Source organism: Urocitellus parryii, chromosome X (genome assembly GCF_045843805.1).
Source record: "Urocitellus parryii isolate mUroPar1 chromosome X, mUroPar1.hap1, whole genome shotgun sequence".
Classification (NCBI taxonomy): domain Eukaryota; kingdom Metazoa; phylum Chordata; class Mammalia; order Rodentia; family Sciuridae; genus Urocitellus; species Urocitellus parryii.
Window position 1 is genome coordinate 107,900,584 of NC_135547.1, and position 1,153,433 is coordinate 109,054,016.

Genomic DNA, 1,153,433 nt, shown 5'->3' on the forward strand with positions numbered 1-1,153,433 from the left:
TACTATAGCATAGTGGAGAGGATCCTGGGACAGCAAGATTTGAATGTGTTATCTTCTACCAATGGGACATAAGACCTTGAATAAGTCACTTATGTTTAAATAGAGGCATATGGATTACATGATTTCTTTTCTTTCATATTTTAGGGAGAAGGTACCTGGACTTGATCCCAGGGGCACTTAACCACTAATACACATCCCCAGTCTTATTTATTTAGTTTTATTTTGAGACAGGGTCTTGCTAAGTTGCTTAGGGCCTGGCTAAATTGCTGAGATTGTCTTTGAATTTGTGGTCCATGTGCCTCAGCCTCCTGAGCCACTGGGATTACAGGAAGGGGCCACATGCCCAATTGGATTAGATGATTCTTGGAGCTTCTTTCATTTTTTGGCAACTTGGAATTAGAATTCAACCTCATTGACTGAATATTAAGATGGACCCCAGGATGAAGGTTTAGATTTTCAATTTATATTTCTAAGTTTTTTGCTTATAGTGAGATTTTTTCCCCTAGTCTTAGAATCCAAACATACCACCTATTCAATTTGTAGCAAATGCAATTGATGGAAGCAAAATATATTACATTATTTATATAATGAAGATGGTCTGCAAACTCATACCTGCTCTTCAGTGAAGCATTGTGGCAAGACAGTGCTCTCCTTCCACAGTTACAGGAAAGCACTTTTTCCCTCAGTAATAGAATAACTTAAAATATGATTTTTATTGTCAAATGTAACTTTTGGGACTATCCACATATCAGAAAGATCAACACTTTCGGAAGGTAAAATGCAATGTACAAAAGGTCTCATATTAGTAATATCTCTTTCTCCCCCCACTGAAATGTCAAGAATAAATTTGCTGAAGTTCTTCACAATCCTTCCTATAATAATTTCATGAGCATATCATTCTACTGTACTGTTTCTTTCCTTCTTTTAAAAACATATTTTCCCTCTTATTCCATTTACTTATCTCTTTTTCCTAAATAAAGTTTCCCCTTCATTTCTGTACCTCCCACTTAGGTCTTCTGTATTTGGGCATATTATAGATCTGAGGTTAACAAACTATAGCCTGTGGGCCAAATGCAGCCCATAGTCTGTTTTTGTAAACATAATTTTTTTTTGAAAAACAGTCATTCCCAATTTGCTTACCTATTGCCTAATTTTGCAGTATAAAATAAATTTGAGTCATTGAAACAGACACACTGTGATATGACCTGTAAAGCTTGAAATATTTATTATCAGGCCCTTTATAGAAAGTGTTTAATGACCCCTCATGTTAGTGACAAGTAAATTTTTCAAGTATTTTGGTTGTTAAATACAGAAGCATTTCCCAAGGCATACTGAGTATAGATGTCCCATTGGGGACATTTTAGGAAAAAAAAAATTCCCCTGTATTATAAGTTTGGGAATTTCTGAAAACTGCACTTCTTCCCATCTTCAGGCTTTAAAGCATACATTAGCATTTCAGGAGCTTTAGTAAATCCTGTAGAAAATAAATCTGTTTAAATTACATTAGCTCAATGGTGGCAAAGATGGTTAATCATACTCCCTTTCCTACCTTTTACTTTTTAAAAAATTGATTGACACAGAATAGCTGTATATATTTATGTGATACAATGAATTCATGTACACATTGTGTAATGATCAAGTCAGGGTAATTAGCATATCCATCACTTTAAACATTCAAAATATTCTTCTAGTTATTTTTAAATATCCAATGCATTGGGCAAGCTCAGATAGCTCAGTTGATAGAACCTGGGAATTTTAATCAGTGCCCTGTCCACCTTTTACATACTAACAATGTACCCTGTAAGTGGTCCTTGAAAGCATTCTTTAGAAAATGCTAGAATAGAGATTTATTCTTTTAATTAGATGAATAGATTGCCTTATTTATTGTTCTAAAATAATTATTCTTTATTGAAAAAAAAAAAACCTCCCTGTCCTTGTTTCAGGGTAAGGAATAAAGAAGGCAAGGAACAACAGAAAATATATTAATGCCTTCTGAAATGGTGAAACATGTTATATTGACTTCAGTATATCAATGGTTGTGACCTAGATTCAAGAGTGAAGAGGCACTGTTAGTTAAACTTTAAAAATAGTATCAAACACTTCCTCCAGGTACATGTAAATATGCTCTTGTAATGGTAAGATTAAATATATTCCTTGTCACTAGGATTTACTCTAAGAAATCATTAAGTTCTGTGCTTGCAAAAGTGATGGAAAAATTGAAAAAGTGTAAGAAAAAGTCAAAGTAACTGAAATTCATGTTTTAAAAAATATTTATTTTTTAGTTTTAGGTGGACACAATATCTTTATTTTATTTTTATGTGGTGTTAAGGATCGAACCCAGCACCCTGTGCATGCCAGGCGAGCGCGCTACCTCTTGAGCCACATCCCCAGCCCTCATGTTTTTTTTTTTTTTTGGAAAGATGAGAAAAGAGTGATTTATTGGAAGACTTTGAGAACAGAAATTATTGGTGGCCACTGATCAACCCCTATTATGGCTAATACAAATACATCTTCATTTATTCTCTATTAGGCCCTGGACACAAAGACAGTCACAACCCTCCCCTCACTCATTTGATGTGAGTATCAGGCAGAAATATGTGGTATCAACATGAAATAATGCATAGAGTGCTACAGAAAGCTCTGATGAGGACATACCTGCCTGCTGGATGACTAGAGATGCAATGATGCAGGAACATTTCCAAAGACAATCTGACTGCTAATATTTCCTAAAAGGAAGACCTGTTTTTATATTTTGAAGCAGATTGCCTTAAGCTCTTTATAGATTCTTTGTAAGAAATATCTGAGAGTTCTACTCATTCTTATAAGAAACTTGTTCTGTCAATTGAATTGCAAGCTGCATAGGAGCTAAATTCTTTGTTATTGTTGATGATGATGATATTGTTTTCCTTATATTTTCATCATGTCTGGCAGCCTAGTAGTAGTATGTGTTAGTCAGATTTTCTTCACTGTGACTAAAATACCTGATAGGAACAGGAAGAAGAGTTTATTTTGACTCATGGTTTCAGAGGATCAGTCCATGGTTGGCCAAATCCATTGCTCTTGACCTGAGGTGAGGCAGAATATCATGGCTTAAAGGTGTGGCAGAGGAAAGGTGCTCACCACATGGCAGCCAGGAAGCAGAGAGAATGAGTTGAGGAGAAATGGACAAAATATAACCCCAAGAGCATGCCCTTGGTGACCTACTTCCTCCATCCATGCCCCACTTGCCTACACTTACCACCTAGGAATCCATTCAAATTATTAATTCATTATATGGATTAATCTATTATTGCGTTGCCATTCTCATGATCTATCATTTTACCTTTGAACATTCCAGTATTAACACATGAGCTTTTGACAGGGGGATACCTTGTATACAAGTTATATCAAGTACTATTGTTAGAATAGTATAAGAAGAGATCCTGCTTTGGTCCTCTACCAATTTGATAGAGAGATCTATTTATAACTCAGGCCCCTTATAACTTGTTCTAAGCCACATTTGAGCTTCCAAGGCAGGTATGGACCTCTTTCTTAGTTTGAAGGTTTGCTGGTTTGTGCAACCCTAGTTCTGCAGGTGGGATAAAGGGTGGCTGTTTGCAGAATGGGTTGGCAGATGAAGGACATGTGGGCTAAATGTCCACATAACTAATTTATGGTGTCCCTTGTGGAAGAGAAATAAGATGAGGAGAAAAGAATTGGGCCATACCCACACCAGAGACAAGCACATTCTTTACTGCTCAAGGTAGGACAGACATATATTTTCTCCCCAGGCTTGATTTATAACTTTCCTTGGGGCCCCCAAGTTTTAATTGCAGCCTGACTTAACAGAGTGCCTTATTAATATAGGTAACTAAAATAAATTTTTTAATTGATTTGTAGTTCAAAAAGTATGGAAGTGCTAAATTTTTTTTATAATTATAATATGTGTTATATATAGTCTATATGTATAATTAAGGAGTTTTTAGCAGCTACAAATAATATTTGTTAATGTATTTATTACAGAATTCATTTATTATTTAAATATGTAGTAATATATACTAAATGCATAATGTTATAAATCTATATAACTGGGTGCAGTGATTATAAGACTAATTTTCATGAAAGTCAGTGAGGGTTGTTATTTAAAATACTATCAGAAATACCTCAAGAAGGCACAGAGGGTTCCAGAACAACAGTAGAACTAAAGATTAGCATCCTGGGTTCAATCACCAGCACCAAAAAAAGAAAAACAAAAATAACTCAAGAATCTTGGCACCTAGTTTATACACCTCAGAAACTACCAAGGGATGATTTCTTCTGTTGTGTGGCACCTGGCATTAGGGCTAACTATTCTCTCACTTATGTATCATGTCTGTTGGTATTGTAACCACATAGTTATACCTATTCAGTAGCTTCTCTGATTCATCAATGGCTCCAGGTTTTTTTTTTCTCTCATGGGAAGAGACAAAAGATATTTGGAGACTCTTTCTGAGAAAAGTATGAACCTAATATCCTTTGTATAACTCAATCCCCCAAAGCCAACTTATATTTCCAAGAATTCACACTCATTCCTGGGGTTTTCCCCATCAGGTCTGAGTATAAAAGTTTTCCCATTGTTTCTCCCACTGAAGAAGGTGATCCAAGATAATTTTGCACAGCAAATTTTTAAAAATTGGTCTGAAACATATGCATAAGTTGTGTATTTGTAAGTGAAATTTTTTAGATAGGAATTTTTTTAAAAAAAACTTTCATCTTTCATTCAAGTGTTCATGTCTGTGACAGATAAAATGTAATTGTGAATGTACATAGGAAATATTAGATTGATGGTGAAATAACCATTACATGAAAAATATTTTTTAAAAACTCCCAAACAATAACAACTCTACTTTTGTCAGATACAGTTAAGGTTCATAATGGCATCATCTGAAGAATGATTCATCGGAAGGAAAACTTTACAGTTATAGATCAAGTAATTGAAAGCAGAGTTAAAATTGCTTTTCTAGAATTGCCTGTCAGTTCTGAAACTCTTTACATTTCTTTTCTTTTATTGTGGCCAAATATATGTAATATAAATTCACCACCTCAAAAATTTTTATGTGTATAGTTTTGTGACATTAGGTGCATTCACATTGTTTTGCAACTGTTACTATGTTTCATCTTCAGAACTTTTCTATCTTGCAAAACTGAAATTCTGTACCCATTAAACAACAAATCCCCATTCCCTTCTATTTCCAGTATCTGGCAACCATCATTCTACTGTGTCTCTATGAGTTTAGCTATTCTAGATGCCTCATGTAAGTGGGAGATACACTAAAAATGAAACTTTTGCCAATGTTTCACCTTTGGTAAATTAACTCCTCTAGAGTATATAGGGCTTTTCTCCTAAAGCTTGACATATGACCACTGCAACACTGTGCACACAGATATTTCTGAAGTTTCATGAATAAGTTATCCAGATTATACTTTAAAGTGGAACTTTAGCACTTAAGCAAGCTTGCAAAAAGGAACATTTATAGAGAAAGCAATCTTCTTTCATGCTAATTTTCTGTGCAGTAATGTTACCCAGGTGGCTCAAAAGAGTTAATGTACCTCCCTAAGTGTCCGACTTACTACCAGTGAGTAACTGAGAAACTAAAGAGTCTAGAGCCCACTATTTGTTAAGTCAGCATTTCTGTAGCAAATCATACATTTTGCTTACGTAAGTCCTATAATGCCAATGAATCTTTCTCTTCAGAGGATTTACAGCTTAGATGATGAACAGACTAACTTACATAGTGGATATTTGGTTTTTAAACTTTATGTTTAATAGTCTCAGTTGTTTAGTACTGACAAGTAGACAAAGTAGTTGTATTAGATAATGTGCATGGCCTATATTTCAGATATGGAATGAGTTGCCTTTTATGGCTCTTGTCCTATGACTGTACCTGGCAGCTATCATCTCAAGTGCTGCTTCTGTAGTATTATCAGTGCCCCAATCCTCCTAGGTTGTTCAAAGTTGGGTTCTTTTCTTTTATACGGGGGATTAAACCCAGGGGTGCTTATCCACTGAGTCACATCCCCAACCCTTTTTATATTTTATTTAGAGATGGGACTAAGTTGCTTAAGGGTCTTGCTAAGTTGCTGAGGCTGGCTTTGAACTTTCAATCCTTTTGCCTTAATCTCCTGAGCTGCTGGGACTACAGGTATGTACCCCTGTGCCAGCTCCTTTTCTTGATTTTCTAAATACCATGGAAACAATTTTAAATATTTAATTTATAATATCTCCATAAAGGAACTCTGAAAGTATAGGAAACTATTAAATGATAAATCTAATGAACTCATAAAAATCTACTTAGTAGTCTCTATAGGGAGAGAAGGACTGCAAACTGGTTGAACCTGGAACAAAGATAGGATTGATATATTTTGCGACATTTAAAAAAAAAATATATATATATATATATATTTTAATTTTTGAACTAGTAACTCTATTACACAATCAAGAACTAAATTCAAGAATTAAATAAGAGAAAGCAGTTGATATTATAGAAAATTGGGCAAAAACCTTGAACACACAGACCTTTGTTCTTAAAAAATATCCAAATGGCTGATTAAGAAATGAAGAGTGTTCAGCTCTGTTCGTTTTGGGGAGAATGTAACTTAAAACCACCATCTGGTGTCTTATCTCAACTACATTGGTTAAAATATAAAAGAAATTATATATGTTGGTGAGTATGCAGAACAACTGGAGTTCCTTATATTGTAGATGGAGAATATGAAATGTTTGAATCATTTTAGAAAACTGGCAGTGTCTCCTAACATGGGTATATGCATACCCAGTGATGTAGCAATTCTATTTCTAGGTCATTACTAAAAAGAAATGCTGCTCATGTGTACCAGTCATTTACTAGGAAGTTCATACAATTTCTGTCTATAATTTCTTCAAAGTACAAACAATGTAAGTATTCATCTAAAGTTGAATGAATAAATACATTGTGGAACATACATGTAATGGAATACTTTACATTAATAGTAAAGAAAAATCTATAACTCTATATAACAAAAGGCATTGGATGATCTTACAAAGTAATCCAGATATAGAATATACACATTAAATTAATTTATGTAAAGCAAAAAGGTATAAAAAAACTAAACAATACTTTCAGAAGTAAGTATGTTGCTTCCCATTTTGGTGGGAATGATATGGGCATTGTTTCAATGGCCCTGTTGTGAAGATACACTGAGTTTTGGTATGCATACTTTCCTGTGTATAAGTCATCCTTAAAATGCAATTGAACTTTAGAACTTTGTCATCCAGAATATAAGGGGTTACTTCAGCTCTAGCAGAGTGAATTTGTCAAAGAAATCCACAGTTTTCCAAAGCTAAAGAACATACAGTTATAGGATATGACAAATATTACTTTCTGTTTGGAGCATCAACTATAATTCAAGATCCAGTCAGAGCTCAATGAACTGTGAGCAAGATTTCACAGGATTGTGGCAAAGTTGCTTCTAGAAACCCATAAGCATAAATCCACAGGTTTATTGCTCAATAAGTGCCTACTTCATCACACACTGAAATGATCCCCGTTAGGCTGGTTTGAAAAGCAAACTTTAAAAAGGAGAAGGAGGGGTTTAAAAACTCAGATTGCCAAAATGGAGTCATCAACTATTGAAAGGTCAGAATTTTGGAACTGACAGTGCTAGTAAAGTGAAAATGCCCATTGATAAAGGAAAACTTAAGCCCCAACCTTGTTGAGACTTCCACTAGTACCCAGGACCACCTGAAGATGTCTGAATTATTGGCAGGGACATTGCAGCTCATGAACTACATCCCTAACAGCTTTTCTCACACCTTAGCATGCCCAGGGAGAAATAATGGCTTGTCTGCTCCATATGTATTATGCTCAGCCAACCACACCAAAAGCAAAAGGGAGGCTGTCAGGTTCACTGGGAAGACAGAGCATATGTTGTTCTCATTTTCATTGTTTCCAGCATTGTGTTTCCCAAAGGATAAGCAGTTGGGGCAGAAATGTTGACAGAAACATGATTAAGTAGATAGGTTTGCCAGGACTGGCAAAACTATGCTATACTGTGTCCAATGTGGTAGTCACTGGCCACATGTGCCTATTTAAATGCAAATTAAATTTTAAAAATTCATACTCTTGGTAGCATTAGTCACATATTGGTTACCATATTGGATAGCTCAGATTAGAGAATATTTTTACCCTGCAAAAGTTCTATTTGCTAACATTGGCCTTAGACCTGGGGTCAAAAAACAAAAGTCTCATGGGTTAAATCAGTCTCTTTTTGTGAATAAATTTTTATCAGAATCTCAGCTCATTTGTTTACATATTGTCTCTGGCTGATTTTACACTACAAAGGTAATGTTGAGTAGTATTGATGAAAACTATGTGGCCCTTTACTGAAAATGTTTTCTTTCCTCTGCTTCACACATTTCTTGATCAGGATAGTTTAGAAAGTTTTCCATGGAAATTCTCCCCAAATTAATGAAATACTGGAAGCATTCAGGTTCCTCACACAAGAGACCACAAAGACCATTCCTTCAGGCTTTAATTAGTAACTAGAAATGTGAATTAAGTAGCCTGTTTACAGGTAGAGAAATTCAGTTCCATCATTGTGCATTTACCTAAGGTGATGCTTGCTGCCAGGGGAAAAAGGAATAATACAAAACCTACCCTGAAAGGGCTGGTATACAAGAAAAATAAAGTTATTTTCCTACTGCTTTCAGCCATATGTTAATCAGAATGCTTAGTGGTCTGCTCCTGTACAAGCGCACATATGTACAATGAGGATCCTTGGAGATGAGACTTTTATATGTTCATGGTGCTGGAGCAGACATGGAAACCCTTCCACCCGAGGGTCTGAAGCATGTCTAAGGCACTAAGGACATAAGAGGAAAAGTGGCTACAAACTTCCTGTTGACTGAATTAGTCTGTTTTCATTACTATAACAAAATACTTAAAGCTGGTTAACCTTATAAAGAAAAGAACCTTATTTATCTCATAGTAGTGGAGGTTCAAGAGCCCATATCTAGTGATGTTCTTCTTGCTGGCAGAGTTGTAGTGCAGTGCAGAGCATTACATGGCAAGAGACAGGGAATTAATATATGTATCTAAATAATTTGGGTTTTTAATTTTCTCACAGAGCCACCATTATTCATTCATGGAGGCTCAACCTTAATGACCTTATCTAATACTATTCCCCTCCCAAAGGCCTTACCTGTAAACATCATAGTTGGATTAAATTTCTACTCTCTAGTATCTCACAATGGATATCAAATGTCAACATATTAACCCTTGGGTGGGCACTCAAACTATACCCAAACCTTACTAACCATATATACTTTGTTCATCATTGTGTGCCAGCTGAATGCCAGGGATGTGGTAGGTGCTTAACATATATTTGCTTAAATCAATGAGTGATTGAACACCTTGATTGTTAAATTTTCCCAAAATCATCAGATTTCTTTGTTCATAAAATATTTTGTAGAGTCTATAAAAGTGGCAGATTGAATTTCACTCAATAACTATGGTATGCAAGATATATTACATTAGTTCACTTTTCAAAGTTTAAATTCAGTTTGATTCTTATCTACAGCAGACTGCTGACTTGTTCATATATAAGCTTGTATGTTTCCTTGAAGAGCCCTGTAGGCCCTGTAACTTTGCTGCTATAAGTACTCTAATTTCTCAGGTTCAGTCTTTCTGAGTTGCATAATTCTGATGTTCTTTGAAGAGGACTTGCTGGGATGTTGGGAATATATGGCAGGCAGATCTTATAGCTTATAGAACATAGAACCCAACACACTCCTTTACTAGTCCACAAATCTCATTCTCCCGGGTCAACCATATCCCCCTCAACACCCTCCCTCCTTTTTAATCTAGATGAGTAGAACACATAAGCATATTTCCATAAGAAATTTTTACTAGAAAAGGGGATTTTTTTTCCTCAGAGAATTGACTATGTTCTTAAAATGGAGAAAGAAAACATGGAAAATGTATTTAAAATATTAAAAAATTAAAAAAGCAACACAGACTAGTATCTCAATAAATTATCCTTGTGGCAAATTATGCTTTCCTGAAGCATACCCTGAAATGGAGGTTAGCATATGAGGTGTTTATTAAGGATCAACTTGTGAAGGAAAGGGACAGAAAGCAAAATGGGGGCAGAAGGAGAAATTGAACTGACATGCAGACCATATGAAGCCTCCATCAATCTGGCAAGGAACTCTGCAATAAGTATTGGCTATTGGAGTAAAGACAGAAATGGTGTTCTGCTCTGTCAGCATGATGTCTTCTGTTATGGTTTAGATATTAGGTGTCTTCAAAAGTTCATATGTGGCAGCCACATCAATGTTTATAGCAGCTCAGTTCATAGTAGCTAGACTATGGAACCAAACTAGGTGTTCCTCAATAGATGAATGGATAAAGAAAATGTGGTATATACTCAATAGGATATTACTCAGCTTTAAAGAAGAGTAAAATTATGGCATTTGCCAGTAAATGGAGAATATCATGTTAAGTGAAATAAGCCAATCCCACAAAACCAAAGGCCAAATGTTTTCTCTAATATGTAGATGCTATTTCACAATAAAGGGGGGGGGACACTAGTGAAGAATAGTATTACCTTACATTAGATGGGGGGAAGTGATGGGAGGGAAGGGGAGGGGATGTGAGTATAGGAAATATAGTAGAATGAAACAGACATTATTACTGTGTGTATATATGTGACTGCATGATCAATATGATTCTGCATCATGTACACTCAGAAAAATGAGGAATTATATCCCATCTATGTATGATATATCAAAGTGCATAAATGCATTCTACTGTCATGTATAACTAATTAAAATAAATTAAAAAAATTTAAAGTAAAAATTCTAATAAAAATCTCATATGTGAGAAAATGCAGGAAAGTTTAGAGATGAAATATTTGGGTTAGGAGATTCTTAACCCAATCAATGAATTGATCACCTGATGGGATTAACTAGGTGGCAACTATATGCAAGTAGGGTGTGGCTGGAGTAGGTGGGTCTCTGGAGGTGTGCCTTTGGGCTATATATTTTGTATATGGTGAGTAGAGTCACACTCTCTCTCTGCTTCTGATCATCATGTGAGCTGTTTCCTTCTGCCACACTCTTCCACCATGATGTCCTGCCTCATCTTGGGCCCTGAGGAATGGAGCCAGCTGTCTATGGATTGAGACCTCAGAAATTATGAGACCTCAAATAAACTTCCTCCTCTACAATACAATTGTTCCAGTTGTGTCTTTTAGTCACAGCAGTAAAAAAGGCAACTAAAACATCTGCCCTGGAAAAAGTGTGACCTTCATTTAGTGAGGCAGCTCACAGCTGCTGAGGCTGACCCTGAAGGAAATACCAGCTTGTGGCAACTTGTGTAATACACTTTCTGCACTTGTTCAGCAAATATTTCTTTGAGTTCTGGGGAGTACATTTCCATATCTACCACAATTAGCTGTAGAAAGATGAACAGTTCTGTTCTCCAAATATATTACAAACTAGCAGTACTTCATAGTTGTGGATATTGAGGATTGAATCCTGGGCTTCATGTATACTAGAGAAGTGCTTTACTACTGTACCCCCAGCTCTTTTTATTTTTCATTTTGAGACAGGTTCTCACCCTGGCTGGCTTTGAATTTATAATCTTCATGATTCAGTCTCCCAGGTAGCTGGGATTATAGGCATGTGTCACCACACCTGGCCAGTGCTTCATATTAAGAAAAAAAGATCTTTAATATAGAAGTATTTCATTTTGAGTCTCATGTGTAAAATAAACATTATCACCATTTTACAGATGAGAATTTCAAACCAGAAATGGTCACTGGCTTATGATACAATGATAGGAATGAGTCTCAAAGTTGGTGCTAGTTCTGTAATTCCTGTACAACACCTGTGTTTTTATAAATACAGTTCTATTATGTACTAATACTAGGTCTCTCCAGAAGAACAGAACCAACAGAATGGATATAAAAGAAGGGATTTATTAGATCAGTTTACACATTTGAATACTGAACAGTTCTATAATGTCTATCTTCGGGATGGGGAGCTGAGGAAATCAGGAGCAACTCAGTCCAAGAAGTTGGAAGCCTCATGGGAAAATGGAACAATAACAGAAGGCCTGGAATCTCTGCAGAGAATTACTGGTATGATTGCACATCCAAAGGCTAAAGAACATGGAGTCTGATGGCATGGCAGAAGCAACAAATAGAGTACTTGAGAAGCATGTAGCACAAGCACAAGAGCTTTCCCTTTCTGTCCTCTGCTTTTTGTTCCATCCTATTGAATGATGCCACCCACACTCAGTCTAGGTCTTCCCCACTCAGTTCACTGTCCCACATGCCAATTATCTCTGGAAACATCCTCAGAGACACGCCCAGAAGTGTGCTTTACCAGTTTTTAATCCAGTCAAGTTGGCGACCCATATTAACTTTCACATATTGGAATTCAGTTAATTGATTTAGGTACTGTCTCTGCCTACTTTCTAGCTATATTATGTAGTTCAGTAGTTGTGAAGACTACTCTCTGATCTATGCTGCCCAAAATGTTTGTTATTCCAACTTTTCTTGATATTCCAACTGTTCCATATAGCTCCTCATTGATGTGTGAAAAATAAATAAGAGATCTCAGACCCAAACATCTATAGGAACCAGGAGGCAAGGAATATGAGTAGAGCCACTGACAATATAGGTGGACATTCCTAAAATGTGTGAGTGTCTGGGATTGTAGTCAGCTGGAAGGAACATATTTGTCTAAAAAGGACATTTACTATTCAGCTTCTTCCATGTAGATCTCTACACCTGATCATGTCAATGTTTTGGCTTTTGCCAGACACACTGAATTTTAAAAAGAAGCTGAGGCCTGGCATGGTGGTGAATGCTTGTAATCCCAGTGGTTCTGGAGGCGGAGGCAGGAGGATTGAAAGTTCAAAGCCAGCCAGAACAAAAAACAACAAAACAAACAAACAACAACAACAACAAAAATGAGAGGCACTATCAACTCAGTGATACCCTGTCTCAAAATAAAATACAAAATAGAGCTGGGGATATGACTCAGTGGTCTAGTGACCCTGAGTTCAGTCCCCAGTACCTCCCCCGAAAAAACAAGCTGTGTTTCTCACGCAAAATTTAATAGATTTAAGAGTCAACTAGAAATGAAAAGTAATAACCCATGGTGGCCCAGGGTGATATAACTGTGGGGCATTTTTCTTACCTCTATATTGTAGAGATTCTAAGGAGAAGGTGGGCACACCAGTTGTTTAGTAAGAAAATGAAAAACAGCCCTGGGAGTTGGGATGCTTCCAACTGAAGTAAACAAAACACAGAACATGTAAACTATATATATATATATATATATATATATATATATATATATATATATATATATAATCAGACAGGGCCACAGACGCAGATACTGCAACAGCAAAGTGACTACATAACTCCCACTTATGACTACTATGTACTATTTCTCCAATGGCAACTCTAGCATTGTTTAATTCTCCTGCCTGACTCATAAAGGTTATCAAGATACCTAATTTCCAAGTGATTCCTGCTTTCTGACAGACCGTAATCCAGAAATGGCTCTCACTTCATTAAACTCTCTTTCAGAACCATCTAGCACAATCTCAGCTGCTCATGGTTTCTCTGATATGCATTCTTGCAAGTTATAGCATTTCAATAAAATTTGACTACAGTTGTATATCCAGATGGTCTGTGGCTTTGACAAAAGATAAGGAAAGGTTTTATAAGGTTGACTTTGAGAAATGGGTTATTTAACTGGTAAGGATATATGAAGAAGTGGGTGTGGGGCAAGGCATAAGAACAAAGAGGCAGCAGAGCACAGGACTTGTTTGGAGACAAGGAGCCTCTCATTTTGCCAAGAACTCAAGTTACATGTAGGGAAAGCAATAGAGGAAGTGAGAAAGGAATGGGGGTGTGGAATCATATTGCAAAAGGCTTTATGTACTAGATCAAGGATATTGACAAGCCATGGGGAGGCTCTTAAAGTTTTTGAAAAGAGAAGTGGGATACTCAGAGTTATGCACTAGGCCATTAGGACTTCTTTGAATATCCCTATGGGCAAATCTGCAGTGAAGTACTTTCTGGAGATTGAAAAATCATTCAGCCCTCTGGGAAGTAGCAGCAAGAGGGGGGACTTGGCTTAACTAAAAAAAAAAAAAAATCACAAAAATCCAGCTGCTCCTAATAATTGAATATTTCCTCTTTTGATTTGTGTTGTTTTGGTGGGCCCCAGAATAGCAGTTTAAAGTGTTTAATTGGTTTTCTTGTGTTCAATTTTATTAAGCTGTCCTGGACTCTTGAGTCGCAAACTTAGCATCTTTTTTTAAGCTGAGCTTGCTTTCTCTAGAAGGTTTTCCTCCAGTTTATTCAGCTTAACTTCTCATATCTGATGCTGAACACTCACCAGCTGCTGGCCATGCAGGAAAAAAGAAAAAAAAATTCTCAGTAATCGTATCTGAAGTTTTCTATTTTGCCTCAGAATATGTGCAGCTCAAAGAAAAGCAGTGTGAACAAGTTTCCTTCTGCTGTTGGACAATATGCCCAATAATTAACTTGTTGTGAATGCCTGAGGGTACCATGGTCTCCCACGGGCATGGCATGATAATAAAACAAAATTCCAGACAGGGTCTCAGAGGAATTCTAGCCAATACTACTGTTTTACAACTGACCAGCCGAATGATCATGTGTATAATGATCATGATGATTGACATCCACTATCCATTTTTTCCCAATATGTACTCCAAATCATATGTGACCACCAGGCACAGTAGCACATGCCTGTAACCCCAGATATTTGGGAGGCTGAAACAGGAGGATTGCAAGTTTAAAGCCAGCCTCAGGAACTTAGAGAGGCCCTAAGCAAGTTAGCAAGATCATATCTCCAAATAAAAAATACAAAGTGCTGGAAATGTTGCTCAGTGTTTAAGCATCCCTGTGTTCATTCCTTGGTACCAAACAAGAAAAAAAATTTAAATGTGACCAATTTTGGCTATTCACTAGAATAATCTCTGATTTGCTAATGCTTCACATAACATTTAATGATACATAGCCAGGGTGAAGAATCTCTGGTCTAAACTAACCATTGTTATGGTTGTTTAGTTAATAACTCCATTATCAGTGATTGGTCAGTGAGACTCAGTAGCAGATGATGGCTATTACTGAGCACTTACAGATCATGTACCTGAAACTGATATTTAGTACATAACAAACCACCCCCAAATGGACTGACTTTAAACTACAGTTGCTTATCTCACAATTCTATGTGTTGGCTGTGAGGTTCTTTAGATCTGGGCTAGTTCAGCTGATTGGACTGGGCTTGCTCTGGTGTTTGTAGTCAGCTGAAGGGATGATGGGTGTCTGGTTTATTTAGGATAGATAGCCTCATTCATATGTTGGCTGTTGAGCAAGGCAACAGAAGTAATGTGCCTCCTTTCCAACAGCCTACCTTGGGGTGCTTCATAGGACAGCAGTGTTTAAGAACATCATAAAATAATATAAAAATAAAAAAATATATGTCCTAATGAGCAAGTGGGGGATGGAATCATATTGCAAAAGGCTTTATGTACTAAAGCAAGTGATTTTCATGTCTCTGCTTGGATCAGGCCTATTTCATTGGCCAGAGAGAGTCACCATACATAGCTGAACCCATAACTAGAAAGGAAGGGGCTACGCAAGGATTTGGCTTTAGGGAGGCTTCAACAAATATTGCAATAATCTATTATATATCCAAAGTGTCTATACACAATAATTCATTTAATTCTCACGAAAACTCAATAAGGTATGCAAAATATACTGATTCCATTTTATAATTCTGGAAAATGGGGCACAAAATGGTTAAGTGATTCCCAAGAAAGGTTACACAACCATTAAGTGACTAGATTTCATACTTAGAATCACAAACCACATAGCCATAGGGAAACTTTTCCTTAATGAAGGAGACACAGGAAGAGACAGTCCCCCTCATCTTCTGGACATAATTATTTGTGGAAATGAGATCTGATACTGAGACAGTCATCTTGCCAATGTACAGTAGGCTCTAGAACCACGGGAACTGCCAACAGCCAGTGTTTTGATACCCTGTGTTGAAGCCCACCCTGTTCCTCAATATGTGAGAAAATAAATTCCTTAATGTATAAATAAGACTGAGCAAAACTTTTCTGTTACTCACAAAACATTTTAATATTTCAGTGGCTAAATCACACACATTTTCAGGCCTTAATTTATTCATGTATTAAATATAAGTCTTGAATTAGATGATTGCTAAAATTGTTTCCAGTATTAAAATTTATGATTTTAATGATACTGTTGATAAGGGGAGTGATTTGATTGCTGATTATGGCAGAGGGTCTATGTACCAGTAAAAAGTTTAACCATTGGGAAATATTTAGCTTTGTTGCTCTATTAGTTTTCTGTTGCTGCTATAACAAATTACCACAATCTTAGCAGTTTAAAACAACATGAATTTATTATCTTTCAGTTCTGTAGGTTAGAAATTCAACAGAGATTACACTGGGCTAGGATCAAGGTGCAGGCAGAATAACACTACTCTCAGGAGCCTCCAGAGGGAATCTGTTTCGTGTCTTTTCCAACTTCTAAAGACCATTAGCATTCTTTGGCTTGCATTTCCCCTTCTCTATCTTGAAACCTACCATTTATTGTGGAAAGAAATGATTCCAGGAATGCTTAAAGGGCTTTTACTCTCCTTCAAAAAGCAAATAACAAAGAAAAATCAGGACATTTTAAAAGTATCTCATACGGTATCTACAGTACAGAGTATTATTCATGTTTTTGAACTAAATCTTCTACAGTAAAGGCAAAACAGAAGCTGTGGGGGAAATTGAAAATATGTTTTGCAAATAAAGCATTTTAAAAAAAGTTTTGATTAAGGTAAAATGGAATTGAAAGGGGATATGGGAATATAGCTTGCCATAAGTTAATAATTATTATAATGAAAATTTATTGGAGCCTTAATGTTAGTGGAGACATTAAGAATCAAAAGGTACACATAAGTTCTTCTGCAAGTTGCAATTCTGCTTATCACATCAAATGTGATGTGATAATTATAATAATTATCAATTATTATCAGGATATACTAAGTGTTAACTGTAGGCTGGATGTGATAAGTAATAATTACTAACTTATCACATTTGATGTGATAGGACCTTAAGGATACTGGAAGATAGCTTAGTTTCCTTACCCTATTAGATACCACATCTTTATCTCTTAAGAGTTAGATATATTTGAAAAAAAAATGTCCTTCAAAACACTAATAAATGTTGCTGCATTCTAATCATTATTTTTAGGCTTTAAGAATGATTATTCATTAAAGAAATGGTTGCAATTTTGTCACTATAGTAATATCTAACATTTATTGAATACTTACCATAGAGCAGGCACAGTGTTTTATTTTATAAGGGCTAATCTCACTTAATACTAACAAATAACCCTGAAAGGGATTGATGCTCCATTTCATAATAAGAAGCTAGGCTCAGAAGGAAGAAATCAGAGAGCTAGAGCTTAGTTTTGAATTCAAGAAACATGATGCTGGACCTATGATCTCATCCTATGTACAGAAAATATCATGTCTGAGATCCATAGTCCCTGTCTTCAAAATGCTTACAATGTAATAAAAAGTAAATTATTATACTTCAGTTATGCAATTCTGTTGTTTTCAAATGCATAGCAGGACATACACTTCAGACATTGGAATCTAGAGGAGTTAATGTTGGAGGTGAACTATGGAAGACTAAATTGAATTTACTTAGGAAACAAGGGAAAGAAAGACATTCCAGGTAGATAAAATTGCATGGGTAAAGGCATGGATGTATGAAACAGCTTATCATATTCAGGGATATTCAGAAATAGCTGAAACATTTTCCATTTTCAAATGGCCAGAGATAAAGATATGAGCATGATCGGAGAGCAGGGGAGAGGCAAGACCACAAGGGAGAAAGGGGTCAAATTCTTCTGTGCCTAATGTAAGAATTAGGAGTGTTTTTCTGTGTGGAGTATTATGGTTTAGATATGTATCCCCCAAAGGCTCATATGTGAAATCAATGCAAGAAGGTTGAGAGTTGAAATGATTGTCTTGTGAGCCCCTTAACCCAATTAGTCCTTTGATAGGGATTAACTAAGTGTTAACTGTAGGCTGGTAGGCTGTGGCTGGAGGAGGTGGATCACTGGGAGCTGACCTTTGGGGTATACAACTGCTGAGCTAAGCTTAGTCTCTCTCTGCTTCCTAGTGCCATGTTCTCAGCTGCTTTCCTCAACTATACTCTTCTGCCATGACGTTCTGCCTCACCTTGAGCCCAAGGGAGTGGAGCCGGCTGTCTCTGGACTAAGACTTATGAAAGCATGAGTCTCCAAATAAACTTTTCATCCTTTAAAATAGTTCTTGTCAGGTCTTTTAGTCACAGCAGCAAAACAGCTGACTAAAACAGTGTGGCATCATTAAAGGATGTTTCAGAGGACAATGTCATGGTCAGATTTGCATTTTATAAGTCTCAAGATCTCAGGTGGTAGTGTAGAAAATGTTTCAGAGTTAGAGGAAATAGATATAGGGAAAATAGCATATTTGGGGCAAGAAACAAGGAAATGGGTATGTGGATTCTACCAAACTGAAAAGCAGATTTGGCCTGGAGAAGAAAATTATAACAGCAAGGTTCCTTCTAAGCTGCTTTCCCTAATTCACAGGTGGCCTGCAGCTACTGACTGAGCCCTTCTTGTGGCCTGGAATCCATAGCTGGAAGTTGATAGGCATCCTTGCCATTGTCAAAACTTGCATTAGAGTTCTATGGTTTGAATGAATCCCCTCCAAAATCCAGGTGTTGAAACTTAATGGCCAATGTGAAGGTAACAAAAGATTGACCCTTTAAAAGGTAATCAGATGGTGAGAGTTCCTCCTGTTATTGAGGAGATTAAGGCCCTTTTAAAAGAGGTTTCATTCAACATTCACCTCTGGCTTACCCTTCTGTCTTCCATCACATGAAGACATAGCATCCTATTGAAGGATGAAGCAACCAGACATCATTATGGAAGAACAGAGCAACACTTACTAGACAACTGAACCTACTAGATCTTGGAATTCCAAGCCTCCAGAACTGTGATAAAATAAATTTATGCTATAGTAATTACTTAGTCTAAGGTATTTTTTGTGGCCACACAAATGAACCACAAAAGAGATAAAATAACCTTGAACTTGAAGAAATGGTTTGTGCATTCAAGCTTTCCCATAGGACCTTAAGGATCTTAAATACTAGAGAATCAGTCCTTAGAATGAGAAGTCCTAGTGGTGTAGTGAAAATGTGTTTTGGGTAGGCAGACATGGCTTTGTTTACTAGGTGGTGTTATTGGTTAAGATATTTTACCTTGACGAAATTCAACTTTCTAATCTGTAAAGAACTTAATAAATTATAACTTGAGGCATCATTGGAAAGACTAAATGTGTTATGAGATATATAAAATATTAAGCTTACACATAATAAGTCATCAACAAAATATAGTCTCCTAACTTTTCTACCTTTTCTTTGCATGTCTTCAGCTCTATCTGTGACAAATGGTGCTATATGTGAATATTATACATTAGATGAAATCTAACCTCATTGAATATCAAATATGTAATGATGGTGCTAAATATTTCACATTTATTGTTTCAATTTTAAGAAGGATTTTTATTGCTCTGATATTCATGAGAAATAATAACATAAGTCCCATATCACCTGACTAAAATCTACGATGATTAGTCACACAAATGCTAAAATAGAAGCCAGAAAATTAGGACATTGGATTTTTAACTAGGAATGATTTTGAATTTGAAGGTTAAAATCTCTGGAGAAGATACTAAAACATCCAGTCTATATTTTTACTATAAGAATCATATTTAATCTTCTTTATGTATTCTTTTAAAATTAAGAACTGGTTCTTCAAAGTTATATTAAAATATTCTGCTCACTCTGCCCTTGACATAACAAATCTGAAATGCTTCTGGCCATCCTGGTGGTCTCCAAGATCCTCAGGACTAAAATTAACAGCTGAACTCTGCTCAAGGGAGCAATGGGGAGATTAATGCTACTTTGCATTTTTCACATTCACAGCATTTCTGTTAGACTCATAATAATTGACCCTTGTGTGGATCCTCCACTTGGGAATCACTACAGAATTAGTACCTCATAAAATGGCACCTGCTCAATTGTCCCTTCACAACAAGTGTGATAAAAATTGCTTAAATTCACAAATGTGATAGAAAATGCTGCCATAATGATGATAATGGATCTCTTTAGGTCTGTGGTATTTTATCTGTTTCCCTATGAGGTTTTTCCCCCATCTTTCTTTCATTTTCTTAACTGAAAATATGTCAAAAGTTTGATGTAAAGCCATAAAATGAAGCCATTTGGTATGAAGTCAATCTTGCCTCTTAGCCCACTCTACAGTGACTAGGCATTTTAATTAGTGCAAATCTCTTTTGTCCATGAGTAATTTTAATGAGTGTTTTTGGCTATGCTGTTCTATATGGTTTTAAACTTGCATATATTTATTCTAAGTTTTGCTTTCATCCTTTACTGCAATTTGGTTGATTTTCAAAAGAGAACAGGAGTGTCCTGGGGCCATTTTTCTAAGTTTCTCAATGAGCTTGGGTTGCTGAGGGAAAGCATTGTGGCAGAGGGAGTTGTTTATGTTCAAAATATAATTAGTCACATAGCAAATCCCAGGGAACAGTAGCATCATGGGCCTAGCTTTTGCGTATGGGTACTTTTGCTTCACTTTTTCTTCTAATTATAACAAGAGGGATACAAGTCAAAGCACATGCATGTCAAAAGACCTGGACAGGAATGTTCATGACAGCCATGAACATTAATAGTTCCAAACTGAAAAACATCTATCTTCCCATCAAAAGTACAATGGATAAATACATTGTGGTATATTTATACAATGCAATACTATAGAGCAATGAAAATAAAGGTAACTGCTCACAAGTGCAAGGACAAATATCATAAGAAAAATGATTGATGTATGAAGCCTGATGCACAATAGTGCACATTATTTTTTAAAATTATTTTCACAAAGTTCAAATGCAGAGAAACTAATAAATGGGCTTAGAATTCAAGATAATTCTTATACCAGGAAGAGAGTTGCAACTGCAAGGGAAAAGTGAGTTTTACTGGTTACACAGATAATGTTCACTTTATGAGAATTCATTGAGAAATACACTTATGATTTGTGTGCCTCTCTACGAACATATTTATTTTCAATAAAATTAAAATTGGTTATGAAGGAGTTGCTTATCCATTGGTTCAATTGTTTCTTGGTTATGTTGCATATGAGAAAGCATAAGGAATTTCTGGCTGAGAATAATGACTTATGAATATAAAAATGGTTTTGGCTTACATTTAGGTACCAGAAAACTCATCAACAAGAATATAAAAGTGAGTATAGTCATAAAAGTGAAAATACCACTGGCTCAATAAGCCAACAATTATACACAAATTGCCAAGTTACACTGCCCAAAGTAGGTGCCTCCTATTGCTCTATGGCACAAATAAGCATGTTAGGAGGGAATAAACTGTTGTCAGTTGGGCAGGGACTTTGAAAATATTCCTTCAAAAAGTGGTCTGCCATCTGGATAGGAGGTTTTCAGCCTCAACGCTGCATGAATATCTATTAAAAGGACACATGAACATGAGACAATGAGGAAGAATAAATATGAGCATTCTGTACCTACCTGGCCAGAGTGTGAGCCTCTCCAGCAAGTCCAGACGCTGGAACCTTCCTCAGCCCATCAGGTAAAACTACTAATGAAAATGAGTCCTGAACATAATGCACACAGCAAGGAATGTTTACAGCCCAAAGATGTTCAATTCCATATAAACTAGGATAATAATCAGCCCATTCTTAAGATAACCTGTTAGAGGATTTTTCTTTATATGGATTTAAAAATAAAACACTCCAAATAATATCTTTATTTTAGGATTGAATTTGAATTTTATAATTCACTTGAAAGAAATGTACCTCTAGCTGTGAGAAGGAAAAAAGAAAAAAATGATGATCTTGGTCTTACTGAACGAGGTGTTCTCTAATTATTTACACACATTTTCCCCCCACAGGATGCCTTGGTGAAGCAAGGCTCTGAATAAAATACAGTGCTCTGCAAGTAAGGAATTTAATCAGTATCCATGCCTTTTTCTTATAGTAAATTGACTTTCCTATTTTCCTTCCTGATGTAAGAAAGGTTTTTGTAATATCTGACATTGCCCACATTTATCATAACCCCTTGTTGGTGCTACTCTTTCAGACTCCCAGGTGGTCATTCTCTGAGTGATATTTCACAGTAAATTTCTTCTGCTGCTCCTGTAATTTTCAGTGCTTCAAGAAGAACTTGCATGCTTTTATCCTACGTATGCTATTGTTACAGGGCCAGGGTCCATTGCCTAGCCAGGATAGCTGCAGCAGTCCTTTGGTACTGTTTCTTGTGGTTCTACCAGAAAGAATTTGAGCAAAACACAGAGTAGCAAGCAAAAGTTTAATAGAGAGCATGAGAAGAGAGGAACATACAGCATAGGAACTGCATTGACTGCCTTGAAGAGTGAATGGTGTGGTACCCACAAAATTTGAGTTTTTAAGGAATCAAGTTCCCATTTTTTTTTGTCTCAATTTTTCTGCACCCCCTTAAATGGTTTATTACCCTTTGAATAGTCCTCCACAAACTTTCTTTGTGAGGGTCTTGATGTTCTGTGTGCCAGGGTGATTGGATGATTGTGACATAGTTTTGGTGGTAAGGGAGGGTCCTTGCAACCTGGTTTCAAAAGGTAATGACAATTCGATCTGGGAACAGTTATGTCCCTGGAGGGGTTATCATTAACTATAACTGGAGGAGCTTTTGACACACCAGGTTCTGCTTTTCTGAAGCTAATGTGCTTCAATTAGGTGTCCCCATGATTTTAAGTAACAGTTCCCTCAAGGAATTACAATTATCTACAGCTTTAGGGAAGATTGGGCATTCTAACTCTTATTTTCCAAACGCTTGCCTGTTTACATAAGGTTCCCTACGATTTCAGTTTTATGACTCCTGAATTTTTCTTAATACATAGGCCTAATTTCTGTCCTTCATTATCCTTTCTCCCTACCCACTTGTTTATGACTAGCTAACCTAACAAACTCTATTATATTTTACGTTTCTCTGAATTATGTGATCAAGAGAAATGGACAAGATCTTAAGAAAAACAAAGCTGGCAAATAAAACATTACATCTCTTTACTCCATCACTTATGTAAATGTTTAAAGAGAAATGTAAAATGAAAAATTCCAATGCTGCCTTTTCTTAAATTTATTGATTGCATTGGTAATCACTCCAAAATAAGGTGTAAAAAATTTAACCTACTTAGCAGAACAATGGAAGGTGAAGATACTTTGCTTTATAAAAAGTTCTAAACTCTTCATGTTCTTTAAACTTTCAAATACTTGGGATTTCCTAATTCTTACCACATTTATCTTCCCCCAGAACTACTTTTTAAAGGATGTTTTATTGCACAGTAGTTGACATGTGATGTGATTTTGCTAAATATTTGGTGAGTGAATAGTTGAATGAATTATTAAATGCATAAATAAAGATACACAAAATAGATGAATGGATGAATAGTTGGATGGATGAATAGAATGGAGAAAGTATATGAACTGTTAAATAATTTTATACCATTTTCATAAGCATACTTTTGCAATTTATAGTAATGGAAAAGGTCTCTTCTGGGATTCGTTTATAAGAGTGTTTATCTCCCTGAGAAGAGAGATTTTGCTGAGAGCAAATCTAAATGCTGATATCTATGTGATGGTTCTTTTATTGGCAGCATATTACAATGATTAAATGTTAAAGCTACAGAGGCACGTAGATCTGAGTTTTAATCTTTGCTTATTACTTAATAGTTGGATATCTTTCAGCAAGTCATGCAACCTCTCTAAGCAGTATAAAGTGTGTGTGGGGGGGTAACAAAAGTACCTATTTTAGGCTTCTGTGGGAATTTTCTGAACATAGTTGAAAAGTGCTTTCCACAAATCTTGTCACATATATTTCCAATAAACATTGTTATTATTTTATCCTAGGGCCCCCTCAATCTTCTTCAACAGATAAATAAATGATTAATTACAAAGAAATCTGTATTGTCCTCACCTCTAAGTAAAACAGTATCCCAAAGTGTAGTGGATATGTATAAGATATCTGCAGTCAGATTGCAACATTCACATGTTGAAATTTTGGGAAGTTTCTTAACCTTTCTTATCTTTGATTTTTTTTTTAAAACTCTGTAACATGGGGATACTATAATCCCAATTCATAGAGTTTTTGTGAAAATTATAAGATGCATTATAGGTAAAAACTTTGGATGACAACTGCCACAGAGCAAATGTTTATTAACAATTGAGCTTACATTTTTATTATAATATAAGGTGGTTGTCTATCCCCTCATTCTTCCATGGTTTTCTGTGCCAGACAGTGTTCAATTAAAATAAATTATAAAAGAAAAACCTACGATCAAATTGAGGAAAACAGAAGTGTGAAGGAGTCATGATCAGATTTGAAAATTTTATAATAGAGGTATGCAGAATTTAAAGGGAGAGTTCAAAAGGCAATGGTTAACTCCATTGGCAGTGGAGATATTCTTGGAGAATCACAGAAACAACGTTGTTTAAATGGAATTAAGATTACTCTCTTTTGTCCCATCTATGCTTTGGCCATATGTCTGTCATTATTTGTTTACATGTCTCCCTCATTAGATTTTATAAAATACTTATGGTCAGGGGCTGGGCTTAACTTTTGCTGTGTCATCCATATTCTAGCATACTGATAAATATATATTAGATGTTCAGAACAGAAGTGATGGGTGAACATATGATTTTTTTGCATTAACTTATGGTATAGTCTTATTTATCTTAAGTAAATGGAAGGAATCATGAAAAAGAATATTAATTCAAGTGTTTTTCTGAATCATATTCAAAATTAGGTATCTCTTACTCACTAAGGTGACTAGTAGACTTTTTTTTCCTAGGAAATTGACCACTAAATGCTGCCAGGATTTTTACCATTCAAGAATGATACTCTGGGGCTGGGGATGTGGCTCAAGCGGTAGCGCGCTCGCCTGGCATGCGTGCGGCCCAGGTTCGATCCTCAGCACCACATACCAACAAAGATGTTGTGTCCGTCGAGAACTAGAAAATAAATATTAAAAATTCTCTCTCTCTCTCTCTCTCTCTCTCTCTCTCTCTCTCTCTCCTCTCTCACTCTCTCTTTAAAAAAAAAGAATGATACTCTGCAAAATCTGAGTGCATGTTGCCCATTTACAAATGGGCCATCAACATTTTGTGAAAATGAGATTATAACAGAAAGCAAGAACATATACTAGATGTTATTTGGCCTCTTGCATCTTTCATTTACTCCATTTGATCTGGGCTTTTCCAGGCACCATGAACTTAATAACTGATGGATTTCTACTTATGATTTTAGGTTCTGTATTAAGCAAATTGCAAAAAACAAAGAAAAATATTTTGCTCAATTGCAAATACATCTTAGAACAACTTGACAACAGAAGAACCACTGGGAACATTTGTTTTGTTATTTTTCCTTCAAATAACAATTTTATGGAAGCATTTTTATATGCTAATAATTTTTCTACAACTATTACAATGGAAGCATGTGGTATTTCTATTTCTAAACTTTTTGTTTAAGATAAATGTGGCAATATGTTTTCTATGGGATTCTGCAGTTTAATGTGAGTCATTTTTTCCCTTTGGTTTCCTGTAGTCAAATACATGAGTAATACAAGATAGAGTTAACCACTTTGTCTTTTAAAGGCCTTCTCGCCCTTTCTTTATTGTTGTTTTATTTCAGATTTTGTGTTTTAATTTCCCCAAATATAGAATAAATAGGATGATATCAAGTGATAAATTCATATTAACTAGAGAAAAAATATAAAAATAAAGACAATCCAGGGGCTGGAGATGCAGCTCAGTGCTAGAGTATTTGCTACCATATGCAAGGCTCTGGGTTCCATCCTCAGCCTTGTAAAAGAAGGAAGGAAGGACAGACAAGCAATTATGATTTAGAAGTAATGCAATAGGATTGAATCTAAGAATCATAAATGACATTTTAAGACATTCATGATAGAAAGTTGGGTAAAGATGGATGCACACACACAATTACAGTCTCATATTCTGATTGAAATCTACTTATACCCCTATAGCCAAAAAATACTACTCAATTATCTCAATCTTACTGAAAGGACAAAGGAAATTGGATGTGTGAAGAAATCCATTGTGCCAAGATTATATGTAATGAAGTGCTCAGGGCTTTCCTGAGTGGCTTAAGGAGACACAGAGGCAGTTTCTCCTCAGCCCCATTTTATGGCATCCTGAATACTGCAGACAGATACGAATAATTATTTCTGAAGTCCCAAACCTCTTGAAACTATGTGACTTCAGATATGTGCAACAATTCTACTTGTAGAAAAGGGGGAACTTTCCATAATGCCTAGAATTCATCTTCTTACAACATTGAATAAGGAGATCAACCATATCATTCACCTCAAGAAAAGTCTTTCAAAGGGAAGTATACCTGCTTTTGGGTTCCTTTTCTGGCTTCTAACATTCTCTACTTCATAAACAAACCATGTTTGATGGGTACTTCATATGTGTATGCATCAGTATATATCAACAAGTTTAGTCTGTAAGGATCATGGAGACCAGTGAAAGTATATTTAAATTTCATTTATGTCATCAAATAAGCACTTTTCTCTCATTTCTAGGCTTAAGTAAATGTAAGGGGTTATACCATTGGTTTTGGGGAGTGCTGTCATAATGTTAGTTAAGAAGGATTTTGCAGTTGGCATTTTGTCTCTTATCTAGATAAACAAGTCCATCTTCCAAAATGTCATATCTAATTGCTTTAGATTTTTTCCCTTTGTTTCTCTTGTGGCTTCACAAACATTTTTGCAGTTCTAAGAAAAATCAATTATAATATACCTCTAATGTTTTCTACTTTTGCTTTTGTTAGGGAAAAGTTGATTGTTTAAGATTTCAGAAAGCAGGTCCAAAATTGATCTTCAAACCTTAATATAGTTATTTGTATTGATAAAAACGGTAAATGCAAAGCAATTCCAGGAACCATAAAATACTTTTACCACAGGATTTTTGTAAAGACATGGAGATCCAAGTATATAATATATATGCTTAATAATAATTACTAGGATGCTTAGTTTTAGTGTATAGTGCTTTCATTTTGAAATGCAACAACTCAATGTCCATCCTTTAACCTCAATGTTCTAATTATATTGGACAATAGATGATATGTAATAAGATATTGACTACCATTAGTGAACTAGTAGAGTCAAACCAGTGACTATAATTAGATAAAACCCCAGCAAATAACAGTAGTCATGTTTGACTATTTTCTTTAAAAAATATCCATTCTTTAAGGCAATTTGTAGTAAATGCTCAGTCAGAGAATTTAGGGATTATATCAGTCCTCAGGACACTCTGTACAATCCAAAGGATAGAAAGAACTCCTCAGCACAATGTTTATATCTGTTGGACCATGATCAGTAAATTGATGACACAGGAAGTCATTTCATCTTATTTTCTTTGAGATAGACTGCCAAATCACAATTTCAAGCAATATTTTTCTTGCCAGTTGAAAAAAATAGAAGGGCCTTTTGCTCTGACTGCAGTTTGTTTTTGTTCTATTATGAGCTCCATTCTGCTGCTGTTCACTCATTATTAGGGTATGATGGGTACTATTATACAGTTGCTATGTGTGCACACATTTTAGGCAAGAAACAACTCCTGTGTAGCAATCTGACAATGAAGTTCTATTAGGTTATTCTTTTTTTGTTTGTAAAATCTGCAGAATAGAAGAAGGAAGAGCAATTATGTTCTAAAAGTTATCACTGTACAGCCTCATTATGTCGGGCATTATAGTAAAATACAGATGATACAGACATCCAAAGACCCTCAGTGTAACAGATTTGGGGTGGAGTTAAAACACATTTTAGTAAGGAGTATTTAGTACAGTGTCTTCTGAGTACTTTCATAAATGCTACTTAACTCAGTCTTCATATTTACTTATGGGAGGTAAATATTAACTGAATTTTTTAATGCTTTAAGTAAATAAATTAGAGTTGAATTAGTGTTTCTGTATCTCCAAATTTTCACAAGATGACCACACCTGCAGCCAAGTCAAGAAATATAAGTACGGTAGAATCTGCCCTCCTACTTCCTTTCCATCACAAACCCTTGCCCTTCAAGGAAATACTCTTATTTCTCATAGTACATATTAGTTTTGCCAGTTTTAGCAGTGTACTTAGTAGAACCATACAATATACACATACAGTACAATACTATACAATATTTCAGTCTTCTTTTATTTAACACCATGATTATGAGATTCATTCATAGTGCACAGTATAGTTGTAGATATTTTGTTCTTATTGCTGTACAGTTTTTCACTCTGTTTTATTTATCTTTTCTATCAAAAAACATTTAAATAGTTTCCAGTTTTGGAATATTATGAATAGTGCTATTGTGAAGTTTCTCATACATTTCTTTTGATGAAAATATATTGTGCATTCCTGTTGGATATATGCCTAGGAGTGGAAATCCTGGTTCATAAAGTACAGTTATTTAACAAAATTACTTAGGAGAAACTGAGGCAATTTATGAATAAATTTAGCAACTAATCCAAGATCACACAACTGGTATGTGATAGAAACAAAGTTTCAGTGTAAGTCTAATTACAAAATCGACTACTCGACATATTTTAGACCCTAAACAATGGAAGAAATATAACAGGCATTAAGTATTTTTCAGTACTTTCTACAGCATAGTCTAGTTTTTGCCTTTTGTTTTTAGTAGCAAATAATGAATCAATGTGACAATTAATCAATATAAGAGACACAGAAAAATGGTTGGGTAGTGTTTAATTTTCAGGGCAAATACTTTATATAACTTTATTTACACTAAAAATGAGGAATTGCTATGCAAGAATATAGTTCTTGTAAGATATTCCAAACTCTGTATCTATGGTAACGTCTTTATGTATATGTACATATATTTTTGAAGCAGTATATTGCAAATACCATAGTCAACTTCTAAGTCATATCTGTTTATAGTAACTAAATTAACTATTTCTTTATTATCCACATATGTAAAGCTACCATATTGGCTAGCTGACTAGACTGAAAATAAAGGAATGAAAGTGACTAATAAGTATATTCATTTAATAGTTAAATGGAGTTTTAAAAATATTTTTGTTGTATATCTACTATATGCCAGGCACTGCACCAAATGAAAACATACCACAGCCCAGTAGTTTTACTCCTTTAATTGACGGCTTCAATAGAGTGAGTAATTTGTGAGAACACTATACTAAAGCAATGGAAGATGTAATAAGAAAAAATAATGTGCTTCTACCCTAAACATGTTGAAAATGGATATGAACAATACAAACTAAGAGTAACGAAATAATGTTGTGAAATGGGGAACCAAGGAGCCTCAAAGGAGATGGGTTAATCAAAATGAAGGTAAGAAAAAAGGGGAATTTCTTGGTGAATTGTTGGAAAAAGGATCCTGGGCAGGAGCTGGTTTGCTGCAAAGTCCTTTCTGTCCATGAATTTCCTAATCTGCAACAATTTCCTTTGCTCTTATTTCCTGTAGTGGTTGAATTTTGTGCCACATAATTTAGCCCAGTTTTGTACTGCTTGCTAATTACATTGAGAATCTTGATTCCTTAAATAGATCATTATCTCCTTGAAGGCAGAAAATTTTCCACAGCATTTTTGGGGGTATTTTTCAATATCTCCTACTGTGCTGTGACTCATTTATTTGAGTAGCCATAACCTGTGATTTGGTTTTTAAGATGCAGCTTCTTCCCCTTGGAAATGGACCTGCGTGTGGTTCACTCTCTGGAGACCATCACATTTTATGATATAAATATGGGCCTACATGAAATGCTTTAATCTCAAGCATCCTAAGACTTTGTTATGGCTAATGTTTGAAGTTAAAATGGCTTTTGGGGGCCATTTTACAAGAAAGGGTAATGAGACTCACTTAGATGCAATAAGTGGGCTTGAACAATAATGGATTGAGTTTCCTACAAAAAAAGAAGCTGAACTATAGTATATAAACAGAGGAAATATTTTCTGAGAGAGTTAAAAATTGGACATGTGCCCACCAAAGGAAAATACTCAAGGGTGAAGAAAAGGAAATCACAAAACGTCCATTGCCAATAATATGTAAACTGAGATTCCCACAATTCTGTGGAGGCTTAGATGGACATATTGTGTATGTATCAAAGTGTATTGGTACACCCATGGTCATGTGAATATTTATAATGGACTTTCCTAACTAATATAAAGTTCAGCTGGTTAGTATCATGGTAGGTGTACAATTTTCTTATAAGCTTTATCTCATCAAATTTGTTCATCTTATTTCAACAGTGAATATAAGGTGAATGCCTTCTATGGGCTAGGTGGTATCCTAAGCACCAGGAATTCACAGAGGAGATCCTTGCTCTCCAGGGCTTCTCTGACTCATGCAAGATATATATATATATATATATATATATATATATATATATATATATACACATATATGTATACACACATATATAAATATATGTATATATTGTATATACATGTATAATATTTTAAGAAGATTTTAAACATTTATATATAATCTTTTTAAAAAATGGGTAAAATATTTTAATAGAAAAATACTAAAATATGGGTCTTGAGTTCTGAGTTTTAATTTCACTTTTCCCTTGTACATTCAGACCTTGAGAAATTCACTTAATTTTTAATATAAAAGAGTATATCTGCCCCTTCTACTGCAGAGGAAATTATGAAAACTCACATAATTTAACATTGAAACATTTTGTAAATTTTAAACTCATAAAAATATATTTATTACAAAAATCTTATTTTTATTCTTATTTCTGTTTTCAGACATTTTCAGCTAGACATACATGTGTTAAAATATTTTATTTATAAGGGATACATATTATTTCTAGGGAATCAACTACTTATAATGAGAAAGACATTTTAATTATCACAAATAGGTATAAGATTCATTCTAAATAGTCAAGCTTTTGTTAGTAATTTGTTAGTCCATATCCATAGTGGCATTTGAAAATGTGGTATTGAGAAAAAGTTTTCCCTTTCTTTATTGCTGTTATTTCAGTTATACACATCATTTTACATTTTTAAATTGTTTACCGAGACAAAATCTGACTTCATCATTTTAATGAAGTAGAGAAAGTTAAGTGACCTTGATTTTTCAGTATCTGCCAAGTGTCTATAAAAGATGAGTTTGTAAAACATCAATAGGTCCTACTATATTTAATATGTTATTCATATTGACATTAACATTCTATAGAAGAATTTTATGGTTTGTGATTTTTTTTGTGGTTCCCTAAAATTGGAAATAAGATTTACAGATTTTTGTCAACAAATAGTTTTTAATTCCTTAGATTTATTGAAGTTATCACCTAAAGGATGGTTTATAAGTTATATATTTAACCTAATATTTTTTCAAGGTGTTATTTTCATATCTAAAATGTATTAAGAATATGTTCATTTCTCAATAGGTTAGAAAAGTTCAAATATGTGAAACAAAATTCACATTTTGTTGACTTGAGGGGCTGGGGTTGTGGCCCAGTGGCAGAGCGCTTGCCTTGCATATATGAGGCACTAATTTTGATCCTCAGCACCACATAAAAATAAATAAATAAAATAAAGATATTAAAATTACTGACTTGACCTTAATGAGGATAAACTATATCCTTTGCAGAAGCAATCTGTCATGATTTTCAATACCTTTAATTGTCTACACTATGCCAATGTGCATTACTGTGTTGGTAATTAAATTTCTGCTTCTTCATGAAAGATGTGGACAAGTTTCTATCACCATAATTACTACCATTTATTGACAAACGTGTGGGATATTCAGTAAAGTAATCTGCCATTGACCAACACTGACAAAATTTTATAGTTATTATTCTGAAACAGTCTACCTTTCAGACACACAAGAAATAATGAAACGTAAATAAGCATCATTAAATTGAGAAAAAGCAGTGTATTTTATGTTAAAAAAATCAGTGAACTTTTTTTGGGATAAGCAAAAGATTCTCTCTGCCAGAAAAGAAAACAACAAAAGTAAAGAAAAAAGTGTGTTTTTACATAGAAAAAGTCAATCCTTTCAGAAACTGCTTTGACTTACACACAAAACTACTCATCAGACATCAGATCCAGTCCAGCCTGGCACTGATACAATATTTCCATTGAATAATCCCTCACCCTTCCAAACAGATTATAATGCTATTTGTTCTGTTTTTGTCAGTATCACTCAGCTTGAGAGAAGGTTGGAATGCAATCAACTCTTCTCAGTAATTAACTAACTCCTGCTACAAAAGCAGAAAATCATCACTCAGGAGAGAAGATTGTCATCAGAATTATAGAAAGCAAATGAAAATATGTACCCCCTAATATTTGTGAAGGGAAGGCTGCTGATTTTTTATGAATATTTTTAAAGTTTTAATTTGGAGACAAAAAGAAAGACTTTGTAATCACTTCCCATTATTGAGGTAGCATTAGGATCAAGTAAGACATGCATAATTTTTGCCTCCACTGTTGACTTACCCAACAAAGATTCATATCTGGGTACCCAATATCTTGCCCAATGTTAAACATAGACTCATGTACCCCAGTTAACCACAGGATATGCCTATTCCCCACTTCCATAATATGTTTCTATACAGGAAAACCACTTATGAAATTTTAATGGGCTTCAAGGAAAGGCATGAGACAAGCAGAAAGTTACAATAGGCAGAATTATATTGAGAAGAAGAGGAAATTTCACACAAATTCTCCCTGTATGGGATAATGGATTTGAGAACTAATTATGGGTATATGAGCTTTGATTTTTTAAAAAAAGCATTCCTTGGGATTGCCACTTTTTCTAATATAATTCAGTTACTTGATTAGTATCATTCATTCTAGATAACAAGTGCCTCTAATAAAACAATATTCATTTAAAACAATCAAATACAAAAAATTGGGGGAATGAAAAATGACTGCTAATGGTTGTGGAGTTTATTGGATAATGAAAATGTACTAATATTGATTGTGATAGTAGTTGCACAACCGTGAACATACTACATCCCCTGGTTTGAACACAGTAGCAGAAGCAGGAAACAATGTAGTGGGGACAGAACAACCCCCCCTTTAGGCTTAGTGCAGTACAAGTCCCTAAACTGTATGAGCATAGATAGTTGACAAATTTGTACCCATATAAGGAATGTAGAATGCACCCTCCAATAGAATTGCACCAACTCCCTTGCCTTGATGTACCTGAAACTTGCTTATGTATAAAAGTGAAAGCCCTGCTGTTCTCAGGGCTCAGACTTTGAGAATTATCTCTCTGGGCCATGGAACCACTAATAAAATGTTGCTTCCAGATCTTGGGGTCCTGACCCTCATTTTCTGCAATACTCTTTGAAGGAACATAACAGAATCCAGATTCTATACATGCTCTAGCAGGTCCCAACTCTGTTACATATTTTCCTTTGATTTATCATTTGAGTGTATGTGTGTGCAGGCATATATTCATGAAGTTTCTTCATGTGTGTTCCATTCCCAGTCACTGGGCACAGTTTGAGGGCATGCCAATCTTAGCTTGTAGAATGATTATCTGGGAAGTCTCATTTCTGAGTATGTACCCATGTATGTATAATTTTTGGAACAGTCAACAGAATTTATGAAGTTCTTTGATTTTTATCAAACTCTAGACCAAGTAGCCCAAAACAATGCAAAACCCACATGCTATACATCTTTTTATACTCTTGTGCCTCATTCTCTTCCTATGATTACTGGTTCAATAATAGAATCCCAATAGGTGTTTTGAGATAAATGAGGAAATTTATACAGTTTTTTAGTTCAGTGCTTGGTACAGAATAAGCATTTGATAAATGTTAAATGTTAATACCATTGTTGTTGTTGTTATTCTCTCTTCACTTTGACAGCCTTCCCTAGAGGATTTGTTTACTCATCCCACAAATATTTGGTGCATGTCTTAAACACTGAGTCATTAAAAACACTCTTTGAATCTTCACTGAAAGCATGCAGGTCTGCATTGAACACAAATTTGATCGAGTGTCTGATAGAACCCTATATAAATGGCTTGCAGGACATGTCCAGGTCAGTAAGCTGATTTAAATCTCAGTGATTACTCTTGTCTCCAATAGCAAAACCATGAGCTGGCTGCAACTGCTTATAATGGCATGTTAATAATTTCTGCCCAGTCAGGCTGCTTATCTCACTATTTTAAAAATTTATCATATTTGTTGTGCTTTTGACTATATGTTCCACTCTCTTTTCATGGCCATAGAAGCACCACATCAGCCTGCCACAGACTCCAGGATAAGCAATCCAGTGGTATTAGTGCTAGTGAGACTGAGAAAATTAAAAACACACACAAGTAGAAATTCCCATAAAGAATGCTTTCAAGGCAGAAATGAAATGTCACTTCCCAGCAAAGGCATGCAAAAATAGGAACCAAATGGCTGAGTCACACGCCGTAAATTCCAGCCACAGTACTGAATCAAAAGGTAGTTTTCTGGTCCACAAACTAAAGAACACTTGGGAAAATATAGTTCTTCTCTGTAACATCCAATGGCAACTTCAATCAGCAGAAATGGCACAATTAGCTGTAGACTTGAGTATAGAAGGTTAAATGTTGCTGGATAAGCACCCCAAGGTTTTTATGGGCACATTTTATATATAGAATATGAAAACATTGAAAACTAGTTTGGTGGTAAGGGAAAGAGAATGGAGACCTAGATTTACTTATTTGACTTGAATAGTGTGTACTATCAGAGATGACAGAGATTTATGCCCCTGCATGGGAGATCACCAGATGAAACCTCCTGTGGTAATAAGTATGACTTCAGTACATCTTTTTGCTTTTCATACAGGAAGGCTTTTGAAGGTCAGTTCAATACAAATGTGAGGTGTCTTTATTCAAGCTTTGCCCAGGGTGGTTAAAGATCATCTTGCACTCAATTTCATACTGATTCCAGTTACCATCTCTCTAATTTAGCAAAACTTCCTAGTTTTATGCATTGCTCTAAATCAAGGGTCAATAAACTCTCTGTAAATGGGGATATAGTAAATATTTTAGGATTTGTGGGCCACATACTGTCTCTGTTGCATATTCTTCTTTGTCTTTAAAAACATAAAAAAATCCTTAGTTTCAGGGTTGTACAAAAACAGTCTGCTGGGTGGATTTGTCCCTCAGATCAATTTTCCACCTCCCTTACTAAATCAATGAAAAAAGTGGAGATACACATAAGAAATATACAAGAAGTTATGTATATTATTTAACATACACATATGCCTTCACACATGTTATGTACATGCAATTTTACTTTTGAAAGTAAATTATTTCTTTGCAGATACTTCAATACCAGTTTTTGCAATTCTCCAAAACAGTAAGAATTGAATTCTACACACAGTGGATCTCAATAAATATGGACTGGCAGACTATTATAAAGAAAATAGCCTATGTTAAAATACCATGGCCAGGGAAAATCTCAGTTCTCCTTTTGCAATAGAAAAAATGCATTTTTCTTTCTACTTTACATCTAGGAATATGAGTCATTTAACATACCAATTTGTGTGTATCTGTTAATGAAATTAACATGATCAACAATGATATTACTGCTTTAACCTATTATGCTCCATTATTCGCTATATAGGACACCTATAAAAACTTAAATCGAGCAATGTATAGGTGTTCTATAAAATTTTATAGGTTTTATAGGTGTCTTATATGTACATATAGGACAATGGGTTATAATGGGCTAATCTCTTACATCATGATTTATAGTTTTCAAAATGCTTTCTATACATTACTCCATACTAGTATTGACATCAGATATATTGTGCATTTCTTTAGATAATATTTTCACATTAAAAGAAAAATACTAAACAGATTTCAGAAGCTTCAAATTTCCCAATGGCAAAAAAAGCAGCTAGAAGAATACCTCAAAATTAACCATACATGGGCTGGAGATGTGGCTCAAGTGGTAAGGTGCTCACCTGGAATGCACAGGGTTCTAGGTTTGATCCTCAGCACCACATAAAATAAAAAAAAAAGAAGATGTTGTGTCCACTGAAAACTGAAAAAATAAATATTAAAAAATTCTCTCTCTCTTTAAAAAAATAACCATACACAAAGCTACATTTATCACAAGAAAGAATTTTAAAAGTCAAAATCATATAAGAAGATGTGGTTTTTCTGTTCTCTGGGTGTCTAATTTGATTAAAGAAAAAATTGAAGTTTTTAAAGGAGGGAATCTATATAGAAATGGAGTCTCACAGTTAACTTTCTATTTTATGAGTCATATTTTTTGGTCATAACTTTACTACAGAATATGGTTGAGCTTTTCTGCCTCTGGGCTTTATTTATTTATTTATCATCACTGCATTGAAGGTCCATGTATTCACATCATGCATTTTTAAAAACCATGGCTGAGGCATTTTCACATTCAGTACTATAATAAACATTTTATTATAACTCTAGTATGTTCTTCTTTCCTCCAAAGATACCTGAAATTATGTATCACTAAGAATAAGAATAAATTCTTCCTGGTTCAGAAAGTTTTTTATTTACTATGGTTCAAAATGCCAGCATTATGAGATAAGCTATCATACAAGATATTGACAACAAAAGTCAATATGTATTCATCCAGTTTCTGCTTCACAATATTTTGTGCCATTATTTACAGTTGGCATATAGAATTGTCCTACATTTTCCTTCAAATAAACACCCCATTCCACTTTTCTAGGATGGCAAATTAAAGCAATGAAACACAGTGAAATGGTGGCTCTTTCCCTTTGTCATTACCTCCTTTTAAGTTCTTCATTTTGTTTTGGTGCCAACTTCACCAGTGCCACTCTCTATAATCAGTGAACTCATCTGTTTCTCTTCCCTTCCTCTCTTCCCAAATACACAGGAATCATGGTTGTAAAATATATTTATAACACCTTTACCATACTAGAAGTTCTCAATTGTTTCTAACTTTACTTTTACATGCCTGTTTCATGATTTCAAGGTTTTTCATAATTTGAGCCTTCTTATTAGCTAAGTTAAAATGTTTCTATACATGAATTGGTAAATATGGTTTACAGTTTAGAGATAAATTTGACTTTGAGAGAGTGAGTTTCACTATTATCTGCTGATAATGGATACATACTAAGTTTAAAATATACTAGGGAGGGGCTGGGGCTATAGCTCAGTGGTAGAATGCATGCCTCGCATGTGTGAGGCACTGGGTTCAATCCTCAGCACCACATAAAAAATAAAGATATTTTAAAAATATATACTAGGGAAATAAAACAACAACAAAAAACAAGCAAAACTCTTTTCCTCTGGAGTCTCTCATTTAGTACATACTGCATATACCTTAGCCAAAGAGCCAGGAGATCATTCTAGCTGAAAAAACAGGAGATCATTCTTTGTTTTCCTTTCTAAATGTGGTGTCAGTCAAATCTTAGCTCCATCATAGAAGATGTGCCTTGAGATTCTTCTGAATGAGACATTCACAGGTTATAGCAAGTTTCTTGCCATATGGGCAACTATCATTTTAATGTACTATTCTGCTAGCAGCCTCTCTATTCTCTGTCTAACCAGTAAAGGATGAAGAACATTTTGCCACATTTATCCTTCCACCTTGTTGGTGTGGTCACTTCACTGACAACCAGAGATTCCAGGTGTCTGATGAATACCTGACTCATGTGTTTTCCCCTTTCAAAATCATTCTTCTCCTGTATTCTCTCAAATCCTTCAGAACTTGTTCCCATACCTAATATGGAATTTTGTGTTCCAGTTATCTATCACTGCATAAAAATTCATCTACAACTTAGTAACATAAGACAACAGCTATTTTGTCTTGCACAAGGTATGATGGGTCAGGAATTGGGGCAGGGATATGCCATTTTCTTTCTCTGCTGGGTGGTTTGAATGGCTAGAGATGCCTGGGATGGCTCACTTGGGTCTTATAACTGAGATCTCAGCTCTGGCTACTGGCTGTGTTTCTTAAGCTTTTCCCATCACATCTTCTGGAGAGGAATGTCTAAAATAGTTGCTTCATTCACACATCTGGTGTCTGCATTGGATGGCTGGAACACTGAGGCTGACCAAACATCTTACCATGTAGCCTCTCTATGTAGATTCTTCCTAACAATATGGAAGTCTCATGGAACTCAGACTTCCTTCTCAGTGGGTAGTTTACCCTAAAGTATTAAAAGAATAAAAAGGCAAGCAAATAAGGTTGGGGTTGGGTTGTGGCTCAGGGTTAGAGCACTTGCCTATCATGTGTGAGGCACTGGATTTGATCTTCAGCAACACATAAAAATAAATTTAAAAATAAAGTTATAAAAAAGAGAAGCAAATAATGGTAGAATAATGTATATATCTAAAACACAAAAGTGACAATGGGTCTTATATCTTGAATATGTTTTTAAAACTACCACAAATCAGTTAGAAAAAGACACCTCAATAGAAAAATAGGTAACGTAATGGAATGAGTAGTTCACAAAACAAGATTCTATAATACACAATAAACATATAAAATAACAACGGCCCCGCCCGCCCAGCAAACAGCCCTCGCCCGCCCGGCTCAGGAGGCGACGTGAAGGGACTCTAACCAAGCCTTTATGAAATAGCGAACTGGGAACTAAAACCAGAGATTGAGTCAGACCAGAGACAAGCCAGTCCCACCCCTCCCTTCGGACACTCTGGCAAGGAGCCAGGGGCCCTCCATAGCAGAGAGGGGAAGTCACCAAAGTTCAGCCAACGAGATTCCTTCCCAGCGGAATCTACTTTAGCAGGTGTGTGACTCCCACCCACATCAGATACAAACAACCGGGAAACTTAAAAATTCTCTCCGTGGGCGTGACTGTAAGGGCCAAGGGACTCCCGACCCCCAACTCCCCCTACCGCCAGTGACGTGGGCGTGACTGTAGGGGCAGAGGGAAGCAGAGAAGACTCCCCACCCCCAACTCCCCCAACCGCCAACTGAGAGGGCGTGACAGTAGGGGCGGAGGGAAACAGAGGACACTCCAGACCCCCAACTCCTCCTACCGCCAGCGGAGTGGTCGTGATTGTAGGGGCTGAGGGAAGCAGAGGGGATCCTCGACCCGCAACTCCCATTACCACCAGTGGCGACACCAAAGGTCTTAGCCGCCAGCTTCCGAGGGCGTGCCCACCAAAGGGGTCCGGAAAAATTAAACTATGGACTCCCAGACCACAGCTCCACAGCACTGGGGCTTAGATGAATGACAGAGAGAGTGCTCAGTCGTTTGGGAAATAGAGCACTAGGTGGGGCTGAAAGTGTAACCAGATCCTTGGGGAACCACCTGCGGTGAGCAGGACCTGGCTGGCTGGCAGGAGGAAGGGGAGGAGGGGCCGGAGAAGTGAAACGGCTCTGGACCAACAGGATTGAGAGACTCCCAGGAGCCGCCTTACAGGGATTGCTGTTGACACATTGAGGGCAAAACTCAGCCCGGACGGCACAGCTTTGCCTATGGGAAGAGAAGAAAATGGATCTCTAAGACCTAATTTAATTTCTTATTTTAGTTTTTCTCTCCCCTTTTCCCTCTTTCTTTCCCCTTTCAAGTTTTATTGTTCTTTCCATTCTCCTCTATGCTATCTATCTCCCTCTCCTTCTTTCTTTTCAAGAGCACCTTCCTTCCCCTTCCCCCCAACTTTCATCCCAAGCATTATGTCCTCCATTACGTGTAATTGTCTAAATGCAAATAGGTGAATGTTTCGAGGCCGTCTATAGTGCTCCTAAATACCTAGCTACTACCAACACCCTGATCCAATCGACGGTTACTATCCCCCTTCAGTAGAGCAACCTTCTAAAGTAGCCAAGACATACTAACCCTTATACCTTCATAGCACCTAACCTAAAGTCCTAAGAACAAACAGCAAATCACTATATGCATACAGAATCCGGAAGCCCTTTATAAATTGAATGAATCAGCTCTAAAGTACAATAAAGCCCATAATCTCCCACCACAAAGGAGAGACAACAGAGATATACAAAGCCAAAACAAATGTATAGGAGAAAGCAGTTACAAAGCAGTCAAACAGAGCTGGAAAGTAATGTGAACAACATGAAAAAACAGGGGAAAAAAGGATTACAGATAATGCAGGACAACTTAAATCTACAGGAGGACCTAGGAGCATCAGAAACATGGACAGGGAAAGAAATCAGATGGAATGGAATATTAGAGAAGACATGAGACAGCAAGTTCAAGCATTGAAAGTATATTTTGAAAGTGAACTAAACAAACAAATTCAAACTGCAAAGAATGAGCTTTACCAGGAGATAGAGATCTTAAAAAAACCAAACAGTAATCCTAGAAATGCAAGAAACCATAAACCAGATTAAAAACTCTAACGAGAATATTACAAATAGACTAGATCAAGTAGAAGTCAGAACATCAGATAATGAAGACAAAGTTTATCAACTTGAAAAGAATATAGTCAACACAGAAAAGATGCTTAAATCTCACTAGCAATCTATCCAAGAGATATGGGATCTCATCAAAAAACCAAATTTGAGAGTCATTGGGATAGAAGAAGGCACAGAGGTTCAAACCAAAGGAATGGACAACTTATTAAATGAAATAATCCTAGAAAACTTCCCAGAGATGAAAGATGGAATGGATTGCCAAATCCTGGAAGCCTACAGGACCCCAAACATTCAAAACCATAATAGACCAACTCCAAGAATGGCCAACATACAGAACAAGGAGCGAATATTAAAAGCTACAAGGGAAAGGAGGGAGATTACATTCAGGGGTAAACCAATTAGGTTAACGACTGATTTTTCATCACAGACTTTGAAAGCGAGAAGATCCTGGAACAATGTATTTCAAATGCTGAAAAATAATGGATTCCAATCAAGAATACTGTATCCAGCAAAATTAAGCTTCAGATTTGACAATGAAATTAAAATCTTTCACGATAAACAAAAGCTAAAAGAATTAGCAGCCAGAAAACCAGCACTGCAAAGCATTTTGGGCAAAATTCTACAAGAAGAGGAATGGAAAAATATTGCCCAAAACTAACAGCGGGAGGTATCTCAGTAAAGGGGGAGGAAAATAACCAAAAAGTAAAAAGTAACCAAACTAAGATAAATAAATAAATAAATATGACTGGAAGTACAAATCATATTTCAATTTTAACCTTAAATGTTAATGGACTAAACTCACCAATCAAGAGACACAAGCTAGTAACCTGGATCAAAAAAACCAAATCCAACAATATGCTGCCTTCAGGAGACTCATATGATAGGAAAACACATACACAGGCTGAAGGTGAAAGGTTGGGAAAAATCATACCACTCACATGGTCCTCGGAAGCAAGCAGGAGTGGCCATACTCATATTGAATAAAATCAACTTCAAACCTAAGTTAATCAAAAGGGGTAAAGAAGGACACTATATACTGTTAAAAGGAACCATTCACCAACAAGACATAACAATTATCAATATGTATGCACCAAACAATGGTGCTGCAACGTTCATAAAACAAACTTTCCTCAAGTTCAAGAGTGAAATAGACCACAACACAATAATTATGGGTGACTTCAACACACCGTTCTCTTTTTTGGTACTGGTACCAAACAGGCAGGTGGACCAATGGTACAGAATAGAGGACACAGAGACCAATCGACAAAATTACAACTTTCTTATATTTGATAAAGGTGCTAAAAGCATGCAATGGAGAAAGGATAGCATCTTCAACAAATGGTGCTGGGAAAACTGGAAATCCATATGCAACAAAATGAAGCTGAACCCCTTTCTCTCGCCATGCACAAAATGGATCAAAAAGCTTGATATCAAATCAGAGACTCTGCACCTGATAGAAGAAAATGTTGGCTCTGATCTACATATTGTGGGGTCGGGCTCCAAATTCCTTAATAGGATGCCCATAGCACAAGAGTTAATAACAAGAATAAACAAATGGGACTTACTTAAACTAAAAAGTTTTTTCTCAGCAAGAGAAACAATAAGAGAGGTAAATAGGGAACCTGCATCCTGGGAACAAATTTTTACTCCTCACACTTCAGATAGAGCCCTAATATCCAGAATATACAAAGAACTCAAAAAATTAAACAATAAGAAAACAAATAACCCAATCAACAAATGGGCCAAGGACCTGAACAGACAGTTCTCAGAGGAGGATATACAATCAATCAACAAGTACATGAAAAAATGCTCACCATCTCTAGCAGTCAGAGAAATGCAAATCAAACCACCCTAAGATACCATCTCATTCCAGTAAGATTGGCAGCCATTATGAAGTCAAATAACAATAAGTGCTGGTGAGGATGTGGGGAAAAGGGTACACTTGTACATTGCTGGTGGGACTGCAAATTGGTGCGGCCAATATGGAAAGCAGTATGGAGATTCCTGGGAAAGCTGGGAATGGAACCACCATTTGACCCAGCTATCGCCCTTCTCGGGGTCTATTCCCTGAGGACCTTAAAAGAGCATACTATAGGGATACTGCCACATCAATGATCATAGCAGCACAATTCACAATAGCTAGACTCTGGAATCAACCTAGATGCCCTTTAATAGATGAATGTATAAAAAAAAATGTGGCATTTATACACAATGGAGTATTATGCAGCACTAAAAAATGACAAAATCGTGGAATTTGCAGGGAAATGGATGGCATTAGAGCAGATTATGCTAAGTAAATCTAGCCAATCCTTAAAAAAACAAATGCCAAATGTCTTCTTTGATATAAAGAGAGCAACTAAGAACAGAACAGGGAGGAAGAACATGAGGAAAAGATTAACATTAAACAGAGAGGAGTGGGGGAAGAGAAAGGGAGAGAGAAGGGAAATTGCATGGAAATGGAAGGAGACCCTCATTGTTACACAAAATTACATATAAGAGTTTGTGAGGGGAAAGGGAAAGAAAAACAAGGGAGAGAATTGAATAATAGCAGATGGGGTAGAGAGGGAAGATGAGAGGGGAGGGGAGGGGGGATAGTAGGGGATAGGAAGGGTAGCAGAACACAACAGTCACTAATATGGCATTATGTAAAAATGTGGATGTGTAACCGATGTGATTCTGCAACTTGTATTTGGGGTAAAAATGGGAATTCATAACCCACTTGAATCAAATGTATGAAAGATGATATGTCATGAGCTTTGTAATGTTTTGAACAACCAATAAAAAAATAATGGGACTTCCCAGATCATAATTCATCCAATATAATAAATAGACAAGATTTATAATTAATTGAATACCTATGTGTCATGATTGTCATGGTATATTTGGTTTTAAAGTGTACACTCTTTAAAATCAATGACAAAAAACATATAAAATAACTCCAGCCTTGGTAATCATTAAAGAAACGTTTTGAAGCACAACATGATACTACTACCAACCAGTGTGGCTAAAATGTAAAAGATTGATAACACCAAGTAAAGATGAGGATGGGCAAAAGCAAGAATTCTCATATATTGCAGAGGATAAACTGACCACAGCACTGTGGAAAACAGTTCAGCATTATCTACTAAAATGGAAGATTTACATTCCTTATGATTGAGAAATTCGACTCCTTGAAAATAAATGACCAATCCAGGAGTAGTGGTGCCTTCCTGTAATCCCAGCAGCCCTGGAGGCTGAGGCAGGAGGATCCCAAGTTCAAAGCCAGTCTCAGCAATTTTGCGAGGCCCTATGCAACTTTGTAAGATGCTGTTTCAAAATAAAACATAAAAAAAGAGCTGGGGATGTGGCTCAGTGATTAAGCACCTCTGGTACATAAATAAAATAAAATAAATAGACTACAGATCCAGGTCTTTACCTTTATGTATTTAACACACACACACACACACACACACACACACACACACACATTTTATATGTGTGTGTGTGTATATATATTTTTAAATAAAATTGAAAAAATCTCCAAAACTATCCTATAGTGTTTAAAAATTCATGAGTAACCTAAAGCATTATAACAAAATATAAGGAAGCAATTACCATACAAGAATGATAATTGGCTTGGGTGGTGGTTACATGGGTGTTTGTTTAAGATAAATCATTGAGCAGTACATCATTGTTTTGTTCATTTTTTCAATATGTATGTTATCTTTTGTATCTTAAGAGATTAAAAATAGAACTAAACTAATTATCCTGTTGTTTTCCTTGTATTGTCTTTGTCTGCATGACTATGGTACTTCTGTTTTATTTTTATTTTATTATTCCATGAGTTCAGTTTTCCTGGGCAGCTAATTGCAAGATGTTCTTGTAGGTGAGAAGAAATGGATCGCAGTCTAGTTCAGCTGGCTTTTTACTGCATAGGCACTCTCAGTTTCCATAAAGACAGGCTGCATCCTGAAAATATGTTTTGTTTTTCTGATTCCCCATGTAGCCCTGACTGTTTCGCTTCTCTGAACTAACTGAATCTGGCAAGCAGCAGGGCCTGAGGAAGGGGAGGGAAGAGGACTCCTGCTACCACCTGGCTTTCCCTTATTTTGCATTCTATTTTATATGGAAAAGTAGTTTTTGCCCCTCAGCATGTGGTCATCACCTTCAATAAGTATTATTTTTGTCTGTGATTTCTGAGAGCTGCAGTTTATTTAGCTATGTACATACCAGAACATATACCTTACCCAAAGGAAACTGAACCATGTTACATTTTGTCTTAGCTGTTTCTAAGAGGTGTGTTTGGTCCATTTCATAAGTCCTTCCCCAGTCAATAAAAACTTATTTTAACATTTCCTATCTAGTTAATATTTCTTTCATGGAGAGAAATTGTTTAATTTCCAAATAAGAAATTATGCAATATATCTAACATCAACTAGTGATACATATATAACAACCAACCAAACAAGGAAAAATCCTTTTGTCCCCTAGTTTATATTTTCTTGCAAATATCTTATTGAAGAGAAATAAAACTGAGGCATAAAATAATTACAGTTAGAACATTTATTTTTTTCTTTTCAAAGAAAACCATGTTATCTAAATCCTGATGATAGTAAAAAAAGTATAAAAGAGGAAGAGAGCTAAATATTAAGATCTTGCAATGTTTGGAGATTCTTTGGATGCACATTATTGCCTATTTATGTCTAATCTGTTTCTAGGTGTATCCTAAAATAGAAAGAACTTTCAATGTAAATGTCAGACTGGTGGACCATACCATCCCTTCAATTAACAGACTCCAGGGTGTAATGAGAAGAAGCTATTAGAGATGACTATTTTCATATCACAACATTTTTTGGAACCAGTATTTTCTGGAAGAACAAACACCTATATGCTGGTATGAGTGGTAGTTTCTTAACAGTGATGCTGTGCTATTTCCACAAATGGTTCCTTTTGAACTTGTCTGTTTGTAGTGATTTTAACCCATTGTACCACACCAGATAGTTGAGATATAGTTCTTGCCCCTACTGTTTATATGAACTGGGCCTATATAAGACTTCAGAATTAAAAACATGGACTCAGAACAACTATGTATAACTTTCAAGTCAGTTTTTTGCTAGCTGTGCGATACCTGATAAGATACTTCACCTCTAAGTCTCAGTTTTCTCATCTATAAAGATGATACTGATTGTATAGATTATTAAGAAAGTAGGGAGAAAGGGAGGATATGGGGAAATACTGAGGAACAAAATCTACCAAATTATGCTATATCCATGTACTAATTCACTACGTTGAATCATGCTTTTTTATATATATATAATATATGTATATATTATATATTATATGTATATACACAAGTATAATGAACTTATTGAAATAATAACAATAATAATATAAGGGAGATCAGTACTACAAGTGGATCAGGGGGAGGGAAAGGGAAGATACTGGGGAATGAGGTTGATTAAATTATGTTATGTGCATATACAAAAATGGCACAATGAATCATATTACTATGTATGATAATAATGTACCAATAAAAATACACATACAAATAACAATGTATGTATGTATATCTTTTAGCATGGTGTCTTATACATAGTATATACTCAATAAGTATAAAGCACTGTTATTTACTTGAATATCCTAATTCCTTATTATTATAAAGAATTGACTTATTGTGATATTCATTTCTATATAACACAGTTAAGCTAAAATATTTAGCATCTTAACTCAACATGGGTTGCTGTGATAGAAGAGGGTCAAGCATGATTAAGTGTTGGAGATTTTACTCTACTTGCAAGCTAAAATGGAAGTTTGCCACAGTTTTGTGGATGTTGACTGAAGACATGAGACTCCTGAATCAAAGGACAAAGGACTTTATTACTCACAGCACAGCAGGCAAGCATGAGTTTGTGTTGATTCCTCTGTCTCCCTCAAGGCTCCTGGGAGCAATGTGCAGCATTCCAGATGGATGTTACACACCAGCGGGTCTGCATCACAAAGAACCCTGTGTTTAGCAATTCCTAATCTTTTAAAGAGATCAGCCAGAAAATTTGCCCAAATTTTGCCCTGGAGGGAGACATTACCTTTGTTATTCTTTTAAAAAATATTTTTAGATAGGGTCTCACTGTGTTGCCCAAGCTGGCCTTGAATTTCAGGGTTCAAGTTATCCATGTGCTCAGTCTCCTGTGTAGCTGGGCGTACATATATGTGCCACTGGACCTGGCTCTATCTTTATTACTCTCAATAGTGAATAAATATTTCTTCTTCCCCAGAGAGTGATGCCGTCTTTAATGTCTAAGGCTGTTCACTGTATAATTATCCTGGAAAAGAGAATCCAGAATAGAAGATAGCAATGCCTCTACTCAGAAGATGCACAGAAACTTGAAAGAAACCTGAATTGTCTCTAAAGCAAAGAGAAAAATAGGCTTTGGGAAGTAATCATGTGAAGAGGAGAGAATAAAGGGAATAGTGCGGAACAGTTTTTTTTTTTTTTAACTATTTGTTGATGTGTAATATATATACAAGAAAGTGCAAATATCATAATTATACAATTCAATCAGCTTCCAAAACTGATCATACCCATGTAAACACTTTCCAGTTCAACAAACAGCTATTTCAGCTCCCAGAAGACTCCCTTGTATTCTCTTTTGGTCAGTAACCACACCCCAAGGGGAAACACCATTGAAGGGTAACTACTCTCCACTATGCATACATTAATTATGCTTGTTTTTGAACTTCATTTATGACTGGTTTTCTTTGTGACAGTTTTCTTTTACTCAACATTATGTAAGATTTATCCATGCTGTTGCATGTATTTTTAGTTGTTCATTTTATTTGTTTTATATAATATCCCATTGTATGACAGCACTACAGTTATTCAGCTGTGTTGATAGGCCTTTGAATAGGTTCTGGCTTTGAATTATTACAAAGATTTCTGCTATGAATATTCTAATATGTATTAAGGTAAATATATATCTGCAATTCATTTTGGTAATGCTGTGGTCTGAATGCTTGTGTACAACCCAAATTTTTATGTTGGAAAGCCAACCCTTAAGGTGATAGGTTTGGGAGTTCAGGTCTTTGGGAGGTGATTCATCATTTTAAAAAGAGGCCTGAGAAAGCTAAATTATTCCCCTATCCTGAGAAAACACAGTGAGTAGTTGCTTCTATGAATGGGATAGCAATCCCTCACCTGACACCAAATCTGCCAGTGGCTTGATCTTTGACTTCCCAGCCTCCAGAAATGGGAGAAATAAACTTCTGTTGTTTATAAGCCACTGAGTTTAAGGTATTTGGTTATACTGTCAAACAGACTGTGACAAGTATATATCAATGAGGAGAAATGCTGGTCTTGAAAAACGTTTTGAAGGGGCTAAAATGTGTTAATGTCAAATCCTGATTTAAAAATAATAATTTCTCCACATTCTTTATTATTAGCCTTCCAAAAGTACATCTGCAGCATCATTAAACAACATGCCACTCTGTGGTCATGATTAAAATAACGGAGTTTTTAGAGCCAGCTAAATTAGACATTCTCATCAGCCTACATATGAAGTTTTAATTAAAACACATTCACATTAAGACTCCATCCACTTTAGTGCTGCTATTCACTTTTACTGCAAAACAAGCAAGGAGACAAAGATAGACTTGAGGCATTTGCAGCATACATACCAAAAGTAGAACAGACAAAACAGAAATGAAAGCTAATATGGAAAGAAAATACCTGTGACAGAAAAATCCAGTCATTCTAGAAGAGAAGTTTAAGAAGAAATTGGTATGAATATATTTCATATATTTGGAATACTCAATTGGCTATGTAAGCAAATAAAATGGTGTGAAAAGAGTGAGTTTACTGGTTAGATTCACGGAGCCAAGGGGAAATAGCAAGTAAAAGCATTAATCCATAAAAGCAATTCCCCCAAAATAAAACTCTATCTGCCAGGATATAGAAAAATCAGGAAGTTTAAGAGTTATAGCCAAATCTAGCACTGCACAAAGACATGAAAAGCAAATGAGAAAGCCATAAAAGGTAGAAATCAGGCCAGGTCTCTAAGGAGATCTTTTCAAAACACACACACACACACACACACACACACACACACACACACACACCATTTTATAAGGCAAATCCAGGAAACTGGAATCTGAGGCAGGAAAGTAATGACACCTGCAAAGGATACTTAAAAGTTCTAAGAAGACATTCTGTAATTATACCAGCTATGATGATGTTCTGGCCTCCCCCCCGCCCCCACCCGACCAAATGATAAAGAAATTGATAAGTGATGATTTAATATCCAGAGCAAATGCATAAGACTGATGGATTTGACTGAAGAATCTAAGGAAGCTGTCAATCTAAGTTGTAATGTTTCCTCAGTGCCTCACCACATTTTTATTTATCTTTTGAAAATATTTTGGAAGTTTTTGAAGAAATATGAAAAGGGATAATTTTTGAAGAATGAATTTCAATCACAGCCTATTTCAAGAAGGCCCTACTTATTATGGGGGAAGGTCTTCTTCCCAGCTCACTTGTGGCTGGTATGGAAGAGGACACTGGCAAGTCACACGACCTTTCTCCTGGTACCATCCAAACAATTGTTGCATTAGGAAGTGGAACATTCTCTAGAGCAGACTCAGTGGGAACTCTTAAAGAGTCATAGACTTTAACATTTAAAATAATTTAAATGTAATTTATATTTTCCACTGTTTGACAGCAACTCTGTATATATCTTGTCAATATAACAGTATCTGCATGAACTGGGAATTTGTTAAAATATGATTTCTGGATAGGGCCTAGCAATCAGAGTTCATATGAGACCTCCCAGTGATTCTATTTCATATTAATGTTTGAGAATCACAGCTCTAAAGCATTCAAAGAATTCAAAAAAATGAGAGTAAAAACAAAGTCTCCATTCAATAATGCCCCTTTCTCTGGAAGTAACCTTGATACATGATTTGGGATACAACCTTATAAAATTTTCCAGGCTTCACAAATTCAAACTAGATTGACATACGAATATATTACAGATAAATCTATTAGCATATTTTTTTGCCCTTGATATCTCTGACTGGTCCAACACTTCCTACAATTCTGTTAGATATAGTCTCCTAAATGGTAAGACATTCTAAAAAAAGGGTCAGTTTTGTTTTTTGAATTTTAGAAATCTAATTCTACCATAAAATAAAAGAAGATGAAAATTCAGAGAAAATCTTCTTGACTTCAATCTAGATGAGAGTCTCTAGGCTGAGGGACAATGAGAGCCAGAGGGGCTGCCCTCAGTCAAGTGATTGACCAAAGTGGAGTAGTGTGTAGAAACCCTTGGGAGATTGTGGATGGAAGATTTAGATGCCTGCAGGAACAGAAGGGCTGTCTCCATTTTGTGTCTATCTACTGGGCTTGATACAGTCTCATAAGACTTCCCATGCAATTGTATAGTGTCTTTGTGACAGGCCCATGCTCCTGAGACACAGAAACTGATTACCTCAGACTCAGAGCAGTGTAGGTTCTCAAAATGTTCCCTAGGTATGTGAGAGTGGCACAGGGAATGTGAGCAGATGCAAAGAGGTAGCATGAAGTCAGGCATGAGACAGGATGAGCAGACATAAGAGACCTGGAACATAGAAGTAGATACAGGAAAAAGTGAGTAGTAAAGTGGCAACCAAATATTATAATGTGATTTATACAACCTAAAATGGAGGCTCAATATTGAAATAATGCTTAATTATTAAATAAAGAAAATTATTCAGTGCTGAATTTGAAGGCCTAACATGCATAATGCCCTGGGTTTGATCCCCAGCACCACAAACATGAAAACAAAATGTAAGTAACATAAAGAGTTTAAAACATAAATGGTATAATAACAGTTGTAGTATAGTAATAATAATAGCTAACAACATTTGGAGAGCTTTCCTTCATGCCAAAATTTTCCTAATTGACCCCCATCGATATCCAGAATTCTAAGAAATGCAATTGACTCTACATTCAAAATATATCCAGAGTCTGAGCATTTCTGAATGTCTGTATTGGTACCATTATAATAGCAGCTCTCACTCAGATTGTTGGAAGTGTCCTGTAATTGGAATTGCTGTTTCTATTCTTGCCCACTACAGTTCATTCTCATATTAAGTGCAAACAAAGAAATTCCTTAAAATCATATGTCACTACTTTGTTCAAAACACTGTGAAGAACTCAGTGTAAAAGCCAAAATATGCCACAGTAAATTCCACCTTTATGTGTACCTATAAATCAGCAATTAAAAAAAAAACCTAAATAAATACAAGGATGACCAGTAGAGAAGAAAAAGGAGTATGGGGAAGGGAGGACAGGAGGGAAAGAGGAAATACTGGGGACTGAAATGGAGCAAATTATGTTCTAAGCATGTATGATTATATGAAAATGAACCCCACTATTCCATATAACTTTAATGCACTAAATAAGAATTTTTTTTTAAATAGCTAAAGTATTACATGGTCTCTCCATTCTATTCCACATTCCCATTATTTTTGAACCTCCTTTTCTGCCAGTCACCTAATCTTCCCTCTTTTCTGCCAAATTGGTTTCTTTTATGTTCTCCAAATACACACAGGCTCACTCTCCTCTTGCGCCTTTTGCTTTCCATGGAATTCTCCCCAGCCACATCACTGTAGCCAGTGTTTAATCTTCTTCAAGTCTGGGCTCATATGGCATCATGCTAATGAAGTCCATGTTGCCACTACAACCCCACACTCCTGAAGGCCATTTACCCTGCTCTACTTTTCCCTTTTCCTTGGATTTATCACTGTTTACACATACAAAAATCACCTACCATATAAAATAACATATTAGGCTAGATTGTAAATTCCAGAGGGCAGAGATTTTAAGCTGCTTCTGTTCAAGGCTTTGTCCTTTACACATAGTACATAGACTGACAAATAGAAGACATTTAGCAAATATTTGTTGGGTGAATAAAGAAAAGCAAGATAATGATTACTACAAGGTCAGGATACTGCAGGGTTCAAAAGGCTCTATCTGTGGTATTGGTACTTTCTAATTCTTGAGAAATAGATAGGTGTTCATTGTATTTTTTATTATTCTTTAAGCTGAGTTTTTATGCTTTTTAAATCCTTGTATGTGTACTAAACTAGAAGCTCCAAGGGCAGGGTTTTCTATTTTTATTTAAAAAATATTTTGTAGAGGATCTATTTTGTTTGTTGCTCTATCTCCAGGGTCTAGACTAGTGCCTGGCACATGCTAATTATTCCCTTCTATAATGAGAACAAGTGACACATTTCACAAGTCAAGATTTTCAAATCAAATAAACAGTACTACTGTGAATAATCACATATTTTTCATAAATACTATTGAGAGTTCATACATTATTATGTTGGATTTTGTGTTCTTTAATTTATGCATAGCTTATGCTCAATTTTATACTGTTTTATTCTTATTGATTGTAAGAGGATTTTTTTTCTTTTTCAAAGTTGAAGAAATTAATTCTGTAAACTGAATTGCAAATAGTTTTTCAAAGTCTGTCATTTGTCTTTCCTTTTGTCCCTTTTATGTTTTGTCTGAAGTTTTAGATTCAATATGGTTCTGTCTTTTGATCATTTTATTGCTTTGTATCCTTTCTATGGAGGTGTCCTGAGATCCAGATATGAATTCTCCTGTTTTTTAAAATTTTTTTTCAAATAGACTCAGTGTATGTTTCTGCATATGTGCTTATGTTTATAAATTAAGCCCTTTAGAATTTCCTTTTGGGGTGATGGGAAGTAAGAATCTGATTTATTCCAAATGGATAAACAATTATCATAATATTTAATAGACCAACATTTCCCCAATGTTTAAAGAGGCTTTTTCATCAAATATAAAAAGAGTTTGCTTCAGGATTGTACCATATTGTTTCAAAACTGTGGTTGTAAAAGAATATTTTCAATTTGATAAGGTAAATATACCATATTTTCTTTTTCCCCAAATATCTTTTAATTATTCTTATGCTTTCACCTATTGAAAGGCATATTATATTATGTACACATGCAAATGTGACATAATGAATAACATTGTTATGTATGTATACTTATAATGTACCAATAAAAATTCAGTTTGTTATGTATTATTAAATATGTTAAGAATTTGTTTGGTATTGGATTCATGAATTGAGTTGACCTATTTTTCAATATTAACTCTTAAATTCATGATTATGGTATGAGTCTTAGATTTTCTTTTTTATTTTCTTTTTCCAGGATCTTTTTTATTATTATTTTTTGTTTTTTTTAAAGTACCTTTATTGTTGCATTTGGCTTGTATATTCTATTGTGAGTAAATATGAGTGAAAACAGACATTCATGTTTACATAAGATGAAAATATTTTTCACTGATTATAGTGTGTAATTCTAAGTGATGGAAAGATTTGTGTCATCATTTTTAAGCAGTTTTATTCTCCAGTGGTTTGATTTTACTTTCTTTCTTTTTTTTAAGGTCTTCCTATTATTTTTATTATTTTTGTGTAATGATGACTGTCTCCTTCCACCATACATTCAATTCCCCTTCTCCCTCCCTTTCCCTCCCACCTCTCTTCCCTATCCAGAGGTAATCTTCTACCCATGCTCTTCCTCCCTACCCCATTTTGAGTCACCCCCTATATCAGAGAGGACATTCAGCCTTTTTTTGGGGGGGATTGGCAAACTTCACTTAGCATAATCTGCTCTAATGCCATCCATTTCCCTGTAAATGCCATGATCTTATTATTTTTTAGTGCTGAGTAATATTCCATTGTGTATAAATGCCACATTTTTTTTATTCATTCATCTATTGAAGGGCATCTAGGTTGGCTCCCAGTTTAGCTATTGTGAATTGTGCTGCTATAAACATTGATGTAGCTGTGCCCCTGTAGTACGTTGTTTTTAGGTCCTTTGGGTATAGTCTGAGAAGAGGAATAGCTGGGTCAAATGGTGGTTCCATTCCCACCTTTCCAAGGAATCTCCATACTGCTTTACAAATTGGCTGCACCAATTTGCAGTCCCACTAGCAATGTACAAGTGTACCCTTTTCCCCACATCCTCTCCAGCACTTGTTATTGTTTGTCTTCATAATAGCTGCCATTATTACTGGAGTGAGATGGTATCTTAGAGTAGTTTTAATTTGCATTTCTCTGATTGCTAGAGATGATGAACATTTTTTCATATATTTGTTGATTGATTGTATATTCTCTTCTGAGAAGTGTCTGTTCAGGTCCTTGGCCCATTTGTTGATTGGGTTATTTGTTTTTTTGGTGCTTATCTTGTTGAGCTCTTTATATACCCTAGAGATTAGAGCTCTATCTGATGTGTGAGGGGTAAAAATTTGTTCCCAGGATGTAGGCTCCCTATTCACCTCACATATTATTTCTCTTGCTGAGAAAAAACCTTTTTAGTTTGAATTCAACCCATTTGTTGATTATTCATTTTAATTCTTGTGCTATAGGTGTCTTATTAAGGAAATTGGGGCCTAGCACCACGTGATGGAGATTAGGGCCTACTTTTTCTTCTATTAGACACAGAGTCTCTGGTTTAATTCCTACATCCCTGATCCATTTTGAGTTAATTTTTGTGCATGGTGAGAGATAGGGATTCAATTTCATTTTGTTGCATATGAATTTCCAATTTTCCCAGCACCATTTGTTGAAGATGCTATTCTTTATCTAGTGCATGCTTTGGCACCTTTGTCTAATATAAGGTAGTTGTAACTTTGTGGGTTAGTCTCTGTGTCCTCTATTCTGTACCATTGGTCTACCAGCCTGTTTTGGTGCCAGTACCATGCTGTTTTTGTTACTATTGCTCTGTAGTATAGTTTAAGGTCTGGTATAAAAATACCACCTGTTTCACTCTTCCTGCTTAGAATTGCTTTAGCTATTCTGGGTCTGTTATTTTTCCAGATGAATTTCATAATTGCTTTTTCTATTTCTATGAGGAATGCCATTAAGATTTTGATCGGAATTTCATTGAACCTGTATAGTGCTTTTGGTAGTATGATCATTTTAATAATATTAATTCTACCTATCATGCACAAGGTAGATCTTTCCATCTTCTAAGGTCTTCTTCTATTTCCTCTCCTTAGGGTTCTATGGTTTTCATTGTATAGATCTTTCACCTCTTTTGTTAAATTGATTGCCAAGTATTTTATTTTTTTGAGGATATTGTGAATGGAGTAGTTTTCCTCATTTTCTTTTCAGAAGATTTGTCACTGATATACAGAAATGCCTTTGATTTATGGGTGTTGATTTTATATCCTGCCACTTTGCTGAATTTATTTACTAGTTCTGGAAGGTTCTTGATAGAGTGTTTTGGGTCTTCTAGGTATAAAATCATATCATCAGCAAATAGTGCTAATTTAAATTCTTCTTTTCTATAGTTATTCCTTTAATTTCTTTCGTCTGTCTAATTGCTCTGGCCAGTGCTTCAAGAACTATGTTGAATAGAAGTGGTGAGAGAGAGTATCTCTATCTTGTTCCAGATTTTAGAAGGAATGCCTTCAGTTTTTCTCCATTTAGAATGATGCTTGCCTGAGGCTTAGTGTAGATAGCTTTTATAATTTTGAGGTAATTTCCTGTTATCCCTAGTTTTTCTAGTGTTTTGAACATAAATAAAGGGGTGCTGTATTCTGTTGAATGCCTTTTCTGTATCTATCGGGATGATCATATGGTTCTTATCTTAAAGTCAATTGATGTGATGAATTACATTTATTGATTTCTGTATATTGAACCAAACTTGCATCCTGGGGATGAATCCCACTTGATCATGGTTGTACGATTTTTTTGATATCTGATTTGTCAGAATTTCATGGAGGATTTTTGCATCTATATTCTTTAGAGATATTGGTCTGAAGTTTTCTTTCTTTGAGGTATCTTTGTCTGGTTTTGGAATCAGGGTGATATTGGCCTCATAGAATGAATTTGGAAATAATCCCTCTTTTTCTATTTCCTGAAATAGATTGAAGAGTATTGATATTAGTTCTTCTTTAAAGTTCTTGTAAAACTTGGCTGTATATCTGTCCAGTCCTGGGATTTTCTTGATTGGTAAACTTTTGATGGCTTCTTCTATTTCCTCACTTGATATTGGTCTGTTTAAGTTGTGTATATCATTCTGATTCAATCTGGGAAGATCATATGACTTAAGGAATTTATTGATGCCTTCACTATATTCTATTTTATTAGAGTACAAGGTTTCAAAATAATTTCTAATTATCTTCTGTATTTCTGTAGTGTCTGTTGTGATATTGCCTTTTTCATCCTGTATGCTAGTAATTTGGGTTTTCTCTCTTCTTCTCTTCATTAGCCTGGCTAAGGGTCTGTCAATCTTATTTATTTTTTCAAAGAATCAACTTTTAGTTTTGTCAAATTTTTAATTTTTTGTTTCAATTCCATGGATTTCAGCTCTGATTTTAATTATTTCTTGCCTTCTACTGAATTTGCTGCTGGTTTGTTCTTCTTTTTCTAGGGCTTTGAGATGTAGTATGAGGTCTTTTATTTGTTGGCGTTTTCTTCTTTTGAGGAATGAACTCCATGCAATGAATTTTCCTCTTAGTACTGCTTTCATAGTGTCCCAGAAATTTTGATATGTTGTGTCTGTGTTTTCATTTATCTTTAAGAATTTTTTAATTTCCTCCTTGATGTCTTCTGTAACCCATTGTTCATTCAGTATCATATTGTTCATTCTCCATGTGATGTTGGAATTTTTCTTCCTTAGTTTATCATTTATTTCCAATTTCATTCCATTATGATCAGATAAAATGCCTTGTGATATCTCTACCCCTTTATATTTGCTAAGAGTTGTCCTATGGCATAACATATGGTCTATTTTTGAGAAGGATCCATGTGCTACTGAGAAAAAAAGTATATCTGCTTGATGTTGGTTGATATATTCTATATATATCAATTAAGTCTAAGTTATTAATTGTGTTATAGCTTCTTTATTCAACTTTTGTTTGGAACATCTCTCCAGTGGTGAGAGAGGTGTGTTAAAGTCACCCATGATTATTGTGTTGTGGTCTATTTGACTCTTGAACTTGAGAAGAGTTTGTTTGATGAACATACCTGCACCATTGTTTGGGGCATATATATTAATGATTATTATGTGTTGTTGGTGATTGGTTCCCTTGATCTGTATATAGTGTCCTTCTTTATTCCTTTTGATTAACTTTGGCTTGAAGTATATTTTATTTGATATGAGTAGGGACATTCCTGCTTGCTTCTGAGGTCCATGTGAGTGGTATGATTTTTCTCAACCTTTCACCTTCCGTCTGTGCATGTCTTTACCTATCAGATGAGTCTCCTATAGGCAGCATATTGTTGGATCTTTTTAAAATCCAGTCTCCTAGCCTATGTCTTTTGATTGGTGAATTTAGGCCATTAACATTTAGGGTTACTATTGAGATATGGTTTGCATTTCCATCCATATTTGTTTATTTTTGTTATTTAAGTTGATTTGTTTTTCCTCTTTGACTGTTTTTTCCTTTACTATACTACCTCCCACTGTTGATTTTCATTGTTATTTTTTTTCCTCTTCATGTAATGTTTTGCCAAGGATGTTTTGAAGCACAAGTTTTCTAGCTGCAAGTTCTTTTAACTTTTGTTTATCATGGATGGTTTTTATTTCATCTTCAAACCTGAAGCTTAATTTTGCTGGATACAAGATTCTTCATTGGAACCCATTATCTTTTAGCGTTTGAAATATGTTGTTCCAGGATCTTCTAGCTTTCAGAGTCTGTGTTGAAAGATCAGCCGTTAACCTAATTGGTTTACCCCTAAATGTAAATGTAATCTGCTTCCTTTCTCTTGTGGCTTTCAAAATTCTCTCCTTGTTCTGTATGTTGGTCATTTTCATTATAATGTGTCTTGGTGTGCATCTCTTGTGATTTTGTACATTCGGCATCCTGTAGGCTTCTAGGATTTGGATTTCCATTTCATTCTTCATGTCTAAAAAATTTTCTAATATTATTTCATTGAATAGATTGCTCATTCCTTTGGTTTGGACCTCTATACCTTCCTCTATCCCAATAGCTCTTAAGTTTGCTCTCTATGCTATCCCAAATTTCTTCGATGTCCTGCTCTTGGTTTCTTATCTGTCTCTCTGAGCAGCCTACACTCTTTTTGAGATGATATACTTTGTCTTCATTATCTGATGTTCTGACTTCTAAGTTTTCTACTCTGCTGGTGATACTATCATTTGAGTTTTTAATTTGGTTTATTATTTCCTTCATTTCTTGGATTTCTGTTTTTTTTTTTTTTTGGTATAACCTCTATCTCCCCATAGAGTTGATCTTTTTGGATTTGTTTATGTAATTCATTGTCAAAGTGATCTTTCATTGTCTGCATTTGCTGTATAAAGTCTTCCTTGAGACTCGAGATCATCTGAACCATGTATATCCTGGAATCTTTATCTGACAATCTTTTTGCTGTAGATGTTATTTCCTCTATTGTTGAATTGTCCTGCATTTTTGGGTCCTTTCTTTGTTTTTTCATGTTGCTCACGTTTCTTTCCAGCTCTATGTGACTGTTGTGTTATTATTTTCCCCCTATAGATTTTTATTGCTCTTGTGTAGTTTTGAGATCTCTCCTTTGTAATGGGAGACAATCTCTAGAGATGTTGGATTCAGTTATAATTTAAAATATAGTCATTAGCTTTATAAAAGGCATACAGATTCTGGTGGCATATAGAGAACTGAGGGTTGGACATATGTAGGATTTTATGTTTAGGGGAAAAGATGTGAGGGTATGGGGATTAATATATCTTAGCTATTTTGGAGGAGAACTCTAATGATGGGGGGGTTATTAACAGGAGAATAGACAGGAGGTATTTTAGGGTAGATAAGTACATGGGAGGACAATAAGAATCATAGAAACAAACACCTATTTGCATTTAGTAAATTACACGTAGTAGAAATAGTAACAATTTGGAGGTTGGGAGTGGTAGAGAAGGAGGAAGAAAAGTAAAAAGCAAAGAAGAAAAAAGGGGGGGGAAGAGACAGAAAGGAATGAAAAGAGAGAGAGGAAAAGAGAAGAAAAAGAAAAAAGAGAAAAGGAAAGAAGGAAAAAAAAATGCCCTCTTAGAATTCTGTGTTCTTCTCTTCCAGTAGGTGGTGTTGTGCATTCCAGGTTGAGTCTCTGCCCTCAGGGTGGAGGAAGCAATCTGTGTGAAGTGGCTCTCCCTCCCCTGCCAGGTGCCTCTCCAATCCTGGTCTCTTTGGGTTGCTCCTGGTCTCTATCCCCCTCCCGTCTCCTGCCCACCAGGCCCCAATTGAAGTATCTCTTTTCTGCAGCCCTGGGTTCAGTCTGGGCATGCAGCACCCTTGCTGCCCTGCGCTCCTGATCAACTGAGCATTATCCCTGTATTGGGTAGTCACCCAGTCATCACAGCTGTGGAGGGGGGAGTTGGAAACCAGCAACCCGTTTGGTCTATTCCCTCTGATAGCCACGCCCACGGAGAGCTGGCGAGAAAGGTTTGGGTTATCACATCTGGGGGAGGGGGAGTTGGAGATCAGGCACCTTCTCAGTTGCACTGGACTCGGATATTCACGTCCACTGAGAGCTGGCAAAAAAGGTCTTGAGTTATCACAGCTGGGTAGAGGGGAGGTTGGGAATCACACACCTGTTCAGACGCCAATTGCGCTGTCAGCTACATTCCACAAAAGTTGATGAGATAGATATTCCAAGATGGTGACTGCCCGTTTCTGCACCAGGGTGTCTGGTGAGGTGGAGGGAGCTAGGCTGTTCTATTCCTATGCTATGTCAAGAATTCGGTCCTTGATCCGGTGCCCTTCGGTGACATGGGTTGCAGTGTGGCGTGCTCCAGCATCTCCAAGCTGCCAGAACTCCATGGCGCTCAAGTCTGCTCATCTGCGGTGGGTTCCAGGGCCACGCCGCTGGCCGGCTTCAGCGCAAGAGCGACTTAGGTTTCCCCATGTTCTGGGCTGGGCTTGTAACAAACTGCTGTTTAAAATCCTGTCACAGGCTTCATGAAGCTTAAATTCATGAATGGGAGCCCCTGTGAGGGAAAGCGTCTGACCACTCACTCGGAGGAGTCACGCCAGTAACAGGTTCTCCTCTACTCCGCCATCTTGCCAACTCTTTCTCTCTCTCTCTCTCTCTCTCTCTCTCTCTTAGTATTCTCTATATAGTAAAATTCTTGTAGGAAAGCAATACAGAGTAGACCTAGAGAAAGTAGAGAAGGTTTCAGCAGCATTGAAGCAACAGCAGCTTGGTGAGGACCAGCCTTGGTGGCCTGGGGAAGCCCAGTACATCGTTCTGCCTCTGATCTAACCTAACTGTAGACCTAGATTTTCTTTTATGTCCTTCCATAATTTTCCTAAAATATATCTTGCACATTTCTTTTTTAATTTCTTTTGTTTTAGTTTTAAATGGACAGAATACATTAGTTTTATTTATTGACTTTTTAAATGTGATGCTGAGGATCAAACTCAGTGCCTCACACATGCTAGGTAAGCACTCTACCACTGAGCTACAACCCAGCCCCTATCTTGCACATTTCTTGAAAATCTCTTTCTTAGGAGATTTTAAAATATAATTTTATTGCCATTGTGAATAAGGTATTCTTCTATAGCATTTTATTATTCAGTCAACAAATATTTATTGACATGTTATGTGGCTCCATGGGAGCAACTTTGGAGAGGTTATTTCTGATGCATAACAAAGGTATTGTGATGGTGTATCTGGCCACCTTAGTGAGTTTCCTAATTAGTTTTGTAGTTTTGTGGTTATTTCTCTGGGTTCATATTGTCTGTAAATTACAGTGTTTTTTTTATCTTACTTTCTAATATTTTTAGCTTTTCTTGCATTTTAATGGCCTATTAATTTTGCTAGGTTTTCTAGAACAATGTTGTAGAGATAATGAGTACTCTTGTCTTGTTCCTACCTATAATGAGAATGTTGTTCAAGTTTCCATGTTAACTATGATGTTTCCTATGAGTTTATGGTAGATATTCTTTCATAAGTTAAGAAAGTTATGTTTTTTTAAAATTATTAAGAGTTTTTATTAGGAAAAGTTAGGTGAATAGAGAGCCTACCAAATGGGAGCAAATTTTTACCACATGCACATCAGATAGAGCACTAATATTCAGTTCTTGGGCTGGGGATGTGGCTCAAGCGGTAGCACGCTTGCCTGGCATGTGTGCGGCCCGGGTTCGATCCTCAGCACCACATACAAACGAAGATGTTGTGCCTGCTGAAAACTAAAAAATAAATATTAAAAAAAGTTCTCTCTCACTCTCTCTCTCCGTCTCTCACTCTCTCTTTAAAAAATAAAAATAAAAAAATATTCAGTTCTTTATATAAAGAACTCAAAAAACTTAACATTAATAAAATAAATAACCCAATCAATAAATGGGCTAAGGAACTGAACAGACACCTCTCAGAAGAAGATATACAATCAATCAACAAATATATGAAAAAAAATGTTCATCATTTCTAGCAATTTAGTGAATTGTAAATCAAAACTACTCTAAGATTTCATCTCACTCCAGTCAGAATGGCAGCTATTAAGAATACAAACAACAATAAATGTTGGCAAGGATGTGGGGGAAAAGGCACACTCTTACATTGCTAGTGGGACTGCAAATTGGTGCAACCAATCTGGAAAGCAGTATGGAGATTCCTTAGGAAACTTGAAACGGAACCACCATTTGACCCAGCTATCCTACTCCTCTGTTTATACCCAAAGGATTTTAAAGCAGCATACTAGAGTGACACAGCTACATCAATGCTTATAGCAATAAAATTCACAATAGCTAAATTGTGGAACCAACCTAGATGCCCTTCAGTAGATGAATGAATAAAGAAACTGAGGTATCTATACACAATGGAATATTACTCATCATTACGAGAGAATACAATCATGGCATTTGCAGGTAAATGGATGGAGTTGGAGAATAGCATGCTAAGTGAAGTAAGCTAATCCCCCAAAACCAAAGTTCAGAAGGCCAAATGTTTTCTCTGATAAGTGGATGCTGATCCATAATGGGGGTTGGGGGGGAGCATGGAAGGAATGGAGGAACTTTGGATAGGGCAAAGGGAAGGGGGGAGGGAAAGGGAGGGGCATAGTGGTAGGAAAGATGGTGGAATGAGATGGACATCATTAACCTAGGTACATGTATGAAGACATGAATAGTGTGACTCTATTTGTGTACAACCAGAGAAATGAAACATTGTGCTCAATTTGAGTATTATGAATTAAAATGCATTCTGTGGTCACGTATAACAAATTAGAACAAATAAATAATATTTCTTAAAAATTGTCAAAATAATTTAACATTTGTAGAAGTAATATTATTTTCTCATTGGTCTGTTAATGTGATGAATTATATTAATATTGTTTGAATATGAATTATCCTTGCATTTATGGAATGAATACTTGGATCTAATATTCTCACACAATAAAAGGGTTTTTTGCTGACATTTTATTTAGGATGTCTACATTTATTTCCATAAGTGAGGTTAGCTTATAAGGTCATATAAAATTAGCTTATAAGATCATAGAAAAAATAATGAGATTGTTAAAACAGACTCATGAAACCAACTGAACCTGTTGCTTTCAAAAGGGTGGATATTTAAATTATTAATATTTTATAGCCCTCTATCTATTCAAACTATTTTTGCATTCTCCAGTCAGATTTGGTAATATACATTTTCTAGGAAAGGATCCATTTTATCTGAAAGGAGCAGAAAGCTTAGTGAGGATACTTATAATTTCCAGCATGGGGAAGAATTTTCTGGAAACTATAACAATTGAGAGTGTTTTACTCCCTGAAGGAACTGACTTTTCTTCTTTTTTTTTCCTCATCACACTTTCCCTTAGTCTGTTTTTGAAGTCCAGAAAGATTCTATGATCAGCTCTGTTTCTTTCTCCAACAACAACTCACTCTTGCATTTTTCTCTTCAATTCTTGCAATTTACTCTTCTTGTTTCTACCAGTCATTGCCTCTTGTCTGTATATTTCAAATTTACTCCATATTTCTGAACCACTTTATTCTTCTTTGTTTATTTCTTCATTTTACAGACTGGAGACCAGTGCTTCTCAGACTTCAACTTGGGTAATATATACTATAAAGATTTTGTTAAAATGCAGATTCTTTTTAAAAAATACCTTTAATTTGTTTATTTAGTTTTTAAAAATGTGGTGCTAGGGACCAAAAACAGTGCCTCATGTGTTCTAGGCAAGTGTTGTACCACTGAGCCACAACCCCAGCCCAAAATGCAGATTCTGACATGGTGTATTTTTAACAACTTGTGCCAGTCCTTGCAGTAGCTAGTCCATAAGTTATTTTGACAAATAATTGAAAGGATCCTTGGGTATCATTTGGTGCAATTTTCTCCCTTAAGACTTGAGCAAACAGATTCATAGGATTTAAAAGCCAAGTCCCTTAGTATTGGTTAATGCAGGTCCTACTTAATATATCACATGTTTTCTCCAAGGCTTTTTTTCCTCCATATCTTCTTCACAGAAATGATTAATGAAATGAGAACAAATCACACTCAGAAGTTAGAAATTTTTAGTTCAATGATAAAATATAAAAGAGAGCAACAGCTAAGATCTCCAAAGAAAAATAGCAAGTTTCATCTACATTCTACATTGTTGTAAATTACAGGATTTCCTTTTTAAACATTGAATAGTACTCCATTGTGTGCATGTGTGTGTGTGTGTGTACATACATACATATACATACATAAATACTACTGTTTCTTTATCCATTCATCTGTTGGACTTAAGTCATTCCATTTCTTGGCCATTGTGAATAATGATACAATGAACATGTAAGTGTAGGTATCTCTTCAGCATATTGATTTCATTTCCTTTTGGTAAATACCTACTAGTGACACTCTTGGATTATATAATAGTTCTACTTATATTTTTTGGAGCTTCCATATTGTTTTTGCATAATTATTTTATTAATTTACATTGTGTTGAGTGAAATGAGCCAGGCACAGAAAAACAAATACCACAAGATCTCACTGATATTTGGAATCTAAAATAGTTGATCTCATAGAAGTAGAGAATAGAATGGTGGTAATTTGGGGGTTGGAGGGTAACTTTGGGGAGATGTTGGTCAAAGCATAGAAAATTCAGTTATGTAGGAGGAATAACTTCAAGAGGCCTATTGTAAACATGATGACTATAGTTGGTATCAATGTACTGTATTTTATTCTTGAAAATTGCTGAGAGAATAGATTTTAAGTGTTCTCACCATAAAAAGTATATGAAGTAGTACATATGTTAATTAGCTCAATTGAGTCATTTCATAATGCATAACTATTTCAAACCATCATATTTTATGTGATAAATATATGATTTTTTGTCAAAAATAAAATTTAAAAAGCAAATTAACAAACTTGGTTTTTGTGTTCCTACCCCAACAGAATAAAGCAGACTATCCACTGTTAAAAGACCAAAACTCACCATGACCATTCTCCCATCTTCGTCACCACATTCATGCTAAATCATGCTCCCTGACAAATCTCTCAATTTGTTTCTACACAGCATTTCAGTAACTTTATTATACATCTGTACATCCTGCATTGCCTAGCAAATAATATGGGTTAAGTAAATATTTGCTAAAAATATAAGAGTACATTTTAAAAAATTGTATTTTCCCTGTTGCCAAAAGGCAAAAAAGACCTCTCTTCTCCCTTCTTATAGAATTTCCATGAGAAACTATGATTTGGAATCCTTCCTCCTATCACTTTGATGTGTACATAAATCTTTATAAAAGCTACGTAAACTCCATGCTAACTTTACAACTCAGGAATTTTTTTGTTTAAGGGTTCCAGAACCATATCTTTGAAGTGTAGATATCAAGGAATATAGGACCCAATTTTTCTATTTCTTGGGAATGTAACCTAGGCACTTTCTCTGAGCTATAAACCATTCACTTCTCATAGAGATGAAAAGTTGTATTACTTTTTAGATCTAAAAAATTAGCAAAAAATGACTACCTCAATTACAAGGTGAATTTGGATGAACTATGAGAGAATATATAGCAAATGGAACTGTCAAGTTCTCTTACAAGTGCATAAGTTAACCATTAATTTAGAGAATATGTATGCAATGAATTAGACATGCTTGACTGTAAAAACTGGATGGGACTTCTTTTAGTCTTTCTATTCTCTTATCTGATTTCCTATGGTGCACATTATAATATAGTTCAATGCTTATTCAATAATGAAGGTGTTTTCCTATTTTACAACATATTATGGAGAAAATCCTCAAGTTGGCAGGATTTTAAATTTTCTACAACAAGAGAGAAAAATGTAAGAGAAGTAAGGAGGAAGACAATAAACAAGAATAAGAAGTCAGCAAAGGAAAAAGGGCAAGGAGATAGAGAGGAAGGGGAGAGGAATTGCAAACCTAGTTTCCTTCATAGCATTTTTCTTGGCAATGCAGAGTTTCCAGAAAGTAGGTGGATGATTCATGGATTCAAAATAGTATAGTTCTTTTCCCCCCTGTGAAACAGGTATTGTCATTTGACCTTAAAAAATTAGTGGTTAAACGAGGTACTGTGCCCATTTTGTACCCTTATTGTACCCTTGTACTCTTATTGCCCCATTTACCTTGATTGATCTCAATTTATACCATAAGGAAAGTCACAGAAACACCTGTTATATCATGTTTTAGAACTTATAGGGTACTTTCTCACACTGGTTTATAATGCAGCTTTCTGTGAACAACAAAATGTGAAGCCAAGAAAGAAATTGTTACCATTTTGATGCAACAATTTTGTTATGCAAGAGCATGGTCAAGTGTGTACTGGAACTTCTGATGTCTTTGATTTTACCTGTTGGAGGAGCATGGGCATGGAAAAAGTAACAAATTCATTCAGTGGAGTTAAATATACCCAGAGGTAGAACATAAGTATTTAATGTTTTCCTTTAATTTCCTTATACATGGAAACTATTGGACTATTAGAATAGAAATGATAATGAAACCCTTCAGGCTAGGAACTATTTTTAATGGAGAAAGAAAGTTGTAAAATTATCTTTCTCTATTAAAAATATTTCCTTGAAGAAGGTAACTAAGATAATAGGTTTTGAATTGATTCATAATACACTTAAAAAGCAATCTCTAGTCTTCAGAAAAATAGTAATCCTTGACTTAATATCAACAATCATATTTTCTTTAATTTCCTCTTTTCTTTTTTCATTATAATGTCTGAATGTCACTTACTGTTTGATTTCCTCTCTACATTAGGAGATCTTCTTCCCCTTGATTTCCTTTGTTTAGCAAAAGCTTGCCTTTAGAAGACATTCAGACTATTGTTGTTAGACCTTCCTGGGTAAGAAAGCCTATGGAGGGCAAGAGCCTGCATAGGAATGTAGGAATTAAGATAGTTCTCACTAGATTGTAGGGCTCTTGGCTCTCAATTTAGGAGGTACATTATATACAGATATTGAGCTATCTGACTCTCTGAATTTATATAAGTAATTCTTATTTTGTTTTTCTCAGTTTTCCCAGATGATGATAATAATTTCCCTGATGATAATGATCTTGGTAATATTTGTTAAAATACATATTCTTCGACCCCACTACAGACCCAACTATTTTGAAACTGTATTAGAAGGTGCCAGAAACCCATTTGTGGTGAGGAGGACAAAAAAGGGATTTGAATTCTTTTTATATTTTGAATATCTTATACAGTGGTATTGTTTATAATATTTTAAACTATCTTACATAATCATTGAAAGAACAATGTGGTTAGAGAGATGGTCCAGGGAACAGGTTAAGAGTGTGAGTTCTGAAAACTTCCTCGGTGGGTTCAATTGTAAGAGATGCCACTTAACAGCTTTTGATCTTCAGCAAGTTGCTAAACTTCACAGGGCCTTTTTCTATCATCTATCATCCTACTTTGTAGAGTTATTTTGAGCATTAAATAAGTTAGATTACGTAAAACACTTTAAATGTTCCTGGCACATAGTGAGTGTTATGTGTCAGCTGTTATTAATATATTTAGGTACAGAGATGGAAAAATTCAGAAAAGTTAGGTGAAAAGAAGTAAGTTGCAGAATAATATATATGGTATGGACACTTTTTGTATTAAAACTATGTTTATTGGAATAAATGGAAATACATAGTCAGGAAAGATGCACTACTTCTTGTGTTATGAAGTTTAAAAAGGGAGACTCTGGGGAGCCAGGGAAAATGGAGAGAAAGGGAAGCTTTCATTGCACTTCTATATATCTGCTTTTACATTACTTCAGTTTTTAGAATGGGTACATTGTCACATATATGTTTCATAATTTAAAAACTGAAATTAGGAGTGATGTCAACGGGATGACTGAGTAGAAATGACTGGCAGGCTTCTTTCACCAAAAAGAACCAAAACAAGAGAAAGAATAAGTACTATTACACTGGAATGATTGAGAGAGCTGGAGTTCAAGGGAGACACAAAAGAGACTTCACAGAGCATGGAGAGCCAGGATTGCCTTGTAAAGAAGAGAAGGAAGCACAGGCATCTACTTTCTTTTCTCCCCAGGAAAGGTCAATCTGAAACAAGAGGGAGTTAACATAGCGGGGAGAGGGTAAGCAAGAGTACCCTGTCAGGCCCTGTCAACACCACAGAACCTGAAGTATTTGCTGCTGGAGAAGTCTGTAGCTCTCACAGGCCCTGACTATACTTTGGGGAACTGCCTGGAAATTTACACAGGTGCATTATCCTGGAGAAAGAGTGTAGCTCACACTGTGTTCTCCTTTACCCCAACTCTTGATTAATAGGTCTACCTTGGGGCTCACCCCACTTGTGGTCTCACAAAGCAACCTGGTAAACCAGCTCACTCACCCTTAGACTGTGGAAATGTCCAAACATACCTGCCCCATGGCCTTTGACTCCAGGAACTAGCTAGGCAGCTTCATCCACCCACTTGGAGTTGCTGGAACAGCCAGGTGGCCCACTTTGAGAGGTTCAGCCTCAAAGTCATGGAAAATAGTCAAATGGGCCTGCCTACCTTCCTGCAGATATAGTGCCCTACCCACTAGACTTTCTGTCCTAAAAAGCTTCCAGATGGCCTTATCCCCTTACCCACATCCCAGAAAACAACTTAGCATCATGCCCTGAATAGCCTGGCATACTGAGGCCCTGCAAAGATACCTGTGAAGCCCTCAGACATTATGAGTGTTTTCCCTAGGCCCACTAATACATCCCAGCACTCATGTGGTTTCTGGATATCAAAAAACTCCCTAACTCTGTTACTAGGAGTATTGAGCATGCTTAACCAGGCCCATGAAAGATCCTCAGAAACTGACAGGTGCCCTGCCTACACTGCTGCAACATCAGCCCTCTGTTTGTCTGGCACCAACAGAGTAGCCCAGCTCCCATGCTCCTGAGGAAAATTTTGAATGTCTTATACCCATGGTTGCACATGTCATGCCTGAAGCCTCCAATGATCTTATCTGCCTAAGAGAGGTGTATACCAGCTGGTGAAACAATCTCACCAACTACCATAACACAAAGCCAGGGTATCTACCCATCTGACTGCCTAAGATACATTGCCAGAAGAGTCATTAGATGAGTCACTCTACTAAACCAGTAGAAGAAACTTATCCACTAGATGCACAAATATCATTGTAGGGCACAAGAAGCATGGAAAAAGCTAGGTAACATGATGCCTTCAAAGGAACACAATAACTCTCTAGCAACAGACTATAAAGGAAAGGAAATTGACAGATTGACATAAAAAGAACTCAAAACAACAATTTTAAGGAAATTCAATGAGATAAAAGAGAATATAGGTAGTTAATTCAATGAAACCAGGAAAACAATGCATGATTTAAATGAGAAATTCTGCAAAATGATAAAGACCATTAATAAAGAAGAAAATAGAAATCTTGGAGTTAAGAATTAAATATATGAAATTTTAAAACACAAGAAGAACCTTGAAAACTTCCTAGACCAAATAAAAGAAATAATTTCTGAGCTTGAAGATATGTTTTTTGAAATATTCAGTCAGATTTAAAAAAAATAAAAATAAGAGAAAAGGAGGAGGAAGAAGAAAAGGAGGAGAAAAAAGAACAAACAAAGCCTGTAAGACTTATGGGTCATTATTAAGTAAATAGATATTTACATTATGGGTATTCCAGTAGGAGATGAGAAAGAAAAAGAAGTAGAAAATTTATTTAATGGAATAATAGCTGCAAAACATTTTAGATCTTGGAAAGATATGCACATCTAGGTTCAGGAAGCTCCTACGACTTCAATTACATTTGATCCAAAAATGTCCTCTCTGGCATATTATAGTCAAACTGTCAAAATTTCAAGGCAGAGCAAATTGCAAAAACAAGAAGAGGAAAGCATCAAGTCATATATAAGGGAATCACTATTAGATTAATAGTAGATTTCTCAGCAGAAACCTTACAGGCCAAGAAAGAATGGGGTGTTGTATGTAATGTCCTGAAAGAAAAAAAAAATGCCAACCAAGAATACTATATCCACCAAAGGTATCCTGCAGAAATGAAAGAACATTAAAACTTTCCAAGACAAGAAAAACCTGAGGGCACTCATCACTCTTGGATAGGCCTTACAAGAAATACTTAGGAAAGTCTTAGAGATAGAAATGAAAGGATGAAAACTAGCATCCTGAAAACATGTGAAAGTATGAAACTCACTTGTGAAGCATATACACAGAAGAGAAATAAAAAAATCAAACCTTATTAGAGAAAACCACTAAGCTACAAAGATGAACAACAATGGAAGGAAAACAGATATAAATAAAACAGAAGAAAAATGAAAGGATTAACTCTTTGCCTATCAACAATGACCTTGAATATAAATGAATTAAATCCCCCATTTAAAAGATATAGACTGGCTGAATGTATAAACCAAAAGACCCAATGATATGCTGCCTACATGAAACTCATTTCATTAGCAAAGACACTCACAGACTGAAATGAGGTGACCAAAAAAGAAATTCCATGAAAACAGAAACCAAAAGCAAAAAAAGGTAACTATGTATATATAAAATAAACTAAAATTTAGGTCAAATCTATAGAAGGAAACAAAGTCACTATAGATAAAGGGATCAATTCAACAAAGAGGAAATTTAACAATTGTAAATATATATGCAATTATATGAAAGAAATATGAATACATCTAAAGGTAGAGTTAGAATTCAATGTAATAACTAGGGAATTCAACACCTTACATTCTTAAGTGGACAGATTGCTTGAACAAAAATTCATCAAGAAGCATCAGGATTAAACTTGGACTTAACACACATTTACATAACACTTTACTCAATAGCTGAAGAATATGCAGGCTTCTCACCGGCACATGAGGCATTCTCCAGGATACAGCATATGTTAAGCCACAAAATGAGTCTCAGCAAATTCAAAAAAAGCAAAAGCATATCTTGTATCTTCTCTGACCACACTACAACAAGACTATAAATTGGTATGATGAATTTTAGAATTGTACAAACATATGGAAATTAAACATTGACTTCTTGAATGACCAATGAGTATAGAAAGAAAAGAGACCTTTAAAATTTCTCATAACAAATGAAAATGGAAAACAAACATATCAAAACTAATGGGACACAGTAAAAATGATACTAAAAAGGAAGTTTAAAGCATTGCTGCCTACATAAAATAATTGAAAGATCTCAAATGAACAATTTAATGACACACACCAAGGAACTAGAAAAGTAAGAACAAACTAATTCCAAAATTAACAAAAGGAAAGAAATAACAAAACTCAGAGGAGAAATAAACAAAATGAAGACTTAAAACTACAAAAAAACAACAAACAGTTTTTGAAAAGATAAACAAAAACAACAAATCTAGTTAGATGAATCAAGGCAGAAAGAAAGGAGAGGTAAGCAAATAAAATCAGATATAAAAAAGGACGCATTGTAACATACTTTAGAATTATAAATTATCATTAGGGATTATTATGAATAACTGTATATCAACAAATTGGAAAACTTAGAAGAAATGGATACATTTCTGAACACACATATCCTTCTGAAATTGAACCAAGAGAACTTATAAAACATTAATAAATCAGTAATGAGTAAAGAGATTGAATCAGTAATTAAAAGTATCCCAACAAAGAAAAGTCCAGAACAGGTTGACTGCATTGCTGAATTTTACCACATTAAAAAACCATTTTTATTAGTATATTACAGTTACACATGGTAGTAGGATTAATTTTAACATAATCATACATGCATGGAATATCATTTGCTTCATTTCAGTCCTCAGTACTCCTATTTTCCTCCCTCCCCCTGTTCTTCTTCCTCTACTATTCAGGTATTCCTTCTGTTTATTTATTGGTTTTGAAGTTGGTACTTTAGAGAGCGATATAAAGGTGAAATTCACTGTGGTATATTCATATATGTACATTGCATATTTTGGTCAATTCATCATGCTAAAACTAACCATCACCAAGCTTTTAAAGAAGCACTGACACCAATTCTTCCCAAACTATTCCATAAATTTGAAAATTGTGCAGAGAATCTGACAAACTCATTTTATGATCCCAGCATTAAAATGATATCAAAATCACACAAAGACAGAACAAAAACACCAAAAGAACACTATAGACCAATGTCTCTGATGAGCATGGACGAAAAATTCTCAACAAAATACAGGCAAACTGAGTCCAATGGCCCATCAAAAAGACTATACAACATAATCAAGTGGGGTTTATCCTAGTGATCAAAGATGATCTAACATAGTTATCAATAAGCATAATTCATCTTACCAACAGAATGAAGTACAAAAGCCATATGATCATCTTAATAAATGCAGAAGAAATATTTAATAAAATCCAGCACTTCTTGATCAAAATTCTCAACAAATTAGGTATAGAAGGATTACACCTCAAAACAATAAAGGCTATATGTGCCAATCTCATAGCCAATATGACAGTGAATAAGGAAAAGTCAAAAGCATTTCTTCTAAGATCTAGAACAAGATTGGTTGTTCATTTTCCCCACTCTTATTCAACATAGTACTGGAAGTCTTAACCTGAGCAATTAAGCAAGAGAAAAAAATAAAGGGAAATTCAAACAGAAAAGGAATCATTCAAATTATCCCCACTCATAAATGACATGATTTTAGATGTAGAAAAACCTAAAGACTCCACCTAAAAACTGTCAGAATTAATAAACTTAGTAAAGTTGCAAAACACAAAATCAGTATACAAAGACCAGTAGCATTTTCATGCACCAATAACAAAATTGGTGAAAAGGAGATTAAGGAAATAACTCCATTCATGATAGCTATGAACAAAATACCTAGGAAAAAATAACCAAGGAAGTAAACAACCTGCATAATGGAAAGTATAAAACACTGTTTGATTAAAGCAATTGCAGAAGACAAAGAAAAAAACCTAGTGAAAATATTCCATGTTCATGTGTTGAAAGAATATTTTTAAAATGTCCATACTACCAAAAATAATTAATAGACTCAATGCAATCCCCATAAAAATAGCAACATCATTCTTCACAGAAATAGAAATGAAAAAGAAAAAAAAATATGATTACAGAAGAACTCAAATGGTCAAATCAATCTTGAACAAAATGAGCAAAGAAGGAGACGTAACATTACCTGATCTCAAAAGATACTACAAAGCTGCTGTAACCAAAGGCATGGTTCTGAAATGAAAACCACACACAGACCAGTATAACAAATAGAGAATTCAGAAATAAATTCATATATGTACACCCAACTAATTTTCAACAAGGCAGTAACACTGTACTCCAGAGGAAGTCTTTTCAATAGATGGTGCTGGGAAAACCATATATGAAAAATAATAAAATTAGAACCCTCTTGACATACAAAAAAATACAAAATGAATCAAAGACCTAAAGGTAAGACCTGAAAACACAAAACAATCCCCCCCCACTAAAAAACAGGCGGAACATTTTAAGATATTATTATAGGCAAAGCTTTTTTTGATAATGATGCTAAAGGTAAACCAACAAAAGCAAAAATGAACCAATTATATCAAAGAAAATAATCAACATAATAAACAGATAATCTACAGAATGAGAGACAAGGAATTAATGTCTAAAATATACAAGAATTTAAAACTTCAATAGCAAACTGGCAATAACAACAACACAACACCAAGTAATCCCATTTTAAAATGGGGCAAATGATCTGAATAGACATTTCTCAGAAGAAAATACAGAAATAGCCAAGTTTAGATGAAAAATGCTGAATATCATCAATCATCAGAGAAATGCAAATCAGAATCACAATGCAATATTGTCTCACCTCAGTTAGAATGGCTATAATCAAAATGACAGAGGAATAACAACAAATGCTGATGGGGTTGGGAGAAAGATATCTTATACACTGTGTGGTAAGAATGTAAATTAGGACAACTATTATGGAGACAATATGGAGTCCTTGAAAAATTAAAATTAGATCTACCATGTGATCCAGCTGCTGTAGTTTTGATATAACCTGTCCCTCAAAATCCCAGGTGCTAAAGGCCTAGTCTTTAACTTGGAGCAATGGGGAGGTGGTAGAAATTAAAATATAAGGCCTTGGAGGAGGTTTTAGGACATTGGAAGTATGCTGTTGAAGGGAGTTGTGAAACAACTGCCTTTTCCTTTTTCTCTCTTTTGTTCCCAGCCATGAGGGGAATGAGTATCCTATATGCCACATGTTCTACCATGACATACCACCTCACCACAAGCCCAGAAGCAACAAGGTCAGCCAATCATGGGCTGAAACCTCCCAAACCGTGAGCTAAAATATAACTTTCCTTCTTTTAAGTTTATTGCCTCAGGTGTTTGGTTATGGCAATGGGAAAATGACTAACACAACAGCCATTCCATTGCTGGGTATATATTTAAAGAAAATGAAATCAATATATAAAAGGAAAACTGCACTCCTATGTTCATTGCAGCACTATTCACAATAGCCAAGGTATAGAATCAACTGATGTATACACCAACAAATGAATTAATAAAAAATGTGGTATATATACACAACACAATATTACTCAGCCATAAAAAGAATGAAATCCTGTCATTTATGGCAACATGGATGGAACTGGAGGACATTATATTAAGTGAAGTAAATCAGCACAGAATGATAAACACCACCTATTCTCACTACATGTGGAAGCAAAAAAGTTGATTTCATAGCAGTAGAGATCAGAGTAGTGGTTACAGAGTTTAGCTAGGGGATGTGGGGAGGATAGAAGGAAGTTAGATAATAGGTAGTGAAATATAGTTAGGAGGAATAAGTACTGGTGTTCTACAGCACAGCAGGGCACCTATAGTTTCCAACAAATTATTATATATTTTATGAAGAACTAGAAGAGAGGAGTTCAAGCGTTTCCCAACAGAAATAAATAATAAATGTTTAAGGAGATGGAAATACTAATTATCTTGATTTGATAATTCCAAATTACATACATGCATTGAAATATCCTACACTGTACCTCATAAATACATATAATTATCATGTATCCAATAAATATTTTTAAAATGCCCCCAATAAAATGAATACTTGTGTATATGATTTTCTACTCAGATGAGGATATTTATTTCCTGTGAGAATTATTCATCCAGAAAATGTTCAAGATGACTTAGTTTAAGAGGACATATTATAAAATTTCAATAGTATTTATGATCTATGCAATGTCTGTGCACGCTATTTCTTAGAACTAATATTTTACAGGTTGGTAAAATAGTATTGGTCCGAATAGCCTGCATGTTCTTTTGCTCACCTTTTTCTCCTTTAAACCTAGCACATATTTTATGCTTTATCTTTTGATCTTCATTAGAGAAAGTTGGTATTCTATAATATACAATGACATTTATATGATCCAAATCCTTTACTGCTGTTTGAGAATACTTCATTAAACAAAGCTTTGCTGCTTCCAGTTTTACCTTGTCTTGTCAGAAAACATATGGCATACTAAAATTAAAGTAATTCATAGAAGGTTGATAGTTACTAAGCACAAAGTATTTCAGGGTTCCCCACAGGCAAAAACCAACTAGAAGCAGAAGGTATAGGAGGTACCCTAATGTTGTCCGCATTGGTTTCATGGCAAAGGAGCAGGGAAGGGAAGAGGTGAGAGCAGGTTTGGATAAATAAATGGCAGGTATCCAATATAGCTCTTATTGGGGATGCAAATCAAGTCAAGATGGCGCCTGGCACTTTGCCAGGAGGAGTGGTTTGTGAAGCAATGCCAGCGAGCCATTAAGATGATGAGGATTCCTTATTGGCTGACTGCTATATCTAGATGATGTTAATTGAGTCAAGCTGTGTGTAATTAGTTAGGTATATATACCTCAGCTGTCCGGCAGAGAAGCGGCTCCTACTACCTCAGGTGCCCGCTATTTTGAGTTCTGGCTCAGTTCCTGCTGAGTTCACTCGCAATAAAGTAGTTCCCGCTTCAACCTTCAAGTTGCTTGTCACCTCTCCATTGTTTAGCCCAGCCAGACTACGGCAGCTCTTGCACTGTATGGTACACATTGATCAGCACACACCCTTGGCTTTTATTTATTTTATCATTTTTTAGTACTAGGGATTGAAGCCAGGGGTGCTTAACCACTAAGCCACATCCTCAGCCATTTTTTATTTTTATATTTTTTATGTTGAGATAGATTCTTACTAAGTAGAGCATTGCTAAGTTGCTGAGGCTGGCTTTGAACTTGGGATCCTCTTGCCTCAGCCTCCTGAGTTTCTGGGATTACAGGCATGTGCCACCACACCTGCTTCCCCTGACCTTTTGATTTTCACTAAGATACAGCATCAATGGGACACATTAATATAATAATAGGCAATCTTTATCAATATCTGACCAACAACTTGTCTCAATGAGTTGGTATAATGTTGTAATGTTTGATAATTTCCTATGCTCATTTGTTGCCAGAGATACTTAATTACCCAAGTTTCTGTTAGGGATTTTTAGCACTCCACAGCTATTAGAGTTCACAGCTATTAGACAATGTTGGTTTTCACATAAGTTTCAGACTATTGTGTTTTAAAATACATAGTACAACTAAATCTATAACCCCATGTAAAAGTCAATAATACACAACCTCAGAATGAAAATGTTTAGCACTCATTAGTTCAATGTTTTCTTCCATGCAAATTTATACACATAAAACTGAATAGAGTATTAGTATTATGCTCTGATGGATATCTGGGAGAAAATGATGACACTCATAAATCTGGGCAATATACTTGTATTTTTAATACAATTTTGACTCTGCCTAGAGCCTTTCATGACTTGCGTTCTTTACCTGCAGGGCAGCAATCTCTTTATAACTTTTTCTCTTTGGTCAGAAAATGCAGAAAAGTGCCAATGTGATTAGCATGGCAGTTCCAGCCAAAGGTATGCTGCCAAACAGCTTCTTTATTTGAATTGATGAAAACACCATTAGCAATATAAAAACAAAGGTTCTCAGCACTCAGAGGCACTGCCCTTGGAAGAAAGAAAATGCCTAATTCCATTTTCAAGGATGTATAAATGAAGAACAAACTTCTTTAAGGTATATACAGGGTTTGCTTCTTCATGCTCTTTATATTCTTTATGGGTATATACTGGGGTGGGAGAGTCTTTCTTGATCACTTCTTTATGAAATAGTACACTCCACACATGCATGACACCCTTAAGGTCAGTAGTGGTTTATATTAATGGAACATCTAAAATGTGCCAGGCTCTGGTGATAACAAGATGAATGTCATGCTGTTGACAAGAAGACACTGAATAAACACACAAACACAAATGATTGGTGCTTATCATCATAAGAGGAAGAGTACAGTGTTCACAGAAGATAGAACAGTTTTTGGGGGCTGGATATTAAATAAGGAATCAATAGGTCAGGATTGCACAAAATAGAGAAGACAGAAAAGGAAATTCTAAAGGGAAGTATGTGGTACATAAGATCATATAATTGTGCAATTATTACCAGAGTGAAGAAAGAACAAAAATGAAATGAGCAACTTCATAAATATGTATTGATATATTGGAAATGAAACTATATTCCATTTTTAATAATCATCAGTGTTTAGCACAGTGTATGGAACAGAGTAAGAATTAATAAATGTTGAAATGAAAATGAATTATAGTAAGTTCTTTTTAAAAATGTTTCTTTTTCTTTCTCTCAAGATGTAAGCATACCATAATTTTCAGGTGACCTAAAAAACTTACATGACTCTAGAATGAGGGAACCTAGATAAAGATGTATGACATCTCAGAATGGCAGTTATTAGGAATGTAAACAATAATAAATTCTGGGTAGGATGTGGAGAAAAAAGAACACTTTGACGCAGTTGGTGGGATTGTAAATTAGTACAATCACTATGGAAATAAGTATGGAGGTTCCTCAAAAGATTAGGCATGGAAACACCATATAATTCAGGTATCCTACTCCTCAGTATTTATCCTGAAGAATTAAAGTCATCATACCACAGTGATACATGCATACCATGTTTATAGCAGCACAATTAACAATAGCCAAATTCTGGAACCAGCCTAGGTGTTGATCAACCGATGAATGGATAAAGAAAGTTTGGTACATATACACCATGGAGTTTTATTCAGTCATAAAGAAGAATGAAATTATGTCATTTGCAGGAAAATGAATGGAACTTGAGATTCATTCTGTTAAGATAAATAAGCCAAACTCAGAAAATCAAAGGTCATGTGTTTTCTCTCATATGTAGAAGCTAGAAAGGAAAAAGGAAAAGAAAGGTGTGGAAGGATCTCATGAAAATCAAAGGGACAGTAGTGGAATAGAGGAAAAGGAGAGGAGAGGGAGGGAGAAAGTCTTGGAGTGTGATATAGGCCAAATAATATTGCTATATTGTGTGCATGTATGAATGTGTAACAATAAATTCCATCATTATGTGCAACTAAAATGCACCAATAAAAATATGGAAAAATTATGACATCTTACTAAGGAGATATTGAACTGCCATAATTTTAAGCAGTAATATTTAAAGGAAAAGGAGTCCTGTTATGGTTTGAATCTGAAAAGTTCTCCCAAAGCTCATATATTGAAGGTTTGGTTCTCTAGTGCAGCAGTGTGGCCTTTTTGGAGGTGATTGATTGGATCATGGGAGCACTAACCTCAGCAATGAGTTAAATCATTGATGATTTCATAGTTTCATGGGCTGTTGGGAGACGGGTAGAAACTTTAGGAGATGAGGCCTAGTTGGAGTAAGCAGGTCATAGGGTACATGCTCTTGAAGAGAATAATTTGTCCCTGTTCCCCTCCCCAATACTTTCTGACCACTGTGATATGAACAACTTTTCCCTACCACACAGACTCAGTTGTGATGTTCTGCATCACCATAGGGCCAGAAACAATAGAGCTAATTGACCATGGATTGAAACCTCTAAAACTATGAGCCAAAATAAATATTTTCTCCTCTTAAGTTGCTTATGTTAGATATTTTGTCACAGCAGTGGAAAGCTGACTAATGCAATCTTCATATTTTCTTCTTAACCATTAGGGATTAGTAGGCATCATATAATCGTCAAATCCTGATACAGTTTACATTTAACCACCCCTTCATATTAATCAGTGAACACTGTATGAGACGAGTCAGGACCTACTTTGAGACTATCATGAGTTCTCCTCTCAACTCTGCCTGAAACCTGCACAAGCACAGATTATAAAAGTCCTTGGGGAGTTGTGCCTGGACTACACTGTCCTTGTCAGAGACTCTGCTACATATTTTAAGAATATACCAGATATCCTTTGATATGTGCAAGCTTCTTCTAAAGAAGCACTAGTTTGTACACACACTTTGTTATATTAGGTGACTTTGTGTCTTCCTGAGAAAGATGTCTGTAGGGGCATAGATTCTGCAGCTACAGAGAAAAGAACCAATGCTTCTCCACTTGACAGAAAAGTACCTGTCCTGCTGACAGTGTCATCAATAAAATCTAAGACTCTCCTACAAAGGGAAAGAGGAGTGGCACACACAAAAAGAACATGCTATCAGCAATGCACTTTCTAAGAAAAGTCATAAGCTTGGTGTTTAAGAGACTGAGTAATGAGTAGGCTAGAGGAGCAAAATGAAAAGCGAAGAGCTGTTGGAAGAATGTTCAATAATGCATTTACACAGATTCACAGATTGGAAGCTCTCAAACACTATGGTTCAAATTAAAGATATGCCAAGCAAAAGAATTTAATTATTAACAAAGTCAAGGCAGCATAGGAATCATAAGATTAGTGACTTCAATTTTAAAGTAAAAATAAAAATACAAATAAATTGTATCCATAATGTAAGGAGAGAAGACAGTTGTATAATTTCATAGCTCCTGTAATGCTACCCCACTGAGTACCCAAATTCCTTTATATTGCCCTCCCACTCTCCTCCAAAACAATCATGAAGTTTTTTTGTTGTTGTTAAATCATAAGTTTTTAATGGCCATTTTTGATTTTTAAAGTTCAAGGAATCTCTTGATTTGAGTATATACTTAAGTCCCTTATAATCTGATAGCACATAAAAAGCGCACATAAAAATTCATTTTACTCAAGAAAAAAGTTCATTTACATGATGTTGTTGGAATAAGAGTCTGGGGAATGAGAGAACAGATTCTTTAGGCAATGTAGTGATCCCATTGAAATTTTTTTTGGTACTGAGGATTGAACTCAGGGGTACTTTACCACTGAGCAACACTCCCACCTGTATTTTCTATTTTATTTAGAGAGAGGGTCTCCCTGAGTTGCTTAGTGCTTTGCCATTGCTGAGGCTGGCTTTGAACTTGCAATTCTCTGGTCTCAGCCTCTGAGCCTCTGGCCCAGTGAAACTTTTTTGATGAGCACGTAAAAAATGCACTACACTTTTTCATGCCTTGATTGATATTACCACTTGAATATGGTCATTACTCATTATTTACATGTATTAAAATATCACACTATACCTAAAATACATATAATTACTAGGTGTTAATGAAAAACATTTAAATATAAAATTTTTTTTTATATTTAAAAATTTCTAGTATTGTCCTGAATTTATTCAGCACTTAAGACTCAGTCAATTAAATAATCCACAACGTGTCTATTTACTTGTTTTTCATAAGTATGGGTAAAATGTGGAGTATACATTGTATCATTTCATGGCTACCATTCTTCAAAATTTGTATAATTGGACCACAGGCTTAAACATGTTTCCAAGTTCTCAATGAAATCATCATTTAAAATTTGTGTTTTTCATCTTTTTTTTTCACATATGAGTCAGTCAATATACAGTCAGAAAAGCAAAATTCTTTGGGATAGTGTTTAAAGAAAAGCTTATACTTGGAAGTAATTACAAAATGTGCCTTGCAAACAAAACCTCAAGAAGCCAAACAGAAGATGGGAAGGCTATTCACAGATTAGCAACAGAAGTCAGTTGGCATGGACTGAAGGGAGAGGCAATGGCACCAACCACAGGGACTGCTAACTCCCAGTAGAAAGTGAAACCAAAAACAAGGTGCATGCACTACCAAAGACATTGCCTGAAGCAGAAAGAAATCATCACATTTTCCCCTCTTTTTGCCCTCCAATTTCCTGTCAATGCCTCCCACTAGCTGCTCCTAAGCAGAAACAGCAGGCACAGAGTCCTGGGAAATGTAGTGTGCAAAAGCAAATGCCCTGAAATATAGATAAGCAGAGGGAACAAGAGGGGTTGGATCTGAGCAATCAAGCAAATGACTACAAAAGGGAAACTATAGTGGTTTTAAGACACATTTGCAAATTCTTTGACACTCCTGATTTGGAAAGTGGAGTCTAATTCCCCCTTTCTTTGAATATGGTTGGCTTTAGTGGCTTGCTTCTAAGGAATATAATATACCAAATATGAATATGAATTCATAAAAGAGGATATAGCATCTATCTTGTTCTTCCAACCCCCCTTCTTTCTCTTTCCTGTGCTCTCTTTTTTCTTTCTCCCTCACTCCTTCCCTCCCTCTCTCTTTGAAGCTTCATTTTGGAACCCAGGTTCTTTAGGTTGTACTGTAATAGGAAATTTAGTACAGGGAAATATTTACACCTTTTTAAAATATCTGAGAATTCAAACATAGGGCAGTAAGGCAGTCTAGTGATTAACAATAGCCAAACAGAGATAAGAAAAGGGTCATGTATGTGTTCCAGTTACAGTCCCAGCTCATGTTCCAACTGACAGCAGACATCAAGGCAGTGAGCCTTTAGATGATTCGAACACAAATCCTTTGAGCTGTTCCTGATGATGCCACACCGAGCAGAGACAAACTGTCCCTATTGAGTGTATTTTCAGATTCAAGACCCATAAGCAAAAATCAACATTGTCATGTTTAAGTCACTAAATATGGGTGGATTGTTCTATAGCAATAGGTAATCTGAACGGGATCTGAAACCAAAGAAACCAATGACTCACACAGTATCCTTCTACTTGTTTTATTTCTAGACCTCACCTAAAATTTGAAGGTCTCAGTTGGAACCAATCATATTCAAATTTTATGGCCATTTTAGATATTTATTAGCCAGTGCTACTTGCAATAAAAGCAATTTCTCAACTCATTAGTTCTGATTATTTTTCTGCAGCATGAGTGACTGTTGGAAGTTATAGTTTAAACCTCTGTTAGAAGAATTTCCCTATGAAGGTGTCAGTAGAGCTTGGTTTCCTCATATGAAATATAAGACTTTGAGATATTAATTACTCATGTGAAATTAAATTTATTTACTGTTATTTACAACTAATCTGAAATAAGATCAAATTATTACACTAAAGTATTTAGCTTGCCTATTTGAACAGCTTTGATGCATGAGAGATCAATTTGATAATTGCCCATAGCGTTTGTTTTATATGTAGCTCAATTCTAGGTATGGGAAAAGAGAAAAGAGAGATGGATGAAAGTGAGTGGAAATAAGAAACAGAATATAAGAATGAGGAAGGAAGGAAGAATAAGGAAAAAATGGAAGATGTTGGGGGAAGAGAAGCATAGTACTAAAGAAGAATATTTCTGAGACAGATCATCTTTCATAAACATGCTAATTCAATTGCTCTTTCACACAATAAGAAACTTGTATCAGTGGAAGAGAAGAAAATAAACATAAGTGGCACATTTTTCAGTATGTTTTTGAAGACAATGGATTCAGGGTGGATTGCTGGAAAACATCCCAGATGGAGCCTGGTGGCCAGGGTGTGCCAAAAACAAGCTATATAACAATTAGGTCAGTTACTGCTTTTGTGGCTAAATTTCCTCATGTATAAAATGTATGGGTTATACCATATGATCTCTAAGGTATGTAAGTTCTAGCAATAAAATTCTAAGATTCTTTTATTTATAGGACTTTTCCTCTTGCATGAGTGCTTCTAGATTCTGAAGCTACAATTAATCCTACAGCAAAAGAAATATTAGACCAATAAAACTGACATGTAATGACTTGCCCTATGCTGTTAACCTCCCAAACACCTCACTATGAATTCTAGAGCTGTAACTCTGACACCAACTCACAGCTATTGTATTTGCTTTTATTTTTAATTGCATTTATATAAGAGAAGATTTTTTTCCCACATATTTGTCCTGAATATTAAAAAAAAGAATCCTAGAGAGCCTATCTAACCAAATCCTGTTTCCACTCTGTGCATTTCCCTGTCATTTACAGCTCCATCTTTTCTTCTATAGGTTATACTACAAGTCAGTGTATTACCAACATGAAAACAGTGCCTGATAACCTATTGTACTATCTTTATTGTTCTAGCTCATATCCTCTCAGTTCTAGCAACAACTGCTATGGCATGAGAAGGGTTACAACTTCTGCAATGTGGTTAGTGATGCTGACCATGTGGAAGACAAGTGTTAGAACGTGGCTTTTCTTTCATTAACCTTTGTATTTAACTACACATAGTTTTGTAGCTGAGTTTCTTTTAGACATTCCCAAATAACCCAATAAAATATTTAAAATCCTCTCTTCCACTTGATGTTAGTTCCTAGAGTTACATTTAACTATTTTGTAGGTAGGTCCAGCAAAAATGGTTTCTTTTTAAGATTTTTAAACAAATTTTTCAATGGCAATGATACAAAAGCATACCCATGGACCAACAGGACAGAATAGAAAGCTGAGAAGTAGATTCAAGCACATATAGTCAACTAATCTTTAACAAGGGTTCTGAGAATATAGAAAGAGAAAATGATATGCTCTTCAATAAATGCTTTTGGCAAAACTGGATGTCTGCATATAAAGGAAAGAAATTGGACAACATCTCCCACTATTTACAAAAATTAAATCAAAATGGATTAAAATCTTAAAATAAGACCCCAAACTATAATTTTCCTAGAAGTAAATACAAGTATAAGCTTCTTGATATTGGTCTTGTCACTGAATATATGGATATGAAACCAAAAGCACAGGCACAAAAGTAGAAACAAACAAGTGTGTTACAGTTTGGATGTGAGGTGTCCCCCAGAAGCTGACATGTGAAACCAAGCAAGAAAGTTCAGAAGAGAAATGAATGGGTTGTGAAAGCCTTGACACAATCAGTGAATTAATTCCCCTGATAGGGATTAACTGAGTGGTAACTGAAATGGTAGGGTGTGGATGGAGGATGTGGGTATTGGGGTATGGCTTTCATGGATATGTTTGTATCTGGTAAGTAGAGTTTCTCTCTCTTTCTCCGCTTCCTGATCACAAAGTGAGCTGTTTCCCTCTGTCACACTCTTCTGCTGTGATGTCCTGCCCCACCTTGAGCCCAGAGGAATGGAGCCAGCCACTTACGAACTGAGACCTGTGAAACCATGAGCCCCTCAAATAAACTTTTCCTCCTCTACAATTGTGCTGGTAGGGTCCTGTAGTCACAGCAGTGAAAAAACTGATGAAAACAAAGTGGCAGTACATAAAACTAAAACATTTCTGCATAGCAATGGAAATAGTATGTAAAATAAAACAGGAAACCCATGTAATGGGAGAAAACATTTGCAAACCTTTTATCTGATAAGGGGCTAACATCCAAAATATACAAGGAACTTCTCTAAGTCAATAGTTTAAAAAAGACAATAATTCAATTAAAAATTGGACCAAAGAACTGAATGTTTTTCAAAAAAGATATACCAATAGCTAAAAGATATGTGAAAATGTGCTCAATATCAGTAATTATCACAGAAGTGCAAAGTAAAGACTCAATGAAATATCACCTCACAATCATTAAGAAAGCTATGATCAAGAAGATGAGATTTAGCATATATTGGTGAGCATACAGGGAAAATGAAAATCATGGTACATGGTTAGTGACATGTTCATTGGTAAAGCCATTATGGAAAATGGTATGGAGGTTCCTTAAAAAATTAATGGTATAACTGTAACCAGGCATGGTGGTATACACCTGTAATCTCAGTGGCTTGGGAGGCTGAGGCAGAAGGATCACAAATTCAAAGACAATCTCTGCAACTTAGCCAGGCCCTCAGCAACTGAGTGAGACCCTTTCTCAAAATACAGAATAAAAAGGCCTGGGGATGTGGCTCAGTAGTTAAGCACCCCTTGGAGATTTTAGATATAGATATGGATATAGATATACTCTGCCATATGATCCATCAACCCTTCTGGATATATACCCTGTTTTAGTCACCTTTTTCACTGCTGTGACTAAAAGATCTGACCAGAGCAATTTAAAAGGAGGAAATGTTTATTTGGGGGCTCATGATATCAGTGGTCTTAGTCCATGGACAGCAGGCTCCATTTCTTGGGGCTAAATTGAAGTTGAACATCATGGCAGAGCGTGTAATGGAGGGAACCAGCTCACATGATCATCGGGAAGCAGAGAGAGAGGTCTCCACTTGCCAGATACAAATATATACCCCAAAGCCACACCCCCAATTCCCACCCCCTCCAATCACATCCTACCACTTCAGTTATCACTCAGTTAATTCTTTTCATGGCATTAATTCACTGATTGGGTTAAGACTCTCACAACCCAATCATTTCTCCTCTGAACCTTCTTGCATTGTTTCACATGTGAGCTTCTGGGGGACACCTCACATCCAAACCATAACATATCCAAAAGAAATGAAATCAACACCTTGTAGAAGTATCTGTGCTCCCATGTTTATTGTAGCATTGTTCTTCATACAGAGAAGCAACCAAAGTATCTGTTGATGGATAAATGAATAAAACACTATAGTATGCATATATATGTGTGCCATACATATACACATAAATAACTATATATGTGTATGTATATATACATGTGTGTATATATGTACACATATATATACACATGGGATCATGTGAGTTTATCATATTATTAGTTAGATTACTATGTTATAGATATTATGATATAGGAGGTTTTATAGATATGTAACCTCATTTACTCATGTGAATTTCTTTCAAGAATGTTTATCATAATCTTTTTTGCAAAGGAAGATCTTAGTAAAATTAAAAAATTAAAAAAATTAAAGCATAATTGTTAGTTTATAACATAGAAAATAGCAAATAAGAATGGACAGATGTCTCTCTATTGCTGTATAATTAAGGAAATGAGAGGGGTGTGTGGCATAGCCCTCAGAGTATAGAATAAGGATTTATCAGAGAATGTTTATCATGGAACTTCCCTTCAATAGTATCTAAAGAGAGTACTAATTACAATTTGAATGTTCTAGAAAGAGGTGCAGAGCTGATGACTCCTAACCTAATTTAGGGAGGAGTAGAAAGACACTGCGTTATTTAGCATTTAATTTCTTACTTCTTCTCTGATTTTCATTACAAAAGACTGCTAAATGAAATTTTTAACTTTCTAGCCTTCTCAGCAGCTAGGGTGGCAACATGATATAACTCTGGCTGGGAATAACTTCTTTTTCTAAAAAAAAAAAAAAAGTGAAAGCTACACCAGTAGAAGAAAATTCCTTCATTTTTTTCCATTTTACCTTCTTTTTGCCTGGAATTACAGACATGATATTTAAAGACACAGCAGCCATATTGTACCTTGAGGTAGTAAGTATGAGGATGGTAGCCAGAATGGTGGAGGAGAAATGAGATGTAATCTCTGATGATAAGGTTGAGAAGCTGGATGGTCTACTTTCTTAATATGTGAAAAAGACTAATCTTCCAACTATTTAACCTACACTTGTAAAATTATCTGTTCTTTTGGGTGGTGATACTCCTATAGAGGGCTTCCTTTAGGTGAACACTTTTAACCGGAGACATAAAGAATTAATATGAGTTTGATCATTGATATGGTGAAGATGGAGGGGGTGAGATGGGGAAAACCAGGCAGATAGAGCACCTGAATTTGAATTCTAATTACTTCACTTACTAGGACTACCTTCAGCAAGTGCTTATCAATTACATTATCAATGAAATGAGATAGTAACAGTGCTGCCCTCATATGTTTATTTTCAGTATTAAATGAGAAAATGCAAAGCACCACCATGGGTCTTAGAAAATAATAAGCACTTTCTTCTTACTCATATTTTTTATTTCTATAATTATGATCTTGTATATACCTACTTATTGTAATATTCTCACATGTTAACCTATGAAGAAAAATTAGTGAGATTATCAGTTTGGATTTCTCTGAAAGGAATTCCTTGTCATGGCATAGAGCTGCCAAACATGTGGAAAAGAACTCCAGGAAACACTCTTCCAATCCATGTTAATTCTTCTCCATGTTCAAGAAAGAAAGAAAGGAAACTGGAGCCTAGTCATTTCCTGACACTGTTTTTCATGGAATTGTATAATATTAAAATTATTTATGTAAGTGCACATATGGTATAATTAACCAACACTTTTATATTTATATAATAAATACTAATAAGAGAGAATTATCCACAATAACTGAATTATCATTTTGCTCCAACACTTAATCTGTCTGGTTTTCAGAAAATTTATAGCTTTTCAGCTATCATACATTCATAAAATGAAAACAGGAAATCCTTTGCTCATTAGGCTATTTCTTTGCCACTTTTCCTGTATTTGTCATCTTCCCAATTCATTATAAACTCCTTGAGGACAGAAATTAAATCATGCTTCCTGGTTATTTTCTACCAGCACAGTGTAGTCACTTACATTAAATCCATGTTTAATGGGTGTTAATGATTTTTGACTCCCCCCACCAAATCTTGTTTGAGGGATCTGACCTTAGTCACTTTGCTTTGGGAGGGCTAGTCAAGGCCCTTAGAGAAATATTTATTACTTTCCCTTGCATGTGCATCAATACAGGGAAGATTTCAATAATGCTGCAGTAGAGATGAATAGATCATACCTGTAATGGAATACTGTAGTTAAAATGGGCCTCCAGAAAGTTTTGCCTTAAAACATTTAGCTATTTTCCACAGCATGGTACCTGCTAAGGATAAAAATTTAATGCTGCTATTAATAATGAGTGCTTTGTTCTTGCATTTGTGCTTCAAATGCCTTGTGATGATTAAAAGAGAAGGGTAGCCTCTTAAAAAAATACATCTCAAAAGATTGGAGTTTCAAACCAAAGACTCTAACACCAAAATATCCCAGATCCTTGTTTGCCCTGACTCAATGATGAGATAGACACAAGGATCTGAGACTAACAGAAAAGGATTCCAGTGTTCTTACTCTGCAGTGAAGCCCATTTGCTTGAGATGGGCAGGTTGATGGGTATAGCCTGTTTGGTGGGTAAGCATTCATATCAATGCTCCTATTTTACTAAGATTGAATTTTTTATAGAAGAGAAAACTTTATTGTTATAAGAGTCCTGGAAGACCCATTCTGCAATTCTATTACCTCAAGTCAAGAGCTGCTTGATATGCAAATTAAGCTGCAATTATACATTCATTGGTTCAACATTGTTTGGGCTATATCAGATCCACTTATGACCTAAATAAAAATCTTAAATATATTTACATTCTAGAAGGTAAGACACATCCTAATTATCTGGTGATTTTATGCATGTATGTGTGTGTGTGTGTTTGCATATTTACACACACATAATAACTGAAAAATATAATTATGATGTATATGTAATAATGATTACAAACGCCAGAAGTTTATTTATTTATTTGATCATTTCTTTTCTCATTTATCAAATGTGGCAAATAATGCTGCCCTCAGGTTTGCTATAAAGATAAAATGAAAATAGGTTATTTGCATAAAGCACTCATCTCAGATAATCACTTTTAATTTTATAAAGTCCTTTCATTCAACAAATCCAATAAGTGCTTGATTACCAGCACCTAGTGAATATCATTGTTGTTTATATGTAAGATACTTTTGCCCCATGACCCTCTCTCCAATTTCAAGCATTCTAAACTTGATTGAATTAAGAGATGCTTAAAATTAAGAGACTTCTGGGTCTGTTGATAAGGGTATTTCCAGAAATGAATGACATGTGGGACAACAAACTGAGAAGTGATTGTCCCTGAATGTCAGCACCACAGTCCAAAATAGGTTGGGGGTTTATATGGAACCAAAGGGGCAGAACGAGAAAGCTGATGCAGATGCAAGCTCCATTCTTATTGAGTGGGTGCTTGTACTACTTCTGTGATCACCTGAGGACATCAGACTCCAACTCCCTCACTCTTCCAAAGAGGACTCTGACCAGCAACTCTGTAAGGAGTTTCCAGGCCTTCATTCCTGGACTGGAGATGCATCACTTGGTCTCTCGTGTTCTGAGACCCCAACTTCTTGGATTGAGCAACTTCTGGTTCCTTTAGCACTCCAGCCTGCAGATAGCCATTGTGGGACTACCTACTTTTTGATTCCATAAGCCAATCTAATAAAATTCCCTTTTATAATCATATATACATATATTTACATATATATTATTATATGTATAAATATAACTCAACCTGTCTCAGAGTTTGAGTTTCAAAGTGACTTTTCTTGTTTGTTTTTTGCCTGTAGTAGGGAAATTTTAAGACATTTTAGCATTTATTTTTGTTTGCACTCAGTTTTATTGAAATTTAATATTTAAACTCTTAAACACACAAATCTTTCTAAAAAGATTTATTAGTGGATATTAATTATACAGAATTTCATTGTTGTATATTTGTACATGCTCATAATATAATTTAATGAATTTCATTCTGTAGTACCTCTCCTTGCCTTCCCATCCTTCCTTCCCTGATCCTGTTCCTCTACTCTCCTTACTGGTCTGCCATATGATGTATGTTTGTGTGTGTGAGGGGGAATGTGTGTGTTTGTGGTACTGGAAATTGAATCCAGTGATGCTCTACCACTGGGTTACATCCTCAGCCCCTTTTTATGTTTTTTTTTTTTTAATTTTGAGACTGGATCTCTCTAAATTGTTAAGGATCTTGCTAAATTGCTGAGTGGCCATAGACTTGTGATCCTCCTGTCTGTCTCATCCTTCCAAATTACTGAGATTATAGTCATGTACCATCATACCACGTTCCCTTCTATTTTCATGAGATACATATATGTTTTTATTTTCTACCTTTCACATGAAAGAAAACAGCACACTTGTCCTTCAAATCTGGTTTATTTTTCTTAATATCATGCTCTCCATTCATTTTCCTGTATATAACATAATTTCATTATTCTTTATAGGTGAATAAAACCCGTGTGTGTGTGTGTGTGTGTGTGCGTGTGTGTGACATTTTCTTTATCTATTCATTTATTGATGGACACCTAGACTGATTCCTTGACTTGACTGTTGTGAATTTTGCTGATATAAACCTGAGAATGCATGTATCTATAAAGAATACTGTCTTTAAATTTTTTGAATAGATACCAAGAATAGTATAGGTGGGTGCTATGGTATTTTCTCTTTTAACTTTTTTGAAGAATCCATACTGATATCCATAGTGGCTTAAAACACACAAATTTTAAGCATAAAAAATCAGTTTTGGAAAATGTATGCAACTATCTATCCAACACCTAAATCAAATAAGCAATATTTTTATCATCCCACAGTGTTCTCTTTTTGGCCTTGTCAACCTCCTGGCAGAGATAACTGTATCTGAGTTTTTCACTATTGATTACATTTACCTCTTCTTACAAATACTTGTGATTTAATTCAATATTAAATTCAAATTTTAATAGATATCCAGATACTCAAATTTGCTACCTATTCTTGTGTTTTTCATATAAATTTGTCCATTTTATCTAACATTGAGTTTATTGGTTATAAAGTAGCTCTAAATATTCTTATTATATGTTTTTAAAAAATGTATTTTTTTAGTTGTAGATGGACACAATATCTTTATTTGTTTATTTGTATGTGGTGCTTGGGATCGAACCCAGGGTCTCACGCATGAAAGGCAAGCGCTCTACCACTGAGCTACAGCCCCAGCCTTCTTATTAGATTTTTGATGTCTGTAGTCTCTATAATGATAATCCATCTTTAATTTATGATATTGGTGTTTTATGTTCTTCTTTTTCCTAGATCTTGGTTTGAAAATTCTATGATTATTGTGTGAATAATATTCTCTATATATCAATTAGATCAATATCATTAATAGTGCTGAATTCTTCTGTATTATTGCTATTTGTCACCTTCTATTAGCTACTCTGAGAGAGTAGTATTACAATCTACAAATATTATTGTTGTTTACCTATTTTTTTCTGTCAATTTTTCCAAAAGAATTTTCTGCTATATTACTAGTTACATATATATTTAGGGATACTATTGCTTCTTCTTTTTTTAATTAAAGCAGTATAGTTGTGCATAGTAGTCAGGTTCATTTTTACAAAATCATATATTCATGTAATTACATTTGAATCCCCATTTCCCACTTCTTTCCATCCCCTCCTTTTCCTACTCTTATCCTTCTTCTACTCTACTGATCTTTCTTTCACTCACTTATATATTGATTTTTGATTGGTTCTTTCTAAATATATGTAAAAGTGAAATTCCCTGTTACATATTTATGTAAGCACATAACACAATTTCATTAAATTCATCACATATTTTCTCCACTTTCCCATCTCTCCTCCCTCCCTCTCAATCTCCTTCTTTGACTCCATTATATCTTTATAATCCCCCTCCCCTTCCTTATTTTCCTTATTTTGCTCTAGCTTCCACATATGATGGATACATTTGACCATTGATTTTCTGTCTGGTTATTTTACTTAGCATGATGTTTTCCATTTCCATTCATTTACTGGCAGATACCATTATTTCTGTTTTCTTTATGACTAGGTAAGACTCCATTGTGTACATACACATTTTCTTGATCCATTCATCTACCGACAGGCTTTTGGATTGATTCCATAATTTGGCTATTATGAATTGTGCTGCTATGAACATTGAGGTGGCTGCATTGATATAGTATACTGATTTTAGTTCTTTTGGATAAATACCAAGGAGTGGGATAGCTGGGTCATATGGTGGTTCCATTCTTATTTTTTGAGGAAACTTCATAGTTCTTTCCAGGGTGTTTGTATTAATTTGCAGTCACACCAACAATATATGAGTATACTTCTTGCCCCATATTTGTGTTTTTGATAATTCCCCTTCCACTATACTGAGATGAAATCTTCATGTTGTTTTTATTTGCATTTCTCTGATTGCTAGAGATGTTGAACATTTTTACATATATTTGTTGGCCATTTGTGTTTCTTCTTTTGAGAAGTTTCTGTTTAGTTCTTTTGCCCATTTATTGATTGGGTTATAAGTTTTTGCTGCTATTTTTTTGAGTTCTGTATGTATTCTGGTTATTAATCCCTGGTCGTAAGAGCAACTAGCAAAGATTTTCTCCCATTTGGTAGGTTATCTCTTTACACTCTAAATCATTTACTTTTCTGTACAGAAGTTTGTTAATTTAATGGCATCCCACTTATTAATGTTTGGTATTATTTCCTGAGCTTTATGGGTTTTGTTAAGGAATTTGGTGCCTGCAACTATATGATGGAGTGTTGACCTTACGTTGTCTTTTAGCAGTTTCAAGGTTCATAGTCTAATTTTCAAGTCTTTGATCCATTTTGTGAAGAGTGAGAGATAGGGATGTCTAATTTCATTCTTCTGCATAAGAATATCCAACTTTTCCAGCACCATTTGATGTAAATTTTATTTTTTTCCTGCCAACATATATTTTTGGGAACTTTGTCAAGTATTGCATGGTTATAAATATGTGGGTTCACCTCTGTGTCTTCAATTTTATTCCATTAGTCTTCATATTCATTTTTCTGTGAATACCACAGTTTTTTTTTAACTGCAGCTCTGTAGTATAATTTAACTTGAGATCAGGTATTGTGTGGCCTCCTGTACTGCTTTTCTTTCTCAGGATAGCTTTGGCTATTCTCAGCCTCTTATTCCTAGAGATGAATTTAAGGACTACTTTTGTATTTCTGTGAAGAATGTCATCGGTAATTTGAAGGGGATTGCATTGAATCTGTATATTGGTTTTAGTAATATGGCCATTTTGATAATATTAACTCTGCCTATTTAAGAAAATGGAAGGTCTTTCCATCTTCTAAGGTATTTTTATTTTCTTTCTGCAGAATTCTATAATTTTAATTGTAGAAATCTTTCCATTTCCTTGAATAGATTAATTCCCCAATTTTTCGAGGTGATCATGAAAAGCAATGGTTTTCCTGATTTCTTTCTCAGCAGAATCACTGTTGGAATACAGGAAAGTTTTTTTTTTCCTTAATGAGTGTTGATCTTGTATCCTGCTTCTTTGCTGATTTCATCAGCTTTAGAAGTTTCTGGTGGACTTTTTTGCGTCTTCTAGATACAGGATCATGTCATTGGCAAACAGAGATCATTTGACTTCTTTTCCTATTTATATCCTTTTAATTTCCTTCTCTTGCCTGATTATTATGACTAGAGTTTCAAGAGCTATATTAAATAGAAGTGGTAAGGAATCAATATCCTTTTATTATTCCTGATCTTAGAAAAAATGCTGTCAGTTTTTCTCCATTCAGTATGTTGTTGGATTTGGATTTGCCAAACTTTTATAAATTTTATAATAACTTTTTTATAATATTGAGGTAAGTTTCTTCTTCAAAGGGCTTGTGTAGCTCCATACCTGTGGCCTTGTTGGTTGCAGCCTAAGTGGCCTTTCTGTTGGCTTGTCTCTGCTCAATTCTTGCAACTTTCCTAGGATGATGTCCCATGTTACTGACCTTTCTTAATTTCAGGGGTCTCCACTGGAGCTTTGGCTTCCTCCTCAAATCTCCACACCTTGCCTTCTTAGGAAGTGCCTGCAGGGATTCCAACTCTGATGCACTTTGCCTGGCTTCCAAGGCCTTCCTTTGAAATCCTTGTGAATGCCTCCATGATCCCCCTAACTTCAGCATCCTGCATTCCTGCAGAGCTAGCATCACATGGTTGATGCCAAGGGATCCTGGCTTTAGCAGCCTCTAAGTTTCTGGGTGGCTGAGCACTTTGAAAAAACTTCCCAGGCCCCCTTGTGCAAGAAGGATTCCCCATTGGTCTCTTAAGAGAATTTTCACTTTTAATCCCTTGAGCCTGAGATGGGTGTGATCTTGCCAGCCCCTCTGATGCCTTCAAGCCATCTTTCTTATTGTCTCTGGGCAAAGTCTTTAGCATTTCTCTAGTAGTGCAACTTCCTTAGCTCCAGTTTTACTCCCAACTTTCAAGTTCAAGTTTTTCAAATCTTTCTGCACTGCTTTCTGTAATATCCATGCCACTGCCTTAATGCTATGCTGCCTACACATTTCTTCTATGAGATTAAGAAGTCCATTGCTTTTAAAATCAACTTCACAGAAAGTCTCAGGGCACAGGTAAAATGTAGACAACTTTTCAACCAGAACATAACACAAATGGCTTCTAGTCCAATTACTAATAGTGTCCTTTTTTTTCTAAAGCTTATTGAGCCCTTTCTTGGTATCCATGGGTGGACCTGAGGATCCCCTTTGGTAGTTCCTTCTTGGAGCCTGGTGGTTGGCTTGGTGATTTTATCTCCCCAATTCTGTGTGATGAAGTAATGTTGAGTCTTAGGAGGGACTAGATCATGTGTGGAGGAGATTTTGGTGTTACTTGGCTGAGTTGTGAGTACTGATTTTTATATATATTTTTAGTTGTGGATAGACACCATACCTTTATGTATTTATTTATTTATTTATTTAATGTGGTGCTAAGGATTGAACCCAGGGCAAATGCTCTATCACTGAGCTACAACCCCAGCCCCAGGATCTCTACTATTTGAACTTGAAGTGTCCTAATCACTTTCCAATCCCTCTTACAGGAAGGGGGGACTAGGAATAGTACTAATGTTATCAAAAGATGTACAACCTTAAGATAAATTTCCAGTGTCTGTTTTGAGATCTATAGATTAATTGCCACCTGTATAGGAATGGAAGGGCCAGCATTTAGCATGAGCACCACCAGCAAAATACCATGAACTAGTTCAGGAGTTACAGACCAGGTATCTATTATATTGTTTACTGTATTAGTAATTACAACAACATGTATAGGATAGGAATTACCTAATCTATATATTTCTATTATTTAATGAGATTACAGTTTCTTGTGGCAAGAGAAAATAGGATAGGAAGGGAAGAGACAATTTGAAATAGTTAAAAAATATTGAGCATAGAAGAGTCAAGAGATAGGTAGCAAAGATTGATTGTAAAGAAGGAGGAATATAAAACTAAAAGTAGTGAAAAAAAGAGAGAGGGAGAGGAAACAGGAAAATTTGTTAGTCAGGGAAAACATTAATGAAGGGACAATAAGAGGGGCAAAAACCAAGATGCAAACAAATAAGAAAAATGTAAGATCAAAACAACTCAAACAAACTTATATACCCCACCTGTGTCAAACCAAGACTAAATAACAATTGGGCACAGAATAAAGCAATTAAAGTGAAAGTAAAATAATATATATTATTATTAATAATATTTTTTTAAAAATCCATTATGTTTGCTTTCCTCATGTAGTTGCTAGACCTTGGAGCCAGGTGGCAAGGCTGTCTGTAGTAGATCTCAACTTCTTGCTCCCCAAGAAGTTCCTTCTTGGAGCCTGGTTGTTGGCTTGGTGATTTTACCTCCCCAATTCTGTGTGATGAAGGAAGGATAGCCTGGGGAGTGCTGACAAATTGTGAATTCCTTTAGCAGGGATGATACAGAGTTCTAAATGGAAGTTCCACTAGTTGGATTTTAGTTTTGGGTAAATTTTTGAACTATTTTGGTGGGTATTTGAGATTTGATCCGTGTCTCCTATTGGAAAGATACTGGTCTCTATAGGACATCTTGATCTCCAGGGCTTCCAGTAAAATCCACTTTTAAAGCATATGTACTAAATCTGCACTGGTTCATTGCTATGGATATGAATTACTGGATATTCATCCTGGAGTGCAGATGTTCCTGTGTTGCCAATTTAGGCAGCTTCCCAATAGTTCTGATGGGGCTCCAGCAACAAAGGGAGCTTTCTCCCCTTGGTGTCTGGAACCTATATGATCCACATACAATTTCCTTTCTGCCTCTTTCAGTCACTATGGTTTAGGGACACTCTTAGAAACATCAGGTGACTGCTGGCAACTTCTTTTATGAGTTTCCAATCTCTTGTTTCTGCTGGCTGCTGTGCAGTGCTTATAGATGATGGTTCCTGCATCAGCATCCAGGAATATTTTGTGTGCCAGCAATCTGGGTTCCTGCTAAACTATCTGTTTCTGCAGTGAACGATTTTTCAGTGTTTTTCACTGAATTACTTTCCCCACTGACTCAGTGTCAATTAAGATCAGCCTTCCATATGGTCATGGTAGCACAAGCCTGTATTCCCAGAGGCTTGGGAAGCTGAGACAGGAAGATTGTAAGTTCAAAAGCTAGCCTCAGCCATTTAGCAAGGCCCTATGCAGCTTAGCAACTTAGTGAGAACCTGTCTCAAAATAAAAAGAACAGGATGTGGCTCAGTGGTGGAGAACATCTGGGTTCAACCCCTGGTTAAAAAAAAAATCAGCCTTCCTCTCTAACCCCAAGCCAATTTTTTTAAAAATTATTTTTTATTTCTTTATCTACTGGCCAGGCAGTGTCTTTTTTCTACCTGAGCTACCTGCTTACCTTCAGCCTCCATGGCTTCTGCCACTGGTGGTCAAGGTGGAATGTCTCTAACACATTATTTCTCATGTCGTGTCCAAGTTTCTGACAATTCTGGGTCTCTATGTTTTCTTTTACAGTCCAGTATTAACTTCAGGTGAGTTCCCTTAGTTACCCACCTTATTGGGAAGCAGTCTTCTAGCTTTGTAAATCTGGTGCTAAAGAACTGCTGGGAAGTGCTTTCTTCCTTTAATCTGCTATCTTCAGTCTCCCTGCTATTGCTTCTTAATGAATCATTATAAAATGACTTTTTAATGTTTTTAGTCTAGAGGCCTATTGTGTGTTATATTTATATAACATTACCAAATTTTGCATGCTTAGTGTTTGCTTAGGATATCATTTTCCTTCCAACCAAAAATCATTTATTTTATGACTGTGCTAATTACCAGCTTTCACATGGTTAGTGTTTGCTTAGGATATCATTTTAGTTTCAACCAAAAAAATATTTATTTTGCAATTATTATTCTTTTTAAAAATTAATTAATTTATTTTAATTAGGTATATATGACGGCAGAATGCATTTTGATTCATTGTACACAACTGCAGCACAATTTTTTGTTACTCTGGTTGTACACGATGTAGTGTTGCACCATATGTGCAGTCATACAAGTACCTAGGGTAATGATGTATGACTTATTCTACCACCTTTCCTGTCCCCATTCCCTCTCCCCAAATCTCCTTCCCCTTTGCCCAAAGTTCCCCTCCCCCCATTATGGATCAGCATACACTTATCAGAGAGAATATTCGGCCTTTCATTTTTGGGGATTGGCTTACTTCACTTAGCATAATATTCTCCAACTCCATCCATTTACCTGTAAACGCCATGATTTTATTCTCTTGAAATGCCGAGTAATATTCCATTGTGTATATATACCATAGTTTCTTTATCCATTCATCTTTTGAAGGGTGTCTAGGTTACTTACACAGTTTAGCTATTGCGTATTGAGCTGCTATGAACATTGATGTTGCTATGTCACTATAGTATGCTGATTTTAAGTCCTTTGGGTATAGACTGAGGAGTGGGATAGATGGGTGGAATGGTGGTTCCATTCCAAGTTTTCTAAGAAATCTCCATACTGCTTTCGAGTTTGGTTGCACCAATTTGCAGCCCTACCAGCAATGAATAAGTGTGCCTTTTCCCCCACATCCTCTCCAACACTTACTGTTGTTAGTATTCTTGATAATGGCCATTCTGACTGGCATGAGATGAAATCTGAGCCCCTTAAGAATTAATATAAAGTTTAATCTTCTTTATTCTTATCTAAGTAATAATATCAAACTTTTAATTAAAGCATTGATTCCACTAATATTTGTACTAATATTTGATATTGTTGGGTTAATGGCTACTATTTTTCAATTTGTTTTCAATTTGTCACATTTGTTCTTGTTCTTTTGTTCCCCCTTTTCTGAAATGTTTTATAATTGAGTGCTTTTAGTATTGCATTTATCTTCTCTGTTGACACCTTAACTATAACTTTTTTATTTTTAGTTACTTGTTTGCATATTATAACATGCATCTATAACTTATCATGACCCAAACTTAATTAAATTTAGAGCACTTCAATATAAGAAACTTATTATGATTTAATTCCATCTGATTTTCCATTAATTTTGCTATTGTTATGTATTTAACTTCTCTTTTATTTTTTATTTGTTCTTTTTAGGTATATATGACAGTATAGTGTATCCTGATATACATACATGGAGTATAACATATTCTAATTAGCATCCCATTCTGTGTTTGTACATGATGTGAAGTTTCACTGGTCATGTATTCCTATATGAACATAGAAAAGTATGTATTATTCATTCTACTCTCTTTCCCATTCCCATGCCCCCCTCCTTCCATTCATTCTACTTTATCTAATCCAATGAACTTCTATCCTTGCCTCACATTGTGTTAGTAACCACATATCAGAGAGAACTTTTGCTTTTAGTTTTTTTGGGATTGGCTTATTTCACTTAGAAAGAGAGTTTCCAGTTCCATCCATTTACTGGAAAATGCCACAATTTCATTTTTCTTCACAGCTGAGTAATATTCAATATTGTATATATATAAAACATTTTCTTTATCCATTCATCTGTTGAAAGGCACCTAGGTTGGTTCTGTAGCTTAGCTATTGTGGATTGAGCTTCTATGAACATTGATGTGGCTGCACTGTACTACATACTGAACTATGTACTATGTGCATATGTGGCTGTACTATGCTGATTTTAACTCTTTTTAATATATACTGAGGAATGGGATAATTGGGTCAAATGTTGGTTCCATTCTAAGTTCTTCATCTCTTGTAAATGACATAATATTATGTTACTATTTTTAAGCAACTAGTAGCCATTTATAAAATTTAAGAAAAAAAAGATAAATATATTTTATTTTTATTCATAAAATGATCCTGCAGAATACTTCTCTTAGATGTGAGTTTCCATATGGAACAGTTTCCAATTAGAATGAAGATCTTCCTTTAACATTTCTTAAAGTGAAGATCTGCTGAGTAATAATTGTTTCAGTTGCCATCTCTTGAAAAAGTATTTAGCCTTTTCACTAATACAGAATTCTAACTTGCCTGTTCTTTTCCTTGAGCACTTTACAGAGGCCCTTCTACTATCTAGTGGCTTCCTTTATTTCTGATGAGAAGTTATCTCTATCCTCTTTCTCATATATTTATTGTCTTTTTTCTCCTTCAGATTATTTGAAGGCTTTTCTCTTTGTCCTTTTGTTCTTAGCACTTTGACTTCATATGTCTAACTATTATCTTATTTGCATTAATCTTGTTAGTGAGCTTCCTAAATTTGTACATTGTTTTTCTTCAAATTTGGAAAATGTGCAACTATTAGTTTTCAGACATTTTTTCCCTGTCCATTCTTTCTTTGTTATCCTTCTGAAAATCAAGCTACATATTGCAGTACAGTGTATATAATTCCTACTCACCGATGTTTTCTTTTTCCTCTGGTGGTTCCTTTTGCATCTGTTTTACTATGTCTCAAATGTATTTATTTTTCCTTCCTTCTACCACATTCAACAATGATTTCATCATTTTAATGATGTGTATATTGAAATTTTAATATCTTCCTGAATTCACCCATCTCTTTATTCATTCAAAATTTTAAAGAAATTATTTAATAAATTCATTATATTTTCTCTAATGTAATTCCGTGCTAATTTCAGGATGTGTGACATCTGTGTGTCTACTTCCAATGACTGTTGTTTTTATATTTCCCGATTATGGATTATATTTTACTGCTTAAATTTTTATTATATGTCAAATCTTATATGTAATAAATAAAGGATGAGTTTTAATGCATTTTTGTTTTCTTATCCTGAAAAGGAGATTATTTTTCTTTAAAAGGCAGTCAAGGAAAAGGGCTTGTAGTACAATTTCACCAAGGATTGGTATAAGAGAGACTTAAAGTAATTTAAATTAACTAATTTCAAATGGAAATTAGGAGATTCACATGGGTCTTCAGTCTGATCCTCAACTTTAACCTTATTAGGATTTGAACTAGAATGATATTCACATATAACTTTTTTTTTTTCAAATTGCCCTTTGAATTTAGTGCCAGCAGGGTCCTAAAATCCAAGCACCAGAAGCTATACAACTCTGTGTTATAGCCTTACTTCTGCAAATTTTGCAACTTACTCTTCTGCATAGTCTGCAAAATGGTTAGGGCATGAAATGGAAATTCTCAGATGGAACCAAGTGATTTATTTTGCATTTGGGCTCTTCCAAATTCTAATCAATTCATTCAGCCAACCATGTCATTAAAAACTCAGTTGTATTTTCCTTATCCTTAAAGTCTCTCCATCTCTGTCAAGTCTACTCTGAAAACATAACCTTCAGAGGCACTTGCTTCCAAGTATGGAAGTATCTGTAGCTCTTTGTTCACCAGTGAAGAGCTCATCTATCTCTGGAATTCAGTTCAATAAGACTTCTCAGAATTCACTATTATTCAAAAGCTATATAGATGTATGTTGAGTATATTATTTTATTGTATATAGTTTTTAATTAGCCCTATTACTTGATCTTTCACATTCTTCTACATATTGCATTGGAATGGAATGTCAAAATAGATATTTGAATTTCTTGAAAAGAAAACACATTGAGTAATAGTTGATAGAGGAGGTCTCAAATTTTAAAGTGCTTATGAGTAGCAAAACAAAAATATATCCTGTAAACAGTCAATTTGAGAAGTATGCCTTACAGTTTCCAGCCTTAGATTTTATCAACATTCTGAGAGAGGAGAGTCAGAAGGGAAGTGAAAGAGTTGGACTCTGAGAGTTTCCTGAAAAGAGTTTAATTCAGCTTCAAAACAGTTGAATCAATGGAATCCTGGGTGGGATGATAAACTCTCTAAAATCTAAATATGAAGGAGATGGATACATAATACCTGTGTGAAATTTAACAGAGATTTTCTAAGCTATTATAGTTTAGTTTCCATAAAGAAGTAGCAGTAGGCATTATCTGGGTAGTCAGGATCTGAGACAAAGCATGTGAGTCTCCAACAGTCCCCCTGAGTTGCATTTAAAATACCCAAGAGAACATTTAAAAATTGTGCATACTCTGAGAAAGGTGTGAAATTGGAACAAAAAGTTCTCAGAATATACAAAGTCCTGTGTGGAAGAGACTGTTAAGAGCTCAACAATAATCAATCTTGTGTTTTCCAGACATCATTGCTATTAATATGGCTGTGTGTATACTTCAGCCAGAGGACAGATCAGGTGGCCAAGTATTAGGTGTCTGCACCCACATTATCCTTCTGGTATGGTATTAGAAACTATATTCTAAAGACAGTAGCACAAGAGAAAAGGAAAATGGATCTTTCTATCATTTGTTGAAAGACAGCTTCCCAGGAGAGTCCAGACCAAGAATAATATTAGATTTTACATGAGCAAAGAATAAACATTTATTCTTGTAAGCCACTGAGATTTCATATTTTATTTGTTGTTTCAGTACAGCTTAGCCTAGTTTTAATCAAAATGTGATTCACAGAACAGTTCTGGTCTGCAAGCTGTTTGATGCCAATCTACGAAAAATGAAGTACAGAAGTTGAGAGAAAAGTTTTTAGAAACTTTTATGGCAATTTGAAAGAGAAACTTTGTGTCTGTTGAATTTAGCTTTTAAAAAAATCTAGGTTAAGATTTTGTTTTTAATCAGCTTTTTAAAAATATTCACTCTTCTAGTAATTTATCTTTATTGTATTTTACAAAAGTATTAGTCTGTGACAGACTGAAAATAATAAAAACTGGTTCTTCACCACTGTAAGTCTGATAAATGCTGACTTATTCTAACCTAATATACAAAAATAAAATCAGGGATATCTTAGAAATAGATCAGGAAGGACTAGACACCAGATATTTCTCTCTGAAGGAAGAACACCACATAGACCTTTTGAAACACAGGCACTTTTTATGTGGAGGAGAAAGGAAACAGTGTGATTTAGCTGTTTTAAATCCTAAAATAAATTTGTAAACAGAAGTCTAGGGTAATGTTTTCTACCTTAAAATAAAATAATGTATAACATATAAAATAAATTCAATTATAGAGAAAATAAATTTTATATATATATATATATATATATATATATATATATATATATATATTCCACATTTGAGTTTTACAGCATGACCATTTTATGTCTAATATATTTCTGCAATTTTTGAGATGTCTACATCTTATCTCATTACTGGCTTTAAGACTGGAATATTGGTAGAGACAGTCAATATGAGTCTCCTAGAGAGCACATCTTTTTAATAAGCTATTCAAATTTCTTTTCTGGAAAGGGACTTTTCATTGTCTGAATACAGAGATGGATGACAATGATCTTTCCCTTTTCATTTTCCTTGTTGATGAGTTCTTATTGTAAGGCAATTATAATGCTGTGCAATCTCACAGGTTTTTTAGCTACCCATCCTCATAGTCCTTTAGGAGGGGCAGTTATAACACTGGATTCTGAGAATTTAGCAGCCTATCTTTAGCTGTCCTTATGAAAATACAATCCCAAAACTATGAAATCTTGTGAAATTTCAAACTGCTGATTTACCGTCAACAAGAAGTGCAAGACTCATGGAGGAGATTTACAATGTTGGATTGGTGGTAGTCAATGTGGTTATCACTCCTAATCCCTCCAAAGGCTACGGACTATGTTTCTCAGAACCATCTTCACTCTGTAGTCTCTAGAGTGTACTACCAAAGAGAGAAACTTGTGAGAGTTGGAAGGTAGAAATGAAGCAGAAGATATTACTCAACATATCATGACAATCATATTGAGCAGGCATCTAGTTCAAGATCACTCTGCAGGCTCTCACTTTGTAGCAGCAGAAGTCTCTTGAGACTTGCCCAGAATTGGCAACTTCTTCACACACTCCAGATCCTTACATTTATTTCATATGCTTATTTCTTTAGACCTTCAGCTGCATCCTTCCAGACTTTCACTCCCCTAATTCTCCTAATCCCTACTTGCTATATGTAACCACTTAGATTCTTAAATCTTACAGTGCCTTTGATTTATTCTGAAACCAGGCTGTTATATACATTCTCAAAACTTTCAAACAATATAACTTGGTTACCTTTAAGGTTCTCAAAAATATTTATTTCAACCTAAGGGATTTTGGCAAAAGTTTATACAAAAAATAATTTCAAACAGTTCTTTACTGATTATTGATTTACCACAAACATATTCAGATTCCAGCCTTAGTTATTTCAATAAGTGGAAATAATAAATGAGGCACACCAAGGAGCTATTCTGAATCCCTCTCCCAAATGAGAATTTCTTTCATATCATGATTATCTGACAAGAGATGATACAGTACAGAGTTGAACCATATGACATTGCTGATATGTGACAATTTTTACCTACAGAAACAGTAATGGCTTATGGTTTAACCTAAGGCAATGATAATCTTTTTGTTCTAATGAAATTGTAGTGGAGAGTATATCATTTTTTTTTCCAATTTGGAAATGGGAGCTTCTCTTCATAGAATCCATATTCTGTAGGCAGAGATTACCTATTGAGGGTTATAACTACCTGATTTTAGATGATAAGTCTATGGATTTGAACTCAAAGCAGGTGTGCCCTCAATAATAGTGGATTTCATTTTTAAAATATATATTGGTGCTCAGCTACTGAATATGCTATTGAAATGTATGCCTCAAAAATCTTAGAATCTCATCAAATGTCTTTGTTCGAGGTCAATGTTTGTCTACTTTAACAACATTGATATTTGACCCAGAAATTTTTTTGTTGGGAAGGGAGGTGTGGAGGGGTAGGAAGAGTGCTGTCCTATATATTATAGGATATTTAGCAGCGTCACTGGCCTCTATCCATTAGATGGTAGTAGTCTGTCCCGGTTGTGACAACATTGCTAAATGTTTCCTGGGGAGCAAAATTCCCCCTTGTTGAGAACTACTCTCTTAGAAAAGAGAAACATGATATTGGTAAGACTTGAAAACCTCTTGAGTATCAGCTTGTATTTCAGCTTTCTACCTTATTTGGTTTTCCTTCAAGATAGAATGAAATCCTCTCAACATCTCAGGAAGGAGACTGAATGCTCTCAAACTGTGCAGAATGTGCCAAAGAAACTATTTTAAGTGCATTGGCTATAAAGAATCCATGGGGGAGGCTATATTTAATTGCTTTTGAGTAGCAATTTAGAGTGAATTCACACTATATGATGCTGATGATGTTTATTTTTCTTTTAAATTAGATATTGCCTTCATCACCAGGAGATATTAGATTGGGTATCAATAAAATTGATGACACAAGGGATGAGCATGTAATCAACAAAATATTTCTTTATTTCCTTTATTTTCAAAATCAGGTACAAACTATTTTCACCTTAACTCACTGAGGCATAATTCATAAGAATTCAAATCAAACAAAATGACTAATATTGAATCACTGTGCTCCTGAGACATAGCATACTTCAACTTCTTTATTTTCTCTCCTCTCCTCCTAAAATTGCTCTTATTTTATGTTATATTTCAGGCTCACCTCACAATACAGGTAGCACACACTAATAGGAAAAAAAGAACCACTGACCTAGCAAATGGAGAGCAATACAATCCTAAATATGTTGCTCACACATACAGCAGATCCCCTAACCTGGAGAAAGCAAGCCTATGACAGCCCAGCTGATCTTCTAATTCCAATTGTCTCAACAACAATCAATAAAAATACTACAGCGGGACTGGTTGTCAGTGATTCAGCTAGAATGTATTTGTCTTTAAATTTCACAAAGACCATATGCATATCACCCTTAAATTTATTAAATCTACATCCTAATATTTTATTTCTTGGATACATATCTTTCTAAAACACCATGAAAATGTAAAGTCAGAAAATCTAGCAGATCTGAGCTCAGACTACTTTATATACAGGGTATAATCCCTCTCATCATTTCATTGCTCTGATTGCCCTGAAATCTGAACACTATTATTTAATGTCATTATCATCATGAATTTGGCTCACAAAATGGGCTGATGAGGTTGAATGCTATTAGACTGATCAACAAAAGCACTCTGTTTTACATTCAGATAAATCTGGGTTTGACAACTTTGCCCACTCAGAAATTCAGCCACAGGCATTTCTTTTGGTCCTCTTCTCCAACTTCAATGACTTGTTTATATCCCGTTCCACTTGCCAAAGAAAACTTTTCCTTTGGAATTTTATGTTAATGACAGATTTAGGGAGATTACAGGCACACCTTAGGAATATTATGGATTCAGTTCCAGACCTCTACAATAAAGCCAATATCAGAATTAAGTGAGTCACACATGTGTTTTTTTGGTTTCCCTGTGCATCTGAAATTATGCTTATGCTATATTGAAGTCTATGTGTGTATAAAATAACATTATGTCAAAAATCCAATGTACCTACCTTAATTAAAAGTATTTTATTGCTAACAATGCTAATGATCATCAGAGCTGTTGGAAACATTATGCTGATAGATTTGCTTGGTACAGGGTTGCCACAACTTTCAATTTGTAAAAGATGAAATATCTGTAAGGGTGAGGGGGAAAAATGATGTCTGCTTGTATATAAGATTATATAGTCATGGCCATATATATTATCCTGGTCTATGAAACTTCTAAATCAACAAAGAAAGAACATTTCTATTCCACTAATGAAAAAAAATTAAGGAACTGTTTAATGTGAAAGATTTTGTAATAACAATATCTGTGCAAAAGCCTTGTGAAACAGGTTGGAAAATGTTATGTTTCCATTTTAAGAATGAGAAAACTGAAACTGTGACTGTGACACAATCACATAGCCAGTACCTAGGTGGTACTGGGGACAAAATTCTGGCAACTAGTCTAGTACTGTTTCCTCTATGTCATATGGTAATAAAAATGAAAATAGTATAAAATAAAAATAGTAACACTGTAGATACAGATTATATAAATTAACAATGTGTTTCTACAGCTCCCCTACCACAAAAGAAACATAAACAAAATTGTTTGATTTCCAAGGAATGTTACATAGGAAAGGAAACATCAATTTAATTTTCCATTTGTAGAAAATAAACAATAGCATTCATGTAACTCAATTCCTGAGAATCTACAAGGTATGCAAGTCATGAATATATAAAAAATTATTTTTAAAAACTATAGGGTAATCATTGAATGAGTGGTACACATTAGCACAGATGAATATCATTTTCCTACTGTGAGAACAGAAATAGTCATTGAATATTGAATATTTTACTTTGGAAAGAAAATGCTAAGAACTAAAACAACTTCTAAGCAAAATTTCTGCTGTTCATGTTTGGAACATTCTAACAATCTAAACTTAAATCTTTTAAATGTAAATAAAAACTCCAGGAAATATGGATATGTGCAGGTAAACATACAGCCCTCTGTGAAAACAGGGTGGAACCTGTTATCTGAGGAGAACCTCTTTCTAAAGACCCATATAAAACTCTTTTTTGTTTGTTTTTTATACGTTTATTTTATTTATTTTTATGTGGTGTTGAGGATCAAACCCAGTGCCTCACACATGCTAGGTGAGTGCTCTACCACTGAGCCCCAACCCCAGCCCCTCTTGTTTGTTTTGATCAAGGTTATGAATTCACTCATTAATAATCTTCAAATATACTAAAATATATGTTGACATAAAGTTTGATATTATTAATTAATGATATATCCAGTTGCCTGTAACCATTGTCCCATCCAGGAATCTAGGAAATGGAGCTTCTACGTCTCAAAATTAGAGGAACTATTCAATTAGAACTGAGAAAATCTGTTGATAAAGGGAATCATGACTGAAGACTACATAATAGTTCAGAGTAATGTTTTCAACCTCAAGACTAAAAATGATCCTCTCAGATTGATGATATTACAGGAAATCCACAGAGAAATCATTAGCTGATAATTAGTGTGAATGAAGTTTAGACTTGAGCCTTGCATTTCTACCAAACTCAGCTTCATATTAAAGGTGGGGATTGAAGGGAAACCTAGATAGTTCTGGGGGTTGAAGAATACAGGGAACCTGTGCTCCCTTTTCCAGAAGGCTCTAGAAATGAAGTAAGACTACAGAGATTCAGAAATGGCTGCACTGGGTATCTAGGCAGATGGAACTAGAGAGAATTATAGAGTAAATCTGCACTAGAATGCAGAAAAGAACAAAAAGATAATTCTGTGCATCTATAAGTGGTATAGAAATAGCCAAGCTGTAGGTGGATTGCAGTTGGGCATAGAACTTGACTATGACACATGGGACCAATAAACAGATTGGAACAAGGATGTCTTGGAGATGCCAACATGCATAGATTACTTGGACCAAAGTCCTTTTCTTGTGTCTTGGCAGAATATAACCTCCCTGCAATGACATTTAATCCTGAAGGAAAAGCCATTATGAGGGTGAATAGTGAATGGGTTAAGAGATATTTTCATAGTCAATAGGAATAAATAAATAAATAAATGTTAGGAATAAGGTTCTGTTACCTTTTCTGCACAAAGAAATGTGTGGACTGAGACTTTCACTTGCTTCATCACAGAACAAATTAGTTTCATACCTGCAGGCTGAAAAGAATAATCAGCTACACATAAATTCACCTTCTTATTTCTAATTTAGAAAATAGGGTCTTATGGCTGGTATTAAACTAGGGAAGCTTTAATAAATGACTTTTAGCCAGATGTATTGGCGCACACGGTTAATCCCAGCAAATGGGAGGCTGAGGCAGGAAGATGCAAGTTTAAGGTCAGCCTCAACAACTTAATGAAGCCCTAAGCAACTTAGTGACACCCTGTCTCAAAATAAAAAATAAAAAGGACTGGGGATGTGGCTCATGGCTAAGCATTCCTGAGTTCAATCCCTGGTACTAAATAAATAAATACAAAAGCACAAAGAAATCTTTAATTAAACTTTTCAACATTAAGTATTTTCTAGCTATTTATGTATACTGATAGTGCTAAAGTATGCATAATTAATTTGGTTTCCATCTCAAAAATCATCTCATAGCATATCTTAAAGAGATACACTTTGTTTTCCATTCATAGATCTAAATTTTCATATAGAATAAGAAGTTTTGCAGTAATTACTTTGAAAAGAACTTTGAAGTTACACCGCAAGAGAATTGAGTTATTACAAAAGTTTTTAGCATATTTGATTAACTGAAAGACTGATTGAGGTATGCCTTCATTCCAGTTTGAAGTAGGGTATAGTATAGCCATGTTTCAATCATTAAATTATTTTGGTGATTTCCATTCTAGATCAATGTTCTCCATAACACATGTCCACAGAATTGTGCTACTTTTCATCAGACTAAATATTCAATGATGGTCTGTACCTGTTATGGTTTGGATACAAGTTGACCCCCAAAAGCTCATGTACGACAATGCAGAAATGTTCAGAGGCGAAATGATTAGATTATGAGAGCTGGAACATAATCAGCAAATTGATCCAATTGATAGATTAATAATTTGAAAGAAATAGTGTATTAAGCAGTAATTTCAGGCAGGTGGAGCATAGCTAGAGGAGGTGGACCACTTGGTGTGTTCCCTCAGGGATTATATCTTGTCCCTCTCACCTTCTCTCTCCCTTTCTCTGCTTCCTGGGCAGTTTTCATCTGCTATGCCCTTCTGCATGATGCTCCACTTCACCTTGGGCCCAGAGGTATGGATTCAGCTGGCCATGGACTGAAACCTCTGAAACCATGAGCACAAAATAACCTTTTCATCCTCTAGGTTGTTCTTGTTAGGTATTTTCGTCAGAGTAACAAAAAGGTGATTAACATAGCAATGTGATTCCACTGGAGGAGATGCCTTGTCTACTTTTGCTCACCCCAGTACCTCCAAGTCTAGCATAGTAAATATTTGCTAGATGAATGAATCATTCATTAACTGTACATCTTACCAGTTTACTTTGCAAATATAATACTCAGCAAAAATTTATCCTACAGTATCTCCACATCTTCTTCTATTCTGTTCCTTTTTGTTCTTTTGGAGGATTAGATACAATTATACTAAATTCATTCCACAGAACTTTTGTTTTCCTGACTCATTTTCTTTCCTCTGGGCTAAAAAGCCAGAATAATCAGAATAAGATAAATGTCTTCTGTCTCTGTCAATGCCAGTTACAAGTGTCTGGAAGCAGACCCATCTCTGATTGCTTTCTCAGGTGCTTTATTAATATGGTCATTTGGTGATAGTGCCCATGATGGAGTTCTGAAATTTAATGGTCATCTCAAGGTTGTGCAACAGAGTACAGACTCTACAGCTTGTCTTAGAAAAGGACAAGAGTTCCCCCAGGGTCCAGATCTGATATTCAGAATTACTCCTGTCTGGCTGGCTAATGAGGTAAGAACAGATCCATCCATACTGATATACTGTAACCTCTTTATGGTAGTGTGACTACAGAAATTGCTCCCAGAGTGAACTCCTTATAATAATGCATTGGAAGAAGCTTGTGACAGCACCTATACAATGCTAAAACCAGCTGTTTGAAAAGTGAGAAACACATGGCAATATCCTGAAGAAGGAAAGATGCATTTATTAAATTTCTTAAATCTAACAAACACATGAAACTACCAGATAACCAAGATTGAGTTGGTTGGTAAGATCAAGCATAAAACAAAACAAAACTAACTTGGCTGTTTTGTTTTCTCTACTAAATTGCTTGAATGTACTAGATGTTTAGGTGTCCTATAAAAGTGTACATTGTAAAGGGTTGTCTTAAGCCCCTTGCCTCTGATTTCTTTTTTTAGTGGTGGTGCCACATGCTTACTGAAATAACCAAAGTGACTGATTAGGTGTTATGTAAATATATAAATATATAAATTTCTCTCTCTCTCTCTCTCTCTCTCTCTCTATATATATATATATATATATATATATACACATACACACATATACATATCAATCTCTAGCTCTATCATCTATTAATATAGATCTTTCTATATATGTATCCCCCCAAAAAGATTTGTGATTTAATTACTAGACCCATGCCTTAATTCCAATTACCTCCAGGCTACTAAAGATTCCATCAGGGATTTTTATGACCCCTGTGTGGACCATTTAGAGAACACAACTGTGGCCTTTAAAACATCTTGCTTCACTGCTATCTAGCAATTTCAGCCTGAGCAAGATGTGGTTTTGAAAGCAGCTGGGCAACACCATCCTCATTCCAAGTGTTAATGTGATATCTGCATAATTTAATCTCCTCGTTCTAAATACCAAAACCCCATTTCCAGAAGTTAATTGGTTTTTCTTTCCTTTTTGTTTTTATTTTTTAATTCAAATATATTAACAGATATTGTTTGAATTTTAATTTTCTCAGTTTTGGCAAGGCACACATTTCAATTATAATTATTTGGGATCACCATGGGATTTATATATTTTAAAGATTACATTAATTAGCTCTCAAGGAAAAAATACATTTTATTTCTCATCAAGAGTATTATCAGTGAGAACATCCAAATGACTTTTAGACAGTTTCAGGGCATTTGTAATTCAGAGTACAGCCAAGACCATTGTGCTTTTTATTAAAGATCCATTGAATTGACATTAATTCACTCAATTTGTAAACCAAAGATAATTTAGATCTAAATAAACAGTGCCCTTCGTGTGTGTTTCTCTCTCTCTCTCTCTCTCTCTCTCTCTCTCTCTCTCTCTCTCTCACAGTGGCTTAGCTCTCATATGAATGTAAACCAATATTTTGAAGTTAAACTGTCATTAGGAGAAATATGGGACTAACTCTAACCTCTTATTTTATCATAAAATACCGCTAAATTTTAATTCTGTATGGAGTCCTTATTTTGGCCTAATTATTTGGGGGCTTTCTTGGAGGTGTTTCAGAAGTACTCAGGCATCAGTGTAGCAATAATAGCAATACTTCTTCCTTGCAGTGATGCCTCCCAGAAAGCCCTTCCCTCCTTCATCTAATGTTACTCTGTGACTGTCACCACTGCCTTACCGCTGCCATCTTTGATGGTCATGCCTGGTGGCCCTTGCTCTGTGTTGTCTGGGTGCCACACATGATAATGCTCTTCATCCCCTGAATAAATACTAGTAAATGTAGATGTCAGGCAGTATGGGCATTGCAAGGATTTGTTCCAACCTCTACCTTTATGTCACATTATATTGTCATACTATATTACCAAGTAGCATTTTCTGTGTTGTTCCTGATGTTTCCTGAGATTTTTGTGAGGCAACTTCCCTTTTAGATTTTATATATGGAAGTTTTTCTGTGTTAGGGTTCCGATATTCATTCATAGGAAACAGTAGACATCATACTCTCACCAATACTACTTCTCCCTCTAACAGTAGGCACATCAATAATGGAGCAAAAGAGCATATCTTTCTTAGGAACTTCTATTTTCCAAGAGGCACCTGTATGCTTCCTAGAGATACACCTCTAAGAACAGTCCTCTAAGGATATACCTGAAAATTTCAGATGTAAATCCAGAATGGCAAAGCCAGCAGAGTTATGTTCAAGGATAATCTGCTTTACACTGGAGGAATTGTGCAATATATAAAGTGTATGTGTACATGTGTGTGCATGCCACAATATATCACCATGAGATGATGAGTAATAGCTTATAGTATAGTAGTTCAAAGCATAGATTCTGGAGCAGAATGTATGGATGCTCTGACACTGGCTAGCTCAATGAACATGGACAAATCACTGAGTCTATACTTCATGATTCTCATCTCTTAAAATATGAATAATAATAACATCTTCTTCCTAGGATTTAATGTGATTAGACAAACTAATCCCTACAAAGTGTTTTGAACAGTACCGGGCATGTAATAAGTGCTATAGAAGTGCCTGCTATAATGATAGTAATGATTTTCTAAGAGTTTTGCAATTATTATTTCTGGTCATTGACGTGGTAGGGATACAAGCTGTGAGTTAAGTAGACCTTAACCTCATGGAAAGGACATGACAACAAACACAAACATATCATTTTAGAAAATAATAAATCCAGAGAAACAAAATATTAAAGAAGAAAAATTATGAAGGTTCAGGGGGATAGTTTTGAGGCCATTGTCAACAAGAGTATTTTCATTTCTTTATTTCCAAATAAATTATATGTTTATTTTTGTGATATGCTACTACTTTTCTCAATCAAGTGAGTTTGTAACTATAGATAAAGCCCAGCTAAGAAGTAATTTTGTTTTATTAAGTTATCCTGGAAAATTACTGATCTGGTCATAAGATATTTCTTGGTAAAGTTCAGAGAGCACAGAAAAATCAATGTCAAATAAATGTTTGGTGTTTTTAGGAAAGTATGAGACTTTCATGTAACATTCCATAAGTATTTTCTCTTTTACATAAGTTTTTTTAAATGTTTTAATTTATATTGAGGATTCACATGACAGTGCAGATGACCCAAATAATTTGTATGCTGAGAACCAAAACCACCTATCCCCATACAATTTACGGTTTCTATTAGGAGGTGGGAAATCTATAGCCCAGGAACTAAATCTTGTTCACTGCCTATTTGTATTTTTTTTGGTAAATGAAGTTTGGAACACAGTTATACCTATTTGTTTTCATATTATCTGTGGATCTTTTATGCTACAATAGCAGAATTAAATAGTTGAAACAGAGATTGAATAGCTTCAACTTCTAAAGACTTACTAGTTGGACTTTTACAGACCTGTTGCATATATCAGCATTTCTCATCCTCAGCACTATTGACATATTGAACTGGGGAATTATTTGTTATTGAGGTTGTCCTCTACATTATGTGGTATTTTGCCACATCCTTGGCTGTCTTACATAAACTGGACACCAAGAGCATCCTACTCTCTAGATAAATGAAAATGTCTCTTGAGTTTGCCAAATGTCAAAGCAACAGTTAAGAACTTCCATGATTTTACTATTCAATTGTCTACAGAGTATTACTTTATTATTCTAGGAAACTCTTGTCCAGGCACACAATTATATGTGGTACATTACAGCAATTCTCCAAAAGGTCCATCAATTCTTTAGTGGAAAACTATCAGTTTATGTCATAACCTTGCTGTATTCCTAATCTGAAACAAATATATAACAGTCTTTACTTAATCCTAATCAATCTGCCACATTGAAAAACAATCTTAAAACCAATTTAAAATTCTGAATGAACATCCAACTTTCCCACTCTGAGATAAGACCAAAATTGTGTCAAGGAGTGATCTCCTTTACCAGAGTAAGTAATAAGTTTAGATGTGTCCTATTAACAGGGTATATTGGTGATGTTTAGATTATTAACATTTGATAGTGTACAATAAGAACTAAAAGTTTAATACTTTACACATATTAAAGGAACCTGTCTTAAAATAATTGATTTCTATTTAGGCAATTATACTTGAGGCATCCTTTTCTCTTACTAAACTAATTACTTTTATATTACACCTGAACTGTCCTTTTAATATTTTATATTATTTGTAATTACCTCTTGTCTCATACTTTTAGAAGATGTAGAGTGAATATGGGAAAAATACAGATGCCATATTTCCAAATGAAACATTATAATATTACTGGGATTTGCCCAACTAAGTATAATTAGACATGTTTCAGAGTAAGTTATCTGCATATTGAATTGGCATCCACTCTAACAAAGAAGAAATTACTGAGATCTACTTAGAAAAATTGTCTCCCATTGAGTATATAATGGCAAAACATTCTTTCAGTGCCTAGGAAAACTCACAAATGATTTGCTGGAATATGTAAAAAAATAATTACTCAAATTGGTCAAATTAGGTAAAAATAACTAGATTTCTTAATCTACTCAAAGCCAAATATCAGCATTTGTGTTTCTCAGTTTTCTATTGGTTGTTGTAAATATAGCTTATGAAATCTATTCTGTGTTTTTTTCATGGATAAATCCATAGAACCAAAAAGAATTGTTGGCACATAATAGGTTTCCAATACATATTTGTTAAAAAATAATAAAGTAAGAGTTGTGTTCTGTATGTAAAAAAGGAGTTATGAAATCATCTCTGAGAGTTATTCTACAGGTTACAGCCCTCATCTCAATTTCAAATGCATTAACATCTAAAATTCCTCAGGATTCCCATGGAGGATGCCCTGTGATGACAGGAAGTATTTCTGATTACTGCCTGGGGCAGCCATTTACTTTTCAGAATTTGTGTCAGGCAGAAGGTGTCATAAACTTATGCAGATCCATCCTCTACAGTTAACAATTTTTGTTACTTTGTCCTTAGTATTTAATCCCAATCTAGAGGTCTTGGTTAGGGACATGTGTTTAGTTTGATAATGAAGAAACACAAAATTTCTGTTTCAGCTTAACATGTATAATGCTATGAAAGAATAATGAACCAATTCCAATAATTATTAAGAAAATGGATACTCACAAATCACAAATTCAGGGGCCCTTTAGAAAGCTGAGGTTTTATGACAAGATAAATTTATTTCCAAAGAATAAAAAGCCCCATTCAGGAAAGAATGGGACACAGATTTTTTTTACCTCTGTCAGAATATGGAAAGAAGAGGTAAGAAAAAATAAAGGAAGTTTTAATGTGTTATTAAATTCTAGGTGTTTGGAAACCCTGAGAATGGCATACACAGATGAGTCTGTACCCATCTGCCAATTCTTTTCTTTGAACTTCCTCCTAGAGCTCACAAGAAAGGCATGGGGTTAGGCAGGAGATCTGAGACAATCTCTTAATAGTACAGGCATGCAGGACCTAGCAATATTTGAAGTTTAATAAAAGGTATGTGGTAAAGCACATCTGTACTCTAAGGCTTGCATGTATATAAGATGGTTACCAGCTGCTACTTAGCCACAGACACAAAACCTGAGAAACATGCCCACACATTGATTTTCTCTGATATGAAACTAAAGGCATTTGAAAATGGGCAATAAATCTGCCCACATCTGGTACTTAACTCTACTTTGATAGAAAATCTACTTGTCACCAAGGAAGACAAAGTTATCTGTCCTATTCAGTCCATTCTTGGCAAAGACTGACTGCTGCTAGGTGAGCAACAAGAAAATTCACTCTCCCAAGCTTATACTTACCCTATTCAAAAGTCATCTACCACTCAAGGAAGAACATAAAATCTGCTGGTATGTAAGATCTTGCACTGATACAAAGTAGAGGTCTCCCATTGCTGAAAGAAAGGCACAAATTCACTAATGCTCAAGATCCCAACAGATATCTGACTGATGTATAGACATTGCACTAAATGGGAAAATAAGATTGTGTGCTGTTGCCTCTGTGGGGAGGGTTTGTGTGAGGAGAAATATTCACTTTGGGGGCTGAATTGCATAAGGCCTGCCTAAGACTAAATCTATAGAAGAAAGGAAAATTTCTTCTGTACCCAAAAGTCTTGCAGCAGGTAAAAGCTTATCACAGGGAGAGGGGCAACAGTATATAGAAAAAAATCCTCCTGTATTACAAGCAAACAGAGCCAGATGAAAGATAAGGGTGGTGGAGGAACACAGAGAAACCCTCCAGCACTCTAGGCATAACACTAAAAATATAGCAGATGCAATGCTTCACTGGAGGAACTTCAAGTCAGTAATGCAGTGAAGTAAGTGTAGCAATAATAAAATCAGACCTAACTCAGCTACTTCTAGAAAGAATCAGCTCTCTGTACTGACAGCCTGACAAAGAAGAGGTATGGTCATTTCTATGTATAAATATTATTTACCCATAGTTTACTATATTTTTTATATACGATGATGGACATGCAATCAAAATCACACAAACATGCAGACACAAAGAAAGAAAAACTGTTTTCGTATCCAGAGATAAAGTAGTCAACAAGTCAAAGGCAAGAAAAATGAAGACCTTTGTCAAAAGATAAAATAGCTAACAGAATCATATCCAAACATGCTTCAGATATTAGAAGTATAAGAAAGTGACTTTAAAATATGCTACTATTTTAAACTATCATTAATAAGCTGAAAGATATAGTGGAAAAGATCCACGAACAGATGAATTTCAGTAGAGTTATAAACTATGAAAGATAATCAAATGGAAATGTTAATGAAAAACCCAATATGAGAGATGGAGAACTTATTCCACAGGGTCATCAGCAGAGTTCAGAGCAGTTCATTTGAAGATGAATTAAAATGTTTTTCACATTTTCACATCTAGTGCCTATTTAGACCTTGGTTTCTAAATATCTTTCTCCATTGAAAGGAAACAGGATTCCTTGCAAAAAAATGGTTAGTTATAAGACTGGGGAATAGAAAACCCTGGACTTGCCTGAAGTACCCTGTAGTGATAGATACAGGATAATATCAAATAACTTGAAATAATAATGTTTGAAAGAAATAAATATGATGTAAAATTAAAATTAAACAAAAGCAATAAAAGAACACAAGAACCAATTTGAAAGACCTCCTAATGATCAAAGCTGAGGTAATTTGAACAACTTAATAAATAATGATCTCATTGGATTAGCTCAAAGAATAGAGTATTTATGAATCCATACTTATAGGAATGTATTGAATAATAATTAGAGAAAGAATAAATATTCCTTATAAAATTATTCTACCTAAATGGAATATATTCCCTTTCCCTCCAGGAAGGATACCAATCCTCTTCCCCTTGAATGTGGACTGGACTTAGTGAGTTGTTTCCAAAGAAGCAAGGGAAAAACACAACTTTGCATTGGAAAAAACTGAAAAACATCACCTTAACCATGTGATTAAGGTTAACAGAACAAGTAGTACTGTATTGATATCATGTACCTCTCGATGATCCTTTCACCTGTATGATATTCTTTTTTAATATATATGTGTACACACACACACACACAAACACATACACACACATATTTAGTTGTAGATGGACACAATACCTTTATTTGTTTTCATGTGGTGCTGAGCATTGAACCCAGTGCTTCACACTTACGAGGAAAGCACTCTACCACTGAGATATAGCTCCAGCCCCCTCTATGATATTCTTTATAAAAACCCATAATCTCACTCTAATGAGTAGAAAACTTCAAATAAATCTAAACTGAGAGACATTTTATACAATGCCAGGCCAGTGTTCATTCACAGTGTCATGGAAATGATAAACAATGAAAGATTAAGAATGTTATAGGGCTAGGGTTGTGGCTCAGAGGTAGAGTGCTCATATAGCATGCATGAGGCACTGGGTTGGATCCTCAGCACCACATAAAAGAAAGACATTGTGTCCACCTATAAGTAAAAACTAAATATATTTTTTCAAAAGAATGTATTATAGACATGAGGAGACTAGGGAGACATGATGACAAATTGTAATGTGATGTCCTGGCTTTGAATGTGAATCCATAAAAGATTAGCAAAAAGATTGTTGAAATATAATTAAAGCTTATAGTTTAGTTGAAAGTGTTGCCTCAATATTAATTATCTAATTTAGACAAATATACCATGGTTGTGTCTGATGTTAACATTAGGAGAAGCTGGGTGATGTAAATATGTGAACCCTGTATCATATTTGTAATTTTCTATAAATGTTAAATTAGTCTAAAAAAGAGTTTGATTTTCAAAATGGAAAGAATAACAAAAATAAAGAAGCCAATTTGAGATACAAAGAGAGGGAAAAGTGGTGAAAAAAGAGAATAGTGCATCCAACAGCTGGCTTGCTTTAATATTCATATAAAGCACTCATATCCCCCCCCACCCCACAACAAGAATGATGCAGGTGTCTCTGGAGAGGTATTTTTATGAGGACTTTGGGATTTAGGTAGGAGGTTGGAAATCCATGTTGAAAACCAATTCCAAGGCAGGCAATTTTGAGAGGGAAGGCCATTATCTCTATTTTCAAATGGTAAAATTTTTACATAGAGAACCATAAGGCAACACAAACACACACACAACAAAACAAAACAAAACAAAAAACCCTATTACAACTAATAAACAAGTTCAGTGAAGATTCAGGTTAAGAAGGTTAACATAAAAATCAGTTGTGTTTTTGTACACTAATAAGAAACTATCCAAAAAAAGAAACCAAGAAAAAACACCATGTACAGCAGCATCAATAATAAAAAATCTAAATGAAATATAGGCAATGCTTCATTTTACAGGTAAGTAAACTGAGACCCAGAGAAATTGAATTACTTGTTCAAAAATCTCCAGGTAGGATATATTGCTCCAAAATAATCCTCCTAGTTATACTCCAAACTGTAAACAAGCAATCTAAATAGATCTATGCAATCCTAGGAGCTAATATTATAAATGAAATCTCTTTAAGAAACAAAAATACCATACCAGGTCTTCCAAACAAGGCTCTAAATGTGACTATGATTCTGCAGCTTGGAGAAAGGAACAGTTTCTTTCAAGAAAAAAATACACTAAATTATATAAAGTCTACTCATTATATAAAGTATACTAAATTATGTTATGTTCATGTAAAAAATGTACCACAAAGAAGGAATTCTGCCTTAAGACTAAAACTTAGAAACTCTGCCTGAGTTTCCAGCCTGCTGACCTGTCCTGCAAATTTCAAATTTGCCACTCTGACAATTACAATAGCCATTTCCTTAAAATCTCTCACTTGTTTTTCTCCCTCTTACTCTTGCTCTGTTCTCTCTCTCTCTCTCTCTCTCTCTCTCTCTCTCTCTCTCTCAAATTGGTGCAGGTTAGAATGGGAAGTTATAGTCCATGTATCCCATTATTTATCACATGTCAAAATACATTCTACTATCGTGTATAACTAAAAACAACAAATAAAAAAATTTAAAAAATAATGTAAGTTGGTTGAGTCTACCTTTTAAAAAAAAATTCCTAAAAGTCCCATGTTTATATCTTGTCAGCCTTAACTATGTCACATGGCTGGCCATACATAGCTGAAAGGGAAGCTGGGAAATGTAGTTCTTATAATTCAGCACATTGCCGAAACAGTTGCAGTTCTAAGGGGAGGGGGGATAGTAGAGAATAGGATAGACAGCAGAATACATCAGACACTAGAATGGCAATATGTCAATCAATGGAAGGGTAACTGATGTGATACAGCAATCTGTATACGGGGTAAAAATGGGAGTTCATAACCCACTTGAATCAAACTGTGAAATATGATATATTAAGAACTATGTAATGTTTTGAAGGACCAACAATAAAAAAAAAGAAAAGAAAAGTGTAGAGGAGAAACTAATAGAAAAGTGTAGAGGAGAAATAGGTATTTGGTAAGTGCTATAGTCTGAATATTTATGGCCTCCTCAAATTCATATGCGTAAATCCTAACTTCCAATGTATTAGAAGGTGGGGCCTTTGAGAAGTGATTATGTCATAGATGCAAAGCCTTCATGAATAGGATTAATGCCCTTGTGAAAACAACTAGAAAGAGACTCCTTGCCCCATCTACTATGTGAGCATTCAGCCAGAGGAATGGGCCTTCACCAGACACCAAATTGGCTGGCACCTTGATCTTTCCTAGCTTCCAGAATAGTAAGGAAAAAATTCAGTCATTTATAAAATATGGGATCTATGGTATTTTAATATAGCAGCACAACATACTGAGATAATAAATTCTCATCAGTGTTTGCCACATCCCTATAGTCCTTGAATCTGCAGTAGTACTTAGTCCTACTGATCTTAATTTTTATTGCTATAACATCACTGCCTCCTCTTAGAGATTGTTTTGATCTTCCTCTGTTCAAGGATTTTTCTTCGTTTCCAAAGATTAGCATCATTTTTTCTCCATCCCCACTTCCCACAACCTCTCTACTACAAATATATTCATTCCATGGAAGTGACCATTGAAAGCAACTGAAAATATGCACAAAAAAGAGTATTTTATGGTTAATTGGTCTAGTAGAAAACAGGTACTTTTTCAATATTAAGATTCAGAGTTGCTGATAATAATATTAATTAGCTTTGTTGAAAAACATGTTTTTCAAAGAAAGAGGATATTTAAGTTTAAAGGATGTATAAATAGCTAAAAAATTCATTTCCCTAAAGATTAGCATGATAAGTTAGCTCAAGTCTATTAACTGCTTGAGATCACAAGAAATTAATACATAAGGCACAGTTACTTATCTCTGGGATATGGTACTATTGGGACTGATTTATGCCTGTCAGAAATAATCGGTAATTATAAAGACAATGCAAAATCAAATAAAAAAACTTTTAAAAATTGCCCTAAAGGGGCATATGTAAGAGATGTAATTAACATTTTTTTTACTGTAAATGAAAGCCCATTTGGTAGAAGACTGTCATTAAATAAATTATGTAAATTTTCTGTCTTCAATAGTTTGGTATCCATTTTTTATCTCATTGGCAAACTATTTCCATATATGTTTCCTGTGTTCCTTATTTTGATCTTATTCCAATCCACATTCTACTGCTACTGTGATCTTCCTAAGTATGAATCTGATCGTGCCACTCTACTTCCTAAATTCTCCTATGGGTCCCTGGAACTTTCAAAATAAAATAAAATATTTCAGCTTACTACACAAGGATGCTCATGATCTGTCTCTCGCCTGTCTCTCTAGGATCAACTCCCATTTCCCATCTTTCTCACTCTGTACACATACAAAGTTTCTCCAATTCACTTATACATTAATGAAATAGCTATATATTAAATACACACTGTGTGCCATATTCTGTGATAGGCAACATCGGTCACTGTAGACCTGGGATCTGCCATCTTGGAAATTTTAGACAATTTTAATCAAATAAACAAAATGATAGATAACATTACTAAATCAGACACAAGAAGGGAGGATAGTCAAGGAAGTTGTATTTATTACTTCCTGTAAAACAACAAATCATCCAAGAAGATTAGTTTAAAACAACAATAACCACTTAATACAATGCTCTCTCATGGCTCTGGATAGGGACTACCACACCTAGGCAGTTCTCATGCAGGATTTCTCATGAAGTTTTAGTCATTTCAGTGCCTAAGTTTGGATGTTATATAAAAGGCTTCCTTACACACATATTTGGGCTGGGAAGTCGTGAGCAGCTGGGAGTTGAAATAGTTGGGGGGGCGGCTCTCATATCTCTTTCTCATATCTATTTGTTTCATAGTAAAAGCCTTAGGGTGGCTAGACTTTTTACTTGGTGGCTCAGGACTACAAAGGCATGTGTTTTAAGAGAGAAATGGAGGAAGCTGCATATTTATTATATTGCCTCTTGCTATCCTGTGAATATGGGTAGTTTCCCTCAAAAGTTGATATCTTAAAGGTTAAGTCCCCAGGATGGTACTATTGAGAGGAGCTGTGGACTTTTATGAGTGAGACCTTATAGGAGGTCCTTGTGTCCATGTCACAGAAGGGAATTGTGGGATCCTGGCTCATTCTTTCTCTGTTTCCTGGCCCATGATATAAGCAGTTTGCTGTGCTACACGTTCCTGGTATAATGTGTTGTTCTTGCCAGAGGCTCAAATCAATGGGGCTATCCAAGCTTAGACTTGAACCTCCATAATTGTGGACTATAATTACCTTTTTAAAAAGTTAATTACTTTAGTTATTTCATTATAGTAATTTGAAGCTGACTAATATGACTCAGATCTACCATACTTCATTAATGAGGGAGTACCTAAAGCCTGTCCAGGTTCAGAATGAGGGAACATAGTCTATATCTCTAGACAGAGGAGAAAAGGCATTTTGGCCTAACAACATTGTTGCAGATATTTTGAAAAATGTGATATGAAATGGATCAAATTATATTCCATGCATGTATGATTATATCAAAATTAACTTCTCTACTATGCATAACTATAATGCACTGATAAAAACATTTTTAAAGTAAAGAATCTTTTCTTTAAAAATAAAAAAAATGCAATCTGTCACAGAAATCTTTCTTGAAAAAGCATTTGTTTGTTCACACTCCTATGTTTTCACAAATGCTATTCACACTTTCTCAACTGTCTCCTCTTTTTGATTTAACTTACTAATATTCTTTTGATGAACTTATCTTGAGTTTTTTCCTGATTTGAGAGCAAGACTTATTTGATTATTATTCTCCACATCATTAGATATCCATTGTCACTCCATACTCTTCCGCAAGCCCTCTTTTCACAGTATATTTTGGTAGATGATATCTTCACTCTGTCACTGGACCTTAAACTTCTTGAAAACATAAACCTTAGTTCAAGTTTCAGTCCTTACTAGATAATATTTGTTACATAGTAAGTACTTAAATGAATTAATGTGAAAGAAAAAACAGATTAACTAGAAGAATCTATAGCTGTCTATAGAAATGTTTGTCATACATTTTTTTGCTGTGATTTAAGGTTTTCTAAATAGATTATATAAAGGAAAGAAAAAAGGAGGAAGGAAAGAAGGAAAGAATCTAGCTTTCTTTCTTTAATACTCATTTTATTTTTAAAATTTTTTTCTGTTCACTGTGTTTTTTATTATTATTTCTTACATCACAATAGAGGAGTGCATTACATTCATATTTTTTGCATTACAATTCTTAATACACCTTTATACCACCATTTATCATATCTCTGTTTGTATATAAGGTATGTTGACACCAAGTTCACATCTTCATAGATGTATTTTGTATAATGATGACTGTCTCCTTCCATCCTTGCTATTCCCCTTCTCCCTCCCTTTCCCTCCCACCCCTATTCCCTATCTAGAGGTAATCTTCCTCCCTTGCTCTCCCTCCCAACCCCATTTTGAGTCACCCTCCTTATATCAGAGAAGACATTCGGCATTAGATTTTTTTGAGATGGCTAACTTCACCTAGCATAATCTGCTTTAATGCCATCCATTTCCCAGCAAATGCCATGATCTTATTATTTTTATTGCTAAGTAATATTCCATTGCGTATAAATACCACATTTTTAAATCCATTCATCCACTGAAGGACATCTAGGTTGGCTCCATAGTTTAGCTATTGTGAATTGTGCTGCTATAAACATTGATGTGGCTCTGTCCCTGTACTATGCTGTTTTTAGGTCCTTTGGGAATAGTCTGAGGAGAGGAAGAGCTGTGTCAAATGGTGGTTCCATTCCCAGCTTTCCAAGGAATCTCCATACTGCTTTCCAAATTGGCTGCACTAATTTTCAGTCCTACTAGCAATGCACAAGTGTACCTTTTTCCCTGCATCCTCACCAACACTTGTTGTTGTTTATCTTCACAATGGCTGCCATTCTTACTGTGGTTAGATGGTATCTTAGAGTAGTTTTGATTTGCATTTCTCTGATTGCTAGAGATGATGAGCATTTTTTGGAATATTTGTTGATTTATTGTACATCCTCTTCTGAGAAGTGTCTGTTCAAGTCCTTGGCCCATTTATTGATTGGATCATTTGTTGGTTTTTTTTTTGGTGCTTATCTTTTTGAGTTCTTTGTATACCCTAGAGATTAGAGCTCTATCTTATTTGTGAGGGGTAAAAATTTGTTCCCAGGATGTAGGTTCTCTATTCACCTCACAGATTATTTCTTTTGCTGAGAAGAAACTTTTTTCCCATTTGTTGATTCTTGGTTTTAATTCTTGTGCTATAGGAGTCTTATTAAGGAATCTGGGGCCTAAACCCACATGATGAAGATTAGGGACTACTTTTTCTTCTATTAGACACAGAGTCTCTTGTCTAATTCCTAGATCCTTGATCCATTTTGAGTTAACTTTTGTGCATGGTGATAGATAGGGATTCAATTTCATTTTGTTGCATGTGGATTTCCAGTTTTCCCAGCACCATTTGTTGAAGATGCTATCCTTTCTCCAGTGCATGCTTTTGGTACCTTTGTCTAATATAAGGTGGTTGTAATCTTGTGGGTTAGTCTCTGTGTCCTCCATTATGTACCATTGGTCTACCAGCCTGTTTTGGTGCTAGTACCATGCTGTTTTTGTTACTACTGCTTTGTAGTGTAGTTTAAGGTCTGGTATAGCGATACCATCTGTTTCACTCTTCCTGCTTAGAATTGCTTTAGCTATTCTGGGTCTCTTATTCTTCCAGATGAATTTCATGATTGCATTTTCTATTTCTATGATGAATGCCATTGGGATTTTGATCAGAATTGCATTGAACCTGTATAGTGCTTTTGGTAGTATGATCATTTTAATAATATTAATTCTGCCTATCCAGGAGCAAGGTAGATCTTTCCATCTTCTAAGGTCTTCTTCTATTTCTCTCTTTAGGGTTCTGTAGTTTTCATTGTATAGATCGTTCATCTCTTTTGTTAAGTTGATTCTCAAGTATTTTTTTTTTTGAGGATATTGTGAATGGGGTAGTTTTCCTCAATTCCTTTTCAGAGGATTTGTCACTGATATACAGAATTGCCTTTGATTTATGGGGGATATAAAATCAACACCCATAAATCAAAGGCATTTCTGTATATCAGTGACAAGAATCTAGCTTTCTATGGCAAAATTAAATATGCTTATTCTGTGTCACAGCAAGATCATTTTTATAGGGAATCTGTGGTTGCAAAGAATGGACATATATTTGGTAAGCTCATATGTATTTTGTAGCCAAAAGGATAAGAAAATGAATTTTAGTAGGCTGTCTTTTGTCAGACAATATAGTCACATTTACAGCAAAGATAGATGTTATCTCTATTTTGCAGATGAGGAAACTAAAACTCTAAGCATTCAAATAATTGTTTCAAGATATTCCACATCATGTACAACATAAAGAATGGTATCCTAATTAGAATAAGTTATATTCCATGTATGTATAATATGTCAAAATATACTCTACTATCATGTATATCTAAAATAAAAAAAATAAGGGGCTGGGGTTGTGCCTCAGTGGTAGAGTGCTCACCTATCATGTGTGAAGCACTGTGTTTCAGCCTCAGAACCACACAAAAACAAATAAAATAATGGTATTGTGTCCATCTGCAACTAAAAATCATTAAAAAAGAATAAAAATATAAAAAAGTGCTCAGTTAATGCTAATTATTACAGTCATGTTATCTCTAAATGATGGAACCAGGATACTGCCTGAGTATAAAACTTACTTTCTTCCACATTATTTTTTGAGTAAATTTCCATTGTTCCTATAGCACTTAGTCTCAAATTATACTAGTTCCGCATTATGCTAAATGTTCACCTATTTGAATATATGCTTATAGAACATTTAAGTTTTTCAAGAAAATATTTGCCATAGACATAGGGACTGTAAGAATCTATCTCTTTTGTTTTGGTTTGTTTTTTGCTCATTCTCTTAGATTTTTTAGATGCTAGAGTATAAGGAAAAAAGCCTGGGTAGAAATAATGTGAAATATTCTATGACCCTAAATATAGAAGAATTCCTTCAGTACAGTTACATATGCAATTCTGTTTTCTTAAGGCATTCTAGTCCAGTCTCATTGTTTCATCTATGTCTAATATCTTCTGCTTTTCAACAGTTATTATAATAAAAGTGCATGGACATCAGGCACTATCATCTTGGTTTTGACAAATTAATACTACTAGCATAGTTCAAGAATACTTTGGCAAAGAAAATGAAGAGGCTACCCTCTTGTATATGAAATTGAGTTAATTGCTTTGTCATTTGCAGTTTCAAAATATGAAATGACAAATGCAAATTGATGTTTTAAATTGTTAACATTGCTAATTTTTCTATATTTAAAAGTATACATGGAAAATAAAATTTTTTAGTCTTTTTTCTTTATTAATACATAAGAAGTTTTGATTTTTAAAATATTTGCACAATTCAAATCAATTTTGAATTGATTTGAATTGTGCAAATATACAATCCAACATATATAATTGATGCAAAAGATCAGATGGATTATTCCTAAGTTGAAAACAACATTTTTATTATTAACTACTTGAGTAATCTTTGTCTCTACCTTTATGCACTAACTAAAGTGATTAAAACTACTTCTTTCATCTTGCTATACTATCATCTTTTCCTGACACAGTTGGCATAGTTTCATAGGAATAAATTACTTCAAAATCATGAGATTTCACAACCCCTAAGATTGTTCATTGTACTCACTTGGGGAAGGAAAACAAATCTTTCAAAATTGTTGAGATTATATGAGGCTTCACTTTTATAAATTAGAATCATATATAATAGTCACATTGAAGAATTTGGTGATCATCTGTTAATAACACAAAGGATCTTTTAAGATGTGAAAAACCACTTCATATTTTTATTGTTATTTTTGAGTACAGATTTTGCTCTTCTGAATTTTCTTACACCAGGGATTAGCCTCTTTTTAAAAAAGCACCAGTGTCTTTTATAAATGCAGTATGAAGAATTCAACTTGCCTTATGAATAAAGTAATTGCTTAAATTTCTTTGCTATTGTGAACTTCTTTTTTCTTTACTTTTTCTTAAAGACAACCATGAAATCAATGTACTAATTACCTTTCCAATACCCTTGCCTTTGAATTTTATCCCACAAATGTAGCTACATGAAACAACCAGAGCAACCAGTCAATGAACTGATTACTGTCAAATGCCACATCTCCTACCTACTTGATCATAATCCAACGTCTATTAAAATAAAAAAGAAATGTGTTTATGGATGAAAACATGATTCTTGACTTCATAATTTCAATTCTATTTCCATATTTACATATTAAGATACCTTCAGGTAACTTTGCAATTATTTTAAAATGCACAAAATTACTTAGAAACACCAATTAAGTTGAGTGTCTAGTAAAAGACTTATTTGGATGTAGTCCCAGATAATGTCCTTGGTAATGGGAGAAAGGAAAATGAAGCAAACTGATTTCCAGTAAATATGATTTGGTCCTATAAAGTGACCTCAGCCAAAAATACTCACTGAATATATGGTAACGCAAAGCTAATGCCAGTTGCCAGTACTAAAACACACACACACACACACACACACACACACACACTATATAGGGTGATATGATTTTAATGTATCCCCCAAAGTCCATGTGTTGGAAAATTAATCCCAACACAACAGTTTTAAAACATGTGACCTTTAAGAGATGATTAGTCCAAAATGGCTCTGCCCTCGTGAATATATTAATGCTATTATTACAGAGTAGTTCCTCATAAAATGGAGATTTTGGCTCCCTCTCATTCTTTCTCCCTCTTTTATTTTGCCTTCCACCATGGATTGATGACTCAACAAGGCCCTCACAAGATGCCAGTCCTCAATCTTGGACTTCTGAGTCTCCAAAATCATGCACTAGTTGATATTTTTCATCATAAATTACTCAGTCTGTGGTATTCTATTATAGATGCACAAAATAGATAAGGAATGGTTGTATATGAGTTTGCCTGAAAATACATAGAAAATTAGATTTCAGGTAAAATACACAAACTTTTAACTGAATCTATCTGTGAGAGAAGGAATATTCTTGAGATTTAAACAATAATTGAACTGTTAGATTTTTACACCATATAACCATATAAGTTTTCAACAAATTTCAACCTATTTTAAAAATGATATATTTAAAAATCCGACAAACTTTTAGAAAATAATGATAATATAAAGTTTTTTTTGTTATACTAACAATTCTTTTTGGGGGGAGGTACTGGGGATTGAACTCAGGGACACTTGACCACTGAGCCACATTCCAGCCATATTTTGTATTTTATTTAGAGAAAGGGTCTCACTGAGTTGCTTAGCACCTCACTTTTGCTGAATCTGGCTTTGAACTCACAATCCTCCTGCCTCAGCCTCCCAAGCCACTGGGATCACAGGTATGTGCCACTGTGCCCAGCCATAATAACTGTTCTTTTAAAAATGAAGTATTTGAAGATGCACACACACTGGCCTGTGCAGAAACCAGGCTCACGGTAGTCCTGGGTCCATCCCCTCCATCAGCATGCACCTGCTGGAGCCCAGTCTCTGGCACAGGACTGCCCATTATGACCAGCATACTACTGCAGGAGGAGAGGCCTGGACCAAAACTGCCCACACTTACTTGCGTGGGATCCAGGTCCAGGGTAGGTCTGAGTTCGCCCACCTGGGAGCCTAAGCCAAACCTAGTTCCATCTTGGGACACTGCAGTAATTGCCATAACCTTCCCCATGCAGTAGCCCCCTACCTTTTTGACAACAGACAAGGCCTAGAAGCAGCTGCATCTCAGAACAGGCATTCAAAAGAGAGTGTAAGGCCCATCCTTTCAGTTCCTTCTCTGTAAGACATTGAATCCATCTTGGGGCTCCTCAACTATTATCTTGAGTTACCTTGGCTCTTGCCGCCATAGCAGTAGCATACATTGAGGGACACCAGCAGGGTCTGAAAGCCCAACATCAAGGTGAGGTATAGATAATCAGCATGGGTACTACAAGAATATAACAAGAATATAGGATAGAAACTATAATATCTCAGATCCACAGTGCAAGAAAGAAAGACACATAGACAACATGAAAAAACAAGGGAAGAAAGTGCCCCAAATAAAGCAGGAAAGTATAATATCAGAACCCATGGACAGCAACGTTGATGAAATGTCAGAGAAGGAGTTCAGAAGATTCATAATTAAAATGATCTGTGAATTAAAGAATGACCTAAATTAGCAAATACAGGCAAAAATTGATCACTCCAACAAAGAGATAAGAGAGCAAATACAGGTAGCAAAAGATTACTTCAAGAGAGAGATAGAGACTCTGAAAAAAAAAAGTCAGAAATCCTTGAAATGAAGGATACAATGAACCAAATAAAAATCTCAATAGAAAGCATAACAAATAGACTAGATCACTTAGAAGAAAGAACATCAGATAATGAAGACAAACTTTACAATCTGGAAAATAAAGTTAATCATACAGTGAAGATAGTAAGAATCCATGAACAGAACATCCAAAAATTATGGGACAGCATCAAAAGACCAAATCTGAGTTATTGGAATAGAAGAAGGCAGAGAGTTTTAAATGGAAGGAATGCACAATCTCTTCAATGAGATAATATCAGAAAATTTCCCCAGCATGAAAAATGAATTGGAAAACCAAATACAAGAGGCTTACAGGACACCAAATGTATAAAATTACAACAGATATACACCAAGGCACATTATAATGAAAATGCCTAGCATACAGAATAAGGATAGAATCTTAAAAGCCACAAGAGAGATGAATCAGATCACATATGGGGGAGACCAAATTATATCTCAGCAGATTTTTCAACCCAGACCCTCATGCCAGGAGATCATGGAACAATATAAACCAAGCTCTGAAAGAAAATGGATGTCAATTAAGAATCTTATATCCAGCAAAATTAAGCTTTAGATTTCATGATAAAATAAAAACCTTCCATGATAAACAAAAGTTTAAAAAATTATAACTAGAAAGCCTGCACTAGAAAACATCCTCAGCAAATTATTCCATAAAGAGAAAATGAAAAATGATGATGAAAATCAGCAGAAGGAGGGATTACACTAAAGAAAACTCTAGTAAGAGGAGAAACCAAAACTAAATAAAAATGTCTGGGAATACAAATCATGTCTCAATAATAACCCGGAATGTTAATGGCCTAAACTCACCAATCAAAAGACATAGAGTAGCAGACTGGATTTGAAAGAGTATCAACAATATGGCTGCCTCCAATAGACTCATTTCATAGGGGAAGGTGAAGACTCATCTCAGTCTGAAAGTTAAGGGATGGGAAAAAATCAAACCACTCCCATGGACTGTGGAAGCAAGCAGGCATTTCCATCGTCATATCAAATAAAGTAGACTTCAAGCTAAAGTCAATCAAAAAGGATAAAGAAGGACACTACATACTGTGCAAGGGAACCATACGCCAACAAGAGTTAACAATTATAAATATATATGCCCCAAATAATGGAGTATCTATGATCATTAAACAAACTCTTCTCAAGTTCAAGAGTCAAATAAACCACAACACAATAATTTTGGGTGAACTTAACACACCTCTTTCTTTACTTCACAGATCTTCCAAACAAAAGCTAAACAAAGAAACTATATAATCAATAATATAATCAATAACTTAGACTTAACTGACATATATAGAATATTTCATCCTTCAACGAGAGAACACACTTTCCTCTCAGCAGTAAATGGATCCTTCTCTAATACAGACCATGTAGTATGTCACAAAGAAACTCTTAGCAAATATAAAAAAGTAGAGATACTACTCTGCATTCTATCAGATTGTAATGGAATGAAATTAGAAATGAATAATAAAATAAGAAACAAATTTACTTCAACACCTGGAGATTAAATAATGTGCTACTGAATGAACAATGGGTTGCAGAAGACATCAAGGAGGAGATTTAAAAAATTTTAGAGGTGAATGAGAACACAGATACAATATATTGAAATCTCTGGGACACTATGAAAGTAGTTCTAAGAGGAAAGTTCATTTCATGGAGTTCATTGCTTAAAAGAAGAAAAGGTGAACAAATAAATAACATACATCTCAAAGCCCTAGAAAAAGAACAAATCGACACCCAAAGCAGTGGAAGATGCTTAAATAATTAAAATCAGGGCTGAAATCAATGAAACTGAAACAATTGAAAAAACTGACAGAACAAAAGTTGGTTCTTTGAAAAAATAAATAAAATTGACAGACCCTTAGCCATGCTAACTAAGAAGAGAGAAAACTCAAATTACTAACATATGTGATGAAAAAGGAAATATCATGACAGACTACAGAAACACAGAAGATAATTAGAAATTATTTTGAAAACTTGTACTCCAATAACATACAAAATATCAAAGGCATAAACAAATTTCTAGAGTCAAATAATTTTCCCAAATTGAATCAGGATGATATACACAGTTTAAACAGATCAATTTCAAGCAACGAAATAGAAGATGCCATCAGAAGTCTACCAACCAAGGAAAGCCCAGGACCAGATAGATACACAGCCAAGTTTTGTGAGACCTTTTAAAGAAGAACTAATACCAATATTCTTTAATTTATTTCATGGAATGGAAAAAGAGGGAGCACTTCCAAACTCATTCTATGAGGCCAGTATCACCCTGATTCCAAAACCAGGCAAAGACACATCAAAAAAAGAAAACTTCAGACCAATATCTCTAATGAACAAAGATGCAGAAATTCTCAGTAAAATTCTGGCAAATAGAATACAAAAACATTTCAAAAATATCATGCACCATGATCAAGTGAGGTTCAACCCAGGGAAAGAAAACTGGTTCAACATACAGAAATCAATAAATGAAATTTGTCGTATCAATAGACTTAAAGATAAGAATCATATGATCGGGCTGGAGATGTGGCTCAGCGGTAGCGCGCTCGCCTGGCATGCGTGCGGTCCGGGTTCGATCCTCAGCACCACATACCAACAAAGATGTTGTGTCCGCCGAGAACTAAAAAATAAATGTTAAAAAAAAAAATCTCTCTCTCTCTCTCTCTCTCCTCTCTCACTCTCTCTTTAAAAAAAAAAGAATTATATGATCATCTCAATATATGCAGAAAAACATTTGACAAAATATAGCACCCCTTTATGTTCAAAACACTAGAAAAACTAGGGCTAACAGGAACATATATCAACATCATAAAAGCTAAGCCCCAGACCAACATCATTCTAAATGGAGAAAAATTGAAGGCATTCCCTCTAAAAACTGAAAAAAGGCAGGGATGCCCTCTGTCACTTCTATTTAACATAGTTCTTGAAACACTGGCCAAAGCAATTAGACATACAAAAGAAAATAAAGGAATACACATAGGAAAAAGAAGAACTCAAATTTGCGCTATTTGCTAATGACAAGATTCTATACCTAGAAGACCCAAAAAGCTCCTCCAGAAAACTTCTAAAACTAGTAAATGAATTCAGCAATGTACCAGGATGTAAAATCAACACCCACAGATCAAAGGGATTTCTGTATATCAGTGGCAATTCCTCTGAAAGGGAAACGAGGAAAACTACCCCATTTACAATAGCCTCAAAAAATAAAATACTTTGGAATCAACCTAACAAAAGAGGTGAAAAATCTATATAATGAAAATTACAGAACCCTAAAGAAAGAAATCAAAGAAGACCTTAGAAGATGGAAAGATCTACCTTGCTCTTGGATAGGCAGAATTAATATTATCAAAATGACCGTACTACCAAAAGCACTGTACAGATTTAATGCATTTCCAATCAAAATCCCAATGACATTCTTCATAGAAATAGAAAAAGAAGTCATGAAATTTATTTGGAAAAATAAGAGTCCCAAAATAGTTAAAGCAATCCTTAGTAGGAAAAGTGAAGCAGGTGGCATCACTATGCCAGACCTTAAACTATACTACAGAGCAATAGTAACAAAAACAGCATAGTATTGGCACCAAAACAGACTAGTAGACCAATGGTACAGAATAGAGAACACAGAGACTAACCCACAAAATTACAATTATCTTATATTAGACAAAGGTGCCAAAAACATACATTGGAGAAAAGATAGTCTCTTTAACAAATGGTGCTAGGAAAACTGGAAATCCATATGCAACAAAATTAAACTAAACCCCTATCTCTCACCATGCACAAAACTCAACTCAAAATGCATCAAGAACCTAGGAATAAAACCAGAGGCCCTGAATGTAATAGAAGAAAAATTAGGCCCTAATCTCCATCATGTGGGATTATGCCCCAACTTTTTTAATAAGACTTTTTTTGGCGCAAGAATTAAAATCAAGAATCAATAAATAGGATTCAAACTAAATAGTTTCTTCTCAGCAAAAGAAACAATTTGTGAGGTGAATAGAGAGCCTACATCTTGGGAGCAAATCTTTACCCCTCACACATCAGATAGAGCACTAATCTCTAGGGTATATAAAGAACTCAAAAAGCTAAGCACCAAAATATCTAAATAGCCCAATCAATAAATGGGCCAAGGACCTGAACTGACATTTCTCAGAATCAACAAATTTATGAAAAAATGTTCATTATCACTAGCAATTAGAGAAAACAAATCAAAACTCCTCTAAGATTTTATTTCATTTCAGACAGAATGGTAGCTAATATTAATATAAACAACAATAACTGTTGGTGAGGATGTGGCGGGAAATGGTACACTCATACACTGCTGGTGGGACTGCAAATTGGTGTGGTCAATATGGAAAGCAGTATGGAGATTTCTTGGAAAATTGGGAATGGAACCACCATTTGACCCAGCTATCCATCTCTTTGGTCTATACACAAAGGATTTAAAAACATCATCCTACAGGGACACAGCCACATTAATATTTATAGCAGAACAATTCACAATAGCTAAACTGTGGAACCAAGATACATGCCCTTCAATAGATGAATGGATTAAAAATGTGGCATATATACACAATGAAATATTACTCAGCAATAAAAGGAAATAAAATCATGGCATTTTCAGGTAAATGGATGGAGTTAGAGAAGATAATGCTAAGTGCGGTTAGCCAATCCCCCCCAAAAGCAAATGCCGAATGTTTTCTTTGATATAAGGAGGCTGATTCATAGTGGGGTGGGGATGGGGAGCTTGGGAGGATTAGAAAAACTCTAGATAGGACAGAGATGTTAGAGGGGAAGGGAGGGGGCATGGGGTTAGAAATGACGGTGGAATGTGATGGACATTATTATACATAGTACATGTATGAAGACATGAATTGTATGAATATGCTTTGTATACAACCAGAGATATGATAAATGTTCTCTATATGTGTAAGATGAATTGTAATGCATTCTTCTGTCACATATAAATTAAAAAAATCAATCAAAATGAAACATTTGTGTTTACCAAGAAAAACTGATTGAATTCAAGACAATTGCTATAGGATGTTCAATTTGATACAGCCCCAATGGCCCCTTTTTTCATTGGGAGGAAATTATGTACAAAAATTACTTTTTAGGATTTGCTATTGCCCACAGAGTCAAATTGAGATCATCTTGAATTTATGGAGAATCAGCAAGAAGTTTTTCTCAAAATATCTCTTCCAGTTCTTGTTATGGTTAATTAAAAAGAAAATGCTTTCCAGGCTTTGAGTCTCCTTATATGATGCAAACATAAAGTTTGCAGATGGAGCAGGGCCTAGGGTGGATATTTTAATGAGCATCAACATGAATAAAGAGAAGCTGAAGGGGAGAATTCCAGATGACCAAGACATCAGACTTTCCTGAATAAAGAAGTCTTATAGTAACATTTTTTTTTCTTTGTACCTATTTTTCATCTCTCTGTTTAATCACAGAGGCAGATGTATATCCCTTTCTGGTTTCTAAGAATCCTTGGTAGTATTCACTCTTCTTTTTATTTCTGGAGTCTTTATGGATTTCTTCACCAGTAATTTATGCTCTCTGTTAAATAAGCTCAGCTATCTATCTCATGTATGTTATAAACTTGCACATAAATGGCCACAATTATTACCCTCTTGTTATCCACGCCTTGGTCAGATGATTTCATTGACTTTGGATCTGTCCACAGTTCTTATTTTGCTCAATAGGATAATAGCAAATATGATGTAAGCTGAGACTTGAAAGGGCTTCCATATTGACTTTTTCCTTCTCTTGTTTTTATTGGGAAACTCTGTGACTACTACCATGTGAACAAGCTCAGGATAACCAGCTGCACAGTAAAGGACACATGGACCAGATATGACATTTGCCCTCCTAACAAATAGCTAACAATCAAAAATGTAAATGAGGCCATGGATCATCAGTTGAATACAGATTCATCAGTGAACTCAGACAACATTATGTGATGTAGACATGTGCTATCAAGAAAAACCCATAGAAAAGTGATAGAGTGCCAGGGATCCCAGCAGCCTGCAGCAGGGCCCCGGAGATCCAGGCCAACTGATTCGCGTGGCCTGCCCTGCGGCTACAGAAGGCGTGGCGCCTCAGTGAAGCCATTAATTGGCAAGCAGGGAGGTTAGGGAAGGCCATTAGGTGGAATCCCACCAGCCAAGCCCACACGGACCCTTGGGCCGAGCACGGGTTCTCAGAAGGGGAAGGAAGCGGTACAGTCCCATCCCCCACAGCGGACACTCCGCCGAGCCAGTCAGCGGCCACCATCCGGGAAAGCTGAAGGATACACCGCCACTCTCCTTGAGAGTACAACATCAAAACAGGTCGGTGTCATTCAGCTCACCCCCCAGACAGCGGGAATTCGCATAAAATCTCTCCTAGGCTTGCCGGGAGAGGGAGTATCAAGCTGAGCCTCCATACAGACTAGGGGGAAACCAGAGACACCTGACCTCCAACCCCGCCTCCCAGTAGCAGCCAAAAGGAAACCTGGCTAGCCAGCGCTGGGGGAGGGGCAAGCAGAAAAAATCAAAGTGATAGAGTGCCAGGGATCCCAGCAGCCTGCAGCAGGGCCCCGGAGATCCAGGCCAACTGATTCGAGTGGCCTGCCCTGCGGCTACAGAAGGCGTGGCGCCTCAGTGAAGCCATTAATTGGCAAGCAGGGAGGTTAGGGAAGGCCATTAGGTGGAATCCCGCCAGCCAAGCCCACCGCCCACGCCCGGAACAGGACCAGCGACCTGCCAGCATTGTAGTCACGACACCCCAATTGGAATAGGGACAGAGCAGAGCCGCCTTCCACTCCCAGAACAGGCCCAGAGAGCCGCCAGCGTGGTAGACACGTCACCCCAATTGGAGTAGGGGCACAGCCGCCGCCCGCACCTGCAAGGGAGACTTTTCAAGTATACAAGAGCAACATAAATAAATAGGGGGTAAATTTCAAAACACAACAGTTGCACCAAGCAGAAAGAAACGTGAGCAGTATGAAAAGACAAGGAAAGAAAGGACCACAAGCAATGCAGGTCAACTCAACTTTAGAAGAGGTAATAGCTGCAACAGATGGAATATCAGATAAAGAGTTCAGGATATATATGCTTCAGATGATCTGGAGTCTCAAGGAAGACATGAGACAGCAAAATCAGACAATTAAAGATCACATTGACAAACAAATCCAGGAAGTAAAAGATCAATTTCACAGGGAGATAGAGGTAATAAAAAACAAACAAATTGAAATTCTAGAAATGCAGGAAACAATAAACCAACTTAAAAACTCAATTGAGAATACTACCAGCAGAGTAGATCACTTAGAAGAGAGAACATCAGACAATGAAGACAAAGTATTTCAACTGGAAAAGAACATAGACAGCTCAGCAAGTCTGCTAAGAAACCATGAGCAGAACATCCAAGAATTATGGGACAATATCAAAAGACCAAATTTAAGAGTCATTGGGATACAGGAAGGCACAGAGCTCCATTCCAAAGGAATAAACAGTCTATTCAGTGAAATAATACGAGAAAACTTCCCAGAATTGAAGATTGAGACAGAATCCCAAATCCTAGAAGCCTACAGGACGCCGAATGTGCAAAATCATAAGAGATCCACACCTAGACACATTATAATGAAGATGTCCAACATACAGAATAAGGAGAGAATTTTAAAAGCTGCAAGAGAAAGAAAGCAGATTACATTTAGGGGTAAACCAATCAGGATAACAGCTGATCTCTCAACACAGACTCTGAAAGCTAGAAGATCCTGGAATAACATATTTCAAACACTGAAAGACTATGGGCTCCAACCAAGAATCGTGTATCCGGCGAAATTAAGCTTCAGGTTAGAAGATGAAATTAAAACCTTCCACAATAAACAAAAGTTAAAAGAATTCGCAGCTAGAAAACCATCTCTTCAAAAAATCCTTGGCAAAACATTACAGGAAGAGGAAATGGAAAATAACATTGAAAACCAACAATGGGAGGTAGGACAGTAAAGGGGGGAAAGTAATCAAAGAGGATAACAAATCAGGTTTAGTAACATCAATAAACAAATATGGATAGAAGAACAAACCATATCTCAATAATAACCCTAAATGTTAATGGCTTAAACTCACCAATTAAGAGACACAGGCTAGTAGAATGGATCAAAAAACAAGACCCAACAATATGCTGTCTACAGGAGACACATTTGATAGGAAAAGATATACATAGACTGAAGGTGAAAGGTTGGGAAAAATCATATCACTCATATGGACCGCGGAAACAAGCAGGAGTGTCCATACTCATATCTAATAAAATAGATTTCAAGCCAAAGCTAATCAAAAGGGATATAGAAGGACACTTCATACTGCTCAAGGGAACCATACACCAACAAGACATAACAATCATAAATATATATGCCCCAAATAATGGTGCAGCTGTATTCATCAAGCAAACTCTTCTCAAGTTCAAGAGTCTAATAGACCAACATACAATAATCATGGGAGACTTCAACACACCTCTCTCATCACTGGACAGATCTTCCAAACAAAAGTTAAATAAGGAAACTATAGAACTCAATAACACAATTAACAACCTAGACTTAATTGACATATATAGACTATACCACCCAACATCAAGTAGCTACACTTTTTTCTCAGCAGCACATGGAACCTTCTCAAAAATAGACCATATACTATGTCACAGGGCAACTCTTAGACAATACAAAGGGGTAGAGATAATACCATGCATCTTATCTGATCATAATGGAATGAAACTGAAAATCAATGATAAAAGAAGAAAGGAAAAAGCAAGCATCACCTGGAGAATGAACAATAGGTTGCTGAGTGATCAATGGGTTTTAGAAGACATCAAGGAGGAAATTAAAAAATTCCTAGAGTTAAATGAAAACACAGACACAACATATCGGAATCTATGGGACACATTGAAAGCAGTTCTAAGAGGAAAATTCATTGCTTGGAGTTCATTCCTCAAAAAAAGAAAAAAACCAACAAATAAATGATCTCATACTTCATCTCAAAATCCGAGAAAAAGAAGAGCAAAACAACAGCAAAAGAAGTAGAAGGCAAGAAATAATTAAAATCAGAGCTGAAATTAATGAAATTGAAACAAAAGAAACAATTGAAAAAATTGACAAAACTAAAAGCTGGTTCTTTGAAAAAATAAATAAAATTGACAGACCCTTAGCCATGCTAACGAAGAGAAGAAGAGAGAGAACCCAAATTACTAGCATACGGGATGAAAAAGGCAATATCACAACAGACACTTCAGAAATACAGAAGATAATCAGAAATTACTTTGAATCCTTATACTCCAATAAAATAGAAGATAGTGAAGGCATAGATAAATTCCTTGAGTCCTATGATCTGCCCAGATTGAGCCAGGAGGATATAGACAACCTAAACAGACCAATAACAATAGAGGAAATAGAAGAAACCATCAAAAGACTACCAACTAAGAAAAGCCCAGGACCGGATGGGTATACAGCAGAGTTTTACAAAACCTTTAAAGAGGAACTAACACCAATACTTTTCAAGCTATTTCAGGAAATAGAAAAAGAGGGAGAACTTCCAAATTCATTCTACGAGGCCAACATCACCCTGATTCCGAAACCAGACAAAGACACATCAAAGAAGGAAAACTACAGACCAATATCTCTAATGAACCTTGACGCAAAAATCCTCAATAAAATTCTGGCGAATCGGATTCAAATACATATCAAAAAAATTATACATCATGATCAAGTAGGATTCATCCCTGGGATGCAAGGCTGGTTTAATATACGGAAATCAATAAATGTTATTCACCACATCAATAGACTTAAAAATAAGAACCATATGATCATCTCAATAGATGCAGAAAAAGCATTCGACAAAGTACAGCATCCCTTTATGTTCAAAACGCTAGAAAAATTAGGGATAACAGGATCATACCTCAACATTGTAAAAGCAATCTATGATAAGCCACAGGCCAGCATCATTCTGAATGGAGAAAAATTGAAGGCATTCCCTCTAAGATCTGGTACAAGACAGGGATGCCCTCTCTCACCACTTCTGTTCAACATAGTCCTCGAAACACTGGCCAGAGCAATTAGACAGTCAAAAGAAATTAAAGGCATAAAAATAGGAAAAGAAGAACTTAAATTATCACTATTTGCAGATGATATGATTCTATACCTAGCAGACCCAAAAGGGTCTACAAAGAAGCTATTAGAGCTAATAAATGAATTCAGCAAAGTGGCAGGATATAAGATCAACACGCATAAATCAAAGGCATTCCTGTATATCAGCCACAAATCCTCTGAAACGGAAATGAGGACAACTACTCCATTCACAATATCCCCCCAAAAAATAAAATACTTGGGAATCAACCTAACAAAAGAGGTGAAAGATTTATACAATGAAAATTACAGAACCCTAAAGAAAGACATAGAAGAAGACCTTAGAAGATGGAAAAACCTACCCTTGCTCATGGATAGGCAGAACTAACATCATCAAAATGGCGATATTACCAAAAGTTCTCTATAAGTTCAATGCAATGCCAATCAAAATCCCAACAGCATATCTTGTACAAATAGATAAAAGAATCATGAAATTCATATGGAATAATAAAAGACCCAGAATAGCAAAAACAATACTAAGCAGGAAGTGTGAATCAGGCGGTATAGCGATACCAGACTTCAAACTATACTACAGAGCAATAGTAACAAAAACAGCATGGTACTGGTACCAAAACAGGCGGGTGGACCAATGGTACAGAATAGAGGACACAGTAACCAATCCACAAAACTACAACTATCTTATTTTTGATAAAGGGGCTAAAAGCATGCAATGGAGGAAGGATAGCATCTTCAACAAATGGTGCTGGGAAAACTGGAAATCCATTTGCACCAAAATGAATCAGAATCCCTATCTCTCGCCGTGCACAAAAGTTAACTCAAAATGGATCAAGGAGCTTGATATTAAATCAGAGACACGGCATCTGATAGAAGAAAAAGTTGGTTATGATCTACACGCTGTGGGATCGGGCTCCAAATTCCTCAATAGGACACCCATAGCGCTAGAGTTAACAAATAGAATCAACAAATGGGACTTACTCAAACTAAAAAGTTTTTTCTCAGCAAAAGAAACAATAAGAGAGATAAATAGGGAGCCTACATCCTGGGAACAAATCTTTACTCCACACACTTCAGATAGAGCCCTAATAACCAGAATATACAAAGAACTCAAAAAATTAGACAATAAGATAACAAATAACCCAATCAATAAATGGGCCAAGGACCTGAACAGACACTTCTCAGAGGAGGACATACAATCAATCAACAAGTACATGAAAAAATGCTCACCATCGCTAGCAGTCAGAGAAATGCAAATCAAAACTACCCTAAGATACCATCTCACTCCAGTAAGACTGGCAGCCATTAGGAAGTCAAACAGCAACAAGTGCTGGAGAGGATGTGGGGAAAAGGGCACTCTTGTTCATTGCTGGTGGGACTGCAAATTGGTGCAGCCAATTTGGAAAGCAGTATGGAGATTTCTCGGAAAGCTGGGAATGGAACCACCATTTGACCCAGCTATTCCCCTTCTCGGTCTATTCCCTAAAGCCCTAACAAGAGCATGCTACAGGGACACTGCTACATCGATGTTCATAGCAGCTCAATTCACGATAGCAAGACTGTGGAACCAGCCTAGATGCCCTTCAATAGATGAATGGATAAAAAAAATGTGGCATTTATATACTATGGAGTATTATTCTGCATTAAAAAATGACAAAATCATAGAATTTGGAGGGAAATGGATGGCATTAGAGTAGATTATGCTAAGTGAAGCTAGTTAATCTTTAAAAAACAAATACCAAATGACTCCTTTGATATAAGGGGTGTAAACAAGGACAGGGTAGGGACGAAGAGCTTGAGAAGAATATTTACAGTAAACAGGGATGAGAGGTGGGAGGGAAAGGGAGTGAGAAGGGAAATTGCATGGAAATGGAAGGCGATCCTCAGGGTTATACAAAATGTCATATAAGAGGTAAGGAGGGGTAAGTCAAGAGAATACAAATGGAAGACATGATTTACAGTAGAAGGGGTAGAGAGAGAAAAGGGGAGGGGAGGGGAGGGGAGGGGAGGGGAGGGGAGGGGGGATAGTAGACAATAGGACAGACAGCAGAATACATCAGACACTAGAAAGGCAATATGTCAATCAATGGAAGGGTAACTGATGTGATACAGCAATTTGTATACGGGGTAAAAGCGGGAGTTCATAATCCACTTGAATCAAACCGTGTAATATGATGTATTAAGAACTATGTAATGTTATGAACGACCAATAAAAAAAAAGAAAAAAAAAAGAAAAACCCATAGAATAATGAGCAAATTTGTGATGATTTGTTAGAAAACAGGAACCTTTACTTAATTGTATCACCTTCCTAGCTCTTGCTTCCATTTATTGTTAACTATTCTATTTCCTACTTAAGATTCTCTTATACAATATTCACCAAATGAAATAAACAGGCTATGTGACAGAGACTATGTTAGATAATAATGTATAAAATAACAAGCAATGAAATACATGGGGGCTATTGTTGAAGAAAAAAATATGGATAAATAAAATTTATTGAGTGCTTTCTATGTTCCATCTAACACATTAGTCTTTCAACATATATTAGTTAAGCAATATAAACTTATTATTGGCCCTATTATACAGAAAGTGAAAAAGAGACCCAGAGAATTTTAAGAGATTTGTTTAAAATCACAATAAGTGCTTTATAGATAAAAGTAAAGGTGAAATTCACTGCGATATATTAATTTAGGTACATAGGAAAATTTGGTGAGATTCATTCCACCATTCTTCCCATTTTCCATCCCTTCTCCATCCCCCTCAGTCCCCATCCTCAACTCCACTGATCTCTCTTCTATTTTAAATAGAAGGAAGACCACTAGAGTAGAGGAAAAGGAACAGGAGTAGGGTGGAGTGAAGGGGAAGGGGAAGTAGTGGGTACTGAATTGGAGCAAATTCTATTCCATGCTTGCATAATTATGTCAAAATGAACCATATTATTATGTATAGCTATAATTCACTAATAAAAAAGTAAAAAAAAATCACAATAAGTGGTAGAATTTATCCCTATCTCTGGAGACTGCTCTGAACTGTTGCACTTTATTTTAAGGATGGATAACAAGAAACCTGGGGATTTGGTCTTAATTCTGCCAGTAATTTCTATATTAATAAGGAGATGACAAGTCAGCTTTATGTGTCTTTAAGGGTCTATAAAGATACCCTTTACTCTGATCCTCAAATAGTCTTTAATCTGACTCTAGCTATTATCCATCTACACTTTACTTAATACCTTGTCCATCAGAATCTGTTCTCATCTATGTGGAAACTGAAATCTTGAAGGCCACTACTATATTCTTTGTAAAATCTCACAGCATACCAAGCTCATTCATTCCCATTTCTCTGCCTGATATTTACACCATTGGTCATTACTTTATGTTTAATTATCCTCACTTTAAAAAAAAAAGTCATCTCACTTTAGAACCTTCTTCTTTAGTTTTTAAATGGAGCTCTGTGTAAGCCTTATAGATTGGTTCCTTCACTCATAAGAAGCAAAAGTGTACATGTGTGCATTTAGGGAAGTCCATATATTTAATCATATTTTCAAAGGATCTGTATAGTCTAGAGTAGTATCACTCATTCATTCATTTATGTTTACCTAGACAGTTCTATGGGACAGGGTCTGTTTTAGTCACTGGGGAAATTAAAACAGATAACATTTTTTGACCACATGGAGTTTAATTCTAAATGGGGAGATACAAGATAAAAAAAATATAGTCAAGTGTTTGTCATATTTTTTGGTAGGTGGAAGTGTTATGGAGACAAATGAATAAAAAATAGAAAATAGAACTGATTCATATTTTAGGTAGGATATCCAGGCAGCCCTTCAAAGGGAATTGATTCAGAAGCCCTTCAAAGGGAATTGATTCAGAAGCCTGAATGAAATGAGAAAGAAAACCAGGAGAATGTCTGGGAATGTGCATTTCTGGAAAGAGTGTTGAGGGTGATTGTCTGAGGTAGGAACATACTGTGTGCCTCCATGCAACAAACAGCAGCCATGATGGTTAACCAGAGTGCAGGAGAGACAAGTACTAAGAGATAAATTTAAATACCAGAGACTAGACTAGGTTGACCTTATAGGCCAGGGTTAGGTTCTCAAGAGCCAGTTTCTTTTCCTTCTCTGAAATTCAGTACAGGAAAATTGTTGGCTCATCTTGGTGGATGATTGGATTTTGGAGTACCACATATTTGCATAACTATTATGGATCTTGAGTGAACAATTGGTTCCAGTTACAGAACCTTCAGCAAATTACCTGAGTTCCAGTGTTCTGATCTTTACAATTTGGATTCAATTACCTAGTTGAGAGGACTGTTGGAATGTTTTAAGTTAAGATAGCAAATGGATGTACCAATCTTAGTGCTAGCATGAAGCATGCTCAATAATTGTTAATTTTCATTCCCCTTTATACACCTTCACTAAGAGAGGGTTGTGGATATTGACTTCAACTACCTATTGAGTCTCAGATCTGTGTCTCAAGTTCTCTCAAGTTTTCATCACAGATGTATGTGTATGTCCAAATTCATCAAATTGTACACCTTAAATAAGTACATTTTATGGTTTATTATAACAGGATGTTTAAAATGTGTCTTTCATCTTTTTCCAATGTCTAGTAGATGTTCCAATAACATTTTAAACTAAAAATCATAACTTTTCCCCTAAATTAGGGATCAAAACCTCAAATTGCTCAAGGTCAACATTAATAGGTAAAATACTTCATCTACTGGACATTGCTCAGTGTCAATTCCTTGATCAGCCTGTGCAGAAATTCACCTTACACATATCCATGGTACTCAGTCATAAGCTCAAGGATCCATAAGGTCATTTTCCAGAGCACTTTCTCTGTGTAGCTCCCTCTTTCAGCTACTCTGTTCCAAAATTCTAGCCTCCCCAAATTCTCCTCAACTCAAATCATCACTCTCTGATTGAGTTCTTTCTCTCAGAAAGCATCAAAATCTAGAAAGTGCCTTTGGCAGAAAGGTGAGGCTATGCCAGGGCTCACTGTATTGGTTTTCTGTAATATACTGTCTGATATCATAGATTTCAAAGCTGCTATTTCATATACTTTGTACAGTTTTCTAGTTGTTTACAGTAGGAAGGAAGTTTGTTCTCATGAACTTTTCAAGGACAGAAGCTCATTGCTATTAATTTAATGAAAACTCCTTAGACAATATACAAGGCACAAACATTTCACATGTATATTTTTGCAGTTTTTAAAAGAACAATTTTGTGTTTGGGGAAAGGGCCTCAGAAAGAGCATTTGTTCTAGCCTTAGGCCACCCTTGCAGATATTGTACATTCTTTTAAAACATTTTATTTATTTATTTATTTTTAGTTGGCAATGTATTTTTTATTTTACTTATATTTGGTGCTGAGAATCAAACCCAGTGCCTCACACATGCTAGGCAAGTGCTCTACCACTGAGCCACAGCCCCAGCCTGATATTGTATATTCTACTCTGAGAAATCTGTTTGTTTGCCCCTTATACTCATGTTTTGTCCATCACAGCACTGGGTGCAGGGAAGTTATTTAAAAAGTAAGTCCTCTTAAAGTAAGTAAAACTTGTTTGTTTCTCCTTCTTCTCTTTGTTTTCTTCCTCCAGGCCTATAAATAAGCATCTGCCATTGCACAATGTCTCTCACTTTGGGGATTCAATCATATTTATGTTTTTATTTCATTCATTTAATTGCACCTCTCATAGTATAATTAAAGGAAGGCTCTCACATTCTATAAAGGGGATGAAGCTTATTTAAACCTTTATGTATTTTGAAACATAAGTTTGATTTCTAAAAATTCTATGCAATTCCAGTCACTCAACTCTATATGCTTATATGAGCTAGTATGCAATTCCAGTGTAGGGATATTTTTCATGCTCTATTAGAAAAGATGAGTGTTAGAGTCCATGTTTTATATTTACATTGTCAACTTGCCCACATCTTTAGAATTGGTTTATTCCTTTCACATTGCTGCACATAGTCCAGTGCTTGACAAATATGTTTCAAAAGCTTATTTCTCTTATTATTTTGCAGGTCTTAAATCAGTTTCACAGGTCTTATGAAAGGAAAAAGAATTGTGCCTGAAATAGACTTAGGTGGTGATTTTCACGTTGTTCCCACACTGCTGATATTAGAGTCCTTTCAAATTCCAGATTGAGTCATAGTCATCATGAACAATAACTCAGAAGAAGCCTCTTTACTGCTAATGCAATTGTTAAGTGTATTGTTTTGAAAAGGAAAACTTATGATTTGCACAAAGTTATCCAATCTGCACTCAGGCCACTTTTGAATTGCATAAAATAACAGAAAAATGATAGCATGAGTCTTTCTCATATGAAGTTGTTATTTTCCTTTCTAGAATGCAATGTGTGTATCTTTTTATTCACATTGAAGTGCCTCATTCAAAACACAGAGGAAATCGTACAATAATTCTCACCCAGGATGAGGTTTCTTACAATTGAGTAATATTTCTACTTCTCAGCATGAAGTTAATTTATGTAATTTGTTACACTTTAAGATAAAATAATGTATGCACATATCTTCCATGTGCACACTCTTATTCAAAACAAAATTTTAATCCTTGTTAGAACAATGTCCAATCACTTTAATTTCACAGGGATGCCTATGCTTTCATTGCAGTCCCATTAGCACAAATAGTGGTTTCCTGCAGTGCAGTACAGAAAAGAGAGAACAGTCATGTCCTTTTTATCCTTCCAAACTTCCAGAGATGTTTCAAGTGTAGCTTACGGACACATAAAGGAGAGGAAAGAAATAAACTCAATTAAAGTCAAATAATACACTTAATACTTTCACTTTTTACATTTCTATAATCTATAGATGCTTTAGATCAAGAGAAATGATCTATTTTCTTTTTTGCTCAAATGGTTCTACACTGTCTTAGAAACTGAGCTATCCCATATTGTATTTTCTTCTGAAAGGTGATATTTCACTAGATTAAGAAAAGATATTTTATACTTTAAGTTAGTCATAAACTCTATGCAAAAATCACCAGAGCATATCTCATTCAGATAAATGTGATTTTCCATTTCTTGAAAAGTATAGATCTATTCAAAATTCTCGTATGAACATTTGAACAAATACTCTGTTATAAGCTTATTTAGCATCATTTAAAATGTAACAATTTAATAGTTTTAAAAAGGTTCTATCAGGTCTCTCGCTTAAATACATAGGTTTGCTGTTTTGATTTTTATTTGTTTTCTGTAATCTCTGTAAAGATGAAAATCTATTACATAGTACTATCCCAATTTTGAAACTCAAGAAAGTCAAACAGGGCTGGGGATTTAGCTCAGTGGTAGAACTATTGCCTAGCATGTTTAAGGCCCTGGGTTGTAACTCTAGCACTGCAAAAAGAAAAGAAAGAAGAAAGAAAAAAGAAAGTCAAACAAAGCAAACTTATATAAAAATCTTTCCAAAACGACTACTTCAAAAAATAATGTGTTTTTGAAAGAGTAATTCAAAAAAACACAGCCTTTATCTGTAGAGTTTTGTCTCATGCCATTCACTCATATTTTTACTCAGCTTGAAAGAACCCTTGAATGTGATTTCTTTACAGATTTCTTCCTGTACCTCTGAGATAATATATTGCTTATCATTTTGTAGTATAGATAGTTGTCTCTTTGTCTATTTTTCTTCCAAATGATGAAATTCCTGAAGTTAGGGATAATGTCTTGTTAGTGATCTTAGGCAGATCCTGAATCACAAGACCTTCCACATAGTAAAGCATTCCCAAACATTTGTTATGTGAATATTGCCTAATAAAATCCATACATAATTATTGCCTATTTTTCATGCATTCCATCATCTATCTTAACACATGAAAGCAGCCCCATTCCTTCCCACCACTCTTAGAAATTCTGTAAGTGATTCTTTTGAAGTTTCCTTTGAACAGTCCTTGCTGATATTTTTCCTGTAAAGAGAAGTCAATAAGAAAAGATGTCACTTTTCTGGAGCACTGAAAATAGTGAAGGACAGATTTAACTATAGTTTCCTACTTCTTTAGTGTCATACTGTGCTTATTATAAGCTGAGGAGCCAAGAAGGAATGCAGGAGAGAAACTGTACATCAGAACTGATTTTTGAAAAACCCTTTTCTGAGGAAGATGCATCATCGTTACACACACCACAGGAGTATTAATCATATTACTCTGAGGAGCCATGAAGGCTATGTAATTATCTTGAAAGCCACTGCTTGCTATGGGGGAATATATTATCCAAGGAGCTACATTCAATTGGAAGTTTGGAGGCTGAAACGGAAATATGCACTCACCCATATCATCTCACATCCTTCGCACTCTCTTCATTCTCTACCTTTTGACTCCACAGTGGGAATCAGAAATAGTCCAAGTAGAAAGTAGGTTTTAAAAACAACATGCCCTCAATCCTAACTACCCAAAATATGACTCATTATTTCTCATTGACCATCATGTGTATAGGTTGAACATCCCTAATCCAAAAGTCTGAAATCTGATGTGATTCAAAATCTGAAACTTATAAATGTTTTTATTAGTGTATTGTAGTTAAACATAATAATGGAATTTCAATCCCTAATGCTTCCTCTTTCCCTAGCCTCCTCCCTTCCCCTATTTTATTTGTCTTTTGTCTATTTATTTATTGTTTTTTAAATTGGTGGTTTATAGAACAATTGATACTTTATACATAAAATGGAATTCACTGTATATATGTACATAGTATAACTGGGGAAAATTTACTTCACAGTTCCTCCATTTTCTTGTCCCCACTTCTTCTCTATCTCCTTCCTCTTCTTCACTGATCTCCCCTCTGTTTTTGTGTGATCCATCCCCCTTTTTTCCCTTACTTTGTTCTAGCTTCCCCATACAATAAACGACATTCAACACTTGACTTTCTCAATCTGGCTTATTTCACTTAGCATGTTATTCTACAATTCCATCCATCTACCAGCAAATGCCATAATTTCATTCCTCTTCATGGCTGAGTAGTATTACTTTGTGTATATACACCGCATTTTCTTTATCCATGTATCTGTTGATGGACATCTGGGCTGGCTACATAACTTGGCTGTTGTGAATTGTGCTGCTATAAACACTGATATGCTGATTTTAGTTCTTTTGGATCAATACCAAGGAGTGGGCTAACTGGTCATATGGTGGTTCTATTCCCAGTCTTTTTGAGGAATCTCCATGCTACTTTCCAGAGTGGTTGCCCTAATTTGCAGTCCCAACAAAAATGTATGAATGTACTTCCCCCTCCCCCACATTCTTGGCAACATTTATTGTTATTTGTATTCTTGATAATTGACATTCTGACTAAAGTGGGATAAAATCTCAATGCAGTTTTAATTTGCATTATCTAACTGCTAGAGATGCTGAATTTTTTTCATGTATTTGTTTACCATTCATATTTCTTTTGCTGTGAAGTGTCTGTTTTGTCTCTTTAGTCTTTTTGCCCATATATTGATTGGGTTATTTGTTTTTGGTGTTAAGTTTTTTCAGTTCTTTGTATATCCTGCATATTAATCTCCTGTCAGAGGAGTTGCTAGCAAATATTTTCTCCTATTGTGTAGGCTCTCTCAAAGGTACCAAAATATATGTTGGAGAAAAAATAACCTTTTAAACAAATGGTGCGGGGAACCTGGATATCCATATGTAGAAAAATAAAACTAGACCCTTATCTATCTTTCACCCTGAACAAGAGTGAAATCAAAGTGGATCGAAAACCTAGGAATTAGGGCTGGGGTTGTGGCTCAGTGGTAGAGTGCTCATCTAGCACTGGGGCACTGGGCTCTATCCTCAATACCGCATAAAAAGGAAATAAAAATATGGTGTGTCACCTACAACTAAAAAATAAATATTTTTAAACAAACAAACAAAATCTAAGAATTAGACCATAAACTTTGCAACTGCTAGAAGAAAACATAGACTCAACCCTCTAACATATTGGTACAGGCACCAACTTCCTTACAAGACCTCTAAAAATCCAAAGCTTATTAAACACTGATATGATATCATAAGTGGAAAAGCTCACACTTCATGTCACATGCTGAGAGCAGTTAAAATGCAGGTATTTTGTGAAATTACCTTCAGGATAAGGTGAATATAAAACATAAATGAACTCTATGTTTAGACCCAGGTCTTATCCATGAGATATATATTTATGCATATGCAAAATTTCAATTATACAGAATCTAAAATCAGAAACTCTTTTGTTTATAAACATCTTGGATAAGGAATAATCAACCTGTATTTGGGTTCTCAAGAGAGACAGAACAGGATGTGCATATATGTAGAGAGATAGATTTATTTTAAGGAATTGGCTCATCCAATTATGGGACTGACAAGTTGACAATTTGCATAACAGACAGCAAAATGGAGACCTTGGAAAAGCTGATATTGCAGTTCACATCTGAAGGCTATCTGTGGGCAAAATTCCCTCTTTTTTTGTTACATTTAGGCCTTTGACTGATTGTATTATGACCACAGACATTGAACAAGACAGTGTGCTTTATTAAAAAATCCACCAATTTAAATATTAATATCATCCAAAAATATTCACAAACATATTCTGGATAACACTTGACAAAATGTCTGGGTACTGTGGCCCAGTCAAGTTGGCACAAAAATTTTAAAAACACCATGTAATATTTACTGTCTTTGCCCTCTAACACTTTCCTACTTCAAATATGCATTGTATTGAGGATGCTGAAATCACAAGTTGATGTCCAGCTGGCCCAAGAAATTTGTTAGAACCCACAAAAGTGTGTAACATAAACAGCAAATCCTAATGAAATCTATTAACCAACTACTAATGTATCAATATTGGCTTATCAATTGTAAGAAATAGCCACACTGATACAAGATATTAATAATAAGAGAAACTATGGAAGGAAGGAAGAGGTAAATATGGGAACTCTTAATTTGCTATTTTTTGTCAACCTAAAATTTTTCTAAAACATAAAATCTTAATTAATTAATTAATTAATTAATTTTTGCAACACTGGGTATTGAATTCCAGGGCCTCATGCATGCTAGGTAAGCACTGTCTCCAAAATTTGCTGCCAAAATATCTTAATTTTTGAAACATAGGAATGACTTGAAAGATCTGTAGTAAGAACATTGTCAAATTATGTTTAAGTTGGAATATTATGCAATAATACGAATAATGTTTATGAGAAAAAATTCATCTCAAACCATTTGAGAAGAAAAGGGGGACAACATTCAAAACTAACTTTCTTGTAAGGAAGTCTTACTTAGAAGAGAAAATAAGTAGAGGTAAATTTACCAAGAGGTAAATTGGTGCTTGATGCATTTTCCAATTAGAAAATAATTTGTGCTGATTAGTGTCAGTGGGTTAGAAAGAGGTAAGCAGAATAAAAATATTGTAGAGGTTGAATGGACCAAACTTGTAACAGACATAATATAAGTATGGAGGGAGAAAAGGGATTCTAACTAAGGGTTATGGACCATCTCTTATATGCTTGAAGTGAACTTTAGTTAAGTGGATAGCCTTGTTATTTCATTACTCTGGACATATTGGAATATTAATTAACTGGTATACACCAGAAGAATTAATTGGAGCAAAAGAAAATATTTCTTTGTGTAGATTTCATAAATCCTACAGAAATAAGTACAGCCCAAGCCAAGCCATTCCATTTGATAGCACTGTTTTTATGTACTTTCAACACAGTGTAACTCTAGTTTTTTAAAATTATGAAACCTCTAAGAGATTTGCCTCCAAGATAAAAAATATATTTATGATAGGAAAAAATATAACACCTAAATTGAATAGATCACTACCTGGTAAATACTAAGCACTCAACCCTTACTTTTGATATCAGTAAAATGTATTTTTATGTGGCAATATGTAGGCTGGTAGTGATTTAAAGGTAGGGTTAGCAGAACAGTTGAGGCAGAAGATTGGTTGGAGTGGGTTAAAAGTTGAACCATCTGTTGAACATAACATTCTGTGATGAGAAGATATTCACTGTCACCAAAAGGTACAATTCACTTGGATATGTCTATACAGTTGTCCTTCAGTATCTGTGGGGGTGTGGTTCTAGAATACCTGGAGGTCCCCAAATCTGAGAATGCACAAGTCTCATATAAAATGACATAATACTATATTGTTCTAAAATATAATGGACATTTTTGTTCTTTGAACATCCCTCTTTCAGTCATTTATTTGTATAAATCTCCTTCAAGTCATCTACATTCTTATTTGGAATTTTTTAAAATAGATTCTGGATCTCAGATCTATCAATCTAGAATCTCTAAAAGGGAAATCTCAAGAATCTGTAACTTAAATGTTTCTTTGACAAAATGGACATATAGGTAAGTAAAGGAAACACTGATCTAGTGCTGTTATGACAAAAACACCTCCAAAGATCCATTTCCCCCTGAGATTCCAAATGACCAAATGTCATTTTCACTTACAACCATTACTTTAATATTTCGCATTTCAAAATTTCGAACATAAATGATAATTGCTCTCAATCTATGATCATTTAACAGTTAATTGCACCACAGATTTTGGCACCCAGAAGTGATGCCTGACTGGCTTCAAAACCTTTCAGTTGCTGCATTTCTCTGTTAGATAGAAGCTGCAAATGGCTGACAAGAGTAGTGCGTATATACTTGCCCTGTACTTTGGCAATGTATTTGGTGTCTATCATGAAACTAATTTCCTTCCTCCACCATCACCAATTCAGAGTTCTTGCACTGCTCTTCAGATCAGTGCCCCCGCCAACTCCTTCTTATTAATGGCTTGGGATAATAGAAGCTAGGTAGTTAGATGAAAACCAAATTTCAAGTTAAATTCACCCTTTGAAATTGGATTGATTTTTTTTTTTTATAGATGAACAGACAATTGCAGTATTCTTCATCATATTGTCACTACTTGTTGAGGGCCACAACCAAGTTAAGATGGCGCCTGGCAGTTTGCTAGGAGGAGTGGTTTCTGAGCCAACGCCAGCCATTAAGATGATAAGGATTCCTTAATAACTGACATACAGGTAAGTAAAGGAAACACTGACTGCTGTATCTAGTTTATGTTAATTAAGTTAAGCTGTGTGTAATTAGTTGGGTATATGTACCTCTGCAGTCCGGCAGAGAGACAGTGCCTGCTACCTAGGGTACCTGCTACTTTGAGTTCCCGCTCAGTTCCCGCTGAGTTCACTCGCAATAAAGTAGTTCCCGCTTCAATCTTTAAGTTGCTTGTCATCTCCCAGTTATTTCACTCAGCCAGACAACTGCAACTGCTCTGTTTATTTTATCTGTGGGTGTTCTCAACATTTGGGCTTGATCATTGACATCACAAAATAGGATCAGAACCAGAAAAAAATTCAACTCATTTCTCCTCATGTTCTTATTTTTCACTTTTATTTATGATTGAACTATTTATCACCATCACTTGCAACCTCGTTTTAGCTTGCCAAGACTAGCTTTAAGGGCTAATTTTTTTCTGTTAGTATATCTCATATTTCCCAGCAATGACCTTCATCTTAGCTGCTATTGGTTTGACTCCAGTATTTGTTTGCATTTTGCACCTTTGTATGTTATTCTCAACAGGATCTAGAAATCATTCTTTTCAGTGTCCACTCATCACATCTTCAAACTCATATGTGGCTATTGAAAACATTCCAGTACAATCCAGTATCCCTCAGGTTTCAGCTACATGAGAGTTTAGGTACTGGAACAAATTAAACTATAGCTTCTTAATATTGCCCAAATTAGCTGTTTCCATATAGCTTTCAGTCTCTGGGAAAGGTGAGTCCTTATACCACTATTTTTTTGAAATAATTTCTTTTCCATCTTTATTTTGAGATAATTTTGATTTTCTAAGTGCTTGTTTTGGCTTAAACATTAACTTCAGCTGCCTTTGTTTTAATTTGAGATTTATTTAAGATTTATAGAAATTTCTGATGCCTCCTTTAAATTGCTCCAGATTGAGTTTGATTTTAAGGTGTCATATTCTTTGCCCTAAAATCTTCATTCTAAGTCTCAAGTTTCTATACCTTCCCCATTCAGTACTTTTCTCACAGCTGAAAATATTTAGGGAAAACTGTTTTTCCACAGAACAATTGCCATCATTCTTTACACATGGAAGGTACTCAAGATATGTTGAATTACTTGTTGGATTCCAGCTATGTCTAGGTACTGTTTTGGTTTAAGAATTTCAACAGTGAATAGAACAAATTTCCTGCTCTCACAGCACTTACACTGTGGTGGGAGAGATAGCCAATAAATGAAGCAATAAATACATGTACAAAGTACTTATAAGAACTATTAAGAAAAAATAGAGCAGGATAAGGGATAGTGAATGCTGGGGTTCAAGACTGGCTGTTTGAGACAGGCTGGTCTAGGAGCTCCCTCACTTATGTGATAACATTTGGAGAAATCTGAAGGAAAGCAGAAAGGGAGCTATGTAATTATATGGGCAAAACTATCCCAGGTAGGGGAAAAAATAAATGCCAATTTTCTGAGAAGGGAAGAATCTTAAGAATGAATAGATGGATGCTTTGAATAGATTAAAATAGATTAATCGTTACCAAACGATTAATGACCCCCAATGTTCACACCATTCATAATCTCCTTCCATTGAATGTAGGCCAAATTTGTAACTTGCTCCTGACAAGCAGTATATGGCAACGGTGATGGGATGTCACTTCCATGATCACATTATACATATAGCTCTGTCTGACTGCCTGCACTAGAGAGACTCTCTTTCTGGCCCTGAAGAAGCAAACTGCTGTGAAATGAACTTCCTGTGGAGAGAGCTGTGTGGTGAGGAACCATAGGTAGCCTCCAGAAGCTGAGGGTCACAATCCTACAACAAGGAATTAAATTCTGCAATCAAATGTGTCAGGTGGAAAGAAGATCCTGATCTCTTTGATATGTTAATTCCAATCTTGTGAATCTCAGAGAAGAGTGAATCCAGTTAAGTTGTGTCCAGATTCTTGATTCATACCAACTGTGAAATAAGTTTGTGTTATTTCATGTCACTAAGTCCATAGCACTTTTTTTATGCATAATAGAAATTTCGCACAACGAATACCAATGAGCTAAGTGACGGATATGAAACCTCATGTTACACAACCATCTTAACTATCTTCTATTCCAAAGTTAAGAGTAACTAATGTGCTGTGTAATTATTTTTCTGTATCCTCTCCTCTCTCCCAACTCCTAGACCTACTAAAATCTTATGTCCAAGCTAAACCTCAGTTCAATAGCTAAGAACACATTTCTCCTTGAGTGGTTAAATTTGCTATATAATAATCCCCTTGGGGGATTGGTTCCAGCACCCTTCTCAGATACCAACTCCCCTGATGCGCAAGTCTTTTATACAAAATGTTGTCATCCTCCAGTATACTTTAAATTATCTATGGATTACTTATAAAATCCAATACAACATAAATGCTATGTCTTATTAGTCAGCTTTCCATTGTTGTGACCAAATATATGAGAAAAACAACTTGAAAGGAGGAAATACTTATTTTGATCCATGGTTTGAGAGGTTTCAGTCCATAATTGCCTGGCCCAATCATTTTGGGACTCACAAAGGCAGAACATCATGGTGGGGTGCCGCAGTCTGGCTGGGCACAATTCAGGAGCCACTTGTCAAAAGAAACAAACTTTATTTTTAGAACCACACACGCCAAACAAAACAGCTCCTCAGGAAAAACCTTCAAAGCCCAACTGCCACCACTGGCTTCCCAAAAGCCTCTCCACCTCCCCCACTCCTCCTGCTCTTGAGGCTGATTGGCTGGGTCACGTGGGCGGAGCCAAAAAAAAGTTCCCCAATGAGCAGCTCCGTGGTCTGAAAGGGCAGGGAAACAGCCCAATGAGCATCACCGCAGAGGAGCCAATCAGTTGGCAGCTAGAAGTTTGCTGGGGCCGCTGTGAGCCAATCAACTGGCAGCTGGAAGTTTGCTGGCAGCTGGAAGTTTGCTAGCAGCTGGAAGTTTGCTGGGGCCCCTTCAGCTGTGGCTCTCAAGAGTGGGGAGCATGTGCTAGAGCAAAGCTGCTCACCTTATGATGGCTAGGAGGCCAAGAGATTTTTTTTTTTATATATAATGAGCCCCTCCCTCAAAACTCATTAAGCTATAAATCCATAAATGGATGGATCCATTTTGAGGCCAGAGCCCTTAGGCTCCTGTTAGTTCCCAAATGCCCCACCTCTGCATACTGCTACATTGGGTATCAAGCCCTCAAAACATGAACATTTGTCAGGCTTTTCAGATTCAAACATTATAACTCTATGCAATTAGTGTTTTAGTATATTGTTTAGGGAATAATGACTACATATTCAATATAGACATAGCATTTTTTCCCCAGATATTTTCAGTTTGCAGTTGGTTGAATCCATGGATGTAAAACCTACAAACACAGAGGACCAATGTTACGTTATTAGATTTCATGATTCTGGACTCAGGTGTGCAGCTCTCATGTGGTTTCAGTCATATGTTGGCTGGGCCTGGAATCATCTAAATACTCAACTGAGCTAGACATCCAAGATAACTCACTCACTTACAGTTGATACTGGCTATTGGCATGGAACTCATTTGAACAGTCAATTGGAGCAGTTACATGTGACTTTTCTTATGTGTACCTGCCTTGGGTTTCCTCATATCCTGGTGGATGTGTTCTGTGTTATCGAGAATCCCAAGAGCATGCGGTCCAAGAGTCTATAAGTGAAAACTTATATGCCAGTTACAGGCTGAATCCATAACTGCAACAACATCACTTCTGCCATATTCTATGCCAGTTTGGGGAGAGTTGGAAAATCAGACTCTGCCTCTTTGTGGAGGAGTGGCAAAATCACATTGAAGGATACTATATGAAATAGAAAATAATGTTGAAGCCATTTTTGGAAACTACCCTTGGCCACTGTAAAGAATGAAGAAAATCAAGCTCAATTCTATGCTTACCAATGAATTCTAATTGGAATAAAAGATCTTTGAGTTCAACTCATGATACTATTCTTTTACTTGCTATGTTTTTTTTTTTCAATTTAACTACCTGGTGCTTAGTCTCTTTATTTTTTAAATTAGACAATAATATCAACCTCATTAGTATTTATAATAACTAATGGAAAAATATATTAACAAGACATAGCAGAGTGCCAGAAATCTGGTAATCTGTCTATAAGTGACAACTATTGCTACTATTACTATTGGTTTTCTTAGTTAAATCTTGTCTTTTTTCTGACTCTCATGACTGGAACTCTTTTTTATTGTCAGGATCTTTTGCATTCTTCTAACAGTAAAAGAATTAGGTCGTAAGTTTCAGAACCAACAATCTTCCCTACACTCTAACTCTCTGGGATGATGTCCTGCTTTGTTTATGCTGCCTCTTTGTCCAAGGTATTATAATCTCAGTCTCAATCCCAAACAAAGGATTGGAGTTTTATTTTCATTAGTGAATTTTCTGGATAGAGATCACTATCTACTTACCTCTTTTTTTATCAGATTTATTTCTTTTTAAAAAATTTTTATTCATTGCTCAAAACATTACAACCTACCTCTTTAGATTTCTGCACGTGGCATGTTCTTTGATTCTCCCCAATAGTTTATACTACATAAACCAGAACACCTCCCAACAGGTTTGAGTTAAACTCCCTGAGGTCCACTGCCAAACTTTAAGTCTGGACTTGCTCCCAGAGTTTGCACCTGGCCAGTCCTTATAAACCAATTTAGTTTTAGATCCAGAATTTTGTTTTCATTTTTTCTCTTCCTGTTGGAAGTAGTAGGACAGTTTGGGTCAGTTACTAATATGTGATTTTCAGGATTCTGATTCTTCATTCATCAATGTTTTGGGGCATTTTACTCAACTCCCCTAAGTATATTGTTTTACATACCTCTCAACTCCTTGCTGCTTTGCTTCCTTGCTTTCCTCTATCCTCTCTTTCTTTCCAGCCATTGTCATGTCCTACAACCACAATTCTTCTGCTGATGTTCTAAGAGTCTATCACTTAAACTTAGAATGATACATCTGTTAGGTGGTCTAGAAAATCAACTGGCACCATTTCAGGCAAACTAAAATGCATGGTCTTCAGAGATATGAAAAATTGTGCTCTATATGTGCAATATGAATTGTAATGCATTCTGCTATCATATATAACAAATTAGAATAATAAATAAATAAATAAATAAATAAATACATGGTCTTTCTAAACATCCCACTCATCCACCTACCTCCCCAAACATCACTATCTCCTCTCATGGGTCATACATGGGGATTGCTGGGCTTTCATTCCTACTTGATGAGGTGATCATAGAGCAAGAATCTATCCTCATTTAATGGAAATTTAGTTCCCATAAGGATAGACACAGCCCTCTATCCACAATTAATTTCTTAGAGAAATGTTTTTCACTTTCACATCTACAGAAAAGACAATCCTTTAGCAAGTGTGGCATGTTAGTTTATTGCAAATTTGATGTGAAGGGGTGACCTACAGAGAAACATCATTGTGTTCCTGCTGCTGGAGATTCATTGTGAAGGACTGAAAACTGCTTTTTACCCCACTAGGAGGCTAGGTAGGCTTTTTATCTCCCTAAGGTCTGGGATATTCTTTCTCCTACTGGAGACTAATCAGCTTTTAAATTTCAAGGCTCTGAAAGATGTTTTCATGTGGATGGTATCAGAAGTCTGCCTTAATACAGACTTTTTTTGTGTTGAGAAACTTAGAGGCCCACAGATACGATTAAGCTTTACTGTCTAAAAAGCAGTCAGAACAAATCTTTGTGCTTAAAAAACTTGAAACTGTATCAGACAAAACTCCAAGATTGATACATGAGGAAAATAATAGAGTGTTTCCAGTGCTGGAGGGTAGGAATGGAGTGCAACTTGAGCACTTTCTGGTGTAGCAGGCAAGAAGGGAATTAGTTATACTAATGAGAAGGAGTCTAACTCCACAGTTGGGTATTCTGCAAGATGGACCAGTTTCTAAGCTTACCAAGGAGAGAATTTGGGAAAGGGGTGTCTTCAGTGGAATGATCTTGCTCACCTGGGGAAGGCACTAGGCCAGAGTTTCCCAGCCTAGAGAAAAATTGGCCCTGTAAATAAAAGTGGCCTTTTGTAGCTTACAAGTGGTAGTAATAATGCATAATAGCCATGAAAATGGTCATAGAATAAGTAAATGTGGCCTACTATAAGAATTAGAAATATGAGAGATAATCTTCTTGGGGCTACTTCTGTTTCTCTAAGTTGTGATCCTGTGCTAAATCTTGTCTTTCCTACTTTTGATTCATTTCTACCTTCCTATGCTTGCCTAGGAGTAGAAAAGCTAGAAATATATTTTCAGGATCCCCTTAAAAGGTCTCTTGCCTAGATAATGTCACAGAAAGGGACTTAATGAGATTTTAAAATGTAATGGGCAGAAAAGCCATTGTTGTTCTCCTAAAGTTGTGGGTAAGAGCTGGGTTGAAGCAGGTAGAGTTTTTAACAATTTTTAAGCATCCTCCAAAAGGATCCTCATGCATCCTGCAGACAGTTGGGGTCATCAGTGGAATTCCCTTCTGATCCCTGTAAATTTTGTTTTCCTGATGTTTTCCTCCTTGCAAATGTGTGGTAACCTCTGTTTCCCGGTAGTAAATCTCTTTCAACAAGAAATATCTAGAGTGATTCCCATTTTCCCAATTGAACCACTATTTTAACCATGATGTAAAGGCATATCCTTCCAAATGGATCATATTGGCCTTACAAATGGGGATCAAAGCTGATTTTGTCAACTTGAGGAAAGTAATTAAATTAAAAGACATTATCCATACCTCTTATTGTGTGGAGAAATTAATACTTGTTGCATACCGAAAGTAATATTATAAGAAACTTATTAAGACAAATTTTTGAAAGGTATATGATAACTAACCATGGCATATTCTAATATTGAAAAGCTCTCAAAATGTCATTTTTATTATATGCAATAACTTGATTTTGTGCCATAAGTGGAAATTCAGAGTAATCTAGGCCAATAAGTAGCAACAGCAACAACAATAACAAAATAAAATCATGCTTGCCTTTATCTTAGTTGCACACTTCATGATTTTAGGAGAGCATTTAAATGTAGGGAATAGTCAGAGAAGTAATCTTTTTATTGACCAAACTTCAATTTGTTCATCTTTTGACATGTATAATTTTTACTCCCCTTTTAACTAAAATAGAATTCAGCCTAGCTCTCAGAATACAAAATGGGTACTGACTTCAGAAACAATTGTTCCATTGTGTTTTGAATGAGTGTCCCCTGTCATAATACATTTTAACCTGGCTTATTAGACATTCCATGGCAAGGGCAAGTTGGGAAGTGTGGAGAAATGGATGCAAGCAGCATTTTTTTCAATCATGAGAAACATGTAAAATCAAGGAATGTCTCAACTTGTTAAAAGAAGCAAATATTCTATGAAAAGGATTTGTATTAAAAATTAAGAATAAAGTGAAAAGTCTATAATGATTTAATGAATAGCAGGAAATATCCTGGTAAATTAACTTTGTAGTACAGAAATGTTTCTTTAAAACATATATAAGTGAAAAAATAACTGGCACACTCAACTGAAATCCTTCCAATTCTCCTACTAAGAAAGACAAATGTTTTCTGGTATACTCCAGGCACCTGTGAGCTTTCAATCTGTCGAATATAATCTAGCTGAAGTCAGCAACCTGCACTGTGGCTGCAGCTGCCCAGAGAGATTTTCTCAAGGGAGGCATGTCATCCCCACTGGAGGAAGTATCTGTCATGGTGTACTAGTTATTATGAATGCTCTTTGTGAACTAGAAAATCAAGTAGAAATTGATCTTTCAAATTAGCCTTTTAGCCACTAAAATGCAAATTGACCTAAAATGTTACCCTACATTGTTTTTTTAATCCAAGTCCTAAACATATAATATCGTGCTGAATTTAACTCAACAAATATTACCAGAACTAAATGAATGCATACATGAATGAGAACATCATTATATTGATGAATATTTTAAGCTGTGATGGAAATATATTAGAGCATTTTACATTTTAGAAATTGAAGGGATTGGAGACATTAGTCTGTATCATGTGGGAGATCATGTAATATATGGTTTCCAAAACAATTTTCATAAAAGCAATTGTTAGGTCAGAAGGGACATGTGGAAAGCAGGTGTCAACTGGCACTGTTCCAGGCAAACCATGGTCTGCCTGGAATGCATGGTCTTCCTAAACATCCTAACCATCTCTAATCTATTACTAAAGTATTAAACATTAAGGACTGGAAAAGCAAAATCACTTCTAATATGATCTCATTTATTAAAAGATCATTGACCTGCAAAATAGACCTTATTGCATGTGCTGATGTTGTTTGGGTCCAACAAGAAGCAGACTTTAAAATGGTTTTAGGGATGCAAGGGCTTCATTAGGGAGAGAAAAGGGATAATATAAGTGAAAGATGGTGAATTGTTGGGAGGAAGGAAGAATGGGTAGGAAAAGCTTTCATTCTGCATTTCACACCTGACACCTAAGAAAGGAAGGGAGTGAAAACAAGCAATGGGCAGGGAGAGATCATAGTGTGTCTCTGACAGAGTCTTAACCCATCTACAGGAAACTCTGGGTAAAAACTACCCATTAAAAGAGAAAACTGCATTGGGAAAAAATGGCAGGCTCTGTTATTCCCTACATGAAGTCACTGGTTGGGGTTGCTGGAAGATTTTCAGCCTCAGGTCAAAAGCTGAGGCAGATAGGAAGACCTTCATTTTTACACTAAGTAGTTTGTACCCTAAGATGGGGGAATGTCAGCCTCTGAGTATTATAAGCTAGTGAAGGTCTCTCTAGGGTCTGCTTTCCAGTGACTCCTCAAACAACCATGAACATATATTTCTTCAGAGTGGGTAGAGGATGTTTTCTCAAGATTAATTGTGCCGGGGTAAGGGGAGACGTTGAGATTCCAAGAGCTGATTCTGTAATTCCCTAGTTCACTTCCTACAGAGCTCATGGCTTATGCACCTCAGTGGCTAACCAGGGAGCATTAACAATTGATATAGAATAAGTAATGCCTCTGTGAGAAAGATGCACACTCACGTGAGTGTGTGCCTATGTGTGTGAGCAGAAAGGCTCTCAAAGAGATTTTAAATAGACTTCATCTTGAATGAAAACTCCAATTTATTCTGATAAATATTGAATTTCCTAATTCTATATTGAGAAGAACTCTGATACCAAATTCAGGTCTGGTGGGAAACAGCAATGTGCTTGATTAGTCCTGTTAACATTTCTCTGAGTGTTAAGGGAGTTGGGGTCCGGGAGAACAGGATCTTCAAAACTGACAAAATTTATTTAAGGCAAATTTAAATTCTTTCAGAATACTCCAATAGTTTTAGCTTGGTCCAAGCTAAAAGGATTGGCCTCTGACCATGGTAGTTTTGTTTTAAACAGAAAAAGCCTATTTTTATCTAACTTGTGAACCCTACAAAGATTTCATTTGGAAATTTTCGGAGGGAGTTCCACTGCTTTATAATGAAAGTCATAATAAAAATTTTGAAAATGGGTGAACGAGAAGATCCTTCATCTCTTCCAGCTCCAAAGGCCAATAATATAACATTCTGAGAACCCTTGCTTTTTCTACCTGACTCATTCAATAAGGGAAACAAATTTTAGAATTTGATGCAGTTGTAGACACATTTCAGCCAGAAAAGGACTGCAGGCTCTTTTTTTTTTTTTTTTTAAGTAGGGTCAGGTCTGGGAGAAGGGAGAAAAGAATTAAAGATGCATTTGGTGTGAGAGACCGTGAAGAATGTGGCAGCTGCTGCAAGAGCTGTGTGGGATAATTGAGCAGAACCATTCAAGTGAACTACAACCTGCTTTTTCCTTTTAGTTCTCAGGTGCTGCTATTGGAATATTGAATTTTAGGAGTCTAAATAGATGAACTTTTATACTAACATGATTAAACACAAAGGCTTGATATACGATTATTTTTAAAAGGCTTAAGTGACTACTCTATTCATTTCTAAACAGTAAGCCTCTCAGCATAGCACCTGGCATAGTGTAGACAATATTTTTTAGTGAATGAGAATAAAGGACGACTACATTAATTGTCATTCAGCACATCTCAGTAGAAATCACACTAATTCTTTAAGGTCCAGCTATTTCCCTGGAAATTGTGATTCGGTTGGGCTGTATACTATATGTACATTAGAAAGATAAAAGAGATTGGATTAGATTCAGCAATTACAGGTTCATGTTCCAAGTGGTAGATACTAGTGGGCCTAAATCTTTATCTATAAATTCTGCTTGACTCTGAGTTTTGAGTTTGAAATGTGAATTGTTATCAGAATCTCAAAAAAATGTGTTTTTCTTCATTGTCTTGTTCTTTTGCCATTCCCTAAAAAATATACCCAGGATCATGAGCTAGAAGATAAAAGAAACTCTTACAGATCCACATCTCTCCAAGGTCAACCTAGATAGCCTGTCAATCAGTTAGACCCTAGACATGTGAGTCCAACTGAGACTGATAAATAGAGCTTCTAAGATAACCAAATTAGATGTATGGTGAAAAGATATGTGTGTGTGTGTGTGTGTGTGTGTAGGTTTTGTGGTTGGTTGTTATATGGTATCGGTATGGCAATAGATTATTAATACAATCCAGCTTCAACATTACTACTTGTGATATCCTGAGTGAACATTTTACCTTGGTGAGCCTCAGTTTATCTAATTGTAAAATAGAAATAATTTCCCCTCTTGTCTCATCAATTTAGCGCTGTGTAGATCAAGTTAGAGAATGTGAAAATATATGTGTGTGCACTGAATTTAATTTATTATCATGCATTCTATTATATAAAAGTAACCATGTGGTCCTATCTTCCTATTTATCCAGTCACAATCAGAAGCTTCTCTTAATACCTTGTACACATCCAGAACAGTTCTCTTTCTCTTCTCTGACAGGTGGCAAATTATATGCCTAAGTATATTCTTTCAGCAGAAGCAAGTCACAGCTGTGGAGTATTCCCATCTTCTCACAATCAATGATGTTTTACCATATGTTGGAATCATTGCCAATGTCAGGCTTTGAATAATGATCTACTCATTAAGCATTGGTATTCTTGTGGTAATTCCATCTGGACCCACTTTGACCAATATTTTCCAAAGTTTGTTTCATAAAGGTCCCATTTTATTATTTTTGGATGTCATAGAATGAACACTGCCAATCATAGCTTCTGGTCTGTATGAGAATAACCCATTCCTAAATTAATAGGATTTCAGCACCAAACAAAGACTATTAGTGTTTTCATTAGTCTTTTGTGCACTATCTTGAATAGAGGTACCATTACAATTAGATTTTTAAATAACAAAATATATTGAAAAGTTTTTGAAAATACCTCAAAAATCTAATTCCTATCTTCAAATAACTCCTTGGGGATTCAGAGTTTGGGATCCAAAGCTATAGATGCAATTTTCACTGCACTCTTTTGGGATTGCTCAGGAATGTTTTTACATGTAAAAGAAAAGAAAAAAAATAAAATCATTGAATTAATTTTAGAGAACCCACACCATACACAAAAAGAGACTATGGTCTTAAGTTGTTGCATGCCATTGGAAAGTTTATACCATTAGCAAGAGAACCAGGTAAAATTATAACATAGGTCCTCTACTTCTTTCCACTATACAGTGCCACTTTTTGAAGCACTAGAGGTGGGTCTTGAGGCTCTTTCTAAAGCCTTTTAGTTGATATCCTTTCACTTTAGAATTCTATTTACTCAAAAGCAAAAGTAAAATTAGTAAGTGCCCATGAACCAAAAATCACCTACCACCAACCATCATTTCCTTTCAGAATAAAGATCTGACCTCTATAATTCTAAACAAGTCTAATTTTCTAGATTTTCTGATGATTTAATTTAAATAGGTTGTTTTTCTTCTTGCATTACGCCAACCACCCCCTGCTTTCATCCCTTCAATCACCAAATATACCAGCTTCTGTCCTTACTTTGAGTAGCCATTATATGCATTTTTATTTTCTTTGAACACTCCATCTATCCTCTCCTCTCTAAAGAAATTTCTTGAAAACTTTCTCACTGGGGAAATAATCTCCCAAAATTCATACAGGCATTCCCAACATTCTGCTAAATGCCTATTACTTGAATATCTGTAAATTTTGAATAATTGCTCTCTCCTGCCCTCTAAATATGAGCTCTTAAAAATGGTGAATGGAAAATTTCACCATAACCTGGACCATATGTTCATCTTCTCACACCTAATTAATGAAAAATTCTAACCTAGTTTTGCCAACTCTGATCTCATCTTCCTTCATCTCTTATAAAATATCTCTTTGATATTAATCTCATGAAAACATTACTATGTCATTGGGGGAAAAAAAAACAACACCACCAGCTAGGCGCGGTGGTGCAGGCCTGTAATCACAGAAGCTCAGGAGGCTAAAATAGGAGAATCGCAAGTTCAGAGCCAGCCTCAGCAATGGAGAGGCACTAAGCAACTCAGTGCGACCCTGTCTCTAAATGAATTACAAAATAGGGCTGGGGATGTGGCTCAATAGTCTAGTGCCTCTGAGTTCAGTCTCCAGTACCACCCCCCCAAAAAAAGAAACCCACCACCAATGCCTACATTGATATCTTACCTTTTTCCATGTCTGAGTGCTACCTTATTTACTACTGATCCAACAACAACTTGTTGTTCCAGTTATTCTCTGGTAGGATTACTCTATTATCAAATCTAACTTGCCAAACCATTTTTGTATGGCATACCGAGTTGTTTTTACATTACTAAATGACTGAAATTTTATCAAAAGAATAGCATTTCACCACATATTAAAATTATGGGAAATTCAAATTGCAGTGCTCATTAAAAAGTTTTAGGTGATCACAGTCATATTCATTTGCTTACATAATGTCTGCTGCTGCTTTGGCACTTTAATGGAGGGACAACTAGTTCTAACAGAGATATCATGGCCCCCAAAGTAGAAAATACTTACCATCTGGCCCTTTAAAGAGAGATTGCCAGCTCCTTGTCTGTGTGCCACTTTCTTAAAATATACCTCTGTGTCCATGTTCATGTCATCTGTCCTTGTTAAGAAAATGTATTCAAAACTTAGAGGTTATAATGACTTAGAGAAAGACTGTGTGTTATTTTAACATCATAGTGAAGCACTGCCTGACAGGTCCACTCAAGAATTATTTAATTCTCAGGAGGATTATACCTTTGCTTCAGTCACTGTTTACTCATCATTGGTTAGGGTCCAATCTCTGAAGTTATTTGTTAACTTATAAGAGAGAGAGAGAGAGACTACAAATGATAGCTTTATTGTCCTGTGGGATGATAATTTTTCATCTATTAGCAAATTCATTTTATCATCCTTTTGACATACTGACTGATTATATAAATCTCTGTTTTTTTTTTTAAAAAAACCTCTCCTTTGAACCATTTTTATCACCCTGCTGATTCTCTCATTATTGTCAAATCTTTGATACATGCACATTCCATATTTGTATGAGCATCATGTTTTTAACATTTTGAGAATTATGCTTTGGCACACTGTTTGCAATTCCCTATGCATATTTCAAAGCTAGCCTCTATGTCCTGTGTCAAATGGCACCTAATGTTGCCTTTTTTGATCAGACTAGTATAAATTGATCACTTTTACATTATTTATCTTGTTTGTAGTCATATAATTTCTCTCATAGATCCTAAGACCCTTAAAGTCAGCGAGTATATATTTTTATGAGACTAAGTTCTCAAAATGTCTTTGTTATTTAAAAAACTGAACAATGTTTTATTGTATGAGCACACAATGCATTTAAAGGAGAGATTTCTATAAAAACAATGATGGTAAAATAAACAAACCGAAATTTTAAAAGACATCAAAATGTCACTATATCAGAAGGGACAGAACAGAGAAAACAGTGCAGGGTAACAATAAAGAACATTTTCAATGTGTGTTTGGCATAAAGTTAAGTAGAAAATGAGATAAAGAAGTGTCACTAAGTTGCTGTGAACTAAGACAATGATAAATTGCCTGCTTTTAGGGTATGTGGATTTCTCCTCTTAAATGTTAGCAAGAATCTTGTACATGATAAGGCAGGTCTCGTCCATGTAAATATAATTACCAGCTTCTTGTATACTGAACATTGATGGAGCACATTCCAATTTGAATTAAGCATTGAGGAGTGAATTTGCTCTGTCCTCATTTCTCCTTTATTTAGAGGTTAATTGCTGTAAAATGATTATTTTGCAGCAATTAATCTCTAAATAAAGGAACATTAAGGCCCTAATCAAATCCATGGCTAAAATATACTCTCTATTTAGTAGTTCAGGTTTAAAGTCAAAATATTCTAGTATTTACTTGAATGCCTAATATATTCTAAATGATATACTGAGTGTTTTGCATGTCTTTAAAATTTTCAAACCACATATATGATTGTAGAAAAATGTTCAGGCATTCAAAAACACGCAGAGAAGCAAAATTACCCACAATCTTATCTCTCAAACTGTTCTCTGTTAATCTGCGTTGACAAGCCTTTAAAGTAAGCATTATCATTCTTATTTTGTCATTAAAATTGAGATTCATAGAACTTCTGAGTTTCAATCAGGTTGCTTTCTATTGAATTCAGCATTATGGTGCTAGAATCATGACATTTGAGAAATGACTTGAGCTAAATCCCAGCAAAGACAAGATATGAAATTTTAGGAAAGTTAGCTATTAGAACTTCCTTTCTCCTTACTTGGCATTGGAATATTTTGTGCTATGCTGTTTTCTCTCTGTCTTCGGCCTTCAGAGTTACCTTACTTTGATGAAACAAGCTGTCACATTGAAAAGGCCAATGTGGCAAGGAACAGAGGGAAACCTCTGTTTTAATAGCCAATGAGAAACTGAGGCATTCAATTTAATCCCACAAGGAACTGAAACTCTCCAGCAACTACATAAGTAATCTTAGAAACAGATCTTTTCCTCAGTTTAGCCTTCAAATGAGACCATAGATGAGTCAACACATTGATGTACATTGATGTAATTCTGTGATAGACCCTGAAACAGAGGTCTGTTAAGCTCTACCCAGATTCTACAGAAACTGTGTCATACTTAGATGAGTATTGTTTTAAGCCACTGGTAATCTGGGGTAATTTGTTTCAAAGCAATTAAAAGCTAATACACACTCTAGTGCATAAACTTGTTATAGTTGGTCTTCAGATTCTTCTATTTTTATTAATGTGTTTCATAAAACAATGTGACAAATTATTCACATAAAGGTTATTATCTGATAAAAGTCACACTTCACCCAAGATATTTGTATTTTAATTGGACATGGGCTTTTAGATTAAGAGATTGATGATTCTTCACCGTTAGAATTTTAGACATTACTTAGTCAAGGGAGCAGTAGATTTTCTCTTTTCCTGCATGAGAGTCAAAATGTAGCAGGATGGCTAAGGCCTCAAAAGGGAGCGGTCTTCTAAGGGATAAAGGGCTACTTGTTCTAATGTCATAAACAATGTCATTGAAGTCCATGCCATTCTCTGTCATTGGGATTACATGGACTGGTTCCACTGGAAATACTGAAGATTATGAGTCAAATATAGGCTAAAGGAGTATTTACAAAACATGCATTCCTTGGAAGACTTCAATGATATATTTGGAAGCCCCCAAAATATCAGAGCACAAATCACAATGTAAGATCATTTTGGCTTGACCAATCCAAGTTCTCTTTTTAAAAATTTTATTTATTTTATTCATTTTAGTTGCTATGGACTTTTATTTTTTATTTATATATGGCACTGAGAATCAAACTCAGTGCCTCACACATTTGAGGCAAGCACTCTATCACTGAGCCACAACCCCAGCCCCCAAACCCAAGTGTTTGAGCCTTCTAGGCACCTCTGAAATCATGCTATGCATGGAACCATGCACTTGAATTCAATAAATGTACTTTTATTAGAAACTATTATAATTTTATATGATTGGTTTAAAAAATTTAGCCACTTAAAGGAAGATTCCAAATCTTATAGTTTTCCCATTTTAGAGCATAAAATTAATTGAAATCTATTTTATATTTTCTTATAAGAAGTCTGTGACTTTATATCATGTTTTACATATATCAAAAAGTATAGTTGAGAATTTAAGAGTTCAATATACATTACTTATATAAAAGGGACACTACAATGACTCAAAACTATATTTCTCCATATCCATGCACATTTGGGAATATTTTGAAAATATAAATATACTTAATGAACTTTGTAAAACTTATGAATTGAAAAACACATGCAGTTGCACAAGTAATGCAAATGCATGAATGTAATGAGTAAATTTGATTCTCAGAGTGATATTAATATTTGTATAAGGTAATTATACAGCTTATTATAAAAATGAAATCATTTCTTAGAAACCATATTGGGCATCAGATAAATGCTTGTTTTGATCTCTATCGCAGATTGCCACTAAATATTAGTGCTCTCTTTTCTATGATGTGAAGTTGTTCCTAGTCAGGTGACATTTCCCATGCCCTTCTGAAATTCAGTGTTGCATTGGGATCAGTTGTGGTGAAAGCTGTGATATACTGCTTAGAATCCCCTGCAAGGTTTCTAGTATTTCCTTCTGCAGTTTCCTAAACAACTGCCAGATGTTAGCTCTTGGATGTATCACTCTCAGAAAATTTCCCTGAACTGCAACAACATAATTCACTCAATTTCACACAGGTGGCCTGCATCCAATGATTAATCTATGCAAAAGAACAAATGACTGGTACCTTTGCTGCAACATGGCACGATTCTATAAGGCCATTTTCCCTTTACAGTTCCCCAAGTTATTTTTTGGAACTATATCACAAACAAGCTTTTTACTCTGCCCAATCCTGGTTTGTTCCCTTCCTTTCTACCTGTGTTGATTCTAAAAATATTCCCCAATAAAATTTCCACAATATAATATTCATTTCAGAATCTATGCCCTGCAGAATCAAATCTATCATGTATATTATCTAATAGCATCTGAGTAGAAGGAGTGAATGTTGTTTCTAGGTTAGTATCTTTGTTCCTTTAAGAAGTGGGAGGGTCTTCTACCTGCTTTTTCTCTCCATTTGCCAGTTGAATGCAGAGAGACACTGAAACCTTAGAAGGTGATGGAACTAGAAGTTGGAAGAAAACTTTGTCCTGTGGAAGTGTGTGGGATGTCAGAGACATTAGCATTATAGTGTTAAGAGAGAGAAACAAATTATTGGATTAAGCCACTGAAATTTGAGGATTTTTATATTTCATCATTGAGCATGATCTATATTACTCTAAAAATACAGAAAGTAATTCCTTGAAGTCAGGTACTACTGCCAACACAAATATGTGTCATTGGATAACATATAGTTGAGGGTAGTGTGGAAACTTATATCAGAAGGCTAGAAAGATGAAGCCCCATATCACTAGTGCAGTGGCAAAACATTTGGTGAAAGTATTGCCAGTGATACCTCAGAAGGAAGATTAAATTCCTACTGAGTCAGTGGCCCTAAGTGAAGGTGTGGGAAAACATAATGTTAGTAATGTTAGTATGTGTTGGCTATAACTTTTTGTGTTTAACCAGTCTCTCTCTCTCTCTCTCTCTCTCTCTCTCTCTCTCTCTCTCTCTCTCTCTCTCTCTCTCTCTCTCTCTCTCTCACACACACACACACACACACACACATTGAGTGCATGCACAAAATAACTTGAGTATAGAAATAAAAATGAATAGACTCAAGAAATTCAATTCCCTACAGGGCTGGAAAAGCAAATTACTTTTGAAGCTATATAGTAAACGATAAAATTCAAGAAAATTTGAGCAACAAATGCCCATTTGAACTTCTTATTAGAGTGGAGGAACTAAACCCTGCAGCAAAGATCAGATTGTGAGTGTTTTCTTTCCATTTTTTTCAGATTATCTCAACATAATTATGATTACATTGAGAGAATGACAAAAGGTAGGAAAATAAAGGGATAGGTCAGAGGGAGAATTGTGTCTGGGAAAGAAATTTGAATTTGATTAGGAGCTAACTGAATTGGACTGACTAACTACTAATCAATCCATGGTCAATAACATTGCTGAAGGAATTGTATTGCCACAGAGATGATGAGCTCATGCAGGGGTTAAAACTTTTTGACTAACCAAAAGTTAAAACTATTCAAAGACATCTAATTTTTTTTGTGTGTGGTGCTGGGGATTAAACCCAGGGCCTTGTACATGCTAGGCAAGCATTCTACCAACTGAGCTATATCCCCAACCCAACATCTAAATTTATACAAGCATGAGAATAATATAAAAGGTATACAGCTATTGAGGAGGGCACCGTTAGCTTCTTATGATACAGAATCCATTGAAGGAAGCAGATAGGAAACCCCTCCTCAAATGTGGAGGCTTTAGACATAAAAAAACAATGGAGAATAGAGTTCTATATGGAAGAGTGAAGGTCTAGTCACTAATGAGACTTTTTTTTTTAAAGAGAGAGTGAGAGAGGAGAGGGAGAGAGAGAGAGTTTTTTAATATTTATTTTTTAGTTCTCGGCGGACACAATATCTTTGTTGGTATGTGGTGCTGAGGATCGAACCTGGGCCGCATGCATGCCAGGCAAGCTCGCTACCGCTTGAGCCACATCCCCAGCCCAAGACTTTGTTTACTTCTAGTGTAGAGGGCTGGAATCTCTACAGGTTTGCCTTCCAGCATTTCAAAATTTCTGTAGATCAGCAACCTCTGTGTTTCCCATTCTTGTCTTTACCAAGTGCAATTTTTGAAAACTGGGATTTTCCTGTCTTTGCCCAATCGTTGTATCCTGGAGGTAATAATAGGGCATACAAATTTTTCTTTATTCCATAAGTATTTGGAGGATACTAATGAGGAGGAGGATTCATTAGTTTTCAATTTAAGACTGAACTGAATGCAGATATTATATGGAAATTTACTTTGCCACCTGTGGGCAGACAGGCACTGTCTACATAGAGGTAGGAGAGAAAGGTATGCAGGTATGTACAGATCAGAGGTTGACTATGGTGGATCAATGGTGTCCATCATATACTGGGACTTCTATAATGTTGAGTTGTTACTGAGAGGAATTGTCCAGCTATAGTCTATACCTTTCTGTATAACTCACTTTAGGTGTCATCAAATAACTAGTGTTGACTCTAAATAGAGAGTGAAGTGTCATATCATTTTTGTTAAGGCACTTTTATAGTCAAATGAGGTGGCCTCCTCTATCCTCATAACCTGTCTGAGGCCTAAGGGTTAGTGAAAATATAAATGGAAAAATCCCAACACTCAGGATGACTGGCTGAAACACCTGTAGAAACAAAATCTAGTAAGTTAGGTGAGTGGATATTTTTAAAATTGTTGTAGCAACTAGAATTATATTAAAAACCTAGATGCCTTGTGCCACATCAGTATATAAATTTAATATTCACAAAATACTGTGAGGGTAGGTATTGTTTTCTCTGTTCTATGGATAAAAAAACTGAGGCTCAAGTAGATCAAAACAAACTGAGCAAAAGTCCATAACAAGTTGAAAGCCAAGATTGAAAACTATGTTTTCCTAACTTCATGGTTTATATTTTCCTGATATCCTGAAAGGAGAAGAAAGGGAAAGGGGAAGTGGGAGAAGTACAATTAGAAGGAGCCAGAATGGAATTAGGAGAAAAAAAATATGGTCTTCTCTAACAGGGACTTAGAGGCTGTTTTGCATTAAAAAAAGTTGACCCTTCACTTGGGCCTGAAAATGTCAAAAAAAAAAATTGACATCTCTGCCTTTATTTTGCATTTATTTTCTTTGCTCTGAATCACCTTGGATTCCAGGAACAACAGGTCTGATCCATAAACATCATGTGATGAGTCAAAACTATCCCCAAGGCAATAGCAACTTTCTAATCATCACTGACAAGGCCTCACCTTACCAATCATAATGATCAACCAGACCACAGTTTGACCCTGACTTCTGACTATGCATATTTCTGGTCCACCTTGTCTGGAAGCTCAGGTCAGTACCCCTAATGTCAGGACTGGAAACACTGGTCCCCTTTTGCTTTCCAGTACTACTATACCAATTTAAGTTCCCTTCCCATTCATTTTCCATGATTGCTTTCTCCATTTGTTTTTGGGGGGCAAGTGGCCAGATTAGATTCAGGCTTCAGAGTCAGGTTTCTGGCCTTCGAGTCTGGTAACAAAGATGCCAACTTAAAAAGTCTATTTCCAGTAATGGTGTTCAAGACTGGATAAGATTCTCAGTGGAATGTTTAGAAGAATATAGATAATTAAAGAGGCTAAAATGAAGAGAAAGGTTCCAAGTAGGTGAGAATTAATAGTCTCTTTTCACTTTAAGAGACCATTGTACCAATTTACCCTTTTACCTGTCATTAGTAAGCATAACTATTTTATCTCTTTATGACCTCAGCAACTCTTGGTATAGTGCTTAATTAGTATCTGTAGACTTACTTGCATTTCTTAATATTTTTGAAAAAAAAACTCATCATTTTAGTATGTCTTTCTTTCTTGAATTGTGCAGTTTCTTCTAAATAAAGCAACATGGGTGATTTACTCCTACAAGCCTCTACTTCCATCATTTTATATTCATAATTCATATTTACTTTAAAAATCATCCATGGAATGAAATGACTGAGCTGAATTTCAAACAAAACTTTGTATTTGATCTTTATGAACACAGATTTGGGCCACTTTCCTTAATCGCGTCTCAATTTAACTGCAATTGTATTCCATTTGGAATCTCTGGGGCACACATGGCATTTTGCTAAGACTTCTCACTGCAGAGACACTTATAGTTCAGTTGATAATACATACTTCTTGATGGAGGAGTTCAGAGAGACTCTATTTAATTGTACTTTCCACTGCTTGCTGCTGTGTACAAAAGAGCCAAGTAGAGAAGGTTCATCTTTTCCTCTCTGAGGTGCTGATTTGCATTTTTAAACATTCTGTGGATGCTCTCCCAGTTGCAGCTCAGTGGCTAATGTTTAAGCACATATTTGCATTTGAAAAAAAAGTTGTGAAAAGAAGGAAAATATACATTTGATCAAAGAAATGCTAATGAGAATTTAACATAGCTTCAACTTTTCTATTCTTGTTCAAAGGGTTAGTATGACCTTTCAGTTAAGGAAATGTGTCTGTGATTTTTATCCAGTTCCAAGGACTTCAGGTAGGAACTATTTTAACACTACATGTCTCTGAATCTTCACTTAACAAGTAGTGATCCTCAGGGTATTTGATAATGAAGTTTTAGCATTAGTTCATTACAAGCAAAACTGAACCTCGATATGAAGTCTCCCCCAAAGAGCTGCTTCCCCATTCTGCTAAAATAAGAAAGAACACTTTCAAAAGGAGGGGGGAAGGAAGAGATGATTTTCTGCTTCTGTGTCTTTTTTTTTTTTTAATGGTGGTGATAATGAACATGTTAGGTTAAACTGTGTTGCTGAGATGATAAAGGTAGCTGTGGACTTTTGGCCTTTAAGAGACCAACCATGCAGTGGTTCTACAAGATGTGGCCCTTCAATAGATTCTAAGCAGAGGATTCCTCCCTCTCATTAATTCTGTGGTAGCCACTCTTTAAAGATGGCCACCATGAACTATGCTTTTCAGAGTTCATGTACTTGTGTGGTCCCTTCCCATCCTGAATCTAGACTGGCCTTCTGACTTGATTCACTTTAATCAATGGGTTGTGTGGCATGTCATGTTGAACCATAAGGCCTGGCTATCTCCACTGTTGCACTTTTGGAAAACTCAAGCTTATATGTAAGGAGTCCAGTAATCAGTTGGAGAGATGACATGGAGAAAATTTGTGCAGAAGCCAGGTGGAGAGCAGAGACCCCGAACATGGAGAGGGAGAGAGGTGCAGCCATCCTGGCACCCCAGTTTAGCCTCCATAGGACTGCATTGCCATCTCCAATATGACTACAACTGCACGAGATACTAAGCAAGGTCAGCAGAAGAACTGCAGCTGAATTCAGTGAATTCACATGAAATTTAATAAACTGATGATTGTTGTAAGCCACACATTTTGCTGGTAGTTTGTTACAAAAACTCTTTGCAAAAGTCTCTCCTTTCCTATTCTTTCCTTGCACATCTTAGAGAAGAGGTCTGTTGGCTACAAAGAGGCATTACACACTCATCTTTGGCCTCTACTGCTCGTATACTTCCACCAAATGATATAGACCCCAATTAGTCCATGGATTGGATGTAGCACATCAAATCTCTCATCTGAGTGTATGTTTTGGTTTGATTTGGTTTGTTTTTTCTTACAGTTGATTTGGTGAAATACACAGTGATATGAGGATGAATACTCTTAATGACAACCTATTAAATATCTGCCTGGACATCAGGGATAAATTACAACTGAAACATGTTTTGGTAAAAAAATGTGGAAAGGAAAGGGACTGTAGATAACTTCATTTAACATTAAGTAAATGAAAAATTTTAATTTAATCCCAAAGTTATTTTATGTATTTAGCATCTACTATATGATATTCTGTAAAGAAATATCTATATATATCCATGTATATCCATGGACACATATATATGTATGTGTGTATGAGTCTATATGTACACGTATATACACATATATATTCTTAATATGTATTTACAATGACTCAACAACAATCTTTATTTTCTTCCTCAAATACACCAACTTTACTCTTCCCTCAGGGTTTTTTAATTTATTGGTTCCTTGACTGAACAGCTGTTAATGCCATATCCTCTCTGGCTATCGCCTTCTTTTGATTCAGTTATAATTTTAGCTATTCCAAGTAACCTTCCATCATCATTCTAAGGAAATTAATCTCCCTAGGTAGTTATTTCTTTCTATTTATATTGTCACTGCATGCACTACTGCCTGAAATTTTCTCATTGATTCTGAGTCCTGCTTTTTCTGTCACCATCTCCCAGAGAATAAGAACCATGGATGAGGAATATTGTCTGATTCTCCTGTATGCCCTCAACACTACAACAATGTCTGTATTAATGAATGAATGAATGAATGAATGAATGAATGAAGCAAGCAAGAAAGGAATTTTTACAACTTACCTTAGTGGAAGATATTACCATAAACCCTTTTTTTCTTCAGATTTCAAATTCAAGAACAAAAGAGGTCATATACCATGTAAGTTCTCTGAACTTTAAATAAGCTATTTGTCTGCTTTAAATCCCAGCTTACTGTCCCTACTAGAGCTTCTATATAGTTAAGCTAGCAGATGGACTAATCTAGTAAACATAACCAGAATCTCAAAATAAGCCCTAAGAAGATCATTTCTCTGGTGTTTTTCTTTCTTTCTTTTTTTTTTTTTTTTGTGATGGTGCTGGGGATTGAACCCAGGACCTTGTGCATGTGTGTGAGGCAAGCACTCTACCTACCAATTGGGCTATATTTCCAGCCCTGGTGCTCTTTATTCCTACATTGTAATAGATAAATAAGGTCTACTAACATTTAATCTGATTATTGACCTATTAATTCCCAAGTTTTCAATTCTGTGAATATTTCAATAAGATTGAAAGAGTGCATTAAAACGGGCTGGGAATCACAATTTAGAACTTATATATCCTTTACATATATTTTTATGTACATATTTATATATTCTATCTTAAAAATGCTCTGATTATTCATGTATTACTTTTGTCAAAATAATATAACTCTAAAAACATAGTACTTATTGCAAAAGTTAGCATAAGTGATATATGTATTGCTCAATTTAAGTTTTTATAGGTATCCAACATCGGATGATGGGACTTAACGGGGTTAAACATCATCAGCTGATATCAATAGATCTTAATGATATATTGAACTTACATAACAAAACATGTGACTCAAAATTTAAAGATAACAGTTGTCTTCCAAGACTAAAAGAACACAAAGCATTTAAGAAAAGCACCTGTGATAGGCAGAAGTTTACAAATAGATACTTAATAAATTTTGTTAACACTTATATTCTAGGCAGGAAAAAAAACAGACATGGCCATATTGTCACATGTAAAGATACACTATTTAATAGGACAGCAAGGGGCATCCGTGCATCCAGAATAAAGCAATACCAGCAGTCAGCATTTGTCTGTCTCTCTATTTCTGAGTAAGAAAGAAAATTCCCAGAATGGAGGCTTACAATAGTAACAATATCTCCATATTGAACATATTATGCACCATGACATTTGACATTAAGTACTTTCTATTAATTCTATTCTTTATTATTTTACATTTTAAACATACTTTTATTAAGATGGCTTTCCTATCAGGTAAGAACATTCTGGTTTTTTAAAATCACTATTAACATTTGCCATTTGTTTTAAAGACAGTCCTAAATTTCTGATTAGCATAAATCTGTGCTAGAATGATCATTCTAGTCTGTTAACAAATTTGGGCTCAGAAAACTCAATATTAGACGTTTAGACCTTTAACCTAGAGATCACTTAAATTCTACCTCCATAGTTCTTCTGTAAAATGACTAACTAACTCCATTGACACCATCACAAAAAGATTTCTTCAACCACAAAGGAGACCTAAGACTATATATGTAACAATCTACTAGCACTGGAGCAGGAAAGTTTAGAACATTACAAGACAGGGAAAAAATTCTCTCTCTCTCTTCTCTCTCTCTCTCTCTCTCTCTCTCTCTCTCTCTCTCTCTCTCTCTCTGTGTGTGTGTGTGTGTGTGTGTTTGGGTTCTGAGATTAATTTTTCTATGTCTTTTTTTTATTTTGAAGACAGAGGTGACTCAAAGAAGAATACCCTATGTTATTAGTTTAGCCAAATTCCTAGCTGAATTGTAAGAAAGGTAATAAAATTATAACAGTATATTTGATCTAGTGATATTATATAGGAGAGTTAGTGAGAGGTAAGAGCAACACAAAAGGGTCAATTTAATGGGTGAATTTTTCATTATTTTTATTTTTATCAATCTAAATATTCTTGATTTTTTTCAAATAAATGCCTATAATACTTTTGTAGCAACTGTTTTCACCCACTCTTGATCCTGGCATTTCCTCTGGGCACAACCTGATACAGTAATAACTACAAACTTATATACAGATGTTCAAAATGTAGAATAACTGTGCATCATTAAGAAGTGGTAATACTTACCCTGGGTATAGAAACATCTGTGATATACCAGAAACTAGCTTTTCATTTTAATACCCTTGGCCTCTTGGAAGAAATGTTTTATAAACTTTAAACAAAACAAAACAAAAAACCCACCTCTCTGTTATTCCATTAGTTTTTCACACTCCACAGGGCTGTAGTACAACATTTCATATCTTAAATTCATGATTCTTTTTCTGGTTTTCTTGTCACAATAAACAATGTTATTTTTCAGTTTCTATATTTTTTTTCTAATTTAGAAGGAATTTAAAGAACCTACTGAAAATTACTTACATAATAGTCCCATATTTTTATTTGGGACTATTCTTAAATGATCCAGCCTCTCATATTAATCTTCAAGACACATTTGCAGTCTTGTAGATATTATTTAGTACCCAATTCAACTCACATTTAATTTTATAGGTTTCAAAACTGATATATAAACTAAGAATACTTACATTGTATAGGACATGTGTGTATGTATATGATATATGTATATATATGGTATATATAAGCACATATCCATATGCAATACATATATACATGTTTTTATATGGGAGTTAAATATGTACATAATAAATATTAATAAGCACACCATTTTCATAGATGTTCTTTTCACAAGTTTTCTATTATTTTTACCCAACACATCAAACTGCTTATAAACTCAAGAACTATCTTCATATATTAGTTTTGATGTTATAAATATTTAAGATGTATGAGATTCTATTAATTTGTCTTATTATTCTTCATATTAGAAAACACATATAATTTTAGACTGAGCGTGAAGAATAAAATTTCTCCCAAAGACAAAACGTTTTAATATTTTTCTTGTAATGAATATGGATATATATTCATGCATTGGATGGTAAACCACATAGATAATTATTTCTAACATTATACTCACAAAATGGATTTTCTTTTGTTTTCATAATATACTGGCATTGATTAAAAGAAGTTTGCATACAAAACTTAGTCACATTGTTTTATTTTGTTTTGTGTTATTGTTGGTGGTATTGTTCAATTCATACACACACACACACACACACACACAAAAGAAAAGAAAAAAGAATTTCAAGTTCATATTCTTGCATTTAACCAGTGGAAGAATAATCTTGAAGGAAAACATTTTACAAACTGGACTTATACCCTGTTTATTTTCTCTGAAAGTTGCACTCCAGAAAGCAAGTCCATTTTTAAACCTTTCTCAATATCATACAAAAATATTCTTATGCAAGTAATAAATGTATCTTTTAATATCCAACATTTTGAAATTTAAAGCCATCACACCAAAAGTTATAATTATTATTTTTAATCTAAACATAAAATGCCTTGTGCTTATACAAACTGTTGTCACCATGTGTTCATATACTCTTTGCACGAATCTGGCAAATATATTCTGCCATTATGCATTAAATTTTATAAAAAAGTAGAGTCAGTGCAGAACTTGCCTATTCTAAATGATGTTCTTCAACCATCTTCATCTATATTTGTTTATATATATATAATTATATATATTTATTATAATTATATATATATAATTATTTGGAAAAAATTAAGGCAAGTACAATCAAAATTACAAAATCACTATCACCATTGCTAACATATACAGCATTCATATTTAGTGACGATTTCCCTCCCTCTTAAAAAGAAAAGTACAAATTCTAAGCATGTTATGCTTGCTATCATCAGCTACGTAATCTTACCTATAAGCCCTAGTAATCTTTAGAGATATGAATAGAAAATTATGCTTCTCTAATGCTAAACCAGCAGAAATCTCTGCTCTTCTCTTCCTGTGATTTCTCATCCCATGTCCAGTATTCTTGTGAAGATGCATAGCAATATTCAGATGGCTGGTTTGAAGATGACTATGAATACAAGGTCACCTCCTGGTGGAGAATACTTAAGATGCAGTACTCATAAGATCACCAGTTGTAAATTTACTTAATTCTATTGTATTTCTATTTCACTTCAGTGATGGCACAGAGTCTGTAAAGAGAAAACTAAAAAAAATTCTTATCAGTAACTATTTCTAAAGTTAGACTTTGCTGAGGACATGTTATTTGCTAAGGACGTAATTTAAATGGAATCTGAAAAATAAGTTATTTCACAGCACTGGAAAAATAAAATCGACCAAAAGATAGGAAACCCATGGTAATAACTTTGGTGCTTTCACAGGCTTTTCTTGTGATAGTTGCTGAGTGCAGTATGCCCCTCATTCTTTATAAATAAATAATTCAGGGCTACCATGTAATGGAGAAAGTAGGAAATAGAGACAATCACAGAATTTTTATGGGAAAAGTTAAGAATGAGCTGACTCTCTCTTTTTAGATAAAATGCATGTCCTTAAAGAAAAGTTATTTGAACAGAAACCTAGGTATTTATTTTTAGCCTGTACAAAAACGATTCACTGGTTAATCTTCTGATGGAATGCATTACCTTGGAAACTCATAGCTTTTTAAGTTAGCACATATATTGATTGAGCTCATTTAAATATATTGGTAATGTGTGGTTTTAATTTTGGAGTGTGTACACATTATACATGTGTACACATATGTTCACATGCATGCATGTGAACATATTAAGCACAGTAAAGGCTTCTCATTGTCACAGTTTTTGAATGTCACATGACTTTGAATTGCTGTTGTCAAAAATATGTTCTGAAGTTAAATTGGTATATTGTCTTATTCAGTTAAGTGCAGAAATATCAAAGGCTATATTTATTGCATTCAATAAAATTTACTGTTGCATATTATTTTTTAGATGTTCTAGTCATATAAAGCCTTAGATGGTATGAAGACTTCCAGTGAATGTGGAAATCACTGCAATATGAGCAACACCTTTATAACCTTGAAACCAAATCTCCAGAAACTCTTTGATGTGGCTACTCCATAAGGAATGTATAAGAATATTTCCTCTTAACTAACAAGGGCCATGTCCTTGAAATATGTACTTAGGATCAGTGACATGATTGGTTCATGATGATCTTACATTAAAAAAATACCTTCTTCTTAAGAAACTAACAACCTCAACATTGGTAATAATTTTGGCAAAACGGGGAATAGAATCAAAATCAGACAAGTGAGATAAATCTAGGTGACTGGAACTTTATTTTCAAAATACATAGTTGAAAGGTAAAATAAAGAAAGTAACTAGTTTGACATTGTCTTGCAGGTTGTTAGTTTGCTGAAATGATGCATAATGATTCATTTAACTGATCATCTCTTGCAGAATTAACTGAATTTATTGGCACTGTATAAATTCAGTTTTATACCTCATGCCATTCACTAGAATAGTGGTTCCCTAAATTATATGATTATAAAAATTTCCTGGGGTTCAATTATTTGGACAGTGAGCCAGGAATCAGTGCCTCTTTTTAACAAATGCTACAAATTATTCATATACTAAATAAAACACTGAAGAATTTTTATTAATCTTTTGATGAAATTAATTGTTAACTTGTGGGAAAAATTGTTAATTAATTGTAATGAACAAAATTATTTTCACAACTAGGTTCTTTGGTATCTCTAATTTTATTATTTTTCCTGCACAAATAAAAAACAAATGGTCGGTAGATATGCATTCTTTTGTAAGGAAAGTATGTTTTAAATTTACTGTTAATAGGTGATTTTTTTATATTAAAGAATGCACATTTTTTATTCTACAAAATGGAACAAAACATCAAAAAACCAAAAGCATCTGTACTGAACAAGTACAGACTTTTTTGGTCATTATTCCCTAAACAACACACTCTAACAATGATTTGTAATTGTATTTACATTGTATTAGGTATTATAAGTAATCTAGAGATGATTTAAAACATATGAAAGGCTAGGTGTAATGGGACACACCTGTAATCCCAGTGGCTGGGGAGGCTGAGGCAGGAGAATTTCAAGTTCAAACCCAACCTCAGCAACCTAGCAGGCCCTACCCAATTTAGTGAGACCCTGTATATATATGCATATATATATATGGCTGGGGATGTGGCTCAGTGCTTAAGAGTTCAACCCCTGGCGCCAAAAAAAGAAAAAGAGGAAGAGAGAAAATATGAATGTTTGCAGGTTTTGTGCAAATACTACATTATTTTATAGTATAAGAAACAATGAGTATCCTCAGATTTTAGCATTTGAGGGGATTCCTGGAACCAATTTGTCCTGATGATACTGAAGAACAACTAATTAAAATTTTTTGCCAGTCTATTAGGTAGAAAATTTCTGTTAGTTTATTTTGTATTTTACCTCGTACTGGATTTCTTGAGCATCTTATGTCAGTTGGTCTTTAGAATTTTCTGCACGTTGCCTATTTTTCCTTTGGAATATTTTTCTTTTTCTTGCTAATATGTAACAGTTCTTTTATAGATAGTGACTCTTTGTCAGTAATCTGCATTGCAACTGTTATCCTAAGTGTTATTTGTCTATTGACTACTTGCTCACCCTTTTCCATATAAAAGTTTTTATAAAAAAAGAAAAAGAGTGCACATTTTGAAGCCATCTATTCTAAGACTCAGCCTCTGGAGTCCCTGAATCCCTGGGATTGTAAATATGTGCCACTGCACCCATCTTAAATCATGACTTTTTTATTGTAGTATCTTATGATAATTTGCAAGTACTTAAAAAGGAAGTCCCAGTTTATGGTGAGATTCATCAGCTGTAATCATTAAATTTTCATTCCAAAGAGCAATAGCAGTTGTAATGACAAAAACAACAAATCCTTCACCTGTGATTCTCAAAAACTGGGCCTCCACATTAGGCTCACCTGGGAAGCTTATCATATAAATAAATTTGGGGTACTGCCCCCATGCTATTGGGGTCCAATATGACTATCCCTTTTATAAAAATGGTGATGGGGATTGAACCCAGGGCCTTGTGCATGCTAAGCATGCACTCTACCATTCCCAACCCTAAATTTTCATTTTTAACAAGGTTTCCAGGCAATTCTTCTGAAGCCTAAAACTTCAGACCCATTTGTCTGGTTCCTATAGTTTTCATCATAGTCATCCTCTAGAATCATCTGGAGTTTACTAAGAAAATACTAACATTAGGTACAAACATTAGGCCAGATATTTATATATGAACCTGCAGAATTTGGGAACTTGTAAAATCTTCTCAGGTGAATCTAAGTGCACCCAGAACTTCAAACTATTACTAATAGGCCTCCTTAGAAGGATGCTATGAAAGAGCCATTTTACCCCTCACAAATCTTTGTCATAATATCAAGCATGCCAAAATCATAATTTCTATTCATATAATATTTAATAATTGATTTTCTATTTTATTTAGGGAAAATTATGCTGAGAAGTAGTTCTCTGTTTAGCCTAAAGCCACCTAAGAAGGAACTCACATTCACAGCCCAGGTTACTTCTCAAATTCATATTTCTCAACAGCTCTTTATTGACAAAAACAATAGAACTTGAATATTTTGTTTAAACCAATTCTTGGCTTTCATAATCTTGTAGTTCTCTTTATTGTTTATGTAGGCGGTTGGCATGTTCTTCTGCTTTGTTTTTGGAGAGTTTTACCCTTTTATCAGTGTTTTTCTTTTCCTTCCCCCCCCCCGCCGCAATGTTTAGAAAATTCATTGTATTAGCAGCTTTTATTGCAGAAACCAGTCATTCACAGTCTTGAGGACTTTTGCCATATGTTATCATTCCTAGATTACTATTTACCTATGTTTCAATTTAAGTATTGTAATTATATTTCATTCTACCATATAAGAAAAACTATAGAGTATCCATGAAATAGTACTTATATTTTTAAAGGCCTGATAAATTTTAAATCAACTGCATAACTGTTTAATAAGTGTTTCACTCTGCATGCAATCAAAAAGCAATTGACATGAAAATTGCTAATTTGGGTAAGCGATTGGCTAAATAATTGGTCAAAATGAGATATTCTCTATCCTCTAAAACCTTACCTGCCTTCTTACAAAAAAAAAAAAAAAAAAAAAAACTGGGATTCTGAGTTAACTAAATTACCTTAAACCAATACCACTAGACATAAAGCATTGATTTGAAAATGCAAAATTAATCAAAGAGTTTGTTTGAATTACTCTTATAGGCCATATACAAATGCCCCAAATCCCACAGCAATAAGTGATTGGGCCACCATTATTACAATCCTCTGAATATTTGCCTCGTTCTCTATTTTGGAAGTTAATGTACATATGATATTAATTAGAAATTTTCTAGAAATTTGTAAGGTGTTCTATTAGTGCTAGTTTTTTTTTTTTAAAAACCTGTCATTAATATGAAGATAACTGAAAATTCCTGAGAATTTATGTGTGTGTTTGAAGTACACAAGTAATACCAAACATTTTTTTTTAACTTGAGAATTTTCTCTTGATATTTTGAATCATGTGTCATATTCTATGATTCACAATTTAAAATACACCATGGAAATTATACACTGAGTCATAATCCTTATATCATTTTTCTTGTTCAACAGAGGTTATTTTCTTTCATTAAAAAACCCTACTGAGGTAGAAATGACTTTATGAAATTTTAAATATGTTAATTACTTCAAAACTCAGCCTAAAATAACCTTACAGGGTTTTTAAAACTATTACTTTAAATTTTCATGATTTATCTCTGCTTCATCTTTGATAAGTGTTTCTTAAATAGCTGTCCTCATAAGATATGATTCTGCTTAAACACCAACTCATTCTAAGAGGCTTATGGTTTTTCCCTTGTTATGCTTGTGATGGAAAGATTTACCACCATTCCCTCCCCCCAAATAAATTAATCATAAGGTTATTAATCTTAAACTTAAAATGAAAAGTAAGGCCAAAAACATTTCCCTCTAGGAATGAATGTGCACTACAAGTAGATGCAAACAGAGTAGAATAACAAGATGATTAAAGATTTGGTCACTTTAAAATATTAGCTGAGGGGACTATATTTTAAGGTTGTTATGTGAACAGTACCTTAAGAAGAAAGGAATAAAATACCTGGGGAGAAAAAGTAAGAAAGGGAAACAGCAAAGAAAGACTCTTAAGTTATCATTCCTTTCATTTCTGTTTCTTAAAGTTTATGAAGGAAAAATGTGGAATTTAACCTTGAAGAGACCATTAATGTGATAATGACTTTGAAGTGATTGAATCAGTGATTTGAACCTCTCCATAATCCAGTAGCAAGAAAAAAGAAGAATTGTAGGTTTCTCTTTCCTTTTTTTTTTCCTCTGCCAACTGGGCATTTCTTAAGTCTCTTTCTCAAAACCACAACAAGAATTAGGCCTAAGTGTTATAAGCTTAAATAGAGAGGGAGGGAAAAGTATAACAAGAGTTATCAAATTAACAAACATACTTACATATGTTCCAACAACACATTATTTAATTTATTTTCATCTATGATCACGTAGAAATCAGAAGAAACATTTGTAGCTTAATAAATAATTTAATTTCTTGAATTTCTATGTAACATATAAATTTATTTTTACAGGATATATAGAGAGCATACTCATAGAGAGCAACAGACTTATGAAACGACTATAAAACACAAATTATAATTCGAGTTTAAAATTTTTCATTTTTACACTTGTATTTGTCTATTTTCCTATTGCTAGTCAAAGCAAAACCAAATATATAATTGTTAAATATTCTAAGAAAAAAAGGAGTGCCTTCATCACCTACGCATGAGTTACATACATTCTAGATTGTACAAAATCAAAAGGGGATAAGCAAAACTAAAGGGAAACACTATGTAAAATGCACTTTTTACTGACTGTTGAACAGATCTGAGAGTGTCTGAGTTCAAAATATGACTTGAACACCAGCAGAGGAAAATGACTAAACCACTTTCCTATTGGGTTCCTTCAAACTCTGAAAATGTAAAAGTTTTTGTAATTCAATAGCAGATTATATGAACATACCTCCACTACTTTGGTGGAAAGAATACACTACGGATTCTAGTTAACAGGAACATATACTGCAAGGAATATGGACAACTGCCCATGTATCCTAACATTAAGATGTCTTCCTCCCAGTTGAGAATAAACCTAAAACACTCACATCTGATTCCCCAAATTTAATTTGTCATTGACTAGTAAATATAGATCCAAATTACTTTGCCACATATTCATGCACTATGTAATAATGTCATTTCACATTAAATCTTTTTTTTTAATGACACAGCATGCCCTTTGAAACTTAACATTATCTGGGTTATGAAGATTGAAATTTACAGGACATCAATATTACATGTGGTACTCTGAAGTTCATGTGCAGTTTTTCAGATTCTACTCATTTAGTAGTGGAGGGAACACAGTGTGATGATTATTTTTAGAGTGATTGCTTTTGTTAGAAAGAGAATAGTTTTCAGGCTTATGGACTCTGGGAGATATATCAATGAAGGTAGTAAATGGTAGAAAAAAATAGTACCATACTTTACTTACTTTAATGAAGAATTGAGAAACATGAGTTTGTCAGTGGACCCAGAGGCTATTTAGAGGTAAATTTACTAGTGAGCAGAAGGAATTTATACACACACACCCACACATATACATATTTATAAGATATATATAATATATATACACCTATATATATTATATATATATATCTATAATCTTACACATCTGTAATGGAGAAATTATTTGTGTTCTGAGCCTGGAGTGAAGAAATGATACTGAATAGAAGATTGGAGTGACTACTTTTTTAGTCTTCATTTTTTACAGATGTGACTGAAATTTGATGATGACAAGGCACATAAGATTAATATTAGAATTAACTCATCACATCTTTGTCCTTATTTTATTCAAATTTAGTCAGTGCTTATAGCTCCTTATGGCACCACCTCAATTTATAACAGCATAAGCTTTCACTTTGCTAAGGATTACAAGTAAAAATTAAAACTTTAAATAACCACCACCTTCAGTTTATTCTCAAAATTTTCTATATTGCCCCAAATTCATATCATAATTAATGAAACTGGTCAAGATTTAATTGTTGAAAGTCAAATTACCTGTTCTAAATCTTTGCATAAAAGAGCTGGGTCTTTTTGGAAAAACACATCAAAAGGTTATTTATGCTCTTTGTATATTATGTGAATTTCAGTTTTGTTGAAGGAAAGATGAGTAAACACAATCCATAAACAAGATTAATAAATATGGTATCATTGCCAATTGCACAATTTTACCCCAAACTACACTTTGAACAGGTGAAGAAATTAATAACTATCCCAATAATACTAGTCAATTCTCATTTATCTGGGCATAAATATTCATCATGAAATTTTAGTTTACTATGTAGTAATTCTCCCACAAAGAAAGGCTACACTGGAAGAGGAATTGCCTCTATTAGAAGAATACTAGGCATCCCCTGAATTTTCATGAAAGTAATAAATGATAGATATAACATGTCTACACAATAAGTGGGTTTATATGAATTTTCCTGTGTGAGACTATCCTCTAAATTCAAATAGTAGTAGCTTTTTAGGTGATAAGTGTCTTCAGATTCACCCCCAGAAAAACAGGTTTATTGATTTTATCTGGAATTCCAAGGGCTTATTTCTTATAATCCTTTTGTAGATCCAAGGTATCCTCAAAGTAAAGGTCTATTATTAAGGACATCCAAAATTTGTAGGTTACTTTCTTTGTTCAGAATAATCAAGGGGCAGGATTCAAGAGAAGGCAAGGAATAGCCTCTGCTTCCATTGACAAGTTTCTCCTTTTAAGGAGCCCAATTGCATCAGCATCTTTTTGTAATGACTGCATATGCTGTTAGAAATTTTTTTTTTCCACAAAAGGGAATGTAGGTCTGTAGGTGGGATTTCTAACCTATTTAATAATATTTTACCTATATTAATTAACTACATCACTAGTGGTATTAAGGGCCAAGCTAGTTCAGACAATAAAGGATTTTCTTCTTTCATGTCTGTGTATTCTTTTAGTTCTATTAAGTCACTTTGCTGGTACAATATCAATACTGTCCTTTGAATTTTAATAAGCTTTTTTTCTGGGACTAATGATTATAAACTAAAACTAATTTTTTTTAAAAAAAGATATTAAGCACAAGATAAAAAATACCCCTAAAATTGGGAGAACTTGTGTATCATTCCAGAATCAGAAAATACTTCACAAATTTATGAATGAATGTTTTCCTAGAAATGGTGATATCAATTTACATAAATTGTATCTGAAAAGGACTATTCTAGGATAATCAAAACTTAGAGTTTAGGAGCTGGCTGTCAGTTAATATTTGCTCTTGTTAAAAATGATTAATAATATTGAAATATGGAAGAAACCAGCATCTATATATTTAAGATTAAGTCAGTAGGGTCCAATACATATAGTATGAACAAAATAGTAAACACAAAATCATTAACTATTTGAACAATCAGGTGTTTAGCTATAGAAATGTAGTAGGTTCGTGACTCTTAACTATGTCTTGGATTTATTTCATAGAATTGATCTAAACTTAAATCAGCTGGCTACACAAGATACAAATATCTTCTCTGCCCACAGAAGACCTAAGAAATGGGGTACAAATTAAATAATCAAAGATTTGAGCACCAGAATAAAGGATTGGACGCTCATAAGCAGCAAGTTGAGGTTACACTAAAGAACCAGATGGACTTTGTATGTATCATTCAGAGCCCAAGCGGCGATTGATGAAAAACAGGCAATACCAAACGTCACACATGACCAAGTCTGGAAGTCCATTCTCTCCCCCAGCTTGGCTAACATATTCACATTTGCAATTGTGTTTTTACAACTAGAATATTCTTATCCCCCAGAACCCCACCAAAAAAAAAAAAAAAAGAGAAGGATGAAACCTAAGAACTAGGGGAAATACATTTTTTCTCATTTTATTGTGAGTTCTAACAGAACTTTTGTTAAACATAGAGCACGTGAACACATGACAGTTTCCTTCATTTGTTCTCATATGGAGCTGATAGAAGAATACTTGGGAGGAATGTTTCTAAATCCATAGATAGCTTCTTTTGCATTTATTTCATTTTTTAAATATGACAAAGCATTAGAGGAAAAAAAAGTTCCTTAAGTTGTGAGAATATCAAATATTACCCATCAATCCCTGAATCATGCTATTCAAAGTGCTTAAATCTACGCTAAAAATAGAACAAAAAATGTACTCCCAATGCAGCTAAATTAACACCTATGGATGCCTAAAATATGACTGTGGTCTGATTACTTCCTCTACATTTATTCCACACTTCCATCGTGCACATAAAAAAATAAAAAAATAAAAAGTTTCAAAAAAGCCCCAAAGAATTAAACCAGGCCATTGCCACATTTACAGTTTTCTGAGCAGTGGGGGAGTTTGGAATCCAGTCCAATGAGGTTCACTGCCACCAGTCCCTGACAGGTGTCCATAATACAAAGTAAACAATGGCCTTCTCCGATTCTGAACATAACCCAATGTGCAAAGCTGACCTTAAAGTTTTATGTGTCCTTGTAGCTTCAGTTCTGGTTTGTGAAAATGTGACACGGATCCAAGGGAGCACAGGAATAAAGACAGATTTGTAGAGAAGGACCCAGGCAAGTTGTCAGGGAAGTAAACATTTTTTGAGCAAATAAAAATCAATGCACATCCTAAGACTCCTTTACCTTGTCAAACAGATACTGGGACCTTTGCACTGTTATAAAATGCTTATACTCATCTCTCACACGTTTGCAGTTCTATCTTACCCTCCCCAATGAACTCTATTGCAGTTTACACTTATTCTTTTTTTGTGGCCAACTCACAACTCACACCAAACTGTAGAATTGTTTTCTCATTATATGATGGTAGGAATAAAGCAAATGTACAATAGTCACTACACGAGTCCACAGATAATGACTGGGATGGAAGTTCCTTTGATGAATCACTAAAGTAATGTTTAAGTTCTATTATCTGTTTCTGTCACATTGATTTTTGTAAAACTAAAAGCTACATAGGTAATATTTCCTTTTAACAATTCTGTTCTCTGTAGGTTCCTTTGTGATTGATTTTACATCATTCTTAACATGAATATGAATTAGCTGCTTATATCATCAATTTCAAACATAAAGCTAAGTGGTAAGTGATGAATTTCCTGGGAGCATCAGCTTTCTATTTCTGAATGATATAATCATATAGCTAAAATAAAATCAATTCTTTATACAGTAAAATTAATTATTTTAAATACTTTCTGATCTAATTTAAAAACTATCTTTTGTAAATAATGTTTACTTTGAAAATACTGATCTCTGTTGTTATTCATATGTTTGACCTCCTGAGTTCTTATTTAAACACCTTATATTAATATGTGTTGCTTATTCACAAACTGAAACCAAACACTTAGTCTTGAATGTAGCCTTAAATATTAAACACAAGTGAGTTAACATTTAAATACAAGGGGACCCACAATAAGATTCACAGATTTTCTCTGACTCTTTAGAAAATAACATTTTGTATAATACAAGGTGACAAAACATATTTGATGACACATCCTGTTCTTCCCTTTGGTTTGAAAGCCTTCAATGTAAAATTTCATTTTGACTTGCCTTGATTCACCCTTTTGAGTTAACTTGCCTGGCATTTGCACATAATCTCATTTGCAGAAAAATTATAGCGGGAAAAGAGGAAGTAGAATATTAAACAAAAACAGCCACAAACACATTCATGCCTTTCCAGGAAGTGATCAAATATAGGGCTTGATTTTTTTGTTTTTTTGTTTTTTGTGTGTTTTTTTGTGTTTTTTGTTTGTTTTGTTTTGTTTTGCTGTTTCATATATATTTATATTTATATTTATATATATATATATATATATATATAAGGGTACATCAACTCATTTAAAAAAACGGAAACAACACTCTCCCTCATTTTCATGCCCTCGATCTTCTCTTCTTAGCACTCTGTAGTGGTCACTGTCAAGTGACTAGCACGCCTTTGGGTCTAGAGTGTATTCTGAAGAGCAGTGAATTAAATGTTAAGACAGTTAGACCCACCCCCACCCCTCTGCAGAGTTTACACATCATGCTGCCATTAGAAGGGTAGAAGTGGGGAATGAGGTGGGACAAGGAAGAGATTCAGGGCCCTGACAGGCAGGCCCTCCTATGAACAAGTGTTCTTCTCTCTCTCTCTCTCTCTTGTTTTTCACAAATGGCAATGCTGGCGTTCGTTGCACTGCTCTCTGAAGGCCGACATGGCCCAGCTGATTCTAGGCAGAACTCGAGAGAGGATCCGGTGCTCCTTGTCCCATCAGATAGATTTGTCCAAGCACCCCAAGGAAATGTTAAAAGCAAAATAAAAATTTAAAAAAGGAAATAAAAACCCATTCTAAAACTAAACTAATGAAGCAAAAAAGGGTTTTCTACTTATACATCAGTCTCTTCTTTAAAAAAAAATGTAAATTTACAAATTCCAATGACATATAAAACAAAGTCAAAAAATGTAATGGTAAGAGACATGGTAAAACAGGAAGACACTGATGCTACAAAGAAATTCCAAAAAACATATGTACAAGACCCTGTTTTTCCTCGTGTTCTAGAGATTGTAATGCATGTTTTTAACAGCAGCAGTCGAGGATTTAGTTCCAGGCACTGGACTGCAGATTCCGCTCAAACTCCCAGGAATGGGATGTCCCTTGCTTTTCTGTCACCAAATTACACTGGATATACTGGTCTCCCTTGGCAACAGCGGCAGGATGGCACTGTTTGTGTGGGCCTCATCTGGATTCTGCTCCCTGCTTGATTTTGTCTGTGGCCGCTGCCCGTTGATGAGTGTCATAGGGATGTTACAGTAGGTATGCTGATTTCCTATGGAGGTAAGAGGCAGGGTGCCAGTAGGAGGTACGTCGTACTCATAGCTTCGGTAGTAGTGTTTCTGACGCATTTGCGAATGGTACGTGTTGTGAAAGGTAGAACGGAGATCTGGATGGGCAGTGGCTAGAGCTGTGGAAGTGGCTGCAGCCATGGAAATGGCCGAGACAGTCTGCAGCTCCCCAAAAGGCCCCTGCTCACTGACATCTAAAGCCTGCTCGTGTGTAATGGGTTCTATCCTCTTAAAAGGCATCTCATACTGCAAACGTTTCCAGAACTTAGAGTTCAATTTGTTGCATTTTGGTCCATGCCATTTAATAACTGTCAGGAGCTTGATGGTGTGCTTGAGGGCCTCCACCTCCTGGTAGTTCATAATTCCTCGTAGCTCACTGCATTCAATTAGTATCACTTTAATTTCTCCAGTCACAAGCATATTTCGAAGTCTGGTCTCCAGTTCAAAGATGCTCCAGCCCCTTCTAACTACGTAATTTGGGGTCATGACAATGATCAGCCGCTTGCTTTGATCTACACATCTTGCCACATCTTCAATGTATGCTAGAAAGAGAAAAGAATGTATAAGAATGAACAAGTTAATCATTTGGTCCAGAAAACCCTGGTAAATTCTCTATACATGAGGATTGCCATTTGTTGGGAAACACTTTGAGAGGATGAAAATAGCCAATCATCACTTTGAAGAGAGCTTGGGCCTTACATCTTGTAATGTTGGAAGTATTTCTCCCAGATACAAATATTTCATTTGATTTCATCCAGGCTCATAGAAGGAGATGCTTTAGAGAATAATTAAGCATTTTCTCTGGGGTATCAAAACTCAAATTTCATACGGATGCACAAAGACATTTCTTTTTCAGAAACTAGTAGATACAATTTTTGAAGTCAAGAACCCCAAATTAAAACTCTATGTAAAAAGTAATGATGCAAACAAATTATGCAAATGAAAACACTAACTTACTTCCAGTTGGGATTAAATCTCTATCTGGTATAAACAACTTATATCCATAATGTTTTTCAAGCATATCAGGTAGAATTTCAAGGGCAAAACGTTCTTCTTCCCCAGTCTCTTGATTCCACTGGTCAGGATCCACTTTGGTATATGATAGGTAAGCATCATAATCTTTATTATCTGTTAAAAATACAGATACAGAGTAAAGTTGAATTCAGTACAAAGAAAACATTAGAACATAAAAAAACCAATCATTTATTTTCATAAACACCTTCAAATGTCTCATTCCTGGAAAACAAAATGGGAAACCTTCATTAATTTTATTAAGTGTTCGATAAAACCAAATATTCTGAGACTAGCTTGGAAGTAGAAGGGGTCATATTTTGATTTTTGTTGTTGTTGTGAAAATAGTAAGAGGAAAATCAGTGAAAAGAGTAATGAGGACTGAAGGTGTAAATCAGTGGTATAGCAAGTATGTAACAGGCACAAACCCTGGGTTTCATTCCCAGCAAATGCAAAAAAGAAAAAATATATATATATAATGAGATGCTGACTTCTATCATTTTTGATGCATAGAGTATAAGAAATCTTTACTGTTTATAAAAACTGCATGTTTGAATAGTAGTATGCTCTTATTGTAGATATTACATTCTTACATTCAACCAATCCTGCCTTTTTGTTTTGTTTTGAGAGGGGTACTTGCTATGTTGTCCAGGCTGGCCTCAAACTCTGGTCTCAAAAGGTCCTCCTGTCTTAGTAGCTGGGATTATAGGTGTGTGCCACTCTATGAAGTTCTCTTCTCTTATAATATCATCACTTTGATTAATAAGGTAGCTAAGTCATAACATTTCATGTTCTCAGATAGCTATGATCCTATCTTTTTTCTTTTAATTTTTGAGATGAAAAGTTTTCACTATGTCACCCAGGCTGACCTAGAACTCCTGGGCTCAATTGAGCCTCTTGCCTCAGTCTTTTGGGTAGCTGGGATTGTAGGTATACCATGCCTGGTTTGAGCAATGATTTTTAGATTCAATGTGCTGTGCACATAGCACCAATTTTGGAATTATTGATTAATTTCTCACTGAGACTCAGTTCTTGGGTTGCAGACTGAGAATATTATTAAATTGAATGATTATATAAAACATTTTTTTACTGGTATCCATTTATTTTACACATAAAGTAATGCCAAATTGTTTGTCATCATTCTATTCAGTTTGGCCACAAGAATAAAAAAGTACAACATAAACTAAATGAAAGTTAGTGCTAAAATCTTATTTTTCTCCTCAATCTTCCCCCTTCTTACATGACAACTTTAAACATTTGAGTACTATTATCATGTGTTCTCTTTATCTTATTTTGTTTTTCTAATTTTGCATCTCAATTTCTCATTGGTTATTTCTAGAATAAGAAATCATTTTAACTTCTAGATAATCTCTTGTATATCAATTTTGGTTTTAGAATATGATGTCAGGATTTATAATTCACCTCAATTCTAAATACTGTTAATCAGATTAGTTAGTCTATCAATATAAGTATCTTTAGCTCCAGTGTATTAATCAATTATTAGATCAAATTGGATTGCAATTCTCATAAATTTTAGAATGAAATGAACTTTGAGTTAGGCATAGAATTTAAAATCTGTGAGTGTAAGATATCCAAGATTATATGACTTTTTTTACCATTGCTCTCAGTGACTTGGGGATACTCCTTCAGATTTCAGGGGCACTAACACTCACTTTCTGAGATTTATATAAGTTTAATTCTTATAGTCAGATAATCTTGAGCCATGTGAGAAGTGGAAAGTTCAGTGTTCCATTTTCAGAATATAGTATTTAGCCTTAAGTGGGATATTAAGATCCAATCATAGGTGTTTTGAGCTTCCCAATCTTTATCCTATCATAGCCATTTTAACTGTGGCCCTTCCTTTTGCCTGCCCCAATTTTAAATTTAGTCAGTTGTGTAGATTGTAATCCCAAATTCCTCCTATCAGAGCAGAGGACAGTGATGGCTTAGGGATAAAAACAAGTGGACTGCCCACCCAAGTGTTCTTGCTTGCCAGACTTTGTTCGGTAGCACACCCTTCTAACAGAAGTCAAGTTTTCCTTACTGAGCTAGTTTGAAGCAGTGTTTGATTCTTTGGCACCCTGGTATTTCTAACAGCTGTCTAGAAATCATTCTATGATTACAATTTTCAGGGCAAACTGAGAAAACTGATTAATACACTGAAAGTTAAAACAGGTATCTAAGAAGCTAACAATGCCACTATAGGAACCCTGGTAGAAAACTTTAAACTATTGAAGATTTCTTTTTTTAAAGCAGCTTTTAGGGAAAAAAAAGTTTTAGAAAATAGTAACCATCCAAAATGTGTTATATTTTGGTATTTCCTCTATTCTTTGTTCAAGATATAATTGATGATAGATTACATTCAATTTTCACCAGAAAATATTATGTTTGGCATAGGAAGGCTTTGTCTATAGGCCAGAGTCAGTCTAAAATGGCACCATGTGCTGATATAAACTCTTTAGTTGAGTAAGCAATCATAGCACATAATAAAGAAGTATATCATTTGGGATTAATATTTAGTTAAAATACTCATTCTATAGATATTCACATGCATTTCATATAAAATATTAATTTTTCTTTGTAATATAGGTCAGGTGATTGCAGTCTAGTAGAAAATAGATAAATCAATAGTCTATTTCTATGGGATAAATGTGTTACTAGAAGTAGTACAGGTATCACAGGCCAAAGAGAGTACTTTGTAAGCCAGAATAATATTATTTTGTGCATATGATACTTTTTTGTGGGAAATTTCTTTTTTTTAAGCTTGCCCCCTAAACACTACAAAGTGTTGAAGCTCTTCTAAATCTGGGGTGTGTTCTAGCTAGATTCTTATTCTTTGCCCTTTGTCTTCTCTAGGATTAAAAATAACATGCTTACAACATAACAAGCTTCCTATCCCAACTTCTGTTCTTCACCTTTTATTTAATTTTCATTTTAATAATAAAACATCTCACTGCTTTAGTGTTTAAACCTAAGGTGCAAGTTCTATTTACTTTCTTTTTTTGCTAGTCATTTCAAAGCTATTCATTAGTACAAAGAGTCTATGTTCGATTTCCTTCCTAGGTTAAGCTCAGTTCATTTGTCAGCTGTTATATTTCACCCAATTTTCACTTTCTTTCTCTATGGATAATAAGAATAGAAAATGGTCAGCCAATCAGGGCAATGGTCCCCAATTAAGGGGACCTTCCTGGACTACCTGCAAAGACCTTTCTGGACTACCTGATAAAAACATTAATGGACCCATCAAGACCTTTTTCATATGCAAAGACTCCTTTGTCTCAGAGTCTACAAAAATGCTAGATAGGATGAATCTAGTTACAGGAAAGATTAAAACTCAAGGCTAAAGAACACAGTCCATGATTTTGGTACTTTTTCAATGCCTGTTTAACATAGATTTTGATCAATGCTCATACCCAAAAAAACTATATAAGCCCTTGAGCTAGCATGCTAAAATGGATTTTCCTGCTCTCAGGTGCCCTCTTGCATTCATTTTTCTTCTCACTGAAATAAATACTATTCTATTTACTCTTCCCTTCTGTTATTGTCCATGGATTTTATTCTTCAAATTTTTGAGACAAGAACCCAGAAATAAATTGGTGAAGCAGAGAATCTAGTTTCATCTCAAAACTTCAGTTTCAAATTTAGCCACCAAATTTATCTTTCCAAACTAATCAAAACTTATGGAAGCTCAAAATCTCTATGGCTACCCATTGATTGTATAAATATTCAACAACTAAATCTGTAGTTTGGTTTCCTTTAAATTGAGCCTGATTTCCCTCAGTCAGAGATGATCTCTTTTCAAATTTAGTATATCATTGTGTTCTTTATCTTATTTTCTCCTTTAGACTTTATGACTCTTGTCTCAGACATGTAAGTAGGGATAGATAAGATGCTCAAATATACTTGTTGAAAAAATGAATGAATTTCTTTCATTTGGGCCACATGTGACACATACTGTGACTAGTTTCAAGAATTTTTAAATACCTGGCCATTTCTCAGACCATATGGCTTTGGATATGTAGATTCCATGGTGCCCAGACTTTTCAAGAAATTGCTAAGAGCTGTGAGGGTTAGAGGTTAGCAAGGTTCCTTTGGACCTTTTGGAGTAGTCTTGAAGTGTGGCTCAATATGGTTCCAAAAAATCCAAAAGTCCTATGGCCCATGTCAATGCCACTAGGAATGTGTTTTGTAGACTGGAGCACAAATGACAAACATTTGGAAGACTTGATAAAACATAGATTTCTGTGTACCCCTTCCAGTGTTTCTCATTCAGTATTTGTAAGTCCTGAGAAACTGCATTTATAACAAGCTCCCAAGAGATGCTTCTGCTGGTCTAACAATTATACTTTGAGGATCTTTGTTGTAGAACAGAGTATAGACATGCAGAAGTCTTGATGACATCAAGCAACTGCAGTCAGCTTTAAGGTAATTGAGCAGAGCACCATAAACAATGAACCTTGCCCTCTTAGCTCCATTAGAAATGCTTTTTTTTCATTTAATTACCATCTACCAGTATTTTAATTTTACTGACTAAATGAATAAAAGGCTCAAACATAGATTGTTACCATACTTTTAATCTCTTACTAGGAAAAGCACAATTCAGCCAAGAAATAAATTTGGAGAGATCTTTTTATCTATCTTCAGAGACCATTTTAACTGGCATAAGATAGGTTTGGTTTCTCTTGCCATCTAGGTATTAGATGGAAGCTCTTACCTATGAGTACACAAAGATGTAAGTTCTCTCTCTGTCTCTCTCTGTCTCTCTCTGTCTCTCTCTCTCTCTCTCTCTCTCTCTCTCTTTATTAGCTACAGATGACCATACAATGATCTTGACAATTCATACATTTGAATCAAATGGGGTATAATTTCTCATTTTTCTGATTGCAACCTTGCAGAATCACATTAGTCATGCAGTCATGTATATATCCACAGCAATAATAATGTCTATTTTATTCTGCTGCCCTTCCTATCCCCCCTTCTCCTCCCCTCCCCTCCCATCACTTCTCTCTACCCAATCTAATATGACACACTTTGTTTTTTTTCTCCTCACTACATCATTCATGTATTCTGTATAACAATGAGGGTCTCCTACCATCTTCCGTGCAATTCCCCTTCTCCCTCCTTTTCCCTCCCACCTCTCTTCCCTATTTAGTGGTAATCTTTGAAATGTTTTTAATACAGATGACATACAATAAAAACAAAATAGATAAAAATCCACATTTTGTTCAAAAAGGGAGCCAGATGGGGTGGGGCATACCTGCAATCACAGTGTCTTGGGAAACTGAGGCAGAAGAATACTTCCCAGGAGTTTGAGGCCAGACCAGGCAATATAGTGAAACCCTATCTCAAAAAGGGGGAGGGGAATAGATTCTTGTCTAGACTAATATATAAAGTGACTACATTAACGTTAAATGAACTTTGGGAATTGATGCTATGGCCTCAGTCAGTTTGCTATCACTTCATGTCATCTAGATGGATTTACAGTATTTAAACTTATAACTCCTAGTTAGAAAGGAGTTATTTGCAAGCATTACCATGCTGGCAGAAATCCCCTTTGCAAGCATCCATGGCACCATCTTCAAATAAATGGGATGCTTGATTGATATCTAATTTCTATCTTTCTCTAGAGTCTATGTCAGTGTAGTAATGGGTTAGGCGTTTATTTACCACCAGAAGCAAAACCCTGATTTGTAAGTTGTCAGATGGGAAATACAGTGCCAGATACCATACTAAAATCAGCAATGTTTTCTGACTCAAAATCATATGGATTCCAGGGTCTCATCTATTTTCACAATTGGCATCTGAATATGCATCATGGATAATATTTCTGAGGTTGTTTTTGACATCTGTATGAGCATATTTTGACAAATCTTAATGTGTATGAGCTTTAAGTGTCTAGTGAAACTTTGAAAAAGTTGGCAGTTTCATTACTATAAAAAACAAAATTAACCAGGTATGGTGGCACATGTTTGTAATCCCAGCAGCTCTGGAGGCTGAGGCAGGAGGATCATGCGTTCATGCCAGCCTCAGCAATGACGAGGTACCAAACAACTCAGTGAGACCCTGTCTCTAAATAAAATATAAAATAGGGCTGGGGATGTGGCTCAGTGGCTGAGTGCCCCTGAGTTCAATCTCTAGTTCCCCTCCACCAAAAAAACCCCACCAAAATTATACTAATATTTTTAAGGGACAGTGCTATGATCATTTAAATTAAGCTTTGGTTTATAAACAGCTTAAAAGTTATCATATAGTGAACAAGTTTTTTTTTCTTATTTTCTAATTTCAGCTAACAACTATAATTTGGTTCACTGAAGAGGTAGAAAAACAGCAGCTGGTAGATAATTCTTTGAAATAATTCTTCATAATCTCAAAAATAGTTATTAAGTTAACTCTTCATGATTTTCAAGTAATTCTGATTGAGTTGTCTTACCCCACAAAAAGTCAAAACAAACAAATAAAAAACAGAAAATACACAAAATACCTGAGATCAAAATCAATCAATTTCTTTCTTTCTATCTATCTATCTATCTATCTATCTATCTATCTATCTATCTAAAGTCAAACAGGTCCTTCAGATTTTATTCATTACATTGACTAAAATGACTACTGGCTTTTGTCACTGTTTTATAAGAAAATGTTTTTGAGGGGAGAAAAGGAAGTTTAGACTGTATGGAGTTAATAAATAAAACAATGAATTTAAAATATTATTAAGAAGGCTAGGGGTGATGGCATGCATTTTAGTCCCAGCTACTCAGAAGGCTGAGGCAGAAGGATCACTTGGGCCCAGGAGTTCAAGACCAGACTTAGAGACACAGCAAAAATCCATCTAAAAAAAATCTTATTAAGAAATCTTAATGGGGGTAGGCAAATTGAAACTGTTTTAGGAATTAAAAAAAGAATTGAGAAAGGTTATAAATAAAAACATACTTGTTTTTAACATATGAAAAGATATTAGCCTCAATGCTCTTTAGGAGGATTGAGAAGTCAAGGGATTCATGCATGTTTTAGAATAACATAGCATTTAAAAATATCAGAAAATGTAATTTGACAGCTCCCTTTTCGAGAGTGGTGGTTATATTGGATCTGGGGTACAGAAGAGATTTACTGACAACAGAAATAGTTTGAGATTGACATCCAGGTCTTCAGTAGCTTTTAACCTTTAAACACCTATTGAATAGTTGTCAGATGTTATTGGCAGCTGGCCATATCTTTTTTATTCTCAAATATTTATAAGTCACATAAGTGAAATTGACTAGTGACAAAAGCCAACATTCAGCAAATGGGTTACCAAATGAGAATGGAGGACTCAAAGATAATATTGTGTATTTTATCTTGAAACCTTATTGTGTATGTTTAGGCATAGCATGTTAGCTTAAAAAACTGTGATAATTATAAATTATCATTTATATAATTTGAATAAATAAGAGTTTTAGGAAAGTAAGCCTCATTCTTTCTCATGTCTCAGATTTGCTTTCATATACTTTCTCACATTTCTAAGACATAGTTTTTCAAATAAAAAAACTTTGCATAGCTAAATCATTTTTATTTGAATGAACATGCATTAATTTTGATTTTGTGATTATTGGATGTGATTATTGAAAGAGTGAAAAAGTTTCATTCATTTTTTTCAGTGCTGGTATTTGAACATAGAACCTCACACATGATAGGTAAGCACTCGTACTTTCACTTGCTTTTAATTTCACTTGTGTCATGACAATCACTGACAATTGTATTCTAAAATAAAGGTGCTTGAATTGCACATTTTAAAGCTATACAATAATGTTCAGTTTACATGTTGTGCCATTTGGTACTTTTCTGGACTATTTTAATTCATAAGGAATCAAACACTTGAATATGACACTAATTAAAATATTTATGGCTGGGTATGGTGGCACACACCTGTTATCCCAGAGATTCACAGAAGGATCACAGGTTCTAGACCAGCCTCAGCAACTAGTGAGGCCCTAAGCAACCTGGGGAGACTCTGTCTCAAAATAGAAAATAAGGGGGGTTGGGGATATAGCTCAGTGGTTGAGCACCCCTGGGTTCAATCCCTGGTAATAAAAAATATATGGTGTGACATAATGGAAAAAAAGTAGCAAAGCTCAAATCCTGACTTGATGTCATATTTCTTTATATTTAAAATAGTACCTTGGGGGGCTAAGAGTATAGCCTAGTGGTAGTGCACTTGTCCACCATGCAAGAGGTCCTTGGTTCAATCCCCAATTATTCCAAAAATAAAAGAAAACAGAATATCTTCCTGAAGCTATCCAGGGGAAAATGAATCCTTATAACAACAAAATGCCCAGCCCCAAAGAGTCATTTGTTAGATATTAATTTCCTTCCCTTGCTTCCTTAAGAGGGCAGTAGGTAACAGATTAGAATCCTTAAGCGGGTAAGAGGTAGCAGAATAGTACAGGAAGCAGAGGATTTGCAATTTAAAAAAAAAGGCTAGATTCTTACCATTTAATAATAATCATATACCAAAAAGAATTATATGTCACTCCTTCTGGAATTCAAAAACTCATCTAGGTTGTTCCTGTATATGCAATTTATTTAATCACCACCAACAATATATATTTTTTAAATCCAGAGAAATAAAACCCCAAGCCCTATAGTTTCTACATGATTTACAGAAATGCTGTGTTTTGCTGATGGACACGAGGACAATAATTTCTGAATCAATGAATAAAGAGTAACCTTGTAATGGAAAAAGAAAGAAAAATAAACTGTACAGCCTAAGATTGTATCAATGCCAATTTGTTTCATATACCTGAAATGAAACAGATGTTCACATTTTCTGAGGGTGGGGGTGTAGATTATAAAAGATTGCTCTAACTCATTTTGTTCAATACTTGTAATAACTCCCAATGTCAGGCTAGGAGATCTTTTCCTTCATCTTTAAAATAGAAATCGTGTTAGTTATTATAATGTTCTTATAAGTTTGCCCTGCTGTCATTATGAGTAAGCATGCCCTGGATACCCCACAGGCAGAGGGAGAAAAACAAAAACAACCAAAAAAATATCCCCACACTATACTCTGGGAAAAACAAACATAAAGCAGGGTTACAAGCTTTTAAATAAAGCTGGAAGGGATACTCCAGGCAGAGGCATGGAGGAGCAAAGAAGCTCATGTTTTTTTGATGTTTGTATTTTCTTTTTAATTATTCCAGCACAGACTGTGGTACTGTGTTTTTATAAGTTCTACTCTAGGGACAATAGGTTGCCCTTATCAGGATGGTCAGCTAGTATTTAATTAGAAAAAGGCAGCACCTACATGCATTTAAACTATCTTTATTTCTGATTTAAAAAATAGATATTTTGGTAATTAGCATAATATACATTAGAAATTGGGTTTCATTGTTAAAATTAGTGGCTTTTTTATTAAGCATAGGATCTTTGAAATAGTCTCTCCAGGGTGAAATCAGTGCTAATCAAGATATGGATTACTTAATTTAGAAACACACACCTCATCTATAATAATCTACCAGGGTCAGTAGCCTGCCCTCTTGGGGAAACTCTTTTAGTTTTAAGTCCACAATGGTCCTGTTACCTGATGAGGAATATTTTTGGATGACATTAGATGGAATGCCTGATCCTACCCCTGGAGTACTGCCACATTTGCCACAGAAAATTTCTTGCAAGGTTTGTATGACCCCCCCGCCCCCCCACACACACTACAGGGTAGGAACTTCTTCAACTTTAAGGATCGGTTATATGCCTATTTGTTAGCAGAACTTGTCCAATCAATTTTCCATTTTATTATGGAATCAAGATGATGACAGAGTAGCTAACCTTTTCCTAATCCTTAATGATTATGGTTACCTCATTTAGCTAAAAGAATTCGAGAATTATGCATAATTACATTGTCTTAAGTTAGTTCTCAACAGCTGTGTTTGTCCAAAAACCAACATCTCACTGTAATTGGAATGGTGTGTGTTCAGATCCCATGGGAGTGGCAATGATGCACAGGGAAGTTCGGCCACCCTTAGCAACTGCTTTTGAGTTAAGAAGACTGGATTTACTCTGGAAGGCAAAATGGGCCTTTTTTTTTAAATTTTGGGGGGCATTTAAAAAATTCTGTCAGAATGTGAAGGGTAAGTAGGGGTTCAAGAATGATAGCAAGAAGAGGTTTGTAGGAGGCTTAGGAAGAGTTATAATTAAGGGTAAGGAAAAAAGGGGGTGCAGCTTCAAAAGGTGCAATTTACTGACCTTGAAAATAATTGGAAATGGCAGGTGAGGAGAAAGTATAGCCAGTGAGGTAACAGATGGTGAAAAAACTAAGCAATGAAATTCAGGACGATGAGAAATGAGTTATGGGAGGGGAACAGGTAATATAAAAGCAGGGTTTGGGATCTTTCTTGGTAGAAATAACCAGTAACTAGAAAAAATTAAACTGAAATAGCAGAACTTGAAGCAGGACTTTTAGATTTAGGAATTATGGGTTTACAAATGTAATTAAAGATAGAATGTTGGGCTGGGGTTGTGGCTCAGAGGCAAAGTGCTTGCCTGGTGTGCATGAGGCACTGGGTTCTATCCTTAGCACCACATAAAATAAAGTTATTGTGTCCACATATAACTAAAAATAAATATTTAAAAAAGATAGAATGTTAATGTGATCCAAAAATTTGAGTGTTGTCACATTAGAAGAGAACTGGTAAGGCCTGAATCCAGGGGAAACAATAAAATGTAAAGTTATATAGAGGAGGAGCAAGCAGATATGTGAATAAACCAAGAAATCAAAGCATATTCTATCTCAGAAACATGTCAGAATTCTTCTTTATCAAAATCTTTCTGAATCAGAACTGATATAATCAATTAACACTCATTAGAACAACTTGATAGCAACTGACTGAATGTGCCTCAAATACCAAATACTCCATTTTCCATCTCATACAATGGCAGCAATTCTTGGGATTAAGAGTCATTTCTAGTTGTATGAATATTAGTGATAAACATAACATTTGTTATTCAATAAATATTCAATGGATCTGTTATTATAATCAATCACTGCATTAGGCCATCACTTCAAATTATTAGCTAAAGTTTATATGCATGTGTGCACGTGTGTGTGTGTGTTTGTTTGTGTGTTTGTGTGTGTGTGTGTGTGTGTGTGTGTGTGTGTGTGTGTGTCTGGTTCTGGGGATTGTCCCAAGAACCTTGTGTTACCTACAAAAGTGCTCTGCTGACACAGAGCTACACCTCAGCTTCCTATTAGCTAAACTTTGTTTCCTTGTTCTTCTTCATACCCTTTGCTTTTCGTTACTTCCAAGAAAATTTTATGAAATTCCCCTTTCAGGAGAGGTAAAACTGATAGAATGGCCAAGAATAAAGAGCTTTGACCTCTGAATTACATATTTAAAAGGTGAGACAATAATCTGAACAGTGTTCTTCTTAATAGTTCTCCCCTCTTTGGAAGAGAAAAAGACTTGTAGGAGAGCTAGGAACCATGTGGATTTAATGATGTCAGAGAAGCTTTCCACCACTGAAAGCATATGCTGTTATTAAATCGTAATAGTATGTGTAGAAGGATATAAGGGGATGTGATTAAGGTATAGAGGTTGCCTGGGTTTCTGAGAAGGACTCAAGGTCCCAGGGAGGGCAAGGGTCTAATAGAATCTCCTATAGTCTGAGGCAGAATCTGTAAATAGAAAGGATTTGTGATCTTTTCCCCAGGGATTGTCTTGGGAAACTACTTTTTAGAGAAATTCTGCACACAACATGGGATCTGCATGTTAATGAGGCTATGCTTAAGGGGATGATTGTTTTTTTTTTTTTTACACAGGGATATGGGTTTGCAATGTAGCAGAGTTTATGGTGCTAGAAATACATGTAAGCATGTCTGAAATTTCCAATAGAATAAAGTCTGAACAAGTGTGTGAAGCTTGTGTCTGGAAACTACTGCAAAGATTTTGGTCTTGAGTAACCAGGGCTCAGTCCTAAGAACTGGTGGGAGTATCTCAAATAAGACAGATGGTGCAGGCACCAGAGGTCTTTCCCCTTTACCAGAAAGCTGTATATGAGTTCCCTAGAAATGGGTTTCTTGAGGGAAAAGGGAAGGAGAAGGGAAATGGAAAATCTCAATTTAAAACTCAATGTTAACACATAAGAAGCTGAATTCCAAATCAGAACTGACAGTTATCTTGGGGTTGCAAGGTGATAAGATTTTGTTTGTTTGTTTATTTATTTTGCTATTGCTGGAAATGAGAATTTGAGAGCCAACTTGGTTACATTTAGATGACTAAAGAATTAGAGAAATGAGATTTTGTGCGCGCGTGTGTGTATATGTGTGTATGTGTGTGTGTACATGGTGCTGGAGATTGAACCCAGGACCTTGTGTAAGTGAGGCAAGCACTTTACCGACTGAACTATATCCTGAACTCTAGAAATATAAAATTATGTATGCCTAACTTTTGTTAAGATGTAGATTTTGAACTTACACATTGTGGTTATTATCGTATTATGGTTCTGAAGGAACAATGTTTCTGAAAGTTCTACAGGTCAGATGAGATGCAGCAGGATAGAGTTAAGAATGAGGTTCTGTTCATTTCAGCTGGAGAATGTCTACTTTTAATACAAGGAGGGTGCTCACATCATTGCACTTGTAGTAAGACTTCCTCCTCTAAAAGACATTTGAAGGTGAGTGTGGTGGTGTACACCTGTAATCCCAACAACTCAGGAGACTAAGGGAGGAGGAGTACAATTTATCCAGGGGTTAAACAACATAATGGGACCTTGTCTCAAAAAACACACACAATATATATATATATATGGGTTAGGCATGTAGCTCAATGGTTAAGTACCCTTGGGTTCAATCTCTGGTCCAAAAAAAAAGAAAAAAAAATGAACAAGCACTGCCTTGACAATCTTTGCTTCCCCCTTCCTTTTAAGGGGATTATTTGTGCATTAACCTTATCTAGATGATAATTAATTTAATTATCTTAGTTTTCTTTGAGTCTAGTGCATTCACAGTAGCATGTCAAGGAAAACCCTTCTAGTTAGATCCCTGATAGTGCATTCAACATGACCCTAGGGAGAAGGTTCTAACAAATTCTAAGGCATTTATTAGCAAAATTAGCTTTCTGGGAGATCCTTCTCATCTACTAGAATATTATTTGTTAATGTATCCTGGCTATATTTTTTTGTTTAAAACACAAGGAAGTCTGAGAACTCAACAGCTTCAGAATAGCAGTGAAATCTAATAAGCAGGATCCCCAGAGTAATGTTCAAATTACTGAAAGTTCAACTGTATATAATTCATAATTTTTATTTTATTCCATTATTTTCTACATTCAGAAAATGATATATAAAAGCTACATCGAAAATTAATGAATTGGGTAATCATTGGGAACACAAACATATTCAAAATAGGGTTAATAGATAAAGTAAAACTTGTCTACAAAATCTGCTTTTTTCCCAATATCTTCTATTGTGCAAATTGTTCAAATGACAAGAGATCTTTAGATGATGCCGAACACACCAAATTTGGAAAGAAAAAAAATAAGATGGGGATTCAATATTCAATAAAATAAAGGATTTGAAAACAGACTTATTTTCAAATCCCACCCTGGCCACTTACAGTAATACTTGTATTATCATCTTGAGTAAGTTATTTAACCTCTGGAAGACTCAGTTGCCTTATCAGTAAAATGGAGATTATAATATTGACCTTAGAATTTATGTGAGGCTTAGCAAGGATGATTTGAAGAATGTCTAACACCCTACTTGGTATGCTCATCCAACAATAGCTCTGACATTGACAATTTTCTCACATCTCTTTGAAGCAGTAGCAAAGAAAACTAATAATCTATGTGAATAGCCAAGACAGTTAGAAACAGAGAACAACTAGGCAAGCCATCACTTAAAACAAACAAACAAAACCACAGTTTTGCTTCAGCCCAGACTTCATCCTAATGGGAAAGGGAGAACTATAGTTTGCTCCCTTTATAAAACTGACAACCTCCTGTTCTGCCTATGGATTTCTTCCAGAGGGCCCTGCACAGGTGGCAACAAGGGAAATTGCTTAATTTTTACTTTGTACTTTTTTAATGCAAAATTGACAGTGAAAAAAGTTTATAAATATGATAGAAAAAGCTTTATAATTTGCACTATTCGTTTCCAACTGGTATATGCTTCCTATAGTGCATGTTTATCTTATGTTTTTCAAATGATACAAAAGAAGGGGGGAAAAGACTGCTTAATTTCTCTAATGAGTGGTTTAGGGAGTTCAACTCTAAGAGCCCCAAATTCTTCTTTTGAATTTTGAGAAATAGAAAGTCCAGTGGTCAATTTTCAGAATATAGCCTTAATTGGATCCAATTGTAACCATTTTGATTATAGGCCTTCCTTTTGCCTGCCCTAATTTTAAAATTAGCCAGTCTCAAAGATTATACCCCTGAGCTCCTCCAATCAGGGTGAGAGACAGCACTATCAGGGTGAGGGACAGCACTGCATTAGGGATATATGCAGGTAGACTGCCCACCCAGGTACTCTTTTTTTTTTTTGAGAGAGAGAGAGAGAGAGAGAGAGAGAGAGAGAGAGAGAGAGAATTTTAATATTTATTTTTTAGTTTTCGGCAGATACAACATCTTTGTTTGTATGTGGTGCTGAGGATCGAACCCGGGCCGCATGCATGCCAGGCGAGCGAGCTACCGCTTGAGCCACATCCCCAGCCCAACACCCAGGTACTCTTGCTTGCTTGCTTGCTAGCCTGGTTCTGGTGGCATGCCCTCTGGCAGAAATGTAGATCACCTTGCCTACCCACTTTTGAGCATGTGTTTGATTTCTTGTGGTACTTTGATATTTCTAACAGAATGTACACATATACCTGGCTGACCAAAAGCAAAGAATAATTATGATTTCCACAAAACAATATTTACTTCTTCAATTGAGTAAAAATGTTAGATGTGTTATTATGAAAACAATGTGCTTGTGCACTTTTTTATCTGTTGGTCCACACTTAGAATAAAAATTATCCTATCTAAATATAGCAAAATAAACAAGATTGAAAAGACTGCTGGATGAATGCTAAAAGATTCAGTACAGTTTATTATACTGATCATTTTAAACAGGAACAAATTAAGATTCACTTCAAACTCCTGGGCTAGGGAACACAATTAAAAGAGACACTCCTTACCTATAGAAAAGTAAAGCTGGCCTTTCAGTACTGATTACAAGGTGAGAGAAAATGAACACTCTGATGGCATTGCAATCAGTGTTTGTAATTTGTAAGTGCTGTTTAGAATACAATTCTAAAAAGGGTAGGTGTTGCTTTACAACTTTCAGAGGAAAATACCTATTGGCTCCAATGTATCATACACATATTTCAGTACAAATTATGAACTTACAACTGAACATGGAAAGATTATAAGACCTGCTGCCAGTGATTTTGCAAGTAACTTTTCTTTCCCTTCAATAAAATAAAGGCAGGGGAAAATAATAAAAATATTCAGAAACAACAATAAAAGGGGAAACTCATCTTACCTCCATCCAGCTCCTCAGCTCCAAAATGATTCCTGTAGAAGAGCATGATTTCTATCTTGTAACACTTATAGATGGTCACCAAACAAACAAGCAGCAGGAGAATAGCACCAAGCCCTCCAGCAAGTTCAACTGTGTACATTAGCTCTGGAAAAAAATAGCAATAGAGAATGATACAATTTTCACATCTGAAAATCATGAATTCAATTTAATTTCACATTTTTCTGGATGAGACTTGATGTGGGTTATGGGTTACCATTATCTTTTCCTTTTTTGCATGAGAATTTGACCTCTCCATAACTTTAAGCTACGTTTCCTTGGTAACTTGATAAGGTGGTATGTGGTAACTGTGTTGCTAAGTAACATTGCTTATGGTAAAAATGAACCTTGTTTGGTTGATTGCATTTGGACTGAGAACAATATAACTATCTGATTGAAAACTATAATATTGGGATTGCCTGAGTGCAGTGAATTTTATATATAAACATATCTCTTTGGAGATCCTATAAACTATGCTTTTGGAGATGATAAGAGAAATATTGGTTCCTGTGGATGTGAAGCTTTTAAGCCTGGGTGGTTTCTGCACTCACCAAATATGAATCTTGATCTCTCTCACTTGGGAGTTGGAACCAAAGGAAAATGAGGTGTCAGTGCCTGGAGAGCACTGTGGACTATTGCATAGAGTGTCCAGAGGACTGCCTAATCAATGTTACTTGCTGACTTCTGCCAGGAGCAATGACTTCCCAACTACATCTTTCTAGATGGGTATCCCGGAGGTGGACCATAATCTTGGAGGCTGAATGCTTACTTGTATTTAAGAAGTAGGCTCCCTAGTGGATACCAAGGCAAAATATATTGTTAATATTTTCCTTTTGGTAAGCTTAATTTTTCTCTTTCTTTGCTTCCCATTATACCAGGGATGTTACTACAATCTATCCAAAAAGAGGGGGGGGGGGTTCTTGACATCTTCTATATCAATTGTGCGTATTACATAAATACTTATCAGAAAAATTAGGGGGTAAAATTTTCTTTTTTTCTCCTTTAGCATTTATGAACATTATAACAAAATTAAGATTACTTGTAAGTCACCATACACATATGTTGAAACTCACATTACCTAAGTGTGTATGCATGTTGTCTTTGATCATTCTATTCCAAATGTTATTACTTTCCTGAGACTAACTATTACCTCAAAAACTACTAGTTTCCTTAAATGCCATTAAGTACTAATATTTCTGAAATGAAAGCATTAAAATAATGATATTTTAGATTCTGAGAGAAACCACCATTGGATGAGTTATGTAATTTCATCACAATAGTCAACATAAGCTTAGACTGAAAACTGAATCTATGCCAACATGTATTCTTAGGTTACAAGATCACTCCTGAGCTCTTACAAATGGGATGAAATCATGATTGGAACATTAGAGTAACATCAGTGAAAACTAGTTTAAAAGTGTGCACATCATACTCTCATAAGAACATTGTATGTGTGTGTTTACATGTGATAGCACTTTTCCTATTACAATTACAGAAAAAATTAGCCATATTTCTTATCATTTTGGCCTTTATTCCTAATTCAACAGTTTAATAAGGTAAATGCATATAATTACTGTTTAATTTAGTGTATTTTTCTCTATTTAGAAAAATTAAATGGGAGTTAGAAGAAAGTATTTTATTAAAAGGCTGGACTTTATGAATTAAACAGTAAAGTGAGGAATTAAATATTTTAAGAGTCTAAGTAAATCAATATAAAGTGTGGAAGAATGAGGTAACTCTAGCAGCTTTATTTGTTGACCCTTGTGAAGAACACACAAGATCCTACTGCAAAGGTACCAGGATCAAAATACAAAACACTCTTTCAAATGATGTTTCCCTCGTGTGATGTGAACAGAAAGGATAAGTGGATAGATAATACTGTGGAGTGAACTGGCTCTCTTAGGATATGAGTTAAACTCTACCATACACAGAAGCCTATATAAAACTGGAACTTACACCCAGAGGGTGGCTTATATGCCAGAAAAATCTGATTTAAATACATTGGATATTATGGAAGAGATAAGCATTTAGACTGTGACTTTTTCTTTCTTTGCAATGCTAGGGATCAACCCCAGAGCCTCCTGCATGCTAGACAACTGCTTTACCACTGAGTTATACCCCCAGCCTACACTATAGCTTTTTTTTTAAAGATTCATTCTGTTTTCTAATTTACTATATTAAACACAATTAAAAACTCTAAAATTACTTGCATAAAAGTAGAAAAATAATCAAGAACTCTTAATTTCACCCCAAACACTGCTAGTGAGAATACACAATAGTATTATTACACTGGGATATTTGGGGTAAGTTTCTAGCAAAATATGAATCTACTCTATGCATATCAATTTCACTCAATGGAATTAACCCAAGAGAAATATAAGTAAATTTCTGCAATACTTGTACAAGAATGATCAGAATAGTTTTAGTCATTGTAGCCACAACCAAAATCATTCCAAAAGTCCACTAACAGGAGATGATACATAAACTATTGTATGTCCATGGGAGAAAATAAAGTACAGATATGCACAACATGCATGAATCTCTCAAAATTGTTTGGTGAAGGAATACAGATACAAAGTGATGTCCATTGTATGATTTTACTTCAAGTTCAAGAACATAACAATATAATCCATGGTGATAAAAATCAGAATCTAATGGTTTGAGGATGAGTGAAGGGAAAATTTATTGGAAAGGGGTAAGAGGGAACTTTTTGGGTAAAGGAAATATTCTGTATCATTTTTGCATGTGGATACACAATTTTATGCATTTATCACAATGCATTGAGCTGATCTATGAATTTTATCTCTCTTTAAAAAATCATACTTCAATTCTTAGTATTTTCATTTTTAAAATAAAAACTCATTGTAAGTTCTGACCCAAAGTCTATGTGGGGAGAAACTCACAAGAAAGAATGAAATCAGAACAGCTGCTGTGCTGTAGATAATTGCCTAGGCAGAGAATGATTCCTCTGTAGTGCCCCTAAGCATACCCTTTGCATCTGGAGGTGTGGAACGAGGCCTGAGTATGAAGTATGCCTTAAGTGCCCATATCTAGTTAAATAGCATTGGAGACAATCAAAACATAATCCTAACAACCCAATAAACAGAACTCTCATTTTCTTCAGATGGAGTTCATAATAATGGTCTCCACACACTTTTTTTTAATTTTTAGAAATTGAATATGTATAAATTAGAGAAAAAGTATGAATGTAAGTCCTTATTTTTATAGAATTTCTCATACATGAGCTATTCCAATTTTGCTAGCTGTCATCAGCCATTCAAAAAAATTATACCTACTACCTTAAATATTCTATTTATTTAGCCCATCAATAATATTGCCAGAAATGTAATAAGAGAACAAGGTTGCTGTAGCTTAGCAATTACAAAAACAGTCCTGTGTTACTTAGAGAATGAGCAATAAGCAAGAATAACCCTTCTGAGCCACAGATAGTAATTTACTAATAATAGGAATTCTATAAACTGGTACAAAGAAAAAGCATTTAAAAGGACTTAACTTATCTGAGATCATGAGAGAATCTCAGATTCCATACTCCCACCCCATTCAGAAACATGGTATTCATCTACTATCCTTATAAAAAGGTCAGGAAGGAAACTTTGTCATTTCCCACAGTGCATACAACAGTGCCTGCTCCTCAGTTATTTCATATTTTTATGTGAGTATAGTATGCATCTACACACATTATAAATGTGTGCAGGTTAACACATTTTCCATTTGATTTAAGTTAGTAACATTGACTTATACAGTTTGTGTTAAGTGTTGACTCTCACAAGGAAAGTGGTGCATTAGATTTGGTCTCCACATTCTTCTGCTCCAAGCTGGATACATTCATTAATAAGAGTACAAAATATTATTATTTATCCTTAGGTCAGGACAAAATTATTAGGGGTTAAATTCTGTCACAGTTAAGAGAAATTATTTGTGCCCAGGCTACATTTTATCTTTACATTACAATGTGCATGTGAATAGTGTTGTCCCAGCAAATGTCATTTTCCCTTTGAAATGGGATTTGTTTTTCAGCTCTAGTTCAAGTTGCCTGGAGTGGCAGCATTTGAAAAATAAAAAGATTCCATTTCAGCACAATTCAACATCTGAGGATGGAAAGAGAAAGTGCAGACCTTTTAAAATCTGTTTAGCCTCTGTGTTATTTTGTTAAAATGATAGACTCTACCCCCTTTAAGGGACTGAGACTGAATATTGAAAATTGTAAAGTAAAATCACTAGGCAAAACCTAAGGGAAACTGGCATTTGGTTAAACACAACAAATGAACAAGTGCCAAAGAGTTACATTTAAGGGCACCAGCAGTCATTTAGTTACAGGCAATTAACAATAGTCCTTGGAAAGCTCCAGTATAGGCTAAGGGAAAACACATTGATTATTGCTGCAGTGGTAGACTACTTTCGGAATAAATTGCTTCAATTTAAAACTAGATTTGCTACAAGCGTTTTGAGCAATGACTACAATTTTTTTCTTATCAAGACAGTTGGAGCAAGCAACCCTTTAAAAGAAACAGCTAATTAAAATAAAGTACATGCCATCTCTTAGTATATTGGATTACATTGCAAATAATAAATGCATTTATTTGGTTTACACTAATCTGGCTGCAATTACCTAGTATAGTTTTGGATGCTATTTTTTATTGGCCTGGACCTGGTGTTATTGTTGTAAACTTTTCTGCTAGAAATGTTTGAAGAAGCAAAGATTTTGACAAAGTAAATAAAACTTCATGTGTATTTTTGAACTCAAAAGTTTTTATTTTATTTTATTGTATCAAGGTTTGAACCCAGGAGCACTTTATCCCTGAGCCACATCTGCAATTCTTTTCCTTTTTTATTTTTTTTTTTTATTTTGAGACAGGGTCTCCCTAAGTTGCTAAGGGGCTTGCTAATTTGCTGAGGCTGGTATTGAACTTGTGATCAGCCTGCCTCAGCCTCTTGAGTTGCTGGGATTACAGGCCTGTGCCACAGTTCCTGGCTGGAGTTTTCATTTCTCTCTCTCTCTCTCTCTCTCTCTCTCTCTGTCTATATATATATATATATATATATATATATATATATATATATATATATATATTCCAAAGTATAATTGAAGATTTTAGGCGGCTTATTCTTAAATAGTTCACCCCCAAATTGGTTCATTCCTTATATAAAGTCCTTTGAAATGTTCTGCCCTGATTTATATGCAGTAAAACTCAACTTAGTGGAGGAAATGCATGATAGACACTATAATGATCCCAGTTTATTCATTAGCCTCACCAAGTACATTTTTTCTTCTCTCATTGTGTTATAAAGAGCTAAAGTTTATAAGGATTTATCCATCCACATAAATTCATATGCATATTTATTTCACTGGAGCAGTATAACTTATTTGTTCCTGGCAGGAGGATAATTATGCTCAGCCTACAAAGATATTCAACTCAATTCTGCAATACATCAGTGCAATTTAGAAGCAGTTATAATTTTTTTTGGGGGGTAACACATTAAGAAACTGAATTGCTGTTCACATAATATCAGGAAAATGTTTGGAGAAGATATAAACCAGTATATAAGGATAGCAGTTTTGCTCTTGCAAAAGTCTTTTTTAGAACAAGGCAAGGAAAAAGTAGAACAATGAAACTGAAAATAGCCCTGAATGAAACAGCTTGATCTATAACCAAACATTTGGAAAAAGATTACCTTCAAAGTAGTATATTTTGCCATTTTGTAAACTTGTTTTCAGCCAAATCATCAAATTAACTTTTTACTTTCTGCCAATCAAGAGTGCAAATATGGTCACTAGATAGGACCCATCATTAGGGCCTAGTTAGACTAAGGTCCCAGAAACCTTACCAACTTAATTGTTACATGTTATTGAACCATTACAAAAATTAAAAACAAAAGAATGTACTATTATCTAGAGCGGGAATATGCTATTCCTCTTTCCAACCAGATAAGAAGTGTATTAAGCTGGGAATTTATTCCCTCGAAGGAAGAAAATTTCATATGTGGTATGTTTAAAAAAATGAATTAAAATTAATAATGACAGTATTTGAAAAAACATTAATCCATGAGTTCATATTAGTTATAAACAAACAAAAGATCTCTCTAGAATGCTGAGTAGTAAATACATAAGAAATGATAGTTAGAAATCATCATTTTTAAGCCATAATAATAACAATGGATTCACACCAGACTGATAAACCAATGTTAAAATTATTGGATGAAAGTTTGGTGAGGCAGAATATTAGCACTGTCTCAACAAACCTCTCTTCTGATTATTTATTAATGAATAGGTGAAAGTGGGCACCATCTTACAGAAGTGACCAAAGTTAACATCAACAGTAATCGGACAAAATGATATTATTTGTTGCCTGCTGTAATGCAAGAAGAAGCCACATTACTTGTGTAGTATTCTAGCTGGATATACCTAAACATTTGAAAAATTAGGCAATGTCAGACCAACCTACACCGAGGGACAACTATAAAATTCAAATTACTTGGCTTCTACTCTTTAAAAACGTGTTTTGAGGGCCGGGGATGTGGCTCAAGCGGTAGCACGCTCGCCTGGCATGCGTGCGGCCTGGGTTCGATCCTCAGCACCACATACCAACAAAGATGTTGTGTAACTAAAAAATAAATAATAAAATTCTCTCTCTCTCTCTCTCTCTCTCTCTCTCTCTTAAAAAAAAAAAACGTGTTTTGAAAGACAGAGACAATTTGAGGAGCCATCCCAGGTTAAAAGGAGACTAAAGAGACTTGACAACTAAATGTAATGAATAATTCTGGATGGGAACTATTATATGAAGAACATCTATTGAAACAATTTCTGAAATCTGAATATAGACTGCATATTAGAAAATGACATTTCATCATTTTCAACATTCCTGATTTTGATAGGTGTATTCCAATTACGAAAGAAAATATCCTTGTTTTTAGATTTGCACTGAAGAATTTAGTCAGTCATAATGTCTACAATTTACTGTCATGTGGTTCAACAATAATATGTACTATAAATTTGCATACATAGTAGGTCTATATTTTTATCTACCTATATATAGGAATGTCTATAACCTATGTTTATAGGTTAAAGGGGAAACAGTTGCAATGTATGGAAATTTATTGTAGGAGTCTTATAATTTTACAAGAGCATTTGCAGTTTTCATTCCAAAACAAAAACATAAAATATAAAAGAGAGGTCAAATGATAAGATCACAGCATAATAATTGTTATTACAAACAAAATTCATTTTGGGTTGATTACCTTTAGATTAAAATTGTATCATTTAATAACTATTTTAGTCTGTTCTATACAAAGCCTTCAATTTAATCTTCACCAAATATATATTCACCTTGGGATTTTCTTCAGTAACTATTATCTGATTTACATTGCCCATGAAAGAAAGTTAGAACACTTTATATTGACATTTATGTTTTTTTTTACTCTTTTAATTGAAGCAACTAACTAACCTCCAACCCAAATCATTGCTCTACCGTGAATTGATTTTTTTTCTTTTTTTTGATTCCAGTGATTGAACCCCAGGGGTGTTTAACCACTGAGCCACATCCCCTACCCTTTTTATTTTTATTTATTTATTTTTGAATATGAGACAGGGTCTTACTAAGTTGCTGAGGCTGGCTTCAAACTTTCAATCCTCCTGCCTCATCCTCCCAAATCACTGGGGTTCAGGCATGCCACCAGGCATGAATTGATTTCGATGTGTTTTCCTGATTCTGTACCAATCTAGAACCTTTCCTTTCCATTTCTTAAAACCCTACCCATCTTGCAAGGGAAGGCTAAAATCTATACTTTCAATGGCTCTTTCCTTGCTAAAGTAATTTGCCTTCCTTAAAATATGTATTTCTGGTTGCTTTTTTCATGACTTTCCCAATTTCATATTAGCAGAGCTAGTTTTAGCTATGGTTTTATATTATAAACAATTGCTTTATCTTAGCATCTTTGCTCTGGCCCTTCCTTCTCACTAGGAGTGTCCCCCATCCTCAGATTTCTGTATGCCCTTCTCTTTGCTTCTTAAGTCATTGTTCATACAGCACCTTCTCAATGTGGCTCACTGTCTATTCATTCCAAAGCACAAACCCATGGTTGCACTTTGCACCCACTTCTCTTTATTTCTTCCAATAGTATTTATCACCATTGAACATGATATTTAATTTGCATATTATGAAGCTAATTAATGATTATCATCTGTCTTCTCCTATTGGTATTTAAATTCTATAAGAGTGAGGGTGTTTTGTTGTTGTTATCATTGCTTTCTATTTGTTTTTTGTCTATATTTTTAAATTTTTCACTGATTATCCCAAGTGCCTTGAAAACTATCTGACACACTGTAGTTACCGAATGATTTTTTTGTTGAGTAAACAAAAGACTAGATGATTAAGAACAATTTTCCAATTTCAGAATTTCATTCTGAAATTCCAATATTTCTGTGAGCCATTTTTCTAGTAGATGTGACACAAGGTTCAAGCAATTGATGAGGCATAATTATTTATATTCACACTATTAAGTTGGTAATAAAACTTCATTATATAGAAAATGGTCAACTTATTATAAATTTAAAAATTATCTTTCATTCATAAACACAATGATGGTATATTCTTGTACAGACATACAGAACTAAGAAAGTTTGTATTCAGTTGACATTTGGATATCAATCAGGTACTGCTTCACATCTTTGATATTACTATACAACTTGTGTGTGTGTGTGTGTGTATGTGTGTGTGTATGCACACACACACATGCACGTGCTTGTGCACACTGAGGATGGAACCCAGGACCTAGCAGATTCTAAGCAAGTGCTCTCCCACTGAGTTATATCCTAGACACCCAACTTTTATTTTCAAAGATTGATTGATTGATTCATTCATTCATTCGTTTTATCTTTATATAATAAGTTTTAATAATAAAGTTCTAGAGATAAAGTTTTGGATGTAATGTGATCAGTGCTTTAAAAGAGCTCATGACTAGGTACAGTCAGGCATGTAAGCAGATATTTAATAACAAAATAATAAAAGTATTTATTGAGCTTTAAATTGGCACTGTGCTAGATCTCTTTTGTATGTGTCTAAGAAATGCCACATGCATCATTATCATGAGCCAGGTGGAGGAACTCATTTGGAGTATGTTTTGTTTATGCTTGTGTGGTTTCATTGGGGTATTTCAAGAATAGGAATCAGGCACTAAGTGGCACAGTACAGGAATGCCTACAAATGTTTTTTGGCAAGTACTTTGGTCTGTAGTACTAGGAAAGCAAATATGTGGTGTGATGGATGATGGTAGGCAAATTCATGTTTTTGATTTCTTTATTAATAGAGGTTATTTGTCTTCTTTTCCTTTTTAAATCAAATAGCATGCACCTTTTCACTAAATATTTGTTTGGGCAATTCAAATACCAGTTAAGCCAGTTTCCAAAATTCGGTCAGAACAGTGGGACCATTATTGTCCCTTGGAGAAATTTGGCATATATTTTCCAAATGTACACTTTAGAGTTATTAATACAGACAGAGCTTTATTGCTGAAAACTTTCCCCATTAGAATGTAAAAACAGTGTTGAAATTTCTTTAAAGAGTATATAACATGGGCCATATGCATATCATTATGTATTTGTGTATACATGTAGCCATACAACAGATTAAGATGGTGTTCCTTAATCTTAGATCTTATATGATTAAGTATGATGGAGAGAATTCAGACAAAGAAAGAAGATACTGCTATAGTAAAGAATAAAAAGGGCCTTGGGTGACCAGCTTGGAAGACAGGGCTATTGTATATCAAGGTGTCAAACTTCACTGATATCTAAAAGAAAATATCTTAAAAGAAAAAGTATTTGCTTTCCCTCTACTAGGAATTTCCTTCTTAACATGTCATACAAATAGACAGGCACAGATGGAATGTTACAAAACATCTCTTGAGAGAAAACTGTCAGAGTGAAGGTGGCATTGCCATTTCACTCCTTTTTGTTAAGGGAATGCAGTGTTTTTTCTGAAAGCCATCCTCCACCAGAGGATGTACTGTCACAGTTAGAATAATTCTTTCTTCCATTGGGAATGTTTTAGGTTTCCCATAGAACCCAGAACATCTGCAATGCTTAGATAACCAATAGGAGACATGTTGTCTACAGAAATATTAAGCACTTTTAAAAAACATGGTATGATGATTTGTAGTTTATTCAACTGATATAAATAAATTTGTAAATATTGTAGACAAGTAAAACCTTAATGCACTGAAGTATACAAAATGGAAAGCATTAATAAACTTCAGAATTTCATGTTATTATTTTAATTTTCTTCCTTTAAAGGATTTAATGTATTTCCTAATTATTGAAAGCATTAGAATAAAATGTGTTCAGCAAAAACATTAGTAATAGTTTCTCTCTTGAGATAAGTTTCATTCAAAATCTTGGTGATTCCAGAGTCAGAAACTATTAAGGCAAACACAATAATAAAACCATATGCTGGATCATTTCTCCCAATGAGACCAACAGAAAAAAAAATCTATTTTTTCTCTCTCTTGAATGCTTTTGATCACTCCGTTTTCTGAATACATAAATATGTTTGGGAAAATGGCAGAAAATTGGTCTTGCTTTCTCATTTTGTAAAGAGATGCAAGAGTTTATTAATTTTTTCTCCTATAAAAAATCTATACTGTGTGTATATATGTGAATGCATGACCAATGTGATTCTGCAACCTGTATACTCAGAAAAATGAGCTATTGTATCCCATGTGATTCAAATGTATGATATGTCAAGGTCATTGTATTGTCATGTGTAACTAATTAAAACAAATAAAAAAATCTATGATGAGCAGTGGGGGTTGTGGCTCTGTTGTAGAGCACTTGCCTAGCACATGTGAGGCACTAGGTTAGATCCTCAGCACCAAATAAAATAAAATAAAATAAAAAAACTAAGATGAAAGGGGCATGTTTGGAGACAACCAGTAGCAGAACCTAACAGTACTTAATTCCCCCTAAAGAAAGAGTTCCTTATGCCAAAGCTAAGAACAAATTTGTTTGCTCATATAGTTTAGTGGTATCCGTAGTTAGGATACATGAAAGGCCTATTCTTGATAATTAATTATCTTAATTAATGGCCATTGTTCACAAATAATAGGCCATTATCTTATCTTTTCACTCTGTGCATTGATTTTTGGTCCATAAATATCAGCAGTGGTTTGTGAAAACTTTGTAGAAGCAAGGTGTCCCTTAAAATGTAATGTTTTCTAACACAGCTAGAAAGTGGGATTAAGAGTGGACATGCAGGCCAGGTGTGGTGGTACATGCCTATAATGCCAGCGACTGTGGAGGTTGAGGCAGGAGGATCCTAAGTTCAAAGTCAGCCTAAGGTGCCAAGCAGTTCAGTGAGACCCTGTCTCTAAATAAAATACAAAATATGGCTGGGGATATGGCTCAGTGGTCAAGTGCTCCTGGGTTTAATCGCTGATATCAAAAACAACAACAACAATAACAAAAATGAGTAGACATTCAAGTGAATAGGTTTCAATATAATTTTATAACACATAAATTCCTGGATCTTATAGCAAAAATGATAGAATTTTCCTATAAGCATTTAAAAATATTCATTAGCTATATCAAAACAGACTTATTTTTCTCATAATTTTTTCTGACTATAAAAAATGCTTATTGTATAATTTGAAAAAGGTATAGGGATGATAAGAAAAATTGAAAGTCATAGGAATCATACCACCTTAGATAACACTGCCATTAAGTCAGCAAATTTCTTCTATCACTTTCCATCACTTTCTATCACTTTACAATGTATTATGTTTTTTTATGACTTTAAATATTAATACTACAAAAAAAGCTTATTTTTGCCTTTTACTCTGAACAGTTTGGAATGGAGATATCCAACATGGTTTGCAAGATGTGTTCTGCTAAGAGGTTTCTTGATAACCACTTTATCCTAATTATTTATTTACTTGTATGTTTATCTAAGCATCACTTAAATATGTCCAGTTCAGCAAGAAAAGTATATAAGAAACACTTTAGCACCACTAATGAGCTTTTCTTAATCATTTTTGGCAACATTTTATAAATACCCACACAATAAGTAGGTTAAAACAATCTGATTTTAGAGAAAGTGTGCATTTCAAATTTTATTGAGACTAATTACATTGTTTTAATGATGGGGAAACAAACTGGTATGTGACTGACTAAACAGTTGAAAATACATTTCAATATTATCAAGTTTTATGTAACTACAAAGTTGCCACTGACAGCAATCTATCAAGAAGACAATTGAATAGAATTTTATTGTGATATCTTTAATGTATTCTTTTAAGCTACTTTTAATGCTCAGGTATTTAAATAATAGAGACAAATTTGTTCATTTGGGGAGAATTAGAAATACACCCAAGGAGTTGTGAGTCATTACCTTGATCTGTGGGATAGTATAAATGAATTTTCAAGTTGTACTCATTTTATATTACATACTAGAATTAGAATTTCAAACTGATTTAAGCAGGCAATTTATGTTTTATTCTTTCAGGCTTTGATAATGACCTCTTCCATTTTAGTTTGCATGAATTTGGAAACCATTACAAGTCAGTACTTTGAACTGCGGTCACATATCATAAGAAATTGTAATTTCTATTTTGCAGTTATAGGAACTGAAGATCTGACGCAACTTTAAAAACACTTTAAACATAAGAAATCCCTGAGAAGAGAGCCACTTTCATTTAATTTCAAGATTGGCAAAATGGGGTACAATGTCTCAAAGCTCCAAGAATCTGTAAAATCTGACAAATGGCCTAATATATATGATTAGTCACTCAGTGTTTAATAAGTTCTTTCAAGTTTCCTACACTGGAGATTAGAAGCGATTAGTTGAAAAATGATAAAATAAAAGAACAATGAAGCAAAAAGACTTGCTTTAGGTCACACACAACTGAATAGGCAAAAACAAAACATTCTCAAGAAATTGTCCTATTTTTTTTCATCACAGTTCATAATTCCTCTCCTATTTAGTCAGTCTTCATTCATGTCACAGTTCAATTAATGGTTTATAAAATGACCTTCCTATGCTATCCTAAATGTACCAATGGATTTTCTTTTTGAATTAAAAATAAAACCACTTCAATATCTTTTAAATGTCCACTTGTAATTTAGAGAACTTGACCTCTAGAAAAATTACTCATCATAAAGCATGTGCTAAAAATAGAACATGTGCCCTAAAAGTAGAGACAAATAGCTAACATATTTTTTACAGATGGCAAATGTAATTCTCAACACTGAAATCTAATACAAGTTACTATGGTAATCTATTGAAAATCAACACAATTTTTTTCCTGCTATATGACCTGAGAGAGTAGTTAGCATTTTTTATGTGTCACGTCTAATTTCTCACTTTACTGATCTGGTTGTCAAAGTTTGACATACAGAAACTGCTTATTAAAAGTTATATTTTGCATTTTATGACCCAGTTGTGCCACTTCTCAACCAAATGCTGGAATTCATAGTCCTATAAATGCATAACCATCTCCCTTTCCCAAACAATGTTGCTTTAAAGCACCAGAATGGTGAGAGACATCCCTTGGGAAGTAGTGACTTAACTCCAAAGGATACTTAACCAGATGCTATACCCATAGCTGGCACTCAGTGCATATTTTATTGAATGGGTATGACTTGTTGCTTTTCATGAAACAGCATTTTATGAATTATCTCCTTTGAATAGTCTGCAGTGAAGTGAGATTTCAAGTGAGATATGATACATCACCAATGAATGGTTTATTTGACCTAGAAATAATGAGAATATAAAGGTGGATCTGAGAAGGAAGAATAAGTGATTGTTGACAGGTGGTAGCCCAAAATATGCTCTCTTGCTTATGCTCTCTGATCACACATGTCAAATTCTGCTGTGTATGTACTAGTTGATTTGGGTGGGCTTCCTACAAATGTTTTAAACTGAATTATTTTTTCTAAATAGTCTGTTTGTCATTTTATGATACAAGGATGTAAGTTCCAATGGAGTCCCTTGGCCCTCACTTCACGCTTATTTTTGTTTTATAGCCTCATTTAGATGCTAGACAGATACCTGTTAAAATGAATAAAACTTTAGGATATGTTGGCAGAGTTTATCTTGTTTGTGCTATTTTTCTTTCTTTCTTTCTTTCTTTTTTTTTTTTTTTTGCCTGGTTTGCAGCTATTTGGGCAACCAGTAATATGTGATCATTCAGTCCCCATACTATGAGCATCCTTTCTCATTAAATGTAAATGAAATTTAGTAGAATGTAAAACAGGAAATTAGTAGTATAGACTGTTTACCAAGTATCTTTTTGCTCTTTGGTAATTCCTATTTGTATAGGTTGAATATAATATACAGCCTATTAGCATAGGCTGATATATATATATATATATATATATATATATATATATATATATATCCATATGTATGTTGAAAAATTCTTAAGTGTATTTTTAAAACAGGGAATGTAGGAACTTGGTCCAACAATGAGGGCCCTCTTTATTTAAGAGGTTAATTATTTTAATACTTGAAGAGAGTGGCCTCTCAAACATCTCTCTGAGTAGTGAATGCATTCTATAAGGCACAATTTCATTGAATATGTGAGGCAAGTAACCTCATTAAGAGTAGAGAGTGAGAGCAATGTACCAATGTTTAAAAAAGTTCAAAGGTGTTGACTATGTAAAAAGAATGAGGCAATTAGATGGAAATAATCCCACTGATTATACTTGTATTTATTCCTTTCTCATAGAAACAGTGAACTTAGAAAGCTAATTTCTCATTATGTATTAGATGCTACTATGTTTTTTAGAAGAATCTGTTGTCTTGGCAAGGGCCTTAGTATGCCAGTTGTGGTCCACAGACCAGTAGAAGCAGCATCAATAAGGAACTTTATTGAAATTCAACTCTTGAGTTTCACCCCAGATTAGTGAATGTGAATTACGATTTAACAAGCTCCCTAGGTGATTTGGGTGTACTACAAAGTTTGCAAACCACTAGGATAGGGATTTCTAGGTGATGCTCCAAGAGTGGAAACCCAAACAATCTAACTTGTCTATTCCTGTAGTATAAACTCTTATTATGTTGAACATTTAATCAAATTTGGTGTGATTTTATAGGGTTTTCAAGGTGAAAATATTTGTGCTTCTATTTTGAATTTCCCTGATTTCAGTAGCTTAGGTGCTAAAAACATTTCAAGGAAGGAATTGAGTTTCTGATATCCATAATGTATAGCAATAGTTCTCAACTGGGAACAATTGTATGGCCCCTGTCCCTGGATATTTGACAATGTCTAGAGACAATTTTGGTTGTCACAACTATGAAGGTACTATAAGCACCTGATGGGTAGGAGCCAGGGATGCTTCTAAACAATGTACAATGTACAGGACAGCACCCATCACAACAAAGAATCATGTAGACAATAGAGACAAGATTGAGAAACCCTACTGTATGTAGATTACTCAGAAAACATTTAATCAATTCATTCATCACATTTAGTAACTGAAAATAATAGAGAAGTAAAAGATCTTTATCAATAATTTAACATTTAGTTAGAAAAACAAGAGTAAAACAATAAAGCAAATGAAGAACTTACAGTAACTATGACTATGTATAAGTAAATACTTAAAGGCTTTGGTCAACATGAATGATAAAACTTTGAGTTTATTAATACTGTTTTTCTTTTTCATGTTTTTTTTTTACTTGTAGATGGACAAATACCTTTATTTTGATTATTTGTTTTTATGTGGTGCTGAGGATCGAACCCAGTGCCTCACATGTGTGAGGCAAGCACTCTACCACTAAGCTCCAGCCCCAGCCCTGAGTTTATTAATTCTTATGGCCTGATATTGTTTTTGCCCAGAATCATACCCTTGTTATTTTTATTAAATGAGAAATAAGCTAATCATTACAGACAGTAGTCCTTTTTTCCCAACAAATATGCCTCTTGGAAATTGTTCACAGGGAAGAAAATTGAGTGACCAAATTGACTGAAAGGCAAAACTAAGTTTGGTGGTAATCAAATAGCTTCACTGGAATGTCCCTTATCAAGAAGCTCAAAGGTACAAGATTGTTTTATTGAACAATGTAGACAATTTGTGCCACTGACATTTATCATAGCCTCTGTGTATGTTTATTTATTTGTTTCAGCATTAGTTACCAAAAAAAATAATATGAAGCTGATGCTTGCTGTTTAGTTGTTTCACATAATTGAGGAGCAGAGAATCAAGAAAAACGATATAGGATGGAAGAAAAAATTGACTGCAAAATGTCAAAGTTCTGATTCGGAGATGCTACAGCAACATAACATTTTGACATTGCATAAGCTAACACTCATTACAAGTTAACTTTTTCATGGACACCAATTCGGCTCTTAATGGATCATTGCCTTTTTAGGAAGATGTTCCCATATAGAAGGTAGGATATTTACTGAGCCAGGTTTGGCTTTTTAAAAAATATATTGATTTTATTTATTCTAATTTGTTATATATGACAGCAAAATGCAATTCAATTCATATAATACAAATAAAACACAATTTTTCATGTCTCTGGTTGAATACAAAGTAGAGTCAAACCATTCGTGTTTTCAAGGTTTGACTTTTAAATATTCTGAAATTAGTGGTGAAAGATGTCAAATGGCCAGCATCAAAGAGAGGTTTACAAAATTTTATGATTTTACTGAATTACTCAATAAATAAATGTAATAGACAAATTAAAAACAAGGATGAGGCACATATTAAAAAGGTGATTCATTACAAGAAGAGATAAGGAGTCCACTGGGTTTAAATTCATCCAGTTTTAAAACAATGCATCTTAAGTGATATATATATATGTTAATTATATTACTAAAGATATTTTGAGAACAATGGAGTTTATTGAGCAAGTCTAATTCCTATTGATTGCATTCTTTGTAGAGTAAAAGAGAGTGCATACAAGAAGTAAAATGGTTTTGATGGGAATAGAGAAAATCTAGATGTTTACCATTATTAACTAGTGATAAGTCTCTCAGATAGTTACATTGCCATTTCCTAAACTACTTTGTGATGAATTGCCATATTATTGTAATCAATAAAAATAATAAAATCATTCACAGCAGAATTGTTAATGAAATCTTTGGTGTGACAATTTCAAAGTCAAACATTCACTAGGAAGCACGATTCTATATTAAAAATGCTTGATATCAGTGTAATTTAAAATGTAGTTGATGGCATTCCAAATGATACTGGTCTTCATTTTCTATTCATTTAATTTTATGAGTGGTTAGCACAATGCCAGTCATATAGTGTGTTCTTAATAGTCATTAAATGTATGAATAAATGAATGAAGCTTTCCTATATGACAGCATATTCAAACCAAAGTAAATCTATGATAAGTTCAAATTTAGAATTGATGAAACAAAATTGTTAGAGCTAAAACTGACCATTTTAATCAAAAATAAATTAGAATTCAGGGAATTTTTAATGGAAAACACAATTGATGCATCTTCATTACCCAGAATATCATGTAGCACGGAAATCTTGTAATAGCTTGTTAACATTTGTTGGATGCTAAGTATGTCAGTCACTGTGATAAGTATTGACATATATGAGTTTATTTAAACTCACAGCTACTCTTTGTGATAAGACTTCTTATTACTCCCATTTTATGGAAGAGAAATCTGAGGCTCACAGAGATGGAATGGTTTTCCCAAGATAGCACAGCTAGTAAGAAGAGTTTGGTCTTGAGCACAGTCAGCCTTGCTCCCAATGTAACCATGGTTGCTCCTTTGCAAGTTGTCTTTTGCCAGGTTACTTCCCTTCCATTTGCCCTTTACAAGTTAACATCCCATCCCTTTGCCTGGCATTCCAAATTCTAAAGAGAGGCTACATATTAATGTTTAAGATCTTAATTGCTAAATAATCTTTCTTTACATTTTCAGAAACCACAACATCTGGTAACCTTCAGATAACATCAGAATGTGTAATGTCACTTCTTATTCTTTAATTTTCTATATAAAAAACACAAAGCATGTAAATTGCTGTGATGTTTAGCTTGTAGAAAAGTAGTATGTCTGTCTAAACAACTACATGAACTAGCTTCAGGAGGTCAAAGTGGATTGAGATATTGTGACCAGAGGAGAGAAAAAAGAGACACACTTCCTGGAAGACAAAGACCTTGCTCAGCACCTAATCTTTCTGCCCATTGCCACCCTAATCCTTCTTTCTCTTCCTGTAAAGGCCCTTTGTACCTTTGAGTTCCCTAAATGGAGCTTTGAGGATGATAGCCCCCTTCATCTTCCAGGGTCCTGGCCCTTGAATAAAATTGACTTCCTTCCTCTGACTCTCATCTCTTGAGTATTGGCTTTCAAGTGGTGAGAAGCCAGACCTGGGCCTAGTAACACTGGGTACATGTCTTTCATCACTATAGTATTTGGCTACAGATAGTAAACATGTCCACACTGTGAGGTCATCCAAAGTGAGAGTACAGATGAAAGATAAGTAGAACAAAGAAATTCAGTACTAACTGATGGATGCAGAATCAGGTATGCCTGAGGCCAGAGCACAGTGCTGCTGGATATCCATCTGGATTATTATTTGAATCAGAGAAATGGAAAACATACAAAATGGAGGCATCAGGAAAGGTCAGAATTGGAGGAAAACTGAAAATCAGCGTCAAGACACAAAGTAGCCATGAGAAACCAAGCAAAGTCATCTGGGTAAAAGATTAAGAGATGGCATCAAGATGTCAAATTCAATCAAGTATGGGCAATGAGAAGCATAATAAATAACCTGATAACTAATGAATCAACACTTTATTTTGATTATTTTTGAATCCAGGATCTAACTCCCAAGCTTGCTAGGCTGGGGACTGTCAAAAAGGACTGAATAGAAGCTCTGAGCTACAGCAGAGAGTAAGAAGTAGGGCAGTTATAGACCAATAGTTCCCCATGGACCTTGTGCTTTCATTCCTCAACTCTCTTTCATTGCATATGTTAGTACTCTGTATAGTAAGTAAAATATATCTACATTGTATATCTGGCATGATTCTAACTTTCCAAATATCTTCTCTGGTGCAAAAAAAATTTGACGGTTTTTTATACTCTCAAGCAAGATTTTTTTACTGGTCAAATTTCTTGGTGGATTTTCAACTGGCTTTTTACAAAATTAAGACTCTTTTATAAAGATAAAAGGCTAATGCAGGATCCAGCCTAGATCAAATGTAGACTCATTTGGTAGATGGAAGTGATGTTTCAAATGAATCTATGCCACCTGCTACAGGGCTCTGAAATCATGTTATTATGTCAATAATGGAGAACGAAAGGTTAAGAATAGAAGAAAAACACTTAGATAACTTTAGCAAAGGTATGCCCTGCTAAAGTTCACCTGCCAGAACAGATGGCCATTTATTGTGTACAAGATCTGTGTCAAACAAATGTTGTAATATATTTTTCAGGGAGTTTTTCAAAAGGAAGACTATAAATTAGGAAATTGGGGAGTCAATGACAAAAACACAAGATTAATAGTGACAGCTTGCAGTAGTTTTTGTGACCCTTTGTTCTCTAAGTTATATTGCGACTCATCTGATAATTAGATGATTGCTAGCATGAAGACATTTTACTTTCTTAGGGACCCTCTGATCAAAGATCCAGACCTATGGGCTCACATATGCTGAGTCTGGCCCTTTTGAACCAGGCAGGGGTGATAAAGTTGCAATGATGTCATATGTTGACTGGTGGGATTATTCTACATGATAATGAGCCCTTCAAGAGCCTGAGTTTACATCTATTACTGCCTTTGCAAATTGATAAGTCATTAACTCCAGCTCCCTTAAAAGGAAAGCACCCACTGACTTTAAGAGGGACTTTTACAGTATATAACTTTGAAGTATTTTCTGTCATTTAAAAAAAATGGTCCTGGGGATTGAACCCAGGGTAACTTTACCACAGAGTCACATCCTCAGCCCATTTTATTTTTTATTTTGAGACAGGGTTTCATTAAATTGCTGAGGCTAGGTTTTTCTCAGCAAGAGAAACAATAAGAGAGGTAAACAGGGAGCCTACATCCTGGGAACAAATCTTTACTCCTCACACTTCAGATAGAGCCCTAATATCCAGAGTATACAAAGAACTCAAAAAATTAGACAATAAGGAACAAATAACCCAATCAACAAATGGGCCAAGGACCTGAACAGACACTTCTCAGAGGAGGACATACAATCAATCAATAAGTACATGAAAAAATGCTCACCATCTCTAGCAGTCAGAGAAATGCAAATCAAAACCACCCTAAGATACCATCTCACTCCAGTAAGACTGGCAGCCACTATGAAGTCAAACAACAACAAGTGCTGGCGAGGATGTGGGGAAAAGGGTACACTTGTGCATTGCTGGTGGGACTGCAAATTGGTGCGGCCAATTTGGAAAGCAGTATGGAGATTCCTGGGAAAGCTGGGAATGGAACCACCATTTGACCCAGCTATTGCCCTTCTCGGACTATTCCCTGAAGTCCTTAAAAGAGCGCACTATAGGGATACAGCTACATCGATGTTCATAGCAGCACAATTCACAATAGCTAGACTGTGGAACCAACCTAGATGCCCTTCAATAGATGAATGGATAAAAAAATGTGGCATTTATACACAATGGAGTATTACTCTGCACTAAAAAATGACAAAATCATGGCATTTGCAGGGAAATGGATGGCATTAGAGCAGATTATGCTAAGTGAAGCTAGCCAATCCCTAAAAAACAAATGCCAAATGTCTTCTTTGATATAAGGAGAGCAACTAAGAACAGAGCAGGGAGGAAGAGCAGGAGAAAAATATTAACATTAAACAGGGACGAGAGGTGGGAGGGAAAGGGAGAGAGAAGGGAAATTGCATGGAAATGGAAGGAGACCCTCACTGTTATACAAAATTACGTATAAGAGGATGTGAGGGGAAAGGGGATAAAAAACAAGGGGGAGAAATGAATTACAGTAGATGGGGTAGAGAGAGAAAATGGGAGGGGAGGGGAGGGGGGATAGTAGAAGATTGGAAAGGTAGTAGAATACAACAGTCACTAGTATGGCAATATGTAAAAACATGGATGTGTAACTGATGTGATTCTGCAATCTGTATATGGGGTAAAAATGGGAGTTAATAACCCATTTGAATCAAATGTATGAAATATGATATGTCAAGAGCTTTGTAATGTTTTGAACAACCAATAAAAAATAAACAAAAAAATTGCTGAGGCTAAACTTGAACTTGGGATCCTCCTCTCTCAGCTTCTTGGGTCACTGGGATTATAGACCTCTCCCATTGTGCCAGCTCTTTTTGACTTCTTAATGCTTTAATTTAATTTTTCAGTACCAGGGATTGAACCCAGAGGTGTTTAACCACTGAGCCACATCCCCAGCCCTTTTTATGTTTTATTTTGAGACAGGGTCTCACTAAATTGCTTAGAGCCTCACTAAGTTTTTGAGGCTAGCTTTGAATTTGTAATCCTCCTGCCTCAGCCTCCTGAGCCACTGGGATTACAGGTATGCACCATCATGCCTGGCTTAATGTGTTCATTTTAATCAGAACAAAATGCTCTTGATACACACACAAATTAAAAAAAAATAAAAAAAAAACATGTGAGACTTAAATATTTAAAACTGAAAATTTGGCCACAATTTTCTTTTCCATGATTAAGGAATCAGACTTTGCTGGAAAGTTTTTTCCAGATAATTTCCTTGATTCCTCATTTGTTTGTTCTTCTATAACTAGAAGCTTTTGTAGCTTTGGGCAAATTAATCTCAGGCTAAATCTGGTAAAATATCCTGGGAGGTTTTGACCCTTCCTGGCTCTGTGCCTGTCTGCAAAATCAGAGCTTAAATAGCTTTATCCTTAGATACTATTTGTTTTCCTTCCCCTCTCCTTGTGATTGATTGCTATTTAACTGTTACCCCTATCTTGCCCTCTAGAGAAATACATGTTGTCCAAAAAAGCAGATTTTTATATATTTAATATAACATCTCTCTACTACTTCCGTTCATAAGGAATAATTCAAATTCTTCAATTAGAATATATGCAAGAGAGTGATAAGAATGTTGGAGCCGGGCATGGTGGTGCAAGCCTGTAATCCCAGTGGCTCAGGAGACTGAGACAGGAGGATTAAGAATTCAAAGCCAGCTGTCAGGATCTGTTCATGGGTTCCATGTGGGTGACTGTGCATGGAAGCTTCATAGATAGAGACATCTGGTGTCTGGGAATGGCCAGTGGACATTTCATTTGGTCAATTGCCCAGGGACAATGTGAATCTCTTTCCTGTTCTGCCATGGCCCACATAGTACCTAAGATGTCAATCAACCTTCTGACTGCAAGACATCATGAATCAAGCCTCTGCCCTAGAAACCTTATCTCTGCCTTTGATGTACCCCTTTAAATAAACTACTGGAACCATTTTCCCTTTGTCTAGTTTCCGAACCCATGTGCACTAGATCTATCAGGGGCTTCACATTCTGTAAATATATTCTGACTATTTGTGCTTTGTTACTAATTATCTGAGATTGTAAGTTTTAGGGTAGCTTGGACTCCCGTGGGTAAGAAGAAGCCCCCAAAAGATGCTGGCCATCATCCCCCCACCCCTGAAAGCCAGCCTCAGCAAAAGTGAGGCCCTAAGCAACTCAGTGAGACCCTGTCTCTAAATACAAAATAAGGCTGGGGATGTGGCTCAGTAGTCGAGTGCCTCTGAGATCAATCCCCAGTACAACCATCCCCCCCCCCAAAAAAAAAAGAATACTGGAAAGGTTTCATGCATACGAATAAAGAAATGAAGGTCCAGCAGGTTTATGGTGACTGTCATCCAACATTTGAAGGGCTATATTGGGAAAGAATATTTAAAAGCATAGAACTAGAGCCATTGAATAAATGGTGAAATAGGGATGCCTTTGAACAGCATCCCCCACCCCCAATGATAAAATGGGTTTCCTTGTGAGGAAATATAATCCAATAAAAGCTGATGGGCCACTTGGGAAGATGTTATGGAAGGATGAGTAGGTAAGTTCCATGACATTTAAGTTGCTTCTAATCCTGAAAAACTATTTCTGTCCTTGTATTTCTATGATATTTCTACTCAGATTCCTTTACTGATTAGCTGCATATTAAGCTACAGAAAGAATCATATTGCTAGATGCTACTTACATTTCTCCTTGTCTCACATCCCAAAAGAATAGACTATTTTAATATTGTAGTCACCTTGACAACAGAGGTGTCTATTTTAATAGCTTTCAGTAATATTATTCAAAGGAATCTATCACCCAATAAAGTAGGGGAAAGTCTTCATGTTCTCTTTCTTTCCAAACCTCAAATAGTCTAGGATTAAACATGTGCTTTGAAATTAAAATCATTATAAATTTGCTGAGTAAGAGAACATCAAGTGTACTTATCCCAAAGACTAGAAAGTTTTACTTAGCATAATGTGGAAAAATATATTTTTCTTATGTAATGTGCATGCAAAATGTTACTGAGTCAAGGCATGCCTCACATATTACAATCATCTCTAATTTAAAACAATTCAATGTACACACACACATACACACACACACACACACATATTTAACCCTTTGTATAAGGTGATGGGGCTGCTGTGAAGTCAGTTACTATGGCAGATGCTACACTCAACCATGCCCTATATTACTTATAATAAATTATTGTTAATTATGGGAGAACATTACATATATAAAAGTTACACAATGTAGAAAACTATCAAGAAGAACTGCACTGGGAAATTAATCACACATGGTTCTTTCACTAGAGGGATAACTTTCCAGAAATGTACACAATCTTTGATCTAAAAACATTTAGCTTATTTTTAATAACCTAATGCCTATTTTTGATAATAAGTACCATTTAAATAAATATTTTCTGCATATAGATGCTATGTCAACTCCTTCAAGTTGATATCTTTTATCTTTATATCGTATCATTCTATATATCAAGAAACGGATAGCAGGGGAAGTTAAATATCTTGCTGAATATATTTTTTAATACCTTTATTTTATTTATTTATTTTTATGTGGTGCTGAGGATAGAACCCAGCACCTTGCACGTGCTAGGAGAGTGTTCTTTCACTGAGCCATAACCCCAGCCCTCTTGCTCAATATTATACAGTATTAAATCAGAGCAAGGATTCCAAATTTGACTCTAGAACTGGAGCTAATTCACTCATCCTTGGTACTGTCTTTCTTGATGATCATAACACTAATTTATTGTTTTATTTTGTATAAGTTTCTGTATAAAAATAAAATTTATTTTTTTGTGGTTCCAATTATTTGCCTCCACTGTATGCTCAGTTTATCACTCAAGTGTAGAAGATTGCACTTACCCCGTTTATGAAGGAGGACGCTGGCATGGCGACGTCCATTTCCATTTTCAACATAACAAGAGTAATTTCCCAAGTCACCCTCTTCCACAGAGTCCACAATTAATGAGATAGAAACTTCTTGTTCTCCAAGATGCTCCTTAAGAATTCTAAAACATAAAGCAAAACGAAACAAAAAATCCCACACAAACATACACATACACATACATAAAAAAGAAAGAAAGGTAGATGAATCTGAATCTAATATGAAATTATCTACAGAATCTGTGCTTCAAATGTGGCTCTGGATTGATGCTAGGCTAATTAAATTATATCATGCCCTTTTTTTCTTTACTTCTAATGAGGAAGCTTGTCTTTGTAGATGCTAATGAAGTTGCAGTTAATTATCTCTCTTAGCAGGACAATCATAGTGTCATAATAAATAGGTGAAAGAGACCTTGAAGAAAAGTTTATAAATTGCCTTTCCTTTAAGAAGAAATATGATATGAAGGGAGATAAGAAATTTTAAAGTCTTAGGTTGGAGCCCTAATTATATATCAGGCCAATTTTTATAAAGAAAGAAAAGAAAATTTCTAAGCTATTTTGACGTTTCATTTGAAACCTTCAGCCTGACTTCCATGAATAATACAACCAGTTGCCTATTTTAAAAAAAATATGAATTTACAAAACTGTAGATTAAAAGTTCTGATAAGCATTTAACTCTGACATTTTAAATGACTGATAAATGCTAACTAACCTCACTGTTAGATAATTAGCAATCTCTAAGAGTAAATGGAAAACTTCTTCAAACTAGAGATCCATTTGCCTGCTCTCAATGTTTCCCCTCACCCTCCTATCTGTTTGATAATTCATCTCTGTGCAGCACTTCTTAATGCAGAAGTAAAGAAAAATACCTTTCTAGAACCTTCCCCAGACACACACAAAACTAAAGAGAATAAAAGCTAGAAGGATATGGTCCCTCTTTAATTGTAGCATTTCCAAGAGTGTGGGTCAGAGAAAAGAGTATAGTAGGGTAGTTTTATGTATGAAGAATGGCAGAGGGACATTTTTAGTACACATTGGACAATTGCCCATCCAGGCTTTCCAGAATCCACTTAGAGCATTCCAGACTGAGATATTCTTGTATAATGGATGCCAAAAATAAGATTCCAATAGAAGTAATCTTATATGACAGCTTGTATGTTTTTATTTTTTACTGAAAAACATTTTCTCTTCTACATTGGATAAGGTTTTAAAAGTCTTAACATTTAAAAAGGGAACCATGGTTTAAATACATCATATATATATTAGAATATGAAAACTTTAGATGGGAGAAGGATCATTATTATTTTGATTTAGTTATGATTATGAGTATCTTCTTATTTATGTCATGATTAAAAATAAGTACTTATGCCTAAGCATAAGTTTAGTCATCATTGAATGACTTTATACTCAAAAGTAAGTTAATAAATACGTAGGTACATTGAAAAAATAAAGAGGCTAAAGCATTAACACCTTCAAAATAGATGGTATTTTAATTGGTTGGTTCTCTTCATATCATTTCTATTAAATAAATATTTAGACCTGAAAGACTGAGAAAGATTATTAAAATGTTTTATAAATCCTTTGTCACTCCATCAAGTGTTTTATATTCTACTTTGTATCTTAAATATATAAAAACATAAAAGGAAATGATGGATATTTTGTTTGAGTCCTTGTGTCTTGTTCATGTTTCCTCTCAATAATTAAAAAAAAAAAGCTTTTACAAACAAAAGGCTCACTGATTTTTTCCAAAGATAGAATGGGCTTCTATATTTTCTATATTTAATAGTATTTTAGTCTCATACTAAGTATATTCTTTAGTGAAGCACATCTTTTAAAGTTCTTTTACATTCTTTGCAAATGGAATTCATATTTTACAATTCCATAATCAGTTTCTTTATAAAACTTTGTTTCTTTGTCCTCAAATATTATAGTATTTTAATTATGATAATAGGAAACAAAAAAATCACTTTTGGGGAGTGAGTAGTTAACTTTTTATTCATTCACAGAGCAAATGATAACTTGAATGAATGTACAAGTTAAAAGAAAAAAATTATTTTACCTAATGTCACTTTCCCAAACTCGATTTTCATCAAGATCTTCAATAAACTTCTCTCCTTTCATCCAATAAATTAAAGGACTGACATCTCCACTGTACCCAAAGAAAGCTCTGCAGGTTAGATTAGCCGAGTCACCTGTGGAGAGAAGTGATGGAAATGTGTCATAAAACTATTTGTACACACTTATTTTAGGCAAACTGGAAGGTAACATTTTGAACACTTTGTTGATTTAATGAAACATCTTTCTAAAAGAATATTTTTTCAGGTATTTTCCCATCTTTGTTAAATTTATAGAATGTGTGCTTTTTTACAGAATTGCTTATTTAATGGAATGAGAGTTACTTATAAGATTTAGAAGAAGACCAGTCAGTTATTCTATGGAATGTTCTTCCAATTAAGTTTACCTGATGTTTTCTCATGATTAGATTGAGGTTATGAATTATTGGGAAGGATACCACAGAGGTAATGTGCCCTTCTTGAGGCATGATATCAGAGGGTACATAACATTCATAACTACAACATTCTATAAGGCAGGTAGGAAATGTTTCTTAGTCTTGAATGCAGGAAATGGAAAGCGAGCACACTGTTTAGCTGAAAAAGAAAATAAACTATAAATCTGGGAAACCAAGAAAATGCTGTTAAGAATTTTTTCTTACAAAGAATATCATTTTAATACATCTCTAGATAGAAACATGTATTTAAAAACAAACAATTCATGTTAGTAAATGTTTGGGATTTTCATTAGAGATAAAATCAACAATACTACTGTGAATTTCACTATGATGCTCAGGAAGGACTATTATAATGGTGAACACAGGTTAGTTGACTACTTAATAAGGTAAGTGGAAGTCCCACACTAAAAGGTGGAAGTGAAGTTAATGCCTGCAGAATGGTTTGTGCCATTCTGTAAATACCTGGTTTACCCAAACCTCAGCCAACACTACAAAACTAAAATATTCTCACACACAATAGTTTTATGAAATGGAGTCAGAAATTGGGAGGTGATATGGGGTGAAGTAAGAGCCTACTCCAGTTGCAATGGGGAAAGGGAAATCTTGAGAAAACTTTTTCAATTAGTTGTAGCCATATATTATTACTAGAGGGTCCTGATAACTCTATGATTTTAAAGTGCAAAGAAGGAAATTCCTCAGTACTGGAAATCTCAGAAGTATGCTCTGAGTTATATTATTAGTGAACATCTTTAACATCTTTCAAAATTGTGCTTATGACCATTTCTACAACATGAACACAGAGAAAGGCAAAATTCATTGAGATATACTTGCTTAGAAAGCAGGCATGGGTATTTTCTAATTTACTTCTACAAAAAAACACATTTTTTTAGTTAAAATTAGTCTTGTTCTCTTAATTATGTGTGTTGGATAAGAGGAGTTATTTAAAAACTTGCTCTTATAATATTTTAAGATGGCAAATTATAATCCTTCTGCTTTTATCTTTGTTCATGTCCACATGTTCTCCAAGAGTTTCCTCGCTGACTTTGATTCTATATATAATAGTTATCACTGATGACCACATAAGGCAAGTCCAGAAATTATCTAGCAACTTTTAAGAGGCAAAATGGAGCTTCTAGAAGGATCTTTCATTATTAGTTATTGTACGTAAATATTCTTGAAATATTTTAATATGGAATTCCTCTCTCTTTTGGAGGATATTTACACAACAAAATGGATAAATGAATATCAATCTTACTGACTGGAAGTCAACTACAAATTTCTATGGAAAGTATTGACCAAAATTATAAAATACTCTTAAATCAAATATCTTATGTTTTCATGAGAACATTAGTTCTTTTTATGTAACTGAATTACCTGTTATACTGTCAAGTAGTCATAAATTCAACAGCAAGTTTCAAATCAGAATCATGATATATTGCAGGGGTTTAAAAAGGTACATACTGGGCATGGTGCTTCACACCTTAATCCCAGGGGCTCAGGAGGCTGAGGCAAGAGGATTGTGAATTCAAAGCCAGCCTCAGCAAAAGTGAGGCACTAAGCAACTCAGTGAAACCCTGTCTCTATATAAAATACAAAAAAAGAAAAAAAAAAGCTTGGTTGAGTGCCTCTGAGTTCAATCCCCTATACCAAAAAAATAAAAAATAAAAATGTATATATAAATAATTCATTTATCTGTGATTTAAGAGATCAAGTTCAAGTTTTGAGGTGGGACTTAATGCTTGGAAATCATAAATAGAAATCTCTAGAGATTGACTAATTTTACAATACAATTTTGCTAAATATGGGGACTTATAAATATTGATCACACTATTAGAAATTCACCCTGACATTTCTGAACAGAGAGGCAACTTGAAGCACTCATTGGGACTTGAATTATTCTCTCACATTACCCTTCTTTCTCAGCTTAACTACTTTCCATTTCTTTAACTTGCAGGCCTTGTTATGGCAGACCTAGAAAACGGCTCCTGCACTCATGAGGATAATGTTGTGCTTTGTTAGTCATCAAAGCTCATGTGGGGTCTTTGAATACCCACTTTGCTTTGAGCTCCAGTATTGAGTATATCTGCAGTGCCATAAAAGCACCTAGAAGAACTCCACTCAGACTTGGGTTGGGCTTCTTCTTGTGGATCAGAGGGTACAATTCATGGAAATAATAGACAAGAATGGAAGGAAAAAACAGATAAGCACTGCAGGCAAAGAAGAAAGAGCATTGGTAAGAATAACTCAGGGAAATATAGGGGAAATAAAATGAGCTCAGAGTGGCTGCAGCAGAAATATACATGGGAGGCTGGAGTAGAGCAAATCCTGAGGATGAGGAGAGAGCAGAGCATTATGAGGCTAGAGCATAAGCAGCCCTGTTCTTCTATGTAGGACATGGTGAAGAGTTGAGGCTTTCATTTAAGAGCAGTGGAAAGCTGGGGAAGGGTTTCAAATAGAGCACAGACATTATCACATTTATCTTCTAAGGGAATCATCTATATTCTAAGGGAATTACTCTTACTGTATTTTCAAATTTAGGATTAGATCAGAGAGAATTGAGAAGGATTAAGAATGTTACAATGCTCCAGGATCACACAAGAAATAGTCACTGCAAAGATCAGATTATTTCTATATAATTTAGAAAAGGATAAAGCATAGGTGGTGACAATAACTGCAGAGCATTATGATGTTATCAGTGTGATAATAGGGAGCATATCAAAGTAGAGACTAATAGATTATATATATATATATATATATATTTGTGTATGTTTGCTATGAGAGAGGGGGGAGGAATTGATTGATTTGGGGGAGCTGCCAGCTGCTTCTCAATATAGGCAAGATAGAAAGTCAATTTGAGCAATGCTGTTTTGTGAAGAGATTTTTCAGTGGTTTCTCTTAATTGTACCAATTTGTGTTACTGAGCAAAAGGCACCACTCTCCTTCTTGTGCATAGCTTTGTTAGCAAGCAACACACTAGAATCCCAGTGGAATCAGTCCTTAGAGAAGGTTGGTGAAGTCAAGTTCATATCTGAGATTATATGCCAGGGTCTAAATGTTGCTGAGAAAATCTAGGTCCATCCAGTACTGTTTATCATGGAAATGGTGACCAATTAAATATGCTTGAGAGCTGTGACCTTGGAGCCCAAGTGCATATCACCACGTGTTTGTAACAAGGAATGAAGGACAGTCATCCCTTTCTCTTAGGCTGAACCAGGATTTGGTAGAAATTCATGGGGCAAGGTGGGGCCTCAGTAAAGATGGTGTATGTCCACACAATAGGAGCAAATACATAAGGAATGATAACAAATAGTCATTAAGAAAATAAAAATGATGTCACTGTGTTTATACCTTGGGCTAATTAACTGGGATTACACTTTTCTTGGAATTCTCTTCATTTTCAACTAATGTACTCCTCATCCATTAAGTTCCAACTCAAATAACACCTTTCCAAAAAAAAAAAAAAACTGGTTTTCCTTGTGAAAAAATGTTCAGTCTGTCCTTTCTTTTTCTATTCCTATTGGAATGTATCTGTATTTCATCATAATATAGTCCTTGCAGTATTTGCTGTGCTTGCATGTCTAACCTAGCAACTAGAGTATACATTCTCCAAAGGTATTTGCCTTTATATTACCAGGGCTGATTATAGTGTATTGAATATATTAGAAATTCAATAAATAATTTCAAGTTAATAATTTGCTTAGTATCTTTTGAACTTTCATTTTACCTTATTTTCCCCTTTCAAAATTTCATTCATTAAAGACTACATGTGTACATATCTCAATAGACCAAATCTATCTTTTAAACTACCCTACTCATTGCAAAAAATGATCTCCTCATTCAGGTATTATTTCAGTGGTGTGTTGGAGATGGTCCTTACCAACTTGTACTAAATTTTCAGAAATTCTATAAGCAGGTTATTAAATACAGTCATTAAAAATTAAATTATGGGCCAGGTACATTGGCACACTGCTATAATCAAATGACTTGGGAGGCTGAGGCAGGAGGACCATTAATTCAAAGCCAGCCTTAGCAATTTAGCAAGGCTGTGAGCAACTTAGCAAGACCCCATTTCAAAAGAAAAAAAAAATAAAAAAGGGCTGGGATGTGGCTCAGGGTTAAGCATCCCTGGGTTCAATCCCAAAAAAGTAAATAAATAAAATAAAATAAAATAAATTATGGGCCAGGTGTGGTGACATACAACTGTAATCCCAACTATTACCAAGGTTGAGGCAGGAGGATTACAAGTTTGAGGTCAGCCTCAGCAAGTTTGCAAGGTCCTAAGCAACTTAGGAAGGCCTGGTCTTAAAATAAACTAAAAATAAAAAGGGTTGGGGATGTAGCAGAGTGACAAAATTCCCATGGGTTCAATCCCCAGTACCAAAAAAAAAAAATTAAATTATAGGATGGAGTGTAGCTTAAGGGTAGAAAACTGCCCTGACATGCATGAGGCTCTGGGTTTGATCTGCAGCACTACAAAAACATTAAATTACAGGAACACAATGAAATAAATTATATTAAAATAGATACTCAAAAATTATTTACAGGGACTGAGGTTGTGGCTTAGTGGCAGAGCACTTGCCTCACACAAATGAGGTGTTGGGTTCGATCCTCAGCACCATGTAAAAATAAACAAAATAAAGATATTGTGTCCATCTATAACTAATTTACTTAAAAAATAAATTAGTTATATTTCCAATGATAGTATCTACATGTTGGAAATACTATATAATGGTGCACACTTGTAATCCCAGCAGCTTGAAAGGCTGAAGCAGGAGGATTACAAGTTTGAGGACAGCCTCAGCAACTTAGAGAGGCCTGTGGTAACTTAGCCAGAACCTGTCTTAAAATTTAAAAAATAAAAAAGGGCTGGAGATGTGGCTTAGTGGTCAAGTGCCCCTGGGTTAAATCCCTGATACAAAAAGAAAGAAAATACTATATAATATTACTGCACAATCAGTGACAGTAACATTATGTTCATAAATTGAAATCAGCCATGGTGGGAGTATTTACCCTATAAATTGTCAAATGCAATGAATGAGGCTAATGATTTATTATTTATTATTTTATTTATTGTCTATACTTAAAATAATGATGGGAATAGCTTAAATATCATGACAGAACTTCATTTCATTTGGGGAGCCAATAATAAAACAGTTACCAGTATACTACTATAATATATACATATATATATATATATATATATATATATATATATATATATATCTCCATACACACACAACACACACACACACACACACACACACACACACACATATATATTATAATTTTTATGTTTGTAGTACTGAGGACTGAACCCAAGGCCTTGTACATTATAGGCAAGTGCTCTACCACTAAGGCACATCCCCAACCCTTTGGCTATTATGAATACTTCTGCTCTGAATATTTTCATACAAGCTTTGTATGTTTTAAAATTTCTTGCATACATACTTGGGATTGGAATTGTTGAGTCATGAGACAATTTAATATTTAAATCTTTTAGGATGTGCAGAACTGTTTTTCAGTGGTTGTGCCATTTTACATTCTTACCAGTAATGTTTGAAGTTTCTAATTTCTCCACATGCTTGCCAACATTTATTATTATCTGCCTCTCTAGAATACTCCACCACTCTGCAGTCATTTCAGATGTCTTCACTTTACTTTTTGAGCAGTCCCTCCCCTCCCCAAGATCAAAAAGTAAGTCTATGGTTAGCCAGCAGGACACTAAGCATATGAGTGTCTATCCTTTTTTGTCTTTATAACTGGCTCTTATCCTTATCAAATAAGTCCATGTTCTGTTTCCCCTCATGTTGTGGCATAACTCCAAGTAAAACCTCTTTTGGATGATTTTATTTTGCCTATTTGTGATTTCTATCTCAAGAAGATTTCTATTGGACTTGGTTGGACTCACAGCTGGTAATACTGAGGGGAGCTGGTACTGACAGTTGCCAGCAGCCAGAGCTGATAACACCAAGGCTTATCACCAATACATGTTGCAGCCAGAATGTTGCAGAGAGCTGCCAGAACCTTCAGGAAAAGCTGCTGGGAAAAACTCCAGCTATAAGAGAAGTTTTTAGCTCAAGCTGCAAGAACAACAGGGAGAAACCTCTAACACTAAGCACTGGAAACCACTGGCACTCAAAGCTCAGAGCTGCTAACATTAAAGGAGGTATACCTTTTCTATGCAAGATTTCTATTTGAATTGAGCAAAGGAACCCTTAGATAATTGGTAACAGTATCATCTCCTTTCAATTGCATAAAAGTATACCTGTTGGTCTTATTTGGATATGAAAATGTTTTAAAGGATCTGTTGATGCAATAAGACATGAAAAAAGCAATGTAATGTTTTGAAAGAACCATAAAATTATTATTTGTAGATTATAGAATTGCCTCCTTATGAATTCAGAAAAACATTTGACTTCTTTAGAAAAGGAGATTTTTCATTTTCTAACAAAGTTTAAAAATTTCCACCTGTTATAATATTATTTTGTATTTGTATTCCAAAATATAAAAATCTGTATGGTTTGAGTTATACTAAACAGAAAACTCATGCTTAAAATACGACACCATCCTGTTGGACACAGTTTAGATGGTAATGCCTAAGGAAGAGGCTGCCCAACCTCTAAATATATTTGAGTAGAACTTTAGGTCCAGAAAAAAAATACCCTTAAGAAAGAGTCAGAATATGCAAAAACAATAAGAATTAACTCTATAATCATTAATTCTAACAAGTATTTATTCTAAAATTATTAAAATCTTCCTTATGACATTTAAAAATTAGATAAAATCTGCCTCAAATTATAGAGGGGTCTGCCTCAGCATAATGGGGAATCTACAGCCATAATCATTGACAAAGGCAAATTAGAGGAAAAAATTGGAACAAATTATCAGAGTAAGTTTGATAACCTTGGTTGTTTTTTTTACTAGATGATTTGTAGATACTCAATGATTTTTTACTAAATTAACATAATTTAAAATTATTTTTATGTATTTTTTACATACATGACAATAGTGAAATATGTATTACACTCACTATTACTCATTAAAATTATTTTTAATCTTATTTGAAAAAAGACATTGAATTATTTTCATAATTTTGTCATCCTCAGTAAGAAAATTCTGTGGTTATCTATGGTCTATGACATTTAAAAATCAAAAAATACACGATTTACAGTTACTAATCAGAAAATTGAAGAGATCTTATTTATACCAGCAATAAATAATTAAACAAGTCAACTCCCAAGGTATATTTTAGATTTAAAGTTGTTGCTGACAAATTCCAATAAAATGTAGAACTCAACAAAATTATGAAGTTGCTGAACAATTATCCTAAATAATTATAATGATGATAGGACTAGACAGTATGTTGTTTGTCCAAACAAAGAAAAATTTTATTTAAAAATAATCTTAACAACAAAATTGTGTTTGTTCCATAGGTAGAGATACTGCATATCTCTTTGAAATCAATTATAGTGCTTAGAAACAGTACCAAATTTTATTCCAAGCAATGAGTTATCAGAATTAAATATAATCTGGAAACAAGTAAGTAGTTTCAAAAGATACAAAAAATGAGTGTGAGGTTTATTATACAGTTATATATTATTACATAACAAATATACTATTTAGGGGAAATATATTATTTTGTAATGTGTATAGGAAAAGTAAATTCTTAGAATTTTAATCTAGAAATGATAGAGGATTTCTACTTTGACAAATCTATTTATATAAATATTAAAATTTCAGTACAATGAAAAAAACAAAGAAAATTAAAACAGTGATTATGAACTTTATTATGTTTGTAATCTAATGTGTGTGTGTTAATAGTAACCTTCCCCGGAGTTTTTATCAAAATCTGGCAATGATTATTAACATGTTGAATACCTTGAATATCAATCTATTAATAGTTGTTCTAGGTATCATGCTAAGCATTTATAGATTGGTATTCCAGGTATTTGACTTGTTAATAATCATGGTCAGATTTTGATAGAAACTCTGGGGAAGGTTACTTATTGCAGTTCCTAATACTGCCATTAACTTTGTTCCTTTTTGCAAATTTTTACCTTCATATCAGTTTTTATTTTATCCTCTTATGTATTCTATATTGTTATTTATCTTGGAGAAATATTTCTTCAGATTTTGCTATTTTTTTTTTTTTTTACTTAAACCAGTGAGTCTCAAACTTATTGTCAAAAAATTTAGCTTCACTCCTTACCAGATTTTGGTAAGACAAGTTTGGAGTGTTCTAGGATTTTGAATTTTTAACAAGCATCTCCAAGTCATTTTCTTTTTTTTTTTAATATTTTTATTTTTTGGCGGACACAACATTTTTGTTTGTATGTGGTGCTGAGGATCGAACCTGGGCCGTACGCATGCCAGGCGAGCGCGCTACCGCTTGAGCCACATCCCCAGCCCCTCCAAGTCATTTTCATGCAAGTGGTTACAGTTAATTGTCTAGAACAATTTATTTTTACCTTGGACTTTTTGTATAAGGTAGAAATGGAGCTCAGAAAAACAACTAAATTGAAAATCTTTAGGACAGGGCCCATAAGCAGGAAGCAATGTCAGGGATGCCAGGGAAGAATAAAGCAAAAGAAGTTTCACAATAATAACATTGACAGGTAGAATAGTAACTGGTGTTCACAGGGCTGTACAAATGGCTCACTGAGGAATCAATCCAAGCTGCAAAAATATAGTCTCTCTCCAAACAAATGTAGAAAGAAATGTTTTTCAATGGAAAAGTACTCTTTGGTCTATGATGCACCTCTCTGGGTTATCAAATTATTGCTCTTTTTTGTTTTCAAGCTATATTTGATGCTTTGTAAAGTGTAGGTAACTGATAAATATGCATATTCTCTCCTTTCTGACAGTGATTTAACTGACTCTCTTCTCTCTCCCTTAATCTGCAATCTATGGAAGAAGCAATGTTATCCCCAGTTGCAATTCATCTCAATACTCCCTTAATCCTCCATGTAAATTTATTGTTTTGACTTCTTCTTTGAACCTGGTAAGACATCTGCTTAGTCCCCTCATATCCTATGAGAAATATTTATATGAAAACTTATCCATTCTTATATTTGTGTTAAGAATCGTGATTATAGGGCTGGGGTTGTGGCTCAGTGGTAGAGTGCTCACTTAACATGTGTGAGGCACTGGATTCAATCCTCAGCACCACATAAAAATAAAGGTAAAAACCAAAATCATAATTGTATGCTTTTCTGAAAATTATTTGTTAAAAGGAATACTATGCTTGGCTCTAGCTTATCACTGCCATTAAAATAAGCAACATTTGGGCTGGGGTTGTGGTTACCTAGCATGCATGAGGCACTGGGTTGATTCCTCAGCACCACATAAATGTAAAATAATGATATTGTGTCTACCTAAGACTAAAAAATAAATATAAAAATAAGCAATATATAAATATACATCCAATATGGCTCTGACATTTGTTGGGTTATCAATTGATTTCATGAATACTCTCTTATTTCTCTTTCATTTTTCAAATAGAAGAATCAGCAATCAAATTTTATCTATGCTTCTGTTTGAGTCAAAACTATTTAACTTGTTATCAAGAACAACTACCTATCTCTTCTTTCATTCTCTAACTTTCTGAAACGTGTGATTTCTTATAAGGCAATCCTAGCACATGATGTAGGAGCCAAGTACCATAGCTTTCCCTTATCCTCTTCCATTTAGATATTGAGAAAACACCTCTAGGTCTTATCTCTAATACTCACGTGACAGCACTAAGGCTATTTGCTACACTTAACCACAAATAAAAGGAATTAACATCAGAATTCCACAAGTTTCAGAGAAGAGAGAGATACACTTATTTAATTTTCTTCTCAATGTTGTCTTTTTGTTTTCCTTCAAATAACAGATAAATTTAAGCTAAGGCCTAGGGACCCACACATCAGATGTATCAGTCAGCCAGGGCTGGAGTCCTGAAGATAATGGTATTCTTGCTGCTTTAAGTTGATATCTGTAAAAGCTACAGTAAATTGCACTAAATGCTTCTGCTGCCTTTTTGGCAGAAAGGTGCACTGTCAGCTCAATCATACCAGGTTCAGAAGGAAGCACTAAAATTGATCATAAAAAATCATTTGCGATCTAAAATGAGAACAATGCTTGTCACGCCACAAGCTTTCAACTAGGCCACATTGTGAGGAGGTCTTAGAGGAAAAATAATACATTTTCCCTTCAACCAGTAAATTCCAATCAGCTAAGTAGGGAGAGACATTTGTTATACAGTGCAAGCTTTTTCTAATTAGATATCATTTAGCCATTTTGAAAACTGCTGAGATCCGTCTCTCTCTCCACTAGAGGACACTCTTAAACTTATTGAAAAATTTTAAAAAACGCTTTTTTTAATTAAAAGAAAAAAAATCCCCCTAATTAAAAAGCATCTGCATCCAGAGATCTTACTTGTTGCAATTAGGAAATAGTGAGCACTCTTTTCTTAAATAAGATGTCGAGTAGTAGGGGGACTTTAATTTCATTTGCACCATTAATCATGTATATTAAAATTACTCTATGGTCATAGTAAATATAAGTGTTTTGACAAAGACTCCCCATTTAAGATAAAAGCAAAATGATTTACAAAACATATTTATCTTTGGTCATTAGTTAAACTGAATGGTTTGTTTTCCAAAAGCTATATTCGGAAAAGAAAAAAAAAGCAATTAAGAAAATTAAAAAAGAATTAATCCCCTGAATAGGTATTAGGTGAGTGATAATTGAAGTCAGATAGGGTGTAGCTGGAAGAGGTGGGTCATTGGGATATGACTTTGGGGTATATATTTTGTATCCTGTGAGTAGAGTCAGTGTTTCTCTTTCTCTTTCTCTCTCTCTCTCTCTCTCTCTCTCTCTCTCTCTCTCTCTCTCTCTCTCACACACACACACACACACACACACACACACACACACACCAGACCAATAATGAAAGTTCCCTTGGGACTGCCTCAAGATATTTTACCAAAACAAATAAATACTGGGATATATGTTAAGCAATCTTTGCTAATATCAAATCACAGGTAGTTTTGGAATCAGAGATTTATATAAGAATACTAAAGAAAAAAAAAGTAATGCAAGGGATAGGTTATATTAAGCTCACAGTTAAGGACACTACTCCTACAAGATATGACAACATCTACTCAAATTTCAAGAGAACAAAAATCACAAGAGAAAAACAGGCATGCACATTTAAATTTGGTATCCCTAATTCAACTCTAGTGTCAAATTTCTTTATGAAAATGGAATTTTTACAACCTCACCACATATTTCTATAGCGTTTAAGAACAAATCAACACACTTGTCTGACAAATATATTGTAAGAGGGTTTAAGTAACTAAAAATAACATAGAGGTAACCAAATGTTTCATTCAACTGTTTTGCCACTGTGACCAAAAAATCTGAAAAGAACTATTAGAGGAGGAAAAGTTTATTTGGGGCTCATGGTTTCAGAGGTCTTAGTCCATAGATGGCTAACTCCATTGTTCTAGGCCCAAGGTGTGGCAAGTCATCATGGTGGAAAAGTGTGGTGGAGGAAAGTGGTTCAAGACATGGCCACCATGAAGCAGAGGGAGAGCTGTCCTCATCACAGAAAATACAACCCTCAAAGGCAGGCACCCAGTGATCTACCTCCTCCAGCCACACCCTACCTGCCTTCAGTTAACACTCAGTTAATCTCTATGAGGAATTAATTCACTGATTGGGTTAAGGCCCAATCATTTTACCTCTAAGCTTTCTTGTACTGTCTTACCCATGAGCTTTGGGGGAGACACCTCATTTCAAAACTTGAACACCAAATTAACATATATTCATAGTACCACGATCAGTGAGTGATAACTGTCAGTAATTATTAGTCTGATTAGTACTACTATTATTATGAGACTTTAACTTTTCCATATGTGATGACTTGCATGGAATTAGATGAAATTATCCCCTTCAGGAGGAAGAGGGCTACACATTAAAATGTGAATAAACGGTTGGGGATACTTTCCACATTAGTAAAGTTAAGAGAGGCAGTGGCAGAGCTCTTCCAGAATGGAGAGGAAATCTTGTGCACTTGAAGAAAAAGGGTATGGAATATAGAAAGATTATTATCACATTGTGTTTAAATGGTTCAAAAATTCTTGTAGGGACTCAAGTTTTTGCACTTGATGACTGCCTTCTGTCTGCATGAAATAAAAAATCATGGTATCTAGAGCAGTCAGTGGACACCAGACTGAAGAGGGAAACACATCAAACATCTGTTAACACCCAGTGCCACCAGATAACCTCATTGTTCAGAAGTTGCAATATTGCAAAAGATGTTGAAAAGATGGGCATTAGATAAAGATGTGGGAAAATGAATGTGCAGTAGAATTTATTCAACTGTCAGGAAATGAATTTGCTCCAAAAGAATACTAATAAACTCTTAGTGATACTAAAGGTGAGGAAGTAGGAAATTTTTTGCCCCTGAGATGAAGAATGAATGGAAGAAGCAAGCATTGATGTGCTTTCTGACAAAGATGTTAGAACTGCTTATGATTTTACTTAGGTATAAAATTGTTTGAAGTCATCCACAAAGTAGACATTTTTTTGTAATGGAGACGTGTAGATTTCATTGCAGAAACCTTGACGTCAAGTTTTTGTGATTACATTTTGATAAGACATTTCCTTTATATTTGTCATTTTAATTACATAATCACTGTACCAAATCTGTCCTTGAATCCTTCAGTTCCTTCAGTACATTTTCATAATTCAGGAGTATTACACTTTTAAATCAAATTATTACATTTCCCATCTCCAAGTATATCTAAATCAGTCACCAAAAATGCATAGAGAGCTTAAAAGAAGGTGGAATGAGATGGACATCATTACCCTAGGTATATGAATGACTGCACATATGTTGGGATGCTATATCATATACAACCAGAGAAATGAAAAGTTGTGCTGCAATTGTGTACAATGAATGAAAATGCATTCTGCTGTCATATATACCTAATTCAAAATAAATTGAAACAAACAACAAAAAATGCATAGAGAGGGTCTGGGGTGATGACTTAGGGTTAGTGTGCTTAGTTAGCAGATGTGAGGCACTGGGTTCAATTCTCAGCAGAGGATATAAATAAATAAAATAAAGGTCCATTGAAAACTAAGAATATTTTTTAAAAATGCATAGAGAAGCTGCACACCTGTAATCCCAGTGGCTCTGCAGCCTGAGGCAGTAGAATTATGAGTTCAAAGCTAGGCCTCAGCAATTTAGTGAGGCTCCAAACAACTTGGCAAGACCCTGTCTCAATATAAAAAATAAAAAGGGCTCATGATGTGGTTCAATGGTTAAGTGCCCCTGGGTTCAATCCCTGATACAATAAAAAAAAAAATGCATCAAGAATATTTATCTGTGGTCAGCAATCAGCCAACTATTTAGAGTTCAGGATCATAAGCAGTTGAAACAGGAAAAAACAGAGGGGATACATACAGATATAAAAAGGAGGAGCAAGAGGGAAAGAAAAGTGAAAGGAGGAGAAAGAAGGGGGATATTATGAAGACAAAATTGTGAAGCAACAAGATAAAAGGAACCTGGGTCTCTGAATGACTTAATGGAAGAGAATAATCTTAGACTGGGACTACTCTCTAGTGGTCTATTTAGTGAGAGAAATATATTTCTCATTTACTGAAGTTGTATTTTGGGATACCCTTGTTACCTATCATAGCCTGTATCCATAAGCACCTCTAAAATCTACATTTTTCACCTTGCCTCATAGATTGTATTGTGGCGGCATACAATCATGACTTTATGCTAATTTGACCTACTTAGTGATGCAGACAAGAACACATTTATCCTTTGCTAATCCTAAAAATTTCCCATAGCATCTATGTAAAAAATGAATAAACAGAAAAAATATACTCTGTGTTTCAGAAAAAAAGTATGAAATTAGGAATGAGTCTTTTTAAAAAAATGTCTTTAAATTTTTTTTTTTTTTTTTTTAGTTACTGGGGATAGAAACCAGGGGTGTTTTACCTGAGCTATATTCCCAGTCCTTTTTTTTTTTTTTTAAATATGATACCGGGTCTCACCAATTTGCAGAGACTGGCCTTAAACTTCTGGTCCTCCTACCTCAGTTTCCAGAGTCTCTGGGAATAAAGGTGTGTGCCATCACACACTGGTATGTCTCCTTGCTGAGCCTCCTTTTTTTGACAAAGGCATTTTCTATTATAGGAAACCTATAATGCACTTACATGGACCTTAGTTTCTTTAGGGGTAGTACAGTGAATGGTATCTGCTCTAAAATACATATAGACCCCTGTGAGGTGAAAAGGTTATTTTGTTTTGTTTTTTTATGGGGCTCGTTGTGGGTTAAAATGAAAGGTCCTATTCAAATTGCCTTTTTCTATACTCTGTGCATTTTAATAAGACACACTTTCCTAAGTTTCCTAATACTCAATGTCTTACAAGCTAACATAGATATGCACAAAGCCTGCTTTTCATGTGTTTTTAAAAAATTAATTCAGAATCCCCAGGTTTATTAGGGCTTTCAAGGTTAATGAAATATTCTTTAGGAAGTTTTATAAGCTTATAAAACATGTCTACTGCAGGACATAATGATAGTTCGTGCATATTGCTTATTATTTAAAATGTAAATGAATACTCAGTGAACTCCCTGTTTTGTGTTTTCTCCTTTCCTGTCTAGAAGGATTTTTGTTTGTCACCACTGTATTAAAAGTAGTCTGTATAACTGCTGGTGTTTCAGACAGTAGTTTGCTCTGCTTGTCTTCCTTCCATGTGGCTTAGCAAAATGATTCTGACAGCTTCTGAGTCTAAAATACACCATGGAGCTTAGTTTTTTGGTCTACATTTGATAGAAGGAGATGAGCTAGTAGTTTGGACTGCCATGAAAGTAGTTTTAACAATTGAAGTTCAAAATGGGAGGGAGTTTTCTGTGCTGAGTTAATCAAGAAAAGTTTCAGAAGTTGGTAGCAGTCATAGATACTCGCAGTACTTTAAAAAAAATTCACTGTTATTTTCACTTTCAGTCTATGACCAGAGCTATTTCTCTCAGTTCTTTTCTTTCTTGAGAAAGACACATTATTTCTTTTTGCAACCTGTATCTCCCATCTCAGTCCATTGTACTATTAGTGTCTCTCAAATCACTTGAAACTAACCCCTTGACTCTGTTTTTTATCCCTCTTTTCTGATCATGTGTTTGGTAGACTTTTATCCCCTATGCTTAAAAAGTATTTTTATTATCTCTAAGCATGTGATTTCTTGAGAAGCTCTGACACTCCTGAAATTTCTTTCCTTTCTTTTGAGGTTTCCTACCTTATTTTACCTTTCCTTATTGTATTAACTTTGCTCCTGAACTTTATACTAAAGCAGTATTTCATTAAAGCACATGTGCATATATATCCCCCATAGTGAGTTACTGTGAGTTACTGGAAGGTGTTTTACTTGTTTTTTAATCACAACTGCCTTATGTAAGGCTTATAAGACACTGATCTAGAAAGTTTATAACCCTCACGATGTGTTCAATAAATGAGATTGTAAAGTAACCTCTGAGATGTGTCAGCATCTAATAAGGATTACCACTTGGGAATATTCTTACTGCTTTCTTACCTAATGAAAGTATATGATTTTCTGAAGTCTATTTTTGTGCCCATCACTATAATTGTCTGTGATACTTTAATTTGTCTTTTAATATTAGCAACCTGTAAATGGAAAATTGTAGAACTTAATTAAAATAACATTGTTTTTTTTTTTCTTTAGGAAAATAATCACTTGTATCATTGCATAAAGATGAAAACTTTCATCAACGTATGTATGGCCTTATTTACATTATTGTCATTCTATCTTTGGTTTTATTAATAAGCTTAATTCCCCTCTCAGTATTTGACTTTTATGGGGAATGCCCTTTAATATAATTAATCTGTATATGAATTATAATTAGTTCTAAATATTTCCCAAGAAACCCTATCAAGTTACACATATATCAAAATAAAGGAAAGAAGAAAGCCAGTTGTTTATATTGAGATGTTTTATAATATAGTAACCCTTGGTGGTAGTTGTTGGAATACCCCATGTTGAAAGGTGCTGGTGAGACTCCAAATTGGTGCAATCACTATGGAAAGCAGTATGGAGATTCCTCAGAAAACTTGTAATGGAACCACCATTTGACCCAGCTATCCCACTCCTTGGTTTATACCCAAAGGACTTAAAATCAGCATACTACAGTAACACAGCCACATCAATGTTTATAGAAGACCAATTCACAATAGCTAAACTATGGAACTAGTTTAGTTAGGTGCCATTCAACAAATTAATGGATAAAGAAAATGTGTTATGTATATATAATGGCATACTACTCAGCCATAAGGAACAAAATTATGGCATTTGCCAGTAAATAATGGAACTGGAGACTATCATGCTAAGTGAAATAAACCAATCCCAAAAAACCAAAGGTCAAATGTTCTCTCTGATATGTGGATGCTACCTTTGGATGGAGAGGGTAGGAAAGAGCAGAATTACTTCAGAATAGATAAAGGGGAAAGAAGGGAAGGGGGGAAATGGAAATAGGAAAGACAGTAGAATGAATTGGAGATTCTTTCCTGTGTACATAGATGAATACACAACCAATATAATTCCACATCATGTACAACCAGAAGAATGGGAAGTTATAATCCATATATGTATAATATATCAAAATGTATTCTACTGTCATGGATAACTAATTAGAACAAATTTTTAAAAAAGAAAAGCTAATGGAAAGTATTGCTGATGGGATGTGTATTTTGAATCAAATGCCAACTTGGATTAGTGAAAGTATTCATTGATTTGACCAATTGGATTAATCTGAGAATTAATTTACCAGGGTGAACTCCACCATATAGTAGAAATATAGTAAAAATTAACATAAAATGAATACTGTTTGTAAGCATAACCAGATTCTGTGAGAAGAGCCATTTATTTCAAAATTATTGCTCTAAACATTATTTAATTTGTCCTTTTTTCTACCAACCTCCATTTTATCAGAGGATGCTTCATGACTTCCTCATTTGAAGTAAGAAAGAGGATATTTAAACTTTAAAACATGTTTGATATATCTTAGCTACTTCTCATTGTCCTCTATATATGTCTTTATTTTCTAAAATCCATAGAATATAAAAATACTGCTACTATTATTTAGGAAGAAATAAGCCTATATCTTTAAAATATCATGTTTTCTATTTCATGGTAGGATAGTAGATCATATACCATCTTCCTCTGCTACCTATTTTCTCCAGCAATCTGTAATCATAGGAAAACCCTTATAGAAACACCTCTTTCTCAGTCAAAATCATTTCCATGAGTTTAAATATACTGGAAAAGTACATTTGTGTAGACTATGGGTCAGTGATACTCTTTGGGGGAGTAGCATTAACAGAAAGCAAGCAAATATTAAAAGAGATATTTTGCTCATCCATAATTAGGGACTGTTTTCCCCAACACATATAAAAATCTTGAGTTAGTTTTATTGAATTGGTGATTGTTTTTAGACTAGTTCTGAATTTTCATTAAATTCTTATTCTGAAAACAGATTTTGGTAATTTGAACTTCTTTTTTAAATATTTATTTTTTGTAGTTGTACACAATCAATTTTATTTATTTATCTATTTATTTATTTATTTATTTATTAGTTTGTTTATTTATTTATTTTTATGTGGTGCTGAGGATCGAACCCAGGGCCTTGCACGTGCAAGGCGAGCACTCTACCATTGAGCCATAACCCCAGCCTCAGTAACTTGAAGTTCTTCTACTGTTTTGGATAACAATAAATAAGGTTATAACCTGGAGCAAAACTTGTCCTTTAAGACAGTCAAAGAATAGATGTAAATAATATTTATCTTCTCTCCTTTATTTGCGACAACACTGTCATTTCTATTTGTTCAACTGTTCTCAGAAAATCATCAGATATTTTTTTATTCTCAGTGGAATGATTAAAACCAGTGATCTTATAAAAACATTGCCTGAAAAAAGTAGTAGAAAGTGGACATTTCCATTTAATATTAGAATTCACTGTTTGGAATGGGAAGTAGTACATAGGAAAACTGAGATGATTTTTTACTGCCTGATCCCTTTGTTTATTAAATTTGAAGACATACATGTAAGCAATGCCCTCAGAACAATGGAGAGGAAGAATAAATTGATTTTTGTGGTCCCATCCTCTAATTTCTACATTACTTTCTTAATTTATCTTTCAAGTGCCCTTACTCTAGTAACCACCATGGCTTGGTATCTATGAAAAGGCATATTGTGATGGCTTAACAAATCCATTTGGCTATGTTGTCCTTCAATTACCTTGATTCCCTTTCCTTGTATGTGTTAAGTTACAATATTTTATGAGAGAAATTATCTCACGCTAGTTGGAGGGTCAAAATAGGAAAGCACCCATTTGGGATTGTGTATGTGTGTATGTGTGTGTGTGTATGTGTGTGTGCACGCGTGTGTGCACACACATGCATAGGCATGCACATGCATGTGTATGAATGATTATATGTTGACTTGCCTTGTTAACATGAAGAAGCAGTTGGAGCTATAATTACTCTTTTTTCTCTGGAGCATCCTCATTGTCTCTGACTCCTAGTTCAGAAAACTGTGTATCCTTCTTATTGCCAAGGTCAGAGGAAAGAGTTCAATACAGCTTTCATTCTATTCTATTAGAGTTCGAGCCTGCTCATGATCTTTCTATCTAACTGCCTACTTATAAACTTCAGCCTTCAGCATTAGTTACAGAGACAGCCTTGTGGAGATTGCATAGTTAATTCCTAATTCCTGTAAAATATGTATATGTATGCATGTGTGTATAGTCATATATGCATATATAATATATGTATGCACATATGTTGTGAATATCTATCTATAAGTATGTGCATACACATAGAATTCATATACAATACCCTATTATTTTATTCTTGAACTCTGACTGATACACATGATATGCCCCAGTTATCACTGTCTTCTCCTTAGTTAAATGTGCCATTCTCTCAATGGATTGTCTTCTAGGAGTAGGAAGAAAACAATTTTATTATTTCCAGTTAAAGATATTAAATTGGTATGCATAAAACAACACATCAGATGCTAAATAGTGAGCTCCTTTTCCACTTTATCTCTCAGTCCTTTTCCCTGAACACATAGCATACTGAACGGTCATTTCTCACCTATTTGCTATGATATGACTCACCTATAGCCTTTGACTGATACTGATTTACAGCTGGGGTGTTTATGTTTTCTTTTCACTAGCTCTTTCAGTATCATTGGAATCTCTCCTTTGGCGGCTCTTACTGCTTACTTTCTTACAACCATTACCCAGTCTCTTTGACCCCTTTGTGTATCTTGGGAATGTTGACTGTTTTTTCTCTTTAACCTCTCCTCACACTATGCATGAAACTATGAATTCATATATATTAATGACCTTTTTTCTGGATATATTTTTATATTTGTTCTAAGCAGTTATACATGACAGTAGAATGCATTTTGAAATATTGTTCACAAATGCAGCACAACTGCTCATTCCTCTGGCTGTGCATGCTACAGAGTCAATCTAGTAGTGTAATCATATGCATCTATAGAGTAATAATGTCAGTCTCATTCTACTTCCTTCCCATCCACACAGTCTTACCCCTCCCCTCAATCCTCTCTACATAAACCAAAGTTCCTTCATTTTTCCCTATCCCCCACCCCACTATGTATCAACATCCACTTATCAGAGAAAACTTTTGTTTTTTGTTTTTGGGGGGTTGGCTTATTTTACTTAGTATGATATTCTCTAGCTCCATCCATTTACCTGGAAATGCCATAATGTCATTCTTCTTTAAGGCTGAATAATATTCCATTATGTACATGTACCATATTTATTTATCCATTCATCTGTTGAAGGGCATCTAGGTTGGTTCCATAGTTTAGCTATTGTGAATTGTGCTGCTATAAACGTATTGATGTGCTTTGGGTATAAACTGAGGAGTGGGATAGTTGGGTCAAATGGTGGTTTCATTCCAAGTTTTCTGAGGTATCTCCAAACTGCTTTCCAGGTTGGTTGCACCAATTTGCAGTCCCACCAGCAATGTATGAGTATACATTTTTCCCCACATCCTCACCAACTTTTATTTTTGCTTGTATTCATAATTGCTATTCTGACTGGAGTGAGATGAAATCATAGAGTAGTTTTGACTTGCATTTTCTAATTTCTAGATATGATGAACAAATGGTTCTGGGAAAACTGGAAATTCATATGCAGCAACATAAAATTAAACCTCTATCTCTCACCCTGCACAAAAATCAACTCAAAATGGATCAAGGATTTAGACTCTAGAACACAGACCCACTGCCTAATAGAAGAAAGAGTGGGCCCAAATCTTCATTATGTTGGCCTAGGACCTGACTTCCAAAAGTGCAAGAAGTCAAATCAAGACTCAGTAAATAGGATGGATTCAAACTAAAAAGCTTCTTCTCAGCAAAGGAAACGATCAATAACATGATGACAGAGCCTACAGAATAGGAAAAAGTCTTTACCCTACACACCTCAGATAGAGCACTAATCTCCAGGATATACAAAGAACTCAAAAAACTTAACACCAAAGAAACAATAACCAAATCAATAAATGGGCTAAGGACCTGAACACACACTTTACAGAAGAAGAAATACAATTGATCAATAAACATATGAAAAAATACATCAATGACCTTAACAACTATGCCATGTTTATTTTCTTAACTTCCAAATCTAAGTCTTTGGCCTGGTCCTATCTTCTGATTGGATGGTTCCACTTGGGTACCCTATATGCATTTTATACTCAATGTATCAACAGTTTGATTAGTTCTTTTTTTCCCCAAGTTGTTCACCCTTCTTTCTTTCCTATCTTTGTTGACAGTACCAGTTTGCAGTAAGTAACAAACGTTTATTGGAAAGCAAATGACTAAATAAAATGCTTAGAAAAGACATTTCTCCCCTATTAAATTCCAAAGTGAATAACAGCAGATTAATTCACACATAATAACTCTTTCAAATTACATGAAAGTAACACCTTAATGAACAAAACTTATCTTCCCAATAGCTTTTAATTTCCTTTCTCCAAGTCAGTCTTAAAATTTTATAGTTACAAAATTATATTGTTATATCATGTACATATACAGACATGCAACATCAAATCCTGCCATTGTATATAATTATAATATACCAATAAATATATGGAGAATTTTTGGTCAAGGTACTATAATAAATCAACTAAAGTTAGAGATTTTATACCCCCATCCCAATAAATATTTTTTTGTGTGTACAGTTTTAACCCCCCTTGCAATTGATTCATAAATAAGAATGTTGGTTAATAATCTATGATTTTGCTAAAATATGATACTAGAAAATATTAGTTATTCTTTTTATATATGAGTTATAATTTTAAAAAACATACGGGGGAATTCATTTTGCTTTCAGGAATCCTTTTAGATTATTTGAGTTCATAGAAATAAAAAAGAATCTTCTTTTTAACTCTACTAGGACTCTACTAATTGCCCTATTGGGACTTTTCATTTTTAAATAATTAAACTACTAAGAATTTTTTTAAAAACCTGAAATATCGATGATTTAATTTGATTCTCAGGTATTTTTTTCCTGAGGCTATTGTAAATGGGGTAGTTTTCCTAGTTTCTTTTTCAGAGGATTTGTCACTGATGTACTAAAATGCCTTTGATTTATGGCTGTTGATTTTATATCCTGCTACTTTGTTAAATTCATGTATCAGTTCTAGAAGTTTTCTAGTGGAATTTTTTGGATCTTCTAGGTATAAAATAATGTTGATGGCAAATAGTGCTAATTTGAGTTCTTCTTTTCCTATCTGTATCCCTTTAGTTTCTTGTCTAATTGCTCTGGGCAGTATTTCAAGAATAATATTAAATAGAAGTGGTGAAGGAGGGCATCTCTGTCTTGTTCCAGTTTTTAGAGGGAATGCCTTCAATTTTTCTCCATTTAGAATGATGTTGGCCTAGGGATTAGCATAGATAGCTTTTATGATGTTGAGATATGTTCCTGTTATCCTTAGTTTTTCTAGTGTTTTGAAAGTGCAGTGCTGCTGTGTTTCCTTGGATGCTTTTTCTGCATCTATTGAGATGATCATATGGCTCATATCTTTAAGTCTACTGATGTAATGAATTACATTTATTGATTTCTGTATGTTGAACCAACCTTGCATCCCTGGGATGAACCCCATATGATTGTAGTGCATGATCATTTTGATATGTTTTTGTATTCTATTTGCCAGAATTTTGTGAGAATTTTTGCATCTATGCTCATTAGGGATATTTTTCTGAAGACCTCTACAACAAAAATTACAGAACACTAAATTAAGAAATTAAAGATGAAAGAGATCCTTAGAAGATGGAAAGATCTCCTTTGTTCTTGGATAGGCAGAATTAATATTGTAAAAATGACCATACTACCAAAAGCAGTACACAGATTTAATGTAATTACAATAAAAATCCCAATGACATTCCTCATAGAAATAGAAAAAGCCAATCATGAAATTCATCTGAAAAAATGAGAGACCCAGAATAGCCAAAGCAATCCTTAGCAAGAATAGTGAAGCAGGTGGCATCACTATACCAGAACTTAAACTATATTACACAATAATAGTAACAAAATGGTATGGTATTGATCAAAATAGACTTGTAGACCAATGGTACAGAATAGAAGACACAAAGAAAAACCTACATAAATACAGTTATCCTATATTAGACAAAGGCACCCAAAACATATATTGGAGAAAAGATAGCCTCTTCAACAAATGGTGCTGGGAAAACTGGAAATCCATATGCAGCAAAATGAAATTAAACCACTATCTTTCACTATGCACAAAACTCAACTCAAGGTGGATCAAAGACCTAGAAATTAAACCAGGAATCCGCACCTAATATAAGAAAAAGTTGGCCCAAATCTTCATCATGTCGGATTAGGCCCCAACTTCCTTAATAAGACTCCTAGAGCACAAGAAATAAAAATCAAGAAACAATAAATGGAATGGATTCACTTTTAATGCAGAGTAGTACTCCACTGTGTATAAATGCAACATTTTTTTTTATCCATTCATCTATTGAAGGGCATCTAGGTTGGTTCCACAGTCTTGCTATTGTGAATTGTGCTGCTATGAACATCGATGTAGCAGTGTCCCTGTAGCATGCTCTTTTTAGGTCTTTAGGGAATAAACCGAGGAGGGGAATAGCTGGGTCAAATGGTGGTTCCATTCCCAGCTTTCCAAGAAATCTCCATACTGCTTTCCAAATTGGCTGCACCAATTTGCAATCCCACCAGCAATGTACAAGTGTACCCTTTTCCCCACATCCTCGCCAGCACTTGTTGTTGTTTGACTTCATAATGGCTGCCAATCTTACTGGAGTGAGATGGTATCTTAGGGTGGTTTTGATTTGCATTTCTCTGACTGCTAGAGATGGTGAGCATTTTTTCATGTACTTGTTGATTGATTGTATGTCCTCCTCTGAGAAGTGTCTGTTCAGGTCCTTGGCCCATTTGTTGATTGGGTTATTTGTTTTCTTATTGTTTAATTTTTTGAGTTCTTTGTATACTCTGGATATTAGGGCTCTATCTGAAGTGTGAGGAGTAAAGATTTGTTACCATGATGTAGGCTCCCTATTTACCTCTCTTATTGTTTCTTTTGCTGAGAAAAAACTTTTTAGTTTGAGTAAGTCCCATTTGTTGATTCTAGTTATTAACTCTTGTGCTATGGGTGTCCTATTGAGGAATTTGGAGCCCGACCCCACAGTATGTAGATATTAGCCAACTTTTTCTTCTATCAGACGCCGTGTCTCTGATTTGATATCAAGCTCCTTGATCCATTTTGAGTTAACTTTTGTGCATGGCGAGAGAAAGGGATTCAGTTTCATTTTGTTGCATATGGATTTCCAGTTTTCCCAGTACCATTTGTTGAAGATGCTATCCTTCCTCCATTTCATGCTTTTAGCCCCTTTATCAAATATAAGATAGTTGTAGTTTTGTGGATTGGTTTCTGTGTCCTCTATTCTGTACCATTGGTCCACCTGCCGGTTTTGGTACCAGTACCATACTGTTTTTGTTACTATTGCTCTGTAGTATAGTTTGAGGTCTGGTATCGCTATACTGCCTGATTCACACTTCCTGCTTCGAGTTGTTTTTGCTATTCTGGGTCTTTTATTTTTCCATATGAATTTCATAATTGCTTTATCTATTTCTACAAGAAATGCCGTTGGGATTTTGACTGGCATCGCATTAAACCTATAAAGAACTTTTGGTAATATCGCCATTTTGATGATGTTAGTTCTGCCTATCCATGAACAGGGTATATTTTTCCATCTTTTAAGATCTTCTTCTATTTCTCTCTTTAGGGTTCTGTAGTTTTCATTGTATAAGTCTTTCACCTCTTTTGTTAGGTTGATTCCCAAGTATTTTATTTTTTTTAGTATATTGTGAATGGAGTGGTTGTCCTCATTTCCATTTCAGAGGATTTGTCGCTGATATACAGGAATGCGTTTGATTTATGCGTGTTGATTTTATATCCTGCCACTTTGCTGAATTCATTTATTAGCTCTAATAGTTTCTTTGTAGACCCTTTTGGGTCTGCTAGGTATAGAATCATGTCATCTGCAAATAGTGATAATTTAAGTTCTTCTTTTCCTATTTTTATGCCTTTAATTTCTTTCATCTGTCTAATTGCTCTGGCCAGTGTTTCGAGAACTATGTTGAATAGAAGTGGTGAGAGAGGGCATCCCTGTCTTGTTCCAGATTTTAGAGGGAATGCCTTCAATTTTTCTCCATTCAGAATGATGCTAGCCTGAGGCTTAGCATAGATTGCTTTTACAATATTGAGGTATGTTCCTGTTATCCCTAGTTTTTCTAGAGTTTTGAACATAAAGGGATACTGTACTTTGTCAAATGCTTTTTCTGCATCTATCGAGATGATCATATGGTTCTTATTTTTAAGTCTATTGATGTGGTGAATAACATTTATTGATTTCAGTATATTGAACCAGCCTTGCATACCAGGGATGAATCCTACTTGCTCATGGTGCGCAATTTTTTTGATATATTTTTGTATCCAATTCGCCAGAATTTTATTGAGGATTTTTGCATCTAGGTTCATTAGAGATATTGGTCTGTAGTTTTCTTTCTTTGAAGTGTCTTTGTCTGGTTTAGGAATCAGGGTGATGTTGGCCTCATAGAATGAATTTGGAAGTTCTCTCTCTTTTTATATTTCCTGGAATAGCTTGAAAAGGATTGGTATTAGTTCCTCTTTAAGGTTTTGTAAAACTCTGCTGTATACCCGTCCAGTCCTGGGCTTTTCTTAGTTGGTAGTCTTTTGATAGTTTCTTCTATTTCCTCAATTGATATTGGTCTGTTTAGGTTGTCTATATCCTCATGACTCAATCTGGGCAGATCATATGACTTAAGAAATTTATCCATGCCTTCACTATCTTCTATTTTTTTGGAGTATAAGGATTCAAAATAATTTCTGATTATCTTCTGTATTTCTGAAGTGTCTGTTGTGATATTGCCTTTTTCATCCCGTATGCTAGTAATTTGAGTTCTCTCTCCTCTTCGTTAGCATGGCTAAGGGTCTGTCGATTTTATTTATTTTTTAGTAACTAAGAACAGAGTTGGGAGGAAGAGCATGAGAAGAAGATTAACATTAAACAGGGGTAAGAGGTGGGAGGGAAAAGGAAAGAGAAGGGAAGTTGCATGGAAATGGAAGGAAACCCTCATGGTTTTACAAAATTACATACAAGAGGAAGTGAGGGGAAAGGGGAAAAAAACAAGGGGGAGAAATGAATTACAGTAGATGGGGTAGAGAGAGAAGATGGGAGGGGCGGGGGGGATAGTAGAGGATAGGAAAGGCAGCAGAATACAACAGACACTAGTATAGTAATATGTAAAACAGTGGATGTGTAACTGATGTGATGCTGCAATCTGTATACGGGGTAAAAATGGGAGTTCATAATCCACTTGAATCAAAGTGTGAAATATGTCAAGAACTATGTAATGTTTTAAACAACCAACAATAAAAATTAAAGGAAAAAATAAAATAAAAAATAAATGGAATGGATTCAAACTAATCAGCTTCTTCTCAGCAAAATTAATAATCAGTAAGGTGAACTGAGAGCCTACAGAATGGGAGCAAATTTTTACCACACACACATCAGGTAGAGCACTAATCTTTAGGATATATAAATAACTCAAAAATCTTAACACCAACCCCCCCCAAATAACCCAATCAATAAAAGGGCCAAGGAACTGAACAGACACTTCTCAGAAGATTATATACATCAACAAATATATGAAAAATATTCAACATCTAGCATTCAGAGAAATGCAAGTCAAAGATTTCATCTCACTCCAGTCAGAAGGGTAGCTATTAAGAAGACAAACAACAATAAGTACTGGCGAGGATGTGGGTGAAAATTTATACGCATACACCGCTGGTGGGACTGCAAATTCGTGCAACCAACCTGGAAAGCAGTATGGAGATTCCTTGGAAAACTTGTAATGGAACCACCATTTGACTCAGCTTTCCCACTCCTCAGTCTATACCCAAAGGACTTAAAAACAGCATACTACAGGGACACAGCCACATCAATGTTTACAGCAGCAGAATTCATAATACCTAAATTGTGGAACCAACCTGGATGCCCTTGAGTAGATGAATGGATAAAGAAACTATGATATACATACACAATGGACTATTACTCAGCACTAAAAGAGAATAAAATTATGGCATTTGCATGTAAATGGATGGAGTTGGAGAATATTATGCTAAGTGAAGTAAGCCAATCCCAAAAAAACAAAGGCCAAATATTTTTTCTGAAATGAGGATGCTGATCTATAATGGGGATGTGGTGGGGGAGGGAGGAAAACTTAGATAGGGCAAAGGGAGGGAGGGGAAGGAAAGGGCTGGGGTGTAGGCAAGACAGTATAATGAGATGGACATCATTACCTTAAGTACATGTATGAAGACACGAATGGTCTAACTCTACTTCATGTACAACCAAACATGAAAAGTTGTGCTCTATATGTGTACTATGAATTGAAATACATTGTGCTGTCCTATGTAACAAATTAGAATAAATAAATAAAATAAAAAACAAAACATATTAATGATTTACCTTGTGACAATAAATTAGTAAAGAGTCTAGTTGAAACATGCTAGTTCATTTAATATTTTAAGGTTTTTTTAGTAGTTGATAGACTTTTATTTAATTTATTTATATGTGGTGGTGAGAATCGAATCCAGTGCATCACACATGCCAGGCAAGTGTGTTACCACTAAGCCACAGCCCCAGGTTTGAGATTTTAAGGTATTTGTGAGGTTTTATTATAATAATGTTTAGCTGAAATTTAGTAAATATATATTGAAGATGATTCTATGTGCTAAAAATATGTAACCAGGGCTGAAGCTGTAGCTAAGTGGCAGAGTGCTTGCCTAGCATGCATAAAAATGGATAAAATAAGGGTGTTTTGTCCATCTACAACTAAAAAATATTTTTTAAAAAGATATGAAACTAACTCTTATGCATTAAAATCTTTGGTTATCTCATCTGAAATTTTAGCCATTCTTTCTTCAGGTAATAACTTTATTATAGTTTTTTAGAAAAATATAATAACTTAATGAACATTTGTTGAGGATGATTTTTTAAAGTCTCTATTCTTTCAAAATGTTCTTTTTGTGAAGTATTTTTATTAACTGCTCTGTGTCAGAAATGCAGTTCCATAATGAATAGTATCATAAAATAAGAGTAAAAATGTGTCAACAAAATGACTGAAACATTATCAACATAACAAGAAATACATATCTGAAACAATAAATCTGACACTGATTTCACTATTATTAGGTTTTCCTCATATTCCAGAATAGGTAGGGCCACTGGGACATATTTATAACCTCTTTCTTAAATATGGCTGTCTGTCAGCCAATTAAAACCTAGGTTGATGCATTAACGAACAATTAATTGCTTGGCAGAGGCATATGGATAAGTATTCCAGAAGGGAATCCCTCTGGCTGTGTCTTTCAGAAAGATCTGAAATCAATAATGAAAGATGGAATTTTTGGAAAAATATCATTTTAATATTGCAAAACCAATGTCACCAGATACTTTAAGACTATTGTAATATTCCCCTTAAGTGTTTATTATTTGTATCCCTCAGCATAAACAATAAAACTTTCTTTAAATATTTTGCTAATTTATTTTATATATACACATATTTTAAAATAAAGTATGGGGAATATTATTCAACCTATAACCTTAAATAAGAGACTGAAGTTTTTAATGTCAGGATGGTTTAAGACAATGATGCATGGAGACTCCAGTTAACAATCTCCTCTTTAAAAATGCACATTCTGATTTTCTTAAAACACACTATGTAGGCTGAACAAAGCAGGTCCCCAGGCTACTCCAGTCACAAATTTGCAATCTCTATTCTAAAACATAAATGTATTCCTTGGAATTCAGACCTCTAAGTCAGTTAAATCTATATCCAGATAGAACTCTGTCTTTTATTATCTCCTTGACCTTAAGCAAGTTATAACACTTGACTACTTTGATATTTTAATCTTCTTATTTGCAATACTGGGCACAAAAATATTTAAATTCTAGGTTTGTTACAAGGATTAAATATATTAACAAAGTATGTAAAACATGAAGCATGCTGAAAGTTGGCATAGATTAATGGTTGGGTGTTGATTTTAGTACAAATGACACTTAAGTCAAAGTGCACAGCCCTGACTAATACAATGACTACTAGATGCAAAGCTGAAAAATAATTCTTAGTATGTCAGAAATAGTTTTCTGTTAATAAGAGTCCCCATAATTACCGTTAATACCATCATGTTAGATTTCCACATATCCAAGAAGCCTCGACTTAACAGATTGTGTCCTGTTGCCTTTCATTCTATATTACTCTTCACAAGTACTTCTAAACCCAAATTTTCTCAAGACTAAGCTATTAAAAGGGTGAAAGTGCAAGTGCTGTCCACTCAAGCAAAAAGCTCTTCACTGCTTTTCTCTGCCCTTGTGAATTTGATCTTGATACACCCTCTCTTCACATCCTTTATACTCAGGTCTTTAAATTTTAAGTCTTTTCTTCAAATTATCATCTCATCTACCATTCCATTACAGGTCAATTTTTTTTAAAATTTAGACTTGATCCAACCCATTTAGAAAAACTTTCTCAAGCATTTGTCATCCCTTCCCCCCCACCATCTTCCCAGTTGCTATGGTTGGTTTGGGTATGGTTTGAATATTTCCCCCAAGGGTCCATTGGGATTGAAAGACTTGTGAAGTGGTAGAATCTTTGGATGTGGGGCATATTGGGAGGTCCTTAGATTACTGGAAGTGTGCCCTCAAAGCAGATTGTGGGACCCCAGTTTTGCTCTCTGCTCCTGATTTGAGATGCAATCACTGGCTTCCACCATTAACGTATTCCATGACATACAGGTGAGCACTGAGCTGATACTATTGTCTTTCTCCTGAATCTCCAAAATTCTGAGCTAAGTAACTCTCTTTACTACATAAGTAGCCAGTTTTGGATAGTCTATTGTGGAAATCAAAGCTGACTAATACATAATGACTTGCTATATTCTGTAGATACTGTCTAAATTCAATCCACTTATTCAAGTTCATTATATCTTTATTTTATCTCTTTGGCTTTTCACTAGACAGTAAAGTTATTTGCAAACAATGGTTGCATCTAAATAAAAAAGTATGAACACTATATCCTCTTATTTTTGATTCAAGGACTCATGGGACATCATTAGGTTACTGTAAAAATTTCAGAGATTAAATCCATAAGGAAACACCAGATAGTTTTCTGTATCCTGTGAGGGTTTATTTTATGCTCACGCACACACAAATAAACAGACAAGGTAACAAATAAACAAACAAAATTCTCCAAAGACAGAGAATCATGAAACACTGTCCCATTTTTATGAACTACTTACAGTAACATATCTTCTCAACTGTAAAAAAGTAACATTATACCTTAGTGAGAGTATTTAAGGCAAGTTAAGTTGAAATGAAATCTAGGCAATTGTGCTAATCTTTATTTGAGTGGGAAAAGAAAATACACTAAATAATTAAAGCTACAATATTATATTTAACACTCTTGCAACCTATGAGCACTATGCCCATATCAGTATAAAAATTCATATTAATGCCTGATTGATTATCTACCAACATTAGTTTTAAAATATATAGGAGTATGGGATATGTGTGAAAATGTTTAATAAAGGATTTTTATGTCCAGTAAACTCTTTAACATGGTATTAATATTCACCCATAATTAATTAAGGACATCCCACATCATCCTAGACTATAGGTTAAAGTCTTTAAGACAAATTATAATTAATATTATACTCACTGACTATATACTGTTTTTAAAAATCATGGCTGTAGGGTAACAGGAAGATTTTCCCAGGTGTCTCCACTCAAACCGTATATCAAACCATCAAACTCAAATCTCTTAAGTAATGTTTTCTATTTCAATCTGGGTCTCTTATTCCTTCTTAAGACTATGTATAGTAGTCAGGTAGTTCTTAGGGGATAACAGTCCCTTTCTAAAACCTACACATACATAACCATGTTCATCAATATCATCACCAATACATTCCTCTGAATGTTACTTTTAGAGGAGACTCATCCTGAGTCTTAGAGCCTGTGAGGAGAACTTGGGGTTCAATAACCATGACTTTCACTTTGGACTAAGAAACTCCTCAGTGGAGACTAATGTTATCACCATTAGTCTCTGCTGATGGCCATATGGAAAAGCAAAAGGTTCATTTTGAATTAATTAAAAATCTGAGTGTGGGCCTCCTCTGGTAACAGAGAGACATTTGGCTTAAAGCAAAGGTCTGCCTTTCATTCTTCTGAGGCTGGTATTTTTCATGATGTTCTTAATGATTTGATTGAATACTTCATAAAAAGGAAACTGGGAGTTAAAGAGGAGGAAAACAACTTGTGTCTAAGAAGACCAGTCACACACAACAGAGTATAGGGACTCCTTTACCAGGAGAAGGGAAGAGGTGAGGCAGCACTGGTAGTTCCACTGCTGCAGGACCCAGAAGCAGTGAAATGGGAGAAGGGATTTCAAATCTGTGTTATCAGTGTACCCCAGAACCCAAAAGTCTATTTATTTAACAAGATTTTGTGATGATTCACCTGCACAGCAAATTTGGGAACCTCTGAATTTTATCATTTCTCTCTCTCTCTCTCTCTCTCTCTCTCTCTCTCTCTCTCTCTCTCACACACACACACACACACACACACATACACACACACACACACAGATTGAGAACATTAGAGATAGAGTTTAGGGGAGAGGGTACTCTCAGAGTGAGCACAATGCTCAACCCCAGCTGGAACCTGGCTTATCTTGAGTGAATCAGAGGAATTGTGTTTAAAATCTCAGGTGGGGCTGGGGATGTGGCTCAAGTGGTAGCGCGCTCGCCTGGCATGCGTGCGGCCCGGGTTCGATCCTCAGCACCACATACCAACAAAGATGTTGTGTTCACCGAGAACTAAGATATAAATATTAAAAAAAAATTCTCTCTCTCTCTCACTCTCACTCTCTCTTAAAAAAAAAAAATCTCAGGTGTCTAGAGATTGTGTCCTAGACACTAATGAGTGGGTAGAACCTATGGGAAAGCTATGCATACAATCCTGGATGGCTAAAACAAAGTAAATTAGAATAAGCCTCGAATTCTCAGTGGTAAGAGTTGCTAAGTGGTACAGATGAATTAGTCATCCGCATTTTGGAAAACAGGCATTTTCTCTGGAGGCTATTGAAATGTTGTTAGCATAATTAGAATCAAATCATAATCTTTTTCCTTGAGCAGAATGAATTTGATGAAAGTAGGAGGAACTCTTACTTAATTTAGTTCTATTCGGATTTTTGGTTAGTCCTTCCAGAGAAAGGATTGCCTTATTCAAAAACTTCTTCATTTCCATACCTTAATCATTGCAGCCTATCTACCACTGGTTAAGAAACAGTTAACGAGAAATTAGAAAGGATGAATGGCCTGGATTATATTTTGCAGCTATTGCTAATTTCTGGTATTTAGTTTCCATGCTTGTGGACTTGTTTAAAGGTATGCCTTGCTTCCAGTTGCAAATTGCAATCCCAGCTCGGATTAAAAAGAGTATTGCCCTTAACACTGAAGTGGTATGGCACCTGGTTCCAAACTAGGCCCTTAAGTAATTTATAGTTTGAATGAACTGAACTGATAAAGGGAATAAACAGTGATAGAATATAAATTAAAAATATGATTTAAATATTATAGGCAAAGAAATTAGGACCTTGAAGTTTTCTCTCATACCTCATATTCTTTAGTTATTGTTATAGTTTGAACCTGAAATTTCCTCAAATGATTCATGTGTCAAAGGTTTGGTTCACAGCTGATGACACTAGAGGGAAGAAGTGGAAACTTTAGGAGGAAAGGCCTAACTGGAAGTGGATATTTTCCTTCTGCCCTTCCTCTCTCTCTTCTCCTTGGCCATCCAAGGTAGGTAGACAGCTTTCCTCCATCTTTCTATTCTGCCATGATGTACTGCATCACCATAAGTCCAGAAACAGTGGAGCCACATCACAATGGAGTGAAACCCCTGAAACCTTGAGCCAAAATAAATTTTTCTCCTTTAAGTTGATTTTCTCAGGTTTTTTGTCACAGTGAGAGAAAGCTAACTAACACAGTGATATAACAACTTCTTTGAAGACAGTAAATACATGGTATTTACATACATCTTTTTTTATATTTAATATATGTACATGTCTACTATATGTATATATGTGTACCATATGTGTGTGTAATAAATGTCATACTTAATCAGATGGTTATGGTAAAAAAATTCAAATACTTTAAAAGGGTATAAGATGAAGAGTAAAGATTTCCAACATCTATTCTATGCTTGAGTTTCATTCCTGAAAGGTAACCATGGAAACATTTTCTTTGTTTGTATGTATAATGTACAAAACACAGGCATATGTCCATGTACATATATATGTATATAAAAATACAGTACACACATGTATATGCAAGCACACATACACATATCCTTTAAAAATAACAAATGAGAATATGTCAGTACAAGTAGTTCTATCTTGGCATTTTAATAGCTACAGAGTATTGTAACACATGGATTATAATTTAACCAATTCATGTTTTTTTTTAGAGTAGAAGTTAGAAGTTTATTAAAGTACAGCAGAAAAGACTTCTCCCAGAGGAAGAAGGGGACCCAAGAGGTGGAATCCCTTAACCAATTCATATTCAGGAACATTTTTATGTTCCATTTTTTACTTAGTGTTACAATACAGGCTTTTCTAAATCTCTTTGAATAGTTATATTTACAGTTAAGTATAAATAATATATCATTTTGAAATGGGTCATGATTAAAAATAGAAAGTTTGAAATATGATTTCAAACTGTGAAAACATGCAAGACATAGGAGAAAGAACAATACATAAATGAGGAAAGGTTGTGGCATAGATTAAGCTTAAAAAATATTCCAATTAGTAGGAAACAGCAGTGATTCTAAACTTCATAGGATGCTTTTAGTTTTTTTTATTTCAAGAATAAGTTTTACTTTGGTGATATAAATGAGCCTACATTTTAGTGTCTGGCATATACAGAAGCATGAAACTAAATTCCACAAAACTATCATTCTTGTATGGCATTTGAAAACAACTATATGCATTTACAAAAAAAATCAGGAGCAATTTTTTATTTTATAATAAATAAAACTGACTAGTAAAGAAAGGGTGAACTTGTAAGTATAATTTTGGAAGGTTAATTGCCGATAATCATAGAACATTTGAAAGGTTAATTGCTGATAAGAAGAGAAAATTTGGTTGAAAATTTAAATTGTAGAGATGGTAGAATTTTGTTGAACTAAAAGGATGCAGTAAACTGAAAAAGTATCCCTTTATTTACTGACACTAACAAGGGGCTCCTTTTAAAGTGATCAGAAACAGCACAGAAAAACTGGTTGCTAGACTTGGTTGCTTATATGATTTATTTTAGATGAATTGGCTACTTTATTATTCTTGGATTCTCAATAATAAAAATGATGGTCCTTGTGAAGACCTATGAAAACAATTGCTTAGTGGAAATAGTTACTGATAATTTTTTAAGGTTATACATTTTTTAGTAAGTATGAAATTGACTGGGGATGTAATCAGACTGATATGTACAGTTAAAGGTAGTATTAAAAAAGGGAGAACTGAAGTATGATAGCCTTTACCAGGACTGCTTTCACCCCCAATTCTGCAACTATTGCATTATGTATATAGGATACTTCTGTCAGAGTTCACCTTTTGATTTTTTCAAGGAGCTCAACCTAGTGGTAAAAATTACAATTTTGTAAACAATAGCCCTTGGAATTTTCATCCATACTTGAGACCTCTTGTTGACAATTATTAGATAAAACTATAAGTATTTTTATTACTCATGACAATACCACTTCAGTGAAAAAAAAATGAAGATTGACTGTTGAGTAAATATTTCATGGAGATTATAAGTTGTTAGAAACCTTTAGTTGATTAAAAATTTCAAAGTTATATCATTAATTATAAATAATGAACTCCATAAGTTATTTTTCTTCTTCATGAAAAAAGCCCTTTCATTCTTCATTGAGACAATAAAGAAACTAACCAGTGGGTTAGAGACACTTTTCATTCATTATTGGGCACAGGTGATTTGACCTCTCAAAAGAAGATGAACTTATTAAAATAACCAGCAAAAATATCCTGAAAAAGTCACTCTTTTCCACTTCTTGGCATCAGTTTCTGTTCTTAGAAATTGTCCTATTTTACTTCAAAACAATTTTTAAAACCCAAACTTTGCTATTTGTATCCTCAGTTACATAAATCTGTTAAAGCAAAATATTTTGACAACTCATTGGAGAAGTCCAGAAATGTGTGTTGCTCCTGTTTTTTAAAATGGAGAAATTCATCTTAAGTGGATCTCACTCATTAACCAATGTAATGATAAGCTTCCCATAGAAGATTATATTTAAAATAATGTTAACATTGAAATAAGCATAAAGAGACCATCTTTGTTTCACTGTTAGTATAATGATGTAGAAAGTTCAGGAAATGCAGCCATCAGATGTCCTTAGCCTTATAAATTATTATGCATATTATCAAAGCCATAAATTTCATCTTAACATGACTTTATTCAAAACTGATGAATGGTGTTAAAAATAAATTTTACTGAAAATTTCCAGTCTTCCTGTTCTTATCATTTGAGGAGGTAACCTTTTGTGATTTTACTCTAATAATCTTTCTGTTTTAATGAGTGGGAGTTGAGAAACTTGATTAGGCTATTTTCTTAATAGCTAAGAATTATTAATTTTTCCTTATTTATGCTGAAGTATTTTATATACAAGTAAAATATTGATTATGAGAGAGCAGCAATATTCATTGCAGAATGCAAATTCTAATTCATTAGTTGAGGTCAGTTTACATACAGGGAATTTCAGATTTGAATCAGAAATATGTTGCCATAATTTTGCTTAAGCCTCAACTAAAAATGTGACAGTAACAGTGTAGATCATCAAAAGAAGGATCTAAAATGTTTTTAGCCAGGTGCATTGGCACAGCCTGTAATCCTAGTAGCTAATGAAGTGGAGGCTAGAGGATTGAAAGTTCAAGGCCAGCCTCAGCAATCTAGTATTTTACTCAAAGGTTGATTTTCCTATATGTGGAAGCTAGAGTAAAATAAAGGAAAGGGGTAGGGAAGGATAGGATAACTTAAGGGAAGATAAGTATTGTAGAAGAAGGAAATCAAAAGGTAGAGTGAAGGATAGTAAAGGGAAGGCAACTTAGTGAGACCTTGTCTCTAAATAAAATATTAAAAAGGGCTGGGGATGTGGCTCAGTGGTTAAATGCACCTGGGTTCAATCCCTGGTACAAAAAATATGTTTAAGAAAAAACTTCATACAAATTTTATTTCATGGTTTATATTTTTCATGATACATTTATGTAACCCAGTTACTTTAAGAAATATAATTTTTAACTTAAGTCTGATTTCTACTCCATATTACATTTAATTCCTACTTTTATTTCTATCTAAATTTTATTCTGTGAATAGTGGCTATGGAAAAATTATTATTTTATTTGATTCAGGGTTTCCATCTAGATCTTCTTTATCTTTTGTAAGTACAAACATATTTTACTGTTGTTAAATTATTACTGGTGACTCCATCATCATTATTCTTATAGATTTTCAATGATTTAACATGAAATTCTGAATGTGTATCAATAATAAGCTGTTTTTAACTTGGCTAGAATTCAATGCCTAAGGGGACCTTCTCCTTTTTCCCCAAAGTTATTAGTTGTTTTCACTCACAAATCATCTTCATTAAGAGAAATATGATCAAAATCTCTAGAGTGAAGAAAGAAGAACAGGGGGTAAAACACACAGAGCAGGAGGTTCTATAAACCAGAGATTAAAGGGAATAAATAATTGCTTATTGCTTATATAGTAAGCAAGCATAGCTAAATAAATTATGGTGCTTTAGGGAAAAACAATAACATTCAAAGATATGGAGAAAAAAATCTTCTAAAGTTTGTGCTTCTGCTGCCAGTGTACCAAATTTCTTTAATTGTGAGCCACTTAGTTAAATATACGAGTTAGCTTATCTCTTTTGGACATTTTGTTAACTAAATAATGAGGATGCAATAGCTTTACATGCTGAATTTTCCATGTGCAAATTTAATTTAGAACTCTGTGGCAATGAAATTATTATTTCTTTGAAATGTGCCTAATATAGAATACCACTATCCATTCTTTTATCATGTAAAGTCAATCTTTATATATGTTAATTGGAATAAGAATAATTTTAAACAAACTTGTTTTCGATTTATATGCTTTGCATGTCTTTTTATTAGAGATTTATAGTTATACATAATAGTTGTGTTCATTCCAACAAACTCATATATGTGTGTAAATCAATTTCAGTTCATGTTCCCCATCTTTTTTTCTCCCGCTTTTCCTCCTGTCCTCCCTCTCCTCTCCCATTCTCTTTTCTCCACTAGACTTTCTTTTGCTTATCTATTAATTTATATTTGATTGGTTCTTTTTATCTATGCATAAAGGTGAAGTTCCCTGTTGTATATTTATATATGCACATGATTTTCTAAGAATTCATTCTGCATTGCCTTCCCTTTACTATCTTTCACTCTACCTTTTGATTTCCTTCTTCTACATTACTTATCTTCCCTTAAGTTATCCTATCCTTCCCTACCCCTTTCCTTTATTTTACTCTAGCTTCCACATATAGGAAAATCAACCTTTGAGTAAAATAAACATTACTTGTAAATGATAGAAAAGGCTATGGGTAATACAAATTTGCAGGGAAATATCAGGAGCTCAGCTTTAAATATGAAGATTTGGGGGTGTCTATTCCAGTGGAGATGAATAGGCAGTTAAATATATGAGATCATGTTGGGGCTACATGAAATTTTAGGAATCATTGGCTTATAGGTAGAATCAGATCATCATTAGAATGAGAAGAGAGAAGATGACCAAGGAGTAAGCCTGGGGCATTGCAATATTCACAGATCAGGGGGTAGAAGAATAATCAGCAGTGGAGAGTGAAGGCAATACCAGAAAGGGAAGAGGGAAACTAGAATGTGGTGTCCTGGAAGCCATAGGAAAAGGAACATCATGAAGGAAGGGGTGAATACTGTGTCTAGTGTAGCTCTCAGGACCAGATGAGGTGGTACATTAGCCACTAATTAAACAACAAGGTAGTCACTGTATTATGTATTACATGATGCATGTTATACATTTTACATTTCATGTAGAAAATAACCTGAAAAAGAATAAAATAGACTTTATTTCTAATGAAGACGATAAGCTTGAAATGTGTTTTCTACCAAATTCCTGAAATTAGCTGAGTAGCTAGAAATGTTTCTGAACAAAACTGACAACTGAGGAAGGGAAGAGGCGGTTATTATCCAAACTCTCAATGCTGAAAGCCCTCTTGTTTATTTAAATAAAGACAGAGCAATCTCATCAAAGTTGCAGAGTACAATGTGATTGAGTTCACAGTGCAGTATTTAATTAGAAAATGTTAATTAAGCTTCCTTAATTCAACCTCACATCAAAGAAATGTCTTTGCACACACAAGCCAGTCCTTAAAGCTCAATCATAAAACATGAAGCCTCATGCAGGTCATACCCTGTGTTGTTGCATTATAACAGAAGAATGATTCCAATTTTGAATTCATAGAAAGCTATACTAAGTGGCTGAAATTTCCTTTTCCCATTTAGAAATGGAGATTCAAAAAGCTTCTTTGGTAATCCAAAATAAAAAGGTAGCCTTAAGGGAACTTGCTGCAAAGTTGTGTAACACTGAAGTCTATAGAATTCCTCTATGGGTACATGGGAAATGGAAGAGGCAGAGTATCAATGCAATCTTAAATTATTCTAGGAAAGAAAAGGATCCATAGCAAGTTCACTACAATGATTTTTATGCTTTTTATAATGGCCAAATGTAGTTCTCTCTCCCTGTTAAAATGTAGTAAAATTTTTCTCTTGGTTCTGGACTTTATACGTCAAATTTCTGCCTGCAGCTAATCTTTAAGACTGAATTGGAAACCTCTGAAAGCAGCATTTAGGCTGAAAATAGTGACAGCTCCATAGTAAGCATGGTGCTAATGATTAGAATGTGAGCATAGGGCTGTTTTTGGTAGCCTATGAATTTCTCAATCCTAACAGAATGAACATTATCAAACAAGGAATATAATCAGCTTCATTATATTAACAAGACAAGGAAGAAGAATGTAATGATAAAAAGTTCAGCACATAAGGATTCTACAAAATGCAAATGTTTAGCAACACTTAGGAAGCAAATGCTATCAATGGACAAATACTTTGAAGAAAGAATAAGTATGTGGCCCAACTTCACTTAAAATTTCATCTGATGTTTGAATCATTTTTCTAGCATCACTGATATATCTAGTCAATTCGAAGACACTGCAAAGTGTTTACTATTCCCTTCTTATTGTATCACCAGATTCTTTAAAAAAAGATTTTTATTAGTTATTGATGGACCTTTATTTATTTATTTGCTTCTATCTGGTGCTGAGAATTGAACCCAGTGCCTCACACATGGTAGGCAAGTGCTCTACCACTGAGCCACCAACTCAGCCCCGTCTCACCAGATTCTATTATAGAATTTCTGACAAAAGAAATCTTCAAACTATGGTAGTTTTCTTCAGTATCTGGTAATTTTAGTTCCTGAAGTAATATAGTACAGCCTCATATGGCTATGACATATTCTTAAATAGTGATATTGTATACATTTAATATATGTAAGATGCTAGTAAAATAGCGACAATGGGCTAAATCAGGCTTGTTCCCTGTTTTTGTAAATAAAGTTTTATTGGAACACAGACATAACCATTCTTTTATCTATTTCTAGGTTTTCTTTTACACTATGAAGACACTGTTAAGTAGTTGTCAAAGACATTATATGATATGGTTGATAAATTATAAAATATTTACTGTGTCAAACAGAATATCTGTTGACCTTGATATTGATATTCCCTACACAATCCCTGATGTGAATACTAGTATTATCTCAGTTTATGGTGATGAAGAATTGAAGCTCAGAGGAATTACAAAATATGTCCAACCAAAAAGTAGCAAAAATAAAATTTGAATCCGAATCCAGACCTAGTTTCCAAACTTATACCCTTAAATATCATATGCAATGCCTCATAATAATGTCTGAAGGTGACTATGTTAGTAGAAATAATGCAAGAGTCATAACAGAGAGAAAACTTTGATTCAGTATAACAAGATGACCTTGGACATTCTTATTAACATTTTATTAATCAGCTTCAAATAAATGTGATGAATGTAGGAAGGTTATTTCTTGGTAACAATTTTCAACTGCTTAGGGAAAAATTTAATTCCATCTGTCATCAACACTCTATAAATTAAATAATCTACCACTACTACATGTGTGTACTATTATTTTCTTCTAAATCCATATATCTTTGCAGGACAGCATTCCCCACTTTGTTTTTCCTTAGCCCTCAGCTGGTGGCCTCTCTTTAGTTCTATTTATCTTCTACTTTGTAGACTTTGATCAGCTCAGTGGATTGCCCCCTGAAAGTTTCTCTGGTTTCTGTCAGCCATGTTTATGATAATTTAACCCCCCTTTTTGCCTTAGAATGTAAACTGTCAGGAGGATTCAGCAATTGGTGTTACATTTTGGAAGTGTTGCAAGACACACCCCAGTTTCACAGGCTGCTGATCTTGGAGAGTAACACCATGAAAAGAGAGGAAACTGAGGTATGAAAATAATTACAGGGAACAGTATGAGGGAATAAATTGAAGGAAAATAAAGAAAGCCAATCTTCCTTTGAAAGAAGAATAGCAGAAATTAAACTCGGACTCATAAAAAACATCTATTTCTGAATTTCTCTCAGTTCTGCCATACACAATGACCCTGTTTATGGTAATGATTCATAGTGAAACATTGATTACACAATAATTTCAATAGTAGATTCTAGTCTTTTTATAAAAGTAGACTCCAAGAAAATAAAGGGTTATTGTTGTGTTTCTCTAAAAACCATTTCAACAAAAAAGACATTTGGTACTCTTTCATTTTTCTCTTCAGTGATGTTTAAAGAAAAGAGAATCAAGCACAGAATTTGCCATTAAAAGGGAAATTTGACAGAAAACAATATTGATTGAAAGCTTCAATTCATGCATAAAACTGCTACATCAACTGATTTTACTGAGAAGTAAAAATTTTATTCCAGCTAATGCTTAACTTTTGCCATAAAACGAAAACATGAAATATCTGGATGTTGTTGAAATGAACATAACAATTCATTCACCTCTCAGTATCTACTTGAATACTCCCCTTTATATTCTGGCTCACTGTGACTTACATATTGCACATATTTCTTCTAGAATTCCTGCTTCATGATCATTGTAAAGATTTCTTAATGAAAAAAACAACAGCAACAAACTTGTATTATATTCAAAATACAGGAATAAATCAACCCTGGAATAAAAGGAAAGCATTAATTATATAAACTATTTAACTTCCTTTGGCTGAAATTCTAATATAAGATAAAGGTAGCTATATTCTGAAATTAAATCATAAAGCCAAAAATATGGCTACAATAACATGCTCTCATTGCATTTTCTCTATTACCTGCACACATGCATGCACTTAAGATATCATATCATGCTCTCATTTTTAAGGCATAAGAGGATGAATTCAGGCAAGAAAGAGAAATATTGATAGTATCTGTCTTTCCATCCTCTCTCTAATGAAAATTATGACGAAAATACTTGTGAGTGGATAGGGTTTTGAAAACTGCATTGCAGTAATAACTTAATTTTCTAAATTCATTATAGGCATATCAAACATCCTGGTTTTGCAATTGAAAGGAATAAAGTGAGCTTTCTGAAGAGGCAAATTATGCTACAAAATGGAAATTAGAATAGTGTACTAATCTCATGTGCAAAAGAGGCTCTTAGACACGAAACTATTAATTTTATATATTTTTATCACTTTGGAACTTGTCCTCTTGGTTTTCAAGCTTGGCAGAAATAACATAACACTCACCATACACAAATAGTATTAATGTTGCCAGAAAAACCATGACTAAAAATAACCATTAATAATTTGGGCCTTTGTATTAACTGAATGCTACAAGAAAGTGAGTTAAAAAAAAACCCACCTTATCTTATTCTAAACAAAAATCTCCACATCATGTACAACCACAAGACTGGGATTCTAATTAGAATAAGATGCACTCCATATTTGTATAAATATGTCAAAATATACTCTACTGTCATCTATAACTTAAAGGAAAAAATAAAAAATAAAACTTCACAACATTTTAAAAAGGAAAATAATTTTTATGCAACAGAAGGAATAGATTCTTATTTTGATGTCCCTATACACAGGAAATCACATCTCTCTATGCTTATAGACTCAGAAGGAACAAAGTGGCATTTTTTATATTTTTAAAATCTTACTTTAAAAATTTTTACACAGCAACATTTATGTAATTTTTCCTTTTACAATACAATTCTATATACGGTAAGTCATATATAAACACATGTAACCTCTACCACAATCAAATTACAGAACAGTTACTTCAACCCTAACATCTTACTCCTATTATTCTTTTGAAATATCATTCCTACTCTCTCCCATTCTTATGAAACCACTGCTCTGTTTTCCATTATTGGAGTTTTATCTTTTCCAGACTGAATTGTTTCAATCAACATTTCTTTTAGCTCCATCCACATTGTATGTATCAATAGTCTTCCTTTTTACTGCTGTGTAGTATTCCTTTGCATGGCTCTAGCACAGTTCATCTATCCATTCACCCAAATGAAGTCTATTTAGGCTATTTACAGTTTGAGGCAATTATGAATAATACTGCTATAAACATTTAATGTACATATTTGTTCATGAACATAAACTTTCATTTCCCTATGATAAATACTTAGGAGTAGGGTTGTTGTTCTACATGCTAAGTGTATAGTTAACTATACAAGAAACACAATATATTTAAAACATGAAACCAAATACTGATAAAACAACAAAAATAAAAACAAAAACCTCTTTGTAATTGGTATATCTTAATGACATTTCTTAGAGTGAATTTATAGAAACTAGTGAAACAATGCAATTGCCTTTCATTCAAAGAGAAGAAAAATATTTTATTATCTAGACAATACAAAGGATCATGGTTTTAGATAATATAAAGTCATACATAGTTATCTCAGGGTTTCCTCATGGTCACATTTGAAATTTTCTAAATCCTCACTAAGATTCTGAAAAGCTAAAGAAGAGACTAGAATCGAGTGGGTCAATTCAGACAATTGCCTCAATTTTTGTTAGTGTCAATGCCTCAAATTCAGTTCTGTGCCAACTGTAAAAATGCGGTTACAAGAGTAACAAACATGATCCTCTTAAATGCATATAAACATAGTATGGGAGAATTAAAGGGTGAATAGTTCCCTATGAAAAAATGCAAAGAGTAGGAAAAATGGGAAGGAAAATTCCTTGAGTTGTGTCTGGAAGGCAATGAAATGTGGAAGCTGCTAGAGAAATGTCAAAAGATGCTGTCCTAATTTTCTGGATAGTTTAAGCTTAGGGTTGTGTAGAGCTCATTATGAGACAGGGTGTCCAGGAGACAGACTCCTTAGTACATGCTCCCCATAAGCTGCCTTTTAGTACCATGTCTTCCTGTGGTTATTATCTACTAAAAAAAGAGTTTCTTGCCCATTGAGCAACTTAACAATGACAGTAATTCTGGCATAGAAACTGTCATGAAACAGGTGAGTCTCATTCACTTTATTTTGCCATATTTACTAATAGCTTACAATATAGAAGGCATTTTCTAGGTACTGTGGATACATTGGTAATCAAAAATAAAATAAAATGCCTATCCCTGAATTTTATAAGTCATATAAATTATGACAAGTCAGTGAGTTAACATCACACATTTGTATTTCCTCCATAATGGGTTGGGTCTAAACCTATCCAAAACTCTAAAATGTAGAAATATCTTCAAAAATCATTAAAACTGTTTAAAATTCTATTGAAATAATTTTGAAAATCAGAGCCAACTTGGGCTCACATTAGATATTTATCACTGTAAGAACTTATCAATTAGTTTAAATCTTACTGATTTATAGGTAAATGAATCATGTCCCTGAGATGAGAATATGTGTGTGCTAACATGCAAGCATCTATTTATTTTTCTGTATAGAATCTTCTTAGCGATTATATAGTGATTATTCCCTTTTTCTAGGTTAACATAATAATTTCTTAATTGCTTTCACCAGTATAATGTTTGGAAAAATGTAGTGATTAAACACTCACTTTCATGGTATTTTTATTCTTTGTTTGTATTTTGACCCTTGTACAGAGTTGATATTGATAATAATTTGTTCATAATTTGTTATCTTTCCTAGATATAAACAAGATTAGATGCCTGTATCCTTGTTATGCTGCTCACCAATTGGTTCCATGCTATTAGTGGTACAGCAAGGGCCCATGTGAGTTTCTTCAAATTAGATTTTTAAAAGTAGGCATAAGAGTCAATCTTATTCATTCTACCCAAATTAAGAATGAAAGGCAGATGCAGGCAATACCTCAGTCAATATAGAGTCCCAATTAAGTTGATGGAGTTTAGAAAAGGAGAAAACATTCATAGTTGTACTTGTGGCATTCATTATCAAAACTATTTTTCTTCTGGGAAGTTATAACACCAACCAACAAAAAAACAAAACTCTTGACAATATAAAGCCAAAAAAGTATAGTATTATGGATATCACTTGTATTAGAAACCTTCTAGCATTGTTCAGAAATAAAACTGGTGCTCTGGTTGCTGAAATGATTAAAGGTCTCCCTCTGTGTTGATTTGGAAAGGCATCTGAGGTGCATTGAGCCGGTTGCTTTGCACTTTGCAAAAGAGATGGGTGTGCAGTTATTTACTCTGATAATCTGTGCTTTGGGATCTCTTTGAGCAATTAAATCCCATTTACTTTTAACTAGAATTATGAGTCTTTTTCTTAACAGCTTAAGTACATTGATGTAAGCTTAAATTTTTTTCTGATTAGCTACATACTTCTTGTGCCAAATTTGTTGAGGCTTCCTGCTAGTCTGTAATACATTAGACAGCAGAGATGGGGCCCTGATTATTATAACTGGGTCACTCTGTATAGTACATTACACTGTATACAATGATGATAAGAGATATTTGGGCTGATCTACTTACTAATTTGTTATAGGTGAATTTTGATTCAGAAATCAGGAATGAAAATATGAAGATCATTTCTTATGAGTTGTCAGCCAATTCAGCTTCTCTGTGCTCTATTTATTTTATTAGTCTCTTTTATCCTATTTACTTTCATTTACTGCCATTTTCTAGGGCTCTTAACTCTCTACTCTCCTAATACTTTCTCAGGCTCTTAACTCTTCCCTCTCCTACTATTCATTCCTTCCATAAACAAAAAATAAGGACTATTGGAGACTACAACTCTGGTTCTTTTCCTCAGAATGTTCTTGGTACAGCTGTACTCCTTAGGTGTGGTGTCATTACTTGTGTGACTAGACACTTGAGAACCTTTGAGATGAGCCCCAACCCGAAGTAGGCAGATACCAGATAATCAATGCCATTTGCTAAAGCTTATTGTTCATTTTCTGGACTGTACAGAAGACTACACTTTTGGGCAAATTAATTTTATCTCTGTATGACAGAGACATGGCCTCTTGAGATTTACACTCTGTGCACATCTCCCTCACAGTTTAAAAGTCTCCTTTTTGGGGTAGTAACATAGAAAACAAGAAATATAATTAATATATGGGAACCTATTACCTGTGTACTATTTCAGTGGCAATAGTACATCAAGTACTTAATCTTCAAAACTACACTGTACATACATACTCACACATTCACCTACACACATGCAAATATACCAAAGTCACATAACTTGTCCAAGTTGCACAACTATACAGTTAGATAAGACAGAACCAGGACAGACCTGGGGTTGTTTAGTACCTTCTTTTTCCATTGTTTCCCTATTCCTTGAGATATTTAGTGTCATAACATATTCATATTAATAACATATGGTTACCACACATTTGCTTCAATGTTTTCCCCACTATATTTTCTTTCCCTCTATCCAAGGATAAGGAATTTAGAGGGAAGTAAACAACTAAAATTTATATTTTCAGAGTCAGAAGTGTGTTGTTTCTTAGATACCATGTTCTGATTGCCCCTTATAGAATTCTACACTGATGTAAACTGAATTTCTAATAGCTCTAAAAGACAATGGTTCTATAACATTAGTATGCATAAAAATAACAAATCAGATTCTATTCTTTAACCTTCTTCTCAGAGTCTTTGGCTTATTAAGTTTATGGCAGACTCAAGAATGAATATTAGTAACAAGCATCCCAGGGTAAGCTGATGCAGGGCATCCTCAAATCACATGATGATTAAGGATGGTGAAGCACTGGATAGTATAAACAAAATGACCTTATTTTTAGTATTAATTCATGTCCAAAATACAGTGAGAAGTTTTGGTGATTCAAAATCTTATAACTCCCTTTAATGTATGCTTTTGTGAAGCAATTTTCTCCTGTTTCAGAGACCAGTAGCTTTCTGAATATTTTAGCATTATTCAATAATGATTCTATTTTGGATGGACTTCCAGAAAATACTTTGAGGAGCAATAAAAGAAAACAATTGACTTATAACACCGGACTGTAACATAACTTTCCTTGTCAAAATGTGAATGGGAGTGTGTGTGTGTGTATGTGTGTGTGTGTGTGTGTGTGTGTTTGCATACACATGTGCACATCATAATGTTGTGAGGATTAAATGATGGATGAACTGTTTCCACCAAAGGAAAGAAATCCAATGGCAAATATGTATGCCAGGAATCTGAGACATGGTAGATGATAGTAAACATATTTAATTGTAAGCAAATCAATGAAAAGAAGGAAATGATGGTTCAGAGCAATAGCCTTTTAAACTATAGTATGCACCTTGCTCTGTATAAATTGGTCAGGTAATGGTATATACGAAGACTATCATAAAGGGCAGACTGGACAGGCACTAATAGGTAACCTCTTAATATTTATCTGTGCCACTTATACACATATTTATTTGTGAAAAGAAGACCTGTGTCATAGGAGAGACATTGAGTGGATCCATTGCTGGCAGTCTGCTATTGATTAACACTAAGTCAACCAGCAAACAACATAGATTCCAGAAATATCTCATTTATATTAGTCCATTTGGGCTGCTGTAACAAAAATACCATAAACTTGGTGGCTTATAAATAAGAAATATTGTTTCTTACAATAGTTGAGAGTAGGAAGTCTAAGATCAAGATGGCATATGGTGAGGGCCCATTCTCTGCTTCATAGACAGTGCTTTCTTTTTTATATATATAACTTTATTTTTATTTGTTTTTTAATTTTTATTTTGTGCTAAGGATCTCACCCAGGACCTCATGCATGTAAGGCCAGCGCTCTACCACTGAGCTATAACCCCAGCCCCAGATGGTGCTTTCTTGCTATATCCCTTGGTAAAAAAGGCAAACAAGCTCTTTTGGACCTCTTTTATAAGAAAACTAATCCCACTGATGAGGACCCAATCCTCAGGACTTAATCACCTCCAAAATCCCTGCCTTTTGCATTTTGGATTAGGTCTCAATGTACAAACTATTTTGGGGGCAGACCATAGCACCACTAGAACCCACAATGGTGGATTTTTAGGCATACTATCTGAGGATGGAGTTGAGCCACACTAATAAAAAGGTGGTCACAGGTCCTAAAGTAGAATTTCTGGTGCTAAAGTAGAATTGTTTGGATAAGTATTCTTCAAAGGTATATGTTCTTAAAGACCTGGTCCCCAGGATATTACTATTGGGAGGTGATGGGGCCTTTAGAACTTGGAAATTATACGAGATCCTAAGGTCACTGTGGATGTGCTCTTGAAGGAGATTGTGAGACCCTGGCCTCTTCTTCTTTCTTTATTGCCTTCTAAGCACAAGCTGAAACATTTGTCCTGCCATGTGCTCCCCACCATTGTCATCTGACAACCTCACAGAATCCCAAAGCAATAGGTTTGCCCAATCTTGAACTGGAGCCCCCAGAACTGTTAGCTAAATTAAGTTTTCCTCTTATAAGTTAGTTATCTCAGATATTTCATTTTAATGATGGAAAGCTAGCTAATACAACTACAACTTACATGCTACATACTTTTTACATGATACATTAAAAAAACATATGTAAAAGGGACTCTTTGATGGGCTATGTCAGTCAATGGCATTGAATGGGGACACTGCTAAGGTTTGTTCACATAGTTTTGGCTTCCTTCACCTTCTTGATCCCACAGACTGCAATTGCTCTTGTCACTTCCAGTAACAGTATATCATCAAAGGAATAATTTGAGAATGTGGGAGTTGTGACTAAAGGGTTATACTGTTATACATCTTAACTAGTGAAAAGTGTAGGAAGCAGAAACAAGCATAGATGCTGTCCATGTTCCAAATGATTACTCTTCCATTCTTTCTTCTATCTTTTGTTTTAAAATATAAATTATTTTATGCCATCCAATAGAGAGTAGAACTAGAATTCTGATTTTGATAGCAACAGCCAGAAGAGATGAGTATTTTGTAATTAAAGCCCTGAAAACTACTCTGATCTAGTTAGAGTGTCCAAAATAATGTTGTGCCATGCTCTGTGTGGGCACCTGGGAGTCAATCCTGAGAAAGCAACTCACTGAGGCAAAAAAGAGAGACACTGTGAGCTCAACTCTGACAATTAGTTAGAAAAAGAAATGGTGAAAAATAATTTATAGGTGAGACATGCTGGATCCTTGCTGACAAAAGACAACCCAAAATTTGTTGCAAACTTCTGAATTACATAAGGTAGCACATTTATAGGTTTAGTACTGAAAAAATACCTGACATGACATTATTTGTGAAGAATATTCTTCTCTGATTAAGTTTAGGATACACTGAATTGAAGTCATAGATTATCAGGTCAAGTAAATAATCCATTAAAATGACAAGGGGTACTAGATGACACCATCAATACACATTCTCTGATAGACCCAAGTAGTAGAATACTTGGAGCATGCTATTTCTTCTTCTTTTAGTCATTGTTTTCCCAAACATGATGAATTTTGCAAGGAGAAAAAAAATGTCAACTTTAATAACTTAGTAAAAGGTTTAGATCTCTACCAAAAATCAAATCATGCCTGTGGAAGAAACAATAGAAAATGACAGGAGTCTCTTTGCTCATTAAATAAAAAGTTTCTGTTCTCATGGTCAGATGGGCTGTACTTTGAATTGTACATTATCTGACAACTTGTGGGAGGCACTGTCACTTTGGGGCAAGGTATCATTGCCACTACACAGGTAAAATCTGTATTTTTATAGAATTAAAGATGAAGAGTATCATGGTCTAGAATACTCACAGGATTTCCTTGTCAATTAGATGATTATGTTGTATATCAAAATGGCTCTTGTCACTGGATATAAGACTCTCATCTGTTCTCACTGGTTCAGAAAACATATTTATAAGAGGCAGAAAAATGGTCCCTCAAAGATACCTACATCAGATCCTCATAGAACCTATGAATATGTTAATTATATGAGAAAATGGAATTTGAAGATTTGAATAAGGCCAAGGATCATGAAATGAGAGTTTATCTTGATGAGCCTCATCTACTCACATGAGTTCTTAAAAGGGTATTCTGATCTGCTGTAAATAGAAAAAGAGAGAGTCCAAGATGGAAGAAGGGTCAGAGAGATAAGACACTGATTGTTTTGAAGATGAAAAGGGTGGGGGGCACTAGTCAAGGAATGTGGGAAGGCTCTGGGTACATGAAAAAGTAAACAAACTGATTTTTCCCCAGGTGCTTCTAGAAGGAAATTCAATCCTGCCTAAATTTTGATTTTATTCCAGTGAGACTAAGAAGAGTACAAGAAAAGTCCTGATGAACTAAGAAAGCAGTGGGTTGTAATTAGAAGGTGAATCTATGAGGTGGCACCACTATCTGAAAACAGAAAGAGGGGCTCTGGTTGCAATGAATTATGTTTAATGTAATCCAGATAACTAAAAAGTAGGTGAAAGAGGTTTTCTCTGAAGTACAACATACAGAGACCAATAGAATTGTGATTTTGGAGGCTTTGGGATGGGGGATAGTTCAGTATGTGGATCCTATGTGTCATTACTAATGTTAATAACTGAATGGGAGGGGCCACGGCCACCCAAATACCCTCTATCTCAATCAGGATCCTCTAAGTGAGACTAGGTCTGCCCCTGGCCATAGGAAGGTGGGTAATTTCAAAGTAGAAGAACTAATGTTGAAACAAAATGAATCATTTAACATTTCTTCTTATTTCCTTTTTCTCATATCTTTGCTCTTACTTATCTGTCTCTGTGTCTTTTGCAATAGCCAGATTCCTTGACTCTGAATGATGCTCTACACTGCTCTATCTTTTGCTCTCATTATCCAATCTACCACTAAGCCATGTCCATTCAATATGCCTAATATCTTCCACTAGTCAGTTTCTAAAATTGATCCTGACTGGCTGTCTTCTAAGGCAGTGTTCCTGAGTACCTGTCATCCTGTCAGTCACTCTTTATATAAGTCACCACTGTCTTTCATTCCCACAATAGTTTTCTATCACATTTCCAAATATTAAGTTAAATAAACCACACTAATATATGGTAACCCGATTTTTGGTGCTCCATCTCTCGTTTCCCCCCCCTCTACTCAGGGAATCCAATCCATCACCCTCCATTTTAATTTCCAATTGTGTCTGTGCAGCTTCTTTCAGATTACATCAGAGGGCCTCTTGTTCTAATTTTTATTCAAATGTGATAGAATGAATAATTATTAAATAACTCATGGTAATTGACAGATAATCCTTGTTATCCTTGGAATAGCAATTATATTTATATTCTTCTTTGAAATCAAGCAACTTTTATGATAAAGAAGAAACTATGGCAAGAAGCCCATGTCACCACCATATTCTTACTTGAATTAGACTGATTCTAAGTGAGAGTTTCAGGATTAAATTCATAATTTTTTGGAGGAACTTTATTTTGGCTCATGGTTTCAGAGGTTTCACTCCATAGATGGCCAACTCCATTGCTCTGGTCATAAGGTGAGGCTCTGGTCACCATAATAGAAGGCAATAGCAGAGGAAATCAACTGAGGACATGGCAAACAGGAAGCAGGGAGAGTGTCACTCATCAGAGACAAAATATGAACCTCCAAGACATATTCCTACTGGCCTACTTCCTGCAGCCACAGCCTACCTGCCTATAGTTACCATCCATTTAATCCATTCAAGTGAATTAATCCAATAATCAGAACTCTCAAAATCTAATTATTTCATCTATGAAAAATTTTTAATTGTCTCACGCATGAGCTTTTGGGGGATACTTCATATGTAAACCATAATATTCTGCCCTGCCCCCCAAAAGCTCAAACCAATCTCACAATGCAAATTACATTTAGTTTATTTTCAAGAATAACCATAGTCTTATCAGTCCTAGCACTACCCAAAAGTCCAAGTCCAAAATCTCTTTTGAGTTTCAAGGCATACTCTGAACTCTTCCTCCCATAAAGATCAAAAGCCAAATTATATCTAGTCAAAACATAATGGTTCAGAATAAACTTTTCCATTCCACAATGGAGAAATCTTTGATAGGCAAAGGGATGGAACCAAAGCAATTTCAAATTATAGCTGAGCAAACATGTTCTATAGATACATATCCAACATTGGGGACACATGACATCATGATGTTCTCTCTTAAGGGCTTTTGTAGCTCCATCCCTATAGCCTTGCTAGTTGTAGTCCACATGGTCTCTTTCTTAAACTGTTTATGGTTAATTACTACAGCTTCCTTTGGCAGATGTCCTATGTTACTGGCATCTATTAATTTTATGGATCTCCATTGCAGCAGCATCTTTCCTCTAATATCTTTGCACACTGCCTGCAGGGAATCCAATCCTGCTACATTTTGCCTGGCTTCCCAGGCCTTCTTTTGAAATCTTGGTGGAAACTTCTATGATGCCCCTAACTCAAGCATCCTACATTTCTGCAGAACTAGCATGATGTGGTTGCTGCCAATGATTGCCATCATCTCAAGCAATACCCAAGCCTTCTGGGACCACAGCTGCAGCAACCTCTGAATGTCTGGGCAGCTGAGTGTAAAGAATAAACTTTCTAGGACCCCTGGTGAAAGCAGGGTGTCCCATGGTCTCTTTTCAAAGGAATTTTTACTTTTATATCCTTGAGCTTGAGATGGGTGTGGTCTTGCCAATTCCTGAGGTGGATTCTAGTGATCTTTCCTATTGTTTCTCCATAAATTCTCAGTATTTATTTAGTGGCTATAATCTTTTTTAACAACCACACCTTCATTATTCTCAGCTTTAATTGTACTTTTCTGGCCAAACTGCAAGTTTTTAAAATATGTTTGCTCTGCTTTGTGTTCCTAATTATCAAGTAAATTTGGCTAAAAGCTGCCAGCAATATTCATGCCAACCCCTGAATGATGTGCTGACTTGAAGTTTCTTCCACCAGATTAATTAGTCCATCATCTTTAAAATCAGCCCCACAAAAAGTCCAGGACATGATCAAAATGCAGACTTCTTCACTAAAATATAATATGAATGGATTCTAGTTCAATTTCTGATAGAGTCCTCCTCTGTAAACTCAAGAGCCTAGTCTGTACAGTCCATAGTCCAATTGACAGTCTAGTCTTCTGAGAATAGCCTAATAAACTAAACTTAAAACATTTAAAATCTTTTCCAGCTTGAATATCTGTACTTTTCAAAATTCCTCCTCCTGCAAACCAGCTCCAAAGGCTTCTGAACTATATGGACAGGTTAGTGACAGCAACGTCCTCAATTCTTATACCAATTTCTGTTTTTCATCAGGTTTTACATCACTATGACCAATATATCTGTCAAGAACAACTTAGACAAGGAAAAGTTTATTTTATCTCATGGTTTCAGTGGTGTAGTACATGGTAGTCCTTCTCCATAACTCTGGGACTGAATTAAGGCAGAATATCATGGCAGAAGGGCATGGCAGAGTAAAGCAGTTTAGGACATTGCAAACAGGAATCTGAGACTCTCTTGCTGCAGCCTGTGGCTTAAAAAGCTTGGTTCAGCACTTCCTATCCCACCTCAACTTATGTAGTTTATTCTGGTGATTATTATTTTTCTATTTATGAATGGAACTGTGAACTATCACCAGACATTCTTCCCAGAAGCTTAGGGATGGTGCCTGCACTTCTTGAAGCCTCATTTCAAAAAGAAGTTATGATGTGGGCCTTCATATGTTTAACCTGCAATAATAATTTGTTATACCACAACACTGAAATACCAAGGATATTTTGGGTTACACATTAATCTCCCACATATCACATAATAGGCACTGATGTATTCTCAGTATGTTTTAAGATTGTGGGCTAGATCTTACTGCTTAACATTGTATAATCACACTTAAATAATTCAGGTGATATAAGCTCTTATATGCTGGTGCACAGAATGAAAAAAAAATTATGTCAAAAGAAGGCTTTTAAAAGCTTTCCTTGTCCTATCCATCTTCTACATAAGTTAGGGCTCATCTTATGCTTTTGAAAAGAATTGCTTATCTGCAGACAAAATGTAGTAAAAAAATAGGATATAGTCTGAAATCTGAAACTCTTACAGATTTAGTAAAATTCTAGCACATTTCTGGGGATGTAGCTCAGTGGTAGAGTATTTGACTAGCATACATAAGGTTGTGAGTTTGATCCACATAACTGAAAAATAATTCTAATCCATATTGTATACTCTCAGATATTGGATGATAAAAATATGGCAAAACTTATGCAATCCTCTCTCCACACTGCCTACCTCATGAATTTTCTCAGTGAAAACCTAGAATTTCCAGTTAAACATTCCTTACTTTGATGTTTACAAAATGTTATATGATGTTATAAATGTTTCTAGGAAATGTAATCATTAAGCATTTGCTACTACATCTATCTTAAGTACATTTTTTCATTTAGTTCTCTGGCCCTGAATTGAACTCCAAACAGATAAAAGAAAGTAGAAGGTCAACTGTATGTTGTCTGCTTGTTTGCTGGTTGATATTCATTACTTCATTAATAGTGTGGTTCAAACAGCTAACCCCAAACAAGTGCCAGGTACATAGGCATTGTGTTAAACATTAGAGTGAATCTATCCAGATAGAATGATGATTGAGACTTACTACTATAAGTCTCTGCCCCATCCATAGAGTTTTCCACTGGGTACATCAAAGCATAAAAGGAACCAACCAATACAAAGAAATAGATGCCAAAATATCCAGGGGAATAAAATTAGACCTGGCAAGTTCAACCAATTTTTAAAAATTATTTTTAGTTGTAGATGAACACAATGCCTTTATTTTGTTTTTTTAAAATTTTATGTGGTGCTGAAGATTGAACCCAGTGCCTCACATATGCTAGGCAAGCACTCTATCACTGAACCACAACCCCAGCCCTTAACCAATTTTTTTTTTAATTTCACAACGTCTCTTGGGGATCATTATGAGCTGGAGTAAAAGATCCTTAAGTTTAGAAATGGAGATTGTATTGCCTTTTTATGGTGAATTTCTCAAGGTCAAATTAAATACAACAAAAACTACTTTGTGATGTACTTTAGCTAGGAAGACAGTAACTAGCTCATTCAAGCCAAAAGTGATAGGATTATGCTTTAAGAACTTCACTCAGAAAGAAAAACGGTAGGTCACAGAGGATTTACTTTGTAATAAATTTGCTACCTAATTGCCAGCCAACAGTCTACCCTGAATAATAATTCAAAAGCAATTTATATTATTTGTGCTACCACAGGTCATTCCACTAAATAAAGTTAAAAATCAAATAAGCTGTCTTAAATAGGTATTTGATTTCTAAAACTACACCTAAATTGTACAATCTCCATGTCTTGAATACACCTTTGTGATGACTTAGAATTATATGAATTATTCTGTTTGGAAGCTTTTGATCATGCCTATAACATTCTAGACAGATAAGCTATAAATATGTAATTTAAAGGAGGCTGCACAGTTTTTAAAAGTCAAAGTAAATTTTTACTCTTTCAGTGGTTGGAATTCCAGGAATTGCTATCCACAGTAAGTTCCAGGTGCACAAATGTGTTTTTCAAAAGTTTATATGTTTGTTATTTGATGTTGGTGTTAGTCCATGTGTTTTTCCAGAACAAAATGCTTGCTGCTAGGTAATTTCTAAACATTAGAAAGTTTTAGCTCACACTTCTGGGGGCTGGGAAGTCCAAAATCAAGGCCCTGGGAGTGTCAGTGTCTACAGAGAGCCCATTATCTACTTCCAAGATGGTGCCTTGAAAATTGTGCCCTCTCATGGCAGAAGGGACAAGATGGACTAGAGACTTCCTTCAACTTCTTTTACAAGGTTTCTAGTACCATTCATTAGGGCTCCACCCTCATGACTGAATCCACCTATATAAGTATTCTATTATATTGGCAATTGTTTCAATATGTAAATTTTGGGGGACATGTTTAGTCCACAGAAGTAGTTAAAACACATTTTTCATTAATACACACACATGTATGGGTTCCAGAGTCAGGAATATATGTTTAGTTATTAATTATGTAATGTTAACTGAAATATATACAAGTATAAGAGTGTTATAAGTTTCTTTATTGCCAACATAGTTTTATTTGGAATGTGATGAATAATCTATGGTCATTGTTTTACATGACTGTAGACTCTAATCTCAGATCTGATACTAAGTGGGTGATCCTGGACAAGGTACTTAATAACATCTTAACAATATCTATCTTATTGGATAGTTGAGAGAATTACAAGCAATAGTGAATATAAAGCATTTAGCATCATATGGTGCGAAAAGTAGTAATTAATGGGGTAAATTGATATTATTTTTATAGCTATTATCACACATATTTTCTCTATAAATAATCTGGGAACACAAATTACTGCAATGATTATGACAATGAGTTCACTAAGGCAGTAGTGAGAGTTCATATTTCTGTTTCAGCAGTATCAAGAAGTCTGGTCCCCTCAAGAGGTAGTTAATTTGTCAGAGCCTTTTATTCATTAAATATTCTTTCTGCAGGTTTGTCTACCAAATATGCACATGATTTAGGGGTTTATAAAGCGACATTAACATCAGTGATAATGTTGACAATGGCAGTCATAACATATTAAAATATATCATTTACTGCATGCCAACTCCATGTCAAATTTTTCACAATGTATTTTACATAGTTCTACCTCATTTTATCTCACAGCACAGAAGACTTCAAGTCTTCTCAAATGTTCACTTATAAGAAAGGCTATCCCTGACTTCCAGTAAAACAGCATTCTTATCAATCTCTCTGATTCCTTTATCCTGATGCCTAGATACTATAATATATATTTCCTATTGGTTTTTCTTGTCTTCTGTGAGTAGATATGGGTTCCATAAAAGTAGTTAGTATGTTTTTCCACTGCTTTCCCCCAGCTCTCAGGCAGCATCTAGCACATGGACACATTCATTAAATGTTTTTGAATGAATGTATGAATCCCTTATAAGGTAAGGTCTTATTAGTCATATTTTGGGAGAATCATACTGAAATCCTAATAAAATAGCAAATGTTTCTAAAAGCAATGGTAAATTTGAAGCACATGAGCTAGGTGTTTATGAAATTACATTAAGATCAGTGACTTGTTAAATGATATGGCCAAAAACTGAACCCAAATATAATTCTAAAGTAGTGTACTCTCCACTAATTATGGCTTAAAATGATACTGATTAAACATCTCCTGCAGATCAAAGCCATTATGCACCAAATTACTTTCCCCATATATTCTAAGTCCATGTAAAAGTTGAAATAGAAACTACAACAGTACTTGAATAAAAATGACCCTAATGCAAACATGGGCAACTATTGAACAACTGTTTTGTAAGCAACATTATATTGAGGATAAGAGTTCTTAATTTTCCTCCATATTTATATTATAGACTTATGAGAATCTCACTTTCAATTAAGCAAAATGAAAAGAGAATAAAAGGATCTCTAAATTTCCCAGTGTTGTTCCTATGTATGACTTTATAGATAAAGTGTTTTTGCCTATTCTAGAGCACTTACTTTTCTAGACAAAATACAATTTATACCATAAAGTAAGGTAAATTGACTATTTTCCCCTAGGAAACTGTTACCAAGGATGTATACATGAAACCATTGCCTCCTCCACTTGTTTGCTTCTATATGCCTATTTTTCCCAGTGTGGCATTTTCACATACAGCACAATCAAGATGCTATATATCAGTTTACTAATGCTATTTAGTTCTCTGTGAAACAGACCTCCTTTGTTCTAAGAGGTTGAAATAATCGTACGACATTTCCTCAAGTGTCTTTGAAGAGCAATGGTTGCATGAAATGATTCACAAACAAACACAGATTGAAGCAAGAATTGGAGTGGGAAGCAGGGGCAGTGTTGTGATCCGACTCAAGGCAATTTCATCTTGCACAACTATTATGTTCTTTTCTATAGGTATCCATAATTGCCACTGCTTATAGGTGAAAGAGGGTTAGCTTCTCCCTCTAGGGATTGAGCTTCTAGATTTTTATGGGACCAAATCTCAGAGCAATTCTTCTTTAGATGTTTATTAACAAGCAACCACAAAACAGCCAGTATACTCTGCAAAGTCACAAATCTTTTAAAAGTGGACCAATATCATTTTGTTAAATTATATTTAACTTGAGGAAAATATGATAATATTAGACAGAAAATACAGCTAATTGCAATAGTATGAGTCAGATAGTCAAGAAACTTCTAGAAGCAGCAGTTGTACCATTTCTTAAATTAAAAGGTTTCACTATTTTTACACCCGGTTTATGCAAAGGTAAGGAATATCTCTACATTTTAGCTAGTACACACATGGGAAAATTTCTAACTATGCCAATGAAAACTCATCTTTAATGTTCTGCAAAGCTGAATAACTCTTTTTAACAACTCATTCTAATAACACTTTGTAAAACAGCAAAACATCTGGTGTAGCTCTGAGATAGCTAATTGCTTATAAGGATCACTTTTCAGGAACTATTATTTTATTTTTTATAGATGCACAATAAGCTTTATTGGTTGGATAGCCAAAATATCCAATTTTATGATTATTTTCAAGTGATTAAGTATTTTCACCCCATTTTCTAATTGATTAAATAAGTGAATAAATAAATACTGATGGGTTTGGAATCTCTATTCCTTATCATTACCATTTTTTTTGTTTAGGTATTTTTGGAGTTAATGGAGCCAGAAGGACACTTAGAGTCAGAGTTCAGAAAAATCTGTCTTCTCACAGCCAGAAGAAGATGAAGAATCCCAACAATCAAAGGCAGGGAGCCTTGAGAACCCTCTCCTGAGGCCTCTTCTCACAGGGGATATAGAAGGCTTGCGTAGGATTTTCGAGGACCCTGAAGATCCTCATCACGACCATGCCATGGAGCTCCTCTTGGAAGAAGATATCATTGGGAGAAATGTGTTGTATGCAGCTTGCATGGCTGGGCAAAATGACGTCATTAGAGCCTTGGCAAAGTATGGTGTGAATCTGATCGAGAAAAGGTATTTTGTCTTTTCTCTCTCGTCAGTATTCCTTATGACTACCTAAAGATGCCAGGTACTGTCTTTAAGGTTAGATAATTTCGATGGGCCTGATGTATACTTTACATATATGCATGCACATATGAGAACATGTGTATGGTGTATACCTGTAAATATATCTGTGTTGATATTGTGTTGCATAGTATTTTAAGAACACAGACTTCACTATTTATTATCTCTGTGACTTAGCAAATTACCTAAGCTGCTTCTTTTTTTCTTTATTTTTTATTGGTTGTTCAAAACATAAGAAGATGGGAGGGGAGGGGAGGGGGATAGTAGAGGATAGGAAAGGTAGCAGAATGCAACAGTTACTAATATGGCGTTATGTAAAAATGTGGATGTGTAACCAATGTGAATCTGTATTGGGGTTTGAACTTAGGTGAGCTGTAACACCAAGCTTATACCCACCAACTCTTTTTTTTTTAATATTTGAGACAGGGTCTCACTAAGGTGCCAAGGCTGGTAACTTGGGATCCTCAGCCTCAACTTCCCAAGTTACTAAGAAGAAGACATGCACCACTGTGTCCAGCTGGAAATTATTATTATTTGGTTCAAGGGCTTGAACTCAGGGTCACTTGACCACTGAGCAACATCTCTACCCCTGTTTTGTATTTTATTTAAAGACAGGGTCTCACTGAGCTGCTGCTTAGCACTTTGTGTTTACTGAGGCTAGCTTTGAACTTGAGATCCTCCTGCCTCAGCCTCCTGAGCTGCTGGGATTACAGGCATATGCCACTTCGCCCAGCTAGCTGTAAATTATTAATAAGGGCAACTCACTATCTACAGCGTCTAGTTTAAACCATGTAATACATTCAGTCTGTCATGTTGTTAATGCTGCAGTATTTTAAAGTAAGTTATACACATTAAAACATGAGGGAAGTTCAAATGCATCTGAAGAGCAATGTACAATATGTATAATATATCTTTCTTTTTTGGAGACTCCCAAAGCATATTAACTGTCAGAGGTTCTGAGATATCACACATTAAACTCAACTTTTTTCTGTGAGTTCCAGGTTCACTGAAATAGGAGCTTTATGTGTGGAACCCAGAAATATCTGTTTTAAAAAGCCCTTCTGGTAATTCTCATGCATGAATACTAAAATATGAGAACAACTATACAAAGGAAACAGCACCTTGAAGAACACAATTTAGGGACTTTACTCAATTGCCTTGACATGGAAAAGTACCTTTATTTATCCATAAAATCTTTTCTATAATAGGAGAACTACTCCATAACCTAAGAAGTCCCCATCTGACTTGTAAGTCCTAATACTATTGCTTATAATCCTATTTGTGTTTAAACAGTTTGGTTTGGGGGGCTCTAGACATGTGGGTCATGGGATTTGTAATTTACTCCTGGCCTGCAGTCCAAGACAATAAGACTGGAAAAAGAGGTCACAATCTAATTAACTTTCTAATTAAAGGAACATGGTCTCTTTCTAATTACACTTACAAAGAATAAAATGTAGCCCCTAATTAGAAAGTTACTGTGTTCCATTTAAAATTTGCATTGTGTCAGCTATTCCATCATCATTATTATTGTTTAACATTTATTCTGAAATGCAGAATATATTTTTAAAGTGTCTTGGAAGAGGTTTTATTTGTCTCTTACATTGCAAATGCAAAATTTAGGTCAGTATTTCACTGGATGATACAATGAGTTACAGAAAATCTGTGGTATTCACACTATAAATCATTAACAGAATTGAGATTTGGGTTCATGATCTTTTGTGACTAAATTTTGTACTATCAGTTCAGTGAGAACATTATGTCTCTTACTATTTTTTCTCTGGCTTTTTTTTTTTTTGAGGATGCCAAGACTATTTTCAGTATCCATATGTAACCATGGCAATCACCTGGATACACATCTGCCTTAAAGTGCACTAAGCTATTAGAATCAGTTCTCAGGAGAGTCAATTGGAATACAATGAGTTCATTACGGTTTTCATTGTGATCCCACCAATCATGTAAGAACATATAGGCAATAATAACTGCCAACCAATAGATATTGTTTCTATCATGCTCTATTGTCTGCTTCTTAATAAACCATTTTTACTTTAAATGGATACAAAAAATTGCTTTATGAAAGGGAAAAATAACAACAAAATGAAAATTAGGCTGCCTTTTTGTTTTACAACACAAAGTTGAAATTAAATGTGTCATTTTTTTTTCTCCAAAATATTGTTTCCCTTTACCGAAGAAAAGTGATGGGCCTGAGGGTCTCATGCGTTACAAATCTCATGTGCTTTAGATATCTAGTAAATCACTTGCATTTTGCCTATAGTACTTTCTGCCAAGCTCAGCGTTTATTGCTTACAGCTGAATACCGCCACCTAAATCATCCATCATGTTTTTACAACCAACTGTAGCTTTCTTTTTCAGTTCCTTGGTAGGAACTGGCACATTTTCAGAATGAGAATTTTCAGAATGACAATAAATGAGAAGTGTCTTTACATACCAAAATGTACAAAGCATGCAATGAATAGAACATGAGTTTTGTAATAGGAAAATACACTTACTGATATGAAGAGATAAGAGCTTTGGAAATCATCTGCCCACATTCCCACTTCACATATGACTTTCCATTTTACCATCTTCTCAAATGCTTAGATTATTTAGTGTGAAATTAGATCGTTAAAGTAAGATCTGTTAAAGTTCTGTTAAAGTTCTCAACTCTGGTTGCATATTAGAATCCCCCATGGAGCTTACTGAAAAATACTGTGTTTGAATTATCCCCAAAGACTTGAATTTAAGTTCTCTGGGATGAAGTTAAAGAATGGGGATTTTTAAAAGCTCCAATGGATGATTCAAATAATGAGATTCTCTTCCTAAAATGAAGAAGCAGCAGAGAAAAAAGGAATAGAGTCTCTTTATTCTCCACTCTTTCTTGTTATGGTTTTCTCCTCAACACCTTTCTATTTGAGCATAACATTCTTTTTTTATCCACTCAAATTAACATTCTTTTCCACTCTTAAAGAAAAAAGAGTACTTTCCAAAGGGCACTCCATACATTTTTACCTAAAAAGTGCAGTACTGGGTCCACATGAACCCCTGAGAAATTTTCTTCTAAAAAATCTTAACTTTAACCAGAGTTCATTACTTTATCCTCTTTCCACTCTTCTGTATTTTCAACCTTATTCCATAAGACCTTTTGGGGAAGGAATTTAGAAGGAGTTTTTATCATAATTTTCCAAAGGTAAGTAAAAGAAATAGGGGCTAAAATTAGACTGAGTTATTTTGTGCACGTTATATCACATAACACTCTGTGACCATTTTGTATAACACATATCATATGCTGCTAGAGTATTATAATTATTTATATGTTTTATTTATACTTCTAAATTATAAGTTCTTTTTAAATAAGAACAATGCATTGTTCCTTGTGTTATTTGACATCATTTTTTTGACATCATTCTCCCTCATGGGTTTCTAAGTAATACCTATTATGGAGGTGACTTGCCACAGAATGACAAGCTTACTAACTTTTATGAGGTGTTTTTAATCATAATTGAAAAACATTTCTGAATGTATGATAATAAATATGAATTTTAAACTTTCAAACCAAGGTTTTCAATTTTTCTATCCTATACTATTTTTCAGTCCTTACCAGTCATGTATGAATAATCTCATCTATGCTCATTTATAGGAAAGATTTTTATATAACTCCCCAAACAAAAGTAAATCAATGTATTTTATTTATAAACACAAAATTTAGAAGATATTAAATAGCATTTTAATGCCTTTTGGAGGACATTTCCTAAGTAAGCATTTGTTGGGTTCTCACAACAGAAGTTTATTAAGAATGTCTTGTGGCTAAAAACCAGTGACAATTGGACTCACTGTGTATGTCACATATATAGCTCTTCTAGAAATGTTTTCCATAAGCTGTTTCATAGCATAAACATTTTTATGTCAATTTTTAGCATGTTTCATAAAAAATCAATATAGGAAATCTTTTCTCATATGGAAATTTTTATATACTAAGCAGTATGAAATGATTGATACTAGCACAGTATAAGTTTCTAGATGTTTCTCATGCTGGTTCAGATGAAAGGGGAATGATCATATTCAGAGATCTTATCCAAGGAGGACTTTGAGTAATCTTTGATGATATTTGTGGCAAATGCAACACAGATAAGGAGGCAGAATCAGTTTAAAGAGGTTTTCAGATGAGAAATAAAGAAAAGACTGGATGGCAGATTGGTTATGAGGAGGCAAGAGAAAGGGAGGGATCAGAGATAAATTCTAAAGTTGTACCATATGTATGTAACTGTATGGTTTCACTGAGGAAAATTAAACACTGGAAGAGAAGGAACAATTGAATCTATGACCTTTCTGGCACCTACAGGTTGAGATGGCAGTAAAGAGTTGACATCTGGGCGAGCAGTGGGGTTTACAGAGCTATCAGCACATAGTAGTTGAAGTCATTTTAGAATGCGATTGACCACAGATACTTTAAAATAGAAGACAGGAAGACAGGGACCAAGTGTTGGATAGATTCAAAAGGTTTGTGATGATTGTGAGGTTCAAGTTCAGGTATAAAGAGAATTGAGGCAGCTGCTTCAGGAGAGTTAAAACAGGAAAGAGCTTTGGGACGGATAGAGTGACTCACAGTGTCAAATGAAGCAGAGGAGTTAATATGATTAGGGTGAAAAATATCCACTTAGTGGTGAGAAAATTTCAGTTGAATTTAGATGGTTGCATTCAGTCAGCTCTGGGTTGATATCAACTGTTATGTCATGCAGGGCTGGGACTATGATGAGGCAAGCAAGGAGCCTAGGGAGCAAAACTTAAGAAACAATTCACTGTCAGTATATGCAAGTCTGAAGGGAAAAGCATCATGATATGAAGCCTATCAAACAAATGCCCAAGACATGTCTACACTCCAGAGTAAACAGTATTGGGAAGATCTGGAGGTACTTATATTTTAGGGACTAATTCATGGTGGATATGGCTGTTGCTCTAAGCTGGACAAAACATCCAATATCAAGTTCAGAAGATGAGCAAAATAGTTGTTGACTTAAAACAATAGATCCTAGGTCAAGTCTTATGCTACATTTTACCATATGAAATTGCTGGAATTTGGCCATTTCAAGCTCACAGAGTAGCAATTTTATATGTTTCAAAGTTATAAGTTTCTCTCTCTCTCTCTCTCTCTCTCTCTCTCTCTCTCTCTCTCTCTGTGTGTGTGTGTGTGTGTCTTCACCTCCAAAATACATGTGGTCTCAGGATCTGAAGAAATACTAGTGAGGGTTCAGAAGAATTAGTAGTAAAGGCTTATGTTCAATATTTAAACAACAGATATGTGCTGAGTCCCTACATACAGAATACTTCACGGGATACTGTGTGCTGTTTTTATCCATATTACGCTTGTGTCGTCTTTTCTAACCAGATTGTATTTCTTCTCATAGAAGAGTATTTCTGGTATTCCTCTTAGATTCTTTCAAAGCAGAAAGCCAAATTTGGAACACCAGTAGGTTGAAAAGTGGCAGAATTTGCCACTCCAAATATGCCACTTTGACATAAGTATTATATTGAGCTAAAGACACTTAAAAAATAGCAGCTGTAAGAAGAGCATTCTGATCTCTCTTTTTCTTGAAAATAGGATATAAAACTTCCATTTCTGCTAGTCCAGAAGAAAAGAAACATTCTTACCACCAGAAATGAGGGAGTTGAAACCCAGAAAATTTTGTATAGACAGCCCTCATTGAAATACTTATTTGTGGTCATTTAGACTTTCAATATATTTTAATTACTTTTCCACAATTTCCTGGCTTTATTCAACTTACTGTAAAAGCATTTGGGTTTTATTACTCTTTTGGGGGTCTGACTTTCCTTATCAGGGCTCACTCCTATGTCATATAAAAATATATCAAATTTGTATGCTTTTCTGTTGCCAATTTGTCTTCTATTAATTTCAATCTCAAATTCCCCTGAAGATTCTAAAAGAGAAGAGGTCAAGTTGAACCTCCCCTACAAGGTGGGGAGTCCTTAATAAATGGGAGTGAAGGAGGCATAAAAAGACATCATTCTCCATATGTGACATTTAGATCTTTTTAACATTGTCACATATTAATTATACAAATTAATTTGTTTCACTGTGAAATTTCCATATATGCATATATCATGTATTGATCCTTTCCATTCTCCCATCTACATTATTCTGACCTCCCCCCTTTTTCCCCCTGCCCTTTCTCACCTTCCCAGTTCCCCTTCTTCTATTTCAGGTGATTTCTTTTTGTTTCCACATATGAGGAAAAACATGTGATACTTGTCTATTAGTGTCTTTTAGTTCCATCCATTTTCTTGCAAATGTCATAATTCCAATCTTCTTTAAGGCAGAATAATACTCCATTGTGTATATATTTTCATTCATCTGTGGATAGGCACCTAGGCTAATTCTGTATCTTGACTATTGTGAGTAGTGTGTCATTAAACATGGATTTTCAGGTAACTCCTTTGGATGCTGATTTCATTTCCTTTGGATATATACACAGAAGTGATATTGCTGGATAATATGGTAGTTGTATGTTTAATTTTTTTTTACTAAACTCCATACTACTTTCCATAGTACTTCTAATTTTTATTCCCACTAACTGTATAAAGGTTCCATTTTGTCCACATCCTTACCAGCATGTTAATTTTTTGATAATAACTATTTAAAATGGAGTGAAATGGAATCTCAATGTAGTCTTGATTTGCACTTGATTAATGGCTAAAGATGGTGAGCATTTTTTCATATATTTATTGATCATATGTACTTCTTTTGGGAACTGTTTATTCAGGTCCTTTTCTCATTTATGATTGGATTATTTTGTTATTGTTGTTACATTTTTTGAGTTCTTTATATATTCTGGATGTTAATTATCTGTCAGATGAATAGATGGCAAACTTTCTCCCATTTTTCAGGTTGTCTCTTCAATCTGTGGAAGTTTTTTAATCTGATGTCATTTCTTGTTTTTGTTTCCTGAGCTAATAGAGTTCTATCCAGGAAATCAGTGCCTCTGTCAGTATCTTGACGTGTTTACCCAATGTTTTCTTCTAGTAGTTTCAACGTTTGGGTGTTCACATTAATGTCTTTGATCCATTTTGAGTATATTTTTTTATACAGGGAGAAAATAAAGGCCTAATTTCAGTTTTCTACATAAGGATATCCAGTTTCCCCAGCTCCATTTGCTGAAGAGACTGTCCTTTTACCATGTATATTTTTGGCATCTTTGTTGAGAATCATAGGGCTATAGCTACATGGGTCATCAGACCCCTGCCGCTGTGCCCACTTGAGGAGAGGTTGTCAGCTGGAATTTTGTCCTCTCATTCATTAATTTGAAGTATTTGCCAAGGTTTGTGTAGGACTGAGTATTGGCTGGAGCTCGAAGCAATTCCTCTGGGCTGGGCAGTGTATCTCAGTGGTGGAGCACTGTACTTACCTAATGTGTGCTAAGTCTTGGACTCAGACCCAAGGTTCCACAAACAAAAATGAATAAAAACAACAAAACACCAGGAGTAGCAACAACACCCATCAGCAAAAAAAGAAACAGTAGGGAAATACTTAATAAAATAAAAAAAAAGATTTAGTGTAAAGAAGGCAGGAGAAAAGTTGTTTAAAAAGCGAGAAAAGAGAAAGAGGAAAAAATAACAATTAAAAAGAGGAGAAAGAAGAATAAAACAAAGAAAATAGATGGCTAGGGGTTATTTACCCAGGCACCCACCCGCCAGTTCTTTCCATTTTAGTGCTCACCAGGTGACTGGTGGGAGTGATTTGTGGGTGAAACTTTTTGTAGTTCATCTTAGCTGCTTTTTAAATTGGAACAAGCCATTGTGAAATGCAGATCCCTCCAGGCGATAGTTCTATCCACAATCCCTTGGGCTGCAAGCTCCAAGGGCCTAAGCCTGCACTGTGGTGCATTACTGAGCCAGTACTGAAGGCTGTAGTAGTTAAGCAATTTTTTTCCTCCAAGCTCCCTGAGCTACAAGATAACAATGATGGACAAACACTGGGGTGCATCCTGTTCAGCTCCGTGGGGTAAGGGTGGAGAATTCATGGAGTCACAAAATTCTGTGCTGGGAGTGGGGATAGAAGGCTTCATGTGATCCATCAACCATGATTCTGTTGCCACCAAATTTAGATTCAGCATGAAAACACATAAGACTGTTATATCCTTCTGGTTCTAATAGCAGATTTGAAGAACCACTGATTTAAAATGGAAGATGCTTCTGCTTCCTTCTACATCATAGTCCACACATCCCATGGCTTAGAGTTCTCTGTGGATTTGTGGCAGTCATTCCTTTGTGCTACAACTCTCCCCAAATTGCTGCCCACTGAGCCAGTGCAGAAAAGAGGCCATTGGGTCTTGGACATAGAAAAATTCTGGGGCTTCTGATTACCAAAGCAGCAGGCTCTAACACTAGAACCCTTTTTAAGATTTCTCTCAGTTATGGCATTATGAATGCACAGAGAACATGTGCACCAGATTGCTAGGTGGATTCCAGATCTCCTCTCAGTTTGGACAGTGTTTACTTGGTGCATTATTTTGTGCTTGTGGAGAATGTTGGGACTCTCTTTTTGCCTATACCCCTTGTGGAGGTACTTCCCCAATTCCTGAAGAGCCACTGAGCATGGTGTGCTGGGACACTCTGCTTCTCTTACTATTCTAATATTTGATATTTCTAGGTTTCACCTGGACACTGACTCTCCACTGTTAAACTTCAGGGCTTTTCTACAAATCCCTACCTCAATGTACAGTTATACACCTATTGTTTTGGTCCCAGTTTCTGGGGATGCAGGTGAGTGCTGGGTGTCTCTAATCTACCATCTTGACTCAACCCAGAAGTTAGATTTTTCTTCAAAGGGAGGAACAGCTTTTAGCTTTTTTACATTGATAACATTTTTTTAGCAGTGACTTGAATACAATCAGATACATAAATATAAATATGGATATAGACATAAAGATTAGGTTTACTTTGTTTTATTATTATTTGGCATTTCCTTTAATGTTTTTAGTAGATGTTAAACCTTTGAGGAAGTTTTTTTTCCCTTGTGGCATGTGAAATCTTAAAGGCAGTTTAAATTTAGACATACTTATTGTATTAAAACTCATTGCTTTTCTTATCAGTGAACTCATGTTATGCAATTTTCAGGGAAAATTATTTCAAGTGAAGCTGAGAGGGACTCTAGATTCAAGTACTCAACTCATTTTCTCTTTGCATAAAAATATGTCATTGCAGAAATAGATTTCTAATTTTCAGCTATGATTCTCAAGTCTTTTTTCAATGATTTATATGTTCATATTGGGCTAGGCAAACAATTAGGTATTAGTTCAAATAGAGCTACTGGGATGCATTGCTAAATTCTGCTAAGAGAAGAATTATGTAGAATACTGAACATAATGTAATAAATACATATGCATATATATGAATTTATATGTACTTATTTCAGTTTATGTAATTCAAATTCACAAATTATCCATATTGGTAAACTACCGGATATCTAGGGCTGTTTATAGTATGCAATTTATATTCCTTTAAGTGCAGAAGAAAAATAGAGATGAATATAAGTTTTATACTGCTTCCTAGATATCTGAATTCATCTACAGAGATACAAATTCTATAATGGCAATTTTGATTTATTAAAAGCTTGGAAAATGGAAAATCATTTTTTGTTTGGGGTTTATAATGTAATTTATTGGAGGCAAAACTTTTCTTGAAACTTCCAGGAATTTCTCTACAGCCTTTAACACAGTTAGTGTGTACACCTATATGTTTTGTTGAAGAAATGTTAATCTATTTCATTATGGGCTGCTTTCCCTGAACTCTCTTGAATGGTGCATAATTCATGATGTATATATAAAACTATATTATCTTTTAATTTTGAATATATTTTGAGTTGGATATTATCCCAGATCCCAGGAGGAGCTAATAGACTTCACATTGCCCCTACCTCTCTATGAAGTACTCTTAGTATACTTGAAGAATTACTAGATCATCAGGAATCCTGGGATCTACCTCAAGACCCCAAAGAAAGGATTCAAGGAAGTAGCAAGAAAGAATTCAAGGAAGTATCATGGAATATGTTTCCCAGTGTATTCTAAAATTGAATTAAGATTATTTGTGATAATTTTCTTTTTTAGAACAATTTTTTATGAATTTATTACTTAATACTTTTATTTAGCCTCTTGGTGCTATATATGCAATTTAAAAATGTTCAAAATGTTACAAATATATGATAATTATATAAAAATTGAAAAATACAGTTAAAGAACAATAAAGTCATGCCTTCCTCCATTATGCCACTTAAATATGGTATCCTTCAAAGGATGGTCTATTCTCACTGACTTAAAACTTAAAATCATTTTTTTTTTGGTGATATTCTGGATCTAACCCAGGACATGCTCTACCACTAAGCCATATCCAAGGCACTCCACTTATTTCTGAAGCTCACTCTTGTGGTTTTCTCTTCCTGAATACCTCCAAGACTTGTTTTTCCCAAAGTTACCATTGACTTTCACTTTAGCACATCTAGATAATTACATGCACTTAATTTTACAATTACTTATTGAGCAATGAAACATTTCCACTTCTAATAACAAGAATTTCTAACCTGCTGAATGAAGTTTAGAATTCATGCAAACAGCTATACAAAACAAATTTTGTTTTCTACAAACACACACACACACACACACACACTCACACACACACACACACACACACACACACATATATATATATATATATATATATATATATACAGCCCCCCCCCCAAAACCATTCAAATAGTTGTAGTAGAACAAATAAAAAGTGGGAACAGAAGGCAAAGCAGAGAACAGCCTCATGGAATGGGGAAGGAAAGCTGTTGCCTTTCATGCAGATCAACTTTTCCTTCAAGTTGACACACTTTGGTATGATCAGAAGAAACTGTCCAAATCTCAGTTTTCCCCTTTTGGGCTCAGAGAAAAGAAAGAAATGTAGCTTCAACATTCTGGCTTTCAGGGAAATGATTTCTATCTCCTGTGACACAGAGAGCTGGTGGCATATTTTGGATAATTAGGCACACTGAAAAAGAGAAGAACCATTGAACACCAGAAAAACTACAATACAGACACCAGGGAGAAGAAGAAGTTGTGCACTTCTGACAGAACACAGATCTCTGCCTGGAAAGCTAGTTGTCCAGAGACAATGAATTCCAAGAAAGGTGCAGAAGCCCTTAAATATTTAACTGGGCTCACTGGTGCAGGTCTTCCCTTGTATGAAGCCATTCAAGAGAGAGAAGATTTTGCTGAAATTTTCAGCCACAGTCAAACTAGATTAAGGAGCACTCCAAGAAAAAGCAGAAGACAGGTCCCAAAAATGAAGGACCTAGAAAATGAGACTTCTTAGTGTTTCTGTTAAGAAGTAAAGAATGACAAAACACTGCAGTTTTAAAAGTATTAAGAAACACTAAAAACAATGACAAATAAATGACTCAGTAAATCCAATTATCAGAGATAAATCTATCAAGCATTTGATTGAAAATACAAGTGATTATTAAATTTGTGGTTCTCAATTGCCCTCCCCATCCCCCACCCAGTACTGGGGATGAACCAAGCGGTACTCTACCTCTGAGCTGTATACACAGTTCTTTTTAAATGACAAGTTTTAATTTTGCAACACTAAAGTGCCCAGGCTGGCTTCGAATTTGGGATTCTCCCGCTTCCTTCCACCTCTGACATGCTGGGATTACAGGCTTGAGCACTGTGTCCAGCTTCTCTATCCAGGAAGACTAAGACCAAGTTTCTGTAGTTCTCTGACATCACATCTCTATATAAGTTTTGCTGAGCAGGCTGAAGGCATTCCCACTCTTCTTCAGTGAAATCAATGGCCACCTCTCTGAATGTCAATAGTTCCATTTCCTGGTGCTCAGGAGAGGCCTCCTCCTTAGGGATCTCCAGCACATGCACAGCAGAGCAATCTGGACTCCAAGCATGAGTGAAGCCTAGAGTCAAACGTGTGATAATTTTCTTCAAAAAATGAAAAACGTTTCTTTATCCAGTACCAGAGTTCTTAACCTGGTGTACCAAGACTCACTTCAAAAATAGATGAAAATTCTAAAATAAGAATGGGAACTGTTCATGTGAAATACATGTAAGTATATACATAAGAAAGTATACACAGCTGTCATCAATTCCCCAAGGAATCTGTAACCAAGAAAGATTAAAAACTATCTCTCAGAAGATTCTGGTGGTAAGAAAATAACACTGATGATGGGAAAATGAGAGATACAGGTAATACCTGAGACAGTCAAATAGTAATAAATATCACTCTCTGAGTAGTTACATGGGACATATATTGCACTATTTGCCTCTGTCCTCCACAACAAATTCACAAGGAGTGTTGGTAAATTACATGGTAGTATAGAAATAATGTAATACATTAACATTTGTGTATTCAAATGTGCTGAGGATATAAAAAAATGTCTAAGAGATATTATTGCTTTAAGAGCTCTGCTCCCACCCTAACTCTACCACCCATGCAGTTCCAATATTAGTTACCCTTGTAGAAGAGGGAAATGTTAAAAATCTTACATCTTAAGATCTTTCTTTCTTTCTAGCATCTTGGTAAAAATAACTAATTTACATCAGAACATTAGTGGATGTATGTATAGCCTCAGAATTTTTGCTCTGAGTCTTGAGCCAATTATATTCATCTTAAGTAACCCTAAAATACTTTCAAATTCCCACTGTGACCTGAATAAAATAGGCATATATTTAAAGATATAAGAATAAAGCAATTCTTTTCCAATTCTGTATGTATTTATACATAGGTGAATGTGCATGTGCAATATTTATACTTGTGTATATGCACATATACCAGCCTGCTTCCACAGATGAATTTCAATAGTGGCCTGTCATTTCTCATTAAGAAATTAATGAGAGGCTGGGGATGTGGCTTAGTGGTAAAGTGCTTGCCTAGCATATATGTGGCCCTGGATTCTATCCTCAGCACCACATAAAAATAAATAAATAAAATAAAGGTATTGTGTCCAACTACAACTAAAAAATACATATTAAAAAAAGAAATTCATGAGTATGGAATCCCTCCATACACTGATGTGAAAAGGTACCCTTGCTACTGAGAGAAATTTCCTATCTGGGGTAGATGGAAAATCCTATACCAATACTGTCTTTTCGATTCAATGATTGGATTACCAATCTTCTAAATATCTCTCTTTCTATTTCTTCACTGGGCACAGTGAGGTATATTTAAACTGTGATCAGTAATAGCCATGAGTGTCCTTTAGTATATTAAAACAGAACCAAAAGCAGTATACAAACACCTATACTGAAAAAGTAGGTGCTATAGTTAAACAGTATTCCCATAATTATAATTGCCATTTATTGCTTTATAACTCTGCGTTAGATGTTGTGCTAGTATCTTATATACAGCATTACATTAAGTTATTATTATTATAACAAGAAAATACTAAGGATCAGCAATTGATGATTTATTACCACTGGGAAATAGATAATTGGATAAAACAGAAAAATAATCCAAGGGTAAAGGGGTAATTCACTTGCCCAAAGACAGAGTTTTTGAAAAGTAGAAATTAGGATTCAAATGTTGCCATCAGACTTCAGAGCCTGCCCAATTCACAGTCCTGCCTTTGAATGCCCTGCCAATTCTGATGACCAGGTGGAATAGTATTCTTATATTTCTGTACTTTTAGTGAAACCATTAATGAATTAATGAAACCATGAATGAATTAAACATGAAAATATTGTATGGATCTTTTATTCCTACAGTGGCTCTTAATCAACTCATCAATACAATTTTTAAAAAGCCCCTGTCTTAATATGTCAAATTCATCCAAACTGGGTTACCCCTTCTCCTTAGCCCTCAGCTTGTTCTTAGGTACCAATGTGTGTTGTTGGAAGAGAGCATAAAATTAAAGCTGTAAGAAAAGTATCCGATGATGCTACATCCATTTCTTTGTTGTAAACTACTCAAGCCAATAAAAGAGCCTGAACAATATAAGAAGAGTTTTCCTCATGGAATTAAGAAGAAAACAGTTGTCAGTAATATAGAAATGTCTCAGAGGGAATTCATTTGAAGCCAGAAAGTCATATTTTATACCTTAAAAATTTGAAAGAGATACATCAAGAAACTTGGAAAAAAATAAAAGCCACATACAGTGAGCTCCCTTTCTATTTTTCACATGTCACAGATGAAAACAAAATGTTAGTTATTTTAATTGGATAAAAGTACAGTAATGAATTAAAAAAATTGTCATTTAGTTCATACTATATTCTTATTAACTATTGATTTTTCACTATTTAGAATACCACGAAAGATCACACTTTTGAGTGAAACCACATAATAAAAAATGACATAAAATCAGGCAGCTCAGAACATACATGGATTTTCAAAAGTTCAGAATGTAAAGGATTTATATTAATTTTACAGGTTTCCTTTTACACTATCAGGATTAAATGGTTACATAAGGATCAGCAATTGATGACTGGTTACCACTGAGAAAACAATTATGATTGCCATGGCTTTTAAAGTCCAAGTGTTATCAACAACTAACTTGATCAGTTGTTCCAATTAGAGATAGGATTTTTATGTGTATATGGGGATGTTTTGCTTTACAAAAAATTGACAGATCAGTTCTTTTACATATACTCCTGTAAGTTTTCAGGTAGGGTACATATCATAAATTTTCTCTGAATATTTAAGAGAGCTTCTCCCTCCAGGCTGTGGCTCCCCAATATATTTTCAACTGCAAGGAGCTCCTTCTTTCCTAGCTCCCTTGGGAAAAAACATACATGCCATAGAAGGTTCAGCTCAAAAGCCATGCAATTCTCACATTAAGTTATGTGATTTTTTTTTCAATTTTTGGAAAAGACTATGATTTCATAATTCTGTACTGTAATTATTAGCACTTGTCCTTGTTTTTTCTCTAATCTTACTGGAAGTTTCTATAAAGAATTGTTTTGCTTATTTTGTTTCCTGAAATAGTTTTGTTGTTCTTTAGGAGTTCAGTAAGTAGTTGCTAAATTGAATAGGGATACTGTTATGTCTTGAAAAGTAAAACAAATAAGCATTAAGTTGGAAAAAACCATGTTTATTCATCTATTTAAAAATCTCATTTAAAAAGATGGGCTTATATAAATATGGATAATGGGTTTAAGGTACTTCCAAAATGTCTTTACTGAATTCTCTTGTTGATTTCCAAATAGCACAGGAAACTAAATACCATTAATGCAAAGTGAGCTCTGGACTAAATCTTTGTAATAACGTTAGAGGTTTGTTGTCTTAAAACAAGGATGGAGGTATGAATGGAGAAGATATAAAAGTCAACTGAAGGGAAAGAACATCATTCCAGTGTTGGCTGCCAGATTCTCAGGCTGCGGAGATCTCCAGAATGGGCAGGAACAAGTTGTTTAGAAAATCTAAGTTTGAAAGACCTTTTAAGGTTTCTATCTCTACTCCCTAATCCTCTGTACCAAGATTATGTCTTATCTGCAATTTAGTCTCCTCATGGACTTATTCATTAAGAGGGAGTGCCCTGTTCAAGTGATTGATGCCAGTTATCTTACCAGATTCATCTCCCATTTCATTTAATGAATCAGCATTCTGGTTTATAAATCAGTTTCTGGCATATTCACTTAGCATTCATCACTTCTGCACAGTGAGCAGATCCATTTCTGTTTTCATTGATGTAAATCTGAGGAGTAGTCCCTGGGCCTTTGGAAAAAATTCTACGAACAGCCTTTGTATGACTTTGAATCAAAGTAGACATCTCATGCTAAAATATTTTAAGAGCATAACTGTGTTTAAAGAATAACTTGTTATTCTGACTAATTCAGTCCATAGTATTCAGTAAGTGGTCTATAAATATTGTTGAAGTAAACATTCTCTTTTGTTATCAATAGCACAACCAAGAACGATTTCTTGTTTTTATTATTATTTTTATTTTTATACAAATTATGGGGGAGGCATGGGGTAAGGGAAACAGAGATGCAAGCCCACAAGAAAAACAATCAGAATAAAAAAGGGCCCATTGCTTGCATGTCAGAGAGTGCCTATGTGCAAATCAAGACATCACTGCACAGAAACAAAGGGAATGAATTGGAGGGTTATGAATGATAGAAAAGGCAAGAAGTTTGGTCACTACCTTGAATTTAAAAACCAATAAATGTCTAATAAATAATTCTTTAAGAATAACTTCAGTATGATGCAATGATTTAATTCCTCTAAAGAATCACTTTTTTAGAATCCACATTATTTCAGTGGCCTTCTAGAGATAGTTATTACTTCTCATTTTTTTGAGTACATTAGTAGGCATTTTAGGGGAACTACTATAAAACAGGTGATATTTAGGACAATTTCAGGATTATGTGCCGAATGTATCCACCTAAAACTTGGATAAAAAGCTGAACTAATTGTTTTTTGTTTTTAAAAAATTTTTTTTGGTGCTGAGGATTGAACCCAGGGTCTCATGCATGCTAGGCAAAGTATTCTACCACTGGGCTATATCCCCAGCCCAAGAGTTAATTGTTTATTTTCACTATGGCTGACAACTCATGAACTTAAGATATAAAGGGACATGGTAAATGAAGACAGAAGCCCTTGTGCTATTTAAAATACAACCAGAAAGATGCAGAAAAAAGGTCAAAATTATTTTAAAGTTAGAATTACTGAAACTAACTATGTGAGAAGAGAATCTTCAGGATTTTTCTTTAAGCAACTTTCCCTTCCCCATAAGAAACTAATACAAGTGCAGTTTGGGTGGCACATTTTCTTACTGATCTACAGCAGGAGAACATTGCAATGTGGACAGATATTGGGATTCAGATGTCAGATTGCCGAATTCATCTCAGAAAGAAGAAAAAGAAGAGCAAAGTTCCCAGTATGGTATATAAAGAATAGTAAGATCTCTCATAAAGGGCTCTTTAATAGCATGGCACACCAAATTTAGAAGACTAGAAATTCTATATTAAGTTACTGTGGGAGGAATTAATAGCCATGTATTATTGAGCAATCTAAAACTTCCTTCAATGGAAGTGCATGGGCTGCATTCTCACTGTCTGGAAAGCTGCTCAAGATTGAAAAAGAGAAAGAGGCTGAAGGGCCAACTAAAAACTCTGCAGGGATGCAGTTAGGTATCATCTGCTTGAAGCCAGAAAAATCACAGTCAGCAGTTGCCTTGTGAGGAGCCATCAGGTGAATTTCCTCTAGACAGCAACCATCTTCCCACTCGGCCCTCTACAATTGCCACCCACCTCAGGCCTTACAGACTCTAGCAGGAGAAAGGATGGTTTATATCATCTAATTTTGGTAGCCTTGTACCAGGAGACTTTTCATCTAGGAATCTCATCTTCTTGCTCTTTGGAGAGGCCTTGGAAGGGTCCCAATTCAGCACTGCTGGGAAGATTTGATTGATACAGTTCTTATTCCTAAAAGCTAGCTCCGTGAACTGAAAGTTGAACCACATAGTTATGCCCAAACTGGAAGAATCCCCAGAATTCTTGAGAAAAATTTACAGAAAGGAAATTATGAAGCCATTGATAGTAAGTACTCCTGGGGGTGCTGGGGATGTGCCTCAAGCGGTAACATGCTTGCCTGGCATGCGCAGGGCAATGAGTTCAATCCTCAGCACCACATAAAAATAAAATAAAGATGTTGTGTCCACCAAAAACTGAAAAATAAATATTTAAAAATTCTGTCTCTCTCTTCTCTCTCTCTCTCTCTCTCTCTCTCTCTCTCTCTCTCTCTCTCTCTCTCTCTAAAAAAAGGAAGTACTCCTGGGAGTACAAATAAATCAGGTATCCCCTCAACAGATGACTGCAAAGGTTTAAGTAGGTCAATGATGAGCAGAACAAAAGATTCTATTCTCCAAAAATGTTATGTCTTTTTGAAGAGTGTGATGATCCCTGTTGGAAGAGGAGGTGTAGAGAATTGAAACTCATATTCCCAGAGGAGGAGGGCTGAGGGCAGGTGTCCCTGAATGCCAAAGAGTAAGAGAGGGAGAGAGAGGGAGGGAGGGGGAAGGGGTGGGGGAGAGGGAGGGAGGGGGAGAGGGAGGGAGGGAGGGAGAGAAAGAGAGAGAGAGAGATTGAAATTCTTCTGCCTGGGATGTTGGTCTCTAAGACCTTTGGATGGCTTAGGTCTCAAAACTCAGGTCTCAGATCATATGTTACTATCTCAGGCAGATCTTTTCTTCTCTTACCACTGGATTTGAAAATTTCCCCCTTCTTTGATACTTTCTACTTAATTAGCTGGCTTTATTTTCTCTGGAGAACTTATCTACACCTAAGAGAATATTGTCTTTTAAATTGTACTGGGTCTGTCTATGTCATATCATATAAACTTCTAAGGGAAGTAGTTTGTCTTGGTCACAGGTATCCCCGCACATTAAAGAATTCCTAACATGTACAACATCTCAAAATACACAGTTTGCAACTGGGAGTGTTGGTACATGCTTATAATCCTAGCAACTTGGGAGACTGAAGCAGGAGGGTGGCAAAGTCAAAGCTAGCCTCAGCAACTTAGCAAGGCCCTCAGCAACTTAGTGAGACCCTGTCTCTGAATAAAAATAAATAAATAAATAAAAGGGCTGGGGATGTAGATCAGTGTTTAAATGCCCCTGTATTAATGCCCCTGCATTATATGTGTATGTATGTGCGTATGTGTGTGTGTTTATGTGTGTATGTGTGTATATATATATATATATATATATATATATATATATATATACATATATATACATGCAAACACACACACACACACACACACACATACATCCATACACAGTTTGAAAAATTGGGACTATCCATTAAGTTTTTGGAATCCAAGATGGGCCTCCAGGCAGATTAGCAATATTCATTCATATTATACAAATTTTAATGTAAGAATGTAAAGTAGAATTTTATAATATAGCAAAAAACTGAAAATTACATTTCCTCTTAAAAATGAAAGATATTCCAGTAGCTCATCTATTTTTTTTTTCTAGTAGTAATCTCCATGAGGTTGACAAGATCAAGTTTTGCTGTTCTTATTTTAAAAACATAGAAACTAAACTAGAGGTCTATGTTGAGTCAGTGATGGAGTCGACAGCTCTCTTGACAGTAGTCCAGAAGATTCCATCAAAAATTTTATCAAACGTTTGTTATTACTTTGCTTTGAAAAACTATGGCTAAAGCATCAAAAACACAATCATATTAAAAACAAACAAAACCCATGAGCACCTAGTTGCTTTGGACTTTTATATAAAAATCTTTGTCACCTGTATCATACAAGCCACTACCTGAAATACCTATGAGATAATCTGGCTTGCTCATGTCTGAAAAGGGATATTTATTTTGAACAAAGTAATACAAAAAATTAGTTTGCCCCATTTTGGAAATGGCAAAATAAGTTGAGTTCACACGTGTGGTGAATTTTCATTTTCTTTTTCCACTAAGAACATAGTAAATTTAGCTTTAGCTATAGAAGATTGGGAAGAAATTAGTAGCATATATTAGTTTCAATTAAACTTTATGACAGAAAAAAAATTTACTGGGGATATATCTAATGGGAGAAAAATCATTTCATTATCATGTGAAAATATATGTTTTTTTAAGTTTCACCTTATTTCAGTGAAATATACTTCTGATCATCCAGGAAGGGCTGAATTCTTTGAGAATTTTGTATACTGAACAAGATCATGTGTCTGCTTTTCTGTTCATTATATCAAATTTTAATAAAAATGTGTATCTTTACATGCTAAGAATGAGCAAAGTGGACCACATTTAGAGAAACTTTAAAATATACAAATTTGGCAACATTTTTCTGAAATGTTTTCATTTATATATTAAACAAAAATGAAACAAAAAGCACAGGGAAGTAATTTACAAACATCTTTAGATTTTATGGTTTTTATTTCTAGGAGTAGGAAAAAATTGTAACAGCAACAAATTAAGGACAAAGCAGATTGAGATGTAAAATTGTAATTTGAAAGACTGGTACTTTCCTTCAAGTTGTTGTTGTTATTATTATTACTATTACTAGTCTACTACTACTACTACGACGACGACTATTTTGTGGTAATAGGGATTTAACCCTAGGGAGCTCTACCACTGACCTACATCCCTAATCTTTTTAATTTTTATTATAAGACAGGGTTTTACTATGTTGCTTAGGGCCTCACTAAGTTGCTGAGGCTGACCTTGAACCTGTGATCCTCCTGCTTCAGTCTCCCAAGACGCTGGGATGACAGGTATACACCACTGCACTTGCCTATTCCTTAAATATATTTAACTGTTTGTGATTGGGAAATTACAACTACAGCTAATCCTTTTACAATCAATAAAGAACCTAACTAGTTTATGTAGTCTACATATGCTATCAATACAAGTAAGTTGCATTTAGACATCTTGTGGGTAACTACATATATGGTTTTGTTAACATTAGTGATTTTTTTAACCTTTAATTAATTAATTAATTTATTTATATGTAGTGTTGAGAATGAAACCCAGTGCCTCACACATGCCAGTGTGTTACCTCTGAGCCACAACCACAACCCCAACATTAGTCATTTTTAACAATGAAATATTTTCCACATTTTATTAGACTGAAATCATCACATTTTTTCCTTGTGTTTTTTTTCTTTAAATATTCACATGGGTTAGCTTGAATATAAAAACCTGAATTAATGAATTCAAGTAACTCACATGAGATCAGTAATCTCACTATAATAATAAGGAGAGAAACTGGAATTCAGGCCTTCTGATACCAACTTTAGTCCCTACCCTCTTCTGTGGCAACTGCTTCTCTGTTGATAATTTAGTAGGCTATGGATAGATTCCTCTGCATTAACATAGTCCTTATTAAAGTAGTCTCTGTGTAAGCATATTTCAAGCTTACTGATTCCAAGGAATTTTGACTATTATTTGCTCATATTCTTATTTCTAGATTATCCTTATATACTAAAGATATTACAGAGATTCCTACATGGAAATAAAATGAATTTAGCAAGTGCTCCCTTGAAAGGGGCGGGAAACGTTCTATTTTAAGTAACAGTAAAAATTCCAACATCAAGATTCAGTTCACATTTTATGTTTAATTTCCCACAACTGGTATTCTCTTTTGTCATTAAGAATATTTTAATTTGCATGTGAGATGAAAAACAAAATAAGGAGGATGGGAAAATGAACAGAGATGAAATATTATATGCATCTTTTATTCTTTTCCTGTCCATAGGGACATCAGCTAAGATTCACTATGTAGATATACATTCAAAGTACATATACATTATATGGACTATGGTTACTTTTACATTGGTGGGTATGCTGTGAAATATTAGTATTTTACATAGTAGGGAAAGGAATAATATTAAAAGAAATAGAGCACCTTCTAACAAACTTACATTGATCATGTATTTGTGCATTACTGACTTCCTTGAGACAATCCTACCAATTCCATTGTTTTAAAGTCATTAAAGCCATTAAATGCTGTCTTTGATTTCTTAGGACTTGATCTTTATTTCTTAACATAGAGACATCAGGCTAGAAATATAACTTCCTATCTCATTACAATTTTCTTATTTCTAACAGTTCTAGAAACTATTAGTACACATGTTACAAGTTTTAATAAGCCATTTATTACTTTGGAGTCTATTTCTTCTGTCCCTTTATGACAAAATTCTATGACTCTCTAGAGTCAGATTTAGCAAGTATCATCAGGGGAAAAGAAACTTTTTTTTATTAATTTCACCACTAGTTCCCTCCTTTTGTGAGCAAGTAAGGCTGTCAGGTTTCTTTGTGGGATTCTCCTTCTGTAGTCTCTGGCCCCCATTCTCACTGATGGACATGTTTATCATGTGGGAGTATCAGATTATACAGTGATACTATTCACATACCTGAGAGTGCTAGATAAGAAGCTGAACACAATGGATTTTTATATATGCAGACACAAAACAAAATAAATAGTTGTATGTAGTCATAGAGAAACCATTCAATCTTGTGAGCTTAGGCCAAGTCCAACATTTCTTAAAAATGTGATAAATTACTCAGATACAATTGAGCCTAATGTAATGTAAATTTTATACTGTGTGATAATAGCCAATCATATTACAATTACTTTCTTCTGGCAGTTTAAAACTGTCATGCACAAGAAAAATTACAATATTTCATATAGGAGCCTATGTTTTAATAGACCATAATTATGCTATCATACAAACAGAACAAAATCCCAAATCCATACCATAATCCATAATGCTCTGACTACCTGATCTAATCTGTTCTATAGTTTGAAATCATCTTCAAACATTCTTCTGTGCTTTGGGGTTCTAGTCACACTGCCTCCCACCATTACTATTATTTGAATAACACAAAGTATCTCCCACTTACTGTGCCCTCTGCCTATATTGCTTTTCCTTCAAGTATCTTTATGATTTGTTTTTTAAATTTATAATAAGTCAGGGCTAAAATATTACCTGTATTAGTATTCCATGGTTGCTGTAAAAAATTACCACTCACTGGGTAATTTAAAACAACAGAAATATATTCTCTCACAGTATGACACTGGTCTGCAATCAAAGAGTCTGTAGGGTTAATTCTGTTTGGAACCTTGGAGGAAGAATCCCTTCCCCAACTCCCTCCTAGCTTCTGCTGATTGCCTGACAAAACCTTGGTATCCCTTGTCTTATAGATCCATCACATAGCCTTCCCTTCTGGGCATCCCTCTTGCTTCTCCTGTTGTGCCTTTTATGAAGGCACCCATAATTACACATTGAGCCCATCCTCTACCTTGGACAATCTCTTCTCAAGATCCATAATTTAATTACATCTGCAAAGATACCTTATCCATATAATATTACATTCCTAGGTATTAGGACTTGTATATGTGACAAGAAAAACTTTAGCAGTTTAAAATTTTAAGGAATTTGAGTATTTATTGATTCATGAATCAGGCTAGTTCCAGACCAAAAGGGGATATCATTCCTCTAGGAGGAGCACAAAGGGAAAAGTTATCATAAAGTATTTGTAGAAGCATGACAAATAACATAATTCTGCTTATTTAGAATTTAGTTGTGGTTTCTTACTGGTGAAATTTCTAGTTTCAATTTACTATTTACACTGGGCTTTGGTTTGTTCACATGAGAAGTCAAAGTGCTAGAGTCACCCCAGTCTAATGGCCTCCCAATTACAAATATTTTAACAGATATCTCTTTTCAAGGTCACTATTTGACCCACTGTATTGCTTCTTTGGAGAGGCCATCACTGATCACACTCAGTGATCAAATAATACCTCTCCTAATAAATACACTATCATGCTCTTCCATCTATTCCTGCATTATTTTTCTTCACAGCACCAAATATTCAAAACATATTGAGTATTAATTTATGTCTCTTATTCTAGAATGAAGCCCGAATGAATGTGAAAACTTTGTATTGTTAACTGTTATTCATCAGTGTCATAAACACTGCCTGTCTTTTATTAGATTATTATTAAATACTTACTAAATGGATAAAAGTATATGTATATGATCAAAGTTTGGTTGAATACAATTGATTGTTATTGCATAATTTATAGTATTTGTGATTATACAAAACAAAACTATGGTGGTAGTGGTAGGCAGAATAATGTCTTCCCAAACATGACCGCATGCTAATCTTGGGAACATGTGATTTTGTAATTTTACATGGCAAAAGAGACTTTGCAAATGTGATTAAGAATATTGAGATGTAGAGGTAATCCTGAATTATTCACCTGTGACCAATCTAATCATAAGGATTAGCAGGAGGCAGGCAGAGGAATTGGAGTAAGGGATGATGTAATGGTGGCAGTGGAGGCTAGAGAGAGAGAATAAGAGAGAAATTTGAAGATTTTGTGATGCTGACTTTGAAGATGGAGGAAAGGGTCACATGCTAAGGAATACAAATAGCCTCAAGATGCTCTGAGGCAAGGAAGCAAGCTCCCCTAGAGCCTCCAAATAGGACCAAAGTTCTATCTACACTTTGATTTTTACCCTATAAAGACATTTTTGGACTTCTAACCTCCACACTGCAAGATAATAATTTTTTGTTTGTTGTTTTAAGCCACTAAGATTGTGGTAACTTGTTATAGCAGGAATAGAAAACTAATATAGGAGTTAACAGGTTTTTCAGACTCCTAATTTGTCCTCAATGAAATAGATAACCAAAAAGGATGAAAATCTTCTGGTTTTATTCTGACAAATTAATTTTGAAATTTAATCATAATGTTCTAAGAGTTTTAACAATTTGGAAGATTATGTGTGTGTGTGTGTGTGTGTGTGTATTAAAGCAGAAATGTCATTGTGCAATATTTTATAAGATATCTAGTTTAAAAAATAGATATCTAGTTTACACTACTAAAGGCCCATTCAAGCCATAGTAGCTAAATTTCTAAAATGGAGGCTTAGTTCCTTTGAGTTCATTGCACCAATTGCATTAATAAGGCTACATTCCATCTTGTCTGTCAGTGAATGCATGGGACTCATAAATCAGTACAAGACATAATATTTATTGAAATAGAAGTTGTCCTCAAGCCTGCGGTAGAGAATTATCAGCATTTCACAGCAGATGAACTCAACAGTGAGCAGCTAATACATAGCAATCTGTGTTGAAATATTTATAACCTTAACAGTTTTCATCTTCTCCTAGTGAAACACCAGGATAGTTCTGCTTTATAATGTACAAGTATAGGATCTGATAGACATTGAACCATATCATAATCTGGCTGGGAAAAAAACAGCATGGTAGTCTATAATTTATAGTTAATGCAGTGACTACTAGTGACAAAAATGATGTTTTGTGTTCATCACTTTTATGAATGTACTGTGGTCTGAAATGTCATCTCTGAAATTACATACTCTCCCCAGGACAACATTAAACTCACAATTGTACTGTAACAAAGACCTTTGAACTCTAAAACTTCAAAGGTGTTATGGTCAGAAATTCTACACACAGTAAAAATAAAACATTGAACTAAGGCCAATATCCAGATACTTCAAAGTAGAAACACATCCTTACATAAGTGAAATGCATAATGGAGGCAAAACATTTTAAATTAACACAATCACTGTTTTAATCTTCTCTACAAGATGATATCTGTTAAGGGATGCTGAGAATCAGCACAGGCCTCAGGAATGTAGATTTGACATTCCAAATAATTCTAGTAATATTTGGGTTTAAATATCTCAGTAAATAATACATTTTTAATCATCTTTTAATTTGAATCATTTTGAACCTTTTCTTGTTGTTTCCTCAGCCTGAATTCATTTTTATACAAATTCTATTTGGACAGATTCTATTCACCTATACAGAAATGAGTTAACCTAGCAGAGCTGAAATTATTGTCCTTAGAAAGTCCTGATTATGTGATAGACATCATTATCCAAAGTACATGTATTGGTGTCAACATACTTTATATGCAATCACAGATATGAAAAATTGTACTGCATATGTGTAATAAGAATTGTAATGCATTTCACTGCCATTTTTTAAAAAAATAAATAAAAAAAGAAAGTACTGATTACAAAGTTAGCACTTGGCTGACATTTGGAAATTTCGTTTTTAAGAAGTCTCCCATCATTCCCTAATAGGAATGGCTCACTGTGCCTAAACCATTTATGCAAAAAATAAGGTTTATTCTGAATAACTGTTTTCCTTCTTGGAAACCACTATTTTGATATGTGCTACACAGAGGATGTTTATGTGACCAACCACCAATAAAATCTCTGAGCACTGAGTCTCTAATGAACTTCCTTAGTAAACAACATTTCAAATGTGTTGTCACTACTCCGCTGAAGGACTTAAGTGAATCCTTTGTGATTCCCTGGGGGAGGACTCGCCTGATTTCCTCTGGTATTCATGTAATATACTTTTTCCCTTTGCTGATTTTATTATGTATCATTTTACTATAATAAATTATAGCCATGAGTACAACTATACATTGAGTCCCAGGAGTCTTCCTACTGACTCATTGAAGCTGGGAGCTGCCCTTGAGAACTCTGTTAAATCTCCCAGCATTCTCATTTCTAATGTGACCTCTGTGAAGCCTCTCCCACTTCTCCTGCCCCTTCTGAGTAACCCAGTTCATATCACTTATCTAGTTCTGGTATGCTATATGAAAGTTACTCTGTATATTCATTCATCTCCTCTGAGAATAGGTATCATGCTTTGCATCATGACACTCTAACAAACTGAAGTGTAAACTAAATAATCGCTTAATAAATACCAGTTCAATTTAATGATCATCAGAGGTACAACTTGTAAAAAGCAAATCAAATTTAGTCTATCAAAATATAACCAAAACCATGAATTCTGAAACCCTTATATATTTGTTTATTTTTACTGTTTTTAAAAATTATATATAAAATCAGGATTAATTTTGACATAATTTTAAAAAGCATAATTTTAAATTCAGTTCCCAGTATCCTCTCCACCTTGTTACCTTCCTTCAACTCTACTGATCTTTAAGCTATTTACTTTTTAGATTTTTGTTGTTGTTGTTAGAGTCTTGCAGATATATGGACATACATGATAGTGAAATTCACTGTGGTATATTCATTTAAAAAAGCTAAAGACAACCCTTTTGCTTAAACAACTTATTTAGCATATAAACAGACTTTTGATATAAAGAAAAGCATGGCAACATGATAAATGAAGATCATACCCTTGCTGTACAAGTAGAGTTAAACTTTGATTTATCTTCCAAAATGGCCTTTACTATGATTGGTAACTAGCAAATAAACATTTTGCAAGTAACATGTTATTTTCCTGTATGATTGAGCTTTCTTTATTAGATATAAAAAGATTGTAAAGCATCAGTGTACTATATTTTCCCTTAAGTTGAATAATTTTAATAAGTATGTATTTGAAGAAATATTGTTTTGCCACAGAGACAGTAAATGGAGTTATCAAAAATAAAATTAATAGGACATAACTCAGAAAACCTTGTGGTATCCATACAGTATATTAAGATATGATCTCAGAAAATTCACGTATAGTTTAATGTTTTAAAATTTTGCTTCATAATAATGTTCACAAACAGTAGTTATCCTCTTAATGTTTCTATCATGCCCCTTAAAAAGATTTTACAACTGGTATATATATATTTTTTTATAATAGAATTTCATTCATAGGAGTTAATAAGATTGGAGAAAGAAATATAGGTACATCAACAAAGCTTTCTCACTTGGAATCTTATGTCCAGTTGAGATGTCCAATTGAATAAATCACTTACAAAAAGAAAATGTTAATTCTTTTGTCTTAGAAAGCTCTAAGATAAAATAGCCCATTATTTTGGTTTCTAGTAGATTTTATCACTATGAAAGATTGATCAAAAACTATATATACGCTAGGCATGGTGGCACATGCCTGTAATTCCAGCAACTCAGGAGGCTGAGGCAGGAGGATCATAGGCCAGCCTAGCAACTTAGTGATGCCCTAAGAAACTTAGTGAGACTCTATCTCAAAATAAAATAATAAAAAGGACCGGGGATGTTGCTCAGTGGTTAAGTTCTGCTGCATTCAATCCCTGGTGCTAATAATAATAATAATAATAATAATAATAATAATAATAAACTATATATACATATACACATGTAAATAAATGCATATAAATTTTCATTGGCATGATAGAAAATGTAGTATTTTGCTACAATCAATATTGTTAATTTTTTAGTTGTAGATGGACACAATATCTTTATTTTATTTATTTATGTTTATGTGGTTCTGAGGATCAAATCCAATGCCTCATATGTGTGAGGCAAGCACTCTGCCACTGAGGCATAATCCCAGCCCCTCAATATTGTTTTTTAAAAAGAAATTTTCCCCTTATCTTCTACTAACATATTGATATCATTGAAGTCTTCAACTTTTTTCCCTTTTTTGTCCAAGAAAATTGTGAACTATTAAAGAACTGCCAACTATAATGTTAATTCTTTTGTCCCAACCCATGCTGACTAAATGTTCTTTCTTTTTGGCTAAAAAGTTAGCAATGATCAGAGAGATTCTGTCAGTCATGAAAGAACCCAGAGATACATTGTACATTATGATAATCCTGTTGTGCTTGGCACTATTTTAATGACCTATATAAAATGCATGAGCAATATACTTTGGTAAAATAAAAATCTGTTTATTTTATAGGGTTTATGCAATAAGCACAATAATTTGTGATTTTTTAATCAAAAATTTCATTTACATGATCTTCAGGTCAAGGTACTTTACTATTTCATTTACTGACAAGTTTTGATTTAGGCAGACTATATTTGAATGCTGCATAGGAGCCAATATAATGATCTATTATATACAGATCAATGGGAAAAAGAACATGTGCACTTGAAAATTATGGAACTTCATCTACTCTATTGTGTCAGTGGCTGAGGTCCAAATTAAAGATGTGAACATCCGTGCATTAATATTGAAGCCAGCTTTTAAAGACAACCAGGCCAAAGTAGAATTCAATTTAAGGGCTCTTTTGATTATTTGATTATAACATCAAGCTGACTTTAAAATGCCTTAGCCTCTTCAATGGCTGTGATTAATACTTTGGGAACTGAACCATTATGACCTCATCCAACCTCACCTCAAAGCAGTGTGTATTAGCACAGATTTGCCTCTGATTGGAGGGGGTAATGAAATAAAAGAAGAGCTAAATAAATGGTTCAACAAATGTTTAGTTATGGAAATGCATTATGCAAATATACATGCATAAGACATAATTTTAGAAGTACATTTTTTTTCAGAAGTTCATTAGCCAAATTAATACATAGCTACAGCCTGTCGACATGAAATTGTTAAGAAAGGAAATGCTAACCTCACCAACCAGATAACTGAATAATTCTAGAGGTCAGTGGGATGACATGTCATTTGCAAGTTGCTTTCATGTGTATTTTAAACAAATTCCATCATTATATATAATTAAAATGCAGCAATTAAAAATATGAAAAATAAAAATATAAAATACCTGCTTTGTATAACCAATAAATGGCTATGCTTTAGATATCTAAAAGTGAAAAGGGACCAATATTTATTAAGTGTCTTCTCTGTTTCAGGTATTTTATCAATTGGTTTATATGTCTTAATTTTTTGGCAGGTACTGGGGATTGAACTATGGGTCACATAACCACTGAGCTTAACCAAAGTATTGATCATTCAGCCCCTTTTTTGTATTTTATTTAGAGACAGAGTCTTGCTAAGTTAATGAGGCTGTCTTTGAACTCATGATCCTCCTGCCTCAGCCTCCCAAGCCACTGGGATTACAGGCGTGGCTATAAGTCTTAATTTTAACCCCCACAACAACCCTAGGAGAAAATACTGAAACTGGAACTAAAGGATTAAGAAACTATAGTGTAGTTTCTTATATGGGTATGTAGTCAATTGTTGTGCCTGTCAGTATCCTCAGGTCGAGTACTCTTCAATTTATCTCTGAACTTGGCCACTTGGCCAGTGGAACAATAGCAGAGATGTAAAAAGTACCTGCATGTTTGGATTTACTCTTGCTTACTGATTTGGAATCCCTAGCATACCCCCATTTGAAACAAGCTCAGACTATGAGACTGGCAAATGGAAGATTGCATGCAACAGAGATAGCCCTGACACCTGAAGCCATGTTTCAGTCTAACTACCCAACCAGGAAGGTACTTGCAGAGGCACAAGTAAAGCCTCAGCTGAGTTTGGATGAGCCTGGCCTAGTCCAGAAGAAGTACCTACTTGGCACCTGATCAAAATGCCCTACTGAAGAAACATGAGGTCAATAAATATTTATTTTTAAACCACTATTTTTAGGGTTCTTTGTTAAATGGAAAAAGCTAACCATAATGGGGCTGAGTTCTTACCTATTCTGAGTCCAAAGGCCATGTTCATATCATAAGAAGATCAAGGAACATGTAAGAAATTAGCACTAGATCTCTTGATTAAATTAAGTGATGTGATACAGAATAAAGCTCACTTTAGGTCAGATGTCAAAGTAAGCAGCATTAATCAGGGTTAAATTAATCTGTTCCATGTAACCAGAATAGACAAAAAAAGATTTGTACAATCCCAAACACAGCTCTCTTATGTGCAACTGAACAGTGGCAAAGGAGACTGCCTGAATTTTATCATTATATTCCAGTAGGCATAGAAGATGTGGACCCAGATTTAAATACATAAATATTTTCTCTTCACTTCGAAATCTCTCTAAAAAATGCTCTTCAAACTTGAGAACATTCTAGGTTGGAAGGAATTAATGGCAGCCCCACATTATATATTTCCACCATGGTAAAGTCTTTCTTTCCATGCTGTTCATCTCATTGTTTGGTGTGAATATTTCAGAATATAAATCTACTTTCATTTTTAACCTAGAAGACAATAAATTCGACAATAGAGATGGATTTGAGGTATAAATCAAGCCGGACACTTCATGAATATTCAAGTCAAATCAGGACTGGTTCTGAACCCCACACTCCTGCTCATAGTATAAATCACTTTGTGTTACTCAAGAGGTCACCCCAAATAGGCTTTAGGAATGCTTTTTCCCTTGAAAAAAACGCAATTAATTACTATTGTTTGCCCCTAAGGATTTCAGTTTCAAATTGTTTATTTTCTGGTGTCACTGATGAGCTGACTGAGAAAATGAAACACTTCAGTTTAATTACCAGCTGCAATTACGGCTTGTGTAAAGGTACTTCATCTTATACTCTTTTTGTAATTGTCTATTCTTATGATATAATATGTAGTTATATTTGTTGTCTTTCAAAATGCTAACAACACCACTCAATTTCCAAGAAAAAATTAATATAAGATGACTCTAAAGTGACTTCAATATGGCCCTAAGATCTTTAATAGAAGTATGTTCTATTGCACCTAAAGTCCTCCAGCTTCTTGTACTTTCAATAAACTATGATCATAGAAATGAGAAAAAAAAAAGGCAAGCAAATTTAGCAAACCATTTCATTAACTTTAGGTTTTGTTTTAGAATATAGAAAGAGTGTCTAGTTCAGATGCAGGCAGATGGAACTTTACATCTAGCATTTTTTTTCCTTATCAGCTACATAACAAAAGTCTTACTTTTTGAATTTTATTGAGTATTTGCTTAACCTTTTGAGTGGTACTTATAAAATACAGTAATGTTGGTTCTTAACTAATAGGTTATTACGAAAATTAAGTAAGATCATTGATATTGTTATAATTCCTGACACATGGCAGGAACTTAATAAACTAGTATCTTATCCAACCCTTCACCTTCATTATAATTTTTAATTTATGGGACAACATGATATTGATAACTGTAGGCTCTGAATATAGACTTTCAAAGTTCAAATTTTGACTGCACTAATTTTGAAATATTGGGCACATCATTTAACCATTCTATGCCTCAGTTGTCTCAACTGTGATATAGGTAATAATAGAATCTACCTTATAGGGCCATTGTAAGAATTAAACTAATTATTTAAAAATGCAAGAATTGGTACCTGGTACATAGTAAGCTGAAAATAAATCTAGAAAAATGCTGGTAAAATGATGATTTTTTTGATGCAAAATTGAGAGAACCTTCTAAAGAAACCTCTTAATTCACCTTCAGTCATATTTTGAATTTGGGGAATAAGGTACTTTAACACTAAAAATACAGGATACAAAATAAAATGCTAACTGTAGAAAGGCATTGTTCATTCTTGTATCTTATAATTTGTGCTCAAAATAATATACACAGCAACTGGATGTTGCTTCTGGACTGTTATTTACTGGGGACTACAATGTTTTTGAACATTTGGCCAAGGGGCTGTGAAACAAGCATGAAATCCATATTAGTGTCAAAGCAGATCTGTATTGTGTTATTATATTTGCCACTTTGATGTACAGCTCTGAGACATGGACTTTGTGCAGCTGTCATAATAGGAACCATGAACAGTTTTATGTACATTGTTGACAAAAGATAACCCAGAATATAAAATGGAAACACAGGATCCCAAACATACCAGTACATAAAAAATAAAATGTGACTGGAATTATCTATCATGATGTCAGCATGATTTTGCTTTACCAATCATATAGCATGAAAGGATGATTTTCAAAACTGAAATAACTTTATATTGACAGATTAATAATTTCATGTATATTATTTGATGTGCTATTGATTGGTTCGAGATATTATGGGAGTCCATTATATGAGGGCTCATGGAATTTGGTCTCAAGTATAACTAAACATGATAACTTATTCCACTTTGTCACAATAGATCTTAAAAGAGCATCACCCCAAATCTACACAAAGATTCACATTTTTTTCCATTTCTTGGTAAGTGGTAGGATTGGGGGATTGTGCTATGATATTTCCATAACTAGATTTCCATTTAACAATCATAAGCATTTTTTTTCAGGTCAACTGTGCTGTTATACTCACTACATTCATAGTGGTATGTAAACATACAAAATCTTCAAGGTAGTAACAGAATAGAGAGTTGATTAGCAATGCCCTTTAAAAGCAATGTAAGAAATCATGATGCATTTTAAGCAATTTTTATGTTGATGGCAAGCTATCTTAGCAGATGACAAAATGATATTTTGCTTTCAGCACAATAAAATGCATATAGATATGAACTCAGAGAAACCTTCAAAAGGTACTCAAGCTTCACTTGTGACCCTGAAAGAGAGGTTTTTTGATGGAATTTCTGCAAACAACTCTTGAGTTTTATGGTTGAGATGAGGACTAGAAGGGAATTCACATAATAAGCTACAACATACCAGAAAATTAGAGAGGATGCCTTATCATGTGCCGTGTGGCAGTAGAAAGATTTCAAATTTGGGTAGAAGATATCCTTTATGAGGAACATGGCTGCTATTTACACATGTTTGAGGAATTTTAATGAGAAAGAAGAAATAGACTCAATTTAAACTTGGCTAGTCCTATACTCTGCCCATACCAGGTGTCACTAAGGGATTACTGCTGTTTTTTCCCTACTGAGACTGAAACATCTTGCATTGTTTCTAACACTGCAACCAATCACTGTGAATCAGAATTTTCTCAAGAGATGAAACTTGCTTGTCACCTTAGAAATATTTTCAGTTGGGGATGTGAGCCCTAATAGAATAAACACAAATGTTCTACGGGTAAATTTTAAACAAATATAATTAAGTTTCTAAGTTTTATATGTGTTGAGAGGAGCATGGGCTTCCTATAAGTCTCCTAGAGGTGTGGGGTGACATACTAGGGAAGTGTTCTATAGACTGACTATTCATGGAAGAAGGTGTAAATGTTCAAGATTACTTGCAAAACTTTCAACTTCATTGTTGAGAGTAAAGTGTGAGGGAAAACATCCAGGACCCTAAATTTTCAAAAGAAAACAAACTAAATGTCACTAAAATTTGACAGCCACTTAAATATAATTTTCTTTCTTTTCCTACTTCTTTAATGTAATAAAGTAGAAGAATATCTATCTACCTACCTACCTACCTACCTATCTATATGCCTAACTACCTATTAATCTATCATCTGTTTATATCTAATATATATATATATATATATATATATATATATATGCAGATAAACTTATGTGTATATATACATAATATTAATGTTATATATTTACCTTACACATAAGGTATTCTGGAAGAATTTGTGGAGTTGGTATTTTTAAAGCAATACCATTATGATGTTTAATTTATAGCTGAGGAATTTTAATAAACCAGATACTTTAAACATACATATTTGATTTTTGACAACACTTGTACTCTAAACTTGTTAGTGGATGCTTGTATATATTTGTCTTCTTGTGCCTCTTCCATTGGCAATCATGATGTTTATTAATCTTTGAGCTTATTCTCTACCGTTTATTAATGAGCAACATTTTGTTTGATGTTACAGGTTTGTGTAGCATGTGACAAACATTAGTAAATGTTTTTTATCCATGACAGTGAACATCAAAGTAAACATATATTCATTACAGGGTCAGAAAGGGGAATTTAAAACAGTGAAGAGATCTGGGAGGAAACTGTCTAAAATAATGTGTGTGAGATAATATGTGCATGCTTCCTAAAATAAATGTATTTACTGAAGAAATGGGGGTGGAGAGTGGTGCACTTGGTGCTGAAAAGTGAATCTTGACCTATTGGAGCACATTTCCCTTTCACCACAATCAGTAGTAGGTTATATTTGCTAGCTCTTTGATACAATGGATCATATTTGCCTAACAAGTCATATTTCATTTCATTCAAGAAATGTTCAACTTCCTTTGGCAGACTAGAAAGTTTTTCTTTCTTTTTAACCACTTTCCCTTTCCTCCTCTCATTTCCTATTCACTCATCCCCAGATTTTACTGGTATCTATTTATTCTTTCTCCAAACTTAAAATAGAGCATATATTTCATGATTTGGATGTGATGGATGGGAAAGGAATCATTAAATGAAGTTATTTTTTCTTTATAAAATTATGCTAAATATTTTGGAATGGGTAGATAATATTGGCATTCGTAAAGGCAGATAGAGCATGGCTTTACTTTCATTCTTTATAATAGATCCTTCTCAATGACACATGTTCATTAAATCATTTGTGCCAAGAGTACCTAGAATCCAAAGTATTTTGGTCTTTGGAAATTATGTAATAAAATACATTTATTTCTTTTTGTGTTATAACCAGCTCCTTCCACTACTTTAATGTCACATACAATCTTGGTTGTGATGTCGGTTTCTGAAAGAGAATGTCATTGGTGGCCATGTAGGTTGAAAACATTATGAAAAATTATATGAACTATAGCTTAAACTGTAAACAACAATAAAGTTAATCTTCTTTCCATATTAGTTGTAACAAGAAATATATGAGGTTATTAATAATCTTATATAATAAGAGCAGATTCAAATTGTGACCTAATGTCTCTAGAGGCTGTTATAAAGATCTATTAATTAAATATTATTGGGGAATGAGGGGGAAAGGTGCCTGTTTTACCATTGCTTCTGACAACATATATTTTTTTTTTCTCTCCTTCTCAGATAATTCATGGAAGTGAAGAGCCTTTAGTCTATGCTCTTTAGATCAGTATTTATACTTTAACTAATAAGCTAAATTTTCCTATAGTGGGTTATACTTTTATGTCAAGTGCTAAAATTAACTATTTGAATTTTAGTATAACAAAGTTCAAATTTCTTTTCACAACATTGAACATCCTTAAAATCTGATGTATATCTATTTTCCTAGTAATATTTTTATCACACTCATATTAAATTACAAAACATCTTCCAAGTAACCCAAATTTTTATACAGTTTAAAGACTGCAGATATTTTTGCTTCTGTGTGAGATTCCTTTCATCTCATATGCTGGTCAGTTTCTAATCATCCTTTGGGATGATTTTCTCCTAGTGTGAATGGTGCTTCCTCTAAAGTGAGTTCCATGGTGGGACTAAATTCCCTAGTAGTAGAGGGCAAGAACCACACTTTCTTAACCTTTTATGTAACCAACACCTTTTTCTTTGTTTCCTGAGTCCTTTCTTTAGGTCTGTTTTACTTACATGGTATCTTAGCATGAGCATTAGCAAATACAATTGCTAAACAGTATTTTGCCAGTGGATAAATATTTATGTTCCAAGAATTATGCACAAAGAATACATAAGTGAGCAAGATGAATAGGGCCCCAGGTCTCCAGATTCATTGTCTCTAATTTTCCTCTTGAATACTAATTTAGAAATATTTTACTTTATTTTATACTTCCCTATCTTTCAGGCCCATTACCAAAATATGTCTCCTAAACTCTGATTCATTTTGTCCTTGCCCTGAGAACCCATTTGTATAAAGCCAAATTTTCTAGCCCTGAGGCTGGAAATTCTTTCAAACACAGTTTTGTCTCTCTGCCTCTGAGACATGGGAAAGGTATTTCCAACTTCTGCCCTTTGAGATCTACTTCAGTTTGTTTAGCCCCATCTATTTATCCTTGCAAAGACTCTGAGTTATTAATGATGAAACAATACACACTGAATAAAATAAAAATTTAAAATTATTTAAAGAACAAATATTACTTGAATTACTAGAATATTTAAGGTGAAGTATTAAATTTCATACAAATTTACATGTGATAACCTAATAGAATGATGATGGGACATATGATGATTTAGTGAAATTTTCATCAATGATATTTATTCTCATAATTTGTTGTTCAAAATATTTTATCCTAGAGTAGGGAAGATGATTATTTTTTTCTAGTCCTTGCTAATGTGCAAGAGGTTATGAAATATATGTAAAGTTACAGGGACATATTATTCTCCAAATTTATTCATTGATTTAACAAACTTTAAATTCAGAATAATTGAATTGAAATGTCAAATTCAAAATCAAATGTCAGAGGACTTTTGCAGTAAGCCTTCCTGTACTGGATTATTTTCTACATATTAATCTCAAAACAAAGTTAATTCATCTTAGAAAGAGCCTTCCATTATAATGAAAGTTGAATGACCAAACCATTGCAATTTACATTGAAGGAAATGGAGTTTTTTGAAAGTCCATTATACCATCTCTATGAAAAGTATTTGGAGGACTTGGGTTGTGGCTCAGTGGTATAGTGCTTGCCTAGCCAGCGTGAGGCACTGGGTTCGATCCCCAGAACCATGTTAAAAAAAATTAAATAAACAAAATAAGCGTATTGTGTCCATCTACAAATAAAAATGTTTTTAAAAAAGTGTTTGCAGGGGCTGGGGTTGTGGCTCAGTGGTAGAGCGCTCACCTTGTACGTGAGAGACCCTGGGTTTGATCTTCAACACCACATAAAAATAAATAAACAAAATAAAATATTGTGTACATGTAAAACTAATATATATATATATATATATATATATATATATATATATATTCAAAAAGTGTTTGGAAACTCTAGCAAAGTACATTATTCTCAGATTAAGTGTGAAGTACTATCAATGAATATTCTTCCAGACTAGATAGATCAAAATACAATTTTTGTTTTTATAGAGTATATTTTTCTGGGTCTTATTTAATCTAATTCTTGCTACACACTATAAAATAGGACAAATACTCCTAATTCCATTTTATAAATGATGTTCAGATTTATTAGTGACTTGCCAAATTAATAAAGCCATAAATAAGTGGACTTGAAATTTGAAGTAATGTGCTTTTATCACATAATCCAATCTTAGGCTGTTACCTATAACCAGTACCATATGAGTATTGTCTCTTCTAGACAAAAATTAAATAATAAAAAGATCTAATAATCATACACATTATTATCACTTTTATTCATGTAATATTTTTAGCACCAACTGTGGTCACCTGCAGAGATAGAGAGTAGTTATGAAAATGAATAAACATGGCCCCAGGGCTTTAAAATGAAAGATAGTAAAACATTTTTTAAATCATGGCAAGAGTTATCTAGTTAGACAGATTTTAAACTGAAACTTTCAACATCATGTGACATAGAAAGGACAGGCTATAATAGTGCCATGGCGAGTAAACTGATTCAAGCAAGGGGAAATGAGTACTAGTTAAACCATTCCTTTTATTTTTTATAAGTATGAGATATTTCATGCTTTCTAATTAAAGAAAAAAAGAAAGGAAAAGATGCAATGTATATTTCTTCCAGTGGAGAATAGCTAACCCTTTGATCTCAGGTCAAAGATTAAAAAATATTTTCTTAAACAATATACTTAACTTTTTCTGATATAGTAAACCCTCAGCATACCTAAAGTCTCCTGATCTATGGTAAATGTTAAAAGCTTGTTCTACACAGAAGACCTAAGTTCAAGTAAAATAGATTGGGTTAGCATTTACAAAACAGTGGATTTGAAATGCTATGTAGGGTGGTAAAGTAATAGAGAATGTTTTGGATTCTTCTGATAAGCTAAAAATAAAGATAAATGCAATTAAGTCTTTACTAGAATACAGCTACATCCATTTTATTTCAAAATTTAATTTCTCATAAAAGTCAATGGTATTATAAATCCAAAGAGTCATATATATGGTACATTCTTCATAGAATTTTATAATAGGCATGTGACTCTAAAACAATGTAATTCTAAAGATTCTGAAAATTTTTCATCAGCGCTAGATATCCCTGGAATAAACAAACATCTTACATTTAAAATAGGAGTCTCAAAACTATTATGTCCAAAATGGAACTCTTGATTTCCACTCTAGTCTTAATATTCTATCCTGATCCTCATTTGTCAGTTACTCTGACACCAAATCTTCCAATCACCCTTAACATCTCTCTTGATCTTACATCCAATTCGTCAGTAAATTCTGTTTGTTCATCATCAAAATATACTCAGAAACTGTCAAAATCATACCAGCTCTAATTTAGTACTGAGTATCATTATCTCCTCTCTGGATTATTGTCTCTCCATGGATTTTCCCAATTCTAATTTTGTCTCTCCAACTATCTATCCTCTAAAGGTCAGCCAGAGTGATTCTATTAGAATCTGAACCAATTAATGCCTCTCATTTACTCAAAATCCTCCAGTGTTTTCCCATCTTACTCAGAGTAACAAGTTACTTAACAAATACTGGTTCCATGCCTGTAATCTGCCCCCATCCTGTCCTCTCTGATTCCACCCCAAACTCTTTTCTTTTTGTCCCTCACTCACTCCTCAAGTCAAATACAAATCAAATCACAGTGAGATTATATTCCATATCCAATAGCATGATGGTAGTAAAAAAGACAATAACAAGTGTTGATGAAATGGGAAAATTAGAACCCTTATACACTGCTGGTGGGAATGTAAAATTGCAGTACAGATACTATGCGAAAACAGTTTGGTAGTTCCTCAAAAAGTGACACATTGAGCTACCATATTACTCAGAAATTTCAATCCTAGGTATATGCCTAAGAGGACTGAAAGCATATTCCATACCAAAGTTTGAATAGCAATGTTCATGGAAACATTATAGGCAAAAAAATTAAAACAGATAAAATGCCCATCAGCTGATAATGGATAAACAAAATGTGGTATGTCAATATATAGAATATTATTCAGCCATAAAAAAGTGATTAAGTGCCCATATATGCTACAATATAAATTAATACAAATGATGCTTGAAAACCTCATGTTAAGTGAAATAAGGCAGACACAAAAAGCCACATGTTATATTATTTAATTTCAGTAAAATATCAAGAATAAGCAAATCCATTGACAGAAAAGTCAATTAGTGGTTGCTAGGGGCTAGAGAAAAGGGGAGAATTAGGAGTGACTGCTATTGGGGACAAAATTCTTTTTTTAGGATGATGAAAATATATTGGACTTAGATAATGATAGGCAATGGTTGCACAATTTTATAAATATACTAATACCCCTTAACAGTTTAAATGATAAATTTTATGGTATAGAACCATATCATCAGCAAATAGTGCTAATCTGAGTTCTTCTTTTCCTATGTGTATCCTTTTAATTTCTTTCATCTGTCTAATTGCTCTGGCTAGAGTTTCAAGAACTATGTTAAATAGAAGTAGTAAAAGAGGGCATCCCTGTCTTGTACCAGTTTTGAGAAGAAATGCTTTCAGTTTTTTCTCCATTTAGAATGATGTTGGCCTGGGGCTTAGCATAGATAGCCTTTATGATGTTGAGATATATTCCTGTTAGACCTAGTATTTCTAATATTTTGAACATGAAGGGGTGCTGTATTTTGTCAAGTCCTTTTTCTGCATTGAGAATATCATATGGTTCTTATCTTTAAGTCTATCAATGTGATGAATTACATTTATTGATTTTTTGTATGTTGAACCAACCTTGCATCCCTGGGATGAATCCCACTTGATTGTAGTGTTTGATCTTTTTGATATGTTTTTGTATTCGATTTTCCAGAATTTTATTGAGAATTTGGGCATCTATGTTCATTAGAGATATTGGTCTGAAGTTTTCTTTCTTTGATGTGTTGTTGCCTGGTTTTGGAATCAGGGTGATTCTGGCCTCACAGAATGAGTTTGGAAGTGATCCCTCTTTTTCTATTTCACAAAATAATTTGAAGGGTAAAAATGGTATTAGTTCTTCATTAAAAGTATTGTAGAACTTGGCTGTGTACCCATCCAGTCCTGGGCTTTTCTTTGTTGGTAGAATTCTGATGGTGTCTTATATTTCATCACTTGAAATTGAACTGTTTAAATGTTTATATCATCCTGATTTAATTTGGGCAAATTATATGAATCTAAATATTTGTTGATGCCTTCGATATTTTCTATTTTATTGGAGTACAAGTTTTCAAATAATTTCTAATTATCTTCTGGATTTATGTAGTGTCTGTTGTGATATTTCCTTTTTCAGTATGTATGTTAGTGATTTATTTTCAGTATGTATGTTAGTAATAAGTTTTCTCTCTCCTTCTCTTTGTTAGCATGGGTAAGGGTATGTCAATTTCTTTATTTTTTTCAAAGAAACAACTTTTTGTTTTGTCAATTTTTTCTTTTGTTTCAATTTAATTGATTTCAGCTCTAATTTTAAGTATTTCCTGTCTTCTACTAATTTTGGTGTTGGTGTGTTCTCCTTTTTCTAGGGATTTGAGATGGAATGTGAGGTCATTTATTTGTTGACTTTTTCTTCTTTTAAGGAATGAAATCCATGCAATGAACTTTCCTCTTAGAACTGCTTTTATAGTGTCCCAGAGATTTTGATATGTTGTGTCTATGTTCTCATTTACTTCTAAGAATTTTTTAATCTCCTCCTTGATGTCTTCTGAACCCATTGTTCATTTAGTAACATATTGTTTAGTCTCCAGGTGTTGGAATAATTTTTATTTTTTATTTTGTCATTAATTTCCAAGTTCATTCCATTATGATCTGATAAAATGCATGGTAGTATCTATATTTTTTTTGTATCTGCTAAGAGTTGCTTTGTGGCATAATATATATTCTATTTTAGAGAAGGATCCATGTGCCGCTGAGAAAAGTGTGTATACACTAGTTGAAGGATGAATTATTCTATATATGTGAGTTAAGTCTAAGATATTGATTGTGTTATTGAGATCTATAGTTTCTTTGTTCAGCATTTGTTTGGAAGATCTTTCCAGTTATGAAAGAGGTGTATTAAAATCACCCAGAATTATTGTGTTGTGGTCTGTTTGACTCTTGATCTTGAAAAGAGTTTGATGAACATAGATACTCCATTGTTTAGGGCATATATATTTATAATTGTTAAGTCTTGTTGGTATATGGTTCCCTTGAGCAGTATGAAATGTCCTTCTCTATCTCTTTGATTAACTTTAGCTTGAAGTCTACTTTATTTGATATGAGGATGGCAACCCCTGATTTCTTCCACAATCCATGAAAGTGGTATAATTTTTCCCAACCTTTCACCTTCAGTCTTTGGATGTCTTTTCCTATGAGATGAGTCTCTTGGAGGCAGCATATTGTTGGGTCTTTTTCTTTTTTAATCCAATCTGCTAGTCACTGTATTTTGATTGGTGAGTTTAGGCCATTAACATTCAGGGTTATTATTGAGACATGATTTGTATTCCCAGGCATTTTTGTTAATTTTTGGTATTTAATTTAACTTGGTTTTTCTTTAGATTAGTTTTTCCTTTAGTGTAATACCTTCCTCTGCAGATTTATCATTGTTTTTCATTTACTTTTCATGGAATATTTTGCCAAGGATGTTCTGTAGTGCAGGCTTTCTAGTTGTAAATTCTTTTTTATTTTTGATTATCATGGAAGTTTTTTATTTCATCATCAAATCTAAGGCTTAATTTTTTTGTAAGTAAGATTCTTGGTTGGCATCCATTTTCTTTCAGAGCTTGGTATATGTTGTTCCATGATCTCCTGGCTTTGAGGGTCTGGGTTGAAAATTTTGCTGAGATACGATTTGGTCTCCCCCTATATGTGATCTGATTCCTCTCTCTTGGGGTTTTTAAGATTCTATCCTTATTCTGTATGCGCATTATACTGTGCTTTGGTGTATATCTGTTGTAATTTTGTATATTTTGGTGTTCTGTAAGCCTCTTGTTTGATTTTACAATTAATTCTTCATGCTTGGGAAATATTCTGATATCTCATTGAAAAGATTGTGCATTCCTTTCTTTGAAACACTGTGCCTTCCTCTATCTCAATAACTCTTACATTTGATCTTTTGATTCTATCCCATAATTCTTGGATGTTCTGTTCATGGTTTCTTAATTTCTTCACTGTGTGGTCAACTTTATTTTCCAGATTGTATACTTTGTCTTTATTATCTGATGTTCTGTCTTCCAAGTGGTCTAGTCTATTGGTGATACTTTCTATTGAGTTTTTGTATTTGGTTTACTGTTTCCTTCATTTCAAGGATTTCTGATTTTTTTCAGAGTATCTCTTTCTTAAAGTAATCTTTTGCTACCTGTATTTACTCTCTCTTCTCTTTGTTGGAGTGATTAATTTTTGCCTGTATTTGCTAATTTAGGTGTTCCTTGATGTATGCTAGTTCATATATCACTAAAGGTGATGGCAACAATAGCGGAGGTAACTCAAGATAGCAGTGGAGGTTCCCCAAGAAGGATGCAATGTCTTTCAGAGATGGGGCTGAAAGGAAGGGTCTTACACTGTTTTTGAGATGCCTGCTTCAAGATGCAGCTGCTTCTAGGCCCTGTTGCCAAAAGATAAAGTCTAATGCATGGGGAAGGCTATGGCAATGTCTGCAGTGTCCCAACATTGAATTGGGGTAGACCTGGGCTCCCAGGTGTGTGTGTGGGGTGGATCTGGACCTACCCTGGGCCTGGGTCCTACGAAGGTCAGTGTAGGTGGATCTGAGCTACTTTTTGTTTTTGTACAGCCCATGTACCAAGAATTGTTTTACATTTTAATATAACTATGGTAATCAAAAAACAATATTATTTGTGATATGTAATGATTTAAGGGTCTATAGGTAGAGTCTTATTTGAATAAATCACACCTATTTATTTTAAATATTTTATATAGCTTCTTTTGCATAAGAATGGAAGTATTAAATGGTTGTGACAAAGACCACAAAATCTAAAATATTTACTGTTAGGTCCTTATAGTGTGCCAACCCTGACTCTATTCAGAGCAAATATTGTTATGTTTACTTCACCAAAGCATCAACTGATAGGCTGTTGCAGCCAATAAAACTTTGATTTTATAGAGGTGATTTGAGTGGAGATGCAGCAAGGAAAGCATGATAGAAGTTGAACAAATATAAAGAAAGGAAACTAAAAGCATCAAAGATAGGGACTAGTTGCCAAGTGAAAAAAAGAAAAAGAGATCAAAAGCTTTCACTTCGGGGTAGGTAGTTTCACAAAGATCAATATTAAGTATATGCCCTCATAAATTAGCCAAATAAGAGGAGTAGGAAAAACCATTCTTGCTGACAAGGTATTTCTAAGGACACAAGCAAACTGAAGAAAGACAACCATGTCCATAGTGTCCTTACTGGAGGGAAATGGGCCTCAAAGTGCCTGTCTCATTAATGTCCACACTCCTTGAGGACACTTGATCAGACTGTACGACTTGGAAATATTCTCTGACAACAAAATTAGCACAACAATGACAAATGTAATTTCAGCTTAAAAAATTCATTGCAAAGTGAACAAAGAAAAACCTAAAGATGGACTCTGATTCCCTCTATTGTATAAGAATACATGCCTTTATTTTTTCTCTCCAAGTGCTTTATTTATCCTCTTAGTGTAGATTTTCACTTGTTTCCTGTTATCTTTAAAAAACACTTAATAGGATACTGGGTATGACAGCACACACTTGTAATCCTAGCAGCTCGGGAGGCTGAGGCAGGAGGATCAGAAGTTCAAAGCCAGCCTCAGCAACTTAGTAAGCCCCGAAGCAACTCAGCGAGACCCTGTCTCAAAGTAAAATAAAATAAAAACTAGAGTTGGGGATGTGGCTCAGTGGCAGAGCACAGCACTACATAAAAACAAATAAATAAAATAAAGGTACTGTGTCCACCTACAACTAAAATAAAATAAAATAAAATGGGCTGAGGATGTAGTTCAGTGGTTAAGTGCCATGGGTTTGATCCCTGGTACCAAGAAGAAGAAATAAAAAGACTTAATTTGGTCTGGTGATTGTGATGGCCAATTCCTTTTTTTCTCCTTTCAGCCTACAACTTCCTATAAGAAAAACACGTCTATCAGTTTGGTCCCACCCGATAGAAAAGATAGACTTTTAAAACAGGTTGGAAAAACACAGGTGATTCAAATATCCTTTCTGGGTCATGCATTTAACCCTCTCATTTAATTTCCCCTTCACTGAGACATTTCCTTTCTTAAGATTGCAAACATAACCTGCACCTGAAATTACTTGTTAGAGAAATTAGTCATGTGCTTTCCTCTTTGGGAACAAAGAAGCATTTAAATGTTTAGCTGACTAAATGCCAGCTTTTGTAGACATGCTTTTGAATTGGATTGGAACCCAAGTATAATTAAATGCATAAATGATACTACCTTTGGAAATGATTTTTCTTTGAAACTATCTCAGAACCTACTATAAATTAAATTAGATCATTTAATTAGCTATAATACATCTCAGGATTGATAGCATATAACAGCAGCTATCAATGTGGGATGATGCTACTACTGACCAGATTCTAGTAGCACAAATGTTTTTTCAGACTCTCAGTAAGGGCAATTTCCTCACCATCCACCTTACTTAACTTTACTCATTAATTAATTTAAATAATAGCACGCATTTAAAATCAGCACCATGATACACAACACAAAGGGAAAGAGAACCATGTCCCTCAAATATGATCACTGAAATGCAGGCCTAATAAACACTAGTAAGGATTATCAAAATACAGAGTCCCAGGCTTCCCAATGACTATGGAATTTGAATATACAGGTAGTTTAGGGCCAGGCATATAAGATCTAATGAATTGTTTGTAGTGATGTTTATGTACTTTAAAGTTTTAGAACCAGTGAGGGGATGTGAGAAAGGGAGGCAAACACATAAATACAACAAATTTGCTACTATTGTTAGGTAGTAGTTAGTAAGGAACAGTGAAATGTGAACCAATAACATAGCAGGGTCATGGGGTTTCTTTTAAATTGTCTTTAATGAACATTCAAGTAACTTATAGAACAACAACAGTTGTACTAACCCTGAGAATAAGCAGACAGAAGAAACAGGAGCCACTTAAGAAATACCGGGGGAAATGAAAGATCAATGGGGCTTACGCCTGACAGTGTGTACTGAGGTCATTGTAAAGTTAGGATTTATGGACATAGGTTTCTCAAAATATTTCAGAAAGGAAATAGCACAGACACAGTAAGATCAAGATTGCCTGGTCATTTACCTCAGTACTTCATTAACAAAGGGTTGACTTGTAGATGAATCTCTTGAAAACATTCTTTGTTTGAGCCTTACTTTACTTTCACTCATAATAAAATTCTCTTTCTTGAATTTTCATATTTGACTTTAAATATTCTCTCATCAGGACACAAGAATGAAGGTTTAGAGCTTTAGCTCCTCACTCTGCAGTGAAAATATTAAGATTTTGAGTAAAACTGTCTATCTCAGTGGAAGAAATATTGGCTATACTTTAGAGCAGCAGTTCTTTAGAGCAACATTCAAATAAACATAGGGAGCTTAAATGCTAGCAAATGAAATCAGGCCCCTTCTTGTTTAAATCCTAAATTATATGTTAAGGCATATGCAAAGAGACATAATGTTTCCATAAATATGGAATTGTGCCACTTTAATAGTCATCATTATTTGAGAATATGGTATATGTTGAAATACATTTTCCAGGAACGCAAAATATAATGTTAAGATTTGAATTTCTTTAAAAAAACTTTATTTTATAAAAAGTATTGTACATTGTTTGCCTTTCTAACTTCAATTTTCATTCTTCAAGCCACTGGTGCTGGTAATGAAGCAGAAACAAGATATACACGATATCAGTTTGCCCAAGGTGCATATTCAAACCTTGTTAGAGTGTATGAAAAATAGTTTAAACTTCTTGTGATAACTACCAACATTCTGAATATATTTTACCAAAGCACAAATATATTAAGAATTCATTAAGGTGCTGCCATGCCTTCATGAAATGGCCCAGGTCTCTGATAGCTTCCTGTCACCTTCTGATTAGCTTTTTCTAATCTCACATATTACAGAAATCAGTATAATGTAGTTTATTGAATTGTATTTAAAAATTTAAGAAGGTTCTCAGCAAAGGCCTAATATGGTCCCCAATGGAGATTTGTAGAAGTTTAGATTTGCAGCTGTGTTCCAGTGTTTTGAACATTTTAAGAAGCCTGATTTCTAGAGAAGTGAGGCAGCTTTACATATTGTTAGAGCAGTTGTGATGGCTTTAAACTTGAAATTTCTGGAAATTTCTCATAAACATTTTGAAGCATTTTTGGAAGATGAGGTCAGTATCAAATATAGGAATACCATTTGGTCACACAGGCTATTATTTATTATCTTCTTTGTGAACAATTACATTCAACTGAGTAGATTTTCCCATTTTCATCTCCCATTGCAACAACCTGTCACAGTACATATTACAGCTAAATTAATCTTTTTGAAGTATACTTCAGTCCTATGCCCCAAAACCTCATTTGCTCCCAAATAAAAATCAAACTTCTCTATGTGCCTTTGAGATGCACAACCATTCTAAGTTAATTTCCTTTATGTGGATCTTATTTCCAGTCAAACTGGTCCATACTTCATTCTTTAAATGTGAATGCTTTATTGTTTTCTGAAGCTGTGCACTTGGCTACACTATCTCCTTGGATATCCATCTATTAAATTCCTTTATACTTTCTAAATGACATGTCACAATCTGCTTTCTCCATGGAAACTTTGTTTGTTCCATCCTAAGTTCTTCTGAGCTCTGTGAGTATCAGAATCATCCTTCCACAGTAGTAGAACATTGTCCTCATCTGTATATCTATTTTCCTAATATCAAGGACCTTCTTCTTATTCATTCTTTAACAAATATTTATGGAATACCAAAAGTTTGTAAAATAATGCTTTCGACAGTGTGGAGATTGCTAAATTGAATAAACCCTAATCTTTGTCTTCCCAGAGTCTGGTACAATATTAGTGCCTTGTTGTTACTGAAGAGAAATGGAATTCATAAGTGAGTAGCCCATCTAAATTATAATAACATACACTCTGCTTTAAAACATAATAAATTAATAGGAAATTCTATTCAAAAAGAAGAGTTTGATGCACTAATATTTAGCATATCTAAATGTCATATATGCAGACATTAAAATGAAACAAACACACACAGTAATTAAACAATAATGAAAAAATAACTGAAAATGTTTTAAATCCAATTAACTATACATTACAGATATATGCTGTTTTAATATCAACAATATCATTATCTGCTTCTATGATTCATACTTGGTAAATCTCCAATCTGAGTTTTTAATTTTTTTTTAGTTATAGATGGACACAATATCTTTATTTTTATTTATTTATTTATTTTTATGTGATGCTGAGGATCAAACCCAGTGCCTCACACATGCTAGGTGAGCACTCTACCACTGAGCCACAACCCCAGCACCAATGTGAGTTATGTATATTAGCTCTTGCATAGTCACATACTTGCTATATGTACTACTTTTCTTTTCATATTTATCATACCTGTTGAACTAGATTTTCCTAGAAGCACTAATAATTAAAAATGTGTTTTATTGATAACAGGTTTTATGTATGATTTCACATAAGTTAATTGAAAACAAAAACATTAACTTAACACCCCAGATTGTTATTCTAAATGATGCTAAATATAATAATATTTGGAAACTTTGGGATCTTTGACTGTGTTTTCTGACTTTTTATAAATGGTTATAAGCTAAAATGTTATTCAGATAACTTTGCTTTACTCTGATAATTATATGCTGTACTTGCACATAGCTGGAAGACTGAATCACATATCCAACAAGCATACAAAATAATTCAGAGCTATGTAACCTTCTTTTATTAGAAATTAAAGTCCTGTCCAGAGCCATGCGACTTTTCATTATAATTTAATAGAAAGCTGGAACACGAGGAATAAAATGTTTGGGTTTAGGTATTATTTCCATCCTTGTTTGGAAAAAAATAGTGTATTATATATTAAAACTTCATTTTGTACAACCAGAAGAATGGGGTCCTAATTAGAATAAGTTGTATTCTATATATGTATAATATGTCAATATACACCTTACTGTCATATCTATAAAAACAAATAAAAAACTTTCCATTTTGAAATAGAAAATCATTATTGCAAAATAAAATGATTTCACACAGTAAAAAACAAAATTAATTTTCCAAGTAGCTCTACCCTTGGCCATTTGTATAAAAAGAGATTGAATCTAGATTCCTAAGTGTAGGCCAGTGATGTGAGTCAAGTCATGATAGAAATTTGTCATGGATAAGTGGTTTCTGGTAAGTGACCCATTGAAAGTAAATCAATGTTCTAAGTAAGGATATAAAAAAAAAAAAAAACATTTTTTATGGTACCTTGATGGTACTGAATTGATACATGTTAGGATTTCTTCCAATATCAGAAAGAAATGATTGATTACTCATTGGATAATCCCAGAATAGTCATATTATTATTTGTCTGCTTATATAAGAATTAAGATTCTTTTCAACATCTGGAAGGTTACTCATTCATTATTGTAACTGATAAATGCTTAGATCTGTAGTTATATACTGAACTTCTTGATCCCTCTCCCAAAACATCCACATGTCATATCACCTTCCCAACAACAAAAACTTTGTGCTCTTCCCATCCATGTTGTCACAATTAAGTAACAATAGGTACCCCTACAGGTTCAACTTAACTTTAAGTATAAAAGTTCAAAGTTTTTCAGTAGTGAAATCTTAGTGAGTTGGTTAAGAATGCCACTTGATGTATCAGTGGAAAACTGCATAAAAATTGACATAAAGCACTAGTCTTTTAGGTACAACTGGGTCTAAGGTTTGGTTCTAATACTTAGTTGGAAGATTGTTCGAACTCTCTAATCCTTACTCTCCTCATGGGTAAAACGGGGAAAAAATAGCACTTAATTAAAAAGTTGTAAAATATATAAATGAAAATATGTGCTTAGCATAGTCTGGAATATAACATGTTTTAGATAAATAGAATACTTTTTAAATTGAAATTAGGTATCCCCAGATAAAAAGGTTTAGATAAGAAAGGCTAAGAGTTATTGCTTTTATGTTTACCCCTCCAATTTCCAAATCTTTTTTACCCTCCTCTGTGCCTCAGGAGACTATTTTGGCTGCAGTTTGGGTGTGACCAATGTGAGACACTAGCAGAAGAATGGGATAGAAGTGAGGTTTGGACATTTATTTTCTCAGCTCTTTCCTGTGGTTGACTTTGTCCTTTTATAAAAGTCAACAGCTCAATTTGGTCACACACTTCCTGCAGCTATACTATATTCTCTTTCCTTTTGTATATAGGATATAGGTGAAAAATTCTAAGGAAATTGCAATTTGTCACCTATATCCTGATCAAAAGAACCTTAATGCATCAGAATCTTAAGTGTATACTCTTGGTACAGAATGTTTAATGCTTCCCAGAGAAGGCTAGGTTTTAACAACAACAACAACAACAACAACAACAACAACAAAAAGTGTGTACAATCCAAAGTGTTATGTAAAGGCAACTCTAGAAAGATATTTTTTAAATTTGAAAATTTGGCTTCAATTTATATTTTGTCTGCCAAAATGGAATCCATGGCTCTTACTTGTTGTGTAGTTATTTATGTATGCCATGGAGGCTGTTTCCCTGCTGAAAGGAATTGCATGTAATAGAGTCCACTTTTATAGACTTCACCATCAAGATTTCAGAGCAATATTAATATAGGTTCCATGGATTTCTCAGAAATGGCCTGAGAATATCTGGAGGGTCTTAAAATTCAGTATAGGAAACACACACAATGACCAGGAACATTCCCAATGCTATATAAGAGAAAAGGAAATCCAAATATAAAATAAAGAAGAAAATAAGTTCTTGAATATATAGTAATCTGGTAGGTAGTGTTATCTTTATATAGCTGTAAAAGCAGAACCTCCAATTAGGAAATCTCAAAACCCATAAGACATCCCTTTAATACAAATAATCAGATATCCTATGTATATCGGAGGGCCAGCATAAAATGTACTTTGGAACTTAGCACCCTTTGCACTCCTCTTCTCAATTCTTAGCCATTTAAAAATGCCCCATGGAAGCTAAAATAGGTTATTAGGACATAGTATAAAACCTGGAGTCTTAAGTCTCTTTGGGATCCTATGAGGATTCTGTTTTTGAAATGTGCATTATGACCACTCAGGGGTATGGGGGAACTAAGACCAACTTCTGGTCTCACCATTTCTGCTTCCACCAACAGATCCTTAAAAAACAAAAAAGAAAAGAAAACACACTTTACATTGGATTGCCTTGTAAGCAAGCCCTGGTTTAAAGAAAAAATCATATCATTAAAAATAGTAATATGACGGGGCTGGGGTTGTGGCTCAGTGATAGAGTGCTTGCCTAGCATTCATGAGGCCCTGGGTTCGATCCCTGGCACCATATAAAAAATAAACAAATAGAGTAAAGGTGTTTTAAAAAAAAATAGTAATATGAGAGCTGGGGATATGGTTCAGTGGTAGAGTGCTTGTCTCGCATGTATGAAGCTCTGGGTTCCATCCCTTGCATCATAAGAAAAAATAAATAGTATCATGAAAAGTGTCAGAGCCACTGTCTTTGCTTTTTATATACATCTATTAGTGATAAATGTTCCTATCTATTATTGAGTCCTAGACATTTTATCTCTTTTGTTTATTATACAATAAAAATAGTTGATATTATTTAGTATAATAGGTACATACTATGTAGCAGCTCATCCTAACACTTTTAACTTTATGTAAGGGCACATATGAGAGCCCCTTTGTACTTACCTAGATAAATTCTTATATTCCTATTGTACTTATAGGCAACTAGATTATTATGGTATATTTTGATGTACACCTGCTATTAAATACAGTGGTTTTATCTTTACCATAAGCATTTTGGTAAAATCCCTCACAAGGATACTTTTATCCTAACTTTAATTAGGATTACATTTTATTGAAACAGATTTTTAAAATATCTTAATTTTAATGACTTTTCTTTCCATTTTAGAAATCTAAGTTTTCCCCAATGTGTAGGTAGTTTGCATGCAGTAAATAATGAATGCTTAATATTAGCAATGATTACATAACGACAATGTGAATGTCTTTTAAAAAATGATTGCTGGTTTTGTTTTTCAGATGTAATGGAAACCCTTATACATGTCAATAGACTGCAGCAGAATCCTCAGCAGGAATACTTGAGAGGCAAATGAAATGAAACTACAGTATTAAAGCAGTTGAGGAGTTTGTAATTCTAAACTAAAAATAGTTTTGTCCCATAATGGCATTTTAAAGTTACTTTTCATTTATTGGTACAGAACACATTTCTTTCTAGCTAACATCTTTTGTCATCTGGTTGCATGAAGTTGAAGGTTATTATTTTAAAGCAACCTGTGCTTTTTCATTAAATAAAGGAAGAAAAAAACTGTTTGCTTCCTCTTTAATACTACCAGTTCAAATAGTATCTTGTTGCTAATAAGTACCCTTAATATATATATTAATTTCATCATTGTAATACAACCCAATTTATTCATGTTAGTATTTTCAGACCAATTTAAAGGTCACTGTACATGATAAGTTGTGTTGAATTCAATATTTTAATAAGATTGACACGGGAGTTCAAATTTAACTGCCAATTTGTGAAATGTATGGTAGTCAGATACTAGTTACGGATGCAATACATATTCACATACATGTTTGCCTTGCAGATTCAGCCATGGCTCTCTCTGCTTAGGAACTAGGAATGTGTTTAGACATATTTCTGGGTTCATGCTAGTTAAGATGTTTTTGAGACATACTATTTGAGAAGTTTTCCAATTGGGCTTTTGGGAGACAATAAGAAGACTAAATTAAGTGAGATAAAATACAGGCACATTCATGTAGTTAATTTGGGTACCCTATATTCACTAGCATCACTCTCATCTGCTTCTGTGGCTTCCATTTCCCTATATAACCAGAGAATTGGGAGTATATAGTCTAGGGTTTGAATAGTAACACAATGACACCATTGAGAGTCTAGCCTCCTTTTTCTCCACCATTCTTAAAGGTTACATTTTATTCTCTTACTGATTTCAAGACAGATACTGTGCTTTAATGTCACTGGAGAAGAAATGTCTCCAAAGAAGGATTTGAGAAGTTCCAAGAAAGAAAGGGAGACTTGACTCATGAGCAGCATGGTTCTTGGCATTCAAGAAGGAAAATAATTTCAGCATGTGCTAGTCAAAGACATAGAGGTTTATTTAGGAAAGCAGATACATACTCAAGGAAGAATGGGGGCAATCTGAATAGAAAGGAATCTTTGAACTAAAACAAGAAATGCACATTCAAAGGAGAATGAGGGCTATCTCCATTAAGAGGTGGTAATGCACTGATGTGAGATGTTAATATTTATAGAGGGATAGTTGCTAGATGCTGAACTAGATGTGAAGCCAGGGCAGAGCTACACAATTTCATGCCAGTTTTCCCTGTGCTTGTGCATTGCTTTCATGTTAACTTTGCAAAAAAGGGCATGGACTTGTTTTGCTCAGAAGTTGCAACTATTCATGGGTGCTTTCTGCATTTCAATTTCTGCATGGGTGTTTCATGGGTGTTTTTTGCATTTTAATTGTTTATGGGCACTTCCTTAGAAATTCAGTATCTTCCCCTTTATTCTCAAATTGCTATCTCATTTGGAGACATTGAGTCCAAACTTAACATTTATTCAGGAAAAGAAGGCTGTTCCAGTGACTTTTTCCCAAATCTCATTGGTCAGAACTCTGCTTGTGACCAACCCAAGCTGCAAGAGAGACTTAAATCAAGGTCTGTTTATAGAACAGAGAAAGGGGATTGGAACTTGTGTTGAGTGAGCCTAACTACAGTATATGATCATTAAGGAATTGTCTTGGCCAAACTTCAGGCCAAAATATGAGTATTCTAATCAAGCTCTTCTTTTATCCTCCACCTATGTTTTAGAAACACATGCTGATGATACAACCACATAGTAGACATTGTTCCTTGCCTAACCAGTATTTATTTCTTCACTTTTTTTGTTCGATTGGAACATAGATTGTGATCAGCTATCTCTCCAAGTCCAGGTAGCCACATGTCCCAGTGGGAAATGAAACAGCTTAGGGAAAATCTGATAATTTTAAGAGTAATCTTGCCTATGATTGATTGATTCTGGAAACAGCATGTGACCCCATTTTGACCTGAAGCCTAATGAGTCTTTAAGGAACCTATGGGATATTTCCTTATTTATATGCGGTGTCCATAGGAAAAGACAGTTTTTCTTTGTCACCTGCATATAGACAAGATACCTGGGACAGCTGTAAGCCAGCTTGTTTTTTTAAAAAGTATTTCTTTTTTAAAAAAATAAATATTTTTTAGTTGTCAATGGACCTTTATTTTTTATATGTGGTACTGGAAATTGAACCCAGAGCCTCACACATGCTAGGCAAGTGCTCTACCACTAAGCCACAACCTCAGCCCTGCCAGCTTGCTTTTAAACATAGAATGATGCCACACTTAGAATTACAGAACAGGGAAGTGGAAAACATCCAAGTTCTTGATAACATTGCTGAATCAGCCTGCCATGAAGCCCACCCCACCTTTGAACCAGTCAACTAGGACCAGTCACTCTTATTTAATTGGGTTCTGAATTTATAGCTAAAAGCATCTAAATTTTTATAAATTGTGTGAAACCTTTGTCCTGAAAAGTTCTGAGTAGTTTAGGTTTATGCTATTGCTGTTATCTTTGCTGTTTGTAACTCAACTTAGATGGTATTTCCCAGAGAGACAACATTGCAGTAATGTACTATGCATCAGCACATTTAGAGCCAACTCATACCAAGAATGTTCTAAGAAATTGCATTCTACTTCATATTCCTTCCAGCTTAGCATTTTGCCAACAAAGGGAAATAAGCTACAGGTGCAATGCAAATCAATTGGGAAACATTTCTAGGAAATTGGTAAACAAGTGCAAATTCACCAGCAAAATTATACTGGGACAACTGAGAGATAAGTAATGTGAATGCATTAAAATCTACAAGGCCAATAGACTGTTAAAATGTACACCAAAACAGCCAAAGGGACCCTTGAAATTGAAGTCCATGTTAGGATAATTATGCAGCAAATAGAAGTAAACTCTTTCCAAGTCAAAAGCTATTGTGAAAAACCAAACAGGAAGAAATAGACAATGCATTATTATGCTCCCTCAGTTCCCAAACTAGACTCAAAGTGGCATGTAGGAATTGAAAAGTCTGATCAGAGTTTTAATTTTCTCAAAGTGAAAATTTGCTCGTTCTTTTGGGATTGAATATTTAGTGATAGAGATAAAGGACACAGAAAGAGGATATAACATGGGGAACTGAAAAAAACATATTATCTTGGTAACAAGACAAAGGGATAAATGATATTAACATGCAAGCTATTGCAGAACTTCTTTTGCAAAATCTTATTAGATTTTGCTCTGTGTTAGATACAACAGAAACTCTGTGTTAGATACAACAGAAACCATAGATTAGAAGCAAATGTAAGAGAAAAAAAGAAAATAAGATACATTAAATACTATTTTAAAAAAATTACTCAGTATAAGAAAGTATATCATTGATAACTGCAAATGAATTGATAAAATGCTAATGGCACAAATAAATATAGCCATGAAAAATAGAAAGATTCTCTTTGCTTGGCTTTTCAAATTATTTACCCATTAATGTCAGAATCTTGGCTTTTGGTATAGTAAAATAAAAGTTATTGGAAGGCATTTAATTAAAATATAATATATGATATAAGACCTAGTGTGCACTTGCAATTCATTTTTTTGAATTTTTTAATATTTATTTTTCAGTTTTCAGTGGACACAACCCCTTTATTTTTATTTTTATGTGGTGCTGAGGATCGAACCCAGTTCCCTGCACATGCCAGGCGAGCGTGTTACTGCTTGAGCCACATCCCCAGCCCACTTGCAATTAACTTTAAAGATCTTTTTCTGGAGAGGTTTAGAGTGAAAGAAAACTTAGTTTGACTTTTTGCAATATTTTGATTTCTTACAAAAAGAAGGATATGGAAATACATATACACATAAATAACCAGGAAATGTTAGTGAAAATTCCCTTTACTATTGGAACATTTTCAGATTATGTAATTTTTGAGTAACGCATTATTGAGATGCTAACAATAGGGAACATATATTTTTTACACATTTAGTGGAATTGTTAAGAATAACTAATCAAAAACAGTGACAAGAATTGCTGGGACAGTAGAGGAATTCAATACACAAAAATGGCTCATCTGTTTCTTATCCAAATGCCTGTCAGGTTTCAAGGTTAAAATTATATTTATGTTTTTAGTCTTTTTTACCTCTTCATAATTGCTAAGGTTATATCTATGAATATTATACCACCTAATTTCAAAAATTTCAAATAGGTTAAAAGGTAATTTATCATCAGCTTAAAATGGGATGTTAACAGCTTTATAGTTAAATTAGGCTATGAAAAATGGGTAAAGGTTGTCTATGGAAAAAAGCTTTTTATGACAAAGATAATTGAACTCACAGAGAGGAAGGTATAACCTGAAATGATTTAGAAAATTCATCATGAAAGTGTGTCATTATATTAATTTAGAGAGGAAATCACTTTTTTATTTACTCATCTCTAATGAATTCATCTCCATCCATTCAGACAGGCCAGGGACCAGCAAAACATTAATGATGAACATGTCAAAAGTTGGACTATAACCTTGTCACATTCACCATAAGACTCTTAGCAGTTCTGAACAATTTTCTTGACGTGCTTAAAATCTGCTATGAGAGGATTCTTTTAAAAGCCATTTCATTGAAAGATAAAAGGAAAATTATTTGGGAGAGTTCCTTTTAGTCATTTTCAAAAAAATTGATGAGAAAAGTGATGCATATTCATGGTAGAGAATTTGGAATATGAAAAAAATCATACAGAAAAAATAAAAAAATTATCTATAATTCTACTTTCCCAAGGAAATAGATATTCATCTTTTGATTTAGCTTCTTTCATTCTCTTTGAATCATCAGGAAATTACTACCTTAGTGTATACAATTAAAATTTTGTGTTATTTTGACTCACCTTTAAATAATAAGATCCTTCCCAGATGATTTTGGCTATATTATTATCTATTATATTTATTTCACAATTTTTTCACCTAACTTCTACTTTGCAGCATTTATGTTGCTTCTAAACCTCTCTTCTTATCAGCACCATTGAAACTTATAGGCTAGTACAGTTGGCCTTCCATAACTGCAGTTTCTACCTCTGAGGACTCAACCAATTGCAGATTGAAAATATTTGAAAAAACAATGCATCTGTACTGAACATGTCCAGACTACTTTTTCTTGTCATAATTCTACAAACAGTACTGTATAACAACTTAACATAACATTTATATTGTATTAGGTACTATAATCAGTCTAGAGTTGATTTAAATTATACAGGAGGATTTGTGTAGATTATATGCACATAAGTATATATTTATATCATATAAGGGACCTAAGTATCATGGATCTCTGTTAGATACAGTTCCTAGAATGAATCCCCCATAAATACTGGGATACAACTCTGTATGCTGTTTTGTTCATGTGATGATTTCCATAGAATAGTTTCTGAAAAGTGAAATTCCTGTGTCAAAGTTCTGGTTTTTACAAAAGAGAGAAAAGTGGAAAGATGACGTTAATGAATGAAATATATATGCGAATTTTTTAAAAGTTATTTTTTAGCTGATAGACCTTTATTTTATTTATTTATATGCGATGCTGAGAATTGAACCCAGTGCCTCACACATGCCAGGCAAGTATACTACCACTGAGCCACAGCCCCAGGCCCTCCCTATATGTGAATTTTTTTATAGTATAATGAAAAAAATATAAAGATGAAATATAAAACTTTTAGACAATACAAAAGACAGCAAGAAATCAGGAAAAATGCAAAAAAGCAGACAAGAAAAACAAAAAAATATGATATATGCAATTTAAATTCCCATTCATAATAGTAAAATTGATTAGAACAAGATACCCAGAATAGTAAAACCAATACTGAGCAATCAGACTATGCTGAAGGCATCACAACACCTGATCTCAAATTATACTACAGAGCTATAGTAACAATAACAGCATGGTACTGGCATTAAAATAGACATTAAAAAAACAGTAGGACAGCATGGAAGACACAGAGACAAATCTATATTATTTAGCTATCTGATCCTTAACATAATTGCCAAAATGTATGTTGGAGAAAACATAGTTTTTTTTTTTTTTTTAAAGCAAATGGTGCTGGAAAAACTAGGTACCCATATGTAGAAGAATGAAACTAGATGCCTATCTCTCACCCTGCACAAAAATCAACTCTAAGTAGATCAAAGACCTAGAATTTAGACCAGAAAATTTGCAACTGCTAGAAGAAAACACAGAGTAAACTCTCCAACAAATTGGTGCAAGCACCGACTTCCTTAATAAGACCCCTAAAACTCAAGAAATAAAACAGAAGTCAAGAAGTGAGATGACCTCAAATTAAAAAGCTTCTGCACAACAAATGAAACAATTGAGAGCATGAAGAGAGAGCCTACAGAACGGGAGAAGATCTGTGCCACCTACTGTTCCAACAGAGGATTAATATCCAGAATATATGAAAAATTTTTAAAAAAACTTAGCACATGAAAATAATCCCATTAATAAATTAGTAAATTATTTAAATGGGCAAGTTATCTAAACAGATATTTTTAAAATAAGAAAAATACAAAGTGCTAACAAAAAAAATGAAAATTAACAAAAAATAGTAAGAAATGGCGAACATCCTTAGCAATCATGGAAATGAACATGCAAACTGCATTGAGATTTCATCTCACTTTGGTTAGAAAGGCAACCATAAAATGCTAGCAAGAATGTTGGAGAAAAGGTACATTCATGCATTGTTGGTGAGGCTGCAAATTGGTATAAGCACTCTGGAAGGCAGTATGGAAATTCCACTAATGACTAGGAATGAAATTACCATGTGACCCAGCTCTCCCACTTCTTAGTACTTATCCAGAATCAGCATACTACTGTGATACAGGCATATCTATGTTTAAAGCAGCACAATTCACAATAGCTAAGTTATGGAACCAGCCTAGGTGCCCATTATCTGATACAAGGGTAAAGAAAAAGTGGTATATATACACAATGGAGTTTTACTCTGTCATAAAGAAGAATGAAATTATGGCATTTGCTGGTAAATGGATGAAACTTCAGAATACCATGCTAAGTGAAATAAGCCAAACTCAGAAAGTAAAGGGTATAATGTTTTCTCTCATATGCAGAAACTAGAAAGAGATGATGAATTTTTAAAAGGGGATCTCATGAAAATAGAATGGAAAACAGTGGATTGGAGTAAAGGGCTTCAGGAGGAAGGAGGAAAGATGGGACAAAGGAGGAATTATGAAAGGAAATTCATCAAATTATGATATGTGTGTATGAATAAATTCAATGAATTCTAGTTTTATAAATAACTATGATGAACCAATTACAAAACAATAAACAAACAGAAGAAAGATCAATACAGTTGTTGAAGGAAATCAGAGGGAGGGCGGAAGAGAAGGAAAGGAGAAATACTAGAGATAGACATGAAGCAAATTATGTTTTATGTATTTACAAATATCAAAATGAACTCCACTATTATGTATGACTATAATACATTAATAAAATATAAAAATAACAAATGTAATTAGAAATTCCAGTTAAAAGACAAAGATTGTCCTACAGTAATAATGAAATCAAATCCAGCTGAACAAACTTATAAGAGGAATTAAAAGTACACAGGATAGTATATAAAATATTTACAGATAGTATTAGCATCTGTATAGATGAAAACAAATTAAAGCTGGTTTAACTATATTAATAATATACAAAGTATACTTCAAAGAATAAATGTTATTAGAGATAGAAGGAGTCATGACATAAGGTTAAGAGTTTTACTTTATCAGAAGGATCCACCAAAATTATATAATTATGCACTTAAGAATAAGTATATATTTCAAAATATACAAATAAAATATTGGCAGAATATGAAGAGAAATATACAAAACAGCCACCTAGGTGGGAGTTTTTCAGCATTTTTTTTACAAACTGATAATAAATCAGGACAAAAGAAAGAAGAAAGAAAATCAGAACAATATATGGTTTGAGAAATATGGTTAACACACTTGATCTTATGTACCTAATAATTTCAGAACACGAACACTTTTCATGCGCACATAAAACATTAATGAAAATTAAGGTTCATTCTCAGTCTTATTCTCATTCTACAAACTTAAAAGGATTGTGATAATTAAATACCTTTGTCGTAATACAATGCTCCTTTTATCTGCTATATTAAGATTGTCTTAATATAAAAAATTTAAAATCCAAATCCAAAATCAGGTTAATTTACTTACTAGAAAAAAGAAAGTTACCATTCTGCAAAATTTTATGATTTCCACATTTTTGAATAAATAGTTATGGATAACTAATCATATATAGAAAATATAAACAAAATAAAGTTGTTTGTGATTTATGAAATTTAAATTGTTTGCTACATAAACATTAAATATGACAACCCTTTTGTTACAAAAGTCTTTGTAAGAATGTAATTATTTTCTTAAGAAGATATTACTGTTGCATATGGCAATACATGAATGTATTCCCAGGGACTCTGGAGGCTAAGGCAGGAGAATTGTAAGTTCAGGTCAAACTCTCAGCAACTTAGTGAAGCCCTCATGGACTTAGGGAGACTCTGTTTCAAAATAAAGAACAAAAAGAGCTGGAGATGTAGCTCAGTGGCAAAGTACCCCTGGGTTTAAACCCCATTTCTCAGCTAGGGACTTTTTAAATTTTTAATTGTTAAATCAAGATTATGAATTGTTAAGACTCAAGATTCCTTCTTAGGTATTACCAAATTCTTCTGCAAAACCAGCTTATCTGGACCAGCAGTATATCCATGCTACCTAATATTTTTGACAAAGCTCTCAGGAGAAGAATTGTATCTTATTATTTAATTAGTAATTCTTTGATTACAAATTATTTGTGATATTGAATGTTTTCATGTGTTTTAGTCATTTTATTTATTCTTATTAATTGTTCAGTCATGTGTTTTGCAGCTTTTTTTAATAAAATGGGTCTAAAGAGGAATCCTTGTTTTGGAAACTAAATTCTATCATATCTGTTTAAGGTATTTTACCTAATTTGTTACTAATTTTTACTTTCTAAACTTTGTGGTTGTTATATATATTTTTCTTTTAGTGTAGTCAAAACCATCTTTTGTGAGATTTTTTCCTTTCCTTTTTCAATGAAAAATTCTTGGAAAATTCTTCTGTATCCAGAGAATGTCACATACCAAAATATGATTTCTAAATCACCTAAAGTATATCAATTTTTGCAGTGACCATTTCTCAATTAGTGATTTTTAAATTAAATACTTATCTTTTATATATACAATTTATGGGCCATCTGCCTCATCTCATTTACTTTGCATTCTAAAGAAATTTACTCATTTACTCATTTTTTAGCTTTTTAAATATTTTAAAAATTTGTTTTAATTAGTTATATATGACAGTAGAATGCATTTATGCACTTTGATATATCATACATAGATGGTTATAATTTCTCATTTTTCTATGTGTACATGTTGCAGTTACTCTTATACAATGTGTTCAGCTTTGTTATTTCAGATTGTAATGAATTTCAATGTATCTTTTTAATCCATGGTTACATTTGGTTGCCCTTTTATTCTTATTTTGACACATTCTTTTGCATCTATCCTTCATCTCTAACATTTCTTCCTATGGATCCCAGATTTTAATGAATAGAGATCGTGTTCTGTTTCTATTCCCCGTTTCTTTCTCCCTTTCTTTTCCTTTCTTTTCTCTCCCTTACTTACTTCCTCCTTCCCTTCCTCCCTTCCTTCCCCTTTCCTTTCCTTTCCTTTCCATTTTCCTTTCCCCTTCCTCCCCCCACCCCTTTCACAGTACTGAAAATTGATACAGGGCAGTAGGTATAGGGCAGTCTACCACTGAGCTACAACCCCAACACTTTTTCTATATTTATTTTTTTAATTCTTTTTAGTTATACATGACAGTAAAATACATTTTGATAAAATTATACAAGCATGGAATAGATCTTATTCAAATTTAGGACCACATTCTTTTGGATGTAACAATGGTGGATTTTGAGACAGAGTCTCACAGAGTTTCCCAGGTTAGCCTCAAATAGCTGGGATGATAGGTGTGTGCCACCATGCTCGACTTGTTCCTTTTTTCTGAGATTTTCCACCTCTTTTACTTTCAGAAACAATATTTACACTCTGAACTCTCAGGAAAATATATTTTTCCTGACAATGAAGAATAATTTTAACAGACACTATTTAGAAATTTTAATTGTAGACCATTTTTCCAATAAGAAGTGATCTATTTCAGATCTACTATATATCCAAAGTTTTAACACCTTGCACTAGATTCTTGGCTAGACAGCTTGTTTCCAAAGCTGGAGTCTTTGCGTGTTTGTGTTTGTGTGTGTGTGTGTGCGCGCACATGTGCTTACATGTGCACATTATGTGTAACTATTATAGTGAGTAGCTTGAAGAAGTTATATTAGTCCCAAATCCTCTGCTACAGTGTGACCCCGAAAGTTCTCATATGATAAACTGTTTAATGTTGTTGCCTTTGTCAAAGCAGAATGATGAGTGACATATTGTACAAATGGAAGTGCATTTGTCACAGTACAATATTGCAATGAATGTTAAATAACTTTAATCTGTTCCCAAATTCTGCACTAAGCAACATTTTGTCATTCAGAGAATGACATTATATAAGAAGTAGGAATGGAAAAAAATCAAAGTCTATAAGTAAAGATTTGCTATTTAATTAATATTCAGCTTCCACAATGGTTAAGAGGAATAATTGTGTGCACATTTAGGAATAATTTAGTCATTCCTAAACTAGTGGGACATAAGTTTTAAGTTTTTTCCCATCGAAATTATTGTTTAGATGCTTAGAATTAAATAATATTTCAAATAATAACAGCATGTATTTAATTATTCCTAAGCAAAAAAAAAAAGAAGCACAATTCATATTGAAATCTGTTAAGATTTCTTGGTGAGACTACCACTGATGAATCTACTCTATGTTGAGATTGAGCTCTTCTTCTCTAAACTCCTAGTATATTTAATTACAAAACAAAAATTGGCATATCGATATAAAGGATTTTATTCTGTATTTTATGTGTTTACAACTGTTCCCTCAACAAAAAACAAAAATAAAAAACCTTCAGAATATGGGTCATGCCCTGAATACATTTAATGTGCTTCTTCTGACCCTTTCCTTCAATGCCCTAAATAACAGTAAGCCTCTTGCAGAAGAAACCAAAAGGAAAAGCCAACTCTCCAAACTTACAGTCCAAGAAAATATCTTTTCCTATAAGCATTCTGTTATTAGTTTCTGATTTGGCATTAAAAGTTGTTATTATACAGAAAAAGACATACAGGGGAAATGTTATAAAAATTGCAATTGAAAAAAACAGTGGCAATCAAGCGTGTTTTTTTAACATTAGAAAATGATAAATTATGTTTCAAAATGAAGGATTCATATAAATTAATTCATTTTGGGGATGTATTCATCTTAAAACTATAAGAAAGCATATACAAGTAGGAATCAAGAGAATTAGATTTGAGATCAAGCTTTCTCATTTAACATAGGTTTGAAGTATCAGGTTCTTTTGCTTCTTATCTTTATGAGACATTCACATTTCAAATAATATTGCTTGTTGGCTGGATTGTAAACACAAATACAATTGTGGACACTTATGTCCTTTTGGTTAGCCATAGGATGCAGAATACATTTCTTATTATTTGAAAAATTTGTCATCAAAATTAAAAGAATATTCATGTACATATGTGTATATATATTGTGTGTTTATCATATTTTTTTCTCCAGAGACTTTATAACTCCCTGAGAATACAACCAGTCACCAAATTTAATATACAATGATGTAGAGAAATTTTATTCAAAAGGTCTATGGAGCAGTCAGTTCAAAAATTATTTTTAGTGTTTTACAATAAAAGAAGTGTAGAACAGAAAGTAATCATGTAGCAAATTTTATAGCAATTTGATAATATCTGTTGAATAAAATAATACAAAAACTCAGCTTGTATTTTTTATGCCTTTTCTTTGGAAAAATTGTTTCTTGTGATTAATTTTATAGTATTTTATTAAAGTATTATTCCCCAAGAAATTGGAAATTAAAGCAAAACAATATCAACAGAAACCCTTGTCTTTAACCTGAAATAGTTTGAGAATAATTGGTATATATTAGTGCTGTAAATATATTTATAAATTCAAAAGTTTCATCAAAATTTCTCTTCCAAAAAAAATCAAGTTTGGACATTATGAATCTTGCTTTCTTAACTCTTAATTTCCCTATCACAGTTATTCTATGATGAATCTACTAGAGAATAGCTAGCTATTAAACAGTTCCATGCTTATTTTCTTTCAATGAAGAACATATTGAGCAAGCTGTTCAAATGAATGGGACAAAAAATTGGCCAATGACCTCCACCAAACCAAACACAGACATTCACTTCTATATAAACACTAATGTGCATATTCTTTGGATACTTATTCTTAAAGTTCTCAAGTATTATTCATTGTCATATAAACATTTAATATTAAGATATATTGAAAGTCATTCAATTAATTTTTAAAAATTGGATTATAATTTCTACAAACTGAATGATTTTCTAAACCTTTCTTTTGTTTAATTACTAATGGCAATTTAAAAATATATTGTGGCATAAAAGCTTTGAAAATATATTAAATTGGTATATAATGTAAGATGACATTAGTGAACTCTATTATCTGTCTCTAATATCATTAAAGTACACCACCACCATCCCACTTGTAAAATCATCACTTACTGAACTATCTTTGATCAAACTAAGCTTAGCTATCTTTTCTGGCCAACATCACACTCTCAATAGTTAAAACATTTCATAAACTGAATGCTGGCCCTTAGTAACATTTGCAAAGCTGATAAAACTTAGGATTATTCTAAAGAACTTCACACTGACACATTGTCATTTCTAAATGTCAGGGACTTCAGGCTCAGCTCATAAAAATGAAGCTCATGCTTGAAGACAACAGTACCCTTCTGAGATAAATCTCTTTTTAAGTCTTATGGGTTGTGGAAGGTATAGACTCAATCCTAGTAAAATGACCTCTAAAAGCAGTAACTATTTTAAGGTCATGTGTACATTCCTATAAGCAGATGGCACAGAAGTACTTAACAGGTGTCCAGTCATAGCTTTACACTTGTGCTAGTTCTGCCCTAAAACAAATGTCCTCCAAACATCTGTTTCAAAAAACACATGTGATGTATTAAGGGAAGATTTTCAGACCAAAGTTGTGTCAGTAGTTTCTGTCCTGCTTTCTTTTCCAAAATACTTCTGTATTGTTTACATACCTACAGTTTAGTGAAAAGGAGGTACAGTATTTGAGGATTAAACAATCACAAATACATCAGAAAATATTTAGAAATATTTGCCTTTTTTGAATCTAGGGATGAAATCAGTTTGGGCTTCTTTAAACTTTAAACTAATATTCAAAGATGAGTTTTTTTCTGAATAGCATAATATAAATTTATCAAATTTATTTTAAATTAAAGATCAGAGTACCTTATGAACTTTATGTATTAAAAATATTTGAAATAAAAATTATATTACTGAGTTGGCAGGAGGGATTTTTATCAATGCTTTCCTGTGTATGTGTGAATGTGTGTGTTGATGTATGTACATATTAGGAGTACTTATATCCTGTAATATGGAAAGAAATGGATAATTCAAGATGGGTAACTTTTATTAGAAGAAGTTATGTGGTAATTCTGGCTATTTAATTAAATCATTAACAGCCCAGATAGTCCATCTATGTTCAAGCTGTCTAGTCCCAGACTAGATAACAAAGATTATTATGGTGAATAGGAATAGTATAGATGGCATGTAGTTCATGGAGGAGTTGAGGGGCCACTTGGTTGGGTGATTCTACCATAATGTACAGAGGAAGGTCTGTCATACTATTTTTCACAATGACTCTACTGTGGAATGCTGGATTGGGCCAGGGATTAAAAACTACTGTTCAAATTCAAGGCCAATATTTTTGATGTCTCTCCTTGCTTCAAATTATCTTGTTGCTTTTATACATACTATTCAATGTTGTGGGGACACTGGATAGAATAGAAGATATGGCCTTAAAAAATTCTTACAATCTAGTTATGGAACTGAGATGTATATTTTTGATCAACCAACCCTGATAGGATGTGCATGTAATGTGCAATTTGACCTTGTCTTATAAAGGATCAGTTATTTGAAGAAATATTCCATATGTGGCATATTTCCTTGCTAAATAGAATTCTTAAGTTTTCCTATAAGACCCTCAAAAACAATGCTTTTAAAAATATATGTCCTCATAAACTACCCTATACAGCACTAACAACCCAAAAGATCTGGACATGATGATCAATGTGTATCTTATTGTGCAATATGGAAGCCACATGTAGCTACCAAGTATTAGGAATGTGCTTAGTGTGACTGATGAACTCAATTTGCAATATCATTCAATGTTAGTTATTTAAATTTAAATTTAATTAACAACATTTTCTAAAGGTATTAGACTTTTTCCTAATTTCAAATTTATAAAGTTGAACTACTTAGAACACAGTGCTTTGCGTGTGGCATGTTTCCAATATTCTCAGTTTAGTAAATGGGCTGTTTGGTTTTGCTAATTGTAATATGGACATTCTAATGAATTAAGAAACATAGAAAAAGTTCTTAACACACAGAGTAAAAATCAATTTTATATGTAAAGGAAATACTACTTAGAAGCAAACTGTATAGGGGATGTTATGAAAGAGCTATTGATTAAATATGATTCCAAGAAAGCCCTCAAGGTGATCTAGTTCAGGAAAATGAAAACAAAACAGCTGTTTTTCTATTTTATAAAACACTCATAAACTGAGAGAAACAAGTAGTTCTATTTCATTAGTATTGACTTTTAATTTTTTAATTAAATAGTTCAATTTTAATTCAAACAAGTAAAATATAAGTTTGTTTTTCTATCAGAATAGTTAATTTCAATATTAACATAAAGTAAGCATTTAATTATGAAAATAAACATCCTTCCTTCTGACATTCAAACTTAATCTTACTTCTAACAACAACTGAAAAATCAAATATATAAACAAGAACCTCTCCTTAAATATTTCTGAAAACAAATGCAAGGAATCAATACTAAAATAGAAATGAGAGTCTGTAGGCTTATAACAATTTTATCAAACAAGCTGTTCTGTGGCCTTATGAAGTGAAATCTCTTTTTAATCATTCTGTGTTTAATTAAGAAGTAAGTAACCATATTTTAAGGAAGTCTGCCTCTCAGTCAACTTTGCTTCTTCAAAGGAGATGTCACATGGCATCCTACTAATCTCCATTTGATCAATCAGGTTGTGAAACTTCCCTTTGTATGGAGCAATATATTGTCATTCTTAGTGCAGTTAAATTAGGTTTTATGGTTTAAAATTGCCCTATTAACTTGGTGCTTCCTGCGTTTTCATTAACTCAAAACATATTTGATATCATGATAAGCTTCCTTGAAATGAAACTTCCCTTCTGGAATAAGTCAATCTATTACAGCAGATGCTTACTGCGAAACTTGGTTTTGAACATTACACTGCGTTAATGTGCTTTTCTATGAATTGATGCTTTGGATGAGGCTATACAACACCAGCATTTATAACCATATGCTGTGTTTTAGGCCAAGTCATTTTCCTTTTCCTCTACTGTAAAACTGAGAGGCAAACAATTTTTGAATACCAAATTGTGCTTCTTTCCAGGAGGAATATCTATCTATAAAGTACCTGGATTGGCCTGAAATTACCCTGCTACCACCTTAGGGCAGTGGTTCAAAAATTCGGAGATTCATTAGCGCCACCTAGGGAAAATTAAATGAAACAAACAGACCCTGAGCTCATGGCAGATCAACTGAATTAGAACTTCCAACAGAGGGTCTCAGGGCTTGAGAAATTTCAAAAACTCAGCAGTTAATAATTATAAAGTAAAACTGAGATTGGACACTTTATGTAGTGCTGTAACTCTCATATTTTTGCAAAGGGCTTGTTTAAACAGATTTAACATTTATTATCATGCAAGTCAGTGGTGGGCCATGAGAATATGCATCTCTATCAAGTTTCCAGGTTGTGCTGATGCTTGTGGTCCAGGAACCACACTTTGAATACTTAATCTAGGCATTAAAGATTCCCTAGGATCTTGAAAGCTCTGTCCTAGTGCTCTGAAATTAAATAAGTCCATTCCAGTTCTCCTTGGAGGTGATACAAATTGTCATAGGGCATTCTTATCATTGAATGATACCATTCCTTTTTTTCCTGCATTGATTTGTCATAGATAAGAATGGGTGGGTGAAAAAATGAGGGATTCTCAGATTGATCCTAGTGATTTCTTGGTGTTTCCTTAAGTAGTTAATATATTTGGAGTTGGATTTAAACAAGGTGGTCCAATTCCTGGAACTCTCAGAACAGTTCGGCCTTGTCAGCATAATACCAAGGACGTCAAACACAGTGGAAATGATCACTTATATTATTACTTTCTTGAAAAGAATAATTTTGGGTTCCTACCATGTTACAAGGCAAAAAGGATAGAGCAGGAGAGTCTAGATATTGTATAATCTGAGTAGAGGGGATTATAACAAATCAACCAATTAATTAAGAACCCTATAGTTAGTGACATATGTTCTGGAAAATAGAAGGCAGGTAAGGGTGTAGAGATTGCCTGTCTGGGGCTGTTACTGAGCTACCTGAGATAAGGTGATAGGGATGGTCTCATAGTGCTTTGACAAGTGTGCTTAAGAATTGGATATAAGGGACTCAGACCTTACTATCAGGGGCCAGAGCTTTCCAGGCAGAGGGAGCCTGAAGTTAAGGCCACAATGGTTTGACTTTCTATTTGAAACAGGAAGAAACACTATGTAGGTAGAGCAAGCAGGAAATTGGTGGGGTTTGAGAGGTCAGAGATTGTATGAGGGATTTATAGACATTTGATAGAGGATTCATTCCATAATTAAGAGCAGTTATAAGAGTTTTTTTAAAAAACACTAATATGATACTGTATTTTAGCTTTCATTGATATTTAGTTTTTGTGTGGACTAAAGAAGAAAAGCTAGAGTAGACGAAAGGAGACTTAACAGATGGTAACACAGCATTCTGGTGACAGCTGATGGTGGTTTGGGCAGGAAGAATGGCAACAAAGATGGTCAAGTAGAGCTCACAAGAATTGATGATAGATTACCTAAGGGATTTATGGGATAGAGAGAAATGGAGAATGACTTTTAGGGTATTTGACTTGAATAATAATGTAGGTGTTGCTAACATTAATAGAGATTGGGAAGAATGGAGGGTGAACCAGGCAAGAAACCATTATTTTTGCTTTGAATTTTAAGGTTGAGTTGCATGCCAGATTTCAGGAGTTTTCTAGTTGGCATTTAGATACATCAGTCTTTGTTTAGCACATTCTGAATAAGAAATAACAATTCAGTTGTCACAGCATGTAGATAGTATAAGACAGTGATTCATATGGGAAGCACTCAATCTTAGGTAAATTTATTCTAAATCTTTTACCTGAAAAGAGGTATAATGGAAAGTTCTATTGATTTTCAAAGCCTTCATACATAACTGATTATAGGAAAATAGCTGACCCATGAATATGAGTAGAAATGATTTTTCTGATGGAAAGTGAATACATAGCTCAATTAAAAGCAAACCATTTGACTCATTCGCAAAAGATAAATCAAAAGGTGAAAAGCCCACCATTAACTGTGCTTCATAAAGCATCTTTTAACCTGGATAGAAAAGGTTCCCTGAAACATTACTTCTTAGGCTACTTCTGGACCTAGCTTTTAGGCAAATACCAGCACTTTACCCCAGGGGCCTGTTTATATCTACAAACCTTTCTTTGGGAGAGAAATTTTAGATTTCTCTCTCTTCCAGGAAGTTCCTCTCTGAGAAGAGGCAGAGATTTAACTTGTCTGTTTGACTTTCAAAGTTATTTATGAACTCAGTTTGAAGTCATATTTGGTCTCCTTCAACAGCTAACATGCTTTTTAATAAATATAAGAGAGTTATGTGTAGTCAACAGAGGTTAAAAGTTGGGAGAGATTATTATAAATACTTGTAGAATTGAGTATCTAAAAATTTTAATGTTGGAATATAAGGTAATTTAAATGACACAAAACAGGGACATTGACTCAAGTTACCAAACTTTCTGTGATTCCTACTCCTATGTCTATCCATCTATCATATCTATCTGTTCATCTATACCTAGCTAGCTAGCTATCTATTGAGAATATATATCACCTACATGTGTTATCTAATATACATATAATATATATCTACTATATATAGTATATAGTATATCTAATATATATCTATGATATATTACATAACACATGTAGGTGATCTATGAAATATTTCCTATTTCAATCAATATCTCCTTGGTTTAGATGAAATGTGATAGTGAAAATATACTTATGAAACCATTATGCTATAGGTGAGGTGATTTACTTTAAAATACTTCACCCTTAGTTATGTAACTGTGGATTAACTTTGATCCATGCACCTAAGGTAGTTAGAATGCTACAATCAATAAACAGGAATCTACATTCTAAGTTTTATCGCTTCACAAAAGGGATGCTTGAAATAATTAATTACTCATTGATGATATGACTGGTAGCCAGTATGTATGTTCAGGTGACTAGATAGATTTTATGAACCTTACCACGAATCAGACATAAGGACTTGTTAAGGCCAGGAATCTAATACCTTCAGGTAAGTGTAATAGATCTAGCTATAAACTCCCTTTGGTATGCCCTCTTTTCAATTTCATGGAAGATTCTATTCTGGTGTTATTGGCTGATTTTTCTCATAATAAATTGCTCTTGCAAGGACATTTGTGGAAGATCCTGTGGACCAAGAGTAAGAACTTAAAAGCCTAAGTCTAATTATTGCTTTTGTGCCTATTTGCTACTAAATGTTGATACAGTTGATAGAATTTAGTCTATGAGATCTAAGACTTGTTATAATTTTAGCATACCACCTGGTAGAAAGATTGTGGAGAAAAGGTTGCTATGGATCATCCACCTGTCTCTAACAGTAGAATCCTGTTTGCTCGAAGAATCTGACAATTGCTGAATGGCCAAATTGGCTTAGGTTAGTTTAAAGCAGAAACTTAACATATATAAAACATCTATTTGATGAAATAATAGACTGCTAAGTACATTTCTAAACTTATTTTTGAACACTGTTAGTTCTGATGATTTATTTATACTCACCTTTTCAAAATAGAATGCCCTCTTACTTCATTTTCAAGTATAGTTTAGAACTTCATTCATTAATTGGATGAGTTTATTCCAATTCCTTACAATTGGTAAATGAATCCAAAAAACATGACCTGAACATATCATTCATAATACACAGATGTATTACACTAAGATTGTCCCTGTATTGAACTTATAATTATGCTAGTAAAAGCAGAACATTAATCCTCATTACTTCTTTTCTTCAATTATTTAAATATACATGCACAAACATCAGCCCTATCCTCCCCTACTGCTAGCTAATCCATGGACTGGAAAGGATAATTTCAAAAGGACATAGCACATCCTCCTTGAGCAAGAGTTTCACATTATGTGCATCTTAATGAGGATAAGATGACTCTTCCAGTGCACAGACTCCAACCACACGTCCCCCACCATGTTTTCCAATAAAGCATTTTTGTTGAAATTCCAACATGGAATTTATTCATTTACTGCCTAAATATTTATTGGCTGCCCCCTGAGAGTGAGAATCAATGGATCATTCATTTGATCATGATTATTGTAATACATATAATAAGTAAAAACTATACTAACAATAATAATATAATAAGTATAATATATCCTGTTTGAAGATAGAATATTAGCAAAATATTAAGTCTTTTACTAGTTTAGTGTAATAGCAACTGTTAATTGTTATAACACTGTTAGGATCCTTAAAATCATCCTATGTTAATATGTTAATTAGGGGAGTAGGTGAGAAGAAAGAGTAAGTTAATTTTAAAAAAGAGTTAATAGGGCTGGGGATGTGGCTCAAGTGGTAGCACGCTCGCCTGGCATGCGTGCGGCCCGGGTTCGATCCTCAGCACCACATACCAACAAAGATGTCGTGTGCGCCAAAAACTAAAAAAATAAATAAAAAATTCTCTCTCTCTCTCTCTCCTCTCTCACTCTCTCTTTAAAAAAAATAATAAAAAAGATGTTGTTTCCGCCAAAAACTAAAAAATATTAAAATTATCTCTTTAAAAAAAAAAAAAAGAGAAGAATTGCCAAGAATGAGTTATCTGAAAAAAGAATGAGTTGAAGAAACAGATAATCTCCCTCTAACCCTTCCAACCTGCTATGACTTTATACATTCTGGCTCAACTTACTATTAATAAATAAAAAAATATGTAATAAAGAAAATCATAAAAATGGAATGGCTTGCTAGACACTGTATGAGAAAAGTATTTTCTGTTTCACTATCCTCAGAGTCAGTGTCTTTGAATGGATAATGGTGCTATAATTTCTCAGTGAAGGAGATGCTACATATAGATGTTTTGCATGCACATGCATTTAAATCTGTGAAAGTATATGGAATAAAATTTTGTGAATATATGTGGAATAGAATACCTATACAAGAATGTGAATTTAAGGTCTATTTCTATTTTGTCTCATGTTATTATATTTGTGAAAATTATATTGGCTGTTAATTACATCAGCTTTCTCCTATTTTCTAGTATCAATGACAAGTAGAAAGGGCTAATCAAGGGTAAAATTATAGAATGTAGACCCAATGACCTAAAATTGATGAATATTTTCCCTACCCCACACTCTTCTTCTCTTTCTCCCTCTTTTCTCATAAAGTTTAAAGGACATGTCCAGATTTATACAACAAGTAGCCAAGCCAGGAAAATAACCACAACTCTATATATTCCAGTTCTACCCACCTTATAAGCAGATAAATATCTCTAAATGACTCCTACACTCCAGGTGCCCTCTTGGGCCTACAGCTCAGTTTCCTAGTATTTTAATGTCTCCACTTTTTCTTTCTCAAAATATAGTTTTAGATGCTCAGAACTTCTTAAATGACTGAATGAGTTGAAAGTGTTAATCCTTCTAGGAGTATTTCTATGTTCACATGGATCAAATCTTACTTTAAATAAATATGACTCTAAAAGGACACTAGTCAGAAGAAACCAACACTACCAATATGTGATCTTGGACTTTCAGCCACCAGAATAATGAGGAAATAAATTTCTGTTATTTAAGTACAGATAAAAAAAGAGAGATAAACCTCTAAATGTGGAATTTCAAGAGTGAGTGAGGATGGATAGTTGGAGTTAGAAGGAAAGGATTAGATACTTTCCAAAACCTTTGAAATCACAGCATGTGGCCAGTCAGTTCCTTTATCCCCTATTTGCAGGGCAGCTGAAGCATGATGTGTATAACTCCAGACATGCTGAACCTTTTACCAAATTAAATTCTACTAGTAAGAAAAGTAACTCTAATGAGCAGAAAAGTCTAAGAACATTGAGTCAGTGTTAAAGGAGGGTATTCATGAAAATTGAGTGATTCCCAGAAAACTTAACGGATTCACAAGATAGAAATGCTTGAGAATCAATGTTTCAAGAAAATAATTATTCAACACAAGCTCTTATTTTGAAATATTAACATATTATTCACATCACATTTATAAAGAGCATGAACTATATATAAAGTTCTGTCCTTGAATGCTGAATATTGCCTTGATTGAGATAGGGGCCCTATTTTTTGAAACTTTTAAAGTGCTTGGGGGATCTGCAGCTATAAACAATAAAGGGGAAAATAAATAAGCAAGTAATTCCAGATGATGCTAATTGCCATGAAACAAATAGCATAGGATGACATGAGAGAGACTGACTTGGGGATACCTTGGGCAGGATGGCTTATGTGGAGAGGTAATATTTGACATTACACTTGAGGGATGAAAAAGGAAAAACTATGAGGCAGAAAAAGAACTTTGGGGTATAGAAGGATCAGCAAAATCCAACATCCCAAGATGGGCATGAGCTTGGTGTGTTACCAGAAATGCAAGAAGCAGGAGATGAAATAAGAAAAGGAAGCAAAGGTGTGCTGATATATGATATGACGTTTGTAGCTGGTGTGGTGGCATATGCCTATAACCCAAGTTTTCAGGAGGCTGAGGCAGAAGAATCCCAAGATCAAGGGCAGTCTCAACAAATTAGTGAGACCCTGGATCAAAATCAAATTTTTAAAAAGTGGTTTGGTGTAACTCAATGGTAAAGCACCCCTGGGTTTAATCCCCCATATCACACAATAAACAAACAAACAGAAGTTTGTACTTGATTCAAGGAAGTCAGTGAGAAATTTCAAGTAGAAAAGTGATTTACTCAATCTAGCTTTAAGTGTTAGCTTTATTGGCTATGTGGGGAATCTACTAGAGAGAAATCACTGAGGAATTTTGGAATAAGAGAGCAATGAAAAGGCTTGAAAGTCGCAGGGGCAATTTTGAAATATAATCAATAGAAGCTGAGTAATTAGCTACAAGAGGTGATAGAAAAGAAAAAAAAAACTTGGATAGTACTAACATTGTTGCCTTTAAAAATACTCAACAGGTTAAGTCTGTTTTGATTTTATTAGATAGATACAATGGGCATATACAACTTAAAAAGCTAAATAAAAAAATTTTACAAATTAAGCAATGTAGACATTACTAAAAACATATTTTTATGAAAGATTATTGGGCATCTTGTTTTACCATAGTTGTGACAATTTGCATACATTGTTAAACTTAGTTACATGCAAGATGTGTGATTAAACTGCAAGGATTCAAAATGATTTTTGGAAAAGATAATTGCATTAAACACATATTTTATAGCTTATAATAAGAACCATGAACATCTAAGACTTAAGCTTTAAATAAAAGGAATTAAAGAACATTAAAAGGAAATAAAGCTACACAAAACAGGAAAAAGGATGAAATGTGTTCTAAACAGCACTGAGTATATTGTAGTAATTCATGGTGAACACTTTTGCAAAGAAATCATATAAATTCACCAACACATTAAAAAGCAGCTCTATTTCCTTTAAAGAAACAGAAAGCTACCAAGTATATGGTGGTAATAAAACTTTGACATTAATTTGATACTGCTTTAGCCTTGTGAGTTATACACCTGATAGAAAAATACCAGACAGAGGAAAATTCATCAAGAGTGTTAGACTTATGAATGTTAATTCAATGGCTGACAGATATAATAATTCTGCCCAACCACTATCTGTTATTTTATGATCAGGAAACCTTGTATAATATTACTTTGGTCTCAAACATTGGCTTTTATCTGAGAAGCTCAAATGCTTAATGATGAAATGTTCTGTTATATTTTACTACAAGCTTGATAGCCAGCTCAAACTCCATCAACACATTGAGAATTTGAAAAAAAAAATCTCACAAAGATGGAAAATAAATGAAAGAAGTTTTTTCACTAGTTTTCTGAAAGCTAGACAAATTAGAAGAATCACTTATCTGATGTACTCTGGAGGAAATAAGTTGTTTCAATTTGCTAAAAATAAATTGTTTCACCTTAAACTATTACCAGAAAAATGGTAACAAATTTAATTTTTCCAAAATTACCAATAACCCAGAATGGGATTATCCCTTTTTTCATTTTTCAGTGTGACTTTGAATAAAAGTAGGAATATAAACATAGAAAAAAGATGGTGGAAAGAAAATCAAATATAATAGATACTAGTACCATATATAGATTTTTTTTTGGCTGAATGAGTTCAGGGTTCATAACTGGGCAGTTTTCCCATTGCCTAAGGGGACAATTGCCCTCAGTTCACTTTTCTAACAGTCCTCACATCAGGGAACTTTACTTAGTGACTTGGCATCATAAAACTTCAGCAATTTTCCATAAGCTTTAACAAAAAGTAAACTTTAAGGTGGATTAAACCTCGTGTGAATATAATTTCTTCAGAACTGATACAAGTACATGAAAGATGATTTATTTTTTTATTCAATACTATAAAAACATAAATATGGATTACAATACATGTGCATAGAATTTCTTAAAAACAAACAAAGCATACTCTTTTATGTTCCAATTTCTTTTTTTTTTTTTAAAGAGAGAGTGAGAGAGGAGAGAGAGAGAGAGAGAGAGAGAGAGAGAGAGAGAGAGAGAGAGAGAGAGAGAATTTATTTTTTAGTTCTCGGCGGACACAACATCTTTGTTGGTATGTGGTGCTGAGGATCGAACCCGGGCCGCACGCATGCCAGGCGAGCGCGCTACCGCTTGAGCCACGTCCCCAGCCCTTATGTTCCAATTTCAATGCATTAGCATATGCATATAACAAAACAAGTGATATACCAATAAGAAGCTATGATAAACAAAACCTGAATAGATTTATAACAAAATAAAATTATTTAAATTTTTCTTTTACTTTGTCATAAAGACTATTATGACATGTTTATCAATGAAAAAGACTGGCCTATTTATTTAGTGATTCAAAAATTTAACATAATGAACATGAAAACATCAGTGACATCTGGTAAGGATTTTGGCTTGACCATGTAAGAACTGATGCCTATGAAATGTAAAAGCTTCAATACTGAGTTCAGGAAGAGGATATTAGGGAGAGGTAAATGTTACTTCATGACTTTGATGAATATTACTTTATTTTGTGTATGCTCTATTTTTTACAGCATGTGTTAACTTCTAGCATACTATGGGGTTAATTTTAATTATATGTGTTGTTTCTTTTCTGTATGTATTGACTGGAATATCATATCCATAGGAATGAGAATCTGAGGGTATTATATTCACTGACATAGCCCAAGTGCCAAGATGAGTTCATGACTATAGGCGTTTGATAAAACTTCATGGAATCAATGAATGCTCTTTAGTTCTAAATAAATTCAAATAGTATTGCTTTGCTGAATAAATTGTACACACATATTCATGCATAATACAGAATTTAAATCGTGCTTTCTTTTGATGCCCTTCTTATCTGTTGGTAATGAATCAGGTCCTGCTGAATTACAATAACGTATCACAGAGTGGTAAATATTAGACAAGCATTAAATATCTATTTTAAGTAAAGATATCATTAAAAGTTGATATTGGTGCTTTGGTGGTAGATATTTCTGACTATATTTCTAAAACAGAGTTTAGAACAAACAATGGGACCCTTGGATAGATTGAATTGTAATGTGTAAAGATGCTGTCTAAATTAGACAATTCTAGCAAAATATAAAAATAGAAGTACATGCTATAACTAAAAAGATAGTTATACTGACAAACATAATCAAGACTTTGAGCATATGGAATAAAACCTGATTTTCTTATTCGAGCTCCAAATGTCACAAACACCTATGTAAGGTCTTAATGGTAAAGAAACGGATACATTCTTCACTTCCATCTGCCTACTACTCTCAAAATCCTTTCCAACACAAAAGTTGTCTTCAAGTTTTGTACATCCTATAATACGACTTCACTTTTTTCCTCATAGGTTGGTTACTTTTTAACTAACTATTGAGCACTTAAAAGGATGCATTAAGGGGACCAGCTTCGTCTGATAACTACTAAAACAAAAATACAGAACTAACATATAACTAGCAAAACCTTTCTAATTAATTCAGTTGGTAACAAAAAAATCTTTGTTGTTGCAAAATGTCTATGTTTTGGGCTATCATTTAGACTGTTTGAGAAAGTTTAATGAATGTTTAAATTATATAAAATTTGTGATATGGGCACTGTGTTGTGTATCATACTTTGCTCTTTTGGGTTCATTTGTATTGCTCTGAGTGCTGCATAATTGCCACTTCCTCTTCCCCAACACACACGTTTTCCATACACCCCCACCTCCCAGCCTACTTCATCCTTCAATCTACTGGTTTGGTTTAGCCAATGAGAGTGTTATCCAGACACAATGAGACTAAGGGGACCCTCTATTCCAAGTTTTTGTGCATTTCCAGTGCCTTCTACTGAAAACATCATTTCCCATTAGAAAGCCTCTCCATACAACCATGATAATTGCTTGTTCCTGTTTTTCTCATTTTTCTTCCCTTTCCTAGGGATACTAATGACTTCTCATGGGTATTATTTGGGCAATACAGCAACTATCCTTGATGTTCTCCTTACACACTTCCTCCACCTTTGTAAATCGTCTCTCTCGCCATCTTACCTGGTTTGGGACTGTCATCTCCTTCCTGCCAAACCTCTGAATGATATGCACATGGACTTTCTCACAATGGTACATAGCTTTGTACACTCTGGCTTCTCTAGCTCTGCAAATGGAAAGAATCTCAAGCAAATACTCATAGGTCACCTTGTGTGACCTCACTCTCAATTTCACTCATTCCTCCATATCCTATTTATTGTTGAGTTCACTCAGATCTATTTCTAAAATATATTTTGAAATGGGCCACTTCTCTGTACTGCCACATCCAAATTCAAGCTATGATCATTTCCTACCTGGGATATTGCAATACCCTCCTAACTGGTCTCCTTTTTTTCTTTTTATTGTAATAGTCTTTAGAAGCATGTTCTCTACTATTTCTTACTCTCCCCCTCCTTCAATCCATATGTTAGAGAGATTATTTTAAAAACACAAATAGGTAATGCAACTCTTTAGCTTAAATTTCCATAAGAGTTTCCCATTTCGTTTTGGTCAAAATGCAAATGCCTTATGGTGTCCTGCAAAAGTTTCAACAGAAATAGGCTATTGAGGTTCTCTCTGTTCATCATAAATTTCTGCTAACCTTTTGGACATACCACTATCCTTTTTGCTTCTCAAACAAATTGATCTTTCTCAACCCAAGGCTTTTTATTTGCCCTTTCCTCTATGTGATATACTTTCTTCAGAGTTTTTCCAAAAGTGGATCTATGCCATCCCTCCTTGCTCTTATTTCTTTTGTAGCACAGATACCACAGCTTTTGTTTATTGTATGTTGTAGCCTGCTGAAGCAAGTGTATATTAGATGAGGCCAGATATTAATTCTGAACCTCCATGGTCTAGAACAGTTTGGCTCATTATTTGCACTCTAGGTAACATTCAATCCTGCCTTTATTTTTTCAAGACTTCTAGTCAACTACATAACATTTCCACATCGAGCCTTTCTCGTCTAACATTGGAGCCTCAGTAATTAGATTATCTTAGAGCAATATAAGATTAAAATTCTCCATGTTCAGATATGGGGGTCTACAACTTTTCATAAAAGATACAAGGTACAACATATTCCCATTACCTCAGAAGAATCTACTATGACCAGGAAATAACTTATCTGATTTCTATTACCATAGCTTAATTTCCATATCAATGACTAGGAATTCTTTTGTTTTTGGCTTCTTTGTTCACCATAATGGCTTGAGATTCATCAATGTTCTTGTATGTGCCTTTAGTTTGCTCCTATTTATTGTGGTCATACCATTATGTGTTTACATTCACTTGTTGATAAACATTTGATTTGTTTCCAGTTTAAGGATATTATGAATAAAACTGCTATGAATATTTGTGAACAAGTTTATTGTGTGGATACAAATTTTCATTGATCTTGGGTAAACACTTAGGTGTATAGTGTGGGTCACAAGCAAGTAGACGTATGTATACTTACCTTTATAAAAATTATCAAACCTGTTAAAGGTTTTATTATTTTTATCCCCAACAGCAATTTTCAAAGTATTGCATTTGCTCCATATCCTTACAATACTTGGTATGACCAGTCTTTTATTTTACTGATTCAACAAGGTACATAATAATATCTCACTGCAGTCTTAATTTACCTTCCTCTGATGATGAGTGATGCATGTGCTTATTACCCATTCCAATATCCTAATTTGGGAGGTATCTGTTTTCATAATGAATACATTAGAATTGAAAGTTTTGCAAGAATTATTTGCAGAATGGGTGAATTCTCAAGTAACAGCCCGTTTATCAACAAATTTCAGCTTCTATGAACTGATTACTTGATTAAGTTGAAATCTAGTAGCATTTGTAGTATTATGCATTTTAATATAGGAATTTACCAACTCATGTACAGACATGTTTTGTTGTTGTTGTTGTAGTTGAAAAGAGCAATGATAGTCTGACTAGTGCAACCTATCCACGTCCTCATATTGAACTAATTTCATTCTTTTAGCTTAAAATTATAATCAAGATTAGAACATCTTATTCTCCCTAAGATGCATGTAATCTGAAATTGGCACAGCAAGAGTTTGCCACAAATGTAGGAGAGAGAGATGGCTCATTTGCTTTTAAAATGGATACGATGAATATAGCACATGTAGAGAAGAATTAACTAACTGGAACAAAATGTTTTTTGCAACCATTCCTCTCAGCTGGAAACCACACTATCACTTTTTTTTAAGGTAATAGGAGAGTCCATAAACTGAAAAGGCTTCTATTTTTAATTATTTTAACCCTATTTTAATTCTGAATTTGATAAAGTAGAGCAGCAACTTATGATACTTCATACCTGCATATATTCTTCAGAAGCACAATCTAACTTCTTGTTAATCTACAAAAAGGTCCCCTGAATTAGCATGCTTATAATAAACAAGATAGTATTTCATTTAAATGTCGGATATATGCCTTTGTATAAACTGTCAATGCAACATAACATGCTCAATATATTGTATCAGAAGCTTCTATAATAGGAAATCAAATGGGATGCCAAAAAACATCAAATGAGCCTAATGTATGTTTATTTTTTAGTAATGTGATATCTAATAGGAATGAACACATTGTGTATTTATCATGTAAAAGTGAAATTAAAGAGAAACTGGTATCATGTACCAGGAAGGCCACAGAAACAATGTGATAAAATGAATACAAGCTATGTAGTCAAAATTAAGGATACAAAATTAAAGTATGAAATTAAAGGTTTTATGCTAAATACATGTGGCCAACTAACTTGGAAAGTCCGTTTGGGGTAGTCTAATGTAAACACAGCCTAAGTGATGTACAAAACTTGGGAGGGCCTTCATTAGTACCTAAAAGAAGTAGGTTTTTATCCTCTAGAGCAGTTGAAGACTTCAACTGTATTCTGTATACAGTTATTCCATATAGTTAATATGTACACTAGAATAGCAATAGCTAGTTTTTTTAAAATGCTGTTTCATGACTCTTTAAAAAAAACTAAAATAAATGTCATTTTTTCTTGTAGTAAATCAGTGTTTTGTTGTCATTTGATTTTTGTTTGGTTTTGCTTTTAGCAATATTCCTAGGCTATATGACAGCATGAAATTGCACACATTTTCAAAATGTGACTTTTAATAATAATAATAACAATAATAATAATGATTGTCAAATAATATTTGGCTCAAATACCCATTTAACATTTGTGGGCAATAATGTTTTATGACAGAAAGTTTATACATTTCCCAGGGACTGCTATACATGCTGTAGAAAATACTTTCCTTACCCAATACCATGATTTTGGTTTAGTCATGATCTTTGACACTTCTACATGTTGTATATCTTCAACTCATCTCATATTTCAAGTACTCATTTCAAAATGTGTAAGTTTCATCATCAATAATATATCTCAGTTACTTTTCTGATTCCTCCTAATTGCCAATAGTTACAGTTCTTGTCTTACAGTCTTTCTCCCTGGCCAATCCCTAAAGCTCTCCAAGAAACTCCCTGACCTCACTTGTTCTCACTGATAATCGTTACTCTGCATTATAGCCAGTCATTTTTCTGATCATATCATACCCTCCACTATAACTGCTTGTTATTCCCTATTGTATATGATAAAACATATACAATATTGTATATGATAAAACATATACAATATGTTCTTTGAGAAGGAATAAAAAGCCCTGTAAAATATTATGACAAACCCATTCTGTAGACTTCCACATGTTCCTTTGTTATCACCCGTTTCTAAAAACATGCTTCAGTTAGAGATGCTCCTAGATTTCTGATGAGGTTACACATCTCAATAAATATATTACAAATAGAAAATATAAGTAAAAATAAGTCGTAACCTGAAAAGGCATTTAATACAGATATTCTACTGAACACCATAGCTTTGCAACACTATACACTGCAGGGTATCAGCTCTTTCTCCTCTTGATCACAGGGTTGCCTGGGAGGTGCAGCTTGCTGCCAATGCCCAGCATCATGAGAGAAATACTATGTCACATATCTCTGTCCCAGGTAAAAATCAAAATTCAAAATTCAAAGAACAGTTTCTACTTAATACATATCACTTTCACACCATCATAAAATTGAAAAATTCTAAGTTGAACCATCATAAGTCAAGGATCATTTATATGGGTACACACATACACACATAATAGAGCAACAATAAAAATGGTTCATTCAACTCTGTAAAACAATTAGTAAACCAACCAGTGCATTAGTAAAATTTTAGGGATACCATTTCTGCATTGAATGTCAATAGGTTCCAGAACAATTGTCCAAGAAAGAAGAAAGTTTAGAAGGACCTTTGGGAGTAGAGAAGGAAAATCCCTTCCAAAGGAGGAAGTGATATTCAGCAGTAGTACAAAGTGGTTTCAATATTGCTATATCTTCATTTTTGAAGAAAATGTACGCTTGTGGGTGATTTCTCATTTTTAAAATGTAGGCAGCCAATTAACATGAAACAAGAAATGCATATGTTCTAAACAAAATACATTTTCATGTAATAAACACCTTCAGCAGTGAACTGAAGAGGTTTAAAATTAGTGACTTTTCAAGAGTGCTGAGTCATTCTGCAAGACAAGATGGGATTTACCTGCAAACTATATTACAAAAACTATTTAACTTTAAAGTACATTTGACAAGGAGTATAAAATCATTTTAGAAGTTCAGCATTTCACACACAAGAAGTTACTAACTTTCAAGTAGAAATGTTCCAAGAATTAAGTTGTTTTTTTACTCAGACAGAAGGTAAGCAGAGGCCCCATGCAAATCTGGTTTGTTTGGTGGCTGCCCTTCTATTTCTTGACACATATTGATAGTCTCCTTTTAGCACCTAGGGACTCACTGCTTTTCTGCAGTTCCATCTCTTTTACCATTAGCAAGATGCCCTTTCTCTGTGGCCTGATTTTTGCTTGTACTTTGGAGCAAAGCAAACACATTAAACAACCCACAACAAAATGAGAGTTGTTGGCTTAATGTGTTATAATTTCCATGCCTATTAGAATGTTTATGCTCTTAAAAGAGGTTTTAGCTCAGGGGCAGAAATATCTAATAGAAGTTATCAGTGTGATTACCAGGTAAAGAAGGGAGAAAGAGGATTTCTTGCTCTTTTAAAAAAACTTGCAGGTTCCAGAAAATTTTAGTCATCACCAAATATCATTATGATTATTCTCTTTTTTAAAAAAATAGAAACCATTTCAATTTTCTGAGCATGATGTGTATTATTTAATTTACCCTTTGTTTAAATGCCACCTTCTGTTGTTAACTCTCAAAGGGAAATACTGTTTGTGAATCTATAGCAATTAATTACTCATAATCACTATGGAAACACATGGCATTGCTGAAAATCAAGGTTCCATGTAATATTAGAATAATATTGTTTAATGGTAATGATTTAAAATGCTAGAATTTTATAAACTGTGATATGAAATTAAGATATTAGGAAGCATGTTATAATCTGTGAAGCAATATTCAAGTGATATTAACAATAACACTAATATGAATGTTATAAGGTCTTTAATGGTTTAAGCCTAATTAGTACAGCAATTATACTGCCTGATTTTTCCTTTATGTTCCCCACATCATAGTGAAATGCTCTTAAAAACCTGTATCAAGAGAACTTTCCATTTGTTGTTCTCATAATACTAATATGGGTCAGGGAAATAGAAAGCTGAGGATGGAATTAGAAGAGAGGAACTGGTAATAAGTTCTTTTGGTCCTCATGAAAATATTGTAATTTCCCATGAAAACCCAAAGGGTTCCATTAAGTCCTTAGGGATATATGTAGCTTCTGAGTTGATCACATAATCTGATTAAATTTTGATACCAATAAATTATTTCAAGTATGATATAACTACCAATAAAGTGTTAAGTGTCTACATTATGCAGATTATATAATTTTACCTTTCATTTTTTTTACCTTACTGAGGGATAATCATTCTCTTTTACATATTTTAAGAATTTGAAACATTTGCACTCTTTCACACACATACACTCTTTCACACACATACACAGTTAAAAGGTAGATACATTTTGATGAGATATGAAAGACTATATAATAAACATATGGAAAAATCTTCCTGACATTGGAGTTGAGGGGGTTTCATGGAGATTTTTAAAATTTAAAAAAAGTTCAATATAGCTAAAACATACCTTTTATCAGCAAATCTATTAATACTGATTTTCACAGGTTTTTGTTTGTCTGTTTGATTTCTGAACATTTACTTTGTCATAAAACCAAATATTCTCTTAGGAATGAAATGAACTAGTCCACTGAAGTCATTCATCTTCTAATATTCAGTAATGACCAATAAAAGGTATTCTAAATTATTTCAGGATTATTTCAATAGTTAATAAAGAAAATATCTTATAAAATTAATAAATGTTGCAGCTCACTATGAATCAAATGTACTATTTCTTTTCATTTTAAATAATTTTAGTGAAGCATTGAATGCTAAGTGAAATTAAATATATTTTAAAAAGTTAATAAATATATTAAATATATTTTAAAAAGTTAATAACTTCCTAAATGTTTTATTAGAGGAATGCTACTTAATTTCAATATCTAAGTGGCTACATGATCAGTAGGAACATCTACCTTGGAATAAGGAAACCTATGTTCCAGTTGGATATAGCATCAACATAGTTGTGGGTTTTATATAAGTCATTGAATATCATTTGGCTCCAGAGGCATACTGTGTAAATTAAAATGATCATATCTCAATTCTCTTCTACTACTACAAAGTTCTTTCTCCTATCTTATTTGGTTATTTTCAGGAATCTAAGGATTCCCAGCAGGTTGATAAATACCCATGCATTGTATCATATACAGCTTCAAAATGTAGTTGTTTTTAAATAAACAATTTAAGCAGTTTCTTAATATCTCATTTTACATAGATTTACCCATGAACCAGCAGCTTCAGTATCACCTAAGCACTTATTATAAATGTAGACTCACTCACAAACTACTAACTCACTCACATATTTGCACTTTGACAAAATTTTTAGGAGATACATCTGAACATTGAAGTTTAAGAAATACTGGCTTAGTATGAGGCTCCTTCCTCAAAATTATTCCCAACTGTATAATTTCAAATTTTAAATATTATTCCCATAGTCTATGTTTCATCATTAGACAAAGATTTGGTTTAATAATTTCACCTTCCAACTTATAAATATTTCTGGATTAACCACATTGCAGTGTATGAATTTTTGCTTATTTGTTATTAGTACTAGATGTATTATAGTAAAGAGTATTAAAAGGGTATAACAGTGAAGAATATAGAATGCTTCTGTTGTAGAGTTTTCTGACATCAAACAGAAGAATAGTAATCCTGAGTGGCAGAGGATTCTAGGAAGACAAGTACCAAGATAAGGTTGAAGAAAAAGAGAAAGGCTGTTCATTCATTCATTCATCCATTCAACAAAACATTTGTTGAGAACATATGTGCCAAGGATTGCATAGTTTGGAGGATACAGTTGTGCCCAATACTTGTTCTCATGGATTTAACATTCTGGTGTGGAGGCTCCAAATTTGCAATATTATCTCATTGTTACCTATCCATGTAGAAATAGTTTACAATTTTCAATCATAGCCTCAGAGAACACATTCATCTTTAAAAACGAGTTTCTAGGTATTTCCATATTTTAAGTATTTTGAGATTGTGTTGGATGTGAAATGTTTGCTCATCCATACTTTATAAAGGAAGACAGAAATGTGGATATTTTATGTTGGCAAAATGTTGATAATTAATTCACATTTGCATGTTTTCAAACAATGCAGATTCACCAAAATACATGAAATATAACTTATTAACCTCTGTCAAAATATCTGCTGCAATAGTGAATTAACATCTTTTCTAAGGAAAATACACCACATTAATATACTTCATGCTTTAAGCATTATAGTAAAAATGAAAACAATTTGTAAGCTTAAGTTATGAAATTCTTCTCATAAACAATGAAAATAAACCAACATTTGGAATGTTATGAAGGATTTGCATAGAAGACATTTCTAGTAAGTAGAAAACTTAATGTTAACGATATAATTTAATAGTATCAATTGTATTGCATTTCCAGAAGAAAACAAGCAAAAACATAACTCATGTACAATAAACTTCATTGAAAATCTCTTACAATTATTTATTTGTTAATTCTATCATGATTCATATGTTTCAAACTTTGTAGAGGGAAAGAAAAAGAAGTTTAGGATTTGTTAGTGATTTCCATTATAACAGATTTTTTATGGATTTGCTAAGCCAATATGTCTGGATTTCATGCCATTCAAAGAGAAAAATATCAGAATTGTCCAATTAGACATGTCCATGTGGTTCATGAATAATTAAAAATAGGGCAATTTTTCAACCAATCTGGTATGCAATTAAATATGATTAACTATTTTCAGTCAGTAATAGTTATCCAATCTCACATCGGCATAGACAAAGAAGAACACAAAAGCTTCCCCCATTTAGATGAACATAAACAATTTTACCCTTGCTTTCAATGCACAGGCCTTACACAATAATTAGATTTAAATATAGTTCTGTTGTTTTTAAACAACAGATGGCTGCCATCTTGTACACTTCCAATTTTACAGAAATATTTTTATCATTGGCTAAAGAGCTCAAAAGGATTTTCATTTGTTATTCTGCCTGCATTTGTTTGGATTTGTGCAAGGGGTCAGTTCAGGAAGAAATAAGAGCTTGAATGTAAAGGGTGAAAATCTGGTAACTGTTCATCCCCAGATTCATGTGTGTGATTAATTCAGTTAGGGAAGGAATAAAAAATAAAGGCCAGCCCATTTATAGACCTTGTTTAAGTCATAAGACTCAATTAGCAGTACATTAAAAGCATAACTAGATCTGAGAGTGAATTTTCAGTTTAACTGTATCTGATTCCCAGTGAATAATTAATTGACATATTTTGAATGAATTAATTATATACAATAACATTGGGTCTGAAATCAGAAACCTTCAGTTTTGCTAATTTAAGTCTTTAAAAGCCAGCATTGCTGTACCACCACATATCCAGCTAACCAGAATCATAAATGCCATTAATAAAAATATTCATTTTAAAATGCAAGTGTTTGGCCTCATAGATACAACCTTTGTCTCTCCTTGTTTGATAAATTCTGTCAGATAATTATCAACAACCAAAAATCTGAAAGTACTCACAGCTGATTTAGAGGAGCCTATCAACCATAAAATTTGCTTTCTTTAAGAATCCCTTACTTTCCTTTCCCCAGCTCCCAGCTGCCTTAGTTCCAGGAAGTTGCTAAAAGTCTAAAATATAAACTTTTATTTCTAACTGCAGAAAATGTTTTTAAAAATATATAAAGGGAATGCAGAAATGAAACAAATTTCTGGGCCTCATGGTACTTACAATCTAGTTGGAAATATGAAACATTCTAGTATAGGGCAGTGTGAAGTAAATGATGATGAGGAGAGGCAGGTAAAAGTGATATGAATATAATGAGGAAAGCAAGACAAATTCTGAATATGACTACCTGGAAATCAACAGGCTGGATAAGACTGTGTTTGGTAATTAAGGGAGGAAGGATTTGCAGGACTCTAAAAAGGCCTGGAACCCTAAGTGCATGCTATGTTTAAGAATTAACAAGGAGCTGCATGTGCCAGGAGTATGTAGAAAATGGTAGGTGATGAGGAGGAATCCAGATAATATTGAGAGAACATACAGAGATGCTATATTTTATTCTGCAGGCAGGTTGAATAGGTTTGTGTTGAGGATGTCACAATCAAATAATTCTGAAAGTCCTTCCTAGTGGAAGAGAGAAATCTTCAATATCATAAATAAGTGTCAGAACCCTGAGTTAAGTCAAGAGTTAAGTTAAGAGAAGATATTGAGAGAGATTTGAAGACAGGAAGAGAATGAATGGTTGAGCCAAGTGTTAGAGGGAATAAAGTAAAGGGAGTGCACAGTGGCAGAGAAGGCAGGGTCAAAAATTATTTTTAGAGTTCTTTTGTTTGTGACTGGAAGGGAAGACAAAAGAAAAAGTAAGCCTTAGATTATATGCAACAAATACAACAAACATTTCCTTAGCTTGATACTTGCTAATCCCTCTGTGGGGAACCCTGTTCCTTTCCCTAACCACACAAATTTATTTCCACTAAGCATATAGGTCTCAGTTCAAACATATCAAAGAAGTCTTCCCTCAGCACCAACATTGTAAGAGGTGTCCTTATCATGGGATTTCATTCTCTGCTCTGTTTTAACACTTATGATATATGTCACTTTGGTCTCAAATTGTCATTCCAATATACTGAAAGATCCAGAAATCCCCTTTTCATAGTGAATGCTTTTTCCCTGATACACTGTACTCATGCAATGCACTCTGTTCAGTACATAGTAAGTAAATGCACATCTGATGAGTTTATTCCATGAGGCACTAAGTAATGCATATGATGTGTGTATGTCCTCTTTTGCTTCTCACAGGGTAACTATTTTCACCTCAGGCATATCAGCATTCTAAAAGCACACCATTCTCTCATCTCCCTTCTTCCTTTTTTATTTGTTTAATGACTATAGGAGATTTCTCTGCCTCAGCTCTTTAAGTCACTTGTAAGCTCCCAAACAATCCCAATGATGATTAATAAGTGCAGGAGTAATGAAAGTAACAACTGAGAAATGGAAAGTGAAGTAGAATATAATGACTCTCTCAAGATTATAGCCCTTGAAAATACCCATATTCTCTGTTCACAATTCCCAACAAGTCTTCATCTGCCTCTGTTCTTTCCCTAATTATATCTGCTTTCCTTAAGCAACACACTCAAGGCATAAAATAGAAATCCCACTCAGTGATTCTGTTTAGATTTCAATTATTCTTACAGCACGTTTTCTATTAGTTTCATTGCAAAGGCACAATACTTCATATTTAGTCCATCAAAGAAAAGTATGCTTTAACTGTAAATTTAACCATCAATTATAACAGATTTTCAAACATTTTAAAATACAGAAAATGTTTTATTTCAAAGTAAAACACCAATGGAGAGCTAATTTAAAAATATTTCAAACATGAGCTACCAGTATGAAGCAGGATGGAGATAGATCCCAACAAAGCCTCCATGTCTTTCCAACATGGATGTCTCAATAGTACTTGGTAGGAAAGACTGAAGTACATTATTATTATAGGAATGCACTTCCAAGTCAAAGTTACTGATGCCAAATTTTTTAACAAAAAATTCTTTGTGATTTGGAGGATTTGTACACATAAGTAATTATATCCACTAATAAAACCTTATTTAAATTGTATTTTAAGTAGAAGTAGAGACACATAAGTGTCTCTAGTATATTTTAAGTATTTATTGTTTTTAATGTTATTTATGTGTGAACTTATTCATGTATTTCACTATTAAACACTTGTTTTTCTATATAAAAATGTTCACAAACATTCTTCAAAATTTCCTTTGAAACACTATACATGTTCCTTCTTTTGATGCTATGAATATAAATGACAAATGGAAAATTTTTATTGTTAATGACAAGCTCTATGTGCACAGATAAGTCCCATATAGCTCTGCAAAAACATTTTCTTCTTATATCAAATCACTATTTTAAAACTCACTTTTTCCTTAAAAGTTTAGAGTTATTTCTCTAAATCAGAGAGAGAGAGAGAGAGAGAGAGAGAGAGAGAGAGAGAGAGGAAAAAAAGAAGAAGGAGAGGAGAAGGAAGAGGAAGAGGGGGGATGAGGAAGGAGGAAGGAAGATAGATACTACTGAAGGGATGAGTGTTCCAATAAATAGGAACATCTGAACATCTATGCAACTACATTGTTATATGTGTCATATATATTTGTATATTTTTGTGTCTTTTGTGTATAATATTCTCTCTATATGAATATACTGCTCTGTTTTCATGGGCTCTAATATTGGGTAACCATAAGCACACCCTCTCAAACATCATTACTATCATTTAAGTTGGGCCTTACAGATATATTTTGATGAAGTTATTTGTTTAGGCTCTAACACAGTAAGACACATTGGACTATTCATTTGTGTATACATGCACATGAATATTATCTACACACACACACACACACACACACACACCCCAAGGCATTTATTAATCCAGATAAACTACAAAAATCTCTATGTGACCATTTGTCTATATGCTTTCTGAAGATTAGCTCAAAAAGAAGTCAGGTCTGCTTTGTTGTTTTGCTGCAGCCTGTAATTCTGAGAAAGCACTGATGTCCAAGATAAGAACAGGATGGGTTCAATGAGAGAGAATTTAGCAAAAACACACAAGTTAAGCTGTGCTGAATTAAAATATCTAAATTAAACTTTCTTATGTAGTTGGGTTCATAATTAAGTTATAATCTTTAATCTCCAAATCTAAATGCAATTATGCTAAAGCTACCAATCAGTGAATGATTAAAGATCCCCACTATATAAGCTCAAAGGAAAAAAATTATGAGTGACAGAAATCTGTGGGTACAGGCAGAGAGTGACAATGGAAGCACAGTATACCAGGTTCTTGAATAAGTAATGAAGGCCCATGGCACTGCTAGAAATCAATAGAAAGAGTACTGAAAACAAGGTTGCAGTGTTTTTGTCTTTAGTACCATCTCTAATTCCATATACAAAAACAACTCAGAAAGGAACAATTACTTAGGGACAAACATTTGGAAGGAAACTTCACCTTATGCAGTCTTGGACTATTTCTTCATAATTTCACTGAAGTTGTAGGTTAAGAGTTAATAGTGTATTTCTTATATTTCCCTCTATGTCTTTTTTTTTAATTCTCACATTTTGAGCAGAAAAGAGTGCTTTACCCTTGTATTATCAACTGTCTTCCACATGATATTTTAAAACTAGAAATGACATTAAATAGGTAGCAAGGGGTAAAGCTATTGTAAGATTATACCATTGTTGTAGAAAACCTTTAAAGAAATCTACACAGAAATTATAATAACAATGACCCACAGGGCTCCCTAGCAAATGGAGAACACTGCATTCTCCGTATGATAAACACTATTGGAAATGAAAGTGGCAAGTGTCTACTTATCAAAGGTTAAAGCAAGAGAAGGGAAACTAATCAGGACTCCCTTTTGGTATCAACCCCTTTCTCTCCATCCTCTGATCCAAGACAAAATGGAAATTAATTTCTATCCACTATCTTGTACAAAATGCATTTAAAATATAAACTTTACCATGTACCACAGTGAATATAAATATACCACAGTGAATCTCACCATCATGTAAATCCACAAGACACTAATATATACACACACACACACACACACACACACACACACACACATATATGTATGTGTAAATAGCAGAAAGATCAGAAGAGTAGAGGGAAGGAAGCAGAGGGAGGGAAGAAGGAGGGAAAAGGGAAATACTAGGGACTGAATCAGAACAAATTATGATCTATGCTTTTATAATTATGTCAAAATGAATCCTATTGTTCTGTGTAAATAAAAATAATAAAAATCTAAATTTAGAATAAAATAAATAAAACAATAATGTTTGAATTTAGTATAAAACACAGTAATGAAGCTAAGGGCTTTCCTTGGCATTGACTTTCATCACAGACCCTCAAAACTTCAATTAAGAATGATAGGAAGAAGGATATTTACAGAGATTTGGTGTCCTCTGCAAAGCTTGCTACACACACAACCACACACACTCATAGATGTGCACACAAGGGAAAACTCATAAATGATTTGTGATGGTGATATAATCATTAATTTACAATATTAACATGTACTCTCTTTATGGATGAACAGATACTGTCTGTTCAGACTCTGTCACACCATAACTATCTCATCATAATAATTATATAATAAAATTGACAATGAATTAATTTGACATTTTGAAAGGCAGAGTTGAGATTTCTTTTTAAGGATGGAGCAAAATGGCATTTCAACATGATCTAAGTCAGAAATTTTGTTCTACATTTTTCTCTTAAAAATAGAGCTGAAACTAACGGTAGAAGCCAATAGATAAATAGCACAGGTTAAAGTGGTTTGCTGTATACTATTTATTCAAGCCATTACAGTGTCTTATGATTTTCCAAACAGTGACCCTAAACTATTGAAGAGCAGGTGAGAAAATAGACATTCATTTTGTTTTTCTTACATTTTCTTCCAGTAATGGAAATTCAAATAACAGACAAGCCCTACCAAAAATCTTATCTACTGAAAAGGTTTGACTGATTTCATGTGCAGCTATGATGGCAACAGCTGGGTTTAAATCTACAAAACATGAAAGGATTACTTTTTCCTTCTTATTTAAGAAAATGGTATTCAATGCAATCTTTTAAATCTGAAGTGTTATGGAAAATTTTCCTTTGGAAATCATGGGACATTGTCAGAAGGAAACTGAACAGAAAGCTATAATCTATGATACAGTTGTGCTCACCCATGTCAATCAAAGATGTACATGTATTTGGACACAGTTTTATCTCTGAAAACTCAAATATTTCAAGCTCAGAGGTGATACTCAATAGTAGCAAAAACCTTATAGAAATCACAAGAAATAAGAAGAGTAGAGGGAAAGAAATTATTAGTGGAATGATATGGCAGGCACATGTAACACCCTGAAAGACATTCGCAGGAAAAAACGATATGCTTGAATTATGGATATTGAAATGGAATTAACACTTCCAAAGGGCACTCAATTCTGATTCCCTGCTGTGGAAATTCTCACTAAATTCTGCTCTCCCACAAACTAAGATATAAAACAGTAACTTGTCAATGGAACAAAATGCCTTTTTGGTAATCACTAGTACATTTGAATCAGAAAGTTAGATTTTAAAAGACTCTGTAATTCTGCATAAAAAATGCTTTACTATGTGAAGTTGCCATTCATTACATAAATGGATTTAAAGTTACTAGTAAGGTATGGTGGTAATAGCTATTTAGTAGGATAGTGTAGTAATTAAAGTACAGATTCTTGAGTCTCCCTTTCTAAGTCAAAATCCAACTCTGTCACTTATTACTGTTGACCCTTAGCATAAAAATATTTTTATTTCCTCATCTGTAAAATATGGAGAACAATAATACCTATCTCAATGGCTTGTGTTAATCCTATGAAGAGCATACAGTTGTGTTTGGCATACAGTAAACATTCAATAAATGTTACCTACAGTATCATTTATACTTGACAAAATATGACTCATCTCAGATTTCCTTAACTGGTAAGTATTTTAGCTTTCACATTTTACCATTTTTTCCTTATGCTTAAAAATAAGTTGTAAGAAGGTATATTATTTTTCTTTAATTTTGATATGGTAATGGAAGAAAGGAGGAAGAAATAAGAGATGTATTCAATTTTATTTTCAACTTAATATTGGACAAAATCTGCTATCTGACTTTATACTAGGCTTTGGAAGACTGAATACCCATGCCTCTATCAGGTTTATTTCCAGAATTCCTCAAACTGTGCTTCATCAATGATTACATAGTTGCCATCCACTATAATTATTTTAGTTATATAAAGAAGCATGTTATTATGTTTTATTGTTAAATACAGAATCACTCTCAAATACAACTAAATATTTCAGATGTAACCTAAAGTGAAAATCTGATTTTATACATTGTTGAAGTTTTATAAGTCAGTTGATATAAAACCATATTTATTTGGAAGGTAAAATAAGTAGCTGCTTTGAAAAACAGTTTGGCATTCTTTCAAAAATAGGACTTAACAATTTCACTTATAGGTATATAATTAAGAAAACAGAAAACATTTGTCCACATGAAAATGTATACATGGGATGTTCATAGCACCATTATTCATAATTGCCCAAAAGCAGAAACACAACATAAATGTCTACTAATTGGTGAATAGATAAATTAAACATGGATCATCCTTATGATAGAATACTACTTAGCAGTAAAAAGGAAAATAATTCCTACAATATGGGTATGTCTTGAAAACATTATCCTATGTAAAAGAAGCCAGACATAAAAGGTCATACACTGTTCATTTATATAAAATATCTAGAATACGTAAAGTTATAGAAACAAAATGCAGACTAGTAGTTTCTAGGGGCTGGGAGAATGAGGGAATGGGCAGTGACTGTTAAATTATACAGGTTTCTTTCCACTATGCCAGCAGATAGATTGAATGGATTTCCAACTGGGCCTCATCTATACTATAAAAGATGAGGGAGCCTGAGCAACAGAGGCCCTGTGACCTGGTCTATACACAGAAAACATCTAACATTTCATGTCATACACAAAAGAAATGCATATAAGAACTTCAGATTAACTGATATTTATAAAGTACTTAAAGCAGTGTCTGAAATACTGTTATTGTTCAATCTTATATGTCACAAAATTTATACACTTTAAAAAGAAAGCTTAAAAGAGAAAAAGAATAAAATACAATATAATATTTTTTCTTGTGTCTTAGAGAAAATATATAAAATGTACATTTGTCACTGGGAAAATCACTAGGCAAAAGTAAGTAGACACTGATCACATTTTGCATTGTACATAGGGTTGATCAAATTCATCACTTCAGATATTAATCTTCATTAAGGTATTCATCATGCACAATGGCCTGGTGGGCCTTGTCCATAAGTATATGTATCTCAATGACCATCAACATAAAGTGTGCAATCTATCAGCCAATCAACACTAATTGCATATCTAGAAAGGAGAGGGTACTGGGCTAATATGCAGCCCTGAGCTGTGCGAGCTGTGCACTGAGCATTAAAGAGAGGACTGGGTTCATTGTGCATTCACTTTCATTTGAAAATGCATAATCAAAAGCATTTCTCAGAGCAGTTTTAGTTTATATTCAGCAATTTTCTTTCTGTCTAAAACACATTTGAGAAAGCTTGTTAATGAGAAGATTCATGAAGATAGAATCACCAAATCTAATGTGGTTTTTCATTTTTCAGTTAATGAATCCTAAAGGAAGATCTATCATACAACTTGTCATAATAATATAAAGAAACAGATAAAATTTGTAAAGAATTATAGTTGAACATTGTATACTATTTGGCTGAGGTCATGAAGTAGAAAAATGTAACTTTTAAAAATAGTGAATAAAATTTAGGAAGGCTTGATAAATAGAATGGAGACAATTTTAAAATTTAGAACTGTTAAAAAGAATAAATAGCACAGAGATTTGTCACATTTGCAAAGACCTAATTTAGGACCAAGCACCATGTAAAAGTATATTTTAAAAACAGTCTTATATGCCTCAATTCTCTTAGCAATTACTTTAATGTTGTATAACAGTTTGAAAGATCAGACACAAGAAGTTTAGGACATAGTTTTGATCAATTAAGTATGTGCATCATTAGCTTATTCTTGAAATTATAAGTATATTCATATAAATAATTATTACTAGTGATAGCATTAAACTGTATTCATTTTGAAAAGTATTATAGTATTATCCTTATAAAAATCAATGATTATATAAATTACAGATAATACAAAATTACTTCCTGTAGCACTTGGTTAGCAATTAATGCTAAACTGCCTTGTAACCTATTCATTATCTTTAAACTTCATTCATTCACTGTATTGATTTCCATCATGTTTCCATTTCATTTACTATTTAGATTATAATTTTATTTGGAATACTATTAATTTTTCATACTTTTCTACATACAAGAAAATCTTAATTAGCTGCATTCTGAAGAACTAAGATAATAGTTTGTCACATACAAATTGAAACATCTTTCAAATAAGGGGGGAAAATATCCTGTAATTTTATGAAAAAAAATTAGAAAAGTGCTTGGCAATGGAATTTGCTACTATCTAATCCTAACAATAACAATTGCTTTATTTATGGTTATTTGAATATGAATTTATTGTACTTCAAGGTTTGGCTAAACAAACATCAGTAGTTATTTAAAATGGGAACTAATCCTTTACGAACATAAAAGAAAAAATGTCAAAAAAAGTCACAAAACAGTTTTTAGATTAAAGAACAAATGGAAATGCCATCTGGATGTATTTCATAGCCATTGATTAGATCCTTCAATGTGGGTAGGGACAAACATTTATAGTGGATGTGAGTACAACAGTTGGCAAAACATGAATACCGACTACATATTAGATAATAGTACCATAAATTTCCTGAATGCAAAATTATGTTGTGGTTATGCAAAATTGTTTGTTCTTAGAAGATGACATCTGCAATTAACTCTTAAATGTTTTGACAAGAATTATATATGAAGAGGAGGGAGAGAGAGACAGAGAGACAGAGGACTAAGAGTGAGCCAGCATGCATATGTTAGATATTGATGAGTTTGAGTGAAGTACATATTGATGTTCATTATAATTGTATTAAAATTTTTCTAAAGGAAGTTGGTAGAAAAAAATGTAAATCTTTTAAAGCCTGCATTATTTTTTAAAAGGAATATCCCAGTTAACAGAAGAATAAATGGCAACAGAAAATGAAAAGTGAAAGCTGTACAACTAGGCATAACAGACACAATACAAATTTGATTGGTTCCAAATGTGGTTGCAGTTGATCAAATAATGTTATGTGCATGTACAAATATGGTATAATGAATTCCTCTGTCATGTGGAATCATAATGCACCAATAAAAATAGGCAAAAATCACATGTGATAATGAATATGACTACAATAAGCAACATAAAGTTGTATTTATCATGGCTGTTTCTGTGCAAATTATCATAGGAACACACTGTGTGCTCATTATTAAACAGTCATATCTCAGTGACAATGCATACACTAAGCTCATTCAAAGGATGCCTTTGAATACTACTAAGCACAAAAAAAAACACACCATGCTGAGACTAAGCAATTTTCAGAATACTTCTATATTAGCCAAATGGGTATTAAACATGTAATTAAAAATGTATGATTATTATTACTTTACATTCCAGTTTACTGTTGCTGTGCTGAATATTTTAATAACTTCTCTCCCACAAATAGCACACAGAACACTATTGCAAGCAAATCCATTTTAATTAGTCATGTTATAAATTATACCAGTGGCAATGCCCTGGTGGCCTGGCAGCAGAGAGAATGTAGCCTCTACATTCACATGTAAATAACCAGGATGTCATTTAAGAGTCATTGATAAAAAATGCTTAGAACTGCTATTAGCTTCACACCTAAATCCAATTGAGAGGTGAATTGTATGTGTTAAAAAGGAAATCCACTTACAGCATGAGAAGAAAATTCTTTTTCACTTGTCTGGTTTATTCCACTTGAGAACAAGACTATAATGAATTAACCCCATAAACCTTTGCATGAAACCAAGGAGACAGAGAGGATTTTTTCACTTTGTTCCACTTTGCTGTTTTTTTAGTGAATTGAAGACTAGTTTATTGAAATATTAATTTTAATTAGTTTCCCATTGATATGAACCCTGAGCTTTTCAGCAGCAGCTCTTGTTCTAATTTGGTATCTCATTCACCAGCTCAATGGTGAGCTCTGTTTACAGGCCAAAACTTGACTTGGTCAGGGAAAGCCAATCCATGGTAGAAAGGACATAAAACAGATTCCCTCATCTTGACAGGCTTTTGGGTCCTAAATGAATGGGTGCTCTGACCACCAGATCTAGCTCAGAGCAGGGGTCTACTTGCCAACATACAAGGTAATTTTTTTTTCTATTTCCATACTATAACTAAATGTGGAATATGTAATATGACTTGGACAAAGGGAATGCATTTGTTTAATGTTTTTCATTTCTAACCCATGCTGAAGATTCATAAGCCTGATGCCTTATTCCTTTCCCTAGATTCTCTTGATATCAATAACTCAAATTAAGAACAGTAGCATCTCATTCACAGTCATCTAAATTTTAAAATGTGCACCTTATCGCAACCTAGAGAGTCTGTCTCCTGGTAAAAGCAAGGCACAAGATAGCTAGAAAAGGTTCTTTCTTCAAATCACTTGAGTGTCCATTACTCTTGAGGCAAAGATGAAGCAATCTTCTGCATATTCAATTCTTTCTCATAGCTACATTCATATCTTATCTCCTTCAGATATAAAACTGGAAGAAACACTTGTTTTTTATGTCTTTGGAGCACTGCATATGGGTGCAAGTTTCTCTCAACATTTATGAGTATCAATGAAAATCCCTGAAACTTTAATTGGGAAAAGAATCATGCAAACAATTTTAATACTAGCCAAGTTTAAATTTTAATTGGTTCCTATTTCATTCATAGTGTGCTTTTAGGGCCTTTATATTTTAAAACTGTAATTTCCATAATTTGATCCTATTTATTACAGGGACTCATTTACATATTTTCATTACATTTTCTCAGTATTCACAATGGACACATGTTAAAAATTTATGTATTCCCTTCAAGAATTAATGATATTAAATATATTAGTGAAATTATTATTTTGAACATTACTTCATTTTCACTCTAACATGTGTGTAAATTATATAGAACATAATATTATATACTATTATTTTGAAGAAATGAAATAGGTGGTTTCTGTCATTGCTTTCATTTTACAAAACAAGAAATTATCTTGATACTATGTCCTGACATAGATATGTAACATAAAGTAATTATATTTCTGGTTCATTGTCTGTGGTGAATAGGTTAGAAATATAATACTTATTACTAACTGATAGAAATCAAATGCCAAAAGTAGAACCAAGTGCAGTGGCTCACACCTATAATCCCAATGACTTGGGAGGGTGGGGAAGGAGGATCACAAGTTTGAGCCAGCCTCAGCAATTTAGCAAGATGCTGTCTCAAAACAAAAATTTGAAAAGGCTGGGAGTGTGTTCCAGTGGTAGAGTATCCCTGGGTTAGATCCTCACTACCAAAAAAGAAAAAAAGTCACAAGCAACAATTAAAACTTAATGGAATCAATTCAAATATTCAATGCTAAGATTATTATAAACTACATGGACTTGTGTGTATGTATTTGTAACAAATAATTATGAGTGTTTTTATTTTAAGGATATTAGATTTTCTTGAGCTTATAGTCAATATATATATATATATATATATATATATATATATATATTATATATATATATTACTCTAATTTGTTTCTAAATTTCTGCTTCTCATTCAATAATGAGAAAATTATCAAAGGATGCTTTTTTCAAAAAAATAAGATTCTAATAACTATGATCCTTAAAACAATGCTTGCATCTTTTATTTGAATAATTTATAAGTGTGTAAAATATATTCAAGACTGATGTATTATCCTTCAATCCCTAGGGAGGGTAAGAAGCATACATGACACTATCACCCAAGATATAGAGGAGCAAAGATTGCTGACCTCCCCTAAAAATTTATTTTATTAAAATATTCTCTCTTATTACCACAATGGACTAATTTAATCAGTTCAGAGACAATAGGGTTTTGCTCAAAAATATTTTTCTCATCATTTTATAGTTTGGTTTTGAATCTCTGAGCAATGACATTCAGGTTATTTTTCTTAGTGAGATGCACACCATTGTGACAGTTTTTGACAAACAATGTAAGCATAACTAGGTGTGCAGGAGTGACACTGAGGGATGATAATGTGTCCTGTGTAGAGTTCTGAGCAATTACCTGATCCCAATTAAATTGTGCTGGCATTGAATATCCAAAAAGGCTGGCCAGAAATTGACCTTCATTGTCCATCTTTATCTGCAAGTTAAACCCCTGTTACTCTGTTACATAATTACCATCAAAGCAAAATTCATATCAGTTGCTAAATTTCAATTTCCTAGAGAGTGGAAAAATCAGATGAGATTCTTCCTTTGTTTTGTTTACCACTATAGTACAATATAATTAAAGTAGTGAATCAATGTTCATTTCCAAACTTACATCACCTTTGACTTTTATTGATTTTTCTTTTTTGCCTTTTGAGACTTATTTTTAAAATCATCTTTGATTTTCAATGACATATCTTCAAATATGCTTCTTGAATAGCATTTTTCTTTTGTGCAGATGAATCATCTCAACAGTTTGGCTTCTAAAGAATTCTTTTACTCAAATTCAAGGAGTAATTTTTCAAAAGAGGTACGTTTCATGGAAATGTTTTTGATAATTTTTTTCTTTTATAAAATACCTATTTGTCCTAGAAGACAGCTGCTGACAATAGAAAGAGACTTGTGCTTGCTTAAAGAAGCAAGGTTAGCATTTTAATATTGTGGGAGCTTGGCTTCTCTTTTGTACTTCCAGTGAATGCTGTCTTGCATTTAAATGTATGCTTACATTATAAGTAATTGTTATGACCATTTGAAAAGTCATTGTTAAATTAAAGATCTGAGAGATCTGGTCAATTTCAATTTGCTCCTCTAATTAATTATATATTTAGATTGCTAGTGAGTTTGCCATCAACAGTATATTTTGTATCCAAGCAAAAGAAAAACAGAAGCATGTATTCATGGAAGCAATGTAGTTTCTGCTCAAATATTACAGGTTTAGAGAAGCTACTCTTTTTTTCAAGAGTGAATTCAGTGCTTGAAATTTGTTTCAAGTTGATTATTCTATTTTTTGAAAGAATTATAATAAAATAAATTGAGGTTGTGAGATACTGTGGTAACTACTGAACTATAAAATTGACAACTAGCAAAAAAGATGTGGCAAAATGATGTATATGAAATGAAATAAATAAAATTGACAATTGAGAAAATTACAAACTTTTGACTGGGAGAGTGTGAGATGGGTAGTGGCACTAAGGAGATGCTACCCAATATTCTTCATGTTTCATTTAATGCTCACAATAAAGCCTTCATTTGGCACTATTAGTATGCCTATTTCACAAATGAGAAGTAATTGGAGCACAAATAGGTTAAATTATTTATTAGTTCTCAGCTAATAAGTGACCACCCTGGCTTTACAACTGAGCTGCCTGGTTCTACAGCTGGGTTTTTGATCACTACACAATAGTGCTGATAATTACTTCTTTAAAATTCAGTAAAAATGCAGCCAGATCCCGGCTGGCTTCACACACAGGGTCTTGTCTACATGATGTGATTGGGGAAATTCCAGCAAAGGACTTTTTTTTGCATATTGTTTTCTTTTGTGTTTGTCTAAAGTTCTATGACTCGAATTTTTTTAAGGTGGAAGTGTCATACACTGTGTCATAAAAACAGTATCTAATATTGTTGAATAGGTACTGCATTATAGTCTGGGAAGTTAAAAATGTTCTGGAGGTGGGTGAGGATGATAGTTGCATGATAATGTGAATATACTTAATATTATTGAAATGCAAGCTTAAAAAATGGCATTTTTATGTTATGTATATTTTACCACAAAGAAACAGCCTCTGATTTCAGATTCTAAATTTTACTTCTAGATCCATAACTTACATAGTTGTTATTGTTTCGATGTGAGGTGTCCCCCAAAAGCTCATGTGTGAGCAATGAAAGAAAGTACAGAGGAGACATGATCAGATTATGAGAGCCTTAACCTAATCAGTGAATTACTCTCCTAATGGAATTAACTGAGTGATGATTGAAGGCAGGTAGGGTGTGGCTGGAAGAGGTGGAAGCATGCCTTTGGGGAATATATTTTGCACCTGGTGAGTGGAGTCTCTTTCTGCTCTCTGATCATCATATAAGCTGCTTCCCTCCACCACGATGCCATGATGTTCAGTCTCATCTTGAGCCCTAAGAAAGGACCTGTCTATCTATGGACTGAGACCTCTGAAACTCTGAACCCAAAATAAACTTTTCCTTCCCTAAAATTGTTCTTGTCAGGTGTTTTAGTGACAGCAACAAAGAAACTGACTAAAACAATAGTTAAGATCCATAATGTATATAAGCAATGTACATATACACAACTAAGTCTCTCTGTTTCAGTGTTCTCTTGAAAAGTAGAGAGAATAAAGGAACCTATATTAGGCTAGTTCTGAGGCCTAAATAAGAAATGCATGTAGAATTTGCCACAATGCCTGAAGCAATTGGTTTTACAAAAGTTATTTTTAGCTTTATTCCTAAATGTAGAGAATTGTATCTGGCACATAGTAGGTGCTCAAATAATAATGTGTTGAATGAATGATTGAAATAATTCATCATGTTTTTGTATATTAGTGTACTTTAATATGATCATAAAATATACCCCTGCCCCTTTTTGAGATAAGTTAAATGGGAATACCGTGAGAATACTGAATGGAGTAGGGAACACAGAGTGCTAATATGTCTAGTTCTTGCTTACTTAGGACCAGCCAGGTGCCCAGTATTACTAAAAACCTAATCATGTAAATACCTAAATCAGTATTTCTTCACTTTCAGAGAAATTACCCAGAGAGCTTGTTAAATTATTGATTCCAGGACCTACCCACAGATATTCTTATTTGCTAGATCTGAGATGGAGCCCAGAAATTTGCATTTTAAAGAATGATATATGAGCCAGGTGTGGTGGCACACATCTGCAATTCCAGCTGCTTGGAGGCTGAGGCAGGAGGATTGTAAGTTCAAAGTTAGCCTGAAAAATGGTGAGGTCCTAAGAAACTCAGTGAGACCCTGTGTCTAAATAAAATACAAAACAGGGCTGGGGATGTGGCTCAGTGGCCAAGTGACCCTGAGTTCAATTCCTGGTAGCAAAAAAAGTAACATGTGAGTCTACTGGAGTTCACTGGGAGAGTACTAAAAACATAAGTTAAACTTATAATTTTGAAATAACTGTATATTCACATACAATTGTAAATGGTAACAGAGAAATCTATTCCATATTCTTTTTACCCAATTTCTCCCAATGACATCCTCTTCCAAATCCATAGTACAATATTTACCACCAGGATATTGACATTGACAGAATCCAACCATGTTAGGCAGACTGTATTTTAACAACTGATGTAATAATTACTAATGCAGTGGTTCACAGCCGTGGCTGCATATTAGAATCACCTGGAGAGAGCTTCATGAAAAATGTCCAAGCCCCAGATCTGGACCAATTACATGAGCACTGAGGGGGAGACCTGGACACTTGCCATCCTGCAATGCTTGTGCAGCCTAGTTAAGAGCTGTTGCAGTGTTATGACATTCAGCCTTTCCTTGCCAGTTTGAGGAGTGGCCAGGCTCAAAAGCTGAAACTCACTTCACATACTAAGAGTGAAGACAGCCAGGTAAATTTTTCTCTTAGAAATTTATGCTTTGCCCCATTTTCAAGATTTAGCAAATGCACTAACTGGAAGTCTAGAAACAGAGGCATTGAAGCTGTTACAGTGGTAAAAGAACTGGCCATTACCCCAAGGGAAATGATAGATTTCCTACCAACACTATATAAAGACCATTGTGCTCGATATAAAGAGCCTAGCGATAATTCTGGCATAGCCTCTTTTGTAATTATCTATCAATTATTCTACTGCTGGGTGGAAAATAACCCCTTTTGAAATTATTTAAATGTGATCATCGAAAACTGTTTCCTCATTCCTTTTATATTTTAGGGAAGTAAGCTTTTCTCTTCATTGTGCTTCATATATTTCAAGCTGTGTGCATAATATGGTACCTAGCATTTGCAATCAAGAAAATCAAGGTATACCACTAATAAAATATTATTCCTGCCCTAATTGGTACTAACTAGATTGTTTTCCAAGGAGAAACTACTGCAAGTGTGTTTTTTTTTCCTTTCACTATTCTGCAATATTCCTATTATATATTGTGGAAGTATAGTGGCAATGTTGGCATCCTTACATTATTCCAGTGATCTCCAAGAAAAAGATATCTGATGCCATACAAGGCAGTTTGGTAAACCATTTCAGCATAAATTCATCTGAGCATAAGTTATATCAATTATAACCATATGAAAAGGTAGTATCATCATTATCCACAAAGGGCAATATCAAATCTATGAAATGTTATAATTGTTTTCTCAGGCTATATTTAAAATATTAAAATCTGCAACAGCTTAAAGGGCCTTAAAACAACCACACGTACATCCATTAAATTACATCGTCAATTAAAATGATAATGACAACAATTACACCTTGAGTGTCTGAGGGTAATATGAATCAATATAGGTGGTTTTCTGAAATGCCACATTCTCAAAATAAGTTATGACCCATCGAAGCCTAATTAACTCTTCATGACATTAGTGTCCAATGCAATTATATTTCCTTACTGTCCTTTAGTTTATCTTCAGTCTCTAGAGTTCAGTTGTTAAAATAACTCAAAGATGGACACTTTGTTCCTATTAACCCCAGAAAACATTTCAATGGTACAGGAAAATTTCAGCCTTTTTAACCTTTGCATTAGCAGAGAAGGAAAACATTGATGGTGTGCTTTCTCAATAAGTAATAATAACTACTTCAGAACAATGTGACATGTTTTTTTTCTTTTCCTGTACTCATCATGTCAATACTTGATACATGTAAATGAATGATGAAAAGAAAATATATATTGTATTTTCAATTCCCTTCTTCCCTCCCATCCTTTATCTTCTCCCCTTCTCTTCCCTCCCCTGCCCTTTCCTTCACCTGTTCTAATATTCTTGCCACATTTTGTGATATCATTCTCAGTTATTTCTAATAATCTCTTAAATTGGAAAGTTCCTTTAATGAAGGCAAGCAATCCTACCAGAAGAAAGAATGAAACAATGATAGATTAAGTTCAATTTAAATCTCCAGAATTTCTTTCATCCTTAGAGGGAAAGTCTGTTTGATGAATAGCTAGCTATTTGTGAAAAAGATAGACAAAGATAAGAAATAGTAATGTACGTTCTGCTATTGGGGGTTATTCATTCCATGGCTCCATGTGTATATTTTATTCATCCAAATGATTGAATTTTTTTGCATTTTCATGGTTATACATATTCAGACTAGGACAATTCCTTTTTTTAAATTTTGGCACTGGGGATTGAACCCAAGGGTGCTTAACCCTAAGCAACATCACCAGCCCTTTTTTAATATTTTATTTATTTAGAGACAGTGTATCCCTGAGTTTCTAACTGCCTCACTAATCTGATGAGGCTGGCTTTGAACTCATGATCCACCTGCCTTAGCTGCCTGAGTTGCTGAGATTATAGGCGAGTGCCATGGCACCCAGCTAGAATAAATTCTTTATTGTTGACTCTCTCTTCCTTCTTCTACAAAGTGCTAAAGAAAGAAAACAAAATTAAACTTGGAGTTTCATCATTAAAGATCCCTTTTTTTCAGAAGTTCTAACCTTACCTACCAATATTGGTGTTGAACTACTTGTCCATTTCATATAAGGTATAGTAGTTAACAATTATATTAATATATCTTTTTTATGTAGCAATTTTTCTAATTGACTCCATTTTAGTACCTTTGATGTAGTTAGGAAACATATCTTGGTCAATTAGTTTTATTGTATTCTTTTAAACAGTTGAAAGACTGGCTAGAAATGAATTGGCTTTCTGTTTTGTTTCTAATTATTTACCTAAAACATGTTTCACTCAAGTCACATACTTTAGCAAATTGCTTGCTATTTCTCTTTAAGTACACACTGTAATAGCAGCCAATCAAATGTTACTTATCCTTTAATAATCTACTTTCTTGATATAACTTGCATGACTAGAAATTGGATAGAAGAAATTCCATGGAGAAACAGAATGAAAACAAATAGCTCTCAGATTTCTTAGGACTTCCCATGACTACATGAATGGCTTGTCAAAGATTTGTGTGAGATTAAAAAGAGAATTGTCTATAGACATGACTGGAGAGGTAAGAGTTAAAATGAAACTGAAGTTAAACCTTCACCAGAAGATTATAATTTTATTAATTATTTTATTTTGCATATGTGTTCCTTTCCTAAGATGGCTGTAACAAAGAAGCATCAACTGGATATTTTAAAAAATATTATTCAAATTGTTGATGGACCTTTATTTATTTATTTATTTGTGGTCTGAAAAACAAACCCAGTGCTTTACACCTGCTAGGCAAACACTGTACCACTGATCCACAATCCTAGCCTCACAACTGGATATCTTAAAACAATAGAAATGTATTGTCTCAGAGTTCTGGAGGTCAGAAGTCTAAAACCAATGTGTTTTCAGATCCAGGATTCTTTCCTTGCTTCTTCTTAACTTCTGATGTTCTTCCAGGAGTTCTTGGTATACTTTGACTTGTAGCTGCAGCACTTCAATTGGCCTCCATGATCAAATGGTGTTCTCCCCTTGTATCTGTATGTCTCTCCTCTTATTATGTGGATTATAGTCATATTGGATTAAGGGTCCATCTTATACCAGTATAACATCATCTTAACTAGTTACATCTACAATGACCCTACTTCCAAATTGGGTCACACTCTGAGGTATTAAAGGCTAGGATTTAAATATATCTTTTTCAAGCGATGAGTTCAACTCCTAATAAATTATAAAAGTGATATATGCTTATTAAGAATGATTCAAACAAAATTATTCAAATGGCTGCAAAATAACAAATGAAGGTAACCATATTCACCTCTTTCCCAATCACTGGAAATAATGATTGTAAAAATCTGTGTATATTTCAAAAGTTTCCCTATATGTGAACATATAGTTTAACTAAGTATAATTTACATATAAGAAAAATAATGCTCTTAATATGCCTTTTCAAGTTGCTTTTTTTCAATTAATTACATATATCGCTGGTTATCTAGTTTAGCATATATGGAAATAAAAATGATTGACATTCACCAAAAATTCAAGTCTCCTTTTACAGCCTTCCTCATATAATTTTATTTAACCTTTAAAATAGACTTGTGACACAGGTACAATTTTTATCCACATTTCACAGATCAGTAAGGCAAGGAATAGAAGGGTTAAGTGACATGTCCAAAGCTATACAGTTGATAAGCAGCAGAGTTGGAATTCCATCCCATAGTCTGATGCTAAAGCCTATGATCTTAACTACTATAAATGTTAGCCACAAGAAATTTCATTTTATGGCTGTTTTTCATTTGCAATAATTTAAAAATAATAGAGATAGTCAAATGTGTCACCTTAAGTGTCACTCATAGAAGACTGTCATTTATAATCTAACATGAATGATATACTAAGATGTTAAACAGATCATTTGCTGTCAAGAACCCATAGAGAATACTGTATTTTCAGATAGTTTCAAGTACTTAATTCGTGTGGTTTTATTTATTCTTGAAGATTTATTATTTATCCGTTATCATGAGCACATTCTTTGTACTGACCACCTTACCAGAAGTTAGAAAAAACACACTACAAATTCTTTTTATAAAGTATTGGTGGTCAAGACAACTGTATGAACAATAATTTAAAATAATGTTAGCGCTAGGGTTGTGGCTTAGCGGTAGAGCATTTGTCTAGCACGTGTGAGGTCCTGGGTTCAATCCTTAGCACCACATAAAAACAAATACATAACATAAAGTTATTGTGTCCAACTACAACTAAAAAATAAATATTAAAAAAATAATGTTAAAGGTGCAAAAAGGTACACTCTTACATATTTGATGGGACTGCAAATTAGTGCAACCACTCTGGAGTGGAGATTCCTCAAAAAGTTAGGAATGTAACCACTATATAACCCTGCTATCCCACTCCTCTGTATTTATCCAAAAGATCTAAAATCAGCATACTATATTGATACAACCACTTCAGTGTTTATAGCAGCACAATTCACAATAGCCAAATTATGGAATCAACCCAGATGCCTGTCAAGAGATGAATGGATTAAGAAAATGCAGTATGTATACACTATGGAGTTTTACTCAGCCATAAAGAAGAATGAAATAATGGCATTTGCTGGCAAATGCATGGAAAGGAGATAATCACGCTAAGCAAAATAAGCCAGACTCAGAAAATCAAGGGTTGAATTTTTTTCCCATATATTGAAGCTAGAACAAAATAAGGGAAAGAAGGCAGTGGGGGAGGGGAGGGAATATCATAAAGATACAGGGAAGATCAGTGGAGTAAATTTTGGAGAATGAGAAAAAGGAAGGAAGGGTAAGCGGAAGATAGATGGAATGAATTTAACACAATAATGTTATATTCATATATAAGGATACTAAAGGAAATTTCATTATTTTAAATTTTTGGTACCATAGATTGAACCCAGGGTTGCTTAAGCACTAAGCCACATACCCATCCCTTTTAATATTTTTATCTTGAGACAGGGTCTCCCTAAGTTGCTGAGGGCCTTGCTAATTTGCACAGGCTGACTTTGACCTTGAAATCCTCCTGCCTCAGCCACTGATCCACTGGGATTTTCAGGCATGTGCCACTGGCCTGGCAGAAATTTCATATATAAATATATATATATATATATGAAAGGAAGTTTAATAGAGGGGGTGGAACAGGAAAGGAGAAGAGTGAAGGAAAAGGGGGGTAGAATGAGGTTTGAAATCAAATTCCCTGCATGTATGATTTTGTCAAAATCAATTCAATTACTATGTACAATTATGATGCTCTAATAAAAAATAAAAAATAAATATAAAATTTGAATAAATTAGAAAACAAAAGCAAAACAAAAAGAGCACAAAGAAAAGATTAATCAACTTTAGCGTGGGTTGGTCAGGGAAATCTTTTTTGTGAACTGAAGTCTTGATAACTGAGATGAGTCTTTAATAATTTGATGTAGATGTTGCCAATGGATAGAAGTGGGGGACGGTGGGATTAGATAGTATGGTTAGTGGCTTTTGAAATAGCTCCCAATAATCTCCACCTCTCTGTATATGCATCCATGAGTAATTCCCTCCTTTTCAGTGTGAGTGAAATCTGGTGGCTTGTTTTAATGCAATAGAACACAGCAAAGATGATGGGATGTCCCTTTTGTAATTAGGTTACATATGATTGTGAATTTCATCTTCCTAGAAGACATTATTCTAGATGAAGAAATTGTCATATTTTTGAGAGTGTTGCCTATGGAAAGACCCATGTAATAAGGATTTGAGGGAGGGCCTTTGGCCAATAGCCAGGTAGGAATCAAAACCTCAGGAAACTAAATTCTGCTGACAACCACTGAATGTGTTTGGAAGCAGATCCTTCTTCAGTTGAGCCTCCAGGTGGGGCTCTTATCCTGACTGGCAATTTTACTGTAGCCTGTCAGACATTCTGAATTAAAGGATCCAGATAGGTCAAACTTGGAATACCTCATTTACAAAAGTTAAAAGATAATGAATATTTTTTGTTCTATGCCACTAAGATTGTGATGATTTGTTATGTAACAACACAACAGATAACTAATACAGTGTGTTCCATAAGCAGAAAGAACTAGTAAAATACATGTCAATGCATGTATTTTTCACGAGTGTGAAACATCTTACTATGCCTTGGTATTATATTACAGCTAAACCTTATAGTGCAAAAGAAACAAAACTAAGGATTGACTTTGGAAAGGTAGCTTAATGTATGACCATGAAGGGTACTTATGCCATATTAGTGAACTTTAGTCAGTATTGTATTGTTGAAGGCTGGAGATAATGTAAGAGGCTCTGTGTTGTAGAAAATACATCGGAGAAATTGGATCAGAGATGTGCAAGAAGTAGAAAGGGAGGGTTTGGGGATGGTGACGGTAGACAGATGATGGGAACCTGAACTGAGGAAGTGAGAATAGAAGATCCAGAATATATTTGAGTGGTATTTGAGAAGTTGGCTCATCAGGTTTTAGTACATGGTACTGCAGAGGAAGATGACTCCTGGGAATTTTCCAACTTGAGTGCATGAATTTCAGAATCACACATTAGGCCAGCCAGTTCAGCTGGAAGATAATGATATTGATTTAGGTTGAATCTGAGTTATCAGTGGGAGTTGTCTCATGATCTTTCAAAGTATGGGCCTGAATGTCAAGATGAAGATCTTGCCTGGAGAATATATGGGGAACAGGAAACATATAAAGGCATAGGATTTTCCAGGATAGCAAGCAAATTGAAAAGAGAAGAGAACTTAAGATAAATCACAGGCCTAAACAACATATAACAGAGGAACAGCATGTAAAGAACTATCCAAGGAGACAGAAGGAACAAAGAAAAAGTTGGAGAACAAAGAGAGTGGGAGGGAGGTAGAACATTTCAAAAGGACAGTGATCAACTGTGCTAAATCCTTTGAAGAAGCCCTAAGTGCTAAGAACTGTATACTGTCTTCTGACTCCAGTGAATTTAGTAACAGTTTTGCTGCTTTTTGTTACATTTCCTTAAATTACCCAATTATTTCAGCAGTGTCAGAAATTATAATGCCTTAGTATTGTGATAAGAGAAATCATTCTAAATGATTCTTCCCAACCACCCTGGGTCACAGATATTATTATTAAGCATCGGTTCTGGTACCAGTCATTGGGCCTAGAATAAATAACATCTTTCCATGCTGGGAAATGGCCTTATTCTCCTGATAGCTTGACAAGTTTTTAATCAGCATTGCACCATGCAGAGCTGGAAATAATAATTTGATTTACATGTAGTCTATAAGTGACATTAGATAACAAATAGTTCTCAGTGGGAGAGAAATATAGTAGGCCTTTTGATAGCTAGATATTATAACTTGTCACACAAAAGGCTGTTCTTTGTTGAAATAATACTACAAAAGTTGATTTTAGTAAATCACATCCCAAACTTGTTATTTTAATAGAAAGTCAAGTCATTGAGATAGATTTAGGTCATTAAATGTTGGGTGGGAGTATGCCTACATCACTTTCCTATGTCTCTGTAGGGTATGCCAATTATTTTTGGATGACATGAATTCAAGTACATGCTTATTAGGAATGATGACAAATAAATAATGAAGTGAGGGCCTCTGAGAAACACCTGTTTGAGGTATTAACAGTGTTGAAATTATTCTGTGGTTTTCATTGATAATTAAAATAACTTTTATGAGCCCCATGGCTTTCCTTAGCATTTATTTTTAATTGCCAGAGTGTTTTAGGTAGCATAAATCAATTTACCAAGAATACCTGATTTTCAGTTAACCAACCAATTTAATCAACTATGTCATAAAACACACATTTTAATTAAGACCAAGTTATCTCTCTCTTTATAGGGTCTTATTTTATGAACCCCAATCTAATGGGCACGTCAATGATGTAAAAGGAAGATATACTGGACTCATTGATTTGATTGTGTACCTTACCTTAACCCATCTATTTGAGCCCACTGAGTAAAGCTAACTGCTTAATCTTCAATTGTTAGAAATAGATAAAAGATAAAATTTATGACTTACATTTGGAGTGGTTAATTTTATTAACTCTACTCTGCATTATTTCTAAACCAATTGGAATAGAAAATGTAATTAATTTAGAACACCAAGAGATGTAAAATGTACTGTAAGGTGTGAAAGGACCAAAAGGTCATGGTTAGTTAGGAAAAATTGATGACACATTCAAATATAACTCGAATGCTCATCCTCTTTCATTCAAATTTTCCCGAAGGAATAAGCTTCACCTATTTTAAAAATAAACCCCAACAATAAAAATGTAGATTTATTGGCTTCCCTCCATTAAACTTATAATATTTAGCAAGTCTTAATATCACAATAAATTTCATATCTATTTCCAATTGTTATTATTTATAATAAAAATGTATAGAACTTAGATTTCTGAGACCAGATTGCATACATCTATTTACTTACTTTTTCATATTTTTGAAGTCCCATGATAGAAAATAAAACCACTCATTAGAAAGTTTAATCTTCATTTCAAACCATGCATTATTTTATGTAATTTTAAAATATATTTTCACATTCATATGTTTTGGTAGGTTTTCTTTTAACGATCGAATGCCCTACCATATTCAGGAGAACATTTATCCATATAGTTTTCTTTCAAATTGTTCTTTCAAGAACATTAGAAATTCAATAATGATAAGCACTTGCTCATTTTGGTGAGTGCATGATAATTTATTTAAGGCCTGTCTTCACTACTCACTGAAAATTTTATAAAGGATTATGTCTAATTTGTTTATATCTTTATCAACAGTTTCTGGCCATTTAGTATATTCTTATTTTATATTTGTTGAAATATTAACTAGACTTTAGTTTTGGATTCTTATTTTCCCTTACGTAATCCATGTATTCATGTTCTTTTATATATATATATATATATATATATATATATATATATATATACACACACATATATATATGTATATACATATATATATATGATTTTTAGAATAAAGAGATTTATTTTATATACAGCAATAAACAGACTAGAGTTGTATAGATCAATATCTTTCTCACCTCATGTATGACTCTCACAAACACTAGATTTCTGATGATTCTGTCATTCTTTGAGAATTAAATCTAAATGTACCTATGATTCTTGATGACTTACTCAGGACTAGCCTTTCACTCTCTTTTTCACTGAGTCACATGAAACCAAAGGCATGCATATATGTTTCAATTCCATGGTCATGCCTAGATCACTAGACGGTGGTTGTAATTCCATTTCTCTTTTTTATGAAAATTAGCACATGTCAGATTTCAAATGTCTTAGGGTGATATAATCATAGGAATACTTTAAGCTAGATTATAATTTATTTAAAAATAAATTAAATTATTCATAAAATGAACCTCAATTATTTGTAGCAATTAGAAATGCCACATATCATTAAAGATCTAGATGTATTAATACCTAAGGAGAGAAACTCAACTGACCTAATGAAATATGTTGAATTCCTATCAGTTCAAAAGCATATCCTTTATGGGGCTCATATTCTTTGTCTCATATGCTCACTAACAAGTATTTATAATGACTAAAAAATAATAATATTTTCACAAAATTCCACTAGAGCCATTCATATAACTTAACACTTAAACTTTAAATATCTCCTGAGATGCAGCCCATTGTTACTACTTATCACAATTACTTATTTCCTAAACTTTGGTTCTTGTATGAAAGGTGAATGCATATGTATCCAGTTACGGATACAAAGCCATGGACTTCCTTTCTGAAAAAAATAAGAAAAGCAGACAAATAAGGATGCAAATAAGAAACATCTGATCTCTAATCAATTGACCATCTGCTTCATGATGGGCAGTGCTCTTATATTACCCAGTTATTCTTAAAATTGAAATATGGACAAACTAAAAAGTAATTTTGAAGGTAAAAGGACACATAAAGGAGACTTTTTTGAGTGAGGGGATGAAGTATTGAGGTGCCACAGGGAAAATATGTAATGATTACTTCCTCTGAAAAGATTCTGAATATGTTCAGGGCATTGACTTTGGAGACATATTTGCTAGAAACAAAACAAAGGTACCAATCATCAGTGGAAATTAGAAAGTCATAGGTTCCAGAGACAAGAACAGTGTTTATGCTAAAATGTATCAGTAAATAAGGATAAGGAAGGAAGCCTAGTGGCTTTGGAGACAGGAAGATTCCATATACTCCTCATAGATGAAGCATTCACTATACATGATGAATTTCCAAGATCCTGGGACATTGTAGGGTCTTGGCCACCACTTGAAATTTTCAAACCTAATATTAGAAAATGGTGTTTTCTCATTACCATAACACTTTTGTGTTTATGTGTGTGGTGCTGGGGATTGAACCCAAGGCCTTATACATGCAAGACAAGCACTCTACCAACTGAGCTATAGCCCCAGCCCTACCATAACACTTTTTAAACATTGTATTTCATGCTTTAAACAACAACAAAAAAAGCTATTTGAGAGCTGCATAAAGTCTCAAGCCAAGTGATCATTTCCAAGTGGAGTTTTGTTGTTTGTGCTGGTGGTAGTGTCCTTTTTTATTTTTTTTTTTATCATGGTTGTAACATAAAATATTTTACAGTGTGAATGATTTGGAGGCTTTGGTAAGAGTATTTTAATTTGAAAAAGTATTAAACTTTCTAACATAAGATAATTTATTTAATAGTACCTCATTTCAAATAGAGTTTATATAATTTGTGTGAAAAGAATACATTTACACCATTCGTTATTAAATCAGCTTAAGAATATTTAGAGTAAAATGGTTTCTTTTGACTATATAATATGGCTAATTGCTTCAATTTCATACTACACTTCAAAAATGGTTATACAAATTAAAGGCCATACAGTTCATGTGTATACATTTCATGTATACATGGCAGCTTAAACTGTACTTTGACCTGAATAGGAACTCAACATAATGTTCATAGTGAGTACAACAATATTCACTAAGGGAACTTAGAAAATAAGGTCAAAATCCTATTGTATGGCCTTCAAGACCACTTCCAGTCTGAAGTAGCTCATTGTATTCCCTTTGATTAAAATTTCCTTCTATTCTTTCCACATATGATGAAATTATCATTATATTTTGGTTTTAACACAATTATGAACTTGTCTCTGAATCTTTCCTAGATTAATGTAAAGGAAAATGGAAAGGCAGTATGGCCTTGGGGCCAAGAGTATTGGCTTTGGAGTTACACTTGAGGAGTTCATATCCTATGTCTTGCTGCTTACTAACTCTATAGCTTTGGGAAAGATGCATTTTCTTAAAGTCTAAAAATATAGAGTTGATATCTATTCCTTCTTCTGTTAGTTCATATAATGCACTTAAAAGAAAACAATTAGCTTGTTATCTGTTGAGAGCCACAGACAAGTCAAGATGGCGCCTGGCACTTTGCCAAGAGGAGTGGTTTGTGAAGTAACACCAGCGAGACATTAGGATGATGAGGATTCCTTAATGACTGACTGCTGTATCTAGTTTATGTTAATTAAGATAAGCTGTGTGTAATTAGTTAAGCGTATATACCTCTACTGTCCAACAATAAAACGGCTCCCGCTGTATCAAACTTCACAAGTTGCTTGTCATCCCCCCGGTTAGTTTGCCCAGCCAGACTGCGGCAATTATCTATCATATATTAGTATATTATGTAATGTTAACTGTTGTATTTATTTACATCCCAGGAAAAATTTGTGGTATGACCAAATGTGTCCCAGTATAATAGTTGCATAGTTCTATTATTACATATTTTATTATGGTTTGGATGTGAGGTATCCCCCAAAGCCTCATGTGTGAAACAATACAAGAACATTTGGAGGAGAAATGATTGGGCTTTAGGCCTAACCTAATCAGTGAATTAATCCCTGATGGGATTAACTGAGTGGTAACTAGAGGCAGGGGTACGTGTGGCTGGAGGAAGTGGTTCACTGGAGGCATGGATATGGGGTATATATTTTGTATCTAGAGAGTCCAGTCTCTCTCTGCCTCCTGATCACCATGTGAGCTGCTTCCCTCTGCCACACTCTTCCTCTGATATTCTGTCTCACCTCGAGCTCCAAGAAATGGAGCCAGCCTTCTGCGGAGTAAGATTTCTGAAATGCAGAGCTGTCAAATAAACTTTTCCTCCTTTAAAATTGTTCTGGTCAGATCTTTTAATCACCACAGTGAAAAAACTGACCAAAATATATTAGGTTATAGTTTGATATGTTTACATTCAGCCTTGTAGCTACATTTAAACTGTACTGTATATTCCCAGAATGATTTTGGTACCTGGAAAGTATTTAATTATCAAATATGTTTATTAACTGGTCTATTAGTTATGTTAGTTGCCATGGATGGCATCTTTTTAAGGAAAAAAAGAGGATCATCTTGAAGATTGGAGGCATGCTGCTACTTAACACATATTCTGAAACATGCTTCATATTATAAGCAGTGAATCAAATAACATCTAATGCTACACATTCTATTTTGGTTGTTTCTGGCCTTATAAGTGTCTTGAGAATGTGTGATAGCAATGAAATCAGGGAGATTGCAGAGGCAAGGATTAACAGTCTTTAGTAATTATATCATGATACATTAAATCATAAAATCTGACATTAAAATATTCATGAAGTCTCTTAAATTTGGTGTAAAAACAAGTTATGGAGCACTACAGTCTTAAATGGCCTGATTTCTTTTATAAAGTGTTATATTTGCCAGTGATGTCTAATGTAGAGATGAAAGCTTAAAATAGGATAACTAGATACATTTACTCTTTAAATATCCTCTGTTTCATACAAAATAACTTATGAATTAATTTAATTTACTATTTTTCTTAGACCTACTATTCCTTTTTTTTAAAAAAAAAGAAGCAATTAAGAAGTTATTTGGAAAACCAAAGTGATTCTATATTTTTTATCTGTTTAATTCCAATTCCAAAAATAAACCCCATAGGGACAGATGGCTCATGAAAAATATTTTTATATGGGATTTCAGAATGACTCCTTTGTTACTTTGCAGAATCTTCCTAATGAGTTGGTATATTGCACAAGTACAATAACTGATAGAAACCTCAGCATGTTCAATAAAAACTAGGTAAATAAATAAGTATGCATCATTTATGCTGTTATGGACAGGCCAAAAGAATAATGTTTCTTTCAACTTTATTGGCAAAGTATTTGGAATTTACTGTTAATTGGTATGAAACATTGTTGCTGCACATGAAACTTTTGCATTCACTATTGCAGTATATTTAGCGAACTACTTATAATATCTGCTCCAGGTTTATTTAGAGATTCTATAATTTTAAAATCCTCAGAGTAAGAATAAAGAACTCATGGTCATCCAAGTAGTGCAGAGGCTAAATGTCCAAACTGTTTGAGTTCTTCATCTCTTCTTAAGTCTCAAACAACCACATAATTAAGGCCAATATTATGGGCTTGATTATGCAGTGGCTTCTATTCTAACTTACATCAATTCAACATAGCCTTTGTGCCTGGTGTTTAATCATATGGTTATTTCAACTATTATTTATTGAGGACCTATTATGCTTAATTCACTGTTATGGTGTTTTGGTTCTATCAGTGAAATAAGATAATCCTAATGGTTTATTATTGTTTATTTTTTAAAGCAAGGGATTAATGATTGAGAAAGGGTGAGATTTCCCCTGTACTCTCTGCTATTAAATGCTTCAGAAACAGTCATTCAAATACCACATGAAACCTTCAAAAACCTAGGAACACTTTTTTGGTAATCCTTTAGCTTCTTTTTTGCACAAATTTTGGATTATTTTACAGAAACTAGGTCCATGGAACCACAAAGAGAAAAATTATTTTTATTGCAAAGAAATGATGACTCACCAGGGGAAATTATTCATTAAATTATGAATATTATCAAATTTCCAGGTTCTTTTGTTACAATAAAATTATTTCTTTAAATGGTGCTTTGATAATGTTTTAATATTTTAAATGTTCTCTCTGCATTCAGTAAATTAAAAAAAATTATCATAGTTTTTAGAAAATTACTAGAATTCAAAGAATAGAAGCATTTGAATAGTATGGTATTTGGAAATTTATATATTGTTAATTTGTTCTACAAATGCTAAAATATGTTACCATTACTTTTTTACCTGGGGAACTCAAATTATTAAAACAGAAAAAATAAATTTAAAAATAGGTCAAAAAATAAAGTTGTCTTTTGACAATTGTGCTAATATGATATATAATACATCTAGGAATCTTGATGTCCAAAAATAATGTTTATCTTAATAGTGATAGGAAATAAAATAGGGGAATGAAGGGAAGGGAGGGGTATAGGAAAAGGAAAGACAGTGGAATGAATCTAACATAACTTTCCTTTGTACATATATGAATACATCACAGTGAATCTCACCATAATGTATAGCCAAAGAATGGGGTCCTAATTAGAAAATTAGATATATTCCATGCTTGTATAGTTATATCAAAATGGATTTTACTGTTATGTATAACTAAAAAGAACCAAAAAAATATAATAATAGGAAGAAAACATGAAGAACATCACAGTTCTATTTCTTGAGAACTAAAATAATCTGATGGTGACCAAAACTCACATTGATATGATAGATACCCTTGCTTTAAGCACACAGTTTGCATGGGGCATATACTCTTCCAGAAATTAGCTTTCATATATAAGCCTGTAATAATCTGAATGAAGACCAACGTTATTTAAAATTTCGAAAATAGTCAATTTTGCTTCTGATATTCATTCTCACAGTGGCACTGTTGTCTAAATAATATGTGTACCCTCATATGTAACATATGGGATTCCTTTATGGCAATGATCTTCAGAGAATGAGATGATTTTGAAGAAAATGGACTTGGAGAAATTTACTTATTATTAGCATTTAGCATTTGTGTTGTTTAATGATAGCACATTATTTATCACAGGGAGTTTTGCTCAGCCAAGGATGCGTCACCAAACACTTAACCTATGCTGTTAAGGTCTTCAAAAGGAAATGGATTCAAGGCCATTATCTATTTAGTCTCCTTATAAATGGTGGAGTCATAATGCTCTCATCTTTAATTCTATTTAAGATTCAGAATGACATCTCCTGGTAATACTAATGTGATGATTTCTGGCCTCCTTTTCCTACCAGATATTATCCTAACAATTGATTTGTATTTTTACAGACACCATGATCTATGGTCTAATTCCAAATTGCATGCTACCTTTATATTCTGTATGTACTTATCAATGACCACTGTTGTACTCATTTTCAATTTATTTCTATCATGAATTATTTTGTTCAAGAAATATTGTCAGATTTCAAAATTTAAGAGAAATTGTGTGATTTTTTAATCTGTGTGAATATGCTGAGGCAGAGCAACTTTTATTTATTTACAATTGAAATTACATGGTTGAGTTTTGCTGAGAAAAAAAAAACAAACAAAAATCTTAAACAGTGAATCGCATATGTACTTTTTTCTAGTTTCTTAGTTCAACATGCTTTAATAGTAATTAGGGTATTTATACAAACACACATATATATATATATATATATATATATATATATATATATATATATGAATCAAAGAATATTTTCCAATTCACTAGTTAAAACAAAGAAGATAATTAAGATATTCACTTTCAAAGTGGACCAGGGTGTGAAAACAATCGTAAATAATGACAAATGAAATTGCACTCTATATGTGTAATATGAATAGTAATGCATTCTGCTGTCATATATAAAAAATTAATAAAAATTTTTAAAAAGTATACAGAGAGAGTAATGACAGAGATTTGTATTCTAAGATGCTATCTATTTTCACTTCCATTCATAGCTGACATTTGTAAGTCTTTTTTATTTCTAGAATGGGCACAAGTTATTTAAAAGATTTTCAGACTTTTTTGCCTCAGACTTAACAACGCTGTCACAAGGGGAAAAAGGAACAATAGCAATCAAACAAAACATCACCCTAAGTTTGCACTAAAAAACACACAAGGAATGCAATTGCTTCCTCAAGTTAATACTCATACATTTTTTCTAATTAGTGGAAGGTTATGCTCCAGTTCAGCTTATTGCAAACAAACTCAATTGTTGGAAAAATCAATAATGCTGAACTGGAAAAAAAAAAAGTAGGAAGGCAGCGATGGGGCTGTTTGATGAGAGAATGTATGGAACGTCTGTGCTTGCTTGCAATGTTGTTCATTCATTCATGCATTTGCAGTAATGAGAAAAGCTCTATTACCTTTCAGAAAAAGAACTGAAGCACCAGCTCTGTACTTCTCAGTGCACTATTTGTATGTGTGTACTTGTTGGCAATATGTTCCATTGGAAAATTAATGCTTACCTAATTTAATAGCACAAAGGCCAGCCAGGTATTATAAACAGCATTAAAAGAGAAATAGAGATTATCTCATTAATCGCTTTTTATAAAGCAAATTACATTATACTACAGCAACATTAAATTTACCTATTGTTTAACAGTATTGATTAAGAAACACTTAGTTGTAAAGTTTTAGTAGACATAAGTACAGTACCATTCTGTGACCCCACATACATTAAAAAAACATATGTGTATATATATGTTACAATTTTAAACATTTATGTGTTTACAGCAATAAAATATAAATGCTATATAAATATCTAATATATAAATATATGAATACATTATGATATCATATTTTATATATTGTGGTATTACATATGAATTGCTTGTATATGCAAAATATAAATATTTTTATAGAATGATCATTTATACAGTTCAATTTTTCCATACTTTCAGGTGAATGGAAAGGACTAAGAGAGGTCAATTTGCTCAAGGTCATACACCTAGGAAAGCAGGGAACTGGAACTCAAATTCAAATCTGAGATTCCTACAGCCTCTAATCCTTCCCTATATCATAACTACTTTTCCTATCAAATTGTGGAAAGAGGAGGAAAAATACAGGTTAATTTTCTATCTTATTAACCTAGACTGAATATTCCTAAACCTGATGTTTGAATATTTACTATTATTAATTATTAGAAACTAAAAAGTTAATTTTGATTTTTATTAAGATGATTTTTGGTTTTAATACTTAATTAATCTGTATATTTTTAGTTCAATGAGTCATGAATTTTGATATTTATGAGTTTTTTAAATACTCAGTCCTTTTTTTATCATCCACTTTGTTACACAAAAGAGTCAGCAGACTGGATTTAGAAGTATAAAATATGATCATAGCTGGGTTTTTCTTTATCCCCAAATATAATCTAACTCTGACCTTACCTCCTTTTATACCACAGCTTGGCCACCAATTCTATTAGTTAATATGTTCTTTGTGAGTCTGAAGCTAAATGACTTGAAAAGAAATTCAATACCTATTCACCTATATTCCTGTTTCATTTTTGCCAGTCAATACAAATTGATTTACTTGAGTTTTCATTATAATTTAGGTTTAAGGAACAGCAAGTAAAATTATCAGAGGCACCATCTCATCTTCTTTCATCATGCCTTTTTTTTCTTCCTCAAATAGTAATTGCATAATTCTGCATGAGAATAGTTTCCCTACCAGTTTCCTAATAATGCACAAACACCAGGACATGTATACATGAAGTGGCTTCATAAATCTGTCTCCCTAAGAAAAATAAAATTATTCCAGAAAAATAAAAGTCCCATTTTATGACACGGCTAAAATGCAGCAATGCTATGCAAATGAAGAGTTTGTATGAGGTCATCAAGAAGATATGGAGTTTTTGTCTTTGAACTGATTACTGCAGATAGTCCCAAAGAGGTGCAAAGCTTTCCGAGACACTTCCAGTAAAGAATCCCTCACTTGCAAGATTCATATGCCAGACCCCAGATCTCTACTTTACTTATTTTTAATTGTTTATTTATTCTTTTTAGATATACATGACATTAAAGTGTATTTTGACATATTATACATACATGTGTAATTTTTTCTAATTAAGATCCCAATCTTGCAGTTGTACACAATGTGGAGTTTCACTGATCATATATTTATATATCAACATAGGAAAGTTATGTCAAATTCATTCTACTGTCTTTTCTCATCCTATCCCTGCTCCCTTCTTTTCATTCCCCTTTAACTAATCCAATTAACTTCTATTCTCCCCACCTTATTGGTGCTAGCATCCTCATATCAGAGAGAATATTTGGCCTTTGGTTTTGGGGTACTGGCTTATTTCACTTAGCATGATAGTCTCCATTTCCATCCATTTACCAATAAATGCCATAATTTCATTTTTAATGGCTGAGTAATATTCCATTGTATATATATATAACATTTTTTTATCCATTCATTTGTTGAAGGGCACCTAAGTTGGTTCCATAACTTTGCTATGGTGAATTGAGCTGCTGAAAACATTGATGTGGCTGTATCACTGTAGCAGTAGTATACTTAAAATTAGTAGTATTCTGATTTTTAATTCCTTTGGGTACATAGCAAAGAGTAGGATGACTGAGTCAAATGGTATTTCCATTCCAAGATTTCTGAGGAATTTCCCTGCTACTTTTGAGAGTGGTTCCACCAATTTGCAGTCCCACCAGCAATGTGTAAGTGTACTTTTTCCTCCATATCCTCACTGGATGAAAAAAAAATCTATTGAAATAATCCTAGTAATTATTGCTTAAAATGTTGGGAATGGGGAAAGCTGATGCCCCATACTACAACTACTGGACTAATAAGCTTTGCTGGGTTTGCCCTTAAGTTTCAAATTTTTAAAAAATTACATGATTATTGCCATGAACATAGGTAAAAATGTTCTTTAAGACCAGATGTGGGATTTGAATTTTAATTTGGAAAATTACACAGATTCTAAATGTATAAAAATCAGAGTGATATAAGTAAATAATCAAAGTGATAAAATATATAAGGTTGCCACAGTTTGTGAAAAGTTATAAAATCTATATATTCTTATTTCAAGCTAAAACCAATACAACAACAAAGTAATGCAGATATAAGGCTAATTCATAATATTTCTGTTTCTCTTTCTTTAGATTTTTTTCTGTATATTTTTTTCATCAAAAGATTCATGGAACTGCTTGTCATTATTTATCAACACCACCAACAACAAGAAAACTAGATGCTGTCAATATAAAAGTCATAAATGAAGCAGCAGAATAGAAATGAGAATAGTGTATCATTGATGAATTTGGTTTGCCTCTTATCATGTAGAGGGGGGCAATGCAGATGTCAAAGTGATGGTTCTGAACCTGAAAGAACTTTTGAATGGTGTTCTGAGTTTAATTTTAGAAGAAGTGAATGTTTATGAGGGAATGAGGAACATGTACTAAATGTTGAGTTAGATCAACATTGTAACAGTTTCAAAGGCTGATAGAAGGAGAGAAAACACCTGGGAAGGGAAACAGGTTAAGGTACAATAGTGTAGTGTCAATACTAGGTAAAATGATGGCAGTGAAAATAGAAATGTTAGTATAGCTCATTGCAACTTATAACAAAAGGATATAGGACATGAGAGAGAAAGGAAAGAAAAAAATTTAAGGATGAAACACTTCAAGCCCAAGTACCAAAGAGAATGATGGATGAGAAACTGAAATAAGGACATTATGAAAGAATTTTAACTTTAGGGGAAAGATAACAAGTTTGGTTTTGGACAAGTTGGATGGGAGGGTCTAGTGGGACATTCACTTGGATATTTCTATTAGAAAGCTGGAGATGAGGAAGTAATATTTTGGACAATTGTATGGTTCATAGAATCTGATTTAAGAACAACTTTTATACAGACAAAAGATTAAATTCTGGGACTACATCAGATCTCCAAAAGGAGAAAGTCATTACTGTATCATATTGGACTTATAAATGTGTACAGAGATGTGTCAGGGAGCATGATTTGATACATGATGCTTCAAACTGATGAAAAATATTTTGCTAGAGAATTAACATTTACAACTAGCTAAAAACAAGTTACTTTAAATTTACAGCATGCCATTTCTTAGTCACAAGAGTACAAGTGTGGTTGTTATTTTATGTAGCCACAGACTATGAGGAGATGATTTTAAAGCACTCTTGCTTTGACAATTAAATGTCCAAATGCATAAAATCCATATTTTTATTGCAACTGGTTAGTGATCATATTCAAAGAAGTGTTCCATGCTGCACAAATATTTCCTTTTAACTGCTAGATGAAAGAAAGCAAAAGGCTTTTGTCCACAGTGAGAATCAATCACGGATTGTTATAGCCAAAGGGAGAAAATATTTAATAAAAGAAAAATTTGAAGAAACAATATATGAGGAAGTTTTGTTTTCCCAAATATTATGATTACCAAAACTTCTGAACATTTTTAGTTATAGATGATAAAAAAAATTGAGGTAAATTTCAGCATCCTAAATGATCTACAATAATCCTTTTAGAAGGGACAGCATAATATGGAAGAACTAAAAAGGAATACAGAGCTAGATGTGGAACTGAGCTGAGTACTTTACTATGTGCCCTTCAGCACACCAATTAACCTTTCAGAAATTTCTTTCCCTGGTTTATGAAGTAGGGAAATATCACCTAATTGGATTGCTCTGATCTGTGAGGATGAAATAATATGGGAGAACCATGTCAACATTCAGGTTGACTGTTATCATTCCTATTAGACTGCCTGACCAAATCCTTTTCTCCATGGTGCAATCCAAAACATCATCCCTAGGGCAAATACTTGTATGATACCTCCTGGAGGATACACTTACTAGGGAGGGAGAATTTTTCTTTTTGTCCTGGAATATATAGTAGAGTTCAAATTCCCATAATTCTCTGCATTAGAAATGAGAGCAAAAGTATTCATGGTGATAAAATGATATAGACTCACAGGAATGACTTGTAGGGCCATGCTGCCCTGTAGGTTAGAATCCTTTAGATTTGTCTCCAGCTTTTCTGATGGCTTTAATCAGGCACTACAGGGCTTTTTTTATGCTCCACTGAGCTCTGCAGAAGCTGTTGCTGTGGGTAGGTTACTAGTCCTGGGTCGGTGAATCTATTTAATGTAGATAAATTCTTATCTAGGAAGGTGAGCTTAGGGTGGAAGGAAGGAAAAAGTTTTTTTTTTTTCTCCTCTGTGATCTAGAATTGATTCCCAAAGCAGCCTGGAAGAAAGAGAAACTTTAAACAAATGATGAGGGTATCAGAAAGCTTGTCTGGAAGTAGGCTAAAAAATGCACAGAAATGGATAATATTCACTTTGAAATTTAAATCTTGTGGTTTCTATGATCTTAAAGATAACATTCTGGAAGATACTTCTGTGGTATATTTGAACAGAATTATGAAAATCTCCTAACCCATAGGATGAAACATTTTGTAGCTGAAATTCCCCAGTCATTTGCTATAAAATGCATACTGTTGCATTTTTTTAAATGAATAAAAGAATAACTGAATGTAAGGTCACTGTCCAGAAAAGGAGGCTCACTAGTAGATGAACTCATTGTGTGCTAGCTGTAGTTAAATTGATAATTAACTTCTCTATGTACATATATGAATATACCACAGTGAATCTCACCATCATGTACATTCACAAGACACTAATTTAAAAACCTATAAGTAAATAATGGAAAGATCAATGGAGTAGTGGGAATAGAACAAAGGGAGGGAGGAAGGGAAGGAAAGGGGAAATACTGGCGACTGAATTAGAACAAATTATATTCCATGCATTTATAATTATGTCAAAATGAATCCTAATGTTATACATAACTAAAAAGAACCAATAAAAAACTTTACTTCTTATAAAAATTTATCATTTGATATTTTAATGTTGAAATATATTTCTGAGATGCTTCATGCCTCTGAATCATAGCTAAAAATATATTTTGCTGTAACCCTTTCAGCAGTTCATTCTCAAACCACTGAAAACAATCTGCAAACTTAAGATTTTCAGGATTTTACTCAGATTCTTATGGCTTATTTTGTCTATCAAATATGCCATGGACCCTCTTAAAGAAAATAATACAAAGGTCAGTGTAGACTTACGTTCTGGCAATGCCAGATCTTGAAAGACTCGTGATTTAGTGTGCAATCCTATAACAAGCACTGGTGCTCCGTCATACATCACTTTTTGGATGAACTTCTAAACATTTTTCCATGCCAAAACTTTCCTTTTAAATTTGCTGCCTCCTCCCAAAGGTCTTTCCTCTAAAGCAATAGTCTACAAATTAGTTTGATGATGTATCCTTATGCATGAAACGAATGTACATAAATGCCCTCAGAATATCTGTGTCCCCTACAAGATAAAAAGTACAGGAACAGACTATTACACCAACATATTGCAAACATTGTAACACACACACTGAGTAGAATTTTAAATGGAGGGAATATAATAATTAATCCACTTAGTGGTTTATGAAATTGCAATTAGCCACATGATTGTTAAAGCAAAGTTGCCTCAGTCAACCCCTCTGCGGCACAGCTGCCCCATAACTACCAATTTAACCTTACAGCAAGAACTAATCTTACCCTGAAGAGATCAGAAGTCTAGAATAGAACTCTGTAGGGTACTTAGGTTTTCATTCTGCATCCCTCTGAAGCTGACTGTCTTGCCTCTTTCTTTGTTAGGACCTCTATATTAGGTTCATCCAGCTAATGTAAGTCATATTTCTCATACATACTAGCTTTCCCCTTCTTACATTATATATTTTTTTCAACCCAACCTTACTGAAAAATTCTTTCATCTGTGTCTGTGATATGTGAGTGGCGACAGTACAAAGCAAATGAGCATGGAAGTGTCAAACTGTATATTAAATGTTGCTAAAGTTTTCAATGGTGCTGGAATCAAGGGAGACAGGGCATAAAAGAGGGGGACAGTTTGCCCTTTTCTGCCTGGAACTCCCACCATTCTGTTGAAAAAACTGAACATAAGTTGATGGGAAATGTTTTCAAACTTTTAAGTCACTAATTAGACATCTTATCAAGGAAACTAAGCATCTTTAGAAAGAACTGGAATTGTTTGTTTTTGTTTGTTTTTGTACCAGAGATTGAATCCAGGGGCACTTAACCACTGAGCCACATCCCCAGTCTCATTTTAAATATTTTATTTAGAGATAGGGTCTGGCTGCATTGCTTGGGGCCCCATTAAGGTTCTGAGGCTGACTTTGAACTTGCAAACCTCCTGCCTCAGCCTCCTGAGTGCTGGGATTACAGATATGCACCACTGCACCCAACTGAGAATTGGAATTGTTGACTAGATATGGAAATGAATTTCCAGAAGCTATCTGCTACAGATATTGCTTCATTTTCCCCTTTTCTACTGAAATACTATGAGGCAACATGCTGACAAGCCAGGGAGCTTCTGCTAGTTTGGTGGGTCATTTTGTACTGTACTCTAGCCCAGTGTCTGGTCATGATTGTTGACTGCTGTGACATTATAGCTTTACCAGAGGCAGCTCTGACACACAAGGGCATGTGTTTAAGTGGGAATGCATATGTATACAAAACACATCTGTGTGAAAGGTTAAATCCCTTTGCTTGCCCCCTTATATAAATGACAATATATCCAGGACTGTCTGAAGAAACTGAATTCTTCTTTTCCTCAAATTGAAAAATGATGTGTAAGATTCTCCACTTTCCAACTAATAACACTCTGTTTCTTCCTATGTCTATTCACTGAATAAGAACAAGATCAGAATCAATAATAATTTTTTCAGACTATTTTATTCCTATTCAATGTTTCAAGTGACAATGCAGGCAATTGCCCTAGCAAGACCATGAAGATATAAATAAACAAACCCTCTAGTGATGAAACTTGTTTCAGCTTGTAAAGAAAGTAATTTTGAACCTGCCTTGTACTCACTGAATTGCTTTTACTAAATACATATTGTAACATTTCATCATCTTTTAAAGAGAATGGATATAATTAAGTGGTATATCAATACAAAGATTTGCTGTTAAACTCAAATAAATCCCTGGTATGTAACAATGTTGATGGTTTGGTTTAGAGAAATAATCCAGGATACAGAGAGTACAATAGCTTCTTAATTCTCATTTGGTGTATGGTGCTATTTATAATATGATACCAACTTTGAGAAAGAATTGTCAGACTTTAATATTCATGGATGGATTTGGTTAAAAAGAGCATATGCCATAAAGGTATAATTGTGTTTCGTGGTGCCCCAATGGGATCTTATCCTATTTCATGGAAAGATTTTTAATTATATTTAATATGATCTGATTTGTATTAAATAAAACTGCAGGTTATTTGCTGAAAGTCAGTTGGAGACATGTACAATAAAAATATGACTGCAAGTAGTCACATATAAAGTTCTGAAGGTCAGAAGCCTGATTCATGGAATGAGTCTAAATCTTGAAAAGGACTTATGTGAGTGATTGTAATCTCTGGAACTACTTTTAAGCTACTGTTCTTTCAATAAACATATATTGAGCAGTTACTTGAGCAAGCAAGCCAGAAGCTGGGAATACCAAAAAAAAAGCAAGGAGCAATTCTTGCTTTTAAAGAATTTTCAGTTAGGAAGAGAGAAAAAATCCCAAGAAAATAAAGAATTCACATGCAGTGATATGAGTGCTATAACAGCTATAATAGACTTTTCTCCAAAATTGTAGGAGAGTTCAGAGGAAAAGTGATTCATTATTTCAGGAGACAGAATTATAAAGAAAGCAGCATTTTAGTTGGATTCTCTTCTCTTCCCTTCCTTCCCTTGCCATTTCGTTCCAGAAAGGAGTTCCAGATAATATTCCATAAAAGATAAGTTTTCAAATTTTAAAGTAAAAGAAAAAGAAAAAAATCTGCTTGTAAGATGTAGCTGGGAATGTAGTTGGGGAAACTACTACTTGTTTTTATAGATGGACTACAAATTTGACTTTGAAAGTATGGGCAATGGCTGGGAAAAGGAAAAGCTGATTGGTGCGACTATTGAGCCTTAATGAGATAAACACTAACAGATCATATTGGAGAAGTAAAACTGCTCTGGGCTTGAGATCAGTTGAGGTGACATTCTTCAAAGGGAATTCTTAAAGAAGATGCATTGGAAAGATATGATAACAACCTTGAGGGGATGCCCACAAGAAAGAGAAACTAATCAGGTGGAATTTACAGGATAAGTAACAATTTTATCACGTAGGATCAAAGGAGATGGACATTACATGGAGGGAAATAACATGTGCTGTTTGTTGAAAGTTCATACCATTCTCAGTTAATTTCATAGAGTTATGACATACAAGGGCAGATTAAAGACAGTTGCTATTATTTGATGCTTAAGAGGAAGATCAAGGTCACATTTTGAAGGAACTAGAGCCACAAATGAAGCTTGACCATTATGTCACTATCAAATTATGAGATAAGAACTGAAAAAAAGGTGAATTTATGATCAGATGAAGTATTTTATCACATATTGCCTGATTCTAGCTACCATAACAGCTACAAAAGTGTGTGGGGAGGTGGCAAATGAAGGAAAAAAAAAACAGTGACAATTAAAAAATTTCTCTTATACATTTCTTCCAAGGAAGACTAATGCCTCACCTGCCTTTGCAACATACAGTGTTACTCTATTAGTGGGATTTGTTATTTAAGTCTAGCTAGGTCATTTCTTGTTCTTTTTCCTTCTAAATTTAGCAGTAATTTTTAGGATGGTAATAATTCAATTTTTTGAAGCATACACTACAAAAATTTAGAAGAGTAAAGTAAACAAAGTACTCTGGCCTCAAGAGTCAATACTCTATCTGATTTTATGGTTCATTTGCTGACTGAAGGAAGTAAAGGATCCTTGACTGACTAGAAGGATGGCAGTGTTTTGCTGAGCCAAAGGAATTTATATACCATTTCTGCTACTTCCAGGTTCTACTTTAAGACTTTTTGAAGAAGTTTCTTCCTTAACCCTTGCTCTTTGAATTGGGTGCAGTTGCAGGAAAATTAAGCCACATTGTTCATCTTAAAGTTCCTCAAGCATGCTAAGTGCCTTTGGAAGTCAGACTTCACCTCTAGTTCCCAAAGGGGAAAAGAAATCCTAGTTTTGCTGTTAGAACACATAGCCAGCTACTTGACTCCAGGCCTATGTCCCATTTTTCAAAACCAAACCTCTTTTCTTGAGAAAGAAAGGTTAATTAAATTGAGCAGGAAGATCAAAGGCATGGGTATAAGTCTTTGACTCTGCACTGTGTTTCTTCCTGGGGGTTACCCTCAAGAAGTTTACTAGGGAGACATGGGAATCCAAATCTTGGTCTCTTAGACCTTGAGCATGTGAGTAATGGATCTTCCCATATCAGATGTCTTTGATATTGTGATATTCTGAAATAGATTCTGCAGGGTGCATGATACATACTACTTAGAAAAACCTTCAATATTTGATGGACATCCTCACAAGCTATTGTTGTATTATTATATTGCCTATTGTATCAGTGGGCAACACAATTTACTATTTGAGGTAGTTAAAATCTTTGCTAAGAATGTAAATATCCTCCATCAGCCAGGTATGATGAGAATAAAGGGAAGGTTGCATGATGATCAGTGGATCCTACATTATGCCTTTCCTTTTTATCTGTTGGCCAAAAGTTATGCCATTTTTCCTGGCAACATGGTCTCAACAGTTCAATAAGAACAGAGGGAAGGAAAGTACATGTTGGTAGCAAATCAACTAAGATCAAGGAAAGCTCCTTTCACTAGTATATCCAGCCTTTAAAGGAAACTAAAAAAAAATAAAACAGCTTTTAGATGATAAGAGTATAAGTCACAGGGGTGGATAAATATGGGACTAAGTAATCACTCCAAATACTGTGATTGACAAAAGACAGAATTCTAATCTGATTACAGCATTGTAGAAAGGTTGCTGAACTAGGAGGAATCAGGAGGTTTGGGTTATACTCTCAATGTATCATTGCAGATGTGTGGGAAAATGGCTTTATCTATGGGGTTCCAATTTCCTAACTGATAAAATGAGGCAAATGGATGAGAAGATCCCAAAGGCCATCCTACATTGATGTGTAGCAACTGGGAAAGCACAAGTTTTTTCCTAGGGTAGCATAGTGACCATGATCATTGGGCTGATTTCTTGGATGTAAGGACCATGATTCTCTCTTAAAAATGTCCTCAACCACTATAGTATTTAATCAAACAAGAGGGTTAAGCCTTTAAAAGCAATGTTTTATGTCTGCACCTTACGCGAATGAAGCAGAATTCTAGAATGTTCTAGGTAGTGATACTTGTTTTTGTAGGAAGAAGTCATCAGGATTAATTTGACAAGAGAACAAGGAAGAAGTAAGAAAACACTGGAGATTTTTTTTAAGAAACAAGAAGTAAGTTGTTTAGTTATTAGGAGAATTGGGGAAGATAGGGCTGCTTGTATGATCATCAAAGAGGGAGGGAAGGTTGGGAGAGAAAGGAAATTGAAGATAAGCACCAGATGTCTCTGAGGAAGGCTGACTAATGCAATGCTACTGTTCAGCTGTATTTTATCAGCACAGCTGCCTGCCATGAGTCTCACTCCCAAAGCCCCCTGAAAGAACCATGTCATTTTGACACATGCGATAGGTTTGGCCAAATGAGGATAGGGTTCAAAATCATGACTGCCAGTTAGTTAAATCCCAGTGAAGATGTGATTTTCCCAAAAGAGACATAAAGTGCATCAACTCTCCTTCTGAACAGCACTGTGATTATTCTTCCACAAATCAGTACAGAACCTCAGTTCTCAGGGCCCTCTCTATTTGTCTTCAACTTGACCAGACCCCACAGATTAACACACAAAGACAAAAACAATTCCAGGTCTCATTATAGGCAAAGCCAAAACCCTGTCAGCTAATAAGCAGGACCCAGCTATTTTTTGCTTTCTTTTTGTGTTGGATAGAGGGAAAACCTAGAGACAGGTTATAAGTGAGATGTCTAAGAAGTATATCCTGCAGAGCATAGAGTTCATGTATTACTGCCACAGATAAGGAAACTAATATGCAATCATCACTGTGCTAATAGCTGGGGAAATATTTTAAAATTTAATCTTAATATAATGTATTATATTAAGAAAGATATATTTGAGTTTTGAATTAGAGGGTAGGTAGAGATAAGAATAAAGGATGTCCATAAATACTCAGGGTATTCTGAGTGATTACTTGGTCCCACGTTTACCCACCCCTGTGACTTATCATTTAAAAGCTGTTTTTATTTATTTATTTATTTTTAGTTTCTTTTAAAGGCTGGGTATACTTGGCATGCTCCAGAATATCCTCTGCTCTTCCTGCTAACCCCTTTCCTCCCTTGAATCTCTCCTTAAATGTTATTTCCTAGTTATCTCTTATAAAAAAATGAGGATTTAAAAATGGGGATGGAGTAGCATCACTGAGATTAGGATAAGATCAGATGAGAAAAAAATTGCCCCACTCTTCCCTCAAACACACCACAGATTTCATCTTTTGGCATCTTCAGAACATACTCTTTAAAGGATAGGCTGGTAGAGGTATGAGATTAGAGGAAAATTAATGGGGAAAGGTGAAATATCAAGCAATAAAACACTACAAGGAAGGGGGTTCCATGTAGAGAAAAATGGCTGGGTAGAGACAGGCTTTGCACCATTGTGCATGAATGTTGGCACTAAGTAGACTTAAGTTCAAGTCTTAGATGTTCACTTATGAGCATAGTTTGGATGTTGAATGTTTCCCAAAAGTCCATGTGTTAAGAGCTTAGTCTTCAGGCTGGCCCTATTTGGAGGTGGTGGAACCTGCAGGAGGTGGAGCCTTAGGGGTTTTTAGATTACTGTGGCAGATATGACCTTGAAGGGAATTGTGGGACTATGGTTTTTACCTTTTGCTCTTCCTCTTTTTGCTTTCTGGATGATGAGTTGAGCAATTTTCTCTGCCATATGCTCTTGCCATAATTTGCTTGCCAAAAACTACTCCATTGTAGACTCTAAACTCCAAAACCATAAGCCAATATAGTCCTTTTCTCTTTATAAGCTAATTACCTCAGGTTTTTCATTATAGAGATGGAAGTTGACTAATACAAGTTATAAGCTGAGTTGCCTCCATTCTATCTTAGAGTGCTCTAGGCTAAGTTCTCTCTAAGTGAGCTCTTTGTCTCCACCTATACAAATAAGTAGAAGTGACACTGTGCCAGTTTATGAGTCTGGTATTTAATAGACTGTCAGTTTCCACTTCCTGTCTTCTAGAACATATGCTCTAGTGTAGGGCATGACAGCTGCCATTTAGAAGATCTGACCATGCTGTGGCTGCCATGCTAGGAGAAGAAATATCACCACACAGAGCCTGCATGGAGAGACAGATGTCTAACCAGCCTTAAGGTGTACCAGCTGGTGTATAGATGTGTGAGCCAAAATGCCCACAGATGATTCCAGCCTCAGCTCCTATTTGACAGCAGCCATATGTGAGAACCACTCAGATAAAAGTGTGTATTAACAATCAAGCATGATTGTAAACCACTATATTTCAGGGATATTTATTATGCAGTGATGTGTACCTGGAAAGGTCACTCTGAGCAATTGATTTCACCTATCTATTCCTTAGTTTCCTCATCTATAAAGTGAAATCATACCAATGTCTATCTTCAAAAGCAATTATAGAGTTTCAATAAGATACAGTTTGTAAGGGAGTTAGAACAATACCTCATTAGCAGTAAGAAATATATACTGAGATTGTTTGTTCTAATGCTCAGAAATGTTTTTTTCAAAATTCAGAATGTCAGACTCATAAATTAACAATATATATTCTATAGTACACTCATCAGAGCCTAAAACACCCCGATTATCAAACACACTAATTTTTCTGCAATCAATCATGTGAACAGTCACATCAAAAGAGTCAAATAAAGATGAATATCTCACAGTAGGTTAGGTAAATTTTAGCTACAAAATCCATTCAAGTTGTTCTGAATGAGTAAGCACTTAGACTTTTTTTTTAAAGAAAGAGAGAGAATATTTTAATATTTATTTTATAGTTTTCAGTGGACACAACATCTTTATTTTTTATTTTTATGTGGTGCTGAGGATCGAACCCTGCACCCCACACATGCCAGGCAAGCACGCTAACGCTTGAGCCATATGAAGGATGTGTACTTTTAAATTTTAATTTTTATTTGTTCTTTACTTATAAATGACAGTATTGTCTGTTTTGATGTATTTATGCAAAAATGGAGTATATCTTTTTAAATTATGATCACAGTCGTGTGGATGTATACAATGTTGAGATTCACTGTGGTATATTCATATATGTACATAGGAAAGTTATGTCAGATTCATGTAGCCACCACATGAGTCTACCTTCAATTCTTCTTTCTATATTTCTATGACATAATAAAGGCTCATTTTCAATACCAGTTTATAAATTTTAAATTCACCTACATATTCAGTTTTGGGAAGTGTACTTGCTAATTGCTTTGGCAGCTAAAAATCATAGTCAGCTCTTTGTTTTTGCAAATGAGTGTGTGAGAGAAATATGGCACCATGGGACATATAGGATTGGTCAAAGACAATGCCATTTAGCAAGTCATACTATTTCTAAGTCAAGATTTATCTGGCTTTTCTCTTCTATGGAAATTGGCTCACATTTTAATGACCCCATGGTATCTCAAAGCAGAGTAGTATCCCAGGTAACTGGGCAAAAGACTTGCAAGATCATCATATAGATGTGTTAGGGGACTCCGTCACAGTTAATTCACTTTTACTAAATCTTCTAAGTGCTAATTTACCCCAAAGTCTTTCCCTTTCCGCATTTAAATGAAACACAGTAGGAAGGAAGATGCTTCCTTTTTCAAATCCTTCACAATTATGACCATTTGAAGCATTTGGTACAATTTCATACACAGAATATGCTGAAGGTAACATTTTCCCCTAATGAAAAGCCAGATAAGAATTGTTAGGGGGAGGGAGGAGCAAAACTTTTTAAAGCTTATTTTCTTCCTCAATGTGAACAGAGATAAATCCTTAAATACGTCTTTTTTTTTTCCCTCTAGAAGAGCAGAATCATACAAAACCCCATTATTATGAGACATTTTCTTTTGTCTAAAAGTAACCAGATATCTCATGGCCAAATTATAGAGCAGTGACAACAGTTATTTAGTTCTGAATAACATAGCACTGCAAAGCACTGTGAACTCAAAGCCAGAGAGAATGCAGTCATTGTCAATGACAGTGTACCACCTTCGACAGACATCAAAAGCACTCATTGCAATGAAGGCATAGTTTCAGTTTAACCTCAAAACGTCAAACCACCTCCAAATTCCTTCTTGTTGTATTTTTCTACACACCCCTTTCTCAATGGAGGTTATTCTTTTTTAAGAAAACCTAAAAAAAAATCTTTAAAGCCTTTCCACGTAAATATTTCAGAGCAGGGTCTTGCTCCATTTCTTGTAAAGCACCATTTGCATGTTCAGTACTACATAAAAATGACTAGAGAGAAAAAGGAAGGAGACTGTGTTAATCTCAATGTTCTTTGAGTTTAGGTCCAGAATTCTACAAATTAGATGGACTGGTTGAATACACATATAAATTGCATATTTTAAATTCAGAAGCCAAATCAAATGCTATCCAGGGAACCCTTCTAAAATGTATTATTAACATAAAATGTCCCTCAATTTTCCCCTTTGCACTTATTTCAATATTTTGTGTATCCACACTAATGCTATATGCATATTTAATGGTCATAAACCAACCATCAGTAAGAATGGAGATTTTTTCTCAGTCATAAAGGAAGTTCATATTGATTGCTTCTGTTTGTTCAGTAATCAGATGAGGTGCAGGAAAATAAAAATTGAGTGAGACATAATCTCTGTTTTGGAACATTTAACTATATGTCTTATATGTAGTAGAATAAAATTTACTATATAAAATTTGTGAGACAGTCTAGTATATAGATACATATATTGGTATAGGTTGATATACATATAAATATACACATGTATGCACATACACACACATTTATAGAACCAAGAATTTCTGGTCAGATGAGGCTAAGGGACTTGTTGTGGGTATGCAATGGCAGAAGTAATTGGCCCCAAAGAGAAAGCTGGGATGGACCATTGCCAGAAGACTGCATGAAAAACACAGTAGAGGGCTGCAGTTGTGGCTCAGTGGTAGAGTGCTTGCCTTGCATATGTGGAACATTTGGTTCGATCCTCAGCACCACATAAATAAATAAAGGTACTGCATCCATCTACAACTAAAATTTTTATAAAAAAAACAAACATAGTAGAGATTTGAAAATACAGAGCCATTCCAATTTAATGGGAATCCAAGTGAACCAGAGAGTGATGTTGAGCACTGAAATAGTTTAGTGACTTATTGTGTGCTCTACCAGCTAACAAGCTGATCAATAACTAGTAAAGGGATGCTATCTTAGAAATTAAGTGATGTGATACCAAAGGACACTGATTTTTCCTTGCAAACATGAGTGGTCATTGGAAATCACCCTCCTACATCTTATTTGCCACAAACATTAGTAGAGGGAGGCTAACAAGAGAGAGAGTAAACTTTCTTACTTATGATAGATTGTCCCCTAAATGATAAGCTTAAAGCTGAATGAGAATTTATTTTTTTCTCTTTTACATGGTGAATAAGGATGCATGAAGGACACCAGGTAGTTGTAGATAAAATAAAGAATTAACATTTCTTCAATGCCTGTTATATCATAGGAATGAATTGTCTCCATTATATATAATATTTATAATCAAGTGTCTTCCTCACTCTAAATACAAGATTTTCACCAAAATTCTTTTCTAAATTAATTTTCAGGTAAAAATTCATGAGGATTTCCACTACTCACCTGAATAATATTATTGTGCTATTGAAAAAATAAAGAGTCTGGGTGCCATGGTACACACTTGTAATCTCAGTAACATGGGAGGCCAAGGCAGGAGGTTCACAAGTTCAAAGCCAGCCTCAGCAACTTAACAAGGCCCTAAGCAACTTAGGAAGACCCCCAACTCAAAATCAAAAATAAAATGGGCTGGGGATGTGGCTCCATGGTAAAGTGCCTCTGGGTTCAATCTCCAATACCCCCCAAAAAAGAAGACAAGAAAAAAATTAATAGTATTTTTCAATACTTCAAAACAATCGAGACATTAGAAATGTAATACTAACATTATAATATTATGGCATGCTTACTATGTATAAGGTATTAGGATAAGATTGGCACATATATAATTTAATTTATTATCAAAACAATACTAGGTTATATAATTACAGGTAGAGTTTTCTTTATTAGAAATGCTTGGGACCAGAAATTTTTCAGAATTTTTGGATTTTAGAATTTTTGCATATACATAATGAGATATTTGGAGATCATAATCAATTAAATTTCATATATATCATATACACTCATATTGATGGTAATTTTATGCAGTATTTTTAATAATTTTATGCATGAAACAAAGTTTCTTAGTATGGAATTTTCCACTTGTTGCATCTTGTAAGCACTCAAAAACTTTCAGATTTCAGAGAATTTTGGTTTTTTGGATTAGGAATGCTCAAACTATTATCTTAATTTTTCTTACAAGAAGTAGTGGCCTAAAGAGTTAAAGAAATTTGTTCTTTGGTGAGCTGTTAATAACTCATAGAGTCAAAATTTGAAACCTGGTCTCTCTCTAGATCTATATAATTAAATATCACATGGACTGCTTTGCAGTATATTCATCTGCATTTTCTCTTTTAATGCAAATGAACAAGCATATGAAGTAGTTAGATGAGACATTTTTATCTTCAATTGATACTTTAAGACCAAGGAAGGTTCAGTTTTACTCCCAGGAATATATTGTCTTTTAACTTGTCAATGTATTTATTTGTAATGGTTCTATGTCTGTTGTCTGTGTACATTTGATCTCCTTAGATTTCATCCCCAGAAATAAGACTGGAAAGTCTATTTGGAGGGAAAGAACTATAGTTTCTGATTCATTTCTGTTGATGCCTATTGCAGGTGTAGCTACAGACATTTCTTGAGGGAGTGGTTCAGTAGCCATCAGGCATATGTCAGAGAGAAAATTTGAGGAAGCATATAGTAAAGAGGATCTAGGAATACATGGAACTATATTTGATTTGTAATCCCTATCTCAACTCCCAGGAGGGTGTTGTTCAAATTTATTAATATCTTCATGCTAATTAGTAACATATACAGTTACACTGCTTACTTGATTCAGAAAACATGAAAAATCAATACAATGACAATACAGTTTATTTACTTCATTACTTCTTACTTGTTGGTAGTTAAATTATCTGGAAAATATGGGAAAAATGGAAACAGTTAATTAAAAAAAAACCCTTGTGGTTAATCTTGATATTAATCTCATTGCTTTTCGTTTTCTTTATTCACTTAGCCAGAGATAGATAGTAAGTAAAATAAATCATTCACAAAAGGAAATATAAAGTTAGCTGGGTGTGGTGGCATAAGCTTGTAATCCCAGCGGCTCAGGAGGCTGAGGCAGTAGGATCACAAGTTCAAAGCCAGCCTCAGCAATGGTGAGGCCCTAAGCAACTCAGTGAGACCCTGTCTCTAAATAAAATACAAAATAGGGCTGGGGATGTGGCTCAGTGTTCCAGTGCCCCTGAGTTCAATTTCTGGTATGGACCCCGCCAAAAAAAAAGGAAAAATAAAGTTATATGTAAAGCTCTCAGAAATAGAAGTAGTTCCTTTATCTGTGGGGGACACATGCCAAGACCCCCAGTAGTTGCCCTGAAAACTTGGGGAGTACCAAACCCTATATATACTATGTTTTTACCTATAAATACATATATATGATAAAGTTCCATTTATAAACTAGGCCCAATAAGGGATTAACAACAATAACCACATATCTTAAGAGCAACCTTAGCATATATATTTTTTCTTGTTAAGTAGAGAACTTTGACTTTGTTACTTAAAGGAAGCACCTCCTATCTCTTTGGTGAATCCAAATTGCCAGTATCGCTACTCTTGTGTTTTAGGGTTATTAATAAGTTTCCAGTGCTTCTTAAAACATAACACATTTCTGGGTCTCTTCAGACTTACTGAACCAGACCCTCCAAAGAAGGGAGTGAAAAGCTGTGGGTTTAACAACTACTTACTGTGATTTTTATCATCAGTAAATCTGGAATACAATAAACTACAACAGAATAGAGCTGAGCTAGATAGTAAATATTTGAGGTTTCATGGGTCATACGTTCTCTGTTGCATTGCTCAAATGTGCCATGATACCTCAAAAATAGCCATAGACAATATGTAAAACAAATGAGCATAGCTATGTCCCAAAAATATATTTATAAAAATGAGTGACTGGATTTGGTCCAAGGGCCACAATTTGCCAAACCTTAGACTAGAACATAGGTGACATAAAAGTGGTTTGTTGTCCTGTAACAATTTGGCTGTTAAGTTTGATATTATGCTTTCTTCAGCAAAATGTTTACATAATGTTGATCAGACAAAAGACTTTCCCATAAGTAGAAACACATTTCCATTTTTCTAACCTCATTCCCAACACTTAAATGTCACTGACCTTGCCATGAGGTAATATAAACTTGCATTCAGAGGGGAGATAGTTTCTAGAGGCCAAGACTCCTATTCTTTCATGCTGATTCATAATATTGTCAAAGGCTATTCCATCAGGACAATCAGGACAGACTTCACTGCAAGGAGAGATGTGGACCTATTTCATTCTTGTGTGAATAGTGTGGGGGGAGTGGATATATGGCATGATATTATAGAAAATAAAAGTTGTGAACTTTTCAACAATTACCCTGGGTAGGTATCAGGTAACTTGTGTCTTCTGTGATCTAAATTAGGTATAATTAAATTCAGGAAGACTTATTGATACCTTTTGTTTATTCCTTAAGTGCCTCTTAGCAAACTATATGCTATTATTATATCAATGGAAAATTTCAATGTCTGCAACATAAACAATTTTCCATATGAATCATCCTTTTAAATTAGGTTCTTGAGTATTATCATCACACATTACAACAAACTGGATAGAATTCTGTTCACTCTAGGTAACTCACATTCATCTTTAGGTGACCCTGGGAACAACATAAAACAAATGTTCAGCTGTGCAGCCAGAATATTTAGCGTTAGGCTGTGACTTTAGGTACTTGGAATATTTTTAATTCAGGTAAAAAAGAATAGCGACAGCTTTCTCATTAAATTGACTTTAGCCTCTGAACTCCAGGCCCACAAATGTTTATTCTGAAGATTGCTTCTTGTCAGCAGATTTGTTACCTGCTGCATTTCTCCTCAGAGTCATTTCAACAAGGTTTGAAGCTCTTTCAGGTTTTTCTATAGGATACATTTTGAGAAAATTGTAGTTTTACCTTGATTTAGCATTTGTGACATTAGAGAAATTTAATACTTTAAAGTAAACTTAATTAAAATTCCTGCTGGGTACACTAGGATCAATGGTCGAATGTCTGGAAGCCAGTATATATTACTGAGATGATCATCAGCAAAGGTTTCCAGGGACCAATTTATTGTATGTATATTGTATGTAATCTCTTCAAGTATTCCTCATCCAAAGAGAGCCATTTCTCCAAATGTTATGCTCCTCTCACAGGGCAGCCTGAATCAAGTGATTGATTTTATTTTTCTTTAATTCTGGAAAACTCCAAAGGGAAATTCCTCCTCCAGAATTTCCAGTGGGTTTACCTGAGGCTTTGCCCAATATCTCTATCTGTACAACTATGTTCTCCTTACTTCTTCAAGGGTATTTCAAAGAACACACCCCCAACATACCTCTTACCCATAAAGTTCCATCTTGGAGTCTCTGTCCCAGAGAATACCCTCCAAGGATCATATGAAAACTTTTATACATACTTTATATACAAACAGAGATATGAAAAATTGTGCTCCATATGTGTAATAAGAATTGTAATGCATTTGGCTGTCATGTATTTGAAAAATAAAATCAATTTAAAAAAGAAAACTTTATAGCCTCAAATTCTCAACACTGATATAGCATCAAGTATTCTGCTCTAATCATACATTTACTTTCCTAGTCTTTTGACTAAATGATCAATCAATCAATTATCTTCCATATATCATATTCTGCCTGGGACAATCAATGGCATTCAAACTAGTTTGTTGAATAAATTGAACAAAACATAACAGAAACCAGTGAGCCAAAGGTATAAGGATCATGTCACCTAGAAATATAGTCTGAGAAGGGGATTTTGTTCAAGTAATTTACTGAGAGTATACTTATAGGTAAACAAGAGTGAATGAAGTAGAATATAGTAGAAAATGAGGCCAACCCAGAGTATTATTTCCAATGGGGACTATTTAATTTTGATCCAGACATCTTGGGAGTATGGATGAAACAGCACATACATTCCCATCTTGAATTAACAGGGCCAGACTTTTAAGCAGATGGCAATGTGCCACTGACAATGGTCTGCCCTAAGGAGAGTAAATGGAACACATAACTTCCAGGGAAATAGAAACTCCTATTTGGGCTAAACTAGTGTGTTTTCAGAGTGTTATCCTGATTGACATCAGTAGCATCACTTTAGGTTGTAAGAAATACAAACTAGGCCCTACTATAGGCCTTCTGAGTCATAAAGTATAGGAACTGAGGCCAACTGTTTGTTTAATGCATCCTTGGGATGATTCAGATGGAAGATAACATTTTGCCCAAGACAATTTTCTAAAGAAGAGGGTTTTGATGACAGTAGCTGTGAGTTACAACCCAATACTTCCAGCAGCTGGGAAATGTGTGTGCTTGAAGGTTAAAAACATCTGAGTAGGATATCCACAGCATCTCCTAAAATTGATTATGAGGAATTTTCTAACAGCCAACAAAAGAAGATATTCACACAAATCCTTTAAATCACAAAGTAGAATACTTTAATGTGTGAGAAGAATCACATCAGATTTTCTAGAAACAGGATGATGTGATACCTCTCTGGGTAGACAGAAGTCAGTGTCTAGGGAGGTAACAATATTAGAAATAATATAAATAATTCCTTATACTTTTGAAATGAACAGAGAACAAGAGTATGAATCAAGTCAAAGCTCTAGACCAATTATAGAATATGAGAAAAAGTCTTATGCTGAGGGCCATTACCAAGTAGGTATGACGCATCAAAATCTCCTTGCCAGCATACCCCATGCTGCTTAGGACATTCGATGGGACATTGCATGTATGCTTTAGTAAGATGACCCTGCTCAAGGTGATCGAGGGTGGATCCAGGTTTGAGGAAGTATCCTGCAGGTTTGAGGAAGTATCCCGGTCCTTGGGTTTAGGGTGTTCCTGGTTTAAGGCCTTTCCCGGTTTAAGAATATGGGTTTTAGGGAAGTTGAGGTTGAAGATTATTGCTGCTGGGATTAGGGTGTTCCTGCTGCTTGTTCCCGTTGAATTCTCATGAGATTAAGATGGTATTTGGAAAAAGCCTCGTGGAGTAGGTGAATTGTGAGGGCAGATTGAGACTGCCCCTGAACGCGTGTGGAGGCTGGTGTGAGATCCAGAATAAAGAATTGCTGTTTGAACCTACAAAGCTGTGTGGTGGCTCGTGATCTTGTGCCAAGCCGAGACATTGGCACTTGGCATTCTGGCAGTCTTAATCACAAGTAAAAATATAATTATCAGAACAAGAATACAAGGTAAGAAGAGAACAAGCAGCAAAGCTAATTCAATGGAATCTCTTCCATTTCCAGACACATAGCTTTTTTATAATTTTCCTGATCTAATCTAAAACAGCAATAATTCTAGAATCTAAGTCAGCTGAATCTAAAATGGGTTTTTAACTACCGTAAGCAATTAGGGACAGAGAAAAAAATCAGAAAGCCCAGTACAGATCATGACTGTCTTCTTCCAAACCAATATATTAAAATGTTATATAAAATGTGCTAGAGCTGAGAGTTATAGCAAACTGTAAGAAACATGCCTACACAAATGGGCTATTCTATCTTTGTTATGGGATCTCTGAACTACTTTTCTGTAATTTAGGTCCAAAGTGATAAGCTGTTATAACAAAATAATTTACTGTTGGGTTTATATGAAAATGAGATTGAATTGGCGGTGATTTCTAACTCCCTCAACTTTCATAATCTCTCACGGCCTGACAAGCGTATTGAATAAATGAGAAAGACAAGAGGAGAAAAAACATTTTGTAAAAAATGTGCAGCCCCAAATGTCATTCTACTAGACAACAAAAGAAAATAAAATATACATAAATCCAGAGGAAGAACAAAGGGGGGATATTTTCGTAACTGAGATGCAGATTCTATGTTTAATGGAGTCCCAATTCCATATTAAGTAAAAAAATCGGTCTGTTCTCTGGCTGATTAATCATCAGTGGCAGACATATAGCTGTTGCTATCTGGCACTCTACTGTCTCAGCATATATTTACTAACTGGCCTGTAATTACTTTTTTGGAACACTACCCAACACTGTTTTAGAGGAAGAAAGGATTCATTCTCTATGAAACAAAATAAATGGCCTTGAATCTGGCAGATAACTATACTGGCTCACACATATGTGTGTATGTATGTATGTGTGTGTGTATATCTATCTATATCTATATCTATATCTATATCTATATCTATATCTATATCTATCTATATCTATCTATTATATATATATATATATATATATATATATATATATATATATATATATATATATATATAATTTCTCAAAGCAAGTTTCAACACTGGCTATTTTAAGTGCTCTGTGGGGTTATGCATTACATAAGTTAGTCAATAAATCGTATTACTACTAGAAATTATGGGATCTATACCCTTTATTTTCACTGATGTGCAGTGACCAGAATTGCTTTCTAAATCATACGTAAACAAATCATTTGTAAGCTCCTCTTCACCCCTACGTCAGTGGTGTTCAAATTGCACATAGATTAGCATTACCTGTAAGCCTTATTGAATCATAACCTGTTATCCTCACCCCCACCCTTCACCACATTTCTGATTCAAGAGGTCTGGAGTAGGACCCTGGAATATGCATTTTGAATAAGTTCCCAGGCGATATTCATGCTGCTGATCCAGGTACCACATTTGGGGATCATGGCACCACCTCTTCCATTCTTTGCTTCTCTTCAATCATCACTTCATCAGATCACTTTTCTCATTCCTTCTCATGAAAATCCACTGTTTTAGAGAAATTAATACAAATACTGAAGCCATTCTGAAAATTTCATCTAGTTTTTTTTCTTTAATGTAGGTATTTTGTATTACCTAATATGCTTGAAATAGAAATGTAGACCTAGCACATGGTCAGCACTATTTAATATATGTCATATCATAATAATTGATACACTTTCACTATAAAGTTTATACATATGAAACGACTATAAGAAACACTTTCCTTATATATTAAAACTTAGAATCATATACCATTAATGATCAGTGATATTTTTCAATATTTTTTACAGATTTTGATGAACCTTTATTTATTTTTTATTCATTTATTTATATGTGGTGCTGAGAGTTGAACTCAGTGCCTCACACATGCTAGGCAAGCACTCAACCACTTAGCCACAACCCCAGCCCATGATCAGTGACATTTCAAAAAATTTCAACACCTAGTATATTGTAGTTACTTAATGAATATTTGTCAAATGACTGACAGAGTCATCAAGTTCTATCTTCTACTCAGATGAGGAATCTCCTCTACTAATTATGATTGAGACCTTCTCATGTTTAGATAATTTGATTATCTAAAAATTAATTTTGGTCAAAATGAAACCTTCCCTTTAAAAGTTCACCAGTTTTAATTCTGAAGTAAATTAAATTTAAACAAAGTGTGAAATATGATATGTCAAGAACTATGTAATGTTTTGAACAACCAACAATAAAAATTAAAAATAAAAAAACAAAGGCCAAAATTCAAATGAAATCTCATGGAGTAACAATTTTTAAATTGGATGTCACCTGAGGAGGTGGACAATTTAAATAACTTACAACATATTAACAAAGTATCTACATTCAAATGATTTTAATTATATCTGATATTGGTTAATAAAATATAATAATGTGCATGATTTTCAATTATTCTGTAATAAATAAAATAGCAGCATATAAAAAATAAACTTAATTTGGTTTTGTATAACAGCTATTCAAGTATTTGAATTCATTTGGGCATTACATTTGCCTCCTCTTTTCAGTGTAATTTCTTCTGCACTCATAGAGTTTTCATATTTTTCATCAACCTAGTTACTTACATCAGAATACAGTTTGATTTATCAGTGCCCTTCTTAAAATTGATTTCCATATTTGACATAACTACCAACACAGAATCCAGAAGAAACACTCTCTCCTTTGAATATAAATGTTTTCTATTTATGTGGACTAAGTATCCATTAAATATTTAAGTCAAAACAATTATATATGATCATCATCAACTAACTACTAACAATATTAATATACTTAAGTTTGCTTTTGTTCAATAGAGGTTTTATAAAACCTGAATGTAGAATTTCACATTTGGACTACATAAGTATCTTTTCAGTAAATGTAACAACTTATTATAATCTATTAAAATATATATTGGTACCATTTTCTAATGAGAGGTTTATTATCCTATATCAAAAGTATTTATTTAATATGCTGGCTGTGCATAGTGTCATTCCTAGCGGCTTATATTTTATTTATAAATTTACTATTGAAATTTATATATTCATATCACCATCATTTATTAATTATTTTTCATTATTTTAAGTGAATGTTTTCTTATTTAGCCCTAGATTTCAGATAACATAAGATAAAAACAGAAGGAAGAGGTCATGGCATCATTTGTTTGGCAAATATTAGATATTATATCTTATCAAATCATTATTGAAATGATTAAAAAAGCCAAAATGAAAACAACCTTATATTTTCACTTTACAGAAGAATATTGGGATCACTTTTGCCCTAAATATAACAATAATGAATTTATACAAAAGAATATCCAGAGATATGGAAAGCACTACTGAGCAACAAGAGTGATGCTGGAGTCATCACAATACGTCATCTCAAATTATACTGCAGAGCTATAGTAAAAAAATAACAGCATGGTATTAGCATAATAATAGACATGAAGACCAATATAATAGAATAGAACACAGACACAAACTCACATGTTTACAGTCATCTGATCCTCAACATTTGTGCCAAAAGCGTTCATTGGAGAAAAGACAACATTTTCTAACAAATGGTGCTGGGAAAATTGTATACCCATATGAAGAATGAAACTGACTCACTCACTCTCTCTCTCTCTCTCTCTCTCTCTCTCTCTCTCTCTCTCTCTCTCTCCTTGTAAAATAATCAACTCAAAGTGGATCAAAGAACCTAGGAATTAGACCAGAAATGATGCGACGGCTGAAAGAAAATATAGAGAAAACGCCGCAACATATTGGTATAGGCACTAACTTCCTTAATAAGGCTCCTAAAGCTAAGAAATAAAACCAAAATTAATAAGTGGGGGGACCTCCAATTAAAAAGCTTCTTCACTGTAAAATAAAAAAGAATATGAAAAGAGAGCCTACAGAATGGGAGAAATGTTTGCCAGAATAGGTAAGGAACTCAAAAAACTTAACATCCCCCCAAAAAAAACCCATCATGAATACTCCAATCAATAAATGGGCAAATGATCTAAACAGAAACTACTCTAAAGAAGAAATACAAACGCCCAACAAATATATGAAAAAATAGTCAACATCCTTAGCAACCACAGAAATGCAAATCAAATCTATATTGAGATTTCATGTCACTCTAGTTAGAAAGCAATTATCAAGAATATAAATAATTTGTGGGGTTGGGGCTGTGTCTGTGGCTCAGTGGGAGAGTGCTTGCCCAGCATGTGTGAACCCTGGGTTGGTTTCTCAGCACTACATATAAATAAGGGAAGAAAATAAAGGTTCATCAATGTCTAAAAAAAGTATTAAAAATACAATTAATTTCTAGTGAGGATGTGGGATAAAAGGTACACTTATGCATTTTGGTGAGACTTCGGATCAGTGCAACCACTCTAGAAAGCAATATGGAAATTCCTCAAAAGACTGAGAATAGAACCACTGTATTATCCAGATATCACACTCCTTGGTATTTATCCAAAAGAACTGAAATAAACATCCTATAGAAATATCTACATGTTAGTGTTCATAGTAGTGCAAGTCACAATAGCCAACTTTTGTAACAAACCTAGATGCCTAATGGATTCACAAATGAATAAACAAATTTTACTTATTTACTTGTTTATTTCTTATTTTAATATGTTATATATTAAATAGAGCTTTATTCAGACATAAAGAATAATAAAATTATGGCATTTTCTGGTAAATGGATGGAACTGGAGAACATCAAGCTAAGTAAAATAAGTCAGAAAGTCAAGAATTTTTTGTCTCATATGGAAGTCTGAGAGAAATATAACATAAAAGAAGGGATCTCATGAAAATAGAAGGGAGAATGGTAGCATAGAGGAAGGGAAGGGAAATGGGGGGAACTGCAGAATGTAATTTACCAAATTAAGCTATGTGTATGAATAAATATATCACAATGAATTTTAGTTTTAGCTACAACTATAATGTATCAATTATAAAAATAATAAATATATAGAAAACATAACATTAGCATAGTAAGTTTTTAAGTTTGATAAATTTATAATTATTTTTGGCAATAATTATTTATAAGGCAAATATTCACAGTTCATAGTATTTAGAGTTCTAGATTTGATACTTGAAATATACCAAAAGAAAGTAAAGTTGTTTCGAGACTTTAAGTAGAAAAATTTTCATCCAAGTATATAAAATCTATTTTTCTGTATCATCTAAAAGCAAGCAAAAATAATTAAAAATACAGTACTATAATATTTCTTCCTGTGCTAAATATTATCAATTGATAAACGTTTTCCACTAGATTTTTTCTAAATCTATATGCCATTTTAGGTTCAAACTCTCAAAAAGTAGAGGGAAAATAATAATTAAAATATTTAATGCAGCATATATATAATCATTATTGCTCATAAATTATAAACTATTTTCAAAACAGTTTAATAATTTATAAACAATTCCATGTCTTATTATTGACCTTCTCTGCATTTACTTAAGGTAGGAGTATGGTAAGGTTTTATTTTTCTTCCCTCAAATCTGTATTTAAAATTAATTCATTTCATAAAGTCATTTTTAATTCATTTGGTAGTGTAGGCATTGAATCATGTAAATATTAATGCTATATGAGGCCATGACCCTTCCTATTCACTCATGTTCTCTTTATGTATATAGTTTCTGATTACTTTTTTATTGTAACAAACCAGTAGTAGAATAGTATAAACATTTTAACCTTAAAAGAACCTTTGACTTCTTTATTTTAGCAATGGGGAAAAATTTTGTCTATTACTGAATGGAAACTCAGAAGCTCCCATAATTCTATGCTCTTAGGAAATGTATGGTATTACAGTCACTTTAAGTTACCAGTATTACCTCAGTTTCCAGTCTAAGATATTAATCAACACCTAATCTTCAGTTAAAGGTAAATGCTTGCTTCCATTCTTCCTTGTAATGGATGACCTACATGGCCAACTTCCCTGGCTTCTTTGTCATATTTACACCCAGGAACAAAGGAACAGAAAGGAATATAGAGATAGAAGGGTAGTATCATTCTTATTTGGTTGGAAACTGAAAAAAAATGTGTAAAAATAGATCCTTCACTGCTGGTATTTCTTTGGATTTATCATCAGTCCCCAACTTGAACTCAGCTCATGAGATGATGAGAATCTCCTTTTGGGCTAGTCATTATCTCCTCAGGAAAAAAAAAAAAAAAAAAAAAAACATGTCTCTGAGTACCCACATTACCGAATGAAGCTCTTCACAAGCAGGGCTTACAATCTCTCCATATAGGATTTCATTGTAATGTGGCCCACATAAGCTCTGAGGAAAACACTCTTACTTTTATCCCTTTCCCTTTTAGCCATTCCAGTCCCACAGGAGTATTCTTTTCTATCCATTTTTTTTTGGGGGGGAGGTGGGGGAGTAGATACCAGGGATTGAACTCAGGGCACTTGGCCACTGAGTCACATCACCAGTCCTATTTTGAATTTTATTTTGAGACAGGGTCTCACTGAGTTGCTTAGCACCACCCTTTTGCTGAGGCTGGCTTTGAACTCTCGATCCTGTCTCAGCCTCCAGAACCACTGGGATTTCAAGTATGTGCCATCATGCCCCGCCAGGAGTATTCTTTTCTAGTGCATGCTTGCTTGCTCTCCCTCTCTCTTTCTCTCTCCTTTCTCTCCCTTCCCCTTATCATACATGCTGTTTTAGTCAACTTTTTCAGTACTGTGACCAAAAGACTGACAACAACAATTTTAAAAGAGGGAAAGTTAAGTTGATGCTCATGGTTTCAGAGGCTTCAGTCCATAGAGCAAACTCTATTGCTCTGGGCAGAGATGAGATAAAACATCATGGTGGAACAGTGTGGGAGAAAAAAGCAGCTTAGGACATAGCACCAGGAAGCAGAGAGAACACTCTACTTTTCAGGAATAAAATATATACACCAAAGGCATATCCCCTGGACCCACCTCCTCTAGTCACATCCTACATATCTGCAGATACTACCCAGGTAATCCATTCAAGGGGGCTAATGCACTAATAAGATTAAGACTCTTATAACCCAATTATTTCACCTCTAAATTTTCTTGCACTGTCTCATGCATGTGCTTTGGGGGAAAACCTCATATTGAAACCATAGCATATATCATCACATGTGTAAATGAATCATCAGTACTGTGCTCATTGACCTCTCTGAGTGGGTCCTCTGAAGCTTATACCCTTGTGAATTGAAGTAAAGAAGGTAACCTGCTCACACACTCTCCCAATAAAATGATACATTACACCTCTTCTCGCTAAAGAAATCTTGCCAGTCTCTCTCTGCCTCTCCATTCTAGATTCTATTATATTCTCAAAGTAGATGAAGGCTTTAGGAGACATGGAAATTCTTTTGTACCACCCACTTTTAAGATTCCTCCTATAAGTTAAACATAAAATTTATCAATATTTTCATGATGGAAGAATTGAATCCTCACAAGGTACTAAGTAATTTTCATAAAGCACAGTACCAGATTTTGAAACCATGTGACCTTTACCATCTTTTTGACCACTCTGATATTCGGCCCTCTTACATGAATCACTGGGTGGTTATTTTCCTTGAAGTATGAAATTTTTAAAAAGTGACCTTTTTGCCTTATTCTAAAAATTGATTGAATAATTTGGTAGAACAATTTTGTAACATGAATACTCAGATGGTCTTTCTTTGGTATTCTTTCTTTATAATTAAGTTTCCTGAAAAGGTTTTGTTTGTTTTTTCTTTTCTTTTTTGATTTGGCACACTCAACTAAGTATTTTTTACTATATTCAAATGAAATTATTTCTATAGATGAATCATACATTAACGGAAAACGATGGAATATTTCATCTTATTAAAGTTCAGCTATTTTTATAATAAGGTACAATATCTTCTGATATGAGCCTACAAACTGTCTTTATTTTTTCCTGTGAACACTTTTTAAATGGTAATTTTATGTAGGCACAAAAAAGAAAATTATTCGCATATTCCTCCTTTACAGATATGTCATGTGAGAATTATTTCATTTCTCTTTTAACATAAACTTCTTGCAGAGATGTAATATTGTTACTCTGGTGGGATAGAAAAAATAAAATATCTGTGAAAAACTTCAATGAAATGACAGTTAAATAATTCTGAAGGCTTTTTAAAGATTGTGACTTTTATCATCCATATCTACTGATTTTATAATGAGTCAGAGAAAAATAAGAGATTAATAATTCCAAGAAAAGTTATTTAGTATCTTCAAAGGAAGGAATTAAGTAGGTTTTAATTTAAGAATCTTTTAAATTGAAGGTTAAATCTATAATTTGACCTCCACCTATAAAAATAAATGACTTCTGAGGTAAAATATATATTCAGTGTGCCAGAGACAAGCACAAATATTAGAAATGTTGTATAATGTATGGATTAGTGTTAAATTAAGATTTTATGTTTGATGTGATATATGTTTTATATCAAATAACAAAAAGGAAACTAGTCTTGACCCCAAATTCATTATATTTTTTTAACTTTATTTCACTTTTTATCCAATAGAATTTAAATCTTAGAATTTCTTAGAGACAATCTAGTTCATACCTGCCCTTTCGTTTTATTTATTTATTTTTTAATATTTATTTTTTAGTTGTAGTTGGACACAATACCTTTATTATATTTTTATGTGGTGCTGAGGATTGAACCCAGGGCCTCACACATGCTAGGCAAGTGCTCTACCACTGAGCCACAACCCCAGACCCCATCGCTGCCCTTTAAAAGACAGAAAACAAAGGCACTCAGTGGTCAATGGGATAGAGAAACCAAATAAAGATAAGAAGCTTGTATCTTGCTTTTATAGTAGAAAGAAATAATGCATCAAAATGTTCTACCATATTTCAATTTTAAAAAACCAACTTACAAAGAGAATGGCTATCAGTATTCTCATTTTATGAAGTTTTGAATGAAGTCATCCTTTCCTTCTAGGCCAGGCTAGATGTAGCCAATCACAGGGAAACTGTTGAAAGCTATTTTAAAAATCAATAACATTTAGTCTACTTGAAAAGGTCAGACCAATCAAAACATCAGAAAAAAAAAGTCTTGATTAGGAAGTTAGTCACTTTTTACAGAGAACAGAAAGTTAAGACCTAATTTGCTATGACAAGACTTATGCACTTGAAAATTCAGTATTTCTGGCTAGGATTTCTATAAGGTATAGAATTTTTTTTAATAAAAGCTTGATTTTTCTTTTGCAAATGTCTTGAGCAATCATTATAATAATGTTCTTGTTATCCAAGGACTATCTCTCTTTTTGACTACAAATGCCAACTCATTTGATAAATTTCTATTTTACAAAAAAAATAAATATTTGGAAATAAAGTAACTGAATAATAGAATCTAGCATGGTGGAAAACACTTATATATACACATTACACTCACATGCATTACATAATAATAGTTACTATTAAGGCAACCATTCCAGTGTGGATTAAAGCAAAATAAATGGTAACAAAATGACACAACCAATTCAAAAATCATTAAATCAAAATCAAAAATTGGTATAGAAATGGAAACCCTTGTTACTTTGGGGAAGAGAGACTGGATGGGTGAGTTTTTATATAAAAATTTGATCATGTATCCTTTCATTGTTTTTAAATTATGTGCCATAAAAAGCATTACATATTCAAAAAGATGGATTATTTTTAAAAAAATCAAAACAAATAAATACATAAGCCCTATTGAGACACACGCAAACTCACACACACACACACACACACACACACAATATTTATCTTAACTTTACATTCAAAATTCAAAACTGTTGGCCTATTTTATTAAGGTAAATTTTAGTTATCAAGCTAAGAATGTCCATTGTATACAGTGCTTTACTCTATATGGAAAAGTAATACAATTTAAAGAAGTTTAGAATTAGATTCCTAAATGCCTTCATTTCCCAATCCTAACTTTCCTTTATTTTCTTCTTCTTTCCTCCTTTCCTTTCTTCCTTCCTTCCTTCTTTGGCACTGAGCTGGGATGCACTATGGGCAAAACAAATGTAGGGCTTTGTCATCCTGAAGCTTAGTGCTTAAAATATACTGATAAAGACAGACATTAAATAAATAATCCTGGAGTCACATGAGATTGTGAATACAACAACGAGGAACAGTTTTCTATGACAATGGGTAACTGAAAAGAACATTCCAGAAACAGGAAAGAGCAAGTGTGAAGGGTTTAGTTGGCGGGGGGGGGGGGCACTTAACACATGGCAAAGTATACATGGAGCTTTGTGAGGATAGAGGAAAGTGGTCAAAACAGAGATTGGGAAAGCCAAGTTATACCAGGCCTTTTTGTTCTGTTAAGAATTTAAAATTTATTCCAAGTACAATGGAAAACCAAGGAAAGGATTTAAGAAGGATGATGCCATGGTCTATATTACATTTTATAAAGGTCATTCCGTTTGCTTTGGGCCAAATTAATTAGAAGGGGGCAAGTGTAGATGTGGAAGAACAATTAAAAAGCAACTTCAATACTCCTAATGAGATGCTGACAGTGGCTAATGTGCTCATGTCGGCCGTGAAGGAGAGCAGTGAGCAGGTTTAGAATATATTTAGGAAGTATTGTCAATAGAACTCGGTGATTCATTAGATGTAATGGGTCAAATGTACATCATGTTCCACTGGTTTCAGAATTGGTAATTGCAGAGAGGACTTCAAAATCCCTTCATTTAACTACCTAGATTTTATAAAGAAAATTTCTGAATTTATTCCAAATATTTACATATTCTGATTTCATTTGATTAGACCAATTTTAGTTTAAGGTGATACACCCCCTAAACACACACACACACACACACACACACACACACACACAAATTTTGCCCATAGAATGCAGTAAGTTAAAAAGAACAACAAAGTCTGTGTTAGCTCAGGGCAACTTAAAAAAAAATAAAATATTGATATGTTAGAAAATAATCTTTGCTCTTTTTTCTTATTCTTACAGTTCAATGTAAGCCACTGTAGAAATACAAGATAATTTAAACCTTCAGACTGAGTTTATTTTTAAAATACAAATAACCAAATTTGCAGCACAATAGTTGAGAGCCCTGCTCAGAACTGATTACTCTTCACTTCTCATAAACAGTTGATACTTTGCCATCGTGACCTGGTAGGTATTTGGACAAGACCAGATTGTTTACCTCTGCACAGGTCTCTCTTCTAGCAGCACAGTGACAAATGGAAAGAGGTGGGTAGTTCACTTTTTAGATTTTACTTCACTACATGACAGAGACCTACAACAAAACCCAAGACAGCTAATGTTTTCGAATTTGACTTCATTCATACCTCTCTTTAAGTCTTTAGAAATTATCAATAGTCAGGTATCTGATAGTTGAGGCATCTACAAATATAAAATAATTTAGTCTCCATTGTACCTTTTGAGATTCTCTAATCATCCATTACAGTTAGGTACAAGTTAGAAAACAGCAAGTATCCATGAAGATATTATGGCTCCCTTTTTCCCATTAATTTTTATTTATCTTTTGGGGGATTCTGGAGATTTAACCCAAGGGCAATCTACATCTCCAGTACTCTTTTGATACAGGGTCTTATTAAGTTGGCTAGGGCCTCACTAAGTTGCTGAGAGTCTCCCTAAGTTGCTAAGAGTCTCCCTAAGTTGCTGAGGCTGGCCTCGAACTTGTAATCCTCCTGTCTCAGCTTCCTAAGCCACTGAGATTATAGACATGAGCTGCTGCACTCAACTCCCATCAATTTTAAAAGACTACTGGTATTGTTCTACTTCCAAAAAGTACAGGATTAGAGTGCTGAAAGTAAAAGCCATGATGTAGAAATATTCCCTGAGACTTTTTCCATTGATTCTTCTTCAAAGAAACCCATGCCAACTATCTGAGGTAAGCACCAGTTTTGTAAAGAGCACACAGAAGTGTCATCAGAATTTTTGTGTTCAGGCTGTCTTATTTCCTAGGTAGGCCACCTTGAACAAATCATAACCTTCTCATTATGCATTTGCACTGATAAAATTGGTTTTATACTACCTGTATGCCATATCATTCTGAGCATTTTTAAACCATATGGTGTGAAGTATTGATTTAGATGGAGGACACTGTCTTAGGCAATTTTTGTATGTGAAATATAGATTTGTGATCAGGAAACCCGAATTAAAATTCTACTATTATTAACAGCTGTATGACCTTCATACAATACTTCAATTCCCTACAGAATTTTAATTTAGAAAATCTAATCTCCAGTGTTTAGGACATGAGACTATAGACCTAGTGATAGAATTAGTCCCCTTAAAAAAAAAGAACAAGAGACAAATAATCTTCTCTTTCTTTTTCTGTAACCACTTAAGGAAGGACCATATGAAGACCAAACTAGGAAAAAGGCACTCACCAAGAACTAAATCATGCTGACACTGTGATCTCAGACTTTCAGCCTCCAGTGCCATTAGAAATAAATATTTACTGTTTAAGCCACCTTATCTATGGTAATTTGTTATGGCAGCCTGAACTAGACTCTAAGAATCCTCCAACTATGTAATTGGAAACCAACAAAGAATTATAGTTGATACATAGTAGTATTTGTATCAGATGTTAGCATGTAAATGAATACTATGAGTTTGGGTATCAGACTTCTTGGTTTTTCTTATTATTACCAATAACAGTGCAAACTTAGAAACCTCTGTATTCCTCAAGTTACTTATCTAAAAAATTTGATTGATAATCTAGTCTGTGTTTTAAATGAGATCACATAAGACAAGCTATTAGTATGGTATTTGGCATATAAGTAGTACTCAGTCAATGCTAGTTATTGCTATAGTTAGACCTGACAGTGAATTTTCATTAATTTTATTCTAGAACTTTTATTATCAGAGCTACTCAGACTTATTGGTTCTCATAAGTTTTTGATGATATAATTTTTTGGTCTAATATGCAATTCTCCAAATATTCACTCTTTGAGTTGCAAAGTTAACACTCAATGAATTGGCCCTCCTTGTCCAGGCCCTCTAAGTAATCCCATCTATGGTGTCCCTAAAGATATCTATCCATATCATACTTTAAAGTTATGACCACATCAGTTTCCTATCGCTTGAGAGTTTGTACTTCATAATTCATATGGTTAAATCCTAAATACAATGGTTATATTATTTAGAGATGCGGTTTTAGAGAGGTGATTAGGTCCTTGGGGCAGAGACCTCATGGATGGGTTTAGTGCCCTTTATAAAAGTGGTCCAAGAGGAATCTCTTGCTTCTTCTACCAAGTGAAGACATAGAAAGAAGGTGCTCTTTATGGGCCAGAAAGTAGGCTCTCACCAGACACCAAATAGGCCAGACCCTTGATCTAGGAATCAGCCATCAGAACTGTGAGAAACAAATTTACAAACCACCAGCTTATGATATTTTACTACAGCATCCTAATGATTGGACTGAGGCATCATCACATGATGTTATCATTCATTCATACATACATACATACACACACACACACACACACACACACACACATCAGCCTTGCTGGCTTGAATGACATGATTCTGTGATTGATATCTGAATCTATGCCACATTCAAATTGGGTCCTCTATACATATGAAAACTGAATCAAAATGAGGAAATCTCTTGCTCCAGCAATAAAGGATTAAATTGAATTCGTAAGATCAAATTAAATCTTTATAAATGGATGAAAACTTGAAAAGGAGAAAAGTCCCTTGTTTGACAGGAATAAGATGAGTGAGAAAAAGCAGATCTCAGCAAGATCCATATATAGCTAGTTCCAGGTTATTCTTGTTCCAAGTGTACAGAAAATGTCTGGGTTCCAAAGAAATGACAGAATAGATTAAGTTTTGATTCTCCTGTCCATAAATGGGTAAAAAGGTTAAACAGGAAGAATAGTTGCTTGTTATATCTGATGTATGGGTTTTCCGAAACAAAGATAAATCACTCTACATGGTGGATTTTAGATATGAATAGTGCTCCTTACCAAACCTTACATGACAGTAATAAGCTTAGTCACACATTGGAAAGTTGAGCTAAAACGATATGAAAATGCTAAGCCAAATAAAAGTATTCTATCAAAAATTTCTACCTAAAACCATAGTTGACTTTCTTCACTATAGTAAAAAAAAGGGGGGGAAATGAGTCATTTCTGCTATGGGTATTAAAACATGACCAATTAACAGGATTTAGGTACATGACTGCAATTATCCATAGACTAATTAAAAAAGACTGTCAGTTACATTGTCCATACCATATCAACAATAGCAAACACAACAGAGTTCACTTTAATTCAGAGTTGTGTCAGATTAGCTAATCGAGTATTACAATTATTGCTTAAGCTCATCCATCCTCTATGAAGACTTGTTGACAGTTTACTTTTATGCCATCATTTTATAAAATGTCAGGAACCAATTTCCTAATGTCAAATGCAGACTATCATATAATGATGGTGAATTTAACACAGAAATATAGGGGATTTTTTTCCTCCTGAAAACACATGGACATATACATGAAGCAATGTTTATTTGGGCATAAATCCATTAATGACAAAGAAAAAAGATAAGGAAATCATAGCAACATAAATGTGGAAGCTGGAAAATTAATAAACCTGTACTAATTCACTTAAAAGACCTGAAAAACTGAACCCCAATCCAACAAAGTGTGAAGCAAACAAACAACTTGATAAATGTGGAACTGCTCAAAGGCAGTGGAATTGATGAAAGCGGGTATCTATGGAAGGATGAATGAAAGTAGAGTGTAAACAGGAGCAATCAAAGGTCTGTTTAAGAATCTGTTAGACATTGATTCCCTCCTCTGCCATGACAGGGACTATACATTTGTTATTGGGAGAGGTTGAATGAGAGTCCTTGCACAGTAGGATACCAGACAAAGCTGAAACCACACTTTTGTGCTGCACATGCATCCCATGCATCTCTGAGATGCAGTCATGGAGAATAATAGAGGACTCTTTTCTGTGAATCTGATGAGGAAAGACAAAAGACCTCAAAAATACAGATAGCAAGGACTTCCCAACTAGCCAGAAATGCAAACCATGAAGCATGTGCTCATTAGACTGTGAAGATCTGCCAGACATCTTTTAACTGCTCTACACCTAGTGATGAGCAGAGAATCAAAGACCACCAAAAAATTGAGGAACATCTTGAGCATGAGTGACAATTAATCCTGCAACTGAGGAGACAACAGGAACTTAGGAAAATGTCCACACAGAAAGAAAAAATATTATTAGTGCCCTGTGACAAGAACAGAATGCTGTAGAAAAAGAGATATGCAGGAGAATGAAAACCTTTAATAATGAAAAATATATATCAAAAAAGAAAATAATTGGTACACGGATTGGAAGATAAAGTTTGGAAAATATCCTCAAAAGTAAAGCAAATAGAGTAAGAAACAGAATATTTCTATATCACATGCCTCAGGTTTTACTAGTGTTTCTGTAGACACAAGCAACTAATGGAGCAAAAATTACTATGTAGAGGAATGAGAATACAGGAGATGCACAGTTTGCCAGACTGTGTACTAGGGGTGAGAATTGGGAAGAGAACTATATATTCATCTTCAATAATTAGAAATCAAAATATGGTATTAATAGTTCAATTTCAATAAATAATAGAAAATGAATTCATAGTATGTTCATGATATTTAGAGGCATGGAACTAAATACTGAATGCCAGCTATAAAATTTGTTGGTGGTTACCTCTGAGAAATATGTAATTCTGTGGGTGGGGTTAAAAGGGGAAGCTTTCATTTTATGTAAGACAGCTTTCACAATATTACTCCAAAGTACAGGTATATGCAAGTGTGATGACAATAATCATTTGTGTCACTTGCTTCATTAAATGAAACATAAAACACACATATTAATGAGGACATTCTACTCCCAAATAAAGGGAAAATACAATTGCATATTTGAATTAGTTTTCATTGTCAATTATTTTATTTTAGTGTGGATAAAACAAAAAGTATTATAGTTTTTTTTTCCCCCTAGAGGCAGGACGTGATCCGTAATAGATAGCTGTGCTAGGTCTCAGATGCTCTTAGATATAACATTTGATGGGAGAAGTTTGAGGGAGAAATTATAGTAAGGTTTTAAAACAAATATAAAATTGAGTATGTTCTATTTATATGGCTGGCATTTCCTCTGAGAAAACTTTCATGTTTTGGATCTACACTATCCCTTTAAACAATTACATATTACATTTATAGCAGATGCTAGTTTCTTTATTTTGAAAATAATATCATTTGGAAAACTGAATACATTGGCAACTTTATGATAATCCACTTGTTCATTTGTTTGTTTATTTAAATAATTCATGTGGTTTCTAAAATCCAAGTGTGCTGGAACCACTGACATTCAACATTCCCTTTATTTTCATGGAAAATCCACACGTAACTCTTTACTTTCAAAATACATTGAGCAATCCAGAATAAAAACCCCATGCCCACAGACAAGTGCAATCCCTGTTTGTTTCAAATCATATTGCATTATGTAGCCATTTGAGTACCATTTTTGTGACTAGCTGATGACCAACACAGCAGGATGAAATGCACTTAAATGAGCTGGAAAATAGAAGTCTCTCAAACACTCAGGAATCAATATGGCATGGAAAGACAGACAAAGAAAAGAAAATAATACAAAACCCCAAATTGGTAAGGAGGTCACATATATTTAAATGCAAATAGACATGCACTTAATAATAAATATGAATCAAATATGTGTCTGTATATTTTAAAGAAATTGTTGAAAAATGATTCAATCAATTAATTTTCTATTTTCTGCCATGGTCTCTGTTTTTAATTTTTTTTTCTGTATTATTTGAAGTCCCAAAGTATTTTAATGACATGTATACATAATACCTCCTTTGGGGGATAGAATGAAAAGAAAATGAAAGCATAGCAGAAAAATAGAAACAAAATTCATGATGTCTCTACTACTGCATAATCTGATAAGATATATTTGTCAATGAGTGAGTGAAGTTACATAACTTTTTTGTTACTGTAATCAGCAGTGTTTTAGTCACATATCATACTTATGTTTTAAATAAAGTAAATTTTAACATATTTGGAAACTCAAAAGAGTTGATAATTATATAATAATATGATTCAATTAAAACTCTTAAAATGTTTTGTTTTCAGGACACAATAGAAAGTATATTTTAAAAAAATCCATTAAACCTGGATACCCAAGATAAAGCACTGCAACCCAAATCTTAGTCACTGAACAAGAACTTATTTGAGGCAATATATCAGTTGGTTCTTTTACAGGTAAATAAAGCACATCCCCATCATCTGTAGCTAAGAGAAAAAATAAAGCATTCAGAAATTAGCATGCCAAATTATTTTGATAATAATTTGAGACAGAATAAGAAAAATAAGTTATCCCTCACACCCATAAGTATCAGACCTCCTATACTATGTCTCTCAAAAGATCTCTCAAACACATCTTGCCCAAACACCTCGCCCAACCTATAAACATATTTCTAATTGTGAGAGACCCTATACAGAAATCTAACAGAAACCTATAATCACAATTTGACTTACAATATTTCCATCAAATATTTCTTATTTTTAATTTTTTTTTATTATTGGCATTACCTTCAACCCATTCACCCATACCCACTTTCTTTTGATTCTTGTTTGCCAAATTTCCTATTAGTATATACATTTAAAATATTCATGCTTCTGATTATCCCTGATGTCTGATCACCCTAAAATATGACCATTTTCAAATTATAATCTATTACTTCTCACCTAGAAAATTACCTTTCCAATGGGTTTTCTGACCTCTGATGCCTTTACTTTCTTTAATTCATTCTACTGTAAGACTACCTTGCTAATTGGACTTTCTTCCTTTCATCTTTTTAAATTAAATCTTCATATGTATGAAAGTGTATATAAATGAATAATCTAATCTGGTTTAACTAATTTTTCTGACACTGCTCTTTTCTCATCAGTTCATTTGGCTAAACTTCTGCTTCAGTTGGTTGTAATATTGTCCAGCTCCCAAAGCTAACAGGTTTTCTCTTCTCTGTGCCTCTCCTAATGCTGGTGATTCAGAATTACCTTTCTATTTCATGTTTGTTTGACTAAATCCTAATCCTTAATTAAGGCATAGCACACACAGCACTTTTACCATGAGACTTTGCTTGATTTTGCCTTTGAAATAAGTTCATCCTCCCTAAACTGCTAAAATGAATGTATTTTGGTATTTTCTTACCATTTTCCTAACATAATACTGGGCAAATAGTAAAATTCAACATAAACTTTATAAAATGAATAATGAATAATTCTCTATTAGAGCTTTGAAGAAACATTTTTTTTTGCAATGCTAGGAATCAAACCCAGGGCCTTGTGCATACTACTGAACTATATCCTCTTGAAAACTTTTAATATCATAACTGCTTATTAATCATAACCTATACAATGCTAAACGATAAAAGTAACTATCCCCATAGTTTAAAAAAGTTACTCCTCTAATTTTAATGGTTAAATGCTAGTACATGTCTACCATTATAGAAAGATATATTATTCCCAACATTTTATTTGTGAAAACTTCGGGAACAATACAACATTTTTCATTAGTAGGTATTATCACAGCTTCACCTATTAACACAAGACCTTTTCTATTGCAAAGTGAATAAACTCTTGCCAAATCTTAATAGAACAACTGAATATTTCTAAATTTTCCTATACAGAATTACAATCTAACTTTATTTGTTCTCTAACATCCATCAGGTTTATCTTGTTTTTCCTCTTTGAAAAAGATTTAGAGAGATGTTTCCCTTTGCTTCAGAGGAAGGCTTTTAAAAACTGATATAGCTGGACATGGTGGAACATGCCCATAATTCCAGTAGCTCAGAAGGCTGGAGCAGGAGGATCACAAGTTCAAGGTTAGCCTCAGTAATTTAGTGAGGCTCTTAACAATTTTGCGAGACCCTGTCTCAAATTTAAAAAAAAATAATAAAAATAGAAGGGGCTGGCTCAGTAGTAAAATACCCCAGTACCAAAACAAACAAACAAATTCTGGTGCTATGGATAACTTCTGATAATGTCTTTCCCATTTGGTAACCTTAAGGAATAACTGTAAAAAGTACCTTTCAAGTAAAAAAAAAAAAAAAAAAAAAGGACCAGAAAACACAATACACATACACACGAAGAAACATACACACTGAGGAACGGTTTCTGATAATTATTGAACGAGGGCTCTTATTGACACTTCACTATTTGCTCTGCTTGTGAATTTTTACTCTGTAACAGTATCAGTTTTTGTGAATGTAAGAAGGTGTGACAGATATTATAGTGGGATAAATGGTACTCCATCTCCCAAAAAAGGTATGTCCCCATTCTAATCTCCTGGGTCTATAAATGTTAACTTATTTGGAAAAAGAGTCTTGGTAGATATAATGAAAGTTAAGCATCTTGAGATGAGAACATAATTCTCAATAGTCAAGAGGGCCTAAATCCAATGGCATGAGACTTCATAAGAATGGCAGAGGGAAATTTGAGACAAACAGAAGAGGAAAAAGCAGTGAAGATAAGGATGCAATGTTACCTACAGAGGCTGAGATTAGAATCTTGCCAAGGAAAACTACAACCACCAGATGCTGGAAGAGGCAAAGATTCTCCACTAGGGTCTTCAAAGGTAATATAGTCATTGATTTTAGACTTCTAGCCTCAAAACTATGGGAGAATAAATATAATCTGAAGGCCCCATATTTGTGGCAGTTTTCTATATAGTAGGCATAGGAAACCAATATAAACACAGTATAATTTTTCCGTAAGGCAAAGTGCTCAGATTGTTGCTAAATTTCTACTATAATTTAAGATGTCACTTCTTCTTTCACTTCATCCCCAATCTCATTCCCCAGTATAATGTCATATTAGCTTCCACTTGGAAAGTTCTTTAGATTCTCTCTTAGACACTTTATGCCTAGGTTATAGAGTCTTCCTTTTTAGTTTTAGTTTATTTTGTTATTTTTTATGTGGTACAATTGGTGGATGTTTTCTGATACTAGTGTTTATGGAGCTTTCCACCCAATAAATGTCACCACATAGAAAGACTTGCAAATAACTTTCTTAGGTTAATGCAGCATACATTTACATAATAAAAGCACTTATAGTTCTTCATAAACCTTATCAAGTTAACAATAACATATTTATAAGCTATGGGCAAAATGTGCTATAAATGTCATAAAGATGCCATAAGCCCTATTTAAATTCTCAGTTAACATTAATTTTGATCCAATTGTTTCAGGTTTTCTAAATGGATAATTTACTAATGTCTACACAGTTTTTAACTTTAAATGCTCAAATAATTATTAGCTGACTTTAAATTACTTATCTATATATAGTTAGATAATTATATTCAGAAAGAAAATGTGAATCCTAAATTAACAAAGCTCAACTTTGTGTGCAGGGAATTAATAGTCACAGTAAATTGACAAGTCAATTATTAGTTTCACTTTGCCTATTTTAAGAAGTGAAATGAGACCACTAGCTTTTTGCTTGCTATTTAAGAAGGGATTATAACTTGCTGCTTTTTAAAGAGTAAAAACTCTGATGAACTAGCCCCTCTTCTATCAGCTTTTCTCACATTAACTTTTGCAGCTCACAAGACATTTTGTTCATGAACATTCTAAGTACTTCCATTTTCCTAAGTACCTTGAAAAGAAATTTCATGCTTGAAGATCAGTGGAAGAAAGTGTGTGTTAAAATGTACTTGAGAAAACAGACGTACAAAACATTGGAAAGAGAAAATTGGAGGCAAAGATTAACAGAAGTAGATCCAAGAGACAAGTAACTGAAAAGGGGGAAAAAACCCCAGTCCCCTCACCAAAACTTGAGGAACTGCCATGATTTAAATGGTATGATCTAAATGTGTCCCCCTAAAATTCACATAATCATGTGCTGGATTTTTGTTTTGTTTTGTTTGGTACCTGGGATTGAATCCAGGGGCACTTTACCACTGAGCAACATCCCTAATCCTTTTTTATATTTTGAGACAGGTTCTTACTGATTTGCTTAGGGCCTCACTAAACTGATGAGATGGCTTTGAACTCATGATCCTCCTGCCTGAGCCTCCATAGCCTCTGGGATTACAGATATGTGCCACCATGCTCAGCTACATGTTGAATTTTTTTTAACATGGTGTCATTTTAAAAATACATTTATTTATTTACTTTTATGTGGTGCTAGGGATTGAACCCAGTGCCTCATGCATGCTAGGTAGGCACTCTACCATTGAGCCACAGCTGCAACCCACCCATGTTGAGCTTTAATCACCAATGTGCTTAAGGTGAGCCATTGGGAGGTAATTAGGTTACAAGGACTCAGAGAGCTTTGTAAGTGGGACTCAAGAGTTGTACCAACTCTTCTGCCATATGAGGATACCACTAGAGGGCACCGTCTATGAAGCAGAATTTCCTTACAAGACACCGAATCTACTGACACTTTGCTTTTGGGATTTCCACCTAGTGGATCCGTGATAAATGAATTTCTGTTGCTTACAAATTATCCAGTATATGACACTTGTTTTAGTAGCCCAAACTGGCTAAGACAGAAATATTTGAAAGTCAAGTTAAAATTCAAATTACTTACTACTCAATGTTTTATTTGATGTGACAGAGAATTTTTTAATGGTGGAATAAAAGAGAAATCAAGAAGTCAAGTAGTGTATAAGAATAGAAACCAATTAAAATATTACAAGAAAATCATCCATTAAAGAGAGTAGAGCTCACAATTAGGACTCAACAAATCAATGTAGAAGAAAACTACAATTCATATATAGAAATATATAGAAATGTCCCAACTATTGCAGCACATAAGTTTTGCTCACAGTCTATAAAATGGAGGCACAGTAGGCATCATAGCTGTTGAAAAGAAAAAATGAACCAATGTGTCATAATGCCATGCTAGTATAAAATTCTCCAGAATCAAAGAGAAATTATGATCATCAATCAAGCAAAGCTACATTTACAGAGCCTGAACTTGTTAAAAAAAAATCTCAATTGAATGAAAGTAGACAATCATGGCTGAAACTATAAGAGGACACAAACTTATGGCTTCTTCTGGAGCAACAAAAGATGACACTGAGGTTAACTGAGATTATAATATAAAGTCCTTATGGAAGGGCATATATCTCTCTATCTATTTATATACCTACCTTTCTACCTATGTATCTAGTAGCTTTAACCAGACTTTGTGCCCACTTAATAATGAAGCAGGAGATGGGACTAGTGAACCTATTTCTTGGTCAAGGCCCTAAGATTGTAGAATCCATTTGACCAAACTTTAGAGTTCTGCCCCAAACTCAAGGTGCTAGTTAACTTTTTACCCTTGACCAGTTTTCTAGCTGAACTGTGAAATATAACTGTTCCTTTAACCCCTATTTATTTCTCCAAAGTCAACCTACTGCTCTGTTGTGACCTTCAATATCCAGCTGATCTCTCCTCCTCTGTCTTATCTGGATTTGATTTATTGCTTGGGCTTCCCTAGCCAGACTCCTGAGTCTTTCTCTAAGTGTCTCCCTCATCCATGAAAGAGAATAGTCAATCATACCAGGCAATCAAATCAAAACAAATATTTTAGGGTGGTTACTCCACTATTCTGTAGTATACAGCTATTGAAGTGGGTAAGTTATAAATATGCTCTTTATTTGAGTATTAGAAGTGAGTGAATGCTACATGAATTGTTTATTAATATATTTCTGTTCATTCGGTACTGCACTAAATATTATGGAGGAAAATATTATATTCCAAGTGCAATTAGAGAAACAAGTGTCCACAAAATGATGAGAGAAATGCTCTGAGATGAGGAAACACACACACACACACACACACACACACACACAGAGAATATTTAATTCTACCTAATGAGAGTAAAGCCTAGGAAAGATTCACAGGGGTGACAATGAAGTAGATGTTAAAATTTGAATATGGAGGCACAAGGATAGAGGTATGCAAGGGAATTCCAGATGAAGGATGAAAGATATACTGTGCAGGTCAATAATAAAGTCAGGAGTGCTTGGACAGTGGTGCAGGCTTAATAGCAGGGAGAATGAAACTAAGAAGGAAAAATGCTGTCTGATTGTGAAGGGGATGGCCTTTATCTTCTAGATAACAGGCAAAGACATTATATTTTAAAGCAGGAACTCTGGTATTAATTTAATTTATAAACAGGACTTTCTTACAAAATCAAAGAGTCTGATAAACTAATTCATTCAAGTTTTGCTAGTGTGAACTAAAAATCCTAATGCTTATTATATGAATTTATTTTTTGTTGTCCTAACTCTATGATCATACACAGGAATGATGATTACATTAAATTCATAAAAGCCACCACATGTAGGCTTTAACTATATTCACTGATCCTGATTTTACACATCCTCACAAGTAAATTACTTAATACCAAATTTCAAGCAAGGGGTATTAGGAGCAAAAATAAATCCATGGAGAAATTTGTAGAGAAAAGTAAGTACAAATGTTTGCTGGAATACTTAACAGGTGTTTCTATTTTTGATAATAAATCTGCAAAAACATAATAGACATATCTACTTCTTTGTGAAGTCAGATTTCTAGAGAATTTTCTCACTTGATTCTACCCTCCATGATTCTTTTTTTTGTTTGTTTTTTTATTTTTTTTTATTGGTAGTTCATAACATTACATAGTTCTTAATTCATCATATTACACGGTTTGATTCACGTGGATTATGAACTCCCCCTTTTACCCCGTATACAAATTGCTGTATCACATCAGTTTCCCTTCCATTGATTGACATATTGCCTTTCTAGTGTCTGATGTATTCTGATGTCTGTCCTATTCTCTACTATCCCCCCTCCCCTCCCCTCCCCTCCCCTCCCCTTTTCTCTCTCTACCCCTTCTACTGTAAATCATTTCTTCCATTTGTATTATCTTGTCTTACCCCTCCTTTCCTCTTGTATGACATTTTGTATATCCCTGAGGATCGCCTTCCATTTCCATGCAATTTCCCTTCTCACTCCCTTTCCCTCCCACCTCTCATCCCTGTTTAATGTAAATCTTCTTCTCAAGCTCTTCGTCCCTACCCTGTCCTTGTTTACTCCCCTTATATCAAAGGAGTCATTTGGTATTTGTTTTTTAAAGATTGACTAGCTTCACTTAGCATAATCTGCTCTAATGCCATCCATTTCCCTCCAAATTCTATGATTTTGTCATTTTTTAATGCAGAATAATACTCCATAGTATATAAATGCCACATTTTTTTTATCCATTCATCTATTGAAGGGCATCTAGGCTGGTTCCACAGTCTTGCTATCGTGAATTGAGCTGCTATGAACATCGATGTAGCAGTGTCCCTGTAGCATGCTCTTGTTAGGGCTTTAGGGAATAGACCGAGAAGGGGAATAGCTGGGTCAAATGGTGGTTCCATTCCCAGCTTTCCGAGAAATCTCCATACTGCTTTCCAAATTGGCTGCACCAATTTGCAGTCCCACCAGCAATGAACAAGAGTGCCCTTTTCCCCGCATCCTCTCCAGCACTTATTGTTGTTTGACTTCCTAATGGCTGCCAGTCTTACTGGAGTGAGATGGTATCTTAGGGTAGTTTTGATTTGCATTTCTCTGACTGCTAGCGATGGTGAGCATTTTTTCATGTACTTGTTGATTGATTGTATATCCTCCTCTGAGAAGTGTCTGTTCAGGTCCTTTGCCCATTTATTGATTGGGTTATTTGTTATCTTATTGTCTAATTTTTTGAGTTCTTTGTATATTCTGGTTATTAGGGCTCTATCTGAAGTGTGTGGAGTAAAGATTTGTTCCCAGGATGTAGGCTCCCTGTTTATCTCTCTTATTGTTTCTTTTGCTGAGAAAAAACTTTTTAGTTTGAGTAAGTCCCATTTGTTGATTCTATTTGTTAACTCTAGCGCTATGGGTGTCCTATTGAGGAATTTGGAGCCCGATCCCACAGCGTGTAGATCATAACCAACTTTTTCTTCTATCAGATGCCATGTCTCTGATTTAATATCAAGCTCCTTGATCCATTTTGAGTTAACTTTGTGCATGGCGAGAGATAGGGATTCAGATTCATTTTGGTGCAAATGGATTTCCAGTTTTCCCAGCACCATTTGTTGAAGATGCTATCCTTCCTCCATTGCATGCTTTTAGCCCCTTTATCAAAAATAAGATAGTTGTAGTTTTGTGGATTGGTTACTGTGTCCTCTATTCTGTACCATTGGTCCACCCGCCTGTTTTGGTACCAGTACCATGCTGTTTTTGTTACTATTGCTCTGTAGTATAGTTTGAAGTCTGGTATCGCTATACTGCCTGATTCACACTTCCTGCTTAGTATTGTTTTTGCTATTCTGGGTCTTTTATTATTCCATATGAATTTCATGATTCTTTTATCTATTTCTACAAGATATGCTGTTGGGATTTTGATTGGCATTGCATTGAACTTATATAGGACTTTTGGTAATATCGCCATTTTGATGATGTTAGTTCTGCCTATCCATGAGCAGGGTATATTTTTCCATCTTCTAAGGTCTTCTTCTATGTCTTTCTTTAGGGTTCTGTAATTTTCATTGTATAAATCTTTCACCTCTTTTGTTAGGTTGATTCCCAAGTATTTTATTTTTTTGGGGGATATTGTGAATGGAGTAGTTGTCCTCATTTCCGTTTCAGAGGATTTGTCGCTCATATACAGGAATGCCTTTGATTTATGCGTGTTGATCTTATATCCTGCAACTTTGCTGAATTCATTTATTAGCTCTAATAGCTTCTTTGTGGACCCTTTTGGGTCTGCTAGGTATAGAATCATATCATCTGCAAATAGTGATAATTTAAGTTCTTCTTTTCCTATTTTTATGCCTTTAATTTCTTTCGTCTGCCTAATTGCTCTGGCCAGTGTTTCGAGGACTATATTGAACAGAAGTGGTGAGAGAGGGCATCCCTGTCTTGTACCAGATCTTAGAGGGAATGCCTTCAATTTTTCTCCATTCAGAATGATGCTGGCCTGTGGCTTCTCATAGATTGCTTTTACAATGTTGAGGTATGATCCAGTTATCCCTAATTTTTCTAGAGTTTTGAACATAAAGGGATGCTGTACTTTGTCGAAAGCTTTTTCTGCATCTATCGAGATGATCATAAGGTTCTTGTTTTTAAGTCTATTGATGTGGTGGATAACATTTATTGATTTCCGTATATTGAACCAACCTTGCATACCAGGGATGAATCCTACTTGATCATGGTGTATAATTTTTTTGATATGTATTTGAATCCGATTCGCCAGAATTTTATTGAGGATTTTTGCATCAAGGTTCATTAGAGATATTGGTCTGTAGTTTTCTTTCTTTGAAGTGTCTTTGTCTGGTTTCGGAATCAGGGTGATGTTGGCCTCGTAGAATGAATTTGGAAGTTCTCCCTCTTTTTCTATTTCCTGAAATAGCTTGAAAAGTATTGGTGTTAGTTCCTCTTTAAAGGTTTTGTAAAACTCTGCTGTATACCCATCCGGTCCTGGGCTTTTCTTAGTTGGTAGTCTTTTGATGGTTTCTTCTATTTCCTCTATTGTTATTGGTCTGTTTAGGTTGTCTATATCCTCCTGGCTCAATCTGGGCAGATCATAAGACTCAAGGAATTTATCTATGCCTTCACTATCTTCTATTTTATTGGAGTATAAGGATTCAAAGTACTTTCTTTTTATCTTCTGTATTTCTGAAGTGTCTGTTGTGATATTGCCTTTTTCATCCCGTATGCTAGTAATTTGGGTTCTCTCTCTTCTTCTCTTCGTTAGCATGGCTAAGGGTCTGTCAATTTTATTTATTTTTTCAAAGAACCAGCTTTTAGTTTTGTCAATTTTTTCAATTGTTTCTTTTGTTTCAATTTCATTAATTTCAGCTCTGATTTTAATTATTTCTTGCCTTCTACTTCTTTTGCTGTTGTTTTGCTCTTCTTTTTCTAGGATTTTGAGATGAAGTATGAGATCATTTATTTGTTGGTTTTTTTCTTTTTTTGAGGAATGAACTCCAAGCAATGAATTTTCCTCTTAGAACTGCTTTCAATGTGTCCCATAGATTCCGATATGTTGTGTCTGTGTTTTCATTTAACTCTAGGAATTTTTTAATTTCCTCCTTGATGTCTTCTAAAACCCATTGATCACTCAGCAACCTATTGTTCATTCTCCAGGTGATGCTTGATTTTTCCTTTCTTCTTTTATCATTGATTTTTAGTTTCATTCCATTATGATCAGACAAGATGCATGGTATTATCTCTACCTCTTTGTATTGTCTAAGAGTTGCCCTGTGACATAGTATATGGTCTATTTTTGAGAAGGTTCCATGTGCTGCTGAGAAAAAAGTGTAGCAACTTGATGTTGGGTGGTATAGTCTATATATGTCAATTAAGTCTAGGTTGTTAATTGTGTTATTGAGTTCTATAGTTTCCTTATTTAACTTTTGTTTGGAAGATCTGTCCAGTGGTGAGAGAGGTGTGTTGAAGTCTCCCATGATTATTGTATGGTGGTCTATTAGACTCTTGAACTTGAGAAGAGTTTGCTTGATAAACACGGCTGCACCATTATTTGGGGCATATATATTTATGATTGTTATGTCTTGTTGGTGTATGGTTCCCTTGAGCAGTATGAAGTGTCCTTCTTTATCCCTTTTGATTAGCTTTGGCTTGAAATCTATTTTATTAGATATGAGTATGGACACTCCTGCTTGTTTCCGTGGTCCATATGAGTGATATGATTTTTCCCAACCTTTCACCTTCAGTCTATGTACATCTTTTCCTATCAAATGCGTCTCCTGTAGACAGCATATTGTTGGGTCTTGTTTTGTGATCCATTCTACTAGCCTGTGTCTCTTAATTGGTGAGTTTAAGCCATTAACATTTAGGGTTATTATTGAGATATGGTTTGTTCTTCTATCCATATTTGTTTATTGATGTTACTAAACCTGATTTGTTATCCTCTTTGACTACTTTCCCCCCTTTACTGTCCTACCTCCCATTGTTGGTTATCAATGTTATTTTCCATTTCCTCTTCCTGTAATGTTTTGCCAAGGATTTTTTGAAGAGATGGTTTTCTAGCTGCGAATTCTTTTAACTTTTGTTTATCGTGGAAGGTTTTAATTTCATCTTCTAATCTGAAGCTTAATTTCGCCGGATACACGATTCTTGGTTGGAATCCATTTTCTTTAAGCGTTTGAAATATGTTATTCCAGGATCTTCTAGCTTTTAGAGTCTGTGTTGAGAGATCAGCTGTTATCCTGATTGGTTTACCCCTAAATGTAATCTGCTTCCTTTCCCTTGTAGCTTTTAAAATTCTCTCCTTATTCTGTATGTTGGACATCTTCATTATAATGTGTCTAGGTGTGGATCTCTTATGATTTTGCACATTCGGCGTCCTGTAGGCTTCTAGGATTTGGGATTCTGTCTCATTCTTCAAGTCTGGGAAGTTTTCTTGTATTATTTCACTGAATAGATTGCTTAATCCTTTGGTTTGGAGCTCTGTGCCTTCCTGTATCCCAATGACTCTTAAGTTTGGTCTTTTGATATTATCCCATAGCTCTTGAATGTTCTGCTCATGGTTTCTTAGTAAACTTGCTGAGCTATCTATGTTCTTTTCAAGTTGAAATATTCTGTCTTCATTGTCTGATGTTCTATCTTCTAAGTGATCAACTCTGCTGGTAGTATTCTCAATTGAGTTTTTAAGTTGGTTTATTGTTTCCTGCATCTCTAGTATTTCTATTTGTTTGTTTTTTATTACCTCTATCTCCCTGTGAAATTGATCTTTTACTTCCTGGATTTGTTTGTCAATATGATCTTTCATTGTCTGATTTTGCTGTCTCATGTCTTCCTTGAGACTCCAGATCATCTGAAGCATGTATGTCCTGAGCTCTCTATCTGACATTCCATCTGTTGCAGCTATTACCTCTTCTAAAGTTGAGTTGACCTGCATTGCCTGTGGTCCTTTCTTTCCTTGTCGTTTCATACTGCTGACGTTTCTTTCTGTTTGGTGAAATTGTTGTGTCTTTGATATTTTCCCCCTCTATTTATTTATATTGCTCTTGTATAGTTGAAAAATCACCCTTTCAGGGCAGGTAGTGGCTGTGATCCTCCTCCAATTAGTGTGATTTGCTCGCGCTGAAGTCGCGGCGGATTCACTCCATCTAGGCCCTTTTCTTGACACGGTGCTGAATCCTTGTCGACAGACCTCCTTTAATGATCTTTACTTCTTCTTTTAAGAAGCAGCAACATACGCTGCAGCGGCGGTGGCGCGGAGCACAGAGCGGCTCACTCATTCCCCGCCGCCATCTTCTCCCAAGTCTTGAGATGAAGGCAGCCCTTGTTATGACCTTGACTTCAGTCTTAAGAGAGTCTCTGAGCCAGGGTATCCAGCAAAGATGCCTCTGGATTCCTTACCCACAAAAAACGGTGTCGGCTCATGCTCTCCTGTTCTCCCTTTCTCCCAGTTCCACGCAGGTTAGGCTTTTTAGGTCAAGGTTGATTCCCTCCTGCCTCAGGCCCCTGGGCATGGCTGGTATCCAGGATGGTTCTGCAGAGCGAGCTTCCCAAAGACTCAACAAGGTAAGCCTGCAGCGCCCGGTCGCTTGGGTGGTCCCGCAGCAGGGCCTCGCCCTCCGAAGGCTCCTCGGGAAGACGCCGGTGGACCGCGGGGCGGTGGGCCTGGGTGCCGGCTCAGCGAACGGGAACCTGCCGGCTCCGTGGACGGGAACCCATGATTCTTGCATGATGTGATGGGGGGCAATTTTCCTTTCATAATTTACTAAGTTTTTCTAAACTCTCATTATGGGATGATAGATATTACTACATTAGTTGTTCTAAACACATTAAAGAACAATTTATACCAATTTATACCATGTTTCAATCCATGATAGCCATTCTGAATCCTACTATAAACTTTCATCATTTTAAAGATGGCTCCATAGTGTAACTGTATTTGGTAGAATGAACATAGGATTTGCCACCAATTGAGGAATCAGACACTGAGGTCACTGAACTTAAATTATTTTCTGGACTTGCTTTATTTTTCTGATATGGTATTAAAAGGGAACTTGAAGCCAAGCTCTGTGGCACATGCCTGTAACCTCAGCATCTCAAGAGGATGAGGCAGGAGGATTGCGAAATCAAAGCCAGCCTCAGCAACAGCAAGGCACTAAGCAACTCAGTGAGACCCTATCTCTTTATAAAATAAATAATAGGGCACTGGGTTTGATCCTCAGCACCACATAAAAATAAAATAAAGATATTGTTTCCACCTAAAACTAATAAAATAAATATTTTTAAAAAATAAAATACAAAATAGAGTTGGGGATGTGGCTCAGTGGTCGACTGCCCCTGAGCTCAATCTCTGGTACCCCCAAAACATAAATTAAAAAAATAAAAAAAGAATTTGAATTCCTTTACATAACACGTTTTTCTCCCATCACCAATGGTCTCCATTACTCATTGTTGCATTACATCTGGCTTTACTTTACTCATTTAGATTAGATGAACTTGAGTTTATGATCCATACTCTAAAATTTTCATCTTTCAGAAAACATTTATTTTCCTGAAAATGTCTTCAGCAGCTGAGAATCTAACATTTAGTTTTAAAATTCACATTAAGTTCAAGGTTAAGAGATAACATACTGCACAGGTTAGATCCTGCAAAGAGAAGAATGCAGGTCTAGAGTTATAACAATGAACAAACCAATATTATCACATAGTATACATTTCTCCCCTGACATACCAACACTCTTCACGCCTATAAAAATGATGACATACAGAAAGGTGAGAAGAAATACAGAAAAGATCTAGCATTATTTCAGTCTTTCTTGAGGCCCATACACCTCATATCTTTTAAGTGATTTGTCACTTCTGAATTGGGTCCTGACTGTAAAATATCAGAATCTGTAATTTTTGAAGTTTTAATTATCTATTCAGGGGAAGCAGAATAAGATAGGAGCTAAGTAAAATCCTCCAGAGATCTCTCCCCAGACTCAGAACAAGCTGAACAGCTATTCACACGTCAAACTGCCTTCACAAGAGGTAAGCAACTGAGAGGCCATATTGCCTGCTTTTAATATAATAAAACCAAAAGACCCATCAAAGAAGGAAGAAAAGAAAGAGTTGCCCATATCACCCTTTCCTGACTTCAAGCAGCCAGTATAGAGACCGAGGTCTTCCACTTGAGGGAGCAAGAGAAAATTTAGGCCAGGCCTTAGACTTAAAGTCTGGTACCAGGCCAGACATAGTAAAATTCATTGGAAAAAACAAATGAATGAAAGAAAGGAAGAAAGAAAAAAAGAAGAAAATATTGTCTAGGCCTAGGAAGTCAACCAATTAAAAAATAAAAATTCCAAATTAACTTTTGCTTGAAATAGCTACATATTTGGGATAAAAATAAACATTTTGGATTATTTGATTCCTAAATAATTCATGAATTGCCTCACTTCTCCATTTTATTTTGTGCACTTAAAAAGTAACTAAAAGAAAATAAAACCCTGTCCTGTCTATCCTGGAATCTATAACAGTAGGATCCCCCTTTTATAAAAAAAAAAAAAATATTTTTTTATTTATAATTGGACACAATACCTTTATTTTATTTATTTATTTTTATGTGGTGCTGAGGATTGAACCCAGGGCCTCGAGCATGCTAGGCGAGCACTCTACCATTGAGCCACTACCCTGACCCCTAGGATCCCCTATTGATTGAATATTTTTTTCATATATAGTCACTGATATTCTCTGTGACACTTAATTTCACCTGAAGCTAAAAATCTCATTTATCAATTTAATGTAAGTTTCACCATTTTATTTATTTCCTAATATATATAAATATTACTCTCACTCTCTAATTAGTGGCAAAACCTAATAAACACCTTTGTAAACATATTATTCATGGAAATTCTAAAATCATTACAAATAAAATTTTTGCCTAAGAAGAATATCTTTCTATAAACCAAAAATAAATATGTGATATGTAATTTGGAAATGTATTTTTATATTACTTATAAGCAGGCTACACATAATTACATAAGAATAATTGCATTGTACCCACATTAATTTTAGTCAAAATAATCCATTTTCAGAACACTAAAATTTTTAATTAATTAAAAAGTCTTAAAGATGAGAAGATAATTATATTATCATCTCAGGAAAACATGTTCATCAGAAACACTTAAACTTTCTTTGAAGAAAACAAAAACATATTTTACTAAACTTTCGCTAAGCTATTTCACACAATAGCTTTTTACTGAATACCTGTGGTAATAATCTTAAATTTCCTGTGATTTGTTATATTGTAAGTATCCTATTTCTACTGATGGCTTGATGTGACTGGATGCACTCAATTTCACTTTTCCAGAAAAGTAATACACTTTCTTTTACTCTCTTCCTACTCAAAGAACTGCCAACATTCTGTAAACACAGTTCTTCACAGGAAAGTCAGAAGTAGGTGCCTTGCTTTTATTAAACTAGAAACAAAATCATTCATAGAGTGAGAATGCCTATAGCTTGCCTGTAAGTTTGAGAAGAAGGTCACTGGGGAGAAGTGGGAGGGAAAGGGAATTATTGATTTTCTCAGAGTCTTGCACAACTTCAAGGCTTTCTCTGATGCTTCTTGTGGGCCAGATGTGGCAGTGGGAGATATCTTCTGACAAGACTGCTGATCCAAAATTTACTTTAAGACAGATGAATTTTTGACGCCAAATCTTTATCAGGCCTTTCTTTTTCTTTTCTTTATTATTTAATTGGTTACTATAAGTTATAAATGAATTATTATAAATTTTAATTATAAAATTTTAAAAGAGATCTTTAGTGTTTCTGAGAAAGTATAACTGGGATTTCATGTAGTGAATTGGAAAGAGGCCCTTTCACAAGAATTTGCTGTGGGGTTTATGTTTTAAAATGTATGGATGCTGTATGCATTGGCTTCATGTAAGCATCTGGCATATTTTTGATTATATGTTTAGGTAAATTTGTCAATAATTTTATTAATACAGCAATAAGTTAAAATTCATTGTATGGCTTTTATACTACAAAGAAATGCATTATTAAATATGTGCAAATATATTAAGTTAAAAAGAAATTATTGGAAGAATGATGTCACAGAAAGGGACATATGAATTCCAGAAGAATCAAAATACAAAATGCACATTTTAAACTTGGAAAAATCATGGGCAGTCATTCTATTGGTATACATTTCAACAAAACCAAGCCAGGTAACATAGCAAGATATCCTGAAAAGTTGTATCCTTTATGAATAGAAAACAGTTTGTCATATTTGAATATGAGATATTCTGTTTACTTAAATACTCTACCCTTCCATATAAATTTTAAAAGATTAGATTAAAATGAAATACTGTTGGTTCTGAAGTTGATGAATAAAACTTACTATTTCCTATGAGGAGTCATAAAGTCACAATGGGAACATTCCTTTCTACTGATAGACAAGGGGAAGTCATACAAGGTGATGGGTGGATGATTCTTTGTCTGGATTAGTTAGAAATGTCACTTGGAATTTCATATTGATGAACCTCATCTTATGAAAATGTAAAAATCTGCATTACCATTGAGAAAAGTTATGGAGGCGATTATTCAATTACAAAAGGGTTGCTATATACAATTATTCACAAATGAGTTTCTTTAAATATCTTATTTCCCTTGTGCATATAAAACTTTCATTGATTATTAGCTTCTTAAAAGAGTCTGGGGTACGGAGCCTCTTAAAGCTGTCATGTTAAGCCACTGCTAATTAAAGATCAATCACAAATGAAGGGAACATGTTTCTGAAATTATGATGATTTAATTTACCCGCAAATCCAGATGAACATACTAAGTTCATAAAGTTTGACTGGAATGCTGGTATCCTATTTTCATAATCATATTCTAGCAAAACTTTTTTTTCATGAAAAGTCTGCATGTAATTTAGGAGTACTTAGTTATTTAGCCAAAATTCAAAGAGGAAATATATGAATGAACATCTTTATATTCAAACTTGAAGTGATTTGAGTCTTTTTATAACTTCTATTTTAATGGACATCAGTCATGTGGTGCATACTGTTATTTGGAAACCTCTTTCAATATTCTACAGCATAAGATCCTTTGATAGGTTTATTTTTGATAAATTGGCATTTACTTTGCAAATTCAGGAGCAGTTCTTGTTAATATAGGATACTCACTGCATTTTTCTGTGCTAGTAAGCTTCAATCATTAAGAATGACTTAGAAAGCTTTGTGATAACAGTGCTTGTCATGGGAAAAACAGTGTTTTCTATAAAATGAATATGACTATCACCAAAGCCTTCATGAGGAACTTGACAGGCATAATGGTTTGATGCTTTGTTTTGTAAAATTATTCTCGATGTTTCTTGTCTTAAGAAATATTATGCCTGAATTCCCTTAGTTTAGAAAAAGAATTTTTCACTTTTAATTTCATCTTGATAGTCATTTATAAGCTGCAGTATACACTAAATTGTATTTGTAAAAATATGAATTAGGGCCAGGGTTATAGCTTAGTGGTAGAGCACTTGTATAGCATGTGCAAGGCACTGGGTTCAATTCTCAGCACAACACAAAAATAAATAAAGTCCATCAAAAATGAATTAAAAATGAGATAGGGATAATTTCATTATTTTATCTATGTATATAATATATGCTCTTAGATAAACTTGTTATGAATTAAGCAATCTAAAAATCAATGATTTCTATAAGATAAAGTAATATTTAAGAACAAAATCTCAGTATGCACAATTGGGTCCTTAGAGGGGAGATGGAAATTAATTTTCTAAAATGTTACACATGCTCCAATGAAGTCCATATCTCCTGCCACAATAAGATATTCTCGTAAGAATATAACAAAAATAATAATGGCATGATGATGATGATGATGAAAATAGAAACAATGAGTTTTTGTAAAATTTTCATGTAAAAATGTATAGTCATTTGGTCCCTGTTTTCTTATCAGTAAAATTAAAAGTACTTGATAACTTCTAAGCTCCCTTCACCCCCTAAAATTCCTAATCTGGAACTGTGACAAGTTATACCTATATAGTTACTTAACTGGCCAGTGATAAATAAAACAGTACTTTTGGTGCTACAATAAAAGAGTAGTATCTATAATATGTGCCAGGAACTAGACTGGGACTTGGGAATTTCAATGGATTCTACATTGCTTTTGTGACAGCACACTTTGTTACATCTTTTCTTTCTTCTCACTTCTCTCCTTTTGACCCCTTTTCAAAGTAAGAGAACATGTAGGCTCATTTACATTTTCTCTGCATCTGTTTTTAAAGTCTTTTAACAAATGCTTTAAGTGGCTTCCAAATTCTTAGATATCAATGGCTTATAGAAACTGTTGTAACCTCCATGTCCACCTTTTTTGGGTTTCAAACTTGTCTTAGCACTGGGCTGTGAGCACTTAGCACTTAAAAAGGAAGTTAGACTTCTGCTTCAATAGCAGGTTTTAAATTACACATGAAAAACTGCATCTGTTTTTCCTCCAAACTATTCCTCCTATCACCAAAGAAGAACTTTGAATTTGATAATCTGTGAGAATCATAAAAAGTAGGTCATATAACAACTGAAGAATACTGCCTTTAATTTATTGATTATAACTTAAATATATGAAATATTAACCTAAAAGCCAGTATGACAAAGATTACCTTTCTGATCTGAATCACAATAATCAAGGTCCTTTTTAGTTTTGAAAGTAGTATATCAGACTAAAACAGATGTTAAGTGTCATTTATCATGACACAATACATTTGGACTAAGTAGAACTGAATGCTATCAGTTTAAACAATTATAATACCAGTCTGTATTTGGCTTCAATGTTTTAATTATGATATCTATTTGTCCAGAAGCTCTAATTTATATATGATAAAGTTTATGTTGTGAAGTAGAACTATGCTGATCTGCATGTCTTTCTGTGCAACAAGCAATCACTTTTCATAAAACGTTTAGACTTTGAGGCTGGGTTGTAGCTCAATGGTATAGTGCTTTCTTAGCATGTGTAAGCACCTGGGTTCAATCCTCGGCACCACATAAAGATAAATTAAATAAAAGTATTATATCCATCTACAGCTAGAAAAAATATTTTAAAAAGTTTAGACTTTGAATATTATTTTTCATTAGTAAAAAGGAACATTTTATGATTTTTTTACTTGCTTTGTCAGTGAAAATATGTCTTGTGCATTCTTCATGGAATATTAAAATCAAGTCAACAGCATTACATTTGCTTATGTCAAGTGGTAGAATAACTGGAGATGGAAAAACCCAAACTGTCAATACTTTTCCTATTTGTGGGAAGAAAGATCTTATTTGCATCACTTGCACAACTCAGCAACATAGTATTTTTTTTTTTAGAATCAACAGTATTGCCGGCCACTTTCAGAACTGGGTACCAAATTCGTCACCTGAATAATTATATTTCTAGTAAAATGACATTAAGTATTTACCTACCGTAGAAAAGAAAATGAAAACATCTTCCTAAGTTTATTAAGACAGAGTAATAACTAATAAAAAGGTGTGCTTTGTTTCATAGCAGCTATGAAAATATAAAACTAGAGAGCATATGTTACAGAGCTATTTTTCTCTCCATAAAATAATTTCCTATAGGACTTCATTGGATTAATACCTAGCATGCTTGTAATAGATTCCATAGGCAATATATTCACATTCATATTTACAGAACACATATGACATAGAAATAGAATGATTATTTTAGCAACATGGTTAACTAACATGGTTTTCACAAGTTTCTTGTAATAATATCTATCAGGATCTATTATATAAAGTATGGACATTTCCCCTCAATGTAATTAAATTTAAAAATTTTTCAACTACAGTATGGTGAAACAAGACAGAGTGTCAGTTAATTTCCAGTGTGGAATTTTAAAAATTAGGCTACAGTTAAATTGGGTAAAGGTGTACATATATGTCCAAGATCTATGTAAAGAATATTTTTTTTTGTAGGTTAAATTGTATTGTCAGCTATTCTCCTCTAAATGTTAATGTCTGGTGAATACTTGTTACCAACTCAGATACTCCAAGATTTTGCTTGTTATTGGATTTAACAAATGAAAATAAATTAGTAAAGGAAAATAAGAGTGCTGCTGGACATCTTCTTCAGTCTAGTCTCCTAATTACATTATCTTGAAGAAAATTTGGAGATGTGCCTTTTGTACACCTTATTATGAATTAGTGTTTATTGACATTCCATGTGCCCAGAGTGCTTTGCAAAATTGCTAGGTACTTAATTAAGAAACACAAAATCTAGAGGAAGTTCCCAGTTGAACATTAAGATGATCAGAAGAAAATGGACAGGAAATGTAGATATGCAATTAAGTTTGTATAATTAATCAACCATAGACATTTTCATAAATAAATTAGGTTTATTGGAAACCCTCCAAATATGGAGAAACTCAAAACCAGTGAGTCTACTTATATACAGTAAAGACAGAAAAAAAGTAAAAGGGGAACAGCAATCTTGATTTCAAACAAAAAAGAACTCTGTGCTATAAAGGTATTTAATTAAATATTTTTTTTTTTAGAGAGAGAGATTTTTTTTAATATTTATTTTTTAGTTTTCGGTGGACACAACATCTTTGTTGGTATGTGGTGCTGAGGATCGAACCCGGGCCGCACGCTTGCCAGGAGAGCGTGCTACCGCTTGAGCCACATCCCCAGCCCATAATTAAATATTAAAATGTTACTATATTCATTATATATATTTGGTAAGAGTGTAAAATTTTCTCTGACAAGAATTCTAAAATTATGTAGTAAGAGCCTTTAACAAAATTATTCCTTTTATCCAGAATCTTTTTTTCTTTAGAAATACGTTCTGTTGAATAAGGTGAAAAGGATAATACATAAGTAAAGATCATCACATCATTATTTGTGATAATGAGAATTAAAAAAATACAAATGTCCAAAAATACATATGAAATTATATGACTTCATCTGGATATTATGTAGCCATTAAACGGATATTTTCTGAGAATATTTAAAAGCAGCCAAATGTACATACAATTTATTTTTTTAAATATTTATTTATTTATTAGTTATTGGCGGACACAACATCTTTGTATGTGGTCCTGGAGGATCGAACCCGGGCCGCATGCATGCCAGGCGAGCATGCTACCGCTTGAGCCACATCCCTAGCCCATGTACATACAATTTAGAGTTTAAGAAACAAGATCCTTTCCGATATTTCACCCAAATTTCTACCATTAACCTGCATAATAATTTTTTAGAGAAAAATACAAAAATTAAGCAAAGTTTGACATCTACTTATAATTCTCAGTAAATTCTGAGTTGTAAGCTATAATTAGTCTCTTTAGGTCAAAGCTAAGGTGGATTTCTACACTTTCAAAAACTGGTAGCAATGGAATATGCCATTCTCTGATCTGGAAGCTTCTGAAAATGGGCTCCTGGACATAACATTCAGACCAGATCTCTGAATGACATCTACAGGGCTCACACTCAGCAAGTCAATTGTGTTTGTCTTTTGACTCTCTTTAATACAGCAACCTGAAAAATATTGTCAGATTTACCTCTTGGATTGACCTTTAGAATTCTGCAATGTGATTTCTGGGCCTTTTGCCCAAGAAAGTGCTGTCCATATATTTGCTGATTCCTGAAAGTTATTTAAAAAGAACAAAGTTCTTTTTTTCACATTTAGAAATAACACACAGATGCCACTTAAAGTGGAAATGTCAAACCTGCCAATTTTACATATTTTATATAAATATAGTTACCATTACATTGTTTCCTAAGTACTTGGCCTTTTAGTGCCATTTGCTTTCTACAATGAAATAGTTTAAATGATACTACCAGACTATTCCAGTTTGAGAAGATGAAGGAATTAGAACAGTAAAATACAAGTGATACTTAAAAGCAAAGCAAAGGCAGGCATGGCCAGCAGTACAAAGTGAATGTGGACCTGGCTTAGTTGGAGCACACCTGCAATCTCAGCTGTTTGGGAGGCTGAGGCAGGAAGATCACAAGATCCAGACCAGCCTGAGCAACTTAACAAGACACTATCTATCTATCTATCTATCTATCTATCTAAATAAATAAATAAATAAATAAATAAATAGAGGGTGAGTGAGCTCAATTTGTAGTACTGAAAAAAAAATGTGAATGTGGAGATTAAGGGTAATTCCAGGAACTCTGTGATTTTATTGAAGTTTATATAATGAATTATATACATTTGAGATGAAATCAGATAACTGATGGACTTAAATTTACTAGGGATTTTTGGATGTATGTGTAATTTAGCAAGGATACAGAAGGTAGATCAACAGACATGTACCAGCTCAGCTTTGTATATTTCTGAATTTTTAAAGTTGTAACTCAGACAGGTGTTTCATTATATTCTGAGGTTAACTTTAGATTTAGGAACAGGTTGAGACAGATCCTTGATTTCTTATCCACTGAAATTCTCTTGGAGATTTTCACCTTCTCATAAAGGGAGACACCACTTACAGGTCCATGTCTCTGAGACATACAATCCTCCTACTGCCACTCCATGACTATGCATCAGTCCCTCTTTCTTAGGATTTGATTTTACATATTGCACCTGTAAGCACAAGATGATGGAGGCAGGAGGCAGACCTTGTATCAGCAAGCTCTTTTTTATTCAGAGGCAGAGTCAATCCATCAAACAGCTGATGGGGCTCATTTAGGGGGCAGAAAATGGCAATGGGCTTAAGTAAAGGTCTGAGTTTTATAGGCTTCATTCAGGGTTGGACAGGATGGTAGTTCCTGAATTTCATTGTATTGGAGTCAGCTGATCTATTAAGATGGGACAGGAGTATGGATAGGGAATTTCCTGCGGCTTATTATATTGGAGTCAGCTGACACATTAGGGTGGAGGGTCACGTGCCAGTCAGGTGTGAGTTCCTTTTGTGTTCCTTATCTCTGGCTACTGCCTGTGCTTTTAATTGATAAAAGCTTCAATTTTACCCCAGACAAGGCAGGTGGGGGAACTACTGTAAATAGGGGAAATGTCCTGAGACCTATATTCCATATCCTTCAGAACCTGTCAGAATGATAGCTTTTTCACATCTGGAAAGAGCAAAATTGTATCCTCAAGGAAGTTAAAGTCAAGGTGTATATTGGAGAAAACAAGTATATTTTAGGTACCTCAAATCTTTTTGTGGTTAATGCTCTTTCCTTGACTTATATTTTTTGTTGTTGTTAATTCATCTACTAGCAACAATAGCATGGCTATTATTTCAAATGAATTGTCACTCAAAAATCCAAGGATAAATAATGGTTAAATTTCTCTAACCAGCAAGTCATTTTTCTGGTGATGCACTATGAACTGGAATCAAAAAATGAAACAAAACGAAAATTGTTTAAAAGAATCAAGATGTGCCAAGTGTTGTAGTGCATATCTGTAATTCCAGCAGCTCAGGAAGCTGAGACAGGAGGATTATAAATTCAAGACCAGCCTCAGCAATTTAGGGAAGTCCTAAACAAATTAGCAAGACCTTGTCTCAAAATTGAAAAAAAAAAAAAAAAGCTGGGGATGTGACTTAGTGGTCAATACCCCCTGGGTTCAATCCACAAACCCTGTCCCCTGCAAAAATTAAAATAAAAAAATAAAAAATAATCAAGATGCCAGGTTGATGTCTTTAGTTGTCATTAAAGACAACCACATTTCTTTGTTCAGTGACAATAAAGGAATTAGAATATTTCTTGAACATTTTGTTCATAGGTAGGCCCATACATCTTCAAATGAATACATAGTCAAATCATTCAATTTGCATAAGAAATTTTCAATATAATGTGGGTAGTCTTTATGATTTTGTTTAAGAAAAGGTACTATTTTAAAAATAGCTTTACAATTGTATTTTACAAAGCACTATAGTAGAAGGTAAAGAGTAATTTGATTTATTCAAAATTCAGGGACAATAAAAAAAACCAATGGGCAACCATCAACCATAAAATTTTTTAATTATGTTGTCAAATAAAGACATATAATTAAAAACATAAAATTTCATTTTTATTATGTCCATTACAGATAACTACTACCACCATAACTTTCCCTCTTCTTTGCCCAAGATGTTTAAAGTTTTACATAGCTTCTTAGAAATATATCTTCCAAAGAGTTGTTGAAATTGCTATATAAGCATGGCCACTCTTGAGAATTTATATTTCATTTTTTAAATAAAATAGCAATATCACAGTGTGAGTAAAGTGTAAGATACAATTTTAATATGTTTATTTTATATATGGCATTGCTTTAATGCTACCTATACTCTTCCATCTAAAAATATCAAGAATACTACTACTTGCATATTTATGATATTAATTCAAAAGGCTTGAATTTGCTATAAAAGAAGTATATTAAGGGGCTGGGGTTGTAGCTTAGTGGTAGAGTGCTTGTCTATCATGTGCAAGGCCCTGGGTTTGATCCTCAGCACCACATTGAAGTAAATAAACAAAATAAATGTATTGTGTACAAATAAAAAATAAATATTAAAAAAACAAGAATAAAAAGTATATTAATACTCAGTCTATATAAATCCTGCATATGATCATCCCTCAAAATTAGCAAACATAGATATCTCCAGCTTTGGAGAACAATTGAATACATTAATATAGGCTTACAAGTTCTAAAACCATCATCACATCTTTGTGCAATATAACTTAGATATGTTTTTACTAAACATTATCACATCTGTACTTTGTAATCTTCATTCAGAAAACATTTATAATTGTCATCAACTTCTCACCCCATGAACAATAATAACATTTTAATTTAAGGGATGGGCTACATTGAATACATTTTCATTTTTGAAAGATTAATATAGAAAATTTTCTATATTTCTATTTCATAAAGGCTTGGTTAGATTCCCTTCACATCGTCTGGGGGGGGGAGCCATTTGCCTGGTGGGTGGGGCCGTTAAATGCTCACCATCTCTAGCAGTCAGAGAAATGCAAATCAAAACCACCCTAAGATACCATCTCACTCCAGTAAGATTGGCAGCCACTATGAAATCAAACAACAACAAGTGCTGGCGAGGATGTGGGGAAAAGGGTACACTTGTACATTGCTGGTGGGACTGCAAATTGGTGCAGCCAATATGGAAAGCAGTAAGGAGATTCCTAGGAAAGCTGGGAATGGAACCCAGCTATCGCCCTTCTCAGTCTGTTCCCTGAGGACCTTAAAAGAGCATACTATAGGGATACTGCCACATCAATGATCATAGCAGCACAATTCACAATAGCTAGACTTTGGAATCAACCTAGATGCCCTTCAATAGATGAATGGATTAAAAAACTGTGGCATTTATACACCATGGAGTATTACGCAGCACTAAAAAATGACAAAATCATGGATTTTGCAGGGAAATGGATGGCATTAGAGCAGATTATGCTAAGTGAAGCTAGCCAATCCTTAAAAAACAAATGCCAAATGTCTTCTTTGATATAAAGAGAGCAACTAAGATCAGAACAGGGAAGAAGAGCATGAGGAAAAGATTAACATTAAACAGAGACGAGTGGGGGGAGAGAAAGGGAGAGAGAAGGGAAACTGTATGGAAATGGAAGGAGACCCTCATTGTTACACAAAACTACATATAAGAGTTTGTGAGGGGAAAGGGGAAAAAAAACAAGGGAGAGAATTAAACAACAGCAGATGGGGTAGAGAGGGAAGATGAGAGGGAAGGGGAGGGGGGATAGTACGGGATAGGAAAGGTAGCAGAATACAACAGTCACTAATATGGTATTATGTAAAAATGTGGATGTGTAACCAATGTGATTCTGCAACTTGTATTTGGGGTAAAAAATGGGAGTTCATAACCCACTTGAATCAAATGTATGGAAGATGATATGTCATGAGCTTTGTAATGTTTTGAACAACCAATAAAAAAAATTATCACCCAAACTTTGAAAATTGATACATCTATTTTAGAAATAAAGATGTACAAAAGAAAAAAAAAGAAAAATTTCCATAGACATTTGTGGAGAAATATATATATATGTGTGTGTTTGTATACACACACATACCACATATCAAATTAAAATAAAAACTAAGAGAATATAATGGATATTTATAATTAAGAAAGAAAATTTTCCACAATTTGGTATAACTGAATATAGCTAAGTGACTAAAAAATCCTATACTTTTGTCTAAGATAAGTATTTTAGAATTCTAATTCATGTATAACTGAATATTTTTTATCACAGAGTATTTTGTCCATGGCCTTATGTCCAAATCCCCTAGTTCCTTAACCAAATGCCACTTGATCAAATTTAAGTAATATATTATCTAAAATAATTACCGCAATGTCTCAATGTCTATTATGTTGCATTAGATTTTTTTAAAGAGAGAGAGAGAGAGAGAGAGAGAGAGAGAGAATGAACCTTTTTTTTTTTTTTTTAGATGGACACAACACAATGCCTTTATTTTTATGTGCTGCTGAGAATCGAACCCGGGTCCCGCTCGTCCTAGGTGAACATTCTACTGCTGAGCCACAATTCCAGCCCCTGCATTAGATTTTTAAAATGCTTTTTTTTTTTTTTTTTTTGCCATAATGGTAACATTTACTTTAGTAAACTTCCATCCTTTTCTCTGAATTTCAGAAAATTCATGTTAATATATTAATAGATATTATAAAATAGTTCCATATTGCCCATTTTAAAAAGAATTCAAACATTATAACATTATACTATACTATCATTGCTAAAATCATCAGCCTATTTCATTTCCCAATAACCATCTAAACAGCATATATCCATTTTGGTCTCAATGTGTACTTTGCAGAGAACAGAATGTCATGTGTGCTGGCACTTCCTAATTCTGTCCTCTTTAAATACCCATGAGTTTAGCTCAGAGTATCACATGGTAATGATGTAGACTTATTAACTGTCAGAATATACTAAAAAATGTATTAACTAGAATTAAGGATTTACTCACCCAGCTGGGTCTCCTGAATTGTCAGTTTACTTTCCATAGGATACAAAAGCTTGGGTGGCTTATCAGTCAGAGGAGCTGGAAAACAACAATAATAATAGTACAGAGACTTAGAGTTATGTTGCATGAACTGAATGATAGCATACAGTTTATTTTCTCAAAGATTTTTCATTCTCAAAGTAGTGTCAAAGCACTCTACCAAGTAATGACTTTCCTATTGCAGGTGGTACCTTCAGGCAAGCTGGAAAGCTATTAGATTATACAAGAGTAAAATATAACATTTCCAGATCAACAGTCACATGACACCTTTGAATTACAGAATCAGGATTGGTCAGTTCTTAAAAAAAATCAGACTGTTTCATGATACATCTTATATTTATATCTTATTTTTGTTTTAAAGGGATGCCCTCCATTTTTTAATATTAAAGCTACACACAAATGTATGTGGCATGTAGTAAAACATTATTCAGTATAGAGGTTTGTCATTCTTCTTAATTCCATTTATATTTTCCATATGCTGGATCACATTACCTCAAAACACACAATCTACTAATTGCATAAAGTGTTCCTACATATAGCTACACTAAATGGGTTAGTGATGTGACATTAGTGTCAGTACAAATGAAAAACCAGCCTCTACCTCAGAGAATAGCCTGTCCAAGGAAGGGACATCAACTTTGTCCTTGGAAAGACTCACAGAGCACTCCTAGGCACATACCCACCCTGCTGAGTTGTTTATCTACAATTAACAGGAGAGATCTGTGGCACCTGGTGTCCCTGACTCAGTCAGGCTAGGTGGGGACCCATAGCAACCCCCTAGCAGCCACCAATCAGCATGAGACAGGGAAAATACCTGGGATGCCAGATAACCCTCCCAGTAGTTTATGGTGGTTGATAACATGTTGGGAAACCATGTAGTTCAGCATGTACACCCCTCTTGGCTTAAACCAATCAGTTCAAATGAATCCCCCTTTTGTAGTAACCAATCACCCCTACCCAACTTGTTCCCGCCAGTGAATGTGCTAATCATGTTTTAGAGTTGCTTTATGATTTTCCCGCAGTGTGTGATGATTTGATAAGAGATGCTATGATGTATGTGAAGTCCCTGCCTTCTCCAAAGAGTGTATAAAATGGCTGCAAACCCTGGGCTAGGGGCCTCTCAGCATCACCAGTTGCTGTGTGTGTGCGCAGAGGACAGAGCTAGCTCGCAATAAACACCTCTTTGCTGTTTACATGGATATTGGTCTCTGGTGGTCTTTTGGGGGTCCCAAATTCTAGCGTAACACAAGCATGCACACTCATGCCAAGAGGATATTTTAAAATAGTATTTTCCCTTTAGTCTAAATCTGTATTACTATTATCTGGTACATTTTGTAGTGTATGTATATTGCTAATTTGCATGATATACTTTCTTTGATTTGAAACTTCCACTCATTTCTGCTCTGTGCTCTCATCAATTTCATTTATCAGCAACAAGTCTAAGAGTTTGCTACTATACATTGGGAAGATGGGCATCCTATTGCATGCTTCATTCCTAGTAAACTAGACTTTCTGGACTTTAGACAAATAGTTCTTCATTAGTTCCCCCTCCTGCCCCCACCCCTGAATTGCCTAGGTCCCTGGAAATCTGTCACTGTAACATCTATTCTGTATAAAAAACAGACATTGATCAATTAAGGGTCACTGAACTAAATGTTTTTGCTTTGAGACTTTCTTTTCTCCTTGCCAGGAGAACATGCCAGCTTGGTTGATAACTAGAAGGTGGATCTAGACAGAACTGCCAGGAGTTGTCTACATATACTCATCACCAGAGGATTCAAGAATTCAAACTACTTCAGCAGTTTGCCTCCATGACTCTTTAACAGAAAACAAAGTCAGTGCAAAGGGATAGTGCATCCCAAGTTAGGAAAACAGCGATGAGTTTTTAGGATCATTATGGTTTAGATATGAGGTGTCCACTAAAAGCTTATGTGTGAGAAAATGCAAGAATCTTCAGAGGTGAAATGGTTAGATTGTGAGAGTCATAGCCTAATCTGTGGATTAATCCACTGATATGGGTTAATTGGGTGGTAACTGTAGGCAGATAGGGTATGACTAGAGGAAGAAGGTCACTGGTGGTATAGCCTTTTATATCTTGTCCTTAGTAAGTGGAACTCTCCCTTTCTCTCTGCTTCTTGGTTGACATGTCCTGAGCTGTTTTCCTCCACCATGCTCTTCTGCCATGATGTTGGGCCTCACATCAGACCCAGAGCAATGGTGTCAGCTGACCATGGACTGAATCTCTGAGCAATGTAGTCAGCTGACCATGGATCTCTGAAACTATGAGATAAAATAAAATTGTCTTCCTCTACATTGTCCTAGTCAGTATTTTGGTAACAGAGAATAAAAGTTGACTAAAACAAGGGTCTTTATTGGGGAGACTAACCTCATCTAGGACTAATTGCTGTGTTCATAACTAATTGAATGCATTATTTATTTGCCTTCATTACTATTTAACAAGAATGTGGGAATAAAAGTGAAAAATGAAAGTTTGGGTAATAGGATGAGATTAATAGCTCTGAAATTCTCAAAAATATAACATCACTGAGTAACCTTAAATACTCTGATTTCATGCCTCAAGTGATCTTAAAAAATTTGATTCTCTTACTAACAAAACAATCAGCTTATTTACTAAGTGTTGTTAAAATAGTTCACCATTAATAGGTTAAAAAGTCACACTTCTTCAACTCTGGTTATCAAATGAATTTTAGTGAACTTCACAAGCCATGATGATGTCAAAATAACTGGTTTATTTTAATAAGTTTCTTAGTTTAAAAATCTTGTGATTTTGTAGTTACTAGTAGATAATTTGATAGTTTGTTTTAAAAAGCAGTTGAGAAAATGTTCCATGCTCAAACACTTCCCACACTAGCCTGTGGTGAGGGGAAACAAAATCTGTATAGAAAGATAATATAATCCATATGTAGCACATTTGTTCAGAAATGTAAAATAGGTTTTTGTTTCTCTGCCCTACCCTACCACCCACTCTGTGACATAATGTTATGTCCTGAAGAATTTTCATATTCTGTCATTTGACAAACTCCATGTTAGCATAGGAATTCTTCAAGTCTAGATCATGAAATCATAAGATATTGAGGCTAGAGAGAATTCAATGCTTATTAAGTTATTTTAAATTTTTAAAACTATGTTTCCTAAAGTCATGTTATTTGCACAGAGCACCTCTGGGCAGAAAAAGTAAAAAAGGAGAGAAGGACTGACCCACTGGGCATGTCTCCAAACCTTGGGATGTCACCCACTCCTATTTGACAGAAGTAGATCTGTTTTGACAAAGGTGGTGCTCTATCCATCAATATTTCATCCACAATTTTGATGGACCAAATTCAATTCAATTCAACTTACACATGTTAAACACTATAATGTTCCAGACACTCTGATAGGTGGTTAGGAATGACTCTGTTTTTTTTGTCCTTATACTTTACAGTGATCTGTGGCTTAATAATAAAAATAAACATTTGAACTGATAAAAATCCCTTTGTTTAAGAGACCAAGGATCTGAGGCTCAAAGAGATCAAAAAGTTTGCAAAAGGTAACAAAGCAAATCCAAGCTAGAATCCTTGCTAGATGTTTCCACTCAATTCTTTATAATGTGCACTTTATAATGTTCTTTATAATGTGTCAAGCAACTTCTGCATAGGCCTGTACAAAGTTCCCTTCAAGGTGTGTACATTCTGTTAAAAAAGTAAAAATATGCAATTAAATCATCATAACCTAGAGCAGAGCTCTTGCAATGCAATCTGTCTTCATCTGTAAGTGTCATGTATTGCTATTATGCTATGATGGATATCAGTTTGGTACATTTCTCATATGATTTGCCTTTCTTTGATAAAAGTGATAGGAAACTCCCAGATAACACAAAGGATGAACTACTGATTTGACACACTGGCAAAATGACTGTGAAAGGAAGTGATATCTAAGACTAAGGTGTAGCTCAGTTTCACAGTCATTTGAGGGTGACAAATTTTGCTGCCACAAAGGAAGGGCATGCACAGAATTATCCATTATTTGAATGTTTCTGGAACATTACAGTATTTAATATTTTTAGTTGATTTGAACTGACAGGAGACAGAAGTGGAAAACAAATGCAAGAATAATAATGACCAATCAAAATGAACAATCATGCAAACAGAAAAACATTCCTTATTTTTATGCATTTGTAAAGGTAGAACTGGAAGGAAAATGAAAAACATTAATTGTAATTAAAAAAGCGAAGTTATTAGCATCAGACCATAACTAGACCATCTGACAGTTTGTGTCATGGAAAGAATTTGTCTTTTGGGGACACTTATTTTTCTCACTAAAACATGCAGATAATGAAATCACTAAAAAACTAAAGAATGTCCAAGTAGTGACATGAAGCACATAGTGATTTTAAACCATAATCATATTTTGTCCACAAAAAGCACAATTAGAATGGAGCTATTTCTCTAACACTGCATTAAATACAGCTTTGTATCTACCCAAGTATTTTCAAGCCCTCATTGTATTTTTCAGAACATCTTATTAGCATCATCAAAACTGATATAGTCATTTAAAATAATAACAGGCCTCTCTTACAGAGTTTTTAATAAGTCTCAATTGACAAAACCCTTCTGCACAAGAGAAGGGGGGAATTTTAAGGACATTCATTTTTCTTACTAGCTGCCAGTTACAGAAACATCTAGAAGTCAGTCAGTATACATGAATAGATGTCTATAAGATTTATCCCTTATATATGTTAACATATCCTAACTATTCATGAAGAGATGCAGTCTCTCTCTTTCCCCCATTCCTTGTACAGTTTATCTATATAACAGTAAGAAATAGGTTCTCATCTTCTTAAAACAAAGAAGAAAAAAGTAGGGTAAAAGAGACCATGATTTTTTCAGTCTTTCTAATGTTCTAAAAGAGGAGAGAAATATGAGGTATCTAAGGTGAACACACATTTCTCTGCTTATCACTCATCACCCTTAAAAGCTAAATTTGACTCCTCCCACATTCATCCCTCCAACACTATTGAGAATGCTCAGTATTTTCTGTATACTAATCCTACGACAAAATTTGTTCTTTCAAAATCATATTTTTCTGATGTATTTTAAATAGTTTCTTTGTCTATTTCTTAGAAATTTTATGATAGATAAGGAGAGATTGCAAACTTAGCTTTTAGGGAGATGTGGATTTAATAATCTCTAACTCAGTTGGTTTGGCAAGTTGGAAGAGTCATTTAATACCTCTTAGTCTTCTTATATGTAACATGTGACATAAATATTCTCCCACATTGATTCAACAGTGTGAGGCTTTAATAAAGTAATGGATAAAATACCAGCATACAGTAGATGAAAAATAAATCTGTCTGGTGATTTCTACTGAAGTTTGGGACAATAACATTTAGCATATGCTAAATGTAGTATTCAATGTACCTTGGTAAGAACATGTTTACTATTTGTGAAATAATGAATTCAATGTTTAACCTGAGGTAAACTGAGGTTTAAAGGGGTTTAGACCTTGAATTGAAGAATCACTAATATTTCCCGCATTAGTTTTTATAATAGGGGGATTGTTCCACAAGAATACAATTTTTAAAAATTGAGTAAATTTAAGTATACCAGACAATGTACTGGGATTCAAAGGACTCAAACAAAAAAAAAAATTTAAAGGTTGTAAGACTTCACAGAGCTTATAATCTATATAATTACAAATACTTCCATGATTCAATTTTAAGAGCATTTGTCAAGTGACTAAAAATAGTATGTATTAAATTAGAAATAAAAGGATGAGTCATTCATAGAGATGTTCATAAATGAGAGCTTATTTATCATACATTGTGGTGAGTCTTACACTCAGGGGTAATTTCTAACCCCATTTAAATCTACCAACTAAAACTGGTCACAAAATAATATCCACAGATTTACACAGCTGACAATAAAACATGCTTTGTGGCAATTCCACTGACTCACTTCATTTTACAAAGGGTCACTTGTGCGTTCTTTCTTTTAAACTTAAAAGAACTGACAAACAATTGCCTGTTTTCTCAGAAAATGAAGGGAACTTGGATCACCCAAAGAGCTTCAACCTCTGAATGACTCAGAGTATGATTTCAGTTCTGCTTTCTTTGGCGTGGAATGTTTTAAAATTAGTTTCTAACAGTAGAGCATAGATCTTATGAGTGTTGTAGCATGTAGACACAATACCATGGTCCTTGTAGAAGAAAGTAATGGACCAAGATGAATGGTCCTTGTAGGAGAAAATATTAATGGATCCAAGATGAATCCATTTAGGGGAAAAAGGGTACTTTATTTTTCACTTATCTCTAATGCTTTGAAGTTGGAAAAATCTCTCCTATTTGGTAAAAATAATTGTAGTGATTCACAATAGTCATGGACCTCAGAAGCCTCAAAGAGTATCAAAACAACTAGGCAGAAAGGTGCAGGGAGAGCACTTAATGAATAAACTAAAGACATATACAAGATAACATAGATTTAAGAGTAATGTCAAAGGGCATAATTGTTAATGCATTTCCAAAAATACATGTATTGAAGAAAATCAAGAAATCCATATGACTAGGTTTGATACTTAATATTTTATTCATTTAATTGGATAAATACTGCTGGTAATGAAAATAAAGCAAAATGTTTATTTATTAATTTCATTCATTTGACAAATATGCTAAAGCATATCTCTGTTGGGCACTGTTCTAGTCACTAGGGCAAAGAGAGAGAAGATTTCTGCTTTAACAGAGCAAGTATTCCAGAAATTAAGATATAAAATAGACACATACATAAATACATATATAACATAATATCAGGTGATTAAAAATACCATAAAATGAAGCAGCTAAAGAAAGACTAATGCAGGTGTGATTTTAGAGAGGACTGCCAGGAAATTGTGTTCCGATCATATGAAGCATAAGAAATGATCCATGTGAATTTCTGGAAGAAGTGTATGTCCTGCAGAGGGAATAGTGAGTGCAAAGTTTCCAAGATGGGAATATGTTCGGCATGTTTGGGGGATAGTAAAGAAGTCCATTGTTACCATATTCATGTAAGAGAAGAAGACAAACAGTTCAGAGACATCCATGGGCCAATGCACACATGGCCTTTTTATTCTAAAAACTATGGGACTTCTTTTAAGGGTTTTGTAAAGAAGAGAGCCCCTGGAATAATTTAAGTCCAGTATATCTGGCACCTTGTTATTTGAGTCACCTTGGAGGATGGAGTGCTAAGGAAGTAGTGATGTGCAGTGAAGACAGGAAGGCAGGAAGGCAGACATTGAAAAAATCCACGAAGAGATGATGGTAACATGGTATTGGTGGTAGAAGTGGTAGTAAGTATTTTATCCAGTAAGCATCTACTACTATTTGATAAGTAGAGATAACAGATTTACTGATGGACTAGATGTGGAATGTTAATGAATATTCATGAGTTAAGGGAGATACACAGTTATGAGCTTGAGTAAACATGTGGATGGTAACACCATTTAATGATATTGGAAGGTACTATAAAAGGTATGGGTTTATGGGCAAGTAGATACCAAGAGATATATTTTTATACAGTTAAGTCACCTCCCTTTATTCAGAAAGACCAATTTTACCATTGATCATTAATTTGTTTTTTGGAAAACTGAGCCCACAAAAGTTTGAGAAAATGGCCTTTAAAAGTTTCATATTTTAGGTTAATGTCATATTCATTTATTACAATATACAATTTGGCTAATCTCAACTATTCTTTGCTTTAACATAATTTCTAATAAAATGTATATCCCCAAACTTTTTTCTTGACTAATAGAATCAGAGACATGCTTATCCAAGATATTATGAAAATCCTCAAGTTTTCCTTTTGTTCACTGTAATGTGAACATATTTGACTGGCAAATTGAATATCATCATGTTTAATTCAGTTTTTTCCTCCTTTAACAATTATTATGAAGTACTGTTCTAATATAAAAGTGATGGAATTTATATGTAATCACTTTCTAATATGGTGATAAGCTTCTAAGGAATAATAAACAAGGAAAATATCATATTCATTGGTTTCAAAAGGATTTACTCAATATCAAATGTAAAATTAGTTAATATGGAGCTAATGTTAGGGTTCAGAGTCCTTATTCATTTTTCATCTTCTCAATTTATGTCCTAAGCTCAATATTCCTTTATCTGCATACCTGCTTGACTTATTAGATTCACAGCAGATTGCCAAATTCATTCAATCACCCAATAAACCCTAATGCTGATCAAATTAGTTGAGAGAAACATGGAGAATAAATAGTGAAGACCATGGGTAGATGTAGAATAAGGTTGTTTTAATATTTTAAATTTCATTTTAAAAAATGCTGCAGTGGATTTTGCATAAATATGATGGGAATGAATTCTAACTGATTGCATGTCTGATTTTAACCATTTAAAATAAATATGTGTCTGTGCTGAAAGTGAAAGTTTAAAAATGATGAGAAAAAGGAAACAATATATAATTATTGAGAGAAATTATGATAAATTCTAGGAAAAAGATGCTGATTGATGTAACAGCTATAATCAAGTAGGTGAACATGCCAACTACTGTTTTCACTTCTGTTGATAGGCAAGAAAAAAATTAACAGCCACTAATTATTTTCTAGGGACAATAGTCAATTCCAAGAAATTATGTGTCCTATAAGGGAAAGTATCTCTTTTTTAGCAGTGAGAAAGTATGCAAAATTATCATAGCATATCACTTTCTTTTTCGACTAGCAGATAAAAGGTCTTCTAGAAATGAAAAAAATGATAAAATTCAACTCATTTAAAAATGCTTTTAAGAGAAAATTGTGAGATAGACAAAATATCATCATGTTACCATGTGAATCAGAACATTTTAAGTTCCCTTTTTGGCTTGAGATAACAAAACACGACATCAAATTTCCATTGTGTAGTATACTATAATTTAATGTTCATTCATTTTATATTGAATTGGTTTATTTATAGTTGTATTTCTGAAAAAGCTTTTTATATTCCTTAATATAGAATCTTAAATGATTACTCACCAATATGGCTCTACAATAATGGTTCTCAACTGGGGTTGTCACAGTGTGTGGTGTTAGTTAAAAATGGATGCTGCTAAATATATTGTAATGCATGGGAAACCCTCCCACAAGAATAATCTGGCCCCTGATCCCTGATGTATACAATGATCAATATTGCTGATATTGAAAAGCCTTGCCCTATGATAACCGTATGTTAAATGTGATTTTATTGCCTATATTTCAAACATGAATTGTGCAAAAGACTTACATTGTCTTATAAATATAAAGCTGTTTAAAATGTAGAGACTGATGAAACAGGTGGTGGACCATAGACATGAAGGGTGTTTGAAACACTGCAGAGGCTTAGTATTCAGAAAGGTCAGGAATGACATGGCATAGAGGAGAGATACAATACAACAAGTGAGAAGCATTAACCAAGAATTAGTTTAAAGAATCAGTAATCTACTCTTTCCCCTTCCATATCCTCAGAGGAACAATAACCACCACAAAAGTCACTTCTTTACCACTTATCAGCTAAAAATCAAGCGGCTCTTCTCTAAAGACATGACATTGATCATCCAACACAGAATAGAAGCATTCCAGAAATTCAGAAATAATTCTAATGTATCTTTAAATACTTAGCTTTTGAAATATTATAGAATTATTTCACAGCAAAAGTTTCCAAATATTATTAATCCTTAGTATGAAAGTTATTTGCAATCAATGAAAACACACACACACACACACACACACACACACACACACACCCAAAAAAGCAAAAGAAGGTAAACTAAAAATAATTTGTCCAAAAATTATTTAGAAATTTATTTAGAAAACCATATTCAGTGGATCTGGTCAAGAATTAAAAACAAAGTAACACATGTAAAAATCTCAATAATTTATCATTAAATATTGATATAGCATTCTGTACTTTATTTTATTGACAAAACATTAAGATGATGTGTTGTTAGCTGGGACTCAGTAAAAAATTAAGGCTTGTAAGATATAACAACATGAATAAAACATCTCAAATAAACATGTGTAAAAGAAAAATTAAAACTTATTACCTAGGTTGTGTGGTGACACTATTTAATTTGACCATTATTTTGCTACAAATAAACAGAAACTTCTACAAAATGAGGACAAAAGTCAGGATTTGAACCTACCTCGTCTCATTTCAATAGTCACATGTTTTCCATTTCTGTGGATGGTTTTCATCATTTGTGTCTTCTAATATGGTGCTTAGCAGACACCTTGATTTCCCTCAAGACTTTGATGATATGAGTCATACAGGTGGGAAATGATTTTGATGGAGTTTGAAAATAGGGGTGGAAAATGCCATGTAAATTTAACAGAGCTCTTTAGAACTAAAGTAATTTTAACAATAATAAAAATTATACTATGGGATTTAAATAAGTTTTATTCTGCTTTCTTGAAAACACTGTATGAGAAGATTATGTCTGTCATGGGCTCTTATAAACAGAATCTTTTAATGCTTATAGAACTTGGTGATGACATACAGTTTGATTCTGGACCCAAAAGAAAGAAAGGCATTCCAGAAATCCCATTAACACTGTTACCAAAAGAAAATAAACTTTAATAAACAAGTTCTCCATTAAACCTCAAGGTTTATAAACAAAAATTTTTAAATTTATATTAATTATGCATAGTGTTAGAAATGTTCTTCAGAATAATATTTTATAGCAGCCCAAATGTTAGGAAAACAACTTCATTTTTGCATAAAATTTGGGAACATAAATTTAACCAATTTATTCTACTGTTGCATGGCATTCCTCTTGAGATACCAAATTTCACTAACGATCAGCAAGCTTCTTTAGGTAAAATAATGACAATTTGTTGAATATTTACAATTCCAACTTTTGCCCTTGCTTTAACTTTCTTGACCTCTACGAGGCAATAGCATAGGTTATTATGATATTCTATGAATCTAAGCTAACCTCTGTATATTCAGAACCATGAAATACCATTATAATAGTATAATACTGTGCACTAAAGTGCAGGCTGACCAGGATATTTGGTGATTTTACTACTTAAAGAAATATACCTCCAAATAATTAGCCCCCTTTCCTTCCTTTTTATTCTCATTCCTTCTTCTCTCCCCTCCTTCTTTCTATCCTCCTTTCATCCATCCATACCTCCTTTTCTTTCACTCTTCCTTTCAAATGAGACAGAAGAAAAAATATATTTTTATTTTATCATGGGTAAGTGGTAAAGGGACCCCTAATTTTACACACATCTATTTTTTTTTACAAATGGAACAGCTAGAACTTATTTGTCTCGACCTCCCTCATGTTGTCCCATTAATTGTCATCATTCATCTAACACTGTCAGAGAAGTCATTTTTAATAAAAACGGCTTAGCAAATAATCTCCCACCAAGTCCTTCAACCTAGTCTAGGAGCTTAATAAAGAGTTCCAATGGTTGTTTTGTATTGTTTCATAAAAAGAAGTCCATCGGAAGTCATTAAAAACATGATTACTACCAAGGAAAAATGCAAAGCACAAAAACAAACAAAAAACACACCAATAAAAATGCAACCCCAGAAGCAAAAGAAAGAAAAATATGCCTATGAGCAATAAAATCAGGCACCCTTTAAATAAAACTTGCTATTCAGATCTGATTATGCTGCAAATGCTGTTATATTACATTTACTATCAGCACACACCCAAGAGTTACTTGGCAACAAACAGAGGTTAGTCATTTTAAGCATTTTTTTAAAACAATGCAGGAACTAGCTGCAAATTTGTTCTGAGTTGCATTGAATACCACTCATATTATCAAAACAAACACACACACACAAATCAGCAAGTAACAAACAATTTTCACAACATATTGAGAATCACTAAAGCTAGGAAAGTGGGGTACATTGGGTTTAAGGATACTACTCTCACACGTTTTCTATTTTGCTTAAAATTGTTCATGATAAAAGTAGTTATTTAAAAATGAGTTGTATATGAAAACATCAGTGTTTGGTATTCGTTTTAGTGTTATATATGGTTCATAGATCTATACATCTACATGTACATATGTTTTTATACTGAAGTGTAAAATGTAAATTTAGAGCCAAGTTTATAACAAGAAAGGAAAATAAATTGAATTGCACCTATGCCAGCTCAAAGCAATACCACAGCTCTATTTGCTCAGCAAAATTTGTTTCTATTATATCTTCACATTTCTGTTTATAATAAATAGAGAAAAACCATTTTTACTTTAGAAAAAAATGAATACAAAATGCTAATGCAATTCATCATGTAAGTATTTCTGAGTTACAAAATACCCCAAAACTTAGTAGCTTAAAAATATTGGACATTTATTATTATTTATGAATCTGTAAAATACCTTGGAGATTCTGCTAATCTGGATCAGGCTTTAATGATTTTTTCATGACTCATTATGAAAATATGGTCTACTGCTTGTGAAGCATGTGACTTCACTCCTCTCTGCTGGGCTTACTCACATTTCTTCAATTTTATCAAGCTAAGATTTTTACTCAGTAACTAAGAGTGGGTCATTGAAGATTTGCTAACAAGGAAGTGACATGATCCAATGTGTTTTTTTTTTTTTTCATGTTTCTTTCAAGTCTGGAATTATCCTCAAGGTGTTCCATTCACATCAAGCACAGGGAATATTTTACCAGTTCTCCAGTTCAGCATTCTCTTGGTATTGTTTTCAAATGTCCTTCCTTTGCTCCTAGAATACTAAATCACTCCTTAAATCTTACCCCACCCTTCCATAATTCCATGGATGGCAATTTTTTAGATAAACTTTCTGACTCCTGCTGGGCTACCTAAACACAACCTCCTTATACCCCTGTCTAGCCTTTGAGAAGTTGGGTTGCAACTTTTCCTTCTATAAATGTGACTTCCCATTGAGACTGAGAATGCTATTTTTTTTTTTTACTTTGAAACTTTTAACTTTCATTTCCCTAATATTTTTAGTATTTTTAAAAATAGGTAAAATATAGCAGATGTTCAAAAAACATTTGTGGAATGATTGGTCAAGGAAAGATTTAATTGTATTCCATGTATGCTGTTTAAAAGGCAGTAATTGTGTGCTTCTGTTTTAAAGATTTGCACTAAAAACTGTTCATTACAAAGTACATTTTTATGGATAATGGGTTATGCTTTAGTTACTTTAAAAAACTTACTCATCTAGAAAATATAATATAGTATCCAGAAAATGGCTATTAATACCACTAAAGAAATGATAAGTACTGGCAATTTGTACATTTATATGAGATAAACATTATCTTTCTTTAAATAATGTATGTCCAGGAACTAGTATATTCATCTGTTTCATTCATTTCTGGGTTATATTTAAGTTTTCTGCTTCTCTTTGTGCCAATTTGTAATAGGAAGGCACTTAATTAATCAGCAATATGTAAAAACTACTAATTATTAGCCAAAAATAAGGAGAAAATAAGATACTGACACACAAGTAATTTATATTCTGGTTGAATGTACATGACCAACAATTCAACGACAAATGAACATTGGTAATTGTGAGATAAAACATATTTTCTTGGCTATGAGTTATTTCAGAGGGGATAGGATATTAATGAGAGAGAAATTCACGGATAAGAAACATGTAAAAGGTCCATCAGAAAATGTACCTGCACCAGTTTACTCTGGAAGAAGCATGAAATTCCCCATCTACCATACTCTCTTGCCTAAATTCAACCAAGAAGTAGTTATCTATTGGTGTGGATTCATACTATGAGGTAGGAAGAAAGATGAGAGAATAAGGAAGACAAGACTTGGAAATCAATAAACCAAACATGAAAGCTGCAAATTATAGGAAATGAGAACAAGCTCAGTGGTTTACAGGACCCTTTATTAGACTCCTTTTCTCCTTTGTCTGCAGTGGAAAGAATAGGGAATTTAGAGTCAGGAAGACCTAGGTTCAAATCTTAAGTCTTCTGTATCATGAAATTGTTTTATGCGAATTGCTTTATATGTTTAAAGCTTAGTTTCCTCACTTGTGAAAACTTGAAAAATATCTCTTGAAGGTTTGCTATGAAATTTAAATGAGATACTGATAGACCCAACCTGATCTCTTCTTAAAATTGGGCATCTCGCCACAAAGCCATGAAAAGCTAATTTCGGCTTTACTATAAATTACTGCAAATTCTGAACCTGCTTGGAATGCCTGCCCGTGCCTTGAACTCACCCATGCCTGGCTCTCTGACCAGATAGCAGCCCTCTCTGAAACTTTAGTGATGCCTCACAAATCTTGGCCTTCCCTGGCCAGACAACGACCCTCTCTGAGGCTCTAATGGTCCTCATAAATTCTGATGTTGGGGCCAGCAAAAAATGTAAACTACCATCAGTGTGATGCTTGTCAGAGTTCTGTTATCTGTAACCCTCCTTTGTGTAACTTTCTGGGCTATAAAGCTGAGCTGCAGGAAAGCTGCAGGGCTGTCTTGTTCCCGCCGTTTTGGGAGGGAGAGGCAGCCCGGCTGGTCGAAATAATAAGCTTGCTTTAATTTGATTTTAATTGGAGTCAGTGGTCTTTTCTTGCATCCTGGTCTAACAATACCTAGTAAAGGTAGGTGGTATTATGCTTGGCACATAAAATGTGTTTCATAAAGGCTGCTGTGTGTTAATATCAGTATTGGGGATGTGAATGCCCTCGAGAGCAAGGCTAAATTGTACCTAAGACAAAATTTCTAGACCTTCAAGTAAAAGGGAGCAGCATGAATAAAGAAACAGAGCTGAACTTGGTAAAGCCAGTGGACAGAAGTTATTTAGGCTATGAGACACATTGGATCAGGGTCATCTTTAGATATATGAACAAATAGGCATTTTCACATTTTATTGAAAGAATTAACAAGCATAGGAAACCTGAGGTGAAGGCCAGATACTAATTATCTCTTAGGATAATTTATGAATAAACAATAGGTTGTCTAACATGCTTTTCCTCATTGTAAATGAACTTTAGGTTGTAAATTATGATTAAAAAAATCTTCAGACTCAAAAATGCTGCGGCTTGGATTAAACAGTACTTCAAAGACAATGGCTGCAAGCAATAGCTAATTCCATAATGATTAACCTAGCATAAAACATTGCTAAACATGGAGCACTGGCCTCACAAATGACTGTCAGATTATCTAAAAAGGAGAGGTGGGGAGTAAACACCACATGGTCTGTACCCAATGGCAAATTATTAGATTGCTCCAGGCCTTATTAGAAGAACAATGCAGGTGCCAGAATTCCCCTGGACTTAATAGGGTGAAGCCTGCAGGTATGACTTTGAAGCCACTTTCAGGCAACAGTACTGTCAGTTGCCACATCATCAAACAAAAAGAAGACAATAGAAGAGAGAGCAAACACAAGATTCAGCCAGCTAGTATCCAACAATGTTAGTCACATTAAAAGATTAGGTTTGCTTTGATGCTTTTATTCTCAAGTTAGGGGTCTATTAATTTAATTTCTCCCTGCTGCTTCCACTATGGGTTGTTATTTGTTGAGCCTGATAAAATGCTTAACTGTGCTTATTTTCATCTTTATTTCCCAGTGGATTATGTAGTTAAGACTATAAACTTGTACTGTGCCATCCAATATGGTAGATACTAGATAGACTTTGGACTCAGTCACACTAGCCATATTTCCTTTTCTTTCTTTCTTTCTTTTCTTTTTTTGGTAGTGGAGATTGAATCCAGAGGCATTTTACCACTGACCTACATATCCAGCCCTTTTTACCTTTTATATTTTGAGACTGGGTCTTTCTACATTGCTGAGACTGGCCTCAAATTTGCAATATATCTGCCTCAGACTTCTGATTTGCTGTAATTACAGGCATGTACCACTGAGCCCAGAACACACTAGTCATATTCCAAGAGCTCAATAACCACATATATACAGCGTTTACCTTACTGGAAATCATATCTAGAACATTTAGATAATTGCCTAGAAATTTCTATTTAGCAGTGCTGCACTAGAGTTACTCCCAACCTTTTGCCATGGCACATAATAAAAATAAAATATTTGTAGGGCAGTCTTGGATAAAAAAAACCTTGTGATCAGAAGTGATTGGTTTCAGGGCTGCAGCTGCCTCTGAGAGTTTAGGAGAATTGTTATCTTAGCACAATTGAAATTGGTTTGAAGTATAACTGTATGCCAGTATGTATCAATTGGGAAACTGTGTTTTAGTTGATACCCAGTTAAACACCATAAGAGAAGTGTAGTGGTTCATCCTCTTGGAAAACAATTGCTAATCAGGATTATTTCTAATTAAAAGGATAATAATAACATGAAGAGATCTGAAAAAAGCTAAAATCCAAAGTAACAGACAATATGAAGCAATACCATAGGTAACGTTTTTTTTTTTTTTAATGTTTTCTGACAAAAGAAGAATAAGATGTCTCAATTCTTACTTTTTGAAATAGGAAGACAGGGAGGAACAGGAATGGTGAGTTGTTTGTGGAGGAAATGATGAGAATCAGATGCTGCAGTTATTTGAAAAGTAGAAGCAAATGCCAAGTCTAGGGAGTTGTGACCATTACTGTGTTTTTGATGTTAAGCCATTAAAAGAATTCAAGACCCATTTCAGGAACCATGTGTTTCATGGAGTTTTCAAGTCAGAGATAGAGAAATGAACTCCATGAAGTTATGGATTTACAAGAACTTTTCCACTGAAGAGCTAAAGATATTACAGAGCTATTAGAATGAAAATAGAAAAAGTTCCAGGTATTCTAAGCATGATTGTACAGCTAATAAAGAGTGAGGTGAATGTTTGTACTTTCCAAAAATGCTTATTAGGGACGGCTATGCACTGGACACTCCTCTTGTTACTGGAGAACTGGTAGTGAATGAAACAAAGCTGGCATGCAATAGCAAAAGACATCAGAGTAATATATATGTCATTAAGAAAATATAGCAAGGCAAGAGACCATCTCCAGAAGTGCTATCTTTTATAAAGGCCAATAACAGAAGATCTTACTAATAATGAGGGATTTGAGTGGAAACCTAAAGAAGATGATGAACTAGGCTGTGTAAATACCTGACAGAAGGGTTGTGGTTGTATTTCAGTGGTAGAGCACTTGCCTGGCTTGTGTGAGGTACTGGGTTCAATTCTCAGCATGGCATAAAAATAAATAAAGGTATTGTGTCCATCTACAACTAAAAAAATATACCCGGCAAAAGATCATTCCATGCAGAGAAGAGAAAGTTCAAAGGCTAGATCATGCCTGGAAAATTTGAAGAGTAGTTAAAAGGTTTATAGGAAAGAGTGGAAGTATAAAATGTTTAAGAAATATCAGAGAGATAGAAAGCCTATGGCTTTGTAGGTTTGGTTTGGACTTTGGAATTAAGAGCCCTTGGTGATTTCTAAGCAGAGGATAAAATGATGTGATTTGTGTTTCAGGATTCACTTTTAGTGATGTAGGAAAGTACACAATTAGAACTAGAGAAGCAGGTTGATATGGAAGCAGTGATAATAACATAGATGAAATATGTTGTTGGCTTGGATTAAGGTGGCAGCAGCAGAGAAATATCCAAGCAATGAATTTACTTTCAAGATAGATTCCATGGAATTTGCAAGGTAAAGAAGGGGTCAAGGTTGACTGCAAGGATTTGGCTGGAGAAACCATAAGAAAGAAGTTGCCATTTATTGCTATGGGAAGATGGTAGGGTGAGCAGATGGAGGCATATATGGGTGGACAGGTCAGGAGTTTAGTTTTGTTCATGTTAAATTTGAGATATCGCATAGATATCAAAGTGGAGCTTTTAGTAAGCAATCTGATATATGAGTCTGGGATGCAGGGATGACATCAGGGCCATAGATATAAATTTGGGAGTCATTAGCATCACAGAGAGTATTTAAAGCTGTGGGCGAGATGAGATCACCAGGGAGTGAAGGCTCCACTCTGGGCTTGAACCTCCTGAGCTCAGTTGCTGAAAAAGACACAAACAAATCAGAGAAATAGCAGGGATTACTGCTCAGCTGCCACACTGCAATGCCAGGCAGCTGCGATGCCCCTGGGTAAATACCCAAAGTAGCTATTACTTAGCATTTTTTTCAAAATGTTTCATGAATCAATCTTTTTGACAGCAGTAGAAATGCACATCAAGGCAGCCTTCCACATGAGTAAAAATAATGCATGTACTATCTAGTAGCATAAGGCCAACCTCTGTAACACCAGCTGTAGCCACCCTCATGCCTCTTCGGTTTCATTTCTTTTTACTGAACAGCTGGACGAGAGATCAAGAGAGGGTCAAAAACATGCCAGGGGCTGAGCAGGATTTCCAAAACATTTTTAATACCTGAATGCCTAACAGTGTACTCATGAGAGGCTACAAAATACCAAGCACCTGTAATACAGCCCCTGCTTCTCTAAGCCCTAGCCACCTCTGATGCATACTCTAATATATTGGGAATAAGGTATTTGAATTTCAGCCAGTTGAATTGTCTTCAAGGTATTTGAGGTATTCAAGGTATTTGAATTTCAGCCAGTTGAATTGTTTGACAACATGAGCAAGTAACTAACCAGGCTGTCAATGTGGTCTGGCAGGGGCAAGATGAATGAAATGAGCTGCTTTTTTGCTCATCCAGAGGTGCCATGTGATTTGCTTCATGTTGCCAATTCAGCAAAGTGTTCCCCAAGGCTGTTCCGGCCCTTCTTAACTACAGAAGCATCAAAGCAATGCAGGGACCATACATTTCAACATAGGGTTTTTAAAATTTTTCTAATTATGATATAAAGATCACTCTAAAAAGTCTGTGCTAACATCAGCACCTCTTTTGAATGTATATGTGAAAAGGTACCTGAAATCAACACTTTTTAAGTGTGCCAGCATAATTCATCAGACCTAATTGTAAAACAAATCACACTGTGCATAGCGTCCAGAAATCATAGGAATCAACTAGCTAAATAAACACAGTACAAGCAAAGCACTGTCTCAAATGAAAGCTGGATAACAATCTAGAGGTCTAAATGCAGCCAGGTATGCCTGGCCCTAAGTCTGATACAGCAGAGAAAACTGCAAACAAAAAAATATCTAAAATTTTTTGGGAAAACTATTCTTAAAAAATATATTTCACTTTCAAGAACAAAGAAGCCTTTTCAGTATAAAAAGCATACAAAGAACACATTTTAAAAGCTAGCACTGAAACCTAAATTTAGTATTTTATGTATGTATGAGCAAGCATACTTGATGTCCTCCCTTAACTAACAGTTCTGTTGATAAATGATAACTAAACATAGCATATTAAATTCACATTGGGGCCAAATGAATTCACATATGTACTTATATATCCACTTTATGTGTTTGCAAAGTATTCATTTGTGAGTTAGGCATTGTTCAACTGAACAAACTATTATACTTTCAAAAAAATAAAAGCATGTTTTATTTATGCCAGTGGAAAAACCAGTTATGAAATTTGAAATAATAATAATAAAAAACACTCAAAGCAAATGATATATTATCTTCAAGCTTTGCATAACAACTAGATTCTAAATGAGCAAAAGATAACTGAAATTCTGCTATGGACCCAGTAGATGGTCAAAAAATGTCAATTGGTGTTGACAGAAGTTAACATTACTAGAGTGCCAAAGTGACATAGTGGAGTAACTGAGAAAAATGTCACAGTTCATTCAATAGTCTAGAACTCAGCTTTAGGACAAAGAATAAATATTTATGAGAGAGGAGAAATTGAAACAGGGCCCTTTGGCTACCAATCTAACACTAGACTTGGTTTGGTAATTAGAGTATGCAACATTTTTAATATATTGGGAATACATAAGCATAAAGCACTATAGTTTTACTTTATTAGAGATTCATTCCAAAAGAGCACGTTAATAGAGACAGAACATAGTTACATTATGAAACAAAAACAAAAGCATGGGAAAATTGAAAATTTAACAATTTTTTAGAGTTACCTAAAATCAGGCAAGGATTTATAGGTAAACTATGCTATTATTTTGCTAGTGAGTTTAATAAAATCATATTGGGCATATCCTATGCAACATATTTTGTCAGGTATTGTGAAGGGATACAAAAGGGGACAAGGCACTGTCCTTTCCATTAGAATTTTTCAATTTATTGGGAAAGATAAATTCAATAAACAGAATAGCATAACTCTTACAGGAGAGCTATAATGTTACATTCACAAATTGGAGACATAAAGACAATATCATAATGTTGGCTTAAAGAGATCAAAGGAGATTTCATGAAAGAGGAGATATTTTGTTTTCATTTTGAGAAATAAAAAATATAAAGATAACATATTTAAAAATGCACAAAGCCTCCCAATTCAAAAATTTCCATATTTGCTTCAAATTAATTTATTTAAGGAAATAAAACATTACTGATATAGCTTAATTCTTCTTAAACCATGACGAGATATCCTTTTTCAAATTGTCAGACAAGCAGTATTCTAACTTTGGGTCATATTATTTCATTCCATTTTTATACTTACATCAATTAATATTTATATGATGCTATATATCTTTGCATATAACTTTCTGAAATTTTGAGTTTTCAATTTATTCCTGATGTTTATGTTTTGGATAAATAATAATATTGATATATAGAGAAACCTAGTTCATCCTTTTTCTTTGCTGTTTAGTACTGTTTTACATTTCATTTATAAATTACCCTTTTGACCAAAACTTCTAAATTTTTGCTGCTGTAAGCTATGCTTTAAAGAATAGCTTTACATACGCATAGCACACATGGACAAGACGTTTTCTAGGGTCTATACCTTAAGTATATCATAGAGTGACAGCAACCAGATTGGCCTGGGAAAACTCCCATTTAAACCCTTGTTTTGGCATACATTTTAATAGCTCTGCCATTCATGTTCAAAGATATCCCAGACTGAGCAATAAATGAACATTCTAGCAATAAGACAACAAGTTTTTTGATTTTATAGGTTTTGTTAAATTGTCTGACCAAATGGTTGCAACAATTTAATATCCCTACCTATAGTTCTGAGAATACAAATTTCCTTCATATTTTTCCTAACACTTTATTAGCAGATTTTTTATCTATCTGATGAGTGAAAATAGTAACTTGTCATTTCAATTTATTTTTCATTGATAAAAGTGAAGTTTACCAACCTCTCATATTTGTATTTTATCTTGTAAGAATTTTATGCTATAACTTTCACCTTTCTGTGTGCACTCACTTCATTATATTTTTATCTTCCTTTTGACTTGGAATTCTTTTTAGATGTTTTATTGTATTTTTGTCATAATATCCACTGGAAATAGTAATTTTCCAATCTGGCATTTACTTCTTAAACATGCTTATGGGTTCTCTTTCCTTTCATTTCCCTTTTTTTCTTTTTGTTTACATTATGACAGTTTAGCATTACAATGTGGTCAGATTTCAGTTTTTTATGTGTATGTCTACATTTCGTGTCTACGCTAATAAAGTTCTCCTCAGCCAAGGACAGATATCAGTCTATATTTTTATGGAATTGCATTTTAAGTTGGGTCTTTGAAGGATTAGTGTATGATTTTCCAAATTATAGGGTTCACAATGAAGATAGAAGGCTCGAGATGTAGCTCAGTGATAGAATACTTTTGGAAAAAAAAATGAAGATGGAGAAAGGAGATATCACATGAGAAATAAACAGGAAGAAACAGAGCAAATTGTTCTGAGATTTTGAGTGGTTTGTTTTACTGGGAGCACCCCATATATGAGTATATTATCTAAATTTCCTATTGACTTTTAATGAAAATAATTTTCTTCTGTATACTCAGGTTTCTGTTTTTCTATTACTTATAATCCATACATTTCTCTCAAGAGGTTTTTCTCTTTAATTACTTTTTTAAAAATCAGTGTGTTCTTAATCTGGTTCTCAACTATTTTTGTCAGTTTACTCCCTAACATCCAGAACTTTCTTGGAAATGGGTACACTGTAGACATATTTTTGAGAACTTGTAGTTATAAAAATTTCTATACATCTTTTCTTGAAGATTAACTTATTGATAAATTGACTGGATATAGAATTATAAAAAGAAAGCAATTGATTAATTATCCTAAAAATTTGAAGACATTCATTCATTGTTTTTTTTTTTCCTCAAGAATTGCTCTGGAAGAAGTCAATGACATCTAATACCTGTTATATAATACATGATCTCACACTACTCCCTATTGGAAAACAGAGTCCTTATCTTTGGTGTCCTAAAATTTCTGGATGATATGCCTCATGTGGACTGTCTTATTGTTCTTTTGATGGTCACTTATTGAACCCTAAAATATGGAAAATCAAGTTCATCAAATTAAGGAGAATTTTTTTGTATTACATACTTAATACTTTCTCTTTCACTATTTTTCTCTATTTTTCAGTTATTTTGTATTGATTCGCCTTTGAAAAAAAATCTTCTCATCTTCTTGAACATTTGTTTTACCTTCTGGGAGATTTGTGGTATGATAGTTTAATCTGTCAATAGTTTTTCTTAGTTACCTGAAAGTCCATTGTTGTACCAATTTAGATGCTATAAAATGCTTCTTTAATATTCTTGAGAATATTTATTATATTTTTGAAGTTTTTATTTTCCTGAAGAGTTTGTTTTCTCACAGTTCTCACTGTATGCTTATTTTTTTAAAAAAAATAATCTTGTATATTTTGAGCTTTTGTCAAATATTTGTAACTCTTGGCTGACCATTGATACATGTAAGTGAGGCATTAAAAAATAATGAAACCTCCACACAGGTAGAGCAATTGTCAATTGGGTTTCAGTGCATGTAATCAGGAAAATATTGATCATTTTATATGAACACACCTTCCCTACACCACCCCCACACATATACAGAAACAAAAGGCAGGCATTTTTCTCTTAAGCTTGAGAATTTTCTGCATAGAAGATTCCTCCAATCTCCTGACTAATTTGTCAGCCAGTGTCCAAATTGATAAGAATAGAGGGGTATTAAGGGAGAGTTTCTATCAGTTTGTACACATTTATACGTGCACACAATATTGATTCTTCTCTTTCTTGTCGTTGTTCTCTCTCTTTTTTTAAATAAAGCTATAAGTATCTTTTCTTCCTTATTCAGTGGGGATGATTAAGGCACTTTGATGCCCAAAGTGGGATGATTGTCTTTGGTTATAACTTCATTATATAGTCTTAAATTCCATAATTTGTCTCTACATCCAAAAGTACCTGGCATGTCCAAATCCTGAGCCAGCCTAGAGATGCTTTTTATCAAGCCAATTTTAATTCCTACATTCTACTACATCAACTAGTATTCAATCTTCATCTTCCAAAATTTCAAAACTCTTATCTACTTATTACTCTTCTCATATTTTTTCATATGTATATTATTTTTATATTTCAGTTACCATGTTTTTTTTGTGGAATTTGAAGAATGAACACTGTACTGGATTGAATAGTACCCACTCTCAAATTGTAATGTTACCAAGTAACTGGTGAGTGTGACTTTATTCAAAAATGGTGTCCTTGAATATTAGATGTAATTAAATTATAATTCTCAATCACCTATATGGACCAGTTAATTCCAACTCCAGGGTCTTTATCAGAGAAAGAGGAGGAGAAACTCAGGGGAGAAGATAATGTGAAGAAGAAAGGAGAAATTAGAGTAATGTTTCTATAAACCAATGAATAACAAATATTGCTAGCAGAGATTAAAAGCTAGCAACAGGCATGGAACAAAGCCTCTAGAATTAAACAACCTACCAATACCTCGATTTCAGATTTCCGGCTTTCATTTCTGTGAGAGGAATTCTTTTGTTTCAAGCCACCTAAGTAGTTACATCAGCTCTAGGAATCTAATGCAAGCAAATATAAATAGTTGAGTTCAATTTATCATAGTTAACCTAAGAACTTTTCAATAACTTTATAGGAAAGTACATAAATCATAAGTATATATTTTGATGAATCATCATAAACTGAAAATACCCACATTACCAGTTACCAGATTAAGAAATAGAACATCATATCAGTATCCCAGAAGCCCTTTTCATGGCTTTTCCACATCACTTCTCCCTTCAGTAAAGGTAACCACTAACCTGAATGTTAACAATATGAATTTTACTCTTTTTGAAATTTAGAGAAATGGAACATAAGCAAAAATAACAGAAATGGGAGCAGACTTCAATGGATCAGCAAGCTGTCTTTATTAAAAACAGCAGTGGAATGGCACATTTTCAGGGGAGAGAACAGTGACTGATTACATGAGGGGTCTGTTTTTTATAGATGTTAATGAGAGTTCATCATAGCATAATGTTTAGTGAGACTTAATCATTAAAGACTGAGGGCATGCCAGTTGGGCAGTCAGGAAACTAGCTGTGCAGGTTAAAAATCTACCTCTGGAAAACAGTGGTAAAAGCTTGAAACTCATTGTTTCTAGGATAAAAGTCCAGAGCCCAGGGCCCATTGTTTGCCTTCCCCTTCTCCCTTCCCAGATTCAACTGTCCTATTTTTCTCCCTGGCAGCTGTCATTCCCCTTTTCTTGTAGGATATTATTTTCCATATCTTTCATACATTATATACTTCTTTGGTCTGGCTTCTTTCATATAATGCATGTGAGAGTCATTCATATTATCATATATAATTAAAGTTCATTCATTTTTATTGATGTAAGTTATTCTATTGGGTGACCATACCTATTCATCCTAGTATTGATGGACTCTTAGGATTTTTCAGCTTTAGGGTATTATCCATAGTGCTTCTATGAATATTATTGTATATCTCTTATATGTTTCTTTTGGAAATATATCCATAAAGGAAGTGGATAGGTTGTATTGTTTAGTTGTATTAGTTACACAAAACAGCTTTTAAAAATAACTTGCTAGCCAGGCACAGTGTCACATGCAGGTAATCCCAGTAGCTTGGGAGGCTGAGGCATAAGGATTATAAATTCCAATTCAGCCAGAGCAACTAAGCAAGGCCTTGAGCAATTTAGCAAAAAACTTGTCTCGAAATAATATATATATATTTAAAGGCTGGTATTATTACTCAGTGGTTAAGTGCCCCTTTGTTCAATTCCCAAATGCCAATAAATAAATAAATAAATAAACAAAAAAGCAAATAAATAAATAAATAAAAGCAATGTTTTGTCAGCTTTTTTCCTGCTGTCAGGAAAAGGACACAACCAGGAAAACTGTAGAGGATGAAAAGTTTATTTGAGGGCTCATGGTTTTAGAGCTTTATTCTGCAAGGCTCCAGGTGAGGCAGAAAAACATGGCAGAAAAATGTGGTACAGGGAAGTAGCTCACATGATGATCAAAAAACTGAGAGAGATACTCTTCTCACCAGATACAAAATATATACCCCAAAGCCATGCCCCCAATGCCATGCCTCCTCCAGCCACATACCTGCCTTCAGTTACCACTCAATTAATCCCATCAGGATATTGATTCACTGACTGGGTTAAGGCTCTCATAACCAATCATTTATTATCTGTACCTTCTTGCATTGTCTCACACATGAACTTTTGGGGGACACCTCACAAACAACTTACTAATGTACAGTTCCAATTGTACTGCATGAGAGTATTCTTAAAGCTTTAGGAATCCTGCTGGTGCTATCACTAAGAATGGGCTTTGTGTAGCAGCCAGAGGTTTGTCGATGAGACCCAGAGACATGAAATCATCAGTACTTTGTACATTCAATTACATCACCATAAATGTTTGTAAAAGGATAAAAATGACATGATTCTTATCTAAAACTTTAAGTCTCATTCATTAAATCTTAGATTTATGAAAGTGACTATCAGGCACCTCCTTGACTACACACATGACAAAACTAGCACACAGACATTGTTGGTATAAGAGGAAGAATTCTATTTCATTTCCATTTGACCTCAATATCACCAGAGTAATAATGTTTTTATAATAAAAAATCATGAGTAATTTCAAATTTTAAATGTATATTTTAAAATTTTTCCACAAACCAGAATTTATAGCTTCAGGGGCCTAGAATTCAGTGAAATAGTTTATTAAAACTTACAACCAAAATTATATCTGCCTTATCTTTAAGCTTTTGAGGGATTTCACAAGCTTGAGGCACCATTTTGAGGTTGAATGGAAGTATCTCAGAACTAATATAAATATATAATTAGTCAAATTAAGGTGAGAGAGGGCTTCATTTTTCTGTCACATTAATTAGCACTTAAAAGTTCAGTTGACAATTATTAGAGTTCCTTGGAAAGATCAAGGGCAGAGCTATTTGACCCTTAGCACTGAATTTTACTCCTTTTTTGTATGTTTTAGTTTTACTGACTATAACTTAAGTAGAGTTTTGTGGTCCTGTGAGATTTAATTAGCTATAATCACACCACATTTTTATAACCAAATACCTGTGACATAAGGCATGTTTTTTTTTTTTCAAATACGTATAAAATAATACTGAAAACAAATGTAATGGTCACGTATATTAGCTCCAAGGCAGTTAAAATTTAAAAACAAAACAAAACCTTGTTTAATTAAAGGTCACACGATAATATTTCCATTAAATTTTGTTATTCCTGTCATTATAAATGAACAACAATGGATTATATTTTCCATGATTGACCACCTATGATTCAACTATTTAAACATGAAATAAATAACTTTAATGCACCATTAACATTTTTAGAAGTCAAAATGCAAATTGAGTAATAAGTCAAAAGACAGAAAAGTTAAATATTTGATCCTCATATCTGTAAATATCTGGAGAATCTACACTCTGGGATTTTAAGTGAAATAATTAATTGGTGATTTCTAAGGTGTCAGTAGTTAGGTTTGCTGTATTGGTGATTCTTAACATTTCTATGTAAAAAGGCCTAACTTTATGCAAGTTCCACATATGATATCACTCTTGTTTGAGTTTGTTCACAAGGGAGGTAAAAATATTAATGTTTTCTTTGAGTCATGTAAATAAGTTATTTATGGTTTGCTTTTTCCTATTGTAAAGTTTAATATGGCTTTAGAGAACAAAGGATTTCAGAAAAAATTCAAATTACAACAACAAATATTTTCAATTTTGTGGCAGGTGCCTCTTTATGTTCAAATACCAGATTACCTACTACACAGGAAGTCTCACTAAAGGAAACCATTCAACAGCTCTTAACTTGGGATATCTATGTAAGCAGAAACATTAAGATTGAATTAGGTAACAACAAGACAACCACAACAACAAATTCCCTCCCCCAAATACAAACCACCTGCTCTACAGATAATCTGAATCAATGGAATTTTAACACACATTAATTGCTATGATCTTAATATTTATGTTTTCTGCAAATCCATGTATTGAAGTATTTACTCCCAATGTAAAAGTATTAGGAGGTCATGGAGACCAAAACTTCATGGATGGGATTTTTGCCCTTATATAAAATGCCCCAGAGAAACTCCTTCTGCCATATGAAGTGAGAGTGAGATGATGACTGTCTATGAGGAAATTAATCCTCATCAGATACTGTATCTGACACAATCTTGATCTTTGACTTCTCAGACTCCAAAAACATAAGAAATAAGCTTTTGCTATTTATAAGTGACTCAGTTTGTGGTATTTTGTTATAGTAGCCTAAATTGATGAAGACCATAATTTGGGTACATAAAAATAGAAGAAAGAAGATGAAAAATTTTTCCTAATAAATTGAATGTTAATCCAGGATTGAAAGGATTTAAGTTGACTATCCTAGGCTACTGGAAGAAGAAGATACAGAAATTAATTACTTTGGGATGGCCACCCAGTATAGGAAAATGTTCACAGTCTAGAACAGAAAGGGATTTGATCTTTGTTTTTCTTTACTTTTTAAAATAAATAAAAAATAGCTGTTACTAGAAATACTAAAGAAGTAGCACTTTACTACAAATTAGGTATGATAAACCAGAAGTTATCATATAAGAATATAGTAACTTAATTTTTTGCTTCAGAAAACCAACCATTAAATTATTGCAATATACCACTTAATTTGTTAGAGATGATGCTTGTGTGCTATGACTTCAAATTCAGTTTCCCAAATATACTACATATTACTATCTGAAATTTCTTTAAGATTTCAGTATTTGTTATTTCTATATGAAAAGAAGAGTCATTTACAAAATTTTGCAGAATTACAAACGTTGTAATACTTTCCACTTTATCACATTTTCATTTCACAAAACTTTTGTTATAACCTATAATAATTTGAGTGTAGTTTTTTGGTGAGATTTTTCTAATTAAAAAATACTATTATGGTTAAAAAGATGCATATTTCCTATTTTATAACATTTAGTTCACTTTGTATTTTCTGTGTTGCTGCTGCAGAATTTTTTTGTCATTGCTAAATTAACTTCTTTCTAAAGAAGTATATTGTAAAAGTTGTATTAGTTCTTAAAATGTGTCTCATTTCTGTTAGAGCTATTTGATTTGCAACAGTTGGTTAAGATCTAGGATATTTCATTTGTTTAACTCATAAACATAAGCCAGGTTCAGGAAATAAGTAATCCTTGTTCCTAAGGACTTCCAAAAGTATAGTTTCTAGAGCCTTTTCAAAGGAATCAATTATTTAATAAAACAGGATAGGAGCTTTCTAAGCCCTAGGATATGTTTTCTAAGCTTTTTTAGATAAGACAAAATCAGAGTTATTATTACAAGGCTAAGACAACCCAGAGCATTTCCCTAGAAGAAAACAGATTTTGTGTGTTTAGTCATCTAATGTTTCCCAGATTTATTTCCTTCTTCTCCTTCTATCTTTTGAATAATGTTAAAACTGTTTTCTCTGATAAGTGGATACTAACCCACAACAAGGGTTGGAGGAAGAATACAAGTTCAGTGGAGAAGACAAAGGGGAATGAAGGGAAGGGAGGGGAACAGGTATAGGAAAAACAGTGGAATGAATCTGACATAACTTTCCTTTATACATATATGAATACATCACAGTAAATCTCACCATAATGTATAGCCACAAGACTGGGATACTAATTAGAATAAGATATATTCCATGCTTGCACAATTATTATAAAATGGATTCTACTGTTATGTATGACTAAAAAGAACAAATAAAAATTTAAAAAGCTGAATGAACACAGCTTTCTTAGCCTCTGTTCAACAGATATGTACTGAGCCTTTCCTTCTTATGCCTTGATAATTAATAATAACAACAGCATCATCTATTTCAAAATCTGTTAACCTAATGATTAAGAAAGAAAATTAATTATGAAGCAAAGCAAAAATTATCCTAATGGAGGTATAGAGGCAGAGCTGTGAAAGCCAAGAGGAGGCTCTTAATAATTATGCTTGGGTGTCATATTTATAAGCACATACATGAGTTGTCAAATTTGTCCTGGAATCATACTTTCTTTCCATCATCAAGGTGCACAGTGATGGGGAATTCTTAAGCTCACATACCTAATACTGGATGAATTCTTTCAACTGACTATTTCCTGAAGAACAATAAAGATTACTTATCAGGGGCAGGCTATTCATCAGATCACTGATAGTCCCTCATCAGTAACACCAGGATTTATCAGTGCCATGCATTCCACAATGCTTAGATATAATCCAAGATATACAAGTTAAGAAACCTTGTACAGCTAATGGGTATCCAATTTGTTGTTCACTTTTGTGTGTGAATCATTGCATTTCAGTCAAGGAAACTTTTATCTTTGATTAAGGCTTTAAATTATTGAGAACATGGATTAAACCTGGGTTTGGCAACAAGTTTCTTTTCTGTAACAACAACAAAACATTTCTGCCAATGGAAGCATTTTGGCTCAAAGTTAAGAAAGACGGCTTTATCAATCTTACCTCTGGGGATGAGTCACACTGTGGTGAAAGCACCATTTTGCTCCCTGTAAAGGCAATAGATAAGCAGTGCCATGGCAACTAAATGTACTGCTCTTTGTGCATATGGCTAAATAGTTCATGCATCACTCAGAAACCTGGAGAAGACATAAAGGTATAATTTTTCTCTCTTACATTCTTAACACTATTTGTTGGAATATGACTAAAATGTTACAATATTATTGGCTGTGGTAAGAACAGGGAGAACTAGCCTAAGAGATTACTTCTTGTTGCTACTCAGTGTATATTTTTAAAGAGAGTGTGTTTTTCTATTAATTCTGACAGAGATGAACATTCCATGGCTCTAGCCCACATGCTTTGTCAGGCCCTATCTCGAGTTTGAATTGAGAGTGGCTCAGAATAATATGCTGAGACACCACCTCAGTCACACTGCTCTAAGTAGGATTTCATAAGTTCATTGGCTAATACATTGCGAAACCAAAAATATGCCTGAGATGAAATTTTCTTTTTTACTGACTACAGAGTTTGATGAACAAACTCATGGTGTCAAAAATGGTATATTGTACCTGCCTTACCTTAGATAACCTGAACAAAAAGGGGTTTAAAGTAATTTGAAACACAAACAAACATGTCTTTCCTACTTGAAAGTTAAATTTTGTTTTCAGGAAACAAAAATAATACTTTTAGGACCTAATTAATGAATGGCTTTCTGAAATAAACCCTTTAGACTATTAGTACTGGTACTGGAATATTTTGTTTGAATCAGCCACAGGGCCTTCACATATGTTGCTATCTCTAATTGACTTTCTTCTTCATAGCATTTTCCTCATTTTCAAGTCATCTAGTAAGTTTGAGCATTATTTATTTAATATGTTTATCCCTAAATAGACTAAACAATCACCTTTGTACTTATTCATTGTTGTCTACTAAACACTGTTGCCTGACTCATAGAAATCATTCACATTATTTTTTAAAAAAATAGTTGAATATACACAAAGTTACACACACACATACACACACACACACACTTTTGTGGTTTCTCTGGGAAGTTTCTCCTGGGCAATCATTCCATTTAATAATTTAGAACAATACTTTTGAAAAAATATTATGAAGGTGTTATATCCTGTAATTTTTAGAATGCATAAACTTCATGATAAATTCTTTGGGTTTTAAGTCATAGAAATCCATTTGAACTAAATTTAGCAAAAGAGAGTTCACTAAATATATGCATGGTTCTCTCACACAACCCAAGGTCAAAAACGCAGCTGAGTGACAGGGTGAACTGGAACCACTGATCCAAACAGTGTGGAGAACAGAAGAAGTTGCTCTTCATATCATAACTCTGCCTCTTTCCATATATTTATTTCATTATTTTTCTCTCCCTCTGTAGAATAGCTTTTCTATTTTTAAAACCACATATCAGAAAATAGCTCCTGCCAACAGCTTGTAAGTTTGCATCATTTCTATTCAAGAGCTCAAGAGTTTTAATGTGTGAACATTTTCCAGTTCCAACTTTAAAATCCTGAGAATGGACTCGGATTAATTTGGCTGTGTCAGGAGCCAACCTCTGTCTTTCTTTCTACAGATAAAGTGTAGTCACCTTGGAAAAATAAGGTTGCAACCACTATAACCACTTGAAAGGAGGAGGAAGAAGGAAAAAAGTTCATTCACAGAAACATAGGCATGCTCTCCAGATGTAATTATGAAGAATATGCCTGGTGAATTTGGCCTGCCACTGGCACTGATATCATTTCAGTCATCTATTATTATGGAATAATAAAATAGCAGAGCTTGAGAACTTTGGTGGGGTATGGATAGTTTTATCTCAAGATGAGTAATTTTTGAATTTTGGTGAGAAAAAAATAATGGATGCAATGGAAACAAATTTCACTTTGAGGAAGCAGCTGCATGACCTGATTTTTTCTCCTTGGTATTTTGAAAATATTTTCCCTTACACCCAACTACATAATGAGATGGGATGAGAGATGGTTTTCTGATTATTCCATTATAAAAATGTTGAATATATGATAAATTTAATATAAGAACAGGGCTGATGAAATTCTGGGCACTTGGGTATAATATTGATAAATTTCTTTGGAATATGGCTATAAAGACAGGTTGTCATCTTACAAAAAGTCTATAACTTCACAAATTAGAAGTGGCATCACCAGAAAAAGCTGTCCCTCTGTCCTTTCAAATCACATGTGAGGATCATCACAGAGATAACTATCTTAGCTTTCCAATGATAAACAAGGCATCCTGTAATCATTCTATCACTGATTAACTTTACTGGTATTGATTTTAGAAGACATTTTTCATATAGAAACTAGAAGTGACTTTCAAAGAGAATACAATCTCTTGGACAAATGACATTCATAATAAAGAAGTTTTAAAAGAACATTACAAACAAGGGCACACTTTCTACTGGCAAATGAGGACACTCAGAAATACATAAATGCAAAGTTGAAGATATCTTAGATAAATCAAGACAAAATCCTTATTTTATAGACATTAGATCTAAAGTTTAATAATGATGAGATATTTGTTCAAGAGTCCAGGACATTCTATGGACACTACTCTAAAAATATTATCAAATATCTTTAATATTAGCTATTATTGTGATAAGAGAAAGTGGGTTTAAGTCAAAATTTATAGTCTGATATAATAAAATCACCTTGTGTTCCCATTCAAATAATGACATGAAATTTATTTAAGTTATTTTTCAGATGAATTTATACACACACACACACACACACACACACACACATTTGCAGCAGGGGTTGAATCCAGGGGCACTTAACCACTGAGACACATTCCTAGCTCATTTTATTTTTTATCTTGAGCCAGGATCTCACTAAGTTCAGGGCCTTGCTAAATTGCTGAGGCTGGCTTTGAACTTGCAATCCTCCTACCTCAGCAACCAGAGCCACTGGAAATACAGGAATATGCCACCTTGCCCTGCTAAATTTAGTTATATTTTCTTTCTTTCTTTCTTTATTTATTTATTTATTTATTTTTTAAGAGAGAGAGAGAGAGAGAGAGAGAGAGAGAGAGAGAGAGAATTTTTTTAATATTTATTTTTTAGTTCTCGGCGGACACAACATCTTTGTTGGTATGTGGTGCTGAGGATCGAACCCGGGCCGCACGCACGTCGGGCGAGCGCGCTACCGCTGAGCCACATCTCCAGCCCCCTATATTTTCTTTAAAATATTACTGATCATCCAACTTGTAGGAAGAAATACAACAAAATTTTACTAAAATTTCCAACTCTGAAAATATGACCAATCCCATGGATTTTTTTAGGGCAAGAGTCAGCAAGCTAGGACCTGTGCTTGTTTTTTTTAAGTAGTTTCATTAGAACTCATCCATATACCTTCTTATGCATTCAACACTATCTATAGTTTTAGTACTACAAAGGGAGAGTTGAGTTGTTGCACTGAAAGTGTATATCCCACAAGCCTAAAATATGCATCATGCAGTCTCTTTTTTTAAAAAAAATTTAAAATCCCTGTTTCCATATGACTATCTTGCATTATTTATAATTATTCCATAAATATGACTATAAATTAATGTACCTTAATTATTCTAAAATTCATTCATAATCTAATGTTAGGTTATATGTGACTTGAGTATCAGGTAATAGTCGAGTTTTCTAGTTGTAATCTAGGTTAAAATATACATTTAAAAATCTTAACTCACTTATATACAAGATGGGTAGCATGAATAGTAACACTAAAGTAATTATATTTAGGCCAAGTCAGAAATCTTATTATACTTGGTTAAAGATCATTACAATACTTATTGTACAAAGAAAAAAAAATCCTGTAGGCGGCACTTAGAACATACAAGTAATAGGAGTCGACAAGAAATATGAATTCCTTAGGCAGTTGCCTTGGCCTTGATAATGTTCAGAAAATAATTACACTTCTGAAGCATTAACAAAAAATGGTTTTGAAGTTGTTGTCCCTCCTGCAAAAAATTCTTTAGTTTGTATTACAGCTCCAACGGAATATAAAGCAAAGGTAAAAAATCTATTGTCTTCACACATATCTAAATGAACAACAGAATAAAACCCTTTGTTATCAAGATAATGTGGGTTTGTAAGTTAATGACTTACTTGCCAATTCTTCAATACTCTTACTGATCTCCTATTATGAGCAATAGGAGATCAGCTATCCATTAGAGCTACACAAAAGATACAACATTATCTCTATTTTTAAACATGGACAATTGCATGTACTTTACATTCCCTAAGAACTCTGAGATTTTAACTAGCACAGTTCACAGGATCTGTAGTTCAAATGCAGTGCATTTGGAATCTCTAATGAATTCATTTTCATAGAAAGCCAATGTTTTCTAGTAAACCTGGTGTTTGTTTTACTGCAAAATATTTCTTAGCACCATAACGTGTAAAATTTTAACATCTTGAAGAATTAAAAATATTGATAACAGTGTATTGAAGAGTTAAGAATAATGTGGAAATGTGTTTCTGAAACTTTACTGTTAAGAAACAACCAAGCAGAAGAGTTGCTGTATTTGCAACATCAAATGACACATCAAGATCCAAGATCTCCTTAGGACAGTTTAACAAGGAATTAACATAGGGTACTAGGTCTGGACAGGTTATTACAAATCATTTTATAGTTTTAGAAGCATAAGTAAACTGAGGTGAGGTCAGAGTCAATTCCATAGGTTTTGTGGAATGATGAGAAGCAGCAATATTCTTCTTGGGCATTGTTCAGATTTAATGATTTTTTTTTCCAAATTTAGATTTAAGATTGCTTATGAGTTTATATATTCACTCCAAGAGCTATTTTTAAAACAAAAAAGAGAGTCGTATTCTTTATACTTATGTTCAACTACAAGCACACTCCAAATGTATGGCATAATTAACTGAAAAATGAATCTCACAAATGTCTTGTATAATATATGTAGACGACATGTCAATATATCTCAATGTAAGGTATATTTTCTGGTGAAAGACTTAATAAGTTACTTACAGTCATTATAAATATAATTTGTAGTACTGGATTGGCATGTCACTTTAAAAATATTTTAAAAAATAGAAGTGGTTTTGTATTATCAAAGTGTTAAGAGGGTATCAGGAAAAAAAACAAAACCAAAAAAAAAAAAAACATGCTTCGGTGACATGGCCATGAAGGAATGGGGATAGACCTAATGACCCAGAATCAAATCCAAGCCAACAGATGGTTCATACATTTACATATACTGGTCTTGGGACCCTAGTGAAAATATATTTTGGTAGAATTAAGAGTTTATATTTTATATACCAATAATTACTCATCAGTCCAGTATAATATACAGCACACAGTGGTTATATATTAAATGGATGCTTGGTTCATTCACCTTGTAATTAAATTTGCCAATAATTTAGAATGAGAGCTAAGTACCTTAAATCATTTAAATTAAGACAAAAAACTGAACTGTCAGAAGCAAAGTATTCAAACCAAAGTATTCAAGTAGAGATTTGATTTACAGTTGAGCTTTTAATAAATGAAAAATACAAGAACATATTTAGGCCTGTACTATATATTACAAGCACAGAGCTAATATGATGAGCTCAAAAATTTAAGTCAATCCAGGCCTGAAATCCTATTTTAAGTTATGGCAGAAGCAACTATCAAAAAACAAAGCAATACACAAATAAGCTGCATTTTCATCCTAGGATGAACAGGTTTAGTCTGAAAGCTTTCTTCTATTCATTTTGACATTAAACTCTCTTTAAAAATCTTATCTGGCATTACTCTTAACAATTAGAAACAGAAAACTATTCATAATATACAGATATAAAGTGTACATTATATGTAATATCTAATTATATATTTTTATATATATTCAAAATGTATATGTGCACAAATCTATTTTTGTACATATTTATGCATATACTTATCCATGCATTTATGCATATATTTATGCTTTTGTATATTCATAAATATATATGTACATATATATGTGAAATGTATCATTTCTAGGCAATAGTGTATCATATATTTGATTTTTCAGATGAATTTTTACTTCTCAGCCTCTTGTTCTCCATTGTTATATATCAATTTTTATTCAGTATAATCAGTTAAAGTACATTTAAAGAAAAATAGTTTATACCTATGTAATTGTTTTTAGCTATTAAGATATGTTCTTAACACCCACTATAAGCAGAACTACTCAAGCCATTGCAAATTATAATAGCTATTTTCATTTCAATAATTATGATTTATGGTGAGTACTCATACTGTAAAATAATTATTTTTTGAGAGAGAGAGAGAGAGAGAGAGAGAGGATTTCAATATATATATATATATATATATATATTTTTAGTTTTTTCGGTGGACACAACATCTTTGTATGTGGTGCTGAGGATCGAACCTGGGCCGCACGCATGCCAGGCGAGCGCGCTACCGCTTGAGCCATATCCCCAGCCGCTAAAATAATTATTTTTAAAGGATATTACAGCCAAGAACACTTCTAGCAATATAGGAAACATCTCCTTGTCAAATCACAACAATGACCCAGCTATGACATCAGTGATACTAAAGTATTTAAGATAACACAGCTTAGTGATACCAACTTAAGACACCAAATGCAAACACTTCAAAGGTTATTCTTTACTTATCTAGAATAAGATATTTTCTTTTTTTTCTCTTCAGAAATTTTTATTTGTCTTTTAAAATTGACTTTCCTAAGCAACTAATTAGACTCTTATTGAAGAGTCTTCAACAAACAAGTATGACCACCCCTCTATCTGCAAATGCCACATTTTATTACTTTATCTGATTTTGACCTTCATTGCCTTATTTAGTAGATATATATTAGTTAAAACTTGAAAATGTATGCATGTCTTTAAAATAAATAAGTGGTAAGGGTATATTGGTTGACTTAATGCATCTAAAATCAAATAACTCTACCGAGGAGGAATAAATTGTGATTTTAGAGGTTGTCAAAAGGCAGTGGGTACTTTCTAAAGTAAATGGGCAATATCACCACCTGGTTGGATACCAGTATGATAAAATTAAAAATCTAAAAATAAAATACCTACACATTCACTAAAAATTTCAGGAACTTGAAAAGAACAATGTTTTACAGCTCAAGATGTACCTTATATTTAGTATTTGACATATATTTCTCTTGAACAATTTTCTGCTATAAGATGTGAGAACAGGGTCAAGATAGAAGCTTTTCGTTGTATGATACTTATAAATATAGATTTAAATTGTTGAGACAATAATTATAAGGAAAAGTCTGTAGATGTTAGCTTAGATGTAATTTTTAAAAATAATTTTGATTGGATATTGATTGATCCATAGATGTGGAACTTAGAGAAGGCATAATGTATGTTGTTTGACTTACGGAGGAACTGTAAAAAGTGTTTGATAAAAGGGTGAATAAATAAATGATCAAAACTGCATCAACCCAAGATGGATAGGCAGTTTCTAGTTTCCTAAAATTGTTAACTATGGCACCAATTCTGGAAAATTGATATATATATATGGAGCTGGTATCTGAAGCAGTTGGGGTTAAAATTTATACTACTGAATGTCTAGAAACTCTAAAGCTAACACATCAACACAAAAATAGTTTCAGTGTGCAAAGCAAAATTTATGTACAGGAAACATACTCGGCTCAGGGTAAAGAATTCCCACCAAAAGTAAACTTAGAACCAAAGCTGAAACAAACACATACACCATCAGAGAAAAGTGACATTTATCACTTTAACCAAATGATAAAAGTTATCACTAGTACCAGAACAAAAAGATCTAATGAATCCTTGAAATATATCGTAAAGGACACCAACTCACTTATGTGGGTCCTGGCAAAAGTGAATAAATTGAATCTGAAATATCAAATCAAATAGATGAGGATTCAGTGTTTAGATATTTGTTTTTTGTTTTGAGAATTATTAAATTTCTTAAAATTATGACCAATATCCAACAGAGCTTCTTATGAAACTAGTCAAGCTGATTATTCTAAAATTAATACAGAAGAGCAGGGCTGAGACTGTAGCTCAGTGATAGAGCACTTGCCTAGCATGTGTGAGGCACTGGATTTGATCCTTAGCACCACATAAAAATAAAATAAAGGCATTCTGTCCATCTACAACTAAAAAAAATATACAGAAGGGCAACATTCCAGCAAGAATCAAAACAATTCTGAAGAAAAAAGACCACATTATGGGACATTTTTATATGGTGAAAAGATAAATTATAAGGAATAAAGAAATAATTACAGAAATAGAAAGACAGGCAGGCTCTCATAAATATGGCAACCTTGTATATGATGGACAAGTAAAGAGATAAAGGATGACCCATTGAAAAATTGGTGCTGGTTTAATTGGTAACCTAACAGTAATACACTTAGATTCTTATTTTCTCCCAAGTGATTGCAAAAGGATTGTGTGCACACGCACACAAAGACATTCACATGCACATACAGACATACACATATTCACACAGAATCTTGGGATTACAAACATAAATACACATATTTCCAAGTCAAGAAGGGTCTAAACTGAAAAAAATTTTGCAACATATGTATAAGAATATACTAAAGTGAATTCCACCTTTATGTGTGATGTGTGATGTGTGTGTGTGTATTTGTGTATATCAGCAATTAAAGTAAACAACAAATAAATAAAAGGAAAACCAGTAGATTAGAGGAAGGGACCAAAGAGGAGGGAAGAGGGGAAGGAAAGAGGAAGCACAAAGAACTGGGGAATGATATGGAGTAAATTAAATTCTATTCATATATGAGTATGTCAAAATGAACTCCACTATATATTTTATTTATATATTTTCATCAGTGCACTGTATATATATATATATATATATATATATGCAGTGCACTAATGAACACATTAAAAATAAATATAAAATTTTAAGACCTAAAGGTACTTTAAGGTTTAAGTAAAGAAGAAAATAAAATTAAATTAAAAACCAATTTAACAATATAATTATATAATTAAAAGCTTATTTATACACAGCAGAGGAAACAAAGATAGTAAAAAGAAGACTCAGTCAAGAAGAAATTGCCAGAATAATCAAATAACTCCTTAAAGCCATAAACAAAGATTAAGAAAAAATAGAAAAAGTATAAAAAATGGAGAAGAGGAAACACAAAGGACCAAAAATTATGAAAATATTCTATCTTACTACTAATCCAAAAACTGTAAATTAAAATGAGAACAATTTAATTTATTTTGATTATTTTTTATCATGCTTAGAATTCTCAAGAACGTGGAGAAATAGAAACTCTTCTGCAAAACTATTACATGTACAAATTAGAACAATTATTGTGAAGAACAATTTTGCAATACATTAAAAAGTAAAAGATGTGCTAGTTTTATAGTCTTATATTTTCACTTCGTCATAGAAAAAAAACTAAAAATACAGTAAAAAAAACATTCCACAGCTGTATAATACATGTACACACATTTCCATTACATTTTTTTTTTTTTTGGTGTGGTGCTAGGAATTGAACCCAGGGACTTGTGAATGTGAGTTAAGCACTCTACCAATGGAACTATATCCCCAGCCCTCATTACATTATGATTCATCACAGCCACAACAACAATAAAATCTAAATTGTAACCACAGTAGATATATTAATACAAAATGATGAACATACATTTAATGAGATATGATAGATAAGTTAAAATGGATAAAATTGAGTCATAGGTATTGAGCAAGACAAATAACAAGGCATAATGATGAACCCAAAAGAACATGTAAATATCTTTATATAAACTTTAAAATAAGCAAAAATATACTATATTTTATATGGATATAACCACAGAAAGTTAAAGCTATTAAAAAAACATGAAAATATATACCAAACTTAAAATATCAGTTACTTCTAGGGATGAAGAAGGGAACAGGGATAGAGAGGACTTTGAATTTATCTAATGTTTTATTTTCTTTTTATTTAAATCCAACATGGCAAAATGTTAACATTTTATAAAGCTGAATGTGTGGTAGATAAACAAATATTAACTGTATATCATTCATCGTCTCAAACTGTGGTGTAACAACTAAACTGTGACTTTTGTCCCATTTTAAAAGATTGTGAATAATACTTTAAAATGTATAAACTAAAAAAAAATAGGAAATAACACTAATGTAAAAAAAATGTACGAATTAAAAAAAAAAAAGGAAGACCAGTAGAGGAAAGGGACAGCGGAAGAGGAGGGAAAGGGAAAGCAAAAGTACTGAGGACTGAATTGAAGCAAATATATCTCATGCTTGTACAAATACATCAAAATAAACCCCAATATTATGTATAACTAATGCATCAATAAGAAAACAAAAACATAGGAAATGTCATTGTATGGTATAGTACGTCTAAACACCAGTTGTGAATTGCTTGATTCCTTTATATACTTATATATTACTTGAATGTGACATAAAATATTTTTAAAATCTGGATTTGGATAAAATATTCAAAGGTGTTTTGTTATTGTCGACTGTTTTATCATTTAAAGTAATTTGTATTTTTAAATTTAAAATCTCATTACTTGAAAATCTTATATTATGTATTTTTAGACAACTATATCAAAGAAAAACAAAAAATAGAAAATTACAAAAGAATCACAAAGTTCAATACATTTTTTAAAATATTGGCATTTCAAAAGGATAGAAGACTCAGTGAACATAGAATTTGGATTCATAGTCTAAACTATAATACAATGCTTACTTTCTGAGTTAGTTTGCTTTATAAAATACCAAACTTTGCCAGGCATAGTGGCACATGCCTGTAATCCCAGCAACTTGAAAGGTGTAGAGAGCAGGATTGCAAGTTCAAGGCTAGCCTCAGCAATCTAGCAAGGCCCTGTAATTATTACTGTAATTATATACTAAGAAATTTAGCAAGATCATGTATCAAAATAAATAATAATTTAAAAAGGAGACTGAGGATGTAATTCAGTGGCAAACTACTCCTGGGTTCAATCCCCAGTGACAAATAAATAAATAAATGTATAAAATAAAATAAAACTCCAAACTTTTTTCTAAGTAATCCTTCATCTAATTCTAAGATCTATTTTGCAGTATTTGAATTAAAGCTCTCTCTACATATGTACACACACACACACACACACACACACACACATATGGATATACCTTGTTTTTAAAAGCTATTTATCATTTAGGTTTGTTGGAGATGTAACTCTGGGAATACAATAATAAATATAGACATGAGTAACCATCAGAAACTGGATTCACAGAATAAATGAGAAAGGAGTCCATTCAATTCAGACTTTTATTTTTTCATATATTTTTCACTAAGATAGGGTTTCAAATCTTCCACCATAGACAAAATGATTTGTTTTATACAGATTATTTAGCCCAGATACTCAGATACTATTAATATGTATCAGATAATATGTTCAATTCTAACTTTATGAGATGGGGGAAATTTTTATAAAAGAGTTCCAATATGATGCCCTTGTACTGTAGAAAATCTTACAGAAAATGTACTTATGATTTCAAGAAACACAGTTTATATCCCTTTAATGCAGGAGGTATTAATAAATATCATAATTTATTTCTATTTTTAATTTAATTAGTAACATCAATATCAGGTATAAATTATTAAACTTGGAAGGTATTGAGTGAAATTAAAAAACTATAGGCTGCAGTGGCATTAATTAGCATATCCTTCCCATATAAAGTTATCTATTTATTCTAAAAAGCTATATAATGCATAGAAACAAAATTTTAAAATGCCTTTGTAGCAACAAAATAAATTCATAGTTGAATTTATGCCTTTGGCACTCAAAAAAGATACAGATGGGCCATAAGTTATTGGGTCCATATATCTTTCAAATTTATTTGTTTTCTTCCTTTGTTTCCTGTCTCTTTCCAAAATAAGAGTTTGAGAAAGAATGTAATTAAAAGACCCATGCAATAGGCTTATTAAAATGAAGATAAATTATGAACAGCATCATAGTAACGAGTAAAAGAAATGGTTATTGGGGTTGGGGTGAAGAATGTGTAATTATATAAGAAATACTAGCTAAGAATAGTTACTGTAATTATATACTAAATTTAGTCTATTCTTCCTGGAAGCCAGGATGATTATTTTAAAAATTAGAATTAGTTATATAGTTCTAAGTTCCATATTAGTATGTGAGGAGAGAGAAATTCAATCACCAAATCTAAGGGGTATGTGTTTTAAAAATACATGAGTTTTTCACTCAACAATGTAATGAAATTTAAAAAATGTAATGGATGGCATTTTAAATATTAAATAGGGTTTTAGAGAAGCATACTTTGGTTGGCCATTTTGTATGCCTAATGTTGATTAAAAAGTTAAAGGGTATACTGTTCATTATAGACAAACAAGTTCCATATTATAGATTTACCATAATTTCATCTGCAATAATTTATAAACTGGACTGCTAATGTACTTGAGAAAAAAAAATAAAAATAAAAAGCCAATGATATACCATTATAGGAGATTAATATTTTCGATTAGGATAAAGGTTGAACTTTCTATTGTGGTAAATTGAATAATGGCCTCCTGAAATACTCAGGTCCTAATCCTGAGAACCTAAGAGTGTCACTTTACAGAGTAAAAAGGATTGTTTGAGACATAATTAAGGATTATGAGATAGGAATATTTCCTTGGATTATACAGGGGTGAGGCCTAAATTTAATAACAGATCTCCTTTTGAGATAGAAGCAGGGAGATATCTGACTACTGGGACAGAAGGCAATATGACAAGAAAAGCAGGACACTTGTTGAAGACAGAAGATGGGATAAGGTATGCAGCCCTAGAAGCAATAAAATGTAAGAAAATGGATTCTCCTCTATGATCTCCTGAATGATCATAACCCTGCTGACACATTATTTTGGTCTAAACTAATTATAACTTCTAAACTTCTCAAATGAAAGTAGATAAATATGTATTGCAACAACCATAAGAAACTAATGCAGAGAGTTCCAATGTAATATATTTGCCACAGAGTTCCTTCTTTTTACTCTTCAAGGATGGTACCACATTAATCCATGTAGGAGTATATGAAAAATTATGATTTTACCAAGAGTAAAATATTTTAAAATCTCATATGTTATAGTATACTCACCTAGTATGCAATGAAATCAATTGCTGAATGCTTGGGAAGGGAAAAATTGAAAGGCTAATCAATATTTATGTATTTAATACTATAATCATAAAATAATAATTCAGGGCTAGTTATAAATTCTTTTGCCTTTTCTTATATTTTGGATAATGTTGACACTATTTTCTTATTGAATTTTAAATAACACTTTCAGTATTTTCTTGAAATATTCTTTGGGAAATTAAGTAAGTGATTCTAAAATATAAAAGAACCAGTGGGAAAAATAGATTCTCTTCCTCTCTTCAGAGTAAAAGATTGGAATTTATTTGTAATTTGTATAATCTCTGGTTTGCAGTACTATTGAACCAGCAGTAGGTGGTTCTTACTTGAAACCTGAATATTAGGAGACTTGAATAGGCAAGGGATGATGTGTTTTCAACTGCAAATGCTATGTCAGCAGTGATACAGGGAGTGAAAGGGACTATGTGACATATTATTCCTTAAGTAAGTGATGCAAATAACTCTAAGAACTCAGAAAAAAAAAAACCCAACTTGTATATAATAATGGAGAATCCTGGTCTGCTTTTCAAGAGGCTAAATCAGGGTTTTCCATTGCAGAGATGTGAGCTTGGGTTTTAGAAAAAGAAAATACTAATGGAGCTGGAGGGATGTAGTTGAAATTCTAACACATCAAGGTTCTAATGAAACTTTCTTTGATGCCTTGCTTTGGAAGGTAGGAACTCAAGCTGCCAAACTGAGATTTCTGGTGGCTGCTTGCTAAAGCAGGGAAACTAATAGATCCTGAGCCAAATGAATTGCTAGAGATCCATTGACTCACCAGTGCTTGTGGATATAAAGATCCTTGCTTCCTCTGTTCCCAGCATACTCTGTATCTATCCTGAACATTTCTTATAGTAAGCATAGAAGCTATTTATCTGTCTCTTCCACATGCATCTTGACCTATTTATTTTTATATCTTGAACACCAACATAGTGACTAGTATTTAGAATATGCTGAAATAAATGTAACTCTGAATGAATCAGAGGATATCCTGAATTAACCTTCTTAAGAATTCTTAAGGCTTGGGAATTTAGCTCAGAGATAAAATTCTTTCCTAGAAACACACAGCTTTGGGTTCAATTTCTAGCATCAAAACCAAACAAACAAACAAAATCTTTAAAAAAAAAATTAATCACAACAATTAAATCCTGAGACCCTTTAAGCTAGTGAATGATTTTACAATTCAGGAATCAATGTGTTACTATCTGAACCTACTGATCAGTCTTGGAAAACTTAAAAGAGTGATAATCAAACATTAAGAAGTCACTGCCGTTCCCTCTTCTACGTCAAGAACTCTCAGAATTTTCCTTTTTTATACATCAAGCCCCAAACAATGTTTTGAGTACGAGAAACCAAAATAAATCCATGTTATTTTTGTGTGGTTTTGATGCTATGCTACATAACATGTTGGCAATGTACTATTTATGTTTATTCATTGTTTGTATTCAGCTTTAAAATTAAAAAATTTCGGTTCTTTTTGTTGTTGTTTGGTGGTTCTGGGGACTATACCCATGTCCTCATGCATTCTAGCTGTGCACTGTACTGCTGAGTTACACTCTCAGTGCCTCCTTTGGTTGTTAAGATTTGCAAATAGAGTGTATTTTTGGTGGAAATGGTGTTCTGTTAAACCATATAGTGTAACTCCTTAGAAAAGTCGTAACTTCAAATAAGACCACACTACATTTTTTTTCTCTGGCAGAGTTAGATTTACATTTACATTGCTTTTCCTTTTTTCCCCTGCACAAATACATTTCAAAGAGCTCTGTAATATATGCTTTTTGTATATACAACTAGATTTTGCACAATTCATACAAAAAAGTCTGCATAAAGTGGTAGTATTTAGATGTTTGGAGGTAGTGATTAAGTTAGCACAGTATTTTTAATACATATGTATACATATATGTATGTATGGGAGTGTGCAATACTGCAGCAAGTATTTTGGAATTTTGCAAACACTGAAAATGATATTACTGTGAAGAATATTTTTTGAGAACATGTTTCCTTTGTTTCCTAAAACATATTCTATCAATTTAAGTAACAGCCATATCCATTTTTTTACTTGCTTAAAATAAGCATTTTGGCAGTGCAAACATGATTCTTTGCTCAGAAGAATATCAATTATGTGTTCAGGCAGCTTTAGAAGGGAATAATGCATTTTTTGTTCTTTTCTAGATACATGGAGAAACTTTACCATACAGTAATATTAACCATATGTACAATAAAAGTGATTTTTTGTTGGATTTTTTTTTAACTAAAGAGAATGTGACTCAATGCCTCTTTTTAATCCAATCAAGTGATATTGTCTAAGAATCCACAGAAGGATATTCTTAATTAAACAGTTTATACTATATTTATATACTTCTATAAGCCTCAAATGCTATAAAACAGAAATCATTTTGGAACAGTGACATATTTTAATAATTAGAACTACTTTTCAAAATCTTGAAATGTTTCATGCTTATTTCCACTTCATTGGGTCACACAAGTACCAAAGGGAGCTGTCACAATAAAAATTTGTTCAAACCGGATTCTCAACTGGGACAAAGATATTACCTTGAGAATCTGGCAATTTGCCTAAGAATTGGAAGTTCAACAAATGAGGCAAGTACACCATTGACACTCTATTTGCATTTGTCTGCTGATGTAATTATTTCAGGCAAGTTAAAGATCCTTGGTCCTAATTTTGAATATGGCAGATGATAAATAAGTACTTAATAACATAGTGACATAGTATATTAAAAATCAGCTTCTCTGAAATGTCCTACCAAACCCAAAGTTTCACTGAACGAAGTCCATTATCCCTGTCAGAACTAGTGCACATTGCAAAGTTTTTGTTGCTATTGAATTTATAACCAGTCATTTCCTTCACAGACTGTTTATGTTAAAATTCGTTGTTGTTGTTGTTGTTAAACAATTATGGCATTAGCAAGCAGTTTAAGGAAGAAGAAAATGGGTATTAAATTTTAAAAACAGACAAAATGTGAGGCTGATTCCTTATCTTGGATATTGTGAATAATGCTGCAATAAACATGGGAGTGAAGATGACGCTTGGAAATACCAATTCATTTTTTTCAGATATATAACCAATCATGGGACTGCTGGATCATATAGTAGCGCTATTTTGAATTTATGGAGGCATTTCTTTTCTGTTTTCTATAATGGCTACACCAATATACATTCGTATCAATAGTGTTCAAGGGTTCCTTTTTTCTCCACATCTTTGCCAGCTCTTGTTATCTTTCATTTATTTATTTTTGACAACAAGTGTTCTACTTGGAGTGAGGTGTTATCTCATTGTGAATTTGATTTGTATTTCCCCATGGATCAGTGATGTTGAGCTTTTAAAAAGTATATCCACCGTACAATTGTATGTCATCTTTTGAGAAATGTCTTTTAAGTTCTTTTGCCATTTTTACTGAATTATTTGGGGGTTTCCTATCAAATTGTTTAAGTTTTTTGTATATTCTGGATATTAACTACTGTCAGATTAATAGTTTGGAAGTGTTTTGGCTCTTTTTATATGTTGTTGCTATACTCTGTTGATTGTGTGCAAACCATTTTAGTTTGGTTTAAACCTATTGTCTATTTTTCCCTTTTGTTGACTGTGTTTTGGGAGTTTTGTCCAAGAAATCCTTGACCAGTTCTATTCCACTGAGCATTTACTCCATAATTTTTTGTAGGAGTTTCACATATTTGGATTCACTATCATGTATTCTGGGAAATATATTCATAGTGGAATACAACTTAGCCTTAAACGGCATGAAGTCCTACCATTTGTGACATGGATACACCTGCAATGCATTTGTCATGTGAACTAAGAATTGGAAGTTGAACAAGTACAGAGAACAAATACTACATGGTCATACTCATTTGCAGAACCTGAAAAAGTTGTTCTCATAGAACTAGAGAACAGGACAGTGATTACCAGAGACTAGGAATGGTGAGAGGATGGTGAGGGTTTGGTTAATGGACTCAAATTTATAATTAGACATAATTTACAATATTCTATTATATAGTAGAGTAACTAGAATTAGCAATTATATACTACATATTTTAAGATAGCTAGAAGAGAAGATTTTAGCCATTGTCACTATGAATAAATGATACATTTTAGAGATAATGGGTATGTTGATTGCCCTGATTCAATCATCACACAATGTATGCATGTTTTGAAGCAGTACATGTGCGATTGTGTGTCAAATAAAATGCTTAAAAAGAATCTGAGAAGAAGTCAAATAACTCTGCATAAGAAATGCTGTTATCAAATCCTGTGGAAATAGAGCACATAGCTGAAGTCAAATATTTTGGTCTGATATATCCAATAGAATAATCATTAGCAACAAATAGCTAAAATACACATGAAATATGGCCAAATTTTTTAAGATGGTACAAAAACATGTAAAATGTGTCATAAGTAAATGTTTATTGCTTACACATTGAAGTGATAATATATTATAAATATTGTGTTAAAATAAATCACTAAAATTAAATTTACCTGTTAACTAGTACATGGATTTTAATGTGCTTAGTAGAATATTTAAAATCATGGTGTGTCTGGCATTACATATCTGTTTGGTAGTGCTGATTTAGAAGATCCACTTCAGAAAGAATGAATAAATTAAATTTTAGGCCAGTTAATTAAAGGTTTAAAGTAGTTTCAAATTTATAGAATTATGTGATTAATTTAAAAGCCAGCAAATTAAAGATATAAATTCCCTCAGTGCATGAATCTTATGTGTTTTATTTTCAGTACCTATCAAAGTTTCTGTCATTGAGTGTTCAGTAAATAATTGTTGAATAATTAGAAGCCAAATGCTTTAATTGGAATTATGAAGTAAGTTGAGAAAGTGTTAGGTAGTATCTCATCAAAAGATAAAAATTACCTATAATTTAAATTCCTAAAAGTTCCCAATTCATACAGTAATTCATAAGTAAAAGTTAAGGATCAGCATTGTTGTAAAATGCAATCAAATCAGGAATAATTCTTAGAAACTTACTAGGGATTTTCTTGTTTAACACATACTACAGAAGGGAGATGGGTAGAGGAGGAGTGATGGGTAGTATCTGTAATTCTTATACTGGTTACATTTTTGCCATATAAAACAGGGAAGGAATCTGGTATTGGCTGGAAATAGCTAAGAGAAATGTGTCCAAAAGTGAAATGGTGAAAACTGCATATTCCCAGAACAGATAGTTATCCCTTCTGTGTTCTTATATATGTATTTTACATGTATTTGTATGTATAGTGTATGCAGTTCCTATTCTGAAAAAAATATAAAAAAAAACAAATGATTCTAAATGTGGTGTCATATATGGGCTTTAGGGACATACGAATGCTGTAAAAATGGTGTGCAAAACTGTGTATTTTTGCAAATATATCTTTAGGGATAGAATTATATGACTATCATCAGTTTTTCAAAATGGTCCATTGACTTAAAAATTATTATGTAGTCACTACCCTATTTTAAAGTTCAATATGATCAGGTTAACAATAAATTAATGATATCTTTCCTTGATTTTAAGCACTAGAGATAAGTTATCTTTTGTTTGGAAAACATTGGATATTTTTCAATTATTTAGATATTATTCAAGAGGTTTGATTTTTAGAACTTAAGAAATTCATGAGAATAAGCTACCATTTTAAAACACTGTAAAACAGTCTATTCAAGACAAAATAATTTAAGTTACAGAAATGCTTGAAAAGCAAATCAATTCATTATCTACTGGAAGTATGTTTTTTAAAGCAATTTAGGTCATCATGAAGATTTTAAAACTGAGTCTGGAATACCTTTTAAATTTTTCCTTTGCCCCCACCTCCAACCTTTTCAACCAAATTAATGATAAGTTTTCCTGTTAGCACAAGCCTTTGAACTTTCTAAAGAAGACCTCATCATTGTCAGGCTCTGAATATATTAAATAAAGATAAATCATATGATTTGGTAAAAGGAAAAATTATATGTCTGCCAATGTTTGCTCCATTTTCTCTAAAAATACCTCCCTAAGTCTGTTTGGGAAATTACCTCTCTCATACTATATAATCTTGTTATGAAGTCATTCAAATTCCCACCAGACTTCTCCTCCACCCCCTTTTAAAAAAAGTAAGTGTGTGGCTTAAACAGTGATAATCAGATTCTGTCTTCTAATTGAATGCTTACAAAATGTTTCATAAAAATGAAAATTGTTGAGATTTCCATTCATTCCAGTGTTTCAATCCTTGAGAATGGAAAGTTTTTGGAACCTGGATCCTCAGGGCTTCTGTCTCTGGTTCTTTCTAAAACCAGGTTTTTATGCCTTTCATTTGACTTCCAATGAATTCAGTAGAGCATATTGGCTCTTTAGAAATACATCATCTGAGGCTATTATTTTCTCTAGTAAAGTAAAAAAAAAAGAAGTTGAATAGCTATTCTCAATTAATTATTAAGGGCACAAAACATTGATCCATCCCAGAAATATTTATTATCTAATTTGTGTCTTATGGAATATTAAATAATAGTAAGTTGGTTTAGACTAAAATAGAATTGGCTTTGATTTTAAGAACACATATTATTGAGAAGATTATAGAGGTTAGGGTGGTTCAGAAAAATATAAGATGGTACTGGAGTTAAAGCTTACAAAAAAAAGTGCAGAATTTGAAAAAATTGATGTAAGCGAAGAACATTTTTAGGTTGGGCACATCTTGTTCAATTAAAAGGAAGAGACACATCCATTTGACCACAGGGAGATGCTGTGTATTACAGAGTGAGGAATAAAGTTAAAGGAACGATGTGAAGTGGACACTCTGTCACACTAATAAGTTTGGGCTATTATAGGCAATGGAAACCCTGTATAGTTTAGTGTGTGAAACAGCTTGGATCTAGTGCAGGCAGTTATGAGATTCCTATAGTACTTAAGATTTAAGGTGAAAAGGAGATAGATTAGGGTCATGGTCATAGAAATGAAAATTGAGGACTCGATGGAAGAAGTTATAGATAAAAAGATTACATATAGCTTGAGTAATGAAATAATTTCTATTAAAAAAGGTTAAACCAACAAACAATGATTCCAAGGTTATCAGAATCATTGATGCAAAAACAATAGTACTTGGAACTTGCCAGCCCATTGAAGAAATAATTTTGATAATTGTAGTGTGTATGTAGCCTCATTTTAAATATACCCTCCTTGATAGAAGTAGGATTGCTATGTGGCAGTGTTCACTTCAGACACTAGTAAAGCTAAAAAACACAAGAGTATCAATGACACCTATTGCTAAATATTTGTTCCTCCTCTTATTTTAAGAAAATGATTTGAGATTATTTTCTTCCTTCATTCCCTCCTTCCCTTCCCCAAACTTTCTTTTATAGTGGCAATAGTTATTTTATCTCTAAAAGTTAATAAAATATTTTATAGGTACATGCCCTTGGATAAAGTAATGAGCTTTCCAGATCCATGCCAGTTCTAATCCAAGTTCTTAAGAATGGCAGGTTCTAGCTTTGCTAATTTAGAACCCGGAGGCCACACAATAAATAACTCCGGGCTATCCCATTGAAGAAAAAAGCTGAATGGAAGGACTCTGTTAGAAAAGATATGTGTAAATAAGGAGCACCTTAGACTTTCTAACCTAGACCAGCCACAAGCTGAAAGCAGTTATGTAAATAATCCTAGAGCCCACAGTAAGTGGAACAGAAAAACCACCCAGTCATTAAAAAGAATTGTGAAAAAATTTCCATTGTTTTAGCTACTGTGTTTATGCAACAATAGATAACTGAAATCGAAAATCTGAGTTGGAGGTATCCTTGAGAGAGTCACCTACATGGAGCTATTCGTTTACACACACTAGTTGAAATAAAGAGCGGGCATGAGATTATCAATGATAAAAATATAAAATGTGATGTGGAAGGACTCTAGGTCATAGTCTTGTAAAATTCTCACATGAAAAGGCTAGAAATATGAACTCCTGTGATGAATGTTGCTGAGAAATTGGGTAAGATAATAAGATATAAGTTATTCCCAAAAGCAGAATGAAAAATGCCTCCAGAAGACTTAACATTGTTAATATCATTTGGACAATTAATTTATTCAAAGAAGACACATTTTATGCCATTAACCTATAGATGTCATAGGCACTCTCTTCCACTGAATAAATGCTTGTTCATATTTGATTTTGAACAAAATCAATTTGATATACAATGAACCAGCAGAAAGATGTATAATTTTGATTTAATTACAGTGGTGTGACTCATTGGAAGACTGTCCAGATATTGTGAAACTTTCTATGATCCTTTTCCTGACTCCCAAACTGATCTGTGGAGACTTTAAAAATGTATGAATAGATTATTTCTTATTTGAAGTTGACTTCTATGATAATTAAGATTAATTGGTGACTTAACATTCACATATTACATCATAGCTATGATTCCAGGTCATAACTAGGGTAATTTGACTAGCAAAGTGGATCATATTTCCACGTCCTCTATATGATAAATAAATGTCTCAGTAAAAAACAAGTAAAACCAGAAATTGACATTATCTTCTGAATTTGTTCTTTATTTTCAAGATAATAAAGGAAATATTCATCCTAACAATATTTTGAAAATATTAGCATATATGAAACATCAAAATCGTACTCTGCAAACAAAATACTACTCCTATAGTTCATAATGTTTCATTTAAAAAGTTTTTAAACATACAAAGCTCTAAGGGGTCCCATATGTCAAATTTGATATAACTCATGTTTTATTACTTTATCTGTAAAATAGCTGAGCCATTATTGCTTATATAAAATTTTTTCATATAAAAAATAGCAGCACTAAGTACAATAGAGTAACTTAGCAAACTCAGATTGGACAACTCCAAAGTATTATGAATTTATTCTGGAGAAAAATGCATGTAGTTGAATATGTGTTTTGAAAATTATATATGTTATTGAGATGTCTTCAAATTTACTGTCATATAGAAATAAATGTTTATTCATAGATAATTAATATCTGTGCTAACTTCAAGTTCACATAAATATTATTAAAACGTAATTCTAGTTCCATCAGTTGTTTAGAACGTAGACCAACATAATATTTTGGTGAGAAAGATATTTTATCACAAATATTGCTTAGAATTGCTGGTGCATGGTGATAATAAAGAACAAATCAAATTTGGTCAGTTTTCTTACTGTTTTTTCTACAGATGTTTTACCACCTTATTGTCTCCCTACAGGAAGACTGCTTTCCATGTTTTGTCACTCCATGCACCACTGATGTGAGTTAATTTAACAATCTTTTTTCATTATGAGACTCATTTTTTTTAGTGGAAATTCTTTTTTGTTTGTTCTTTTCCCAAAAGCAGAATGAAAAATTCCTCCAGAAGTCTTAACATTGTTAATATCATTTGGACAATTAATTTCTTCAAAGAAGACACATTTGATGTTATTAAACTATAGATGTCACAGGCACTCTCTTCCACTGAAAAAATGCTTGTTCATATTTGATTTTGATTACACATGACAGTAAAATATATTTTGGCAAATTATACATATATAGAGTATCACTAATTCTATTTAGGATTCCACTCTTGTGGTTGTATATGACATGGAGTTTCCCTGGTTGTGAATTCAAATAAAAGGCTAGGAAAGTTATGTTCAATTAAATCTACTGTCTTTCCTATTCCTCTCCCCATTCCCTTCATTTCCCTTTGTCTAATTCAATGGATTTCTATTATTCCACTCCCCAACCTTCCTTGTTTTGGGTTAGCATCCGCAAATCAAAGAGAACATTTAGCCTTTGATTTTGGGGAGATTGGCTTATTTCACTTAGCATGATATTTTCCAGTTCCATCCATTTACCAGCAAATGCCATCATTTTATTCTTCTTTATGGCTGAGGAATATTTCATTGTGTATATATACATTTTGTTTATCCATTTATCCATTGAAGGACACCTAGGTTGTTTCCATAGTTTGACTTTGGGAGTTGAGCTGCAACAAACATTGATGTGGTTGCATTAAGTCCTTTGGGTATAAACCAGGGAGTGGGATAGGTGGGTCAAATGGTGGTTCCATTTCAAGTTTTCTAAGGAATCTCCACACTGCTTTCTATTATTTTACTTCTTGTGCTTTAAGAGTGTTATTAAGTAAGTTCATTCTTAAACTGAGATGTCGGAAAATTGGGTCTACATTTTTCTTCTAGTAAGTTCAGGGTCTCTGGTCTAATGCCTAGATCCTCGATCCACTTAGATTTGAGTTTTGTGCAAGATGAGAAATAGCAGTTTAATTTCATTCTATTACATATGGATTTCCAGTTTTCCCAGCACCAATTGTTGAAGAGGCTATCTTTTCTCCAATGTATATTTATGGTGCCTTTGTCTAGGATGAGATATCTGAATTTATGTGGCTGTGTCTCTGTGTATTCTATTCTATTCCATTGGTTTTCATGTCTGTTATGGTGCCAATACCATGCTGTTTTTGTTACTATAACTCTGTAATATAATTTAAGGTCTGGTATTGTGATGCTGCCTGCATCACTTTTCATGCCATGGATTGCTTTGGCTATCCTGGGCCTTTTATTTTTCCTTATGGGTTTCGTGATTGCCTTTTCTGTTTCTGTGAAGAACATCATTGGGATATTAATAGGAATTGCATTAAATTATAGCACTTTTGGTACTATGGCTATTTTGATCATATTAATTTTGCCTATCCAGGAACATGGGAGATCTTTCCATTTACTGAGGTCTTCTTCAATTTCTTTGTGTGTGTGTGTGTGTGTGTTTTGTAGTCTCATTGTAGAGGTCTTTCACCTCTTTTATTAGGTTGATTCCCAAACATTTTATTTTTTTTTTTTTTGAGGTAAAGGGGATAGTTTTCCTGATTTCTCCTTCAGCTGATATAATCTTGGTATATGTATTTCTAGACTTTCATTTTGACCCTAAAACCTATTTTGTTACATTAATGAAATCTGACCAAAATTTCAAAATTTTGTAGGTTTACTTCTTTGTATAAGTTATAGTAGAAAGCCTTAGAAACTCCTTTGAAATATTTCATAAATACACAAAGAAGATAAATTGAGAGGATAGATGGAAAGGAAAATTAAAGAGAAAAGATATTTAGAGGTGGTCATTTAGATGTCAGATGAGTTATGAAACCATGCAAAATAGAATTGGGATATATATATATAAATAAATAAAATATCTATCTTCCATATTCATTTATTTTTATGCTTGACAACATTTTAAATATTTCTTCCATGCCTTTCTGCATGCTAATTGTTAAGAAAAATAAGTAATATACTGCCATTGATGTTTAACCTATACCTTCACACAATATGATACTTTTAATACACATTAAGATTTGTGATGAAAGTCTTTATAAAATATATACTTCTAAGTCCTTATATAGAAAGGATAATTCAACATTCCTCTTGTCTCAAAGTCATAATAATGAGTATCCATTGTGTGTATTATAGTGTAATTTTACGTATCTTTAATTCTTTGCCTTTTTTGTCTCCTCTTCCTTCAGTGTTAGCCTGTTAGCTTTCACATCTCCCACTGTTATTTGCTTTAATAGCCTCTTATCTGACATTAATCTTAAAGATTCCTGGCTTGAAATTGCTATGAACAGGAAACCAGACAAGCTAACTTAAAAAAAATATTTTAGTGAATAATAGTCAATGAAAAGAAATTGAGTCCCATTATATAAAAGTACATGATCAATGTATAAGTAGGTATATGGCAGTAGGTTATAAATTATAAGAAACGTACAATATGAGATTCAACTAGTTAAACTAATTATCAGAAATTATAAGCATGCATCTTCTCCAGTGCCATTCATTTACCTGCAAATGCCATGGTTTTGTTCTTTTTTATTGCTGAGTAAAATTCCATTGTGTATATATGCCACATTTTTTTATCCAATCCCCCCAAAACAAATATAGAATGTTTTCTCTTATATAAGGAGGTTGACCCACAGTGGGGTAGGGAGGGGGATCATGGGAGGAACAGAGGAACTCTAGATAGGGAACAGGGTTGGGAGGGGAAGGGAGGGATTGGGGATTAGCAAGGACGTTGGAATATGATGGATATCATTATACAAAGTACATGTATGAAGACTTGAATTTACTTTATATACAAACAGAGATACAAAAATTGTAGTATATATGTGTATTAAGAATTGTAATGCAAAAAAGAAAAAAGAAAGAAAGAATAGTGTTACCTTAGATTAGGTAGAAGGAAGTGAAAGGAGGGGAAGGCAGGGGATGTGGGGATAAGATAGTAGAATGAAACAGACATTATTATTTATATATGTTTGTGACTGTATGACCAATGTGATTCTACAATATGTATACTCAGAAAAATCAGAAATTATATCCCATCTATGTATATCAAAGTATATAAGTGCATTCTACTGTCATGTATAACTAATTAAAACAAATACAAAATTTACAAAAAAGAAATTATAAGCATGCATATTATAAGTCTAAAGACATGATGGCTTCTTCTTTCCAATCTGTGATTTTTTCCAGTGATTCAACTGTTATTTTGCCCCTAGTTGCAGGAGGGCTACTGCATTGCCCGGTATCACATAGTTTTGATAACACAAGAGAGTAACGTGATCGTTACTCTTCTATGCATGTGCGTGTGTGTAAGTACTTCTACACAGAAGCATCTCATACAAATCTTGTCTCTCCTTTGATTAGCCACATTGCAATATTTATGTATTCCAAAATGAATCAGATCAGTGACACGTGGAATAAGTCCACCATGGTTGGCTTAGAGCATGTTAGCCTTGGTGTAAAGAAGGGGTAGCCTGTCCTGAAAGTACATGTGCAGTATAAGAGAGTAGATTTAGAGCAAAATATGGGATACATTAAGACAGAAAAAGCTGTGGAATATTAAAGGTGACTGGCAGAATCTTCTATAGAAAACTTGGAAACTTTGAGTGTTCAAAAGGCACTTTTCATTTCATTCTCACTTTGTCCTTATGGTCTGAATAGTTTAGCTTACTGTAATAATAAAAAATGGCTTGTATACTATATATTCTATTGTATTAGAAACTTTCACTTATTCATTTGCCACAAACATGAAGTGAAAACTGAGCATCTCCAAATAGCAATTTATTCCACTGACTTTGAAAAATGAGCCACATAAGCCAATCCATTGATAAATAAGAAAATATTAAAATATTCTCTTTTTATTCATTTATATAAAAATGTTTAGCTTTAATATTTCTTATACATGAAACATATATGTATATGTTTATATATGTACATATGTGTGTGTATATAGGGTGTGTGTGTGTGTGTATGTGTGTGTGTGTTTCTGTATCTCCATCCTGATCCTCTGATCCTTCCTCAGTCCATGTAAGATACTTATTAGACACTCAGATCACACCAGCCATCCCGAGGGAAGGTAGAAGTTCGAAAGAGGGAAATAGTTGAAAGCAACACCTTTAATCATTTGTGTATCTTTGGCATGTTTTGAAAATGGTCCAGGTAAGGGAATTTATGGATTTCATTACCATAAAAACTGTAAAATCTTTAAAATACTCTGCAATGAAATGAAGAGTGACCATGGAAATCCCTTAGGCCATATGAAAGTTTATTTGTTATTTCACTGCAAAGTACTTCAAAGAGTTGTCAAGCTTAAACATAAGTTATATATTTTTTTCTGTTAATGAAAAAAAGATGAGTGTTCAAAATTTGCCATTTCTGTCAGTAATTTATAACATAGAAAATATTAAATATTGATTTATTAAATATTGATTTACTAAATAAATAAATGACACATACTCTGTATATTTAATGTAGAGATTTCACTTTAACAATGAGATGATAACTTCTTTAAAGAAAATAAACTTTACAAGGGAGAGTACATTTTCAAAATTCCATGTCTGGAAATGTTTCCATTATTATTATGTCATTTGGCTGCCAGAAAAGATCAGTGTAATCTCCTAAAATGCTTATGTATATGAATATACACACACACATACACTTAAATATTTGCAAATAATTTTTATGTTTTCAACTGTAAAAAAAATTCCTCAACAAGCAAATTTCAGTGTGTTTTGTAAAATACATAAAAATTAAACAACTATTTTGATCGCAAGAACAACTGGTTGACTTGAAAAAATGGAAATTTACTAGTCAAATTTCAACAAACAAATTTGTACACTGGAAAATGTGCTTGAAATACCTTTCATGGTCTCTTTGGCCCAGCTCATACACTTATTAATTGAAAGTATTTATTTAGGATTCTTGTTTCATAAGGTTCTGGTAAAATAAAATCTCCATAAATAATAGCTTATTAAAAATTATACTAGTGATACACAACTCATCTTCTATTATATCTGAAACTGTGATTATAACCATGGAATCAAAATATCAGAAAACACAACAATGGATCTCATTCACTTATAAGTAATGACTATACTACATATGCAAATTCAGAGTAGTTCTAAGTACTTTTATTTGACAATAAGGCAACTGATCATTGGTAACATAGCAAATAAACCTATTCATTTCTATCACATCTCATTTAGTCAGGCAAATTATTTTTATATGGTACAAAAAGAAAATCAGAAAAAAAAAGAAATGAATGTCTGAGAACATAATTTTTTGACTTTCCAGAAAGAAATATTTAAGATCCTCTGGAAAGTCTTAAAGAAACTTAGGTATCAAAAGCATTTGTGGAAGTTTTATATTGTTAATTCTATTTTCCAGTGATGATTTGATTGGGAAATGCAAAAATTGAAATTTGACAAGAGAAGTGAGCACTTGTTGCAATCAAGGGCCAAGTGTGGTTTTATAAATCTCTAGTCCCAGCACTTGGGAAGATAAGCCAGGAGAATTACTTGAGCCCAAGTGTTTGAGACAAGCCTGGATAACATAGGAGACCTCATCTCTAAAAAAGAAAACAAAATGGGGCTGGGGTTGTGGTCCAATGGTAGAGCACTCATCTAGCACCTGTGAGGCTCTGGGTTCCATCCTCAGCACCATATAAAAATAAATAAATAAAATAAAGGTACTCTGTTCAACTACATCTAAAACAACTATTTAAAAAAATGAATATCTGCTAGGCTTAGTGGTACATTCCTGTAATCCCAGAGGCTTGAGAGGCAGAGGCAGGAGGATTGTGAGTTCAAAGCCAGCCTCAACAAATTAGCAAGGCCCTAAGCAACTCAGCACAACCCTGTGCCTAAATAAAATATAAAAAGGTATGGAGATGTGGCTCAGTTGTTGAGTGACCCTGGGTTTAATCCCTGGTACAAAAAGAAAATCAGAAAAAAAAAGAAATGAATGTCTGAAAATATACAAATTTGTGATTAAAATAACTATTAATCAAAGTGACAAAACAATATTTACATAAATGAAAATCATTAACACTCAGAAATGATGAATATTTTTCTTATTTCCTTTATATTTTTCTATTGTTAAGGAGGATAATAAAGGGCATAAAAAAGTCAGAAACACAATGTAGAGTGTCATTCTGGTAATATGAATAATCTGCACTATTTAGGAAAATTAACCTCTAAGGTAAAGAACAAAAATTTAAAAAACTTTTAAAAAATATTTTTTGTAGTTGTAGATAGTCAGAATGCCTTTGTTTTATTTGTATATGGATTGAACCCAGTGCCTCACACATGCTAGGCAAGTGCTCTGCTACTAAGCTACAGCCCCAACCCTTAAAAGCTTTTATTAAGAAAAGTATAATGCTTTAAGAAAACTATTATTTTTACAGAGAATAAATCAAATTCTAGGTTTACATGACTATAATATTTGATTTTAAATGGGCCACAACTCTTTTTGTAAGTCATCAAAATTAAGCCATATTTGGCAAAAAAAAATTAAAATACATTTGCATTTCTTTCCAGATTCACTTTCTGTGAAATGCCTCCAGCTCTCAATGTCTTCAGTATTGGTCTTCCACCATCCTTTTTTTTATTTTTGAACAAAAGCCATTTCACTTACTGATGGAAGAACTTTTTTTTTTTTACTTTAATCAACCAAAACACATTTTCTTACCTCAAGACTCCTTGGAGAATCTTATTCAGACGCATTAATTATAACTTTAATGTAAAGTTACATCTATTTCCTAAAGAAAATTAAATGGTGGCTAATTGTGTATAGTCTGTAAATGTGATGCAGTAGTAGAGCTTGAAATACACACAACCCCTATTTCTACAGCAATATAATTCCCTTATACAATTTCTCAACGTGGCAAAAATAAATTGACAGACTCAAAGATATAGCCTCTATGTAGCATATATAAGTAAGAAGCAAAAGTACATAAACTTCAAAGTATGTTTAATAGTCAATGTTTCAGTATTCTACGTTATATAGAAATGATCTAAACATCACATGAATGCTCAATTAACTCAATATACTATCAATCTAAAGATTACATAAATATCTTAGAGATTATCTTCAAGGTGACATATTACTAAATCTTCTTACTGTGAAAACAAAAGTTTATTGGGCAATTGGTTAAATTTGGTTAGGAATAATTTATATCTTAATAATGTTAAACAATAACATTAAAATTAAACATTAAGATTAAAATATTTAAAATTTTTAAATAGGTAGTTTGGGTGGTAAAAAAAATCTGCATAGATTTATCTACCTGGGATACTTAACATTGACAACCCAGAGAAGATATAGCTATGTTTACTAAACCCTAAAGATTACTATTTTCTTACCAAATGTTTACCTAAAGTATGTGAAGATGAATTTTTTTTTTTTTTTTTTTGTTTTTTTTTTTTGGTGCCGGCAATTGAACTCAGGGGCACTCGATCACTGAGCAACATCTCCAGGTCTATTTTTGTATTTTATTTAGAGACAGGAGTTGTTTAGTGCCTCACCATTGCTGAGGCTGGCTTTGAATTTGTGATCCTCCTGTCTCAGCCTCCCCAACCACTGGGATTACAGGCAGGGACCACCACACCAGGTGAAGCTGAACTTTTGTTATGGTTATAGCTGACTTCTTGGAGAATATAATTTATAACCTCATACATTTAATGGCAAATAGTTGGCTTACTCTAGTTTCAGGAAATTTCAAGCAAATTTAATTAATAAAACCAACTATTTAGATATAGCAAAAAGAATTAAAGAATTCCTTAAGAGACTTTATACTCTAATATAGTAATAGCATATGGATGTAGGAAAATAATAAGCATTCACACAATCAGAGGTGGAAGCATTTCAGCATTACAGACACAGACATACCAACTCAGAGAAATAGAACTTAAATCTTCAATTCTATAGTTTCGGCTGTGGGTCAAGAGTCAACCCAAAAGCAAAAAAAACTCCTTGGTGCAAAGGAAGGAGCTATTATATCAGAGGGAATGGGATTCTTCATTGATTTGAACTAAAAAATAGACACAAAAAACCCTGACAAACCAGATTCTTTGTTGCCTCTTACTCAACAGAAATTGGATTTCTATAACCTATTAATCCATTTAGATAAATTTCCAAATTGTCAGACCCTAAAATCAAGTTTCTAACCATTCCTGCCAACAAAGGGGAATAACTTATTGGCTGTAAATGAACCAAAACAAAAGAGAAACACAAAATTAGTAGAGAGGAAAATTAAAACTAGAGAAGTAGAAGCCAACAAAGTTCTCTTGGTGCTTTGGATTCACCTAAGGGGAGAGAAGAAAAAAGAAAATCCCAGATTTAAGTACTTATGAGGTGCACTTCCTTGTCACCACAGTCTACCTGGATCTTACAGTTGAAACTATTGGGCATTGTATTGTGACTTCCAAAACAAAGATACTTTTATAAACAGGGTAAAATAATGACATTCATATAGATATGAAGTGAACACAAGTTAAAAAACTATTTAAAAAACTCATGAATAATAAATAGATGTTACAAATGGTTCAAAAAACATACAAAGAATATATAATGAAATAGAATATTTAGAGATACTTAAATAAATGTATCATATGAGAGGACAATTGATCCTCTTCTAGACAAGATATTGAGCATGTCTACCAGTGACCAACAAACTTACAAAGTATTATGAACACGCTCAAAGACATGAAAATTAAACATTAACATTAAAATATTTTAAAATTTAAAGAACAGCAAGGCTAGTATCAGAGAACTTAGAGAGATGTCCTCTAGACAAGGCAAAGCTTTCCATTGAAGTCCATATTTGTTTTTCCTATAATCTTAAAGTCAAATTGAAAGTGAAGAGTTTCACACAAAAAAGGGGTCAGTCACTAACTTGACTGGTATCATTTTGTGAAAATTTATACATCTCAGTCTGATCAATGAGACTATTGACCTTATAAAAATTAAGAGTAAAAATAAGCTAGGCGCGGTGGTGCACACCTGTAATCCCAGCAGCTTGGGAGGCTGAGACAGGAGGATCACAAGTTCAAAGCCAGCCTCAGCAATGGTGAGGCACTAAGCAACTCAGTGAGACCCAGTCTCTAAATAAAATACAAAATAGGGCTGGCGATGTGGCTCAGTGGTTGAATGCCCCTGAGTTCAATCCCCAGTACCAAAAAAGAAAAAAAAAAAAGAGTAAAAATAGTAGATCCCTGGTTAATAAGAGGCTGGATAATGAGGTAAAGTGAACAGAAATGAGCACTTGCATCTTTACATATTCAGATCAATAGGATAATCAAGTAGGGGTTCATCAGAGAAAAGTTAACACTGACTGGGGAAAGGAAGCAATAGAGCTCCAAAAGACTTAGGAAACCAACTTGATTCCACTCTGTAAGATCTAAGCTGTAAGTTCTCTATAGGTAGTGTGTATCACCTTGCACTGGAGGAACTGTATACCCAATGTTCCTTGAGGGATAGAGGGTGGGTCAGTGAAGGTTGTTTGAATCAGTGGTTTCAGAGAAGTAGTTTCCAATGGAGCTGGTGCTGGCAGTAGCCCTGGTCAGAGTAATTGGCAAAGGTAGCAGCAGGAGAAAAAGATATGTTCATTGACTTTGAAGAATTAAGGCCTTGTGAGTCTAGGAAGTTGATTGGAGGCCTCCTAGTCTCAGAATGATTCTGGTAGTTGGAGTGGAGCTGAAAACCATGACTGATGTGCTTTATTCATGGTAAGGAAGGTTTAAGTCATAAGGTGGTAGCAACAGATGTGGGGAGGAAATAATGACATTGCATTTTAAATTGTTTTAATGAAGAAGAAGTGATTACATGAAAACTGAGGAATGATGGGAGAAACAATAAAGAAATATACAAAATCAAGGAGTTACGTGGCCATGTTGATTGCATTTGCTATTTATTTTTACCCTGCCTCATCATGGAAAAGTAACTTCAAGAAGGGATTTATAAAGTAGTGTTGTGATTCTTTTTGTGGAGTTTATTTTGTCCTCTCTATAGATACTGTTAAATTAAATAATAGTAGTAATATTACATGTGAACTACTATCTGGCCTAAGATATGAAATTCAAGCAATCCTTAATGTTTTTAGTTATTAATGAAGGTACTTGCTTGCAAATTTATTTCTTCGCAAACACAATTATCAATCTATTCCCAATGACACACCTAATCCATCTAAAAAGCATATATCTGATAGTGTTATCAATAGCTAAACATGCCATGCAGAGAGGGAGGGAGAGGGAGATGGACATCCCCAGTAGGCCACTCTCTGGTTTCTTCTGCCTGATAATTCCCCCTGTCTCTGCCTCTGTCTAAGTACCTGGCTTGGCCTTTGGCTTCCCAGGAATATCCTGAAAATGAAGGAAATAATTTTGGAGTTGTGCTTAGGGTTCTTTGGAAGATGAGCTTGCCAATATTCAAGAAGCCTTTCTTGTCATATAATGTCCAGTAAACCTCATACTTAGAAACCTCATTATTAAGAGGTCCACCCCACAAGTTCGTAATTTGTTATAGAAAGTAATGAAACACTGCTATCATTTAGCTAAGCTTATTTCTTATTCTCTTGTTCATTTGAGCAGTAAGCAGGCTTCTCCTAACAATAGCAGGTTAAGAGCCACTTTCAGGTGAATTCAGAGAGTGTATCAACTTTTCAATTTTCCCTCCCTGTGCCCTAAGTAAATGTATCTCTTTGTCTAGGCTATTGGTCTTTCATATTCCAGTGCCCTTTAGTCTTCAACAAATGCATCAAGCATATATAATGCTGAAGAACTAACCATTATACTAAACCTTGACAGGGGGTTTCATACTTGTATGATTTTTTTAAAACATTCTTTTTTTGGCTATGGCTGTGGCATGTTACATCACAAAACATAATTCCTACATATTTCACAGAACAGCATTGCTGAGGAACTCACTCAGGGTAGGTGAAGCTAGAGTAGATGGGTTAACCATGTCAGGTAAGCAGTTCTGTGAGGTCAGGTGATCACGCTATAATCCATACAGTGGTCATTGTGACTCCTGTAAAGAGCCAAGCTCTTTCAGACTCTGGTATCTGAGGTGGAGTTTGGAGATTGAGCCTGAATGAACCCCTGCTGGCAAACACTCTGGAAAGTCAATGGGCCTGGGAAGAAAACTATTCTCCCTTTATGCACTGTGCTAAAGGGTTTCAAAGGAAATGTGAGGGCCACAACCAGTATAGCATCAGTCTAATCCAGCACCCTGCCAAATCCCTTTCTTTACATGCAGGGAATCCTACAGTAAGGGGAGGAAAAGAGGCAGAATAAGAATCACTGCCCTTGGGAAAGTATTAGCCTACCCAAGTTTAAGCCTTTTGTGCATTGCTAAAATGTGTGTGATTTCATCATATCTAATAGAGGCTTCACTGGAGTTAATGAACTAGCCTCAAAGAACTTCATGCTGTTTTTTATATAAGCTCTAATATTAACAGCCAGAGTTACTTTTCCAATTTATTGGGAGTCTCTTAGGCCAGGTACTCTGCTAGACAATGAATATGTATTATTTCATACTATGAACTAACCCACAATATTACAGTTAGGAAATTGACTCAAGGAGATTAAGTAACATTCCCGTGATCATGAGCTAGTGAACCATAGCATATCCAGGACTGTATTCACTATCTAACTCAAAATATTCCTTCAGCCTCGGTACAGTGAGTTATGTACTACATAATATAATTTTTTAACAAAAATTGGGACCAATTGTATGAAAGCAAAAAGAATATCTGAAAATAGGAATTCCATGGAAAACACACTAAATCAAAAGCTTTCAAGAGTCAGGGAAATGGCGTGTTTGGATATCTACTCTCTCTCCAGCACATAGAGCAGTGACTGATGCATAGAAGATGCTCAATAACTCTGAGTAGGTTGAATGAATGAAAGGATGAATTAATCAACTTAAAGGCTTACTTTGAGTCAGGTAAGTACAATAAATCCAGAGAATGCTATAAACTGAATTCTAAAAATGTACTGTTTGATATTAGAATCAATGACTTGGAAAGTGCAATATGAAAACTCTCTCTGAGTCAGGTTAACCAACCTGTACTTCTCAAACTTTAATGGTCTTCCAAATATCATGTTATAATGCAGACTACTATTCAGAGAAGGTAGGGTTTAAAATTTTGCATTCTTGTCTAGCCTGAAGATGATGTACTTGTTGCAGACTCAAGGACCATATGAATAGCAGAAATGGCCTGTCCTGGGCAGCATAAGATATTCTCAGGTTATCTCTTAGAATCTGGCTTGCTCAAAACAACATTGAATACAAGTAGCATAAACAATGAGACCTGATGTTATTGATTGACATATACAAGTGTTCTATTGAATTATGTATGTTTTAACACAGCTGGCACCTGGTTTTTACTTTAACATAATTCACCAGACATCAGCAACTTCTGACCATCTGCTAAAGCTTCACTTATTTGATCCCTAGGCAGTTACCATTACAAAAAAGAACAGAGGCTATGTCTGTCTTTTTGTTCTCCTAATACCCTCTTTGTTCTACTCCTCTGTTTTTTTGGTACCCTCTCTTCATCATAGTATACTTCAAAGACTATCTCTCAAAACATGTTCCATGCTGAGAAAATACAATCTCCTCACAGTACTTATGATTATAAGGTGATGATAATGCTAAATAACTTAAGCTCTCATATACAAATTTGAACATATGATTTCAGTAGTTAAAACTTCACTGTAAGTTGCATATGACTCATAACTTCCATTAGTTTTCAATACTGCATTTCTCCATACGATATGCAAATATTATCATGCCCTTAGCTGCCTGTTTCATTATAATTCTGGTCCATTCAAAGACAGTCTCATCCGTTACATAGTAAATTCATAGGGGCAGAGGACCTACTTATTATTGTTCATGCTTGAATCTTCAGTGCAAAGCATAGTCCCTGATTCCTAATAGGTGTTCAATAAATATTCTATGGAATGAATAAATATCTGCATATTAAAAATAAAATATTTTTGTGAGAAGATATATAGGGCAACATTTTTCAAACAGGTTTTAAGAGTTTTCAAGAGAAACTTTTAAATATTGTACTTTCCTTTTGAAGATAATTGAAAAATAGTAGATACTACCTAACTAAGCATTACTACAAGATTTCAGATTTATGTGATGCATCTGTGCTTATGGTTAAATTAGAGCCAAATAGTAGTATTTGTAGGTAAAACCAAAGAAAATATTGCAAGTGAAGTTTGCAAAGTAGTGTAAATAGAGAAATATCTAAGGAAAAAATAAAGTCATAGTTTGGCATGCAATAGTATATATATATATATATATATATATATATATATATATATATACATGACTGAAGAATATTGTTATAGTTGGTTGAATATGGGCAGAAGATAGTTTTGAGAAGAGGACTGTGGGTACTTGTGTTAGTCATCTTTTCATTGCTGTGACCAAAATACCTGACAAGAACAACTTAGATGAAGGAGAGAATATTTTGCCTCACAGCTTCAGATGTCTCAGTCCATGGTTGGCCAACTCTATTGCTCCAGGCCAGAGGTAAGGCAGAACATCATGGCAGAAGGGTATGGATGGAAGAAAGATTTTGAGCTCATGGCAGACAGGAAGTAGAGAGGGGGTGGGGCAGTGACAGATATAATCCCAAAAGTCATGAACATTGAGGACAGAATGTTAAATGAAATAACAGGAGGTAGATAAAATAGTGAAAGTCATAGAATTAGAATAGAAAGATGGTTTCCAGGGACCAAGGTGAGGGGGAAGTGAGAAGTTACTAATGAATAGGCATAAAGGTTCATTTAATCATTATGAATAATTTATAAAGTTCTGCTATATAACATTGTGCCTATAGTTAACAATAGTCCATTGTTCCTTTAAACTTTTTGTTTAGAGGGTAGATGTCACATCAAATATTCTTTCTTTTAAATACATATTTATTTTTTAGTTGTAGCTGGACACAATATCTTTGTTTTATTTATTTATTTTATGTGGTGCTGAGGATCGAACCCAGGGCCCTGCACATGCAAGGTGAGCGCTTTACCACTGAACCACAACCCCAGCCCACATCAAAATGTTCTTAACCTAACAAAATACAACTTAAAATATTAATATGGGAGGAAATGAAAATGAACCAGGAAAAAACAAACAAAAACTTGGAAGGGGAATTTAGAAAGATAGAAGGAAAACAGGCAAGTGTGGTATCTTAGAAACCAAAAGGAGGAAAAAGTTTCACAGAGAACAGATTGTTCAGCAAAGTGTGAAGTACTATGAGATTTTAAGTTAAGATGAAGATTGAAAATTAATATTGGATTTAGCAGCATGGAAATCAAGGATGACCTTGACCAGTACACTTTCAGCAGAGTAGTGGGGGTAAAGGCTTAATTGGGGTATATTCAGGAGAGAAAAGGGGGAGAGAAATTAAAGTAATTAAAGAAATTTAAGGTATGTTGCACTAATGGTAGGAGATAATAGAGAGTTAACTATAATTAGAATTGAAGTCAAGAGAGGTTTTATTTTCTTTTTGGATGGGAGGAACAATGGACTTTTTGCATGCTTTCAGGTATATTAAGTAGAGAGATAGAAATCAATGATGGAAGAGAAAAGGCAAGAATTGCAGGAATAATGCCCTTGAGTGTGTATTAGGCAATATAATTACATAAGTCACCTGGGAGCAGAGCAGTGATGTGGAAAGACAATGGTCAGATACTAGAAAGATCAAATGTATGGATTCAATTTGACATAACTATAACCATCATGTATGATGACCACCACAATTACCCCAGAAATAGTTGTTTTTTTCCCACAGTTTCCAAGCATAGTATAAATAAACAAGAGCATTAGAATTATAGAATCTTGGAATCTGGCACTGGATTTGCCTGATGGATGGATACTATTTTGACATAAATCAGATACATTCCAACTTGGATGAAGTCACTTTTGTTCTTACCAATATATATATCCCTAATTCTTACCCAAATTACAGGGATCCACTTGGTCTTGCTGCCTCTCTGGACCGCACTTCTGTCAGTAAGACTCCTAACTCCCACCCCAATAAATTATAGTCTGTGCAATCCTAGATCTTTTGGTCTCTTGGATCTGTTAAACAGTCAATCATTTTGGTCTCTTCTTTGGTCTGATTGCACCTTGGAACCAATTTTCATGCAATGGGTTGTTCTGAAACACTACATAAGCCAGTTATTAAACCATTAAAGGATGTAAGGTAAATACAAGTATCAGAGACCAATTCTGAGACCAAGTAGGAACAAATATACCAAGAAGAAGTAAACAGGAAGACAAGTGATAGAGGGGAAACCCGAACCCATATATAGGAGGTTACTCTGACATCAAGGCAAAGGGAATTAGAAAGCATGCAATGATATTGTATAGATAGTATTTTGTTGTACCAAGATTCCTCTTGAGGTTCAGAAACCCTGTGCCATGGATTTCCTTCTTCTGGTTCCTGAATTGGATGGCCAATATATCCTTTTAAAAGATTGCTTTTATCATTAATTTAACAGATTATTTGTAAATAAATGAGAAGGTTACAAATTGATTGTAACAGATGATCCTTGCATATAACTTGGGGTTTATATAGTTTCATTTTAGGATGATGTAATGATGATCAGTCAATAAGAAACTGTTGAAAACAGATATCAATGCATTTTCCTATGCTAAGCAATTCTGAAAAGAAGCACACTTTCCCCTTATGCATTAAAAATACTAGAAACAGACAATATAACATAACAAGTTATTCCAAGAAAATCCTTCTCTTGAACAAAATGACTGTGAATCATCCAAATATTGTATTTATCAAGACCAATAACTCATCAATATTCATATTACGGTCCTTGTATTATTGTGCTTAGCTATTCTTGCCAATTATAATAGGTTTGCAAGGGGGATATCCTTTAAAATTACTCAGTCTGGTTTGAGAGCACTAAAATATCCCCTTTAGAAACATATCCAAGTCTTTGTTAAGATGGTACTCTTCCTTGCTGCAATAGATCTAATAAACTTAGCTTTGCTCAATCAAGAGGGTAGTCTGTTCATGTTTTCTGGGAGTTAAAAGTCAATCATTTTAAATAGCCAGAACTGCCTTAAGCTTTGAGAGGATGAAAAGGAAGCAATAAATATGGTTCTTTTTCTCATTGATGACTATCACCATACCAAAATGGTTAAGTGCTATAAGAATTCAAAAATAATAGAGATTAGTGTCAACATAGGATTCCAGGGAAATTTACAGAATGACATGCTATGAGTTTTGAGGCACCTGCAAAGCTATTTTAAGGGATAAAATATCTCTATAAAACAATAGAATTGAAGACACATTGACCCATTTTTCAATCTTCAAGTTCTGTGGGTATTTTATCCTGGCAGGGGCCTAAAAGGTATGGCAATAAGATGGAAAAATCCAAATGGTAGGCAGGAGAGCTGGACTTCATTTCCAGAACATCCAAGTTGTATTCCATAATATGACAATTGTGGGAGTTGGATTATGCTATCTCTAAAATCACTTTCATTGTTAGTGGTCTAGAAATCTACATTATATCTTTTATTTAAGTAAAAATATTGCCATATTTTCTTGTAAATCAGTATAAGTGAAACCCAAAGGCAATGAGAAAAGTTTAAATCATGTATTATGCTAGTATCTGTGCTCTTTTTGCATTTATAGAGGCATATACATGTAATGTATATTACTCATATAAATGCTAAAGGAAGACTTGACATAATGTATGTGGAGAAGGAAGATATATTGCAGATCTGCTCTGCTTGCTCAGGAAAAACCATCTCATTTAACCTATTTTGGATGACATTGAGATGGAAGATTTTTTATTTCTGTAATATAAAGTTATTTCTGACTTAGATTAAGACAGAATGAGTCATATGTGGATTCTATAAATTGATGAGGAAAGCTTACATTCACAAATAGAATGGAGAATTCAATAGTAAAGTGAAATGGAATTGCTTGTCATCTGTTATAAGTCAATAAATGTACACTTGCATGTTGTTTCCTGTTTCACATTTTGTATATTGAGACATCTAGTCATCTGCATTCAAATTTGTGAGGGGAAAAATTGATGTCAGAGTCAGTTTCCTAAACCATATCATACCAAAACCTATGCTGAATCCAGGGAGAATGACAGACACATGCCACAAATGCATGACCCAACGTATAGTTTGGAGTTTAAATCAGCTGAGCCCAATATAGATCAATCTATGCCCAGAAGATTCACAGATTCCTGAATGGGAATTTTGTTGTCATTTGGAGCCACTGATTTTCATCAGTAATGTGGAAGTAGCTAAATAATAGATTAGCAAAATATGTAAATAATGAAAATTAATAATTCTTCATGCTTGAGTCAGTAACAGATAATCCTGTTCTGTAGAGCTAGTGTTGCATAAGGAAACAATTTCATCAATCAGGGCTGGTAACATATGCTCAAGTTTGGGGAGCAGGTAGAAAACATTTATTATTCAAATCTTTAGAAGCATATTTTAAGTAATGGTTAATTAATTATTATTAAAACAAATCAATGATAAGCAATGGGTTAATAGGTATCATATTCCTAAGCTAATATGAAATAATTTTAACTCATGCAAATATATACCATTTTAAAAGTACCTGAAATAATGGACATCAAAGTGAAAAGAGACTATCTGGGGCATAAAATCACAAAGGGAAAAAGCAGAGACCATTTTGCTATAGCAAAATTACTGTCAATACCAAATGTGGGGTGTCTACCTTGTCTAATTTTATTTCTCAATCTAGTGGCCTATATAATATGACTGTATAAGAATAAGGCAATTTAAAATTATATTCATGAGAGCAAATCTACAATAAGAAAGTCTATAATTTTGAAGAAGAAATATATATATTCAATAAACAAATACACATATTGGCTAAATGACATTGTGTATTTTTATTCTGATCAAGTTCTCTCAGATTACTGTAAGGTGTTACACCGACTTTAGCCCCTGCCTAGATTTAGATATTTTGGTTTTGAAATTTTGAATTTTGAATTTTTGAACTACGCTTTTGCAGTTGAGATTAGAGGAACATTCATATATTATTTATGTATTTTTTGAAACCCCAGAAGGTTATAAAGGAATCACATAAGAAATCAAGAGTCCAATTGGTCATTTGAGACTCAAATTAATGAATTTAGAAATACATCCTGCCCTTGGGAGAAAATGGTTTTAGAAAAAAAAAAAGCAATTTCATAAAAAGGAGTGTAGGCCAGAATTTTCTATAAGAGAATACGAAATTAAGGGCCTGTGTTCCTTTGCCACCTTCCGCCTTTCCTATTTCAATTTATCAAAGTTCAATTCTCATAATTAACTGAGGCTACAGTTTCTACTGAAATCCTTTCTGTCCCTCACCATGTACACCTAATCATTCATCAAAGCCCAAATCTCATAAGCCTTTTACATATCCAATGGCATCACCTTTACTCTGAACTCATTTATTCTCATCTGCCCTACTTCAACATGTTATTGTGAAAGATTCAATATTTTTACAATACTTTGAAGCAACTTCTATAAAAAGTAAAGCCTATTTCCGTATACCTTCGATATGGGCTGGCCTTATGTTTTCCTTTGATGAAAAGAATATGGAAGAAATAGATGGGTGTTTTCTCTGAGCCTTGACTTTAACAGCTTCTAGGTTTCCACTCCTGGAAATTGCTTCCATCATGTGAATAAGCCCAGGAAAACTTGCAGATAATGAGCCATCTCAGTCATCCCTATTGTTCTAGCCTCTGCCAGTCAACCCCAAGATAAAATATTGCTCTGATGACCAACAGCTGTCCCAGATGAATGAATGAGCCCAGCAAAACAACAAACCAACAGAGCACAGCCCAACTCAAAGAATTATGAGGGAAAATCAAAATATTTGTTTAAATCACAAAATACTTATTTTTCTGAGGCAGTTTGCTGCACAGAAATATCTGAACAGATAGAGCTAATTCATTCATTTATGTAAGCATGCCACTTCCAATGTGTTGGATGCATCAAGAAACTGGAGGTACAAAAGAACAAGAAAAGTCAGGAGATTAAAAATATTAGGACATTATTGGGTCTGAGGGTAGGGACAAGGTGATAGAGAAATAATTGAAAAATACACAGGTCATTCTCAGAACTTTCTGATTCACATCTCTTTAGCTCTTCCTTGTTCTTGATTTCCTTTTCCTAGATTGGAAACCAACCCCCCACTGAAAAGAAGACAAGTGAACTCTAGTATTGTAGGGCTCATCATCATAATACAACAGCAAAAATGTGTAGAATATGCTTGTAATGTGCTTAACATAAGGTTAAGTGCTTTATGCTTATGACTTCATTTAATCCTCACTACCTTAAGAGATAGGTATAATTATCATCCTCATTTTACTAATGAGAAAACTCAAGCATAAAGAAGTCACTTGCTCAAGCTCATTCAAGGAAAGGCAGAAATGTGCTTTAGCCTCAGGGGATCTGCCAATAAAGCCCATACTCTTAATCATACTGTTCCTTTCCTCCCATGCTTTAGCAGTAAGTTGGCCACTGTCTTTGAAGTCTAGTTCCCAGAGTCCACCAATCCCAATATTTCTAATATGGCTTCTTAAAGCTATTATCTGCTGTAAGCATTGGAGATCTATTTCATTCCCCATTCTTGTTTAGATTAGTGGCTCTCATGCTTTTATTACCTGAGAGCTTTAATTATATTAATGCCTGGGTTCTATCTCCTGAGATTCTGATTTAATTGGTTTGGTATATGGCCTGGTCATCAGAATTTTCACAAACTCCCGCAAGTAGTTATAATGTACAGTCAAGTTTGAGAATAACTTGTATACAAAATGAAAGATTGTTAATTTCTTCTTCTCCTCTCTTACATTTTCTGATGGGTTTATAAAAAAAGCATGTTTTAAATAAAAATAAATCAAATCCAGCTACAGAAGAACCATCAATACCTAGAAGCAGAAAAGGAAGCCATGATTACCAACCATAAATGAGTTTCCCATATGCCACCCTGCCTGAAATCTGAATGCTAGAAAAAATTAATGCTTATGTCACTTTAGTTTTCCATCAGAGTCTTTTACAACACAAATATTCCCAGTGAAGATAAACCCATTCATGTATGTCTTACAGCTGTGTCTCTTCATTTCCCACATCACTCTCTATAGGATGAGCTCAGATAGGGGAACTTAGAAGAAAATTAAATCTGATTATTATGGAAAGGGAAGCTTCTTTCTGGATCATGAAAATTTGAGCCAAGCTAAGGATCATAACAAACAAATCTGAGGACAAAGGAGGGGAGATGAGAATGGGAAAGACAGTAGAAAGAACCAGACATAACTTTCCCATGTTCAGATATGAATACACAGCCAGTGTAACTCCACATCATGTACAACTACAAGAATAGGAAATCATACTCCATGTATGTAAGATACATCAAAATACATTCTACTGTCAAGTATAACTAAAAAGAGCAAATAAAAATAAAATAAAAAATAAAGAAATCTGAAGATATCCGAAAGTGTTTATGACAGGTGAGGGAAGGAATATGGTTAGCAGACTACAGTGAAGTGTTGCAGTATATAGAAGATTGCTAAATGTGGCTTTTTACTTCATCCTAGAGTCTGATAATATTCTTTTTTTTTTCATTTTTAAAACCTCTATTTGTTTAATCATTTATGAAATGTGCATAAAATATCTGCAGTGTAAAAATCACTATTGAAAAATACAAAGATGTCAAAGATATATTCCCTCAAGGAGAACAAAATCTTAAAAACTTTCAATAACAATGTGATAAAACAGAGAAAACAGGATTGGATCTCTTTAATTTTCATAAGTTCAAGAGTCTAAAATGAATGTATATCTTTGGGTAGTCTGGAGTTATAGTCTAATAACCTTTCATAATTCACTATTTCACTGATTATTTTAAGTCTTGAAATGAAAACAAAATCACTGAGAAACTTATCTCATTCTGAACTAAAGCAGGGCCCTTGAAGTAGAAGAATTTACTGAGGGACTTTTTTTTTTGTTGCCAACAAAGTCCTTATGAAATATAAATCAATATTAGAAACCAAAAGTAAATTCATAACCCCAGAAACTTAACCCAGACTAATGGAAGGCTTGACAACTTTAGCAGAACAACAAAAGGAATTTTTCTTTCATCTCAAGTATATATGAAACTCATTCTCATAAAGAGAGTGAAAGTATTGATTTTCATTTGTTTGGTAAGACCTAATATAATCTCTGACCTTCCAGCAATAGTCACTACCTTACAATCAAGGCAATAGCGACAATGGTTACAGTGTGTTGAAAAAAGACAAGTCAAGAGTTCAAACAAAATTATCATATGGTACTAAGAAGCTGTATGTCTTAATAATCATAAAGATCATAGGGGACCAAGAAGACCTTGAAAGAGGTGGACAATTATGACAAACTATTCCAGGAGTTCCACAAATCTGACTTAAACATAAAGAACTTTCCTAGTCATTGCCATTTCTGAAATTCCAAGTTATTTATCCCTTGATGGTCTTCTGAAGAAATGAGGATTTTAATTGCATTAAGATATTCTACAGAATGGGGTGAATAAACCATTAATATCATAAGGTCATGTAATTACAAAAATTATAAAGTTAACAGTGATATTAGAACGTAATCTAATCTAAAGAATATGTGGCCTAGCTGTCTATTCAAGTACCATAGGGAGAAGGCCTTGTTAAAAATGAAGAATATGGGACCATAAACCAGAGATTCTGATTTAACTTCTCTAGGTTGGGACCTGGGTGTTTGTACCCCAAATTATTCTGTTGAGGGGTATCTGAGGTCCACACTTATTAAAAACCCTATTTTTCATTTCTATAAATAATTACATAGAGGGTAAGAATGAAGGTACATATTTGGAAAGTAAGAAATACTATTCTGATGCCTTTCAGGGGTCATTTTAGATTTTAAATAAGCATTTAAATTCTGAAGACAAAGATAGCTTCAGTTGCCAAGAGCCTACCAGAAGATATAAGTCATGTGATAGATGTCTTCTTCATGAGACCCTTTGTGACAGTTCATGTGAATGACAACTCACAGAGCTCTCTGGAAGCTACTCTCTCCCTAGGTGACATAGCTTAAGTTCAAGGAAACAGATCCATATCAGGAAGATGGGGAACTAACCTTCACAGACACCAGTGTCACCTGGAATAATTCTAATGGCATAACTTACAAATATTCCAAAGGACATACCCCATATCAAGAGTCCTTATATCCAGGGACTCCAAATACTGTGATATCCCCTTAAGTACATGTGTTTTCTCCAGTACAGACACATTTTAAACATAGGGAAGCATATTTATAATAGGATCGTTGACATACACCATCTTACATGATTTCTAGAAAAATACAACTAGGTAGTTGGGCAAAAGTCAATTTCACTTGCAAATTTTTTTTCTAACATACCAGTTAAAATAATTACAGTTAATAAAATAATAATTTTTATATGAATTTATCTAAAGAGATCTAGCTGATGCCATCTTAGCTTTACAAGAAATTCCAGCAAAGCACACACACAAACTCAGGCCTGTGATTTTAGATCACTGGTAGAATACTTGCCTAACATGCACAAGGCCCTGGGTTCCTTTTCCAGCACGACAAAAAAGGTAACTTATTGACAAAATTAAACACAATTTGTTATGTACTCTCATATTTGCCTTGCTTTTCTCTTATTTTTCCAAATAAAAGTCTCATTCCATTATGACAAACAATTTTAACAAGACAGAAAATAGTAAGGGGTCTGATAAGAAATAAATCTTCATTAAAAATACAAACTAAAGAAATGAATCTTTATGTATAAATTTATTTGAGTTGTAAAAAGATGGAAACTAACCATGAACTTGGATAACTCAATTGTATTTCCTACTTTCTCTTTTGAATTCTCCCCAAATTTAAGTTTATACTTGCTATAGTCTGAACATTCTAATTTCTCCAAAAGTTATAATTTGAAATAAAATCTTCAACATGTTGCTATTAAGAGCTAGGACTTTGGGGATGTTGTTATATCATGAAGGCAGGGCCCTTGTGAATGGAGTCAGTGCTTATAAAATAGCCTAAGAAAGCTTGTTGGCTCTTCTATCAAATGAGGACACAGCAACAGTCTATCCTCAGGAAACAGAGAGTTCTAACCAGATAACCAATCTGCTAGTATCTTGGACCTTGGACCTCTCAACCTCCAGAAATATGAGAAAGAAATTGCTGTTGTTTATAAATTTCTCAGTCTAATGTATATTCATATAGCAGCATAAATTAATACTAATTTTCTGGGATTTTTATGTATTAATTCCAACAAATTTAAGAGCAGGCATTACATTAGATTGTATTGTCATTCAGACAAATTTTAGATAGATAAATGAACTTAAGTAGTCACAGTATTATTCATACATGAATGAAAAATGAAATAGTTTTCATTTTCTAAGTAGAGATAAAATAAGCAAAATTCTTTAGAATTGTTTTGACATTATGCATTTCTGTGAGAGATGAAGCATGTGACAGTCCCTAAACTTGTTTGTTAGAACATGGAGCCCCTTCTTTAACAGAACACTTACTTGGCATAAAATTTGGAAAAGGCTAGAACAGATATTTTAATTCAGTGCCTCTAAATATCAAGTATTCTTGGAAAAGTGTTTTAATTTTATTGTGTGCATGTGTCAAGAATTACTGAATTTTAAAATGTCAACACTTTTTATATGACAACATTCTCCTAGTGTGAATTTAAAGCAAAATAAAATAGAATGTCAGGGCTATTCCTTTTAATATTGCTATCCATATATTAAGATAGTCTCTATTAATCAGAAAATGACTTTGGAGAGTATCCAGTACAAATATAAGCTATGTAAAACACTGCTGACTTTAACATTCAATAAATAACTTTCTACTTCCTAAATAGGTTTAGGAACACCAGCTACACACTTGAGATGAATGATTATATACTTAAATTTTCATTCATGAGCATAGGGACTGTGAAAACTTTTAACTGTCACAAAATGAAAAACTATGTGTTAAATATAAAGTCCTTTGATCTCAGACTGGTTTAAGAACGAAAATAAAACAAAAAGGAGAGTCATCAAAAATAAGAAAACAAATAATTTTGTTATAATAAAGGTTTTAACCCTGTATTATGATGGAAACTTAAATAAAATAATTACCATTAAGCATTTTTTACTACTTAAAAGGCCATGTGAAGGAAATTGAATCTTGCCAGATTTCATAATCAAAAACAGTCCTTCTCTTACATGCTCAATAGTTATTTGCTAAATGACCTAATGAACAAAGATATATCATTAAACTCTTAGAATTTTAGGGACTTTTAATTCTAAGACAAGTATTACAGAAGTGGAGACATGGCAGTGAGAAAGGACATAAATGCTAAGATCAAGTGCTTTGAAATCACCATTTTGCCTTTCATTTCCTTTACCTCCTCCTCTCCCAGAAATCCCACAAAATAAGTACTGAAATACAACTTGGAATGTTCTATATTGTTGTTATGCCTATCCTACATCTCTCCATACTTTATGTGCATTATATATTAGGAAAGGAAAATATATCAGAGAAAAAAAATGGCAGGATGATACCCAAAGAGTACAGAAATGATATTAGAAAGATATCTAAAAGAACAGGCAAACCTGAAAGTAAACTATTATATTTTTCTTGATATCAAATGTTCTCAGGTCTCTTGACAAATGTATGCATAAACATTAATAAATAGGAACTAATCTTTGTTGCATTGTAGGCTAAGGGCATTAGGATTATTTTTCTATATAATTTGAGGATCCTTGTCTTAAAATGTAATCTTTAAATTCCAATTTTGGAATAGTAAGGGATTTCAAATCAGGATTACAATGTGAAGAGCACATTCAAGAGGAACTCTGCATAGACAAGTGATTTAAAAGGTATCCTTTGGACAAAAGACAAGTAAGATATGCAATCTTTTTTATACATTTTCTCCTGCTTCCATTACTACATGCACAATAAAGCAATTCAAGTATAAGATTAGAAGCTCTTATCACAACCTTTTGTGTCTAAGTAATACACTGTGATATAGTGCTCAATGTCATTTGTCAAAGGAGGTCCAAGTGGCACAAGAGTGGAATCCCCTCCTGGAATTCTGGTGATATTCATGTACTGTCTTTGTTCAAGACTGTGATCTTAGGAAGACTTAGTATTCAATCAGCATAGCATTTAGTAAATAAAGCAGAAATCTTAGATGTTTTTGCATTATTAAAGTCCTCTTTTTAACTGAGAACTAAAACAAAGGAAACCACCCAAGGCTAAAGTAAAAGATTGTACAACTTTGCCCAAGTTATCAAATCCCCGTTACTTTTAAGTAGTAATGTGTGGGAAGAAAAAAATATTATAGTAGACTAACAGTAGAATAAGTATCAGAGCTAAGGTTAAACTGTTTAGCTTTTCACCTACAAATCTCTTTCTAAGAAAGCATCTATTGTCCATTTGTACTAAAATAAGAATTAGTTTGCATGCATTGAAAATACTTTTGCAATGCTTTGTTTCTTAGATTGATTAGTTATTTCTGTTTCTAGAACAAAGCTGAAATTAAAGAATGTGAACACATGTAAATGAGCATATAGTTCTTAGCTAGTTTTTGATGATAAAAATCCATTTGATAACAATTTCCCCATTATGTATCTAGGAAATCTTCTAAAATATAAATATCACAATTTGAACATCAGCTATATATTTTAATGGTTCCACCTAACTTATCTTCCATTAGTTATATATCTGTCAGATGGACCAAATAATAGATATACCTTCCATATTTCTATATGAGTGACATTACTATGTTCTCACTAAAGATTATAACTGCTTCACATATTTCCATATAATGGATCATATTCAGATCTAAGTTAAATACCTTCAGATACCCATGGTAACATACAATAGTTTGTCAGAGTAACAATTTCTAAGTTAGGAACCTGTATTTGTAGTATTTGCAGCAAAAATGTAGTAGTTTGATATTTTTCTGGGAGTATATTAATTAGGCAAAGGTTAATAATAAAATCATTGCAAGTTTCTATTTATTCTATATTGATAAATATTTTAGCAGAACTGGAAGTAGTTATAAGACAATCATGAATTTTCTTTTTATTATACTTGATTTCTAATTATGAAAATAAAATGAAAAAATTGCATCTGTCATTATTTTTGAATTATATTTATAGTCATCAATAATTGTAAGAACATTAATTTGATCATCCAACTACTCTTTCTAGAGATGAGACAATGTGGTAAATTGAAGAGAGAACTTGAAATCATATAGTATTTTTTCCATTTTGTACTTTATATGAACTTGGTTAAAATGTAGGGCATTTCTTATTCTTACCCTGAAAATGATCCATAATTTTAATATGGGTAGGTTATCTTGAGCATGTTCCTCAGGCTCTCAGAGATGAGTGTCATGATCATATTTAGAGGTACATGGAGAAAATAGTCTACAGATAAAATCACACTTGTTGCATTTTCCCTAAACAGCAATCAGAATATTTATACCATATTCCTACATTGTATTTGAGGTTCCATTCCAAAACCTATAATGCTTCAAAATCTACATCCATCAATGGTTGGAATCACGTGACTAGAAAATATAAGGTATTCAACTACTAGAATGTGAAAGAATAAGGCATATTTCTACATTGTCTAGTAAACAATTATTCAACTTTGACGCAGAAGGGAAAATATAACTTATATCAAAATGTATTTGAAATGACCGTCAAGGCTCAATGATAATAAAACCTACAGTGTATGCTTTTCAAGGTCAGTTTCAGTTGTCTCCATGGAGATTGCAAAGGACTGTAACATCTCTATTTTAACCAAGTGATATAGAAATGAATAAATATTCTGCTTTAGAATCTCCTGACATTTTTGGTTTTTTTTAGTTTTTCAACATAATTAAATTCTTCTCCTTTTTGAGTAATTGGAAAACTGTTGATCACTATTATACTGTATTCAGTTATGAAAAATACTATTCTTTTGGCCCTACGAAATCATCCTTGTGGAAAATATCAACTTGGTATAATCCTAAATCCTACTGGTCTTAATAATATCCTCAAATTACAAATAATAACTTGTTCAAAATAAATAAATCCAATTGAGAGTTCATTTGATTTCTGTATACAAGTTGAAAATAGTATTAAAGATTATCCCTGTAAATCACAATTTTAATATTTTTGAAAGAATAATATATTTTCTTACATTTATATCAAACTTCAGAGTTTCAACAGAACATAAAATTTATTATTTTTCCTAAAATGTTTGTTCAAAATATTTTATTTAAACATCATAAAATATATTTTCCCATTTGTACAGAATTGGTGTAATTGTTATCCCTGGTTGTGATACTTTAACATCCCTGATCCATGCACAGTTACTTTTTATTCTATTTCATGTATTTATATTTATCTGTATTTATTTTCAATTAGATTAATGGGAAGAATAATCCTTTATTCCTGAACAGTAAGTCAGGATGGAAAGAAATTTATTATGAGTTCAACACAAAATTGTTGAGTGCTTATGTATCCTGCAATATATTTATTTAAGTAATCTGAAACAGAAAATGTTGGAATTAAGAGCTATTCCATTCCTCTTCAAAATGCATTTGTATAAAAAAATTACACCTCTCAATGCAGCCAACTGATTCCATCCACTATTTTTTCCTCAGAAGATCCTTTGAAACCTCCACAACTCTTCCACTTTAAGATAGATATTTGCTGATCAAAACTTCAAGAGAAAGGAAATCTTGGTAACCTTGGTAATATAGAATTAGAATGTCTGTGTACCTCTCTAAATATCTAACTCTTCTTTTTACAAAGAAGAAAAAAGTTACATGTCATTCTTGCATTGTTTACTACATCAGCCTATAAAAGGATCAAAGGCTAATGATACATACTCTGATGAACTGCACGAACTCCATCAGAGAAATATTTGACCTATTGTGACTTTTCATAGAGTTTTATTAAAGAATGGAAGCAACAGGGCACAGTAGCACATCTGTAATGCCAATGACTGGGGAGGCTGAGACAGGAAGATCACAAGTTCAAGACCAGCATCAGCAACTTAGTAAAGCCCTAAGCAACTTAGAAAAACCCTGCCTCAAAATAAAAAATAAAAAGGATTGGGGGTGTAGCTCTGTGGTAAAGTGTCCCTGGGTTCAATCCCCAATATAAAAATAAAGAAATAGAAGCAAAATATGGAGTTTTTCTTTACTTTGCTTGTTTTCTAATCAAACATGATTATCTCTTAAGCAAGAGTTATACTTTATTTGGCTGTAGGCAGGGAATGTATCATTACTTGAATTCTATTTTACACTTTAGCTTTACTTTTGCTTCTTTTAAAAATTCTTCTTCTCCTTCAGTGAATTTGTAAACAGAAATTGTCTAAGTCCTTCAATGCTAGAAAATTTCTTTATTTTGTCCTCTTAGTAGTAGTTTAGCTAGGCATAGAATTTGAATCTGATAGGTTTTATCCTGAGTGCTTTCATGAACTCTCTGTGTTGTTTTCAGTCATCTGTTCCTGCTGATGACAAATCTGATGTCACAGTAATTGCCTTTCTTTTTTAGATGATCTGTTTTACTTTCTGACAGCTAATAAGATTTTACCATTAACCTTGATGTACTTAAGTGAAATTTATTTTTATTTATTCTACTGAGCATTAAATGTGAATTTTTTGCTAGTAGGGATTGAATAAAGAGGTACTTTATTTATCACTAAGCCACATCCCCAGACATCATTTTATTTTATTTTTATTTTGAGACAGAGTCTTGTTAAGTTGCTGAGGCTGATCTCAAACTTACAACTATCCTGCCTCAGCCTTCCAAGTCGCTGGGATTAAAGCTGTGCATCCCTACTCTCAGCTCAATGTGCAGTTTTAATCAGTGGACTCATGTATTTTTCAGTTCTGTGAAATTCTTTGACATTATCAATTTAGATATTGCTTCTTTGAAATTTTCTTTTTTCATTGCCCATAAATACTCTGTTATTTCTATGATAGAGTCTCAAAAATATACTCATATCTTAATTGGTCTTTAATATGTCTTTTGAAATAATTTTTCTCCTTATCCTTCCAGTGGTGTAAATTTTTCAACTCACTAACTTACACAGTGGCTCTGTGCTTTCTAAATTTAAACTGTACCAGTGTGTTATTCTTGTTGCCTGAGCTTTTTCAAAATGCTTTTTTTCCCTGATATGTTTAGCCTGACAAAAATGTTTATAAGATTAGAAGCATAAAAAGGGAACTGTAATTAACAATCACCTATTTAGTGGCTTCTAGAATGAGCCACTTTTCACAATTTAGTTTCCCCATGAAAAACTTTTACCCATATTATATATTCTACAGACTACTGAAAATATGAATCCAGGCATATTTTGAAAGAAAATAATTATAGATATTACTCATAAAGCTAGGTCCTCTTTAACTGCTACCTTCATTGGTGATCCACTCTTTCTCTCTACCAAGATAAACATTATTGTTTGTTTTATAGTCCTCAATCAATTGTATACTTTGGCATATATGAATACGTAGCCCTGCAAATTCTCCAATGTTATTTTGTGTCTTAATTTTAATAAATATTTCTTGCTGTATTTTTTAAAGCTTTTAAACACTTTTTAAAATTTTTTTAGTTATTGAGAGACATTTTATCTATTTATTATTTATTTTTATGTGGTGCTGAGGATCGAACCCAGTGCCTCACACATGGTAGGCAAGCACTCTACCAATTAGCCATAAGCCCAGCCCTTAAAACATTTTTCCACAATTGAAACACATAAGTTTAGTACAGTTAATTTAATTTCAGCATACTATTTATTTATATGTTTTGACACATTATCTATTTACTCCCTTTTTTGTGGCTTCTCCTTGTTTGTTTTTATATTGACTACCTTAAAAACAATGAAAGTAAATAAAATTAATATATTTTATAACATGTGTATAAGTATTTCTCTAGAGTAAATATCAAAAGTTTGAATTTCTGGGCAATAATTTTATCTAAGATATTATCCTCTGTAAATTCAAATTTATGTTTGAGTGCAAAATTGGAGTCATTTGAAATTAATATAGCAATTGTGCAATAAAATAATTTCAAATTATCCCAATCTGATTAGGAGAAAATAATATATAAATGATGTTCAACTGGTATTTTCTTTTTAAAACTTTATTTCTTACATACATGAAAATAGTGGAATGCATTACATTCATAATTATCCATTCATAGCACATCAACTGGTATTTTCCTGACAGGAGAGAAGCTGAATAATGCTTCATGTTTTTATTGGCTGTATTGATTATCTGTTTAAATATTTTTTCCTGTTTTTCTATTAGGTTGTTTGTTTCTGATTAATAAATAAAAGTTAAGAATAGTGATCTTTTGATATATATATATCATGTAAAATTTTCCTTCATAATAAAATTTCTTTTAAATATCAACTAGTTCTATTCTTTTGGCTTTTCAGGGACTCTTTTTGTTGCCTTGGTAATTGTTGTGTTTGAATAATAGTTATCTCCTTATCTCTTGGAAAATAATTATCTGAAATCATTTTTTTCTATTCTGTTTATTATATTTGCTATAATTTCAAATTCTGAGAGTTGATTCATAGTCTGTTTTCTTTTAAATTTTAGATTTATTGTCATATTTGATCAATTGGAATCACTATTCTTTTAAAAAATATGATCAAGTATCTTCAGTTGTATTATAGTCAATGTTCTTTTAATAAATATAAACAAAGATACATGAGGGTCAGAAGTCACACAGAAGACAGGGCAGTGTTAATGTTTCTGTTATTACAGAAGCAGTCAGTGAAGCAGATATGTTGGTGTTACATTGCTGCTTCAAAGATGAGAAATAGGACCATGAACAAAAGAATATATGTAGTTTCTAGAAGGTGGAAAAAGTAAATAAATGTAGTGACACCCCCACACACACAAAGGGAGGTAGCCTTGTCAACACCTTGATTTAGCCTAAAGAGACCCATGCAAGATTTCCAGCACACAGAACTGTGAGATATTTATTTTAGTCCCCTAAATTTATGATAATTTATTACAGCAGAAATATGAAACTAAAACACTTTCTTATTTAGTCTCCTAAAAGTTAAGACCCTGACAACAGAAATAGTTCTTCAAAAATCATTCCCCATATTACTCACTTGTTTGCACATTGAACCTAATTCAGTTAGTTACATCCCTTAGAAAGAGCAATGGTGTTCCTGTAGACTTACAGTATATAAATTCTAAGACAGCTATTTGTACTTACAGACATTGATTCCAGCACACTATGACTTTAGATATGTACAATTGTATTCTTTTGTTTTTTTTAATTTGGTCTAAAATGTTTATTTGTTGGAATATGTCATCTATAAGTTCTTTTTACAATTTCACCCACCAATGGTAGTAAAACAGTACTAATACCATTTTTTTTCTGGTATTTAGGTAAGGATAACTTAGTAAATTGATGCTTAAAACTGCTCTACTCATCTAATAGAAATCAGTGCATATATTTATAATTTTGATCATCTCCTTTCTTGCTCTGTTGCTCTCTTCCATTCCTGTTTCTCACTCTTACATACACAAGCCTTCAAAGGATTATTTTGATTTTCCCTTCACCTGACCTTGGGGATTAGAAAATGCAGAGAACATTCTGAAGAGTGACAACATGTTGAACCCCATATTCTCTAAAGCTTCCTCTTCATACTGTTTATCTGTTTAGTATTGTAGTTGTTCTAGAGGATGTTTAGTTGGAGTGACCATAAAAGACAAATTGGAAGGGAGAAATTCAACCAAAAGGCTCACATAACAAATATTAATATAAATACATCTAAAAATGCATCGAGTTAAAAAATAGAAAATAATGTTAAAATATTATAATTTTTTTCAGGTCAAGAGTTTTGAGAAAGAGTTTGAAACTATAAAAAAGAACAATAAAACAAGTAGTTAGAATTAAAAAAATTTGTAATCTGGTTTATTGCAAATTTGGATTAGTGTAAGAATCCATGGATGCCATCTTTGGTTATGAATTGAAACACTGCATAGGACCTATGGAAAAAGATGCCTTCCTCAAATCTACTATCATCTTCTGATGTCTAAAAGGACATAAATAATAACCGCCAGAAATAATATAATCTAGACAAAGCTGCATGGAAGTACCTATGAGCACTTTGAAACATACATTATGACTATGTTTTCTTCAACTTTGTAAAGATGACACTTTTTAGTGAGAAAGAAATTAACAATAAAAAAATTATGAGTACAATCTGTGGAAAGATATTCAGATATAATTCAAAGTATAATTGATTCTCAAGGTCCTAAATAAATTATTTCACTCTCTTTTCCTCTAAACCATTATGGTCAACTATAAATAATTTCACACTCTTTTCCTCCAAACTATATGGTCAACTATAAAAGCAACATGTAAACCATAGGTACTTCTACTATTTTATTTTTGATTCTCAATGGCATTTAACTACTACTCATTTGGTTGTTACTATCTTCAGGAAAATACATGGACTATATATTGTTTATACTTGCTGCTTTCATTTCCTCTCCTTTATTTACTTTCCCCAGCATATATGTATGAATAATCTTGATCAAAATTACTTGAACAAGTCAAATGAGGTACCTGTTAGAGTATAAGTTCTCTATGGGAGAGCCTCATCAAGATTGTCATGGTAACAGTCTCATTTTTGAGAGGTTTCTTTCAAATCTGTGTTGTATTATATGTACATTTATTTTTGTTGAGTTTATTATTGGTTCAATTGTTCTCCTCTTAATAAAAATTAAGATTCATGATTTGTATTTATTCACTCGTGTGTTCCCAAAATCTAGTACTCTGCATGACACAAAACAGGAGTTGAATTAATGTACACTGAATTAACAAATGAATGATTTTCACCCAAACTATGGCCATGGAATTGAACTTGGGCTAGGCACTTGCCAAAGGTAACCGCCTGGTCTATCAATAGCAACCCACTCCAACAGGGACACTCAGTTTTGAATAGTGATGGATTGATCTTGGAAATCTCTCTTTGACAATTTGACAATAAGGCAAACAGAAGGGACAGGTAATACCAGAAGGGCAGAAAAGGGATACTATCACTAAGTAGTAAGCTGAAGTCACAAGCAAGAGTAAGTGGATTAGAAAAAAAAAAAGAGGGAAAATATAGTAAGCAATGGCAACAGTAGTAGAAAATTTAGTGTACTGAATTTATCAGAATCACAAAAACAAACCAAGATATGCCACTCCCTGACATAAGAGATGACATAAGACCTCCAGAAGTACCATAAGTAGTGCCCACTCCATCTCCTTCAACAGTAGCCAGAGGACTTCTAAGGTGATTGCCTGTCAGTCTCAGTTTTCTATGAGCCTTTAATGCCAACAATCATTAACTCAATTATTACTCCTTATAGCCAGAAAGAGACCAAAATATCTCTTTTAAAGCTTATAGTGGTGACATAAGTTCTGCTCTACCTTTTCCTATTTTTATGTTCACAAAAGTTTGGGCCCACATTGCCCATTTATTTGACTCTAAAGCCAAGGAGATGATAATTCTTTCTGTTAGTACTGCTCAGTCAGATTCTGAATCCTACCACAGCATCTTCCTTGATTCCTTGATTGCTGTCATCAGAACCATAGAAGAGGGTTTGGGCTATTTTACATTCCAACTTTCTGACAGCAGTGCATATTCCTTTTACTTAATCTAGTAAGCTTTTGCAATCATCGTGCTTATTTGCTACTTCAATTCCCCCACCCCCCGGAGTCTTGAAATACCTTTTGATTGTCATATAATTTTAAAATCACAAAGTAGAAATCAACACTTTCTGGCCATCTGAGTTACCTTTGCTGTTGCCATCAGCAAGTTCTAGGTCACTGATTCTCCTGTGCCCAAGCGTTATAACATCTCTTTCTCACAATTTCAATAAATAACTCAGATCAGTTTAGAAGATACCAACTTTTGATAAGAACATTAATGAGAAAGAAATCCAAATGTTTAAGGGAAAGCAAATGGCCTTTCTATACTTGTAATAAATAAAATTGTCCATGCAGATAAGAAATTCTCCTCAAAAGTGAAATACAAGACAAACACACACACACACACACACACACACATTATTGAGGTATATGTGTGTTCAATTTCACCCTACCTTGAAACTACTTTTATTATTCTGGAGTCAATAGCATTAAATATGGTATTTCCAGTTTCATTTTTTTGAATCCATCAACCATGTCAGCACTAAAAGCAAGTAAGTTGATAAACTCTGAATAAGGTATCTTTTGTTCAGAGCTGAAACTTGTGGGAAAGTGATGAAAACAAATAGCCAAGGCATTAGACCTGAAATCCTACTTGTTGTCATTCAGAGATCTCATAAAAATAAGTTTATTAAAGAAGACTTTTCATAAGTCAGTATTTAATCAGTAATCTCAATTTAAGTTATACAGGTTGAGTATCCCTTATATGGATTGCTCAGGACCAGAAGTAAGTATAGACCACACACACACACACACCCCTGTATCTCCTGGGGATGAGAACCAAGTCCAAAACAAATTTATTTGTGTTTTATATATACATAACCTTGAGGGTCATATTATTTTTACTATGTCACATGAGGTCAGGCATGGCAGTTTCCATTTGTGATGTGATGCTGGCACCCAAGAAGTTTCAGATTTCAGAGCACTGTATTTTCAAATTAGGGATGTTCAATTTGTATTTGAAGAATAATATTGTATGATGAATAGCTAAATTCAGTGAGCCACACTAGAATTTTATCATTTTAAATATTTGGAAATGAGTGACTCATTAGTCCAGCAGTTTGATTCTCACTTAGGGTGTGAGAGGTTCCAGGTTAAAATCCCTGATGAGTCCATGTTTAATCCCCTGACTCCTGCCTCTGAACTCAAAAAGTTTCTGATACTGCACACACTTATATTGGTACAATTGCCTTAAAAACTGAAAAACGAATGTCCTAAACTTCTTTCAACAGCCGTATTCTAAACTCTAACTGTAGATTATTTAGCAAATGGATATTATTTCCAGAAAACTGGGTATATAATCTCTGAAGAACCCTTTATTGACCAGACTTGGGAAAATAGCTCAGATTAACAATTTTAATTTTACTCTATTCTTAAAATTCTAGTGGGACAAGAGTTAACTTACTTGGAACTAAAAGAAATTGATTTGTCCAAATATATATATATATATATATATATATATATATATATATATATATATATATATATATATATATATATTCTCATTAAGAAAACACATTTGTAATAAATAAAACTATATATGAGAACATTAAATAATAGCAGAATAATTTATTACCTCTCAATCTGCTGTGCTACATCTTTATAGATTTATTTTGGATTTGTATGTAGAGTGCCATATTCTTATAAATATTTATCATGCTATCATGATTCTTAACTGCTTCAAACATTCAAATAGCTAACTTTTAAAAAAGTAGGGTCATCAAATGTGGCATTATAATATAGAGTATCTTGTCTGATGCATTATTTCATTCACCATATGGAACACTATAATTGATGTTATGGTCATGTACTGCCTGTCATGTTCTATCTTTCCAATAGGATCAATTACTTCATACATGCCAGTCCTAATAATGAATGCCCTTCCATCTGCTTTTCTGTTTGCCATCAACTAGAAAATGGGTCTTATAGAACATCAAGGTTTGGGTGGTTTAATGATAGAAAGAATGGGGGAGGAAAATAGAATGTCAATAAGGAAGAGTCAACTTAACTCTAATTACCAAATTGGAAGCACAACAGGTACAACTATATTTGGCTGTCTGTACCAATAGTTTCTGCATCCATGGATTCAACAAATCTCAAGTCAAAAATATTCAGAAAAAAAAATTCGTCATGTATTAAACATGTATAGATTATTTTCCTGACGTTATTCCATAAATAATACAGTACAACAACTGTTTACACAGAATTACGTTATATTAAATATTATAATTTAGAAATGGTCTAATGTATACAAGATGATGTTCATATATTATACACAAATATTGTGCCATTTTACATAAATGACCTTAGCATCTGGAGATTTTAGTATCTGTAAGGGGTTCTGGAACCAATCCCCCACAGATATCTAGGGACAACTGTACTCTCTGACAACATATAAGGGTAAATATTCATGTATGAATAATAGGTACACTTTCTTGAAATTTATCTTCTTGTCTTCTATTATAAACATTCATATCTCATTAATGCTGATGTATAATGACATAAGTATTAACAATATGTCATTAATCAGTTGTGAACATGATTTTGTTTCCCCTGATTCCAAGTTTGACACTTTCTGTTTCTTATGCTCTTAAATGGAGACTTGATAAGTATCTCCAATTACCATCCTTGGGCTGGAGATGGAGCTCAGTGGTAGAGCATTTCCTAACATGTATAAGGCCCTGGGTTCCATCCCTAGCACCACAAAAAAGCCTATTCTTTCCTTATACTTTCTATGTATCTCTTCCCTGGCAGAATGCCCTGTATTTATCCTTGAAAGCTAGAATTCCTTGAATAGTCTATTATTTTATTACAGTTAGTTTTAGGTACCCTCCTAAAGCTAATATGAGAAACAATGCAAGAGGGTATAGAGGTGAGGTTATTTCATTTTGAGAGCCTTAAACCAAACAGTGAAATAATTTTCTGGAACAGATTAACTGAGTGGTAACTGAATGCAGGAGTGTTGTGGTTGGAGGAGGTGGGCAATCAAGTCATACCTTTGGGGTATATATTTTCTCCCTGATGAAGAGAATCAGTCTCTCTCAGTCTCTCTCTCTCTCTCTCTCTCTCTCTCTCTCTCTCTCCCTCTCCCTCTCCCTCTCTCCCTCTCTCCCTCTCTCCCTCTCTCCCTCTCTCCCTCTATCCCTCTATCCCTCTATCCCTCTATCCCTCTGTCTTTCCTGCTGCCATATTCCTGGCTGCTTTCCTCCACCACAATGTCCTGCATCATCTCAGGCTCTGAGGAATGGAGTCAGCCATCTATGGATGCAGACCTCTGAAATCATGAACCCCAAATAAAATTTTCCTCCTTTAAAATTGTTCTTGCCAGGTCTTTTGGTCACAGTGACAAAAAAAAAGCTGACTAAAACAGATTCCCATCTATCAAATCCTTCAGAAAAGAAAATCATATCAAACCTCTTGCCTTGGAATCTATGAAAACATAATTATCTCTCCCAGAGATAGATGCATTGTAAACCATGTTATTAAAGAAGGTGAAAATCTTTGTTTCTTTCTAAAGCACTTCACTTTGAAGAGCATGACCTTATCAAGATGGTGGGATAGTAGTTTTCATCCCGTGTCCCTCAGAGTAGCACTGATTTTGATAACCATTCATAGATAAGAGTACCTTGTAGGAGGCCAGGGGTCCAGCAAAGAAGTCCCAGAACCTCTTTAGAGAAAAAAAATCCTCTTGAATTCATGATTATCAGAGTAAGAAAAAATAATTTTTGCATTACCTATATTACCCCTTCCCTAAGGCACAAATCTTAGTGCTAAGAGGGACCCCCTCAGGCCCTGATTTCTCCCATGAGGGAAAGTGAGAACACAGTAAGTACCTAGCCATGCAGAGTGTTGCCCAAGAGGCTCATTTGTATCTCATCTCACCCAGAATGCTGAGGAAACTGGCTCAGCTGAATAATCTGGTGACAGGGAGGAACAGAGAAAAGGACAAGGGCTCACAATGCCCATTTTAGTTGCAGTTTGCTGCTGCTTTTCAGCATCAATAGAGACTATCTTACCACACAGTGCTAGGGCCAGGGAAAAATCAAAATTTAACATACAAACTATGGTTTCTATTGATTGCATATTGCTTTTGTACCATAGTAAAGTTGAAAAATCTTAAGTGGAACCATCGTTAAGTCAGCAATCATCTGTATTTCGAAAATCAGATTGCCACCAATTTATTTGTCAGCAACTTCATTTGAACAAGATGGTACCATAAATACACAATGCATTTCTTTTGGATTCTGATTACTTTCTTCTTAAGAAAATGACTATGTATTTTAAATAGGGAGTTGAAAAGATTATAAATTATTTTCCTTAGGAGAGGTATGAATTTCATGAAAATTTTTTGGGCAGTGATACTCAAACCTGCATCAAGAATATAATTTAAAAATGTGCATGATTACCTCAGAGTAAATGAACTAGAATTAAAGTTTGGGTTTAGGTACTTAATGTATTATTTAAAAGCTCTTACAATAATTCTGATGCACAATCTGAAATGAGAACCATTGCTCTAAGCAATAACAAGTGTTTTTCTTTGCAAAATAGATGTTATTTTAAAAATTAAGCCATTTTCTTCCCTTTTCAAAACTATTATACTTTCAGCATTTAGTTCCCACAATGTAGACTCATCACAATATACATTAAGCTCTGATCTTAAAGTATGATTCTTAAGAGTTTATCAGTTACAATTAACCTACTTTAATTTATAACTTGTTTGATTGTCAATGAAAACCAAATAAAAAGAAAATCATCCTTGCTTTCCTGAGTCACTTCAATCACATACTGACTGTTCCTTTACCCCAGTGGAGGGAAGCACTGGTGGCAGTGAATGGATACATTATCTCCATGTTCCCTGACTGGACACAATAGGGTCCTCATATGCACCGTACATTCTGCCTCCTATTATTGCTCATGAGGTAGGTAGATTATGGTGTTTTAGTGATTAGTAGGGGAAGAAAGGCATCCATTTATGTGGCTAAGACAGAATGAACAAAAACTATGCAAATGAAATATAGTGACTAGACTCTGTTTTTGCTTTCTAGCAAAGCAAATTCCTTGATGAAAGGAAGGTACTGGGCTTATTTAATTTGTTTGTAGAAGATGCATTCCTGCAGTTCTCGGCATGGTCAAGAATTTTTGCCCTTTCTCCCAACATTCTTTACCCTTCATAAATGCTTTTCCTTAAAGAAATCTGAAGTGTGTCATACATACAGGTCATTGAATTTTTCAATTACTGACTGAATAACCCCATCAAATATCAATTATGTGTCAGGTTCAATACCATGGCTCTCACAGATGCAGAAATGAGTCATTATAGAGCCGCCGATTTCAATATGTTCTCATGCCACTGGAAGCACTGAAAGGGATAGATGGGCACACAACTAGGTTTATTGTGATGAGGACAACACCGAAGTTGGAAGCACATTTGAAGCATCACAGAAGACACACCCGTCTTTCCAAGATTTCAGAAGTATATATTATGAATGACCCAAAGCATGCATAAGAATTGAGGATAAACATGAATAATTGTCCTCATCATTTTCTAACTTTGGGATGAAGGAAGACAATTCTTTCCCTTTCAATAGATGCTCCAGACATTAGACACCTGCAAGTTCAAGTTTCTTCAAATTTGTAAGTACATGAAAATAGTCCTCTCAGCCTTTTCCTTTTGTTTAGAGCTGTACAAAAAGCACTGTGGGTCAAATAGATAGTGGCATAAAAGATTTGGAATGGTACTACAATGTTGTCTGAAAGTACATTAAAAATGTAGGCATATGGTTATAATGGTCTTATTTCTAATCCAAATGCTTTATAACATGGCTCATTTAGGTTTAGATTCATGCTTGGCATGAATTAATAGGGAAAGCTGTTTCTGAATTATCCAAGTGTAACAGGTGGTCTGGCAGGCTCAGTTAAGGGGGTTTCTCAGTCTCACTATCAGAGAGGGTGACCTCTGGGTAGATTTTCAGGCCCACCTGGATTCCCTAATATCCATTTGAAATGGTTATTTCAATTGGTGTTTTAGAAAGTTTTAAAAACAATTGAGGCAAGAGGGAAAGAAATCACTATTGAAAATAATGGGCAGGACTAGTGAATAAGAAACCTAGGAATATGTAAGTATGGACATGAGTGTATATATGGTCTGCTCTTAGAAACTACAGTTTAATGTTAAGTTCAAATTCACAACATTAATTTTTGAGGCATCTTTTGAAGAAACTCTAAGGCATGCCATTATGCATCAACAGAATGTTAGAGGGACAGTTAATGCTATCTAAGGCTAAAAATTGTAGCCTTGATGAGCCTTACACAGACCCCAAGGTAGAATTTAGAACTCTAAGAGGAATGGGTGAGTAAACATGTGCTACTACTGGAGAGTGCATACTTTACTACATTCTCTCAGGTGAATTGTTAAAGGCCTCAGATAGCAATCAGACTAAGGTAATCTTTTTAAAGAGGGCCTAGAAGGCTGGTAGAGTTTCCTCTTCTGGCTGACAAGTTCAGCCACTATGGAAATTAGCCAAAGAGGTATTAATTTGACACTGCATGAAGAAAGCTGTTAAGTCAAGCCCTTGATTTCACTTGAACTGAAGACCTCCATTTGCATGTATATTATTTATTATAATTTTCAACCATTTCCCCCCAAAGTTTTTAAGGATAGGTACTACTTGTTTCAGTAACTCCTCTAATTGACATTTTTTTCTTACTCTGGATGGAAAGTCCAGGCTCTGTGACTTGATTCTTTTTGTTAGTTTTACTGCATCCTATTCTACTGGATGGACACAATAGGGTCCTCATATGTACCTTATAGTCTTCCCATATTATTTTAAAAATTAAGCAGTAGTTTAAAAGGCACCCAGGAGTGCCAACATGTAAAGATCTTGGAAACCATCCTTACAAGAAAAAACCAAACTAAAAATCATTGACTTTTCCTGTATCCATCAGAGAATTGAAGTTGCAAAGCAAATTTCCACTCAGAAATGTGGTAAGACAAGCAACCACAGAGTCATAGTCCAGGAGATTTTTTACCTGAAAGAGAAGCTACTGATGCCTCAAACCTTTAGAAATGTGCAAGTGGGAATTTAGATGAATTGCTGAAGGCTGAATGTGGACTACTATGAGAGTCAGAATTTTCAGGGCTCCTAAACAGTTTCCTGGATTCCACCAGTTCTCACAGAGAATAGTCCAGATAGAGCCCCTGGAGATAACTAGAAGGGGGAGGTAAGAGTAAACTTTGTGAAATTCACCCTGAGTGTGAATGTTCTCCATAAAAAAGGCTGCTGTCCTGGAGGGGAAAAAGTTTTATCAGTATTTTATCTTATGAGCAAGAAGGGCCATTTTCCTAGCTCTAGCTTCCAATCCTTCCTGTCTGGCCTAATGGTAACTAAAAAAGCTAAAAGGCACTTGTGAATGTCACAGCCCAGGGATACAAGTCCAGAAAAAGACAGATTTAATTTAAGATTACAAAATGTTTCCCCTCCCCTACCTGCACTTAAACACCACATCAACAGGGCTTTGGTAAAGTTACAGTGGATTATATCTGAAAGAAGTATAGATGCAGACTCTATCTGATGAGGTCTTAGGAAAGACTGAAGAAAACTGGGGAGATAAAAACAAGGACATTAGAGGAAACTGAAGGTTCCAGCAACCATAGCTATAGAAAATATTGAACAAAAACCAATTCCTAGCCTTATTAACATAAATCCTCACATAAAAGCCTGACTTACAACAGAATTTCAAGGCATGCAAAAAGAGAAGATGAAATACAGTCTGAAGAGAAAAAGCAAACATCAAAACCAGATTCAGATGTGACACAGAGGGATTTAAAATAACTATGATTATATGTTGGGAGTTTCTGTTAAAAAAAAACCCACAACATTCAAGAACAGATAAGTAATGTAAATATAAAGATGAAAATTCTAGGAAAGAATCTAAATAAAATGCTAGAAATCAGAAATACTGTAATGGAAATGAAGAAGTTCATAGATGCGCACATCAGTAGACTTGACACAATCAAGGAAAGTCTGTTGACTCTGACATAGAAACTTCCAAAAATGTAAAACAAGGGAAAAATAAATTTAAAAATTGAATGAACTTAGTATGCCATGAGTTTCAGTTTACAATGGTTTTCTAAGGGATTCAATTATACAGTAACTAAAAATTTATAACATTAAAAAGAAAGGTTTGCTAAAAAGACTGAAAAGATTCATCACAACAAATCAATGAATCATGGCCATTAGACCAACATTCTATTTGACAATAAAATAAGAACATTGTTAGGTGGGGATGTGGCTCAATGGTACGATGTCTACCTGGCATGTCAAAAACCCTGGGTTGGGTCTCTATCACTGCAAATAAATGAATAAATATATGATATACAACAGTGCTTCCCACTTTGCACAGGCACCTGTGAGTAAATAAGCAAAAAAAAAAAAAAAAAAGAGAATTGCCCAACATTGTGTCTGTGATTAAAGCACAGAATTATACACTTAATTATGGTTAAAATGGTATATTGTGTGTTATTTATACTTAAGCACATTAAAAAATTTATTTTTTAAAATTGAGAGAAACCATGATATGCACCAATATAACAGTCCCATTTACTAAAATCATCACCAGACCTATACATCCAGAGACAAATAGATATCATTGCCCTAAGTACATGTATGAAGACACGAATTGTGTGAAAATGCTTTATGTACGATCAGTGAATTGAAAATTTGTGCTCTATATGTGTAATATGAAATGAATTGCATTCTGCTATTGTGTATAACAGATTAGAATAAATAAATAAAAATTTAAAAATGTGTGTCTCTAAAAAAATAAGTTAAAGCAAATTTGATTTTAATGAATATGTTAATTAGCTTGACTGCAGAAATCTGTTCATTATATATGTATTGAAACATTATGTTCTATGCCTTAAATGTATATGATTTCAATCAAAAAATTTAGAGATGTGGTATAACTCAGTGAAAGAACATGTGTTTAGCATGTTCAAGGCCCTGGGCTTGATCCCCAACACCTCCAAATTTTTCTTTAAATAAATCAAATTTGTTTTTATTCATTCTTTTTACTTATATATAACATTAAGTTACATTTTGATATAATCATAAAAGCATGGAATATAATTTGCTCTTATTTAGTTCCCAGGTCTTCTCCCACATCTCTTTCTTCCCCCTGACCTCCTCCATCTACTCTACTGATCTTTCTGATATATATATATATATATATATATATATATATATATATATATGAAAGTGTCTATGGATATACTTGACTTGATGCTGGTTTGAAACTGTACATTGATACAAGACAACTAAAACAGATGTCCCCAAGGATTACCTGATATTTAGAGGAGTTCTTAAAGATTCTTTTCATAGATTAATTGAGAAAATTGTATCCATTGAGCCTCTATTAAGTGACAGTCACTTTCCTAAGAGATTATCATATGATATTTAGAAGGACACATTTTTAAATTACATTCTACTTTTTTCTAATAGGTAAATTTTTATTTTTTAAATTACATTTATTTCATATAAAAACAAAATTGTACATCTTAATGCATAACATTTACTGTTTTTATACATGTATACATTGAATAATGCTTAAACTGGGTTAAGTATGTTTATTTCATCAATAATTTATTTTTTGGTTTTTGGTGAAAATTTTCAAATTGTTTCTTCTAACTTTTAAAATATACAGTGCATTATTGTTATGTATAGTCACATAATAGCACACCATAATTTCTTGCTTCTAACTGTAACCACTGCTCAACCCCTCCTCATCTTTCCCTCCCTTAACTCTCTCTAGCCTCTGTTAACCATCACTATACTCTCAATTTCTATGTGATCAACTTTTTTAGATTCCCAATATGAGTGAAATTACATTGTACTTTTCTTTCTGTGCCTGGTTTATTTCACTGAAAATAATGATCTTCAATCGGATCCATGTTGTAGAGTGTGACAGGATTTAAATTTTTTATTATTTGACTCAATAGTATTCCATTGTATATATGTGCCATATTTTTTTTATTCATCAGTTGACAGACACAAGTTTTTTTTTCCATTACGAATAGTGCTACAATAAACATGGGAATGCAGATGTCTGTCTAAAATCTTGATGTGATTTCCCTCAGATATATACCCTTTAGTGAAATTGCTGCCACACATATGGTTGTTTTAGTTTTACTTTATTTGGAATTCTCATAATGTTTTTTTTTAATTGATGTTATAGCAGTGTGCAAGGGTTCCTTTTTGTACACATCCTTGCTAGAACTTATTATCTTTAGGCTTTTTGAAAACAGACAATCGTATTGTGCTAAGGAGCTATCTCACTGTAATTTTGAGATACTTTGTATTTTTAAGAATATTTTCATGTACATGTCAGATATTTTCATGTCTTCTCTTGAGAAATGTCTACTTAGTTCTATGATTCATTTTTAAAATTTTTTTTGTTGTTATTATTATTGAGTTTTTGGAGTTCCTTATATATTCTGGATATCAACAACTTGTCAATGTAGAGTTAGAAAACATTTTTTATTATGTAGTTTGTCTTTTTACTCTGTTAATTATTTTGTACAGAGCTTATTAATTTGATATGATTCCATTTGGATAGGATTTTTTTACAATTTAATATTTACTCTTCCAATCTAAGTCATTGGCCCATGAAAAAAATATAATTTAATTTTGCTCATGTTTTCCATTTCACAACAGTCAAGAGGTGGAACAATACAAGTGACCATCAATGAATGAACTGATATATAAAATATGGGGTATTCTTACAATTAAATATTATGTAGCCTTAAAAGGGAGGGAATTCTGACACATGCTACACCATACATGAACCTTGATAACATTATGCTAAAAGGAATAAACAGTCATAAAAAGCCAGATGGTACATGATTCCACTTACATGAAGCACCTAGAGTAGTCAAATTGATAGAAACAGAGAGTAGAAGGGTTTTTGTCAGGGGCTGGTTGAGGGGAGAATGGAGAAATGTTGTTCAATGTATACAGAGTTTCAGATTTGCAAGGTAAAAAATTTCTAGAGATCGGATGGTGATAATGGTAGCAGTAGCACAATAATTTGAATATACTTAACACTACTGATCTATACACTAGAAATGCCTTAAATGATAAATTTTATTTTATGTATTGTTTACTGTAAAAATTGCTATGGTTTGGATAAGTGTCCCCCAAAGGCCCATATGTTAAAAGGTTTGTCCTTAGACTATGGTGCTACTGGGAGATGGTAGAAACTTTAAGACCTATTTGGAAGTTTTCCATTCATATGTGACCTTGAAGGCAGTATTGGGACTCTGGCCTTTCTTCTTTCTCTCTTTGCTTCAAGGTCACTATAAGGTGAGCAGGTTATTCTACCAATGTATTCCACACCATGACATAGTACCTTGCCACATGCCCAAAGAAACAGAGTCAACTAATCATGGCCTTGAATCTTTTAAATTATGAATCAAAATAAACCTTGCCTTTTTAAAGCTAATTTATCTCAGGTATTTGTTCTAATAAGAAAAAGATAACCAATACACAATCATGTAAAGTATCTTCCTATTTCTCTTTTCTTCTCTTCAGTGCTGTCTAAACCTAAGTGATCATTGTATTTTGCTAGGAACACTGAAAGGATTCCCTTCCATTCATGCTTGTCTCATCAATTCTATACTGATATGATGGTAAAATTTTAATTGATATTATTTAGGTAAGAGAAGAAGTAACTCAAGAAAAGGCAAAAATTAAGAATTGTTGAAGAACACTTTGTGCTTATAATTTCTAAAAAATGAAAATATGTTTTCCACTCTATAGGACAGAGGTCTAGAATACATGTATTTTATTTGGATTGGACATTTTAAACAGTAATTTAGTGATGCTTTTATATACACTCAAGTTTACTACATTAAAGGAAGTTGTAAAATCAAAATTGGTATATTGAAAAGAATCTCATGCATCTTGATATAGTACAAATATTTTATATATTTAATTACTAATGAGGATTTTTAGACACTGAAATATAATTCATTGAAACATGTGACATTAGAAAATTATAGCTTGGAATTTCTTGGACTTTTTAATGTGGTAGAAGTATCTAGAGGCTTTAAGCTTCTCAGAAGGAATTATTATAAAATGCATGATTTTGTATATAATGATTTTAAAGAGCAGCTTGAATGTTTTTAATACTTGTAATAAGCTGAAAAATAGAATTTCAAAGTTATTTTCCTTAATTTGGGTCATAAAAATTAAAACATAAGAATATTAAAGCACCATTTATACTGAGAGAAGTCACAATTTGTTCCTTATATGTTTAAAATTTCCCAAAAGGCTTTCCTTCTACCTAGAAAGACCCAATCATAACAAAAACAAGTGTTTCATTGTTATAGGAAATAATTTGCTCTGCTTTCTTTTTGTTAAAACTTTTCTAATAAAAAAGGATATTTCCATTTCTCTGTATATGAATAGAAAACCCTACAAATAAATAACCACTGTTTTCACTTTTCTGCCAAGAATTCCAATAGATGTTTTCGAGGGCTGTAATAGTCTATTCATTTTAAAGAAGTTTCATCTATGATGTGATTTATTGAAAATAAGAACTTTGTAATAACTTTTTAGGAACCCCTTGAAGAATCAAGGGAAACAGATTACTGCATTCAACATCCTCAGTCTTTATTTCTCATTGGACTTCCATTGCCACCTTATCTGCATAGTAACAATCTTTTCTATTTATATTGAAATAAATCTTCACAAAATTAACCTATGCAACCTATCCGAAAGACTTCTATTTTATTTGAATTGCTTACAAATAATGGGTGAATTTATTTTTATATCTAGGGATCTTTACTGAGAACTTCAACAGAGAAAATTCAGTCATTAAAATCAATATACTTACTAAATGGGTGCTAAATGAATCAAAGCTTCATGCTGATAAACATTTCATATGAAAAGCTTTTTAAGAATGGTTATGAGTTATATGAGTTGTAGAAATGTTCATATATTGACACATCATATTATAGTTATAATACATCAACCATTTTAACATGTGAGTAAATATTACAGATACAGTTTTAATCTATTTTGCGAAGTTGCTCAAACAGCTAAATGTGAACCCAATTTGTTCTTATGTGCAATTGTAAACCTGTATGAACTCCATATGATGTTCAGACAAAAAGAAATTGACTGCACTAAAAACCTGTTCCATAAGTAAAAAGCTTAAAGTAGTTTCATACTCATTAAATGTCCCTTAGAGGAATAAAACGCAAAGCATAATATGAAAAAATACAACATTTAAAATGCTTGGGCCACTCTGTACATTTTCTCCATTTGCAAAAATCAGGAACAAGTTAGGATTAAAGGGTAGGTGTTTTGTTTCAGATCTCATTCGCCAGACTTGCAACACTGAATGAATTAATGGTGTCATTTGACTTGAAATGGAACAAGTATATCATTTGTATAGTCAAAGATTGTAAAAGGGAAAGGTGGAGAAATTTTTTGTTAGGTTATGGAGAGGAAAATGAGCATGAATGATTAATGATAATGCTCTATTTTTATCCTGAAATTTTGCAGCATTTATTTTGAGATTGTATTTTCTTTAGAAGAATGTCATACACAGCAACTGTGAATATGGAATTGATCTTATTTCTTCAATTTTAAAATACAACTTGTCTGTCATATATTCTTTCTGAAGCAAAAAACAACAAAACAAAACAAAACAAAAACAAAGCAATTCTCTACCCAGATTACTGAGTACAATTAAAAAAAATGACAAATACAAAACAAATACGATGATGGTCTTAACAAAAAGAACATAATGTTGAAGACTATTTGGATCCATCAGGTAATTTAAAATACTGATTCAAGAAGGAAGATGCAACTAGAGTGCCTTGTAATATTCAGTAAATCACTAAAGGCTTTCATTGTATGCAATAAAATAACTGACCTTTTTTGTGATGCTGGGATTTGAACCCTGGGTCTTGTGCATGATAGGCAAGCACTCTACCACTGAGGTACATCCCCAGTTCAAGAACTGGCTTTTGAATATTACTTTTAAATTTATGTCAAAGCTGGGCACAGTGGCACATGCTTATAATCCCAATGGCTTGGGAAGCAGACCTAGGAGAACTATGAATTCAAAGCTAGCCTCCACAATTTAGTGAGGCCCTCAGCAACTGAGCAAGACCCTGTTTCAAAATAAAATTATAAAAAAAGGCTGGGGATATGGCTCAGTGGTTAATCAGGGCTGGGGATATGGCTCAGTGGTTAAGCACCCCTGGGTTCAAGACCTGATGTCAAAATAAACAAATGAATGAATGAATAATGAATTTATGCCAGAACAAGAAGTATTATTGGATACCTTTTCTTTCCATGGTCACTTTCCAAAGTGAGTTCCAATATTTAGTTCATAAGATATTACTTAATGTTAGTTGTAGAATGTATCCTACAGTCCTATACATTTATAGAATGATAAAACAGTATTTCTAAAAACTTTGATTATGATAATCCAAATGGGTAAGATAGGATATATGTGCAGGAAGATGATGGAAATGGTATGCAGTATTTCATTAATTTTTTGGACCAGTGAACCATTTTTGTTCCCTAGAAATAGCATTGTTTTAGAGTTTAATTGATTCTGCTGAAGATGAAAAGAAAAGCATCTATTTTAAAAATTACCTGAAATAGTCATTTCTCTATAATTGTGGTTAATAGCTTAAATAAAATATTTCTTGAGATATAGGGTAAATATTTTTCCACACCTTTTCCATGATTTTAGAATTTTTCTTTGGGAATAATTTTGAACAATTACTTATTATATCTTTTTATATCTTTTTATGTCACCAATTGTCAATGAAATTATTGTCATTTAAAAAATCCATTTTAGTAGATTCTTTCAAACATATTATTACAAATCTTAGACATCATATATCAATAACAATGGGTTTCACAGTTAAATAGCCATAGAGCTAAAACACATTGATATTTAAATTATAAAATAACTCACAGAAATTAACAATGTCAAAGGTTGTACAAAATTATTTATAATAAAGTTTTTAATTTTAAGAGATATTATGTAGGATTGAAATGGATTATATTTACATTTAGTACTATTAGCTCTTATTTTCCAGTTTTTGTAAATGAAAAGAGCAAATCATAACTTCCTGGTTTTCCAGTATCAGGCCCTACTGATTCTAGCTGCAAGCCAAAAATATATCAGATCACATGTGTTTAAATCCCAGAGCCAACAAACACCATTCCTCCATTTCAATGTCACTGAAATAAATGAAGACAATAACGTAAGGTGGAAAGTCTATGCCTATTTTGAGGAGCTAAGCAATCACCTCTGTCAGGCCTTTGGCTGATGGATGATATAAAATCAGCCAAAAGTGTAAATTACAGTACTGCCCTTAAGCTCAGGTTTCAGAGGCAAGGATTGACAGGATTATGGGAGAGGAGAGGGCTCAGATACCTGGAAATGGAAATAATGTGTTCATTTAATTTCTTTTATGTATTTCTGATAACTTGAGCAAATATAATATACCTTTAGTCACTTTGAAGGTGAGAAGAGGTTGACTGAAAAAACAATGAATGGCATTTGGTCAAGGAAATGGATTAATCACAGTTTGTAGAGACTGACAGGAGAATTTTGAGAATGATCTGTAAAAAATTAAAAATAGAACAAGTGCCCATGTGGGTCAAATAGAATATTTTAGCTAGTTCAAACAAAGTAAAGGTATTGCATTTACATATATACACATGTATACATATTATATCATATATACATATTTATATACATACATATTTATATGTGTATATATATATATATATATATATATATATATATATATATATATTTGTTTTTTTTTTCAGAGAATGCTATATCACCAGCTTAAAGAGGAATCATGCTATTTCCCTTGCCTGGAAATATTTATTAACAATGATAAGCTCATATGCTTTTAGTTCACTAAAATTAGAACATGTAGAATGAAAATTAATATTCCAAATAGAACAGGGTGAAAGTTGCCTTTGCTATGACTCTTTCCTTTTAGAGTCCTAACTAAAGGTAGATAAGTAGACCTATATATCTTTATCTATCTATCATCTATCTGTCTATCTATCTATCTATCTATCTATCTATCTATCTATCTAAAACTTATGGGAATAAATAAATATAAGGCAAAAATACAAAATTAAATACTATTGGTCTAGATGTATGGTTTCTCAATAGTAGAATTACTGACATTTGGGGTCAGATAATTCTCTTCAGGGACTATCTTGTGCATTGAATGATATTGCATCAATCCTGATTTCTATCCACTAAACCCCAATAGCATCCTTTCCCCAGTTGACAACCAAAAATATCTCCATACATTGAAAATTTTACTCTGAGGAGCAAAATTATCCAAATCTTGTTCAGAAGCACTGGTAATGTCTAGTGAGGAGAGTTAAAAGCAATACTCAGAGGATAGAACAATATAGACATTGTATGGTGAGTAAAATTAAGATGAAGACATTTTTATAGAATTGCTTATGTATTCATTATTGAAAAGAGTGTTTTTTGTCTATCAAAAATAAGTTATTTTTGAATAAGAAATACATAGCAATTCTATAAAATTTCTCCATATTAAGTTCGTAGGAAATTTATGTATAATTATCAAAAAGTGGAAACCATTCAAATGCTCAGCATTTTATTGTAGTAAAACAGATAAATATAATTGGTTATTTGCACACATGGAATATTACTTTCAATAATAAAACCCTGAACTATTTAACATGGATAGGTCCTATATTATGGATAGATTTCATATGCACCATGGTATATTAAAGAAACTAGAATCAAAAGAGTAATGTATGATTTCATTTATATAATTTTCAAAATGCATATACTAGAAGTTTCTAGTGGATACTTTGAGGAGCAGGAATGGTTATTGACTTGGTAGGACATGAAGGAGATTTCTAAGAATCTAAAAATGTTCTATTTAGCTCTGAGTAGTGGATGCATTAATGTATACATATACACTGTGCTCTTCATACTATGTAAGTCATTAGTCAATGAAAAATAAAGAATAAAAAATATATATACTGTAGGCAATGAATGAAGAGAAAAAAAACTTAAGGAAAACTTAACATTTCATTGCTACTACTTTATGACAATTTGTTGAACTGTCTTAGATGATAGAGATGATAAAGAGACAGGGGGGGGAAATGAATGTGCAAGAGAGGGGAGAGAAAGTTTGTTAGGGCTGCACTAACCAAGTACCACAGACTGGGTAACTTAACTTAAAGAAATTTAATTAGCATAGTTCTAGAGTCTGAAAGTCCAATACCAAGGGGTCAATATGTCTCTTTCCTTCTGAACCCTTTCTCCTTGGCTTGAAGATGGTCACCTATCTGCTGTGTCTTCACACAGTCATTCCTCTGTGCATGCTTCTCTCTTGGTGTCTCTGTCTTAATTTTCTTTTCTTATAAGGACATTAGTCAGACTAGATTTGAACCCATATTAATGATCTCATTTAAACTTATTTCTTTAAATGTCCTATCTCCAAATATAGTCATATTCTAAGGTGTTGGGGGTTAGGTCTTTTGACATTACAAATCTTAAGAGGACACAATTCCCTATCATTTATGTCATACACACACACACACACACACACACACACACACAGACACACATAGTATATATATGCTTGATACATTAAAAAAAAATATATATATATATATATATCACATATTACCTCCATATTTTAAAACTATAGGAGGCCTGTGTAAACCTTTTAACTTCCAGTTGCTATCATAGGCAATTAAGACAAGACATACTGTTTTAATTTTAATTACATCCCTAGAAATTAATTATTATTACGAATATCTCCTTGCAGATGGGAAAACTGGTGCAAAGCAATAAGTGACTTACCAACATCAACTAGCTTTCAGTGAAGATGGGATTCAATCTCAGGTCTATTCATCTCTGAAACTTCGATTGAGTCATGCTATCTCTTTAATCATACGTACACACAGTTTAAAAGTATGTTAAGTATAAATATATTAGGTGCTTTTTTATACCCCTGAACAACTTTCGGGCATTTGAATTTTCAATTGACATGAGTAAGTCAATATAAAATGAGTAGGTACCTATATGCTGCATATTTAGTATTATTTTGATTCTGTGTTTTTCCAATAACTTGAAACTAGGTACCATAGCAACAGAGCTGGTTCAAACCAAATTCCCATGAAAGATAACTGTTTGGCAGAAAGAGGTTTTAGAATCCTTGTACACGTCCAGAGACAGCAAACAAAGGGCTGGATGACAAGTTGAAAAATATTAAATGAGACAAGTCCCTGAACCCTCACTACAGGAGACATTTAGGTAAAAATACCTATGTGAGTATAAGACCCAAAATTTCTTTAAATGCTTCTATTATATGAACATATATGTTATATGTGAATAAAGAATCAATTTTTAATATTTATTTTTAATTGTAGTTGGACACAATACCTTTATCTTATTTATTTATTTTTATGTGGTGCTGAGGATTGAACCCAGTGCCTCACCTGCACTAGATGAGTGCTCCCCGCCGAGCCACAACCCCAGCCCTAAAGAACCAATTTTTAAAAATCATTTCAGTGTAGATTTTGAATCCTAACATATTTAATCATTTGACTTTTCCCTTTTCCTTGAGATCTATACCAAATTCTCTAGATTCCTATCCTCAATCCCTAGCATGGATTTTGCACACAGTTTGTTATTTATTATCTCATTGTTGATAGCTCACTGGTCACTATAATTGTCCATTTCCTTACCTTTCTACTTTGTTAGTATCTATACAAAGGTATAGAAGGGCTATGGATGATTATATGGCAGAATTTAAAATTTTAATCCAACTGTGGGGGTAGGTACAAAGAAACAATTATTCTCACAATTTTATAGATAAAAATGATAAAGAGAATATTAAATGGTTATTAAATTATAAAGATATTTTTTGGGGGTACTGGGGATTGAACTCAGGGGCACTTGATCATGGAGCCACATCCCCAGCCCTATGTTGTATCTTATTTAGAGACAGCGTCTCACTTAGTTGCTTAGCACCTCACTGAATTGCTGAGGCTGGCTTTGAACTTTCCATCCTCTTACCTCAACCTCCCAAGCAGCTGGGATTACAGGTGTGTACCACCACTATCAGCCTACATTTTTTTTTTTTTGCTTAAAGGAAATATTGAATACCACCCTGAAATGATTAAGGCAGCTACTTGCATTTTATTCTGTAAAGTCAGGCATTTCAATTATTTTGTTCATATATACAGATAGGCTAAATTAAGTTTGATCTTTAATATATCCCTTTGTAACATTTTAAGGTATCAGACAATCTAACAAAGGATGATTACTTATTTTAGTGAGGAGGAATACATTCTTTCGTGGTCCAGAAAGTACTTTCAACTCTTATCCATCCAGTGATACAGTCACCCACCCACCCAATCATTCACTCTTCTAACACATATTTTAAGCACTGAATTCTAGGGACTCTACTCAGCATTAATACCTGTGGAAGAAAAAGAGGACAGTTGTTGGGCATCATAAGGGACACTACAGATTCAAATAAGGTAGAAATACACATAAGGATATTTATAGGAATGAGTAAGTACTAAAAAAGAGGAATGGACCTAGATGAATCTAGGTTGCCATAAAAAACACAAAGGTTGATGCTTAGCAATTAGTTAATAACCAGATTAAAAATAATATAGGCTAATATTTGACAACATGAACTCTGAGTTTTGACTTTTGGTTCATCCCATAAATCATTTCTTCATTTATCCATTTGAGTCATTCCAATGGAGAATTAAAATTGTAGTTTCCTTTTAATATGTCCTGGTTTGAGTCATTATAATTAAAACTGTTTGGGGCTGGGGATGTGGCTCAAGCGGTAGCGCGCTTGCCTAGCATGCGTGCGGCCCGGGTTCGATCCTCAGCACCACATACAAACAAAGATGTTGTGTCTGCCAAAAACAAAAAAATAAATATTAAAATTCATATTCTCTCTCTCTCTCTCTCTCTCTCTCTCTCTCTCTCTTTAAAAAAAAAACTGTTAAAATGATTCAGAGGAGCCTAGAGAAGAGTCTAGAAATGTTTCCAAAAAAAGATGTTAGGTGTTTTTGAAATTGTGTGTTTGTTTTTAACCAAAAGCAGCCTATAATCAGGAGATTAAGTCTTAATAACAAATAATCACTAACAACTACTCAACAGCTATGAAATATACTCAGCACCATTTATGGCAGTGTTGATTAAAGATTAGTGCATAAGTGTTTACCTTTCAGTTATGAATATACTATAATTGTGTAAGGAACAATTAGAGAATGTTTGTTACTTCCCATAGAGGTTTAGAGAATCAAGAAGCTTTTGATGAACTATACATCCTGAAGTATGGTTGGATGGAAAAAAGTGAGAATAAATGGTATTAGAGGAACAGGGACTATGAGATAATTAATGAGGGAATTATTTGAAAATAAAATGAGTGTACATGAATGATTAAAATCCAACAGGAGGAGGAGTACTCCTAAGATGTTAGAAATAAGGTAAGCATTAGAGGCATTTAATATAGAACAAATATGGAAACCTGGTTTCAGGAGGATAATAACAATCTCCTAATTCAAATAACTATCATGAAGCAAGAGAGAAAACTGGATAAAAATAACTTTGCAAAACTTTCAAGAACTCATTAGTTTTATCTGAACATAGAATATTCCACAGGCCCATTAGTCCAAGCATAAGGTTTTATTATATATTTTTGGATAATAAACTCAGAAGTGCTTACTGTAAAGTGTATTCCTACTGAAAATGAAAAACTCATGCTTAGCAACTCTGGCCATAATTATGGACTGCATGGACTGCTAACCAGAGACCTGGCAGGAAAGCAAGAACTAGAAGGAAATGAAGTTGAGCTAGCTTTCTCAGGCTGATAAAAGCTGAGATTTCAGTTTCACACTATTTGGGCTAATTACATTGGTGAATGAAAAGTATGTAGAATACTTTATTTAGGCTTAGCTATCTCTTGCTAATATATTCTGAATATAAAAGCATCTAGATGGCTGTAGTGTTTTGTGTATAGGTGTTTTAAATGTCATTGCTTCTATTTCATGTTCTAATCCAAAACAGTAAGCATATTGTACCTAATAACTTTACCAGAGATCATTGTTTACTTTTGTTCATATTTACAAAAAGCAAACATATTACATTTCCAGATACTTTTTGAAGAGAAAAAGAATTCACAAAATTTGAAGCACATCGAAAAAAAAAAAAAAGCAGCTATTTGGTTCACAATGATCTACAATTCTCCAAAATGTATCTTGTGTCTTTAATCTATATTCTCTTGAAGTTAGAATACCATGAATGAACTAAGCTTTGTAAAACCAGTTATACCCACAAGATAGTGTTTTCCAGTTTAAAAGAGATTACTAAGTTGTTTTTGAAAAAAAAAACTTCTTTTACATTTATAGAGTATATATTTTGCTATATATATAAAATTTGCTTCAATAATGGGTTTTAAATGACCTGATTTAAACCTAAATTGATGTCCACGTTATTTTTACTAATTGGCTTTTTCTTGGAAAGGCTTATTATTTCATAAAATAATATCTTTTCAATATTAAAAATAAAAAATTATTAAAAACTACAGACAAGAAATAGTAAAAAGTGAATGCCAGGAAACAATCACCCCAATTGTCTTTCTAATGCATTTATAGAAATAAAGACAGGTATGATTTTATAAAATAGTATTATATTAAAAATGATCATATATTTGGAATGAAATAGTTACTGTAATTTTATTTGGAAATAAACGAAGAAGTAATATGAAGTGAAACAATTCATAGTTTCTTAATGATTAAGATGTTGGCTTCACCATAATTATGATATTTTAAAATAAGTATTTCAATTTTTGCTTCCTCCTTTGTGTGTAGGAGGGTACTGGGATTGAACCCAAGTCCTCACACATTCCAGGCAAGTGCTCTACCACTAAACTATACCCCCAGACCTTCTTCGATTTTGAGATAGAGTGTCACTGAGTTGTGGAGGCCAGGCTCAAACTTGCCATATACCTTCCTCAGCCTCCAAGGAGATGGGATTAAAGGTGTACACCACCATGACTGACAAATGTGTCAATTTTAAGCAAGACTGATTTATTTCCTGCTGTAAAATATAAGAAAATTAGCACTTTACCCTCCTCACTTTATTACAATTTTATTGTATTAATTATATTGTTATTTTTTAAAATTTATAACATTTACATTCTGTTCCACAACTATGACTCTCCTTTTTTCAGTTCCATATATATTTGTATTGAAACTCTTCCTAATTTTCTATCACATATTCAACATTTTGAGATTTCTGTATTGATTTGCCTTCTTTTAATTTGATATTGGTTGTTTGGATTTTAACTTCAAGTAGTTCTTTCACTCCTATAAAAGGGAAAGTAAAGTTTTATATACTTGTTACTCTATTTTCCTTTTATTTCTTCTTATATTGCTCCAAAATTTAAAGGGCAGGAGAAAAAAATCAGTTCCCCATATACTTCTATTCTGAAATACTCTTTGTTTTTTAAAATTGGAACAGATTGCTCAGTATTGGGCCCTACCTGTTTTTTAAATTTACTTTCTAGTTTGGATGGACAACATCTTTAAATAATATTCTAAGAAGAATTGCCATAAAAATATTCTGTTTGGATGGACAACATCTTTAAATAATATTCTAAGAAGAATTGCCATAAAAATATTCTGTGGTTTTTACATGTCCAATATTGTGTCTTCTGTATTAGTTTATAGGTGTAGTATGAAAACAATGTATTTGGATTTATTTTTTACTCTCTAAAACACATTTCTGCCATAGTCTGTTTAAAAAAACCTCAAATAACTATATAATACATGTGATTGTGGAAACATATTAAAGGAGTTTTAGGAAATCTATGTACTCCAAATGACAATTTAATAAACTGTATGCAATTGCTTATATAATAAAATTATATGAAGGGTATATATTACATATCTTTTCTGCTTTCCCCTGACTCCTACTTACCTACTCAAATCTTTTCCTAGACCATCAACTATTTTCACACTTATGATTGCCTTTATCATCATAAAACACTTGAAGAATACCTGTTTCAAATTGCTCAGTTTAAGAATTACATACTATACATTTTTTTAAAAGCTAGAAGAAAAGATTTTGAAAATTTTTCCCACACGGAATTGATAAATATTCAAGGAGATAAATATGTTTACTCCAATATAAACATTATATGATGTATACATCATGATTGTATTTCATAGTGCTCAATTAAAATGTGACAATTTCATGTTTTATCCATCAATCAAAAATTACAAAACAAAATTACCAAATTAAAAAGATATTCGGAAATTCAAGAAGAGGAAAGTGCTTGATTTCTTTAAGAAATCATTTTTTTATATTAGATCCTAACATGCAGCACTCTACCAGAAACTATTAATTTGCTTCCCCAATGATATAATGGGATTTTATCCTGCAGAAATGTTTTTTAATATCCTGACCACTAACATTTTTCTTTCATCATCATTTTATTATAAGGTACTGCTCAAATATGTATCATACCTTCACATTTTCCTGACAAACTTATTTCCTTATCTTTTGTCCCAATATTATGTGGTGATAAAATTTTTTCATTATGTTACTGCCTTTCTTCTGAAAATATAAATGGTCTATTTGAAGTAGACAGATCATGAATTGATTTTCTTCTCTATACTTCATTTGTAAAATCAAAGTAGATGTTACTTCTAAATATTATTTTTCTGAAATATTGATATTTATAATCCCTTTCTTTGAAATGATCTTCATTCTCATTTATTTTAATCTTTCTTTGTAGTATGCCATAAACAGTAGATTTCTTTCATTTTCTTCTGAAAGTTTGGTCTCTTAAGTTCCTAAAAAGTAGGATTAAATCCATTTATCTATCACTATAAATCCCTTTCCACAATGCCTAATCAAAAAGGCTTTGCTGCTTAGGTTAATGATAATGCTGTTGTCCTCTACAATTATCAGAGCTAAAGGAGCTCTGAGAAGCCACTGAGTTAGTCATTTAATTCCAGAAGGACTGCTACATGGAAACCAACCTAGAAAAATGGCCACAGACGTGTAAATTGTCTGCAGAAAACAAGTTCACAGCTTTTTTTTTTCCTGAGTAAATAACCTAACATTTTCAAATTCTGACATTCCATTTATTTTCAATGTAAATTCTTCCTGGTTGAAGAGAATTTTGTATTATACTTAGGTTACCTTGATAGGATGGCTCTTCTTCCTCACATACTCAGTGCTATTTAAATATCTCATCAAGATCCTGGTTTCTCTGTATGTCTTGTGCTTTGCTAAAGCAGCTCTTGGGATGAAGATTTTCCTACAAATGATCAACAATTCAAAACAAAACAGAACACTTGGGTTGCACTCTGTAATCCCAATGACTTGGGAGACTGAGGCAGGAGGATCACTGAGTTCAAAGCCGGCCTCAGCAAAAGCAAGTAACTAAGCAACTCAGTGAAATCCTATCTTTAAATAAAATGCAAAATAGGGCTGGAGATATGGCTCAGTGGGTGCCCTTGAGTTCCAACCCAGGTACCAAAAGAAAACATAATAAATGCCTCCAGGGAAAACCAGTAAGGGAGTGGGGATAGAAGGATAAGAAAGGGTTTTATTAGTAGGGAAATTTCCTAAACTTCACAGGAAAGTCCCAGTATTTGGGCTTTTCCACCTGGGGAGTTGGTACAGGTTTCAGTAGCCTGAGGACACAGCACTCCAAAAAATAATCTCTCATAGAAACAAAATTCTTTTAAAATGATCTGAGAAGATTTGGGCAAATCTAGGCAAAATGAGTTAGCTATTTTTCATTTCTTTTCTTACGCTTCCTGCACTTTAACCTGCAAAGACATAGTAATTTAACTTCTCATCTGTAAATGCAGTCTATTGTGGTCTAAAACATTGTTGTGTTAAGCATAACTTTATAGGTAAAATGCATGTGGTAGAGTGCTGGAAACATAAGAGGAGCTCAATTTAGGCTCTGAATTAATATCATTATTATTGTAAAGCACATGTTGTATTTGTTCTGAAGGACTGCCCAAATGTTTAGTAATAAGAGTGTACTAAGATTATTTCAGTGAGGATATTAAAAAAAAAAAAAAAAAAAACAGGAAACTTCACCTGTGGCCTATGAGTCACAGTCACTTTAGAAGACACAGTCACTTTAAAAGACAGTTTAGTAGTTCCTCAAAAGTTAGATACACAATTACCATATGACCCTGCAATTCCATTCATAGGTATATACCCAAGAAAAATGATAAATATGTCCAAATAAAAATCATATATAAACATCCAATGCAAAATTATTTATAATAGCCAAAAGTATAAACACATATGTCTATCTAATGATGAATGGATAAATGAAATGATATCTATGCACTGGAATGTTAGAGATTAAAAAATTAAATATTGGTACATGCTACAAATCAATAGATAACACTTGAAAACATTATTTTGAGAAACTAGTCATAAAAGATCACATATTATATGATTACATTTATGTGGAATGTCCAGACAAAACAAATACATAGTGACAAAAATTAGATTAGTATTTACCCAGGGCTGGGGAGAGGGAGATATGAAGAATGACACCTAATAGTGATGAAGCTTCTTTATTGTGATGAAAATATTATAAAACTAGGTTTCAGGGATGTTTGGAATACCCTGTGAATTAGTACCCTGTGAATGTAATACCCTGTGAATCTAAAAACACTACATTGTGTGCTTTAAATGGGTGAATGGTATGGTGTAGGAATTATATTTCAGTAAAGTGGTTTAAAATGATAAATTAGAGAAAATATTAAAGGACACATTCAGACAAGTTCTGGTAGGATTTGATTATGCTGGTATTTTACTTTAAGCTATTTATAGAAAGTTAAGAAGTCTTTGGATGGATGAAGAGGTCCAGTAGCATGGCTTTCTTTGGAGAAAGTTCTTAGAGTGCTTTGTTTCTGCTAACCCAATAAGCCCCTTCTGCTATCTGCAATCATTGTCTTAGGTGCCAATAGGACAGGGAAGAGGAATGAAAACTAAATGAGAGACTCTCCATAAGATAGACCTTCTCTATCCCTGAAGGTCATAGGGACTGGTATCAATGTCTTGGAAATTCAAGAGTTAAGTACCTGAGGTTGGAGTTTTGCCAATCAATATCTGAGGAAATAGACTTGGCTGCATGGAAGGAGAATTATTCATTTATTATTGGAACAAAGCCAATTCTTGAGCAGGAAGCACAGATGATTTCAAGGGAAGTTCCACCCCAGATGACTGCCTAGAGGACCCAGAGATCCTAACTAAAGAGTAGAATCAGACACCAGGGTTCTGGAGATTTGATGATTGGTGCTGCAGTTACTACCTGTACAAATTTAGCTGCAAGTAAGAGATGGCTAGGTTTAAGGGGCAATGAGTTTCTGAAAAAACAAGAAAATAATTCAATCAGAATAAAAATCAGAACCTCGTGTAATCTGCTTCCTCATAGGACACTAATCATGAATAATTCCATTGTCCAAAGGAACATTTTCTTCATCCTTTTTACTTCTCCTCCTAACCTAGTACCCTAACCTTGTCTACTTTTTCCAACCTTGGAAGATTCAACATGTATCCTCATCAGTGAGAAAGCAGAAGGGAAACAAGTTGGGGAGGCAAGTCACTCTTATTCCAATGCAGTATTCACATGGAAAATGGTCTAAAGCTCAGGAAACAATGAGATGTTCAATGAGATTTGGGGTTTGATTAGTGATGGGCCTTGATTGTAGTTATCTATGTGTGATGGGTTGAATTAAGTCCCCCAACAAAGTATATACTGAATCCTTAAAGCACAGAACCTAAGAATATGACCTTATTTGGAACTAGTGTCATCACAGATGTAAATAATTAAGTTATGATGAGATCACAGTGGAGTGAAATAGGCCTCAATCTATATGACTGTTGTCCTAATAAGAAGACAACCATATAGACATGGAGACACATGGAGAAATACATGTGAAAATGGAGGTAGAAGTTGGAGTGGTTTCTATAAGACAAGGAGTGCCATGAATTGCTGGCAACTCCCAAAAATTAAAGGCAAAGAAGGATTTCCCTTTAGGGAAAATATGACCTTGGCAACAACTTGATTTTGAACTTCTGGACTTCCATAATTGTGAAAATAATTTTCTGCAGTTTAAAAATCACATGGTTCAGGGTGATATTTTGTTAGGGATCTAATATACTGTGAGACTGTTAAACTATGGGATTTTTTTTTGAGGTTTAATTCAGGAGTAGGGTAGGACAAGACCTTGACATGGGATTCAAAAGGAAACTTGTCTGCTTGTACCCAACCAATACTAACACACTCATTTAATCAGTTAAACAGTAACTCTTCAGTAAATATTTCCAAAGCATACTGAGCATGGTTAATGCATGGTTATTTTCTTTCCTTTATGTGCCACTCATAACTTGTGTGTTTTTTCTTCAGCTTGTGTTTTTGTTGACGTTTGAGCTTCATTATTTGGTTCTAATCTCTCTGACTTTCCTTTGTATTTTTCAATGTCACTTTCTTAAGTAACTGATTGCCATTTTCAAGAACAGATGGCAAATAGGAGTCCCTGTAGTCCTGAGTTCTCAATGATGATAAAATATTCAGGTTCATTAAAGCTAAGGTATAAATTAATCTAGCAAGCTTAGGTGCATCTTAGAGTTGAAGATAAGAATGATCATCTCAACAAACTGATTAAAACTGAAAAGTAATAGTAACTATGAGGAATGCATATATAATTAAAATTAACACTGAGTATTTTCTAATGTCAAGCCTTCAAATGATAAGCCCTTTATTTTTTAAAGCAATCCTATGCAGACAAACTTAATTCCCTCTATTTCACAGATGAAGATACTGAACCTTTAAATAAACAGCTCATCCAAAGTTGCTCAGCTAGTGATTGGAAGAAATAGTTTACTTCACATAGGTTGACCCTAGAAAAAGAGTTCTAGTGAAGACCTGATTGTAATTATGTCTGCAACTACTCTGAGTACTGCCAGGAATACCAGGGACACTGATTCTTCAACTTTCTTCTTCTGCAAAGCAAAATATTCTTCCCCTGACCCCTCATTTTGACATTTGCATGCTTGCAGCCCTTCTCCAAAATGTTAGCTCTTGACTAAAAGAATGTGGTAGGGCACTGCAGCACCTGGAATTAATTCACATCCCCAGAAGCTGTCATTCGATGACTGATGGAAGTGAGTGTACAAATACTCAGGCTAAATCCTTCTTTGGGTAGGCTAACTAGCATGCATACACTACACTGTCCCCCAGATTTCCCCACCAGGATTGAGATCCAATTGCTGATAGTAATAACTGGGTTGATAATGCACACTCCAGGTTGAATGTTTGCCCTTCCCCCTCCCTCCCACCTACTATTTCCTGATAGCCTTCCCAAGTAAACTTTCTTCCTCCAAGTTGTATTTGTCAGGTACATTGGGCACAGTGATGCAAAAACTAACTAAAGCACACTGGAATTCCTGACTTAGCATTTAGGGTACCCTTCTGCAGGAATGAAAACTAAAACAAAACTACATTTGTTAAAATTCTGGTCAACAGTTATTCAACACATTTATATTACATATATAAAAATGTTTTAGTCTCTATACAAGAAATATTAAGTATTCTTGAATAGTAGTTTATCTAGTTTCTCACAAAGTTGCTATGCTATGTTAAACACCACCTGAATTCAACAAAAATCCCAATATATTGACAATAAATGAGTTCAGTTGACTATACACATATTTTAAGCAAGAATTAGGTAGTGATATTATAAACTGCCATTTACTGGGAACATACTATGGAACAACCAAGCCCCTTGCTAGGATGTTTAGATGTAGTTTATTGTTGTTTTCTACCAGATTAATTTTTAAAACTTGAAATAATTTTCAAATCACAGAAATTTTAGAAGAACAATTGAAAGAACATTTTCATCAATAGCCAGCGATTTTTAACATTTTTATTCATTTTCTACATTATTCTCTTTTTCTTTCCATACACACGAATGTTATTTTTCTAAATGGTGTATATATATATATATATATATATATATATATATATATATATACTCATAGTATATATAATGTATATATATATAATTATAATATATATAATGTATATATATAATATGTATTTTATATATATATATATATATATGTATATCCTTTATTCCTTAATACTTCATTGCATATTTCTTGACAATAAGGATTTTTTCTTATCTGTAGTATAGTTATCCAATTTAGGAAATGTAACATTGATATAATAAATTGTAGTCCAGGGGCTGGGGATGTGGCTCAAGCGGTAGCGCGCTCGCCTGGCATGCGTGCAGCCCGGGTTCAATCCTCAGCACCACATACCAACAAAGATGTTGTGTCCGCCGAAAACTAGAAAATAAATGTTGGAAAATTCTCTCTCTCTCTCTCTCTCTCTCTCTCTCTCTCTCTCTCTCTCTCTCCTCTCTCACTCTCTCTTTAAAAAAATAAATAAATAAATTGTAGTCCATAATCCAATGTTGTTAATTAGTCAGATAATGTTTCTTATAATAATAACTTTGTTTTTTAGCACAGGAATTTGAACTTCATCCACTGGATTTAGGTGTTGTTTCTTAAAGTTTCCTTTAATCTGGAATACCTTTTCATTCTTCATCTTTCATAATCAAAGCATTTGAAAAATCTACATAGCAACAGTTTTATAAAATGTACTGCAGTATAGGTTTATCTACTGTCTACTTATGATTAAATTCAGGTCCTGCAGCTTAGGTAAGAATACTATCTAAGTGGTATTATATCTTTTTTCCATGGTGTTAAATGTTTTTAAGAGCATTTCATCTGGAAGTACAAGATAATTTATTTTGTAAATTTTGTGATTTGATTCATTTGGGATTTATTCTTATGTATGAGTTAAGGAAGTATTTCATCTTTTATGCAAAACATTTATGCTCTCCTTTGACCCCAGTTATTTGAGATACTGGATATACTATACATTAGAATTCCATGTATGCTTAGGTCTATTTCAGGATTTTTAATTTTATTCCATTTTTCTGTCCATTCATGTGCTATTAACACTTGGTTAATTTGTAAGACTCGACAGAATCTTTTAATATCTTGTAGGTTTAGTCACTCTTATAGCTTTTCCTTTTCAGAGTCTGATTAGATACTTTTACATTTTACTTTCCCATATTAACCTTAGTTTCAACTTGCTTAGCCCTATAAAACAAAGCATGTTTTTACTTTTACTGTGAATTCATTAAATTATACATAAATTTAGAGAGAACTGGCATCTTAATGATGTGGAGATGTCCTATCAAATAATAAGGATATTTTTCAATTGTTCAAATCTACTTTATGTGTGCCTTTCACACCAGGGATTGAACCCATGGGCACTAAACCCCAACCTTTTTTATTTTCTTGTTTTGTGACAGGGTCTCACTAAATTGCTGAGGGCCTCATTAAGTCACTGAGGCTGGCTTTGAACTTGCAATCCTCCAGCTTCAGCCCCTAGAGTCACTGGGATTACAGGTGTGCACCACCTCACCAGCTCACAAGGGCTTTATAGTTTTTTTCTTACAGGTTTTGTACATTGTACATTATCTTTCAAGTTTATTCCTATTTCCTCATCCTGGTGCTTGTGAAAATGATGTTTTATAACTTATTCTAACTAATTTCCAGCTCCTCTTGCTATTTTTTTTGTATGTAATGGCTGTCAACTATAGCTTGTCCATTTATATATTGCTTACATGAACCATTTCATTGTTTGTGTTAGATTTGCATTTATTCTCTAGGGTTTTACATATATATTGTAATATTATCTATGAATAGAGGAAGTTTTACTTCTTATTATTCCTTTTGTCACTAATTCATTTTGTCCAATTTAATTTCTGTATTATTACTTACTTCAGCATTTATGGAGTAAGTGTATGTACTTTTCCTTAAGTCTATTAATGCTATGAAGATTTTCCAGTACAAACCATAATCTCATTCCCATGTGGTCATTGTCAATTATTTTCATAATATTATGTTGGAATTATTTAATTAGTTTCATTTTGTATTATTTTTCAATGTAGCATATTTAAAGTTCTCAATGAAGATATATTCTAATGAAGAGTTCATTGGACTCTATACAAACTATGAGGCAAATATGCAGAGTTATGAATTCTATTTTAATAATTCTTTATGAATAATCCTATTTTTACCATTTTTTATTTAACATTATTTTGTGAAGTTTTGTTTAGTATATTTCTCATTCATTAGACTTTTTATATCAGTCATTTCCATGTATTATATACTGAAATTTCATATGTCATAGTTAAAACTTGCCATCATTTTAGTGGTTAAAAGTTTTCAGTCTTCTAAAGACTACTTTGGATTTAGAAACAAAATTCACTGAGAGGTTCAGTAAGAGATAAAGTGGTATATGGGCAGTATCACTTTTGGCTATAAATGAGGTTTTAACCAAGGAGAAATGAGTCTTTATTTTCTGCTTCACAAACTGGACTGGAAAATCAATTCTAAAAGGGAACTTGAAGTGTACTTGAGCTAATGAGTCATTGAAACAAAAAACTCTGACTTCTTTGAGATGACAAAACTGATTAGGATACATATGTTCTAGATAATGTGTTTATTTAAAAAAATCTTAAAGTAATAATAGTATTTGTCAATTTGCAATAACAGCCCAAAGTAAAACATTTACTGACAATATTCTTCACAGTGCTCAATGTTTTGGAGTTTATACTGGAAGTCACATAAATGTGCTCAAAGCTGGTTACAATGGTAATGATAGTCATCTTAGAAAATGCACAAATCGAAAAGCAGAAATCTGTCTTTAATGGCCTCTTTGAAAGCTACATTAAGATGCTCTCATTCAATATTAAACTGCTTCTTTATAATTCTCTAGTGTAATGAATCAGAGATTAAAGTCTTGCTTCTGATGAACTTATATATGATGAAAACATCAATACATATTTTTGAAGTTTGAAGACACTATAACAGTCAATAGTGTGTGAAATTCCATTTGCTCATGTATTCTCATCTTCATTTCTCTCTTTATGCCCAGTACGAAAATGACAGTTAATTAACAACCTAGCCCAAGAGAAGTGTTTCTAGTGATAATAAACAAAAGCTACTGTCAAGGAATATGAGATTCACTATGAACATAATAAATGACTATTTTGGAGACAAATTACAAAGGAATCTTGTTAATTAAAAAAAAAACTTAAACTGCTATGTGTGTGTGTGATTATATAGTATTTGGAATTTAAATCTAAGATTAAAATCCATGCCATATATGTCTCTGAAAATTTCATAAATATTTGTGTGTGTGTGTGTGTGTGTGTGTATATATATATATATATATATATATATATATATATTCACCCATATACCTCTTGCTATGAAATAAAAAATGCTCTTAATATATTGAGTTCTTGTCTATTGCATGGTTTAATTAGCTTATATAAATGTGACTTTCAAATTATTTTACTAATATTGTGAAGAACAAATATTCTAGTTATGAAATAATGAAGTAAAATTAAATGAAGAAAGCATGCTGAAAGCATTTTATTACATTATATATTTGGAAACATTCATAAAACTACACATTTTAATGGTGACTTGATTGACACAAAAGATTACGAAATATTATTGTTAAGATATTTATCTTATATTTTGTCATTGGATTTATGGACTCATCTTTATTTTCCACTTTGTAAAAAACAGTTAGAGAAAGCAGGATACTTACATGAAACAGCATATGAACAAATACCAATAAGAATGTAGAAGAATTAGGAATCATTTCTTTCCATGTATAGATTTGAAATATATTTACCAAAGAAATGAAGGATAACTATTCTTTATAACATGCACAGTTATAGCATAACATAGCACCTGGTAAATTAAATTGCCAAAGCAAATCAACTAGAATGTAAGAAATGCATGATACCTAATGAGTGGCTAAGAAAAATACATTCAGGACCAATCTAAGGAGTAATTATTGGGCAGATAATTCAAAAGTGATTTACTATGTTGCATTTTAATTATTTTCAAGTTCCATTTTTCTGCATAGCATATGGGAGAAAATTGTTACCCCTTTAAAGTGGATATAACCACTGAAAGTTACATTCCATGTGTTTTTTAATGACATAATTAAAGATGGTCTAATTTTCTTGGTAATAATAAATTTAGTATTATTTATTCTTTTACTGTTTGGGAATTAATTTTATTTTCAATTTCAGACTGAAATTACTTATCAAACTTTGAGAAAAATTAAATTTAAATGCTCTTGGCTCAAACACTTTCCTACTTTGTTATATATATTTTAGACAAAATGTAGTGCTTAGTAAAATAGACGGTGTTCTTTGAAATGAAACATTAGAAGTCAGGCTTCACAATGAGAAAGTAAATTCAGCAGTAAAACACTGCTGAATTACTGAAAATCTGGCTCATTAAAAAAAGAAGTGAACTTGTGTTTTCAGGTAACCATGTCATGTTAATTGTTTACTGTTATATAAAAGCATTTTTCAGTGGACTTACAACTCAAATTATGGTACCACAAAATATATTATGGAGTCAGAAATTTCTTTAAGAATAGAATAAAATATGACATATGAAACAGTGATTTTAAGGAATATTTATAATTGGTTTGGAAATTCCAGTTATAGTAGTATAAGCATGAGAAATGTCTACTTTTAATAAGGGTTAGTATGGATTAGGTGTTTTAATGACTAAAGGAAACTTCCAATTCTAAAAATGGTATCAATTATTTTTTCTTAAATGAACTTACCAGACTTTCAAACTATCACTACAGGGACATGTAGCATGAACAAATATTTTAATAATATCTGCTCTGAATGTGGAGTGTGTGTGTGTGTGTGTGTGTGTGTGTGTAGATATAAAAAGTTAAAATGTAGTTGTTCATGTGGCTATTAGTAATCTTAAGGGGACCAAAAAATTAATTTTACATGTGTAAAAAGCTAAATGCCAGAAATGTATTACAATAAGTATGGGCTTTCATAAAAATGGATCATCAGAAGTATAAGAGGTTGGAATCCCTTCATTATGATTGGTTCCTTTGAGAAAATTATAGATAGTGAATAGAGAACTGCATAATTGAAAATAAACTCTTCATGGATATGTGTGATTAACTCCATTAGGCAATAAGAATTAGCATCTAACACTGCCATGTTTTAACATTGCTCTGAGGGTCTCTAGATATGAAGCAACAACAGCTATGTCGGTGACAGAGCATTAATTTGTTACAGTAGAGGTTGTGGATTGCCTGTGGCATGGACTGCAAGTCTAAATGAATGTCAAATTAGTCTAGAATCAACTAAGACTGATAAATGCTATAGTAGTATCTTAAAGAGTAAGTAGTTCTGTTGTACAGACATAACAGAGCTGTAATTAGATGGTATTAATATTAGCAAACTGTCAGCTTGACTACTTCTGTTAAAAGAAATAAGACACACAGCACAGGAAGCTCTACAGTAAAAGCAAACTTGTAGGCAATCGGAAAGAGACATCAAGAAAAATAGAAAAGATTTTTTTGAAGAGATGATGAATTGAGAGAAGAAAAATATGTATGTCTCTTTCTCTATAATATTTTCTGGCAATGAGGAGTATACACTATAATTTAAACTATTATGAAGAGCCAAAAATATGGTTTAAGGTTGGATAAAAGGGCTGAAATCTTTTGGGGTCCTGGGAGTACGGCTGATGGTATTGATAACAAATACCCTCCAAAAGCCAATAGTCATTACTACAACATTAACTATAAAGAACAAGTTAGATGGGGGCTGTAGCTTAGTGGTAGAGCGCCTTCCTTGCCTGTGTGAGGCACTGGGTTCAGTCCTCGGCACCACATAAAAATAAATAAATAAGATATTGCGTCTATCTACAAATAAAAAAAATGTTAGAGCTGAGTTATATAGTGGCTGCTGATTATCATAAGTGAGCTGAAAGGATCATGCAAGAGTTTCTATCTTTCATGGCTTTATGTTTAATACATGTTTTTAGGTACTTTGGTTTTCTGATAACCTTTAGGTAAGAATGTTAATAGGAGGACTGAGGTACTAATAAAGAAACACAGGCAGATGTGAGGTTGCATAAATTTTCAACTAGAGAACTAATTAAGGCACATAATCATGTGTGAGGGTTTGTCTAGCACTTTAGAATGACTCAAGGAGTGAGAAGTAAGACCTATATTCTACCAGTGTTGAAAATTTCAGCCATTATGCCTACCTACTAAAGTTAATGGTAGGTAAAGATTGTGTCTTTCAATTTAATTTTAAAACTAGTTCATTATATTTGTTTATGCTGGCACTGGATGAAGCACTAAAAATATAGGAAATATTTTTAAATAAATCTTGTTTAACATATTAAATGTACTGCCTGGGATAATATTTTCTTTTGAGTCACTTTTTAATGAGATGTTTGTGCAGTTTATTTTTAATGTATATATTTGTCTTATCATGGATCACATTACACACCATTTTAGGAACACAAAGCAGTGTTCAGATATTCTAGCACATGTGATGGAAATCCAGACACCACTGCTTTGCAGACATCATACTTCTCCCTTTCTGTGGCAAAACCCTATTTGTCAAGACAGATTAATTACCACAGTCTAGTGACTAAAGCAGAAAGCTTGCCAACAAGAAAAGTGCATTTAAAGAAATAAATGGGATCAGTAAGCTAAGAAAATAATGGAAATTGCATTAATTTAAATAAGATCCAATAAAGACAATAACAATAAAAAAGTCTTTTGTTGTTTAGGAACAATCAAAGTCAAATTGTAGAAAACACTGAAATGTAAGAAAACATAAATAGATACGATACAAGGAAAACTCTGACCAATTTTTGGCATAAGAATAGAGAGACTCACTAATTTTACTAATATTAAAATCTTAGTTCACTACTTATAATAACTCCTAACATAAAATTCATGTGTGTTTGATAAAGATTTATGGAGAAGCATTAAACATAGAATTTAAAAGTTTCAAATCCAATAGAGGAAAAAATGAAATAATTTGATTAAATAGGAGACAAGAAATATGTAGAATAGATTGAGCTCAAAATCACAAATTTGAGTGAATAAAACAAGTTACCTAATTACATGTGCAAAATAACATGATGTAAGTATGTATGAAAATAACACACATGCAGCTGGGCTTGATGGTGCATGCCTATAATCCAAACAATGCAGAAAATCGAGGTACTGGTTAATCTAAGAGAGGTGATAATGCAAAATGTGCTTAAATGATCTATCTAAAATGATTTTTCAAAGTCCTACAATTAAGCACATTTTACATTATCACCTGTCTTAAATTAACCAAAAGCATAAACTTGGGTGTAGATACTTTTCTTGGGAGCTGATTTCAAAGAGAAGAAGTAAGGAATGGAGAAAATTGGGGAATAATACAAGAAAACCAATAAATGATATTAATGAGCAGGTTATTGCTGTGAGCAAATAGTGCATGATCCTGCTCGGGGCCTCTGAGAAATCACTGAGGACATGTCTTGTAATTATTCCACTGGAGGACAAAGAGGCTACATTGTTCATCTTATTACTTCCCTGTGCTTCCAACTCTGAGAAAGCTGAAATTTCTTTCCTATGACCTCAGGTCACTAACCACATGGTTTTGTTACTTCTAATAAGCCATAGTAGAAGTGAGTGATGGAAGAAAAACAGTCACAGCCAGATGAGCATGCCTTTCTAGAACATATGGAAAGCTGCCAAGTATTGACTTCAAAAATCTGTCTATAGTAGCCAAGCAAGGCAGCTAAAAAGATGAACTGCCAGCTCAATTTCCCTGCCTAAAAATATTTTTTTACTTGCTCTGAGTAAATACATAACCAGTTACAGTGACCAGTGTTGATTCTTTTACTACTGAAGCAAAGCAACAGTGTGGCCTTTGGAGACAGACATATATTGTCTGGAATTTCTCTGCTCTCTCCTACTTACCAGCTGAGTCAGTTATATCTTATAATCATGTTTCTCCAACTATAAAATGAGGATAAAAGATGAACAGCAGAGGACTATTATGAGAGAGCAAATTTCAACTTCCAGTGCTGTCTGCAGAACTCCAGGTTCTCATATCCAATTGCCTACTCCACATCTCCTCTTGGAAGTCTAATAGAAAAAAAAATGAGACTCAACACATACAGTGACTGAACTTGTGATATGCTCCTGACAGCCTTGTTCTTCCTTATTTTAGTTGATGGCCAATCTGCCTTTCCAGAAGTTCAGTCAAAAACTTAGCAGTCATCCTTATTTTTTTTCTTTCTCTCACATCTACACCTAAGACATCAATAGTTTGCTTGAATCTGATCACTTCTCACCATTTCTTGTATTAGAAACTTATTTTGAACCATCATTTATTTCAGACTCCTAACTGTTCTCACTGTACCCTGGTCCTTCAAGTCAATGGTCTCTATAGCAACAAGAGTGATCACTTTAAAACATAAGTCAGATCATGTCACTCCCCTAATTCAAAATCCTAGAGCAGTTCGTCATCTCAGAGTAAAAGCCAAAATATTTATAGTGGTAATAATGCCTTGCAACATCTGCTCCCCACAATCCATTGCCTCTCAATTGTGATTTCCTAATTCTCTTATTATTCATCCCACTCTATTCCCAGTGGCCTCCTTGCCATGCACAGTTCCATCTAAAGACCTCTGTACTTGCCGTCTTATTTCCCTTGATGAGTGTATAACTAAAATCCCTCACCTTCTTCATATCTTTGTCTAATTATCACCTTCTAAGAAAGATCAATATATTTGAAATTATAGATATTCTCCCTCCCATTCTTCACTCTTATATACTATTGATCATACAATCTTTGCAACTCAGGGTATTACCAAAAATAGCAGCACTGGCATCAATGAGGAGCTTATTAGAAATGCAGAATCTCAGGCTTCTACACAATACCTACTGAACCACAATCTGCATTGGACCATGATCCATTGGTTATTACTTTGCCCATTAAGTTTGAGAAGCAGGGCCCTGTGTGCTTTTCTATAGCATTTCTCAATTTTTAAATACCTTTAAGGCAGTAAAATGCCATATTTATTGCTTAAGTTACAGCAAGATGAAGATTTTTATCTTTTTGTCTGCTTTGTTCTCTGCTTGATCTCAATTCCTAGATTAGTTTGGCACATGACACATATAAATATTTATTGAATGAATTAAGAATATCAAAGTTATATATACAGAACATTGCCTAACCTATATTAATTGCTTAACCAATTATGGTTCCTCTTCCTCTTTTTCCTGAACAAATTAGTTAATAGCTAGTAAATTCTTCATTTTACGCTACTGGGAACCCAGGGATGGTATAATCACTGAGTTATATCTCCAGGCCTTTTTATTGTTTTTTAAAATTTTTTGTCATAAGTGGACACAATACCTTCATTTTTATTTGTTTATTTTTATGTGGTGCTGAGGATTGAACCCAGTGCCTCACATATGACAGGCAAATGCTCTACCACTGAGCCACAACCCCCAGCATCTCTTTTCATTCTCTGAGAGAGGATCTCACTATGTTGCTGAGGCTGGCTTCAAACTTGAGATTCTCCCGCCTTAGCTGTTATTACAGGTGTGCATCACTATGTTTAGCAACTCTTCAACATAGGCATGCACCACCACACCCAGCAAAATATTTTAAAAGTGAAAACTCAGCACATACTTTTGTTTTAAGCTAATCATGTTATCTGAAAGTGTCTCATTTAAAATAAAGTCTGAGAAATGATTGAAGAAAATCTTGAAGATATTTATTTTAATATACTTAATTTCTGCTATTCAAGACAAGCTAGAACAAAGATTTCATATTTCAGGAAGCTGTTTCAATCTAATTTTTATACTTTGCTGGCATAAACTCAAATATATCAAATATGGTATACATACATGAAGTTCTTACATTATAATGGAAACATGATCATTAGCATTTTTTCTTACAATTAATTGTGTTTGATTAAAATGTTAATAGTATTATAGACTTTGGAAATCATCTTTGTCTAAAGAATAGAAAAATATGTAGAAATATATTAAATATCAGGTCTAATCAGGAAAGGTAGACCATAATTTAAAGAAGCTTTAAGAAATTGTGGAAGATTAATTACACTTGACTAGTTAACATTAGTCACTATTTTTATAATTCTTGCAGAATATTTTTGAATAAATAATGTAAAATATTTGATTAGCATTATTTGGAGGAAAGAATAGTTACTGCTTGTGCTTTTGAGGTACTCAGTGCTTTATAAATGAATCTATAAACAGATACAGTTTGCATGCTAAGGAATATTAGGCATATACAATAGCAGTTACTTCAAAGTTCAAATTAGGATTTAATGCAAGCATCTATAAGTTTCTATTATAATGCATTCAAAAATTATTCCAGCTACTATTTGTTTTATTACATAACATGATTCTACAATTCTAAATAGAGAACGGAACATGGGCTCTTCTGAAGTTGTGTAAAACAAATACATATTCCTTATAAAACACCAGGCTCTGAAATGTCCACATTCATTTTTAAAGAGGCATTTTAGGAACATCAAGCTTTTTAAAAAATATTTATATTTTTAGTTTTAGTTGGACACAGAAACTTTATTTTATTTATTTATTTTTATGTGGTGCTGAGGATCAAACCCAGGGCCTTGCATGTGCTAGGGGAGCACTCTAATGCTGAGCCACAATCCCAGCACCCATCAAGCTTTTTATTCTCATCAGTTGATCAAAATTAACTTAAATGTCCATCAACAGAGGAATGATTAAATAAATTCTACTACAGCATATAATTTTATTCCTTTAAAGTGATATGTTAAAAATTACTTACTGATAAAGAAAATATTTAGTATGCATTGTTAAGAGAAAATTGTATACATGTATAAGAATATAACAACAAATTGCATTATTTTGTGCAATTATAGTGTATCAATGAAATTATATAAATCAAAAAGAAAGAAAATTCAAATTTAAAATAATAAAAATAAAGATATTTTAAGCAATAGCAAAGAAAGCCAATGTTACCACACAGTACACAGATTATAATCAAAATTTTGTAAAACAATAGATACTGATACATGTTTTTTTTTTTTTTTTAACAGTTGGCAGTGTTTAGGTTTGTCCAAGACAAATAACCTCAGCAATAGCATAGCACTGCACACGTAAGCAATTTTAAGGATATGTGACAGAAATTATGCAAACATTAGAGTTATTGATCATTTGTTATTTCTTGAAATGAATGTCCATCAGTAAATTAATTACTTTCTACTATGCTCAATATTTTCAGGTTATATTTTAGAATAAAGTAATAGGGCTGGGGTTGTAGTTCAGTGGTAGAGGGTTTGCCTTGCATGCTTAAGACACTGGGTTCTATCCTCAGCACCACATAAAAATAAGTAAATAAAGATATTGTGTCCATCTACAATTAAAAAAATTAAAAAAGAATAAAGTAATAATAGTTTTGGAATTTGACCTTGAAATCTTTTGCTCAATTTCACAAAGTAGTACTTATTCTATATACATACATACATTTTATTCTTTCTTGGAAGTTATTCCAGGAAAAACGAGCTGAACAACTTTGTTATTTTGTGGCACTGATTACTTTCATGTTAAAAGACAATCAAATGGTTATCTGTTATGTGTGGATGCACTGTTACTATATACAGATTAATTAAAGACTAAGTTTTATAATTAAATAATTAACAAGCTAAATTGTAAAAGAATATACATAAAAGTTACAATTTTAATATGCATCTGCTATGAATTTTCCCCAAATTTATATGATTATACTAATCTTGCTATACTTTTATTATCAATATATTTCTTTTGAATAGTACATGTTGTTTCATTATATTTCTCTCATGAATCTCATCCCACTCATTGTCATTTATGTGATAGAGACTGACTAGGAGAGTGTGATAAGATAGTATAGGTTAATGGATTAATTCAGGGAGGGAGGGAGGGAGGAAGGGAGAGAGGGGGGGAGAGAGAGAGAGAGACAGACAGACAGACACAGAGGGAGAGAGAGATACTGAGAGATTGACTTTTAATGCTAAGTCTCTAGTCTTTCTTATCTTCAATTCAATAAATTAAGTGGGTGATATGAATAAAGTCACATGACAAATATTTGTGAATTTTTTCAGTAATGAGATTCTGGCTAGTTACTAAATATGAAATAACTGTAAAAATTCAAAAAAGAATCTTGATGGAGGAATCAGAGTTAATATAATAAATTGTATATCATAAGAAATAAGCATTTAACACTTGGATCTCAAAACACACATGTTAAAAAGTTTGGGATAACAATAAGAATAAAGAATAGAAGTAATAACAGTAGTTGAGTTTGGGTTTGAGTATAAGCAACATTTTTTCAGCAAGAATATAAATCATATGTTTACATTTTCTAATCTTTCACAGCTTCATCATCTTGCTGAAAAAAAAATTGCTTCAGGCTATATATAGGTAACATTGCATACTGAGTAGAGGCTCGATACTATATAAGGAAAGTAAATGTTTGCAAGGAAGGTGTTCTCTTGTTTATCATCTGAAACTGATTTTACAAAAAAAATAAGGAATACAGGAATGGTATTTGAGTACCTGGTCTAATTGAGGAATATCCTAATATTTGTACAAAAGTAAACTAATGAAATTATGAAAGAGTACATATATAAACAATTTAAACTTTAGGGGCAAGTCAAATTAGAACCACTGCAAAATATGAAATTCTAGAAAAGTTCTTTTGGTGTTTATACCTCTGTATTTGTCTCCTCTATTCCAGCACCCTGTTTGGACCAATTTTCTTCAGCTAGTCTCTCTTGCTTTTTCTCATAGATACTTATTTCAGAGCTAGATGAATTAGAACACTGCCTGTGAATATACACAGTAGAATAAAATGTATCACAGATCCAATCAGTGATAATAGAATATTAAATATTTCCTTAGTGCTATTGTCTAATGTGTTTTACAGTGACGGTTTTACAAATTTCTTCCATTCATCCATTAATACAATATGAAGAATCCAATGAATTAAATGTCACACTTTACAAATTCAGATTTATGGTTCATTTACTACTTAATTCTGATACTGCTAGAAACCAGGTTTTGTTTTCCTCAGTTTAAACTGACAGTAATTACTATGCGTGATCCCACTGTCTTTAATAGTTTACTCTTGACATTTTATTTAAGTTTTATTAAATGATGATTGACTGTCAAATTGTGTCCAATATTACTCTAATTTATAAAGAACAGATCACTTTTCATGGTTTCCAAAAAGAAAATTAACCTAACTGAATTAATGAAAACACTGGCCAATCTCCACAATACTAATTTATGTACTAATATCCTAAATATCCCTTTATAATTTTTAGCTGAATAACCCTATTGTCATAGTGATTGTCAGTTGTCTGTATGAGTGTGTGTTTGTGGCATACATTTCTTTAATAGGAAAATGGCTAAGTGTCAGTTTCCCCATTTAACATCCTGATTTTACAATATGGGTTCTGGGATTCTACACACTTGAGTTCAAATCATGATCTATCAACTTTTAGCAATAGTAATTTACTTTTAACTTTATAAAAGTCAAATCTCTGAATCTGAAAAATTAGAATAATAAAAGTACATGCCTATGATGGTCAGTTTTATGTGTCAAAGTGGTTAAGCTATAGATCCCACGTAAACCCTAACCTATGTGTTCTCCTAAATGTATTTTATATATGTTATTAAAGTCCATAACCAGTTGAGTTTAGGAAAATTATAATGAATAATCTTTGTGGAACTGATGCAGATGAAAGGTCTTAAGACCAGAGTTGAACCTCGCTTTCCTAAACAAGTAGAAATTCTGTCTGTGGACTGCTTCTTCATGTTGTACCCACCTTTTCTGTCAGTATACAGATTTTGGACTTGTTTTCTCAGTTACCAAGGTGGCACAAGCCAATTCCTTAAAAAAAACTCTTAATATTTATATATCTCCTAGATATTTTATTTGTCTGCTAGAACCCTGACTCATGCTGTGAATTTGTTTGAGAATTTTAATCAACTGACTGGCATAAAGTGGTAGGCAAGTAGATGTTATTATAACAGAACAAAAATGTTAAAAAACTTTTAAAAAGTGCAGACTAATCTCTTAATTCATGGAGTAATAATTTTTAAGTTCTCTATACCAAAAAGAAAAAGCACTGGGACTAATGTAGTAAATATCAAAAGGCATGAGAGTGTCCAGAAACAGGTAGGACATTATTAAGAAATTACAGCTTCAAAATCTCCAGTCTTCTATGAATTTTCCTTTTGTGTTTTTTCCCTGCTAGAAAGTCTTTTTAATATTATATTGTTTGATTTTAAGGAATTAGTGAGGGACGACTCATCTCAAATATTCCAGGATTCAAATTTATGAGGGCTCAAAATTCCTGGAGAAATTTAAAACAACTTTGGACATTTTCAAAATTCTACGCAAACAATATGGATTATGTACATTTATTTTGTTTCCTTTCATTTTTTTGGCTACTAGAAGGCTCAAAACCAAATATGCAACCCAATTTTTAGCCTCTGAGAGCCTGTACTGTTAGAAATAGACCATTTACATTTTAGAGAATATCTTATAGAAATAATTACTTTAAGCTCACAACCATTGAACTTGTTAGCCCTTCAGATAGTTACCCTTCTATTTCAGTATAGTATCCGTACCATGGCTTAGGTCACAATGGTTCTTACCTAATCGTTGCTATAAGAATTAGATCCACAAACTGGAAAAAGCATTAACAATCCTGGAGCCTAATGTTATATTCTCTGATTCAGTACATTAGAATTGGGTTTCAAAAACTACATACTTATGTACATTTATTATGTGCATTCTTGGCTAACAACCCAAATAGCTAATTTTTAAAAACTACAAACAAAAGTAAAAAGCCAGGGAAGAGAGGGGGTTTGTTGCAGAATACAGGACAGATTTGTCACTAAAATTATCTGTCATGTGGGGAAATGATTCTTACAGGCCTTGCATTTCATAGCACATCTTAGAAAGCAAGTTGTTTCCAAGTTCAAATGTAGGGTTTCCCATGATCTTGTGCAAACCAATTGCCAAGTAGGTCTTGCCAAAGAAGCTAAATCTAAAAACAAATAAATTAAAACCCCAACTAATATTCTCAATAGACTTTTAAATAATATTTTAAAGATTATAATTATTATTGTTATTGGAACAGCTATAGCTAAAGCCTAACTTGTTCCTCGGGTAAATACCATATTTAAAAGCTCTCCTTAAGTTTCTGAGTAAAGAAACAAAATGTTAGCTGTCTTGTTAAATGTACCATTGGTATTATCTAGAATGGAAGTTTTTGAGGAAGTTGAATGAAATTGTATGCTCTGAGCTCTTCCATGAGTATTATACATGTTATTCTTTCTTAAGAATAAATACAGTTTATACTTCAACAGACATAGTAGGATGAGTATTTCTGTTGCTCTATTTAATATAGGTGGTAAAGTAATCTACATTACCTTCAGGAAGCAAGAACTGGACTCAATGGAATTTGGGGGACAGTTGTACAGGGATTGCAGAATTGATTGTATTAAGGCTTCCACTGTTAAAGGTGAATGATAGTTGGGCTGACCTATATATTTGTATTTATATTTAATATTTGTATATAACCTGTAGCCTAAAGTAGTGTATGTTCAATGAATCCCATCTGATGTGTGTATAACAGCAGAAAAAGTGAATAACAGTTCTAGGAGAGGATCCAAGATGAATAAAACATAAACATTATCCTTGACAAATTCAGAAGACTGAAATGCATGCTATACTAACACTTCCTAAGTAAAAGAAAAAAGAAAAGAAACTTGTGAAAAGAAAGCTTTCTTAAAACTCATAGAGCCAGAGTGTTTCATGAACATTCAAATCTGTGACTAGACTGGCTATTAAAATAAAGAAGAATTCTTTTATGTAAATGTCCGTTTCCTGATTAAATGTTAGCAATCTGGCCAACAAGGAAACCATACACAAATTTTTCCAGATTCAATTAGAGACAATTCTATTTGTATAGATATGTATTACATTAACACATAAAATCCAGCTATCAGTAACAAATAATTTTCAAAGCATAATATTTTGGGACTGTCAGATATTATCTCTAATAATTCTTATTTAGAATAATATTTTCAGAGAAAATAAAAGTAATGGAGAAATAGTTTTCCATCCCCAAATTACTTAGTGTTTCTGACAAAAAGAACCCTTGTGATATGATTACTATTATGGATCTGAATTTACCTCTGGTTCTCAACTGTTTAATTATAATTGATATAAATTTTAGAAGCTTTATCTTTTTCTTCTCAACTTTAAACAAATTCTCAGGAGAATATTTATTTTTAAACATATTATTAATACCAAATTATACAAACTAGGCCTATCCAGAGTGCAACTTATAAAATGGGTTTATATATGTAAGTAAAAGTACACTTTTTTATTAAAAGTATATGAAAGAGGATATCATGATGCCAATCCATACAACTAGTATAACATAATGTCTTTTGTTAAACTAAAGAATATTCCACTGTACTTTTTTTTCACATTTAAAACTAAAGAGAATATTGAAAAAGAACAAGAATGCCACACATAATAAAACAAAACAGAAATGGAAAAAACAGGAAATGAATGGATTCCTTATAAATGACAAAATAAGGGTACAAGGCTTAAATAATGGTATAAACAAAGAAATCAATAAATTTTAGAGAAGAAAACAATAAAGTATGAGACAAATGAGAAAACAATGAAAAAATAAAATCAAAATGATATAAATGACAGACAATTTAATAGGTAAAATAAACATCACAAGAATTGTACCCCTCCCTTACATCACATGTGACACGAAGGGGGGACATCACTTGCAGTCTCCCAGTGTGTGGAAGGATTGAACCTGTGTATGCTACAGAAAGGGACTGATGGAGCCTTATCTCTTGAGGCAATAATGATGTGAACTGACATAAAAAAGTCATAACTTTCAAAGGGTAAATAATATAGAAACTCAATCTTTATTGATGTATATTACCAATTCTTTATTGAACATGTCAGCATGGTTAGCACCATTGGCAAGGGCAACCTTATTGCCTGCCAAGTAACTAGTAAGAATTTTTCCAGTGGCTTCTCACTAAACTCCAGGCCCCCTTTCTCTTATTTTAAGATTTTTGAGAGAAGGCCCATGTCCGAACATTCTAATAATTCTAAACTTGATTACTCAAAAACTGCTCTGACAAATATTAAATTATAGAGAGTCACCAAATTTAAGATGAACCAGTTAGCAGTTTATATAATGTAAAACTAAAACTTTTTTAAAGTACACTAAAATCAATGGCATAATATATCTTTTATATGATATTACATTTTCCCCAGACTCAAGAAAAGTCTGCTACAGTTTTTTTTTTGATGAAAATTAGTCAAAGAGATAGTTATCTATTTTTCATATGGAAAATAAAGTAAGCAAGCTGAAGAAAAACAAAGGCTGCATAAATAACACTGAAAATGAATTCAGGTTATGAATAAATTAATAGCTGTATCAATGTTAGCAAACTGGCAGTGCTGAAAAATAATATAATGGAATATTCTTAACAAATAACAGTGAAAAGAATCCCCCCAAAATAATTAATTGCTATGTAGTAGCTTCATGCAGAATATTAATTACTGTCAACAGCTATTCTTCCCTCAGTCTTCTCATTAACTTCAGGAAGTAGTAATTCTTAATGAGCAAAATAAATGATGTTTTTAAAGATCTTGGAAATTGTTGGATCTCTATAAACATGTACTAAACTAGATAGGTCTGTAAAATCAGGAGTTGAAAAATTATCCAAGACAAAAATACACAAACAGGATAAACAAATATGTGATCAATGTACAGGAAATTCTACATCTAACTGACAAATTGGGTGTAAATAAGTTAAGAAGCCCGAGGGTTTCTTCCAAAGCATTTGAAGAAATTCAATAATAAAACTATGAAATCTGTGATCAGAATACATAATTTAGTTCTAAATATGTGAGCATATCAAATTACTCATACTATAAAGGTTATATTGTCTCATACCTTACAAAAATTGGAGGGGCTGTCATTTAAAAATATAAGTATTTTTAAAGCTTTATTAAAGCTACCTTACATTTTTAAGTGAAATTTTGTTTGTAGGACCAATCACTGGGAAGTTAGGAGAACTGCTTATGTTCAATTTGTTTCACCCATTATAATGCAATCTTGTGGAATCCCATGATTTTTTACCAATTAACCTACTTTCTATGATCATATTAGTGAAAAGCTCATTTGACATTTTTTCAATGAAAGTTTTATAAATGAATGAATAAAATGGAGGCATTTGCATTAAAATGAGTAAGGGAGTTAATGGCTAAATTAAAGCATGTGATTTAATTTTATTGAACTATAGTTGCTTAAAGAGAAAAATAAGTTTTAGTATAGTTAACCTTAATAAGATACAAGTATATGGCTAGAGAATACACAAGTAAAAGGTAAATTTAGAAATCTTGAATATATGAAAGTTGTTTACTACAATAAAAAAGAGAATATTAGGGCTGGGGATGTGGCTCAAGCGGTTGCGCGCTCGCCTGGCATGCGTGCGGCCCGGGTTCGATCCTCAGCACCACATACCAACAAAGATGTTGTGTCCGCCGAGAACTAAAAAATAATAAATATTAAAAAAAATTCTCTCTCTCTCTCTCTCTCTCTCTCTCTCTCTCTCTCCTCTTTCACTCTCTCTTTAAAAAAAAAGAGAATATTAAAATATTGCTTCCAAGAGAAATAAGCTTATGCATGGTCCCAAATAGAGTAGGATCCCCTAAAAAAACTGCTGGATGTTGAACAGTAGGAATTCTTTAGATCTGCCAAGTTAGGTGCTACAGGAAGAAAAATAGAAAGGGAGAGGGAGAGGAAGGGAGGGAGGGAGGGAGGGGGTGTAGGATGTAGAATCAAGGGCCAGGTTGTTTAGGGAAAGAGAGGAGTAGGGAGAGAGAGCAGGGATGGAGAATGAGTGCAATAGTGCATTTTTCAATTTAAATGATTCAATCATGCAGATGTGCCACAATAACTAGACGATTGGTGATTCTGAGAACTTGTCAAAGAATACCAAATCAGAAAAAACAAGAGGGTCTCAAGTGTTTAAATAGGGCAAAAGAGGAGAAAAATAAGAAATAATGATCACTGGGCATTGCCTGCCACACCATATCTCTACACTTAAACAGTGGTTTGGAGATCAGCAAAATAGATTTGTGCATAAATGGTAGAAATAGTAACTTTGGCTGGGGAGCCCTCGTCTGGAGGGGTGATTAAATGTATAGTCCCATTAGCTAAAATAAGGGATTAGGGGATAGATGCATAAGACTGACTTGACTTCTGTGTTCTCATTTCTGCTTACTTTGTCATAAACTACACCATGGTCTGATTGTTTTATACTTTGGAAACAAACAAAAAATACATAATACATAATAATATTAGTTTTATCTGTACCTGAGAATTTACCACTTATTTTATGTAAATGTATATATGTGATATCATTTCATATCCACCTTCCATAAATGATGGTAAATTTTAGTTACATTTTCAAACTGACTTTGGAAATGTTAAAATCAGGTTGCAAGGCATAACTACTGAAATAAGATATAAAAAGAAGTAATAGGGCATTTGAAATTGTTTTCTCTATCAGATAGATAGATGTAACATATGTGAACTGAAAATTGAAAGATTTCAATGACTATAATTTGGAGTAAAAATAATGTTTATGTTTTGCAGTGTACCATAGCCCCAGAAGACCTGAATTTTTCTTTTAGAAACCAAAATGTACTTTTATATGGATCTCTGAGCTCTTCTGAATTTTCACAGGTTAGAAAGCATTTCATTAGTGAACTGAGACATAGGAACTCAAGCAATAAGACATAAGCAAACTTAAGTGTAAATTGAGGCTTAATGAAGCATAGTCCAAATAAAGGCAGTATAAAATAAGCATTTAAAAGAAAGTTAAACAACAAAATGAAGATTGTTTTCCTAAGGATGAAAGAAAGAAAGCTAAGTTAAATTTTCTGCACTTAGTAAGTTTAGCACCATATGGCTATCTTAAACCTATCTAAAGGGAATTCACTAAAGAAACACAAAACACTCTGATACTCTCCTGAAGGCACTAGTTAGTCTAGATATTGAGACAAATCAAAGTAAAAAACTCATTAACTTTGCCTTATATGGGAATAGTCACATATAAACATTAGAACAACCAGGTAAATCTACACGTGCAATTTTAATAGTACATCAACTACACTGGCACCAACTTTTTTTTTCACAAAAGGCATCTGACAGAAGAATGACTAATTAAACCTAAACATCTTTGTTTTATATGTGGTGCTGAGGATCGAACCTGGGCTGCACGCATGCCAGGTGAGCGCGCTACTGCTTGAGCCACATCCCCAGCCCCCCGTTATTATATTTTAAAAAGAAATTGCATGTGCCACACCCTGATTTAGCTTACCAAATGCACAAAACCTTTGAGAGAACAGAAAAAAGGAAAATGCTTCAAAATTAAGTAGACATATTCTTTAATGAGTGCCATTATTAAAGGATGCAGGATATATAAATTATATTTCAATTATCTATCTATACAATATGTTAAGTAGGAATATTATATAAATTAAACTTCATATAAATTTCTAAAAGCTCCCTAAACTATATTATTGGTATCCTCAATATTAGGTGACAAGAGTTGTCTAGATATCTGAGTTCTATTATCACAAGATAAAACTATGATCCTCTCATAACTCCTGGGTGTACCTGGTAACATCACATAACTATTTCTCTCAAGTGAGAAATAGTAGAGTTCTTGGTCCTGAATTGAAATGGATTTAACTGGACCCTTAGTTTTTCTCTATAAAGTAACAGAATTGGTGATTCTTTTAGTGTGGTACTGCAACAATTCCAGTACAAAAATAACAACGACAACAACAACAAAACAATGGCAGTGCCATCAGTTCTCACTGAGAAATAAGAATAAATGTGGGAGGCATGGTGGTGCATGGTTGTATCCCAGCAACTCAAGAGGCTGAGGCAGGAGGATCCCAAGTTTGGAGACATCTTCAGCAACTTAGTAAGTCCTTGTCTCAAAATGAAAAATCAAAAAAGCGGGGTGGGGTAAGGATGTGGCTTAGTGGTTAAGCACCCTTCCATTCAATCTCCAGTGCCAGAAAAAAAAAAAAAGAAAAAGAAAAAGAAAGACGTGTGGAGGGAAGAACAAGAAAAAACTAAGACTGAAAATGAAGCTGGTTATATTCAACTTTTCTCCAAATCCAACAAGTAATGTCTCTAATAATTGAGCTCATTAGCCTAATGATACATTTTAAGAAGTCCAGTATCTATATCCAAAGAAATTACACTACTATGTAGTAGATGCTGAATAATAAGAGACTGCATAGAGCCAGTAGAATAATATCCCTCCAAGACATCCATGCCTTCATTCATGGAACTTGTGAATATGTCTTACATGGCAAACAAGAATCTGCAGATATGATTCAGGGTTCAGATCCTAAAATGGGGAGGTCATCCTGGATTATCAAGTTTGAACCCAACCTAATCATTCAAGTCCTTAAGGTATGAAATATTTTCTGGCTACAGTCAGAGGGAAATGTGACAATAGAAGAGGAGTCAGAGTGTTTCATGTGAGAAGGACTAGTCTGACCATTGATGCTTTAAAAACGGAGAAAGGGGCCATATATGAACAACGAAATATGGGCAGCTTCTAGAAACTGAAAAAAACATAAGACTACCTTAGAGCTTACAGAAAGAAATGAAGCCCTATAAAGCACATTGATTTTAGCCAAATGACACCAGTTTCAGATTTATGACCTATAGAATGTAAGATAATAAACTTTTGCTGCTTAAATCCACTGTTTGTGGTATTCATATGGCAGTAATAAGAAAAACATTATACTTTGTAAAAAGATTAGAGCAGGTGAAACATTTAGAAGATAAATCAGTAATTTAAAAAACATGGAATAACTAGTTTTGAATAAGACATCATCTATTATTACATTAGAAGTTATGTGATAGTTTTATCTAGTATTCTTGTCTTGTAGAATTTTATATTAAGGTCAGAATGAGAACTAGGATAAAAATCTATGAACCAGACTCAGTGAAAATGCATGTTTGTCATTCTAAGTATACCAAATATTTACTATGTATGAGTTGTTTTCCATTACTTTGCCAAATACCTGAGAAGATCAACTTAATAAAACAAAAGGTTTATTTTGGTTGTTTCAGAGGTTCAAGTCTTGGTTCATTGGCTTTGCTGCCTTTGGGTAAGGCAGTACATCACAAGGGGTAGCAGGAGGCCCAGCTAAAGAAAGTAACCTCATAGTCAGATTGTAAAAAAAGAGAGAAGAAGGGGCTACAGTTCCAATATCCTCTTCAAAGGCACTTCCACAGACTTAACTTCTTCCCACTAAGCCACACATCTTAAAGTTCCATTAATTCCCAATAGTGCAACAAGCTGGACTCTAAGCCTTTAATGCATGAACCCTCAGGGAACATTGAAGATATAAACTAAAGAACACCAATGGAGACATGTAAGGTTAGAAATAGAAACAAAGACTTTTATAAGAGTTTAGGTTGTGAGGTTAAATATTACAAGATTTTATAGTGACACTTTTAGAAAACACAACAGTTATTAGCTGGATAGACTTATTAAGATAATGGCTATGACTACAACTGAAGGAGATTATAGACAGAATACAGACTTATTTAGAATGCTCCCATTAGGCCATCATTAGAAGGAAATCAGATTTTTCATTGCAACTGAAACTCTTGAGTGGTTTTACTTAGAGAAGGATAATAAGTGATTACAATCTAAATTTATTTGTCATTCAACATCTTTAAAAAGGAATGTGGTATTATTTTAGAAATAGAAACAATGCAATTAAGCAGTGCTAGATGAGATGTGATTGTCTTATAACTAGAAATTAAGAAACTAAGTAGAGACATTACCTGTGTAATTGTAGGAAAATGAGTACTGTATGTATAATATTTACTTGTTCTATACAATTAGCCTCATTTTTGAATTATTGGCACCCATCAATGAGCCATCATTTGAAGCTAAACAAATGCAGAGGGCTCCCTCTTTCTCTAAAAATTTGTGGTGACATATACTGAAACTGAAGTTTTATATTAAATACGTTGCCTTAAACGTAGCTGTTGTAGAAATAAATCAGGTACTACATAGATCACTTAAGTGAGGAACAACTTTTATCAAAATAGCTCCATAATTAATTCACCTTTAGAAGAGTAGTCTTCTATTTATAGCTTGTGATAGCAAATTCAAATAGCAATTTTGGTATGCTTCCATTCAATATAGGATGGTTTAGAATACTTAATAAGTTATTTAAAATTGCTGAAGGCATTCAGATAAGGAGATGTGCATACTAAAATTAAAATTTAATTAAAACACTGAGGTGAACATTCAAAAGTATATTAAAAGTATCATGCTTTTACTATAATGGATCTGACTTAATTTTTTCACTACAAGATGTTTGCTGCCCACAAGGAATTTGCAACCTAATGATGGAAACATAATAACCACATACTTATTTATAACCACTGACAATAATGATAAGCACATAAAAATGACTACAAGTGACATATTATACATACATTTATAAACAACTATAGCTATAAAATATAAATACATATACACACATGTAGGGGTGTGAGTATGTGTGTACATGCATATGTATAAATATTTGCAACTTTTAGGAAGGGTGTAATGACACTTTCTTTCCTTAAGAAAATATATTTATATTTGATAAAATACTAAAAGGAAAATATGAAGAAGAAAAATAATAAAGAACAATGCTTCATCTATTTTGCACTTGAAATACAAAATCATACCAAGTACATCACTCATACTCACATTATTTGGAGAGATACTTCCATTTTTTCATATTATTTAAATTACAAGTTTTTCCCCCTAAGTTTTCATTTTATTTTAATATAATGACCATGTATTTATACATTTATTCAACAATTTTATGTTGAATCTCCATGTAACATACCTGGAACTATTCTAAATATTGGGGCTATAACAATAAATTGTGAAAAGTTTCCTGCCCTCTTAAAAGATGAGTCAGAAAAATAATTAAACAAGGATGAATCAACCCTAAAGTATCAGAGATCAACAAGTGCTATACAGAGAATTAAATGAGGTAAACTTTGCACTTCCTTAACTTCAGGAGTTAGAAAAGTTCTAACAAGGTGACAATTTAGCTGAGACATTTGAGAAACTGTAGGCTTATAAAAATCATCTTCTTCTTTTGCATACTATTAAGTCTATTCCAGTAAGTATCTGCGCAACCATTATTTCATGTGCTATTTTCACTGTGAAATTTCAATAGCAGCCATCAGGATAAAAAATTTAACAGAGACGTTTAAATAATAGAAAACAAAGTTTCTTATTAGTAAGATATAGTAATGTAATTAGATTAATTATTGTTATTATTGAAATGCTGGGGATCAAACCCAGGTCCTCACTCATGTGAGATAAGTACAATCCAAATAAACTACTGTACAAATAAACTATACCCCTAGCCTAGGTGAATAATTAATGAAAATAAAACTATATATTTTTGTAACAAAATGACTACTTGAAGAAAAAAAGAATGTTTTCCATTGGGGTAAAAAAACCCCTAAACATCAAATTTGTAATTTCATAAAATCATTATATGATGGACTAATTGAAACAGAATAATTTTTCTTCAATTTTGTTGTCTGGAAATATATATATATATATATATATATATATATATATATATATACACACACACACATACATAGGAAGGATATAGTATATATATATATATATATATATATATATATATATATATATGTATAAAGGGTGTGCGTGTATATATGTAATTTGGTAGTGTCTCTTTTGAATTATGTGATAGAGATACTGGCCTAGAAAAGGACTTGGCTTCTATCTACATGCCCTTGTAAAATTAAGGTAGAATTAAGAAGAAAAGGGAAAAATAGATGGCTGTAAAAGTAAAAGCCAAAGATCCATCCATAGAGGGATTTAAGAGAAAGAAATACCAGGAGCAACTTAGATAGCACTCAGTTTCAGATGTGTATGCCAAGTCCTGCCCACAAGATGTAGCCAGATTGATCAGGATGAAAATTCATCCTATGCCCTACTCAATGAGCTACATCTATCCAGAATAGAATGGTCCTTTTTCTAATTGGCACCAGGACATCATATGTCCTTCTTAGTTATTTTAGTGCCATAGACTAGATTGATTGGATTCCTCCTTCAACAGACATCATTACCCTAAGTACATAAAGACACGAATGGTGTGAATATACTTTGTATACAACCAAAGATATAAAAAACTGTGCTTTATATGTGTAATATGAATTTTAATACATTCAGCTGTCATATATAACAAATTAGAATAAAAATTAAAACAAAACGCATAGGAATGTTCTTTAGTGTTTTGTTGCTACAACATGCAGGACTATTTTACCCTAAGAAAAGTCTAACAGCAAGCAGTAAATTGTTACTTTACAATGGTACCCAACTTAGTCTATTCTTATTCCTAAGTCCAGGATTATCACAGTTGTGAATAATTTGTAATGTATTGATCAATGTGCCTCGGTGACTACATCCATCAATAGCATGCAGTCTGATTTTTTGTTTTCGCTTTTTTCTTCTTGAGCAAAACTCATACATATATAATTCAATACATTTACGCATTCCCTTTGATTGATTCATTGGATATGGCAAGAACAGAATGTTAACAGGCCAATTCAAAAGAGAAGGGTGAAAGGCAATACAGAGATGAAAGAAGACTGTGAGAGGCAATTTATATTTGTTTATAATATGAATACTAACATCAAAACTTGAAAGAACAATCACCTGTAGTTAATGATGTATAGTCAGAAATGGGCATTAATAATAGTCTGTTATAGATAATCAAAAAAGAATAACTGCCAGTCACATGTGAGCTGTAGGGCAAAGGCAATAAAGGCTATAAGAATTAGAAAATAGCTTGTCATGGTAGTGCACACCTGTGATCCCTATGACTTGGGAGGCTGAGGAAGGAGAATTTCAAGTATGATATCAATCTCAACTACTTAGTGAAACTCTGTCTCAAAATTTTTAAAAAGGGGAAGATATAGGGATGTAGCTCAGGTGGTAAAGCAATCCTGGGTTTGATACCCAATACAGGAAAAAAAAAGAATAGAAAAATATTTTATCAAACTCATTATATTAAAACAGGTAGAATGCAGTTATCATAATTGCATTAGCAAAATAACAAGCCTAATTTTTGAAACATTGTAGCTCCTCACTATTCAAAGTGTGATGCAAGGTTCAGCATTGTCATTACCTTGAGTCTTGCTGGAAATGCAGAATTCGTGTCTTAACTTCAGACATACTGAACTGGAATTTGAAATTTAACAAGATTCCTAAGGGTTTTATATGTACATTAAATTGTGAGGAGAATGCCTTTGGAGTTCCTGAGCTGTCAGAATAAATAGACTCTTTTTTAAAAAGTTCATGGAAAGTACTTTCATGGACTATCCTCAGTATATCTCATTACAATGTTTTCACCTGATTCCTTGAACAAATGAAAGCTTCAATCTCCATAAAATTCTGAGAACTTTGGGCCACATGATCATAATTGCATGCCAGAGAAGAGCTGTATACCACCCTCAGATATATCTCAACTGTTCAAGAAAGTTCAATATCAGACATAATAAAGTGGAAACTTTATATTTTTATAGCGCTTGAGAATTCTCAAAGTGCTTGCTTTCACATTCATTTGTTCATCCCAACAATTATCCAAGGAGAACAGAGAGGTTATTACTTTCCTTTGTATTCAATTTTAGATGAAGAAATAGAATCAGAGAGACATAGGGTCATGCTAGAAGGCAGAAATGGCAGCCATATAGTAAAAAAGAAGATGACTCATGTTTTAAAATTGATCCTTTAGGTAGTGTTTTTTTTTTGGGGGGGTGGATTCAATTCCTACTAAAGGTTAAATACCTTGAGAGTATTAAAACATTGGTCTTTTAATTCCTTCAGTGGTTTTTAATACTTGGGAGCTTTGTAGAAAACAAAGACCTCCCCACCTCACTGTCATGGTCTCATTCTTCTGAGACTGGGATGTAGATGGTAGAGAGCAGAACTTGCACATGCAGATTGATCTACACATTTTCCAGATGTTTTTCCAGTGCAGAAAAGTTTGAGAACCAGTGGTCAACTTCTACAGTTTGGTATTTCTGATTGAATCCCCAGAGAGTAACACTCTAGGAATATGCATCAAAATCACTAGAGGGCATGTTAAAACACAGATTGTTGGGCTACACTGCCAGAGAATCTGGTACAAATAATGCATTTTTAGCAAGGTCCCTAGTGATACTGATGCTGGCCTAATTCAAGGCTTCTCAAACTTAAATGTGCTTACAGAACCCCTGGGGATCTCATTAATACCCAGACTCTTATTCTGTAGATATGGGAATGCTGCTGAGCAGCTGACCCTGGCTCAAACTTTGAGTAGTCAGAACCTAGTCTGCCTAATGAGAACTAAAGGCTTGATGACTTAAAAGAAGTGGCCCAATATCAAGAAGGAACTTGCCCTAATTCATTATTTTCATAAGAACTGACACTGACCACTACAATCAAAGGGTATAAGCTGCAAGGGTCAACTTTTAAAAGGCTGTAGAGTAGAAAGCAGACTTATTTAGTAGGTGTAGCATTGGAGGACAGTGGGTACCCTAGAGAAAGGGAATTATAAGAATGTAAAGGACCCTCTGATATAGATTTCCACAATTAGGAGTTGGGGTTAGGGAACAGAAGGCTTGAAATTACATAGTTAAAAAAAAAAGAATTATCATACACATTTACTTAGGCTCTTTAAAAGTAAAGATAATATTACCTACATTTCAGAGGTATGTGATATTAAATAAATTAATGTTTGTAAAATTCCTAATACCCTACCTGGAATACATCAAGAACTCAAACAAATATGAGGCATGATTATTCACTCAACAAGTATTAACAGACATCTCTTAAAGTTCTATGAGATTTCCAATTGCATCATTAACTCCCATTTGAGGAAACTAAAGCCAAAACTATAGTCAAAGAAATATTTTCTTCATTTCATGATGCATATATTAATATTTACCACATTAATATATTCTGCATTGCACTTTAGAGATTTATCTAAAGTACAATCAGAACTGAGTAGAACCACATGCCAGAAATTATTATTTGATCATTTTTAGAAAAAAATTCTCACAAGGTTTTTCCAGTAACCAAAGTAATTTCAGAATAAAAATTTTCAAATGCAGCACAATGGCCACACAGTGATTTTTTTGTTTCATGTGGGTAAATCCTTCAATAATTCCACACACATATATTTTAGTTCTTTTAAAAGTTTTTAGCTATAGATGGACACAATGCCTCTATTTTATTCATTTATTGTCATGTAGTGCTGAGGATTGAACCCAGTGCCTCACATGTGCGAGACAAGTGCTTCATCGCTGAGCTACAGACCCAGCCCCTAATCATTTAGTTTTAAATTGAAAGTTATCTCTCCGGAGATATCTCCTGATTTTCCTACCTAATATTATTTCTTACCCCCTTTCTCACTTTTTTTTCCATAGCACTTAACTTCAACCTGATCAAATTTTATTTATTTTGTATTTCCTCATGCTCTGTCTCCCCTACTAAAAGGAAAGTGCCATGAGGGCTGGGATTATGGCTCAGTGGTAGAGTGCTTGCCTAGCATGTGTGAGGGACTAGGTTTGATTCTCAGCACCATATACCAACAAATAAATAAAATTTAAAAATTCATCAACAAATAATGAAAATATTAAAAAAGAAAGTGCCATGAAATCAGAGTCCCTATCTGGAATATGCTGTAGTATCTTTTTGCCTCAGGACATATGCATTTGTGTTTTCCCCTGCCTCTAATTTCCACATGCCTCACTTGCTCATTTCCTTTAAAAACTTACTCAGATGCCAGTCTATTCCTGGAACACTGCATCTAAAATAGCAATATCCATTTTCCCCCTCTGATACCTCTTAGCCTCTTATGTTGCTTCATTATTCTTCATTGCACTTATTATGATCTGATGTAATATTTATGTGGTTGCCTGTTTATTGTGTATGTCTTTCTCCATGGAAAATAAGATCCAGTGGGAAAATCATACATTTCTTTTTACCCCAAGAATGTGTAATGGTGCCTGTTACAAAATTGTTGCTCAATAAGTATTTTAAATAAATAGACTATACAATCCTCTCAGCTAGAACCCACAAAATTACTACATGCATATATTGTTATAATAATATTTGTAATTTATTTTTATAAATTTTGTTTTTAATACTATAGCCTTTATTACTGCTTCCAAGTTGTAGTCAGACAAGGAGAACTTACTTATCTCCTTTAAGTTAAACATCTTTTGGTGTGGTACTGAACATACAACTATAACTCCAAAGAAATAAATTTACCTAAGGAATAGCATCTCAAAATTCATGGCTTCAACTCTAATGTGATAGTACATGAAAGCCACTGTCATAATATTTTTCACACTGGCTATCTGCATGCCATACTTTCTAGGATAGATAGTGAAATTAATTCATGTGGAAGAGCATGCATGTTTCCTTAAGTTCACTGAAGCTTTTACCAATTTTAATTCAATTCAGTAACTCTTCACTGAGTTCAAGAGACTTTATATGATTTTTGGAAAGGAATTTCAGATTCTAAACATATGGGCTTCCAAAATATGTCAGTAGAGAACAAAGGGGTTTCAATTACACTGGCTAAAATAGCTCTGAAAATTGCACTATATTTAGGAATACAGTGTTTTATTCCACTGACATATCCTAAATTATTCCATTTTCTTCTCAAATATATCAAAAGGAAACAAGATAAAATGAAGAATGTTAACTAGAGTTGAATAGGAGGAACTGACGTTTTTAACATTGGCATCAGATAAAAAATAGTTCATTGAGGACACAGTAAGGTGTGTGTTTCTAATATAAACAAATATCAAACATTATTTGCTTAAGACAGAGTATCCTTTACTTCAAGACAATTACCTCAGTTTTATCAGAATCATGGTTTAAAATGAGTATTCAAAATAAATTATAAAGAATGGATGAGTGTCAATAATTTTTTAATTTGAATGAAGGGTGCACAAGGGTTCATTATAGTGTTTGATCTACCTTTGTGTGTTTGCAAACTCCCAAATAAAAATTAAGATGAATTTTAAGCAGAAAGTGAAATGACAAAAATATCAGAAATTAGAAAAACTTTCTCTCTCTCTCCCTCTCTCTCTCTCTCTCTCTCTCTCTCTCTCTCTCTCTCTCTCTATATATATATATATATATATATATATATATATATATATAATGGAATTCCATGGAGCTTCAAAAATTAACTATAGATGTGTATTTATTGATGAGAAATATCCTATACTAAAAGTGAAGGAAGTCTGTTTTGAAATGCTGTATATATGGCCATTTGTTTTGCCTTTTTAACTGCGATTATTGTAGTTGATAAATGCTAAATTTGTATGTACCATACATAAACCAGGCATATTCTAAGTTCACTTAAACTTTAAGTCTATGTGATTATAGATTATCATAATACCAGTATTATATCTTTATGTTTAAGGCACAGTAAGGTTTAGAAAGTTAGCCAAGCTCACACATCTTAGAAGGGATTGTTTGTATGGGATCTTGGGATTTGAACCTGAAGAATTTGGCTCCAGAGCCTTAGTCTTCTTTATGCCATGTTGACACTGTTAATCATATAAGTGTGAAAAGACATTTATAGATAATTGAACAGAAAGACACTTGAAGGTTATATTCCAAGTTCACAGTGGTTAATTATGTGTTGAAAGAACATTGCTGGTTCTTAAAAAAATATTTTTGTTTATGCTTATTTCTCATTGTTCCATATGCATCATGTATTACTAACAATCAGGAAAATAAAAGTGTTGTCAAAATATAAAATAAATGATAGATGAATTCTTGGATATTGCTTTTTAAGGTGAAGTGCATACATATAACAGGTTTTTCCCTTTCTCCCCCTTCTGTTGGTTGTTTCTATGTCCCAGGATACTAGGATTTTTTCAAGTCAATTTATCTGCCAAGAATAGAGGGAATGATGTGATAATTGACAAGAATGTTGTGATTCTGTTATCTATCATCATGATGACATGAGTAGGCTTCTCACATGAGCAGGAAGCCAGAGCAACCAGGATAGTTAATAGCTATACTCATAAAACATTGCTTCTTTTCCTACATGTAAAGTGAAGTGCAGATAAGATGACCTCTCTTTACAAACACCATAGCCCCCAAAAGGCCCCTACATCCTTTCCAGTCTTTGGAAGCAGGCTGTGCCAGGCATTTAGAACTTTGGACAGATACACCAGTCTTGTACCATTATTTCAGCTAAGCTGACAACTGTTGTGGTCTCTCTTAGCTTAAAATGCCCTTAGTGCTCTGGTCCTCAACTGCAAGTCTTTGCCAAAGATCTTAGAACACCCTCTGTCTTACAGGTGCTGCATAGATTGCTAATGGCTTGGAATAACTTGGTGTTGTGTTGTGTGTTATTTTTTTAATGACTTAACATTCATTGGTACATGTGAATGAATGTTGAAGGAAGTGACTAAATTTTCTTCAATTAAATTTAGTGAATTCATCATACTGATGCAATTAATGCAAAAATCTTAGGCATATGCTGCCTGGTTGTTAATACCTCTTCTATACCAAGCTGAAAAGGTTATAATTAATTGACAAATGCCTATCATTTAATCTAGTCATTAAAGATGAATTCATTATACTCAAATGAAGTAGATTATGTAAAAATAAATTTGCATTATTGGCTGATTTCTGAATATTTTAGTTAATTATCATCAAGTATCTAAAAATTCAATATAATTAAATTTTAAAAGTTTATTATGTATAAAATAGACTGAGCTACTTAACATAATTTGTTTTAAATATAGATTCTATTAACATGTACTTTTGCAACAACAAAATATATATAACTAAGAAAGTCAATGGAATAAGTTAAAAAAGTGTCCAGAATCAAAATGCATTCTGCTGTCATACATTCCTAATTAAAATAAATAAGTTAATTTCAAAAATGACATTATCATTCAGCCATCAAATGATACCATGGAAGTAAATATAACAGCAAAGTATTATTTTAATGACATTAACTATTATTTACTGTTTAAAAAACTCAGTTTGTAACATAGATTCCATTAGAGGAAAGAAGCAAAGCAGTAAGACAATATACATCAAACTGTTAATAGATGTATAAAAAATATAAGATTGTAATTGATGTTTCAAAATTTACTTTTTGTGTTTACTCTTACACATAAAATATGGATTACCTTTGTTAAAAATAATCAAACTTGCCAGGTGCACAGGTGCATGCCTGTAATCCCAGTGGCTCAGGAGGCTGAGGCAAGAGGATCATGAGTTCAAAGCCAGCCTTAGCAACTGTGAGGGGCTAAGCAACTCAGTGAGACCCTGTCTCTAAATAAAATACAAAATAGGGCTGGGGATGTGGCTTAGTGGTCCAATACCCCTGAGTTCAATCCCCAGTACCACCTCAAAAAAATCAAACCTTCTCTCCAAAATAGGTGGTTCTGTAAAAGTTAAAATTTTAATTTTACATATTATTATGGTTATAATTATATCCATCAAAGAAAAAAAGTGATAAAACAGAGATTTTGTGAAGTGATAAAATTAGTGGAATTTTATCTTTTAAAATAATTTTACTTTTTTACTTAGAGATAGGCATAGAAAGATACCAAGAATGGAGAAGAACCAAAATTCCTTCGGTCTTAAATGAATTTGAAGATATGGGTTCTATTGTTATTTTGTGCATAGATAAACTCATATAAAGGCATACATGAATATGTACATCATGCTTCAATTATCTATTCAGCATACTTTCTAGCACATTGCCACCCAGAAAATAAATATTGTGTCCAATACTACCAAGTGAGGTTTCAAGATCAGAATTATACAATACAGAAATGCAGCAATTGAATTTGGACAAGAAATGGTCACTAAAATTTGTTTATGATTGAGAGAACATGGAAGAACAAAAAGGATAACTTGTAAAGTGATTGAATTAGAGCCAAATTATAGACAAGAAAGAGGTAAGTCAGATAGGATCTATAGCAAAATAAAACTACTTTAAGAACTGAAAGACAAATGGGGATGTCATTAGTGTCTAGAGTTGTGAACAGATAGCAATGAAGTCCTATGAGTACCTGAAAGCAGACATGAGGAAAATCACTTGGCAAATGTGGAAGTGTTCTGTAGAAAGAGTGCAAATATGAGGCTGAAGGGGATTATTCCATACAAATTATTTTTGCAGCTTATATTTCAACCTAAAATATATATTTTAGGGATTCTTTTTATAACAGTACGCAGAGATAGGCCTAGTTATCTTAAATACTAAAGCATAATATTCTGTAGAATAAATGATCATTTCTTTTTTAGCCATTCATCAGAATTGTTGAGAATTTTCTTACTGAAAACAATGCCAAAGGCTTATCTTCTGCATTCATTTTCTACCCTCTGTATATTTTGCTTTCTGAATATTTCATAAGTGGAATAATTGGGTAAAATATGCATTTTACATTATTATGGATGGTATCAAATAAGCCTAAGAAGGTTGTGCAAATTCACTCTCATGTACATTTTGCAACATTTGTGATGTTGAATATTATTTTGTTCATTTAAAAGATACTCTGTGCTAAGGGCTAATGCTCAGAATACATTAGAGAGAAAAACAAACAACTTCCTGCCATCAGATATTATAATCTAAGAGAGAAGCATAGAATAAGCAAATTAATAACTTAAACACATATAAAGGTAGGATGAAGCAAAAGAATGCAGAGGAAGGCTTATAGAGAGTAAAGGATGTGAGGATAGAATGTTATGTTAGGTGGAGTCAGTGGGAGATCCCTGCTGAGGTGGTGACACTTTCAGGCACTTAAGACAGGGAGCCAGTGATGATAACTTTATAGACCTTTAAATAGAATACTCTGGAGCAGATGAGAAGACATCTAGAAGAAAGTTCAAGGCAGTCAATGTGCCTAGAGAAAAGGATGCAGGAGAACAGCCATGGAATACATGGTCAAAGAAGCAGGGGATAGAACCAGGGGAAACAAACTTCAAATTTACAGTCTCAGAGACCACAGTAAAAAATCTAAATTTACTTTAAATGAGGTAGAAATCCCCTGGGAGTTCTCTGTGCAAAGGTGAGAGATGATCTGCTCTGTATTATAAATGAATGACTGGCCACTACTTGGAAAGCAGACTGTAGGAAGACAAGGGCTGGGAGAGACATAAAGGGGCAGGGGTGAAACCATATAGGCACATGACCACAGAGGTAAGAGTAAAGGTGGTGAGTAGTGGTAGGCTTCTGAAAAATTTTGATAAGAGAGTCAAGAGGATGCATTCATGTGTTAGCCTGAGGTATGAAGAGGAGAGGAGTCAAAGATGGCTCTAAAGTTTGTGACCTAAGCAACTAGTGCAATGGAGCTGACATTTTCAAAATTAGAGAAGTCTGCAAGAGGAGCAGGCGTGAAGGGCAATCAGATTTGGGCATGTAAAAATTAGGGTAACTCTTGGGTATTCTGGTGGACATATCAAGCAAACATGGAGTGAGTAATACTAACAATAGTTTCCTTTTGTGTTCTCTTTTCTTTGTTTTGTTTTCTTTTAATGTTTGATTTTTGAATATATTCTAAGTGGAGAATGATCTTTTTACTATTTTGATATAACTCAGTGGTAGAAAATTTGAGGGCATGTGTGAAGTCTCGTGTTCCATTTGCATTACCCACCCCCCCACCCCGAAAAAATACTGTCTCTAAATACAAGTTTGAGTGTTCATGTTATTTTAATGCATTTGTATTTTTCTGTATAGTATTCACTTGTTTGTCGTATGCTCTTCTGATTTCTTGAAATTGTTTAGGTATTTCAGATAGAAATTAATATTTCCTGCTAAATTCTATTTCACATTCAGAAGTCTGTTTTTAAATTTTGTTTATAGTTTCTTTTTTGGTACAGAAAATTTGAATGCAGTGAGCAATGTGGAAGAGTTACTCTGTAACTAGACTGCTTAGGTTCATATACCAGCAATTATAAGCTTATTGCACCAATTATAAGCTTGTTGACCTTGGACGAGTTATATAACTTCTTGTAATTTCTCACTACCTCAAATTCCTTGTCTATAAAAAGAAGGTAATAATAGTGCACTTATCACACTAGGTTGTTTTGTTTCTGTATAGAGAGTACTTAGAAAAGTGACTGGCATATTGATGCATTAAAGAAGGGTTAGCTGTTATCATTGTTGGTGTTGTAAATCTAATCCAGTCTGCATTGTCTACATATATAAAATGATAAACACTCTCTGAGATAGGAATAATTTGAAGATGAAGTATGATTAGGTGAAGAGCAGAAACATAAGTGTACCCAACAGCTCATTACCCCAACAGTATTAGTTTTCTCTATTCTAACTCTCTGAATTTTATTGACTTATTCTCAGTATTAGAGGAAATGGTAATAATGGTAGCAATAATATTAGTTATGATGATAAAAATACTTTGTACACTTTTGCTATGCCTAACTAGCATACTGCAATCATCATCTCATCTAAACTTCACAGAATATCCTAGGGAGTCAGACCTATTTTCTCCACTTTCAAATGAAGTCACATATTCATTGAAAGTGGAATTGGTCTATACCATGTAGACCACCCATGTTAGAAAATGACCTTGATGTTTCCTTTTGTGTTTTATTCTGTCTCAGTCACTTCATTATGCAAGACAGAAATGTCCTTATAAATCTTAAAGTGCTTCAATATTTAAGTATAGAAACAAAGAAACAATAAAATCCATCTTTTAACAGAAGGTGTAAAAAGTAAAGAGTCAATGAATTTAAAGTGTGTAGAACAATGTGTGGCATATAGGAAGTGCTATATAAATGAAACCTATTATTGCGATTATTGACTTGATTTTAACAAATATTTTGAGTGCTTGCCATGCGGCAGGTACAGAGTTAACTTCAAGGATGTGGTTCAATTCAGTGTTTGTCCTCTGAGAAGCTATTGGAACTTGCCTTCTCTGGAACTTAATGAACTGTAAAAATCAGTTAATATGAAGGTATCAAATTCTTTGAATAAAATGATCTTTTGGGGCTTGTTATTTGCTTTCAATGTGGTATAACACTTTGAAATTATTACTTCATTAATGTAATGATTATTGATACTTACTGTACCAGATACCGTGCTAGTTCCTACAGATAGCATATGGAAAATACTTACCTACAACAATTTATGTCACATAAACACATGACAATAATGTAACATGCCAAGTGTGTTAATAGAACCATACATTTACAATAGAAGTAAATACAGAAACATGTACAGAGTTAGCTTGTAAAAGATGGAATTATACCATTCACAAAATACCATTAGCTCTACACACTATTAAATTTTAACCCATATATTGTTTTGCCTTTATTATGGGATATTCTTTAATTCTACATGATTTCAATCACATGACCACTTTATTTCTTTTTTTTAAATAACCTCATAAATACTGAATCATAGGGCTTGTGGATACCTTGAGAAACCTTGTTCAGTTTCTGACCTTCAGGCAGTTGAATGGCTAATCCATCCAGATCAGATAATGACCTTGATGCTTCCTTTTGTGTTTTATTCTGTCTCAGTCACTTCATAATGCAAGACACAAATGTCCTTATAAATCTTAAAGTGCTTCAATATTTAAGTATAGCAACAAAGAAACAATAAAATCCGACTTTTAATTTTCTTTCATTCTAAGGAAACTAAAATATAGTCACAGTAAATTTCCAAAAGAAAACTCCTCTTTTTTATATAGATATCCATTATCAGATGTATAATGTAAGGAAATTTTAAAGGAAACTATTTATGTGAATCAACACTTAGAATGTGTGATGAATTATTATAAAAACATGTGACAAGTGGTAGGGACATAACACATCTGAAGTAGGAATAAGCATTTGTCTTTATCATCATGTTAATTGAAAGACAAAAACAATATGTCCATATGTTGTAAGAATTCTTATGAAACTTGCTCTAAAATGCACAATTTGAAATAATGTCATGTCAACATTTTCATAAAAAGACATTATGTGATATTTTATGATTTAAAGAGTTCCAGTTCAGAGAGAACATTAATAGTATTAAATTCATTGGTGCTTTCCTATCATATTTAAGCAGGAGGATTATAGTAAAAGACATAATTTTTCCATGTGTTATCTACAAGTTCACAGAGAGAAGGCTATGACAAACCTAACTGCATTCACAAGGAAGTGAGAGTAGCGTGATGCAGAGGTGAAATTGTCATTAAAACAATTACTCATGTCCTTATTTGCTAATTCACATAGATGCCACAAAGAAGAGGTATGTCAAGTTATAAAATATATATCCACTGTATTTGAGTGCTAATGAACACCCTACATATTTGTCTCAAGCAGGCATTTATTCAGACTCAGTAAGTTTTGATGACAAATCAATAACCAAATTAAATCTAAAGTGTAATGTTCTTCCTGACCTGCAGTATACTGCAGTCACCAATTCAAGCATGAACAACTGAACATAAAAAAATGAAAGCCACTCTTTGTAGATGAATTAAAAAATGAAAGAATGAATTAAATAATATTCATCCAAGATATATATATATATATATATATATATATATATAATTTTTAGTTGTATATGGACACAATACCTTTATTTTATTTTGTTTCTTTTTATGTGGTGCTCAGAATTGAACCCAGTACCTCATACGTACTAGAGAGGTGATCTACCACTGAGCCACAATGCCAGCTCCTCATCCAAGAAGTATTTATTGAGCACCTACCTTGTGTCAGGCATTGTGCCAAGTCTTGAGAATGTAAAGATATCCTAAAGAGAATTCTTTCCCATGAAGCATACTGAGGAGTGAAATATGTCACTCAATCTAGAGGGATACTTCTTTAGAAATATCATACTTGTAATCTTAGGAATCATTCTCCTCTGCATCTCCTCTTGTTCCTCCTTTTACTAAGTATCACTTATTTGATTCTAACCACATGCCAGGCAGAAATATTAGTTCATTTAATTCATAAAGTAACACTAAAAGGGAAATTCTCTTAGTTGATCAGGGAAGTAACTCCAACTTATTGCTAGTGAGCATAAGACCTAAAATTCCAACTCATGCTTTCTGGTTTCAGTTACAAATATCACAAATTAATTGCAGTTTGGAGGACTGAATTATATATATATATACACACATACATATATTCATATATATATACATATATACATATATTTCATGTATATATATACATATATATATATATGAGAAAGTTATTATGTACACGCACATACTAGCCATCACATACATGTTCAAGACTCCAGAAGTTAGAAATAATAGACTTGACTCAAATTGTCTGTTATTCTTGAAAATCACCTTGAACATAATAATCAGTGCACATTATAAATACCTAACAAAGAAGAATCATTCAATCAAATTCTGTGTTGGGAATAGATCATCTGATGCCAAGTTCGTCCTTTATCAAACCTTCCCTGAAGCAAAGGATGCAGTCAAGCAAAAGGATTTCAAGGTGCATGAAATATTATTAGAGGGAATGTAATGTTAAAACATCAGGGAAGAACAAGCTATTTACAGTGAATAGTAAAAAAAAATCTTGATTTGTCAAAACAATAATACTTAAATAATATTTGGATTTAAGAAATATTGTTTGTGTTCCTGTTATATGCTCAAAATAATCTGCATAGCAAAGGGTGAGACAAGGGACTCAGCATGCTATAGGCATTACTGAAGAAGAAAAGACACATAATGAATATATGATTGCAAATCAAGATAAATGTTTGGGGAGGCAAATTTTATGATACATTCATAATGCAACTGACGTAGACAAAGTTAGTGATCTGGACCTGAAATCTGAATGGTGAACACAAATAAGCCTAGCAAAATGGTTTGTGTGTATGGAGGGACAGGATGAAGTGTGTTCTAGCTTTAAAAAAATATGTTCTATAAATGGTTTTAGGAGAGTGGGAAGATCATGACCCATTTTTAAAAAGGCCAGGGTATGGATGGCAAGTAAAGAGACTAAGAAAGTATGTAGTAAGAAAGTGGCTGGAGAAATAGGCCAGATATTATGGATTGAATTATGTTCTCCCCTCTCAGATTTATAGGTTGAATTCTTGAACCTTAGGATTTCAGACTGTGACATTTGTGGAAATAGGCCATTGTAGATGTAATTAATTAAGGTCAAGTCATACTAAGGTAGGGTATCTCCCTCACCCAATATGACTTATAGCTCACAAGAAGGGAAAATTTGGATACAGGAACACATATAGAAAGGACAAAATAAATAGACACAGTAAGAGGATGGCCCCTCTGTAAGTCAAAGAGATAGGCTCAGAGCATTGCCTTACCTTTCAATTTTCAGAGGAATCAACCCTACCCCATTTCAGACTTCTAGGGTTTAGAACTGTAAGAAAAATAATTTCTGTTGTTTGAACCATTTGGTCTATTTACATTATAATGGCAGGCCTAGAAAACTAATACATCATACAAAGTTATGGATTTTTGCCTTTATTTTTAAGTAAATAGAAAGCTGTGTGTGTTTGTGTGCATATGTGTGTGTATTCATGTGTGTGAATATGCGTTGTTACACACATGTGCATGCATGCCTACCAATGTGTTTGTTTGTTGGAGGTTATTCTTTTAAAAAAACATTATGCACTCTAGGCAAATATCTACCTCTTATCTACATGCAGGTGTTGGAGAGGTTTTGAAAAGATATGGCCAAAGTATCATAAGCAGTTACTGAGAAACTGATTTGGTATTGTTTAATAACTGTTGAGAAAGATCAGTTACACAAGGCACAATCAGTAAGTGTGCTTTGCCTTTTTATATCAGTTTATGGTTTGCCATGATGAGGAGGCATAATAAGGAAGTTGTGAAAACCCCTGACTTTACTAGGTCATGAATGTTAAACTCAAAACAATATATAAAACCTGGACAATAAAATACTTCAGACTTAGCTGAGGCTATAGCTCAGTGACAGAGCACTTGCCTCACATGTGTGAGGCACTGGGTTCAATCCTTAGCACCACATAAAAATAAACAAATAAAATAAAGACATTCTGTGCATTTACAACTACAAAAAAAATTTTAAAATACTGCAGACAAGTTAGAAAGATGATGGGGAGATAACTTATAACAACAAGAGGTGTTCTCTTTCGTGAGACTAAACTAATAATGAGAAAGAGTACTCTGTGGATGTGTCTTCCTGAAAACAGTGACTACAGCACCAAACTGTACTTAGCAAGACTTCACATCTTCACACTTCTCTGTTTTAGACACTCCAGTCAAACTTGGATGGTACCATATTTCAACAGATATGAAATAACTAATTCCTATAAAGATAACAACAATACCCCCCCAAAAAAGACTGAAGAGGCAACCATTCTCTTACAATGAAAAACAGCTCTATATTCTTTCTGTGGTCTCCATATCATGAATCATATTACTGGTACAGAATGAAGGCACCTTCTGTTTTCAGCAGATTAAAAATTTAGCAAGGCACAGTGGTGCATATCTGTAATTCCAGTGGGAGGCTGAGGCAGAAGGATGGAAAGTTCAAAGCTAGCCTCAATAACTGAGTGAGGCCCTAAGCAACATAGCAAGACCCTGTGCTTAAATTAAAAAAAAATAAAAATAAAAAGGGCTTGGGATATGGCTCAGTAGTTAAGCCCCCCTGGGTTCAATCCCTGGTACAAAAAAAAATCTTTTTAAAAAGCCCATTGTTTGAGAGACTTGAGCTGATAGATGTTTTACAGCTTTTGATTAATACCAAATAAACTACTACTTTTCAATAAGCCAAGGCTATAAGAAAGGGGTTTCACTAAGATCTCAGGAGAGTAGAGAGCAGAAGGTATCTGGCCCCAAAACAACTTCTGATAGTTGCATTATGCTACATCAGGATTTGCACTGCATTTTTTGAGCAGAGTTTGGAAACTGTCATCCACTCAGAGATATATTGGTGCTTCAGAGGCAATTGTGTTTAGGATGGAGATGCTTGGAAAGGCACACCTGGGGAATAGAAAGGCAGTAATAAAATAAAACTTAAAAATTGATTTCTATGGTAGCTGTACCCAAGCATCATATTTTTTCTTTATAACAGCAAATGAAATATTGTACAAAATGTATTCAGCCCCTAGCTGTCACATATATGTACCTAGTTGTCCCGGATTTCCTTTATATGGGTGATGCATTGACCTTAAAACTCAACTTCATTGGTACCAACTATTTCTCTTAGTTCATCAGGCAAACTCACACTGATGATGCAGAATATTATATGTTTTTTAAACAAACAGATTTGCCATTTTTCTAAACTGCTAAGGTGTACCATCACATTGTTAAGCAGTATGTGAATATGAAAAGCCTTGGATCTTCTAATATATCAGGAAACACCAAGGACATTTGTGAATTTAGGAAGACAGAAAAGGAGAGAAAATTTGGAACAGGACTAGAGAGAAACATAACCTTTTTTTTCTCTCCAAATATAGGAGAAAGACTGATGTGGAAAATGTTGATGGCAGATGCTATTATCTTTTCAAACAGACTTTCTCTTATTTTTTCACTTTTCCTCCCTACCTTTACTGAGGAGGTGCCAGTGCTATGAGGCTTTCAGAGAGGTTGCAATATAGGGGTTCCCAGTAGCCAGGAAAAGTGATTTTGTATAACCCTTCTGGGAACCCCTGATGGAAGCTTAGGAAAGTGCATTTAAGCTGAACAGCTCATACTGGGAAAATCACATTAGAGCAAAAGTTGTCTGAGATGTTGGAACTCAGCTAAATTATTTCTGGACATGAGGGGAACCACAAATGTGCCCATCTTAATCAAGTATTCTGGCTATGATATAACCTATTATTAATCTTGATTTTAAAAGTCACCCTGTGATTAATTGACTTCAGCTCAATAGACACCACAGAGTGGTTTCATAGTGTCTGCAAAGCAGACCAGACAAGAGAAAATGAATTAAAGGTCACTGTGATGAGCCTAGACAGCATATAAAGGAGTAGAAGAATTGTTGCCCTTATGCCTATGAGGATTGTTTACCCTGAAACGTACTATAATCAGTGTTATACCTTTGGTGGCAGAATAAAGAAGGATAAATTAATGTTGCAGAATTATAGAAGTATTTAATCCATTCAACAACATTAATGCAAATACTTGAATAACAGAGCTGCTTGGATTTATCCTTCACTTATACATTGGTACATTGTTGCTACATTCCTTTCCCTGTTTAGAAGGAAAAAGTAACTGACAATTTCTATTAGTAGTAAATCAGCTTCCTTAAAAATGCATTTCTTTCATCAACACAAAATTCCTTCTTTATAATAATCATTCAATATAAAACATTGAAATTTTGTAAAAATAATAAAATTAACATTAATGAATAAGTGAAAATATAGACAGCAGGCATGAACTAGTGACAGTACTCATAGTGAGATCTCTAACATGATTCATAAGATGCTGGGCTCAAACTTAAGTATTAAAGGCTGAGGATAAAAAGGACACCAGTATTTTAAGCCCAGATATTAAGGTACTTTATTATATGGATAGATTTCAGCTTTTGCAAATTTAGCTTCTTTATGTGAACAATGAGAGGACTGAATTAGATAAATATAAAGTGTCTTCCAGGCAATATGTGGTACATTTTCTTCCCAGAACATCTTTATGAAAGTGAAAATCCTTGATAGAGCTGACAACTAACTTCGATCTCAGAAAAACATTAAGTAGGAATTGCTTAATAGCTATCTAGTCAGATAGGCACTTGGAATCAGGTAGATAAGGACAACACCCAGGACTTTTAAAAAGTGGGAACATAGAAAATGAGTCAAAATGGTCTCCTTTAGAAAATATCTTAGGTTTACACATTTCTTTACACCAAGTAATTTTCCTTTAAAAATTATTTTTATCCAATTACAAACACAACACAGCTTTGTCAAAGTTTTAGATATTAGGGCAAAAAAAGCACTCAATCAAAACAAAATTGCCTATAATTTCTCCAACCACACACAATAATGATGTGAACAATATAATCAGCAGCATGTCCAACTGTGCCCAGGACTGTCTTTAGGCTTTTAATAAGGCATTCCATCTTCAAATCAATCCTATGAAATATGTACAAATATTATGACCCCACTTTATAGATTAGGAAACTACTTTACAACATATTTATGAAGCTCTTTTATTTATATACTTTGAAAGAAACACAAGAAGAGATAATTCTGTATCACAATTTTTATACGCTTTCTTTCACTTAATATATCATAAAAATTTCACTATGTTACAAGAGCATTCAACAGCTTATTTTTTGTTTCTTCACATTATAGACAATTCAAAAATCTCCTTGTTAAATACTTATAAAGAACTAATGTACTCTGCCTTTGCCTTCGGGTAAACACATGCAGTCAACCATTTTTCTTTCCATTGACTGAGATTTTTCCAAAGAGATTAAGCATTCTGATGATGGCAAACCAATAGACTTTTCCATGCATGGACTACATCTGATAAGGCAAGACTTGCCAATGGAAGACCCTAATATGGGGGATTCATTCATTCATTCTAGTTTTCATTAATTCATTTTGCAATATTAATTGCACACTTATGATGTGTTCAGGTAGTGTGACACTACTTCTGACTTTACAGAGCATAAAATCAAGTAGAGCCAGGGAAACCAGAATTTAAGTAAGATATTAGTAATAACAATGTTTGAACTAGAACCATATATTCTGGGGCAGAGTTTCTAAAGTTTGAATGTGATATAGAATCACGTGAAGTTTTGTTAAAACACAAAGTTTTAGGCCCACCCTACAGTTCCTGAGTCAATAGATCTACAATGGAGCTCAATTTTTTTCATCTCCAACAACGTTCCAGGGAATATTGAGGCTACTGGTATAGGGGTTACACTTTGGGAACTACTCCTCTAGGAAAAGGTAATAATTTCTTCATCTAATTTTCCATATTTATAGAATAGATGTCAATAACTTCCCTGCCTACAGCACAGCAGAACCAATGAGAAAACAAGCTTGAGAAATAAAAGCCATTGCTAAACATGGGATTATTTTTGTAAGGATGTCACTAAAAAGTGAAAGAGAATCTCTAATTTAACAGTGCTGTTGAGGCACTGTTCAGTCAGTGACTAGAATCTGAGCATTAATCTTTTTCTCTTCTATAATTAAGTGAAAATATCTTAGAAATTGCATAAATAATAGCCATTGAAACCCATAGGATTCTTGTTTTTTAGTTCGGCGTCACCATTTCATCTTACCCATTTTCTGTTCCCAATAGATTAAATAATCACAGGGGAGAGAGGTTTCATCTATTTTTCTCTCTTTCTCCCCTACATTTGTCTATTGCTCTTCCTCCGTAAATGGTGGATATGACAAAATGAGAGAGAGAGAGAGAGAGAGAGAGAGAGAGAGAGAGAGAGAGAGAGAGAATGAGAATGAATATGAATGAATGAATATGAAGAGAAGGGGGGGAAAAGGGGGTGAATTCCCTGAAAACAGTGGAGAGATCAGTGGATTATAGAAGAGATTGAGGGGGAGGGAGGAGGGATGGGAAAAGGGAGGAACAGTGGAATGAATCTGACCAAAATTTCCTATGTACATGTATGAATATACCACAGAGAATTTAAGCTTTATGCATATACATATGGCACTAATTTAAATATAAATATATATATGAAAGATCAGTAGAGAAAAGGGAACAGGGGAAGGGAGGAGGGGATGCTCTGGAATTTGAATTGGAGCAAATAATATTTTATGGTTGTATAATTGTCAAAATGAACCTAATATTATATATAATTAAAATGAACTCATAAAAATAGTAAATTTTAAAAAGTAATGGCTATGCTACAAATGAGCTCAACCAGAAGTACCTTTATGGGATAGAGTGCTTATTCTGCAAGGGGGAATGAAAGCATTTCAATGCTGTTCTGAAAATCGACTAAACTCCATTGTAGTCACACTCAACTTAATGCATTATTAGAACCTAGTTCTGTCTCTTGTCTAAATTCTATAATGTAAAGGAATTCCAGTTAAAATATGGGATACCTCAAAAATTTGAATTCAATTAAAAATTGCTTTTGTCTAATTCAAAGTACTTCTATTCTTCCCTTTTGATTACACAGAAGGGAGTGGAGGGAAATGAGGGGATACGAGGGTAGGAAGGAAAATAAAATGAATCAGACATTATTACCCTATATGCATATGTGATTATATAATTGGTGTTATCTTACATCATGCACAATCAGAAGAATGAGAAGTTATACTCCATTTATGTATGATGTTTCAAAATGCATTCTACTCTCATGTATAAGTAATTAGATAAATTAAAAAATTATAAAATGACTTTGTTTAGTGTGTGTCCCAAATATTGCATGAGCCATATTAAAAAGTATTTGTTGTTTATCTGAAATTCAAATAATATTCTATATTTTCTTTGCTGCATTCCATTTGTAATGATGTGGTAACTGAAGAACTAAATATCCAAACAAATATATAGGTAATATCAAAATTACAGTATAATACTTTCATCATTGAAATATTAAAGATATTAAGTATATTATGAATGTTCAAAATTTTGTTGGGAAAGTATTTGGAAAGGAATTGGCTGAGCAGTTCTCACTTGGCACTTCTCATGGGATTGTATTCAAATATCAGGTGAAGATGCAGTTATTTAAAGTCTGTACTGAGAAGAGCATCAAAGATGACTCTATCACAAGGATGGAACTTGGGTGGTGAAGTGGAATGTCTATGAAGCCTCCCTAGTATGGTAGTCACAGGATACCTCTTTTGCATAGTGACTGTTTTCCTGCAAGGTAAGAATCCCCCAGAGAACCAGGAAGAAAGTAAATGACTTTTTGAAATATTTTTTTAGGTTGTAGATGGACACGATAACTTTATTTTGTTTTTTAAATTTATTTTTATGTGGTCCTGAGGATCGAACCCAGTGTCTAACACATGTGAGGCAAGTGCTCTACCACTTAGCCACAAACCCAGCTCCAGTTTAAATAACTTTTTTTTTAACCTAGCCTTGAATGTTAGATACCATTGCTTCTGCCTTACTTTCTTGATCGAAGAAACCACATGCTCCTTTGGACTCCATGTCTTAATAGGAAGTGTGACAAGTGTTTTCAGGGCCATGATTATAATTCAGTTATTATTTAATTTAAGTCTTTGGATATATGTGGGTAAAATATTCTCTAGGATATATATGGGTATGATATTCTCATGCAAATGACTTATTTTTTTGTTTTGGTACTGGCAATTGAACCCAGGGGTGCTTAACACTGAGACATATCTCCACCATTTTTTATTTTTATTTTATTTTTTATTTTGAGACAGGTTCTTGTTAAGTTGCTTAGGACCTTGCTAATGACTGAGGCTGGCTTTGAACTTGTGATACTCCTGCTTCAGCCTCCAGAGCCCCTGGGATTATAGGCATGAGCTACCATGCCCAGTTGATAAAAATGAATTACTGAAGTCCCAAGGAAGCCCCAGAAAAATAAATCAAAAAGAAAAAAATAACAATAAAATACAAACAAACAACAGAAACGTTTGACAAATTTGAAACCCAGAGATACTAGTCTAGTGTCTTGGAAACAAGAGACTCTCCTTAATTGGGTCTGCTTTAGCCAGTATTTTCACACATGCTCAATGAATAAATAATACAGTGAGAAGTTGGAGAGTTAAAATATAATATCATTTTTCTAATTAAAAAACTTTAAATAGGAGGAAGAACAGTAGAGGAAGTGGAACAAGACAGGGATAAGGGGATGAAAAAAGGAAGTACTGAAGACTGAAGACTGAAGTGGAGCAAATCATATTTCATGCATGTATGATTATGTCAAAATGAACCCCAATATTATGTAGAACTATAATGTACTAATAAAAAATTAAAATATTCTATCGATTTTTAAAGACATTTTTTCTCAAATTCATCATATTTCACATGAAAGTTTCTTTTCATTTTCCTAAGTCTACATCAGTCAGTGTGTTACATTGCAAAGACTATTTGCTTAGCCCTCTTTGTATTGATAATGTGGTTCTTTTCATAAAGTGAATGGCATTCCTTCAGTATTATTTGTGTGACTCTCTCCATCCACTTGTCATAAAATAGAGTGGAAAATGATTACTTAATGATTTGATTCACCTCTAATTTATTTTTCTAAGAACAGGCCAAAACTGTATTGATAATGTTAAATATTAGTAAAAGGAAGTATAATGATTTCCAAAACACCATCTTCATCCACAGAGCTGAATTTTCTATTTCATGCTGGTCGTCTACAGTGGTGTGAAATGCCAAACTTAATATTAAATGTCAACCTCCAGTATAGCCTTCTCTTTATCCCTAAGGGAAAGACCTTTAATTTACCCCAGGACTGTTAGATCAATTGTCCCCCAAATACCAATGGAGATATATATATATATATATATATATATATATATATATACATGACTGTAGAGAAACCATTTATTTTCTCCTATGAGATGATTCAAGTCCATCTATCACATTGTTAAGAGTTTTAAGGCCAAACTAACTAGGAGGAAAGAGACTGAAGGCAAGGCAGTCAATACCCCTTTGTGGCTGGTCTTCACCAGCTGGGTGTACTTCAGCTGGCCTGGAACTGTCAACCAAAACTGCAATTACTGACCTTGCTAGGGGCTGTGGCTCCCAGGAGGCAGCAAGGGAGAGAGGGAATGATGGATGCTCACAGTGTTTTCTACAAACAGGAGGAATAATTATGAAGTATTCATGTTGTCACAGACCACAGTGCCAGGTCTCCAGAGGATCACAAGATTAAAATCATAAGATTTTGGAATGAAAATAGGTTCACTGAGAGTTCACTTCAAGTTCTCATTAAAATTTTTATAAGAGAGGAGGAAAAGCACATGCCTTTATCACAGAGCAATTATAACTTATAAGCCAGTGAGAATGCTGGTGACAAGCAGTATGAAAGAACTCCCCAAGCAATATTTTATTTCACGGAGCTGTTTTTCCCTTCAAAAGTGACTATGAATATAGCTTCACTGTAAAAAGTTTCATTTTGTTGGTCATAAACAGAACCATACAATTTTACACTACGTATGCCTGTGAAAAAAATGTTTTACCTATATGTTCTAATTCTATTATGTGCCTATTTTATATTTTAGTTGTTCGAAGATGTTTGTGATGACATTCTTTCAACAATTTCCTTTTTACACAAAATCATCATTTAAATGAAAATGTCTTCTCACATAACAACATTCTATATTCTACACATCAGTGGCTTTTCTGAAGAATAATTTACATACAATATTATTTACCAATTTAAGTGTTCAGTAAAATGTGTCATAGTAAATATATATATTTGTGTAACTATCATCACAACCCAGTTTCATAATATGTCCAAAACTCCAAGGTTTCTTCATGCCAATATGCAGCCAATCACAGCTTCTATCCCTGGCTCCAGACACCCATTCATCTGGTTTCTGTCTCTATAGTTTTGCCTTCTCTGGAAACTTCCTATAAATATAATCATAAAGTTTGAACTCTTTTCTGTCTGGATTCTTTCACCCACTATAATGCCTTTGAGATGCATACATGTCATTACATTTATCAGAGTAGCATTCCATTGTACACATGTTCCATATTTTGCTTATCCATTCACTAGTTGATAGACATTTGGAAAAATTCCAATTTGGGGCTATTCTGAATTATGCTAATCTAAACATTAAACTAATTATAAGGGTTCATATGGACATATTATTTCTTTTCTTGGGTAGATTTGGACTTGCTGGGTTTTATACTATATCTATGGATTACATATACCTATATACATATGTGTGTGCATATATCCATATATATAATATATATATATATTCACACACATGCACAACCACACACACACACATATATATATATGTATATATATATATATATATATATATATATATATATATATTATGTATAGTTCACTTAATTAAAAAAATACTGCAAAAGTATTCCAAATATAGCAGTGTCCATTTACATTCATATCAGCAACATGTGACAATTTTAGTTTCTCTACCTTTTTGCCAAAATTATTATTGTCAGTCTTTTGGATTTTAGCCACTCTAGTTTGTGCCATGTGATATTTCAATATATTTTTATCTTGTATTTCCCTAATGACTAATGATGTTGAACATCTTTTCATGTGCTTATTTGCCATTTGTGTATCTTCTTTGATAAAGTGTCTATTCATTTATTTTGCCTACATTTTTTTAAAAAGGGTTTTTTTTAGTTGAGTACTATACATTTTCTATGTTCTAGATAAAATTCCTTTATCTGAACTAATTTGTTAATTTATTTTCAAGTCTGTAGCTTGACTTTTCATTGTTTTAGATATCTCTTGAACATAAACTATATTTAATTTTGATAAAGTTTAATTATTAATATTTTATTGTGTTTTTATTTCATTTTTAGAAAATCTTGGTCTACTCCATGGTCACAGGGATTACCTCTTATGTTTTCTTCTAAACAGTCATTAGGTTTAACTTTTATATCTATTCTTTTTGTGAAGATATACTTATGTGTCAATGGCAGGGCTGATATTTCTAGCTAGTAGGCAAGCAGTTAATTAGGTCTGGCTACTGTTCTTTTGTCTGTTGGTTGGTTGGTTGGTTTTTGTGTGTGTAGTACTAGGAATTGAACCCCCACCACTCTACTACTAATCTTAAGTCCCAGGCCTTTTGGTCTTTATTTTAAGAGAGAGTCTCTTTAAGTTTCCCAGGATGCCCTGTAACTTGTCACCCTTCTGCCTTAGCCTGCTGTACAGCTGGGATTATAGACATGTACCATGAGCATCTGTCAATCTGTTAACTTGTTCTTTCTTTTTTTTTGTATCAGGGATTGAACCCAGGGGCAGTTAACCACTGAGCCATGTCCTGAGCCCTGATTTTATTTTATTTAGAGACAGGGTCTCACTAAGTTGTTAAAGGCCTCGCTAAATTGCTGAGGCTGGCTTTGAACTCATGAACTACTGCCTCAGCCTCCTGAACTGCTGGGATTACAGGCATATGCCACCATGCTGGGCCTGGCAACTAGTTTTGAGAAGTTGGTGTTGAGGCAGAACCAGCTGTTAACTATTTTGAATGCATTTTCTCCTTGTGTGTAATAATTTGACAGCCAAGTCACACACTGGTATTAGTATATACACAAGTGGGAATAGTTCAAATGTCTGTAATTCTTATTCTACACTTCTAGAAAAGGATTAAAGTATGGCATCTACCAGTAGTAAGGTCTGTGGTATGGTTAGTTGCTTATAGAAGCCAGGAGCAAATACAAATGAGACCTGGCATTTGTTTAACATAATGGGACACAATATTTGCAGGGAGAAATTACCCAACCATAGGCCTGATTAAGGATCAATATGAAAGTCAGTACATTGCTGCCTAGAGAATATGAACATTTCTAGTGACACTTAAAGTCTCATGCAGTAGGCTTCAAGTGGGAAGATATAAACTAATGTCAGGAAGGCTGACTCTGCTATTTAAAAATCCGAAGTGGCAAATATTAAGAGATAGCAAAATTGATCATTGCCATTCTGACTGGAGTGGGATGAAATCTTAGTGCAGTTTGATTTGCATTTCCATGATTGCAAGAGATATTGAACATTTTTTCCCTGTATCTGTCAGCCAGTTGTATTTCCTCTTTTTAAATGTTTTTATTTGTTCTAACTAGTTACATATGACAGTATAATTACGTTTATTCTTTTGAGAGATATCCATTTAGATCTTTTGTCAATTTATTGATTATTTTTTGCTGTTAAGCTTTTTGAGTTCTTTATATATTCTGGATATTTATATGTTAATTCCCTGTCAGCAGACTATTTGGCAAAGATTTTCTCCCGTCTCTAGGTTCTCTCTTCATGCTCTTGGTTCTTTCCTTTGCTGTGCTGATGATTTTCAATTTGATTCTGAACTCCAGAAATCTAAGAAGGGAAATGATTTAGCAAGAAAACAAGTTTCTTATTTTTACAGTGATATTTTTGTCATGGTTAAGAAGTCAAGATATGAATATTATTTATTGTGTTCATTACATAATAATATGCTATTGCTTTATTTCCCACAATTATGTGTGTGTTCCATCTTGCCTCAATGTTGTTCCTATGATGTCCAATAAACATCTAACAGCTTCAAAAAAAAAGAAGAAGAGGAAGAAGAAGATAAGTTTCATAAGCTGCCACTTTTTACTGAATAGTTTTCTAAAAACAGGAACTAGGTAGGCCTAGTTGAAGGGATTGGTGCATATGAACTAATATTTGGGAATAATTTAGGTTCCTAGTTTTTCTTTTAAATATCTCTCTTATTTATTTATTTATTTATTTATTTTTATGTGGTGCTGAGGATCAAACCCAGTGCCTCACTGGTGTGAGACAAGTGCTCTACCAATGAGCCACAGCCTTAGCCTCTAGGTTCCTAGTTTTTAATCATTAAAATGTTACAGGCACAGAAAGAAAAATACCACAGAATCTCACAAACATGTGGAATCTAAAAAAGTTGAACTCCTAATAAACAGATTATAATGCTTGTTGCCAGGGACTAGGGGTGGAGAGAATTTGTAGAGACATTGTTCCAAGAATACAAAATCACAGGTAGAAGGTATAAATTCAAGAGATCTATTGTTTAAATGGTGATTTTAGTTAATAATGATGTGTTTTGTACTTGGAAATTCCTAATAGATTTTATATGTTTTCACCACAAAAATAATTAGGTGTTAATACATTAGTTATTTGGCTAGATTTTAGCCATAAAGTAAAATATATTTTGTTAGCTAAAAATAAATTAATTATAAACATTATAATTCGCCTCTATAACCCCTATTTTCAATTTCTTATGTCACTCTAAGCTGATCTTCCTTCCTTCCTTCCTTCCTTCCTTCCTTCCTTCCTTCCTTCCTTTCTTTCTTTCATTCATTCATTCATTTGACCTAGGGGTGCTTTATCCCTGAGTTGCATCTCTACACCCAGTTTTTTAAATTTTAATTTTTTACATTCTGAAAGAAGGTCTCACTAAACTGATTAGGGCCTCAATAAATTGCTATGACTATCCTTGAAATTGTGATCCCCCTACCTCAGCCTCCAGAGCCACTGGAATTACAGGTGTGTGTCATCATGCATGATTCATTAAGTCCTTTCTAAATTATGATAATCTGTTCCCTTATTTGCTAGTTTCCCACTTCTCTAATTTATTCCATGTACCACTTCTAGAATTACTGTCCTCTAATATTATTTCTAGTAGATACTTCTGTGTTAGAAACTATTTAATGGTTTATCATTGCTTGTTGAATTAGATACAAATTCTTCATTCTGGCATTGAAAACTCTAAAACAAGCAACCTTCATTCCTACCTCATCCAGAGTTACCTGTCTACACAGAGCCTAGATTTCTACCATAACAAACATTGATATTTGTAACAATTCTGATTCTTAAATTATGCACATTTCTTATACCAAAAATCACTCTATAATCTCAGTTTGCCAAAATTCCCCCCAACTTCAAGAATGACCCAAATGCTACCTCTTCAATGAAACACTTTCCTATTACCCCAATTTAATACTATATCTTCCTCTTTTATGTTGTACAGATCAGTGGTTTGTAAACTATGCCCCACATGACAAATCCATTCCATCATGTTTTATTAGACCACAATCATGCTTATTCATTTATTTAGTATCCATGTCTCCTTTCATGCTATAATGGCATGAATGTGAATTTGGTCATGCCTTGGTGTTTGCAGGGTATTGATTCTAACACCCCCACAGATTCCACAATCTGGGGTGCTCATGTCCCTATGTAAAATGACATAGTATTTTATTATATGCATATCCTTCCTTATACTTCAAATCTTCCCTATATTACTTATCATACCTAAAACAAGGTAAATGTTATTTAAGTAAATTGTTATTCTGTATTGTCTATGATAAAATACTAAGGGAAAAAAAAAACTTTGAATGTGTTCAATACAGATGCAATATTTTTTCAAATATTTTCCATCTATTGTTAGCTGAATTCACAGACATGGAACCTGTGGATATGGAGGACCAACTGTAACTGTTATAAAGCTGATACAGCCCATAAGGCTGAAAACATTTACTATCTAGACATTTACATAAAAAGTTTTCTGACCTCTAATCTAAACCAAGCTGATAAAAGAGATATTATTATATCTACACATCCTAATAAAAAGAAAATATTTAAAATATTAATTTTTGTTACACAATTTTACCATTATATAATCTCCAACTACCGATCACTTCAATGTTATCTGATGTGGTTCAACCACCTATTTGAACACTATGCATGTGTAACTTGATTGCCCCAGTAGTACAAATCCCTTTGCACATATTCACATATTCTTCTATCAATTTGGCAGTGATATATACTTCCAAATGTTGAGTAAATTATTTACACGTGTTATCTAACTTACCACAATTAAATATTCATAATAGATGGCTATTAGAAGAGAGACAGATGAAACTGTCATAAATTGAGTGATATTAATTTATTTTACTGGGGTGATTGGGCTCAGAATTCTTTCATAGAACAGTGTTTTTTTGTATTGAGGATTGAATTCAGGGGCCCTCAACCACTGAGCCACACCCCCAGCCCTATTTTGTATTTTATTTAGAGACAGGATCTCACTGATTTGCTTAGTACCTCAGTGTTGCTGAGGCTGGCTTTGAACTTGTGATCCTCCTGTCTCAGTCTCCTGAGCCACTGGGATTATAGGCATCCACCACCACATCTGGCCCATCAAACAGTTTTTAATACAATTTTAAGTGATATCAGAAAATATTTTATCCTATGTAAATAGTGATGAAAACATGCAAGTTAATATTCTTCCCATCTTTGTTAACAAAATGGGTCAATAAAAGGTCAATAAAACTGGGTGGCATTGAAGCCTTTGAGTCAAGCACCTTTCCAATCTGCTGCCAATGAGCATTATATTTTATGACTGTTTCATTATTTTACCCTCTGCATCTAGCACAAATCACAAACTTAGTAGCTGTTCAATAAGTATTTTTAAAAATAAATGGCCGATTGCCAGACAAAGTGGCACACAACTGTAATCCCAGCAACTCAGGAGGCTAAGGCAGCCTCAATAATGGGAGGTACTAGTCAACTCAATGAGACCCTGTCTCTAAATAAAATAAGGCTGGGGATATAGCACAGTTGATAGAGTGCTTGCCTCCTATGCATAAAGGCCCTGGGTTCAATCCCCAGCACCACACTTACACACACCCAGAAAAAAAAAATACAAAAAATAGGGCTGAGGATGTGCCTTAGTGCCTAAGTGCTCTTGAGGGCAATTCCTGGTACCCTCACCCACAAAAAATAAAATAAATGGCTGATCCATTTCTTCTTTATTCTATTCTGTGACTGACAAATTCGTGTTGGAGCACTTCCAAGTAAACAATTTTCCTTCAACCCAAGTCTTGACCTGTATGCCATCACATGTCACTGAATAGAGTGGAATCATTGTAAGTTTTTGTAGTTAGCCATTATATAAGCCCAGTCATCTCCATGCACTTCTACCCCAAGAAAACTTGCTCAGGCTTGGAAAATAATTATGATTAAAATACTACTTATATATTTCATTTCTTAAGGATGGAATTTCCAAAAAAAGTAAGACATTAAGCCACCTCAAAACTGTGCAAAAAAAAAAAAAAACACTAATGAAACTCAACTTAGAGTAGACATGGTAAGTCATTTAAACTTCAGGATTATATCAAAACATTTTCTTCTCTTTTTGTTTTGTATATAGGGTTCTAATCACAGAGAATGTCACTGTTTATTATTTTAAATTCTGTTGAAAAGGAAAGGCATAATTTGGTTGTTTTCTGTCAGTTTCCACAAAGTAAGTAAACCTCCCTTTACACAGTATTCTACTATCTTTCAAGAAAATAAATAAATATCATTTCATATCTAATCTATAATTTTGGAGAAGCTCATTATTTTCCAGTGAATTATATCAGTGCTTTATTCTAGACAGATCTTCATTGGTGATGTGAATACTTAGGGAAGAAAAGAGTGATGACTCAGGATTTTCTTTAACTTTTTGTCCTCTCATGATTTTTACGTTTTAATTAAATTAAAAAGAGAAATGAAATTACTTTTAAATAGGAAATTAAATGAAAAACCCCAAGGCAATGAAAGAGAAATGTGTTATTTTCTTAATTAAAAAGACAAATGCCATGCAATATAAAAATATAAAGGCCTCAAGTGTGAACTTATATTATGTATTTGTGATAACCTTTTGGATAACTACTTAATTAAATTAATATTTTGTTTTTTTCCCATTAACCCTTATCCAGATTTCCTGGGTAGGAGCCATTTAAAATAAACTTCCATAAATGCCATAGGATCTTTTTTTCATTTATTTTGATGCTAAAGAGTAAAACCCTTCAAGGTAAAAGTTGCAGGGCTTCAACACTTTCATATAATTAACAATCAACACTCCGCTTTTTTTGTCTTTTAAAAAACTCATTGAAGTACATATTGTCATCTCACTGAGTTGAAAAAAAATCATTATCTTTCTAAATTTCAAGTAGCACTTGCAGCTTAAGTGATGCTTTCAGTTATTCAAGAGACAACAACTATTGAAACTGTGTGTTAAAACAAGAGCCAAGCAAATTTATTGAAAAGAAAGAGTCCCTGTAAAAAATTGTATTTAAAAATATCTCAAAGGGCCTGGGGTTGTGGCTCAGCAGTAGAGAGCTCCCCTAGCATGTTGGAGGCACTGGGTTTGATCCTCAACACCACATAAAAATGAATAAAATAAAGGTAATGTTTCCAACTACAACTAAAAAAATATCTCAAAGAAAACAATATCTGTCAAGGATTTTACTAGCTATGGACATATATTTCCAGCTGAATTTTTAAATTTAATTTGTTATATATGACAACAGAATGCATTACAATTCATATTACACATATAAAGCACAATTTTTCATATCTCTGGTTGTACACAATGTAGAGTCATATCCTTCATGTCTTCATACATGTACTTAGGGTAATGATGATCATCGCATTCCACTGTCTTTCCTACCCTTATGCCCCCTCCCTTCCCCATCCTCCCATTTTCCCCTTTGCCTTATTTAGAGTTCATTTAATTCTCTCACCCACCCACCACCCACCCACCCCCACAGTATATTATGAATCAGCATCCTTAAATCAAATAAATCATTTGGCATTTGTTTTTTGGGGATTGGCTAACTTCACTTAGCATTATATTCTCCAGCTCCATCCATTTACCTGCAAATGCCATGATTTTATTCTCTTTTAATGCTGAATACTATTCCATTGTGTATATATACTATATTTTTAATCCATTCATCTACTGAAGGGCATCTAGGTTGGTTCCACAGTTTAGCTATTGTGAATTGTGGTGCTATAAACATTGATGTGGCTGTATCCCGGTAGTATGCTGTTTTTAAGTCCTTTGGGTACAGACTGAGGTGTGGGATAGCTGGGTCAAAAGGTGGTTCCATTACCAGTTTACGAAGGATTCTCCATACTGTTTTCCATATTGGCTGCATCAATTTGCAGTCCCACCAGCAATGTATGTGTGTACCTTTTTCCCCACATCCTCACCAACACTTATTGTTGTTTGTTTTCTTAATAGCTGCCATTCTGACTGGAGTGAGATAAAATCATAGAGTAGTTTTGATTTGCATTTCTATAATTGCTAGAGATGTTGAATATTTTTTCATATATTTGTTGATTGATTGTATATATTCTTCTGAGAAGTATCTGTTCAGTTCCTTGGCCCATGCATTGATTGGGTTATTATTTTTTGTTGTTAAGATGTTTGAGTTCTTTATATATTCTAGAGATTAGTGCTCAATCTGATGTGTGTGTTGTAAGAATTTATTCAGCAGGTGATATCACTATACCAGAACTTAAACTATATGACAGAGCAATAATAACAAAAACATCATGGTATTGGCACCAAAATAGACTTGTGGACCAATGATACAGAATAGAGGATGCAGAGACTAATACACATAATTACAGTTATCTTATATTTGACAAAGGCACCAAAAATGTACATTGGAAAAAAGATAGCCTCTTCAACAAATGGTGCTGGGAAAATTAGAAATCCACATGCAACAAAATGAAATAAAATACCTATCTCTCACCATGCACAAAACTCACCTCAAAGTGGGCCAAGGACCTAGGACTTAAACCAAAGACACTGTGTCTATTAGAAGAAAAAGTAGGCCCAAATCTCTATCATGTTGAATTAGGCCACAACTTCCTTAATAAGACTCTTATAGCACAAGAATTAATATTAAGAATCAATAAATGGGATGGACTCAAACTAAAAAGCTTCTTCTCAGCAAAAGAAACAATCTGTGAGATGAATAGAGAGCCTACTAATTGGGAACAAATTCTTACCTCCTGATGTTTTCTATATTTAGATTCTGTGTGGACTTTCAGCATGAATAGCAGTAAATTTCCCATGTACTGGTGTCATGATTCAGATGATAGGATCTATACCCTCTTTCCTGCCTTTGACCCTCTTGCCAAAAAATAAATACAAAAAATAAAAAATAAATAAATGGAACTACCAGATGCTTTTGCCTGCAGATGTACATATACTATGAGAAGTTGCTCCTACTTTAAAGAGGAGACAAGTTTTTAAGTGGATGAGAAGGAAGAGAAGGGATCCTCACATACTGTAAGTTCCCTGATTATACCTCCTATTGAATAAGTATCTGCTCTGGGCTTGGCACTATTCTAAGCACCTGTGATATGTCTGAGAATGAAATGGACTAAAATTCATGCTCTCATAGAGCCAGAAAAGAAGATACATAAAAACCTTGTACTTCTTTCTCATTAAAATAAATTACAGAGCTAACAGGAAAATCCTATTTATTAAATTACACTGTTTATTAAATTAATTTTCTGTTTTGTTTTAGCTATAAATACCATTTTGTTCTGAGTTACTAGAAAAAAACTGAAAAATATTTCTAATGTGGGCTACTGTTACATAAATAATTTTTCACAGCCATGTTTTCTAGGGTATCTAATTGTAATTTACATCTTGTGTGTGTGTGTGTTTGTGTGTGTATATGTGTGTAGAAAGAGATAGAAAACAAATTTCAATTCCTAAATAGGAAGAAATGTCTGCTTAGAGGTTAGTTCATAAAATAATTCAGGTTTACATTTTAGATCACTGCAGAATTGCTGATTAAAATGTTTCTTTTTAAATCTATTATAACTCTTTTATTCCTATAAAGAATAGGAAAACTGAACAACTTCATTTTGTGTATCTAAATATATTGTGCCTATCTTTTTTCACTTTCCCTTTGAATTTGATTACTTATGATCAGTTATTAATGCCATTGTGTTTCCTTAAGATAATATAAACTACTACCTAATATGTCATCATACACTAATATTTGTGAAATCAGGTAGAAGAAGTCATAAATATTTGGCAAATACTTTTCAAATATATTTGGCATAACTTATGGTCTTTTTTTATAAGAATTGCTAATAGAATCCTTTCATAGCACTGACTGGTATAAATGTATTTAAAGCAAATTTTAATATGAAGATGCCATTTCATTTTAACAGTTTTCATTTTAAATTAAGCATCAATAAAATAGTTGTATCAAAGTAGTACTACTTTGCCCATGGAACCTATATTCATTTTTAAAAAAAATTTGGATGATTTGATATACATTAAGCTATATGAGGGCTTAAAACTATGCACATCCCATTACTTCTGCTTGCAACTAGAAGCTATCTCTTTATATCTAATATATGAACATATATTAAAATACTGGAAAGCAACTTATGAGAAAAATCTAGTTCCTTTTTTGTTTCTATAAATAAACATTTATTGGGACTCAGCCAATAAATATTTATTTATAAAAATTTTATTTTATATTGCTCATTTTATGTTATATTGTCCATGACTGCTTTCATGCTATGACAGCAGAGATGAGTGGTTGCAATTGAGACCATGTGACCTGAAAAAGCCCAAAATGTTTGCTTTCTGACCCTTTGTAGATAGCTGAAATTGTGTATGTGTGTTCCCTCTTGAAATCTTTAAAAAACCTATCACACTTTTCAAGTCCTATCAGCACACTGTAGCCATATCTGAATTTATTAGTTTGTAAATTATTGAAATTTTTAACTCCAACATTAGCTAAATGTTCCTAACTGATAACATAACTTTCTATTATGCTAAAATGGACTTAGATCTATCAACTTAAACTAGGAAAATTTCCTTTCTACAGTGTCACTTTCTATTCAGTTTGCATTTCCCTAGTCATTCATCTTATGATAGTAAAACTGCTGATATTATTAAGGAAGTAGAATTAGGAAATCTAAAAAGAATATTAGCTGTCAAGCTAATCCCCTGATTAGAGCTTCCTTATGCTATTTTCTGTTTTCATTTTTATTATTTCTTTCCACTTTTTAAATTTTAATTAAAATATTTATAAATGGTTTCTATTTTTAACAGCTAGAAAACTGGAACATGACTAAAATATTTTATAAAATGTGTGTGTGTGTGTGTGTGTGTGTGTGTGTGTGTGTTTGCATAAGTTACTCTGCATTAAATTGAGCCTTCTTTATTGATCAACATTGTGAAATGTTTCTTTGCTATTAGGGAGAGATTCCTGGAATAAAAGGGATGCATTACTAGTACTATTTTGCCCATGGAGCCCAATTTAGTTTTAGCAAGACATTTTTCACTGTCCAGATACACTGTTTCAGGAGCTGTGGGAGTTTACAAAATGACCACCTCGTGGGCATGTTTTAAGAATCAGATTAAAATTACTCCTTTTAGTTACACCTCTGGAATAGCACAATCATACCTCATAGTGAGATTGGGTAATGACCATTGTGTCAATTATTATTCCCTCCCTCCCTCTCACTCTTTCATTCTCTATAAACACATTCACACACTCATACTTACATATAAATGCAACCCCATGATCATTAAACTGCCAATACTCTACTTCTATTCAGAGAATGGGTTAAGAGCATCATTCCTAGGAATCTGTCTTGGTTCAAATCCTGGCTATTCACACCACACTGGCAACCCATTAATTTTGGATTTTTTTAACTCATTTGCATCTTGGTTACTGTAATATATAACAAACTAAAATAAATAAAATTAAATTTAAAAATTAAAAAATAACATCGCTCATTGGATTGCTCTAAATATTAGATGAAATACAGACTGAATGTTTATGTTCCCTTAAAATTCATAGGCTGAAAAATTAACTTGTCCTTAATGCAATGGTATTAAGAAGTGGGGTCTTTTGGGAGACAACTAGGTTTAGATGAGGCCATAGGATAGACCCTCATGATGGGATTAATGCCCTTATAAGAAAAGACATAAGACTTCTCCCTTTTTCTTCCATGTGAGGATACAGAAAGTGGACATCTATCTATAAGACAGGAAGCTGACTCTGAACAGGAATCATCTGCTAGCATCTTGATCTTAGACTTCCCAGCCTCGAGAACTGTGATAAACAAATCCCTTTTGTTTACACCACTCAAATTCTACACCTAGATTGTAGTGCTGTTAGACAAATGTCAGTCATTCCTATTTCTCTCTGAGAACTGAAATACCTGAAAGGCTTTTTAAAAGTATTTCTATTTCTCATTCACACATTGTATAGTTTCCTTCTCTTTTGTCTTAACTTTCACATTGCTGATTCTGTATTTTGTCAGAATTTTTAGTAAATAAAAATATTTTTTAAAACTCTTTTGAATCTAATTCAATACTTCAAAACATTTCAATTGTTTTTAACAATTCAAATTTGGTTTAATAGCTGATTTAATTTAAAATTTTCACTATATTCAACTTCTATAACCTAGACATAGAATTTATAAGATTTTTTTTTCCTGGAAAGATGGTCTAAACAATTACTATTTGGGAATAATTTTGCCATAAGAGTATTTTCTAGATTTGGAAAAGAAGACTATGCTATAAGGGTTGTTTCAATTCATAGTTTTAGAGGTTTCAGTCCATTATCACTTGACCCTATTGCTTTGCGCTGTGGAACATCAGGGCAGAAGCACAGGGCAGAGTAGACATAGGTCTACCTTGTGGCAGGAAAAGCCAATATACAATGTAAACCTATTTACCTCATGGCTTTCCTGCTAAGTTCTACTTTGTATATTTTCCCTGTGAAAAATATATTTGTTTACATATGTATACATACACATATGCATATATATATATATATATACACACACACACACACACACAGAGAGAGAGAGAGAGAGATATTGTAAACTTTGAAGATAAACACTGAAATTCATGTCCCTCATTAGAAAAAATAATTATTTTGCCTCTTTTTAAAAACTGATTAATGGAACATCTCTTTTTAAAATTTTCAATATATAATTTCCTCAATATTAAAGGGTAAAAGGAAGCCTTTGCAATAAAAATTAATCAACTGGAAATTCTGTATTTATAGGCAAGATGAAAGACTTCTTTTTGAAGGAGTAAAAGGGTTTCCATGTATGCTGAATAAGGAAAGTACACTTACACTAATGCGGTCTCTAACTAGTAGGTACAGTCTGACATAGTAACAAATAAGAACAGGTGGAACTTGTTTTTACCATAAGTGATTTTAAGAGCTTACTTTATTTTGATAACTTGAACTGAGAGACCATGTAAGAAAAATAAAAGATAAATATTGATTCAAAGTAAGATCACATAGAATATATTTATTTTAATGCTATGTATAGTTCAAAATTCAGTGCTTGATTGGTGAATATTTAATGAATCTTTGGTGAGGAGAGAGTCTTGTACCATTTGCTAGACTCTTCAAGCTAGTACAAGACAGCTTCAGCAAAACACTGGTTTAAATGTTCTGAGACTATTACCAATTAGACTCAGTATTCTTTCTTGGAAAAAACTCTGTACTGTACCATGGAAGTATAATTGGTTTCTTTCAGAGATACTGTATGTACAACAAGTTGTGTGTTGCTAAATTGGATTACTATGTTCGTTACTATGGATTGTCAGGTGCACCATTAACCCTAAGAATCATTACCTCTAAGAGTCTTCTCACAGAAAGAAAATTGTCACCTGAAATCAGAGTATGTGTCATTCTGTAGCCACTATATTATTTTGGCTATATATCAGTTCTTAGAACTATCAAAAGTAAGCTGGGGGTCTGGGGTTGTGGCTCAGTATCAGAGTGTTCACCTAGCACATGTGAGGCACTGGGTTTGATCCTCAGAACCACATAAAAATAAATGAATAAAATTAAGGTATTAAAAAAAACTAAGCTGGGTGCAGTAGTGCACACCTTTAATCCCAGAGGCTCAGGAGGCTGAGGCAGGAGGATCACAAGTTCAAAGCAAGCCTCAGCAAAAGCGAGGTGCTAATCAACTCAGTGAGACCCTGTCTCTCAATAAAATACAAAACAGGGCTCGGGATGTGGCTCAGTGGACGAATACCCCGGTGTTCAATCCCTACTACACACACACACACACACACACACACACACACACACACAAGAAATATTAGAATTAAGACTAGCTCTTATTTTTGAATGATTAACTTACAATTTATTTTCTCCTAAAATAGTTTGATTAATTTCTAAAGAGATAATCTAAGAATTGCCTGATAAACTCTAGTTTAAAGAAAAGAATATACATCATGACTTATTAAAAATAAGTTATGAAAATTTCCATCAGCATTTTTGTTTGTGTGTTTTCATCACAGATGTAATAAAAGCAGGTCCAATTTCACCAGGCCTGATTTTAATACTGTAAGACATACAGGGAAAATATTGAGAACTACTTGCTACTGTATTATAAATTTTGGACAGCTATAATGCTTTCAACTATTATTACAATGTAAAAGTAGTACTCATTCAAATAATCCTTATTTCTACTTTAATTTTCTCTCAATTGAAACATTTTTTTCACAGTATTATTATATTAAATTTACTTAAAAACTACTCAAGTGATTGATTTTTAATTAATAAATGATACTTGAAAAAACAGCAACTTCATTATAAGAATTTTTATCATGGTAAAGAACCATTTTTTCACCTTCAATCAACAGAGATTTATCTCTTTTTCACTCAGAACTCAAAATCATTATGTCACATGGTTTTGAGATCTCATAGGACAGAATCAAAATGGAGAAAAACTGAAGTATCTCACTCAAATGAACTTAAGTACCTATTTTAATACTCAAACCATTGCAACAATTTTATATGGACTAGAATCTAAACAGTCAAATAATGGGTCAGGTAGAAGTCAATGACGATCTACTTGGTTGTAGATTTTCTCTGGTACAAACTATCTCTAAGAAATATCAACACATTTCTACATGTAATTCTATTTTTTTAAATAAAGATATTCCTGTATAATGTATAAAACTTCTAACTCAGAAACAGCAAGGGTTTGACCCTGCTGTTGAAAAGAGAGCTAAATGGTTAGGCCAGTGGGATTCTAAAGGAGATAATTGTGTCCTACTGGTAAGTAAAACTTAATGCAACTACACAAAAGTCACCAATTGATTTTCTGCTCACTAGTGGGATCCCTTCTCCCCCTGAGAGAATATAAGCAAAGTGAAGAATAGAGTGTTCACTTTTTGAAAGACTATTAAGCCTTTGAGAACCAAATTATACCTTTTAGTGCACAGAAAGAAGTATAGCATCCTGCTGACCCCATAATGAACTCTGTTTCACAGATGTGTCCAATTCTAATATTTATATCTTATGAACATTCCAGAAAATCGAGTTTCACATTATTATTTTTAACTGGATGCCCACCTTTAACACATCAGAACATTAGCTACTAGGAAATTACTATTTCTGTTTACCTACTCTAAGAATACCTTGTAGGCAGTACCTGTGGAACTTTCAAAGAAACTAGGGACCATATAACTTCAGCACAAAAGGGCCACAATTAGGAAAGGAAAGCTAGAATAAATTTCCATATTTTTTAGCACTAACTCCAATTAGTGTTAATTATGCTAGTGTTTTTGTCTTTTTTTACCAATGTGTGTCCTTTACACTAGGAAGTACACAACCTTTCTAATATGTCCATAATTCAGAAAATCCATCAGAGATAATGGCTTTTAGTCATTGTTAGTTAATCTTAATTAGATTGCAATCAAATGTTTCACTACAGGTAGGCAGTATGCTTTGTCCTTATATACTTTCATCAACCCTTTTAATGACCCTCTTATTGGGATATTATGCTTATTAATAACTGCATCTACATAAATGAAGTATGGTACTCTATTGAACTCATTGTTTCAGCCATATTCTAGAGCTCTTCTTCCATAAGCCTGGCTTCATAAATGCTTGTCCATATCCCCTTTTACCTTAAATATAGACATAACATGCCAGTTCTCTAAATTAGTCTAAGAGATTTTTAAAGAAGCCACAATTATTCCATCTTTGCATCTATGTCTCCTTTTAATATGATGTTGAAATTTCTCAAAAACAAGGTGAAACTTACTTCCTCATTCCTTGAATCCTGGCTTGGCCTTATAACTTGTTTTTATCAATGGTGCATCAGCAAAAGTGAAATAAGGAGCTGGGTGTGGTGGCACATGCCTATAATCCTAACATAATCCTATAATCCTATAATCCATGAGGCTGAGGCAGGAGGATTGCCAATTCAAAGCTAGCCTCAGCAAAAACAAGGCCCTAAACAACTCAGTGAGACCCTGTCTCTAAATAAAATATGAAATAGGTCTGGGGATGTGGCTCAGTGGTCGAGCATCCCTGAGTTCAATCCCCTGTACCCCTCCAAAAAAAAGGTGACACAAGGAGATATATTGAAAAGTACATGTGCATTGGGGAACAATCTCTCTTGTTTCTGGAGCCTCTTTTCTCACTATACAAGTGAGGTTGGTCAAGACTCATAAGAAGAATAGCTTAGCCATGTTAGCCGATGTTTTAGTCAAAGGAATAAGCCCAAATGATTTCAAGCAGAGCATAGAAAAGCCGTTCTTGTTGAGCCAAGCCCAAATTGATAATCACACTGAACACTGAGAAAATGAATAATTATTAGAAAAGTCACTATATTTGGGGGGTGGGTATATTTAGTTGTTATGGATCAAAGACTAAATGATACCATTAGTTTGTTTTAGTCAGAACTAAGGACTAGACATAAGAGAGTGGGAAAAATTTCTTCACAAGCCAGTGACACAATGCCTGTGGCCTGCCCAAACAAGTCAGTATCATTAATTCCTCTTATATTTTGAACACAATCACAAAAAAATGTTTATAGGCTACATTAAATAATAGAGCTGAAAGATCATCTACTTTAATTTTGGTGACTATTATGTGGTAATTTATTATGAGAGAAAAACTTTTGAATTAAAAAAAGATACATATTTACAAAAGATGAATAAATTCCTATTGAGTTTAAATAGGAGCATTTGTGACTACTGAACTGGGGGTGTAGAGTGAGCTAGAGACAGAGAAAGCATGCATCACTTCCTCACAAGTTTCTTGACACCAGTTCTCCTATGAATTAAGGACATTACACTTTAGTTCCTTTGACTAGATTTTTATGAAATTCTACTAAGAATTCTGAGTCTTGGGGTTTCAAAGAAATGAAACCTCCCAAAAGTCTATAATATAAAGATGGGTATTATTCTTTGCAATGAAAGTAGTCAACTAGGATAAATATTAATTAGATAATAAGAGATAACAAGCTAGAAAAAAATTGAATGGGAAAATAGAAAAAATCTTTGCTTCATTTATATGATCTATATTTTATCATAAAATTTCCTTGTAAAACAAATAAAGTAAAATCAAAACTATTGATAAATATAGTCAATACATGGATAATTGAACATTACAATTTAAAAGCAGGACTAACCTTTGCATTAATTAATAGTATGGAACCAGTGCTAACCTCCTGATTTCAATAACTGTACTGTAATTATATAAGTTGTTAAAATTTGGAGAAGGTGGACAAAAGGTGCACAGGAACTCTTTGTAGTATTTTGGAACTTATTTCTATGTTGTAAATTATTTCAAAATAAATGTGTTAAAATATATAAAGTACTACAATAACAACACTGGTAAGGTAAACCCTCACCCCAACCCCACTTAAAGGACAGAAACTATTTAAGAGTAATAATTCTGCATTCCTGCACTAAAGTAAAATAATGGAATGCTATCAGCTAACTAGAAAGGTTGAGAACTTTATGGATAAGTAAGTATAAGCAAGTGGGATCATTTGTCTGATGAATCAGAATTGAGAAAATATCCACCCCAAAGAGGAAAGAGAGAAGTGTGCTTGTTAGGTAGGAAACAGGTATTCTTCCCACCAGATTACTGGGTATGCTCCAAAACTACCACTAATGAGTTCAGGGACACAGTCATGAAGCAGTAATTATGTCAGTTAATTAACCAGGGTTCATCAAAAATTTCCATGTCCCTGCTTACATAGACAATGAAAACATTCATGTGGAATGGTAGATGGGTCTTTCAGGTACATCTATCCAATGGACATTGGCACAATTTAGAGTAGAAGTATCTGCAAGCAAGAAGAATGTCTTACGGGGGGTTACAATAATATAAACCAAGATTCAAAATGTATTTTATTAAATGCTAAATATTTTGCCTTTCTGAGACATTCCATTGAATTCCAAAGCCATTTCTAGAAATACCATGAGAATCTCAAGGGCAAATAAAATATCTGCCAAGGACCATGTGTCCTGTATTTGCTGCTTTTTACCTAGGCATTAGGCAGTAATAATTTGAAACAGGTGGAATTGGTGGAATTATGAAGCAGATAATGAAAACTACTAACATAATTAATAACAAAAGATTAAACACTCTGGAAAACAATCATGAATGCCAATTTCTCTTTCCTCATTTGTTCTGACAACATGAAAGTTTGACAGGTGAAACACTGAAATAATGGAAATTTTGGTTTAAGTCTCAATTTAACCAATAAGTAAATCAAGAAACTGTAAATAATTTGGATCACTTAATTTGAAGAAAAGGGAGAACAGAGAGATGATAATTAATAAGGGAGGTGTGACGTTGATGCAACATGGAGACATCTCAGTGAACACATCCAGTAGGTAGTTGTGCCTATGGGATAGATATTTTGTAACAGAGGTCAATGAGGGACATGCACAGACATTGCTAAAGTTGTAAAATAGATAATTGTGGAAGGAAAAAAGAAAATATGAGACAAATTAACATAAAAGGATGACAATTAAGGAGAAGAACCATGAGACAGATATCAGTAGAGAAAAATGTACAACTGCAATTGACAGCAGACATCAATCATATTCAATACTGACCATTCCATATATTGTTTATTGCCATACTACTGGTAATCAGAAGCCAGTAAGGAAAAAACAAAGATGAAAAACTAAGAAGTTTGAGGTTGATTTTACTGTCAATATTTCAACAATTTCCCTTTCCTGAAACTGACAGAAGTCAAATAGCAATAGACAAGCACTGAATTGTTTCCTTCATTGATTTTCTTCAGTGAAATTTGTTCCTTTTTATTTTACAAATATTGAAAAGGCTCTAATTGAATTCTAAGTGAGCTTCTCCTATTTTGTTCTGGTAATTGTGTTTCAAATGTCATTCGCATGAATGCTTGAAAATACAAATAATTTTTAATATGGCTCTTAATTTTTCTTGATCTTGACCTAAGAAAACTATAAATAAGGTTGTTTCTCTCTTCTGGATTATTGTTTGATTTCAAATCAGTCTGACAAGGAGTAACTGAAAGTCATCACTGGCTCCCTTGACACTGAGCAGTCTTATGTTAATGTGTTGGTGGCCCCAGATCAATTCGTGTGGAACAACTGTCCATTTTATTAAAACCTCTACATCAATTGCAACACCGTAGTATCTTGAATGAACTCTAAACAACTATTGCAATTCTTCTATGTAGATAATGATGGTTTTATGTAACTCTATCAATACATGGAATATATCAGGTCTCACATACCTATTCTGAATTTAAATTAAAAATTCTATTTCCCAGGGTTTTTTTTTTTTGTATTTTTAAAGACTTTTTGTTTTGCTTCAAATAAAATTCAAGTTGTGCCCTGAAGCACCATAGACATTTATCATCCAATAGAATTCTGTGATAATTATATGATGTGTATGAAATATTTTTTGTTTTATACCATTATTTTATTTATTTATTTTTATGTGATGCTGAGGATTGAACCTAGTGCTAGGTTAGTGCTCTAGCACTGAGCCACAACCCCAGCCCTATGAAATAATTTATAGAATTCTAATTCACAAAAATTTTTTGGAGATTTACAAAGGTAAATGACAAAAGGAAATGTTTCACCCCCCCCCCACACACACACACACAAATGCAGATTTGTGAGACTGAGCACTATTTTAAGTCTGTATTTAGCTTAACTGTGCAGCCCTACAAAGAATTCCCCGAAAGTCCTACAATTACCTATAGTTCAAACAAAAAGAAATCAGAGTACAGCTTGAATTTTTAAAAACATTGCATTTGATGTATTATGAAGTACATTTGAAGCATTTTCTTATCATTTACTAAAACAATTTCTTCAAAATCTCTAAAATAAAATATATAACTGTACATTAAGGGGAATATCTTTTATAATTTTCAAATCAAAGAATTTCATGTTAACTTTTCTTTCCCTCACCACTGTGTAGAAGAGCAAGTAATAAAGATTTGGAAAATAAGTCATAGAAAACTTGGATTACTGCTTCTAATTCTTTATCCCCACACTGTAAGAGACATATACATCCATGCCTTTTGTCAAGAAAACTTGAAGTTCCTCTTACTGGAATAGGCAGAATATACATCTGCGACATATTAGCTTTGAACATTGCTATGACTGGCTTTGGACAATGTTACATGAGTGAAAATGACACTGTGCCTATATAAGTTGAGACTTCAAGAGACATTCCAAGTTCCTGCCAGATTTCCTGGAGTTTACACTGTTTTCTATAAGAACAATGTCTGTCACACAGTTATTGCTCCTTTAGAACAGAGCTCAAAATGAAGACATAAGGAACAGATATTAATATTACTCAAGACCTGGAATCCAGTATAGCCCAGTACAGCATATGCAAGTACCATCAAGATAACTTAAAATGCAAACAGTAGACACTTGACTATAAAATAACAATTGGTAATGCACATCTCTAAACTTTGATTTTTTTGTAATACAGCTTTAATCACTGTAGTATGCCCAATTAAGTCCTACAAAGTTTCTTGCCTTTTTTTTTTTCAGAAACTTTGGCACATCACAGGAGTGATACATGAGGGTAAGAATATATCAGGACCAAATATTCTAACAAACCCTTGATAAACACAAGCTGCATACCGGGCTAAATTCTCTAGGAAATACAGATCCACACCAACTGACTAAATACAACATCATGAATCAACAGTATCTAATCATCACATATAGAATAAGCTACCCAAAGACATCAAAAACTCATTATTTTTGAGTTGCCATAAAACATATACCAAGGTAGATGGATCTTGGACCACAAAATAAATTCAAATAGATTTAAAATAATTGAAATCATATAAAGTGTGTTCTCATATCAAAATGAAATCAAATTAGAAATCAATAACACAAAGATAATAGAAAAATTTCAAAACATTTGGAGACCAAACAAGAAGCCAATAAGCTATGAGTAAAAAAAAAAATAAGTCCTAAGGAACATAAAAAGACACCAGAAAATTTATATATTACCTTTGAAAAGTGTCTTTTCAGGTCCTTAGCCCATTTATTGATTGGATTGTTTGGGTTTTTTTTTTTTTTTTGGTGTTTAGCTTTTTGAGTTCTTTATATACCCTAGAGATTAGTGCTCTATCTGAAGTGCAAGTGGCAAAAATTTACTCTCAAGGTGTAGGCTCCCTATTCACCTGATTGTTTCCTTTACTGAGAAGTAGATTTTTAGTTTGAATCCATCCCATTTATTAGTTCTTGATTTTAATCCTTGTGCTATAGGAGTCTTATTAAGGAAGTAGGGGCTTAATCTGATATAATGAAGATTTGGGCCTACATTTTCTTCTATTAGACTCAGGGTCTCTGGTTTAATGGAATATTACTCAACAATAAAAGAGAATAAAATCATGGCATTTGCAAGTAAATGGATGGAGTTGGAGAATATAATGCTAAGTGAAGTTAGCCAATCCCCCAAAACCAAAGGCCTAATGTTTTCTCTGATATAAGGATGCTGGTTCATAATGGGGTTGGGAGGGGGGTATGGGAGGATTAGAGGAAATCTAGATAGTTCCAAGGAGTGGGAGGGCAAGGGAGGGGGCATGGGGGCAGGAAAAAACAAGTGGAATGAGATGGACATCATAACCCTAAGTACATGTATGAAGACATGAATGGTGTGACTATACTTTGCCTACAACCAGAGGCATGAAAAATTGTGCTCTATATGTGTAATATGAATTGTAATGGTTTCTGCTGTCACATATAACAAATTAGAATAAAAATTTAAAAAGACACCAGAAAGAATGAAAATGAAAAAAAAAATAAAAATTTATGGAATGCAACCAAGTCAGTACTAAGAGGAGATTTAGTAGCATCAAGTACATATTAGGAAAGAGAAAAAAAAATCTCAAATCAATTACTCTAACCTCCTACCTCAAGAACCTAGAAAAAGAACAAAATGAGCCCATCAAGAAGGTGAATAGAGGAAATAAGGGCATCAGTTAATGAAGTTGAAAACAAAGAAGCAACAGAGAAAATCAATGAAATAATAAGCTGATTCTTTGAAAAGAAGAGTAAAATTTGAAAAACCTCTAAGAATGAACTAAATAAGTATATCTAGACTTGTGAAAGATTAAGACATTATGATACTGGGGATAGAAAGGCATGCCACAGGGCTGGGGATGTGGCTCAAGCCGTAGCGCGCTCGCCTGGCATGCATGCGGCCCGGGTTCGATCCTCAGCACCACATACCAACAAAGATGTTGTGTCCGCCGAGAACTAAAAAATGAATATTAAAAAAAAAATTCTCTCTCTCTCTCTCTCTCTCTCTCCTCTCTCACTCTCTCTTTAAAAAAAAAAAAAAAAAAGAAAGGCATGCCACAGTTCATAAAACAAAACCCTTAAAGAAAACCCTGCCTGTTCATGAAGAAAAGAATAAAGAGTAAATAATTCTATGATTTGTTGTTATTTGAATTCCTGCATTTGCAGACACATTTCAATATGAATATTCATATCCTAAAATGTCATTGTGAAATATTCTACTTGCTGCCCAGAGGAATTTTTGCCCAATTTCTATAGAATAAATTGCTTTAACACAAGATGTCAAGAATTGAGACCAAGACTCTTCAACAAACTATAACATACACAAATTACACACTTTATTAAAATAGTGAAAGATAAAGAAAATTTTAAATAACATAGTTTGATAAAATAATATTGTATATAGAATCTCATTTAGGACCTTTATGGGTAATCTACATGCATTTCTCATTTTTAATTATCTTTAATTTATTTTACCTTTACATATTCCAGAAAAATCTTAATTTCATTTTTAAGGAGCTTAAATCATCATCTTTCATAACTAAAAATATAAGTGTCCCTTAGAATATAGCTGTCTTCTCAACTAATAATGAAAGGAGAATACCTGTTCCTCTCTATCCTTGTCTTTTATGGAAGTGAAAGGGAAAAGGGGTGAATAACAATTGTTATAAAATATTTATATTAATTTGTATTTTTCCCTGAGAGTTTTTTGAGGATATGGAGAAACTGGAATCCTCATGTACTACAAACATGGTTTTGTTCTGTTTGAATGAATGTAAACTGTTGCTACTGTTGTGGAGAATTTGGGAATTTCCCACCAAAATAAACAGAGACCTTTTGATATAGCAATTGCAGTAAGTAAATATTCAAGTGAGTTCAAAGCAAGTTCATGAAAAACATTGTATGCAAATGTTCATAGCTGCATTATATATAATAGCCCCTGAATGGTAACAGCAAAAATACTCATGCACTTATGAATAGAAAAATAAAATGGAACATTCTCTCAAAGAAGTATTGTTTGTGAAAATGAATGCAAAACTTATACAGCATACAGCATGAAATATTTGGAGGGCTTGGACATATGAAGAAATGTTTGTTCTCATATTTATCACATTATTTCATGTGTTCTATTTCTTCAAATTTATTCATAAGAGTTCTTATTTATACATTCCAATACTTTGTCCACATAAATATCACCATTTTCTCAATATTTTGGATATAGTATTGCACATTTGGAAAGAAAAATGAAAGCTAATAATTGTGTTTTAATTTTTATTACCTTTTCTTTAGATTCGTCTAAACAAAATTAGACAATATTTCGTAGAACCTTGAAAAGTTTACCTAAAAATAAACCATTCTATATTTAAATTAACACATTAGATTCACAAATACATTTGTTTTAAAACTACAGATAGAATTCTCCTAACATGAAATTTTCCATCTTAGCCATTTTAAAGTATACAATTTAGAGAATTTTAGTATAATCATAATGTTGTGTAACCATCACCACTGTCCAAATTCAGAATGTTGCCATTTCTCCAAAAAGAAATCCCCAAGCCTCACAATTTCACTCTTATTCCCCCATTTCCTGTCAACAACTAATCTACTTTTTTTCTTTGTGGATTTTCCTATTCTGAACATTTAATATAAATAGGATTATATAATAGGTTGTCTTTTGTTACTGGCTGGTTTCATTCCTATAATGTTTTTTTTTTCAAACAGAATATGAATGAATGTAAGTTGGAAAGATGTTTTTGGAAGACAGTTTTGAAATTTTATTTAAAAAATTAAATGGACATGCCTTTTTTTTTCCAGAAATTGCATTTTGAAATATTCTTTCTAAGATATTTTATCAAATGCACAAATAGGATATGGCATAATATGCATCATAACATAATTTAAAATACAAAATAGAAGAAAAAAGAATGTATGCCAAGGGGACCCGTTTAAATAAACTATGATATGCACTTCAAAAGTAAGATTTCTTTTTATATTAATATAAAAATATTTCTATATTATGCTATTAAGTGCTATTTATGCTATTAAAGCACAAGAATAAAAAAAAAGAAAAGATGTTTGTCCAAAAGTGAATAGCAGTCACCTATGGTGTGGGATTTTGGGTGATTTTTTCATAATCTGTGCATTTTGAATAGGGCAATATCATCCTCAGGGTGCAAAAATTGATTCTTAGAGGGGAAGCAAAAAAAAATCTAAAATATTATAATGGCTTATGGCACCTTAAAGGACCACAGTACATAAACAGATACACTGTATATATTACTGATATTAAAATCTCATGAATGGAGTGAGCTGGAAAATTATCTAAAATGTCTGTTGTGGGGTTTATAATGATTGTGAAAAGACTGAAAAATACTGCTTTAATCTATGGTCTACAGTGTTTGAGATTTTTTTCCATGTGCATTTTAAATTATATACATACATACAACTATTTTCAATTTGGGAAACAAATATTTCTTCATTGTGAAAGAAAGAAAATAGAAGTGGTTTTAGCACACTCAGAAATATTTCCATCCTGGATAATAAAAATATGGGGGATACTGCTTAAAAGGGTATGAGTCCTGTTGACAGATAAATAAGACAATGATATGTATTTAAATATTCCTTAAAATCCTTTACAAAAATCTATCTCCATTGAACAAAATTGCTTTACTCTGTTCAGTAACCTTGGAATCTAAATAACATCAGAAAATTTAAATAGGGAAAAAGTTAAATACGCAAAAAAATACATTATTAAAGACCTGGCAATAGAAGACAGAGAACTAAACTGCTGAAGCAAAAGGTGGTAGAATTTTTAAGTGTTGGGGTGAGTCAGTGGAAAACTACTAGATGACATTGTGAGGGGCAAAGGTGGAGGACTAAGTCTATGTGATTAGGCCATCTGTATTCCCTAATTGTGACATATCTATCAAAATTAGCCTTCTATCCTGTAGATTCTGGGAGATATAGCACTACCTTGCTTGAAAAATACATTTCAAAGAGACTCTCCCAGGTCTCTGAGAAAAACATTTTTGGGATGTAAAACTAGTAAGTACCTAGAAGATTTATACCTCAAGGAAAATGGGAAAGAATTTATAATTGCAAATTTTCTAAACTGAAAATTTTTTTCAGGTGTGGGTACTGGAGATTAAACCCAGGGATGCTTAACCACTGAGCCACATTCCCAGCCCTTTTTACTTTTGAGACAGGATCTCACTAACAGTGTATCTGCTTAGGACATTGCTAAGTTACTGAGGCCAAATTTGAACTTGTGATCCTCCTGCCTCAGCCTCCCAGTCATTGGGATTACAGGAATGGGCCACCAAGCCGAGAATGTGAATACTTTTTAAAATACTTAGGAATAAATATATCACAAGTTAGTAAAACTGGGGACTGGGGCTGGGGCTCAGTGGTAAAGAATGTGCTTGCATTGTGAGGCCCTGGATTCAATCACAAGCATGGCAGTAAATAAATAATAAATAAAGTTACTGAAACTGATGGGAACATTAAGGCTCTCTTGGTCAATAAGCATTTCTGTGAACTGCTTTCACTCATGAGTCAGCTAAGTCATAACATGTTCTTTTTTAAAAGTATTGCTCAATATTAACACAATATCCCTCAGCAACTCCAAAAGAGCTCTCATTTGATATAAAAAAAAAACCCAACTGAACTGTAAAAGTTTCTATAATTTTTAAAGAGTGACAAGAGACACTATTGAATTAAGACTTGAAGTAAAACTTTTTTAGTCTTTTAAAAATAGCATAGTATGCAATTAAGGGGACTCCTAATTCCTACTAATGGTAATTTGCTGTTCCTATACTAAGCATAATATAACTTATTAGGCATACTTTATTGTACCTTTTCCTTTTTGTCTTCCAAACCCTCTGCTATTATTTCTAATTATGATAAATCTAGTAGCAAAGGGGAATAATATGGATAAAGGGAAGAAAATCTCAGACATTTTGAAAGCTTTTAAAGGACTTTCTCCTATTTAAGCATGAAATGTCTGAATTATAATTTTATTAATATTTTGGGCATAACTCAGATGATGTGAAGTAAAATATCAAGAGAAAAGGAAAGGTTCTAAATGATTCTAAATGGATAATTTAATGAATGTGTAATCATAATTCTGGGCTTATGTGTTCAGCACCCAGCACCTTGGGTAATTGTGGAGTATTTATTTACATGTATTTTGCAGCACAAGAAATCTACTGGACAAAATACCATTACCTTACTTTTAAGAATCTTAGAGATATATGCAGTTCTTAGTTCACTGTGGCTATTAAGTTCTCAATATTCTATGTGTTTTTCTAATCAACATGGTCTTCCATTAAAAAAAGGAAAATAAAATTTTGATATAAGAATTACTGTGGAGATCGAGCCCAGCGGCCTGCTGAGGGGCGGAACCGGCCCCTCCCCCAGTGCCTGCAAGCTAGGCGAACCTGCAACCCACGGGCGGGTGGGTCAGGCCCAGCAACCTGCCAAGTAACAGAGCAGCTACACGCGCCTGCAGGGAACGTGGACCAGACCCACTAGGACGGGTCCGGTGGCCTGCTGAGGGGCAGGCCCGTCCCCTCCCCCAGTGTCTGCAAGGTAGGCGGGACTGTGAACACCGGCAGATCGGGCCCAGCGGACTGCTGAGGGGCGGAGCCGGCCCCTTCCCCAGTGCCTGCAAGCTAGGGGAACCTGCGACCCATGGGGAGGTTAGGCCCAGCAACCTACGGAGTGACACAGGTGCCCCTGGCGCCTGCTGGGTAGGCGGACCTTTGACCGACCAGCAGAGCAGACCTAGGGCCTGCCAGCATGGTAGACGGATCACACTAATTGGAGGAGGATCACAGCCACTACCTGCCCTGCAAGGGTGATTTTTCAACTATACAAGAGCAATATAAATAAATAGAGGGAAAATTTCAAACACACAACAATTTCACCAAGCAGAAAGAAATGCCAGCAGTATGAAAAGACAAGGAAAGAAAGGACCACAGTCAATGCAGGTCAACTCAACTTTAGAAGAGGTAATAGCTGCAACAGATGCAATGTCAGATAGAGAGGTCAGGACATACATGCTTCAGATGATCTGGAGTTTCAAGGAAGATATGAGACAGCAAAATCAGACAATGAAAGATCACATTGACAAACAAATCCAGGAAGTAAAAGATCAATTTCACAGGGAGATAGAGGTAATAAAAAACAAACAAATAGAAATCCTAGAAATGCAGGAAACAATAAACCAACTTAAAAACTCAATTGAGAATACTACCAGCAGAGTGGATCACTTAGAAGATAGAACATCAGACAATGAAGACAGAGTATTTCAACTTGAAAAGAATATAGACAGCTCAGCAAGTCTACTAAGAAACCATGAGCAGAACATCCAAGAACTATGGGATAATATCAAAAGACCAAACTTAAGAGTCATTGGGATACAGGAAGGCACAGAGCTCCAAACCAAAGGAATAAACAATCTATTCAGTGAAATAATACGAGAAAACTTCCCAGACTTGAAGAATGAGGCAGAATCCCAAATCCTAGAAGCCTACAGGATGCTGAATGTGCAAAATCATAAGAGATCCACACCTAGACACATTATAATGAAGATGTCCAACATACAGAATAAGGAGAGAATTTTAAAAGCTACAAGAGAAAGGAAGCAGATTACATTTAGGGGTAAACCAATCAGGATAAGAGCTGATCTCTCAACACAGACTCTAAAAGCTAGAAGATCCTGGAATAACATATTTCAAACGCTAAAAAAAAATGGGTTCCAACCAAGAATCGTGTATCCGGCGAAATTAAGCTTCAGGATGGAAGATGAAATTAAAACATTCCACGACAAACAAAAGTTAAAAGAATTTGCAGCTAGAAAACCGTCTCTTCAAAAAATCTTTGGCAAAACACTACAGGAAGAGGAAATGGAAAACAACAATGAAAACCAACAGTGGGAGGTAGGACAGTAAAGGGGGGAAAATAATCAAAGAGGAAAACAAATCAGGTTTAATAGCATTAATAAACAAATTATGGCTGGAAGAACAAACCATATCTCAATAATAACCCTAAATGTTAATGGCTTAAACTCACCAATTAAGAGACACAGGCTAGTTGAATGGATCACAAAACAAGACACAACAATATGCTGCCTGCAGGAGACGCATTTGATAGGAAAAGATATGCATAGACTGAAGGTGAAAGGTTGGGAAAAATCATATCACTCATAGGGACTGCGGAAACAAGCAGGAGTGTCCATACTCATATCAAATAAAATAGATTTCAAGCCAAAGTTAATCAAAAGGGATAAAGAGGGACACTACATACTGCTCAAGGGAACCATACACCAACAAGACATAACAATCATAAATATATATGCCCCAAACAACGGGGCTGCTATGTTCATCAAGCAAACTCTTCTCAAGTTCAAGAGTCTAATAGACCACCATACAATAATCATGGGAGACTTCAACACACCTCTCTCACCACTGGACAGATCTTCCAAACAAAAGTTGAATAAGGAAACTATAGAACTCAATAATACAATTAACAACCTAAACTTAATTGACATGTATAGAATATACCACCCAACATCAAGCAGCTACACTTTTTTCTCAGCAGCACATGGATTCTTCTCAAAAATAGATCATATATTATGTCACAGGGCAACTCTTAGACAATACAAAGAGGTAGAGATAATACCATGCATCTTATCTGATCATAATGGAATGAAACTGAAAATCAACGATAAAAGAAGGAAGGAAAAATCATGCATCACTTGGAGAATGAACAATAGGTTACTGAATGATCAATGGGTTTTAGAAGACATCAAGGAGGAAATTAAAAAAAATCTTAGACTTAAATGAAAACACAGACACAACATATCGGAATCTATGGGACACATTGAAAGCAGTTCTAAGAGGAAAATTCATTGCTTGGAGTGTATTCCTTAAAAAAAGAAAAAACCAACAAATAAATGATCTCATACTTCATCTCAAAATCCTAGAAAAAGAAGAGCAAAACAACAGCAAAAGAAGTAGAAGGCAAGAAATAATTAAAATCAGAGCTGAAATTAATGAAATCGAAACAAAAGAAACAATTTAAAAAATTGACAAAACTAAAAGTTGGTTCTTTGAAAAAATAAATAAAATTGACAGACCCTTAGCCATGCTAATGAAGAGAAGAAGAGAGAGAACTCAAATTACCAGCATACGGGATGAAAGAGGCAATATCACAACAGACACTTCAGAAATACAGAAGATAATCAGAAATTATTTTCAATCCTTATACTCCAATAAAATAGAAGATAGTGAAGGCATCGATAAATTTCTTAAGTCATATAATCTGCCCAGATTGAGTCAGGAGGAGATAGACAACCTAAACAGACCAATATCAATTGAGGAAATAGAAGAAACCATCAAAAGATTACCATCTAAGAAATGCCCAGGACCGGATGGGTATACAGTAGAGTTTTACAAAACCTTTAAAGAGGAACTAATACCAATACTTTTCAAGCTATTTCAGGAAATAGAAAAAGAGGGAGAACTTCCAAATTCATTCTACGAGGCTAACATCACCCTGATTCCGAAACCAGACAAAGACACTTCAAAGAAAGAAAACTACAGACCAATATCTCTAATGAACCTAGATGCAAAAATCCTCAATAAAATTCTGGCGAATTGGATACAAAAACATATCAAAAAAATTGTGCACCATGATCAAGTAGGATTCATCCCTGGTATGCAAGGCTGGTTCAATATACGGAAATCAATAAATGTTATTCACCACATCAATAGACTTAAAAACAAGAACCATATGATCATCTCGATAGATGCAGAAAAAGCATTCGACAAAGTACAGCATCCCTTTATGTTCAAAACTCTCGAAAAACTAGGGATAACAGGAACATACCTCAACATTTTAAAAGCAATTTATGCTAAGCCTCAGGCTAGCATCATTCTGAATGGAGAAAAATTGAAGGCATTCCCTCTAAGATCTGGAACAAGACAGGGATGCCCTCTTTCACCACTTCTGTTCAACATAGTTCTCGAAACACTGGCCAGAGCAATTAGACAGACGAAAGAAATTAAAGGCATAAAATTAGGAAAAGAAGAACTTAAATTATCACTATTTGCAGATGACATGATTCTATACCTAGCAGACCCAAAAGGGTCTACAAAGAAACTATTAGAGATAATAAATGAATTCAGCAAAGTGGCAGGTTATAAAATCAACACGCATAAATCAAAGGCATTCCTGTATATCAGCGACAAATCCTCTTAAATGGAAACGAGGACAACCACTCCATTCACAATATCCTCAAAAAGAATAAAATACTTGGGAATCAACCTAACAAAAGAGGTGAAAGACTTATACAATGAAAACTACAGAACCCTAAAAAGAGAAATCGAAGAAGACCTTAGAAGATGGAAAAATATACCCTGTTCATGGATAGGCAGAACTAACATCATCAAAATGGCGATATTACCAAAAGTTCTCTATAGGTTTAACGCAATGCCAATCAAAATCCCAACGGCATTTCTTGTAGAAATAGAGAAAGCAATTATGAAATTCATATGGAAGAATTAAAGACCCAGAATAGCAAAAACAATACTAAGCAGGAAATGTGAATCAGGTGGTATAGCGATTCCGGATTTCAAACTATACTACAGAGCAATAGTAACAAAAACAGCATGGTTCTGGTACCAAAACAGGCGGGTGGACCAATGGTACAGAATAGAGGACACAGAAACCAACCCACAAAACTACAACTTTCTTATATTTGATAAAGGGGCTAAAAGCATGCAATGGAGGAAGGATAGCATCTTCAACAAATGGTGCTGGGAAAACTGGAAATCCATATGCAACAAAATGAATCTGAATCCCTTTCTCTCGCCAAGCACAAAAGTTAACTCAAAATGGATCAAGGAGCTTGATATCAAATCAGAGACACGGCATCTGATAGAAGAAAAAGTTGGCTATGACCTACATGCTGTGGGGTCGGGCTCCAAATTCCTCAATAGGACACCCATAGCACAAGAGTTAACATCTAGAATCAACAAATGGGACTTACTCAAACTAAAAAGTTTTTTCTCAGCAAAAGAAACAATAAGAGAGGTAAATAGGGAGCCTACATCATGGGAACAAATCTTTACTCCTCACACTTCAGATAGAGCCCTAATATCCAGAATATCTAAAGAACTCAGAAAATTAGACAATAAGATAACAAATAACCCAATCAACAAATGGGCCAAGGACTTGAATAGACACTTCTCAGAGGAGGCCATACAATCAATCAATAAGTACATGAAAAAATGCTCACCATCTCTAGCAGTCAGAGAAATGCAAATCAAAACCACCCTAAGATACCATCTCACTCCAGTAAGATTGGCAGCCATTATGAAGTCAAACAACAATAAGTGCTGGCGAGGTTGTGGGGAAAAGGGTACACTTGTACATTGTTGGTGGGACTGCAAATTGGTGCAGCCAATTTGGAAAGCGGTATGGAGATTTCTTGGAAAGCTGGGAATGGAACCACCATTTGACCCAGCTATTCCCCTTCTCGGTCTATTCCCTAAAGACCTAAAAAGAGCATGCTACAGGGACACTGCTACATCGATGTTCATAGCAGCACAATTCACAATATCAAGACTGTGGAACCAACCTAGATGCCCTTCAATAGACGAATGGATAAAAAAAATGTGGCATTTATACACAATGGAGTATTACTCCGCATTAAAAAATGACAAAATCATAGAATTTGGTGGGAAATGGATGGCATTAGAGCAGATTATGCTAAGCGAAGCTAGACAAGCCCTAAAAAACAAATGCCAAATGTCTTCTTTGATATAAGGAGAGCAACTAAGAACAGACTAGGGAAGAAGAGCACGAGAAGAAGACCAACATTAAACAAGGATGAGAGGTGGGAGGGAAAGGGAGAGAGAAGGGAAATTGCATGGAGATGGAAGGAGACCCTCAGGGTTATACAAAATTACATACAAGAGGAAGTGAGGGGAAAGGGAAAAACAGTATAAGGGGGAGGAATGAATTACAGTAGTGGGGGTAGAGAGAGAAGAGGGGAGGGGGGATCGTAGAGGATAGGAAAGGCAGCAGAATACAACAGACATGAGTATATCAATATGTAAAGCAATGAAGTGTAACTGATGTGATTCTGCAAGCTGTATTCGGGGTAAAATGGGAGTTCATAACCCGCTTGAATCAAAATGTGAAATATGATATATCAAGAACTATGTAATGTTTTTTTTTTTTATTGGTCGTTCATAACATTACATAGTTCTTAATACATCATATTACACGGTTTGATTCAAGTGGATTATGAACTCCCGCTTTTACCCCGTATACAAATTGCTGTATCACATCAGTTATCCTTCCATTGATTGACATGTTTTGAACAACCAACAATAAAAAAAAAAAAGAATTACTGTGGAAGAGCATACTAAAGTCAGACTTCATACACTGTAAAATCTGAATACTCAAATGCAAAATTGCTGAATACAGCACTATGAGGCTTCACCACAGTTCATTATGGTAGGCTCTGCTGCCAATGTGATCTTGAAGGCAGTAGAAAAACTGCATTGTGTTACACTGTAGACTGCAACATAATTAAGTACTACTGCTGTGTTTGTGGCTTCCAGAAAAGTTATTAACAACAAACACTCTGTCAGATAATTAGAAACATGGATCATGCAGATATTTCTTTTAATTTGCTAGAATTCACAGCCTAGTGTAATTGTTCTATTCTCTTGGTATTTGAGGGATATTATCATTACTAAGAAATCTATGGCATTTCTAACAATTTGTTAATAGACAAATCTACACTTTTACCAAGAGTTTCTCTTCTGATTATTATTACATTAGCTGTTTTATGGAAAGGAAAAATGTGTATTTTACATGCACACATATAATTGCCTATATACAAAAGGTATATAGAGATTAAAAGTACACATTAAGTTTATATGTATATATGCATTCTATATATATACCATATATATCATGTAGATAGTCCACATCAATCATATTGGATTATGATTATATATACCCTCAAAATTCAGACTCTCATTTTTTCTTATATTTAACTTTGGTCAATAAAGAAACTGGGAATGTAACAAAGCTCTATATGTACTAATAATGCAAACTACCTTGTTTTAGAAATCTGAGGATACATTTTATTCCATTAATGTTTTTCCTAATTTTCTTCTGCTAAGAAATACACTTAAGACTAATGGAGAAAAGTACTGCCTATACCATCAAAAGGCTTATTCAACTATTAAGAAAATTATTCTTTGGTAAAACATTTTCACTGATTTCCAACATGGATATAGTATTTGATTTCCAAGTTTCTGTTTACTTGTAATAGGTGAGATTAGGTCTGGAGGTATGGGTGGTTAAGAGGGCCATAGGGCCAGGCACAGTGACATACACCTGTAAATAAAGTGGCTTGGGAGGCTGAGACAGGAGGATCATGAGTTCAATGCCAGCCTAAGCAAAAGCAAGGCACTAAGCAATTCAGTGAGACCCTGTCTTTAAATAAAATACAAAATAGGGCTGGGGATATGGCTTAGTGGCCAAGTGCTCCTGAGTTCAATCCCCAGTACTCCCCCAAAAAGAGGACCATAGGATGTTTGTGTTATTTTCATTTTTGCATTTGCATAATCCATGTAGTGATATACACTGAGATTAAGGGGATTTTCTCTTCCCTAAACCATAAGCATGCATGCATTTTTATATATATACACACACACACTTATAAATATATATTTAAAACAAGATCGAGTTTCTACATAGATGTCAAAAGACAAGTCTTTTTGTGAAAGCCAATAACTGATATAAAGTTCATTTGCACATGAGGACACCCAGAAAGTGATTTTCTGAGAAATGTTACACTAAAGAGGTATACACAGATGCATTTGGGATTGTTTTATAAATACTCTGATGAAGTTCAAGGAAATAAAATATGGAGAATAAAGAAAGTTATGTACTGATGACTGAAGAAAAAAATAGAGGTTAATTTTCTTCATCTCGGCACTCTAGCTCTTTACCTTTCATTTTTAGAAGTGCTATTATTGTAAATACCTCCAGGGCAAGAAAGGATGGAATATTCAGGAGGGAATAAAAGGAGGAATTCCAGATACCCATAAAGTTTGGCAATGAGAAAAATGAAATTGTGAAAATACCAAGCCACAGAAGGAGAGAAGGAAGTTAACAAAGTTCTTCTTCAGTGACTATTTGTGTGTACTACTTTTCTTTCAAAATTATATTTTTGCACTGCCAAGATCCTTTTCCAGTACCTGTTAATTCAGGGTCTACTACATGTCTGGCTTTGAGGATCTTGCCTTTGGGTCCAATGGATTAGTTGTGTTGCTACTCAATCTGTAGTCTGGGTACCAATGAAAGCACTGGCATCTCCAGAATCGGAATCTGTATTCTAACATGTAGCTAATTCTTATATAAGTGTTAGTTTGAGGTTTTTTTTTGGGGGGGGTGGCAGAGATTGAATCCAGGGGTATGTAACAACTGACGCACATCCCCAGCCCTTTGTTATATTTTATTTTGAAACAGGATCTTGCTGAGTTGCTTAGGGCCTCTCTAAGTTGCTGAGACTGGCTTTGAACTTTGGGTCCTTTGGCCTGAGCCTCTTGTACTGCTGGGATTACAGACATGCACCACAGTGCCAGGCTGCTAAGCATAAGTTTGAAAAACTCTTCTTTAAATATATCACTATAAAAGTTTTAAAAACAAAAGATATCTGACACTGTAAGAGCCAAAAGGAGAAACCACTTAATTTGAGAGTTAAGGGAAGACTTCACCTTGGAGTTTTAAATTAGGAATGAAGAACACATTGGATTTAACTAAGTGAATGTATATGAAAAAAATTAATATTAGTCCAGGAACAGGGAATATTCCTCACTATACACTCAAGAAATTGCAGTTTGGAGAAGTTAAAATTTTGTAAGGTAATGGAGATTGATAATGGTAATGGGTGTGAATGTGGACTGATGCTTAATGTTTTGAGAAACCAGCTAAAAATTTGGAACTGTATCCTTTGGAGTGAGTGACAGGTATGTTTTAAGTATCTGGCTTATACAATGCAGAGAATAGTTTTGAAGCAGGTTAGATGGTAGCAGTAAAGTTGCCTTAATCACTATCCATGGGACCCAATTTCTTCAGGCCTAGGGATGTGTAAATTGTTTTAGTTCCTTTTTATTTCAAAGTTATAGAAAAATTCAATACAATACTGAAGTTAGAATTTTTATTCATTTTTTTCTAGAATCAAAAAAATATATTTAAACCAAACAAATATTAGAAGTAATTTATGTGATCATTTTATTAGTTTTCATGAACTATGGAAAGAGACCACTCTTTTTTTGCTTTCTCCTCAGCTTCAAAGCAAAAACAGATAAAAGCTACAGCTACATAAAAGACAAAGTGGAGCTTCTAGATTAGCATAGTGTAATCCTTTATATTTAAGATATTCAAGATCAGTTTCAATATAATTTTCACAGTATCCTATGAAATCCCTGCTGCAAACCTTTAAACTTAACCTGCTTTATCTACAAATCACATACTTACCAGAGCATAAAGCTGTCACCAACTCCCATGACTGTTTACAACCTTTGCCGAGGTAAATAAGTGCTACCACTGTCGCCTAAATTCATTTCAACCTTGCAGGCTTTAAAATATCCTTTAATTCAATACAGATTTGAATTCATGGATGGTTGCTTCTGCCCTAAAATTCTTTACTCTGGACTCTCCCTACTTAATGGTGATGCGAATCATTCTTGTTTTTTACCTCAGTATTTCACCTTTTACTTTTTTATAGATTTTTGATCTCTTACCCTAATTCACACATCTCGATATAGATATTTCAGAGAGGAAAATTTAGGATTGGCTCAGGTTCCATACAGCCCAACTACCATAATGAGCAAGTAAGTCAAGATAATGTTAACATATATTCTACACAAATGGGAAATACTAGAAAATGAATGTTGGCAAGGATGTGGGGAAAAAGGTTCACTCATACATTACTGGTAGGATTGCAAATTGCTGCAACCATTCTGGAAAACAGTACAGAGATTCCTTAGAAAACTTGGAATGGAACCACCATTTAACCTAGTTATCCCACTCCTCAGTTTATACCCAAAGTATTTAAAATCAGCATACTATAGTGACAAAGCCACATCAGTGTTTATAGCAGCTCAATTCACAATAGCCAAGCTATGGAACCAACTTAGGTGTCCTTCAACAGGTGAATGGAGGAAGAAACTGTGTTATATATATACAGTGGAATATGACTCAGCCATAAAAAATAATGAAATCATGGCTTTTGCCAGTAAATTGATGGAACTAGATGGGGCTAGGATTGTGACTCAGCAGTAGAGTGATTGCCTCACACATGTGAGGCACTGGGTTCTATCCTCAGTACCACATAAACATAAATCAACAAAATAAAGGTATTTGTCATTTACAACTTAAAATGTTTTTTAAAAAATGGATGGAACTATAGACTTTCATGCTAAGTGAAATAAGCCAATCTCAAAAACCAAAGGTCAAATGTTCTCTCTAATATGTGTATGCTAACACACAACAAGGGAGAAAAGAATAGAAGTTCATTGGATTAGAAAAATGGTAATTAAGGGAAAGAAGGGGAAATGGGAATAGGAAAGACAGTAGAATGAATCAGACACAACTTTCCTATCCTTAAATATGAATTTAAGACTAGTGTGACTATACCTCATGTACAACCACAAGAATGGGATCCTAATTACAATAAGTTATATTCCATGTATGTATAATATGTCAAAATATACTCTCATGTCATGTTTCTTTTATACTTTTCTATTTTTGTGGTAATCTAAGGTCCTAGGGTTTCACACATGATAGGCAAGTGCTCTACCACTGAACTATATTTCTACAATTCTTTGATTTTCTGACAGATTATGGCCAAGGTGCTGAGGATGGCTTTGCAATTGTAGTTCTCCTGCCTCAGACTCCCAAGTTTCTGGGATTGCAGGGTATGAGCCACCCTACCCAGCCAAGAAAATGCTTTTTAATGTTAAATCAATCCTCATTGTATCAGGGAAATTATATGTAGATTCCTTTAAAATTTTTCCAAAATCTAATTGTCAAAATTCACTTCCTGTGCTCTTAAATAAAATTCAAGTTTTCTTTTAGGAATTTTAGGAAGATTAATGATGGACACACAAGATATTTCTATTCTTATGATTACAAGAAACTTAACCTGTGCATTAAATTAAGAATAAAACTAATTTTCTATTTTTACAGTAATTCTTGTAGCATACAAAGTTATATTGAGATATTAATTTTGATTATTTACTTAAGAAAGAGAGCATGATGTCATTATAATCATCAATCATCATAGATTTACATAGGAAATAGCAGCTATGTCTGCATTTTAAATAGCATACACATATTTATTTATTTAATCTTTGTAATTATCTTAGAAGTAAAATAGCATTGTCCCTACTTTTCAAATGAAGAAATGAAGTCAAAGAGAAGTTAAAAATGTCCCTAAGCTTGTACTGCTATTAGATAGTAGAGCTGCTACTGAAAATAGGAGTCATTGATTCAAAGAGGAATGGTTTACCAGACTTTTAAAGTTAGAGATTTTTTTGGCTTAGACAAAGTGATTCAGTTCTCAAAACTTTAATTTGCTCATGCATAAAATAGAAGTCATATCTGTACTAGTAAACTCCTGGGAAAATTGAAAAAAAAATATGAAATTGCCTATCATCAGTCTAGGGACATAGAATGGGCTCAATAAAAGTTAATTGCTGGGGCTGGGATTGTGGCTCAGTGGTAGAAAGCTGGTCTAGCATGTGTGAGGCACTGGGTTTGATTCTCAGCACTGCATGAAAATAAATAAATAAGTTATTTAAAAACTTAATTGCTTTTATTATTACATAATTTCCAGTGAAATCTCAGTTGTTAGGGCTACAGGCATTTCTACAGAAACTGTGTTTCCAGAATGAACTTAGCTCATTTCTTTCTTCACACATCAAATAGTTGAGAATATATGTGTATATGTGTATGTGTATGTATATATATATCACACATGCTAGGTAAGCACTTTACCACTGAGCTATATCCCCAACCCATTTTATATATATATTTTTTTTAAGACAGGGTCTGGCTATATTGCTGACACTGGCCTTGAACTTGTGATACTCCTGCATCAGTCTCATAGATTGCTGGGATTATAGACACATGCATACCAAAGAGATATTTTTTACTCCACTGAGGATTGAACCCAGGGGCACTCTACAACTGAACCAAATTCCTAGGCTCATTAATTTGCTGAGGCTGGTCTTGGACTTGCAACCTCTTGCATGAACCTCACAATTCACTGTGATTTCCAAGGCATGTGCAATCATGCTCTGCAGAGAGAATATTTTTAATAAAATTTACAACCATGTGGTCCTGGGCTCATTAGACAGAGTGTATTGAATCATAAAGTAATTAATTATTAGGAAGAACAACAGTAGTTGTGATCTGTACATGCACATGCAAATTTAGCTGGTAAAGGAAAGAAGAGTTAAATGTATGTCAGTTGTAATAATTGTCCCTTACTAAGGAGGGTTAAACTCTATTAGTGCCAATGTCTTATGGTAGCTCAGAAATGCTCCAAAAAGATTAATCTGTCAGGCATTTTACACAACCCTTCTCATACCTTAGTGACTGTACATAGTCTCATTCACAGCCAAATGAAGCCCAGAAACCTAAGCCTTCCAAGGTGAAAGTGTTAAGATTAAGTCATCCCCACCACAACCCCATTCTCTCATAAATAGAAAGCAGACAAGCAGTTGACACTTCTGCCTCCAGAACTTTTCCTGTTAAGGTATCTACCTTTCTCTCTTTTTCATGTTCCATTAGCCACTGAAGTTTCTAGTACACCATATCAGAACTTGAACTTTCTAGCTTTCTACATTCTTCTGTACCCTGTCCCTTCTCATGTGTATTTGTTAAAGCCCATTTTTTTTTTGAAGATGGAAATGTTATTTATGTTCGTTCTCTCTCTCTCTCTCTCTCTCTCTCTCTCTCTCTCTCTCTCTCTCTCGTTCAAGTAGTTTTATACTATCTACCTTTGGGACAAAGTGAATGTTTGAAGTCACGAATAGAGGCTGGACTTGCTTTTGGAAGTCATGGGTTTCATGAGTTAGAGCTTCAGTTGTACTTCTCACTAACAGTGTGACCAAGTTACTTAATCTAATATCACTTCTCATTTTGCATCCTAGCATGTGCACAGTTAATCTCTTCTGCCCAGTTGTTTCTATCCCAGGAGGTCTCTAGTGCTAATTCATACTTTGATTTCTCCTAGTATTGAGCACAGTACATGAATAAGAACTTAGTTTTGTATTAATGAAGAATGGAGTTGGTACATGTGCATAGTCAATAAAATGGAAGTGCATGGTAAAATGCAGCAAGCAAACAGGACATTTTAAGAAATTATGTTATCTGTGATCCAGTTTAAATTAGATAATATGTGCAAAGTGCTTAAAGTAGTGCATACAGTAGATATTCAATAAATGCTGGTAATCGTTAGCATCATCAGAATCCTCTTTTCTTCTCATCTAAATTAAAGAGATAATCATTTAATGTGGAACATCCAACTTATATAATCATTATGGCTGAAACTAACCAGGGAATATTAATTGAATTGTTTTATCTCTTGTGTAAAATGTTTTTAATTATAATTTTTCCATGGTTTGAATCACAGTAATGGAAATTGGCTGTGACAAATTCATCTGGTATCAAACAACCCCTTGACACCAGAACAGATGTGTTGCTAACCTATTGTTGCTTTGTGTGTGTTTTTTTTTTATCTTGCTGTTTAATGCACCGGGGGGAGGGAACAAGCATTTATATAGTCTATTACAGGCTAGGTACTATACTGGGTGTCTAATAATTTCATTCTCATCACAGTTTAATAAAAATGAAGTAAATTTACTCTGAAAGTTTATCTTGCCCATGGAACTTTTTTATGTAAGGAAAACAAATTCTACTATACATTGGAACCACAGATCTAATAAGCATTTCTTGAAAGACTCAATTATGGTTTATTAAATTTCCGAGATTTTGCTTTCTCAAGGATAGGTTGCTTCCCTCCACAACACTAAAGAAATTAATTATTGTGAAAACTTGCTAAAATCAGAATAGTGTAAACTTTTAAACATTAGAAAGTTTTAGTCTTGGAAGGCATCATAAAATTCCTAGTATACAAGTATGTATTCGAGTTTTTCTCAAGTCCTACACAAGTTGGAATCAGACCATAAATTAAAGTCATCTCAAACGAACACTCTTTTCACTATATGGCACTATTTGTCATCATTTAAAAAATATTTCAGTATCATTTTGGGGCACTTGAATTGTTACTAGTATTGTACTATTCCAGATAATACTGTAGTACATTAATGGAAAGCTTTAATGGCACTCTCAGAAATGCCATTAGAGCCAGGAGTGATGGTGCACACCTGTAATCCCAGTGGTTCAGGAGTCTGAAGCAGGAGGATTGCAAGTTCAAAGCCAGCCTCAGCAACTTAGTGAGGCCCTAAGCAACTCGATGAGACCCTGTTTATAAACAATTTAATACAAAAAGAACTGGGGATATGGCTCAATGGTTATGTGCCCCCGAGTTCAATCTGTGATACGAAAAAGAAAAAAACCCACAAATTTCTATTAGAATTCTTACATGCTACTAAATTATCAAGAAGTCTAAGAATTTTTTTCCTCTAGTGGCTTCGTTTCTTCCCCTTCTGCTTTCCTTCCAGTGAATATGTTCTGTTGTTCTTTTATTTGTTTCTATGAGTGTTTTGTTAGCAGTAACCTTCTAAGCCATTTCGCTATTCTTTAGTTTTTACATTGCAGTACTGTTTAGAGCTTTAAAATTCAAAATATTTTGCTTTGTTTTCTAGGAATGAATTTCCAGATTACATATGCTTTCAAAAACATTTCAATTAACATTTAAGAGGAATATATTTTGTGTTAACTTTAAAAGTATACCATCAGAGTTATTGTGAGGAACCCAAGGGTTGTTATTACTCTTTGGGATTAATATATGTTAATTTGAGAATCATAAATATACAATGACCTACAAAAAGTTATATTTAAATTATTTCATGAATAAACTGAAAACCCTCAAATAATTACTTATGTAAGAAATTTACAATTAAGATTAAAAATATTAGCTGAGTTATTTACAGTAGAATACATTTCCAAAATACATATCCAGTTCAGCTTTTGTTTATTTAACGTTTCAAAAATGCCTATTTATCATCTTTCTACTATATGATAAAAAATGCAGAACACAGTAGTAAAACCAAAATAAAAAAGACAAAGTTTTGTCTCAAAGAACTTAGAGGCCAATGGGAAAACATGGTAATGCATCCAAAGTGCCAAATAACTGTATAAAACAAAGTGTCAATAAGTCAAGTGACCTCTATGGAAGAAGGGACTGTCAGATTTATGAGAAAGCATTGAAGTAAAATTGAAGGATATCAGTTTTTCATCTAGTTCTTGAAGACCAGGTAGACTTTGAGCATGTTGAGATCTGATGGGCTAGCACAAAAGATGGAGAGACTGTATAGAAGGAGGCATATGAGCCAAAAAGGAGAAGCTGTATAGTATTAGCAGTTTCAGTTTTAGGCCTTTTGTAACTTGACAATAAATTTTCCTTTTAAATCATCTGAATTTGCATTGGTAAACTTGCTACATTGTGTGACATAGGATAAGGCTAGCAGTCACACAGGTAAACCTACAATTTCAGTGGTATAACTAAATTAATGCAATGAGAATCTTTCTGGTCAGTGACCAGCTCTCCCCCATGATGTGATTTAGTGGTCTGGATCCTCTCTATCTGTTAAGAACGTGGCATTTTCTGCACCCAGCAAATGAAGAGGAAAAAAAGGCTAGGGAGAAAACATCCTTGTTATTTTCAATCTTTTGCCTCAGAAATTATATTCCTCCCCTCACACACACTGATGAGAACAATCATATGACTCTACCTATAAGCAAGAGAGGCTGGCAAGTGTAATTCCTAGCTGTGCAGCTGTTTCCAGAAAGAGCTTTATGCTACAGAAAGAAGAACTGCTGTCACAAATGCCCACCATGAAATTATTTGGCAAACAAGATATAAAAACATATCTTAAACTTCAACTGAAGATGCATTTTTTATGTGCACAACTCAGAGCTTCATCTCTGCTGATAATTGACTCCATATGCTATAAAGTAGAAAACTTAACTACTATTAGTGGAACATTATTGAAATACTCTGTCATTATGCTCTAGAACTCTGAAAGCTATCACTAGAAAAAGAATAGCACAAATCAAAAATATTCTCAGTGTAAATATGTTTGGAATCAATAACCAGAGATTAATTATTTGAATAAGAAGCATAGTTAATTGCAGACATTTTTAAATTAAAGAAACAAGCAGACAAGTAAATCTTGTAAATATTAAAAGGATTTCTATCAATTATAAAAGCAGTGTTCAAGTCGAACTTTTCTTATGCAGGAAATCTCTTCTGATAACAAATTTATATTTTGGGATTTAATTATATTTGACAAAATTGGAGCCTCTCTTGTTCTCAGTTTTTCTGGAAAATCATTTCCTCTTAATGTCTTTGCTACACTTACACTGTTTTGTTCTTACATGCTTATGCTTCATATTACACTGCACACATTCTCCTTGTCTAATTCTATTGGTTATTATATGTTCAGGTACTATCTTTTTGCAGATTAATCCCAAATTGTTAAAATATTTCAGGCCCACATATCCAATTGTCTCCTAGAAACTTTCAACAGACAGCCCGTAAACATCCCAAACACAGCAATAACAACCTTGATGGCTACTTCCTTAAGCACATAATCTTATTGCATCTGTAAAATTCATCCTCTATTTCCTAACTTTCTATTCCTTTCTATCCTGATATTACTGGTCACCTTACTCCAAGTTCTCATTATGTAAGAAGTTTACAATTTGAGATTAAAAATTGCTTCACAGAAAGTCTGGAAGACTTTCAGGTCAAAGTTGAATAGTCTAAGCCAGTCATACTGATTATGTGACTTGTACCAATTCCAGGGATTGGTTTATTCATAGGAAATTTGGGACAATGGGATATGGGTGGAAGTCTACTCTTGGGACCTCTGAGAAAGCTCTCCTTGCTTTTACTTAGGGAACACAGTATGAGACAATCTTTTTTTTTTTCCTGTTTGGAGATACTGGTATTTTCATACAATGCCATTTTGGGCAGATAGCCTAGGAGGATAAGTCACACAACAACAAATAGAAAAACAAAGAGAAGAAAGACAAAGAGAAAATCCATCCTTGGGCTAGGGCTGTGGCTCAGTGTTAGAGTGCTTGACTAGCATGTCTGAGGCACTGGGTTCGATTTTCAGCACCACATATAAACAAATAAATAAATAAAGGTCCATCAATAATTAATAAAAATATTTTTTAAAAAAGAAAATTCATCATTGATCATTAATAGGGCCATTATAGATGCTACATTACCTAGGCTGACTCAATCTTTCCCCTAGAATTCTTGTTAGATAACACAAAATATATCTTTAATGTTTCAGTCATTATCTACCTGCTGCTAAATAAATAAATAATAAAAACTTTATAATAAACACATTTTCAAACAGGCCTGTTTTCAAATCCCTCAAAATTCAAAATTTCAAACCAACATTCATCTGTTGTTTCATCTTTGCTCATATGTAATTAATCAGCTAAATTATTTGTCCTCCTCCTACATATTTCTTAAATATATTACCTTTTCTTCCTAGTAATAGCCTTGTGTTTCTTTTTTCCTCTAACTTGTCATCCAGAACAGTATTTCTCAAACTGCCTTGGGTAAAGATCGACTACACTATGTTATTTCCCACTTTTACCTTAAATAACATCAATATAAGTCAATTATGTTAAACACAACAAATGCAGATCTTATAAAGTACACACTCACAGAATTACACAATTTGCTTGTGTAAGTATGAAAGTGTTATTCTGAATGTAATTCTATTTCTTACCAAATGCTTATCAAATGAATGTGTTGGAAGATAAAAAAAAAAAAGTACATGAAAAGCCAGGTCAACACTATGGGGTTTATTTAACTCAAATAAAATTACATTAACATAAAATGATCTGATTATATACTTGAATGGAAAACATCATCAAAGCTATTTCATTATAATTGTATTCATCCTTTCACTTTAATCTAATTTTAGCAAAGTCATAATCAGCCAGTGAATAGTAAATACCTTACTATCTGTTTGATGTACCCATAATATATAATTTTAACATGAATGGATATTTCTCATATCTTTTCTATTTCACTCCTTTCACATTTGGTGGCGAAACTACTATTGAATTCAGTATTTGGAAAGAGTAATATCATTATGTAGCTTACCAACTCCATAGAAACAAGATATAATTAGAAATATTCTATGTTCATGTTACATTTTGAGTAGGGGACACATAAAAGTTGATTCACAGAAACAAGTTACATCAATGACTTCCAGAAGCCATAAGTTTCATTAAAAGTTAAAAAAAATCTTTTTACTTTTGTTTTTCTTTTAAGAAGGACACAAGTTTCTGGGTTGTTCCTTCATCCTTAATTTGACAAAGCACATTTTTAAAATAAAAGTTTAAAATAAAATTTCAGCCATGCTTCGTGATCATAACTCATGTATTGAAAACCAAAATGCTTCAGTAAATACTAAAAATTCCAAGACTTCAAAAGCAAGTGATAGAAATAGTAGTGTTTAAATTCATGCTTAGAATATGCATCAAAGTTTAGTGAATAAAGCAAATGTATTCTTCTCATGATGGGAGTATGAAAAACAGAACATAATTATCTAATGTACATTAATGATAAGTGCTCATTAATGGCTCCAAAGTGTCAATCTTTGACACAGAATATACTGGTGATTATATATATTGCTCCTATTTTTAACATAATATCCCTTAAATGTTTGTATTTTTCTCTTTTACCTGGAAAACACATTGCACTGTATCATTTGAGACAAATTCTCTGATATTCCTAAAAACTTTTTAATGCTACTTATATTCCAGAATGTGCTGGTTGATGTGATGCAGTGGAACCCAGTGCTCAAACCAACAGATGATTAAGTAATATATACTAAGATCTTCTAATTAAGACACAGAATAAGTTACTTCTTTACATCTTGTATAGAATTCTAAAATGCTTTAAATTTGCATATTCATGTTGAACTGTCCATTTACAATTCATTGGATTTTTTCAGTCCTCCAGATGGAACAACAGATGCTAATATAGTGACTAAAAGCCTTGGTCAAATATTTTAAGAAATGAAAACATTAAAGTTTCCTATGATGCAAAAGTCATATATTTTTCCATGAAGACAAAAACTACATTTCCATGCCATTTTCTCTACTGTAGTTTGGAAAAATTCTTCTAAATGTGTATCATAGAATATCCATATCAGTTTCAAGTAAAGAGGTACTGCCTGGGTTCATCATCATGAAGGTGTTTTTAATATTGAGACAGACAAGTGAAATCACTAGAAATACAATTATTGGACCTTTTCATAGTGTAAAAAATAACTGCTCTTTGCAATAGTTAGACATTTTCATGGTAGCATCCATTATTCAAAGTTTTAAACAGTTATATTGAAATCTAACTTTTTTATTAATTATTTTCCATTATTAAAATATAAAATTTATTTGAAAAAAAAATGAGTAATGAAAAATTTAACATAACTGAAAACTCACTAGTGACTTGATGATCTTTCTCCAGCCTGTCTATGCCTCAGCCTGACTCAGGTGGGATTCTGTCATATTTTAAAATCCCCCAAGGAAAGCAGCATCAGAAATCTCTTCAAGAATTGATCAATTATTGGTTTTTTCAGGAACCATTGTCAATTGCTAAAATCACAGGGGTATAAATTTAATCTCCCCATTTGACCAGGAAAGAATAAGAGATCTGAAGAAAGTATAAGGATTGCCATATAATAGTAGATTATTAAGAAAAACAGAAACACTTTGGGGGTCGGTACCACTGAGCCACATCACAAATCCTATTTTGTATTTTATTTAGAGACAGGGTCTCACTGAATTTATTAGTACCTCCCTGTTACTGAGGCTAGATTTGAACTTGTGATCCTTCTGCCTCAGCCTCCTGGGCCACTTGGATTACAGGATTGTGCCACCACACATGGCAGAAACAGTTTTAAATCATGACGAAACACATTACCTGTTAGATTTTCAATGTGGTCATTGCTAGTTTTTTCTATACAACTAAAATTAGCCTGTGATTTTAATTTTTTCCTTAGTACTGTATATATTCAACTGTCAGAGTTCAGTTTATTAACAAAAACACTCAACATGCAGTAAAGGCATGATTATGCAGTTTGTACAACAGTTCAATGGTAAGTGCTATACATTAATGTCCATTTTGAAAAATAATACAATAGTAATTTATTCAAACTAACATTAGAATAATATAATATCATTAAGTCCAATAGGAATATTCTACTTAAACAAATCAACTTGGTTTTATTTATCCCAGGTTACAAATTTCTGGATTAAGTAACAAATATAAAATTAGGAATATAAGAAGTATATGTAAAATGCATCTGATAATTCTCTGTCCAAGAAAAGGCTTAGGAGTGTGTGTGTGTGTTTGTGTTTATAGACATAAGTATAATTAGATACTTTACCACAGTATCTAATTGGTTTAATAAACCATTAAGAAATGAATCTTATCCAAAATTACATGTTTTAAATAGTTTTTAGTATTGACATTATATGCTAAGTTTAGTTTTCTTGTTTTAGATTTATCATGAAAAATGTTACAAATTATTTGTAGCACTGAGGTTACAGCCATCTTTATTCATGGTGCTTTGATAGTTAATTGCCACTAAATATGTTAGAGTCTTTCTTCAAGAGTCTAGATCCTATTATGTTTTCTTTTGGTTTTAGATGTATATTCATCTATCTTAACCAGGAATGTATCATCCTAAAGTATATTTTCAGTCTTGGATTTGATGAAACTGAGAAGATACAGAGAATTTTGAGCAATAGAGATTTCCTTAGTTTGTCCTAGCAAACCTTCCAAGCAGAGATGCTGTATAGAAATAGGTACAATGTGTATTCTTAGTTATTTTTTTCTGATGTCAAAACTAAAAGTAGTTAATAACAAGTACCAACATAATGACTTGAACTTGAAAAGTTTTATAGAAAAATTAATGCTTGTCAAACTGTAGAACCAACATGAAGTAGGGAAAAGATGGTCTTAAAATTGTTGGCAAAACTGGAAATTTGGGGCTAGGGTTGTAGCTCAGTGGTAGAGCACTTACATTGCATGCATGAGGCCCTGGATTTGATCCTCAGCACCACATAAAAATAAATAAATAAAATAAAGATAATGTGTCCATGTACAACTAAAAAATATGAAAAACTGGAAATTCATATGTAGCAAAATGAAATTAAACCTCTGTCTCTCTCCCTGCACAAAAATCAACAGAAAGTGGATCAAAGACTTAGGCACTAGAACAGAGACCCTGGGCCTAATAGAAGGAAAAGTAGGCCCAAATCTTCACCATGTCTGCCTAGGATCTGACTTCCTTAACAAGACCCCTAGAATACAAGAAGTAAAATCAAGGATCAATGAATGGGATGGATTCATGTTAAAAAGCTTCTTCTCAGCAAAGGAAACTATCAATAATGTGACGAGAGAGCCTACAGATTGGCAGAAAATCTTTACCATATGTGCCTCCAATAAAGTATTAATCTCTAGGATATATAAAGAACTCAAAAAACTTAAGAGCAATAAAACAAATAACCCAATCAATAAATGGGCTAAGAAACTGAACAGACACTTCACAGAAAAAGAAATAGAATCAATCAACAAATATATGAAAAAGTGTTCAACATCTCTGGCAATTAGAGAAATGGAAATCAAAACTACAATAAAGATATCATTTCACTCCACTCAGAATGGCAATCATCAAGAATACAAGCAACAATAAATGTTGGTGAGGATGTGGGGGGAAAAGGTACACTCGTACATTGCTGATGTGACTGCAAATTGGTACAACCATTATGGAAAGTGGTATGGAGATTCCTCAGAAAACTTAGAATGAAACCACCATTTGATCCAGCTATCCCACTCCTTGGTTTATACCAAAAGGACTTAAAATCAGCATACTACAGTAATGCAGCCATGTCAATGTTTATAGCAGCTCAACTCACAATAGCTAAACTATGGAACCAACCGCTGTATCCTTCAATAGATGAATGGATAAAGAAAATATGGTATATATATTGAATGGAAAAAAGAATGCAATTATGGCATTTGTCAATAAATGGATGGAGTTGGAGAATTTCATGCCAAGTGAAATAAGCTGATCCCAAAAAACAAAGGCCGAATGTTTTCTCTAGTATGCAGATGCTAATTCACAATAAAGGGGGTGGGAAACTAGAGAAGAATAAATTTACCTTAGATTAGGTAGAAGGAAATTAAGGGAGTGAAGGGGAGGGGAAGTAGGGATAGGAAGGATAGAAGAATGAAACAGACATTATTACTTTTTGTAAACATGTGACTGTATGACCAATGTGAATATATAACATGTACACTCAGAGAAATGAGAAATTATATCCAATCTATGAATGGCATATAAAGGTGCATAAATGAATTCTACTGTCATATATAACTAATTAAAACAAATTAAAAATTTAAAAAATAAACCACAAAAATTTCTTGATATGATAGTTTAAAAAATACACTTCAAACTATTATTAACAGACACTTACTTTCAAGTGGGTTTCTATGGTAAAATACACATGATATATCACTTAAAATTGTGGACAATTCAATGATATTTAGTATATTTACACTATGATGTAATCATGAACACATTCATTTCTAGAATTTTCTTCATCATACTAAATTGAAACTCTACTCCCATGAAACAATAATTCCCCATTCTCCTGTTCCAAAACACTTGAAAACCTCTATTTTACTTCCTGTCTCTTTGAATTTGCTTATTCTAGGTACTTCATATAAGTAGAATAATACTCAAATGTATCTTTGGAATGTTCATAAATTATCAAATAAGCTATCTCCTGATTATTGGTAGAAAAGAAGAGATGTTAATAAATCAATAAGATATATGCTAAGATATACACAAATATACATATATGTATATGCATGCATGAATATATGCACATAATGTAACAATGCATATATTCATTGTTTACCCTATTTATAGATACTGGACCTTTCTTATTAGTAGATTGTAAAAGTAAGATGTTTTGAGATTTCCCCATGTGTGTAAATCATTACTTACTGATCAGTGAATATTAATAAATTATCTGTATTGATGATAATTAGTGACATTTGAAAGGTTGGATTCACAGTATAAGTTGAACATCCTGAATTCAAAAATCCCAAATCAAAAATCCTCCAAAATCCAAAACATTTTAACATCACGAATGCAAAATTCCACAAAATTCTATACTTGACTTCCTGTGATGGTCTATATTGAAAATACAGGTGCAGTATATTTTTTATGCAAAGTGCAGGTACACTGTGTGTGTGTGTGTGTGTGTGTGTGTGTGTGTGTAAATGTTGTGTTTAGACCTGGCTTCATATCCCTAAGATAGATCATTATAAAAATGCAAATATTCCAAAATCTAAAAAAAGTTTGAACTCCAAAACACTTTGTTCCCAGGCATTCTGATAATGGATATTCAACATCTATTGACACTACATCAACTGCAATAAACCAAGGTAAAGATTCACAGATCAGACCAACTCATAGTGATAGCCACTTTCATTATTTGAATGTTCCTTTATAATCTGTTTTTGTACAGTTGATTGATAATTTACTCCTTATCATATTACTGTAAGTATTCATAATGCCAATATTAAGACAATACATAATGAAGATAGGTAACTCAGTCAAGGTTTGTTTGTCTAGATATGGTAGATTCATCATTAAAACTAAACCTTTGTATTTTGGTCCTGCTTCTTTCCCTTACACTTCCTGAAATTAAGACCAAATTTCCCTTTTTACAACAGCATTTTCTTATAGAAATACTAGGCAAGCTACATATAAAATTTTAAATTTTCTAGTAGCCACATTTTAAAATGTGAAAATAGGTGAATTTCATTTTGTAACACTGTATTCAACAGACATCATAATTTCAACATGCAATTGATATAAAATCACGGAAGGGATATTTTGCATTATCTTTGTCATACTAAGTCTTTGAACTCAAGTATCTATGTTCAAATTGAAAGCAAATCTCATCCTAGTCTAGCCAAATATCAGAGCTCTATAGGCACATGTTACTAATAGTTGGCTATATTGGTCAGCAGAGTTCTAGCTACTTTGTGCTTCTGTAATTAACTAAATGAATCATTCTATCAAAGAGTACTTATTGGATGGGTCTTTCATGCTCACATTGGAGTTTATTGAAGTGAGAATAAAAGAATCAGAAGTGGTAGAGAGCAAATAAAAGAATAGAAGTTCATTAGAAATAATGATGTAATTTGTATTTAAAATTATAAATACATGTCTACTCTACTTTGAATTTCCTCCTTGGTCAATGTAGATAATAATGTCTATAAATCATTTCACATAGTGCCTGTCTTACAGCTAGCAGTAAAAGAAACAGTAGTAGTTTCTCTAACAGTGAGGTTAACTGGTGGTATGCAAGTGTAGAAGTAAGAAAGCTCTAGCATATGAACCATTTAAAGATGAATGTACCATTTGTAAGAGGCAAGCAGTCCTTGGGATTACACTAGTAATGTTATCCTAAAATTAAAATAATTTGCAGTACATTTGAAATCCAACACTGTCAAAAAAAAGTAGCAAGAAATTAAAAGGTAGTTCTTGCTAAAGAACTATGTCAGATACCAAAAGCAGAGCCAGAGAAATTCAATCAAAAAAAAAAAAAAAGCTTATAGGTTTAGGTTTTGAAGTCCAGTTGACCAAGTGTGGTTCTTAACGTTTACACTTTCACACAAGCATCAGTAAGCAATATTGCATTAGATTTTTAAAATGCCACTTATAGTTTTAGCCATAGCTAATTGATAGCCTTTATCTAAGGATTCCAGTACCTGGAATTCTTAAAGATTAAATATAGTGTATTTTTTAATATCTTTATTTTATTTATTTATTTTTATGTGGTGCTGTGTATCGAATCCAGGGCCTCCTACAAGCTAGGTGAGCACTCTACAGCTGAGCCACAATCCCAGCCCCAAATATAGTGTATTTTTAATGCTGTTTTGACACAGTTTTTAAAAACATCATTATTGAGATATAATTCACATCTCATATAATAGACTAATTTGAAGTGCACCATCCAATGATTATTAGTATGTTCATAGAATTGTGAAATCATCACCACAATATTAGAATATTTTCATTACATGAAATAGAAACTGCATAACCATTAGTATTCATTCCTTATTTCTCTTATTCCCCCACACGACTGAACTCTCTGCCTCCAACCCCCAGTTCCCAGAAATAGTGTACTAAATTTCTGTATCTATATATTTGCCTGTTGACCTGGTTTTTAAATGCTGTCTTGACACAGCAGCCAGTTTAGGCCCCGAATTGTTTTTCTTCTTGAGGGGCCAATTAAGATGGCATCCCAGACACTCCTCTTATCAGGTTTTCACACTGTGGGGCCTTTATGCACCTATCTATATTGCCCTGGATCCAGGTACAAGACAACTAGGGACAACTCCTATCACCTTGAGTCCAAGAAATTATTCAATTAAAGCAACTTTCAGAGTGTCCCCCAAACCTAGTTAACCTTATTCCGCTTGTCATAAGCTGCCCCTAAAGCTCCCATTAGGTAGCCATGAGAATAACCTCCTGCTTTTCCCTGCATGGAAGTCTTCTTTGGTTTGCAGCTATAAATAACAGAGTTCTGCCTTTCATCTATGTCAATATTTGTTCTTGTTTCTCACACCAAAAGAATATTTAACTATATCAAACAAGGATCATTGCCTGCTTTGTATTTTTTCCACGGATACCTTATCCATGCCAATCATGTCTTTTTTTGTCATGCAATTTCGAGTAGTGTTTTATCCATGGGAATTTTGAGCAGGGTATGGGTTGAAGTTTTATCCTTCTAGAAGTTCTGCTGTATATTGCTCAGAAATATTAATAGCCTGGCCCATTTTAATGCTAATTTTTACTTAAGAGCTTTCAGACCACATGGATGGTGTAAATTCAAACACCCAAATGCACAAAGTGATGGATTAATAGGATTCTTTAAAAAAAAATTACAAGGTCAGATTATAGCAAGCAAACTGGCTTATCTTCCACCTATGCAAGTGGTCATATTTTTCCTGTTCACTTTCATGGTAGTCCTTCTAGAATCTGTGATTTATGAAGGACTTTTGGTTACAATTTCTTAACCTCTAAAGTCCAAATTCTAGTTTTATTTCTCCCATAATGCTATTAAAATTAAAACTCTTGGACAAGGGATGTGGTTTAGTGGTAGAGCCCTGGCCTGACATGAGTGAGGTCCTGGGTTAGATACCCAGCATTACAAAAAAAATCCAAACCCTGGAACTGAAAATGACAACTCCAGCATTCTTCTTCCCTTCCCCACCCCACTATAGTGGCCTCAGACTAGAGTTATTTTAATTGCTCTAGTTCATGTTCTCTTTCCTTTGTGCTCATGATATTTTTATACTGTTTTGCATGCTTAACAAACCATTTAAAATTATATATATATATATATATATATATATATATATATATATATATATATATATTATTTCATCTAGTATATCTACAGAGAATGAGGGAAGCTAATCAGCCACATTTCCATAAATGGACATACATTGTGGTTTCTTTTAATTCAAAGGTCCATAAGAAGTGGCCAATAAAAATGGATTGTTACAAAGTAAAATATATGAAATTTAGAATATCAAGTACTTAGCAAGCAGTGAAAAATTTAAGAAAGAATAAATTGAGTTTACATGGATAAAATGAGTCACTATAAATAAGTACAGAATAAATCACAGCCTATCATGGATACTCAGGAATGGTTATTCTCATTATTATTATTTATTATTGTTTTTATTAATGGAAATAATCCAAGTAAAGGATGTCTTATTTTCCCCATGGCCCCAAATGTTACATCTCAACTTTGCTATTAATATGTTCTAAAATGTATGCATTTTCTGCCTAAGAGTAAAAATATGTTTTATTCAATATTATCATAACTTAATATTTAATATTTAATTGAATATACTATATACATTCCTGTACAGCCCATTTTATATTTTAGACTTTAAACAATAAATTAAAGTAATCACTTTCAGTTGTTTCAGGAGATTTATTAGAAATTACTCATGACAGAAGTCTCTTTGATCAAGTGTCTGAACTCCAAGTCAAGATTAGATAGACAAATTGATTACACTTAAGTTTCACCATATTTGATGAGCTTATTCATTTTAACTCAAAAGTCTAAATTGATCTAAATGATTTTTGAGTTACAGTGTGATTGCTCTTTACTTATAAAACAGCTAAGATTGTAATATGCTCCATTTTATCAAAACTATTATGCATGATAGTTATTGTGAGCATTGATCCTGGGATGTGAACAAGTATGTAAAGCAAAACCCAGAAAAATACACAAGCTCTTCTTACCAATTTCATCAATTCTTGTTAGTTTATATTCAATAAGACACACTTGAATTCTTGAAGTAATTCAGCAAAAATAGTTTTTTTAATAAGGAGATAAAATATACCATTTTCAAAGAAATAGAGAAAAAAAATAAAAGCAATCACTCCAGCCCCAGGCCAGACCAGAAGTACACCATTTAATTACATCAGTGGCAGAAGACTTAAAGGTCTCAGTACAATGTATTTCAGTTGAACTTAAAAGATAAATCTTTCATAGTGATCAGCAGAGCTAATATGAAAACTACAATGTCTTACTATTAATTATCCAGTGGAGTAAATCATATACTGAAATTCAGGGAATTAAATTTTATTCCTAAATTTGTTACCATGATGCTTTGTGACCTTGATAAAGCCACTTAACCTTTTTTTTTTTTTGCCTCAGCTTTTTCATCCATAAAAAGAGGAGGAAGATATACCTTTTGAGAACATAAATTCAGCCTATGGTTGATTGGAAAGTAGTTTAAATATATTGCTACATTAACTCTGTTAAAAAATGTTATACCAAGTATAAAAATGCTACTAAAACTATTGTATCCTTGTAGCAACCACCTCATAGTTTGTTTGTTTTTTTTACTCTTTTCAAGTTTTCTTTTCTTTACTTCCTCACTAATCTTGCTGACTCTCAGATTTAGTTGGGAATTTTTTTCTTGATTATATACTTTCACAATTCATTCTCTGCATTCTATGATCCAGCCCTGGAAATCAAATAGCTTCAACTAGTCTGACTGAAACTTTATGACAGCAATGTGGTCGTTACTTTATTTTGAATCTTTCATTTTAAAATTATTGAAAAATGTTTTTACCATTTTTAATTTAATTTAATATTTAATATTTAATATACTAAGTGCTCTAAAATAAAATAACATGAAAGAACCAATAAGTAATATATGTAGAAAGATGGAAATCCTAAAAAAGAAGAAAATTAAATGTTGAAATCTAAACACATATTAACAGAGATTAAGATTACTTTTGATGGGACATAATCGAGGAAAGAATTAGAGATATTTTAAAAGGTCAATAAAATTTCAACAACTAAAATATAAAGACAAAGAAAAGAATCATAAAAACAGAACATCTAAAACCTGGGGATAAATTCACAGAGGATAATATATGTAAAATTAGAATACCAAAAGAATAAAAAAATAAACAATGGAATAGAAGAAACATTTTAAATGATAATATGTATGGAATTTCCAAAACTGATGACAGAAACCAAATCAGAAATCCAGGAAGCTCAGAAAATACCAAGTGAGATGAATACCAAAATCACATACCATATTCAAAATACAGAAAAAAATCATAGCCAAGAGAAAAAAATAGAATAAAGAAACATTTGAATGGACAGAGAAGAAATACAATATATATCAACAATCAGGATAAAAATTCAAGGGAAATCCTCATCAAAAACCATGCAAGCAATAAAGGTGGAGTAGAATATTGAAAGTGGTAAAAATAAACACACAAAAACCCTATTGATATAGAATTCTATATCTACCTAAATCATCAATCAGAGGGGAAAGAAAAATAAAGGCATTCTTAGGACAAAACAAAAGAAAAAGAATTTAGAGAACACATCACATTAGACCTTGACTGGAAGAAGCTAAAGGAAGATTTTTCAGGTATAAGTAAAATATATAGGAAAAGTACCAGAGAATGAGGAAATGAGGGTAAGAGAACATATTTTATTTTTCTTGTTCCAAAATGTTCTACAGGATATTTTTTTGTTTAAAGTAATAATAGTAACAATAGATTTTGTGATTATGGTACATGAATAAGTGAAATCAATCAAAATAATGTCATAAAGGATGAGAGAGAAGAACAGAGTATTCTATCATAAGGTGATGTAATGGTTTTTGTTCAAGTGGAATGAGATCAGTTTAAAACATGTATTGGAATACTGAAGACTACCAATAAAATTAATGTAAAAATTATTTAAAAATTAAGAGATAAAATTGAAACACTAAATGTTCAATTAAAATAAGAGAAGGCAGAAAACAGCAGGGAAATGCATATTACTAAGTGATACTATGTGATTTGAATTATACAATACTTTAGAAAAAGCAAACTATAGTTATGATAAAAATATTGCTGGTTTGCAGGTTTCAGGAGGGAAGGAGAGGGCTAAACAGAGTAAGTACAATATTCTTTTGGGGGTGTTGAAATTATTCTGTGTGATACAAGACATTATGCATTTGACACTGATACATGAAATTATGCATCTCTGATGTTAAATCCCACAGAAATTTATAGCACAAACAAGGAACCTCAATGAATGCAAAAGTCTAAAGACATCATTCAGGAGATTAGAGGTCCCCCAGATGGGACACAAAGCATAATAAAACAATTTAACTATATTATTAATTTGTGATATAGTCTTAATGAGGGAAAAGATTCTTACCTAAGTAATAAGAAATGGGTGAAGTCTCTAAGACTAAAGCCAAATTAAGCTAAATATATGTACTGTTCTCCAGTGGGTAAAGTTGTTTCCCTCATTAGATATAGGTTAAAAATTCCAATTTCACTAAACAGCTATGTTGGAAGAGAATAATTAAGTAACTGGATGAAAGATGATGGGAACCAGTTTTCTCAAGATTTAATTGAGAATTTACAGATGAACAAGTGGTAGAGGCTAGAATAATTCACATGCTAATGAATTAGAGTTGGAACCATTAGTATAAACTTAGGTTTAATTTATTATAAATACAAATTTTTACATATTTAAAAATTTATAGAAAGGGCTTAGAAGATATTATACCCAACTATAACCAATGAGTAGCAACAAATATCCCAAGATGTAGATATTAGTTTCCAGTTCATTTCCCCAATTAAATGTCCATGAATTCTGGAAAAAAAATATCTGATACTAGTCTTGGACAATAAGTACACAATATGTGTGTGGAACATTTTCTAGAACCAGAAATTAAGGAAGTGCTTAAACACACAGATGTACATGATGGGGGTATGCTAAAGTGACTGAGGAGCCAATTTAAAGAAGTCTTAATGGACAAATTGAAACATTTTGAAGGACAAAATTTTAAAAAACTGTATGGATTATAAAACAAAATGCAAAATTAATATTTATGAGTTTATACATGATATAGACAATTGGATAAACAGATACGTGTGGGAGAATAGACATGTCTTGTGTAGAAGTCCACATAATTTATATGGCTACCCTGCTCTCAAGAATTGGAGCAAAACTCCTCACTCCTTATGTGATAGAATACAATACAATAACTTTCTTCTAAAAATACAATAACTTTCTTCTAAAAATACAATAACTTTCTTCTAAAAATACAATAACTTTCTTCTAAAAATAACTTTCTTCTAAAAATAAATTTCTTCTAAAAAATATAGTATGGAAAGATGGAAAGCCAAATTTATGTGGAAGAACCTGACAAAGACTGTTAGGTCACCAAGATCAATATCAACAATGGTAAGTCATGTTGATAGTATGATATGTTGTGATTTTCTCTCTCTGATTTTTTTTTCAAGAACACTTATCACTAGCAAAACTGTGAAAAAAATCAGCTTTACCCTTCCCATAAATAGGGCATTCTAAAAAATAACCTGGTCACTACTCAGAATATAAAATTCATCAAAAATGAGGAAGGTAAGAAAAAGACACAGACAAGAGAAGCTTGAGACATGACAGCTAAATGTATGTCCTATCCTGAATAGGATCATGGAATAGAAAAAGGATGTTGGGCAAAAAATAAGTAAAAATGAATAAACTGACAACTTTTAATAATAATGTACCATCATTATTTCTTTAGTTGTTATAAATGTGCTATGCTAATGTTAGATAGTAAAAATAGAATAAATTGGATATGGGTATATGGGATCTCTACTATCTTTGAAATTTTTTGGTAAATCTAAACCTATTCTAAAACCAAATGCTTATTTTAAGATTTTTTAAAAAAAGATATGGATGCGGATCCATAGTAGGGTTGGGGGGCAAGGGAAGAATGGAGGAACTTTGGATTGGGCAGTGGAGATTGAGGGCAAGGGAGGGGATATGGCGGTGGGAAAGATGGTGAAGTGAAATAGACATGATTACCCTATGTACATGTATGATTGCATAAATGGTGTGACTCTGTATCCTGTAGAGCCAGAGTAATGAGAAGTTGTGCTCCTTTTGTGTACACTGAGTTGAAATGCATTCTGCTGTTCTGTTAAATTAATTGAAAAAAATTAAAAAAGAGATTGTTCTTGACTCTACCATGCTCACATTCCTAGAGAAAAACAGGAGTGTGTGTGAAAAATAGCTGTAAAACAATGTGCTAAGTACCACAGTAGGATGCTAAAAGTGCCATCAATGTGAGGACTGCTTGCCTCAAAGAGGAGGTAACATTTTAGCTGTGCCTTGAAGAAAGCATAAACATCAGTCCTGTGATCAAATGGAAGAAAAATCCTTCCAATGGAAAAACAGTATGAGTAAGGGTTCACAGGAAGCATATATGGAGAACAGTAAAAACTTGAGTATAGTTAAGACTTAGAAAAGACAGTTGGGGGTAGAGATGACCCTGAGAAAATTTTAATTTTTAAATATAAGAATATTTGAAGTACCCAAAATGCTGGGCAGATTTATTATTCCATTACATGTGATATACTTTCAATAAGGGAAGAATCAGCCATTATCCCTAACAATATTTCCTGCACCCTGCACATTTAGACTCTTTAGCCAGAAATTTCCTTTCCACATATAGAATTTTTTTTTATTTTTAAAGAGATGTTCCAACAAACTTTAAAATATTTGTTTATCATCAGCTTAATGCAATTCCACTAAAACTTAATGATATGCTTGGAATAACATTTATATTAAGTACAACATAATGATATGACAATGATGTACAGAAAACCAAGATAAAAATACATTGATTCTTCATCAGGAACTTTCTACCTTTGTTGCTTTACTGAAGGACACAATTTATATCTTAAGTATTACTATATAATTTGGTTATAAAGCAAATGTGCTATATAATCACACGATTTAAATCAATGTTATACACTAAATATCTTCTCAATGTCCTTGTTAATTCCTAAAATGCATTTTAATACATAGTATTTTAATTCTATGGCATGGAGTTCTCCATTTACTAAGAGACTCATATGTACTCAAAATGAACTTTGTAATCTGTTTGCCCAAAAGTGTCACCAGTAATACTATTTAATATGGAATTATGGTAATAAGTTGAATGAATAAGTTGAAGAAAACTTTCATTATAACATTTACTAATTTTCTCTTGGATGTCAGGATTTAAATATTCTTTATTTTCTTATGAGAAAAACTATGAAATTTTGAACCAAGATTAGGAGTATAGTGTTCCTCAATATCATTTAGGATAGAAGAATTCTGTTCTCGGTTCTACCAATTAAGCCTTACGTAAATTGTTTGACCTTTTGGGACCGAATATCCACTTTCTGTTTGTCTCATATAGCTAACGATAAAGAGTTATAGTATTTCTAGAAAGGAAAACAATGTGCTTAACAAGGATGAATTCTACATTCAGAAGAATAAACACTAGAAATGCTTATTATTTCTATTCAGAATGTATCTGTTCCTTGATATTTTAAAATTTGTTTGCCTCAATTCCTACTGCTTGGAAAAAATTCTTCAGTATAAATAGAGTAAAATAATGAATAGAAAAAAATCTTCAATATTTAAGGTACAGCCAGATATATTTTCTATTGGCCCATTAAAATAAAGGTAAAATGATAAAAGTGTTGATTTGAATTTTCTTATACAGACACTATTCAACACAACAAAACTGAAAACCAAATGATTGCAAGTTATAGACATGTTTATGGTAGGTACATAATACAAATCAGAAATTAAATTTGTTTTTAGTATTCAACTCTATCATATTTTGCAAGTGTAAGTTGTTTACTATGTCTAATATTTATAAAAAGTATTGCCAAAGAGCACCTTATTTATTTAATTAAAATTTCCTTCTATCAAAATAATTATTATTCATCAATTAAATTCCATGAAACCAAAAGTAGTTTTCAGCTAATATATCATAACTTGGTGATTTAAAAGAAAGTGATTGTTATGAGATCTATATCACAAAACATTTTTGTATAGAGGAAAATTATTTTATGTGAATCAATAAATAAATCAAAGCCTCTTTGATTTAAATTAATGTTTTTATGATTTTCTAAATGTGTTTCATAAATATGACCATACTAAAAAAGTCATCACTCATCTCTCTCAATAAGAATTCTCAAATAATGTCTTTCTGTACTCAATATTGCTCCTATCACCCCCATCCTGGCATTTTCATATGGAACTGTTTTTAGAAAGTGGTTTTACAATAAAGTGAACAAAGTTATTAATACAATTGTATTCACAACCAAAATGATGAACATTTTGGTATAATCCTACTTTTACATACTTACTTTATACATAGTAACTTACATCATTTGATCCTTGCAGAAACCTCTATTAAATAAGGCCAATGTTACATCATTTTATACATTTAAAACTAATATTCTGAAGATTGTAGTGATTCAACCAAGATCACGAGACAAGTGAGTTGTACATTCATGACTATAGGCAGTGTTCTTAAAATTGTTCTTACGTCTTCCCACTTTAACAACCAGATACAGGAACAATGCTAGGTAATGCTTCTTACATAATTATTTTGTGACTACACCTACAACCACCAGTTCATAAGATCACATATGTCAGATTTATAGAGAGATAAATGAAGAAAAGAGAAAAATGGTTTTTCTAATTTGGAATGAAACAGAATATAGAGGTAGATTTCATACATTTTCATCACTCTAGAAAATGTTTCCCAAAATGATACCACTACAACATATAAGCATAATTTTCTGAAATTGTAAACTCATTATTTCAAGTACTTTAAAAAGCTAGCATTTCTATAATTCCCTAAACACATTCTCTTTAACCTTTCAAATGTATTTCAGCATGAGATGATTTAAAAGCAAGTAGGAATAAATTTCACCTATAGGAATCCATTTAGCATTTGGTTGAGTGCTTTTTCATAGCATAGATTAAAAAAATCAATATGTAGCCCCAAATTTAACTTAAAATTATAATTTCATTACTTGCAAATGAAATACTAAAAACTGTGATTACCTGTAACAGTTAATTCAGTAGTTCTTCTCACAACAAAGCCTCCATATTTTAATTCACAGGTATAATTTCCAATGTCATCTTCTCTGACTTCTCTTATAAGCAAGGTATCTCTTTTGAATACAATACTTGGCCTCCATATTTTTGTCCTACATTCCTACATAAAGAACATAAACTTTGGGTAGTACATGTAGTATTGAAAAATAAGGTTCTTTAAATCACTATAATGGTAATTTCTAAACTTATAATTTTAAGTGACAAAAGTTGTTGAAATTAATGTTAAATAATTTCATTCTATTTTTAAAGCTCTGGGAAATCAGATACCTTAATTTGAAAACAGTATTTTTAGAAAGAGGCATGTTAGTAAGTTTAGCATCTCTACATTAGGTATTTACTTATTTATTAATTATGAGAAAAGATATATATGTTCATTATTCCTAACAATTTAAAAAGCAAATGCTTAACATTTGATGTTTATGAAATTAATCATACTGATATTAATAAGAGAAAACATAAAGTACATTATTTTAATGAAAAGTAGAAAGTTTTTAATTATAAAAATAGTTTAAATATATGAATGTACAAATATTTGAAATGATATTTAATTTAGCAAAAATAAAATCTCTTCATAGCATGTATATTCTATAAACCATTAGAGATATAGCCAACATTTTATGCCAGGGTTTTATACTCCCATAAATATCTATTTTCCTTTTTGATAGACCTACCAAATTATGGTTTCTGAATTAAGCTTTGGATTATAATGACATTGGCTCAGGAGATTTCTGTTTTTGCCAAAACAAAAGTCCATATCCCCCAGCCAGATTTGAAATCAATGGAATGAGGATAAAAAAATTAAAAAGCTTAACACCTTTGACGCTATTGAAAGAAAATACTATTTGTAAAAAATTTTATTGCCAGATCAAATTTTTGCATGTCATGATTTTATGTGGCTCAGTGCTTCTGTATACTTGTGAGGGGCAATTATCCAGCTATTTTATATCAAAATACACATTCTATTGTTCACAATAGTTATGTAAGTTGTCAAAACTGCATAAATCCTGTGCTGAATTATGGAATCTATATTTAGCCAGAATAATTATTTCATAGTATTCTACTTTCACATTCATCTTTCAATCTCAGCTATTTAGACTATAGATGTCAAGTCCTAATAATGGAAATATAATCTGAAATATAAGACTTTTAATTTCTACATAAATGTATCTCTACCAATGACTATGGTCTTTATAGCTTGAGGTCAAAATAATTGTGGTGATGGTGGAAACAAGACTAAAGCACCAATATGAACCCAGTTATTTTTAAATCAAGTGTGTGTCAGTGTATATAGCCTCTCATCTTTCAGCAAAATTTGAGATGCTCTTTACAGAAGGTGATGAAATATATAGAACTTGTAGAATCAATTTATTAGTTATGTATCTAGCAGCTTAATGACCACATAGACATAAGATTAGAACAATATTTGGTTTGAGAGAACTTGGGTCTAATTTCTCTAATACCACTCCCCTTGTAGCAATCATCAGGACTTGTTCACAATTTGCCTTTTGAAGGCATGAAAACTTCTAAGTATCAAGAATTAGAAATACTCAAATATAAAAATGAAAAAAAATAAATTAAAAAAACCACATTCCCACAGGAACAGAAATCACTGTTGCTAATTTTGAGTGCTGTTCAACATCTCTAGGAATAGAAAACAAAGGGACAAATTGAAAAAAAATTTCAACTGTTCCCTTGATCTTCTGAGTTCTCCATTGCCCATTATAAAGAATCAAAATTAAATCTTACTCAGAGAAGAGCATTGCTAATTTTGGCAAAATCCTTTTGAAATTGTTCAAGGTTTTTTTTTCTTGCTTTATTTTTAACAGATTTTGAATTCATGAGCAATCAGTTATGAGGGATCCTATTCTGAGACTGACATTTGTGGATCTAGTTATTAAGAGGCCCAGTTTCCTCAAGTCCAACTTCTAGCAAGTTAGACAAAGTAAATTTAACATGAGGAATCTTTAATACACAGATAAAATATTCCATAGAAGTGTTCACATCAATACTCTATTTGTTTAGTACACCCAAAGCAAAAAAAAAAAAAAACATTCTTACATGGCATAAACAAGCTTAAAAGTGTAATAAATTATGGAGTTTCAATGAATATTATTGATGTGATATGGAAAAAGGGGATTGGACTATATTGTCTTTGATTTTAAAGTTTCTTTTTGTTTTTAAAGAAAATAAGTTTAATACTATTTTTATAATGGTACAAAATGTTCTCAGATGTTATTTCTTTTAAATATGTAGGCTTATATATACATTTAGATTAGATTAGAATTTGGACAATGTTATATTCATTAATAGGAAATCCAATTAAAATTACTATATCATATTATCACAGAAGTAAATAAATTATTTTTCTCCTAGTTTGGGGGTATTTTATAATGCTAATATGAAGAGCTATTAAATCAATATTCAACATATTTTAATTCCTGAAATTATCAACCTATACTATAACAGAATTGAAAGAATTGTCCCTAAATAAGATATAAAAATAGCAACTTATTATAATAGAATACCAATACAAATGTTAACCAATATTCTATTTATTAAAGTCACAGTTTTTAAATGACCAACACAACTTGCTGTAGCATTCTAGGAAAACAGAACTGAATTATATCATACCTACTTAATTTTTATCAATTTTACCCAGAATAAGATACACATTAAATTATTTATAGGCAATAAATTCATTCACGATCCATACCTTATACCAAAGGATTTCAGGTTCTCTGGTTGGTAGCAAAAAATCCTCTATGTCACGGCATGAGATTTCCTTGCTTTTGCTAAGTTCAGCTTTTTCAAAGTATTTCATTTTGGAATTGTAGCAGAGTCCAGTGTCATTTTCACCCACTGTCAGTGAGATGGATACTTTCATACAGTAAGTGGAGTTTCTGTAACAAACAGAATAAATATGGTGACCCACTGTGAACAAAAATCAAGTGCTGCCAACACAGAGTGTTTAAATCACTCAGGAAAAAAAAGAAGGAGAAAGTCCATTGTTTAACTCATTTTATTTTTTTCTTGGCATATTATTCAGGGTTCCCTCTTGTCATGTAACTAAACAACACTTGGTCCTGTAATGCTAACTGTATATTTTATATTTGCCAGAAAAAAAAGTTTTGTTTTATATCCAGGTTCAGTTTGAAAAGTATTTAATGGAGATTTTTTTCTAGAAAATAAAAGGAATAAAGGAAGATTTAGGTCAGGAAGAAAGTCAAGCTTGGGTTATGCTAAAATTGGCAAACTCAACAGAGAAGTAGAAAACAGACCTATTTTTTTAATATTTATTTTTTAGTTGTAGTTGGGCACAATAATTTTATTTTATTTATTTATTTTTTTTGTGGTGCTGAGGATCTAACCCAGGGCCTCACATATTCTAGGTGAGTACTGTACCACTGAGCCACAACCTCAGCACTGAAAACAGACCTATTAAGTACAATGAAAGGGCAGGATTAATGCTGCTCAAGACTTGCATTACTGGTTGTCTTACTAGTAAGAAATGTTATTGAGTCTGGGCAGAAAAATATTCTAAAAAATTAACCAGGCATGGTGGTGCACATCTGTAATGCCAGGTACCCAGGAGGCTGAGGTAAGAGGATTGCAAGTTGGAGGCTATCCTGAGCAACTTGGTGAGACCCAACCTCAAAATAAAAATTAAAATGTGTTTTAGATCTGGGGAATGTGGCTAAGTGGTGGAGTGCTTGTTTGGTATGCCCAAGGCCCTGAGTTCAATCCCCAGCATCAAAATAAAAAGAAAATGTGTTTGAGATGTAGGTCCTTGGTAGAGCACCCTTAGTTCAATCCCTAGTATACTTCCCAAAACAAAAAGTAAGGGCCAGGATTGGTAGTCCACACCTGTAATCCCAGCAGCTCCAGAGGCTGAGGCAGGAGGATTTCGAGTTCTAAGGCAGCCTCAGCAAAAGCGAGGTGCTAAGTGACTCAGTGAGACTCTGTCTCTAAATAAAATACAAAATAGGGCTGGGGATGGAGCTCAGTGCTTGAGTGCCCCCCCAAAAATAGTATTGTGAAATTATAATCTTTCCCCATCCATATATATTTGGCTTGAGACTTGGAGTTCAGGTTGTCAGAGAGAAGCATTCTAAAGTATTATAAGAACAACTCTTTGCTCATAGACCTATTCTACACAATTGGGTCATTAATTCAGCACCTCATTTTTTTTCTTTCCTGGCTCCAAAGTCAAGATTATAACTTGGATAAGTGAGAATAGGAATATTTTTTTGAAGAATTAGGAGTTAATGAGTGAAATTTATGTGTAAATTGCAGTACTTATGCTTGGTATGTAAGTCTGTGGCCATTCAATGAACACTGATAATGTTTTATGCAAGATGCTGGACAATGGAAATAAATAAACATCAGGTATAATGTTTGGTAGAGAACTTTCCATTTGGTAAGAGTCCAACTGCTAATTTATGTAATTGGACATCAAATTTCTGTTATTTGAATTTTGTTTGTTGCTTATTATCTCTGCAAAAATGAGCAATTTATTCAACTCCTCTGAGCCTGGGGTGGGGTGAAGGACAGTACTTATTTGAGTATTACACGGGGTATTAATAGAACCCTGTAAATCCTGTCATAGGTACTCAGTGATGGTGATTCCTTTTTCCTCCACATCTGTGCAAATGGACCTCTTCTTTATGAAGTCAAGATTCTCTGATATTTAAGCAGCTCCTTGATTTAGATCCTTGCTTTGCTTAAATGCTAATAATGCTAACTAAATATGAGAATGACCAGAAAATAAATTAGTTATTTAGTGTTAGAATAACAAAGAATATTTAGAAAAATTAGAAGATTCTTTCTGAATGTACACATCTCCATCTTTCTATACTTTCTGGCCTACAAGTAGATCTCAAGTATTTAATAGGTAAAACAATTAACCATTAAAGAATATCATTCAGAAGTCCAAAAAGAGTCCTGAGAGTTTAGGGACTTTGCAAGAATGAGAAGATGTTTCCTATCCTCAGCCTTTCAAAATTCAAGAAAAAATATATGTATAAGAAAACAATTGAGGGGCTGGGGATGTGGCTCAAGCGGTAGCGTGCTCACCAGGCATGCATTCGGCCCGGGTTCGATCCTCAGCACCACATACAAAACAAAGATATTGTGTCTGCCGAAAACTAAAAAAAAAAAAAAAATAATAATAATAATAAATATTAAAAATTCTCTCTCTTAAAAAATAAAGAAAACAATTGAAAAATTTTATGTGATATATGCTACAAAACATATATACTACCAAAGTGGTTTCAAGGAAACAAACAATAAGACTTCATAAATGGTGATACTTGGATTGTCTTAAACAATGAGTAAGAATTTAGCAATTTTGAGGAGGGCCATTTCAGGCAATAGTATATTTAGATGCTAGAAGGTATAGAACAACTGGATATGTTTAAGGAATTGCAAATAATGTGATATGGCTGAAGTATAAAGTAGATACAAAAGACCTGAGACTGGAAGAGTGCACAAGAACAAGACTGAAAATCATGTAAGCTGCTTCAAAGAGTTTGGACTTTATATTTGGAAATGATGAAATATGGATATTGAAAACTATTTCCAAATAATGAGAAAAAATAGACTGAATTGGAAGGAAGACTAAATGCAGTAAGGCCAATTGGAAAGCAATAAACTCATTTAGGAAAAAAATGACAACCCTCAAAAAAGGTAATTTGTATTGGGGTAGGAAGGGTCATGTTCAAAATATATTTAAGATGTTAAATCAAAACAACTGAGAGGAAACAGAAAGGCATGAAAGATGGATACTTTTCTCAATTAAGTATATGAAAGGTAGAAACAATCTTTCAACATGGAAAATACTGAAAAAGAAACAGCTTTAAGAGAAAAGAAAGTATGCTAAATTTGAGTTTGAGCTTCACACTCAATTGAAAAACATATCCCTTCTGGGGTTGCAGCCAATATTACCCATGCATTATTTATTAATTTTATTCCAATACAAACTAGAGAATACTCTTTCCAAGCTCATTGTAAGCTTATACTTTTTCAGAAATAATAATTATTTAAGTGAAGTTATTAACTCTAAGACACTTACGAATGTGTAAATAAGTATATTCTAATGTGGAACCTTTCACATAAATCTTAGGGTTTCTCTCTCCTCAAATGACTGCTTAGTTTGTCTATTGTATAATACCACCTTGTATCAAATATCAGGCATGTTTTTACATAGGTAGGGATGAGTTAGGAACAACAATGACAAAGCCCAACTGAAGCGATTCAGATTCCAGCTCAATCACTGATTATTCTTGAAAACTAGGGAATGCTTCTTCGATCCTTAGGCTTCCTTCTCCTCATCTCTACAACTAGAAAATAATGCTAAAGACACCATAGGCTACTGTGGAAATCAAATCAAACATGTTAGAACTTGTAAAACATTAGATTAGAACAGTGCCTGTCCTATAGTGAGCACTCAGTAAGTGTGAGATCTTACTATCAGAACTGCATTCTTTATTTCCATTTTCTTTATATTTCCATTCTTCAGTATAGCAACACAGTGTTTTGTTCAGGAGGTAGATTAGAAAATATCATTATGTGATATCTTCAGCTTTTTGTGCGTATAATTAGTATGAAGTATAGCAAAACAGAAAAGCTCTAATACTTTTCATTTGGGATTTCTGAGTGGATTGGACAAGAGTGACTGAAGTTGAAGAAACATGTGGACTCCCCAAGCCAGCCATTGCCTCTTTCTCTTTTATACATGGAAGTAACTCCTAATCATCAGAATGTGATACCAGATGAGCACTCTTAGGTATTCTCATTTATTTTTTTTTACTTTTGTTCCTTAGCCCAGTGAGATGACTGTTTACCACTGTCTGGTAATGTTTGGAATTCCATACTCCCCAAGATAGCACTATTTTCAAATTGCTTTCAATATCTTAACACTTGTTTACTGTTTCTGTTCATCAGAAGGTGATTTAAATATCTAAAAATAAAGTAGCATTCAACCAACACTATAGTCCTATTTATTGAGAAGAGCTAACAAGAAGCAAGCATCTTGTGACACATTAATAAACATGTGATTCTCCCTGAGGGGAATTTGCACACTCTCAAAACAGTGCATTCCACCATCATCAAACTTGTAGCATGACTGCTACATCTCTCTGCCTTCAGGGAAATAGTGTGGAATGGGGTAAATGGGATAAGGAGAATGCTCCTACAGGATTTAGGGTAAAATCATTAGCACATATTTCAGTTGGCTTTTATTGTTTATAACAGATGGGCTGCAGTCTAGGCAAAAACTTATGACTGCTGATTTCAATGCTTATTAAAATGGCTAGTGAGATAGAACATGCATGTGTACAGAGAAAAGTTTTATTTATAACTGAGACTTGACAATCAATTACTGTTTCCCATGAAGAAAATATTCATATGGACTTAAAAAATCTAGTTTTCTCTGACAAGGGTAACTTACCCAGCAGCATATACCATGTATACAGAACATATTGTACAAATAATTCCCATACGGTTACTTCTTTCAATGGCTTGAGGAACTCAATGCCTAATGAAGACAATGATTGGTCCAGATCTATTATCTAGTTAGTGGCAGGAGTAGGATTAGAATTCATATCTTTTAACATTTAATTCATTGGTCTATTCTATATGCTACTGGAAAGAATTAGCAGTGGGTTAGCACACAAATATTTTTCATGTATATGTGTGTGTGTGTGTGTATATATATATATATATATATATATATATACACAATTATGATATATATATGATATATATTATATGTGTACAAATAACAAATATTCATTGTCTATATATATATATATATACATATTTAGCATTTAAAAGTAAAAAAAACAATTACTATCCCTAGTACCTGCTTTTATATTATTGTATATTCCAAAATTAATATCTCCAGGAGAAAGAAAAAATATAATCTAGCTTAAATTTCTTTTAAGGTCCTTAAAGTTCCCCAAATCTAATAAGGGCTAAAAGGGATCAAGTGGCAGTTAATGAAATATCATGATTCCAACACCTCTTTCCACTAATATATAATATTATGTATGTGTAAAAGAATTGGCTTTTGAAAGCAGTGGCTTTGAATCCTATCTTATAAAAGAAAAAAATCTAACCTGAAATCCAGTACAGATATTGGGAGCTAACATTTATTTTTAGATATAATGAAGAAACCAATGTGTGACACAAAAATAAAATTTAAAATAATTGCTTTAAGTATAGATGCTAGAAGTCAGTACAATACACTGAGATCCTATGTTTCTCAGCAGTGTGCTACTTTGAAATAGAGGACAATCCTGACTTGGGAGCTAGCAGAGATTTTAAAATTCATTTCTTAAGAAGAACTACATTGCACACAAGTACAGATCACAATGTGGAAATTCCTGAAGTGCAGGCAGGAGGTCACAAAGAAAATTATGTGTGGGAATGAAAATTCTGTATAACTGATTAGCTGATAAAGTTTATTAAAAGCCATACTATGAAATACCTTAGTAGAGCACAGTTAAAATTATTCTGCAATCACTCCCCCTATGCATAATAATGCATAATGTTTGGTGTCTCTCTCTCTTCCTCTAACAGAATTATCAGTAACATGATTTTTAAATATATCCTGTAACAGTATCACTAAACACTTGATCTGTATATTATGTCAATTCCCTGGTCCTCAGGGGGAAATAATAACATTTCCATAATGTTTGACAATCCTTTCTCACTTCATGAAGTGCTGTGTAAGGAAGTCAGATTTGATCAGTGTTTTCAAAGGATTACATTGGTCTGTTTCTACATTTTATATTGTCTAACATTCACTGGTCTTTATTCAGGTCACATATTTGATTTTTATAACAATAAAAACACATAAGATTTTTGAAGTGTCACAAACCTTTGGGTACTGAAAAACAGCATGGAGGACAACATATCTGAAAACTTGGTTACCAGAGACCTCAGTAAAACTGAACTGTCTGGAAGGCAGATCCTTCACCATAAATTTGACCATAGGGTCTAATTATTAGTTGTGAAAACAAATTGGTGGGAATAAAAAATGTCAAGGTTAGATAGGGAGTTAGTGTCTTAAAGTTTTCTAAGCCTTAAATGCACTTTGATACTTTATTTCAATCTTAAAGCCTTCCAATCCCCCATCACCTTTTATTGTTCCATCAGTTTTATGGTGATGCCTGAAGCTATGCACATGGCCCCTCTCTTATATCTTATCTTTCTTAAACACACTATGCTTGTAGCTACTGACACTAAATGTAAGATTTGTTTGGATTAGTTTTTCTTTTCAGAAGAGCTCTGAAGGACCTATTGATTTAACTGTGGTTGAAATCAGCCCTTGGTGAAAAGATTAGAGTGAAACCATTGAGCAGCTGCTAAGACCTAAATATGCTTGTTTATTGCCTTCACATTTGAAATTCTATTTTTTTAAATTTAACTGGTGAGTTGAATTCTATCTACAGTCTTCTGCTAACTGTAAATTTAAAATCATTATCTCTTTTTTCCCCTCTCTCTTCTTTGTTGAAAAGAGATCAATATAAAGTTACCATTTTTATTATTCTAGTCTCATATTCCTGGCATATTAGAATTAAGGATGTCCTAGCATACAGAATTCAAGTGCAGTATTTCTCTGAATTACTCTTGAGCATGAGCACCTTTAAATCTGACCTCTGTAGACTTCATGAGTGATGGAGTCCATGTCACTGAAGGAAACTGAGGTCCAGAACATGGGCTCAAGGTCACACATATTATGAATAATTTATTTAGTGAAGCCTTTGGCTGAACTCTTCAACCTTGATCCATTTTAACCTTTTGTTTAGTGTCTCCATGACAATTACAATCTGCAATTACTTGATTTATTTACAGTTATTTAGCTGCACCTGCTGCTAATATGCACACTTCTTACATAAAATAAGGGAGCAAGTTGCATGCTGTTTGAATTTTAAGAGGCATATTTTTAATGAAATAAACTATACAAAACATAAAATTAACCATTTAGAAGTGTACAATTAAGTGGGATTTAGTACATATAACAGTTTTAAGACATTTTTATCATACCCAAAGGAAACTTGCACCCATTAGCAATCACTCTCTGTTCTCCCCTCCTCGCAGCCTCTGGAAATGATCAATCTCCTTTGTCTCCAGGAATATGCTTATTCTGGATATATCATACAAATTTAATCATACAATGTGACTTTGATTTCTGACTTCTTTCACTTAGCATAATGCTGTCAAGGTAATCCATATTGTTTTAGGCATCAGTGTGTCATTTGTTCTTTTGGTTGAATGTTATCCCATTGTCTGGGTATGATATATTTTGTGGATCTAATCATAAACCAAATTCTGTTTCCAGAATTTAGCTGTTATAAATAATGCTACTATGAACATTTATTCATGAATGTTTATTAACACTCTGATGAAAAATTATTTTCAGTAAATAGCCAGGATTTCAATTGTTGGGTCATATATTTATTCTATGCGTAACATTTTTGAGAAACAAGAAACTTCCTTTTTACATTAAGTATCTTCATCTCTTCCTCCCTTACAGAAAATCCAGTTTCTGTTGCCACATGGATAAAAATGCATTATAGGAATTTGTTCATTGATACTTATTGAAGCTGAAGAGATTCATCATTGGAGTATAGGGGCATGATTTATGGGCATAGATATTGTATCTTGCTACCTTGCTGAATTCATTTATGAGCTCTAGAAGTAGTCTGGTGGAGGTTTTGGGTCTTCTAAATATAGGATCATGTCATTGGCAAACAGAGATAGTTTGAGCTATTATTTTTCTATTTGTATCTCTTTAATTTCCTTCTCTTGTCTAATTGCTCTGGCTAGAGTTTCAGGGACTAGATTGAATAGGAGTGATGAAAGTGAGGATTCTTGTCTTGTTCCTCTTTTTAGAAGAAATGCTTTCAGGTTTTCTCCATTCGGAATAATGTTGTCCTTGAGTTTGTCACAGATAGCCTTTACAATGCTGAGGTAGGTTCCTTGTATCCCTAGTTTTCTACTGTTTTAAACACGATTGGATGTTATACTTTGTCAAATGGTATTTCTGCATTTGAAGAGACTTCATAGGTTCAATGACCTCCATAAATACCTAGTATGCACTCTGAAAAATATATGTTAAATGAATAAATGAATAAAGTAGTTGTTAATGGCTACATAGTTCTGGCTACAGTGTTTCTTTCTTACTCTATGAAAAACTCTCACCTAGACTCCCACTTATGACTCTACCCTTTTTTGTTTATGCTTCTTTGAAATAGCACACTTCTTGACAGTGGATTGGCAAGCAGATATGTATTCTGGGCGTGGGGAAACAAAGAGAGTCCTTACAGAACTGCAAGGACTCCCCAGCATTGAATAACTACACATAACCATCTGATCAACTCCTTATTCCACCCTAAACATGGCAGGCCTTCTTAGAACCATAGCTATCCTTTTTGATGTAAAAGATAAGGTAAATGGAGAATAAATGTAAGAACCTAATTGGTATAAACTGCAAATATATGTTTGTTCTCAAACCTTTATATGGGCAACCATTTCTAAGGTGATCATAATAGTTATTGCACTGTTAAATCTGGCAAATGAAGGAGAACAGAGCTTTAAGAGTTGCTCAAATGTTACCCATTTACAAATAGTTTTTTTTCAGAGTTATTTTAATTTTTGAAATTCTTTCCCAACTACATATAAGCCAAAATTTGGACAATGTCAGAAAATAGCACTCATAATTAGGCTATTTTTCTAGGAATACATCCCTAAATATTTTTTAAATGTCATAGTGGCATATGCTTTATTTGGTTTTATTTGTATGTCAATATTTATTGAGAATAACTTTGTTTTCCTTGACTTCAAATTGTGAGTAATAAGTAAAATAAACTGTAAAGATTAGAAATAACCTTCATTAAAAAGGACATTATATCATGATCCTATTATACACATAAAAGACAGAAACTGGACTCATTCCATAAAGTTAGTAGAGGTTTGTATCTCCAGGTTCTGAGGACTGATATTCTTTTAAAGATTTAATGTTTATCAAACCTTATTATCAGAGTCTCACGTAAAGAGTAAACACTTTTGATTAAGAAATAGACAAGAGACAAGAGACTTTTTTTGAAAATAAAACATACAAATTGCCAGCAAGTACATGAAATGCTTCATCAACCAATGGATTGGTAAAAAAAAAAAAATGTGGTCTATACACACAAAAGCATACTTCTGAGCCATTTTGATGAGTGAAATACTAACATTTGTGGCAACATGGATGAAACTGGAGATTATATTAATTGAAATAAGAAAGGCACAGAAGGACAAGCACTGCATGATCTCACTCGTGCAGAACCTAAACTAGGTAATCTCACAGAACTCAATAATAGAATGGTGAATACCAGAGGCTGGAAAGAATATAGAAGGCATCAAGGGATTGGGAAAACATTGATCAATGGGAACTAAGTTACAATTAGAAGCAAGAACTTCTGGTGTACTATTGCACATTATAGTGATTATAGATAATACCAATGTACTGTAGAAGAAAGGATTTTTTAAAAAGCCAGAAGAAATGATTCTTAAAGTTTTCATCATTAAAAATGTTAAATGAGGAGATAAATATGTTTGACATGACTTAAACATTAATCAATGTATATGTGTATCAAATGTTACATGGTACTCCATTAATATGTACAATTTTAATGTTTTTATGTATCAGGCAAAATAAAAATATAAAGTGATACCTTTTCTTAAAATTTGTTATATATATATGAGACAGTAAGTGTGCATTTGGGGGTACATGGGGTACATCTTATTCTAATTAGGATCCCATTCTTGTGGTTGTACATGATGTGGAGGTTCACTGTGTGCATTCATATCTGAACATACAAAAGTTATGTCATATTCATTCCGCTGTCTTTCTGATTCCTAACCCTCCACTCTTCCCTTCATTCCCTTTTGTCTAATCTATCAAACTTCTATTCCTCCCACCTTGTTGTGTGTTAGCATTCACAAATCAGAGAAACCATTTGACCTTTGGTTTTGGGGGGATTGGCAGATTTCTCTTAGCATGATATTCTCTAGAACCATCTTTAACTTAGCACATTTAGAAAGTATTCCCGTTTCCTCAGATACAGAGAGAGCAGAACATCTTATCTGGATCTGGGAAAACAAAACATTACTTGCTCAACAAAAGCTTGAAGGATAAAGAAATACAAACCAGAAGTGCTCCCTAAAGAAAAGAATCACAGCTACCTCAATCAAATACATGTTCAAAGCACCAGCTTGTGCTTTAATTTGAAGATAACACATGAGATATTGCTTGTTTTGTCCACCAATTCCTAGTTTTATATTTTTCAACTCTTTGATTTCTTTTTACCTCATTTTCTTCTGTTCTGGTTAAAATACTTTCATTCTACGTAAATTCAGCACCCTATCCCTTTTAACTTCTCATTTACATGGCATGTTGTTTCTTAAAAAATAACCAAAAACAAAATAAAAGAATATGTCCAGCAGCTGAAATGAAGAGTAGTATAGAAATGAATATATAACTATTGTTCATTAAAAGAATGATTATAACTATCACTTAAAATAATATAACTATCACATCTTGAGCATTTAACCTTCATTTAGTCAACACATTTATTGAGCAATAAACATATGCCTGTCCTGGCTGTGAATAAAGCAGAGAATAAACAAAGGACTTGCTTTTTTGTCATTTATATTCTACTGATAGGAAACTGGAAGAGAGAGAGAACACTGTACAAAAAACTTTATACATTACCCCTTCACACCTCGTAGGATGAAGAGCATTTAAAAAAATGGGTGGAAGACAAGTGTTGGCAAGATGTGGAAAAACTAGATACTCTGTTTTCCACTATGGAAAAGGGTTTGGCTGTTCCTCATAATGTTGAATATAGACTATCCAACAATTGTCCTCCCAGGTAGGTATCCAGAAGAATTGAAATCTGGGATTAAGAAAAAAGGACTTGAACACCAATGTTCCTGGAATTGCTACTCACAATATTCATATGGCAAAACAACCCAAATCTTCAAGAATGGAGGAATGAATAAAGAAAATGGTAGAATATTATTTAGCCTTAGAAATGAATAAAATTCTGGTAATGGTACAACGTGGATAAACCTTGAAAACATCATGTAAACAAAAAATGGCAAACATAAAAGGAAAAATACCTAGAATAGGGAATTTCATAGATGCAAAAACAAAAAAAAATAACATTGAGGTTACGAGGAGATGTGGGGAGGAAGGAATATGACATAATTGCTTAGTGGGTAGAGAGTCTCTGTTTGAGATGATTTAAAATTTATGGAAATAGTGTTGATGACTGTACAACATTGTGAATATAATTATTGTCACTAAGTTATATAATTAAGATGGATACATCATAAATTATATGTTACAGATATTTTGCCACAATAAAATACTGAATTGCATACTATTGGGTGAATTATTTAGTACAGGAAACATATCTCATTAAAGTTATTTTAATAAAATTATATATATATATTATATATATATATATTATCACCTTTAATCTCCTTCTATGCAATCTCATTTAAATTTATCATTTTAAAAACCATCTCTATGTTGTGTTTCCTATACATGTACCTCCAGCTTTGAGCTCTATATTTGTATATCCAGGTTCATATTTATCATACCTATTAGGAATCTAAAAGAAACTTACTTCAGAATTAATATGTCCCACAAATAAACCTTTACTTTTACCACAAAATCTACTCTTAGCCTATGCTCACTGAAAGCCACACCATCTACTCAATTGCTCAAGTAAAATAGCTGGAAGTTCTTCAAGACATTACAACTCACCTCAATAGAGCTAGCATAAGATGAGTAAGGGTGTACCACAAACTCAATAATATAAATAATAATTAAATGCAACATTTAAAAATAAAATTAATGCCAAAAATTCAACAATAATAGTAAGAATTCATTTTTTGTACAAAGAATTGTACCCAGGGGCCCTTAACCACTGAGCCACATCCCTGGACCTTTTGATTTTGATTTTAATTTTTGAGACATGATATCACTAAGTTGATTAGGGCTTCCTTAAGTTGCAGAGGTTAGCTTTGAATGTGCAATTATCCTGCCTCAGTCTCCAGAGCTGCTGGGATTATAGAAGTACAACACAATTCCTGACTAAAAGTTCATAATTCATTAATACCATAATATATTATGTATTTATTCTATCAATCATCACTACTTGGTCTTTCCTTGGAATTCGTTCTTGATATAGTATATATTTTCTCTTCCAAAGTAGTTTAATTGCCATGGGAAAGGAAGCCCTGTTCACAACTTTATCCCATTCATAGTCATTACATTTCTTCATTTTTCTCATGACTGAGTTTGGGTTGGTCTTTTCAAAGAAAGTAACTATTGTTTCAGCTTCTGGGTTTGATACCACCACTTCTTCCTCTCTCAAAACATAGGGGTGGTAGTGTCTTCCTGATATTGCTAACTCAGGACCATTTTAGTTCTTTTAGTATATTTGTAACTTATTTGCCATATTAAATTTATCACACTAAACTATTTGGAAGAATTTTCCTTTACCTAAATCAATTCCTGGACAAATATTGTAGCTTTGAATAAACTGTCTGAGTGTTTTCTTATTAGATATAAATTTCTAAAGGTCCTATGTGAGGTAAAACTAAGAGGCAAATCTGTAGTATAGTTGTATATTTGAAAATATTGTAAGTAACACTATTTAAATATGGCTAATTTAATAAATTAAGGTGCGTTTGCCTTTTACTTTCTATGATAAAAGTCTCTCGTTTATATATCTAAAGGAACAAAAAGGGGAGTGTGAAGTGCAGAATTAAACTATGAATTAGTTAAATTTAAAAGTAGAATTGGGTTGGGGGATAATATTTATTTTATATGATTTACGTACATTTCATAGTAGAATTTCTTTCTATACAATTTTGGTATCAACTCAAGTCCATTCTAATTTTTCTTTTATTAGACTTTTCTTACAAGAAAGGAAAGACATTCATTGGAGTAACCAACTGTTGATTAAAATAACAAATGGTTTAAATATAAGCACTCTATAACTTGGTAACATAATTTGTCATAAAAAGAAAGAGTCTAATAATTTAAATTTCTTTATGTGTATAAATATATTTAGACTATTACAATTATATGAAGGAATCATGTCAAGAATGATAATGAAAGAAAATATATATTACACTTCCATTATCAGAATATAATATCATAGCTATGTTAGAAATGTGATTAAATGTGCTAGAAATAAAATATTAATGGGTCTAATCTTTATCCAAATGTGACAAAGAATACATCAAGAAAAGGATTTTTTATAGGCAGAGGATTTTATTAATAAGCTGTGTGACCATGAACAAATAAATATATCTGTCTTGAGGTCCAGATACTTGAACATAAAATTATCAGGAATTTATCCTCATAGAGTTATCATGGGAAATAATAGCATCCCAACATGAGTGTACTTTGTAATGGATAAAATTCTCCTAATACGTATTATTGCTGCATCACTATCATTATATATCAAAATTATCCTTAGAAGTGGATTAACCCATTATATTAGAGTCAACCTCACCATATCTCTTATATCAACTCATGTTCAATGTTGTTGCATATACCCTTCACTATTTATAATATTTCGCCACTGGCTAAATATGGAATTTATACCAAGGTCACGACTCTTTAAAAGCTTAATCTCCTTTTCAGCAGCATCTAATAAAAGAGATAAATCACATAGCTCTTCGTATTTAATCTCCTTATCCTACTGTGAATACAGCCCTATTCCATTTCCGTTCTCTAGATTCAACTGTTCATTTTTATAGAAAGGTTCAATATGAATAGAGCACCCTTTCTGGGAGTGAAGTCCCATATGTTTGAAATTCAGTTAATCTTGTCTCATATTATTGCCAGAAAGAGTTGCAGTTGACACAGAGGCACAAAGCAGAAGGCATCCTGAGATGCAGCGGTAGGAAGAAAAATAAATAAATAAAACACCATGCATGAGGGCTTATCTGTTATAAGCTCTGCTCTCTTTTCTTAGTTTAGATGGAAAAATCTGGAACTGGATAGTTAAATATTTGTGGATGTCTAAAGATGTGTACATAGAACAGACATTTTGAATTTCGCCATGTTCAAGAGTATGGGTCATTTGAAAAACATTTATCCCTGCCAGAGGGGAGATGGAATAATTACACAGAAGACTTTGCAATAGTCAGCTGTCAAAACTTTTTTCCTGTCTATACTATAAGATTATTTCTCATGTTCTCATATGAAACAACTGTTACAAAGAATTGAAAATACCTTCATTGTCTCTATGATTTCCAGTTACAATGTCTGCTTCTTCCTTAAAAGTCCATTATGATAATAGCAAGAAAGTACAGAGCGAACTTTTGTAATATGGAAGTTCAACCCAATTATATTGTCTCACAAAAATGCAGGGTTTTCCCAAATTATTCTTCATACACACATGAAGAATATCATAATGATTAACTGGACATCTTTTCCTTGAGTGCTTTCCTAGAGCTACAATCTTATGCAACAGCATTGTAATCATCTCCACTCTCAAAAGCCTTCTGTTCACTCACCTATTAAATACAATTGTAATTGACTACCTTGGTGGCTAATTTGCAAAAGCCATTACATGCTTCTCGTTTCTGGCTTTCTTTTACTAATATAGATTTATTTGGAATCCAGATTATATGAAGTACTGCTGCATAATTTTACTTTGTAGTTACTGATGTCATTATTTACTATTTATTATGTGCATCATACATAGCATGAATAAGTCAGTAATATGAATTGTGGCTTTGGGTATGTTAGTTTCCAATTTGTCAAATAAAATTCTACATGGCACTTATGCCCTTTCTTAAAATTCCAAGATTTCATTTTTGATAATATCATGTATACTATATTTACCTGATACATAATTGCATCATTAAGAGAATTTGCACAGAAGTATACTTAATTTCTGTGCATAAGTGTGTCCTTTATTTCTACCTGTGATCTTCCTCTTTCTCTTTACTTATAAAAATCGTTCAAGAGTCTAAACTAGCCCTTTCTTTACGGTTTTCTAGATTTTCTTACGCCCATGAAGGAAAATATTTATACTAAGGTTGTCATTAACCAACTGGCTTTCAATTGAATACTCTATGGTACTTAAGTCCATTCTACTTGAGATTTTATTAGATGGACTTTTCCTGGCTTTCTTTCTGGGTTACTATTCATTTTCTTCTTTTACATTAAATGCTAAAATTTCCCTGGGTTTTTTTTTCCTTGATTTTAATTTCCTCTTGATTACTCTGATTTTACCAAGTGATACTCAAGAATAAAGTAGTTAGCCACCACAGTGGATAATAGGGCTGTACTGGCAGCATACAAACAACAGGGTAAATATTGTACTTTTTTATAAAGAAAGAAAACTTTTAATAAGAGTAAAGGACATTGGTGGAAAATTCCTAACTATTAAACTTAGCTACCCTGAAGTCAACCCTGGGGGCAAATCCTATGACCACAGCTAGTCTGTCTTATCTATAAGAATTGGAACAATTAAGACCATAAACAATGTTTAAGAGTATAGGCTTCCCCACATTAATAGATGAAATCATAAGTTATGGAATGATTTGATCCTTGACAATATAATAGGTAAAAATGTGATGTTTTAATTTAGCCTTGTAATTCTATTTGTAAGGCTGAACATATTTTTGTATTTATTTTTATTATTATTATATTTTATGTTATTGGTCCTGGGAAATTAACACAGACAATTTACTACTAAGTGGCATTCCCAGTTTATTTTATTTGTTTATTTTTTTATGTGATACTGAGGATCAAACCCAGTTCTTCACAAGAGCTAGGCAAGCACTCTACCACTAGACACAACCACAGCCCCCCATCCGTTTTTAGTTTTTATTTTGAGACAGGATCTTGATAAGTTGCTGAGGGTTCCTCATCTTTTAAAAAGTTACTTTTAAATACATAAATATTATCTGAATTCTTTAACAAACTGGTTTTGATCCATTTTTCCTTCTGAGTTAATTTTCTTATTCTTATAATTTATTCTTATAATTTTCTTATTCTTAGTGTGGGAAATACTAAAAAAACATTTTGAGACAAACTAGATTAAATCATTGGTTATTGGGGAATAAAATGAATGAGCACAGAAAGAATAAAGGACCAGAAGCAGACATCCTCCCTTTAATGTCCCCCCAAAGTGCATTTGTAAAATGTTGGTCCCCAACGCATCAATGTACAGAAATAGAATATTGGTATGTAATTGGAATGAGGAGTCTGAACTCAGGAATGGATGAATCCATAACTGGTACATAACTTTTGGGCTATTAGGAGGTAGTGGAAACTTAGGGGGTGGGGTGTAGTAGAGGAGGTCTTCATTAAGGATTTGCCCTTGAAGAGTTTATTTTGTTCCTGGCTCTCTCCCTTTGTCTATCTTTTCTTTTTCTCTATTTTCTCTATCTCTGTGTCTTGCTGTCCGTTGCTCTTCTTCTCTTTCTCCCTCTCTCTCTAAACTCCATGAGCACCATGATTCAAATAGCTCTGTTCTACCACATGCTTGCTACCATGATGCTCAGCTTCACCATAAGTCTAGAAGCAATGGAGCCAGTGGACCATGGACTAAAACCTCTGAAACTGTGAGACAAAAGAAACATTTCCTCCTCGAAGTTGACTTGTCTCAGATATTTTGTCACAATGATGAATCAAAGTTAACTAAAACAGTGGCTAAGGGGAAAAAAAGAAGTGATGAAAGAAACTATGGAAACTTAATGAACCAAAGTAATGTCACAGAATCAGAAGGAGCCAGATTTGTGAAATGTTATAGCATTCATTTAAAATATCATCATCACCAGTAAGAACAAAATCTGTATATCATAATGGCAACAAAAGAAAGTGTTCTAGGAGTATGAAATCAAGTAAGTCCTATACTCACCCTACCTACCACCTTGAAGGTGTGCTTCTATTTCCTTTCAAAAAACAAACAACAATAATAACAAAAGGTGGAGAGCTGAGTAGCAGTTCAGCAAACAAAACCACTGCAAAAATTTATTCAGATACATTCACATCCATATAGCAGAGGAAAAAATTGTAACTTTGAAAGGAATTGATAGAATTAGAAAACCATCATGAATCAGAAATTCAGAAGACTCCAAAGAGAAGATGACAAACACTAAGAATATATGTAAAGGGAGCTAGTCAAACTCTGGAGAGAGAGAATAAATGAGGTCTAAAATACAAGGAATCTGTGCAGACAGAACTTTCTAAAATAGCCATTCTATAGGAAGCAAAAGGTAAAATGGTGCTTTAGAGGAATTTTCTGCCTTCTCTTAATCAGTAGCAGGCACTGTCTTATTGCCCACTTCTTCCTGAGCCAAGAGAATTGCCTTCTTAAAAAAACAAATCAGGTACTACACTATGAATATATACCTCCCACACCATACATGTGTTGGACACTTAATCCCCCAAAACAACAATGTTGGGAAAGGGATCCCAGTGAGTGATGTTGAAAACATGAGGGTTCCTCCCTCATGAATGATTCTATGCCACAACAAAAAGAGCTCACAGGAGTGGGTTCTCTCTGTTCTGCCTTCCGCCATGTGAGGAGGCAGCAAAAAGGACCACAGTAGGAGCTTCAGTTATGGTTCTTTTAAAATTATCTAGCCTCAAGTATTGTGTTGTAAGAACCCCAAATGGACTAAGACTGAATCAGAATTATGACCTGAGGATTTCTAAAACTTAAAATTGTGTAGATCTATAGAAAGGGACCCTGGGCCCTGTGACTGGGCCATAAATTCTGAAATAGATGTAAAGAAATGGACTAAAGGAGATGACTGTTAGATCTGATGACTCACAACTAAAGTGCTGGCCAGCTCCTAAGTAAAAGGTGATTATGTATTTGAATGTGAAACTAGTGGTCAGTATGACAAAATTAACCTTCTCCTCATGCACTCTGTTAATGATCTGCTTTTCTCTGGCAAAACAGGGCCACATAAAGAGGCCAGATGTGATATCCAAATGTTTCCCCTACTCGTCTGCCCAGCTGACTATTCAGATGGCTTCATGGCAGGGTGTGTGCCAGGAGTCAGTCTAGAGCAAAGTCGACTGTGCAGGCAAGATGCCCCACGACTCCTGTGGCTCAGCCCATCTCATGCAACCCTCTCCAGGGAAAAAGCCAAAGCAGCCTACCGCCAGATGGGTTCAGTCCTCAGTACCAGGGAAGGCATTGAAACCTCAAGCTCTGGCTGTAACTCTTCCCTCCAGCGCAGGACAGACTTTGTCAGGTAACAGTCCTCCTGCATAGCAGGCAAGCAGCTTGCACAGATTCCCACCTCTTGCCCCAGTTCCTAAGCCATGTGGCCTTTATCAGAAGTCTCCTTTAGGTGTCAGCAGAGGAGGAGTAGTGCTTTATCCAGCCACCTGGACTGCTGCCAGCTCATCAGAAAAAAACTGCCCACCCAAGACTTGCTGGTTCCACTGGCCTGAAGCTCATTAATCCAGTGGGCCCAGTGCAGGGAGCCTAGATTTTGGCAAGCGATTCCTACCCCATGCAGAACAGTTTTATTGGTGTCCCTGCTCCTGCAAAATCTATTCTTGTAGACTTCTGCCCCACAGAAGTCAGCTGCATAATGCATGGACAAGTATACCACAGCCACATGCTCAGGCAGGTGTGCAACTTATTCTAAGTAACATGACGGGGTCCCTTAATTCTCTTCCATCTTCTACCTAGTTCCCTCATTCTGAACCCCCAAAAGCAGCAGCCCAGCTGTATCAGTTGTTTCCACAATAATAACTTCAACAACAGGAATGAAAAATTTTTCAAATGCATTATTCATATGGTGCTTATTATTGTGCAACCCACATTTTCTCATCCTCCACCAACAGTGCCACAGGGTTTTGCACAAGGTTCAAGCAGTCAAGAAGGGGCCTTAACCACTCAGCAAGCTGTTGTCATTAACCTTACTGGAGTCAGAAGTTTTCTGCAGCCCCAGGCAGCTGTGTTGGCTTAGCTGGGCTTTGCCCAGCAAAGATGGAATAAAGCCTTCTTCAGCAGAGATTCCAAGAATCCTGTTTTTCAACAGTAGTAGCAGACAATAGTTGAGATTCTTGCAGGACCCAATGTATATGTCAATGCTAGCAACACAAACTTCTCAACTATATTTACTTAGTATGCACACAGTAAGGCAGTTCAAAGGTAAAATGAAGAGAAGTAACACCAACCACTCCAAAATCCTGAGTCCTATGTTGACCATTGAATCCGAGAGCTTCTGAATTATTCCTTCATTTTCTCTCTTTTTAAAATATGTCAGTATTTTTCTTTGCTAAATATATAAAATGTATTCAGAATCAAAAGCCTTTGTTTATTTAATAAAACAGGAAAATGAATCAATGATGAAAAATATGCACAAACTTTGGTGTAAGGCACCATGTTGTCAAAACCCCACCTCTGTAATTTACTGACTTTAAACTTTTTCCTGACTTTTCTGAGTATCTTTTTCTTGATCTGTGAAATGCAAACAGTAAAGGATACTTCTAAAATTTATTCTCAATATTAATGGAAGCAAGATATTTTAAATTTTGGTATGTGAATATTTGAAAGAAATAAACAAATAATTAAACTGGAAAAAAGAAACAGTATTATAAATAATATTAGTTCAAATATATTTACATTTCATGAAAATTAGCCTTCGAAAAAATAAATGTTTAATAAGCCTTATAAAATAAATTCTTCAAAAAACCCATACTAGGTTTTTGAAAATAAGCAAGGAGTTTGAATTCCTTAGTATTCTCATTCATTCTCATATTCTCTCTCTCTCTCTCTCTCTCTCTCTCTCTCTCTCTCTCTATATATATATATATATATATATATATATATATATATATATATATATCCACACACACACACACACACACACACACACACGTATACATGTAGATTGATTTTTAATTCTCTAGTAGCAAACAGAAGCCCATTTAGTCTACCCAGAAGTCCTATGTGGTAAATAATTTTTTCTGTGTCTGACTAAACTGAAAGCATATGACACTTTGTTTTTCATTCTTCAGTAATTGAGGAATGATTTGGATATATGATTCTTAATAGTATTTGCCAGAGAATATTCTACAAATGCATTATTCATGTAGTTCTTATTATTTTGCAAACATTTCATAATATACAAATGCACCTGCTATATGCCATTCATTGTGCTCCTCTACTCTCAATTATTTTGTCTCTATCAGACTAGATAATATTATCTAGTCTGATAGAGACAAAATAATTGTTAGTTGTTATAAAGTTTAAAAATATAATTTCTTGGTTTATAATGAACAGGTAAATTAAAAATGATAAGCTAAGGTGAACTAATAAAACAAATTATAAGGAATTATAGAGAAAATAATAGTTGTGATATAAAATATCATTAGCTATATCTGCTAGTGAAAAATTATTTCTGCAGCTCCTAAATAGTATATTTTAGATTAACAGAGTAAGATAAATATATGAATTCCTAGGTTAGATCTCTTCTTACATGTACATATGCTCCATTTCTTCTGAATTTATATGTTTTTAAAGTTTTGAATTCTGGTAATATACTAATCTATGCAAATAAAATAATATCCTCTTATCTCTCTTTGTTAATGTACTATGTAACAACACTCTAATGGATTCCTTTCATATTATGATGCTATGTTTGTAATAATATCACTTATAAATCATATATGAGTGTAGAGTTTCTATCTTATAAGGTAAAAAACTCAAGAGCTCTGTTGTATAAATGTGAATGTACTTAACACTACTATACTCACACATAAAATGGTTAGGATGGTAAATTTTATTTTATGCATTTTAGCCACAATTAAAACTCAAACAACAACTACAATAAGGAAATTGATGTTGCATACAAAAGATCTCATTTTCACGGGCCTTAAAGGGGAAACTTAAAGCAGAGTCAATAAAGAAATTCTCTGGAGCCAAACTAATCCCCAATTCTGGCTCTGTTACTCACTAGCTATAAGACTATATATGAGTCACTTTTCTTCTCTATGTCTCAGTTTATTCACCTGTAAAGTGGAGTACTTAATAGACCACTTTTAACACGGTTGTTATAAAGTTTAAAAATATAATATTTGTAAGTTGCTTTGATATTCAATTAAGTAAATTCTGTACAATAACTGCAAAGGAGAGATTATCCTAACCAAATTTAAAGGATATATTTTAGATGATCTAACACAATATAGTCTATCTGGTAAATGTGATATAATTATAGAGAGCAACAGGGACCACCTAGAAGTGGTGTAATTTCTCCTATGCAAATGAATGAAATCTCTACATAATTGTTGACTTATAAAATGAGGCACAATCAGTTTGGTGAGGCTGTGTCCAAAGTAAACAAGTGGTGATTTCTAGTAAGAGTTTGTAATCAAGCATCCCAACAGAACATCCTCTGAATTACAAAACAGATTTCCTCATACTTGCCCCACTTCATATAGCCTACTTCAAAGTAGGTGGCTTTGACTGAAAAGCAAAGAGTGAAAAGGCAAGTGAGCATATAGTGTTTCTGAACAGTGAGGAGTTTATACATACAGTTGCAGACACCAAGCAAATCCCAGAAGTACCTAGACACTCACCTAGAATGCTTTAGGGAAACTATGAAGGTGTTGCTACATCTTGCATTCATTCACAAATTCATTCAGTTATCACAAACATTCTTTGAGTACCTATTACAGTAAAGATTATGTCAGAGTCCTGAATATATTGTAGCAAATGAAACATTTTGTCTTTTAAAAGCTACAATCTAGTACATTAAGAACAAATAAATGGAAACAAAGTAGAAAAAAATACAAGTTGGCCTTCAAATCAAATTCAATTTATCAAGCACAATTCATGCATTAACCTTTTTATTTTTTATTACATTTCAAGACTGTGTGGCATTTGATGATCATTTTTAGAAACATTCCAATTTAGAATTTAAAATGGAAATAGTGACAGACCTCCAGATGTAGTGTTGACATAATATCACTTTTTTATTACCTGCCCTCATTTCAGCTTAATAAGCTCTCTTGGCTCTCATCTTTCAATGTTTAATCCAATGCAATTAAACTGATATGCAAATGTCATCTCTATTGCTTTAAGAGTGACACTTAACACACAATTTCACTATAATAGGCAACTAGAATGTTTGTAGAATAATCAACTCACTTTTTCATTTTTAAAACATACGGTTTTCTTCCAATCTGTGCTTGTAAGTAAAATGTCCATACACAAAAATTTTATTTGATAAATACCATGTAGATTCTAAGCAAAAAACGTATATTATGTGATATTTATATTTTAAACACCACTACCTTTTTGCTCAGTCTCCACAGAAAATGAATGTTTTGCTAATACTTTGCCAAAAAGTACAATATAAGCAGAAAAATGAACAAACTGGGGTATATGTCCAACCACATTTCTACATGGCTTTCCATTGTTGATCAAAAAAATAAATAAAAACTTTTCACTGGTTCATTGGTTCTTTATTTCTAAAGGCTCCCATGCCATGTAAAACTCTAATTAAATAATTTTGTTATGCTTTTCTCTTGCTACCATTTATTTGGAATAGAAGTGTCAGCTATGAATCTATGATGGGTAAGTAAGTAGCCCACTTTTCTGCTGTACAAAATCCATTTCTCCCATTGGGAGTGCATAAAAGTTTTTTTTTTAATATTGTTTAGTTGTCAATGGATCTTTATTTATTTATACGTGGTACTAAGAATCAAACCCAGTTCTTCACACGTGCCAGGTAAACGCTCTACCACCAAGATACAATCCCAGCCCAAAGAGTACATAAAAGTTTAATGTATGGTTGCTAAGTTGAGGTATATTAGGTATAAATCCAAGCTCCCCCAATGAGCTGCCTGAACTCTGTCAGTTATTTAAGCTCTTTTTAAAACTCTAATTTTCTTATTCATAAAGTCACATCTCAATAGAATTGTGAACATGAAATAACTTACTTAAACTGATTACCACAGTGGCTGGTACACAGTAGTCATGTATATATTATCTAAAGAGAAAACAAAAATTAAACAAAATTGACTGAAATAGGGAGTAACATGATTTCTTGACACATGAAGAGATTCAGGCACAAAGATGAATGTGGCATTTGGAGTCCCACAGGCCTGGGTTTCAATATTGGCTTTGGTACTTAAGGCACCTTTTTGAAAAGGAAGCAGTAATAACTTTGCCACTCAATATCTCAGGAGGATTTAGTGACATCATGGGGGTAGGAAACACCCTACCACCATTACCTTTAGGCAGAAGGCATGCAGACATGACTCTGAAACCCTGTGGGGCTAAACTGGAGCATTTACCTTATTGCTATATTCTACCTAGTTCCACAGTTTACCCCAAAAGAATAGCATGTATTTATGAGAAGAACTTTTAATGATAGAGAGCTTGAATGGTTGAGAGGATTTTATGGAAAGCAGAAGAGTAATTAACTTTGAAAAAGAAATGATAGACATAGCTCATTGCAGTTAACTTATTAGTGAATGACTGGCGAGACAAAAATAACAAGTAAATACCTTTGGGGGATCAAATGAAGATGTCTCAAATTGAACAGGGCACCAATATCATATTTAGATTATTTGATTGATGATCCATCTATAGGTTCCTCAGAAAGTTAGTACACGTTAGGCTGAGGAAACTATTCCCACAAATGCTTGGAAATCACTAACAGTATGATGGGCTGACAGTACTTTGAGGTCATTGACCTGCAGTTGTTTATTTTACTTTGTATTGTACTGTTGGGAGAAGTGATGGTCACTGGTACAGCAATAAAAAGAAACTGGGCATTGATTAAGGGATCAAAGTAGACAAATTATGAACGTTTAGATAATTAGATTTTTCAGTGTTGCTGAAGAAATGAAAATAAGGAGGTTATTCTAAAAATACCTTAGAATATATTGAAAAGATTAAGAGGAAAATATCTGAAATATTTTCATTTTAATAGCCTATCATAATATATAACAATATTTTACTGAAATAAACTTTTTGAGATTGTCTTTGAATTCTATTTCAAAATTGCTGAAAAAATAGATTTTAAATGTTCTCAACACAAAGAAAAACAAATGGGGGCTGGGACTGTGGCTCAGTGGTAGAGCACTTTCTTGACACACAAGGGGCACTGGATTCAATCCTTAGCATCACATAAAAATTTTTTAAAAAATGTGTTGTTTATACCTACAACTAAAAAAATACATATAAAAAATAAATGGGAAATAAACATGAATGTTACAATACATGCATTATCAAAATATATTACACCCCCTAAATATATATATATATATATATATATATATATAATTATTTTCCAATTAAAATTATAAATACAAATACATATATCTATATCTCTATTGTATATTGACATTATAACTATTTCTGTGTATTTGTTACTGTGTGTATATGTGTACATGGGGAGGAGAAGATAGAGAGAATTTTGTTGATTTCTTCTCATTTAAGTGAATATAATATATTCCTGCTACTCAATAGCCTGAAATTCTTGGGTACATTTCACAAAGGTTAGGTCAACAGTTGACTCAGATATTTAGAACTCTTGTAATTCACATTTCTGCTATTATGTATTTATTTAAGTACTGAATCTTTATCTCCATTATATTATTTAAAAAAAATAAAAACACTGGAATAGTATGTCAATGGTCTTTGTATTCTTTTATTTGTTGATGGACATCATTATCCAAAGCACATGTATGAAGGCACAAATTTGGTGTCAATCTACTTTATATATAAACAGAGATATGAAAAAAATGTGGTATATATGTGTAATAAGAATTGAATAAGAATTGTAATGCAAAAAAACAAAGTACATGTATAAAGACATGAATTGGCGTGAACACACTTTATATACAAAGATGTGAAAAATTGTGCTCTATGTGTGCAATAAGAATTGTAATGTATTCTGCTGTCATGTATTTAAAAAAATAAAATCAATTAAAGAAAAAATAACACAAAATCAGTATGAGTTAATATCAAAGCCTAATGCTATTACCACCTTTAGTTTTCATATTAGTTATACTATCATATAATTTATAGAGACACAAATTGTGTATAAAAAGTGTTTTAGGAAAAAACAGAATACTGTCATTTAAGTTTTGTTGTTAACTGAAATCAATCATTATATATATATATATATATATATATTTACAGGATAATATTTTGATATATGTATACAATGTGGAATAATTAAATCAGGGATATTAGCAGATGCAACATCTTAATTTATCATTTCTTTGTGATGATAACATTGAAAATATCTTTTATGTATGTTAATGTGTACATTATTAATTATAGAATCACTCTTGCTGTGCAATAGCACATGAGTTTTTATTCCTAAACTTCTAACTAATTTTGTATTCATTGATCAATAGCTCTCCTTTTCCTCACCTAGTGCTCACCAATGACTGGTAATGACAAATCTACTCTATACATCCATGAATTTGACTTTTTATTGATTTTTTAAAATAAATTACAGCAGAATGCATTACAATTCTTATTACATGTATATGCTACAATTTTTCATCTCTCTGGTTGTATATAAAGTATGTTGACACCAATTTGTGTTTTCATACATGTACTTTGGATGATGATGTCTATCACATTCCACCATCCTTGCTAATCCCCTGCCCCATCCCTTTCCCTCCCATTCCTCTGCCCTATCTAGAATTCATCTATTCCTCCCATGTTCTCCCTCCCTACCCTGAGTCAGCCTCCTTATATCAGAGAAAACATTTCACATTTGTTTTTTTGGGATTGGATAACTTCACTTAGCATTATATTCTCTAACACCATCCATTTAACTGAAAATGTCATGATTTTATTCTCTCTTATTGCTGAGTAAATTTTCATTGTGTATATATGCCACAGTTTTAGCCATTTATCCACTGAAGGGCATCTAGGTTGGCTCCACAGTTTAGCTATTGTGGATTGTGCTGCTATAAACATTAATGTGGCTGTGTCCCTCTAGTATGCTGTTTTTAAGTCCTTTGGGTATAAACCGAGGAGAGGGATAGCTGGGTCAAATGGTGGTTCTAATCCCGGATTTCCAAGGAATCTCCATACTGCTTTCTATATTGGCTGCACCAATTTGCACTCCCACCAGCAATGTCTAAGTGTACCTTTTACCCCCACATCCTTACCAACACTTGTTGTTGTTTATCTTCATAATAGCTGCCATTCTGACTGGAGTGAGATGATATCTTAGTGTAGTTTTGATTTGCATTTCCCTAGCTAGAGATGATGAACATTTTGTTCATGTACTTGTTGATTGATTGTATATCTTCTTCTGAGAAGTGCCTGTTCAGGTCCTTGGCCCATTTGTTGATTGGGTTATTTGTGGTTTTTTTTTTTTTCAGTGTTTAGCTTTTTGAGTTCTTTATATACCCTAGAGATTAGTGCTCTATCTGATGTGTGAGGGGTAAAAATTTGATCCCAGGATGTAGGCTCTCTGTACACCTCACAGATTGTTTCTTTTGCTGAGAAGAAAATTTTTAGTTTGATTCCATCCCATTTATTAATTCTTAGTTTTAATTCTTGTGCTATAGGAGTCTTATTAAGAAAGTTGGGGCCAAATGCCACATGATGAAAATTAGGGCCTACTTTTTCTTCTATTAGACACAGAATCTCTGGTTTAATTCTTATGTCCTTGATCCACTTTGAGTTGAGTTTTGTACATGGTGAGAGAAAGGGGTTTAATTTCCTTTTGTTGCATATGGACTTCCGGTTTCCCCACCATCATTTGTTGTGATGCTATCTTTTCACCAATGTATGTTTTTGGCACGTTTGTCTAATATAACTATACTTTTGTGGGTTAGTCTCTGTGTCCTCTGTTCTGTAACAATGATCTACCAGTCTGTTTTGGTGCCAATCCCATGCTGTTTTGTTATTATTGCTCTTTAATATAGTTTAAGGTCTCATATGATCATATCAATAGATGCACAAGAAGCATTTGACAATATACAGCACTCTTGCATGTTCAAAACACTAGAAAAACTTGGGATAACAGGAACATATCTCAACATCATAAAGGCTATCTATGCTAAGCCTCAGGCCAACATTATTCTAAATGGAGAAAAATTAAAGGCATTCCCTCTAAAAACTGGAACAATGCAGGGATACCCTCTTTCATCACTTCTATTCAATATAGTTCTTGAAGCACTGGCCAGAGCAATTAGACAAATGAAAGAAATTAAAGGGATATGTATAGGAAAAGAAGAACTTAAAATAGCACTATTTGCTGATGATATGATTCTATACCTAGAAGACCCCAAAAGCTCCACCAGAAAACTTCTAGAACTAGTAAATAAATTCAGCAAAGTAGCAGGATATAAAATCAACACCCACAAATCAAATGCATTTCTGTGTATCAGTGACAAATCTTCTGAGAAGGAAGTAAGGAAAACTACCCCATTTACAATAAGCTCAAAAAAAAAAAGATACTTGGGAATCAACTTAACCAAAGAGGTGAAATATCTATACAATGAAAACTACAGAACCCTAAAGAAAGAAATCAAAGACCTTAGATGATGAAAAGATCTACCTTACTCTTGGATAGGCAGAATTAATATTTTCAAAATGACCATACTACCAAAAGCACCATACAGATTTAATGAATTTGACTTTTTGAAAATATTTATTTCATTTATAGGTGGACACAATATCTTTATTTTATTGTTATGTGGTGCTGAGGATTGAACCCACTGCCTCGCACATACTAGAAGAGTGCTCTACCCCTGAGCTATAACCCCAGCCCATGAATTTTACTTTTTTAGATTCCACACATAAGTGAGCTCATATTTTATTATTCATAATGGCCACGAGATGGAAATAGTCTAAATTTCCATCAGTGAATTAATGGATTACATTTCTCAAAAGAAAAAATCAATGGCCAACAAATATATGAAAAAAAATGTTCAACATAATCAGCAATCAGGGAAATGTAAATCAAAACTACATTGAGAGTGTAGCTCATTCCAGTATGAATGGCAATCATCAAGAATACTAATAATAAATGCTGGCAAGGGTGTGGGAAGAAAGAAACATTTTCATATATTTGGTGGGGCTGCATGATGTTAGTACAACCACTATGGAAAAAATTATGGAGATTCACCAAAATTCTAGGAATGAAATCATCATATGACTCAATTATACTGCTCCTTAGTATTTGTCCAAAAGAACTGAAATCAGAATACAATAGTGATATATGCATTCCAATGTTTATAGTAACACAATTCACAATAGCCAAGCATAGAAACCTAGGTGTTCATCAACATATGAATGGATAAAGGACCTGTGGCATGTATACACAATGGAGTTTAACTCAGCCATAAAGAAAAATGAAATTATGTCATTTTCTCATAAATGGGTGGAATCAGAATATCATGCTAAGTGAGAGTCATACTTTCTTTAATATTTTTCTAATATATCCAGAGGAAGAAAAAAATCATAAAGTTTTATATATGTTCTATTATTAACTTCTTGTTTCTTTACTGCTTACTGCTACTAGTTATTGGTTTGATTTTTTTAAAGTACCAAGAATGATCTTTTAAGGACAAAACATTTGTTAGATGCTAATTAGTTCTAAGAAAAGGGAAGAAAAAAATTAACCCAAATTCAATGTGATCTATTGTCACATGTTCATAGATTGATTATTAATCAATCAATTAATACACGACAAAATTCTTATATATGTGATTAATATATGGCAAAATTCTTTCAGATTAACAAGTGCTCCTGTTTTTTTTTTTCAATTCCTCCACCATTGCTTTCTATTGTAGCTGCTTTATTCAATTTATTTCCCGTAACCAACCCTTCCTGGCTTTATTTAATTCCTTCACAACCTAAATGCTCTGGTCAATCATCTCAATAATAATCACCTTCTACCCAATAGTTTCTCACTTTACATCTTTTATTTCACCCGATATGCCAAGTCCTGTTTCTTTCTCCTAAGAGAAACATCCATTTCTAAATCATACAACAAAATAATCTGAAGGTTTTTTTAAAGATTATTTTTATAAAACTATCACATTCACGAGAGTTAACTATTTTAAAGTGTTGAAGAATTATATGTTATCAAAAGGAGAAAAATAACATTAAGTGGAAATTGGAAATAAAGCTGCCAGTAGCAAGAAATTAGGGTCAGAGAATGAAAATCATGCCAAAATATATTCAAAGGTAAATAGAAAAAGTGGTCGAGAAAATTATTAGATAAGAAATGGCAAGGGAATTCTATTTCTAGTAATATGGTAAGCTAGGTTATTTAGAACAAATCTCCCACTAAAAATAAGCAAAAATACTGGACTATTTTCCTCAAATTTATCAAATGTTTCAAAATATAAGAATTCATAAACAAAATTCTAAGTAAAACCAGAGCTCAAAGAGTTAAGTAGTCCACTGAAGACAATTTTCTGGAGAATATTTACTGATATTGGTAATTCCAGTAGCCTGAACCTACATTTAATGGTAGCACAGTGGTGGAAGTATGGGTATGGGCAGGCAAGCTTAGTCAAAACCCAAAATGGAGAGAACCCCCACTCAAGAAAGCTAAGGGCTATATCCTCCAGAAAAAATGATGAAAAGTAACTAAACTTGACATTCTCCACCCCTTATATATCCTTAAGGTAGATTTACAGCACAAATTCTTATTACTTGGATAGTCCCAAAAACCTCAAGCTATGAATTTCATTTAATTTATAGTGATCCCAGAGTGGTTACACCTTAGGCACCTGCCAAAGCTAATAGAAATCTTCTCTACAAGAGTTCCCCTTCATCTTAGGCCTCAGAGAATCCTCACAAATAATATTCCAAGAAAAATGATCAGCTCATTGAAATCAAAACAAAACAACTAAGCACAAAAGGAAATAAAGTGCCTCAAGTAAGAATCATGAGAAAGAACAGAGAGAAGCTATCATTCCCTATAGTGAAACTATAGATATTGGAGTTATTGGCCAGCAAGTCAGAATAAAGTATGTTAAAGAAATGAAAGATAAGAACAAGGCACATTTAGATATTTCAATATCTGTCTACAAAAATTACCTAGCTGGTTTGAAAAAAAATTGAACTTCCTGAAATGTAAAATATGATAAAATTACATCTTGAGGCATACCTTTAATATATTTTTTTATATAACATGATAAAAACAAGTAGACAGGAGAAGGTTAACTTTTGAAATATGGGAGTGTCCACCTTCTGCCCAACACCCTCCTTTACTCAGGGTGAGTCATGATAAATGGGTAATCAAAAACCCCTTTTATATAAGTACAAATTTTGAGGATCACAGATGATGACAGTTCCACTTTGGTAAGAGCATAAAAGTAATGATGTCATGGCTATGCTGCTTCCATAAAGGATGGGAAGAATGTATAGAACAATAAAATTCACATTTAGAAAAAAAGTCTCAATGATCAAAACATTATATGATATATAATATACCTTCTCAAGTACAGTATTTAATTGCATCATTTTTCAATGTGAAAATTAATGCAAAGATCAAAAAGTGATATCTTTGTACTGTAATCAGACTTTCATAGGAAAACAACAGCTAAGCACTTAGTATGTACCAAACAAAGTACAAAGTGTTTTTATGTACATCATCTTCTTAATACTCATAATATCCTATGAAGAAATCACTAATAAACACATTTAATATGGAAGGAAATAGATTCAGAAAGGGTGAATAAAATATAAATGGTACACCAGGATTTGAATCCAGGTATGCTGATTTGAAAAACAGCACTTTAAAAATATTTAGTTTTTAATTCTAGCTGAACATGATACCTTTATTTAATTTATTTTTTTATGTGGTGCCGAAGATAGAACCCAGGGCTTCATACTTGCTAGGTGAGCTCTCTACCACTGAGCCATAACTCCATCCCTGAAAGCCAACACTCTTAATATCAGAAATAGTGCTACTTTATATAAATACATTCAGAAAAAAATCACCAGTGCCATCTTATTTAAAAAGTACTTCTTACATCTATTATGCTTCAGTAAAGTGCTTCCCAAATTCCTTCCCATATCTTTGACAACTTATTGTCAAAACGAAATACTGCAAGGTCAAGAACCCTATCCTAACTATGAGTTATACATTGTGAACAATGTTTTAGAGGGAGATAAAAAATGCAACCAGATGAACAGGACTAATTTGTGAACTAAATGATCCTGTTAAAATAATGGTCAACTACAGTAAGGATAAATATAATAGCAATGAAGGGTGAGCCGCCACTCAGTTACAAAGTTGGTATTAGAAGATTAACAGTCATTGGTGGCACTGAGCTGATTACAAGACACTTGGGTCATTTATCCAAATTGATTTCAACTAAAATAATTTTTTAAAAACTCATAGTACATACACAAAGAAAGGGAATACTCTTAATCTTCCCCATGCTATCTAGATCAAATCAGTGATGAGCCTGGAAACATTCACATAAACCACAGTTCCTTTTAAAGATGCTTAACCAGTAAAAGAATATAGAAACATAAAAAAGGGGGAAAGATTATGTGTACATATGTGCTTCTAGGCATCTTTCTATAGGAATACATTATTTATTTCCATCAGAGATTTTTAAGTTCAATTTTGCTTGCTTAATTAAGGATCTATGTAACTTTTTTGCATTTTATATGAATGTATTTATGTATGGGAAAACTCTAGCAAGGAGCACAGCAAAAGAAGGCATAGAGACATAGCATTACCACTGAGCACCATTTATACTCTCTCAGTTACTGGAAGAGTAGGCTAAACTAGGACTTTATAGCTTTCTTAAAATATAACAAGAGGTTTTATGAGGAAGAACAATTGTAATTGCCCTTGGGTAGGGCTCTAGCTTTAAAGTGAATGAACTTTGGAGATCCCAGAATGAAGTAGAAATTTCTAACTGAATGGGAGCAACAGAAATGCCAGCTTCGGGATGTCATGGACTCAAAGTTCAAATAGAGGATAGATAACCATTTGGCTTATATGGGAAAGGTCTGAAACTCAAGTATGATGAGTTTCATGAGATTAATTGAGCTACAAAGTTCACCCTCACCCATGCTAGTGTTAAATTAAATTCTCAAGTCTCTATCACCCTCCAGAACTTTCAACCTCCTTTTCAAATACTTGTTTGAAACAGTCACCCTCAAAATTCATCTAATATCTTCAATCCATTCAGTTAAAGACTAGAATACGTCATCTGCCCAATTTCCTGTTTCTATTTTGATACCACATTACCCTAGTCATCCAAGCAGGAAACCAGTTATTATAGGTCCTTCTTTACTCCTCAATCAGTTGCTAAACCATGTGATTCTGCTTTATACTGTGTCTCTCACAACCACTCCCTCCTTTCTAGTTCATTGTCACTATCCTAGTCAAAGCCTTCACTATTTCTCACTTACACCACTTGCTAACAAGCTGTTAACTGTTATTCCTCCCTCTGATCTCACTTCCATTCTATTTATCTGACAGCCAAATCAATTTTTCTCAAAAGTAGGTTTGATGACACATCTCCCTCTTCAAAGATCATTACTTCCTACAGAATTAAGCACAACCTCTCTCACACTGGGATATGACCTAAAAGCTATTTCTCTTTCTCTGTCACTATAATCATAGGTGCAACATCCTCTACCTGTGCCAGTTTTTGATGTTATATTCTTGGAATTCCTCTCTTTCTAACTTAGGTAACATTAATCTCTTGCCTGGAGTATCCCTATCTAATTTTTACCTATTTAGTCAAAGCTCATTTATAATATTAACTACTTATTTGAAGACACCTTAACCTATGTGATAGCTTCATCTATAATCTTTTATAACCCTTTGTTTTAATATTTTCTTTAGGCCACAATGTAATCCACTTTGTATTTTAAGTATTCACATACTCAGATTTTACCTCATTAGCCATCAAAACCCTTGAGCACAAGACTGTTATTTATCATTAATGCTCTCTAACATCAATACAGTGTAAAAATTCAATAAGTAAGTATGAGATAGACTAGTTAATAGTCATTTTCAGTGTACATATTTAATTCTTTATCTTAAGTTTACATTCTCATAAAAATGTCAAGATCAAAGATATAATCCATACATAATTATCCCCATCACTAAATCACTAAAAACAAAACAAAACAAAAAAACAACTATCAAGGTGTATTTTCTCCTATCAACAGTTAAGGCTTAATAAAGGTTGAGAAAACTAATTTTCAAAATCCATTAGCTGTGTGGGTCAAGATTATATATCATATTTATAAATCAATTGTCTGTTTGAATCTCTCTGGTGGACATTAATTTTGGTGTATTTAACAGACTCAATGTATACATAATATCTACTATGCTCATGCATTATTCTACCTGATTATAAAATGCACATAATTCAATTTATTTTGCAATCTGATATACAAATTCTTTCAAACCAGGGATAAAGCTAGAATTATATTTTATGGTACCTGCTTAGCCACATCTTCTTTTAAGTGAAACTGTCTCACCATAAACTCAGTTTCAAAGGCAGCTGAAAGCAATCAAGGAGATCCTCCAATTTTCACCTTGCCACTCACCTACACACACACACACACACACACACACACACACACACACACACACACTCCTAAATTGATGATAATAAGTGAGTCAGACCAGAAATACTCACTCTAGACGAAAGAATAATGGTACCCCAAAGATGTTCATATCCTAAATACAGATTCTGTGACTATTCTAACTTACAAGTAAGAAAGGACATTGACAATGTTGTTAAATTAAGGATTTTGAAGTAGGACAATTACCGAGGTTTAAATGATGTGGTCTCAGTATAATTATAAAGGTCCTCAAATGGGAAAGAAAATTGCATTATTACTAACTACACCTGGATAAAGATATTAACACTGGCACACACAAAAAAAGAAGAGCATCTTCCTTATTGGAGCCTTTTGAGGTTTAATTGAAGAACTGACTGGCCTTATTAAACAAGAAGGACTATGTTTCCATGTTCATCCAAAGTATGGAATAAACTTTTCTATTTTATAAAATATACTAAAGAGTATGAGGAAAATGAATGTACAACTCTTGCTAATTATCTAAGTGACTGAATCAATAATAATAATAATAATAGTAACTGAAATGACTGATTTGCAGTATGATTTACTAATACAAAGAAACTGTCATGCTGGGCATGGTGTCATAAGCCTGTAATCCCAGCAGTTCAGGAGGCTGAGACAGGAGCATCACAAGTTCAAAGCCAGTCTCAACAAAAGCGAGGCACTAAGCAACTAGGCACTAAGTAATTAAGGCACTAATGTAAATGTGGCTCAGTGGTCAAGTGCACTGAGTTCAATCCCTGGTACCCCCCCAAAAAAATAGATATATTATACATGTATTTATACATAAACATACATACACTGGTGATTATATATATAAATTTCTACCATAGACCATCCAAAATAAACACAAGGATAATTATGAATCAAATAGCTTTTTTAAAAAAATTTGCACTTGAAGATGGACAGAATGCCTTTATTTATTTATTTTCATGTGGTGCTAAGGATCGAACCCAGTGCCTTACACATGCTAGGCAAACACTCTGCCAGCTACAGCCCCAGCCCTCAAATTGCTTTTTTAAAGCTGTAAGTATATAACAGTTTATATTCTAACATTGAGATAGTAAAATTTTGCTTAAATAACACATAACAAGTGAAAAAAGAAAAAAAAACATGAATACAAAATTGAAACATTTAAACTAAAAAATTTAAAATAAATTTTTGAAAAATTTAAGCAAGAAAAAATGTAAGAAATACACTCAGAACATCTGCAATTTAGAAATCTACAAAAGATTAATATGAACAATTTACAAAATATAATTTACAAATCAAGGAAAAATAAATCAATACACAGATCATAAAGGACTCTCAATAGGTATTTCAGAGAGAAGAAAAATAGCCAGTAAGAATATGAAAACCTGAACTTACTAAAAATCAGAGAAATGCATATTAAAATTACCTATCTATAATATTTTCTCTTTTCAGTTCTTTTAAAAGACAGGGAATCTGTGAACTCTTACATCCCACTGGTTGGAAAATAAATTGGTACTGACATTTGGAGGGCAATTTGGCAGTATCTATTAAAATTAATGATGCCTGTATCCTATAACTATCAGTTCCACTTTTAGTGTCTATGTCAGAGAAATACTTGCTTATGTGTACAATGAGGAACATGGACTATTACTGAAGCATAATGGTGAAACATTTGAACAATCCTAAATATCTACATCTACCAATAAAGAAATGATTTAATAAAACGTTTGTGTCGTCTGTGAAATACTGTAGGTCAGTTAAAAAATAATGAGTAAAACTATATGTAAAGACAAGGAAAAGCCTCTAAGCTGTATAAAAATTATCTGTAAAACAATCTATAAAAACTCAACAAAACATCTATTTGTTTGTGTCCTGGCCTTGAAACATGGTCACTCCTGAAGAAATTGGAGAGTATAGATGAGTATTGGGCAAGGAAGACTAAGATGTCCCCTGTGTTTTATTTTTATTGTCTTCTTAAATTTATTTTTTATTTTTATTTTATTGGTTCTTTTTAGTTATATATGACAGTAAAATCCATTTTGATAAAATTGTAGAAACAAGAAATACATCTTATTCTAGTTAGGACCCCAGTACCTCTCCTTCCCCTTCCCTTTTTCAAACCCTTGCTCCCTTTCCTCTATTGATCTTTCTACCATTTTTATTGTCTTTCAATAACAGGTGTGGATTTATGCATTACTTATCATTTAAAATTACATGGAATTTATACATATTTTAAAACTAGAAAAATGAACCAATGCAAGTCTCTATGGAAAATGAACAGCTAAATGAATGAATAGGTGAATGGGACTTGTGAAATTCTACTTTTCTCTGAACAGAAAATAGATTTCATGTTTACTACGATGAAAATTTAATTCTGTAGATGAAAATATGCACTTCAGTGTGGCAAAAGAACCACTAAAATTAGTTAATTTATTTTTTTAATTTCAAAGATATATGATTTTCTATTTATACTTACTCATTTGCTTTTAATTAGTATCTGGTTGAAAGAATGATCAGGTTAATCACAAAAGACTAAGTGGAATCTCACATTGGTAAAATTTTGTGCATTTATGTGAAAAACTTACATTTGAAAACAATGGAAAGTAATGCACAAAATTGAATTATGAAAACATAAGTACAAAAATTGAATATTTTTATATGCATGGCAATGCTTTGAAAATATCTGCATGCAGAGTGTGCTAATAAATGTCAATTTTCTTACTGTAGTTGGCATATTGTTCATTTGCATTAACCTACTTTTGATTTTCCCTAATGCAGAGTTCTTCCATTAGCCTACCTGTGTGTGTGCGTGTGTGTGTGTGCGCGCGCGCGTGTGCATGTAAGAAGAAAGGAGGCTTAATTTTAAAGATCTTCTCACAAATATGTTTTAGGAAAGTTTGGCCTTTAATTAAATGCATATTATACATGCACATATTTACACACATGAGTTTTCTGCTAAAAAATTGCAAATCACTTATTTTTCTCATAGAATATATCTGGTTGACCTGTACTTTCTTTTCCTGAAATTAATCCTAGAATTTTAAACCGTATCTCTATCAGATACTGTTATTTGATAATTTCAGAAAATTAGGCATTTAATCAAATCAGTACAGTATTTTATTCTTGAGATTCTACTACTTTCTTGGTTCTGCAGAAAGAGAGACAATGAATACAAGTATATAATATAGACTTACACAGTTTTACAGAAGTTATTTTGGGGAAGAAGAAAAAGTTCACCTATTTTAGCACAAGGAAAGGAAGACATCTAGGCACCAACATAAAACAGGGACAGGTTAGAAGTGTAGCACTTATCAATCAATTATTTATTTACTAAAGAGCATACAGTTTCTCATGGCATATCTGTTTCTCTCTGTAAGGCTGGTTGACAAAAAATATGGAAGATTAATACAAATAAAATATTCAAAATCCCATTATGAGGGAAAGCCATTATTAATAATTTGGCCATATTTTCCATGTTTTTCTAATGAGCTTGTGTTTTCCTTTAAAAGCCATAGTTAAAGCTGTTTTTATTTTTAATGATAAATACAGATGGAAGTCAACAAGTACATTTTATTGATTACCTAAGTTATTAATACTTGTCAACAAACAGTTTAGTGAATGTCATCTCCACCAGTAATCTCCAGAAGTAATGAGGCTAAGCTGTTCAAGGTTGATTCTTTTCAGTCTTCATTTACTTAAAATTCTATTTAAGTAGAATCCTCTGTTAACATTGGGACCTATGGCCCACAGATAATGTCTTATTACACTGCCTCTTTGCACTTGCATAGTCCACCTGCTTTATGCTTATTTTAATGATGTTTACTTGAACTTGAGCAAAAAGGTATTATTACCATTATAATTTTAAGCTACATGTCAGCTTCATTATATATTATATATTCTAACTCATATTTACAATTTAAAAACTGCAAGTGATTAGAAAATCAACCAAATTGGACTTCATATTGTAATGTATGTCTGTCTTTACATTATCCTCTGCTAAGGTCCATCCTTTGTTGTAACTGAGCACAATGACAACCAAGCTGCCCAAATGCATTACAAACAGCCAAAGGTAAATGCACTTTTGGTGATTCTTCTTCTTCAAAAAAAAGTTACTTTCTTGTGCTCTCCCTTCAATTACAAGTTCATTTTATCCTATGTTCTTTCTGCTATGTGCTATTAAAACTGGGAAAATTGTGACACTATTACTCTTCAAATACTTGCTAAATTCTCTATTTACTGGCTTTCACCCATTATAGCATAATACTAATGGAGGCAAAGACCTTATTTTTAATTCACAATTCTGTCCCAATGCCAAGGAAAGATCCAAAACACAGAAAGTTGATACATGTATTCAAATGAATGACTTATTCTGGTCCTTAGCTTTAAGGCTCAATTACTTTTCTGTCTCAGGAAGTTTGTCCATAAGCTACCCTAAAAAACAAAATACCAATGCAATCATTGTGCATAAGTGTACATTGTTTTCATTCTCTTTAAAAGTTTTTTGATCTTATTTTCATTCTTAAAATTGTTGCCAGTGTATTCACTATTTTCATTTATATCAGTATACTCCATATTCCAGTTCCCTCAGTATTCCTCCTACAAAAATAAGGTTTTAAACTTTTGCTCAAACCATGCTATTCTTTTCAAAACACACACTGGCTATTCTTTGTTCCTCAGATTTAATTTTTTGCATCTTCAACTTCAACATCAGTCTTTTTTATTCCAATCTCGTTACAGCTCTAGTATTAATTCTTTCTTCATTTGTACTCAGGTACAATTTTCAGTTATATATCTGTCATTTGACTCATACAGAACCATAATACAGAAAATGTGTGTAAAAATATTTTTAATAAGAAGCATTTCTTTTCAAGACTTTAAAAAAAATAAATGTAAATATTTAACAACCTCAGTAAGCAAACCTTAAATAATATCTACATGTAAAGAATCAACTCATAACTAAACACTTTAAATTCATTTTAGATACAGAACTGTCTAAGTATCTTTGGCTCAGCAATAGGCCTGTCTTTGTGTGTTCATACATGCTTAGGAAGACAGGTTTCCCATATAATATTAAATGAAAAAATTTCCTAAAATTTTAATCATGTTCTTTTCTTGCATATTCTATTTAACTCAGACATTAATGTATTCATCAAACAATAAGTCAATTACTCAAGCATTTAAGGACAGGAATCATTTTAACTGCTGAGGCCAAAACACTAAAAATAATAATTATGATGTTACAGTTTCTCTGTTTTTAAGAATCTCAGTCCAGAGGAGGAGGCATATCAAGAAATAAAAAATAATAATAATGTAATAATAGTTAATATTTCCTAAATATTTCTATTTGTCAGATACTGTTTTAAGCCATTTGTGACCTGTATTTTATTTGGTCCACAAAAAATCCTATGATTTCATACATCACAACTCTCATTTTTCAGATGGGGACATTCAGGTTAATTGAGGTTAGGATATTTTCTCAAGGTCACACACATAATGACCATGAACTCAAGAGTCATGAACCACAAAACATCTGTTTTAGCCAGTACTATATTCCTTCATTGCTATTGACTTTAATTTAAGTTTACAAATACTGATCTTGTATTCACTTTAGATCAGATGTAATAGTATGAATGTATGTTCTTTTATCAGTTTGGCAATACTTTATGACAAGGTTGTATAATAGTCAGTTTTCCATTTCAGAATGACAATGTTCAACTGAATATGAAGTTCAAAAATAGCTATATGAGTCTACATTCTGGCAGACTACAAATGCGTACAATCATTTACAGATATATTTTATAAATAGGCAAAACTCTTTCATGTTCTTTTGTAATACAGTAAAACTTTTGAAGCCATTTTATAATAAAAGAGTGTCAGGTTTCAGAACATGATACCTCAAAATATGGTGCCTTAGCATGCTTAATACTTTGAACTAAAGGAGATTGGAAACATCTCAGAAGGACTCTCTAATCTTCTACCATCCTCATTCCTCCCCATCCCCTGTCTCCCAAAAAGCATGCTATAGGAAACAGAATTCCTCTCTTCAAACCCAGATGGATCATAGAAATTAGAACTCCTCTTGAAATCATGTTTCTGTACAGCTTTGTCGAATCACACTTCTATGTAGGTTTTCATACTTCATTAAACTAAGTATTAAATAATGCATTTTCCCCTAGTTTCTGTCACTGTTTCATGTAAAACTTTGATTAAACCAATTTACTATTATTTCTCTTCTTAATCTGTCTTTTGTTGTTATACCACTGCCAGCCATAACCTTTATTATGGGTGAAGGAAACATAGCGTACTTTTTCAAGCAGAATACATATGTATACACATATGTGTGTGTGTTTATGTTAACATATATTTATATATTTGGCTATGGGTCAGGTTCATTTAAAAATGAATAGCAGCTGTAATTCAGATACATTTTTATAAACAGTCAACAATTCCATAATGGTCATATATTTTTAGAATTATATACATGTGTATGTTTTCAAATACAACAGAATCATGTGTGCTTTATAAATTCTATATCCTTTTTCTTCACTGCCATTTTTTAAACAGTTAAATCATCACTGATACTTTCCTAACAACCTCAACATCTATAATTAAAATACATATTCAAAGATAGGAAAAGAGTAGGAGAAAACTGTTACAAAGTTCTAGCCATTTGTTTTGTACGAAATGCAAGAAGCCAATGTCCTTAATCCAAGTCCTTAGGCCAAGTCTCTCAGTTTAGAATACTATATAACATCAAGCATTTTGGTTAGCTTATTTTCTCTGGTAATCTGTAGTAATCTACAAGATTTCAGATTTCTGGGCCTTCAGATCTGTGATAAAATTATTATCTGTGGCATAATTTTTACAACCACCTTGGGAAATGAATACAGTGTAATATAATGGTTTTATAAACTTCATGAAGATACCCAATAGCTAAGGAGTTCTGTAATTTGATTTATTCCATATTAGTTGAGCACTGACTATAAGCCAGGTTTATCCTTTAAATTTATATGGAAACTTTTGTGATTTTAGTGTTCTGCAAAAATCCCAATGTTGTATCCTGCTTTTAAAGACATTGTGTGACATTTCATATATTTTTAAAAATTTTCTTGCCCTATTAATGATATTATATAGATATTAATAGTAATAAAACTAATCTATTTCTTGCAAAAAACCACAAGTTACTCATTGTGTTTATTTATTTACATATATTTGTATCTTCTCTTAAGCTTATGATATTAGCCTTATGAGGAAGATACTATTATTATCCTCATTTTACATGAGATGAGGTTAAGGCTTCAAGAAGCCAAGTCACGTCCCTAAAGGCACCAATCTAATAACCATGGCTTTTTAATTTCAAAGTCTGTGCCACGCTTAACCACTAAGACAAATCACCTCTTTTGACATTATATTCCAAAAATAACTGTCACATTTGTGTAAGAAAAAGAATGTATCTGGAACAAGATGTTAAAATTGAAGTTGGAACTAGGCACCACATTATAACAGATGTGAAATACTAGTGCACATTACAAATCACTAAATTGAGATTTTCAAAGGAAATAGGTAAGCATCTGTTCCTCACTCTTGAACTCCTTGCTGACTTTCATAATTTAAGTGGGTTAAGAAAATGCAGAGGGAAGAATTTGTACAGATTATTTTTCTGGAAAGCTGTTATCTGTCTTTTTGGGGAAGAATTGGAGGTTTTCACCCATCATCTCCAGGCAAGTAAACAGGCTTTCTATGGGACTCATTTATAAATTATTGAATGTGTTCTTTATAGTTGGGTGGCATGGAGGAATGAAGCTTGCCTCATACCTGACAGAGGCAAAGGAACTGCAACAGCAGGATATATGTTTCCATGTTCCAAAACACTGAATAAAAAGTCTGCATTAGTATTTTCAATTTAATGAGTATCTATATGTGTTCACTTGTTCAAAATGGTCCCATTTTAGGCCTATTTTTCCAGTTGTAATTATTATTAGTAGCCCTTTTCACTCAAAATGTGTCTAAGCTTAGATGATAAAGTATATGATTTTCCAAAGGGAAGAAGACACATAAAATACAGCCAATATTGGCTTAGCTTGGGTTCTGTCCAATGATCACCTACAAGAGTACAGGTTGACTTTATTGAGATATAATTTATATACTATATCATTCACCAATTTCAAGTGTATTATTCATTGGATTTTATTATATTCATGTGGATTTGCACCATACTATAATGTAATTTTAAAGCACCTTGTACTCCCAATATAAGCTCCTGATTCATCAATGATCTCTATCCTTTCCCCAGTTTCTGCATAACCCTGCCACCTCTACCAGCAGACCTAAGTAAATACAATCTAATTTGTGTCTCTACAGATTTGCCTATTGTAAACATTTCGCATAAATGAAGTCATATAATATGGGGTTGTTTATGACTGGATTGTTTAACCCAGTATGTTGAGTTAACGTTGTAGAATGGAACACGTAGTCCACTTCTTTGCATTATCAAATACTACTTTATTGTATGAATGTACTACATTTTGTTTATCCTTTCAAAATATGAAAAAAACTAAAAATAATCTGAAATAGCAATGATCACTGATATAAGGTCTATTAATGTTAAGAAGATTAAGTAATTGGGAAATTTCTGTTAAACAAAGCATGAACTGCTTCACATTAATGTAATGGTTTCCATATATCAAATAGTTAGAAGCTATCTCATATATGATGAAATATCAGCTCATTATATTAAACTACTTAAAACATGCTAACATACATCAATACTTATTAAACATCTTCTATGTACAGGAAACAAATATTGAGATCGCAATCATGAAGAAAAAGGAGGAGTAGGCAAATTAGAGACCACAAATAAAACCCATCCTATTGCTAGTATTCTCAATAAAGTTTTCTTCCAGCACAGTCATCTGTATTGCTTTATTATCTACATTTGCTTTAGCACCAAAAGGACACACTTGAAAAGTTGTGACAGAGACTAAACAGCTACTACATAAAGCCAAAAATGTATCTACTCTACAGCCTTTGCACAAAAGAATTTCCCCCCTGTTAAAATCTTGATGATAATGGTATCATCAGAGTATTTTAATACTAAATACTCTGAAGTGAAACAAATAGTTAAGGTTTTGAATCACATGAACACATATATACATACAATTTGTTTAAAAATTATATACATATAATTATATATACATATAATTTTAAAATAAACCATTGCATATATGAGCAGATGTTGAATATAACATATAGTATGTAGTATGTAAGGACCAATATGTAAGTATTAGAAAAATAGATAAAATTATAATAGAGTGATCTATTCAAAAAAGTAATAATTATTATTTTTTTTAATTTTTTTTATTTATTTTTTATTATTGGTCTTTCAAAATATTACATAGTTCTTCTTACATCATATTACAGATTACAGAACCCTAAAGAAAGATATAGAAGAAGACCTGAGAAGATGGAAAAATATACCCTGCTCATGGATAGGCAGAACTAACATCATCAAAATGGCGATATTACCAAAAGTTCTCTATAAGTTCAATGCAATGCCAATCAAAATCCCAACAGCATTTCTTGTAGAAATAGATAAAAGAATCATGAAATTCATATGGAATAATAAAAGACCCAGAATAGCAAAAACAATACTAAGCAGGAAGTGTGAATCAGGCGGTATAGCGATACCAGACTTCAAACTATACTACAGAGCAATAGTAACAAAAACAGCATGGTACTGGTACCAAAACAGGCGGGTGGACCAATGTTACAGAATAGAGGACACAGTAACCAATCCACAAAACTACAACTATCTTATATTTGATAAAGGGGCTAAAAGCATGCAATGGAGGAAGGATAGCATCTTCAACAAATGGTGCTGGGAAAACTGGAAATCCATTTGCATCAAAATGAATCTGAATCCCTATCTCTCGCCATGCACAAAAGTTAACTCAAAATGGATCAAGGAGCTTGATATTAAAAGTAATAATTATTACTTGAAAAAAATGAATTATCAATTAGAAAGAAAATAACCTGTAAAAGAAGACTGTCCAAGGTCAAAGGGCTAATGAAGTACCTGAACAGAGTCAGATAGAAAAAATGTTGAAAAGATATTTTAGGGATGCATCTTTCAAATATGAATTGTCACAATCAATCAAAAAATTTATTTACTTTGGTTGTTGTTACTAGGGATTGAATCCAGGGTACTTTACCAATTAGCTACATCCCCAGTCTATTATAATTACCATCATCATCATCATCATCATCATCATCATCATCATCATTATCATTTATTTTTGAGACAGGGTGTTGCAAAGTTGTACAGGTTCACCTTGAATTTATGGTCATCTTGCCTCATAATCCCTGAGTCCCTGGAATTACAGATGTGTGCCACTGTAGCTGGTTGATATTGATTTTTAAAATTGTGAGATGATTTCATTTTTTCATTGACAGTGGCCAATATATACTGACTCATATATTTTGCCTTTGAAATTACATATAATACAATGGAAGAAAAACCTTGACAAGATGGTGAATATAGCAGTAATTCTCAATCCTAGATACACATTAAAATTATGTATTTATCTCTTAAATGTACAAATATCCTAGTAGCTAATATAATTAAATCAGAGTGTCACAAATTCTAATTTTGAGCCAGCATTCAATCACTGCTATATTGTGGCAATTCTATTGAGGATCATGGGTATTAAAACTTCTAGGTTTTGAGAGAGGGTTATAAAGGACAGCTAATTCAGATTAATTTTTGAAAATCATGCTATGTATATATATAAATATACAACAGGGAATTTCACCTGTATGTGTAACTAAAAAGAACCAATTTATAATGAATGATGGCCATATTATTCATCAAATAAGCACTATAGATAATGAAAACATAAATTATTATTTCATTTTAGGCTGGCCATTTAATGTCATAGTGAGGTTTTTAATACTAGAGCAATGCATTCTCAATACTACTAAAGTTTCCAAGTACTAGAAGTACACTTATAAGGTAAACATGGGTTCTAAATAGAACAATGCACCTAATGTAAAATATTATATATTACGGAAAGTGAAGTGTCTGCAACAAAATTTGCAACAATTTGATATATTTTCAAACTCAACAAGAAATTTTGTCTTTGAAAAAAAATTGACAGTTCTTGGAAAATCATGTGAATGACCTGGAAAGATAGTATCCTTGGTAAGCTCTAGAGTTGGAAATATGCTTTAACATACAAATAAACATGAAAAAGGCAAGAATGCTCATGATCCTATGATCAAACACAAGCAACAATGAATTAACACGATGCCTAATTAAAACCAGGTGTCATATTGTCTTATCTTAACCTTCTCGACATAAAATAGAAAAATAATATTTTTCATGTTTCAACACAGTTACATATATAAGGCTTTCAAAGAGATATCAATATCGTTGCAAATATTATGCAAACAGCAGATAAACATACATTTAGATAACCAGGAATACAGGGATAAGGATGGTTCATTTGAAATATAGCAACAAATTGAAACAGCATCTGATTTTAGATAGTTCAATTTTAAATTTGTCAAATGATTAGAAAGAATATAGATGGCAAAATAAAACAACAAAGGTTATAATTCAAAATAAATACATGAAAAATGGGCAGTGGCAATTCTTGCTAATTAGTTTCAAATAACTACAAAAGGAATAATATGGAGACTAATTGAAAAATTTCATTGATCCTCTGTAATTTTATTGCTGGGTGTCCTCTTTTCATGTCCCAATGCTGTTTTTTAATTAGAGCATTATAGTTATACACAGTAGTTTGGTTCATCTGAACAAAATTGTACGTGAAATTCAGTTTCAGCTCATGTTCCTGCTCTTTTTTCCTCCCCTACTACGTTCTTCATTCTCCTTCTAACTCCACTGAACTTCCTTTCATTCATCCATTTATGTATTTTGATTGGCTCTTTTTAGTTATACATACAGGTGAAATTCCCTGTTGTATATTTATATATACACATAGCATGATTTTAAAACATTTATTCTGCATTTCCTCTCCTTTCCCATCTCTCCTCTATTCCTCTTGATCTCCTTCTATTCTACTCATCTTCCTTATATCTTTATTATATCTCATCTAGAGCAGGATGTCCTCTGATAGCTTCATTAATTGAAAAGAAAAATTATCTAGTGTTTACTGTGTGACAGATCTCTTACCAAGCACTGTGGGCAAACAATAAATACACCTCCCTCTCCTGGAAAAGATGAGCTAGGTGACTAATGCATATATTTATACTTTATTTGTCTTAATTTTATATATCAAAATATTTGAGGGATATGCATAGTGATAATAGTAATAATTTAATCCAAATATTTGTTTAAAAAGAGAAATTTATGAGCTGATATGAATGTGAGGGAAGATATCCAAGAAACAATTAAGAGATATTCTACACAGAAATGAATACAGAAATGTTAACTTCAACAGTAGCCATTTTTTAAAATATTTATTTTTTAGTTGTAGTTGGACACAATACCTTTATTTTATTTATCTATATGCAGTGCTGAGGATCAAACCCTTGCATGTGGTAGGTGAGCACTCTAAGGCTGAGCCACAACCCCAACCCAACAGCAGCCATTTTTAATCCCAAAAAGTCTATTTTTCCATAAATTAAAAAAGTAGAAAAAATAGTTTCATTCTGACTAGCAAATTTAACAAATTAAAATTAAATTGAATGATAATAATAATGTAAAACTAACTTCATATTAGATAAGCCACTGTGTATAAGGCAGCAACATAGAAAAAATATATATAATAGTATGAGAATTCATGAGAAAGTAACTATATAAATACTTGAAAATACATCATGCCTCAAAACCCAAAAAGTAATGTCTTTTGTGAATGAGAGTGTTTGTCATGTGTGGCCATGTGAAAATGCGTGAGTTGTAATTTAGCAGAAAAGAGATACAAGATAGTTGAACTAAGGTATGTTATAGGCATCAAAAAGAGGAGATAGAACAAAAGGAAAATTTTAGTTAACAAAATATGCAAGGCATGTTAAATAAGAAAGTTAGGAATAGGGAAACAACAATAATTCCCTTCTGGGCTAGTCATCATTCCATTGCTGTGACAAAATATCTGAGAAAATCAACTTAGAGCAGGAAAGATTTATGTTACCTCATAGTTTCATAGGTTTCAGTTCATAGTCACTTGTTCCCACCACTGTGGACTTGTGGTGAGACAGGATATCATGGTGGAAAAGGTGTGATGGATCAAAGCAGGTCACCTCTTGGTGGCCCAGAAGCAGACAGCCACAGCAAGGACTATCTTGGGTATCAGACAGACCCTTCTAAGGATACATACCCAGTGACCTACTTCTTCCAACTAAGTCCTGTTTTCTAAAGTTTTAAACACCTCCCAATATTGCCATCAGTTGGAAACTAAGCCTTCTACACATGAGTCTATAGGGGAGATTCCAGGTCCAAACAATAATACTTTCTTACTCATTAAGGTGACAAGAAATATATTGTACTAAGAGGAGACAGTATGAGTTTGAACATGGTGAGTTTGGTATGCCTGTGGAACAATTACATAAAAATATCTGATAGAGTAGCAAGTGTTAGAAGCAGAATGAGGATATCAATAAGCTGAATAGAGTAAAAAGAATAAAATAACTGAGATGAAAGAATGGTGACATCTATATCTAAAAGGTTAATGCAAGAAGAGGAGCTCATGAAGAATGCTAACAAATTGCTCATAGAGGAAATGGAACAAAGGAGGATGTGATAGGAGGCAAGTGTGTAGAGACCTTCTAAGGACAGCGTAACGAATAATGCTGAGTGACAAAGAGAGACCAGGTAAAAAAATAACTAGAACATATCCACTAGATTAACCAATATGAAAATCATCATTGAGCATAAAGAGTAATAGTTTTGGACCACACCAGGTGAAGTCTGTGTAATAGTAGATTAGGGGAAGTGGAAATTTGGGTCATAGAAGTAGAGAAATGAGAATTCTCCCTTGAGGAGATTATCTGAGAAAAGAAGAAAAATTAAATAGGATTTCTATGGATAGAGAGGAAGGATGAAAATGACTGTAGTCTTGAAAGACAGAAATAACAGATAGGAGGGTGCAGGTGAGTTAATAGGTTTTAAATGGAAAATGAGATACTGGTGCTGGGGATGTGGCTCAAGCAGTAGCACGCATGGCATGTGTGCAGCCCGGGTTCGATCCTCAGCACCACATACAAACAAAGATGTTGTGTCCGCCGATAACTAAAAAATAAATATTAAAATTCTCTCTCTCCCTCTCCCTCTCCCTCTCCCTCTCCCTCTCTCTTTAAAAAAAAGAAAATGAGACACTCATCCCATCAGACAGGAAAAAAGCATGAGGGGTTAGTTGCTGTCATGAACACATCTATAAATATGATATTAGGGAAGCAGAAGCATTTACATTTGATGGTTCCACATATTTAAAAACATGTCAGGTAAGATATCACTTGGGGACTTGAGGAAAATTATCCAGTTTGGGAATTCTCCTTCAGGGTCCTTTATAAAGACAGCAGAACTCAGCGAACTTGAGAAACAGCTAAACTTTTGAGCCAACAATGAACTTACTGTACCCAAATCTATTTTTAATGTAAAAATTGAGTTTCTGAAGGGTTAAAATACTGTGGAAAGCCATTAATGGGTCATGACTTTCAGAAGACTACAGCTTCATGAGAAAATTTGGCCCAGACCTGAAGAAACACCTAGGAGAATTATGAACCAAATTATTTTCAATCACTATACCTGAGAAGAGTCTATTATGCAGCAATGCTAACTAATACAAATATATTGAATATGGAATATGTTGAACTTGGATTGTAGTTTCATTGTGAAAGACAAAAAAACCATGAACACATCAAGAGAAATAACTCCATGAACTCAGCTTTTATCACCTTTTCTTGTATTATAGAGACTCATTATTCAGTTTAATTTATTTTCTTTCATAATGTAATTGGAAAATTAAAGAGTTTTTTAAAAGTGTGATACTTATTAAAAAAATTAAGTTTCACAACAGGGGACATTGTTCAGACAGCTATTTTTAAAGGTTATAACATTAATTAGAAAGTCTTATTTAACAACAAATGATTAAAATTGATTTATATTGCTTATGTTTTGAATAATACCTATACTTATATTTGCCACTTCTATTTCTGGGAAAAGATCTCTCATATAATTTACATAAATACTTTTCCATGACCCTCTATAAAATCACCAAGTAAATTGCAGAGTATCGTCTTATAGAATTGTGTGTTATTAAATCAAATCCAAATTTAGGGAATTATTGCCTTAATTATGGATCTTTTCAAAATAGAAACATGATATAATATAACCTACATTAAAGAAACACACTTTTATCAATAATTATAAGTTATATGTGCTAAAATATCCTTATGTGACTACCTAAATGCATCTTCATATTTAAAAAAATATGAAAAAGTAGTAAGTATAAATTACAGCTGTTACTATACCTGTGTTTATAAATATTTGCCTAGGTTTTTCCTTGTTATAGGCTCATTCTTTTATACTCAAGGCTTGTTTCTTTTCAGGAATCTTAAGCTGCTCCAAAGTGATGTCAGTACTTTAGCTAGAGATGAGTGCCTACTATAATAGCCTTCTGAAGAAATAAGGGAAAACCAATCTTAGTATATCTTTCCATCATCTCTAACAATTTCTTAGAAGAATTTTTTTCCTGTCTGTGGATAAAATTCTCACTGTTCCTTTTAAAACTACAAAAATACTTCGCAAAAGTAGCCACAAATAATACTTAAAAGAATTTAGATTTCTCTTATCTCACTCTTTCAATAAATTCTCCAATTTCTGAGTACAGGTATAATCCAAACCTCTTACAAAGCCTCTGCTTTCACATATTATGTGGAAGGGGAGGGAACTAGAAACTTGGTACTTCGAACTAATATTTGAGAAAAGTTATACCTAAGACCAACATTGTTGCTTTGGCAGACACCATGGAGTATAAGTAATAAAAAAAATATTCAATTTATAATTTTTAAAAGAATATGAATTGGGCTGGGATTTTGGCTCATTGGTACAGCACTTGCCTATCACTTGATCATCAGCACCACATAAAAATAAATAAAGAAAATAAGTAAATATATAAATATAAATATATAAATGTATAAAAAATAAATAAAATAATAGGAATTTGTCTATTTTATAGTATGAAATAACATTAATGATAAGATAATAATTATTCATCATAAAATAGATTGTGCCAATTACCTCTTTGCATGATTAAGAGGCCCTAAGCATATTGAAATATATTTTATTCTCATACTTAAGTAAATAATATCATCTTAATTCTCATATATGCTATTTTGTAAGACACTTTAGTTAAGATGATTTTATGTAATCTCTTTTATAAACCAAAGTCAATTCATTGATGAAGGTTCTTATGATATTCTTTTTTTTTCCAAAATGTTTTTTTCCATATGGCCCTGAATATAATTTTTACATACCACACGGGCACTGAACCTATTTATTGTTCTTTTATATCTAGAAAAATCTGAAGTGTTGTCTATTAACTCTCTATGAAAATTGACTTATGCCCATGTAAATAAAAATTTGATCCAGTTTAGGTGACCTCTGAATTCACTATGGATTTTTTGAGCCACAGGTTAAGACCTCCTTATTTAAAGTATTCAAAAATCAATGCACTTATTTATATCTTGTGTCAATGTGATTTTGCATTTAATACCAAAAAATAGCCACATGGAAACACAAAACATATTTCTTCCTTCCTTCTGTACCCTCCAGACTTCTGTTATTCCTACATCTGGAACTATATACACACAGTGAGTCAATTATTTCTATTTATTCCAATTTCCTAGTGGAGCAGTACTTCTAAGAAACTATCAGTTGACAAGTCCCTAGACAATATTAGAAAATTAAAATAACTTGAAATAAAAATTATATGAACATTTCAAAACCATAAAAAAACAGTAATTAAAGAAATTTAGCTCTATCTATTTCTTCATCAGAAGTCAGAAAATGAGGTAGCATCAAAATGGCATTCATATTAAATTCATAATACAATAAATTAGAAAATCCATTGAGCTTCATTCTTAAGTTTTAATTTTGTTGTTTTTAACTACTCTGTTTCATTATAAGCATATGTACTAGAAACATGTAAGAGACAACATTCAGAAAATTTTATTTAAATTTATAATCCAAAAATATGCAAATAAAATATCATATATTCACATGTGTATCACAAATGTTTCTATACATGTGAATGTATATGTCATATAGTACATATATATGTGAAAAAAACGACAAAATCAAAGTGTTTTATTATAACTCTAAAGTTGATACATTATTCTTTTTCATTGTCCATAAAAGATGACAAATATCTAAAAGAAGGTTTATGTAAAAATAATTACATTATCAAAATAGTTGTTTCTTTATATTGGTGAATATGTCCCTGAAAATATTTTTGAAAGTGGGAAAATTAATGAACACGTTTTACTGGCTCTTTGAAAGTTTAATTTTTGTATATATTGCCACCAAATTTAGAAAAAGGGAACAGCATAACATTATCACTTATGGTATCACAGTTATTCCTGTCATATTATGATTAGCCCTGATTGAAATGACATTTCCAACATGTAACAAAATGGTGAAAATGGTAATTACCTTCTGCATTTGCATAAGGTTACTCTTTTAACCTATCAGTGTCTTACACAAGTCATATTGACATCTTTTTGTGAAATAAAACAGTGAATTCTATGCATGCTTAGATTATAATTGTTATTTTTTTGAGCTAAGTCCCTGCTAATTTATGCCCACCAGTAATTATCTGTGATAGACAGGTTCATACTAACAGAAACAAATGGAAAATACCCTATCAATTTCACATGGAACAGTTTTGTTTCAAAATATTTTTGTTCTCCTATAATAGTGTACAGAATACATATTTACCATGCATGACTCTTGCTTCTGTAATCCTATATTATGGTTCACTGTCCCAAAAATTGAGGAGAGGTCTACGTGGTTCAAGTAAGTAAAAGAAAATCTCTCTTGAAATATAATAGTCCCCATTTTAAAATGTAAGGCCAAAATTTTGTGTGATAATTAGTTGGTGTGTCTATGAACACTAAGAATTAAATTTCAATATCAAAATTCATTCTACTGTCATGTATAACTAAAAAGAAAAAATGAAAAAAACAAATGGAAAAAAGAAATTCCATATATTTACTAATTTTTTAATGAATCAAGCACAGTGCTAGGTTAACAGGATTTGGTTTGTGTGTCAGTTCTATTTCAGATTGCTATGTGCTGGTTGCTCGGGTACTTGCCCTATTGAGCCTGGTTTTCTTGTTATTTAAATAAAAATAATATTATTACTTATTTCCCAAACTTACTGTCTCAAATAAGACACTACTGTCAAAGGGTTTTGTTGAAAGAATCATACATATTGTTACTTCGAAAGATTATTAGGGGGCTAAAAAGAATATATGAAGAGTACTAAAAAGAAAATCTTTAAAAAACTATGTAAATGGAACTGGTATCATTATTACTGAATAAACTCACACATGCACACACATGCAGACACTAATGAGAATGTTGCTAAGGCTAAAAAACATTCTCAGAATACATATTGTATTTAAAGTGCAAACATGTCTTTTTGGTGACTTATTCACTACGGATTCCTCAGGGAATGAACAAATCAGAAAATATATACCATGAAATAAAAATGTGATTTTTTTAAAATAAATTTTATGAAGTTCCTTAAGGTTTTTATTTCCAACTGAAATTGCTGTCACAGCTATAGTTTTTAGCCTTCCATCCCATACCAGTAGATGCTCTCCTAAACAAGTCATTAACTATAAAATTATTTTCCAACCAACAATTATTTGGAAAACTATATTTTTAAACTAAAATAGTAATAAAACCAAATATGGTTAATTTCCTGAATAAATTACTAGAAAACATTGGTTTCCTGACCCGTGAGGAATTAAAACAAAAAACAAGCTTGCTATCATTGTCCTGATAGCGTTGTTGTCTTTGACACTCATTTTACACATTTTGGGGGCATTTTTATTGTTAATAGTATAAAGTAGTGTTTCTGCAAATTTGACACAAGAGGCTTAAATATTTTAGGAGATTTAAAGAACTTCTCAGAGAATTGTGATTTGGTCCCATAGGAAACAAAGTCATCAATCCTGCCCAATCATTCTTCTAATTTTATAATTCAATTGTGCTTGGGCTCTCTGCCTGTCTTTACTTTTCATTTTTCATAATGTGCCCCACAACCTTTGGCAATGGGGAAGCATGAAATTTTGCTGAGCTTGAGGTCTTTAAAACTCACCAATTTTGACTATTAAAATGTTAATCAGAGATAAATGCTGTCATTTTCTCTGGACCTGGGATGGACATATAGCAATTTAAAAATAAGACCTAGTCTTGCCAAAAAAAAAAAAAAAAACATAAGAGTAGAGGGAATAATTTGGAACTGAGAAGGTAGTCAGGGAATAGCCTGAAGGCATTAGGGTTATACACAAAGGAGAAGAGAAAGCAGACTGTTGGTGATTATCAGAAAGAGAAGTGAAAGACCACATAGCCTTGCCTGGTGCTATGGCTCAGGGAGTAGTCATGATTTATTGGCAAGTTCCTTATTCAACACTTCAAATTTGTTATCTTTATATCCATTCCATATGTGCTACTCCTGTCCATATAACCTCAACCCTTGGATTGTTCTTTCAGCTCTTTCTTCTTTATCCAAATATTTAAATCATCCCAACAATGATGTCTTATGATTCTGTATTATATCACGTGATGGCCTCAACCATAGCCTATTGACTCCATTATCATTGAAAATGTCTGAAGATTCTCTTTCTTTTTTTTTTCCTTGAAAGCCAAGTCCCAGACATGTAGGAATAACCGAAAGCTCACTCTATCTTATTCTAATTCTTCCATGATTCCTTCCAAAATTACCTCCTATACCCTCTCTCAACTCCTTGCTTTCATAATTAAGCATGCCAACCTTGAGAATATTGCTTAAAAGATTTATATCAAACAACTTAATATTTGTCTTGGGTTGTGACTTCTGGATGCAGCTTGGTATCCTGCCTACACATTAGTATCAGTAAGGGAGTTTTTTTAAAACTCACATAAAAATACTTAAAAATATAGATTTATAGGCTGCATGCCAGATCAATTAAACCAGAAACTCTTGGATGCTGGAGCAGGACATGGACAAATTTTAAAGACTTTTCATGTGCTTCTAGTATACAAGAATATTTGACAACCACTAGACTGTGTAAGACCAGTTTCTTACCTTGACATAAAACCCTTGATCCTTTGGTTGGAACTAATACATGCTTATTGTAAACACTGATCATTGTTTTCTGTTGAAATCTATTATTTTATTATAATTTTCTTATCCAGACTCATCTTACTAAATCAAACAAATGATAATAGTCTGAATTACGTAATAACCTTTTTCAAGACACAATGATCCATTTGGAGCTTTATGTGAAATCACATGACTTTTCCTTCTTATATATAACCAGGAATGGAAATTAACAGCTTGTATCCTTTATATACCCTGTACCCTTAGCTTGGAATTACCTTCTGACCCCTAACTGTCTCATCCTTCAAGGCCCAAGTCAAAAATCAACTTCACTAGGTATTCAGACTTTTCAAAATATCCTGGGCTGCCTTTGCTGTCATTCCTATTTTTTCAAGACACTCCCTTTGTCATGGAGTAATGTGTCTCTTAATGTACAAGTTATTTGAGTGCATGTCCATTTCATCTCTTCTCCTAATATACAGAAAAGCATGTAGCACATAATATTTTGGTGGATGCTTTAGAATGAGTGAATAAAAAAGTGAGCTGATAAATGGTAATAGTTTGATTTACAAAGGAAGGTATTTAAGTCATTTTACTTTTACTGACAGACATCCTGCAAGAGACTTTATACACATTATTTCATAGAATCCTCAAAACAACAAAAAGGAAATGGTGCCACTGGTGTCCCCATATTACAACAGAGAAAACACAAAGAAAATGTCACTCAGCTTAATTGTCAAAATCCCTACTTAAATATAACTCTAGTTTTCTAAGAAATATTTTTTTAGGAAATATTGTCATAAATGAATATATAGCTTAATGGGTGACCTCAGGAAATTTCTGAAAATTATTTGTCTGATATATAGTGATCAACCAGATCTGTTTCAAGACACTAAGGTGCTTATCTGAGCAAAGAGCCCCTTCACTTATTCAACAACTATTTATTTACTAAGAATAACTCTAATACCCAGGACTCAAGTTGTCCACCAACCCTTTTGTGTGTGTGTGTGTGTGTGTGTGTGTGTGTGAGTGTGCATGCACGTGTGTGTGGGTGTGTGTACGTGTGTGTTTTCCCAATTCAAATTTGATCTCTGCAAAGACCTGCTTTAAGCCACTTGAATCAAGAACCACCAAATACCCTGTAAATACTTAACTTCTAACTATTTCTTCAGAGAACTAAGACCTTATCCAGGTGTTGGTCTATTATATTTCTCCAAGTAAAAAAACTCAGCTTCTGCTTCATTGGTGGTTATATTGAGAAGGTAAAGGTTGACATTAATTAATGTCACTTACTTTCACAATCAGAAATGAATCCCTCCCTAGATTTGGGTTTGTGCTACACTGTCTTTATTAGTAAAATAAAATTAGTTCTAAGATTCCAATCAGTTTTACCAGCAACTATATTTTTAATATTTATAAAATTATTTCCCAATTCTTATTAGGATAAACTGTGTCTACAAGATTGTATAAATGAGCACTGATATATGAAAAAATAAGGTTTTTATGTGGATGGAAAATCTTCATACTTTGAAGTTTGAAAAAATGAAGGTTGAAGGTTGTGTTGGGGGAACAGATTAGTGCTAGAAATGGTGAGTTCTTATTCACATTTCTAGGACCTCTTATTCTTTTGTATTTGCTGCACCATTTCCAGGATCCATTTCCAGATCTTACTGCCACCTTTTAAGTTTCCTGGAAAGAGAACAATTTTCTAAAATAACAGCAAACACTTAATTGGGTATTTACTATATGGTAGATACTGTTCTAGAATATTTAGTTCTGAGATTAAAGTAGTAAAATGGGACTGGATATTCCAGGGTATTTTAAACTGCTCTAATGGCTGGGAGATTTATCTAGAATAGAAATGGGATAACTTTGGGAAGCACTTAATGAAATATACACTTTAGAATACCCCTAACTTAGTGGAGAATGGATTAGGAAAGAAAGAATGATTTGGGGAAATCAGATAGACAATGTGAAGGGCATCTAATTCTCAAATCAATCTACAAAATCAAGACTAATGCCTTTGACTTCATAGTACAAGGAAGCAACTCACAAGGAGCTCAGAATAGATTATAATCCAAACTTTTAGCTTGAGTAAAATAAGTATCAAACATTGAGTAAGACAACAAGAGAAATAATATTTTAACCAATGAACTGCTTTTCCTTTATTTTCCCTTTAAACAGTTTCTCCATGACAAATCTTAACTATATGCCCACCTCTGTATTTCCATAATGCTCTATTTCTAAGAATTTACCAAACTGCATGATATTTCCTTTTTATTAGTCTCTACCTGTGTTTCATTTGAACTTTTTTTTTTTTTTGGTATCAGTAATGGAACCCAGGGTGCTATACCACTGAGCCACATTCCCAGCCTTTTTTATTTTTATTTTTTTCACTTGAGACAGGGTCTGGCTAAGCTACTCAGGGTCTTACTAAGTTGCTGAGACTGGCCATCAAACTTGACATCCTCCTGCTTCATCCTCATAATCTGCTGGGATTACAGGTGTGTGCCTATAAGCCCAGCCCATTCGAGATACCTTTATGAATGAACAAGATTTTATCTCAGCAGTGAAATGTATATAGTTCAACAGATGTTAGGTGAATACACAAATGAACCAGAAAATAAAACATGGAATAATGTGCGAATGGCCAGAAATATTTTATTCCTTCTTTATTATTGATATACAACTTTTAAAAAGTGTATTCTATTATTTTACTGGGTTGTAAAGAGAGATTCTTGGTCAACTCAATTAGAGAAATACTGGGTTATATATAGTTTTTTGAGGGAGGGTATTTACCAGGGATTAAACTTGGGGGCACTCGACCACTGAGCCACATTCCCAGCCCTAGTTTGTATTTTATTTAGAGACAGGGTCTCACTCAGTTGCTTAGTGCATTGATTTTGATGAGGCTGGCTTTGAACTGTGTGATCCTCCTACCTCACACTCTGGAGCCACTGGGATTACAGGTGTGTGCCACCAAACCCAGTGTTTAAACAGTTATACTTTAAATTTTAAAAAAAATCTTTACTCTTAAAGAATCTAGACTTGCACTGCACAGTATTTTAGCTACTAGAAACATACAAATTTAAATACAATTTTATAAAATGGAGTGAAATTCAGTTATTGTGTTGTATTAGCCACATTTCACGGGCTTAATAGCACATGTGGCTATTGGGTACTGAATTGTGTAGCACAGGTATAGAATATTCCCACAATTACAAAAATATTCTATTAGATAGAATTAATTGCATTGACCTAAAAAGACCATTATCCCTGAAAACAATTCTTGGAAAGCCAAGGTAAAGTATATTGTTCCCGAGATTTCTCTATGTGGAGATTTTTAGACTACATATTGCAAAATAACTTTGCCATATTCTTTACTTCTTGATTCATACTGATTACATTTAGATTAGAAATAAACTAGATAGCTGCTTTTCAAAGGTAATGTTCATTTATTGAGTTCCTGTTTTGTACAACATTTCTCTTATACTTGAATTTTAGTAAGAATAATTGTGAGATCAAAGTAATGAAGGAAATATTTTCACTCAACATCCTCCTTGGGCTATTTTTAAAAGCACTGAATACTGCTTTGATCTAGGCTGTTGGCAATTTCTAATTGTGAACAGTCCCTCTAGAAGGCAATTTGCCATACTCCATTTTACTACATCATATGGGTAGTCCTAAAGTTTCATAGGGGAAAAACTATTCATTTAAGAAATAGAGATTAGATTTTGTAGTTCATTGTCTTAGGCAATGAAGAAATAACTTTACTGTAACATAAAAGAAAATGACTTTTATAAAATTAAATAAATAGTAATGCCTGGAAATATTTAAATAGATTAAGGTAAATATTTCTTTTAGCAATACAGAAATAAATGCTTAAAGAATAATTTATGGCTGCATCTGGATTCAAGTTAAAATTTAAATTTACAAGGAAAATTCTGGAAGATGATTAGAAGCTATTTAAGAGGTAGCAATAAACTGTTCTCTGACTTCTGAGTTCTGTCATTATTTGGTTACCACATACTTTTTTATGACTTATTAGTTTTCTTTTATTGTGATTTGTCAGCTGAGTGCCTCTTGGGACAATGACATAAAATACTTAAAATTGCCATGATTCTTATTCATTGCTTTCCATTATGTTAATGTTCATATTCCAAAGACAATTATTTCCATTTATTCCTTTCCTTACCCCATTAGCTTTCCCCATGCTCTCATTAGTCAGATTCCAGAAATATTTTTTTTTGCCCTTTCCATACTTCTTTTTTTAATGTGTCTTTTTGTTGCTATTTGTTTTTTTTTTTTTTCTGGTTTCAGGGTTTTTTCTTTGTTTGTTCATTTATTTGTTGTTTTTAATTCTACCAACTATTATCAGAGAAAAAAGTCACAATATGATTTTTAAAAACATTAAACTGTGAACCTCACACACAAATATAGAGTGAATATATGTCAAAAGTGTTTACTGAGAACCAGAAAGGTAACAAACTTATCCTAAAGAGAATATAAGAAACCACAATATAGAATCAGTATAATTGACCAAGATAATCTTAATATGCCCCTCAACTTGACTAAACTTTTCATGGATTTCTTTCTGATAATAAGCACCCCTCACCTTCTTTTTCTTAAAGCATTTATTTTAGAAAACTTCCAGATGTAAATTTATTCTCTGCTGCTTAGAGATATAGATTTTTTACAACCACAAATTATGTTTCTTAATCATTCAAATGATCCCTTTAAAATGGAATCATCAATAAAGATAATGTCCTTAAGTTCCAGTCTATGTGGGAGGGTAGTAGCATCACTTAGTAAGGACCAATTAGCAAACACAGATGGCCTAATCACCTTGACCAACCTTCCCTCTAATGTCTCCCAGTAATTTTTTCTCTAACTCATCCGAATACTTCAAATTGCCCTTGCCTTTCATTTCAAGAAAATGGAGTTTACTCTTTTACCTCTATTGCAATAGAATTGAATAGTCTTCAATAAAATTTTCTTGACATTTTTAAGAAGTGTCCAGTGCACTACCTCATTAACTAAATTAAGATGGTGGGATGAGATTGCAAATTTAGATATCAAAGTGGCTAATGACTTACAGGGCAATAAAACTTCAACTTTTGGTAGAATTATTTTCTTTTGAAAGGAATTAACTTGCATCCTTTACAGAAAAAAGAAAGTTACAACTTAGCAGTTTTCTACAAGTTAACATATCAATTTAAAGAGTCTAGGATAATAATCTTCATCATGTACTCTGGTAATGCTGTTGTAAAGTAACTATTAACAGTCTTAAGATTTTGGAAACACCTTGTCAAATACTGGTCAAATCATTTCAGTGAATTTTATTTTCTTTAATTACATTTTCTGAAAGTTTGGAAGCTTGTGGCTTTATTTAATTTGGAAGTTTTATAATGCCATGTATTTAATCACTTAGTTACTTGTCTATTTTCATTAATCTCTATATTTCATCAATTCTAAGATACACAGTTTTCTCATATTTTATCAAATCTGTAATCAGGGATGTGTTTTACAATTGCTGTGATAAGAAAGCAGTGTGTCATAGTGTACAGGTCCAAATACTGATTGTATCTCATAATATTTGCTATATCATATTCAGTGAAATATGATAGGTTCCTGGAGAGAATTTAGAAGGTTGCTGTTAAAAGAAAAAAAATGTACAAGTGATTAGAAAGCTTTCCACTTATCAAAATAAACTTGCAATGGTGCATCAAATGTCTTTAAGACCACATGATGAGTTAAATTTTATAATCTTACATTTCCAGTTTATGTAATGCATAGTTCTATTTTAGTTGCAAATCAAATTTCTGTACTTGCCTATCCATTTTATCTGATGCTAATGGTTTTCCTATTTCTATCATGTTCCCTTCATCTCCATAACTCATTTAATTTTTATTTTTTTAGTTTTATTGATTTTATTTTAAAATACACTACAGTGGAATATATTATAATTTTTATTACACATATTGAGTAAAATTTTTCATATTTTTGTGTATAGAATATGTTCACATCAATTCATGCCTTTATGTACTTCATTTTATTTTTGTTTGCATTACAATTCTTATTACACATATATACTACAACTTTTCATATCTGTTTATACATAAAGTATGTTGACAGTCAATTTGAGTCTTCATACATATACTTTGAACAATGATGTCTGGGGGCAGGGGGAGGCAGGGGACTAATTTTTAAAATTTTAAGCTGTTTGTATATATTATGTTTAACTCAATTTTTTTCACAAATAAAATATTGAAATTTCCTAAAGCTCATAAAAATAGTTAAGTTTATAAATAGCAAAATAAGCTGCCTGATCAGTAATCAACAAGGTGCTTCTGAAAATTACAGATTTGAGTTACTTCAAAGGAATATTATAAAACCGTATGTCAAGAGACTTTACTTCAGATTATCATCAGAGTAGTAAGATAGAATAAAAGGTAAGGATGAAGATCCCAGACAGTTTGAACAGCACAGAAACCAATGAAACAGCAAGAAACAAGGAAGTTTTAAGAATCTTAATGTAATTCTGTGTTGCTAATATAAAAGTTAAGTAGGAGAAAGTGCTATGGTTTGAATATAGGTAGTGTTACCAAAGGTCCACAAATTAAAGGCATTGTTCTGAGGGTGATACTATTGTGCAGTGGTGGAAGCTTTGAGAAGGGGGGCAAAGTAAATGTTCTGTGGGTCACTGGGGGCATGTATCTGAAGGAGATCATGGGACCCTGGCCCTTCCTCTTTTACTCTGTTCCCTCACTCATGATGTAAGCAGTTAGCTCTGACACACACCCTCCACCATTGCTATCCAGTGCCCTCATCAGAGGTACAAAGCAATGGGGCCAGAAGATCTTGCAATGGGAACTTCAGTATCATGAATAAAATATAACTTTTCTTTTTATAAGTTGATTTCCTCAGGTATTTCACTGTACTAATGTGAAGTTGACTAATACTGATGGCAAAGAACCTTTATACCTTAACAGAGTTGAAATATTATTCTGAAAGGTTAAGGAATCATTGGAGGATTTTAAACAGGAGATATCAATATCAAGTTCAGCTTTATGTTTTATAAATATTCCTTTCTAAGCAGAAGGAAATAAAAATGTCTTACACCTGGATTGGAGGCAATTAAACAGGTGAGAATAAATGAAAGATTAGATTAAAATGTAGGTAGGGACAATTGGTATCCCAAGTTCTGATTCATCATTAACCCAACATGAAGATCATATATATTCTATAGCTATTAATCTGCCATCATCCCAGCCAAGTGAGTAATCCTTTTCAAAGACAGAGTGAAGCTGAGTTCACAATATCTGTGACCCCAGTTACAAAAATCAATGTCAAAATTGCAAGCATCCCTTCCTTCAAAACACATACTTTACTGCACTAGAATCTTGAAAATGTACTGTTTCCTTCATTTATTTATTCATTTATATCCAGTGCCCACTCACATCCTATATCTCAGTCTCTTTCACTGAACTTTTTGATATAATTTCTATAATCATAAATACACCCTAAATCTTCAGCATCATTTGCCCTGCCACTATCTTAGGTATGTCTATGCCCTTGCATTTCAGATATAGGAGTTGGGTTTTTGTTCTTCCTTCCTATTATAGTTTGTAAATAATACCATCCATTCTTTTCTCCAAAATCCTAATTTTTAAAAATGTATGACATTTGTTTCTATACTCTTTTGGCCTCTATGCTTAATTTGCTGCAACATTCAAATAAGGATTTGATATCTGGTTCATGGATTCTCTCTTCACATGAAATTCTGCCACCACTCTTGATCTCTTCAATATATTTAAGAATGACCCATCACAATACCAGTTATGTACATTTCAAGAGGCTAGATTACAAATGACTCACAAATCTTAATGGCTCCTTAATAATAAAGGTTCAGTCCTCACTCAGGCTTGGTCAGGGTTTATGTTCTATTATTTTGACACTCCAAAGTGAAGGTTTTATTTCAGTTAAATCACAACAAGCTCAGACAAACCTCCTCTGACTTCCTCATCAGGTTAATACCACATGATAAAAATTTCAAATAAAATCTTATTTGGAGAGATACTGAGGATTGAACATAAAAGGGACTTTACTGCTGAGATACATTCCCAGTCCTTTTTATTTTTTGAGATATGGCATCATTAATTTGCTGAGACTGGCCTCAAATTTGCAACCCTCCTTTCATAGCTTCCTGAGTTGCTGGGATTATAAGTATACACCACTGTGTCCAGATGTATTTTTCATTTGAATATAATCTCTTTGTGTTCCTTGATCATTTTTCTATAAGTCCTGTGAATGCAGAAGCAATGTCTATTATACTTATGCTATATTCTACAATGATTACCACAGTGCAAAGCACATAATATATGTATAGTTAATATTTACCAGATTAAATAACAGATAGAGAAATGAATAGATTTAGAGGATGGATAGGAATGACATCTAATGCAAGCAAACACACACATATACACACGTAGAAAACTGTAAGGAAGAAGTAATAAACATCAGCCATTTATACTGAGATACATAAACAAAATCAATGAGTAACTGTTTAATAAACAGGCTAAACCTGTCTAGTTTAGAAATACAAATTTATAAGTTATCAGAGTATCAGTAAACATTGATTAAAAGCATTAAAATTTACTTCTTAGATTATATTAAATTTCCTCCTCCAATTTATGTTCCCCTTGTATCCATGCTCTCAACACAATGTGACTTTGGAGCTCCTCCCAACAGAAAAACAACCTATCTTTCTGTCCTTTGAAGGTGAGGTGAATTTGTGACATACTTTGGCCAAAAAATGTGGCCAAATTTAGGTGTATGCCAGTTCTGAGACTAGAAATTAAGAGGACCTCTGTACTTATACTTTCTTTGTGGAACCAATCCCTTCTAGATGATAAATACATGAGTTACTCTGAAGGATTAAAGACCATGTGAAGAAGTGCCCAGTTTTACCATCTGAGGCCATGAAAAACTACATAGAGATAACTACGAAACAAGTGGGAATTCCAAGTAAAATGAGAACATCCTATTTACCAAAATGGACAGCAGATGTATAAGAAAACCATATGCTTACTGTTTTAACCTACTGGCTTTAAAAAATATATGTATTTTTAGTTGTTGATAGGTCTTATCTTTTATTCATTTATTTATACGTGATGCTCAGAATGAAACTCAGTGTCTCACACATGCTGGGCAAGCACTTTAACACTGAGCCACAATCCCAGCCCTAACCTACTGGTTTTTGAAGTGGTTTGTTACCCAGCCACAGCTGACAGATATATGATGTAGGACATAAAATGATATTAAAATGTGAGTATCATCTTTATTATATTTTATTTTTTGAAATGGATTTAAAGTAGGGAAATTTTCAAACATATGTGAAGATCATGAACACTATATAACTCCTATACACCATCATCTAACTTCAACATTTATCAACATATTGCTAATTTAATTTTATCTATATGTGTAACCTTTACACCAACCACCAAATAGATTACTTTGCAGGAAATTCTGAACATCATATATCTCTTTCTTCAAAGTAAATTTAAGAACATACTTCAGAAAAAAAAAAAACTTTTGAAGAAGAAAAAAACCCAATGCTCTGCCAGAAACTTGCTAAAGTAATAAAAAATATTTGTTAAAATTTTTATATAAAATTAATTTTTATATAACCTTGAAATCCCAAGGCTGGAAAAAAAAGGGAAAGCTTAAAAAAAATCTCTTCCTGACTGATACAGGGGCAGTGCTGGTTCTATATAAATTCATAGGAGGATCCCAGTCTCTTTCTTTAGAATTGGAAAAGAGTTGGCAATCAAAGAGAAGGAAAAAGAGACCCAATTGTAATCTGACTTCTAGATGAGACTTATGTTTTTCTTAGGAAAGAAAAAAAGAACTAGCATTATTTTCCCATAGTGGAGGATGGACAGCAATACAACTTATTACCAAGTTTCAATATACTGAGGAATTTCTTATAGTCAAATATCTCATAAATGCATCTGTATGGAGGAGAAGAAATTCTTGTTGGCATAGACAAAGAGGAGGCATAATGAGGCAGAAATAAAATTACACATTTAAATCTCCTTCTAAATATACTTTCCCTCAAAATATGCATTAGAATTATTAAGTGATATAATTGATTGAAATGTTTAAACAAAAAGTTTTGGTTAGGGGAAGCGCTAGTTCATGGAATATGTTCTAAATATAGATATTAACAAACCATCAATCAGTGCCAAATAAAAGGTAGGAGAGATTAAAGGGTTCAACTAGATTCACTCATTCATTAATAATAAACAATTTGATAGGTCCTACAGCTAAAATACTTGATATGGTTTCTATTTTAAAGTGAAATCTCTGTACAAGGCTTACTGACATTTTGGTTCATGTAACCTATATAAATATACTTTGATATTTACCACCATTTTACATGACAGGCTCTGAGAGATTAAAAGGGTCATCCAAGATTCTTGATGTTAAAAATTTGACGATTTAGGAACTATTCCATGTCTTCTGGTTCCTAGCCAGTTTCTATACTACTGTATCATACTACATTCCTATAATAGATACAAAGAGGCTTCAATATAGTTTCAAATATGTACTAACACTTTTTGGTTATTAAAAAGACCACTAGAGAGACTGAGACAGGAGGATTGTAAATTTGAGGTCAGTCTCAGCAGATGGCAGTGGGTTGTGGATAAATAATCTAGCTTCCTCCTACCTTGGGTATGATAGAGGGCATATCTACATTTTCCTACAGAGTTCTCTAGTGAACCTAATTTTACAGGGTCCATGAGAGTAAGTAATTTTCTTTGCATCAGGATTGAACCTTGATACAAAAAAGCACTTTACCACTGAGATATATGCTCATCCTTTTTTATTTTTAAAAATTTTGAGATAGGGTCTTGCTAAATTGATCAAACCCACAATCCCCCTGCCTCAGCCTCCCTAGTCTGTGGGATTATATGTATGTGCCACCACATTAGCACTAACTGGTCCTTTAATACTATTATGGTTTTGATAAAAGGTATTCCTCAGGGGTTAGGTCTGTAGCTCAGTGGTAGAGCACTTGCCTAGCTCAGGTGAGGCTCTAGGTTCAATCCTCAGTATCATATAAAAATAAATAAATAAAATAAAGTTCTAAAAAATATGTTAAAAATATGTGTCCCTCAAAGGCTCCTGTGTAAGAAAATGCAAGAAAGTTTAGAGATAAAATGATAGGTTTAGAAAGCTTTCACCTAATCAGTGCATTAATCCCCTGATAGGATTAACTGGGTGGGCACTATAGAAAGGTAGGGTGTGGCTTTAGGAGGTGAGTCCCTAGGGAAATGTCCTTTTTTTTTATTATTTTTTTTATTGGTTGTTCACAACATTACAAAGCTCATGACATATCATATTTCATATATTAGATTGAAGTGGGTTATGAACTCCCAATTTTACCCCAAATGCAGATTGCAGAATCACGTCAGTTACACATCCACAATTTTACATAATGCCCAGTTAGTAATTGTTGTATTCTGCTACTTTTCCTATCCCCTACTATCCCCCCTCCCCTCCCCTCCCATCTTCTCTCTCTACCCCATCTATTGTAATTCATTTCTCTCCTTGTTAATTTCCCCATTCCCCTCACAACCTCTTATATGTAATTTTGTATAGCAATGAGGGTCTCCCTTCATTTCCATGCAATTTCCCTTTTCTCTCCCTTTCCCTCCCATCTCATGTCTCTGTTTAATGTTAATCTTTTCTTCCTGCTCTTCCTCCCTGCTCTGTTCATAGTTGCTCTCATTATATCAAAGAAGACATTTGGTATTTGTTTTTTAGGGATTGACTAGCTTCACTAAGCATAATCTGCTCTAGTGCCATCCATTTCCCTGCAAATTCTATGATTTTGTCATTTTTTATTGCTGCATAGTACTCCATTGTGTATAGATGCCACATTTTTTTTATCCATTCATCTATTGAAGGGCATCTGGGTTGGTTCCACAGTCCAGCTATTGTGAATTGTGCTGCTATGAACATCGATGTGGCAGCATCCCTGTAGCATGCTCTTTTAAGGTCTTCAGGGAATAGTCCGAGAAGGGCAATAGCAGGGTCAAATGGTGGTTCCATTCCCAGCTTTCCCAGGAATCTCCAAACTGCTTTCCAAATTGGCCGCACCAATTTGCAGTCCCACCAGCAATGTACAAGAGTACCCTTTTCTCCACATCCTCGCCAGCACTTGTTGTTGTTTGACTTCATAGTGGCTGCCAATCTTACTGGAGTGAGATGGTATCTTAGGGTGGTTTTGATTTGCATTTCTCTGACTGCTAGAGATGGTGAGCATTTTTTCATGTACTTATTGATTGATTGTATGTCCTCCTCTGAGAAGTGTCTGTTCAGGTCCTTGGCCCATTTATTGATTGGGTTATTTGTTATCTTATTGTCTAATTTTTTGAGTACTTTATATATTCTGGTTATTAGGGCTCTATCTGAAGTGTGTGGAGTAAAGATTTGTTCCCAGGATGTAGGCTCCCTATTTACCTCTCTTATTGTTTCTCTTGCTGAGAAAAAACTTTTTAGTTTAAGTAAGTCCCATTTGTTGATTCTTGTTATTAACTCTTGTGCTATGGGTGTCCTATTAAGGAATTTGGAGCCCGACCCCACAATATGTAAATCATAGCCAACTTTTTCTTCTATCAGGCAAAGAGTCTCTGATTTGATATCAAGCTCCTTGATCCATTTTGAGTTAACTTTTGTGCATGGCGAGAGAAAGGGATTCAGTTTCATTTTGTTGCATATGGATTTCCAGTTTTCCCAACACCATTTGTTGAAGATGCTATCCTTCCTCCATTGCATGCTTTTAGCCCCTTTATCAAATATAAGATAGTTGTAACTTTGTGGATTAGTCTCTGTGTCCTCTATTCTATACCATTGGTCCACCCGCCTGTTTTGGTACCAGTACCATGCTGTTTTGGTCACTATTGCTCTGTAATATAGTTTGAAATCTGGTATCCCTATACCGCCTGATTCACACTTCCTGCTTAGAATTGCTTTTGCTATTCTGGGTCTTTTATTTTTCCATATGAATTTCATGATTGCTTTATCTATCAAAAGGATCTACAAAGAAACTACTAGAATAAATGAATTCAGCAAAGTGGCAGGATATAAAATCAACACGCACAAATCAAAGGCATTTCTGTATATCAGCGACCAAACTTCTGAAACGGAAATGAGGAAAAACACTCCATTCACAATATCCTCAAAAAAAAATAAAATACCTGGGAATCAACCTAACAAAAGAGGTGAAAGACTTATACAATGAAAACTACAGAACCCTAAAGAGAGAAGTAGAAGAAGACCTTAGAAGATGGAAAAATATACCCTGTTCATGGATAGGCCGAACTAACATTATCAAAATGGCGATATTACCAAAAGTTCTCTATAGGTTTAATGCAATGCCAATCAAAATCCCAAAGGGAAATGTCCTTGTTGAACAGAATTTTCTCTCTTTCTTCTTCCTGGTAGCCATAGTCTGAGCTGGTTTTCTCTGCCATACTCTTCAACCTTTATGTTCTACCTCATCTTAGACCCAGAGCAGCAGAGCCTGCTGTCAATGAACTGAGACATCTGAAACCCTGAGTGCCAAATAAAGTTTTCCTCTAAAATTGTTTTTGTCAGGTTTTTTGGTCACAGTGGTGAATAAGCTGATTAAAACAAATACATACTATATTGGGTACTATCCTGACGCATCTAATTTCTACATTCCACCAGTGATGCTTTTTTGGGGTTGGCTTGGGGAAGAGTCCAATCTAAGTCAACCCTATAGTTAGATGTTGCTACAAATGCTCAATTCAACCTACACACACACTACTGCCAAATGATTTCTCTGACACTCAAGAGTTGATTTTGTCATCTACCTAAATAATTTCCTTCATCTTTCCCAGTACCTTTTTAGTGTATAGTTCTTTAGTTTTGCACCCAAGAGCATGAAGAGTAACTATACATAAGAAAGCAGTGTTATGTTATTTCCCCATCCAGGATCTCCTCTAAACCGTCTTTTCCACTTAGCTAAGTTTTACTCCTGTATCAGAACTCAATACTTACATCTTCAAGAAGTTTTTTTATGATTTTTATTCTGAATTATAAGCCTCATCTCTGAACCCATTTTACTCTGCTCCTTACTCTCTCATAACCTCTGTCATATCAGACATGAATTGCTAACTGGCAATTTTCTCCCTTGAAATACTATAAGATTATTGGGAACTGAGATTTTGACTTTGACTCTTTGCCATCACTTGGTAAATAACACTCCTAAAAATGTTGAGATGACTGTATATATCTAGAGTAATTTCCTCTATGAAAATTATCCCCTAAATCAATATATCCATTAGCAAAGACATAATTCAAACACTTGAACCTGAGAATCTATTCTTGGGTACTTCTCAAATGCATCTGTAAGTTTCTTCTCTACCTTTTTCTATATCTTCCCAGGTATTGCCTTGTGCTCTTCACTGCATTCACATATATCTGCTGCTCTTCCCTTCTCAAAGCCCTTTTTCTAAATTACCATTGTTGGCTTCAGCCTACTCCTACTGTGTAAAATAAAATGTCATTTCCACTTCTTTATAAAGAAAAATACATCTCATATAACCTCAGTGCCCCCTGTTCTATGTATCAGTCCCTGAGCCTCCCTGCTTGCAATAGCACTTTGTCATCATATCTCTAACAACATTTGCCACATAGAGATATAGGTAATTCTTTATGAGTCTGTCTGTCTTCCCTGGTTCATTGTGGCATTTTTAGTCTGATTTGTGTCTTACCCATTTTTTCTTGTAGCCTCGGGGGGGGGGGGACCTAAGCCTCATGTATAGTAAGTGTTTGATATAGCCTTGTTGAAATTATAAAGGAACAATATTTCAATTGATTTGCATATATTAAATATGTGCATATGTGTCTATACATATAAGTATGTTTATATATATATATATATATATATATATATATATATATATATTCTAAATAATTTTAATCTTAGACCCTTATAAACAATCTGAATATACACAGCCTGATATTTGATGATTGGACTATATACCAATGAATCAATTTTAAAGAAAATGATAGATATCCTGCAGAAAATAATATTTTTATGTGAACAACAGAGAAAGTGTCTGAAATAGAAGACATAAATCCCCCCTAATAGGAAAGTAATCCCAAAGGTAACAATGAAAGCCTGTAATGACAAAAATATATTGAGTCCTTTTTCATGTAAGGGCACCAATAAAAACTATAATTCTTTTAAGATCAGAGGTCTAGTTACTGCTCAGAGTAAACAAGTCTATGGCTTCACATTGAAACAAAACAGGAAATTCAGAGCTGTGAATTTTATAGCCTCCTTAAACCAGGGAAGCCACAAACAGCTCTTGCTGATGAGGAAATTATGGCAATTACAAAAATTGTCAAGGGAAAGGCATGACAATATATAAAAATTTCATGGCTTGACTTTAACATCAGAAATTAATATTCATGATAAACATCAGAGTCAAGGACATAGAGCTTTGCACTCTAGAGTTAAAGGTCTTAAACTCTAATTTTAGAGTAGTTGTTAAGTACTGTTTAGACAAACAAAAATGTTATTTCCTCTAGGGGGGCTATTAGTGTAAAGAGAGAGCTGTCATATTCACCTAATTAATGAAAACAACATTTGGAGACCAAGAAAGTTTGATATTTTTGTATCTTTACTTTGTAAATCAGCCTTTGAACAGGCATCCATAGCAGCAATTTTCATTATAAGAACAGTTACTCCAAAATTCCAATTTAGGGACTAGAACATTTTTGTTCTTTTGTACAAGCTAACTACAGGGGATTTCTGTACTATGTCAACAAGGTTAAAACACACAAGATTATACTGCACACTATTGCTTTCCTTAATTAAAAACTTTTCAAAAGGTTTACTAATCTTCAGTGTTCATTCATTTGAAGATCACAGCAGTGGAATCTGGAAGGCACCCTGTTGTGTCTTCACTACCTAGGATTCCATATGTAAATTGAATGTCAATAAATAGGTAAAAGGTTTTCCTCAAAGGAAACTATAGTCACATTTTAGAAGGTGAAGCATCCTTTTTACTAATACTTCTGATATTTCAACAGGAGAGCTATACCTTTACATTTCTCTATTTTCAGTCATCAACTCTTGCCACTCTGCTATGTGCTGAGCACTGTATTAAATGCTGAATGTCCATGATCAGAAGACACTTTCTATAATGTTTTTGATTATATAAGGTGCCATGTTCCTAAAATTGTATGAGATGTAAACCTATAATAAGGATCACTGTCATCTGAATTTAAGTTCTAACTCTTAATATAGATACAAATCACCTATATGCATGCTAAATGATCAGATTCCTGATCTGTGTTTATTCAGAAATTCTGATTCAATAGATATGTGGTAGGATCTAGGGAACTTTTTATTTATTTCTGTTTTTCAAACTAGCATCTCAATGATTTCTAATATAATTATACATCTGACCATAATTTAAGAAATGATGAACAGTAGTTTGCAAACTTTTTCTTTTCCTTTGTGGTCCTGGGGACTGAACCCAGTGTCACTTTGCCACTAAGCTACATCTTCAGTACTTTTTGAGACAGGATCTTGCTAACTTGCTTAGGACCTATGTTTCTGAGGCTGGCCTTGAACTTGCAATCCTCCTTCCTCAGCCTCTGGAGGCACAGGGCTTCCAGGTGTGTACCACCATGCCTAGCTCAAACTTTTTTTGGTCACATTTTCATTAAATGATCTTAGAAAAACCCTTTATTCATAAATTCTCTTATTATCTTTTAATATACATAGGATCTATAAAAATAACATAAAAATTTTAAAAATAAAGTTAACCTCTGTCTTTTGTAAGTTTAAAGAAATGTATATACTATTAGTAGGAAGAAAACATTGTATACTAAATAAAGTAGAATGAGAATTCACCCAATAGAATAAATATTTCATGTTATCATTTGATGAAAGAGACTTAAATTTATTTTTTTGGGATAATGCACATCAAATATGAATGAATGAAAACAAGTAAAATTTATCAAACACATCTTTAAAAAATGATAGCCCTATAAAACATTCCAATTATGTTAAGTGATTTAAAATTGCTATTGTATATTGCTTTGGTTCTTTTCAATGAAAAATATATCAACTTGGTTTAAGCTTTAAACTTAGAAATTATTCTAAGACAAGCATAAGGGGAAAATCTTGGAGTTTAAAGTCCTTGATTTTTTCAAACTCAATTTCAGACTATCCCTTTGTTTGGCATATAGGTCCTTTGTACACCATGTGTCATTGCATCATGCTACAATTGGGAAGGCAGAGAAGTGAGCCTTTCTTCTCTAAAAGGGAAAATGTGCTATTGTGAGATATTAGGAATTTTAGGCAGGCATAAGCATGAGAGCTGAAGTTCTGTAGATGAATTTCCTTCAAACTACTCTGGTGGTACATCCCTTGGGAATTCTTTAGCTGCAGGAAAAGTACTCAGATTTCACCTGGAAGAGCTCAGCCTTTGAGGATGAGCATATACAGCAAGTGGGCTAGTTCAGCCCATTAGCTCATCTGAAGGCACACTGACCTTTTCTTTCCTAAATATCACAGCACAAAGGCTCTTGTCAAGAACAGATTTCCATCTATAGGAATCTATTCTAGTCTATCTTAATTCTAGTTTGGCTTACTTCACTGCTGTACTCCCAGTGTGTAGGACAGTGAATGGTATAGAAGAGATGTTTAATAGTATACTTGAATGAATTAAACAGACAAAATATAAAAATAATTTCTAGCCATTGGAATCACATTAATTTAGATATAACTAATTCCAAAGCTTTCATAGAAATATAAAAATATTCTTGTTTTATTGTAAATTAATGTAAATTATTTACCACTTTACCATTTATGGAACTTATTTATAGATTCAAGACCAGAAAGATAGCTTAAACTTCAAGTACTTAGGGTAAATGGGGTAGACATTTGTTGTCAGGATACTGTGATTGTTCTTCAAATAAAATAGCCATTGGAAATCAAGTGATAATTGCATAAATGCCTTAAACATTTAGAGCAAATAGAGAAAGATCTGAATTATTTAAAAAATAAATCAATTACAAAAAATATAAATTTTTATGAGTTACATTCATTAAGGAATCAGAACATCCAGTTTTTTTTTTCAGAGTAGAAATTAGAAGTTTATTAAAGGACAGCAGAAAAGACCCAGTTTTATTTTGAATACTTCTAATCATTAGCTGTGAGTTTTTAGTAAGCTACTAATTAACCTTTCTAGACCTGTTTTGTTGTTGTTAATGTATAAAATGAGGCCATTTCTAAAATCCATTCCATCTGAGTCAAGGCTAAATAAAAGATATCCAGAAGAGTTTCTATTTTAATGAATATCCAAGAATGGCTTGAAATAACCTTTCAAAATGATGGCTAAGATCCACATGTAGCTATTTAAAATAAAATAGCATTAAAACACTCAGCTCTTCAGTTGCACTAGGACCATGTGGGCAATTTGGAAATGGAAACCACATGCTGAGAATGGAAAAACAAAGTCTTGGAACCTGGGCCATGCAATAACCTGAAACTGTCATAAAAATACAGGAATGCCTATATTATAACTATAAGAGAATAAACTATCTTGCTTTGACCATTTTTCTGAAATATGAAGTCTAACTAATCCAATGTGATGTGATGTTTCTTTCAAATGATGCTTTTTTTTTTGTTTTTTTTTTTTTTGGTTTTAGGAAAATGCCTTACTTTGAAATCATTTGACCAGATTTCAAACATTACTCATTCACTCCATAACCTTGACTCTTTCTTTTCGGGGACTGTCATTTATGACCCTCATGGAGAAAATGGAGAGTTTCAGATCTGTAATTGTGAGGTATAATGAAATCAGTTAAATTCTTATTCAATGACCTATTTCAAGTTTTTATTTTGTAACCTCAGATTCTGTATCGTGAAGTAGTTACTAAATGGAGGCCTGCCTGAAAGCCAGAAATTTCACTATAAAACCAGCATAAATCTAGGCCAGAGCAAACTTGTAAGAAACACCATAGTGATTCTTCAACTATTTTTTTAAAGAAGGTGAACATAAGGAGGTTGTGTGTATGCTAATTATAACTCAGATAACTACTTCCTGGGCAATGAGAAATTTCCTGGAAACCAAAACTAGAGATATTTGAAAGAGCAGGGATTTTGCCAGCTATTTTTTCTTCAGAAATGTTGGTGAGATAATTCTACAATTGCTTGTGACTGTGACATGGATATGAGCAGAGGGAATAGCTATTAAGAGCAGGAGGCTGGGGGGAGGGGTAGTGGTATTTATTATATTAACATTCCTTTACCATATCAAAAACTGTTAAATAAGGAAGGCTATGGAGTTTAAGAAAATGGAAGGTTGTTTAAGTGCATGCATTAATCATTCAATATATACTAGTAGAGTGCTTACCAAGTGCCAAACAAACACAGGATATTGAGTCATCTCCATATATGTGGAGGGATACTTTTAGGCTATTAAAAAAGTTACTAACTTTCCCTCAATATTTGTCAATATTTCTTTCTCAGAGTAGCAGATGCTTTTGGTATTACACCTATAATTTCTTCACCAACTGTTGTCCTCTTCCTGCAGCTGCTGGGGGTGTTGGCTGGTCAAGGCTCACACCTTTATCATTTTCTGAAGAATCACCTTAGCATAACAAAAGCCACCTGGTTAGAGATGCCTGCCAAGTACTAGAACACATCCCTTGCTTCAAGGCAGGATAAATCCCGTGATGCAATTTATACTCCAGAACTCCCTGTGGGATTAGGCTGAGACTGGAGTTTTGAAAACATATATTTGCCTAGCTCCTTCCTCTGCAGGTTTCTCCTAGCAACACCCCCTCAATAGATCACTTGCATAAGAATTCCTCTTGGGCTTTGCTTTTGGGGAAATCAATTTAAGATCCTTAGTAATTGTAGCATTTATATCAGGCACATGGGTAACTAATAATAAAAGCCTCATATATAAACCACTATTGCAGCTTGGCTTAATTATATGAACAAGTTCTTGCCTATAAAATGTAAGCAGAAACAATGCGAGAAACCTCTGGGACTTGTTCTGAAATATAAGAAGGATCATGTTTTTTTGTTCCTTTATTCTGTATCTTACAGCTTAAAATAGTATGGATGTGATAGAATTTTGACTTGGAAATAACAATGAGAACCATAGTCTAGAGGGAGCAGGATATGAAATATAGAAGAAACCTGAGGCCTAGACAATTAGGTAGCCAACATATCAGCTCTGCAATTCTTACAGACTGTCTTTCCCCTGAGAAACAAAATTCTTTCTTTAAGTCATTGATATTTATAACATTCTTATATTCAATAACCTGTTCCCAAACTGTAACGATTGAAAGATTCTTGTCTGTTTACATATAAGTGTAAACAGAAATGCAAACATGAAAAGTTTCATCTCTGCCCTTAAGAAACTACTGGTCTAATAAAGAGAGTAACAAGTAGACAAAGAAACTAGATAGGACCTCATACCCCTTCATTTATTCATTCAAATACTGCATGGGAAAGCAATGATGAGGTAACTGTATTTAAGTGTTTTTTAGTGTGATGGGGTAAAGTCTAAGTAATTTTATTGCTTAAGACACTGAGGTTTGTGGTGAAAACATTTAGGTTTGTATGGAAAAGCATTAAGATGTTCTAGCTATCTCACAACAACATTTAAACAAGGTCAAAATATATCCAAGCAAATATAATCAGTGATGCATTTTTTCCTTCCAAAACTATTATTGAATTTTTTTCTTTACCATTATTACCATTAATATTCTAACCATAGTCCTCATTGCTTCATATCTCTACTAAATCTCCATGCTTACTTTTTTATGTTCCAGTTTCTCTAAACATTCATAAATTGCTGCAAGATACTTTAATAATCCTTTGAACCATCACATACAAAACAAAAACAATATCCCCATTTTGTCACTTTATCAGGAATAGATCGTGGCCTTTTCTTTGTCAATAACAACAGAAACTACTATTGTTGATTTAACTATTTGCATTTTGCAAGGCATTTTCTAGATGAGGAGTCAGAAAACTATGGCCCAGAGCCCAAATCCACCCTCTCACCTATTTTTTTCTAAATAAAGTTTTATTGGAACACAGCCACAGCCATTCATTTATGTATTGTGTATGGATGCTATCTCATTATAACAGCAGAATTGAATGGTTGCAACAGCGATTGTATGGCCTGAAAATTCTAAAATTTTTACCACCTGGTGGTTTTCAGAAAAATTTGAAATCCCCTATTATGGATCATTACTTAATTTGTCATGTCCTCATGAAAACTTTGTAAAAGAGAAATCTGTCCTAATTATACTTTTGCTAGCCATGAGTTCTGCTCAACCACAGGTCTTACATGAGCTCTTTTGAGAATAATCAGTCCCTCTATTGTATGTTTTACATTCATTGAGCTTATTTTCTTATTTATTTTACTTGATAACCACATACAAAATTAGTGTTAGAAAGAGGCTTGGATAATCTTAGCGGCTTCATCTTCAACTTTTTTACTCCTGTAAAATTTTGCTGATCAGTAACTATTCCTTTAATAGGACTATTAATATTTTTACTCACTTATTGCATCAACACTAGCAGTTAACTTTTTGAATAGATTTTTACAAGTAAAGACAATAATTGCAGTAAAAAAATATAGTCACTGACATAGTCTCACTGAATTATAACTGGCCTGCTCACCTGACTCATATATTTGCAAATTAAAATTTTCCTCATCTTGCTGAGTTGTAGCTAAGTGGCACAGTGCTTGCTTATTAGCATGCATAGGCCCTAGGTCTGATCTCCAATATTGCAAAAATGAATGAATAAAAAAATAAGATAAAAATCAAATAAAATTTCCCTAATCCTAACTACCATTTATATCACATCATACACACTGAATAACATTTGTGAAATATGAAAAACTATGTATTTTATTCATGATTGAAAAAGGCACACAGTGATGTATTTTACCTAAAATGCAAAAAAGAAATCTCAGAATTAACCTTTATTTACATATTATGTTACAACTGTATCATCTTTTTCAGTAGTTTATCTACTCCACAATAATTTGAGGTTTTGTGCAGGAAATTTATAATTCCATATTTGTAATGAACATGCCATTATTGATTTCAAAGAATTCTCAAAGATTTCTCTATGAGGGATATTAGACTAAACTTTTCTTCATCCAGTGACCTAAGATACTACTGTATTTCAGTTCATCAGAATTCACTTCATCTTCTTAGTACAGAAATTAAGCTGTTATGCTGAACACATGTACTACTTGAATGGTTAAAAAAAATCAGTATATCCAATAGGCAATTTAGATAGGATCTGGTTTTTACTTCTGTCAACTGGGTTTTCTGTTTTTGAAATGAAAATACTCAGAAAAATAGCAATTTGGCTAATTATGGTCCTATTTAGAAATAGTTTGATCCTTTAGGGAGTGGCTTCATGTCTTAGATATGACAAAAAGGCAAAACAGTCTCTGCTCTAGGTTGATCTAACACTGTAGTACCATGTTCAAGCATTATCAATAATGAAACTGGAAAACCTATTGAAGACTATTATGGCAAGAAAGATTATCTTCTGCAAAAAAATAGAGAAAGAGTATTTAATTTACAGTTCTATAATGTTAATATACCAACCATAAAGACTCTACACCCAGACTGAAAATCTTACTTTAAAGACTTCCACTTGTATATGGCTTTTTAAAAGGGCTACCTTATATAGGTTTAATTGCATTTTTTATAACCTATAAATTAAAGCTGATGTTCTCAAGGGTATACTCTGATTTCAATTATGAAAGATAGTTTAATAATTAGAGAACCAAGATTGTGAAATTACATTAGGTCCTTGGAACACATATGCATAAGATCATTAAAATTTCTGGTAGGATATAAAACATTTATATGGACATTGATTGCCCTGAACAAATTATGAAGACCCTTTTGTGTGTATATATTTTAGACTTTATAAAATGATACTGACATTATATATTCTTTGATCCAAAAATTATTTGATTTTTAAAAATCACAAAAATAAAAAAAAATTGAAATTATTTTCTATCATACAGACTAAAATAAATAAGTTGTTATACCACATTTATAGTAGTTACTCATTGCAGTCTATTAGACCTAACATTTTATTACTTTCTATTGTTACTTGCTGATAATGAAGGTATATTTTGAAAAAAAAAGGAAACTATCTTTTGGAATACAAAAAGCATGATTCAGAATAAGCAGTCCATAACTAGTTTTAGTTTCCAATAGGTGTTGTAAGAAAAACAATTATATCATTTTTCTCAGGGAAAATGACAGAATTGAGAAAATTGTGTGATTTTGTTTATAGTCATTTTTTTCTAAAAGGTATTCTAAAGAATGTCAATTCTAATTACTCATTATTTCATTTTATAAATATTGAGAGCCTTTTGTGACAAACAGCTCAAATTGATTCTGAGGGGTAAAAATGTCAGTAGCTTAGTGCTAGAGCACTTGCCTAGATGAGCATGGCACTAGGATGGATCCCCAGAACCACAAAACAAGAAACAAAAAGAAATTCCAGTGAGGTTTGTGTGACTATAAATAAGCTTATGATGAAATTTATAAAGAAAACAAGCAGCCCACAATCGTTAACTAGCTATAGTAGCTTTGCAAAGAAAAACAAAGAGGACTCACTTCACTTGATATTTAAGCCTACCATACAGATACACAAATCAAGGACCATAGTATTGGCAGATGGATGGATATATAAGTATAGAATAAAGAATGAAGAAATCAACACATAAACCTGCACAGTGGATTTTGAAAAAGAAGTGCAAAAGCAATTCAACAGAAGAAGCATAGTCTTGTTCAACAAATGGTGTTGAAGCAACTTCCTGTCCATGGAAAACAACTAAAACTTGACTTAAGTAAATCTCATAGCTTATACAAATACTAACTCAGAAAGGGCTTACCAACTTAAATGTAAAGTATAAAGCAAAACATATTTTGACATATCTTCTACTTTAATAATTAAGCATTGAAAATAAGAAAAAATCATTACGGCGAAGAGCTAGACAAAGAATTCTTATATGTCATACCAAAAGCAAGATTTTTAAGTAGAAAATTCATAATTTGAAACTCATTGAAATTAAGAATATTTGCGTTACAAAAGAACATAAGATGAAGAAAACATAAATTACATTCTTGCAGAAAATATTTGTAAATCACTAATCCAAAAAAGGGAATTGTATCCAGACATACAAAACTACTTAAAACCATAATAAAGAAGATACAAAAATTCAATTATAAAATGAAAAAATACATGGGCAGAAATATTACTGAAGAAGAATGAGATGGCAAATAGCACATAGAAAAGCTAGCCATCCTTAGTCATTAGAGAAATGCAAATTAAAATCCAATAAGATACCAGGATAAGCCTATGAGAATGGCTAAAATTAAATACAATGACAATACCAAATACTTCAAGTTTTTGGAGAAACTGTTCTATTGTTAGTAGGGATGTAAAATGGTACAGTTACATTGGAAAATAGTTTTGCAGTGTTTTATAAAACTAAATATGCAGCTACCTTACAATTCATATTTACTCTTGAATATTTACCTAGAACAATGTAAACTTATTTTTACCCCAAATTCTTGTGTGAATGTTCATAGAAGTTTTATTTTTAATAGCCCCAAACTGGAAACAACCCAGATGCCATTCAGTGGGTACTTGTATGTGCATTAGCATGCCCTTATCATGGAAAAGTCTCCAGCAATAAAAAGGATAAAATATACTTACATACAATATTTTGTATGGATTGCAAGGGAATTATGCTGAATAAAAAAAATCTAATTCCAAAGTGTGTATATTGTATGATTTCATTTATACTGCAATTTACAAAATTATAAATAGGAAGATTGTATTAGTAGTGGCCAGTGATTTTAGAATTGTGTAGAGAGAGTTATAACTATAAAATGACAACAGGAGAATCGCATGAAGTGATGCTATTGTCTTATATCTTGAGAGAATTGAGTAAATATCCTGATTATGATAGTGTACTACTGTTTTGCAAAATGTTACCATTGAGCAAATTTTGGTAAAGGATATGTGCATCTTTCTATATTATTTCTTGCAACTGAACATGATTCTGCAATTATCTCAAGAACTACATTTTAATTAAAATATTGTGTCAAATGATTTACCATGGCTTGGAGCCTTGGCACATGCCTATAATTCCAGTGATTTGGGAGGCCAAAGAAAGAAGATCTCAAGTTCAAGGCCTACCTCAGCAATTTAGCAAGACTCTCAGAATTTGGCAAGACCCTTCAAAATAAAAAGGACTGGGAACACAGAGTAGTTGTAGAACACCCATAGATTCCATCCCTAGTATTCCCCAAAACAACAAAACAAATAAAATAATGTGTTATCATTTTTGGTGGCACTGGGGTACTTGTATGTGCAATAGCTAACTTTGCATATAAAACTGCTAATAGGGCATGACTCTGAAAATATGAATCAAAAATTAACAGGTGAAGAATATAAGGAAATTAATTTTTTTGTAAAGTTGTTTCTATAGATGACAATACAAAAAAAAAAAAAAAACCAAAATGTTACACAGTTCTTTCATTTACTTTATCATGAAACATAATAAGGTAAAAATTCAAGGAGAAAATATTTTAAAAGCCATACACCATGGAATAAAGAATTATCTAGCATCATTCTTTCAAAATAAAGGTAAGGGAGCAGAAAAACTTTTGTTCATTATAATGATAGTTATCTGAACTATTTCCATTATTATTATTATTAAATGCAAATTATCTATACATAAAAGGCTTGTTAAGCCATTTAATTGATAAGTTAATGCACACAACAACAACAACAACAGTATCTTTGAATAGAAGCTTATATGTTCAACTTCTGAAATTCTTTGCAAGTGGATTATTTAAATAATAATAATAATAATAATAATAATAATAATAGTGATTATTTCTTGCCTAGTAGCTAAATGTCATGTGCTAAAATGTCAATGCCCTTGGACTTCCCTCACATCAACACCAAGGCTTGCTATTTCAACTGCTGTTTATAAAGATTTGGAGTATCTCTTTTCAATTTGGAAGACATAGGAAGCTCATTAGCTTCACATCCATTGGCATACTTGAATTTTTTAAAAAAATTAATTTGTTTGTTCTAATTTGTTGTACATGACATCAGAAGGCATTTTGATTCATAGTACACAAATGAGGCACAACTTTTCACTTCTCTGGTTGTACACAAAGAAGAGTGGCAGGTTTCTGGTTTTTTTTTTTTTTTTTTTTTTAGTATATTACTTTCTCATGGATGCCATTTGACACACATTAAACTTTCAGCCTTTGTCTTTTAGTTTCACCTTCCATTTAAATGTAGAAACATGAAAATATGACAAACGTCATTGTTTTGAAAACTTCAGCCCTTCATTCATTCTTATAAATACACATAATTATGGGGCATTTCAATGAGGTTTCTTGAAGCATTGAATCTAACCATATATTTAAACACAAAAAAGAAATGCAATTCAGATTACTAATGTGCTACATTATTTTCCCATCAACAGTAAATAATGAAATGAAGTGTTAGACTCTGGAAATTCAACTCAATCCTAATCTCACTCAAATGGGGACACACATTTGCCTATCTTGAAGAATTACCTCCACACGTGCAAAATTAATCATAGATAACAACTTTAAAAAATAATCAGCAGATAAGAAATTAAAATCAAGTGACTTGGTATAGTGAGAACAGCTGGTTCAATCAGTACTTTTTAACTGTAATACCATGACATTATTTATCAATGCCCCCACAGAACCTCTATTTCTATTAAGAATTATGTTTGAACATATAATAATTGGTAGATCCCAAGATAAAGAACAAGTGTTGCCCAAGGAACAACACATTTGTTATTTTAAAAATCCAGTGGAAATTTATCTCAAATACAACTATTTATAATCCAATACATTTTCCAACATTAACTCTAAAGTATGTTATCAGTGTTTAAAGATACATTTATGTCTAAATTTTATAACTTTGACCTAGTTTAATGTCTTAAGACACTGGAAGCCATAGCTCAGCATGAAGATAATTGTTATAGGTGACTGTGATAGGGAAATATGGTCCTTATAAGTAGGAATGGGAGGTGCAAATCATAATTTCAGAAGTAGAAGTTGAATTTTTATTTGAAAAAAAGAAATACTAGGTGCTTCAGAAGTCTCAGCATGGCCAAGACAGTCTCTCCAAGTCAAGAATCAACTTGTCTCAGAGTTTTCTTTATTTATTTGAATAAGATGAAATATAGAAAGGCAAATAAATAGATTTAAACACACCTTCCATATGCCTATATCTAGCTTTCTAATGTTCTAATAGTATAACATTCATGATCACTCATGCAGGCTATGATTCATAATCCATGAAGGGCTAAATGCTTAAACTGAGATTTTTTAACTGCTAGTGTGTTACATGGATACTGTTTCAATGCATTATCATTAAACAAACTGCATATGTCTCTTCCACAAGCTGACAAAGATGTGAAGATGTGTGATGAGTTTTCTTGGGGATAATGGCACAGACTTTGTTATTAACTTTGGTATTGGCCCTGCGAGACTCAGAAAAATTTTGGGTATTGATCTAGCAATTTTAGTTAACAAAACAATACAGAACACAATTTTTGTATTTCCTAACTTGGCAATGCTGTCTTCCTCTTCCTGTGCACATACACACATTACCTAAATCATCTTTGCAGATGTGTGTGAACCAGAGGTATCTCTGCTCTATCTGTCTGTGAAGGGCAATAACAAAATGTTACAACCCATTTAGCAATAAACTATGCATCCTTTCTGCAAGTCTTTGCTTACATTTTATTTCCAACATTTTACCTCCTGTATAAATTTTATTTCATAGTCTTTAGTAATTTCTGGCAACATAAGTAGATACCCAGATGGCATCTCTTTTCTCCATAAGCTAGAAATAATGTCTCAATATAAATTCCAATCCCATCTTTTTTTATGATTTAGCTTCTAAATTTTAGAAAGCAGCAACACAAGCAAATATTGAGACAATACCTTTAGCTGAAAGAGATAGCAACAGATTTAAAGTATGAGGATGTAGCATGTGATTTCATTGATACAACGGTAATGGAATTAAAACAATACCTGATGACACAGGCGTAAAGACCACTGTCCTGCAGCAATGTTGGTCGGAACCAAATGGAGTCTTCTTCCTTGCTCATTCTACTACCATCAAAAGCAATTGGCTCTTCAAAGTCTCCAGGACCAGAGCTTTTGTACCACATCAAACTGAGTCCAGCACTTTGGGCAAGGGAGTAATTTGCTCTGATATAACCATAAAAAAGTGCGCATTTGATTCGAACAGGCTCTCCCACCAAAACTTGGTATTTCTTGATATCGACAGACCAATCTGTGCATCCATCAGCTACAGTAAAAAGAGACAGAAAAACATTAGACAGAAAAATTAAGCAATGAATTCATTCATTCATTCATTTAATAAATGTTTAATGAATATCTACATATATGCAGATTTACTCAAGACAAAGAAAATGTAACAGGGAACAAAACTCAGAAGGAGCATGAAAAGTAGTTTACCCTGCTAGTAAACAATGTATTCTTTACTTAGTCTGCTCCTGTTGGTACTTATTTTTACTTTATAACAGTAGGTTCATTAGTATTTATTATCCCTCAGTTCTTAATATACTTCTTTGCCTGCTCTGTGAAAATAGATTTGGACCCTAAAAATATTTCCTTTGCTAGCAGGTATTCAAGCTTCGTCAGTAGAGGGTGCTGGAGAGACATTACAGGAGGAAAGGGTTTTGCTTCCTAGTCCCAGCATGCTTGCTTGACAGGTTCTTGTAAGTGTACAAGTCTTCTCCAGCAGCTGGCTCCTGCAGGCAGCAGCTTGACAATTTTTTTTTTTTTTTTAGCAGAGTCTCAGGTAATACAACTTTTCATGAATAGTTTTACCAAGAATATAATAGGGAGTGTCTGTGTGAACTTCCAGAGGGCAGGTTTCTAACAAGTTCTGATAGCACAGCACCTCAGTGACTTCTGCCATTCAGTTAATCACGATTTTACCTTTCCAATAAGACTTGAAACTCTACTTATGGATAGAAGTATGGGAATTTTTCTTTGGGTGGTCTGTCTCATCCCTAGGGATTATAGCAGTTACTCTTCTACTCCTTCGTGTTATTTTTTGCTATGAACTGAATGTGACCGCAATTCATAATTTGAAAAACTAACAACCAATGTGATGGTGTTTGAAGATTAGACCATAGGGAGGTAATTAGAGTAAGATGAGGTCATGAGGCTGAGGCTTTTCTAATAGGATTAGAGCACTTATAAGAAGAGACTTGGGAAATTGTCCCTTGTGCTCACAAGACAAAGAAAGAATGTAGTCATCTGCAAGCCAGGAAGAGAGTCATCACCAGAAACCAACTATTTGGCTTCTTGATTAAGAGCTTTCCAACTATCAGAACTAGGAGTAATAAATTTCTATTTTTCTAAGCCATTTAGTTCTATGATATTTTGATATGGCAACATAAATAGAATAATACATATTCCTTTCATACTAGCCATTCCTTTCATTACTCCAATCTGTTGTTGCATTTAATACTTATTTATAAAATATTTCTCTTTCAAATTACTATGCAGATTTTTCCTGCTGATATGACTCTGACTGATAAACTCAGGAATAAAGATCTTATAGCTAGCAAAATAACAAGAAATAAAAATAGAGTTGTTAGCAAGAAAATAAATTAGGCATCACTCAAAATATGTGAATGATGAACAAAAGGCAAAGACCAAGAATAAAAAGACCTCTAACAGCAGTAACAAGCAGTGTTCAACTCCACAAATGAAAAAGAAGTCAACCCAAATGCTGTGAGAACAAGATGAACAACTTAAAATTCAAGAGAAGGAAAAATGATCGAAATGAAAATAAATATGTACATTAGAACAAAGAAGACAAATAACAAGACACGGAATTAATTATTAATTTAAAAATAATTTGTACTATCTACTAACAACTTATATATTCACCAGTGAATTTACAAATTTTGATTTATGTTTCACATAAACATCCATTATGGTTTTGGAACTTGCTGCTCCCTTTGTCTGAAATCTTTTTTAAGTACCAGGGATTTAACCCAGGGGTACTTAACCACTGAGACACATCACAGCCCTTTTTAACTGTTTTCTTGTGAGACAGGGTCCAGCCACTGGGGTTACAGGTGTGTATCAACATGCCTGGCTTGTCTGAAATGTTTTAAACCATTGAGTTGCATGGCTTTCTCTCCTCTTTCTATTTCCCTCTAAATATCACTTTGCAAAAGAGGCTTTTGCTGATTGTCCTGTATGAAATATTGTCTTACCATCCTGGTAACTTGATCTGGATTCTGGTTTAATATATTTCATAGGACTTAGTTTTATCCAACATTATATTGCATTACATTTTACATTCATTTGTTCCTTTGGTTTTGGTCTCCTCAACAGAACGTAAGATCCTTGAGATCAGGGACTTTTTTCTTGTCACTCACTTCTTTGAAAATCCTGGTGCCTAGAAGTACCTGCTAGCCAGCTTGGCATACATTTACTAAACTCATGAGTGAATAAATAAACAAATTAATGACCAAACCATAAATTGAAGCAACTCCATGTCCCCTCACAAGTGCTGCGATTATAATACAGCTATGCCTGAATCCAGAATTCATTCTTTCTATAACTATGTATTATGTTTGTACATAAAGATGTCAATTTCAAACTATTGTTTGATATAGTCTATTTTATTTACCTAATTAGAGTTTAAGATTCTTAATAAAGGAATTGAGTCATGATAGAGAGTAAATATGCAAGAAGCTTGGTGGAAATCATCAATGTCACTCATTGCCATCATTCCTGTAAATGACAACTTCAGAGCTGGAATCATACACTAAAGAGGATAAAAGCACTGTACAAACATATGTCAAGGTTACATAAATGCATAGGGTATTTGTCAATGCAGTTTTGTACATTTCTCCATTACACAAAATGAATCCTAGGCAGGATTTTATTTTAAAGGTTATAATTTCAGTGACAAGCATAGAATTATCTTGTGTTGCCACAATGAGAACTACAGCATGATTCTGGAATCAAGTAATTGTAACTGAGGATAGCACTGCTAGTGAAAAGATTGAAATACCTTCAAGGTAGAAGTTTAAAGAGTAAGATGAAATTATTCAAAGTCTTAGAAGATTTGTAAGATAAAGAAAAATGCTTAAAGGTAAAAGCAAAAAGATTTAGTTTAGAAAGTTCTAAAAAGATACTAACAAATTAGATTAAGAGAACAGAGGGAGAATTGTACTGGAAATATATGCATATAGATATTAATACATACTTCAGTATAGGCTGAGTTAAATGTTGAAAAAAAAAGACAAATATTCCTGAAAAGTAAAGTTATTCTGAACTTCAATATCAGTCAGGTGGGATATTTCAAGCAGCTGGGTGGCAAGGAAAAAACATGTGGCAAGGAAAAAACAGAGGGAATGATGAATAAATTATAGCACTTTGGACAATAGAGACACTTTGTATTCATATTAATATGGAAATGGATAAAGGATCTATGATTTAGGAGGTTTTGCCAAAATTCCATTAGTACCATGTTGCTCAAAAATGAACTGTCAAATTATTGAGATGTTTTTAATATTCTTGGAAAAAGATGGCAAATACAAAAAGGAATAATTTGAGATATTGTCAAATTATTTGTGTAAATGTATTTAAATAAATGATGGACTTATGCCCCCTTTCAGTATTTACAGTAAAATATTTTAGTAATTGAAAGAAGTGATAACATATTTACTTTCTTCCTTTGTTAACATTTTGCCTCAGTTGTTCACATTCTCTCTTATTCTGTGTCCATGAATGACATTTTTTTCTTAAATCCAGTCAAAATAAATTAGAGTCATGATGACACTTTACTCCAAAATATTTCAGCATCTTCTTTTTAATAAAGGTATTTTTGTCATATTATCACAAGTTATTATTTTCCACTTTGTGAAACAAGGCATCTCAAATCTTAAAAATATACATAATAATATAAAACTAAACTCTTTAAAAATATTTTTAGTTATAGATGGACACAATAATTTTATTTTACTTATTTTTATGTGGTTCTGAGGATCAAACCCAGTGCCTCACACATGCTAGGCAAGTGCTCCACCACTGAGTCACAAACCCAGTCCCCTAAAAGTAAACTCATGATGACAAGAATTACTGATACATTCAGTTTTTCCTTATTTCAGCACACAAGATCTTATGGGAATGATCATTTCAAAAGTACATTTCTAGATACTGTTCATTCTATTATGTAAGTTACCAGGTTTGTTACTTTTGAAAAATTATCATCAAGTAATTATACAGACTAGTAATAATTTGTATTTTTTTTTCCTTTCAGAATCAAATACCCTTGTATAAAGCCTCTCACAGAAAAGTTCCCTGATGGGAAGGTTCCAAGGAAATACTCTATTTCAATACAACTTTGGAGTACAAATTCCATAGAGCAAATGGGAAGCAAAAAGAAAAAAAAAATGTGTCAGGGGGTACGAATAAAAAGCACCATCTTCATTCCTTTTTGTTACCATCCACAAATTTCCAAGAAGTTCCAAGTACTTATACAAAGAACATATATATTCCAAGAACTTATATGAGGACAGTGGAAGAATTGAGATTTGAGACTAATTATTTTTTGAGAGTTTATAATGAAGTATAATTTCAAGAACAAAAGCTACATATGCTGGATAATGTCAATATATTCAAATAAGATCAGAAAAAGTATTCTTAATTAAATCACTATTACTACATATGTAAGAGCTCAAAATATTTCCATGGTAACAAGCTCGAAGGTTGAATCCTTAAAAAAAAAATCTTAGCAAAGAATTGCACATATTACATCCTATATGAAAATGTAAGACTTTATTTATAAAAGGGTGAATTATATTACTTTTAAAGTATCTAATTGGAGAGGTATGTTAGAATAATTATAAAACATAAAAAAGTTTTATATACACTATGATAGTGTAGGAGATGCTCCATCTTGGTCCTTTTTTACTAAGCTGATACATCCCATCTTCAACTCATTTGAGCACTGAGTGCTAACAGCTCACAGTCATCTTTTCTTGAAAATTACTTTTGTTATTTTTTTTAAATAATGTTGGTATATTATAATTATACATAATAGTGGTATTTGTTGTTACATATTTGTTTATGTACAAAATATAACAATATAATTTGGTTAAATATAACAATATAATTTGGTATCTCCACAGTAACTCCCCTCTAGTATCCCCCTGGCCCTTTCCTCTATGAAAATTATTTTTGACTGACAAAAGCAACCCTTCTGAAAAATTGACACTCCCTTGGCTCACTGGTAATAAGGGACTGATGTGGGTTTGTAAAAGACACACTCCTTTCTTTAGCTCAAGTAGCATACATATGCAATGCTGTTTAAGCTCCAGAACTCCTTATGGATTATGACAAGCCTAGTGTTTACCTAACATCTCCTCCTCACTCAGCTTTTCCTTCTTTCCTCCCCTGCTTTCTTGCCTTCCTTATAAATTTTCCATTATAACACTCCCTCCATCACTCACAGGCTTGCTAAACCCTGTATTTTGGGCTCAGTTATGGAAAGGTGACCTAACTCATGGGAATGCAATGATGAAGACATGCACAAGGCTGGTTAGGATAGTGTTCCATGGAGGTGGAATGTTTGGGATGTCTGCCAAAATACAGGAAGTTAAGACCTACAAAGAATAGGTAGATATTGACTTGGAGGTGGACATAACAGCCAAGACAAAGAATTAAGAAGTAGTAGTTTGGCAAAGTCTATACATTGTTTTTCATTGTAGCAACAGTTTATAGCAAGAAATAGCAAGAGATAAAGGGAAATAGGTAAACAAAGTTATCTTGCATGACATGTAAAAAATGTTTGGAGGGGCTGGGGTTGAGGCCCAATGGTAGAGCACTGGCATGACATGTGTGGGGCACTGGTTTCAATACTTAGCACCAAATAAAAATAAATAAATAAACTGGGGGTATTGTGTCCATCGACAACTAAAAAAAAAAAATTAAGAAAATGTTTGGATTCACCAAGGCAGCAATGGGGGGATACTGAAGAGTTTCAGTATGTTATATTTCAGATATGTTATGTTGGGAGGAATTTTAGGTATTGATATAAATTTGAATACATCAGCTAGGAATGTGATATTATTTAAGTCTGAAGTCGGGTAGTGAGAGTAGAGAAGGAACAAATGCAGTGGTTTTGAGAAAGATTTAGGAGGCAAAATTGGGAAAAGTAGGTGATGGAAAATATTCAAGCAACAAGGGAGAAGAAAAATGTTAATTTGCTTTGCAACTCATGTATTTTTTTCATAGACTAAAATATCTGTCACAGTGAGCTAGAAAATCAATGATACCATGTGTGTCGTATGGTCATGTTTTTGAAATGTTTTTCAAATTTCTTCATTTAAAAGTTTTTTTTAAAAAATGAATGGACAGGTACAACACTGAAACAGACTCAGTAGTCAGACCTAAATGCACATGTATTTTTCTCTTTTTAAAACTGATATATTGGCATTATTTGATGATACCCCTGGTGTGTGTAGAAATACAGAACATAAGGCATGATTGAGGCTATGGAGTGTATACCATGTATATATATAAACTATGCCCCCAAATTACCAGCACCAATGATAGCAAATCTCAACAAAAGCTAATTTTTATATTCTACTTGGGTTCACAAAACATTCTGTCCTCAAGTTTACTCTCTATATCTTATAATTATATTTCCAGATTCTTGCCTTTAAACATATATTTAGGGTAACAATTTTGAAAGAGTACTTTCAAATGTTTTGGAGAGATCTGGGAAGGTGATAAGAATTGATATTAGTAAGGCACCTCTGTCACTTAACAGGAACCCAGATTCTAGAAATTCTTTGTCTGATAAAGCCTGGAAGTTATCATTTATCAACCTCTCAAAGTAGGTCATCTCCAGGTGGATTAAGGCGTTAGTTAGCTGTTATAGTGTTTCTTCTGTGATACAGTCCCCTATGATCATAGAATAGCTGGTTCCAAAGTAAATAGGATCATAGTAGTATAGTTTAACCATTCCTCATACTTTTGTCTCCAAATTCTAGCAGGTATCACTAACTCAAACACAAAAAAATTGTTCAATGCATAGTGTGAAATTGGTGAAAAGGATTTGTTTTAAAGTATTTGTTTCCTAATAAGAACAAGACAGAACAAGAACTATAGACAATAAAAACAAAACATTTAAATCTATTCTTTCATTTATTCATATTCTTGTTTCAGATAATACATTACATAAAATTTTGCATCATGATTTTTCTAATCCAAGTTTTCTGATGATTGCATAATATTTTCTTACTCTAATTTATTTACTGTTCTGATGATAGTTGACTTTTTGCTACATTTGACTACTCTAAATAATTCTGCCATAAAATAACTTACCTGCAATGTTTTACAACATCCCCCTCTAAAGAAAAAAAAAATGAGTGGTATTTCCAAAGGATAGAGTATAACTAGCAGATCAAACAATACATTTTAGGGTGTTATGTACATTTTTAAATAGATTTTAAAAACTGTATCATAACCTTATTTCACAAAACAATTTATAAAAGCACCTATCTCAATGCATATGCTAATATTGAAATTTTTTTTTATTATTATTTTTTTTATTGGTCATTCATAACATTACATAGTTCTTAATACATCATATTACACGGTTTGATTCAAGTGGATTATGAACTCCCGCTTTTACCCCGTATACAAATTGCTGTATCACATCAGTTACCCTTCCATTGATTGACATATTGCCTTTCTAGTGTCTGATGTATTCTGCTGTCTGTCCTATTGTCTACTATCCCCCCTCCCCTCCCCTCCCCTCCCCTCCCCTCCCCTTTTCTCTCTCTACCCCTTCTACTGTAAATCATGTCTTCCATTTGTATTCTCTTGACTTACCCCTCCTTACCTCTTATATGACATTTTGTATAACCCTGAGGATCGCCTTCCATTTCCATGCAATTTCCCTTCTCACTCCCTTTCCCTCCCACCTCTCATCCCTGTTTACTGTAAATATTCTTCTCAAGCTCTTCGTCCCTACCCTGTCCTTGTTTACACCCCTTATATCAAAGGAGTCATTTGGTATTTGTTTTTTAAAGATTGACTAGCTTCACTTAGCATAATCTGCTCTAATGCCATCCATTTCCCTCCAAATTCTATAATTTTGTCATTTTTTAATGCAGAGTAATACTCCATAGTGTATAAATGCCACATTTTTTTATCCATTCATCTATTGAAGGGCATCTAGGCTGGTTCCACAGTCTTGCTATCGTGAATTGAGCTGCTATGAACATCGATGTAGCAGTGTCCCTGTAGCATGCTCTTGTTAGGGCTTTAGGGAATAGACCGAGAAGGGGAATAGCTGGGTCAAATGGTGGTTCCATTCCCAGCTTTCCGAGAAATCTCCATACTGCTTTCCAAATTGGCTGCACCAATTTGCAGTCCCACCAGCAATGAACAAGAGTGCCCTTTTCCCCGCATCCTCTCCAGCACTTATTGTTGTTTGACTTCCTAATGGCTGCCAGTCTTACTGGAGTGAGATGGTATCTTAGGGTAGTTTTGATTTGCATTTCTCTGACTGCTAGCGATGGTGAGCATTTTTTCATGTACTTGTTGATTGATTGTATGTCCTCCTCTGAGAAGTGTCTGTTCAGGTCCTTGGCCCATTTATTGATTGGGTTATTTGTTATCTTATTGTCTAATTTTTTGAGTTCTTTGTATATTCTGGTTATTAGGGCTCTATCTGAAGTGTGTGGAGTAAAGATTTGTTCCCAGGATGTAGGCTCCCTATTTATCTCTCTTATTGTTTCTTTTGCTGAGAAAAAACTTTTTAGTTTGAGTAAGTCCCATTTGTTGATTCTATTTGTTAACTCTAGCGCTATGGGTGTCCTATTGAGGAATTTGGAGCCCGATCCCACAGCGTGTAGATCATAACCAACTTTTTCTTCTATCAGATGCCGTGTCTCTGATTTAATATCAAGCTCCTTGATCCAAGCTCATTGATCCTCAATGTTGAGGTATGATCCTGTTATCCCTAATTTTTCTAGCGTTTTGAACATAAAGGGATGCTGTACTTTGTCGAATGCTTTTTCTGCATCTATTGAGATGATCATATGGTTCTTATTTTTAAGTCTATTGATGTGGTGAATAACATTTATTGATTTCCGTATATTGAACCAGCCTTGCATCCCAGGGATGAATCCTACTTGATCATGATGTATAATTTTTTTGATATGTATTTGAATCCGATTCGCCAGAATTTTATTGAGGATTTTTGCGTCAAGGTTCATTAGAGATATTGGTCTGTAGTTTTCCTTCTTTGATGTGTCTTTGTCTGGTTTCGGAATCAGGGTGATGTTGGCCTCGTAGAATGAATTTGGAAGTTCTCCCTCTTTTTCTATTTCCTGAAATAGCTTGAAAAGTATTGGTGTTAGTTCCTCTTTAAAGGTTTTGTAAAACTCTGCTGTATACCCATCCGGTCCTGGGCTTTTCTTAGTTGGTAGTCTTTTGATGGTTTCTTCTATTTCCTCTATTGTTATTGGTCTGTTTAGGTTGTCTATATCCTCCTGGCTCAATCTGGGCAGATCATAAGACTCAAGGAATTTATCTATGCCTTCACTATCTTCTATTTTATTGGAGTATAAGGATTCAAAGTAATTTCTGATTATCTTCTGTATTTCTGAAGTGTCTGTTGTGATATTGCCTTTTTCATCCCGTATGCTAGTAATTTGGGTTCTCTCTCTTCTTCTCTTCGTTAGCATGGCTAAGGGTCTGTCAATTTTATTTATTTTTTCAAAGAACCAGCTTTTAGTTTTGTCAATTTTTTCAATTGTTTCTTTTGTTTCAATTTCATTAATTTCAGCTCTGATTTTAATTATTTCTTGCCTTCTACTTCTTTTGCTGTTGTTTTGCTCTTCTTTTTCTAGGATTTTGAGATGAAGTATGAGATCATTTATTTGTTGGTTTTTTCTTTTTTTGAGGAATGAACTCCAAGCAATGAATTTTCCTCTTAGAACTGCTTTCAATGTGTCCCATAGATTCCGATATGTTGTGTCTGTGTTTTCATTTAACTCTAGGAATTTTTTAATTTCCTCCTTGATGTCTTCTAAAACCCATTGATCACTCAGCAACCTATTGTTCATTCTCCAGGTGATGCTTGCTTTTTCCTTTCTTCTTTTATCATTGATTTTCAGTTTCATTCCATTATGATCAGATAAGATGCATGGTATTATCTCTACCCCTTTGTATTGTCTAAGAGTTGCCCTGTGACATAGTATATGGTCTATTTTTGAGAAGGTTCCATGTGCTGCTGAGAAAAAAGTGTAGCTACTTGATGTTGGGTGGTATAGTCTATATATGTCAATTAAGTCTAGGTTGTTAATTGTGTTATTGAGTTCTATAGTTTCCTTATTTAACTTTTGTTTGGAAGATCTGTCCAGTGGTGAGAGAGGTGTGTTGAAGTCTCCCATGATTATTGTATGTTGGTCTATTAGACTCTTGAACTTGAGAAGAGTTTGCTTGATGAATACAGCTGCACCATTATTTGGGGCATATATATTTATGATTGTTATGTCTTGTTGGTGTATGGTTCCCTTGAGCAGTATGAAGTGTCCTTCTATATCCCTTTTGATTAGCTTTGGCTTGAAATCTATTTTATTAGATATGAGTATGGACACTCCTGCTTGTTTCCGAGGTCCATATGAGTGATATGATTTTTCCCAACCTTTCACCTTCAGTCTATGTATATCTTTTCCTATCAAATGCGTCTCCTGTAGACAGCATATTGTTGGGTCTTGTTTTTTGATCCATTCTACTAGCCTGTGTCTCTTAATTGGTGAGTTTAAGCCATTAACATTTAGGGTTATTATTGAGATATGGTTTGTTCTTCTATCCATATTTGTTTATTGATGTTACTAAACCTGATTTGTTATCCTCTTTGACTACTTTCCCCCCTTTACTGTCCTACCTCCCATTGTTGGTTTTCAATGTTGTTTTCCATTTCCTCTTCCTGTAATGTTTTGCCAAGGATTTTTTGAAGAGATGGTTTTCTAGCTGCGAATTCTTTTAACTTTTGTTTATTGTGGAAGGTTTTAATTTCATCTTCTAACCTGAAGCTTAATTTCGCCGGATACACGATTCTTGGTTGGAGCCCATAGTCTTTCAGTGTTTGAAATATGTTATTCCAGGATCTTCTAGCTTTCAGAGTCTGTGTTGAGAGATCAGCTGTTATCCTGATTGGTTTACCCCTAAATGTAATCTGCTTTCTTTCTCTTGCAGCTTTTAAAATTCTCTCCTTATTCTGTATGTTGGACATCTTCATTATAATGTGTCTAGGTGTGGATCTCTTATGATTTTGCACATTCGGCGTCCTGTAGGCTTCTAGGATTTGGGATTCTGTCTCAATCTTCAATTCTGGGAAGTTTTCTCGTATTATTTCACTGAATAGACTGTTTATTCCTTTGGAATGGAGCTCTGTGCCTTCCTGTATCCCAATGACTCTTAAATTTGGTCTTTTGATATTGTCCCATAATTCTTGGATGTTCTGCTCATGGTTTCTTAGCAGACTTGCTGAGCTGTCTATGTTCTTTTCCAGTTGAAATACTTTGTCTTCATTGTCTGATGTTCTCTCTTCTAAGTGATCTACTCTGCTGGTAGTATTCTCAATTGAGTTTTTAAGTTGGTTTATTGTTTCCTGCATTTCTAGAATTTCAATTTGTTTGTTTTTTATTACCTCTATCTCCCTGTGAAATTGATCTTTTACTTCCTGGATTTGTTTGTCAATGTGATCTTTCAATGTCTGATTTTGCTGTCTCATGTCTTCCTTGAGACTCCAGATCATCTGAAGCATATATATCCTGAACTCTTTATCTGATATTCCATCTGTTGCAGCTATTACCTCTTCTAAAGTTGAGTTGACCTGCATTGCTTGTGGTCCTTTCTTTCCTTGTCTTTTCATACTGCTCGCGTTTCTTTCTGCTTGGTGCAACTGTTGTGTTTTGAAATTTACCCCCTATTTATTTATGTTGCTCTTGTATACTTGAAAAGTCTCCCTTGCAGGTGCGGGCGGCGGCTGTGCCCCTACTCCTATTGGGGTGACGTGTCTACCACGCTGGCGGCTCTCTGGGCCTGTTCCGGGAGTGGAAGGCGGCTCTGCTCTGTCCCTATTCCAATTGGGGTGTCGTGACTACAATGCTGGCAGGACGCTGGGCCTGTTCCGGACGTGGGCGGTGGGCTTGGCTGGCGGGATTCCACCTAATGGCAGTCCCTAACCTCCCTGCTTGCTAATTAATGGCTTCTCTGAGGCGCCACGCCTTCTGTAGCTGCGGAGCAGGCCGCGCTAATCAGTTGGCCTGGATCTCCGGGGTCCTGCTGCTGGCTGTTTTGATGTTGCAAGCTGTTGGAGAGTGGTGGTGTATTCTTCAGCTTTCCCGGATGGTGGCCGCTGACTGCCTGGATGGAGTGTCCGCTGTTTTGATGTTGCACTCTGAAGGAGCGTGGTGGTGTATCCTTCAGCTTTCCCGGATGGTGGCCGCTGACTGCCTCGGCGAAGTGTCTGCTGTGGGGGATGGGACTGTACCGCTTCCTTCCCCTTCTGAGATCCCTTGCTCGGCCCAAGGGTCCGTGTGGGCTTGGCTGGTGGGATTCCACCTAATGGCCTTCCCTAACCTCCCTGCTTGCCAATTAATGGCTTCACTGAGGCGCCACGCCTTCTGTAGTCGCAGGGCAGGCCACTCGAATCAGTTGGCCTGGATCTCCGGGGCCCTGCTGCAGGCTGCTGGGATCCCTGGCACTCTATCACTTTGATTTTTTCTGCTTGCCCCTCCCCCAGCGCTGGCTAGCCAGGTTTCCTTTTGGCTGCTACTGGGAGGAGGGGTTGGAGGTCAGGTGTCTCTGGTTTCCCCCTAGCCTGTATGGAGGCTCAGCTTGATACTCCCTCTCCTGGCAAGCCTAGGAGAGATTTTATGCGAATTCCCGCTGTCTGGGGGGTGAGCTGAATGACACCGACCTGTTTTGATGTCGCACTCTGAAGGAGAGTGGCGGTGTATCCTTCAGCTTTCCCGGATGGTGGCCGCTGACTGCCTCGGCGGAGTGTCCGCTGTGGGGGATGGGACTGTACCGCTTCCTTCCCCTTCTGAGAACCCGTGCTCGGCCCAAGGGTCCGTGTGGGCTTGGCTGGTGGGATTCCACCTAATGGCCTTCCCTAACCTCCCTGCTTGCCAATTAATGGCTTCACTGAGGCGCCACGCCTTCTGTAGCCGCAGGGCAGGCCACGCGAATCAGTTGGCCTGGGTCTCCGGGGCCCTGCTGCGGGCTGCTGGGATCCCTGGCACTCTATCACTTTGATTTTTTCTGCTTGCCCCTCCCCCAGCGCTGGCTAGCCAGGTTTCCTTTTGGCTGCTACTGGGAGGAGGGGTTGGAGGTCAGGTGTCTCTGGTTTCCCCCTAGCCTGTATGGAGGCTCAGCTTGATACTCCCTCTCCCGGCAAGCCTAGGAGAGATTTTATGCGAATTCCCGCTGTCTGGGGGGTGAGCTGAATGACACCGACCTGTTTTGATGTCGCACTCTGAAGGAGAGTGGCGGTGTATCCTTCAGCTTTCCCGGATGGTGGCCGCTGACTGCCTCGGCGGAGTGTCCGCTGTGGGGGATGGGACTGTACCGCTTCCTTCCCCTTCTGAGAACCCGTGCTCGGCCCAAGGGTCCGTGTGGGCTTGGCTGGTGGGATTCCACCTAATGGCCTTCCCTAACCTCCCTGCTTGCCAATTAATGGCTTCACTGAGGCGCCACGCCTTCTGTAGCCGCAGGGCAGGCCACGCGAATCAGTTGGCCTGGGTCTCCGGGGCCCTGCTGCAGGCTGCTGCCTAATATTGAAATTTTTATGCAGTTTCTTAAATTGAAAAACACTGAGTTTCAAATAAGAAAAATATACCGTTAACATAAATATAACTCATCTGATAATTGAATGGCAAGATTATTCAATCATCATTCATGAGCCCCAAATCTCTGATTGGAGTCATCAATATTTGCTGTGTTCAATATTTCAAACTATTTTTACCTGATATGATTGATACCCATTTCCTTTAGCATTGCCTTTTCAATGAAAGATCATGTTAACACCATTTTTCCCCATTTCTTTTGGCCCCTATACACAACAAAGCGTCTTATAGTTTAGCAAGTTAGTTGTGTTTGTACCTGGCAAGAAGACAAACTAAGCCATTGAACCTCCCTGAGACATGATAAAGGAATCTGCTGCCTGACTTTGGACCCCCTTTTCTTCAATTTTATCATCCTCTCAAATTCCTATTGTGTCATCTTCTCACCTGTGATATTTCTTAGCACATTACAAACCACACTGGTATAGTATAGTTGCCTTTTCCCCATTGTTGCTGCTACATTCTCCTTTATTGTGCCACTGACGGAATGACTGACTCATCCCTCTTTAAAATAATGTTTAGTTTTTCCTCTCATTGACCATTCTTCTGTGACACAGCCACACCTTTAAAATCAGTTTTCAGAGTTGATATTTCTCAGAGTAAACAATCCATGTGTTATGAGGTCACCAGAATTGTCATAATGTTTTTGAGGTTCTAGGATTCAAAATAACTACAAAAATGACTTTTATCCTTCCTTGAGGGGCACATTCATGCTTAACCTTAACACAAATTATTGGATCAGAGTAGCAGTCTGGTCTTGATCTTTGCAGAAAATAAATTGTTTTTATTTTCTTTGTGGTGCTAGGGATTGAACCCAGATCCTCATACATGCTAAAAAGACTGTACCACTTAGCTAATACTCCCAAACCTTAAATTTCTTTTTGGTCATCTAAAATATCTGCATATCTTTAATGGTTGAATGAAACAGCTCATTGCCCAGGGGGCAGAAATATTCTAGGTGAATATTCATGCTACTGAAAGATAAAAGGAAATAAATAAACTCCTGGGTTGTAGAGGAGTCAACAGCGCCGATTCTTGGTTCTCCTATAATCACCCCTCACTTACAGATTTCAGAGTTATGCTTCTGAATATTTATTCTCTCCCTATACCTTGACATACATATTCATCATGTCATTGACCATATGTTGATTATTCTTTGATCAACTTATAATGTCCCTCAAATGCCTCCTGAACTAAAATACTCACCCCCTCACACACACAACCAGGCATGTTCCTCAAAGGAAGCAAAAGGGAATATAAATCTGTAAATGTAGTACCTTTAGATCTCAATTCCACTTTTACAATAGTCTGTCATATGACACTTCTTCCAGACTTTTGGATATATTTCTGAGCATTTAATCTATTGATAGTCAAGGAAATCCATCCTGAATATTAGACTTCAGTGGCGACATGGGAATGTTGCACCTCAGGTTATGTCATTCACTCATTTACTCTGCAACAGCTGTAGGTCAGTGAATGGTTTAGTGGAAAATAGAATAGAGCTCCAGTTGTCAAGAGAAGATAGGTCTGGTGCAGTGGCACTTGCCTGTAATCTCAGGGGCTTCGGAGGCTGAGGCAGGAGGATTGTGAGTTCAAAGCCAGCCTCAGCAAAAGCAAGGCACAAGCAACTCAGTAAGACCCTGTCTCTAAATAAAATGCAGAATAGGGCTGGAGATATGGCTCAGTGGTTGAGTGCCCATCAGTTCAATCCATGATACACTCCCCCTCAGAAAAGAGAGAAAACAGATAATAAGCATAGTAATATAATGAATCAAGAGGTAAAAGAAAAGGAGAATAAAAGGCTAAAATGCCCAGGGTGCTCACAATAAAGTGAGAAAGAAAATTTGAGGAGCTACCCTTTGAGTGAAGAGTAAACTTCCAAAATATGTGGGAGAGCAGGATTCAAAACAGATACTCTGAGATGAGAATTCACTGGGTGTGTTCAAGGGAGAGTAGGAAGTTTTGAGTGATTGGAGGAAATGAGTGGGACAAAGAGCGGCCTAATCTTCCAGGGTCTTTCATCATCTGTAAAAAAAAGAACACCATCTTTATTTCCCAAGGCTGAGTTAAAACTGGGAATAATGACTCAATATGGAGCACCTCTTAATGGAGGAATTCCCTTGTGTACTTTCTTTGCCTTTATGGGGCATTGTCAGTCTTCAGAGGCTTTGTTTCCACACATTCACATGGCCACATGTAATCAACATATACCATGAATATTTTGAAATAGTTTTCTGATGCTACTTTAAGAAAGTACCACAAACTTGTGGCTTAAAAAATAGATGTATTTGCTTATAGTTCTGGAGCTTGGAAGTCTGAAGTCAGTCTGAAGTCAAGGTATCAGCATGGTTGATTCCTTATGGGAACTCTGAGGAAAAATCTATTCCAGGTCTTCCTAGATTATGAAAGCAGCTAGCAATGCATGCTATTTTTTGGCTAGTGGAAACATCACTCTATTCTCTATCTTTGCATGACATTCTCCCTGTGTGTCTCTAGGTCTGTGATCCTCTCCTCTTCTTATTAGGACACCAGTCATTTTAGATTTAGGCACCATATCATTCCAGTATAACCTTGTCTTAACTTAGCTAATTACAGATTGAAAGACCATATTTACTAGTAAATAGCTTCTGGGATACACATGAATTTTTTTGAACACTATTTAACACAGTGCACATTCGAACCTAGGTTGGTTGTTAGATAGGCTTTGCTCAACAATCAAATAGGCTGGTAAAGGTACAAGTGGAATGAATTTCATATAATAGAGAATAAATCACCTAATGCAATTCTTTGGACAATAATTTAACTAAAAGCACTCAGGGATCTATGTATGATTTAGATTCATTAATAAAAGTTATTTGTCTTTCATTTTGTGAACATGAAGATAAAGTTGTGAAATGTATGTAACAATACAATAGGATAGTAAATGAGTTCTGGACAAACTAGATGAAAGTACAAATCCTAGCCATGTCAAGGTCAAATAAAAATTGTAAGCTCTCAGTGCCTTCATTTCTGCATGTTGAAAGTTCTGCCTTGTGGGGTTATACTGCAATTGATAAAGGAAACTGGACTATTTCATGGATGTGTGTTTTTGCTTACTGCAGGTCTCTGATCCTAAAGTCAGGAATAGCAGATAGTAAGTGATCAGGGCCCCAGAAAAAAGAATCAGAACAACTGCTTCTCAGATAATTGGTCATAAAAACAGCATGATACTGAACTTGGACTATGTATAGTCTGTGATTCAATTGTACTATCTGGACTCCACAGATAGAACAAGAGTTCTTTAATCACTCTGGGCCAATTTTCACAATAATGATAAAATCCAGAACTGACACTGAAGTCTTGTTTAACATCACCAATCACGTTTTCTTATTAAGCCATTTGACTTTGCCTTATGAAGTCCTACTTCTGCCTTTGGTCTGGGTAATAATTTTCATAAGGGTTGCTCTTCCATGTAATACATTTATATTTTAGCAAATCTTCAATGCTTTCCATTCATTTTCTCTGAGCCATTCTGTGACAGTTAAGTTGAAGGCACTGATTTTCTGTGTGGGATTATGTTATCCCTGCCCTGTTTTAAGTAAATTCAACTTAAGACCCATTATCTTTGCACTTTTATTTTTCTTTGAGAAGTGTTTAAAAGTTACATGAGAAAGGCCCTATACAGTACCTTCCACAGAGTGCACAATCTCTTTTCCATTTCCACAACCAACTGGAGAAGTAAAAGCCCAATATTTGGCAAACACAAGCAGATATACAGTATTATAGAAAAACATCTGGTTTCTTATTTTTTCATATTGTGGCCAAAAGGAATTGGCACAAATATGAAACATCTTGATATATATGGTCCTTCTTTGAAAAATAAAATGACACCAATTTACTTAAAAGATATTTTTCATTCTTTCCATTATGTATTTACTTATGATCTCTATAGGATATAAACCTTTATCATGTATCATACTGAAACCTTATTTGATCCACATATTAAATTTATCACTGAATTGTGGGGACTTTGAGAACTGGAACTTTATCATATCTCAATCTGTCCATGTATCTATCATTTATGTATCTAAATCTCATCTAACTCTAATTACATATGTATAGCCATTTTTACATCTCTATGTATTTGCTTACCATTCATGGGGTATTCTAGGCAATCCATAAACCTGTGTTAACCAAATGAGTGATTCACTAAATATTCATTTATATCAGTATTGAAAATATGTATCTTGTGTGTGAGCACATTCAACCATGAGAATTGTTTTTACATATTTTAACTTTACTAATTTTGAAAAAGTTATTACTATGCATTCTCTTTTATAATATTGAAATAAATATGATTTTTGAGTGTTAGCAATATGCAGAGCTGAACAAAGCTTAGGACTCATTCAATTCTTGTTAATCTATTAAACAGTGCACTGTTTCTATGTCTTTTTGCAATTTATTTTGCTCATGTACATCTTCTACAAAACCCTCTATTTGGACCTCAAAACTGATAAGTATATGTGCATATAGATAGGTCAATAAGTATTTCTACTTTCAGGCATTTTATACCTTGGAGATGCTTGTTAGATACTGGATTAAATATCAACACGAGGAGCAACAGACCAAACAAACACTGATCAAATTTAATCCCTTTCTCAATTTAGAGATGCCTCACAGGGAAAGGCCTCTTGGATAGCAGGACATTTGCCCTGGAAATTGATCCTTTAAACAGAGTAACAGAGCTCAAGGCATATTTACTTTTGTTTTGATTTTGCTTTAAAGAGTACAGAATTATACTTTTTTTTGCTTTAAAGAGTACAGAATTATACTTTTGAAGATTAAAATCATAGCAGATCTTTACATATTATACCAATCCAAAATGGGATAGTGTTTGTAGAAATGAACACATACTCATGTATTAGAGTTAGAATCATATTTTGGCTTATATCCACTTATGTTAGCAACTATCTACTATCTGCAACTCACTCGTCTACAACAAATATAATAAAAACCAGCATGGCTTTTGAAGAAATCTTTATAGTAGGGACAAACATGTCAGCAATTACATATAACACAAAGAGAAATGGAGAAAATTCCAAGAATAGAGACAGCATTTCTGACCAAACACAAGGCAAAAAGGCAATTCTGTTTCTCAACTAATCTAATGGGGATATGAAATAAGACTCCAAAAATCAAAAAGGACTTAAAAACACAAATGGAATTTAAAGTACGCCTTATTTCCAAACTTGATCATTCAGAAGAGAACTCCAAGTCCACAGGATATCCGAGTTAAACTAGAAAATAAAGAGAACATTTCATAATGGTGAAGTGAAAAGGGGTGGAAAATAGTGTAAATAAATGGAAATAAGACCAAAATGTGGGTTTTGCAAAATATCTTGCCAAAAGACTTCAATTTAATTCTGTAGCCCATTAGAATCACCTGGAGGACTTGTTAAGAACTCTTTGGGCTCTCCTTTATACTTTTAGATTCAGAAGGACTCAGTTGGGACTTAAGAATTAGCATTTCTAAAAATTTTCCAGGGATGCTTCTGATCCAGGGATGACACCTTGAAGAACACTAATCAATGCAGATAGTGGGAAATGTCTGCAAAGAAAGTGGGACTATTTGATTTACATTTTTAGAAGAATCACTGTAGTGGCAATATCAAGAATGGATTAGAAGGCTACATACAGCTGAGTAGGAAGACCACTTAGGATGTTCTTAAAATAGAGGATGTAAAGAAAAGTGAAGGATATTAAGGAAATGTAGGCAAGTTGTAGAGGCAGAGTCCAAACGATGCAGAGATTGATCAGATGGGAGAGATGAAGGAAGAAGGGGAGTCATGGATGACTCTGAGTTTTCAAACAAGGATTCCAGAGAAGATCCTGACATCACCAATGGAAATAAGAAGCACAAACAGGTTCAAAGTAGCAGTTAACAAGCATAGCAAGGGTAGAAGACTCACTTATTAGCTTACAAAACATTTTCTGCCTTTATCACAGGTGTTTTTATGTAACTTTTGAACTGTCTGGTCTGTGCTATAAAAATGCTTCTGTGAATCTTTTTCATATTGTGATCTCTGCTGGGGATCCAAGTCCCCTGGAGTTAGAGAAAAATTCAAGAGAAATGGGAATGAAGTCTGTTATATATTTTAATATGCATATGTTCCATATAAATAATTTCATACAGATTAATTGGCTATTTGATTAAGTTCTTACAGAGATGGATAATTCATTACACACACAGTCTGTTTATTTGTCCCTTCATGTGTATTTCTAAATGAGAATTTTAAAACATATTAAGGCCACTTTTAAACTGGTGGTGAGAATTTTTATCATTTGAGAAAAGGTTTTATTAAATTATGCTATACACATATAATATGCTATACACATATTAGCTTTACATAGCATTTTAGGCATTGATCTACATTCAAATATATAATCATATATGTCTTATGATGGGAACCTATTAATATTTTGAGCTTTGTTCAGGGTATTACAAAAATATAGTGCACTTTTTCCAGGATCTATTTATCATTTTTGTTATAGGTGTAAAAATAGCATACAATTTTATTTCTGTGCTTCTTCATTTACAAAGTGTTTTCTTCAACACTGTCAGGCTTGAGCAAGAAAATGCAGGTGATAAAAATCAGAAAAAAAACATAGAAAATGTTTGTATATTTTCATATATTTTTCTCCAGATTTACTTAACTATAGTTGATATATAGAAATTACATATAGTGTGCTCAAAATACTACATTTTGAGATACAAATACATTGTAAAATTATTAATATATATTCAAGGATAGAAGGTTGCCTTTAACCTTAAACTTTACTTTCTGGAGGTTTGCTTGGCATTCTCTCAGGCATTCTTCAAATAATCATAGTAAATAAAAATCTATGTTGTAGACAATAGAAAATTACAATGACTCATTTTTTTTCAATTTGTTTTGTTGTCCTGTTTTAAAAGTAGAGACTCTGTGTGTGGGGTAAATTCAAATAGATTTTAGAAGGTTGAAAAATTTGTCAAAAAGTATGTATGTGGAAAACATTACTGGACATTGGTTAATATGAAAGTTTACTAAATTCAAAGCAAATTTAAGCTATCTTGGCATGACTTAGCAATTAAATAGTCCCAAACTGCTGACTTAAGTAATATTGTATTTATAGTCTCTTTATTAACACTGATTGAACTCAAAACTGGAAGAATTTTCTGTTCTAGTAATTTTACCTCACACTTTATTGCATTTATTTATTATTTATATAAAAGTTTAAATTTTCAGTGAGGGGAAGCTTGTTTCATGTATGATTTACTTATAAATCCCTTTTAAGAGGAACACATATCATTTGCTCATTCATCTAGCTCAGTATTCAATCTTTGGCTACTCTACTATATATATGTATGTATATATATGTATGTATATATATATATATGTATATATATGTATGTATATATATGTATGTATATATATATATATGTATGTGTATATATATATATATATATATATATATATATATTCTTGATGTACTCCTCAAAGTTTAAAAATTCAGACCCTTAGTATTTATTTTGACACTTTTCTTTAAGATGTTTCAGATAATAGAAAATATTGGTGGATTTAGGAGAATGACTGATTTTGCAATAACCCCTGCCACCTCTGGAAGGAGGCATCTATTGATAAATTCTTAATTTCAATGAATATTTATGAGGTACTTTCTATATCCTAGATACTAAACTCGTGAGATTCATGCATTTGATAAGCTTACTTCACAACACATTAAACAAAGGTTCCTTCCTTTTAAACTTGCTGCTTACTTTTTTGCCAGTGTAATATCATGGGGAAAATGGGACATTTGTCTCAAGTCTTGCTTTACTTTTTCAATCTTGTATTCATAGATACTTTCAAAGCTAACCAAAGCTGTATGGTGGGTGTCCTTAATGATTATAAGATATACATAGTATAGATATATAAAGATAAATAGATGATATATAGTTAGAGATTTTTTTTTATTATTCGTTATATTTGAAAGGCATTTCTTATCCTTGTTTTTGACAGCAAAGTTCACCCTGGCCTATCAAAAGACTCATTAGGATACCTTGCAATTATGAAAAATATTTTATTTACTTTGAAATTTATAAAGCCTGTTCATTCTCTTTCTTCATCTCCATTACTGTACTGTGAAATAGCCAATCACATGTTCTTTTATTCTATAAATTGGAAAATACTAAATAATTTAACAGCTTTGAAATTTCAGAACTTCATTCAATAGAGTAGCTATAGTCCCTGATCTCTATTTTAATATGCTTCCAGTTATTGCAAGTCATAACAGTACAATGCAGGGCCTGGATGAATATCACTCACTCAGTTGTTTTCTTGAATGGCTTCAGGGTATGAAGTAAACTATACTACATCACTGTCCTCGTAATGAGATCGTTCTGCTGGATAAACAAGCTCCCCACAGGCCCTACCTGCTGATAGGACCCAGTGAACCAAATATTTAACACTTCACAGAGGCTCCTCCCTGCCATTCTTCAGTATTGCATGCATCATTTTCAAGAGAAAATTTGATGCAAAGAAGTAGAAAATTGAGCTACTGACTCCTGGGTCTGTTGCTACAATCTGGCTTAGTAACAAAGCCTCAATTCAATTTCTGGGTCCTGTGAGATAATAGAAGTTTCAAAGTTCCCAATAAAATTCTGGAAATATAAATTCTTGTTCTATCTGACCAATTTACACACAGCATTCAGTGAAACCTGTCTGCCCAAGGAAACCACTGAAACAAAGAATGGAGTTAATGTAGTACTTGCTCATTTGTTGGAAATGTTCACTGAAAAAATTGACTCATGCAGAAAATGGAAACTTTCTTTACTCCAGTGTTTAAAAGACAGTCTTGCTTTATAAACACTTCCTGCACTATTAGTATGAGGGATAATGTAGGAGAAAAAACCACCAGTTCAGGAATAATATGTGATAATGCTCATGTTTGGGATGTTAGAAATTCAAGCTTGAGTTTTATGTGTGCATATTTGAGTGGGTGTGCATGCCCACATATGTTGTTTTTAACATTAACTTGCATGATATATACACTAGCATATATATTAATCATTTTTGCTTGTTATGACCTAAAAACCTGACAAGTACAAATTAGGGAAGGAAGTTTATTTGGGCTCATGGTTTCAGAGGTTCAGTTCATGGTTGGACAACTCCATGGTAGATATAAGGTGAGGCAGAATATAATGGCAGCAATAGTGTGTTGAAGTAGATAGTAAATGTCAGAAGAAAGTAGCTTAGGACATGACAGCCAGGAAGAAGAAAGAGAGCTCTGTTAACAAGGTATAAAATATGAATACCAAAGGCATGCCCCCAGTGATTTGTCTCCTTTAGCCACAGCATAACTACCTACAGTTACCACCTAATTCATCTACATCATATCAGCGAATTAACTCATGATTAGTTTACAGCTCTCATAATTTAATAATTCACTTCTGATTCTTCTGGTATTGTCACACATGAGCTTTGAGGGGTATCCTCATATCTAAACCATAACAGCATAGTTTCATTTCATTTTATAAAGCATGAAAAAATGGTACCAAATGAATGCTCTTTAGGCAATGGTTTATGTACATTACTCTCATAAAGACATGAGGGCTTTAATACAAGCATGAACAGAGCATTAAGAGAGTTTTCTTTTCTTAGGAGAGCCAAAAAAGGCTTTCCTGGGGCATACAAGTGATGAGGATTCTAGTTTAGTCATGAATTAAGTGACGGAAATTCCAAGAAATGAGAAAAGGTGGGCTAGCATTGTGAATAAAAAAAATATATAAGGTATATTTAAAAAGGAAGACTTGGATAGATCATGGGTTTTGTGGGTCCAGGATAATCAGTGATAGAGGAAGAGGTGAAGAAAGAAGATTAATTGTTTATGTGTCTGCATGCCCAGATTATCCATGACTGATTGTGCCTAAACCAGTAAATAAACCATGTCTTGAATTCTTGAGAAAAGATGAACTGACCCCAAAAAATGCCCTCTCTGAAGAGAAGTAATGTGTAAAAGGGATAAGGGTGAAGACATACACAGAGAAAAGCTTAGAAAACGTAAAAATCAAGAAATCAATAAACAAAGAATCAGTTCAAATTAAGTCCCTAAAATTTAATTCTTAATTACATTTTAGTTCTGAACTTGAATTTCATGCATACTTATTATTTTTTAAAGTACTTTGAATGGACTGTAAACTTGGTACCTAAAAAATTATTCATTAAATTGTTTTATAATTAGGACTATACCATAAAAAGCTATATTTTGTTTTCTGTGTTTTCCAACAATATTACATATCGAAAAGTTTAGTTATAGATTCATTAAGTCTATAAATATATGATAATATTATTTGATAGTTAAGTACCATGAACTTTCATTATAATATATAGTATCATGATCAATGCCATTTTATACACATTGTTTGATTTTCTGATTTTGACTTTATCTTAAAAATAAAAATTAGGAATAACAAATTAGAGTATCATGTTTTGCCAAATTGTTTCTTTAGATTTATGCCAATGTATATCTCTGTAGGCAATGTATGAGAGTATCCACTTTAGACTGTTCTCTCTATATTAAATTATATTTCTCCATCAATGCATTCTCTTTTATTCAATATTCATGATATTTTCCATACCTGCTTATGAATCCACAAATAACAAGAAAATGTCAATGACCGTGATTAGGATTATTTTTGTACACTTTTTTTCTTCAATTTTTCAAATACACATTGATAAAAGTGAAATTAATATATTCATCTGGGTCCCTCTTTCTGGATCTTCAAACCAATTATTATATATTTGTAACCTTTGTAAGCCCTCAATGCAGTGAATTCTTATTAATGACGGTTACTGTTGGGAGGGGGCTTGTATATTCATGTATTTTCTTACTCTATATATATTAGTACAATCCAGCAGGTCAAAATACATGTTTTCTTCCAACCCAATTAACCTTTCTTGCTAATGAAAACATCGCTTCATTAGTACTCACTAATAAACAATTTTAAATTCTTAAACATACTTATACACATAAGAATAAAATCACAAAACAAGTGATCCTGTACTTTCTGTTTTCTTGAGCATTTTCAAAGGACATGCAAATCTGAAATTTAACCAAAAGCCAAACATCAAACAACAACAACAACAAAACAACAAACAGGTCAAAAATTGAATTAAAATAAACTTTTCATTCTACAATAACAAAAAGTTCATGAGCTAATATAAGTTAAAGGTAAATTCATGGCCCAGTGCAGTAGTGCACTGCTGTAATCCCAACAACTCAGGAGGCTGAGGCCAGAGGATCACACATTCAAAGCCAGTCTCAGTAAATTAGCAAGGCCCTAAGCAATTCAGCAAGATCCTGTCTCTAAATAAAATATAAAAAGGGCTGGGGATGTGGCTCAGTGGTTGAGTGCCCCTGGGTTCAACCCCTGGTATCAAAAACAAACAAACAAACAAACAAACAAACAAGCTAGATTATCCTATTTACTTGTAAAATTTATATATATATACATCACCTATTGTTTTGAATTTTAACACAGAAAAACATGCTTTGTTGGTGTTTCTATATGTCAGTCTAACCTCAATATAATACATACAAAAATAATTCATTAATCAAATTGAATGACTTTATTTAAATGAATAACATTGAAAATAGGATATTGGAGTAAAACCATGATTAATGAATTTGCTAATTAATTTCTTAATTATGGCTTCTAATCTTAGAAAAGACAAACATGTGTAACTAAAACAACATAAATAAGAATATACAGTTTCCTTTATATTTTATATTCTTTATAAAACTCAATTTTTCATTCTTTTTAGTTATGATACAATACCAGGACATGCCCTGGTATTCCATAAAAGCATGGAACACAATCCTCTTCAATTCAGTCCCCAGCATATCTCCCAGCATTCCCTCTATCCACTCCATTGATATTACTATCACTCTTTAATCCATTTACAGTTTGCTTCCTTTGTTTTTGTTTATAATTAGTGTCCTATGGATACACCCTGTGTGGGGATGTACCATGCAACATCCATGTATGCACATAGAAAGTTTGGTCATATTCATTATACTGATCTTCGCTTTTCTGATTCTTTCTTGCATCTCTAAATCCCCTTTATTTACTCTTCTATTTTGATGAAACTCCCTCTTGCTTTTGTTCCATCTTTTTGTTTATTTTTTAATGCCTCTTATTATTTTGGATTAGCATATTAGATAACACTCTATCTTTGACTTCTTGAGATTGTCTTATTTCACTTAGTATGATAGTGTCCAGTTCTGCCATTTAGCAGCAAAGGATATAATGTCATTCTACATTACAGCTAATACTCTACTGTGTATATGCCACATTTTCAGTATTCATTCACCTGTTGTAAGGCAATAATTTGGTTCCATAGCTTGACTATTTTGAATTGTGCTGCCATAAATATTGATGTTGCTATATCAAACTAAAATGCTGATTTAAAATATTTTGGATATATACCAAGGAATGGGATAGCTGGGTCATATGGTGGCTCCCTTTTGTTGTGGGGGGCAGGGATTGAACTGAAAGACACTTAACCACTGAGCATTATCCCCAGCCCTTTTTAATATTTTATTTAGACAGGGTCTCGCAAGCCTCACTAAATTGCTGAGGCTGGCAGATTTGAACTCTCAATCCTCCTGCCTCAGCTTCCCAAGCCACTAGGATTATGGGCATGTGACACCACACCTGGCCCATCATAGTTTTTTTTTTTTTGAATCTTTATACTGCTTTCCAGAGTGGTTGCATTAAATTGCAGTCCCACCAAAAAGGTATGAGTTTTCCTTTTTTCAACATCCTCAACAATATTCATTATTATTTGTATCCTTGATAATTGCCATTCTGACTGAAGTGAGACAAAATCTCAATAAGTTCAGCAAAGTAGCAGGATACAAGATCCAAACTCATAAATCATTCATGTTCCTATACTCCAATAACAAATCTGCTAAAAAAGAAATTAGGAAAATTGTCCCCGTTTGCAATAGCGTCAAAAAAAAGTACTTGGTAATCAATCAAATGAAAGACGTGAAAGAGTTCTACAAGGAAAACTATGGAACACTAAAGAAAGAAATTGAAGAAGACCTTATAAGATGGAAAGACCCCTCCATGTTCTGGAACAAAAAGAATTAATATTGTCAAAATGTCCATACTACCAAAGTGACAACAGATTCAACACAATCCCTATCAAAATTCCAATGACATTCTTCACAGAACTAGAAAAAGAAGTTCTGAAATTCATTTGGAAAAATAAGAGACACAGAATACCCAAAGCATTTCTTAGCAAGAAGAGTGAAGGAGGTGGCATCACAATACCAGACCTCAAATTATATCCAGAGCTCTAGTAACAAAAACAATATGATATTGAGACCAAAACGGACATAAAGACAAATGGAGTTCATAATCCACGTGAATCAAACCGTGTAATATGATGTATTAAGAACTATGTAATGTTATGAACGACCAATAAAAAAAAAAGACAAATGGATTAGAAGATACAGAGACCAACCCACATAAATACAGTTATCTGACACTAGACAAAGGTGCTAAAACACATGTTAGAGAAATGATGGTCCTTTTAACAAAGACACTGGAAAATCTGGAAATGTGTAAGTAGAAGAATAAAATTTAACTTCTCTCACATTGTACAAAAGTCAACTAAAAGTGCTTTAAAGATCTAGGCGTTAGATCAAAATCCCTAAAACTGCTAGAGGAAAATGTAGAACCAACACTACAGCATGTCAATCCAATAACCAACTTACTTTACAAGACTCATAAGGCATAAGAAATCAAAATTTTTAAAAAACCAATAAGTGGGATGACATCAATTTAGAAAGTTTCTGCACAGGATAGGAAACAATTAAGAGCATGAAGAGAGAATGGGAGAAGATTGTTGTGAGCTCCTCTGATGATAGGGAATTAATATCCAGAGTATACAAAGAAATCAAAAATCTTACTACCAAAAACAAATAAACAACCCAAATTAAACATGGAAAAAAGAACAAAACAGACACCTTTAAAAATATATAAATGGTCTACAAATATATGAAAAAGTATTCAACATCCCTAGTAATTACTGAAATATTCTTTTCTTTTTAAGGGCAACTTAGAAAGAAAGATCAATATGAAAGGAAGAGAGGAGTAATTCCCCAGAGTATCTTGGGGATTGCCTACTACCCCGCCCCCATTCCCTTACATCTCTACACAGTTACTCTAATTAGTACCATGTAGTGTAAAGATATCAAAATTAACAAGTTGACTCTGTTGGACTTCAGAGGACCCAACTGGTGCTAGTTTAAGAATATACCATAAAAAATAATTACAAAAATTTGACATCCTCAAGTGATGTTCACAACTTCAGAACCCCAGTTTCAGCTATTCATGTCTACTAATGACCACTACTTAAGATAAAACTTTTTAAATAAATTAACAATTATATGAGGTGCAAATAAGGAGATAATTATTAGGTAGTCCTATATACATTATACACTATCTTCATTCCAAACACACATATTGCTTATGTTTATTTTACAATCACTTAAATAATATGAATGTTATATTTTAAAATTGAATTGGCTCTCTTATTATAATAAATTTTAATCAAAATAAATGAGGATTAACAGTATTTTTAAAATTAGCTATTAGCAATGATATCAACTGAATCTCCATGAAATATTACATGTAGCGGTTCCAAAATGAGCAAGGAAAAATGTACATTTAGAACTTGGCTTTATGACTCAAAAAAACTCATATAAATAACAAATATAATAAAATTCCCATTTCAAATGCCTGTCTAGATAATCAATTCAATGATGATATATATCCAAATTATGGACTTTGATATACTCCATTTTACTTCTACCCTGTGGGAAGTCCTTAATACAATTTTTATCTTCCCCTAGAGTTTCACTTTGCTGATTGACTATTATGAAATTCAATGGAACAAATGCCAAATTGAGTAACAAAATATCAACAACCAAAAATAAATGCAACATTTTGGTGTCAATCAACGCAAGTCAGACTGACTGATTTTAAGGAAAGATACTCTACACATCTAGCACATATAAATTTGTAACTTTTCCTAAAAGTCACTACTTGGTAATTATTTTCTAATTGAATAGCTTTGATTATTAAACACATCAATTCATGGTTATTTAAACTTCTCTGAGTGATTAACTTATGCAGCTTGCACTCACATTAAAAACTACATTATGAGGATGGGGTTGTGGCTGGGCTGGGCTTGTGGCTCAGAGGTAGAGCACTCACCTAGCATGTGCAAGGCCCTGGGTTCAATCCTCAGCACCACATTAAAATAAATAATATAAAGATATTGTGTCCCACTACAACTAAAAAATATTTAAAAAACCCCCAAAACTACATTTGGACTACATTTAAAACATAGGTAGAACCAGAGTTATACAATTAAGAAAAAAAATCATTGAAACTACAAGCTGTTTTAAAAATAAATCAGTGAAATTGATAAAACATAAAGCAAGGCTAACTAAGAAACTGAACTTCATAATAGAATTTATCTTATAATGTTTATGCCAGTGTTTTATTATTTCACTTCTATAAGCATATTTACATGTGAAAATTCAAATTTATGTTTATATAAATTAAAAGTCACACTAAGTATATTATATACACAATCTTTTTATGAGTCTATTAAAAAGTCTCTACTAGAGCCAAAATGGGACAAAGTAATATTCCCCTGATCTTTTCCTATCATTTGTCTTCTTCCACTTCTGAGAATGCTTAGAGATGCAATTATTTAACTTTCTCCCAATACTTCATTAACTAAAGGATGTGTTACTTATTGAAAATTCAGGTACAGCAAAATGTCAACACATATATTTCAGAAACTGTGAGGGGAATGTGCCCCCACAAAAGTTCACAAAAGTAGGAAATTCTGATTCTTGTCTCTATTAGAATCATAGGAAACTTTGGGAAAAAGATATGTTCTAGAATATAGTACATTTGGACACCAATGTACTAAACAGCATAATATATTATAAGAAGTAAAATACCATGAACAAAAGATGGAAATGAAATTTTTATCATGTACATGAGCACGTGCAAAGAATATATGTGTGTGTGTCTGTGGTGTAGTATGTGTGTCTAAAGTAAACTTAATCCTTATGTTAATTTATTATGTTAAAAGATTTAAAAAAGCTGAGTAGCATATGTTCCTATTCATCCGTAACTGGGGAACTAGAATACATCAGAACTTTATTTAGTTTGGAGATTTATAACTTTCAAATACAGTATATTATTAGTTTTATCCCTGAATTATGATAGAGAAAGAGAGGGGACGGACCGAGAGACACAAGGAATGAAATTACAAATAAAAAGTGAAAAAAAACAAACAAACAAAAAGTGAATTAATCCTGGCATACCAGTTCTAGCATAGTTCAAAAGGAAACCAAATAGTTAGCCCCTGGACTATATATTATCCCCTCCTTCTGCATTGTCTTTTCTAGCCCAAATCTAATAAGAAGACTTAATGCTTTCATACTTTATATTAAACAAAAAACTGACTTATTTTTAAAACAAAAGTCTGAGTGGACTAGAGTTTATTTTATTTAATTTCTATATTTTGCACAGCATGCCTGGGTATATACTGAAGGACAGTGAGAGTCAAAGCAGACAGATATTTTAAGAGTAATCAATATTTCTGCTCCAGATTTTTATTTCATTACCACAAGAAAATATTTTCAGCATTTCTACTGAGAATTACAATGAAGACAACTAAGACACAAACACTTCTGCATGAACCTCCTCCTGATAATCGGGTATTAACTGATTTGCTATTGTTGTATTCCCAGTTCATGTTCAATATAACTACTTTGTTTAAGGGAAAATAATAAGCCTAAATTATTAATAAAAAGTGTCCAATAATCATTCCTGCCCCCCCATTCCTTTCTTCCTTCCTTATTCCCATTTCTATGCATAAAAATAAAACAAGTCTAGTCCCAATAAGCACACTCTCTAACAGAAAGGGCAAATACACAAACAACTGTAATATAATACAATTTGTTTCTAATGGTGATAAGAACAAATATTTTGGGAACACCAATGACAGAGGAAGGAAGAATGACCTCTAATCTCGCAATAAACTAGTGGGTATGTGCAAGACAAAATAATATTTGTGAATTGACAATAAATTACTCATCAAAAAAGAATTAAATTGAGTGTGTTTGAATTATTTGGGGAAAAAGATAATATGAATTATTTTTTCTAAATTGCTCTATCTCTTGATCGTGCTGAAACAAGAGTTGTTGGAACAAACCAACAGATGGATGTTTAATATTATTATACACTAAAAAGGGCACCAAGGAAAGGAGCAATATTATGCAAGGGGAGAATAACTAGTTTAGAAGGGTGAGGGTCCAGGAGACATCTTTTAAAATGTAACATTAAAAGTGATCCCAGGAAAAGCTGGACATGGTAGCATACATCTATAATCTCAGCTACTTGAAAGGCTGAGGTAGGTGGATCATGAGTTCAAGGTCAGACTGGGCAACTTAGTCAGACTCCCATCTCAAAAAGGAAATCAACAAAAATAAATTGATCACTATAAAATGAGAAGAAACCAGGTATAGAAAATATAGAAAAGATCACTCCAAAGAAATGAACAAGGGATGGGGGAACAGTTCAGTGGTAGAGCTATTGCCTATACATGTGAAATATTCTGGGTTCAGCACTATGCACAAGCAAATAACCAAACAAATGAACAGAATCCATAAGAATTAGTTCACTGACTGGGTATGGTGATGCATGCCTGTAATCCCAGCATCTGGGGAAGCTGAGAAAGGAGGATCAGAAGATCAAAGCCAGCCTCAGCAACTTAAGGAGGCACAAAGTAAATCAGTGCAACCCTGTTTCTCAATAAAATATGAAAAAGGGCTGGGGATGTGGCTCAGTGTTTAAGTGCCCCTGGGTTCAATCCTGGGTATTAAACACATTAGTTCACTGTGTGTGGTAATGAATTAATAATTATCAATTAGAGAGTTAGAAAGTTGATAATATTTTTCAAAAACATGGATTTTATTATTAATGCAATGGAAGCTACTGTGATGAAATAGAAGTGATGAAACTTAATGAGTGGAAGAGCAGGAAGCAGATGTCAAGGAGAAGAAAAGTGAAAGCCACAATTTTGAGGTGAGAAACAGTGAGGATACATGGTAATATTTACTGAGTTGAGGAAATCTAAAGAAAGAACATGTCTCTGAGGAAGAGAGGGAAATTTGATTAAGGAATGCTAAGATACAGTTTAAATAAGAGCAAGACGTTCTGGAGTACTACTACACAGTACTGTGACTATAAATAACGATTACGTATTGTATGTTAAAAAAAGTGGGAAGAAATTATCCTGAAAGTTTTTGCCAGAAAGATGATAAATGTTTGAGAAGATAAAATGTTCAACCTGATTTAAACATTATACACTGTACACATGTGTCCAACATTACATGGTACTCTATTAATATGTACAATATTTATGCTTTTCTGTATCAGTAAAAATAAAAATTAGTAAAAGATAATTTAGACAGAACATTGACTTTATTATATTTTGAAAAGTTATATAAAATATTTATAAATGGCTTATATTGTTATTTTCATAATTGATAGCCAATAAATAATTCAAACACTGATGATGCTATTTGAATGAAGATGGCTGTAATTAAAAAATCAAAACAAGGTGAAAAGAAAAATGGGGAATCACAGAATGACATTCTTTGCAGTCATTAATATCCTACTTACAAATGTCCATTTCAAATTTTAAAAAAATAGTTTAGGGTACTTTAATGAAACAGAGATAATTTTATTTATTAATTATATTATTATTATTATTTATATTTAGTACATGTAATATAATCTTATAAAATCTTTTATTTTACTATTTAAAAATTTTATTACAGTTACCAAAATTAGCTATATATATGAACTAAGAATGGAAATTATATTTTGTATAAATATTCAAGAGAATGCTAAACAAATAATTCTCATGGGATGAAGATAAAAGCTCTTGTTCTCAGACTTTTAGAACTCCAATAATCGTAAAAAAATACTAGTATGTTTATAGGATTGGATACATAAGCTTGCCATCTTTATATGGCTCAGTAAGTATTTTAAAACAAAATAAGTAGGTAAGCAACTATTACCTACTGCCATTACCTTATAAAATGGTATGTTGGTAAGTATGAAACAGCATCATAAATGAATGATGAATAGTAAAATAACAAAAGTAAATAAAAACAATCTCATAATCGAATCTAAGGGCTTTAAAATTTAGCCTAGTTTTTAAAAATTTCCCTCATCTTTCGTTTTCTTGTATTGTCAATAATCAGTTTTACATGTTTCTAGCAAGAACCAGTAACAGTCAGACTGCTACAGAGTATTTGGGAGCCACACACGAATTCTTCCAGGGGTTCTTTATATACCAATGAGAAGAACAACTATAATAGCTCATACTTCTTGGACAAGCACTATTCAAATTACTTACTTTCATCTTTTCAGTTGATTATCAAAAAGTCATCCAAAGGGACAGATAATTTCCTATTTTCCATTTTTATCTATTACTTTTTTTTATAATGTAGGAAGTGACGATTCCTTTATATCTTACAACCTCCACTTTTTACAAAATATGGGTAGCTATTTTCCTAGAACAAATGAGAAAACAAATTCTCCAAATGTAATATCCCATAATTACCATCAGAGAAGTTAGTTTTTTAAATAGTTGCATTTGATTTTAATTAAAGCATACTGAAAATCATGTATTTCTCCTCAGCAATCATTAATCAATATTTTACTGGCCCTATTCTTTAAACTTCCTCTAATGGGAAAAGAAAGAAACCAAATAGTTCATAATATCATGTATATAAGCTATAACCTTAGTTAATTATTAATTTTTCCACCACAATAATACATCAATCTCAAGTATTTATATTTTCATATATACATCATGGGAGAATTTCAAGTACTAATGATTACAAAATTTGAATTTCTAATAATAAATTTATCTAAAATCAATTACATTTAAATATCATAATTAATTGTATATATTTTCTTTAGTCTTCTATAATATAGATTTCTTTAAGATAAACAGAACAGCATTTAAGAACTTTGAAGTCTATGTGTTAAAATTTGGGCCATCAGGGCAGGGGGTTGTGTGGCTCAGAGGTAGAGTGCTCCCCTAACACGTGTGAGGCCCTGGGTTCGATCCTCAGCACCACATAAAAATACATTAATTAATTAAAGATATTGTATCCAAATAAAACTAAAATAAGTAATTAAATAAATAAATCTGGGCCACCATGAATATATAGTAAACATACACATATAGAATTAGTACCTACATTATATCAGTGACTTAAAATAATGTAATTGTTTATTTTATAGTACATAAAATATTTTGTACTTTATTCTAAGTTTAACTATGAAGTAAGGCTATGAAGAATTTTAATGCATGCTTTTTCACATATATCAATATATTTTCACTCAATTTTAAAATTTATTGATTATTTGGTATAGAACCAGAAATCATATTAAAAATGAGCTCAAAATATATGACATCTTTTGGAAACCAAAACTTCTCACAAAATTTATTATTGTAAAATGGATTTGAGCTGTACTTTTTGTAAGAAATAGAAAAGGCTTACAACATAAACCCCTTGAAGGGCTGCCAAATTAGGGTCATAGAAGTCTGAGCCTAGAGCTTACGGCAAAGGAAATCCAATTTGAGTCTGACAAAGAGAAGCTGAGGTCTGATTTGTGTAAACCTCATGGGAAATAGTAGAAACAAGCTATTTGATATTTACCATTAACAAACTGCCAATGGTGTAATGTTAAGTAATGCCTCAGTTTGCATCACTACATATATTAAGTCCTATAAAATAACTTAAAAGATAGGATTTGTACACTGAGCTTAACCAAAAATAAATGCTATTTGCACACCTGACATCCAGTTATGATATATATTAGAAAGGAAATCCAAAGGGCATACATATCAAGAATTATGCCCAATGTGTTTATAATTTCTTCTGAATATAGCAAATAAATACTAACAGCTATCTCTGTGAGGGAATGCTACTGTAAATAGAGTAGTTCATTATAAACAGGATGCATAGATTTAGGAACAACTTAATTTCTGAAGGGAAATAACTTCATCTTTATTATATTTGAGTACTTAAGTCAAGTAATACTTGTAGTGATTCGTAATAAGTAAAAATCAAATATGTGTAGAGCATAGTGGATTAGCCTATGTGAATTAGCTGAACAAGGTTGTATAAAATAAATTAAAACTTCAAGGATATTATTGAGATTTAAAAGCACCAAATGGAGAAAAATGATGATAATATAATTTTCTTGAGGTAAAATTTTATTCTCCTTTTCTTTTGGAAGTGATATTACTTCAAGCTTAAAAGGAGAAACTTGGCACAATTGAAATTAATCCTAAGGCAATTAGTTGCAGGTATTTCGATACCTGCTATAAGTCATATGCACTTTGAATTACTAAATGCAAATTTTTGCACTTCTGCATAAAGTGCTATCATTGAAAAGTGACATGGGATGCAAGAAGTATTCCAAAACTGACCCTCAAATGATCTGGGGAAACCCCAGTTAAAGGACTGAATTTAAATGCTTGGAATACTAAAAGGCTTTCACAAGTGTCATCAAAGGAATTTCTGTTCTATTAAAACAACTGAAGGATACACTGCTTTCTGGAAATATTTCTATAGTTCTCTGTCACCATTAAGCATATGACTCTCAAAATAAATTCCCCTGGGACTAATTTTCCTTATAAAAATTATAGGTGGTGAAGTTATAACAACATATTATCATAAAATAAACTATGGAGCTCTTAGCAAAGCAATAGTAAGTCAGCATTCAAGCAGTGAAAACTTGGCAGCAAAAAACATATCCCTTGAGGAATTGTGTGAGAAATTTTGATGGGATTAAAACATGCTGCATGACATATGGTATATATTTTTAACACGTATAATAGAAGAAATAAATTGAAGGAAGCATCTAAGCATTAATCCCCTAACTCCCACAGCTCATCCCATTCGATAGGGATTTATTTCTTTCAGTTTGTCATGGTAATGTAAGCATGAAAGGATCTTTCCTACCTTCTGGAATTCAACTTTAGAAAGGGAGATAAAATGTCACTATTATTTATCTGCATCGTTTAAGATGCTGTTTTTGTACAGAACAGAGAAATGTAAATATATAAATACAATATCTTCAAAAGAGAAGCTGTTGAACTGAAATCTGTTTTACTAATAATTTTTTTTATCAGTGCTAATATCTTTCCATGTATTCAAATGGTATAGTGCATTAGGGCAGACTTTGCCAATAAACTTGCTTCTGGATATATTACTGCCAATATTAACTAGAAAAGTCTCTCAAAATTTCATAAACATACTTTGCTTGCTCTTCAAATCACAGACATCTCCAAAAAAGAAAAGGAAATGCAAGTGTTTTGCTCACTATTTTTTCAAAAGCATTTCTTTGAGCTTCTTAATTTTATTTTATATGAAAAAAACTGTCACTGTCTGTCCTTCTGGATTTATTACTTTTGTGATTGATTCAATACATAACTTATAAGGAATAAGGTAAGGAAACAGAGTTATTTCATTATATTTATCATTACAAATGCAGCATACATCATATAAAAACATATAGCAGATTAATATCACCTATGTGGACATTAGGTAACTCAACCTCCCCAATGTCTCCCTAATGCAAAAATGGGAATTTTAAAATTACTCAGGTTATGGAGTTGTTTTCAGGATTCAATGAGATAAGCCAAGAAAATATTTATAATTCCTGCTATATTATAAATTACATCCTTCAAAGGTGATGAATTAGTTTCTAAAACACTGGGATAGCTTAATAAAAGTTTGGTGAATAAAGAGGAAGAAGTATGATTCATGAAGAGGAGAGGAAAGAACATTCAATATCATTTTATTGAGCCTCCTAAATAACACTAAGATTATAGGATACTGATCCAAACTAGTAAAAGAAGTAAGTTTCAGAAGATCAAACATAATGCATAGTTCTTTAACACATACACACACACACACACACACACACACACACACACACACACACTCATAGACACAAACACATCTTGGTCAATGGAAACTCAAAAGGTCACTTTACTCCTTAAGAGCAATCTAACAGTAAAAACACTTCAAGTAGTATTTTTCATAAAGTGATACAACCTCAGAGGGCATTAGGTTCTTGTTGTTTAGAAACAATTCAGATTTATATTAAGAAATAAAATTAAAGAGTAATTTGATTCCACAGTTTAGATATTGTGAATTGTGCTGCTATAAATGTTGATGTTACTATGTTCCTGTAGTCCTGTAGTATGCTGTTTTTAACTCCTTTGGGTACAGACAGAGGAGAGGGATAGCTGGGTCAAATGGTGGTTCCATTCCCGATTTCCCAAGAAATCTCCACACTACTTTCCATATTGTCTGCACCAGTTTGCAGTCCCACCAGCAGTGTATGAGTGTACCTTTTTCCTTACATCCTCGCCAACACTTGTTGTTGTTTGTCTTGATAATAGCTGCCATTCTGACTGGAGTGAGATGATATCTTAGAGTGGTATTGATTTGCATTTCTCTAATTGCTAGAGATGAACATTTTTTTCATATATTTGTTGATTGATAGTATATCATCATTTGAGAAGTGTCTGTTCAGGTACTTGGCCCATTTATTAATTGGGTTATTTGCTTTTTTGGTGTATAACTTTTTGAGATGCCCTTCAACAGATGGATGGATAAAAAAAAGTGGCATATATACTCAATTAAATATTACTCGGCAATAAAAGAAAATAAAATTATGGCATTTGCAGGTGAATGGATGGAGTTAGAGATGATAATGCTAAGTGAAGTTAGCCAATCCAAATAACCAAATGCCCAGTATTTTCTCTGATATAAGGAAGTTGATTCATAGTGGGACAGGGAGAGGGAGCATGGGAGGAATAGAAAAACTCTAGATAGGGCAGAGGGGTTACAGGGGAAGAGAGGGTATATGGAGTTAGAAATGATGGTGGAACATGATGATCATTATTATCCAAAGTATATGTATGAAGAAACGAATTGGTGTGAATATACTTTGTATACAACCAGAGATATGAAAAAATTTTGCTCTATATGTGATAAGGATTGTAATCCATCCTGTGGTCATATATAAATAAAAGAAAAAATAGTAATTTAAATTAGGAAAATTAAATACTTTCATTATTATCCTCCATTTAAGAATGAATGTAAAAATTGAAAGGCAGCAAAGTCAGACATGTATCAACAGAAACCCTTTTATTTTTAAGAACAATTCATAGTTTCAGGCTTTTATCTTGGACATGATATTTGAGATTAAAATATCAATTGCATCTTCTGTGGTTTCACAGCAACATAATCTCTTGACTCCTGTCACTGTCAAGCTGCCAACATCAATTTTATATTTATTTCAAGGTGACTTTGGAATATTTCATCTGTCTTGTATATGATTTTTCTGCTTCCTTTTGAGGGTTTTGACTTTTTCTCTAGTCTCATCATACTATAAGTCCACATTATAAATGCAGGCATCTTGAACTAGAGCATTTAATTTTTCAATGAATATATTCTTATAATTATTCAACAGATGTCAACATTTTTTAAAATTGATGTTCTTCTGTCTCTCATACCCAAACACATGTACACAGGTGCACAGAAACATTGCAGTTGCACATTCCATTTGAAATGTATATGGAAATTATTTCATATAAGATGCCTCTTAGTATAATGTCATGTTTGCACATATAAGCCATAAACATCAAATGTAACATGATGACATTAAAATTTTGAAGCATTTTTCTCCTTTTCTTACTGAACGAGAAACTCCATATCTTTTCTCAGGAAATATATCTAACTGAATAGGTTATTATTTGTTCAAATTCATTTGATTTTTTTTCAGTTAAATTACATTTTCTACTGTGTTTTATGCTCATAGTAAGCTTTAGATAAATACTTATAGATCTTTTCACTTGTAATACATTCACATATTTTCCCATGGCAGGTAAGAATTTAATAATAAGATCAATTACTTTATATCTAAACATCTCTAACATCTAAACATGTAACTTTAACTGATGTGAGAAATTCAATAGTCTTTTTGTTTATCTTTCACCTAAATGCTTGACATTTTTTTTGAGTCTCCTAAAACATTTACCACCCACTTGCTCTCAAATCCATAGCTTAACTTTTAGTCCCTAACAAAGGTCCTAGTTCTCATCTGATTTTTTTTAATTATTCCTCTCCTGCTCCAATATTTGGGTCTACCTACTATGACTGACATGAAATGGTATACCTCAAATTTATAAATCCATCACTTTAATCACTTAAAACTTTAGATCTGAATGCCTTTGGGAATTATGATCAAGTCAATCCTCTCAGTTTTTTCATGTGTTAAATGGAAATGGTAATGACACCAACCTCATGGGCTTATGGTGCCAGTTAAATGAGAAGTTTGTGTAAAATGCTTGGATTGATTCCTGTCATGCAGTAGTAAACACGTATATGTATATATACAGATGCACACACATATAGTTTTGTGTGTGTGTGTATATATATATATATATATATATATACACACACACACACGTGTATGTGTATATATTAGTTCTCCTTATTATTTTTCATTATTTAGGCTTGTTTAATAAATTTCCATAGACTGGATCTTTCAGTGGGATGCCTGTACATTGATTTCGCTTTTATTTTCTTTCATATTTTTGTCGTTAAGACTTTACTCTTCTTACTTAGCATGCTTCTCTTATTACATTACTTTACACTGCCTTTAACATGCTTGTGAAATTCACCATCCATTTTAAAGTAGGATGCCCAGAAAACTGTTGAAATGTCACTACTTCTTCATCTGACATGATGCATTCCCATTTTAAAATATTTATTTTTGTCTTATCCATAACTTCATAGAAGTAACACTTTTCTACATTTCAACTTGGGTTCATTCACTTTTGTAAACTGTAAGTAACTAATAATTCTCTTAGACAAGCTAGTACACTTTCTTGTTATTTTCCAAAGAGTTAAATACTCTAAGATAATGGAGAACAATGGACATGTGTTTCAAATTCCTCAGTTTATATTTTATACTAAAATATAGTTTATTTTAGTGATTAGAGTGCATTTAACATGACATATTATAGAATATGAGAAAGTATTGAAACGTTTGATAGGAATCTGTATCAATCTCAACTTAAAAGTTTATAAAATGACTCACGAAAGAAACATTGGATACAAAAAGATAATTAGTATTCTAAGTAAGTTTTTTTCTTGATACAAGAATAATTTAATATGTACTTTCTATTAAAAAAGATTAGATGAATCAACTTGAATTTTGGAATTGAAATAAAAACATATCCTTTTGTGTAAGTAAAGCAAGTCATGCAAATTTCAGAATGGTAGTGAAGAAATAAAAGTGACACAGGTTTCTATACACAACAAGGTTGTATCAAGATAGATGGAACAACAGTGTCTATGGCCCAGATTTTTCACTTTACCCCCCATATTATACAACTGCTGTTTAAAAAAAATACATACTCAAATATTCCTAGAATCACCAAAGTCTTGTTTTAACTGTTTCAAATTCATCTGGTATCTCTCATTTCACCTTCAATTATTTTCCCCCAACTAACATCATTCCTTACTATTTCTTAAATACAAAACCAGATGTCACTTTAAGCTTTTGTATTTTCTGTTTTCTATCTCTAATGTAAGATAGGACTGAGGTGGCTCAAACCAAGCCAAGTGCCAGGTAAAATGAAGTGACTCTCATTAAAAGCCTTATTTTGTCTGATGGGGGATTGTGAGGACCTCATATTCCATAAGATCATCTGATATAGTAGAGTAGGCAAACATGAGCCAATTAAACTTTTGGACAATGGCTAAGATACCACTGCTGTCACAAACAGGTCTTTACATAAACCTATTAAAGGTTTTATGAGAACATCTATTTTCCTTGACAAATAATTATTTTTAATGTTATAATGAAGACAAAGAAATCTGATGTTTTAGATGCCTTGCAATAAAAGAAATGAAAGAATAATACTTAAAAAGATAAATTAAGGGAAGAGAAAAAAATTCTGGTTTTACTTGAGAAGGAATAACTCTCTACTTTGGGTTCAGAATGTTAAACTGGAATACAAAACCTTAAAATAGTGGCATTCTCAACACTCCATAAACTGGTCTTCTGATGTCTCCACAAGCCATAGCCTTAATGCTTTTTCATTTTTTCTGAAAGGTGGGAAACATAGTTTAAGGGTCATCTTACTCTCTCTCACTCAAGGTTACTAACATGGAAAGTCATGTTAGATTCATTCCACTGTATTTCCTATCCTTATCCTACCTCCCTTTCCTTCATTCCCCCTTGTCTAATTCACTAAACTTGTCTTCATCCCCCCAAAACCTTGTTTTGTGATAGCATTCCCATATCAGAGAAAACATTCAACCTTTGGTTTTAGGGGATTGGCTTATTTCACTTAGCACAATAGTTTCCAGATCCATCCATTTACTGGCAAGAGTCATAAAGTCATTCTTTTTATGGTTGAGTAATATTCCATTGTGTGTGTATATATATATATATCACATAATCTTTATCCATTCATCCGTTGAAAGACACCTAGTTTGGTTTCATAATCTAGCTATTGTTAATTGAGCTGCTATAAACATTAATGTGGCTGGTTTACTGAGTATGCTGATTTTAACTCCTTTGCAAATATGTTACCTAGGAGTGATATAACAAGATCAAATCCTGGTTCCATTCCTAGTTTTTTAAGGAATCTCCATACTGCTATAGAGTAGTTGCTACATGAATACATCATAGTGAATCCACAAGACTGGTACTCTGATTAGAATAAGACATATTCCATATTTGTATAAATATGTCAAAATAAACTCTACTGTCATATGTAACTAAAAGTCACAGAAAATAAAATATAACAACACAAAACTAAAAAAAAATATTATTAACTTGGATTTCACCAAGACACTCATCAAATATATTTAATTATTTAGTTAAAACTTTGTTGTTGTTCCTATTTCCTATTGTGGTTTTCTTTATTACTCTATTTAATATATCTGTTATTTCCTAAGTGTCATGATGAATTTAAGTGGCAAATGTAGTAAGGAAATGCAGTCCAGTGAAAAAGAAAAATACATTATTCCTAGTGAACAAGATATAAATTGATGTATATTGAAGAGAATTGAATCAGTAGTTCTTACATACAACTAGAACCTACATACCTAATTATGTTAGCTTGCGTATGATTTTCTAAATTTCATGAAATATTACCATCTCAAATACAGAGAGAGACATTTTATAAAGTTACATGTATAATTTCCTATACAACCTTTTACTTTATCAAGTAGAAAAAAAAATCTTGATGGGAATTAGATAATAAATGTGAACTCCTATATCTTTATTTCTTAGGATTTTTCTTTATTTTGCTGTTTTGGCAATTGGTACTTTAAGTTATACATATATTTCAAAAATATCACAGAGCATTAATGAGGAAAATTAGGCCATTGGAGCCTTCTAATTGTAGATAAAATGTTCCCTCAAATTCATACATGATTTTGACTTGTTCTCTACTCTTTTTATAATCTGAAATCAATTTTCCACTGCTGCATTCTATAATTGCTATAAGAACTACCTATTTTGATCTTCATTGTTCTGAATACAGAATGCAAGTCAGAAGCACATATTGCTTAATAATTGGAAAATGGTTAAATAACTGAGACTCTGATGTAAAAAAATTAAAAGGTAACAGAGTGCTGTCAGTGTTAATGGGTTGTAAATGAGGAAGCATAATGGATTATTGCATTTCTGGGTCACAAAATCATCTCCTTAATCACTAAAAAATATTAATTAGGCAAAACTATCAAATGATCTCAGTTTAGTATCCAAATATCTGTGAAAGTTTTTCTTCCTCCTGTTTCATGTATGCTATTACCAGCCTCCTAATACGTAAAATGTAAATCTAGCTAAATGCATGGTTTTATTCCCAAAGATAAAGTCTTCTTAGAATCCACATTTTTTTTCACAAATCCCTTCAGTTTATAATTATTTTGAGGAGTAATCCAAATTAGATATAAAACGTAAAAGATATTAAAATTGTATAAATTTATACAGTCAAAAAGTTCTCCTCCCTAGAGGCAAACTTTAACCAAATTCAGGTATACTCATGCCAGAGATGTTCTACAGCCATGATAGTGTGTATGTGTGTGTGTGTGTGTGTGTGTGTGTGTGTGTGTATGCATGTGTGTCTGCGTTTGTACAAATGTGTATGTTCTTTCCCTCAAAAATTACGGCCTCATACTCATTTCCCATTGTTTTGAATGTCTAGATTTCATTAAACATTTCTTTTTAGTATCTTTCCATATGAAACGTATAGAATTGACTCTTTTTTGTTCATACCTTAATGATTTTCATTGTGTGTAAAAATTATAATTTTCTTGATCAGTCCTCTATTGATATCTATTTGAGAAATTTCAGAGCCTATATATAATTCACAAAATAATGCCTCCATGTGCACACATTTCCATGCTCACACACACAAATATGGCATAAATGAATTTATCTGCAAGGTAAATTTGAGAATTAATAAGAGTACATGTCATTTTGGTCTGAATAGATAATAGTAAAGTGCTCTGCATAGAGACTCTATCAATTAAACTCCCAGGAGTAATATAAGAGCATATGATTCTCAACACCCTGGCCATTTTTAACCTTAATAAACTGATGGATGAAACTTTTATTTCAATTTATTTTATTGGAAAAAATGTATTTTATAAATATATATTTATATTTTATATTATATATTTTATTAATATATACATATATGTGTATATATATTTATATTTCCAGCCAATTGTATTTCCTTTCTATAAACTGTCTATTTATATTGCATGTGCCTTTTCCTATGCAGTTGTTGGTTTCTCATATTGATTTGTAAGAATTTTGTATGTTTATTATCTTGCTTAGGATATGAATCAAATGCAGTTTTCTATTTATGTATGTTTTTCTTTTTCTTTTGAGAATATGGAGCAAATTTGAAGCATGCAGGATAGTATCACTTCTTCAGACTTCACCCTCATTCCTCTAACTCTTAATAAAGTTATATATGAATAAAAAAACCTTTACCAAGGAAGAAAGTGTCAAGAACTCTACTGTGTTCCACTACATGTTCAAAATGCCATGCCAAAAGACACGTTCTTCTTCTTTTTTTTTTTTTTTTGAAAGAGAGAGAGAGCGAGAGCGAGAGGGGGAGAGAGAGAGAGAGAGAGAGAGAGAGAGAGAGAGAGAGAGAGAGAGAGAGAGAGAGAATTTTTAATATTCATTTTTTAGTTCTCGGTGGACACAACATCTTTGTTGGTATGTGGTGCTGAGGATCGAACCCGGGCCGCACGCATGCCAGGAGAGTGCGCTACCACTGGAGCCACATCCCCAGCCCAAGACACATGTTCTTAATGTTTTTAATGGCATGAATGTCACTACACCAACAAATAACTCTTTTCCCTCCCATGATCTCTAAATTAAACATCAAAGAATATATTTTAATTTTATACAACAAAGGACACTTATTTTATCTCCTCCAAATATTCTGTTTTTTTTTTCCTCTGATAAAAATAGTCATTATTGAGAACTAGGGTTGCAGCTCAATGGTACAGTGATTGCCTCACAAGCATGAGGCACTGGCTTCAATCTTCAGCACCACATAAAAATAAAAAATAAAATAAAGATATTGTGTCCATCTATAACTAAAAATATTTTCAAAAAAGAAAATAAAAATAGTCATTATTGATATAAAAGTTTGAGGGGGGAAATAGGGGAAAGAACTATCAAAATTCCAATAAATAATCTTATAAAATAGCAATTTAAATTAAAACAGTATCTATATGGTCGTGGAAGAATTGTATTGAGAAATCAGAAAAAAAAAATTCTTGTTTTTAAATAAGCCTTCATTTTTCCTCTAGTGACAGTTGTGTATTTCTCTTATTTATTTCTTTCTGTTCTTTCAGTATATTACTGTTGTGTATTTAAGGTGTGTGACATATACATGTGTCCAGGTGAATACAGTAACATTTGAAATAATTACATAATAAATACAATCACATGAATCAAAATAATAAAAACAAAATAAAATAAGTAGATAAATAAATATACATTTTGTAAAACACCTTTTGGTTTATAACTAGGCAGTAATAACTAATATATACTATGGTATAGTTTCTGATTAATTCTTTTTTGTGAGAGAGAGAATTTTTTAATATATACTTTTTTTTAATATTTACTTTTTTTTAGTTTTCAGTGGATACAACATCTTTATTTTATTTTTATGTGGTGCTGAGGACCGAACCCAGCGCCCAACACATGCCAGGCAAGCACGTTACCGCTTGAGCCACATCCCCAGCCCCTTGATTAATTCTTAAGGTAGACAAATATTTTTAGAAAATGTTATAGTAAATATCTAGACATCAGACCAACTTGCCAAAGACAATTTATGTTTTCTATACAAATATATTTACCCAACTAAGATAAATATATCATTGGTTATTGATCTGTTCTTTCCAGAATGATCTAAAGATATTTATTCACATCCTTGGGGTAAGTGTCCCTTTCTGTGTCTTACTTTATATTAAAAATATCAAATTATGATATGCACATGTATGAATATACCACAATGAATTCCTCACATAATCATAATATAATAATAATAATAATAATAATAATAATAATAATAGAAGGAAGACCAGTATAGTATAGCAAGCAGATCAGAGGGAAGGAGAATGGAATGGAAAGGAAGATAGTAAAAATGAGATTGATATAAAGTAAGTTATGAGTATGTATGAAGACAGAATAGAGAAAAAGAGGAAAACTAAGGGAAGAGAAAAAATCTATGGAAATCATTCAGAGTAGTCATACTGGTTATTATGGGAATCCTTTAGTCAGTTGTCTAGCATCATGGAAGCAACTGTAAACCGTGATTAGAAAAGTGGCAAGAAGTAGGCCAGTTGTCAAGGTTAGAGTGGGTAGTTACCTGTAGCAGTATGACACCTCAAGGCATGAGAAATTTCTACTGTATGTAGGAATACACTTTGGTTGTTGGTAAGTGAGTGTACTGTGATGAGATAATACTGGGAGCAGATCTAATAATCACTTGTATTTAGCTAAAGTGCTTTTGGGGCATTTATTTTTAAAGTAATTTTGCACAAGGTCACATTCCTAAGAAAAATGCTAACAGGTGTACTTCTCTATATGTACCCTCATCAAACCATCATCAGATCACAACTAATACTCAAAAGTACTACCACAAAGAATCACCAAGAGAAAGGGAAATTTATATTTGAATTATTCTATATTTTAAGACAGGAAGTATGCCCTTGAAAAAGTTTATAGAAGCTAAAATACAAATGAAGACATTCTTGTTATGCTATTTAGGATTTCCAGGTTTTAGCCTCCTGTTAAACAAGGAAATTCCAAGTACTTGTGTTCTATTGCACAATGGGGTGATTATACTAAATGATAACATATTATTATTAAGATTTTAATATATATTTTAAAATAATTAGAAGACAGGATTTTGAATGCTCTCAACACAAAGTAAGTGAATATTTGAGGTGCTCAATATGTTAATTACTCAAATTTGATGATTACATATTGTACACATGTATTAAAATACCACATTGTACCTCAAAATATCAGTTATATTTTTAAGTATTACAAGCTACAGTCATTTGAAGAAACTCAATAATTGGGATATTCAGGTAACTTATTTGTCATGGAGCCTAGATAGTGAATGTTATTGCTTACATAATGTGGTGAATGGGACACATATTCCTAAATGTATAAAATGGAGATGTAATTGCATATAAAATGCAAAGATAGTAACCATTTAGCAGTTTTGCAAAAATGTTTATTTGATGACTGTTAAACCTTGGCTTCTGAAATTTTATGTCAGTTTTGATTTAGGAATAGAAAATGAGAAGCTTAATATTTAAAAGGCTTAACATAAAATTTTAAAATCATATCTGAGGTGAATTGAATGTTCTGGATAGAGTAATTCTCCCATAATAATTCTATTAACATCTAAAGAAAGCTTTTTCTAAGAATTTAAAAATTCCAAGTACCAGTGTCTTTTCTTTTTCTAAATAGTTACTTTGTTCAAGTACTTTAAGCCCAAAGATTTTCAGAATCTATAAGACGGTAAGTAAATTGCTTTCTAATTTCACTTTCTGTGTCAGATTCACTAGACTGAGTTCTGAGATGTCACATTTCAGTGCAAAGTCACTCTTGCATTGGTTTCTATGGCAGCCATTTGCAAAAATTTTAATGCAGCAATCAACTTTCTATTCCAGTGTTGACTGTAAGCATCAGTGTCAGGGAGACTGCATTTGTCTTGACAAGTCTCCTTCTGAATATAATGCATACACAGTTATACCCCTAAGGAGAAAATCACCATAACACCAAAGAAAAATAGATAACAGGAATACACATGGAATTTGACAATATTTACATGTGGTGCAAGAGAAAAGGGATAAGAAAGAAAGCTGTTTCGCAATCCAAGACTTGGACTGGGGTGGATAGCTTAGTGTTACAGTGTTTGCCCAGCACATACTGGGTACTGGATTCAGTCATGATTGCCCAAATCAAAACTAAACGATAACTGTTCATTATTCAAAATGTTTTACATATAGAGATACGATCTCTTTCTTTCCATAAATGTCACTCAAAAAGTATAATGAAGGTGTGTGTATTTGGGAAGAGTTTATGAAAATGGAAAAGGGATCAGTAGAGCAGAAGAAGTGTTAAGGGGAAAGGAAGGAGGGAACTGGAGAAACTGTGGAATAAATCTGACAAAAATGTTTTATGTACATATGTAAATATATATACAGTGAATTTCACTTTAATGTATACTCATGATACACTATTTTTTTTTAGAAAACTGTAAATAGGGCTGGGATTAAGGTTCTGTGGCAGAGCGCTTGCCTAGCATGTGTGAAGCACTGGGTTCAATTCTCAGCACTGCATATCAGTAAATAAAATAAAGATCATTTAACAACTAAAAAAATTTAAAAACCTATAAATAGAAGAAAAATCAGTAGGAGACAGAAGAAAACAGAGGGAACTAGAAGGGGAGGGAAAGGGAAATAGAATTATGCCAACGTTAACCCCAATGTTATGTATATCTATAATGAACTAATAAAAAATAATAATACCTTTACAATGTATGAAGAGCTAAAATTGCATCATTATTTTCCAAAAGGGGAAAACCAGTCTAGTCCCTAAACAAGTGACTGAATAAGAGAAAATTTCAGATCGTATACTGAGTGGATCTTTAGAAGTAGATGAGAGAAAAAAAATTAGAAAAATAGGAATTAAAGAAGAAATAGAAGGAAAGGGGGAAAAGTGTTATCATTAATTTTCAAGTTGAGATCATATGTTTTAAGTTGCAAGTATTTATTCCTACTCATTCCTTCTATTCTAAGAATGTAGATGCTGGTTAACATGGTAAATTTGGCTTGAGAGTAAATGGTAATATGATAAATTTTGCAAAGAAGTTGGAAATTAAGTTTATTAAACTCACAAGTCCCAGAGAAGGGTTTACCAAATGCCATACAGGGCCACATAGGCCACAATCAGCAGGGTGCTTGAACAAACAGGAGAGGAGCAAGGAGTTAGCAAGGACTTGTGGGTGAAAGTCTTTATTGAGGTCCATGGTGGATTCGTGGTTGAGCAGTATCAAGGAACTTTACTGGGTAACTTGCAAACAAAGCACACAAGTGGGGTAGGCTGTCAGTAGTTTAGATGTCAGCTGCTGGATTTTTTGAAGGGTTTCAACTCATTTTGAGTATGGGTTCAGGAATAGGACAGTGAGAAGAATCTTAAAGCACAGAAACATGAATTAAAACTGAAGAGTTAATATATTCTTAAAATAATTTGTAATAGTATAGTCTAGCAGAGCCTAAATAGGAAGGCTAGAGATGAGTTCTGAGATTTCTCCTTACTACCAGGTATAGGGAGATGATGAAAACCCCAGGAACCTGCAAGATATGTTCCAGAAGAGTCCATAGTAGATTCTGGTTAAACATTAAGAAGAAGCAGACCCCTATTCAGGCATGAAAGGAGCATTAAATGCTCTTTCTTTAGGATTGAGTAATTTGATTAAGGGCATAGAGGAAGAAATAAAGCAGGTTTTCATTTACACAGACCTGGATTTGAATACTGACCCTTTCACTTTGTTGTATGTATTGGTAAGTTGCTTACCAATACAAGTCTCAGCTTTGTCAACTATAAAATGGAAAAATGTGATCTCCCTTAAGAGGTTGATGCACAAACCTATGAGATAATGTATTCCAGACGACTAGGAGAAAACTTGACCCATGTTAAATATGCAATGCCTAAGAAATTGTGTTATTATATATTATATTTGAAATTATACAATGTTATCATGCTAACATGTTTAATTCATTTAACCTTTGTACTCTTATGACATCTGTTACATCCCTGTACACATGATGGATGCTCAATCACCGCATGTTGAATGAATGAGTGAGCCCCAAGTTAGAAAGAAAAGTCATAGACCTAAACTAAAGATTCAAGTAAAAAAGATCATGTCATATGATTATAATCATGAAAGAAGTCAGGTCCATTTTGGTAGTTTATTATTTGTTTTTGTAGAATATAAGTTGAGAAGCATTATAGCACAATTGGGAATACTGAACTTTACGGCAAATTATCTGGATTCAAATTCTATCTGTTATCCCTGGAGTAAAACAGAAGTAGATAATGTAATTTTCTAATAGGATTCCTGGGAAAATAAAATGAGCCAATATAACTACATTGAATAAAGCATCTGGAACAATGTTTGGCACCTATGAAGCACTACTGAACTATTAACTATTATTCAAATCAATGACTGATGTTCATATTATCTAGGTTTAACGAAAAATCATCCTTAATATTATACAAAATCATATGCAATTTAATTAGGAAAAGTTGAACCTAGCTGTTGGGAAAGAATAATTCCTTTCTCATTCCTGACTCTGTTACTAACTGGCTGCTTGATCTTAAGTGAATCTTGGATCCTCTCAGTAGCATGAGCTCATCAGTTATATGTGGGTGTGGGATAGATTTTGGTTTTGGTTCATACTCTCTCTACTCTAATAACCTTCTCTAATTTTTACTGCATTTTATTGGATCATTTATCTTACTCCTCACAAGGAGTACAACTTCAGTTCAAAAAAAGAAGGCAGTTGGAAAAAAAAGTTATTCAGAGAATTTCATTCTGCTGTCAACTTCCTAGTATCAAGTCTATTCCATACACAATACCTCAGAACTATAGTAAAACATCCTGATGTTTTTCTTTTTAAAGCCCCTTCACATTTGCCATTGTCATTGGAATTGAACTCAGAAGACTGTAAAGTAGCAAGGAGATGTAAGAATGAGCCCTTTTAGTTCTTGGCAATTCATTGAGCTCTCTGTTTCTGACAATTGTAGTAGCAAGATCTTTGTCATATCACATCCACCTGCTGTACTTTTCTTTTTTGCTCCCATCTCCTCTTTCTTCCACAAACCATCTTAGATGATGTCAAGCATCCTGTGGACATGTTAAAGTGAGATTCATAGAAGGTTTGAATGATATAGGACTTCACTGATAATTCCACCTCATTTTTAAGATGAGAAAAATGAAGCAAAATCTATCATTTCACTCATTCAAAGGAATGTAATAAACAGATAAAGCAAAAACTAGAAACCATGTATCTTGCTACTACTACTGGATTACAGTGTTTTTGAAGAACTGCTTAGTTAGCACAATCTGAAAGGGATTTTCCTGAATTCATTTCTTATCTCCATCTGTCATTATGCAGTATGTTTCCTTAAGAATATGATTTTCTATCTCATTATTCTTCTAGTTTCAATATCCATAAAAATCATACAAACTGTCACAACTCTTAACCCCTAAATATAAAATGATCTTTAACTATACCTAAACTTTCTTGGATACTCATTATATACAAAAATACCAAATATATTTTGTATTAGTGTGATTGAAAGCTTGCTTATAATCCTTCAATTCAGGAATTGGGCATGAAAAATACTATCATTTGATAGAATATAAAATATTCTCATCATCTGTGGAATACACTATCAAGGAGACATTGGCAATGATAGTGGCTCATAGGAAAATTTAGAGATTAGCAATTTTTGCCTTAATCAAATCTGGAATAACATTCAAGAATTCGCTTTATGTATTAGTGTCATTGAGCATTACTTTTGTTTGAGGAAAATTTCATCATCTTATAATCAAATTTCATGAATCATGTATGTATTTATTTTATATTCAATTACTAGGTCTTGAAATATTTCAAACTATATACTGTAAAATCAGGTTTATTTCCTTTCATTCTATAGGTAAAACCTAGTGCCAATGTTGAAAAGTATTTGGTCTTCTTTTTTGTAACCAATGATTGCGTTCATGGGTGGATTTAAGTGAAAAATACATTTAATATATTCATACACCACTATGTGGTAAGTAGGCTAATCTACCTCATCCCCCCCTACAAAAGTCTATGTCCTAATCTCTGGAACCCATAAATATTTGGGGCTTCATCAGATGACCTTTAAAAAAGAAAAGTATTTGGATTATCCAGGCAGGCCCAATTTAATCATAAGGATGCTTAAGTGGAAGGAAGAGGCAAGAAAATAAAGTCAGAGACCCAGATGACACATGCCTGTAATCCCAGAGTCTCAGAAGGCTGAGGCAGGAGGATCCTGAATTCAAAGTCAGCCTCAGAAAAAGCTAGGTGCTAAGCAACTCAGTGAGACCCTGTCTCTAATTAAAGTACGAAATAGGACTTGGGATATGGCTCAGTGGTTTAGTGTCCCTGAGTTCAATCCTGGGTACCCACTCCCCCCCCCAAAAAAAAGAAAATTGACTACTGAAGAATTGTCAGAAAGCTACAATGTTGCTGGCTTTGAAGATAGAAGAGGGGCATAAAATCATGGGAATATGAGAATCCTCTAGAGGTTGGAAAGGGCAAGAAAATGGGTTCTACACTAGAGCCTTCAGAAAAGAAAGCAGTACTGAGAACTCCTTAATCAGTATGATCTGTATCAGATTTCTAACGTTCAGAAGAACATGATAATTATGTTGTTTTAAGCCCCTACGTTTTTGATAATTTTTTCTAGTAGTAATAATAACCTAATGCACTCTTCTTTTTTCTGCTTAAATTGATCATTTGATTAACTAGAAATTGAAAATTTTGTGATATTCAAAAAAATATGTAAAAACCTGATTATATTGTTAAAGTAATCTAATTTAGTTATAACAGTCCTCCATCATATAAGCAGGGTTTATTACAAGGAAAATAACTATTCCACCTTTTGCCACAAAGATTAGACTATCCAAGATAGTGTCCACATGGATTTGTATGAGTGAGTCACACTATAAATTTTAACACCAAACATAAACAAAACATGTTTTAATATCAATATTTTCATTTTTCTTAGATTGGGAGGCAGCTATGGTACATAAAATTCTTAAAGTTGTCATATATTTAAAGAAAGCTTTATAAGATAAATGTGCAAAAAAGCATTTCAAATTCAGATTCATAAAAATCTCTTTAAAGCACACATTGCCACACTAATTCTGTTGATATTAAAAGGTCAGGATAAGGAAAATAAGTGACAGTTCATTTTTGTTTGTTTTAAAATGAAGTTCTAGGCTATAATGTACTGAAGACAGTATCAGCTTTTTCATATATTTAACATTTTTTTTGTCCTCAATGCACATGCGTACATCTACCTTCTTCAGTTGACAATGAACCTGCCAACATGTCTGTTGATAACACAGGTAACTTTAGATTCATTATGAACAACTGTAAGTCACTGAAGACACAATTAAAATTATTTTAATGGATGCCAAATTAGGTCTTGTTAATCTATAATGGTTAGAAAGAAACTAAGGCATTACAAGCAAATGAATCATTTGAGAAGTTATTGTCATGTAGGATGAAAGGGTGATTCTCCTATTCACATGGGATTGAATAAACACTAAAGTAAGGATGGGCTAAAGAAATGGAATACTGAAAGAAATTACATAATTGTGAGACTTAGGAAAGCAATGCCACAAATGACAAAAATGTGTCACTGTGATTATAGATAATGGGCCTATGGAGCTAAAATTATAATAATCAATAGGTGGTAAAGAAAGAAGTAATACAAAGTCTGGAAAATATGATTAAAGATGTTGAAAACATTGTATTATCTAAAGTCATCAACCAAAAACATTCACTCTCATTTCTTTTAATACTCACTGCATGCTATAACAATTCCAAGTGATATTTAGTTAGCCAGATAATATACCTTCTCCCACATATGAGGAAACATTAACAGAGAGGAAAGAAAGGGCATTTATAAACTCTGTAATCATCATTCAGCTTGAGAATAACAGAAGCAGGTGTGTAGGTCTTTCTCTAATACTCATGAGCAATAGGGATCTACCATACAGAGAAAACACAGCTTGTTGCCAAATCTGGTATACTGTGCATTTGCACTCTTCCATTCTCAACAATAAGGAAAGTTCCACATAATAGCATTTGAGTTCATTCAGCTGTTCTCATATTCTTTGTTCCACAGTCTCCCCATAAATTTCTATTGTGCCAACATACAGAGAATCGATTGTATTACTTTTCAGTCTATCTTTGAAACTTTAAATCAAGTTATTCTGTGCAATTAAAAACTCATGATTATTTTCTTCTTTCATAATACCTTTCCTCACATTCTCCCTCCTCCAAATCTCTTATTGCCTCACCCCCTTCAAAGTTTCTCCACTGCTAGCTTCTAATGCATTCTACTTAATGCACATTTTCCATTTAAGCATCACTGCTCACTGCCATTCTAAATTTTTCATTTCATAATAACTAACAACCTTAAAATATGCCACCAGAGGTAAAGTCCTTAAAGACATGTAGCTATGTAAAGTAATACTAACCAGAGCAGTTAGTGTTTTGATACTAAAAGTCCCCAAATAAGATGCTAGTTTAAGTGAATAACATGCAATTCACATACATGGGACATAAGCTAATGAAGTTACTTACCAATTTGTATATTTTGAGGATGGTCATATGCAAAACACAGAAATAGCACTATATTTTTGTACTTGCATACAAACTGGTGTCCCATTTTGACATATTCATATCAAGGGTTTATGCATATTATAGCTAAGAACACAAACTGTAATTGATATAATGATCAGATGCTTTATGTAATTAATAGTCATTTCCTATTAATACAGTCTATGGTGTCTATAAACCTAACTCAAGACAAATAATTTTCTCCAAGACTGACAGTACTCTATCTGGAAGGGCTACTGGTGGTTTATTAAATAAGCACCAATTCTAAATTAGGTTATGCTGGGTTTTGACAGTTTCTGCAAACTGACATTTTCATTTGCTTAGTTTCATAGAATAACCCATCATGCAGATATATTACTTGTTGAAACCTCATAAAACCCTGTTTTTCTCTGGGCTGTGAGTATGAATTTCTAATGAACTTGGCTCTAAGTGAAAAGCAAGTTCTCACCCGTTACTGCAAGGAATACTTTTATTTTACTGAATATCAATTTAACAATATCAGTGCAACATAGATGTATTTATTTCTAATATTGGATATTTAAGGTTTTGCAGATGTGACCTTGAACTGGAAAAAAATTGAGGAAGGGAAGGAATAGAAGGGTACAAATCCTAAGAGAACTGAGTATTTGCTGCTTACACCTACAGTCTATTATTTGGGGTGCCCTTCAGTGATAGCTAGCACAAAATACAGCTTTACAAACCAACCAAAAGAGAGCTCAATCATCTTGCTAAAAAATCTCACAGCAGGGTCATGCTCCCAATCCAACATAAAGTGTGCCATTGCTAATATTAATATATCCTTGCTAGATAAAGTCACAGAGTAGTTATTTACTCTGAAGTCTGCAAACCAAAGTAGTGTTTGACTATATTGAAAGAGAGACTATATCTGCAAATATGGTTTTATTTCAGTTAAGATTTATGATTATTTTTACATGATGAAGTGTTAGCAATTTTCCATAAAGTAACTCAGTATATTAGAGTACAATGACCCAAACAGGCGCACTATTGTGTAGTTCTCAATGAACTATTGTCCCTACAGAATGGTTGTCAAATGATTTGACCAATTTTTCAGGTGTCTTGTTGTTGATGCCATTTAAACATAACAAGAGAGTACAGAAATGTTACTGTTCAGTGTTATGTTCAAGGAGGCATAGAGAATGAGGCATAATTTGATGTTCAAATGGAATCTGGTGAAAAAGTGGCTGGCTATAGTGATTCAGCCATACCTCCAGAATAGCAGAGAACACCAGCTTCACAATCATCATCAATTTATTAAACTGCTTAACACATGCACTTCCTTATGTTATAGTGTTTTGGATATTTCAATTAGGTGGGTGATATAAAAGTCACTATATTTGCCTTTGTATGAATTGTATTTATGATCTATTAAATGGTAAGAACTGAGATACACATGACAGAATTTTTTAAGTTGCTTTCTTATGAATTCTCTTGAATTGATGTTTCTTACATAATTTGTAAATTCTCACTGTTCAAACACTCATATAATCACACAAATCACAGTTGAATAGTTCTTGAAGCATATGTAACAACCCCAGAAGATATTCATATATTTACTTATACTTTCAGGAATGAATTTTAAATGTAACAGAAAAGTATAAGTTAGAGATTTGTGCAAGAATAAAATAAAATATAAGAAGAGACAGCAAGATTGAAACTAAAGCAAGTGCAGACTGTTTTAATTATAAGCTAATTGAAAGAAGAAAGCCTGGTCAAACCAATAACAATAACAGCATTGACTGATTGTTTCAGGAACAACACAATTATTAGGGCTTGAATATGAGGTGTCTCCAAATATCTCAGGAGACAATAGAGCAATGATAAGAGGTAAAATGATGAGATTATGAGAGCTATAACCTTATCAGGGGATTAATCTATTTTATAGATTACAATTACAAAGAACAACTGTACTGGGACATAACTGTAGGCAAGTAGAGGAAGTAGGTCACTATGGACATGCTTTTGGTATTTATTTATATTTTCTCCCTGGTCCCTTCTCTTACTCTCTCTCTCTCTCTGATTTCTAGCTACCATGAGCTGAGCAGTTTTCTTCCATCATGCCCTTCTGCCATGATCTTCTGCTTCATTTCAGGCCCAAGGCAATGGAGTTGGCTGACTATAGAGTGAGACTTCAAAAACATGACCCCAAAATAAATCTTTCCTCCTTTGTATTGTTCTTCACAGGTATTTTGGTCACAACCATAAAAAGCTAAAACAACTGTTTCTGGTTTTGAGAAGAGAAAAATTTCCATGGATTTTTATAATGTTATTTAAGACATCCATAATATTGTCCTTTGAATACTTGGCTTTACTGACCTTTCTGTGCACTCATTCCATGTGACTGATCATTGTACACAAAAAATCAAGACAAAATGCAGAGCTATAAATTACAATTAGGCCCATTCCATAGTAACCAAACTGAATCTGTGAAGAAATGTGCTCAGTCATATAGCAGGGAAGGGATAGAAATTTAACTGAACAAGTATTGATGTATTTTATTCTCCATCAGGTTGCAAAGTCAGGAGACACAGAGGTACCTTCTTCATAGGGCTAGCAGAGAGGAGGAAAATGTCGGCAGGGGAGGGCCTTAAATGTTAAAATTATACCTAGTATTTCTTGAATTGTTGCCAAGTCCAAGCACTGTGAAAATATGCTAAATGTACTGTCTTACAATATTAAAAAGAAACTTGAGTGGTAACAATTATATATATTTTATAAGTGAAAAACAACGGTGCTAACTAAGACCATACAATTTCCAGAGAGATCAAAAAGCCAGGAATTATTAGAGCTAGAATTTGAACCCAAGTGTTTGTAACTCTAGAACCTATATATTGAATAACTTTATTATATACCCTTCTTTTTTTTTCACCAGGAGATTATCTGTAGGTAACACATCAAGACCTCCAAAGGTTTGGGTGTTTATATAGGTGGTAGACAATATTCATTCTTTCAGTCGACCAGCCAAAATCTGTAACACATACAATACTCTTGCATTATTCTAAGATACAGTATCCTTCTAGGATACATACAATATGCTAGTATTCTTCTAGAGATACAGATTTGAACAAGACAAGACTCCTACTCATAAAGATTACATTTTAGATTGTTTTTAGGGAAGATGACTGGTGCCAATGTGTAAGATTTTGTGGAAACAGATGAGGTACGAGAACTTAGGTTGATGGATAGTGAACTGGTCCATAGTAAAAGATAATGGTACTTCTCACAGCGCCTCTCACAACATTGGATGCTTACTTCTTCAAGGACGAATTCACAATTGCTCTCTTCAGGAAGGTTTTAGATCCTGTTTAGGGTTTTCTACCCAGGACAATCATCACTTCCATTAGCTTAAAGTCACCTAACTTAGGAACTAAATTACACATGCAAAAAATCCCTTCATTCTTGCTGTATAGTGTAATGTAGTCAGAGTAGTGGTATCCATCATCTTTGCAGGTGCAAGGGGGAGGGAATTGCCTAGAGAATGCTCACTGTGGAAGGAGGCTGGAATTTGAAGATCATCTTATAGGCTGCCTGTCTTCCATAGGATCTGACCATGTAATGTCTGTTTTGCTGAGTATCCTGAATGAATGTTATCAGATAGATTTTAGAGGGAAAAAATAGGAAGTTGAGGGAAAAGGATTGGACAGAAGGAAAATTAAATAGGACTAGAATCTTCATATTCTATAGATAACCATTCAAAGATTTAATTGAAACACACAAAACAAGAGCAGTACAAAGAAAATGAATTAGTTTGGGGGAATGTTGTGATGCTGGGAGAATATTAGGAAGTGATATCCAGCAGGCATCTGGAAGCCTAGATTCTGGAGGGGAGAGAGAAGAAAGTAGGTCTGGGGTAGAATTCTTGGGAATGACTTGAATAGCAGAGTTGGGTATAAACGGTATAAATGCATGAGATCCTAGGAGTACAAAGAAAGGAGGAATGATATAAGAATTCATGTGGCTTAGTGGTAGAACACTTACCTAGCATGCACAAGGGCCTGAGTTCAATCCCTAGCAGCACAAAATTCGTGATATAATGTAAGTAGGACATTTTCAACTTAAACACTTTTTTTAAGTCCAGGAGTCTTGTCACATTTAAATACAAGAAATATTTTGTGTGCATTACAAAATACATTAAGGTCTAGGGTGTGGATCAGTAGTAGAGTGCTTGCCTAGAACATGTGAGAGACTAGGATTGATCCTCAGCATCACATAAAAATAGATAGAAAAAAAATACCTTTATTTTAGTTTATCTACAGCAAAAAAATTTAAAAATGTCCATTGTAGTTACTTGTGAATTCTATGTCTTTAAAAGAGATTATACTTTTTTATGATAAGAACATATTCACCTCTGTATTCATATTTTATAAAAGAGAACAACCTAAGAGATAAATGATTGCTCATAAAAATGAGGAGAAATTACTTTTAAGCAAAGAGCTAAAACTTTAAATAAAACCCCATTAACATTTAATACATTGTATAAATATAAACTGAATGAATAAAATATGTATGTATATGAAATATACATGTGTATACATATATAATTGCATGTATAGTTAAATCTATATTCTGACAAAACCCATAAGGCAAAGACCTTAAGACAAGATGCAACAGGTCTATATGCATATCCACTAGGTGGCTCTCTTACAATTCTAACTTATTACAAGGAAAATAAAAAAATAATTCAAAATATATTATGCCCAGTCTGAACTTTTGCTTCTAGTCATCCATAGCCACATTATTAACAAAATAGATTCAAACTTAAACATTTTATGGTAAATCAGAGGCGCTGGGTCATGGTTTGTATACCACATTAGTTAGAAAGAACTATAAAATGAGTGCTTTTTCAGGTATTGGACAATGTTTCAAAACACAAGGTCAGTAGATTCACATTAGGGGTATGATAACTATAGGTGGTTATTAACAAAGTGGAACTTGGGTCTCCATCTCATATCTTCTGGATCATACTCACCTAGTGTGAGGGTAAACCTGAATCTGTACTCTTGATGCTTTTCTTAACAAAGTTTGAGAATAAAAGGATGAAAAAATACTTTGTTGAACACCCTTGGTTTTGACTATTCCTGTGAGAACTGTGTGAGCTGATTAAAAATGTTTATCTGATTCAATTAATATTTTTATTTCAACTGCAAAAGTAGAAAAGATAACAACCAAAAGATTTGCTAAAAGATTACAATCATACAATCTGAAAGTTGTAAAGGAATTAAGAAATCACCTAATCCATTGATTCTCTACCTTGGCTGCACATTAGAATAACCTGGAGAGCTTTTAAAATATGACAATGCACTGGTCTCTCTCTCTCTAGGGATTCTATTTTTAATTAGTCTGAGATGGGGGTCAGTTATTAATATATTTGAGAGAGATTCACATATGATTTTATTGTAAAACCAGGGTTGAAAACCATTCATCTAGATAAATGCCTCATTTTAAACATAAAGCACTAAGTTCAGAAGTGAAATTGATCAAATTATGTTATATGCATGTAGAGACATCCTACAATGAACTCCACTATTTCTATGTAATTAATATATATCAATAATGAACTGAAGTCAAAGAAATCAAGCAACTTGGCATAAATTATACAAGTTTTTGGAAAAACTAGGAATATCATCCAGGTTTTCTGATTTGTAGGCCATTCCTCTTCCCACGATTCCTGTTTATTCAGAAATGTATTAAATCTGTAGTATCCCTATTAGATATTAAAAGTATGATAATAACACTTTCAGAAAGAAAATGTATCCACATATTTTAACTGACATTGCATATATCAGATGCCACACTCTTAAAAAATGCATTCTATGTCATCCCTTCTTGTCAGTGTTTGAGGAGGAAGTTTCAATGAGAGCCTTAACAGTTCAGAACATATAACAAACTACTCTGTTCACCACAAAGTAGGTTTTAGCGATTCTTGATATGGAATCAGAGAAATGGAAAAGAGATGTACAATGAGTACAGCAGAAGCAAAGAGTAAACAGAAAGCAGACCATGCCCAATATCAATTAAGAGGAAACCCAGGGGAAGTATTAGCCTTAAATGGATGGAAATTCAATATAAAGTTAGATAAAACACCTACAGAAACCTCAAAGATAGAAAGCAAGAAACGTTGAGAGCAACCAGCAGACACCACGAGGCTTTGTTGTAAATAAAATCAATTTTATGGTTTCACTCAGCCCTTAATTTGCCAAAATGTTCATACTAAAACTAATATACAAGCTTCAGCTAACTCAGCAGGGTGGGTACTTTTTGTCAGAACTGGTTGCAAACTACCAAACAATATGGGATAAAAGCATTTGCAAGGCTATACTCTCAACCACAGAGAAGATGTTCCTCATTTTGAAGGTCAGGCCATACATCACTGGCCCAGTGTCAGGAAACATGCATTGCCTCTGCCTACACTGTGCCAGGTCAGTCAGAAAATAAACAAAAGTTGCACAAAGCAGCTACCCCCTGAATTGCTCCATTCTCCTTTCAACCCTTCGATCTGAAAAGGGAACAATTCAGGCAGTGAAATTCACATGTGTTGGTTAAGACACCAGAAATTCTAATATCTTGCAGCAGGCTTCATTCATTCATTCATTCATTCATTCATTCATTTTTGGAGAAATACAGGATATACTTAACTTGTACTGCTAGATTATTTACAACAAGCCTCTTAAAAGTGTCACCAGGGCTTTCTCTGTGTCTGTTTCCAATTGCTGAATGTTAGACGATTTCAGAGACTCCTGCAACCAAAGGTGTCATCTATAAGCCAAGGGGCCATCATCTCCAAAAGTTCTAACGTCAGTCACATTCATTGTCTGTAAAGGATCACTGATGAATTAAAATTTTAACGTAAGTGCTTGAACAATGACCTTGATTCCTGGTCAGTTATTTCTACCTAAGAATTTAGTGTGAATTAGTTCTTCTTATAGCTTGTGTAATTTCATGATATTAGAAGGAAATCTTGGCAGGCCAGGAGATATGGAACATAATGGGATATGGTCTTTCAAGTTTCCAATGGTTCAAGAATTATAGGAGTAATGGGGAGGTTAAGTGCACTGATAAAAATGTCCTGGTTGCCTGAGAGACAATAACATAAATGTTTTTTTGCTTTCTTTTGACAGACTTTTTTTTGTCACCATCATTCCCTAATGTAGTAATAACAACTATTTACATAGCATTTAGATTGCAATAAGTATTATAAGTAATCTAGAGATTATTTAAAGTATAAAGGAGGATGTTTGTAGTCTATATTCAAATGCCATAGCATTTTCTATGAGGGACTTAAGCATCAGCAGATTTAGATACTTGTGTGTGTGGAGAGGGGGGAGTCCTTGAACTAACTCCCCAAGGCTACCAAGGGATGACTGTACTCAGGTGGATTTAGAATTGAACTAGAAATGCATGGATTATTAAGTGGTTGGATTTTTGCATCAACTTGCTCCCTATGGACAAATTGCATAGCTATATATGGTGCCCTTGGTTATAAATTACATCTTTGGAGTTATACTATTTGGTTTCAAATGCTAGCTATAGCAAATTACCGAAGCTCTATGTCTTAGTTTCCTCATAAGTGAATTGGGGATATGAAATGATCTATCTCATAGTGTGGATGATAGATAGGAGCACTTGGCATGGAGTAAGTTTTCTATAAATATAGGTATTACCATAAATTATCATAAATGTGCAAATTCCTCTAAGATATGAAATTAGGAGTAGAAATGCTGTTAGGTGGAATATGCATTTTTGAAAGTAAACCTGTTCTTTAACTTGTGTCTGTTTTTTTAGTCTGTCATTCTTCCCCCTCTCCATTTCCTTTATGTCTATCCTGGATTCTATTATCACACTTTTAATATAGTGGGTCTCAATTATGGCACTTTGTGATTCTTGTCAGCAGGGGATAATTATGATGAAGAAGAGCAAACCAAGTCACACAGATCATTTCCCAAAGTGGGCAGAAGAGTTGGATTATGGGTGTAATGAGAATACCATAACAGCAATAATGATAATAATAACAGATGTTTTTTTCAAAGGACTATAAAGATAGAAGACCCACAGAGATCACAATAAAGGAAGTGGACTTGGAAGAGGTTTGGATACAGCAGGGAACACACAACCTGGGAATGCTGAAATCACATCACCTAATTCACTTTGCTACACTTCTATAAGATTCAAAATAAACTTTCAAACAATATTAGCCTTCAGTGTACTCTTAACATTCCTAATTTAATATTTCTATATAACACAGTAAGCTCCAAATCCAAATGACGTTTTCTTATTTTTTAACATTTGGCTTCATCTCACTCCCGTAATACAGACTTATAGTGTGTACACTTACTTTGAAATCCATAGATGAAACTATCTTTATTTGAATTGAAGGTCTATCTCTCAAAAACAATATAGCTAGTAAGTTCACAACAAATCAATCTCATGCAGACTAAATAGGGGAGTTATATGTCCATTATAAATTTCTTGTGATGAGTTGAGTCATTTAGCAAGAAGGCAAAAAGGCTTGGAGCAACATTACAACATTATATTCAATGCCATGTCAGCCAGTGGCCATGGATGCTCAATAAATAGCACTGTGCTGTGACTGATCATGTACCAAACAGTTTTAAAGTAGTGAAGATATAATAAGTCAGGAAAAAAAGGAAACGTGGATTACCTTTCTTCCACTAATATAAAATATACCAGGTCTCTCTATTTAATATATAACTGAGAACATATATAGAAGTGGATAATTAAAACAATTTGATAATTAAGAATTTATTCATCAAGAAGCACAGCTGTTGCCATGCTGAGAATTTATGTTGGTATTGTATGCAAGGCATGGACTTTCATGACAGCAGGCAATGTAAATGGAAGCTGTCTGATTGAAGAACAGATCTAGAAATGTCCAGAAGAGAAGTACTTAGCCACTTTTCTCTCCACAGCTTCCATTGGATGAACTTTAATTCTCCTGTCCTAAAAAAGAAAGCTGCTTTTCTCTTTTCCATGAAAGAGAATAATATTTTTAGTGATAAAAATGCATTTGTGGAGTATGAGTTTCTTTAAAAGCTTAGCTAAAACATAGATACCTTTCCTCAAGGTAGACTTTAAAGATTTTTTTAAATTTTCCTATATAATTTGTTAAGGACAATAATTTCTTTTAAACTAATTAAAACTAATTTCTTTAAGAATTTCAAATGCAAGAAATGTATTCAAAACTTTTCAATTTTGTAAATCAGCACCATATAAAAGATTTAAACCCAAACTCTGGCACTTACTACTTTCATAAATATTTATGTTGATGATCCAAATAAAATTATTTAACAAGAAAATCATGAAGATTAATTAATGTGAAAGTTCTATGAGTTATTTCTAGAAAAAAATCTTTTATGGGTGTCTTACTATATGAAATGATTCTTGGTCCAGTAAGAAAGCAGAGTTGGCAAGGTAAGAGATCAGGAAAAATGATACAAATTACTGCAAATATACAAAGATAATGCCCATATTATACATCATAATTTTTCTTTAGTCAATTTTCATATTAAATTACTCATTCCAGAGAAGGACGTTTGTTCAATGTCCAAAATATCTATAATTTTACAATGAGAATCAATGGAAAATGGAATTCAGCTAATTTATTACTACTTTGCATGTAAATTCATTGGAACTCATCTATTTTATTAAGAAAAGCAAACTAAAGAAGCAGTTCTGTGTGTTAAAAAAGGAGGCTGCCAAATTAAATGTCTTGGCCTGACTAAATCTCTCCTGATTGAAAATTAAAATATTAGGAAATTGTTTGTTTGAATCCTGAAGCCTAGATTAGGTTCTGAATGGATTAAAAACTCCATTAATGAAGAGCTAACCTTCAAAAAATCATATTCTTGACTTTTTAACTTTTTATGAAAAAAGGCAAAGTTTTCTTAATCCTATTAATTCATTGATTGTCTTTAATTTCAATTAATTGTATTTTTGATCTTTGGAGTGTGTTATCATTACAGGCATTTAGTTTTAGCAAGTTAGAGCTTGTTTTTGAGTTAATTCTAGACCTCAATATTTTCCATATGTTAATGAATTACATTTTAGATATTTGATTATTTAATATGAACACTTTAAATTTACACATTAAATTCAAAACAATAAAAGCCAGTGTCCATACAGATGACTCAAATTTCTTGAAAAGTCCTTTGAGCAATATTTAAAAGAAATCCTCAGGTCCTAAACAATTAAGGAAATTTTAAAATAAAGTCCTTAGGAGAATTCAGTTTACCAAATTAAAAAAAAATGTCCCTGGCATGGTATTATTCTATCTTTAATGATTTTCTACAGTGTGAGCATATCCCTCTAGTTTACCTGATTATATGAGAAAATTGATTTTAACAGGTAATAACTATTTATATCATTAAATTATATTTTTGCACTGTCATTGGGTATAATTTTCTTCAAGTGCTAAAAGTAGGTGATGCTATTGCTAGGAATAAAAACAGAATAATTAAAACAAAATATAATAATTAAGACTCCACTTTAGCACTACTTTTCAAATAGTGAAATGAGGTAAATATCAAATGTGTCCTAAACTCTGAGACCCACCTTATTCAAAATTTCGTCTCATGGACAGGGACTCTTAGGCCTTTTTATTGGGCCTCTAGAAATACAAAAGGACATCATTGCTTTAAATATTGTACACAACACCTTTTATTTTACAACTAGGCCGATGATTTTGACCATTTCAAACACACACACTTCTATGTGCCTTCTAAAAGTTGAAAAGTAAGACAGCATAACTCTTTAGTATTGAATATTTCCTGTATATTGATGCCAGAGAACACAGCTATCCTACTCAGTGTGGTTTGCAGACCAACAGCAATGGCACCACCTGAGAGCTTATTAGAAATGTAAACCACCCAAGAAGTCTTGATGTTTTCTTCAGCATGATCAGATTTTAGACAGGCTTCTTTCTGAATATATGTCTCTGAACACCTTTTCTTAGAGGATTTGCTTTAGAAAACTTGAAGATGCAAATAATTTTTCGGCCCCTGTAAGATATAAATCTTTGTGATGTTGAGCATATCTTTCTCAAATATCTGGAAATTATCCCTTTGAAATTTCATCATCAAGAAAACTTAGGGTCCCTGTTTTCTACTTTCGGTAGGAGGAAACAAGCCTAGCATGGATAAGAAACCACCTAGCAAATATAAATGGCTTAATCACATTAAGCAGCCTACTCCCCACCTAGCCATGTACTCCAAAGTTTTTCTACTAGCTCATAGCCAGCATTGAAAAATATCCCCACCTTCTATTTCAGTGGGGTTGAGTTGAATCTCTCATTCCTGTTAAAATATTCTCTCTTCCCTACTAGGATGGTCTAGAATAAAGTCCACTTTATTCAAGTGGTCTGGAGCAATTTTTATTTTACATTAACCTAAGCCCCACCTCTCAATCATAATCTGCATTTTAAAAGTTGTTTCCACCACCCAATAAAGTCAAGAAACACTGCTCTGACTATAATAGTGCTCATGACTTGCTGGTACTTAATAGGGCATGGGTCATAATAAAACAGGTATGAGACATAGAACACGAAATTTTAGATAATCACCACGAAATATAATAGGACTGAAAGTTTTAAAAATGTCACTTCAATCACCTGATTATTTTATTTTGTGTTCAACTGTGTGAAGTATATTCTGGAATTGTTGATGTGCTATTACTGTTGCATACTGTTTTCAATTTAAAATCAAAATGAAGACATAAATAAAGAAATCCACCATACATTTAATGATGTGCAAAACACTAAGACTGCACAGAAGATACAAATAAATAAATGTGCCTACTGAGTGCTGAAGTCACTACATGGATTAACAAAAAGGAGGGAAAATTTATGTTGGCCATGTAGTAAATAGCTTCATCATTCAAAACCATATCATTCTGATTTTGTGTAAGAGGGCATGTGCAATTATTATTTTGCAATCAAATCTGTGTGGACCTCTCTTCCACTCGTGAAAAGCTTTAAATGCAATATTTGTACATCAAATATTAACTTGCCATTCCAATAGCCTAAAAGTGTTCTTCAGTTAAAAATTTTTAAAAAAAGATGTTCAATTGAAACTACCCCTGCACATCATACTTGTTCTATGACTAAGCCCAGAAAATGTCACAGAAGAATGATACATTTTTAAAAAGTTATGAAAAATACAAAGTAAACATGATATGACTATATATTCAACAGTATTGTGTTATGCAATAGGCAAAACTTACCCAGGTGGAAATGCTGTTGTCTGAAAGGATGATAATGATTAGTATTATAAAGGAAAAGGTAGAAATAAAAAGAGGTAAAAGAGTCTTCCTTAATCTTATCTGAATAAAAGTTATACAAGCTAATGCAACTTGACACCTGTGAACACTTTTCTCAATTTTTGAATTAGATGTTAAGCTATGAGATTTTGAGAGCCAAACCATATTAATTTCTTTTATCCATCCAGCATAGTCAGTTAATGTTTGCACACATAGGCTAAAATGGGCACATCAAGTAGTAATCAAAAAATAAATCTTGGGGCTGGGCCTTTGACTCAGTGGTAGAGTACTTGTATCGCATGTGTAAGGCACTGGATTTGATTCTCGGCACCACATATAAATAAATGAACAAAATAAAGGTATATCAACATCTAAACAAAAATTAAAAATTTTCACCATGCTGCATGTGGTGCAAATGACTGTAATCCCAGGAGCTCAGGAGGCTGAGGGAGGATTGTGAGTTCAAAGCTAGCCTCAGCAACTCAGTAAGGTGCTAAGCAACTCAGTGATACCATTTCTTAAAACAAAAAAATAAAAAGATCTGAAGATATGGCTCAGTGCTGTGTACACACACACACACACACACACACACACACACACACACACACACACACACCTACCTCTTGGACATGTTTATCCTGACCAAACAAGTGATAAAGACCACTAAAGGCTAAAGGTATTGTCAAATTACCTTATGAAATTATGTCCATATCTCAGGATATTATTTGACTCAGTTCCATTCAACACATAGTGTGTTCCTATTGAATCAATGTAGTATAATACCTATTATACTTTTAATATGGTTCGTTTGCACCAAAACTCATTCTGAGGCATAATTCTTCAATATGGTAATGTTGGGAGGTGGGTCATAGTAGGAGGATTTTGGGTTGTGGTGATACACCCTTAATTAACAGACAATAAAGCTAACTTGCAGTAGTAAGTTCTCACTCTTGTGAATCTGGAATGGTTACCTTGACAGAAAGTTACCATAAAGCAAGGTTAACACTTGAGCTTGTCTTTTCTGCACATTCCTGCTTGCCCTTCTTTTTTTCATGTTGCATAGAGCAACAAGACTCTCTCACTAGAAGGGGGTAGTGATGGTGGCACCATATTCTTGGACTTCCAGAATTGTGTTACAAAATAAAAATCTTTCAATCATAAATTACCTCATCTCATGTGTTCTGTTATATCAACAGAAAATGGACCAAGCCACTACAGTTCTGTAGCAAGGATTGCCCTTGTGACATTTATATATTATAAGAAACAATAATATTCAGGGAATTGCAATATAATTTATAGGTTCTTAACATTGTGGGTGTGTGTGTGTGTTCATGTGTGTGTGTGAGAGAGAATGAGGGGGGAGGAGAGGAGAGAGAGAGAGAGAGAGAGAGAGAGAGAGAGAGAGAGAGAGAGAGAGAGAGAGAGAGAGAGAGACGGCTTTGGCAATTTAATGACTATGGACCCCCTCTGGAAATATTTTTATATGCATAAAATAAAACTATATTGTATTTTGAAGGGAACTAGGTATATTCAAAGATAGCTATCAAAAGGTAACAAAATGAATTGGTAATATATTAATATGTAGTTCTTTATTAACATATATATGACAAATGCTACTGGCAGAATTAATTTTGAAATAAGTATCAATACAAATTAGTTACAAAGCTAGTTTGTGTTAATACACACTAATAATTCTGGCCAGTATTTACAATTGAAAAAAATACTAAATTTCATTTAGATAAAATAAAAATAGTCAAACATAAGTTTATATGTGGTTTCATATGTTTATTTACTTTTTCCTATAGAGTTCATGGCAGCCAAATGATTTAAGTCATTTAAAGAATACTTTCATTACCTCAAGGCCAAAGGGAACTACCATTTTTTAAGTGCTGAGTGCTTATCAAATTTTCCTTTAAGAAAAATCATTCTGTCTATAACATGTATAAAAGATTCTTTCAAGTAGGATTGAACAAGTGTCCATGTAGAGACAGGGAGAATGAATCACTTTAGAAGATATATTCAGAAGGCAAAATAACAAGATTTGGTGGAAAGTAGCTAAGATTGAGAATGAGGGTTGTCAATGATGTTACCAGGGTTTCTCATTTGGTTAACTGGAAGGATGGGTTAATATATGTGTGACAAGAAACAGAAGGAGACAATCTGACTCTTATTTGGGAAGAAGGATAAAATATTACACATAAAATGGGGTTTCAGCCTAGGTCTACAACTGCTAACATATAAGTTATTCCAGTCCTTTATATGGTTACCAAGATTGTGAGAATCCACTTTGTCAAGGCAAAATGCTTCTACTTCTGAGTATTTTTTGGCTTTTATCTTAGTACCGTATAATTAGATTTCACATACCAGTGCAACAGAGAAAGATAATCCTTTAGAAGGAGCCACTTGCACAGCTTTAGTATCACATTTCTATTATTTGAAAATTCAAATTAGGTAAACATCTTTTGAAATAAAAAGACAATAATATTAACTAGCATTATTTGAACAACCTCAAAGTGTCAGTTTTCAGTTGTACCTACATGGATTGTTTAGTTTATTCATTGAACAAATATTGACTGAGCATTATGTACCAAGCATTGTTCCAAAGGTTCGGGATTAAGAAACAAAACAGTCAAAACACCCTGCCATCATGATGCTTATAGTTCTTGATCCTCACACAAATTCTCTGAAGCAAATTGAGTATCACAATATTGTCAACAAGATTGTTTAGGCTCACAGACATTAGGCAAAGACAAGATTTGGACTAAGGCTATAGCCTTACAATAAATGCTATTTTCTTTGTTTGGCACATTCTTTCATATATATACTCAATGGTGGAAAAGCTGGATGAATCTTTTAAGGTAATTTCTCTATTAAAAATAAGTCTAGTATCTTCATACCAGGTGAAAAGGGTAGGTAACACACCTAAATACATGGGAAATAATTAAGATAGCAACATTCCCTTTGTTGTTCTCCTACCTGTATTTTTTCTGTGAATGTAAATATAGTTAAGGCTCTTATAATGCATATTCCATAGTATAGATAGCTGTAGATGTATGTGCAAATGTGGGGAGTATGTGTGAAAATTGCTCCTTTGTCATAATAGCTATAATATATTCAATATATAAATCCTTCCTTTAGGGATTTTGTGTTTCCAAGATAAATATTACTCCTACATGATTTCAGCCATGTCTTATTTATGAGACCTTCACAGGGTATATAAAAATGTACTGTCAGGATGATTCGTTCTATTGAGCATTAGTAGTTCTAGTCAAGAAAATGTGAAATCACAAAAGAGTGAAATACACATCTATCTGGTTTTTCTCTTCATTTCATTTATCTTTGGAAGATTTGTGTGGCCAGTTTCACAGTAAAAATGCATGTAACTGGCTTAATTTTTGTTGACTACATCACAGCATGATGCCCAGGTAAGGAAAGATTAGACAAGTTTCCTATATTCTCTTTTACAACTCAAATATATGAACCTCATATTCATCAATGTTGACCAGTGGTTCTCATCCCAGGGTGCCTAGCAGAATCAGATATGAACCTTATTTAAAAATCAGTACTAATGCCTAGGCATCAACCCAGACCAATTCATGTAAACTATCTGGCAGTGGGGCCTAGGCATTTGCTTATTTAAAAAGCTCTTCAAGTGATTGTTATGTGCAGCCAATGTTGAGAAACCCTAAGTTATACACTGCATCTTAACCTTTATTTTTCTTCCTACATAGGATTTTAATTCATGGCTTAAAACAAAAACATGAACCTCAGAACATCTCACCATTGGTTATGTTAGATTTTCTGCTTTTCCAATATTTACACAGCTGTTTAATACTAAGAATGAGCTACCACATATTTCCACCACAATTAAACTGAGATCTGACATTTACAATTTTCACGCAGCTACAATCAGTTCCAAATTCCCTTTTGCAACCAAGAGTAGCATTCTCACTATAATAATGAAGCCATGTTTTAGATGTTCTATATCAGAATGGATTCAGCATTATTCAACTTTATAATCCATTTATCCTGTTTCTGTCCTGTATTCAATTTGGAGAACTATTCTTATCATCTTTTAGAAAACGAGTTGGAATATAATCTCCAGAAATGTATAAACATACTGTGCAATTTCTCAACTAATTAAGATATGCTGGGCATGTAAATATATTTTACTTCAGGCAGGTTTTTTAATTGTGGAGATTTATTATGTCAAATTGAAATAGCATTGCACAAATAGCAAAATATACAAAACGGTCTAAAGAAAATAACTCCCCTAATGATTCCATACTGTTTAATTTTCAACCAGGTGGGAAGTTTGTTAGGTGAAATTCAATAATATTTTCTACTTAATTAGTTGAGAAATTATACATTAAGAATTGGGAAAATAAAAGAATTATTAACCCTGACTGTATCTTACCACTGATTGACTATCAAGAAATCACCTCTCCCTGTCATCTTGGTTACTATTATTAATTTTCACTTCTCCCACAAACATCTTACATTGTTACATTTCCTCTTATTTGCTAAAACTTTTATTAATTTTAGTTTCACTGAGTTAATGGTGACTTTCAACTAGAATGCTCTTAAATTCTTCAACTTTGACCAGGAAATAAAAATTAAGCATTTCAATGTATCTAAATCAAAGTATGTTACCAGAAAAGTAGCAACCAATAAGACTATTGATTGATTGAGGCAAGAATGTGAACATTCTTATGCAAAGATACCAAATTTGAACTTCATCTTGAAGAGATGGAAAACTATTGAAGCCTCTTTTGCAGTCAAGTGCTCTGCTTAAATTTTAAATCTTAGAAAGAACAACCAGGCAGCATGGTGGAGGACAGATGTAGAAGGTCAAGAGAGAGAGAGAGAGAGAAAATTTTTCTAATATTTATTTTTAGTTTTCAGTGGACACAATATCTTTTATTTTTTTATTGTTTTTTTTTAATGTGGTGCTGAGGATCAAACCCAGTGCTCTGCGCATGCCAGGCAAGTAAGCTACCACTTAAGCCACATCCCCAGACCCAAGGGAGCATCTTTTAAGAGGCAATAGTCCAGATGAGAAGAGATTGAACTCAAAATACAACTCAAGTGAGACCTCTGCTTTGTCCACCAATCAGAGTAATGTGCATAATCCTAAGACACTGTGATGGCTTTTATAACTAAAGCTGAAATACCTTTAGTTTCACCACCTCCTCTTCCTCTTGTTAACATTCTCCTTTGCTAAATCATGATTTATGTAGGTAATAGTCCTATGTATTTCTGTTTTTATTCCCACAGCCTAGCTAGCACTGGGCCTGGCATACTACAAGTGTTTAGAATATTTGTAGAATATTCAGATGAATAATTGAAACAGTAATTTTTCATGACATTTATTTTTATGGAATAAATGCTTTATATACATTTGAGTCTGCTCTCCCAATGCTTAATTAGGAGACTGTCATTTCTTCCCCACTTTTCCTATGCATTAATTGAGGTGTATGGACTAAATTATTTTTAATGTATGTTGTTTCCATTGAAAGTTTATCACACAATAGGCAATTTAAAATTGCCATAGGTTAAATCAAAATGCTGAATTTTATATAATCAACTGATTGTCACCATTGCCCATTTTAGTAGGCTCAAAATCACTTTGTGTCCATTCAGAAATATTACTCCTTGTTCAATAAATATGTTAGTCAATAAATACATAGAGAGGCAAATCAAGATCTCTTCCATATAAAGCCATACATTGCTAAAATATGTATCACATTTATTATGAAATTATTTTAGGTGGCTAAAATGGAGGAATATTAAAACCTTAAATTACAAAGTCAATAACATGTCTACAAATGCTAAATTACATTTTTCCTTAATATGCTTCAATATTCTTTTCATTGTTTCATATCAACTCTGATTCCTAAGACAAATTAACAAAATTTTAAAAGTAAATATAGAGTCATACATTATTGTTTTGTTTTTTTCTTTTGGAACCACTCACTTTATTTATTTGGAAAAAATATGTTTATTCTTTCTTAATTAATTAATTTATTTTAATTAGGAATATATGACAGACAAATGCATTTTGATTCATTATACACAATTGCAGCACAACTTTTCAATTCTCTGATTGTACACAATGTCATGTTGCTCCATATGTGCACTCATAAATGTACTGAAGGTAATAATTTCGATCACTTTCCACCATCTTTCCTACTTCCATATCAGCTTCTCTCCCTCCTCCTTGTCCAATCAAAGTTCCTCCATTTTTCCCATGCCTCCCCATTATGGGTCAGCATCCACTTATCAGAGTGTATTGTTTTATTTTAACAATGAACACTTCTTAGTTGTGCTATTTTAATAATGGTATTTATGCAGTATTCAACATTTTAGATCGAGAATTCTGAGTTTTTAGTAATTAAGAATATAGGCAAACAGGATACAGAATCAGACCTTAATTGCTAACTTCAATTACATAGTAATTCCCCTTAATAGTGGGACTGACAGATGCTTTCAAACAGATTTAATACAAAAAGTTTTTAATTTTTAATTTACTTTGGGTCATGCTTTAAATATGTGTTACTTGGGATATTTGAGAAAGTAGCTGTGTGTGTGTGTGTGTGTGTGTGTGTGTGTGTTTGTGTGTCTGTGTGTGTGCGCTAGACTTCCATATTTTACCAGAGACAACAGAAACAAGTTAGTATAAGAATTTATCAATTACAACAACTAAAGTGCTCTGATTAACATAACAAAAATGATATGGCCCAGGTTCATATTCATATAAAACTTGCAAAACAAACGAATAGCATTGGGAAGCAGTTTCTTATATACTTCATCAAGATCCTATAAGATCGAGTTAAGTTGTTTGTTTATGTTACAGTGTCATGGTACTCTATTGGTAGAGAAGATAAATGGGATTCTTTTCCATATGAAAAAAAAAGCAAATATGTTTTATTGACTTTCTCTTTAAAAGCTTTAACTAGAAAATTAGTGAATAGTAGAGAAGATTAATCACACAACATTTCAAAGCTGCATACAGAATATAAAGCAACACATATTTATCTTTTAAAATATCAGATTTCTGTTTGCTTTGTTCTTTTGAATTTTGCTTCATTAAGCCTCAAGTTTATTTTCCAACCCATTAATTAGCTTGTGCATTTGTGTGTGTGTGTGTGTGTGTGTCTGTGTGAGATAGAGGTACACAGAGATACAGACAGGGATAAGAATGGAGAGATTGAGAGAGGAAGAGGGAGGGGGAAGGGAGGAAGAAAGAGATAGAAAATTGAAAATTAGTAAATTCAAGGTGCACATTTCTAAGTTCAAGAGTTCAGGCAATAATTTCAGTTAAATTTAGTTTCTTAGAGTACCACGCCAATATTTCCTTATTTAACTTAGGTATAGTTTTTTACTTCAAAGAAAATCATGGAAGGAAGATCATATACGAATAATGTCTAGAACCTACCAGGCAATGGACAAGGTATCATACCAAATTATGTTTTAGCTTCTTAAGAGCAAAATAAAGTTAAAAAACTAAAATATTAAAAAATTACCAAATAGAAAAAATTGGAAAACTTAAACTATAGTTGTTATAAAGACCATTATTCTTCTGCTTAACACATTGATTCTTGAACCCTCAACAAAGTATGAAGCAATTATGTGGTGTTTAATAATGGCTTGATGAATCAGAATCCCTAAGACTTTTACTAGTGTACAAGGTAGTGTTCTACTTTAAGGCAGGAATTTTCAAACTCTGAGTTGTAATTATTAGTGAGTCTTGAAATCAGATGATTCAATCTTGACTAGCATTTTATCAAAGTGGAATAAAACAAATAATGTCCCTCCGCTTCACAAGTTTATTGAGAGGGCAATTCACCACGAGCAAAACACATATCTGGACATCCTTGCTGAGTGTGTGAAGTTATAAGACAAGACTATCCTTTGATTGATCCCAAGCAGTTTCTATAGCTAGTTCTGTAGGCAAGTAACTAGATTAACATGATGATAACATGACAACAAGTTAACTGTTTGCTCTCCAAGGAAGGGCTTCTGTCTTGGTAGTGGTATACTGCAAAGGTGCTGAGGCATTGATCCTGTGTTTCTCATATTTCCAGCACAATTCACTATATATGTTACCACTGTTTGGCCCCACTGGGTTACCTCATGTACTTGAGACAGAGGAACTGATGCTATCTATTCCAGTGTTGCTGCTATTTACTATATTTGTAGTATTACACTCATACCCAATGAATCTCACAATCTACATGCAGAACATACAGAATTGCAACAATCCACCCTCATCTGTGTTTACTTATGTCGTTTGAAATAATATTCTTTACCATACTTTCTGCTTCTTTTTTATTCATTAATTTATTTTAGTTAGGTATATATGACAGCAGAATGCATTTTGATTCACTGTACACAGTTGCAGCACAACTTTCCATGTCTTTGGTTGTACACTTTGTCGTGTTGGACCATAAGATAGTAAAACCAAGGGTTGGCTCAAGAAACTTTAGTTTCAGTTGAAAGCATATATAGGCTAATCACTGCATAATTCCAGAGGGTGTAATGTCACTTATATATGTGTAGGTCCTTTATATTTGTCAATATATAAAAAAGATTTGAAAACTACTACGTTATAAAAGAAAATGAAACAAGTTTTATGTGTGTTTTGGTTGACTAGCAAAACTGAAAGACAATTTTGACTATAAAACAAAAGATAATTTTTGCAAGCATTAATGTTTAAGGAGAATATGGTCATTTCCATTTGAACTTAGGTAATAATTTGGGATTTAATTCATCTTTCAATGTGAAAGAAGTGGTCAGGAGATATCTTTTACTGTATGTAGTTCAGGTACAATCAGATGAGACATTGAAAACCCTATGTAGAAGGGGTGGGGCAGCTGGCAAATATAAGTAAAAAATAAAATAGTAACAACAAAAATTTCTGAAACTATGAAATTCAAATGTTAATGTAAAAAATAAAAAACCTGCTATGGATTGGCTAGCTTCACTAAGCATAATCTGCTCTAGTGCCATCCATTTCCCTGCAAATTCCATGATTTTGTCATTTTTTAGTGCTGCGTAATACTCCATGGTGCATAAATGCCACATTTTTTTAATCCATTCATCCATTGAAGGGCATCTGGGTTGGTTCCATAGTCTAACTATTGTGAATTGTGCTGCTGTGAACATCGATGTGGCAGTATCCCTGTAGTACGCTCTTTTAAGGTCTTCAGTTCTTTGATATAATGAGAGCAACTAAGAATAGAGCAGGGAGGAAGAGCAGGAAGAAAAGATTGACATTAAGTACAGACACGAGATGGGAGGGAAAGAGAGAGAAAAGGGGAATTGCATGGAAATGGAAAGAGACTCTCATTGTTATAAAAAACTACATAAAAGAGGTTGTGAGGGGAATTGGAAGAAAAAACAAGGAGAGAAATGAATTAGAGTAGATGGGATAGAAAGAGAAGATGGGGGAGGAGGGGGATAGTAGAGGATAGGAAAGGTAGCAGAATACAACAGTTACTAGTATGGCATTATGTAAAAATGTGGATGTGTAACCGATGTGATTCTGCAATCTGTATTTGGGGTAAAAATGGGAGTTCATAACTCACTGGAAACTAATGTTTGAAATATGATATGTCAAGAGCTCTGTAAGGTTTTGAACAACCAATAAAAAATAAAATAAAATTTAAAAAAACCTGCTATGATTTTTATGATCTGATATTGATCTTCTTAATGAAGATATTTGTCATACCAAGAAGAAACAGTCATGGGAAGATCATGGTTAAATTTCTCAAACATTACCATCATTTTGTTTATAAATTTCCCCTACATTTAAAAATATTAATATGAATAAAATGTCCTTGTGCCAAATCCCAAATATGATTTTTCCTTCACCTAACTGTCCTATTTATAATGCTCTGCTTCTCTACACTTTATGGGATGAAACCATTTTCATAAAAGTTATATCCATGATCTCATTTCTTTCTCCTCTATGTTTCATCATCAAATGACTCATGATTCAGAACTTATTCTCCTAATGATGTCTCACTGCTTATATATCAACATTACATAATTTTCATCTATACCTATCCATGATTATACATGCATGAAGAAGATAAATACCATTATCCTTATCCTTCTTTAAAAAATATCCTTACAGCCTTCAATATTAATACTCTAATAAGATATACAGTAGTACATAATTTAAATGGAGGTTTTTATTTTGGCAAATTAGGTAGTTATTGCTATTAAATCCAGGTAGTAAGGATATATTTGGAAAAAAAACTAAGCTCCATTCTGCTGATAGAATTATGGAATATAGTTTGTACAATGATAAATATACAGACATTATTTACTCATTTACCTGCATTAATTGTTCACAATGAACAGAAATTCACTTAAACTTCTTTAGTTTGAATCATAGTTTAAAACAATTAATATTTTAATATTGTTTACAGTTAAATGTTTAGTTATACTGTGAAATGATATTGGGGATCCCAATGAGTCTCTTAGTATTTAGAATACAAATTATTGTCCTAAAAATTCTGACTCGAATAAAGTATTTTTTGAGTTGGAAGAGACTTCAGAGGCTACCTAGTTTAATATTTTGTTATAGAAAATGTCAAATATACACAAGTAAAGATAATCACATAAGAAATCCCAGAGTATCTAACACATCTCGTCAATCATTAGCATGGTTTAGTCAATTTTGTTTGATTTATTTCTTTCAATTATTTTCTATTTGGAACATGTTAAATCAAACTTTATTTCATTTTTTTCTAAACATTTCCTTTCACATCACAAACACATATCCCATAAAATTACCAAAATATCATCACACATACTAATATGAACACTAAGTTTTAAAAGCAATGAAACATCAAGATATAGTGAAATATTTCTTAATCTTTTTTTTACATGTTGATTTCTTAATCAAGATAATTTGTTCTTGGTTGACATAGATAATTTTATTGAATGCTTGCAGTTTGTGCTACTTGAGGTGCAGAGAAGGCAATTTATTTCGTTGACATCACTGGGTTTTTAATTTTATTTTTTCCACAAATGTTTGCCAGTGTCTAGTAGATACCGTTATTGGTGCTTTGAATTATCTATGAGCAAAATTAATAAACACCTCTGTTCTATGGAGCTTCTACTCCTATAAGAGGAATGTAATATAAACATTAAAATAAATCAAATACAGTGTATATTGAGGATGATAAATGCTATGGGTTAATGAAAATTATAGTGACTTTAGGTTAATTTTGAGGGTTGGAGAGTTGCTTTAGTTTTAAACTGGATTTATTCACAAAGAGATATCCAGGGAAAAACTTAAGGTGAAAGAATTCATTTTTAAGGAGAGAGAATAAAGGTGTCAATGCTCCAAGGCATACATATGTATCTCTATAGAGTGGTGAAAGTGACTTGGAGACCAGTGTCTGAGATTGGGGTCCCAGATGACTTTATGGCTGTGGCATACTTGGTGCCTGGGAAAGTTTCTGTGCAAAGGCATAGGATGCCCGGTTGCTATGGAGATGTCCTGTATGCTACAGTCTTATCAGCTTCAACCATATTCCCAGGCATGGCAGTTCCTGGAAATGTAGGAACTTCCTTGCTAAGATAACCACAATATTTTACCAGTTCCTCTGCTCCTGAATCTGCCTTTGAATTAGTAACTTTAAACCATAGACTTTCTTGAGACCTGCACAATTCTCCTAACATCACACATTTCAACTGTAGAATGTAACTGAGGAAATTGCTGCATACTGTTGCTAACTCTGTAACTTTCATGAATACGAAGAATGATGCCTGCATAGTCTTTAATCTGACTTAGAGACATATATAATAAACATTGCTGGTGTAATTCTTTAGACCTGCTTCTCCATCAGAGAGCAGAGCTCCATCTGATGCCAGCTGTTTTATCTTCAAGATGTGCCTGTGTTGACTCTTTATTTCTTCCAATCTCCCATTTCCCCTTGCTGGAAACTGCTAGTTTAGCCGTGCTGGTAATGCCATATACCTGTGTGAAGCATATGTAGGCCCACTGGATTAAATATAGATGAGAATAATAGATATACTCAGAGAAGACAAAGGAAGGCGTATTATATAGTAGCCTAATGAGCTCCTTGAAGGACTGTGGGTTTTATTGAGTGAAATGGAAGCCACTACAACATTGGACACAGAAGAGTCCCAAGTTCCATTCTCTGCTTTAACAGTAATGTCCTGGCTACTTCATAAAGATTAGACTGTCTAAAGCATGCAGAGGGAATACTGATTTGCAGTGTAGTTAAGAGACCAGTGTAATAGTTGAGACAAAAGATCATAGTAGTGATGAAGATTAGTAACGGAATATTAGGATACAAGAAGTTATCTAATTCTCAATATATTTTAACATAAAATACAATCTAATAGAGGTAGGTATGAAATAAGGAGAGTAGTCAGGATGATGTCAAAACATTTGGTCTGAGCAAGCATAGTTAATGGTTGGAAGTCACAGGTTTGGGGTTGGGGAGAGCAGAAGTTTAAGCTTGGACTTGTACAGATGTTTACTGGGTACCAATTAGAAAGGTTGAGTATAAAGTGGGATATTCAAGCCCAGAAATGGGTAAAAAACTTTGGCTACAATATAAACTTTAGGACATCAGCACATAGGAGTTTTAGTTAAACTTACGAGGATTTTCTGAGGATATAAGTCTGTAAGTGTAGAAAGTAAAAAACACACAGACCTAAGATGTTAAAGACTGAGAAAATCAATATATAGAAATCAGGAAAACTAAAATGGTAATAACAAGGCTGACCACTACGACAATGATTCAATTCTTCTAAAATTTCATTTCAAATTTATCAATATTTGCTTGTTAAAATCAAGTCTTAGCTGGGCATGGTGACACATGTTTATAACCCCATGGCTCAGGATGCTGAGGTAGGAGGATCACAAATTCAAAGCCAGCCTCAACAAAAGGGAGGCCCTAAACAACTCTAAATAAAATACAAAATAGGGCTGGGGATGTGGCTCAGTGGTCAAGTAATCCCAAGTTCAATCCCCAGTACACACACACATACACACACACACACACACACACACACATACACACACACACACAAAGTCAAGTCTCAGATGGATTAGGGATTCCATCTCTTCATTCTGCCTGCCTTAGAGTCACAATTATGCTTCTTGGTTCAGCAACATGCAGACTAAATATTTATAATTATACATTTTCCCCATCATCCTGGTTAGTTTTCAGATGTCCTCCAATGTTTTTGAATCAAATGTAAGAGACTTTCAGATCCTCAAGTCACCATAGTGTCCACTATTCCTAATGTTTCCCGAGGGCAGGTTGGGCATCTCTCATTTCACTCCTGTTATTGATGAATTATTGACAGGGCCAAAAAACTGCCTTGGCTTGAATAATAAATTATATGGCTATTTATTTAATGACACTCATGGCCAAGTAAGCAACTGCTCAGCCAAGAGGAGGCCATTGATTCTTTATAACACTGAAAGACTTATGTCAATAGCATTGAACAAATAATTTGGAAAGAGATGCTCACCCTAAACAATTTATACTTCTTTTGCTCAATTTTTGTCTTTATCTCAGCCCTGTCCACATCTCAATTGCACAACATCTACTAAAATTACTTATGTATGTTTAAAATAGAAAGTTAAGTATTTCAATTTGAATCTCTGTGAGTGTGCGTGTGCGTGCATTTGTGTGTGTGTGTGTGTGTTTGTGCGTGTGTGTGTGTGTGTGTGTGTGTGTGTATGGCAAAGCATCTAAGATATATTGTCATAAGATGGACTAAAACCAATTTATCATGCTCAGTTCACATTCTTTGCCTATGTAAACAGCTAAATGAGGAAAACAAGACAACAGATGGTATAAAGTAGTGAGCATACATATGATGCAAAGCTGAGATGTGGCAACACATTCAATGAGTATCTGCTATCCATACAGAGCTGAAGAAAAACAATCTCTTTAAAGAATTAAAGAATAGTAGAAGATTTCATTTAAAAAACATCAGTCAACCAGTGAGTATTTACTGAGTTCCTGCTATTTATCCAGCATTATTTTAAAGAACAAAGGGTACATGATTCTTAAGCTGCACCTGGAATGAGATTTTTACAATGAATCTTGGGGAAAAAAGGCAATCCCAGTAACATAATGAGTGAGCCAGTCAATGTCACTTGTGAGCATTACATAACTCATCATAATATGACTGAATACATGCTTTTCTCCAAATAGCTAAAATCAGATCATTGTCATTAATTTTATTAGAAAAGCAAATGAGTAAGGAGTAAATTAAATGAACAAATAAAAATATCTAAAAGTATATTTCATTGATACACATTTGAATATCTACTGCTCAGGAAATATTTTAACATTACAAGATTATACATTAGAGTTTGCCTATTGAGAGCTCTTTACCATGAAAATCAAATTTTTAGCTTACAATGATGGTAAATATTATAAGAACAACATCACACTTTCTGTTACACCAACTTCCCAAAATACAATAATAAATCTTCACGATCGTTGACATTAATACATGACAAGTTGAGAAGCATCATATTTATTTTCACCATTTTCATTCTGTCTTAGCTATAGAAATGATGGTAAAATCAAATAATTATGTTTAACTGGATAGAACAAAGAGACAAATGAGAAATAAAACCAAACAAAAACAAAATAAGTATAATTTGGGTTGGAAGGAGATCATTGCTTAACTCTAAACTTCAATTGAACCTGGAAAGATAGTTGGAATGCATGTTGACTTTCATATGTCAGGATTAAAGCCTAATCCTTATGAGTTTAATAATTTCTAGGATTTTTAATCTGAGCCATGTAAAAAGGAAGAGACATGGTCCTTTCTTCACTACATCTGGAAAAATAAGGCAAGAATATTAAAAAAAATATGAAGAAAATCAAATACATGGATATGGTAGGAATCATGGTGCTTCACTGGTGGTAGTGTAGATAGAAGTAGCAATCTGCCTGGCCATCTGTTACTACTTAGTCAAATTAAGTATATACATACCCTTTGACACAGCAATTCCACAATTGGCATTTATCCCAGGGAAATTTTCACACACGTACATAATACACATATATCAAGGTATTCTTTGCAGCATTATTTGTAATAATGGGAATTGGAAGTAAATGACCTATCCATTGATGAGGAAAAGAGGTAAAATTTACTGGGTACATAATCATGACCCTAATTTCAGATATGTATAGATAGATTTTTTTTCTATAAATGAGTACCTAGAAAGGGGTCACCTCCAAGGAAATAAATAGCTTAGGATTTACCATTTTCTAATTTTCACAGAGGTTCAAAATGTATAATGCATGAAGTTTAAAGTCATGGAATACATGTATACCTAGGAATAAGCAAAGATCCTAACAAATGATACTGCTTAGTGAGAAAACAAGATGACAAATAAAATACATAACAATGCATTTTACATAAATAATGCATAAACATAAACATATTTGAAGGACATGATTCAAATAAAAAGCACAGACATTAAACATAACAGTTATACTGAAAAGAGAAGGGAAATTTCAATGTGGGTATGGAGAAAATATAATACTTACATAGTGATAGACATAGAAACATTGATATAAGGACCAAATTATTGTATGTCATGAAATATATGGCATGGTTAACTTGACCCATAAAACATAGGTCAACACAATGACAAAAACACAAAAATAGACATTGTTTAGGAAGCGCTGTCAACATAGTTACGCATGACAATGTCCTGATTAGAAGATAGTAGGATGGATCTCTAAATTTCCCAAGTTTCATTTCTTTTCTACTGTATGGTCTTCCTACAATATTTAACATTTTAGTGCCTCAGAATTCTCAATCACAAAGTAGAAAAAGGAATGCCATCTTTGAAAAATGCTGAAAGTGTGTAAAAAATGAATTGCATGGCATTTGCTGTTTACTATAAACACCTTATATTTCCTCTTAGAACCCTCTTTGAACATTTTACTATATTCTTCCTATACTCCAGGAAGGCCTAATGGAGAAAAAGTAGCCAAGACTTTTAAATCTCTAACTAGTTGAAAATAATTCTATGTGAAGTAGTTCTTAAACTTTATGCTCACTGTTTATTCTGGCTTTACACCTCATAACCAAATTCCTTTTGGGTTTTAAGATTGAGGGTTTTTCACTGACTATGTCTGTTGGACGCCATATAACTATTTCAAAGAGATGTTACTTTGTCAGGGATTTGGAAACCTATTCATTACCATGTTTACTGTTATTATGACTGACAAACCATAATCAGGACATCAAATTTAATGTAGATTGTATTTGCATGATTCTGCTTCTATCCTATCAATCTTACATAAAAATTCTATCAAATATACCAGGTATATATTTTTTACCACGTATAAACAAGTACAAATCTAAATAGTTCAGTGAATGTTAGGCAGATATTTCTTTGAAGATTTTCAAAGGGAATGAATGTAATTTCAAATAAATTGATGGTGGCTGGCTATATCAGTATTTATAAAAATGCACTGGTTATAAAATCAAAGTTTCACATTCTTATTATCATTTTAGCTGTTATTAAAATTATATATTTATATGTTGACAGAAAGATCTGCTTTAATATTCACATCTCATCTCATTTCTAATATGATCTGTTAATAGATCATTATTCCATTGAGTATGAACGTTTGCCTCCAAATGTCCATGACTTTTTAGTCTACTAAAAAATATTTAGCAAGGAAGCCAAAGCAGAGAAAAAGAGGCAAATACATTTATAGCAAATCTCTTTGATAAGCAAACACACAAATTCTAACAGCATATTCAATGCTAAGTCAGCATGGATAATATGGATCTCTTGAGAAACCACACTAGAATTCATGATAAAGAAATTAAGATAATACAGTAATCTATTGACCTGTTCAGGGATATTTCTCAGAAAAACATTAGTCAAATGTAATGAAAAATTATGTAGCACAAGGATATAAAAAGTGAACATTGCAACAAAAAGTGAACATTTCTCTTTCTACTGAGAGTTGTAAAGATAAAATGCTTAGAAAACTTTTTCAAAACTCAAAATTGTAATTGTAGGGTTTTCAAAGAATTGACACCTTCAGTGAACCATTAACTTTGTCTTCTTGACCCACGAGATGGCAAAATGGTAATTAAGTTTGTTCTTTTTACAAATAATTCAATCTTAAAAATTTTTATTACTTTTATTTTTGATGACTTAAACACAATCTTGTATTTCTATATTTGAGAAAACATCATATGACATCTCATTTCTTAGGTTTTAGAACAATTAAACTACATTAATCATCTTTTGAAATTTAGCTATGCAATTTCAGAAACAAAAAAGCATGCAAGCAAAACTCCATCAAAACAATTTCTGGCCCATGGTATGAGAGGTGGGGACATTGAGAATGTTATCAGTTTATAAGACATCAGAATTTGAATAAATATTGTATATAAGATATATCTAACCTGTCAATAAAATTTATGTGATTATTTAGGACAACTTTTACACTTAAAAAAAAACACTTTCTTTAATTTTTACAGTTTCTTTTAAACAACAGACCCAATTGTTAATAAGAGAGGGGGTAGAGAAGACTTTTTTTAAAAATAAAGTGAGAGGGGCTGGGGATGTGGCTCAAGCGGTAGCGGGCTCGCCTGGCATGCGTGCGGCCCGGGTTCGATCCTCAGCACCACATACCAACAAAGATGTTGTGTCCGCCGAGAAGTAGAAAATAAATATTAAAAATTCTCTCTCTCTCTCTCTCTCTCTCTCCTCTCTCACTCTCTTTAAAAAAAATAAAAATAAAAATAAAGTGAGATGATCTATGTAAAATCTCTCCAATTTTATTTTATTCAGAGGAAATATTATAATTACTGCAATTATTACTTATCTAGAATGGAAATATGATCATTATAGTTAAGTACTGTGTAAATCAAACATCACTTGACAAAGAGTTTCAAATTGAAAATTAACATTCAAATGCATTAGTCTTCTTAAACTCTATGATAAGTCATAATTTAAAATAAATCTAAGTTCATATAGTGTTATATGTTATCAAAGGTTTCTTCTCACTACTGAGTTAACTATATTTCATTATTCTTGTTAAGCAAAAAAAGAAATATAACTCTGGATATCAATGTACATCTTAGGATGATAGATGTACATCTTAGGATGATAAATGTACATCTTAGGATGATAGAATTATCAAACACAAAAATGTGCCCCAACAGTGTTTTGTTCAAGCTTCTCCTGATAGAAATCAGAAATATATAGGTCTTCCCCTTGCAATAGATTTCACATTCAATTTATTAATGTTTTGGTTTGAAATACAGAACTTGTGGGATAGGGTTGTGGCTCAGTGGTACAGCACTAGTCTAGCATGTGTGAAGCACTGGAAATGAATGAATAAATGAATGAATGAATGAATATATAAATGTGTTGCGTCCACCTACAACTAAAAATATTTAAAAATAAATAAATACAAACGACACACTTAAAAATGACATATTTTCAAATAAGTACAGTGAAGAAATAAAGAAAAATGGACTAAAATAGTATATAGGGAAAATGTCAGAAAATAAAATCAGAATTTGAACACTCTTAATGCTGAAAGTTTCAAATAAGTCAATTATATAAACAAAGTTGTTACATTTTCCCCTTGTATTTATGAAATATGAATAATATCTAGTTGAAATTATAGTTCATACTTATTTAAAACTCATATCTAATTAAAATTATAGGTACCAACAAGTATTGTGGTACCAATATTGCCAGGTATTTTGCCAAACACTTGGATCATTTATTCCTCACAGTAAAATAACACAGTATTATTATAATGTCCATTTTGCAGATGAAGAAACTATAACTTGAACAATTTAAGTGATTTGACAAAGTTATACAGTGATGGGTTTTAGAGGTTATTCAGTCTCAATGCAAAATATACCACATCTATTATATAAAATAAAGATAGCATGCTCCACAAAACATCAATGTACATAGTCAGACTTATATCATCAAGTCATATATTGAAGAATCTCACAGAATTTTATGAAACCAAAAGATATGAAGCTTTACTTCATATCTTCCACGTTTAATTTGAATGTTTGAGTTGCAAGTGTAAGTTTAGAGAAATAAAATATTTATAAAATCCATATTCACAAATATAAGCATTACTTGTAGAAAATCTTCTAAAGTGAAAAGTAGGTAACAAAGACTTTAATTCAGTAACTTTAGTCCTTTTTTCCCACTAGGCTTCAAATTTGGCCTCTAAGAATTGCAGCTTTCATCACAAACAATTTTGTCAACCCTCCCCCAAATAAAAGACTTCAACAAACACTAACATTTTCTAACTCAAGGGTCATGTACCCAGCACTAGGTTACCAGCTCCTTTAAGTTCTTGCCTGAGAGAGCACAACACCTACAAAAGAACTTACTGTGTGTTCCAATTAAAGTACCTCTTTTCTTAGAACATTTACTTAAGGAATCTTAGAATTGTAAATCCTTTCTATGTCTCTTTGAGATCTATCCTCTACAACCTAGGAAAGTCTTTCTCAAGGACCTAGAAACCAGCCCTTTGCAGTACAATGGTTGAGAAAAACAGGGCCTCTGTCTTGAGGTCCTGGTGGGATGTAAGAATCCTAACTTTAAAAAGAAATGAGTAGCAATTACACATGGTAATTGAACATATCTCATCCCCATTCCCCAAAGTCCTTCAGTAGTATTACTTTAGTATACCTCAGCATTTAAAAGTCCTTTCACCTTTTTTTCAGAGAAGTTGAGCTCAGTTCTATACTGAAATCTCTTTCCCCTATTGTAGTAAACTGAACAAATGTCTCACCGTTTTGTACCAAACTACCAAGGAATTTTTTTTTTAATTTATAGGCATAGGAAAATATAAACAATCACATTTCAGCCTAGAAACTACACAGAAATCTATAATGACCATATCAAAAGTCAAGATAATTTGATGCAAATTGAACTTCATATAAATTTGTCCATCAAAGAAAGCAATCTAAAAGGGCTATCTTAACAAGATATCTGTGTCTTTTGCATATGCATGAATTACTTCTTAAGCATGTTGCTATAATAGAGGCCTCTTTGGAAAACATCCGTCATATGATGGCTTTTAAGGAATATAAATTCATGTACATGATAATATAAATTGCTTTAGTTAAGGAATAGGCACAATGTCATATTTTTACAAAAATGTGTCAACTAACAATGACTAAAGAAACTCCAAAAATGCTCCAAAAGAGACAGAAGTGACAATATTGAAAAGATAACAGTTATCAAAATAAATTTTATCTTAGCAACTTAAAATAATTTACAATTCCAAAAATAGGTATATGAAAAAATATAAAATAAAAATTAAAAATAAATGTATTACAAGAATTAACTAAGACAAAATTATTGTTAATTACATGTGTAAAGTAGTTGATAAGATAGAAATTGGTAAGTAACATAATTTTCTAGTTTGTGATATTAAATGATTCTATATGCAATTATTGACTTTAATAACTGGAAACTATAAAAGTAAATTGACGGGGCTGGGGATGTGACTCATACAGTAGTGCACTTGCCTGGTATGCATGGGGTGCTGGGATCGATCCTCAGCACCATATAAAAATAAAATAAAGATATTGTGTCCATTGATAGTTAAAAAATAAATATTAAAAAATTCTCTCTCTCTCTTTAAAACAAAAGGAAATTGACATCATCCTTAATTTTCCTTGATTTTCTTGCCCCTAATCAAATACCACAAATCACAAAGTGGGTAAAAGAATGAATGAAAAATCTCCATGTAGTATAATATAAACGTCTCCATGTAGTATATAATATATAAATGTCATATTATATTGTAATATTAATATGAGCTTAATGATGAGCATGTTTTAGATATTAATATGAACGTAATAGCTTTTATAATAAAGAAAAACAATTACTGCAACTCTAGATGTTTTACCCTGCCCAGATATGCTATCAAAATGTCAATCTTGGGGGTGGGGCTGTGGCTCAGTGGTAGAGCCCTCCTCTAGCAGGTGAGAGGCCCTGGGTTCGATCCTCAGCACCCCATAAAAATATATAAATAAAGGGATTGTGTCCATCTACAACTAAAAAATACATAAAAATGTCAATCTTATCATACCCTGAATTTATGATGAAACACTATTTTATTGGGACAAAATGGCACTTCACCTTAGGACCTGCAAATGTTGAACTGTGGCATTTTTCTCTCTGCTATTCAATGTGATTTTTGAATAGAGAAAAATAACCTGCTAAAATTTCAGGTGAACAGTTTGCAATAGTCATATATTCAATGATGCCAAATAACATATCATTAGGATGAGTGATCATTCTGCAGTTTCAAATTTTATTGCTGCACCATTTTTTCTGAGTGGAAACTGCTAAGCCCCCAGTTGGAGGGAGGATATATTAAATGTAGTCAAATGGGGGTCCTGCCACAGTCAGAAAATCACCCTCAAGTTGATAGTTTCAGCCATGCAGAGCCACTGAAAGGCTCTGCTGAGGAACACAATCACAATGATAACACTCAGGCAAGGTAAAAACAGTTCAATTTGGGGGGGATGCTTTTGTTAATATAGCATAAAGCTAGCTCCCTTTTCAACTGTCTGATCTTTTAAACCTGCATGCTTTCAGCCTTATATTCTAAACATGTAAATCAAACCCAGGATGGGATTTTATTTCATGTGCAACCTTAAAAACTTATATTAATGTAGCAAGAAGCCATATGCATAACCTGAGCAAACAGTAAGTACTTAATGAGTATGCGATAATAATGTATAATATGTAATTGCTTCAAAATAGTCTTAAAATAAAACAGGGAACTTATGGTTTAATAATTGAATTCTATCAAAATCTCAAAAAAGCTTTTCTGAAAACCAAATTCTGAATCTATTCATATGCGATAAAGATAATAATAGTGCTTAACATTTAGAGTATTTTATTTTAAGGTAAATTATTATTTTCCTAATTTTTTTCTAATTTTTAAAAACAATACAAGAGAACATGTTCTCAGAGAGTACTTTGCAAAAAAGTGATAATTATACATAAATAAAACCATTAAATACTTTGGTGTATTTTATCCTCATGTAATTTAATGTGCACCTTATTTTTCACACTTTTAATCAAAATATTTGTGCGATTTTTACTATTTTTTTTACTATATTACAAGCATTTTCCCATGTACTATCTGACCGCTACAATAATCTCTTTTAATAGCTAATGGTAATGGTAATGGATATTTATTAGATATTCATAAATAATAGTCAAACTAATCACTGTAATTTACTTAATTATTCAATTATACCATAAGTATGTGAAGGTCATTCTGAGCTATTCCATGTCTAAGCAAAACATTCCATTTTTCTCCATGCATTCATTACTCACGGACATGATTCAGTCCCCTATTTTCATAAAGTTGCTTTTTTTTTTAATGCAGCCTAAATTTCACTTCTCTTAAAGTGTAAGCAAGAGAATAGAACATAATGATCCTACAATAATAAAATAGTATAAACCAGAAAGGGATTATATGTGTTCTTTGTCCATTTCAAAGATTATTAAAACTTAAATTGCAGTAGAACTGCCTAGGAAGTTTTTAGAATGCAGCTTCCTTGACTCCACACCAGGAGACTGTGTTTCAGTGGATAACTTGTTGGGTCTCAGAATCTGAACTTCACAAAGGTGATTTTGATACCACTTGCCATTGTTTGAGAAATTCTGACTCAGGTAATATATTTATATTAAAGTCCCCAACAATTGTTGATGCCTTTATAATAGGCATATCAAACAGTAGGCTTTACGATGGGCTTATTGGGTATATATAAAAAGATAACCTAAATTTTCTTTTCTGAATCCAGCTGCATCTTCCTCATCCTTTACGTAGTCAGCACATTACTGTGGCCAAGAACAGTACTCTGTTTATTCTTATTAAATGTCATCTTCTTACATTGGCACTTCTTTCTAGTCTCAGGCTACTTTATAAAGCTTTCCTCTGCTAATTTACTTTGCATAATCCGTAAATTTGATGAGCATGCCTTCTATCTTCATCCAAGTTAGAAATCAGAATAGTCCCCCAAAGAGAACAAAATATCTAGAGATGGAAAAATACAAAAGAAAAGGAGGGAAACATGATCATAACTGTGTTATACAAATACCATTGTTCCATCCAGACTCTTTATTTAAATGACAAATACTTTTCTGTTTTAGAAATTATTTACTTCTATGAAGGATAAAATAAAAACAGTTTTCCTACAATGCATTTGAGTTCAACTCACATAATGGACTTCTCTGTGCATATTATAAAAATTTGAACTCTAATGAATTATTTACCCATTAAAAGAATATGTATTTTAACATTCAAAATTTTTCTGATAAAACAAAGAAAAACTAAATTGTCCTTCATATCTTCCTTCCAAAATCCTTAAATTTTATACCAATAAAAGAATTAAGTATTAGTACTCATAATATTTGATTACAAATTTCACTTCTCTGATCTGTTTTAAACAGAAGAAATTTGTTAAATACCCATTTCTGTTAAGTTGACCTTATAGTTCAATGTCTTTTCATTTCATGGGAAGAATGCAATAAAACCTCAAGGGCAATCAAATCATCTGCCATCCTTGAAGAGTTAGTATTTTGCAAAACAAATTCCATGATGCCATTTTTTTCTCTTGCTTAAATTCTGTTTTTTTATTATACCTTCTCCATCTCCGGCTTCATTTATTTAAAAATACCTCATGCTTTCCTGGCCTCAGGATTCTGTATTCAATTTTTTTCCACATACTTGTTCCCTATATTCATAGTTGGAGCCAATTAGCGCATCCCATTTATTCCTAAATCTAAAATTAAGGGTGTGATTTAACTGCTAACCTACAAATGCTTGCATCCAGATTTTTACTGGACTTTTCTACCTGAATGTTCTTCAGGTACCTTAAACTCAATGTGTCACAAAGTGAATAATTACTATTCCTTCTCCAATCCTCTATTATTTTGCTAATTCCTTCCCTTAGCTTCCATTGACCAAGAACATCATAATTCAACTAGTAACCCATTCTAGTAGACTCCAAATTATTCTAGTTTTACTCTCTCATTTCTCATGTACAATAAGTAGACAAATAGTTTAAATCAATCTAGAAATTCTCTATTGAGTTTATTTAATCTCCACCTAAAGGATTCTTTATCAGTCTCTGTTTTCAGTTTCTCCTAATCTTCTTTCTTGTCATCTTCATAGTTATTACAGAGGCCATAAGTCCCCTGAATTATAAACTCAAATTTGCAACAGTTATAACCCTTCTTTTTTTTTCTACAAATAAACTGGTAGACATTAGGATGTGCTGATTGGTTCATGTGAACTTGATACCCTAACTCATCTGTCCAAGACTCATTTATATTCCAAGGGCATTTAAATGGCATCATGATGTCAGAGCAGAGCTGGTTTAGTTATCAAGAAAATCATCTACCCATACTGAAATCTTTTGAGAGATTCTCATTGTCTCCCAATTTCAGTTCTTGGTTCCATGCAGCTTGCTTCTGAGTCTTCCTATGATCATTCTCTTCAGGTTTCTAGAAAACTAGTATCTAATATATATTATCTCCAGATATATACCAATAACAAGAATTATTATAGGCAAGTAGGTCAGAAGAAACAATCTTTCTTTTGTAAAATTTCCCATCGAAATGCCTCTTTAAAGAAGTATTTAAAAATCAATATTGACAACCTTGTCAACATAATTTAAATGGTTTAGAATGCCTATTTTTTAAACTTACAATATTACTGGTCTGCCATGTGATACAGGAGGTACTGCAAAAATAATCAGTCTTCCTAAAAGAGCTACCAAGAATGGAACAAACACAAACATAAGAGTGTTGAGACATATAGGGGATATTTGTACAAATGGATAGTGATGCATTCAACAGAGTCAGCATTTATTTTCATTGAAGTATGGGACAATAATTGGGTTTCGTGCTAAGCAGTGTGAAGTGATATATACTAATTCCATTTTTCTACATAAAGCCGGAGACAAATCATTAAACAGAAGTCAGACTTTAAATTAAAAAAAATCTTTACTTAACACAATGAAGCAAATTAAATGACTGTTAAATAAAATATTCACTGCAAAGAACCTAACATTACTAAAAAGTATATATCAGGGCTTTCTCTTAGAGTGCATAACCTAAAGTCCCAATAAAATTAAAGAGATACAGAACAAGGCAATGCTATGTCTTGGTCCTCTAAGAATCTTAAAATTGTATCTAAAGGAGAAAGATGAAGTTGAGCTTAAACAGGACTACTATTGTTATTCAAGAGCCTGTTTCTATGATTAGGAAATTACAGTATACACTAAACAGGAGGTCAGGCAGGATGCAGTATTTCTAATCCTTATAGAGAATTACCTTTTTAGCTTTTAAGATATATGAACAAATTAACCACAGAAGAAACTGACCAGACCTAAACAATGACTCATTGCTCAACTCATAGAGTTCCCTGCAGAATCCTAGTTAAAATAGGAACAGGGGTGGTGGAGGAAGACTATAGTGTTAATTACAAGGGTCAGTCTTATGCCAGGTCACAGGAACAAAACAATAATGATGGGTTACATAGAGGTCTTCACAAGTAACTATTAAGAGATTATCCTGTAGTCCACCTTCTTCCACTCTCATGCCCATAAACAGAAGATATTTATAAGGACAAGACTGGATAAAATTTACGAATTTATTTTTGATGAGGTTAGACAATATCATTTGCAAGCATTGAATTAATTGTCCTTCATTCATGTCAGCTTTAAGTAGGAAAACCATAGAGCCAAATGTTATTGCCTTAAGAGAATGTATATTTACCTAACACATTTCAGTTTGTTACCCATATAAGTACAACAATATTAAGGTATTACTGAGCTATCACAAAATTATAGTTCTTTATTGCTAAGGAGGAACATTCTCTGAGGAGCTCATTCAAAATGTACAGCACATAAATTATACATTTTCCATTTTTTCTTAGCTCTTAGTATTCTTCAAAGTGTAAATTATGGATGAAACCTTTATTTTATATATAAAGGAGTCTTTAAGCACTGAAATTTAAGCACTTCTGAAGATATTTATTATCTATTGATATAGAAATATCTTGAGATAATTGCAGTGATGACATGGGATAAATATATATACATTTTTTTTGGCAACTTACCTCATAGTTTTGACAATAGAATACCACTTACAAGAATTTCCAAAGAAAACTTGGTTAACTACATCATTACATAAGAAATTTAGGAATTTGTTGAACTCCTTCAGAGTGTAAATTTCTACAGGAATTGGGAGGTTCAGGAATTCATATTTAGAAATTACATAAATGAGCAGACTGTTGGACAACATTGATATATTTAATATACTAGTGTGAAAAATTACTTATCCTAAGTATAATTTTGATCCATCACCACAATCCTCCCAATTCAAAGCCTAAAATAAAAGCCATTTTCTTTGGAAGCCTTCTGGTGTCCCTGGAGAAAGATGCCATTGATTTTTCAATGGTCTTCTGTAGCACTTTCTTCAGGGCATTGATTACTTGCGCCTTTGTACTATAATCATATGTGTACATGCTTCTACTTCACAATCTAAAGTTCAAAACCTAGGTGTCATTCTTCACTATACCTATTGTCCTCAGCCCATGCCTATGTATCTAATAAACATATGTGGAAAGCGTATATGAATAGAAAACTCGGAGGAATGAAGTTTTTAAGGCAGTGCTAGAAATACTTCAAGATATATTCTGATATAATTATAACCAACACAGAATTATTTTGGATTTTCAATCAGAGGATCAGAATATATTTTATATTTTTCATTTTGATTACATGGGTTGGGGAAAATTCATGTTACATATTACATGTCTACACCAGTTTTCTCACCTACAAACTGAGGTGATTGCATGTCTTGATCTCTAATACTGGTAGACCAGATCTATGAGAACAGTAATCCAAAAGAAATTTATGATAATGTATTCAAATGATATATAGGGAACATTATTTTGTGGCCAAAAAAAAGTGTGTGCCATATGGGAAAAGAATATATACATAGATTCTACCCTTTAGAATCATCTAAATACTGAATATGATGCTAATACTATATTTATAAGCCCTATTATTAAATGTAGTTATGATAATTTTATATCCAAGTAATTCATCTTCCTTTTCTGTAAGATACCAATGCCTTTTAAAACAAATTTTGATAGATCAAATTTCACTTTACACATTTTAATTGAAACATATGTATTTGCTTTTTCATTTCCCCAGAATAGAATGTAAATTCCTTCAGGAGAAATAGGTTTATCTTTTTTCTTAAAATGTTATACCACCAGTACTATAATGATGTCTAGCCCAAGGTAGGTCCACATTAGATATTTGTAAATGAATGCCTGAAAACATTTGGATCTCTTGGTCTTATTTACTTTATACAGCCCTTAATTACAGAATCATATAGTACTGATCTTCTAAAAATTGTAAAAATCATCTTACATTATTGAGCTTTGCTAACAATGGCATGAATATAAATAATGTTCATGTATAAATGAAGTATTTATAGGAAAATATTTAGTTTTGAAAAGTAATGATAATAATATATTTCTATCTATGTATGTTAATATTTGTCTTTAATAATTTTATTCAAAATATTCCAATCCATTTTTTTATTTTTTTTTGTTTAATTTTAGTACAATTGATATTCATGTTACATGTCATATCCTAAGATATTCTCTGATTTAAAAAAAATTTATTGTAGAATACAAATATACTAAGGGGAAAATTATGGCTATGATTAAGTGTAAAATCTTAAAAATATACAAGAGATTTTTTTTAAAATTTTCTTATTTTCAAATAATTACAGGTTTATAAGAAGTTACAAAAATAATACAGAGAAGTCCCTTGTTCCCTTCAGCTAGTTCCTTTAAAGGTAACGTATAACTCTGATATAATATAAAACCAAGACAATGACATTAGTACAATCTATAGGACTTTTTATGTATTAATTTGTATATGCATATGTATGGAAGTTGACACTGGTACAACATATAAGATTTGTATGTACTTGTGAATATGTGTGTATAATTCTATATAATATTATACTATGTATAGTTTTGTATAATCACAAAGTCATAATATAGTTGTTTCATGACATCATCATAAACATACATCCTTCTAAAACTTTATGATCCCACCAATCCCCAATTGGCCCTTTTCTCTTACTAGACTGTATTTATAGAAGAATTATATGTTTTAATTCGCTTATAATTTCCCATAAATACATGAGATATATAAGGGAATAAATGTATTTTACCTGAGAGGCTACTTATCATTTTTCCTACAAAATTTTAAATGAAAGAGTTACTTTGTGCTCTACTTTCTATTTCACTTATTGCACTTATTATTCAGAAACTTGACTTTATAAACTGAAGAAAGAAAATATCATTTTAGAATATGCTAATAAAGAAGTTCTGGGAAATTTTGTTAAAAGAATATTTAATCACTAGTTAATAATTCAAAAAATAGTAGGGAATATTAATGTAATTTGGTAGTTCGATTTACATGTATTTTTACATAAATATCAATACAATTGAAAATTCAAAGAAACACAAAATTTAAAACACAATCTAATAATCAATGTAACATTCATAGAACAAGGATTTATTAAAGTTAAATGAGTTATAAACAACAAAACAAACAAAAAGCCATCTTCAGATACTCAACTTTCCTTTTAGCTATAATATGTATGGAGAATGTCCTTAAGCATTCTTTCTGATACAAATTCTATAATGTAAATTATTCAACCAATAATAATGTTATTGTTTCTTTGCTCTCATCTACATTGCTGTTACATTGTTTTGTATTTAAAGTTATTGTTATTAATATTATATTTAACACATTAAGTTTTTCTAGCAAATATTTGACAAAAACATTTTTCCTAATTTTTTATGAGGAAAAATAAGGACAGGTAATAAGTTCTGAACCTAATGATAATATATTCATATGTGAGTCACAGGCTTGATGTTTTTTACAGTTTTTATAACAGTCAAGGAAAATAGATTGCTACATATGTGTTTCCCATGTCAGTCCTAATTTAGTGAATTTATACTAAGCACCATCAATGATGTTTTTGGAACATATTTTATTTAGAACATATCAATGGAATCATAGGAAAATAGCTTTGTGGCTGCATTTAGTTATTATTATTTAGGGCCAAAATCCTAATCTTAAAATAACATGTAATCTTGAGGATATAATTCTCCCTAGGTAAATATAGATTAATTTTATATTGCTTTCTAGCTTATGGCTGTTTTAGTTCATTACAAAAGAACATAACTAGGTATCTGTAATAAAAAAAATTGAGAGTTTAGTACTCTATCTAGTAAATATGTCCACTGGAACAAAAATTTTGGTACACCAAAATGCATATTAGGGAGGTCAGATACCTTATTTTCAATCAATAAATTTTCTTGTAGAGATAATACAGAAATACTAAAAATCATCATGCAGAGTGGAAGAAATAGCTTTTGCTCTAAACTGCCAATTTGCCTCTTGGTCAAGCCTCTTCTGGAAGGGTGGGAAATGAGTTTTCCTTCACCCTGAAGCCAGAGACAACCTTCACCCCTTTAGTTTCTGAGAATAGACTGCTCTGATTCACAGCTGAATAACCTAACTGGGGACTTAAACAGCCAAGCAAAAGAGTTCACCATTGCATTGGGCTTGGTCTGGAATTTTATTGGAGCAAGAATAGAACAGATATGTATACTGCATGGTTTAAAAAAAAAAAAAAAAAAAAAAACTAGGGAAATCACACCTTACATCCTGATCAAGAGAGATCTCTAGAAGGGCCACAGATTTCAGCAGAAAAAAATGGGAGAAGACCTTCTGAATGCTTGGGGCCCAGGGAGGAGACTGTACTAAACTAAAATGGAGATTCCTTTTTTTTTAGTGAAGGAAATCACAGGACAAACATTTTGCCAGCAGGGAGTAGGTGCCATCTCTAAAGATCCCTACAAACTGTGTCCAACATACCAATTATGTAAAAAATCTCTTGTTCCCTTAAGCTTTTTTTTATCTCTGTATTCTAATCATAAGGAATCCTGAATCAATTTACATGTATGTAGAAAAGGTGTCAAGTGCATGGCAGGAAGACTAGATCAAAACACACCTCCTTTTGGACTGTTTTTTCAGCTTTTATTTGGCCAGACTGGTAGGTGGGTATATATAAGGGAATTACTAATTTAAAAAAAGTTTTGAATTTTTATTATTAGCAGGCATATTAATTACTGAGAGAAAATTTTTTTCTGGAAGTGACACTAAACATATGTACACTAAAACTTCTTTGGAGAACCTGAGTATCAATGGTGCGAAATTCTGAAGATTCAAGTAGACACTAAAGTTGATTCATGATTATATCATACAAGTAGTGTTTATTTTTTATAATTAATAAATAATTGCCTTGAAAATTATTGTATACCATATTTAGCTATATAAATATACCAAAAAATCCAAGTACATTTACACTTATCGATCAGTACAAACATGAATATGTATATTTATATTTGTTTTTAAGTACATAAGTCTATCATTTTTATTGAACAAATGTTTTTTTAATCATGTGCAATGTATTACTTGATACTAAGTGAAACTCATATGCATTCTAGATAAGATAATAACAGTAGAGCCAATTCTAAAATAAGTAATTTTTCTTGTCAACTTATCAATATTCCTTGATTTTCTTCTGTTGCTACCTCAATCAGAGAGAGCAAATCACCAATGAACCAGTATAAAACTAAATATGATACAATGTTTACATTAATATTAATTTATTAAGTTAATAAAGTCAGGACAAGATCCATCATGGCTTCACCAGGGAAGAGTTCTGACTTAATGCTTAATGTATTGGCATAAGCCATAAATAGTACTTAATTGATGAAAATATTTCTATGAAGACCATTCAAATCTATAGAAGGCAGTACTAATTACACTTTATAATTATGGTTCAACATATTTGTCTGTCATCAATTTGGGCAAAAAAACAGTCCTTTGTAAGCTCTGCCTCACAAAATTGGTTCTTTGAATGTACATATGGTCAACATGTATAAAGTGATTTCTGTATCCCATCAACTGTGCAAAATACTCCACTAGCATTTTGTTGATTCATTCTCACAAATTTCAATTAATCCTCAAAATTAACCTAAATTAATTTCAATAAAATCCCTTTCTGGCAGTTACCACAATCTATTAATACAAGAAAAATGATAGATTAGATGTGGAGATCCAACTAATAATTTTGAAAAACTTATCAGTAATGTTAATCTGCCCTTATATTATACCAAACTGTAGATATGCCTAAATCTCTACTGTGCAAGTCCATAAGGATAGATATCTTGTCTTATTAGTAATAGGAGTAACTACCCATTGTTAAATATGCAGTAAGCAGCAGTCATTCTGTATCACACTTTGCAAATTTTTATCTCAATCTACAATGATCCCATGAGTTAGCATTCACTGGCCACATTTCAGAGATGAGAAAGTTGGTCTTGGAGATATTGGATGATTTCTCTAATTTTACACAGTAAGTGACGGGAGTCAAATAAATAATGAGTCGAACTTCCAAGTTCATGCTCATAGTTACAAATCTGTTTAACTATGACCAACCATGTCATTTAACTTCTACCTCTCCATAAAATGCATGGCCCATGGCTACATTATGTTATTATCAATAGTAATGCTTATACAATACTGACAACATGCATACCAATATGTATAGCAATGAAATTTATAATAGCCAAGTTATGGAACCAGACTCAGTTTCACATAATAGATGAATGGATAAAGAAAAAATATATATATTTGTATAATCAATCACATAATGAAGTTTTATTCAGCCATAAAGAAGAATTAAATTATGTCATTTGCTGGGGTAAAAGAACAGAGCTGGAGAAGTTCATAACTTCATACTATGTGAAATAAGTCAAACTCAGAAAGTCAAGTGTTGAAAGTTTTCTCTCATATGCAGAAACAAGAGAGAAATAAAGAATTTTTAAGAGTATCTCAAAAAATGTAAAGAATAAACATGGAGTAGAGGAAAGGGCTTGAGAAGGAGGGAAGAGGGATTTAAATGGAGAGAAACTGCATAATCGAAGTGACCAAATTATGCTATGTGCATGTATGGATATGTCACAACGAATTCCACTTTTATGTATAAATAATGCACCAATTCAAAAAATAAACTAGAAGAAGGAAAAGAGGTGCATGAAGGAACTTGTGGTGATGATGCTTATATTCACTTTCTTAATTACAGTGATGGCTTCATGTACAGATATGTCAAAAATTATCAAGTTGTACACCTTATATAATGTCATTTATTATTTATCAATTGCAATTCAAAAATGTTTACAAATTAAACTAAATATACTTACTGGGAAAAGAATAGTAATGTCCTTTATTAATTGTATAAAGATCTAGTACAATTAAAGTGTGTTTTCCTTCATGAAACATTAATATATAGGGCTATAGTACAGATAAATATTAATAGTAATTCCACTTTGAATGAATCGAATTAATTAAATATGTATATATAGAGAGTGAACTTTAATACTAAGCTTTGGGGAAAATTTGAGTAGAGAAACACGCAATGCTATATTCTTTTTGCTGTTTCCATATTACAGAAGATAATTAATAGTACTTTATCAAGTGTGAGATGCTGAAATTATTGAAAACAGGCAGAAATTTTCTTTATAGGGATTTATCATTCTTGTAGGAATTTATATCTCTAGAAGAATTAGATATTTTTAAGACAATAAAGGAATACAATGGAGAATAAAAAACTGGAATGCGGAATAAAAAAGAAGCTAATATTTACAGAATTGTAAACAAAGATTTAGATGTCCTTTTATGGATGATTTCATAATGTCTTTGCAAGAAAACTGGAAGGTAAATACTATTATCACTATCTTAGAGATTATGAAAATGAGTCTCAAAGAGGTTAATTATCTTGCCCACAATCATATAGTTCATATACTCAGATCATATTACACTTACTTGTGACCCAGTACAAACTCCATACCCTTTAAATGACAGCAAATTTAAAATTGAACATGCACATCTCATATTTTGCTTTGTTCTCTTTCAAACCAAGGTTGAATTTTTGTGAAGATTCATAAAAGGTAGATTTATTTGGCAAATGAAATACAGATTACCTAACCTCAATTGCTTGAAGGACCAAACTGGGGAAAACAACAACGTAATTTCTCAATTGTTCTCTTCCTGTGGCTCATAGTTTCATATTGCAGTAATAACACTTCAGGAGCAATAACTACCCAAGTTTCAGAAAAAGAGGCCTTTAGGAGACATGACCTGAAATGTTGATTACAATGGAATATGTTTTAACCCAACTACAGTATTAAATAGCTCTTAAAATATTTATGAAAATTTTAGTTTTGCCGCATTCCTCTTTCTCATGCAATCCTATTCATTTCAGTGTTGCTGTACGCTAGATTTCTTTTTAACATTTCCAGTTTGAGAAATTATAGATAATTAATTACTCTCTGTCCCTCCAGATCAACTTAAATTATTACAGAAAATGGGATTCAAAATTTTTAATGTGCACTAGGGGAAAAATCACATTGGTGGTAATTATTGGTAATTAAATGCTTTTAAAATTAGGAAGATAAATATAGTCCTATCCTGCCAGTCAAATTCCTCAGAGTCACAAAGGAGGAGACAGTCAGATTGCTTAAAAGGCCAGAAGTTTTTTGTAAAGACACAAAGGAACATTCCTTGGAAGGGGAATGATTCCAGTCACATGGGTTGAGCCTGGAGGCAGTGCAGCCTCCTAGAGAAGCTGTTCTATTTTGGACAGAAACTGGGTGACCCACCCCCTATGTAGATATTACTTGCATTTACAAAGAAAGGACAATGCACATGAAGTAAATTTAAGGGGTTACCTTAGGGCTAACTTGGAGAGACAAATTATACAGGGTTGTTTCAGAGATGAACAAGTTTGTACACAGGTCATATGTGGTTTCTTTCCAAATTCAGGTTGGTTAATATCAGTATTGGAATGTTTGTATTGCTTTAAAGTCTCTCCTAGGGAATCATGTTGAAATGCAAATGGCAGTTCAAGGAAAGCATATTAGGATAGGGAGCATTGGTGAAGATGGGATAGGTTGAAGCCATGTGCCTATGAATTCACTTAAGCCTGTGGAAGATGGTGGGGACAATTCTCCATGGGTCTTTCACATTCTTTTAAGTCTGGCAAGCAGAGGCACTTTGTCCTAGTTTATCTTTCTAAAGGTATTTACTTATCAAACTACCTTGGAAGATAAAGACAATGGCTCCCTCCAGAGCAATGGCAGGCATACTTACTGATTATTGTCTATATAGAAGATTTGCCTTTCCTAAAATCAAGATTCCTCTCCTATATTGCAATTCATGGTATAAGCAGGTGGCCTCTGACCCTCATTATGAACTGTGGGAATTGAGATCTGGGGAACTGCTATCACCATGAGTAATAAAACCCTTTTGTCCATGAGCTAGGACTGTGAGTCTTATATGCCAGTAATCGTGGATTTATGTTTCATTTTTGTTTACTTTGAATTAGGGTTAATTCTCAGCCATATCACAACTTTTGCCAAAAGATTCTGAATATTAGTAAATATTTTCATAGTGTATTCATCTACTCTTCTTTTGTAGCACTATGCTCAAACTTGTGGTCTAGAACAGTAAAATGTCCAAATATTGTTTTGTTATACATAGGAACCTTCAGATTGTGATTCTGTCACTTATTTGTTCAACCTTGTTTTCCTTAACTATGAACTATTAAAAATTTCCTTTATACTTTAGACCATGCACAAAACCATGTATACTATCATATACTAGTCAATCAATAAGTATATATTATTATAATTAGTAGTAGCACCAAAAACATAGACAAATATATGATACTAAATGTTGGTATATACCAGTTTGAAGATGGATTTTATTTTTGAGGGTAACCATGTCAACTCAATGCCACAATAGGAACAGGATTACAAATATAATTGTCTTTTTACTTCCTTCCTCTTCTTTATATTCTCCCTCTTTCTTTTGGTTTATTGAAAAAAAGTAGCTTTTTTTTTTCTATCCATTTTCACAACCTAAGCTCCTTTCTTAGTATTTTTATTATTGTAGAGTTCCTACTTTCAGCCACAGATTGGACTAAAGGATTTACTTATGGTGTCAAACTGTTTTCTGGCATCCTAATACTTTGTTTCAGCAAAATCAAACATACTGGCCAGGCATTCTGTCCAACTTGGTCACAATGAAGTCTTATGAGGCCAATTATATCATTTTTCATTCCAGAATGTGTGTTATATGCTTTTAAATCTCCTACATAAACCTAGCTTTTAAAACAATAATCACTCATTTTTATAGCATCATTATATACAGAAGTATGTGCCATAATTTTTGTGAATGAAAAAAATTCAACATCAACGTGAAAATAATTTTTAAGTTCACTATAAACTATTATGCAAACAATTATTAAAGTGAGCTTTTATTTAGATATGAATATAACAAAAATCGAAAATTAATGTGATCAATGGAATTGAAACTAAAACTACTTGCTTTAATTTAGTATTCATGTTCCCCGTCTTTTTGCTCAATTTCTACTCACTGCCTGTAGTACTTTCTTATCTCCTTTGTCAAAATTAGACCCATTAATAAATATTTAAATGGAGCCTCATCTTGCTACCACCATGAGCATGATGCCTAACTTCAGATAGGAAATGCCATTACTCCTTTCTTAATTCATCTGTTATATGTTTGACTTTCTTCATTAATTAATCAACTTTTTCTTACAATTAATTGTGGATTTGCTCCATCTCCTCTGTTAGCTTGCAAGCTACTTCAATTTCAAGGTTTGTAGTTTCTTTTATGATATATAGTGGCAAGATGTCAGCAGTAACCACCAAATGCCTCCTAAGAGAATAACATTATATAATAAATAATAAAGCATCAGCTATCTGGAAGTAGTGAAAGTATTTAGACCTAATCTTCATTGAGCATTTGCTTTGAGACAGGTAGTGTGCTGAGTGCTTTACCAGCATTTTATTTTGATTTTTACAAACAACTCTGAAAATACCAATACAATTATTTCTATTTTAGAGTTAAATTAAAGGAAGCTCAACATGAGTAATTTACCTAAATGACACAGCTATTTAGAAATAAAGTCAGGTTATGAGCCCATGACATTAATTTCTTCTGTGAGAACCAAAATATAAGAATGTAGATAGACATTATTATAAATTTACCACAATGCTTATTTGAGAAGAGAATACTTAGAAATGTTTCCAGTCCACTAAATATTCTATAATTGCATCAATGATAAATACAGACTTTTACTTAGTGACTCACTTGACAAAAGAATTTCATATTCTCAACTAAAAATATAATTTTAAGAATCAAAAATTATTCATAATCATTTAAAAACTATTATTAAAAGTGATAGAGATGGCAGACTTTTAACACTGTAAATTGACTCTGTGAACACTTTATTAGATTTTCATGGACCACTAAAAATCATCATAGCTTTAAAACAATACGACTGGTCTTGTATAGACTAACAAAATTTTCCTACATGACAAGTATAGTAATAGAAATTGATCTATTAAATTCATTTTAGCTTGATAGCATTGCTTTACTTATACTTTCCAAAAGTGATCATTCAGAAATTTGGGAAAGGAAAAGAATAGAACCACAGTGTCATAGAAAAATGAATAATTTATATGGCTCAATGGCATTTTACAGGGACAAATTAAGTGGTGCCTTAGAGAAAATAAATGTTGTCCTGATAATAATTTAAATATCATTTGTTAAATCTTAAATCAAGGTACAATTTCCATCAAATATTCATGTATACATTGGTTAATGTAGTCCATTTGCCAAGGTTTCATTATGCTCCTACCACTGCTTAAAATAATATATTTATTTATGGGAATACAGAGACCATTAAACTGTAATTCCTACTGCCTAGGCACACATGGTCTATAAATGTGAAATAGGAGTGCAAAGAGGTCAGAGTGGGGATGTGCAAGTTATAATACAAGTGTATGATGTAATTTACAGTAGAAGATTGAATGTGTGCCTAAAGAAAACATGGTTATTTATAACTAGAGCAATAATAAATAAACAAAATAAAAGTATTTTTAAAAGACACCATTTTTTTTAAAAAAAGGAATACATTTAACTTTTTAAAAAGCAACATTAACTTATTTTCTTATGTTTTTGGAAGAAAGAAGTCTAAAACTGGTAGGTAGGGATGAATTCCTACTCGAGATGCCAGGGGAGAATTGATATGCTTGTATTTTATAGTTTCTAGACAGAGACTATCCAATTCATGGTCCTACACTACCCAACCTCTGCCACTTTTGCCACCCTCTCATAAAACCCCTTATTATTACACTGGACCCATCTGAACAATTGAGAATAACATTCTTATCTGAATATCCTTAACTAATTAATATCTGCAAAGTTTCTTTTGCCATATATCTTTCTTTCTTTTGCCTCTAGAAATTTATATATGTGGAATAAAAACTATTTATAACTGTATGAGCCTAGGACCCAACTTCATGTAATATAAACATGCAAAAGCTATTTTCAAAGTTTAATGTAATTGATTTTTCTAGCAATTCAACTATGTACAGTTCAAAGGAAGAGTTTACTTTGTTTTCTTTACAAGTTAACAAGAACTTTTAAATATTTTAGAAAATCTCATCACGTGAGCTCTGCCACTTCTGTTTTGGAGTCACCATTGCTACCCAGCTGTCTGCAAATCAAGCAACAAAACAAAAACGTTTTGCCTTGGATGTTCAACCACTGTATCACAATGACTTGTAGATAATTTATTACAGATGTTAATGTGTCTGGCTTAATTTTAAGAATGAATGTAAGTTGTCTTCAGTTGTACCTGTTTTACATTAGAATAGGTAAAAAGGAATATTTAGTCAAAATTTGAGAGTGGGATAAAGTTGAATTATCAGGTATATAAGTAAAATTGACATTTTATTTTATGCAATTTCCATAGCAATAAATCTACTACAATGTAAATACCACAGGGACATAAGTTTTGTAACTTTGATTCATTGATTAATTATTAAACAAGAGCATGTGGAACAGAGTACAAATTTTATATAATTATTCCTTTATTGAGTTAGTCAAAAATGCTTCTACCTAATTCTTTCTAAAATTTTACCCATCAGCGAACTTCAGTTGAAGTGATCAATGTCTTCAAATTATGAAGAGAAAAAGTACCTTCAAAAAGGAAGAGGTTAGGTTCTTATGGTTCACACCTTTTCAAAGGAGTAATATCTAGACTATTTGCATATGAAAAGTTTTAGGATAAGATTGTGAGACAAAAAAATTCCTATGATTCATTCAGAGCTCTGTGGAGATAACAACAGTGCTTTTTTAAAATCAGGACAAGAGGTGAGAATATAGTATTAAATAGCTGAGAATAGTAATGAGTAGTTATGAACACAAATATTATATAATTTAATCTTCACTATAAAACTAGGATGAGACTACTATTATTTTCATTACAGATGAAGAATTTGAGTAATTAATTAAAGAGGTAAACTAATTTACTCTAGGTTGCATGTCAGGAACCCAGTCATATGTTCCTTAATCTCTTCAACTAGTTTCAATTGTGGAATAATAGGGTTTTTTTAAAAAATTGTTAACATAATGATGTCTATCCAAAGAAGGAAATAAAATATGTAAATACTTTCTAGAATTAGTTTCTGCCCTTTTTGTTTGATATAAACAATGTGGTACAGACATGGATACACTTGAGTATGTGTATGTGTAGTCACATATCTACATACATACATACACAAAAAGTACAAAATCTTAAATTCCACTATCATAGTTAAATTCTATCAAATATAATAAAGTATAAGGAAATATGTTTGCATCATGTCTCTTGGATCAATTGATGAAGATTTGAAAACCACAAAAAAATAGATTAATGCAGGTCCCACTGCTCCCTTAAAAGGCAAAAAATAACTTGTGTCCTCTGCTTGAAAAATAGGGATAAATTATACTTCAATCTTACTTATCTCAAAGGGATAAAAAAGGATTAAAATATTTTAAAATAAACCTTAGACATATCTGCAGATTTCCAAGTGTGTTACACATATATCATTGCCATTTTCCTCAATTTATTTCCTATTTTAAAGATAGTCATTCTTGCACTGGCAACCATCTTTATATTTGAATTTCTCCCCTATAACATCAGTAACTTCATTAAAAACTGAAAGGTAGGGCTGGGGTATTGGCTCAGCCATAGAGCACTTGCCTAGCATGTGTGAGGCCCTGGGTTCCATGTGCAGCACCACATAAAAATAAATAAAATAAAGGTATCATGTCCAAATACAACCAAAAATAAATATTAAAATATTTATTCAATCCCAGACCAGTAGTAGAAACCTTTTCTGGTAACCTGTTAGAAATACAAATTTTGGAGCTCCACCCCATCCTTTTAAATGTTTTGTGATTTTGTAGGCCCTTCAGGTGATTCTGATACAATCTAATATGTGAATATCAGTGTTTTCATAAAGTGGGGTATAAACATTCATTCTCTTTTCATGAAGTCTAATTAAGTACATATTACTTAATGTTAATAAGAAAATTTCAATTATATTTTGCAGTTGTCAAAAAGGAAACAAAAACAAAGGTCACAGCAGAGATTTTTCAAATTCAGAATTCATTCTCTAATGATCTTGATTACAAAGAGACTCCTTTCTCTGAGGAGCTCTTCTTTTTTGTTGTTGTTATTTTGGGTTTTTCATTTAATTGATTTTATTTTTTTTAAATACATGACAGCGGAATGCATTACAATTCATATTATACATATAGAGCACAATTTTTCATATCTTTGTATATAAAGTATGTTCACACCAATTCGTGTCTTTATACATGTACTTTGTTTTCTTTGCATTACAATTCTTATTACACATATACAGCACAATTTTTCATATCTCTGTATATAAAGTATGTTGACCCCATTCCTGTCTTCATACATGTACTTTGTATAATGATGCCTACCACATTCCACCATCCTTGCTAATCCCCTGCCCCCTCCCTTTCCCTCCCACCCCTCTGCTCTATCTAGAATTCATCTATTCCTCCCATGCTCCCCCTCGAGCTATCCCATTATGAGTCATACCTTTGCAACCACATTTTGTCCATATAAATAATCCAGGATAATACCCTAATCTCAACATCATTAACTTAATCATATCTCCAAATTCCTTTTTGCCATATAAAGTAACATAGCTCAGGTTCTCAGAGCTGAGAACAATTTTGGAGGGTTGTTATTCTATTATACTAACTTTCATAGCACACAACAAAATTTAAATCTTTGACTTATCAGAGGAAGGGATTTTTATGCAATATTATTCAATTAAACAATGTAATGTTTTATTAATGTACTCTTATTTTAAACTAGATAAAATATCCAAGCTAAGTCTGATGGTTGTTTCAGGGCTTGAAAAAGGAGTAAGAGAAGGAGAAGGAGGAAAAGGAGAAGGAGGAGAAGTAGAAAAATCAAATCAAACATATTTCAAATGACATTCACTACTCTGCTCAGGAAAAAAATGTTTTGTGAAAATTTTGCATAATATAAAATACATATATTCAGTTGGGGACAGCAGTATATATTTGGGGAAAATTCAGTATACTCTAGTGAGGAAAAAATAGTCCATTAAAGCTATTTATTAGAATTGTATTGTATTGTGAATTTAATGACATGGTCAGGTAATTTAATACAATTTCAAAGTGATTCAGTAAAACAAGTGACTTAAAGCAAAACAAGTCTATTTTTTTAAAAGAATAAATGGCACCCTAGCCCTTCAGTAAGCATTTCACTATGCATCATGATACTTTTCCTAATCAGCAGAACTGCTTCTCCTTTTCTTATCCACTGAAGCAGAATTCAGCTTAGTTGAATGTACAATCATCTTTCTTTTCAGGAAGGGGAGATATATACTACTTGACAGAGCCCCAGTCCCTCTGGTGCTAGACTTCAATTTAGTTATAAAACAAGTAAGGATACTGAGAAGACTGATGAAGTCAGGAACTCTCAAGACTATTATATCCAAACCTCAAGAACAAAATGTTGAGTCATTTTAGAGTCCTGAATTTAAATGCTTTCCGGTCTTTGTCAACCTCATTTGAATCACTGTCCAGAATCCCTCTGCTTTACATTGACAGTAATATGCAGGCATATATTGGCCAAAATCATTGAGCAATTTTCATGGGGACAGGAAAACCACATAGTAGAAATGGTACACATATACTATTTAACATGTACTCATCATACAGAAAGGATATTCACCACAAACAGAATTATAGTATCTTTGTTTGCAAGTCCTGATATGACCATCAGATTTAAGCATGGATCATTTGTCTAGTTAATTTGACAGAGAAGAAAATTTTTTTTCAAATGAAACAAGATTCCCTTTTAATAATCCTCATAAAAATTCCAGGACTTCTTATTGTAAAAGTTTTAAGAGTAAAAATTCTGAATACACAGTTGAGAAATTCCTTGGAAGATACTTCTGTTTATTTTTATTTATTTATTTATTTATTTATTTTAATTTTTAATTGGTTATTCAAAATATTACAAAACTCTTGACATATCATTTTTCATACATTAGATTCAAGTGGGTTATGAACTCCCATTTTTACCCCAAATACAGATTGCAGAATCACATCGGTTACACATCCACATTTTTACATAATGCCCTATAAGTAACTGTTGTATTCTGCTACCTTTCCTATCCTCTACTATCCCCCCTCCCCTCCCCTCCCATCTTCTCTCTCTACCCAATTTGTTTATTTTTAAAGTTTCAAATTTGCTTATGATAGATTGTACAGTGGTTCTCAAAGTGTGTCTCCTGGACCAGAAACATCAACATCACCTAAAAACTTTTTAGAAATGTAGAATCTCAGATTCTGCTCTTAATCTACTCAACCAGAAACTCTAGATCTGAGGCCCAAGTTCTATAAAAACTACACTTGAGGTAATATGACCTAAAATTTTTAGAATTACTAAGATAAAGAAAAGCATTATATAAGGCAGTATAAAATCTCAAGAAAAAAGTAAATGTTCCAATTTCTACATTGAACATATACAGAAGTCTTATTAAATGAAACTTTTCATAACTAGTCTCTGAAATGTGCTAATAATCATTTTTCTATTTTTCCCTCTGAATGGAGAATGCTAGTAACAATACATACATTTTTCATACTAAACTGAACTCTACTTTTAACTACCAAACACAAGAAATAATAATTGATTAAACTCAGCCCACTTATAACTCATTTGGTTGGCTTTCCAAAACAGTTGGATGTATATATATATATGTATTTTTTTAATTTTTTTTAAAATTCTAATTCGTTTTGTATGGCTGAGGAATGCATTATGATTTATATTACACATATAGAGCACTTTTTCATATCTCTGGTTGTATACAAAGTATATTCACACCAATTTGTACTTTGGATTGTACTTTGGATAATGATGTCCATCTCATTCCATGATCATTTCTAACCCCATGCTGCCTCCCTTCCTCTCCCACCTATCTGCCCTATCTAGAGTTTATCTATTTTATATAAGATATTGTGCTTTACAATAAGACAGTGGAAACATAAACAAATACAATTAAAAAAATAAATAACTAGTGACCTGACATTATGACAAAATTATCACCATCATTTTCTCATAAAATTAATTATAGTAAAGCATTTCAAGCACAATATGACAATGTACATTAATTTTGATCATAAGGTATTTACTTAGAATATAAACTGAGATTCCTGGGTCTTTTCATGCCTCCCTACACTTAGTACAGAATGTCATCTGCTGAAACTACTAAACAAACCTACGACGATATAAATAAATAAAATTTATGCATTTTCAAGGCAGTTTTTTTTCTGCATATTATGGCAATAGTAATTTTCTATACCATCAATTGTGTTTTTGCTATAAATCTACTTCTGAAGTTTTTCTGTATTTTACATGATAGCAAAATATTAAATAAAGATATCATCAAGGATTTGTGACCTGAATGAACAATGGTTGTTATTTTTTACCAGAGCACAAAAGCTTTCATTTGATATATACTATAAATTAGCCATGTCTTCACGAGCAAGACAAAGTAATCTAAATATCACATGCATTTTTCAATAAAACCTTAATGTATAACATTTTTCTTTTTGATGTATTTTCTTCCATTGCATCAAGTCACAGTACAAGTATGGGTTACCATCAGCTAAGCCAAAATCATTTAGAAAATATACTTTGTCTAAAAAAATGTCACTTGAAAATACTTTTTTTGGGCTGGGGATATGGCTCAAGCAGTAGTGCCCTCGCTTGGCATGTGTGCGGCCCAGGTTCGATCCTCAGCACCACATACAAACAAAGATGTTGTGTCCGCCGATAACTAAAAAATAAATATTAAAATTCTCTCTCTCTCCTTCTCTCACTCTCTCAAAATAAAAATTTAAAAAAAGATAATACTTTTTTTTTCCAACACTAGGAATCCAACCTCTCAACCCATGCAAATCATATCATATCCAAATTATCAATCACTTTAAATGTGTTTTATAAATAGATATTTACATGTTTTTATCTACTAATGCATACAAACAGGTAACCTGTTTTGAAGATCTTTAAATTACCTTTTCAGAAAATTTTATAGATAATATCCAGTCAGAGTTTCTTATTCTTTTATGCTTTGCTTTGCTTTCCCTTATCAGAATTCTCTAAATTTTGCCTATTAGGTTCTATCTTACTCTGTGAAAGTAGTATATGCCCCTATAAATCCAAAATGTTCAGGATATTTCATCACTATAAATTTTCTTTTAACTTGAAAATTATCATTGAAATAGCCTCAGTTTCTCAGTTGCTTTAGTCAACTTTTAAGAACAGATTGACCTTGTAATCAACAACAGCAATGATAAGCAAAGCACTTCCAGATAAATTAAAATGAGACTTATATTAGCTCCTAGACCATAGGTTACAAAATATGCTTTTTTCCTAATGAAAACCACTAGAAAGCCACAGAAGTTAGCAATTTAATATTCATCTATATAATATACACAGTCCTAATATACTGTTTTTAGTGAAGTGAGTGATGTTAGAAATTACCAAGAAATATTATCTATATATATGATTCCTGAAACAAAGAGTTTTCTTGAGACAAAATTTTTGGAATAAAATTTTGGCTTTTATGATTAGGTGTTTTTCAAAACAATAAAATTACTAATTTATGGAAGACATCTGTATAAAGCTCTGCTTATCTAAACTCCTTCTGCACCAAGTTATAATGTACTCCTTGTGCATCATAATCTCTGAGGAAGTAGTTTAGAACTATGCATTCAAACTGGGTACTGTGGGGGAAGCCTGTAATCCCAGCAGCTCGGGAGGCAGCTGCAGCAGGATCTCAAATTCAAAGCCAGCCTCAGCAAAAGTGAGGCACTAAGCAGATCATTGAGTCCCCATCTCTAAATTAAACACAAATTAGGGCTGGGTATGTGGCTCAGTGGTGGTGTGCCCCTGAGTTCAATCCCCAGTACCTCACCCCCAAAAAAAATATGCATCAAAATAATAATGCAGAGGATTACCAAGTACACCGGAATTTGAGAACCACCACTGTACTGGGAAAAAAATAAAAATAAATAAATAAAGCAACCTCCAGCTAGTTGCCTGGATTGGGCTTACCAACAAATCTTAGACCCCTCTGCTCTCTAAGGGATATGAAATTGTTGGAAACAATAATCTTCCTAGTTAATTTATATTCAAATAAATGCCCCCATCTCAAATTTACTAGTTCACCTTTCAGTGTCTTTCCATCCTGTCCTGATTCTCTGTTGGTCATTTAATCAGTTTTGTAAGAAAGTTATCTAATGACTTTTCCATGATACCAATAATTCCAATGGTTCTTATCGTAATTTCCCAACTCTTTTAGTCTCTTTTTTGAGTCAAGCAAAATTCATGAGACTTCTCTAATAGAGACCCATACACCTTGAATGTTTTGCTAAAGTGCCAGATATAGGCTTGATATATTTTTAGCATGTATTAGAACTACCTGGAGGGCTTGATAAGACAGTTTGCTGGACTCCTCCTCCATATTTTTTGATGCAGTAGGTCTGCAATGGAAACCAGGAACTTGTTTTTATCTCTAACAAGTCATCAGGTGCTGCTGCTACAGATGGCAATGGTTTGAGAACCACTACTCTAGGCAATGAACTGAAAATTATGAATACATTCTGGCATCATACAATTCTCTTTAATTGCAAATTTTGTAACTGAAATTTTTCTTTACCTATAGAGTATTAAAATATATATAAATTTAGAAAACTTAAGTCATTCAGCTAACTTAACCTTTTGAAAAAATACAGTAATTTTCTTAATGCTGAAAGGAACCACATGTGTGCTATAAAAACTAGTTGAATGGTTTTAAATGAACTTGCATTAAGACATCTTGAGGTTATTATTGGCAAAATGAATCCTTATTTTCAATTTGGAAAGATGTCAAGATGAAAAGCACTATTCGAACACAAATTTACATTCTCTCAGTTAAGAAGACCCTATTGTACCCACAAGAACCTATGATCAACATTAAAAAGCATGTTGAAAGCAAAATAAATGTTCTTTTTTCTCCCCTTTTGCCATTTGTACTGACATTTAGAAACATAGGCATGATATTTAGATTTGCTCTTAGATAATTATTTTTCAATGTCTACACTCTTAATTGTGCATGCCTGATAAATTACTGATTGAACAATGTATTTCCCAAATGTTAACTCAATTTACCTATACTTATACATAATTCTTGGTAATACTATAACTATTGCTTTTATATTTGCCCCACTTAATAAAATTTCATTGCCTTATAAGATGCTTCTTTTTTTACATTTAGTCATATTCATACAAAGGAAATATAACTAATATCAACTAAGCTCCTTGTTTTGTATTGGCTAAATACTATGGTACATGATTTATGTTCTTGGGATTTATTAAATAACCACAACACCATACTTAAAATTTGATGATAAAGTAGGAAGTAAAACACCCACTTTAGAGGTAAAAAAAAAAAAAATGAAGCATAGTCTCAGTCAGGTCATTCTCACAGAACTGCATTTTAACATTGAAGTCTATACAATTTCAGTTTCACCCTATGACTTCAATAAATGGGTGCGACATTAAGTAATGGAAAGCAAACTATCATCCATACAAAATTCAAATAATGGCCAGAAAACTAATATAACTTTATTTTATAAGTTTATGGTGCTAAGGATCAAACCCAATGTCTCATAAGTGCTTGGCAAGAACATTGCCACTGAGCTACAGTCCCAGCCCTCACTATTGTCTTAATAAGCATCCACAAGTATATATCCTTTACAACATCTCATAAAATGTATTGAGACATAAGAAACTTTTATTAATAGCATTTCTGGAAGTTATCTGAGTGCAAACAAAAATAAAGTCATGTATTTAAAAAAATTATAATAAAATAAATTTTAAAAATTTAAAAATATTAAAAAAATTGAAGGATTAAAACAGAAAAAAAATTAATCTAATAACCCAATTAGTCATGTGATCATACTGACTTCAAAGAAATTTTATTAAGAATTTAGAATATTATGCAAGTCTTCTTTATACCTCATAGTGACTTTTCAATTTGATTTCTATTTTTGAAATTTTAAATTAAATTTATTTTAACAGAAAAAGACAAAGATTTTACATTTATTTGGGTAACATGTGATGTTTGTATACATGAATACATTGTGTAATGTTTAAATTCGTTTAAATGGGGATGGGAGTGGAGCTTAGTTGGAGAGCATTTGCCTAGTATGTGCAAGGTCTTGGGTCTCATCCCTAAAACCAATAAAATTCTAAAAAATTATCTAGGTTAAACACAACGATCTCTTCACACATTTATCATTTCTTTATGGTATAAAGCTTTCAAAATTCTTTCTTTAAAATTTTTAAATACTCAGTGATCACTATTATCCATATTAATTTGATTATTTAAAATGCATTAAGCATTGTGCACCAATCATTTCTGCATACATGTGAATATTCATTACTTCCCATTTCTCTAATAAGGAAAACTGTAAATCTATTCATAAAGTTTATATAATGTGAAATCACATGCTTATAATGAACTTCAAGACTGGAAAAGCAAAACATAAAAAAAAGGTGGTTGCAAATCATCTCAAATACCAACCTTCAACTTCATATCTAGTTTTTGTCAAATTCTCATAATAATCCTAAATGAAATATCTATTCCCTATTTTTTAATGAATAATGAGATTCATAGGGCATATCCATTTTTTTCTGGTCAGAAAAGGAAATCTCAATGGGGCACTGAATGAAGAAGAATCCAAAAAAATAGTGGCTGTTTTAAGACAGGCAGAAATTCTTAGGAAAAGTGATTTCAATGAATTGAATTTAGGAAATATTTTAGAAAAAGGAATTCTGTAGCAGTATGGCTAGGAAAAGGAAAAAGGTACTTGTGGATATTATTTTAAAAAGCACAAATATTCAGTCAAAATTTTCCATGAAGATTTCAACCTAAGATTATGTACTATCTATTAATTAATCCAATCATTTGTAATCTGTGTATAATTCTATTCTACCACTAATGTCAGCTTACAAATTTAGTATATGCCACAGAATTTTCAGTATATACTAGAATATTTGCCTAACCATCCATGGAAAACATTGTTTGAACTGCAAAAATAAAGTATATGAGGACTCCAGTGATTCATTTTTACTGTTCTATTTTTTTGATTAAATAAATACTATAGGAACCCAGGTTCAAAGTGACATTTGACTTTGCGATGACTCATATGCAGATAATAAATAGTATTTTGTTACTACTTATTTTATTCCCTTTGGTTGCTTCATTCAAATATGTAAAATTCTGTTAGTGAGGGCTGGGATTGTGGCTCAGCAGTAGAGCACTTGCCTAGCACATGCTAGGTGCTAGGTTCAATCCTCAACTCTACATATAAATAAATAAACATAATAAAGGTATTTTAAAAATTTCATTAGTGAAACTTTGGGACCCTGATAATGTTTTCAGGTTAATGACCCAGTTTATTTATTTTATTTACATATAAAGAGAGATTTGATAATTATTTCCATTAAAAGTTAAAACAGACAACATTGAATATTGCTTCAGAAACCATGGTAAGAATAACTTACCATGCCAGGTAGTTTGAAATTGCTCTTTTAACTAAATGGCCATGAATGATTTCAATATAGAGTCATTCAGAATTCATTATTTTTTTCCAATAAATGTTTCTACTATTTTCATGTGAGATTTTGTTTTTAAAACAAGTTAAGGAAGTCCAAAATTCTAATATACAGGAGACAGCCAAAACAAATATGTCACAGCATTATTATAGCAGATGACTTTGTGTTCAAAGCATGATGCACAAAAGGGGAGTGACATAATATTTTTACTGAGGCACTGATTATAGGTTAAAGCAATACCTACGGAATCCACTAAAAATTTATTAAGAATTAATGAAAATAGTCAAAGGAACAACAACAAAAAAAAACACACAGCCAAAAATTAACATGATGGTAACCACTTCTTAATACAGTACTTCCATTTGACAATCCATTGAATATAAAGCACCCCACTTACTGCACATTCCAATAAAAAAGATTAGAGGGAAGTGTGATTTTTGATAAATTTGTACCATTACATTTAATAATCCATTTGGATGTTTGCCAGTAATCTAATATATTGGTCTATTTCACTTTACTCTACTCTTGATAATGTAGGGGGGCACACTTAATTTTAAATATCTTTTATTCATCCTATATTAAGTATTTATTGCTGCTCTCATATGTACCATAGGTTAGAAAGTAAAATGAAGTAAAAATATGAGTAACATGATTGTATAACACTATAAACTTTATTGTCCATAATATAAAACTTTTATTGTTTTATTCACTACCCTTCATTTGAGAAGAAAAATAAGTATTTTTAACAATGGTAGAGTAATTTTTGAATCATATGGCAGAATTTAGGGCAGAAAAGCAAATTTAAAATATGTGTCAGTCTGCTTATTAATTAAAGGGAAATAAATATTATGTAAAAAATTTAAGCTCTTCTATGAAAGCAATCTCTAGGCTTTTTGATCACCCAACATTATTTGATTAGAAAAGTGGGAAGGGGGGGTGGAAGAACAGAAAAAAAATAAGGGAGGCTAGAAAGAAAGGGGTGGAGGAAAGAAACAGTGAATACATATCCTCTCACTCTGTTTATCACTATATAAATTATATACATATAATCTGTCAATATATAATATAAAATAGGCATAGATTAATTTAATGTGGAAAATAAAATGAAGAGACATTCCACTATTTTCTTCCTAATAATTCTATTTTTGGTCCCATGAAATTCCAAACACCACTTTGAATAACACTCTTCTTAAACATTTATCAATCTCCTGTCCATCTTTCCTAATTAAAAAAATTATGTTTCATTAGCAATAGTCCAAAATATTTATTAAAATTCACCATGTTCAAAAAATATGCCAATTTTTCATGAAACAACAGTTAACGAAGGATGGCTTTATTTGTCATAAAATTTAAAAATATATTCAACATTTATCAATTAAGTACACAATTAATCCAACATTTCTATGACTATTGCTGCGTAGTGTGGGAAGAGATATGACAGGGAGTCTTAACCAAGTCTTAAAGTGAGAAACAGCCTTCCTGATGAAATGCTATTGAATTTGGAAATTCATGCATTAAAAAAACAACAGAAACTTTCTAAAATATTGCAGGAAAAGTAGTAGAGAATATTTTGCAGACCGAGTACAAAGCATTCACTAAGTTCATACTGTGATGGCAAAGCCAGGCACAAAACTGTCATAGAGAGTAGACGTTGAGGAGTAGGGTGAAGATGAGAGGGGGGGAAAAAGCAAGTGTCTGTTAGCCAATTTAATAATTTTTAAATGGTGGGAAGTTACTTAAGAGCCAGAGGAAGTTACTGAATAGTTTTCAGCCAGGCTTGCATTTCTAGAGCCTAGCCCTGAATGCTCAGTTTAAAAAAAAAAAAATGTATTGAACAAGAACAAGAAGAGGAAAAATTTGCAACTATTCAGAAGACCATCACTTCAAGTGGGCTAATGGTAGTGGAAATGAAGAGAAGTAGAGAATCAAGGGAGATTTCAGAACCTATGGATTTTTAAGCCATTAAGATTACATTATGACAGTAAGCAGGTATAATTAAAGTCAATGGCATATCATATAATGGCTTCCTTTAAAAATAGAATAGATTATGTAAAAGGTTGTCTCATTCATTCTGTTATTACCAAGAAAAAGTTATTAAAAGAACCATTTGCACTGTCCTTGCATTACCCTTCATTTTCTGTGAAATGCCAGAGACTATGGACATTAACAGAAGTTATATTCTATATATGAATATCTGATCTCCAGCACAAAAATCATAAAGCAATTTTCGGAATCTGTATTTACATCAATAAACCACATAGACCAGATACCTAATGTTAACTAAAGCATAAAATTCCTATGCAGATTCAAATTATTTTCTAAACAGACAATGTATAATAATACAATTTTGAGCTAAATTCTACATGACTAAGTATTATACTATTGACAAAGCTTACAAAATGAATCTGGAAATTCCCTAAGTTCTTTGGAATATCAATAAACTGGGGGAGAATCAAAAGATTCCAATACAAATTTTAGTTATATGGTGTTTTGTAGGAAAGACTTCTTCAAAATGTCTGTACTACTTTTGCTTTTATCATATCCAGGTTCCTAAAAGATATAATGAAATTAACTATGACTCAGGCTCAATGCTCACATCTATGCTAGGCTTTGATGTGAGTCATTCATGCTTTCACTTAAAAGACCATTATTCGTCATCTCTGATGGGATTCATGGATACAAAACAAATAGGGTACAGTTTTGACACTTGAGGAACTTATTATCCAGTAGGGAAAGCCAGACATAGGCACATACAACTAAAATGAACATAATTGTCTCTATGATACATAGTGCACGTAGCATCTAGTCAGGTCAAAAACAACTATGAAGTCCAGGCCCAGTGTCACATGCCTATAATCTCAGCATCTTGGGAGGAGGAAGCAGGAGTATCATGAGTTCAAAGCCAGCCTCAGCAAAAGCAAGTTGCTAAGCAACTCAGTGAGACCCTGTTTCTAAATAAAATACAAAATAGGGCTGAGGATGTGGCTCAGTGATCCAGTGCCCCTAAATTCAATCCTGGGTATACTGCCCCCCCAGAAAAAAAACTATGGAAATTCAGATCTTACAATGAAACTACATTTCTCCTTGTCATTTCCACCCTAAATATTTTGTCTTGTTTCTAGAATTTATATGAAGACATTAATGTTTTTCATGTGAAGGCAGGTGGGCAGTAAATATTTGCCCAATAGAGCTAATGCTCTATATAAAATCATTGAGATTTGTATGTCTCATATGTAAATATGCTCCAAGGACATGTATTTCTTTCTGGGAATAAGGATGGTGATAAGAAGGCAAAATAATCAAAGCCAGTTTTACTTTAAGAAATTTTCCACCATAAATGTTCTTCTGGTTAGCTGAACATATCACTCATGCATATATATTGAAATTTGAGAAAATCCAAATTTCCAAATTACTAAGTGAGCAGAAAAGTTCAGATTTCTCATTAGTTTCTCTACCTCATAGTTTAATTTGCTTTATATACTATACCTGTGTTAGTTTATTATCCCTATCTCAAATGATTGTGCCTCTACCATGCCCAATTTTATCTTTTCCCAGTTTCAACTGCCAGTGTCCTAGTTCAGAGTGCCTATTAGCACCTCACCTGTACTACTTTAATTGCCTCTAGACTTATCTGCCTCCAGTCTTAGCCTCCAATTTCTAAATTGCTACTAAATGACTTCGCCTAGAGTTCAACTTGATCATGTTGCCCCCAGCTGGAATGCTATTCAAAGCTGCCTTCTGCCTACCAAATTACCAAATTAAGCACAAACTTCTCACTTTAGAAGTTAAGGTCTTCTAAAGTCTTACTACTCAAAGTGTAGTTTGCAAAGCAACAACAGCAACATCCCATAGCTTAATACAAATGCAGGCTCCGAGATGATTTGAAGGCATATTTAATTATGAGAAGAACTGATCAAAAGCCCTGCCACACTGTCTTTCTGGCCTTTGTTGGTGATTACCCATTTTCTTTGGTCAAAATTGAATTGGTCCTGAAAATGCTTTCCTGTCTTTGAACCACAACAGCTTCAACTTTCTTGCTTCCCCTACCCCCCAAGTACTAGGGATTGAATCCAGGGGCATATATCCACAGAACTACATCCTCAACTCTTTTTATTTTATTTTGAGTCATGGTTTTACTAAGTTAATTAGGACCTTGCTAAGTTGCTGAGGGTGGTCTTGATTGTGATTCCCCTGCCTCAGTCTACTGAGATATTGGGATTATAGGCATCTGCCACCATGCCCGGCAAAAGCTTCAACTTATAATACCAGAGAGTAACATTTTGGTTTTATGAACTTGAACTTGCCTATTACCATGTTACTTCTTCAAAAATAGACATTATTGAATATTCATCTGTCTCTTTCCCAATGGGATGGTAGGCAAAACAAGCTCCCACTCCCTGTGTGATATTAAAATGCACTCTACTAGGCCACAGAAAGAAAATTCAAAACTTTTTAAATTTTAACTTAGCCTATTCTTTAATTCACAAATTTATTTAAGTTTTAAATGTATACTATATATTAATATATAACATTATTTGTTAACTTGTAATTTATAATTACTGTCCATATTAGTCTTGTTATTATCTGTGGAGAAAAATAAATCAAATATATTTGGGTTCTTAAACTACATAATGATATGATTAAATTAATTTTAAAAACATTCCCTAAAAGTTATCTTCCCAACAATTTTTCAACAAATACTTTGATTTTCTGTTAAAAGACAAATATATATCTAGAAGGTATTTGCTCAAAATTTTTGACTGATGTGGTTGTGTGATTAAATACAACTGCTTGACACACAAAGTACATAATCTACTGCAGGAATTAGAAAGAAATTTGTCAACTGAACCAAAATTTTACAAAACTGTCTCCATTATAGCAAGAATAGGCTATTTGATGTAGTAAGAGCATTAGTATCTTAGATAACAGTTTTCAAATTTAGGAGAATTCTGCTGAAAGGTATTAAAGATGTTATCATTTTTGTTTATTTATTACATGAAGGATAAACATAGAGATGTTTGTGAAAATTTTATTAGGTAAGTCACTTTACCCCAGAAATAGGAAAGATCTTTTAAAAACATTGTAGCTTTGATAATCATCAACAATTGAAATATAAGAGATTAGGACTATTGGCTAGACTGATTCCTAATTTAAATACAGACTTTGTATAAATAAGTATGCCCTTAGAATAGAGGTTAAATTTCTTATTTTGGCTTAGAAAATTCTTTATACAGCACCTTCTCTCCTGCATCATCAGGAGTTTATTGCCTAGTTCTATAGCTTCACTTGAGCACCTTCATTGACCTGATTAAGTCTTTCATGGAAGACTGTTTCTGCACTCTTTCCTGCCAGGCTAAATATCCCTGCTGGATACTGATGCAGCACCTTTACTAGGTGTATCAAAATACTACATTTATTTGTGATGTCTTGGTTAACTGTTAAATTTCCTCCTGGACTGCAAACACTTTGAAGGAAGGGCTTATGTCTAGCATACTAAATAACTTCTTCACAGTCTGGCTGGTAGTCAATACTACTTAGTAGGCACTCCATAAACGTTTGTTGTATATAAGAATGAACCAATGGATACGTAAATTTTAAGATTTATAATAGAAAACTGGTCTCCTGGCTTAGCATTATGATTTGTTATATGTAAAAGAAAATAAAGCCAATTTAGCAGGATTCTCTGATGATTACATGAGCTCAAATAAGTAAATCATATCTCAGTGCATGGTAATGGAACACAATAAAAGAATATTATCTAGGAGAAGCAATAGTGCACACCTGTAATCCCAGTGACTCTGAAGCCTAAGGCAGGAGGATCACAAGTTTGAGACCAGTCTCAGTAAGTGAGTGAGACCTTAAGAAACTTAGCAAGACCCTGTCTCAAAATAAAAAGAGAGACTAGGAATATAGTTCTGTGGTTAAGTGCCCCTCAGTTCAATCCCCAGTACAAAAGAAGAAAAAAAGAATATTAACTATTATTATCAGCAATATTATCATTGATGTTGTTAATAAGTTTAATAAAAATTTTAAAATCTTCTATAACAGAGAAAATACTTTAAAAACATAAAATAAGAATGAAATTAAACACTACATATATATTCATTAAATCAGAATAACTACCATTACCTAATGAACAAATTTTATGAAAATAATACATTCATTAAGAAAAAATGGGATGCAATATCTATATCATAGAAGTATTTTCAAATATAATTATATTTAAGAACACAATAGTGAAACTACCCTATCCACAGACCAAAATAGAAAATATATTCTGCACAGTTCAAATTTGCCAAATTAATAAGCAAATTTTCAAAAAATGTAACATTCTCATACATAAGGACATTTAGTGTCAAGAACAATATAGGGCTAATTCCATTGATAAAGAACTATTTAAAAATAAAAAACGAGATAATGGTTTATTTAAAGATGGAATCTCATCAGCCCAGAAGGGAAGCAGTGAAACAATGACTCACCAGAGATGTGGGTGACAGAGTATATACCCTAAAACTCAATTTGGACATTTTGAGACTTGGAGGGGTTTGAAGTTTGGTTACTGGAGTAGAATATAAGGACAGAAACCTTTAACCCCAACTCTAAATGAGGATAGGTTTAAGGGGGATAGGTAACAAAAAGAGAAAGAAGGAGAGGAAAAGCACATAAGCTTATTTCCTTAATAACAACTGGAAAAAAATAAGTAAAAAGCAGACCAAGTCAAATCACAATAGAAACAGCAAAGACAGAAAAACAGATCAAGCAGTGTTTCCCAAATTGTGGACCTAAAGCCACACCTGGTATGATAACCATTTTGTTGAGTCCACAGTTGGCCAAATCTCAAGAAATTAAATCAACACAACTCCTTCCTATGTTCAGAGAGCAAAATTTAACCCAATGTATGTCTCAATAATCCATATACAAGAAACTTATGGAGTGATGATCACTATTAGCTAAAAGTTATTGAAACTGCCCCCCTCCAGTAGGATGAAGAAGATCTAAGAGCTAATCACTCATAGGGAGTTCTGACCTTGACCTAGCACTCAACACCATCTCTATGTAAGATCAGGCAAAGATAAGCCAAACAGTAACTTCACTCTCAAAAGGGTGATAGATAAAAACCCCAGGAGCTACACCTGCCAGGATAGAGGCTTCTATGCCACCAAAGGCCAACAGAAAGCCTGCACCCATATCACCTGCAGTTACATTCAGGTGCATGGTGAATGGATAGCACTTTGCCAATAAGATGAAAGCATATGGGAGCTGATGCCCATAATTCACAGCCAAAGCAAAGAGAGCACAGACACAGACACGGGTAGGCCAACTGACCCTATATGCTAGGCAGTGGAGGGGAGGAAGGGAAGTTGCACTGGCAATTCAAGATCAAGGACAATAAGAGCTTAGACTCAGGCAGGCCAACCTTCTCTAACCCAGTCAGCAGAGGAAAACAGTGCCTGCAATTCACAACCACAGACACAGGTGAGCCAACTGATTCTATTAAAAATAAATTTAGGTATCACTAGTACAGATAAAATTTTCAAGATGCACAATAGTGGAATGCACAATTTCAATGAAATAATAATGGAAAATTTTCCAAGTTTTAGGAGTTGATTCAAACATAAGATGCATATATAACTACAAATAGGCAAGACGAAAAAAGTTTCTCTTAAGGCACATTTTAATGAAAATGACTACCATACAGAATAAGGACAGAATTTTACAAACCACAAGAAAAACAACAGCAGGACACATTTACAGGTAAGACAATTTGGTTTTCATCTTATTTGTTAACCCAGACCCTAAAAGCCAGAAAGGCTTGGAATAATATATATCAAGCCCTGAAATAAAATGGGCCCCAATCAAAACACTGTATTTAGCAAGTCTATCCTTCAGAATTGGAGATGAAATAAATTATTTTCATGATAAACAAAAACTAAAAGAATTCATAACACTGAGCCAGTACTTCAAAACACTCAATGCAATATTTCACACAGAGGAAATAAAAAATGAAAATGAAAAAAGCAAAGGAATGAATTTTACTACTCAGTTAAAGGAGAATCAATTCTGAATTAAAAATTGAAATAAATAAAAATGGCAGGAAATAAAAATCATCTCTCAAAAAATATTGAATGCAAATGGTCTAAACTCTCCAATAAAAAAACATAGGGTGGAGGACTAGATTTAAAACAATAAGATCTAAACATATGATGTTTATAACAGACTCACATTACAAACAAAGCCCACAAACTGAAGGTAAAAGGACTATAAAAGATATACCTAGCAAATGGAGAACAAAAGCAAGGGGGAGCTCCTCTCATATCAGTCAAAGCCGACTTCAAGCCAAAATTATCAGAAGAGACAAAGAAGGTAACTCAATATTGGTTAAGAGAATCATCTAACAACAAGATATAATGATTCTAAATATTTATGCTCCCAAAATGGTGCATATGCCTACATAAAACAAACCCTTCTCAGTATAAAGAATCAAATATACCCCAGCACAATAATACTGAGTGATTTCAACACAACTCTCTCTTCATTAAGTAGGTCATTCAGATACAAACTAAGTAAAGACACTTCAGAACTAAAAGCTACAATCAATTAATTGAATGGACCTAAAAGACATCTGCAAAATACCCATCAACAACTGAATTCACTTTCTTCTCAGTGACACATGGAACTTTCTATAAAATAGAACATGTTTAAGGACACAAAGTACACCTTAGCAAATATTTAACAAGCAGAGATGGTTCCTTACTTCCTATCATATCACAGTGGAATGAAATGAGAAATCAAGGACAAGATAAAAAAAGAGAGAAACTATTTTATCACCTAGATATTTGATACACTTTTGTATGAGAAATGAATCACATAAGAAATCAGACTAGGAAAAAAAAACTTCTTAGAAACAAATGAGAACAGAAATACATCAAAATCTCTGTGACAAAATGAAGTCAGTTCTAAGAAGAAAGTTTATAAACTAAGTTCTTATGTTAAAAAAATATGTTGTAAACAATCTAATATTACACTTTAATTCCTGAAAGAAAAAGAACAAAATTATCACCAAATCAGTAGAAGACAGGATATACATAATATCAGAGTAAAAATTAATGAAATTGAGAACAATAAATAAATAAAAAGAAGCAATGAAACACATAGTTGGGTTTTTTTGAAAAGGTAAACAAGACTAATAAACTCTTGGAAAAACTAACCAAAAGAAAGACAGATAAGTCCCAAATTAACAAAAGAAGATATCACCAGAGACACTTCTGAAATACAGAGGAGCATTAAAACTTCTTTGATGATTTTTATAGCAATATGCTAGAAAATCTTGAAAATCGAGAAATTTCTAGACACCTATGATCTACCCAAATTAAAAGATGAGAAAATAGAAAACAGAAAAATATCAAACAATGAAATTGAAACAGCCAAGTTTTAGGAGATACAACTTTAAAGAAGAATTAATGCCAACCCTCCGCAAATTAGTCTATGAAATAGAGAACAAGGGAACACTGCCAAATTAATCCTGTGAAGACAGTATCAACCTGATGCTCAAATCAGACAAAGACACATCAAGAAAAGAAAACTTCAGATAAACATCCTTGATGAACATAGATGCAAAAATTCTTAATAAAATATTGGCAAATCCCATTCAAAAATATATTAAGAAGATAGTACAATATAATCAAGTTGGCTTCTTCTGAGAGACACAAGGCTGATTCAACATACACAAATCAAACAACATGAATCACTACATAAATAGAGTTAAGGACATGAATGATGATTACCTCAATAGAGAAAATCAACTGACAAAGTCAAACACCCATTCATGTTTAAGATAGTAGATCAACTAGAAATGCAAGGAACTTATCTTAAAACTCTAAAGCTATATGTGGCATATTAAAGGCCAGTATCATACTGAACAGAGATAAATGGAAACCATTTTATCTAAAATCAGAGAAAAGAAAAGAATGTACACTCTCACGATTCCTGTTCAACACAGTCCTTGAAACTCCAGCCAGAGCAATCAGATAAGTAAAGAAAATTAATGCAATTCAAATAAGAATAATTAAAATTATATCTGTTTGCTGATGATATGATCCTATATTAAGAAAACCAAATAAACCTCCACCCAAAGACTCCTAAGCTTGATAAACAAATTTAGCAAAATAGCAAAATACCAGATTAACATACACAAGTCTATCACTTTTCTATACTCCAATACTGAGTCTTCTGTGAAAGAAATCAGGAAAATTATACCATTCACAATAACCTCAAAAATGCTTGGGAATAAAAAAAAGGTGAGATAACTCTACAAAATTGTAGAACACTGAAAAAAGAAACTGAATAATACCTTAGAAGATGGAAAGACCTCTCATGTACTTGCATTAGGCAGAATTGATACAGTCAAAATGGCCATACTAAAAAATGTTACACAGATTTAATACAATCCCAATCAAAATACCAATGAAATTATTCACAGAACTAGAAAATAGAAGTGTTCTAAAATCCATGTGGAAGAATAAGAGACCCACAGTAATCAAAGCAATCCTAAGCAAAGAGATTGATGCTGGAGGCATCATAATACAGAACTTAAACTATACCACAGAGCTGTAGTAGCCAAAGCAGCATGGTATTGGGACCAAGACAGACATATGGATGAATGGAAAAGAGGAGAAAGACAAACCCACATAGTTACAGTAATCTGATACATAACAAAGGTGCCAAAAAATATACTCTGGAGAAAAGACAGCCTTTTCAACAAATGGTGCTAGTAAAACTGGATATCAATATGTAGAAGAATGGAACTAGATCCCTACCTCTTACCCTACACAAAAGAAAACTCAAAGTGGATCAAAGACCTAGACCTAGAAATTAGACCAAAATATCTGCAACTGCTAAGAAAAATGGAAAATGTAAACACAACAATCCAATGTATTGGCACAAGGATCAACTTTCTTAATAAGACTACTAATGCACAAAAAATAAAACCAAGAATAAATAAGTAGGATGGCATCAAATTAAAAAGATTCTTCTCAGAAAAGGAAACAAAGAGCATGAAGACAGAGCCTAAAGATGGGAGAAGATCTTTGTTGCCTGCTCCTCAGAGGATTAACATTTCTCAAAAGAAGGAATACCAATGGTCAGCAAATATATGAGAAATGGTCAACATCTCTAGTAATCAGGAACATGAAAATCAATACTGAATTGGGATTTCATCTCATTTCTTTGTCAGAATGGCAAACATAAAGAGTGCAATTAATAATAAATGCTGGTGAGGACATACGGGAAAAGGTACACTCATATATTGCTAGTGGACCTGAAATTTGGCACAACCACACTGGAAAGCAATATGAATATTCCTAAAAATATCTTGAAGTGGAATCACCATATAACCTATGTATCACACTACTGGGGAGTTATACAAAAGAACTAAATCAGAATGCTATAGTGATACAGGTACATCAATGTTTATAGCAGCAAAATTCACAATAGCCAATCTATGGAATTAGTAAAGATACCCATTAACACATAAATGGATGAAGAAAAGGTGGTATATCTACACAATGGAAATATGATCTACACTTCAGAAATAATGATATTTATTAGTAAATGAATAGAAATGGATAACGTATTACTAAGTGAAATAACCATATTCAGAAAGACAAGGGTTTAAGGGTTTCTCTTGATATTTGAAAGCTAAACTAAGATAAGGAAAAATAATGGGATAGATCCCATGAAAATGCAAAGGCATCACTGAATCAGAGGAAGGGGAAATGAGGGGGAGGAAGGATGGATGGGAAAAGAGACAACAATAGAATGAATCTGACTTTCCTATATACACATATGAATATATCACAGTGAATTTCACCTTTATGTATATCTATGATGCACAAGTGTAACTGATGTGATTCTGCAAGCTGTATACGGGGTAAAATGGGAGTTCATAACCCGCTTGAATCAAAATGTGAAATATGATATATCAAGAACTATGTAATGTTTTGAACAACCAACAATAAAAAAAAGAAAAAAAAAACTGTAAAGAAATAGAAAATCAATAGAGGAAAGGGAATGGTGGAAGGAGGAAAAAAGGGAAAGGTGATGTACTAGGGACTGAATTGGAACAAATTATATCACATGATTTTATAGTTACATCAAAATGAACCCTAATATTATGTATAATTATAATACACAAATCAAAGAATCTGTATATTAGTACTAGAGTAGATTTAAGCAGTGCCCTAGTGATGAACTATGCCATGTAAATTTTTTAAGTAAACTTGTCTACCCAGTTGACACACTATCCATTACATAATGGCAGCTTTCTTTCAGACATGAATGTTACTTCAGAAATTCAGGCACTGCAAATGACATTATACAGTGTAGTTATCCAACATCTGCCAAAAAATATGTACATGGTGCAAACAAACTCCCGATTAAATATAGGCAGAGGAGAGTTTAAAAAATAACTATAATGTACATTAAATTACGGAATGATGACATGCCACATATTAATTTGTCCAATGAAAATGGCAATGCTAAAATAATTTAATGATGCTATGTACATGATACTAATAACTTCAATTGTAATTTCAGTGGTTAAGCAACTAAAATAGATAAACTTTCTGGATGGATACATTTTCACTTTTTCTATAAAAGGTACTCTATAAACCTTTAAATATGCTTAATTTAGTTAAAATCCTAAAGATCAATCTCTGATGTAGATATTTTTATTCCCTTGTTATAGACGAAGAAATGAAGTGATTAGGCAGTTTATCTGAGACTCAAAAGTTAGTAGAGGATGGCATTCATTCTCTAATATAAACATCTCTGAGATGAATGAGCAATAGGAAAACACAGATTTTTAAAAGATGTTTTGCCAAGAGTGATGAGGCTCCTTTAATCATCATTTGGAAGATATTTTTCCATAAACATTGACACCACAGATTGCAATATTGCTAAATATCACCACCAAATTAAAAGTGCATATTTTCTAAATGAAGATAAATTCTGGCTAACAGATAGATGAGGTGTCCTGTTGTAGTTGGCAATCAAAACAATCTCCAGTAATTCAAAATTGAATTTAGTATGCAAGGTACACTTTCCTATTTTCCTACAATTATACAAAGTAAAAGTATATTCTAGCCTTAGTAAAAGTTATAGTCCTGTAAAAGTTATAATCTGGCCTTATTTAGGGTGTGAGTAGGGTAAGAGAGCAGAAATGTTTTCAAAAAGTATACCAGTCATGCAAAATAACCAGAAGATTTATGGTTAAGGTCAGAAATTAAATTCAGGGCATAAATGGCCTTCTGCTTTTAGTGTCTTATTTATTTTCTATCTTCTACCACATGGGACTATAATATTGCATATCCTTTATTTCAAAAAAGTAACTGAACACATTACCCTTCTGAATCTTTCAATTATTCATACAATAATGGAATGAAATTTGCTAAAATGTGATTTAATATTATTACAATAATAGTTAACATTTATTAAGAAATTACTACACCAAGTACTATGCTAAAACTTCCATATGCATTCACACATTTAATCTTAACTATCATCCTATTAGGTAGGTAATACTGATTAATTAATTCCTAGGAGTAAAATTCTGAGACTTAGTGAAATAAACTAATTTGAGGAAGATTCAGTAGCTAATGAATGGAGTATTTAGAATTTAGGCCATTCCTGCAATGCTAACAAAAATCAAATAATAATTAACAAAGTTGCACCATAATATTTATGGTAAATATCTGTAGATCACTTCTCTTTATATTAATTTATTACATATCCTAGGTAAACACATCTGGATGGGAGAAATGATGTAGGGCACAAATATACAAACAGCAACATTTATAAATTTATGAATCAATTTTTAAGGTTGTGATTCTTATAATTATATAAATTTGAGCTCTCAGAACACTTCAATGAATTTTCATGAGAATAGTTAGGGCCTTGCCTTGAAATACAGTAGGTTTCCCTTGTTCCCAATTGTTTCTTCCATACTTATTGTCTTCTTTCTCCAACAAAAGCAACTCATTTGAGGTTGATGCCATCACAAACCATCACCCATCTTCTCAAAGTTACAGTTACCTACAGACCTCCCTGTCATTTTCACTCAATAAAGTTCCAGAGCCTGAGGTACATACAGTCTTACTAACTCATTTTAGTTATTTAAACATATACCAAGGTGCTCCTACTAAAACCCTAGCCTATCAGTTCTTTTAGTTATTAAATTTAAGGATCTTTTCTGAAATCCATCTCATCCACTATATTTTTGTGTCATACTCCAATCCTGACATCCTTAAAAACAAATTACAAAATATTTTCAACAACTCCATTATGTAATTATTTTGCTTAAAGTGTTAACAAAACCCTTTCACCTTCTGCATTACAATTGGATATCTGGTTAAAGTACTAGTCCTGATTATCTGGGAATATATAAAGATATACATAAGATATGCTATAATGGCACAATAATTGTAGAAATAATGAGTCATGATTAGTAAGTTGAATATGGACTAGAAGAAACTATAAATGAATTATAAATGCCTGACCTGAACTACAAACTTTGGATTTCCCACAATGGAAATAATAACTTGGTATATTCCCAGAGGATGTGATTAAAATTTAATATTTAAATGATATTGGCTACTAAAAATGAAGATTATAAGCCTGGGTTATTCCCACACCTGTCTAATGTAAGTCTTATGCCATGGTATAAATAGAAGGTAGACATGATGGTTAAAAGACAATTCTCTCCAGATGATTGTGAGGAGTACTACATAGACTACTCAGGGAGCATCTCAAGGACCAAAGATACTTGATGGTGATTTTTGTTTTATAAGCACCTAAGGGAATCTAATTTGAACTCTAGCCTTTCATAGATTTCTGTCTTTGGTTCTAGGAAGAAACTTTACTTGGTTTTCACAATCACTATCTTCTATTTTTGTCTTTTATTATAATATCTACATTTAAAAATATACTTTAAACCATCAGGGTACACTGTACTACACTCATGGAAAACTATAAGCAGTATAGCAGACTAAAAAGAAATGAAATTCATATTTGGAGTCAGACCAGTATTAGAATTCTGCCTATGTCCTATGCTAGCTAGGAATCTTCGCCTATGTATTTTTACTTTTTTAATACCAGGGAGTGAACCCAGGGGCACTTAAACAATAAGCCACATCCCCAGCTTTTTTATTTTTTATTTTGAGAGAAGATCTCACTAAGTTGCTTAGGGTCTTGCTAAGTTTCTGAGGCTGGCCTCGAACTTAGATTCCTCCTGCTTCAGTCTCCCAAGCTGCTGGGATTACAGGCCTGTGTCAACAGGCCTGGCTATTTATTTTTTGCTAATATAGATTCTTTATTACTAAAAGTGATTCACTAATGCATATCTTGCAATGTTTTTAGGTAAACTAATGCAATAAATAATTAAATAACAATAAATCATATATAATAATTTGTTAATATAATGACAAATACATTATGAATATGCAGATTTGTATATTGATTTACATATTAATAAATCATTGCTAAACGTTATGAATAAATTAATAATTTACGTGTCCATCATATTGTACTGCTTACAAATGTTAGAAAAATAAAACCAAAATAAGAGTTATGAAGCGGCTAGTGACATAATATATGCTATGGAATAATAACCATTATTTTTTGTTATATCAAAGGTAGAATATGACAAAAACCATGATTGGAAATTCACAGTATACTCAAGAGCATGCATATTTGAAACCATCATAAAAAGTTGCTATTTCACATGTAAAGTGAAGACCAGTGAGATGGATCAACATAACACACTTATTTACAAGTCAGAAATCAACCTAAGAAAATCCATATACTTTTTAACATTTTAAGTGGAGTTACTGTTGAATGAATGGTGTTTCTAACAAAGGCAGCTAATGAAGACAATGAATGTACCTGAGGGTGCCAGTTACATTGGGCTTTTAGCCAGCTCCAGAAGAATGAACTTATTTAAAGGCAATAAAGGAGTTTCCATTAGAGAACCAAAAATTCAAACAAAAACAAAAACAATGCCTCAATTTATGTCAACAAAAGAATTTTAACTCATGAAAGATACCATATTGAAACTAGTCAGCTAAGTCATTTGAGTAAGTTACTTTATCATTACTAGTTTTAATTTTCTAATTATTTAAATGATAATAAGTATTTATCAGTATTTTGTGAATATTAAATGAATCAGTATATTTGAAAAATTTTTGTTTCTACAATTTTATTTTTATTGATGATGGTTTTATTCTCATCTAATCATATTATATGACTTTTAATTATATTTTGAGTTTGAAAAATGCTTGAATTACCTATATACACTATAGCTTCTCATTTACCACTAACTTTACAATACTAAATCCTAATCTATTTTGGTTTAAAAATATGGCTTAAACATGTAACTGATGCCTTTCAGAAGACAAGTAGTAATAGAAATTTTTATATCATGAGAGGGAGAAAGTACAGTTCAAATTATTAACTTTTTATGGATTAACTTTCCATATTAATAAGTAACAATTTGGACTCCATAAAATGAAAATAAAAAGGACTAAGTTGAGAAGCCATTTTGGATTGAGAGAACTAGAATGTCTAAATCATCTTTAGGAGATGAAAAACCAAGGTATACTACATTGAAAACACATGGATGTAAGGTTATGGTGGGAGAAGAAGTGCAAAAAAAAAAAAAAAAAAAAACAAATAACAAATGTCCTGTAATAGGTGTGGATCGTGAGCATGCAAAACCTAAAACCTAATTGGTCCAGTTCAGAATGATAGCCACCTCTTCAAAAGGAAACCAGAGTTTATGAGAAATGGTTTCCAAGTTCTCTCTCTAATTATTATATAGTATACATTTCCTTCTTGGAATCATTTTACATGTTTATTTATGATTCAATTTCAGGAACAGAGATTTTTAAGGATTGAATGATGAGATATATAGCCTTCTAATGTCCCTTAACCACTACTGGAATCAAGTACAAATGTAATGTCCACACTCTATTACATAGAGTTCCATAAGCTAAATGGCTTAATTTGCTCAATGTGGTCAATATAAGCAATTTACTTTATAATCATCTATGAGAATAACATGAATGACAAGTTTATTTTGGAAATGCCAAAAGTAGGCCAATAGTTAAATCTCAGGTAGCAAGACTAAGATGTTCCAATTTTCTAAATTAACTTTTTCAAACTGAAATATACATGTTGTTTTATGAGACACAAGACTATATTTGTTAAAACCATAATTCAATCTCTAGCATCACGGACATTTGTACTACATCTTAAATATTTTCCAGATACAAAAATATGGTGTTTATGAAGTTAGGAGAGAAAAATTAAATGTTTCAACCATGGTAAGCAAAATAATGGCCTCCCAAAGACAACCATGTCCTAAACTCCTGAACCTGTAAATATGGAACCTTACATTGAAAAGGCAAATTAAGGTGACTGATGAAATTAGAGTTGCTAATTAGCTGAATTTCTGATATGGAGATAAATCTGGTTTGCCAGGTGGGCACAATATAATCACACGAGCTTCAAATGTGGAAGAAGGAGACAGAAGTGTCAGCAGCAATTGGCCATTGCCGGCTTTGACAATGGAAGAGTGCCATAAACTCAGGAATATAAAAAGAATGCAGAAGCCATAAAAAGCAAGAAAAGGGATTCTCTAGAAAAGAATACAACCATGCTGACAATTGATTTTCAGTTCAGTGAGAGAAACCTCTTTTGGAAATCTGATTTCTAATATTTTTGTGCTGTTAAGCAACTTAGTGGTAATTTGTTATAGAATCAATAGTATCAATACAAACCAAAAATTATTTTATTTTATAAAAAAATTCGGTTCTCTAATCCATCTTCAGATGAAGCTATTTAGGCATGCTAAATATTGTAATGGAACAAATTCATTTCTATTATTCAGTGGTTACTAGGGATGTACTGTTAGAAAGAAATGCATTCATGCAAATTACTCACAGTTTTCTATTTAGAATTTGTCTGACTTCTTTGAACAATAAAGAGTTCATAAGCTTTGTGTTCAGACAGTGAGTCCAGAAATTTATAAGATTTCTGTTATATACAGGGCACTATTCCAGTGGACAATATCAAATTATAAAGTAAAAGAGTATATAATCACAAATAAATAAAAAGTGGATATTCAAAATGGGTAACGTTTGATTATGTATCGTTGGGACTAGAATAAGGAAGAGAAGAATAACCAAGCAAAGGGGAAAGCATAAAATCATAAAGGATGGAGGTTATAAAGCATACCTTACATAGTCAAATGGCTGGAATAGTTTCTTTAAGCAAAGAAATACACTAAGAAGATGAATTGGAAATAATGAATAGGCTGGGGGATAAAACTAAGTTGGTATTTCAGACATATTCCTCTGCCTAGTATCTCTTCTCTACATACTGACCTGTCTTCCAATTTTCATTTCTGGGCCCTTTCATCTTCAGGGATTTCTTTGGCTGCCAAAGCACATATTTCCTACTTGCACTGAAGACAGAAAGGGTTGAAGACTGAAAACTACTGGGAAGTGGCCCTAAGCCAATGGATACTGATGTATAAATGAAGCTCCAAATGAATCTCCCCTGAGCATCACAGAGGATAACTCCAAAGCAGATGTTCTACTCTGGTTCTTAGGATTCCCTGACAGGATATACTGTTAGCGAGCTACTGTGGTAACTTGCTGGATAACATAATTTATTGGTTGACTTCCTTTTCCTGTCTCACTTCAACATTCCCAGACTGGTGTGTCTAGGGATCATGTTTCAAATAAACTACCAGCACTTGAAGACTTGTTTCAGTGTCTGCAAATGAGTAATACAAACTAAGACAGTTGGATTAGGCAAGCAAGGAATCCAAGCCAGGGATTCCAGTTTAGAGCTTTGGCAACAATTACTAGAAAAATCAGCCAGGTCAAAACTACACAGAAGCAGCAGGACTAAAACCATGAAAATGAAACAGATAGGAATTGGAATTTGTTTCACAGGGAGTGGCAAAGAAGGATGAGTCATTGTTTTTTTCATTTGAGCCTGATGAATCTGGTAGGATTTTGTAACCATGTACAGATACAGTAGAATCAGAGTAGTTTGTGAGATGCTGCTAAAGGGGACACTTTGATCTGCCCAGCACTACTGAAAGGCTTCAATTGGACAATCAATAAAAAGCTCTTGTAAATTATATAATGCCACACTAAACAATATTTCACTAGGATGAAAAATTCCTAAAGGGGGGCTGGTAGAACACTTGCCTAGCATGTGTGAGGCCCTGGGTTCAATGACCAGCACTGCAAACACATTTTCCCCTTCAATATGATGATGTCTATTTTGTTCAGTAGAGATTCAGCATCACTACTTTAAAAATCTGAAAATCACAGTGCTGCAAAATCTGAAACTTTTTCAATCTGCATATAACAAAACACCAGAGCATAAAACTTTATTCCATGCACAAAATTATTAATTATATTTTATAAAATTCAGACTATGTATCTAAGGTACATATGAAACAAATAAATTTCATGTTTACACTTGGGTTCCATCCTCAAGCTATCTAATTATGTATAAGCAAATATTTCAAAATCCAAATTGATTCTGAATTCAGAATCACTTCCAGGCACATTAGATAACAGATGATGAACCTGTACTATATTCCCATGATCTTGAACAAAGCACCAAAGAGAGGAAAGTCACACTATATATTGAAATACACTGCTTTTTTTACTGAAAACTGTGCAGATTAACAAGCATTTTCAAATATCAGTTTTGATTCTATCAACCTAAGTGTTGGGCAGAGCATAGATTATTATTCCATTTTAAAATAAAAGGAAAAACAGTGCCAGGGATACATAAAGGATATACCATAATTCACATATGTAGTAGGTGGTTATACTGGGGTTTAGAAAGACTCCTCTGGCTCCAAATCCAGCACTTATTCTGCCATACTTTCGTTTCTACTTCTGATTCCAAGACACATGCTTTTTGCCTCTAAACCTGCATGAACAATCAATGACTATCCAGCTGTGTGATATTTTCAGCCCCAAATCTCTGTCTTATGGAAGGTTTGATAACTGTGTTATCTGACACTGCTCTTGTCCTTGCTACACTCCAGGATAGTTTCAAAATTTATATAATCAAGATGTAGGCCTAGTTTAGCCATAAGCTACTTGTGTGGCCTGAGCAATTGACTTGACCTCTTTGTATTATTGATAAGAAAATAAAAGAATCTCAAATTTTGTTATTGTTCTATCTCTACTGGTCACATTTATTTACTTATTTCAAAGTATCCTTGGTATGTAAGTTCAGGGAGCAATTAGATGATGTGACAGTTGATGATAGAATAGTTCTTATTTTAACACGTTATTACATTTCTTTGGAAAATGTGTCCAATAACCAATAGGGTTGGTCATTAGACACCTAATGCCACTCATCTGATATTAATTGTTCCAAACTACTAGTTCTCATGTTTTAAGATAGAGACCATTAAGGGGGCATCCTAATTATTGAAACGGTTATGCAAGTCCAAAGACAGACTGGATAAATAATGTGTATAAGGGTCTTTAGAATATATGGTACTCATGCAGGAAAAGCAGTTTGTACTTAGCACATTGCTGAACTAAAAATATGGTTTTGTCATTATGCAATTCTTACCCAGTGGCTACCACAAATATACTTATTTTGGGGGGAGTCTACAAAATATCTTGACCATAAGTCTGGCTGCCATGAGAATTTGGTATCTTCCTGTCTAAATAGATTCTTTGTTCTGTTTCTAGGTATAGCAGTGATGAAAAATTTACAAAGGAAAAATTATTATCAAGCAGAGGACAAATTTATAATGCTTGTACTGAGAGAAATACAGCAGCTGTAAGCATGTGAACTTAGAATCTGGAGTTATTTGGTTACCTTGAACCACAGACTGTTCTTTACAGAGAAAAGTCAGAACAATACCTATCAGAATCAATATAACCCCAAAGGCTTCAGAAAATCATTTTCTGGGAATAAACTATATCCCAGTTATCCATTGTGCAATTGCTACCTTAGGTTGTTGGCAGAGGTTAATAACTCGAAAAATCTCAGCTAACTCAGGTTAACAAAAAAGAATATGGTTGATTCAAATGCATGTTTTGATGTTATTTTGTTGTTATTGTTGTTGTTGTTACTGAGACTATATCCTGCCAAGACAGTATAAATATTTTCATAGACATTGCAAAAAATATCCTTCAAAACAATGCTCCATCCTTGAGTCTATGAAAGAACACTTACTTGAAGAAATTCAATTTCAACTTGAATATTGAGAAAAGTGTCTGCTTAATGATTGCTGTTCATAACTCCAAATTGATTGCTTGATTGATTTTGGTTTTGTCAGAGAGGTAGATACCTCCTTGACAATTAGACAATAATAGCACATATGAGAGCGTGACACCTTTGATGTTTGTGTATCACTGAAACATACCATTTTTTAGAATATGGGACATTTGTAAACTTTAAATTCTTCTGACAACAAACCAAAACAATTAAAATAATTTGAAAATGTGAAGGTCTTCATGTCATCTAGAGAAAAAAAAGATTATGTGTGTATGTGCATATATGTTTATAAGTCTGTATTTTGATATTATGTGTGTGTGTATATATATATACACTTTGTACACATATAATATATACATGTATAATGCATATATGTACATATTTATATATATGTACATGTATACTCATACAAACATATATTCTCTGAGTCAAACTCTCAGAGAAGTAATTGAATAATTTAATAGCCTTATGAAAAAAGTCATACAAAAATTCATTACCCTAAATACATGAATGAAGAAGCAAATGGTGTGAATACAATTTGTATACAACCAGAGATATGAAAATTTGTGCTCTATATGTGTAATATGAATTGTAATGCATTCAGCTGTCACATATAACAAATTAGAATAAAAAAATTTAAAAATTCTACCATCTGCTAATTCACAAAAATGGGTAATTTATGTTTTTCTTTTCACTTATCTTCACTGAATATAAAACTAGCATTACATTGCCCCAGGATAATTAAGCAAAGTTCTACTCCATTAGCAATGATCAAGTACTTTGTATTGATACACACACACACTATAGCAATGACAGAAATCTCTCTATATATATGTATATATGTATATATACAGAACTATATGTATATATACGTATATGCAGGATATGCATGTATGTATACATATTTCAGTAATATTTCATATCTACTTTTCTATGTTTACAAGATTAATGAAAACACTAATTGGCCTCTTTGGAAAAAAAATCTCTGTATGTGGTAGTGTAAAGTGAAAAGCTTTTGAATGTGCTTGTGATCTACAGTCTTGTGATTCTGAAATAATAGAATGGCTTATGATTGATGAAGCCACAGGGCCTAAAGAACTTCCACAGAATGCAGAAAAGAATAAACTGTGGCAAGAAAGCATAACAATGATGAATTTGTCAAGACATTTTCCCCTTTGTGGTAGACAGGGTAAAACCATTACTCTTTAAAATGGGAATTTCATCATAGTTCTGGTCACTGTGTTAATATTACCTCAACATTGGTGACAAAGCTACACACACCCACATCTATTAACCCCAATTCCCTAAAATAAAAGGACGAAGAATCTTAAATCAAAGATTTGTTTATTAATAGAGACATTAATTTTAACTGGGTACATTTTCATGTGTGAGCACTTTGTTCCCCCTCCTTTCACTTACAGATATTTAAATCAGAATAACCTTGGGCTTCAAATAAAGCATAAATATCTGTCTTAAAATGAACAAGAGATTTCAACTGCAATAGGAATATATCTATAATCCATAACAGCCAATTGTGTTACTTCACAGAATCCTTGGGCTATGGACTGATTCAGAAGAAAATGAGGGACACAGAACAATTGCTCCCATCATATTCTCCACACTCTAGCAGGTCTGTGTATTAAAGGAAGTGCTGGAACTTTAGCCTGAATAAGCATAATTAAGAATTGTGCCAAACACTCTTGGAATTGCCACTTTTCAGGGATCATGACCCATCTTATAGCAAAATATCTGAACTGGAAATAGAAATGTGAATTTATTTTATAACTAAGATCATAGGCAGAACTGAATATGATAGCCTTGATTTTTTTTTTCTTTTCAGAGTTGGGTTACTTCTATAAAACAAGTTATGAAGCTTCTTCCAGTTTATCATATTGTCCCTCTACTTTTATAGGATAGAGTTGAGGAAACTGTTGAGATTAGAGTCTGAAAGATTATTTCTGCTGAACCTGGCGAGTATAAGCCCAAATTTTATCCTACCTCTTATAATACTGGACTATATCAATTTTCATACCTACTCCCCACTGACCTAATTGTATCCTTAGATCGTAAGCCAAACACAGAAAAGATGTTCACATATTTTGCAATGAATAAACTAATAAGAAAATCAGTATAGACTCTAGAAAACTTTTCCTATTAAATGTACTCAACAATTTTTATTTATAATTAAATATTTAGTATAAAGTTATTAGTATACAAAAATTCTTGACTCATTCCATTAAATCCCATTTTTAATTCTATGAATATTTCAATGAAATTTACATAGGTGTATAATAATAGGTTTGAAATCAATCTAGAGCTTATTTATGTTAATATAATAATTATAGTTTTGCTATGTTTCTATTATATACCATACTTAAGTTTTAAAAGGTGTTCTACATCTGGGACAATGGGAACCATGGGTTAATGCAGCTTATTAAATTTTCATTAAATAAGTGTGAGAGAGAATGAAATAAGTAAGAAAAACTGAGAACAATAATAACCAAAGAAAAAAGTCACCTAGGGAATGAAAGTTTGCAACTTTATAGTGGCCTGTAAATGCCTCCTTTATAGGGTAATTTCAGTCAAATCCTTAATTTAGGAAGGGAGTGAACCAAACATATAGTTGGAAGAGCAGTACACCAAAAGGAACAAGAGATATCAAGTCTCTGAGGCAGAAATGTTTCCATAGTGCAGAAAGGCAAGGTCCCCAGTGTTGCTTAAAAAGAATAAGCAAGAGGGAGAATGGTATCAGGTGAGTTCAGACTAGATCAAGTCTTTGTAGGGCCTTCAAGACTACTTTTGTTTTGGTCCTTTGGCCATTTCTCATAGTGAAAAAGAGGCCTTTATAGGCTTTTGAGCAAATAACTGACATATACTAATCTCTGTTTTAACAGAATGACTCCATAAGCTGAAATCACCATATTTTGATGAGAAGCAAGGAAGAGGGCAGGAATCTGAGGGCACTAGCAAAAATCAAGGTGAAATATGATAATGGCTTGGCTCAGGATAGTAGCACTGAAGACAGTGAAAAGTGGTCAGATTTTGAATTTTAGAAGGTAGAATTTTCTGATAGAACAAATGGTTGGTGACAGAAAATGGAAATCAATAATTCCTTTAAAGTTTTTTTTGTGTGTGTGTGTGTGCTGAATAACTAGAAGAGTGATTATGCAATCAAGTAGCAAGAATGGTGGGATAAATTGTTTGGGAATAATCCAAATTTTGCTTCTCAGTATATGAGAATGGTGTTGAGATACTGATTGAAAGTCCAGCAGACAGCTGAATACATGAGTCTGTTGTTCTGAAGAGAGAACTGAGAAATTTATATTTGGGAGCCATCAGAACAGAGAATATATTTAAAGTCATGAGACTGAATGAAATCACCAAAGGAGTGAGTGCAGACAGAGAAGCACTCCAGTAGAAAAGGTTCAGTCCAATGTTAAAAGAGGAACATAAGAGATTGGGTAAAAATAACTATTTTCATATCATTACATTTCACTTACTACTTACTTACTTGAGTAAATACAGATGTTTGTATTAGAACCAAGAATTATAGAATGGAAATTAAGATTATTTGTGAACTGTAGTTTTCCCTTTAACCTTCACTTTTTTACATATGATTGTCCAACTTTCCATACTCACAAGGCATCATTAATAATTCAATTATAAAAACTAAAAATAACTGTGATTATCTTTACTGATGGGAAGATATACTCCAAAAGATATTAATATAATCGATTTATTACCTCATTTTCAGAAAATCACAATTATCTGGCTCAGGGCTTTTTTAAAATATTATTATGACCATATCTTTCAACATGATCTGAGTATAAATTTTTAATTAGATTTCATTTACACTTTTGAAAAGAAATCAATATTCCTTAGTTCTCTGGTCATTATCATCAATTAATTGTAATTGTGATCATTAACACTTACATTAGGAAAAGGTGATTACCTAATGTTCAGTCAAGACTTTATTTTTTGGCCTGTACAGATCACTGTAGCTTGATATTCTCCCTTTACAGGTAACTGTAGCTTGATATAATCACAGCAAGTTAAATATTCTATTTTGCTATCTCCTATTTAATTTGTTTTTGTCCTCATTGCCAATGACCTCATTTAGTTTGTAACTTGCTCCTTTGTTACAGCCATTTTCTCCTCTCTGGTCTCCTGGCTACTCATTTTGCCTCACTCCAATGATCACGTCATACTGCCATTAAATTTGTGAACTGATTACATGGCTCACTTGCTGAAAATTCTTTGATCACTTAAGATTGACCACACAATGAAGGTTAAATGCCTAAATGTGACATTAACAATTGTCCACAACTGTATTTACTCAAACATCCACTGATATTCATACCTAAGATATTAAAGTATGACTCATTAATACCCATAATTTTATCAATGTACCATGTTCTTACCCAAACTCCAAACTAGAATTAACCTCTCTGTAATACTTTGTATGTTTTTTTTAAGAGAGTGAGAGAGAGAGAGAGAGAGAGAGAGAGAGAGAGAGAGAGAGAGAGAATTTTTAATATTTATTTTTTAGTTCTCGGTGGACACAACATCTTTGTTGGTATGTGGTGCTGAGGATTGAACCCGGGCCGCACTCATGCCAGGTGAGTGCGCTACCGCTTGAGCCACATCCCCAGCCCTTTGTATGGTCTTTTGAAATAGGAAGTAGTATGTCCCAGATCCAAATAATCTCTTCAATCATCATATCAGATAGTATAATTACTCATTTCTTTCAACATTGGTTGCAATATTATAGAAATTTTGGAACTTAACTAATGCCATATAAAATAATATAAAAACAAATTATTTCCACTTTTCACATTCATGCATCACTAGAATATCACACATGTTAGACACTGAGTTTGTGCACATGAAATATCTTCCACAGAATTATAGACATCCTCAAATGAAATGCTCTTTTTCTGATTCTTGTTTTCTTCCCTAGGTTAAAATACATTGCTTTAGTTTTATATTTTGAAATATTTCATGTTTTCTGAAAACTTTCAAAAAGAGCAAAGAATTCCCATTAACTCATTACTCATATTCCACTAATGTTAACCTTTTACATAACCATAAAATAGTTATTAACACCAGGAAATTTTTTAGTCTCCCGCAGTGGAGACTAAAACCAGGAACATTGAAGCAATATGATGACTAATCTGTGTACTTTATTGAAATTTCACTGGGTTTTTCACTAAGGTTATTTCCTGACCCAGGGTCCAACTGATCCAACATTGAATTAACTGCCATGACTTTTTTGGTTCCTTCAATCTTTGTCTTTACTGACATTAAAACTTTCAGAGCACTGGTCAGTTATTGTCTACCTCAATTTGGGTTTGTCTATTGTAATCACCTGACTCAATTCAGGTTGCAGAGTGGTAAGAATATCACAGAAGTGATGTTAAGGTCTTCTAAATGCATCACATGAAAGAACTGAATCTAGTTTTCAGTTAATTCTTATCATAACAAAATTTATTTTTTAAGAGCAAGATTGAACAAGAATTAGATCTTCCCTGTGGCTCTTCACCAATTTCAGAAACAGAAAGAGAACAAAGATTTGAAAAACTTGCAATTTGGCCAGCATATATCAAGTAAAATGGGATAGGAAATGTGTGGTTGTTCAAGAGATTATAGCCACTAAAGAAATGTTATGTACTTTATAAATAAACAATAGGAAAGATGCCTTGAAGGAATATTGAAAATTGGCCGGACCACATCCAACTTAGACTCAAGGATGGAAAACTAAATATTCCTTCTAGATCAGACCACTAGGGTGCCACATTTGCATAGAGGACCTTAGAAATTTGTTTCACCATGCTCAGCAACCCAGACACTCCAGGGATGCTGCAGTTGAGTTTCCAGGAGGCCTGACTACTGGGACCTGCTGCTCAAGATGGCAGCAGACTGGCATCAACCAAGTGGTACTGGTTCTGAAGGATTGTAAGATGCTAGAGTTAGGGGCTCATGGAGTCTTTCACCAAAATTCGAATGGAGGACCTGGGAGGCCAGGCAAAGTGTAGCAGGGTCAGGGTTCTTGTAGGCAGTGGGAGATGAAGGTTGAAGATGTGAGAAGGAAGCTGGAGCTTCAGTGGAGACCCCAGATTAAGAGATGACAGTAATGTGGGATGTCTGACAAGGAAAGCTGCTGGAATAGAGCCCAGACAAGCTGAGAGAGGTCATGTGGGCTACAACAAGCAAGGCCATAGGGGCAGAACCACATAAACCCTTTAGAGAAAGCATCATGATACTATGTGCCTCAGGTACTGGATATGGAGCTCTATATAACTTGTTTCTCCAACCAGATTGCAGTCTTGCTTTGGTGCCATCCCTTCTTTCTATGCCTCTATTTCTCCATTGTGGAATGGAAAGGTTTCCATGTAATTTGCTTTAGATTTTTACAGAGGCTCAGACTGGGAGTTTGCCTTGAGATTCAGGAGAAACTTTGGACTTGGACTTTGGGGCAATGATGAAACTTTTAAAAACTCTTGGAAAGAGACTAAAATACATTTTCTATTACAAAATGTGCCTGAGCTTTTGGAGGCCAGGGAGGAATGTTTTGTTTAGATAGGAGGTATCCCCCAAAAGTTCATATGTGAAATAATGTAAGAATTTTCAGATGAAATAACTTGACTGTGAAAGTTATAACCTAATCTGTGGATTAATCCATGATATGACTAACTGGATGGTAACCGTAGGCAGGTAACTTGTATAGAGGAGGCAGGTCATTGGGCATGTGACTTTGTGGCTTATATTTTGTTCTTGGTAAGCAGATTTTCTCTCTCACTCTCTTGCTCTAGCTCTAGTTCTCCCTCTCTCTAGCACTCTAGTGCTCTCTCTTTCTCTCTCTGTATGTGTGTGTGTGTGTGTGTGTGTGTGTGTGTGTGTGTGTGTGTGTGGTATCTCTCCCCCCTTTCCCCCTCCTCTCTGGCAACCATGTCCTGAGCTGCCTCTTGATATTTGCTCTTCCACCTTGATATTCTGCTTCACCTTGGGCCCAGAACTGTATAGTTGCTCAAAAATGGAACAAAGATTCGAAACCATGAACTAAAATAAACTATTTCTTCTTTATGTTGTTCTTGTCATATCTTTTGGTCACAAAAACAACAACAAAAATTAACTAAAACTAATGGTGAGCTAAAAATAATAGAATGTCAAAGTATTTTTTAAATCACTATCAGCAGTGTATACTGCTTTATTTATCCCACATTTTTATAAAGAAACATAGCATATCATCAATAGATTCTACCCTTATGACTGAATATTTGTAATTTTATCAAGATTGTTTTGCAAATAGCCTTTAGTCACTTCTGTAGAAAAATGTTATGAGCTTGGGGTGTGGGAATATTATCGATCAATATTATAAGAAAACGGCATGGAAATATTTCTAATACATATGTGTGTGTGTGTGTGTGTGTGTGTGTGTGTGTTTATGCCAGTATATGTGTATAATGCTTTATGTTTTACAATATGAATGTAACACCTCTTGTGTTTCCATTGAAATATATATGCTCAGCAGACCTTATAAATAATGAGCCTCTCAATATGTGTCTGCATCTTTATATTTTGACCTATAAAATAAGAATACTAATTGTACACATGTCAAAAACATATTAAGAAACTACACTGAGCCTTTTAAATTACATGACCTTCAGGAAGTGTTTTTTAAAAATGATGAACTATTAGTACTATTATAATATTCATTATTATTATTCTCAACTGCTATGGTCTGAATATTTGTGTCCTCTGGAAATTCATATGTTAAAATCTAATCTCCAAGACAATAGTATTAAGAGGGTGGGTTTTTTGGAGGTAATTAAATCAAGAGGACTTTTTCCTCATGAATGGGATTAGTACACAATTTTAAAGAAGGCAACAGGAAATTGTTTATTCTTTCTACCATATAAAGACACAACAAGAAGGTATATTAAAGAAGAAAAGAGTGATACCTTAGCAGACACTGAATCTGCTGGCACCTTAATCTTGGCTGGTCTTCAGACCCGAAAGCAATGATTCTCTGTTATTTATAAGCTATCCAGTGTATGGTCTTTTGTTTTATTATCCAGAATGAACAAAGGCATCATTTAAAAGATTCTCACATAAAAAATACCTAAAGTTTTTTAGAACTCAGTGATTAAAAATTTATGTAATTTGGGCTGGGACTGTAGCTCAGTGGCAGAGTGCTTGCCTAGCATGTATGAGTCACTGGGTTCAATACTCAGCACCACATAAAAAAATAAACAAATAAAATAAAGGCCTGCTGTACATCTACAACTAAAAAAAATTAAAAGTTATCTAATTCACACTTTCTCTGAATTAGCAGCTGATCTATTCCTCAAGAAAGTACTCCTCAGTGGATATGTTTATCTGTCTTGAATATTTTGTTATTAAAAGATCCACCTCATTAAATATTACATTTAAACAATACCTCTATAATTCTACTGAAAAAAACTTTACTTGTTTTTATTCAATATATATCCTTAAAAATTAAATGCAGAAATTAATTACAACATTAAAATTTTAACTTTTAAGGGATACCATCCTGACATTTCTTTCTTCTACCATAGTTTTGATAATGCCTTTTAAATGTTAATCTGGTATTATCTAGCTTCTGTACAAAATAGATAGTTATACCTGGATGTCAACTGTCAATTCTCCTATCAAAATATTTTCACATGATGCTAAAATTCAGTTTAACAACTTGGGAGTTATTAGGGAACCAGCAAGATTTAACCACTGACACTTTTTCTAGTGAAATCACTAGTGTCATTCTGACATCTTGCAGTGAAGGGTGACATTCTCTTAATATAAAATTGAACATTATTTTTAAAGGAGGTGAATCAGCGTTAGAAGTAATGGTATCTGATTGAAGGTATGTCTTAATACATAGAGTTATCTCAAGGAAAACATGTTAGCTTATAGATTTGGCTTTGTGTGTTTATATATATTAGAATGTCTGTGTGTTTTTGAAATCATAAAGTAATAAGGCATGGAAACACATGAAGGAAACTATGCATTTAAATTTTAGAGCCAGATTACAAATTAAAAACAAAATTTTATTAAACTGTAGAATAATACTCCAAATTATTTTTATAAATTTCTCGGTATCAGTCAACAAAACCATTATGGAAACATATTCAACCTATGAAGTTTGTTAATTCTGGTACATTTAATTTCAAATTGAAAAGTGACTTATGAAATTTAAAAATTACTTCAGCAAGGCTGGGGTTGTGACTAAGTGCAAGAGTGCTTGCCTGGCATGTGTGAGGCCCTGGGTTCAATTCTCAGCACCACATATAAATGAATAAATAAAATATAGGTCCAATAATAACTGAAAATTTTTTTAAAAAAATTACTTCAACATGAAAATGTTTGTCATATAATTTTGACTTTTAGCCTTGGAAAGGCAAAGCAGTTGCTTTTGCTAACCATATTTGTACTGTTTAAGAAGCCACAGGTAATAAAATATGTTTTCAAACTGTTTATGATTTTTATGTTAACTACCAAAAAGAATAAGTTTAAGACATTAGATATTTAAAGTTAAAATACATTCACTTTTAATTAGAAGATTTACTCATATTCAGTTATTTATCTACTCAAGGGAACATAATTGAAGAAATAAAATTTCAAGAAATCTTAGAACAATCTCAATATAATTCAGTTGCTCCATCATCTGATAAGTATGGTTTATACACTAGAGGAAAATCTCTATAAAATGTTTGTAAAATTCCCCCATCCTATATAATTTTGATTTCATCACAAGGAACTAAACCTTATGTGTACATCAGATGAACATATATAAATACACATAAATATTTTAAAATTTTTGCAGAGAAGTAACGGAAAAGGGAACTTTTTAAAACACATTTTAGCAATGGACACAACTCCCATAAGTGGGTGTGTGTCCCTTGAAATCCTCAGGAGACTTGTTTCAGTACCCTCTTTGGAATACCAAAATCAATGTATGCTTAAGTCCATTATATGAAGTGTTGTGCTATTTGCATATAACCTAAACACATCCTCCCTCATACTCTTAATTATTATTAATTTTATTACTTATAATACTAAATATAATATACATTTTAGGTAAATCACTGTTATATTGTTTTGTTTAGGGAATAAAGATAGGGAAAAGTCTGTTCATGTTCAGTACATTCATAGTTTATTCTAATGTTTTTGATTTGAAGTTGGATGAATCAGTAGATGCAGGACCTATACATACAGAATACAAGCCAAGTAATTTTTATATAAAATTGAAACAATCATAATCCTTATATTTCTTACTAGCCAATGCTAAGGGAAGCAATACCAGTCTGTAATAGGCTCATGGATTTTATGAATGTGTGCAATTGACAATGTGAGCACATCACTGGTTTAGATTCAACTCACCCCCTTCTCTCTTCACATAGCCAATACCTAAATAGATTCCTTCCTTCAAAACATAAGAACACATTACAGGTTCAGTTCTAAAACTAGAAACAGGCTCTTATGTTAACCATATGCCAGCTACATAATATTAGGCCAATCCCCCCATCCTATATCTACCTCAGTTTTTCATAATAATACTTCCCCTATAGGTACCAATGTTATTGAAGATTTTCCATTGTATCCCAGGCATTGTGCTAACTATTATGCACACATTATATTTATTCAATTATCTAAGCAATTCCACAATGCCCTTACTGATAAAAAGTTCCATTTAACAGGCTGAGAAACCAGGTTCAAAAACCTGTTCACAATCACATGGTAAAGACCCTAATGGAGATTCCTATTTAGATTTCAGAATAAAGAGCTTAAATTTTAACTACTAAGTTATATGATTATGCAGTAATAGTACTTAAGTAATTCAAAGATATATACAAATGTAAGACTTCTTTATTAGAACAACAAATACACAGTAAAGAAAATGTTCTGAAAAATATTTCCTCAGTTTGCTACGGAAGAGAATTTAAAATTTATAAAGGCACAAGCTGCTATCAAAAAGCTAACAGTTTTCTTAAAGAAAAATGGCAGTTGATTAAAAAGTCTGGAGATCAGGGTTCTAATCTAGCTATTTCATTAATTAGATGCTTACCTCTGAGAATGTCTTTACATGATTCATATAAATTTTATTAAACATTTCAGGATTACCATGAATTGACATGCTGGTATGCCCTCTAGGATTAGCATAAAGGAAAACCAATAATGAACTCACATTAACACAAAGGAAAAAATAAGGTAAGCTATACTAGTAATGTCAAAATAAATCAAACCTGTATGACAGTTATACTGATTTATAGAAAATATACAGGGCAGAGATAATGTTAAACAATATCTCAAGGACACAATCAGTAAAAATTAGGTTATGTAAAACTTTACAAGATTAAAAACTTTGATTCATCAGCAAATAAACTGTGGGAGGTGCAAAACATGGAGACAGCCTAAAGATGAAGACAGACAGAAAACTACACTGCATAGACTTCATTGATCTTAAGTTTGAATATTATCTAGGTATTAAATAATATGAAAGCAGTGCTATTACTTTATGTGTAAAAATAATGCTAGGTAAGAAAGAGAGGAAACCATCCCTCTCTATTTTAGGTCATATCTATGTGTAAATTACTATGATGTCTGTGATTTGCCTCAAAATAATACATCAGTGGTAAATAGTAATTAGGGGAGAGGACTGAGCAGTATTGGCCATACTTTGGTAGTTGTTGGGGTTATATTACAGGTATAGATTAGTCCATTATAGAGGTACTTAAAATTGTTTGTGTTTAATATTCTCTGTAATAACAAAAACAGATAATGATCCTAGAGAATTAAAATATTACACAGAAACCTGAGAGAAGTGGAGGCTAGTTTGGTAAAACAGAGGTATAATAGGAATCTTTGACATATGAACAGCACTTTTTGAGTACTGAGGAAAGGAATATTAGCTTGGTGTTAATGTTACACATTAAAGAGGCACATACAAAAATTGAAGTTGACTGTAGGAATAACAGGCAAAGCAAGAATGCTGACCCATAGACCTTCTGATGGAAGAGAAAAAGTGAAGTATTGGTATAACTATGGTGGTTGGGAAAATAAGTAAGATTATTATTTCATTTGACCATGATAATTATTAACTATTAAAAATGTATGTTGTAAAAATAAAGTTTCCAATTTATTAAGGGTATATCACTTTCCATTCAACCTCTTACTATAGGAATTATCCATACTGGAGAGATTCAAGTGTTTGGGGGTAGGTACACACTGAACACTTCTATTCAGGAAAGTAGAGTATGAGGTTTCTGCTACCTGAGCTGCCATGTACTAGGAATCTGACTTACCTGGAAATGTGTATAATTATGTAAAGTTCTTTTGGAAAGTTACTCCCAGAATTTAGAGGTCTTTTATTATGAGATTGAGAGAGGCACTAAGGACACTTATCCCAAATTTCTCCCAGACAGTGCACCAAGACCAGCAATTAGAATATATGTTTTATCAGTATGTATATAGAAATAAATGAAGATCTAATTATACACATTCAAACTAATCTAAAAATTTGGTTAGAAAATACATCCAGGGGCTGGGGTTGTGGCTCAGTGCAGCACTCACCAAGCACATGCAAGGCACTGAGTTTGATCCTCAGCACCACATAAAAATGAAGATATTGTGTTCAACTACAACTAAAAAATATTCAAAAAAGAAAATATATCCATCAAAATTATTATTACTGATAATACTAACAAAAAATGTAAAGGTATCAAGAAAAATAATATACAAGGAGAGTTAAAGTTAACATTACACAACTCTTGATCAAGGGAGGTCAATGGTTTATCTTAAACCTTTTTAGTTTTCATACTCCTACAGAAGCAAGGTCAGTCAAGTCATTTGCAGTGCTGATGGAATTAAAACAAGGTAGATGTTTACAAAAACATGATCTTATTAATCATACTTTTCATATGCTTATCTGAAACCTTTGGAACTAGAATATATTTGGGGAGGCTTGTTTGGATTTTGATAGTTAGTACATATACCAACTATTTTTTTAAACTCTGTAGCATACTCTGGGACAGCATCTTAGCATTAAACGTATTCATATTTCTTACTTAAATATATACATATTTACATGAAATGCATTTGCTTGTATTTACCACAAAAAGAATTTTGACATCAGACTTACAGAAAGCATTCCATTTTGCAATTTTGGTTTCACAGACACAGAGAAGACTCCTTTTTACCTAATTTACTCCCTCAAGTAAAACCCTAAGGTGGAGGAAGTACAGTAAATGCTCTAACACAGGGACTGGAGGTCAGGGATAGTGGGGTGATAAGATAACTCAAAGCTTTGTCTATCATGGTCAAAGAATACTGTTTTGATATGTTTTCATGTGTATATAAAATTGAGTGTATATGAAAACTTCTCAGACATACTGGAGAAGGATTCAACTTGGGTCTTTGTATATTTGCCAACTTCTCTAAGTGTTTGATATCACCTAATATGTGAACCACTGGTCTAGCCTGCATATCTTTAAAATGGTCCCATGTAAATCTTATACTAAAGACATCAGATTTGACATTCAAGGGACTGAACATTCTTCAATTGCTAGTTTCCTACATTACTGGCTTTATGGATAGATTATAAGAGCAAACAGTTTGTCTGTCTTTCCTATTTAAAATATTGAAGAACTTTAAAGGAATTATTCCATGAGCCAAAAATATACCCTTCTTCATAGTTTATAAGAGTTACAATCAGATGCAGTAAGCTAAGCTAAAGAGAAACAGAAATAATCATATTTCAAAAGCATTAGATGAAATCTTTTGATTACTCTGACCAGAATGGTCAGAATATATAGGCACATAAAGTAGAGAATGAGCACAATATGATGCCCTCCCTGAATTCAAATCCATTGAACAAAATGAAAAATCAAACTTTTTTTTTCAGGTGCTATAAAAAATGGAAATTGTCTTTTACTGAGGTTTACTGTGTTAAGTTGGCACTAAGCAATTATATGTAATGTGAAATGAAGTAACACAAAATGCTGTATCTGAATATGCACGTAAAATATTGCTTTCTTTTCAGAAGTGCCTAACATGACAAATACTGTCATCAGTTATTGAAGATATTAGATCGATCAGTTACAATCCCAAATTAACCATTAATGTAGCATATTTGACCTAAAACTCTGTTTGACTTTTTAGAATAAAATATATTGAAACATTTATAGACAAATTAGTAATTTTTAAAACTCTAGTAGCCAAAGAAGATAAAGAGGAGCAAAGTGACAAAGGGAAAAAGAAATGAGTATTGATTGAGCCTTTGTGAATAGTATACTTTTCTAGCTACTGTACATGTAATAGTCCTGTTACTCCTTTCAAATGAACACAAGAAGGTCTGGCTTACTGGGGCTATTTATGATGGTAAATGCTGAATATAACTGGCAAATTTATATAATAAGAAGATGCATCTTAATTCTTTAGTAGTCAATGAACCACACTATTAAGTGGCTCAGGGTTCAATTATATGATGAGTAAAATAATTTGAAATTTTGCAAATCAATAATATTTGATTGGATGAAGAGTTAACTCCATGTTATATGGTTTGGATGTGAGGTGTCCTCTAAAGCCCATGTGTGAGATAATGTAAGAAGTTTTAGAGGGGAATCAATTGGGTTATGAGAGCTTTAACACAATAAGTGAAATAATCCCCTGATGAGGATTAATTGAATGGTAACTGAAGGTGGATAGAGTGTGGTTGGAGGAGGCAGGCATTGGGGGGCATGCTTTTGTATATATTTGTATCTAGGGAGTAGAGTCTTTCTCTTCTTTCTGATCATCATGCAAGCCTCTGCCCTCTGCCACACTTTTCCGCCATGATGTCTTGCTTCACCTGGAGGCCAAAGGGATGGAACAGGCTGTCTATTGACTAAGAACTCTGAAATTTTGAGCCCCCAAATAATTTTGCCTTCCACTAAAATTGTTTTGGTCAGGTATTTTAATCACAGCAACAAAAAAAGCTGACTAAAGCACCATGCCCAATTATAATATCTTAAAAGAATACTTGGGAATCAACTTAATGAAAGAAGTGTAAGATCTATATAATGAAAACTACAAAACCCTAAAGAAAGAAATCCAAGAAGACCTTAGAAGATGGAAAGATCTACCTTGCTCTTGGATAGGCAGAATTAATATTATCAAAATGACCATACTACCAAAAGCATTATTCAGGTTCAATGCAATTCCAATCAAAATCCCAATAATATTTCTCATAGAAATAGAAAAAGCAGTCATGAAATTCATCTGGAAAAATAAGAGACCCAGAATAGCTAAAGCAATCCTTAGCAGGACAGTAAAGCAGGTGGCATCACTATACTAGACCTTAAACGATACTACAGAGTAACAGTAACTTAAATAGCATGGTATTGGCACCAAAACAGACATGTAGACCAATGGTACAGAATAGAGGACACAGATATTAACCCACAAAATTACAATTATTTTATATTAGAAAAAGGTGACAAAAACCTGCATTGGAGAAAAGATAGCTTCTTCAATAAAGGGTGCTGGGAAACTGGAAATTCATATGCAACAAAATGAGATTAAAACCCTTATCTCTCACCATGCACAAAACTCAACTCAAAATGGATCAAGGACCTAGGAATAAAAGCAGGGATCCTGTGTTTAATAGAAGAAAAAGTATGCCCTAATCTTCATCATGTGGGATTAGGCCCCAGCTTCCTTTATAAAACTCCTATAGCACAATAATTCAAATCAAGTTTCAATAAATGGGATGTACTCAAATTAAAAAGTTTCTTCTTAGCAAAAGAAACAATCTGTGAGGTGAATAGAGAGTCTACATCTTGGGAGCAAATTTTTACCCTTTACACATCAGATAGAGCACTAAGCTTTAGGGTATATAAAGAACTAAAAAAATCTTAACACCAAAAAAAAAAAAAAGAATAACCCAATCAATAAATGGGCCAGGGAAGTGAACAGACACTTCTGAGAAGATGATATACAATCAATTAACAAACATATGAAAACGTGTTCAACATCTCTAGCAATTAGAGAAATGCAAAACAAACTACTCTAAGATTCCATCTCACTCTAGTCAGAATGGCAGCTATTATGAATACAAAGGACAATAAGTGTTGGCGAGGATGTAGGGACAAAGGTACACTCATACACTGCTGGTGGAACTACAAATTGGTGCAGCCAATATGGAAAGCAGTATGGAGATTTCTTGGACAACTGGGAGTGGAACCACCATTTGAACAAACTATCCCTATTCTGGGACTATACCCAAAGGACTTAAAAACAGCATACTACAGGGACACAGCCACATCAATGTTTATAGCAGCACAATTCACAATAGCTAAACTGTGGAACCAACCTTGATGCCCTTCAGTAGATGAATGGATAAAAAATGTGGCATATATACACAATGGAATATTACTCAGCAATAAAAGGGAATAAAATCATGGCATTGGCAGGTAAATGGATGGAGTTAGAGAAGATAATGCTAAGTGAAGTTAGCCAATCCTCCCTCCAAAAAAAAAAAAAAAACAAATGCCAAATGTGTTCCCTGATATAAGGGGGCTGATTCATAGTGAGTTAGGGAGGGGGACCATGAGAGGAATAGAGGAAATCTAGATAGGGCAGAGAGGTGGGAGGGGGAGGGAGGGGCCACAGGGTTAGAAATGATGGTAGAATTACATGTATGAAGACATGAATTGGTGTGAATATACTTTGTATATAACCAGAGATATGAAAAATCTGTGCTCTCTATATGTAATATGAATTGTAATGCATTCCACTGACATATATAAATAAAAAATTTAAAAACTAAGTAAGAAATTTTTAATATTTTGTCTATTTTCTTAGCATGTTGATAAATAAATGACAATGCCTTGACTCCTTAAAGTGTGGCTAAAGAATGAACATATTCAGAAATTTAAAAAGCCAATTATATATTTATTTTCATAATTAAATTTAAATAATATCTAGAAAGTTTTTTAACATCAATAAAAACAGTGAGCCTGTTCCCATCATGATACATCAGCATTTCTATACACAAATTAACAAAGGGCCCAGCTGTATTTTGGATAATTAATATTACTAAATACACTGTTTTCTCTTGAATGATTTCAAACTTACAAGGAACTGTGAACAATGTTGTCTCCTTGCAACACTCCTGGGAATAATAACAAAGCTAAGGGTGGATAAGAAGTTGCTCCTGAGGCCTTTTTGTATCAGTTTACTGTACATCCAAAGGAGTAAAGGTGATTGGTCAGAAAAGGATACCAAACCAACATCTTCCATTTAAAAAGGGAGATCTTAAAAAAACTGTATTAGTGATAAATGCTGTATGTTTAAAATTTTTACATAATTCCTTTAAATATAAAATTAAACAGTATTCTTAATTTTTTCAATCAGAGCTCCACCAAATAAAAATGGATATATAAGTACTAATGCAGGCGCTTTAAAATTTACTCCCCTGTATCCGTGTATCCTTTAAACAAGAAACTATATCTTAACTAGCATGGTTCTAGAAACTAAATAAATATCAATCAGACAGTTCCCACTATCCAATAACTCATAGTGCATACAGGGATAAATAAACAAGAAATTATAATAAAATGTGGTAAATGTCATGATAGTCCTAGTCAGAACAGAATACGTACATTTAAGGGGAAACACAAAAGAAGGATCCTGGAAATAACAGTATTAATTCTAGTCTGAAGTGCTTGTTGCTTTTTAACAGGCAAAGAGACATAAGGGACTTGGGGAGTAGGAAATATGGGCCAAGGAAACTATATAGCATAAATTAAGACCCTAAAGCAAGATATAATATGGAAAGCTATTCAAAGCCATTAGTAAAATAGAAAAACAGACTGTGAGATGAGAAGTGGGAGACTGAGGCTAGGTAGGCAGGAACTGATGTGCTACACTATGGGTTTGAGGCAGATCAAAGAGCAATGAAGTTATGTTTCCTCCTCAGAGAATTATGATAGTAATCATGATGGCCATTTACCCTTCTTTGGTGATACTTCTGATCTCCCTCTTCAAGGTGGTATTCAATTTACTAAATGTATAGTTATTAAAACAGGTACTATTTTTCCTATGTATGTAATAACTAACTTGGGAGGAATTTTCCTTAAGACCATACAAATATGATCCTCATGAAAAATTGTGTTCCTTGATTGAAACTCTTTGTGAGGGTTGACTTATAAATTTCCAACATGGCCTGTGAAATGTGAAGAATGTGTAAGATCTCCAAGTAGAGATGGACTTATTAAAGGAGTTTATATATTAATGTGACACTCAAAAGAGAGGTAAGGGCTAGTGATTTGTACTTATGCAAGATTGTAACGTGTGGGTGAATCATCTGTAGAGATCTGTGTACAATGAGACAAAGAGTAGTAATGAAATAGCCTTGAGTATGGATAGCGTGCAAATGATAAAGACACAAAGATAAATTTGGTAGAGCAGTGATTCTCAACATATGGTCTGTAGACTGGTAGGTCTGGGATCAAATTGATACTCCATATAAATGCAAATTTTAAGACTCTTATCTTATACCTACCTACTGAACAAGAAAATCTGGGGGAGATGCCTGACATTGTGTATTTTGACAAGACATTCAGGAGATTGTGATGGCTCTAGACTTTTAGAACTATTAAATCATATAATATAATATGTGTAAAAATGTTGTCACTATATGTAGTAAGTTTAAATGATGATAATGACAAATATAAGGAGGAAAATGTAAAGGAAAAGGAGAATAAAATAATCACCACTACTATCAACATGATTAATAAGTATAATTTTCAATTATTTTAAAAACACTATTTACAAAAAATAGCATGTATTTATACAATGAGTCATTTAGGATTGTTTATCCATGTATTATACTGTACACTTCAACAGTTGTTGGAGTTATACATCAGAGATTAAGTTCAATTGAAGGAAATATGGAAAGTAATTAAATATTGCCATGTATGAACAAAGGTATGGGTTATCCATTATTCCTCATTCTTTGAAGAACCATTATCCAGAATTACAACTTGCTGGATATTTGTAATTTGCGTATTTCATGTGAGAAATGAATTATTCAAAGGTTCACACCACATTTGAGGTACTATAAAAATATAAATTTACTACTCAATAGATACAAATGATGACTTACTAATTATATTTTCAAAATGCCTCTAATTTAAATTCATGGGTGATTGATGTAGTAAGACAAGCAGCAAGCACAGGCGAGATAATTTAATCAACAAATGACCCTGTGTAAAGTGGTGAAGGTAAAAGTTTCATTTAATTTTATGTCAGTTTCTCATTTCTAAATTGTTAGTTTACTTTCTGTTCATAGGTGGGCATTCAATGTGTTACTTGCATTCATTAGGAAATAACTAACCACATTAAAAGGTCGTTTAAGGACCATGAAACAGGTTTCACTGTATTCTTTTCATTTTGCTCTGAATTTTTGAACAACTATGAAATTTAACTTTTTCTGCACAGTTTAATATGTGAAAGTGTAACTCCCAAGATGCCTTGTCAAATTGTAATTATATTTAATGCTGCATATTATTGAGAATAAAATTTTAAATGGGAAAAACTAATCACAGACTTGTGAAAATATTTTTAAATTATAAAACCCAAGAGTGGTTATAATCAATCTTTTAATCACCCTTAGAAATAATGTCTCTGTAAAAACATATTTTTGACTAAAATATGTACTGAACTCAAACCCATATGTGGAAAACATTCAATCTGAAACCATTCTTTTGCTTTTGATAGTCTGTATTCCTGTTACTATACTGGAAAATTCACTGTTCTTAGAAGCAGCCACTCTGTTAAGTGAATTAAATGTATTATACCTTTTGATTTTTCTAACACCTGGATGTAAATGTAATTATCTACATTGTACTGATGATATATTAGAGTGTTAAAAGGTTATGTTGTGGTTTCCCAGAATGTAATTCCTCAGCTACCTTGTTCAACACACCTCACCTAACTTACCTCTGTCCTTCTTACTTTCAAACATTCCAGAAATTTACTTAAAAGAAATTCCATACATAGAGCCAAAGGATTTTTCTGAGTATACTCTTTTGTTTATCTAATCCCCATTGCCCCTTCCATCCCTTGTCAACAGATACACAGCAGAATAATGGAAGTCAGGATAAAAAACCTACATCTAGGAATTACTGATATTCTACACCCTAGAAAAAGATGACCATGATGGCATATCCCCTATTTGATTATCAAATGGTGAATAGGGGAAGGGAGAATGCAGAAAATCTGCATCTAATCAAATATATTTCTAGAACACATTCATCCTAAGGTTTATTAAATTCTTTCAAAATGCAGTGTACCTTATATGATATTCAGCATAAAGAACACTTTCATCACCTGCAGTTTGATATGAAAATGTATAATATAATAATGATGAACACAACAACAAGTCCATTTTAAGACATGTTAAACCTGCTATGACTTTTTTTTGGAGAAAAATGTTTTAAAAGTAATTTAAAAGTCATTTATTTAGGACAGCCTTTGTACTTTCTCCATATGATGCTTTTAACAAGTAAAATCTACAGAGCTTAAATTTCTACCAATTAACTGTGGATTTTGGTAGGGGGTGGATCTAATTATCAGTCTTAGAACAGCAGTCTGACTAATTTGACCTATGAATCTTAGAAACACTGCAGAGGAGAATTTTACAAAAAAAAAATGTGCTACTCAGTCAAAGTTGCTTTAAATATGCAACTTGTGTAAGAATACAAGTGAAGGCTAGAGGTATTTGTGTTGGAAAAACTAAAATGAATTAATATACACTAGTAATATTTAGAGCTAATAATTACTTTCTTTCTGTCTCCTGTATTAGCTCATTTGTCCTGTTGATATGTAGTTTATATATAAAATACTAATCATTCACTCACTTTTCCCTTCTACAAAATGCTTACCATTAGATGGGGTTTTGGAGATACATTGGTTATATACCTGTTGCCCAAATGAACCATTTGTGAGCAAATTATCCTTTTGACTTAATTATCTCTCAGTACCAAAAGTATTATTATAAATATTTATGCAATATTATAATAACATTGGTTTTATCATTAATTTTCATTCTTTTGTAGGCTGTATGTTTTATAATGCAAAATATGTATTTTTTTCTCCAGGAAAAAGGTGACATATGGCTCATCAAATGTATTGGCATTCAAGTTTCAGTAAATAATTTTATGAGACTATCCCATGAGTTTAAATAAAATCACATCAACACATATTTTGTACATTTTGTCACAGATTTTATCATAATGACATTTATTAAAGAGAGGTCTTAATCATATTTTACAGATGAATCTTTCACATAACTATGAATATATATTTTAATTATCAAGTTTGATTTTAATCTGTTTACAATGTTTCCCTCCAGAAGCTAGTTAAAATTTCAAGGAATCTTTCTTTTTATGTTCCATGAACAAAAATTCACTCTAAAACTGTTCTATCATATAATTAATATAATATCTTTAAATGTACAAACTTAGATTGTGAAAATAGAAAAAAGAAGACTTCTAATTTTTCTGTTTTATATTGTATCTTCAAAAGTACTAACTGCTTTAGCCTGTAAGAGAAGAATAATTGTACTTCCTCAAGTATGAGAGCAGAGCTAGGATGTATTCATTCCTTTCAAAAACATGATTCCACAGCATCAAATCAGAATAATATAAAACACTAGGAGTTTCTGCAACCAGTAGACTCCTGCATTGATTCCAAAACATTTTCAAATCAAACCTAATACCTTTTAGTCTTCCCACTGTTAGCAATTGCTACATACAGCCAGGCAAGAAAGAGTTAAAAATGAAAAATCTAAATACACCAATTTTAAAAAATGTTTTACAATATTCATAGTCATTGAGTTTTAAAACTAGAAAATAATATTTCATCTTTTCTGTTAATGCAGGTTCACATTATATGTGATATATATTGCTTTTAATTATGAATAGTTCATTATATTGACAAAATTGTATGAGTGTTAATTAACTACAATTTGAAGAGTTTAAATAATGACAGCCCTCTTTTAAAGAGTTACATTCCAAGTAAAATTTAAAGAAAATTATTCCTCAATGCTGAATATTATATATTTCTTGATTATTGAATAAGATTCATATAGAGAATAATTACATAAAATCAGAGATGTTATTTCAGATGAAAATCAAGTGGTGACCTACCCCTCCATATATGTTTTAAAATGTCTATATAATTGATTTCACAGGATATTTTCAAGGATTAAATATCACCTAGCATGATGCCTGTCAAATGTCATGTGTTTCATAAATTAGCTTTAAACTAAAAGTAACTGAATGGATGTTGTAGGCAGAATAAAGCCCCTGAGAAAATTTTCATGTACTAATTCTGGGAATCCTTTCATATGATACAGATAAGGACTTGTTATGGGGACTTTATCCTGGATTATCTGAGTAGTTTCAATCTAATGACAAGAATCCTTAAAGAGGAGAATCTTTCCTATTTAGGGTAAGAGGGAAATGTGATTATGGTAAAAATGGATAAGAAAGTTCAAAGATGTGTGAAATTTCTCTATTTGAAAATGGAAGAAAGGGACAATCATGCAAGAATTATACTTCATAATCTATTTTATTGTTTGGATATAAAGAGAATATTTGAATTTTTCACTTATTAGTGAAAATAATAATAATTTAGTTATCTTATATTTTCCAAAATCATCCAATGAGGACTTATTTATCACTAAAAATTCTTAGATTTAAAAAGGTTTTATGCATTTTGACTTAAGATATCCATGATTTTGAGGCTTATCTGCTTTGGCAATTTGCTACTTTGACCCCCTTCAACTCTGGAGTGAACAAGGAACTCCTGGAACCTCTGAGAGTCTTTTGGTAACAATTCAAAAAGCTTTCACAGCTTTCCTGTTTTCTGGTATGACCAGATGTTCCAGGATTATTTTGAGTATTCCTTAAAACAGGCCAGGGTGCTGTCATTCCTTCAAACATATTTATCTTTTAGGAGGAAATTATATTTGAGAAAAGTGCTCATTACCAATGTGTGGGGAACTATTTCTAGGCCTTGTCCATGGAAAAAAACTAAGAAATGTGTAGAGTTTTTTTTATTATTATTTACTAGTTGGACTATCAATCTTTTAGATGTGATAAGGTGTAAATATTCATAAGCACTGAAATGTCACACTAAAGCTCATTAATATATAAAATTAATACATATTCATCAAAAGGGAAACTTTGAAGATATTTATTTCAGCTTGTACTTCATCATTTTACCTTACTGAACACTGGTTTGGACACAGAAAAACAATTTTGAATTTTTAATATTAAAAGTTTGAATATGTGAGTTTTTCTTTTATTAATGATTTGGGATTTAACTCCCATGCAAATTTTCCATACTCCCAAGTATTAGAAATATTCACCAGGACATCTTTTCTACTACTTGTTGGATTCATTTTATTTTTACATCTAAGTCTCCAAGTTGTTTGAGATATACATTGATAAATGCAAGGGAAGTTCAATTTTAGCAATTTTACTTATGAATTTTTAATAATGCAAAAATCACTAATTAAATGGAGAATATATATTACATGTACTTATGAAAATATAAAAATAAACCCCATTATTATGTAAAACTATGATGCATTAAAATATGAAAAACTTTAAACAAGTTTATTTATTTTACCACATTTCAATCATATTGTTGATAGAATGTTTACTTCTGGCCTTTAATTCACTTACATTCCTCAACACTACTAAAATACAGAATTAAAAATTACCAAATATTTGTGCCACCTTCATATTGTTTACTGTTATCTCTAGATGCTATTCCTTTGCTTTGCTGTTTTGTTCTTTCAAATGTTGATTTGTAGAATTTCCTACTAAAATGTTTTAATTTAATCTTATAGAATAATCCCCAAACACTAAACAATAGGAAAAAAACAATATAATGAATTCTTGTTATTATGGAATATTGTTCTTTGTTGTAAGCCACTCTCATATTTTAGAAAAATCAAATAATATTAGATCTATAGGACTTCCTAAAATTACTATATCTAGTTTCAAACATCACAATAAATATGCATTTGGTGCTGGATAATTCTCTTTACTTCTCTGGGACCTAAAAGGAATTCAAGTTTACTACCTGTTAAGTAATTTGGTAGACTAAAGCCCTACAATGTTTAGTCATTCAATCCTTTTCCAAACCTTCACTGAAAATATACCATGGATGTATAAGGGAGAAGTACTTTTAAAAATGCTGGTCTAGCTGTACCTTGCATCAATACCCTGCTACAGTAGACTGATGCCTACCCTATAGCAAATATCAGTCACTAAGTCATGGTCTCTTAGGAATCTTGTAGGTGAGAGAATCCTCCATCACAAAAATATGCATAGTAAAATGGTCTAAAATATTATAGAATGATATAATGTCCAATATCATCACACAAAAGTGATAATATTTATTCATTCTTACTTGCAAAAAATGTTCAACATCGTTAGCCAATAATAATTTTAAATGTTCCATGGTCAAATAGGGATCTCATTGGAATTAAAATCTATTAGAGAAGTTTTTATTCCCAACTTAACTTTTCTTAAATAATCAACATATTTTTATAACGATTTTGGATTCACACTTAATATGAACAAAAAGTGCAATATTTTCTTTTACCCACCCCACAAATAAATAACTTTCCAAATATAGACAATCTGTATCAAAGTGGTGCAAGTGTTGCAAATGATGAACCCAGACTAACATATGATTCTCAACAAAGTCCACATTTTACAGTGTTTCTCATCTAGTGTTATGTATTCTATAAGTTTGGAAACTGTATAATGACACATCTACCATTGTAGTATCATACACAATAGTTTAAGGTTGAAAACACCTATGATCTGTCTACTAATGCCTCCTACTTTCCTAACCCTAGAAGTCAATGATCTTCAAGCTGTCAGGAGATTTTTTGACAGAACATCATATAGCTGCAATTTTACACTATGGAACCTTTTCATAATGTCTTAACTTAGTATATACATCTAAGACATAATTCTCTATATTATATCGAGGCTTAATAGATCTATATCTTAAACACATTTCATTGCCCATATGTAACACAGTTTGCCTATCCATTTACTTTCTGAAAGAAATCTTGGTTGTTTCTAAGTTTTGGCAATTAAAGGATAAAACTGCTGTGATGTCCATATGCACGTCTTTGTGTGGACATGAGCTTTCAATTCATCTGAATACTTAATAAGAGTATAATTGCTGGATTTTATTGGAAGATAATAACCGATCATAAAGCTAGAGTAATCCAAACAGCACAGTATTGCTAAAAGAATATTAATATAGTATAGGTAGTGGAATAGAAGTCCAAGAAATACCACATAAATATAGTCAACTGATTATTGACAAAGGTAGAAAAGCAATTTAGTAGAATAATATTATTGCCACCTGGCCATAAGAAGTTTCCATACTTAACTACATATATTAGTGTCTAGAATGTTTTACAAATTAGCAATTTATTGTATTGCATATTATTTCGTATAGACTATTTCTTTAAGAGGTTGTCAGGTGTGGAAACTTGTAAACATATTTTTATTCTGCAAAACAAATGGCTAGAGATAGGAACTTTTATTACAACTTTCATATCTTTGAATTTTAAATAATATAAATTACTATAGATTCTGTTTACTAGTGGGTGGATATCAAGGTAAGCTTGCATGGATTAGAATTCCAACTCTTGAACTTTCTTGCTTTGTAACCATGAAAGAATTGTTAGAGTTTCTCTAAGACTCTTTGTTTACCCCCATTTGCAAAACCTGTATTACAATTATATCTGCCATATCACCTTATTTGAGTGATTTGTACAATGATACCTATAAAGCATTTGGTCATAGCTTGACACTTAATAAGCAATCAATAAATAGTAGGTATTGTATTAATTAATAATGCTTTTTTGTATCAAAAATTATGTAATCATAGAAAATTATATAATTATCCATTACATATAAACAAAATAAATATAGGCAAATAGGCAATATAATGAATAAGACAAATAATAATGTAACATAAATTTTAGGATTTAGACTAAAATATGGAAAACAGAAACCTCTTGGCATAAACAACCCACCTTGCACTATCTGATGATATTTGAGTCTATCGATTGTTTATTTTATTTTTTTATTGGTTGTTCAAAACATTACATAGCTCTTGACATATCATATTTCATACATTAGATTTAAGTGGGTTATGAACTCCCATTTTTACCCCAAATACAGATTGCAGAATCACATCGGTTACACATCCACATTTTTACATAATGCCATATTAGTAACTGTTGTATTAGCCTTTTAAATGTGTCAACAAACTTTCATCTTGCTACTGAAATCACTTTCGGTAGCTACTACAATCTGAGATACAGAAAAAAAAAATCAACATTGCCAAAACTCGTTTGGGGATTTTAAAAGTCATATGGAACTGCACATTTAAGTGAACAGCACACAACTGTGAGATCTGAACCAAGTGTTTGGTATTATAAGACATGATGAGTGTTGAAAGCCAAAGATACAAGGAGTCTGCTAACCATTGAGATGGGCTATAAAATGCTATACATACACGTTTTCAAGTAAGAACCTATCTTTTATCACATTTCTCTTTGGTCTTTTAAATTATAAAGGTCAATTGTTTTGATAGTGAATTAGCATTTCTCAATATTTTTCCTGTACCTGTTATGTTTTCTAAATCTTGCTGTATATTTGAAAATATGTTCCCCAAAACAACTGCAAAAAAGTCCATAGCTTTTATGTTTTATCTGTACGATACAACAAAATAGTATTTATATAGATGTTGTTGGAATTTTAAATCACATAACTTATCAATTCAATAACTTTCAATTGCTTATCTATCTTTCCTTCTGGTTTCTATTTTTTAAACTCTGAAGATTTAGCTCTGCATTCAACAAATATTTATTTAATGCCTACTATGTATAGAGAGCATGCTCATGGTATAATTAATTTTTTTAAAATTTCAAAAGCATTTTCTCTCAGCTTTGCTACAATCTTTTGTGCCTGAATTATTAAGTCTTGTTTGCATTTCAGTATTCACTAGCACAGGATGCATCCCCTTGTGTTTCTTTTCATAAGAACTCATTCTCTGCAAACTCATCTGTCACTTCCTAACCATACAACTTCTCTTGCATAATTCTCTTATCATTTCTGAATCATTTGACACTTTGATAAAATTCATTTTTAAACAATTTTAAACTGATTTGTTATGTGAGATAATATGAAATACTTATTTCAATACCCCACAAAAATAATATTCCACAACAGTATATTCTCCCTGAATTAATCTTTGTATCTTCAGCTCTGATTCCTGTTGGAGTTCCAAATATCGACATTTCTTTGGGGTATGTATCTGGATAGCATGAGACAAATCACTTAAATATCACTCATTCACATTCTCCTATATTTGTATTCACTAACTACCAGGATACACTTGTCACTTTAACCTCTATTTTCCCACACTTAGCTCACAAGCACTCAATCATATTTGCAGATTGGTGCAAAGCACATTGTTGGTATATATGCCATAGGAATTGCTTTATCTTTCTCCTCAAAGCAGCTCTTCTCTCAGACTTCCACACTTGCTAATCATTCTACCAATCTTCCAATAATCTAGGTTCAAAAAAAACTCATCATCATTTTTGTCAACACATTATATCAAATAAGCTGTTAAATTCTGTAAGTTCCTTATCATAGTGCCTTTTACTTCTGGTCTTTACTCATTTTTTTCTTTACCACCCCACTACTTCAGATCATTTTACCAAATTGCAGAATTACAACTTTTAAATTTTATATTTCTACTTCCCATCTCCTCCTCCCTTTTCATGACCTCACAGATCAGTTTTAGTATCATTGTGATAATATATTTCCTCAGAAAATAAAAAGTCCATAATCCCCCTTTCCACTGAATAAAATGTCAATTCTTACATAAGCATTCAAGAAATAGTACATGTTATGATTTGAATAAGAATTTTCCCAAAAATCCTCATGTGTGAGATAATGCAAGAAAGTTTAGATTTAAAATGATTTGTTTACAAGAGTCTTAAACTAATCAGTGCACTAACTCCCCAGATAGGGATTAACCAGATTGTAACTGTAGTGAGGTAGGCTGGAGGAGGTGAGTCACTGATGGTATGCCATTGGGGTTTATATTTTGTTCATGGTGAAGGAAGCTAGTGTGTACTCTTTTGGTGTCTTCCCCATCCACTCTGCTACATGGTGCAATATCTGGCTCTAGTTTCCTCTGCAACACCTTTCCACCATGAAGTTCTTCCTCATCTCTAGCTCAGAGCAATGGAGTTGGTTGTTTATGAACTGAGACCTCTGAAACTGTGAGCACCAAATCACTCACCTCCTCCAGTTTTTAGTTTTCCTCTACTAAAACTGTTCTTTTCAGATTTTTTGGTCACTATAGTGAAAAAGCCAACTAAGAAAATACAGAAAGAGTATGGTAAATTTGTGAGTAATCCTAAGTAAAATTAGTCATAATAAACTATTCAATATTGAAGATTATACAAAAGAAAACTAAACACTGGATAATGACATCAGGTGTGATGAGAAGAAAGTTATTATTCATAGTAGTTCTTTATTTGGGAAGAAGAATTGAGCAGCTGATTATTTTTTATTTGTGAAATAATTAATCATTAAATTTTGATGGGAAAAAGTGAACTAACAGAGTACATAAATTCCAAAATGGAAGAGAGAAAGTGAGAATAAGAGTATAAAACTGTGTAACACCAAAAAAAAAAGGGAGATAAAAAGACAGCAAAGACAAAGTGCATTGATGACAGAAAATATACTGCTACACGTAACTTAACATAAAAATTTATATTGATAAAATAAACATGAAAATATGAATGAACCATATTCTCCAGTTACAAGATAAGTATGGTCCAAGAGGATACCTATCTAGATGAAAACAAATTTTTAAAAGCTATCAAAGCTTTTCTAACACACACAGACACATATCTGCATAAAAATTAGAAAGCTGAAGATACAATATAATGATATGACAAGAAAATTTAAACCAAAAGAAAGCTAAGATAGATTTTATATAATGATATATAAAAATACCACATAATAATAAAAGGATCACTCAATTAGATGAATAAAACTATTTTAAATATTAAATGTGTTCTGAAAATATCCTCTACATACAAGGTGGAAAACAGCTGGAAAGACTTCACAATAACTAATCAAATCAATAAGCTTACTCGGCAATTTCAATATACATGGACAATCTCATTGAGACATTTATAACACTGATCTAATGATCCTATAAAAATAATGTTCTCAAATGTGTACTCAATACATTTTTCTTATTCATGTATGAAAGAGTTGTAAAAATTTGCCATACACTGTGCAATAAAGCAAGTATACGTAAACGTTTTAAAAATGATTTTACATTATATAACCAAATTAAGAGAAAAAGAAATGCATGTAAAAAATTAAAACAATTTTAAAATCATGAGTGAAAGAAGAAATAATGGAAATCTAAACATACTTAGAAGTAAACGAGCAAAGTATTTCATATTTTAATAATTATTTTATTTATAGTAGAAAATTAACCTAAATGTATATCATAATCAATTAGAAAAACAAAATAATTTGTAATAAAATAGGTTTATATACAATAAAAATAAGAGTACAATAGTAAGTGTGAAAATAGATAATATCTGAAAAGACAGAATTTTTTAAAACTTCTTGAAAAAGAAATAAGAACAAATGGAGAGAAGACACCAAAGAGAGAAGGAGCCATGCACAGCGAGTGGCTCATGCCTGTAATCCCAGGGGCTTAGGGGGCTGAGGCAGAAAGATCACAAGTTCAAAGCCAGCCTCAGCAACTTAGTGAGGCCTTAACCAACTTAGAACCTGTCTCTACATTTAAAATAAATAAATTAAAAGAGTTTGGATATGTCTCAGTGGTTGGTGCCCCTGGGTTCAATTCCCCAGTACAAAAATAAATAAATAAATAAATAAATAAATAAATAAATAAATAAATAAATAAATAAAACAAAAAATAAAATAAAATATATTAAGAAATTAACTCTAGATATTTGAAAGCTAAAATAAATTGAACAAATTTTATGGAACATAACCCTTATCAAAACTGATCTAAGTTAAGTCAATAAACCTGAAACATTGTTTAAGTATTTATTAGAGAAACTAAATCAACACCAGGCTCAGGTGAGTACTATGAGACATACAAAAAATGAAATGATTTCAAACTCATAGAAACTCTTTTAGGAAACAGAAAATGGGACAATATCAACTCCAAAATGGATCTAGCATCATCTTTTCTAGTGATTTATTTTGAAAGAATAAGTATTCTAAATTTGAGCTAATTGTTTTTAGTGGTATTTTATTCCTTAATAAATTCTTCTGAAAATTTTATACCATTTCATATAGTTCATGGAAAATTACCCATATTTTATTGGTGCATTATAATTATACCTACAGGAGGAATCTTGATTCCAAAATTAAGTAGGACAGTATAAGAAAAGAAAATCATAGACCTATAATATTCATAAACATGAATGGAAAATTTAGTAAGACACTAGAAAACAAAATCAAACAACATATTAAAAAAGATACAATGCGTTCCAAACCATTTTATACTAAGCTTTCTCTTTGATGTTGACATATTAAAATAATTCCACTTAAAATGAGAAATATCAATCACTACTGCTAAAGCAAAGATAAAAATGAGAAATAAAATAAAATCCTATCATTATTAACTTATAACATGACTGTCCACATACAACCCCCTCAAAGAAATCTGAACACAAATATTGAAATTTTTTTTTAAAGAGAGAGTGAGAGAGGAGAGAGAGAGAGAGAGAGAGAGAGAGAGAGAGAGAGAGAATTTTTAATATTTATTTTTTAATTCTCGGCGGACACAACATCTTTGTTGGTATGTGGTGCTGAGGATCGAACCCGGGCCGCACGCATGCCAGGCGAGCTCGCTACCTCTTGAGCCACATCCCCAGCCCCAAATATTGAAATTAATAACAAATCAAGTCAAGATGTCAAGGGATAAGATTATATATATATATATATATATATATATATATGCAGAAAAATAATTTTATAAAGGATAGTTTATAATATTAACAAAAATATGATCCCTGGCAATGAATTTAACAAAAGTTACATAAAGTTGGGTATGGTCTCACATTCCTCTAATCAAGTTTGATAAGGAATCTGATGCAGGAGGATTAGATTTCAATTTCAAGGGGAGCCCTGGCAACATAGTGAGACCCTATACCTTAGTAGTACAGTATCCCTGGGTTCAATCCCCAGTACTGAAGAAAAAATGGAAAAGAAAAGGACACTTATGAATGAAATTACAATGTATATTGAAAGACATTTAAACCTATGTAAATAAATAAAGAAAACACTAATGAAATACTAAAATACTATTAATTTGTTATTAATTTTAATGGAAAAGTGGACTCATTAAGAAAATATATTGATTATTTCCTGATTGATCTGTAGTTTGAGTGCATTCCAATTAAAATGGCAACTTTTTTTCACTGTGATGGTGGACAAGGATACAAAGAATACCTGACACATGATTTAAGAAGGCCAATCAAGAAAGCTGAGTGATTTGTCCTAAAAGAGATAGATCAGTGCACAGAACCTTGAGTTAAAGAGAAGGCTAATTAAACACCCCAAATTTATACTGTCCCACATTGTAGAGATGCTCCTGAGAAGCTACTTTCCTTCAAACAACTATGTGTTCTGATATCTTTATTCAATATGTATAGGACGAAGTGACTAGGTTTCACCAATGGAATATAAGCAGTAGTGACATAATCATTTGCAAATTAAGGGTAAAGGAAAGCTTAAATAAAAAGTGTAATATGTTAATGCCACCAAACACCAAATATTAGAACAATGGAGCCGTGGCTGTGCTCGTAAGTGTGTAGGGACCTCTGAGAAAATGTTTAATTACAGAATCCTAGAGAAAGAAATCAAAGAAGACCTTAGAAGATGGAAAGATCTACCTTGCTCTTTGATAGGCAGAATTACTATTATCAAAATGACCATACTTCCAAAAGCACTATACAGATTTAATGCAATTCTGATCAAAATCCCAATGACATTCCTCAGAGAAATAGAAAAGGCAATCATGAAATCCATCTGGAAAAATAAGAGACCCAGAATAGCTAAAACAATCCTTAGTAGGAAGAGTGAAGCAGGTGGCATCACTATATCAGATCTTAAACTATACTACAGAGCAATAGTAACAAAAACAGCATGGTATTGGCACCAAAACAAACTGGTAGACCAATGGTACAGAATAGAGGACACAGAAACTAACCCACAAAACTACAAGTACCTTATATTAGACAAAGGTGCCAAGAACATTCACTGGAGAAAATATTCAACAAATGATGCTGGGAAAACTGGAAATCCATATGCAACAAAATGAGATTAAACCCCTATCTCTCAGCATGCAAAAAAACTCAACTCAAAGTGGATCAAGGACTTAGGAATACAATCAGAGATCCTGCATCAAATAGAAGAAAAAGTAGGCCCTAATCTCCATCATCTGCATCATGTGGGATTAGGCCCCAACTTCCTTAATAAGACTCCTGTGTCACAAAAATTAAAATCTAGAATCAACAAATGAGATGGACTCATATTAAAAAGCTTCTTCTCATCAAAAGAAACAATCTGTGAGGTGAATAGAGAGCCTACATCTTTAGAGCAAATTTTTACCCCTCACACTTCAGATAGAGCACTAATCTCTAGGGATATAAATAACCCAAAAAGGTAAACATCATGAAAAACAAATAACCCAACCAATAAATGGACCAAGGACATGAAGAGACACTTCTCAGAAGATGATGTACAATCAACAAATACATGAAAAATGTTCATCATCACAAGCAATTAGATAAATTCAAATTAAAACAACTCTAATATTTCATCTCACTCCAGTCAGAATGGCAGCTATTATGCATACAAACAACAATAAGTGTTGGCAAGGATATGGGAAGAAAAGGTACAATCATGTACTGCTGGTGAGGCTGCAAATTGGTGCAGCCAATATGGAAAGCAGTATGGAGATTTCTTGGAAAATTTGAAATAGAACCACCATTTGATCCAGCTGTCCTTCTCCTCAGTCTATACCTAAAGGACTTAAAAACAGCATACTGTAGGGACACAGCCACATCAATGTTTATAGCAGCACAATTCACAATAGCTAAACTGTGGAACCAACCTAGATGCCCTTCAATAGATGAATGGATAAAAAAAGTGTGGCATATATACACAATGGAATAGTACTCAGCAATAAAAGAATAAAATCATGGCATTTGAAGGTAAATGGATGGAGTAAAAGAAGATAATGCTAAGTGAAGTTAGCCAATCCCCACAAAAAACAAATGCTTAATGTTTTCTTTGATATAAGCAGGTTGATTCATAGTGGGATAGGGAGCGGGAGCATGGGAGGAATAGAGAACTCTAGATAGGGCAGAGGAGTTGGAGGGGAAGGGAGGGTTCATGGGGTAATTAATGATGGTGGAATGTGATGATCATTACTATCCAAAGTACATGTATGAAGACACAAATTGGTGTGAATATACTATGTATACAACCAGAGATATGAAAAATTGTGCTCTATATATGTAGTAAGAATTTTAGTGCATTCTGCTGTCATATATAAATAAAAAATAAATGAATAAATACATTAAAAAATACACAAAACTAACAATACATTATTTGAGAATACATATGTATATAGTGGAACCATATTTTAAAGGAAGAGAATGATCAATACAAAATTAAGCACAGCTATCTTTTAGAGTGAGAAAGCATTAAGATTTGGTCTAGAAATATGGGGCCTCAAAAATGTCAGTACAGTTCTTTAGATGGTGTTAACATGAATATTCATGTTATTTTTCTTTATATCTTACATATGAATATATATTCTTTTGTTACATGAAGTATTATATAATAAAAAATTAAGGCAAGTTACAAAATTATCTTTTAAACAAAATACAGTTCTATTTTTCAAATATATGTGTGTGTGTGTGTTTGTGTGTGTGTATAACATATATAGGAGAGATAACCAAATGGTGATAGTGGTTTTTGGTGAACTGCAGAATGGATTTATTTTTGTATGAATTGGAATAATTTAAATACAATGCAATTTTCCTTACTAAATAAAAACAGTATCAGATGATGCCATTAAAATCCTGGCAGGAGATAACAGAAGAGGGTATAACTTGAATGATAATGAAACAACCTTAAATTTTGCCAAAGAACTCAGTGTCTCACAGCAACTACACGGTAATGTCCCATGTGTGCTTTGCATTCCATAGCTCTTGAAAAAATGGAAGTGTTTGTTAAATCACCCCCAGAAAAACTCATTTTGAAGTACATGAAGCTCCAAGTGAGCTCAGCATTACAATTTTAGCAATATTAAATCAAGGCCAAGTTGATTTGGCACCTTTGGAAGAACAGACACTAGGAAAATGTCTCAAAACCACCTTACAATACATAAACCTAATCCCAGTCTTTGCAGCATTTTAGTGCAATGCTCTCTGAGGACCTGCTGCATAAAAACCGGCTTATCAATGTTTAACAGACTTCAGTACAATGTTGAATATAGGATTACAAACAAATAGAATCACATGAGGTAAAATCATTAAGTTCCAGACCATTGGCAGCTAATTGAGGAGAGGGGGAATGCGAGGAGATAATTTCTATATTTAAACCAACAAAAGTAAAAATAAAGGCTCTTTAAAAAGTGGGACATACATATAAGATTTATGTCACATTATTCTTTAACCTCATTTTAGAAAAGTATTGAAGAAAATGTCTCACTGATAGAAAGGAGAGCATAGAAAGAGTTGATCATTACATAAAGAAAGGCAGCAATAGTAAGTACTTTTTTGTTGTTGTTCAGGCTTAAATTCAAATTTAAAGAATTTTACCAAAGGCTTTTAAACAAAAGAGTTTAGATAATGTAACTGAATACACAATGGGTAAGATAAATGCCTTGAGACTTAAAAAGTTGCTTAAAGGAACATCATAGACAAAACAGAATATTTTCATAATAGTTCCATGAAATCTTAAAAAGGTAAAAGGCAAAGATCTTCCAGTAAAACTCATTTTTAAAATATATTTTCACTGTAATCTACTATTGGAAATTATTTTGCCTTCTCATCAAAGCAAACTGGACTGCAGTTTTCTATAAGCTCAAATTTCCAAATACCACTCGTCTCTCACTTAAATAACCACAAAGGAAACTTTTTGTTGGTGAGAGATAATCTGAGAGATAATCTAAAATAATACACCAAACTTCAATTTTTTTCTTTGGAAAATTGGTAGCTAATTCGTGTGAGTATAAACTGGCATTTTGTACTTTAAGTAACATCTCCTACATTCTAAGACAGGCTAATATGCAAGAGATAGCACTGTTCTGTCCTTTAATATATAGCCAAGAATTGGGTGATCAAAAATCCAGTGACAAAAATTACATCAAAGCTTGATTTTTTCTTACCAAAAGATCAGGTATCCTGAAATATTCAATGTTACTAAAATATAAAACAAATGGAACTTGGATATAGCTAACAATATTTTATTTAATGATTTAGCTTTATATTAGAAAAAATCAGAAAAAGAACAAAATAGCTTTTGTGTGGCTTGAATCATCTTCTGTGTTCTTGCGTGAGCTTAATTTTCATGTTGATACTTGGACTTTACTTGTTACAAAAGAATGGGTACTTTCTGAAATGATAAGGATTTATTTCTTTCTGAATGACCTATGCTATTTCTTAAAACGGTAGGAAAAAATTAGCTAAATTTTTTAAAAGCCTGGCTTAATCCTTTTTGACTCTGCAATCCATTCAAGGTGTAATTATTTGCTGTTTGGCTATATTCTTAATGTAAACTAATACAAATATATGCTTTAACTTCAAAGGTTTCACAACTTCTCAATTGAATTCAATTAACTTCAAACATGTTTTAGCTTATATATTGCACTTCCTCCCAGCTGATTAAGAAATACATTTACAAAATTTAAGATATGATCTCAGAATGAAGGAACAAGATTATTAGTCTGGAAATCTGTTTCAGTGTCTGTTGAAGCTCAACACTGGTGTTCAAATGACTCAGTAATTATTCTATCTTACATACCTATGTATACATATTCAAGTGTTGAACACACACACATATATATATATATATATATGTATGTGTATGTATGTGTGTGTGTATATATATATATATATATATATATATATATATATATAAAAAATAGGACTCTGTACCTATGTTTACTAAAGACATATACTAAGTGCTCATTAGAACACTATTCATAATAGTCAGAAACTAGAAACTATTTAAAAAGTACAATGGATATACAAATTGTAGCATATTTTCCACATTGTATCAATGATGAGCATGAACTACATGTATGTAAAACTATATGCAACAATATAAATAAATCTTGAAAACAAAATGTTGAAGAAAAGAAGTCAGACATAAATAATTGTATCTTGTGTAAGCCCATTTCTGAAATGTATAAAAATAAGAAACAAAAATCTTAGGTTGTCAGAACTCTGAAGATTGATTACCTTCAGAGCATCAAAATTAAAATACAGGAAAATGGAAGTTTCTGGCATCTTAGTAACTTGGTGTTCTTGAGCTAAGTGTTAGTGAGTGTTCTATTTGTAAAGAATTTGGGAGCTGTCTACCTATGATATGTGCACCTTTATAACCATGGAAACACCTACTCAGGAATCTGCTAAGTAAACAGTAACCATCATTGTCATGGTCTAAACTTCCCTAGAATTGATTATTATGTGAAGGCAAATGCATCCTGATGGATATGGTTTTTCTATGAAGGAAACAAATACTGAACAAATGACCAACACTTTAGCATTAAAGCTAGTATTGTGTATTAAGTTCAGATTTATTCTGAATATAAATTGATCAGGTAAGATAGATAAAAAGTTTCTCAAAAATACTGGTATTTTCAAATACACTAGGAAGAATTGTTTTTATGTGGATCTTTAAAAAGGAGAGAGAGAATCTTACAATGTTTCTTTCTTTTTAAAAAAATTGGCAATGGTTCAAGCTTGCTGCTGTTGTTCTTTTTAAAGCACTTACAGCTAAATCCTACTGAAACCACTTTTGGATGGAAATGCTTTCTTTCTTTTCCCACTGATAACTATAAATTGAGTTGAAATGTCCCAATAAGGCAGGAAAAGTCTCTCAAATGCAAAGTGTTTTCAATGCAGATATCACAAGGAACATATGCCAAATCAAACAGCATCATAAAAGCCTGTATTCAGTAAGAACATTCCAATTTGAAAAGTTTATTTTTAAAAAAAATGTTCTGAAGCCAAATGTAAGTTTGCATACATTAAATGCTTTCAGCAATGAAGAGAAAGGGTTTTGTAATTCCAGTGAGTGAGTTCTTAGAGCCAACAAAGAGCAAATAATAATTTAAGATTCAAACATTTGCAAAGATTCTAAGTTCTTGGGAAATATTTCAGATCACTGAAAAATATTACCTTACTATGGAAAGGGAAAAAATAACACTACTTACTCTTAAACAAGATAAAGAAACATTCATTGAAACCTTAACAATTACATGATCACATAAAAATATCATTATCACTTAGTTACTGCCCAAGGATAGAAAAGGAGGTAATCTTTATGCATGTATGATGATAAATTGAGACACTGAGTTACATCTATTTTAATGGAGCCTCTTACCTTTCAGTGGGCAGAGAATGCAGGCATAAGAGGTTAACAGTGGAAAATATGTTTAAAACCAAAATCCATAGCCACATTGTTCCAAAATTAATAAGAAAATATGGAATATATAAATTGTGTACAACAGAAAATATTAATTAGTATTTATTTACAATTTTGGTAGATTTTTGGAGAACATGTCATATTGGGAATACAGAATAGGAATCATGAGGTTTTTCTCCCTACCTAAATTATGTTCAAATTTCCAGTCTGCTACTCAACCATATAACAACATAACACTACACATATACAGAAGGAAATATTCTAATGCCTTTTATTCTTTATTTCTTAAATTTAAAACTGCATTTGTTCATGATTCTTCATTGAATCCAATTGTATGTCTGGTTGTATTATTTTCTTAGAAATAAAAAATAGTTTAGCATTATTATATCTCAACTATTTTTCTTGAATATTCTAAAAAAGACCTCATTTTTATTAGAATCCTATTGGTTCTATGATAGAGAATGCAATGTCAAATAAAGGGGAAGAATAAAATCCTTTTGCCCTTAAGAAACTTTCATATCAATGTGTATGTATGAGCTTGGGGAAAGGGTGACAGAAGGGAGAGTGAGGGGATCAGCCATTTACAGATCAAGATTTTTAAAAACCTAGAGGGTACTGAGCTGGGATTGTGGCTCAGCCTTAGAGAGCTCACTTAGCATGTGCGAGGACCTGGGTTCAATCCTCAGCACCACATAAAAACAAATAAATCTTAAAAAAGGTACTGTGTCCAAATACAACTAAAAAAAATATTAAAAAATCTAGAGGGTATCCTAATAGAAACATAGAACGATTCCCAATGCATTGTTAATTCCTTGAGAACATACCCATACTTTTGTTTACCTCCTTAAACCATATGCTTAACAAAATATCTGGTATATATTCTATTCTCAGAAAACATTAAAGGAATCAGATATTGCATCAAGGAATCAATAAAGAAAAGGAAGAAAGACTGACAAGACAATGTAACATGGCATCAGTTTAGCTGAAGTCAAATCTATGGATGAACTCCATTATAGCCTTGAGAAGTAAGGAAGCACACTTTAGGTAGTAGATATCCCTTTCAAAGTTGAGTAAGGAGGGATTTCTGTAGGGATAGAAAAGAAAAGACCTTCCTGAATGTGCAGTTGTAAAGGTGACTGGAAAGGAGAAAAGCAATGAGATCAACATATATCAAGTACAGTCTATTGTGGCTTAGAAGATTTAAAAAATCCACATTGAGTCTGAGGTGGGAAGCATGTAGCAGCATTATGAATGGATGGCTATTAGGAGGAATGATCAGTGATAAAGAGTCCAGGTAAGAATTTCCTGAGATAACACACTTACAATTGACAAAAGATTGTTGAGTGATGACCAAGATAGAAATGGTGAAAATTGAGTTGTCCCACAAACATTGTGAAGAAAGAATCTGAAAAATATGGCAACAATATTATGGAGACTTGAAAAGAAGCAACATATATCTACAACACTGCAAAGAAGGCACTAGATTTGTATTTTTCCTTTGCACATTTTAATTTCTAACAACTTCTGTGATTATCTGAAGCAGCAGAAACACCTCTCAGTATTTGCTAAGAGCAGTTTTCCCCCCTAGGGTCTGTTCTAGGGACAGTTTTTTCCCTGTCACCATGGCAATGCTGCCAAAATAAATTATCTGTGCAAAGTTTCATTCCTTACTTCAAACACTTTAGTGGCAAAATACTGGAGAAAAGAGATCACCATATTTAAATACATACAGACTTTGTTTTACAGTAAAAAACTTGATACATTCCATTTAAAGGGTTTCATATTAACTTTTCTCTTTGGTTCATTGATAGACTGACTAATGTGTACTATAGTAGATATTATGGATCAGTTAGTTACCCCATGACATTCAGGATCTTCTTCTCCATTGTCTTTTTAAGTGGTAGATGAACAAAATATCTTTATTTTTTTTAATTGGTACTGAGGATTGAACCCAGGGCCTCACATGTGCAAGATAAGTGCTTTCCCACTCATCTACAACCCCAGGCCTCCATTGTCTCTCTTTATACAGACGTTAGAATAAAAAAAATATTTACCTAAATAGACTTGCAGACGGGAGTAGCTATATAACGAAGTTTTTGCCAAGATGATGGAAGCAGATATCCTTTGATAAGAGGACCAGGATACATTTTAGCATAGACCAACTCAGGTGACATTCCCCCAAACCATTCCTTTGGAATTTCTTCTTTCATCCTTCTCCCTTATATCCACTTGGAATATAAATGTAATATTTGGCTTCATAATGTCATTCTAAGAACATGATGATGATACACACAAAGTTAAAAATAAGGAAACAGAAAGTTGGAAGAAATCTGAAATCTTAATGGCATATCACTGCTCAAATGCCTGCCTCTGGATTTCTTTTTATATGAGAAAAATATGTGATTATCTCTTTGTTACTGACAGGTGTTTTGATGTTTACAGTTTTGAACATATTATCGAAACTACCCTTTATATACTACAATTGTTATATGCAAAGAGGCAAATGATCAAATATCTACACTCAATGTTCAGAAATCTAATAATATTAATAGCTACTATCTATTTTTTGTGAGACTTCATTTAGTCCAATTTCACTTACTTCATTGAAAAGAGCATAAGTGGATCCTCCCCCCCCCCTCTCTCTTTTCATTACTATTGATGCTTTCTGAACTGTTATTTAATATTTGGACCCCTTCCTGGGGATTAAGATACACCAAGAAAAAATAAACCTATGTAAATAACAAATAGAAAAATTCACCGTTAATATGTGAGTAACTAAAGAGTTATTATATTGCATCCTGTGAGAATCCATCATAAAGCTAGTGGTGATAGGGAATCAAATACACAGAAAAACAAAAATCTCAGTTGTTATCTCATAAAGGAAACCCCAGTGGAGACCACAGAAAGGGTTATCAGGAGTTCTACATACTGTGATTATGTGAGAAGCAAGTGCATCCCACATTGTCATTGTTAGGGGACCATCCCAGCACCGCAGACACCCATAGAGGCCACTGCATGGTGCAGTGTGGCGCACACATGATGGCCTTTATTGAATGTGCAGTGAGTGTTCAGTCTGGGGCCAGAAACCAAAAGTGAGAGGTGGTTTTTTTTTTTTTTTTTTTTTTTTTTTGCAGCGGGGGGGGGGGCAGTTAGACCTGGTAAATGTTTGCAAAGCAAATAATCCAGCAATGTGACTCTGACACATCTTCTTTGGGTACTCAGGATTCCACTGTAGATCCTCCTCCTGACAGCCTGCTGTGCTTACCCCAGGGACTACAAATCAGTTTCCTCCCTCCAAATCAGGCTGTACTTCCTACTGTCTACTGAAAAAACCAATGAATAATCTTGTATTCTCTTTGTCTTTTCACCCAATGGTTGAGTCATCACTGCCAAGAATAACATTTACATGACCAAGATGCAGGAACATTCTGAGTTTCCTATAGGGAAACAGCGATGACTTTTAAAGGGCTAGTTAACCAAGAAGGGTTGGCTTTCACTCTGAAAGCAACCACATTAGTATGGTTGCCTTTGATTGACTAAGGTTGGCACCAAAATAGATGATTTTTCCCACAAATTAGCTTCTGCATTGTCTGTATTTTAATAAGACAATGTGTTAAGGAATTTACATAAATTATGTAATTTAAACCTCATACCAAAACTGTAACATAAGTGATCTTTCATATTTCCATTTTAAAGATAAGATGTTTGACATCCAGAAGGTTAATATCCCTGAGAATATATCTTTAATATATGCTGGAGCCTAAACAGGAACTAGGAGAGCTGGACTACAGATCAAATGATTGAACTACTAGATAATACAGGAAGGGAAATAAACTAATAATCACAAATTATAAAATAAAAGCCCTTAATACTATATATGTGTGCAACATTTTGAGGATTGTAGAAGTTACTGAGGGAATGTATATAACGAAAAAAATTAAGTTTGTTGTTTCAGTGTAATTAACATTAATTCTCAGTTTTTCATTCTGAAACTTTATAAAATATCTATAATTTCTACTACTGTGTTATACTTTTTAACCCCTAGTATAAATAATGAACTAAATCATTCATTATCCACTAAGGGAAGCAGTTTAAAATCAGGTTTATATACCACAGGTTTAGCATGCAGTGGACCTGGGTTTAAACTCCAGATCTTCCACTGATTAGCCTATAAAACCTGGATTCAGTTTCCACATCTGAAAATGAGAATCATAATTTTCTATATAGCGATGTTATTGTAAGGTCTTAGCTAATGTTTATAAAGTGTTTTGCACACTGTCAAACTGTAAACATTCCATAATTGCAACCTATAATAATAATTACTATTAGAATTTGCTTTGTCAACCAAATATATTATAATTTATGGTCAGCAGACTTAAGAGGAAAAAACTGACACATAATCTTTAACCTTATTCTGCATACACATGATGAATCATAATGCTCACGATTTTTAATGATTAAAACTCTCCCAAGAAAACAGCTAATACCATGGGATCTTAAAGTTTTATGAACATTTTAAATCCCTAAGAAGAATCTTTCTGTCCTTTCATGACTTCCATTGTAAAAGAAAAAGGAAATATAGCTTTTAAACATAACTCCCTTTAAATGAGAACTAACTAACACTATTTGGTAAACCCTACTTTAATAAAAATGCATCCTAACACAATGCTTCTCAAGCTTATCAGAACATAACAACCACAAAATTTTGTGGAATTTGAGAATCAGTCAGGGTGTCTAGTGGAGAAATGAGATTTTCTTTTTCAAACAATCTCCTAGGTGATATTGAAGTTGGGGGTCCATGTACCACATATTGAGTATAAAAGCTCTAATATGAAACATGAAAATAATAAAGGATATATACATATATTAAATATAGTACTAGGGATTGAACCCAGGAGTGCTTAACCACTGAGCAACATCCCCAGCCCTTTTTTTTTTTTGAGACAAAATAAAAAACTCTCAAGATGCATAAGTCTTCACCAAGTTGATGAGGCTAACTTTGAATTTGTTATCCTCCTGCCTTAGCACCCTGAGGTGCTGGGATTACAGATGTGTACTACCATACCCAGCAACATCATTATATTTTATAAATGCTTGATTCACACCTAAGGAGAGGATTATAACCACAGAAACTACATGTTGAAATTACTACAACAAAAACAAAAAAATTCAAAGGATAAAATGAATAAGAGGAAGATTCAAGACAGAAAAAAATGGAGAGAAATAGATACATTAGTGTCAGTGCATTGTAGACATGAAGGAAGATGAAAAGAGGAATAGAGCAGATATTTAGGTGGAAGAAAAATTTTAAAAAAGGAAAAACAAATGAAAGAACTATAAACTTAATCCTACTCTGTAAAAGTAAACTCCTCATCAAATACTAGTTGAACATCTCTGAAATTTTATCATATTTTTCAAGATTTTCTCACAGCCTATATTTAACCAGAAAAAAATAGTTTCATTGCTAGTAAATTTTGTAAAGCAGATAATGAATACAGAAGGTTCATTTGACAATTTTTATCAACACATACATAGTTATATCCTATAGCTAGAACATATCAGTTCTGCCTACAATTAACCAAAGTGTTTCAAAGTCAGCAAGACCATATAAAACTTAAGTTCCTTCATCCCCAACAAGTTTCCTGAGCCTGTGACCAGGTTTGAGATGATTTAAGGACATGATTAAGTGTATCATATCTGATCATTTGTAAGCCAACTGCAAATAAGAGGTAGTACATAATCTGTAGGGGTTAAAGATTAATGAAAGTGTTGAAAAATGTACAATTAGTGTACTTTTAGTTTTTGGTGAAAATGGTTTTGATGACACTTTCTCCAAGTCATAAGTTCAAGTGCCATTCTATTTGTATAGCACCAATGCTAGAGGATCTAGAGGTGGGGACATGCAAAGCTATATGATAATTGCTGAAACCAGCCTGAGTGTTGTGGGGTAGTATACCTAACTCAAAATAAGTGAACCAATTTTCAATGCAGACTAAAATGTTCTATAATTAAACACCTGATAATTTTATCAGGAGTAAATGGGATAACTGGACTTAACTATTAGAAGGACTGACTTGTACATACTGGATGGGAATGCTTAAGGAGCAAAAAGCTTGTTTAAACAACTTCCTGGATACCTTGGGCATGTAAGCAAATGCCTTTGTCCCCAAGTAGAGAAGCTTCAGTACTTACTCTGTGCTTTGGGGAAAGAGACCTTGTCTTATCCATGTATTTAAAGCATTCATGTAGAAACCAGAGCACATGAATTAAAACTATTTTCTTTTGGAGTTCCAAGAGTCCATCTAAAATAACGATGTGTTTAAGATGACCTTCTGAAATAACTGTTAAAGTAAGAACAAAAGCAGAAATAGTAACACAAATATTTGTCAGGAACGTGTTATGTGTTTGATTTTCTGTTCTTCTTTTGTGTCAATGAAAAGTTTATAATACTTAATGACAGCTAAAGAGTAGTCTAAGTGAGGTTGCTCCAATGCTCTTAGATTTAGGTGGAAGTTAGAGTATGTTACTAACTTTCTGATTCCATAAATTAACATTTCAATGTTAGATTTAAAGAAGAGTTTACTGATCAAGTTTATAGCTTAAATAAGTTGTCTGAATTTTATTTTTCACTGAATCCCCCGGATACAGATAGCATAGAATAAAACGGTATGTCCCCTTTTATGTCATTTTCTTCTTTTAAATCCTATTGTATTATCTCTTTTATTTTTGGCAGGGCCAACCAATATTAGTCTAAGGTTAAATTTTTCTGACCATGATAAACTTTTCTACATGGTCTCTGTCAGACAATTCTGTGATGACCAAAGTGAGTGCTTTTGAAGTTAAATCCTAATATCTGCACCATACAGCTTATGTAAAAGGCCACTTTGATGAATCTCTTTTACCATAACACCTTGAAAAACTTTTTATGTGTATATTAAAAGATATACATATATTTAAAATTTATATTTCTTACATGCTTTCGTCGTTCAAATATTTTACTTTCAAGGGATTCTTTATATGGAGAAAGCATATTTTGAATGGAATACTAATACCTGAATAAATTGCTAAAAGACAAGATGATTAAACACCATGTGTAAGCACAAGTAATTACTACAGTGAGTGAATACTCTGGGTTTCCATCTAAGCATTGATTTTTATAAATGACCTTACCTTCTGGATATTTTCCCTTAGGGACTATCCAGTGTTTAAAAAAATCCATAAAAATTAGATCTGTATGGATATTTGTATCTATAATGAAATTATATTTACATTAATATACATAAACTAATTTTAAAGCTATATTGGTTACACCACTATTCCTCTTTGGGGAGAAAAATGATGCAAACAGTTGGATTATAAGAACAATGGCCATATTTGACTATGTTTCATTAAGCTATTATTAATTTTTTGTTCTCTTTTAAAAATCCTTTACCAGAAAAAATAATACAAAGCAACCACAGGACACTTTTATGTAATACTAAACTGCGCAGTATGTTAATAAGTATTGTCTGAGATAGGTTCAAATAGACCTCATCCTTCATGTGATTCCTAAAATTTTTCATGGTACTTATCAGGAGTAAGTAAAAAATTACAAAATTTTGATACCTCTTTAATTGTAAGACAGTCATATTTTGTACTTATCATTCAATCAATCTCTCATTGAAGTGATATGAACAAGGCATTTGAGGCATTTACTTGCCAAATAAATAGCCAAACTTTTTTTTCCAATTAGTCCAGAACTTTTGCCTTTTATTTGTATTCCTATTAAAAGCAAAACAAAATGACTTTCAAGATACTGGCAAAATCAAACAACCATCCAACCAACTCTTTATCTCCACGTAGAGTTCTTAAAAGATAGTAAAATAAATGCCAAATACGCTATTGCCGTGAATTCAAACTATATATCAGAAGGCTCAGAATTAAACTATTTTTTTAAATGTATGATTACTCTTGAGAAAACCTTTAGCAATATCTAATTTATTTCTGTACAAAAGATTAGGGGGACACAAAAACAATGCTTTACATGATACAAATGGGTAAGACTTGCCAGAATTCTAAAGTATGCATGTTTTTATTTATCAAATTTAGCACGTTCTAAGAATTATGACACTATGTGGGTTAGTGGGCTTTGTTGACGCTGTAATCTCAACCCTTAAGCCTTGGGAATGTCTTGCGGACTATATTAAAGGTGTACTTGGAATATTTGCAGTCTTTAAAATGCTAAACATATTATTATTTTTATAATTCAGTTCGGAAAACTACTGAATTACAGCAATGCAAAACTTCCAAGACATTACCCCTGGAGCTTGGAAGACTGCCAGGTAGTGACTAGGTTGAGAATAGCCTTCCTTATCAGGAATCAGTTCAAGACCAACCTAGTAAGAAGGGGAAGAGCAGTACCATCACAAAATTCAGAGGAGGAGAAATGATAAACAAGTCTCTGAGAACAAAGAAATAAAACATATCTGTCCTTTGAATGGAAAATTTCATCATATTTTATTGAAATGTATAAATTTCCTTTTAGGAAAACAAAAATACTTTGTCGATATTAAGAGTATACTACTGCCAGACACAGTGGTGCAAACCTATAATCCCAGCAACTCAGGAGGCTGAGGTAGAAGGATCACATGTACAAACCAGCCTTAGCAATTGAGGCCCTAAGTGATTTAGCAAGAAACTGTTTCAAAAATAAATAAATAAATGCAATTTTAGGAATGTGGCTAGATTCAAACCCTGGTATTTAAAAAAAGGAGTAAACTATTCCTCCTAATGCTAATATGGTACATAAAAAGAAGGACTTTAATACACATATTAAATTCCTGTGTAAAGGAAATTGCTCCTTTAAAGCAAAGCCATAAAAAAGAAATGGAGTTCTCACTTAACTGAAATTAAAAATCAATGTAAATGGAGGAAAAAAATCACACAAATATCTTAAAAATGGTTAGATCTAGGTAGTGATAATGATAATGTATTATTTTTTAAAGTGTTTATTATGTGTATTTACTAAAATTCCTTAGGTTAATAAGTGTTCTTTTTCCTTTGGTAAAACAAACAAACAAAAAATCTATAAATGTGAAAGAAAACCAAGGAGTTACAACTAAGGTACAACTAAGATACAACCCCTTAACTCTATAATGAAATTCTGAATTGATGATAATTCATAAATTTCAGAAATACATTACATATTTTTACATTTGTAAAGCACTCATTCCTGTCATATTATAAAATGGGCATCTTAAAAATTACATAAAATAAATATAATTATATAGAAGTCAAATATTTTCCAAAAGACTTGTAAATTTGGAACTGGCTTTATTATTCAGTGTCCCCAAATTGAAATATGTGTACTTTTGGTTTAAGAGATTAATTTTCAATTGTATTCAAAATAAAGTGTAAGTAGGTAAAGTTGAAGGTGAATGGTAGGAAAAGATTGAACCAGAATGCACAGTAAACAAGAGGATAAGTTCTGTATCCCTGGTTCCTCACAATTACATTTACACATCTTTGATAAACTCAGTTTAAAGGCAACAAAGAGCTGAGCAAAAAGGTTTGGGTGGAAATTGAGGAAAAGTCACTTAAGATTGGCTAGTTTGCATTCTGATTCCATGATAGGTCCCAAAGACCAAACCTGGATCCAAAGACCCAGTCCTTTGGGTCTGAGGCAGAGGTGTAGCATTCAACAGTGTGATTGCTCACCAAAGCAGCAAGTTCAACATAAGAGACTAGTCATGACAGCTTACCTTGTCTGATTCTCAGATGACAAGGTAAAAAATGAGAATAATAATTGCACCTATCTAGGAAGGTTGTACTAGAATTAAATAATAATTAATGTAACATGTTTAGCATAGTACCTGACACATAATAAATGTTTCCACACTATGCCAACCATCATCCTGAGAATGTGTCTTCCCTGTCATTCATATTTTCAACCAAGTAATAATTATTGAGAGTCACACTTGCCCGACTGGCTTGTGAATGAATTCTTCAGTAGACATTACTGAAAACATTCTGTAAAGCATGAAGAAATGGGCAAATAATTTGATTGAGTTTTCAAAGTTTCTTTGAAAATATTTTCTGAGATACATAACAGGAATTTGTAAATCCAGATTCTATTAATGTGACCCATTCTGAAGAGCACATGCTTAAAATGGACTGTTAATGCAAAAACATTACACAGGGGTTTGATGAATGAAAATAACTTATGCCTAAGTGTAAAGAATTGAACTTAATGATCTCCAAGCTTTCCTAGACTTAATATATGAAAGCTTGGATTCTCACTGAGTTAGCATTAGAATTAAAAAAAAAATGAAAAACTTCCCATTAACTAAGCACTTTGTTTTAATTTGAATTAAGCAAAACATGCTAATAAGAATGTTATTTTTATAAATTAATTACATTTGTTTTACTTGTATTAATTAAAACAATGATATGATTATTTTTAACTTTTAAAACAATGTGAGAATAGTCCCATTTTTCACTTTCTGAAGTAATATAAATTTTACTCTTAAATATATTTTAGTAAAAAATGAGACTCAATTATGCAGATGCTAACACAATAAGGGGGAAGAAAGAATAAAAGTTCAGTGGATTAGACAAAGGGGAATGAAGGGAAAGTGGAGATGGGAAAAGGAAGGACAGTAGAATGAATTGGATATAACTTTCCTATGTTCAAATATGAATACATGACCAGTGTAACTCCACATCATGTACAATCACAAGAATTGAAACTTATTCTCCATGTATGTATAATATACCAAAATACATAATACTGTAATGTATAATTAAACAGAACAGAAAATAAATAAGTGTCATTATAAAGAAAGATGTTTAGTATATAAAGCATTAGTAATTAGACATGGCAGACACAGGCAAGGTAGGACTAGAAGCACTGGAGTTTGGAAAACAATGTGCTATTTTAAGTTTTCACTCAGTGGAAGCAATACAGTTGGTTTTATTTTCTAACCTCATTGTTCTTTCAAATGAGTCATACTATTCAAATAAAAATGCTTTTGTTTGAATAGTCTTATTGGTGTAAAGTTTTTTTTGTTTGTTTGTTTTTGGTACTGGGTAATGAACTCAGCTGCACACAATCACTGAGCCACATCCCCAGCCCTATTTTGTATTCCATTTAGCGACAAGGACTCACTGAATTGCTTAGCACCTCACCTTTGCTGAAGCTGGCTTTGAACTTACAATCCTCCTGTCTCAGCCTCCCAAGTGGCTGGGATAACAAGCATGCATCACCTCTGCCAGCTTGGTGTGAAGTTTTTAAATGAGAAAAATGTTGGTAGTCTTTACTATCTTAAAGTAAACACGAATGTTACATAGCAGTAATTACAATTTGACAAACAATTAGCTAAATTATTAATCAGTACCTGTCAGCTAAGTCCTACCTAAATCCACCCAAGAATTGAGTCAAGTGATCAAATTGATGAAAATGCAAATAGAGTTAAACAAAAATGATAATGTTCAGCACAGATATTCTATTCATGATTGCTCAAAATTTATTATATACATGTACTGACAACAAAAATTAATAGTAATTTAAACATTTCTTTTTAATTTTTTTAGTTGTAGATGGACACAACACCTTTATGTTTATTTATTTGTTTTTATGTGGTGATGAGGATCGAACCCATCGCCTCACAGATACTAGGCAAGTGCTCCAGCCATGAGCTACAACCCAGCCCTAAAATAGACATTTCCTGAACCAATTATTTTATTTTACTTTTTTGGCCATCATTGAGGAAACCAGAGATAAATCCATCACAATTTACTGCCTGCCAAGATCCTTACTCTTTAGCATTTTCTCAACATTTAAGAACAAGCGTATTGGGAACTATTGTTTCATTAACTTCAACCACCATTTTAGGTGGGCAATTTGATGTCTGCATTGTTTTTAGGTTATTGTACTTCTGATCCCTTTAATATTATTTGAAATATTATGTGTGCCCTATATATCTTGAAAATACATGTGTATATTATGCATGTATTTATTTTTTAATCTAGTCTCATCTTTCAAATGATTACACAGTTTGCTGACTTTTACAGTACACATCTTTCAATGAACTTAAAAGGCAAACAATGAAACAAAGAAAATCACAATCAAATGTTTTATTATTTCCTTGAAGTAGCAAAAACTCTCTATCACCCTCTAAATTTTAACATTGAAGGTAGAATTAATTTAGCTCACCTCTCTGAGAAAGGCCCCAGAACTTTCTCTTTCCAAGTCTGCTTAAAGATCCTAGTGACTATTGGGATGGGGGCATGTAAGACTAAGACAAGAGTAACATACTGAGAAAATAGACTGCTGTGTATTCCAATAAAAATGTGTACTTCTATATGACACCAAGTAATCCACAGGAAGGAAAAACCCAGCTACTGTAACAACATAATGATGAAAGCTCATCTTCTCACATCAAGTAGAGGCTTGTTAGGATGTGGGTGAGTATATTGATCTGTATTATATTTATATATGTACAGTATGCTCACCATATATAGTTTCATAGTGAAGAGTGAAGCATATGAGGAATACCTTGTCTTTTAATAAGTTTAGATTCACATGTTCTGAACTGCTAACCTCAACCCTTTTCTGATATTCCTAACTAGCTGTGGTCAGTGTCATTTTTTGAAAGCCAATAGATGGCATTGTTGTATCAGGCAGCTCCATCCTGTCTTCAAAACACAAGATTGTCTAACATTATCCAGGTTTTTGTAAATGTCTCTAACATCTTTATATAAATCGTTTGAAAATCTATGTAGAGAAAGTTCTCAACTTCTATGATTTTTGACTTGTTTCTGGGTTACTTCTTTCTGGAGTTATGTAAAAGTCACAGGAACTTTCAACCTTCAGCATATCCTAATTTTTGACCATATTCTTTTCATTTTATTTAAACCCTAAGCACAATCTTTATACTACTAGATACAGAAGAGAGTCCTGGCTTTCCACAGTCTTATTTCTGACTGAGATTGGCGGCCAATTCTATAATGCTATAGGTCATTTAGACTCAGTAAAAAAAAAAACATTCCTATTGAATTAAATATGGTTATCTTTAAGAGCAAATGTGTGGTCAATGTTTTCAGTCATTTCTGCTTTAATGAAACCAAAGTGTCTTTTTTCTCCCTAGAGATGGAATCAGATTATATAATTATGTAAATTTCAAAAGTCATAAAACTTTTTAAAAGTGAATCTTCATTAATTAAATCTAAAACTTTCCTTTTCATTTCAGCTGTATAAAAAAGCATTTAAGCACTTCTTCTACTTGAAATGATTTCTTTCTCTGAATATAATTTTGAGTAGGCAATATTCAATAATGCATGTTAGTAAGAAACAGGGGAAAATTATGTAGCTAATATATATTTATATATTTATGTACTTACTTATATTTATATTTCTGGGCATAGTGGGGCATGCCTGTAAGCTCAGCTATTTCAGAGGCTAAGGTAGGAGGATCACAAGTTTTAGAGCAGCCAGGTAACTTAATAAAACCCTGCCATGGAAGTAATTTAGTGGTAGATTTCTTACCTAGCAAGCACAAGGCCCTGGATTTAACCCCAGTACTGAAAACAGTCTATACCTATATATCTATATCTCCTTAAGGAGAGAAAGATATGGATACATAGGTATACGTGTGTGTATGTGTGTGTGTGTGTGTGTGTGTGTGTGTGTGTGTGTGTGTGTATGTGGAGAGAAAGAGAGAGAGACAGAGAAAAAGAGAGATTGCTTTAAAAGTTTCCTGTATATTTTGAATTTTTGAACCAGGTTTAAGAATATTGTGTTTAAAATGTGTAGCTTACTATTAAAAAGGCAGCATTATTGAACAGTAAAATGTTTCAGTGAAGAAATAGAAATAAGGAACTTGAGATTTGATATGCACCCCAGAATCTGATAGAATGCAGTAGCATTTAAATCACCTGCAGGCCACTTAATTATAATTGTACTTTCATAGTGACTGGTCCTGTTGATACCTACTTTCCAAATTTAATGTGTACAAAAGCTTCTGGCTTTCTGGGATGAAATGAACAAGAAAAAGATTTCAGAAAACAAAGTCATTCAAATTTTTTCAGTATGCTGAATTGAATCAGATGGGTTTCCTCTCATTTTCCAGCACAGCAGTTTACTATGAACTTTGAGCACATACAAGAAAAACCCTTTAGGCAGAAAAGTATGCTCTATATGTGTATATACATTTTTCTCTACTTTTTCTTCAGTATATGGAAGCTGGAGAGAAAGAAAAAATGAAATTAAAAAAGGGATCTCAAGAAAATAGAAGGGAGACCAATAGAGTACAAGAAAGCGATTGAGAGGGAGGGAAGAAGAGAGGGTATGGAGAAGTACTGGGGCATAAAATTGATCAAATTATACTACAGCCATGTTTGAAAACACTACAATGAGTCATAAATATGTATAATTATAATGGACTAACTAAAATAATAATAAAAGAAGATCAGTAAAGTGAGCATGTGGATCAAGAGAAGGGAGGAGGGAAGGTACTAGGGAATGAGATAGTTCAAATTATGTTACATGCATGTATGATTATGACACAATGAATCCCACTACTATTTGTAATTAGAATGCACCAGTAAAATATGAAGAATTAATGGCAACCATAAGAAAACAGGAGGTAAAGATTTGAAAATTAAAGTATACTTTTTTTCTATATTTTTATTGGTGCTTTCTAGTTGTACATAAGGGTGGGATTTCTTGTTACATATTTCTAGATGTACAAAAAATATATAATTTCCCAACATCATTTTCCAGTGAAAATACAGTTTCTATCTTAAAATATTAATTTAAATTTAAATAAAGTTCTTGCCTCTAAAGAAGTTTGCTTTTGAAAAAAGGAAAAACAGTTTTCTGTGATCATTGCACTAAATGAATTTTAAGATCTTAAAATAAGATACATTTTTGACCAACATTTCCTCATTATCCCCAATCCAGACCTGTGGAGCAGAAGCAAAGAGTAAGTTGGACATAAGCCACATAATTCATGAAAGGTATAATATGAAACAAAACAAGAACATATTGAAATAAAAGAGTGAAAGGGTCCAAACTTTTACTTATAAGATTAATTAAGTACTAGATAAAAAATTAAAAATTATTGATGTAGGCTGAGGTTGTAGCTCATTGGTAGAAAGAACACTTGAATGTCACACATGAAGCACTGGGTTTGATCATTGGCACACTAAAATAAATTAAAAACTAAAGGTATAAAAAATTTCTAAAAATTTATTGTTGCATTATAACTATACATAAAATATGTTTATGAAGAGTGTAGAGACACTAATTATTCTGGCCAACAAGAATAAAGAAAACTATGAGGTGATGAGTATTTTAATTAATTTGATTGTGCTACACATATCATAAGCACACTTTATAACATTTTGTTAATTATATCTCAATTAAATCTTGGGAAATTATATCTTTCTGTAATGGAAGTTATTTCTACCCTAAATCCAAGGGTGCTTTATTCTACCTGTTTCTACTACTCCCCTGTTTTCTTCTCTCTCCCCATGCAAAATAACAAGGAAAAATCACTAATAAAGAAAAACAATCCACATATGAACATTAATAAAATGCAAACATGTTTCTAGTACAAGAGGCTTCAATATTAATTTATTTCCAGGTAAGACTGATCTTATTTTCTCCAAGGAACACACATTTTTTCCCTGACAACTCATAAACACTGAAGCATAACATATTTAAATCTGTTGAGAATAATAGTTAGCAACTAAAATTTTCAGGGCCACAGACTAAGATTACAATGCAGTATATGCTATTTTCTTTACAAGGATATTCTACAATTCTTTGTTATATTAAGCATAATTGTTTGGAAATTTATTTCCACTTCATTTGCAAAGCACTGTGCATTATTTGGTAGATCTTTAAGATCTACTTCTTCTAAATACAAGTATTAGGATGGTCTATAATAGCCTAATATTTCTAACACAAATGTGCAACAATAACCACTTAAAAATCCACAGTTTCCTCCCACTTTGTAATATACTCAGACAGACCTTTATAATGAAAGCAAAGATTGTCAATAACTACATAATTCAGAATACAAAATTTCTTGAGAAATATTAATTGTTTGATTGTCTTAGATAATTGCCATGATATTCTAACAATATGGGTTAAAATAGCAAGTTTAACATATATTTGACAAACTATTACCAAATGTAGAGTACTGAAGAACATATATGAAACATATGTATTTTTTTGGATATTTATTTTTTTTAGTTGTAGTTGGAGACAATAGCTTTAATTTTATGAGGTGCTGAGAATTGAACTAGGGCCTCCCACATGTTAGGCAACCGCTCTACCATTAAAATACAACCTCAGCCTGAAACGCATGTATTTTAATATCTTTATGGACAATCAAGGCAAGGCAAAAGCCCTATAAAATTTTTTGAACTTAAAAAATTATAACTAAGAGCTGGGGCTATGGCTCCATGGTAGAGCACTTGCCTAGCATGTATGAGGCACTGGGTTGAATTCTTAGTACCACATATAAATAAAGTCCATTGACAACTAAGAAAATATTTTTAAAAAATTATAACTAAAAGAAAGATGGAAAGAATAGAGGAAATGGAGCAGAGGGATGGGGAAGGCAGGGATATGCGAAGTGCTGGGAAATGAATTGGAGCAAATTAAATTGCATGCTTGTATAATTATTAGTTCACTAATATTTGTTCAATAAAATGAACTCCTATATATATAATGAAAATGCACTAATATTTTAAAACAAAGACATTTGATATAGTTTATAATTTTATAATATGTGAAATATATACTGGAGGGAAATAGTTTATAGTCATTGTGATGTTTTCTTAATGTTTTCTCCAAGTGAATTAGCTTGTTCAATTATTAATTATTCAGCAATGCACTGAGAAAACAAGCTCAATACCATATGGCAATATGGCCTTTATTCATATAGCAACAAGACTTGTCTCTCTATTAATATCAATTTTTTATGTAATCTGTTTCAACATTTGAAGTTATAATAGATAAAATATGTCCTCTTTAAGATTTTAAAAATGATCTGAAATGACTGCATTATTTATTTAAAAGTTTTGCTCTGGACTTCTTGAAACAAAGCACATATTCAGAGGGTAAATATTTTTTCCTGACAATCAAGAAAATTCTCCTTACCGCACTATTGACTATTTTTGAGATATCTACTATACTGTTTAGATAGAAAAGAACATTTTTATCCATAAAGTGACCTTTTTGGTGGGGAGTATTACCAGGGATTGAATTCAGGGGTACTCAACCATTAAGACACATCCCCAGCCCTATTTTGTATTTTATTTAGGGACATAGTCTCACTGAGTTGCTTAGTGCCTCACTGTTGCTAAGGCTATCTTTGAACTCACTATCTTCCTGAGTCAGCATCCGAAGCCTCTGGGGTTACAGGTGAGTGCAACTGCGCCTAGCAAAATTTCTTCTTTTTAAACTAAACATTACCTCCAATAGCTTCAAACTTTCCATGTCCAAACACTAACAACTTTTCATTGTTAACCTATCAAATATTTCAGAAGAGCTATCATATTTCACCTAAATATTCTTTTGTTTCTTAAACATTCTTCCTATGGTGGGTACCAACAACTGTCACCATTTACATCACTCTAATACATTTTCCAGGGTGTCAATATGTCTATAACATTTTAATCCCCTATGTTGCAAAGGAACATCTGGTGCCACAACAATCAAGGTATGATTGGATTAAAGATCAAGGATAATAAAATTAAAAACCTGGAAGACATAGAATATGAACAAACTGGGTCGGCATAAAAGGGAAAAGGAAGAAAAGGAGGAAAAATTAAGTGAATAAGTCAGGAAACATTAAAAATATATGAAAAGTCTCTGTTGAAACATTTCATAGCTTTTGGCATTATCAAAAATATAAGCAAATCTACATTGAGATTGCCAGATAAAAGGATTTAATATTGTCTTATAGGTTTATAGCATATTTATGTATGTTTTTCTTTAGAAATAAGATTTTATTTTCTTTTTTTTTTCCCTGTGATCTTTGTAATCTAGTATAAGAAACTTGGACTCAGCCAAATCCTATAAGAAGTTAACAGAGTAAACTTAGGGATGCTGGCACAAAGTTGGAACATAAAGCTAAGGCAACAAACTGAAAATATGTTCCTGAACTTGGATTTTTACTTATACCTGTACTTTTTCTCAATACAAATATTTTAGCATTTGTCCAATATAGATATTTGAATGACAGAAAACAGACAATTCTCTTTTTCTGTGATTTTGGTATTCATATTCCATGGGCACACTTTGGTTTTACCAACACTCTTTTACTAACTGACTGTGACACTCAGTAGGCTATGTCCTCTTTAACTAATTTTCCACAACTATAAAGTGAGACTAATAATAGTAAATACATCAAGAAATTTTTATGAGATAACACAAATTATATATAAAAACTTTTAGAAAAATATATAGAAAACAGGAAAGATCTATAGTATTATCTAATAAACCTCTCATTTTCCTCTTCTTTCATTTTCTTTTTCTTTTTATTATCACAGCACCATCCTCATCATCACCATTACTACTACAGCTCTTTAATATGTACAATCCACCCCCTCTCTCAACACTTCACAATACATCTGGCTTATGTAGATTCAACTCTGAAATTCCTCTAAGTTCCATACAATTTATTTTACATATTAATATATTTATTAGTGTTATTAATGTACTATCATTATAACATTTTGCTTTATTAGTCAATTCTAATAGAATACTATTATTTCATCACTAAAGCTTCTCAGGGCAGGGCCCTTATTCACCTATGTATCTCTTCAAGTTTAGTGAAATTTCAATATTTATTATTTTTATTTGTTGCTTATTTAGGCAACAAATGATCATGATATGTAAATAAGCCCACATTACCCATACTTCTTTTAATTATATAAACTTAAACTGTTAGGAGACTTGGCATGTTTGTTAAGCTAATACAAAAACTCCTTATGTATGAATATTCTAAAATAATATTGATTTAAAATCCTTACATTAAAAAGTCTAACTCTTCTGCCTTGTTTAATTACATACTTTACAAAGCAGATTTTTTTGAAACAAATACCAGTCAATTCTATAACTATTTAGTTACATTCTAAAAGAGCCTAAGAAGCTATTTTTACTAAATTATTTTCTCCATTAGGCTAGGTTTATTTCATCAAAAAACCATGTCTTTATTCATGACATATTTTGTTTATAAATGAATAAACTAATAAAACAACTCAATTATATAATGTATTCTTCCTGTTATAAAAAAAAAAAAACTATACCTGCCATTCAATAACTATTATTTTCCCGGAGTTTGGGAAAGCAGAGTCAGTAATGAAATGTGTAGTCATGCCCCAATTTCAGTACTTCTCTGTTGAAGTCAGCACATAATAGCTCAAACAGAAGTGAATGCTGAGATGCAAGCCTGTCCAAGTCTAAACTAGGGATTATCTCAGTTATGCTCCCATTCCTTTAAAGAAGGCTCCCTTTGGTGTCTTTTCAAGCAGTTGCTTGGCTACCTATTTTCCAACAATATCCCAACCAGATCTGTCTAGTCTTTTTCTTTCTTTCTGAAGAAATAAGCACAATCTTGGATGATTTCTACCCTAGTAACTCTCTTTTCTTTGAAATAGTTTTTAATCGATTATTTCATAGAAAAAAAATCTTAGGTTGTTTTCTATATATAACCTTTGTCAGAATTCACTAACTATACCTGCCTACCACAGGAAAGAGTTTTCATTGTCTGCACTATTATCCTAGCACTACACTAATACAATTGTTATACATTATACCAACTTAAAATGTATAAGTAAGTAGCAGAAAGATCAGTAGAGTAGAGGGAAATGAATAGGAGGTGGGAGAAAGGGAGGGGAAGGGGAAGCAGAATGAGAACAAATTATATTCTCTGCTTTTATAAGTATGTCAAAATGAATTCTATTGTCATGCATATCTAAAAATAACCAAGGGGAAAAAAAACAACATTAGAAGGCTGCTCTTGGTAGCACATGCCTATAATTCCAGCGTCTGGGGAGACTGAGGTAGGAGGACAGCAAGTTCAAACCAGTTTCAGCAAATTAGTGAGGCCCTAAGCAACTTAGGGTGATCCTGTTTCAAAATAAAAGCTAAAAAAGGCTCTGGATGTTGCACAGTGGTTAAGCACCCCTGAATTCAATGCATGGTACCAAAAAAAAAAAAAAAAAAAAAAAAAACATTAGAAATCACATACTTCAAAGTCATCATCTTATACATGCCTGAAGTAACAGGAGAACTTAAGGAGTCTTTCCAACCTTACTTGCCCTAAATGATGGCAAGTCAAGTCCTCTAACTTTAAGCACACCACACTGACCACTACAATATAAATATGGAGAGCTGAATAAAAGCATGACAAGCAGCAAAATTCTGACCCTCCAGAGTACATACTTCTATATTTAATTAGGCTGGATCCACAACTTGGTGCTGTCTATGAAATATGGTTTAGGATATATTAGAGTACTATGAACCCTTATGCTTGTAATTGCATATTAAGTAACTTTCTAATTTGGTCAACACAGTTTAGATGGGCTGGCTCTTTTAGTATCAGGGCTTGAATTGTAGGGCATAGCAAACCCTGTTTGTTCAGAAGACTGTGTGCATCTTCTAGGTTTAATTCCTAGAATTTTCATGAGGTTGATTTGGATAAATGCATCACTAGCATATATAGAAATAAATACAGGATTTCCAATAACATTCATATTATTCTTAATGTTTTGATGTCCTCGATGCTTTCTAGTTTCCTTTAACTAATTTCCATGAGAGTAAATACAATCCAGAAACACTACTGAAGAAAATGATATATCAGCATGCACAAATACAAGACCAGTGATTATATGATAGTCATTTTACATATCTACCAAATATTTAGCACTGTGATAGGCACAAAGATGGCTTAAATTAAAACTGTTATAATTAATAATGTAAACAAAACAAGGATATTACCAGTCTCCTTGAATTTGACTTATTCCTTGTTCAATGGTACTGGTGCTTTAAGACTTCAGACATTTCTTTCTTTAAATACAAAGAAGCATCACTATGAGAACATTTGGTAAATAAACATACAGCTTTATTTACAGGTGTATGGTGACTCATGACAATTGCCTCAATTTTTATGCTTGACAGAACAGTATTCTGTGTATATGTAAAAGAAAACTCAGCAAAATTTCATGATCTTTGGAATTTGATTTGATCTAGATAGATTCTAGAGCATTTCAGCATCATGTTATGGAATGGATTATAAAATTTTCAATTTAGGGTACATGGTTGCCCAAAGCTAAACAATGATTTTGTTACAGTTGAATGATAGCTAACAATTGTAATATGAATGCTTTGTAATAAGTAGTTTTTTCTCAGAATATACTTTAACCCTATCCTGTAAATATTTATTGATTATATATTTTACTAAGGTAAACTCAACAGAATAATCACAGCCTCATTCTAAATGATCTCACATTTTTAAAGCAAGAAAACACCATATATTTTGGATATTCCACACAACAAATAATTATACAGTTACTCTTAATGCTTGGGAACACTATGAATAACCCAAATATTATTGCATAAAACCAAAGGCTAATGATTATACCATTATTTCCAAGTACCCTTCACTTAGAAACTACTACCAACATATTCATAAGAGAATTTCATTTCAAAATTGTATATATGACTGTAACAATGTGAAATCAAAATTTTATTTTCTGTTGAGTCATGCTTGTGGTTACCTTGCAATGACCTATTATGAACACATTGATGAATACATGGTAACCAAGAATTTAAAAGATGGAAAACCCTGTTGCAGAAATTCCATTTTGGGGTTTCCTTTTTTAAAAAAAATTGTTATTGGAGATAAAAATTCAAAATAGAGTTTATTATGCATATAAATTCTATAATTTGGACAATCACAAGAGATTCCCTGGCTTCCTTGTTTAGACTTCTCCACATGGATTGTGTAATATAATTGCCAAAAGAAGGCAGTGTCTACTAGATCTTACTTGGGTGGTAATAGTTCATATGAAGTTCAATTTTCACAAGCTGACGAAATTAGATCAAATTAAAAACTCCCAAGGGAGGAAAACCACTATGTCCAGAAAAATCTATGAGACTAACATCAATTCATCTTTGACCATGCATCAATAAGAATCTTCATGCCTGAACCTGGGTAATATAAGTATGTGTTACACTGGTACTTTTTTGTGTGAAAATAGTAATAGGGTAAATATGTCCTTAAATTCTGAAGTATTTCTTAAAAGTACATTTTAAATTCACTTTAAATGTTAAAATCACCATCATTTTTATGGAAAGTATTGCTATACCCCTCCTGAGTTCCAAAAGTAATTGTTTTGTGAAGGAGCTGTTAAACTACTGAGTAAATAACATGTCTTTTGAAATTATCATAATTACACATATTTACATAACAGACTCCACGGAATTGCTACCAAAATTACATAAAATCCCACATATAGAAGTTTCTCTTTCCTTTATTCATGAGCTATTTTTTATTTTCATCATCTTCATCATGTACACTTAATATAGAATAAAAAATGGTCGATTATCTCTCCACGGAATTTTGATAGGAAGTAGACTGTTATGAGTAAATGAACTTAACATTTGCATCTTTACAGACTAAAATGTACATCTACTTGTGTAATATCTAATTTATAGAGCTTCTGTTAGCCTTCAAATCTAGGTATGTAACTTCTGTTATCCTTCAAATCTAGATCATGACCTCATTTTTTCCCCTGAGTAACCAAATTGAAATCTTGTTGAAATTTCATGTGATTAGAATTCTATTGCAGGTATACAAAGTGTATATAATCACTCTCAAATGACTGAAATATTACCTGATTATCCTCAGTTGACTTCTTAAAACAATGATTGACAAATGTCTATCTTTGTTTGCTTTTCCTTATACTGACATTCTCCAGAGTCTTATTATGAGATGGCATGTTTTATATATTTAACCTGCTTACTATCATCCCACAGATATAATAGACACTTCTGTGGATTAGTCTGAACCCTATGGCTCTCAGATTGATGACTTCTACCCTTACTTCATAAATGTCCAATGCTTTTCAACTCAAGTACTTCAAATGCAGCATGCCTCAAACAAAATGGTATTCCCACTAGATCTACACTTTTTCATATTGCTCTAACACTAGATGCTATCTCTCATAGCCATTGAAATGGCTATTTTATGCTGTTTGTATATCCTGATATGTTCCCAACTTTTTACTTTATCTGTACTCACTTGGTAAGTTTTCTTATTTTTCTCTATGCTACTCTAGGCTCAGGCAACAGCTCAAAAAGGTCTTTTCCCCATTAGGCATTTTAACCCAGCCAACTTTGCACTCCCACAAGTAAACCTTTACTGTGCAAGCTGCTCAAAATCCTTCAGTAGCTCTCCAGCATCTGCCAGGATATAATCCAAATTCCTGAATGTCAACTTCAAGGTCATTATCATCTCCATAATTACTATTTTAGTCCCATATCTCAATATTGCACTTATCTGGAATCTTCCCGAGAAGCCTTTTTACATCAAGAATATATCATATGATACAAATTCTTTCCATATTACCTGGATTATTCCTACCCATTCCTGCTCCTTTACCTTTAGCTGAATGGTATACTCATAGTAATCCTTTAGGATGACCTTAACTACAAACGGTCTCTCCCCTTTTTTTGCTTTTCATTTCCTTTTCATTTGATTAAACAATCTGATTTACATTGTAGTTTATAGATAAATATGTCTGTTTTCCCACAATGGCATACTTCAATGGAGAAAAAAAAAATGTTTGGATTTTAATATTTCCCTTGCCCAATGAGGTTTATGGCCTACAGTATAAAAATAATCTTTATGAATAAATGAAATGAAAAACCAGAAAAATGTATTAATAATTCTAGATCAACAAGTATAAAGATAAGATTTCAGAAGGAATGGAATGAGGAAATTTTCCTTTTTCCACTGAAAATTATAATTTGCAATTTGAAATAAATGCCAGTTGCCTGGCATATGTTATGAAAATATATTACAATGTACCCTGGGAGAAATATTAACTTTGTCATATATTTCATATGTCTGTAGGCCTTGACAGTGATAATAATTGTTTGGAGTTAGGTATATATTGAAATTCTTTTTTTATATTTCTGACCATTTCTCCTGTGGTATCTTATAGACACTTTTTTTTAAGTAAAGGAGAATTAGATAGGTGGAAGAAAGTAGACAATTATAAATAATATATAGTATTCATGTATTAAGATGGAATTGTACTTTAAAATATTGAATATAAAAGATGATAAAATATTTTCTTTTGAAAATTAAGAATACTTTTAATCATTTTAATTTTAATAAAAAATTTCAGTGATTCATTCCCTTGAGTCATATTAAGTACTCATGAGAAAAATAATAGTACACTAGAAAAGTAGCAGACACATTTTTCCATAGGTAAACTAATTTACAAATTTTTAAATCTAGGTATGTTTATTAAAATATTTTAAATGTAGGATTATAAGAATAATTCAGCAAAAAAGACTTAAGAAGAAAATGATAGGAATCATGACCTTTCCAAATTAAATACTAATGAATTATAGTTGAATGTATTCATAGGGTCCAGAATAAAATTATTATTTTTAATATAAGGTGGAATGGCCAAAGCAAGCAAATGAACTCATGCATTACCACAAACATTTAGAATCTTCTATGGTGAAAATATTCTGTATCCATCATTCCAGTGACATTGAAATGTATTTTATTCCATTTTTAGTTTTATTGACCACGCTCTGCATTGTTACAAAATCAAACTTTATTCGGTCTGTCTTGCTGAGAACTTTGTACCTTTTGGTTATCATCTCCCCCTTTCCCCTATTCCCTTTCTTCTTGTAGCCACCATTCTAATCTCTGGTTTTAGAATTCAGTTGTTTTTATACTGCACACAATGAGTGAGAATATGTGATATTTGTCTTCCTATGTTTGGATTGACCTTTTATTTGTAGGTACACCTAGAGAGAAAGAAGTCCTCAAATATGTACATATCTCAAATAGATTTTTATTTTATGAATCAGTCCTGGGTAATACCCAACTCAAGATAAGCACACTTTTTTCTCTTAAAAACAGTAATGGCGGGCTCGGGATGTGGCTCAAGTGGTTGTGCGCTTGCCTGGCATGGATGAGGCACTGGGCTCAATCCTCAGCACCTCATAAAAGAAAATAAAGATATTGTGTCTACCTAAAAACTAAAAAATAAATATTTTTAAAAAGTAATGGGATATAAAATATTATAATTAGAATCCCAGTCTTGTGACTATAAATGATAGTAAGATTCACTGTAGTGTATTCACACATGTACATAGGAAAGTTATGTCCAATTAATTCTACTATCTTTCCTATTCCCATCCCCCTTTTCCCTTCATTCTCCATTGTCTAATCCACTGAATTTCTATTCTTCAAATATCCCCCTATTGTAGGTTACTTTCTGTGTTGCTATGAAAAAGGGTAAGAATTATCTCCAGATATTACTATGGAGTAATATCCAAAAATTATTGGAAATAAAGAAATCAAGGTGAAGGAAAAAAAGAGTAGTGAAAAAAAGATGGCCAGTATGTCTAAATATTAAGGCAACAAACATACTTGTGTCCTTACTCTCTGTATCAATTAAAGGAGAACATTTTATCCTTAAGAAAATATTACTCTAGGGGCTGGGTATGTGGCTCAAGCGGTAGCGCGCTCGCCTGGCATGCGTGCGGCCCGGGTTCGATCCTCAGCACCACATACCAACAAAGATGTTGTGTCCGCCGAGAACTAAATAAATAAAATAAATATTAAAAATTCTCTCTCTCTCTCTCTCTCTCTCTCTCTCTCTCTCTCTCTCTCCTCTCTCACTCTCTCTTAAAAAAAAAAGAAAATATTACTCTTATGATATTATTGCGGTTACTAAGAAAATGGAAAACCTATGTCCTGAATTCAACATTTAATGCTCTGTTTTTTTTTTTCCTGGCAGTTTCTACAAACTCTATAGTTATTTTAGAGATGAAATTCTTATTCCAAGAGTAAAGAATTACATGGTCCTTCTTAAGGAATATGTCATTGCTCTTTTTCAACCAAAGTAGTTTTTGAATGTAGTAATTGCCCCTTTAAATCAAATAGGTACATTTCTCTTGTGTTCTTCATCCTATCTGTAAGATTTTTTCTATTGATATTTCAAAGACCTTTCTGGCATGCAAATAAAAGCGAGGGTCCTATACCTTTATAGTCCAAGAAGCAAAGTGTTTTTCATTTCTAAATATGTCATGAGGTTACACAGAAAATTACCATTTGTGAATCTCCTCTAACTCTGGTACATGCATTTCCCTACAGAATCTACCAAACACATCATACCATGACAGAATGTAAGTGATAGAAACAAAGACATCAACCAAAGCAATCCTCTCATTTTATGTACATAAGATCTAAGGAAGTGTTATATATAAATCCTTAAATTTTTGAAACAGAAATGTAACATGGCCATCAGTTAAAATATAAAGCCTTGAGTATTTACAGACTCTACTCAATTTTCTTTGCCTCAGTTCAAATCTCAGGTGAACTAAATATCCTGAACAACTCTAATTTTATTAGGTTCTTGTCAGGTTGGTTTAGCTTAAAATAATGAGGAATTGAGGGCCTCTCTTCAAGAATGAAATAAAAATACAAGTGAATAATCAGGATCACAGTTGAGAAACAGCATGTTGCAAATAATCTAAGTTAATAATGTAGATAAAATGTTTAGAAATGAATACCAGAAATACTTTATTATGATTAACTGCAGACATAGTGATGTTTTGTAAATATCGAGCCTTCTAATTGCTTGGATCACAAGGTAATTAAATTACAGTATTGTTGAACTATTATAGTTTTAAATTATAATACTACATGCTTAGGAATGAAAACAGGAAATACAAAAAAGCAACAAAGCAAAATGCTTATTGTCCAAATTCACAAGTCTCTGTGTTTTTATTTTTAACCCTTTTTATATTTTGCTTAATAAAGTAAATATTTAATACTTAATACTTTCCATTAGATATTATAAAACCTGTAGAAAAATAGTAGGCAGTTTTCTTCAAGATACTTAAAACTGAGTGAGAAGGGAAAACAGATGCAAAGAAAAAAGGGAATGGCTATACTAAGAATGTCAAATCACTTATGTCCTACAGACTAAATATTCTAATGAAGCCATACAATAAAGTCCTGATAAGAAATGAGTTAATGGGGCTGGGGTTGTGGCTCAGTGGTAGAGTGCCCCTCTTGCATGTGTGAGGCCATGGGTTTGATACTTAGCACCACATAAAAATACCTAAAATAAAGCTATTGTGTCCATCTACAACTTTAAAAATATTTTTAAAAAGGAGTTAGTTTTACTGTACAATATACAGTAGAAATATAAATAAAAATTGCCTCCATATGTAGGACACAAAAAGAAGCAGTATATGGATGTTTTATCAATAAGGTATAATATGATTATCAAAGGCATGAAGAATAAATAAATTTAAGGTTAATGTAGTAAGAAAAATACAATAAGAAAAGGGTCTTAGGATTGATTCAGCAGGCCTGGGATTGAAAAAAATACAAGATAAATGAGACATAATTCTGGAATGTCTTAATGAAAAACAAATGGTATAATCAAAGCAGAAAGATCAGAATAGTCTGACAACAGGGTGCAAATAATCCAGACTGGGAAGAGAAAAACAGGCAAAGACAAGTTAAAAATTATTTCAATTAATCAAATATAACAAATTGAATATTTAATGAGTGAAAAAAGATAAATGGAGTAGTATCACAAAGAAAAAATAACAAAATGAAAATATGAGTACTAATATCTACTGTTACTATGATTAATATTTTTTGAAACCTAATAATCTATTTTCTTTTTCCTTTAAACTGAGAGAAAAGAAACAAGGCAGATATAGGTGAGAGGGATGCATATCTCTATTTTGCCTGATGCTTTAGTTAAGAGGAAGCAAAGTGTTCCATAAATTGTGTAAACTAGTAAGAGCATTTATGCCTCCATTTTGAACACTAGGAGGAGGCTAAAGTTCAGGATGACTATGAAAACACAAGAGATGTAACTTAGTTTAGGAAGCAAATGATAATGATGAACCAGACAGCCTAGTTTGCCCTCCCAGGTTTTTTTTTTTTTTTTTTTTTGTAGGCTGGTCACTGGGTTAGTCACTGTAAATAGGTTCTAGAACACATAAAACAGAATTATAGACTGCGTTATGAAAAGCATGGAAAACAAGCCAGACACTTCAAGGGATGTGTTCATAGTGGCTAAACAAAGCAGGAATCCTTACAAGGACATAATCAAAAAGAGCAAATTTGGATTATTAATTTTTACATGTGTAAATTTCAATTAGAAGATGCCATCAAAACCCTCAATGGACAGATCCTGTCAGCAGTCCCAATAAACCCAGCATGAACTCAGGGAATCCATTTCCTCTCAGCTACACAATGTCAAGAAAACAGCTTGTCCACACTCTAGAAGATATCTTAGAAGAACAAAGAAGAAACATTTCAAAGAGAAAGCAGCCCTCAAATGGGACAGTGTTAAAACTAAAGAGACTGATTATATAATAGAATTAAGATGAGTATGGACCAGATTAGATCAAAGTTACTTTACCTCATGGCACAGCAAGAAAGAAGATTATTTACTGTAAATAACGGATTCTACTTTACTTTCCTCATTATGAGTGATATGACATGATGTAAGAGCACTCTGCTAAAATTGTAATTGTCATTTTCCTTGTATAGTTGAAGATATGTTGATACAAACCAACAAAGGAAGACTACAGAACAATTTTCTTTCTTTAGTGAGCCAGAGAATCCATGTAAGAGGAGAAAGATGAGCTCCTGAGCCAGGAAAACATCCACATTATTTTTTGTACAAAATAGGTATTTTAGTTAATGATTATTTTAGTTATTTTAGTTGGTTATTTTAGATATTTTAGTTGGGAATCATTGGATAGGAGTCATATTTCTATGTAAGTTGTCTAGGAGAAAGACAGACTATCAATTAAGAGACTCTCAAGTTGTTGTAAGACAGCATTGGTCTCTTAGAATACTGCACTTAAGAAAAATGAAAGAAAATGGGAGGAATACCCAAGAATAGAAATAGAAAAAATTATGAAACGTCTTCAGAAAAAAAATAGAAAAATATACATACCTTTACTTTCTCAGTATTTTAGGTAAAATACAAAATGTGCCTACAATGCTAGGGTATCTATAGTATCTTTCCAGCTCTAACAGCTAAAATATTTCATGTATCTATGAAATACCAACTTAAAAACAATCAGACCAATTGCTTATATTTCTTATCTCATCTAAATGAAAGCATATTCCTGGAAGAAAAACTCACAATTCCAGTGGGAATACCAAAACAAACAGAAGAAATGGGGTGATAAAGACTGATAGCATAATTTGCTTGTCTTTTTAGTGGTCATTAGCTTCAGTTTACAAATTATTAAAAATACAAAAATATTTTTAGCTATTATTATGGCAGGGGAGAAGTTCTATATCTTCTTCTGAAAACACAAGGACAAAGAGATCCACTCAGGAATATAATTCAGCAATTGACAAAAAAAAAAGAGCAATGCCTTTTTCGAATGAATGGGATCCTGGTAGTAGTATCAACCACAGTGCTATCCCCTCCATATAAGTCTAAGGGATGTGCCACCTGGGCCAGTCAGATACCATCTTGAGAACTTGGAGGCAAAATGGTTAGAATAGGGTTATCCTTGTTAGAATATTCTAGAGACTGTTCATAAAACACTACTTTTGTGCTTTCTAGAAATTTTCTTTCATGTTCATCCTTGAGATCTATGATGAACAATAAACTATGTATCTGATCCACTGTTCTTTTGATATGTTCTTTCCTCTTTATTAATGTAATCTGAGTCAGGTTGCCTTCCTTACATTAAAAATAAAAACTAGTGACATAAATGGAGAAATTCTCACATAATGTAGGCTTTGACAATATTACCTTGTACTATTTCTAAACCAACACATATTTTCCAATATTCATGCCCCAAAATTATTCAACTACATGGTAATAATGTTTTTTTTTTCATTTTCCTAAGTCATACAAATGTGTTTTATACAGTAATACTGATTTCTGATCATATAAGATACAGGTAATTTATTCTATATAGAATTCTAGGAACTAAGATTTTGTGAACATATGTAAGGAAAGATACAAGCAAATGTATGGGTTAATATTAAGCTCTTATTAACATGATGAGTCAATGTTTTTAAATTTTTTTCTATATTATATTCACATATAAACCCTTTTTTTTACTATTGTTATAAACTATCAGCCACTTTTGTTCCAGGATGTAAGATACTGTGTACAGGAAAAATATTAATAATGCTGAGTTGTTCACATATAAATTTTCCTTTTTTCTTCTATCAACCATATCCTAATCCCACATGAAATGTAGCAGGAGGGACATATTTATCTGTTCCCTTGCTAAATTTGATGCATCAGATACCAGATTTGGGCAATGAACAATGTGGGGAAACATTGTATTAGGAGACTGGATCAGGATTCAGGGGAACTACTGCACACAATAAGTTTGGAAGAACCCCAAGGGCCATGAAATACAATTGATGTCCATCTGTGTCAGGTTCATGTTTAGTTTCACAGCCTCTGTTTCATTTGTAGTGCCGCCAGTTTCTCAAGTGCCAGAAGAGGAATGGTAGAAGGTGTTAATTAGGGTGCTGATATCTGCTACTTCAAAGTAAATTATAAACATTCTAAGCATCATACAGTAAAGATAAATCATACTTTGAGAAGTACAGTATAAGCCTGCTAATATAGTCTACTCAATCAGGAAACAATATATATCACTCTAATGCTCATGACAATGAAAACCAAAACAGGATGTCAAAATGAAAAACATTTTGTTCTAGTTCCTAAAAGCCTGCAGGAAGCATAAAAATATAAAGATCAGAAATTTGATTTCTACTGTTAAGCATTTAAAATTTTTCTCTAATAGACTAATTCATAAATTTCAAGAGACTCCCATATAAAGTAAAGCTTCTAGGTGTAATTCATATCCCATGCAGTCCCAAAACATGAATTAATTTCTGAATTATAAGAGAAATAACTAATATAGGACCAGATGGTCATGGGGTTATCTATTCTTGAGAAATGTAAAAGCTATTATCTCTAATATAATTTCATTCCAACTTTTGTAAATCTACCCACCCCATGTGTTAACATGATAACAGCATCCACAATGTCTGATGAGACTGTAGAAGGCAACATTTAGGAAAGGCAACCAATTATAGATGAGCTTCCCAGCATGGGCACAGAAGTAAGAAATGAAATAAGCAGCCTTAAAAATGTATATTGGAGGGCTGGAGTTGTGGCTTAGTGGCAGAGTGCTTGCATAGCATGTGTGAGTCACTGGGTTCAATTCTTAGCACCAGGTATCAATAAATAAAATAAAGATCTATTGACAACTAAAAAAATATTTAAAAATGTATATTGGATAGAATTCCATGTCAATAGATCATGTATAGGTATCTCTGAAAAAATAATGAAATTAAAGAGAAGGTGTGTCTGTGTGTGTGCATCTGCATGTGTGTGTGTGCGCATAATCCATAGGAAAAAGTCTGAAAGGTGTATGGTGGATGAATTACTTAATGTGCTTTATAGTGACCTATACAAAAATCTGCAGCTAAAGTTAGTAAAAGAGTAGATTAGTAAAAGCAATTGAAAATCATTTATAAAAGTGATATGTAAATATCAAATACTAAATCAACTGATTGCCATATGTATGCACTGATACATTTTTCTAATTAAACTCCTTTAGGAGGAATGAATTCACTTTAAAACAACCTACACATTAGATGAAGTTATTAAATATTTACCATTTCCCTTCATTGTTATAAGAAATACTTTATATAATATTTTAAAATAACTATTAAAAAATTCAAAAAATAACTTTATTTTTCTAAATGCCCATTACATCATGTAGGTATTAGATAATAACATTACAAGCAACATTACAAAACATTTCACTATATACTTCAATTCTCTCATTGAACTAAAATGCATAATTTCAAAGGCATTATATATGTGTGTGTATATGTATATATGCATAGTATCTATACATGTGTATATATACATATATAGAGACACATATATATAATATGTATTTACATATTTTCCCCAAATTAGAATATGCTTTCCTTATATAATGTGGGTATCATTAAAACAATTTCCCAGGCTGGCTAAGTAAAGAAACATGGGTGGTTGAATTTTAATAGGTTTACAGGATTCATAAAACAAGACTAAATATATTTTCTGAGGGAGATAGGGATTTGGAAAGGAAACACTTTAATAAAAAAAAAAACTGTTTTGTATCCCACTGTTTTCATCTAACTCTCACTTATCCTGACCTAGAATACTGGAAACAAAATGAAAGCACCAGGATCTTCAGTTGGTCAAAGTGCAGCCAGAGTTACTGTTGTGAACACCTAACTGACTATGTCACTCCTAATGGTTAAAATGCTCTCTGGCTTCCCTTTGCCTACAGAATGAAGTCTAAATTCTTTAGAAAGGCAAACAATGTTCTTTACATACTGGCTTCAACAGACCACTTTGCTCTTTCTACTCCATGTATCCTTCCCCATCCCATTCATTGAACTTCCCAAATACCTAAACTTTTCAGCATCTCTTAAGCAACAAAGCATATTCAATATTTCATGTTTCTGTGTTCCTTCTTCTCTGTGCCAGAAATGGCCTTCCTACATATTGGTATACCCACTAAATGATCACTTTATAACCAACCTCAAATGACTTCACTTTCATGATTTCATTGAAGCTTTTCGCTATACCTCCAGGGAGTCCGCTTTTTGTGTTTCTATGACATGCTGTGGATATCTCTTCAATAATACAAATCAAAATTTATCCATATTTTGTGCTGAAATGATTGTCTTCATCTTTTAGCTGAAGAAACCATTTATCATTCATTCTGAATACCAAAAGCCCACTAGAGTGCCTAACACAATAGAAGGAGATTGGGTAAAAGCCACTCAGTCAATACCAAATGAGAGAAAGCATAAAAGTTCATCTTACTTCAGGTGCTATGTAGTGGGTATAAGCTAAGCAATTTGAGTTCTCACAATATATATGAACTTTCATCAGTTAAATATCATTATCAACAGCTTCAATACTTAGGTTATTTACTTGGATAAAACAAATTTATGTGGACTAAGCTAACATTTAACAAATTCTATTTTTGTGGAGATGGTATTCTTAGAAATAAAGTTTGAAAACACCAATAAATTAAAAACAATGAATATAAGAACTCTCAAAAAATCCTTGTCTATTACCCAATGTACATTTCATCCAACAAGAAGTTTCACTCTGCATCCTGTACAGCCAGAGAAATGAGAAATTATGCTCCATTCAGGTACCATGAGTTAAAATGCATTCTGCTGTCATGTATAACTAATTAGAACAAATAAAAAAAATTAAAAAGACATTTCATAAACTTCAATTTTCTATTGATCATGACAAGCTGCTATAGGAACAATATTCAACTAGTGATTGGATTAATTCCCATACTGAGTAACACATTAAATTTTATTACAAATTAAGGAATTACTTAGCACTCTGCACAAGTGATCAATTCTGTATACCTTAATCTTCCCCTATCTGAAGAAGATCTATTCCAAGATTCACAAGGGATGCCTAAAATCCATGGATAGTACAAAAATTCATATAAATTATTCTATATATAAATACCTACCAAACAATACATTCTATATATATATATATATATATATATATATATATATATAGAGAGAGAGAGAGAGAGAGAGAGAGAGAGCGCAAAACAACAATGAACTCTAATAAATGATGTGAAGGTGGTCTCTGCCTCTCCCTCAAAATATCTTATCTGTACTTATCCATCTTCTTTTGGTGATTATATGAGATGATACATTATCTACATGAGATGAAATCAGACACAGACTTAGACATTATTATTAGGAATTAGGCTACTATGTATTTCTCACATACCCAAGTTCCATGTAGAAGAGGACAACGTCCTGGTAGGTACACCAAAAAAAATTGGAGTACCCTTCATCCATTCCCAACTCATCGAGAACAGGGACTCTAGCCTATGTATTGGGGTCTGGGCACTCACAGACCTCACCTCATCATGTTCCTGGGCAGTGGTACCTTACTGGGAGTGATAAACTGAGGAAATCCAAGACTACAGACTTTTCTCAAAAAGCAGAGATGCTACTTCAAACAAAGCAGGTCATTGACACTTCCCCCAACTTTGGAGTGAAAACTCAGGGGGAAAAAAGCAATCCCTAAGAAAAGACAGTTTAAAAATATTTCCCCAAAGGAATGGGAATATTGAAACAGGGCAGGCAAGTTCAAGCCTAATGGTGCTCTCAAATCAATGGAGATTTTGGTGATAAGCAATTCAGAGCAGAAACATACCCATAGAATAGATATTTCACCAGAACCAGGAAAAGAGACAGTTTAGATAAGTCCTCCTGAGGTAAGAAAAACACTCAAAAGTCATGCCTCAGAAACTGTCTTTCGAAGGGGCTCGAGTTTAATTAGATCACAGTGTGGAGCAATTTATACCCCAAGATACTGTCCAAAATAATACAGCAATTAGCAAGAAATTAATGGAGCCTAAAATCTTGGCCTAATATCAGCAAAGGAAGATATTCTAACAGAGAGATCAGGGAAAGAGGCAGTCAAATAGAGTCCGCCTAAAATCAATGTCATCAAAGGGTAACTACATAGATGTTGTTAGTTGCACCCCCTGAGGAGGGACATCAGAGGGAACCCAGGAAAATATAGCTATTGCTCTTTATACATATTACTAAATAGTCTAGCCCAATAGCAAGAAAGGTATACAGTCCACACCCAATAACAAAAATCACCATATTAGAGGGATCAATATCCATAGTTACTACAACATACTACTTAAAATGTCCAATTTAAAAAAAAATACAAGACACAACAAGAAAAGAGCAAAGCATGCCCTATACACAAGAAACATAGCAGGCAACAGAAATTTTTGGTGAAAGGGCACCTATAAAGGAAGTCAACTCATCCATTATAAATATGCTCAAATCAACAAAGAAAACCTTGTTTAAGGAAATTATGATAATCATGCTATGTCAAGAGATATGGAAGAAGAGAAAAAACAATTGAAAATTCTTCACTTAAAAATATTTTAATGACTAGGCTGGTGTTGTAGCTCAGTGGTAGAGTGCTTGCCTAGCAAACGTGGGGCCCTGGGTTCAATCCTCAGCAGTACATAAAGATAAATAAATAAAATAAAGGCACTGTGACTACCTACAAATAAAATATAAAAAGAATAGCAACTGTTAAAAGAACTCACTAGAAGGGCTCAATAGTAGACGAAAAATAGTAGAAGAGTTTGCAAAAATGAAATAGAAAAATATTGAATGAGACAAACAACTCTGAAACTAAGTGGCACTGGATTATAATCATCCTTACAGAAGAACAAGAAGCACTAATAAAGGTAATTATATAATTATAAAACTGAAGGCAAACTTATTACCCTTTATAAACTGATTTTAAAGGGAATTGTATAAGACAATATGCACATAATTTTATTGTCAATCTAAAGACACATATATTACATAATATATTTGATAATAAATATACAAATAGGATGGTGGTATCAAAGCTACATTTCAATAAAGAAATGATACCAATGGGTTCCTTAGGTCCTCATGAACAAAATCTAAAGAAATTGTAAGTGAAAAAATTAATATAAAAATTCCATAAATACATTCTTATTCTCATATTAAATCAGCTCCTTTAAAATAAATCATGGATTTCTTCTCAGGCATGAACCCTAGGTTACCAATCCCCTATCTGCTGTTTATGATAAATCTCCAGGAGCAAAGTAGAAGAAGAGAAAAAACAAACAACAGTAAAGATACAATAAAAATAAAGACTCTCTGTGTTTCTTACAGCTGGATGGTATTCTTAAACTTATTTGGTCAGTAATTATTTCTTGGCCAGAAATTATTAGAAGAACTGTCTTCTTCTACCTAATACTGCTTTGGAATGAGTCATACTGGAAAAAATACATCAAGCCTTTATTTTCCACCTCTTATTCAATCCTCTCAAGAAAAGGATTGAATAATCTGTTTGGCAGAATCATAAGAGACTGATATTCATTCAGCTTTGTTTCATGGATGAGAAAATTTGTGTTTCTTCTCTGTCCTAGGCTTGGGTGTAGAGCACTCACTTTCTCTTGTAGCTAGCTTGGGTGTATGCCTTTCCCAATACATTTATCTAATATGGTTAGATCTCAAGGCACGGAATCAATTGAGCAGTTTGTAGAAAGTTAGAATATACCAGTAGGTCTAATATTTCAGGGAAATAGACCCATTTCAGGAAATAGACTGTAGAGTAATTTTCACACTAAGATATTTAAAAAAATATCCATGCCTGAAATGACACCTTTAATTACCTATTAAAATATGTAATACAGAAAAACCTACTAAATTATAAAAATATGATAGGGCCAAATGCAAAAAAATTCAGGTAGGATTTTCATTGTCTGAAAAATTTGGGGGAGGTAAATTGGAAAAACACTCTAGCATACAGCATTGCACTAAGCATCTATCACACATTTACTCCCGTAATTCATTAGAACTACCACTGTCATATGATATTATTCCTTTTCTTCATTTGGACTTTATGAACTAGTTTCTCTTTCATATATCCATTTGGACACTATAAATCATAGAGTATAATTAGGGAGTAAAAGTGAATGGGTGGGCATATTAGTTGCACAGATAGGTAGGCACTTTAGGAAAAACAGAAGAGTGTGTAGAGAGAAGAGTCTGGAACCTCGCATTCTAGGGATAGGGATTTTCCTTCCTACATAGAAGTATAAAGATTGGTAAATATTTATACAACATGCAAGGCACATGAATCTGCACTTACTGTTATCTATTTTGTATATATTTGGAAATTTCAATATCAGTTTAAATTGTACCTGACTTTTTAGTATGGTTAGAGGATTTTGTTATTTTTTTGGAGAAATTTCCACATCTATTAGAAAAGCATAACTGGGTAAAGACTGATCAGGCGCAGAAAATGGGTTTAGACAATATACATCAATCTTCAGTCATAAAAAAAGAAGAGAATATCAGTACATAATTGCCAGTACCTATCAATAGGTCTACATACAACTGTACTAATTTAAATCTCAGGATAAACAACAAGAACTTGCTAGTAGAAATTTTGTAAGTTGGCACAAATATATTAAACTTGAAGCTTAGAAAATGAAAGAGTCTTTGCATTTTTTTCCCACAGAAAGCAGACAGAAATTTTGAGAACTTCTTGATGCCAGCCATTAAATACTAAAATGTGTGTCACAGAAAAAAGTTGGGGTCAATGGATCAAATAATAACAGAAGAGGCTAAAATGAAGAAAAATATTAATAGGGAAGCTTAATGAAATAAGCATGCGGGAATATCCAAAATTTGATAGGTAGGTGAAAATACACAGTAGAGTTATAAACAAAGTTATAAAACACAATATAACATCATTAGTATAAAATTTTATTGTATGAACATTTTACTGCTTTTACTATTTGTTCACATTAAACATACCTCCAAGTAATGTTAAGCATCATTTAAAGAAAATATTTCTACATATTTTGCTTTTAATTTCCATTGCAATATCCATATTTCTAGAATCTCATAACTGATTTATCCATATAGTCATTTACATAATCTCAGACTTTAATTTATTTACATAATCCCTTATATTAATCTTTAGCTGATTCATGATTATCATTATGCATAATTTTGCTAGAGCAAATTTCATTAAATTTTGGTATCATTATGATATTCCTCGGTAACGCTTAGAAACAAGGCCTTTTCAGGAAAATGTAATGCAGGTTTTTTTACTCTATGTCACTTCAAAAGTTCACAGAAGGATTATTTAATTTTCTAGTAGAATACCTGTGTTTACTTGGTACTCTTATTGGTATGACAGAGAATATTCACATTACCCATAACCAATCAGGTAAACTGAAGTTTCCATTTGCACTGTAAATTAATTTCCATATTACCTTTAACTTAATTCACTAGAACACTATTCTCTTGTCTGCAACATATTGTACTAAGTTATTATGAATTGGATTTTTAAATATACACAACAAAGATTTTTGGAGTGGGAATATTTTTTCATTGCATTCCATATAACTTGTTGTAAGAATCTTTAATACTAAATATTAAAAATTTCAAAATGACTCAATTAAAATAAATCTAGCATGTGGATACATGTAAATCCATAATGCTAAGTTTGGGCATAGAATTAATTTAAGTTTCTTTATATTTCCTAGTATAAACTTTAGTTTTGATTTTAAAAGTGACTGAAGAACAGCTACATAATAATACTGAAGAAAAGCACCATGTTATAACTATTCTAAAGTCTAGTTTACAATTTGCATTTAAATATATAAAATTAAACAGTTTCTTCGTTGACAGAAATATATGATATATGTGTGTACACACACACACACACACACACACACACACACACACACCATAGCTACCTTATTATTACTTGTAATTGCAAGGAAATCTTTCACTCATAACTTTAATTTGGTGTATCATCATACCTTGCATCTGTTCAAATTAAAATAAGCATGCTCATCAGAACAGGTGTTATGATTTCCAAATTGATTAGTATAAACATTTTATTCTGCTTCAGAGTTTTATAGTTTGTAAAGCTTTATTGTTTGATGCTTTAGTTAGTATTAGGCAAGCACCTATTATATTTGTTAAAGTATTATATTCTAATGATAAAAATAATGTATTTAAGAATACAATGACAATTTGGGTTAAGTTTATTCAGAAACTATACTAAAGCTATATTTATTAAAAAGCACTTCCATGGTCAAATATTTGATATATGCATTATAAGGACAGTGATCCTGTTATATTTCAGAGTACATTTCAGATTACTATAAGGATGAAACAGTATTTTTACATTTAAACTAAGTGAAAAATACTTTATATAATATTTGCCTATTATATGTAGTTAACATTTATAAATAAGTATCAAAATCATTCAATAATGTATAATATATACAGTACATACTAAGAAATACTAATATTATAACTGTGTAACATTTCTATAGTTAATACTTTAACACCTTGTACTATTTTATTTAATAGTGAAGACAATCTGGAAATATTATTAGATGTGCAGATGGGTTTGTTCACTGTTGAAATTTGATGTATACAAGAAGGAGGATTTCTGAGAGCTGGAAATTTTCAGATGAGATCATAAGATTTGTTCTTAAAGTAGACCAAGAGAAAAAATGAGAGTCTGTGAGAATAAAAAAATTCATTCTTTCATTCAATCATTTATTATATATTTGTATTTATCTGAATATTTATGCCCCTCCCATTAACACATTAAAATCTTAACTCACAAGATGATCAAAACGTGGGACCTCTATAAAGAAGATTAGGTCATGAGGGCAGAATACTCAGGAACAAGATTTTTCAATTATGAGGTAAGTCCAAAACAGTTCATTTATTGTTTCCATCATGTGATGACACAGCAAGAATTTACTATCTATGACAAGGCCCTCACTAAATAGAAAAATCAACCAGCACTTTGATCTTCAGAATTAGAAAAAAAACCCTCTGTTCTTTATGAGCTATTTATGGAATTTTGTATCAGCAGACATTGATGATGGGTCAGAGGGAGACTACCAATAAAATCTACAATAACTGACCAAGTTGAGGACATAAGGTGGTGACAACAATTTATAGGGACCTCACCCTTCATGGTCATGTTTTCTTTTTATTCCTTGTCATTAGTGAACTACTAGGTTCTAGACATAGAAAAGTACATAATTTTATCTACTAAGTGTTAAGTGTAGGTTGATATAAGGAGAAAAAAAGGACAATTTGAAGGAGTTGTTCAAATGACAGAAGATAAAGCAGGGAAAAAACTTGAGTTAATATCAGAGGGATTACTGATTGATGCCTACCATTAGCAAGTCACTACCTAATAGCAGTAAACAAGGAGAGATAGGGCAAGACAGTCAAAGCATGGCAGACTATTGGATGCTGCTGGGGAAGGAATGGAAGGCAGAGCAAGTAAACCACAAATTTGTAGGCCATCTGAGAGAAAATAAGAATAATATGAGTGTGTATTATCAGTTAGCTTTGAAGGACAATGCCTAAAAATAAAAAAACATTTTACAAGATGGATATTTTGAAATATTCCCCTTTTATAAAGAATCACCTCATTCTATCAATGCTGACAGGTCCATATGTGTTATTTCTCTTAGTAAGTGTGGGAAACTATTTTTGCTTCATGTTAATGAACAAAAATTCATGCAAATTTTTAAAAATTTAGATCTAAAAACAACTTTATGTTTCCTTATTACACATTTAATTATGTCTTAACATGTCCACATGGCTTATTTCTAACTTCTAAACCTTTCCAGAATTTCTCTGGATTTTAAAAAGTCTTAATTGGATTTCATATATATATACTGTGTCAATTTGAGAATATACTTTAACACAACATGGAAATTATGCACTATGTCTACAAATTATATTAAATATTAATAGTTTATACCTGATAAAAATTACAGCTTCCATGGTGATTAATCAAATATTTAAGGTATATGTATATCATTTTTATCTTCATTTTTCTAATTACCATACTATCATAGTACAGATGCTAAAATTCCCAAATTAGATTCACAAGAATAAAATATATTTAAGTTTTATTTTTAAAGATATTTTATATTCATATTTGTATCATATAATATATTGGCATATATCTTTTTATTTTAAAAAATAAAAAAGGTTTTCATAATCATAGATTGTAAACTTCAACCAAATTAAGTGTGCATGTGTTTAATTTAAATATCGCACAGGTAGCTCTGGTGTTATATATTAAACTTAAAAATTGGAATGATGTAACATCAGTCAAGAAAACATTTTCCATGCATACTCAAAAGTAAGCAATTCATCTATAACTACATTTATAAAGAAAAGTCTATACTAGGTAAAGATGATCAGATTAAAGAGATGTTTCATAACTTTGGTATATTTCCAATAAGATTATAAAAGTGAAAAGAAAATTATTTTGGTTATAATTTTGTATGCTTCATGTCATCCTTGTGATTGGATTTTATATTGAAATCAGTGATAAATGTTCTGAGGTGATTAACGAAGCATATGCCTTCTGATTTTAAAACTAGTTTGAATTTATTGACAGTTGAAAGTGTAACTGCTTACGAATTTATTCTGATCTACCTTTGAAATACAGTCCTTCAATTTAAGTCAATTTGAAACATACTTATAATCTCTCCTATGAAAAGACACTGTGACTATTACTGGTGCTAAAATGTAATAAGATCAGTGTCTGTGGATCAAGTATTCACAGTCTAAGAGAACAAACAACCAAGACGTAATTGTTCAAGGCAGGCAATGTACCTGATGAGTAGGCAAAAAAGCCAAAAGAATGTAACGAAGGGTCCACACAGCTCTGGGCATGAAGAATTTGGACATCCAAGCCGAGGAAACATTAAATTGTGAATAATGAGAAGGAAGAAAAAAGAGAAAAGGAGGAATCGCTATCAGTAGCATATGCTGAATAACTGTTATAGGATAGACTTGTAACAGGGACAGAAGTTATTTTAAAAACGAATACAGATGGTCTCCAACTCACAATGGTTTGACATACAATTTTTTGACTTTAAGATAGTAGAAAAGTGACATTCTTTAGTAATAGAAACTGTACTTCTAACTTTAAGTTTGGATCTTCTCCCAGGCTATCAATATTTGATCCAATCATCTCTGGCAATGCTGGGCAGTGAGATGCAGCTTCCAGTCATCCTCATAGCATCACAAGAGAGACCACTGAAACTCCACAGTATACTTGGATGCTAACCTAGGATGTTGGATAAGTTAAAAATGCATTTACTATACTTAACCTACAATATTTTCAATTTAGGATTGGTGTAACAAGATATAATCTCATTGTAAGTCAAGTAGCATCTATATTTCAAAATTTCTCTCCTTTCACTGTTTTTTTTTGACAGAAAAGAATTCTTAGATATACTGTTAGCTTCTGAACTTTACTATCCAAAACAAGAGTAAGTGAAATAGAAAAACTATATTAATTTAAAACTATGAAGTTGAGGGGCATAGAGAAAAAAAGTAATACAATAACAGCAGAATTTTGAACAGTGTAAAGGGATCTTTTAGATGATGAAATAAGAGAATTATTTCAATAGAGGACACTGGGAGACACAATAATAGTGAACACTGATTTTATGATTTTAGCTGTGAGTAATCAACAGTGCCCACTCCCAGCTTGGTTTTCGTTGTATAGTAAATAATTATGAAATATTTTACTAATCTTTTGGACAACAGACTGTTTCATTGAACTTGATACCATTGAAAGACTGGGCAACATGAAACATAGATATAATTTAGGCATCACAATGTTGGAGAACTTACAAAGAATTATGACATGGAAAACATTGAAATTATACGTTTGGGTCAGACTGAATAATGTTGAATGACATGTCAAGAAGTTTGTTCATATAATTAATGATGCTCACATAATTCCTTATTGAACACAGATACGTTTTAAAAGGATAATCCCATCATGGGTGTAAAATAGGATACAAGTAAAAGAGATAAGGGATTTCAGGGAGGTGGTTATTTAACAGAAAATGTAGTAGTGTCCAGATGCATTTTGAACATTTAAGAAATTGGTAACAGCAACAGATAAGATTTAATTAATAAGGGAGCACAGGAAATAAAAAGAATTTCAATCTTTCTGTCTGAATTCAGTTTATTCTATATAGTCAAGTATCGAAAAATTATCTTAGAAAGTAATATATAAAAATATTACTCTGAAAATTTAATATTTGTTCAATACCACTTCCTCACACATATACAATAGTTCATCAAAAAGACAATAAAAAATGCCACCTTATTTTTTGCAGCATAACCAAGAGAAAAAAGAAATGAAATTTTGCTTATAAAAATTAGAATTAAATAGGAATCTAAATGACCATTAATAATAGGACTGGAGTACAGAAACAGAAAATTAGAGATTGAAACCTTACATCTAGATCTAGATTTTTAAAATATTCACCTCACACGTTTAAAGTAGAAATAACAACAAGTAGGTGATCTACATGCCTCAACTCCTACTGTTAACAATTTCAAACTCTCAAGAGTAAGACTAAGTTCATATTAATCACAAGGCTTTCACTGTTTCCAATAGTTATAAATTATCTTCCCTTATTCTGAATCCATAAATTGTAACTCTTGCATTCTTACATACATTTCTGTGCTCCTTCACTTAGTAAATATTTAAGCACCAGAATTTGATGCCAATTTGAGGTGCTTGTCACATGAGAGTGGAAGGAATATGAATAAACAACTAAATGCAATTAATTGTGTGAACAAATTAGGAGACAGAATCACAGAATTAGATGTCCAGTTGAAGAAAGTTATTGGTGGGGAAAATATCAGCAACTGAGAGAAAACAGAGTAATATAAAATGTCTGTATTAATCAAGCTTGAGAAATTCTTGCATTCAAGGCTCATATTTTCTATATCTTCATATCCTAGTATATGTGTTTCTGACACTGAGGAAGCAGTAAGTAAACATAAGTTCAGTGAATAAATTTCTACTTCTCAGATGAAAATCGTCTTGAACAGAGGGAATATTAGTATCTTTTGAATCTTTTTCTTATACATTTCAATCAGTATTTGCTAAATATGAGTAAAATGTAGTTGATTACTGGTAGGTTTGGAATCCTCCTTTTGGTAGTCATCTACCATGTGCTTCAAAATAACCAAATGAATTCTCTCTCTTCTTTTTTTTGTTTTTGCTGTTGTTTGTTTGTTTGTTTGTTTTGGTGAGCTATTCATTACTATCATTTGTAGTTTCATATTTTATAGAACTTACATATATGGATTGGTCTTATGAGCAGTTTATGCAAAGAAGATAATAATCCTTTGTAAAAAGTAGATCAATTCACTTCACTTAAAACAGTATGCATTGGGTTGACAGACATAATGTTTTCTAATTTCTTATGGATTATTTCTCCTTGATTTGTGGCTACTCCAGGTCTAAGTCCTCAACATCCTCTCCAGTTATTAAAAATCCTCGTTGACTATACTGTTGAGAAATAAGATTATAAAAAATAATGGTGAAGGACTGGGAATATAGCTTAGTGATAGAGTACTTGTCTGACATGCAAAAGGCCCTGGGTTCTATCCACAGCACAATTTACCAAAAAGGGGGGAGGTTAAATAATATTTTGATTTAGTAGCAGAGATTGTGCAAATCATGGACAGTATGCATAGCTGAAGTAAAGTAGGTCCAATGAGATTAGGCATAGTGGACAGATTTTATAGCCCACTATTTTTGAGGGTCACTCAAAAATCCCTTATTACTTCTGGTTAAAATAATTATAATTGTCATATATGAACTCATATTCCAGTGATTTATTTACCTGGCTATTTAAAAATATGCTAATTGTGTAAGCCAATTAGAAGACTGCCAATGATTAAATACTGTTCAAGTTCTAACCAAAATCTTCCTGATACACCTAACTTATTAGCTAAAGTGAACATGAATATTTTGATCCAAAAAATAGAGATAAAATGAGTTTTAGTGCACAGCGAAGTTTGGTAGATAGAAATGGCTTGGATTAAAAGATAGTTTATGAAGTTTTGGGCTAAGAAATTTAAGGATTGGTACTAAAAACATAACAAAATGACTTACTTTTGGTTTCCATTCTTACCAAACATATGTTGTTTATGTTTGTGCACCCATGTGTATGTGTGTGTGTATGTGTGTGTTTTTCTACTTCACTACAGTTTCATGAACTTGAAACATTACAGCTATAATAAAATGTGCAATGGTTCTTAACTACTCAAATTGGCAACTGCATATTCATTTGAAACCCCCCATCAAGTCTATAATTACATTACTTCATCTGCCTCTCCCTTTTTCCACTTAAACAATGAGACTTTAGTTTGTGTAATTCTCTATGGGAAGTTGGAATTATTCTAGTGTATTTGCCTTGAGATAAAAAAGTAACATTATCAACTGACATTTAATAAACCACTTGTAGATTTCCACCAGCAAAGAAAGTTGCTACCAACATAACCATTTGAAACTCAAGGGAGAGTATACTAAAATTTAGTCAACTAATATTGCTTTGCCATATTAGTTTTTGATGAAGACTACATATGTTATTGATGATAATAATTGGTCATATATCCCTATGAAATCAATGAGTAAGTAGTTATTTCATTTAGAACTGCCATACTATGATAACTAGTTTTTTTTAAAAATTGTTACGTATTCTGGTTAATAAATAAGCTTATATGAAAATATTAACTGACTATGGAAAGACTTCCCAACTTCATTTTTTCAACATGATAACCAAGTTTCTATATGCTTGATCTTTTACTGGAAAACCCAGAAGTTAAAGTTCAAAAGCTTTATTGTCTTTCCCCAAAAAAAATGTTTGTCCAGCAAGCATGAGTTAAGACTTTACTATTTTCTCAAAGATATTTTTGCTTTCTTTACCTTTTCACATTAAGCTCTATGAAAACTATATTTTAGATATGAATAAATCAGGTCACCTTTATAGAAATGATAGTTTATTTCACTCAGAACCTATTAACTTCCATTTTATTTATTCTGCATGCTTGCATACAGCAAAACTATTACAGCAAACATTTTGGGTGTTGCAGAGGTTCTAAACAGAGAAAATTCTCTTGACTTTGCAGTGAATGTAAGATATCTATTCTGGCTTTCTATAGTATAATACACAAGCTACACAAGCATAGTACCCTGGGGAAAAATCTATTTTCCAAGATAAAAACTGCAGGTCATACATCAACCATAGAGAAAACTCAACATAATCTCCATTAACTTAAACCAAAATTATTGTACCCTTCCATCATTGGGTTGTACAGTGAAAATTTCCCTGATAAATTTTTTTCACAAACTTTCTGCTGATCTCTATTCTTCAAATAATTCCTTAGCATGAACACTGATATAACTATTTCATTTAACAAAACATTCATGTGCCCAGTTTCTCTTGCTTTACATTATCCTAATTCAGGCTGGCCACAAGTCATCCTGCAAGTCATAAAAGAACAGGATAAATCAAAATAACAAAGAAACTATTGACTGTATTTTTTTTTGACAGGGACACAAACTATTTGTTGAAGAGTCATGTTCTGTCTAGAATGTAGAACAGCTGTAGGAGACATATGGGGCTTCTGTGGAAGAGAAGTTGCCTGGTTCATGGAGTGAGACCCTAATCAAAGTGATTGATGCTGGATAAGATGCAGAAATTCAGCATATTCTCCTTTGAAGAGAGTAGTTCTGCAGATAAGTACAAAACTCCCTAATGAATGGTACAGGCTGTAATACCTGGAAGGTTCCAAGGATAAACAATAGTTTTACTTGTATGCTATATTTTCCACAAATCATTTTTTTCTAGTGTCAAATATAAAGTACAAAGAAAAACAATGTTTTAAAATTGCCATATTCAGACATGTATATACAGAGCTGCAATTTATAATGCTTTTATCCAAGTGAGCATTTTAATGAGAAATGTCATATTTTAACTATGAATGGATGTGAATGTACTTTTAAAAATATTTCGACATTATAATTTGGTCATTTTTCACAGACGAAACAGACTTAATAATAACATCAAGGAAGATAATAAAAAATATATCTTCAGGGCCCGGGGTGTCGCTCAGTGGTAGGGCACTTGCCAAGTATGCATGAGGCACTGGGTTTGATCCTCAGCACGACATAAAAATAAAACAAAGGTATTGTGTTCACCTACAACAAAAAAAAATATTTAAAAAATGTATAACTTCAATGTCCTAGACATATATATAATGAAATTGAATATCTAATAATTGTACCAAAGTTCAATAGAGAATAGGGTTTTGAGAATTATCAGGTAACTCCAAATGGTGTCAGAATCTTTATTTAAATATTTGTATGGCTTCAACTTCAACTACTAGAGGCTACTTCTACTGATATTCTCCCATTCTACTCATGTCTAAGCCATTCAGAATGACCAATCCAGATATAACATGCATAATAATGTGAATCAGTCATAAAATTAGACTAAACAAACATGATCTGCTTCAAATTATCACAGTTCATTCCCAAGATTCTGTTAGCTACTTCATTAGGCTATATTGCTACCATGGACTCCTTAAAACACCACAATTAATTATTAAAGTGAATTTATTCTAATTTGCTCAATGTAAATTATTTTATGATTAAATCTATCCTAAAATTGACATGAAATAAATACCAAAAAATATATAAGCCCAAGAGACTTGAGTAAACTACACTAGGTTAAAAAAAAAGCTATAAATCAAAATAGAAATGGATAAATGTGCTATGTGAATATGATGATGAGATCATCATTGTTATTTTAATCACTGGAACCTGAACAGATCTTAATAATGAGCCATCAATTTACCTAGACATAACAACCAAGAAATAAAATGAGATTCCTCTTGCACTTTAATTGTACTAATGTGCATACCACTGCCAGGAAAAAAATTACCCCCTGGGTGCAATTTTTGGAAGTTCAATTAACATTTCATATCAGTAGGGTGCAACTTCTCATATTAACAGGGTCATCTATGTAAGTGGATCTTACTTGCCTGAAAGAGTTAATTAGCTAATTCCATTTATTTTATTTTTTTTTAAATCCTCAAAAAAGTTTGTTGTGTGTGTGCATGGGATTTTTCAAACACTCCCTTATAGCCTTGAAAATTATGAATTACTTTAAGCTCCAGAATGGTTAAACTGTGATGACAACTATGAAATGCTTCTGTGTCTCAAAATGAATAATAACTCCCCAAATACAGAGAAAAATTATTTAATGGATATAATATTGTTTATTACATTATCCAATATTATAAATAGTTACTCCTTGTTTGATGTCAGCACTCAAAAGTACTCAAATAAATATGTCATAAACACTTATATTACAGCTGATAAATATAAAACTTTTGTTAATATATCTATGTGAAGTTTTGTACTAATTGTAAGCTGTGGAAAAAAGCACAATATAATGCATAAACCTATATTCTTAATATGTGTTATTATAGATATTATTACAAATTATAGAGATAAAACAAGGCCTCCATTTCTACCACTATAATTAAAGATCAATTTTCACTGACCCAAATTTTCTGTAATATTAATTATCCTCAGTTACTAGCTTGAAAATGTATAAAAACAATGATTCTTAGAAAATGATGAAAACTTCACTTGTAATTAGCCTATGTTCATATTGAAACAAAATGCTGACATGATCCAATCTAATACAAAATATGTTAAAAGTAATCAATTTACAGCAAATAAAGACAAGCAATTTATCAATAATTTGTCTTCTGGATTAAAAATTATAAAAAATAACTATATCATGTAGCAATACAAACATTAATACAAAATGATCCTTGAAACAAACCTATTTATGTGAACTACATGGACTCCATAAAACACCACAATTGATTATTAAAGTGAATTTATTCTGATTTGCTCAATGTAAATTATTTTATGATTAAATCTATCCTAAAATGGACATGAGAGTCATATACATGCATCTAAATTGTAATACCAATTTCCATAAGTTAAAATGTCAATCTAATAATGATTTATAAGCCATGTATTGTAACTATATAAGATAATGAATCTTTAAACTTAAAGTATGTATCTTGTCAGTTTTCCTATTTTTCTAGTATTAATCATTTATACAATTTTAAAAATCATCCTCCTACGAATTTTAATTGCTTTGAAAAAAGGAAGCCAAACATACAAACTCCATTTTGCTGCTCAAAATAGACTAGGAGATACTTGTTTTCTCACTTTCCTAGGCCATGTTTATTTCTCTGATTGAATGAAATGACTACATTATTGTAGGACAATCTATACTATTGTGTCAGTATCAACTCAATACCATTAAGTACATTTTGTACATTCTGGTAATATATTTGCAAATTAAGATTGGAGCAAGAATTAGAAACATAGCTACATTATCAGTTCTAAGCTTTGTATTATAATCATGAAAATATGAACCATTGTCTTTGATAGAGAAAACATCTTTCAGAAGTTATTGAATTACATGGTTAGTATTATAAGCCATGATTGGACTGCAGTTAAAATTTATAGACAGAATAACACAAGACATGAATATTATAATTAAAATAATTCAAAACTCTGTATTGTGTGTGTGAGATTGGAACACTCAACCATAACCACATAACTAGACATGGGGGTCATTCATGGATGTCCAATAGGTAAGTGATCATTTTTTATTTTATTTTTTTAAAAAATAAATGACAGTGGAATGCATTACATTTCTTATTACACATATAAAGCACAATTTTTCATCTCTGGTTATATATAAAATATATTGACACCAATTCATATCTTCATACATGCACTTTGGATAATGATATCTATCACAAATTAACTATAAACTATCATTAACCTAGAACTATCACAGAAGAAAATCCTTTGCCCATGAGTAGGAACTCAACCTGTAAGGGATTAGAAATAGATATTAGATTTACAGAAAAAAATAAAACTGAGGAGCAGTTAAACTTCCATGTCAAATTTCCACTTGCATAAGTTAAAGCAATTGACAGCTTTCCTTCCTGTAATACTAAATATGCATATCTGGGGTATTGTAATGATTTTTCAAAGACTAAATATTATATATGTATAAATATCAACCATTCTACATATTATTGAAAGTCAGTCTACACATATATTTGGCCTACTATCATCTAATAAGTCTGCTTTCAAAATATATTTATTCAACAAGTATTTATTAATCTCTTCTTATGTGCTATATACTATTTTACACAATGGAGATATGGCAATGAAAGGAACAGATGGATTCTTGTTTTCTTAGAACATTAATTCTAATGGGGGTAAATGCTATTAGTATTCAAAATAAGTTTAAAAATTTACTGGGTGTCATTCAGCTGAGATGATTACAACACCTTAGATTTTTATGTAAGCAAACCAAAACCCAACTCAGTGTACACAGTAAAAAAGAAACTGTAATTCCTCAGAAACTGCCTACTAACTTGCAACTGGAGATTTTCTACTTGAGCCAATTAAACATTTTCTTTGAATTTCTTCCACAAACACTTAAAAAAGTTTTCACCTCACACTCCCTTGGTGGAGTCTGCATTACTTGTGGTTTGGTACTACCTGATTCATTAATCATTGCCTGCCCAAATAAATCTAAAATTTTAATGCATTAGTGTTAGTGCTGACACTGTCTGCTAAGCAAAATATTTTACAATCTCCATATTTGAGATTATTTTTGTTCTTGAAGTCTGACTCTGAATGCCACATATTCCTAGAAATTCTAGAAATTCTAAAAGTGCACATAGAAAATGGCCTTACTTTTCCCCTCGATTCTCATAAGTGCTGAGACTAACAGTGTATCCAACTTTCCTTCCTCAGTACATGGGTAGCTTTGCAGGATTCATAGAACACTTTCTCTTAACAAACAAGGCACCCACAGTGCCAGAACACCTTTGTTGAGAAGTGGACAAAGAAGGAACTATTGTTCCTTCACAGATGAGAAAATTAGGGCCAATAAATGTTATAGAGATAGTAAGGGGTGGGTCAATAGTAAATTCAGGTATTGTGACTCAAAACAACAGTGATTATCAGCTCAGGTTTAAAACCTTGGCCCTCAAAAACTTCAAATGTTCTCTACTCCAGTTTTCTTATCTGTAAATGTCAATCATAAGAGTGCTCTGTCATATGTTGTGCAAAGAGAGTTAGCTACCTATAACACCAGTCTAATAATGGGACAAAAGAGAAGGCTAACCAAAGTTGAGGATATTCTACAAGAAAACTCAACCAGTACTCTTCAAAAGTGTTATTGTCTTAGGTAACAAGAAAGAATGAGAAACTATCATAACATCAGTAGACATTAAGAAAGTATGATGCTGAAATGCAATATGGACCACTTCTGGATTGGATCCTGAAAACAGAAAAAGGACATTAGTGAATAAACTGGTGAAATCCAAATGAAGTCTGAAGTATAGTTAATAGTACTATACAAATATTACTATTTTGGTTTTTAATGTATATACTACATTTGTGTGAACATTGCATTAAGAATAAAGTGAATGTGAGAACACTTTGTACTATTTTTGCAACTTTTCTGACAAACTAAAATTGACCCCAAACTAAAAAGCTTATTTTTAGGGTAAATAAGTTAAATTGATTAACATGTGTGGAGAGAATGTTTATAAGTACATAATAAATTCTATATAGTAGTTATACTAAATGCTAGACACTGTGCCCATAGCAGAAATGAAGAAAAATATGGGACAAAAGGGAGATAAGAAAGTAATTACAAAAAGTCACAAGAGCAAGATTGGATGGTTTGCTGTCCTGAAATTGAAAACCTGAAGGTCAAGTAAATGTAGAACAGAAAATAGAAGAGCTGGGGGTCCTCATCGTCAATGTCCTATTACACCACACTCTTCTTATCTGACCCTTCTTACTATAAACATCAGCTGAGGCTTGTAGTCATATTCTCTTTGCCTGTCCTAAAACCCTAGCACTATTGTAAAAATAGGTTTGCATTATTGCTAGCTAATTGAAGGTTAAATGCTGGACTTGTTATAAAGAGGGGGAAAACATTATACCAGTGTTTGTTTTTAATATTCAAGAATATTTAATTTCATGTGTACAGAACACTAGAATTAGGTTGCCACATGAAAGGAAAATGAAATGCTCTAAAAGGCACCTGAAAAAGAATTTGAAAAGTATGCAGGATAGATATTATCTTCTGGAAAGTGGTGGCAGCATATTCTTTGAGTCTGCATGGAAGAATATGTGGCCTTTCAGAAATTAGAATTGCAATGACATGTTCTACAAAGCATGCAGGCTTTGGATATTGCTGGAAGACTATATTTCATGAATAACCTGTATATTCTTATTTTTACCCTTTAAAAATGATATCAGAATTCAATCTATAGAGTCCATAAGTACTTGAACAAGTATCATATTTCATCTATTCTAAGACAGATTCTAAATTGAATACCTCTAAAATTGAGATAAATCTTATAATCCAAAAATATAATTTGGCAGCATTTATTTAATAAAAACTGATGACCAATTCTGTATAGTTTTCTAATACCGAACTACTCAGGAGAAAATTATTGATGTATATTATGCATGTGAATAATTTCCACTCTTCTCTTACATACAAGATAAGTATCCTATCCTAATTTTCCTCTATACTTCAATGTTAATAAAGTAGGAAAGTTGCAACTAGTGATATATTATGAAGAATATTCAAGAAATAGGGTTAAAACAATTTTCTCAACAAATACACTACTTATGTTGAGAGTAAATAAAAGATTTGTAGGCTACAACTAGAATTGGATTGAGAAACATATGTAAAGCCTGGGAAAAACTGACCACCAGGACACTAATATTCAAAATCTGATACCTACTCTCAGAGATTTCAAATAATTATCATTGAAGTAAATCATTGATGAATGGAAGTTTTGGCATAAGATCATGTCAAAATACTTGGCTACAAATTCTAACATCTTTATGAAAAATTAATATTTATTTGTACCTTGATAATTTTGATTTTAACTATAAAACATCTTGGAAAGTCTACTTGGTTTTCAGTAGTAAGTTAACTACATTGTAAATTTAATTTATTTCTCAATTCATATGAGACACTGGTATGATATGGACACATTAATATCTGACATTAATGCATACTAGGTATTGGGGACAAACACATGCAGACAAAAATTGCAAAAGCCCTTTCTTCACAGAAAATAAAGCTTTTGTAGTGGATAAGATGGGGTAAGGGGAATTAATGGTAAATGTTGATATAAAAATAGTCTGACCAATGCTTGAATGTAAGTAAAACACAAAAATATCCAAGGTTAGACTCATTATATAAGATATTAGAGGAGGCTAAATTGAAGAATGTTTAACTAAGTAAATGGAGAAAGCTTTAAGAATAAGGTTGACTTTGTATTGAAAATTTTAATATGGTTGCTTTCATTAACTATTATCCAGGCTTGATAATCATAAGTAACATTTGGTGTTCATTTGTTCATTAGCTAACTGGTTCAATAAGTATCAGTCAAGAAGAAAACATAGGGGAAACACATCAACATATAGGCACAGCAATGACTTCTTGAATAAGATTTCTATAGCTCAGAAATAGCAAGAATAGATATACAGGATGGTATTTAATGAAGAAAATTCTGCACAGCAAAGAAATGAGTCGAGAGAGAGCCTGAAGAAGGCATAAAATTTTTGTCAGGTCTCTTCCAAAAGATGATGAATATTCAGAATATACGAATAACAGGAAAATAAACTGAACAGACATTTCTCAAAAGAAGAAGTACAAAAGGCCAAAAGTTATAGGAAAATGAAAAAGTTCATTAAAGAAATGGTGCTGGGAAAACTGGAAATCCATATGAAACATAATGAAATTTAACCTGATCTTTCACCCTGCACAAAATTCAATTCAAAGTTGATCAAGTACCTAAGCATTAGACCAGAGACCCTACACATACTATAAGAAAAACTAGGCCCAATGCTCTATCATGTTGGCTTAGGAACTGACTTCCTCATGAAGACTCCTAAAGCACAAGAAATAAAAACAAGAATCAATAAATGGGATGGTATCAAACTAAAAAGCATCTTTGCAGCAAAGGAAACAATCAAGAACACGAACAGAGAGACTACAGAATGGGAGAAAATCTTTGCCACCTTCACCTCAGACAGAGTGTTAATCTCCAGGATAAATAAAGATCTCAAAAAATTGATCACCAAAAAATAAAATAAAATAAACCAATAAAACTTGGCAAAGGAACTGAACAGGCCCTTCTCAAAAGAAAAATACAATTGTGTAACTAATATATGAAAAAATGTTCAACATTTCTAGCAATTAGAGAAATGGAAATTTAAACCAAACTGACATTCCATATCACTCCAGTTTGAACGGTAATTATTAAGAATACAAATAACAATAAATGTTGGTGAGAATGTGGGGTGGGAAAGGTACACTTATACATTCCTAGGGGAACTGAAAATTGGTGCAACCACTCTGGAAAGGAATATAGAGATTTCTCAGAAATTTAGGAATGGAACCATCATTGACCAGTTTTACCACTCTTCAGTATATACGCAAAGAAGTTAAACTCAACATACTATAGTGATGCAGCCACATCAGTGTTTACAGCAGTTCAATTCACAATAGAAAAGCTATGGAACTAACCTAGGTATGCTTCTACAGATGAATGGATAAAGAAAATGTGGTATATATACACAATAGATTATTACTCAACCATAAAAAAATGACTTTATGACTTTTGCCAATAAATAGATGGGATTGGAAACTATGATGCTAAGTGAAATAAGTCAATCCCCAAAAAACAAAGGGGGGATGTTCTCTCCAATATGAGGGTGCTAACATATGACAAGGAGGGGCAGATAGAATTTCAGAGGATAAGAAAAGGGGAATGAAGGGAAGGTAGGGAGAACGGGAATAGGAAAGACAATGGAATGAATTAGGCATAACTTTCCTATGTTCATGTGTGAGTATACCACCAGTGAAACTCCACATCATGTACTACCAAAAGAATGAGATCCTAATTAAAATAAGTTACACTCCATGTATGTGTACTATGTAAAAATGCATTCTATTGTCATGTAGATCAGAAAAGAACAAATAAAAAGACAGAAAAGAGGAAAAAAAGTTCAATATCTTCAGCCATCAGGAAAAATGAAAATGGCAATGAGATTCCATCACACCCCAGAGAGAATGGCAATCATCAAGAATACAAATAATTATATACGTTGTAGGAACTAGAAAAGAACTCTAGCACACTGTTGGTGGGAATGTAAATTGGTACATACCGTGAAAAGCAGCATGAAGTGTTCACCAAAAAAATAAATAAATAAATAAAAGTGGAACTATCATACAATCCAACTCTGCTAATCCTCTGTATTTACCCCAAAGAATTAAAGTCAGCATATTAAAGAGGTATGTATATGCCTATGTTGAATGAATCACAATTCACAATAGCCAAGTTATGGAACTAGCCTAGGAGAATGTTGAAACATGAATATATAAAGAAAATATAGTATATATCCACAATTGTGTTTTACTCAGCCTTAAAGAAGAACAAAATTATGTCTTGCAGGAAAATGGATGGAACTGCACATCATCACACTAAGCAAAATGAGTCAGACTCAGAAAAGTATCCTATTTTTTTTCCTCATATTGGAGGTAGAGGAAAGAAAGGATTTGATGAAATTAAAAGTGAAACAATTAGGTAAAAGGAAGGGAATCAGGGTGAAGGAGGTTGGCAGGGCAAGGAGAAGTACTGAAGAATGAAATCAACCATATTATGTTACATGCATGTATGAATATACCACAATGAAACACATTTTTCCAAATAATTAATATGCACCAACAAAAAAGAAGTTTAGAACTTCAAAAGAACAAAAAATGTGTTAGCTAATCACATCCTCAGTCCTGAATTTCTTCTTCCCATCAGAGACTCCTAGCACTAAATGTCCTTGCCATTTGTAAAATGCAAGTAATAAATGCATCTGTAATTCTCAAGTGGTTCATTTTAATAGATCCAGAGCAAATGAGAACCCCTCATCCATGGCAGCATTTGACAATGTGCTATCTCTGTTGTAACACTACTACAGATTGTTAGTGTGCATTTTTAGCCATAAGTACAAGTCACACCAGTGAATATCTAAAAACCTGTAAAGTCAATTAATTACAAGTACTGGCAGTTGTGCGATATCATATTGTCATCCTTCAAACAGCTGTGGTCTGGCTTGAAAGAACTTCACTACATGGCTCCTTTGCTTTGTTTCATTATTCTCTATCATTCTTAATTAACACATCATGTACAGAGAAGCTTTTATAGAGTGTCCCTTTTGATAGATTAAGAATGTATCTCAAATTAAAGATGTTTTGAAAAACAAACATTCAGTTTTTCTTTTCTTTTATTAATTTTATTTTATTTGTTCTTTGACAGTAAAGTGTATTTTGAGATATTATGCATACACAGAGTATAATTTATTCTAATGAGTATCCTATTCTTGTGGCTGTTGATGTGGAGTTTCACAGATGGTATATTCAAACATGAATCTAAAAAAAAGTTATGTCTGATTCATTCTACTGTCTTTCCAAAAAACCAAAGGTTGGATGTCCTCTCTGATATGTGGATACTAACACACAAAAAGGAGTGGAGGAATAAATGTTCAGTGGATTAGACAAAGGGGAATGAAGGGAATGTTGGGGATGGAAATAGGAAAGACAGTTTTTATTTTCTATTCAAAGATATCAGCAGCCAAGCAATAACCACAAGAGGTTCAGGTGATGTGGATGGATGGACATAGCACTGCAGGGCATGTGAATTCATTTTCAGGCTCTGCCACCCAAATATTCTATGTGATTGGATATACCTCTTCATATATCTTAACTTCATTAAGGCCCATGAACTATAAAGTGTAAGATAGTTTTTCCCTTTATGTTTAAATTACTGCAATTAATGAGACAGAACAATGGTTGTGAGCACTTTATCCATGCAAACCTATTGAGTCTGAAGATAAATGTGTGCCTTCTTTTGCAAACAGGAAACCATTCTCTATCTTAGAACAATCAAATCCAGCAAAACTGTAATTGACATACTCTAGAGATGTTGGGAAGAGAATTTGATGATATAACTACTATAAAGGACAGTGTTCAATAATGCTGAGAGTTATCATTCATTTTAGAACCAGAGATGGGGACAGGATGTCTACATTATCAAACACTGTTGAGATCATTCATGATTTCATATCTTACTTCTGTGGCTATTTGATCCTAAATTACTTGGCTTCTTTAAGACTTAGCTTGGTTATCTAGGAAATGAGGGGTTTCATTGGATTATTCTTGTGAGGATTATATGGGCTATCTGTAACAAAGTCCTTGGCTTAGCACACAATGAGTACTTAGTGAACATGTGCTATTCTTGTTGCTCTCTGTCACTGTTCACATCCATGTTCCATAAACATACATTCTGAAGACAAAACAGGAAATGAAATTACATGCCACTGGGAAAATAATTGGATTTTAGTAACATGATAGACTACTATGAAATAAATAGCCTTTCAAAAGCCTGCCTCATAAAAAAAAATAACTTAGCTGGACTGTGTTTTTAAACTGTGCTTACAAATAAATGTGAGCATGTAATAGTATAGGAAAGCTAATTTATTTTTACTTGCAGCCACACTTTTGCCAGCAACAAACAAACAAACACAAAACAACAGATTAGTTTGAATTACTCTGCTTTCATTAACCCATTCAGTAACTGTATTTTGAGAGTCTGTGAGAAATAAAAAAAAAAATACAATAAATTTTGAATTGAGTACCATGCTCAGAGATTCTAGCAGTTAAGGTATCCAAGTTAAAGCAAAGATTTAACCTTTGTAATTTTATCAAAATCCATTGTGCATAGTTATGATAAAGCCTCTGAACCCTGCCTGTCCCACTGCAATATGATCCACTGTGAGAGTAGAAAGGAAATGAGGTATCTTGAATCATTCAAGTTTTCCTACCCAAATTTCATCCACAATCATCAATCTATAACATTCAATGCTGCTTCTTTTGAGCGACCTTTGGTGGGCAAAATAATCCCATATATCAAATATCTAAGTATTTTATCCATCACATACACCCACTCACACACAAAGCTGGCTGCAAAATGGAAAACCACATGTCAATTCCAATATAGGCAATCTTTTCACTCATTAACAAAATAATAAATGTTCTAGCTGTTTATCAAAAGCAATAGAGAGTAAGAGGTCTTCTGATAATATTAGTTCATTTCCACTGCTAAACTTCCACTGTGAGTGTTAACAAGCTTCTGAACTTATTTTGTTTTCATTGCCCCATTTTTTTTAAATCTATTATGTGTGGATAATGCCAAATGCTGCCTACCTAGCCCCCAAGCATTCGATATGAAGATTAATAAGACAATGCTGGGCAGCATTTTCCATTACCCTGAAGAAATAAGATCTGAAAATACAAAAGAACATTATTAATGTGCATATGCCATGGTTTGGCTGAAAGACTCTCTGTAATTGGCCACATATTAATCATTAGGGATAAAAAAGAGAACAATGAGATCATTCTGTTTTTTTACCTTAAAATAGGAAAAAATTATCATTAATATCTTTTAAATGATTTCTGCAACAAGACCTAACATTTAAAACCCTAGAAATAGGAAAATTGTTTCAAAGTTCCATCTGCTTGTTATTGTAATAAAAATACTTTGTCTAATTCACCTTATGCAATTGTCTTAACAGTGTCTCATCACTATAACCCAGGGGAACGTCTGTCAGTAGAAACAATCCAAGCTCCAGAAAGATAACATTTAAAACATGATACCCTCTGAGCTCCCCTGAGATGAGCATTCAGCTTGACAGCTTACATGACGTTTCGGTTTGTTTCCTCTGCTAACCCTGTCATAAAAACCAAGGAGATCCTAGAATTAAATAAATAAATACCTTATTAAGGCCACAGCACATCATTTTGAAAGACTTTAGTTTTAAGATCCCATTGGGCATCTTCACATTCATTTTCAATTAGCTATTTTTCCTTTAATGAATTTCAGGAGGGTTCAGATTCATAGATTAGCCAAGCTAATGAAGGCCATTGGCATTCTGGCACAGTTATGTTTTCATGAGATACAAGAGAACACTTGGGGTGAATTGTGCTTCATGGCCAAGTGAAGAAATGACAAGTAAAAGGAAAGAGTTTTAAAATACTGGCACCATATAGAAATAGATTCTGAAAAAGGATTCAGAACCTTTCTTAAATGGGTGAACAACCTTCCACAGAAAAGGTAGGCAAGAGAAAGTATGAATAGTTCTATGATATGTTCTCCTTTCAAGACATAGTTTATTGAACATAAGGCTCTGAAAGAAAATAGAAGTATATATATTATATAAAAACTGGGTAAGAGGGGCTGGGATTATGGCTCAGCGGTAGAGCGCTAGCCTCGCATGTGCAAGGCCCTGGGTTGGATCCTCAGCACCACATTAAAATAAAGTTTAAAATAAATAAATAAATAGATAGATAGATAAATAAATAAATAAAACCTGGATAGGAAAGACACTATTCTGAACAGGAACAATGATGGATGCAGTTTAAAAATGAAGATGGGACATGTTTCTTTTTTTCATAAATGGGGCAAAAAAAATTGATTTCAGAGTGAAAGAGCTCATTGGAGTAAGAAGATCCAAAGTCAATATAGGGTGCCAGGGCAGCCACAAAGAAATACAAATATTTCACACATCATCACAAATGGTATTGGTTTCCTAGATCAAGAGTGTTAATCTTGCTGGATGGCCACCTCTGGTTTTCTTTTAATATCATACCTCATACTGAACTGCCTCAGGTAAAAGAACAGGTGTGTGACAACCAAAAGAATATTTATATCAATTTGCCTACTTCTACCAGGAGAAAAACATATCCTAAGGTGATTGTTAACTTTAAATTGTTTCCAAAAATTTTTTTTTTACTTTTGCTTAAGATCAAAATAGCAATTCAATGTGCATTTTCCAAAACTTTTCATAGAAATTCCAAGTAGTTATTAATTATCTCCTGCTTTATTAATTTTTGTACTAACCAATAAGATGATCTGCAGGGAAATATCAATTTTATATATTTTCTGTAATATACACACATAGAAAGGGAAAGGAGATTTCTTATGTCCCTCTGTTATCTGTTATTCAGTAAAACTTATCTTGTGGAAAAACTAAAAATATAATAATTACAATGAGGCATGAAAATGCACTAGTCAATTTTCTAGGCACTAAATCTTTAAACAGGTCTATTCTCATTTTAAAAATGAGAATCTGAAAACAGAGAATTTAAGAATCCTTCCAAAATTACAATAATTGCGCACATTATGTATGGCTTCAGAGTCAATATGAAAATGCCTTCAATGTTCCTAGAGTCATTCTTACAATGATATATTCCAAAGAGAATTAAATTCCAATGGGTGGAGCCTAGTCAGAGTTAAAAGTTTTGTGCATAAAACTAGTGTTTATATTCTTGCAGAAAGCAACAGAAATAATCCTTGAAAGACAGTGTCAATAGAAGTTCAATATACCCATAGGTGCCAAACCCACTGTGTTTTGAGTTATAACAAGCTAAAATGCCTAACTATATTTTTTTGTTCTTACACATGCAGGCTATATTCTGAGCTTCAGCTAGTAAGGGTAACAAGTAAAATTAAAACTGATATCTTTATTGGGATTACGTGTGGATCTCATATCCAATGAGAGAAACTCAAATCGGGTTTCATTTCTAATCCATTCCTAGACATTTCTATTAAGCTCCATCTGACATTTCCTCCCATTTCCCTTCTTGGATATTTTCATATACAAGGAAAAGTAAAATTCATTTCCCCCCAGCTCATTTTTTTGTTTAAAAAAGAGAAGAACTTTTTTTGTTTTGTTTTGTTTTATTGTAGTAGATAAGGCAACAGAATCTGAGTGTTAAGGTGAACTGTGTATTGTGACACAATAGTTTTCCTTCCACTGGACCTGAAACATTCAGTAATCATAAAACTATGAACATTCAGTTGCACATAAGTAAGTATTCAATAAATGTTTTCAGAAGAAAGCAAGAACTAATGCACAGTATGTGGGTTATTATACTAATTATTATTATTCCCAATATCTCTATCTCACCTTCATCATTTTCTCTATCCAGGTATTCTCTCTGCTTTATCATCTACTCTTTATACTTTTTTTCTTTTTATCCATAGATGTAAATGAACACAAAGGTAACACTGCATTTTGAAAGAACTTTAAAATAACACATATTTTATCTACACAATTTTCTGTTCAGATTTAAAAATTGAAGCAATCTAGACTGTAAGCCCCATGGGGCAAGGTTTTTCTCTTATGTCTTTAAGAAAGTATCTGTGTCCTCAGCACACTTTAGCTTGAGCAGGGTCCAGAAAATGTTGATAAATTAAGGTTCGTGTGTTCATAAAAATGCAGAGTGGCATATATTATCAGTGTAGATGAGAATAAATTCTTCCCAGTTAATATGACCCACAGGAACTCAGGGAGAGCAGATTAGTATTTGAAAATTATTTTCAACATTCAGTGCATTATATGCCATTATATGTGAAAAAGGAAGAATTTTTCAATGCTCAAGGGTACAGACATTCACTGGGCTGCATGAAGATAAACATAGTGACAATATTCACTAAAATATTTATGTTCTTTGAGGAAACATGGAAACACAGTTATCTTTAAGAAGGATTCATACACTCTGAGTCACAATTCAGTACAAAACTCATACTTGGTAATAAAAAAGGAAAATTCATAATAAACCAGTAATGTTACCCAAAGATAATAAATTGAATGAAAGGCAAAATACCCCCACAATGTCTACCACAATTGTACCCACACACTAACAAATCTTCTATATTTACAATTAACAAATACTATGAAACAAAAAGTCACTGGCATTTTGTGAACTGAGCTGGGACTGGAGAAGGTTTACTTTTGGTTAGTTCCATTAGGGGCCAGCTAATTTGACTTCTTCCATTACAGACAGCGGAAACAGTTCCTGATATTCACAGCCAAAAAATTGATACTATATATGGTCAATCGTGTATACACCCCACATTTCATGTCTACAGTTAAAATGATTATACGGTTTGCTTTTTGATTTTTCTATTTTAGAGAAATAATTATTGGAAGGTAATACCTAAACTGTAGTTACTGTAAATGGAAAACACAGCACAAATTTAAATTTTGACAGTCAAGTTGATGCAGCTGGTGAAAACTTACAGATTAATATAACTTAAACCCTGGCTATTCTGTGTGGTCCACAGTCAAACAGCAACACCAGCAACTTTATTGGAAATGGAGAATCTGAGGTCACACCCCAGATCAAATGAATCAACATCCACTTTTAACAACTTTCTTGCCCCAATTGATCCTTATACACATCAATATTTTGAGAATCTGCTGGTTTAAGCAGGAGCACTCCTTTGGGTCCAAGAGAACAGACTAGAATTTATCAGGAAAGGCTGCCTTCCTGACATCCATTCACTGGGCCATCACTTTTTTTCAAAAGCAGATTTGCATCTGAAGATATATTTTTTAGTTTTTGCAGTGATTATATTTGCCAAAGTAGAAGCCACCCTAGACTAAAGTACATACCCATGTACTAGGAGGACAACATTTATCATTTAGAAAATTACTTGTTCAACTATATGAATATGTTTCATATCTTTATTCTGCTGGATTTTTAAACTTGGCTTACCAGTCATGGGTAATATGTGTCTGTATTTTGAAAGCTTCACAAATGATTTTGTGTAATATAATCACCTATAGCTATACAGGAGCTATTATGTAGTGTATGGTGGAGAAATGTCTCTTGAGGGATGATAAATCTGGAAACTTCAATCTCTTGATTTGGTCTTTGGGTTCTGTCCATTAAAAACCACACAATTTTTTAAAATCAGCATTGTGACTTCTGGGGCTTATTCTAAATCCATTATATCTAAAGATGCACATAGCTTATCCTCTTTAAATTTAATTGCAGCATCTAAAACCATTTTGTGATGAATTGGGTAATTTACACAATTGAAAAGAAAGTAGAGAAGAGGGCAAAGTAGAGAAATAATGATGTGATGAGTTTCTGCCTTATTCTTGACTGGGCCATACAAGGCTCATATTTCTAAGCAAACCAGGGATTGACCCTCCTCCTTAAAAATGAGGCCCATTAGAGAGCTAACAATGTCCATTTTTAGAATTCTATTTTACAGGAAGAAGGTAACAATTAACTTAAACAGAAGGTGGTATTCAACAAATATTGACTGGTTTTAAGTGAAAATTCTCAAGGAAGAGGATGAGTAGAAAAGCAGAGCAGAGGATAGTTTCTTTAGGAAGAATGGATAGGAACTCCAAGACAGAGGTTTCAAAAGTGGGAGATTTTTTTCAGTGAGTTGCTGGATTAAAGGTATGTCCATTCTCTCAACACTGCATGCTTCCCTGACTGGAAAGTTGTCTACTTCATAAACAGTTTGGTGTTTGTTCCAGAACCTAGATTTATTGGCTTAACATAAAATGTACTCACACAATTACAAACTGTGCAAAAGGACAAATTCTGAATACAAATAAAAGGATTTTCTAATAAAACTGAAATGAAAATTTTGAAAATAATAAGTTAAAGTGGGTCACTAAAAAAACTCCTATTAAATTAGGCATGGATGAATCAACTCTTACAGATGAGTTCAAATAACACATATGGGATGCTGTACTTATATTGCCATCTGATTATGTTTGTGGCTTTACACCACATTAAAGAAATTGAAATAAAAAATTGTATATGATGCATCAAGCATAGGGTTTCTACCAGACTTATAATGTTACTAAGAAAACCAATATTTAAGGAAAATTTCTAAGCCTTTCAAAAATGATTAATAAATGATGTACTTACATTTTTGAGTAAAATGTTTACATCAAGTATATATTTTATGATTTCATGCTTTCGCCTAACTACCATTGGTCTTGATTATATTACATAAGTTAACTCCATTTTAGAAAAAGATTCAAAAATTTATTTTTAAAATATATTTCCTATTTTCCTATTTGTGAATATTGATGCCAATATCTCCCATTCTTAAAGCATATGATATGAACATATTGGATCATGTGAATAGTGTCAAAGAAAAAACCATGTTGAAAACCACTAACTTAAAGACAAGTAGACAATGGAAACAGAAATTGAGTTAGAGGTGAATAGATTTTCAAAATATTTATTGTACATTAAATAACTTCATCTCTAGTATAGTTAAACTCTGAAAATATTTTTTAAAAGACCTTAGCCCTTTTTCTCACTAGAAACTAGAAAGCATTTAAACGAGGGGAGAAAACTCCTGTGTTAGTTCCTGCCTAGGGAATAATCTTACCCATAGTTAATTTTATAAAGAGTTAGTAATCCAAACATATTAATTTCAAGGACCTTGATAGGAATTCAGAGTTATTAACCACACAATGGTAAATTAAAAGATCAATGAATTTCTTTTGAATTAAATAATCAAACATAAAACACCTTTGTTTGTTGACATGAAATTGCTAATTATCTGTGCTCGAATATTGAATATTGAAAAACAGAACAGAGTATAAAGCTGGAGGAGAGCAGAAGTCTAGTTACAGACCCCCTTCCACATGGCTCAAGGGAATATACCCAACAAATATTATTTAGAAAAATTAATAGTAACAACTATTGGGACATAGTATATACATTTTCATACCACATATTCTAAAAGGTCTTACAATGGCAGTTTCCAAATTATATTTCAGGTATTGAAAGTTTGTCTATATATATTTATAGATGCTGGATGCAAATAGAGTTCTGAATTCCACTTGCAAGACATAATGAATATGATGAATGCTCTTTAGAGCATCAGAAAACACATTAAAATATGAGAACTACAATCTGAGAACTACTTTTGGCATTAATTAAATTTACATGTACTGATTCCATTATTTCTCAAAATTATCTGACGAAAAAATTATTTTACCAAGGGATGGAGATATATTATATATATATATATATATATATATATATATATATATATATATATATATCACGGGAAAAATTACATTCTACGGAATGGATTTGGTTCACTGCCATATATAGAGAGATATTATAGATATAATGATACAGATATTAATCAAATTTTGTTAGTACAGGAGAACATACAATTTTTAAGGCATGATAACACTGGAAATTAATGATTTCCTTAGTTAACTCAAAATAAACAAATGATTTCATTGTTTCCAAATATACAGACTCCAAACTTTAATCTGCTTGAATTTTATGGAAATGTCTTTGAACCTTGACAATATTTTCTAGCAATCATTAAGATGTATAATAAAATATATACCAAATCCAAATTGTTTTACTTAACTCTTATATTTTAAAAAGGGAGAATTTTGAGGTCTGTGTAATGATGGCTGCAAATAGTGTCAATTGCTTTGTTTTCATGAATTCAATTTTTATTGGCTACAGATTTTAAAACTGTTTTAAATAAGCTCAGTGATTTTGCCCTCATTCTCAATTTCTGCAGAATTCCTGTGTTGAGATACAACTGGAAAGAATAAAAGAAGTTAGTGACCATTCTATTATATTATGAACACTGTATAAAAACAGAATGAAAGAATAATAAGTATTATTTAGTTAAACATGGTTTTCTTCAAATGTGACTGGACAAGATTATGTCTTTTGACTAAAATGTGATCATCCTTCACATTCCCATTGATGCCAAAGAAAAAGTGTTGACAGCTTCTGTCTCAAGTCTTCTTGAAGCTAATAAGGGAATTGATGCCAACTTGGCAGTGACAATACCCTGTTGGATAGGCAATGAGAGTCCCTGAATTTGGGTGAGAAATTTGGACTGGCAGCTGGGGAAATTTCTACAGAAGGCATTGAAAGGAAGAAAAGGGAGGTGACTTTTAAATTGTTAAAACAAAAATCTATCATTTAAATATAACAAATTTATTTGAAGAGAGATTACAATTTCCACTACAGACTGTGGGAATATTTAAGAGCAAATTTTGAAGGATATTATACAGTAAAATATATTAGTCTTTATCCAGAATGCCTTTATTCTTTCATGATTATGACTTTTTTGAAATATTTTTTAGTTGTAGGTGACACAATATCTTTATTGATTTATTTTTATGTGGTGCTGAGGACCAAACCCAGTGCCTCATACATGCAAAGCTGGTGCTCTGCCATTGAGCTACAGCCCCAGCCCATGATTATGACATTTAATGCATTTTTCTATTGCAGTGCTATACAAGTGTTCATGTAAAATTTTCCTTAGTACTTTTTTATTTCATTTGTATATTTAGATCTCTCACCTAAATTTGGTACATACTATGTAGTAGCAATCTAACTATTTTCTTTCCACGTGATGACATTTGTCCAACAGTCATTTGAAAAATAAACCATTTTGACCTTATTTGAAATAAAATCCTTATAACGAACTATATTTGCATTTAAACTTGTTTCAGTTTGTATACTTATTATTCTGCTTCCTGGCTATATCATGTATGTATATCTATCCCTAGGACAATAATATCTTTCAAAAACAACTACAGAGACTTAATACTAGAAAGGAAAATTCATAGTTTTATGATTTTTAAAATGGAATTTTGTATGGATTTATTCTAGGGCATTTTTTGTGAAATGAGAATTAGAATCACTAGTGAAGAAGTTCATCTGATAAAGCCTCAGGCTCCAATAATTTTATCAGCAAACACATGGCACGTTCCCAAAAATAAAATATCCCAAAGCCAATGAAATCATTACAAAGCAGTAAATATATGAACTCAACTCATTTTGTAATCTAGTATGAATGCTATTGTAAAAGATTAGATGAAAAATAGACCAAACTAATGTCAAACATCAAATAAAAATCTATTCAAAGCTCTTTAGATAATTCAATGACTATCTTGATGATTTGGAGCAAACTAAAAGTACAGGAATCAATTCTTAAAAAATAATGATTATCTTAAATATCCTAGTTAATAATGGTAAAAGCTTAAGTAAAAAAAAAACATTATTTTAGTGGATATTAATTCAATTTCTTTGAAGTGTTGGCTAATGCCACAGTGAAAGAAAAATAATAGATATATAAATCATGAGAAAATAGCTAACTGAAAAGTACAAAATAATAACTGAAAAACACTTTGAACTAAATAGAGAATATGGTTAAAAAATACAGGTATTTACAAATCGATAAATTTCCTCTGTATCACCATGAGAAAATAAAAGATAAAATATATGAACCCCTGAAAATGTATATACAAATAAAACATAATACTTTGTGTCAAGCATTGTGGTGAATGCCTATAATCCTAGTGGCTTACAAGGCTGAGGCAAGAGGATTCTGAGTTCAAATCCAACCTCAGCAATGTGGGGAGAGCCTGTCTCAAAATAAAAAGGGCTAGATGTAGCACAGTGGAAAAGTGCCCATGAATTCAATTCCTAGTACAAAAAAATAATACTTTGAGATAGAATGGACAACAAAGAATAGAAAATAAGGTACATTCTCAAGTGAAAAGGGTAAATATTATGATATGTATGTACATTTTTGTCAAAAACACTTTTGAGAACAATATGGAATATAGCTTCAGTTTCCAAATTAGCTGTGTTTTATTTATTTGGAATCAACTTATGTTATTTATGCAGTATTTGCATTTATTTTGTGTGAAATAGATTAATCTTGTCATCTCTTGGATGTGTATGTTTCTCATTTCTTTCCTTCCATTTTTATTGCCTTTTCACTATTATTGTCCTAATTAAGCTTTGCACAAGGGTTGTTGAATGAGCTTTGATACATATTATATAGTTAGAGTTTGGAAAGATGTCTTTGTACATCCTTTTTATAAGCTCTATTTCACAATTTTGCTAATATTCTGAACATCACCATAAATAGTACTATTATTTCCTATCTCTGACATACTGAAAGTAGTCTTCATAACACTAAAATTGTTTTACTAATATACAGAACTGCTAATGTCACTATATTACGGAAGTGTTTGATGGTTCTCAGGAGCCTGAAGAGAATCATTTAAAGACTTTCTGTTGTCACTTGGCTCTATATGCCCTCTCATCCACATCTCTCCAAACTTTCCATCTTACATCACTACCTCACCCAAAATATGCTCTCCTTTCTCCAAAGCCACATTTTCACCATTCCTAGAGTCCTAAACCTATTTCTACATTCTTTGTGCAATCTAACAAGATCCATAACTTAAATTACAAATTCTTCTATATTTTATTTGAAAATTCACACTCGCATTTTATTATTCCATTGTGAAATATTTATTATAAGTGTTTATTTGTATACTGAAAATTATAAGGACTTTCAGTGTAGACCTCATATAATGTTTATACTATGTTCCATATCAGACCAGGACAAGTATCTTGTATTTAGTAAACAATGATTTTTTTTAATTTATTAATACTCGGAACTTTATGGAATATAATGTAGTATAGTATATTACTGTCCTCAACATAATTAAGATTATCATTTGCAGATAGTTAGCATGGTCCACACAATATAATAAACAACTAGTTTTCGGTTGTCACACTGCCTGATGAAAAAAGTATAATTAGCCTTCTTTGTCATTCGATACACTAAGCACCTTACATTTCATTCCATTTTATTCTCATAAAACCTATGAAATAACACTTGCCTCATTTTTTAGTTAATAAAAAAAATAACAGCTATCTCTCTCCTCGGTCTATACACAAATGACTTAAAAACAGCATACTATGGGGAAACAGCCACATCAATGTTTATAGCAGCACAATTCATAATAGCTAAACTGTGGAACCAACCTAGATATCCTTCAGTAGATGAATGAAAAAAAAGTGGCATATATACACAATGGATTATTACCCAGCAATAAAAGAGAATAAAATCATGGAATTTGCAGGTAAATGGATGGCTTTGGAGAAAGTAATGCTAAGTGAAGTTAGCCAATCCCAAAAAAAACAAATGCCAAATGTTTTCTCTGATATAATGTGACTGACTCATAGTGGGGTAGGAAGGGGGAGCAGAGGAGGAATGGACCAACACTATATAGGGCAGAGAGGTGGGAGGAAAAGGGAGGGGGCAGGGGTTAGCAATGATGGTGGAATGAGATGGACATCATTATCCAAAGTTCATGTATGAAGACATGAATTGGTGTGAACATACTTTATATAAAACCAGAGATATGAAAAATTGTGCTGTATATGTGTAATATGAATTGTAATGCACTCCACTCTCATTTATTTAAAAAAAAGTTTAAAGCATATTTTCCCACAGTTCCTGAGAAAGTGACAGACCCACAATTGAAACTCAGTTCAGTTTGATTCTAATTCTCTATTTATGTATGTTTGTGTGTGCACATGCACATGTGTAAGCTAGTAGAAGAAACATACTAAATAAACAGTACTCATGTGACAGAACTTGTGGAAGTAATACATACAATAAGGGATGTTGTAGCATATTTAATTATAGAATCATTAAGAATCACAAAGAAACAAAAGGTCAGGGAACACTGCATTTTAGTGTTTTATCAAATTATTTTATTGAGTGGATTAGAGGTAAGGAGTAAGTATTGAAGAAGCACTGAAAAAGGACAATATTTGACATACTTGTCATGATCACATCTTTCTTTCATGGAAAAATGGGGATATTTTCTTCCTTTTCTCTCTCTCTTTTTATTTTATTTTTTTTTTCAAAGGGTATTACATGAGGCAATTAAGAAAGAAAAAAAAAAGGCTGGTGTTGTGGATCAGTGGTGAGTGCTTGCCTAGTACATGTGAGATATTGGGTTAGATCATCATCAACACAAATAAATGAACAAATAAATAAATAAATAAATAAGTGTATTACAAAAGTCCATTCCCATTTAGATAAAAAGAAAGAACAAAAAAAATCAATGGTTCTTCATACTCAGAATGACTTAAGTCAGACTTGGTGTTGAGACAGGATGATTTTAAGTCCAAAGCTGCTGTGCGCAACTTAGCAAATCTCTATCTCAAAAAGTAAGAAGGCGGGGTTGGGGTTGTGGCTCAGCAGTAGAGTGCATACCTAGCACATGTAAAGCCCTGGATTTGATCCTCAGCACCATATAAAATAAATAAAATAAAGGTATTGTGTCCAACTACAACTAAAAATTGAATATACAAAAAAAGTAAGAAGGGCTGAGGATGTAACTCAGTAGTAGAATGTCCCTGGGTTTAATTCAAAGTACAAAAATACCACTTACATAGGTAAAATGGGTGACTATATGACAATATAGCTGTTTAAAATAATGACTTCAGTAACTTTTTTAAGAAAATTCAAATCTACATGTTCCATCTCTAGTTTTGCTTAGGTAGATCTGGTGATAGAAAAACCTACATTTAAAAAAATCACACCAGAATTAATTCTGATATAGGAATCAGTTTCCTTTTTAAGACTAACTGCCATAGAGAGTTAAAGATAGAGAGCTACTGTGTTTAATTTTCCAAGTCACACAATATATAACTCCAGAGGTGTCATTCATATGATATGCTACATTAATGTTAGCTTCTGAACTTCTATAATGCACAATCTGCCCAGACGTAAGCAACATCCCTCTTAAACTACATGTTATAATGGAAGAAGAAAGAACTAATATTTCCTCACAGCCTACAATCTACCTGCTATTGTAATAGGCATAATTGAGACACACATAGACAGACAGGTAGATAGGTAAATGACTAGATTGAAAAGTAACATATATAAGTACTTTCTATCTTTTCACCATGATATAAAGTTAGTATTAAGAACTTCTATATGTTGCTAATACTAACTTTATATCTTACATTATTAAACTTGCTTTCAGAGAATTTTAATCACAATCTCTACGTTTCACAGCTAGAAATAATTCCTAACTTCATTCAATTTATGAAGACCAATTAATGTGTGATATTTGCTACACTCTGAAACAACTGAAGTATAGATAATACAGGGAGAAATCTATTCTGATACAGGCTGAAGAAGTCACCTATGGCCAGGTGGTATCTTATATTGATATTAACACTTGAACATAATAAAAAAAGATCTAAGAACACTCTCACCATAAAATGATCTCTCAGAAATGACTAATACATTCTTCCAAAGCCTTTCAAAACTTTAAATACACAAATTCGTTGAGCAAATACTGTATATAAATCATTTGTTATGGATAACAAGAAAGACCTATCTACTTTTGATCCCCCTTCAAAGGACCCTATTTGTAAATTAGGACAGGCTTAGAAGTGGATTGATGAAAATTGCAAGGTCAAAAAATGTTCATTTTCACTGGGGTTGTCAACACTAGTCAACAATGTCCATTGTTCCGCATCTTTTTGTGAAAAGAGCTTACCTTCTCCTGAACACATTTTTTTATATCATTAAGTAAACAGAACACAAAGAAAATTATCTCCTAAAAAATCATAATGCCATTGGCTTATTGTGATAACTGTAAAAGAAATCTAAGGATTTCTTCATTTGAAGTAGAATTGGCGATGATGTAATGAACCACTTCTGGGAAGTGGTTAGTAAAAAACATAAAGGAAAAATAAGTAACTCAGTTCATATTTCCCAGGGGCTCTAGCATAAAAACTCAACAAATTTTAGCACTATTTCAGCTTCCTTAATTTATCTTAACACCAAGTTTTATAATATTTTCATAAAGAATATGCTAATATCTTCATTAGCAGTACATCTAATATTCAGAGAATTCAGAAAAAGTAATGTAAAAATTCTATAATTTAAAAAATAGCAGTGAGCACTATCCTTTTAAAACTCATACAAAATGGATTACTGGGTTTAAACACATATTTAAAAACTAGTACTTAACAAAAAAACCAGTGCAATATGAAGAAAATGGGAAAACATGATAATGCGGTTGAAAAAGAATTTATGAAAGTCTATCCTCATGTTTGTTCTCATTAGTACTTTGATATAACATTTACCTGTGTTTGCCCTTCTCATAAACATTTTTGGTAGAAAATGTTCTCATATTCTTTCTGGTAACACTTTTAACTCTTCAAATGAGAGAGTGTTTCTAGATCTCTACAGAATTGTTTTTAATCAAAAAATACTGTTTGTCAAAACTTTCTTTTATTTCCAAGCTACCATACTCACCATTTATATTCAAACTTCCCAATGAAGCTTCAAAAATCAAAAGTTCAATATTGTATTTGATCTTTTCACCCATTCTTTCCAAAACAACTAATATCATAAAGGGTAAGGAGGGCAAATGAGTGGGTATTGGGGTAGGAAAGATGATGGAATGAGACAGGCATCTTTACCCTAATACATGTATAAAGACATGAATGGTGTGACTCTACTTTGTGTACAACAAAAGATATGGAAAACTGTGCTCTATATGTACCATATGAATTGTAATGCACTCTGCTATTATATGTAACAAATTAGAATAAATTAAAAAAATGAAAAAAACAATAAATGAAAGATAAAAGAAATTTTACAGAGAAATAATAACAAATATCAAAAAGATTCTGGAGCTTCAAAATACAATGAATGAAATTAAAAGTGCAATAAAGAACATGAACAGTAGAAATGATAAAGTGGAAGAAAGAAAGGGTAAACTTCAAAGGAAGTTAGCTGAAAATGTACAGAGGATGAAAAGGAGAATAAAAAGGAATGAGGAAAGTTATGGGTTTATGGGATAGCATCAAAAGAGCAAATTTTCACATTATACGACTTCAAGAAAAAAGGATAGAAAACAAAGAAATGAAAAAAAAACTATTTAAAGAAATGATAGCAAAAAGTCTTGAAAAAATATATGCACATTCATGTAAAGAAGAGTCAAAGGTCTCCAATGAGATTCAGTCCAAACAACCTAAACCGAGATACATTATAATACATCTTTCAAAAAATCAAAGAAAAGAAAGGGTACTAAAAACAATGAAAAAAAATCATATATATGGTAGTTCTAATGATGCTACAAGTGGACCTCCTAGCATAAATCTTAGAGACCAGGAAAGAGTGGAATAATATATACAAAGTGCTGAAGGTGGGGGAAAAGGCCATCTGAGAACACTACTCAGAAAAGCTGTTCTTCAGAAATTAAGTAGAGACAATGAAAATGACTTTTAAAGACACTACCAAAGGGGCTGGGGTTATGGCTCAGTGGTAGAGCCCTTGCCTAGTGTGTGGGAGGCCCTGGGTTCAATCCTCAGCACCACATAAAAATAAATAAATAAAAGCAGAGGCATAAAAAAAGATTTATTTTAAAAAAGACACCACCAAAGAAAAGCTGTTGTATTTCATAACCACATACCTGTTTCATTAAAATGTTAGAGTTTTAAGAACAGTATTAAATAGAAGTTGTGAAAGAGGGCATCCTTTTCTTTTTCTAGTTGTTAGAGGGAATGTTTTCAATTTTTCTTCATTTAGAATCATGTTGGCCTTGTGTTTAGCATAAATAGCTTTTACATTGTTGAAATATGTTCCTAATATCCCTAGTTTTTTCTGTTCTGAACATGAAGGGGTGCTGTATTTTATCAAATGCTTTTTATGCATCTATTGAGATAATCATATGATTCTTGCTTGAAACCTATTGATGTGATGAATTATATTTATTGACTTCCAAATGTTAAACTAACCTTAAATCCCTGTGAAGAACCCCACTGGGACATGGGGCACGATCTTTTGAATATGCTTTTGCATCTGATTTGCAGGAATTTTCTTGAGAATTTTTGCATCTATGTTGATTAGGGATATTTATTGATAGTTTTCCTTCCTTGATGTCTCTTTGTCTAGTTTTGGTATCAGGGTGATACTAGCTCCATAGAATGAGTTTGGAAGGGTTCCCTCCTTTTCTGTTTCATAGAATAATTTGAATATTATTAGTGTAAATTCTTCTTGAAAGTCTGGTAGAACTTGCTTGAGAATCCATCTGGTCCTAGACTATTCTTACTTGGTAGGCTTTTGATGCATCTTCTATTTCATTGCTTGAAACTGGCCTGTTTAAATTGTATATGTACTCGTGGTTTAGTTTGGGTAGGTAACATGTCTCTAAAAATTTGTCAATGTCTTCAAGATTTGCTATTTTATTGGAGTACAAATTTTCAAAATAGTTTATGATTATTGTATTTCAATATGGTCTGTCACTGGTCAACAAATATATGAAAAATGTTCAATATCTCTACTAGTTAGAAAAAATGAAAATTAAAACTACACTAATATTTTATCTCACTCTAGTCAGAATGTCAATTATCAAGAGTGCAAGTAACAATAAATGTTGGTTAAGGTGTTGGGGGAAAGGTGCACTCTTACATTTCTGGTGGGACTACAAATTGGCATAACCACTCTGAAAAGCAATATGGCAATTCCTCAGGAAACTTGGAATGGAACCACCATTTGACCCAGTTATCCCACTCCTCAGTATATACCTAAAGGAGTTAAAATCAACATAATACAGTGATTCAGCCACATTAATGTTTATAGTAGCTCAATTCACAATAGCTAAACTATGGAACCAGCATAGGTGCCCTTTAATGGATAAAGAAAATGTGCTAAATATGCATAATGGAATACTACTCAGACACAAGGAAAAATGAAATTATGGCATTTGCTAGCAAATGGATGGAACTGTAGACTATCATGCTAAGTGAAATAAGCCAATCCCAAACAAATGAAAGGAAAAATGTTCTCTCTGATATATGGATGTTAACTCACAATAAGATGGGATAGGGTAGGGAAGGACAGAAGTATTTTGGTAAACAATGGGGAATAATGCGAAGCAAGAGGGAATGGGAATATAAAAGACAGTAGAATAAATCTGATATGACTTTCCCATTTGCATATATGATTACATCATGTACAATGAGAAAAATGAGAATTTATTCTTCATGTATGTATAATATGTCAAAATACACTATACTCTCATGTATACTAATAATAACAAATAAAAGGAATGTTATAGTCCTTAAAATAGAAAAAGGCAATAATTAGTAACAAAAACACAAATATAAAACTCACCAATACATATAAATACACCACAAGAATGCAATGAACAATACTAAAATACTATAAAATAATACAAATTGAATAACCTAGAAGACATATATAAAATCCTAGAACCATATATATTATCAAGATTAAGTCATGAAGAAAATAGAAATCTGAACAAACCAGTCATGTGTAAGGAAATCATATCAGAAATTAAAAGCTTTCCATCAAGCATTATGGAGAATCCTCAGAAAACATAGAATGGAACCACCATATAGTATCCCAGTTATACCACTCCTTGGTTTATTCCCAAAGGACTTAAAATCAGCATACTGCAGTGATGCAGCTATATCAATGTTTATAGTAGCTCAATTCACAATAGCTAAGCTAGGAACCAGCATAGGTGCCCTTCAATAGATAAATGGATAAAGAAAAAATAAGTCATGAACATAGTCAAATAAGCAGATGATCAAATTTCTCTCAAAATACAAGATTTGATAAAATTTACAATACAGTAACAGTTATATTTGCATGAAGACAATTATTATGCTGCAATTTTAGAAAAGCTTTGAAAAGCAAATCTTGCTGCACATTAATGGCAGTTAGAATGTACTTCAGAAAAAAAGGTAATCTTCTGGGTAAATTATTTCAGTGGTAACCCTACATATCATTTGGTTCAACTTGTTTAATATAACATTAAAGTAATAAGAGAACTAACAATTACGTAAGAGGGATATTTTACCAAAAATATGAGGATGAAAAAATATCTAGGATACTAAGATCATAATTTGATGACAGAGCCTTCTCAGCCTTCATTTACCTATATTGTATATTTTTTTCCTGTAGTAAAGGTGAAAATTAAAACTCAGTTCTTAAAATTTCCAGTGAGTTTTCTGGTAAGTTTGAATATGACTTCCACACATATTACCTTCATGAGAGGAAGCACTGTATTTTATTTGCTTATCTAATCTCAGCATTTTCTGGCTTAAGATGGAAATGAGTAATTTGCCATATCCCTCTCACAGGGATGTAAGAAGTTGACATAAAATAAGCATCTTTGGAAAGAGAGAAGTAAACACACCACTATTATTCAATTACTCAGAAAGTCTTGCCAATAATACAACTTAAAAAGTTATGCAACTGATTATCTTTTCATATTTTTCTTTAACCTTCAGCACCATAGTATAGTAAAAAAATATACTGAAGCAAGAATTTATTTCTTACTACCAAAGACCCTACAGAATTTTGATTCTGATTTTAGTGGAAATTTTCTCCAATGTGATTTGATTTCAAGGGTGATGTATAGTAGTGACATTTGTAATTGTCTAGTATTTCCATGTGGAGTCACCATTCTTTCAATTTGATTGTCCAGGAATTATGAGTACCTTCAGATGGCAATGCACACTACACCATACACTGAATTCTTGCTATAAGTTCTCACACTCTAATGGCAAAGACAAACAACTCCTTAATTATAATGGACTATCTTCTGGGCTATTATTGGTGTATGAAGATCACATTACAGGCCATTTGAGAAAACTGTGTTTGCTATGAAGGGGATTAGAATACAAACAGGAGTTTATCTGAAAAGAATTCGAAGAAGAGGTGATGCTTCAGCTAAATTTTGAATAATATTGAGGAGTTAGTAAATCTAATGTAGAAAAAGAGAACAAAAAGCATAACTAAAGTGGGGGGAGAGGATTAAAATGACAAAAAGGTTGAAGCAAAATGAGGACATATTTTAAAAGTCCATCCATTAGTATGTGCCCTACAATAAAACAGATTTTTGTTTTAGTTACTGATGTGTGCTCATAAATACAGAACAGTGCCTAGGACATAGTAGAAACACAATAAATATTTAATAATTAAATGTATATCAAGTAAAGGTGTTAATCATTTATTGCCAAAATAACAGATGAGACACTCTACATATAGTAAGGTCTCAGTTTAAAATTAAAAAGATCATTCCGGCAAAGAGTATAAAAATATTCACAGACTAAACCAGGTCAGAGCCTATAGGACCAGCAGAAACTTGGTTCCTCAAATAAAATACAATGAAGGCTGTTGACCCAACAGTTCCACTCCTATGTAAAAGTCAAAAATAAATTAAAACATATGTCCACATGAATGTCCATAGTAGTAGTATGCATAATAGCCACAAAGCAGAAACATCCCAATGAATATCAACTGACAAATGGATACAAAAATGTATTAGATAAAATTCATGATTCGACATGGATCAAATTTGCAAATATTATTTTAAGTGAAAGAAATCAGGCACAAAAAAGTATGGTACCTAAATTTTTATATGAAATATCCAGAATAGGGAAATCTAAGAGACAGAAAATAGATTAGAGGATGCCTGGGCTTGGTGGAGAGGGATGGGGAGAGATTTTTAATGGATCCAGTGTTTCAGTTACATGAATCAAAGATATTCTAAAAGTAGGTTGTGCAGATGGTTGCATAACCCTGTGAATATATTGTCTTTTGAATAGTACATTATAAATGAATCAACTGTATCCTATGTGAATTATATCATTCTAAAGAGAGAGGAAGGCAGGGAGGCAGGAAGACAGGCAGGTGGGCTGGCTGGCTGAGTCAAACCCATAAAGATAGGAATAGGCAAAGAATGGAAAAGAGGTATTGATATTAATAATGTTATGGAGTTAAAAGGGGTATTTATTCTCATTCATAATAGATATATGAACTCAACATATTGCTTCTTTAAATGGTAAGATATTTCCGTTGTTTGGTGAACAGTTATTATATTGCAGGCCCTATTTCAATTGCTTTACATTTATTATCACATTTAATATTTATGATAAAGAAGTGTAATCATGTCTACTTATAGATAATGAAGCAGAGTGGTTAAGTAACTTTCATAACATCACATGTATGAAATATCACAGTCATAATTACATATACATACACTTTAACTTACTGCCCTAAAATATCACTTACCCTGTACTTTTGAAATACAGTAATTCCCTTATTATCATCTAGTGTCATGTTATAAATCCTCATTCTCCTTAAAGTTCCAGAAACAGAGTAAAATTATACCTCCCTTTCAATTGTTGATACCTTATTGGAGTTTGGTGACTATGATTTCCTGGGTGATCTGTATCCCATTGGAATCTACGCCAGGCCCTTTATCAGGTCCTGTTCATCCTCCTCACCTCCAATGTATATATATTTGAAGGTATAAAATTTATCAGGTCCTGTTCATCCTCCTCACCTCCAATGTATATGTATTTGAAGGTATAAATTTTCTTCCTGAACTTTTCTTCCACTTTCGTTCAATACTTCCTCTCTGTTATGAACATGCATTTCACTGCCTCTGTGACCAAATTTCCAATGGATCTCCTTCCCCAGTCTTTTTCTTTCTTCTAGGCCTTGTCTACTCTCTCACACTTTTGCTTGGATACTTTCACTTTTCATTCCTACTGTAACTTTAATCTTCATATGCTCAAAGCTATATATTATAAATAAATGGATTTCTTGCTTGACAGAGAGGCTGCTTCAGTGAAGTTCATGATGTGCACCAGAAAAAATATTTCAAACAGAATTCAATTGATCAGAATATAGAAAAAACAGAATAGAAAGTTAACACAAAAATATTTTTATTAGTTCCAAATACTATCTAAATTGTATTGAAACTCAAATGTGCCACAGTGATGTTAAAAGTTTAACATTGTTTATGTTTGGTTACCAGACTCCTACTGAGCAATTAGCTCAGACATGTTGTTTCAAATTTAAAAATAAAATTAAGAAAATCCCCTTTATAGGGCTTATGCTTAAAGCTGCCATAATTCTCTCTCACTAAGCACTCAAATCTCCACATCATTTTCTTACTCATTTCCTTATTGAGCATTATTAATTTAATGCAACAATCTTGTTTCAAGTATTACAAGACATAATAGATTATCTTTAACAGTTTATCACAAACCTTTAGGCTTTTTAGGAATATTAAACAACTATTGATTTTAATGTATAACATTGTCATCATTCTTGTGATTTACAAACAAGATGCAATCTCCAGTAAACCACCCACTGCAGCTCAAACTTGTTAGCATAATCAATTTATCACACTTGTTTTATAAAGTTGTAAGAGAACCCCACCGAAGGGTGTTACCAAAAATTACAGCTGATGTAAGCTTTTCATTTTATGCCAAGGGAAGGGCAGTTGACACTACCACAAAATAAACTCTCTACTGCAGCCTCTTTAATCATTTGTCAAGATGTATTATGTCCTTGTCAATATCAAGGGGTAAACACTGTCATTAATCTGCAAGTGAGAAAATAAGTAACCATGTCAATGTTCAGGTGTCTGGCTGTTAATGAAAATTCAACCTTATTGCATCTTTCTCCCCCTTTAATTTTCTCCTGTTGTTCCTTCTGTATAAAATGTGCAGTTACATTATAGTGTTTGAAAAATATATAGAAACCATTATTAGAATGTTGGTCATTGTGCAATTGGGTATGTTTAATGAGACAGGAACTGACAATGCAATAGTTAAGCTGAGCCAGCATAGATTAGTCTAAATGAGAACACACCAGCTATAAATTTAACAAAGTGTTCATTTGCTAAAGTGATTGTTTTATGCATCTGCAAATAGGAAATAACAGAGCATCCAAATCTTTTTTTCCTAGACAAATAAAATCTTGGATATTGAAAAGCTTTCTTTAGAAAGTTTAAACAGTCATTTTAATTTTAGATACTGTCACTGATGTGTTATGCAAAAGAGGGATATTATATACTGTGGATATAATATAAAATTGCATTTCTAGCATGTACTATTTGGCTAAAATAAACACTTATGTCTTAATACGTTCCTATGGGGGACTTTCTGGATATCTATATTAATTAGGTGAATATGTGAATTAAATCTGGATATAATTTTTATTTCCAGATTATCATACATAATCTAGTAGCATTAGATTTCTCTTTTACAAGATTTTTAGCAAAAGTCAGTATATTAGAAATATATCTGATTTAGCTATAAACTCAGTAAGAATTACCCTCAAAGAATTAGCAGTTCAGAATCTTAGAGATTGATGGTGCAAATAATAATAAATCACTATTGAGCTTATGTCTGACAATTACTTCATATAATTTGTCAGAGAAACTATGAAGTATATATTATCACGGAGATAAATTAAATGACTTTCTCAAGATCACTCTGATAGTAAATTGTGGAACTTTCATTTGAACCTAAATGTGCCTTGCTTAGAAACCTCAGCTGTTAACAGTAGGTCACACTGCCTGTCAGAGCAATTTCATCAAGAAAAATCTTCTTTGGTTTTTACTTTGAAAGATGTCAGGTGTGTTTACCAAATTCATTAAAGTACCTTAATTAGGGAAGATCTATCTACTTTCCTGAAATCCATATTTGTTGTTGAGATTCAAAAAGCAATTATTTTATATAGAATATAATACATTGAATCACATAGTGATTAACAGCACAGATTCTGCCCACAAAAGTCTTCTTATTAACATATTTCTGGAATTCTCTATCCTGAAAAGAAGGAAAGGGAAACCAAAAGCACATGTAAATGATTCATGAAAGCTTTCTGTTGTTGCTTTTTCATAGAATAGAAAAACAAGTTCCTGGTTTTAGGCATGAGCAAAGAAGACAGTATATAAAATGGATAATAAATTTTAAAAGGTAGAGGAAAAGAAGGATCTCAGGAAGAATCAAGAGGAAAGCACAAAGTAGGAAAGAAAAATGGATCCATATATTTATGACACAAATGCTTGTAGAAACTAGTGAGGTCAAATTACATATAATGAAATTATTTTGTGCATCATTATGTATAGCTTTTAAACAAAATACTTGTACAAATTTTATTTCTTTGCTTTAAAACAGAATTTAATGAGAATAAGGAATGGAATGAATAACAAAGGCAGCTTCCAAATCCTTAACAATTGAAAAGTTATGAATTTATGACAATTCTCATAGATCTAATACCACTAAAGGCCCAGGATTAATAAGTAAATTATACCAAGATGTTGATACGTGAACTTAACCTCCTACTAAATAATAACATAAAATGTGGAGAAGGATGACATTTTAAAGGGATAACCTCAAAGCTATGTCTGCATTAAACAAATTAAAACTGAATTACCAGGAACTTTGGTGGAGTCTAATTCTGGCTTCATGGAAGAACTGAACACTGATTACATATGATACTTGATAAAATCACAGACATTCTTATTTAGAAAAATAACTTTATATGGAAATGAAATAAACCTTTCTTCTTCAATGTAGAGCTCTTCTATATTATCAGTTCCTCTCCTTTAAAATCCACCTTTCTTATGAGTATTCTGCTAACCCGTTGTCTGCTGATCCCCTCCTACTATTTAACTGTCATTCCTGAAAGTCAATTTATAGCAGTCACTCAAGTAACCTAATTGCCAAAAATAATGCATGAATTTCAGTATTTGTATTACTGAATTTATATTTTTGTTTATAATGGTTGATCTTTCTATATTTTTTGAAATTCTTCCATTAGATTCCTTAAATACCCATTCATTCACTTAATCCTTCATTTATTTCCCCCAATAAATACTGAACTAAAAACTATTTTGGCAGAGAATATTAGAGTTTTTCCTTCTTCATTTGAGCTTTACTACTCTTCCTTCTCTGAGTCTTCATTTATTCTCCTCAGATGACATAAAGCCATAGGTGATTGCATGTAACCCTGTGGTTTTAGACATCATCAATATCAATAATTTCTAATGAAAAACATTTGGGAAATGCACAAAAACTCTCAGTATCTTACATTGTCCTCTCTGGTAGGTTGGCCTTTTAAAAATACAATCCTATACATGGTAAATTATAATATAGCTCACTCCTTGAATGAAAATCAAAGGCACAGAAAGACAGCTGGCATTATATTGTACCTATGGAATATGTGAAGGCAGAAAAATGAGGAGTAACACTGAACCTCCAGGATTAGCTTTACCAAACTTACATATATGAAGTATGTGTACCACCAGTTCAAGTATAATGAGTTACTACACATGCTTTGTTATGGTTTGGAACTGGAATGTCCCCAAAGATTCATGTGTTGAAGACTTGGTCCTAGTGCATCAATGTTCACTGGTAGAGTTTTCAGGAAGTGATTAGATCCCGAGGACTCTAACCTCATCATGAATGGATTCATGATGAACCATTAATTTGATGACAATTAGTGGAAGGTATTGAAAACTGTAGGAGGTGGGATTTGGCAGGAGTAAGTGGATCACTGGGGGCATGCCCTTGAAGTGTTTATCTTGTCCTGGCCCTTTCCTTCTTCCCTCTGCTTACTGGTCACCATGAGTTGAGCAGCTCTGCTCTACCAGGCCCTCTGTCTTGATGTTCTACCTCATCACAGATCCATAGCAACGGAGCCAGCCAACCTTGGGTGGAAACCTCTGAAATTATAAGCCAAAATAGATGTTTCTTCCTTTATATTGTTTTAGTCACAGACTTGGAAAGCTAACACAGAACTTAAACACAATAAAACATAAATTGATACCTCCAACCTCAATTTCACCCCCACTTTCACCTTACAGTGAGACTAGAGTCTCCTTCTTTAGTGTTTTCATTTTTTATTAGTTGCTCAAAACATTACAATGATCTTGACATATCATATATCATACATTTGATTCAAATGGGTTATGAATTCTTATTTTTCCCATGTGTACAGATTGCAGGATCACATTGGTTATACAGCCAAGTTTATACATACTGCCATAACAATTGAAAAGTTATGAATTTATGATGATTCTCATAGATATAATAGCACTAAAGGCCCAAAATTGATCAGTAAATTATACCAAGACGTTGATATCTGAACTTAACCTAACACATGCATATATTAATGATAGTGTCTGTTGTATTCTGCTGCCCTTCCTAACCCCTTCCTATCCCCCCTCCCCTCCCCTCCCCTCTCCTCCCATCACCTCTCTCTACCCCATCTACTATAACACATTTCTCTCTCTCTTTTTTCCCCTTCCCCCTCACACCATCTTATATGTAATTTTGTATAGCAATGAGAGTCTCCTTCCATCTTCCGTTCAATTCCCCTTCGCTCTCCCATTCCCTCCCACCTCTCGTCCCTGTTTAATGGTAATCTTCTTCTCATGCTCTTCCTCCCTACTCTGTTTTGAATCGCCCCCCCTTATATCAAAGAAGACATTCTGCATTTGTTTTTTAGGGATGGGCTAACTTCACTTAGCATAATCTGCTCTAATGCCATCCATTTCCCTGCAAATACCATAATTTTGTTATTTTTTTAGTGCTGAGTAATATTCCATTGTGTATAAATGCCACATTTTTTATCCATTAATCTATTGAAGGGCATCTAGGTTGGTTCCACAGTCTAGCTATTGTGAATTGTGCTGCTATGAACATTGATGTAGCTGTATCCCTGTAGTATGCTCTTTTTAGATCTTTTGGGAATAGTCCGAGAAGGGGGAATAGCTGGGTCGAATGGTGGTTCATTCCCAGCTTTCCAAGTGTTCTCAGTTTTGTTGATAGCACAGTTATGTACCCAATACCAAAACAAGTATCTTGAGAATTTCTTAGTTTCCTCTAGCTCTCTCCATTTTCCATTTATCACTAAGCCTATAATTCTATTTTTAGTAGTAGAATTACACACATAATGAAATTTAACCCTTTAAAGTAAACTGTTCACTGGCTTTTAGTCCTTTCACAGTGTTGTGTAACTATCACCATTTTCTAATTTCAGAACATTTTCTTTATCGCCCCCCAAATCTTGTACTTATAATAGTCATTTCCCATTCCCCAATTCCCAGCACATGAAAACCACTAATATCATTGGTTTTTAAACATATGACAAAGTGTCATCTTTTGTGTTCAATTTAGTGTTATTTTAATGTAATAGTTTCTACAGCCCAAATACTCAGCTCCATTACTGTTTGTATGGACGACTCTGATGATCTTCTAACATATTCCTGTGACATATGGCCAATAGAAATATTTTCCTAAGGCAGAAATGTGAGTTCATTCACCTGATTAAAACCCCTCAATAGTTACTAACATCCTACATATGAATTCCAAGTTATTTAACTTGAATTTGTCTTTTCTAAAGTCCCTTGTCTCATATTATTCTTACTTTCCCACAGTCAATTCCACTTTAAAACTAAGTCTTTGATTATTCAACAAGCTCTTTATGCTACAGTAAACTAAATCAGATGCTTCTACTGAAATGTTCCAGAATATCCCATTCTGATTCATATGACTGCACTTACTTTATAGTCATCTACTCAAGTGTCTCTCACCCTTACAACAATGTGAGGTCTTAGAGATCTGAAGACCAACATAGTCCTATTTACTCAGAGTCTCATAGTCCTATTTACTGTTGAATTCCTAAAATATGAGAAAAAAGGTAGGGCTTAAAAACATAGTTACACATGCATATATGTGTAACTATATATATATATGATCATATATATAACTATATGATGTATTAATTAATCCATCAATATAATGATATATTGATGGATTAATTAATTAATCTGCAAATCCATTGAACAATGATTAATTCAATAAACAAATACAACTAGACTTAGCATGAGAGAATAATCTGTTGTATTAATAAAAAACAACCAATTGCTGGAGGAAAAGTGTAGAAAAATGAGAGTACAAATTTGGAAATTAGGACAAGGTGAATTTCTTTTAATTAGAACATTTCAATGCAAGGGCAGATGATCATGAATTGGAGATGGGAAATGGAGATAATTATGCTTTCAACTGAGTCAGACTCAATGATTTCCATGATTTCAGAAGCCATGATTCCCTTCCTTTATTATGCAATAATAATAAATGATGTGTCCTGAAGATTCACAAAAAAAAAATAGACAAACTGGATAACAATGAAAGTCAAGAAAAATTATTAACTTAGGCAATTATTAGGGGAATAGTTACCCAAAAAAAGGAGCAAGGAGCGGTCTAACTTATTTTTGAAGCATATTAACTATTTAAAATGAGCTACACACCTGCCTTTGTTAACATCTTAATAGGTTCAGATTTGCATGTAATATTATAACAGAATATATTTCAACTCTATTATAAATACTGCATTCTTCAAACATCAAATACTGTCTTATATATAAAGGGAGTATTAGTTGTCCAAACCAAAGAAATTGAGTATCTCTTTAAAATTTGGCTTTTTAATTACACTTACATTTTTTTTTCCTGCATAAACGTAAGGTTCCTTCACTGCAACATCCACCATAGCTATGCTGACACTCTAGAAAATCCTAACAAAGCCTTCAAGCATGGCTTTGTAAACGTCTGTTGCAATGGAAACTAAAGCAGAGGTATTAAAACCTTATAAAAGAAAGTCCCTTGTTGCTATGGTAATGTCTAGTTCCTAAAGGCTCAAAGAAATAACTCCTTTCTCTGATTCACCTGGGTCCTGTTTTGCTTTGGTGATATTCAGATGATTAAAGGTTTTTGAGAGATAAACATTTGCTACAAGCAGGTAAAGACTCCACGTTCATTTGTAGTCTACAGGAGCAGGTTGTAGGCACACAAATCCACACTCAATTAATTGATTGAGGCAGCATGTAATGCATGGTAGTGACTCGCCACTTATTCAGCATGTTCCTTTCATGTGTTCTCTCCTCTTAAAATGACATAGTGCAACTACATACTAAGAAGATTTTTCATTATTCTCTTTGCTTCTAACTAATTCCCACTGAATCATATAATTTGGTCAGAGATTACAGGGAAGAGTCATATTAATTCAATAGTGACATTCAGAATAAAGGCAAAAGTGAGACGTTGGTATACTACCAAGTGAAATATTCAATCCTCAATTTTTCAAAAATATAAATCATGCTACTTTTGCTTGTTTTCTAATTCACCAGTGGTTCTTGTACAATAAGTATATTTTGCTGAAATATATAATTTTCAGACACCTATTGTAAATATATTTATTTATCTGTGTTTGTCCTCATGAGTTGCATGTATTCCTCTCCTTAAAAACATTTTCTAAATATCACAGAGAACTATATAAAATATGTTTAAAAAAATTATATCACAGAGTAACTGTACTGATGCTATAGTAACATGATATTTTTGAATATTGGTTTGAAAATATCAACAGTAAATGATACATTGGCATTCTAAAAGAACTGATCATTAATAAATATACATTTTGTTCCCTTTCCTCATAAACATACATATAAAGATTTTTACATTACCTAGGAATATAATCCACTATGATATTTACAATAAAATTTTTAATTATTCTGAATGGCTTGTGTGTGTGTGCACACGCGCGTGCGCACGCTCGCATGCACTTCTGCACCATGGGTAGGTGGTACTGGGTATTGAACCTTCTAACACTGAACCAGGTCCCCAGCCCAATAGTGAATAGCTTTATAAAGCTGTTTTAGCTCAAAATATGGTGATAAATTTTAGAAATATATTAAATTAATGTATGATATTTCTATCCATGTGATCCCCCTGGACTAAATATCTACCTATGTATCTTGAAAACAGAACTATAGTGTAATAATACATCATATATTAAATTATTCCCTCACTCATAATGCTTACTTTGAAAACACAACTTATATCACCAAAGCCACTAGATGTTCCTCAGGAACTTTCCATACATTCACAAATAGAATGAGATGTTTCTTTCTCTATGTTCACTGTGAATTGTCTAGTATAGATTATATCATTTTATGTTGAATTGGTTTATCTCCCACATTAGACTGTGAGCTCTTTGAGACCAGGGACCATACTTGAGGCATTCTGATTTTCCTAGCAATACTGCTAAAATATTATTGAAATAGATTATATACTGAATTTATGATCCGTGATAAATGAGTGCCACTTATTATAATCTATTGTGTATTCCTACAGATTGCATACATTTCTTTTTTTAAAATATTCATTTTTTACTTATAGTTGGACCCAATATCTTTATTTAATTTATTTATTTTTATGTGGTGCTGAGGATCTAACACAAGGCTTCACACATACTAGGCAAGCGCTCTACCACTGAGCACACATCCTTAGTCCTGGATTGTATACATTCCTAATGACCACTTTCATTATCTAAGTAAAAAAAAAAGTGCTTGAAAACTGCAAGACTGTTGCATGTGTACATGTGCATGCATCTTTCTCCAGCACACAAACCAGCACATATCAAATGATGAACATTTATTAAAATTTAACTAAATATGTATAAAATTAAAAAGATGTAAAAGTACAAAGTACAAATTTCCTGTTTATTCAAATACTCTATTAGACTGAATTAACTACTTCTTTTATTGCATTTTCTTCTGAGTACAGTGGAGAAATTTTGCCCCCCCAAAAACATTAAGCTTTTGATATACTTGCTTTAGTTTCTGAGTTGATATTATTTCTGAAAATAATATTTCTTGTCCTTTCTTTGGGGGCAATGGATTTATGAGGCCTTACAGACACAATGGATAATGCACTGTATTGAAACCTAAGGGATACTGCCCAAATAGATAACATGGCTTTTGATATCAGTACAGATATAAGTCTAATATAAGTTATTACTTACAAGTCAACTTTAATTATCCCATTGAATTATTTCCTCTAGTAATCTGTCTTTAACATGAACAATCCATGATATCCAAAATAAGTATAGTACCTCTATAATGCAGTTCAAATTTTAAATAGAATTGTATACAATTTACTGTGACAATCAGAAATTGTTTTAAACAGAGTAATATGGTCAGTGTGAAATTTCAGCACTAAAGCTCCAATGAAATACTAACATTTGAAATGTAGGAGCCTTACTATTATCATCGTTATAAAGTTAAAATAACATGTATTAAATTATTTTATAATTTATAATAGGTGACCAACATATATTTCCTGAGAATAATAAAGAGTTCAGATATACAATCACTGATCCAACACTATTAGCTATAGTTGAGAATCAAACATAGAATTTTTTTGGAGTTCAAAACTCACAAAACCTTGTGAAGAGGTCAGGCAGATTCTAATATACTACATCTGCTCCTGTGGTTGCTCCATTTATTAGCTAAAATGTCATTCAAGCAGTGTTCTCCCTATTCCCACATGAGTTCTAAGACCATTCAGATAACTCACAGGGAGAAAGATTACTTATTCATGAAAGCAGGGTTTCTTTGGTCATCCTAGATTTGATTGGCATTAGTAGCAACTATGTCTGACTTCAAAGATTTTAATATTCATTATAGCATAATCATGGCATTTAAATATCTAAGCATTAGAAGTATAAAATTAATTCCCGTTTTGGAATAAATGTAGCCTATTTTACATAGATGACTTCACAAAACAATAAAGCACAAAATTCCTGCAAACCTCACTATGAGAAGAAAAATTATATAAAATTATATAGAATACTGTTTAAAAAATCCTACCAAAGTTTGCTTGGATCACTGATAAATATTATCTAAAAATAAATAAGAAATGCCTACTTGTATTAACAGTATGAGTTTACCTCCCTTTGAATGAATTATCTCCCTATAATTATATAAATATATGATTGGATCACTATATATAAAAAAATCAAGGACAATTCACTCACAGAGAATGCTTTCATAAACTTTCTACCAATATAATTGTAGTATAGATGCAATGTGGGGGTGTTAGTGCACACACACACACACAGAGCTTGCTGATCCCTGTACATTACAGACATACCACACTCAAATGAAATATAATAAAATGTCAGTTTCCCAGGTATATAATTTATCTCTGAGCCATAATGACCTTTTACAGAATGCAGGACATTAATTTGACTGAGAACCTAAACTGAAGTCCAGATTTTAGTGAGAGAATTCTAACTGAATTCACTATTAAAATATGCAATAACATAAATTAAGAAAATATTAAATATTAGAATAATTTAGTCTATGGAAAGATGTCTTTTAAATTGTTATCCTTGATAAGATTAGTCATAGGTATACACCTAAGAATTCAAAATAATAAATATATCCATCACACTAAAAAGTTTCCTCGTGTCCATTTATAATCTTTTCCTTTCTACTTCACCTCAACTGTATTTACGCAACTACTTGTAGGGCATGATGTAACATGTGGGGCATGTTGCATCAGAAAAGAGGAAAACCTAACTTGCTACCTGGTTTCAGTCTTGGGGCCTAACATGTGGCTAAGATAGCGCCTGGCGATTAGCCAGAAGGCATTGCTGTGGGTTGTGAAGAAGAATCAGACCACCTCTAGGATAGGCTCAGAACCCTTCCGCCCTCATGGACAGCTCCTGTCTCCCATTATGACCTGTAGGATGGGTGTACACGTGAACTCTCCCCACCCTGCTGGCCTTTATCCTGGTTGGCTCCTGTACATTATATTAGCTATGTGTGTTTTCTCATTAAATGAGATCCTGCTTTGACTGGTCTCCCTGGCACCTCTGATTATCCTCTGGAGAGGGAGGGCTGAGTTCAGGCGGTCAGTAGACCTTTGCCTTTCTTGGTTCTTCCTGGTCGGGGTGTGCTTTCCCCATCTCTCCCAAGGTCAGCAGGGCCTGGGGGGGGGTGGCTAAAAACCCCAACAACTACTCATCTATTTTTTATCATTATAGATTAGATTCCAAATTTCAATTTATAAAATTTAATCTGAATAGAATCAAACAGTGGACACTATTTGGGGGTGGGGGCTTTCTTCTACTTAATGTGAGAGTCTTCCAATGTTACTGCTGGTAACAATAGTTAATTCCTTTTATTTTTTAATTGAGTTCTGTTTCACTGTGTGGATAAAATGTCGTTTTTTAATTTTTTTTATTTTTATTTTTTTTAATTAGTTGTTCAAAACATTACAAAGCTCTTGACAGATCATATTTCATACATTTGATAAAAATGGGAGCTCATAAAATGTAGTTTTAAATTTCAGTTCACCTTTTCATACACATTTGGTTTATTTCCAGGGTTTAGCTTTTACAAATAGAGCTGCTTTTCTCATTCATGTGCAATTATCCACGGACACATAACTTCAATTCTCATGGGTAAACACATATGAGTGGAATGGCTTGGTTATATGATAAGTACATTTTAAATTTCATAAGAAACTGCACAACTGTTTTCCAACATGGTGATGCTATTTTCCATCCCTACCGTCAATTGATCCCCATAGGCTGTATATCTGTATATTAAGATTAATTGATTTCCATGCATTTATGACTTTGGATGAATCCAACTACTATATATTATCATAAAGCACTAACAAAAAATTTTAAAAACATAGGGTTTGAGGCCAAAAAAAATGTTAGAAGCATCCCTTGTCTATGGAATATATATTATGTATGATGAGTTCATTTTATAGGAACTGGAACATAAGTTAACTTTTCCACACAATTACAAAATTAGTTTTTTCCTTTCCTTTCAAAAGTAACAATCTATGATAAGGAACATATATTAAATAAGAATAACATTTTCTGAATGATCCCATATGTCTGCTTGTATTCTAAGTAGTAAGTAGCATTATATCATAAAGACCTATATATAACAATCCTGCAGGAGTACTGAATACATCCTATAGATAAGGAAACTCAGGGAATAAATCAGCTTTCAATGGATGCAAAATGAATAACTGACAAAGTCAGGCTTTGAACTTGGCAACCGAATGGTACAGGTTTCAGTTTTTAATCACAACATGACCCTCCTTCCCTTGATCCACATACTCTCACTGAATGCCAATACTACAAACCTATGAAATATTCCTCATATTATTGTATGCATTTGATCAGTCACCAAAGTACTCAAGTTATTGTTTCATAAATTCTGTCCAGCTTTTTTAGTTTTTTGATGAAAGTTTTTGTTGATCATCATATTCAGCTGTAGCCAGAAGTTCCACTGCCAAAAGCATATTTTCACAAAGACCTTTTACTATCAAATGGTGGTTAAATTTGTTTAAACTAACTGTTCAGTAATAGCCTTTCTTAATATAATATTTTAACAATAACAAAAACACTATATATCTATGTGCCTTCAGATTATAAATTACTAAACAATGCTGAAGTCTTCATATCTGCTAGAAATAAAATTTTACACATAAAAAAGGTCATACACCTAATCATTTTAATTTAGTATTACTTGCAACAGGAAGAAAAACCATCTAAATCCTTAGAGCTAATAGTAACAGCATATTTCTTTTCATTATTCATTATTTTTACAATTTATATTTACTATCTAGAAGTGAAAGTGTCATGGATTTTGACTGTGTTAAGGAGTATAAACTCACAAATGTTAAATCTAATTTCCAGATCTTTACCAAAAAGACATTTTACAAGTAGGGTATAATTCTTTAGTAAAACACATATCAATTGATACATGCAGTGTCAAATTCCAAACTTTGAAACAACCTACATAAAACATTTTATAAAGCAGCAAAATGAATGGGCTTTCAAAGTACCTCTCAAAATACTCAATGTATATTTTATTGTTATTAACAAAGAATGAATATAGGAATTTTATAAATATGTAAATGATATAAATTTGAAGTTTCAAAGTATTTGGTATTGAGCCTCCAACTGTTATTATTTCCAAAGTCACTTAGAAACAGTAGATTCCAGATGCTTTTCTATTTTGAGAAGACAAATAACATAGGTGAACTGGGAAATCTGATGAGAGTTTAGTAAAATATATACCCATACATACAAATGTGGTCAAGACAAAACTATATGATGAAAGAGAAACCAGAATGAAGAGAAAGAGAGCAAGCTGGATAAAAAGGGCTCTCTTAAAGGAGCTATGGATTTTCATCTGGTCATTAATTTACCTCAAAGATTGCTTTATAAAAAATGGAATAAAGGAGACAAAGACTTATAACTCAATACTCTGCCTTTCACTGATCTCCTTCTGGTGCTTTTCATTGGTCACACCCAATTGGAAGATAAAGAACAAGGAGATTACTAATGTATTCCTTAAGTTTCCTCCTCCCAAGGTGTGTTGCATGATGGGGAAGAAAGTGAACCTTGGAAAACTTACTGAAGATATCCAAGATGTTGTCTTTGAGAATATATCTGAAAAAAGACTTTGTGCAACTTCTCCCTTTTAACATATCTATTGTTACAACTAAGATTTATTTAGAATTGTAGTTAAGTTGATTTGTGAAAATATATAATCCACTTACAAGATTTTATATTAGCCAAATAGATTTACCAAAGTGCCAATGTCAAGACATATAATTGTTTCTTATATTTTCACTTTATTTCAGAAATGTATGTAGAACCAGAAGTGGAAGTTTGATACTTAGGAACCATATTAAAGAAGAATTTGCCTTCTATTGTGACTTTCCCATATTGATTTTAGACACTTATTTAAAACTTTTTAATTAAGATATGTCTTTATTCACAAATGTAGACAAATCCAAGCAGAGAAAACTGTGAGCTATTTTACTCCTAGGCATTTGGCTTTAAAAGTATCAGCTACTAAAATAATGTTCAAACATCTTTCTTGCTGCTAAAAGAAGAATGGCTGTCGATTTTTACCACTGAAAACTCTAAAGGTATAGAATTGCTTTTTGCAATTGCTTTTATAGAATTCTCAACATGCAAACTTTACTCTTTGTTAAAGAACTGATAAAATATGACACAAAAGACTCATTTTTCAAGGCCTTGAAGGAAAACAGTACTCATCCATGCTAATATTGATTTGCTAAAATTTAAAATGGAAGAAAAAAACACCTAATTGCAATCACATATATTCTATATTAGCATGTTTAGTATGAATTTAACTTCACTTTAAGAAATTCAATATACAAAATTTTAGATATTCCAGATTATACATGTGTGTGTATGTGTGCATGTGGTATTTTATCACATTCACTTTGCAATGTTCCTTATCATTAGCAAACCTGAGGGAAATTTTTACTACAGTGTTTTATTTTTAAAGCCACGTAAAGCAACAATAATGAATTATTAAACAGATCATGTGAGTAAATGTTTTATTCATGGGTAATAAGCTTAAAGATGTCTAGGTTACAAAATGTCTTAACTGAATGTTATTAATAAATTTAAGATGTTTTTTCTCCATATTAACAATTCAATCAATGTCAGATCATATTAAATCACGTTCAGTACACTATTAATATTTCCATTTGCTATGTCCTTAAACAAGTTCAAAATGTCAAATGGAACCCATTAAACAACGTTATTTGACTCATGTCAATGTTTCAGTAGGTCAACAATACTGTCTGTACCTGTCATTGCCATGAAAAGTGGCTACAATAGGATTACACTAGGAATTGTTCATTGTTTGGTGTGTACTTATTAAATTTATAAGAATTTTCCCAAAGATTTTAATGAAAATTGAATATACATTTCTTGGTAGTGTCTTATAGACTATATCTTTCTTCTTTGTAGCTTTACTGTTATTCCTATTAAATACTCAAAGATAATTTATTATCTACTAATGTTTACTTGGTAAGTCTTGGCTCACTTCCCTATGTGTTCATTGCCTACAAAAATTACTTTTTTCCAGATAAATTTAATGTTAGAGTCTGTGAATTTTACATACCCTATCCTTTACCTACTTTAAATTTTAGCAGCTGTAAAATATTAAAAACCATAATATTTTTCTTATTCTATTTTGTTAGATTAAGCACATTAAGCTATTACTTTTTCTATAACAAATTTTATTTCTAATATCTGCTGTGGTTTTAAAGTATCTATTCAAATTTATAATAAACACAAGTTTTGTTATTTTCAAATATGGTAATATACACAGATTATAATCATTTATTAAGCTAACTATACTTTATATATATAATGTAGGTTCTTTTCTGAGTCGCATAGCTTTGGTTTTCCCATTTACCAAATTAATAGGTATTATGTGTTTTATGATCTACAATACTGTCACATTAGCATATAAGTAATCAGCTTACTGTCAGATATATTTTCATTTTCAATTAACTGAATAAAATAGCATTCACTGAGGCTGTGGAATTTAATAAAATCATTGTAGTTCCAATCTATATTGGATCTCATGCAAATATATTGAGTAAAATTAGAGAAGAACACAGATTCCTTTAAAAGTATTTTCCAATATAATGTAGTAAGTCCTGGGAAAATAGAAGCTCAGAAATAATGCTCAGTGGATTCTCTACCACCTTTCATCCGTATCCAATCAAAATACAAGATTCACCAACTTTATTTCTAAATGTTTGTTAAATGTTTCATGATCATTTCAACTATACAAACCTTACTTTCTTTAATTCTTATTGAAAGAACTTTGTGAGGACTTGGTCTCTGATATCCCTGCTGATTAAAACCACTCAGGATGTCCGTATTCCTCAGTAAATAAATCCAAACTTTTTAGTAAATAAGTCTAGGAAACATGAACCCTACCTACCTTTCCATCTGTAGATCTACCCTTACATACCCATTTATGGTATACAGAAGAGTAAATGTGATTTGGCACCTCTTTTGTTCTACACAGATTATAATTTATGCTTGGAAAACCTTCTACTTCCCTTTCTTATTTTTGGGAAAACCTTTACACACCCTAAATCTTAAATAAACATTATCTCATAGGAGGCCTAACCTGCTCCTCTTCCTTCTACATTTAATTCATTATACAAGGACAACTTTTTCACTTTTTGTGTCATTTAACTACAATATTTCCATTTTCTTATACATTTTTGATTCAATCAGTATTACAATTCACCTTTATGAGATTTGTGAATTTGTATTTTTGTGGGTTTTTTATTTTTTTGTGTGTGAGTATTCAGACACACAGGACAACTGTTTGAACTTCATAATTTTCAATTAGCTCTTTGGTGATACACAAGGGCAATTTATGTTTGTAATTTTTTAACAACACTGTACCCCTAGAAAATACCCAAACTGTCATTCCTCTGATCCTTATGATCATTTTAACCAGTTTTCCATCCTCACATCTTTTATTGCAAAAGAGTAACTCTTTAGATATTTGAAGTTAAACCTATTATCATATTCCACTTGCTTAATAATTTTCCAATAACACTGAATGAAAAAAATGTGCATGCTTTTTAAAGACTTATAAGAAAAACAAACATTTAATGGTTTTCCCATTTTGTCAAAATTTTGGTTTTTGAAATTTACATACAGAAAAATTCATACATACAAAGTTAATGAATTCTCACAACATGAGCATATTTGTGCCATCAACTAGTCCAAAGTATAGAATATTACAAGTACTCATATGTCCCCTCAGGCCTCTACCAATCATTGTGCCTTCCAAACTCCCAACAGTAAATACTGTCATCATGTCTAACCTCACAGTCTTGGAACTTTATAACCTTATATAAACAGATTTATAGAATAAACATTATTTTAATTATAAATGTTTTTATTGTATTTTTAGACTTCATATATTTAATAGCATCCACTTGGACTTCTGTAATTTTCATTGTATATTGTTCTCCATTGTATGAATTTACCACAATTTTTTCCAGTCTTCTGTTGATAGACATATAAATCATTTCGGTTTGGTAATATAAATAATAGTGTCATTAAATTCATTGTTTTAATATCTAATGATACCAGAAAGAATTTGCAATTAATGTTACTTTAAGATTGCTCATTTTCCACTGATTCACATAATGTTTCTCTTTTTTTAGATTAACTTCTAAAAGGTCAAATCTTAAAAAAAAAATAATTATTTAAGCTTATTTTTCCAAGTAGTTCTTTTTTAAAATCAAAACAAATTAAAATCACACATAAATGTAAAAAAAATGAATGTATATAACAAAGTATTAATTCATTTCAACCTTATGAAATGCCCCCCTTTAATAATAATCCATACAATTAAAGCTGGGGTCAAAATGAATGAAGTCATATTTCTCCATGACCAATATGTGGCCTTATAATTAAACCAGAAAGTCTGGGCTATATAGGCAGTCTGTTACTTATAACTTGTGTGCTATGAAGTAATTTTCCAGGTTTTACTCATATATGTACCAAGTAACCTCCCTACAGTATTTTCTAGTTTTTACCTTCTAGGGAAACATTTTTTTTCCTCTCATTAAATGAAGCTATCTTAGATATTTGAGAAAAGTGTAAAAATATTGTTGCAAGGAAAATTTTCAAAAAATTAAATTTGGATTACAATGAAACAATTTTTACATATATTATGCTTCATTTTCCAGAATATGTAATGTGTATTATGTCATATGTGAAAATATTTAAGGAGAAAGCCTTACAGGACAAGTAAAGATAAATGTGTTCTCATCTGAGAAGAGTGAACAAAAAGGTTGCAGTAATATATAGGTCCAGGAGGGACTATGACACACAGACCCTATGACAAGCTGAAGAAATTTTTTTATGTGATCAGGAATTGGGAGGAAATTAAAAAATATGAAAAAGAAGATGTAAAAACAACAAGAAGAAAACATGTGGAGATCAATCTCTGCCCCTTACCCCAACAAAGCAACAACTATTTATCAACCATCATACTACGTCCAAGGGATACTGAGAAATAGTTTTCTTTTAAAAAAATAAATGTCAGAGTCCATGAGGAAGATAAACATGTAAAAACAACTACAAAAAAGAACTACTGCTTTCCATAAGAAAAATATAACAAATATCTTTAAGGCTAGATGAAAAGAAGAAATTACATATACCTAAGCAGCTGGTGTATATATCTGGCCTGATAGAAAAGCATGCTGTATTTTGAGTGGTATGACACTGATTAGGAAAATTAGTTTGAAAAACATTTTTAGAATAACAGGAAATCATCAGAGTCCACAATACAGAGTATAGATCTCTAAATATCTAAATTACTCAATTACTAGACCTCTAGATCTCTAAATTACTCAATTCCATTCAGCAGTTGTTGAACACTTGTGTGTAGGGTGCAGAGATAACCGTAGGCAATGAAAGGTAAACACGACAGTGGACCAGTTTTCAAGGGGCTCAGAATGGAATAAAATAGAATTAGAACCCAATGCAGAAGAAAGTCAACAACATAATAATGCCATCCATCTATGGGACTTCTAGGGTAGCAATGAAAGGAAGAAAGAAAAATACTAATTTGCAATTTCATGATAACATAAAATTTTAAAGAAAATACACATAAACTCTAACAGACTGTGTCTTTCTTCCAGGATGTAACCTAATATTTTTTTTAGTTCAAAGAATATACTGTAACAAGGAGAACAGTAAGCAGCATTCTGATCAAACTTCAGTGAGGATGAAGATTAATTTCCTCCCAATTCCTGATCACATCATAGGGAGATTCAGTAAATGTTTTCTTTGGTCAATGCAGGATTTTCAGGACTAGGATAATCAACAAACTGAAATCTTGTAGCAAGCAGCAGACTTAATTTTTTCAAAGGTTTACAAGGAAGAATATAATTTTCACATATACTCTTGAGGAGCCGGCAACTGCTATGGGATTGCTAGAAGTTTAAATTTAATGACTCTTCGATTCACTTCTTCAAAGTTGAAAACTGGCCTGGTTTAAATTACATTTGATAAGTCATTGGATACTGACTGCAGACAGCAGAGTAATTATTTTTAAAAAGAACACATGAACAAGAAGTTGCCTTTAACTAATGAACCTAAGATATGATTAGTATTATGCAGTTAAAACTCTGTAAGCAGCTTAGTCAAATGTGTGAGAATGCAAGAAGATTCATTCTAAAGTATATCATGATGGAAATAGATGGTGAATTTGAAAAAGAGAAGAAATGTCTATTAGGACAAAAATAACAAAAATGTAAAAGCTTGAAGGCAGGGTTAGAAAAAAAAACAAAGAAACCAAGAGTTAAAACAAGAAATACAAAGAAACTTAGAGGTTTTTGACCTCGAGATGGGGAAAATGCCTGAGGTCTAAAATTACTCAGGGACTAGCATAAACATGAGTTGACAGGGAAACTAGAACAAAGGATGAATCCATAAGATATTTCAAACAAGGAATCAGTAGGCATGCTTGACTGGCTTGATAAGAAGAAAAAATAAGAGGCAAGGTTAGGTAGAATCAGAATTTGATTCTGAATTATCAAAACAAAGAGAAAAGATAGAAGAAGTGGAGAATTTAATTGGTGACTATAGCATGGGAAGAATTTTCCTCTTTCTCAACTGCAAAGAGCTCAAAATTATGAACAAGTCCTGTTGTACAGCTTTAACAGCCTGCTTCCTTCTACGTGGCTGAAGAGTCAAGTTCATTATGTCTGTAGGGACTTGGAAAGCTCACAAATAACAGTGGTCATTAATCACGCTGACTAAATTCCTGAGCTAGCGACAGGAAGGTATGGAAAAATGTGAAATTCTAGGCTTTCCCTAACGTTATTTTAACTTACTTTTTGACAGATAAGTTCAGGCCAGAGTTTACACTCTGCTGTTGAAAGAAGGCTTGGAATAGCACCTGCTTTGTCTTCCAGACCATAAATCTCAACAGCACAGAACACTACATGTTTCACACATAACAGAAAAGATACATCATAGCCATTAACCTTCCCCTTAGTTGCTGATAAAGTAAAATAGACCCATTCTTTACAGAAACACTCATGTATTTGTTCAGATGAATATTCCTCTCACTGCAATAAAACCTATCATTTTGCAACTTCAAGAATGCCTTAGCAAAATCATGGATTTAAAATCAGTATGACAAGAATTCAAAAATAACATCTTAAAGGTAAAAGCAGAATGGTTAATTACTTTTAAACATTAGCACATAAATATGATAGGTCTTTCTCATTCCACACTATGCACATACACATAAACATTGAAGAATTCAATGTAGGATTCTCATTAGTTAAATTGAGGGAGATTTGGGTTGACATATTGGAGAATGTGAATTGTAGCTGTCAAATGACCGAAGCTAGCAGAAATAATCCTCCTTTTGCAATCCATTTGAATCTAGGAATTGTGTTGAAGTTCACTTTCTTTTGGAAGAGTGCCATTTTTTTCCCTGAATAGTCCCATTTATTATTTCTGATGCTGGTCAGAAAAAGCCTGCTCAGAGGTGAAAACTTTAAAAAAATAAAATGAAATGAAATAAAAGGCAATTAAGCCATCCTGAGCTGAAAATAAATAACATTGGCTCATTTGTATTTTTTTTTTTCAATTTGGTTCACCAGAAAAGGTTTAACTTCTCCAAGTTCAACAGATTTTACAAATGACCAATGGAGGAAGTACATTCGCCTGGGAAAAGCCTTCCCTGGACTAGCCCAGCTGCACTGAGGGAAAGAGGGGTTTTTTCTGTCATGACAACTTTTTCATTGCAGAGACCAGCTGCTTTAGCCAAAGTAATCATAAACCTTGTAGAATGGTCTGTACACCATCTGGATCCCTTCAGTGTCTTGGAGACTCTTTCAAAACTGGCTTTAAAAGTGAATATTTTCTCTTCCATCCCAGGTGTATTTACTATAGCTTGGAATAAATCTGGTTTGGAGGGGGGAGTATGTGGGATCTTGGAATGGACTCAAAATTTTCAGAAATAAACTGAGAAACTGAAAATGGTTAAGATAAACAAGATCTTGATTTGCCATTATTTTCTTTTCATCTTAATAATTAGACATATTAATAGTTACTATTTGAGCTTACATACCACTCTCTTGCTTATCTCAGTGCTCCCATTATAATTTATATAGTTTGCTGCATAAATTATATGACAGTATTTCAATAGGATGATTTCCTTATTTTGAAGGCACAATATAATTAATAATAGATATTGTAAGTGACAAAATACCCAGATATAATGTCTAACCTTGAAATATACTGCATTTAAACTGTAGAACTAGAAGTTCCATTCAGCTCTGAAAATCTAGTACCCTAATATTACCACCATATTAATAAGCACATCCATGTAAGCAAATACAGAGTAATACTGATCAAATGAATACCCTCTTCCAGATAATTTCAAAGCATACTCTGTGATAAGGAGAACACAAGTTAAAATTACTATGAGATGCTAGTCCATATCCCCCATCATAGTGGCCATAATCAGATAATGAAAAAAATTCTGGAACTAGAGAATGTTGATGGTTGCACAATATCATGAACACACTGAATGTCACTTAAATGTACACATTAAAATGGTTAAAATAGTTTGTTACACATATTTGAGCACACAAAAAGTGATAGGTAATAATTATTGGTTGGTGGTACAGAGAAATCAGAACCTTAATACACTATTGGTTGAAAGGGAAAATGATTCAGCCACTTTGGAGAATAATTTAGAAGTTCCTGAAGGTATTACAAATAAAATTTCCATATGACTTAGCAATTTCATTCTTAGGAATATACCTAAGACAAATTTCCACACAAAAACGTGTATACAAATGTTCACAGCAGCATACTTGTAATAGTCCAAAGGGGAAACAAATCAAATAGATAAATATAATGTGGTATATCCATGCAACAGATCATTATTTGGCTATAAAAAATGAGTAGTATATATGCCACTATATGGATGAACCTTGAAAACATTAAATGAAAAAAAAGCCAATCATTAAAGACAATGTGTCATATAACTTGATTTGTATTAGATATCCAGAATAGGCCTATTCATAGTGATATAAAGTAGATTGCTGGTAGCCCAGAGTTGAGGCAGGTATAGGGGTATGTTTGTTAGAATATATATGGGTACAGAGGGTTTTTTTCGGGGGGTGTGGTGAAAATGTTCTAAATTTCATTGTTTTAATGGGTATATAACAATGCATATGAAGAAAACCATTCAATTTTCATGTTAAATGGGTGAATTCGCTGGTATATGAATCACATATCAATAAGACTTATTTTAAAAAAGAATGAGCCTTCTCTTGTTCATAGAAATTCATGAATGTTATGTGGGAGTATGTGTCTACACAAAGTTTTAGGAGATTCATCTGCTATATTCATTTCCTCAAAGTTGGTTTGCAACATTTCTCCTCTAATTGAAAGTCTTTCTTTTTGGATGTATACACCTTTCTACTATTGCAGAGATGAGAAGACAAAAGAAGATCTAGGTAGAAGGTTAGGAAATTGCCAGGTACATTAAGAAGAGGAATAGCATCATTTGCTTGGCCATGAGAAAAGTTTTGGGAGAAGCTTAGATCTGTCATCTGTCAAAGATGGGTTAACAGGTTATTTCTCTTCTTCTGCATTTTTTAATAGATATGCTAGGTCTGGGAACTTATAAATACTTTGACAGCAATAATAAAATTATTAGTTAAAGAATCCTAAATTAAAACCTCAAAGAAACATGTTAATCATTTGATGAAAGCAAAACACTCTCAAGGGAGATCATTTCCCATAATTCTTCTGCTTTGCTCTTTTTCTTTCCAAGATAATATATGGCCACTTTAAAAATTATTCCTCGAACTGTAAAATAGTAGGGCTACTGGGCTGGGGTTGTGGCTCAGCAGTAGAGCACTTGCCTAGCACATGCAAGGCCCTGGGCTCAATCCTAAGCACCACATATAAATAAATAAAGGTATTGTGTCCAACTACAGCTAAAAAATAAATTAACAACAACAACAAAAATAGTAGGGCTAGTAATATTGTTCCTCTGTTAAACCTTCACTTAATGTTTAAACCTCTTTATTTGCAAACAGAAAGTTATCTTTCCTTGCAAAAAGATTGATAAATATAAGAAAAATAACATATATCCTTTCAAAGAATATATTCTTGAATAATTGACAATATTCACTTTTATGGGCATATAGCATTACCTTTCTTTACAAAACAATTTTAACATAAATATATTATTACTAGTATTGTTGTTTCATGCATTTGAGGGGAAGACAAAGCCTACACAATGGCCTCATAGCTATATGAGATCACATTCATCTGAAAAATTGGTTCTTACACATAATTTACACTGTTAAGTAAACAATTCCCAATCAAAGGCTTCAAAGATAAGCCATGCTAGCATAGCAAGGCTTCATGTACTTCCTTATTTTACCACAAAATAGGATGATCTTCTCTTTAATTTCCACATTCTGCAAAAATAACTCCTACTGAAGACATAATCTTTCCTTTAAGAAAGATAAAAGCCTTTTACTATGATCACATTGTTATAAGATAGTAATATTTTAATTAAATTTACTGCATGCTTAAAGTCCCTATTCTTTTAATAATGTTAATATAATTATGCTGCATTTGATCTTTCAGATTCTTCACTGAAATAAAATTAAATGAAATTCTCATAAGGACAATTAAAATCAATCTTCACTATATTTAAAACCATCAAGACATTATTCTTGTATATGAAGTTCTGGATAACAACAACAAATGAAAAATAAAAGTATTTGCAACATTACTCCTTAATTTAGTGGAGTGATATTTGCTACTCAGAGGTATGGTCATCTTACTTGAATTTTGATCTCACCTACTTGCATTTCCACTTGTAGGTCTAATGGACTTATCAAACTCCCAGGTCCAAGATGACATCCTAACCATGTTTTGCAATCCAGATATACTCTTTCTGCTATCTTCTTCATCTTCAAATATGGCAATGTCTTCTTTTTAGTCATTAAGGTCATTCAAAGGATCATCTTTGAGACTTCTTTTTTTTTTTCTAGAACCCTACATCTAATCTATCAGCAAATCTTACTAGCTCTGTCCTCAGAATCTCTCCAAAATCCAGCATTTTCTCACCACTATTAACAAGTTGAATGCTGAGGCTGTTGTTCTTGGAATCAAATTCTGAGAACCATGGCTCTACCTTTTTTTGGATCCTGATCACACCAACCTCATTCCATTCTCAGAACATTGCACAAGCTTTTCCCTGTGTCTGAAACATTCTCCCCAACATTTCTGTATGTTGACTCTTTCAGTCATTCAATTCTATCCAGGAAAGTCTTTGGAACTATCAAGTTTAAAGAAGTATCCTTGATTTAGGTGGGTATGGTGGTGCATACCAGTAATCCCAATGACTCAGGAGGTTTCAACAGAAGGATTGCATGATCAGGACCCAACTCAGCAATTTAGCATAACCCTGTCTCAAAATAAAAAAAAAAAAAAAAAAAAAAAGGATTGGGGATGTAGCTCAGTGGTGAAGTAATCCTGGGTTTAATCTCCAGTACAAACAAAACAAAACAAAAATAACCTTATATTTTATTTTCATCATAGTATTTATTACTACTTGGTATTTTCTCATGTATTTTTATTTATTGTGTCTATTTTCACAACTTGAGCATACCAAACACACCCCCACAGTCTCAAACTATTTTTTTTGGCAAATGTTGGGCACTCAATAAATATTGGTTGATTATGTTAAAAAATCCAAGGAATATTAAATCAGATTGAATAGCAAAAACAAATTATCATTTGTATAGTACTTGGAAGTTTTAAAGTTGTTGTTCTATACTCATTCTAACCTAGAATAATGAAAAAATCATTCCTTTCAAGGTGAGATAAGATTGTTTTCTAACCCCAGTTTCATCATTTACTATCAAGGTTTACATCCTATCTGAGGCTTAGTTTTATAATAAGGTATTCCAATTCAAAAGTATTGAGTTAGTAAATGTTCAACATGGAAGTCAAGTATTTAATCCACTTGCATTTGTAGCCTCACTCCATAGTGCTAGGGATGGAATCCAGGGCTTTACTTACTCTAGGCAAGTGCTCCACCACTGAGCTTCACTTCCAGATCTTTAACCTACATTTAACTGAAAGAATGCCAAGTTTTATAGAACTGAACTAAAAAATAGCTCCATGAAATCAGGAATTGCATCTGTTTCATTACCCACATAATTACTACTACCTACAGTAGTAATTCCCCCTACTACACTACAGACACCCAGTAAATAAATGTTGAATGATACTGTATGTATCTATGTAATATTTTATTTTGTACTTTAATATGGCTTTCATATGGCTTATTATAAATCATAGTTGAAGATAAATTTTTGTCTCAGTGCTCATATTAACAAATAGATGGATGTTTCAATATCACATTTAAAAACAAGTACTTTAAATATCTCAGTCCTTGCAAAATAACTAGTTTTCATCAATATTACATTTTATTATTTCCATCCAATTTCTTACTTTTTAAGAGAGGGAATATTTATTTTTTAGTTTTCGGGGGACACAACATCTTTGTATGTGGTGATGAGGATTGAACCCCGTGCCGCGAGCATGCCAGGCGAGAGCACTACCGCTTAAGCCACATCCCCAGCCCCCAACTTCTTAATTTTTTATCTTGACCTATAATATTTTAGAAATATCTCAAATTAGAGGATTTTTACTTTTAATTTATAATGAATCAAATACTGAGTTTTCATAATACATAAGGTCAGATAAACAATAAATAATCTTCTCTGTCTTTTCTTGATCCACCTTCAAACTACCTTATATTTTTATAACACTATTCCCTAGTTCTTTTGTAAGCATATTGTAGTTCTCAGAATTTTGAAGCTCTTGACAGTCATATTTTAGTGTTTATAGTTTTAACATTTTCATGTGAGAGCTTCTTTAAAAATATGAGTATTTTGTACATGTTCTCATATAAAAAACACATGATTAGATACAATAGTATCTGTTTCTTTCTGTTGACAGGTTTCTCTTTTGAATTTATCATGAAGGTCTTCTAAAGAAGAGATGCAGTGGTGCTGGGTTTGTAGCTCAGTGGTAGAGCACTTGCCTAGCATGCATGAAGCACTGGGTTCGATCCTCAGCACCACATAAAAATGAGTAAATAAATAAATAGATAAATAAATAAAGGTATTGTGTTCATCTACAACTAAAAAAATTTTAAAAAGGAGACAGTGACATTTGAAAATAATTATTGTCAAATATTGGTTGATATACTGGCAGACAAACTATATATTCATGATTTCTGGGAGTAAGCCTTTAATAACAAAATATTTGCATGCCTGATGTGTGTGTTCATGTGTATTTGTTTAGCTCTTTTTCCAAACAATAATTTGATCTATAATTTGCTTGAGAAATTGGAGCTATGAGTTTCATCTCTCATTGGCATCGAAATGTTTTAAATTACAGAAGAATAAAATCCCTACTCCAAAGGCCACCAATGATTCAACACGCAAAGAGTTCAAAACAGAACTACATATAGAGATCATCACTATTGTAGTATTTCAAATACGGCATTTTGATTCTATACTTGGAGAAATCCTGCAATTGGTGGACATTGTACATGAAAAAACCTTAATGGATGTTCACTGGTAGATAAGACAGATTCCACCTGTCTTATCTCTCCTCTAAAAATCATGGCACATATCTTTAGTCACAATCTTACATATGGGTCAAATGTGAGCAAAGGAACAAAAAGGTGGCAAACCTAAACTTCAGATAACATGCTACTAAGAAGTAATGAAAACTTGTCTGCTTCAATAAAATAGAGAGATATTTAATATGTCAAATGATTTTAGATTAATTCACATTTGAGCCAAATATCACCTGTCCAAATCAATGAAACTTTACTTAACATTGATAGTATTCCTGATTTAGCTTTAAGAAACATGTGAGATCTAATACAAAATGTTAAGCTTATTGTAGATGTGACCTCAAAGAGACACTGGAGCATTTGCCTCAGAAATTGTGAAACAAAGCCTGATGAAGTTTGAAAATAATGCCCAATGTTAATTATGGTTTTATCAACTACAGGATGAAATTGATCAGTTGGAATGGGAGTGCAAACTTGGAGTCCATTGGCCCATCCCAGTTTTGGAAACTCTGAGATTTTCACCTTTGTTTTTTGGCTGGTAGGTTCTGTCTGCTATAATTCAGAATGTGAATAGCAGTAGCAGAAAATATATCTGTTTGTTAAAATGAAAGCATTTACATACCAGTTGAGTTTATTGAAAATATTGTAAACTTGATTTGTTAACCAGACATCCATTGGCTTTTGTTGTAACAATCTGTTTTGCAGGGACTCAGATCCAGGAAACAAAGTTTGGGGCTCAGCAGGTGGAAAAAGATGCAAGACATAGTTAGGATAGTATATATGCTTTATTCAGAGGTGGTAATAGCCTCCAGCTCCCAGCTCGAGCCTTAGTCCCCAGTCAGTTGCATTTCCCCCGTATTAGCCCCCATTTTGTACCCCAAGTCTTTTCCACAGGCCCTTCTTATATACAGACCAAACAAAGAAGGCACATTGCCAACAGGTTTCATAAGGGGGCATATTCTCACAAGTTAATGTTTGTGGCCTTGAGTATATACACTGAATCAGAGTATTTGGGGCCTTTACTAACAATGACATACCCCATTCCAAGCCTGCTGGAAGCCTCACCAAGGGAGCCTAACTACAGCCATTTGGGGCCTGCCCCAATGCTATCTAACATAATTGAGTATGAGTACTTTATTTCTACCTTAAATTAGAATGAAGTTGAACAATGTATTCATGCCATATTTTAAGAAAATTTCATTTTACAAGCATAATTTTCCTGAATTATTTACTATACAAAGAAATAATGGAAATTTCCTTTGAAAATAATCATTGACTAGTTTTCTGTTCACATGATAATTCTGGTTAAATTACATAAGAGATATTAGTTTTATATATAACTTTGTATTTATAAGTATTTAGAATCTATATAATTGAAATAAAATAGAAATGTCAGATACAGCAGAAATATCAATAAATGTTGTATATGTGTCAGTATATTATAACAAGTATATTTTTTGTAAGTACTGTTAAATCATTTTAACATGGCATCTCAAACACAAAAGAACATTTGTCCTGTCCTTTCAAATTTGGAATGTTTATAATTTTTAGTGTGATATAATTTTTGTTTCTTATATTAAATATTAAAAGAGCATTTTAAAATTTATTTTCTGCCTTTAAGTTCTCAATAAACCAGCCTCCCCAAAACAAACTTACAGAAATTTAAGAGCAGTGAAGAGGTAATAGACAGAATGTAAAATAAGTGAAAAGCATATTACTTCAATTATACCTGATAAGAGATGTACTGAGATATTGAGATAAAATATAGAAATGGTTTAAAAATTGTGGACTTGAAACCAGTCATTTCACTGGCCAGAATTCTATGAACAGTTGTAATGACTATAATACCATAGCATCTCTTTCAGCAATAATATTTAGTGAAAAAGCTTTTTATAAAAATTATAAAATCTACCTTTATATGAATTAACTTCCTTGAATAAAACTAAAAGCCACATCTAAGGTATACCCAAAAAAAACAGGTGATATTTCATCGTGGTAAAAACAAAAACTTCTAGGTATCTTGTACAATTACTGTTTCCGTTTAACGGGAACAGTAAATATTTTGGATGCTTACTGAAACTTTCCTTATATCTAAGTTACAATATGAAATGACATTTACAGATGCAGTTTGACAAGATAAAATCATTCATTGACAACTTTGATATAACAATGACTTGTAAAAGTGATAATCGGTTAATTCTATCTTGAATTTTTAGAAGTATTTTCAATGTAAATTCACACACAGGAATGCTCCAAGATGAATATAAGATGATGAGGGTTTTCTCTATTCTTCAAATGCAGATTTTTTTTTTTAAAAAAAAAGCAGACTGACTAAAAATACTAATGAGAGGTGTGTTGGTATATCTTCCCTGGCTCCCTGATCCTGAATGCCCTAGCAACTCTTACCACTAAACATCTAGCAATGACAGATATGTGGGTTGTAGGTGAGAAATTTGCCCTGAAGTGGCTGCAACTTCATGCATACTCCCATGCCCCCAAGCTGTGAAATTCTCCAGCCTGCTTGGAGGAGGTCCTGACTGAGCTATATGTGGGGGACAGTGAGAATGCCAGATGGCGGTTTGTGAGAAAATCTGGGACCAAGGCATTTAGCCAAAAACAGAGAACTGGAAAAAAAAAAAAGAAAAAGATGATCACCAAGAATATAACTCCCCACACAAATGAATGGAAGATGAATTAGTGCTCTCTTCCTCATATAGGTAAAAAATCATCATGCAAATTTTGATCCATGTGTGCAACAAATAAAACATGGAATTATAAAAATGTTTAAAAGATATGTATTTTGCTGATTTATCTTACTGTCAGTTTCTTTTTGCTTCATTAATAGTAAAAAAAAAAAAGGAAAAAAAAAGAAAAAATGCAGTTTATTGACAAGGGGAGTATAGACAAACTTACAAACACAGTGATACAAAAATTTTAACATAGAAAGTAGATGAACATACTTCAAGGAACCACTTTCTACTTGATTTGTTAGTAACAGGGGCATTTGCATTGTATTGATCGTTATTGTGTGCCTTTATCACTTTTACTGTTTGCTGCAGTATAGCCCTTTGAAGGTCTGCCAAACCACTGCGGCTTGCTCAAAAGCAGGGCTGAATTTTAATTAAGCTGAGCCAAATAGACACAGAACAGTTGAACTTGATTAGACCACTTGTCCTGATAGACACAGAGGGCATTCAGCACACTTATTTTAATAACTGAGTAAGTAAATTCATATATTTGGTAAAATCATCAAGATAAAAAATCACCACTTGTCAATATATTCCTCCTACATAATACTTATGACTTCTCTATTTAAATTTAATAAATTTGCAAGAGATCTAAGAGTGTAGGTAGCCAGTAAGGATACTGTATGGCATAATATCTTGATAATAGCAATATTTTGTATTCCCTGAAGAGAATCAGTATATGAGTTCTGTAACAGATTCAATGGGGCAATTCATGCAAAGATGCCCAAGTATGTAAATGTGTCTGTAGCTCAAGTATATAAATGTGTGTGTAGGCCTGGGTCTTAGTTTTCTTTTCAAATATTTCTACCTCAGATAAGGGAGTGTGTAGGATGTCAGAGTTTCATGATTTTTTAGTTTGGATACCTCAGGAAGACCAAAGCATACATGTTTATATCTTCAGCAAAACTGTGCCAAACCATGTTACACAGTAACTTCTGAAATCAGCCAGTATAATTTTCTTACACAGTACAGACATCTAAGTATCAGACAGGTATAGATTTTTGAAAAGCAAACTAATATTGAAGTACCTTTGCTACTAAACCAAGTAACCTCTGAAAAAAACATTCCTAAGTAGACTTTCAGTCTGTGAGCTAAAACCAAACCTTCTCTGAAGGCAGCAATGGTCATATGCAGTATATCAAAACTAATTGATACTAAGGAGTTAGTTTTATGTATATGAATCCAGGGTGATATATAAATAGGTTATAAAAATCAATAAGGTAATATTTTTCAAGAAAATATTTTCAAACAGAAAATACAAAGATATGACTCCAAGTTGAAAATGAACTTTGCATATACAAAAACATTCAAAAAGGTGGCTGTTCTGGTGATAAATCCAAATCACTAAGTCCTTAATAGAATTTTGTTCTTTACTTCCAATATACTAATACAATTGACTACTCATAAGCCTAAGAAAATAATCCTCTCTTCAGGATTAGTGGAGAAAAATTTGGTAAATTTTTAAACATAAATGGGTATCTTTTCTGTGCAGAGAAGCAAGTGAGTTTTAAATAGAAAGCACGATATGAGGTTTTCATCCTTGACAAAAAGAAAAAAATGAGCATACTCTGACTTCTCCTTTTTATGTTATAAGTTCACTCTTTATTCTATCTGAGTAATGAAAGATAACAGTATTGTGGTGATCTATGTAAAATCCTGATAAATGTATTAAAAATAATTCATTAACTAGAAATAACATGGAATTTAAACATGATTATTCTAATTTTGAATCCTGTCTATGCAATTTTCCAGAAACATTATGTTTCTCCAGTTACTTAACATCCGTTTTATCACACATGAAATGGGAAGTAATAACACTTTTGGTAAAAAAATAATGTATAAGAAATTTCCCATGTAATTTAGCATAGCATATTATGGAATTAATGAATTTTTAATATGCAAAATTTAATAGCTCACATGATAGGAAGGTTTCTATTCCATGAGTTCTAGCACTTACTTTTTAAAATACTCAATTAGATCTTAACTTTTAGACACAACTTTTTTTGTTGTCATATTAGTATTTTGTATGTACTCTGATTTTGTTACTTTTCTTCCCAATGGAGCCCACTGTCTAAGAGTTTATGATGCATCTAATGCATTTAGATCCACCTGAGGCTAATGCAACATGCATAATGGTCTCCATGAGCCTACTCTTCTTACAAATATCAGCATTTCATTTTTTATTTCCATTTATTTTCATAAACTAAAAGGACAACTTTTAAAAAATATATATTCACTAGGCAAAGAAAGAAATATCCCTTGTACTGAGTTTTTGATTGGCATTCAGCATCTGCATGGACTAACCTGAAATCCTCATTTCACATTATTCAAAAGGTGAGACTGTAGTCTACCAAAGGTCATTTAGGGATTACAATATTTAATATATAAGAAAATATTGCTATGGTTTGAATGTCCCTTCCAAAACTCAAGTTGAAATTCGAGAGTCATTATAACTGTATTAAAAACTAGTAACTTGGGGATTGATCAAGATCATGGCCAAGCAAGATCCTCCTGCATTGTCTCCCCACAGATACAAGTTGAACAGATATTCAGGCACCAAACAATTAGCACATGAACCCTGAATATTGGGTGAGAAACCATAGTGCCTGCTTTTAGTATAACAAAATGAAAACCTGTCTAGAAGAAGGCAGAAAGGAAAGAGTTTCGAACATCCCCATCTCTTAAAAAGCCCAGCATTGAGAGACATTCTTTCTGTTACGGGGAGGAAAATAGAGTTATGTCCTGGCCTTAGACTTGGTCCTCTATACAAGGCTTGCCACATTGAAATGCAGGCCTAGGTAAAGCCACATGACCAATACCCTTTGGCTTATACCCACGGAATGAGTTACTGGAACTGCACTGGGCCAGGCAATAAAGACAATGCCTCTACCATCAACCTTGGATGGCACAGTGGGGAGCAGGACCCTGACAATAGAAAGCAGGGAATAAAAGCTATGCCAAGACTTTGTCTCAGAGTCTACTGCCAAGTCTACCATAGTAAAACAAACCACCCAATAGAAAATGAAGTTCCCTTATGCAGGCCAGAGCTCATAGACAGATCCTCAAGACCAGGTATGGCATAAATTACAGATCCTTGATGCTGTGGAAGAGACCAAAGTTTCAACCATATCAGTTCCAGTATTAGCCTGGGCCTGGTAATACCCACACTCCTCTTGAGGCTATACATACCCCTATAACTGGCACATTTAGCTGCAACCCATCCTTGGAGACCATGGTGGAAGTCCACACATGGTGACCAAGGCATGATTTCCACCACCCATCCCTGAAGCTCAGGCAGCATAACTGTTGCCAGACCGCTGCTCAAAGATGGGGCTGTAGAAATGCCCTGGTGTCAGGCAGAGATATGCACTCCAGTGACAGAGGTTGGTATTTGCGCCAGCATCAACCCAGGCTATCGCACAAGACTTGGTGCATCACTGAGGATGTGCACATCCTTATATGTATGAGACTAAGACACAACTGAATCTAGAATCAGCCCTGGCAGCCATGGGTTTGCCGTCACCAACACTATCCGAATCCCAGCATAGCATGGGACAGGATTCTATATGTTTTGGTTAGGACAGTATATTCAGTAGAGGAAATTAGTAATGAGCTGGTGAAATCAACACTGGGAAGATCCAAGAATAATCCATTGACAGACCTGCTTATGGACACAGATTCTGGAACAGCTTCAAGAAAACAGTGCAAGAAGTCATTAGGCCCCAGCCCATTGGATATCTATTCCATTATATATCACCTATGGACCATGAATCCACTTCAGCCATCAGAAGCACACAGAAATGTGGACCTAGGCCCTAAGCCAGTATTGTGCTTGTCTTGGGGAAGGGGAATTCAGAGTATACATGGCTCGACATCATTGGTGGCCACAATAATGACAAACGACACTGGAGCTGTTCCATCTACAGTGACTTTACTCAAACCTGGGCAGAATACTGCAGTGTGTAAACACAGGTCAATAACTGTGAATGAGTTATGCACACCTACTCTGGTCCTAGGAAGGGGCTTGTGAGAACAGACTACTCTGTCTATGGCAGTACCCTATTTCTGAACAAAGCACCAATGGAGTATGTGGTATAAACCAGGACTTAGATTTTTTTCAGTACTGAAATAGTGAAAACAACAAACAAGAAACTCCTGCCAAATGTGGACCTGGGTATCCTCTAGTGCCAAAAGAATGGAAGTGACCACAGGATCAGAGAAAATAAACAGCCTGCTTAGAATTTGTAGAAAGATAGGGACAAATAAACCTATATTGAGAAGAGTAGACAAAACACCTAATCTCATAATGCTCATTTTAGAACAATGCCACATGCCAACAAGCATCACAAGCTTTATTCAAACCATGACCTCACATAGTACTCAAAACAGGGAACCAGAAACAGATCAAGCACTAATTAGAATGGCAAAGCTCTCGGAGAATTTAAATCAGCTATTTAAGAAAAGTCAATGAGCTTGAAGTAAACAGAACTGTTTAAATACTCTAACAGGGAAATTTATCAAAAAGACAGAAGAAATTTAAAAATTATCAAATAAATTCATGAGCTAAAAAATACATACAGTGAAATTAAAAACACGATAGATGCAACAATCCAGGATAGATCAAATAAAAGAAACAATGGGTTCGAGACAGGTTAATTGAAAATAAAAACTTGGAGGGAAAAAAGAAAATGAAGTGAAAACAAATGAAGAAACATCATAAGAATGATGAATATTTGGAATATTGGGATGAAAGAAACACTAAAGTATTCAAAAATGGTAGAAAGCTTATTTGAAGAAATAATAAGAGAACACTTCCCAAACCTAGAGAAGGATACAAATATCTAAGTAATACAAAGTCAAAAGTCACCAGTAAAATCAAACTCAACTAAGTCTACCCCAAGACATCTTATTATTAAGTTCTTATAGATAAAAGGTAAAGATTTTCAAGTCTGTAAGAGAAAAAAAAAAACAGGTAACACTCAGCATGCCTCAATTTTACTGAGAGCAGACACTTGAGTAGAAACCTTATAAGAGAGTGGCATAAGATTTTCACAGTAATAAAGGGACAAAAAACCCCACCCACTGTCAATCAAAAGTAAAGTACCTCTAAAACTATTGTTTAGAAAAGAAGTTGATATAAAGACATTCCCAGAGCAAAAAATAAATAAATAAAAATAAAACAAACAAAAAAATACCTGAAGGAATATATCTCTATCAGAACTGTTTTCAGGAAATGGTAAAGGAAGTTCTTTAAACTGAAAAAAAAAATGTTAATGTGAAAGAAGAAAACGTGGAGGGCAAAAAACTCTTGAGTAACAGTAATTATACAAATTCAAAATGTTTCAATATTGTAAGCATGGTGCATATACAAGGTACATCTTTAATACAAAGGCTAAAGAACAATTAAAATAACAATGACTACACTACATTAATATGTGAGACAATAGGCAATATGGAAGGATATAAAATAGGGTAGGAAATCTTCAAATGTAGGAAGGAATGGAATGCAACTGGAGAGATGTTTTATATTTTCTCTCGTTCATTAGTTTATTTCTGTACTTAACTTTGTGATCATGTTAAGTTGCTGCGTTTCAAAATAACTTGATATGATTCAAAGCCTCATGCTAATTACGAAGCAAATATCTACAATACAGAAACCAAAAATAATAAACAAATAGTCAAACAATACAACTAATATAATTCATATATATGAATGGACAAAAGAGAAAAGAATGAAACAAACTACAAAACTAGAAAAATATTTAAATAATAGCTATAAAAAAGAAAAACATTGCCTACCTACCAAAAATTGCTTAGAATGTAAATAGATAAAATTTTCTAATTTATATAAATTAAATTGATATACCCATATCTATATATCCCCCACTGTATGCTGCTTATAAGAAACCCTCTTTATCTCTAAAAAAAAATATGTACACTGAAAGTGATAGGATAGAATAAGATTTATCCCATGTAATAGAGCTCAAAGAAAGGAGGATCAGGTTTATTAGTAACAGATAAAATAGGCTTTAAATCAAAAACACTAAAAAGGGACTAGGAATGTTATTATAGAACATGGTCAATATAGCAAGAAGAAATAATAAATGCAAATGTATTTGTATTCAGTATCAGAGACCTCAAAAAATAAAGTATGAATAGATAGTAAATGAGAGCAGTTGATGTAATAATAGTTGAAGACTTTAATGGCAGATTTTTAGCAATGGATCATAGAGCAAATCAACAAAGAAACAGAAAAAGTAAATTGCACCTAAGATCAAATAGATCTAATAGATATATATCTGGTAGAATATTCCATCAGTAGATTTCTAAAACAAATTTTCTTATCAGAACATAGAACTTTATCTAGAATAGATCATGAGATAGGCCACAAAACAATTCTGAACAATTTCTAAAAACTAAAATCATATTAAGTATGTATATACATATCTTATAGGACCATCCTCAGACACAGCTTTTTTATTTCTTTTATTCTATTTAACCATGCATCATGACCATCTTTCCATGTCAATTCATATTCTACGAATATCTTTTTTTAGTTGTAGATGGATACAATACCTTTATTTTCTTTATTTATTTTTATGTGGGGCTGAGGATCTAACTCAGTGCCTCACGTATGCAAGGCAAGGGCTCTACCACTGAGCCCCATCCCCAGCCCCTCTACAATACCTTTTAATGTCCTCATTTTAGTTTTTTTTAATTTGTTCTTTTTAGTTATATGTGACAATAGAGTCTATGTTGACATATTTATACAAACATGGAGTATATCTTATTCTAATTAGGTACCCATTATTGTAGATGTACACTGATGCTAAGATTCACTGTATGTATTCATATATGTACATAGGAAAGTTTCAGATTCATGTTTCAGATTCATGCCACTATATTTTCTATTCCTATACCCACTCTGATTCCTTCATTTCCCTTTGTCTAATCCACTGAACTTCTATTCTTCCCCTCCAACCCCCTTGTTATACGTTACCATCCACATATCAGACAGAGCACTCAACCTTTGGTTTCCTTGCAATTAGCTTATTTCACTTAGCATGATAGTCTCCAGATCCTTCTATTTACCAGCAAATGTCATAAAGTTATTCTTCATGGATATGTAATATTACATTGTACATATATACCACATTGTCTTTATACATTCATCTGTTGAAGTGCACCTATGTTGGTTTTATAGCTTAGCTACTGTGAATTAAGTTGCTATAAACATTGATGTGATTGTGTTATTGTAGTATGCTGATTTTAACTCCTTTGGATATATACTGAGGAGTGATATAACTGGGTCAAATGGTGGTTGCATTTCTAATTTTTTGAGGAATCAATACTCTTTTCCAGAGTTGTTGTGCCAATTTACAGTCCCACCAGCAAAGTGAATAACTTATTTTTGAATAACCAATAGATCAAGAAAGAAATCATAAAGGAAATGTTAATATATTTTAAAAAAATTAAAATGGAGATGCAGCATATCAAAATGTACATTATACAGCAAAAGCAACATTAAGCAGTAAATTATGCTGCAGTCTCTGCCAAGATCAAAAAGGAGAAATATTTCAGATAAACAACCTTCCACTGCACCTCAAGGAACTAGAAAAATAAAGGGAACTAGAAATTAAGGGTATCCAAATTGGAAAAGAAACCAAATTGTCACTTTTTGCAGATGATGTGATCTTATATAGAGAAAACCTTAAAAATTCCATCGAAAACTATTACAAATAATTCAGTAAAGTTGCAGGTAAAAAGGCACTGATGTACTTTTGGATACATTTAATATTGTTTTAAACAAAGAAGGAAGAGTTGTCATGAGAGTTGTAAAAGAGGGACAATGAGAACCACAGGACCTCTTTGCAGGAGAATACTCTAAAATCTATGTATAAGAGGGATAAACTTCCCATGTGAACAAGTAGGAGTGGGAGAATAATTATAAAACTCTTAGTCTGGGAGCCACCTGGCTCAACAAGTAATTTAAATAATTCTATGTGGGTGGGAGGATAGAAGCTTCAGCAAAGTAATAGTCAATGATCCATTCAAACCAAATGATATATTTATTTCAAATTTGAAGAAATTATTTAAAATGATAGAAACATATTTAGGATATAGGTCATGAAATTTTAATTCAGGACTTTTCATCATTATACATATATTGCCTTCTAGTTAACAATGAACCATGACCTTATTTCCAATATGTCTTAAAACTTTGAACAAGACCAAATAAAGAACCAGTAAGGTTGATGATACTCAGGGTTAGTGGCAGAAGTATTGATCCCGTGGTCAGATCACTGAATTTTAGTTTATACTTTATAATTCAGGGTGTATAATATAATTTATTGGTAGCTTCTTTGCTTTTAAGAAACTCTGAAATCTATCTCAAGCTCTCTCAAAAGTAAAATGTTAAAAATAAAATGTAACACATACATTTACAAGAATACAAGCTTCTGCAAAAGAAAGGTATTGAATGAAAACAGCATGGTGTTACATTTTGATTAATGAAGAACACCATATGCATAATAATATTTACTGAGTGCTTTCTGTATTCTAAGTACTTTACATGTAATGAGTCTGTTAATCCTCACAACAACTCCATAAGGGAGGTATTATAATTATGTCCATATTATGAATGAGAAAATTATATGAGTAAAGCCAAGTTTTGATTCTAGTGCCCATGGGTTGGTACCTGAAGGGCTTCCTTGCAAATGATTATAGCAAGACGCCAAGAGGACCAAATGAAAAGTAAAAATATTAGCAAAGTGTTAGGCAGCACCATTGGAAAAAACTGAAAATATAAACTATGGATCCACAGCACCTACACTCAACCTATTGTATTGATTACAATGAAACTGATGGAGAAATCAGACACCCTTCTGCCTCATCAGATTTTGTTCAACTGATCAGTTCTTGAGAAAAGTGGCGAAGAACCCTTAAATTAGAGAGACATCTACTTTATTCCTCAGTTCCTAATGAAGAGGCCAGTGTATGGTAAGGCCTCAATAAATGTTTAATGTATATGTAGAAATAGGATAGGACAGAACAGGACAGGGAAATCAAATAAAATAGGAGAGTGGATGAAATTCTAACAACAGCAAATGGGAAAGGGGTTTGTGGAGTGAGATAGGCAACAAGGGAAGAAATATATGGAAGGGTCAGTACTACAACTGGGTCTTAAAGTATCAGAGTTTCAAGAACTAGAGAAAATGTGGGTTGAGTTAGGGTACTTCAGGACTAGTGAAGCACATACATAAATTGGGACTTTACAAGCTTTCCTCAGTGTAAATGTAACTGCAGTGAATACCTATAGGGTCAGGCCCTGTACCAGCACCATGAAGAAGAACAGATATAAATTTTTGTCTCATTTACTTAATAAACAGGAAGAGAGGTGAGAAGAAATAAGGAATAGCCATGTTTCTCATGGCAAAATATGGACATACCTGTTAAGGAGCTGAGAGAGGCACAAGTAGTTTTTGTTATCCTGTCAACTAGATGTTAAATGCATTGAGGCAGATAAATATTAAAAAAAATATTTAAAATATATTTTTTAGTTGTAGCTGTACACAATACCTTTATTTATTTATTTATTTTTATGTGGTGCTGATTATCGAACCCAGGACCTCACACATGCTAGGTAAGCACTGTACTGCTGAACCACAACCCCAAGCCCCTATTTTTAAACATTTTAAAGCTCTTAATATATTTATTTGCATATAAGTAGTAAGCAGTGAATAATTGAGAGTTAATATTAGGTTAACAGAAAATGTATTCGTTTTGGAATCTTTAAATATAAATGAATTTGCTTGTCTGTGAAAAAACAGGAGATAGTTAGAACATCCAGGATTAGTTTTCTCAGTTATATAGTGTCTCTATTAATAAGGAGTTCTCTGTTAAGGGACATGGAATGATGTATGATAAAGTACATCATGCCTCTTATCAACTCAGGCTATTAGAAGGCAGGCTCATTCCACTGGCAATATGAAGTGAAGAATAAAATTTTATCAGTGTGCAAATACTTGACCCTTGAGGCTTACCAGATTTGTTTGTGTTGGTGGGCTGGAAATAAGGATTGTGAATGCTGTAAAAAAAGAAAATCAACTACACAGATGAACAGAAATTAATCTGTTCACAACACAACTGTAAATCCCATCTTGACAGACAATTATTGCTCTGAAGTATTTGAAAAAAATCACATCTACAAACTAATTACAAACTTTATAAATGGACACTATGCAGAGAGTGCAGAGGGAAATTAATGTTCTATACTGGGAGATTTCAACTTTAAGTCTCAGATATTTGATGAAGCAATTGTGTGGGAAAGTAATATTAACAAATAAAGTTGTATAATTTAAGTAAATGGCACAGAATGAATATATTAGTATTCATACATGTTAAAATGTTTGTCAAAACATGACATATACATATGAGCAGGTGATACCAGTAACATTTAGTGGACAGCATGATCCAATCAGTAATGATGTGCTAAAAGAGATACATCAATTCTAAATAGAAAACTGGGATGGAAGAGAAATCAGTTTATTCATATTTGTAAAACAGCCCATGTAAAGGAGTGGAGGTGGGAGAAGAAAATTCCTTCTTAGACACAGAGTACCATTCTGTCTCAATGAATCAGCCACGACTCTCCTGAGAGTCCAGAAGATTTGCATGTTTGGTGATTGATGTATATAGAAGTAGTAAATCACAAAGAATCTTAGTTGAAATTTACTACTATCTCATTCATAGAAAGATGAACATTTCTAAACTATACCTCAAATATTCACATTGTTCAAATGCACGATAATTTCAGGAATGATCAGAAAACATTCATCAGTCATATCTGATGAACTTGGAACACAGAGAACTATATCACTGAGGATAATTTGCATTCATCTGGTACACTAGGACATACGGTATTTTCAACTTTGGAAATATTTAGTAGGTTTTTTATCAATATGCTGTATTTCTTCCCATAACATTTTTTTTCATATCCAAGGGAAAAACAAAAAAAAAGCAAAACATAACAAAAACCATCACAACAACAAACTTGTTACACAAAGATTGAAATACATAATACATATTTATTGCACTGGTAATTTTTCTGACTTACTCTTTTCAGAAACAATTATTTTTCTTTTGCTTTAGGATTGCTATTGGATTAAAGCTAATGTTAAAAGTGAAAATGAGAGAAGCAAAACATATTCTCCAAGGAGAATAATTCTATTACCATTCCTCAACTGTTCTTGTAGCTAAGAGGTATATTCCTTCAAGAACAAAAATTGCTTCTACTGAAACAATGACTGGATATTTTATATTTAAATACAAAAAGCAATGATGACACAATTAGCTTTAGAAACTACTGAATTACTAATAACCAGCATAAAAATAGGGGAAAAGTAAAATGCTAATACCTGGCTACACATGAAAGTATCTTGAACAAATAATAGGAAAATTTATATTGTTGTATAAAATATCTAAACCTTGAAACAATCTCTGTGAAAATAAGAAAATTAAATGCTATATAAGGGAGGGTGGTGTTCACTCATACCCAGAAGATATTTGCTCCTGCCTCACTGTCACCCTCTCCAAAATATGATTCTCGTCATAACTTCTGACACTCTACATATCTATTGAAATGATTCTCTCACCACATTGGCCTAGTAATACAATGGACTCTGACTCCAGAGATCTTGTTTTTAACCTGCCTTCATCATTTGCTCTGATGGTCACACACTGGATTTTGTCACTTTGACTTCCACCTCCTAAGTCTCTAGCTGATTCCTTCTGGTACTCCATTTCAACAATTCTTTGATATCACCAAGCCCTGAAATCCATTCATTCTAATAGCTTTTTCACTATATATTGTATAATCCATGTCTTTGCTTTTCTTCTTATAAAGAATTAAATCTTGATGCATCATAAACTCTTTGTTGCATACATCCTTAAATCTTTAATCTCTTTGCTCTAAATTCTAATGCTTGCTTGATAAATCTCAAACACCAGCTACTGATAACTCTCCACTCATACATCACTATCTCTCATGCAGCTGAAACTTTTGGAGGAAAAGCATAATCACTTGGATTAGTCTCATTTTGAATTCATGACCACTACCTTCAAGTTGATTCTTACTATGACCCAGCAATCTTACCTAATCTCAAATTCTTCTACATATTAGGGATATGTTTTAAGTATTAACTCAAGGCACCATCCCATGATTCTCAGTTAAATTGTCTTGGTTACCAACCAAGCATTGTAAATCTTAAATATTCATTTAGGTAATTCTAACCTGCAGGAAAGTTTGAAAATCTTCAGTCTAGATGACTATTTCATTCTCATGTATTTTCTAAAACTTTCAACAACCTCTCCCAATTCTAAATCAATAAACTTATTTCTTATTTACCTGAGAAAATTAAAGCAATCAGTACAGAACTGTTTGTTCCTGTCACACATCTTCCCACATACCTGTATTGATGACTAACAGTCTGGATGACCAGTTTATGTTCTGTTTACAGACAACACCTTTGAGTACTAGATATCATTCCCTTTTACCTACTCAAGGTCAAGGTTCCAGCAATTAACTATACCAATCTCTCCCATTCTTCTGAATTATTCCCATGAGTATTCTGTGTTATTATTTTTTCCATATTAAAAACATCCTCCCTTGACTCCACTTCCCACCCACAAATACAGGTTCATTTCTTTGTTCCACTGAATGATGAAACTTTTTTTGACCATTTTTATTACCTCTAATTTGTTTCCTCAATTCTTTTATGACCCAAAACTCTGAGTCATATTTTCATTTCTGACATTCCCTGAAACTGCTCATTAGGTCACTAAATACTACCAAGTTGTTGAATCTAATGGTCATTCATTTTATTTCATCTTTGACAAATTAGCAGCCTTTGATATAACCAATAACTCCTTCTTAAAACAGTTTGTTTGCCTTTTAGGGTGAGGATTTACAAACTATAGCTTAGGGGCCAAATTAAGTTGGCTGCCTCTTTTCATAAATAAAATTCTATTGGAACACAACCATGCTCATTTGTTTGTCTGATATACATGGCTGCTTTTCCACTAAAAAACAGAGTTGTGAACTTGCAACAGACAGCAAGATATTTACTATCTGACCCTTTACAGAAGTTTGCCAATGATCCTTGATTTCTTGAGTTCTTTCTTTGAATTCTTTTTACGTCAATGTTTACTATTATGCATCTTTAGCTAGTTCCTTCTCATCTGCCAGGGCTTTTTAGATGGAAATGCCTCAGGAATCAGTCTTTAGACCTCTAATCTTTGTTTTTTCTCAGTCCTTGGGTAGCATAATCCATCCTTATAGCTTAAAATGCTGTCTTTCTTGGAATGTTTCTGGGAACTCTATATTTAATGATTATCTGTCTATTTAGAAACTCTTTTGACTTCTAAACAAATATCAAATTTAATATCTCTAAAAGTGTATACCTTAATTTTCCCTATATATGTTTCTCTCACAGCTTTTCTTGTCTTAGCAAATGCTAACTCTGTCCTCCCATATGACCAGGACAAAAATCATGGATTCATCCCTCCTGCTTTCTTTCCTTTAACAACACACATATAACCTTTCAGAAAATTATAATATTTTTTCTTCAAAATATGTTCACAGTCTAACCACTTCTTACTATTGCATCTGCTACCAACCTAGACCAAGTCATCATCATTTGAGAATTAACCAGTTTCAATGGATTCATAACCAGTCTCCCCATTCTTTCCCTTGTCCTGTTAAAACTTCTATATAAACCCTTACTCAGTTTATTCTCGATATAGGAATTCAGGGTGATTGTTTAAAAAATGTTTTGCCAGAATATAGTATGCCTTTTTTATAGCCTTTCATTCATATCCATCTTTATTCTTTCACATCCATGTTAACTAAAAGTTCTTTAAAGTCATTACATATTATCTCTGACCTTATCTTCTGTTCCTCCATAATTCTTTACTATGCTCCACCCACTCCCACTTCCTAACTCTTCCTTGAAAGTGCCATAATGTTTGCAAATATGTAGGGCTCAATATTTGCATTTACTGCGATCTTTGCCAAGGATGCTCTGCCCTAAGACATCTCCATGTCTTATCTCCTTTAGATCTTTCTCAAATATTACATGCTCAGTGATGTCTCATCTTCTTGCTTTTTCTTTCTCCACAACATTTAACACCAAGTAAGATGTTTCATATTTTCCATATTTGTCTTATTCACTGTATGTCTCTTTACATTAGAAAATATTCTACATGAGGATAGGATTGTTACATACTCTGCTTACTGCTGAATCCCTGGTTCAGAGAAGACATTGGTCAGGCATTCCTGAATATGTGAAGATTTAATGAATTCTTGGAGTGCATAGAAGACAATGACTTGAAAGTTGATCAGTATTTTTTTCTTTGTCTTTTAACTTTCCTTCAGCAAATTCCCAAAGCCACACATATCCTAATTCGTTTGTGCCCAATTCGAATATTTATTGATCTTACATTTGTACCAGGTTTTGAGTTAGGTTTGGGGAATGTCAGAATGACTTAGATCAATGCTGTTCAATGTGATGGTACAAGTAAAAAGTTGTGAACTCTGGGAAGTTTTTAATCTAGAAAGCTCAAAGAAGGCACCAGACAGGAGGCAACCCATTTTCTGTCTTAAATGATAACCCAGGATTTTCCAAGATACACATGAGATGAAGAAAGGACAAAGAGAGCACTAGAAGAGCAAATACTATAAAGAAAATAGTAAAAGTATGAACCAATTATTCACCATACAACATCTATAGAGCAGAATAATATTGGGTGAGTTTGGAAGGGGTAGCAAATGACAGGACATAAGACTGAAGAGATGAGCACTGTGTTAACAATTTAAAGTATGGGAAATAATTTTCTTACATGTGAATTAACTTGACAATAATTTTGAATACATACAAATAAACCATAATTCATATAGAAATTTTTCATGTTCTATTTCTGTGACATATTGCATGAGTGTTTACTTGCCTATATTTATAGCTATTCAATTAGGCTTTACCTCCATCTCCATCTGCCCATACCACCCCCATTCTCTCTCTCTCTCTCTCTCTCTCACACACACACACACACACAATCCATATTGCATTATATCTAAGAGCTCATGATTCTTCAATTTTAAACTAAATAATATTTAGTGAGGAGAGGCAAGAAGTACAGAAAAATGTATGGCAGAGTCCCAGGACTGCACTGGTCATTGATAAGGCAAATAGCTTAGATTGAATCTCTTAATGCCTATCTTTGACAATGTATTCATCTATAAAACAAAAACAATGCCATCCCTCATAGGGATTACACTAGAGATTAAAGAAGGTAATGAAACAAAATAGTTATTAAAATATAAATTATAAAAGAGGTGCATTATTAATAGTAATAATACCAAAGGAAACCTTAACTCAGGATTTATGCAAATCAGATACTGATAGATTTTCCTTATTCTAAACTCCGAGTTGAATTTTCATATTGAAGTGTCAAAACTTCAATATAGGAAAACATGAAAATTATGACTATAATGTCAATATTTGTGTTTCATTAAGTTTTAGAGAAATATTTATTAGAAATGCTTTAAGGAGCCGGGGTTGTAGCTCAGCGGTATAATGCTTGCCTAGCATGTGTGAGGCACTGGGTTCAACTCCTGGCATCACATTAAATAAATAAACAAATAAACAAATAAATAAATAAAGGTATTGTGTCCATCTACAACTAAAAAAAAAGAAATAAAAATACTTTAAATAATAATGAAACCTCAAAAAAGTTCTCAGATACTATATAATGTTCTATACTTACATTTATTATCTTATTTAATCATCACAAATTTTCTAAGAGTTAAATACTACTCTCATTTACATTTTACATTTGTTGTAAAGGAAATCCAGAGAGTTGCAATAACTTGTGGGGCATCACACAACAAGCCTGGGGAGAATCCAAGAGTCAGAGCCAAGTCTAATTCCAGTGCATCTGTAACTACTCTGCCAATTTATTGTCAGCACTTGTCCCTACCTGCAGGCCCATGGTAGACAGTCAAGACATTGGTATTTAGGTGAAATTGTAGGATTAAATCACTGATAATAGCACAACAGTAAAGTAAATTAATTATCTCCAGAAAGGTCTCTATCAAATTTCCATAATTATCTTTTTTTTCCTCTTGGCCAGACCATAAACCAAAGGATACACTGTGAGTTACTTAAAAACAGGGCAAGAATTTGGATGATCTTAGTTTCACATTTGGCATACAAAACATGTATTGAATAAGCAGAATCCAGGAACAGGAGTTTGTATAACACTCATATTAAATAAAATTGTAATGTAGAATGAAAACCTGAGATAATGGGCTCTGTGAAATCAGAGAATCATTCAATTTACAAGTTGAATATCTATTAAAAAATAAATAGCCAAAGGCAGAGCTAGCATCAGCAGTGCTGAATAGAAGAAAACTAATGAAGAAGTATAAGTCCAGCCGTAAGCCTGTTTTTATCTAATTAGTAAGAGAAGGCCCAATCAAACATATCTGGCCTACCCAAGGCCAGAAATGAAATGTTCTATGCAATCAAGCTAATGAGTTATACTGGAAAAGTAAAAATCTGTGGTATTTGAGCAGGAAATAAATCTTAGAAATAACCAATTTTCAACTAATCCAACACATGCAAAATCACACTACCAATTACCAAGAAAGTACTTTTGGTTTAATTTTCAAAAGTTATTTACAAAAACAAAAAGCAGTATTTCTATTTAGTGCCATTGCCATAATGCATCAAGACAACAAGGATAGAGAATGCATTCATTCAAAAAATATTCATGGGCATTGTCAAAGAACAGTAGTTCATCAGGGAAGAGTAGATAAGAAGACAATTGCTCTGGCTACTCTGTTCTGAAAAAGTCATGGTGATTTATAAGTACATAAACAAAAATGAGTAAAGCAATAGAAATATATACCACACATACAGGTCATGGTGGAGCACACCTGTAATCCCAGTGGCTGGGGAGGCTGAGGCAGGAGAATCCATAGTTCAAAGCCAGCCTCAGCAATGGCAAGGAACTGAGCAACTCAGTGAGACCCTGTCTCTAAATAAAATACAAAATAGGGCTGGGCATGTGGCTAATGATTGTGTTCCCTTGATCCCCAATACAAAAAAAGAAAGAAATATATACCATAGGATCAAGAAACATTGTAGAAGCAGTAACAAAAACACAATAGGGAAAAGATTCTTCAGAGAGGAAAAGACATTTGAATATACCCTTGGCAAATGACACAACACTATCTAAATGAAAATGACTAGGAAACAAGATAGGGAAGTATATGGCCAACAGGATGGTGATGGGAAGAGTATGGATTTAAATTATGATGGAGGAACAATTCTAAACAGTATAATATGTACAACAAGGTGAGAATGGTAGTTGAAATTCTGAAGAAGTGAGATGGATCAGGTTTAAACAGAATTATGATAGAACAGAAAATGGGGAGGATATGCCTGTGCAGTCACAAGACATGGCTTGAATTATAGTTCTCTCTTATATAGAACTTTTCCTTTTTTTGAGGGGGGTATGGGGATTGAACCCAGAGGCATCTAATCACTAAAGCACATCCCCAGCCCTTTATTTTATTATTTTTAAAAATTTTGTGTCAAGGTCTTACTAAGTTGCTTAGGGCCTCAATAAGTTGCTGAAGCTCGCTTTAAACCCATGGTCTTCCTACTCCTGCCTCCTGAATGGCTGGGATTACCAGAGTGGACCACCATGTCCAAAGTTCATACATAGTCTTGATCTTGAAAGTACATTTAACCTCTCTGTGTGTCAAATTCCTCTTCAGAAAAGCAAGATATATCAATACCCTATTTCCAAGAGAGTTCTTCTTATTATTTTAAATCCAAGCTTCAATGTTCAGATGTAATTGGGGAAGCAATAAAAAAAACTGAACTATTTTTGAATAAGAAATTGACTCTTTCAGGTAGAAATACCTGGAAAAATATGAATGATGGACTTGGAAAAGTGACAGAGAAGTCGGGTATAGAATTTTTAAAAAAAACAGTTAAAATGAAAATAAAGTTGGCTTTGAATAAACTGCCATCAATATGCATAGAAAAGAGGAAAGAAAAAATATAATTTGATGTTAGAATAATGACTAAATAGGAAGTTAGTAAGTTGACTATGTTGATTACTACTCTGGAGAAAAATGGAAACTTAGCAAACATTAAAACATTATTACTTATATGTCATTTGTCTATGCCTGTATGCACAGTTGTTTTCTATCTATGCCTTTTTTGGCAGCCACCATATAAGAACTTTCTCCCATCCCCAAATACAAATAGGTCCACTTAAATCCTATGCTGAAACTTAAAATTCTCCTAACCTCCTTTTCAAGCATACACACACTCTCACTTATGTCTTATTGATTGTTCTGCCATATCCCAGGTTACATTTTTCTTCTAAGCTTAAATGATTAATGAATTCGTCCAAGACTAATGAGCTCGATAAGAGAGAGATCTAGCATTGCTCAATAATTTGGTACTCTATCCATGTATTAGTGAGAAAACACAGCCATGCATTGATTATTGCTAATGATATCATGGTGTGTGAACACCTGCAGTCCTTGTCTTATTCTTGTAGGTCATTGGGATTTATAGATTACCTGCTAGAGATTACAAAGGAGATCCTTGAGTGGCAATGGCAGTATACTCCTTTTGACTTCAAGGAATTGCTTCATCAAGAATTCTCAACTTGTTCCACCAAAATCATTCCTTCCTACTTTATCTTCGTAGTTTAGTAAGTGGACAAAAATCACTCTGAATTTTTCAATTAATTGATACATTATGAAAAGTTTATGAGTGAAAATGGGGAAGTGGGAAAACATCCTCTCTTCTAGTGATGGTTTGGAACAATACAGCTCTGTAGTTGGCATTTGCTAGTAACTGAGATGGTTTGGGAAACGGGCAATCCATCACTCTGGCCAAAAAAAAAAAAAAAAAACTAATAAAGCTATGAGATTTTTAAAAATCAGGGAAAGGAATGTGACTTAACTACACTGAAAATTCTATACCTCTTTCTTTTTTCTTTTGATTTTCATGGGATTGGAAATACAAGGTAGTTGAGTATATGTATCACACATAAATATTCTAGATGCATGATTTTAGACTGAAGTTAAGTGGCTGAAAACAAATAAGATAGCTAGAAGGAATTATAATTGCCTATATAAACGGTTTTGATGGAATATGACAATATAAGTAGTCCTCCCCACCATGGGTACCAGTTATTTAACCCAGGGGCAATTTACCACCAAACTATATCCCTCGTCATTTATTGATTTATTGATTACATATTTTTATTCTATGTGTTCTATATGACATCACAATGCATTACAATTCATATTACACATATGGAGTACAATTTTTCATATCTCTAGTTGTATACAAAGTATATTCACACCATTCGTGTTTTCATACACGTACTTGGGGTAATGATGTCCATCTCATTCCAACATCTTTTTTACCCCCATGCCCTCTCCCCTCCCTCCCCCCTCATCCCTTTGCCATATCTAGAGTTTGTCTAATCCTCCCATGCTCCCCCTCTGAACCCCACTATGAATCAGCTTCTTTATATCAGAGAAAACATTCAGCATTTGTTTTTGGGGGTTTTTTTGGGGGGATTGCTAACTTCACTTAGCATTACTGCAAATTGGCACAACCACTCAGGAAAGCAATATGGAGTTTCCTTGGAAAACTGGGAATGGAACCACCATTTGATCCAGCTATCCCACTCCTTGTTCTATACCCAAAGGACTTAAAAACAGTATACTATAGGGACACAGGCACATCAATGTTTATAACAGCACAATTCACAACAGCTACACTGTGGAATCAACCTAGATGCCCTTCAGTAGATGCGTGGATAAAGAGACTGATTTATATATATATTTATATATATATTCATATATATATATATATATATGAATATTACTCAACAATAAAAGAGAATAAATTCTAAATTCATAGCATTTGCAGATAAATGGATGGTGTTGGAGAAGATAATGTTAAGTGAAGTTAGCCAATCCCTAGTAATTTAGTTTTTATTTTGAGCCAGGGTCTCACTAAGGTGCTTAGGACTTTGCTAAGTTGCTGAGATTGGCCTTGAACTTGCAATTCTACTATCTCAGCTTCCCGATTAAATAATGTTAAATAAATAATAATATTAATAAATAATAATATTAAATAAATAATATTAAATAATATTGCAGGCCTGTGCCACCTGTAACTCCAATGCTACAGTTGCTTTTGATTTCACATTGATAAAACTTCTATAAACAGAATGGTATTCTCATATTCTCATTATTCTGATACTTAAAATTCCTATGATGTAATGATTAGGAGTTCAAAAACATGAATTATAGAATTTAAGAATAGTACATATTCCTCAATATTTGTTGAAAAAATTAACAAGATTTTGTGGTATAACCAGATAGTCCATTTCTAAATTCTTATAAAGTAGTAAAATTTGCTTACATAGTTTAGATTTTTATGTCAGTACAAAAACATAAAAGTTTTTAAAGAATATATGAATGGAAATAAAACAAACAAAAACAATGTCTATGCAAGTTTCCAAATATAGAGTGAGTGGTACAGTATAAAACTATATTCCTAAATTGCTCAGAAGATGATTTCTTGATTTAATGAAGAAAATAACACTAGTGATAAAAAACAGTTAATGCTACTGGTATAAGAGTTCAATTACCATTCTTTGAAAATATCCACCTTACCAAGACCAGTTGAGATAATTACACTAAAAACATAATCATCAAAATCAAAGTACATGAAAAGATGGGTTTAAGAAATCATTATGTAACCATAGAAGCATTATGTTCTAAATTTTCTAAATATTGGCCCAAATACTTACACTTAATAAAACACTTTCTCTAATGGCAAGCTGGCTTCTAACAATGTGTTGAAATTCAATGATTTACCTGAATAATTCCATTTACATTTCTAAATAGCTTGAGAAGGAGACTAGAAATCGTGTAACTTTAAGAAGAAAATTCATGTAGCCAGATTGAGAAACTGCATGACTTATGTTATAAAAACAGTTCTAAAATGCCAAAAATCAGTTCAAACACTTCTTTTTCTGTAGTTCTGTGTAAACAACCAAAATCGAATTGGAAATTATTCTAAATGAATAAATACATTAATCTAAAAATACACCAGCTTCAATCCAGCAAGTTATTATTTAAGGCAGGTTGGAAGCTATGTGATAAATATGGCTTCATTTTGTTCAATAAATTACTCAATGCTATTGTAAACTATAAGATACATTTAACAACTAGTCATTTCTTACAACCATATAAAGCAGAAAATAACATATATCCTCATCATTTTACTCATTGGATATGACCTCTCCAGATATTTCCTCTCCAGATGTGTATGTACACATGTTTACACACATTTGTGCACAATGTGTTTAAAAATACATATAAATTTGGAACATTTGTAGAATTTTGATTCCTGCCTTTTCCACATAAAATTCATTTATGAGATTTTCCTCTATATTCATTGTATATCTGAGATTTTCTTCCTTTTACATAATGCTGAACTTATAATGTTGAATTGTGAGAAGAATACGATTTATTAACAATTTCTCTTGGTTGTTATGGGATCCTCTAAAAAGTTTATCTTCCACAGTTATCCTCAAATAGTCTTGCAAGTTAAATCTTATCATCCCATTTTGCACTTGGAAGAAAGGCTCAGGGTTTGCCTACTTAAAATCACACAGTAGGTAATGGTAAAATGGGCACTTCAAAATGATGATTAGCAGATATGAACTAACACAAGATTTTCACTTATGAATTCCAGAAACCCTTCATATTTGATGTCACTTTGTATTTTTTACCACCAAAAATAGCAATAAACTATACTTCATTAGATAGAAAATACTTCCATATAGTAATATTTAATAATAGCTTCTGTGATTAATGGCTTTTGACTAAGTATTATTAGTATTATAATATATCCAAAATAATCAGATTCTACAAAAGTCTAGGGCTTGTAAAAATATATAGATAGTATAAAGGCAATCTTGGCCTAAGAGACATTCCAAATTGCATTTTAGATAACTATAGAAAAGAATAAATTCTATTTTTTTTCTCCATAAGCAGATAGAATGCCATCTGGCTTCACTGCCCTTAGCAATATCTGAGAAAAGAATGCAAGAACCCACTTACAGTAACTGAGGGCAGACACACCACAGGGACCAAAGGTGCAGGAAACTTTGCTCCAGGCACAACATCTCTGTAAGTTTCATCAATATTTTTTGTCTGTTTAAATATTAAGTTGTAAGTAAAGATGATATTTACTACCTTCAGGGATTATGGAAATTGTTTTTTTAGTTAGAGGATTTCTCCTCTTTCATGCACATTATTGTGGGTCTCTTGTTTATTAGACTGAAGCTGTACAGTCCAACAATGTGATTTTCTCAATTATATATAGAGTCAGACAACTGGTGATGTTAATAATGAATTGAAAATTGAGATGTGGAACTCAGGAATGGCTTGATTTAGGTATCTAGAAGTAAATTGCTCATAATAACAAAATTCATGGTAACTGATGATTCATCAAAGAGTGAGCATAAAAAGATGAAAATTCAAGATAGAGGCTCTTGGAAGGTATATAATATTAGGGATAAATAGACAACAAGGTATTTATTACAAGTAAAAAGCTAGTTCTTTTAAATGGCTTACCTTGGTAGGACAACTCTTCCATTCTGCACCAAAAACTATACAGGTTCACACAAATGAAAGTTGGCATGTCTCATGGATACTGCAACCCACTCCCACCACCACATACAGCATGGATGCAATGGGGTAGGTAGGAAACTTCAACCACACACATAATACTCCATGGGTATACACATGTCTCATGAGTGATCTCTTTCATAGTTGAATTAAAAAAAACTTCCCAGATAAGAATAAGCTTAAGGAATTCATGACCAACAAGCACAGCATTGCAGAAGATACTTAAGGGAATCCTACAGGCAAAAGAGGAAGGTAAAATTAACCAAGAAAATGTGAGAAATAATAAAGTTCATTAGAAGAATAGATGAGGAAATAAGCATTAGTAGTGATTCAAACATTAGAATTAAAACAAAATGACAAGAATACATACCTTTTGTAACAATAATAAATAAAAATACTCTTAACCCTCCAATTGAAAGACATAGACTAGCTTACTTGGATTAAACAACAAGCCCTACCAGTATGCTGCCTCCAAGAAACACACCTGACAGGCATATACTTCACAGACTAAAAGACAAATAATGGAAAATGAAATTCCTGCAAATGGACTCTGAAAACAAGAAGGAATGGGTATACTTATCACTTGCAAAGCAAACATCAAGCCCAAACCAGTCATAAGAGACAAAGAAGATCAGTGCATAGTGGTAAAAGGAAAAATCCAACAAGAAAATATAATGATAGTATCTATTTTTACTCCAAATGTCAGAGAACCCAATTTAATAAAACAAACATTATTTGACACAAAGTGATAGACAGCACCCAATACAATAATAGTGGGGGATTTCAATACACCACTCACACCAATAGAGCGATCAACAGATGCAACATATTTAATTTGTACTATAGATCAAATGGACTTAACAGACAACTTTGGAATATTCTATCTAGTAGCAGCTAGTACCTTTTATTTTCAGTTATTCATGGAAATTTCTCCAATATTAACCACATATTAGGACATAAAGCAGGTCTAAGCAAATTCCAAAAGTTTTCTAATAATGTCTTGCATGTTTTCAGATAATGGAACAAATTGGAAAACTACAGAAATTGTGCAAATAGATGATGATTGGAAAAATTCATTTTTGAGTGATGATCAAGTCATTGAAGAAATCAGTTTGGAATTTTAAAAAATTCTTAGAATCAAATAAAAATGCAAGACGTCTCTGGTATACAATGAAGACATTACTTCAGGAAAGTTTTTAACACTAGGTACATACATAAAAAGGCAGAGAGATTGCAAATAAATAACTAAATTACGCATCTTAAAGTCTTTAAAAAGTGAAAATAAACCAATCTTAAAATTAGTATAAAGAAAGAATAAAGATCAAAACTGAGATTAATGAAACAGAATTTTAAAAAATAAACAGAATCACAAAAATCAATTCAAAGTTGATCAAAGACCTAGGAATTCGATCAGAAATATTGCAACTGCTAGAGAAAAACATAGGGTCAACACTCAAACATATTGAAAAAGCACTGATTTTCTTAATAAAACTTCTATAGCTCAAGAAAAAAAAAGCAGACAATAAGTGAAATGGCATCAAATTAAAAAGTTTCTGCACTGCAAAGGAGACAATTAAGAATGGGAAAAGAGAGCCTATAGAATGGGAGATAATTTCTGCCACCCACTCTTCCAACAGGGGATTAATGTCCAAAATATACAAAGAACTAAAAACAAAACAAAAGCCAAAAAACTCAACACCAAAACCAAGTAACCCAGTCAAGAAATAAGCAAAAGATTCAACAGATATTTCTCCAAGTTAGAAATACAAATGGACAACTAATGCATGAAAACTGGCTAATATCCTTAGCAATCAGGTAAATGCAAATCAACTACAGTGAGATTTTATCTCACTCCAGTCAGAATGGCAATCATCAATAATACAATGGTAATAATTGCTGGTGATGAGATGGGAGAAAATATACATTCAAACCATTGCTAGTAGGACTGCAAATTGGTACAACCACTTGGAAAGCTATATGGAGATTCCTTAAAAGACCAGGAATAGAGTGACCATATGACCCAGCTATCCTACTCTTTGTTGTTCACCCAGAAAAAATAAAATCAGCATACTATAGTTACACATGCATACCGATGTTTATAGCAGCACAATTCACAACAGTCAAGTTGTGGTGCCTGTCAACAGATTAACTGATAAAGAAACCATGGTATATATACACACAATGGAGTTTTATTAAATCAAAGAAGAATGAAATTAGGAGAACGTCATACTAAGTGAAACAAGCCAAACTCAGAAATCAAAGGTTGGTTGTCTTCTCTCATATATGGAAGTGTGAAAGACAAAAAAAGAAAAATAACAAAAAAGCAACTCTCTTAAATAGAAGGGAGACCAATACAGTAGAGGGAGGGGATAGAGAGGGAGGCAGGAGGGGAGAGTATACCGAAGTAGTGGGGAATGAAATCTGCCAAAATCTGCTATGTTCATGTATGAATAAACCACAGCGGATCCCAATTACACACACACAAACACAGACACACACACACACACAAACACATACTAATTCAAATAATAATAATAGAAGGAAGATAAGTAAAATAGGACAGGTAGATATCAGGGGAAGAGAGGAAAATAAGAGAAAAGGAAGATACTGGGGAATGATATTAATCAAATTATGTTTTGTGCATGTTCAAATATGGTACAATGAATCTCACTATTATGTAGAATTATAATACAAAGTAAAAAAATACACAGGATCAATGAAATAGAGTTGGTTCTTTGAAAAGATAAACTAGATAGATAAAACCATACTCAAATTGTCCAAAGGAAATAGAAGACCCAAATTAATAAGATCACAGACAAAAGGATATGGGGATAGTACAACAGGCAATTTTGAAATCCAGATGATCATTAAGGACTATTAGCATCCTTATTTATATTCCAATAAACTGGAAAATCTGGAAGAAATCAGTGAAGTTCTAGACATATAAAACCTATCAAACTATATTTAGACTGACATAAGTAAAAACTATTCAAGTGGCCATAGAACTGGACAAGAGAGACTACTGTTTCATCATTGCTTCAGCCCAATCCTCCTCTCCACAGATTTTTATACTATATTACAACAAATAACTTACAAGTCAAGGGTGGAATCTGCGATCAAGATAAATCTGTTCTAGTAAAGGTTTGGTGTAGATATTTATAATTTTGCCAGGCGAGAACCACAAAGCAATTACTTCATGGTCTCATTCATTCATGGAGGCCAAGAAAGTTGATCTCCTAGAGAGTGGAAAATTGGTTACCAGAGGCTGGAAAGTATAGTGGGCAGTGAAGGATACAGAGAAGTTGGTAAGCTGATACCAGATTAAATTAGATAGGAGAAATAATTTCTAGAGTACTACAGCAAAGCGGAGTGGTTGAGCTTAACGGTAATTTATTGAATATTTCAAAATAGAAACATTCAAACACCTCTCTTTTAGCTATCACAAAGAAATTATGAACATTTGAGATGATAGATATGCTAACCACCCCAATTTGATTATTACACATTGTATATCAAGATATAACACTGCATTCCATAAATACATGAAATTATGTATCAATATAATTAAAAGTAAATTTAGGCAATAATAATTGAACCAAATATTTGATAAAAGAGTATACTGGCATTCAGCATATGTAGTTGTATCAAAATAACTTTCAGTTTTTCTTAATTGATGAATTGCACAATGATATTTATATAAATTGCTTAAAATAGCACCTGCAATATATACACTTACCAAGAGCAACCCACAAGGTGGGAGGGGGAGAGCTGGTGGATTGACATTTTGAAGTCACATAAGGAAGGCAAAGCATTGACTATTAGCATGCATATGAATTGTTCAAGAAATAACAGCATTCTGCCTTCCAGCACCAAAGTTTGGCATTCTTTCAGTCATCCCTCTTTCCAGTTTTAGATGACATCTGAGCACCTCAAGGCAATCTTTTTTATAATTCCTATTCTGTCAGGTAATTGAAATGAGAAGAAATAAGAGCAACAGTAGTAACCTCTATTCATAAGTGACTAATGAATAAAAAAACAAAGTATAATCATTTCTTTTTCCAGAAAAGTAGAGAAACACAATTTGGCAATTATAAATGCTAAGAATTTGGTTTATGATTTTAAAAATGTTGCAAGTTTCATTAGAAGCCTAATTATAAACTAGCTGGTTTTGCTTTAAATTGGGACATAAGAGTTTGAAAAAACCAGCAATTTAATTATATTAATATTTATTTAATATCTGTGCTGTTATACAGCTTCTCCACCCACCCTATTTCAATGAATTACAGGGTTATGCAGGATTTTTTTAGTACATGTCTAACATGGAGTTCCAAGAATATAAGGCACAAAATAAATGTTTATCAAATCAATGAATGAATTGTTATGAGAAAAGGTTACTTTTATTATAATTCATCATCAACAATGATTTTGTAACACTACTGTTTATGATAGATGTCTTTAGTAAATAACCATGTTATAAAGGAAAATGAAATCTCACAAGGACACAGTCACAAAGAACACACAGATTGCTTTATTATTTTTATTACATTAGTACTCACATCTCTGATTGATATTGCTACCTGAGCCCATATGAAAGTAACACTAAAATCAATGCCAATCCTATAGGCAAAGAACTAAAGGATTTAAAATGAAATCAAGTGCAAGCCTCTCTAGCGTTATGCCAGTTCAATGAGTTGTGAAGTTTAGAAGCTGTCCATAGAGACTCTAAATTAATTCCTAAGGATTATTTCCCTTACTAGGTAAAAGGCAGATCTGAAATTGAGAGGAGAAAAAACTTTGTTCAATTAAGTAAATTACCTTATGCAAAAAGGCATTTTTTTTAGACCTTCAGAGTTATTTCCTGGCTTCTGTGAAAAAGGCTCACTTTCCTTCCCAAAACTCACAATGTTCTGAAATGAATGATCCAAATGCTTGCCTGAAATCTATATCTTCAAATGAAGACGTTAAATTATTAAGTACCATAAAAATACACTGACACATACATTACAATTATATTAAAAGTTCAGATTAAATCTATTACATGGGATGTTATCAAAGGAAATTTTGAATATTCTTTTCCACCTCAGTTATGGGAAGTAAGAGATTTCAAACTATAGATGAAAAAGAAATTGCTATTCATCACCCCATTGGCCCATTTTTTTATTTAATTGATTTTATTTTTTTTAAATACATGACAGCAGAATGCATTACAATTCTTATTACACATATAGAGCACAATTTTTCATATATTTGTATATAAAGTGTGTTCATGCTAATTCATGTCTTTATACATGTACTTTTTTGCATTATAATTCTTATTACACACATAGATCACAATTTTTCTGTTTGTATATAAAGTAGGTTGACACCTAATTTGTGTCTTCATACATGTACTTTGGATAATGATGTCCATCATATTCCACCATCCTTGCTAATTCCCTGCCTCCCCCTTCTCCTCCCACCCCTCTTCCCTATCTATAATTTATCTATTCCTCCCCTGCTCCCCCTCCCTACCCCACTATGAGTCAGTCTCATATCAGAGAAAACATTCAGCATTTGTTTTTTTGGGATTACCTAACTTCACTTAGCATTATCTTCTTCAGTGCCATCCATTTAACTGTAAATGCCATGATTTTATTCTCTTTTATTGCCGAGTAATAATCCATTGTGTATATATGCCACATTTTATTTTTATCCATTCATCCACTGAAGGGCATATAGGTTGGCTCCACTGTTTAGCTATTGTGAATTGTGCTGCTATAAACATTGATGTGGCTGTGTCCCTGTAGTATGCTGTTTTTAAGTCCTTTGGTTATAGTCTGAGGAGAGGGATAGCTGGGTCAAATTGTGGTTCTATTCCCAGTTTTCCAAGGAATCTCCATACTGATTTTCATATTGGCTGCACCAATTTTCAGTCCTACCAGCAGTATATGAGTGTACCTTTCCCCCCACATCCTTGCCAACATTTATTGTTCTTTGTCTTCATAATAGCCCATTTTTAATGGGCTTTGAATTCTGAGCTAGTGTGAAAAGATAAGCCTAAGATTTAAATGTGTGTGTTTTCCTTAACATCTACATACTATTCTACACAAGTGGAAAATATACCTAGCCAAGAACAGGACAAACTATCTGTTCCTTGGTCAGCATCAAGCTAAGGTATATATTCTAGAAATAGTAAAAGAGAGAAGGAACACAGGTACAATAAAAATATACTACAAAACCATAACATTGCACACTCATTCTAAATCTTAGAGAAAAGCCACAGTTGTGGAATTGAGTTCAACACTACTTGACCATCTAAATAGAATGTGAAAGAAGACCCATGGTACACAAAAGGGGAACTATTTGAGAAACTAAAAAACGTGGGGGAAATCCAGAAGTAAAAAGGAAAAACTAAAATTCACACTTCAATATAAAAAAAATGTTCTACAGGGCTGGGGATGTGGCTCAAGCGGTAGCGCGCCTGCCTGGCATGCGTGCAACCCGGGTTCGATCCTCAGCACCACATACCAACAAAGATGTTGTGTCCGCCGAGAACTGAAAAATAAATATTAAAAAAAAATTCTCTCTCTCTCTCTCTCTCTCTCTCTCTCTCTCTCTCTCTCCTCTCTCACTCTCTAAAAAAAAAATGTTCTACAAAAAAAAAGTGTATCATCATGGGACAGCAGTTTGGAAATATCTAGAAACAAAATATACATAAATTTTGCCCAAGGAACATGGTTACTCAAAATTTATGCCACAGCCAAATTCCCACCTATGTGCAGAAACATGCATAACTGAATATTCACCATAGCTTTGTTAACAAAATATATACATAAAGCATCCAACAATGAGGGAATGAATGGTTAATATGGCTACTGAGTGTGAAATATATTAATTTATGGAACATTATGCAGAAAATAAAGAAAAATGAGGAAATTTATATGCAAATACAAATCTACAAGTTTTATAGAGAAAAAAGTAAGATTCACAATGTAGCACTATGCAAATAAAAAATTAATTATGTCTACATATACCTTGAGAATATATGTAAGAATAGAGACAAGCCAGGCATGGTGGTAAAAGTATATAATCCTAGTGGCTTGGGAGGCTGAGGCAGGAGGATCACAGGTTCAAAGGAAGTCTCAGCAATTTCGTGAGACCCTAAGCAACCTAGTGAGACCCTATCTCAAAATTTAAAAAAAAGTGGGGTGTGGCTGAGGATATTGCTCAGTTGTTTAAGTGCCCCTGGGTATAGTCCCTGGTATTGGAAGGAAGGGATAAAGAGAAGAAGGGAAGAAGGGAGGGAGGGGGAAAGGAAGAAAGGGAGGGAGGGAGGGGGATGGGGAAGGATGGGGAGGGAGGAGGGAGGGAGGGAGGGGGATGGGGATGGGGAAGGATGGGGAGGGAGGAGGGAGGGAGGGAGGGGGATGGGGAAGGATGGGGAGGGAGGAGGGAGGGGGAGGGAGGGATGGGAGGGAGGAAGGGGGTTTGGGGGAGGGAGGGAGGAAGGAAGGGGGATGGGGGAGGGAGGAAGGGGGATGCAGAAGGGAGGAAGGGAGCGGGGAGGGAGGGGTGGGAGGATGGAAGGGGGATGGGGGATGGAGGAAGGGGGATGGGGGAGGGAGGGAGGGAGGGAGGGAGGGGAGAGAAAGAAAACACAGGCAAGTATCAAATATGCTTTTTATTAGAAAGAAAAATAGTATGGCACATGGAGGTAGAAGGTTTGAATGACTTTTTCTTACTTTACACCATTCTAATGATTTTTTAACCTGTAACATATTTATAAAACTAAAAGTAATATTTACATGCTATTTAATTTAGGTATATAGTAAATTATGTTAATACCTTAACATACAGTAATGAAAAAGTTTTCTAGATATAGTCATAACAATACTCAAAAATATGTAAAGTAGAATTTATAGAAATATTCATATACACTTTATAAGCATAAGGACACAATAGAAAACTGTGTAGAACTTTACACACAAAAATATAAATTATGAAAGGAATAAGTTTTTTCAGAAAGGTGGGGTAGAGTATGTGGAGTGAGGTGAAAAATGGTTGAGTTCTTACAATCCCTATTTTTTGAAATTTTAATTTATAAAAGATATCAACTCCTACAACTATTTTGTACAATTTAAAACTGGACTTCCTGAATCATTGATGTGTAGGAATAGTTTGATTAAAGTATATAAACACAGAAGAAAAAGTTAATATTTCAGAAATAAGACAAAATAATTGTGTTTTATCACATTTTCTTTAAAAAGGCAGAAATAAAAGAGAAGATGAAGAATGTAGCACATGGAAAAACAAAACCACCTAAGAATTATAGAGGTCCTGGAATGATAAATAACTGTCACTGAAATCAATACTAGAATTAAAAACATTGTTACTTTCCAAGGAAGTAACAAGACTTAAACATGAATATTTAAGTATCTTCTGTTATCCAGGACAATGATCTCTAAAGGCGAATGGGCACATTCTTAGAGGTGACACTGAGTGATCTCTCACAGCATGAAAGAACATACTACAAGTTCTATTTTCATTAATTTCAATCTCATCTTCTTGTATACACATTAATTTCCACATAATTATTGATAGTATATATAAATGCATTGGAAGAGAAAAATGTGCAAATAGTTGTACAATAGTGCATTGATAGACATGGGAGATTGGTTCCAGTCCGTTCTCCCTTCATGGATGCTAACATTTGTAGGTGCTCATATAAATAAACACCTTATGTATAATGGTGTAGTATCTGCATATACCATACACACATCCTCCTGTATAGTTTAAACATTATTTAAAGATTATATATATTTTTTACTCAATTCTTACTTTTCATTTCAAAAATCGTACTGCATTCTATTATAGTTGAAATAAGCTGATCATTATGTATCTCTATACACAAAAAGGAGAAAAATATAAATTAGCTTAACCAGAGCAAAAAATACTTACTAACAGATTTTTTTTAATCTGCAACAACAGAAGATGAGAGCAAATATTTATATTCCCATCTAACTGCTAGATAAACTTTTTAAAACCACCTTTACTAACTTCCTCATAATCATAGTAATTATTGTTAGCCTCTAACTCTTCATTAATTCCTGTCCATTATTATTAATACACATAGTACAGATGCTTCTTAGCTTACTTGTCTCCAAATTTATTTGCAAGTGTGTCTATAGAAATTCTTAAGGAAAGATTATAACCTAAGAATTTGTACATACGCAGACTTCTTATCACATCCATAAGAAATGAAAAGACACTTGTATAATCAGATATGCACAGCATAGGTACAGATGCTGTAATGGTTACAATATGAGGTATTCCCCATAAGTTCCTGTGTTAATGATGCAGTAATGTTTAGAGCTGAAATTAGTAAATTATGAAAGCTTCAAACTATTCAGTAGATTAATCCATTTGATAGATTAATAATTTGCACACACTGTGTGGTTAACTGTAGCCAGTTGGGCATGGTTGAAGAAAATATATCACCAGGGGTATGTTTTTAGGGATTCATACTTTCACCTCGGTGCCTTGCTTGCTCTTTCTGCTTCCCAGGCATCATGGGCTCCATCATCCCCTTCTACTATGATGTTATGCCTCATCTTGGGTCCAGAGCAATGGAGTCAGCCAGCCATGGACCGACTCTCTGAAACCATGAGTCAAAATAAAGTTTGCTTCCTCTAAGTTGTTCTTATGGGGTATTTCATCACAGTGACAAAAAGCTGACTAAGACAGTTGCTATACAAGTTCACCTTCTGCAAAAGTTAAACTCATAGAAGCAGAGAGGAGAATAGTGTTTATATTGGCTAGAATTGGTAGGGGTTGGGAAGTTATAGGTGAAAGGATAATTTCAGTTAGATTGGAAGAATATGTTTGAGATGTCTATTTTGCAATATGATGGCTGTAGTAAATAAAAAGGCACTCCATTCTTAAATATTGCTAAAAGAATATATTTCAAGTTTTCCTGCCAAAAAACATGATCGTTGTGTGAGTTGATGTATATGATAATCACCTCTATTTAGTTGATGTATATAATAATTACCTCTATTTAACAACATTGTGTTGTTCATGTTATATATATGCAATTACTTTTACTTAAAATGTTTTTATATTAAAAATACAAATTTGCATTATACAATTAGTGATTGGAAATAAAAGTAGTGATTTACTAAAATCACTAAATTTACTAAAATTTACTAAACTTAGACAAATTTACTAAAATCATTGATTTACTAAAACAGTAGAATCAAATGAATTAAGGATAATTTTTTTTAGAAAAGAAATATGAATGAGTATTGAAACCAGTAGGAGGAATAGAAATAAATAAATATATGCAAAAGCTGACTATATGCTTAACACAAATGCATATATTATTATAAATAAAACATTTAAAAATAAATTAAAAATTAATTTATTTAGGAGAGGGGGTAGTGGGGACTAAAACCGGGGACACTTACCACCACTGAGCTACATTCCCAGCCCTTTGGTAAATTTTTAATACTAAGATAGGTTCTGGCTAAGTCGTTGAGGTAGGCCTCAAACTTGCAATCCTCCTGTCTCAGTCTCTTGAGTCAGTGGGATTACAGTCATGCAACACCATGGCCAGCTTGTGTTTATCATCTGAATTACAAAAACAATCGTGCCTTTCTACTCATCCAAAAGACTCAATCAATTCTTCTAAATCAACACACAAAACACTAACAAATGTATGACAAACCACCTCAGATTTCTGTGTAAAATAGATCACTTAAATTTAAATTATATATTTTACATTATTAATGTGTTAATGTTTAACAAAGTAATATTTTCACCAGAGTTTATGTGCAATATATGATACAATTCAGTTTCATTAAAATGAGGCTATTCAAAGATAAACAAATCAGCATAATATGTGAATGTAGGGTAAATGAGGAAGCAGAATGGACATGCTTATGATTTTATTGCATTTCTTCCAGCATGCTTCATCACTTCCAACTTTGTTATGCATAGGCATTTTTCGGTTTCCTAGAATCACTTGGTTTATTCATAATCTTTTCCATTTTCTTTGAATACGTTTTCTATTAATATTGTGGGAAAGATGACAATGAAGATTGTACATGTTTACATAAGTCAAGCATGACATGTTGACCTCAACTAAAGTTGGAACCATTCAATCACAAATGGATTTACAAAATCTCAGAGACAGAAAACCCATAGAAATTATACAAGTCTGTCTTTTTTTTTCCGAAGCAGTAAAAGGATGAATAAAATTGCAATTAAAAAATGGAGCAGAACCAAATTCAAACTCATTTTTGTGCCCCCATGCTAGTATTCATATATCTTACCATATCAAAGACACTTTATTTATCTATTGCCCTAAATAACTTTGTAAGTGTTGACATTTAGGGGGATTTTAATTAAAGAACAATGAAATTCAACTTTCAGAGTAAGTCCATTACATTTTTCTGCTTATGAGCAATTGCTATCAATGATTGAGGATTTGAAATTCACAATAATACATTTGAGTTAGCACAGTTTTATGCATTATATGAAAGTGGCTACATTTTTAGAAGTTATTAAATATTAAAACTTTGACATAATTCAATCTCTCCTTGATGGTTCATGATGCACTTTCAGATCTTAAAATGTCAATGCTTTAAAATATTGGTTTAATTAATCTTCAGATGTGTGGGAACATTCAGTCAACAAAAAGCAGTGTTACATAAATTTAAAATACATATATGATCTTTAAGCTATAGCTTAAAGATGAACCTTCAAATTTTCAGGTATTAAAATAATTTTTTCTACAAAGGGTGATTTTAGTTCTGTTACTTTATGTATAAAATAAAGCTTTAATTCACATAGTTGGAATAATTTTATTATCACACTATTTTGTGATGAGTACAATAAAACTTAGACCAAAATTTATGGTCTACCTCCAGAAACACTTGTTTTGGGCTGCAGTTTGTCTTCTCAATACCTGTCCCAATTGTCTTCTCTACATGTCATTAGCTGTATATATTTTTATGAGACATGAAATTCGTTCTGGAACAAGGTGGAAGAATGAAGAGTCAAACTAGCAGATAAAATCATAAATAAATGCATATCGTCTACTGGTTTTGTATGTTCAAAAATATCTACTACTCTAAAGAAGTGATGCTAACCCAAATGGAATAAAACATACCAGTATGGTCATCCACATGTTAGCTCAGTTGCAAGCCAGGCAGATTAATAAGCTTAAATCCCATTTCTTCTCTCAGGGAAATCTACTAACATATGACTGGGTATCTTATTAGTCAAATGGTTGTAACATAAATTATTATAAGATTTTTTAGAATGTAGCTGAAATTTAGCACATAAATATTTAATTGAATAAATTTGGGTTTTCATTGTATTATTCATAATAAGTAAACACCATCAATTTCACATAACTGCTTGCTACATTCTATATTCAAGAGTCCACAATGAATACAAATGAGCTTTATGGAACAATCCAATGTGTCTACATTATAGGTTTTTCCAGTATTAAAACAGTATTTCAATTATTTATAATGGAAATGCAAATATATTAGATAGACCAAGTATACAAAAATTAACAGCAGCAATGAACTTTCATTAATGTATAAAACCATTTGTCATTCTAGCAAAAATAAATCCAGTTTTATGATAACCCTTCTTTTATCCTGTTAATATCAAATGTATTCATATATTCATGTCAATATCAAAGAAAAAGCCAGAAATGAAATGGCAATATCATTGCATTAAAGATTTGCCTTTATCTTTTTTTAAATAGCACCAAATGTATTTTATCCAAAGGATGCTAACCATCACATATTTCTATAAATACACTTTTTTCTTTATTTCCAAAGGTGATTTTCATCAATAATGGTACTATTTTCTTCAAATCAAATAAGTCAACATTAATTTCTTTGTGTTTAGAGATATTGGCTGAACATATTCCCTACAATGCAGCCTGTGCTTTCTACATGGAAAAAAATCTTCATTCCCTTTTTGCATTTTTTTTTGTTTTATTTTCAGTGGCAGAAGGCTGCTATCTATGTCTAAAAGAAGCGTTTTTCCTCAAACTTTTAAGTGGATTCAAGCAGTAAAAAATATCACGTTCACTCTTTGAATGCTAAATTTTAAAAAAATCTCATATATATATATATATATATATATATATATATATATATATATATCCCTACAATTCCTAAATTAACCTTTTTAAAATTCCAAATAATTATTCTAAAATCCACGTTTACTTTAATTCTTTGCTGTTGAAGATATACCAAAGCCCAGAATATTCATCAACTTAATAAATATTAACTCTGAATAAAAGTATTTGTACTCAGATACTGTGATTATAATGTTTAATACCTACTACTATAAATAGTTGTCATACTCACACACACCTGTACACATATCTTTCAGAATTGCTGTGGGATTCTGTTCCTTTCATGACACAAACTTCTCAGTTTGAGGCATAAAATGAACAAATGTAAATTTAAGCAAGCAAGGGTATCCAACATTGCATACTTGAAAGAAGAATAGAACTTGATAAAGTTGATTCTAATTCATGCTTGCTTGTACTGCAGTTCCAAACAGGACTTAATCAAAGACCTTGAATGCTTATTATCATTCACTGTTTTTACCTTAATTTTTCTCAGTGTTCAAAATTGATAAGTGGATAGTAAAATTGGCACTGAGAAATACTCATTGAACTCCTCAGGTGGAAAAAAATTATGATAAATATTATCAAATAGCACTGTGCTTTTTATTAAGTGTTATCATGACCATGTTGTTTACTACATCAAATATTGCAGATCATCAAAATATATGGACACTACTTTCAAGGAGAACACTAAATTGTAAGAAACTGATAGTGGAAACCCTGTCTTACTCATTTTTATGTCCCTAATCTAGGATAATTCCTTGAACATAACAGGGGCCCAATAAATATTGTTTAGGTTGAAATAGGAAAATCTATTGGATGTCCTGTGTTTCAATATTACCATACTCTGAAGGAAAGTTCATTCTACTTAATAATCATGGGTAAGCTGAAGGCTTACAAGATATAGTTCACTGTCTGGAAAATCAATCAATCAATCAATCACACAATGTTTGCATATTTTCACTCTCATAATAACAGGAGAGGAAATTAAAGCATTGAGGAGTTAAGTACTATGTTTTTAATTATATAACAAATAAGTGCTGTGTTCAGATATGAAATAAAACAGCATCATCTTAGAGCCCATATTTTATACTATTATAGTTTATTACCTTCCCCTAAACACTTAAATATACAAAGATAATTTTGCTAAATTGAAGGTAAAATAAATAATTTAATATATATACAAAATACCACATTAAATGATTATATTGCAGAAGGATAAATCAAATCATTCTTTAGAAATTTCACCATATTTTGTAATCAGATAAGAATTAATATTTGATTGTAACTCTGATCTCATTTTATATACTAACCATTTATGAAATATATTAACCATATATCTCACATTTGACCAAATTTTAATTGGTTTACCAACTATATGTTTATATTACATTGTACCAGTGATTCATAAATGTAACTCATTTAAAAGTACATAATTCATTTTAATTTTTTCTATCTACTAAATGCATGCATATAAATATCTAAAAATAGATGATTATATATGTATATATATGTAAATAAACACACACACATTCCAGTATCATATAATTAATTAATAATACCTCCACAAACGTATACTTTGGGTGTGAATACAGACTACATTAAGCAACCAACTAAAATATATTCAGTAAAAATCAGCCAGACAAGGGCAGTCTATAAACTTGGGTATGTGTATGCGTGCATGTGCATTACATGTATAATACAATGCCATATACAGACTTCATTAAAATGCAAATAAAATCCAGACTTTGAATATAATTGTTAAGTAGGAATGAAAATGATATGGTATGCCTTCATAAATTGAGCAAGATTAAAAACTAAGTCAAATAAGACTAATATGCTTTGGTATTAAAAACACCCTTCCATTCCCAGTATTCCCAATACTTTTTTTCTATTTGAAGATTTAAATAAAATTGTTTATATTTTACCATGTGTTTATTCTTCAAATATAATTTGAAACATGTTCAATATTTAATGTAGATATTTTTGCATTGGATATAATTATTTTATTCATAATAATCATTTTTATACAACTGTAAACAAAATGAACTTCAATCAGTTCCAGAAACTTATATTTTATAACATTATAAAAATTATTCATATTATATTCACAGATCTATTTGTAATCTAAATGTATGATACACTAAAATGTGTTAGACAAATGATGCTGTTGAAGGCATTTAAATTTCAACTTCTTGACCAGAAAATATAAACTATATTCATGAAAATGGCATGGAATGCTGGATACAGTAACACATGCCTGTAATCCCAGCAACTCAGGCAGCTGACGCAAGAGGATAGCAAATTCAAGGCGAGCCTCATCCATGTAAAGAAACCCTGTCTCAAACTAGAAATTAAAAAAAAAAAAAAATAAGTCTGGGGATAAAGCTCAGTGGTAAAGCATCATGTATTCAATTCCCAAGTACTTACCCCTCACCACACAAATAGCATGGAGAGAGAAAGCGCAATAAATTTTCATAGAAAGTTACAAGGAACACAAAGATAACATCTTAAAAATAATTTTCAAATAAAATCCTTACCCATATGTTGAATACTTATGACATCACATTGAAGTTTAATAGCATAAATTGATAATTTTCCAAATCTTAATTCTGAGAAATATGATTTTTGTCCATGATTTATTTAAAATATTATTAATTTCTATTGACCTAATAAAAACTAATTTGTTCATGGTTATTAAAAATAATAATCTGAGGTTTTGCTGCCATCATTAGAAATAAAAACAACTATATTGGGTGATAATTACAAAATATATCCACATAAATTATTTTTCCTTCACAACTAAGAAGGATTCCATTTCATCAAGGAACTAATTTGCCCAAATGGAACACCTACAGATCTGCACACAAGTGCTCTGATTTAAAAATCTCCGTTGAAGAACTACATTAAGAGGCTGGGGAAATTGTAGTTAAGTGGGAAAAGGAAAAGAAAAAGCTATGTCCCATCCCTCAATTCCCAGTTCTAGTCTCCATCTCACTGTAATAAATTATGAAACCATGCCAACTCCTCCTCCATGATGCCTCCATTTGCAAGAGTTGGGGCAATATTACCAGTTTATTATTCCTGAAAATTACTTTCATGATTATTTTTCTCTTTAAAGGGTTGACAACATTGTTGTTAGGTTAATTCCATTTTATAAACTTTTTGACCTGATTCATAGTTCACAATATGGCTTACTACCAAATTCAAATTCCTTATTACTCTGTTACATTATTGAGTCCCATATTTTTAACTCTATTTAATTGATTTTTTAAAAAAATAAATGACAGGGGAATGTATTACAATTCTTATTACACATATACAGCACAATTTTTCATATCTCTGGTTGTATATAAAGTATGTTGACACCCAGTTCATGTCTTCATACATGTACTTTGGATAATGATGTCCATCACATTCCACCATCCCCCTGCCCCCACCTTTTCCTCCCACTCTTAATCACATTTCTCTTTCACTCTTCCCCTCTGAAAACTCAGAATCTATCAATTGAACCTTCAAAAGATTTCTTTTGCTATAATGATTTTTGAAAGCTCTTTTAACTACCAATTTTTCCAGTACTTCCATTGTCAATTTTATATCATGTATATGTGTAACATAAAGAGATAAACAGATTTGATTGTGTAAGAAATAGAATGTATTCTTCCTCTTTCAACTTCTAAGTGAAAATTATAAAATACACAAATATTATGCGTGTGAAGGCATCAAAAACTCTGGTGATCTGTACAAGCAATAATTAAGGAGCCTCAACATTTGAAAGGGAAAACTAAGATTTTAAAGCAGCTTCTTTAAGTATTTGATTTACTTATATGCCTTCTAAATAGTATACACTGTATAATTGACTTTTTGTTGATGAAAATAAATATTATAAAAACTTACTGGTCACCCTTTATAACTCCTCAGATCCTTGGATATGTCAGACAGTGTCTTCCTTACATGTCTTTTCTTTTTTTTAATTTTATGTTTTGATTATTACAATTACACATAATAGTAAGATGCATCATGCTATGTTTGCATAAACTTAACAAAATTTGATAAACCACATTCCCTAGTTTCCTGATCTGTTTGTTCTACTATTGATCTTCCTTTTTATTATTATTATATTACTATTATTATTACGACTATTACTATTACATTATTATTTTAATTAGTGCATTATACTTATAGATAAAAGAAGCAGGATTCACTGTAGTAGATACATAGAGAGATATAGATATAGATATAGATATAGATATGTATATATATATATATATATATATATATATATATATATACACACACACACAATAGATTTTTACTAGGCCATAAAGAAAAAATGAAATGAAGTCATTTTCTGTTTTTTCATTTTGTGCTTCAAAATACCTACTAAGAGGAAACTAATTGAGGTAAAGTTGGCCATTTTCAGAAACCTTAATGCTAAACATTTTTAGAAAACCATAATTCTTTCAGCTTTGACCCTATTTTTTTCTATTTCATCTGATGCCATTAAATCATTATGAGACTTTGATTCTTCTTTAATTATGACTACTTCATTTTTCTAATGAGATGAAACATTATTACTATATGAACCAGTTCCTACTATCCTTTACTATGATCAACTTTTGAAATTTTATTGAGACATGAAAAGCAGATGACCATACATGTTAGACTGTAAAATAAGATGATAGTATATGATTAGAGGCTGTTTCTTGGAATTTGAAAATCAACATCAGTGATTTTTTTTGTATTTTCACAAGCTTCTGGCTTTAAAACTGTTAAAATGGTAATATAATTCATAAAGAAAATGACAAGTAATATAGTTGGCTATATTGTACATACATACATATAGATGCATTTCATTCTTATACTGTATATTCATAAACTTACAACAGAGTATAATACATATGTGAATTATATATTATTAAATTTATTGCACATATTATTTCATTTATTTATAATCAAGATCCAGGAGTTTAAAAAGGTAAAGTTGGTTGGTCAAAAAATTAAATGTTGAAGTCTTCTCTAGGCATTTCTTTCAAAAGCTTGTCCAGACTGAATACTTTTAGAGGAGAACAGGCAAATACTTCCTCATGACATTTCCATATAGCTTTGGACATGCTAGATTTTATCTCAGCATATGAAATTCTCTTTAATCATTCTATTCTCTTCCCCATCTTATACTCCTTGTTTAAATCTGCATCTTTATAATTTGTTTTCCTTTTCTATATGATATTTCTCCAAAATTTATACACTCAAATATTTATTCTCTGAGACCATCAAGAACAGATATTAGCAATATTTTAATTAAATTTATTAAAGATCGATTGCATGCAAGGTGACAGTGTAGTTGCTCTCTACAAAATACAGCTTTAAGGCATGATACTTATTTCCCTTAAGGAATTTATAATCTATTAGAATGAAAGGGACTTCTACATGAATGATATAATAACAATATTGTGCATGAGGAGAAACCTTGTGATGTAAGTCTAAATTTTTTCATGGCGTCAAACTAGATGCTCTGGTTACTTCTATAGAAGTAAATTTTTAATAATCTTGAATTCTTAAAAGGAAACACTTTAAAATTTTTTAAAGAAACTTCCACAAATATTTAACTCACTCCTAACCCTTCTTACTGATGCTGATGTTTACAGCCATGTTTGCTTGGAGCATCTTCTTCTTTGTAGCCAACTAGATTGAGGTCAATTGAGATGGAGTTCAGTTAGAAGAAAGTGACATAAATGTGATATCAAATGGTGATGTCGTAAATATCTAAACTGTCTTTTATCTCATACATTTAAACCTACTAATTTCATGCAACTCTTAAGTAAATATTTTGCAAAGAATTTGTAACACAATTTTTTTTTAAAAAAGGCAAACCACTGACTTCCACCCTTTGAAAATATGGAGCATTCCTTCACAAAGTGGCTACACAAATAAATATTTTTGTTAAATAAAAGAAATTTTTATTTGCTAAGGCTAGTATACATCCAAGATTTTTCACTGGTTGGCAACTTCCAATCCTTTATGTAATTTCACACTATAAAAGGATCCCAAATATTTTTCTGAATAAAATTTATAAAACTATTAGTAAACACTTTTTTCAGCTAGTACCATAATAACTTTAAAGCATTATAAAAGAAAAGATAAAAATAACCAAAAAGAATCACTTTCCAGGAGTGAAAAATCAGTTTTCACTCATGTTCAACTCAATTTTCTGCTTATGAGGTAAGGCACTTATGAAAAATCTCTTGTATACTGACCAACCATATTGTGTAAATTCTTGTAATATACATATATGAAAAAGGGATGTGTAGGGTTTATATGATGTGGTATTGTTATTCACATGCTCTTTCAAGTGGCAGAGACAGAGCTAAAGGAGACATTATTACATAATCAAATGTGAATGGAAGAGACTAAGCATTATCTTGCCTGACTTTCCATTTCCCCAAGAAATTAATAATATAATTAACAGGTTATTTGTTTCCTTAGAGATTTTTAAATATTTGAACCAATGCCATCTTATTTGTCTAGAATATCACATAATGATAACTTCTAAACCTTCTAGAAACAAAATCATCTCTGATGTTGAAAGACATCATGGAGTTTATGTGACATGAAGATCATATTTGAAACTATTCACAAGAAAAGGGACATTTCTGAAGACAACAGTAAAAGCAGGGAAACTTAGCGATAGGTTTTTATTGACAAATCATCTTTATTTACACTGTTAAAAGAAATCAATTCAAATGAGTTTTGAGATCCTTTGGCCAAATGCTATTCAATATTTTCACTCTCATAAATATATGTCTTCTTTGCTCTTATTACCCCACTTCACAATAATTTACTGTTTCTCATTTTACCCTTATGAGAGCAGTACTCTGAGAGCCACATAAAATGAACATTGCAACCTGATTCATATTTTCTGCAGAGATGAAGAAAAGGTAATAAGAGGGATTTATAAGAATGTAATTTTCTTTGTATTTGGTGAGCATATTTATCTTTTTCTGTTATTTCTGTATCCACATGTTAAACATAAAAAATCGTCTTTAAGATGACTCTTTACCATGGGTATTGAAAATGTGATGTGCAGCTGTTCCTGCTTTGAACTGGAAAACAAAAGTAAAAATACATATGTGTGTAGTCAAACTTCAATTATGAAAGATTGATTAATCAGTAGATATTGGGGTGTTGTATTGCTAATAGATAAGATTGTGTCACAGTCTGGAGTTTGTGTTCTGTAATTCCCTATCTAAGTTTGCTTATTAACATAACAAATCTGTCAGGATCCAACATTCCTTGATGGTAAGTTTCACTGTAATTTTATATTCAAATAAGCAAGAAAAGTGAAGACAGTTAATTACAAAATGATGGGATATTTCCCAATTAGAGCAAATGTTAACATGTAAGGGGAGACATGCATGTTTGAACTTAAAAAATATAGTAAATGTGCTCTTCGTCCTAAGAAATTTGTGTGACAGTAGTAATCATGCCATTTTACATCTCATATTTCACACTAAAGGACAGTATGTAGCAACTTTAAAAGGCTGTGGAGGAACAGGAATGGAGGTGTAGCTTAGTGGTAATAGTGCTTGCTTAGCAAGCATGAGGCCCTGGGTTCAATCCTCAGCACGATAAAAATTATTTAAAAACTGGGAAGACTATAGGGACAAAAAGTACTTAATATCCTCCCCCTGCTTCTGTCACTAATTTTTGGAAGAAAAACAACCAACAATATTCCTGGTGGCATTTACATACCATGCTTTTTGTTCTTGCCCCAATCCCCTGTATTTATTTACTGCTTTATGTGACCTTCCCTATTCAAGTAGGTAGGAAAGTAAATACTGCTTAGTCACACAGTCTAAGAACACAAGAAAAATAATATTTATCATAACTAGGATGTTATCTTATACCTAGGTATGATATCTCTATACATCAGGAAATATAATATTTGGGGGTATTCAGTTTACATTGAAAGTTTCAAGGTTTCTGGAGTGAGCATGGACCTGCATCTAACTATTCCACATGAACAGCAATATAAAAAGTAAACTGTTATTTATTGCTTCAGAGGATAACTTTATGCAGTTTTATGAATTAATCTTTTCAAAAACATAAAAATAAATCAAAAGCCATCAATTTTTAGTATATTTCATATTGACAATGTTTCATCAACTTTACACAGGATGCTTCATAAATGACTATGCCTGACGAGAAGACTAAAGATGAACAATGTCAGGACTAAGACTAAATATGTAAAGAAAGCCTGCAAGAGGCCATAGTATTGACAATGAGTGTCTTAAAATTTCAATTTGACAAATTAAAAAATTTTATTAGATCTCTTTGTTCACAAATTGTTAAAGAAGCATGCATTCCTATGAAGAATATAATACTGTCAATCACATGATTTTAGAGTTGAAACGAAAATCTGAGCTCATGGGACACAAAACATTTACTGCTTAGTCACACAGTCTAAGAACACAAGAAAAATAATATAGAAGAAGAACCTGAGGTTTGCTCGTACATTGCTGATGAGACTGCAAATTGATGCAACCATTCTGGAAATCAGTATGGAGTTTCCACAGAAAATTTGAAATGGCACCACCATTTGACCCAGCTATCCCACTCCTCAGTTTATACACAAAGGACTTAAAATCAGCATACTACAGTGATGAAGCCACATCAATGTTTATAGCAGCTCAATTCACAGTAGCTAAACTATGGAAACAATGGAGATGTCCTTCAACAGATTAATGGATAAAGAAAATATGATATTATATATATATATATATATATAATGAAATATTACTCAGCCTTAAAGAAGAATGAACTTATGGTATTTGCAGGTAAATGAATGGAGTTGGAGAATTTTATGCTAAGCAAAATAAGCCAAACCCAAAAAGCCAAAGTCCAAATGTTTTCTCTGATAAGCAGATGCTGATTCGGGGGGTAGGGAAAAATGAAGGAACATTGGATTGTGCAGAGGTGAGTAAAGGGAGGAGGTGTGGGGTGGGAAGGGTGGTGGAATGAGATAGACAGTATTACCCTATATACATGTATGATTATACAACCAGTGTGACTGCACCATGTACAGCCATAGGAATGAGAAGTTGTGCTCCATTTGTATACAATGTGTCAAAATACACTCTACTGTTAAGTGTAACTAATTAGAACTAATTTTTTAAAAAAGAAACTGAAGTTCAAAGGAAGTATGCTTTTATCACTCACTGTCACCCACTGTTTAAACATAACTTAGTAGCATAACAGTTAAAACCACTGACCCCCAGTTAAGATTGCTTTATATTTCAACCCAAAGTGTTGTTGTAATGTCAATATATGCATATGTGTGTACTTGTATAGACATAAGTATATGTATAGAATTTATTTTATTACACGAAATTCAGAGAATTATAAAACACAAGTTTTCAATATTTACTATTATACTTCCAATGATCAAACAGTAGTTTATGCTTGGTGTGGTGACATATGCCTTGTAATCCCAGCAAATCAGGAGACTGAGGCAGGAGGATCACAAGTTCAAAGCCAGCCTCAGCAAAAGTGAAGCACTAAGTAACTCAGTGAGAGAGACCCTGTCTACATAAAATACAAAAAAGGGCTGGGGATATAGCTCAGTGGTAAAGCAATACCTAGTAACCCCCCCGCCAAAAAAAAGTAGTTTATTATCCAACCTGTGGTCACGAGAATGATCTTTACTTCTTTTTACCATGGAGGAAATCATCTAAAACACCTAATAATTTACATTTTCAGTAATGTAAAAAGTATCAAACCATAAGCTGAAAAATCATAAAGAATTAATAAAATTTTTGATTTGACATAAACTACAGAGAATATCAATTGTACTTCTCCCAGCTGAAGAGACTGTGGCTCACTAGTTAAGCAAGTTGCTTAAGATAACTGTAAGTTCAAAGCAAATTATTACAGGTGTCCTACATTTGCTAATTAAAAAATTACTGTGCAAATATATGTGAAATACACTTATTCCTAGACAAATGTCAAGTGGATTAAACTCTTACAACCAGTTTATATGTCTAGGTGCAAATCCAATCTGCATCTTTGGCTCTGATGAATATCCAGATTCACATGATCACCCTTGCTCATACTTGGAATCATCTATAAATAAAGTTGGACCTGTATCTCACATTGTGTAGAAAAACTGAATTCTAATGGATCAAAGAGCTAAATGTGAGAGCCAAAACTATAACTTAGAAGACAATATAGGAATAAATTTTTAGAATGATCTCCAAGATATTACACTAAAAGTACAAAGATGAAATAATTAAAACAGAGAAAATTTAAATCATTGTGCTTCAAAGAACACCATCAAGAAAGTGAAAAGACAATCCACATAACTATTGAAAATAATTTCAAATCATGTAAGGGACTTCAATCTAGAATATGTAAAGTACATTTAACAAAAAATGAAAAAGACAATCCAATTTAAAAATGAGCAAAACATATGAATAGGTATGTCTCTAACAATGTGTGTGTGTGTGTGTGTGTGTGTGTGTGTGTGTATCCATCCAATAGGCACAAGAAATATGCTTAACAACATCATTCATCAGGAAAATGCAAAATAAAATCAAAATGAGATGGCAGTTCACATGCATTAAGATTGATATAATCAAAGACAAAAACAAATGTTGTCAGGAAAGTAGAAAAATTAGAACTCTCATATTACATAATGTAAATATGAAATTCTGTATCCAGCATTGGAAACTTTCCTAAGATATATATATATATTTACCACATGACCTAGCATATCAATTCCTAGATAAATGAAAACATACATTTGCACAAAAAGTTGTAGATGAATGTTTATGGTAGCATTATAATAGCCAAAAGGTAGAAAAAAATCAAAATAAAATCAAGTAATGAACACATTGTTTAAATGTGGTATATCCATTCAATGGATTATTTTGTAACAATAAAAAATTAAGTATCTATATGCATTACAACAAGGATAATCCCAGAAAATATTCTGCTGAGTAGAATTTGGTCATAAAACACCGAATTTTATTATTGTTATATTCCATTTATATTACATGTGCACTATAGGTAAACATAAAAGAATGTAGATAATTAGTTGCCTACAACTGAGGGGGGACACTTGGTGACAAATTGAGGGGTGACTCAATGTGTAGAGTGTTTGATTCTGGAGTGATGAAAACATTATTTATAATTGATTATAATGATTATTGCATAATGCTGTGGGTGTACTTTTATAAAATCCCCGAATGGGTCAACTCTATGACACATGAATACCATCTGATAATATCTCAAGGAAGTAGTCAGTAAAGAGAGGGAGAGGGTGAATAAAGAAATTTTTTAATAGTAAGGAAATGTGAAATGTACACTAATAACCAAGCAGATTTCAAGGTGATATTAGATATGGGTTATGGACTATGTTCAGCATACTATGGTGATAAATTTTTCAATGTGGCTTTACACTGATTTATTTGTACTTAAGAAAAAAAGATTTAACAGGGTGAAATCATTTAACTGTTAAGAAAACTGCCTTCTATGAGGGAACGATTAGTGGGGAAATATTGTTAAATTATGAAAGAAAATAAACCTACTGATGGGTTATCAACTTTATTCAATTACAGAGTGGGAACAAATTGAATAACTCTCTCCAGTGTCTCTACACAATTTCAGTAAACTGAGTATTCAGTACTTTATCATGGTGGCCACTGAACTGAATTGGGGGAGATAACTCCAGTGGAAAATGCCTGAAATTTTGTTTCTACAAGCTGTACCTATATAGTCATGAGCCTGGAACATTGAAACCAAACCTTTCAAAACTAACATGCATAAATCCAAGTTAAAAATCTACAGATACTTACATAAATTCCATGGTATGGGTATTTGTGTGTATGTATATGCTAAGTGAAGTTAGCAAATCCCAAAAAACCAAATACCAAATGTTTTCTTTGATATAAGGAGGCTGATTCATAGCGGGATAGGGAGAGGGAGCATTAGAGGAATAGAGGAACTGTAGATAGTGCAGAGGGGTTGGAGGGGAAGGGAGGCAGCATGGGGTTAGAAATGACAGCAGAATGTGATGGGCATTGTTTTCCAAAGTACATGTATAAAGACACGAATTAGTGTGAATATACTATGTATACAACCCGAGACATGAAAGATTGTACACTATATGTGTAATAAGAATTATAATGCATTTTGCTCTCATATATAAATAAGAAAAAAATTAATTGGCACATGATCAATGCAAATTGAAAGAAAAAGACCTGGATCACTGGAACTAAAAGAAATACTGTCTTTTGCAATTGATTAATTAACTCTTAGAATTACATCATCTAAAAATCATATGGTGAAAGGTATATGGTGTTGGGGTGTGAATAAAAAGGAGGTACTTGTCTCAAGCATTTATGAATAAAGGATTATAAGTAGAATTGAAGAGGAAAGGTAAATGGTATCAGATTTAGAACTTGAGATAAGTGTCTCATTGGGAAAATAAAATATTCATGAGGAATATTTAAAATGTCATGAGAAAATAATTCAAAATATGTATGCTATTATTTTGGGACTAAGTTTTCCCTTTTAATTATTCTTTATTTTTTTTCTTAATGATTGTTCATTCTACTTTACCTGTTAGCATTACAAATAAGCCAAATTGCAAAAAAAAATTGTAAAGGCACTTACATACTCAATGGTAAAAATTAGAAACATAAAAAGCTAAATAGTTCTTTCTCAAGGGAACCATGAAGACATTTTCCTTTCATATGCTGCTTTATATTTAGGTTAATTGTTTCTTTATTAGTAACATTTAAGAGGAACCAGAACAAAAGCAGTGTATTACTTCTCTAAAACACTAGTACTTGAATTTGAAGAATTATTTATTCACATCAATAAAAACACAAAAAGCACACATCTTCAGTAAAATAGCAAGGATTTAAAAAATATTAAATTCAATTTTCCAGCATAAAATTGTAAGAAAATTGTGAGGTATTATTTTTAAAGATAAGGGATATTTTAAAACTGAGGATTGAAGGAATCTCTAGAGAAAGATTTTAGAAAGAAGAGCAAAATACATTGATTTTATAGCAATGCAAATAATAATATGCAAATAATATAATTCATTAAAACCTCCTTAATTGAATATGTACACTGCATGCATGTGAAATGATGCTCTACGTATGAGAAAAAAATACTATACAAGGAGATGTGAAATGTTTTCATACATATAAATGCATAAGCTTACATATGCAAATGCAATTTTATTTAGATTTACAAAAGATAAAACAATTTAGAAAATAAGTTTGTGTGGATATTATTTATTTTAGATACTCAAGAACATATTAAATATTGAATAACACTTCAATTACAGTTTAATCATTTTAAATTATCTATGTAACATTTTTCCAAATAAAACCTACAAGTTTGGTTTCATAATTTACACACCATTAGCTAACTAATTGTAACTAATCTGATACAGGGTGGTTAAATACTTATTAATGATAGCTAGTGAAATATTGCTATAGTTATACTTCATACTACCTCATTTTAAAAATGGAACTTGAAGGAAAATATTTGCATAATTTTAAAGTGATATTATTTACACATGCCAGGAACTCTATTCAATATACACAAAAATATTTTTTCAGTAAACAGAACTATTTAAATTCTAAATATGTTCCTAAATTATACTTATTACCAAGTTGAACTGAAAATTTTTACCATAATTGTTATATTTTAGAGTTAAAAAGTATTCAATTTTTAGACTTTCTAACTAAAATAGGACTCAATCATAATGACAAGGGGACAACAATAAATTGCCCACAACAATAAAGTTCCTTGATATAATTATTTACTAAGGAAATAATATTTAGAACTGAAAGATGGAGCCATTTTTTTCATTAATTTTATGCCAACCAAATGTAATCAATTAATCTGAATAGTTGCAATACCTATGAATTTATTACTCATTTATTTACTCATACATTTTTAAAGAATCTGCCCCCTCAAACAACCAATGAAGCTATAGCACAGATGGCAACTATTATAATTCTTGGCTTCCTCATTTGTTTTATTTAAGCATATATTAGTGCATTATAGTTATACATAACATAAAGGTTCATTTTGACATAATCATACAAGCTCAGAATATAATTTTATCTACTTGAGTCCTCAGTACTTTCTTGTTCCTTCCCCTCCCCATTGCCCCTGTTCCACTCTTCCTCTTTTGATTTTCAGAAGAAATTCATGGTCAATTTTCTAACATGCATTTGAGTGTTTTCAATATTTTTCTTATTCTTAGAAATTAATTTCTTAGGGCTGGGGGTGTGGCTCAGCATTAGAGTGCTCACCTAGCAATGTGAGGCCCTGGTTTTGATCCTCAACACCCATAAAAGTAAATAAATAAAGGTATTGTATCCACCTACAACTAAAAAAATAATTAATGTTAAAAAAATTAATTTCTTAGATCTGAGATAAACCTAATACATACTACATACATGATGCCTCATAGGAAAGGCTAAAATACTGATGGAATACTTAACTCAAAGTGTCACTGTCTACTTGCTATGATTTGTATATGAAATGTCCCCCAAAACCCATGTACAAAAGGCTTGTTCTGCATCTTGGTGCTTTCAGGAGGTGGTAGAAACTTGAAGCGCAGCCCATTTGGAGGTCTTTAGGTCACTGGGTATTTCTTCTAAGTCATTATTTTTAGTTTTATACAAGGCTAAGTTACAAGGTAACATTATCACAAAATCATTGAATACATCTGCTACAATTCAATCCCCAGCCTTCTTCCCCTCCTCCCTTCCCTCTACTCCTCAAAAATTTATTTATAGTTTACTTTTCCTAAAGAAAATAATGTTCTGTGGATATACCAGATGCTGGGACTTACGATGCCACATCCAAACATGCACATAGGAAAGTTCCATCAGATTTCATTCCAGTGCTCTTCCCTTTTCCTATCCCTTCTTCCTCCTTAATCCCTTTTCTCTAGTCTACTGATCTTTCTGCTATTTTGATGAAACTCCCTCTCACTTTTTTTTTTTTTTACCTTTCTCTTTTATTATTCCCCTCCCCATATTTTGGGTCACTGAATACAAATCAGTGAAACAATCGACCTTTGACTTTTGGAGATTGGCTTATTTAACATAGCATGATAGTCTCCTGTGTCATCTGTTAATCAGCAAATGCCATAATCTCATTCTTCTTTATGACTGAGTAATATTCGATTGTGTATATGCACCACATTTTCTTTATCAATTCATCTGTTGAAGGGCACTTAGATTGGTTCCATAAACTTGGCCATTGTGAATTGTGCTCCTATAAATACAGATGTGGCTGCAGCAATGTCATTTTTCTCAAAATCATCACATTCACCATGTGTTATAAGCCTAGTCTAGAGATTTGCTACTATTATGGTGACTTCAGTAATAAATGAAAAGAAGAGGGAGGTGATGCAATGAAATGAGCCACACAGTGGTTCTAACATAAAAACTTTATATCACTGATTTTTGTCTCAGTAAAATGTCAATCAGAATGAGAACCTTTGGTAGTACCACAACTTTACATAGTGAAATATCACCTGGCACGCAAAAGTCAGGAGCACATTTTGTATTGACTTCACCTTTCAAATGTTCACCCATTCAACCAGTTAAGATTGATAGCACAGGCAAACTCTAAACACTGAGGATAAAATGGAGCTTATTTTGTCCAGACAAATATGAATAATAAATCAGTAAATAAGCAAAGAAAGAAAGATTTGATAAGGTATAAATTCCACAATGACAATTACAATAGGTTGAAGTGATTAAGAATAACTGACAGCTGCTTTAGTTTGGTCAAGCAAGCTGTATCTGAGAGGATATCCCTTAAGCTTCCATCTGAAAAACAAGGAGAAGCCCACAGAATGAAGATCCTGAATTTCAAATTTTCATGAAGAACATATAGTGTGTAAATATTTAACCTGTGTCTAGAGTAACCTGGGAAAGGCAATGATGAGAGGTCAAGAGCACAGCAGGGATGAGGTTATGAAGGATTTTGTCTACTAGATTTTAGAATCCAGATCTTTGTATTAGGATTATAAGAAATCATTAGAGCAATATTATTTGATCTAGCTTTTTAAAAATTGCACCTACAGGGGAAGAAGTGCAATTTAATTGTAGAGTGAAAGAGAAAGACTTTAAACAGAACTACAATTCTCAGAGAAATAATCATCTTCGCAAAAAGTTATTAAAAATGAAGAAACAGAAAAAGATAGAGTTGGGGTATACCAGATAGAGGAGACAGGACTCACTAAGGGATTAGTTAGGACATTACAAAAACATTCATAAAGTAGACATTAATCATTTGGTGATTTAATCTACTATGTAGAGGAGTGTGGAAGAGGAATGGATTCAAGCAGGTTTGTTTGTTCATTATTTAGGGAAGTCTACTTGAGAAGCCAAGAAGTCTGTCCAGATTATGTGAAGTTTGAGATTCTTATTGGTTATAACCCCAATGGATATGTCAAGTGGGCTGTTTGAGAAATAAGATTCATGTTCAAGAGAGAAATTAGAATTAAGTATAAAAAATGTTGAAGGTCATTTTCATGCAGTTGGCATTTAAAGATCCTAAAGTGGGTGAGCTAATCTGTAAAAATAACAGCATAAACCCACACTAGCATTTGGGTGGGGAGAAATGAGGAGAAAAGGAAACTGAGATGGAGGGTAAAGGGAAACAGGAAGATTTTATATGGTGCCACATAAGAAATTTTCCAGGAGAAGCAAGTAGTCAAATGTGCAGAATTCTACTGAGGAATCAGGTATAGGAAGAACAAAGACATGGCCATTGGAATTGGCAACTCTCATGTGACCTTAGGATACAAAACACAGTAAACAAACAAGCCAGCCATGTGAGGAAGGCAGGCCTAATCAAATGTACTGACTTGAAGAGAGAGTATTAGGTAAGTGAGTAGAATAAAATATATAAATAAAAACAAAGAATGAATAATTTCTTCAAGAATTTGAGATTTTTATGCATGCATTTATGTGTCCTGACAATAGAAAAATAAAGTAATACTTGGGAGGGAAAATAGAATCAATATAGCTTTTTTTTTTAATTTTAACTTTAGAAACGTATTTATAGATACAAAGAAAAATGTATTTGTAGATGCAAAGAAAAATTGACACTGAAGAAAGAAAGGAAACTTGTAGAAATATCATGAATAAGTTTAGAAGAAATGAAATCCAGTCCAAAACCTGGACTTAAGAGCAAGTGGATAGGTAGAAAAACAATTTGTATGTGACATCAGTTTTTTTTTGAAGGAAGAAGAAACTGTTGGGGGGAGGGAAGGTTGAATGGAGGGGAAAAGCTGTGAAATCAATATGGAGAATAGGAAAGGGAAATGGAATAGGATACTTGGGGAAGTTGAGTGCTCATTTGAGAATTGTACTCATTAATTTAAAATGAAATCAGTCAATGATCTTTAGTTACTTGCATAAAGACAATGAGATGGTTTTCTATGAACAAAGCTATAAGTGACCATTTACAGAATAACTTTAGATACAAAAGTGATTTTTCATTAGACTATAAAGAGGATTTTCTTCATGTACTGGCCAGTTTTTAATGGTAAAGAATGTACAGTACCATGACAGTAATTCCTATTCGTGATGTTGATATAAATATTAAATATTTTGAGGAAATATGGTATCTAAAATATGAAATACATAACTTGGAGATAAATATGTATCTCCTATAATTCTCAAAATAATAATGTATTATGGTTTTAGAAGTTTGATCTTTAAACAAATAGAGAAAATTCTGGAATCATGAACACTTGATAATAATGGTGTTCAATAGCAATTCTGTGCTGTTCAATATAGTAGCCACTAGACACACAAGGCTATTAGCACTTCAAATATGGCTAGTGTGAATGATGAACTAAATGGAGAGTTTTCCAAATACTAAAAATAGAATTACCATATGGTCCAGCAATACTCCTTCTGGGTATATACAAAAAGGCAGTGAATTTAGTATGTGGAAGAGATAACTGCATTCCCAAGTTAATTACAATGTTATTTAAAATAAAGAAGATATAAGCAAAAGATAATTGTTTAAAACCAGAAAATTCAGTCACTATAATAACATTATTGAACCTGGAGGTCATTATGTTAAGTGAAATAAATCAGATACCAATAGACACATACCATATGATTTCACTTATACAAATAGAGGCATGCTGTCCATCTACAACTATAATTTTTTAAAAGTGCTAGAAAATCAATAATGTATATTTAAAATTTAATGCAGTACACAATATCTTAGATTTCAAACAACAGAAGTTTTATTTTCCCATTTACTAAAAAAAATATTTAATACATATTTTACAGACAACAAAAAGCTAAATTTTGTGAATATAAGAAACTTCAATAAAGCATTATATCATCTTAATATTATTATACAATTGTAAATCAATCATGTCTGAAGTTTTATCTTCACATCTTATTATGAAAAATTTCATACACACAAAAATGTTATAAGAGTTGTACATTGAACATCCATATACCCACCAACTAGATTCTATGGTTAATATTTTATTATACTTTATCACATATATTCAACCTTTTATCTAACCATCACTCGTTTTATTGCAGTGTAAGTTACAGACATTAAACATTTCACCAGGCATGTTATTAATTATAATTCAATCACTATGCTTTTTTAACCCAAATTCTTCATACAAAAAAAAAATGCACAAATCTTAGGTGCACTATTCCATGAACTTTGACAATCAAGTCCCATTTTTATTCAGTGACATTTGGATTACATATAATTTGAAGTAAATTTTTAAAATAAGTAATATTTTATCAGTTCATAATTTTTACTTTGGGGTAATTCAATGTTTCCAAAGAAACTAAAATTAAATTTATTCTCAAACATTTAACAAATTTATAGATCACATTTACTATGGAATACTCAAAAATATAAGTTGTGGGGTACTGGGGATTGAATCCAGAGACCCTTAAACACTCAGCCACATCTCCAGTTGTTTTTATTTTTTGTTTTGAGACAGAGTCTTGCTAAATTGTTTAGGCTTGTCTCAAACTTTTGATTCTCCTTCCTCAGCCTCCAAAATCACTGGGATCGAAGGCATTCACCATGATGCCCCACTCATGAGTATTTTTAATATTTAATTACAATTTACATTTTTCAGATGTAATGGATTTAAATCCTAGAGAAACACACTATAATAAAATTTACATTTCCTGGTTTTAGGGGTAATCCATGATATAGCTTCTTTATATAAGTAACAGAGAATACCAATTTAATCACTCAAGAAAGTAATTTAATTAATTATTTCATGATTTTCTTTTCTTGGTTCCAAACTCTGAAGAGTTATTCCAATTGACAGGATTGCTAAAATTTTAAGAAGCAAGGAGCCTAAGCGGTTTGAAATGATCAATTCCTAAACAAATTTATTTTTAAATGTCAAGTTAAGATTAAAATGATAGACCTTTCATGAAATGAATCAAGATTCATTTTACCACATTTGGAAACCAGACAAAGAATGTAGGATTTTTAAATTTTTAAATATTTTTTATAGTTGTAGATGGACAGCAAACCTTTATTTTATTTGTTTATTTTTATGTGTACTGGGAATAGAATCCAGAGCCTCCCGCATGCTAGGCAAGCACTCTGTCTCTGAGTTCCAGCTCCAGTCCAAGAATGTAGGACTTTGATACTAAAAGTAGTAACAAATATTTTAAATTTCAGCAACAAAGGACATTTTGTGAATTCTTGCCTATACTTTCAGCACTGGCAAAGTATTTAGTACATGCTGAATTTGGAAGCTTCATGTGGAAACTACAAGGGAAAAATGCATCTTTGATATTTTTTAAAAATAAGATTTACAGGAATTTCTCATTCCTGGACAAATGACACTCTTTCACTTTGTCCTCATTGGAGGCTTATGGGTACTTTGCAGATGAAATGTGGTGTCACCATTTTGAAATGTGTAAATCACATTATTGATTTTGATCCTTGTGTATGATTACCAGGACAGAATGAAACTCAACAACCTGACTTCAAACTACTTGCATAAAAATCTTAATTTCTTTTTAAAAAATGTTTTTAGTTGAACATGGACACAATACCTTATTTCATTTGTTTATTTTTATGTGTGCGGGAGATGGAACCCAGTGCCTCACATGTTAGGCAAGCTCTCTACCACTGAGCCACAACCCTGGCCCAGGTATGAATTTGATTTGTAATCTCATTTGACTGCTGAGAATATTTTACTTTTTTATTTTTACTTTTTGTTTGTTTGACAATGGACATTTATTTTTATTTATTTATTTATTTATATGTGGTTCTGACAATCAAACCCAGTGCCTCACATAAGCTAGGTAAGCTTTCTACCACTGAGCCACAACCCCGGCCCTGTGTTTTACTTTTGTTGCAATTCTAGGAACTAGTTGGATCCTATATCTTAAAAAGAGTGAAGAGAGAAACGTTATACATAAGAATTTTACAGTTTTGTTTATAAACTAAAAATAGGGGTTCTAGGATTCTGGCTTAGTGGTAGAGCGCTCACCTAATGCGGATAATGTACTGGGTTCAATCCTCAGCACAAAATAAATAAATAAAAAGAAAGGCATTGTTCCACATACAACTAAAATTTTATTTTTTAAATGGGCAGAATATTTGTTATGTACACAGCACTTTGCTAAACATGAAAGGAGTTTAAAAATATTTATCAAACACATTAGATGAGATCAAATGCACACATATAGAAATGCAAGAAAGTGTACACAAATGTAAAATTTGAAGAAGTATAAAGAAAAAAACATTAAAATGCCTATCCAGGATATTGAGATATTTTATAATATATTTATACACAAGTAGTATATAAAATTTAATCCAATGTATATCCAACAAAATCTTTAAAATAGAAATAAACTTAATTGATATTTTAAAATCTGTGCTGATTCAAAATAGTGAGTCTTGAATGAATATAGAATTGTTTTAAAAAATCTCCTTTAAAATATAAGAGATTAAGACAATTTTTAAACATATATATACATATATACACACACACACATACATATATTGTGTTATATAAATAAATAAATATGTGTGTATATGTATATATCCATCCTGAGCTATTACTACTTTGATCACAGACTTACTACAATTTAATAACCATTTCATTCTTGACCGTTATAAATCATGAAAGTGCGGGGGGTGGGGGGAGTTAGGATGAGGGAAGGAAAGAAACTCTGGATTTTCTTAGTCATTGAACATTACATTAAAATATAAGGCAATTTCTCATCACAGAACATCAAATAAGAAGATCATATATAAATCCTTACAAGTACAAAGGCTTTTGCACTCTAAACCAAGTTTCTTACCTTGGGAAAATGCTAACTTATTTTAGTTGCACCCAGTTTGATACATGGGTTAGTGGCTTTAAAATGCCCAAGGTTCCACACAAATCAGTTACATATTTTCAACAGTGCTAGTGGTGTTTTCTTATTTTTGACTTTGTAAGATCCACCAAAAATTGAAAGAAAATAATTATACCCACGGTGTGAATCCAAATATGCTGTTGACAGAATATATTGCTAGGAGTAGGCAGGGAAATGTACTTATTTATCTTGATAATCTCCCTTTGTTTTTCCCCAACTTGTTTCTCTGTAGTCTGACTCCACAATAAGCTTACTCCTAAGGCAAGTGGTGTGCCTAAATTAGATAGTTAGAATAAGGTTGTTGTTACTGAGAAATATGGGAGGGGAGATGTAGTTTCCATCAGACAAGGCATATACTTCCCAGTAATTCTATAAATCTTTCAATTCAATATTGCAATGGCATGGAATACCCTTGTGAATAGAAAACACTTTTTTTTTTTTTACATATTTTTGTCCTTTTAACATTTTGAAAATTGGGTTGCATCTTGTAATTAAGGTATCAGCTAATATAATGGTTATGTCAAATTATGAGTTGAATGGTGGCACAATTAAATAATGGAACCATGTGTATTCAAGTTTAGTCTTTAAATTATAATCTGTCTTAATTCCATAGACTTTAGAAACTGTAGTTCAACTGCTGGTTTTTCTTTTTCTAAATTCACATAACCTTTACTTGTGTAGGAAGGAAGCTTTCTGAACCTTTCTTGACATTTTAGTATCTGTCTTACCCTCAAGTAGGACACTGGTTCTCTTCCTCCTCTATCTACTTACCCATCTCCAACAAGGTGAGGTAGTATCCCTATTTTTATTTTATCTGACTTTGACATGCAAGGAGCTATAATTTATTACTGAGCTGGGATAGCTATCCTCATGAAACCAGGTCAGGGAATCTGTCATCCTCTAACATACACAGATAATGATCCTCTGTGTGCTAAGTGAACCTCAGAGAACTTTCTTGGATGAGTGCAGCCTATACTATCCTTGTGCTTTTTCATCAGCCTCTGCTAATTAATATTCAGGAAACAGCAAGACTTTATTTTAGGCTCAGGAAGAGCAGTTTGTTCTTAAGCCAGCTATTGTTAACACAGAATTTTGTATTCTGGTACATACTGTATGACTGCCAGATATTAATAAATTAGCCATCAGCTCTTTTTATATAAGTTTTGAAGGAAGAATGGTGTCTTAGCCTGGTACCATAATATCTCAAAACTACCAAAGCTACAAGTCTACTAGGACTTTTTTTTCCTACTGCTGCTGCTTCCAGATGAAAGATTTTATAGACGTTTATAGCTCTAGGTGGGAAAAATAGTACTTTTCAGGCTGAACGATGTCTGGAAGACAATAGCGTTACTTCCTTATTAGAAGCAACTTTGCTGCAAACACCCACATCACTGAAACTGTAATCATTGGGGCAACCTAAGAAGATTCATACCAGCATTATAGGTCAAAAGACACACTCAAACCAACCCTCAATGTACAGCAAAAAGCTAGTTTTACATTTTAACAGGGTACCACATTTTAATCCCACATAAACAAGAATCACATTTTAAAATATACGTGTAGAAGAAGCCACTGAGATTCTTCAATACCAGGACTTATAACAAAACTGACTTTCTGAAATGGCTGATTAAGAAAAATAAGTGATATAAATAATATTAGACATGCAAAGGAAGAGAAAGGAAAAAATTACCTGGGATATTGTGCATTGCATCCCCCCAAAGTTCAGGTATTAGAATTAAAGTTTTTCTTTTTATTCTCCTCTTACTTTAAGTCTTGATAATGCAATTATTGCCAACCAATTCGTAATATAATCAGACAAATTTAAATAATTATACATGCAAATATACAAAGCTAATCAAGCAAAGAGAACTATATTTAAACTTAATATATTTTCTTAAGTCTGAAGTTTAAAAGATATTCTTATCCCATTATATTCACATACTCATTTAGATTTAATATTTTATAAAAATAATTTGCATTGTAAATGTTTCATACACAATTGCCAGCTAGAACATCCATTTTTTATTCACAGTACTTTTGCATTCTATCACTTATTGAATGCTTAGTATATATCACTCAGTAGTCTAAGCCCTTTTAATAGAGGTCTTTATATAAACAGCAACCTAAAGAGGTGGTTGTTTTTATCCCTATTTCTAGATGAGGAAACAGGTTCAGAAAGGATAAGTACCTTACTGAAGTGCAAATGGCTGGTAAGTGGCAGAGCTTGAATTCAAGCACAAGTTTAATTCGCAAACCCAGGCTTTAAAAAAAAATCCTCTATAGCTTTTCAATTCTATTTTTGTTATTGAATACATTTTAGCAGTAACTGTCTGTAATTCAGCATATATTGTAAGCATCTTTTTAAAGATATGATGTTAATTTTATGTGAGAAAAGGCATTTTCAGAGATACCATAAATGTCTTTAATTGCGCATTTGGAAACTAAGACTGCAGAGAGCAGTTGGATGTCCCACACTCATGCAAAGAGCGGAGTAGCATTGAGTGAAGGGATCACAGTCAGATATATAATGCTTTATGAAATAAGTTAATAAGGGTTGAAACACTGTATGCTTGATGAAATAAATTTCCTAAGGGCAACAGACATTAACAGCTGTTCAAGTACTGTTAATGTCCCCGTAGGCAAATATATCACTTTCTCAGTTATTAAGCACATGTGGTGTTCCTGTAGTACCTTTCATCTCATTTACACCAAGAGAGAGTAAATAAGTATTCTTGGTCTTCAGCAAGAATGGCCTAATTTTCTCTATATAAGCAATTTTACCTCCTATTCATCATTTTAGTAGCAAGATATTTGTCTAAAAAAATAGGAAATGTTAATTTCTCACTTAAGACATTTTACTGGTTTTCCATTGCACTTACAAATCCAAAAAGCTTAAGGTCCTCTATAAGGCTTTACATAATCTACAACTTTTTTTTTCAGTCGGTACTCAGGTTCAAACTCAGACCTTCACACATGCTAGACTAGCCCTCAACCACTGAATTCCATATCCATCCCTTACTACAACCTGTGTTACACAGCACCATATCAGATACATCTTTCCTTTCTGAGGTAGGCTTAAAGTCCCACTATCTTTCCCTCTGCTACCTTTTTAGAAAAGTGCTTTTGATGAGGCTATTCTTATTACCATAAATGCTTCTTTTCGTATCACACACATATGTAGCAGCATATCTCTGTTCTAAAGTGGCAGGGAAGTTTCCTTGGTCTACCATAAAAAAAAAAAAACCTCTGTTTTTCAGTCTCAGAGCCTAACCACACTGTTGTTGAAGGCATGTGATGAAGGCTTTAGACCAAAAAAAGAAAAAAAAAAGTTGCTCCTAACTCTGTAAAGTACCTTGAAAACCTAAACTTGTCTGGGAGTAGTGGGACTTTAATATCAAATTCTGAAAATTTTATTGATAGTGTCCTTTTCAGATGAAAATGCATTTAACATTGTTCTTTGTTCAGTTTATTTAATCAGTTTGGTCACTTTCATTATCAAGAAAGAGGAATTTGTCCCTTTTTGAATAAATGTCTTTGGTCCTCTAATTTTTGTTTCAATATAATTTTTATGAGAACTATTAGTCAAAGAATTCCATATTATTAGTATTGAAAGGATATGTTTAATGTAACAAGATATGATGACTGATACTGTTTGTTGAAACAAGGAAATTACTAATAGAACAAGTGCTATTTGCCAGAAAGTGACAGCTTGTCAAATTGACTGTCAATATGCTTACAGAAAATATTCAGGGGCTGGGATTGTGGCTCAGCGGTAGAAAGCTTGCCTAGCATGTGCAGAGCTCTGGGTTCAATACTCAGCACCACATAAAAAAAATAAATGAACATAATAAAGGTATTGTGTCCAACTATAACTAAAAAAATTAAAAAGAAAATATTCACCCAAAAGGAAATCATGAGGTACAATATCAAAATATCAATCAAATTATGGAAAGTAAAATTCTTTTCAATGCCCTCAAACAGACAGAATTCAACTTTCCCACTGAAAAATTCAATCTTTTAAGTTTAAAATAAGTATATTTTAATTGGGCATCATTAACAAACTCCAGGAAAGTATCTAAGTGAAAATAATACTTCTTAAAAAATAGTAACTCATTCTAGAGATGGATGGAGTTGACGGCTGCACAACAATGTGAATGTACTTAATGCCACAGAACTGTACATTTAGAATATTTAAATTATGTGTATTATGCCACAATGTTGGGGAAAAAACAGCTAGCTGATGAATCTTTATCATTACAGGTCCATGTAGAAACACATCAGTGAAGATTTCTAACCCTGATGCAGTGCATCAGAAATATGAGGCTAATGAGGGATTGAATGTACAGGTATTGCCTTAATGTTTGAAATTTTTCTAAAGAGTTATACACCCTATCTCCTTTCCTACAGATAATCACTATGCTTGAACTATCATTCTAGTCTGCAATTACTGCAATCAGAGTTACTTAGTATCAAAAGATATAATATGGACACTAGGTTTAAACTGATCTGAAATTGAAATCTTAGATTATTGTTAGCCCCCAAAATGTTACATTATAAGTTGTGTATCATATGACAAATGAAAGATTCTACTCGATTCCAGGGTAAAGCAAATGAGAATCTCTAGACTTATGACTTATATTGAAAAAACATGAAAATGATGAGTTGTATAATAGTTTTCCTTACTACAATATAATTTAAGAAAGTTGGTTTATACAGGGCTGTTTTTCTACAAAGATACAGTAGAAATGCTGCTTTAATATATTTTCTGTTCCAAGAATCAAAGCACATGTCACTAATAATCCATCCTTCCTCAGGCAATGAAGAGTATCGTTCAAGTTAAAATACATTCAGATGAGGTTACGCTCTTGATTCCATGTCTCAATGTTAAAGTACTATCATTCTATAGTGTAAACCAATAATGTTGTTTTTAAAAATGACTCAAGAAAATTGAGTTTTTCAGTAGGTAAAACAAACTCCAAACTCTAAACTTATACTCTCCATGATGCAAAGGATGATGAAAACATGGTTTCTGCATCTGAAGATTCACTAAGTACATTGGGAAACATTTAGAGAAAAAGTACTCCAGATCTAAATTACAATTAATAATAGATCCCTGGGAATATAAATAATAGCTGAAAAACAGCAGAGATTAAAACTATAGTTATCTGACTCTGATTTAACTTAAAAATTCCTTACCAATATATACACCTTACCTTGGTAATGTATCCTCTGTGTTTTAAACCCTATTCCAAATGTGCTCTGCTGACCAAATGCATGGAAACTATCTCACAACTTGATGGAAATAACAATAACTTAATACCCATCTCAGGTCAAATGAGTTGCAGTTTCCATAGCAAGATCTATAAGGTTAGAACCACATAGTTCTAGAACAGCTTTAAAGAAGACAAGCACAGCAGAGCTCCACTCATAGGCTTTTAGAGCTCGACATAATAAGACTGCTATGGGCTGGAGTGCTGAAGATAGGCTTTACCTCCAGTTTTGGGAGGCATTACTTTCTGATTATGTTAATTCTAGATGAAGATGTGACATTGGCAGATGCTGAGCTTGTAATCATTTCCTTTAAGTACATATTGACACACAGCATCCCAAAGGGTGATTTAAGCCAGAAAAATAAAAAGGCAGTGTCTTATCAAGGATCCAGCTTTCCAAGAATAGTGACACAGTGTTCTGGGAGCTATGCTTTCATAAGGGACACTAGAGGCAAAGTGGATGCTATCTCTCTCTTGCTCTCTGTGATTATTCTAGATTTTATATTCCTGATTAAATTAGGAAATTAATCCAATTTAATAGTGAGCATTAGCAAGGAATATAATGTCTTACACACTAACAATCAGGTCATCAAAAACACTACATCCTCTTAAGTTGTACTTAGTTTAATGTTTTCAATAAGTAGCTGAGTGTACTTAGTTCTTTGTTAGCTTTTTCAAATTAACAGTTTTCTATATTCTCTTTTTTTCCTTCACACAGTTTAGAAATTATCTCTTTATTAAATTACTTATTTATTCTAATTTGTTATACACAATGGCAGAATGCATTTTATATTACACACATAAAGCACAATTTTTCATCATTGATTGTACATCAAGTATTTTCACAGCATTTGTGTCTTCAGACATATACTTAGGTTAATGATGTCTAACTCATTGCACCATCATTCCTACCCCCCTTGTCCATTCCTTTCCCCCTCCCTCCCCTTTGCCCTACCCATAGTTCCTCCATTTCTCCCATGCTCCCCTGCAAACCCACCACCATTATGAATTAGCATTCTCATATTAAAGAAAACATTCGGCCTTTGGCTTTGGGGGATTGGCTTGCTTCACTTAGCATTATATTCTCCAACTCCATCCATTTACCTGCAAATGCCATTTTATTCTCTTTTAATGCTGAGTAATGTTCCATTGTGTATATATACCAAATTTTCCCTATCCATTCATCTACTAAAGGGCATCTAGTTTGGTTCCACAATTTAGCTATTGTGAATTTTGCTGCTATAACACTAATATGGCTGTGTCCCTATAGAATACTGTTTTTTTTAAATCCTTTGGGTATAGACCTAGAAGTGAGATAGCTGGATCAAATGGTAGTTCCATTCCAAATAGACATTAGAATGTATCTAACATTGTGGAGAGTTTACAGGGTGCTGTTGTATTGTAATTTATTCCTCACCTAGTGCCTCCTTTGATTCTATCCAACTTAAAATGTAGATAATCTTCCTCTCTTATTTATATATAATGAAAAGAATCATAGCAGCAACGTATAATGGAAAAGAGCACAGACTCTGGATAACATTGTTGGGATGAAATCTTGTCTCCACCATTTATTAGATGAGCTACCTCATCTATCAATGAGATAATAGTAGTAACTTACTTTCATTATTGCTGGTAAAATTAATCCATACATGTGAAGAATATGCAACAGTTCCTAAGATGTTATAAAAATTCAATAAATGTTGGTTCAAGAAAATTTCCTAAGGAAGCATCATGAGTATTGGGACCAAGATGCAAAGGGAAGTTTACCAGATTTAAAAAGCCAAGAGTTAACCAATACATTATATTGCCCAAGACCTATACCATCCCTAACTCTTCCTAAAACACAGTAAAATGCCAGAAAATAGATCAAGAATCTGTATTTTTCCATTACAAAACTGATATTTTCATATGCATAAAATTCATGCCTAAACTTGTAATAAGACTGGAAAAATGTTATCTTCATTAAGTGATTGTTTTATTAAAATAAAGTTCACAATGCAAGTATTTTCTCAGAATATATAAAGAATATCTCTTGTAGAGCTAGCTAACATGTTTGAATGTCAGAAGCTAACATTGAAAATATCCATATCAACCCAGTTTGCTTAGATGGATAGTGTTTTGTAATTTCAAAGTGTACAAATAACAATGTGTGGTGTAAGTAGATAAGTTAAGCCCTGATAAGTAGATAAAGATATGAAGGCTAAATACTGAAATTTAAAAGAAAAGGTATGAATAGTGAGATTTTTGAAGCATGTTATTTGGAATAAATAACATTTTACCAAATGTCCCATTTAACATTCCGTAATAAGGTATAAAGTTGACGGAATAATTTAAGGCTATTTGGAGGGAAAAAGTAACTTACATTAATGAGACTTGAGATCATCTAAAATTACCCAACGCTACATGGTTATACAATGACCATTTTAAATTTTTTCAAATAATTTATGACTCTATATTTCTTTTATATTTATGGAATATTTTCATTTCCTATGAAAATTATCTGTTTTACAAGGGAAAGGGCCAAGTTTACCTCAGTCATTTTGTGCACTATAATGGTTCACAATAGTATGTACTTCAATTTTTCATAACATACAACCAGAAAATTATTTATTATTATTCTGTATTCGAGAAAACTATAGTCATACAGCTACACTAGAAATTCAACTAAATTGTGCCATTTCATCAGATTATCCTCCGGAATTTTTTAATAGTAACAAGTATCTCCATGTTCCTAAGTCACTAGAGATGTTGGACTTTCCTAATTCTAACTCACTAAGTATTACTTTTATTCTATATTCAGCTCATCATTAGGCATTATGCACAATATAAAGTCTGCAGAAAATGTATGCTGGACCTGAAGGAGAAGCTTGCCATTCATTTCAAGAGATAAGACATCTTTGCATTGAAGCTGAAATACCTTTCAAAACACAATATTCAGCATAGGACTATGAGGTATAATCTAAAATTATAGGGCTGGGGTTGTGGCTCAGCAGTAGAGCGCTAGCCTACCATGGGCAAAGCCCTGGGTTCGATCCCCAGCACCACATAAAAAAATGAAAAAAATATATATTTTTTAAAAAATCTAAAATTATATGGGTAATTCAACAAGAAAAGTTGTTACAATAAATTGGTCAGAACCAAGATTCTAGAGCTATAAATCAAGAATTTCCAAAGATAAACCAAATGATTGCACATGTTCTCTTTTGAGATGATTATTTTCTCCATTTTCTCCACTTAGATGTGAAATAATCACCTCTTCAATGTTCAAAGATTAATGATTTTAATATACTTCTATATAACTATCCTTATACTCAATTTTCAATTATTAAGTTGCTTTGCTAGCTATTTTTAAAGGCGACTTTTCACCAAACATAATCTGGTGGAATAAATAATAAATAAATAGGTAGATAAAAATGATAAATAATAAAAGAAGAACTTTAATAAAGTGAAGAAAATAACTACAAAATATTTTTTCATGGAAATACTCTGGGTGCAAAAACAACCATGACCTTTGGATGATGATTCTTATATTTTTCCAAACCTTATCTAGAAAAGAATAATTCAAAAGGTTGAGGGCTGGGGATGTGGCTCAAGCATTGTAGCTCGCTCACCTGGCATGCACAGGGCGCTGGGTTCAATCCTCAGCACCACATACAAATAAAATAAAGATGTTGTGTCCACTGAAGACTAAAAAATAAATATTTAAAAATTCTCTCTCTCTTTTTTTTAAAAAAAGGTTGAGTTTGTAATTCACATCAAAATCTGTATGGATATTATTAATCTGATTAACATATTAGATACATTTACATATATATAATATCTTCTATTATTTATCAATCTTAGCATCATATTCTAATATGACATAATGGAGCAAGCATAAAAATCAGACTCAAATTCAAATTCTATTACTCTCTGTATGACTGTAGGCAATCACATTCTCAGAGCCTTACCTTCCATAATAGCTTAAATAAAAGACTAACACTTAACTACCATGCAAAGCAGAAACAATGTATGCAATGTGTACTATTGTATAAAACAGAAATCAAATTTTCATTAAGGAGCAACATGTTTTTGTTTTTATTGTTAACCTTTTTCAACCATGTGCTTCCTCTTGAGTTGCATTTTCTTTCCTTTTCATTCATCCTATTCTTTAGGAATACATTAATTTAGATAATCCTATTCCAAATTTAAAAAATCAAGATGCTATAAATTATTTTCTTAGAATATATCATGAATACATTCCTAGTACCAACCACTCCTGTGTCATGGTTGCCCTATGAACTTTAAGCTAAATTGCCTTATATAAAAGTCATCTGAATCAGTCTACTCTCAAAGATCTCTCATGTTACAATCTGACAAGAGTAATGCTTTCTTTTTGTCAATTCACCCCTAAAAATTCTCTGTGGCTCTTTAATTGCCTAAAGAATCAAACAAACAAAAAATCAAATGTCCATGATTATTTGGACCCAATATATTTTCTGGTCCCAAATTTTTTTCATTTCTTTCCTCAATCGTCCAAACAAAATTTATTTTTGGACATTACATTCAAAGTCCTCCTCCTGGACTTAGGGATAAGTCTGAACAATATGATCATGGTCTATTTCCATGGAGAGATTATTTTCTGGGGATAAATAACACTATTAAACAACTAATATTTAATTTAATATGTGGTAAGTACTAGGTAGAAGCAACCATAGTTTAGGAAGTGACCTTATCTGAGAATCTGGAAACACTTTCCCAAGGAAGGGCTATTTGAACTAAAATTTAAAGCTAAGTTGTAGTAATACAAATGATGGGAGAAGAGCAATTCTATCAGAGAAAATGGTATAGCACATGGGAGATGCAGATACAATACTTCTAGTGAATTATTAATATATACAAAATCTGAATTTATCTGCACCCAAATTTTGTGCATATTTTGTTTTTAACTGAAATGTTGGTTATACCAAGGACACTGATACATGACCCAAATCACTTTGAGAAAAAGAATGCTTTACTTATGAAATAAATACTTTCCTGGAAATTCCTTTTAACCATAAGCAAAAGATGACTTAACATAATGCAATGCACTATTTTCCTAGATTGAAAAATCAATTTTATACATTGAAAATATTAAGGTTTTGGGAGATTGTTATGCCAAAAAAAATTCTACTTCATTTCAAATATTCATCATCAAGTTTTAGTATAACATTCATTCATGTCAGAATACATTTGCATTTTCTCTGCTGAAAAAATAATCACCCATTAGTATTCCATATCACCTTTAAGAAATTATTGGTGTATGTGTCAAGAGATTGAGCATCAGTAAGTAATTTTGCTATGCGAAATCACTTTGAGGGAGACATTTTAATGCAATCAGATATCTTCTCCCAATAAGTTCTGTAAACTTTATCAAAATAAAACTATATTTTTCATTGCCAACATGACATAAACAAGGCAGATTTTTTTTGTAAAGAGTGCACGTGTATGTTTGTTTTTTAAGGAAGTCACTCTGAATCTATTAACCATTGGACAGTGATGAATTAGGGTTACACATAAGCACGCTTAAGCAGTCACCATAATCTACATTACTGATCTATCTTAGAATTTCCAAGGTTATATAGTCTTACAAAATAAGTATGAAGTAATAAGACTCATTTCAAGAGCATTTAGAAATATTTTTTCACTTTTTAAATGAAAATTGTTTCACTTTTTTTTTTGATGAAACAATCTTGCAGAACATAGCACTAATGATTATTTCTGCTATTTTGAAATTCCTTCTTGCACCTGGGACACCATTCTTTAGTATATAAATCTCACTGATCCTTTTTCTATATATACAATAGGTATTTAGTAAATATTTATTGGCATATAAAACAAGGTAACACAGGTTCCTAAGAGTCCATATATTACTATCATCACACTTTTTTGGCCTTTGTCATTGAAATCACAACAACATTAAGGGATGTGTGTTCAGACAGAACAAAAACAAAAGGTGTCAATTATTAGTAGATCAAAAGAAGATAATACCTTGAAGGACTTGAGATTTTGAGTTTAGGGAAGAAAGGCTTTTTGCAGGTCAGAAAATGAAAAGCATTATTATGTTCAAATAACATTCTGAACTATATTTAATGGTTACTACCTGATCTTCATATTCTTAGACTTCACAGAATGAAGAGCTACTTGTATTTGTTTGTTTTTTAAATAAGCACATTTCCTTGTGCTTTATGTAGATTTGCTAGAATTGATGATATTAGCTTGATTAAAATGTAATATTCCAAACCTAACCTACAGAGAGTTACAAGGTAAAGACATTTTACATGCTACTGCATAAAATGAATTCAGAAGGAGCTGATACAGGTTTTCATAAAAAGGGCATACTTTTATTTTAAGAATTCAAAAGCAATCTTCTGTTACATTTTTGTGGAAAAACAGATTGAGGGCTTTTGGTGAGTTTGCAAATTTGTGAAGGGAAATAAGAAAGTTTTAACTATAACCACAGAAAATTTCACTAAAAACAAAAAAGCTGTTACTGATTTACCTCACAATAATTTGGGAAAATCCTTTAAACTCTCTATGTAAATGATTGCATTTCATAAAATATAGTCGTGAATAGTAATTAAAACTAATTTTAATAATCATTTTAAATCAATATTATAGGTTGACAAAAATTTCCAGGGATTCAGTGTCTTTATAAAAGGTAAGATTAACACTTTGAGCAAGGTTCAGAATCAAGCTACATATAGTATTTCAAACAATGAAAAGTTCATGAAAGAAAGAGGTTAACAAAAGTCTCTAAGTTTATAAAGATTCTGCAATGACATAGTATGGCTAAACAATGTCAGGAAATTGCTATATGAATATTTTCATGTCTTCATGTTAGGGCTTTCTGGGGGAAGAAAACTGGCAGTTCAACATAGACACTTCCAGAAAGATCTACATATATATCCTCTAGAGGCATGGACTTATATTGCAAGGAAAAATAATCAGAGAGACTTTCACTTTCTTTTCCCTAAAAAAAATAAATGCAATGAATAGAAAATAGTTACAAAACTTGTAGTTACTAACCCAATTGTGCCAATATTTAACTGATAAATGAATGGTCTGAATACACTAATTAAAACACAGAATGTTGAAGTTTGATTTTTTTAATCCTCAACTATGTGTTGCCTATAAGAAGTTCACTTTAAATATAAAGATGGAGGAAAGTTAAAAATTAAAGGATGCAGAATGTTATACCATTCTAACGCTAATTTTGTAGAAAGACCTTAAATTGCTATATAGATTTCACATAAAGAGGATTTCAGACCAAGGAGATTATCAGTGAAAGAGATATTACAACATAATAAAAGATTATATTTTTTGAAGAGACATAAGAATCCTAAATGTCCATGGACCTAATAAGATATTGTTGAAATACAAAGTAAAATCTGATAGACATAAAATGGAAATTAGACAAGTCCACTGTTAAAGTTGGAGAATTCAATCCCCACTTTTACTAATTATCAGGCAGGAGAAAATTACTAACTAGGATTATAGTTAACCTGAACAGCACCATCAATTAACATGATATATTTGACATTTATAGAATACCATTTCCAACTTCAGCACAATACAGACTTTTCTCAAGCTCAAAAGCAACATTCATAAAAACAGAAGATATTCTGAGCCATGAAATATGCCTTACCAAATACAAAGGTTACAGAAATCATATGGAGTATGTTTTTAGACTACAACAAAATTAAACTAAAAAACAAGAAAAGTGGTTTGAAAATCTCCAAGTATTTAGAAATCAAAAATTGCAGACTTCTAAATAAAACATGGATGAAAGAAAATTCTCTAGAGAAATTTTAAAATATTTTAGCTGTATGAAAATGAAAACACAACTGACAAAAACCATGAGATACATCAAAAGCACTGCTTAAGGGAAATGTATAGCATTAGGTACACTTATTCTTTAAAATAAACATCTAACATCAGTAATCTCAGCTTTTACCCTAGAAAACCAGAAGAACAATTTTTATCTCAGGAAGTAAGAGAAAAAGAAATAATAAAATTTAGCAAAAAACAAAACAGTGAAATTGAAAGTAGAAAAACATTTTAACAATATAAAAAGCTGGTTCTCTGAAAAAGATCAATAAAATTAATAAACCACTAGCCAAGCAAGCCAAGGAAAAATGAGAAAAGTCACAAATTATCAAAATTAAAAATGAAATGCTGATACCATGAACATTAAATGGTAATAAAGGAATTCAATAACTATGACTAATAACTGGGTAAATTATATGAAATTAATGATTTTCTTGAAATATAAAATCTAACAAACTCCAAAGTTCATTGGATTAGACAAAATGGAATAAAAGGAAGGCAGGGTTGGGATTAGAAAAGACCCTAGGAAGAAACTGACATAACTTTCCCATGTTCATATATGAATACACAACCAGTGAAACACAACATCATGTACAACTGGAAGAATGGAATCCTTATTAAAATGAGTTATATTCCATGTATGTAAACTATATTAAAATACTCTCTTCTATCATGTATATCTAATAAGAACAATTTTTTTAAACTACCAAACTCACATAAGGAGAAATAATCTGAATTAATTTATGCTGATAAAGGAAATGAATGACTTACTAATAACCTTCTGATAATGGAAACACAAGGCCCTAATGATTTTATCAGTGAATTCCAAACAATTAAGTACCAAATATTAATGTTCCAATCTGTTTCAGAAAACAGAAGAGTATTTCCTATCTCACTCTATGAGTCCAGCATTCACTTAAGACATTACAACAATATATCAATATCCTTCATAAATATATATATGCAAAAATCATGGAACTGGGGTTGTGTCTAAGTGGTAGAGTGCTTGCCTGGCACATGTAAGGCACTGGATTTGATTCTCAGCACCACATGAAACAAACAAATAAACAAACAAAACAAACAAATAAATAAATAAAGGTATTGTGTCCATCTACAACTAAAAAATGTTTAAATATATATATATATATATGCAAAAATCTTCATTAAATGATTAGCAAGATAAATCCAATGAAATTTCCATGTATCATTAATGAGTTATTTTATTCCCGGTTTGAAATACTGGTACAATATTTCAATATCAATCAATAAAATCCACATCAAAAGGCAAAAGAAGAAAAAAACTCATGTGATTATTTTGATTGATGTAGAAATCACATTTGGCAAAATCCAATATTCAATCATAATAAAATCACTACCAAATTTAGAATAGAAGGAAATACCTTCAACACAACAAAGAATACCTAGGAAAAATCTACAGCTAACATAATACACACACATACACATACACATACTCACACACACACACACACACACACACACTCCATTTTATTCTCTACAGGTTTTCTGAATTTAGTGCAATAAACCCACTGGATTTAAATCTTATATTCTATCAAACTTTCAGAAAATTAAGTTTGGTGAGACAATGTTAATTAAAAGGAATGGCAAATTTTTAGAAATTGTATAGCTTGTAGGATCAATACATGTCTCACGCATACTCTCATTTTATAAACAAGGAAACTGAGGCTAAGAAATATGATTCATGAAAGAGCACAGAAATTTAAAAAGCAACTTCTTTTAGGTGAATATTTTAATGCTTCTTTCTGACCTTAAGTATGTGCTAATAATAATTCATTGTTCCAGTTATTAAACTATGGCCTGTCAAATTCACAACACCTTTTCTACTTTGTTCAGTTAAAAAAGCAGCTGACTCTCATACTTGCAACTCAAATAGGCTCCCACTCTGCAAACTATGACTACCTATTCATTGTTTTTATTTATTCTGTTCCACGTAAAATGCTGGAATGTTTTATCTGAATATTTAGGCCACTTTTTCATACCAATTTTTTCTCTCTGCTCCTCTATACAAATGGTGTGGCCTTGGATTTATCTGTCATCAAAACTCACATTTACAATGATGATTAATTTCCATAAGGCTCTTAGCAGTTGGTATTTAGTGATAATTTATTAAGTATTAGCTATTATTATTATCGTTATGACAATACTGATGATTCTTGAACTTGATGACAAGATAATAAATTCAAGTGCTCTGAACTTTCAGTGGAACTTATGTAGAAAACACTATAAATGCAGGCTTATTTTGTGACAAAAAGGGGAGTACAAGAAGGGTAATATATAAACACACATATACATGCATATATGTAATTTTATCCATTAATTTATAACGTGTAAATAAGTTGAAATCATTCATCTTTATATTAATTTTCTATGTCAATGATTTAAATATGCAGGATTAAGAAAAAATACATAGAAGTCTTCTAAAATATATGTACATGAATGTGTTATATAATGTTTTATCCATAAAATGTGTGTATTTATTTAGCTCATATCAAATTCCAGCATTAGGAGATTTGATATTTTATTATTTATCTACTTCCAGTAACAATCTATTATATAATACATGACCAGAAATTGCTGTTTTTGGTTAAGCCACTATTATTTATATTTCAGAGTGGGAAAAAAATACAAGCTTAGGAAAAAAGCAAGAATAGTAATTTTATCTAGACCTACTTAAACACTACATGGAGAAGAAACAAATGCTTTGAGGGTGTATGGAAGGTTATCAAGTACAATCTTCTCATATTACAAGTTTGTGACTGAAGCGAACTTGCTACTTGGGTACTCCACCTAAAGGAAGTAAAGCTAGATATTTTCTTCCATTGTTGAAATACATATATTGGGGACTTGCTAGAGGTTAAAACATAAGTAATAAAAAGTATTCTCTGCTCTCATTTTTTATCAATCTCTTAAGGATAGATAAAATATGCACTATCACTGTTTGTATAAAATTCTATTGAAAACAATGTAGAGTAGACATTTTATTTACCATAAAGGCTTCACAAGGATGTATCACAATGAAAGCCAGTCAAAAAGAGAGAAGAACTGCTATTACCCAGCAGTTTCTTCAAATTCTGTCATGGAGTATGCATAGGTGAAGAGTAAGGCCCAGAATTCTGGAGAGAAAGGCATGATGTGATAAAATTATGGAGGAAGGTTAGGAAGCTTCAAGGCAATTAGGAGAAGACATGGATGAGGGGAAGCCAGAGATAATTTTTGTGGATGATATGGACTTACAGAGACTTTCGGGGGATATATCAGGTCATGATATAATTTTGTGAAAAACAACTGAAATATGATATTCTTAAGATGAATGGATATAGACTTAAAATATTACTCTGTATATTGTGGGAGCCATGTAGAACCATGGCTTATAGCTGGGTTTTATATTAACTAACCCAATGTATTTAAGGAGTCAAATAAAGAGAATTCTTGAACTTGGAAGTTATCTTGGAAAGTTACCAAAGGTGGCTTTTGATTTATTCATGAAAGTCTGAGTAATATTTTCAGCATGTAAGAGTATAAACTGCTTTACTATTCATGAATAATGTTCTAATTAGAAATAAACTTTTACATGGTTAATTTGGGTGAATGGATTATATTCAATCTTTCATGAATGTAGCATGAAACCGAAAGGTTAGTTTTTGCCATCTTGTAGAATTTTAAATTTTAGTCATCAGAATTTCAGATGGTGGGAAAGGGAGCTTCATAGCAAAGGCTATTCTTCAAGAAATTATTCCTATGGTAAGATACAGAAAGGGCTGGAGAAAAGTAGAATGAAAAACAAGATTTTATTATGCAAGCAACAATATAGGCAGAAAGAATATAAGCAAAGTAAAAAGTAACATTTTAAACTTTAAAATTAAACTGATTTCAAAATATTTAATGTTTCAAAATCCATTTTAAGTAACATTGATGTTTTCTGATTTTAAAATGTAACAAACAAGGTAGAATTATATTTAATTTAATCATTGTGATATTATTTATTTTCGCCTAAAAATTTTAATTTTATGCTGTAAGAATAGGTGATGTCTATAAATTATAACCAAGAGATGGTGCTATGTGTGTGGTCTAAGTACATAAATACCGATTCCATCATTTTTCTTTCCTTTTGTTTCATTTACAAGCAACCATGAAGATGTCAGGTTTAAGCTTTAACCTCTATCAGGGCCAGGACAATTTTCATTGCATCACTCAAAGATAGCAATGGTAAAAGATAAAAGCTTAATGCACAGGTCATGTTATTGTACATCTGAGGCTTAATATACTCAAACAGGTTAGAATTGGTACTATGTTCAGGGGACTTAAAAATAGATGCCAAATTGTGTTGTTGTTTAGGCAGAAGAAAAATTAAGGAAAAGAACAATAAAATTTACATTTTCATATTTAAGTCTCTCTTCATGCACTTAGAAACCAATTCCAATCTTATGTGCCATCTGATGTTAGCTCTTAGGAGACATTTTTCTTTTATACAAATTCTGAGGCAACAGATTCTCACAAAGAGTTAATGGGTGTTGATTTGATGTAGGGGTCCCTTTTCTGTTTCCCTTAAACTTCTATACAGAATGGCAAAACTCCCTTTTGGAATGATTGTTCAGATTTAAAAGCACTGCAAATAGTAGAAAAAAATCAATTCAGATGGTTTCTAAATAACTAATTAAACTCTGAGGTTGAAACTCAGGCCTAAACCACAATTTGGCCTTTCTGTGGAGCACTGGAAATTATTATTTTAATAATTTAATCATAATCAATTACAATATTTAAAAGAGTAAATTTCTATGAAAAATAAATGATCATTTAGACAAATTGATACTAAAAAATTTATTTTTTGTCCTTGTGATAGGTGAAGTAAAAGTATATTAACTTTGAGGTCTAAATCTTCCTTTAGTTTTTTTTTTTAATTTATTTTTTGGTTTCAGGTGGACACAATATATGTATTTTACATTTATGTGGTGCTGAGGATTGAAACAGTGCTTCACACATGTTAGGGAAGCATTCTACCACTGAGCCACAACCTGAGCCCAATCATTGGCTCTTAAAGGGAAATGTTCTCAGCATCAGGGTCTGATATACATCTTAAATTTTTTCACTTCTATTTTTCTCTAGTTAATAATCAATAGACAATATTTTCCTAAAATTCCAGCTTATTTTCATTATCCCTTTCCTTGAGGAAAATTGAAAAAAATAATAGGAAGACTGGATAATAGTTTAGACAAATACAAACAAGTTACGTGATTGATAACTTTGTGACAAGTTTCCATAACTTTAAATTCATAAATCAACAGGACAAAAAAAATAGAGAGATGTACAATGAATAAGAAAGCCCAGTACCTAAGGTTTTTGAAACCAAGGATAGAGTTTATTAAAACAAAAAAAGAAAGTAATATTTAAAGTTTTTCAATAAAGAAAAGTAAGAGCCTATAGACCAATGAATTTTTAAAAAGTGGATAAATTGAGAACTTTAGCAGACATTTTTTAAAAACCATGGAAAATACCAAGAATATTGCACAGCTTTTTTAAAAGAACATGGTGAAAAATACATGAATTTTTGGACAGAATAAGGTTCATATATTTCATCATAAATTCTGGACCCAACAAGACTCAGGAATCAGTGGAGAACTTTGAACCTTGTATCAGTGATTTTTATACCCAAAATTCTTGCCCTACCAAAAATGTCAATAATTCATGAGGCCAGTTGGGCATAGTAGTGCATGCCTATAATCCCAGCAGCTCTGGAGGCTGAGGTAGGAATATCGTGAGTTCAAAGCTATCCTCAGCAACTCAGCTAGGCCCTAAGTAACTCAGCAAGGCCCTGTCTCAAAATTTAAAAATTAAAAAGGGCTAGGGATGTAGCTCAGTGATTAAGTGCCCCTGGGTTCAATCCCTGGTAACAACAATAATAATAATAATTCATGAGGCCAGAATAATATGTGGATGAGGAAGGAGATATAAGGCTTCATACACACAGACTACTGAGGTTCATTTTTACTGGAAAATAATAAATGCAGTATTTTATTGGAAAATACTATATCTATATCCTATGACTATAAAGAAATAATATTTTATCTAGAACTTGTAGAATTAATGTGTCCTGAGATATTAGCAAAATACATCCTTGTAGAAATGAAATAATCTTGCTAAAACACAATTGTAAGCAGATAGAATATTGGACAGACTCTCCCCCCCCCAAAAAAAATGTATACAGTTAAACAGAACAAAATCCAAATCTGTACTGCCAAACAGCACTATTTATGAGTTGTGTGAACTTATATGTCTAGATTGCTCTTTGCTTATGTTTCAACAACTATAAAAAGGTTTTGGCATATATGACACAGTATACAATGATTTATTAGAGTATGATTATCATCATCATCATCATCATGATTATCTCCAACCAATATAAACATACTCTAAAAAAATTATAAAATGTGGAGAAAGTTTTTTAAATGGACAAGTGGATTTTTTATTTTTAAATTTAAAATAAATTTCTTTGTGTCAATAAAAAAATTCAAAGAAAATATCCATTACTATGAATTTGTTATAATGTTTGGGGAACATCTGATAATAAGACATACTATTTTCCTCCTAAGAAACCAAATTTTCTCCTTCTTTTGAGAGCCAAGCCTTTCCACTGCATCTATAATATTATATGCTCAATGGATAATGAGTGGACAAATTGATAAATCTGAGCAGCTGTTATTATCAAATTTATTTAGATATCTTTTGGCACTGTAGCAACTTATTTTTAGTACCATCATGGACCTAATATATTTTTAATGTGATATGTAAAAGTCAATATGCTTACAATAATTTAGTGATATGTCCAATATTTTCACTTAATGAATATTCGTTTGTCTTTATGGGGGAAAAGGTAGGGCAAGATAGAAGAGACAGAGACATTATACAGGTAAGGTAAAATTGGTTGTTTAAATAGCTCTAACACAAATTAAATCCAAAGTTTGTCACAAATGATCAGACATACAACTGTAAGAATATTGAGATGACCAATATAAGTTGTAAGTGGATAAGTGGTAAAGATCCACTTATCTAAATTCTTAATTCTTAGCTCATGTAAGATTACAAAGAAAAAAAGTAAAAAAAAAAGTGTATTTGGATTGTACTACTTATGCTCCTTTCAAAAATGCCATACATAATCAGACTTGAGTAAAATATTCTAGATGGTTTTCAGAGGTGTTCATTGTGGTAGGCAGAATAATGTTCTCCATCAAATAAAAAGCTAAACCCAGTAGCTAATCCTTAAAACCTGCAAACAGCATAGTTTCCATAGAAACAGAGAAATAAACTAGCAGATATAATTAAGAGGGATAATCTGTTAACCTCAAAATGGGGAAATCATCTTGGGTTATCCAGGCAAACCCTTTATAATCACAAGATCCATAAAAAGAAAAAAACAAAACAAAAATAGAAGAAATCACAAAATGGTAAGATTGAGGTTCCTGGCTTTGTAAGCTGGAGGAAGGGGACCACAAGCCAAGAAAATCAAGCAGCCTCTAGAAATTAAAAAATAAAAGGAAATAGATTCCCTCATGTATCTTCAGAAGAAAATTACCCCTGTAACACTCTGAGATCCATTTTGAACTTTCAATCATCATTGCTGTAAAATTTGTGGATATTTTGTTATAGCAATAGGAAACCAATACACATATTGGTTCCTGGAAGTGAGGTATAGATATAACAAACACTTAAAAATATGGAATTGGATAGGGTGCAGAAGGTCAAATTTAAAGGGTGTGATAGGATGCCTTTCAAACATTGTTAAGTATGTGATCCTATTTTTCTTATTACTCATACTAAATCATTAAGTGTATGAATTTAATGTGAAAAAATATTTCCTATGTCTTAAACTGTTACGCTTTTTCATGTTTACATTTATAGAAACAGTTTAATTAATTGTTTTATTTTCATGATGTTTGCCAGAAAGCTCACAGTTAAATTTTTATTCAGTTGGAGTAACCATCTTTAGCATTGATTTTGTAGAAAAACTATGTTCTCTTTCCATTAAGGGGCTCTTGTTTTATTCTTAATTTAATGGCCCTATTATACTTGGTCATTTATATGTAAATTGTAGAAAATCTTTTTTTGTAGGAAGGCAGTGAAAGGGAGAAAAACTAACAGACTCAGCACCTACACTTTGTCCCAGAAACAAAATGATTAAAATGTCTCTGTGAAACAGCTATTATTCTCAGTATATAAATGGGAAAGCCTCCACAAAGGCCCAATTCTTACCAGTGACCGCCCACTCCACATTCTTTGCACTAGGACTACCTGTATTCCAATAAGAAATTCTCTTACTAAAATCACATGGACCATCCAAGATTGCTCAACAGGAAACATGAGGTCAGCTGGTAATCAAAACTATTTCTCATTCATCAGCTCAAAATTATTCACTAATAATCGTGAAGAATTTCTGACTCCTACTAATTACCATGCCTTTAGAAATTATCAATTCAAGGAAAAAGATATCTAAAATTCTCTGAAATTAGACCACAGACCAATTGTAAATTTGTGGGACATCTCTGATCAGCCCATAATCCTCTTCTCTGGAAGATAATACCTACCCACTGAGCTCTCAGAAAAACCAAACCAGTAGCCACAGCTGATGGATCTAAGAGCTGAACATATGGTTCTAATGTAGTCAATGAGTGGATCTCTGCCAGAAATTAAAAACTAACGTTGATTAATGTTAATCTTTTCTTCCTGCTCTTCCTTCCTGCTCTATTCTTAGTTGCTCTCATTATATCAAAGAAGACATTTGGTATTAGTTTTTTAGGAATTGGCTAGCTTCACTAAGCATAATCTGCTCTAGTGTCAGCCATTTCCCTGCAAATTCCATGATTTTGTCATTTTTAGTGCTGTGTAATACTCCATGGTGTATAAATGCCACATTTTTTAATCCATTCATCTATTGAAGGGCATCTGGGTTGGTTCCACAGTCTAGCAATTGTGAATTGTGCTGCTATGAACATCGATGTGGCAGTATCCCTGTAGCATGCTCTTTTAAGGTCTTCAGGGAATAGTCCCAGAAGGGCAATAGCTGGATCAAATGGTGGTTCCATTCCCAGCTTTCCCAGAAATCTGCATACTGCTTTCCAAATTGGCCGCACCAGTTTGCAATCCCACCAGCACTTTTTTCCCCACATCCTCGCCAGCACTTGTTGTTTGATTTCAGAATGGCTGCCAATCTTACTGGAGTGAGATGGTATCTTAGGGTGGTGGTGGGAGGGAAAGGGAGAGAAAAGGGAAATTGCATGGAAATGGAGGGAGACCCTCATTGTTATACAAAATTACATATAAGAGGTTGTGAGGGGAATGGGAAAATAAACAAGGAGAGAAATGAATTACAGTAGATGGGGTAGAGAGAGAAGATGGGAGGGGAGGGGAGGGGGGATAGTAGTGGATAGGAAAGGTAGCAGAATACAACAGTCACTAATAGGGCATTATGTAAAAATGTGGATGTGTAACCAATGTGATTCTGCAATCTGTATTTGGGGTAAAAATGGGAGTTCATAACCCACTTGAATCTAATGTATGAAATATGATATGTCAAGAGCTTTGTAATGTTTTGAACAACCAATAAAAAAAAAACTAAACTTGAGTAATGCTGCTCAGTTTATGGTAGACCTAATGAGATGTGATCTTGAAAGCAGTCTAGAGATTACTATTTCTTATATGTGGGAGACTGTAAAGAAAGTTTTCAGAGAGGTGAAACAAAGCAAATACACAATTAGAATGTATAACTTGTTCCGTAATTACCTCCTTGCTATTCAAAATATCCCAAGACCACAATCAGCAGAATTAACTGAGAAATTTGTAGGGCAGGCTCTCAAGTTCCACTAATACACCAGTATTTGCATGTTAATAAGAACCCCAAGCGAGTTTCATAAACATCGATATTTAAGGAATAGTGATTTTTTCATTAGATTATAAAAGTTGGTGTCAAGCAGGGAAAACTGAACATCCACAGGTAAATAACTTAGGTTGGACACATATTCATGTCATGCTCAAATATTATTTCAAAATAAATCAAAGATCTAATTGTAAAAGCCGAAATTATAAAACTCCTAGAAGAAAATACAGGAGATGCCATATTGACAATGGGTTAGGCAGTGTTTCTATTTACTAACTAAAAATAGATTTAAAAATAAAGTGGACTTTTCCAAAATTTAAAACATCTTGAGACTCATCAGACATTACCCAGATGATAAGAGAGCCTACATAATGAGAGAAAATATTTATAAATCATACATAACGAGATAGTTGTGTTCGGAATATACAAAAAACTCTTTAAGAACACAAAAAAAATAATTAAAAATGACCAAAGGATATGAATAAATCTCCAAAGGAGAAATGCAAATGGGAAATAAATATATGACACATTCTTCAGCATCATTAGTGGTTACAGAAATGTAAACTAAAATCATAATGACATACCATTTCATACCCCAGTTGAGTGGCATTACAATAAAAATACCAAAAACAAATGTTAGCAAGAACATGAAGAAATTGATGCTCTCATATAGTACTAGTGGAAAGGAAAAATGATGCAACTAATTTGGAGAAGTCTGATAGTTCATCAAGAATTTAAACATAAAGTTATAGTAAATAAAGTGGGGGAAACCCAAATGTCCATCAACTGATGGAAGGATAAACAAAATGCTCTTTTTAAAAAAAATTGTTTTAGTGTAGCTGGACACAATACCTTTATTTTATTTTTATGTTCTGTTGAGGAATGAACCCAGAGCCCAGCAATGCTAGGCAAGTGCTCTACCACTGAGCCACAAACTCAGCCCCAACAAAATGATCTTATATTGACAAAACAATATATTATTCTGTTAAAAAGAGAATGAAAGAAGTATTTTGGATTACATTATGTCAAATGAAGTAGGCCAGTAACAACTATCACATCTTATATGATTCCATTAATAGAAAATATCCAAAATTGACAAGTAACTCTGCTGATAGAAAGCAGAATCAAACTTGCCAGGGGCTAGTGGAGGGGCAAGGAAATGGAGTGACTGATAAGAGGTTAAAGAAAATATTCTAAAATTATTGTACTGTTTGCACAATTCTATGCACTAAAATTACTAAAAGTCATCAAATTGTAGCTTAAATGGGTCAACTGTATGGCGTGTGAATTGCATGTTATTTTTAAAAATCAAATTTGTTTTGTTCAATGACAGTTTCATTGCCTGGCTTAAACAAATGGTATTTAGTAAAAACTTATTGAATAAGTAAACACATGAATGAATGAATAAAAAGCAAGTGATCAACTAGCTTCACAGTCTACATTGAGAGTTCATTTTATCCTGGTCCCTGACAGCATTCCTCTTTTTCTTTCCTCCAATATGAATCTTTCCTATCGTAGCCAACTTTGTATTCTCAGCATTAACTTATAACTATCAGACTTATAAAATTATTTTTGCTGGAATTATCTTATTATTTTCTTATGAAAAATTGTCATTTGGCTGAGCACGGTGAGACACACCTGTAATCCCAGCGACTCAGGAGGCCAGGACAAAAGCACTGCAACTTTGAGATCAGTCTCAGACACTTAGGGAGACCCTGACCAACTCAGAGAGCCTGTCTCAAAATTAAAAAAAAAAAAAATGAAAAAGGACTTGGGATGTAGCTCAGTGGTAAAGTACTCCTTGGTTAGATGCCCAGTACACACCACAAACAAAAAAGCCATTTCAAGCTAGAAATTTTCTTCATTAGATTGACTCACTCCATAGTGCATATGCATAGGCCAAATTCAAAACTCTTCTGAAAAAGAATTTTGGATAAAGGATATTCAACCTGTATTAATAACAAAATGAAATATTACCAACCATTCATAAAAGAACTACTACACTGTTTTCCATGAGGTCACAATGAATTTTTTGTTTCTAATTGAGGAATTGAGTTCGATTAGACTTAACAAATTTTACATTACTAATATACCCTATGATAGATCACATTATAAAATAACTAAAATAGATATGTACAAAGTACCCAATGATTTCACATGATACAATAACTATTTTGACACTAGTTAAATATAATATTAAGAGAAGGTGTTGTTCCAAATTGCTAAGCTAATTAGAAAATTCATCTGATTTAGCAAGGGCATAATATAGCTGAGAAAGTTTTGCCAAATAGAATAATATACAATATTACATTATTATATACTATTATTAAATCAGTATTAGAACATTAATCTCTACAATTTTCTTGGTGCCTTGAGTATTTGAGAAATTTAAACATAATGGATGACTTTCCAAAAATAAATTTAATATATTAAAATAAATAATTCTATACTGATAATTATTCACATATTTTTCAAACTTAATTTCATATATATATTAATAATACTAATACTACTAATAATAATAATAATAATATTGAGACAGAGAGATATTGCACATACTGGGAAACCAGGGGAAAATAACAGCTCTGAAATTAAAACACACTATTTATCAATACATGATCAGAAATAAAATGTATCCTAAAAATGCCTGAGACTTTCAATTCAGATTCAGTTTAATACTGTGGACAAATGTTCACACACCAAAGAACTTAAAATACGTTAAGTGGCAGAGAAATTTAAGCTAAGGTGTTTGTTCCAAACTCAATGAGGATTTCATGGCATTTTAAGATTTTCTTTTATCTGTGTTCTCTCATCACTTACCATTAAAGCTTAACAAATGAACAAAGCAAACAAAAAAGGCAAGTTCTCTTCAACCAACTCTCAGAGTTTATAGAGATTAAGAGAAAGAAAAAAAAAAAAAACCCACATCTAAATTCAAGTACTATAGTACTATGGCATTGAAACTGGATTCCTAATATAATCTGTCCTATTTAAGAAAATATAGAGGATTTATTACAGTGGGAAAGGAGCATAATAGATGTTGATAAAAGGCTTCTTTCAGTGAGGAAGTGTCTAGCCTAAGGAAAAAAAAAAGAGTCAGACCTCACCAGATATTGTAAATTCTCTGTAGGAAAGCTTCCTTACAATGCTTCCTTTAGAAAGGTGAAGAAAGAGAGTGAATCTATTAGGAAATGTAAAGGAAACTGAAGCTAAATAGGAAAGACCCTAAAGAAGTTATTACAATTTTTCCTGGAGATGCTTTCTCCCTTAGGCAACCTGCTTAATAACTTGAAATATGTTAAGGACAGGAGATGAGTGGAAAAAATATCTTCAGAGATCCATTCAAAATACTATCAACCTGCTAATATCTAACCTAGTCTTCAAATTCACATGGAAATATTTTACTTGCAAATATAACAATTTCTGCATGTAAAAAGGCAAAAAATCCAAAAATATTTTAATATTAATAACATATCTTTAATAATATTCTGTTCTCACCAAATCATACTTGAATATAGCTTTACCTTACCAACTAAGAATTGTTAGGAATTTCAATAATGGCCTCCTTTTGCAAATACAAAGTCAAATTTACATTCTACTATTTATAGTCAAGAAAAATAATTAAATTTTTCCCATACAGTATTATTAGTAGAGTATTAGTAATGCCATAAAATATAGCATTTAAGTTCATCTTACTTGACACAGAAAACACCAAAATAGGAAAGTTAAGTCATAACTATATAATTATATGATGAAAATATTGAAGTTAATAGAAATAACTTGAAAGGCATTCTGCCTACACAGTTTTTGCTATTCACAAAATAGGCTGCATTTGTCAAATGGTAAGTAAAATGAAGATTCCTTAGTGAAAGAGTTCCATTTGTTCACTGTGGTCAGTTCTGATTTTCTTTCAATGATAGCATAATGATTATCACTTAAAATTCCTGTTTGCAGAAAAAAGTTCTTAGAGATATTGCAATGTAACAGAAATACCTAATGTTATGTTAAATGATAATGGGAGGAAGCATTTTCAACAAAACAAAATTTCCTACTAAGAAATGACTAATACAGTTTTAAAAAGATTTTGCATAATGAATATTATACATGAATGTTGAAGACTCAGATCTGTGATGTCTTAAAAATGCCTATATCCACAATTCCAATATTATTTCTCCCATGTATGATTAAAAACAATAGAGAGGGTCAATATTTTGCCACGATATACTCATTATATAAATCTAATGTGTGATATCTTTCATGTTTTTGGCTGTCTGTGTTGTAGAAAGTCCATACCTGGTAATCATTAGCAAATACTCTTCTCATACATTTTGTTTTTCTACCTATTAAAGCAAGGTGAAGTGAGGGTCTTAACCCTATGCTGAGGTGCTGACTGCCTAACTGATAAGCTTTTCAGAAATATCATTAAGATTAATTTGTTTTTATGGTTTTCACCAGTGTGTGGCCTATTAAGATGACACAACTCATTAGACAGGGTCCTTAGGGACATCAAACCAAGTTACTTCATCATGATTGAGATCAGAAGCTCACTAGCAATTCCCAACCTAATTTTCAAGTACTCTGCCTCAAATCACTAATCAATACTGATGTTCTTCGTTTGCCTACATAATATATTACTCCAATTTAGGTAGAATTGAGACAAATAGCACCTTACTATCGAAATAGTCTATTATTTACTTATTTTAAATTATAGAATAAAAATTATCAATAATACAGAAGCTAATTTATGTTCATATTAAATATAAATGCTTCTGTTTTTCCTTGCTGATTCAAAACAAATTCCATTTAGTAATCTTGAAAATAATCATAATAATCAGAGTATTATCCAACTTGGGATTCTCATCCTATTCCCTCCTAGAAGGCAATCTTCTGATAATGCAGACTTTAAATGGAATATTATGTATTACTGATAAAGAATGAATCAGAGATACACTTATCAACATCAATGAATTTCACAACTGCCAAAAGCTAAACAAAAGTGCATTGCAGAACACATACTTTACCTCACCAATGATACAAAACTCAAAACTGTAAAAACAATACATTGGGGGATGTACCTCAATGGTAGAGCATTTGACTTGCATGCATGAGAACCTGATTTTGATCCCAAGCACCCCACTCACATCATAAATGCTATGTATTGCTGGGAGATACATACCTATATTTTACAAGGTAATAGCAAATTAACAGAGTATGTACCAACATATCTTATGAGAGGAGAGGTGATCAAAAAAGGGACAAACTGAAGGGGACAAACAGAAGTGGACTTCACTGCCTTGACAATATTTTACTACTTAAGCTTAGTGGAAATCTCAATTGTGCTTAAGTATGCCCTAATTATTGCATAATAAATTATTAAGTTCTTAATTTATTATTTTGAAATACAATTCTTCCAATTAAACATGCAAATATCGATCAATCCACACTGCTCTTTGTTGACAACATATTTTCATTGTTTTGATCCACAAATATTTATAAACTAACTTCTTGTGTTTTGGATATGAGATGTCCCCCCTAAAATCCTGTGTTGATGTAGGAATATTCAGAGGTAAAATTATTATATTTTGAGGCCTGCAACCTCATCAGTCTATCCTATTTTGAATGGATTTACTGGGTGGTAACTACAGGCAGTTGCATTGTGCCTGGAAAGGATGAGTCATTAGAAATATGTGTTGGCAGTGATCCTCTTTTCTGTGGCCCCTTCCTCTCTGTTTCTGCTTCCTGGCTATCATGAAGTGAGCAGTTTCCCTCAGCCATGCCCTATGTACCATGTTGTTTTTCCTTAACTTGGGCCCAGAGCAATGAAGT

The 1,153,433-nt window shown here is 33.3% G+C and overlaps 1 protein-coding gene across 1 annotated transcript; it reads right to left on the minus strand.

Annotated features, from left to right (window-relative positions):
* Window positions 1-189,029: 189,029 nt before the first annotated feature.
* On the minus strand, window positions 189,030-786,523 carry Il1rapl1 (interleukin 1 receptor accessory protein like 1). The gene is made up of 10 exons (XM_077793664.1): window positions 786,433-786,523; window positions 785,608-785,887; window positions 703,153-703,339; window positions 700,386-700,539; window positions 475,366-475,440; window positions 232,132-232,264; window positions 230,052-230,197; window positions 205,701-205,844; window positions 190,164-190,334; window positions 189,030-189,748 (listed from the first exon to the last, which is right to left on the minus strand). The coding sequence occupies exons 1-10, from the start codon at window positions 786,521-786,523 to the stop codon at window positions 189,030-189,032; spliced, it is 2,100 nt and encodes a 699-aa protein (XP_077649790.1).
* Window positions 786,524-1,153,433: the final 366,910 nt, after the last annotated feature.

What these genes read in the sequence shown, in the direction of transcription:
- Il1rapl1 (XM_077793664.1), bottom strand. Translation starts at nt 786,523, where the DNA reads ATGGCAGAAGTCACTGAGGTGCTGTGCTATCAGAACTTGTTAGAAACC. An exon ending in CTGAAATCCTTTGGTATAAG is followed by an intron (nt 700,540 to 703,152) that starts GTATGGATCGTG and finishes TTCTTTATGTAG; the next exon opens with GAATGTAGGACAAAAATATG. An exon ending in GTTTGGGAAAGTGACATTAG is followed by an intron (nt 230,198 to 232,131) that starts GTAAAATAATTT and finishes TTTATGTTTTAG; the next exon opens with AATTCTTAAGGAGCATCTTG.